A 1153433-nucleotide genomic window follows, 5' to 3' on the forward strand; every position below is an offset into this window, starting at 1 on the left:
ATCTCAGCTGAGAATCCCCTGGCAATTTCTCAGACACAGACATTTTAAACAATATGGTACTACATGAATAGGTCTATTGCATTTTTTAATATTTAGCACTTAATTGTGAGAGTTATGAACCTAACTTTCCACTTCCTATGGACCTTGTTGGCTGCTCTACTTATTCAAATAATTTAGTGATGTGATTGGGCATCTTTCCGTAGTTCTTCTGGTTAATTCTGGAGAAGATTTCAGAAAGAATTGAGTTCCATTTCCAGTTATGTGAGTAGCTGAATTTGATATCTTGAGACAAACCATTTCATGCTTCTATATCCTAACTTCTTCATTGATACAGTAAAGGGAATGGATTAAATAATTGTCATAGTTCCTGTAGTCTCCATGAGGCTGGGAAACTCTGAATGCCAAGCTTAAAAGAGGGTTGAAGATATGCCCTTTAAGACACAATAATCCCTCTCTGACAAAATTACAAGCTAAGAGAGGCAGTGACAAGGCACTGTGTCATTACTGTTGAGTAATGAGACAGATTGAGAAACTAAAACTATTCACCTCTTTCAGAATCAGGACTTTATGATGCTCACATTAATTATTTTTCTGAGGTGTTGTGGATCTTTTAAAATTGAAACGAATGCATCCAAATAGGCTCAATTCTTTTGAATTCACATAGAAATGACTTAAAATGTCCTCATTTTTGAATGAGCCATGTGTGGAGGCATTCATCAAGAAAATATATGTTTTGAAGTTAAGTCAAGACCAAAGCCTAGACCATTACAATGTTGAGTTTCTTGACGGCAGAAGGCATACCTTCTTGATTCATATCCTGGCACAGTAACTGCAACATGGTAGGTCCTCAATAAATACTCACTGAATAATTGCAGATATCAAATATTGACTATAATTGGTATATCACAAGACTAAAATACATATATTTTAACAGCCAACTGATTGGCTAGTAATCTTAATGCCACTTATTTAAAGTATCCTTTGAAGATTCATGGACTACTGATTAAGACCAAACTTGGTGTGGGATGCTTTATATTTATCTTTTTATAACATCAGATTATGATTTAGTTCTGATCATCCTCATTGTACACGTGATAAAACCGAATTTACAGTTATTAATTCAGTTTCTGCTTTCTGTAGCCTGTGGCTTTATGACTATAGTTCTAAACCGAAACATCACATTACTGGGTATGTACCCAAAGGAAAATAAATCATTCTACCAAAAAGACCCATGCACGCATATGTTAATTGCCATGTTATTCAAAACAACAAAGACAGGGAATCAATGTAGGTGCCCATTGATGGTGGACTGGATAATGAAAATGTTGAAAATATATACCATGGAATAGTATACAGCGATAAAAAGAACAAAATCACGTCCTTTGAAGCAACATGGGTGTAGCTGGAGGCCATTATTCTAAGTGAATTAACAAGGGATGGAAAACCAAATACTGCATGTTCTCACTTATAAGTGGCAGCTAAACATTGAGTACACATAGATGGGACATAAAGACGGGAACAACAGACACTGTGGACTACTAGATGGGGGAGGAGAAAGGGCATTGTGGGTGGGAAAAAAAACTGCCTATTGCATACTATGCTCCCTACCTGGGTAATGGGTTCCAAATCCTAAACCTCAGCATCACACAATATGCTCATTTCACAGACCTATATTTGTATCCTGTAAATCTAAAGTAACAGTTGAAGAAGAAATAAAAATCGCTTTTCTAACTGAAGGGTTACATTTAGAAACAGAAATGTGTAACTTATTCTAAATAGATAAGCATATAACTCTAAATAACCTCTCTACCTAAATATTGTCTTTTTGAAATTCTCAGAGTGATCCCATATGTAAATTTCTCCTTTGAGGAAGACCTTATGAAACACTTCCAGCTTTTCACTGATCCATCCATAGCATATGTGGGTGGCCTAGGATCCCCCTTTTTATTTTCAGCCCCCCACTGCGCATTTATCTGTCCTAGGAGTTACTATCCAGAAAGGCTGGAGAGCGTTTCCTTTTGGCCAAAGCTTGCACTTCTGTCATTTCTCCATTATTCTGTTTGAGAAATGTCAGTCACAGTTGAGTTAGGTTCCTTAAGGCTAATGGCCAACAGTTCACCCCTCATTCCAGAAGACCTCTGTCTCCTCAGACCCTGCCACACAAGCTCCTCATCTGTGCCTCAGGAGCATCTGCTTGTTTGTGTTCTCACCTCCACCTGCCAGTCGGCTGTGTGAAGAAGAGATGTCTGATTAGGTCCCTGCTGAAACCATTTTGCTGCCAACCACAAACACACACATTCCTTCTTAAGGACGAAACCTGCAGCTCTGCTTTCACACTCCTAGCTTGCAGAAAGAAATCCAAGGCTAATAACTTTAGATTTGTGTCAAAGGCATTATGTTCATTAGACGTAGTGTAAAAACACAATGCCTTGTACACATGCTAGGAGATTTTTCTATTTCACTTACCAATCCACTGCTATCTTGTTAAGTGTTAATCCAATACTTACATAGTAATGGATTTTTTTTTTTTTTTTTTTTTTTTTTTTGAGACAGGGTCTCACTCTATCACTCAGGCTGGAGTGCAGTGGTGTGATCATAGCTCACTGCAGCCTGGAACTCCTGGACTCAAGCAATCCTTCTGTCTCAAACTCCAAAGTAGCTAAGACCACAGGCACATTCCACCATGCCTGGCTATTTTTTATTTTTATTTTTTGTAGAGATGGGGTCTTGCTTTGTTGCCCAGACAATTATGTCTATTTTTTTAGTTCATGCAAAAACATACAGACTTTGGTTTTGCATATTTATAAGGATCTTTGAGTGTTCTTTTGAAAATGGGCTGGTGGATAATGAGCCTAATAAAAACTAATTTATTGAAGCCAAATTAAAACTCGTTACACTTCACTGAGAAATGGCATCTATGTTATTGGTATCTGAGATCAATTTTCTAAGAAGGTCATAAGAAAAATTCACAAATACACAAGAATGTAGAACCACATTGATTTTTTTAAAACTCAATAGCAATCACTAAATTATCTTGTTATTTAAAAATATATTTATTGAAAGCCAACTAACTGCCCAGCATTGTATACCAAGTATACTTTGTAAATAGTGGCATACAAGCATGCAAGTTTCCAATTACTACAGAATCTTAATGATTCTGTAATAATTAAAGAATAATCAATGTATGTATCGGGGTGTATGTGTCAGTAATATTGAACCAGCGAACCAAAAAAAAATAATAGTAAATGTATATGCATGAATACTTTCAAACAATGATAAAGCATTAAATGAGAAGAATAGGATAGTTTAAGAGAAAATGAAGGGGGTCGTTTTCATTTCTTTGGTCCTACTGTGAGTGTGCCAGACACTGGAATAACAGAGAGATCATCTAAGACTGAGGCACCAGATTTTCCCTCTAATTAGGGAAGCAACAGGTGATCTACCAGGTGACAATCCCATGTAGGAGTTCTGTGATTACCCCTATGAATGAGGTCTACTGGAGGCCTTAAGGAACCATACGCTATTTGGAAGAGCCAGAAGAGGCATCTGGGAGAAGATGACATATCATGTTGAAAGACCTTGGTTATTTCATTAATGACCACAATGCTCTCAGCACTTTCCCTGAGGTACAAGTCACTTCCCTACAATACTTGCAAAAGGGAATGAAGAGCACAGGAATCTGGATGACAGCAGAGAACTTGGGGAAAGAATTAAAGGGTATCAATGTAGAAATGAAGCCTTCCTCTTTCATTGCTTGTTTTACAGCTTGTGGAGTCGAACATTTCTCATAGGAGAAAAGGTTAATTATATTAGAAAAGGGTTATTTACCTAAGGTGCAAATGAAAGGGAAAAAATCATTTTCTCTATAGCCAAGGTTAGTGCGCTGAGGGCCCTCTGATTTATACACTGCAGCTCCATCGGTCTTTGCATGTGCCGTTCATTCCTCTTCATGCTGCAGCCCTTCCTACCTTTCCTCTACTTCACTTTGATAACTTCTACCTGACCTTTGAGAAATGTCCTTAAGTGTCCCTGCCTTAGAGCAGTCCTTCCTGATTCTTCAACATTGAATTAGCTTCTCCTTGAAGCAAGGGTTCTCCACAATATTCTCTGTAATAGGATAATAGGATAATATAATTCCGTCATATTTTTTGCAACACTATTTGATGTCTATTATTTGTCTCCACCAATACACTGATGGAATGTCTTAAGTATGCTTAGTTTAACCAACTCTTATCTTCCAGAGCCTATTGCAGAATCTTAGGACCTAATAGCTAGATGATTAATAAATATTTGGTGAATTAAAAGATGGATGAATCATCAGTAAATTCATGGCCTTCTGAGAAGATTCACAATATCTAGTCTAAACATTCTGTCAAAGTTTACGGTAGCTTGAAGGTAAATTATTCAGTAGAATGGCACCAGGATTATCCCAACCCTAGTTTACTGTAGGTAGATTAGTTATCTATTTGCACATAGGGTTGGTTATCTATTTGCAATTGTGACTGCTGTTATCTGAAGGCTTGACTGTGGCTGGAAAATACATTTGCAAGGTGGTTCACTCATGTATTCACAAGCTGGTTCTGATAAGTTGATTCTTTTCTACTTAGGCCTCTTCCTGGGCCGTTTTGAATATCCTTACAACATGACAGCTGGCTTCCCGCTGAGAAAGCAATTTGAAGTGGATTCCAAGGTAAAAACTGCAATGCGTTTTATAAGTTCATCTTGGAAGTCATACACTTTTGCCATAGTCTATTAGGTAGATAGGTGAGCTGTGATTCAATGTGAAAGGGACAGCACAAAAGAGAGAATACAAGGAAGTGAGGATCAATGGAGCCATCTTGGAGGCCTATTATCACACCGGGCTGTGTAAATTCTCCCCTTATTCTTTGAGAAAGGATTCAGAGTCTTTTTCATTTGGCCATACACCAGATGGGTACTGGGGAAGGTTTTGAAGAAGAGTTTAAACCCAGGGGAACTACACGTGAGCTACACAATAGTTGTTGACAGGCAAAGAGTCTTTGACTTATCTTCAACCTTTCACCTATGGTCCCCCATGCCCTTTGGCAACATAAATAAATTTCCACAATATCCCCCTTCAGTGGGTGTTATTTTCCTTATTATAGATGATAAGTTAGGGTCAAAACACAGTCAGGGGAATTGCCCAACGGTATACCATATATCACTGTCAGAAGAGGGATTACAACTCAAGGTATCCGAATTCCAAGCTTATGTTTAGACTGGACCACCTCCGGTGCCTAATGAGTTGTGGCATGCACTCACTACTCTGAATTTCCCTTTAATTCTACCTAACCCCTGCTGAATTCATCTCCTTACCACCCCAGCATGCGCGCACACACACACATACACGTGCGCACACACACACACCCTTCACCATTTTCCCATACCTTCAGAAAAACCAAGTAGCCCCTTCATGACAGTCTCTCTCTTGTGCCAATAGGGGACCCCCAGGGGGTATTTTTAGAGTAAGAACTGAGGCTCCCACCTTCAAAATGAGAAAGCTATAATTTTCATATTGTATCTCTTTGCCAATTGTAAATCAGTCATTTTAAGGATGTTTCCCATTCTTGTTTCCCTTCAGGCAGCTCTTATTCCTCTCCGGAAAAAGAAAAGATTTGCTTTATAGCTAACTGCAGGACTGAAATGACATATAAAATAGCAACAGCAGGGAACAAATGTGTCCCTAAAGTGGCAATATGGTGCCTTTTTGTGTGTTTTAAGGCTTTGCAGTGAGAGGCAATTTTTCTTTTCTGGCTTTCTATTTGAATAGTTGTTGAAAATTTAGAAAACAGTATTAGGTGTGTTCACTAATGGGGCCTGACCTGAGTTGTTCTGTACTATCAGTAGTAGATATATATATAAATATTTAATACATTTCAGTATTACTCTGGCCAACTGCTCTGATGGTATTTGTGGGGAAAATCTATCAAGCTAATAACAAAGAGTGTTCCATTATTAGAGGTGGGTATTTTTGTTTATTATGTAATTCTTTTCCCACCAAAATCATTGGTGTTCTATATCATTAATTGGAAAACTATACAATAAAAACCGATTTTATTCCCTCCTTTGTCTTTTCCTTCCTTTCAATGTAAGAAATAGCCATTCTGACTGTCAAGCCTAGTTTCTTTTACTTTTGTCAAATAGGACAATTCAAACATTTCTTTTGAAACAAACAAGCCGAAAGCCAAAGTAATGTCTATATTTCTCCAAACTCCCTACAGTATCAATAAATCCAAAGAGCTGACAGCATGGGCAAAGTTCTGCACTGAGAGAAAAAGCAAATTGGATCAACAGTGTTGTTCATTATCCTCCATATTAGAAAACAATGCTGCTGGAGAGAAGGAGGTTATTTCCTGGAGGGAAGACCCCTGTGTGACCTGCCTTTCTCACCACACTGCCTGGATGCTGCCTCTCTCACAGCTGAGACTTGTAAGCCCAATTTTAAACAAGGGAAGGAATGCCTGCTTGTTATTTTTTCCTTCTGCACCCCTTCTCCCCAACCTCACTTCACATTGCTAAACCAGGTCTTATCCCATCCCCTTTAACATTCAACACATGCAATATTATGGTATGACTTCATCTCCAAAGATCACTGTTCTGCAGTAGTAGTTGGAAGAAGAGGGATGGCCACACATTCAGATGTGTCCTCATCCACACACACGATGTAAAAGAATTTCTCACAAAGCCCAGCAGTGTGGTACAGTGGTGAGGGCAACTGCCTTGATTCTCATTCTTCATCTGCCTCGGACAACCTGGGCAAACTTGGACTTCTCTACTTAGTCTTCTCATCTGGCAGATGATCTGCTAACTCCTTTCTATTTCTAAATGCTTTTCTGACTTGAGAATTCCAGACCCAAGGGTGACATTTCCAGACTGTGGGCCTGAGGAGTAGGGTTTTAAGGGATTGTCGAGAGCCCAGGTGCGCAGTGAGAGTGGGATTAGAGAACAAGCAAAAGCAAGCTTACCACTGGCCTTTGTTGTGGCCTAAGGGAACTATTAATCATGTGCTTTCCTCTCCAGATTCAAAACCATATGAGAGAGAGATGCAGGAGCCAGGGCTCAAAAGGTCAACCTAATTACTGGCAACCTTGAACTGGAAACCTGGCTTGGGACTAGACTCAAATGGGCTTCCAACTCTTTCCCTCCCTGATTGCACCTCCTGTTCCAAGTTAATAATTTTTTTTTTTTATGTTTAGCACTTAATATGTGTTCTAAGTCCTTGACATGGAATAAAAACTCGCTTAAATTTTACACTAATCCATTCGGGTAGATACTATTATATCCTTATTTTATAGGTGAAAACACTGGGGCACAGACAGGTTGAGTAAGGTTGTAGAGCTTGTATGTGACAGAATAGCACTGATAACCTGGCATCCTGCACGGGCTATCACTACACTAGTCCCAAGCAGGCAAAGCACCTGGCAGAGGGGAAACTCCTTCTCCTGCAGAGCTGGTCCGGGGGAGCTGGGCAGAGTGGCGAGTGTGTGAGGGTCTGCAGGGGCCTTAATGGGCCTTCTCCTTGTCTCACCAATGAGATGAAAGTCACTCCTTGGAGGAATGAGTGAGCAGTGTCAGTGTTCTTCCAAGAGGACAGATGTTTTTATTATGTGAGCCAAGGCAGGAACACAGGGAAAGAGGGAGAAAATACCCTTTAAAGGCAGCTCATTTCTTCAGAATGCTAAGAAATGCCACTGCCATGATCTCCATTACAGGCCAAGAGATAAGGGTTTGATTGCCTTTTGGAGAAGTCCAGCCCCAGAATGGTGTGAAGCAGGACAGGCTATATTATTTGCAGGGTCCCGTACAAAAGAAAATGCAGGGTTCCTTGTTCAAAATTATCAGTAATTTCAAGATGGTGACAACAGAGCATGAACCCAAGCACAGGGCCCTGTCTAAGCATGGAGTCCTGTGTGACCGCACCGTCACATGCCCATGGAGCCAGCCGTGGGCATGGTGATAAGTCCAGATACTCAGATCTAGGACATGCTGAAGGTGATTTCTCGTTGAGTCAAAGACAGCAAGATCATTTTACCACTTTGATTGATGTGAAGTTGTAGAATGGCTTACAGTTGCACATTAGAAGCACCTGGGGAGCTTTTAAAACCACCTGATGGTGTGTTTACTTTACCTTACACCAACTGAATCAGCATCTCTGGGGGCAGAGTCCAGGTAATTGGTGCGTTTTAAAAGCTTCCCATGTGGTTCCAATTTATTTTCTAATTAGCTCAAGGGTCCTCAGGGAGATATCTTGGTTGTGGTTCTGGAATTCTCCTTTTGAAGATCTTCAAGTCTGAAACACTATATAGGCAGCACTACATCTGAGACCGACAGGTAATGTGAACTAGTGAAGATGCTAAGAATTAGGAAGACAGACTCTCAGCAGCAGATCTTCAAGAGACAGAAGAGAGCAAAAGAGAATATTGCAAACGTGAGAGCCCAGAGAACGTCTGAAGGTAGTGACAGCTCCTCAGTCCTTGACCCACTGTTGCCCTGAGGAAGGTGTCCCTGGGTGGCCAGAGCATGTTATCTATCAAGAGAACTTGGACATCAAGATTGTTAAATGAAGTATCTCAATTTTTCCATGTGCTGACAAACAAAAAACAGAATAAGAACAAAAACTATGGAGTGGCTCTATTCTGGCCCTACAAAATAGCAGAGGGGTGAACAGACTGCCAGTTAGCAGCTGAATTAAACAGTCATGGAATCAGAGACTCATACGCATTAGAACTAGAAAACACCTTCGTTATATGGATGAGGAAACTGAAGTTCAGACAACGGGAAGGGACCCAATCAGGTATACCGGGAGCTTTTGGCAAGGCTAGGTGTAGAACATGGGACTTCTTATCTGACTTCTATATCCTTTCCATTACAGTGTATCTTATTTGGAGAAGAAATGCAAACAGATGCAAAATTCATTGAGTTCTCACAGCGTATTTGACAAAGAGTTAGCTAGAACTTCATTGTCCTTCTAATGGTTTAAATTGTCCTTCTAATGGTTTAAATGACTAGCCATGCTTTGAATTAATACAGATTTCCTATTTTTGCTCTTTTTTGCATGGCTACATCCCTATTACTTAGAATGTGTGCCTGACTCATGGCAGATGCTGGATAAATATTTGTTGAATGAATGATTGCATAAATGAGTGACTATCACAGAGATACAGCCCTCCTAGGTTTTTTTTTTTTTTTTTTTTTTGAGACGGAGTCTCGCTCTGTCGCCCAGGCTGGAGTGTAGTGGTGCAATCTTGACTCACTGCAAGCTCCACCTCCCGGGTTCAGGCCATTCTCCTGCCTCAGCCTCCGGAGTGGCTGGGACTATAGGCACCCGCCACTACGCCTGGCTAATTTTTTGTATTTTCAGTAGAGATGGGGTTTTACCACGTTAACCAGGATAGTCTCGATCTCCTGACCTCGTGATCTGCCCACCTCGGCCTCCCAAAGTGCTGGGATTACAGGCGTGAGCCACCACACCCAGCTGGTATTTGTGTGTGTTGTTTTTATAAACCAACACATTTTTAAATTATCATATCTACATTATTAAATCACATTTTAAGCTGTTTGGTTGAATTCACTAATATAATAAATTAAAGCTATATTTCCTGAAAAGAAAGGAATCATTCATTGCAGAAAGGACAATATTGCTCTAATTTAAAATTAGTTGATAAGCTCTTGCTTCTTTGTTTTTATTTCCTGGAAGTTTTTTTTTTTTTTTAATAAGATGGAGTTTTGCTCTTGTCACTCAGGCTGGAGTGCAGTGGCGTGATCTCAGCTCACTGCAACCTCCGCCTCCCAGTTTCAAGCTATTCTCCCGCCTCAGCCTCCTGAGTAGCTGGGATTACTAGTGCCCAACACTACGCCCAGCTAATATTTTGTAGTTTTAGTAGAGACAGGGTTTCGCCATGTTGGGCAGGCTGGTCTCGAACTCGTGACTTCAGGTGATCCACCCATCTCAGCCTCCCAAAGTGCTGAGATTACAGGCATGAGCCACCGCAGCCAGCCTCCCTGAAAGTTTTTATAATGCCAAGCAACGTGGTAACAGACAGGCTACCTGGCTGAGACTGGGCATCCTGAACTTTTAATCATGTCTCTGACCCCCATGACACAGGGTAGCAACTGGAAACCATAAAACATGTGGTACTGTGTCTTGTGGTCTTGCCTCAGTGCTCACTTGCCTTACACGCTTGGAGCTTTTAAATGGATGTGCACAATATAGATTAGGCCTCATAGTTAATTTGGATCAAGTGACTGAGGACACAGGTTTTCCTAAGATCTTATTTATATGCCCAGGTAGGAGAAATACACTTTTGCAAGGCAGCTGACAGTTTTGTGAAACATTTTCCACAGAAGATGAGCTCTGCCAGGAAGGAGAGTGCTGCATGTATCACTATTCCAGTTTTTTCAGATGGAAAATTCTCAATTGACTGAGGTTACAAGGCTGAAAAGTGGTGGAGTCGAGATTTCTGGAGTCCAGACTGTGGCTTTGAGAATTACTCTAAACATCAGATTGTTTATGAAGAAGGAATCTGTATGCATCCGGAATCCCTGTAGGCTTGTGGATCTGTGGAAAAAATTATCAAAGCATGGCAAGACCAGCTGGCATGGATTTTCAGAGACATGGAGTCGGCAGCACATGCCAGGGATGGTCTGTGTTTAGAGGAAGGGGCTTGCCTGCTGAGATCTTTCTCCCCGCTGTGGCTCTTTGATTCTCTAAAATGATTGTGATAACAACAGAAGGGAAATGTGATAGCCAAGGAAGACGGTTTGGATGAGATCTTGCGGAATGAAGTGGGTGTTAGGGAAATCCAGGCTCATTCACTTCATTCAGGCACAAAAAGAATTTGTGAAAGAGGAATATTAAAATAAACAATTTAAAAATAACATACTTTTACTGCCTCACCTTGACTTACTCTGGTCTTGTAGCTACCAGGCTTCTTTGGACTATTTTTTTTTTTTTAGCTGAGAAACAGTCAAATATTGACTTATCAAAATAGCAATTTCAGTTTCCCTCTAATATTTTTAGCATATTATGAGTTTCATTATAGAGATATTAAAGATTTTTTTGATTCACTCTCTGGGGATAAGGGATTTACATCTTCAAGAGCCAATAATTAATTAAGGGGAACAAGAAGCAATGGGAAGTTGGGGCTGAGGGTTCAACAACCTTTTCCCAGTTGGTAAGAGCCTGGGAAAGGAAGCCCTTTTCATATTAATTTAAAACTTAACTCTGCTGCATTCCTCTACCTGAGCAAATAAACACGTTGGCTGGGGGTGGGGGAGCTCTGCTTTCTTCTGGGATAGACTGACAGCCTCAGCAGTATTTAGGGTAACAATAACGATATGTGTGTGGAGCACATACAGTGTGCCAGGCACTCTGCTAAGAATGTTACATACGTGATCACATTTGTTCTTTTAAAAAACTGCGTAGAGTGGTTATTATCCCCATTTTACAGATAAAACAGGCTCTGAGAAGTTTCGTAACTTGCCCAGGTTCACACAGCTCGCAAGTAGAAGGATGAAGTCTATCTGTATCCAGAGGCTAGTTCTTCATCTTCACTATACAGACTTCCAAAGGCAGCATCCACTCAATGAACACTGAAGGAGCCCCTCTGTGCCTCTGTGGACCAGGCATGCAGGCAAACAGGTTTTTTGTTTGTTTGTTTTTATTTTTTTTACCCAAACCAGTAGGGTTGTAGACTAGGCTTGCAAAGAGCTGGAGAATATAAGAGAAATCAGAGGCTGGAAGTTTCCTGAAATAACCTTGACACTGATGCTTCTCACGGGAAGAGAACTTTTATCCACCCCTCCCCATCAGAGAATGTTGGAGGGGTCAGATAGAAGGGACCCGTGTGTGAATCATTAAGACCACAGGCATAAGACCAGAGATTTCTTCCAGAGTTGGATGTGGATTGGGAAATTAGCAGGGCCTCTTACTAATTGAGCTATTTAATCCTCAGGGAAGTTCAATGTCATTGTCATTTTTGGACTTATGAGTGTCATAAGGCTGGTTGCCTTTTGATGATAATGACAATGAGTAAACATTAGATTCACATTGCATTACTGAATCTCTGGTAATCATACTAACAACTAGCATTTATTGAGTATCCACTATTTTCTAGATTTTTTTAGTTATATATCTCTATGATCCTGCCTGGAGAGAGGTGTCATTATCCCTTTTTAAATTTGGAAACAAAAATCACAGAGGTTTAGAAAAATGAAATGGTGTCAACCTACGTCTGTCTGGCTCTCAGGTCTGTGCTATGTGCCCTACTGAGACTCTGCTGGGGACCAGAGGGAGTAGAAACAAGAAAGTATAACATGCAGCTTACTCTCAAGGTGTTAGCAAAACTATCAGGGAAAAAGAGGTGTAGCTGAGTACTGAAGAACTGGCTTTTGAGTATGACTTATTAAATGGTGAATTCAGGCAAGTTGTTTAGCTTCCCCAAGTCTCAGTTTCCTTAACCGTAAAATGGACATAATAAAATGACCTACCTGCTATGGCAGTGGTGATTATTGGATAAGGAATCTCTTCAAGGACTTTATTGCATAAGAATAAAGGCCAGGCCGGGTGCGGTAGCTCATGCCTGGAATCTCAACACTTTGGGAGGTCAGGAGATTGAGACTAGCCTGGCCAACATGGTGAAACCTTGTCTCTACTAAAACTACAAAAATTAGTTGGGCTTGGTGGCGGGCGCTGTAATCCCAGCTACTTGGGAGGCTGAGGCAGGAGAATTGCTTGAACCCAGGAGGCGGAGGTTGCAGTGAGCCAAGATCGCACCATGGCACTCCAGCCAGGGTGACAGAGGGAGATTCCGTCTCAAACAAAAAAAGAAAAAGAAGAGAAAAGAAAGGAAAAGAAAAGAATAAGGGCCAAAACTTCACTAGGGTGTGATTTAGCTCCTGTCCACATCTCTACTCACCTTAATACTCTGCAGACTCCAGCCACACCAGCCCTTCAGTTCTTTGAATAAACCCCTGCTCCTTCTTGCTCAGGGTCTTTGCATACCAGATTTTATCTGCCTGTAAACACTCTTCTTCTTTCTCATCAAATATTGCTTTTTCAGGAAAGTCCTCCTTTCCTGATATCCAAGTTAAATAAATCCCCTTTCTAAGCTCTATTATCTCTCTATGTTTTTTATTCACGGCCCTTATAATGGTCTTTATACATTTGTAAGATGATTTAATTAACATAATTTCCCAGCTAGACTGTAAATTTATAATAGCTGGGCTTCTGTTTGGTTTCTTATGACTGTATCCTGAACATGTTACACAGCGCTTGGTACATAGCAGTGTTAGATATTTATTAGTTGAGTGAATGAATGAAAACACTCCTTGTGCCTGGCACCTAGAAAGCATTCAATAAATATGAGGTAGCGTTACTTCTATTCTATAAAATACCAAGAATCAATTCAAGAGTTATATAAAAATACCAGGTGGCAATACACGCAATACAGGTTGAGTATCTCTTATCCAAAATGCTTGGGACCAAAAGTGTTTTGGATTTTAGATTTTTGGGGGGATTTTGGAATATTTGCATTATATTTACCAGTTGAGTATCCCTAATCCAAAACTCTGAAACCCGAAATGCTCCAATGAGCATTTCTTTTGAGCTTTGTGTCAGCGCTTTAAAAGCTTTGAATTTTGGAATATTTCAAATTTTGGATTTTTGGATCAAGGATACTCAAATTGTAGCATAAAGGCAGTGTATCAGTTATTTATTGCAACCATAATGGTTGCAACTACAAAACTTAGTGGCTCAAAACCATACACATTGATTTTAAATCTGCAGGATAGCTAAGTGGTCTTCTGGTCTCACTGCACACACTCATTGACTAGTGCTTTGCTGATCTTGGTTGAGCTCTTCCCATGCAGGGGAGTCAATTGTCAGGGATTGCCTAGGGTGAGACAACAGGGACAATTCCTCTCTGCCTCATGTGTTCACCCTCCAACTTTCTGGGCTAGATAAATTCATGGCAAAGTCAAACTGTCCTGTGCTCTATCTCTGGAACCATTGACTTTAGGGAAAGGGTGGTGTAAGGGAGGAAGAGCAAATTAGAAGAGAAACAGTGGTTTCTTCACTTATTTTTGTGTATAGGCCTGTTTTCCAGCTGCCACTAATTTCAAGGTACTAATAATCAATGAAATAATAAATCAAAAGTTGACTTCTGATATCCTAAAAAAGGGAAGTTTTATTCTTTAATTTTCCTGGTAGCATTTTCCCTATGAGCACCAACCCCTTTTGAATTAACTGGAGGCCACTGAGCTTAGGAGCAGAAACAGTTCCTTTCAAACTTCTGACCCAGTGTGAGACATGATGAATACTTGGGTTTTAATGAAAATGCTGAAGGTCAAATCCTCAGGCCTGTGTCAATGGGCAGTGGCCTCTTGAAGTCTACACTCCAGTTGAGCTATTGCATTGCCCTTGACAGACTGTAAGCTGTTTGATAGCTTGTGGTTGATTCACTTTGAGGCCTCCTCTTTCTGTCTTTCTTTCTATTTTCTTCCTTTTCCTTCCTTTCTTCCTCCCTGTTTCTCTTTCTTCCATGGAAAAACCATTCTTCAGATAACAGTTAAGAAGTTTCTGTTCTATTTATTGATTAGAATGTGGGTATCATAAGCTCCTCTCCTTTCTGCACGAACAGCAAGTTCCCAAAACATTATATAGTGAATTTCTGTTCTCAGGGAATATTACTGCATAGTTTTGAATTTATTCACTAAGGCAAGGCGGAAAATTATCAATCCTTATTATAAATTAATTACCCAAAACTGGTTAGTATGAGAATAAGTGCTAAATAGAATAATCTGTTGTATTTGTTTTCAAAACTCTATTTCCATATGTAAATGTTTAAGAGACTCTTGCTTCCAAAGATTATGACAGAATTTATAAAATATCAGATACCAAAAACTCTGATTTTACAACTGAGAAAATTGAAATTTCAAAAGAGAGCAGGTAAATAAAAATGAAAAAAGGCTGGGCATGGTGGCTTATGCCTGTAATCTCAACACTTTGGGAGGCTAAGGTGGGTGGATCACCCAAGCTCAAGAGTTTGAGACCAGCCTGGCCAACATGGTAAAACTTCATCTCTACTGAAAGTACAAAAATTAGCCAAGTGTGGTTGCGGGCGCCTGTAATCCCAGCTACTAGGGAGGCTGAGGCAGGAGAACCGCTTGAACCAACGAGGTGGAGGTTGTGGTGAGCTGAGATCGTGCCCCTGCACTCCAGCATGGGCAACAGAATGAGACTCAAAACAAACAAACAAAAAGAAACAAAAGACATGTAATTTACAAGTATGTTTTAATTTTATAACAGGGAGCCAGGCTCAGCTCATACTTTCATATTTTTGACATCTCTAACTGGAATCAGTCAGTTTCAAGGACAGTAATTATGAAGGTAATCAGAGGTTTTTTTTTTTTTTTTTTAAACTCAGCTTAGGTAATGGCTGGTGGTAGCTGGGGCGGGTAGCCTCTTAACCATCGGTAATTTCTTTGCACCACATCAAGCTCTGACTACTTCACTGAATGCTGATTATTTTAATTCTTGGAGAAGCAAACAGGCAGAGAAGCCCATATTTTGTCACAGAAATAGTATCTGAATTGACAAACTTTAATGGAAGACTGTATTTTAGACCCAGTGGAAAAATATCTACTTGTTACATGTGATGGTTAACTTTATGTATCAACATGATTGGTCCATGGGGTGCCCAGACCTTTGGTGAGACATTATTCTGGGTGTGTCTGTGAGGGAGTTTCTGGATGATATTAATATGGAATCAGTAGATGGAGTAAAGCAGGTTTCTCTCCTTTAATGTGGGGCAGTTCCATCCAATCAGTTGAACCTGCTTAGAACGAAATGTCTGACCCTCCTGTGAGTAGGAGGGAATTCCTCCTTCCTGACTGCAGTTTAGCTGGAATATCTGTTCTTTCCTGCTTTTGAATTTCAACGGAAACATCAACAATCCTTGGGTCTCAGGTATACCTACGTTTGGCCCAGAACTACACCATCAGCTCTACTGGGTCTCCAGCTTGCCAGCTGCAGATACTGGGCTTCTCAGCCTCCGTTATTATATGAACCAGTTCCTTATAATAAATCCCTTCATACACACACACGTACACATGCACACACGCACTCCTTATTTGTTCTGTTTCTCTAGAGAACACGGATACACTATAGAAAATGCTAATTTAAGTGTACCTATTTAAGCTTGCAACAAATCTCTTTTGAACTACTTAAACTGTGAACATCATTCCTAAATCAGGCTTTGCTAACTTTCTATAAATGTAGGGTGGTATTACCTAGAAAGTAGTTAAATTATACTTCTCAATTGAGGCTTTAGGGATGGTGAATCTATTAACTACAAATTTATTTTTCTATTCAAAGTAATGTCTCCTACAAAGTAAAGTTTGCATTCATTTTTTAACTCACAAAAATGTAGCTACAGCTGGCTGAAGTGACTCATGCCTATAATCCTAACACTGGTAGGCTGAGGTGAAAGGCTCGCTTGAGCCCAGGAGATTAAGACCAGCCTGGGCAATGAGCAAGACCCTGTCTTTATAAAAATTTTTAAAATTAGCCAGGCACAGTGGCACATACCTGTAGTCCCAGTTACTCGAGAGGCTGAGGTGGGAGGATTGCTTGAGCCCAGGAGGTTGAGGCTGCAGTGAGCTAAGATCATGCCACTGCCCTCCAGCCTGGGTGACAGAATGAGACCATCACATACACACACACAAATGTAGCTACCACAATAGTATCGAATAACCAAGAAGTAATTCTTGAATTATTGAATTAAGTCAAGTCCTTCTGATTTATGAACAATGAGGAGACAGAACCTCCAAAAACTTCAGAATAAATTTTTAGAAGGTCTCAGTTAATCTCCTCTCCAATGCCCAAATATAAGTAGGTTGCATTCTTATTGCACTATTATTATTTTTGGTGTTAATTTGACTCATTATGATTGACATAGTGGTTGAATGGGCAAGGTTTTATTAAATCACCAAATGGCCAGGCAGATAGGCTGTTAAGACTATTGAAATAAGTATCTTGATTCTTCACCTGACTGACTCCATTAGGCCAAAGGGCCCAGCTCAGAAAAACCTATATTGGACTATGAGGAAAAGGCAACATCCCTCTGATAGAGACCCCCAATTCTGAACAGTGGGGTGTGACCCATTCCTTGAGCTTCGTTCTATCTAGTTCTTACTCTCCTAAAGCCTGATCTTACTTTTTCTTCTGCGGTCATTCATGTTTTCCCTTGTGAAACAATGATTTCCTTGGTTCTTTTCCACAGCCTTCTGCTTCACCTGCCTCAGGTTCCTCAGGTTGGTCCCCTTGAGTAATGGAATTTATTGTCCAACCCAGTTCACAAGACGATTACACACACAGTTTATCCCTGCCTTGTGGTTTCTTCATCCTTTTACCAGGAACTGTAGCATTGATTGAGGACTTAATGCTAGAACAGACTGTAGCAATGGCAACTAGCCAGGGCCATGGAATTGCCATTATATCTCTTAGATTTCTTAACAGTGTTCAGATGTTGGGACAGCCTGTTAGTTCTCTCTGACCTCTTTGAAGATACTCTTTCCAGTTATTATCTACTGGACAATGTTGAATTTCCTATTCCTTATGACTGATCTGCCTGAATATTTTCTCCTAGCACCTCTAGCTGGCCCTTAACTCAGCATCTCTTCTGCTCTAATTACAGATTGAGTTGCCTCTCCCTTTGCTCATTTGAATACACCTAACAGGTCCTTGCTACAACATGTTGTGGGTCATGCTAGAAAAGGCTATGGGTTGGAGAATTATTAATAACCTTTAAAGTGGCGTGATTAAGTGGTAAACACACAATTGCTGTTAATTTCACCAGACTAACTCTTATTCTTTGAAAGCCAATACAAAGTCCCTATTGACATAACTGTTACGTCAACGAATTTCCAATATCAGCATTTAACCTGTGATTGGATTCAATATGGATGGTTACTCAATTTATTAAATTGGTACATTGATTTGGTAAATTATTGAAATTGTAACTTTATTATGTTTTAAGTTAGTTCATGAGTGGATGGAAGTGAAGGGAGAATTGATAAAAAAATATGCTACTCTGAAAATCATCCTAGAAAATATATTTTCTCTTTTTGTGAGCTATACAGCATGACTATAAAATGATTGTAAGAACCAAACAAAATCACAGACAACTGCATATCAAATCTCAAAATGAGATTTTGATTAAATTTCTAGAGTCATATACTTTATATCAGTTGCAGAGCTGGGACCAGACCATAACAGCTATTTGACAATGGAGTATAAATAAATTTCAAATTGGATTAACTTGCTAATAACCTTTGCTATTTTAGAGACATGGACCTGATTGTCTAGTGTAACAAAGATGCTTTACAGCATATATACTAGTTAAGAGTAAAACTCAATAGGACCTGTGCTAAAGCTAGAAACACAGATGAATAAGGTATGAGGCAAACTCTTCATTTGCTAAAGTCATCACAGAATGCATCTATGCAGGACAGAGGCAAAATTTTAGATCTCTTGTCCTCCAAGAGATTTGAGATAAATCAATACATATATTAAGGGGGACACTTAGAGAATTGCTTTGATTTAGTTTCCAAAAGGTAAATTAATAATCCTTATTCCCACCCCAAAATATACATTGATTTGATGTGCGTATACCTCTATCCCATCTATTTACATAAAGAATCATCCACATCTTAAGGTACACCTGTCATCTGCCCATTAGTGAATCATCACTGCATTAAGAAGCATTCAATACCCAATCTTTCTAATGTTGTTAGACAACCTTGACCTTCAGTTTCTTGCAATGTGAATAATATTGCATCATATCTACACAGAACAGTATAATCATCTTTTCTGTTCGCAGCACTAAGACAGTCAACAGTATTTGATACAATCAGCATGTGTCTTGATACGGAAGGCACATGGTGACAAGCCTAACTGAATGTAGTTATTTGGCTGTCATGAAATGCACCTTATGGTGATAAACTTCTGCCATAAAATTGGAAGACTATCACATAAACATGTTTCACAAAGAAATACACTAGCAGAATTCACTGCCGGGTTATTGTTGGAAAACAGTGTTCTATTTATTGTGCTGCGATTTTTACAGTATGTGTCAGCGTTTGGATGCTCATTACATTTTACAATGAAGTAATTACCGGGTGGTGATTTCTTTATTCTGGACAACAATTCTATCTAATTAGTGAACAATAAATTGAAGCGGTTAGATTAGGGAAATTTGAATGGACATAGCAGAACAGGCAGATTTTCAGTTTGTGGAAGCATCGAGTTGTTTAAATTTAGGCTCCCAACTACATATACATTTTTCTAGGTCATGGTAAATTATTTTTTCCTATACACCAATTCTTTTATCTCAGTCTTTGCTTCCTCTCTGTCTCTATCTCTCCTTCTTTTTCAATAGTATTGTGAAATTAACTAAAAAAATAACATTAATGGTGTTGATTAGGTATTTGAGATATACTGTTGAGGCTAGGTATAGGTATATAATCATCAAATACTGTACTTACTAGACCCTAAACTGAGAATAAAAAACTTATTTAAAGACATCTATCTTTATTATGACCCAGGGAATGACACTCATATTCCAAAGCCTGCTCTCTAGCCATAAAGGATGGCAGAAAATGCTGCTCGTGAAATCTTTGTCCTAGGAAACCAGCTTCATTGGTTTTACTGAGGAAGGGTCTTAAGATGTCATTTTCTCTTCACAGACCTAGGAACTCTCTGTATTTATCTGTCACAATCATTATCACATATCCTGAATGACTAGTCTTGATGTTTTTATAGATTCATGCCTTGAAAAATAGCCCCCGACCAATCCAAATTCCATATATATCCATGATAGATAACATTTTTTAAAAGAGAAAATTTTAAAAAGAGAAAACCATAACCAGATCCAAATTAAGATGAGTAACTTTGGGGGCTCCAGGATGCCAACCCGGCCTTTCCATGAGTCCCTGACCTGTTGGCAGTGTGACTGATCTGCAGAATTCTCAGTGACCTCTCGGATGGTCGCCTAAAGGTGCGGATGTGAGAGCTCTTTCTTAGGGAATGAGGGGACAGGTGAAGACACTTTCAAAACTGCCAGACAGAAAGGAGTAAAGGCTAGAATGGAATTGACAGGTGGGAAAAAGAAGAGAATGGACAAGGATATAGCGGGCAAATAATAATCAAAAGAGTACCAGTGCAGCTATATGAGCTCTGACAAAAATAGATTTTAAAGCAAAACAATTGCTAGGAACAAAAAGGGATATTAAATCATAACAAAAACAGCAATCCACCAAGAATGTATTACCATCATAAATGTATATGAACCTAACAACACAGTCTTAAAACATATAAATCAATCACTGACAGTTATATGGAGAAAATGAAAAACATATACTCATTGTAGGAGATTTTATCACTTGGCTATTGGAAACAGTATAGAAAAAATATAAGGATATAGACAAATTGTAGAGATTTTTAAAATCTTGAGCGTTAATTTAAAGGGGGCAAGCACTGTTCAGCTTTAGAGTTTTCTTGCCAGAAGGAAATGCAGGCTCAGTATGGACAGAACATCAGATTTCTCAAGAGAAGTTTAGAATCAGGATTTTTCAGTAAGATCTTATTGGAAGTGTGAAAGTTTAAGACTTCAACATAATGACAGTGCAGACCACACACACCAGGTCCTCAGGCAGGGTCAGGATATGAGTAGCCTAATGTCTATCTTTCCCATAAAACTGTACATTTCTTTAGGTCAGAAATTATGTCTGTTTCTCCATGGCTATGTCTTCAATGTTGTTTGAGGATTAAACGAGGAAAATCATTCAATGTAATACTGAATTTGATTCTTGCAAATTATCTCATTGAATGCTTTCTACATATACATATGATAGAAGTTTCTGGAAGTATACAAGAGCACAAATGAAAATGGACACACTCTCCCTCCCCTGCAAGCGCCAGGACTTTCTAATAACTTGAAGAGAATCTCATGCTTTCCTGCTTCTCCAGTGCCTAGTCCATTAGTATTTGGATGATGAATAAGTAAATAAATGGATAACTATGTTTGTAATTCATCTTCACGATAATTATAACTCTAGTGACAAATATTCATTGTGCATTTACCGTGTGTCAGACATTGTGGTTGCTTTTTATATTAATTTATTAATTCCTATGACAACTACAAGGGTGCCCATTTTACAGATAAGGAAATCTAGTATCAGAATATGAATAAGATTAAATATAACTCATGGAAGCTCCCATGACTTGTAAGTAGTAAAGCCAAGATGGAACCCTTTCTTCTGAAAGCCTTTTAATGCATCACGTATTTCATAAAGAGTTTCTCAGTTAATGAGAAGGGAAATGCTGACTGAGGCGAATGTAAGACGTTTTGTAATCTCGACTGCTTACCTGGCATTTTCAGTAAAACTTTATTCATTTATTCAAAACTCAGCAAATATTGAGCATGAACTGTGAGTATGGCACTCTGTTAGGCACTGGGGGTATAGCAGTAAACAAGTCAGAGACAATCCCTGCCTTTGTTGTATATCTATATTCTAGGAGTTTATATTTGAAGAAAAGAAACAATAAATAAATGTGAATAAGGAATATGAAACAAATATTATAACAAATGCGAAAATAAACACATGCATGCATAATATAATTTTAATATGTATAAGAACTATGAATAACAGTAAGCCAGAGTCAAAACATACAGACTGATGGAGATGCTTTTTGAGGAAGGGTAGTGAGGGAAGTCTTTTCTGGGAATAAGGGATTCTTGGGAATATCAGGAGAAAGACAGTTCCAGAGAGAGAGAAGAGCAGGTAGCAAAAAATAAAAATAAAAATAAAAAGTTTGTTGGTTCAAAAACTAGAAAGCTAGAGGTGGGTGAGTCATGGGGAAAATGGGAGAAAATGAAGTCAGGGATGTGGCCATGTGCTGGATCCTATAAGTCTTTGTGGGCCAGAGGAAAGATTTAGGATTTTATTCACTACGATGGGGAGCCACTCTGGGGTTGACAGCAGGAAAATAATGTGATCTGATACACATTTTGAAATTATCCTTCCAGTTGCTGCATGGAAATATGACACAGAAGGCTAACACAGGATTTCCATTCTCCACACAGTTTGGTCTCATTTAGTGGATCTGTTTTATCTTTACCTACTGGTAAAATTTCAGAAAGACTAGAAGCCAGAACACTAATAAGAAGTCTTAAATAAATCTCTTAAGCAATCTGTAAGTTTCCTTACCTCTGAAATGAATATAATAATACTTGCTCAGTGTTCTTTGCAATATTTGGAGATTTTGAGACAGAGGCAGATTTTGAGACAGAAACTAGTAAGAGCGTGTTTATTAGGAAGTGCTCTTGGGATCAAGCCCTATGCAAGGAAGAAGAAGAAAGCAGAAATGGGCAAAGGGAGAAGTTGAGATGCAATGTGTTCTTAAAAAAGGCCTCAATTGACCCATGGGGACCTCTCAAGGTAAAATATCATTTCTGAGATTTTCCAAAGTAGGGCAAGAGGGCCAGGCTTCTTCACGGACCCGTCACAAGGCAATCTCCAAAAGAGCTGACGGTTGAATGTATCTGCTGGGAATTTTCCCAGCAGTTGGGAGAATGAGTCCTTTAATCCTGAAGAAAGCATCTGAGTAGCATATCATAGCATTCGCCACATGAAGTGACTTACCCAAGGTTACAAATTATTTGGCAGAGCAACTGGGACTTGGACCCAGTCTCAGACTCCTGTTCAATGTTCTTCCTGTTCCCACTTAGCCTCTTGTTCATTGCTTCTAGTAGATTTCATCCCATAGTCAAAATTTCAAGGCCCTTTCACCATTCTCCTTTGGAGCAACCCTTACCCAGCATGCTAGGAAAAAGAACTTTCTTGAATATTGTCTAAGACTTTTTGTGTACATTGTTAAATATCCTGCTACTCTTGCACAAGACCAAATAACACCTGCAATTGGAAAAAAGAACCTAATATTAAATTCCATTACTCAGCTCAGGAGCACAACAGACATAGAAAAGGTTCAAAAAGGGTCAGTAAAAAAGAATTGAGCCATAACAGAAGAATATGGAGTAATGAGTTTAATTTCCCAAATTCTCAATTCCCCCCTCAGTTCTAAGCATGTTTCTTTTTATGCAATTTAGCTATAATTTCAGGGTAGCCTTCGAGTGTATTGACCAAGAACTAATTAGTGTGTTCAGGCCTTTAATGTGCCTGATTTGTTAATGGCAACTTTTGGAGTTTTTCTTTTCTATGCAATTTGACCAAAGCTAAACTATCTTTTGAAATACTACCCTTGAAGATAAAGTTCTTTGTTGCCAAGGGAGGTCCTGCAGATGTTTTATGACAGCCAGGAGCAAAATGAATGTTTTCCTCATTTGAGTCTACAAGAGTCATTTTTCAAGAAGAACTATGTTGTCTAGCTGGGGTGGAGATTGGACTAGACCATGTTCATGTTCCTTTTATCAGCATTCAGTCAACTTTTCTATTCTGGTTTTCTATGGCACCCTGAATCAGGGATCCTCCACATCAAAAACGTAGATATCACAAATAATAATGTTGGCACTATGGGAGGCTATAGTCTCATAAATAGTCAAACAGTCAGTGTGCATTTGCTACTAAGTACTATAATAGACATTACTAGAGTTCTCCAATATATGACTCTTCTTATCATCCTTGTAGTTGGATGCCATGCAACGATTTCTGGCCAATAAAATAATAGCAGAAGTGATGCATCTCATTTCCCAACAAGTGTTGCTGTTGTGTTCTTAGAGTACATGCTCAGATTAATGGCTTTCTTGCACTGTTAATTCATGAAGCAGAGGATCATGTCTTCTCACCTTTGTAGCCTCTGAACTTAGCGTAAGCCCAGGTTATAGTCAGTATTCAGTAGAAGTCCATTGGACAATGAATCAATTACCCAATGTCTCCCCTGGGGACATCACACAGGTGCTTTGCATTCAGACTATTTTTAGTTCTTTTTTTTTTTTTTTTGACAGGGTCTACTTTGTTATGCAGACTGGAGTGCAGTGGCGAGATTATACCTTGCTGCAGCCTCCATCTCCCAGGCTCAAATGATCCTCCTGCCTCAGCAGGAGTAGCTGGGTAGCTGGGACCACAGGCTTGTGCCACCATGCCTGGCTATTTTTTTAAATTTTTTTATTTTTGTAAAAATGGGATCTCAATATGTTACACAAGCTGGTCTCGAACTCCTGGGCTCAAGCCATCCCCCTTCCTTGGCTTCCCAAAGTGCTAGGATTAAGGAATGAGCCACTGCACTGTGTCTGCCTCCACCCCCTTTTATATTTCATTTACTACAAGTTCTAGTTCATCCTTCCCTGAGCCTCTTATAGAGAGGCAAAGAGGATGTGAATGTATCTCAGAGGAAATAACACACAGGTTTTGGAATTCGCTTTCTCTCTCATTATTTACTATCTCTGTGACTTGGGCAAGTTACTTAGCTTCCTTTAACCTCATTCACCTCACCTAGAAAAATGGGTGTTTCTAGTGCTTACTTCACAGAATTTGTGTAAAGACCACATGAGACAATACATGTAAACAGCTTAGCATGATGCCTTGCACAAAATGCATGTTGTATAATTTATTTCCTCTCTTGAATCATTTGACACCTTTCTTTTGCTTCAGGTTCCTTTAACTTTTCCTCTGGCCTTGACTTCTTCCTACCACTTAGTGTTTCCTCACTGTCCAGAGGTTGTCTCACCTGTTGGTGAAGCATCTAAGCCTGTCCTCTTCTGACAGTGGCCTGAGCAACAGTTCTACTGTCCTTCCTTTCAAAACTATAAATAGTTGTTAGGTTAAATGGGATTAATCAGCAAGTTCTTACTACTACTGCTAATTGATTTAACATGTTAATAACTAATCTGATGTTGCTTTTGGAGTGCATAAATTTTAAGAAAGTATACCAATAAATCTAGAGTATCTGAAACACAAAGATGTTAGAATAACAAACAATTAACTGGGCTTGGTGGCATGCACCTGTAATCCCAGCTACTCAGGAGGCTGAAGCAGGAGAATCACTTGAACCCAGGAGCCGGAGGTTGCAGTGAGCTGAGATTGTGCCACTGCACTCTAGCCTGGGTAACAGATCGAGACTCCGCCTCAAAAAAAAAAAGAAAAAGAAAAAGAATGTTAGAATAATGGTAGAATCCTAGACAAGAGTGACTGGTTTTGGGGCGAACTGGGGACAATTGGCCCTCAAAATTCTCATTCCTGCCTTGATTCACACCATGCAGGTAGTCATTGATTTTGTTTGTTTGGTGGCCAGAGCAGGTCCTGATATCAGCAGTCCTCAACATAATCACATCTATTATAGATATATGAGATAAAAGGGCCATTGTTGTTTTGTCTATATTTTTTCATTTTATTTACATAATTGGCATATAAATTGATAATTATCTATTCTGAGGTAATTGTCAAGTTAAACATTTATTATTGCTGCCTTTCAGTATGTTGTTTTTTAAAAATTAATTCACAGCATCCACATCATGTCATTAATGCAGATTCTCAAAACCTTAATAGAACCTGAGGCAGAGAAGAGAGAAGTCACTGGGGTCCTTAGGGTTAGTAAATCTTGCTCCATTACACTATATGTGTAACAAATAAAGCATACCTTCCTTCCTTCAATAGAAACAAAGGAAATTCCACTGTCCCACGCTCACCTCAGTCCTCCATCTAACCCCTCAGGAAGGATGTCTTTTGCATGTCCCTCTACACCAATCTCTGCCTTCTCCACCCTGGCAGCCTCACAGGCTGCCCCACATGAACATTGTCAAGGAGTTTCTTTGCCTTCTGGCTTCAATTCAGTCAACAGGAAACACAGGAAGGCTTTTGAATGATGAGAAGAAAGTGAGGTTGGCGCATTTACTTCTCTAACTGCCTCCTTGCTGAGTGGCTAAGGTTGACTGCATCCCTCTCTGGAAGGCCATAGCTTCCATTAGGTGGTCAGTTCCGTTATCCACTTCTATAGGTATTTTAGCTGCTCCTTCTCCTTCCCACTTCAGGTCTGGAGTGCTAAAGACTCCCCTACTGTAGGTAGCCCTAGGGCACTGCATCATTCGAGGTTGGCTTCCCTAAATCCTGTTTATACCTTTGTAAATTGTTCTTCAAAATCCTCTCAAATATCTCATTTTTTTGCCAGGACCCTGACATACACTCACCAGTCTGCTTTTTATTTGGAACCTGGTACTGCCTTTGTCCAGGGAAACTTCTCAGCTGGACATAATCCTTTGCTTTCTGACAGTGAGAAAAAACATCCATATTTAAAATTCCTGGAAAAAATGGAGTGATTTTTCCTTATTTTATGACAGTGTGCTGTCTCTCTCTCTCTCTCTCTTTTTTCTCCTTAAGAAAGTGTTATCAGTAGAAGAGCTTTCAGTTTATCCCAAGTCCAGGGTTGGAGGCGGGCTTCCTGAAAGTATGACAAATGCACAAGCATGTCAAGCTGTGACAGTCTCAATGGGCTGAGATTTCAAAAATCTTATGAAAGGGAGACTTTGAAGTGCCTTATTCAAAGACAGCCAAAGCTTTTATCGTAAGAGGAAGAGATTCTAATGTGGCCTGATAATTAGCAGAGAGTGGGGGCCTTCATCCCCTCCGAGGAATGAGATGCCATGGCTGGAATGTGCCCTGAGCCCAAATGTGATTGCACAAAGAAACTAGGTCTCATTCCAGAAATTTATAACCATATCAACCATAGTTTTATGAGATATGGCATCATTTTTTAAAAAGGCTTGAACCCTTATAGAGCTATTCAAATAACCATTGAGTCATTTGAACTGAAATAGGAGTTAGCTCAAAGTGGCAGTTCATAAATTAGAGCTGCTGTTGTTTCAAGGAGAGGGCATAAATGCCGGGCAAACAGTCCAGTGCACTGGTTACTAACAGTTATTGTCATGCTCACGACTGTGGAGGAGCAGGGGCCAAAACAGGCAGAATTTGACTTTTTATTTGACTTTAGAGCAGAATTAGAGGTTATGGGGCATATATAGAACACATAACATATACATATTTGTTTATTCATTTATTCACTCAACATTGTTTTAAGTTTAAACTATAAGCAAAGGAGAAAAATAAGTAAATAACAAGGCAGGCCTTTAAAGAGTTTCTAGTTTAATGGGGAAGGCCTCAAAACACAGGATCATGACATGGTGTGCTAAGTGCTTTTTGGCAGAATGAACAGAGAACCATGGAATGTAGAGGAAAAAGGTCTTGACTGTAAGGCTAGGGAGTGTGGTTTGGGCAAAATCAGGGAAGACTTTGTTGGAAGGCACATGTGAGTGTTTCTTACAGGACAAGTTGTAGTATCTCAGATAGGGGAGGCCAGGGAGGAACTTCCCAGCAGAGAGCACAGGAATGTTGCCACTTGAAGAAGCAATGATAATCCAGAAAACTTCATGTGGTCCTGTAGGGCTAGAAGGGGAAATTTGGGCCAGGTGCAGTGGCTCACGCCTGTAATCCCAGCACTTTGGGAGGCCAAGGCTAGGGGACCACTTGAGATTCAAGACCAGCCTGGCCAACATGGTGAAGCCCCGTCTCTACTAAAAGTACAAAAATTAGCCAAGTGTGGTGGTGGGCGCCTGTAGGCCCAGCTACTTGGGAGACTGAGGCAGGAGAATCACTTAAACCCAAGAGGCAGAGGTTGCAGTGAGCCGAGATTGTGCCACTGCACTCCAGCCTGGGTGACAGAGCGAGACTGTCTCTCAAAAAAAAAAAAAAAAAAAAGAAGCGGAGATTTGTAGAGTGGCATGGCAGCAGAAGGTAGTGCCTGAATCTGGAAGGTATGAAACATTCAGAGATCTGGACTTTAATTCCAAGGCCAATGGCATTAAGCTTTGGCAGCTATTCACTATTCATATCACCAGGAGAACCCGTGAAAATACTGAAGACTGGGCTCTACTTTTTGACGTTCTGGTTCAGTACATCTGGGGCTTAAGAAATACGAATTTTAAAAAGAAAGCTAGGAACCATATTTTGGGACATACTGTCAAAAGAAACAAAAAGCCCTAGAGAAGACTTAAATGGGAAGTGTCCCAAATAGAATATCTATATGGACAATTATTTGCCCTTTGTACTTTTTTCTACTGTTGTTTGGATTTGATCTTCCTTTTGTGAGAATCAAGGAACGTTGAAAGGTACTGCTGAGATTCTTGAGGTGTTGCGGTGGAGATGTGACCCCCACCCAGTTGATCCCCTGAGAGCTGAGAGATACTTCACCATTGCCACTTATCAGATTGGTGTAGATCCCACGCAACTCCAAAGTGTAATCGAATAAATTAGCAAAATCAAATACAGTATGCAACGAGATAATAAAATTGTTTGCATAAAGAATAAAAACTAGCTGAAAGGGAGTAGCTGTTACCAGGAGACCAGGATGCCGAGTGAGGAGAGATGAACTTTGAGCAAGCTACAGATTTCCTGGTAACTTAGGGAAAAATAGAAAATACGTTGAATTATACATTTTGCATTGTTTAAGAAAAAGGGCATTCATTTGTTAGAGACAAATACTTTCTAGTATTAAGTTCAAGGAGGAATTTTTAATGTAATGGCCAAGGTCAATTATAATTTTGTAATAAATAGAAAATCTATCTCTGCTGTGTGAAACTGGCTTAATTTTTAAACCTCAGGTACCTGAGTAGTGAAAGATCAGGAAGTCTGTAGTTGCATCTAAATAACTTTTGGAGGGTGGCACAAAAATGTTGAACCCGGAGAAAATACAGTGTTTTGGTTTCTACTTAGAATCACATGGACACAGGAATTTCTATGTATTCTTACAAAAAATGTTATGTCTTTGTTATTAATATAAAGGAAGTTACTCTATTTAAAGCCTTGCTTCCAAGAAACACCTGAGGCAGGTGATATTAATAAAGATCAATATCTAGATATCTTTGGCCTAAAAACTTTACACAAAACAAGTGACCCATGAGAACAGGAGATACGGATGTATAATAAAAAGTACAAATTTTTTAATGGAAAAGAGCAAAAAGAAAAATGCAAGGAAAATAGTATAGAGACAAAGAAAAAGAGAAAAAGATGTAGACACATTTTTTTAAGAGTAAGACTTTTATGTTATAATGAACAAACACTAGGCACCTGCAGAGAGATATCTAGAAGCCTCTATAATAGAGAATGAGGTGGATGGATAGAATATTGACCTGAGAATTTAGGGAACTGAGTTGGTATTTAAGTTGTCTTAGCTATGTGTGACCATAATTTGAAATCTGTATATATCAGTTTCATCACTTTTAACATAAAGGGATTAATAATAATAGGTCAGGGGTCTACAACTATAACCTAGGAACCAAATCTGGTCTGCCACCTGTTTTATGAATAAAACTTAGTTGAAATACAACCATATTGCTCATTTATTTACGTATTGTATATGACTGCTTCATGGTACAAAGGCAGAGTAGTTGCAACAAAGTACATGTGGCTTATAAACTCATAAACGAAGATCATAAAACCTAAAATAATCATTATCTGGCCCTTTACAAATAATGTTTGCCAATCCCTGCAGTAGATGATCATATAAATTAGTGAGAATATCAGATTGGCTTCTGTAAAATTCTGGAACCAAAATTAGCAGTGACTTTTAAAAAAGATAGTAGTTTATTCCTCTCACAAGTAAAAGTCTGAGTTGGTAGGGCAGGTTCCTTTTGCAAAGGAGCACAGACTCCTTTTATCTTATGGCTTTGCCATCTTCCATGATGACTTCTCATTCAGGAAGAAGAAAAGGGACAAGGAAGGCATGTTCTTCCCTTACGCAACATGGCAGTTGAACATCTACCCCCAGACATTGTATAAGCTCAGCTTTGTAACTTGGCTGTATCTAAAAGAGAGGCTGGAAAATATATTTTTTAATCTGGATGCCCATGTGCCCAACTAAAAATTCTATTACCATATAAGAGAAGAAAAAATATGGGGAGACTGACCTGTACATTTCTTTCCACTTAAAATTCTATGAACATAGTGTATTAGTCTGCTCAGTCTGCCATAACAAAATATCACAGACTGGGTGGCTTAAACAACAGAAATTTATTTCTCATAGTTCTGGAGGCTGGGAAGTTTAAGATCAAGGTGCCAACAGATGTAGATTTTGATGAAGGCTTTCCTCTGGCTTACAGACAGACGCTTTCTTGCTGTGTCCTCACATGGTGGGGAGAGAAAGCTGTCTCAGGTCGCGTCTCATAAGGAGACTAACTAATGCTATCAGATTAAGGTTCAACCCTTATAACTCCTTTTAGCCTTACCTACTTCCTTACTCTTAATATCGCCATGTCTGGTGTAGGGCTTCAACATATGAATTTTAGGGACACAACTGCGTTTATAGCAGAGTTTCTTACATGAAATTGGCAGAAACAGACATGTCATGAATGCATCAATAACCAAGGCTGGGACTGAGGCTCTGGCCTACACATCTAAAGGGGGATAAATATGAACATCTTAGAAAGGATAGGCCAGTGCTTAGACTTACATTGACAACTCAGTAGAATACATACATTTAAACGTAATTGTTTGGTAAAGTGATTTTCTTTTTTATGTGTACTATAAATTATTCTGAAATTATTGATTTGTTTCAAAAGTTTCCCTTAAAAAACGCTTTCAAGGTAAAATCGCAAGTTGTATTGTTTTAACCTAGACAAACCTAACCTACTTCTGCTCACGATAGTAATGCCAGTGTAGGCACTTCTACAAAATGGGAACCTTGACAATAGAAAGCACACGTTTAGAGTTCCAGAAAGGATTACTGCTGAAAGAGTCTACCTATAACCTTTCCCTCTGGGTGAAAAGACAAAAAGCAGTCAAACTCTCATCTCTGGAAATCTGAGGTCCATAATTTGGCATCAGGAGAATCTGTCCAGTTTTATTTGTGGGAATCATCATTCATTTTTAATCACTCTGCATTGGGGTACTGTTTTGATTATCTGTTGCCCAAAACTTAGTGGTTTAAAACAACGTCAATGATTTCATTGCTCAGGATTTTGCTATTTGAGAAGGATTCATCAGGCATAGCTTAAGTCTGGAAGGTCCACTTTCAAAAAATGGCCTCACTCACAGGGCTGGTAAGCTGTTGTTGGCTCAACTGGAGCTGTTAGTTGGTGGCCTCAATTCTTTTCCATACAGGCTTCTTCTTGTGGTTCCTTGAGCTTCCTCACAGCATGGCAGCTGGATTCCAAAAAGAGGCTGCCAGACTTCTGAAAGTCTAGGGTCAAAACTGTTACACCATCACTTTTACTGTATTCTATCAATCAAAACATGACAGGGCCTAACCCACGGTCAAGGGGGTGAATAATTGGACTCCACTTCTTGGTGGGTACAGAAACAAAAAACTTAATGACTGTCTTTAATTTACCGAAAGTGCCCAGAAGCAGTATACATTATCCTATATCTGTAGTAAACAGGTGTTTTGATAATTATTTTTGTGAATCAGTTTTTGGAATTCAGATCAGTTTTCCCAAAGAAACCATTTTGCAAATGGTACCTAGAAATATATTAATAGTTCAGCTTGTAGTAGATGATAATAGAAAAAGTTTAGGATGATAGTCTTTGACATCAGGTAGTCTGGGTTTCAATTTCAAGTCTCATCTAAGTAAATTATTTGACCAATCCAAGCCCTAGTTTTATCCTCTGTACAATGGGGATGTTAATGATACTCATGATGGAGTTTTGAGGATTAAATGAGAGAGTGTATCTAAAGCACTTACTGCAGATCCTAGCATATATAACATGCCCAATAAATGTAGCTCTTATTATTTTTACCCAATGAAGATTTATATGATAACACTGAGCTATCATATAAAGAGCACTGAGCTCTCTTTAAACTCAGAGCCCATACACCTTGAAGCTATCTTACATTGTAGCCTTTATTTACTATGAGTTCTACAACCTGCATCTGTCAAAGCAGAGCCAAAGGATAATACATCTTGGCTGGCAAGAGTTTCTGACGATAGCACTTTCCCTGACTGGGGAGAAAGAGTGTGAGAACATTATATAGAATGGGTATACACAAATGGAATATTGGTAAGCAGGGATTGCCTAGACCAGTGTTTCTCAGTCTTTTTTTATCATCATTTCCCTCCCTATTAAACCTTTTTTGACATATTTTCCAATTGCTCCCCCATATTTTAATGTCTCACATATAACATATATCTGGTTATATGCTGCATGTATATCTCTCTCTGCTTTATACATTAAAAAAAGTTTTTTTTTCACCCCTGCCAAAACCAATTTTCACCCCTATGAGGGGAATATTGACCCTTTGGAAAATGCATTACCTAAACCATGTAACCTAACAAAACTCCTAAAATTTATTTGGTCACATAATCAACAAGTTTATCTACTGTTTTTTTTTTTTCCAGAGGAATGTCTCAAACAATGTGGGTATGAAGAACATGTATAAGATAAATCTACTAGGTAATGTTCATTGCTGTCTTTATAACAAAATTAATCATATAATTCATTGTAGAATTATTGTTTAATATCTTTCTTAATTGTAAGCTCTGTAGTGGCAGGAGCATGTCTTGGTTATTGTTGAATGGTCTCTGATGCACAGTAGATGGTCGATATTTCTTGAATATGGATAAGGACTTTAATATCTAATAGGGAAAAGAAGGCAAGACATGTAAAACCAAAAGTATTCACGAGTTTATTTTGAGTTATGTATGAGGAGTAGCAAGATGCATAAGGAATTGAGACAGTCAAGGTCAGTTCCCTTTATTCAGCAAGGTTTTAATGGGTCCGTTCAGGATCAGCTTTCTAGACCCAGGCTTGGGGGTGGAATCTTGTCTTGTTCATTATTAAATGTCACAGAAGTCTTGACACAATGCTTTATAAGTGGTGGTTTAATATTGCTTTTGAATTATGACTTAATAGTGAAGATGGGAAGCAAGTCTTCAGAAGAAACAAAGGGTATAATAAGTCTGCTTATTATTTTCTTCTTCCTTTAGTTAAAATACATTAAGGATTATCTATGTTTAGATCTTTTGCAGAAACTTTTCCTAAGGAAACATTTTATATTTGAAGAAAAGGTATTTTTGACATTAACATTTTCTTTAATCTAACGTTAGCTTCCTATATTTCTTTTCCCCTTTCAGTTCATCTAAAACATTACAGTGCTTTTCTCCTTTTTATTTTATAAAATAGACTCTACAAACCCAATTATAACTCCCTTAGAAGATAAAAGGACTGTAGGGAAATAAAAAACAAGAATGATTTGGATATATCAGTTCTTTTTTTTTTGTTACATTTTGTGGCTGCCATGGGAAGCCTATAAAAGCTTCAAGTCTGATTTTGGTGGATAAATTCCCAACAAGTTCTCCCTTCAAGGAGTGATCAGTATTATGGACAAAAGAGGGGTATTTTTTCAATATGCCCTTTTGATTTTATTTTGTGCAGCAACCACCTTTGTAAAACACACTAACATGTCAGAAATATGAAACTATTTTCACTTCACTGCCCTGTAAAAGATGTGTGGCAAAATAAATAAATAAATAAACCCAGGAATGCCCGAGTAAGTAATTTTATTTTTTATGATTCAAGCCCCAAAAGGTCTTGAACTGTCAGATTTATTGTCCATCCGATTTTATGACTTTTAGTTGTATTTATTCTTTGATGTTTACCATCAACTGTGCCTACGTGTGCCGTGGTCTGTGGGCTTTCCTATTGCTAAATCATTTTTTAAGCTTTAGTTGTAGCTTCTATTTAGGATCAATCCCCTGAGACATGACATTAACATGAATCATTTTTGAAAGTGTTCGGTGCAATATGAACTCCATGTTGAGTCGATCACTCATTGCGATGGAAAGAAATGATGACCTTCCCGGAAATACCCATCACGGTTAAATAACCAAGGACGGGACGGTCAAGGACTTCTGATTGGGGTGCCCCCATCGGCTTAATCTTTGCCCCCCAAAGAGGGAGATGGGAGGTCAGTGCAGATTCAGGAGGAAAAGGGAAAAAGAGCTGGGAAAGGGGAAAGAAAACTGCTGACCCAAACCACATCTATTTTATTGGTGGGTCAGTTTTTTTCTACCTCGGTGAAGGTTACATTCACAGCAAGAACTTCTGAGGCAACATCAGTATCTGAGTGCATTCTTTTCTAACACTAATTTTAAAACTTCCAAACATGTTTTCTTTTTTCAATAAAAGTTACATTTTTGCTTTTTGCCCTCTCTGATCTCTTTTCTGCTAGGACCTTCTGAAAGAATTGAGTATAATTACCACTAGTGATAATTTTTTTCTTTGTTCACATCTAGTTCATATCTAGACATTTTCAAGTTATTGGCCAGTGTAGCCAATTCTGCGTAGACCCGGTTAACAACATATGGATAATTCTGGAAGTTTGCCATCCTTTCTCTGCCTATGTTTGGCTAAGTTTGGCCTCAAAATCTTCCCCTCTTTTCCTACGCCCCCTCCAGGTTTCTCAGTATCTTCCTTGGATAAATAAATACAAATATACTAGACACTATGATTAAGAGACAATATACAGGTATATTTTAGAGCTAGGCTCAGAAAACTGCATCCCATATGTCAAATATGACCTGTTGATGGTTACTGTAAATAAATTTTATTGGAATACAGCCATACTCATCCATTTATGTAATCTCTATGGCTGTTTTCACAGCACAGCAACAGTTAAATAGTTGTAACAGAGACTTTATGGCTCTCAAAAACAAAAACATTTGCTATCTGGCCTTTTACAGAAAAGTTTGTTGATCCCTCTTCTAAGTAGCAGCTATTCAGACATAATCACATTTACTAAATAAACAATATTAATCATTGTATTTACTGGGATCTTCTTAAACTTGAAGGCCAGATTGCTGAGTAAAATACCAGGAAATCTGGGGAGAAAACTGAAGGAGATAACTTCCAAACACACTGTGATAATGTGGTTTTATGCTTTCAGGCATCCTTCCAGTTGTTCTTGTTTTCTGTTTAAATAGATTTATCCAGATTGCAAATGAAGAAATTTCATCTTAAACTTTTGGGGACAACCCCAATTTTTAAGTTTTTGTCTAATTGTTCCTGTAAAAACCAATAACATTCAATATAATTTAATTAAAATTTGCCAGTTTGTTAGGAAAAATAGTCTTTTGTTTTAGTCTACTTTTTGATAAATTGTAAAGTTAAACATTTTTTTCTGTATCCATTGACTGTCTGTAATTATTCTTTGTGAATTCTTTGCTCATGTCCTTTACCATTTATATTTCAAAATAAGGTTTTGCTGAAATTCTTGACTAAATTTGTCAGACCCTTTCTTCGTGTTATTATAATATGAATATTCCAATTAGAATTTATACTCCACCAGTTCAGCCTCTCATGTAAGAGGACACACAACACACCCTGAGAATATGGTATAGTATCTTCTATGTGTTTTATGATTTTAAAATAGAATAAAGCACTTGTGAGAACAGAAATCACAAAGCAAAGATTAAGTCAACACTGTTAAGAAAGAAAATACTATGTTAAAGATTAGAGTTTTACATCCTGAAATAAAGGCAAATGTTTCTAATTCACTAAAATTATAGCAAATTATATCTCCTCTTAACCCAAGGGTTTAAAGCTGCTTACAATATTTCTGATGGTTATAGCTTATTTTTCTTCTTTTTTCTGAAGTTCAAACATGCTTTAGGGTTCATGTGATTTGTGTTTGGCATGATGCAGCATAAGTGAATGAGAAACTTACTTCCAGATGATCGATGCCAGTGATTGAGAAGAAATTGCTTTCTTTAAATTGCAACTGACTTATAAAGATGAATGGCTTGTTAGTGTAAGCAGCTTTACATCTAGTTAATTTTAAAAAGAGAGTGAGACCAAAATATCTAGCAATTCTAGAATATTTGCATGGTGAGTATGTGTGGGGAGAGCCACACATGCACACATACACAGACAATACATAGAACACACTGTTCCAAGAGAAAATGCCCATCGATTCTTTTTTTTTTTTTTTTGAGATGGAGTCTTGCTCTGTTGCCAGGCTGGAGTGCAGTGGTGCAATCTCGGGTCACCACGACCTCTGCCTCCCAGGTTCCAGTGATTCCCCTGCCTCAGCCTCCTGAGTAGCTGGGACTACAGGCGCTGATAAAACAATATTTAGTTTTTAGTAACCCAAAATAAAGCTGATGGGCAAAGGCAAAGCTTATTTTCTTTGCTGGGGGAAAAAAAAAAACAGTCAGTGGTTTTCACTTATGGAGGTCAGAGAGAGAGAGTTACTCTAGGCTGACATATGTCAGAGAAGAGAAATACAATCGACAAAGTAAAGTATACATGGAAGGCAGTTTCCAATTATGGCCACCATCAATTCTTTCTTCCCCTCTGTGAGTGCTCTGCTCTTCCCCTTGACTCTGCATTGCCCTGGATGATTTGTATGACTAGCTGAATCCAGTGGGAGTGAGACTCCAGGACTCACCAGTCTATATCAGAGTAAGCATGTGGCCTTCCTCCTGGATCCCTTAGAAAGTTGACCCTTAGAATGCTTCCTCTAAGGACAAAGCCACAATTCTGTGAGAAATCTAAAGCTCTCTGCTTGATTCCCCATGAACAGGCAACATTAGCTGCCAGCCACCATGGGAGAGCCATCATGTATGTCCAGTCTAGTTGAGTCCTGCATTCCTGCTTAACCTCCATCTGATTGGAGTTTCATGACAGACTCAAAACAAGAGCCTCCTAGCTAAGATAAGTCAACCCACAGAATTGTACTACCTAATAATAAATTGTTTATTTGTCTATCTACCTACTTATTTTAAAGACAGCATCTCCCTGTGTTGCCTAGGCTGGTCTTGAACTCCTAGGGTCAAGTGATCCTCCTGCTTGCTGGGATTAAAGGCATAAGCCATTAAGCCCAGCCTAAGTTGTTATGTTAAACCACTATGTGTTGGGATGGTTTGTAAAGTAGCAAAATGTAACTTATATTGCATAAAGCATTTTTAAAAGCATCAAGTTAATGCTTCTATGCAAAATATATCAATAGGATAAGTAGGTTTAACATACCTAATACAGAACTTTTTGTCCTCTTCTAATTTCCTCACTAAAAGAAAATGCCTCTTAAACCCAAGGAATATCCTTCTAACTCTCTCAACCAGGTATGTGGGGAATAAACTGGAATATAGAGCCTGGACTTCATTTTCTCCCCAGATATGCATTACTAGTCAAGTTAGTAGATACTAAATGGCATATCAGCTCACAAGGGCAATCAGTGACATAATTGAGGAACACAAACACTCTAAAAGATTAATAAGTTGAACAACCCAGAAGATAAAAGACATAACAGAGCAAGAATTTAAAACAACATAATGTTTAACCTGAAAAAATAGATGATATCTGAAACATGAAGCAAAAATTATCCAGTAGAGAAGAACCAATTGAAGACATTGAAATAATGACCTCAGTATATGGGATAAATTACACAAGAAACAGTCAAAGTTTTACTGAACTAAATGATCAAATCAAAAACATACTCAAAGGAAAGCAAAAAAAGAGAACAATAAAATGTCAAAATGACTGTAATAGAGATCCCAGAAATAGAGAAAATAAATAAAGGGGGGGAGGGGGAATATATGTAAAGAAAATTATTGAAAGTTTTTAAAAAGAAAAGAAAGATGTCATGCAGAAATTAACAGAACTCACAGGAACAATTTTAAAATGACAAAGCATTATAGTGTTGCTGAAGAATAACAGAGAGAGGGAGAGAAAGAGAGCAAGATCCAGCGACGCTGGCAATCTTTGATGTGCAAGCGCAATCCGTTAGAAACTGGGTCCACCCAACATGGCGATTCCCACGGCCTTCTTGCCCTTGCCCCACATGTTCCTGGCAACATGGCTTCCCCACATATCCCCACGTGTGTAGAACACCGTGGCACCCTGCATTTGCATATTAAAAGGCTAGGGTGGGAGGACCAGCTTTTCCTCGGGCTACGTGAATGACATGCCTAGTCAAACCAATCCTCCAAGCCCTATGGAAATCAGACACTGCCTCCTCCAGCCTCTATATATACACACCTGGCTGGTTTCTGTCCCACTTGGGGTTCCCTCTCTCTGCTTTGGAGCCCCCCTCCCTCTGTCTCTGTGTGGGGGAACTTCTATCTTCTACCTTCTCCCATCTTTCTTGCCTATTAAACTCTCTGCTCCTTAAAACAAAACAAAACAAAAAAATTGAGACAGTAGGTGCATAATATCTACAAAGAACAAGTGTCAGACTATTATCAGAGTTCTCTATGGCATTACTCAATGAAAAAACACAATAAAATTAAATGACCAGAACAACAAAGAAGGAATATTTTATGTTAGAGTTTATGATCATATGATTTATCATTTAAATGCAAGGTGAAAATAAGGATATGTTCATTTGTAAAATGCCTCATAGGCTTTTCTGCACCAAGGCCTCCATTGAAATACTCTGGGAGTAAGTTTTCCAAAGTAGAGAAGACAATTCTGGCAGATGCTATAAGATATATGGGAAGTAAGAATAGAAAATTATTTAGTAAAGTTTACCATTTTCTCCAAAAAGCAAACAACAACCAAAAATATATTCAAAACAATGTGGAATAAAATTATAAATCAGCACTGTCCAATAGAAATTTCAGAGATAACAGGAAAGTTCTGCATCTGTGCTACATGCAACTACTAAATACTTGAAAAGTAAAGTGAATATTTTACTTGATTTAATTTTAATTCATCTAAGTTTAAAATTAAATAGCCACATGTGGTTAGTGGCTACCATGTTAGTACAGTTCTAGATTAGCTCAACATGGTGAGGTTGGGATGAACAGAGAATGTCATGGATATGAGAGGGAGCTGAGCACACACAAATGTACTCGTCTGATTTAGAAAAAAAAAAATTCTGATATTAGGAAATTAATAAGAAAAAATAAAATGTAAGTTTGAATCTTAATAGGGATAACCAGATGAAGACTGAAAACAGAATGTATGACTTTCAGAACAGCAGATGTAAATTCAAAAACTTATACAGAAGATGAAAAGGAAGATGAAGAAACAAGAAAGTAAGGTAAATGGAACAATTAACATAGAATGTCAGAAATTAGTCTCAAAATACCAAATCATCAGGAACATAATAATCATTATGAAGTTTCAGTCCTCCATTTAAAGAGAGAAACTTTCAGACTGTATTTTAAAAATTCATCAATATGTTGTCTACAAGAGGCATATTTAAAACAACAGTATTCAGAAGTTTGAAAATAATCTAAGAATGCTGTATAGATAAATCCAAATCTAAAGAAATCTGGCATAGCCATTTTCATATCAGGCAATAAAGAATTTAAAGTTAAAATTATGAATGTAAAAGAGGGTTAGTATGTTAGAAGAAAAAACAGTAGATTGAGAAGTTACAATAATCAATAATCATCATGAATATGTGTGTGTGTGTATGTGTGTGTACGCACAATGGTTTTTTGTTTTTTGTTTTGTTTTGTTTTGTTTTGTTTTGTTTTGTTTTTGACACGGAGTCTCGCTCTGTCACCCAGGCTGGAGTGCAGTGGGCTGATACCGGCTCACTGCAAGCTCCGCCTTCCGGGTTCACGCCATTATCCTGCCTCAGCCTCCCGAGTAGCTGGGACTACAGGCGCCCGCCACCTCGCCTGGCTAGCTTTTTGTGTTTTCAGTAGAGACGGGGTTTCACTGTGTTAGCCAGGATGGTCTTGATCTCCTGACCTTGTGATCCGCCCACCTCGGCCTCCCAAAGTGCTGGGATTACAGGCGTGAGGCCACCGCGCCCAGCTGGGGATCTTAAAATACAGAAAGCAACAAATGGATGCACCTCAGTAATAATGACCGTACCTAGCACCCAAATCTTGGTTCCTAGTGCCATTCTCCAGTCAAAGGAAGCAGAGCCCTTGTAGAATGACTTATTCTAGAACCCAGGTAGGAAATACATAAGATGAGTCTGAAGCATCTTGTAGTGCCAGACAGAAAGCAAAGAAGTGCAAAAATACATAAATAAAATAAAATAAAATAATTTTTTAAAAATCCCCAAACAAAGAAACAAAAAACTCTACCCCCATTGATGTGTATGTCTCAAGGGGCACAGGTGCCAACGATATCCTAGTGATTCAAACAATAAAATAAATAAAGCAATATTGGATAATTACCCAAAGTATAAAAGAAATATCTATGAGTCCATATTGATAATGATTGAAACCATTAATAAATGGCAGAGAAGAAACAAATATTTTATACAGAACAATTCCAAATAATGTATGTAATTATTCTGCCTTAAAAGAGGGAGAGGGGGCCGGGCGCGGTGGCTCAAACCTGTAATCCCAGCACTTTGGGAGGCCGAGACGGGCGGATCACGAGGTCAGGAGATCGAGACCATCCTGGCTAACACGGTGAAACCCCGTCTCTACTAAAAAAAAATACAAAAATCTAGCCGGGCGAGGTGGCGGACGCCTGTAGTCCCAGCTACTCGGGAGGCTGAGGCAGGAGAATGGCGTAAACCCGGGAGGCGGAGCTTGCAGCGAGCTGAGATCCGGCCACTGCACTCCAGCCCGGGCGACAGAGCGAGACTCCGTCTCAAAAAAAAAAAAAAAAAATAATAATAATAATAATAATAAAAAATAAAAGAGGGAGAGCATAACTTTCCACTCCTTAAGTGTGGACGGCATCTGGTGATTTTCTTCCAAAGAATATATTCTGGAAAGGGGGAGAAATGAGCAGCTCTCTAGTGGAGAAACCTGACAAACACTGCATCAGCTGGGTTATCAAGGTCAGTATCAAGTCATGAATTATGTTGATATGATGTGATGAAAATGCCACTTTATACTGTGATATTTTCTCTAAAACACTGATAACCCCTGACTATTGAGGCTATTTCCAAAAGAGGGACATCCTACAATATACCTGGTCAGTTATTCCTCAAAACTGTCAAGGTCATCAAAAACAAGGCAAGCCCAAGAAACCGCCACAGTCTAGAGGGACCTAAGGAAGCATGATCAATAAACATAATATAGTATCTTGGGTAGAATCTGGAACAGAGGAAAGACAATAGGCAAAAACTAAGGAACTCTGAATATAAACTATTTAGTTAATAATGTCTCAAGTTGATCCATTCATTGTAACAAATCTACCATCTAATGTAAGATGTTACATTAATTGATGGGGAACCCCGCCTGCAGGAGTACATGGGCACTCTCTGTACTGCCTTAATTTTTCTGTAAACCAACAGATGTTCTGAAATGTACAAAGTCTATTAGAGAAAGCAACAAATGACAGGATTACGGGGAGGAACAAATTCAGTAAAAAATGTACTCCACACATTTTAACACGTTCAAGGAATTGATCACACAGACAAAAATTCCTCAACATAAGCCTGTGCCATAAAAAGAGAATGCACATTCTTTGTGAGCACACACTGAATATTCATAGCAATGTGGGCCACAAAGGATCAATCTCTAAATGCTGATATAATTCAAGACTCCTGTTCAGACCACCTTCCCCTTCTGTATATACTCTTCTCCTACGTGACTTAGTCCGGTTCTTGTCTTTAAATACTAGCTTCATGCTGTTACTGTGTAGCCTGGGTCTCACCCCTGAACTCCGAATTTGGATATCTATGATCGATTTAACATCTGTACTTAATTTTCTAATAGCGTGGAGGTGGCACATCCCAAACCAAAGATCTGCTTTCCCCCCACAAGCCTGTAAATGACAACACCATCCTTTCAGTAGCCTAGGTAACAAAAACAAAATAAAACAGGCAAACAAACAAACACCTTTTTACTTTATGCATGCCATGTCTTACCCACCAGCAGTGTTATTGGTCCTGACTTCAAATTATCAGTGATGTAATGGACTTTGACAACCATAGTAGATTTTTTTTTTAACATGTCTCATCTACAGGACAAAATTATTTTCAGTAATAATCATGAAGTAAAGAAGATAATAGTAATGGCTAGAAAAGAAATGTAGACAATGATTTTTTTTTTTTTTTTTTTTTTTTTTTTGAGACCGAGTCTCTCTCTGTCACCCAGGGTGGAGTGCAGTGGCACAATCTGGGCTTACTGCAAGCTCCGCCTCCTGGGTTCACGCCATTCTCCTGCCTCAGCCTCCCTAGTAGCTGGGACTACAGGCACCCGCCACCACACCCGGTTCATTTTTTGTACTTTTAGTAGAGACGGAGTTTCGCCGTGTTAGCCAGGATGGTCTTGATCTCCTGACCTCATGATCCGACCACCTCGACCTCCCAAAGTGCTGAAATTACAGGCGTGAGCCACCGAGCCGGCCTGATTTTTTCTTTCACCGAACTTCATACATAAAGTTATGTCAGAAAAAAATAAACATTACAAGTAAAAAATAAAGAATAAAATAAAAATTATAGTACAAGCAAGGAAAAAAGTATGAATAAATACTACTTGATTATATTACTTGTTATAAAAGAGACAAATAACTGTGTCTATATATTTGTTTTTGGATTAATGAAGTGTTTGAGCCTTCAGACTCAGAACTTTTGAGTTCTGCAACCTTGTCAATGACTTCAACAAAATTAACTTTCTTTACATATTCATGTTTAATAGAGTAGAGCCAGATTTGTCAATCTTCCTTCATAGCTGACCAAAGAATACTTTTTATACATTTTATTTACATGAATCAATAAATGCACAGTCATAAAAGTCTTAAAGATAAAAGTCCCATTTTACAATAAAACCCAGAAATTTTTAAAACAAGTGAAAATGCCAAATGGTCACATCAAGTTACAGAATTGAGATAATTCAAATTCTATGTCTTCATATTTATAATCACTGTGCTATTGTGTATTCCTAATCTCCTAACTGCAGAGATAGGTGGTACCACCCAGTCATGCCCCTGAAGTGTGCACCAGGAATCCCCCAACACCACGTAAACATTTTTTCAAAACTTGTGCAGGCAACTGAGTCCATGTGTGTTGGACGACGACCGTGCAAATGGAGCTTCTTGGAAATAACTTCCATCTGTCATACAGTGTTTATTAAAGGATAAGAAATTTAAGATATGCTAAATTGTAGCTCACATGTATATTATTAAAACTCAACAGAAACTACAGCACTTGTGTAGAACTAGAACTTAGACTAAAGAGCTTTTCTTCTCAGAGGAGTATTTTATCACTGACATTGTTTACAATTGCAAGTTCATGGTAACAATAAAAAGCAAACTGACTTTTAGTTAGTTTTAATGTCACTTTCGAATTATCTGCAGATAATTCTCTACCTATTGCCTGTCCCTGGAGTAGATGGCATACACTGCACCCTTTTGGGATGCTAGTACAAATTATATCTAAATCCAACTTTCTTCATCCCTATTGCTTCCAACTTCAGGAATCCATAATTTCTTTCTTTAATTATTGCAGTAGGCTCCTAACTTTATAACTGAACTTGCTTCTTAAATGTTTTCTGTTTTCCTCATCTATTTGTAACATAGCACCTAGAGTGATCTTTTACATGGCAGATGAATCAGTTACTCCTCTATTCAAAACCTTCAAATGACATCTCATTTGTCTCATGGTATATGTTTGCCATGAACATAGGCCTGAGTCCATGCTTATGTGAGCTGCTTCTAAACCACAACTGAATGGCTCTACTTCTGTTGGGTGTGCTTCTCTTGGGTGTATTTCATCTCTTCACATACCTGCTCCATTGTCCCCTCTGATTTCTCTTGTAAACCACAAGTTCCAAGAAAAATTATTAACAATTTCAAGATGATGATAGGAGAGCATTCAACCAAGCTTGTGGCTCTTCTTCACAACAGAGGTTGCACATTCCAGGTCTTATGGTTTGGGGAAATCGACTCATCATGCACTCTTGTGGAAGATTCAACTAATGCACACACCCTGGAGAGAACCTGGCATTGTTTAGGCAAGTGCATAAATTCAACAAGTTGATAGTTCCCCTCTGTGTTTATAACCCAGAACACATCTTTTCCAGACCCATAAAGGAACATGTATGAGGATGTTTACTAAGATATTGCATGTAGTTAACAGAGAACAGGAAGAAAGTGAGGCATCCACCACCAAGGAATGGATGAATGAATGAATGAATGGATGGATGGATGGATGGATGATGGATGGATGGATGAATGAATAATGGTGGAGGCATACTATGGAGCAATTAGATGCCATGAACTAATTTGGTGGTTCTTACTCTGGCTGCTCACCTGAGGAAATTTAAAAACTCCCGGAAAGGCACAGTGGCTCATGCCTGCAATCCCAGTGCTTTGGGAGGCCAAGGTGGGAGGATTGCTTGAATCAGGAGTTTGAGACCAGCCCAGTCCACATAGTGAGACCCTATCTTTACAAAAAAATTAAAAATTAGCAAGGCATGGTGGCGTGTGCCTGTAGTCCTAGCTACTCAGAAGGCTGACACAGAAGGATCACTTTAGCCCAGGAGTTTGGGGCTTCAGTGAGCTATGATGGCGCCACAGCCCTCCAGCTTGGGTGACAGAGTGAGACCCTGTCTCTAAGAAATAAATGAACAAATAAATAAATAAAGTAAAAATGATTAATGCCTGAGCCCCTGTGCCTGGATTAATTGATCTAAAATGGGGATTGGTGCTATTTAAAAGTTCTCAAAGTGATTTCACAGTTGAAAACCATTGAACAAGACAGACATACAGAAATTTGCATATATATTTTAAAAATTAAAATGTATCTTATATATTTTATAGTTTTTTCAAAATGCAACGAATAGGGCATGTATAACTTAAGGACATACCTATATATAAAATATATTTTCCTAGGAAACTTATATCTCCAAAAGCATATATTAAATAGGGTAGAGTGGTTGTCATGGAAGAGTGGAGAATTATAGGAGATGCTCGTTATCAAAAAAGAGAGAAAATGAGAAAGTGAATTTATCCAAATTGCTGATGATGGAGTTTAATTCTCTGAACCTATGTGTAAAATAAGTAGTAGTTACTAAGAACTGCCTGTATGCTAACCATTCTTTTTTCTAAGTGCTTTAATTGTGTTATTTCATTTAATCATCACAATGATTCTGTAAGGTAGGTACTATCATTATCTCCACTTTGCAGATAGAGGAAATCAACTGCCAGAGGAGTTAAATAGTTCATGCAATATCACAGGCCAAGTAGCAGAGCTCTGCTTGACCCCAGACAGAGGGCGCTCAAGCTTTGCACTTAACTGCTGTGATCTACTGCTTCTGTTAACAAAGATAGTGGAGAAAAAAAGAGGAAAGAGATACGGAAAGTAGGGACCGACATTGACATAAAGAGGGCAGGGAAGAAAGAGAGAAACTGAGACGATCTGAGCCTGAAGATCTATGCAATCGCGATTTTAAGCAGTTATTGATCCTAACTTATAACTGAATTGGCACTAGTCATAGATGATCATTAAAAACAGAGCACTTCTCAATACTTCTCTTTTATTTGCTTATCAAGATGAGATAATCTGGAAAAACCTAGATTAAAAAGTTAACAGCCCAAAGGTGAACATTTAAAGGTATATATTCAAGACACAATAAAAACTATGAGAAAATGACAATATGGTATAAAATTATGGCTTAGAGAGACTAAAAAATCTCCTAAGAATCTACAAAGGATAAAAGAAGCAGAAAGTAGGCTCTCTGAGAAGAATCCCATAGAGATGATGTGTGTTTCTCAGTACATCGTAAAAGGAGATACATGATGTCAATTTGTTTTATGATCAGTAATGGGAACTAGATCACTAGGATTAAAATGATATCGGCTAGATTTCTCCACTGTGAAGTTTCTATTTTTTCCCTTCATCATTAGTAACAATTCTAGGGGAGATACTTCGAAGTTACAAAAATATCATGTTTCTGCTCCAATGTTCACCCACTTATTTTAGTATTCATTGGTTGATCTTGTCTGTAACAATTCTTACTATTATAGTGTTTAATATTTTCTAATTTCCTTATTCCTTCTAAATGGATTAATTGGAATTTTTCTGTAGGGAAGAGCTGTTCCATTTACTTATTTATATCAGCATGTTCTCATGGGTATTTCTTTTATTCTATGAGTTCTATTCTAATACTATCATTATTTATTTTGTTGTTCAAATTGTTCCAGCTTTAGCCTTTGGGAGATTTTCCTGGCTGTCCTCAGTGTCCTTTCTACCTGGCTTATCCTTTTCTGAGAACTGTCTTACTTTCTGGCACCACATGATGTAACAGGCCAGCCAGTGTTTACTTAGCCCCAGACCACTTATCTCATGTGCCCTGGGTCCTTTTATTGAGAAACCAGTATCTCAGAGCTGGGTATGTTGATACTACTGAGTTGTAGCTGTTTCTAGGTCCCCTCAGTGGGCAACATTGGAAACTATATGTATGTATGTATACTAATCTATGCAGACAAACACTTCTGTATTTCAGTATTCATCTGCATATCAAATAATAAGAAATAAGAGTTTATATTGATACCACATGCTCAAATCTAACATCAGGGGGTTCATTTAGATTTTTCCTCATCTTCATTTTAACTTCTGTCTCAAATAGTGAGAAACCTACAGTGTATTCAGTTATTTGTTCAACTCTGATCTATTCGTAAAGTAATTTCAGAATTCTTAACCCATACCACATCAGAAAAAAAATTTCTACCTAGAGTACTGTAATTGTGTACAGTATACTTCTTTTTGTATTTAACTTTATAACATCTAGTCAGGCTTCTTTCTCTTAGCAAAATGCATTGAAGATTTATCCAGGTTGTTACATGCATCGATAATTCATTACTTTTGATTGCTGGGAAGTGTTTCATTGTATGAATGTACCATTCTGCTTATCTGTTCACCAGTTGAAGGATATCTGGATTGTTTCAACTTTCTGCTAACTATGAATAAAACTTCTGTAAACATTCACATATAGGTTTTTATGTGCATGCACATTTTCATTTCTTTTGAAGAAATAGGAGTGGGTTTGCTAGTCCATGTGGTAAGTATATGTTTAATTTTTTAAGAAACTGCCAAATTGTTTCCCAAAGAGGCTGTACCATCTTGCGTTCTCACTAGCCACATATCAGAGTTCCAATTGCTTTGCATACTCACTGGCATTTGGCATTGTTTTTTTTTAAAGTCTAGCTATTTTAGCAGATATATATTTGTGATTTTAATTTGTATTTCCCTAAAAATGATATTAATCATCTTTTCATGTGCTTATATACCACTTGTATATCCTCTTTGTTAAAGTCTGTTCTAATTTGTTCTGTTTCTTAAATGGATTGTTTGATTTCTTATTATTGAATTGTGAGAGTTTTAAAAACTATATTCTAGTTGCAAGTTCTTTGTCAGATATGTGGTTTGCCTTGCAAATATTTTCTCCTAATCCATGCTTGTCTTTTCATTCTCTTAACATTGACTTTGCTAACCAAAAGTTTAAAATTTTAAAAAGCATAATGTTTACTGGTCTTAAAATTTTTTCACTCACTGTTTTGCTGTTGTTTCTAAGAATCTTTTTGCCTACCTCAATGTCACAACCATTATCTTCTATGTTTTATTTGAAAAGGTTTTGTAATTTCACATTTTACGTTTAAGTCTACGATCCACTTTGATTTAATATTTGGTCAGGCAGAATCTATGGATAGAGATTAACTTATCTGCATGTGGATATCCAATTGTTTTAGTAAATTTGTTGAAAAGAGTATTTTCTCTCCATTGAATTTTCTTTGCACCTTTATGAAAAAATAAATATATTTGTGTTAATCTACTTCTGGGCTCTCTGTTCTGTTATATTGATCTTGTATCTGTCTCTGTCAATGCAAAACTATGCTGGTGACTACAGATTTATAGTAAATGTTGAAATCAGGTAGTATGAATCCTCCAAATTTGTTCTTGTTTTTCGGAATTGCTTTTGCTATTATGCTTTCTTTACCATGTTTCCACACAAATTTTAGAATTGGTGTTTCAATGTATACCAAAAAAAAAAAAAATCCTATGGGTTTAAATGGGGATTGTGCTAAATCTGTAAAGCAGTTTGGATAGAATTGACATTTTGACAATGGGTTAAAATCGATTTGACATGTTAACAATATTATAAATGTAATCTAAAAAATATGTGGAATAAGTAGGCTAAAAACAACAAAACACTGATAAAATAAATTAAAGAAGACTAAAATACATGGAGAGATATACCATGTATGTGGATTAAATATATTATTTCTCTTTCTTGCCTTATTGCTAGGTCATTCAGTAAATGTTTAATGGAAGTGGTGAAAGAGGGTATTCTTGTCTTCTTACTGATTTTAGGGAGAAAGCATTTGGTTTTTAACAGAATGATATTAGCTGCAGGTTTTGTATAGATGTCCTTCAGTAGGTTAATGAATTTTCCTTCTGTCCTAAGTTTGCTGAAAGCTTTTTATCCTGAATTAATGTTGAATTTTATCAAATGCTGTTTATCAATTGAGATAATTCATTTGCATTTTCTTCTTTAGTCTGTTAATATGATAAATTGCATTAATTGATTTTTACATGTAGAGGCAGCTTTGCATTTCTGTGATAAACACACCTACTTATCATATATTATCCTTTATATATACATATTGTTGGTTTTGATTAGCTAACATTCTGTTGAGAATATTTATATCTTTGTTCATGAGAAATAGTGTTTTCTCTTTCTGTACTTGGTCTAGTTTTAGTATTAGGATAATTCCGATCTCCTAAGATAAGTTTGAAAGTGGTCCCTCTTCTGCTATTTTTGGTATCACTTTTTTCTTAAAGTTTTGGTAGAACTTGCCTGTGAAATCATCTGGGTCAAGTTTTCTTTGTTGGAAGGTTTCAAACTATGAGTTAATTTTTTCAATACATATGGGCTATTCCAGTGATCTACTTATTTCTTGAGCATGTATTGGCATTTTGTGTCTTTTAAGGAATTTGTTAATTTCATCTAAGTTTTTGAATTTATAAGTATTTAAGAGTTATGGTATCATTCTTTTTTTAACTATGTGGGATCTGTATATCCCTCCTACCTTTCACTTCTAGTATTAGTAATTTCTTTCTTTTCTCTCTGTTTCTTAGGCAGTCAGGAAACAGGTTTTTGAACTTTATTGATTTTTTTTTAAAAAAGATGATTTTCAATCATCTTTTAGTTTCACTGATTTTCTCTATTGTTTTTCTATCCTCAATTTCATGATTTCTGCTCTTCTCTTTTTAAATTTCTTTCCTTTTGCTTGCTTTGAGTTTAATTCGATCTTCCTTTTCTAGTCCCTTAGAGAGGGATTAAGTTTGTTATTTGTGACTTACTTCCTTTTTGAACTTTTACTTTTTCATTTATGGTAGATGATTCTAGCTTTCCATTTTGGGGAGTGTAATAAAGCTCCATTTATTTATTTATTTATTTATTTATTTATTTATGAGACAGGATGTCACTCTGTCACCCAGGTTGTAGTGCAGTGGGGCAGTCCTAGCTCATTGCAATCTCAAATTCCTGGGCTCAAGCAGTCCTCCAGCCTCAGCCTACCAGAAACTGGAGCTGCAGGTGTGCGCCATCCTGTCCAGCTAATTTAAAAATTATTTTTGTAGAGATGTGGGTCTCCACATGTTTCCCTGACTGGTCTTGAACTCCTGGGCTCAAGTGATCCTTCTGCCTCAGCCTCCCAAAGTGTTGGGATCACAGGCATGAGCCACCACACCTGGCCATGAACATCTTTATTCATTCTTTGTGTGTGTGTGTGTGTGCGCGCGCATGTGTGTGTGACAGTCTCACTCTGTCCCACAGACTGGAGTGCAGTGGTGCAATCATGGCTCACTGCAGCCCTGAACTCCTGGGTTCAAGAAATCTTCCTGCCTCAGCCTCCTGAGTAGCTGGGGCCACAGGCCCTTGCCACTAATCCCGGTTAATTTTTCTTTTAATTTGTAAAAATTTTGATAGATTTTCGGGAACAGGTGATGTTTGGTTCTTTAGCGGTGATTGCTGGGATTTTGGTGCACCCATCCCCCAAGCAGTGTACATTGTACTCAGTGTGTAGTCTTTTATCCCTCGCCACCCTCAAACCTTTCCCCTGCATCCCCAAAGTCCAATGTATCATTCTTATGCCTTTGCATCCTCATAGCTTAGCTTCCACGGGAGTGAGAACTTACAATTTCTGGTTTTCAATTCTTGAGTTACTTCACTTAGAATCATACTCTCCAATTCCATCCAGGTTGCTGCGAATGCCATTATTTCGTTCCTTTTTATGGCTGAGTAGTAGTGCATGTTATATATATATATATATACACACCACATTTTCTCATTTTCTTTATCCATGCATTGATTGATAGGCATTTGGGCTGGTTCCATATTTTTGCAATTGCAAATTGTGCTGCTATAAACGTGTGTGGAGGTATCTTTTTCATATAATGACTTCTTTTCCTCTGGGTAGATACCTAGTAGTGGGATTGTTGGATCAAATGGTAGATCTACTTTTAGTTTTTTAAGGAATCTCCACACTGTTTTCCACAGTGGTTGTAAACATTTGTAAACTAATGTAACATTTCACCACAGCCATGCCAACATCTATTATTTTTTGATTTTCTGTTTAAGGCCATTCCTGCAGGAGTGAGGTGGTATCGCATTGTGGTTTTGATTTGCATTTTCCTGATAATTCGTGATGTTGGGCATTTTTCCATATGCTTGTTGGCCATTTGTATATCTTCTTTTGAGAACTATCTATTCATGTCCTTAGCCCACTTTTTGATGTGATTGTTTGTTTTTTTCTTGCTGATTTGTTTGAGTTATTTGTAGATTCTGAATATTAGTCCCGTGTCAAATACATAGATTGTGAAGATTTTGTCCCACTCTGTGGGTTGTCTGTTAACTCTGCTGATTATTATTATTATTATTGTTGTTATTATTATTATTTGCTGTGCAGAAGCTTTTAGTTTAATTAAGTCCCATCTATTTGTAAATTTTGTTATTGCATTTGCTTTTAGGTTTTTTGTCATGAAATCTTTGCCTAGAAGGGTTTTTCCAATGTTATCTTCTAGGATCTTCATGGCTTCAGGTCTTAGATTCGAGTCTTTGATCCATCTTGAGTTGATTTTTGTATAATGTGAGAGATGAGGATCCAGTTTCGTTCTTCTACATGTGGCTTACCAATTATCGCAGCACCATTTGTTGAATAGGGTGTCCTCTCTCCCCACTTTATGTTTTTGTTTGCTTTGTCAAAGGTCAGTTGACTTTGTCAAAGGTCAGCTGACTTTGTCAAAGATCAAGGTGGGTTTATTTCTGGGTTCTCTATTCTGTTCCATTGGTTTATGTGCCTATTTTTATACCAATATCATTGTTGTTTTGTGACTCTGAACTTATAGTACAGTTTGAGGTTAGATAATGTGATGCCTCCAGATTTGTTCTTTTTGCTTAGTCTTACTTTTGCTATGCGGCCTCTTTTTTGGTTCCATATAAGTTTCAGGATTTTTTTTTCTATAGTTCTGTGAAGAATTCTGGTGGTATTTTGATGGGAATTGCATTGAATTTGTAGATTGCTTCTGGTAGTATGGTCATTTTCACAATATTGATTCACCCATCCATGAGCATGGGATGTGTTTTCATTTGTTTGTGACATCTATGATTTCCTTGTAGAGGTCTTTCATGTCCTTATTTAGGTATATTCCTAAGTATTTTATTTTTTTTGCAGCTATTGTGAAAGGGATTGAGTTCTTGATTTAATTCTCAGCTTGGCCACTGTTGGTGTATAGTAGAGCCACTGATTTGTGTACATTTTGTATCCTGAAACTTTGCTGAATTCATTTACCAGTTCTAGGAGCTTTTTGGATGGGTCTTTAGGGTTTGCTAGGTATATGATCATAGCATCAACAAATAGCGACAGTTTGACTTCCTCTTTACTGATTTGGATGCCCTTTCTTTCTTTCTCTTGTCTGACTGCTCTGGCTAGGACTTCCAGTACTATGTCGAATAGAAGTGGTGAAAGTTGGAATCCTTGTCTTGTTCCAGTTCTCAGGAAGAAAGCTTTCAACTTTTCCCCATTCAGTATAATGTTTGCTGTGGGTTTGTCATAGATGGATTTTATTACCTTAAGTTATGTCCCTTCTGTGCCAATTTTGCTGAGGGTTTTAATCTTAAAGAGGTGCTAGATTTTGTCAAATGCTTTTTCTGCTTTACTTGAGATGATCATGTGATTTTTGTTTCTAATTCTGTTTATGTGGTGTATCACATTTATTGACTTACGTATGGTAAACCATCTCTGCATCCCTGGTATGAATCCCACTTAATCATGGTGGATTATCTTTTTGATACGCTGTTGGATTCGGTTCACTAGTATTTTGTTGAGGATGTTTGCACCTATGTTCATCTGGGATATTGGTCTGTAGTTTTTTTGTTGTTGTTATGTCCTTCCCTGGTTTTGCTATTAGGGTGATACTTAACAGATATTTACAGAACATTCTACCCAACAACTGCAGAGTATACATTCTATTATTCATCAGCACATGGAACATTCTCTAAGGTGTAGCATATGATAGGCCACAAAACATGTCTCAGTAAATTTAAGAAAATCAAAATTATATGAAATACTCTCTCAGACCACAGTGGAATAAAATTGGAAATCAACTCCTAAAAGAACCCTCAAAACCAGGCAAATACATGGAAATTAAATAACCTGCTCCTGAATGATCGTTGGGTCAACAATGAAATCAAGATGGAAATTAAATATTTTTGAACTGAATGATAATAGTGACACAACCTGTCAAAACCTCTGGTATACTGCAAAAGTGGTGCTAAGAGGAACATTCATAGCATTAAATACCTACATCAAAAAGTCTGAAAGAACACGTATAGACAATCTAAGGCCACACCTCATGAAACTGGAGAAAAAAGAATAATTCAAACCCAAACGTAGCAGAAGAAAAGAAATAATGAAGTCAGAGCAGAACTAAGTGAAATTGAAACAAACAAAAAATGCAAAAGGTAAATGAAACAAAAAGATAGCTCTTTGAAAAGATAAATAAAATTGACAGACCATTAGTGAGATTAACTAAGAAAAGAAGAGAGCAGATCCAAATAAACTTAATTAGAAATGAAATGGGAGATATTACAACTGATATCACAGAAATACAAAACATTATTCAAGGCTACTATGAACACCTTTGTGTGCATAAACTAGAAAATCCAGAGGAGATGGATAAATTCTTGGAAATATACAACCCTCCTAAATTAAACCAGGAAGATATAGAATCTCTGAACAGAGCAATGACAAGCAGCAAGATTGAAATGGTAATTTAAAAATTGCCAGCAAAAAAGTCTAGATTCAAGGCTGAATTCTGTTAGACATTCAAAGAAGAATTGATAACAATCCTATTGACACTATTCCAGAAGATACAGAAAGAGGGATTCCTCCCTAAATCATCTATGTTTCAGGACTTAGAACTCCTTTTAGCAGTTCTTGCAGTGCTGGCTTGGTAGTGGTCAATTCTCTTAGCATTTCTGTATCTTTCCTTCATTTATAAAGTGACATTTTTCTGCATACAAAATTCTTGTCTGATAATTGTTTTGTTTAAGGAGGCTAAAAATAGGATCCCAATCCCTTCTAGCTTGTATGGGTTCTGATGAGAAATCTGCTGTTAATCTGATAGGTTTTCCAGGTCACCTGATGCTTTTGTCTCACAGCTCTTAAGATTCTTTACTTCATCTTGACTTTAGATAACCTGATGACTATGTGCTTAGGCGATAATTTTTTAGGAATTAATTTCCCAGATGGTCTTTGAGTTTCTTGTATTTGGATGTCTATATCTCTAGCAGGGCCAGAGAAGTTTCCTCAATTATTCCCTCAAATATGTTTTCTAAACTTTTAGATTTCCCTTCTTCCTTGGGACCACCAATTATTCTTAGGTCTGGACGTTTAACATAGTCCCAAACTTCTTGGAGGCTTTGTTCATTTAAAAAAAAAATTTTGTCTTTGACTGATTAGGTTAATTTGAAAACCTTGTCTTCATGCTCTGAAGTTCTTTCTTCTGCTTGTTCGATTCTATTGCTGAGACTTTCTAGTGCATTTTGCATTTCTCTAAATGTGTCATTGATTTCCAGAAGTTGTGATTGTTTTTTATTTATGTTGTCTATTTTGCTGAAGAATTTTTCTTTCATATCCTGTATCATGTTTTTTATTTCTTAAAGTTGGACTATACCTTTCTCTGGTGCCTTCTTGATTAACTTAATAATCAGCCTTCTGAATTATTTTCCTGGCAATTCAGAGGTTTTTGTCTTGGTTTGGATCCATTGCTGTGAGCTGGTATGATCTTTTGGAAGTGCTAAAGAACCTTGTTTTGTCATATTACCTGAATTTTTTTTTTTTGGCTCCTTCTCATTTGGGTTGACTGCATCAGAGGGAAGATCTGGGATTCACGGCCTGCTGTTCAGATTATTTTGTCCCACAGGGTGACCCTTTGATATGGTGCACTCCCCCTTCCCCTAGGAATGGGGCTTCCTGAGAGCCAAATTGTAGTGATCATTTTTGATCTTCTTGGTCTAGCCAGCCAGTGGAGCTACCGGGCTCCAGGCTGGTACTGGGAAGCATCTGCACAGAATCCTGTGATGTGATACATCTTCAGGTTGCAGCCGTGAATACCAGCACCTGCTCCCGTAGAGTTAGCAGGGGAAAGAAGTGGACTCTGTGAGGGTTCTTGGTTGTGTTTTTGTTTAGTGCCCTGGTATTGTGTTGGTTGACTTCAAGCCAGGAGGTGGTGCTTTCAAGAGCGCATCAGTTGCATTCCTATAGGGAGGATTCAGACTTGGCCTTGGGACACCTGGTTACGTACTCAGGTTTCTTAGGCAGTGGGCAGGGCCGTAGAACTAGCAAGGCATTATGACCTTTGTCTTCAGCTACTAGGGTGGGTAGAGAAAGACTACCAGTTGTGGGCAGAGATAGGCATGTCTGAGCTCAGCCTCTCCTTGGGGGAGGGTTTGCTGCCACTGCTATGGGGACCGAGAGTGTGGTTCCCAGTCCAGTGGAGTTATATTCCTAGTGGTATTATGGCTGCCTCTGCTGAGTCACACAGGTAACCAGGGAAGTGGGGGAGAGCCAGCAGTCACAGGCCTCACCCCACTCCCATGTAGCCCACAGTCCTAAAGGCCAGTCTCACACCCACCATGCACCCCCAACACTACTGAGTCTATTTCCAGGCAGCCAGTAACCAGGGCTGAGAACTTACCCTAGACCATGAGCCTCCCAGTTGGGAAAGCAAGCAGACTCACTTTTTTTAGTGTCCCAGGGAGCCTGCAGTGGTGATCCAGTTCCTTCAAAGAGTCTGTGGATTCTTTTGGCGTTCCTGGTATGTTCCTGCAGTAGTCTTTGGAGCAAAAGTTCATGACGTGAATCTCCACATGCTGCTGTGTCCGTCTTAGCAGGAGCTGCATGCAAGCTAGACCTGCCTCCTTTCCACCATCTTAATCAACAACCCCCTTTTATTCCTTTTCAATATAAGGGTTTTATGCTATCAAGATCTCTCTATACACTACTTAGCTTAATGTAAAAAAATTAATATGTTTAGCTTTTATTCTATTAAGTCAAAAATATTTTCAAATTTTCTCAAAATGTCCTCTTTGACCTGTGATCTATTAAAAATTGTGTTTGTTGAATTTACAAATGTTCAAAGATTTTCCAGATATATTTCTGTTACCTATTCCTAGTTTAATTATATTATTGTCCAAAAACTAAGCTTTCTATAATTTCTAATCTTTTCAATTTTTAAGGCTTATTTATGACACAAGATGGTCTGTCTTGAATGTCCCAAACACTTGAAAAGAATGTACAGTCTGCTATTGTTGGCTGGAGTATTCTATAAACATCAGTTAGATCAAGTTGGTTGATAGTGTTATTTAGTTCTTCTATATCTTTATTGATTTTCTGTCCACTTTTTCATCAATTACTAAGAGGGGATTATTACAACATCTAATTCTTATTGTGGGTTTGTGTATTTCTATTTTCAGATTCAGCAATTTTTGCTGCATGTATTTTTAAACTCTTGTTAGGTGTATGCTGATATAAAATTGTTATAATTCATGGAAAATTGACCTTTTTATCATTCTGTAATGTTTATTTCTGATAATATTCTTTGTTCTGAAGTCCACCTTGATATTAATATAGCTCCTACATCTTTCTTTTAATTAGTGTTTGCATGGTATATTTTTCCTGTTCTTTTACATTTTACGTATCTTTACCTTTATATTTAAAGTGGATATCTTGTAAAGAGTTGTATTAGTCCATTTTCACACTGCTATTAATATAAAGATACTCCCTGAGACTGGGTAATTTATAAACAAAAGAGATTTAAGTGAGTCACCGTTCCCCATGGTTGGGGAGGGCTCAGGAAACTTACAGTCATGGCAGAAGGGAAAGCAGGCACCTTCTTCACAAGGTGGCAGGAGAGGGTGTGAGCATGTGAAGGAGCAACTCTCAAACACTTATAAAACCATCTGATCTCATGAGAATTAACTCATTGTCATGACAATAGCATGGGGTAAACTACTCTGATGATTCTGTCACCTCCCTCCCTTGACATGTGGGGATTATAATTCGAGATGAGGTTTGGCTGGGGACAGAGAGCCAAACCATATCAACATTATATCACTGGAGTTTCCTTTTATACCCAATATGACAATCTCTTTATTTCGTTTGTATGTTTAGACCATTCACGTTAAATACAATCATTAATATAATTAGTTTAAGATCTATCCTCTTGATATCTATAATTGATTTGTTCCATCAATTTTTTGTTTTTTTCCTCCCCTGTTTTTCTGGCTTCTCTTGGCAGAATAATCAGGCAGTTATTATTCTATTTTATCTCAACTCTTGACTTATTACATATACCTCTTGTTAAATTGTTCAGGGGTTGGTTTAGAATTTACAGGATACAACTTTAATTAGAGTCTATCTTCAAATACTTTTATACTACTTAATGTTTAATTTAAGGACTTTAAGAATCTTAAATAGTAAACTCCCAATTCCTCCTTCCCAAACTTTGTGTTATTGCTGTCATATATTTTACATTTTTTTCCATAAACACATACTACATTGCTACCATTGGTCAAAACAATCAGTTATTTTAGAGTCATTAAAAATAAGAAAAAAATAAATTTTGTTTACTTTCATTTATTTCATCTCTAATGTGATATGGTTTTTTTTTTATTTAGATCTAAATTTCTGTTTTGTATCATCTTCTTTTTGAAGAAATTTTTTTTTTACCATTTCTTTTAGTATAGGTTTTCTACACTAAAATGAATTCCCTTCATATTTGTCTGAGAAAGTATTTCTGCTTCAGTTTTTTTCCTACTTTATTTTTGAAAATTATATTCACTGCCTATAAATTCTGGTAAACTTTTGACAAGTAAATCATTCTTGCTGCACTATAAAAGGTCTCATCATAATCTGGCTTGGGTAGTTTCTGGAAGGAAGGTGGCTCCACGTCTCATCTGTGTTCCTGTATATGTAAAGGATTCCCCCATCCCCAGCTGCTTTAAGAGCTTCTCTTTGCCTTTTGTTTTCAGCAGTTTGACTAATATGCATAGGTGTGTTTTTGTGATATTTATCTTAGTAGGCATTCTCTATTTTGATCTGTGGTTTAATGTCAGTAATTAATTCTAGAAAATTCTATGCCATCATTTTTTCAAATATTTCTTTTGATCCACAGTCTCTGTCTTATCCTTATTAGATTATTGGACTGATTGGAATTATTCCGTAACTCGTGAATGTTCTATTTGTATTTTCACACTTTTTTTTCAGCTTCAGTTTGGATAATTTCTAGTGACTTTCTTCCACTTTACTGATTCTTTCATAGTCTATATCAAGTTTACTTATGAGCCTGTTGAGGTCATTCTTCATCTGTTACTGTGTGTTCATTTCTAGCATTTTCATTTAATTATTTCTTATAGTTTTTGAATGTCTGTTGAAATTTCCCATCAAATCATGCATGTCTTCTCCTGTTACATTAGAGTCTTTAACATATTAATCATAGATACTTTAATTTACCTTTCAGTTCCACATCAGTGTCATATCTGAGTCTAGTTTTGTTGACTGCTTTGTCTCGACACTGTGTGGTTTTGTCTTGCCTTTTTGTACGTCTTAATTTTTTGTTGAAAATGGAACATATTATGTTGGGCAATAGAGTCTAAGGCAAATAGCTTTTATGTTTACAAATGGGCATGCTTTTGCTTTTGCTAGGTCTCTATTTTTTTCTTCCTGCTGGTTCTTTAATGTGCATGTTTAAGTTAATTCAACCAGTAGTAGGAATTTACTTTTGGTTTCTTGTTACTATAGTTACTTGCAGTGTTAAACAGGTTGCAAATTCTTCTGATGATATCTTGTGTTTTGAGTGGCAGCTGGTTTGTCAGTGGGTTTTACTTAATTTCTGTTTCATCCTCAGCTTTAGGTCTTCCCTTTGCACTGTATCTCAGATATTATTCATCTCCAGCATTCCAGCAGTTTTCTATTATTACTTTTTAAAATTAATGCTTGTTTGCCCAGTGTTCTGGTTCACTCTAAGTCTTAGGCAAGTCTTATGTCTCAAGTCTCAGGTGTAACATTCTTTTTTTATTTTTATTTTTTGTTTTTGAGACAGGGTCTCACTCTGTTGCCCAGACTGGAGCACAGTGGCATGAACTCAGCTCACTGCAACCTCTCTACCTCCTGGGTTCAAGCAATTCTCCTGCCTCAGCCTCTCAAGTAGCTGGGGTTATAGGCACCTACCACCATGTCCTGCTAAATTTTGTATTTTTAGTAGAGATAGGGTTTCACCTTGTTGGCCAGGCTGCTCACAAACTCCTGACTTCAAGTGATCTCCCCACCTCGGCCTCCCATAGTGCTGGGATTACAGGGGTGCGCCACTGTGCCTGGGCCTCAGGTATAACATTCTTAATGTTCCTTTCCATTTCTTAATTGTAGTTCCAGATCCAGCACATATTCCTGGTCTTTCTCCAAGGGTAGAGGGTTTTATTTTTTGTTTCCTTCTTAGGCTAAAATGGATTTTTATCATTGCCTCAGGGTAAGAGGATTGGTTGTCTTTCACTCCATAGATTATGGCTTTTCTTCCCATAAAGGAGATAGGAGATACATGATTGGATATATGTTTTTCCCACAGTGGCTGCTGTTTTCCTCTCTCAGAACCTCACCGTTACACCATTAGGCATGCTCTCTTGAGACTCGTACCAATCTTTTTTGAGAAGCTATGAGATCCACGGAGAAAAGTTTGCAAGAAAGAGAGTCTGAATTCCCCTATAGAGTAGTCCTTATCTGTGGTTTCACTTTTTTCGGTTTCAGTTACCCATAATCAACCATGGTCTGAATATATCTATATCTACATATAGAGAGACCATATTTGTGTAACTGTTATTATAGTATATTGTTATAATTCTTCTATTATTAGTTGTTAAACACAACTGTACCTAATCTATAAATTAAACTTGTATGTATAGGTATGTATGTGTAGGAAAAACATAGTATATATAGGGTTTAGCACTATCTGTGGTTTCAGGCATCTACTGGGGGTCTTGGAACATATCCCTTGTAGATAATGGAGGACTGCTGTATTTTCATGTCTTATGGTTCCACAATCTCTCAACAATCCCTACTCAGCTTCCACCAGTTTGTTAACTATTCTAGCCCAATTATTCTTACTAATATCCAACTGTGTCTGCCCCAGATAAGCAAGTACTCACATTTCATCTCTCCCAACAAGCATCTGCCTCTCCTTATATTTTGAATGGTTGGTTTCCAGCAATATCAGCTTTTTGATGCATTCAAGTAATGTCATTAACTTGCAGATTGTTTCACTTTTTTCATTGTTGTTGTAAGCTTGGAGGCATAGTTCCTTCCAGATTTCTACATCCCAAGTAGAAACTAGAAGTTCCTTGTACCATCATGAAAATGGAAGAAAGTAAACACTTCTTACTTAGCACAGAAAAGCAGAGAAAATGTTCCTGAAGAAGTGAGCCCCTTTCTTTATCGAAAAATTTTTCAAATGTTGAAATATCTCTACTTTTTCCTTGCATCCACTATTCCTTACATTCCCCTTGGATAACTCAATCACACCAATATTGTTATTAAGTAGTGCAAAATATTATGTTGATTTCATAGGAGAGGAGAGGGTTTACATTGCACATTACAATGATATTCACATTACATTGTTCATGGTCTTCACAAATCCCATTAAACGTCTGTCTTTCATAGTCCCTTCTTATTTCCTGCATTTCATTTAAACAATGTCTTAACTATTTTGTGCTCCTATAACAAAATACCTAGGCTGAGTAATTTACAAACTATAAGAGTTTATTTTCTTACAGTTCTGGGAACTGGGAATTCCAAAATCAAGGCGCCAGCAGGATTAGTGAAGATTGCTCTCTTTTCCTAAGATTGTGTCTTGATGTTGCATCCTCTGGAGGGAACGAAGTGTCTTCACATGGAAGCCAGTGAGCAAGCAGGCTGAGTGTTGCATGAAGCCTCTTGCACACAGACCTAAATCACATTTATGAGGGCTCCTCCCTCATGGCCTAATCACCTCTTAAAGGCCCTACCTCTTAAGGCTATAGCATTGGCAACATCTAAATATTGGAGGGGACCCGTTCAACCCATAGAAAATGCTTATAGTCTTCCCTATTGAGTTGGTAAATTCTGATCTATTCCAGTATACATAAGCCCTACCGAACACAGCGCTCAGCAATTATAATGCCCCTTAGTTATAAGATCCCTTCTCTACTTCTTAGAAGACATTTGTTGACCATGTAGCGTTTCTAGTTTGCCTTTTGGGTTTTCTCTCAACTTTAATTTAACAAAGGATCTTTTTCAAATACACACAGTATCTTCCCTGAGAAGAATTCTGGGAAATAATGGAAATAAGGATTTTGGAAGAACGAAAATCAACCTTTTTGATTATCCCATGACTTACACAAATGATGTGGGAAAAATACCCCTCTCAAGTGATATGTTTGTACTGACAGTTGACTCAATATCAAAGTCACCTTTTGGGAGTATCAGAATCTGATCTGAGTGTGGTTTGATGAGTGTCATAGATTCATCTGTGAAATGTTGCACGTGCCAGATGGGACAGTCTAGCTTAAAATTTTTCCTCATTGAGATCATCATAGGAGATGATTTGTTTTCAACTGCTTTCGTATTTCTGCACAACTCCCCTGACCCAAAAGAAAAAAAAAAATCCACCTTCTCTCAATAATTTGGAATATTGAGGGTCCTTTGCACGCTTTTGCATACAGTCTTTGTACTCTTTAGAAGAAAAATGTTACGAATAGGTAAGGTAAAAATAGCTTAGTAAAGGTAACAATTGACATTCAAGGTTTAACAGCCTTTCCTTCCTCTAACATCTTGCAAAAGATATAACACTGCATCATTGGCCCAATGACATACCCCAAAGCATTTGAATTTTTTAAAGAAGGTCTGGGATAAAAGAACGTCATTCTGCATCATCACTTGGGATTGTGGTATTTAAAGGTCATCAGAAAAGCATCTTCCTGACACATAACATCAATGGCAACCTCTCGATATATGAGCTGATGATAATACACTGTTAAAAGCATTGTGTGACAAATGGAAATAAGAATGTTTGTCATTAAATATTCTCTGCTGCTTGTACAAATAGAAAAGATAAGGCATGTGGTACTTATTCTTCTGTCTCCTAATATAAGTAAATATTCCTATCAGAGCTTTATCTTTATAGAGGTATCTCCTGTGGAGCTATAACAACCTTGAGTAGCTGCATAGGATCACGTGTAACTATGTCTTTCCATGGGCCTCTGGGTAATATGGCATTACTATTATAAAATCATCTGTAATCAGTATTATTTTTGTAAAATGGTAAATTAAAGAAATTTTTAGATGATCTTTAAATATGAATCTAGGAATTCCAGAAATATCTCAAAGGAAAGAAGCAATTGATGTAGAAATTAGGGTAAGTTAAAAGATCAGCAGTTTCAGTGTATCTTTTTTATTCAGTGAGTAAAATTTTAGATTTTGTAAGTTCTACTTCAAAAATAATACAGTTTATTTTGCCAGATAAAATTAGGTTGGGAATGAGAAGGTTGTGAGGTTTCACATTTCACAAAGGTCATCTGAGCAAATTAAAACAGTATTGTCTACATGATGCAAAAATTTCCATTTAACCTCTCTATATTGAAAAAAATAGTTAAAATATGAAGCATTTAGATTGGGTTTTAATTGTCAAAGATAATTCTAACTCTAAAAACTCCACAGTTCAATTATAATCCAAAATATTGTTTACTCTCTCATAAGTTTATATTAGGTATCAAAACATTTGACACTTTCCTTAAGATTTTTTCTTCTATTGTTGACTCTTTTGTAAATTAAATCGTGTAAACTTTTTCACAGTCAATTTGTGAAATTGACTGAAATAGCCTGGGTCCTGAAGAAAATATGTACCACGTTCAAAAAGTTTAATTGAAGAAAGTTAAATTAAGAAAATATTTGGAGGGATATAATGTAGATGAAGAGAACAAATGGGGAATGAAGGCTGCATGAAGTCATTGTTGCCACTGGGCTGCAAGGCACAATGATAAGGGCGATGTGTTATAGGAGCCTGCAGATGGCTTCGAGCTCTGAGAGAAGAACGCTTACCTCCATCAGGAACTGTAACCCTGGTACTCAGCGACTGCTAGAACCACAGTCAATAAGGGATAGGGGAGGGGAAGAAATACTCCAACTTTCTTTTCCCCTCAACTTTCCTTGGTCAAACCCAACCACAGCCACAGGAGCGGGGTACCTGAGTGATGCAGCTTATAGATATAAGCCTCACAGGTCACAGAACAGGCAGAGAATGGGGGAAATGGATGTAAGGGAGGATGGCATAAGAATGTTTAAATATATTATCCACTTATGAATAAGATCGTGTGTGTGTGTGTGTGTGTGTGTGTGTGTGTGTGTCTGTGTGTCTGTGTTTTCATTCTCTTTTATGTTAACTTGATCTCTCTGGGCTTTGACCTCCCTATCTCCAAAGTGGTTTTCTGACTTCTCATCATCTGTAATGCCTCCATCTGTTATTCCAGTTTCAAGCATTGTAGTGTCTAACCACCCTCTCCTATATTTCCAATCCATTCACTCCAATATACCCTCTGCAAGAGTTCTCTGACCTCATTAAGACCTAATTTAACCTCTCAATATTGACTTTCCTCTTTATCTTGCTTACATTCCCTGATTCCCATTAGAATCACCTTTTCTGCAAACACTCTCAACTCCCTGTTTCCTTCTCCCTTTACTGTACTTACCCAATAGAACCCCAGTCCCTGCTGAACTCAAACTTTCCCTTTCCTCACATCTTTACTGACTCATCTGAACACTGCTAGAAAAATTATCACACAACCCAGCTGGCTGGTTTCAATTTATGGAATTACCAGAAACTTCAAATAGATACTTAAATAATGTTTTACAAAACAGCAATAGTGTATAAAAAGAATCATCTAATTGTTTTGTGTACTAAGAAACCCAGAGGCAGGCAGCTGCTGGATGACTTTGGGACTGAACAATGTCAAGATGCTGGGCTGATGTCTCTTGGTCTTTCTGTTTCAAGATAGCAGCCGTAGTTGAAAGCACTACAGTTCCATTTGACACAGATTCAAAGGCAGGACATAGAAGGTTATGTTGCAAAGAGCACTTTTCCTTATGTAACCCCTCTCTTATTAAAGAGGAAACTTCTTTCTCAGAAGATACTCGCTTATATTACATTGTCCAGAATTTTTACGTGCCTGCCCAGTGCCTGAAAATAGAGAAGTACACTATTAGCGAGGATGATGGAGGTGAAGGAGATGGGAGAAAGATGACTTATGTGGACGAACATGTAATTAGAAGAGACAACTTCTGGTACTATATACTATGCTCCTTTCCTTGTGGGGCATGTGTACATACATATGTGCCCTCATATTCATACCCACAGTGGCTAAGTTTTGGTAAAGTAAACTAGCTGTAGCAGGGAGTAAAAATTGAAGTTCTGAGAAATCATGCCAGTTAGTACTTACTAGTATTCACATTTTGTCCTAGGTGCTGTAGGGGATATGAAATTTTTCCGTAGTTAGGGTTTGCCTCTAAAGAATAATCTTTATGATCTTATAGTTTACAATTCTAAGTATTGCCTGAGCTTTTTTTCCTTTCCTCAAAATGTGTGAAATTCATTTACTGATAAACACTATTTTTAATGAAGTTCAGATAGCTTATTTAAAGTAGAATTAGTATATATGTGTATATATACACCCAAAAGTTCCAAATCAAATGTCTGTAAGTGAATTATTGTTAGTGTCTGTTGTAGAGAGTAGCTAGCATGTAACAATTTGCTGTAATGTCCATATTATTTGTCTATCTAGTGTAATATTAAGACTGTAAATACCTTGTAAACATTGATTATATCGGGGGAAGATATCAGAATCTCCATACATTTCAGTGGTGAGAATTATTCATTTCTAGTGGTATGTGAATTGTCGCTGATGTCAGTCTTACCTAAACATTTCCAGTACCACTACCTGTTATCAAACTAAAGATAAGTCTAAAGCAAATGCTAATTTCCTAAAAGGCACCTCAAGTAAGGGAAATGGATCAGGTACAAGTGCAGTATCAAAGTGCCTTACTTGTTTTGAATTCTCACATAAGTGAATATCAAATAAATGTTACTTCCTCTCTTGGCAAAGATTTGTAACCCATAATTACATTGATACATGTGTTATGTCAGTGGCAGCAGTGGAATTCATAGTATTTTTATGTGAAATGCACTGTTTTATTGCATTAATTCACATTTAATGTGTACACAGTAATAACCATAAAGTATGATAACCAAAGTTATATATTTTCTTCAGAACATTCATTTAGAGAGCTTTCAAAAGAGTCTGAGGAAATTAAAATATCAGTCAGTTTACCTGCAGGATATAGAGCAAAAGCAGAAAGCAGTATAATATCTTTTACAAGCCAGCATTCCTCCCCACATAATTTCCTTACTTCTAGCTGATAAAATACAACAGTCATAACCCTGTGCATATTTTTTTAACTATGGTACACAAAACAAAGGTTTCTGAAGTGAAGGAAAATATACCTCTTTCAGCAAAATTGCATTACTCACATGATTACAAGCAGGAGGTTTGAAGGCAAGAGAAAGCAGTGAAGGTGGAAGTCCCAAAGCTCCTTTCCTGGTAATGGACCACAGAAAGATGATGCCCATAAAGGCAGGAAGTCTTATATAAGAGGTAGTGGAGGCCCAGGGGATGGCGAGAAATAACAAATGAGAAGGTACCGAGCAAACAGGACAAGAATGAAAAATCTTCGTCATATTGAGGGCCAAAAATAAAATAAAATAAAACAAAACAACAGAGTAGGATTTAATGTTCTAAAGGCTGTGAAACAGGGAAACCAAGTAATGGACAATTTAAACTTGGTGAACACAAGATGGTTCTACAAATACAGAATGTGGCCTGTGTCTTTTTAAAAAAATTTTTTCTAAGGCTTGGATATTCCTGCTTCCCAACACTCTGTTTCAGTATTCATATAAAAGTTAACTGTTCCAAATCAAGGCATACTTCAAGACCTAATTTGCATCCAGTATTCTTCAAGAAGGCTTCCATGACAATCGCAACACCTAGTGATTCTTCACTTAGTTGAATTTGTTTACCTTTATATCATTTATACAATTCTTTCATTAATTTATTATTTGTTCGATATTTATGAAGCACTTTCCCCATAGATAGATGGATCTGGCTTCCATTTATCAATGAATTATGTTATAATTAAGATGGGTATAGTAGTCATGTGTCTATAGTGGGATATTTTCATCATTGCTTAAAAGCATTTTTTAAAATACAAGTCATATACACATAATTTTTAAAAATGTAACCAAAAGGAAAAGTGTAAGAAAGAGTAAAGTCTCTTTCCTCACCACAACCTTAGTCTCACTCATCAAAATAACCACTTGTTATTTTCTTGAATATACATATATAAAAATGGAATATACATATCTGTATATGCCCTTCTAAAAACATGGTGGCATACTATCATATGCCTTTTTAAAAATCTAAAGACATGGGATCTATACACATACGCACATATGTGCATATGCTGTTCTGTACATTGCATTTTTTTCTTAACTCTGTATCTTCAAAGTTGACAGACATTAAAATATCACGGCAGACCTTGTCAGTTGGTCTTTATCATCAAAGCCTTCTTAGGTTCACAATGAACCATACTTCTAATACTCCCTATCAGTTAGGTGTGGCCAACTGAGTGAATTCTAGGCAGTAGAATGGGAGTGGAAGTGATGTGTGCCTCTTCCAGATAAGGTCCATAAAAATATCCATGAATAATCATCTCCCCATTTTCTATCTGTCAGCAGGATGTTGATGATAAAGGTGACCGTGGAATCCAGATGTTGAAGATGGTATAGCCTCCATCAACCTGGATGTCTGCAGGACTGAGGTGAGCACATACCCTTGAACTCCCTAACCTGTGACCAGAGCACTTGCATTGGGCTATAACATGAGTACAAACATCAAATTTCGTTATGCTAAGACACTGAAATTTTGAGATCAGTGTCAGTAGTTACTGTTACCACAACCTGTACACATACATAGAGATAGCTAATTGTTTTTAATGTCTGAGGAGTGCTTGATTTATTGTTTGCAAGAGCCGTTATTTATTTAAGCTACTCCTGATTGATAGGCATTCAAATTGCTAGCAGTTTTTGTTGTTAATGATGCCATGAATAACCTTTTACATACATTATTATTTCTGAGTATCTCCAAAAGATAAATTCCCAGCAGTAGAACTGTGGATCAAGGCTATCGACTCTTAAAGCACGTTGGTGTTTTGACAGCTATGCTAACTTCTTCTTTAAATTATTTGTACAGATTTTGTTTCCTTCAACAGTGTTTGAATGTGTCTCCTTTTACACATCATCATGGACACTTAAGTATTATAAAATTGTTAACTTTTTCTAATCTAGTCAGTGAAAAAACGATTTCATTGTTTTGATTTGCTTTTTTAAAATTTAGAGTGAGACTGTGTGTCTTTTCATGTGGTTTTGGCCACTGAGATTTCTTTTTCTGCAACCTGAATGCTTGTACCCTTTGTAGAGTTCTCTAAAGAGCTATGTGTCTTTCTCATGTTGATGTGTAACACAACTATAAGCTGCTTAAGAGAGATTATGTCAGATATTTCTTGGTTTAACTCCCAGCACAGGAGCTAAACACATTTGAGCAGTTTTGCATAGTTAAAAAAGATTTACAGTTTTTAAATTCTTACTACGACTGTATAACTATTATCCTCTGCATTTTATGGAAGAGGAAATGGGGGCTGAAGGGAGTTAAATAACTTGCTAAGGTCAAATAACTATTGAGTAGTAGAGCTGGGTAAGGACCCAGAATTTCCAGTATGAGATCTCTAACTTTTAGGGAGTATTTTTCTGTATATAACTGCTAGGTTTCTAAACTAAAGTGCCCGATATATTAATCATCATAATCTAGCATCCATTATTCATTATCAATTGGCATTAAATAGTCACAGGTGAATGGCACTAGCAACTAAGTAAAATGCCTTACAGAGAGCATTCTTCATAGACACCTACAGAAAACATTTTAAAATGCAACCTTTTCTAATAAAATGTCCAGCATCAAGATCTAGGTGAATTTCTAACAGTAGTTACTGATTGATTCCAAGTATCAACTTTAAAAAAATGGTGAATTCTACTTCATTCATTTATAATCCATATAAGGATATACATTATATATACTTTATGCTAGGTGCTTGGAAAACAACGAAGCACAGGTAAGTTCCTGGCCTAGAGGAGCTTAAAGGGTTTTTTTTTTTTTTTTGTGGAGAAAATTTTGAAGCAACAATATAACTAAAATACAATCCAGAACGCAGAGTACTATGGAGCACCTAGAAGGAAGTCAGTAATTGCATTTGGAATTCCTGGGAGCAGGTTGATCAAAGATGACGTTTGATCTGGGTACTGGCAGATGAGTAGTTTTCCTGCATAGGAGATTTTAGATGTTGTGCTGAAAATCGTGGTATTATTTTGATAATTAGGGATCACCTATATTCCCCCCCCCCCAAAAAATGTCCTGAGACACATGAAGCTAAATAGAGTATGGCACCAGTGTTAGACACCACTTGGAATGATTAGTTCGAATTTAGAACTAATCATGCACTTCGAATTTAGAAGGTGACAAAGTGTCCTATTTATCATCATATTTCCAAGGCCTGCAACACAGAAGGGACTCTAAATATTTGTTGAATTAAACTAAATTGAATTAAATGGGTTCCTGGGATTTACATACTCTTCTTGAGGCTAACTAGAGCTCAGAGTGAGAAAAAGTGCTATGTCATTAGCTGCATCTTCTGATGAAACAAAATCAACTTAGAAGGAAAAAACTGAGAGTCAGGATGATATTGGATACCTCCCAGTGGCACTAGTTCCATTTTAGTGGCTGTCAGTGGATAAAAGAATAAATTAGCTGTGGCAGAAGATAGCTGCTCATCAATGACTGACACCCTGCCCCCACTGTACCCCCACACCCGATTTCCCACAGTCGAAAGTTGTTGGGGAAAAAGGCTCTCTTGCCAGGACTACATGTCCCAACCTCTTTTGCACCTAGGTGGGCCCTTATGGCTAGTTCTCACTTATGGAATGTGAGTGGATTGATGTGTGTCACTGATGGTGCCTGGTGCACATATCTGTCCAGCTTCCACTGCTGGCACCTGGATTTTTTATCTTGAGGACTTTCTTTGCCCCCTAGGGCCTGCCTTGCCCACTCACATAAGGGGCTTGAAAGCACCTGAGAATTAACCCCCTCGGGGAATAGCTCTGAACAAATGATGGACAAGATGGATATAAACCTATCTTTCTTGTCCTTTGAAAGGGATAATTCTGAGCCATGTGTTCTGCCCTGTTTCCTAGAAGTTCCCCAGCAGAATCAAACTCTGATTGCCCACAGTGGTGCCTTGCTTGATAACGCGCTCCTTGTTGGTTGCCGTTGCTTCCCCGTTGCACTTCTTCCATCACCCTGCTGATGCTCAAATCCCGGTCTCTGAGCCTGCCCCTGTACCATCCAAAGTAAGGCAATACATTTTCCCCTAGATACCAGGTGTTTTTTTTCTCTTGTTTTACTCTCTGATTTATTTGAGTAAAACCTCTAGTGGTTTCTAGAAAGGGCCAGTTGAAGGAACACTTTCTGAGATCTTCTGCATCAAAAGACAGCCATTGCACTGGATTTATGGTCTCTACTCTCATACTGGATTTGCAATTTAGTTTATGTGTAAAATAATTAACATAGTAACTATATATAAGAATATTATATAAAATTAAAATAATTTTCAAAATTATTTCCTGTTTAGCTTCCAAGTGAGTTAGTTATCCCAGTGCTTGCCGGCTTCCAGTGCTGCTCCAAGAAGTTCAATGTCATTATAATCTCTAATCTTTTGTATATGATATATTTTTTCTCTGAAAGATTTCAGAACTTCTCTTTAACAGGACTTCCTGCAATTTAATAATTGTGTGCCTTGGTGTTGTTTATATGATTGTGTCTTCATTTATTGATCTAGGTACACAGGGAAATCTTACAATCTGGAAGCTCATGCCCTTCAGGTCTGCAAATTTTTTTCATATTATTTTTTGTAATTTCTACTCCTTCATTTTTTGTTCTCTCACTCTGAGACTCATGATTTGGATGCTTAGACTCCTGACTGGTTCTCAAATTTCCTTTATTTTCAAAATTTTTTCATTTCTTATTTTATTAAGTTTTGTGGGACAATTTTGTAATTCTGTTTACCAGTCTTTCTATTATTTTAATTCCAATATCACATGTTTGATTTCAAAAATCTGCCATTATAACCAGAAATCTTGGAATTATAACATCTGGATGTGTGTGTGTTTTTAGGGCAGGGTTTGAGAGGAGAGGGGGAAGGACAAAATGTGATTTCAGGCTACAAACCTCCTATGGACCAAGATTCAATAGGCACTTCACGGGCACTTCTCTTGCCCACCTCACTCCAGCCCAATAACATCATCATTGTCAATAATAAGTCCTTGTCAGTGTCTCGCCAGGAAAATAGAAATAACTCTGGTTATTTTAAACAAAGAGAATTGAACAAAGTGAATTATTTACAAAAGTATTGGAAGGACTAGGGAATCAAGAAGGGAAGCGATGAGATGTTATTTGGAGAACTGCTGACCCTCAGGAACCCTGGAGCCCAGTGTTGCTGATGCTGCGGAGACTTCTGGAATCCACAGTTACTTGTTTCTGCTGCTGCAGCTGCCATAACCATGCACGAATGCAGCACCTGGCAGTCACCTACATTTGCTTGCCATTTTCACTGCGGCAGCAGCTGCTGCAATCAGAGTCAATGAGCTCACGTTTCTAAGGCTTTTGGGATTTGACTGCTGTCACTTCCAGAGCCGGAAAAAAAAAGGAAGAAAAAAATGATTTATTGTTTCTCCTAACTTTTACTCTTCCTCCAATATCTCCCAATATTGGAGGAAGAGGTTAAACAGAAACTAGCTGGCCAGCAGGTAGCATTGCTTTCAGGCAGGAAGGTTGAAAATAAAGTTGAGAGTCAAAAGACAAATAACCAACAACTGCATTCTTGTGCACTCAGTAGGTACCAGAATTGTCCCTGTATTACCTCATTTAATCCTCACAACAATCAACAACAGTCACTGACAGTAAGTACAATTATTATCACATTTTATATTGAGATGAAGAAACAGACTCAAAGAGATGGAACAGCTTGCCTAAGAGAACTAGGAAGATGAAGTCTAACTCAAGTCATTTTGACACTGAGTCTTGAGCCCTCACCCATTTTCTTTTCTACAGATCTTCTGTGAACTACCCACCATTCATGTCTCCCAGCTGCCTTCAGCAGTGTAGTCCTCTGCATTCATGACCACTGTAGGTCTTCTACTTTCTAGCCCAAGGAAAATCCTTCCTGCTTTTATGACAGCATTTCACAGAGGGTCCCAACAGTTAATGGATTATCCTAAGTGACCCAGCAATCTTCTTGACCCTTGTCACTCAGAGTGTGGTCTATGTACCAGCAACATTAGCATCACTTGGGAAGTATGAAAAGTACTCACCCTCAGCCCTCCTCTCCCGTTGCTCCCTGACCTATTTAATCAGAATCTGTATTTTTAACGAAAGCCCCAGTTAATTCTTATGTTCCTTAAGATTTAAGAATGACTAGTCTCTGCCATTTTTCTTGCCTGCTTAGAGTTTACCCACACTTTCTGGGAGGGGAAGAAAGAGATGATGAGATGGGAGTCATGGTGATTTGGAATCATCGGTCTCTTGCAAATTCTCCTTTAACTCTTTTTTTTTTTTTTGAGACAGAGTCTTGCTCTGTCGCCCAGGCTGGAGTGCAGTGGCCGGATCTCAGCTCACTGCAAGCTCTGCCTCCTGGGTTTATGCCATTCTCCTGCCTCAGCCTCCCAAGTAGCTGGGACTACAGGCGCCTGCCACCTCACCTGGCTAGTTTTTTGTATTTTTTAGTAGAGACGGGGTTTCACCATGTTAGCCAGGATGGTATCGATCTCCTGACCTCGTGATCCGCCCGTCCTGCTTTAACTCTTAGATCAGTCCACTCTGCCAGATTTGTTTCTTCATTTTGCTGATTTTCATTCAGGGACCACATTACCCTGTTGTCAATCTGGCATGTTTAAGGAACCTCATTCCATTAGATGGGTCTCCCCATAAAGTGTTAACTAGCCCAGGGCTCTTTTACAAGTCCCTGAACCTCATATAGACCTATCCAGGTGTCTGGAATATAACTCAATGCTTCTGGCATGCCATGACCATGACAGAAGAGAATCCTATCCTCCAGCATTCTAAGACACAAGAAGTTTATTTTATCTGGATCTGCTACTCTGCCCAGTTCCATGACACACACCCTGTAGTTTCAGCTAATCAGGAGGCTGAGGCAGGAGGATTGCTTGAGTCCAGGAGTTCAAGACTAGCTTGAGCAACATAGCAAGACCCCATCTCTTAAAAACAAAACAAGATGTGAAAAATACACAGCTATTTCCTTTACCCACCTGAATTCCTACTCTAATTGCATTATTTATTTCCTATGGATGGGAAACAGATGGTCACGTACCAGCAAGCAAAGAGAAGCGAGAGAATATGTCCTCAGCTACCCTTATTTTCTTCCATTTCTTGCTCTTTTGCCTGATATACATGTAATGCCAGTCTCTCAAGCCCTGCCTGCCCCTCCACCATGGGAGATGCAATTAATACATTCTACTTGTGTGATCACCTTTGCTCGGTTTCTGAGAACTGTTGGCCAAATTTAGACATCTAAAGAGCATGATATGAATAGACTTTTTAGGGAATGATAGTCGTATTTTCAAGCAATACATCAACGTGTATTCTGCTTCTTGAACAGATTCTTAATTCTTGTTGGAGTTTATTAGTCACCCTTGTTCTCAGTTGATGAAATTTGTAGTTGCCTCCAAGATTATATTGATAGATTTTCCTCCTTACAATTTAATGGCAACATTTTTGCAGGATATGAGCTGACATGATAAGACAAATGGAAAAAGGGAATGCATCACCCTGTATAGATCTGATTCATCTTTCCCTCCATCTCCTTATTTATTTCTGCCATGATTGGGAGCCAAATAAACAGAGTGACATTTCATTTTCATAAGATAAGTCTATTATTTATGATTTATGGTTTCATATTTTTGAAAGTAAACACAATAAGAGTAGAGATAAAAGCTAATATAACTTTAGAGCCACTATATTTTATGAGTTAATTGTTTTTGGGTGCAGTATGACTGACAAATTAAAACGGTATAGAGAAAATATATGATTCTTTTAAAAGTCTATTTCTGGTTAATTTTAATGAGTTCTCTTTAAATTTGTATATTTGTGAGAAATAGGAAGCGTGTAAGCTGTGCAGCATGAGAAGAGTTAGGTTATTGGGCAATTTTGATTTAATTTGTATAATCTAGTAGCTATGACTGCGACTGGATCACTGATAATCCGTGTAAATTTATAAGGATGAGATAAAGCCAAATAAAGTTTAACAGAATAAATAAAAATTTGGGCTATTTTCTGCAGCCCTTACAGCCACTTTGAATCACAGTACTCCAAGATTAGATCGCATATTGGGCCATGTGGAGAACCAGGTCATTAACTTGGCAGTATTAAGTCAGTCATTGCTCTCTGTTGTTCTAGCTTGTAGACATCTACAAAACCTATATTAATGAGTTGATTTGGTACTAAACATCATGGACACCATGGACAGCCCTGAAGGATGGAGATTGTAGGCACAGTTATCCTCCTCAAGAATTTTACCTTTCTCTTGGGACACTAATCTGGTGCCCATCACTAAGCATGACAACTTTGCTTGCAAAGCCTCACAATTTGTGGTCATGGGTAAGAGGCACAGCTTTGTGGATTCTTTTTTGTCTAAGGATCAGTTAATCCCTTTCCCTTCAAAATAAAAGAATTGAAATAATTTGATAATGTGTAAAAAGCTGCCATTTTGGTGTTGCATGGATCACCTATATCTAAACACAATGTAAGCTCCACAATGGCAGGGATTTTGTTTGTTTGTTTGTTTGTTTGTTTACACTGCTGTATTCTCAGTGCCACAGCAGTGATGAATCATGATGGGTACTCCATAAGCATCTGTGGAATAAATGAATAAAAACAGAACAATGGTTATATTTAATGTTGTTTGCTAAAAAACACATTAAGATGTATGAGATAACCTCAAATTGAAGAATATGTGTTCTGCCTTTTCTCAGTATCTAGGACGAGAAGCATTTATAATTGCCTGCCTTGTAGGTGTGCTGAGAGGATTACGTTATTGGTGCTTTTAAGTACTACAGAGGCAGAAAATGCTCTAGTCAATTGAGTTCAGCTTAATTAGTGCTTATTGTGCTTGATCAGTTCTTAAGGGTGTAAAGAAAAACAAGACCTTCTTGCTGCCCTTAAGGAGATTATAATCACATTATTACTCTGATGTATTTACACCTATACTTACTCTTTTTTCACTGCTTCACACTTTCCTCACTTGTCTCTCATGAGGCCAGAACCAGATGGGTAAGACTACCAGCCTGATCAGCTTGTGTGTCGTGTGCGGTCGCAGGGGAGGCAGAGGTAGATGAATATCAGATTTACCCTATGGTAGTAGTGGACAAAATAGAACCTGGATCTAGGATGCATTTGCCTATATACTGAGCAAAATAAAAATGGAAAAACAAGCTTCAAATCAGTATCTGGGAGGTCTCAAGAAGGGAAAAGGCAACTTAGAAAGGGTTCAAAAAGAGGCGTCAGAAGTAAGGTTTGCAATCAGTGTGGCCGCTGGCATTTAGGGACAAGCTTGGCCACTTAAAGTTGCCACTCATGGGTGGACATTACTAACTTCTCATACTCTTAAAATTTGGATTCCACTCCCATCAATACAAATAAACTGTTCTTCCATGGGTTTCCGGTGACACCCCCAATGCAGTGACATTTTGTCTTTTTTGCCCCAGTCTTTTATTTTAATAGAAGCTTTTTGGTAATATCTCCTGGACGCCTCTCACCAGCACATAATGATGCTGTCTCCAATGATAGCCAGCACTGCTTGACTTAACACTTAGTTCTTGGGCTTCCAGGTGATTAATTGAGAAAGTGCATTTACTTCCTACTCCTTCAAATTAAAGTTACAGTAAAGGTATACACCTGAGATAAAATGAAACACCATAGAAATGATATGGATAGGAGACAGGGAAATACTGGGCAGAAGAGGGCAGTCCACCAGCAAAAGCCCCACCCTAAAGCTGGATATCCATGGCAGTAAATGAAAACAGGCATTCCTGTTTTCTCACCAAAAAGTTGCCTTTGGCCCATCATGCCCCCTATCCTGTATCCATATAGACCCTAGACCCCAGGGTCCAGAGCATACCAGCAGATGAGGAGATGAGAGAAGCACACAAACGGTGGAATGACACAGCAGAGAAAGAGAGAAGAGGAGGAATATCTGAATGCTGAAAGGAGTTTGGCTGGGGCTGGTCAGAGAGGGGTTTGGTTGCTGGATGGCCCAACTCCTGGGGAAGATCACTTTCCCACTCCATCCCCACCTTCTGCCTCCCCATTCATCCCATTGAGAGCCACCTCCACCTCTCAATGAATCTCCTGCATTCATTCTTCGAGTCTGTGTATGACCCAGTTTTTCCCGGACACTGGACAAGAGCTCGGGATACAGAAGGCTGTCAAACCACTGGCCCCTGCCCTTGCAGAAAGGCAGAGGGTCCATTGAGCTGGTTAACACTCAAGTCGTGGGCAAATGGCAAGGCTAAATGGCAAGGCTAAACAGGCACGCTGTAACACATGCCCACTTGGCCTCCTTCACCTCTCTGTCTGCATGCTCTCTGTCCCATAAGGGTTCTGAGCAGTGGCAATGACCGAACAGGTGAGCCACACCCCTGTTGCACATCCTGCCAGGGGTATCAGGGAACTCTTCCATTTCCAAAGCAAAGAGAATAGGAGGAGTGATATAGCATATAAAGACATCTATACATTTCTGAAATTAAAAATGAGTCTAAGAACAATAACAAATGAAACCAAGTGGAGAAAGCCACAGCCTAGAATACACACGGAGGGCTCCGAAGGGGTAGAAAAGACAATCTTTCCTGGAGAAGGCCAGAGAGATTCACTCTAGAGAGCAGAAGTGAGATATGTAGCTAAAGACAGAGGAAATAATTAAAAGTCTGAACTACCTCCCTCTACAACCTCCAGAGGTGGAGCATAGGCATCCTAGCAATTACCCTCAGGCCAAAAGATCAGAGAAATACTCTCTCCTCTCTTGAAAAAAAAAAAAAAAAAAATCAGTATGAACCCCTGAACACTGGGAATGTGAATGAGTGGAAGCACCTTAGATTAAAGTTCTTCCCACTCTGGCATTTATGGGGTGGGCAGCAGAGCGATCATCGACGCCTCCCTACCTGCTTTCTCTAAGAAGCCTGCCAGGGACAAGTTCCACCCAGATCCACACAGCTACCACCCAGGCTCTGTCCTTCAGATGTGTGATAGAATCCCCAAGGCCCACTGAATGTGTAAGGAAAGCCTGTATCATAAAAGAGAAACACAAGGAAAAACCCTGTATCATGGAAGAGACCAGAATAAACTGATAACGTAATCCCCCAAGATATTTTTATAATTCTAATTAGTATTCTCAAAGATGATCTAATAGTGCATCTGTAAAACAAGACTAGAATTATTTTTAAAAGTCAAAAACATAGCCTGGGCAACATGGCAAAAACCTGTCTCTACAAAAAATTCAAAACATCTGGGCGTGGTGGTGCACACCTGCACACCTGTAGTCTCAGCTACTTGGGAGGCTGAGATGGGAGGATTGCTTGAGCCTAGTAGGTCAAGGCTGCAGTGAGTCATGATCTTGCCACTGCACTCAAGCCTGGGCAACAGAGTGAGACTTTGTCTCAAAGAGAAAAAAAGAGTAAAAAATATACATTGAAGAAGTTTTTAAAAATTAAAATTCAGTAGAAGTTTTGAATGACAATAGGGTGGAATACCTGTGAATATAATTATTTATCTAAAACTGAATTCCTACTTGCTATACTATATACAATCCTAAATTCCATATGAATTAAATAATTAAAAGTGAAATGATTTTCACATAATTAGAAGAAAATTTGGAAGAAAAACTTTGTAACTCAGAGTACGGGTGGATTTGTTGAACTAGAACTCCCTTCCTCTCATCATTTCTGTCTGCCAAAGTAACTACGATTAATAGTGTGTGTGTGTATGTGTTTCTTGAAGATGTTTCTATCAATGTAATGTATTTGTATATGTATAAGTATGCTCACACCCCATATAAGTGGTATATATATACAAATATATGTATATGCTCACACATACGTATATACATACAAATATATACAGTAAAATATATAGTATATACATACAATATATAGTAAAAATATAGTAAAATACATATTTGTATGTATATACATACACATATGCTCACATATATAAACATACAAATATATATAATAAAATATAAATATATGTATATCTCTTTTGCTTTACCCAAATTACACCATATGCATTTTGTAGGGCTTGTTTTTTTGTTTTGTTTTGCTTTGCTTTGTTTTTGTTTTACTTAATAACATCATTTACTGATTTTTTTCATGTTAATACATATTAATGAGCCACGTTCTTTTCAATGACAAAATAGTATTCTATCACTTAATGTGCCATACGTTGCATAACTAGTCTTTTATTGACTCCATGTTGTTTCCGATTTTTGGTGTTACAAGCAATGTCTCCATGAACATCTCTGCATATGTATAATGGTAAATTTGATAATATATTCCCCAGCTGTAGAATTTCTGGGTCAAAGCCTCTGGACATTCAATTTGTATGGCTATTGCCAAATTGCCATTCAGAAAAGCGGCACCAGTTTATAATGTGCAGTGTTATGAGACTGGCTCTCCCACTCTCTGGAGCATCATCAACCTTTAATTTTGCCAATTCAGTGAACAATTTAATATGGTATCTCATAGTTTTTATTTGTATTTTTTTAACTAATGAGCAAAAAGGAGTACTTCTTAAAATGCCATACATACTATATTTTCTATAAATGATTTTTAAGTATATTTTACTCGTTTGCTTATTGAATCACTTATTTTTCATACTCATTTGTTGGAACTCTTAAAAAATGTAAGAAATAGTCAAATGTGTTATATTGTTGTGATAAGCATTTCTTATAGTTTGGTCTTTGTGTTTATTACCAACCTTATTAAGGAATAATTTACATACAATAAACTTTCCATTCAAAGTGCACAACTTGATGAGTTTTAAAGACATATACACTCATAAAACCACTGACAAAATCAAGACAAATATATTTTCATTGTCTTCAAAGGAGTCCTTGTACCTCTTCGCTGACCACCCTTCCTCCACCCTCAATTCCAGGCAACCACACGTCTATTTCCAAAATGGACTAGTTTTTGTTTTCTAGAGTTTTATATAATGGGATCACAGAGCATGTACTCTTGTGTGTGTGGCTTCTTTTCTCTGCAGATTTTCATATTCATGCTTTTTCTTGGGCAAAAAGTAGTCCATTCCTTTTAATGCTGAGTGCTATTGCTTCATATATGTTTACTGCATTTGTTTCTCTATTTACCTATTAATAGACATCCAGCTTCTTTCCAGGTTTTGGTTACTGTGAGTAGATGCACTGTGAACATTGTGTATGAGTTCTATGTGGACATATGCTTTTATTTCTCTTGGGTGAACAACAGTGAATAAAGTAGCTGTAGAATATATAATGTCAATGTACGGTACAGATTGTACAATGGAATATTGCAGGTTCGTGTGTAACTTTAGAAGGAACTGCCAAACAACTTTCCAAAGAGCTTGTACCACTTTGCACTCCCACCAGGAATATATGAGAGTGCTGGCTGCTTTCCACTTGCCAACACTTGGCATTATGAGCCCTTTTCATTTTAGCCATCCTAAACTAAGGGCTCTGTATCTCATTGTGGTTTTAATGAGCATTTCCTTGATGATTAATTATGTTGAACTTTTATTTTATGTGCTTAGTGACCATTTGTATGTCTTCTCTTGTAAAGTTTTCATTCAAAGCTTTTGCCCATTTTTAGTTACCAGTTTATCTTTTTATTTTAAGAGTTCTTCATATATTCAGAATATAAGACTTTTGTCAGTATTACATACATATATGTAATATTTATATTATAGAATATGTTACGTATATTATTTATATATGAAATAATTTTTCTACCCTATGGCTTGTCTTTTTAGTATATTTTGAAGAGTAAAATCCAAGTTCATCAACTTTTTTCTTAATCATCTCAATTCTCCTAATGAGTTGTTCTAGAATTTCTATTTGATTTTTCATTAAATTTTATTTTTCTGTGTTAAATCTTCTATCTTTCCACATATTATAATATTTTCCCTTCACTTTTAATTATTTAAAAACTTTTAAAATTCATTGCCTAATAATTCCAACATCTGGGTTATGGTTTGACTTTTCTTCTTTTGATTGCATTTTCTCTTAAGAATGACCTACAATTTCTTGGTTCTGTATATTTTTAATGATTTTAGATTATATGCTGAACACTGAGAACATTAAGTTGTAAAGACTAGAAACTTTATTGTGTTCTTCCAAAGAGTAATGATGTTTTTGTTTTAGAAATCAATTAACTTGATTAGTCTCAAACTGAAAATGTTTTGTGCCCTATGTGAGTAGCAGATCAAATCTCAGTTATTGTACAGTCTGCATTGGCCTTTGCCACACATACATGGTTTATGGGGTCAATCAGAGACTTGGACAAACTTTATGTTTAGTTTGAGGTTTTCTTCTCTGGTGTTCTCCTCTCTAGAAGTCCTTCCTTACTCTTCAATGGCTGTTTTGTCCTTGACTCTATTGGATTGTTTGGCATACTAAAAATGTCAGGTTTTGGCCAGGCATGCTGGTTGTTACCTGTAATCCCTGCAATTTGGGAGGCTGAGGCAGGTGGATCACTTGATTCTGGGAGTTCCGGACCAGTCTGGGCAACATGGTGAAACCCTGTCTCTAGAAAAATATGGAAAATTAGCTGGCCCTGGTGGCACATGCCTGTAGTCCCAGCTACTTGGTTGGCTGAGGCAGGAGGATTGCGTGAGCTCAGGATGTCAGGCTGCAGTGAGCCATGATCACACCATGCCATTGCACTCCAGACTGGGCGACAGAGCAAGACCCTGTCTCAGAAAAAAAAAAAAAAAGGCAGGTTTTCTACTAGAATTTTAAATATCCCCTGCCATATCTTAACTCTTGTCTGCTCTCAGGCAAAATTTATAAAAATGGAAAATGTATCCTATGCCAGGTTGCTTCTTCAAAGTATCATTTCTCTTCCTAAATCTGCTTTCTATTTTGACTCTCCAGAGGCTGAAGGTTGTTGATTTGGATTTGTTCAGTTTGTAGTTGTTATCTGCTTGTTTTATTTGCTTATTTATCTTTTTATTTGAATTTGAGAGTTCTTTTTATATTCAGAATACAAATCTTTTATCAGATTACACATAAGTAATGTTTATGATGTTATATATTATGTGTATATGGAATATATGTATGTATATACTCTACTGCAATAGAGTCAGTCTCTTTAGAAACTTGCATAAGAGATTGACTCTCTTAATTAACTTGCTTGACTGAAGTCACACGAAGAATAAAATATAGAGGTTCATTATACCCCGTGTTTGTGACTCTAACATCTACACTCTCTATCTGCTATGTAAAGCAGCCCTACCAGGAAACCCATCTAACTATACTCCAGTAAAGCTTTGCTGGGCAGAGAATCTCATCTCTCTCAAGTGCTAAAGCAAGCAGGACTGTCTGTGTTACAGCATCCCCTTCTGGTATCTTTCTTATTGCTCATGGCAAACAATGGCAGGTGAACCTCTTCTCCAAGGCTTCATCTGACCTAAGAGGACAGCATCTGTGTGACTCAGAGATTTTTAACAAATATTAAGGAACAGTTAGTAATGACATATACATAGTTTCAAAATTAAATGCAAGCAAATGTGGAGAGATCTCTCAAAAATGATTTTTTTTTTCCCCTTAGTATCTCATTTAGCACAACGGACTGAGTGGATATAATCCAGGATGAAGTCACAGATGATACTGTTTTATTTAAATTGGTTATTTCTAGTCTCTGTGATTACATCTTTCCAGGTCCCTGTACTCTCAGGAGTGTCAGGAAAGTAGGCAATAATTGCATCATTCTTTATATGTGTCTATGGCTCAGGAAGCACTGGAGACTAATGAACCAAATGCTCATATTTCCTTTATTGCAATCTTCTTGCCTTAGGGATTTCAAACTGAGGAAAAGTTTGGAGGGTTTCCCTTGTTGGGCATGGGGTAGGATGGGAAGGGGTGGAAATTCCATTTATTTCAGCACAGGAAGCCATAATAGCAGTTACTTAACAGGTGTGTCTGTAGAAATAGGTTACACTGATTCCATTCAAACCATAACTCATTGTAAATACTCACCATCTCCTAGGTGCCTATTTGAACATTACTGTCTCTGTGCAAAGAGGGAATGCTGCTGCTCTTTTAATCTAGTCACTTGACAGAGATAGACTTCCAAATGCTATTTGTACCCATATTATGGAGATATCACACAAGGGCACTTGTGGATTAACTTATACATTTCAAATAAAATAGAGATCATGGATGTGACAGGTCCACTGAGGCCGGCACAACATGCTGCCATGTGACTTGGGATCATGGAATTTGTTCATTTTGGAGGTTAGTCTGAATGAGAAAAACAATGCTATATCAGGTGATAGACCCCTTTGCATCTTTCATTCATAGGTTTAGTAACTAAGTAGCTACATGTAGAATTTTGTTTGGACCTTTGATGATCTCTTAAAAAGCATGTGTGGGCCAGGCCTGGTGACTCACGCCTGTAATTACAGCACTTTGGAAGCCCGAGGCAGGCAGATCACCTGAGGTCAGGAGTTCAAGACCGGCCTGGTCAACATGGTGAAACCCCATTTCTACTAAAAATACAAAAATTAGCCAAGTGCAGTGGCACATGCCTGTAATCTCAGCTACTTGGGAGGCTGAGGCAGGAGAATCACTTGAACCCAACAGGTGGAGATTATGGTGCTCAGAATCACGCCATTGCACTCCAGGCTGGGCGACAGAGCACGATTCTGTCAAAAAAAAAAAAAAAAAAAATTGTGTAATTTTATGTGAGATGCCCCACAGACACAGATATACCTCTTTGTTTTTTGTTCTTAGAGGCAGATGCAAATTATTAGCAAGAGAGAGTCTTATGAATAACAGAAAAGAATTTCCCACTTTCAGAACTGGCTACAATGCACAGCGTGTTTTGAGAGTGAAAGAATTGGTGGTTTTAGCTTCAACTTCATGGCGGCTGCTAAAACTTTCACATGTGTGATAGAGACAAGGATCCATCCATGCCCCCAACACCTCTTGCCAGCCTGAGTTCTCGGCCCTGTCCTTACTGGCCATCCTCCCTGGTTCATGGCTGCCCCATCTTGCCAATAAAAATATCTCAGTGACGGTGAGATGGAAGTTTTGGTTCTTGGTTCTCTGCATTTTTCCCTGTACCAAGTGTATTTATCATACATGGTAAGAGAACTGGGAGGTCTGAAAAGCTGGTGCTGCCTTGGTAGTTTCAGAAACCGGCTACTGATTTTAATCTGCCTTAACTCTCTCCGAATGTGATACACAAGTGTCTCAGATGCTGCTACTGAGGGCTTTTACCTGTAGTATATTGACAAAAAAATTATATGTAATAGGTTTAATATATAGGCTCAGGGATTCAGAGAAAAACAGAAATAAAAAAATAAAGATTAATTGAACTTTTTCTTAACCTACTAACTTCTACTAACCTTAACTTCTTTACCTTCTGTATGTAAAAAGATCACATCAACATGACATATATCTCTATCTAACTAATATCCATCACTATGATAACTAAAGGCATGTTTCAAAATCAGTTTTAAGGATCCTGACTTAAGCTAAAGGTTCATAAGTGCAGTTCCAGATCTGGTAGTATAAAAAGAAAGAGAACAGTGCTGTTGTTTTCAAAAGCCTGAATGTGACTGTGAGATAAAATTTACATTGTTTCTCCCTGGGGAAGAGAACCATAATATGAACATGGTGTTTAAAGTGGCAGAATATTTATGTATATATATAATAAAAATGATGTGTATTGGACCAACTTAATATTTTTATGAGTCATTAAGCATAGGTATTTTTAGATGCATATTTACTTTCTATATCTTTCTAAAATACCTATTCATTATGCAATATCCCTGCACAAGAATTTCACAGGCCCTATAAGGTCTAGAGAAAAATATTTAAACTCTAAAACCTGGTCTACCACCAATTGCATCAGTTTACTTTTCTGTATGTACTCCCCTTTACTATCCCTACAGTAACATTTTGCTTTGGTCAATGGCCCAAGTATGCTCACCTGATCGTATCATGCTCATTTCCGTCCCTGAGTTCCCATCTAGAACTTCTCTGTCATTTTTTAGGCAATCCAAATCTTATGAGCAACAGACTGTTGAAGGCTTGGAGTCAAACAGACCATGTCTGATCCTGACTACCACGCCCAGCCGTAGGGTCTCAGACAAGTTGTTCACTTGGCCAGAGCTCAATTTTCTCATCTTTAGATGCAAATAATAATGATTAATTATGCTGAATGAGATCACGCATATAAGACATCCTAGTAAAGGATCTGGCATACAGTGCTTAATACATCCTAATTTGCTTTATCTGTATATTCCTTCAGATTTAAAATAAATTCCACCTTAGCTGTGAAGAACACTCCTCTTACCTCTCACCCTCACTTCAGCTGGTGATAATTTTTCCACTTATGTTGTTTTAGAGCACTTCTTGTCAGACACATTCATTTCCCTTCATTTTTTTAATTTGGGATCTTAAATGACAGAAAGCATGTAAAGTGCTTCACACAAGACTTGACATCTAGTAAGTGCTCCATAAATATTTCTGTGGCTGCTGCTGCTATTGCAAAGGCAACAGTCACTCATATCCCTGTGTTGGCAGCTTGTCTGCTGAGGGGTTATGTTTGTTCCTGAAAAAAAGAGACAGTGAAGAGTCAGGATTAAGGATTTACCTTCTGGATTCAAGTTGCCTGGATTAAAATCCCAGGTCTGTAATTTTTTAAAGCCCTGTAACTTTTGACAAGTTACATTACCTCTCTTGACTTAGAATGCCCGTAATGGATATTGTTCTATTCTCATAATAGATATTATGAAAATTATGAGAATTAACAGAATTTAAAAGTAGAACAGAGGATATTAGAGGCTGGGAAGAGGGGTGAATAGGGGGATAGGAAGGGATTTCTTAAAGGATACAAAATTACAACTGGGTAGGAGGAATAAGTTCTAGTGTTCTATACCCCTGGAGGATGATGACAGTTAATATGTTAGATAGCCTCAAATACTAAAGGAAATATATTGAATGTTCCCAACATAAAGAAACGATTGATGTTTGAGGTATGGCTATGCTAATTACCCTAATCTGATCACTACACATTATATGCATTGAAATATTACTATGTATACCATAAACATGTATAGTTTTGTGTCAATTATAATAAAGAAATTGATTTTTCTTTAAAGAGAATTAAAGTGTAGGAAGAAAATACTTGACAAATAAATACTTTATATGCATTGGCTATTGTTGATATTTTTTAGCCTTTTCAGTCCTGATACCTCAAATATTTTGAAAGCTCCTAAGGACAAAGTTGTACACTTGCACTGATCCTATAATTTCATGAGGACAGAACGAAATATCAGATGGCAAAGGGTAGGTCTAGTACAATGCCTGGAGCACTGTGAAAGCTCTAATAATAACTAGTTTCCTTACCCTTACCTTATCCACCACACTTAGGAAATAGTTCTAGAAAATGCTCTTCGAGCATTTTTTGAAGGAAATAAATGAATATTGATTTTTTTCCTGTATGCCAGGGAGTATCATTAAATATAAAACAGTATAAAGCAGTATAATTCAAAAGACTGCCTGTTATTCCACAGAAATCTGGTTTGGTGAAATTATGTCATCTTCGTTCTATTACTAGTATCATTTACTATATCTTGACTGGCTCAAAGCTTCTTGGCTTATTTTGTTCTGGAGCCCTAAGTTGCTATATATTATTTAAATCAGACATTGTCTTAATTTTCTTTTAGTTTCACCTTCATTATCCTCCTTGTTTTCTCTTTTTCTCTTCTCTCCACTGCTGACTTGCATTCACATTTGAATGTCATTGAACTGTCACTAAATGGCAAAATAGCTTTCCTTTACAAAAGGCTAACTAGAATTCTTCTCAGGTGCTTCCATCTGCAAAATTTCCAACATTTCAGCATTTCACAGGTGAGGCTGTGAGATCAATACAGGGGGAAGAAACTGTCACTCTTCATGCCTTTGATCTTGAAGTCATCTCCAGTTTGACATGTGTAATATAAAGACCTGAATACATCTAGAAAGTGATAATGTATAGGATGACTAAAACACGAATTGCTAAGTTGACTCCATAATCTTTTGTGTCAGCAAGATTAAAGAAAACAGTATAGTGTGATCCAATTGGCAAGGGTTAGGTTCAAACCTTGGCCTTTCTACTTACAAACTGTATAATTAGGGTGAAGTAGCTTCTTAGCTTCTATTGATACCTGTGTGAAATGAGGATAGTGATAGTTCCCATGACATAAAGTCATCCTTGAGGTTAAGTAAGATCATCTACATTTCTAATGTCTATAAAACACTTAATATATTAGTTGTGATATATTATAAGTACTATAAAAATGAAAATTCTTATGATTAAATAATGCCAGAAAAGAACTCATTCTAGAGCAGTGGATTTTCATTTAGGTTCTGCCTTAGGTTAAATTTCCTGAAACAAACTGAGATTAAAGTTTGCATCGAGAAAGTTTGTTAGTGAGCCACTTGGGGTCAACACCTATGGGAAAGTAATGGAAGAATGACTGGATATAGTTGGTCTCTGATGTAGTGTCAGTAAAGACTTCAGCTGATATCATGGGGAGCTCTGGAACTGGGATGACCCTTCAGTGAGATCCCCAACTGAGACAAGGGGCTGGGTCTTTCTACCCCTGCATAGGCCTGATTTGAATGTGGTCTGCCTCTAGGGAAGGACCTGATCTTGGTTCTCTGCTGCTGAGGCTAGTAGGAAACAGGTTCAGCTTAAAGCTTTTCTTCTCCAAAACTCTCCACAGTCTTTACTAAAGAGAGATTGGGTTGCGTACCACAGTGTTCACTATGGGTTCCTAACTATAAATTTGTAATAACTGTATGTGACACATTGTTGTATTTTATTACTTCTTCTGGATGGTGTGTTCCCTGTGGGTAAGAGGTATGTCTATCCTGACTACCTAGCACATAGGGGAAAGTCAGTAAATATGTCCTAAATATAATGACATTGTTTATAAAAGCTATCCTTTCAAAAAAAATCATCTTACCTCCAATTAATTAGAAAATATATCCTGAGACATGCAGAAATTACTGACATATTCACACTGTGGTATCAATTTTTCCTTGTCACTTACTAGAACACAAAATGCAGAGAGAAAAACTCTAATGTTCCTTATTTGGATATATGATAGCAAAATGTAAACTATGAACATTCACAAACAATTTATTATCAAATTTGGTAACTTTTAACATTGTTTACTAAATCCTTATCTTTTGAATTAATGGTAACATGGAGAGATGGATGAATAGTAAGTAATGTGATATAGTAAAATGTTCATTATAGAATCCAGGAGGGGCCCTTATAGTGACTAATATATTATTCTTTCATATTCTGCACATTTGAAAATTTTCATAATGGAATTTTGGGGAAAGAAGTTTCCCATTATCATTAAGTTGGCTATGTGTTTATGAAAATACTGAACTGGGATTGTCCTTAAATGAAATAAGTGACAGGGAGCTAACGTGAGCCAAGTATTTTCCATGCAGAGGGCTGTAAGGCACTAAGGACATCTCTGGTTGAACAAACTAATAATCTGAGTTTCTATTTGTTCTGAGTTTCTATGTGTTCCTTTTGAGGTAGTAGGTGAAGAAGCATCTTGTAACAGTGACAGGTATATTATGAAAGGAAATAGCAAAAGAAGATATCTCCTGTTGAGAACAAGAGTCCTAAGACTGAATAAAGATTTGTAAAGAGGCTTAAAGATAATTGGCTCTAGATCACTCATTTTAAAGGTGTAGAAATTGAAATCAGGAAGTTGAAACAACTTGTTCAAAATCATCCAGCTAGTTCGTGTCACAGATAGACTTTATTTCTCCCAGAAAAAAACTTCTTCCTTCTACTTCTCCCTCTACGAACACACAAACAAGTATCATAACACCATAAACTATAATAAATTTTTTTGGGGGGGCAGTAGCAGCCATTTATGGGGTGCCAGGTGGAGTTTCCCTGCCCGAATATGTCAGTCCACTGACTTATCATAATTACTTAAATTACTTGATTTTTTTCTAGGAATACAAAGCCTGACAATATTAGTTGAGTGAGTTAGTGAGTATGCAAATGATTGAATAAATAGTTGGTTATTTATTAAGCCATTATCACTCTGGGAAAAATTGGTTATTAGTTTAACTAATGAGTCACATAGAAATGAAGAAATGGGCCCAGGACAGGCAACTTTTGATAAGGAAGGGGAAAAGAAAGTAAAATTTGGTGAAAGCTGGGAGTGATGCCTGGATGGAGGTAGGCAGCTGAAGTCTTTGAGAAGCGTGGGAGGCAGTGGCAAGACTATGGCCAAGATGGGAGAAAGGCCAATGGCACCAGAGGCTAGTAAATGGAGAAGGAGATTATCTTTTTATTCTCCAGATGTCTCACTGTGTCTTAGAACCCGCTGTTATGTTGAGAGTGCACAAGGAAATGGTGGGCCTCTTTGGGGGAACTTGTAGTGAGAGAATGCTTGACCTTTTCTGAAGCAGAATTTGACATGAAGCCCAGCTCTAGAGTAAGTTGCTTTCCTTTATTTACTCCACTCTTAACGGCCAACTGATTTGTGTTGTTTGCTTGCTTCTTTGTGTTCGTGTTTGCCATTGCCTTAGAGGAACAGTCTTCACATTTCTCTTCAGTTGTGAAGCCCTTTCTTCACATGGCATCTTGCTTGTAAGTTCTACATGTAAAATATTCAATTGGGTGGCTCGACTTGGGGTGGAAGAAGCTGATGTGGGAGGACCTAGGCCCAAGTCCCCCACCCCAAGCACACCCAGTCTTGAAGAACCCTGAGGAACCCAGGGACTCTACAGTTAGGAAAGCACTATCTTAGAAAAATAGATACCACATTGTAGTCATCTGAGGCCAGAAGAGAAATAATTAGAATGTTATTCTTTAAGAACCTTGAGCTTTCCAAGTATGAAAACATTGTCTGCTGGGACTCTTTCTTATTCTTTCAGAACAGGTGGGATGTGACTGATAAGCTTGAGTAGTTTTTATTTCCCACCAAAAAACTGATATTGAAAATATATATTCAAATAGGTTCCAATATCTGCTCTGATACAGCATAAGTATTCCCTAAATCGCGGAGGTGAAAAATGCATTTATACCCCTCTCAGATTACTGACCTCAGAGCCTCATTTCTGTCTTTTCAGAGGTAGCTATTATTGTTATTATTTTCTATTTATGAGTTAGAAGTTAGAAGTTTCAAACCACGTGATATCACATTAGTGCACTCCTCAATCCTGTCTTTGCAGTTCACATCTTACCCCCTTTGTGAACATGTATTAGTAAATATCTACTTCATTTGGCATGAATGGGTGTGGGACACTCCTTCCCTCTTTTGTTACACTTCAATTCCTTCCTAAAACTTGAAGAAAACATTTATGGACTACAAGATTAAACACCGACTGTATTTCCTTTAGAGCCATCCTTCAAAAATCATTTACTCAAAGAAATGGAAAGTTCTTTCTTTTACTTTCTTTGTTTTTATGACTGATAGATTCTTGGTGGGGTAAATCAATTTCTAGTTTTATTTTAATTTTTAAATTATTGCTGAGATGTCTGCTGCATACTTGGTGTTGCCGAATTGTTCACCTCACTTTTGAAACTGCACCAGACTCTTCATGTGAGACACTTGCAGCATTCTCATGTCATGGTGACTGATTCCCCCGGAAAAGGGGTGGGAGGGAGAGAGGGAGGGAAAGAGAGACAGAGAGAGAGAGAGAGAGAAAGACAGAGAGAGAGGGAACCAGGTGGAAGCTGGTTCTGGGTTGTGTGTACACCAAGAAAAGCGATGTTATAAAAGTTTCTTATATCCTGAGAGGTTAACAGTGTCAGTTCAGAAAGTATTTTTAGAAGATTTTATTCATCTCTGAAGTAAGAACAGCTTTATTGGTAATAGAATTAATTTCAAGAGTTTGTAACAGAAAAATGTTACCACTAATTGAAATACAGTTGGAAGAGGAAGCAATTTAATAAGCAGTTACACCGTTTGCTCAGAGAAAGTATTGAAAAATAGAAATCCATAGTTGTGTAAGATGGAAAACCTAACTGTGCTTGAGATATTAGATTGAAAAGCAACACAGGAGGTCTTAAATCTTGTGAACAGTGTTGTTAGTACTATGCTAGTCAAAGAATATGCAACGTGACAGGGAATTGTATTTGATAGGTATTTAGTATGTTTAATTTTGTGTTTTTTTTTTTCAAATTTGCTGTTTCCATGTGTTGTGGACTTGTATTGTTTTGAGAATCTTACTATTCAAATCATTTGTATTACACAAATGTAAATAATAAAACCTATAAATCCTTTTAGGAATTATTAATAATTTCCGTTATGTATAGTTTTGGTAGGAATTTAAGCCAAGATTTCTAGCCTCTCCCTCAGCAAAGGGTAGATTCATGAACAAAATATGACAGTTTGGCTTTCCTTTGACTTTGAACTTTCACCAGGATGATACAAAACTAGAATAAAACATCTGGAGTTGATCCATTCCAGTAGAAGCCCTAGGAAGGATGTTTTAGTGGTTTCCATATGTCTGCAAATCCTTTGACACCCCTCCCTTCAAAAGATGGAAACTCATTCCTTTCTTTTTGATTTTGGGGCAGACTTAGTGACTTGCTTCTAAGGAATAGAGTGTATAATTTCTGTGTAACTCTCAAATCTAGGTCACAAAAAGGATACAACTTTACTTGATTCTCTCTTTCTTTCTCTCTTTCTTTCTTCTTTCTTTCTTCTTTCTTTCTTTCTTCTTTCTTTCTTTCTTTCTTTCTTCTCTCTCTCTCTCATCTCTTTTTCTTTCTCATCTCTCTTTCTAAAAAGAATCAGCACTGTGCTGTTAGGACATTCAAGCTGACCTAGAGGACTTGAATGTGAAGAAAAACTGACTTTCTTGCTAAAAAGTCCAGTACTAGCTTGACAGCCATGTGAGGGAGCCTCACTGGAACTGGGATCTCTGGCTCTGGTTAATCCTTCACCTGACTTCAGTTGTGACCAACATCTTTTTTTTTTTTGAGATGGAGTTTCACTCTTGTTGCCCAGGGTGGAGTGCAATGGTATGATCTCAGCTCACCACTACCTCTGCCTCCCAGGTTCAAGTCATTCTCCTGCCTTAGTCTCCCAAGTAGCTGGGATTACAGGCATGTGCCACCACACCCGGCTAATGTTTATGTTTTTAGTAGAGACGGGGTTTCTCCATGTTGGTCAGACTGGCCTCGAACTCCCCACCTCAGGCAAAGGTGGGCACCTTGGCCTCCCAAAGTGCTGGGATTACAGGTGTCAGCCACCGTGCCCAGCCTGTGGCCAACATCTTGATGGTAACTTCATGAGACACCCTGAGACAAAAACAGCCAAGATGCTCCTAAGTATGTGAGAGATAATGGTGCTTGTTGTCATTTTAAGCTACTAAGTTTGGGGAGTAATCTGCTAAATTGCAATAGACAACTAATAAATTTGTGGACTCACCCCTGCTACCAGGACTTTTGGGAGCTTTTTGGCTTCTTTTTGTTTCTTCAGTGTCTGTCACTCTTCTGTTTGGCTCTAGAAGCTTCTCCCTCCAACTCCATTCTGTCAAAGTCAGTTTCAAGTGCTTGCTAGTAAAGAAGATAATTTTAAAACAGTGGAAATTATTAACTGAAACCAAACTAAGGGAAATAATGTATATTTTGTTTCTTTGCTTGGTTGATCTGGTCTTGAGAAATTTTAACTCAATGTCTTGGTCTACTGTGGGTTTTATTTTAGCTGTTTAAATTGTAGTTTTATGTACACACACAGTTCACACGTAGGGAGCTAGAAGATTACACTTCATCTATTGGCACTATACAAGTCAAATGTACAAGTATGTGTATCAGTGGTAAATCACTGATACATATGTCTCTTGATGAATATTCTGAGGTTATGCAGCCACTTTATCACATATCATTTATAAAGAATGATGTGATAATCAGCTATAAAGAATGCAACAGTAAGCTTGTAAAAGGAAACTAAATGCCTGGTAATTAAGAAATATATTCATTATAGATTTTATTGTTGAATAGTTATGTTGATTTATCCCACACAAGTGGATCTTTCAGATTTATAGCTTGGTGTGCCCTGAACTTTAGCATGTTACTCTTATGAGTCTGTAATGCTATTTTATTCTTCTTTACCTATTTGTATAAACTGGTAAAAAAAAAAAAAAATTCAAGGGCAAAAGAACTCTACATACAATGAAAATTCATGCCCATTATTTTAAATAGAATGATTTTGTTTAGTATGTTAAAAACAGCAATGTAAAAGAGGAGCTCTAACTAAGCATGCCTATTACAATCAAATTTGTTTAGTGTGTTAATAATTGTTCAGTGTGTTAATGAAACAATCAGATAGATGTCTACTTTTAAGAAAAATTTACAAACGATTTTTTTTAAAAAAAATATGCTTCCATATGAGTTAGGAGACAGTTTGAAATGAACTTGACTATTCCCTTCTTTTTTAAATTAAGAAATAATTGGGATTTTTATCAATGGTGATGCCTTCCAATGTCCAAGCTGGTAGAATGAAGGCACAATAGAAGTTAGAAGACAAAATAAATGGACAGTATGCTATTTTAGCCATTTTAAGTATATCTGGCAATACAATAATGTATTGGTCATTTTGATAGACAAGTGAGAGAATTGGTAAATTGATAGAAGATTGATTTCTTGTATCAATTTCTAAATCCCAATTTTAAATTACAGCATATATAAAAAACTATTTTAAGATATGTTCTAAAATATATACTCTATTTTTAATACTTTTGAAATCTCAAAATAGAATAACATAAAGGTCATTGTTCTGATTCTAACATAGATTCCAAGAGAATTATTTAACAGAATCTAAGTATTAGTTGAAATTTTATGTGTGTAAGGGAAATGTTTCACATCAGTGATTTTTCTAGTGCTTATCAGGACATTGAAGGGAAGTTCACCAGAGATGATCGACATAGGAAATCCTCTGCAGAACCCCCACCTTAATGTTGACAAAGCTACATTACTTATTATGTCTGTTTTTCTATCTTGGTCTTCTATAAAGGACTTCAATTTTTAAAAAAGTGCTTTGTGAAAAAGAAAACACTGAAAATCCACTGATACTGATGGTCTTAAGACTATGTGTACACATTGTAAAAGCAAATCAAAATCCCAACTTCCACTTATTTTATAAGTCAGATGTAGCTGGATGACAGACCTACTAATAGTCTTCTTTAAAAATGTTTACACTTTATATGATTTTGAATACCTCAAACTGAATTTGGCTGGTAGGACAACTTAACCATTTTCAGGCAAGCTAAAGCTAACCTATCTTGAAATACATACTTCTCAACATATTAAACATATACATATATATTTTTTCAACAGTATTCAAAGATTTAAGATCGCCTATTTAATCTCACCCCTTGAATTTTGGTACCTTGATGTTTGTATTGTTTTCTTCTGTTGGGAGTCAGAACACAATACCCCAAACTATGGTATCTTAAGATGCTGAGTACTCTGACCTGAAGGAGATTGGAAGGGTTGCAGAAGCAAGGACTGTCTGACCTTCTTCCATCCTCTTCTCTCCATCTGTTCCATTATCCCCTAAGTGAGTCATAGAAACTAGAATTTCTCTCCCCCAGAGCAAGACAGACAACCTAGGAAGGTCTCTGATTTTCTCCCTTCCTCCTGAAGGTCCTCAGTGGAACAAGTAACCTGCTCCATACTGGGGAATTGGGGGCGTGGATATCTTAACAGAGACAGAGAAAAAAATCTGAACAGGCCTTGCTGGGTTCTCCACTCAGTTTATTACCATTCAATTATACTCTTTTTGTTTAATCATGTTTCTCCACAACTGTCTACCACTGTTATCAAACTTAGCATTAAACACAATTTTCTCTGGGTCTATGGGCCTTCACTTCTGAAGGCTCTCATGTCTCATAAAACTTTGTTAAATGAATTTGTTATGCTTTTCTCTTGCTGACCTGTTTTTGTTATAGTATTGACCATGACCCTTGTGGTAGGTGGGGAAGATATATTACTTTTTTCTCCTCTCTACTTTCGTGTAGTTAAAAGTAAAATGAGAAATAGGTACTTTAGCTATACTTCCTTGCGATATGTTTCAGTGATTGTTCTAGAGATTATAATATATGTCCTTTTTAACAGTCTACGTAATATTGTACCACTTCATGTAAAACATGAAAACTTTGAAACATTATAGTTTCATTCATCCCTGTTCTTTGTGATGTTGTGCGTTGTGCATGTGTGTGTTGCATGTACATGCATTAAAAGGTCTAAAATTCTGTTCTAATTTTTACTGTAAAGAATAATATTTTTAAAGAAATAAAAGAAAAATGTATAGTCTTTTATGTTTTGCCCACATATTTAACATTTCTGTGCTCTCTTTTCTTCCTGTCAATCTGAATTTCCATCTGCTATAATTTTCTTTTGACATGAAAAACTTATTTTGCCATTTTTCACAATGCAGGTCTGTTTCTGATGAATTCCTTCTGTTTTCATTTATCTGAAAATATCTTTGGTTCACCTTCATTTTTGAAGACTATTTCAGCTGGATATAGAATTTTTAATTGACAGGGTTTTTTTTTCTTTCAATACTTAAATATGTCATTGCATTTGCTTTTTTTACTCTATTGTTTCTCACAAGAAATAAGCTGTCATAATGTGACATGATTATGTACATAATGTTCATGAACATGTCATAATTTTTTATTTGCTCTAAAAACTTCCTCTTTATCTTTGATTTTTGTCAGTTTGTTTATAACATGTCTGGGCATGATTTTCTTTGCATTTATCCTATTTGGTGTTCTCTTAGCTTTTTTTTGGCTCTTTAAGTTGATGTCTCTAACTGAATTCAGAAAATATTGGCTATCATTCTTTAAATATTGTTTACTGCTTTATTCATATTCTCTCTCTTCTCTCTCCCCACCCCTTTTCTCCTCTTCTTGTAAGACTTCAATTATGTTTGTGTTGTAATTTTTGGTATTGTCCCACAGGTTCAACACTGTTCAATTTTTTACCTTATTTTTTCTTTATTCTTCAAATTACATAATTACATATTGATTTGTTATTGAACTCAATGACCTTTTTAATGTTGTCAGTCTATGATTAACACTATCAAGTGAATTTTTATCAAATATAATACTTTTCAATTCTATAATATCCATTTCTTTGATATGATAGTTTTCATACCTATTCTGAGAAACCCCATCTGTTCATTCATCATGATCATATTATCCTTTAAAATATTTATAAAACCTGCTTAAAATATGTGTCTGCTAATTCCAACATCTGTATATTTAGTACTGATTTATATAGATTGTGTTTTCTTTCAACTATGAGTCACCTTTTTCATTTCTTTTTGATATGTCTAGTAATTTTTGGTTATATACTGCGCATTATAAGTCATAAATTATAGGGCATCTAGAAATGTGTTGTCTTTCTTAAACAATTGCCTTTTTAAGTCTGACAGCTAAATCACTGGTGGATGCTTTGGATCTTGTCTTATGTAGATTTATTCTTTTTAATGGCTTATTTATATTTAGTTTTTAGTTATTAAGTTCAGCCTAGGGCAGTCCCTTGCTCTAGGGCATGGTCCTTACTCTTAAGATACTATTTATTGGAATCTCAATTGAATGACAAGTGAGATCTCGTCACATTGGCTGGCTGGAATTCCAATGAATTCCAGCAGTATATGTACTGTAGTATTACTATTCAGTTATCAGCCCTGAAAAAAAATCTTAGCTAGGTTTTGCGAAGCCTCACTCTGCACATACATAGCCCAGTCCTTGGCCAAGCACTCCAATTTATCCCCCCACACACTGCTGGGGCCCCTTTTAGCATAGCTCGATCTTCTTAGTTAACATGCCTTGCAAATTTCAGACGTTTTCACATCCCTGATCACCAGTCTCTCCCTTTTCAAATCACTGAGACCATTAATCCTGTAAGTTCCATTTTCCTGCCATTGAGAAAGCTGAAGTGTCATTGGAGTGATCACAGGGCTCACTTCTTGTGTTCCTCTTCTTTCAATGTCCATAATCTTGTCCAGCCTATTGATTAATTCCTGCAAATGATCTCTTCATGTATTTATTACGATTTTATAATTCCTTTTGTCCAGAGGTCCTCATCTGGTTACTCTGTCATAGTTAAAATATGAAGTCATTTTCAAATGAATATTTTAAACCAGCTTTCCTTACATTTCTGTACTTCTCTAAGAGTAAAATCAGATAGCATGTTAACATTTTTTAATAACCCTATTGGAAACAAGTAAAAACCTAATTAACAAGCAAAAACCTAATAACCCCCAATAAACACACACATCATATGTATTTCAAAAAAGAGAACTTTCTTATTTTTTCTTTCTGGGTATAACACATATTAACTCTATTTTGATAAAAACAGATTAATATATACTTGTGCTTCACAATTTGATTAATGCTAATATTTTGTATTTATACACATACAAAAATAGAAACATGTCATGGGAACTCTATATGCTTATATTTATGTGCTATGTTTTAAAATATGTATTTCTTTAGAGAAGAAGAGGAACTCAATCATTCTGGTATTTTATCAAATCACTTCTGCATATACTTTGAAAATTATGTGTAATTCAGATAGAGACCATTGTTTCTTAGAGACAGGCTTCAACTTACCAATCAATTTCCACCAGGACCTTTGCTTTCAGTAGACAAAAATTCAATAAATGACTTTGTCATTGATATTTCTGTTTATATAATAGAATAACAATCTACTAAAAATTTAAGACTATACTAAAATACAGAATGTGGCATCTCAGGTATTATAACTAAAATTTAATTAAGAATATCACTTGAAGGGGTTTTAAAAGTATTTACAATATATTTTACAGATTGTTGCTAAGATGTTTACACAATTCATCTTACAGATGTAGACAGATTAATGAATTTAAGTGTATTAATTTTACTCTAGCACTTAAAATTTATTGTTAGCTTGGTTTGGAAGTGAGAAGTTAAAAGGGGTTCAAGGTCCAAGTGAAATGGTTTTTAAGTGCATCAGGAATGATGAGTTATATTAATTTTAGATTCACCAAGTTCTTTTAGAGGCTCTGTGTTGTCAATGTTAAAGTTTTTAAATCAGAATGTCTTTTGATAAATTCCTCACTGAAACACAATAAAAGCTAAGACAGGCATTTAACAAAGAAGAAAATGTATTAGGCCAGTAAACTTCTGAAAAGTGCCATATTTTAAACATTCCCATCAGTAATTAGGTATGTGCAAAATAAAACCATAATGAGGTATTACCTGCCCAACAGATTGGCAAAAAAAATTTTAAAGTTTAACAATACCAAATGTTGGCAGGGATGTGAAGTAAGAAAAAAACGTGCATAAACTACTTCAGTGAGTGTGAATTGGTGCAATTGCTTTGGAAAACAATCGGGCATTTTTTAGTAAAATTAGCTGTATAGTTTCCTTACAACCTTGCAAATCTACTCAAAATATACACTCTCAGATGGTGGTGGGTACTAACATCATAATAAGTAAACAAGCACAGTGATAGCAGCATTGTTTGCAATAGGCAAAAACTGGGAACAATTGAATATCCATCCACAGTGTAATAAATATGGAAATTGTGTTATATTCACATATTAAAATAATGTATTATAACAAAATTAAGTGCAACTACTCAAAAGAACATGGATGAAATTCTCAAACATAACATGGAGTGAGAGAAGGGAAGCAGTCTTAAAATAATACACACTGTGTTATTCATATAAAACTTCAAAGAGTCAAACCAAACTACATTGTTTAGGAATGCATCAGTGGAAAACTATAGAGAAAAGAAAAAAAACATACCACTATAGAGTATTTTAAAAGTCCGAAGAGTGGTTACTACCAAGGAAGAGGACAGAGAATTGAAGAATGGTATACTGAGGCTTCTGGGTGACTGGTTAATATTTCCAGTAGTGTTTCTTAATGACAACTCATTATACTCTGCATTCATGCATTGTATCATTTTCTGTAAATATGTTATCTTTCATAATAAAATTTTTAAATATATCTATAAGAGGCAATATAAATTATGAGAAATAAAGAAAAAAGGAGGAAATAGATAAAAGAATGTTAAAAATATTTTATGATGCTTTTGTCTGTAAGTAGAATACACTCAACTCAGAATAATTAAAAAAAGATATATTATTTTATAAAGCAAGAAATCTGGAAATATGATAGCTCCAAGTTAGAATAATATAGGAGCCCAATGATGTCATCAAGGACATAGTTTTTCTTCTTCTTTCTACTCTATATTTTTCATAATATTACATTATCTTGTTACAGGGTGGTTGTCACAAATGTGGAGCAGTGGATCCCTCTTTTTTTTTTTTAAGGAAAAGGACCATTTCCCTGTGTGCATGCACACTCACTCACACACAGACACACACGTTTCCCCTTAACTCGTTGACTGAACTTGCATCCCATGTTCCTGCCCCCAATGCAGAAAAGGGGCCACCATGATTGACTTAGAACAATTATGTTTTCCCCAGTGTAGAGCTTGGCCTCCTGCCACCTCTGAATCACAGTTTTGAGGAGTGCAGATTATGAAACAAAATCAAGGATCAGTTAGATAGCATGAAGGCATACGAATGTTGTCTGTTACAAATTTTAAAATACGGACAACTTATCTAAAATACTTGAGCCTTCAGATCATTTCATGATTAGAGTATTAATTAGTATTACCAAAAATGGCCCATACCCAAGCATTTCCTAATGTACCTTATTAATTTAAAAAAGTAAATTAGCATCATATAAATGCTGTATTACCCAAAGAAGGAACACAACCAGATTATATCAAAATCTAAATGCTCCAAAAGAAGGAAGAATCTCTATAGAATTTCAAGAGAAAATGCTCTTTATGTCTAATTATATGTATTCCTGGTTAGGCCATTTTTTTATGGTCACCGCTAACAAAAAGATACCGTCAGATAAGCGCAGACTAACAAATATTACCACCCCAAGAATTTTAATGAAAAATAAATTGCTTGGAAGAGTTTTCCTGGTTTTTAGTCATGAAGGAAAAAAAATAATCAAATAAAAACCTAACTGTCATAGTATTCAAAATGGTATTGAGTTGTAAGACCCTAAAATTTAGATTCAGTTCTTACCTAATAGGGTTATTGAGTATCTTTTTTCGGTGGGGGGGAGGTGGGGGTCTCACTCAGTCACCCAGGCTAGAGAGCAGTGGCCTGATCTTAGCTTGCTGCAACCTTAAAACCTCGAATTCCTGCACTCAAGTAATCCTCCCATTTCAACCTCCTGAGTAGTTGGTACTGCAGATGTGTGCCCCACACCTGGCTAATTTTTAAATTTTTTTGTGTGGAGACAGGGTATCACTATATTGTCCAGGCTGGTCTTAAACTCCTGGTCTCAAGTAATCCTCCCATCTCAGCCTTCCAAAGTGTTGGGATTACAGGCTCTGGCCACTTTTGTGAGTATTAAAGGAGAAAAATACATATAAAATACATAGCTCATTTATAGGAGCAGGGGAGTGACTTCATAAGTATTAGTTATTTTGATAATTGTTAATATTTCCTGCCCCAACCCTAGAATCAGTCATTTCTCCAAGAAGCCTTGGTTCTGTTTATTGGAGAATGGTATTGGAAACCAAGATCTGGGTGCTAAGTATGTTCATTGCTACTGGGCTGTCTTTGCTTCTAGGACCACTCAGTTGACAGAGCAAGAAGATATACACATGTATACTAACCAGTATATATCAACATTTCTGTAAGTATTTCCATACATAACTATCTCTCTGTATATTAAGCTAAACATGAGTTTATATGGATGTTTCAAACTATAATCTATTACCTTATGGATTCTTCCAGCGTCCTCCTTGCTTATCTGTTAGCTCCCACTGCAACAGTGATAAACCTATCTCTTACAATCTGCCGATCTAACATTTACTTAATTGTTCAATTCCAGTATGCATGCATAGCAGCACCAGAACTAACTAGTACTGTATTTGTGTGGTTTGCTTATTTTTATTTATTTATTTATTTTTTTGAGACAGAGTTTTGCTCCTGTTGTACAGACTGGAGTGCAATGGCGCGATCTCAGCTCACCACAACCTCTGCCTGCCGGATTCAAGGGATTCTCATGCTTCAGCCTCCCGAGTAGCTGGGATTACAGGCATGTGCCACCACACCCAACTAATTTTGTACTTTAGTAGAGACAGGGTTTCTCCATGTTGGTCAGGCTGGTCTCAAACTCCTGACCTCAGGTGATCCAGCCACCTTGGCCTCCCAAAGTGCTGGGATTACAGGCATGAATCACCACACCCGGCCTATTTGTGTGATTTTTAAACCCGATAGAGATGTTAAATATACTTCTTGGAAGAGCATGCACAGAATTCAAACGTTAATAGTACTGTATATCTGGATGTCATATTTCTCTATTTTTAAATTTTTATTGGGGATATTTTGGGGGAAGAAGATAAAGACATACAAAATTATTGTCTCTCACAAGTTGTTTCAAAAAGATGTTTAATTACTGATAATGATATGTAGTTCAAAATGTTATTTAACCACATAGAGTAAAAATTGAACATCATGATCTCCAAATCACTAGAGAAAAAGAAGAGGGCAACTTAATCTTCCTAGTGAGAAATATGAACTTAAAAAATTAAAACAATATTTACATTCTGAAACTGTCCTATGTACCACATCGATACATACAATTTTAATTAAAATTCCAGAAGGATTATTTTTTCGGCAAACTACAGCTACAGTTTTAAAGTTCGTCTAAGAGAAAATCTCATTATAATTGTGAAGGCAAGTAAAAAATATGAGCTTTTTGGAATATGCCAATTGTGAAGAATTGCCACCTTCATTTATGTAAGAGTTTATGCAATCTGCAAATGCGGCCCTACATCTACAGTGGGCTGGGAGGGCTGTGTCTTGTTCATCTTTATGATAACAGCCCCTAGTACACAGTGAGCAGTCAGTGAACATTAAATTGAAGATGACCTTCCTTCACTTCTAATTTAAGAGGTGAAGTATTTATTCATAACTTTATGTAAAATCTAGAGTATTGTCCTGTGAGTACACATATTGACATATATACCTAGTTTTGAATCACTGTAGATTTGTGATGAAATCTACTCCTAAGGTTATGTAAATTGGTGAATGCCAAAAGTGTGTTTGTGTGTCAGTTTTACAGAGCATTAAGTACTTCACAGAGAGACTTGATTTGGTTGTAGACAGATGTCTGAGAGGCTGTGACGAAGGAAGAAAAGATACTTGAAGTGGAAGCATGAGGTTTTGAATACAGTCTTTTAAACTGAAGTTAAGTCCTCTCTATAACTGTAATAGAAATCAGTTATGCAACTAGTATACAATTTATAGAAATGTGATGAAATGTTCCTATATATCTTTTTGTTTTAATTGAAGTTGACTTAATTTCTCAATTTTCTTAAAAGCTAAAAAAAAAAATAGATACAAGATCTTTGTGCTAATTAAATCTTTGGATGTTTTACACAAACACATATTTTATTATGCTACTACTGTAACTTGGAATATTACCTACATATTTTAATGATCTTAATAATTTATGTATACATGAAATGAGTTTACATTTGAAAATTTCTCTTCCAAAACAGCTGTTCAGTTCAGAAAAATTGAACAAGAATATTTATGAATATAAAATTTCATGAGTCAATTGTATTAAACACATTGTACACCCTCCATAAATCCTGATTTTCTCGGTAGATTCACATTTTCCCCTATCAATGACATTAATTTCCTGAAAACTGAGCCTTTAAGAAATAATTTGAAATGGGAGGGAAAATTTTTTTTTTTGAGTGAGCAGTTACAGCCAGATCTTATAATTATTTTCAGAGAAATTCTAGTCTTTGGGGAATCAGTAGTTCAACCCCCTTCCAAGATGTTGAATTCTAAGGCCATGGTCAGTCAATAAGTTTTGGCAACCTATATTAAACTATTTTTGGAAAGCTTCTCTTGGATAATAATATGACACTAACTGATGCCCTAAAAAGTGATATTAATAGGGGGGAAAGGGTAATTGTGAGTTACTCAGAGGTGGTGGATTGATTTTATGATCATCAAGGAAATCAGGTGAGAGCTTGTTGGGGAGTGAGAATAGAAGTGGAAAACATCTTTATGGCATTCCAGTAAACCACAAGCCATTCCACTTTTACTTCCATGATTGATGATGCCACTGAAAACCCTCCATGGGACGACTGCACTTCCTTGAATCTCAAACTGTAGACCATTCATTATGCTGTATATTTTCTACCCTGACCTGATATTGATGTACACTGTGTTTAATGAATCCTATTTATCACCCTGTTTCAGCACAGGATGTACTGTGTATCTTATCTTAGACTCATGGTCCAAGTGGGAAACAGCAAGTGAAGGCTGGGAATAGAATCTAACAAGAGGGCAGGTTAGGAAGTGCCAGACAGGATGAAGGAAGAGATAGCAAACTTGCGCTGGAATCTCTAACTGGGACAGAACAGAGCATTCCAAACACTGGTGAAAATGAACAGTGGACTCCTGACATCTGTATGATGGCAAAATGACAAAATCTTCAAAACCAGATTCTCCCAGCTTCAGATTATCATCCAAATCTGTTCTCAGTTAATGATAGAAACAGTTTCCCAAAGTATTGAACCAACGTGCATATACCCAGGGCCCAACATTCCAACCAAAATAAAAGCAACGTATTTATAGAGATATTTTGAAGGAAATTATAAATGAAAAGTGAGAAGAAGCTATTCTATGAATATTTCTAAGCTGGTCATTTCCCTCAAAATAAAGCAAAATAATTAGACTTACACTATACGTGGTGTTTAACCACGTATAGTTACATGATAGCTTTTCCTTTGTGCCTTGCTAATACTTTTAGTATTTCAGGGCACATGACGATTGGGCAGGACTAGCCATGCCAGGCCACAGCCATCCCAGTAAACATTGGTGTGGAGGCTCACCTAAGGTAGGGAAAGTTACTTGAGGACACTGCATGGGAGGCAGCCAGGAGTAAACAATTTCAAATATAACCAATTTGTTGTACAAACTGAAGTATAAACATGAAACTATTACATTTTTCTCAAACCACTGTCTCAAATGCATTATGTCAATTTTCCCTTTTCCATAAGGTAGAAGACCCCTTAACAAGACCTTGGGCAGATTTCATCATTTCTGGTTAACTTTCAGTTACTCAGTTTCAACTGTTAAAAATCCATCAAGTTTAAATTTAAATTTCCAGTTTTGTCTCCCATTCAGAGCTCTCTTTTCCTGATCACAGACCAGTCTTGAGCTTAAGGAGCCTTCACTGAGAAGGAAACAAGCTTGTTCTTATTCCTCTTTTCAAATCAGCACAAAGGATTCCAGGAGAACCCAGGCTTGGTTTGGAGACACCTTTTCCTTCCACTTTCAAGGCACAACTCCCCTTTCCTCTGGTCTTAGGAGCAGGAATGGGAAAAGAGAAGGACGGGCAAATTCCCACTATTTATCTGCACTTGGGTGAGTTGTCATGAATTCTTTGGCTAAGAGGGACTTGTTGTCTATACATTCTTATGCCAGGTATCCAAATGCTGGCTCATGTGGGTGACAAGGTTATGAGGACACTGGAGGGCTGGCCTACATCTCAGTGCTTTGACATAATTTCACATTTTCCAAGCCTCTTTAATTCCGCCACTATCCCATCACGTAGGACATCCCATAGCCACTTATTGCTGAGGTTCTCTTTTCCAATGTCAAGCCCTCTTGGGTGAGGTTTTAGTCATTCAGCTCATGCCTGGTACCCAAAATGGAAAACTCACATTTGACTTTGTCTGAAGTAGACAAAGTCAAGAATCAACTCATATAGTATACAATTCGTTTTACTGTTTTTTGTGTGACATCCCACCTTCCCCAAATTTCTGAGTTCCATTGCTTGCAACTACTAGCAACTTTGCTTTTTCCTCTGAAGGACTGCCCTCAAGCTACTGGAGCCTACAGATGTGCCAAGAAGTTTATTTCCCCTGGGAGGCTGTTTACCAATAAACTGCCTAGCTCTCTTCATTCAGTGTAGGGCAATTTAGAGGCTTAACTTAAACTCTGGAAGTTCCCTGCAGAATCAAGCCAAGCCCTATCCACTGCTGTGGGACTTTTGAACTCTTGTTCAGCTTATTCTCCTTTCCTGTTCTGCTGCCCCTGCCAGTCTCCCCCATATCCTTACTGATTTCTCCTATGAGCACTTTCTTAATAAATCACTTGAATCCTTACTCAGGGTCTGTTCCTTTGGAAACTGACCTAAGAAACCTACTCTTGACATACAGTTGGATAAGCATGGAGCTCTCTGCCACATTGCCCCCGATCCATCCTGCCATCTCTTTCCAATTTTCTTTCTAATTTCAAATGTCTTAATAGTGGTTAATGTTCTTTTCCTTCCTTTCTCCTCCCATTCTCCTTCTCCTTCCTTCTCTTTCTTCTTACCATCTTTCTTCCTCCCTCCTTCTTTCCCTTCTTTTCTTCCTTCATCCTTTCTTGTCTTTCTTTTCATTCCTATTCTATATCCTTTCTAGAATAAGCACTGTGGTTCCAGATTTCTAGTCTTTTCTCCCATGTTACTCTTGGAATTTGGGAAGAGAAGCCAAACTGTTTTGGATTCTTTGATGGACTGATTGTCTTGATAATAATGCTTCTCTTTCATTACTTAAAATGGTAATGCTTTTGGTACTGAGAGCAGGTTGACATTTTTTTTAGGAAGGAGGAACATGAAGGTGGTACAGAAGGCTCACTTGCTCTGGACACCAGAGTAAGGCTTTCACAAGGCTTTCTTGAGGACCGGAACTTCTAACTTCTACATCTACCCCAAATAAATGTTCAAAACCAGAACCAATTCAAACTTCTACATCTACACCAAATAAATATTCAAAACCAGAATCAATTCCTAGAGCTAGCAGTGGAGGTCAAGGTAGTGTCATCATTTTCTTCCCTGGCAATGGATCATCAATTCCTCCGGTACAGACAGTCCCTAACTTAAGATGGTTCAACTTATGGTTTTTAAATTTTTTGACTTTCCCATAGTGCTAAAGCAGTAGGATACTCTTGAGAGAGAGGCTGAGTGGCAGCCAGCCATGCAATCAGCAGGGTAAACCACAGATACTCTACAGTGTACTGTGTTACCAGATGATCCTGCCCCACTGTAGGCTACCGACTGTAAGTGTTCTGAGCATGTTTAGGGTAGGCTGGGCTAAGCTCTGATATTCAGTAGGTAATATATATTAAATGCATTTTTGATATTCTCAATTTACAATGGATTTATCAGAAGGTAACCCTGTCATATGTCTAGGAACATCTGTATTTAATAACATCCAAAGTTCTGGAAAGTACAGTGGGAAAAAGTGAGGAGAACTCACTACAAATAAAATGGTGAGTGAATGAATGGCTAACTTTTATTTGTTTTCTACAGTTGATGCCTTAGGAAGTTGAAACAAGAAACCTGTACACCAGTTAGATAATTAAAATGGCACATTGACAGAAGATGGTTTCCTCTGTGTCTGATACATAGCATTTATGAATGAAAGTGCTCAGCATCCCAGTGGTTCTCCTTTTGAACTGGCTCATTTATTACTGGGGTAATGATTTTCCGTCCGGGAAACAGCAAAGCCAAAGGCCTATTACACAGGCAACATAAAGTTAAAAAGACATTATGAATAAAACGTTGGCTCATGCCGGCTTTTGCCAAGCCTTCTCCAGAGAAGATTGCCTGATGCCGACACGTGTTTATTACACTTAATAATGTTTACATAATTCTTCTTTGAGCTCATTAGAGCTGTCAGATCAGAAGTAAATGTATTCCCCCCTCTGTTTATCTCTAAAGACTTCTCAGTCAATAAAGCAAGATGAATGACATCCAGGGCGCAGACAAGTACTCTTGAGCTTTGCAAACACTGCCAAGTTAAACCCTCAGCCAGGGTGGGCTCGTGGGTCTCAGGACTGCGGGAGCATGCATCTCATCAGCCAATTAGTTCTCTTAGCGGTGCTTCTCCAACTTCAATGTGCTTGGAATCTCCCTGAGAGCTTCTTAAAATACACAATATTAGGCCCCGTCCCCAGAGATTTTGGTTCACTAGATCTGGGGTAGGACCCAGAAATTTGCATTTCTAGCAAGCCCCTAGGTGATGCTGACGCTGCCGGTGCATGGAACACACTCAGAATAGCCCTATTCTGGAGTTTATTTCCATTAGTCTCTTTTGTTGGGGAGGAGGGTGGCGGTACCCCTTGGCAATTTGGGACGTCCTGGCTGGCCTGTGGCATGCATCAGCCACAGCGGTGAAGGCAGCAGGGGCAGCAACCAGAGCAGCAGCAGTGGCAGCAGTAGCAGCCGGCCGCCGCCTCCTGCTCAGCTCACGCGGAAACCCCACTGGGCCGTCGTGGCTCCGCGCGGTTGCGGGCCAGCGTGGAGAGGCGGGACGTGGCGCCCGGGGGCGGGGCCTGGCGCCCGGGGGCGGGGCGCAGCGAGCCGGGCTCCCGCTGTCTCCTCTCAGCGGCGGCGGCAGGGGCTGAGGGCACAGCCAGCGGGCGGCGCGCCGCGGACTCCCAGGCAGCCCGCCGAAAGGTAAAGCCAGGAGAGCGCGCTGGCGGGTCTTGCTGTTGGGTGGCTGCTGTCCAAGCCCCAAGCGTCCCCGGAGCCCCAGGCTGGGTCTGGAAGACCAGGGCATTTGCATGGCATCCAGGGACCGACTGCCTAGCAGGGATTTTGCGTGTACCGCGGCGGGGCCAGGGGCTGGGGGTTGGGGTGTCTGCAGCGGGAGCCCGCGACCGATCCCAGGACATCTGGACTCGAGGACAACTTTGCGCAGCAGTCCTCTTCCAAGTTCCCTTTATTGCTATTGTCTTAGCGCCTGTCTGACAGTCTCCCCGGACTCCAGCTTTGTTCTCATTAGGCCAAACCAGCCGTCCCCAGGGGCGTGAACCCAGGAGTCGCTGGCAAGTTGCACCTGCCAGTCGGATCCGCCCCGGCTCCCTTCCCATACCTGCCGGGTCCAGCGCTGTCCTGCGCACATTAGGGCTGGACACTGCGAGACCTGGCGCCCTCGGGAGCAGGGGTTCTCGCTCCATTCCCCTGTGGGGGTCTAAGCTCGGGGCCGGGGTATCGGACCTCTGTGTTGCGGCATGCTTTGGGGCCGGAGAAAGGGCGAGAAAAAGTTTGAGCATTGGCTGGGCCTAGGGAGCGGGTAGCGCCAGGCTGCACATGGCGGGAGTTGGAGAGAGTACTAGGGGCTTGGCGCTAGGCAGAGGGACACGGCCAGGGACTGAGCCTTGGAGGCTGAGGCTCCAAGCCTGGATTGTCAGCCGGGAAGGGGTGCTTGCTGTGTGCGCGCTTTGGCAGGAAGAGGCTGTGTGTGATTGTAGAGACGATGGGCGGAAAAACAGAGAAGAGAGAGGTACTAGTGTTCTGCGTAATTGTAGTGTGCCCCAGTGTGCACTTTTCTCCCTCCGGATATTTTGAAAAAGGTGTGCACGCGATGTCTTGTACGCGGACTCCGGGAGGTAGGGGTGGGGGATGGGAGGAGGGATAAGTTTTACCTAGAGCTAGAGCTGGCGTTGAAAGTGAACAGGTGACAGAAGACGTGTGTATGTGTGTGTGTGTGCGCGCGCGCACGGGCGCGCGCGCCGTGGCCAAGGATGCTCGGGTGCTGGACCGCCCGCTGTGCCTCCACACACACCCCCCCACCCCGCCCCCTTCCAGCTCTCAGCGCGGGTTGAGTTTCCCTGACACTCCCAGCCCGAGGCAGGCAGGCAGAGGCGAAGTGATGGTCGCAGAGTGAAGCAGACAAAAGGGTGCATTTGAACGACCCTTCCAGGACCAGAAGGCTAGAGTGTGGTGGGTGTGTGTGCGCGCTTGTGTGTGTGTGTGTGTGTGTGTGTGTGTCTGTCGGTCTGTCTGTCGGTCTGTCTGTCTGGAGGGGTTCCCTGCTCTGCCAGCTATGGAGGGACCACTGAGAGAATAGGAAAGAGGTAGGACCGGGAGAAAGACAGGTGAGGCGGAGCAGAGAAGAAGAAACAGAATGGGAGAGAGTCGAGAGCCGAGATGTAAAAGCATCTTACCTGATTGGACGCAGATATATAAATTAATTTTAAAAAGAGGTGCTAGAAGTAGGAGGAGAAGAAGAAAAGAGCCCTGAAGCTAAAATTTTAGAGATGGGGGCGCAATAAGTTTGATTATTTAATAAAGGTATCTTATCGAGCCATGGTAAAGTAAGTCTAAAACCCTCTCCGAAGTTTATTGCTGGTTTTAGATAGTCTCCTTTGACACATCTTTACAGCACCTACTCCGGAAGTACCTTTTGACTGTCAGAAAGAAGTAAAAGGCATGTAATACACAAATAAAATGCAGCTAAATGAAGTTTAAATGAAGCTTTGAGCCGGATTAAATGGCTTGTGTAACTGCTGAATGTTGCTAAAGTACTGTCAGAGCTGTAAAATAGCCAGACAAAAATAAAGGAAAAAATAATTGTAACAAGAAAATGAAGGCTTTACAAGAACTTCAGTAATGAACACATAACAATTGATGGTATGATGCAGTAATTATTTTCGTATTTACGCCATTAACGATTGTAATTTAACGTTAATGTCCTGGTATTTTATTCCTTCTCATTTGCAGACAAAAGCACATCTGAGACGCCATCAGGGAGTAATTTGGTAATATAAAGTCATGAATAGAAAACACTAAACCATGCTCAGAACTCTGACAACATAAAGCGTGAAACAAAATAACCTCATTTGCTGTTTATTATCTGTCTTTATAATTCTGTTTACCATCATTTGCATAAATGAATAGCTAAATTGTATAGTATATTCCTTCTTGGACAAAAAATACGTGATGCTTATAGATATGGTGGGTGGGGTGGGGAGGAACTAGTAGGTAATTCTTACCTTAAGCATGAAGAAAAAAAAAACTCTGTGGGATTAGACACTGTTGCAAATAATCAGAATGCAAATTTAACCTACTTTAGGCATCCTTATTTTATTTAACTTGGCTAAGGTAGCTTTAACAATATATATGTAATTAGGAGATGCACAGACCCTAAACTTCTTTGCTAGCAAATCATAACAAAACTGAACTGAAGAGCCACACATTATGTCATGAAGCAGTTTTGTTAATCTGAAAAACTATTTTTTTCTATTCAGACTTTCAAAGGGTAAATTTTCTGAAAGAAGGAAGGAGTTGATTGGAAGAAGTTCAAAACAAAACTATTTCAGCAGAAACTTAAGTTATAAACATCTTAAGACAATTAATCATCAGAGTTCACACATTTTAAAAGTATTGTGCATTGTTTTAACCTTAGGGACATTTGTTAAAACTTCTTTACTCATATGATAAAGGGAAAAAATAATAACTGCATTAAAAAGGCTGTAAAGTAAAATGTCAGCAAAACAGCTGAGCAAAACATGTGGTTAAGAAGGATCAGTCAAGCACATCAATGTTTAAAAATATCTATTTATTATTACCAGACTCATAAAATATCACAGTGATTGAATATCCCTTTTCCTTCCCATACAAATATGCTGATCTCATGTGGAACAGCACAGTGAAATCAGTATTACCTGAGAATAGATTCCATGAGAGAATAAAGACTCTGTATATATTTCAAGTACAGAGAAAAAAAATTTAAGTGGGAAGTAAGCCCTTCATTACAGTGGAGCCTGGTGATTGTGTAAGATTGGGGTAAGTTCTTAGCAGCTAGTTGGCTACAAACTCATTTGTGTATTCATTTCTGCACCATGCATTTATTAAGTACCCATTATTAACAACCAAATATTGTACTAGGTACTGGGGTTTCAAGGATGAGTTAGACGCATCCCCTGTATTTAGAAAAAATTGAGTCCCATAATATATATAATTAATGTCAATTAAAAATAAAATTCTAAAATGAGTATACAGTTGTGTGGGAAAATAAATGCAATAAAATATGAGAAGTGTCCACCTATCCTAGAACTTGGGAATAAAATAGGCTAGACTCAACTTTCAGCTCTGTTTCTTACTAGTTATGAGAACCTGATCCAGTTATTTAACCTCTCTGAACCTCAGGATTCTCATCTGATAAATGAGAGAAATAACACTTCCCTAAATCATGGAGTTTTTACAACAATTACATGTCAACGTATTTTTAATGTCTTCTATGTTTAAAACAAACTCTGGATCCCATACTTCTCAGCATCCCTTACCTCATTTATTTTCTCCATGTCATTGTCAAACTTCTGGTGAGGCTTGTCTGCACATTTTAATCTCCACATGCTAATCTCCACCTCCTCTCTACCTTACTGTCGGTCCTCCTCCAGTGTGGCTTCTGCCTCCACCGCTTACGAAAACAACTTCTCTTGACATCAGCAGTGACTACTGAGCAGTGATCTGCACTCTTACTCAACTTTTTGGAGCATTGGACAGAGTTGACTCGTCCCTTTTCTGTCATGAGGTATATTCTGTTGGCATCTTTCAGTGACTTTGGTGGCTTCTGTGGGACTGTATGTCTTTAGTTCTCCTCTTTAGAGTTGATTACTTCCCAGCTGGCTCCACTTCCATGATCTCATCTCTAAATAAAGACTGGATCTTTCCAACACTAGGGCTATATTCTGGCCCATCTTTTTATATCGCCTTCCTCTTCCCTCCCCGCCTTTCACTTTAGGTAATATCTTTCATTCTCATGGTTTTAAGTCTTATCCATACAACAACTCAATTTATGTCTCTAATCCACTCCTGACCTCTGAGCTCCAGCAACATCTATTCAATTGCTCACTTAACATCTCCGTTTGGATGTTTCACAAGCATATCCAACATTTTACTTCCAAAATTAAAGGTTATATTATCACTACCAACAACCTTCTAAAATTATTCTCTCTTTAGTCTTCCTCATTTGTGGAAACAACAGTACCATACTAATTGTTCAGTCCAGAAACATAGATTTATTCCTTTGCCTCAACTATTTATTTATTTGTCATGTACATTGTGTCCAAGGTAGGCATGTGCCGGATACCCACAGGTAGGCCTGCCAGCATTGGCGGATTATAGTCTGCAGTTGTTCTGATTGGCCAGTGCTCTGGCCATACCAGTTGATAAGCATTTTGGACTATTACCCCTGCTCATATTTCACCTTTGTTCACCTCCATCATAACCCCTAGTGTCCAGGCCAATATCACCTTTCACCTGTTATTTTTGTCCTGACATGATAGATGTGTGTGACTAGTATCACTATTTAAAGATAAACTGATTTGCTATGTTCTGCAGATTATATAAGTTTCACACAATCTAATATTGGGAACTTGAACAGCAATTAAGAAAGAGCTTATACCTTTCATGGTAACTCACCAATTTAATACTAAGAGGTTGGATATGTTCCAAGGTAGAAGTCCTTTGTGAGCTGAGAAATATGCTTAGTGGATCCCACGCTAAAGCGACAGATTATGGAATTTCACTTTTGCCAAATTTGGAACACAGTACTATGCTTGATTGTTAATTTTAGGAAAATGAAGTCAGATTAAATTCTACCACTAAAAAAAAGTAAATTTAAGTAATCATAATCTTGAATAGCCTGCTTTTTCTCTTGGCCAGCAGAGTATATATCATAAAAAACCTAGAAATATATATAAGAGACTGAGAATCAAGCATGTTCAATGTTGTGTACAGATTTTTTTTTGACAAAAATTAAAAATGAAAGCAAAATATTTGAGTGAGAAGTATCATCGATGTCAACCCCAAGACTGTTGTAGCAGGCTTCCCCTCTTGCACTAGGAAGCCACTGTTCTGAGTGTAACCGGCATCCTGGAGTTCACTTCACTTTGTATGTGGTACATCTGAGAGGTAAAGGTAAAAGGTTTTACCTCCCTCAAAAGAGCAGTGATGACCTCAATGTAATCATGTAAACAAGAGTCGAGTGATCATTCAGTGGTATCATTGGACTCAAAGGTCAAGAAAAATCTAAGTTTCAATTTTCTAGGGATAGAAGCAGTTTTACTCACAAAAGAGTCACAAGACTGCAAGAAGAATTTGTTCAATTGTAAGCCCACTTTATATTCTCTGTTAGTCTTTTTGTGCTGATCCTGGCTTTTGCTTTTGCATTGCTCTGGGCTGTAGAACCAGTCTCATAGTAACTTTCCCTTTTCTTTTTATTTCTTCCTTTCCTTTTCCCCTTTTTCCCACTTTTTAGTTTTTTCATCTTCTTCAATTCTTCCTTCTTTCTTCACTTTCTGCTGCGCCTTTCCACTCTCTCTTCCCTTCTTCTGTCCCTTATCCTTTTAAATTGTCTTTCTTCATCCTCTTACATAAGCAAAAACAAACAAAATAAAAATATCTGTGTGAGTTTTGCCCTGGCTATTTCCACCATTGTAGGATTTCATCTACTGCATTGCCCTTGCCTTTTGTACTTGATGGTCTTTGCATTCGTCATGTCAAACTTATATCAAGAAGCTTAAAACTCTTGCCTCAGTTTCACCTATGCCAATAAGTAAACATTGAAAAGATGCAAGAAAGGGAATTGATGAAATGTGTCTGTGGATCCATGCTACCATGCTCTAGAATGTCCCTTTTCCAATACTGTTGTTTTTACAAAAAGGTGGCAGAAAGGTAGCAAGCCAAGTAAATAACTTCTTGAATTCAGGTACCATTTTGGAAGATTCATACCCATCTTCACAGGGATGGTGACAATTAGAATAATGGTTTTTAAATGATGATTACTAATATTGATTGAGTGCTCTCTATGTGCCAGACTCTGTACCAAAAGCTTGGCACATATCATTGCATTTATTCCTCATGCCCAGTAGGCTCATATTAACAAGGTTAAACGACTGGAACAAAGGTTGCAGAACCAAAAGCATGGGAGTGGCAATTCAGATCCTCTTAACTGCCGTTCTTTATTCTGTAGTAGAGCACCTCCCTAGGAAAAACCAGGTTCTGTATCTATGAATATATTTGTAATGATAGAGCACTGTCGAGATGCCCAGAAGCCACATTATCTACATTAATATGGACACACCTCAAAGAAACAATGGGTGGTGAAAGTTGTATGCATTGACCCTGGGGGCCAAGATATATAGGTCACTTGAGTCCATCTTAAGGTTAGATCCTTCACAAGAAAGCATGATAGAGGCAATTCACCATAGACTGTCTCTTCAATGTGGTTACCAGGGAAGCCTGAAAACAAGTGGGATTTGCAGTCTAGGATGACCTAAACATCATGGGCTTTGGAAGAGACTTGAGTGACTCTCTGCAAGTGCTCTGTGTTCTCTTTCAGGACAATGCACGTTAACATTTTTAGGTAAACATGGTATAGTTTGTCTTTTGAGACAGTGAATGTAGATAATACTAGATCTGAGGAGAAGAGAAATAAGATAGCATTGTGTAAAGGGAGTGAACCTTGACCACCAAGGAATGAGCAAAGTAAAATCTCCTCTTTTGTGAATGGAGGCAATTGGAATTAGGTCTCTAATTCTTTGCAGCAGCAATGCCCCAGGATCTTATACATGGCAAGGGACTGGATATAAGAGAGGACAGCTGGCAATCAGTAATGTGTCTTTTAAGGTTTCAAATATGACTGCTGTTTTCTAGCAAAGTTTATTCAAGAACCTAGTTTGAATTACATGAAAACACTGGCAGTCAAAAAACATGAGAGTATTCCAACAACTTCATGACTGGAGATCCTGTTTCTACCATTGCCTCACATAATAGCTACGTTGGCCTTAATAAAATGTTAATCAGAATATGACATTTATTGTGTCAGCATCCTCCAAATGGCTTCCCATCTCACTCTTACTAGAGGCCCAAGACCTTACAGTGTCCTACCAAGCTCTTTATGATCTATCCCCTGTTATCTCTCTGACCACATCCTTGGCCTCCTTTGTTGAATGAACGAATAAATGAATGAGTAAATGATTCTTGAGTAAGACAGGGAATATCCAGGGTGCTCAATCGTGTTTATTGAATAAATGCAGGAGAGGATTTACCGTTTTATTGAAGATACTTTGGAGAAATCGGTGTTAGGAAAAAGAGGCACAGAAACAATTTAGAGAATGTGAATAACAGTAGTATATCAGAACTTCTGGATGCTGACCTAGTTTTTTTTTTTATCATTTATGTATGTATTTATTTCATAAGTATTTATTGAGATCTGCCAATCTAAAGGTTGGATGACCATCAATAAACGGGAAGACAAATTCACCAGCCCCTTGGGGCTGACGTTCTATTGGGAGACATATATCACAATAAATTAGACAAATAAAATGATAATTTCAGATAGCAATATATCCTACGAAGAAAACCTTATCATATAGTTTACCTCTTTGACCTTATCCATTGGCCTCCTTCGTTGAATGAATGAATGAATGAATGAATGACTTGAGTTAGCCAGGTAATATCCAAGGTGGAGAATACTTTACTTGCAGATCCCACATGTTCCTGGTACTAAACCATGAATAATGTGGTCATCTGCAAATGGTAGAGATCACAGAGATGAATATAGTTTAAACAGTCTTGGGTTGAGTGAATATATAGTCTTGTCTTCCTTAAGATTTTTCCACCAGTGAAATAAGGCTTATTACTAAAATATTGTTTGAAAAACAGAGTTTGACAAAAGAAGATCCCAAATTGATGGCTTCTGTAAATGTGTTCTGCATTTAATTTTAGAACTGTATTAAATGTTCCAGTGTTACAATGACAATTGTAGTTTTCTTTTGATAATTTAATGAAGAAGTAAAACTTAGAGTAGATAGCTTTTTTCTTGCCTCACATGTTCATATATTCAATATTACAGTAAAAAGAGATAGTGCTGAAACATTTAAATTGAAGAGGTTCAGATTCTGTGTGATTTTCATCGTACTCAGTTTATTTTCCCAGTACTGATTTTGGCCCTCTTATTTTCTGCTTGTGTTAATTTTATTATGGCACAGATCAAAAACTAGTGCAGGCTCTAAATCACCAGAATTGGCTTGGAAACATAAATGATTAATGACAAAGTCACACCAAAAAGGAAACAATGATTGCTGTGAATGAAGCATTCTGAGTTTTTTCTGATATTACTCATCAGGGTCACCAGTGACCATGAAGCCTGTATTAGTTTTCTATCACTGCCTTAACACATTAACACAAAATTAGTGGCTGAAAACATCACACATTTACTATATTACCGTTTCCGTAAGTCAGAAGTCCGGGCAGGCTTACCAGGTCAAAAATTAAGGCATCAGCTACCTTTAACTTTTATCTAGAGTTTTAAGAGAAGATTTTTCCTTCAGATTTGTTCAAGTTGTTGGCAGAATTCAGTTCCATGTGGTTCTAAGACTGAACTCCCTATTTCCTTGCTGGCTGTCGGCTGGGGATCATTCTCGAAAAAGAGTCATTCTTTGGCTCTATCCTTCTTCAAAGTCAGCAACAGTGAGTCCTTGTACTTCCAATTTCTCTGACTTCCACTTTTCCTACATCTCTTCTACTTGCAGCCAGAGAAAGTTCTCAGCTTTTTAAAGGCTTGTGTGATTAGATAATCCAGGATAATCTCTCCTTTTTTTAAGGTCAATTGATGAGTCACTTTAATTACATCTGCAAAATTTCTTTTGCCACGAAAGGTAACATACTCACAGGAGCAATAGCAGAGTGACAGACGGCATGGCCAGAATTTTGCTTACCAGGGCCCATGAAGTCTACCTCTGATGATATGGTTGTCAACCGAGACAGACCAGATAACCTAAAAACTATCAGACACTATAGCTTGACACGTATATTGGAAAGCTATAAGTTTTTGGCAAAGGAAAAAGCAGTGATCTTCTAGTACATCCTGTAATAAAACCACTGCAGGGTAAAGATAGCCATGGTATTAAACAAAACAGAAATAGTTTATTTAATTTTATGAGATGTGGCCTCCAAAAAGTAAGCTTAAATAAACAAAGAATACTTCATGCACTGGGATGGAACATTCAAATGCCTTCAGGAGTCAGGAGTCAAGAAGGGAGGCAGCAATAATATATGACAATAACAGTATGGATTAAGAACATGAAAGAGGGCAGTCCTAACTCAGCTCCAGGAACTTGCTTTACTTTGGAGCGATTTCAGCCTAGTGATGATAAATGTCTGCCTTTATATGAGGGTTTAGAAATCTGAATTTTGATGTGACTCTGGAAATCTGTGTAAAATCTCCAGGTTTTTTTTTTTTTTTTTTATGCCAACTAAATCAAAATTAAAAACAAGCACCAAAACCTAATATATTATGGGATGAAATTTGGCTTGTGGGCTGCCGGTTAGCAATTTATGGCTTTAGTCAGACGGACCAAAGTACATATTTGAGTAAAAAAGTATTTAATATGATAGAAAATACTCAATTTAGGAACTGGCATTGACAAAGATACTAATTTACTCCAGTATAGCAAGGTTAGGAAGTTTGTGGCTTCAGCTTTCAGAAGTAAAAGTGCATGCAACTTTAGTGGTCTACTTTTGTTAATCTATAGTAAAAAATATAAGCAAAAAATAAAGAAGATACTGCTGTAATGCTGTTTTTGAGTGTTTAACCTTATTTGAGTGTCTAGAATACCACTTTTTCTTGATTTATACTTTTTAGGTTTAGGTTTCCACAAGTAAAAGGGATAAGGATAAATCGTGATGAATTATCCACTGAATTTGAAAAAAATGGGAAGGAGGCCAGGCATGGTGGCTCATGCCTATGATCCCGGCACTTTGGGAGACCGAGGTGAGGGGACTGCTTGAACCCAGGAGTTCGAGACCAGCCTGGGCAATATGAAGAAACCCTGTCTCTGAAAAAAAAAAAAAAACAAAAAAAAACACAGAAGTTAGCTGGGTATGGCGGTGCACATCTGTGTTCCCAGCTACTCGGGAGGCTGAAGTGGGAGGATCTCTTGAGCCCAGGGGCAGAGGTTGCAGTGAGCCAAGATTGTGCCACTGCACTCCAGCCTGGGCTACAGAGTAAGACGCTGTCTCAAAAACAAACAAACAAACAAACAAACAAAAAAAAACTGGGGGTGTGGAGGTGGGGAGAAACAGTTTGGATAATTGAAACACAAATCCAGATTGTCACAAAATTACACTTGTGTTTAGAACTAGAGAGAGAATATCCTTTTAAAATGCATACTAATTTAAAAATCATTTTTAAAGAATGAATCGAAGTGCATGAAGAGGCTCAAAAATTTATCCTACAGATCGAGTTTGAGGTTCATAAGGTTTTAGAAAATATCTCCAACTGAGTGGGAGCAGGGGATTGGATGGTATCATGGCTGAGAGCACAGCTCTATGACTCAAACTAATGAGAATTTGAGTTAGGACTCTACCACTCTCCAGATAAATGACCTCCAGCAAGATTATTTCACTTTTCTGAGTCTAGGTTTTTTTACCTGCAGAATAAGATAATTAGCACCTAATTCAGAGGCTGTTGTGAAGATTAAATGGATACTTTTAAAGCACTTAAGTATTACTGCTATGGTTCTTGTAACATGATTCTAGATCTGGACACCTGGCATCTTATCAACTACCATCAATTCTTACGTTGTGGATTTAAAAATAACAGACTTGTAACTCCCTAGATAGGACCAATATTTATCTGTCATTTATTAAATGAAACTGTGACGGTGTAGAGGTACAGGATAGCTAGAATTTGAATCAGTTGATCCTTCATTGCTTCTCTGGCTGTTGCCACCTTAGTTGAGGTAGATGGAGGGTTTTCTCAGAAATGCTCAGCAAGGAATGAAGGTTGCTGTAGGTTCACAGCAACAGTTTTGGACTTGATGCCTAAGGACCTGATGCATGTATTACTTTCACAACATTCCAGCTAAACCATGAATATGGAAAATATACATAAGTTATCTGAGCTTTAGATTTCTTTTGTATGACATATAAAACCAAGTTTCCTAACTCACGGGCTTGAAAGGGTTGCCTGAAACAATGTATCTTTTTCCAGATATACTCAGTGTAGGGGCTAAAATCAAAAGATGCACACACACATAGCACCTAGCTTCTTGAAAGTTATGTTCTAGCTAGGAAGACAAATGCCAGAATGCACTGTGATTCATGCAATGAGGGGCTTTGCACAGTATTTTGGAGATCAATGGGGCAGTAGTGTGGAGAGAGTACAGAAAGACATCCTAATTGAAATATCATTAAAATATTTTTTAGCTAGAAATAAGTGTCCAGGAGATGCTGTAAAACACAAAAACCGTCAATCAAAACCAAATGTGTCCCCATTTGCTTTCTTGAACTTTATTGCATTCTCAATTCAACAATTCCATGGACGTTTTCCCATTTTTCCCACCTAAGGTGTTATCTCTAAAAATATTACATAAGATTTCAAAACTTAACTAGGAGAAAGGAGTTTACCTGCTGTAGCTCCAGAAATAGTATCAACATAGATTGTATATACACAAACCCTGCTCTTCAGTCACAGCCCACGACCATGTGCTTGTAATTGGTCAGAACTGCTGCTTAGATGCAACCATTACTCAAACCACTGTAGTGGATCAGGAAGTCCTTGTTTAATTTAGGATATTACAGACAGTGTGTTGCAGTTTTGAAATCCCATATATAGAAAGGTCATGCTGAGAATTCTGTTTCAGGGGAAGAAAATGAAACCAAGTTTATAGTAACTCCTGTATCAAAATTGAACACTATTCTGTCCATTTGATATTTTAGATTAGTAAAAAACAACTAGACCAACAGAAGGCAAGTTCATTACATAATTCTAATCCTAATAGTCTTTTAAAAATGCCTCTAATGTAATAACAAATAACAACTAATAAAACTGGTTTACTATTAATGAAATAATTAGCAAATGTATTTCATAATTATAAGCAGCAGTTGTATATCTATGAAGAATAATGGATGTGCAAGGTTTAAAAATAGTGTATACACACTACACACATTTTAGAAATTATTATTTTACATTTATTAATGCTTCTATTTAGTGAATTTTATATCCTTCATATTAAATATAATTACATAGAATAAAATTAAATATGAAAGAACCTATTAAGAAATGCTCTCTTTTTAGTTTTTGTAATTAGAAGACAGAAAATATATTCCTGGACCCCTTTTTTTAATTGATGCAGTCTATTTACATGCTCCAAAGACCTAATGATGCATTAAGAATCCTCCATTTTTGTTGGTTCGATTTTCTATTGAGCAACATTCCTGAGAGTAATAGAATGAAGTAGGGAGAGAAAAGACTGAGAACTGCCCAAGACTGGCTACAGTTATGGAAATAAACAAATGATAGAAAATAATTCAGGTTATTTTCATTTTTTGGTTTTTATCAGAGATTCATTGTCTTTAGATATAAAACATATAAACTATTCCACTATAAATTCAAAGATATAGTTAGGTCAGCACATTGAAAACTACTTCAAAATGGAATTATTTTATCGTTTTGATTTCTTTATTTTCTTTATAGAAAAATAAATGCCAATTGGGCTGAAAATTATAGAGGATTATCTTCTCTCCTCATAAAGGTTAGTAATATGAATATGATTTTGTGAGGAATTTGATTTGGGGGTTGAGGGAGTAATCTTATTAGCACGAGACTCCCTTGGCCAATAATCTCATAACTATGGGATATATATTAAATCCTTTTCTATTTATATTCTTTGGCAGGCCGTTATTCATTGTTATTGTGGAGATTTTGTTAAGTAATAGTTCTCTTGAGAAATCATGGGTACTTTTTCGAGGTCGCAATTTCCTATGAGCTTAAAGAGTGGGTCATATATCCTCTCTTCAGTTCAGAGCCCACTCTATACCCATTTTCTTTAACACATACTTTATTTGTAAGGTTTCTGACACTCCTTTCTTCCGAGAACTTAAGAGTGATATATCACTCTTTATTTTGTGAAGTAAAATTGATTAGAGGAAACAATAAACATAATTCTTTAACCATGAAACCCAATATATTTTGAATACTTGGCTGGGCTGCATAACGATAGTCACATGTTCGTTCTCTGGAGACTGCCGGGTTGAGCCCATGGCTCCTAGTGAACAGTCCTCACAGTATTTCTTCTCAGAGTGGAAGAGATCTCACCTTTGGCCTTTATTATTATTATTTCCTTTGCTCTGACATGACAGAAATCTATCACTTTCTTGATACTGATACCTGTTCACTGCTGTCAGATCATTACCAGGAATGGAAAACCAGCCAATACAGTATTTTTTTTAACATTCACGTAGAGGTTTTAATGATAACCATGCTTTAAAAATTGGATTAATTGAGCAATGCTGCTGAGCAGATAATTCCATATTAGGTTTCACTGACTGTCAAGGGGCCATGTGACAGCAGCTTCCAATTCAAAATCTGTAGTGCTTCAGACCATCTCTTCCAGAAAGGAGTCAACTTAAATGGATGAAGAGATCCCTTAGGGAAGTAGATAAAACATTAATTTTAAAAGACAGGGAGACTTAATTTCAGATCTTATCTTTAATCCTTACTAGCTGTGGGACCTCAGAAAAGTTACTTCATTGCCCTGAATTTACATTTTCTCAACTGTAAAAGAGATGTAACAACACTCAGCTGTGAGAATTAGTTGACTTTACATACACAAAGTACCTGGCACATTGCGGGTCCATTTTTAAGTGAGTTCCATACACTCATTGCCCTCATATAGATTTGAATCAAATATGTATCTTCTGCCAGCCCACACACCATCAAACTACTATATCAGATCAGCAAGAAAAGTAGATGAGACTTTTACTACTCTAACTATGGTCCCCAATGAGCAGCATCAGCATCATTTGGGAGCCCATCAGGAATGCAGAATCTAGGGCTCAACCACAGACCTGCTGAACTGAAATCTGCAATTTAGCAAGATACCCAGATGATTCGTGTGCACAGCCAAGTTTGAGAAGCACTGAGATCGACCATGACATTTCTCCTATGACAAAGTCGATCAGCTGTGTTGTTGGTTGTCCATTCCTTTTCACCATTCTCCTGTTGTTTTGGTGATTTGAGGGTACGCTTGCGCATGCGCGCGCACACACACACACACCACACACACACACACACACACACACACACACACAGATACCCATATTCTCTTAGCACTTGTACCTTGGTCAATGCATGCTCACTTGCACACATATCAATGGAACATCCCTCAGCCTAGGGCTTGGCACAAGTAGATCCTCAATAAATGTTTATTGAGTGAAATAAAACAGCCAACAGTCAGACAAGCAGACTCTCCCATCTGTTCTGCAGATGCACAGCAGCCCTAGAAGGGCCTGGAGAGAGACGGATGTGCTTGAGGTCTTTGCCAGGAGGCATTACCCTTGCCCAATGGGGAGGAGGGGTTTCCTCTCTGCTATTCTTGCCAGGAGATCTGCTGAGGTTCTGAAAGCTGTCACATGTGTGCAGCCAGAACAAAGGCCTGGGAGCACTTTTTTTTCTTTCTCTCCCCTGTCTGGCAAGACTGGTGCCACAGTGCTTTGGGAACAGTTTTTCGTGCTCATAAGGGGCAAAAAGTAGGTACAATGGCACTGCCCCAGGATTATAATTTTCCCACATCTGCAACTAACCTGTTAATGTCTCAAAATCTCTATCGATTTCAAATTTCCAAGTTGTTGGTTCCCAGGCTGGCATAGGATGTGATTGCAGTGGGAAAAAACTGGGGAGCAGATATTACCCAGAGCAAGATGAAACTGCTGGAGAGAACTTGCTGCCTTGAGGACTGTGAGAAACAAAACTGCAGACCCTTGATGATTTGGGAAATGAATTGTACTGCATGACCTTGGGCAAATCAAATATGGCACTTCTTCAATCTATAACATTGTGATAAATATATCTAAATGGAATTTTATCAACTTATACCCAGAGTATATTTCAGTGAAGTTCATACCAATATTCTCTGGACCCCTGCGATCTGGAACCTGCTTCCCCAGCCAGTTAGCACTCTTACTCTCCTCTTTGTCCCTGCTCCACAGGTCTGTCTTGGCAAAATCGTCAAGTCAGGTGACTTCTTTTTGGAGCCATCCCACCTTACTTTCCAACTCTGCTTTGGTCTTGGAAATATGGTGAAATCACAATGACCAACGTCTTCCTCTTTAGCAAACTCCTCTGTCCTTGCTGCAAAACATTTCTTCTTATTCAACAATCAAAACTGTCATTTACCCACCATGGCCAATCCCACACAGGAGTTAGGAAAACAATCAGATTAGCATCCATATGAGAATAAAATCTCCCCTAATCTATTAAGGATATTTTCCTCTTCTAACCTAGGTGGAATCATTATTCATGGGAATTTACAACAGGAGTGACATATTTAAAATGGCATAAAGCAGATTTTTAAAGGGGACATTGATCAATGGTTTGGCTAATACTAGCTATGATATCAGATAAATACCCAATTTCAGTGGCTTAATAAAACTAAATTTGATGTAATATGTAGAAAGCAGTGCAATAATGGTACACCTGGACTAGGAAGGAGCAGTAGGTAAGAAGGATTATTCCACTCAGTCATTCAGGGACCCAGGATAACAAAGGCTCGGCTGTCTTCCGTGTGTGGTTTCCTAGGTTGCTCTGGGTATTGACATTCAATTGGCCTATGGGGCAAGAGAGAGAGAGAATCATGAATGGGAGATTTTGATGGGGCATGATTTCTCACATCCCATTGTGTAAATCTGAATCCTATGGCCATGTTTAACTGTAAAAGAGGCTGAGAAATGTAGCCTATGTGCCAGAGTTGATGATCATTTATCAGTCATTGCTGCACTCATGTACAGGTGGGAACAGCCCTGTTTCTTTTTTCTGTTTCTCCTGCAGCTCCTTGGAAAGGTCTGATATTCCCTCCCTGACTTGAGAGTCAGTTCTCTGCAGCAGATAGCCCCCTTCCACCCACCTGAAGAACAAGAATAGAATCTTGGCATGCCACATTTTACCAGTTGCCAGCAATTAATCCAGAGTCGATTTCCTGTGTCTCACAAGGTTGTTGTGAGAATTAATGAATTATCTGGGGTGATTATCACCCCTTTGATCATTGTCTTTGTCCTGTGCTTTTACAGCTTACACTGTACAGGCACAGACTTACACAATACCGCTGCAAGAGGCAGAGTGCTTATTATTATTCCACTTACCACAGGAGGAGCTGAGATGCATGCAGGTTAAAAGACATTCTCCAGTGCAACACGGTCACTCCTGTATGCAACACTCTGTTATTACAATATTTTTCAAGGTAGAACTTTCTGGAAAGAAAAGGTAAGACAAAATGGTGGTTTGACATCTTTTTCATTACTGTGTTGGCTCTGCAATCTACCTGCTGGGTGATCTTGGGCAAGTTAATTAGCTACTCTGTGTCTCAAATTCCCTAATGTGTAAAATGGGACTAATCATAGTAGCTACCTCCTGGGTTATTGTGTGGATTAAATAAGATAAGGAATGTTAAGTATTTAAGACAATATCTGGCACTTAACATATGCTTCATAAATATTAGTTATTACCATTCTTTAAAAAAATTCCAGGAGAACTGGTATCCAGTTCAAGAACTTCAAAGAAGAAAATAACAGAATATGTGGCCTTACGTTATTGGCAACAGTGAAGTAGAGGCAGAAAATGTGACATCAGCATTATCTATTTGCAGAAGGGAATATGCTGTTCCTTAGTAAGCTAATCTGGCAGGAATGAAACCTTCCTATGAGGTATGGCCAACAAATTGCAGGAACTGTTGTGGAGGGCAGGGATTCCGAGGTATGTCTGCCTAGTACACAGGCTGCTGGCACTGGCTGTGTCCAGATGTCCTTAGTCTGAGAGTGGTAGCTTCCCCTGAGTGGCTGCTCCCCTGAGGAGAACAGAAGACCTTATGTTCCTTGAGTCAGGGCAAATGCTTCTTCATGGTCAGTGAGAGCACTTTCTGTTCTTGGTGTTGAAGGTAACTTGCTTTATTAACAATGAATCTGTATGCCTGTGTGGCAATGAACTTCCACCTATTCGATGGCCAAAACTGGAAAAAAATAAAAAAGAGAGGAGCATGAAATTCAGATTTGCTCAATGAGAAGATTAAGCAGTTGTATTTATACACAGGGTGCGGATTCAGCAAATTTGTCAGAGTGTCTTCTGTATCAATATTTCTCGAAGGTTACTGTGCAAGCAAATCACCAGGAGATCTTGGTAAAATAGAGATCCTGACTCAGCAGGTCTGGGGTGGTGCCTGAGCTTCTGCTTCTACACACACTTTCCTGTGTTTTGGATGCTGCTGATCTGGGGCCACACTGAATCAGGTAGTCTGAGGGTGTGACCCAGCCATCTGTGCTTTATAAACCCCTCAAGTGTCTTTTGACATAGCTAAAGTCTGAGACCCATTGTTCAAGAGCAGCTGTCCCTGGCTTTGAAAGGTGTGGTGATAATGTAACCAACCACACAGAATGACTCTAGGCCCTAAAGAATGTCTCCTGGTCTTTCTTCTGCTCAGTTTCAAAATGCATTTCTTGGACTGGTATATCCTGGAGTGGAAGACTGAGTGTGGGGGAAGATTGTTCTTCAAAGTCTTAGTTTTCCATATGAATTCTTTCATCCTTGTTCTACTTTCCTTATGTGAAAACCACATAGAACCAGATGACTCCAAAGTAAACTGTAAACAGTGGAAATTGTTTCAGGGTACAATAATCCCTAAGTAGCTCTTCAGTCTCAAGTCTTCCATTTGAGAACTTCTTTTGGTTGTAGAATTGGGATAAAATAGGGTGACCAACTATCTGGATGTGTCTGAGACCAAGAGGTTTCTCACACTGCATGGGACTTGTGGTGCTTACAACAGGCCCTAGGTAGTTGGTCACCGTAATTGTAGGCCATTGCTGCTCCAGCTTTAAAACGTGAATAACTTGGAAATCTTGTTAAAATACAGGCTGATTCAGTACTTCTAGGGTGGAGCTGGAGAACCTGCATTTTCAACAAATACCCAAGTGATGTTGTGCTTCTTGGCTGTGGACCATACTTTGAGAAGCAAGGCAGTAGAGCTGGCCTATGTGCAGAAAGACCAGGGATGCCCCTTAGCCACTTAAACTGCAAGTAGACTACTCAGCCCTGACAAATTTAGAGAGCATTTTAGGATCACATTTAATGCTTCAGGATTATGGGTTTTGCCTTCATACATAAAGTATCAATACATCTCCACTCCTCTGAGCTGAAAGACTTTTTGAATTTTATTAAGTTTTTTGAGATGGCCTTGCTCTGTGGCCCAGGCTGGAGTACAGTGGCACAATCTTGGCTCATTGCAACCTCTGCCTCCTGGACTCAAAGGATCCTCCCACCTCAACCTCCCGAGTAGCTGGGACCACAGGCATGCGCCACCACATCCAGCTAATGTTTGTCTTTTTGGTAGAGTCAGGGTTTTTGCCATGTTGCCCAGACTGGTCTTGAACTCCTGGGCTCAAGTGATCTGCATGCCTCAGCCTCCCAAGTGCTGGGATTATGGGTGTGAGCCATGGCACCAACCCTGTAAGGTTTTAAACACCTCAAATCCAAGTACTGTCTCTCTTTAACTTTTTTTTTTTTTTTTTTTAATATAAAGATAGGTGACTGCTGTTGAGTCATGACTAGAGCATTCTTAAGCCTACTGACTTCTCAGTTCCTGCCTAAGTACTACTTAATGCTTTTCCTTGTTTGGGATGAGCATCTGCGAACAATCTGGGAAGTATTTATCATTTTTGGCCTTTTCTCTGCCTCACGAAGGGTACATCTGTCCTTCAGTTTACAGCTGTGGCTGACCACAAGGTCTTTTAATGTTTGCAATGCTTCTGCTTTTCAGCATAATGAGTTTTGCTTTATCCATAGCCCCTCTTACTAATTGCAACATAGCAGCGTATTCTGTATCCCATCTGTTTCCATGATGGATTGTTTTTTACTTCACGACGTCCTAGAGGGTTATTTACAGGAAAATTCAGGCCTTAGTGTGACCTTTCAGACTACCATAAACTGTGTTTATATCCAGGTATGACTGTCTATGCCTTATGGCCACCCAAAGAAGAAATAATTTATTTGATGTTGATTATGGATTTCTCCTTACTACTCACTTTGGACAGGCTTGCACTAAATTTCATTGTCTTGCACCGTCTATCTGTCTGCTTACGCTTCCTTAACCAGCCGTTCTGGCTATAGCAGTCCACTGTTATCTGCAGGGGATACTTTCCAAGGCCCCCAGGGGATGCCTGGAGTGGAGAATAGTCCCAAACGCTCTCTATATAATGGTTTTTCCTATACATTCATGATAAAGTTTATGATGTTTAATTTATAAGTTAAATACAGTAAGAGATTAATAAAAATAAGCAATTATAACAATATACTGTAAAAAGAAAAGTAAATGTAGTTTCTCTCAAAATATGGTATTGTACTATACTTACGTGTTTTCAGACCATGGTTGCCCCGCAGTGAGGGAAACTGCGGATAAGTGGGGAGCTACTGTATATGCCGCACGTGTTCATGGACAAAGTGAGAATGGTTGTGCCTGTGGCAGAGCTTAGTAATGGCTCTCAAGAAGCTGCTGGTTCCAGTTATTCTTGCCACTTAGGTTCTGTAAAGTCACCAAGATTGCTGCCTTATCAAATACAGGGTTAGGTTCCTGTGAGCCTCTGGTTACAACATTTCCATCAATTGAGCAATATGTAACATTGTTTTATGTGTGTTTCTGTTTAAAGACACCTTATTTAGTACATATTGATTAACATGGAGCTCACAGCCAATAGGAGTGTAAGTCACACCTGAAAGAAGCTTCTCAAATACATGTATTTTCTCCATAAAGCACATTGCAGCATTCTTGAGCTTAGAAACACTAAACAACACTTCAGCATATGCTTGCAGGCCATTTTGAGCAGTGAAGTCATCAACACATACCATAAAGTATAGGAAAATTGTGGCACTAAGAAGACCAGCCAAAAACCCCACACTTGTTTACAGCATATGAGCTGAAACAGAAAGGCAGAGTGTTGCCTTGTCTGGCCTCAGCTGACCTACACATTGGGCCACTCAAACATTTCATGGCTTTGCTCCTGCCCTCGAATGACTATAAAGTGCCTCAAGTATTATTTTGTGGGGGTTACAAATGAACTTTAGTGAGTAGGCAAATTCACAAGTATGGACTCCACTAATGAGTAGGATTGAGTATATATTGTTATTTAACCATCCTCTTGACAGCTGGCTCTGCTTACTTTATGAAAGAATAATAATTCATTGACTCCACTCACTTAAAGAGGCAAAGATATTTGCCTTCAGCCATTTAAAAATTGCTGGATCATGTTGACAGAGGTCTGCCTCCTACATAAATGCAGGCATAGCATCACCTTAGCCACACCTTCACATATTGTTCATCAAAGCCGTTCCTTTATGAATGAGCATGGCAGCAACCTTTGTGGATATGACATGCATGGCACTAAGGTCAGGGGACAGATCTTTGAGTTTTAGGAGCTTGCAATCTCTCAGAGAAAGGCTCAAATACAACATAATAAACATTAAGTTCCTAATGGATGGAACAATAGGTGTTAGAGAATTTCAAACCTACCAAGGTTTGGTCAATAGAGTTGTTTAATCGGGAGTGGTCAGCATTTGTCTACCAATAAACTCTACATCTATCTTCTTTACCAAGGTGTCAATGCCTAACATACAGTAGGGGCTCAAAATGTATTTATTAATGACCATGGAAGTACTTGAGCTGGTATCTCAGACCTTATTTTTCACATCCTGCCTGCTAAATTTCCATGAGATGTTTAGCAAGTGAAATTATACTTCATAAGTCAATAAGTGACTTTACTTCATAAGTCATAAGTGACTTTAGCATGTTTGGGGGCAGAGGGAAGAAACCTATGCAGACAGAAGAGAAGGAAGTGCTTTCTGAATGATAAATGTTCTTATTATCACTCCTGATAGGGGCAGATTTTCAACTGGGTAATGTGAGGTTCTGGGTCTGTGGGTTAGACCCGAGAGCCCGTGCTGAAGTTAATAACCTAGCACATAGGAACCACCTGAGGAGACTGTTCAAATGCAGATTCTGATCCGTAGGTCAAGGATGAGGCCTGAAATTCTGCATTTTTAACAAGCTTGCAGAGGATGCTGATGCTGCCAGTCTGTGGACCATACTTTGAGGAGCAAGGAACTACATCAGCAGATATTCTAAAACAAAACAGAGAAGCAACTACTCATTAGAAAACCTTCTGTGTCAAACAGGTCAAATAATGAATCCCAATGGAATGAAGTTATCCTTTCTGAAATGTTGATCAGTTCAAGCCAGTGTTTAGATTATCTCCAAGGCAGGGAAAGATTAGCTTTGAGAAAGCAGGATGGCCGTTTAAATGACAAAGGGTAGATCAGATGAAGTCATATTGGAGTCAGGAGAGGGCATGGGTAGGTTAAGAAGTTGTGGCCAGGCCTGGTGTGGTGGCTCATGCCTGTAATCCCAGCACTTTGTGAGGGGGAGAATTGTTTGAGCTCAGGAGTTTGAGACCAGCCTGGGCAACATGATGAGACTCTGCCTCTACAAAATACAAAAGGTGGCCACGCGCAGTGGCTCACGCCTGTAATCCCAGCACTTTGGGAGGCCACGGTGGGCGGATCATGAGGTCAGGAGATCAAGACCATCCTGGCTAACACGGTGAAACCCCGTCTCTACTAAAAATACAAAAAATTAGCTGGGCGAGGTGTTGGGCACCTGTAGTCCCAGTTACTTGGGAGACTGAGGCAGGAGAATGGCGTGAACCCGGGGGGTGGAGCTTGCAGTGAGCCAAGATCCTGCCACTGCACTCCAGCCTAGGCGACAGAGCGAGACTCTGTCTCAAAAAAGGAAGCTGTGGCCTGATTAGGTGCTAAGTTAAAGATTTTCAGCTGAAGCAGTTCCATCCAGTGACTTTGGCCGCCAATCTGCCAACAGCCTATCTATAATGGAATACATGCTAGATGAAACATCAATACTCTTCAATCACAGGCAGGACTCCAGAAACTGGCAATAAATGTTTTTTAAGCACTCAAACATGAACAGCAGTTGTCAGAATTTACATCTTTTGATGGTAGCAAATGATTTAGTAGAGTTAATAAAAACCATTCAGCATTTTCATTGCTATGAAGTATGTTTCATTTGAGTTTTGATTGTCATAAATATCTTGCTGGTTAAATCCTGAGTCAAAACTACAGCTTTGGGATTTGACATGTTAAGAGAAAATTCTGAGGTGAAATTGTTCATTAGAATTTCAGTATAGTTTCTTCAAAGGAAAATGTGTAATCATTGGAAAGAACTAAATTTAGTGTTTATTCCTCTTTTTAATGACATTAGTAGAAATATCTTGGCCATGAGTAGTAAATGGAAGCCCATGCTTGTATTTCAAATATTTCTTGACGTTTGCATAAATAACTCTTGCATTCACATTTTGTGGCACTGAATTCAGATTTTGCAACCTGGTTGCTGGACTTCCATGAGGAAATTAAGTTTTCTGAACCTATTTTTTTTTGTTTATAAACTAAAGATGATATCTCATTTTGTTAGTGATGGGTTAACGGTATATATTTAAAAGACATTACATAGAGCAGGCCCCCAGTACCTGTTGGATATATTTTTATATTTGTGGGACAAATCTGAAAGCACTGTTTCACACATTTCAACATTAAGAGTGAACCATATGTGGCTAAAAACGATAGACAATAACGAATATTTGAGAGACTATGGCTCCGCACTGAACCTAACTAACAAATCGGAAACGCTGGAGGTTCAGTGACTGTGGAATCACTGGAACCCTCATGCATTGCTGGTGGGATTACAAAATGATACAGCCACTTTGGAAAACAATTTGGCATTTAAAAAAAGTTAAACATAGACTTACTTTATGACCCAGGATTTCTACTTCTAGGAATCTACCCAAGGAAAATGAAAATACGTCCACATAAAGGCCTGTACATAAATGTTTATGGCAGCATTATTCATAATAGCCCAACTAAATGAAACAAACGTCCACCAACTGCAGGATAAACACATTGTGATATATCTATACAACTAATTGTTTTGCAACAAAAAGGAATGAAGTACTGATTTGTGCTACAACATAGATGATCCTTAAAAACCATTTTGCTAAGTGAAAGTATCCAGACACGAATGACAACATATAGTATGATTCCATTTATATGGAATTGTCAAAAAAGGCAAATCTACAGATACAGAAAGTAAATTAGTGTTTGGGGCTGGTGGTGGGTAACTACAAATTGGCCCCGGGTTACTTTTTGGGGGTTTGTGCGGATGATGGAAATGTTCTAAAATTAGTGATGATAGCTGCACAACTCTAAATTTACTGAAAACCTTTGAACTGTACATTTATACAGGTGAATTGTATGGTATATAAACTATATCTCAATAATGCTGCTTTTAAAATAATGAACTGGCTGGGCACAGTGGCCCACGCCTGTAATCCCAGCACTTTGGGAGGCCGAGACTTGTGGATCATGAGGTCGGGGGATCGAGACCAACCTGGCTAACACAGTGAAACCCCGTCCTTACTAAAAAAAATAAACAAATAAATAAAATTAGCCAGGCATGGTGGCAGGCGCCTGTAGTCCCAACTATTTGGGAAGCTGAGGCCGGAGAATGGTGTGAACCCGTGAGGCAGAGCTTGCAGTGAGCCGAGATCACGTCACTGCACTCCAGCCTGGGTGACAGAGTGAAACTCTCTCTCAAAATAATAATAATAATAAAAGAACTGTCTCTTTATAGATTTTGATTATTTCTGTGTCAATTCTCACTGTTGTAAAACAAAGACAACTAGTGAAGTACTTTTTACGGCTTTCTAAAATGTGTTGGGTTCTCTGAGCCATTGTGAATGCTTCAGCTTTTTCAGTTCAGTAGAGAAGAATCTGGTTTTCAGAACAGCAAGCTTTACTCTGAAGCTAATAGCCTGCAGGCACCAGCAGAGGATACTAACATCTGAACACAGTAGAAAGTCCAATCAGTAAATGCAAATCAATAACACTGGCTGATGATTCCACATGAGTAAAAAGAGATTTATAAGATGGAGTGTCTTCACTCTAGCCATTAAACTTCTCATTCACCAGTTCTTCATTAAATGCCTGTCTTAAACAGGGCCATTGAATCTAAGATATCAGACATGTTTGAATTATGGAGATCAACTGCTTCATTGTTGGCTTTGGGCACAGGATAAAAGGAACTGAATTTAATATTCCCCCAGAAAATGATGTAAGGAGAGTTAATTGGCAGCACCTGGAAGATACCATCTTAAAGTGGACAGCTGCCAGAGATGAGGTTATGGAAGCACAAGTACATTCAAGACACACTGATTCCCAATTCTGTTACAATGCTAGAGACTTCACTCAAGGATCAGATTGAAGAACTAAGTGTGTGTGTGTCTGCATATGTGAATCAATTCTCTGGCCTTTTTGAAAATGGGAATTGTGTGACAGGTGGTTGTAGGGTCGTGTAGTTTCATCATAAGTAGAGACTGCAGAGACTTGCATTTGACAGTTTGTTTCTTTTGTCCAGAGCTTACTGTGGGGATGTAATTTGAGCATTGCCCTCAGGCAGATTGTTAGGCCTGCCGGGGCAAACACGCAAACTCTCCTTAGACTTCTTTGGTTGGTAGTAAATGAGCTGAGGGGTCAATAGGAATAGAAGGCATCTGAAATTTGCTGCCCAAACAACAACTCTTGTTTCTCAATGTGTGATCCAAGAATCCTTGGTGTCAGAATCATCACACGAGTGCATGGCGTAGTGGTGCTGTTATTAAACAATTAGAAAGTTGAGTGACTATACTGTACCACATTCTATTGCTGGGGAAAGGAGTAAAGAGACCATGATTCCTGCTTTGTGGAGCTTTCCTTCTGCAATTGTTTTCGTGTTGGCCCTGGACCAATAGCATTTCCTTCACCTGGGTACTTAGTAAATTTTCGGGCTCCACACTGAACCCACCTAACAAATCGGAAACTCTGGAGGTGCAATCTAATAATATGACTTTTAATAAGCCCTCCTCTTCTTGATGCATAGTAGCATTTAAGAAGCATTCATGTAGGACAGGTCTACTCAACTTCCTCACTACTGTCTTGTGTATTGTAGGATATTTAGTAGCATTCCTGGCCCCCTATTCTCAAGACGCCAGGTGGCTCCCCCACTCCAGCTGTACCAATAAAAAATGTCTCTGAATAGTATGAAATGTTCCCTGGGGGCTAAATCATCCCTAGATGAGAACTAGTGCCTTATGGCAAGACTGCTGAAAATGATCTGCTGACTGGCACCACTAGCACGACCTCAGTCTAATCTCTGGGACTGGGAAGGAGGAATCTGTGTTTTCAAAAGCACTTCTGATAATTCTGATGCTGCTAAGGTTTGAGAATTACTATCCTAGCAGAGACAGGCAAGAAACTGTTAGATGTATACATATAAGTAAATCACTCCAAGTGATGAGTATGCTACACGTCAGATTTGTAAGATGGAGTGTCTTCACTTTATCCATTAAATTTCACATTTCATGAAGGACTGGGAAGATAGGAAAGAAGGTCACGGTGCTCTGTGGGAAGGCTGTAATTTTAAATAATGTGGTCATATAAGGTCTCACTGAGAAGGTGACACTTGATTTGAGACAGAAGGAAATGAAGTAAGTCAGATAACGGGAAGAATACTTTGGGCAGAGAGAAGGAAAAACAGCAAAGGTCCCGGGGCAAGTGTGTGTCTGGTGGGTTTAGAGGGCAGTGAGTAGGCCACAGCAACACAATAGACAGGTGTGGCAGGAAAATAGTTGGAAAACAGATGAAAAATAATGAATTAATTAACTTACCTCGTTGCAGACTTGACTTCTGTATGTACCGGCTATGTGTCTTTTAGTATATGCTGTATCTTTTTGGACCGCAGCTTTCTTTTGTATACCTGTTCCCTATAGGCCTTCTCTGAGAAATAAACATGATCAAATAATACACTTTTGAGAGGGAATATGTACATAAATTCTAATCTTCCAGCACTTAGCACATTACATTGATCATAAGACATAATCAAAACATGTTATATGGATTGTTTAAAAAAATTTGAATGGAAAAGTCAAGACCTACCACAGCATATTCTGTCTCAGTCTTCCAGATGGAGACTGGAAATCTGCATTTACAACAAGTTTTCCTAGGTGACTCTTGAATATATACAATATTTTGAGGATCTTCATTCTTCTCATATAAGTGTGCCATGATCCCTTTTAAATTATTTGCAATGCCCTAGCAGTGGAATTTTCCAGGGATAAAAATTCATCCATGACACTCTAAGACCTTCCCCAAAATGAGCCAGGTTTTAGACCTACCATGGCATGCTTGGGGATTATAGTGAGGGTTTTGTCACTTTGTGGTGAGGCTTCCTGGACTGAATATTTAGGGGACTCCTTAGAGGAAGCCAATCAATAGTATTAAGAACTAGAAGCATGTCCTGACCCACTGCATAAAAGTAACTCTGAGGTAGATATGGTATTATGTCCACCATAATTACCTTGAAATTAAAGTTATCCAAGGCAAAAGATTCCTTATACTGTACCTAACTATTTAAGTTTTCTTTTGCTTTGCACTCAACACCTCTCTCCTGATTCGTTGACTTATGTCGTTATGCTTTGGTAACTAAATAACCTTGAACTTCTGTAGCTTCTACCCTCCTAAATGCTCGGTGTTTGGGGCCATTTTCAGTCCTTAAAAATAAACCATTCTTCAACATGTTACTCTCTGGTTATTTTGCTCAACCTTATTTGCCTTAGGGAACCAACAAGATTAAATCTTACCAGGTCTTGAAGCTACAACAATTTGAACTGCTAGATTTTTCTGCCTTAATTTCCCCTCTGTGAGTTCAAGAGGTCAGACATAGTCTGAGGCAATACTTAAGGAGTCTGTATCTCGAAAAAGCAATTGGATTAAGTTGCTTGAATCTGTCTCCTCTTTTCACATTGAAATGATGGGGGTGGGGGATGGAGGAGTGTCAAGATGAGCTTTAAATTGATTTATTTGGTAGAGAAAATGCACCAAAGCTGAAAAGAAAATGCCTTCTCATTATTGAGTTGCTAAGCTACACCTGATCGTTCATGTTGTGGTCCATGACTGGAGCTGAAAGCATCCAAACAGTTTTTATTCATTTAATTCACTAATTAATTATGCTCATGAGTAAGATTCATACGCAAGCAATCTAAAGAAGTTAAAAAAAATCAAGCATGTTGCCATTTATACCAAACTGGACTATCATTCTTTTTAAAATTTCTCCTTACAGGCTCATGCAACATTTGTACTTCACACCCCTCATTCCTCAGATGGGAGAACTGAGAGGCCTAACAGTACTGGAGTCTGTTCCCAAGTTTTTAAGAATTTCTACCTTTCAAGATTAGGCACAACACACTCATTAAACTTTCCCCCCGCTGCTCGTTTAATCAGAAACATTTTGAATTAAAGATGTTTCCAGGGTTGTCAGATAAAATTCAGAATGCCTAGCTAAATTTGAATTTTTGATACACAACAAATATAATTTTTAGCATAATTAGGTCCTCAATACAAATATGTCTCAAATATTACATGGTATATACACATATACTAAAGATGTATTTGCTGTTTACCTGAAATTCAAATTTAACTCAGCATCCTGTATTTTTACTTGTAAATTCTACCAACACTAGTTACTCCTCTTTAACTAATGATGTTTAGATTTCAGTGCAGTAGCTCACACCTGTAATCCCAGCACTTTAGGAGACCAAGGTGGGTGGATCATTGAGCATAGGAGTTCAAGACCAGGCTGGGAAACATAGTGAGACTTCTGTCTCTACAAAAAACAAAACAAAATGAAAAATAGCTTGGAGTGGTGGCGTGTGCTTGTGATTCCTGTTACTTGGGAGGCTGAGATGGAAGGATAGCCTGAACCCAGGAGTTTGAAGTCACAATGAGCTGTTATGCTACTGTACTCCAGCTTGAGCAACAGAGCAGCAAATTGCTGTCTCCCTGCTCCCCCACTGCCGAAAAGGAATATTTTGTTGTGATGGTTAAACTTTAATTGAAGAGGATCTCTAAGGCAAGTTATTTGGTTTCCCTAGCTGGAGGAAATTAAGAAAACTAAATTATATTCTTTAGAACCTAAGACTTTGCTTTCTTAAAAAATGTTAGGATTAGAAACTATTGTCATATTTCCCTAAAATTGCTGAGGTAGTAATTAGAGGTATCTCTCAGTAGACCCTAGAACTTATTTTATTATGTAAAAAGTGATGAAACCAAGAAGTTTACATTTTTTTTCTTCTTCCTCTTATAAATCTTCATGGGCCTGATTTATAACAGAACTTCTATCCAATCGACTTTTAATTTGCTATTGGGTCAAAAGTCCATGCTCGTGGGATGTGCACTATAATTAACGATTGCCACCTGTGTGAATTCTGTTGCATTTAAAGCACATGAGCCCATCTCTGAGCCCAGTTAATACGAAGCACTGAACCAAGATGGCTGTACCCTGTGATGTGATTCCCTCCTTGTGAACGGGTACAGCTTCAGTGAAGAAATTTCAGTTTGGCTTAAAATTTAGCAAAAGAACTTGGTGGTCTCCTCATTTCAAGACGGCTAACTATGTCACATCATGGAAAGGAGGTATTGTGAAGAAGCAGGCAAAGATTTTGAATAATCTAATCTAGTTTAATTTCTTTTTCTGCATTGTGATGTTTAAGACTGCTGAATGAAGACCATTGTTTTACAGAATCCTGAACAGCATCATAAAAAGACAGTCACCAGTCCTGCTCATCTGGAGAATTGTTCTCACAGTCTGCAGCGAGGAGGTACGTTCAGGTTTAGTCCTTTTAAGTGCCCTAATGCTCTTTGGGAGGCCAAGGTGGGTGGATCATTTGAGGTCAGGAGTTCAAGACCAGCCTGGCCAACATGGTGTAGCTCTGTCCCTATTAAAAATACAAAAATTAGATGGGCATGGTGGCACTCGCCTGTAGTCCCAGCTACTCTGGAGGTTGAGGCAGGAGAATCGCTTGAACTGGGGAGGTAGAGGTTGCAGTGAGCTGAGATTGTGCCACTGCACTTCAGCCTGGGTGGCAGAGCAAGATTCTCTCAAAAAACAAAAAAAAACTTCCCTAATATTCTTATTAGAAGCTATGGTCAGTAATTCCCTTTGTAATCAGCCCTATCTGGTTTTTAGAATGCTTATTCCAGTTAATCAGTTCAACTCAAGGCACCAGTTTCTTGCCAGGAAGAGATGAGAAAAAAATAGTTGAGCTGATGTCTTCCTCTGTTGCAATGTCTCTTGAAACAAGGTGGTTCTGGGAGCTTGAGAGTTTTGCTTTTGTTTGAGGTGGAGGAGACAGTTGTGACCGAGAAATTGGGAATGGATTTAGGGGGTGGAACTTCGTTTTAGAGCCATGTGATGAAATGTGAACTGAGTTTTTAGTACAACTCTCATGTAGGTGTAATAAGTAATTAAGAATTAGAATGCTTTCAGGTGCCATGTTATTGTACTCACCTGGAAGTTACTCTTCTAAAGCAGCTCTTGCTTTAGAAGATTTTGGTCTCAAACCTCTGTATTCTGGTAATTCTAAATGTGGTAATCTTTCTGGTTTAGTATGTTCCACAAGATCCCAGACTTAACCAATATAATCAGTATGCTTTGCTTAGTCATTAAGGTTTTCCAGGGTAAAATATGCAAAGATATTAAAATCTGAAACATAAGGTTTATACACTTCAGGGACTTGGAAGTTTACATCATGTGTCTGCAAACGTTTTCTGTGAAGGACCAGATAGTAAATATTGTAGGCTTTTTGTGGCCATATGGTCTCTGTCACGTGACTCAATTCTGCCATTGTAACAATAAAGCAGCCCTAGATAAGATGCAAAGGAGTATGTTATGTTCCAATAAAACTTTATTTGCAGACACTGAAATTTAAATTCTATATTATTCTCATATGTTGTGAAATATATTTTCCTTGCTATTTTCCAGCTCAAAGGTTGGGAATAAAAACAAAAATGGGTGGAAGGATGGATTCAGTCTACAGTTTGTAGTTTGCTGACCTACCTGTAGATCAATAAAACAAGTTCTGTGAACCTCCACTTAGTTTGTACTCCCTGGTGCTGCAAGGATCTTGTATTATGTTCGTGTTAAACTAATAATTTCCCAAAATGAATGAGGCCTATGTCAGAGGGGTTAGTGCCTCTTGGGGGTAGGCATCATATCTTTAGCTGCCCATTGTGGATAAAGCGAGCAGTGCCAAATATTGAAGTCACCTGGCGCATCTTGGCTGTTGACTCTGATTGTTCTAGGAATAAACCTTTTGCATTTGGGACATTCTACCTTCCCAGCCAGTAACCTTCCAACCTCTCTCTCTCTCTCAGCCTTTTAGTTCTTTAGCCAGTTAGCAGGACATGAGAGAGCTGTCAACTTGGTTGCTGCTTTTCAACAGGTCATTTGGCAGAAGGTTTCTTTACATTCTGATTTTATTGCTTCGCTGTGATTAAAGGAGTTTCTTTTCAAACACATGGCAAGAGTGGTTTGACCATAGCTATTCCTCAGTGTGGGCAAATTCTAGTATAGAAAACCCCATCCACTGCCCCACCCTCTTACTCTTTACATACAAATACTTAAGTTGAGGCATGATGATTGAAGAAAAAAAATCCTTTACAGAAGAGAACATTGCATGCAGTCTTTAAATTTCTTCTAAATCATTGCAAGCTTTTTCTAAAAAGGATATCCCCTAAGTATGTTGAAATTAAGACTATTTAAAAAGGTCAGCTGATAATGTGCTGTGTGACATTAGATACAGAGAGGTGAAGTAGCTTATCTGAGTCACTTTCTAAAAAGAGGAACTTGAACTATATGAACTCAAGGGGCTTCTTGTATGCTAATGACTTAGAAAGGTAGGTAGTGTAGTTGACATAGTGAGCTATATCAACCTTTAGAAATAACCAAATGGAGGCCGGACATGGTGGCTCACGCCTGTAATCCCAGCACTTTGGGAGGCCGAGGTGGGAGGATCCTGAGGTCAGGAGATCGAGACCATCCTGGCTAAATGGTGAAACCCCATCTCTACTAAAAATACAAAAACAAAAAAAAAATTAGCCAGGCGTGGTGGTGGGTGCCTGCAGTCCCAGCTACTCAGGAGGCTGAGGCAGGAGAATGGCATGAACCCAGGAGGTGGAGGTTGCAGTGAGCTGAGATCACACCACTGCACTCCAGCCTGGGCGACAGAGCGAGACTTTTTCTCTAAAAGAAATAAACAAATGGAAGAATGTTAATTTCTTAACGTGTGGGCTGTTTTGTTACCTCCAAATTCATATATTGAATTCCCAACCTCCAGTGCCCCAGAATGTAACCGTATTTGAAAGAAGGATTTTTAAATAGATCACTAAGCTGGGCGTAGTGGTTCATGCCAGTAATCCCAGCACTTTAGGAGGCCAAGGTGGGTAAATTGCCTGAGGTCAGGAGTTTTAGACCAGCCTGACCAAAATGGTGAAATCTCCTCCCTACTAAAAATACAAGAATTAGCCAGGCATGGTGGCAGGTGCCTGTAATTCCAGATACTCGGGAGGCTGATGCAGGAGAATTGCTTGAACCCAGGAGGTGGAGGCTGCAGTGAGCTGAGATCGTGCCACTGCACTCCAGCCTGGGTGACAGAGTGAGACTCCATCTCATAAAACAAAACTAAGGTTAAATGAGGTCATATGGGTGGGCCCTAATCCAGTATGACTATATCCCTATAAGAAATGACTATATCCCTATAAGAAGACACCAGTGATGTGTGAGCACACAAAAAAAGCCAAGTGAGAAGAAAACCATCTATTAACCAAAGAGAAGGGTCTCGGGAGAAATCAAACCTGTTGACATCTTGATCCTGGACTTCCAGCCTCCAGAATCGAAATTTCTGTCAAGCCACCCAATTGATTCCATTTTGTTAAAGTAAATATCCATGGTATCACAAGGGGTATATGTAGGAGGGACTATCCTGAACTCCTCTTGGAGGAGAGGTAATAACATGAACATTGCTCTCTCCTCACTCCTTTTCCAGCCAGCCAGTAGTCAGGAGGGTTTGGTGGGGCTGGATTTGAAAGCAGAGGAGATTGGAGTGTGTGGACTTTACTGCCATCCTTTGGAGAAAATCCTGTGTTCTAGATATCAACAAATGACAGTCATTCATTAACGTATTTTTTGTCTGTGTCTTAGCAATAATTCAGAGTTCAGCTTATATAGTCATGCTCTGCCTATTGATGTTTTGGCCAATGATGGACCAAATATGTGCTAGTGGTCCCACAAGACAACATGGTATTTTTACTTTCCCATTTTTATGTTTAAATACACAAGTGCTTACTCTAAGTAAGTACTAGTAATTGCCTATTCAGTACAGTAGCATGCTACTTAGGTTTGTTTGCTAGGAGCAATAGACTACCATGTAGCCTAGGTTTGTATATTTTGTGAAACTCACAAAATGACAATCACCTATTGCTGCATTTCTCAGAATGTATCCCCATCATGAAGGGATGCATGCCTTACATTTGGCAAATATAGTTGACCACTGAGTGTTTTCACCTGTGAATTCAATCACCACAAATGGAAAACATTTGGTGGGGGCGGGCGATATCTATACTGAATGTGTATAGGCTTTTCCAGTCATTATTCCCTAAATAATATAGTATAACTAGTATTTACATGGCATTTGCGTTGTATTAGGTGTAAGCTAGAGTTGATTTAAAGTATATGGGGAAAGGTACATAGATGATATGCAAATACTATGTCATTTTATAAAGAGACTTAGCATCATGAATTTTGGTATCTTCAGGGAGCCCTGAACCAGTCCTTTATGGTACCAAAGGACAACTGTGTTTATTTTATACCTTCATTAATACAGAGAGGCAGTTCACAAATGTCTTAGAACACTTTCATATTGCTAGAAAACAAGGACCTCAAAGATCTATATATATAGTTATGCCTATTGATATTTACCATATTAGAAACTAAGAGAAAATGATTAAAATAATAAACTTATTCTTATTAACATAAATAACCTGTTATATATATATATGTATATAAAAAATTTCCTGAAGCAAAAAAGTGAGTGAGAAGCGTGACAATTTTCCCCTACAGTTTTGTAGGTCTTTCTAGTGTCTGGCTTTATAGATAGTTGGGTTCATGTATCTGCTTCTTCATTCAAGCTGTAGTGATATCACACATCATGTAGCCTCTGGAAAACTGCACTGTAACTGATGAAAAGATGAGCATGAAAAAGACAAGTGACATTTTAGTGTTACTAGCAAAGTAGTTTTGACTTCTTGGATGCCTTGCAGGGGCCACCAGGGCTCCCTGGACCACAGTTTAAGAACCACTGATAGAGCAGTAAACCATGGACAAGGTATGTATAATTCCTTCCATGTAAATGGATCAGTTGTCCTGCTGACCAGGCACAAGCTTCTCACTGTAACTGCACTGTCGAAGTTGCGGCCTAAAGATGGTTATCAAATGACCACCTTTTAAAATCTGTAAGCTAACATTCCAACAGTAGCACTCCTACCTGTGTATAAGACACGCTGCTCTTCACAACTTGACATGGTATGGCTGGAAATATGAAAAACGAAGGAAAGAACTATTGCTGCTGACCCACATTGCCATCAGGTGTGGGTTTGGTTTTTCACTCTTGTTATAGATTCATACTCATAGAATTTTGACTCATCAATCAAGTTTGAGTGCTATTAAAAGGCTGTAGTGATTAAAAAAGTGTAAGGTAGTGAGTTATATGACTTTTCATCTTCAAACGAGGAAACGAATGTCCAAAGAGGTAGGTGAATTTTCCAAGATTACCTAGTGAGGAACTACAGTAGTGCCTCCTTACTCATGTTTTAGCTTTCCACGGTTCTGGTTACCCATGCTTAACTGGTCTGAAAATATAAGAAATCCTGGAAATAATTCATAGGTTTCCAATTGCCTGCCATTCTTAGTATAACAATAAAATCTGTAGCTATCCTGCTTTATCCCACCTGGGATGTGAATCTTCCTTTGTCTAGCGTATCCATGCTGTATATTCTACATGTCTGGTGGTCACTTAGCAGTTATTTCAATTATAGGTTAAAAAAGAAACATAGCATATATAGGGTTTATATATCCACAGTTTCAAGTATCCACTGGGGGTCTTGGAATGTATGTCCAGTGTATAGGGGTGTGGGCTACTCTACTAAACCTAAAGTAGAAATAAGATACTCTCTTTATGTTCTATATTATATCTGTGGTACCTGCCCTTGGGCAGCCTAGAGTTAAACTGAATAATCAACTAAATGTATAGAGTGTGGATTCCAAAGCTGGCCATTCAGTTATATAGACTCACAGAGGCTGGAGTTAGCTGAGAGAAATACTGGAGCTTTAGTGCGAATTGAGGCAAACTTTGAAGTACAGAGAGGAATTGGATGGAAACAATAATGCAGAAGAAATAATGTGGGGAAAGGCGCAGAGGCAGAGATGGCCAGAAAGGAGAATAGCCCCATTAACACAGAGCATGTGCCAAAGATTAAGGAAAGAGGAGGCTGATTGATGGGGTGATAGCCATACCCTGTCCAAATCAGGAGCATCCATTTTCAGATGCCTCATCTAACTGGGGCTGCAGACAAATGGCTTGTGAAAAGAGCCATACTAACAGAGCTTTACAAGGATTCCACCCAAGATTTTGGCCATTTAACTTCATGGATGAACCAACCGAGCTAACCAGCCACAGATGTTTTGTTTATAACCACAGGAATTCATGTGAGCTTGGTGATGACAATTCCCTGTCTATAAAATGCTGATAGTTAAACAGAGATACTGTGTGAAGCACTTGGAGTCTCTATCTTGAGAGGCAGTTCTTAAGTGTAATGGTTTAATGGTCATTTAGCATGATGGGCCTTTGGAGTGTAATATCATTTGCCTGCCAGTTAAAATGAATACTTCTCTGTGGGAAGTCAAAGATCAAGTCAGCGTAACCTGGATTAGGGGAAGGAAAGCATCAAGAAGTGAACACCAAAACAATAAGATTTCTTGTTTGCCTGGCCTGTTCATAAATCCAATTTAATTAGAGAACACCACTAATTTTCACTGACTAGGGGAGGGGGAAATTTTCTATGAAGCAACAAGTTTGACTTTTTTTTTTTAAAGGAGGTGGCGGGCGCCTGTAGTCCCAGCTCCTTGGGAGGCTGAGGCAGGAGAATGGCGTAAACCCGGGAGGCGGAGCTTGCAGTGAGCTGAGATCCGGCCACTGCACTCCAGTCCGGGCGACAGAGCGAGACTCCGCCTCAAAAAAAAAAAAAAAAAAAAAAAAATGCTGCTTTATCTTCACTTTCCTCCTGTCATTAGCCTAACACTTTTCTAATCTTATTTGATAACCTCCGACTTCACTGATAAAATTGAGATGATGAAAATAAAGAAGCTGAACTTCTTGCCCACCCAGAAACTTCTGTATCTGTGTTTCTATTCCTCCTGCCCACGTGTGAGGATGGAGGCATGCCTTCTCCTGTTCAAGACCCGTCCCTCCGTGAGGCTCTTGGAGCCACCCTATCTCAATTCCCTAGCAATCTCAATTCTTCATTAACCCTAACTTGTGTATTTTCAATCTGTCTCTGCCCGTGAATGTGATTTTCTGCCCTAAGCTTAGAAATGTAGCCAAGTTTCACTAACTTTTGCTCCTCTATCCTTCTTTTGCTGCACTTGCACTGAGCTTACTTGTTTAACCCATACACTGAACTGTGAGCATGCACACAGTCACTGATGTTCTGATTGCAGGCATGATGGCATTCAAGTTGTACAACACGACAGGGACTGGAACTGTTTGTGTTCAGGTTCTGTCATCCTCTGATGTCAGACACACCATCCATCCTTCACTGTGTTTGTCTCATCGACCTGATTCCTCGTTATTTTCCTTTGCCGTTCAATGTTGTTTGTGTTTTTTCTTCCTTTGCTGTCCAGTGTTGGTAGGCCTCTGGATACTTCCCTGGCTCTCTTCCTTGCTTAGGCTCCATGTATTGCTGGGGCAATGTTGTTTGCACATGCCATTTTAATAAGCACCTTACTGTGTCTTCTGAATCTATATTTCCATTCCTGCTGTTTCCTTCGAACTCCAGAACCAGGTGTTCAACTCAGACTCACTATCTCATACCCAAACTTAGTTTGCTCTTCAACCCTGTTCCTTCTTTATTGCTAGTCTCAAGCCCAGGCATCAAACTCCGCAAACTATGGCTGATAGGCCCAAACCCAGTCTGCCAATGTTTTGTAAATGATTTTTTGGAATATGGCCACAGCTATTTTTCAAGTTTTTTGTTTGTGTGTGTGTGTGTGTGCTCTAAAAAAGATCATGTTGCCTGCAAAGACTAAAGTATTTACTATCAATCTTTTACAAAAAATTTTTGCCAACCTCTGTCCCAGAGCATCAAAAGCATTTGCAAGGTGTGTGAAAACACAAATTCCTAGCTATTCTTTCTAAAGTTTTTGATACAAGGACCTGTGAATCTGCATTTGTAATAACTTTCCAGGTAATGCTAGTCAAGGAACCACACTTTGAAAAGACTCTGGGTTCACAATTATATTGTCATTCACTTTTCTCTCCTAAATAGATATTAAATCTCTCGTCTCCATTGAATCTATTCTCTTCAATGCTGCCAAAAGATTTTTTTCAGAAATACATGTCTGCCTATTACATGACAAGTTCTCAGGGTCCCTTCATTACCTATAGATAATATTCATCAAGTTGAATAAATTATAGGCCCCAATAAAAGGTTGGGGACCACAGTAGTATATGCATAAACTACAAGAGTCCCTTAATACACAAGAGGAATTTGTCCCAGGACTTCCTGTGTATACCGAAATTTATGTGCACTCAAATCTCACAATTGGCCCTGCAGACCTGCATATACAATGTTTTCCATCCAAGTTGAAAAAAATTCACATAGAAGTGGATGTTTGCAGTTTGACCCATGTTGCTCAAGGTTCCACTGTATGTGTTATGCCAAGCATCTTCAGCATTGACTCATTGAATTCTCACAATACCCAGTGTAGAAGGAACTTCTGTTATCCCCATTTTCCAGATGAGCAAACCTAATTTCAATAACAATGTCACATAGCAGGCAGGCTGTGAAATCAGAATCTGAACCCAAGCCATCTGGTTCCAGAGACCATGCTTTACTGAGTCTCGCATAGCACTCTTCCACCTCTCTGTCCCGTGGTGATTTTCTTATATTTGTTATAACTTAATACGTACAAATGAAAACCTAAATATATTTTTCTATGCTACTAGTTCTTGTACAACTATAAAACCAAAGTGAATACAAACAATTTGAGTAAAATCTAAATTAACATTAAATTGATGTGACACATCACTGCAGTCTTACTGAATATTGTCTGTTGCAGCATGAATGGGTGTTGATTTGCTACAGTGAGGTTCTTGTGGCTTTGACCTAATTGTGCAGCCTGAGGCATGTTAGCTCAGTTATTACATTTTTTTCAAACACTTGTGAAACTTTTATTTTTATACCATAATATGACATTTGGCCTGAATGTGCCGCATGAATATTAAGTTAACCTCTTTCCTCCTAATTAAGCTATTTCTAGGTACTACAACTTATCCACACAATCAAAAGTAAAACATTGGTCCTGAATGCCACAGGGATTCTAGATTTTAAGGTGTTTAGCTGCGGACCCCAATCTGAGGAATGCTGGCCCCAGGATGAAGTCTAAGTCCTAGGCTGATGTTCAAGCCCCTTCATACCTGATCCTGCCAACCTCTCATTTCATCTCTTACCACTCTCTTATGCTTTCCATTTTACCAGTCTGAATGGCTTGTAATTCCAGGAACTGTCTCGTCCCTCCACGCTTTTGCACATACCATTTTTCTGAGTGACTACCTTTTCTAGTCCTCAAGCCCACGCCTCAAATCCACTCTACTCTCAACTCCCCTTCGTCCTTTAAAATTCTACTTTAGCATAGTCACCTCATGACCTATTTAAACTGACATATATACAGGGAAGGAAGCTAATGACCCATTGTAACACAAGGCAAGGCCCTCTGGATTGCCTTTTCTCAGGTACCCATGATTCCAGATGAATTCCAGCATGTCACACAGCATGGTTTAAGAAAGGATTCATGGAGAATGGGAAAACTGACAAAGCCAGGATCAGCAAGAGAAGGGAAGATGTGAGCTCCCAACCTCCCCTCACCTGTCAAGGGGCTTCCACGTCACAGTCATCTGCAGGCCACGCAGTATGTGGGTTTGTCTTCCAAATGCAGAGTATTTTTTCCTTCTTGCTTTTCAGTTTGTAACCGCCCTATAGGTTCTTCTTGCCCACTGCCCAGATAGAGCTGATTTATCATGTCAGGAGAATTGAAATAAAGAGTTTTACACATGTATAGCTGGTGAAAGGGGAGACCAGGGTTTTATTATTCAAATCAGCCTCCCCAAGAATTTGGAAGCTAGGGTTTTTCAAGGATAGTTTGGGGGAAGAAAGGGAGAGTGACTAGGCAGTGGATGCTTGCTGATGATTGGCTGGGGGTACAATCATAGGGGTGTGGGAAATTGTCCTCATTTGATGGGGCCACAGGAGGGTCTGCAGGTCCAAGTGGAGCCATTGCTCATCAGATATGCAAAAAACCTGAAAAGGCATCTCAAAAGGTGAATCTTAGGTTCTACAGTAGTGATGTGATCCGTGGGAGTAATTGGGGAAGTTTATATTTTGTGATCTCTGGAATTATGGATGGCAATTGTTTATGTCTACACCTTAGCAGAATTCATCCTAGCCTGGTGGCTCTCATTAGCCTTACAAAGGTGGTTGAGTTTTGGGGAGGGGCTGTTATCATTAAAAACTATAAACTATCTCCCAAAGTTCATTTGGCAAAGCCCAGGAATACAAAAGGGCAGTTTGAAGGCTAAAGTCAAGATGGGAGTTGGTTAAATGAGATCTTTCACTGCCATAATTTTCTCACTGTTAATAATTTTTGCAAAGGCAGCCTGACTTTTCTAGGAAAAGCTTGAGGGAGGAAACTTCGTAGAGGAAAACAAGTCAGGCCAGCTTGGCACCAAATGGACTAGATTTTGAAGTAGTGACTGTTCATATAGTTGTCTCAGAAGTCCTGCTGCCTAGCACCTGGAAACCTTACGGCCCAGTGGAGATTACTTACCCTTCTGTAGGGGAGGGAGCCTTTGGTCTCATGGGAAGCAAACTTTGGGTGCAGGCCCCTTTCCTGGCAGAAGTGGAGAGTGTGCTCAGTGTTGAAGCAACTCAGAAGGAGACCTCAGGGTCATTTTTGCATATATTTGCTCATGCCTCTATCCTCTTATTCTTCAGATCCTGCCAGATTTTTAGTGGTCCATTAAGTTGAAAAATCAAATTTAGAAATTTTCTTAAGCCCACAAAAACAACAAAAGGAAATGTAGATACTTGGGAAATTTTCATTGACTGTCATTGAGTTCAAGTCAACCATAGGCAGATTTCCAAGTCGAGTGTCAAATGATTGCCCATTGAGATAAAAGTGCTCACTGAGATAACAGATGCCCATATTGAAGTGATTAGGGTTGGAGATGATTCATCCTTACTAAGGAAAATGCAATTCCATATCTCTGGATGGGTTGCAGAGAAAATGGGGCTTGATATCTGAGTTGTAAGAACTATCTGTGAAATTACAATAATTTTCCTGGGGCTGTGTTAGCACTTACACTTCAATCTTTTTAATGTAGGTTCAATAAAACAGTATCAAATACATGTGTTACATGTGGGTGTTAGCCTGTTTTAAAATCTGTCCAGATGGTATTGTCTGGATATAGAAAATCTAGGTTTCAGAGATCAAAATAATTAATAGACAACAAAATAGAAGACACGTCAGAAACACATCTGTACAAATGATGCCAAACTTATTTAGTATTTAATCCATTTATAAGGCTTTTAAAAAGTGAATTCTTTTCAAAATACTTTATATATTCTGTTGTGGCTACTTTCCACTCCTATTTTTGTGAAGCAAGAACTCAATACTCTTGTAAACCAAAAAAAAAAAAAAAAAAGTTAAGGCCCCTCAACCATCTGAATGGACTCCTCCTCTTGGCCAAGGGCATCCCAAAGTTAACCTGAAAAATATAATTCAGGCCATGATGGGAAGGTGGGTGGGGTTGGACATGCCTCATTATACCCTCTTCCCTTTTGGAATTACTCGGTAGAACAGACTCTAAGTATAATAAATATTTACAATCTATTCTCTCTGAAGCCTGATACCTGGAGGCTTGACTTGCATGATAAAACCTTAGTTTCCACAACCCCTTATCTTAACCCAGACACTCCTAAGTCATAGACAATAACTTTGTGAATCAATTGCTAATAGAAAATCTTTGTCTACCTATGACCTGGAAGCCCCACCCTGCCACTTCCAGATGTCCTGCCTTTCTGGGCCAAGCCAATGTACACTCTCTATGTATTTGATTTATGTTTCCCTAAATTGTATAAAATTTCATTGTTTCATTGATTCTCATGTTTCCCTAAAATGTATAAAACTAAGCTGTACCCTGACCACCTTGGGCACATGTTCTCAGGATCTTCTGAGGGCCGTGTCAAAGGCCTTTGGTGACTCCTGTGGCTCAGAATAAATCTCTTCAAATATTTTAGAGTTTGATTCTTTTCATCAACACTCTTCAAGTTATCTGTCTCTCATCCAGGAAACTCAGAATAATTCTTAATAACGTATAGTCTTATTCATTTATGTATGATGTTATTTTAAATGTCTTATACAGAATGTACAATTTAAATCACTAATTGAAACTTAAGTCTTCATGTGTGAGATTTTTCATAATGTGTCTTAAGTTGGTTTACAAATTTGGTCAAATTAGGTATTTGTGTATAATATTTCCATGTATTAGAAAAAGATTTTAAAGGAAGTACAATCAGCATATTTCTAGAGTGTAGAATTTATGGTTTTCACATGAATATAAAATTAAGACAAATCAAATTATGCTTCCTGATTTTTTAGAAAATGCTTATTTTCTTTCGATTAATTATAACAAGCTTGATGTGGGAAATATAAAAAATAGAGTAAAACTCTAAAGGAGAAAATGAATCCCTTCACAAAACTAGTTTTTACAAAATGCACATACATATGAATTATTCCCTCCCCCAATTAGAATCATATTGTAAATGGACAGTTCTATAAATAGTTTTCTTGTCACTATTCTTTGGAATTGTGATGTTTAAATATCTACATAATACTTCATCATACAGATGTAGCATATTCTCTTGTTAGAATTAAAATATTTTTAAATTTTTTGCGTTTTATAAATAAGCAGTGAACATACTTGTATTTCCGTTTATCCTGTCTCTCTTCCTAACAGAATTTTATCAACACTCTTGAATTTTGTGTTAATCATTCCCTTGTTTATCATTCTGTTATTTGTGTGCAAGTGGAAACAATAGAATATGAGTATTCCAGTTGTTTTATGTTCATCAGCCTTTTATAATGTGAAACTTCATTTTCCTGTACTTAGTATGCAAAATCTCATTTCAGTTTTAGTTGGCATTTACTAATGAGGTTGTGTATCACTTCATGTTCAGTGAACATTGATGCTGTATTTTTCCATGAAACACCTGTGATATTTTTCTCTTGATTTCTAAAAGTTCTTTGTATATCCTAGAGACTGATCTTGACTGATCTTTGTTAATTACTTGTGTTGCAAATATCTTCTCCCAGTTTGAAGCATGTCTTCCAACTATCTTTATGGTGTCTTTTGATGAATGCAGTTTATTCATGTTGTTGCATTCTAATTTATTTTCCTTGATGACCGATCTCTTGAAAATAAAAGTATTATTTTCCTATGAACATCTTTAAATCTTTCACATAATTCATTTGGAATTGATGTCTGTAACTGATGTGAAGGTAGGGATTCTGTTTTTCCGTAATAGGGAAATTAATTGTACCAACGCTATTTTATAGTCCAAACTTATCTCACTAATAGTGTTTCTGTCGTAAGTCAAATTTCTATATGTATTTTTCTGGTCTCTTAGTTATGTTTTATTGTTTATAAATTTATATTAACACTACTTTGTTTAATTAATATTTCTTTATACTAAGTCTTGGTTTTTGACAGGTTAAGCCTTCTATTTATAGAATTAAATTTTATATCCAGAAAGTTTAGAAACTATGTTAATCATTTGATTGTAGCATTTTGGGGATCATTATCTGTGATTCTTGTTCTCTTTCATTTTGCCCTGCGTGTATGTGTTTGACGGAGGTATGGATGAGTACTTCTTACTGCGCTGATTAAGAACTCTAGTACACTTAAAATCTGTGTACATAATAGGTATATATATTTACAGGATGCATGCGATGTTGTTATATAGGGATACAATGTATAATAATCACATTGGGGTAATCGGGAGATCCGTCACCTCAAGCGTTTGTCAACTCTTTTGTAAAGAACATTCTAATTTCCTTATTTTAGTTATCTTAAAATATATAGTACGTTATTGTTGTCTATAGTAACCCTGTCGTGCTTTTAAATACTAGATCTTATTCTACCTAACTATATTTTTCAACCTCCATACTCCCTTTCCCACCCTCTGGGTAACCATCATTGTACTCTATCTTCATGAATTCAGTTGTTTTAATTCCATGAGTTCAGTTTTAATTGTTAGTCACTTTTTAATAGAACTTATGTTGATAACTAACCTTGTCTTCTTTCTAATTTTTAAGAGAATTTTTAACCAGCAAGTTTGAAGTTTTTTTATATAGTAACCCCTTATTAGGTTAAGGAAATTCACTTGTATGCCTAATTTTCAGAGAATTTTTATTTTAGTTGTTAACGTTAATGCTTTTTAAAGAATATATATTGAGACAACGTAGTTTTAAAATCTCTTGATGGTCAATCAAATGGTCAATTCTCACTGTTCATCCTATTTTAGCTATCAACCTCTGACAAAGTTCCTTAGTCCTTCTTGAAACACTTTTCTTTTAGCTTTTAGGGTCTTCCCTCACTACCACGTCCTGCATTTCCTCTTCTCAGTGATTGCTCCTTTTCACGCACCCCTCTAGTTCTTCCCCCAAACCCTGTATGATTGAATGTCCCAGGGCTCAGTTCTTGGGCTTTGCTCGTTTATCAACATTTACGTCCTTGGCTTTTATGCTAACATCTTCTAAGTTTGTCTTGCGTTCCGTGTCCTCTCCCAAACACCAGATTGGATATCCAGCTACTACTTAGTATCTCTAGTTGAATGCCTAGTACATATCTCAAATTTAACAAGTCTAAAACTAAACTCCTTATCTCTCTTCCCAGCACCCCCCAGACCTGCACCATGTATGGCTTCTCCGTTTCTGTTATTGGTGTCTTTATTCCTTAAACCAATCAGAACAAAACCTTGGAATTATTCTATACTCCTTTTTCTTTATTGCCTCACTAGTAATCATTTAGGAAATCCTATTAGCTCTTCTTTCATAATAGATGTGGAATCTCATCCCTTCTCACCACTTCCCCTACCATCACCCTGGTCTGATCCACTGTCATTTCTTGCCTTTGAAAAGGGCCCTGCTTTGTTCCCTTACCCCTCTGCAAACTATTTTCAACATAATCCTTTAGTGTTTCTTTTAGAGAGTAAGTTAGGTCATGACACTTCTTAAAGTCCTGGAATGATTCCCCATTTCACTTAGACTTAAAGTGAGAATCCTTAGAGTGGCCTACAAGGAACTTCAACTTCCACCCCTTCCATCCAATATACCCCCTTCCTGATTTCCTCCACCATTACCATTATCCCCCTTGCACACTGTGGCAGCCTCACTGCCTCATGGCTATGTCTTGAGGATAGAAGGCAGACTTCTGCCTTGCTGCCTTTGTTTCAGCTCTTCCATCTGGAATGCTCTTACCTAATCCACTTTCCTAATCTCCCCATTTCCATCAAGTCTTGACACAAATCTCACCTTCTATATTATTCCATTTTACTTAGCTATAAAGGATTAACTAAGACTGGGAAATTTATAAAGAAAAGATGTTTATTTTGGCTTACAGTTCTCCAGACGGTACAAGAAGCACAATGCCAGCATCTGCTTTAGGTGAGAACCTCAGGAAGCTTCCAACCATGGTGGAAGGTGAAGGGGGAGCCGTTCTGACACATGGCTGAAAGAACCAGCAAGAGAGGGAGGAGGAGGTGCCAGTCTCCATTAAACAACCAGCTCTCGCATGAACAGATAAAGTGAGAACTCCCTCATTACCACAGCGAGGGCACCAAGCCATTCATGAGGGACCCATGACCCAAACTTCTACCACCAGGCCCCAACTCTAACATTGGGGATCACATTTCAACATAATATTTGCAGAGGACAAACATCTGAACTATGGTACCTTCTCTGTATAGACTTCTCTACCCTATGTAATAGTATAAATTTCTCATGCATGCACATCCCTTACTCATCCATGCACTTGAACTCTCACTTACTGTTCTGTTTTCACACCAGTTATTTTCTAACGTCCTGTATCGGGAATCACCAAACTTTTTCTAAAGACCAAACAGAATTTTCAACTTTGTGGACCATACATCCTCTTTTACAGCTATTCAGCTCAGCTATTCTAGCATAAAAGCAGTTATAGCACAGACAATACTTTTTTAAAAAACTGGGGCTATATTCCAATAAAAGTTTATGAAAACAGATGACAAACTAGATTTGGCTCATGCCCTATGTTAATTGAAACTTATTCTACATTTGATTTATTATGCTTATTTTGTAAGATTAGAATTATCTCTTATTATGTCAATGAATGCTTATAAAACCATCTAGGCCTAGAATTTTCTTTGTGAACATACTTTTTCTTCAACTTCATCAATGGTTTTAAGACTTTGTTTAACTTCATTAATGGTTGTAGGACCATTTAGGAATTTATTCTTCTTGAGTCAGTTTGATTTATATTTAAATTGTTATAATTATCTTTTTAAATCTCTACACTTCTTATCAGTTGTCTTTTATCCTAAACGTTAATATATTATTCCATTCTTTTTTCTTATTTTTGACAGAGATTTTACTGTGTTTTTCTTTTTTAGTCTTCTCAGGGGACCAAATAGGTTGTTGGTTCTCTCTACAGTGTTTTTTTTTTAATTCATCAATTCCTGTCCATATTTTTATTTAGTACTTTTTTATTATTTGGGTTTATGTTTTCTGGATAAATTGTTATTTATCAGCCTTCCTTTTTTTTCTAGATACACATATAATTTACAGCTATAAATTTTCCCCAAACAAGTAACTGGACTTCATCCTACATATTTGTCCAAATATTATCATTTGTTTATCTTTGAATATTTTTATATCTTTGATAGCTACTTTTGACAATTTGGTAAGGGGTCTTTTTACATTTCTAAGTGTAGTTTAAAAAATTTTATTGATGCTTAACTAAATTGTACAGTCAGCCCTCCATACTCACAGGTTTTGCATCCATAGATTCAGCCAACCACTGATCAAAAATGTTCAGGGGAAAAATTAAAAATAGCAATGCAACAAAAGAACAATAAAAATACAGTATAACAAGTATTCACATAGTATTTACATTGTGTTAGGTATTATAAGTAATCTAGAAATGATTTGAAATATACGAGAAGATGTGTATAGGTTATATGCAAATACTACTCCATAGGAACTTGAGCATTCATAAATTTTGGTATCGGAGGGTCCTGGAACCAATACCCCATGAATATAAAGGGATGACTACTTTCATCATAGAATAGAACAATATGGTACTACTGATTCTTTGAAATTGGTTGAGACTTGCTTTATGGCCCAGCATGCAGTTCAATTTTATTATTTTCTGTATTTGTGTGAAAGGTATACTGTTTCATGCTAAGAATGTTCATTAAATAAACCCTATTAATTGTGTTCTCCATTAGTGATTCTTTATATCTGCTGATTTATTGATTACTAAGATTTGTTAGAATCTTCCAGGATGATGATTTTTTCCCCCATATAATTGCATTATAATGTCCTTCAGATATTTCAAATCCAGGTTAACAGATACAGATAAGTTTACGTATAGTTCTTTCCCTAAGCGGCCTGAGGTAATCTGTGAAAATGGTTCACTATTCACTTGATCCGGAGAACCCCACGAAATCATGCAAATCAAGAGGTTCCAATCTTCGTGTTCACTTTAAGAACACTCATGAAACTGCCCAGGCCATCAAGGGTATGCATATTCGAAAAGCCACGAAGTATCTGAAAGATGTCACTTTACAGAAACAGTGCGTACCATTCCGACGTTACAATGGTGGAGTTGGCAGGTGTGCCCAGGCCAAGCAGTGGGGCTGGACACAAGGTCGATGGCCCAAAAAGAGTGCTGAATTTTTGCTGCACATGCTTAAAAACACAGAGAGTAATGCTGAACTTAAGGGTTTAGATGTAGATTCTCTGGTCATCGAGCATATCCAAGTGAACAAAGCACCTAAGATGCGCCGACAGACCTACAGAGCTCATGGTCGGATTAACCCATACATGAGCTCTCCCTGCCACATTGAGATGATCGTTACTGAAAAGGAACAGATTGTTCCTAAACCAGAAGAGGAGGTTGCCCAGAAGAAAAAGATATCCCAGAAGAAACTGAAGAAACAAAAACTTATGGCACGGGAGTAAATTCAGCATTAAAATAAATGTAATTTAAAGGAAAAAAAGAAGTTTACGTATAGTTGGTTTTATCTTCCTGGTGAAGTAACTCTCAACATGTTGCTGTGATTCTCTTTATTGCTAGCCATGCTTATTATCATCAAGTCTAATTAATATAGCTTTATAGATCATTTTGATTACATTTTGACTCATGTCTTTTTCTACTTCCAATTTCATTTTGCCCCTTTACATGGGGTTTTTTTTTTTTTTTTTTTGAGTAAATGTCATGTAACTGGTTTTTATTTATTATGGCAGTCTTTACTTTTGCTTAATGTGGTTCATTTATGTTGATGGCAGTTACCACAATTTTAAATTGTATTTATATTTTATATTTGTCTTGATCTTTTTGTATATTTTCAGTTTTTGCCTTCTGTTTGGCTATTAAAGTTATTTTCTCATTGCATTTTTTTACTGTACTACACTAAAAGTTATAGACTCATTTCCCTCCTTTTAACTGTTCCCTTAGAAATAGACAATTATGCCTAACACATCAAAATCTTATGCTTATTAACATCGTTACCTCCTCTCAAACAATATGTAAACCTTAGAATGCATTAATGGGGGTAAATCTCTTGCAAATTTATATGCTTCTATTATACAAGATTTGGGTGCTATCTTTTTCTAATCTCACATTTTAACATTATTCATGATTTAAAAAAAAGATTTACATACAAGTCCTTTTTTCATTTTAAACTTCCTTTTGGAATCATTTTTCTTCTTCTTGAAGTATATTCTTTTGCATATTTTTAGTGAACCAACTATTGGTTGCCCTAGTTGATACTATATCTAGGAAACCTCTGCTGTGTTTAGGCTCAAATACTCCAGCAATTTGTAAGCCTGGCTTAGACCATCTATAAATTATCTAATGTGATCTGTACAGTAATTTAACATTCTGGCTCCGGACTCAATTTTTTTTTTTTTTTTTTAAGATTGCTTGGCAAATATGTGAGCTTGGGCAATTTCCTTATGCACTTTAGCCTCAATTATTTTGTCTGTACGATGGGAGAAATTATAGCACCTACTCATAGGTTTATTATGAGAATTGAATAAATTAATGCACTAAAAATGCTAATGGTACTGCCTTGTCTAATGTAAGCAACTCCAATGTAAGCTATTCAATTATTTGTGTATATATTGCAACTTCAAAATGTTGTTCTAGTGTGAAATGTCTATTTTCAGGAACGTTACAAAAGATATTTCAGGGAGTTCCCATGTATTTTTACCCAGTTTGCCCTCATGTTAATACCTTATATATCCATAATACAATGATCAAAATCAAGAAAATAACATTAATATAATACTATTAACTAAATTACAGACCTTATTTAAATTTTACCAGTTTTTTTTTCACTAATTTCCTTTCTCTGTTTCAGGATAGAATCCATTATCCCACATTACATTTAGTTGTGATGTTTTTATAGTCTCCTATATTATCTTGACAATTCTTTATGCCTCCCTTGTCCCTCAAAGTCTTCACACTTTTGAAAAGTACTAGTTGTCTTTTTGGTTTGTTTGGTTTGTTTGACTCCTCTGCTAGTTTTTTAGACTGTCCCTCTATTTGGATCTAATAATTTCTTATGATTGGGTTGAGGTTACACATTTTTGCCTAGAATTCCATAGAAGTGATGTGCCCCTTTCAGTGCATCAAGGATACATGATGTCAATGCCTCTTATTACTGATAACTTCCATCACTTGTTTAAGGTGGTGTCTAGTGGTTTTTCCACTCTGAAGTTACTTTTTTCTCATTGTGATTAATATCTTGGGAAAGAAACTTTGAGGCTATGCAAATATCCTGCGTCTCTTCAAACTTTCAACTGCTAATTTTAGTATCCATTGGTGGATCTTGCCTATGACAATTATCACTGAAGTATTTGCTTAATGGTAATTTTCTGCTTCTCTCATTTCTTCTATGTTAATTCACATTTTTTCCTATAATTAAGAGATGCTCTCTGCCTCATTTAATGCAAATATTTTTACGGGTTGGAATCCAATGAAAATAAGTTATAATAATGGCTTGAAAAAGAATCGTTCAGGTAGCTCAGTCCTATAAAGCATAATCAACTTTTATAAAGTCTGAAATGTTTGAGCAAGTGAACATATTACTTAGCAAGCATTTAATTTTAGCTTTTCAACCCATACTACTCTAGAAATATGTCTTGATCTTATGAACTACACATCTTATATTTCTCAGTCTCAAGTAGCATAAACCAAAGTCTATCTTCTAATGCAATTTTATAAATGTGTCTTCAAGGACCCACTATATATATATATATTTTTTTTTTTTTGGAGACGGAGTCTCACTGTGCCCCCAGGCTGGAGTGCAGTGGCGCGATCTCAGCTCACTGCAAGCTCCGCCTCCCGGGTTTACGCCATTCTCCTGCCTCAGCCTCCCGAGTAGCTGGGACTACAGGCGCCCGCCGCTACGCCCGGCTAATTTTTTTGTATTTTTAGTAGAGATGGGGTTTCACTGTGTTAGCCAGGATAGTCTCAATCTCCTGACCTCGTGATCCCCCCGTCTCTGCCTCCCAAAGTGCTGGGATTACAGGCGTGAGCCACCGCGCCCGGCCGACCCACAATATATTAATTGCTGGCAATCTTTCTTTTTGGGAAACAAACAACTTGCCATGTGCTATACCAAAATACAAAATGTTCTTACATATGGAAACATGATGCCAATTAGAAAAATGGAGTTTAGACAATGGCATTTCATTTATCAAGTATTTATTATTGATGGATGTAATGTCCTTCCCGGGCATAAACATACTCAGAAACAAAATAGATTTATCATAAAATACTAAGCAAGAAAAATCATTTTGTTAATGCCAGTGCTATTAGGATTTTGGAGTAACACTTAGGACTCAGAATTAATAGTGCAAATTGAAACGACAATATATGTAAATGTATTTGTTTTATCATGTATATTTTCTCTAATTTTTATCAGCAGTGTCCCAAGTTGGAAGATTGTTTAATGATTAGATGCACAATGTTAAAGTAATACATCTATCTTCTGAAAACGATTATTTCAACTTAGCTGGGAACGTTTCTTAGCTGCACAATGATTCATAGGTAGTATCTCACTTTTAACTATTTAAACACAGTTTTGAAAAAGGATAAATACATTAAACTCTAGGGTTTTTATATATTTGCATATTTGGTTGGTCACAATTTATATGATAGTAATTTTTTAAAGCAACCTTACTTTTTTTTTTTTGGTAAATTCACATCAATCTTCTTGAAACTCTAGAAAGACTTAAGAATAGAAAGCCCCAGAACCTTTAAAAGTAGAGTGCAGGTATGGCTGCAAATGGGAGAATTTGTTGAAAGGCTATAAAGAAACAGTTACGTGACTTCATCCTCCTACACAAAATCCTGAAGGTTCACTTCTAAAGATGATGGTCCAACAAGACCACAGCCAAGACACCAGGTACAGCTGAGGTTTGAAATACCAGCCTAAGGGCAGGAGGTTTTAGTGGAAACCTACATGCTGAAGAGGGAGACCTCCAAGTCTGATCTTCCACTGGTCTTTGATAACAAGGAGTGGCAGGCTGGCATACCTCACAGAAGCAAGATCAGAGGCCCCTCTCCTGCAGAGGGAAAAAGACCGACAGGTAGTGGCAAGTGAGGGCTTGTTAATGAAGTGATCTTCAGGTCACCATGCAGGAAAATCTACCTGTCCACAGACCTCTAACACATGCCTACATGCATGTGGGCACTCTAATCGGCTTTTAAGGAAGATTTTCCTGTTTTTCAAAATATATCACTAGGTGTTTTTCACAACACAGACATGCATTTAGCTGGAAAGACAAAACAGACAATCACCAACTCGGTTTCCTATTGACATAAAGGGATAATAAAAGTGCTATATGTGCAAAGTTCCAAAATGAGAACAGTAAAAGCACAAAGTGTGTGTTTTGAGGCTATGTCGTTAGCCATATACTTGTTTAAAATTGTTGTTTTGTCTTAATGAATAGTCTTTTATCATAACTCTTCTAGTCCAGCTTTTGTCCTCAAGTCTGTCTTGCCTATGTTAATATAGCCAAACCATTTTTTTTGTTTGTGGTTTCCTGGTATGTTTCTTCCATCATTTTTTAAACTTTCTTTTACTTTAGGTGTGTCTCACATATAGCACGCAATTGGATTTTGTTTTTGAAGTTTTCATCTTTCTGCTTGGCTTATTTCCAAGCTATGTTGTCTTTTTTTTTTTTTTTTTCTTGCTTGTTTTTGTTTCTTTTGTTTTACATGCTTTCCTCAGATACTGGCAAAAACCTTGGTTAACTCCTTATGATTTGGAGTGGGAAGCAAAAGAGCTGACTTGGAGGCTCTGAAAAGGCAGATGGGGCATATCAATGGTGAGAATTACTCTAAAGCAGGACTCTCAACATTAGCATTGACATTTGGGGGTAGCTAATTCTGAGTTATCAGGGGCTGTTGTGTGCATTGTAGGATTTTTAGCAGCATCCTTGGCCTCTACCCACTAGATGCCATTAGCATCCCCCAATTGTGATAACCAAAAGTATGTCCACATATGCCAAATGTACCTTGGAGTCGGAGGTGAAGTCTAAAAATCAACCAATTGAGAACCACTCCTGTAGGGTGATTTGCAGGTACCATTTGTAGAAGAGCCCCTGGTGTCAGAATCTTTGTGGCTGTTTTTGGACTAGTAAGATTGCCCAGAGAAAAACCTTGCTATCTCCTGCCTATAGATGAAGACTTGGTTGAAGACACTGTTTCATTTTTATTATTTTTCACATTTATTCATTTGTAAAATTTCTTTTATTTCTTAAAAAAAACTTACATTGTATATCTAATAATATCAATATCTGAAGTCATTGCCAGTCTGGTATATTAACTGGCTTTCACACCTACTTTTCTTTTATGTTTTATGTATTTTTTTCTCACTGTAGACTTAGTTTTCTTGGAATTTCATTTGTGGTAGTCTTTAAGTCCTGAGCTAGAAATTGAGTTCCGGCCGGGCACGGTGGCTCACACCTGTAATCCTAGAACTTTGGGAGGCCGAGGCAGGCGGATCGCAAGGTCAGGAGATCAAGATCATCCTGGCTAACATGGTGAAACCCCGTCTCTACTAAAAATACGAAAAAGGTGGCGGGTGCCTGTACTCCCAGCTACTCGGGAGGCTGAGGCAGGAGAATGGCCTGAACCCGGGAGGCGGAGCTTGCAGTGAGCCGAGATCTCACCACTGCGCTCCAGCCTGGGCGACAGAGCGAGACTCCATCTCAAAATAAATACAGAGTTCCACCGTAAAGGATCTGCTTTTTTTTTTTTTTTTTTTTCCTTAACCTGGGAGGATTAACAATCAAGAATCACTTTAAAGCTGGGTGTGGTGGCTCACGTCTGTAATCCCAGTACTCTGGGAGGCCAAGTGGGAGTTTCACTTGAGACCAGAAGTTTGAAACCAGCCTGGAAAACATAGCCAGAACCCGATCTCTTAAACAAAAAACCGAATCACTTTACATTCTTGACTTGAGGGATTTAGGATCACCTTGGCAGAAGTTAACTTATGCTGTAAACCTGTGTGAGGTCCTGCTAGGATTTCCCAATTCTCAGTGGAGAGATTTTTGTCTTTCACTTTTCACCAAGATTCAAGATGTGTAGATTTTCTTGCAGATCTCAGATGGGTTTTTAGTTTACAGTTACACTAAGGGTGTAGATTTTGAGAATATTTATTCAGGGAGTTTTGTCCTGTGTGAATCCCATCTTGCAAAGTTCTTGAGTTTTGTATTGTGCCTCTGTCCTACAAAGCCTTGAAAACTGAAGCTCAAGAGCACCTAATTCAGTAAATGCTTAAAGACGTAAACAGGATAAGGAACTCCCCTTACCTCTACATTCCTGGTTTTTGATATATTTTTTCCCTCTATTTTTTGCTTTCTTGCCAGTTCATCAAGGCTTAATCTTTAAAAGCATTTTAGAATTTTTAGTTGTTCTCAGTGGGAGTTTGTAATGGATTCTGGTCTGTTATACCACCCCAAATGGTTTTCTGCATTTTTTTTTTTTCTGTAGCAAATGAACAGATATCTATGGCTATCAGACATTTGGGGAATATCCATCACGGAAGAGAGATGGGGAAAAAAAAAGGGGGAGGAAGGCATCTTTGGGGAAAAAAAGGCAGCGAGGGAGCAGAGGAAAACTCTGGGGGAGGGGGACAGCCCAAATCTGTAATTAATATCCTTGAAGAGGTAAAAGAAGATAAACCTTCCTTAAAATAATACAGCTTATAACCATGTAATTTTCAAGGGATAGAAATATTCAAGTAGTTATGGTGGGGTAGTTGAAGATACCTATTTGTTCTTCTTAATAATATGTAAAGAGATAGAAAACAAGAGAAAAATATTAGAAAAGTCGACCCATGGTTCTCACACGGGTTGTGAATACCCGTGAGAGTTCACTAAAATCCTAGAAGGGACTTCATGAGGTGTCACCTATATGTAGGTACAAGTAAGAATTTTCTTCATAGACTCCAATGATAATATATCTCAACAATTAGAATGTACAAGCAAATATGAGAATCCAAGTATGTGCCATTATACCAGACACTAAAGAGATTTGCAAAAATGTAAAATGCTATTCTTCTCACTAACTTTATTTTGGGACATACAGTTACTTTTTATAAAAACGTTATGGGGCCGGGCGCGGTGGCTCAAGCCTGTAATCCCAGCACTTTGGGAGGCCGAGACGGGCAGATCACGAGGTCAGGAGATCGAGACCATCCTGGCTAACACGGTGAAACCCCATCTCTACTAAAAATACAAAAACTAGCCGGGCGAGGTGGCGGGAGCCTGTAGTCCCAGCTACTCTGGAGGCTGAGGCAGGAGAATGGCGTAAACCTGGGAGACGGAGCTTGCAGTGAGCTGAGATCCGGCCACTGCACTCCAGTCCGGGCGACAGAGCGAGACTCCGCCTCAAAAAAAAAAAAAAAAAAAAAAAAGTTATGGTACTGTGAACTTGTTAAATATGTTTAATTCTTTTTCCATATTATTATCTATTACAATAAAGATCTATAGACTTAATCCTTGTAAGTAGAAGTTCTTTGGGCTCTAACAAGGTTTGGCTCTGTGTCCCCACCCAAATCTCATCTTGAATGATAATCCCTGTGTGTCAAGGGAGGACCTTGTGGGAGGTGATTGGATCATAAGGTTGCTGTGTTTATGACAGTGAGTGAATTCTCATGAGAGGTGATGGTTTGAAAGATGTTTAGCAGTTCCTCCTTTGTTCTCTTTCTCTCCTGCTGCCATATAAGATGTGCCTTACTTCCCCTTTGCCTTCTGCCATGATTATAAGTTTCCTGAGGCCTCCCCAGCCATGCAGAACTGTGAGCCAATTAAACCTCTTATTTATAAATTACCCAGTTTCAGGTCATATCTTTATAGCAATGTGAGAACAAACTAATACAGGATCTTTGTTCTTAAGAAAGTAAAGTCTGAGATCAAAATGTTTGATAACTGCTGAACTAAGCAGTTAGCCCAGGGATTCCAAGATCTGGTACATAGGATTTGAGAAGGAATAGAGAAATTTCTCAATTCAGAAGAGTTTTTTAAAAATGAAGGACAAGGGTTTCCAGATTGAGTGAACTCATTGAGTACTTAGTAAATTGATTTGTATGCATATTATGACATTTCAAAACTCTGGGGACCAAGAGAAAATCTTGAATATTTTCATAATGAAAAATAAAAACAGATTACCTCTAAATGTTTGAGGATTATAGTGGCATTGATCTTTTTAAAAGCTATCGGAATCCAGAAGAAAATGGAGCACAATACCTTCAAAATTCTGAAGGAAAATATGGGAACCAACCCAAGAATGTCAGAATAACAGCACAATGATGGCTGTGGCAGGTAGCCCAAGGCTCCCTGTGCAGAGTGGAGGAAAATAGTGTCCCAGGAGTGATGACTGCTGAAAATAATCAAATTGATCATTTTTTGAACTGTTTGAGGAGGGTTGCACATCAGCAGAGTTTTTGAATGAATTAGTGAAATTAAAGTAACAGAACTAGACCAAAAATATTGACTCAATTTTTAGCTCTTGGGAAAACAGTTTTATGAAAAAAAATATGTAATCATGTGCCACATGACTCAGCTGCAGTTTATATAAATATTGCCATAACAATGAAAAATTGAATATTAAACAAATGGAAGAATAGTGACTTATATTTGGAGAATAAGAGAATAGTGTCTATAGGGGACTGATAGGTAGAATGACAGGCAAGAGTTAGGGGATTTAGTAAGTAACATTCTGCATTAAACTCAATTAGCAATAAAATTTTTAAAGAAGATAGAGCAGAACAAATAGCTGAGAGAGTTGAGTTACATTAAACAAACATAACTGATTACAGTTGGCCCTTTGTACCCATGAATTCTGGATGTGTTGATTCAGCCAATTGTCATTTAAAAATTTTTTTAAATTGTGTCTGTACTCTAGATATTCCTTGTTGTTATTCAGTAAACAATAAAAACAACTCTAGCATTTACATTGTACTAGGTATTATAAGTAATCTAGAGAGGATCTGAAGTATATGGAAGGGTAGGCATAGGTGACGCGTAAATGCGATACCAGTTTATATCAGGAATGGAACTTGATCATCTTCAGAAGCTCCTAGGACCAATCCCCCATGGATACAAAGGAAGACTGCAGTTAATTTTATTGTCATCTATGGGAACATAATCACATCCATTTAAACTTCAACATTTTCTCAGCACAAACTTAATATTTTGTGGTGTATTTACTAGAGAGGAACAGAGTTGCTTACATTTTTCATAGTTTCACTGCCCTAACATCTTCATATCTGTATAGAAGGCTTAACTTGTTACTCAACAGACATTCTCCATGTCTCTGCTGTCAGAATGCTGATGTTGTCCAGGAACGCCACCCTTCTCTCTATAGACGTGTGCTTAACCAGCATGGGAAATCCCATTCTTCTGACCCATGATTGGTTGATGAAGGCATATATGACAGAACGCTGACCAATTACACCTAACTGGGAGAGTCTTCATTGGTGGTGGTGGTGATAGGGTATATGGAAAGGGTTTCCTTATTTATTCTCTTCTGATGGGTGATGGTGAGGTGAGATGTGATGCCTCAAACTGCGTGCAGCACTAAGGGGAGCTGAAGCTGAACGTGTCAAGTGGAGAGTCGGTAAGAACCTCTCTCCTCATGACATTCATTGTAGAGCCACTAAGTTAAACCACCCTGGGACCCAATTCCAGACTTGAAACAGCAAAAAAAAAAAAAAAAAAACTATTTAAAAAAAAATCCCCTTTCTTTAAGCCAGTCAATTAAAGCTGAATTTTAAAGTTCCAACTGAAGTCAATTTAATTGATATTTTCCCAAAAGCAAGTTGCATTTTAGAGTCATTGATCTCTAATTAAATCCTCTTAGGTGCATGTAGTCCTTTGATATTCAGGGGTGAAAGATTCACGTTTACTTGGGCATGTTTGAAGCCAGACTTTCAACAATCATTGTGTGTGTGTGTGTGTGTGTGTGTGTGTGTGTGTGTGTGTGTGTTTAAACCACTAAAGGAATATTTTTAAACTCGAGTGGTGGTCTATGAAGCAAACAAATTTTTAAATACTATAAAGGAATCAAGAAAGAGGGCAAAGCAGGAACACTACTGTTTTGACATTCTAATTATAAATACATTAGGCTTGGTGCAAAAAATCATCAAACCATCAGTCTTGGCGATGGTTAAGTTAATTCACTTTTTGAAGTTCAATAATTCATCTGTGAAGTGTCAGCAGCTGGGTCTTGTTAATGGTAAGCCTTTCATTCCTGTTAAATCAATTGTAAATAATAGAATCTCTCAGAGAAAAATGATGAAATAAGCATTGATTTCCAAATTGGGTGTCAGATACAGAGCATTAATAAAACACATTGCAAGCAAACAAGTACCTAATATACTCTGATTACTGAAATAGTAATCAGAGGGGAAAAGTCAATGATTTTGGTGTAAGTTGCTAGTATTTTAATAATTCATTTATATCTATGTATCATATCAAATTTCTCATTTTAGACTCTATGTGGTTATTTAATTTTCATTATTCTGACCAGCAAAACAAGGTTGTTTTGGGGTATTGTTACATTTGTTTCTCCCATCTAAATAGATAACAAGCATCTGGTCATACGCTTTCTTGGTTGCCTGACACCAGCGATTTTGTTGTGTTTAATGCAATACAATAATCATTTACAGCAAGCCACATAAAACACTGCAAAAAATGTAACAGCTCCAATAAAACTTTTAAGGAAAATAAAGCTCTGTAGCAGGTGTCCATAAAAGTGCTTTATGCCCACAGACTGTATTAAATGTTAATGCCAGTGTCCTGTGAATACCACATATGGGGTCTACTGAAATGAAAATGTCTGTGAAACTGTTGATTCTCCAGTAAAGGAGGTTGGAAGGGCAATGCCATATTATCTATTACACTGAAATATGAAAGCCATTAGAGAATCTACTCATTGTGCATTTTATGAAGGACTGGTTTAAGGGAAAATACATGAGTTCTTTATTCAAGCCATGAATGCAACAGAGGTGGAAATACTGAGGGCACGGTTTTCCAGAGAACGTCTCCAAACTTCTTAAAGTTGCATAGCACACTTTTCTTTTTCCAAGGATGATCTCTAGAGATAAAATATCAGTGGCCTAGTGATGGTGGGTTTTGGCTGGATTTTTTTTTGTTTTTAACTATTTTAGTGCTTTTGCCTCAAACTTCATTACCAATTGTATTGTTTCTTAGTCCATAGTATTTTTCTTATTTCTAGATTTCTTTATGAAAGCTCTTGGATGTTACTGAGATAATGTTTTAACAGCTATCAAATGGTTAAATACCATTGACTGGAATCTCATATTGTTTTTGTCCTCAATAACATCTAATTAACTCTTTGTGCTGAAGCTCTATTTGAAAAGTAGATGAGATACAGAGGATCACTGCAAAAATATAAACTATTACGAGAAAGAAAATATAACCTGAATACAAGATGTGACGTGACTGTCAAATGTAAAGCAACATATTTACAGAGAATAGGGGATGTGGGGCCATACATCTTTTCCCCACACTCTCATAGATAACAACTACTATGTATTCAAAAAAGAAAAGGCAGGATGGTGGCAGAACGTAATGATTCCAGATGAAGAATATTGGAAGGACCTTGACGATTTTAGTTAGGGATTCAGCTTGTCTACCAGCTGACCAGAATCCGTTATGTTAGAATTACTACATAATTTATTTTCCAAGTAGGGGAATCTTTGGGAATAAAAGGGAGTGACATTAATGATTGGCTAGGGACAAGCAAAGAGCAGTTCTACTCCTGGCCTTAAAGGTTCAAGTAGGATCAAGTATGAGAGAGAGAGATTGAATCGCAATATAAGGGAGGGATTTATAAGGAACTGTTGAGTGGCTGAAAAGGGATGCCTTTGGGAATTTGGTAATTTCCAGTTAGTCAATGGAATTGCTAAATTGGAGATTGTGAGGCCTTTTGACAAGAATGTTTTGGTGGGGATTTGAGCATCAGAATTATGGTTGAACCAAATAAGTTTTAATGTTACTCTAAACCTTGAGAATCTGTAGTTCTAAATATTAAATGGAGAATTCCCATGGAGAGCTGTAAATACTAAATCGAGTTGTTTTAAGATGTGTTCATAGAATTCTAGAATGAGTGCCGTCTAGCATGGCTATAGTGTAGCTCTAAATCACTAACATCAAAATGAGCCTAAATTTTTATGAAGAATAGCTGGGAAGAAATTTCAGAATTCTAATTTTGAGTAGCAGGGTCCAGTGTTAAGATTCCTAAGCTAGGGTTAGAACTGGGTAAGACATAAAACTAGAGTATAGATTGGAGACCTTGGGACATGAAGAAAATTCTCTTTAAAGCAAGGTCTGCAGTCCCATTTAATGTTCTTCTACTGGACATTTGGGAAACCAGATGATGTTTCAAATAGGCCAGCTGAAATCTTTTACAGTGAAGTTGTATCACGTGTGCCTTTAAGCAACTTAAACTATATGCACATAGTGTTATAAAACATTGCTCTATATCTGTGTTACATGCCACTTATTCATGTACTATACTGTACTTTATAGAGTGATTTAGGGGATTTTCAAGGGTAATCTTGGCTTCATAATTTTACCCTCATCTGCTAACGGAGAGCTGAGCCCATATACTAGGGTTCTTCTGACTCTATTTACAATTTCCTTTTTCCATGTCAGCTCAAACCCCTAGGTCTCTGTAGAATCTTCCCTGCTAGTCATAGCTAGGGCTGGAAAACACTTTTTGCCTCTTAGTCATTTCTTTTCTGTGAGGTAAATTTTGACATTGAAATATACCTGAGTTTATTATTCATTTGTAGCTTGGATACGTCTGGCCTCTCCAAATAGACTGCACACCCTTTGATGGGAGGGGCTGATTCACTCATCTCTTTGAAGTCCCCGACAGTGTCAGGCACCCATGGATGGCTGTTCACTTGAGCTGGCTCACCTAATCCTTAACTGGAAAGAGGATCCTTATGGGAAAGGAAGCTTCATGATGCCCTGACCTCCCAGCAGAAAGTATCTGTAAACAAACTTTTTTGTTTTTTTGATACAGGATCTTGCTCTCTCACCTGGGATGATATGCAGTGGCACAGTCATGGCTTACTGCAGACTGGACCTCCCAGACTAAAGCCGTTCTTTCACCTCAGCCTCCTGAGTAGCTGAGACCACAAGCACGTACCACCACTCCTGGTTAATTTTAATTTTTGTAGAGACGAGGTCTCGCTATGTTGCTCAGGCTGGTCTGGAACTCCTGAAAGCAAGTGATTTGCCTGTCTTGGACACCCAAAGTGCTGGGATTACAAGCATGACCCACCGCGCCTGACCTGTAGATGAAACTTGATACTTCTAGGGCGCAACTTGATCTTACATAGACAGGCTAATGATATCTGTAAAGGCAGTCATGAAAAAGAGAAATTCTGTTTGTTGGATTCATTTTAGGTTGCTTTCCTATATTAAGCTTTTAGTGTCCACAATGTACAGATCATGTGTCTACAAAACATTTTGAATTGTTTCTAAATATCCTCTTTCCCATTGGGAGTTTTGCATACAAACTTTTAATAAAACATTGTATTAATAGTTTGAAAAGTATTTCTCAGATAAAAACCATAAACTTAATGTTTCTCTACTCATTTCTGCTTTTTTGAATTAATGCCATGGAGGCATGAAAATCAGTATACTCTGAATGTCTGAAGATTCAGGCTTCATAAGTAAGGACCATCAATTACAAAATAGTCTATTCATAATCGGATTGCAAAGGATTGAAAGTCACATTTCTTCTGTTAACTAGTATGCTGATGTAGAGTAGAGATGATGTATGAAGAAAACATTTGAGGTGGGGGGGGCAGAAGAGGCAAAAGGATACTTTGAATACAATAGAAAATAATTTTCTATAAGCTATCATCTCAATGAAAGATTTATATCCGCAACATATTGGAAGGTAAATTTTGGCTGAGGCCAATTTATTACAGCATGTCTCATAGTATATTAACTCTGAAGAATGCTTCACAAATGTGCCTGCTGAGGCTGGCTTCTCTGTCTCAACACTCCTTGAGAGTTACAGTATTGAGTGTACCTTCTTTGAAGCTTAGCACTATTTTATGATAGAATATTATGGTTATGATTCTAATATGTATTAAATGGCTAGTAAATACTTAACTAAGAGACATAGCAGCAATTGAATAATAGTTTTTACACTTACTGTAATGAAAGAATATCTGCAGGCCGGCTTCTAGAATAATCTAACAACTCTCACAGCTCCTCCTGCTAGAAGTGATGCACAATGTTATGGTTGACTCTACACTGTGACTTCTGAAGTCTTAAATTATCTTTTTCCTTTCAGTACTTGCCTTTCAGTATTTACCTCTGCTGCTGGTCACATGGAAGGAAGGTACTACTGACTTGCAGCAGCTCCGTCAGGTTTTGGGTTTTGCCAGCAGTGGTTTACTGTGATGTTTGCACTCTTGGCATATAATGGGAAGAAGCTGATGGCCTTAGGGGAGAGGTGGTATGGTGGGGTTTGAGGCAGCATAACTCCAGTGGGATTTTTCTGGATCTTGGCCCTATGTGCTGTGTGACTAGCTGGTCTATCAGCATCATGTGAGTGCCCATGGCCTACATGCATATGTTGGATACTCTTATTACATGACTCTTGGTGATTCATGAGTAATGCTTAAACTACTAGGAGTCCTCACTTTTGAGGTATTAAAAATACCCACCTTGCTGCACTGAAATAGCCAGGTACAGCCCTTTTCACACATCCTGAAACCCAAAGATGGGCTGTTCTACATGGAATATCAAATTATTTTATAAAGCATAATAACTATAACACAGATAATGATAATAACAAACACTTTCATAGTTATTGGTGTGTGCTAAGCAAATGTTTTATATATATTGATTTGTTTAAAACTCATAACCCTATGAGAATTGAGGCCAGAAAGGTTTTTACATGGGTATTAATGGTAGGAGCCGGGATTTGAACCCAGCCAGTTATAGCTTTTATTCTTAACGATCATGCATAGAAACTAAAAGCTGAGATTCTATAATCAGCCAAAGTTGGGTTTAAATGCTAGTAATGTGATATTTAACACTCAAGCTTTAAAAAAAAAAATCTGTAAAACGACAGTAAAAACATTTAACTGTATAATGTTTTGGGAATTGTGATGTCCCTAACATAATGTTAGCTTAGTACTTATAATGATGGAAAATAAAGGCTATGCACTGATGGATATAAATATGTCTGCTGTATATTTTGTACATTATGGGCACACAGGAGAGAAGGATTGTGGAAAGAAGTGAGAGGTGCCCATATTCTTGTTTTAGAATATGCACTTCAATCTTCTCCATAGGGTTACTAGAGCAGGGCTGTGTAGAGAGACTCTGCCTCAGGCCTCTGCTTCAACTGACTGCATTTTTAGCAAGTTCACTTTACTTTATAGCTGACAGTCCTGGACCTTATTTAACTGGAAAACAGTAACTGTCAGACTAATTTCCTTTTGATGATAATGTGAATTTCCTTCTCTAATTGGATAATAGAATTACTGGGAATTTTGTAAATAGAAGATGGGATGTTCTGCTGAGGGCAGGAAGTGAGAGCAATGCACTGTCCCCTATGAGGGCTCACTGCACATGAATCTAGCCCACCAAATGGGTGGATTCATCAAAATCTGCAGAAGTGCCATCTCTCTTCCTTTGTTTTCACTTCCTTTGCTTTTGCTGGGAGTTTTTTGATGGGAGTGCTATCCCCACAAACCGTAATTATCACCTTTTGCAGTAGTTTTGCTTTCCTTGACTAAGTCATCCTGGGGCAGGTTATTATCACTAATAAGAGAGTCAACCTTATGGCCTTAAATCTGGGTTTTCCATTAGTGAGCCAAAGCAGGAGAGAAAATCTTGACTTTTCAAAAAACGATGTGTTTGCAACCTCCAGTTACTGCAGTGTTTACATTTTTTATTACCTTTATATTTGTAAAAAGGAAGAACATCAGCTCAGAAAAGAGCAAGGCAAACCATAATTTATTTCCAAAGAAATTTTTACATTGATGAAATTATATGGTACACGTCTTTGCCAATTTTGGTGCTCCTGGAATCTTCATAACAACCATTTGCTTAGAAAGATTTTTGTTTTCAATTTCTACTATTTGAGTGGTATGTCTTTCTTCCCATCCATCTCCAATAAATGTATTGAATCACCTCTTAAACTGTATGTGTGTATACATTTAAAGCTATCTGCAGTAAGGGCACAAATTCTAATTTTTAAAGTATGTGAGTCTGTGTTCTTGTTTGTTTATACTTTTAAATGTGGTCCAAGATATAAAAGGACTCTGGAAACAAAAGTTTCGTATTTATTAAGAGCTGTTGAGAATTTTGGCAGACCATTCTAAGAAGTTACCTTCAGAATAAGAGTAGGCATGCAGAAAAAAAAAAAAAAAAAAAAAAAAAAATTGACTCAAAGGTTTCTTGGATAGCCCTGAAAGAAAAACCTTAATAATGAATGTTGTATGGCACATTCATTATTCTAATGCGATCAACAGTATATGCAGTAATTACACTTAGAGCAGCTCTTCATTACCAGATAAAAATAGTGAAGAATTAGGGTAGCCTACGTGTGACTTAGGCTTACTATTATTTGTCTTAACACAGAAGTGCTCTTTTCAGTTCTCCTAGCCTCTAAAAGCACGAGTCTTTAAAAGTTGCCATGCTGGTGCTGTCTGTAGTGGTTCAATAAGAATTGAAGTGACTGTCCTCTCTTCCCAGTTGGTGCTAAGCCTCAACCTGTATGTATTTCTAACTTGTAGAGCCCCTGGCCATGGAAGGTGTGGAAGTTCTTTAGACTTGTCTCTCTGTTACTTATAGGAGAGATTCCAGAAATTCAAGAACCACATTCACATTGACCATATCTCAGGCTTTCTGAGAGTTTGGACTTATTTCATGAGCAACACCATGAAGAAATATGACTTTGTAGGTCAGGCATGGTGATTCATACCTGTAATCCTAACAAGTTGAGAGGCCAGGCAGGAGGAATGCTTGAGTTTGGGAGTTGGAAACCAGCGTGGGGAGGGTAGAAAGACTCCATCTCTTGGGGGAGGGGGTGGGGTAGGAGGGAAATACCCCTTAAAAGAAATGACTTTGTCGTGTTTTTAATTGACTATAACCTTGACATATGGGTCACCATAGGATGTGAAGAAACCTGGCTGAACAGAAAGATGGAATGGTACAAGGAATATCTGACCTTTTACAAATCCTTGAATATAGAGGTCTCTGTTCTCTTTTTTTCCTGGACAAAGAGTTTGGGTGGGTTCTTCCTACATGCGTCAGCAATATTGCGTGATAGGTGAAAGAGGGCTCTGGAGTAATAAAAAAAAAATTGCGGTTTGGGTTCATTTACCAGCTGTGTGATCTTGGACAAATTAGTTTAAGGCTTTGTTTCTTCTGCACAATGGGAATAATGAGGGGTATTATTGGATAGACACCCATTAGCAGCCTAGTAAGCCATGGTGCAGCACTTGTGAAGAAAGTAGCACCAAGGATAATATCATGTGGAAAAGCTCAGTGCGTTTCAGTCTGTCTGGAAAGTTGTGAACAATGCAGCCCATAGCATTTGATTTTAAACAAATGAAATCCCAAATGTAAAAAGTAATCCTACCAAGAACTATAAATTTTAGTTTTTGATAATATCTCATGACGTTTTGTCTTTGAAGTTCCTATCTACATATGTTCCTATCTTTCATTTAGATTATCCTCCAAACTAGGTTATGAGTCATTCATGCTAGAAGTGTTATATGCTCTACCCAACTAAAAGCAGGGGTCCTAGCACCTAGGATGTCTACATTGGAAGCTTGTCTGTTATGCTTACTAAGCAGCCTTGGGCAAGTTACTTAGCTTCCTTGTGCTTCAGTTTTCCCATCTCCCAAATGGGAAGAATCATAGCCCCCATTAGGTTAGTTGTGAGTATTATGAGAAACTCACATCTGAAATGCTGTTAAGTGCTTTCTATGCATTTCTCAGCATGTAGTAAACATTTAGCAAATGTTATCTGTTGCTTACCCACCCCCGTCTCTATAAATATATAGTTAATGTTTAATATTCATTTGCCTTTTCATCAGAATTTTTTGTGGCTAAATAAAATATTAGCACTGATAGTGTGGAGTGTATGAGGGGAATCAGGCAAACGTGAACCTATGTAGGGGACACTAAAGGACAAGACCAACCATTTTATGGCCTGTCAGAAATCGGGAGGTCAAGGAGAGCAAAGTGGTTAAACATCCTAGAGTGTATGTTGGGAAAGAGTTGCAGGATGGAGCTTCTATGTTGCTCACCATCTTCAGGCTGCCCAGAACCTGGGGCATACCCATAGGGCTCAACTTTCCTGAACCCCCACTTGATTCTGGAGCTCTACCCACAGAAGTAGGTGGGGGAGAGTGGTTGAGAATTTGCCAAAGGAGATTGTTGGCATGTGAGACTAGAGGGTTGCAAAGAATACAGGTCCCAGGCCCACCTACAGCCCAGTTAGACTTGTGAGGGAGTAACCTTGTGGAGAGACAAATGATGGATTAAGCCATCCCTACATATCAGCAGGGAATGTTACAGGACCAAAAGTAGCCAGATGAGGATATGTTTCTCAAGGAGCCCAACTCATCCACCCAGGGAAGTAAAAAGCCCCTTTTCTAATTCACTTGAATGCCCTCTGAGAAAAAAAAAAAAAAGAGGGATATAGGTAGCATTCCCTCTCTGCTCAACCTAGTACACTTTTAGGAAGAGAATGGACTGGAGGTAGGAGGCTTAGGGCTATCTGAGAGATGTGGTGCATTGTAATCCAGAAAGCTGAATCCATCACTAAAGACTGTGTAAAGCTTAGTCCAGTTGATGGTATAAACTGCTCAGTTGTTTGTTTGCACCAACCAGATAGAACTTATGAAAGTGGCCAGATTAAGGCAAAATAAATATGTTCTCTGCATTTTCAACTTAGCACTGCATTAAATTTTGCAACCTCAATCAATAGTTAAGATATGAGTTTTTTGAGAATTTGTCTGTGGGTATTTTATAAAGAGAAGGGCCAAAACATATTCGTTTCTTTCTCAAAGGAATCAGTGACCCTGACTCCTGGAATTATGATTCTAGCAGATTTATGAAGGAATCCTTAGAGTATTTTATCTGAGAATGTAATTCTTAGTGTAAGAGCCAGTCGTTACCACTGCATTGGTTCCAGCATGTATGCATGTGTAACATATACTATTACAAGAAATGTGAGAGACATACCCCCAAAATATCTTAAATTCAGTTGATGACCTAACATAATATAGTTATAGATGTTAGAGATCTAAAGCAATGAGTAGTTAATCTGCCTGCCATCGGGCTATCACTGTGCTATAATGTTGTAAGTAGCGTTTTGGCAATTGCTTTTCATTCAGGGTAGTATTCTCAGTCTTAACAGTGACCACATTTGAAGTAGCTAACTCAAGAGAATTCTGTGCGTTTCCTGTACCAGACATGTATAATACCAGAGTGATGTTTAGTTATCAGGGGCTAAAGTCCGTTTGATATTTGCCCAAAGGATCCTTTAAATGAACTCCAGTAATGGTGGGACACTTGCTAATTGACAGCTTTACAATGGTTTTTCCATCAGTAGAACAGAACTAATTTGCATCTAAACCATGTTGGGAGATTGTGTTACCAATTCAATGTCTTGATCTTGACAAGCATTCTGGTAGTAGTAGTCCCTGGGAGACATTTTAAGAAAGACCGTATTTATATTTGGTTACATGGGTTTATTAAGTAAACACCTCAAAATTGAGGAATAAACTAAACATTTAAAATGAACTGTTTAATATTCATTTAAATGTTTGAAGACATTGACAGCTTTATTTATTTATTTTTGCCACCTACTCTGTGCAACATGCTTTGGGACACAGAGATAAATAAGACGTGGCTCTTCACTGCAAACAGCTTAGCCTGATGACATAAAAAATGCCTGTATATGTAATATTGATTTAACTTTTTTTCATTAAAGACAGGGTCTTGCTTTGTTGTCTAGGCTGGATGGAGTGCAGTAGATCATAGCTCACTGCTGCAACCTCATACTCCAGGGCACAAGTGATTCTCCTGCCCCTACCTCCTGAGTAGCTAGAAGTGCAGATGTGCAACAGCATGCCTCACTGATTTTTTTTTTTTTTAATTTTGTAGAGATCGGGTCTCACTATGTTGCCTAGGTTGGTCTCAAACTGCTGGCCTCAAGCAATCCTCCTACCTTAGTCTCCCAAAGTACTGGAATTACAGGCGTGAGCCACCGTGCCCAGCCGTAAAACTGTTTTTATGGATGTAGTCATGTGCATTTTCCAGGAGGAATGTTTATAACACTTTCACTTGCTTTTCAGATAAAGCCAGTGACTACAAAAGCTCAAAACAATTGTAGTTTTAGTGTACCTAACACAAGCCTATGCTTTTATTCTATCTGAAATATTTGTTGAACAAACAAATGAACAAATAACAGAGATGGCAGAATCCTATTCAAATGATTAGAAATTATTTCCTCTACATTTTGTCTTTGAGAGTCTTTGTGTGAATTTTTTATAATTTCAACTTTTATTATAGATTAAAGGATACATGTGCATGTTTACCTGGGTTTATTGCATGATGCTGAGGTTTGGGGTACAAATGATCCTATCACCCAGGTAATGAGCATAGTACCCAACAGGCGATCTTTCAGCACACTACCCACCCCCCGTCCCCAACCCTACCTCTCTCTACCATCTAGTGGCCCCATCTTTGTGTCTGTGTATTCAGTGGTTAGCTCCCACTTATAAGTGAGAACATGCAATATTTGGTTTTCTATTCCTGTGTTAATTCACTTAGGATAATGACCTCCAACTTCATCCGTACTGCTACAAAGGACATGAATTTATTCTTCTTTATGGCTGCATAGTATTCTATGGTATATATGTACCATATTTTCTTTAGTCCACTGTTGTTGGGTACTGAGGTTGAGTCCATGTCTTTGCTATTGTGAATAGTGTTGCAACGAACATGTGAGTACATGTCTTTTTGGTATAATGATTTATTTTCTGTTGGATATATACTCAGGAATGGGAATGCTTTTTGAATAATAATTGGTCAGAAAGTTCTGTGACTTAACCAGTTTCCTCTTGGCTAGCGATGATAAAATAATACCAATATAAACCAGTTACTTAGCATATTTGTAGAGTAACCATATCAATTATGTGCTTAGGAGTCAGAGAAACAGAAATGAGGAAGATGTAGTACTTGCACTCATGGAGACCAGTATCCAATGTGAGCAAAATAATATGATAGAAGCTATAGGGGAGGTCTGAGCTAAATATATGGGTTAAAAGGAGAGTCAGATGAGGTTTGTCAAAAGAAGTAGCATTTGAATTGAGTTGAAGAACATATGTGGAAAGACCTTTGCTTTAGCCAGGGAGATGTACTTAATTTATCCAATAGATTTACTAAGTTATATAGGATAAAAATGATTGCTATAAGACTTAATCTGTTTTATGACATTTAGGAACGTTAAGCTGCCTATTGATTACCAGGTGATATGCTAAGTTTCACAAGAATCATTTAATCAACCATTTAAATGGTATAATCTCTACTTTTTTCAAATGAAGACACTGAAGCTCAGAATTCCATGGATTGTCTCATATCACACAGCTAATTCATTAAATAGGTAAAATAGGTAAAAATAGATTTGGTCAATATATTTAGTTTACAGCCAGCTTCCAGTTATATTTGATACTGCTTTTATTAATCCTTAGCTCTGAATTAGTGGCTCTCCATTTTGTTGTACATCAGAATCACCTGGAAAGTAGATTAAAACACAGACTACTTGGTCCTACCTCCAGAGTTTCTGTTTCAGAAGGACTAGGGTGAAGCTCTAGAGTTTGGGTTCACAAGCCAAACATTGAATGACTGTTCTAGATTAAAGCTTATTTATCTAGGTATAGATGTTTAAAATGCACTCAGGGATTAATGCAAAATTTGCACATTTTTTCTCTTTCTATATGCTTATTATCTTTATCTCACTTGCTTCTTACAATTGGGTCTTTTAAAAGAGACTGAACCCTTTGGGATGGCTACTATCAAACAGAAAAATAACAAATATTGATAAGAATGTGGAGAAATAATCCTTGTGCATTGCTGGTAGGAATATAAAACGGTGCATTTGTGCTGGAAAACGGGGCAGTTCATCAAAAAATGAAGCACAGAATAACATCCAGCACTTCCACAACCAGGCATACACTCCCAAAAACTGAAAGCACGGACTCAAACAGATACTTGTACACGCGTGTTTATTGCAGCCTTATTCACAATAGCCGAAAGGTGGAAACAAATAATATCTATGAAAAGATGAATGGATGAACAAACTGTGGTCTATACATACGGTGGAATATTATTTGGTCTTATATGGGAATGAAATTTTGTTACATGATACAACATGTATGAGCCTTGATGACATTATACTAAGTAAAATAAGTCAGACACAAAAGAAAAATATTGCACTATTCCACTTATATGAGCAACCTAGAATTGTGAAAATCCTTAGAGATGAAGTTGAATCATGGTTACCACTGGCTGGAGGAAGGGGAGAAAAAGGAGTTATTATTTAACAGGTACAGAGATTTTTGGTGGTGGTGTTTTTGTGTTTTTGTTTTGAGATGGAGTCTTGCTCTGTTGCCCAGGCTGGAGTGCTGTGGCATGATCTCGGCTCACTGCAACCTCTGCCTTCCAGGTTCAAGTGATTCTCCTGCCTCAGACTCCTGAGTAGCTGGAATTACAGGTGCATGCCACCACGCCTGGCTAATTTTTTGTATTTTTAATAGAGAAGGGGTTTCACAGTGTTAGCCAGGATGGTCTCGATCTCCTGACCTCGTGATTCACCCACCTTGGCCTCCCAAAGTGCTGGGATTACAGGCACCAGTCACTGCACCTGGCCCCAGTACAGATTTTTAGTTGGGATGAAAGTTCAGGAGATGGACAGTGGTGATGGTTCCACAACATTGTGGATATGTTAATGCTACTGAACTGTGTGCTTAAAAATATTAAATTTTGTGTTGTATATTTTGATACAATAAAAAAATATGAAGAATATTGCACATACCCTTTCTTTTTCTCTTCCTATTTCTCCCAAGCTCATTAGAATAGGCTAGATAGTCGTGTTTGTTTGAAATGAACTTGGAATGGGGCAGTATAGTCTCCTACAATGGGAAAGTAGACCTCTGTTTTAGAAATGTCTCATACCAAGACTTGAGCTGTTATGAAAACTGAACTAGAAAAATAATGGACGCATTGAACTTGCCCAGAAGTTAACCCTTCACATTCAACCACTGGCCAGGCTTTCGGGAAAATAACACATCTTGATTTGTCTGAATGGAAAGCCACTGTCGGTAACTTTAGCTCATGGAAAACGACTGGAAGTCAGAGGCTGTCTGATTTGGCATCCCTGAAGTCTGTCTCTGACACTTATGTCTAAATTAGACTGCTGCTAATTAGATAAACGTGTAAAGCCAGCATCATGCCCTGTCTCTCCTCCATAAAGCAGGACATTGCCATTTTGGGTAGTTGTCTGTATCTATCATTTCATAATTTCTAACCTTAGGCATAGCTGTTTAACTCAATTAAATGTGACCAGAATGAACTTTGCCAAAAAACCTAATAGTAAAATAAATATAAGGAGTAAAACGCTCAGGGGCGATTTTTGCAGCTCAAGTTAGGGCTATTAATTTTGGACAGCATATGTAGTTTTTGACTTCATTCTTCAAAAGAAGTTTCTTTCGTCTGAATTACACTTTTGCGAAAGGGGAGATGGCTCCTGGATTGAAATATCTCACCTCTATTTTAATAATAAATTCATCACTTTGAAGTGACCAAGCTACTTCCTCCTTGCAAATTCTATAACTGTAAACTATAAAAGTATAGAAAAGATAGAGTACTATAAATCACTAGAAGCTATATTTGTTAAAATATGATTTGTTACAAGATTAATACTTGATACAATAATAACTTTATGTGGTAGTTATTCTTTTTCTAGGCCTTCCATTCCTTTTTATACTCAATGAAATCTTAAAACCAGAGTGCCTTCTGTCCAGAGACCATCACAGTATTTTCCATAGAACACAATGCTCTGGGGAATTTTTTTCTTAAAAGAAATGTTTTGTTACAATTTTGGTAAATAGGTGCCAAGAAGAAATTTGTCAATACAGTCATTCGAAACGTATTCACTATGGAACCTTTTAATTTTCCCAGAGGCATCTCATGGAAGTGGGAGAAAATAAAATGAATGTCGAGAAAGTTAGTCCAACTTCTTTCATCAGACAAATGGAGGAAAGAAACACTTTAGACCTCATGGTTTATTTGGCATTATGTGATTTTAAAAAAAGATGATTTTTCACTTTGGGATAGAAAGGCCATGGAGTTAGGAGTCAAGCCCGGAGTTAGGAGTCAAGCCCAGAGTTAGAGTCCCCACGTTGGTGGCCTGTCACCTACAGACACTGCTGTGACTGATGCTTCATCATGTGATTAGGGCATTGCTTTCTCTCATACCCAATGCACTGGATGGTTTTGAGCAAGAGAGAACATGCTTGTGAAATAGCTCTGCAAAGTAAATAGGAAATAAATGAAAAATATTAATAAATTATAAATATATATGATATATAATAGGAATAAAATGATTTATATATAACAGGAATAAATAACTAAGAATAAATTATAGGAATAAATTTCAGAGTGTTAGCACTGAAATTATCAGTACAATTAGACTATAGCTTTAATATTTGTTACTATGATTTATATCAAGATAGAAATTTTACATGTAGTGTAATTACATAGTATAATCATAGCAATATTTGAAAAAGAACCTTATGCATAGAACAAATATTGGAAGGCATAATGCCCACATGTTGACAATATTTTATTTTGGTAAGGATTTGGGGTGAATACTTGTTCTTCTACTTTTCTATTTTATATACCAATTGTAGTACATAGATTTCATATTCTAATCAGCTCTATTTTCTAGAAATTCCCCCTTCCCCTATAGTTGATATATTGGCCCCAGAAACCCTACTATGGTAGCTGCATTTAGCTTTTTGCTCTAATGTTTTTAGCATTTGGCTTTTGTCCTCCTTGTTGCAAATATGGCTGCTTCTCCACCAGGCTGCACACCACATTCTAGGTAGGAAGGGTGGAGAAATCTACTTTTTGGAAGGGTTGTGTTTCTACTCAGGAACAGAGGGCTCTTCTCCATAAACTTCCATGTACAACTCATTGGCCAAAATTGTTTCATGACCACCTCTGGCTTTTGAAGGTGGCTTGAAAAATCAAGTACTCAAGGTTTTCAAAGTGTGGTCCGCAGACCAGCAGCAGTAGCATGATCTAAGGTCATTTTACAAATGTGAATTCTCAGGCCTTGCCCCTGACCTTCCATTGGGACCAGTGACTTAATTTTCAGGGCCTGGTACACAATGGAAAGGTGTAGCTCTTTCTTCAATCGCTATTACAAATTTCAGGATGACAGCAGAACATTAAACTAAGCATGGAGCCCTTTGAAGCAGGCGGCCCTGTGTGACCGCACAGATCACATGCACATGAAGCTAGCCCTACCTTCTGTCATGAAAAGAATAAGTCCTCCAGGTGATTCTGTGGCATATTCACAGGCTTGAGAACCACTGAAGGCGTGCATTTGGCAGCCTAGAACAGGTACTCGATTATCTCCCAGCACTTCCAGCTTCTTGAGAAATGTACCAGGCTGTTTGTGGAAAGGTTCCATCACCAGCCAGTCATGTGAGAGGCCGAATATTATATGGTTTTCTTTGCCATTGGTGAAAAGTATCTCTTGACATCTGTCTCTCTCCCTCACTGGGGACAAAAGCCTAGTGGGAACTGAGTAGGACCCAGAGGAGTTTCTGTCGGCCAACAGCTGTGGCCAAGGATAAATTCCAGACTAATAAGCTGGGTAGTGTTCTCCCCTGATGAATGCTTGTTTCAAGGAGAAAAAAAAATTGCAGATGAGCCTTCAATGACAGTGAAATTAAAGTCATTTATCCCAGATCATTTGGAAATCTCAACTCCCTTCTTAAAGAAGGAAAATATAATAAAGCTCCCTCATAAAGAAATAAAATATTTAACATGTGACTTCTGCTTTGTACCAACATCACCTCTTAATGGTTCCATTATTTTGTTATGTTTAAGTTCAGTGAAAAATTTAGGAAGGATGGCAAATGTTTTAACCCAAATTGGGATTTTTTTTTTTTTTTTTTTTTTTGCCTGAATTCTGTGATTACATCATTGGCACATTTATATTGCAAGACATTTTTACGATATAAGCATTTTTTCATTTGGACAGCAACCATAATAAATTGAAATAAAATTCAGTCTTGATTGATGTTGTAAGTGTCATGTACAGGGCAAGTCCCATCTATTAAGTGTGGTTTGCCAGGGCAGCAATAATAGTAGCATTTGAATGTTTTTCTTATTAAGGAGAAAAATGGTCAGTAACATCAGTTTGGTAGACTCCAAGGATTGTGGTAAATGGAAAATGCCTGCAGCGTATGTAACTCCTTCCCTGGCTTTAGGATGAAGGTGGTCAGAAGTCTGAAGGAATTGTTTTCCTTTTTAAAAAAATTAGGATAAACTATTACAGTTTGTGGAATGAAAGAGAGAGGCTGATTACAACATAATGGAGTGTACCATATTCATCTCTTTGAAATATGACCTCACCCGGCCTTTTCCATTTTACAATCGATTCTCTCATTCCCTTAATGAACCTTTGCATTCATGAGTCTTCCTTGCAAGTATGCACATGAAGTATTGCTGGAGCAAAGAATAATTGTCTGCCAAGTAAGTAAGAACAAAGTGCCTCTCTTGTCATTTGGTTCAATAACATTAGAAACTGTTAATGCATCACGTTGGACACCGTATTGTTTTGCTTAATAATGATCTAATTTGCCAAAGCTTGCTTTAAGAAAAAAAAAAGTTTGAAAACTAGCACAATAGAGTTGTTTGCCTATTTCTCTAAAGATGGGATGAGAGAGCTGATGCAAACACGTTTAAGCACAACTTCTTAAATGTTGCTAAGCGTGTCTCATTTGAGCACAGCAGCACACTCAGTTTGAGCAGTGATACCATGAAAGTGATGTTATAATAAAATTGAAGGGGAAAGTTGGATGATTGTACTAGGAAGGAATATGAGAGAATAAATAATAACTCTTAGTTTTAAAAATAATTCATTTACATAATATGGGATGCATACATACAAGTTTCATTGATCCAATATTGGAAGACAATATGGTAAGTTTCCCATAACCCAACCAGGACTTAAAATATGTTAGAGTCTCATCTTTTGTTTTCTTCCCTCCACTAGAAGGAATTTAACTATGCTCTGTTAAATACTCATTAAGTTTATGGCTCTTGGAATAAAGTGGATAAAAAGCTTGGTGTAAATTGATGGCCAATGGCATTAAAAAGAAAGAACAGTGTCTAAACGTTTTTGCACATAACAGCTATATAATGACTTCAGGGACAGTGTCCCTTCCTGGGAAACTGGGAGCTGCAATTGTCAATGAATGATTGGGTATTTAAAGGAACCCAGGAGTATTGTGGGTGGACATAAACCAATTAAGAATTTCTTCAAAGGTACCATATGACCCAGTCATCCCATTACTGGGTATATACCCAAAGGATTATAAATCATGCTGCTATAAAGACACATGCACACATATGTTTATTGTGGCACTATTCACAATAGCAAAGACTTGGAATGAATTCAAATGTCCATCAGTGACAGACTGGATTAAGAAAAAGTGGCACATATACACCATGGAACACTATGCAGCCATAAAAACGGATAAGTTCATGTCCTTTGTTAGGGACATGGATGCAGCTGGAAACCATCATTCTCAGCAAACTATCGCAAGAACAGAAAACCAAACACCACATGTTCTCACTCATAGGTGGGAATTGAACAATGAGATCACCTGGACACGGGAAGGGGAACATCACACACTGGGACCTATTGTGGGGAGGGGGGAGGGATGGCATTGGGAGTTATACCTGATGTAAATGACAAGTTGATGGGTGCAGCACACCAACATGGCACATGTATACATATGTAACAAACCTGCACATTGTGCACATGTACCCTAGAATGTAAAGCATAATAAAAAAAAGAATTTCTTCAAAGAAACTAGAGGGAAAGAAGGCATTATGAGGCCCCTATCTGAAAGGAGAACAATAGAACAAACCCCAAATGTATGTGGATTTCATCTATATTTATATTTATATTTTTTACTTTTTTGAGACAGAATCTCACTATGTTGCCCAGGGCTGGCCTGGAATTCCTAGCCTCAAGTGATCCTCCTGCCTCAACCTCCCTACTAGCTGGGACTACAGGGAAGTGCCACTGGACCCAGTTCAGGGATTTTAAAAAATACAAATGTAAACACATTATTATCAAAGCCTTTGGTAATCAATTCTTAGACACATATAAAAATATACAGTATGCTCAGATTTTGAGAGTGAATAAAATTTCAAATACCAGTCTAGCATGTCCGTTAGCTCTCCTTTCTCCATGTAAGTTATCCTTCCTGCGATGCCTAGCTCACCTTAATTCAGGGAGCCTTTGCTGACTAGAGGGGATTCCTCTGAGCTGTCACTTGTCAGAATAGCAGTTTTAAGATGTACAGTCATTAGGCCATTATGTAGGGCCAATATCTTGTTGAGCATTTACTATACCAGGTGCTAAGCATTTATATATATAACGTATTAATAATGTGTAAAATCAACTTCAGTTTTTGCCATTAAAAGTAATGACCAAGACCACAATTACTTTTGTACCAACCCAATATATTTATATATATATAATATATACAACATATAAATACATAACATATATAACATATAAATATGTAAATATATAACATATAAAAAAATAAGGAAAGAACAGCAAAGAAATATATATATTATCTAACTTCAAAACCATTATATGAGATCGATGCTCTTATTATCTCTGTTTTAAAGATTCAGGAAGGTTAAGTGGCTTGTCCGCATTCCTACGTCTGGGAAGTAGCAGGTCTAGAATTTGATCACAGATGTATGTGTCCCTAGAGATCTACTGCTTCCAAAATACATTTTTGTATTTCCGTTAGGTTAAGTACATATGTGGCATGCCTCCCTACTGACTTGTGAATGCTTCAGGGAGAACGGGTCAACCAACGAGGTAGAATTTAAATTTCCAGGGAATCAGTTTCAGAGTAATTTCACATCCATCCTCAGTTGACACCAGGTTTTTTTGTTTTTCCACTTTTTGTCCACCCTGCAGAAGAAAGGAACAGTTTTCACCCTCCAAATCTTGGCTTATTTGGCAGTGCTTTAAGATTTAGACATGTTCTGTTGGGGACAACATGAGGATGATAAAAATGGATAATTTGGTTTGGGTTGGGAATTTTATGAATTTGTATGTATTGTACAGTGAACCAAGGATGATGAGACTGCTCACTGACCTCCCCCTTTTATCTCCTGATATGTCAAAGACTGCTCTGGGCTCTGTCTCTTTCTCTCTCTCAAATAAAGATTAATATGGTCATTATAAAAAATGCTCACTGACATGTTTTGAAATGGAAAAAGTTTCATTTTACCTTTCTTCATAAAAATGAGTCTAATTTGGTTGGTTTGACAGTGAGGGCTGGCTTTTCCAATCTGGTTATATGGTGGATGTTTTATGTTAACTATGTATACTAAATCTGCAGTTTAAGGGTTTTAGCAAAAATATAAAGTTCATAATAAGATCAAAGTATTTGATTATCTTTATATTGGTAGGAGTGTTTCTAAACTAATTTTTTCAAACCTTTCAAAATATATTGAGAGAAACAAGGTGCCTCTAAGCTGAAGACTAACAGGAATAACTGTTATTTGAAAAATCTTGGGAAAACTGTTTTGACATACTTTCAAATTTTACACAAGAATTTATGAAAAATCTCCAAGTAGTAAATAAATTTTTAATACGTATTTTAATAACATAATTTTAATACTTAATTTCTGACATAGATAACTGTAATGATAACTTTAAATGATTATTTTGTCTTACAATAGGATAGCATTTTGGCCAAAGAAAATAAAATGATGCATTGGGACAGAAGTAGGAAGAAATAATAAGCATAAAAATATGACATTAAGACAAACCTCTGTGAAGTAGAGGAAGGGAAACACTAGTATGAGAAAAAGTAACAATGTAAAATTTCTGTTAGATGAGTTGTCCATGTATTTGAAATTGATAAGTATTAAGTTTCCCTAGTGTTTAGAATCTATTAAATACAGTTCAAAAGTTGTTTCTTTATATATTTGTAATCACAATGTATTTGTACTTGTCAATGTAATCATAAATATATTTAATATTTTCAACCATTTCAGTGTATGCTAAAAATCTTCAGATGTCAGCTTAATATGAAAGGGGGTGCATGGTCCATCAAATGTGTTTTAGGAATTATGCAAACAACACATTCAGAAGACTTTTGTCTCATGCTGCTCTGATCTTGTCCAACATCCAGCATGGTGTCTTTAGGGCTTTAAGATATTGATGTTCAAGTGGAAAGTATCATGTCTCTGATAAATATTGACGTCAGGGCCAATAAAGGAAGCATATTTTAAGGAACGTTAAAACTTTGTTTCCAGTAACTTGAAAAGACTGAAATATGTTCTCTATACATTTTTAAAAGAATCTTTAGGATTAATAACAAAAACTTCATTGCTATAACATCGAATTTTAATGTGATAAGTTATATGATGTAGTGATCTAGATACCTAAGTCACAAGTACTAAAAGTAAAAACCATATTTCTGAAGGAATGTTACCACCAGGTCATATATGAAATCTGATTATAAAGTTGGCCTTGGTTTCTACCTGTGTCTTGTGGAATGAATCTTTTCCCAAAAGGTGAAGGAAATGGTGATTTTAGAAACAACAAATGCTGATTTTAGAAACAACAACAACGAAATTGTCATATTCTTCATTCTGACTCTTACTAGCCAACCAGGGACTACACTTGAGCAAGTTCTTTAACTTCCAACTGTTTTATCTCTAAAATGATAATATTGGCTTAATATGGCCATTTTGAGTATTACATGATGTAATGTGTATGTTAGTCTAAGTCCCCTGAGAAACAGACACCAAGATGGGGTTAAATGTGCAAGGATGTTACTAGAAAATGCCATGAAAACAACCCCATCAAAAAGAAGGCAAAGGATATGAACAGACACTTTTCAAAAGAAGACATTTATGCAGCCAACAAACATATGAAAACTCATCACTGGTCATTAAAGAAATGCACATCAAAACCACAATGAGATACCATCTCATGCCAATTAGAATGGCAATCATTAAAAAGTTAGGAAACAACAGATGCTGGAGAGGATGTGGAGAAATAGGAATGCTTTTACACTGTTGGTGGAAGTGTAAATTAGTTCAACCATTGTGGAAGACAGTGTGGCGATTCCTCAAGGATCTAGAACTATAGAGATATCATTTGACCCAGCAATCCCATTACTGGGTATATACCCAAAGGATTATAAATCATTCTACTGTGAAGACAGACGCACATGTATGTCTATTGCAGCACTATTCACAATAGCAAAAACTTGGAACCAACCCAAATGCCCATCAATGATAGAATGGATAAAGAAAATTGGCACATACACACCATGGAATACTATGCAGCCATAAAAAATGATGAGTTCATGTCCTTTGCAGGGACATAGTTTGCTGAGAATGATGGTTTCCAGCTTCATCTAACAGGAACAAAAAACCAAACACTGCATATTCTCATCTGTAAGTGGGAATTGAACAATGAGAGCATACGGGCACAGGGAGGGGAACATCATACATGGGGAGGGATAGCATTAGGAAAAATGCCTCATGTAGATGATGGGTTGATGGGTGCAGCTAAACCACCATGGCACATGTATACCTCTGTAACAAACCTACACATTCTGCACATGTATGCCAGAACTTAAAGTATAATAAAAATAATGAAAGCCTTTACTACAGGGCTCTAGAAGGTGAATCTGTGACTTGTTTATTTTACAGATGGTAGAGTGAATAGCCATCTCTTCTTTACCCTAGGCCCTGGGGGGTTTGTGATTTGGTAGTTTCAAATGTGATGACAATAATAAAAATGAGTTCTCTAAAAAAACAAAACAAAAATCCAATTCTATGTCTTGTTTGACTCATTATCTTAAGGCCAAAAGCACCCTTTTAGCACAAGACAAAAATACCTCTGCTTACTTTACACATCTGACCACATCTCTTCTCACACTGCTCATCTTTCTGCTGCAGTAACACTGGTGATACTCATGATTGATGGACTGACTCATTCCTTTCTACGGATGTCCACAGGCCACAGTTCTGACCAGTGAGACACTGGGGGAGATTACTAGACAGAGTTTTTGGACAAGCTTTCCTTTCCTGATTTAAAAAAGGAAAAGGAGAGTTTGAATTTCTAAGCATTTTGTTTAGTGCCCTTCTTTCCTTCTTGCCACCTGCTGAAAGAAGCCTGGAGGTGCAGTAGTCATCCTGAGTGAGACAAAATAATGAGGAAGGGTAGTCATAGATATAACTGGGACCTGGGTCTTTGAAAGCATCACTGAGCAGTTGCACTGGCTAAGGATGTTTGTCAGACTTCCTATATGAATTTGATTAATACCTACTTATATACTATTCAGTCATATTTTCTGTTACTTGCCACAGTATGCAATCTTGACTATTTTACCATGGTTTTATTTCATCCATCAAAGCAATTAAGACTTGATGCTTTCTTAATTTCCTTGTTAAAACTAGACAAGATACTGAACTCTTGGATATTGACTTTTTCTAGTCTGTTATGCACAAGGCATAGGTAAGATAAGACCTGGGATACCAAAGTGGGGTCTTAGTTCCTCTCAGAAAATACAGTACTAACAAAATTAGAACAAAGGAATGAATGTTGACACAGCCAATAAGCATGAGGACCTAGGCTAGGCAGGGTGGGTTTCACAGATCAGGAGGGGATGTGGTGGCCACATTTTGGTTTTAGAAAACTTGCTATAGCTAGTAGCTGGGTGGAAGTAGTCTATTTGGGAGGGTATAGGAGGTTTCAGGGAGAGTTTCTGGAGCTTAGGGCTGGAATGATGGCTGGGTTTAGAGAAGAATGGATGGATTCTAGTGTTTGGATTGACTTGAATATCGCAGATGCAGGCAGAATGAAAATTCAGAATGCTTCGGATTTTTGGCTTAGACAAAAATAATATGACAAATGACAGAGTCAAGGAGCACCATTTAAAGACAGTATGGTTGAGATTGTTGTAACAAAAGTACTTGAGTGTGAATTGGAATGCTGCCCTTTATTAGATTTATAGTTTTGGGAAGGCTAACTTCTCTAATCTTCAAGATTCCTATCTTTAAAGCTACACTGGCTGGGAGTGGTGGCTCACGCCTGTAATCCCAGCACTTTGGGAGGTTGAGGCAGGCAGATCACCTGAGGTCAGGAGCTCGAGACCAGCCTGGCCAATGTGGTGAAACCCTGTCTTTACTGGAAAAAAAAAAAAAAATTAGCTGGGCATGGTGGCGGGTGCCTGCAATCCCAGCTACTTGGGAGGCTGAGGCAGGAAAATCGCTTGAACCTGGGAGGCTGAGATTGTGCCACTGTGCTCCAGCCTGGACAACTGAGTGAGACTCTGTCTCCTTAAAACTACACTAATCGTATGTGGCAATTCACAAGAAACCTGGAACATATAAATAATATTCAGTATTGTTGTTGGATCAAATTAAGGAACAGAATGATGGTGAATTTCACAAGTCAAGAGACAGCCAAGTGTAGATATTCAGTAGGAATATTTGGGGCTGAGTTGGGGATATAGACTTGGACTTACTTGTCCATTCAATCAGCCAATATTTATAGAGTACCCACCATGTGATAGGTATTATGCTAGGCACTAGAATACTTATGGCAGTTGAAGCCAGGAGAAAAGGGCCATGGGCAAACCCCTGAGGAACCAGATTATTTCAGGGCTGGAGTGGTAGTTCTCAAACTTTAGCATCAGAATCACTTAGATAATTTGTTTATAAACAAATTTCCTGGGCCTTACTCCAGTGATCTGATGCAATAGGTCTAAAGTGAGAGCTGAAATCCTGCATTTTTGACAATTCCCTAAGTAATGCTGATGCCACTGGCCTAGGGCCACACTTAGTATTGCTGGATTAGAAAAGAGAGTTAGTTATAAGATGACTGAGAGGGAAGAACTAAAGGGATGTAGGGAGAAGCCAAGAAAATGAAAGTTTTAAAAATGAATTAATAGGTATATTATCATTAAACGTTGTTAAATGCTGAGAGGTCAGACTAACTCCAAAGCATCCCATGGATTTAGTTAAAATGGCAAGAGAAGCTGAGTGGAAGCATGGTTAGTATGACTGTTGGAATGTGATGAATAAGGATATGGGATGGCATGTGTAGTCAGCTTAAGAAATTTGCTTCTCTTCTGAATAAACAGAATCTTTGAACACTTTTCTCCAAAGTGTTTTGGTAGGTACATAAATCATACTTGAAAAGAAAGATTGAATAAGTAAATATCTAGTAAACCCTGCCCAAGGTAAAGCTAAACAGATTTGTTTTTAGCAGCACTTCTCCATATCTTTAAATATATGAATGAACTTTGTATATTACCAAGATAGGGATCTACTAAGCAATATTAACCACAACTATTTGACAAGGAAATACTTTTCCGCATGGCTCTCTTAGGGACAAGTGGTCCAAGGAGCACCCTTTGGAAATGTTCCCTCTGCAATTCTAAATCTTACCGGTTAATGAAGGTTACTGGAGTGAGGGGGTTTCGTTATCTTTATGGACATCCCAGAGAAGCTCAGGATTTGAGAGGTATTCCTTTCCTGTTCTTCGGACTATGCATAAATGCTGTACTAAGCATTCTATCTGTGTAGTAGCACAGCATGTTCCAAGCCTTTGAATGATGGCCGGTGGAGAAAAACACTGATTCTTTTTCAGATATTTGGTCTCCTGGAGGTATACTTGGATTTTTATTGTTAGAGTGATTGATTTAAGGCATTTGCTTTCTTAATTTTCTTTAAAAAGTTGCCTAAAGATAACCTCTGTGTAAAATGCAGTAGCTATATATTTTTTGCAAATGCCTATTTTCTTAAAAATATGTACCAGGGGAATCTATACTAGAAGAAGAGATTGCAGTCACCATAGGCTCTGTACATTGAAAGTCAATACACCTACAGCTTCCATCAAGGAAAATCAATGAAGCAAGAACCTTAACAATTTGGATCTTCTCCTTGATAAGACTAATTCTTGCATGCAGTTTAGTTCAACATAATGAACAAAATTTAGCTGGTTTGGTTTGCAAACATTTTCTTGAAGAGCAGAAACGAGGTCACCTTGAGGATAGAAAGTAAATGACTAGATACTCATAAAGGCTTTCTAGCTCTAAAATTCATAATTTTGAGGTAACTAGAACGGTGTGTTTTTTTATTTTTTGACTAACATACACTTAATTCACATCATACAGAAGGTCTAGGGAGATATTAATAAGAAAAAGGAAATGCCGTGCCCTGTACTGGCCCTTAAGAGACCTGTTACCTTTCTAGTTCTATAAACCATTGAGATGAACATACCTAGTGGTATGTTAATAGCCTAGTGGTATGTTGAATAGCAGTGGACTCACTGCTGTTCAAGTAAAATTTAAATTTATTTTTTTCCCAGTTTCCATGCCTTGACCCACATTTTCTGCTTTCCCAGATCCTTCAACTTTCCATATTCAACTCCCCATAATGGCTAATGAAATCCTATTTTTTCCATGATATGTCAATTTGCTGAAGACTTCAGTAGGAAATAATGCTATTAATAACATTGATCTCTCCCGTTATATAACACATTAGAAATGTTAGAGCTTTTTCCAAAAGGCATCATTTTTATTTTTCGTGACCCTAGGAGACAGGTTATTATAATGGCCTTTTGGTGGAGGAGGAAACCAAATCTCTGAGGTTAAAAGCCAGTAAGTTGTAGATGAGGGCCGGAGTTAGGATTTATGCTGCAAATGTTATACTCTGTCCTCTATTACTTGCCTGTCTTTGTTCTTGCTGAACCACTAAGGCACTTATCCATTCAGTCATTCAAAAAATATTCATTGAGCACCTACTATATTCTTCTAGAACACATATTTCTGTAAGATGAATTAGCACACACATGATTGGTAAATAGAGCGATATTGCTAAAATATGGAGATCATCTTGGTGCTTTCCAGCACATTAGTTTTTGACGTATTAAAGTTCACCAATTCAGGTGAATGCATGGAGCTATGAAAGAACAGAGTGTGCACACGAGGCCTGTCTCCTACGTTCCTCCTCGTGACTCAGTGTCACTAGGTATTCCATCTTGGAAGTACTTATTATTCTAGTTTTTTCATCTTTTCTTTTTTTTTTTTTTTTTTGTATTTTTACCTCATCTCCAAGACTCAGCTTTGACTTAAACCTTCCATCAAGCTATCTCTGCCCTTTTTTACATTTGTTAGTCCTATATGTCAGTTTTATTTACTTGAGATTCATCCTGTCTTTTAACTGGGATGGATTTTTAAATTAAGATGATGATGCTTTTTTTGCTCTGGTTGACTGGTACGTACATTGAGTGGTCTACCCTGACCTGTTTTTGTTCTGTCACCTCTTATTTTTGATGTCTGATTGTGTAGGGCATAGAATTTTAATATTTGTATGCATGTTAGCATAAATGTCTATTTGCCAAGTAACATGTCTCTGTGTGTGTGTGTGTTTGTATTTTCCACAGTAAAGTGTCAAATTTCTATATATTTTTTCCCAAAACATTTGTGTCACAAAATTGAAAAAGTCTGCTTTTAATTGTTCTAGCCAGAGATTACTGAAAAGCTCCTACATACTAGGTATGTTATCATTTTATTTAATTCTCATAGCAACCACATAAATCTGGATCTTTCTATCCCCATTTTTGGCAAAGGATTTGAACCTCAGGCAGTCTGACTCTTTTTTTACTCTACCATGTTTCCATTTTTTACAAGCTAAATATAATTTCACATTGAAAAATTGTTCTTCCTAAGCCTAGGAACTTAGAGGGGTTGGGGGTGCTGGCAAAAAAAATGTTGAATTGTATTTGCCTTTCCACCATTCCTTCAAAGACTTTCAAGTAAATTTTCTAGTTTCCCCACTTAGGTTCAGTCCCATTACCACTAATGTCCAGCTCTTTTTACCCCAAACCCACTAATAATGAAATTTATTATCTCATTTAAGGTAAATAAATACAAAATAATTGGATGACATGTTGTGATAGAGTAAATATATGAGCTGTATAATTTTTTAGGACCCGTGAATATCTGTGTTTACAAAGGAGATCTGTTTTAGTTAAAATAATCCTAGTTGCTGTAACAGATACTCTCCCATCCAATATCTCAGAGGCTCAATATAATAAAAATTTGTCACTCTTTAACAGTCTAACTTGGGTGCTCCTGGTCTGGTAGTTCTTTCTCAATATTGAATTCAGAGACTCCATTTCCTTCCATTTTCAACCCTATGTTTTTCAATGCTTGTGTCTGAGGTTACCCTGGGGAGGTCTTCATTGTAGTCAATCAGATACAGAAAAGACCATGGAGAATTATGAGGGAGGATTTTCTGTGGAAACCCCAAAATGGCATACATTGCTGCTGCTGCATTACACTGGCTACCACTCAGTTTTGTGGCTATTCCTAACCACAAGGGAGGCTGGTAGTCTACTCTGTGCCCAAAAGGAAGAGGAACTAGATTTTGTGCACAGCTATAGCCAATTTCTACCACAGGGCCAACATAAGTTCTTTAACAGCTCAGGTTTTATGCCTATAACTATTGCTTCCAGCAGAATAATTTTCTCTTCGGCAAGCTGTGATAAATGTTATGACTTCATATTTTATTTTATAGCACCTCTGCTTCATTCCCTCTAAATTGCCTTATTGTGTTTCATTATGGGCACTAATGATGAATTAAGTTGGACTGCTTAATAATTAAAAGTATTTCTAGGATGAAACCATCTTCTCACTTGGAAGAAAGTACTTGGCTTTGTTCACTGAGCTTCACACGGCTCTCTTTTACTGAGCCGTAGTACTCAGTAAAAGAATTAGAATTTTTTAGAAATGAACACACAGACCTCCCAACAAGTGACATTGACAGGATTGTTCTGTTTGATTGTAAAAGAAAGGAATTTATATAAAATCAAAAAAAAAATTTTACCAAACTATAAAAATGAATGGTACAAACTTTTAATAACACTAAGGATGCTAAACCTAGAATAAGCTGACACCTGAAAGAAAACTCTAGAAACAATTTCTGATGCATATGCACAGAAATATGGAGGAGGAGTGGTCCCATGGTTTGGGACCAAACACAAATTTTACTGAATGTTAAACAGTTACCCAGTCTTTATTTTTATTTTTTGTCTGCTTTTGCTATTAAATGCTAGCATCTTAACACAGAAAAATTTGAATAAATTTAGATTGTGTGGTTTATCCACGGATGGTATCAGAGGAATGTATGAATGTGCCAAATCCTGGCTGGACACAGTGGCTCACACCTGTAATCCTAGCACTTTGGGAGGCCAAGATGGGAGGATCACTTGAGGCCAGGAGATCAAGACTAGCCTGGGCAGCATAGCAAGACCCTGTCTCTTAAAAAAAAAAAAAATAGTATCATATTGTGGATTAAAATGTGTCTTTGTGGGAGTGTGTTTTTTTCTGGGAAGAATTTTCTATAGCCTTCACTAGATTTTCAAAGCATCCTGTGATCTTCTCTTAGAAAGGCTTAGGACTGTGCTCATGTAAAAAGAATGAATCTTAATGTTGGTGACAATATAGTACATAGGATTGCTTTAAAGAAGATCGTCTCCAGACCTACAATGATAAAAAAAAAAAAAAAAAAATGAACATGGGACCTCAGAACCATTTTTAGCAACGTTTACTTATGCACATGGTCACTAAACAAATATTGCTTGAGTGCCTTTTCCATGTCTCCTGCTGTGCTTACATATCCTACAGATAGAGGGAAAGTTGCTAGAAATTTGAGAATGAAGGAGATGATGAGTCGGGGGGAAATGTGGATCCATGATAGTGTCCACAAGCTTTTGTTGGCATCAGGCATACAAGGTACAAATTCTACTTCTTCCATGTTTTATCTATCTGAACTTGGGTAAGTTAGGGAACATTTATGTACCTCCATTTGTTCTATAAAAGGATTCATGTGCCTGTTTCTTTGTATTATGAAGAATATGTTAATACATGTAATATACTTAATACAATGTCTGGTACACAGTAAAATCTCAATAAGTGGTCGTTATGATTTGGTGTCCTCAAATATGTGAGTATCTTCCAGGTGTAAGATGCATTGGGTTTAGTGCAGGTGGCCTTGTAGGGAGAATAGAAACCAATGGGTCTGAGTTTTAGGAAGGCGCAGTTCAGCTTAACATAGCCAATCTTTTAATAATCCTTGAAACAGATAAAAATAGAACCAGGGCACAGGGCAATGAGCTCCCGTCACTGGGAGGATTTAGATAGAAGAAGCCACTATTTCTCAGAGAAGAGAAAAATCTTTCTACATGATTAAACTAAGTTGCATTTGACATTTCATCTAAAGTTAGCATTCTGTGAATGTTTTAAACAATTATCATATAGAAAAGGAGGTTAGAAAGAACCTGAACCTGATTTTTTTCTATCCCTATGTCTGAGAAAAATGTTTTTCAAAGTGTAACTTGTTAAGTTTTTCAAATCCAGGAAGAGATTGAAAGACAGGAAAATTATCCCATACAGGTATGTTGTCCCTTAAGGAAACTTGACCCGTGGTCATCTAAAGTGGCAATACACACATAAGGTACTGATTCTTTTCTTTTTCTTTTTTTTTTTTTTTTTGACGCAGTCTCGCTCTGTCACCCAGGCTGGAGTGCAGTGGTGCCTTCTCAGTTCACTGCAAGCTCCACCTCCTGGGTTCACGCCATTCTCCTGCCTCAGTTTCCCGAGTAGCTGGGACTACAGGCCCCCGCCACCATGCCTGGCTAAGTTTGTTATTGTATTTTTAGTAGAGATGGGGTTTCACCGTGTTAGCCAGGATGGTCTCGATCTCCTGATCTCCTGATCTGCCCGCCTTGGCCTCCTAAGTGCTGGGATTACAGGCGTGAGCCTCTATGCCCAGCTGGTACTGATTCTTTTCTTAACGTAAGGTTTTCCCACTGAAATTTCCTTCAATTTAGAGACAATTGTAGGGACAATTTACAAATGTATGAAGTGATATATTCTTCTTTCTCTCTCTTTTTTTTTGGGGGGGTCAGAGGTCATCTGTAGTACTAATTCAGAAATATAGCTCATACATTTCTCTCAATTTAAGGGCAGCCTGAAAAAATACAAATTTCAGAGAGTAAATTTGTGTGTTAACTTATTTCTACAGCAGTGGAGTTGAAATAACTATCAAAATATTGTTACAAAAATGGGTTCCAACTTGTTTCTATCTCAATTAGTGGACAATCAAATGCCAGGAATTTCTTTCATCAAAATAAAGTTACATCTTAATGTGAAATGATAACACTCATCTGAGTCTGTTCAACAGCCAGCATAAAATTAAGCTGGTAAGGAAAATTCATCTTTACAGTCCCATATTTTGAATGTTTTTGGGGAAAAGGGTATCAAGATTAAGGATCAGGTCAATAATGATGAATTTATAAATCTAAAAGCAACATAAAAGTGGATGTCCAGTCTAAAATAGTACTCCAGCATTTATTCTGGGTTGACTCACTATGTATTAGAAACAGAATAATTTGTCTTAGAATTTAAACTCTAGTCTATCTAAAATCAGCTTGTCTGGCTTTGTCTCTATGCAATGGAAATACACACAAGTCAGCCAGATGCGAAAGGTTGCCACAGTGAAATGGGTATGGCCGAGATGGTGCCAATCACACATTAAATCATGTCCCTGATGCTACTTAAGCAGCATTAGAAAGAGAAAGGATTGCAAATGGAAAATCTCAAATCATGTGCCATTCCACCTTCTGTATGCTCCAACATGTTATCGTTCAGGGATCTGAGACACAAAATGCTTAAATTTTTCCAGCATCCCTAGTGGTACAGCACCACGTGCTCCAATCTCTTGATGAGTAACATTTTCCATGTCGTACCTGTGGCATCTCAGTGACAAATGCGTTCTGGGGCCCTGGAATATTGCTACTCACTGAAGCGTCAAAGCTTTTAAAGGTGGGGATTGCTGCAGGAATATTGGGAGCAGGGCAGGACAGGTATGCCCTCTCAGATAGGCCTCATCCTGCTTGCTCATGGGAAGAGGCAATTCAACCTTCCGGATTTGATAGATGGAAAATCTTCTGCCAATTATGTGTAAAGTACAGCTGATCTTCAGTATCCATAAAGGACTGGTTCTGATTCCCCACTCAGGTACCAAAATCCATGATATTCATGTCCCTGATAGAAAATGCTGCAGTAATTGCATATAACCTGCACACATCCTCCTGTATACTTTAAATCATCTCCAGATTACCTAGTCCTATGTAAATGCTGTATAATAGTTGTAATACTGTATTGTTTACGGAATGACAAAGTCTGTGTGTGTTCAGTACAGGTACAACCATTCATGTTTTCCCAATATTTTCAATCTGAAACTGGTTGAATCTAAGGATGTAGAACTCGAGATACAGAGGGCCCCACTGTACAGTGTCCAAAATGATGTGGTAATCTCAGTACTAACAGATACTACTATCCTGTCTTAACTACATGTGTGCTACAGATATACTTCGCTGTGATCTGTTTGTGATTTGTTGTCCAGCTTCCTAAAGTGAATATAATAACTTGACTTTGCAGGATGGACCCAGCTTCCATACATAGCATTATAGAGACTGATACTGTTTGTCTTTAGAAAGCTGATTTGAAACATAGAAATAGTCATTCCAAACTGTGCAGTTAGTGGTTTGGGAGGAGAGGACCAGTCTTTACAAGAGGTGTTTCTGAAGAACTAGTCCTGTTGGTTTTAGACAAGAGATAAAAAAGTTGAAGAAAACAAGGACAAGCTTTTTTTTTTTTTTCTTGAGAGATTTTCTTTTAAAATGCTGTAGATCCGTGCTGTCCAACAGAAATATGATATAAGTCAAATACATAACGATTTTCTAGTAGTCACAGCAGTAAAAGTACAGACCTAGGGAAAAACTAATTTTAACTTCACATATTTGAAATATTTTAACACACAATATTAAAATTTAACTGGCATATATCATTTTTTGTATTACATCTTTAAAATTAGTGTGCATTTTACACTTATAATATATCTCAATTCTGAGGAGCTATATTCCCACTGCTCAATAGCCACATGTGGCTAAGGGCTATCAAACTGGACAGGACAGCTCCAGACCAAAGAATGGTCCTAAATTGCTAGGAAATCGTGCCTGATCCATTGGAGAAATTTTGAACTGGAGATATATGCCCAAATGTTGTTTTATGACAAAAGTTTTTAAACCCCTGAGAAAGGGAAATAACATTTTCAGGCTTTATATATATGTTTGCCATACAGCATTGTGGGTGTTGTATGTGACTTGGATCTGGTTCAACTGATATATGACATGAGGTGACTTTTAGCCATGGTGAGCTCACCAAATAGCTTTCTTCTGGGAATGCTAATATGTTGATCCTGGGTCTATACAAATATAGGTGACTATTAAGCTGTGAATGATCCATCTGGAGTGATCTCATCCCAGTAGAAGGAATGGGATTTCTGAAGCCAAGAAACAAAGCTGGAAGGGGAAACCTTGGTGCATCAAGGGAGAGGCTGCAGAAAAGCAGGTTCACAGGAGTCAGGGAGAGAGGCACCTACATTCAAGGCCTGAGTGGAGTGAGACAGCACTTCAGAAGTAGAAAGCAATCAGAAGCCTTACAGAAGTTGATGGACTCAAGTGGTAGACAAGGAGAATTAATAAAAACTAGGCCTGTCAATAGTAGTTTACTTCTGTGTAATGAGAGCACAAGCAGAGATGTCTGTGTTGATGTCTGAGTTGGCAGAAAGACTCACAGAAAGCAGTAGGACACAGTGGAAGCTAGAGCCCTCTTTATGATTTTGAGGGAAATATATATCATTTCCCTCCATTCTAGTCATAGGTGCAAAAAGAGAAAGTTGAAAAGAATCTTAAGGATAACCAACCTTCCCTACTACACCTGATTTTCTTCAGGCCCCACAGAAGGGCATCAGGAGAGCAAGATTAACATAATCCCATGTCTCCTGACCAATGAGGCTTTATTCCAGGGCTGTTCCTGCAGCATTTTAGTGTTCCTAAATGCTGCTAAGGAGAAGATCCTGGTCTCCTCTGTTTGCAGAATGAAAGCCCAGATTGGTTATTAGCTACTCCCTCTAGGTATATTGAAGAACTATTCTTGTACCCTCTGTGATACCCATGATGTCTGATGTGCTAATGAGTACAATACGCTTGCAGAGAGTGATGTTTCCCAGAAAGTATATTGATGATACAGAGAAACTGGAAATCTTCTATGTTGCTCATGTCAGTATAAAATGATATAACCATTTTGGAAAAAAAAGTATTGCAGTTTCTTATAAAATTAAATATACATTTAGTCTATGGCATTGCTGTTTGCTGTTCAAAAAAAAAAAAAAAAAAAAAAACCTTGTACAAGAAGGTACGTGTTTTAACACCCCAAAATGGGAAATAGCCCGTGTGTCCATCAAAAGGATAATGCATAAACAAACTGCAGCCTACCTGTATAATGAAACTTAGCAAAAGCATGGATGAATCTCTATAATATTTTGCTGAGTGGAAGAAACATAACGCAAACACCACATATTCAATTATTCCATTTGTATGAAGTTTTTGTGAATTTTCACAGGTATAACTAATTTATGAAAAATAGTGAATACTGCAAATGTTAACAGTTGTCATGGGTGTTCACTGTAAAACTTTTTTCAACTTTTATGTATTTAAAAAAATTTTATAATAAAGCCTTGGGGGTATGAATTATTTGCAAAAATGGTACCTTAGTGGCAACAAATTACTTTAGGATCTTATCCTTGCCATATGCAAACAAATCTAAATGTAAGAGCTAAAATTATAAAAGTTTTAGAAAAAAAATTCATGACCTTAGGTTAAGAAGTTTTAGATACGACATGAAAAGCATGATTCATAGAGGAAAAAAATGATAAACTGACTAAACTTAAAAAATGTATGTCAAAATACATTAAGTAAAAAAGACAGATTACATACTATAAGAAAATATTTTCAAATAGCATGTTTGATGAACTCGTATCCAGAATAAACCAAGCACAGCTCAGTGATAGACAACCTAATTAAGTATGGACAAAAGATTTGAATAGTCACTTCATCAAAGAATATAAAGACATAAAAACATGCCCAATGTGATTAGTCTTGAGACAGAGTCTTGCCTTTGTCACCCAGACTAGAGTACAATGGTGCGATCTCGGCTCTCTACAACCTCCGCCTCCTGGGTTCCAGAAATCCTGCCTCAGTCTCCTGAGTAGCTGGGACTACAGGTGTGTGCCATGCCTGGCTAATTTTTCAATTTTTACTAGAGACGGGGTTTCACCATGTTGGCCAGGCTGGTCTTGAAATCCTGACCTCGGGTGATCTGACTCCTAAAGTGCTGGGCTTACAGGCGTGAGCCACCGTGCACCACCGTGCACCACCGTGCCCAGCCCATGTCATTAGTCTTTAGGGAAAACCACGGTCTACTTTACACCCACTAGAATGATTATAACAAAAAGATGGAGTCAGTATTGGTGAAGATGTGGGGAATCTGGAACCCTCATACATTGCTGACGGAAATGCAAAGTGGTACAGCTTCTTTAGGAAACAGTTTGTCAGTTTTCTGAAATGTTAAATATAACATTACCATTGCAACCCAGCAAGTCCACACCTAGCATGCTATGCAAAAGAAAGGAAAACATATATCCACACAAAGGCCTCAACGTGAATGTTCAGAATAGCATCGTTCTTAGTAGTTAAAAAATGAAAACAATCCAAATGTTTATCAGCTGGTGAATGACTCAACAAAAGATGGTACATCCATACAATGGAATATTATTCAGCAATGCAAATGAACACATTACTAATACATGCTGGTTGAACTAGAACCTGATTTGGTTGAACTTCAAAAACATTTTCTAACTGAAAGAGACCAGATAACATTTTCTAACTGAAAGAGACCAGATATCAAAAGACCTTATATTGTAATCTTTATTTCTATGAAATACCTAGAAAATGCACATCTGTAGAGACAAAGTAGGTATGAGTTGCCTGGGAGAGAACAGGAATGAACTGCAAAAGAGAAAGTGGTGTCTTTTTGGGGTGATGGAGATATTTTAAAAGCCCATTCTGGTGATGGTTGCATAATTTTGTAAATTTACTGAAAATCATTAAATTATACACTTCTGACAGGTGAATGTTATGGTATGTTAATAACATCTCAAAGCTGTTAAAAATATTGTGTAAAACTTAGACTAGGGCTGGGCACGCTGGCTCACATCTGTAATCCCAGCACTATGAGAGGCTGAGGTGGGTGGATTGCCTGAACCTCACGAGTTCAAGACCATCCTGGCCAACAGGCCAACATGGTGAAACCCTGTCTCTACTAAAACTATAAAAATTAGCCAGGTGTGGTGGTGGGCGCCTGTAATCCCAGCTACTCGGGAGGCTGAGGCAGGAGAATCGCTTGAACCCAGGATGCAGAGGTTGCAGTGAGCCAGATTGTGCCATTGCATTCCAGCCTGGACGACAGAGCGAGAGTCTCAAAAAATAAAAAATACAAAATAAAAAAATAAAACAGACTGATGGAACTCAAAATTGTAGAGTTTTGTGGGTAAGAGAACTGAATTTGGTACAGTGTGATCTCCTTCATCCTTACTGTGTGACTTCTGGAAATTAGCCTCTCAGTGATTTATTTTACTCCTCTATGAAATGGCAATAAGAATATGTCCCTCATAGTAATTTTAAGAAAATTGCAGGAGATAAACAGTACGTATCACACAATTAACACATTGAGAGCTTAATAAATGTCAACTCCTACTACTATGATAATGATGTAGAGGCATTGACCATAATATTTCACTACTTTTTGGATCAAAAGTTCTTAACCTTCGATGACTGTCCTTGTTCCCAAGATTTGGTATTGAGTTGTGTTAAGTTTAGCCTAAAGTTGCCTCCTTTACATATGTGAAGTTCAGCCTAAAAATTTCTTCATACAAAGTGAACCATAACCGAAATGGAGGTGTGAACAGACTGTAATCTACCCTTCTGCCAATCATGGAGTTTTGGCTAATCAAAGACGGCCAACTGTTCAAACTCTGTTCAAATAAGGCGAACACCAAGCTGTAACCAATCCGGCTGTTTCTGTACCTCACTTCCATTTACTGTACGTCTAAAAGGACCTAGAACAGTGTGCTTTTCTAATTCCTTATCTGACTTCTAATTTTACTGTTCATGGTGCCTTTAATTCCTTCTCATCAGACTTTTCGAAGTGCTGTCTCTAGCCGTTTCCTCTTTCTGCTCATTTACAGCTTCCAGGGTGCTGCTGAACTCTGAACAGTCTTGATAGAATTGGGTACAAAAGTCCAAAATGACAAAACGAAGATCTGTGATCTCTGCCTACAAATTAAAATATGTGGGTTTTAACATGTTCATTTTGTAATAACTTTGTTGGGCACTGCTTATTGAGTTAAATTTCTCTTTGAGAGGTTGGGAGGATGCTAGTCATACAAACCAAAGAGAATGAATTTAAGATTATTTAAAAATAAAAAACAATTGCATTAGTTTTCAATAACACTGACAATGTGAACTAGCTGTTAGCCAAGTGTTTTCTTGAAGAGGTCCTGCTGGGACTACTTTTAATTTGGCAGTTAGCACCATTTGCATACAAATAATGTGTTGAAGTCCTTAAAAACAGTCCACCTCTATCCCCAATTAGGGCCAATTTCCAATGCAAATCTTGTTAATCCTTCTAAATTGTAGAACAAATATTTCCTTAATATATAATGAAAAGTTGGTATTGCAACCCGCTCAGAGAGGATAATCTCAGATTTAAAATGAGAAAACTTCAAGAAATCTAAATATTGTATTAAAAATGGTAGTCTTTCCCATACCCATTTCATCTCCAATTTTCCAGATCTCCCTTAAGCATTGTAGCTTCAGCTGTTAATTTTGTAAGGTTGTGGAAGTTAGGTTAAAACTGGGAATTTAAATAATCTACTTTCATTGTCTCATTTTCCAGATAAAGAACCAAGAGAGGATGGTATGGCCTTGTCCACGGTCAGAACACTTGGCAGCTGCCCTAGACTAGAACTCTTCTCTCCTGACTCTCAATTTTGTTTTCCATCTACTATACTGCATTGAGTTCCATTTCTGGTTATGCCACCGTGGCTTCCATTCTGTCCTCAGTTCTACAAGTTTTTAAACTCCTCGAAAGAGGCAACTTTCTGTCTGTGGTTCAGCTTTTATCAGTCATTAGTCTCTCTCACCTTTGTCAATCAACTTTGAATTGGATGCTGCATTTATAGAATATTCTCAAGACCCAGAGTGAGACAGTCCTATATAATTGATATGATTGGAGTGTCAAATTGAAGTCCTTTTGCTCCTAATTGGCTCTCTTAAGGTTTCTATGGCATCACTTCCCCTCATACTGGCCAATAGTTCCACTATTATATAGTCATGTCTTTAGGTCAAGGCTTACTGGTGCAGAGGCCTACAAAACCCAAGCAGGTCAAGGTGGCACCTGTCTGTTCTATAGACAATGATTACTAATCTCTTAACTAGTATATGCTGGAAGAGAATTCTGAATTTTTTTTTTTTTAACACTAATACAAGCAGTTTGAATATAGCCCATGAGACTATCAGTTCCTGACTCCTTCTTTAAATTCATTCATTACCACACTCCAGATGTACACATTGAGATCCTACTGTATGTTCAGCACTGTGCTACATACTTTTATTCTATAGCTGAAAAAATTGATTTTATCCCAGTGTAATGAACTTCTCTGTATCACTCTGTTCCTTAAAGCTAGAGTGACTAGAAGAAAGCACTACATGCTTCTGTTTTCTTCCACTATCACAGAAAATCTGCCCTGCCCCAAACTCTGGAGCACATTTTTGTCTTTAATTATACAAAAATGAAGCAATCCTGTGATAAGCTTTTAGGTGACCTTGCACCAACACAGCCCACCACAGGTCCTTCTACCACGTGCCTGGTGTTTACCAATGAGCTTCTTGCCTCGCTCTTCACATCAACCTTTGTTCTTTTCCATTTCTTATCTCAGCACCCAATCAGCAAGGAGGTCCCCAGTCATCTACTCATAACTCTCTTCCTGCATAGTCTAGCCCAGACCTCAGCATCTCCCCAGAGAGCTATACTAGTCCTCATCTTCAGCAATGCCCTCTACTCAGACTAAATTTATCTGGACCTAGACTAAAATGTCAAATAGGAAAGATATAATTTTGTGTAGAATAGTCTCTGCAGTTAGCAATCCAATGCAGCAGTAATTAGACCATGCAGAATCCTAAGAAATTACACATTTCATATACCCTGATTCTAGGATTAAGCAATTCATGATTTGCTGACTTGAAGTTTACAGACTGATGCAGGCTTACCTGCCCAACATTATTTCATCCCTCATAGATCTCAGCAGACAATACTGTCCTAGGGCCAAGGATGCAGTAGAGTTTCTAGGTCTGCATGCTAGACCCTTGGGGCTAAGACAAGTTTATTTTGCTAAGATGTCATTTCTCCATGTGTAAAATATAGCACTATCTTATATAGGAAAGTATTTTATGAATGCATTTCTAGTATCAAGTGTTAACATAGGCTCTAGCATTCAACCCTGGTTCAAATCCTGGTTCTGTCACTGCCACCTGTATAAACCTGTGAAATGGAGGTAAAAATGGTTGAATGAAGTAATATTTATAAAATGTGAAGTACAATTCCTGGCACATAGAACTGCATGTTGGAGAAAAAGATGCTGATGATGGAGATTTTAGGTTTTTGCCTCTGCATTCTTTATCTTCAGGGAAGAGAAAATAATGAAAGCTAATGTGTATCAAGCAATTAGACTTTTCCAGGTATTGTGCTGAATTCATATCAAGTCATTTAATCCTCACAGCAGTCCTGGGTCATAGGTATTTATAGGAGGTGTTTATTGTCCCCATTTTAGAGATGAGGAAACTGAGTTTGACAAAAGTATCCTGTCAAAAGTCGCACACAGCTTGAAAGAGCTGGTATATACAAACAAGGAATCTGCCTCGAAATCAATACACTTAACCTCTATGCTGCCTCATGGTGGTAGAAAGAAGAGAAGTGTAGAAGACGGATCAGCCCAAAGGCTGATCAAGGGAAAGGAAGGCTAGGGTAGGCAATTTACAAATTTGAGTTTAAAATACAGAGCCTTGCAATTCATAATAGAAAGACTTAGTGTTCATTGCTACTGCTGGCTGCTTCCAACCCTGCCAAACATGTCTCACTGAGAAAAGGAGTTGGGGGAGGGCGTCTCAGGGTTGTAGACCCTTAGAGTCTTCATGGTCAAGTTAGCTGGGGATAATAAAATCTTAGGGACAGCTAGAGAAGACGATATTTATTAGAAAAGTAATTTAGTAATTATGAATCAAAAAGCTTAACTGACAAAGAGACTGTATTTTTTCTTTCTTCTTGGATTCCTTATTTGTATCCTGCCAACTTCCCTAATGATGACTTGCAGCAGGTTACAACAAAGGACACACAAACAATAGACATGTTCAGACAAGGGTGAAAGGTCAAGAGACTGGGTATTTGAGCTATCCATTTAGCACATTATTTTTCCAGCTGGGAAATCTACTGCAAAACTGAACCAAGATCAGAAAGGTGCTTCATAAATACATAGGTTAATTCTAGCAATATATTTGAAGTGCTTAGATAGCAAACCTCTCTGTATTTCACTATAATGGCCCAGCTTAATTTGTCATCTTTCTTCCCTCTTAAAGCATTGCTGAGACTTTATGTTACTCATTGTGAATTAATTTGGGATTTGGCATAATAACATTAATCATGCTAAAAGAATTCATTTGACAGTAATGCAGTATAATTAGTGATGTACTAAATCCATTGAGATCTACCAATAATTATAGAATCGTTATTTTAAAACCTTATATAGGCACTCTTTTTTCTTTTTCTTTTTTTTTTTCTTTTCTATTTTGAGTCTTCAACATGTAGAGGCAAAGCTCTAGCTCTGACAATTTGCTTTTTGAGATATTGGGCAAAGGTAACAAGAATAAACCTCAGTGGACTTAGCACTAACCATAGAAACCCTTTGCTTAGGGCAAGGTATAAGAATTACTTTAAAGAGAACTGTTTAATCCTGAAGACAGCTGGCTGAATCACGTGGAATTATTAGGAAGGCTTGTGAACATAAACCGGCCTGAGCAAACCCAGAGTTTAGTAGCTTATGAAGGTTAAGGACTGGTAGAGCATGAAGAAATAACTAGAAATTCCTGTTCCTAGATTGTGGTGAATGTTTAATCTTCTTTAAAAGTACTAATAGTGAATTTGGAGTGGGAGGAAGTGAAGAGGATGGTTTCTGTGGCTGTAGATTTTTAGATATTTCAACAGAATGAAATCATACAAATTAACAGGTAAAATAATATCATTTTACATAATTAAATCTGTGATCTATTAAGGTTGCATGGCTTGTTGAAGTATGCAATCTGGTGACCCAGCCAGGTCTAGATTCCAAAAGTCTGCACTCCAAAAACCATAGCCTTCTAGTCATAAACTATTTTTTTTTTCATACCAGAGGCATCCCAGAAATAAACTCTCTATTTTTGCAGGAGTTTGGAATTGGCTCTTCTTAACAGGAATTCCTAGAAAGAAGTAAGCCTTCAATTTTGTAAGGTATCTTTTGCATCTAAAATGGTAATAACCATGTACCATCTTTGATAAAATAGTCATTCAAATGAATTTCTATATTCTTTAGCTCAGCTGAAGAATTGTGATTGAAAAAATCCTTGGACTCTAGAACAGGACAGTCAAATAGGATTTTCTGTGATACCGGAGATATTTCATACCTGTGCTGTCCAAGATAACTTTCTGTGACAAAGAAAATGTTTATATCTGTGCTCCTCAGTATGGTAGCCAGTAGCTAGATATGGCTGCTTGAGTACTGGAAATATGGATAATGTGAGATGAAGTAAAATTTTCATTTAATTTTTTCTTTTAACTAACTTTAAAGAGACAAATATGGCTAATAGATATCATATTGGACAGCATAGCTCTGAATATTTTTACTCAGTATAGAAAGCTACATCACAGTTGTGTCATATGTTATACTATTGATGTCAATGAGGTTATGCTATTGCCTTTGAATATGACTGAATGTTTTAGTCTCAATCCTGTATTTTGGGAGGAGTATAGCATTGTACTTTCCAGGGCGTGATCAGTAGGGTCTGAGCTCAAAACCTAGCTCTACCGTGTGTGGACTCAGGCAAGTATCTTAACCTCTTGTGGGGTAATACCCCTTACCCTTATGGGGGTGCTATAAAGAGTATAGATGAGTAAAGGAATTAATAGATGTGAATTGCTGAAGATGATGCCTGGCACATAGAAGATGGTAAATTCATGGTAGTTGACCACTATAGGCAACGCAAGCTTGTATCGCCTATTCCTGGGCTGACCACCACCACTGTTCCCTGCCCCTTCACCCATATTCTTTGGCACAAATGAGCACCTAGTAACAAAAGGGCAATCTTGGCATTCTCATTTTTCTTTTTCCCAGCCCTCTCATATGCATTAACCAGTGAAATGAAACAAAAACGATATCCCCACAACTTCACACCCTACTTGGCATACTCAAGGTACTCAAATATTTACTAAAGGAAAGAAGATGTCATTTTCCCTTTTTAAATGTACTATTAATTGCAAAATACTAGTGATCACGTAAAAATCCAGAAAATATGACAAACTCCATTATTCACAGTTAGGTTTACAGATTGTTGATATTTTGCCATTTTGTTGTAGATATGTCCTTGAAAAGAAATCTCAGGCCTGGCACGGTGACTCAAGCCTATAATCCCAGCACTTTGGGAGGCTGAATATGGAGGGCTGCTTGAGCTCAGGAATTTGAGACCAGCCTGGGAAACATGGCAAAACCCTGTATCTACAATAAATACAAAATTTAGCTGGACATGGTGGTGCATGTCGGTGGTCTCAGCCGCTCTAGATGCTGAGGTGGGAGGAATTCTTGATCCCAGATCGAGGGAGGCTGCAGTGAGCTGAGAGCTCAGTATTGCACTCTGGCCTAGGTGACAGAGCCAGATCCTGTCTTTTTTTAAAAAAAAAAAAAAAAAAAAAAAAAACTTCTCATGGCATATGGTTTTGCAACCCTCTCTACTCTTTTTGAAATGCAGCAAGCTATTAATAGAGATCTCTGTCTTAGTATTTTCAGGTTCAAAACTTTCAATAGCTTACTCTTGCCTACAAAATACCTTTCATGTGAAAACAGAGCATTCGTTATTCTACAATCTCATTCCAATTTTCTCAACCTTTCCATTTGTGGGCTTGTCTCTTAACTAGCTTGTATTTACCAACATGTAAGTTATTTTGGTTTTATAGTGACTTATCCTTTGAAGTTGATGTCTACTATCTCTAGGAACACACACAGTCCTGTCTGTAACAGAAGCACACAGTAGGTGATCTGAGAATACTTCCTTGCAAAGTGAATTTATTGTTGGTAACTCACAAGCCTTTGGCATTTATAGAAAATATGGTCTTTGTCACATTTTTAAAATTTCAGTTTCTTAATGTGCTTTGATTTACAGGACCCTAATATTGAGTTTTGTTTGACCAAAGAGAATGAGGCAAAGCAGTAGGATGCTTAGTAGCAATAAGACACTTAATTTACATTAAACGTTAGGGAAGAAGAAGTTAATAGTAAGGTTGAGACAGATTGCAGTGGAGAGTGTGTAAAATTGAAGCCTACTTTTAAAAGTATAGGGTACCATGTGAATATCAAAGTATTGTTCCAGAGGAACTAATTTATTCTCTACAACTTGCTAAATTATGTGGTGCTTTAAATACAAATGGCAACAGTTTTGCCATCAAGTATAGGTTCAATTGAAGAGAGATTGTTGACTTGCAAATATATCTGAGTTGAGAAGTGGAACTATTGTCTATCGATAGTGCTAAAATATCACCTGAAACGTAGTCAAATCACCAGGACTTGATGACTTATGATATAGCTGTTAAGCAAAAAGGATGAGTTGGTGATGCTTCAAGGTGTTTGAGGATAATTGAGAAGCTGGGGGTGGCAAGGAGAAAGATGGAAGTTGAGAGCTACTTGCAGTAAGAACGAGGAGTTTGATTTGAGGTATATCACAATGGAGATGACACCTGGACAGGCATAAATAAAGGTATAGCATGCCCTTACAAATCAGAGCTTCTGGGTACTATATTCTAGGCTGCTAGAAGAACAAACTATATTGTTCAAATAGTTATATATATATTTATACTATATATATAGTTATAATATATATAATTATACTATAGTATGGTTATAATAAATTCCCCAAATGAGGTTTAATATATATACTCCCATTAAGTTATTCACAAAACAAATGTGCTCATCTTAAGAAATTAAGTGAAAAGTCTAGTTTGAGAGTTTTCTTGTCATACCTCAGCTGAACTTCCAAATGAGAGTCATTAGGGCTGATTTCATTAATTTAAAGTACACGTAAGACTCTCAAAGATGGAGAAGAATGGGTTCCTGTCATCTCTGCCTAGTTAGTACCCCAGCATGGCAGCTTGATCCAGTAATGTTGTTACTTTAACCTCACACATTCTCAAATTATACTTCTTTTTTTGTGCAGAACCATTTTTGTCCTTATAGTGCCAAATATTTCATCCAGTATCTTTGTTATCCAGTAAAACTTAGATTTGCATTATAAAATTAGAAAAAAGTAAAACCTGAAGATTTCCATGCCACAGTTTAACTATCATTAAATGTATTTATCTTTATATAGGAATGTCTTAATTTGTTCTGAGTTCCTTAGTTCTGAATCCCAGAGTAAGTTTGTATTCCATTGTTTCTAAAAGCATAATTTTTTAAAAAGCTACAAATAAGGAATTTGTATTTTATAAGGCAATCCTGTAACTCATGTGGTTTCTGCACAGCAATGAAATGCAGTTACCAAGATTTTTGTCTTTGGTTAGGGATGTATTGAGATTGAAAGCTCTATGTGACATCTGCTTAATTATCAGCCCTTAAAAATTCAGGTATCTTCAATAGTTCAGGTAAGAGTTGAAGTGTATGACTACAGCCCCAGAAACACGCAAAGAAGCCTGTGGCTTTTAAAGTTTGTGTAGCCAAGAACTATTCATACCCTCAACACATACTAAGAAACACTGTTACCCATAATTGATCGGTGTATTATCACATAGACTCACCAGTCTATTTTTTCCCTCAATATGCTAATCTTGTTAAAGTGTATCTTTTAAAGTAGAATCACTGATGCTGATTTTGGCATGCTTTCAAATGAGTTGGTGTGAGTAGGTGCTAGAAATTTTTCATGTTTTCAGTATACACTAATGCCAGCTGGCAGAGGGTAAGAGAATTTACTGTGCTCTGCTGCAAAAGTGACAAACACGTGTCAAAGGATTACTTTGTTTCCTGTAATGCAGATGTATTCCCAAACCAAATCCCTACCATCTTTGCACAATGAGATTGCTTTATTGTTGGATCTAATAGGAAAGGAGACACCCAAGGGGTTATAAATATTTTTGAACATAGCATTTCAAGTCAAAGTTAACGTTTTCTGAGAGTAGAAAATCAATTCACAAAAGCACAATTCACATGGTAGAATTTTGAGGTCTAAGTGGGTTTATGCCATTGTAAGTCGGTAGGTATAAAGTCAATGTTAATTGTAGGTGTTTCTGTTGCTTATGCAGTATCATAAATGAAGGGGTTAATTCACCCCTTATAGAAGTATCTCTGGTCTTGGTGGACTGGATTTCAAAGATCACATGCCTTTTGTACCAAAAGTGTGATCCATCTATTATGTACCAAAATTGTAATTCATACTTACAATAAAATATAACCCATTCTGTAAGTAAGACACCATGCTTTAACTTTCAGTGCACCATCAAACCAAGATGGAGAGACGTAGGTGCAGCAAATGAACTCTACCTCCTGAAATGTGTTGCACTTGAAGGAATCTTTTGTTTTAATAGATTGCTTTTCTTAGCTAAATGATGGATTATTCCTTCTTGTTCTGTAATCTTAATTATTTTTTAATTTAGACTCGACTTCTGAAAGTTCTTTTTTATGGTTGTGTTTTTTCAGCTTTAGGCTTCTCAGCAAAAAGTGCTATTTCATTGTCTGCTTATGCTTTCCAGAGTCTTTTACAGTAGCCAAGTAAGGCCTGTATGTCCCTCCACAGACAGATACTTGGGGATAATTCACTTTCTCAGCTCCCAAATCCTCACTTAGATTCTCTCCAATGATAAGACAATTTTTCTTCCACTTAGAGGTTCTCTTGTTTCTTAGATTATATGTAGTGATTGTAAATAATATGGCTTAACAAAGCATCCTTATTTCATATTAGTAATTCCTAGAAATGGGGTTGCTTTGAAGAAAGCAATTATGTACTTAGATACACGAAACCTTGAAACAGAAAAGAAAGAGAATATTTTCACTCAGAGATGATCACCATTAGCATTTTGATCATGTTTTCTCCTAGTGTTTATTGCATACATTGAAATGTCTATTGTGTTTTAAAAAGGAGCTTTAGAAAAGATACCATGTAAAAGTAATGAGATAATGATATGAATAGTTTTCCTACTATTATCCTGCCAAATTTTTAATATCATTTGAAAATAATATATTTAATTAGTAAACAAATGTATAAAGGGAACGTATTTTCAAATATTTCAAGAGGAAACAGAACAACAGGTTACTAATGGAGCCTCCTAGGAGATGAACCCAGGTACTAGCCTTACTTAATATTTTACTAAATGATTTAGAAGTTAGACTGCATAGTGAAATCTCTGCGTTTGCACATTACACTAGCTGTTCTTATGGATAAATTATAGGAAGATCTAACCGTGCTCTGAGAGTAAGCAGAAAAGTGACCTATGATATTCAATAAAAATGCATTTTAAGGGGAAAAATGTTCTGAGCTGTAGTTTATAATATGGTTTTGGAAATATCACTTATGAAAGAGCAAAGAGTGGTTTTATTCTACCTAAAAATGTTTTTTAGCAAAAAAGCCACCATAGACTGGTCATTATTCATTCATTCTACAAATAATTGGCGAGTCCCCTTACATGATTATAAACGCCATACTAGATTCTGAAGATTTAGGGTACAAAAGAAGCAATAGTAATTTGTGGCTCATTTCTAAAAGCTGCTAAATTCTTATTCCTCTCTACTTTTTATCTGGTCTCTGAGATCTGCCCGCTAGCACTTCTAGAGGGAGCAGAGCTTCCCAGCTGTTGTCAATGTGGCCTGGCTGTAATGCCTGGGCAGTACTGCTACATAAGCTGCTGTTTTGAGTTGACTCCTTTAAAAAAATTCTTAACCATGATAAAGAACTTAGTAATTATGAAAAGTAATTCTTAACAATTCCAAAGAATAATGTGTATCTTGTTTTACCTATTTTAATGCTGTTCTTAAGAGTTTTTTCTCGTTTCTGATTGTTAAATGATTTGGTACAGAATATGATAGCTCAGTAAGTTATAAGTCTGGATATTTTATATTTTAAAGGGCTATTGACAATATCCTGCAACTTCTTTTGATGTGAAATATATTAATTTGAATGGAAAAATAATAGGGGGATTTTTTTATTGGTCATACTGCCTAAGAACATTCTAACACACAAAGTAGAAACAGGTCTATTAAAACAGAATTAATGACAACAAGAAATATAAAGGAAAATTAACACAACAGCTGTCTGAATTTAGGCAGAATGTAGAGAGCTCTCCTTTGAGGGCTGCTTTTGCGGAGTCTTATTCTTTTATGATTCTGAATGAAAGGGAAGTGGATTAGAGGTGGGATGCATCCAGCGGCGTAAGCTTTACCACCATTAACTGCATTTGTGAGTGCTGCTAGAACTGCAAAATATGGTTATACCTAGCATCATAAAATTCTTAACAATATTCCCCAAACCAAAGTAACTTCAATTCACAATCATGAGATAAAACCAATGAAAGCCATTCAATAGGGCCTTGAATCTTGCTTTGTTGTAAATTCCATTATAGCAGGTGCTTCCTTATCTCTCCTTCAATGTTTTATCCCCAATGCCTGACACATAAGAGGAATTCTACTAATATTAAATACATGCTTATCTATCAGACATTTAAATAGTGTCTACTATGTGCCCAACACGTTTCCAAATGCTTTTCAAACATTACTTAATCCTTATAGCAATAATGTAAGATATGCACCCTAATAAAAACGAGGAGCTCTGGTCAGGCATGGTGGCTTGTGCCTGTAATCCCAGCATTTTGGGAGGCCAAGACAAAAGGATTGCCTGAGGCCAGGAGTTAGAGACCAGACTGGGCAACATAGTGAGACACTGTCTCCACAAAATTTTATTTTAAAAATTAGCCAGGTGTGGTGGTGCCCATTTGCAGTTAGCTATTATTGTGCCATTGCACTCCACACTAGGTGACAGAGTGAGATTCTGTCTCTGAAAAAAGAAAAGAGGAAATTTAAACACTAAGAAGTTAAGTGATTTGTTCAAGGTCACACAACTGTTAAGTAGAGAAGCTGCAATTCAAACCCAGACAGTCTGGCTTTACAGTCTATACTTTTAAGTACTCTGCTATGCCTCGTTGAACTGCATATATTCTAGGGAGAGCCATTGGTTCATATTATTAGTGTCTCCAGTCTCCATGCATATATTTTTAAAATGTTTTAAGTGTAAGTGTAGTTTTTAAGCAATTATTTCTCTCTGCTGCCTGAAAATTTCCTATTCCTCCAACTACACGAGGCAAAGCTTATACTTCTTGGCATGTCACTTAAGGTTTTTCCTATTTGGCCCTATTTCCTACCTTATTTCTCTGTACTTCTATAGCTAGCGTACAAGATGCATAAAATACCTCAATGCTCTCAATAGGCTGTTCTGTACGTCAGTGCTCTTTACTTCCGTTTGCCCAACCCCATTTTTATCATGACCAAGTTCTGTAGATTCATCAAGACCAGATTAAATGTCACCTGGTAAAGTCTACAGAGAATTATCTAATTTGTATATATAATGTAGAGTATAGCAAAGTGTCTGGTACAACAGACTGATAGGTACAATCACAAAACTTTGCACTGAACAACTCCTGTAGACCTCACAATGTGTCTTTGCAAGCACCTGTGCACATGTGTTCATACCTGTTTATGGCATCCCATAGTCTGTGATATAAATGGTGTCACTTAGACGTGATCAGTGCCACTGCCATAGCAATACAGGGCAGACTTGCTAGCAAATAGTAGGGGCTCAACAAGGTTTTGTAGAATGAGAGTTAGGTAGTTACTTGTGTTCACAAGGCCAGAGAGTGTCAAGTGTGACACTGCTTCTGTTAGTTGCTTGGTGAGTAGTGACTATGCAGCCAGTTTCCAGACTTGTTCCTAAACTTACATCTCCTTCCACAAAACTTGATTTGATAGAAAAATAGAGGTGATTCCAACTGAATGCCAAATGCCATCTTTGGATACCTTTGATTTCCATGACAAATAGAAACTCCCAACTTCGGGAGCCTGCTTGGAAGAAAAAGTGTTTTGATTTGTTTACCTGGTCAAAGTACCATATGCTCTAACGAGAAAGCAGTGATGGGCTTCAAAGTTTGGCCCTTTCACTCAGGATGCTTGGAGGCATGTCCTTGATCTATAGGGCAAGCAGAGAAAAAGGAGAGGAAGCAGTAACTCCTAGAAGTGTCTTGAAGTCACCATCCTAAAACTGGACTGGGGCCCTCTCCTGCTTTTAGCTCCTCCGCACCAGAATAGGGGATCTGGGAAAATCTGGCACTATGATATGAATAGTGTCCCTTAGACTTAGATTTTTGCAACAGCTCTCGTTTGTGTAGGGACATCTACTGCTAGAGTTGTTTACATTGCTAATACTTTTTAAATCATTTTCGTTGGCATTGAAATAATATTCAATAGCAACTCTAAAGTGCTCATTAGTGTACTCTACATATGCGTATGCATTTTTACACACATACCTATGACTATATATTGAATATTTCTGTTGTAATTTTACAGTAAGCTCGAAGTCTTCTATACGTTTATCATGGTTAAGTGGTTCTGACTTACCTAATTTGATATTTTTAGAATTAGAAAAAAATGAGGGCCAATAGCATTGCTTTCAACAAGTTATTCAGAGAGGACTGTTAATAGAGGTTTTGATATGTGGCCAGGAAAATAGTATTTATTAATTAAGCAAGAAACATTCCGTGGGATTATATCCTAATTGTTATTTTTGTTGAGAAAACTACCACACTTACAGAATTCATGGAGGTGCTAATCTCTGTTCTATTATCTTTCTTTTCCTGCTCAGAAAGTAATTAATGATTATGGAAGAGAGAAAACCCATACAATTTATTTATGAATAAAATAGCCTTAAATGAGAAAACTGGTGGATTCATTTAAGTGGGCAGAAGAAATTTATCTTCTTTCAGAAAATGTAAATAAAATGTAACCCAGATTTGTGACATTTCAACGTATAGCTGTATTTTCATAAATAAGGGAAAAATGATTTTCTCAGGAGAAAACATAATTCAGCAGAAAAAATAAGTTGTTTATTTCCCTGTAATATGAATCCTTTTTTAAAAAAGCAATAAAAATATGCAAATCCTATAAACACATTCCTTCAAATAACTCTGCATCTTTTTAGTCTCTGAAATGAGAATCGTTGATTTTCAATTTGAGAAAAAAACCCAGTAACTATATTTCACTATACATTTTTTTACAGAGCTTCATGAAAATACTTGAAAAATGAATTTATTAGGAAACATATCTGATGTCTTCTACACTGTTTCTAAGCCAATTAAAAAATTTCCATAAGTGCAGTTTTTGCACCCTGACAAGAAATGTTTCAAGAAGTCAGTTCAAATAAAATTGTGTTTTCAAACTCGTTAGGTTTGTTAGGTTCTTTGTGTGTGTGTGTGTGTGTGTGTGTGTGTGTGTGTGTGTTTTGAGACGGAGTCTCGCTCTGTCGCCGGGCTGGAGTGCAGTGGCCGGATCTCAGCTCACTGCAAGCTCCGCCTCCCGGATTCCCACCATTCTCCTGCCTCAGCCTCCCGAGTAGCCGGGACTACAGGCGCCCGCCACCTCGCCCGGCTAGTTTTTTGTATTTTTTAGTAGAGACGGGGTTTCACCATGTTAGCCAGGATGGTCTCGATCTCCTGACCTCGTGATCCGCCCGTCTCGGCCTCCCAAAGTGCTGGGATTACAGGCTTGAGCCACCGCGCCCAGCCGGTTTGTTAGGTTCTTTAGTGAGTCTTGGCCTTCAGAGTTTTGCTTTTGCAGCTCTGACCTCTTCCAGCCAGGAGAGGCAGTAAGGGCTGATGGGTAGAGCCAATGAGGACTCTATGCCTAAGACATACACTCACAGCTGCATTCTTCAAGAGCAGAAATTATTACAGCACTTGGAGAAAGAAACAAACGTTCTAGGAGGCCAGCGGCCTTTATAAAATGGCCACTTGAACAATTTGTAAAGCAATTTACTTGAAAAATAAGATATCAATAAATAGACTTTTTGTGATCACTTTTCCCATAATCTTTTTATCTTTGTTTTGTAGTGTGTAAGATGTAATGTTAAAATAAGGAGGGATTGAACAAAGTATTAAACAAAAAAATTGTTAGAAGTTCAAGTACACATACTAATAGAAATGCATTTGTATTTCTCTGTATATTCCAAAAAGGTAATCAACTGTATGCATTCTAGTAAGAGAATAAAAAGACTGTTTTTAATATCCTTGGAATCCTTATCGAACAATGTTTTGTTTTGTTCTGTTAAGCAGACTTCCCGCAGCTTCTCCATGAAGTTCCCTTTTAAGAGCGTGATGATAAATAACAGCTTTTCCAATTGTTATTTTGCCAAAAGGTATTGTCTGCGGTTTTGTGTTCATCATGACTTGTGAAGTTCAGCTGTGTCTTTGGTACCAGCTAGCCAGAGGAGGGAACCGGCCAACACGTTTCATTGTGGCTCTTCCTAGAATGAAAACTCAAATGCCGTGCTTTTCCAGTTGTTAGTCTGAAAACTTCTTACCTACCATTCTGCTGAGGGGTTGGAAGAGTTACCGGCACATCTCAGGCTGAATCAGTATAGCCCAGAATATTCTGGCAGGTTTTTCTGGTAAGAATAGCTCTTTTTCATGTAGTGTTTGGATGACTTTGAAGATTTAAATTACTTTTGTCTTTCTTAGTTAGATATTTGCTGAGGGATCATACCATACATACACTATGAATTTCTTTTATGAAACTGAATTTGGTCTTGATCTAGAAATTATATAAGAATAAGCCCCAAATCTCATCTCTGTTGATAGAAACGTCTGTCCTTTTGTAGTTTTATGCATGAAACTGATAATTTCACATTGGTTATACTGTAGCTATATTTAGTTTTAGTAAAAGTTTTGGTTGTTTTCATATTCAAAGTATGAATATTTTTCTTCCTATAAATCAATTTTAATGTCTAAGAAGAAAATGTTTGGCCATATTCCTATATTGTTATGACCAAATGCCATTTTATTTCCAAGGTTTTTATTGAGAAATTCCCTGCACTGGAAAAAGTTTTTGAGTGAGCTATTATAAAGCATAAAATGAATTTAAAGCCTATGAATGACGACTATGATTTATCAAGCAGCAAAAAGCAAATTGGTACATTTAAAAGTTAATGGTATTTTGGAGTACCAAATTACCATGGGGATGTGACAGAAATAGTTTGCAATTCCAAAAAGCACCCTAAAGACTCGAAGTGTTTAACGAACCCTATCATGTGGTACTATAATGTTGGTTTACATCCCTTTTGGACTATGATTGCATTAACGTATGTTTTCCAGGGGTGGATATTTTTGAAAGGTGGCTGTTTATTAACGTTTTGTCATTTTCTTCATAAAGCTCAGTAATGCGCTGTAGCTGGCTGATTTAATCCATAAGGCACTTTCATACTCTGTTGCAGGTTTTAAACAGAAGTCAAATTGCTTTGTTACATTTAGGTATAGAACAAAGGCATTATGTCATCCTACATGTGTATATTAATATATCCCACTGAGCTCAAGTCGTTAAAAAAAGAAAACAGTACTTAATTTATTTCCTTCCCTGGTATATGACCTCCAAAGGCAAACAGAAATCTTTAAAACACACACACACCCACACTCTCAGACACACTACAGCATTTTATGAAAACCTGAAAAATCTATCCTATTTCAGCTCTGTTACTTTGTGTCTGAGCCTTCTTTTGTATTGCTTCAACCCTTGCTCATACAGTAGTCTGTTACGATTTCACAGCAGAAGTGGGCTTAATTTTAAAAATCTGTTGTGTTAATGCTCTGAAATATTCACACCCCTAATCTATAGGCAAATATTGGAAAACTAGTTTTATGCTGATTTTTCACAATCCCTAGGACGTAGAATGCACTGCCATATGTTAGAGGAAGACGACTTATGATGGGAAATTGGTGGAGTGTTTTCAAGTAGGCCTGGCAGGATGAGAAAATCTTGTTAAAATTCAAAAATTGGATTGTTTGTTTTCACTTGCCTGTGTGATTACTCTAATATGGCATAATCGTAACTGAATTGCAACAACATGGCAGTCTGTTGGCTTATTTTTATTGCAGGCCTGTTGGCAGAGAGCTCTGTCCAATTGTTTATTGTTTCTGCTCATGTTTAATCTTCTCTCATTTTAACCACCAATAAATTGGCACAGAGTAGGTGAATTTTGTTTCATGATATGTTAGGAAAATGTATAAATTGAAAACTTAATTTGAGGGGATCTGGATGTCTTCTGGAACTTTACCGTTTGAAAATAGTGTAGTTGCTGAGGATCCAAAACATACCTTTTTAGGAAAGCCTCTTAGGTTTCCAGAATTATATTCTAGAGACACTCTTTGAAATGTGTTTTATGATTAGAAATTGTATCACCCCGTCCAAGGTCCATGTTTGTATAGAGTATGGAATGGGTGCAAATACTTCATAGATAGCATCATAATTTGGAGATGTGTGATGGTGATGGAACACAGAAATATTCCTGAGATTCTATTTTACAAATTAACATATTGAGTAGAAGAGTTTTCTAAATTTTACCTGTTAGGGTCTCAGATCACACAATAAAATAAAAATATCCCAAGACTATAATCTGTATATCTTCCCATGATGCTCGACCTCAGATAATCTGTTTAAAAGTCACAGAATAGTATAGAGGATTGAAATCCAGAAAGGCATTTTTCATATTAGCTTAACCAAGAGTCTTAACCGAGGCAGCTAACAATCAGCTCAAATGACTAATTTGATTTTCTACTTCTCTTCCTTAATCAGAATTCTGATAGAGGGATTAATTAGCAATAAAGCAACATGAGAAAGAGGGAAAGAAAATGAGGGCATAGATAATCCACAAACTATATATAATCATCTCCGCATAATCAAAAGTTAACTGTCATTAACATGACATTTGCTTTTAAAGCCAGGCAGAAAATTATGATTTTTGGCACTAACCTAATCTTTAATTATAGCACAGTACCATTCTTCCTTGTGTTAGTTCAGAGAGCTATAAATTATATTAGTCTAGGGCTTTTGTGTCATTTCCTTTCCTTTTCCATGATTTATATAGTCAGAATAGTGACCTATAATTAAGTGTACTTGAGAATGGTCTCCGGTTAATTAAATGCTGTGGAGTGTGTATGGTGTGCTTTGCCAAAATTCCGAAGGAAAAGGCCATTCCTGGGTTAAATATCTATGAGGAGCCTGGATAAGTCTTCAGTGCCAGTCATATATGACTGTTGAAGCTGTCATGAGAAATAAAAATGAAACTTTCTTGACTATTGTCTGTAGAAGAATATAACATTCATCTTTTTGTGTAATTTAAGAATATCACTTCAAAAAGTGTCTCATATAAGGCATGTCCTAGTTTCTAATAACTGGTAAAGCAGATTTATTATATGGAAACGAAAATTAAAGTCGTGTCTTCCTTCTCTTTATTTTTGCTCTTTTATCTTTTCCTGTAACACATCTCCATTCTCTGCCAGAAACTAGTTGCCACTCAATTTGGTTCAGTGTATGCTAGAGAATTCGCTTCTATGTGCAGTGCAGTATGCTGGAGAGGGGCTATCAACACACCCAATTCTCTTCCATGAAGAGTCTTACCCTGGTGCCAAAACCTACCCTGATTCCAGAGATAAGTTGAGACTGTCCTACTTTATCTTACTTTTCATCCTTACTACCCTTTCCCAGCAACGCTTCCCCACCCACATGTACATATGTGCCAGATGACATAAAACTCCTTTCCATTCCAGATCCCAAGGCAAATCCTAGAGCCTGGACCAACTGAAAGGGAAGGCAGGAAGCAAACAAGCAAGCAGTAGGGTGCGGTATGGGAAAGGCCCTCATTTTTCTGTGGTTTGGCTTAACAAAGGAAACTTTAGAACCGTTCAGGGAGACAGCATCAAAACATTTATTCAGGCAATTGCTCCTCACTGTTGGGGTATCCTTATACAGCAGAGGACACACACTGGCAGGTGGGTGGAGCGAGTTGGGCCCACAGATATTGTTTGACATGCAAAATTTTTTTTTTTTAATAAAAAATGGGACAACACTTTAAAAATTAAGAGATTTTAATCCCAAATCTAGATTTTTTGTTTCTTTTGAAAAATCCAGAAGAGGGCCAACAGGGTGTCTGTGTTCTCTGAGTTAAATCTGAGGAGGCTACACATGACAAGGGTGACTGTATTTACTGATGACTCACTTGATTCAGTACATTTCTTCCTGGTCTCTGTATGGATTGGAATGTGTACCCCCTGTGCATACACATGCACACACACTCTTAATGATTTGCATGGTGGTGGTGGTGGTGATTGTTTGAGGGAGGGATGGAGAGCTTGAGAGGTGATTAACGTTAACCTTGGCTGGGCCAATGTTAAGATGAAAGAAGGGAGTGTATGGTAAGGTAGCCTTCCAGGTGTTAAGTCGAACCATATGAAGTTGACACTTTTAGGTCAAAATCAATTGAACACTGGCAATTTTATATCTACAGTCTATTTCCCCCCACTTAAAATATACACAACATAAAAATAGTTAAAATGGTAAATTTTAAATGAACAATTAAGTGGCATAAAGCACATTCACAATGTTGAACAACTATCACCACTATCCATTTCTAAAACTTTTCTATCATCCCAAACAGAAACTGTGTACCCATTAAGTGAATTTACCTTCTGCCCGCCCTCAGTCCCTGGTAATGTTCATACTATTCTTTGTCTCCATAAATTAGCCTATTCTAGGTATCTCACATAAGTAGAATCATACAATATTTGTCCTTGTGTATCTGGCTTATTTCACTTAGCATAATGTTTTCGAGGTTTATCAATGTTGTAGCATGTATCAAAGTTTTATTCCTTTTTAAGGCTGAATAATATGCCATTTTTCACATTTATCACATTTTGTTCATTTATCTGTTAATGAGGATTTTGTTGTTGTTGTTTCTTTGTTTTTTTAGACAGTCTCTCACTCTGTTGCCCAACCTAGAGTGCATTGACGTGGTGTCAGCTCACTGCAACCTCCACCTCCCAGGTTCAAGTGATTCCCCTATCTCAGCCTCCTGAGTAGCTGGGATTACAGGCGTGCACCACCACATCTGTCTAATTTTTTGTATTTTTAGTAGAGATGGGGTTTCATTGTGTTGCCAGGCTGGCCTCGAATTTCTGACCTCAAGTGATCTGAATGGGCGTTTAATTTGTTTCCACATTTTGTGAACAATGCTTAAGTGAACTTTCATGTACAGCGTCTGTTTGAGTCCCTCCTTTCAATTCTTTTGAGCATATCCCTAGAAATGGAATGCTGGATCATGTGTTAATTCTATGTTTAACCTTTTGAGGAACTGTCAAATTGTTTCATATTTTATAGAGGTGACAAATGCAAGCTGCATTATATAGTCTTTTTAAATCCAGGTACAGTACTATAGTACTTCTCTTTTATATCACAATAAAGCCAGGCTCTTCTTTTATTTTGCCATAGAAAATATTTGTTGGGTCAGAAAAAGGCAAACTCTTTTTAAATATTCTAGTCAAAATGAGTTTCACTGGGGTCAAACTTAGATCAACACCATGGTTTTCTTTTTTCAAGCTCATATATAGCACATTTTGGTTTCAGATGAACTGTTCTGGTGATGAATTTTTGCATTTTAATTCCTCTATGAAAACCATCATGCTGATGAGCATGTTCTTTGTAAAGCTAACAATTACACTCCTCTGGGCTTCCATTGTTCTAATACTGGAAGTTAATTTGTTAGTACCCTACAATGCATTCTATATTAAAAGTGCCTTTATGTAATCATACATAAACATGTGTGTTGTGGCCATGAATAATATACATAACACTGAGGAGAAAGTTCTCAATACAGTCTATATATACAAATAACATGTTGTACCATACATCTCCTTATAAGCAAACGTCACTCATTTTAGATAAATTTTGTGATTCCAATCAAAACAATGTTCTCACTCATTTAAGCACTCTTTAATGTTATTATGTAAATGAGCTCTGGGGATGACTGTGCTAGAGTTAACGTAAGCTCTGAAACCCTTCACTATTTATTTCAGTAGAAAAGAAATGTCATTGTTGGCGGTAATCTAGACACGTCTCCTTTAAATGGTGGCGGTGGTCTGTGTCTGCAATCAAAGGTGTGGCACGTCGTTTCATCTTTTCATAGTACAAAAGGAGTTTCATTTAACAATTTCATACTGAATAGTTCTTTCTATTCACCCATGGAAATAATGGGAGCAGCTCAGTGGGTGGGAATTTCTTCATGGGCTCAAAAAGACTCAGGACTAAGATACAGGTCTGTGATGCTGGCGACGTAGAGAGGAGATTCAATGTGGAAAGGGAGGAACGATGTCTTTTGTTTAAAGACCTAAATTAATTTCATTTCCTCTTTATACAACAAGAGAAGGGGATAGGAAGGATTTCATACCATTTTAGTTTTAAAAATAGTCATTCAAGTGAACTGCCTGGCTAAGCAACAACTCAAATTTCCTCTCCATCCAATTCCTTTCCTATGTTTTTTCCTTGTCTTGCATCTCTATGGCAATACTCCCCAGGGCACCCTCCTTTAGCTGGACCAAATTGAGTTCCTGTCCATGTGTGTTCTTAGAATAACCAGCCAATCTAACTTACCACATGCTGACGGAAAGGCATGGACCATAGACTACCATTCTGCTGCTTGGCAGTGACAAGAAGTGGGGAAAGCATAGGCTCTGGAGTCACAAGGCTCAGGGATTGAGGTCGGCTTCAGTCCCTTACTGACGTTGTCAACTTAGGCAAGTCAGTTAAGTTTTTGAAGTAGTAAGCTTTTCCATCTTATATGTTCTTTGTGAAAAATATAGGAATTTAGGGAGAAAATGAGAGCTGGAACCAGGGAGAGATGGTCAGTGAGGTAAATTCATCCCAGATAATTCTTAAGGAACTTTTAAGAATAGGGCCAACCAACATTAAATTTTGAATCATTTAACATCCTATGTTGAACTAGAACTCCCTTTCCATTACTATTAACTTGTATGAGGAAATTATTATTGTTATTGCTGATACTTTAATTTAGAATGGGGATGAGGTAAAGGAAAGGAGTTCGACTTTTGAACTAATGGAGACTGCAGAAAGGAATAGAAGGATGGAGGGTGGATAGCGAAATTCATCAGAATCAGAAAACTAAATAAAGTGATTATCAGGGAAATGGGGCCTTCCTTAGCATTCTTGGAGATATTGGACTATGCGTTGACAATTTTTATTATGTCTAAAGGATATTTTCAAAAAGCATAATTCTTTCTTAAATATTTTAATGTAAAAATATGAGACAATCTGAATAAAAGGCAGTCCTTTTTTTTTTTTTTTTTTTTTTTTTTTTTGAGACAGTCTCACTTCTTTACCCAGGCTGGAGTGCAATGGCACAATCTGGGCTCACTGCAACCTCCACCTCCCTGGTTCAAGTGATTCTCCTGCCTCCGCCTCCTGAGTACCCTGGGATTATAGGCACTTGCCGGCATGCCCGGCTAATTTTTGTATTTTTAGTAGACAGGGTTTCTAAATGTTCAACCATGTTGGCCAGGTTGGTCTCGAACTCCTGACCTGTGATCCGCCCACCTCGGCCTCCCAAAGTGCTGGGATTACAGGCATGAGCCACTGTGCCCGGCCAAAAGACAGTCTTTTAAACAGAATAAAATAGCTTTATGAAAGATTCACTACGTTATCTTTATCTTTGCCTCATTTTTCTCTGGACTGTAGAACACTTCATTCACTAACATTTTAGAATACTGAATCCAGATTCCACTCCTCATAAAGCTAAGGATACCAGTATCTATAGGAAGTAGCTTGCCCAGTTTACACAGTTGGGAGGCCAAAAACTTAAGTATAAACTTAATCTTTTCAATTTGCAGTTCTCTTCTCACCTCATCAGATTTTCTCATGAGAAAGTGTTGCTAATCAGGATCCCGGGCTGAAACATGTATTTTTCCCCCAGAGTGGGGAAGAAATTTCCGCAGCACAGAAATGATTTGGCCATATTGATGTGAAAGCTTTCTTAGATAATTTTTGGTCCGATGGCCTCATTTCACAGATGTTTTCATTTAAGTGTAGAAGAGTTAAGTGACTTGTTCAAGGTCACACAGCTATTGTGTGGTAAAACTGGGATTGAAACCAGGTTTCATGGTTCCCGGTTCAGCTAAACATTCACTCATTTTAACACCTCCTGTATGCTGTCACTGCATTAGGTGCTGGGATATTAAAAAAACCAAAATAGTTCTGTAACTATGCTCATAATTGTTAGAATTGGGAGGATGGCATCATCTAGAAAGCAATAATGATAAAAGTATCAAATCTTAAATTTGAAATGGGCCTTAGGGTTTATTTACTCTAATTCATATGTAGGGAAACGAGGCCCTCATCTGAAGAGGGGGCTTGGGATGAACACAGATTTGAGTAATGTTGGTGTTGACAGTTAACAAGATCTGATAGTTGACTAACCATGAAGGTTTAAAGATAGAGAAATCAAAGATATATAGAGAATGAAGAACTTGAATACAGAATGATAAGCATGGACCTAGGAGTTCTGTGCCGTTACTACCTAAGTGACCTTAGTCAAATCATGTAACCTCAGTTCATTCATCTTTGTAGTCGAGATCATTTCAATTCTGAGGGGTTTTTGAGTATCAAATGGTATTATGCTTGTTAAATACACACTTTGTTGCCTGGCACATAGTAAGTACTCAGTAAAGATTACTGTCAAGAGCATTAGTGGCATTGATAGAGGAAAAAAAGTGAAGTATGTTGGTTTAGGGGAGTTCTTTCTCTCTCAACTTATGGATTCAATATCTGAATCCGTAAGATTTCACAAAATCATCTAGAACCTGGCTCCATCATTTAGCTATTTTTCTTTTATCTTCCTGTTACCTCATGTTAAAAATTATTAATAAAAATGTAAGAGAAGGTAGATTTGGGCTATCAAAAGTTTTGGAAAGGTCAATATTTGGAATAAGAATTAAATGAAAAATCCGTGGGAAGACCAGCTAGTACAATCCAAAGAAAGAGTGACCACTGTGAATTCTATGGCATATAGTCCATGAACTCCTAGTGGGTGACACCAAGACAGTTTCTTGACTTAGATTCCTAAATCGGACTACGTATGGGAGAATTTTGTTGGGGTAATCTCAATTGTTAGTACTATTTTGTAAAATACTTCTGAGTTTAAGGGGAGAAATAGTAACCAAAAGCATCACATAAAACAAACTTCTATTTCCTTTTATTGCACTTGGTGAAGGTTATTAAGAATGTAATTCTTTCTGCTTGCAATGTGATTAGCAGCCAAACCTTTTGGGGGTAAATTTCCATTGCTATGCTCTTGTTATCGTAAATGGAATTTGCATGCCTAATTCTCTTCCCTCCATATTGAATCCATACCCCTTTAGGTCTAACGGCATGCTAAAAATGATTCCAAATCTCCAATGTTGATTGTGGGACATATGTTAGCACTAATTATATAAATGAGACTTGGTGGAAATGTGACATGCTAAGCATTCCGAGCTTAAGGAATTATCTAAATGAATTCTAGCTTGAGTTAGTGCTAGCAGAGGCAAGGAAACGCGGGTGCAGGTTTTGAGCAGATGTTAACAGGTCTGCAAGCCTCTTCATTGTCTTTATTTGTCTAACTATAAGGACTACTGATGGAATATTGTGTCAGAATATTTTAAGGTGCCATTTTCCTGCAAATTGCATTTTGCACCTACAGATGGATCCATTTTCTGAATAAGCAGAGTGAAATGACAGAATATCAAAGATTAGAATCTGCAGTCTTCTATGCATTTGAAAACTTAGCATCCAATAGGGTCAGTTGTCATGGTCATTATGTCACAGAGGCTGAAGACTTCTAGAAGGATATTTCAGTGTCAAACATTCTTGCATTTTAATTTTCAAAGTGAAAGTGAGAAGGGGAAAAAGAAGAATGGTTCCGATTCAGAGCAAGAGTGAATAATAATATTGTGAATAACACTTTCTCTGTATATAATCATTCAGGAAAATATTGCCTTGTAATAGATTAAATGAAGTGACCAAGGGAGATTTGGGACCCTGAACCCTGTCCTGGTTGAAGCCTGACTCATCCTCTTTACTGGATATTATGAAGTCCTAGATGGGACAGTGATTGCCTGGTGCAAAGCCCATGGCAGACTTCACTTACATTCTTGTTTCTCTCACGGACTTCTTGAGGTTTATCTCTTTGACTTCTCATTTGTTCTCCATAGACATTGATCCCCTTGGGGATGTGAATTCTGCCTTTTCTTTCTAGGTCTCAAGCACAGAGTCCAGTGCTTGATACATAATAAGCGTTTGCTGTATGATTGTTGTTGAAAGCATGGAAATGGCTAACATTTCTAGGGGATTCAACTATGTATTCAATACTTGATTCACATCATCTCATTTAATCCATACTGATGTGTTCTTAGGCATTGCCTTTGTTGCTTTGCAGATGTAGAAACTAAGGGTAAGGGAGATTAACCAAATAGTTTGTCTAAAATTACACAAGTAGAAGTAATAGAGCTGGAATTTAAACCTACAAATGCCTGACCCTGTGCCTGTCATTCAGTCATATAGAGTGTGGATTCTGTCCTTTAGACACTTACGTGCAAAGCTGATTATCCCCAAATTTGGGTCTGTATATATTCTTGAGGACTGGTGAGTTTCCTTGGGTGACTTGTTTTGCATTTGTTTTTATTGGAATGATATTCTAAGAACAGGTATGAGCATATTCTTGATCATCTGGGTGACCATATTGTGATGGTGTTTACTATGATGTTAGTGCCAACTAGTGTTGCTTCAATGATAGAACATGATTCAGGGAGGAACAGAGGCAAAGTAGATATGAAGATAATAGGTTTATGCCATTGAAGGTTAGTAACATTAAGGGTTTGGAGGAGCTTCAACAGAGAAATTGGGAAAAAATGCCCACAAAGCACAAAGCAATGATGAAGTGAAAATATACGTGTGTGAACATGTGTGGCTTTCCACTTGGGAGCATTCGCATGGGGAACAGTGACATAGTTTTTGGGAAACAGTGATATAGTTTTAATAAAACTAATATTATCTATTATGTTGAAGTTATGTGGTAAATTTAGTTTTTTATAGTCTTATGGGTTTGCTTTTCTTTGTAAACTTCTTTGGGTTTTATGGCCATAGTGCACTTTAGACATAAAGAGTTTGCAATTTCATATTTGTGTATATTTATGTAAGAATAGGTCTGTCAAGATTTGGGAGAGAGCCATATCTCTTTTTCTCTCTCCCTTTTAAAGGGATCTGTACACCCTTTGAGGTGAGAGTTGCCTACATCTGTCTTTGGGCATCACATGATCCCCAGAGACTGAACTGAAGCTAAATCAGGATAACAGCAGTGTGTGTGCACGCACACATGCACCTGCAAATGCCTATGAGGCACAAGTGATAGCAGTGGGAGTTTGAGGGGATGGTTGACTAGCATATCTTGGGGCCAACCTATTTAGCTCTTGATTCAAACAATTCATGAAGCAGCTTGCCTCTCCCATATGATTCTTTCTCTGGGTATCTTGTTTGTCCAATCCCTGTAGTACTGAAGAAAGATGGCTTCTTTGAATGAGCGTATTTCCAGAATGTTATCCTTGGTGATTCTCTTTGGCAAGAATTAAAAGGGAATTCCCTTGGCACATTTGATTGCTGAAGCATCTTTATATGCTGGCCTCCAGCCAACAGACAGCAAACCTGAAATAGATGTATTTCTTGTTCTTCTTGACACCTTATACAACTCCCTGCGGCATTACTTCTCTCTAAAGTCAGTGAGGCATCCACAGGGCTTGAGGATGGTGAACAACAGGCTAATTCATCATAGTTAATATTTTGCTTTCAAACTGGTAAGTCATCCTCCAAAGTTTATCTACCACATGTTCTCTTTGGAATTCACTGACTCTAATGTCTCAAGCTATCTTGAGAACTTCCTAATGTATTGCTTAAGAATCGCTGAAGGCCGGGCGCGGTGGCTCACACCTGTAATCCCAGCACTTTGGGAGGCTGAGGTGGGCAGATCACGAGGTCAGGAGATCGAGACCATCCTCGCTAACATGCTGAAACCCCATCTCTAATAAAAATACAAAAAACTAGTCGGGCGTGGTGGCGGGCACCTGTAGTCCTAGCTACTCAGGAGGCTGAGGCAGGAGAATGGCGTGAACCCAGGAGGCAGAGCTTGCAGTGAGCTGAGATCGCGCCACTGCACTCCACCATGGGGGACAGAGTGACACTCCATCTTAAAAACCAAAAAAAAAAAAAAAAAAATCGCTGAAATTCAAGTATAGTTGATGGACAATATAGTATTTTTTCCAGAGTTGGGTGAATTTTTTTGAAAACTCAGCCAGTTCAGAGTGATAATTGTATAACTTAATTCATTGCCTTTAGAAATTAGAAGGTGGTGGGAAGTTGGAGACAGCATATAATGAAGAGTGCTGTTCTTTCTTTGCAAAATGTCTTGCAAATATGGTTGCCAAGCTATTTATAATGCAGATGTTTTTACTATAACACAATGTGTGTGTTCTTAAAAAAACCTGGAGTTCTAAAAAATGATACATTAACATTGGCAAGGCTTGGTCGGGTGTGGTGGCTCACACAGGTAATCTTGGCACTTTGGGAGACTGAGGCGGGAAGATTACTTGAGCCCAGGAGTTCGAGACCAGCTTAGGCAACATAGTGAAATCCTGTCTCTACAAAAAAGAGATAAAACTTAGCCAGATGTGGTATACCTGTAGTCCCAGCTCCTGGGAGACTGAGTTGGGAAGATCATTTGAGCCGGAAGGGTTGAGTCTGCAGTGAGCAATGATAGTGCCCCTGCACTCCAGCCTGGATGACAGACTGAGACCCTGTATCTAATAATAAAAATAGTAATAATAATAATAATAGCAAGGCTCATGGAAAAAATAGACCACTCAAAAGATAGGCATGAGTCTCAGCATGCATAAACCTAATTAAAAATTAGTGCCATTGAAAAGACTTGCTGAATTTCTCATAATAGTGCATTATATATCGGAAACTTGACGTTTAATAAAAATGAAGGTAATTTGATGGAAGGATTGAGGCTGCTGAGTTAGAGATAAGACTAAATGGGGAGAAGCATATGGTAAGCCTTTCCAAGACAAGACATATGTCTACATTGAGCCAAGAGGAGAAACATGGTCAAATTATATAGAGTACATTCTTCCACAGCTTTCTGTACTAGAATATCTTGTGTTTATCTTCTGTGTCCTACTGAAAAATATGAATGTACTGGGAAAAGTCATACATGAACCGATACAATATCTTCCTTTAAGATGACATCATTTCTCTGTTTACCAGTTCTATCGTGTTAATTTGCATTACAGATGCGCATTTTATAGCAAAATTACTGAGTTTGTCAGGACATTGGAAAGGTAATTCGCAAGATTAAATTTTGGATATTATATGTGTTCAGAGGAGTGTTACTTCATTTTGAGAAGTAGAACGTGTAAATCATGAAGTTGGACTAAGGAAGGCTCAGGCTGTGAGCCAACATCCCTTCCACTTTGTGGAAGCATGGACATCTTTATTTATGGTGCTCCATGGGGATACATTTTTATAGCTGCAAGAAAGGCTCACAAGTACAGATGGCCTTCAGTGACAATGGTATGTGTCAAAGATTCTCCATCCAGTCTGGTATGGTAACAGTAGCATGGTTGGTTTCCTTACCCTAGTAAAGCATGGTCTTTAGCCATAGTATGCGAAGAAGGGAGGAACTCGGGTAAGGATACCGAGAAGACCAGATTCTCAAGTCAAATAGAACTGCAATCAGGTCTCAACACTGCCATTTAGTAGCTTTGTGTGACTCTGACCCAGTTATTTAGAATCATTTCTTTCTCTTCATATCTGTAAAATATGTACCTCAATAAGGTGGTTAAGAATAAGGCAAGGCTTGTAGTGCATGCCTAATGATAATGATGTTACCTATTTTTTTTTTTTTCCAGAAAGTGGCTATGTAAAGAACATATATAGGTCTGTCAGCTCTTTTTGCTCCATCTAGACAAGTACCTACTTGATAATGTCTTTGTTCATATAATCACATGAGCCTTTTCTGGCCAGGATTCAAGGCTCATCTCTCAGGTCAGGGGGTTTGGGGAGTTGTGCTCAGATTACTTCAGACTGTTGAAAGGGTCTTTGAGTAGGAAGCACTGGCAGCCTTGAAGACCTGAAGTCTCAGTGTACCCACTAGAGGAAGGCCAGGTATAGGAAGCACATCCCCTGCCCACGGTGATGGGAAAAGTCCAGGAAGAGGGGTGGTCAGATAGAGATACAGGAAAAGAAATACACATATGACTGAAATTCTGGATTCAAGTTCTAGATCCTCCATTTCCTAGCTAGGTGACATTGTTTTCTTTTCATCTGCAGGAAGTGGAAAGTAGACCACACAGAGTGTGGATAAATAGAAGCTAAAAAGATGTTTGCTTCTGCCCATCATTTCCATCAAGTTCCTTTCTTTTAGGCTAGCAAACCTCTAGACCTTCTATTCATCCAGACTGAAAGACAACTGAAGAGGTAAAAATATTCTTAGGCTGTGATTGAGTATTATTTAATGGCCCATCCCTTCCCTACCTATTCCCCATGGAGAAACTCTGTTTTAGTGGTTTGGATGTCTGTCCCCTCTGAATCTCATGTCAAAATGTTGGAGGTGGGCCTGGTGGGAGGGGATTGGATCATGCGGGCGGATCCCTCATGAATGGTTTAGCACTGTCTTCTTGGTGATGAATGAGTTCTCACTCAGTTCATGTGAGATCTGGCGGGACCTCCCCCTTCTCACTCTCTTGATTCTCTTCTTGCCATGTGTGACTTGCCTGTTCCCTTTTGCTTTCTGCCATGATTGGAAGCATCCTGTAGCCCTCACCAGAAGCAGATGCCAGCACTGTGCTTCCTGTAGAGCCTGCAGAACCATGATAATTATAATTTCTTTATAAATTATCCAGTTTTAGATGTACCTTTATAGTGACACATAAATGAACGATTACAGCAGTTATCTCTTCTGCAGAGCAAGGTCACAGGACATATTCTGTTCCTGCCGAAAGACTGGGGTCTTCTCCGCCCTGGTTACCATTTGGCGCATGTCAGCATCTGCCTACCAACTTGGGAAACCTCACTGCACTTCCTTCTCACCATCTTTTAGAACCAGAGCTTTCCAATGTCAAAGCAACAATTATAACTCCCACAGTAGAGAGGGGTGTAGCTATTCCCTGCCGGTGACCTCAGGTGTTGGAGTGTTTGCTGACCAGGAGCGAACAGTCATGATTCTCTTGCAGCTGTGTTGCAGATGGGAAAAAGTGTAACAGAAACACACATCTTTCCTGGTCAGAGCTGACGTAGGCAGCCCAAGGACCTCCTCTGAGATAGGAAAAGATATCCTATCTTCCCCCTTGCCCTGCTGAACATATTGTGCAAGTAGGTAGACCTTCAATTCACCTACTAGGAAGAGGGTGCATGGTAAAATCGAAGATCAAATAGGAGGAAAGGGAAATTGTTAAAATAACTCACTTCATAGCAATTTAAAGTCTGTAATGTGATTTCACATTTACATTTTTATGCTCCCTATAAGGATATATGTTGCATTAGAAAATTGAAAACAAAAAGTGACTATTAAATTTTGAAGCGAGAATACATATTTCTTGGATCCTTTGATTCTACTGAAAACAAAATGTGACTATGAAATTTTGAAGTGAGAATATGTACTTCTTGAATCCTTCGATTCTATCTAAAATGTATTCAGGTCCTAGCATTCCTGGGATTCCCCTCTGTGCTGGACATTACACCAGAGTCTCTGAGATAGGATAAAGTACTCTTTAATTCCAAAAGCTAGTTTATCAATTGGTTGCTTTCTGAACGGTCACAAGATGAATTTGATTTGTTCCTTTACTTTTTCCTCCAATATCCGGCAACTGGGTAAAAATAAATACTAGCCTACGTTGGCACTGGTAAGGAAACTGACACCAGATTCACCAGCCAGTCATATTTTGTATCTTTGGATCACACTCAAGATCAGAAGGAAGAGTGAAAGGGCAGATTATAGCAGTTGCAACAATGAGTAACAAAAATATTGTGCCATTGAAATGTTAATGTAGGTGAGCATCACCTTGTAAAATTCACATTGTGAGAAAGCAAGCCTAATCACTTGAATCACAAAGACTGATTTTTATGGGAGACCTCTCATTTTATTCTTTAGGGATTTCATTTTCATTCTGTGTTTTCTTTAGAATTAATAGAGCCTCTTAAAAACTGCCGTCTATAAATTTTCTCTCCTACATATGTCTCGAAACAGTTTCATTTCTTCATTTAAAACATTACAGCCATTTCAAAATGCCCTATTTTGTATTTAATTTCGCCATCTCATATAAAATACATGTTCTTCACATAATTATGTAAAAATGGGTTTGCAAATGCCCTAGAGATCCATATGATGGGCACATTATAGGAGTCTAAGTAATAATAATCTCCTGTTTACATGAGACCTGATTTTCATGCCAGGTTTTACACTTTAATATATCCAGAACACAGCTTAGCTCAAATATGCTAGTTTTTTCTGGTCCAGGAAATGCATTTGAAATATCACAGATTAGCTTGCCTGGCAGAATGCACAGCTACATCTGATATTTTAGAGGTGAACATAACGGAGCCAGAGATGGGAACAATTGTTGTCATGTTTGCTATGAGCACAGCTAAACAACACCCAGCAGGGTTACTGGAAGACCTAGGGCATAGGCAGGAGAAGAGGAAGCAGGAAAAGAAAAAAAAAAAAAAAAAGTAGATGATTTGGCAAGAGAAAGAGAGGATATTATATAAATATTATACAAATAAGAGCTTGAACACACCAACTAACAAAATAAAGCATGTAGAGCAGTGATTTTTTCAAAGTGTGGTCCCTGGGCCAGCACCATCAACATGCCTGGCATAGAAATGCAAATACCTCCACCCTGCTGAATCAAAAAATGGTGGAGGGACACCCTGAAATCCGGTCAACACTTCTAGATGGTCTCAGGAGGGTTTCTCTGTCACCAAGCCCAGTTGCAGGATTGGGAGAATTGGAGACCTGAAGGACAAGAAGAACAGGGCAAGCTAGTAGTGACCTATGGGAATACTTCTTCCCTCTGGATAAAATGCTTTGAAAGTACCTTTTCAATGACTTTTATGATGACGAGGCAGGGAGAGAAGCTTATCCAATAGAGGGCTTTATGTGCACGCACTTACCACTCAAGGAAGGATGGTCGCATTTCCAACCAGGCTCCAAGTCATGGTGTTACAAGTAGGCAAGACCTCTAGGAGGGGAGGCAGAAAGGAGGTTCCTTGTAGAAGACACATCTGGTGTAGAGGAGGAAAATCACGGTACTCTGAAGAACTGGATGTGAGTCAGTGCATCCAGAACACAGAGAGAGGAGGAAGCCATGGCCAGAGAACAGGCCACGTGTGCAGTACTGACAAGTTAGGCTGTGTCCTAGGGCATTGGACACTCCAGAGGAAGAGTGTTGTAATCCTGAGAGTGATGTACTTACGATCTGTGACAATTACATGACTAGTTAAATGCTTGCTGAGAAGTGTCATAAGATCGGTGTTCCTAGTGACAAAGTTTTGGGTCCGAAGATACATAAGATCAATAATGTCTTACATCCCTCTACTAGGCATCCATTGTGGGGCTCTGGGGCCTGTCTCTGGTACACTCACTCTAGAACACTTGTCCAAAAGATGTGTCTGTAGATACTTGAGAGAATAAAAATAATTTAGTCAATAGGAAACCAATGCCAATGACCCCCCACAGGGGCACAAGATGCGAGAGGAGAGATGCTGCTCCTTTGGTCATTTAATCCCCACTTTTTTGAACACAAATATATTCAGGATAAACAATTTATTGATTAACCTTACAGGTAACACCAGGAGGGATTTGACTCACCTTTGTTTTCTTGTGGAGAATAGTTTCTGCAAGTTTGGATTATAGGAAACATAATGCACCCTTGCTCTATGCAGTGCATGGCAAATTGCCCTGTATTCGAGTGATTATCACACTCTTTTACTATCTGTTCAGCTAGACACAAATAGCTAAAATAGCTTTCTCCATAACTTTTCTTTTTTTGAAAGTAACATTTGCAGCTAGGTGTGGTGGCTCATGCTATAATCCTACCACTTTGGGAGGCTAAGATGGAAGGATCCTTTGAGCCAAGAGTTCGAGGCCAGTCTGGGTAACATAGTGAGACCCTGTCTCTTTTTTTTTTTTTTCAAAGTAACATTTGTTTTTTTTCAGTGGTTTAAATTTAGACAATTAATGATTAGTGAGATGTAGTCTAACAAATACTTTCTTTTTATTTAATTGAAGGAGCTTACCCCCAACTTTTATACCCCCCCACCCAATGAAATACACATTATCTGAGATTTTAAATTTGTTTTTGACCCTGTCAAGAATTCTTTTCTAGGGTTTCCTTTACTAAAATGTATTGTACTCTGCTAATGACACTCCCCCATCCCCCACTACCTGCACTCCAGCGCTAACTGCTTACCATGATTTAACCCTTTGTCTGGTTTGAATGGCCTCTCCTTCAAGTCCTAGAAGGAAAAGACCACATGGGCTTTACTCACCCTCAGTCTCTATCTAGCTCCGTGCCTGGCACAGCAGGTGCTCAGTAAACATTCATTAAACCAATTAATTGCTACTGAAGACTGCTGCTGCTTTGTGTACCTGCTTTTCAAATCTCTGCCTCTCCCATTATCTCCTCTCACCCTTTTTTTCTCCCTTTCCCTGATAGATTCATTACAAAAACATTAAACCCAATTCTCAGTTTCTCTAAATTGTCTATGTAACTCATTGAATTTAATTCACTCCCTACCTTTTAAGGTAACAACCCCCAACAGTAAAACTGGTGAGTTGTTTTTTGTTTTTTTTTTGGGGGGGGGGGTGGGGTATGGGGTGTGGGGAGGGTTGGTGTTTTTTTTTTCTTTTGCATCAGAAGCTGCATAATGTCAGGGCATAACATAGCTCCCAAAGCATGCTAAGTATGAAAGAATACTTATATAGTATAGCCTATTGAAACTACTCGTGGCCAAAAACCCTTTGCTTGTTTAGTATTAAATGAACTCCATTTAGCTGTTACATCTTCTAGGGAAAGCTAATAGCGAGCTGGAGCTGGGGTTCGGGGGCATATAATGCATGTAGATAAAAGAGTTCATGGGCAGGGTTTCATGAAATTTGAATGTGAAGTGGTATTATGCATCTCTTTCATTTAAATAACCAAAAATGAGTAATTCACTCCCTAGAACATTTGATAAAAATCCTTGGAAGTTTGCCAGCAGGCACGGTGGGAGGAAGAAATGCATATTCAAAAGGAGATCAGAAAAAAAAAAAGAAATGAAAATTAGGAAGCGAAAACCTGAAAAAGCAATCTGTACCTGATTTATTTTCTAAAATAAATGGAAACATCTTGGTTAGAATTGCTTTAAAGAACCAGGGCCTCACTTAGTACCCCTGAGCAATACAGTCTTCTGGAAACACGAATGCATTTAAGAAAGGACTGAGAGCACTTTCTTGCATTGTGTTCACCTCAGGCGACAGATCCCGTGAACTCAAAGCTTGGCTCTGGAGTGTCAAAACACCTACCTGCAATGGTTATCGTTGCCATAGAGATAACTGGATGATAGATAGCTAGATGATAGATAGACACTGAATAGATAGTAGATAAATGATCTCATATGTCAGAAGAGGCCTTTGTGCCTAGGAAATTACAGATTTTTTTTCAAAAACAATTCTTCTGTCAAATCAAAAATAGAACTCTCTTTATTCCTACCTCATATACATTCCCCTACTCTTCCAAAGCATTTTCTTATCACATTTATGATGTGCCGTGCCCATTCAACTCCTACTTGACTTCTTGTCCAGGTTGTTAACTTTCTTCAAAGGCTTGGATGTGACCAGTCCTAGAGGGAAAAGGGTAGACACAGGACCACTAGGGTTTCTTTATTTTACAATAAATTGAGCTTTGTTTGTTCTTATTTTCTTTTCTGAGTACTCAGATGAGTTTTATCTCTTTGTCCTTTTCCTTACTTTTTACCTGTTTCTTTCTCTCTTTCTCCTTATTTTCCTGTTTCTCCCTATTCTTTTTCCCATATGTGTCTGACTTTCCTGCCTCATTGTTTTCTGTTCCTGCTCTTTTTATAGGTACCTCTGGGAATTATAAAAATTCTAACACTCCTGCCAGATTGTGAGGCCACTCAATTCTTGAAACAATAGACAATTTCAGTCAATACATATACATGTTTTATAAAATGATGGTGAGGTGTAGGACCTTGAAAAGTCCTCCTCAAAATTCATCATGTGTCCACTGGTATGGATAATAGGAAAGGACTTTGTAGAATTAGTGGGTAAGAATTGGGGCTGAATTCTATTATTTCCTCTGCAGTGCAACTTAACAGCTCGAAAAAAATCAGACTTAAGCCGCAGGTGAGTCCTACATGTGAAATTACAACAAAATCAGAAGTCAAGATGTGGTCCCTGAGTCATCTTTAGAAAAAGTATAGGATAAATTTAATCCTCTCATTTTACAGATTTAAAAATTGGGGTGCAGAGAACTTGTGATTTACTCAAAGTTTTATAAATGGCAATTCCATCAATCTAGAACCCAGGGATATTGACTTGTAATCAAGTGACTAAGTCCACATTATGGAAAGGTGTGAGAGACAATAGATAGGGAGAGAAGGGGATAGAGTCATTATTGCTAATGGATTTAATAGTAGAATTTGGGGGTCTTTCCCCAAGCTGAAGGAAAGTGGAGAAAGGAAGCAGTTCTAAGAATGAGATGGGAGAATTCCCTTGACTCCCTCATAGGACCTGCAACAAGGGTGTAGCTCCTTTACCTGGCTGTCAGGAGCTCAAACCCCTTACAGGAGTGGGGAGCATGCAGGTGAGTGGTTGCAGGAGCCAGGGGAGTGTTTTGGGGCTCTGGTCCCATGACAGTGTCTAGGGGTATATTACAGATAATGCTCTTTTAGCAGTTGCTGTCCATGAACTGCTAAGTGTTAACCAGATCAGTGGAGAGTCAGGGTGACAGCCTTTTACATCCTGCCCTCTTGGTACCCAGGTTATTTTTTGGCAGTCAGGACAAATCGGGTAGCATGAAGAGTTTGAATGGTGATGAATGCAGAGGATTTTATTCAGTGGAGGATTTTATGAAGCAGTGGAAGTGGCTCTCAGCAGAAGGGGAGCTGGAAAGGGAATGCTGTGAGAAGAAGGGTAAGCTCAACTGTCTCTAGCCAGGCTCCTCTCTGAAGTCATGCCATCTGAAGTTAAGGTGCGTCTGTCTGTAGTCTGCAGCACTCAGTTGCTTCTCCTCTTGACATTCAGCCACTTGTCTCTTTGACAGCTGAGGTCTGGGGTTTATATAAACACAGGATAGGGGTGGGGCAGGCCAAAAAAGTCAACATTTGGGTGGGAAAACAGGGATAACTGTTCTCATTTAGAGCTGTGGTTTCCAGGCTTGAGGGTGGGGCCTTTGCCAGGGAGCCACCCTCTCCTATCCAGTATTTCCCTGCCTCCTGTCCATATCAACAGCATAGGGGCCAAGAGAAAGCTTCCCCTTTGTCCTCGGAGGCTTTGCTGAAAATCACCTGACAAAAGGCAGATTAATAGGAGAAAAGGCATATAAAATTTTATTTCTATATGGAATCCCAGGGAAAAAGATTACCCTAATGTGCACAAGCTTATGTGCCCTTTTTCATAAGGGGTGGAAGGGAGCTGGGGATGTTAACAATTTTTTGGGAGAGCAACTCATCAGGGAGAATAAATGTACCTGGAGGTGGGAGGCAGACCTTAGGAAAGGCAAGGAGTGGAGCTGTACAGGAATAAAGATGGTCTTATTATGTAGATCAAGTCCCCTGGCTGATCTCTTAGTGCTGCCCTCGGTAAAATGTCTCTCTGGGCATAGGGATGACATCCAGTCTCCTCTTGAGGTTGATCTGGAATCTTTCTTGGTTATTTGATGAAATTCCTAGGGAGGGAGTCTTAAAACAATTGCACTCAGGCCGTCTTAGTCAGATCAGCAAATTCAGAGAGTCCCTGATCTCTGAATGGAGGGGTTGGGGTGGAGAGCGGGGTTAGAAAGAGAGAAACCTTGGTTCTCTTCATTTCTGGAGAGAAACCTTGGTTCTCTTCATTTCTGAGCCTTTCCATTTTCCAAGTACTAAGACTACTGAAGTGCTACGTTTTGGGTAATCATTTTCTGTACTTCAACAAGAGAGACATTGGAGTTCACTCTGAGGAGGATGAGGGAAGGGGACAATGAAGATAATAATTAGAAACATTTCCAGGTCTCAGTTTTCTCATTTGTAAAATGTGGGAATAATAATATCTTCATCACAACTTAGATGTCATGAATGAGAATGTTATTTAGAGAGCTTAATATATACCATGTACTAAACAAATAGTAACTAATGCTGTTTTGGATTTGTGACTGAACGCTTTGTAACCACCCTCATATGAACAATACTCATGTATCAATGGTCTGGAGTTGCTGGGGCTGGTTTTTTACACTTTGAGGGTTAGTGAAGTACAAACAAATTCTGCCTGGATCTGAAACCAGGATCTGAAACCTGGCCTCAAGCTGTGTGTCTCTTGTCGTTATAATCCCAGACACAATTTGTGGCTTGAAACTACTCTGGAAAGGTAATATATAGACATGTTGACTATTTGCCAAAAATGACTAAACAGGGCCACATGTATGAAATTACCTTTAACTTTGTCTCAAGTCGAATGAAGACGGTACATTGGATCTTCTTCACATTGTAGTGTCTGATCATGTTCACAGGTCATACAAAGGCTTAGGAAGTGAACTTAAGTCAACTTCCCCAGGAAACAGACTGTCCGCTAGATATTTGTACACAGGAAGGTTATTGGAAAGTTCCCTTGGGTTCCATGCCTGTAAGGGAATGAGGAAAGCTGAACCAGAGAGAAGGAGGAATTCAATACAGTTGGAACAGCCAGTACAGTTATTGGCCAATCCCTCTGAGTTATGGAGTTGAGATGCTATTTTGAATGGTTGAGAACTGAGGCAAAGGGATGGATCTCTGTATTTCATACCAATCAGCTATTACATGCTGGCTGCCCCTGGAGAGAAGGAGTAATATTGAACAAGGTGACTGTCTTCTGCTGAGGGAAACTGCCAGAGAGGGCCTTCACCAAGAGCTGTGAGCAGACAGCATTCCAGCAGGGCTAATGAGTGCCTCACTTCTGAAGTGGAATCTGGACAAAGCAGCAAGAATCCAACGCAGAAGCCCTCGTTGTTTCCAAATATATTACAGCGGCCTAGAGAGTACTGCTTTGCTGTTCTCAGGATACCACAAGACCTACAATGACCGCCAAAGTAGTGTTTTGTCCTTCCCTCAGAAATGTAAAACCAGACCTTCAAGTTTTAACAAAAATCATTATTTTATAAATATTATTGAGGGGTCTTACTTGGAACCCTAGCTGACCACAGCCCGTAAGAGTTGTCAGTCTGTAGAAGTGGAAAGACGTCAAATGTTCCCTCAGTTTGCTTTACTGTTCTTTTGGGAGAGTGACCAGGGATAAACATCCAGGGTACCCAATCAGAATTGTGAAGAAGAAGAAAAGATGGTTCTCAGGAAAGCTATGATAATTTACAGAATTTGAAAAATCAACCTTGTTATCCAGATGCTTTGAGCCTTAAAACTATAATAGTCTATCATTTTGAGTATTTGGAGGTTTCAAGCAAAGTTCTTCGCCAATTACTAGCATTTTCAGGTAACTTACTGAAATTTGGCCTCATCTGCATCCAACCAGCTCTCGGAAAGGAACAGTCAGAGTGTAAAAAGTGGCTGCCTATGATGCAGGCAGAGTTAGATCCCCTTAGAAAAGAGTGGGTAGGCAGGGCAAAAAGTGATCATATCTCCAGTATAATCACAGCAGTGCTCACTCCCATAGTACAGTATTTATACCACACAGATAAAACAGGTGTATATCACTCCAAGATAATAGTAAAATACGACCAACAGTTAGCAAATAGGAGTTTTGAGAATGTATTGACTTTGTCTTAGCATAATTTGATTGTAAGTTAATATAATAATTTTTGTTGGTGCCTGTGTTTAACAACCTGCTCACCCAAATCCTAAAAATTTAACATCTGGCTCTTGTGAACCCAGACAAGCCAGATTCAACACACTCCGACAGGCTCTTGGAGCTCAGCAGCTTTTGATAGTTACATTTTTGAACTCTCATAGTAAAGGATAACAGGGAGGCATTCAAGTGTTGGACATGTTAAAAAATCACAGAATCTGAGGAAGACCTGAAGCTTCCTGAGCTGCTCAGGTTGTTTTTTTTTCTTTTTCTTTTTTCTTTTTTTTTTGAGCTGTCATGGATCACTCAGTGAACTTTAGAATTAATAGTTTACTCAAAACTCATTCTCCTTATATGCCCTCTAAAAAAGGCAAGGAGAAAACTGTTCTTTCTGTTAATTAGTCATTTGGTTCCCAGATGTCTGCCAAAGCAAGTATAAAGGCAATTTAATTAAAACAAACAGAGTCATTAAAATTCTCTCACACCCTGATTTTTAGAAATGCATGCTGCTCTCTTTAGGTTTCACTTTTTCCTTTTCATTCACTGGTTAGGAGTTTATCTGTGCTTTCTTTCAGGCTGACTATAGGCAGCGCTAGTTTGCACATAATGAGGGGTAAACCTCACGGAGGTGACCACTCAGAAGCGGAGAACTAAAGCATGTGTTTAATTAAATAGAAGTTATAGAGTCCTGGAGTTTGTAAAATTTTAGATTTGTTAATCAGATGTTTCTTGATGTCTGATGAGATAAGTCTTTGGCCATGAAAACGTAGCCCCTACCTTAGATTTGCACTTGAGATTTTTCATGTCTTTTCTAGCCGTATTTTAAGTCAAACATGTGAAACAGGAAATTTTCCCTGACTCCTTCACGGGCCTCAGGACAGGGTGCCTTGCTTACTCAGCCCGCAGCCCTCAATCCTTTGTGGGAGGGGGATCACACAGGTGAGCTTGTGCAGGAGCCAGGGCAAGTGCTTCTGAGCATCACCAGGAGCAAAACTCAGTGCAGGCCCCACAGTAGCTTCTGGAGGGGGAGTACCAGCAGCTCCTGAAGCCCCAGAGAGCATGCATTACAGTGCGCTCTTTTAGCTTTGGCCTCCATGGACAGCTTAAGTGGTAAACAGCTGAGTGGGCCCTCTGCCTTTTCATGTGAGGCAGTTGCTCTCCGCCAGCAAGGGTAGAGGGTCAGTGTGACAGCCTTTAGCATCTGCACACATAGCCCCTGAGCTCTTGTTCTGCATCCAGGAAAAATCAGGTCACATGAATGAATTGAAGGGTGGTCAATGCAGAGGATTTGATTGCCGATGGAAGTGGCTCTCAGTGGGAAGGGGAGCTGGAAAGGGGATGGAGCAGGAAGGTATTCTTCCCCTGAAGTCCTACCATCAAGCCATCCTTCTGGAGTCAAACATCTGTCCAACATTCAGCTGCTGCTTCTCTTCTCCCCTTCTCTGCTCTCTACCAGTGGAACGTGGGGTTTTTATGGGTATAGGACAGAGTGGGGCATGGTAGGTCAGGAGTAGTTTTGGAAAAGGCAGAATTCTAGTGGGAAGATGGGGATGTAAAGTTCTCACATTGGGCTGAGGTTCCAGGCTTGAGGGTGGGGCCCTTGCCAGGGACACTGTCCTTTTCTGTCTAGCATTTCTCTGCCTCCTGACCCTATCACATGTGGCTGAGATTAAAACAAAATGAAAAGCCAGAGGATAATTGACAATCAGATCTTTCCTTTATGTTTAACAAAAAAGAAAGGGGAAGGGAGACTACAAGCAAAGAACAAGGGGAATGAGACAGGAAGGAGAAGCACCTAATCTAAGCCCTTTGTTTATAGTGATCTTATTTAATGTCCACAAGAACCCTAGGAAATTGGCATTATTATCTTTACATTTTAAGACATGATTGCTCAGAGAAGCTTGGAGACCTATTCAAGATCTCTCAGTTAATTGCTGGATTTAGGATTTGGGTTCCAGTCCATCCAATCCCAAGACAGTGGCTAATCCTGAAAAGAAGCGGCACAAAGAACCAACTATCAATAAATCACAGCAGGGGAAAAGATGGAACTGAACATATGGAGACCTCCTGGCTCTTCTAGTTTCTCCTACAATGTTCCTTCCCTTTCAAGTTCTACCTCCTGATAGTTACAATGGGATTATGGCCTTACATTTTGAGGAAAACCTCCTCTAATACTTAAATTGGAGTTTTTAGGGCACGCATCTGTGAATATCAGATGGCTGCCTTTAAAATGTTTTTTGATAATATATCTTATGAAATTGGTGTGTTCTATGACTATATCTATGTGTACTACCTGCTAAAGTAAGTTATGCAGCGCGATGACTTTTATAAATGTTGAGATGTGTTCCTGGGAGAAACATTTTGTTTCCTAGGGAAAGAAAATCTCACTGAAAATATTTTCTCCCAACCTATGATGGGCTCCATTCTTTTCAGTTGAGCAGACATCCCGCCAGTTTGTGTGAGTGTGTGCCTGTGGGTACTCACATCTTTGTATGCATACTTGGGCTCACAGGCAGAGTAAGGCAGAGGAGGTGGTGACAAGAGACAATGTGGAAAATGGAAAATTGTGGACACCCTCCAGGTATGCTAAATTGAAATATGTGATCTATTCCTTCTGATTAAAACAAAACTAAAATAAAATGCGGTGAATGGAATGATTTAACACCTGGCAAGGTAGCTACAATCATACGTTGTGTAAAGGAATAGAAAGTTGTAATTGCCAGTTGAGAATTGGACCTTTGGATTTTGTTTTGTTTTTTTAACTTTGGTGTGTCACATTGACACTTTACTTTTTTTTTTTAAAAAAGTCTTAGAATATATGATTTTTAGGCAGAGTGTATCTTGACATCAACATAAAAATGTTTGGTAGGATTGGGAACAATGACTAGGAATGACAGAATGGAAAAGAACATTTTGTGAAATCTTGACGGTAACTAGTGGCAGGCCTGTGAGAGGGACTGGCAGGGGGTAGGAATTAACCTCTCTTAAGTCTATTTTCTTATTTGTCAAATTTATTTAATGCAATCTGTTTTGATAAAACTATTAAATAAGAGACTTGAGAAAGCATTTTGAAAGCTAAAAAACCTGTTCTGTCATTATAAGTTACTTTGCTATTATAATTAATGATAAATAGGAATCTAGAATTCAACTGCAAATTTTAGTTGAGACACCAGAGTTTCTGTTGTTCAATTAAAAAAGTAAATATTTATTGAACATCTACTGTGCCAGGTACCCTGCTAGAATAGTTATACAGTAGCTCTAATTTTTCCACCTTTTTCCAGACCAAGAATAAATATGCAAATATTGTGCAATGAATAACTGGAAATAACATTCACGTTCTCACTGAAATCTCCCTAACAGACTAACGGCTTCATCACTCAGTTTCATGTATATTAACTGATGCTGAAATTGATAAATCACATTACAATTGGCTGTTCTCTGTATCTGAGAGAGTTTGTAAAAGCGGAATTAATTTTTTTAGATCAAGCAATCCTCTACTAATAATGGTAATAACTCTTTATCTATGGAACGAATCATTTGAGACTTTCCAGGTTGTTCAGACAGATGAATTCAGTGAACCTTGCCACACTGTGGGGAGGGAGGGCGGGGCATGGAGTTCTGAGGATTGAGGTATCTCAGAGTATTGGAAGTGATGGATCAACTCAGAACAGGGAATTAATGTTACAGGAAACTGAGGCTCCAAAACACCACTGGACAATCAGCAAAGCTGATGACTAAAATGGATTAATTTGATTTATCTCCATTTAATTTAGGCTTGAGAACACCCTGTACTTAATGTCTACAAAAACAAAGCATTTTGGTTTTCTTATAAGTGTGTATGTGAGAAAAATAGCCATAAAAACCTTAGTGTTCCCTTTGGGTGTCTTTTAAAGAATATCCTTCGAAAGATCAGGGTTTCTCAACCTTGGCACTGTTGACATTTTGGGCCAGATAATTCTTGATTGCTGTGGGCTGCCCATGCCTTGTAGGATATTTAGTAACATTCCTGTCCTCTACTCACTAGATGCCAGCATCAGCCCTCAGTCCTGACAATCAGATATGTCTCTAGGCACTGCTGAATATTTTCTGAGAGCAAAACCACTCTGGCTTAAAAACTACTACACTAAATCAGAGGTCCCCAATCCCTGGGCCACAGACTGATACCAGTCCATGGCCTGTTAGGAACCAGGCTGTGCAGCAAGAGTTAAGCAGCAAGCAAGCCAGCATTACTGCCTGAGCTCCACCTCCTGTCAGATCAGTGGTGGCATTCGATTCTCATAGGACCACGAACCCTGTCATGAACTGCATGTGGAAGGGATCTAGGTTGCATGTCCTTATGAGAATCTAACTAATGCCTGATGATCTGAGGTGGAACAGTTTCATCCTAAATCCACAAAAGCAGTCTCTGCTCCCAAAAAGGTTGGGGGCCGCTGCCCTAAATGGTATCAATGAGTACTATCATGTGTCACACATCCTTTTATGCCCATTTTTATGTGTTAACTCATTTAATCCTCTTAGCTGCTTTTTAAGGTAGATTCCATTATTATCATCCCCATTTTACAGATGAGGAACTGATATCGAGCGGTTAAGTACTTTGCAGAAGTTGCCCATCCATAATTTAATCCCTTCAGCCTGCCTATGGATCCCTATAATCTTAACTGTTTATTCCTTTTTGTTCTGCAGAAGTGATTTGTGCTTCCTGATGAACTATAAACTTTGAGGACTTCTCCTCAAATATCTGAGGATTTGTTCTTGATGTTGTTACCAGTTTTTAAACTGATTTGGTGTTGATGATGATCTTTCGTTTTTAAAAGCAAGTTACATATTGATCCACAGGGCATGGTGAATCTGTCCTTGGCCCCTTGGCTGTTTGAAATGGGGTGAGCTCTGGGCAAGTTCCTTTGCAACATCAAGCAAAGGAGTGCATTGATATAAATGCCAGTGAGTTAACTGGAAATGCTCTCACAGAGGCAAGACACTGGAAACACATCTATTTTTGTCCTTGGTCAGCTGTGCTATAGCTAAAGCATTAGGGCCTAATGGCTTCCCCTCCTTGTTGTCACGCTCATGGCCTCTTGATCTAGTTTGCCTTCTCATGCTTGCTTTGGTCTTACACTCACCTCCCCTGAAAATGAGATTATTTTCCATTACATTATGGCCATTATTTGCTTAATAACCCAAATTCAGGAAGCAGAATAACTTTTAGAAATAAATTCTCCAAATCCTGAAAAACCTACTGGCCTTGGAGAATTCAAGAAACCTAGCTAAAGCTCACCAGTCACACAGACGAGGAACGTTTCCTAAGCACTAAGTGGAGAGGAACAAGGCAGTGTGGGCCTTGGGGTCTCTGCGAGAGTTCATGCTTTCAGTCACAGGAATGCACCTGTGAGAAAACACGTAATACAATTAGGAACCTAGAATAAGTGTCGTCTTTTCTGAAAACAACTTACTTAGGTGCAATCAATATTTGATTAATCTTTAAAAGAAATTTCAGAGACAAGTCCAACTGCATTTTGGGAGAAAAAAATTCTTTACCTTCCCTTTTTAAAAGCCTTTTCCAGAGTTTTAGTGAATCGCCTTGTATATAATCTTGACCAGCAGAGGGCTTCCATACCTGACAAATGATGCCAGAACAGAACAAAAGGGACACAGAATTTCTCAGTATTTGATCATTGTTTTTCATTCTCCTTGTTTTCCTTCTGTTTTGATTGCCGAAGTCCTTTCAAGTTGAGATTTTACTGAACTACAAAATGTTGATTTCCACCCCCCACCCCATATACTGTATAAGGTATAACCAGCCCTTTTTTGTGTATAAAAAGTAAGGTTAGCATTGTGGAAATGTTTTCTGCTAATTTGGTTATATAAAGGCTATGCCTATAGGAATTGATATTTTGTAGGAATGTACAAATCAAATTTACAAATTTGATTTACAAATTAAATAGGAATCTGTTCATTGCTAACCCTCATTAAGAGAGAAATAGCCTCTTTTTTTTTTTTTTCCTGTATATATCACATGAAGCATTAGCTTTGTAATACTGTTGGTATTGGCCTCTAGCATAAACCTTTGAGTCATCTTTTCAAGACCTGGTTGCCTAAGAGAACATTTTAATCAACCCACCACTCTCCATTTTATATTCTAACCCTTTTAACATTCAGAAAACTTTAGATCCTGAAAGCACACCCACGATTGAGAATAGCTGGTGTACGATTATTGTGTACACATACAGGCAGAGATTTAGATGGTTTGGGGTATATGTTGATGCTTATGCATGCCCTGTCCACAAGTTGGTACCTATAAGCCAATGAAGTTGGGAGTAACCATTGACTAATCTGATGATTTTTCAGTGCTGAGGTATGTTTCACAGATACGTAGAAATGTACCTGAGCAATTGTCTCCTTGCCAGGCATTCTGCACAAGCTTATTGATGTCCCCTAAAGGTGATGCCCCTCCTTTATGTTCTCCCTCAAGGGAGTTATCTAATAGCAGGGCTATTGGGTACCCTCAGGCTGGTGGGAAAGGTATTTGTGGATAGGTTTCTTAATTCACATCACAGAGGAAGAAACTCATTTGTACTGGTCTCATCTATGAACTATACATAGTGATTAAATGTATTGGCAACCAAAGATACTATGAAGATGAATTGCTTTGATTCTAAGAACTGGAACTAAGTTCTAGATTTACAGAAACACTAGCCCATGTAATCGATTATCCTTTCTACATTGGGTGCTAGAAATTTTAGAGCCATGTTTACCAGGTTCACTTCCGGTTAAGGGCACAAGATCTCATGACATCAACATGTGTGGAGTTCTCATTTTTTCTCACTTAATTTCTTGTGTTGAATGTATTTTTGTCAGGTGTTTTGTATCCATCTGGGTGTCTAGGAGAGTATAAAAATAAATGTATGGAATCTCCAAATCCTGGAATAGAGTAGTCATGCCAAAGCAGAACAAAAAATGTCAAAATATTTGAAACCAGAAATACATTAATTGAGGTCATTTTGAGGAAGGCTGATGACTGACTCTCAGTCTATGGAAAAAGTAGGTAGGCTTTGTCTTCCAGGTTTATGAGTAAAACAATCAGGGTAAAGCTAAAAGAAGAATAGATTTGGAATCAGAGAATCAGGGTTTTCATAATGGAGAGGTGATATTTTATGACCATGAGGCTCATGGACTCCAGGCCAGATTGTTCATTTACATTCCAATACGACCCTAAAGGTTGCTGGATGACCTTCATCAAGTTACTCCTCTGTCCTTCTGTTTTGCTAGCTATAAAATACAGAAAAATTTAGTATCTGTCTCACACAGTTATAACGATTAAATGAAATAATACACATGAAATGTTTAGAGGATGCCTGCTGCATAGTCAAACCTCAAATCCATTCGTTACTATGATAGTCTTATGATTCTGTTACTTTTATTGGAAATGTTGCTGTAGCTGAGCTCGTTTCCTCATCCTCCCGATCCTCCAGAAAAAAATGATACATCATACTCTTCTTATAATGAATACAAGATAATTGTGAAAGAATTTGTCATTGCAAAACACTGAAGAAAAGTAATGTGGTATCAGTGTTACATTTTTTGTGCACATCTAAGTTTTGTATTAGAAAAAACATGCAGGTTTACATGGAAAGTCTCATTGGCCTGGTTAGCCTTATTAAAGCAAATAAATTGGGAAACATATTCAGAAAGTTTAGAAATGCAACTAAAGAGGCACCTTTATCTTTGAATCTTTTTTTTGTTGTTGTTATTTTAGCTTGTTAAATTATTTTTCTTTGGCACTGATCTTTGGCATTTTTAATACTTAATTGTAGAGACATTCCAAAGGAGAGAGTGGACATGTAACTATTATTGGAATTTGGGAAACCAGAAGGAGGGGGAGGTAAAAGAGACTGTTAGGTCAGCCCAAGGGTGAGATTGATGATGCCTGGGATGTGGGAGTTGTAGAAGATTAATATCTAATTACTGAAAAGAAACAATTTTAACAAATGAAAGGAGGCGAGTATTGGTTTAACACTTGGGGATTTCTATTCCTATCTGTGTCTTACTATCACTTGTACAATATCAGCAGGTGGCTTGCATTTCAAACCAACCCTTCTCTCTCATTTCCCTGGTGATATTTTATGGTTTCCACACCTCAGTGTGTGTTTTTCTTAGCACACTCCTTGGTCTGATTAAGTACAGGAATGTCAAAGGTCATTTTTACCGTCATCTGTGTCTGACCTTGGTTTACATTCATCTCCCCCCTAGCCCCGAAGTCTCTAACAAGAAGCAGAACACTAAAGACATTGGGCAGATGTTTAACAGACCAGGGTTGTCTCAAGTATGGGTTCACCCACTTTAAAGAACAACAACAACAAGATTCACATTAAATTTTTGTCTTTCTGGTGATCAGCATGAATTCTTAAAATATTCTATAGATAACTGTACTATGTTAAAATCATTCAGGTGATCATTATAGGTGATCATTATATCCATTAATTAATAAAGTCCTACACGTTTTGACTGTATTGAAGCACACATCCCGCCCTGAATTCACCATACATTTTAATTTCGCATACTTGGCTCATCCTGGAATGCTTTCTATCATGGAAGTCACAAGCCAGATGCCCATATACAAAATTAAATGTGTCCATGTCTTTCATTTACTTTGTGGAGTTTTATTTACTGTTTTGAATTAGATACATAGACTTCAAAAGTCAACAATTTCACATAGAAATTTCCATATTATCTTGAAAAATCAGAAGATCATGGGCTTCCATAGTAATGGCCAGAGCTGCCTTGTGGCGGTTACTTTGACAGGAGATAAGCTTCTGGTTGGTCACAGTTGGTATCACTCCCATTTACTTTTCTTCCTTCAGCTAGATTCATTCCCTGAAAGCATCTGTCTCCTATAAGATTTGAGCTTATGACCTTGCAGTAGAAGCCAGATTATCTCTCAAGGCTACCTATGTTTGCCTAAGCCTCTGTTCCATTAGCATTGTATTTCTTCACTACCACCACAAATTATAAGTAGTTGTTTTGTAAATTTGTCTCCTCAGCTCAGATGGTCAACTTCTAGGAGTAGAATCTAGTTCATTCCTTCCCACTTTGTCTCTGATAGTACCAAGTAGAGTGTTTCTCCCACATACATACATCTTTCAGCAGATTTGCCAGGATAGAGAATGAACTGGTTGAGTGATAGTAAGAGCCTAGGAATGAGTTATTACCCTACCACTGCCCTTTATGAGCTGCTCTGCAGTCATGTAATTAAGAAGACATTCACAGTTTGCTTTATAGCACTATCAAAGTTTCCAAAATGAATAAAATAGCTTCATCATTAATAATTTGGATTCGTCATCTTTGACCCAAAGGCATCCCACACTAGAGACTGCAAACATTATTTTAAGCAGTTTATTGGATTATTGGATGAGTAACTAATGGATTAACAGGTCAAATAAATTAATGGATAAATTGATGTGAACATGTGGTTGAATGACTTTCCAATTGTAATTGTAACTGCAAAAGGCAGACACCCTAAGGGGGAATTAAGCAGTAGCAACAAACACTATTATCATTAGAGTTTCCGGAAGCAAGCATAACAGACAGGATGTTTTCTAATGAAACTGTAAAACAATTATAATAGCTCTTTGGAGCTTTGGTGTCTTTTTTGTTTGGTTTGGTTTTTTTCCTAGCGCATCGAAAGGAAGAAGCTGTGTTTGGAGCATCAGTCAGTTAAAATATTATAATTCTTGAAAATAACCATCTACTTGAGGGCCAAAGATGGACAGTAAAGTAGACAATTAAGGGTGTGCTACATAAATATGTGTAAATCTAATGCCATCTGTCACATTGTCCAAAGTGACTAGTTGTCTTTATATCTCTACTACATAAATCAGTTTTAAAGGGCTCCCTGAAGCAATGTTCCCTGTAATGACTGGGTAAAAGATCTTCATTCTTTTGCTAAGACTGTAGTTCTCTTGTTTCCCATGACTGAAATAACATACTTTTCTTTTGGGGTTAGAGAATCAGTTAACTTTGCCATGTAATAAACCACCTTAGAAATTAGTGGTGGTTAATAATTAAAATAATCATGTATTTAGCTCATGATTCTGCCGGACAGTTCTCGGCTGGGATCAGTTGGGCTGATTTTAGCTGGAGTACCTCTTGCTTCTGTGGACAATTGACAGGTGACCTAGGGGTTGGTCAGTCCCTTATGGCCTCACTCACATATCTGGTGGGTGGCTATGGCATTATGGGTAAATGGATAACATCTCTCTCATTCTCCCATAGGCTAAACCAGACTTGCTCATAGGGTTCAAGGGATTCTAAAGACAGGAAGACAGGGCAAGTCCCAATGTGCAAATATTTAAGTTTCTGCCTTACAATTGCTATTGAACCATTGGCTGAAGCAAGTCATGTGACTAAGCCCAGAGTCAGTGTGAGTGGGTAGACTACAAACAGACTTGGATGCAAGGAAACACCATTACTCTGTCTACCACAAGGGTTCTTTCAGATACATATCAATCAATTCACATTTATTAAATACCTTCTATGTGCTAAGTACTTTTCTGGGTAATTTTAGGTATATTTGGTCATGTTTTTTTTTCCTTAGAGTGAGACTTTCTACAATCAAGTTACCTACCAGGCACAGGATAGAAAAATTGTGATTTGTAATTCTGATACAATATTCGTTTAGAATTATTCACAAAATTTTGAATAAATGGTCAAGTTTTTGAAGTTGTATAAATCTATGTATATAAATATTACATAAATGTAGAAGTATTTGTATTTGTCAGATGTTTATACATGTTTATTTCCCTCTCAATCTGTTTTCTTAACTATAAAAAGAATATAGCAAAAGTACCTTCCCTATACAGTTGTTATGGAAATCAGTGAAAAGCTTAGCCTAGTGCCTACCATAAAGAAAGCACCATCTAAATGCTCTGTGAGGGGCATTATTATGAGCCACAGTGCCTCATGCTACTGCTGTTGTTATTGTTGTTAAATAATAGTAATGATGTCAGTAACAGCTTATTTCCCAGAAGTGACATTTCGATTATACAAGAGCCACAAATCTCTCTAGGCCAGCCATTGTTTTTCTATAACTTGTCTACCTTTCAGGTGTTGAGCTCAATCTCTATAATTTTATGTAAGGTTACTCTGTCTCTTTTATTTATGTGCCATCTCATTTCACCATACCAGAGCTTAGATACTTATAACTTTCTCAGTACATCAAATTGCCAACTAATTTTGTTTTAAGAAGGAGAAGAGAGCTAGACAGTGTGTTGAATTTCAATTACTATTTCCTCACTAAGGGCTTCTGTGTAACTCCCAATGACTGCAATGAGGCAGGAAGTTCTGCTTCAGAGCTTTGGATAATAGGAGATGTGGAGAAGATGTTTCCTCAGAGAGTGGCGTGTCCATTTAGACCATTACAGTTTCATTGTTAAATATACTTTTAGCTATGTATTTCCTTCTCCATCAAACTTTGTGTGTAAAGAGCTCTACTACTACAAAAACGCTCAGAGCTGTCAGTTTAATCTTAGATTGGATAGGACACTATGTACCGTGACCTAATTTTAAAGGGAAAAAAAAAAAAAAGAAATGATCACCTAAAACAGGAGTCAGCAAACTTTCTATAAAGGACCAGGGGCTATGTGGGCTATAAGGTCTCTGATTAAATAAGTCAGCTTTGTTTTTGTAGGCAAAGTAGCCACAGACAACAGATAACTGAATGGCTGAAGCTGTGTTTCAATTAAACTTTATCAAAGCAACAGTGAGTCAGATTCAGCCTGTGGCTGTAGCTTACCCACTGCTGATTTAGAAGGAATTCTAACTCTTTTAAGCAATCAGCAAAGCAAAGAACGTTTATTTTCTAAGAAAGTTTAAGATGTAGGTATAGCTGTTTGTAGTGGTGAGAACGAAACCAAACCACCATGAGTATTTCAGCTTCCTCTGGAATGTGATGCCATCCACAGACATTTTAAGATAACCAGACAAGAAGACAATTCTGTCTTCTTTATAATTAGTCCATACTGGGGAGTCTACTCTGTGGGTCCTTTATATTTGAAGATTGGATATTGATAATGGTGTAGTTAACTGGACTTTTAAATGTCAAAGACCAGAAAATGTATCAGATCAACAGTTGCTAATTAAAATGATTTCCAACAAGTCATGTAAACACACACACACACCCTCGGCTACCACCTGTAGCACAAGAAAGACACTTCATTTTAGTACTCAGAGAAGACCTAAAGGATAGTCCTTTTAATTGGAAAAAAAATACAGCATTGTGTAAAATGTATTTTCCTCATTCTTCATGAATACTTTGTCATGGAGTAATTCTAGTTCATAAACTTACATTTCCGACTGCTTGATTTAAAGACTGCGGTTTTACCTACTCTAAATTCCAAGTCACGAGAATAGAAAGACTTCTAAGGAGCTTGTTGACTTTCATGTCAATTGAATAACTTTCTACTTGATGCTTAGACTATTTTCTCTAAGGAGTCAGCTCATCAGTTACAATTGTTCTCCTTTTAACTAACTGCTCACCCTGGTACTAGTTCTTCATCTTGGTGCTCCCAGTATCATTGTTCTAGTGTTCCAGTGTACTTTCTTATCAGGTTATATGCAGTACAGGAGACATGGATATCATTTTAAATGTGGCAAAGATAATCAGAGCCTAACAGGTGAGATCATATAAATGATATTTCTAATGATATCTATTGAAGGCTTATAATGTGTTAAGTACCATGTCAATTGTCTCCATGCATTATATCATTTAGTTTTCAAAACAAATCTATGAAATGGATACCATTATTATTCTTATTCAACGGATAAGGAAGCTGAGACTAGGAGGTTAGTCATTTAATTCTTAGCTATTTACTTTTTCCCTGATGTTTGGACTCTAGATTGATGTTATTTGAAAGCAAAACATGAGAAGCAAAATCGTGTATGTAGTATTTTGAATAATAATTATCCTTAGAAGTTTTTGAAGATAGACATAATTTTAGTAAAAGATTTAGGATAACAGTGTTTTAACTCTAGTAGACCAATACCAGTCATTCCTTATTTATCTGATATTGTGAAGTATTACTTGTAATGATATTTCTACATTTTTAAAGCTTACTCTTTAAGTGCCAAAGCTGTTTTTTTTTTTTTTTTAAGTGCTGTTTTAGAAGATACATTGGTAGCTTTCTAAAAAAATGGCAACACATAACTGCTTTAAAAGTACCGACAAAGAGGGTGATTACATGATCAGAGCAGTGGCTTCAGCTTTCTGGAAGAGTAAGGATAATCAACATTTTTATTAGCATAACTTGGGCTTGGTATAGGCTGGCTATTTGGTGTATAAAATACAAAATTTTATCCTATAATCCTTCTATGTTGAGGTTAAGCAAAATTTTGTGATTCCATGACAAGCATTGGTATATTCTCAGTATTATGAATAAATATATTTTTGTTTATATTGATGCATAATAGATATACATATTTTTGGGCTACATGTGATAATTTGATACATGTGTATAATCAAATCAGGGTAATTGGGTTACCTGTCACCTTAAATATTTGTTTTTCTTTAAGAACATTTGAGTTATTCTCTTCTAGCTACTTTGAAATGTATAATGGATTAATGTTAACTGTAGTCAGCCTATGGATCTATTGAACACCAGATGTCCTTTCTTCTGTCTATTTGCACCCACTAATCAACCTGTCTTCAGCCCACCTTCCCCACTACCCTTCCTGGCCTCTTGTCACCACCAGTCTACTCTCTGTCTTCATGAAACCCACTCTTTGAGCTCTCACATATGAGTGAGAACATGTGATATTTGTCTTTCTGTGCCTGATTTATTTCACTTCATATAATAACTCCCAGTTCCATTTGTGTTGCTGCAAGTGACAAGATTTCCTTTCTTTTGTGGCTGAATAATATCCCATTGTGTATATATACTACACTTTCTTTTTATCCATTCATCTACTGATGGTCACTTAAGTTGATTTCACATTTTAGCTCTTGTGAATCGTGCTGCAACAAACATTGCAGTAGAGATATTTCTTTGCTATATTGATTTTTTTTCTTTTGGATGTATACCATCCGTGGAATTGCTAGTTCATATGGTAGTTCTATTTTTAGCTTTCTGAGGAACCTCCGTACAGTTTTCTGTAGTGGCTGTACTAATTTACATTCCCACCAACAATGTACAAGGGTTCCCCTTTCTCCACATCCTTGCCAGCATCTGTTATTTCCAGGCTTTTTGATAAAAACCATGTTAACTGGGGTGAGATGGGTATCTCACTGTGGTTTTGACTTGCATTTTTCAGATGATTAGTGATATTAAGCATTTTTTCATATACTCCATGGCCATTTGTAAGTATTCTGAGTTGTTTGGGCTCTTTATTCTGGTTATTAATCCCTTGTCATATAGATAGTTTGCAAATATTTTCTCTCATTCAATGTGTTGTCTCTTCAGTTTGATCTAAATCCCATTTGTCTATTTTTTGCTTGGGTTGCTTGTGCTTTTAAGGTTTTTCACAAAAAAGCTTTGCCCAGACCAATGTCCTGATGCATTTCCCCAAAAGTTTCTTCTACGAGTTTCATAGTTTAGGTCTTAGATTTAAGTCTTTAATCCATTTTTATTTGATTTTTTGTGTATGGTGAGAGATAGGGGTCTAGTTTTATTCTTCTACATTTGGTTATTCAATTTTCCCAGCACTATTTATTGAAGAGATTGATCTTTCCCATTGTATGTACTTGGCACTTTTGTCAAAACTAAGTTGGCTGTAAAAGTGTAGCTTTATATCTGGATTCTCTATTCTGTTCCATTGATCTGCTTTTATGTCAATACCATGCTATTTTGGTTACTATAGCTTTGTAGTATATTTTGAAGTATGATAGTGTAATGCCTCCAACTTCTTTTTGATCAGCATTGCTTTGACTATTTGAGGTCTTTTATGATTCTATACAAACTTTAGAATATTTTTATTTCTATGGAGAATGTAACTCATATTTTGTTAGGGATTGCATTGAATTGTACACTGCTTTGTTTAGTCTCATTTTAACAATATTCTAGTCTATGAGCATGGAATATCTTTCCACTTTTTTGCACGTCTTCAATTTCTTTGAAGTGTTTTATAGTTTTCTTTATACAGATCTTTCACATCTTTGGTTAAATTTATTTCTAGGTATTTTATATTCTTTGCAGCTACTGTAAATGGGATTGCTTTTGTAATTTCAGAGTGTTCGCTGTTGGCATATCTAAATACTACTGATTTTTGTACGTTGATTTTGTATCCTGCAACTTTACTGAATTCATTTATCAGGTCTAACAGTTTTTTGGTGGAGCCTTTAGATTTTTTAAAATAGAAGATTATGTCATCTGCATACAAGGCTAATTTGACTTCTTCCTTTCCAATTTGGGTGCCCTTTACTTCTTTCTCTTGCCTGATTGCTCTGGCCGGAACTTTCAGTACTGTGTTGAATAAAAGTGGTGAAAGTGTATGTTCTTGTCTTGTTCCAGATCTTGGAGGAAAGGCTTTTAATGTTTCCCTGTCCAATGTGATGGTGGCTGTGGGTTTGTCATATATGGCCCTTATTATTTTGAGGTGTGTTCTTTCTATACCCAGTTCTTTATGGTTTTAACATAAAGGGATGTTAAATTTTATCAAATGCTTTTCCAGCATCAATTGAAATGATCATATGGTTTATGTTCTTGGTTCTATTATTTATCGATTTGCATATGTTGAATTATCCTTGCATCCCTGGGATGAATTCCACTTGATCATGGTGAATAATTTTTTACACACATTGTTGAATTTAGTTTGCCTAGTATTTTATTGAGGATTCTTGTATCATGAATAAAAACTTTTAGAACTTTTGTTTTTGAAAAGGAGCCCACGTGGAGGATAAGAGTTTTGCACAGCAGTTGTTCTATTAATTTGTTTTCCACATTGTCTTTCTTGGTTCCAGTGTCATGGATGTTAAAATACATGATGAAACGAATCAAGTGACTCAGCATAGGCCTCTGAAAAAAAGATGAAGCAAATCTCCTTATTTTATTCACCATTACATCAATAGTCTCTGTTAAATAATGGTATTCCCTCCCAATAAGGCTGTCTATGGATTTGTTAGGCTCCTAATATGGTAAATCAAATCAATATGTGCATTAACAAATATATAGTATCCCTAAGCCTCAATACAGAAAGAAATACATAAGAAATTATAAACGAGTATCAGCAAATATAAACTTACACGTTTATTAGCCACTGAAACAAGTATAAGGAACACTCTCAACCATTAACATTTTAAAGAAGATGAAAGCTTTGGAAAGGTCTTTAGACATAGATGGAAGCTTCATTTGCACTCTAGTCAGTGCTGTCCAATAAAAGTTTGATGGAAATGTTATACAAGGTTGGATTGTTTAGCTTTTAGAGGCACACTGGCCAATCAGTATGGTAGCCACAGACACCTATGGCTATTGACTGGTGACTTGAAATGTGGCTAGTGTGACTTAGGCAGTGAATTTTAAATTGTCTTTAATTTTAATTAAGTTGAAATGAGTTCTTGAAATAGATTGAAACAATAATGTACTTGGACTTCATTTAAAGTGAATAGCATGGCATAGGGATTTGGGGTTAGAATCTGTATCATGAATATCAGTTTATCTATTGAAATTAAATCCTGGCTGTCATGGTGAGAAGTAGCATGTGCTGATAATTCTAATTCTATCTCCCTAATGTTAGTTGCTCAATAAATGATAGTTACTATTATTACTGTTATTTATAAAATTGACATTACTGGTTTTTTTTTCGGTTTTTGTTGACTCAGGAAAAATTCCCCTGCACCTACTTACAACACTCAAGGCACTGTTTTCAGTGTTGGGGAGGCATGTGAAAACAGCTCAGATAAAATCCCTGCCTTCAAAGAGCTTACATTCTAATGAATTATCATTGTTATTTTAATTAAATGATTTAATGAGATACAAATTTGTTCATGCCACACTGAGATGCAGAAAGAGAATACATACATTTAAGTTTTCTATAATTTTCTCTAACCTCCCTCCCCTATTATACAGGATGAGGGAAAGTGGAGGGTAGCTTAAACTCAGCTTCTTTAGGTAAAAATATTCAATCTCTTGTATTTTTGTCATGCTGCTGCTAAATTTTCTTTTTTTGGGAGTTGGCTATGATTTTTTTGTTGTTATTATACATTAAATTCTAGGGTACACATGCACAATGTGCAGGTTTGTTACATAGGTATACATGTGCCATGTTGGTTTGCTGCACCCATCAACTCATCATTTACATTAGGTATTTCTGCCAACACTATCCCTCCCCTAGCCCTCTACCCTACAACAGGCCCCAGTGTGGGGTGTTCCCCTTCCTGTGTCCATGTTTTCTTATTGTTCAACTCCCACTTATGAGTGAGAATATGCAGTGTTTGGTTTTCTGTCCTTGTGATAGTCTACTGAGAATGATGGTTTCCAGCTTCATCCATGTCTCTGCAAAGGACATGAACTCATCCTTTTTTATGGCTGTGTAGTATTCTATGGTGTATATGTGCCATATTTTCTTAATCCAGTCTATTACTGATGGACATTTGGGTTGGTTCCAAGTCTTTGCTCTTGTGAATAGTGCTGCCACGAACATACATGTGCATGTGTCTCTATATTAGCATGATTTATAATTCTTTGGGTATATATCCAGTAATGGGATTGCTGGGTCAATTGGTATTTCTAGTTCTACATCCTTGAGGAATCACCACACTGTCTTCCACAATGGTTGAACTAATTTACACTCCCACCAACAGTGTAAAAGCATTCCTATTTCTCCACATCCTCTCCAACATCTGTTGTTTCCTGACTTTTTAATGATTGCCATTCTAACTGGCGTGAGATGGTATCTTGTGGTTTTGATTTGCATTTCTCTGATGACCAGTGATGATGGGCATTTTTTCATATGTCTGTTGGCTGCATATATGTCTTCTTTTGAGAAGTGTCTGTTCATATCCTTTGCCCGCTTTTTGAAGGTTTTTTTTTTTTTCTTGTAAGTTTAAGTTCTTTGTAGATTTTGGATATTAGCCCTTTGTCAGATGGATAGATTGCAAAAATTTTCTCCCATTGTGTAGGTTGCCTGTTCACTGTGATAGTTTCTTTTGCTGTGCAGAAGCTCTTTAGTTTAATTAGGTCCCATTTGTCTATTTTGGCTTTTGTTGCCATTACTTTTGGTCTTTTAGTCATGAAGTCTTTGCCCTTGCCTATGTCCTGAATGGTGTTGCCTTGGTTTTTTTTTTCTAGAGATTTTATGGTTTTAGGTCTAACACTTAAGTCTTTAATCCATCTTGAGTTAATTTTTGTGTAAAGTGTAAGGAAGGGATCCAGTTTAAGTTTTCTGCAGATGGTTAGCCAGTTTTCCCAGCACAATTTATTAAATAGGAAATTATTTACTCATTGCTTGTTTTTGTCAGGTTTGTCAAAGATCAGATGGTTGTAGATGTGTCATGTAACTTCTGAAGCCTCTGTTCTGTTCCATTGGTCTACATATCTTTTTTGGTACCAGTACCATGCTGTGTTGGTTTCTTTGGCCTTGCAGTATAGTTTGAAGTCAGGGAGTGTGATGCCTCCAGCTTGGTTCTTTTTGCTCAGGATTGTCTTGGCTATATGGGTTCTTTTTTGGTTTCACATGAAATTTAAAGTAGTTTTTTCCAAATGTGTGAAGAAAGTCAGTGGTAGCTTGATGGGGATAGGATTGAATCTATAAATTACTTTGGGCAGTATGGAGGCTTTCACAATATTGATTCTTCCTATCCATGAGCATGGAATATTGTTCCATTTGTTTGTGTCTTCTTTTATTTCATTGAGCGGTGGTTTGTAGTTCTCCTTGAAGAGGTCCTTCACATCCCTTATAAGTTGGATTCCTAGGTATTTTATTCTCTTTGAAGCAATTGTGAATGGGAGTTCACTCATGATTTGGCTCTCTGTTTGTCTGTTCTTGGTGTAAAAGAATGCTTGTGATTTTTCCACACTGATTTTGTATCCTGAGACTTTGTTGAAGTTGCTTATCAGCTTAAGATTTTGGGCTGAGACTATGGGGTTTTCTAAATATAAAATCATGTCATTTTCAAACAGGGACAATTTGACTTCCTCTTTTCCTAATTGAATACTCTTTGTTTCTTTCTCTTGCCTGATTGCCCTGGCCAGAACTTCTAATACTGTGTTGAATAGGAGTGGTGAGAGAGGGCATCCTTGTCTTGTGCCAATTTTCAAAGGGAATGCTTCCAATTTTTGCTCATTCAGTTGGCTGTGGATTTGCCATAAATAGCTCTTACTATTTTGAGATACATTCCGTCTATACCTAGTTTACTGAGAGTTTTTAGCATGAAGGGCTGTTGAATTTTGTTGAAGGCCTTTTCTCCTTTGAGATAATCATGTGATTTTTGTTGTTGGTTCTGTTTATGTGATGGATTACATTTATTGATTTGCATATGTTGAACCTGCCTTGCATCCCAGGGATGGAGCCCACTTGATCATGGTGGGTAAGCTTTTTGATGTGCTGCTGGATTCGGTTTGCCAGTATTTTATTGAGGATTTTTGCATCAATGTTCATCAGGGATATTGGCCTAAAATTCTCTTTTGTGTGTGTGTGTGTCTCTGCCAGGCTTTGGAAACAGGACGACGCTTGTCTTACAAAATTAGTTAGGGAGAATTCCCTCTTTTTCTATTGTTTGGAATAGTTTCAGAAGGAATGGTACCAGCTCCTTTTTGTACCTCTGCTAGAATTCGGCTGTGAATCTGTCTGGTCCTGGACTTTTTTTTGGTTGGTAGGCTATTATCACTTCAATTTCAGAACCTGTTATTGGCCTATTCACAGATTCGACTTCTTTCTGGTTTAGTCTTGGGAGGGTGTATGTGTCCAGGAATTTATCCTTTTCTTCTAGATTTTCTAATTTATTTGCATAGAGGTGTTTATAGTATTCTATGGTGGTAGTTTGTATTTCTGTGGGGTTGTTGGTGATATCCCCTTTATGATTTTTTATTGCATCTGTTTGATTCATCTGTTTTCTTCTTTATTAGTCTTGCTAGCAGTCTGTTGATCTTAAAAAAAAAAAAAAAACTCCTGAATTCATTGATTTTTTTTTTTTTTTGAAGGGTTTTTGTGTCTGTATCTCCTGTAGTTCTGCTCTGATCTTAGTTATTTCTTGTCTTCTGCTAGCTTTTGAATTTGTTTGCTCTTGTTTCTCTAGTTCTTTTAATTGTGATGTTAGGGTGTTGATTTTAGATCTTTTCTGCTTTCTTTTGTGGGCATTTAGTGCTATATATTTCCCTCTACACACTGCTTTAAATGTGTCCCAGAGATTCTGGTATGTTGTGTCTTTGTTCTCATTGGTTTCAAAGTACATGTTTATTTCTGCCTTCATTTCGTTATTTACCCAGTAATCATTCAGGAGCATGTTGTTCAGTTTCTATGTAGTTGTGCAGTTTTGAGTGAGTTTCTTAATCCTGAGTTCTAATTTGATTGCACTGTGGTCTGAGAGAAAGATTGTTGTGATTTCTGTTCTTTTACATTTGCCGAGGAGTGTTTCACTTCCAATTATGTAGTCAATTTTAGAATAAGTGTGATGTGGTGCTGAGAAGAATGTATATTCTTTTGATTTGGGGCGGAAAGTTCTGTAGATGTCTGTTAGGTCTGCTTGGTCCAGAGCTGAGTTCAAGTCCTGGATATCCTTGTTAATTTTCTGTCTCATTGATCTGTCTAATATTGACAGTGGTGTGGGTGTTAAAGTCTCCCTTTATTATTGTGTGGGAGTCTTAAGTCTCTTTATAGGTCTCTAAGAACTTGCTTTATGAATCTGGGTGCTCCTGTATTGGGTGCATATATATTTAGGATAGTTAGCTCTTCTTGTTGGATTGATCCCTTTATCATTATGTAATGTCCTTCTTTGTCTCTTTTGATCATTGTTGGTTTAAAATCTGTTTTATCAGAGACCAGGATTGCCACCCCTGCTTTATTTTTTGCTTTCCATTTGCTTGGTAGATCTTCCTCCATCCCTTTATTTTGAGCCTATGTGTGCCTTGCATGTGAGATGCATCTCCTGAATACAGCACACCAAAGGGTCTTGACTCTTTATCCCATTTGCCAGTCTGTGTCTTTTAATTGGGGCATTTAGCCCATTTACGTTTAAGATTAATATTGTTACATGTAAATTTGATCCTGTTGTTATGATGCTAGTTGGTTATTTTGCCCATTAATTGATGCAGTTTCTTCATAGCATCAATGGTCTTTACAATTTGGCATGTTTTTGCAGTAGCTGGTACTGGTTCTTCCTTTCCATGTGCTTCCTTCAGGAGCTCTTGTAAGGCAGGCCTGATGGTGACAAAATCTCTCAGCATTTGCTTGTCTGTAAATGATTTTATTTCTCCTTCACTTATGAAGCTTAGTTTGTTTGGATATGAAATTCTAGGTTGAAAATTTTTTTCCTTAAGAATGTTGAATATTGACCCCCACTCTCTTCTGGTTTGTGGGGTTTCTGCAGAAAGATCTGCTGTTAGACTGATGGGCTTCCCTTTGTGGATAATGTGACCTTTCTCTCTGGCTGCCTCTAACATTTTTTCCTTCATTTCAACCTTGGTGAATCTGATAATTTTGTGTCTTGGGGTTGCTCTTCTCAAAGAGTTTCTTTGTGGTGTTCTCTGTATTTCCTGAATTTGAATGTTGGTCTGCCTTGCTATGCTGGAGAAGTTCTCTTTATTAATATCCTGAAGAGTGTTTTCTAACTTGGTTCCATTCTCCCTGTCACTTTCAGGTACGTCAATCAAATGATTTGGTCTTTTCACATGGTCTTGTATTTCTTGGAGGCTTTATTTGTTTCTTTTCTCTTTTTTTCTCTAATCTTGTCTTCTCACTTTATTTCATTAATTTGATCTTCAATTGCTGATACCCTTTCTTCCACTTGATGGAATCAGCTTGTGAAGTTTGTGTATGCTTCATGCAGTTCTCATACTGTGGTTTTCAGCTCCATCAGGTCATTTAAGCTCTTCTCTACACTGGTTATTCTAGTTAGCCATTCATCTAACCTTTTTTCATGGTTTTTAGCTTCCTTGTGATAGGTTAGAACATGCTCCTTTAGCTTGGAGAAGTTTGTTATTCTGACTTTCTGAAGCCTGCTCCTGTCAACTCGTCAAACTCATTCTCCATCCAGTTTTGTTCCCTTGCTGGAGAGGAGTTGTGTTCCTTTGGAGGAGAAGAGGCGTTCAGGTTTTTGGAATTTTCAGCCTTTCTGCTCTGGTTTCTCCCCATCTGATTGGATTTACCTGCCTTTGGTCTTTGATGTTGGTGACCTACAGATGGGATTTTGGTGTGGATTTCATTTTTACTGATGTTGATGCTATTCCTTTCTGTTTGTTAGTTTTCCTTCTAACAGACAGGCCCTTCAGCTGCAGGTCTATTGGAGTTTGCTGGAGTTCCACTCCAGACCTTGTTTGCTTGGGTATCACCAGCAGAGGCTGCAGAACAACCAATATTGCTGTCCGATTCTTCCTCTGGAAGCTTCGTCCCAGAGGGGGAGCCATCTGTATGAGGTGTCCATCAGCCCCTACTGGGAGATGTCTCCCAGTCAGGCTACACAAGGGTCAGGGACCCACTTGAGGAGGCAGTCTGTCCATTAACGGATCTCGAATGCCATGCTGGGAGAACCACTGCTCTCTTCAGAGCTGTCAGGCAGGGACATTTAAGCCTGTAGAAGCTGCTGCCTTTTGTTCAGACATGCCCTGCCCCCAGAGGTGGAATCTAGAGAGGCAGTAGGGCTTGTTGAGCTGCTGTGGGCTCTACCAAGCTTGAACTTCCCTGCCTCTTTGTTTATACTGTGAGTGTAGAACTGTCTACTCAAGCCTCAGCAATATCGGATGCCCCTTCCCCCACCATGCTCCAGTGTCCCAGGTTGATCCCAGACGGCTGCAGTAGCAGCAAGCAAGGCTCCGCGGACGTGGATGTGGGACCCACCAAGCCAGGCACAGGAGGGAATCTCCTGGTCTACTGGTTGTGACGACCATGGGAAAAGCACAGTATTTGGGCAGGAGTGCATGAATCCTCCAGGCACAGTCCCTCACAGCTTCCCTTGGTTAGGAAAGGGAAATCCCCTGACCCCTTGCGCTTCCTGGGTAAGGCAATGCCCCACCCTGCTGCAGCTCACCCTCCATGTGCTGCACCCAGTGTCCAACCAGTCCCAGTGAGACGAACGAGGTACCTCAGTTGGAAATGCAGAAATCACCTGTCCTTTGTCTCTATCTTGCTGGGAGCTGTAGACCAGAGCTGTTCCTATACGGCCATCTTAGAAGCACCCCTAAATTTTCTTAGATGGTGTCTGAGTGTCTGGAAAAGGAGTGTAGCTACTGTGACCTTAAGGCAAAAGGGAAACCTGGGAAATCTTGGCTCTGACTTGGGCATTCTGTGCTGCTCTCTGGGTCTTGGCCAGCCACTGCTTCAATGATATTATGTATCTGCCTCATCCCTGCATGCCCTGCTGGCAGGTGTGGTCAAATGACATCTGCAGCTGGTGGGACTTGTGGCCTGGGCACTCTCTCAGCTTGGTCAGGGCCCAGCTGCTCTTTTTGGCTGACTTGGCTTCACCTCTGTTTTCTCTGGTTCTACAATCTCCCTGAGACCAGGCTGTAACTCTGAACCAGGTGGGCTACCTTGTCTTTCTCATGGTTGCTCCTTCCAGCCTAAGCTTTATCCAAATCCTAGTTGATTTCTACATCCTCTCTCTCAGTGTAAAAGAACTTCAGGCTTCCTTCCAAACCAGAGTGGAACCACGGCTTGTTTAGGCAAGTTAAACTTTCAGACTGTCCTTTTGCCTGACCACACTGTGCTGCTCAGTAGCTTTGATGTGGTCCTTCTCCAAGTGGAATAGAATGGGGTGGTCTAGGGGGCTGTATGCTTTCTGAGTCCTAAGTGGGAAGCTGGGTCCCTCCATCTTTGGTTTTCCTTTATACCTGAGTAATACTTTCTCCTCTAGACAGAAAAGAAGTGAAATCAGAGTACAAATGTCAGATCCCCTCCTCCCTTTTCTCCTCTTTCCATAATTCCATGACAGTTTTTGTTTAACTGTCCCTCTGCCTAGCCCCAACTTCTCCTCTGTCAGTGGCTCTTAATAATAGTTACACCATCCCTGGGGAAATTTTAGAAATGTGTTAGAGTGGTTGGGAGCTGGGGCATCATAATTATTGGAGAACTCTAGGATCATTTAGTCAAGGGAAGTTGAATATCCTACAAAGCATGAGAGTCCCATCCCCCAACACATATGTCCTATGTCTGCATGACCTTTAAATGTCCTTCTGGAAATTAGCACAACTAAGAATTCTTTTTGAAACTATCTGAACTTATACTGTAACTCCTTTTCATATATAAATACATACATATGTTAAATATATATTGACTTTTCCAAGAATGTAATGATCAAATTGAGAGTATTACTTTATTTTGTTTTTAAATTTGCATGTCACTGATAGTAGAGCCACTCCTGGTATTTGAGTTGCCAATAAAACATACACGTACTAGTGAGCATTTGTAATTGTCACACTCCTGGTGATACTGCAATACACGTACACACATCTGCCAACCTCATTATATCTTTTAGTAGAATTGTACCTGAGCACTTACATACTAAAATACATTTTACATGTATTTCCTTGTTTTTTTTTTTTCATTGTTAAGTCACTGATATTTATTAGCATCTTTTTCCTTCCCCTGGTTTTATAAGACTTGCTTTTTATATGTATTTATTTATTTATTTATTTAATTTATTTATTTTCTACCTTAAGTTCTGGGATACATGTGCAGAGCATGCAGGTTTGTTACATAGGTACCCATGTGCCATGGTGGTTTGCTGCACCTATCAACCTGTCATCTAGGTTTTAAGCCCGGCATACATTAGGTATTTGTTCTAATGCTCTCCCTTCCCTTGCCCCCCACCCCCTGACAGGCCCAGGTGTGTGATGTTCCCCTCCCTGTGTCCATGTGTTCTCATTGTTCAACCCCTGCTTATGAGTGAGAACCTTTATCTTGCTACTAGAGAACTGTTGCTTTTTTGAATTATGTTTGTAGATAGGTTATATTTTCTATGAATTTCATTTATATTTGCTAGAAAAAAAATGGACCTTTGGTCTGTCTGCTTCTCCTCCATGACCTCAGCATCAAGGCTAAATCATAACATGTGGAAGGGGGTGATAAGATTATCGAATGCTGGGGAAGAGGGAGTTCTTTACCTAAGTAATAATATAAGATACTAAAGAACATGAAAGATAATTCAAAACAGGATAAATACAATTACAAAAAAAGACATGTAGAAATAGTGCTATAAAATAAACCAAATGAAAAGAGCAAGCAATTTCCAATTAATTTTCTATTTAGTTTATATTTTTTATGATTCTCACTAATTCTAATTTAGGTTGTGATGAAACTGTTCTGCCACTACTCCACTGGTATCATTATAGATTAATAAAATTATTAGGGAAAGCAATTTAGCTATATAATCCACAGTCATTACAATGATCGAGTAATTCTTTCCTGAAAATGTAAGCTAAGCCAAGCAAAAGGGAAGAAATAAACCAAACCAGTGAAGGTGTTCATCACAGTGTAAAAGTAACCTAAATGGCAAAGAACAGGTGGAGATGCTAATAAATATAAAGCAATAGCAACATGGAAATGAGCATAAAACTATGTTAGATACTACTAAAGTAGGTTTGTGACTGTTTGTTCACTCATTCGTTCAACTAGAATTTATTTAGTACATACCAGTGAGAAGCACTGCTGAGAATATTTGTGGGAAAGGATAGGAAAAGAGAAAATAATGTGTGGGTGGGTGGGGTTTCTTAAATTCAGAAAATATCTTTTTTTAAAGTTAAACTTTGAATGTTTATTCTTTATTTCTTTTGTATAATCTCACTTGTATGTGGGATCTAAAAAACCAAATACATAGAGAGTTAGAATAGAAGTTACCAGAGTCTAATAGTAACAGAGAGGTGGCAAACACAGAGAAATACTGGTCAAAGAGTACGAAGTTGCATTTATGTATTTTGAATAAATCTAGAGCTCTAATATACAGTGTGGTGACTATAGTTAATAATACTGTATATTATACTAGACATTTACTAAAAAGATTTTAGACGTTATATCCACAAAAAAGTTGCTGTGCGGGGAAATAGGTTAATCTGCTTACTGTAGTAATCATTTCACTGTGTATATGTACGGCAAAACGTCATGTTGTACGCATAACATCTTTAGCTCAGTGAAAATGTAAGTTCCAAAAGTAATAGCCTGCAATTTCCTGTCCTGAGTTTTGTTGCCAACCACCTGAGTTTCTCTGGGAAAGTCGCTTCTCCCTCCTGAAGCTCAGTTTTCTCATCTGGAAAGTGGGAATTTTGACTTTCAGATTTCAAAGAGATCATCTGGTTCATTTTATTCTGGAAATTCATTAAATATTCATTTGACTCTCTCAGTCATATTATAAACTTATATCCACTTAATGACTAGCATGGAAACGGTGAGGGGTTCTTTCCAAAACATTAGCAGTAATTTTAGTTCATGCCCTTTTACTTGTTCACATACTAACTTACTAGTTATCTTAAATCACGTAAGAATGTATCTTCCTCACCATGAAATTTAATGGGGCATTGAGATTGCTTGCGAACATCTTGAGACCTTAAGAGCAGCAATTGGACTTACACTGCTTCCGTCACTGCCATGGCATTTGCCTCATGGTTATTTTTGACAAGAACATTTCCCAGCTGAACAATAACATATCTGGGTTAAACTAAACAGAATTCTGTGTCTTTTCTGATAAACTTCAAGGGAAAAAACAGATAAACCTTTGCTTACAATATTTAGTTAATTGGTAACTTTGCACGAAGCAATTTTACCTTGCAGGTTTTCCTTTGGGGAAAAATTTAAACAAGGATGATGATTCAAGAAATATAAAATACATGTCAAGAGCCGTTTGGTTTGAATCTCCAGATGGGCAAAGTATAAAGAATAGATGTTTGCCTTTTAGAAACAAAAGGGGGTTTTGAAAAAAGTGTGGGTCTTTTGTTTCCAGAAATTTTGTTCATTTTTTTTCCATTTTATGAGCCGTGCCTTCTCCAGAACAGTCCCACTCTTTTGTACTTTGCACAGTAGCTACAGCAGCTGTGTTAATTAGATAGATATGTCACTGCGCTGAGGCCTGTGCCTGCTGCCGCGTTGGCAGCCATGAGCCTCCACGCATGTCAGTATCCCGCTGTAGTCCCAGTCCCAGACGAACAAAAAGGACAGGACAGAACTGCAAAGAGAAAAATAATAAACTAAGAACAGAGACTTAGCGCTCAGCTGTGTCCATATTAAATATGCCATAAAATATTTATGGGAATAAGTATGAGCATACTTTTCTCCCCAGCACTGGAATGTTTGAATATAATTCTAAGAACCACGGGTAAAATCACCTAGAGCGGTGACAAGCTGGTTTTAAGTGCTAAACTATAAATTGTTTGATTGTGAACACTGTGTAGTACTGTTCATTGACTCAGGAAATATGTATTGAATGTCTGTGTGTTCCTGCTCTGTACTAAGGCTGGAGATGTGGAGGTGAATAAAATAGAACTTTAAAATGATACAGAACATCTTCAAGTAATAAATATGTCCAATGTAGTAAAAATGCAAAATATGTGTTGTTATATGTGTATAATTAATCAGTGTTAGTCAAATTTCCAACTTTCATCTCTTCTTCAAGAGAAAAATCAATATCAGGCAGACATAGATTAAAGATCTGGAAGATAAAAATTATTTTAGAAAGCTAAAAAGTTCCACTTGTATAGTAAATTCTTGCTAGAGTTTTATTTTACCAAAATCAGTCTTGGCTGTTTGTTGATTACTTTGGGATTAATGTCCAAATGGGTTTTGTGGTTTTAGTTAAAGAAATATTAATAGTAGTTAATGTTGTGTCGCTGAAATTTAATTTGTCTTCTCTGGATTCTGCTTGCATAATGCTATTTTTTGTTCTAATTGATTCATAAAGATCATTAAACAAGAGAATAAAAACAATTTGTAGTTAATTTCTGGGAGATTGCAGCGTGTGTGTTTTATGGTTCAAATAACAGATGTTATTTTGGAGAAGCTAAGCAGTACTGTAACTTCACTGGAAATCAGCATGGTGATTCACATCGCAGCCTTCCCCCTGTTAACTCCTGATTGCTGTGCGGTGAACTCCTGCCCCTTTGCTGAAACAGCAGAAAAGCGAACCTCAACAGTTTTACCTCTCAGTGGGGTGCTATGCTTCAGCTGAGCCAAAGAAGCTAAGAATAGCCTATCAAAATCTCATAACCCAAGAACGTTTAGATTTCAACAGTCGTCATCTTTCCATTTTCAAAATTTGGATGCTCATTCAAAAAAAAAAAGGGGTTGAAAACTGTCTTTCTCTCAAAAAAAAATTCTAATTTAATCACTTCGCTTTTAGTGCTATAACTCTTCTTAGCTTTCAGGAAGTTATTTGTCTAAATCTTTGGCCAGTGAGAGGAGTATATATTCATAACATAAAAATCAGAAAACCTTGTTTATTAAGGAAAATAAACTTAATCAGCTGCTATTTCTTTGGGCTTCAAACTGTATTTCAAAATCAACATCTTTTTTTTTTTTTTTAATTCTCCTCCACTTTTCATTAAAACATTTCAAGGTAAAGACACCAACTAAAGCATACAGAAAAGTCAACAGGGTGGAATTCTAATGGAAAAGTAGTTTAGTGACTATTAAAAAGAGAGCAGCAAAGAAGAAAGCTCTTAACAAGGAGAAATGGTGCAGTGTGGAAAATGATGACCCCAGAGGGGTTGGATGAAATCTTTATCTTAAATAAACACTGCAAAGGGGGGTTAGAGAAAGAAAGAGATGGATCCTCTGATGCAAAACTGTTATATTATTCACTTGCCTTGGGGCAACATAAGAAATATATTCCATTTTTTAAGACAAGAGACTTATATCCCTCCTGAGGGACTGTTCTACACAGCTAACGGCCAGGTTTTAAGAGAAAAATATACGGGAAGATTATTTAGGTCTAAATCCTGGTGGAAAAAGATTTTTCCAAATTTGAATCCACACACTTTTAAATGGGCAAGTTGAAAATAAGGTAATGGATGTGAGTTTTGGCAACACAGACCTCCTTCAGCCCCCTATTTGAACGAACCCTCCTGTCCCCAAAACAGACACAAAGGTCTCAAACGTACATGTGTGCATGTATGCACACACAATTACAAACACATACAAAAACCGAGACAGAATAACACCAACAAGAAAACATAAACCTCGGCTTCTCTTCTTTCAACATCAATTTTAAGACCTTTCGTTCCATTTTTTTTTTTTCCAGTTCTCATCCTTAGTTGTAATTAGAACATTCTACAGTAAGTAATAGAGTACTTGAGAAATTGTCTTTAGAATGAACACATGGCTGAAACGCTTGCTAGATGTAATTGTCTCATATAAAACCCTTAACTAAGACATTTGAAATGTGATCCCATCTTGGGAGCGCTCATGTCATGATGTCTCCCACGGTTACCATGCATTTATCTGTATGTTGTTGTATACGAAAGTATGATGGATACAAATCTACTTGTTTACCATTTGGGATAATTGAACTTAAAAGCCATGCTTAGGGCTTAGGGGGTGTGAGTAGGTATGGATGTCTGTTTTTCAATCAGGGTCAAGAATGCAAAGTTACTGGTTCATATTTGTTATGTTTTTAAAACAAAATATTTCAAATATATTACAAAGTATTCAGAAAAATTTAACATGTTCTTTTCTACCAGACTTAATATTAATTTGAGAATATTCAAACTAATCCATGTAGAGTTGAAGATTTGTCCAATTCCATTTCTTTCCCTTGTTCCCCAGATAAGTGTAAACAAAACCCTAAAGTTGGGAAGCATACTTCTGGTTCGTGTGTTTTATAAGATAAAGTATAGATTATAAAAAAATAGTTTTGGTTCTTCTGTTTAAAAAGTTTACCTTAATGCTAGCCCACTCTACCTTCCTTTACAACTTTATTTTTTAAAATTTAATATTATATGTGAAATGATATCAAATTATTGTTAGACATAGGTCTAATTCATCAGATTACCATATAATAGTGATCTGTTATGTGTCATTACAACAATTTATTCATTCTCCTATTGATGGGCACTTATTGTTTATTATGTATGTATGTATGTATGTATGTATGTATGTATGTATTTATTTGAGACAAGAGTCTTGCTCTGTCGGCCAGGCTGGAGTGCAGTGTCACAATCTCTACTTCCCAGGCTCGAGCAACCTCCACTTCCCGGGCTCGAGCAGTTCTCCTGCCTCAGCCTCCTGAGTGGATGAGATTACAGGTGTGTGCCACCACGTCCAGCTAATTTTTGTATTTTTAGTAGAGGTGGGGCTTCACCATGTTGGCCAGACTGGTAATCCACCTGCCTCGTTCTCCCAAAGTGCTGGTATTACAGGCGTGAGCCACCGCACCGGCCCACTTATTGTTTATTTTTATATAATTCTGCAGTGCTTTTCCTTGTACTTATTTCTTATATACATGGTCCTACCGTGATAGTCAGAATATTTAGCAATCTGTGTGGCAGGAATGCCGAGCCCATAAGAATGGGATATTGAATAACAAGAGTGGATGTCAGCCATAAACAATTGTCATAGCTATATCAGGTGTATCAGCTAAGCAATAGCCCTGAGTGCTGGAGTCTTTCTCGGGTAAATACTTAGAAGGAGGAACTGTTGTTTCACAGGAAAACATTACTGAATTAGAATTTTCTTTCTAACATTGTAGTATCGATTTTCACTCCCACCAGCAATATACTCGAGTTTCCACTTCCCTATATCCTCACAAATGCTTCATATTGCAAGATATTTTAATGTTTGCCTGGGTGCTAGGTTTGAAATATCATCTGCCCTTGATGTTTAATATATATTTTTCTGATTATTGGTGATGTGAACATAATTTATTAACCATTCAGATTGTCTCATCTTTTATTTCTCTCATTTACTCTTTTCTGTTTAGACCTTTTATTGTGTTAAATACTAAGCCTGTATGAATCAAGCACAAAGCACAGATAGGTGCCCAGTCTACAGCTTAATTTCCAACTTTTACGTTAACTGTTGTCATGTTTTTCTTTTTAATATAATCGGACTTTTCTACATTTTTTTAAAAAAAATCCTGCTTAATCTAACAAATGTACTTAGATATACTCTAGTAAAGTTTAAACTTTTATTTTTATATTTTTTATTTTGCCTGAGATTATTAAATACGATGTGAGATATCTGATTTGTTCTTTTTTGCATTTCTCTCATAAGCCAAGCTTAAATGAATACATAGTTCTATTCTTCAACCTACATTTCTCTCTATTTTGTTTATTTGTCTAGATCTCAAACTGTACCACTGTGTTTCTATTAGTGTTTTTTATTACGTCCTGCTCTTTGGCTTGTTTAGTCCTGCCTCCGTGTTATTACCTTCTTCAAATTTTCTTTTGACTCTTTTCTTTTATCTTTACCTTTTAATATAAACTTTAAATTAATTTGACAAGCATACAACAAATCCCATATGGGATTTTGGTTTGGAACTGCATTGAATTATGGATTAATTTAAGATAAAATTGACATCATTAAATAGTAAAGCAAAGTTTAAAATTTTGGTCTATGAAAGTCTTGGACATTTTTCTTAGGTTGATTTCTAAGTATTTCATGGCTCTTGTAGCTATTGTGAATAGAGTTGTTTTAAAAATTACATTTTCTAATTAGCAGTTTATACTACATAGGTATGTTATTGTTTTTATGTTGGTCTTGTAAACAGCAGCCTTGTTGAATTTCTTATTCCAATAGTCTGCAATATTTTGTTTTGAATTTTCTAAATAATGATCTGTTAAAAAAAATTAGGGTTAGGCATGGTGGCTCACGCCTGTAATCTCAGCACTTTGGAAGGCTGAGGTGGGCAGATCACCTGAGGTCAGGAGTTCGAGACCAGCCTGGCTAACATGGCGAAAGCCTGTCTCTACTAAAAATACAAAACAATTACCCATGCTTAGTGGGGCATGCCTGTAGTCCCAGCTACTGGGGAGGCTGAGGCAGGAGAATCACTTGAACCAGGGAGGTGGAGGTTGCAGTGAGCCGAGATCACTCCATTGCATTGCAGCCTGGACGACAAGAGCAGAACTCTGTCTCAAATAAATAAATAAATAAATAAATAAATAAATAAATAAATAATTTTAGTCCTTCCTTTCCAATCTTATTCTGTTTAATTTCTCTTGTATTATTGCACTGTAGTATAGTGTTCAATAGGATATTAATCTTTCAGCATTCTTATAGTTTTCCTGACTTCCAGGGAGATTTTATATTTTATATTAAGTGCAGTTGTATTATAGGTTTAGGAAATTGCCTACCACTAGTTTGATAAAGTTTTAAAAATGCATATAAGTAGCACATTTTATCATCAAATGCTTTTGCCGCATCTGCTGAGCCATATGGAGGGTGTTTATTTTTTTCCCTCCCCGCTCCCCTTAACCTCCTTTAATGTAATATCTGATACCACGTGCTCAGCCACCTCTCCTCACCTGGCTTCAGCTGACACTTGGTGCCAGTCTGTTCCCTACCTCTGCCTGCCCCCAGCATGAGGACCTCTTCACCTAGGGTGAGCTCCAGTACCCTGTGCCAGACTCTCAAGAGGTGTACCTTCCTCCCCTGCTCAGGCTTTCTGTGTCATGCCACCCCTTGCCTGGGTAGTCTGGCTCTCCTTACACCAGGGCACGTCCCACGTGGGCCCTTGCAACTCCAGCAGGGCTCTGACACCCTGGTCTGGGTTACCTTGACTTGCTCCTCCATACCCCAAGCCTAATGTGCATGCCTACTTTACTCTGTCCTATCATATCATTATATTGTTTGGAAGAAGTAGAATTAAATTATTTTATAATAAGTAATCCTGCATTTTGAGATAAATATACTGGATTTAAAAAAAAATATTTAGGGTATTTTCATCCACGTTTATAAGTAAGTTTGACATGTTTCTTTTTTGCCTATCTCTTACCTGGTTTTGATGTCATGAATATTATAAAAGTATAAAGTTAGTTGAGGTGCTTTCATCTTTCTGTCCTCTTAAACAGCTTATGTAAGATAGGGATCATCTATTAAGTAACAGGCTGGTACTCTTGGACCTAAAAGCAGAGAAAATCTGCTGGATGTTTCTCTTGTGACAGATTAAGAAAAAGCACTACTGATCTGTTTCATGGCTATAAATTGTGTTAGTTTGCTAGAGCTGCCATACGAAATACCAGAGTCTGCATGGCTTGAATGGCAGAAATGTGTTTTCTCACAATTCTGAATCTTGAAGTCCAAGGTCAAAATCCAGCAGGAGTAGTTTCTTCTGAAGTCTTTCTCCTTGGCTTGTAGATGGCCATCTCCCCACTGTGTCTCCCTGTTTCCCTCTGTGTATCCTAATTTCCTCTTCTTATATGAGCACCAGTCACATCCATTAGGGACCACCCATATGACCTCATTTCACCTTCATTGCCCTTTTAAAGGCCCTGTCTCCAAATATAGTCACATTTTGAAGTAGCATTAGGGATTAGGACTTCAACATACAAATTTTGGGGGAACACAGTTCAACCAATAGCATAGATTTATTTGAGTTTTCTACTTTTTAAAGTATACTTTTTGTTACAGTGTTATTCACTTTTTAAATGCAAAATGTTGAGACATATTTAGCAAATTTACTTAAAGGAACATTAAATGTTACAGAAATAAAAAATATTAGAAATCTATATACAATAAAAAGTGAATATATATTAGCCAACTCCATGGATACTTCCAGTTAAATATTCATACAAACACACGTTAACCTTTTTCTTTATATAGGGAAAACACATACAAACATGACATGATGATTCTGGTGAAAAAAATCAGAGATGCTAAAAGTATTCTTAGCTTTTACAAATGGTGTAGAATATGTTTTGACAACATTTTACATAAATTATGCCTGATTTAATTCCATGTTCTTATCATGCCAGAAGCACAGTTGGTTTTAATTTTTCTAAACAGATTGACTTATTAATAAGGGATTTTGCAAACAGTGTGGACCAAAAATTTTAATATTGATAATTGGCTATGCTTTAAATTTTCAGTCTTTTTAAATTTACAAGTAACAATTGCACATATATAGGGTATATAGTGCTGTTTCAATACATTCATACATATTAATCACATTAGCATATTATCTAGAATATTGATTATGTTGGGAACATTTGATATTCTCCTAGCTATTTGAAATTATGTAATATTAACTATAGTCATCTTACAGTGGTATAGAACACTGGAATTTGTTCTTTCTATCTAGCTGTAATTTCATATCCTTGAACAAATCTGTTCCTATCCTTCCCTTCCCCCACCCTTCTCAGTCTCTCAAATCCTGTTCTACTTTTTACATCTATGAGATCAACATTTTTTAGCTTTCACATGAGTGAGAACATGTGATATTTAACTCTGTTCCTGTTTTATTTCACTTAACATATGATCCTGCAGTTCCATTCATTTTGCCATGAAAGACAGGATTTCATTCTTTTTATGACTGAATAGTATTCCATTGTATATATATATACCACGCTTTCTTTATCCATTAACCTGTTGTTGGACACTTAGGTTGATTCCATATCTTGGCTATTGAGAATAGTGCTGCAGTAAACATGGGATTGCAGATGTCTCGATGTCTCTTTGAAACAACGATTTTCTTTCCTTTGGATAAATTCCCAGTAGTGGAATTGCTGGAGCATATGGTGGTTCTATTTGTAGTTTATTGAGGAACCTCCTTATGGATCTTCATGGTGGCTGTACTAGTTTACATTCCCACCAATGGTGTGTAAGATTTCTCTTTTATCTACATCCTCACCAGCATTTGTTATTTTTTGTCTTTTTATAATAGCCATTCTAACTAGGGTGAGATGATACCTCATTTTGGTTTTTATTTTCATTTCTTTGATAATTCATAATGTTGGTCATTTTTCTATATATTTGTTGATCACTTGTTTGAATTGAGAAATATCTGTTCAGATTACTTGCCTATTTTAAAAATTGGCTGTATTTTTCCTGTTGAGATATCTGAATTCCTTGTATGTTCTGGATATCAATCATCTATCAGATGAGTAGTTTGCAAATATTTTCTCCCATTATGTAGGTTGTCTTTTCATTCTGCTGATTGTTTCCTTTGCTGTATAGAAGCTTTTCGGATCGATGTAATTCTATTTATTTTTGCTTTTTATTGTCTGTGCTTTTGAGATCTTACTCATAACATCATTTTTCAGACCAATGTCCTAAAGTGTTTCCCCTGTTTTTTCCTCTAGTAGTTTTATTGTTTTGAGTACCACATGTAGGTCTTTGGCCCACTGTGACTTGATTTTTGGGTAGAGTGAGAGGGGGAAATCTGGTTTCATTCTACATATGGATATCCAGTTTTCCCAGCATAATTTATTGAAGAACCTGCTCTTTCTTCATTGTATGTTCTTGGTGTGCTTGTCAAAAATTAGTTGGCTGTAAATGGATGGATTTATATGTGGATTTTCTATTTTGTTTCATTGTTGTTATGTGTCAGTTTTCATGCCAGTACAATGCTATTTCAGTACTACAGTGTTGTATAGTTTTAGGTCTGGCAGTGTGATACTTCCAGCTTTGTTATGTTTGCTCAGGACTGTTTTGAATATTTGGGCTCCTTTGTGGTTCCATACAAATGTTAGGATATTTTTTCTATTTCTGTGAAGAATGCCATTGATGTTTTAAGAGGGGTTGCATTGAATTTGTAGATTGCTTTGAGTAGTATTATCATTTCAAAAATACTGATCCTTCCAATTCATGAACATAAGATGTTTTTCCATTTGTTTATACCCTCTTCAGTTTCTTTCATCAGTGTTTTGTAGCTTTTTTAGTAAAGGTCCTTCACCTCCTTGGTTAAATTTATTTCCGGGTATTTTTTTTGTAGCTGTTGTAAGTGGGATGGCCTTTTTTAGTCTTTTTTTTAGCTAGTTTATTCATGTATAAAAACATTTCTGATTTGTGTGTGTTCATTTTGCATTCTGCAACTGTACTTCATCAATTCTAAGAGTTTTTGGTGGAGTCTTTAGGTTTTTCTATGTATAACACGTCATCTGCAAAGAATACTAATTTGGCTTCTTCCTTTCCGGTTTGGATGCCCTTTATTTCTTTGTCTTGCCAAATTTCTCTAGCTAGGACTTCCAGTACTATGTCGAATAAAAGTGGTGAGAGTGGGCATTATTACCTTGTTTCAGTTCTTAGAGGAAAAGCTTTCAGCTTTTCCCGATTCAGTAAGATGGTCGCTGTGGGTTTGTCATATATGGGTTTTATCATATTCAAGTGCTTTCTTTCTTTTTTTTTTTTTTTTTTTTGAGACGGAGTCTCGCTCTGTCACCCAGGCTGGAGTACAGTGGCCGGATCTCAGCTCACTGCAAGCTCCGCCTCCCGGGTTTACGCCATTCTCCTGCCTCAGCCTCCCGAGTAGCTGGGACCACAGGCGCCCGCCACCTCGCCCGGCTAGATTTTTGTAGATTTTTTTAGTAGAGATGGGGTTTCACCGTGTTAGCCAGGATGGTCTCGATCTCCTGACCTCGTGATCCGCCCGTCTCGGCCTCCCAAAGTGCCGGGATTACAGGCTTGAGCCACCGCGCCCGGCCATCAAGTGCTTTCTTTCTATCCCTAATTCATTAAGAGTTTCTATCATGAAGCGATGTTGAATTCTATCAAAACCTTTTTCTACATCTATTGAAACGATCGTATGGTTTTTGTACTTTATTGATCGGATCGTATGGTTTTTGTACTTTATTGATGTGATTTATGACACTAATTGACTTGTATATGTTGAACCATCCTTGTATGCCTGGGATAAATCCTACTTGATCATATTGCACTATATTTTCGATGTGTTGTTGGATTTGGTTTGCTAATATTTTGTTGAGGATGTTTGCATTTATGTTTATCACGATCTGGTTTGTAGTTTTATTGTTGTGCTTTCATCTGGTTTTGGTGTCAGGGTTATAGAATGAGTTAAGAAGAATTTCCTCCTCTCCAATATTTTGTAATAGTTTGAAAAGAATTTGGTATTAATTGTTCTTTAAAAGTTCAGTAGAATTCAGAGGTGAGGCCATTGGTTCTGGACTTTCCTTTGTTGGAAGACTTTTTATTACTAATTCAATCCCATGCCTTGTTATTGGTCTGTTCAAGTTTCCATTTCTTTGTGGTTCAATCTTGGTACATTATGTGTGTCCAGAAACTTATTTATTTCCTCCAGTTTTTAAAATTTAATGACATATAGTTGTTTATAGTAATCTTGAATGATCCATTGTATTTCTATGGTATTCATTTGTGATGTGTCCATTTTTTAATTTCTGATTTTGTTTGGTTCTTCTCTCTTTTCTTAGTCTACCTAATTTGTTAATTTCATTTATCTTTTCACAAAAGTTTTTTGTTTTATTGATCCTTTGGATTGCTTTTCTAATCTCAATTCTGTTTGCTTCCGTTCTGATTTTATTATTTTCTTCTAATTTTGGATTTTGTTTATCCTTGTTTTTTACTTCCTTGAGGTGAATCATTAGATTGTTTATTTGAAATCTTTCTAGTTCTTTGATGTAGGCATTTATTGCTATAAACTTGCCTCTTAATATAGCTTTTGCTATATCCCATATGTCTCAGTATGTTGTACTTCTATTTTCATTTGTTTCAAGTAATATTTAAATTTCATACATAATTTCTTCCTTTATCCATTGGTTGCTCAGAAGCATGTTGTTTAAATTCCAGGTATTTGTATAATTTTGAATGTTCCTCTTGTTATTGATATCTAGTTTTATTCTATTGTCAGATAAGATACTTGATATTATTTTGGTTTGTAAAAAAATAAAAAAATAATTAGAGACTTGTTTTGTGTCCTAACATATAGTCAGTCCTGAAGAATATTCCATGTATTTATGAAAAGAATGTGTATTCTGTAGCTGTTGGGTGAAGTGTTCTGCAAATGTCTTTTAGGTCCATTTGGTCTATAACGTAGTTTAAATCCAATGTTTCTTTGTTGTTGTTCTGTCTACACAACCTGTCGAATATTGAAAGTGGGATGTGGAGATCTCCAGCTATTATTGTATTGAGGTCTATCTCTCACTTTAGATCTAATAATATTTGCTTTATATATCTGAGGGCTCCAACATTGGGTGCATATATGTATTTATAATTGTTACATTCTCATGCTGAATTGATATTTTTGTTATTGTATAATGTTCTTTTTTTGCTCCTTTTAATAGCTTTTAACTTGAAATCTCTTTTGCATGGTAAGTATAACTACTTCTACTCCCTTTTGGTTTCTGTTTGCATGGAATATTTTTCTCCATTCCTTCAGTTTCAGCACGTGTGTCTTTACAGGTGATGTTGGCAGCGTCAAGTTTGGTCTTTTTTTTTTTTTTTAATCTAGTCTTTATCTTTTAAATGGAGAACTTAATCAATTTACATTCATGGCTATTGATAGCTGACGACTTACTCTTGTCATTTTATTGATTATTTTCTGGTTGTTTTGTATGTTCTTCATTCCTTAATTTCATATTGTTTATTTTTGCAGTTGAGTGGTTTTCTATAGTTATAAGGGACGAGGTTTCACAATGTTAGCCATGCTGGTCTCAAACTCCTGAGCTCAGGTGATCCACTTGCCTTGGCCTCCAAAAGTGCTAGGATTACACGCGTGAGCCACTGCGCCCGGCCTGTTTTACATTTTAATATAATTTATTAAACTATATACTGTTGATTTATAACCATTTGTGGGAACTTGCTTTGCAGCCTATTCAGCATAAGTTTTTAAAATTCACTGTATATACATGTAAAAATGTAGATTTTCTAAATAGTGGGTATAACAGTCTTATACCCACTATGCATTATATCCAACTTCTTATAATGCATATAATATGCATTATATCCAACTTCTTAATTGAGTTGTTAAAATCCTTATTTTTACTTAGAATCTGTTAATAAATGCATAGAAATTCTAAATTACTTAAATCTTTACAATAAAGCATTTATTTTATCATTATACAGTGATATTCTTTCTGTATCATTATTTTTAATCTCGCAGTATCCTTTGTCCAACTCAGTGTAGTTACCTAAACATTCTTTTGGGTTTTATAGACTTTTTAATTCTAGATGTTTTACTTTCTTTTCAAACCTGCTTTTTAAATGTACTTATTCTTTCAGAATCCATTTCAATCTTCATTTTAGCCTTTGAAGAGTTATGAACGTGGACTCTATTAGATTATTGTAGTTCTTGGGTGTCTTTAGCTAATTCTCCCTTTGACTGCTCTTACCTCTCATGGTGGTTCACTGCCTTTTGACTCGTAATTTTTTTTTTCTTTGGAGTCCTCTGCACCCTGAATTTGAATTAAGGCCCTAGGAATTTGAATTAAGAAAAGTTATAAATTCATTTTGTTAACATAGGAAGCTGGAACTTAATTGCATGTGATCCTATGCATGTGGCACAGATGTGGTGTTTGGATTTTTTGTGGAAGACTTTCATTGTCACCACAAAGACCCCTGACTGACAGAAATGTTCCTTGCTGCCTTAAAAAAAAAAAAAAAAGGGTGGGGGGGGAAAGTTCTTGCAGTATTCCTTTTTGCGTTCAGAACAGCTGTTTGAAGGCCTAGGCTTTAATGGGCCTCAGGCCACATGTTCTGTTCTGTTTGCCTTTTATCCTAAGGAGTTATGTCTAGTTCAATATCCCTTATGTTTCTCCAGGCTTCTGGAGATTACTACTCTAGCTTAACATTCCTTTTTTATATGTCTTCCAGGAATTTTCCTTTTTTCTTTCTCAAAAACTGAGCTAGTTCTTACATGTCTTCTTAAACTTCTTTGAAGTCCTAACATCTTTTCAAAAATCCAAATTCCTGTAGATACTGTAATAGTGTTTCAAAAAACTTGGTGCCAATTTTATAACGTATTCTTGTAAAGTGATATTTATACATACCTACTACATAATGAATATTGTGCTAAGATCTTTCACATGTCTGATTCTATTATCTTGCAAAAGTCACCTGCAAAGTATTATCCTTACCCTAAAAATGAAAAAAAATTGGATTGTAAGAATTTAAACAGTAATATATAAGCCCAGTCCCTAATGGGCCCAGCTGGCATGGGGTTTTGGTCAATCTCACTCAAGTGTGCGATGTACTTTTCTGCATGACATTAAGCTTCTTTAGGCTTTTCTGTTATATAGATAAACAGGTACCAATTTTATTTAGAATATATGATATGTTAGGTATAGAAGTACTTATGTACTTGCTGAATGTTCATCCCATGATATGAAATTAGAGAGGTCTTGCATTACCATGTAAAAACACATAGTACACAATTAGCCGTGTTATAAAAACTCACCTTTGTCACACCCATAAATGTCTCCAAAAACCCTTTCTACCCCTTACTTTGGTGTAAAAGTGACCTATTTCCATGCATATCAGATTTTGCTGGTGTGCATGCTGAATTTGGGGAAGAGATATTTGGGACAGCAATGAAGACAACTCATTGCTTGTTGCCCATATCGCATGGATATTGTGCTATAAGGCAGATCCCATTAAGAAATCAAAGCCTACCAATACATACTTTTGTACATGTCTTCATAAACTTGTTTAAAGTCAGTAGTTGATGACATCATAGGCAGAAAAGATAGAAGCACAGATGTTTCTTAGACTGCAGTGCCCAAATTCAAGACCAACAAGAAAATGGCACAATGAGGATGCTATTATTCAGCCCTTTTGGTTGTGTGCATTAGCAATATAACTTACACTTTCTTCAGCACAAAAGACTTGATTCTCCCCTGTAGCCACGACCTCTAAGGGGTAGACTGCACTTAACTCATGGCAGTATCCTACCCCCTCACTCTATATCTTGCCTCTGTTGTATAAGTTTTAACTTCAGGGACGTTTTCTCAATAACTAGCAAAAATGGCCCCAGACAACTTCAGGATTATACTTTTTTTTTTTTAGCCTTTGATGCAAGGTAAAAGGAGACCCCTTTACTCCCCAATAGCCCCATTAATGCAAAGAAAATATTTTGACTGGTTCTTCTTGAATCATAAATTCACTCCTGAGATCTGTTATGAGGAGAAGTGGGGACATTGGCTGATCAGGGTCACATACCAGTTCAGTGGCAACAGAGCTCCGGCTTCAATCATTAGAATGAGAGACAATTTCTAAAGGAAAAGGGTGTTATGTTTACAGAAGGATGATGACCAGTCAAAACAACAGGTGCCCACTACAAAATTTCTACTTCAATATGAGTGCAATGATTGAGAGATTCTGGTAGTTCCGTAAGTTTGAGGTACTAGTGCTTTACTTCTAGAATGCAAATTTTAGGCTGGCTTCATCTATCTTAATTCAAAGTAACACAAGTGTTTCATAGACTTCGCAAATTAAAGGCAGTGGGAGGAGGCAGGTCCAGTAACACCATGACCACTACCCAGATATTTGCATGTACTAAATCACTTATGGGGCCACAGTTAGTTTGGATTATTTCTCCTACTTACTTACAGAGAGAAATCCCCTTTTTGCATTTTCTTTTATCTTATTTCAGAGTCTTTTCCCCCCGTGGAAGTCCTAACTACTCCTTTGACCTGCGAGGCTGATTTTTAAAATCATATTACCCCTAGATTTTAAAAATCTTCTAAAATTGGTGACTATAATTTATTCCATATCCCTGGTCTCTAAGAAAAATCTGTTCAGTATATGCATGTGTATATTGCAAATGAGCACACAGAATGTCATGTGAGTATCTCAGTGCTTCCTTTCATTCATCATCTGAGGCCTGATTCTAAGAATGTTCCCTCTAAGAGAAGCGGAGAACATAATTTTACTTCAAAAATTTGTCAGTAATAATTGTACTCTCACAAATACTACAGTTCAGACCAGCTCACTTATAAAAGTATAAGTGTATAGATTTTTATATGTATGTTTTTATTCAGTAAGAGCACTTATGAAGATTAAATTGTGACTTTTTCAACAGAAATTTGGTCTCAGTTATGTGTAGTTTTCACATAGCAGTTGATACTTGGACAAAATTATGGTTGATTTTTGAATTGAGCAGAATTTGAAAGAGAGGCCCCACCAAAACATGGACTTGAGCCATTAAAAAGTAAATATTTGTAAGTAGTTCCTACAGTCTCAGTGGCCATACTGTAATGCTGAGTCAAATGTTGAGAAATGTGTGAGGATGGGGAGGGAAGGAGGTGAATAAGGGACAAATTAATCATCTTAAGTAGATGAGACAGTTTTTCTACTAACACTGCTTAAAATAAATAAATAAAGGCAAAAATTACAATGTCTTTAACCAAAATACATAATATAAAACCAGCTGTGGTTTTTATTCCTAAAGAAAAACAGTTGCCAAGCATGAGAACGTTTCAACAGTGGCTCTGCTTCAAGAATGTGAAGGCATTCAACCTAGAGTTCTAATTTGCCCAAAGGAACAAGCGACTTTTGTGAGAGGTTGTGATAAGTCCCAAGCCACTCAGCAGATTAGCAATCTGGATACTTTTGCCTTTATCCTCCTCAACTGTCTTCTCTCCCTCAGAGAGAAAAAACGTGGGAGTGGGGAGATCCATTTTACAGGCTGATGTTGGCAAGCCACCGCAGTGATTGACTGTGGCCCCATTTCCTCAGAATTAAGCCGGGAGATCAGCTATTAGCTACGTGGCATCAGTTACATTCTAACACGCTTGTTGTTCCACGGCTGTGCTGCTGATAAGAAATCAACTTAAAATAGTGTGTCTAACATGAGAAATGTTGATAAGTATTGTTCCATCCCATCTTTGCTAAACGCAACTCATTTGCATATGGTTTTTTACTTATCTCGTTTCATTTTTACTTATAGCAACTTTGATCATGGAAATGTGTTCACTGAATCTTATCACTGCTACCCATCCATATGTTTCATACGTCATCGTAACCTCTGCCCTGCAAGCTCAAGCAATTCTCCCATTTCGACCTCCCAAGTAGCTGGGACCATAGGCACCCACCACCCCACGTGGTAATTTTTTGTAGATACAGGGTTTCACCATGTTGCCCAGGCTGGTCTCAAACTCCTGGGTCCAAGTGATCCATGCACTTCAGCCTCCCAAAGTGCTGAGATTACAGGCATGAGCCACCATGCCAGGCTCATATGTGAGATTCTTGGTACAGTGGATTTAGGGAGGGAATTTTGGTTTAATATGGACTCCTGAAGTTAAAATGTAAAATCTGTCTCAAACATGACAACATTCACTCAACATTTATCGGGCACACTTTCTGTAACAGCATGTGGTAAGGTGTGAAGACACAGGGGAGAGCACACTTCCCACCTTTATCAGGCTTCCTGTCAGCTTCAGGAGATAGACAAGATCATTTACATCTCACTGTGAAACACAGAACCCTGTAGACATTTATTCTTTGGAGATGTTCACACACCGTATCCCCAGTGCTTAGAGCAGTACCTGGCACATGGGAAACTCTCATGAAAGAAGGAATGAATCGAGTAATGACAGTCATACAGTAGCCAACACACTGGGCATCATCCAGACCAAAATGCCCTGCAGAGTTTAGTTCACTAGGTTTAGAATGCATCCAGCTTATCTTATTTTTAGGCTAAAAATTAATTTTGTTTAGATTATAAAGGTTATAGAAAATAGAGTTGAGTAATGTTTTACATATTAAAAACCAGAAAGTCACTTAATACTTTGGTGTATTTTCTATCAGCTTTTTCGATGCTACATATTTATTTGCATATATATATAAAGTAAATATGTACATGTATGCATATAAATCTATATATGTGTCATTTACATATGTATATAAAAGACATTTGTGTGTGTGTGTATATATATATAAACTTGCACAAGTGTCTTAATCTTTAATTGCTTTGTTGCATCATCTATAATGTAGGGATAATAAGAATATCTCAGAGTTGTTAGGGAGATCAATTGAGTTTATATATAAAATGCTTAGAAAAGTATCTGGTTCCTGGTCAATTGGGTATGAGTATTTGGTATGATTGCATTTATGATTACTTGACAATAGTAAAACAGCTTCATACTTAAACTAATTGGCTATGTAAAATTATTTGGAGAGGTGCAATATAATTTAATTATTTCTTAATTGTTGAACATTCGGTCACTTCTGAATTTTTGGTATTATATACAATGAATGGTGGCCATCCTTGATCTTGATCCTCATAGCCTTTGCTTAGCTTTGCCCCTCTTTGTTTTTTGACTCTACTTGAATTGTTGTTCTAAGGCAAAAGATCATAATGCAAAAAAAAAAAAAAAAAAAAAAAAAGCTATTGAAATAAAGGTCATTAGGAACAATTACAGGGTGTTTCATTTAGGAAGGAAAAGCAAAACAGCCGTGATGGCATCAGACCAACTTGTCAGGGAGAGCTCAACATACCAGAGTGGACCTGGACTGAGTGCAAGTTACTAATTTGCACTGACATAGCAATATAGTTTATTCTATTATTAAATATAATGCTGGTAATGACAAGATGGTCCACTCTTATTTCTACTTTTGTCAGATATATCTTAGCACTGATTTACAATTTTGTCAGCACTGTGATATTTCATCTTATGACAGAAATAGTACATGTAAATATTTTAATGGGTACAACTACTGGCCTTACTAATATGTCCAAAATTTATTTGGTACCTTCTATGTGTTAGACACTCATGAAAGAAGAAAATAAAAAGACAAAGATCATGCCTGCCAGGATCTCATAATTACTTACAATAGAATATGATCTGTGCAAGATTGAATATTTGCTGAAGATGAATGGAAGTTGTATGGAATAAAATAGTAAGAAAACCACTCCTTGCCTGGAGGTGATATGAACAGATACACCGGTAAAAGATCACAGAAAAGGCTCATGGAAGTTCACTTCCGTTTTCACTGATGGGATCTGTATTACTGGGGCCCTATAGTTTGTAGAAGAATGTGGTTTGACAGCACACTGAACTTTTTCCTGGCCATGTGATTAACCTGAGAAAACAGATTGGCTTCATCAGAGCATGCAGGTCATGCATAATAGCATAGACTAGGCTTTGCTGTGATAACAAACTCCAGATTTTAGTAGCTGAGCCAAGAAAATAGTTTTTCTTATTTGAAGTCTAGTACAAGTTCCTTTATGTGGAGCTTCATGGACTCAAGTTTTCTCTACCCTATTGTGCTGCCATTTCAAGAGCATGAAGGTTTTGTGGGATGTTTTTAAGGGCTAAGGCAATGATGACCACATCACAGATAGCCATATGTTATTGTCCAGGTTGTAGTCACTTGACTCCAACCTAATAGCATGAAACCCTAAAAAGATTTTTTTTCTCTGTGCTCAAAAAGAGAAAAATAAAATAGGAGTTAGTGAAAATACAGTGTTTTAGTTTGTTTTGTACTGCTATAACAAGATAGCTGAGGCTGGATAATTTATATTAAACAGATTCATTGGCTCACTATTCTGGAGGCTGGAAATTCCAAGATCAAGAGACCAGCATCCAATGGTGAAAGTCATCACATGGTAGAAGGGCAGAGAGGGTTAGAGCAAGGGCTGAACTTACCCTTTTATGATGAAGCCGTGATAACAGCATTCATTCATTTATTGTCATTCATGGGAGCAGCGCTCTCATGGCCTAATCACCTCTTAATGGTCTCACCTCTTAATAGTGTCACAATGACAATTACATTTTGACATGAGTTTTGGAGCGGACATTCAAACTACAGCTTATGATGTTGTCACCTCTGCAGCATAACATTCCCTGTGAAACTGTTCAGCCTCTACTCATTCCCAATAGTTAGCCTTTTCCAAATTTTGAGATGGTAAATGAGACAACTGAAAAGGTTAAATAGCTGTTTCATGGTATTTATTAGCTGTGAAAGTCAACTACTGGGTAGCATTTTTTAAAGTTTTTTTAAAAAGAATTCTGTCACGTATCTTCAAATAGTGTCAGGACAGTTCTACTTACTTGGTTATTTGGTTATTTTGAATTCTAATTCTCCATTCCTTTTCCTTTCAGCAGCTTTCCCTATTTAGCCAATGGAAGTTTCATTTTGCTAGTCTTGCAGTCATTCTTGATTCCTTTTTCCCATACCGTACATCAAATTTGTAAAATTTATTCAGAATTTTAGTAAAACTAGTGTTTCTAGTGGTTTTAGTGGTTAGATACCAAATGTACCTATAGAAGTATGTTTAGTATCTAATCACTTCTCACTACCTCTGTTGCTACCAGTTAGTCCAGATTGCCATGTCTCTTGAATGAAATAGCCTCCTAGCTAGTCTGATCCTATTCTTGCCTCACTGTTTTCACTTTTGCCGGTATCCGTTATGTATTAATGTGTAAGAAATTACACCAACACTTAGTGCTTTAAAACATTTATCATTTTATTTTTTCTGTGGGTCAAGAATTTTGGAGCAGCTGAGCTAGTGGCTCTGCCTAAGAATTTCTCATGAAGTCCCAGACAAGCTGTCAGCTGGGACTGAAGGCTTACCTGGCCGCTGGAGGATTGGCTTCCAAGGTGACTCACTTAAAGTGCTAGCAAGTTATGGCTGATTGTAGGCAGAAAGCTCCTCACTACAAGGGAATCTTTAGAGGGCTGCATAAGCGCCCTCACAATGTGGTAACTGGCTTCCCAAGAGCAAATGACTTAAGAGATAGCAAGATGGAAACCACAATATTGTTTATGGCCTAGCCTTAGAAGCCACAAACCATCATCTCCACAATATCCTGTGGGTTGGATGGATCAGCCCAATTTAGTGTGGGAGGGGACTACCCAAGAGTGTGACTACTCAAGCGAGAATCAATGGAGGCTATCTTGGAGTCTGGCTATTATACTCTCCATCATCTTGTCCCCACCCAGCCATCAGAGAAACCTTTGATATGCAAATCAGATTGTATCATTTTTCTGCTGAAAACTTTTCAACGGTTTTCCATTTCACTTAACATAAAATTCAAAGTCCTAGGAGAATACTATATTATGTTGCCCCATTGTGACCTCTCTGACTTCGTCTCCTCTCTTCCCCTCTTTCTTACATAGTCCAGTTGTACTAGCTTATTGTTCCTACAAGAGGCCAATGACAATCCCACCTCAGGGCTTTTGCACTCACTGTTCCCTTTGGCTGAAATGTCCTTCACTAGGCAGCCAAAGGGTTCACACCTTCATTTTCTTTTGGTCTTTACTCAAATGTTGTATTATCAGAAACACCTTTCCTGACCATGTTATGAAATAGTCTCCCTCCAGCTTACCCTCTCTCTCTTTATGTTGCTTCATTTGTATTTATAGCATATATAAGCACTGATGTTTGAGTTTGTCTATCTCTCTAAACTCAACCGAGCTTTATAAAAACATTTTCTGTTTTGTTCGTACTTTCTCAATACTTGTTGGTGTGCCTTATTTATTGTAGTTTGAGCTATAAAAAAAATGCAATATAATCATATATTCATCTTATAGTACGAGATAAATACCTGTTGAACAGGTAGGTAGTGGATACAGTTGTGATGCTGGGCTTTCAAATAAATACAACTACACGTCTTAATTGAATGGCTATGGTATTGATTAAAAAATATTTAAAGTACTTTTTTGGCATCCTATCTGGTTTCCAGTTTGGGAACACTGAGATGGATATTGCACAAGACTTCGGAAACTTCATTTTTTTTTTTTTTTTTTGAGGTAAATTGGATACCTTGTTTCTGTTTTTAAAATGGTGAGACAGAAACGAGTAATCATACAGACTTCAGTGTTTGGTTACTTCTGATTTAATGAAGGTCTATTGCCAAAGTTGTTATAAATCTCAGGCAATTAGGTAAAAAATAGATTTTGAACATGGAATTTTTAATCCACTCTATGTTCGTCTGGTTGAGACCACTGTTACTCCAGGAGTAGACACTATACCTTAGAGTCCTATTTGGGGTGTTACTGTTTAAAGTGCTTATTTGATTTATAAATTCACTAAATAGAATTTTTTTTAACAACACCAAATTTTTTATGTCCTGGAGCTCCTTACAATGAAAGCAGAAGGTCAGTGACTAAATATCCTCCAATGTAATATTTTGTAATAATCCACAGTATTATGTAGTCCTTTTGGTTTTCAGTCCTTTTGATATTCACATGCTCTTCTGAATAAGAATGAGTCTGCAAACAATGATTGCAAAGAATCTTGAAAGAACTGTGATATTCAATCCTGAGTTTGATTTATGCTTCAGACTTTTGGCATCTGCCAAACCCAAAAGATATAACATGAACGCAATAATATTTAAGAAAACTTACAATGAAGAAAAAGGCCATGGAGCCTGTATCTTCTGATTATTATAAACAGGAAAGCAAAGGAAATTGCAACATATGCCCTTTGATCTTGCCCAAGTCAGTGGACATCATTGAGGAGTGCCTAATTAATAAAGGATGTTATCCTAAATGTAGAACTCAATGCTAGCTACCAAAACCACACTCATGGCCGGGCACAGTGGCTCATGCCTGTAATCCCAGCACTTTAGGTGGCTGAGGCGGGTGGATCACTTGAGGTCAGGAGTTTGAGACTATCCTAGCCAACATGGCTAAACCCCATCTGTACTAAAAATACAAAAATTAGCTGGGCATGGTGGTGGGCACCTGTAATCCCAGCTACTCGGGAGGCTGAGGCAAGAGAATTACTTGAACCTGGGAGACGAAGGTTGCAGTGAGCTGAGATTGCACCACTGCATTCCAACCTGGGCAACAGAGTGAGACGCTGTCTCAAAAAAAAGAAAAAAAAAAAAAACCTCGTATTTTCTGAAAGCAGTGCATACAGTTTTGGAAAACAAAACTTTCAAAAGTTCTAATGAGTACTGCCTTATAAGACTCAAGTACCCACTACACAGTAAATATTCTCACAAATCATTTTCTTGATTTAGGGCTCAATGATGTTTTATCTTCACTTTCTATTGCAACACTGAAAGCTCTGGTGCTTTGTGATATGTGTTACGTCTTTGTGGTGGAGAGAGGTCTGGACTTGGGGTCAGATGATTATAGTTTAATTCCATGCCCTGCTGTATACCCACAGCGTGACCTTGGACAAATTATGGAACCTGAGCATTGATACTGTGATGATCATTGTATGCCTAACTCACAGGGTTGTTGTGGGCATGTTAAAAAAAGAAAAGGTATATGTAAGGTCTTAGCACAGCTTTTTTTGGCACATAAAAAGCTCTATATTATAACGTTGAATCTTGAAGCCTCTTACAGAGATGCTTGTATTTGTAGCTCTTGTAATAGGTAATCTCTGCAGATTTCTTGGCCTGCAAGCTGATGTATGACTCATAAGAGTGTTTCATTTGGGCAATTCAGAGTTTTCAGGAAGTGTGAATTTGAGTGCCTTTTGGCAGGGCTTGTACATTTTAGCAGTTTGCAACAAGCCCTGCTACTCCCTGTAATTTTTTAACTTGAGAGTAGAAGCGTGTCTGTTTCTCCTCTATTTACTCATTTCCTTTTATATACAGATGACCACTGCTTTGACTCGAATCACCATAAATTTGGTTTGCCTGCTCACCTTCAGGAACTTGGCCCCTGAAATCCTAGCTGTCATATAGCTCTTAACTCCAGTTCAGTCTTGTGAGGATGATGAAAGTTCTGCCTCTGAGTAACTACCTTGTCCTTTCAGCCTCCCCAAGAGTACTGCTTAGGAGTCTTTGAATGCCTTGACAGGGAAATTGGTGTGAAATATTGGGCTCACCTCAGTAAGATTTTCTCCTTGACTGCTTAAGTCTTGGCTGCCTTGGTACTTCTCTAGTACCTTGGAACAGAGAATGATCGTCATAATCACCATTATTTTCTCCAGTTTTTCAAGACTTTGTCAGCAAAAAATTTAGTTTGTTCCAAGTCAGCCCATTTCCAGAAAACTTCTCTATCTCCTCAACCCTGCCTGATTCACACATGTATTACCAGCCTGGCCCTTGAGACATTTAATATGGACATTCCCAATATAATGTAGCCATTGGCAAATATTTTGGTCATGTGAGCAATGGTGACCTCCTTTGTATGCTTCACACACTGATATTTTTCATCTCCAGGTTTTCATTATGTGGAACTTTTACTAGTAACAACTGTCCTCTTTATTGGTTTTAATTTTTCAAGATCTAATATTGTAGTACTCCTGAGTTTGCTTCAAAGTTAAAAGCAATGAAATGAAGTCTATTTGCCGAAGAAGCGGTGTGACCTGTTAAGAAGTCACTGGGCCCTTCTAAATCAGTCCCTTCTCGTTTGACTTTTCCCTTCTAAATCAGTGAAGACTAGATTTAGGCTTTGTCACAATTGGTTGGAGTCCTTGAGCAAGTCACTTAATTCTGGACATTTCTGGCTAACCAGAAAATAGTATCTCCCAAATTCTATGACTTTGATGAGAGAGGCCATGGGTGTGAGCATGAAGGGTAGAATGGCTGACAGAAGATACATAGGTACTTTGGTCTATAATTTTGTGACTTAGTTAACGGAGCAGTTTTCTCTTTAAAGGTAATCATACATGTCATTTTTTTTTACATTGAAAATATTCCAATTAACCACATCTACAATCCCACTTAAAGCTATCATGGCCTTACATCTCCGCTTTTATCCTCCACTGGTCTTCACAAATAAAATGGGTAATTGTGATCGGCATAAAAATTCAGATCCTGTGAGTCCAATAAGCAGCTCCAACTTGAGAGAGTTGTTCCAAAATCTCTGGTTTCAGGTCATTCCCTTAGGAGTAGGTATCTAATTGTCACAGGGAGTCCTCATTCATGCTTACCCTTGTGTTGCTGGCAACACACTGGAACGCTTAGGCATTTCACCACCTGAGTCTCAAAGGAGTTCCTGCTCCAAGCTTACCACAGCTGACCTTTGCTCACCATGTCTCCCTTTCCAGCTTTCTGGAGTGTGATTTGGGATAAGCCTTCCAGAAGGCTTAGAGGGGGATGGGATATATGCTCATTTGCCTTATTCTGTCTGGAAAGGGCAGGGTGGAATGACTGCAGTGTCAGGGTTAGGGGAAGCAGTGGAAGGGGAGACAAGCAGGAAGGAAGGGATAATTTAACTGAACCCGATTTGAGCCTTTAAGCAGTTCAGTTCAGGGACAGCACTGACGTCAAAGCTGTTTCTTATTTTATAAAAGCCAGCCTGTCTCATTCAAGTAGCCCCTCTTACCTTCTGCCAGTCCCAAATGCTGGGTCATGACCCTTTGACTGATTGTTTATTATAACTTTAGTTCAGGTAAAGTTTTTCTTAGTGTAACTTACCCTTTTCTTTCGCTTTTAATGTTGGGTCCCAACTTTTTTTTATACTGAGGCCAGAAGGACAGAGGAGCTAAAGAAAACCTTAAGAAACATAGCAGATTAATTGTACACCCTTTCTCCATCAGATTTTGTATCTTAAATGTCTTTCCTACAGTGAGTCCATGCCTTTTCCAAACTTAAATTTAAAATTCCTTCTCTGTACTGTTTAAACTAGCACAAATTATAAGAATTTTTAAATAAACTAAGCCAGGGTGTAAAGAATTGCTATGACAGTCAATTTTATAACTCCATGCACAAAATTGAAAAAAACCATTTGTGTAATTATTGCAGTGATCCTAACATGTAACAAAGAGTGTGATATTTTACTTTGCATACAGAATTTAGTTATATAACATAATATTTACACCAGCTTAAATCTGTGTTCACTACTGTACTTGATGCTTTTGTTTTGGGAGCAACAGATTATTGTAGGGACTCACACTCAACTAACACTGGAGAATCTTCTGTCTGGTTGCAACAAAGTGGTCACTTTCACATTCATTACCTCATTTAACCCCCGCAGTACCCCTGTGAGAGGAATTTAATGCTCTTCTATTCTTCTCAAAGAGCAAGGTGATGCTTAGGAAGGTTTTTGTGATTTGCTCAGAGCCAAATCCTTCCAGCACTCACTCCTATGACACCCTTCATGAACCCTCCCCAATCCTTCTTTGGTTAGAATTAACCACTCCTTCTTTTAAACTCTCACAAAATATTGCCGTGACTCTTTTCGATATTTATGTAATTCTGCCTTTTAGTATTATCTTTCTACCAATATCTACCTCTCCAGATTTTTCCTCGTCTCAATGTGACCATCGAGACCAAGGCTTGGTTTTCTTTTCACGTCCCCGCAATGCTCAGCATGTATCTTTCCTGTTTATAGCAGTGGCCGTGCTCACATTTTTAATGGAATTAAGTTAACCTATCTTCCGTTGCTATTTTGTTGAGTCCTTCATTCAACAATTATCTACTGAATGCCAGTAAGGTGGCAGACAAGATGCTAAGGTTGTGGAAGTGAATAAAGCAGACAGAAATCCCTGCTTTCATGGAACTTACATTCTAGCGAAAGGGAATGAGCAATAAATGGATAAATGGAATAAATGAGTGAATGATGTAGTACCATATGGGATAGTGCTGTGGAGTTATAAAGCAGATTAGGGGGAAGTTGAGGAGAGGTTGTAAGTTCTAAATAGGGCTTTCGAGGAAGAGCTCCACTGAGAAAGTGACTTGTGAACAAAACCTGAAGGAAGTGAGGGAGCAAACCATGTACTTATGACAGTAATTTCTTAAAAGTCAATGTGAGTCTAAAATTTTGTTAATGGTAAAGCCAAGTGTTGTCAGATTTTTCCATCGAATTGTAGCTATATTTAGTTAGGACTTCTTTGTCTGCCTCTTCTGTCTCCATTTTATCAATGAGGAAACTAAGGCTCAATGAGGTAAAGTGCACTTACTTTCTTAGCCTTAGATTGACCAGGAAATCTCAGCAGCCTACTGAACATCCAATTAAACATTAAGATCCAGGTCATTCATCTGTCCATCCATTCACTTACTCGTCAGCTCTTATCTCATACCTACTCTGGCAGTTACTGCTTTAAGGATGGAAACAATGTCAAAGAAGTTGGTGTGTCCTTGGTGGACTTTATAATCCACATAGCCGACTAGCCCCACACCTAGGAATCTGGTGTATCTAAAGCAAAGTAGGAATTTAAATTAATAGCATAATCACTAAGCCATGGAGTTTGTCAGAGTTCAGAATCTTGATCCAGTCCCTGAAAAAGAGAGGCACAATTTTGCTTAGGGAGAGAAAAGGTCATTTGTTTCATGCAAAGGTCATAAATGGATTCTGATATTAACAGGGCAGACAGGACTGACATCATCTGCCCTGGATTAGAAATCCCACAATGAGAAATAGACAAGTACTTTTAATTCAACATATAAATTCAGTCTCAGTGGGGAAAATAGTAATTAAGCTTCATTTCATTTCAGACAGGGACAGATTAAATACCTGTCTTCATGTTTCTGGATTACGTTGACCCCACTAAACATTGAAGAGGAAATCAAAAGCATATTGATGCATACGTTAAATGTTCCAAGCTGATATTAATGTTCTAAAATATTACTAATATATAGGAAATCTTTGACTTTTAAAGCAGTTTGTTTCTTATTAAAAAGAAAGTGGTTCACAAATCTAGCTGACAAGCAAAATCACCTAAGAAGTGTTTAGAATGCTATCCCCAGATGTTTTGATTCAGAAGGTCTTGATTGGGGCAACAGAATTGAGTATTTCTAACCAGCTCCATGTGCATTCAGATCATCAGCCAGGTTCAGAAACTGTACTGGAGGCTCTGTGTTCCTCAGGACTATCAGCTCCTCCTTCTGGCTGTTAGAAACCTGAATGATACGCTGATTTCAATTTTACTGTCTTATTACACATGCAAAAGCCCTGGAAAGGAAAATGTCCTCTATCATTACTTCTGTAGTTTGGCATATTTTGACTTTCTAATGAGTGAGCACCTAAATGTTGTTTGAGGTGATTTACATTTTATTTCCTTTAGGTAGCTGGAAAAATGAGACACCTTATCTTACTTCAGTGGGAAAAGTAATCTTGCAAATAAAGGGAGAGATATACAAAATTTGTGCTCATAAAATGAAATAAATTGATTATTGTTTGGCTTTATTATATATAAACAATACAGTAGGCACAACTGAAAGTTGGAAATAATAATAAGACCAACTCCACAGGTCAAATAAGAGATCATGAGATACTTAGTATGGTTGCTGGCACCAAACTTAGGACTCTGATTAATAATAACTGCTGGTATTTAAGAATCGTTTTCATATCTTTCTCAAGTTGAAACCTACTTGGTGTCTATAGAGAAAGGGTAGATGCGCGTGGAAGGAATCTCAGCGAGTTGTTTCATCTGGCGTGGACCCACTGTAGTATTGCTAACCTGATTGGTTCTGCTCGAGTACTAGTCCATTTGAATCAACAGACCTAGGTAGTGGTTGCAGACAGCACTGCCTTCAAGAAATGACCGACTAGTTCCATTAGGTCTTGAGTCAACTCAAAGTTTAAGATGAACTTTGGCGTGAAGACCAGTGTTTAACTTTGCTTAAGAATCTCAGAGCTATCTCAGACCGTTACGTCAATCTGGGAACCTCTTTTGGCTCCCTGAAATGGCCCACATGAAAGATGCATTTGGCCCTATATTCCATGTTCACTGCCATCACATAGATATCTAGAAATGTACTTGGTTTCACTGACTTCAAACTGCACTGTCATCCTGATCTGTTCTACTTTCCCAACTATTCTTAACCATCTCATCTGCTAACTTTGTGATTAGATTTCCTGTTTCAGTCATCCTGCCATGAAGACTGACCCTCATGCTTGGTACTGCTTCCTGGACTCGGACCTTTGACTTGGACCCTTAACCACTATTTGTCCTCATCTCATTAACAATATCAGAGTTAGCCGTTATAGGAAAACAAACACCCAGTTCTAGGATAGGATAATCAAGGAGAATACAACCTGTGCCCTGAAGATAGCTTTGTTTAGTGGTGCTGACAGAGAAGTAAGAGCTGGAGTTGAGAGGGACCATGTGCTGGTCAGAAAGGACTCCCACACTGGGCTTCAAGGCTCAAAGGGGGACTGGACTAGTTTCTTCTCTCTATACTAACAGATCCTGTCTGTGTCACTCAGGTTTGTTTTTATTACAAGCAACAGGAACACAACTAAAGCTAGCTTAAACATAAAAGGGAATGTTTTGGTTCACAAAACTGAAAAGTGTAGGATAGTACTAGCTTCAGGCTTGTTTGAATTGAGGTGTTTAAATGTCATCAGGACTTGGTCTACCTTTTTCCCTCTCTCAACTCTGAATTTCCTCCATCTTCAGTTCTCTACTCATGTGACAAGATGAGAGCCAGAAACTCGAAACTTATCTCCTTATCAGCTCAAGCAGAAAGAGAACACTTTTTCCCTTGTTGCTGTATGGCTTAGGCCATTTTGTGGCGTAAGTGTTTTTTCCCCAAATATGTTCTTCACTTTCGCATGCCTTTTTGCAATATAACTATGTCTCTTTCCCACCAAGAAATGAAGTCTCTTACCCCTCCCTTTGAAACATGACTGGTCTTTTGCATTGTTTGGACCAATAGAATGTGCTGGGTTCATGCTGTGCCAGTTCCGGGCCCAGGTCTCAAGAATCTTGGAAGCTCCTGAATTCTTTTTCTACCTTGAGCCACATGTAAGGAATTCAAACTATTTATGTGAAGAGAGGCTACCTGTAGAGAGAGGCTCAGGAGGATGATAGTCACTGTGAAAATAGAGATTTCATGGGGGAAAGATGAGTTTTCTCAAATGACTGCCAGCGCCCAGACCCCAGTCATGTAAGGGAATCTATTTTTGACCTTCCAGTTGAACCCAGGTGTCAGCATGCAACTGAATAAGTGTAGCCAATGTCATATAGAGCAGAGATGGTTCAGCCCCACTGAACCCTGCCCATGTTCCTGATGGACAGACTTGTGAACAAGAAAATGGTTATTGTTGTAAGCTACTAAGTCATTGGATAGTTTGCTATCCAGCAGTAGAGGACTGGAATTGTCTTGTACCTACCCATTCCTAGAGCTAGAGCGTGAGATGGACCCTACTAGAAACACTAGGATTGACCACCAAGGGAAACAAGGATAGTATCACAGGAATAATTATGTAGAAAACCCTCACAAGTTCACCTCCCCACTTATTTTGGTTTTATTTCCCTAACTTTGTCTATACTTCTGTTTCTATTTGTCTTTATGGAGCCCACAAATATTAAAACCAATTGTATACCTTTTTGTATTTATTTAACTATGACACAGGAAAGAGCATTGTTTACAAACAGATTTGAAGTGCTTGTGATCAGGACTTTTCCACATTTTGCATTCTGTTCTGAAAGATCTGGCTTTGAGTGTCTGTGTATAAGGTGAAGATAGCTTACATATACAGTATGCTGAAGAATTGAGGTTCTGTAGCAAAACCTATATATATGATGGTGTGACTTCACCTCAAAAATACTCATTAATGCTAACCATATTATATAAGATCAAAAAGCACAGAAGGAAATTAAAAATGCTTATAGGTTAAGATCCACTAAACACATAAATTTAACATTCATTGTGTTTTAGTTCATTCTAAATTTCTTATTACAGTGTTTCTTAGGTGTGAGCAATACTTTGAACTTTCAAGAAATGAATCTTTCATTGGGAGCAAATATTATCTTTATAACTTGTTAAAATAACTGTGAAATAAATGGAGTCCTGTTGTCTTCAGAGTGGAAGAGCTGATTTATACCCTCCCTCATTCATGTGTAAGAGTTTTGTTTCCTGACCCAGGCATAATGGGAAACTACTTGATAGGACCTGTCAATAATTCCAAACTGATACAGAGGAATTCATCTTCTGTAATGTGTGGACATTGCCAATGAAATAAGCCTGGTTCCCACAGCCTCCCTCTTGATGCACTCTGGAGTTTCCTCAAGCCATTTGTTCCTCTCTACGCTGTTAGACATTCCAAGGAGGGATGCTATTATTTTCTGTTTCTGGTCAGACAGGAAGCAGATTTAGTGCTTTTAGACTATATGCATGTGAATATGAACTGCCAAGCATTTCAAGAAGTCAATGGACAAGCACATAGAGTGAGAACAAATAGCTGATTATAAATATTCACCAACCCAAAGTGCTCTGATTCAACATAAGTAAATCAAGTCATATCATGTTGACCCCTCCTACCACAGCCCAACTGATCCCAGTGGATTTGTTTTTAGTTTTGCTTTAACTCTGTTTTAGATACAAAGCATTGTACAAAAACTTGGAATGTATTAATTTTTTCCATGATTTCATAAGGTCTGCAGATCTTTTATAGAAAAATAGGTACATGCTGTTTGCAGGATGAGTAATGGACAAGTGTTTGGAATCTGGCAAGGGCAAACTCAGTCTGAGACAGGAGTTACCTGCTTGTAGCTTGTAACAATTTTTGGAAGTGCTAGTATTATTGTGTAGCATGTAGAGCACACTGTACTTATAAATTTCAATACAAAATAAATGAAGCATGATTGTGGGATTAAGATACTATACTAACTCATGTCCAAGGAAAGCTACTGGGTGATTAAGGTTAAAATGGTGTTTTTCAATTTTGCCACTCATAACGTTCTGGGCTGAATAATTCTTTGTTGTGAGAGGCTGCCTTGCAGATTGTAGGATGTTCAGCAGCATCATTGGCCTCTACCCTCTGGAGGCCAGCAGCACCCTCCCCCAAATCTGAGATAACCAAAAATGTCTTCGGACATTGACTAATTCCTGCTGGGGCAGGGTGGGAGAGGGGAATCATCCAATGTTAAGAATTACTAGTTTGGAACATTCACAGATATCACACTTGTGATTTGCAATTCAGAAAAAAGTACAGTGGATACAATCATCTTAGTACAACACTTAAGTGTATCAGAAATATAACTTTATTTGGGGGAGCTTAATTTCTATTGCATCACCCCTCTCATATGGTGGCAGAAATTTAATCACGGTCAGTATAGCATTTCTTTCCCCCCACCAAGGGTATGCCAAGCCACAGAGACATAGTGCTCAAGAATGAGGAGTAGGAGTCCTCTGTTAGAACTCCTATCCTGTGCTCTCTCCATGCTTCTTGATAACACTTACAAGAAGAAATATCAGTAAAAGCTAGCCAGACACTAGCATCTGATTTATACTGTCCCCTTAGATCCTCTAATATCTGGATTCTGAGGAATGTCCATTTCAAAAGATTATAGCAGAAGTTAACACAGATTCTTCCAACCTGGCCTTAGAAGACACATAGCATCATTTCCACTGTGTTTTGTTACAAATGAGTCACCAAAGTCAGTCCATGTTTAAGAAGAAAGGAACTAGACTACTTCTTGGTGTAGAGTGGCAGGGCCATGTTGCAGAAGAGCACATGGGATGGGAGATATTGTTCCTGTCATTGTTGGAAAATGCAGCTTTCCATATCCATGCTTGGATCCTGAACTTGTCATTTACAAATTAACTGGCCTTTTGTTCCCCCTTTCAGAACCTAAACCCCCAAATCTCTAAAATAAGAATTAAACTCAATTATGACTAATTTCTCTTCTGGCTGTAAATAAAATCATCTTTGTGTTTCCATGTAGACTCCACATAACCCAGGCTATGTCTTCTCAAAGTTTAAACAAGTCAATTCATCATGTTTTAAAAAAAAAAAAAAAAAGATTAAAGAAGAATTCTCCTATTTTGATGAATCTGCAATCAACATTAATTCAAATATAAAATTTAGAAGGAATCTAAAGGTCATGTTTTCTCTGGAGCATTGACTTATCTGGTGCATTTTTAACATATGTTCTAAGAAAGCAGTACACCTAATAACTATCTTAACTTCAGCTATTTGATTTATCAAATACCTTTGTGTTTAAAGATGAATATCTATATAATAGAAGATAAGGTGGAAACAGGAAGACAGCTTGTTAAGACTGTGTCAACTGTAATCTTTTTCTCTTAAGTAGACTAAATTGCACTTTTAATGAGTACTTCTAAACTTAGTGCCTCTGAATCAAGGCCAATCACTTAGTTTTTAAATGGCAGATCACAAAGAATAGGCTTAATCCTTAATGCTATGGTCTGAATGTTTGCTTTCCCCCCACAAATTCATATATTGAAAGCTAATCACCAGTGTGATGGTATTTGGAGGTGGGGCCTTTGGGAGGTGATTAGCTTGTAAGGGCAGAACCCTTGTGAATGGGATTAGTGCCTGGTTTGTCCTTCCACCATATATGCAATGGAAAGGGCTCTTTATGAGAAAGCAGGCCCTCTCTAGACACTGATTTGCTCATACCTTGGTCTTGGACTTCCCAACCTCCAGAACTGTGAAAAATAAATTTGTTTTTTCTAATTCACCCAGTTTATGGTATTTTGTTATTGCAACCCAAATAGACTAAGACACTTGCACAGAGGTACATTGAAAGTTTTATAAGGCCTGTTTTTCAATGTTTAACTGAATGAATGGCATAATTACTACAAACACAGATGTGTTACAGTAAACAAACATATTGGACACATAGCATCGCAAATACAGTTAGATCAGATTTCCTGAAACTATAGGCCATCATAGGCAGGTAGATGCGTTGTTTTGTATGTTTTTTTAAATTTTCTAAAGCGGTATAATCATTCTTCCCCCCTAATCTCTCACAAACTGTAATTCCAGTTGTTCATCTGGTTATCATAGGCTGGGATCAAAGATGGCAATGGATGAGAAGAAAGATAAGTCAAGTTGGGATTATTTTTAAAAAGTTGACAAGAATGTTAGTATCTTCACAGTAGGCCTCAAAGTCGTGATGATTAGAAGATATCTTCTTTATTAAAGCTGTTTCTCTCTAAGGCTGTCACTAATAATAGACAACTGTTAAAACAAATTGTCTCGTAGATCTTGAAACCGAGGCCATATGAGCAGGTCACATTCATTTGAAATGTTAAGGTGATAATATTCATGTAGTTAGAAAAGTCATGGTATATAAAGGCAGAAAATTTGGAAAACTCAACTTTACATCTGTGACTCAGACACCTGGGCAACTATCCTGCTAAGATTTAAGTTTGCTACTATTTAAAATTGTATCATTCCATCCAGCTCTTGAGTTCTACCTCCATTATATTGCCTTACAATAGCAAGCTTTCTGGGTGATGGATAAGAAACTTTCGTAAGCACCAGCACTGAAAACACATAGTTGAAAACTCATTTCAGTCATTTTTCCCCTTACCATCCTAACTCAAGTTTATGCTACAAACCCAAAACCTAAGGACTCCAAATTAAGGATGTTCACATTCGTGATTGGCTAGAAATTATAGCCTCTTTAAACCATGAATAAAAAGAAAAGCAGAACTTGTTCAAATATTGAGCTAGTTTTAAATGGCTTCAACTGAGAGATGACTCTTGGGAAATCACCTTTTCATTATAGCCATAGAGTTCTCATGTCATACCTCATTTGAACACTTCACTGTAGCATCTGAGCTATGCTAGGGAGAAAGAATTTTATGTCTAGGATGTGGAATATTATTGTTATTTTTAAAAATGCCCTAAAAATGTTGAATCAAATTTAGAACTATTTTTGAGTGTAATAGAAATTCAGAAATAAAAATAAGACACAAAAAAAGCCAGCGTGGTGGTTAGAGAAGCTGAAAAGAAAAACAGAGGTGTGATATGATAGACAAAGGGTAGCATGGAGGGAGATAAGCCATGCAGTTGCTAATGGGATCAGGTTGGGATTGGCATAAGAAATCCAGTTTTTATCTATGAGAGTGCCAGTGATGCCAAATTCCCTTTTTTTCTTTTTTCTTCATGGGTTTATAACCTTCTAAAAATAATTCTTTGTAGCTCAAGGTTCAGAAAGCTTAATTTGCATTAGTACATGATGTGCTGTGAATGTGAATATCAGGGCTTTTTATCTGTGCCTCAGAGAGAAGCATAGACAATAAGCAAACCTTGTAACTCTTTCAAAAGACAGACAGGTAGGGCGTTCATTTCCATTCCCTCTTGCTGCAGGGGGAGGGTGGAGAAGGCTGAGGCATAACATGGTTATTACGTTGCTGCCTAGGAGGATAACCAACAGGGTACCCAAGGAGGGCAGCATATTTTGGAAAGCAGTGTTAGCCAGTTTATGCTGACCAGCGCTGGATGATCTGAGCTTCAGCTGGCTCTGAGTTCTGTGTGGCCTTCCATGGGGGCACTGGTTTCATAGGCAGCGGGGAGGTTGGGAGATTAAAGAGACTCCCAGCTCTCAGCCCAACTTGCATACCCTTAACCCTGGGGAGACAGATCATTTGATTCTTGTACATTTATCTCACTGGTGACCTCTTCCAACTTACACAGAGCATGTGACCTTTCTTATATGAGTAAATACAAGTTGGGGATTTTGGCCGGGCGCGGTGGCTCAAGCCTGTAATCCCAGCACTTTGGGAGGCTGAGACGGGCGGATCACGAGGTCAGGAGATCGAGACCATCCTGGCTAACACGGTGAAACCCCGTCTCTACTAAAAAATACAAAAAACTAGCCGGGTGAGGTGGCGGGCGCCTATAGTCCCAGCTACTCGGGAGGCTGAGGCAGGAGAATGGCGTAAACCTGGGAGGCGGAGCCTGCAGTGAGCTGAGATCCGGCTACTGCACTCCAGCCCGGGCTAGAGCGAGACTCTGTCTCAAAAAAAAAAAGTTGGGGATTTTACCCAAAACAAGCTCTCAGAATAAAAGGTACAGATGTATACTCAAGTTCTTTATTTAATTTTTTTTTTTCTTTGAGAGACGTGGATTCTCACTAGGTTGCTCAGGCTGGAGGGCAGTGGCTATTTACAGGCATGATCCCACTACTGATCAGCACATGAGTTTTGACAGGCTCTGCTTCTGACCTGGGCCAGTTCACCCCTCCTTAGGCAACCTGGCAGTCCTCTGCTCCTGAGAGGTCACCATGTTGATACCTAACTTAGTGTAGACACCAGACGAGCAAAGTGCACTATAGCCCAGAGCTCCTGGGCTCAAGCGATCCTCCTGTCTCAGCCTGCAAAGTAGCAGCTGTGACTACAGGTGCACCTCTATAAAGCATCTGCATATACGGTACAGTCTCATAATCACTGTATTTTGAATAACCAAAAATCCTGTTTGGAGAAAGCAAATTCATCTAATATATCCTTCTCTGATGCTGGTTTTAGATACCTATGGGGGATCACAGGAAAAGCGTTTTCTTTAAAAAAAAAAAAAAAAAGGCAAACAAATGTAATATGGTGTTTGATTTCATTGCATATAGGCTTTTGAAGATCACCTTCAAAAGTAATAGAGCTGTGCTTATGTTGTGGAGATCACCCATAAGTACGTATGGGATGAATAAACAAGTCACATATCCTGATATTTTGTAAATGAATGCTTGAGGCTCTCATTTAAAATATTTTATATTTTTCTACAAAAATTAGCCGGGCATGGTGGTATGTGCCTGTAATCCCAGGTACTCGGGAGGCTGAGTCAGGAGAATTGCTTGAACCAGGGAGTCAGAGGTTGCAGTGAGCTGAGATTGCACCACTGCACTCCAGCCTGGCAATGGGGTGAGACACCATCTCAAATAAATAAATAAATAAATATTTTAGATTTTTCTAGTGGCATCATTTTACTTGGATTCAAAAAGTGCAGCATCTCTAATGAAAGTAAAATGATGTATCCGAAAAATTCTTAGATTATGAAAATATGGTTCTCTTGATGGTGAACACTGTTGTAAAAGATATATGTGAAGGATTTCAACACTATTGTTTGAAATGAGAAGGAATAGTACTTCTGGAGGTGATATATTACTAATGTAATTTAATTTTACATCCTGAAGTAGGAAATTACCCTAAATATGTATATAAGCATTCAATCTCCATGCCTAGAAGTTTCTGTATTTATGCAAGACTTTTTTCTGGCATTACCTGAGAAAGTGGAAGATTGACTTATTTGTAGTCCTGTCACTTGAAAGTCAGTTTATTGCCTTTTTTCAGGCAGATCAAAAATACCCTAAGATCTCGGCTTGTAAATGAGCCAAGAATCACCTCGAAAGCCGTAAACTCATCAGAACAACATCCCATGCTAATGGGATCTGGGACCAGGAGGTGATAAGTAAAGAGGAGCAGAGGTAGAGTCTGTCAGGGCAATGGTTTGAAGACTTAGAAATGGACTTATATACCTAGTTTATTGCAGCCAGGATAGGAAAAATAAACAATTCATCTTGGTGTTTTCATTCACTTGAGAGTGTTGTTCACTGGGAAAAAAAAATACCCAATCCATTTAGGTGTACATTCAGTTTTCCATTTGTTCAAATTTTTTTTTAAAGAATTTGAGGACCTATAATGTCCAAATGTACTGAGTGTTAAAGAAACAGTGGTTGGCCAGAAAGCCAGAAGTCACTATCTCCCTCAGCCAAATATGGCTGGTCTTACAAAATGGGTTTTAACACATAGGTCCTTTGCTTCCCAGGTTCATGCTCTGAATTACTGAGTCAGGCTGTATCGATTCATTTTAATTTATCAAATATTTGAGAAATACCGAGTTAGACACCAAGTAGTAATGACTATTAAAAACTGAATTTCCCAGTTACATGGAGCTTGCAGTCTAGACTCTAGAGGGCAACAGAGGCACTCATCAAGCAATGACACAAGTCGGTGGTAAATTCCTAAGAGAGATAAGTGCAACAAAGAATAAGTTTTTATTACTGCCAGAAACTAGAGCGCTTTGAATTTTTTAAACCCAAGTATAATGTACATGTATAAAAGTAACCAAATCATAAATGCACAACTCAACAGATTTTCACAAACAGAACATGACCAGCAACTCAGAAGCCTCCTTTGGCCACCCTTGTCATTACTCACCCCAAGGGTAACCAATATCTGGACTTCTAAAGCCATTAATTAGTTTTTCCTATTTGTAAACCTTATATAAAATGAATGACACAGCTTGTGTGTTTTTGTGTGTGTTGACTTAATTTGCTCAACATTCTCTTTGTGAGACACATTCATATTTTTGTGTATAAGTTGTATAGTATTCCATTTATATGTATACTTTATCACCAATGCTGTTACTGGGCAATGGGAGTCATTTCTAATTTTTTTGATTTTTCTAATTTTAAAAATTCTTGTCAAACTATTCCAAAGTGGCTGTACCATTTTGCATTTCTAGTGGCAATGCAAGAGCATTCCAGTTCCTCTATATGCTTACTAGACCTTGGCAGTTTCAGTCTTTCTCACTTGAACTGTTCTGTTGAGTATATAGTGTCACATTGTAGATTTAATTGAATTTCTAAAGAGGGAGGACAGGGAAGGCTCCCCTGAAGAGCTGACATTTGAAATGATGATACGTAGTTAACAAGATGACAATGAGTACTCCAGGAATAGAGAATGGCTTTGTGTAAAGATTAGTGGCAAGAGGCAGCATGGTGAGAAAGAGCTGGTGAAGGGAGCTAGGGTGGCTGAAACAAGTGGACAGTTGGAGGAGATGAGGACAGATATGTCAGGAGTGGCCTGATGGTATAGAACCTTGGAGAGCTAAGGAGCTTTATATTCATACTCGGAGCAAGAGAAGGTCATCACCAGACCCTAAGCAGAGAAGATGGATCAGATTTGCCCAAATCACTTTAGCTGCTACATGGATTACAAATTGGAGGGGCAAATGGGTAGAGGGAGGGAGATGGGTATTGATAGGTAGCTACTCTAATAGCCCAGAACAGCTTCAGTTCTTTCAGTAAGGAGTCCTCTTTCTGTGGCTACTTGGGCTGCCAGGGTCTCAGGTCCATAGTAGGCCTAATTTAAGAGCCTGATGTTACCATAACCTTGGGACCTTTTGTGACGTGCAACCCTTGGCGACAGGATTGTACTCCACAGTAATGTGAGAAAAGTATAGCCACAATCTTAGCTTCAGTCTGCTTAATCAAGAAGCCTACTTAATAATTTCCGAGCACTTGGGTAGGAGATTGATTGATTAATGCAGTTAAAATGACGACTTCTTTGTCTTTTTTATTTACTGAGGTTAAGGGGAATGTTGGCTTTGTCTCTTATTGATTCAATAAGGGCCTAGGACTAATAGCTCAGTAGATGTTTATGAGCACTCACAGGATATACTGACACAGCTGAGGTTTGCTTCAACATAAGGGAAACATGGCTGTTAGGACTTGATCACAAAGGGAGCCTGTCCTTCCGGGGTACCAATCAAAACGAGAATTTGGATTTTCAATCTCTGGGTCACTGTTATTAGGGACTTGGGATGTGTCCTGGCACTGTGATTAGCCAGGTGTGTGAAATCTATAGATGTGGATGTTTGTATATGAGACAGCTATGAAAGGACAGAGTGGAAGTTTCTTCTGTGAGGTTATCTGGTGAAACCTCAATTGATTAGAGCAGTTATCTAAACAGTCATTCAAATGACAACATAACGATCTGGAGAAATTAATTTAGGGTATATTAAAAAGTAATACATGCAGAAATATCTCTAGATGTGGGTGTTTGGGGAGGTGGGTAGAGGATTACGTGAGTGTGACTGTGTGTATGTGTGTTGATATCATAGTCTGAGTCTTACCATTAACTGTTATTGGACAATTCACTGACTCTCCATATGTTGTTTTCTACATCTGTGAAATGAAGGAGCTTGGCTTAGATAATCCTTAAGGACTATCAAGCTCTACTGTCAGTCTTCCAGTATTAATCAGCCATAATAACATGCTCTCCAATGAGCCCTCCATCGCATCCTAATCCCTGAGTCTCAAATTAGAAAATTAGTATGATTAAAACATGTAGAAATGCACAAGACTTTTGTAGATTTTTCAGCCCTGAGAAACTGTAGACCTGTCTTTTCTAATTTTTGAAATGATTGTTTGATTTAGTAGGTACGGCCAAAATAAAATTATTTGGTTAGCATTATTTATTGTCTGTTAGTCAATAAAACTATCAGAATACTTAGAAACTATTTCTGAGTGTGAATTGCCCTAACTTTGAGACCATGGAGATATAATTATGTTGTACTTTCTAATTCATATAAACTGACATGATTAAAAGTAATAAGATTTGAGAGGAATTATAGAGACTATTATGAACATTAAGCAACAAAATGTGCCTTTGAGATCAATTTCTATTTATCTTCTCTGCAGATAAGAGACTTAGAATAAGTTTCTTATCAATAAAGCAACCTAAAATAGTCTCTAAATGTAAGAGGTGGTCCAGTGGACTAGAAAGTCATTAGACAATTTTTTCAACTGCAGCAAGATAAGAAATCTTGAAATTAAAAAAAAGCCAGGCATGGTGGCTCATGCCTATAATCCCAGCTCTTTGGGAGGTCAAGACGGGCAGATCACTTGAACTCAGAAGCTCAAGACCAGCCTGGCCAATATGGTGAAACCCTGACTCTACTAAAAACACAAAAATTAGCTGGGCATGGTGGCACACGCCAATAGTCCCAGCTACTGTGGAGGCTGAGGCAGGAGAATCGCTTGAACCCAGGAGGCAGACATTGCAGTGAGCTGAGATCACGCCACTGCACTCCAGCCTGGACAACAGAGTGAGACTCCATCTCAAAAAATAAGAAAAAAAAAGAAAAATTTAAAAAGAAAAATTGGTTAGTGAATATGGCCATACCACCCTGAACACTCTCAATCTCATCTGATCTCAGAAGCTAAGCAGGATTGGGCCTGGTTAGTACTTGAATGGGAGTAAAATTAGAGAAAACCATGTCTGCCAAGAAAAGTTGTAAGCATCCTTATGAATAAAGACCTGATATTCCTCCTTTGATGTCCTTCTGAAATACAGGGATTAGAACATTTTCATCTGCATAGCACTTCCAAGATGAACTTTAATTGTAATTTAATTTCATTCAGGTGATAGCAAATGCTTGTGGGAGTTGTCAGCAAATTATTCTGTTAATAACTTTGATACCAATTGACTTTGTATCTTGGAGCCCTTCTCCTTTTGACTTGCCTGCAAATGTTAAGTAATGTCCATATTGTGTCAAACTAAACTGTATAGACTTGTGCTAAGCCCTGGAGGATCTATATTTCTGGGCTTGCAATCTTGACCCAGATGATTCATTATCTCTCTTTGTATGTGCTCAACTGTTTGAAAATATATGGAACTAGCCAGGATAGTAGAAAGTTAAAGTAGAAACTATAAGTTACAGTAGTTACGTACACAGATAAACATAAGGCCAGGAAGGTATTACAAATGAACAGAGTGGCCTACGTAGGGAATGGGGACAATCTGGAGAGTATGTTCCATTTAGAGGGACCAGCTGCCAGGAGGGACATGGGCCCACTGTAGCCTGGTATCCTGGGTTTCCGAGAGTTCTTAAAGTACTTGCTCAATTTTTAAATGTGGGTAACTAAATTCAATCTGCAAGTAATCACTTGGTGAAACAAAGAATATTTGTCTGTGGCCCATATAAATCCCATTAAGTATCAGTTTGCAAAACACATTATAAGGATAAGAAATCTGAAGGAGCTACATGTCAAATTATATTAAATTGAATCATATAACATTGCTATTTTTATGGCTTAAAAAATGCTCAAGTATCAGTAATTCCTCTGATTCAACCTGAAAGTCTGCAATTCCAAAGTAAAGAGACTGGTAGTCCACATTGCCAGAACCAATGTACAAATTAGATGAAATAGAATAGTACAAAGTGAATTTTAAGTTTTCATGAGTACTCTTGCTCCCCCTACCCTGAGAAATTTGATAAAAGCTGTGGGCCTTCTTAGATACTTGCACTTTTGCTTAAAGTTGTGGCATATGAAGAAAGGGGCTGAGGAAAACCTAGAAGTCAAGGACTTTGAGTTGACACATGTGTAAGGAGATCCAACTACAGTGGTATATTAGTCTGCTAGGTTTACCCTAGTAAAATACTACAGGCTTAGGGGGCTTAAACAATAGAAATTTATTTTCTCACAATTTTTCTTAAAGTCTTCTCTAAGTGGGCTCATTTTCTCACAATTTTGGGGGCTACAAGCCCAAGATCAAGGTGTTGGTGGGTGTCGTGTCCTCTGAAGCCCCTCTCTTTGGCTTGTAGGTGGCTCCCTTCTTGCCATGTGCTCACGTGGTCCTTTCTTCTGTGCACGCACATCTCTGGTGCCCTTTTGTGTGTCCAAATTTCCTATTCTTATAAGGACACCAGTCAGATTGGATTAGGGTCTACTCATGTGATCTCATTTAGCATTAATTACCTCTCTGAAGGCCCAATCTCCAAATCATATCCTGAAGTATTTAGGGGTTAGGGCTTTAATATATGAATTTTGGATGGAACCTAATTTAGCCCATGACAATTCATGTGTAAATTTTATGTGTATCTCTATGGAGAGAAACAATATTATTTGTAGCATTTGCCCAATTTTTGTGATGTCAGTCCTCCCACCTTGTCTAATTTCAGGTTACCCCAACATGACATCATTAACCATGGATTTGGGAAGATGGCTGAAATATGTAGCACTTCTATAACACAACAAACAAAAATAATCTCAAGGGCATAGATCATAGCATGATGATTAGGAAGAGATGAGTTTTAGTTTTCGTTTTTCTTATTAATATCATTTATTTCATTGTAAGTTTATAGAATTTAATTTTTAATAATAGCTGTCTTTAAAAGCCAGCTAGCAAAACTCTTGAAAATTTAACAATGGGCTCTCAAGAGCTGTACAAGCCAGTCCTAGCCTATCACTGAGTTACGTAGCCTTTAAGTAGAATTCTGCCATTAGGAATGGAAAAGAATAACTTACTCAGAAACTATAAACAGACAATATATTGGCTATAATGATTGACAGGATATGGGAGAAAATAAACAGGAGGAATCCAAAATTAATGAGAGAGGGATGGAGAGTTTGGAAGGGGGAGCAAGTTTTGATGGGGCAGCAAATTAGGAATAGTAGAAAGAGTGAGTCCTGGGGTCAGATGACCTCAATTCCTATCCTGGTTGTGCCCAAGCAGACTGGGCAATATAGGGCAGGACATGGCCTCTCTGAGCCCCAGTGTCCTTCTCTGTAAAATTCATCTTCCCCCCACATGATTTATTGGGAGACATTCATCTCTGAAATTCTGGGATCCTACCACGTAATAATTGCCAAGCCCTCTTCATTTTTCTGTCTGTATAAGCCAGTTTATGGGGGAAACAGCCATAATTGAGGTGAGTATCTATCCCTCACATATGACAGTCACTGCAGAAGGTACACTTTGTAGAAAGGAAAAAAAAAAAACAACCTACAATTCTGTTGTCACTAATATATAGTTAGCAAGATCATAAAAGAGATTTCTATCAAAATGCTTTTTTTTTTCCCTTATGATTCTCAGAGGCAATTACAAGTAACCTATTTCAATGTGCGTCTGGCTTAGAAGAAAGGTGTGTGAACTAGATCAGAGACGCAGGCAGCCCCAGAGGAATTCTGCTTTCACTTCAGCAGTAAGGCTCAGTGAATGCTTTATGATTTGACTACATCGTGGCAGGGCGCCTGGTTGCTGTGCTCTTGAACAGGTCATTTAAAAAGAAAAACGAGGGTTGTACACACTCAAGACCGTCTCTGAAATAAACAGGTCTTCATTGGCTCACGGATTTTTTTTTTCCAAACCCTTCTGTAAATATGCCTTCCTAACCATTTCGGAACTATCTTGAAATGGTTCTAGTCAGTACATTGTTATCTGGAGACATAAGTAATCAGCTTATAACATGTTGGTCACCCCCACCTACTTCACTTTGTGTTAGGATTCTTGCCCCAGTGCTTTTCAAGGAGTGTTTCCTGGACCAGCAGTATCTCCTGGAAACCCATTAGAATGCAATTATCAGGCCCTACCTGAGAACTACTGAAGGATAATCTTTGTACATGAGGCCCTGTCATTTCTCTTAAGCCCTCCAGGTGATTCTGATGCAGGTTGTCTGACCAGAAGCTCTGCCATAGAAAACAGGCAGGACTCAGGCTTTCTCTCATTCTTGCATCTCTTTGTGGCAGTGATTCCCAAGGTCAAGTCCCTGGACCAGCAGTATCAGTGTCACTTGGGAACTTGCTAGCAATGCAAATTCCCGGGCCTCCCCTGGAGGTGGGGTTCAGCAAGAGGCAGAGTTGTTGCCAATATGTAGTTTCAAATAATGGACTTGGGTACTTCCATTTGGCACTAGGGAGAGAAGCATGTTAGTCTGATAAAAACAGTTAGAGGTACAGAGTGGATTTTAGAAGAGGAAGAAGGAATCACGGGAAAAGGTGTTTCTGTGGCTTCAAGTGTGTGAGGATAAAGGGTGGTTGGGGGAGCGGAACCTAGTTTACCGGGAGAGCCATGTACAGAGAAGTAAAAGGTATTGGCTGTCCCACCCCTTCCTGTGCCTACGGGAACTTTCCAGGTCCTATAACTTTGAGGAAGTCTTGCAACTTTCTGGAAAAGCTATGGAGAATATCCTGTGGTTGTCTGGAGAAGCCCTGCTGGAGAGTTAGTTTTTACTTGTCCCATTCTGGGTCTCTTGTGAATTTACCAAATGTGCCTGACCATGTTAACTCCCAAATCCACCCCGCCTCTTCCAGCTCTTGCCCACCTGTTTGTCACTGGCAAAGAGAACCCAGGCATGTTCTCACCACTGTGCTGGGGATGGGAGTATTCATCTCCAAAGTAAAGCACGAGAGGACCTTATCCTTAGACAGACTTCCTGGCAAAATCCCGGCTGCCATATTCAGTTGTCTATCTTCAACTTGACTTCAGGACCATTTGTAATCAGATGGCATTGGTTTGTGTACTGACAAGTTCTGTACTTTTAGAGAGGGCATTTTCCAAAGGGGGAAACTGTCTTGGAAAGGACCTCACATTCAGACTGAGACTAAACCATGATCCTTTTGTCACCCAGGACTTTTCCTGCTAACAGCCTTCTAACTCATAAAATCATAGGTCAGTGGTGAGAAACCTAAGAGTCAAATGACTGATAAATTTCCTCTTCTCAGAAAGCAGGAGGCTCTACCCTAAAAGACAAACTCCAAGGATAAATACATTAAATGAATTGGTCTTGAACTTGGCTGTACTCTGCTTTGCATAACTGATTCAAAACTGGTGACTTGGGAATAAATTCCAAGTGGAAAGTATTTCCCAGTTTCATTTATGAATAAATGGTCCACAGGAGCCTTTTCCCTAGGTCTTCACTGATGAGCCTTCTTAGCTTTTTCAAATGTGTGGTCAGTGGGGAGTTGCCTTTTCTCCATGTGATTCTGACCTATTTCTAACCCACTTCATTGACACCCTGAAGCACCATTTAGCACTCCAGGTTACCTTGTGTATTAAAGGTAATCCTTTGAGAGGTGTGGGTCCATAAAGTAGTGAATAAGTCACGTGTGGCACAGCAGAGCTGCTTTTCATCTTAGGAATGGGCAATGAGGGTCACACTACTATTTCATCCAAATGGGAAAAGGAAATTAACATGGGACAGAGTAGAAGTCAGAAATCCTTTAGTTGCATTTAGCTTTCATAGAACACTGGGCCCAAGAAATCATATCAGAGTGAAAATATTTGCTTGATGATGTATGAGACAGGGCCACTGAATTTGGGGACGCATGGAATATGGTGTCAGGCAAGACAAATCACATCCTTCAGTTATAGTGCAGTTGGAAAGCCCTTTATTCCTCTGAGAGACAGATATCTCATGCCATCAAATTGAGCTTTCAGTGCTAGAATGGAGTCATGCAGGGTGATCCAGTAGATTGTATTGCTAGTCAATACCTTTTCTATTATTATGTTACTGGAAAATAATTATTATCTTCTGCCTGAGCCTGTGCAAGATTGAGAAAGATTGGGGAGAGGAAGAATATTGTATTGTTCAACTCGTGTTTTATATTCTGCCCTTACACATGTTAAAGCCAGCAACGCTAGCTGAAAATTAGATGTATTTTTTAAATCGTCACCCTACAGTAATTTCTTCTGTCTTTTGAAAATGACTATTAAGCTAGGTTGGAAATGTAAATCTGGAAATTATAAACAAAGTAAGAGTATTGTACATATCAGTATTTAATTCCATATTCTTTCATAGATTTGGTTTTGGTTTAAAACTGTATTATCTTTTAATAATGATGATGTCAAACATGTTTAAAAATGTTTTCAATGAGGAAAACATTTTTGAGGTTTAATTTAGTTAAAAGTTTATAATTTCTATTATGTTCTCATGCTTCTTCCTGGCAGTCTTTTAAATTAATAAGTTGGGGTCTAGAAAAGTTCAGCTTTTTGCAGAGTAGGAGCGCCTAAAAGAATATTCAATATTTAGTCATATAATTTTGAGGAAATCTTGAATCTTTCTGGAAAAGCTGTGGAAAATATTGCATCCTGCTGAAGATCTGGGTTTTACTTGTGTCGTGTTCGGGCGCTGTCTTGCATTTACCAAATGTGTCTGTCTGGTTTCTATAACACTAAATGTAAGTTTAAGAGTGAAGACCTCTTTTCTAGTTTGTCCTCAGCTCATTTTAGATACAAAACAAGATCAAAAATTTATTTTCCCTTTCAACAGGGGCAGGCAGCAGAGTCAGTCTCTGAATATTCTCATCCCGAGATATTTACTCGGGAGGCTGCTTCTCCTTCACCTTCTACTATAGGAATGTAACCCTTTGCTTTGATGGGCCACAGTAGGGTTTCTTAATTTAGCACTACTGACATTTGGGGCATGATATGTTTTGTTGCAAAGGGTTATCCCATGCATTGCAGGATGTTTAGCAGTATCCCCGGCCTCAACTCACTAGGTGCCACTAGCACCACCCTCGCCAAGTTGTGACAACCAAAATGTGCCCATATGTTTTAGAAATGTATCCTTGGGACAAAGTTGCTTCCCCTTCCAAATCCCTCTCCCCATACACCCATACTGAGAACCACTGGACTAGCTCAGTGTTATTTAACACACATAGCCACACATTCTGTTCTCATACCATAAAACTGTGAAGAAACAGAAACATGGAGCAGGTCCCGAACTAGTTTAGTTGCCCTCTTCGTGGCCGGTAAGCTTTTCCTACAAATTCCCAAGAAAGGAGAACTGATCATTTTAGTGAAAATATATATTATGAGGCCTCCCCCTTAGAATGTGGACACATTTTGCTGATGTCTGGAGTAGAGAATTGCAGAGGTGGGTGGGTGATGGGTAGGAAGAACATAATGTGGCAAAGAGAATGCCTTGAAAACTAAGTAGATCTATTTATGCCCACTAACTGTTGACCAGCTGCCTCTTACCTGATGAACTCGCTCTCTCATCCCCCTCACTAACTAGCAAGCACTTGGGGTAGGGACCTGGGGAAGGGAACTCTCTATGGAGTTGCATGTTTCCATTACCCTGACTTGAGAATGTCAGACATTTTGTGTTACTACCATATGTGAAATGAAAACTAAAAAGGGCAGTTGTAAATAATTCCGTATCTTCATATACTTATCCCAACCAGTTGCTCCAGTTTTAGGGGTTCATATTAGTACTTAAACTAAAAACAAACAAAAAACCCTAAACCTGACCAAGAAAAAAAAATTTTCCTGATCAGGAAAAATATATTAAGAAAGTTCATAAATTTGACTTTTCTTAACACTATTGTTAGAGTTGATAATTTATTATTCCTCAGAGAGTTTGTCTATATTAAAGCCAGGAGAAGGAATTTTTTTTTCTAGATCCACACCCATCTACTAAGCCTGTAATCAAGACATAAAATATCCATTGAGCTAAAATTTTCTCCCTAAAAAGCTATTAATAGGGCCATAATTCATAAATTTACTAATTGTTTCCCTCTGCTACTATAGTAGCCAGTGTTGGTGACAATAGCCATCATTAAAATTGGATTATAAAAGACATCCGCAATCAGTGAGCTGTCTTACTTATCTTAATTAAGCCATGGGCTGCATAATGGAGCCTGCCTTTCCCCACCTTCCCCTTACCTAAGACAAGAATGGTAAAACAAAGACAGTAAAAGCTAATGTCCCTATGGGCTATGAAAATTAGCAGCAGTACTTTTTTCCCCAAAGCCAGTTTCAGTCATTAGTTGAAGTGCTACATAAATGCTAAGTATCCCTTGTTGGTTTATAAAGTTAATTCCACCCCAGAATGAGACTGCCTTATTCACTGATTACGTGGATCTGAAGTGAAGCAGAGATGAGAACTCAGGCACTATTGCATATTCAAAAGCAGTGTTCACTTTAAACAACACTGATAATTCCATTATTCTCCTATCAGATTGGCTGAGGTTGAAAAGCTTCAAAATACATAGCATTGATCAGGCTGTGTGGGAAACAGTCACTTTTATACACTGTTGGTGAAAGTATAAAATTGGTGGAACACAGATGGAAGGGAGGGTAATATGCTGGAATTGCAACTGAACCCACCCTTTGTTCTAGTAACTTGCCTTCTAAGAATTTATTCTACAAATGTATTTATAAAAGTTCACTAAGACATAAGGACTAGATTACGTTGTGGTAGCAATGTTTATGATAAAGAAAACAGTTCAGTTGTCATTTAGTGGGACAATACATTACCTCATGCAATGAATATAGTATTTGGCAACCCATAAGCAGTACTCAATAAAAACCATTACAGTCAAATTGAAAAGTCCCTCACCACGCGTTAACTTAAGTCATTCCTTGTACTCAATTACTAAAATAATTATCAAATGTCTTGTAGTTGCCAGTTATTCATCTAGGCTTTTGATCTGTTTAAATTTGTACTTTTTGTTTTAAAAATAAATAGAGAATGTTAATGATTCTATTTCCTTTGTTCAGCTAATATTTATTGAGTGGGTATTATTATGAAGGTCTAGAACTTTCAAAAGAAACAAGGGAGTCCTAGCCCACCAGAAACTTGCAAGCAAGTGGAGCAAAGACAATTAAAGTAGGGGCCACTCATCTGTTGTTAAAGATAGCTGTATTAGTCAAGGTCTCGGAATAAATTATTTATCCTAGAAATTAGACTTTCCCAGTCATGGGAGAAGCTGGGAAGTTAAATGTCTGAAATGGGAGAGATGGTGAATTGGAAGTTGTTAACCAGAAAATCTGAGAAACAAGCACCTCCAGTCCCTCAAATGGGACTGCACAGGGAAGTGTGTGGGAGAGCTGAGAGAAGCTGTGTCTCTATGTGGCTCCAGCTTTTTCAGGTCCACTGCCAAGCATCTGCCAAGAGACATGAAGATTATGTTGGACAATGAGGTCAACAGTGAAGAAGAGCTCCCCCTGGAGGACAGCAAGGTCAAGACAGAACCACATCCAAACATGAAGATTTCAGAGAGTAGTGGCTGTTGCTTTATCTCTGTCTTCCAGATTCCAGGCAAATTGCTCTGTTGACTAACTATAGCTTGAAACCACACAGGGAAGGGGATTCTGGGAAACAAACTTTGCCCTAGCCAAGTTGGCACAGTAGAAAATACCACAATAAATATTTGTTAGTTTCAATCTCCTAGTTTACATTACTGACAAACGTATATTCAAGAATATACATGGGTGTTCTTCTCCCAGACCTTTTCTCCTCATGAATGATTGAAAGTAGATGCTTTAAATGTTGATAAAATGTATGTCTCCAGGTGACTGATTTTAGAAATCCTTGGTTTTCTTAAGCCGTGGGATCTAGTCACTCTTGGCTGAGCTTGTGTTGCTCTGAGGGTGTTTTTAAGCCTCCTCTCCTGCGCTCACAATGGGAGTCAAGAATAGCTGTTTGGACCAGCCTGGCCAACATGGTGAAACCCCGTCTCTACTAAAAATACAAAAATTAGTTGGATGTAGTGGCATGTGCCTGTAATTCCGGCTACTTAGGAGGCTAAGGCGGGATAATCGCTTGAACCCGGGAGGTGGAGGTTGCAGTGAGTCAAGATCACGCCACTGCACTCCAGTCTGGGCTGCATAGTGAGACCTTGTCTCAAAAAAAATAATAATAAAGCAAAAAGAATAGCTGCTTGGATATATTTCAGATCTCTCAGTTGTGTGTTGAGAGGACCGGAGCATTGTGACTTAAAGGGTGTTTCTCCATTTAGCTTAAAAATGCAATGTATTGCACGTAGTAGGTGGAAATAAGGGCTTGAATGAGGGGGTAGATGGAAAAGTGTATAGACAGTGGTTTCTCTACGCAGAAGATGGCTGCGTATTTAATAGTTCATTGTTATAAAAGTAGATGTGCAAACAGTAAACCTTCAACAAAACTGTTTTTTTTATGGCTCAACAAAGCTATTTTACGTCAGTTCCAACACAAACATCTGCCATCTTCTATGCCGGATACAAAAAGCTCTTCCCTCCTTTCCTCCTTGTGACACTCTTTGACTTACTCAGCCAAACATCAGTAAAAAACACAAATCTACATATATTGTTTTTGGCTCACAGAATGAATGATTTGAAACATTTTAAATCAATTATCAACACTTAAAAATGGGAGATTTTGTGTAAGTATCCACACTTTCAGTGTCTCTTGGAAATTCAGAAGACCTGGAAACATTGGAGTACCATTTCCATGTGGTAACTGCAGCTGGAGCTCAGTGGCAGCTGCTCACTTTACACAAAGTGCTCTTCTGATTGCCACTGTCTCCACCACTGTGAATTGTCCATTGACACAAAGGCTGCACATGCCTTGCCATTTATCATTCCACATGTGATATGATATTTCTAGTAAGAAAAGAGGTATTAATGGGTTAGGATCATAATGAAAAAGCTGTTTCAATTTATTTAACCCTTATCACATGTCAGGCACTATTAACTGCATTTTTTTGTTTGTTATTTGAGACAGGGTCTTACTCTATCACTCAGGCTGCAGTGCAGTGACACCATCATGGCTCACTATAGCCTCAAACTCCTGCATTCAAGCAATCCTCCCACCTCAGCCTCCCAAGTAGCTGGGACTACAAGCACATGCCACCAACCCTGGATAATTTTTGTATTTTCTACAGAGACAGGGTTTTGCCATGTTGCCCAGTCTGGTCTCCAACTCCCGAGCTCAAGCGATCTGACCTACTCAGTCTCCCAAAGTGCTGGAATTACAGGTGGGAGCCACTGCGTCCTGCCTTTTCTTTTCTTCCTTCCTTTCTTTCATTTTTTAATTCTCTCAAGCTTACAAGGTAGCTATTCCATCATGTGGATAAAAAATTGAGATTAAAGAAGTTAAGGAATATATCTGAGATACACTGAAGGAAGTGATGCAGCCAACATTCAGATACAGAAAAATAGAATCTCTTATAACTTGAGAGCCCAAACTCATATTGATGTTGCTTCACCTAAACTATGTGTCTGTACAGGAGCCAGCAGACTTTTTCTACAGAGGACTTGATAGTAAATAATTTAGTTTCAGCTTTGTGTACCCTACCATCTCTATTGCAATGACTCACCTCTGCCCTTGTATGCAAGTAGCCAAAGAATATATGGAAAGGAATGGGTGTGGCTGTGTTCCAATAAAACTTTATAAAAACAGTCAATGGCTGGATTTGGCTTATAGGCTGTAGTTTGTGAACCATTGGTCTACACCCATTTGCTGTGAGCCTCAGTGACTGCAACAACAGAGGGTGGTTATACACTCGGTAACTAAATGGTGACCTGCTGTGGTGGGCCACAGATGTTGTGACATGGTCCTTCACATGACCCTTCATAGCAGGTAGAACTGTAGGAAATTGCTGTTTTTAAATATTGGAAATTTCATATAGTTTAATCCAAGTACTATGCCTTTCTGTGAAAACTGACAAGTATTTACTTTTGATTTGTCTCCAAATTTGAGTTATTTCTGGCTCTTTATGTTTTTTAAACACTTGCAATCCCAGCCAGGGGGACAAAGACAAGGGAATGAATATCAAAGGCCTACTATGAAACAAGAACCTCCTTGCAGCAGTTGTATGAGAAAGACATCTTTAGCTCCCTCTGCTGTGGACAGAACTGAGGGTCAGAGTTGTTATGAAACATTCACAAAGCCATACCACTAATCAGTACCTGAGATTAGAATTTGAAGCCATATGTCTGTAGCTCCAAATCCCAAGCCCTCTCCATTCTACGGTAAAAATGTGTAGCATTTTTACTCTGAATTTACCTCTACTAATTACATGCCAGAAAAGAAACCACTAGACTAATCGATTATCTTTTCCTTTAAGTCTTCATTTTTTTCAGCGTTATGTATTGATGACTTACTGTGTGCCAACACTAGAAATGTGATGCAGAATTAGATAAAAACACAAGCCTGAAGATTATTCCAGTGGAAAGGGACAACAAATGTCTCTAAGTGATGAAACCCCAGAACCAGCCACCTGGACCTCAGGCTCTGTGCCCACACCGGTACCTGAGTGTGGTGCCAACAACCTGAGTTATCTTTGTTTGCAGGGCTGCTTGGGAGAGCAATGGTCTGGCTAGGATGTCGAAAAGGCATCACTACAAGCCATGCAGCCAACTAACTCCCAAGTGTGCTTGTTTGCATTCAGGGTGGGGCGGAGGGATCTGGCCAGATTATCTGAGTTTCTTTGGCACCTTGTCCCAGAGCTACATTCTTCTGTTTTACAAAATTGAGTTTTGTCTTCTAACCTATGATACTTTCAAGGTCATGCATGAGAGGTGTCAGGTGTGCTCAGTGAGGATGGGGATTTACAAAAGTTTGTATGTGTGATGGTTTTATTTCCCTCCTGTCAAAATTACTGCTGGTTCCAAAGGAGTCAAGAACTCAAACTTGCATGAACTCTTCAACACCTTTCCAAATTCAACAAAACTGACATTTATAGCTTCGTTGAAGCGGAGACATGGCATTTGGCTTCAGATTGTTTGGACTGTAGAGTGTCAGTATAAATAGCTCTGATTGACTTTTGTATCGTGCACATCTGGAAGCAATTTATGGCATTCCAGCTAGATTAAAGCACGTTTTAAAGGAATTTCACCAGCTTTTTTTTTTTTTTTTTTTTTTCCTGTTGGCCATGGCGAATAAAGTTTCAAAGAAGGTTTAGCTGCTATTCTTCTTAATGTAGACTGTGGTGAAGTCAAATTCAGGGCAAACATGGGGTGGAGGGAGGAGGGAGGTTTGTTTTGCCAAAAGAGCTAAGCACAGAAGTGACTTTTCCTTGACTGTTTTGTTCACACTGCAATGAGAGATAAAACCTCAGACACCAGGAAGCTGCTGTGCCCACACAGAAACTATGGACTAAGTAATTTTTAAGGAGGTGAACGGATTGACCTACCTGGGAGAGTGAAAAGAACTAAGTATGTGTCACTTGGCTCAACAACAAGAAGGGCTGGGACTTTGATCTATTGAATAGGTACTGTGGTGCTCATTTAGCAAGTATTTTTGGAGCACCTCCCAAGGGCTAGAGGAGGAGAGAAAGTGAGCTCAAGAGCAAGTGTACAGAGATAGAGACAGAATTGCTGCCCTCATGGAGCTTATGTATAGTGAAGTTGAAAGCAAATTCCCTACACATTGTTTAATCGCCACTGTGATGAACTTACAACAGGGAAGTACAAGGTGTCCTGTGTGTCGGAGACCTTCGCTTGAAGGGTCTGCAAAGGCTTCTGGAAAAGATGGACATTTGGCATCAGATGCGAAAGGGAGAAAGAGAAAATCAGAAGAGAGAAAAAAGAGTAATATTCTGGAGGGAAATTTTCATTTTCAAACCCCCCAGCCATGATAAGTAACAACTTGGCGAGCTAGTTATTATCCCATTTAGACATGCAGAAAATGAGGCTCAAATTGCTTCTAAACCTCTCCAATGTCACTTAGCTATTAACTGTCATGCCCACTTTAAAGCATAGCCTACCTTAACAGCCATTTAATCCTTTAGCACGGTCTGTAAGTGAAGGCGAGTCACATTACATCTCTGGGCCTCAGTTTCCCCATTTTTGTGATGAAGGAATTTGATAGATACTTGGTAAGTTGAACCTCTTAGGAAGTCAAATTCATGTAAAAATGAAGTTGTGTATGTCATTTAAATCATAATGTGTAATGAATGCAATGGAAACACTGCTGTTCATGACATTTAAAGATGAAAAAATTGTCTAATGGACAAACTGGGAGGAGCAGTAAAGTCTTCAGGGGAGTGAGAATATTCCCTTGAGTTTCTCTAACTTAAGAAAATGGAATATTCATTATTAAATCTGACTCATAAACTTGGAGAGACTGGACCCCTACACATTGTTAGAGCTGGAATATATAGGTCATTGTGGCCTCCTTTTTTTCTTTGTTGCTGAAGGAAAGTGATGAAGTGGTGCCAAGAAAGTGGCAAATTGCCCTAAAAATCACATAAAAGTGCAATTTAGCACACACAGTTCTGCTGAAGAAAACCACCTTTGTTTCATTATTAGCTTCCCAGGGATTTCTTTCCTTGGTTGGCATTTAAGTGTGGAAACTTGTCCTTTTTTTCTTAACATAATGAGACAGTTCTTATGTTTTAAGAACAATAGAAAAAGCATGAAGAGTGATCGATACATTACTTGAGATTTATTAACTACCAACTAGAGCCTTATTGCCAACCTCTGGGTATGATTTGAAAAGACAAGTAGGCATAAACCTCTGTTGTTTTAAGTAAAAATAGAAAGAAATCTAATCTCTGGGACCATGGTATGAAATGTGTTCTATTAGGGATTTGCTTTGCCTTTTTACCCTTAATTCAGGTTCAGGCTTTGACCTACAGACAGAGGAGCAGCTACTTTGCTTAAACGATTTAGAACTAATGGGAAAGTAAACTCAGAAGTTATTTGTTGACATAATTTCTGGCAGTATTTTCCCAGCTTCTGTTACACTTCTCTTTCCACTTGTCTGTACAGGCTTGACAATAATACATCAAAATAAAGCTGTGCTAATGTGATCACGTATCCTATTTCATACATTCTGCATTTGATTAGAGGGATACGTATGAAACAAAGAAGGGTGAGGCAGAGGCGAAGTGAGAAACTAAGAATATTGAGTCCTGCTGTAGTAGCAGAAAATGATTGGTGTTGAGATCAAACCTCTGTGGAAAATAGGCTGTGCGTTAAATAAGACAGTGGTGGGGCAGATCAGTAAAGCCTTTTAATTCTGATGGTGAAAAATGTTGTTCTGGGAAAGCTTGGTAAGGAGTTTACGGTTCAAATGATGTGTTCAGTAATTTATTTGTTCTTTTAATTCAACAAATAGTTAAGAATCTAGAATGTCCCAAGAATTATATTAGGAAATAGGGCCACAGTGGTGAGGAGATAGGTATGATCCTAGAGCTCACATTCGAGTGGGTCATGGGCCTAACCAACCACACTGTGGATTGTGTTCTTAAAATCGCACATTATTAAAAATAATGAAAAAGCTAAGAAACCATTTGGGGATGAAAGTTGAGATCTAAAGGACAAGAAGCTTTTTTTATTGCCTCTTTTATTATAATAATTTGGAGGTAGAACTTTGGGCACCAAAGATTATTTTGGATTCCCATTCCTGTTAGAAGTCCCCATTATGAAGAGTTGTCAACTATGGACATAGAGATCTCTTTAAGAGAGGTGAGGAAAGTGGAGAATTGTTGCATAGTTTTTTGCAGAAAATTAGATGTGACCCATAGGCAACTTCATGATGCGTCATTCTTGGCTGGGTAGAAGACAAAATTGTCTTGTGGGTTGGGATAGAAAGTGAAGGAGAGGTAACTGTCCTCAGAAGAGAGTTTTACTTAGCTAAACAAAAGAGAAAGAGATGTTAGCTGGGGAAAGTCAACTTAATGGTGACATTCTCCTGATACCCTGAAGGTGAGCCCTGCTGGCCAGGCCAGGGGCATTCATGGTAATGTGAGTTGCATGTACATTTTATTTTCTGGTCTGAAATGTTATTGTGGGAGTAGTGAAAAAAATTCTGTCAACAGAGACAAAATGAAGTGGAAAGTGAAGCTCTTTGGGGAACAAATGATTTAGTTTGTATGTTTCTATACTGATGGAATGGAGACCTGCTATTCAGTTCTCCACTTAGTCTTTTTTATGTAGTCAATGTAGTTGCCATTCTTTCAACAAACTTGCATCTGATTTGGGTTAAGGGTAAGCCAATGGAAATATTTCGTGGTTCATAGGAGGATGGAATCCGTTACTATGGTTTCTTTTACATTATGATTGTTCAAATGAGCTGGATTGGTCCTTGACATATTAGAATTCACAACCATGCCAGGCATAGTGGCTCATGCCTGTGATCCTGGCACTTTGGGAGGCCTGGTGGGGCAGAACACTTGAGGACAGGAGTTTGAGACCAGCCTGGCCAAGATGGTGAAAACCCATCTCTACTAAAAATACAAATTATCCAGGTGTGGTGGCACATGCCTATGGTCCCAGCTACTTTGGGGGACTGAGGCAGGAGAATTGCTAGAGCCTGGGAGGCAGAGGTTGCAGTGAACCAGTATCACGCCACTGTGCCTCAGCCTGGGCAACAGAGTGAGACTCTGTCTCAAAAAAATAATTCACAACCAAACATTGTGGTTTGCATTTGCCTTAGCCATTGCCTCACTAGATAGTCACAATAATCCTAGGAGGTGGATAGACTTCCTGGTCTAAGGTCTGTCTGGAGTCCTATACGCCTGAAAGATTCAAAGTCAGCTCATAGCTGGAATGTGAACTCTTTGAGGGCAAAAGTTTTTGGTTATGTCATTCACGCTGTCTCAACAGAAATCCAGCACAGTGTCTGCCATAAAGAAAGCACTCCATAAGTATCTACTGAATGTTTGGAATGATTAAAATTTTTATTTTAAATTTTGCTTTCTCCTTACAACTTAAAATGGTGGGCAGTAGAATTATCATATGGTCTTTATTGCCATTCAGTATTTAATAACAAAAGTATCTGGAGATGCTTAAACCTGAGATTATGTTCTGGCTATTACTGTTTCCAAGGCCTGGGAGATGTCACTTACCACCCTAAATTTCCTACCTGTAAAAAGAAGTGTCTTTTCCAGCACTAATGTTCTATGTTGGATTAATTTTTCTACTGATACATATGCTTCACAAGTTTTTTTAAGGTTGCCATTTAATATTTAAATATTCAAATCCATCTTTAGGAATTTTCACTTGGAAAGTTCATAGAACAAAGTCTCTAGATCTGACTTTCAAATAAATATTCTGTCTTTTCCCATAACTGCAATAACTGGTCTGACATCTTCAGTGGAGGGAGGTAGAGGAGACATTAGAGAACATAGTTGAGAGGGAGGACATTTGGAAAAAAAAAAAAAAAGGTCTTGCCATGTCCTTCTACAACACATAGATCAATAGATCAAAATTGATGAGATAACACATAGTTCTCCAGCTAGGTTTTTTTTTTTTTTTTTTTTTTTTTTTTTAAATCACTGCTCTTCCCAACTCTAAATTCCTCTCTTAGATTCTGGAGTTCTTAAGAATACAGATTGTGCCTTATATATTTATTTTTCCTCCCCAATGCCAACTAGTATAAAATAATAAAAAAAAATATTGAATGCATAAATATATAAATAATTGAGAATGGAGTTGGAACTGTCACAGAGATTCAGAATTAAATTTAAGTTAAGTGGATGTGGAAATTGTAGCATCCATGGAACATGAGAATGTAAAATACTGAATAGGAAGGATTGTCTGAATTGATGTTGCAGTTAAAGCTTGATACCACAAATTAGCTGTCCCCAGGGTAGGGTGTGAACAGTCAATGAGAGAAGCTCCCCTGGCCCCAGGTGTAATAACATCAGGAATGGAAGGGACTGTGGTAACACAGACAGCACATCCCCATCTTGAAAGCCAGATGCCACTGTGCTCCTGCTGACTGATGCTGATATGGAAATATTATCAGACCTTCCCATTTTTCTAGAAAAGCTGGGTATCTAGTTGTTTATTTACAAACTGATTTTAAACAGTAGCAATTTTTACTATTTTTAAAATTTTGTGTGGCTGAACAAACTCTCCCAAACTCTACTTGTTCATCAACAGGTCTACTAATTAAACAGATATGAAAGCACAGTGTTTATTTTAGTGCTGTTATTCAAGGCATTAGGAATGTAGATTAAGTTCTGAAACTGTGTCCAGAGCCAAGACTATTGTCTCATTAAAATGTTCCAGAATGCTCCAAGTGTTTTAACACCCAGTAATGTTTTGGTTCCACAGTCCTTTGCTCTGCAGAATACCTTAGTGTCTGCTCATGACTTCCTCTTCAGTCAGCTGATCTGGGTCTTTCCTTGTTATCTGAAGCTGTCGGTTCGTCTTCAGATTAGAGATATAACATTAAATTAACATCCAGGCTTCTGATGGGATGGGACAGCTTAATATGGAAATGTCACCTTGGTGAGCTCTGGTTTGTGCCACTTGATGAGCACTGAATAATACTTAACACACTTATAACGATGTAATCCACTGCATAGTTATTGAATGTCCGTGTCGATGTGAATGTGAGCTCCAAGATCCTGTCTGTTCACTTCCAAGTTCCTATTATCAGTGATAAGTTTTTCAATTCTTTTAAAATGAACTTATCTTTCATAACTGAAACTTTGTACCCCTTGACCAATATATCCCCATTTCTTCTATCCCCCCCCCCCGTCTCCTGACAACCACTTTCCTACTCTCTGCTTTTATAATTTTCTCAACTCTGATGTCAGGGTTTTGTGGCTCTGTACTAAAGCTTCAGATATCCCTCATCCAGTAATTGCCTTCACAGATGAAAATGCTGAAAGCATAAGAGCAGTTTTGTGAATTGGATGTGCCCTCATGATATAATGGCGTGAGGCAGGGGAGCGACCAAGGACATTGTATAAGAGGCTCTTATAGTAAGCTTAAGCTTCCATGTTGCTCTCCCTAGAACCTGATCACTTTCTCTTTCATCTTTTTTTTTTTTTTTGATAGTCACAACTCATCAAAACCATGTTTTGACAAATACTCATTCTAACATTATTGGAATCCATTTATTTTTTAATGTTGAATTCACAAGCTGTATTTCTATGACATAATTATTTAGCAGTCACATAAAATGTGTATCTGGCCATTCTTAACAGGCTCATTTATACATGAGCCACATAAAATTTGCATTCTTACACCAGTGACTCATTTATTAATAGTAATAAATACACCGGCAACAGGCCAAGCACACTTCAGAGGCTTGTAACCTGAGAATGGTCAGAGGGGATGTGAAATGTAATGTGTTTTTTCTTTTTTTTTTTTTAATTTTTTTTAAAAAACCTCTTTCAACAGGATTGGAATTTTAAAAAGGAAAAATTTGGACTGATGTATTAATAGATTTAAAAAAAAAGAATGTTTTTCTCTAGAAAGAAAGCTTATTCCTCCCATGGAGTTCAGGGACAGAAAAGGTAAAGTAGGCGTTACAGGATTTTTTTAAAGGATACTATTTATAATTATATCAAGATAATTTTTATCTGAGTAGCATATTAGACTTTATAACCCTTAAGCATTTACATGACCACTCAGTATGCTCCCTGAGATGCAGAAGTCACCCATAGGTCAGAAAAGGATAGAAAACTTCAGGACCATGGTAGGAGGTTAGACATATGCAATAAAAAGCAATCATTTCATGAATATTGGTGAGAATTAATAGCACTTTATTTTGTGGCTCATTGAGGAAATGTGTGATTGATGCTATTCAGAAGTACCTCTCAGTGGTTTTAATAGAAAGCATGTGTATGTGGATATGGAGTGCAAGACCTCCTGACTGGCGGACTGACGCTCTGCAGACCTCTCAGGTTTTCTCTTTTTTTTTTTTTTTTTTTTTTTTAATTAGAGTTTCAGTCCAGTGAAATCCTTCAAAGTAAATGCAAATGATTCAACAGAAGGTAAACAAGTTCGGGGAAGAATTTTAAACTGCAAAGCCCTTTTAATAAATTCTTTAATAGACCCTTCCCTCTTTTTTGAACAAAATTCTGTTAAATGCCTCACATTTTCCTTTCTCACCTTCAAGGACTAATGGCAGCTGCAACATTTGATGTATGTGTGATTCTGACATTAATATCTTATTCCTCAGCTGGGCAAAACATGAGAAATTGGCCTTGTGTCAACTTTTTAAAATAACAGGCAGGAACTGTATCTGAGTTTGCCTACTGCTGTGTCTTCAGCACCTAGCACTCTACCAAATGTATCCAGACCCTTCATTAATACGTGTTAAATTGATAAGAGGAAGAAAGGAAGGAAAGGAGGATGTCTATTATTGTATATTATAGGGCTGAAAAACAAATCCTTGAGTTCTCACCTATCAGACCTTGTTACAGTAATCAGAGCCTGGAATTGGTGTTCAAGGTTCCATGTGCTAGGATTCGTGGTACATGGCCAGCACATGCCTGACTTATAATAAATACTTGAAATATTTCTAGGGAAGTAAATGAATGTGTCTCTCTAGTTCCCTGCAAATACTGTCTGGAAAATGGAAGATACTCAACTTTTTGTAGATGGAATGAACAGCTAATTCAAATAAGTATCTTTCTAATATTACTGAAAGATTCCACAATCAAATAGAACTTCTTCTTAGCAACATTAGGACCTACAGGATACAATAGCCAACTGACTACAGAAGACCAGTCCTGGAATCTTTGAACCATTCTTTCCCCCAGACAGCAGTCCTGTCTCTCTCTGTTAATCTCCATTGTTCTCAGTGAATGCCCTGTTTATATCTGACAGTTGATAGTTTGAAGAGGGAGTCATGAACCTTATAATCAAAGTCCTCCTGGCATTTTTTTGTTCCACTTGGAGGACTGGACTATGACCAATGACTTCTGAAAGACAAATTTCGAAAACCTAAAAAGTTTAGTTTGGTGAGTTTAGTGGCACCAGGAGGTTTGAGAGGAGAGGAAGATGTCAGGTCTGTTTCTAGGAAATGACTGGTCTAAAAGCTGGAATAGCAAAAGTACCGTGCCTTCTGGCAAAAGCAACTTTTCTGGGTGTTTGATGGAGAAAGGAGAGTCTTAAACCTCTGAGCCTGGAGGAGAGAGTGAAATGTTGTGCATTTATAGATAGGTCAGTGAGCTTTCTGGTTTCCCTCTCCCTTTTTTCTCGCCCCTAATTAACAGAGTTGAGGAAGATTGGGGGTCTGCAGTGGGACAGGAAGGAGGTTTATCAGGAGGCCCTTCCAAGAGAGAAAGCGAGGTAACTGTTTGTATCTGAGAAGTTTAAGTAAACGGACAGCCTGTTGGCTCCCTTCGTGACATTCAAAGCCAGAGCTCCCTCCCTCCAGAGGAGTGTCCTGTTTCTGTGTGTTCATTGTTTGGGGCCTCTGTTTGTGTTCAACTGTCAAAACGACTTCAGTGTTGCTACTTCTACTATAGTGTGTGAGTTGGTTTATGTACCAGAACAATCAGACATGACTGAACAGTTTTTTTTTTTTTCAGATTTATATTTTCTAATGCCTCATGAACCTTTTAAAAGTGAGCGATGAGTCTGTGGAATACAAAATTCATTGTTATGGAATTGAATCTCTTACTTCGGGAAATTACAAGCATATTAAGTTCAGCTGCCTTAGCAAAGCTTCAGAACTTCTTAAGGTTTACTATTTTTATTAGTTCCAAAGTAAAATTTAATGTAGCCTTTTTCTTAAAATGTTTTAATGAATGTAAACTAAGGAGGACAGTTCTAAATACAGTTAAATTACAACATGACTTGGTATTTTATTATACATAGGAAAATGGCTTGATCAGATTTAATATTCATTAGACCTGGCTGTTCAATGGCTTAGATACATATGTTTCTTTTTGTTAGAAATCTGTCATACCCAGGGCATAGGCCAACATGTTGGCTTTGGAAATCATGTAGTCTGCCCAGTTCTTTTGGTCCTAGATCAGAAAGAGGCTTTTGCAAACCCACCATTTCTGGGGTCGAATGGGAAATTAGGGAAAGAAAATGAGATCAAGAAAGGCCTAGAGAAAAAACTGCTGGGCTTGTTGGCCTGAGCACCCCCTAGAAAATATGCTGGGGTAGACTGATATGCTCAAAGACTTGTGTGATTTTCTTGCATATGCCTTTGAAAAACTGCAGAAAAGGATCAAAATAGTCAGTCTCCTACGTTATTCCCTAAGTGAATAGAGACTGAGAAACTACAGGTCATTCATAGAGCAATTTTAAGATCTATTGAAGACTTTGATATTCTGGAAGGCAGCACTCTTTAAGACGAGATATCCTAGGCTTCTATTGGGGTATGAAGAATACTATAATTTATTTATTTTTGAGACAGGGTCTCACTCTGTCACCCAAGCTGGAATGCAGTGGTGTGATCTTGGCTCATTGTAGCCTCTACTCCTGGGTTCAAGTGATTCTCCCACCTCAGCTTCCCTGAGTAGCTGGGATTGCAAGCACACACCACCATGCTCAGCTAATTTTTGTAGTTTTTGACAGAGACAGGGTTTCACCATGTTGGTCAGGCTGGTCTCAAACTCCTGTCCTTAAGTGATCCTCCCACCTCGGCCTCCCAAAGTGCTGGCATTACAGGCATGCTCCACCATGCCTGGCCTATAATTGATAATTTATATTAGTATGTAGATTTTATTAAAATAATAAGCTTGGCTAATCGTTAATATATGAGTAAACTATATTAGGTGCATATAACTTATAAGTTAATACACATATATCGGGAGTGCTTGCTATATCGATACAATAATCCACATATATCGGGAGTTTTTTAAGAGATGAGGTGTGCATTCAGCTACTGCTGTTTTGGCTCAGGAACACTTATTTCCTAGAACACAGCAGGGAGAATGTGCCTCCATATTTTATCCTGTGCCCAGAGTCTTAAATTTTTCTCCAGATTTATTTGTGGTGTATCATTGGACCACCCTTGTCACTAAGAGCTCCAGTGTCTCATGTGGCAAATGATAGTATTATTCTAAATTCTCCTCCATTTGCAAAGACTTCTGGAGGAATTTGTCTTGAGCTTTACAGATTACTTACAGAAAAGAGCCCAGGAGTTATTGCTATCCATTGGGTAATTAGGTAGTTCCAAGGAAAATAATAAAACTATTTTGTGCCTGGGAGATTAGAATGGCACATGGTGACTCATATTAGTCAGCTGAGTAATTATGTAATTACAAAAGAAGGAGAAGAAAACCCTTCAGATTGTTTTTCCTAAGAGGCCCTTTTGGAAGCGTTCCAGCCCATCAGGTACTTATGTAATTAGGTCAGGGGCACAATCCATAAGGAAAAGCTGGGGGATTCATTTAAAAAAATGTTTACGTAAAAGAAACCTGTGAAAAAGAAAAGGAGTTTTTAAAGGATTCACTCAGACTCTACATGTATTATATTGGATGTCATAGCAAATGTCAAGGAACACAGTGTTTCATAGTAACTAGAGGCCGTTGTGTACATGGGGAAATGAAGGGCAGTAGCATATTTTGGAGTAATCACCACTATTTAGCCGATGCTAAGTGCTCTCTCTCACTCAACATAGTAGGTCTTTTGTTTTCCCTGTTTTTGCAAATAAGTAAACAGAGAGGCTCAATGAATTTGAACCTAAGTCCTTTGAATTCCAACACCTACTCTTCCCACTGTACCATACTGTCTATCTGCATTTCTCACCTGAATTATGCAGGTGGTTTTGCTTGTATAGAGCAGTGGGATGATATGGTTTGGCTGTGTCCCCACCCAAATCTCACCTTGAATTGTAATAATCCCCACCTGTAAAGGGCAGGACACGGTGGAGATAATTGAATCATGGGGGTTGTTTCTTCTACACTGTTCTTATGGTAGTGAATAAGTCTCATAAGATCTGATGGTTTCATAAATGGGAGTTCCCTTGTACAAGCTCTCTCACCTGCCATCATGTAAGACGTGCCTTTGCTTCTCTTTTGCCTTCCGCCTTAATGGTGAGGCCTTTCCAGCCATGTTGAACTGTGAGTTCATTAAACCTCTTTTTTATATAAATTACCCATTCTCAGGTATGTCTTTATTAGCAGTTTGAGAACAGACTAACACACAGGATAATCACTCATTTCATCTCTTCATTTAGTATAAATATTATCTACTCAGTGAGAAGCACTGGATTGAAAAATGGTTAACTTGGTGATTTGGGTCATCTAAGTTACCAATCTGGATTTCCTACTTGGTTGATCTAAATAGCTATGCCCTGATTGATGTTTTGTATAAAGCACTCTCCTGACCCCAATCCAATATATGGTATCTCAATTAAGTACACACAACTTTCCTCTATGAATACATGTCAATAAATGCAAAATGTCCTGTTCTGAAGGAGTGTATTATTCTGTCAAGGGCTTATTTCATTATACAGATTTGCTTATACATCTTCACTCAAGTTGTTTTCTAAAAATATTTATAATTGTGTCTACATTTCTGGGACCTTCTGTGTATGTTGATTAATTTTTGTGATGGCAGAAAATTAGTGGTTTCTCTGGCCAAAGGCACTTACTTTCAGATTTCTTTGGTGTTTATCTGATTATTGTGGTTCATCTGGCCATACTTCCATAATTTTAGGGGTTTAAAAATGGCATTTCTGCAGAGAAAGAAATTAAGACCACTTTTAATTTTATTTCAGTAAATTATATAATTGCCCCGATACAGAAAGATGAGCCATAGTTTTCAGCTCATTTGGAGAAGTTTTGTGGATTAGGGTAGGTCGAAGTATCTCAACAGAAGCGTGAGACAGTTTAGGGATGCTTGTGGAAGAACTAAGGAACTGGGAGAAAGGAAATAATCTCATCAAGAAATGAGCTTCGAAGGGCAGGCTGAAGCTCATCACGAAACAGGTCCCTCTGCCAAATCTGGAGAAATTTGTCTTCTACTACTACAGACTCTAGCATTCACGTGACTTGACTCAGAATTGTCAAAAGTTTGCCAAGTATCGATTTAGGGTTCTAGGGATCAGCATTGAATATGGTAGAATATGTATGCTTTGGCCTGGCAAATTATCCTTGCTTATTTACATCACTTTGACTATTATTTTTCCAGTTGAGGTTCTTGTCATAAAAAAGGTGGGAGACTTTCTGGAACAGGTTGTGAGATTCATAAAGGCAGGAATGCACACTTTGAGTATTTTACCTCTGTAGATGTGTATGTCTATACCACATGCTTTTTATGTAGTGTTAAAAATTAAAGCATCCTGGCCGGGCGCGGTGGCTCAAGCCTGTAATCCCAGCACTTTGGGAGGCCGAGACGGGTGGATCACGAGGTCAGGAGATCAAGACCATCCTGGCTAACATGGTGAAACCCCGTCGCTACTAAAAAATACAAAAAACTAGCCGGGCGAGGTGGCAGGCACCTGTAGTCCTAGCTTACTCCAGAGGCTGAGGCAGGAGAATGGCGTAAACCCGGGAGGCGGAGCTTGCAGTGAGCTGAGATCGGGCCAGTACACTCCAGTCTGGGCGACAGAGCGAGACTCCTTCTCAAAAAAAAAAAAAAAAAAAAAAGAAAGAAATTAAAGCATCCTATTGGTGTCAGACTTCTGAATAACTATATAAAGAGAATACAACATACAAAAATAAAATTTAAAAATTAAGGACATTATTTTAGCTCAACATCTTCACATTTGTGTGAAGATACAACTAATCCAAACTGATGTGTTAACTATGGATGATTCCCTGCAAATTTTGTCAACATTTCAGTCAATTACTTGAAACTGCCCAGTTTACTGAAACTGTTTGTGTGATATGTATTTTTGGCATTGTGAATAAAAAGCAAAATATAGTTCTCTCGTGGACCTCAAAGTCTAGTAAAGGGAAAGACATATAGACAGGTAATTTGTTGTTAGTGATGTGGTGAGCGATATTACACGTAGGAAGAGGGCACTATTAACTATTTGTGGAAGAAAAGTTTCATAGAAGGAAAGGGTATTTAATCTGGATTCTAAAGGCTGAGTTTTCTAGGTGGGTGAGGAAAGGGTATTTTGGAGATGTGGAAAAGCATATCCCAAGCTTGTATGAGTGTGACAAGTTTCTAGGCTTGGAGTTTTGTGTGGCAACACAGAAGATTGTATATTGAAATGACTCTGCAACAGTAAAACCTAGAAATCTCTGCTTCTCCTTGACTCCCAGGCTGTGGCTGTGGAAAAGAGTCTAGAAGGTACATTTACTATGTCAAGGTGAGCTGCTTTCAGGCAGATAAGACACACTGCATCACCTTATGACCAAAGTCATCACGAAATGGTCAGTATTTTACACAAGGATCAATCCCTAAGATAAGAACCATAATACTTCTAATTAAATCTTTACTTCTCAAAAGGTTCATGGTTAGAAAGAATAATAACTCTCATCCTTTTACACACAAGTGAAGTGATTTGGTTTTAGAGAGAAAGTATTATGTGTATTCAGTTTAAGAAGTCAGATAGTTCTATAAGCCTTTTAGCACTACTCCACCCTTTTCCACCACTGATTCCTACTCCCCTGAGGCAACCATTTTCAGCTTTTCAGCAAGTGTCTTGTATTTCATTCCAATATTTCTAAATTCCTTGTTACACTTTAAAAAATTCATTTTAGTCGTTTCCTGGCATCCAATTATAGAAAAAGATTTAACTCTTTCATGTCGCATTTGTGTGCTCATTCTTCCTCCCCTGTTCTCCAATATAGTTATATCATAATTATTTAATCAATATTCAACACTTATGAGTATGCAAATATTTCTTATATGTGGAAATGCCATATACTAGGAAGACATTTATTTCTGTCATATAAATGAACTTCTTGTTGACCATCCACTCCTCTTCAACTCAACAGAGAGTTTAATGTTTTAATTCTTTCTGGTGTGCCAAGTCTCCCATATGCTTTCCAGCTTCTAAAAATTTGACGTCATTCATTTACTGTTCTCTCATCTCTCATTCTCTTTAACTTTGTGGATTTATGGCTTTTGGAAGGAGGTAGAGATAAATGTGTGTGTTTGATATGCCATGTTGAACACAAGTAGAATAGGGCTTTCTGTGTGAAGCCACAGAAAAGGAAGGAGTAGAATTGTAAGTGAAAACGTCTGATGATCACAGAGGAAAAGCAGGTGTTGAGATACAGCAGAGTTTAAATCACCTGTCAAGGATATGAAGACACAGATAAAATACATACATGTATGGGGGAGGAATAGAAACGTGTAATTGTTGTGAATATTATATTTGTTATTGTAGGAGAAAGGGAGTGTTTCCAGCATTAAGATAGGCCCTGACCTGAGGGTTATAAGGAAAGAAAGAAGGAGCTTGTAAGTACTTTCAAAGAACTGTCTAAAGATGCTTTTATGCCTAAAAACCAAAGTAGAATCCAGCCTCTTTGAATCCTATGTGCATAAAAATAGAGGAGAATAAGACTATTTGCAAAGATCAAGCAGTATATATTTGAATTAGTAAAGGAAAAAGTTTTATTGTTAATAGAATTTTGTTACCTACCTGTATAAAAATAAGACTACACATTCAATTTAATCAATATTTTTAAAGACACTATTATTCATTAGGAACAGTGAGCTTTTAGATGATAGATACGTCAAGAAAGTTACAGTTCAGAAAAGAACATGAGACAAGCATATAAACAAAATAATGCAAGATAAGCTATCATAAGTACAGAGAGAAAGGGGTATGATAGAGGAGAGAACATAGCCCAGCTAAGAATCTATGCTAATGAGAAACTACTTCTATGCTTGAAGGGAGGTAGCATCTTAAATGGACTGTGAAAGAAACGGGTACAAAAATGGTGAGAAATGGATTCTGTGTGAAAAGACTTTCCCATAAAAGCTGTGTTATCCTACCGATTTCTCTAATGTAACCCTCTCTCTACCTCCCGAATATATTTGACACTCATGCTACAGGCACAGTATGTTTTGTTTATTGTGGATACTCAGGGACCCAGGCTAATGGAGGCTCCATCTCAGTATATGATTTTGTGAGCACTAAGGGAAGAAAATGGAAAGAAGTCCCCATACCCATTTCACTGGCCAAAGCTAATTGGCCTACACCTAACTTAAACTGGACAGAGGAAGTGGTATGTATCTTATATCCATCCTGAGGAGAAGAGCATAAGAATATTGGTTTAAAGCCCTTATTATCACAATATGTGACAGAGAGGATGCATCCCATTGTGTATATGATTCCCAAGCCTCTACTCTTGACCATCACACCTAACTGCCTCCCAAATTCTATTACAGATTCATTGAAACTCAATTTTGAGATACAGAGAAGTACAATTGCTAGCATTAACAAATAAAAATACAAGACACCAAAGTAAATTTGAATTGTATATTAAAAAAATACATTTTAGTGTAAGTATATCCCATGCAATATTTGGGGCATACTATACTAAAAATTATTTTTCTTCATTTAAAATTTAAATGCAAGTAGATATATTTTGCTGTTATATGACAAATGTATCACAAAAACTAAAATAGGGTAGGAAATGTCTTAACTCTTTTAGGTGGACCAGATGTAGAACCACATAGCAGCACAGAAAAGTTGGTTAGATTATAATTGAAAGTATTTTCCTGAAGGTTATCTCCTGCAGGTAGTTCTTCAGGTGAAAATAGTAAAGTAGATTGCAATTTAACAATTATATTCTCTTATCTTTATCCTAAAGCATTCTTGCCTTACACCAGAGGTAGTTTTCTGTTCTCCATTTAGAAATATGTATGTGACTTCTTGGGTGTGACAAGAGAAGAGAAGCCAGGAGTAGTAAAAGTGGGGTCCCATGTGAGAGGTAAAACAGTCATAGAAGAAAAAAGAAAAGATTCTAGATTGTGAGATGCCGAGAAAGAAGACAATTTGGCAGAAGCAATGAGATCATCCTTCCTCTAGGTTGCCTGGACACAACTTTTAATAGCATGTTTGTAGTTTGGAGCATTCCAGTTTAGTTGGGATGTGATTTCAGAGTGAAACATGGAAAATTAATGGAAACATTGAAAACTGGAAAATATCCTTAAGAAAAGGGGAAAAGAAGTAGAGTGGGCTAAGGGGAGAGATTGTAGATTTTAAGCAATTGAAGCCACATAATTAACCTAGTAAATAGCAGCACCCCTGGACTACATGGGAGTGTGACTTATGACAAGGTTTGATGGTGATAATTAACTTTATCCCTTCAAGCAATCACATTAAACAACTTATTCTTAAGAAAATCTGCTACAACTTCCAGTCTTTGCCTTGTATCACACATGGTCACTTACCTGTCTTTTTCTCTCACAAGACTGCAAGCTTTCCTAGGGGTAAGAATTGGGTTCCATTTATATCTGACACCTCCTTAATCCAAAAGCAGTTTCCTTTGCTTAGCAGGTCTATAGTAGATGTTTATTGAGTTGAACTGAATTGAATCCTTGGCAGCAGTTCCTAAGACACAAATGCAAAGTTTGCATTGCCATTCCAGCCGGAACCTTGGTTTGAAAAAGTCAGACGTGCTTTCCTCTAGGCATCTGTAGGCTGGGGAGGAAAAGAGTTACAACACGTTTGAAAGTGAGTTGCAAACAAATACAGAGAATACTCAGGCCAATAAATAATAGCCCATGTATTCCATAACTGTTGATGGAGTTCTGATACGTTAGTGCTTTTGGAAATCACTTTGCTTTGAATGTTAGGTGAAAAAAATTTAAGTTTCTGTAGAGTACCCAAATCAGTTATGGAACTGGAGCAAGGTTAGGGTTTATGAGGAAGGCTACCACGTCTCTTCCTTACTGACCTAAGAATGTGACCTCAAATGCAGTGGTCCATGAAGTGTCCTGCCTGTACTCATCTTTTGAAATGTATCTTTGGAAAGGAACATATGAAATCACAGGGCATTGTAAACCCATTCATTCTACAGAAATGAGTTCTGCTCCTACCCTGGGCCTGGTGCAGGTCATTGTCCTTGCTCTTGAGGAGTTCTTGGTTTCGTGGGGGTTGGGTGGGGAGTCCGTGTGGACACAGTCCCAGTACAGCTTGATCAAAGCTAAAACCTATGAGTAAACAAAGACTCTGAGGTGAGTTAGTGAGACTTGTTTTGAAAGAAGTAGTTTTATGTGACTAAAATGTAGACTCATAGACAAGCCTCTTTTAAACCAAATGTGCATACATTAATTCATCCACTGGTTTTTCGTTCAGATGTTTTTTGACAGGAAACTTGGCTAAGCACTACATGAAATAAATAGATGAATGGCTTGTGATTCATAACCTTAAGAAATTGATTGTGTACTAGTTGGGGAAGGCATGTGAATGCCTCTAATTCAGTGTAAGGAGATGAAGAGGCATAGGAGAGATACAGAGGAGTCCTGAGGGAACCGAATGCCCTCTTCTACCTAGGGAGGTCCGCAGGAGCGCTGTGAAAATGGTGGTGTTTGGCGTGAACCATGATCTCACTTCATATATTTGGATTTGAAGGCAGAAAGCTACTTCAGACAGAAGACACAGGATGAGTGAAGTCAGAGAGGCTCTCATCAGTGTGTATATAAATGTTTCCTAGCACTTGCCCCTGAGGGGAAAGGGGGAGCAGGCGAAACCTGAGATGCAGGGAAACTGTGGATGCTGAGTAGGGCATAGCAAAAGAGCTGGAAACATGGAGCACAAACTGTGTCTACCTAGCTGTTTTGCCAAAGGCCAGACAGCCCTGCTTTGGAATCTGAAAAGAAAACCCAGATTATTTATGTGCTACCACTAGCAATATATTGAAGGCCAAGAAGAGTTGAGAGTTATTGAGCTAGTTCAAAGCAATCTCGATTATTGAAAACAAATGAAATTGAATTCTACTTCCTACAGAGTCATTTATTGAGAGACAAAAGCAATTAATATTGAAAATAAAATAATTGTGAATTCTGAACTAAATGACCATGCAGGTATAATGTACTGTCTCATCAGTCTTTAAATACTTCGTGTATTAGAAAATTGTGACACAGTCTCTGAACCAGGGACTTATACATCATTAGCATTTATTCATTCTGCTTTTGCTCAAAAGCAACTCTCAAGAGTAACAAATTAAAAGTCAAAGTTTCAGAAATATTATTCAAAATTTAAAATATACAACCATATCACAGTTTGGTATTTGGATTTGTAAATTAATCCTGTCATTTGGTAAATTAAAAAAGAAGATGAAGCTGACCTTGTGAAGTATCCCATAGTTTGTTGATAGCAGCAGATATTTTTGAATATTATTGCAAATTTGGCTTGTCATGGAGTACCTGCCAAGTACCATGAATGTATTTGATGAATAATTCTGCTGTCAACAACAAGCATCATTCTGTAACTGATTTATGCACTGAGGGCCCTTAAGAATTGAAAGTACAATATATGTAGAGAGATGGTACATATAATTTGCACAAGTTCCAACTTGATTTATAATACTTTGTTTTCTGGAAACTACGGGGTCTCTGGAAGAGTTGGCTACCCATTATCCTTATTCTTTACAAATTTGGAAAACTAGCTGTCTTATGTAGATTTCTACAGAAAATAGATCTTGCGATGAAGACTGGGGGAAAGGCCATTAGGAAGACTTGGGGAGGAGTGGGACTAGAAAGACGAGGCCAATAAAGGGATGGTAGCAAGCAAAGTTACATAGAGAGTAACTTTGGTTTGATCCTGCTCAGAGGCTCTGGAATTAGGGTAGGGCATACCCCAGAATCATCACAGCCAGCAAGCAGAAGCTGGTGTATTTAAACCTCCTCTATGCAGCAAACCTCCAAAAAAAGAGTCACAGGTGCTGGCTGTTGGGAGTGAAAGTGCATGGGGAGCTGGCATGTTCTAAGATGGTAAAGGGATCTGGGGACATGTGGGCAGTGCTCTGACAGCATCTGCCACACCAGTCATGTTAGATACTCCATAATTATCGTTAAATGCTGTGGGAACAACGTTTAATCTAACCAATCTGTCCCAACAGTAAAGAACTCAGTATTACCCTGCTGGGAAACATGCCCAACTCTTAGTGTCGTCTTGTTTCAGAGCCCAATGTGCAGGGAGAGGTTTCAGGGGGTCAAGAGATCTATTTCCTGCTGGTAACAGGCTGGTCAAAGAGAATCAACACGTACTAGGCAGCCTAAATTAGGAAAACAAATCAGGAGCAGGGTAGCCATCTCAGCTGCCTTCAGAGGCCAAGCAGATAACCTCAGTGAGAGAAAGCTTCCAAATGGCTGGGTGTAGCGCAGCAGGGGAGAGAAAAGCTTCTGGAAAGCCAGAGAGATTCCCACCTAAAAGCAATAAAATTCAGTCTTAAAGAATACTGGCTCAAAAGTATATTTTGTGAACATAATTTGCCCAGTAGCCTATCAGTTTGCAACACTGACTGTCTAAAACATGACCTTAATATGTGCATAAATATTGTTTTGGACAATTACAGAAAACTTTCTAGAATACAGAAAGCAAATATAAAAGGAGAAGAGTGCTTACATCGACTGGATTCTTGCCACATGTTTAAAAGTTGGGACTCTGTCCCAGAGCAATAGATCCTCTTAGTAGCAGTTTCATTATAATGAAATCTTTAGTATATATCCAATACGTATCCAATTTATATACTTGTATGTATCTCAATGTATTATATGATATACATACTTGTATATATGATAAGAGAATTCAACCCTTATTTTGGCTGAGAGTTTTGCCATCAGCATTTTGAGAGGATAGAATTCTTTTAATTATTCAGCAAAATGTAATGTTGTCTCTTAAAGACAAACTACTATCTTGCTACAATTCTTCCTTTGCCCCTCCTTAGAATCATTAGAGAAAAAATTCTTTAACGATGAGTGTTCCCCTAAAGTCTGTGTACATTGATTGACTGTAGCACTAATGACTAAGCCTTGAAGTAAACCATATGGTTAGTGTATGAGCCTTCACTGTTAGATGTTCAGAAGTTGTATTTCATGGTGGCACTCCCCAGTATGTTTCCCATGTACCTTGAGATTTCTGCCATGATTCATCATCCATAATCGGGTAGATTACTCAAAGTCTTAGCTTTCAGTCTTGAAGCTTATGGGCTGAGCCTAAATGGTCCCACTGTTTTATTTAAAGAGTACAAGTACTTCTGCTGAATCTTCCATGCTTATTGCATTGAACCCACAAACCAGCCCTTGTTGGCAGTCATAAGCCAGTCAGGAATAGAATCTTAGGATTCTTTTGCAATAAGCATTCTTGTGTTCCCATTATGACTTTAATGTAAGATGCTCCATCATTAAGGGACCTGTGATTATCTCCATAATTTTTCAAATTATGTTTGAGAATGAGAGTTGGGTTTCAGTATTCTGGCCATTTCTCCACACTTAAAATTCAAAACAAAATACATGTCCTTGAGACTGAATTTTAAATTCCTAATCTCTTAGGAAAATCATAAGCAAAAATAGATACAAAAATAAAGCCTCAATTAATCTAGGTTGGCTCGCCTCACTGACTGAATTTGCCAGCTAATTGAGTAACTTTCCACTTCCAATTTTTGCTTTGAAAAACTTGGCATAGGAAAGGCTTACTCATTTGTGGACCCTATGGGATGAGAACAGCTTCAAAGGAAAAATGAAAAGGACTTCTTTTGTTTCCGTTTCTTGGCTTTTGATTTATACTCATGCTTGCTTTTTTATTTTAAGAATATGATGAGTCCTTATTCATTCAGACTTACTAGAAAAAGACTATTCCAAATGATTGAGAAAGCTAAACTATCATTTTAAAATAAATTGAACTTTTTAACCATCGAAAGTGTATTTAGAACTTGACCTATAAAGTCCTCTAAAAGAGCTCTTAAAGAGATTGAATTATTAAATAAAAATGATGTATATAGAATTGTGATACAAAGATATACTTCTGAACAATTATCATTATATTTGATTCTTTTTCCTGAATTAAACTATTCCCCTCCTGATACTGCCCAAATGAATATTGAATTATGTACTGCACTTCCACTTTGCTTAGGTTATAAAAATTGACTTTAGAGCATAAACTTCCTGTCCATTAACTTTCACCTAAATGGCACTGGATTGCCATTTGGTTAATTATATTTGGAGTTCAAAGTTGTGATTATGGCTGATTTATCAGATGTAATCTTTTAAAGGCATAAAATTAAATAATGGCAGTATAGGTAAAGGAGGTTAACTTTCCCTCAGTCATAAAGATTAATGGTCTTGATTTTTATAAATATCCGGGATGTTGATATAGTATGCTTTGCTTTTGTGTGGTTGGGTTGTATAAATTCCAAGTGGTGAAATTCAGGGAACATTTTGCCAACCATGGGTCTTTATAGGTTAAAGGAACTGACCAATCTAATGACTTTTGGTTTTCAGATTGTATAAAGCTTACACAGTTCTGTTCTTTTATCTCTGCCCATTGAACAAATGTGAAATCTGTACTAAATCAACCAGTAAGATATAATCCATGCCTTCATGAAGCTTTGATGGGCATCTCCAATACCAAGTAAAAAGCAAATAAGTACAGTTACTACAACTTATTAAAGTAAAATCTTTGAAATTAAAAAAACTCAGTGTCCTAGGACAAGAATAAGAGGGGCATGAGTGGGGTAGATGATCTTATTGTATTTTTTCTTTATTGTTCATTATTACTAATTTAATTTTCTCCTATATAAACAAAAACCAACCAGTTGGGTGTGCAATTGATCAAAAATTTGTTGGATTCCATTAAAATGACATGATTTTTGAATTAGTAAAATGATTGGTTCTATCTAAGTTTGATAGGTCCCTATGAGTGAATATAATCTAGACATTTGAAAATTTTTATATTTGTAATTTATAGCTTCTAAATAATTCTTATGGTAATAAAATATGCAATCAATGTAGAAAACTTGAAAGTTACAAAAAACTCCAAAAAATTTTTTACCCGTAATTCTACCACCAAGAGATAACCAGTATTAACGTCTTGGTCAGTATCCCAGTCACTTTCTAACACGTGCATAAATATTTATACATGTGCATTAGTACAAGAAATCTAACTATACACATTATTTTACAACCATTTTCCACATTTTGGAACAAGAATTTTCCCATAATATTTTACATTTTTTATAATATAATTTTAGTGGCCTCATAGTATTTAATTACATTGTTGCATCTCACTTGAGTTAACCTGAGGCACTATTTATGTATATTTGTTTTCAGTTTTTCATTTTTATAAATACCTGGATGCCTATCTCTTTCCTTGCTTTTAATTATTTCCTCAGGGCACACTCCTAAAAGTGAAATTGCTTGGTTAAACTCCTGAGGCTTTGGATATATGATGAAAAATATCCCCTGAAAAAAAACCATACTGATACAGACTTCCACTAGCTGGAAACATGTCCACTCTCACCATACCTCACTTTTACTACGTACTTGTTTTGATTTTTAACTTTTGTCATTTTAGTAGTCATAAAATGACTAAAAAACCATGTTCTGTACTTTATATTTCATGTGAAATTAGAATACATGTTTAATGATGCTTGAAGATTTGTAATGCTGCTTTAAAAATAAAACTAGAAACAAAATCAAATTTAGAGGAAATGGGAGCTTTTAGGATATGAGCATTGTGGAGACAAAGTTCAAGGTGATGCTGTTTACAAAAGCAAATCAACAAATTACAAGAGAATACAAGTAATAGAATGGGAACAACAAAAGCTCCTATTTAAAAAAAAAAAGCAAGCAAAATCAGGGCAGAGAATTCTTTGTCCCCCACAAATCAGAGTTTGCTGTAATCTCTGATGAGAAATATATTCTTAGGTTGGTAAATATGGTAGCACCTTAGAATTCCTGTGACTTTTCTCTTGAAAGAGTTTACGTTGACAGAATCTGAAAGAAGTGAGTTGTCGGTGAAAATGACATTCTACTAGAAATGGTAAATGGAAAATCTTAAGTTTGGGATCCCTGGCAATTATCTTTCCCTATTAAAATAGTTATCAAAATTAAATTATATAAGAAAATTGGGTAGCAGTGTTAAATACAGCGATAGAATGTTAGAATTGAACAGGATTTGGAAGACTGTCTTATCCAGCCACTTATTTTACAGATAAAACAGAGCACTGCAGAGATGAAGTAACTTTCCCTAAGGCCCATACCTGGTAAGTAATGAAAGAAAAAGTAAATACATTTGAACAAATATTTTGAAAAACATGGGAAGTTCTCCATAATCTAGCACTTCAAATATAACCGTAGTTTGGCATATGAATTTTGAAAGTACTTATTATATACACATAAAAACGAATATTTTTATTTTTTCCAAAAGTGGAATCATACTATATATAAAAATGGTTCTACAAATTGTTCTTTTATGTATATTTTGTAGAGAAAGAATGTCTTATTTTCTCTCTAACACGTGGATGGTATACAGCAGAGGGTTACAAACTATTAGGGGCCAGATAGTGAATACTTAGGCTTTGTGGACCCTACAGCTTCTGTCACATACTCAACCCCGCTGTTGGGTTGCAAAAACAGCTCTGGTCAATATGTAAACAAGTGGTGTGACTACATTCCAATAACAGCAGGCAATATTTGTCCTGCAGATTGTAGTTTGCTAATTCTTGAAATACGGAAGGAAAAAAAATTAAGTTGATTTAGAAAACAATGAAGCTGAAGGGGAAATACAGTGTTTATCATAGGTGTAGATGGCAGGAACTGGATTTGAGTTTCCCGTGTTAGCCATGACCTTGGTTAAGGTAGGTAGACTCGCAGGCTTCATGAGCAGAGTGTGAGTACTGATACCCAGATTGCAGGATTATCTTGAAGATTAAATGAAATAATTTATATAATTTATCTGTTAGTAGGTAAGAAAATTCTCTTTCTTTTGGCATGGGGTAAAAGCAGAATTTATATACTCACATAGATGAAGCATTTGAATAAGGAAGGAGTGGCCAAATTTACTGTGTCTCAACAAGTCAAAGACGTACATCATATGCATCCCCTTAAAAGTCGTGTTTCAAACTGTTGGCAAAGGTTGTGTAGACGTAACTATTACCAGAATGGTCCTGAGATTTCCTGAGAAAGGATTAGCATACTTGGCCTGGAACTTTTGCAATAAGGGAAACATTATAGTTTATTTCATAGTGATTAAAAAAGATAGAAGACTTTTTAGAGGGAAAATCTAATTACAGTGAAAATAAAATTTCATTTATTCATCATTTCCTTCATTATTATTTTGGGGGAAAGATAAATATGTACATACAAATAATAGCAAAGGTAAACATATCCAAGTGTACTAGGAGAAAATAAGGAATTGATGTGATGCGGCTTAACTATAAATTTCTCTTATTATAATCGTATTTTTATTTAATCTTCCAGTGTATCTACTGGGTAAGTTCAATTGGTATTTTAAAACAGAATTTCTATAGCAGTTCCAAATAACTTGATTGCTTTTCTCTAATTGATTTTGAACTTAATGCATTTTTTATGATTTTGTAACTTTGTTTTCTTCTCTGCTTGGTGTAGTTATACATTCAGTTGAGTACTTTAAGATTTGAACACAGACAGCTTTCTTGGTATTTTGTTTTGCTGTTAGTTTTTATTCAGAGCTAGCTGCTTTTATCTAAACTTAAATTCTAATTTATTGTTGCAGTTTAATACCAATATATTGATCCACTAAATTTTATATTTTGGAGAGAAAAGTGTTTTATACTAGTTAAGTATTAATAATGATGATGGTTTACAATTTAGAGGGAAAAAGTGATTCAAGTTAATATTTCTTAGAATAAGTATATGAAGTTTTGAAAAAAGAACGTATTCAACTTAATAACACAGCATATACTCTACTAAAGTTTAAATAATTAAAACAGTTTGGCACTGGCATAAGAGTAAAGAGTGAAATCAATAGAACAGCACATCTGGAAAAACTCTAAATATTGAAATTTAATATAGAATAAAAGTGGTTTTCAACTTGAGAAAATAATAGTAGAGTCAAGAATCGATGATGGGAAACAAGAATATAGAAGTATAAAATATCTTTATGGCAAAAGGTAAATGAAGCTAAAGCATTTTTGTAAATGAAAATGGAACGTGTTTATAGCAATAAATCCATTAAAATAATATAAATAATTCGGTGGGAAAATAGGTTACATGAACTGGATATTCTCAGAAGACATAGCAATGGCCAATGAAGAAAATGAAAAAAGTGTTCAAGCACACTAATATTTAAATACATATAAAAGCTGTGTTTTGTGTTTTGCCTTTTATTGACAAAATGTAGCCTTGATAACAGCCAGCAATGGCAAAGCTATAGGAAATCTCTACTCTCATTCCTTGTAGGTGGGACTATAGCATGAAATAACTTTTTCTAGCATAAAATTGGCAAATATCTATTAAAATTTTAATTACAGACATTCTGTAACCCAATTGCCTTGCTTCTCGGAAAATATTCTACAAGATGACTTAAGTTCACATGATACATGTTGAAAATGCTCACTGTGCATTATAACAGAAAATAAAAGCCTGCTGAAATCATGATATGTCAACATAATGAAATATAAGTATTGATACGTGCTATAACCTGGATAAACCTTGAGAACACTATGCTAAGTGAAAGAAGCCAGTGCAAAAGAACACATATTGTCTAATTCCACATCTACAAGAAATGTCCGGAATATGCAAATGTTTAGAGACAGAAAGTAGCTTATTGGTTGCCTATGTTTGGGGCCAGTAGAGGTGAGATGGGGAGTTATTGCTAATAAGTGTAGGATTGCTTTTTGGGGAAAATAATAATGTTATCAAATTAGACCATTGTGATAGTTGCAAACTTCTGTGAATATATGGGAATCATTCAATTGTACATTTTAAATAGGTGAATTTTAGAGCATGTGAATCATGTCTCAAAGGTTTTTTTTTTTTTAAATGCACATGTTCGAAACTAGGAATGACAAAACTTGAGTCGTACAACTCAGAGCTGGTGAAACTCTCCTTTGACTTTTCAGATGAGAACTGTGTAACTTAGGACAACTTCTGAGATGCTTCTTAGAGACAAGGAATAATAAAGGGTATCAGTGCTTCAGTTGTCTGGAGTTGTGACTAAAGATGTAACACTACCTTTTGAATAGCCACAGAAGTTTTCCCAGCAAATATAATAGAATCTATACCAATGGTGGTACCTGCAATGATTTAAATCATACAAATTGCATTTTGAGGAAATTATTTTATTCCCCTCTCAATTCTGCTCTAAAACTTCTGATTCTCTTGATAAGAAAGATGGTTTGAAGGTGTTATGTCTTCTATATCTCTTTGTAACTGAGAGAGATCAGATTTGAGACCCAGGGCTTTCCTCAAGCCGTGCCATCTAACTTGGACTCAATTACATTGTTCGCTTTCCATCCTATTTCTTTTTATGGGCTACCTTCTATTTGAAGTAAGTGAAGCCAATTTAGTATTTATGGCAGTGTCATAATTTGTATGACAATTTTTAATGCACATATTTTTAAATGCACATATTTTTTAATTTTTAACGCACATATGGTAAAAAACAATTTTTAAATGCACATACGGTAAAAAACAATGCACATACGGTAAAAAACAAAATAACATGAAATAAATGTGTGTGGAAAATGCTTCCAACAGGGCAAAATGTATACCAGTGGAATCTGACTAACTAAAGTTTAAGGAACAACTTAAAGACTACCACAGTCATAAAATCTTGAGGTTCAAAGGGGTCTGTAGGCCTTGTAGTTTGAGATAATTTGTATTTCTATTTTTTGTTAAAAATGAGGAAACAGACCTTGGGATGTTAGGATCTTGCACAGGGTTACCACGGGTTATATTTTCAGACTCACTTTCAAGATAAGAAAAGCACTGTTAGCTCCTCTTACTCCATATCACTAAGAGTCTCAGAAGTTGTGGTTTAGGAGAGCCAAATAGAATTAAGCAGTACTTTGTGACTTACCAAGACTCAGGGAAGACTCTAATTACCAAATGCCAGATTCAAATGATCTCTTCATTTCTGATTGCAGTTGAATATTTTTGAACTTTGATTCTCGGGGCAGCCATAGAGACAGAGAAGGGATTACAAAAGTTAAGGAAGATGGGGGGCGGTGGGTGAATAGAACCTAGCTTGCCTTATTGTAAAAACGCCAAAGCTAATTTTGATGATTGCTTTAGTGATATAATGATAACCAAGATTAAAGCAAGCAGGCATCCACTTTAGGATATGAGAACTGGAATTTTAGATTTCATTATAAGATTGCCATCTCAACAAAATAGTAATATAATGGCAATAGATTTCCATTTTTTCTCCATTTCAGTTGAAATATTATCTCATAAATATACTTTGATACAAAAGAGATCTCTCAATTTTATGAGAGCTCTATTTTATTCTTATGCTGATTTATCCCCAAAATATCTTTTTGATATACAGCTTCAATATTCTTGCCAATGTCCATGACATCAGCAATCAAAAATAGCATTTTTAAATGTCTTTTTCACATACAGTTGTAAGTTATCCAAAAAAGAACTCCTGCTTAGTGCTCACTGAAACTTTCTTACAGTATTACCAAGAGACATTTATGGTTCATGCAGCTAATTATCCCAAGAGGGTGGAAAAAACATCCATGAAAGGGGTCAACTTCACCCAGTGCTATTGTGAAACGTAGGTAGGGAAAACAGGGAGTTAATAATACAAGAAGGAAGTGCGGTTTTTTTCAAGTTATATTTTTAGGAAACTAACGTTCTGAGACCATGTAGCTAGAAAATAACAGAGCTCTGTGTCTCTCTATTCCACTAGACTCAGAGCCCCACAATCTGAATTCCAGACTAATCCCATATGGGTCAGCTTTCCCAGGCCTCAGAAATGTTCTACTCATTGATGCTGTTAGATACAAAGGGTGGTGATCAAATGTCATAATCCATGAGGTTCATTTAGTTGAACAGGAAGAAAGCAAAGAATCTGGGATGCAAATGCCCTACACTAACCCAGCTTATGTGGGCCACACACATGGAGAATGATATCAGAGAGCTCATGCATAGGAGTAAGGCAATGATGGCTATTGGCTCTGATCCTGATGGAGAAGGAAGTCACTATTACCTGGCACACCTCGGGACTTTTAGATTGGTTAAATATGCTTCCTTTTAAATACTACTCTAGAACTTCATTTGTTTTTTTCAGTTTTTGGAGTCACTTCTACATTATTGTGAGATTTTTTTAAAAAAAATCGTTATTACCTTAGTTATTAAAACTCCTTGCAAACAACCTGAGATTCTGCTGTTTTGTATATCATTTCTTCCTATATCAAGTAGGAAGAAATATCACTATATCACTTTAGTAAAACTCAAACTCTCTGAAATATTAGTGTTAGAAAACTATCAGATTACTAACTCTGCTTTTCTTCTAGACAGTGCATTTAAAAATCTGAGTATGTTTTGATAGAGGATAATTCTAAACTTTCTTAATAGAATAAATGAATCTTTGAAGTATACAAGCAGCACTGACTATAGTTCTGATAGTGTGATACTGATTCAAGCACTGTAAAAGTATTTTCGCTAGATGTGCCACATATTCTAGTAGTCTTCTGTTGCTATATATGTGATCATCTAAAAATGCTGACCAAGATAAAGATACGATTGTTCTACCCAAAGTATGAACAGAATTCATGACTCTTTGTTATCACAGAGAGCAGAGACTAAAAGTTCTTCAAACAAATGTGTAGTTGGATGACACTTTGTGCCATATCTGAGAATCTGGAATGCAAATGCTCTATACTAACCCAGGTTATGGGTCACACACATGAAGAATGATGTCAGAGGGCTCACGCATAGAAGGAAGGCAATGGTGGCCATTGGCTCTGATTCTGATGGAGAAGGAAGCCGCTGTTACCTGGTGTATCTTGTGATTTTAACACTTTGATGACCTTTGTGGTTGTTCTGTGGATGACTCTTTTTTACCAAAAATGAATATATTTTTAAAGAAAATGGTATTGCTTTCTTTGACTCATTAACTAGTGCAGAAATGTGCAATTTTATTTCAGCAAATGCAAAGAAGATGAATTTAGATAGAATATTCAGCATGTAGAATAAACAGATTTTTTTTTTCCTGAATACCCCAAGATTCCCTTATTACTGTGATGTCTAAAGAAGCTGCTGCCCTTTCATTTTAATGTGAGACAAATAATTTCCTTATATTTTTCAAGGCTGCCAGATCATAAACAAATTGCCTTTGATAAAATGTGCTTTCCATTTCTCCAATGCAATATTCAGTTTTCATTTTCATAAAAGGTTGTTTATTTTGATGACTTGAATTGGGTGACTAGAATGTCAGTGTCTGTACTCATCAGTAAAGATTGTGGACTGAGTTAAAATTCAGGAGAGCATATGTTACTATCAAATTTATTATCCATAAATACTTATCTGTTTTTAATACTTAAAAATCAGGAGTAACAGGTCATTTGAGTAAATAATCTGTGCCCTATTCTTACCTAAAGGTTACTTAGGAATAAAGGCAATTTGGGCAAATCCAGGAGTTTCAACTTCTAGAACTCCTACTCCTATGTCAGTCACCTTTGACATTTTACTCTCCTGACTGAGTGTATATGTGCATGTGCATATGTACACACACATGCACACACACATGCACACACACATACACACGCACACACACACCTTTCTCTCTCTTACCCTATCATAAGGCAGATTTCCAAAGAACTTTACATTTTTGAAAAAATCCCCAATTATAAAAATAGTATATAAACATTGTAGAGAATTCCAAAAATACAAAACAAACCCAGAAAAGTAAAATAAAAATTATCTTTGTTAATTGCCGTATTATACTCCTTTGTCCTCATCTTACGTAAACCTCATGTAATAAGTTATCATCTGAAAAGCTGTTCTCCTATATCTTGGCTCACCGGTCTGGTCATGTATTCACAGTGCTGAAGCAGAATGACCCAGCCTCCCCTTATGGGGAGTGGTACTTGCATTCCTCTCCAAAGCCCTGCCTCAGTTCCAGTCAGCAGTGAAGTAAGCAGTGAACTACTACTGCATGCTGGTACCATGTTAACCACTGAAAGCACATAGCTGAGAAATGCATGGATCCTAACTGGCAGATATAGACTGACATACACTCATTGAGAAGGGGCCCAAGTGCAAGGATATGGCTGATCATGGGTGGACATATGATTGTAGAGAGGGAAGCCTGCCTGGAGAGGTCATTTGAGTGCCCTTGTCCTACTAAAGGCAATTGAAGCCAGAGGTTGAATGATACTGCCCAAGAGAGGATGAAAAACGAAAGTGAGCATGGGGCCCGACCTTAATGAAATCACATTTAAATAAATGAGCTTGCAAAAGAGATTGAAAAGATGCAGAGAAGTAGTTGGAAAACTAGAGAATATGATACACAGCACGAGAAAAGAATGCTTCAAGACGGAGGAAGTGGTCCGTTGGTTCAGACATTGACAAGAGCTGTTTTATGATGTGATGCAGGAAAGAAACCAGACTGGAGTGGATGTAGAGGTGTTAGCAACATTTCTACATGCCTTTTATCACATTTTAATGTTTCATTAATTATGTGATGTACAGTTCTGATATTTCCATTGTTTAAAACGTGGATTCCTTATGTGCATTGACTATGTGTTATCTGTTATTCCTAGTCCTAGTACCATACTTACCCTATAAAAAGTGTTCAATAAATATTTGAATGAATAAATCTTCCTTTGCAAACTCACTTCTCCTCCTATGCTTTCACCACTGTTGCCTTCTGGTCTTTCTTTCTCTCTTTTTGCTTCCTGCACTTTATAGGCTGTCAGGTTATATCAGTTCTTTTGCAACATCTGTGTCACAGTTTTTGGCTAGAAACAAATTAACTTCCATTCTCCCAGGAAATTAAATCTTGGCCAGGTGTGGTGGCTCACGCCTGTAATCCCAGCACTTTGGGAAGCTGAGGCGGGTGGATCACTTGAGGTCAGGAGTTCGACACCAGGCTGGCTGGCATGGTAAAACTCTGTCTCTACTAAAATACAAAAATTAGCTGCACACAGTGGTGTACACCTGTAATCCCAGCTACTTGGGCCAAGGCATGAGAACCACTTGAACCCAGGAGAGGTGGAGGTTGCAGTGAGACGAGATTGCACCATTGCACTTCAGCCTAGGTGACAGAGCAAGACTCTGTCTCAAAAAAACAAAAAAAACCTTAAGGATTAAAGTTCAACATTCAAAAAATCTGTCCCCCTCTCCCACTCTGAGTGTACCTCCCCCACCCATGACCCCTCTCCCCTCTCCCCTTTCCCCTTTCATCTGCTTCTCTTTTCCTCCTTCCCTTGCTCTTTTCTAAGAGTTCAAGTTCCATTTTGACCTATCTTAGTTTGTAGAACACACAAGTTGGAGAAGAATCACTAATCACCATACTTCTCCCATGATATTTGAAAGATAGTTTGAGGAAGCAAGAAATAGATTTAGAAGGAAACTAAGAAAACAGAAAGGGGGTAATATTGAGGAATAGCTAAATTAAATAAAAAGGCTTAAATTATACATTCTGTGAGTCTGGTAACTTCTTTTCTGGTTAATTACACCAAGCGAAAATCAACAAAAGTTATGAAATGGGGTGTTAGCTAGTGCTTTCTTCTACTTGTCCATGATGATGTTTTAATCCTTAGGTATCCATTAACTAAAAGGACTTGACTGAGCTTCCCTGTCCTATGGTACAGTCCCTCAGCACAGAGCACTGCCTGGGCTGCTGAAGGATGAATCTGATTGAGGCAAGAAGCACCATCTATAATGGAGGCGTCATCTATAATGGCGGCCCGCCTTTCCCTCCTGTAATGCTCAGGGGAAGAGCAGCTTATCTTGAGGATGGCCAATTCTTTATGGTTAGTATCAGAAATGAGCCTATCAATCAGCCACATGAGACCTTTAAAGGGGCAATAGGGCCATAAACTTTATGAAAAAGGCTAGAGATTGCATTCAGCCCCCAAGCAGATACACAATTACCCTAAACCCAGTTCAGGGCAGGGAGACTAAATCTTCCTTTAAAAAAAAAAAAAAAAAAAACTCATGAAGTCAAGACCTCCCATACTCATCATGGTTTTTAAAAGCTAAAACGTAAGAGCAGTTGTCAGACAAATCTTTTCTCCGATAGCTATGCAAAGAGAAGCGCAAGGAAGAAGGAAAGGGAAGAGAGAGAAGAAAGCAAGCAATTTGGCTAGAGCAGGACTGGGAGAAAGGAGAAAGTTTTTTTTTTTTTTTGAGTCTATAAATACTTGCCTGCTTTATGAAATAAACACATTGATACTGAGGGAACTTGAAAAATCCCACTGATTTATTCACTTAAGGCAGAAGTTAAAGAAAATCTCATTTTCATGAGCTTTCCCTCCTATCACTCAGTTCCCTGGTGACACAGAAAGTAAACCTTTTCTAAGGGCTTTCCTAGACAGTTTGATATTTTGTTGAATTAACTGGCATATATCGTACCAGATTTATATGCTGGATCGTTCCACCCAAGCAAGGAATGATTTCCTATAGAATAGAGTTCTTAGGTCACCAAGAGAACTCTGGAAACTTCCCAGAGTGATCTTACTTCCCAAGTCTGTCTCAAAAATTCCTCATCTCACTGTCTACCACCTGGATGTAAAAGCAAGAGCGCTGTAAATCTCAGAGGGAACTGCACTGTGGCTGCTTGTGTATACACTGTCACAGCGTTTTGTCTGGCGTATGTCAAGCACATCTGAAAGAGGAGGAGGAGGCAGGGAAACTTAGATGAACGAGCAGTCTTTTTGCTGGGACAGTTGACTCTGTCTTGACCCTTCAGTAGCAAATATTCACACATACAAATGTTGAGACACTAAATGTACGTTCTGTGGTGTGGCCTCCATTAGGGGAGCCCATCTGACCCAGTTACTCATATGAACTACACAGTGAGGCTGAATTGTGAGTGTAGTTTCCTAGGGCTGTCATGACAAAGTGCCACAAGCTGGGTGGCTTAAAACAACATAAATTTGTTGTTTGACAGTTCTGGAGGCTTAGAAGTCTGGAATCAAGGTATCAGGCAAGGCCATGCTCTCTCTGAAACCAGTGGTGGAGAATCCTTCCTTGGCTCTTCCTAACTTCTGGCTTTTTGGCAGGAACCTACTGGGTTCCTTGGCTTGCAACTCAATTACTCCAATCTCTGCCGTTACCAGCACATGGCGTTCTCCCTGTGTGTCTCTGTCTTTGCATGGCTCTTATTGTAAGACATCAGTCATATTAGACTAGAGGCCCACCCTACTCCAGTGTTCTCATCTGAATTAATTACATCTGCATCAAATCCTGTTTCCAAATAAGGTCATATTTAGAGGGGTAGGTCTTAAACCTATCCTTTGGGAGGGGAGGGGGGAAGAGGGAGTGCACGTATGTAGTTTAACCCATCACTGTGACTATAAGAGATGTTTGAAGTCTTAATTGAACAGACTTAAACACACTTTTCTAATGCAGTTCAATAAACACTTAACTAGAAATCACTGGTATCAAGGACTCTTAGGTGCTGTTGGAGTTATATGAAATAATCAAAATAAGACCCCCCCCCACCCATTATTTACAGAAACAGGTAAAATTATAGTACTTACAATATACAAAATGCAGAGGATACAGTAGTGATTAGTAATAATAGTAGCAAATCATTTATATAGCACAGGAATTATTGCCAGACACAATCCCTAAGTGCTTTACATTCTTTTAACCCTCATGACAACCCTATGTGGAAAGTTCAAGGTAGAGCCTGTTTTTTATGGAGCTTATATTCTCAAGGTATGTTTGGGTTTTTTAGTCCCTGCAGGCATCAGTCATTTCATCTGTAGAATATGATTAAATGAACTCCATGGCCATCTATTACTTTAACATGCCCAGTGTACTAGTACTGTTGTCTGTATTGCCTTGTTACATTTTAGGGGAAGATCCAGGTATTGGGGTATTAGCCTTTAAAGCGTAGCCAGAATGAATTCCACGCAAGCTCTTCCCTTGCCCTGGGATGCAGCATTGACATTTACCAGACTGGATCTACCATGCATCTTCTGAGTCTTGAGTGCCACAAACAAAAACCAGTGCAAAATGGAGACACTAAAATGTAAGGATTTAATGGGCTTCTTAAAAATAAAACCATTTAAAAGTAAGCTTCATGCAAGTTAGGAATTTTATCTCATCACTGCTACTTCTGCAGTGTTCAGAAGAGAAATTGACCCATTAGTAGGTGTTCAATAAATATTTATGGAATGAATGAAAGTAATTAGCAGGAAATTTAGATCCAAAACCCAAATCATACCAGGGAAGACAGGGTGCTAGGAGATTTTGATAATCACAAGCAATTACTTTGGCTGTAAAATTAAAAATAGAAACATGCCATGATACTTTGGATTTAATCTGAGACTTTGCAGAAACACAACCACACTAGAAAGAGGAGTAATATATCTTTCCCTCCACACCCAAACCAACACTCGATAATCCAAATGCCCCATCTGATTTGAGTTGGTTGGTTGTGTGTATGGCATTCCTACTTGAAACTCCTTCTTGCCAAATGAGAAAAACATGAACAAAAAACTACTACTTTGGAACCTTAGTTCGTTTGCTTCCTATCTAGACCACAAGATTATATACTCTCTTGTCACAATATAATCAGTTGGCTGAGAAGAAGGAGAATAATAATGAATTATGGAATGCTGATCAATGGCATAATTAAAAAGGTAAAAGATTCAAATTGGAAAATACTTGGAGGAGAAACTCTGGTCTTATAAGGAGAGGCATTGCTTAAATTCACCTTTTAGCCCAAAGTAATAAAGAATAAAGTAAGTAGTAGGACACTTTAACATGCCCAGTGTGCTAATATTACTGTCATGCTATTGTCATGCTTAATGTGCTAATACTTGGGGTTAAAAAAAAAGCTTCCCAAAGATGCTTGAAAGCCATCAGTATGATATCTAAATGCTTTGGGGACCTATTATTTTCAAAGCAAACCATGCTACCTACAAGTGGCATACACTATTTGGAGACTCCACATGAGGCATAGACAGAAAATGCTGTCTGTTGCCTTTGCCCTGTGGCAGTTCTTATCTTGACCAATCATCATTTCTGTGTTGGTCTTTGTTGCTAGAAGGCTGCATGATGATAGTGTGCCAAATGTCCCTTCTGGTGTTCTATTCTGCCTCAGTCCTCCCATTGCCTCAAAATTTGCAAACTAAAATGTGTTTAATTTTAAAATTTAGGAAAACAACAATTTGAATCTTAAAACTGGGCAGTTTACAATTTCAGCTCAGAAGAGTAAGCATGAAAATGGGAATAAGGATATGTTCTGGAGAGCCAGTCACTGCCTTATGAGGGTGATCTGCTGTGAAGACCCAGTGCTGTTTGTTAGTAGATGCCAGAGTTCACTCTCTAACCCCATGGTCGAGCTGAGCAACCAGTCACTGGCATGTAAGCCTCAAGATACAAAACAGGAAATGAGAAGTGATACCATTTGGGAGGAAAGATCCATTTTGGGGGGAGCACAAATGAACTACTTGGTAGAGATAACTGTTGGAAACACCATAAGATTCCCATAATATTTTAAGAACTTTTGGATTTTCAGATGCAAAGAATGAGGCAAATACCATTTGGAGGCCACAATCTGATATAAGAACCGCACTAGGTTCTATTGTTTGTGTGAAATTCAGCAGGCTTAGAAATGGCTTCTACCTACCTACAGGGAGGGTTTCATTTTACACTGACCTCTTTTTCTTGCCTTTTGAATACTGTCATTTTTTTCTCCTAAATGAGTATTAGGGACAATTGAATGATTAAGACACCCCAGAACAAGAATTCCAAAGTCAAATATCTGCAGGAGCCAGGCAAGTGATGTGTGCATCTAAAATAATTTGGGAGTCATACAAAGGGAATATGTCAGCCATTATGAAGCAGAGGAAGCATGACCATCATGAAGGAGGTAGCAAGACCAATGCTATGTGAAAGTGCAGTTCCAGTGTTCCCAGACTGACCTTGCTGACATTTCTCCCACCTTTCTTTACCTTAATGTGTTTGATCCCTCAATTTTAAAACACAAATTCAATGCAGGGCATCAGTTGATAATCTCTATGTTAGGATGTTGTCCTAAGGATGCACCTCAGAACATTAGTTTTGCAAGACAGTGAAAGCCTTTCAGAATAGGTTCCATGATTGTAACAGTTGGAGAAACAGTGGGTTTAACAGTTGATTAGGTTTCTTGATTGCAGGGTTTCTCAGAACCTTAAATGTGTTACTTATAATGTAAACCTCTAAGAGTAAGCACTGACTATGAAGCATTTCTCAAACTCATCTGACCCTTGGACCCCCTTTCTGTGGATACTTCATCAAAGTACTTTAGAAGACCATGCGGTAATTTACTTTGCAGAAATTAATGTGCATGTAATTCCTGTAAGTGAAAATCCTAGGGGAACAGTAGATGTTGAGAAAGAAACAAATATCATGGCTACAATAAGGATGCCTGTAAGTGGCTTTGATAAGTTAGAAACCACAATTTCATTGTATAAAGTAGAAGTGGGAAACAATAGTGATTTTTTTTTTCCATCAGCTACCTTGTGAATTAGACTTGCCTATTCAGAGTGTTTGGATTTTACAGTTTTAAATTGAAAATATGTCAAAGTGTGAGACTAGAGTTGGTAAATCATGCTTTTATCCATCTATAAAATAGTCTATGCCTCAGTACATGACAAAATCTTGACTTCTGTTATTCATTCATTGGACAAATATTTCTCAAGCACCTACTACGTGTCAGGTAATGTGCCAGACACTGAGCAGAGTCTGGATTAAATTATGGATCTAGGTAGTGCCAATTCTAACCTAAACCAGGGATCAAATTAAAGTATATGTTTTCAATTCATAATTTATCACAGTGGAAAACTACTAACACACAAAGGAATAGCGTTTCCTCCCGGTGAGGGTTTTTCTGACATTTTGAAAAAGAATAGCTTTGTCCGCAACTATTTACCAAGTCATAGTATGACCTGAGTTGGAGGTTTTCAATTACACAGGTGGCTAAAAATAGCATCTGCTTCCCGATCAGCTACTGAAAATCAGAATGATAGGAGTGTGTTTATTTTATCCTGGACAGTTGCTACTGACCATTAAGAATCCTGGCGCTATTTGCCGTTACTCCCTAAGAATTCTCCACTTCTGTGTTCACACTGTTGTTTGCTCTCCCTCCGTGTCTCTGTCCATCTCCATAAGGCCTAAATCACATGCCACATCTACATAGTTATCTTTGACCCTTCTGACTGGGAGTAAGTGTTGCACCCTTCAGAGCCTACCAAGTTACATATCTGTAGCTTTTTTTAATGGCTGTTGTGACTTTCTCCTTTCTATAAAAAAAAAATAGTTGATTAATTTCTTGAAGAAATGTATCAAAGACTTAGTACTTACTATGTATACCGCACTATCATACTGTACCACTGACAAATGGAGATGAAATAGATACCAAGGAAAATGTGATGCCTACCAGCCTCACTTTTGCAACCTGGTATATGGTTGAATATGTCTTTCTTCTGCTTAATCTGAGCTATAGTCACTGGGGCCAGGACTCTTTTCATACATATGTAGCGCAGTGACTTGTACGTATTTGGCAAATAATTTAGGAAATGTGAACTTGATTTTCTTCACATTTCTCAATCTTGGTTCCCAGTCCTATAGTTTCAGGACATCTTAGCAAAGAAAGTTAATTTTCCTGAAAATAATGTGTCAATTCAGTTTTGAAAAACTGTTAACTCCCTCTCTGTATTGCTCAAATTTAAATTGTATTTACAGGTAAAACCATCCTCTATGCTTAGCCATCAGGCACAGAGAATATGTAACACAGTCTAAGATGCATATGTGGGGGTCTTCCAGTAATTGAGCAAGTGCTCCTGAAACTTAACAAAAAAAATTACAACACAATTAGAGTGTGTCTGCTTGCATTTTGTCCTCAAGTTTGCTGAGCTTATTTTTCCATGCAGATCCAACTCTGCTTTCCTATATCCCATCTTTCTCGGTTAATAAAAATTGTCCTTCAATCTCTCTTTATCCTTTAGCCAACAAACCAGTTTCAGTGGCAGCATTATGGTTGCAGCCCACAGAAACCTTTTCTGTGCAGTAATTTAGCTGTCAGTCTGGAAGTGGCAAAAGAGCAGAAAGATGGATGCTGAGCCTGGGGCATTCCTGAGCCAATACCCTACCCTACATGTCCCTACTTGGATGTGTACTTACTAAAGTAGATAAGGAAAATATTTCCCCTACTTTCTCTAGACATTGCTACATTATAGCTGGGGGAAATATTTTTACTGGAACTCTGCTAATTGCTGAGAACCCTCTTATTATGCATATACAGAGAGGGGATGGAGGGTAGAGATCATTTAGTGAGAGAATTGTCCTCAGGAAAAAAAAAAAAAAAAAAAAAACTGTAGAAGCAAATGACTGTGACATTTGTTGGAGAATCCCCTGATAAAATATTATTTCAGCACACTGTTTTGGAGTTACTTGGCAGAGAAGAGAAAGTATGGATTTGGGAGCTTTCTGTAGAAGAGCTTGTATGAAAAGTATAATGATTTTAGGCTTATCAACTGACCAATGAATCAACAAATTGAAGAGTCATCTCTCTTGACATTTCAGTTTGTAGACTAACCAGTTGTTTATTTGATTGTGCCATTAGATTAGATATCTGAAAGAGGAGCTAGAAAACCCATAGTCAGCCTCTGGTCATCAAAATGAATTGTTAAAAATTAATTAGGATATAGTTTATTGCTTTGCAATCTCAAAAATCTTTATTAGGATTAATCAATACTTTGTTCAAAGATTTCAGCTCTCAGTTAAATTAAGTCCTTAAATTGAATAGTAAGTAGTATCCACAGAAGCAGTTTTTTTTTGTTTGTTTGTTTGTTTTTTTTTTTTTTTTTGGTGACAAAATCTCACTCTGTCGCCCAGGCTGGAGTGCAGTGGCATGATCTGGTTCACTGCAAGCTCCGCCTCCCAGGTTCATGCCATTCTGCTGCCTCAGCCTCCTGACTAGCTGGAACTACAGGCACCTGCCACCATACCAGCTAACTTTTTGTCTTTTTAATAGAGACGGGGTTTCACCGTGTTAGCCAGGATGGTCTCCATCTCCTGACCTCATAATCTGTCTGCCTCGGCCTGCCAGAAACAATTCGTTTTTTAATTCAGGAGCATTATATATGCTTTGAACATGTAATGGCAATTACTAGAAATCCATGGCTATTTTAGATTTAAATTTGCCCACCAAACTTATTTTCCTTGAAACTCTTTTCTGCTGATATTTTTAGTGAACAAATGATTCCATGCAAAAGTAGGTTTAAAAAGTGTTCCCAATGTATTTCCACTTTTGAAGAGTTACCTTGAACATTTGCATATTAAAGATTCTGAGTAGGTCTTATGATTAAGCTTTGTTTAAAAGCTTAGTTTTGTTTCGTAAGAAACAAATTTTTTGTTGTGTTAAAAAGCTTTGGTTTTCCTTTTTTCTTTTCTTTTCTTTCTTTTTTTTTTTTTTTTTTTTTTGCCTTTTAATAAAACCAAGTGTTTTCAAATCCTACATGACCACTGAAGTCTTCATTCAAATCAGACCTATTACCACGTGGAAGAACAAGAGATCCTCAGTCTACTTCAAGAAATGTGAGGTTACTTTATGAACCACAGTGCTTCCCATGAGGCGTTTCCCATAACAGTGGGATTTCTAGGAAAAATCTCATCCAATATGATGGGAGCTATAAATAAACATCATTGTAAGTAAGGACATCAGGTCTCTTTTTTGCTTTTTAGATTTGTGTGGAAAAGGAGCAACTTCTTTTGAAGTTATTTTCTATATGCCATCTAAAGTAAGGCAACTATACTTTTGGGCCCAGAAAGAAATACGTTGGTCTTCCCCATATGGTCAAACCCAATATTGATAATTAATGTGCTCCTCAAATAGCATATGTTTTCCTAAACTACTCCTTCTAAACCAAGCACATGGAGCATTATTTTTTGAATCAAGGCATAAGCACATAGTAAAGGTGCAGATCTTACATAGAGTTTAATAAATTTTGACATATGCACACATATATGCAATGTCCCTATCAAGATACATATATGTGTGTATATATATACACACATATATATGCGTATACATATTTTTTTCACGTGGCTTTTATTAATCTCTTCTGAAATTGCTCTGTGAATCTGCCTATTTTTGTTTGACTTCTATTATTGAATTCCAGAGTTTATACATTCTAGATACAAATATTTTGAGATATAGGAATAGTTTGCCTCTCTCATCAATTTTCTTGATGATTTTTGAGGAATAGTTTTTAATTTAGTGAATTTATTAATCTTAGCCAGTTAGTGCTTTTCGTATTCTAAGAAATCTGCTTACTCAAAGGATACAAAAATATTTTTGTGTTGCTTTCAAGCAGCTGTAAGATTTTATCTTTTGATCTCAGGATCTTTAATTCACTCTGAATTAACTTGTGTGGTATAAAGCTGGAATGTAAGTTCGTTATTAACACTCAGTTTTTGCAATACTATCTGATGAATAGATTTTCATTTTCTTATTGAATTGTTTTGGCTCTTCCATGAATAATCAATTGACCATTTAAGTGTGGTTCCATTTTTTAATTTTCTATTTATTTTATTGATGGTTTTATCTATCTTTGTGACAATGCCACAGTGTCTTAATAGCTGTAACTTAAAGATAAAGTAAAGTAGTGCGAGTCCTCCAACTTTGTTTTTTGTTGTTGTTGTTGTTGTTGTTTTTGAGATGGAGTTTCGCTCTTGTTGCCCAGGCTGGAGTGCAGTGGCATGATCTCAGTTCACCGCAACCTCCACCTCCCAGGTTCAAGCAATTCTGCCTGAGCCAGTAGCTGGGATTACAGGCATGTGCCACCACGCCTGACTAATTTTGTATTTTTAGTGGAGAAAGGGTTTCTCCGTGTTGGTCAGGCTGGTCTCGAACTCCTGACCTCAGGTAATCCATCCATCTCAGCCTCCCAAAGTGCTGGGATTACAGACCTGAGCCATGACACTCGGCTGAACTTTGTATTTCTATTGTATTATTGTTTTGGTTACTCTGCGTTCTTTGCATTTTTATATAAATTTTAGAATCAGCTTGTCGAACTTTATATAGGAGCCTGTTGAGATTTTTGTTAGAATTGTGCTGAATTTATAAATCAATTTGAGGAAAACTGTCATCTTAATAATACTGAATATTCTAAGCCTTGAACATGGTATATCTCTGCATTTATGTAGATTTGTTTTTTTGCTTCTCTCACAATATTTGACAGTTTTCAGTGTTGATGCTTACACATACTCTATTATCTCTAAATATTTCATTTTTTGTTCTTGTCAACAATATTGTATTTTATCTCAATTTCTTATTTCTAATATTTGGAAATATAATTTATTTTTGCATATTGATTGTGTCCTTCTACCTTGCTAAATTTACTTGCACATTTTTAATAAATATCTTAGAACTTGTAATGGACAAATCATAGTTGTGTTGTCTTTGAATAAAGACAGTTTACCTCTTCCTTTTCTTTCTTTCTTTTTCTTTTTTTTTGAGAGGGAGTCTCGCTCTGTCACCCCGGCTGGAGTGCAGTGGCGCAATCTCGGCTCACTGCAACCACCACCTTCCAGGTTCAAACGATTCACTTGCCTCAGCCTCCCAAGTAGCTGGGATTATAGGCGCTCGCCACCACGCCTGGCTGATTTTTGTATTTTTAGTAGAGACAGGGTTTTGCCATGTTGGCCAGGCTGGTCTCAAACTCCTGACCTCAGGTGATCCACCTGCCTCAGCCTCCCAAAGTGCTGGGATTACAGGCGTGAGCCACCGCACCCGACCACCATTTCCTTTTCAAACTGAATGCTAATTCTTTTTCTTACCTCATTGTGTCAGACAGAACCTCTAATACATAGTTGAATAGAAGTGGCAAAAAGTGGATATTCATGCCTTTTCCCCCAATCTTAAGGGGAAAGCATTTAGTCATTTACCCTGAAGTATTATACTAACAGCTGCTTATCATTTACCATTAAGTATTTTGCTAACCTTTTATTAGGTTAAGAGCATTCCCTCTCAATTTCTGGTTTGCTGAGGGTTTCTATCATAGTATATGCATTGAATTTTTGAAGATACTTTTTCCGTATCCACTTAGATGATAGTTTTTCTTCCTTTTTCTGTTAATGTGATGAATAGCATTGATTAATTTTTAAAAAATATATTACATTTGTTTTAGAATAAAACTAGGTTATGAGGTAATATCCTTTCATATATTGCTGGGCTCAATTTGCTAAAGTTTTAAGATTTTTATGACTGTGATCATGATGGATATTAGTCTAAATTTTTATTGTAAGCTTCTTTTTTGGTTTTCTTAACAGGATTATCCTGGCTGCATGTAATGAGTTGTAGAGAGTTGTTCTTCTATTTTCTGAAAGAGTGTGTATAAATTTGGTATTATTTCTTCTTTGTAAAATTTGCCATTTATCTGTTTTTAAGTGTACAATTCAGTGGCATTAAACAATGTTGTACAACCATCATCATGATTTCCAAAATTTTTTCGTCACCCCAAACAGAAACTCTGTAGTCACTAAGCAATAATTCTCCCATCCTCTCTCCCTCAGACTTTACCAACCTCTAATGTACTTTGTCTCCACGAATTTGCCTGTTTTAGGTATTTCATAAAAGTAGAATCATACATTTGAGTTTGTGTCTGATTTGTTTCACTTAGCAGAATGTTTTCAAGGTTTACCCATGTTGTAGCATGTATCAGAGCTTTATTTCTTCTCATTGATGAGTAATATTAAATTATCTTTGTATAACACATTTTGTTTATCCATTTATATGTTAACAAACACTTGAGATTTTTCCACATTTTAGCTATTGTGAATAGTGCTGCTATGAACATTGTTGAACAAATACCTGTTTATGTTCCTGCTGTCAACTCTTAGAGTAGAATTGCTGGAATCTGTGTCTACCTTTTGAGGAACTGCCAAACTGTATTCTGCAGTAGCTATACCATTTTGCTTTCCCATAAGAAAAAATATGATGGTTCTGGTTTCTTCATATCCTTGCCAGCACTTATTTGGTATTGTTTTGAATTTAGCCATCCTGCTTGGTGTGATGCTATAGATCATTGAGGTTTTTATTTCCATTTCCCCAGTGACTGACGATGTTGAGCGTTTTATGTGCTTATTAGCCATTTTTCTACATTCTTTGGAGAAATGTATATCTAAGCCACTTGCCTATTTTTTAATTGAGTTGACTTTTTATTGTTGAGTTGTAGGAATTCTTTATTCTAGGTATTAAAGCCTTACGAGATATGTTTTGCAATTTTTTTCTACTTTTAAGGTTTTTTAAAAACTGCACAAAGTTCTTAATGTTGATGAAATCCAGTGTACCTATTTTTACTTTCATTGCTTGTGCTTGTAGTTATTTATCTTGTTAATTTTTAAAAAATTTTTGATTTTGTTGGTGTTTCTGTATTTTGCTTGCCTTTTTATTAATTTCTGATTTGATCTCTTTTACTTATTATTTTCTTCTGTGCATACTGTGGGTTTAATTTGCTCTTCTTCACTCTCTCATGGTGAAAATTTAGATCATTAGACCAATTTTCCTCTGAGCAGTGTCTGTCTTAGCTGCATCTCGTAAGTTTGGGTACATTGAGTTATATTATAATTTAATTTAAAATATTTTAAAATTATTATTCTATGAGTTATTTAGAAATATGTTGCTAATTTTCAACTATCTTTTCACTGTTGGTTTCTAATTCAGTTATGTTCAGAAAACATACTCTGTGTAATATTTGACACTTAGAATTTGTTAAGGGTTTTGTTTTATGACCCAGCATACAGTATATCTCATGGTGAATGCTCCACGTGCTTCTGAGAAAAATATATATTTTGTGGTTGTGGAATATAGTGCTTTTTAAGTATCATTTAGGTCAAATCGATTGATAGTGCTGTTCAAATATTCCACATCCTTACTGATTTTTGTTTACTTGATCTATCGGCTCCTGAGAGAAGGAACATTAAAATCTCCAACCGTAATTGTAGTTGTACATGTGCTTGTTTCTCCCTTTACTTTTGCTAGTGTTTGCTTCATATACATACACACACACACACACATTTATTTATTTATTATTATTATTATTAGAGACGGAGTCTCGCTCTGTCGCCCAGGCTGGAGTGCAGTGGCCGGATCTCAGCTCACTGCAAGCTCCGCCTCCCGGGTTTACGCCATTCTCCTGCCTCAGCCTCCGCAGTAGCTGGGATTACAGGCACCCGCCACCACACCCAGGTAATTTTTGTACTTTCAGTAGAGACGGGGTTTCGCCATGTTGGCCAGGCTGGTCTCAAACTCCTGACCTCAGGTGATCCGCCTGCCTCAGCCTCCCAAAGTGCTGGGATTCTGTAATCCCACATGAGCCACTGTGCCCGGCCTGCTTCATATATTTTTAAGTTCTGTTATTAGGTGTATATACATTTAGGATTTTTATATCTTCATTTTGAGTTTACTTTTTATGATCTCTGTCTCTGCTAATAATCTATCAAAGTCTACCTTGCTGACATTTATATAGCCACTCCAGTTTCCTTGATACTAGTTTCCATTATATATTTTAATCATTTTTTCTTTCAACCTGTGTACTTATATTTTAAATTTAAAGTGTAAAATATGCTTTTAAAGACTGTAGAAATAGAACTTACTTTTTTCCATATCCAGTCAGTTTATTCCTTTTAATTATTTAGTCAGTTTATATGTTATATAGGTTGTGTTTATGTATACTGTCTTGCTATTTGTTTGCATTTCTCCCATCTGTTCATAACTATTCTTCCTTCTCTTTTGCCTTGTTAAGAGTAATTGTTTTTGTTTTTGTTTGTTAGTATTTTGATTTTTGCTCTAAGTTCAGTAATTACACCCTTTCATATTTTTGCACTTGTTTTAGGTGTTATACAGCTTCAACTCAGGTTAGCCTATTTGATTGAAAGTTATATTTCTCCAAGAATAATGTGAAAACATTACAATGTTATCTTTCTATTTACGCTCTCCTGACTTTCGTGTTATTTCTCTCATGTCTTTTAGGTATTTTATGAAATCCAGAACACTTTGTTATTCTTGCTGTAAGCAGTAACTTCTCTTTTAATAAATTAAGAAGCAAAAAATATTGCTTATGATGACCCACGTTTGTCTTTTCTTGAGCTCTTTATATTGAATTTCCTTCTGACAGTATTTTACGTCAACCTGAAGAACTTTCTCTGATGTTTCCAATAAATATTAGTGGAATGCAAGTCTATATAGTGCAAGTCTCCTGGTGCTAAAGTCTTTAAACTTTTGTTACTCTGAAAACATCTTAATATCACCTTTATTTTTTAAGAATATTTTTGTTGGATATACAATTCAGCTGGAAGCTGGTTTTTAAATTTCAGTAGTGTAGAGATGTTTTTATATTACCTTCTTGCCTATATTATCGCTAATAAACACCTGTTATTCTTACTGTTCCTCTGTATGTAATGTGTTTTTTTCCTTCTGGCTGCTTTTAGACTTTTTTATTTTAGCATTTTTAATATTATATCATTAGGTATGATTTTTCTTTTTATCTCTTTGGGATTCATTAAGATCCTTGAATTGAAATAGTTAAAATGTATTTTGATATAATTTTATGGAAGATTACTGATTATTTTTTGCTCAGATATTTCTTTTCAACAAATCTGTCTTTTCTCTTAGGGGATCATAATTGCATGGATGGTAACCTACTTTGTGTTGTTCCGCAGATCACTAAAGCGCTATTCTTCTGTTTATTTCCATTTTTAACAACATGCTTCATTTTAGATAGTTTCCTGTCATTCTTCAAGCTCTCTGATCTCTTTTGGCATTTGAAATCTGCTATTGTTCATCCAGTGATTTATTTTTTTCCAGACAATATATTTCAATTCTAGAATTTTCATTTGGTTCTCTTATAGTTTGTATTTGTCTGTGGGGGTTTGCCATTTGTTCATTCATTATGTCCATCTTTTATTTAAACTATGGAATATATTTACAATAACTTTTGAAATCATTGTTCAGTAATTCTAACATGTCTGTCATGTCTGTGTTTCTATATTCTGTTTGTTTCTCACGGTTATTTTTTCAAGATTTTGTTTTCCAGTAATTACTGAGTGTGTGCTGGGCACAGTAAATGCTATGTTGTTGGGATCTGGTTTGTATTATCATCCTTTAAAGAGGACTGAGTTTTGTTCTGGGGTTCTATTTGTTTTGCAACTGGACTTTCAACTTGGTTTTAGGCTTTCATGGGACAAATCTAAAGTAGCTTTATTTTAGGGTTAGAGTTGCCATACTTTTAAGATATGGCCTTTATAAAGTTTCCACTAGATGCTCTCGGTCTTCAGCAATTTTTATCCACTCGGGCAAACTGAAATGTTGTCCAGTACTGTGTGGCTTTTGAAATCTTTGTTCATCTTCCACCCCCTCAGTAGCTTTCCTCTGGCAGAGTTCTCTCAGTCTCATCCTCTGGATATGTATCTCAGTATTTGACTAATGACTCAGTAAGACCCCTATAGTGTGTCCAATAGCATTTCTTTCCTATTTGGTACCCTATTCTTCACATTCTATCTAACTCAGCTGTTCCATGTTCCAGTTTTCTCCACCTCCTCTCGGGGAATCTGCGGCTTCCAGTTAGAGCTCCTCTCCTCTGTGCCACAGTTTGGAATGCCTTCCCCAGCAGAAACAACTCTCTCGTGTGTTTCCCTTTCCTCAAGGGTCACAGTCTATTGTGTAACCCCTGAAAGCAGTTGCTGTATGTGTTTTGTCTAGATTTATAGTTCTGTAGAAGAACTATGAAGGTTAAATTCTATACATGTCACTCTGTCATGGTGGATACCTATAAGTGTACAAAAGCCCCCCCCCCTTTTTTTTTTGCAATTTGTAATACAGTTTAAAAGTTTTATTTTTGTTGACTTTTAATCATCTGTTTAGATTACAATGGAAATATGTTGATGTCATCAATACTTATTTGATTCTTTACGCATAATCTTTCTATATGCAACATCTCGGATATTTTATGACTAGAAAATTGCTGACATTTGGAATGGGGGTCTATGAAACACTATTTTAAAGGAGATGTATGAATTTTTCTTTTGGGATTTAGCAGAAAATGGAGGATAATGTTTCGATATTATCTCTTACTGCTATTGCGTTTTTCCTTTTTTATATTCCATCTGTTTGGGTTTCTTTTTTAATGTTTGTTTCCAGATCTTTGGATTTTATTTTTATTTTTAATATGTATATTTATTTTAATATAATGTTTAAATTAGATTTTAAAGTCAATTTATTTTAAGTACATTTTAAAAGAGAATTTACCAGCTTGTATAAACCCTACCATAAACTGATTTATTCCCTTAATTATCAGCAGTTTTGCCATGACTTCACAATACATTTTTATGCAATGAGCATGACAAACAAATCATTTATGTGCCATTCTTTAAATATGAAATTACAAAGCAGGGCTTGCAGCTCTTTAAGTTGGATAAGCTATAGATTCATAGGATCCATCATTTTGAAGACAGTATAAGGCATGCATCATTCCAAAAGCAGAATACCAAGAGGAGACAACTATAGATGTGGCACCTGAAGTTCAAAATGTGGAATTATTTTATCAGTTGGGATTTATTCTTTGGCAAGCAACAGTATCAGCTATTCAAAATATGAAAATAGAATTACTTTAACATAACAATGTAAATGTAAGCCATAAAATGGTAACATCCTAAATTGAAGCATGAACTAATCATTCTTAGGTTAGTCAACTTGTTCTAGGGGTTCTTGTTAAATAGTGGATATACTTTCATTTGCCATTTCATGGAATGGGAACAATCTGAATAAGTCATTCTTCAAAGATTTTCCAGATTCCAGTAAGAAGCGTGTCTGGGGGAATTCTCAGTCTAACTGTGTTTTACCATTCTTTCACATTTCAACCTACCCTCCTTTCTCTTCCTGCCTATGTTTTTCTTACTCGAGGCTCTCATCTGGCCCCTATCAATTTTTCTTTATACCGTTACCACTTCAATTCATTTATCTTCCTTTATTCTTTCCTGAACACAAAACTGAAGACAAATATTGCAATATTTGTAAATTAGATTTTTTAGTCTTGTTCAGTGCCTGCTTGTCCCCAAATGATGAAATAAACACTTGGCTTCATCGTCTTCCTTTTATCTTGTGACCCAGCCCCTCCATAATTGCTCAGATTTGTGTCAAATCCAGTTCCATGATCTTTATTTTGACTAATCTGTTAAAATAATCCGAACTTCAAGTGTAGCTGAAATTCTTTTGCACTATTATTGCAAGAATGAGGGTAGGCTAAGCTGCTGTAACAAATAGAACAAAATATGTAATGTTTAAATGTGAAGGAAGCTTGCTTCTTGTTTATGTAACAACCTACAATGACCCAGCCCCTCCATAATTGCTCAGATTTGTGTCAAATCCAGTTCCATGATCTTTATTTTGACTAATCTATTAAAATAATCTGAACTTAAAGTGTAGCTGAAATTCTTTTGCACTATTGCAAGAATGAGGGTAGGCTAAGCTGCTGTAACAAATAGAACAAAATATGTAATGTTTAAATGTGAAGGAAGCTTGCTTCTTGTTTATATAACAACCTACAGTGGGTGATCTAGGTTGGAAGCAGTTCTCCTGCACATAACAATGCAGGGACTCAAGCTTCTTACATCTTGTGGCTTTGCCATTCTCTATATCCTTGATTAGTCAATGTGGTCACTATGGGGTTCACTATATCCAGATCTCTTAGTGACAGATAACATAATGGAGGTTCACTCAACTTAATGTCCTGGGCCCAGAAATGGTCCATATCATATCCACTCATATTCTGGTTATAGGAATGGTGATTTCTAATTAGCCCTGAATCATATGCCCATCCCTCATCCAGTTCCCATCAGAAGAACATGCAATGGGCCATCCATAGGAAAGAACGTTTTGTTAAGGAAAGCAATAGTGGGCAAAGTAACTTCAGATGTTCAATACATCTTACAAGGTTTCCCATCCTTGTTGGTATACTGTGTCATTTGATTTGATTCTTACAGTTTGCTAATGTAAGAAGGTGATTGAGGGAAGTCAGGACATTTTTTCTCAGAATATTTTTTTTTACCTTATGAAGATTTTGAATTGTTGAAGAAAAGAATCAAATTCTGTAAAATATTTAAAGAGATTTATTTTGAACCAAATATGAGTGACCATGGCCCGTGACACAGCCCCAGGAGATTCTGAGAACGTGTGTCCAAGGTGGTTGGGCTACAACTTGGTTTTATGTATTTTAGGGAGTCGTAAGACATCAACCAATACATGTAAGATGTACGTTGGTTCGGTCTGAAAAGGTGGGACAACTCACGGTGGGGGGTTGGGGAAGCGGGGGCACTTCCAGGTCATAGGTATATTCAAAGGTTTTCTGATTGGCACTTGGTTGAAAGAGTTTATCTAAAGACCTGAAGTTGACAGAAGGGAGTATCTGGGTTAAGATAAGGGGTTGTGGAGACCAAGATTCTTATTATGCAGATAAAGCCTCCACATAGCCTGTTTTGGAGAGAATAGATTGTGAATGTTTCTAATCAGACTTAGAAAAGTGCCAGACTCCTTACTTAATTCTCTCCTGGATGAGGAAAAAGATCTGGAAAGGGAAGGGGATTCTCTACAGAATGTTGATTTTTCCCAACAAGAGACAGCTTTGCAGGACCATTTCAAAATATGTCAAAGAAACATATTTTGGGGTAATATAATTCAACTTTTTTAGGGCCTGCTATCTCATTGGTACCTTATTGCTACAAAGAGCCTGTTTTGTCTTAAGGACTCTATTTTAATGTTAATACCGGTCAGCTGTGCCTGAATTCCAACGAGAGGAAGGTATGTTTAGGCCTGTCTGACCACTTCTTCCCTTCATGTCCTGAACTAGTGTTTCAGATTTGCTTTAGAATGCCATTGGCCAAGAGGAGGGGTCCATTCAGTTGCTGGGGAGGTTAGAATTTTATTTTTGATTTACAGAATCTCAGGTTTTGAAGGACATATATTTGATTTTTTTATCCCCAAATTCAAGTCAGGTGTAATGGTGCAGATTGTAGGTGGAAGAAGCCATAATTCCTGGGTTCAAAACCAGAATCCATCATGTCTTACTTGTATAGCCTTTTAGCCATGTAACCTTGGGCAAGTTAGCCCTTTTAAGCATCTGTTTCTTCTGCCATAAAATGGGGCAAGGTAATAGTAAATACCACATAGGTTCGTTCGGAAGAATAAATCAGATAATACACATAAATTACTTTGAAGAATACCGGGCACATAGTAAAAACTCAGTAGTGTTAGAATAGTAATGGAGATTGTTGTTATTACAATTGTTACTCATCCTGTCACTCAAGTACATACATGTTTTACAGGTACGAACAATTTTTGGCACTAAAAGAAAGCGCTTGACAAATGTTAGATCTTAAGGATAAAAAGAAACACTAGAAAACTATAGCATTATTTATTTAACTTCATGCCTTCTGCTTGCTTTGCCCTGTGATGGTATTTCCATTTGTTTCCCGAAAAGTCAATATTTTTTCTGTTTCTTTTTTTAAAATAGATTTTTATGTGGGGCATGTAAACAGTATCTGAAACAAGGGAAATTAAATTCTCCCAAGTATAGGAACAAAATAGTAAGAAAGCCATGAGCCTGAAATCATGGTTCACAAGAAGGTTGTAAAGGACAGTAGTTTTGCCAGCAAAGAAACCAAAAATAAGTAGGAACGGGGGTGGAGGGAGATAAGCAATTTCACAGTAGGGATCTAAGGCAAGGGGTCAAATTCATATGAATCAAAACATTATTTGGTGAAACGTTTTCGTGATGAAGGAAGAGCTTCATTTGGTTTCGTATTAGCTTATTCACACTTCTCTTTGCTGTTGTCTCAATCAATCCTCCAGCGACTTGATACACCATGTCTAATTCTTCATAAATCAGCTAAACTTTAGAGTGATATTGACAGTGGTTTTCCCAACTCCATTGTTTTCTGTCAAGAGTTTTATTCGGTCTCAAAACAATTTACCGTGAACGCCCTTGTTTGCTTGCCACGCTGGTCTTTGTTCAGGCTGAAAACTTTGATTTATAACTGTATGTAATTGATGGCTGTGGGGTAGGGGGACTATAGCCCATGCTCCTCCTCTTTTAATCTAGCTTTGCTTAGAAATCCATGTAGTGGAGCATTCTCAAGGGAACCGGGCTGGGAAATTTTCCATATACCCAATGGGAGGCCATTAATCATGGTGAGGAGTGTGTTTGTGAAAGTAAAGAAAACAAAAGTCAGACCACCTCAAGATGGCTTATCAAAAGAATAGATGTTAAAGCTAATGTATTCATTGTGAGGCATTTCTGAAGAAAAGTGAAGCTATTTGGTGAACCAGATATATTTGGGATTCCAAAAGCAAAATTTGACATTAGTACTTCAGTTATTCGTATTGAAAAGCCGCTCCCAGAGTCTCTGACAAGTTGCTAAGTTGCTGACTGGGGAGCAGATGAAAGCTCTTTTTTAAATGGCACAAGTCTCTTTTTTTCTAATAATGAAAAAAGAAGGAAAATACCGATTTTTTTGGCAGCTTTATCACAATGTAGCTCGCAGAACCTGTCATTCTAATGTTTGCTGAATTTAATGCCTTGTTCCCTCCCCACCCTGCCCCCTTTAAGTTTTACTAATTCAGTAAGAGTCTGTGAAACTTTCTAAGTTGACATTTCTTTAGGGTGCAGAGATTGATACTAAGTTTCTGAAAGTAATTAGATATTCTTCTCAAGGGTTAGAAATAATAGAGTGAACCAATTTGTTTAAAAAAATTCATTGTAAAGAACAGACTTTATAATTCATTTTTGGTTTATTTTGGTTTTCCTCCATAAAAATGACCCTGCAAACTGAAGATACTTTATTGTTTTTCAATAGCATGCTCAGAAAAAAAAAAGGATGTGTTTTGCAAATAATGCTAAGACCAGAGTAATATATCACAGTAATGCAAAATTATAGTCAATTGGAGTATACAGAACATTTTATTTTTATTATTTACAAAAAGTATTTTAGTAATTGAGAGTGTTTTTTCAGCAGGGATAAATAAAGGAAGCACAAATAAAACCAAAGAGAGTTGAAAGTGTTGATCGGGATTCAATCATATCCCTTAAAAATATCCCAAATTATGAAAAGAGTATGTTGAAATACTGTTTGATATCAGTTCACTGTATTTAGTAAATTAGCTGTTCTTACCATTGAAAAAGCACTTAAAGTGGTCTGAAGCAAGATGTTGTAATTCATTTTTTCATGCACCTATTGATAGAGACATTTAAAGTTACTTGTTTTATTTTGGGTTGTTTTATCTCAGTGAGGTTCAGCAATAGCAAGCCTCTCCTTGAAAGAGAAGCCAAGAATATTTACAATTCATTTCCTCTTATTTAAAGGAGTTTGAACTGATAAATAGTTTCCATATGAATGACACTGGAGTCAAGATGGAAATAGTGCTTTTCATAGATTCTATTCCTACTTAAATCCGAATCCTTTGAAATCAAGAGAAAGACAGTTCCCAGATGTTGGTATATTAGCAGTCAAAGTCCCCAGTGAGTGACACAAAAATCAGTGGGCCTTGGAGAGCAATTCCTTCACATTGACCTGATGTAGAATGTGACTTCTATCCAAGTCCACTGGTGTAACTTATCAGAAAAATATACATTAACCAAATGACAGAAATCAGTGATTAAAATCTATAGTTAATCTAAATGAAAGCACAGAATAATACAGACATAGGTCAACTTTGAAGAATTAAAAATCCATTTCCTTGAAGGAGGTGAGAGACAAGCTCTGAGGGAGCTAGCTTACCTCTTGGCACCTTTGCATGTCATCAAAAAGAACTTCATTCAAAATAAACCCTCTGAGAACCATGCATACCTTTTTTTTTAAGTTCTTGGGGAAAAATAAGTACTTGAGGAAACATTTTAATATTGTCTATTCTTAAGCCTGTGTATGCTTCTGGTGTTCATTCTTTTTTCTAACAGCTTTGCATTTCAAAAACAATGTTAACTTGTTCTGTGCAAATATTTTAATCTTAAGAACTATTTCACTGCTTGTGTTCAATATACAACTCCCAAACTTCAAAACACAAAACACTGTCACTTTTGTCACCATCTCCTGTGCTCTGAAGATGTTTAAACCTGAGAACAAATATCATTCTGAACATTTTCCATTGAACACATTCCTGTTGTCTGATGCTGTCATATAATGTAGATGTCGTTCCCTTGGGGGACAAAATTTTTCATTAGACTTTTGGGATACAGCCCTTAATATAGACAATGAATCTCTTCTCACTTCCTATATAAACAGTTCAGATCAGACAAAGTATTCATGGTACTAAGGAGACAAAAATGCTCTCCCTCAAATGAAGTCTAACTTTTAAACCATAAGCAGAGAAGAATTTCAGAAACAGCCAATATACACTTAGAATGAATAATTGCTGTATGGTATATCACAACAACCATCTCTTGTTCAAACTCACACTCCATTTTTCATGTGGTGGAAAGAGGTGGTTTCCTTCAAGAAATGTTTAAGATGATCCATGATTTCAAAACTGCTACATGTATATTATTAAAATAAAATATGAAGCCTATTGGCTGTGTTCCAGAAAAGCTGAACCAGGTTAAAGGACATAATGAACAGTTATAGCTTTGCGTGCAATTATTTAATTGGGGAATAGATTTTTCTATCACTGTCCCTGGCAGTAGCAGCCATTTGATCCTGGGGCTTGGATTAAATGTTTCATCAGTAGTGCTTATTTAAGGATCTTTATAGAACAACAAGTCAGTCCCCTGGGCAAGCCCATGTCAACTGCAATAAAGAGATCCGTACAAGTGAGTGAGAGGTATTTTTTTTGCAAGATGTACAGAGAATTGAATGTGCACTGTGCTGTCTGGATGCTTTCTGAGGTTCGAAGATACACATCTCCTCATGGCAAAGGTTGGAAGCTGAACCCAGCCTGTCGGTGGAATTTTATGATTTCCTTAGGAAAATGAATTCTCAAGCTACTGCCCTCTTTCTGAGCTCAGGTGAGTCCTTGGCAAACAGGAAAAGTGTAGAGAAGCTGTGATTTACCTTTCCTAGGAAATAGCAGCTTCTGAACTAAACTTTACACTGGACAGCTCGTTGCTTTATGCCTTCTGCAGAATTCACCATCTGTTTCACATGGGGTAGATATAAATTTTATAGACTTCTCAATTAGGTTTTAGTTTGTTTAGGGTTTTTTTCCCCACTTACTCTCCAAGTGCTCATATACATAAATGCAGGCAGCTAAGTATGACTGGAATATTTGTGGAGTGGGCACTAAAAGGCATTTGTCACATTAAAACAGTTGGATACATTTAAAAGCATTCTGGAAATTGAAATCTGAACATCTGTATTAAAAAAGGCAAAAAATATCTGTTGTTGCTACCATCCGTATTCATGTAAAAAGGTTTAATTTGGGGTTTATGTTTCCCTCTGTGGTGCTGTGATCATGTTGGTTTGGTCTGCATATTCTGCAAGTTATCTCAAAATTGATAAAAATGCATCCTGCAACTTGGTTGAATAGGAAGATGTGTGTGGAGATTTATTTTCAGAATCTGAGGGATGGTGTCGGGGTGTGCTGTTTCACTCAAATTAAGAAACCAATTGCAGCACAATGTTCTTTTATGGACTTGTAGTATTTGGATAATTGAATGGCTATGCTCTGCCTCACTATAGCTTAAGAGGCATCTTTCCTAGATTGGGGAAAAGCAGAAACAAGTGCTTTTACAGCCAGGCTCCAGGAATCTGCTGACGAGGCACTTAGGAGAGAGGAGGCAGTCTCCTCTATTGCTCAGAAAAGTTCACAAAATCTTTCCCATCTGGTAAGTGATGGAAAAAAGTATCCAACCGAAAAGGTTTGCAAACTATTGTGATGTTTGAGCTCTTTTGAAAACAGAATGGCAAAGCAAATACTCAAAATGCCTTTTTCTCTTAGTTTCATTTAGAACTTTTTGTTTGTTCATTTGTTTGCCCAAGATATTAAAAAAAAAAACAAAAAAAAAAAACTGTTTTCATGTAAAGTGTCTCTATTCTTCTATTCTGCTAATTTGTAAGTAGGGATTCCTCAAGATTTTAGAGGAAATTGAAGCGTAATCTAGTTGTCTCTCTTATTTTTGCTATTGTTCCTAATACTACCTTTCACGGCATGCCTGTAAGATATATAATATCCGTTAACTCCAGCCCTCTCCCCACACCACCAAAAACAGGCTGCCACCTGGAATTTGTCATCTTTGATTCAAATTACATGTTTGCTCTTTTTTTTTCCAGAAAACAATGTGGGTGATTTTTTAATTGTACAGAAATTTTGCGAATGCCTTCTTTTTGATAAGATACGCCTCTGAGAGAAGTATGTTTGTTGTCTTGCCATGTCATTGTTACTGGTTATGGAGACATTTTTCCACTGAATGGATTCCCAGATCCTGTCACCTGAACATGAGTTTCAGGTGTAAGGGAGAATGATGCACTGGTCATTTTTCCTTGTGCCCTTATTCAGTCTCTAATGTTCATTTAGGAGGTAGAGAGAGATGACTTACTCTACAGCTAAGAAAAAATGAAATGTTTCTTATAGCATTACAGAGGTATAGTGAGAAAGGAAAATTTAAGTTTTACGATTGCCTTTCCACTAAATGCCATTCCACGCCCATTTAGAGCACAAGTGTTGCTTGCAATGATATTGACTATGGATTAGTCTTCTCTCATGGTCATGCCACGCTCTGATACAGGTGGGTTATTAAAAATCTCTTGCTCGGCCGGGCGCGGTGGCTCAAGCCTGTAATCCCAGCACTTTGGGAGGCCGAGACGGGCGGATCACAAGGTCAGGAGATCAAGACCATCCTGGCGAATACGGTGAAACCCCGTCTCTACTAAAAAAATACAAAAAACTAGCCGGGGTGAGGTGGCGGGCACCTGTAGTCCCAGGAACTCGGGAGGCTGAGGCAGGAGAATGGCGTGAACCTGGGAGGCAGAGCTTGCAGTGAGCTGAGATCACGCCACTGCACTCCAGCCTGGGCGACAGAGTGAGACTCCGTCTCAAAAAAAAAAAAAAAAAAAAAAAATCTCTTGCTCGCAGTGGACATGTTGGTCATGAGTTTTGCTACCTTCTCAACTGGAGAATTAGGCTTTGGCTGTTTTATTTTTTTGTTCAATGATCCAGCATTATCTAAAGCTCTCTGATACTTCTTTTATACAAGGAGCTGGATTGGGACAGATTATTCTTTTAATTTTTGTTGGTGAAAATTAGGGAGTAGTATTTCTCAGAACGAAACTACCTTTGCAAAAATTGTAACAGTGAGAAAATAATGACAGTGAAAGAGATCTGATCTGACCAATCCCCATCTTGCCTTTAGCCTCCAAACTGCCCTTAATTATTCCTGGGCTTGGGCCAAATTCACTTTGGGAGACATTTAATGTATGGTTTACGTGATAATAGCCCTTCCCCCAAACTAGAGCACCTTTTGAAAGCTAATGAGATACCACCAGGCTAGGAAGATGAGATAAGCCTGAATTCTGCTTACATGTAGACATAAATGATTACCTGCCATTATTCTGGAAGTCACAAGGTTTGCAACTTCAATTATTCCTGCAGATAATATCACTGTTGCAGAAACTAAGATTAGTCTTTCGAGATATATTTTCAGGTTTTTTTGCCTGTCTGATGATGACCATGGCTCCACCTGGACTGCGGACCACTCCTGTGGCCAAGCCAGAAGTGACTAAGCTCACATGAGGACCATTTTCCACACCTCTATGATTGCACCCCCAACCAATTGGCAACAAGCACCCATTGCTTAGCCACCCCTTTCTCTTTGCTCAAACTATCCTTGAAAAACGCTAGCCTCCGAATTTTCAGGGAGACTGATTGGAGTCATAATAAAACACCAGTCTCCATTCAGCCAGCTCTGTATGAATTATACTGTTTCTCTATTGCAACTCCCTTGTCTTGATAAATTGACTCTATCTGGGCAGCAGGCAAAATGAACCCATTTGGTGGTTACAAGGACCTCCTGTGAGGATGAAGCTTAGAAATTATCACCACAGTGTTATATAGACTAAAATACAGGACTCTTTCTATCACCAGTATTATTCTGGGATTGAAATATACTTTGAGTGTCTTTCTCTTTCTTGCTGGTGTGTGGTGGATTGCCAATACTCTCATTCACTTATCAAATGCCTATTGTGTGCCTTTGGAGGAGGTGTAGAGAGGTTTAGGACAGCACTTCTCAAACTCTAACATGCATCAAATCACCTGTGAGACTTCTGAAAATGCAGATTCTGACACAGGCAGTCCAGGGAAGTGCCTGAGACTCTACAGTCCCAGGAGATGCAGATGGTGTGTGAGTAGCCAGGTCGTGGAGTACCTGTATGAACTTACAGCACAGCAGGTTACATATGCACTTACAAACAGAGAGGAAACTGTGAGAAGGGGGGCTTTCAGTCACTATGTGTGAGTCCCACGTTGTGCTTAAGTGAATATGGAATTGTCTCTGATCTTCACAAAGCCAAAGCCATCTATCTGGTTTGGGAGAAAGGTATATAAGCTTTAATTGCATTGGAACTGGACACATAGAGCTCTGTATCAAGAGAATGTGACACTAGGGGAGGGAGCAGCTTTGTTTATGTGGATTAGGGAGACATCACAGGAGAAGAAAATTCACCTGGGTCTTGAAGGGTGAGAGGTGTCCAAACTGATGAGGTAGGGATGTGCCATTCAAAGGTATAGGCACAATGCAGCATAAAGGGTTTGGGGGAGCTGACAATTTCTTAGATGGGGTGCACATGTGATAATATCAGGAAATGCAGTTTATATTTATGTTTAAAAATATACCTATCATGTCCCAGGCATTTTATAGATATTTTAGCCTACAACAAACATGAAAAGGAAGTAAAGTGACTTTATTTTTGCAAATGAAGAAACTGAGGTTCAGGGAGATTATGGAAATTGTTGACAGGGACACAGCTTGTCAGAGATGGGGCTGAACTTCATGCCCAAATCTCTGTGACACCAGATCCCTGGCCATTGGCCCTCTGCTGAGTCTGGGGAAGTCAGCAGAGGCCAGATCACAAAGAGCTTTGTAAATCACACGAAGGAGTTTAAACTGGATCCTCTGAGCAGTGGGAAACCCTGGAAGGCTTTTAAGCAGGAGATGGCATTTGGAGTTTTGAAAGATTGTTCTAGGGGGTTTGTGGATGGTAAGTGGAAAGGAGGGCCTTCTGGAAGTAGATGAGAAATTGATGACTACTAAGTACTCAGAATAGTCAGCCTGTGTGTACTCCAGGAAAACATGAACCTGTGAAATTCGGGGAGTTTATAGTCTGGCCCAGGAGAAAGACATATACACACAAAACAAAATACCAAATACAAGATCTGTGTGTACTCTCAAGTTCAGACTAACAACCCAGAACAAAGTGCCTGAGGAGCAAACTAGCTTGTAGGTGGGTACCGTCTAGACCCAGAGAAAATGATGACAGAACCTAGCAATTCTAAGGATTCTACTGCCTTAAGAACCAGTCACTGAGTCACTTAAACTGAGCTGAATTTTCACATGTTCACAGTTATCTGTTACTTGCATACAGAAAGTCTATTCAATGCTGTTTTCCAGCCTATCCACTGTTAATATCACTAAAGTCTGTTTGAAATTCTTCCTAAGGTGATGCCTTCTCCATATCATTGGATGATGGCATATGTAGCTATACCCCTATCAAATATGCCTAATAGTCATTTATTGAGCACCTACTATATCCTGGGCAAACAGCAAAAATTCTCTGGAGGAACCCCATGAAGAAGGTAATGTCATTCTCATTTTACAAAAAGAGGACATTGACCAGACACAGTGGCTCACACCTATAATCTCAGCACGTTGGGAGGCCAAGGTGGGTGGAACACTTGAGCTTAGGAGTTTGATACTAGCTTGGGCAACTTGGCAAAATTTTGTCTCTACCAAAAATACAAAAAATTAGCGGGGTGTGATGGCGTGCACCTGTCGTCCCAGCTATTCAGGAGGCTTAGGGGGAGGATGGCTTGAGCCTGGGAGGCAGAGGGTGCAGTGAATCAAGATCATGCCATTGCACTCCAGCCTGGGAGACAGAGTGATACCCCATCTCAAAAAAAAAAAAAGGAAACTGCAACACAGTAGTTAAATAACTTGCTCAGGTAACAGGACTACTCAGAATCAGAGTTCTGATGTAGGTCATCTTGTGCCAAAGCTCTGGCCTTTCGCCTTAGGCAAGACTCTCCTGATGTCTTACATCTTTAGTCTGCTTCCTAATTTTCAAAACCATTTCACTTTTGTTTGATGTATTTTTCTTCCTACAGATGCTTGAGAAAAAGGTAAACAAATAGTTACCTCATTTGACAAATGAGAAAAAAGACTGAAGAAATAGAGGAATTCTCTCAAGGTCACAGTTAAGTAGGGCTGCTCTTCCTCCTTCTGGCCTCTGGTCCAGTGATTTTTTTCCCTTTGGCTGAAGACTTCATCTCAAGATTGAGTGGCTCCCAAACTTAGCTGTATATTGCCATCACCAGGAGAGCTTTAAAAATTACAAATGCTTGGCGTCGATTTCTAGACATTCTGATTTACTTGGTGTAGAATGAATCGGAATATTAAAAGCTCTTCAAGTGATACTGATATGCAACAGAATTTGGGAACCACTGCCATCACTTTCAAGAGAGTAGGTTTGGCACTGGTTTACAGCAGTGGTTTTCAAAGTATGGTCCCTGGACCAGCAACATCAGCACCATCTGGGAACTTCTTATAAATGCAAATTCTTGGGTTCCACACTAGACCTATGAAACAGATACTCTGGAGGTGGAGCCCAGCAATCTGTGTTTTTAACGAGCTTTCCAAGTGATTCCAATGCAAGCCAACCCCCTTGGCCATACATCCTCCCAACAGGTTTATGATGTGGAACATGGTGACCAGCTGTCTGCTATTTATATTGAGGCCAGCGCTGTGGAGAAATATATTTAAACCCAAACGACAGTACAAGGCATTCAGATTTGTATTGAAAGATGGATTTCCTGGTGGTGTAGGTTGTGAACAGCAAGAATAAAAAGCTGAGGGAGGATTTTGGAATCTTTCTGGGGGTGGCCAGAGTATTGCACCATCAAAAGAAAAAAAAGGAAAAGGAAAAATGGGCCTCTGAAGAAGAATGAAAGCAATAAGTATTATCATCTGATTTCACTTTAGTCATTTACAGTTCTTCCTTCCTGCTCTTTGAAGTTAATGGTGATGTCTTCTTAACTGGCACCTTTTGTTTTCTCCTAAAAATCTCGATGCATTTGAAATCTACATCTTCCAAACAGTTCAGCGCTCTGGCAGAAAGCAGGCTCCACTGCCTGGGAAGTGAAGGGGCTGAATTATGAATGGCAAAGTGACTTCTCTCCTGCCTCTTTCCCATTACTGGACTACTTAATTGGCATCATTTCCCTGCTGCTACAGTTATTTTTTTCAACATTACAATTTTAAGTAACTCAGTATATTAACCAATTTCCCTAATGCCCTTTGTTGCATGTTCGCTCGACGTGGCTGGTTTTTGTCATATTTTTCAAGTGTCTCCCACTGGACTTCACTCAGTAGCTACTTGGGTTAGGTTTTGTTGGTCCTTGTGACAATAGTTTGTGAAAGAATTAAGATTCCAGGATATTGAATTGGGGCGGAGTTAATGGAATATAATTAAACCGAGAACTTGTATGGAGCCTTAAGAGGGGAGAGAAGGAAGATACACATTTATGTAAGACGAGATACCACTGGAGAAATTGTGGAGAGAGTTAGGCGAAATTGTATCTAAATTTAATGTGCAGATTCCAAAAATCCAGTTGTTTGACGGTAGTCATTAGTCACCAATTCTAAGATGCCTTATACACAAAATATCCTCCTGTAATTTAGTAAGTTATCTATTTTTAGTTGTATCATTTTGTATCCAATAACTGACTTTTTTGACTCAGACATCATTTGACTTTTTCTGTTTCCCTCATGTAGTGAGGAACAGATAGTTAAAAATGCAATCAAAACGCTGAGGAAGAAGGGCAAGAGAGGGTGGAGAAGAGGGCAGCTTAGCCACTTTTACCTGGGTTGAGTGGGTGTGTTTCACCTCCTAGTATCTCAATATGATTAATCTGGGGGTGGACCCTGCATATTCATCATCTGTCAGTTGAGGCTCCTGGGAAGACTAATCTATTCATAGACACGACATTGTCAAAGGAATAGGTGCCACAGTAAGAAAGTGGCTAGCAACTCCGGCATCGACTAAGAACTGATGTGGGATATAAAGTGCTGTTTCCTTTCCAGTTACCTGAAACCTCTCTGACCAAATCTTCTCCAGCCTGTGAGGTTTTGCATAAGAAGGCACAACCCTTTTTTAGCTGATAGCCAAGAATAAAAGAGGTATCTTCACCACCTCAGAAATCTTGCTTTATAGGTTATTCCTTTTAGTTCTTTTGTAGCAATTTAGCTAAATGGGTGCAAGTGACTTGAAAGATAGAAGAATAGCAAACAATCAGATACAGTGACGATTCTACCCTTCATGTTCCCATCCTTTGTGCCATGAATGAAAGAACCACTGAAACTAAACAATACATGCACGGCTTGATTTGCCGTGCACTGGACCGCTTCATGGAGATGAACCAAACACTATTTGATGACTGTACCCAACAATTTACTGTGGGGAAACTAAAAGAGAAGCTAAGAGAAGCAGCATGGGTTAAAATAGAATCTATTCAAAGCAAATTTGCAGGTACTAAAAAAGAAAGTAACATGAAAACATTGAGGGGATTACTTGAATGTTTTTATAAAATAGTAGTACAATTTCATCATGGAAGGGGAAGGAAATTGATTTCACTAATATTCTATATGAAAATATCTGCAATCAGAAATACTTTCCAAAAGTATGCATGCCTGTAGGCCCAGCTACTCAGGCTTGAGGAGGGAGGCTCACTTGAGCCCAGGAGTTCTGGACTGTAGTGTGCTCTTGCCAGTCAGGTGCCTGCACTAAGTTCATCAATATGGTGACCTCCTTGGAGCACGGGACTACCAGGTTGCCTAAGGAAAGGGGTGAGCCTACCCAGGCTGATCAGTAGTGGGACTGTGCCTGGGAAGAGCCACCATACTCCAGCCGAGGCAACATAGTGAGACATCATCTCTAAAAACAAAAACTTTCCAATTCTTACCTAAGGGAGAGCAGTGCCACCAATAATGTGACAGTAGATTCCTGGGCATGTCCCAGATCAGGTCCAAACTCAAGTTCACTTCCTCACTGCTTTCACCTCCTCATTAGCCTTAGTTTCATGTCCGTGTCGCAGGTCACAGGTGGTTCTCCTCTGGGAGTGTATTTTTGGGAGATATGCTTTGTGCTCATCCCAATCTTACCCTTACTTTAACTTGAATTCCTAGCATGTACTGCATGTCACTATTGTATTGGGTTAGACTCAAAATTCAAAGAGAAAACCATGGTCCTACCCTTAAGTTGTTTAAAGTCCTTTGGAGATTCAGACATGAAAATGACTAATCCACAGTTCCGTGTGAATAAATACTGTCAATTTTTGTTTTATTTTTTACTGAAATATAATGTACATGCAGAAAAGTATACACACACAGCTATGCGTTTTCACCAAGAGCAAGGGGAGCACTGTACAAGGGGCCAGGGAAATCTGGGGAGGCTTCCCACAGGAGGTGAAGCTGGAGGGGTGGCCTGAAGGGTGAGAAGTTGTTATTTACAGGCAGGCAAAGACAGGCAGTGGAAAGGAGAGTTGATATTCTAGGACAGGAATTCTTTCAGTCTACCTTCCGGAAAGATTTTCATAACCCCTTGGCTCTCACTGGTCAGCATCTCTTAATCATAGTTACCCAAATTGTAGCACATAACTTAGAAGTTAGAGATCTCTATCATGGTGTATTATTCATGCTTATTTTTTCTAATGGATGGCTTTATTCTCTAAGAAGGTGAAGTCAGTGGTGCAGAGTGAGAGCAATTCCTACCTGTGTAACATTGGGTAAAGAAGTCCACCTGTATAAGGCTTAGCTTCTTCATTGTAAAGGATTGCTGGGAAAAGATGAACCTAGATCAGAATTGACAAACTATGGCTGGTGGGTCAAATCCAGCCTGCCACTTGTTTTTGCGTATAAGGTTTTATTGGACACAGCTATGATCATTTACACATTGTCTATGGCTGATTTTGCACTACAGTGGAAAAGTTGAGTAGTTGAACAGAGATTGGCCCACACAGCCTAAAATATTTGTGATCTGGTCCTCTACAGAAGTAGTTGACTGACCCCAATCCTATACATTTACCATGTGTTTGTTATTAATAATTGTTCTGAATAAATCCAGTGTTAATGACTAACACATTATCTTCCTCCTCAACATCAACCCCTTTCCCCTGCAAAATGTTCTTCATTTTATTAGGCTTGTTGTTAAAGAAATTTTAAAGAATGTTTTCCTCTAAGATATTTAAGATGTTGCAACCTCATGACATCCCCACCTTCAGTGGCTGTAGTATCAACCCTGTGAAAGCCGAGGCTTGGGTCCATTCCCTGCTGCAACCTCAGTGCTTGGCTGTGTACCTAGCACAGAGAATACTTGCAAGAGTGAGCCTGTGAGTGATAAGTGATTAAGTAGTCATGATTAGAGGTGGTGAGCATAAAAGGGAAGATGGTAACAGAACAGGTAGGCACTCCCAGAGCCCTTGGCTTTAAATGCAGCAGTTCATTTGTCTGACATCCCTGAGGAAAATTGGCCCCCTGCTTACCTTTTCTGCCTTCTTAACGAAAGTCCAGTGTTACCTGTCCATCCTTGTTTCAGAGGAGACACAGACCTATTGAGGACATTTATAGGTATTTTTGCAACCTTGGGAAAAGGGAGGGCTAGATTGTCAAGACAAGCTTTCAAAGGAAAAATATTAATGCAACAGAATGTGAATGTTCTGAGTGAAGCATTTCATTTATAACGTCTTAGAAAAGAACAACTTACCGGGGGAAAAAGTTCATCTGAAAAATACCAAGATTAAGATGCATATGTATCATTGAATCAAATTATATCTTCTTAGATATTATTATACTATTAACATTGTTCCATTACTGTCAATTTTCCTCTACCTTTCTCATGAGTATTTTCAGGACTAAAAAGAAAAAAAAAAAAAAAAACTTTCATTGTGTAGTAGAAGATGCCCAAACATTTGTGTAAAGGTTTTCTTGATGTCAGTCTGTCCATGGAAGGTCACTGGAGTCCTTCCCTTTGGCCTTTGCTCTCCTTTGTCGGTTCTCCTGGTCTCGGCAATCATAGACCTGAATGTGGTGCATTGCAGAAGTACCTTTACAGAGCTTGACTTACCTCCATCCTGCTTTCCTTCATTTGTGTGTGCAGTCCCCTGACTTGGACATGCAGGAAAGGCATGGGAAGACATTAGTAGCTGTTCGTAAATGCTTTTCCTTATGGACTACCTTGGCTTCTTGACCTACTATCTTAGTCTACTTTAAAATATCATTTCCTGGTTCCACCTGGCCAGTTTCCTACTAAACAAAAGTGATATCTGCTTTGCCTTTTTACCACAAAAACACCTAGCTATGCTTTTAGGGGATGAGAGGTGACAAAGTGCTCATTCATTCACTCATCCCTGGATTGACTGTCATATCCCTCCAAAGTGGCAAAGTGATTATCACTTTAAATATGGTGACAATCAAAACAGACAACATCTGTTTTTACATTTCCATCCTGGGGAATGAGAAATAAATCAGCAATCATTGAGTAAATAGCAAGTTAAGGAAATAAATGACAAGTAATATACAGAGATTTTTAAATGTTACAGTGCTTGGACAGAGGAACAAATCCAGGTGCCATTTAAACTGTGATCTAAATAACAAGGAGCCAGCATGCAGAGACCAGGAAGAAGTGTGTTCTAGATATAGAATTTAGTTGAAGGCTGGGGTGTGCTTACATTTACACATATATATTTGAAGGTGAATGGCTTAGGAAAAGCAGAGAAGACTTTAAGCTCAGAATAATAAAGCCTGAAGTATAGCCAGAGATCCGGTTTTCAAGAATACATGTACCTTTCAGTAGTATAACCAACCAAATTGTTTTATTTTATGTTTCTATTGATCTGAAGGAGTGGTATTAAACATAGTATTTGTGATCTGATAATGAAAGATAACTCTGCTATTTTTACTGCCTTATCCAATTCTAACACTAGGCAAGTGGGAAGGCTCCATAGAAGTTTTCATCCTGTGCCACTGTTCCATTTAAACTAGGAGATTCCCATAGCCACTCGGTCAAGTGTCAAAACGGACAACACACAGGATTATATACCAAGATTTAAGCCATCTCTCACATGTCCGGTGAAGTATGGAAATGGGAATTAGAGAAACTTGGATCATTACACTAAGGTTGAGATTCCAAGTCCATTAATTAATCCTAGACTCCTGTTAGCTCTTTGCACCATACTCAGAGCTGAAGCACAGATCATGCAATTGAAACATGGATTAGAAAGGCTAAAATAGAGTCAATATGCCTTGCACAGGTAACATTTAAGGGGTGGTTGGAGGTGATTATTGGATTTATTTGGTGGAACATCGTTTCTGGAATTCCATAGTATCATTTAAAGAGATTTTTGTTACAGGTCTTGGGTCTATCTTAAGAGTTAGTAGAAGCCAAGATTACTGAGGATTTTTGGTGACTAGAGGCTTCACCTTATGGCACTTCTAGTCTCAGAAAAGATACTTGATGACCTATGCTATACCTGAGCCTGTGAGAATTCCACAAACTTACTGGAAAGCAATAAGAAGAGCAAAATATGCACATGGAAAAGAAAAAAAGGTAATAAACATGTACATCAGAAAGTGAAAGCCTCCTTCTCTTGTTCCTGTGCTTAACATAAGCACCTATGAGTTTTTGTAAAAATATGTGTAATGAGAAAATTGTATTATCTAGAAATAAGTATATCCTTAGAAACTATATATATATTATATACATATTTTGTTATATATTACTGTCTTAAAAATTGTTTCACTTTGTTTTATCTTAGAAACTTTTTCATATCATTATGTATAGATCTATATCATTTTTGTTATTTTAAAGGCAACACTGTATTATTTTGCATAGTTATATCAACATTTATTTAACTTTTTATTGCTAAATCTTTTTTTTTATTATTGCATTCAATATGCCCTATCCTTGGCATATTTTCTTTTTTTTTTTTTTTTTTTTGAGATGGAGTCTCACTCTGTCACCCAGGCTGGAGTGCAGTGGCGCAATCTCAGCTCACTGCAATCTCCACCTTCTGGGTTCAAGCGGCCTCCCAAGTAGCTGGGATTCCAGGCACCTACCACCATGCCCAGCTAAATTTTTTGATATTTTTAGTAGAGACGGGGTTTCACCATCTTGCCAGACTGGTCTTGAACTCCTGACCTTGTGATCCACCCACCTCAGCCTCCCAAAGTGCTGGGATTACAGGTGTGAGCCACCGCACCCAGCCGGCATACTTTCTTGACTCTTTCCATAGATGCTTTGCAGTGGGATTGCTGGATCAAAATGCATTTACTTTTTGAAAGGCTATTTGTAATTTTCTTTGAGTACCAACATACGTTCCCACCAAGAGTGTATGAGGATCCCTGTTTCCCCATATCCTCTTCCACCCTGGGTACTTTAACATTTTTATATTTTGGCTGCTCTATTTAAGCAAAAGCTTGTGTCTCTTTGTTTTGATTTGTAACTCTTTAAAATAATTCAGAATAAAGGGTAAACACTCAGGACGTGAAGTTTGAGAATGATGTCTGTTGTAAGCATGGTACAGGTCTACAATCCTTAAACCAACATTTTTGGATGCAGATTTATGAAAACATTTAAAATTTTTCAGATTTTGAAAGATAAGTACAGATGCCATAAATTAGGTACCACTCCCAGGCTAGTCTGGGCCAGAACTCCCTAAGCAAGCACATTAGCATTTCTGCAGCAAAATGCATGAATCTCCTCACAAAATGGTCTAAGATGGCAGATATCCCCACATCAGTTCAGGAAAGGTTCTTGCCATGAAATAGATTTAGACTGACCAGGCACGGTGGCTCACACCTGTAATCCTAGCACTTTGGGAGGCCGAGACAGGTGGATCACCTGAGGTCAGGGGTTCAAGACCAGCTAGGCCAACATGGTGCAACCCCGTCTCTACTAAAAAATACAAAAAACTAGCCAGGCGAGGTGGCGGGCGCCTGTAGTCCCAGCTACTCAGGAGGCTGAGGCAGGAGAATGGCGTGAACCCGGGAGGCGGAGCTTGCAGTGAGCTGAGATCGCGCCTCTGCACTCCAGCCTGGACGACAGAGCAAGACTCCGTCTCAAAAAAAAAAAAAAAAAAAAAAAAAAAAATCAGGCGTGGTGGCACATGCCTGTAATCCCAACTACCCAGGAGGCTGAGGCAGAAGAATGGGTTGAACCCAGGAGGCAGAGGCTGCAGTGAGCTGAGATCGCGCCATTGCACTCCAGCCTGGATGAGAGAGTAAGACTCTGTCTCAAAAAAAAAAAAAAAGAAAAAATATATATAATATACATGTTCAAAATATATATATATTTTGAATATATATTTTGCTATTCAGAGCTTTCTCAATTTTAGAATTTCAGTTATGATGCCATGAGCTTGTATAAAGAACTGCTTCATGCTGGGCACTGTGGCTTACGCCTGTAATCCCAACACTTTGGGAGGCTGAGGCAGGTGTATCACCTGAGGTCAGGAGTTTGAGGCCAGCCTGGCCAACATGGTAAAACCCCATCTCTACTAAAAATACAAAATTCGCTGGTGCTGGTGGCGCATGTCTGCAATCCCAGTTACTTGGGTAGCTGAGGCAGGAGAATCGCTTGAACTCAGGAGGCAGAGGTTGCAGTGAGCCGGGATTGCGACACTGCACTAGAACTGCTAGACAAGAGAAGAGGACTCCTCTAGGATTGGTAGATAGCACAGAGGTAGAACCTGTTGAGGGAGTGGAAGACGAGGAAGCTTGAAACCACGCAGAAGTGGCTAAAAGGAGCTGCCAAGATCATGAGCTTAGTTCCCCTCTGTTCTGCATTGCTTTCTTTGGGTAGGAGAAATGTTTTACCATTGGCCAATGATTGACTTCATTGTTGGTCATGAAACCATTTGGGGAGTTCTGTTAAGGGCTCAGTGAGTAAATGAGTACTTCTTAAAACATTTCACAGGTGATATGCACCATTGTAAGTGACAGGAGAAATGAACTGGCTTCTTCTCACAATTCCATTTTTGGACTGCATTCCCCTTCCTCCTCTTTCATGGTTAAAGATGACTTACTTGACCCAAATGTAACTGTCTTGCTTTAGGTAAAAATGGAGGAAAAGTCTTATTCTTTTGATGATTCATTAACTGCCTAAACTCCTGCCATCTTCAGGAGGGTTTTAAAAAGCCTACTAATTCAAGAACAGATGGACTAGCAATCATGAAAGATTTGTCCCCAGGTGACAACAGAAGGCCCTCTTTGAGCGAGGAGAAGGAGAATAGGACTGGAAACAATACAGATCTTTCCTCAGCTAATTCTCCCAGCTAATTTTCTAGAGATGAAATAACTTGCCTGGTGTCACTCAGTTCCATGAATTGAATGTTGCTACTATAAAGTACATCATATCCACTTTAAAAAGTATTATGAATGGGGATCTTATTTTCCTCCATTTTGATGGCAGGTCTTAGGGTTGTCTATCTCAGCCTTTTTCACTCTTTCTGTGTCTCTGCTTTTGATAATCTCCTTCTGGTCAATAAGATTCTTCCTGTGAGTTGATTCTGATTGCTTGGAAGAGATTGTGTGAGGATTGTGTTGGGAAGGATTCTGAAGCTAAATCTAGCTTAGGTACCCAATTAGCAGCATGTTGTGAAGGTGTGGACAGTCCCATCGGATAGGTATGCCATACAGTTTCTGCCTTTGGACTGGGTCATCTGAAATCCTTTACTGTCTCAGGAGTCTGTAAAATATATATTTATTTGAAAATATATAAAAAAGTGTCACTCTGTTCAGTATCATCAGTCAGCAGGGAAATGCAAATTAAAACCACAATGTGATTATACCACACACCTGCCTGAATGGCTGCATTGAAAAAGACAGACAATACCAAGTTTTCACAAGGCTGTGGTGCAATCAGAACACCCATACATTGTTGGTGGGAATATAACTTGGTAAAACCACTTTGGAAATCTATCACTATCTACTGAACATGCACACATCTTATCACCCGTTCATTCCATTCCTATGTATACATAGACACTTTGGAAGGCCAGGGCAGGGTGCAGATTATTTGAGCCCAGGAGTTTGAGACTAGCCTGGGCAACATGGGGGAAACCCCATCTCTACTGAAAATATAAAAAATTAGCTGGGCGTAGCAGTGCACACCTATAGTCCCAGCTATTCGGGAGGCTATGGTAAGAGGACTGCTTGAGCCTAGGAGGTGGAGATTGTAGTGAGCTGAGATTGTGCCACTGCATTCCAGCTTGGGTGACACAACGAGACTCCATCACAAAAAAAAAAAGAAAAAAATCTCATAGTGATACTATTAATATCCCAAACTGGAAAATATCCAAAGGCCCATCAATGTTAGACATGATAAATTAGGATATACCCATAACAATGGAAAATCAAACATCAGTGAGAATGAACAAAGTGTAACTACATGCCACAATATGAATGAATCCCACATGTGTAATAGTACATACTGTGTGATACCAGTGTAGATATACACATATGCAAAACTAATCTCCAGTGCTAGAAGTTAGGGGAGTGGAGGTAATGCCTGCAAGGGGAGTTTCTGTTTCTTGGTCATGTTCTATTTCTTAATCTGAATGAGGGTCACAAGTGCTTGTGAAAATCCATGGAGCTGTACAGGTACAGTTTGTGTACTTTTCTATAAGAATGAATAGTTTAATAAGAAGCATAAAATATTTTTAAAATTCCTGATTTAGAAAAATGACTAATTCAAACATTTTTACACTAAAGGTAAAATATTTTCATAATTACATTATTTTTAGTGTTAGAGAATTTTTATTTTTGCTCCCCATGGTTTATACCACATACAAATATCCTGAATCCCTACAGAGCATCTACACACCACTGGACTTTATTCTTCCCCTGCCTAATGAGCTTTAGGATGTGCATTCAGGTTTCTCTGAGACCAACTGTAAAAGGGGCAGGGGAGAAAGATAGTAAAAATATAGTAAAACAAGTGCTTTGATAGCACTTTTAAAAAATTCATAACAGGTATAAAAAGAAGTGACAGCTGTTTAGTGTATACACGTGCAAAAAAAAAAAAAAAGATTTGTGATGCCATAAAATGGCATCAGTCATATGTTTTGCCAGGTACGACTGCACTGCTTCTGATATAATAGCCTTAGTTCTTTCCTTGGCCTTTATCTTGTGAATAATGGATTCAGCTGTTTATAGGTCTCAGTGCATTTGGAGGGAGGAATTGGAAGAGTATGATTAGCAAATTTGCACTCTCTTGACATTTCCTTGCTATGTCAGGGGAAGCAGCTTCTTCTATCTGCCTTGTAGCTGGGATTGTTTGCCATTCCCAATGTTTTTACTTGTCAGTCTCTTTTTTTCCATAGCCTGGCCAGTCTAAATCACAAATGCACATTTGATGGTATAAGCATTGCTATTATAAAGAAAATCATAACCACTTTATAAAATCACTATCATGAACATATATCTTCTTTTCCATGCCTTATCAATTTTAACATAAGAGGAAAATTAAGGCATTCATTTCCCGAGTATAGAAATGAAATGTAATCTAAATGCAACCTCCAGGCCCATTGCACAGTACAATTTGGTAGTGTGGCGGTTACTAATCCCAGCAGGAAAGCAATTCAGATCATTTAGACCGCAGTAGCTACCCCAGAATGACAACAGTGGGAAGTCAGCAAGGACTGTGAGCCTAGGCAACAGCTTGTGAGAATGGGCACTTGTAATTCACATCAGCTGAAGAGGGTGTTTGTTTCCCATAAAATGGGAGTGCCTTAAAAAATGAGGGCTCTTCCTGATACTCTGTATTGTATCAAGCCTAAATGTCATCTGAGTTTGCTACAGAACTTACAGTTGTGATGTTTCAAAGGGTGGTTTCTTGGAGAAATGCATGGGAATATACCACAATTTTAGAAATTGGTTGTTTCATACAAATATAATTCTTTTATTTTTTTGAGACAGAGTCTCGCTGTCACCCAGGCTGGAGTGCAATGGTGCAATCGCAGCTCACTGCAGCCTTGACCTCTCAGATTCAGGTGATCCTCCTGCCTCAGCCTCTCAAGTAGCTGGGATTACAGGCATGCACCACCATGCCCAGCTGTTTTCTTTTGTTTTTTGTTTGTTTGTTTGTTTTTTGTAGAGACAGGGTTTTGCCATGTTGCCAAGGCTGGTCTTGAATTCCTGAGCTCAAGCAGTTCCCCCCTCTCAGCCTCCCAAAGTGCTGGGTTTACAGGCATGAGCCCATGGCACCTGGCTCATTTAAGTAAATTTAACAGCTAACTGAAGCACATCCCTTAGGCAGTAGTATTTTTTTTTTAATGTTGCCCATGTGAATTTGAAATATTCCCATGCAGGCCAGGCGCGGTGGCTCAAGCCTGTAATCCCAGCACTTTGGGAGGCCGAGACGGGCGGATCACAAGGTCAGGAGATCGAGACCATCCTGGCTAACAGGGTGAAACCCCGTCTCTACTAAAAAATACAAAAAACTAGCCGGGCATGGTGGTGAGCACCTGTAGTCCCAGCTACTCGGGAGGCTGAGGCAGGAGAATGGCGTAAACCCGGGAGGCAGAGCTTGCAGTGAGCCGAGATCCAGCCACTGCACTCCAGCCTGGGCCACATAGTGAGACTCCGTCTCAAAAAAAAAAAAAAAAGAAATATTCCCATGCATATTGTAACACTTTCCTACTTTCTTAAGCAGAACGTAGGGAATGTGATTTAACTTTTTGATAACATAATCATTATTATGAACATCAACTATTGAAAGGAGCAATTATACTGTGATTCTTCAGTGGGTTGCTGGAGCTATGGCCCTATACCAGTTTGCTCCAGATTGCACTTTTTTTTTAAATAGGTTGTGTTCCTTCTGCATTTTTTTTTTTTTTTTTTTTTTTTCTGAGGAGGAGTCTAGCTCTGTCGCCCAGGCTTGAGTCCAGTGGCGCGATCTCAGCTCACTGCAACCTCTGCCTCCCGGGTTCAAGCAATCCTCCTGCCTCAGCCTCCCAAACACCTAGTGTTACAGGTAAGCGCCACTACACCCAGCTAATTTTTGTATTTACAGTAGAGAGGCAGTTTCACCATGTTGGCCAGGCTGGTCACGAACTCCTAACCTCAGATGATCTACCTGCCTCAGCTTCCCAAAGTGCTGGGATTACAGGCATTAGCACCGCACCTGGCTCCTTCTGCCTTTTCCTTTGCCATCAAGCTATCAGACGTCAGTACTTTTATCAGTTATCTTCGATGCAGATACATCTTGCTCTGTTTTCTTGTTTTCTTCCCCTAGTCGAATCTGTACTGTAGAACATCTAGGCTCATTTGTGGCTTGTGTGAAGTGTAGAGAGGTTCTGAGAGGGGCCTTGCAAGGTCTTTCATTAATAAACCTATGTAATATGCTTAGAACAGTTTCTAACATTTTAGTAGAGCGTAATAAATATTAACTGCTATCATTATTTCTAGTATTGTTATGAATATAATTACTAAAATTCATGCATATGTTAAAGATGAATTAAGCAGTGGAAATAAATCCAGTAGTCTCCCCCCATCCACACGTGATATATTTCAAGATCCCCAGTGGATGCCTGAAACCACAAGTAGTACTGAACCCTATGTATGCTGTGTTTTTTCCTACACATACATGCCTATGATAAAGCTTAATTTATAAATTAGGTGCAGTAAGAGATTAACAGCAATAATAATAAAATAGGACAGTGGTAATAATATGCTGTAATAAAATATATCACAAATTGTGACTACTGCAGTTTGAAGTGCAACAGCAAAACTAACATTTTTTTCTCACAACTTCATGGATAAAATATTTGTTCTTACTGTAGATCTCAGCAACCTTAGCATACATTTTTTTCTCTTTTCTTATTAAGTGGAGAACTTTCTTTTCATTTAAAGGAAGCACTTTATGGCTTCTCTGTGGCATATCTGAATTGTCAGCATCCCTACTTCTGCACATTGGGGACAATATGAAGTAAAATAAGGTTTACTTGAACACAAACACTGTGATACCATAACAGTACATCTGGTCACCGAGCTCTGTTAAGTGACTAATGGGTGGGTAGCATCTACAGCATGGATACACCGGACAAAGGAATGATTCATGTCAGGGGAAAGATGGCACAAGATTTCCACATACTACTCAGCATACAACTGAAAACTTATAGATTGCTTATTTCTGGAATTTTTCATTGAACATTTTGGACCACGGTTGATCGTGTATCCATGAAAACCATGGGAAAAAATATCATGGATAAGAGGAGACTACTGTACACTGAAATATGAAATGGCTCAGTCATAATAGAAGTTTATGTCTCATACAGAAGAGCCCAGGTTAGGGTTGAGGTCGCCAGGCAGGTATCTTTCACAGGATGATTCAGCTATCCGGGTTGTTTCCAAGTTGGGTTTACTCTATCACCTGGTATCTTGATGTCATCTGTCTCCACCCAGAGGAAGAAGAAAGAGATAGATAAATAATAGTTGGAGGTTTTATGGACCAGATCAGGAAGTGCCGTACATGACTCATAATCCTATTGGTTAGGACTCAGCCGTGTGGTCGCATCTAACTGCCGGAAAGCCTGGTAAATGTCTAATTCAGTGCCCAGGGAAAAAAGAATGGATTTTGATGGACAGATTATCAGTCTCTGCTATGGTGTTTTTGTATGGAGAGTTTGTGACACTTTTGGCAATTCCAAAGCTATTTTTTTCTTGATGCTTTTGACTGTCTTCAAATTGTACCAAGTTTTAAAATTAAAACTACATATGAATTAACTAATTTTTTATAATTAAGCTAATTTTTTCAACTTTCCTAAAACTACTATCACTTGAAAATTAGTCTCATTGTGTCACAGCAGTATTTCCGTATCTCCTTATGCAAACATTCTGTGCCAGTTTCTAAGTGGGTATTCCATATAAAATTAACATGCAAACAGTGGGCTGTAGAGCAAAGATCTCAGGCTTGGGAGTCATTCAGACCAGATTGTACCCCTGCATTGCCACACACCAATGATAATATCTTGAACATGACACCTAGCCTTTTAAAGTTGGTATTTCTTAGGTAAAACGCAGATAACAATAGCTCTGAAGGTGTTAATGATGTAACGTGCAAATCACGTAGTTCAGTGTTTGCCAAATAAGCATTCAAATGGGTAAGTATAGTTACCTCATATAATATTAGAATAGTAATTAAATGTATATAAATATATTAGCTGGTATTTCATTGAGTGTAGATATGATTGAAGATGTTAATTGACTTAACCTTTGCATTGTTTGGTTTGCAACCCCTGATGGATGATGGGTTCTTTGATTTATTTCCTGAGTAGAATAAATACTGGAAGCATGGCCCACAGCATCTTTGGAACAATCAGTGGCATTTTGGTACTATGACCTGGGGGGATCAAATCAAATATGATAATAAGTCATAGGAACTGTGATTAAATAATGTGTACAAGTACAAAAACACTGAAATGTACATGTTTTTTAAACAGTCTCCTGAAAAGCAAAATATATTTGAAAGTTGGATATGCTGGTTATTAAAATATTGTTACTCAAATTCAAGTGTAACTTTCTACTCTCTGCTTTGTGTTGCTGACCCCAAAACTCTGCAACCACATTCATCATTTCCAGCTGGACACCTGTTGGCTCTGCCTATGGGGACACTGGAGACTGACTGGGAGGCAGGATGAGCAAAGAGCAGGTTTGCTTCCCTTTCCGTGAGCATTATGTCAGCCATGCTTCTTCATTCAGGCAGCAGCAGTTTGTTTCAAAAGCAGCAGTTGATTCCAAGTTAAAGTTTTTCCAACACTCTCGGAAGCAGCCTCAGAGCCTCCAGCACCTACCAGGTGGAGTCCTTCAGAGGCCCGGATCCCAGGCCCACAAGATACCCTTGCAAGCTCCTGTTAAAAGAATTCCAGCTTCATCCCTTTGCTTCCCCAGCTTATGAGTGAGAGTTGCTCCTCGAAATTATTACCTTATAATACTTGTGTTCTTCTTTTGCCTTTTCAGTTCCCCAAGATGTGGTTTACAATTCTTGACATTAAATCCTGTCTGTTAAACTCTCCAGTGTGGTTTCTGTCTCCTGACTGATTGAAACATTCATACCAGGAGTGGTATCCTCCAAAAAAATCCGTACAAATGGGATGTGGGAATTGCAATACTCATAAATTGATAGTTGACCATGCTTAGGCTAAATGTATGTCAATGTGTCTTACTTTATGGTTGTTTATAGGTGCTGCTCTTGCTGTTCCCAAAACTAATGTGAAACAAACATATTTACAGCATCCTGTACTTTTCTAAGGGCATTCATATGTGTTATCTCATTTAAGCCTTGGTTCGTGTCTCCGAGGAACTTTACAAATGAGGAAACTCAATCTAAGAGATGGCCAAAATCACTGAGTGAGTTAAGTGGAGGAGCCCGGGACTCAGCTTCAAATATTTTAATTAAATACTTTTTCTTGCATTTCAGAAACACTTTAAAAATACCAGTTGTTTCATTTTAGAGCAAAATTTGTTTTAAATATTAAGACTTCATCCAACAAGAAAATGAAGTGCCAGTTCACCTAGTAAAGGAGCGTCATAATTCGATAACTTTTTGAGTTTAGTCCTGTAGCTACAGCTAGCCTCCGAAGGCTATAATTATGTCTTATTTCAGGAGAGAAATGATTTTTGCCTTTTCCATGTTAAAAGATATTAAATTTCAAAATCTCAGGAAGGAGGAGTATTTAGTGTTTTGTAGCTCAGTTTAAACCAATCAAGTGTTAGTGGTAAGAATCTGTTCTTAATTACCCCATTCAAATTGAATAATGTTAGCCTTGCCCCAGGTATCAAAATATCTCATCCCCATTTCTCAGGGAAACAATGAGCTGCATTACGTGAAAGACACATAAAGCCCCCAATTTAAGTTTACTTTGACATAAATAGAGTGTATTTTTACAAATGTGTACAGATCGTGTACATTTTTATGAGTTTGACAGAAAGAAGAACAGTGGGAATGGGAAGATATTTCTAACATCTTGGCTCTCTTTCCAGACTCTTGAGTCTTTCTAAGGCTTGGCAGGATTATTTTCTTACCACTTAAATACTTGTACGGCTATGACAGCAAGGAAGTCAAGAATCCATATCAAGTCCATCTTGTTTTTTCAGATGCAAGTAATCAATCCTAATACTATTTTGATTTCATTTATTAAGAGATATATTTGTATAAAGCTTTTAGAAGAAAATTTAGTGGTATAATTTTAGGAAGTGCTTCAATTATATCTGAGAGTCAAAATAATATTTAATTTCAAAAATTAATTACCAGCAGCTATTCTTAAGTTCTCTGCCATCTTGACCACTGTCGGTATTAAGTCCATGTCTGCTTTAACCACTAGGAACAACGTTAACACCTGTAGCCTTATTTGTTGTTGTTCCTTGGAATTTCTCTCTCACTAGCAGCCTAGCAAAACGGATTTAAAATCATTTCTGAAATGCCATGCCCTTTCACAAGAGATGGTCCAAAAGAAAACTGACAGCTCTATAATATATATCTCAATTTAAGTTTCCTAGCTAAATTACCTCCATTTCTAACAATGTCACCTCCATTTTTAACAACGGTTTTTTTTTTGTTTTTTTTTTTGAGAGGGAGTCTGTCACCCAGGCTGGAATGCAGTGGTGCAATCTCGGCTCACTGCAACCGCCAACTCCTGAGTTCAAGCGATTCTCCTGCCTCAGCCTCCCAAGTAGCTGAGATTATAGGCGCCTGCCACCATGCCCAGCTAATTTTTGTATTTTTAGTAGAGACGGAGTTTCACTGTGTTGGCCAGGCTGGTCTCAAACTCCTGACCTCGTGATCCACCTGACCTGGCCTCCCAGAGTGCTGGGGTTACAAGCGTGAGCCACTGGGCCCAGCTCCAAAAAATTTTATATTCACTTTCCCCCCTTAATTCTTAAAATAAATCTTTGATTTGGATATGTTTTAAAGACATGCTTTGGAATGTCACATACACACCAACCAACATCAATGTTTTTGTGTTAGATTATAAACTCCTAGGTGGCAAAAGGCAGCATTTTCTTTTGTAATCTAACTTGCCACCCCACAGATAGTAGGCAGCTGTTCAGTGTTTTGATTATGATAATAATTTTAAATAAAAGAACAGACTCTTGTAGAGGTTAAGAATTATTGGGACATTGAGTAACTTAAGTCAAGATCTGTAAATGAGACCAGATTCAAATTACTGACATGGACTTGAACTAGAAGTTGGTCATCGTTTCAGTCCTCATATCACTGGTGAAAGACTCCACCAAAAATAGAGGCCACATGATGAACCTTGCTACTCAAATCACAGAACAGTAGCTGCAGCATTACCTGGAAGCTTGTTACAAATGCAGATTCTCAGGCAAGTTTCTCAATCTTATATCTTCATTTAACATTTGATATTAAGAGATTTTCTTACATTATATATCAGTTTTGTTTTTTCTTAATTGTTATGGGGTATTAAATAACAATACTTCGTTATAAAAGCTAATGGTGGCCAGGAGTGGTGGCTCATACCTGTGATCTCAGCACTTTGGGAAACTGAGGTGGGAAGATCGCTTGAGCCCAAGAGTTTGAGACCAGCCTGGGCAACATAGGGAGACCTTGTCTTTACAAAGAATAAAAAAATTAGTCGTGCATGGTCATACGCACCTGTGGTCCTAGCTACTCAGGAGGCTGAGGTAGGAGAATCACTTCAGTCCAGGAGTTCGAGGCTACAGTGAGCCACGATAGCACCACTGCACTCCAGCCTGGGTAACAGAGTGAGACCCTGTCTCAAAAAGGGAAAAAAAGCTAATGGTTTTTCTAACCATCTTATATAGAAAATTGATATTCGATATTCTATTTTGAGGGCAGAGTCATGTCAACATAATGGTGTAAAAATTATACACACTGTGTAAGATCTTCTGTGTTCTTTCTCAGCTACAACCTTACATTTTTTCTGAATTTTAGAGTATTTTTATTTCATATATATCTGATTTTGTAGAGATCTTTATATGAGATATTCAGCATCATTGAGAGCCAGTTTATTTTCCTGTGGTTTTGTTCTGACTTGCTGTTTATTTGGAAACGAATCACATTATAAAGTTATCTGTCATTTGCTTTATTTTTGTTCTGATTTTTTCTTCGTGTTCTCATTTCTCACTGATCATTTCCTTGCCTTTGCCCCTTTGCATCTGTATTATCTGAACTCATGTGGTCTGGTACCAATTGTTTCAATTAGCAATTAGCTCCTTTTCTGCGTTTTCTTCAGGAATTCTTGGACTTGGACACATTCTGTTCCCAGTTTCTCTTGGGAGACACTGATAAGGAAATTAAATTACCACTGGGTACAATACATTTTAGCATCACTGTAAATTTCCTAAAAGTCTAATTTTGTTCATTCTGGTTTATTTTGACAATTCTAAAACCTACCATTTCCTAATAATAAACATACAGTGGAAATATTTTTTGTTTGCTTTCTTAGGAAATGAAGTTGTCTTCCAAGTATAAGGCCTAAGAGAAAGATCATTGCCTTATTTAATAGAAAGAGAAAAATTTGTAATTCCTTTTCTGTACAACTTCCTGCTAATAATTGAGCTGTCAATTATCCAATGCATTGGCTTCATCAAATCCTGATAATCACCACTGAGTGTGAGTTCCAGGTCCCCAGAACCTTCTTAGCTAGCCATGGCCCCAGAGTTTTGCAGACAAAACAGTCCACAGTCCTGACCTCCTGCTGGGATATAGACAACTGGGTTAGGGAAGGATCTTGAATTAAAAGATAGTAGGTAGAAAGGAGTTCCAGAAAGTTCCCCAGCAACAGCCAGTGACCACCAAGGCAGGAAGAAAGGACCCTGAGCAGAGAACAGGAAAGGCTGGTTGCATTGCCAACATTCTTTGTCAGAAGGCAGAGTCTAAGATCACATGTGTAAGGGATCTGCCAGGCTAGAAATGTCTGCCCTGTTCCCATTGAAATGATTACTCTCATTCCTAGATTTTATGTTTGAAGGAGCTCGTGAATTAACCCAAAAAGTTTGAGAGATTTAAAGATGGTGTATAAGAAGTGTTTTGTCAACCCACACACCTACTTAAACGGTTTGTTTCTTGGGCATTTCAAAAGAATGCAACTTGTGTCATCGTCATCCTCATTATTTGTAAGAAGAGGTGAGGTAAGGCAATTATGTGTTTATAGTATTTGTGTTTAAAGCCTTTTCTGTTCCACCCACCCATCTCTGGGTAACTGGGAGAAATGGAAAGTGTTACCCTTCAGGAATCTCTTGCCTCCTTTGGTGCAGCACTCTCTGCTCTGAAGTTCCTTTTACTCAAGAGCCACGTGCCCAAACCAGACAGTTGGAATAGCTGAGGCTTTGTGTTCATTATCCTACCACTGAGCTACTCCACTTGCAAATAATTGAGAGTTTTAACTAGTTTGACGATGCTCTGAAAATATCCTTGAGTTAGAGCATTTCTTTTAGCAGAAGTAAAAATGATGATCCCATCTTGTAGGGATTTTACTTTGTGCTCCAGGATGTATAACTTTGTATTTTACTGATTCTAAGAAAAACTTCCCACTTGCCACCACCTCCCATTTTGGTATTTGTATAATCGGGATCCAGGATACAGTTTACATTTGCAAGTGTTGTTAGCAGCAGTCATGACACAGTTGCCATTCTTTGCATGAATTAATATGGTTGTTATTTCTAGTTGTGTGCCTAGACAACCATGTAGGGATCTTTGGAGGAAGGAAGATTAGGTGGCTGTCTGAGCACCTTCTGTTGACACCTCTGGCAAGATCAGGAAAGCTCTAATATGCCAAATGATGGTTTCCAGCTTAAAGATAACAGTGGAACACTCTTTAAAAATTACTGCATTATCATTGCTCTTGATGCCATAGAGGATGATATTGTATAAAATAAAAAGTTATAAAAGACTGAGTTGAAAAGTAATTTTGAAAGTGTTGGACTCTGAGTATGAAGAAGTTGTAGGAGTACATTAACCAATGTATGTAGCTCAGATTTCCCTGTTAGTGCACAAGGATGATAACTACTTAAAGAAAAACATTGCTTTATTTCATAGAAAGAGAAAAGTTTGTAATTCCTTTTCTGTACAACTTCCTGCTAATAATTGAATTAATTATCCAATGCATTGACTTCATCAAATCCTGATAATCACCACTGAGTGCAAGTTCCAGGACCCCAGAACCTTCTTAGCTAGCCATGTTTTACTTAATACAATAGTTTTACTTAAAAAAACTATCTACCTTAGTCCCAGGGAGAAATTTCAAGAAGTGTAACATTTAACTTAAGTATTAAGAAAGCATCATGTTACCATTTAATTGGCAGTATTTTCTGTGTCTTAGTAGTATATAAAAAACATTGTGCTTTACTGTTAATGACATTGTAACATCTATAAAATTCAGTTAGAAAGGAACAGATAACAATTGGGTGAGTGTGTGGTGCACCTATATGTATTAATATAATGCAAAAGATGGCTATTTAATTTGGCTGAACCTATGTGCAGGAGTCAGCATTTCTAATTACGCTTAGTATTCTTCAGTTTTTTCTTTCTCTTCTTTCCTTCCTTCTTTTCTCCTTTCCTCTCCTCTCCTTTCTTTTTTTCTTTTCTTTCTTCTTTCTTTCTTTTTTTCTCCTTTCTTTCTCTTTCTTTCCTTTTTCCTTTCCTTTCCCCTTTCCTTTTGAGTCTCACTCTGTCACCCAGGCTGGAGTGCAGTAGCACCTTCATGGCTCACTGCAGCCTTAAGCTCCTGGGCTCAAACTACAGGCACATGCCACCACACTCAGCTAATTTTTTGATTTTTATTTTTGTAGAGGTGTAGTCTTGCTATGTTGCCCAGGCTGATCTCGAACTTCTGGCTTCAAAGAATCCTCCTGCCTCAGTCTCCCAAAGTGCTGGGGTTACAGGCATGAGCCTCCATGCCTGGCCCAGTTTTCATTTTTTGAAGATAATCTTCATTTGTCATTAAGGAGATTCCCAAGGATTCTCTCCCACAGATAATTTCAAGATGTGATTTTCTACTTTCTTTATAGCAGTCTATATTTCAGAACATCTAAGTGTTTGATATCTCATTGACTAAACTTTTGCTCTACTAGTTCATATTCTACTAGTTCATATTCTTCTGATTGAAAGTAACCAAAGTAACTGCAGTAGAGCACAGAGCAGCTCACAGAAACCAGGAATGGAATGTAGCCAAGTCTGTGAAATTGTATACTGCAGCAGACCAGGAGTCCCCTTCCCCTTTGCAAGTAATTGAGAGTTGTCACTAGTCTGGAAATGCTCTAGAAGCAACCTTGAGTTTAAAATGTGTGTTTTAGCAGAAGTGAAGGTATTCAGCCACCCTGCCCTTTGTTTCCCCACTTTATGCAAGTCATGACCTAAGTAATCTCCATCTTTATCAAACAGAAACATCTTATTAAAGTTTACAAACAAACAAGAGTTGGGAATATATGACAATAAAGGAAATGAAGCCAGAATACTTGTTTGTCCATCCTGGATCTACTTACGTACTTTCAGTCCAAGAGTAGAGGTCTGTGATGCTGTATTTTTTTTTTTTTTGAGACGGAGTCTCGCCCTGTCGCCCAGGCTGGAGTGCAGTGGCCGGATCTCAGCTCACTGCAAGCTCCGCCTCCCGGGTTTTAGGCCATTCTCCTGCCTCAGCCTCCCAAGTAGCTGGAACTACAGGCGCCCGCCACCACGCCCGGCTAGTTTTTTGTATTTTTTTTAGTAGAGACGGGGTTTCACTGTGTTAGCCAGGATGGTCTCGATCTCCTGACCTCGTGATCCGCCCGTCTCGGCCTCCCAAAGTGCTGGGATTACAGGCTTGAGCCACCGTGCCCGGCCGATGCTGTATTTTTTTATGATGTGTGCAGAAAATGTAACAACCACCTCTTTAAAGAAAAGGCAGAAATGCTTGATGTCATAACTAGCTTGCATTACACTGGCTGTGCAAGAGGATGTGAAACTACCATTGACTTTGGTAAGTAAAGGGTATCTTTGAATTACTTGGCAGTTATCTCTCCCCTCTGTTTTCTCTCACACAGACCGAAGCCTTCCTCTAAGTCTAAATGACTCAGTAACCCTTGATAAGAGGACAGAACTCTGAAGACTAGCTTTGTCTTCTATTGCTGCACTACCCTAGGTGATTCATGGCAACTGACTAAAGGATCAGACTAGGAATGATACGTTGTGTCATTTTTCCTCTTCCTGATTTTAAAGTGAAAATTGGATAGACAAGAAGGAAATATAATTTTTAATATAAGAATAAGAGCAACTTTATAGGTTGTTTCATGAAATTTGTGGGTCCACTAAAGATATACCAGCCAGAAATCATCCTTTCTGATGCTTTAATCGTAATTTTTCTCATTCAATCAATGAACCAGTGTTTTTTGAATGCTCAAATGTGCTAGGCACTGTGCTTAGCATAGGGAATCGAGCAATAAACAGGGCAGACAGAGCCCATGTCCTATAGCATGGCAGAGAGAATCAACTGTTCAATAAGTAATTGAAATCAAATATGATAATCTACTTCTCAAGTAATAACTGCTCCTGACGGTGTGTAACAGGAATATGTAACCAAATCTAAGACGCCACCAAAGCCTTCCAAGAAAGGAACATTTAAATTGAGAACTGAATAAAAGTTTGCCAGGAGCATGGCACAAGAGGTTTCTAGGCAAAGGGAACAGCATGTGTAAATGTCCAGAACAGGAAGAAGGTAAAGCAATGTTCCATGGGCCCAATTAAAGAGCACTCATTCCAATTTACCAGGGACGTGTAAGGCCTGCGAGGAAGGTTAAACAATATCCTAAGGCCAAAGGAAGCCAATGTAGGATTTCAAGCACGACTGACGCTCAGAGAAGAGGATGGAGAGGGGATGGATTAGACATGCGGGAGGAAACAGGTGAATTGTTACAGTGGCCAAGGAGAGAGCTGCTGGTGGCCTGAGCTTAGAGTAATGGCAGTCAAGATACAAGTTGCGGAATTTGAAGCAGAATCAACTGTTGGGTGCAAGGAAGAAGGAAAAGCAGAGGATGGCTTTCAGAATTTACCTGGATCATTGGTGGAACAAGTCACCAGGGGAAAAAAAAAACACCAAAGAAATTATTTATATCGCTCCTTGTCCAAAAAAATCATACTAAAATGTGTTACTGAAATCTGTTCAGTATAACAAGAGATAATCAATACACAGATGAAGGAAAGAGAAAGTTATAATTGAAGAGTGAAATAAGGTCAGGAGTAGAACCAGCACATCACTGAAGTCTTACCTCCTTTGTAAAGAAGTGTCACATATTTGACACTAAGCTTTCTAGTAGTCCAAGATAGGAGACAAACATGATTTATAGTGTTCATAAGTGAAATGAAACCAATTGCTTGGAGAGGCTCCATCCTGCCTGATACTGAGACCAAAGAGAAATTTCTCCAATAAGTTTTTCTAGAGAGGATGCTGTATAATGTCATGAATGGTGTCCATCCTAAACGCAGTGATAACCTTCATCAGCTCTTTCCTGTACAGTTCCCCAATATGGACCAGTGTATCTGCCAAGATAAAATTAATTGAAAATCAATTCTGTGGGGGGAAAAAAAGGAATTTTTTCATCAGATTCAACCTGATCTGGTCCAGATTTGTCACTTTCTCATGATCTGCCATCTATCCCAGGATGGAATGTGGAGTATCCCATACCTCGTATCTGTGCAATCCCTGACTTTTGATAAAAAGTACATATATACACATTCTGTGTAATTTATGCCAAAAGGAAAGACCACTGTGTCTGAGCAAAGATATAGCTTTGGAGGAATCCTCTGTAGGTATATCTTCTATTAGCCAAGTTTTTGAAAGATACTGCTGAATCAGTAATGAGTTTAAGGTTATATTCCTTGAGAAGTACATGGAGGATAGCTGCTCTGTTTTGTCAGGAAGTGCTAAGCCATGTGCTTTTTCAGCCAAGCTGAGGTTGAAATTAATATCTTGCTGAAGTTAAAGTGTTTAACAATGAGATATGTCTTGGTAGAAGGATACCTGGTTTTGCTTAGCAATGAGCCATAGGAGTAGTCCCAGGCAACACAAGATCCTCCCCAGAAAGTAATTTTAGGTCCATTATAATACAGACAGATGGGAATGGAGGTCCCAGAGTTCCCTGTTTTAAGGCGTAACTTTAATCTTTATCTCAGAAAAACTTTAAAGCAGCTATAACCTAATGCCCACTTTGATCATAAAAAAATAAAAATCTCAGTAAATAGAGTATCCAGAGAATATAGAGCTTTGAGCAGTGTCATTCCCAGTGTAAGCTGAAAAAGTATAATGCAGTTTTTTAAAGTTTCCATCAAAATTTTTACCAATATCCCAGGATGTTTAAGCCTAGGAACAGTAAATTTTTATTATCTTTTCATTACAAAGCAAGATAGGAATATGGGTAGTTCTGGGATGCAATATTATTACAGTGAGATTTCAGTTTGATAACTTACTTAGTAGATTCCTCACAATACCTTGGGTTTGAACTTGTTTGAATAGGAGCGTTGGTTCAGTTCTATGGTCATCTACTGGCAGTGAGCTGGTGGAGACTGAGGGGTCAGTGGTAAGGAGAATATGCTCTGAAATCAGATTTTTCGGGAGTTTGAACCCTTGTTCCTCCATTTGACCTTGGCAGACTGTCTAACTTTATGTGCTACAGTTTTCTCAACTGTAAGGCGAATGTAGTAATAGTATACGCTCCATGGGCATATTGTGAGGATTAAGCAAAATAATTGATGTTAAGAGAATGTAGGATAGTCCTTGGTACACACAATGCTCAACACACATTGGCTGCTATTATGGGTCTTATGCACCCTGACCCCCATCCATGTTACAAATGCAGGGTGCAGTACAGGACAGGTGGTGGGTCAGATGAATGGGTGTAAGTCAGCGCAGCCTAACACTGTGAGCGAAAAAGTGATCAAAAAAAAAAGAAAAGAAAAGAAAAAAAGAAAAACACTGCTCTTGTGTCAACAGTAAGGAAATTAACTTTATATTTGAAAATGTGCTCCTTTGTTCTGGTATAGCAAATGGCTACAATAAACATTCAGATGGACTTTCTAATAGACTATAAGATGCCTAGAGCTGGTGTCTGTATTTTATCATTGAAAAATGAATGGGCATTTGCACTTTAAAACAATCTGATGAGTAGATAAGTGAGATAACATGAGAGACTGTGGACAATCAGGAAGTGGAACAAAGGCTGGATGAAAGGAGAAGTGATGGTTTGATGGATATAGAGCACAAGGACAGTTTGGAGCCCCTCCCAGCTTCAAGGTATACAGTTTTAAAATCATCCATCACAGGAATTGGTATACCTAATCCTGAGTGTTCAGGACAGGAATAAAGTGTGCGTGGGTGAAGAGAAGGTGAAGGACTTGTGGTCTGAGTCTCCCAGAAATTCTTTTTTTTTTTCTTTTTCTTTTTTTTTTTTTTTTTTTTGAGACGGAGTCTCACTCTATCGCCCAGGCTGGGGTGCAGTGGCTGGATCTCAGCTCACTGCAAGCTCCGCCTCCCGGGTTCATGCCATTCTCCTGCCTCAGCCTCCTGAGTAGCTGGAACTACAGGTGTCCACCACCACGCCTGGCTAATTTTGTTTGTTTTTTTAATAGAGTCGGGGTTTCACCGTGTTAGCCAGGATGGTCTCAATCTCCTGACCTTGTGATCCGCCCGCCTTGGCCTCCCAAAGTGCTGGGATTACAGGCGTGAGCCACCGCACCCGGCAGAAATTCTTAACACTATATCAGGGTTACAAACCCAAATTACCACAGGAACCAGATGGGTAACATCAAGAGGCTGGCAGATGAAAGATGGTAAATGGCAACCAACATTTGGACTAAACATTGGAGAGACAGTAGAGAATAGCAATGACTGTAAAAAACTAGAGATTACATGCTCCTTTTAAAAGGGGCAGCTGTTACTCAGATCCAATGACTTGTTACCATAAGGGAAGGTAGGTAGAGTAAAGCCATGTCCTCCAACTTGTCAAGAAAAACAGTAAACACCATCTTTTAAAAAATGTTTAATGTCTCTACTTATGCACATTAACCAGTTAAATGTAAAACACTGTATGGGTCAGTACTATCAGCCAAAAAGAAAAACAACAAAAATATATATATACATCTATATATACACGCACACACACATAAATTATATATATATATATCAGTATGCCTATTAGAGTATAATTTTCTGAATGTGCAGGTCAACACCTCATATTGGATATAAGTTATATATTGTAAACTAAAGTCTAAAATTTTATCAGTCAAAAATGGATCTTAATGGTACCCAGAATTTGGGGAAATGGCTGAAGAGGACCTGGCAAATTCCATGAAGATAAATGACCTATGGAGACTTCATAAACAATGTGAGGCTTTTTGTCTTAAAGATTTAGATCAGGAATCCTCACACCATTGCCCTTTGGCCAAATCTAGCTGGCTGCCAAAGTTTCACTGAAAATATGCCACACTCATCATTTACACATTGTCTGTGGCCACTTTCCCATGGCAGAGTCAGAGCCGAGTAGTTGCTACAGAGACCCTATGGCCCACAGAGTCGGAAACATTTATTATCAGATCCTTTACAGAAAAAGTTGGCCAGCTCCTGATATAAATAACCATAACCCCAAACTGGTTATATAATTTGAAAAGTACTGTAACAGAAGTATGGATGCTTGAATTCACATGCATGTGTATAAAGTGGTGGAAAAGCCTGAAGAAGGGGAGGGATCACTATTTCTGGGTGCCAGTGAGGAAGGCTACACTGGAAAGGTCATTTTTGACTTAAGTCTCGAAGGGGAGGGCAGAGTTCCCCATGTGGAAAAGGGAGAACTTTCAGGCATGACATGTTTGAATCACAGCTAATGATTTAAGCTTATAGAGGAGAGGAGATACAAGAGGGCTTAAAACCCCCAAGGATAAATCAAGGAAGCCATAAAGAACATTGCTCACCTCCTTTTCAGTTTTCAGAATCTCTAGCTTCCTATTTAGATTTTTAAAGAAAAAAACAGACAAGCAGAGAGCCAAATCAGGAATCAACTTCCATTCACAATTGCTTCAAAGAGAATCAAATACCTAGGAATCCAGCTTACAAGGGATGTGAAGGACCTCTTCAAGGAGAACTACAAACCACTGCTCAGTGAAATCAAAGAGGACACAAACAAATGGAAGAACATACCATGCTCATGGATAGGAAGAATCAATATCGTGAAAATGGCCATACTGCCCAAGGTGATTTATAGATTCAATGCCATCCCCATCAAGCTACCAATGACTTTCTTCACAGAATTGGAAAAAACGGCTTTAAAGTTCATATGGAACCAAAAAGAGCCCGCATTGCCAAGACAATCCTAAGTCAAAAGGACAAAGCTGGAGGCGTCACGCTACCTGACTTCAAACTATACTACAAGGCTACAGTAACCAAAACAGCATGGTACTGGTACCACAACAGAGCTATAGACCAATGGAACAGAACAGAGTCCTCAGAAATAATACCACACATCTACAGCCATCTGATCTTTGACAAACCTGAGAGAAACAAGAAATGGGGAAAGGATTCCCTATTTAATAAATGGTGCTGGGAAAATTGGCTAGCCATAAGTAGAAAGCTGAAACTGGATCCTTTCCTTACCCCTTATACGAAAATTAATTCAAGATGGATTAGAGACTTAAATGTTAGACCTAATACCATAAAAACCCTAGAAGAAAATCTAGGTAGTACCATTCAGGACATAGGCATGGGCAAGGACTTCATGTCTAAAACACCAAAAGCAACGGCAGCAAAAGCAAAAATTGACACATGGGATCTAATTAAACTAAAGAGCTTTTGCACAGCCAAAGAAACTACCATCAGAGTGAACAGGCAACCTACAGAATGGGAAAAAATTTTTGCAACCTACTCATCTGACAAAGGGCTAATATCCAGAATCTACCAAGAACTCAAACAAATATACAAGAAAAAAGCAAACAACCCCATCAAAAAGTGGGGAAAGGATATGAACAGACATTTCTCAAAAGAAGACATCCATACAGCCAACAGACACATGAAAAAATGCTCATCATCACTGGCCATCAGAGAAATGCAAATCAAAACCACAATGAGATACCATCTCACACCAGTTAGAATGGCAATCATTAAGAAGTCAGGAAACAACAGGTGTTGGAGAGGATGTGGAGAAATAGGAACACTTTTACACTGTTGGTGGGATTGTAAACTAGTTCAACCATTATGGAAAACAGTATGGCGATTCCTCAAGGATCTAGAACTAGATGTACCATATGACCCAGCCATCCCACTACTGGGTATATACCCAAAGGATTATAAATTACTCTACTACAAAGACACATGCACACGTTTGTTTATTGCGGCACTATTCACAATAGCAAAGACTTGGAATCAACCCAAATGTCCATCTGTGACAGACTGGATTAAGAAAATGTGGCACATATACACCATGGAATACTATGCAGCCATCAAAAAGGATGAGTTTGCGTCCTTTGTAGGGACATGGATGCAGCTGGAAACCATCATTCTTAGCAAACTATCACAAGAAGAGAAAACCAAACACCGCATGTTCTCACTCATAGGTGGGAACTGAACAATGAGATCACTTGGACTCGGGAAGGGGAACATCACACACTGGGGCCTATGATGGGGAGGGGGGAGGAGGGAGGGATTGCATTGGGGAGTTATACATGATATAAACGTCATGCACATGTACCCTAGAACTTAAAGTATAATAAAAAAAAAAAAAAAAAAACTACTTAGCAACAGGGAAAAAAAAAAAAAAAAAAGAAAAAAACAGCTTCTTTGATTCAACTTTAATAGTTGAAAAATATAACACAATTGATGAATAAACAACCCAGTAAAGATGGATGATGAATATGGTGCAAAAGAAAAATATCCCACACCAATCTGTGTTTTCCCCTCTGTTGAAAACAGTAGACAGTGAGTTTTGGCTTAGCGAGATATTAGAATCCAATGCATGAGTGGAATGGGGATTTGTTCTACCTAAGGGTAGCTTGCAAAGAATATTTTTTTATGTGTAATGGTACTTTGGATTTTGTATTTTGATATCCAGTAACTTGTACATAGTAGGTGTTTAGTAAATACTTGCTGAATTAATAAAAAAATTATGTTTTTAAAATTTCTACACATTTATTAAGATTTACCTATTGAACATTCAACTCCTAAGAAGACTAGGAGTGATAGTCTTGTGTGTATTTAAAGACCATTTGGAGGTTCATTGAGGTCTTTGGAGGATTATATCCCAGAGGGGGCCGGCCACGTTCTTCTACTTTCTTCCTCATTCTTCCTTATTCTTCCTTATACATCTTAATTCAGCCCTAAGAAAGGCAATGCTGTATTAGGGAAACCCATGCCTTATTCTGATTTAATGTGACATTCTCTTATATTTCTTTGAAAGTCGTTCAAAAGTTTAATCTATGTATCAGTTAGGATAATGTTAATTGTTCCAACACAGAAACCCACAATGCAAATAAGATCAGTTTCAATGTCAGACCTCACACTACACCCTTTTCAATGATGGCATATCTTTGTGAAGCTGTTTTTCAGAAATTGTTGATTTGAAAAAGCTAGTATTTTGCAAAAATCAGTGTTGAGGTTGGTGGTATTTGAGAAGTTGTGTGATGCTTAACAAATGGATAAATTTTATTAGTAATGATTAAGAATAAAATAAAAATATCTGTCTCTCAATTTCTAACTGTTGTTTCAAGTGCTTGCTAGATCATTAGGACATACTAAGTTTTTTGAAACTAACTGCTTTTAAATTGAATCATTAGATATTTCTTTTGGCCTAGGGGTACTGTGGAAAGATTATTTAAACTTTACAATGCCATGAACTGAAGTTTGGGAAGCCCTGGTCTGGGACATTCTTGTATGCAGAATGTATGGTTAAAGCTGGCTTATGGATGTGTCCATACTCAGACTTATGGCAAGGGACAGGAAAGTATGAGGGGGGCAAGTCAGCTCTCTTGAAGGTCCCCATCTGGTACTCTGATATCACTTTCCTCATACTGTATTAATGAGATCTTAAATGGTCTTAAGTCATGGCAAGTAAGGCTGGAAAATGTAATGTGGCTAGATAACCATGGACCAGGCATGTATAGAAGATGGAGGATGGATTTTGGTGGACATCTGAATCTCAGCTGCAGTCCACCCCTCTAACCACACACACAATATTCTCACGTTTCCCAAGGGAAGAAACCCAAATTATCCCAAACTATTACAACATTCAAGATCTCTGGTGATGCTAAATCCTTTCCATCAGGTCTGGAGTTGGCACCTTGTCATCTTGACATATCATAAAAGGCAAGTTATCTACCCCACTTCGCCAGAACACATGTACATAGTGGTGACTCAGGAACAGTATAACTTCATTAAAAACTGCCATTCTGATGAATGGCAACAATTCAGTTCTCCTGCATGAGCACTGAGATACACTTTGACTTGGCACTGGGGGTGTCGGCAGGGAGGAGTTTCTTAACTGTTTTCTGCTGTCTGGGTAAAACTTCCTTTCCAGTTATTTGCTGTGTCCTCTGGCTCCATTCATTGACAGGTTTGTGTGTGCCTCTCACCTTCTATTGCTTTATGTGTGGTCTACTTTTGGAATTGTGTTTCACAATTTCATTTCTATTGATATCAATTTTCAGGACTGAGCATCTGTTTAGGGGTGGAATAGTCATAGAATTTTGTAGCCTGCTCCTGTGGTTTCTTTGGCAATATGATTTCCTCAAAATCATAGTGGACTTCTCCTCTATTTGTGCCCATTAACTTCCTTGTGCCAGTAACTACACTCAGTGTTCTTTACTAGACATATTTCACCTTTGTTTCTTTTCTATCCATATATGCTTCACACTGACGGTGGATATATCAAAGCCCACTTGAAATATTCCCCTGTGGGAGAAAAACAACAGTTGTATCACCTTTTCTCATCATATAACCTAACACCTAGTTGCTGGACTCTATCCTCATTCCCTTATGTTTCTCCTTGCAAACTAAAAACTTCTTGTTTAAGCTCATCTCTTTCTTGTAATATCTCATGAGAAGCAGCAAGGAGCAGCTCACACCCCCTATTATTTTGCTGCCTATTTTTACCCTCTTCTAGTCATAGGCTTAGTGTTTGAAAATCTATCTTTTCAACCATATTATCTAGAATTGCTTTTTCCTCTCCCTCATCTACTATCTCTAATGTTCTTCACGTGGCTATGGGAGAAGCTCACTTCCTGTTGCCTTCTCTAGAACTTTCTAAAAGTCAATAGCAAGCATCTGCTCATATCTTATTGGCCAAAGTGTCTTAGTCCACAACTAGTCTATGTCAAAGATAACTTTGGAATACTCAGATAAACCCCTTTAGTAGAGGGAAATTCTCCAAACTGTGTTACCAGTATTATATTGCCAGTACTCAACCAGAAGGGAACGGAAAGGATGTTAATAAGAATGTGAGTCCATTACAGAGTCCACCACCGGTGAGACTTGAGAGAGCTGAGAAAACAGTCAGTGTAATGGCCTCAATGGCCTTTCAAAGTCTCCTCCAGTTTCAGACCTCTGATTATTTAGCAATGAACTTGTAGAAAGTGAGAGAGTATAAATAACTATAATTAAACATTCCTTTTAAACTTGAATGCATTCAATGCCCTCTTTTCAAATCAGTATGCTAAGCTCCTCCCAGTAATCTCAACAGACAAGTATATTAAACTGATGAATAGATGACAAACATTATTTTGCTGCCCATTTTTACTATTAGTTAATCTGTGAACCCTGGTGATGTCAGAAATTGTGGATGGAGGGCTGAGCGCGGTGGCTCATGCTTGGAATCCCAACACTTTGGGAGGCCAAGGCAGCCAGATCATTTGAGGTCAGGAGTTCAAGACCATCCTGGCCAACATAGTGAAACTTTGTCTGTACTACAAATAACAAAAATTAGCTGGGTGTGGTGGCAGGCATTTTTAATTTCAGCTACTTGGGAGGCTGAGACAGGAGAATCACTTGAACCCAGGAGGTGAAAGTTGCAGTGAGCCAAGATCATGCCACTGTACTTCAGTCTGAGTGACAGACCAAGACTCTGTCTCCAAAAAAAAAAAGAAATTGTGGATACAGCCCTTTATTTCTTTATTTCCCGAACTTTCTTAAATGGTCTTCATTTCTTGTATAATGAAAAAGTACACTTACCACATTAATAGGTATTTGATCCTGTACTGGGAATTTTATGGAATGTACATGCAGGTCCCTCTTCACACCCTTTCTGGGCCTAATAGATTGGTAGAGTCAAAATGACTGTTGCAGAATTATTTTCCCCTTGGAAACAACAGTGTTTGAGATTTTTTTTTTCTAAATATTTCTCCAAACCTCTGTCTTGCTCCTTGTGAACCTGTTAAACATATCCACTGAAATGCAGCTTTGAGGTTTTGACCTGGAGATAAGTTGAGATTGAGGTATTTGCTTTCTTTTCCCATTTGATTTATGGTCCTTATTTGTGGCACATTGGTTTTATTTGCCTCGTGTTTGTTGTCAGCCTAGCTGCAGCTGTGTTGTAGATACCATACCTTTGGTCACCTATTTCTGTGTTCCTTATGTGTTTTTACAATAGATTGGTCTTTTCAGGCTTCTTCTTCAAAATATGTAATTCATTTGGTTAATATAGAAGAAGGCAAGTGATTTTAATGGAAATATTGTTACTAATGACTTACATATCAAACTTAACTGTTTAGCAACTGATAAAAATTCTTGATTGAGATCATCTAGTTTACTAGTAAGAAAAATCAGAAATTAAATACAGCAAGAAATGATTAGAACAGCTTAGATTTAAAGTGGGAGGCCTCAAAAAATATTGATTTTTTTCTACCAAATACATTCTACCCAGACACATACTGTTGCTAAGTGAATGAACAAATGAATAAGAAATTCAGAGAAAGACGAAGTTTAATCAGGGCATCTGAAATGAGGAGGTAATCAGTGGAGCAGAGAAAAGATTTTGACAGTTTAACACTTTTGTGTATTCATTCAACAAATAGTTATTATTTGCCTGGGAGGGTACTCCACTAAGCAGCTGGGATTCACTGGAGAGCAAATCAGAGCAGACCCGGTTCTCATGAGGACTGTTCTAATGAGAAGACAGAGCACAAGCAAATAAAGACACACAACACTGCAGCATGTATTAAGCGCTATGAAAGGAAAGTACTAGGGCGTGTGAAGGAATAACCAGGGCAAAAATTGATGTTCGATTGGGTGGGCATGAAAGGTTTCTCTGAGGAAGAGGCATTTAAACAGTACTGCTAGATTCAGATATTTAAAAACAAGGGGAAAGAAGACATAAATTTAATACTCCGACAGTGGGATTAAATCTCCATAATCAGAAGCATTTTAAGGAAAGTTCACCTCTTTTGTCTTTAAAATTGTCAATGTGGAAACTTCTCAATCAGCAACTTTCAGTAGCACTATATGCACGTAAATCAAAAAAACCTAAGTATTATAGGTGTTCAATAAATACTTGTTGACTTGAATTGAACTTTGATTAATAACCCCTCTGTGCAAACCAATACAGTGATATCAGCACCACTGCTCTGGAAAACATCTTGATTTGGTTTTTAAACAGATGGCTTTTGCATTCCATTTTTAGGTGACTTCTCCAGGCAGGAAAACCAGACTGAGTGGGGGAGAGAGGGCAGTGGCCTTCCCAGTGAGGTTCCCCTGAACTCAAGTAAGAAATTAGCTCTATATAAATGGTTCCATTCTCAATAGATTCACTGCGAATTGAAAATGTAGTTGAGTACATAGATTTTTATTATAATTTTTTGCTGCTCTGGTGTGTGTGATATATTGACGTGCTGGCTCCTTTGCCTTTTTTTCATTAAAAACATCATAAAACATTTAGGGGTCTGTGCAGAAATTGCTATGACCTCCATTTATAATTAAAGAAAGTAATGTTTCCTTTAAAATATTACTGGAGAGCAGTATTTCTGACCACAAAACCCTGAAGCCTGGTAACCAGATTTGTGCAGATTTCCATTCTCCTGTGTGCAATTACTAAAATGGGAAAGAAAGACCACTGGAAAGGGAAAGAAATCTAGTCAGTAAGGTGATTTGAAGCAAGCTTACAGAAACTGTTTAGTATTTTGTTATTGTTATTTTTCCAGTGAAAGCAATCTCTCTTTTTTTTTTTTTTTAAAGGTCACTCATGCTAAACAAGCATGGTGCTTTTGTACATTTCTTAAAACGAAAGATACGGTTCCAGTATGCTAGAATGTCTCTTTGCACCTGCATTTCAAACCTTCACGTGCACATTAACAAAGCAGATTCTGATTCAATGGGTCTGGAGTGGAGACAAAGACTGTCTTTCCAACCAGGTTATCCAGTGCTGCTGGCCCCAACAATGCTTTAAGTAGCAAAGCTCTTAGCAATAACTTTCATCTCCTGAAAAGCAAACTACATCACTGGTCAATGGAACACCAGCTTTGTGTTTATAGTCTGGCTAGTTTTCACCATGTCATGGACAATTTGTTTTGAATAACTTGCTAGAGTCTCTCACTTGAATTACTCAGCATGAGTTTTCTTTTATCTGAGAATTAGTCCTAAGGGCAACTAAAATGCAAGGTAAAACCTTCAGTCATCCTTGATATTCCCTCTGTTTCACACACTATATTCAATGCAAGTTCCATCAAATGCAAGTTCTTGACACACTACATTCAATGCAAGTTCTATCAAAATCCACCCCACATTCATCTTATTCTCTCTATCTCTGCCACACCACTCCAGTCAGGTCCATCATCATCTTTCACTTGCACTCAGTAGACTCCCCTAACTTATCTCCTACCTCTAGTATTGTCCTACAGCAACCAGGTGATCTTGGAAGAGTGTAAATCAAACTATGTCACTCTCTGCTTAAAATCCTCCAATAGCTTCTCGTTTTCATAGAATAAAACCCAGATCCATGACTGTGGCATACAAGAGATACCTGATCTGGCCCTGCAAACCTCCCTCACCTCTTCCTAGGACCTCTCACTACTGGACCCTACCACAGCCCAGCAGCCTTCTATCAACTCCTTGAACTCAGTAGGCCAAGCTCCTTCCTTCCTTGGAGCTTTGCATTCATGCTTCTCTCTGTCTGGAAATCCTTTCCCATTATGCTAGTGTCTTCTCATTCTGACAGCCCGTCAAGGCCTTTTGTAATTTAGCTGTGCCCCAATTTTTCTGTATTTCATCTATCAGCTTTATTTCCTATTTAGCCCTTATCGCTGCCGGAAAGTACCATTTTTTGCATCTCTGTTTACGTGTTCATTTTCTGACTTCCCACTACCACACTAGGATATAAGCTCCACAGGGGCTCCATATTTAGTAAAGGAGAGGAGAGTGATGGGGAAAGGGGAAGAGAGTGGGAGGGAGAGAAAAGAAACAAAGTAGGGAGGGAGGAAGGCAACCCAGCTACCTTTGATCAAAATGTGCCCTATGTTTCAATTTGATAAATGAGTGGTACAATAAATTATTATTTTCTCATGGTCTAGGGAAGACAGTAATAGAAATTATGTGTAGTTTAAAGGCCTAAAAAATATATATACATATATTTTTATGAAGAGTAGTTCACTTCTGTGTTGTTTTAGTAACATCATTAACTGTAATTTTGAAAAACAAAAAAGGCACCGTTTGGGTAAATATACATAAGGATGACACTCCTAATGAAGTTCCTCCACTATGGATAACGCATCTGATAGGTTTCTAAGCTGGCTGTAGGAGACAAAGAGCAAACATTTGCTAACTGATCACCTAAGACTGGAGTGGTTTGTGGTCATAGGGAAGAACAAAGTACTCTGGTTCACTTGGATATTTAATTCCCACTCTCCTTTGGTGTTCTAACCTGCTGACCATGCATGACAAAGACAGCAGAATCACTGCAAGTAACTGGGTACATGTAGTGTGTGCAATGAATGTGCATTTTGGAATCTCCTAAGTCAAATATTGGCTTAGTTATCTGACTCTGCAAAAGCATCTGAAACTTACTGAGCCTCCTTATTTCAGCTGTAACATGAAAATAACAATCTTTGTAAGGTTTTAAAATCATATATGTAAAGTACCTAGACTTACATGAAATTATATACTTCTATATATTATAGTATATAGTATATAATATAGTATTATAGGAATGTCTATATATTATAGTATATAATATAGTATTATAGAAATATAAACTATATATTTAGAGAATATATAAATATATGGTATATATACTATAATTTCAAATAATTATATGAAATTATATTTTATAAATTATAATTCATATAATAGTATACAGTATACTAGAAATACATCTAGTATATAATATATACTAGAATATATCTTTTTTTGTACTTTTGAGGACATGGAATCCTACATAATTCTAGGAAGCAGCCTTTATTTTGCAATCCATGTAATTTGTGTAACATTTACATTTTACCTTTGTGAGTAGGTGAGCAGCGAGTTAGGGCACATAATTTTATAAGAAAAGTGATATAAATGATCCTCCTGTAGTTATACAAGGAGGCATGCCCTTTTTAAGTAGATACCTAGGATAGTACTCTCACTGAAAACAACTAAATACTCTGGGAGAGTTTTAGGTTAATCACTGAAAAAAAAGAATGATGAACTTGAGGAAATTTTAAGGAAGAGATATAGAAAAAAATAAAACATTGTAATAGTAAAAAATCAATGAGTGAATCAATAGAAAATTAGAATCTGTTGAAGAGAGGATTAGTTAACTGGAAGCAAGGTAGGAAAAAATAATGTAATTAGCTGAGGAAGGCAAAATGATGACATGCAAAACTGAAATTAAAAAACACGGACAGGGTAAGAAGGTCCAGTGTAAGTTCTAATGAGAAAGAGGCAATATCTAGAAAAAATAGTGTTAACCCATTCTAGAAATTCAGTAAATAAGAATTTTATGTTTGGTAGATAATATCTTTCTTTTTTAAATCATTATACTGGATGTGTTTCTTACAGTTTTATTGGTTGTAAGGAATAAATTATTGAAGCAGAAGACAAGTCTGGTGGAAAAGAATTATTTCAGTTTATTCCACAGTCCATCAATGTTTTGTTTGTAAATATTAGAACCATGATTTATATTTCTGAATTTTCATACAAAGGTAGATTTTTCTTTATCCACAATATATATTTTAAAGCATCAATTACAATTACAGTATGTCTTTTTTTGTGGAGAAATGGTTTCAGGTTTCCTGAGCTTCCTTTATTTAAAACAAAGTTTGGGGCACAAATGGATAACAGGCATATTTAGAATGAGATGATGTAGGTTCAATTTGTATTGATATAACTTATCTCAAGACCAAGTTGAAATAGATTCAATAGCCTCAGTCTTTGCATTTAAACTTACTCTCACTTTAACCCTTCAATGTGTCTAAATTACAGGCATGGACTACAAAATATTTTATTTTCAATAAGCATAACATATCAGAGTATGACTCATCTCTATCTGGTATTTAATACTTGTTGAATAAGTGAATTAATGACTACTATAAATTTCTAAAATACTATGAATTTTAGAAAAATTCACTGAAAGAAAAGTTTAAAAATGAAAGCATGTTTTTGCATATGGTTGGAATTTTCTATTTACCTAAATGTTGTAGCCATCATTTGTCATCAATTTGGTATTAACTACACACCTTTTGGTGCAGAGTAATGGAGGAAGAAGGTGATTAGAAATTGTTTAGGAATGTTTTTGGCTGATTAAAAATTGATTTTTACATGGTTTCATTTCAGACGCTCTCTTTTATATAGGCTTTCCTTCACTAAAACCTCTTCAGTCCTCGTAGTCAAATCTTTGGAATTGAAACCTCAGCGTAGAGTATCATTAGGAAGACCCTATTAAACATCTTGTTGAAGCTTGATTGCCTTAGTATGGGAAACTGTGGGCAAAAATGTTCTTTTCATTTAAAATAAGACTGCCATAGGACAAACAGGAACATGACAGGCCTCTTTCATGTCTGCTATATTTTGTTCATTTCCAGGTAGGGGAATAAAACAACTATTCCTTCAGTAGCACCAGTCTTTACTGAGGACTTTTACACATGGTTTTCACTGTCTTGGAAGGCTTTCCCCTCTAGTGGAAGCTGCCAAAACCCTACTTGACTTTTAGGGCTCAGCTAAAATGTCACCTAAACATACAGTGTTCCCTGAATTCTCTCAGCTGAACTTCATTAGATAGTATGCTGTGTTTTCCCTTCTGTGACTAACTCTGACAAATAGAGGCTGAAGAATTGTTCTAAGGAGCTATGTTCCTATATGACTTTTCCAGCAAGACTGAGCATGTTGTGATTTTTTTTATAAAATAGTGGCCAGATTAGTAATGTACCGCCTTGTATTTACTCTCCTTTCTTCCTGGCTCACTGCATTTTTTTTCTCTCGTCCTTGCAGACCTGGATTGCATCTCCTATTAAGCCTCAGTATATTTGAAACAGGAGAGGGACCTGGGTGTGGGGGAATTTGCCTTCTCTGCTCCCATTCAACCCTGAGCATTGTGTCACTTTTTTTTTTTTTTTTTTTTGAGACAGAGTTTCACTCTTATCGCCCGAGCTAGAGTGCAATGGCATGATCTTGGCTCACTGCAACCTCCGCCTCCTGGGTTCAAGCAATTCTCCTGCCTCAGCCTCCTAAGTAGCTAGGATTACAGGCACCTGCCACCACGCCTGGCTAATTTTTGTATTTTTAGTAGAGACGAGGTTTCACCATGTTGGCCCACCTGGTCTCACTCCTGACCTCACCTGCCTCAGCCTCCCAAAGTGCTGGGATTACAGGCATGAGCCACCACGCCCCACCTGAGTCACTTTTTATAGTTACTGGTATGAATGTCTTGCAGCAAATTCTAAGAGGCCAAAACACTCATCCTGCTGTCTCCTGCAGCCTCATCCTTGCATACAGAAACTGCTTGTTCTGGAAATTCTGAATTAATGAATTGTTCATCTCTGCTTCTACCTCATATAATATGTCAATGTGTCCCAACAGACTTATCAATATTTAGTATTATTTCTTCCAAAACTCTCTATTTATGTGGAATCAACCTCTTTGTCTTCTGAAAATCAAGCTCCAAGGGAAAGTCAGTTGAGATCTTAGGACATGCCCAGAAATCAAACCCGAAAGTTATGCAGAGTGAGGTGCCTACAGAATAAGCCAAGTTTTAGGCAGAATTCACAAGCTTAGAGCCAAAGACAACATGACTCAGTTAAGGCCTACTGGCTTCCCCTGTGTTCCTAATCATTTTGTGTTTAGCTGGAGTCATTTGCTCTTTTACATGAGGCTCTTCAGTGACTTGGCTCCCTCTGCAGATATCGCACTAGAAATAATGGACTTTGGAAAATAATCTTGGCAAAGCCTTGTTTCTTTTTAAACATTTTTGATCAGATGTAGGGTTTTAGAGTTGTATTGTTTGTGAAATGCCTTTTCTGTACATTTTAATCATGACAGTGTTTATGTTGCATGTCTAATTAGCTTCAACATACCAGATGAATTGTTTAAACCCGTCTGGCATGCTATAATTTCTCAAAATTTCTCATTTGCTGAAAAACATATATATATATATTTGTAAAAGGTTTAAATTTCAGGAGTCAAAAAGTTTATGATGGATCCTATTCACAATAGAAATATATCAAGGAGGAGAGAGAGTGAAGCCATTTGCCACACTGTCCAGTGGGAGAAGAGACAAGGCCCCAAAGACTTTAAATTCTAATCTGAGAATTTGTGCCAAGATTGATAGTTCTTCTTCCCACTCCCAACCCCTCCCCAAAATTAAGGGCAACAAAACACCAAGCTGAGAAGTTTTTCACCATTACGAGCACTAGATCTATCTGGGATAGATAAAGGCAGAGGAAATTGTGGGTTCTTGGAAGAAAGGATAAAAGGGATCGGGGTGCAAAAGAAGGTGAGATTGGTGAAGAGTGTGGGTTGAGGCTAAGAAAATAAAAAGCAAGGGTCTAAAGAGTGTGGCTCCATTGAGAGTCAAGTACTTGTCTGCTACAAATTTCTTTCTCGACACATCTTGACACATTACACCATATTGTAAAAAAGTTTACAAGTGAAAAGAAGATAAGAGATGATCTAATCCCAGCTTTTCCTCTCTTCTCCTCAAGGAAGACTTCAGTCTCTTCCTTCTTTCAACTTCTGCTTGAATCCAAGTAGTAAGTCTTTCCTGTACCAAGGTGCTCATAATCATGGGAAAAGCATCTATGTTTAATAGCACCAATTGCTACTATAATTATAAATAATAATAGCACATTTGTATAGTAGTTTGCCGTCTTGTGTTTTCATGATACGATTTCATGTGAACATCACAACAACCTTATGAAACCCGGTAGGACATTTTAGACACACATTCACAGTGAACTCAGCATCCAAGAATTTTGTGACTTGCCCATATTAACACATGTAGTAATAACGGGAGCTAGAATCCTTATTATATGCTAGGCATGGTCGGGCGCGGTGGCTCAAGCCTGTAATCCCAGCACTTTGGGAGGCCGAGACTGGCGGATCACGAGGTCAGGAGATCGAGACCATCCTGGCGAACACGGTGAAACCCCGTCTCTACTAAAAAAAAATACAAAAAACTAGCCGGGCGAGGTGGCGGCGCCTGTAGTCCCAGCTACTCGGGAGGCTGAGGCAGGAGAATGGCGGGAACCCGGGAGGCGGAGCTTGCAGTGAGCTGAGATCCTGCCATTGCACTCCAGCCTGGGCGACAGAGCGAGACTCCGTCTCAAAAAAAAAAAAAAAAAAAAAAAATGCTAGGCATTGTGCTAAGATGCATTCCCTGTTTTATTGCAGTTGATTCTCTCAAAAAACATTATGCTAGGCACTTTTATCAAAGTAAAAGATGATGAAAAATCAACATGTAAAATAATTCAAGAATTCACAGGTATTAAGCAGTAGAGGATTAATACAGCATGGTGACTATAGCTAATAATGTATATTTCAAAATAGCTAAAATAATGGCTTTTAAGTATTCTTACTACAATGAAATAAGTATTTGAGGTGATAAATGCATTAATTAGCCTGATTCTATGATTCCACAATGTATATGTGTATGAAAACATCATATTGTACCCCATAAATTTATACAATTGTCAATTAAAAATAAAACTTTAAAACATTTTTTAAAAAAAATATTTGGGGAAAAAAAGATTAAGGACTTACTCCAGGTTTAACTAATGCTAGTATCCGTGTTATAGTATTTTATCAAATTTAGGACAATTTGACTATAAAGTGCACCATTATTTTATAAAAAGTTTTACAACTGCTGGTTAAACAATGGCACAATGCTTTCTTATCACTCTGAATTTTCATTCTTAATGTTGAATGAGTTCTTTTAGATTTAATTTAGACTGTTTTATCACGTCATCCTTAACCATATGTAAAAGGGGAAGTATATGTGAAATAAATTTGTTAAGATGTTCATAAATATCTTAATCATTTAACTTGAATGTCTCCACTTTTAAAGATGGACTCTTCTCAATTACTTTTCAATTCAGAATCACTGATTATTTTCCCTAAGAGTAGCATTCTTTGTGACATTAAAAACATAGTTACAGAGTGTTTCTTTAAAAAGTGCTCCACTGCTTTTGCCAGGATTTTTTTTCTAAGCCTATGATATCCACTCTGCAAGTTTTGGGTTGTGCACTTAGGCAATGACAATCATGTCAGCACCCTGGAGGATAGTAACTATTAAGTGCAAATATTAAAAGGGAAACAAATATGCAATCAAGATCAGTGACATGGTTTACTGCTTCCTTGGTTTGAGGCAAAGCTAGGAATAAATCCCAGGTGCTTATGCCTTAAGTTATCTGAAAAATGCATTCTAATAAATCAGTCTTTTTTTTCTTAACTTTATACCTATTCTTTAAAATTTGTTTTCTGTGACTACATATAATCCACTTTGTTTTTCAATACAGTAGGCTTGTAAAGATTCAGAAAGGAGGTTCACTAAAATATGAGAGTTTTTGGCAAAGCTGTATACACATATGCAGACACACTTCCAAGTAAAAAGACTAATCAACACTGATGAAAACAAAAAGTATGTGTGTGACACAAAGAGAGGGGGAAGGATTTAAGAAAAATGAGTATAAAATGTCATAAATATGTTGATCCAGCTGTGAAGTTAATTAAATATTACAGTCCTGTTTGAACAAAAACAAAAACTGAGATTTCCAGGAGAGTACTGTTTTCATTTAAAAAAAAAAAAAAAAGACATTTGCCATGATTTAAAAGAACATTGCTTTCTTGCAGCAATTCCTGACAATGTGCTTTTCTATTTTTTATTATATTTTCTGTTTAGTTCCAAAGGTAGAGAAGTAAACTAGTTGTATGTCATTTTGTTAACCAAATCTCTTTGGTTACTGGCAATTTACAAATCATTAGCTTAGTAAAACCTGTTGCTCATAATGAAAATCTTAAGATCTGTTAACATTAAACTGTTTTCTGAGGCAATCATGAGATATTAAGTAATATTTAGTAGAGTTTTGTAAGAGTTAACAGGAAATCTTTTATCTAGTCAAAAATTCAAAAGCTCTTAAATGGCACATAGGATGTAGGAGGCTGAAATAGTGAAGGCACAGGTTCTAGAGCCAGCTGCTTAGGTTTCCATCTAGGTTTTGCTGTTTATTAGGTGAATCACCTGAGTTAGTTTTATTTGTTTTCTTTAAGTAAACCTTTTCTGGGGCTCTGCTTCTGACCTGTAAAATATGGATAAAATACCTTCCTAAGAGGTTTATTATGAGAATTAAATGAGCTAAAACATGTACAGTTTTGGTACATAGTAATCATTCAAAGGTATTAGCTAGGATGATGATGTGATACTATCATATGTGGTTATTCTCTGTCAACTAAAATATTTTTTAGTTCCCTGAATACTTGATTCTCCATTCTTCTCATCAATCAATATTCTACATTAATAATATTCTACATTAAGAAAAAAAAAGGCTCTAGGATCCAGAATGGATTAGAACTGAGTGATTTATTTTTTCAAACAGGGTTTATGCTCTTTTCTCAGTTACCGTGTTCATTATGGAAGAATCAGAATGTAGCTAGGAATGGATTTGACCTTAACCATCACTGCCTCTCCCTGGTCTAAATCATGAAACAAGCATCACATCTGAAGCTTTCTTGCTGCTACACAGACTTTTTCCCCATGAGTAGATTTTTGTTCCATGAATTTCAAAGTTACTAATATTATATGAAGATTAAACTCTACTTATGATGCCATTGTTTAAAAAATACATAGTAAGTATTTGAAGAAGGCATAATAAAGGTCCTTTAGGTCTCATCATTTCTTTCCTTTTCTCTTTTTTTTTTTTCTTTTGGTCTGAGTTTAATAGGCCCAGAACTGTGCTTCCCTGAATTCTTTGAAGCATACTATCCAGAAAAACTTTCTGGGATGGTAGAAATTGTTTTGATCCATCGATAGGGTAGCCAATAGCCAGGTGTAGCTATTGAGCACTCAAAAATAGCTAGGGCAGCTAGGGAACTGATTTTTAAATTTTATTTAATGTTAATTAAAGTTTAACATTAGTTTAAATTTAATTTCGTTTTAATTTAAAATATATGTGGCTAGTGACTACCATATTGGATGACACAGTTCTACAGTATTCTTCATATTACTTCTATTTCCCTGGGAATTATAGAAATAACCCTGTTTACCTGGATGTCTGATATTTAGGAAAGGTAAGCTTTAATCTGCTAGCTGAAAACCAGAGATGAGTAGGAAAAGCCTTAGACTGGCAAATAGACCACTATTAAGCTGCAAATGATTCGCGGTAATGTCCAAGTGTTGTTCTCAACAGGATAGGTTGAGCCACTCTGGGACTCTTGTCTGAACAGTTGTGTGTGAAATAAAACAGCCAGAAAAGCCAGAAACACATTGATGTCAGTGAGAAGATATAGCTAAATGGTAGAAAGAAAAGAGCAAAGACTTTTTTAAAAGCAAGTAGTGCATTAAGTCATTTTTTTTGGACAGGCAGTGTATGAAACACAAATAAAAATGAAGTAAAACAGAAAAAGTAGTCAATAGAACTATAAGGATATATCAGTCTGGGGCCACGCACCAAGGCTAAAAGCTCAACTTAGGGCAAACTCCAGAGAATGCCACAACGTCATGAACAGTATTCACAGTTTTGAAAGTAATTTGTCAAGAAAAAGCTTATGTTATCTTTGTAAAATTCCTTTCATTAAAAAAATGAAATACAAAATTGTAAATGTTCTACAAGAAAATGTTTAAGAAGTCTTCGCATTTAGAGGGATAAGCAACATTCACATGTGGAATGACTTGTTATCTGACCCAACCTTCTTGGGTCTAGCAGCATTCATTTCTGACTCCTCTTAGAATATAAGAATAACGTGCTGTCCAAAAACCTCAGAATAAAAAGGATTTATTGGTCCATTGGTCCCTCAGTATGACAGGGGAGTAGACTGAACCCTTGACAGGCATATGTCATGACGGGAAGCTTTACTCAAAGGGCTTATTAAAGACTCTATTGAAGATAGCATGTGCAGGTTGAATTCCATGATTAATACTTAGAAAAAGCTAGGACTAGAACACATACGGATAAGCCATTTTCTTGTCTTTATACTTGTATATTAAAACAATTCCAACCATTCCCAGCAATGGTTGTATAAAAATTCACGTGATGATACCTCTTTTAATGGGTTTATGGGTTACTGTGAAAACTTTGCTTGGTTTTTAAACTAATTAAGACATCTATTTTGTGTTTTGTAAAAATAACCCATACAGCATCCTAGAGTGTTTTGTTTTATAAATGGTAGGAGTTCTAAATGACTAGATTAATAACTTCATGAAACAATGCATCACTAATTATGTGACAATTATTGTAATGGCCTTAGAAAATCACAATAAAAGAACCAGCACAAAGCTGAATACAACATATGCCACATACCTTCAATTAATAATACACATTAGAAGCAGTGTGCTAACTGGGAGGGAAGATGATTTAACAGGTGTAGTAGGCCTGGATTTCAACACCAAAGGATGGGGAGAGTTTGGGGATGAAGAGGGAAGGCCTTAGAAGAACCATCATGGGCTTAGAAGTTGGGTGCAGGAAACATAGCATAGGGGAAGGTGGTGTCCATAGCAGATCATTCACTAGGAAAGTAGAGGAACACATATTTGGCAAGCTGGGCCAAGATTGTTAATGGCATCAACAACCACACAGATTTGTTGAGAGCCCAGAATTGCCCACGATTTGAGTGCCCCTAAATTGTTCAAAAAGAAAACAATATTAAGCAAGGAGTAGCAGCAGACAGATTTTCAAACTGTTTGTGTAATCACTGACGTGCTCAAACACTGCTTTGAGATGAAAGTACGTTAATCTCAGTCTATTTAATGCAGACCACAAGCCCTATTATTATCTTCAAACACTTAATATTTCTACCATTTCAAAAGACTGCTCACTGTGGCTGAGTTGTATTTAAAAGGACACCCTTATACATCCAAAGAAAACAAACTTTAAGAACTTAAAGTTGAAGGAATTTTTAATGTAGCTGGAATTCTTATAATTTATCATTTTTCACACAGGACAGAGCTTGACATTTTAAGATATATTTTTATTTTAATGGTGAAATGCACATCAATAAAGGATGTGATTTTTGCTCCCTTCTCTTTAGCTTTAAAAAAACTTGGTGGCCGGGCGTGGTGGCTCAAGTCTGTAATCCCAGCACTTTGGGAGGTCGAGATGGGCGGATCACGAGGTCATCATCCTGGCTAACACGGTGAAATCCCGTCTCTGCTAAAAAAAAAAAAAAATACAAAAAACTAGCCGGGCGAGGTGGCGGGCGCCTGTAGTCCCAGCTCCTCGGGAGGCTGAGGCAGGAGAATGGCGTAAACCCGGGAGGCGGAGCTTGCAGTGAGCTGAGATCCGGCCACCGCACTTCAGCCTGGGCGACAGAGCGAGACTCCGTCTCAAAAAAAAAAAAAAAACTTAGTAATGCTGAAATTTAGGACGACTGGGTCATATAGGTTTGGGGTTGGTTTATCAATATTTTACAGTAACTTACAGAAAAAACCCAGTGAAATTTAGTTTGGTCAGATGTAGAAAAAGTAAAGGAGTTTTGATTTTAGTAGAAAATTTTCTTATTTTCCACATAGATGTTAAAGTTTGAAGAGCTTTATAAATTATAATCACTCTTATTGAATTTGACTGTAATTCTCAATTTCTAGTGGAAATTAACATCTTAGTGGAAGATTTACTACACCCATGAGGGCCTCTTTGTTACAGCTTAGTTTATTGTCATTTAAATAACTGTGTGTTTAAAAAGCCATATACTTAGCTGAGGTCCCATTGTCATTCTATAAGGAATATTAGCCAAAGAGTCCACCCTTGTTTTTTTTTTTTTTTTTTTTTTTTTTTTTTTTGAGACGGAGTCTCGCTCTGTCACCCAGGCTGGAGTACAGTGGCCGGATCTCAGCTCACTGCAAGCTCCGCCTCCCGGGTTTACGCCATTCTCCTGCCTCAGCCTCCCGAGTAGCTGGGACTACAGGCGCCCGCCACCTCGCCCGGCTAGATTTTTGTAGATTTTTTTAGTAGAGATGGGGTTTCACTGTGTTAGCCAGGATGGTCTCGATCTCCTGACCTCGTGATCCGCCCGTCTCGGCCTCCCAAAGTGCTGGGATTACAGGCTTGAGCCACCGCGCCCGGCCAAGAGTCCACCCTTGTAATCACCAATCACCCTGTCCTTTCGGCCCACAGCCATGACTGAGAGGTGGAACCACTTTGTAAGACCTGAAGGCAAGAGTTAGTTGAGCTTACAAGAAGATTCTGGTTTTGAAATACCAGAGCTCTCTGAAATAGCCATTGTCTACCCAAGAGTAAAGATACTCAAAACATCCTTTTAACCTAAGATCAAATTTGAGATCTCATTCAGGGAAGGCATGGTCAGGCAACTGAAGAGATAAATGATTAGCAGAACAAGTCAAGAAGACTTTGTTTTGACTTCAGATAATATACCTTGGGGTTATTGGGAATTTCGGTCTTTAGGCAGCTACAAGCCTGCCTTTCAAGCAATTCCCCAACAACATCTGGCAGGGCCCAAGAGTCACAAAGTGATTGGAGACTTTTGGGGAATAGTCAAATTATCGTTGTACATAGACGAAAGCAGATATATCCATGAAGAAATTACGAACAGTTAGCCGTTTATATTTTGCCTCCAGTCTGTGATACATAGTTTTAAAAGCACCATAAATGAGACTTTTTTTTTTTGTAGCCAAACGAAATTCCTGGCAGGTTCTAGGTTGAACATTGCTTTAAAAAGGACCCTTCATTCAGTCCCTGCCCCTGGTTTGTTGTACCAAGGTATATAGAGTAATGCAAAATAGACCACTATTCAACTTGCATTTGCTTTTTACTGTTTGTATTTAAGCTTTAAATCAGAATTCTAATTAGTAACGTGAATCTCTTTCTTGATTTGAGCATGAATGGACATTTAAAAACAACATAAGTTTCTAAGAAAAGAAAAGGTGGATGTTCAAGATTATGTTTATTAGTTATCAGTTATCTATAGAAATTGTCATCCTAATGTATCTGCATGGACAATTAATTTTTATTGAGACCACATATAAGCAAAAGAGTGAAACTGTTTCAATTTTAACTTGACTAAATTAATTAACATTTAATAAGAATTCTGTGCATGCATACCTCATTATATTGTGTTTTGCTTTATTGCGCTTTGCAGATACTGTATATTTTACAAATAGAAGCTTGTGGCAACCCTGTGTTGATCAAGTCTGTTAGCACTGTTTCCAACAGAATGTGCTCACTTCCTGTCTCTGTCACAAGTGTTCTCTGAATATTTCAAACTTTTTCATTATTATTATAGCTGTTAAGATTCAGCATTCTTTGGTGTTACTATTGTAATTGTTTGAGGGCACAAAGAATCATGCCCATATAAGATGGGGAAATTAATTGATAAATACCGTGTGTGTTCTGACTGTTCAACCCATCAACCATTCTCTGTCTCCCTCTTTTCCAACTTCCATATTCCCTGAGATACAACAATACTGAAATTAGGCTGATTAATAACCTTACAATAGCCTCTAAATGAATGGAAGAGTAATAAGTCTCACCTTTTAAATCAAAAGCTAGAAATGATTAAACTTAGTGAAGAAAGCCAAAAGAGGCTGAAAGCTAAGTCTCTTGCACCAAACAGCCAAGTTGTGAATGCGGAAGAAAAGTTTTTGAAGGAAATTAAAAGTGGTACTCCAGTGAGCACACTAACAATAATAAAATGAAACAGCCTTATTGCTGATACGGAGAAAGTTTTAGTGGTCTGGATAGAAGATCAAACCAGTCACAACATTCCCTTAACGCCTAATCCAGAGCAAAGTCATAACTCACTTCAATGCCATGAAGGCCAAGAGAGGTGAGGAAGCCGCTGAAAAAAAAGTTTGAAACTAGCAGAAGTTGGTTTCTGAAGTTTGAGCAAAGCCGTCTCCATAACATCAAAGTTCCAGGTGAAGCAGCAAGTGCTGATGGAAAAAGATACATCAAGCTATACAGAAGACTAGCTAGGATAATTGATGAAGGTGGCTACACTAAATGGATTTTCTCTGTAGAGGAAACAACCTTATATTGGGAAAAGATGCCATCTGGGACTATCAGAGCTAAAGAGGAGAAGTCAGTGCATGGATTCAAAGGACGCTCTCTTTTTAGGGACTAATCCAGCTGGTGACTTTAAGCCAATGCTCATTATCATTCTAAAAGTCTTAGTGCCCTTAATAATTATGTAAACTTTACTGTACCTGTGCTTTATAAGTGGAACAACAAAGTGTGGATGACAGCACATCTGTTTGCAGCAGGGTTTACTGAACATTTTAAGCCTATTTTTGAAACCTCAGAAAAAGATTTTCCTTCAAAATATTACTGCTTATTGCAATGCACTTGGTCACTCAAAAGATGGAGATAGACGAGGACATGTTTTTTGTTTGTTTTTTGAATGCCTGCTAACACAACACCTATTCTGTAGCCCATGGATCAAGAAGTAACTTCAACTTTTAGGCTTTATTATTTAATAAATACATTTTGTAAGGTACAGCTGCCATAGATAGTGATTTCTCTGACGGATTTTTGCAGAGTAAATTGAAAATCTTCTAGAAATAATTCAACATTCTAGATGTCATTAACAACATTTGCGATTCATGGAAGGAAGTCAAAATACCCATCTTTTGGCAGGAATTTGGAAGAAGTTGATTCCAGCCCTCATGGATGAGTTTGAGAGATTCAAAACTCTACTCGATGAAGTAACTGAAGATGTGGTGAAAATAGCAAGAAAGCAAGAATCAGAAGTGGAGCCTAAATACGTGACTGGGTTGCTACAGTCTCAAGATGGAACTTGAAGAGATGAGGAGTTGCTTCTTGCAGATGACCAAAGACAATGGTTTATTGAGATGGAATCTACTCCTGGTGAAGATACTGTGAAAATTGTTGAAACGACAATGAAACATTTAGACTATTCCATAAACTTAATTGACAAAGTGATAGCAGAGGTTGAAAGAATTGACTCCAATTTTGAAAGAAGTTCTCCTGTGGGAAAAATGCTATCAAACAACATTGCATGCTACCGAGAAATCTTTTGTGAAAGGAAGAATGATACAGCAAACTTCATTATTGTCTTTTTTTAAGAAATTGTCACAGCCACCCAACTAATACCCTGATCCATCAGTCGTCACTCATCCACATTGAGGCAAGACCTCCACCAGCAAAAAGATTATGACTCACTGAAGGCTCAGGTGATCATTAGCAATTTTTAACAGTAAATTATTTTAAAATTAAGTTATGTAGATGACTTTTTAAGATGCAATGCTAATGCACACTTAATATACTCAAGTATATTAACATAACTCTTATATGCCCTGGGAAACCAAAACATTTGTGTGACTCACTTTATTGCAATATTCACTTTATTGCAGTGGTCTGGAAATAAACGTGTAATATCTTTTAGGTATACCTATATTAAAAAATGTGTCTCTTTTGTCATATCCCATATAAAATATAGTTCTCTAAAAGATGATTCAATCACACTATGAGATGAAATTCATAGATCCAGGAAACTGGTAACTCTTCTCCAAAGACATTTGCCTGTCCTTGAATGACTTTTGACACTGACAAACACACATTCTGCCACTATTTGAATTCAATACAATCGGTGAGTAATGATGATACAGATAGAATTAACTTTGGGTTCCTTGGATTTGTTTTTAGCTTAACTTTATATCTTCAGTGGTTTTTGAAGAAGCACCTGACCTATTTGGGCTGACCCAGTTTACCACTTCCCAGGTGGCCACTGATAGGTAGAATGATCTGCCAGTTGCAGAGGGTCTTAGGAGAGGCAGCATCCATTGAAATCTTGCCTCCCATTGTCTGGGAGTATCTAAAAGCCTTAGGACCATGGCAGAAGTAGTCATTCAAATCTACAGAAAATAAAAGGGCTATCATTTCAATCCTGTGGTATTAACTCCTTGCCACCATTTCCCAATCTAGATATTTCACAGTTTAGTTATAAATGGCTTTCTGCACTTCTATATTTAAATTAGGGCTTTAAACATCATATTTTCTTAAAAGGAGTGCTTTCTACTTTTAGGAATCCTAAGGTGAATTCTAAGAAATATAAATCAATTTGGTAAATCTAGATTTTTATAAAATGAAACTGCTTTTATAATATATCAAGTGTCTCCCTCACCTTCTACAGACAGTGTAATGGCATGAAAATCAAGTCAGTAGGATACATGCATGTGACCAATTTCTTGGTTATAAGATTGAGCATTGGAAATACCAATACTCATGGCATCCATCTGTAGAATATTTTAAAGTCTTGTTATTCCAAGTGTAGTCCTAGGACCAGCAGCATCAGTCTCATCTGAGAGCTTGTTAGAAATAAAAAATCTTGGCTGGGTGCAGTGGCTCACGCCTGTAATACCAACACTTTAGGAGGACGAGGCAGACAGATCATCTGAGGTCAGGAGTTCAAGACCAGCCTGGCCAACATGGTGAAACCACATCTCTACTAAAGAAGGACAAAAATTAAGCAGGCACAGTGGTGGGCACCTGTAGTCCCAGCTACTCAGGAGGCTGAGACAGGAGAATCGCTTGAACCTGGGAGGTGGAAGTTGCAGTGAAGTGAAATCATGCCACTGCCCTTCAGCCTGAGCAACAAGAGTGAGACTCCATCTCGAAAGAAAGAAGAAAACATCTTGAGATGCAACTCAGAACCATTGAATCAGGATCCGCATTTTAACAACACCCCCAAGTGGCTGGCATGCCTATGAAAGTTTAAGTCCTGCCCTATACCTTTATAAGCTATACCTTATACCAGTTCATTGATCTTTCATAATAATACTTTGAGGCAAAGATATAATCTCTATATCCTTCCCCCTTCCACTAGCATTCTCTCCCAATGCAGGAAATCACTGCCTGTATTTTTGTGGTAAATATCCCATCCATGTCATATCTGAGAACATGGTCGTTTACCATCATCATTGGCTTTGGGGGAAAGGTAACTTTGGGTTAACAGACAGATGATATTTCTACCTTTTGAAGGGGAAATGCTGCCTCCCAGAAAGCCTCCAGAAACCAAGAGCAGACCAGTCAGCAAATGGGCAGCAATCTACAGCTGGCAGGTCTGAGTTTTACCTCGGGATCTGTGGTCAAGATGTGGGAGAAAATGTGGCCACTGGGGAATTGTCTTCAGTAAACAAAAGCAGAGCTGTCTCTGTGTCTGGTCATCTGCTAAATGACTGATTCAGTCTCTGAGATAACATCTACATAAAATATATATTATATTTAAAAAAAAAAAGAATGTCACAGTAGTGATAGGAATTTTCTGGACTATTTCTGAAAGAATGCTGGAGCAGGCAGAAAAGTTGAGCTTTTAGCTGAGGGGCATTTATTATGAGTAGAAGTTAGCCTGGAGTATCCAGTGATATCAGGTAAATCATCACCTGACAATGAATTATTTGCTCTCTGTCATTCAGGAGCCTGTACTTAAGACACACACTCCCAACTCACCTAGCAGTCTCTCAGAGGCCTTAATTTAGCTAGCAGCTGCTAACATGTTGAGGCAAATTGCAAGAGGCAGCTACTAAGCTTTTTTGACAGTGTAGGATGAAGAGGGAAGGTGAGTTGCTGGGGCACTGTAAGAACTGGTTTTCTTGTATAAATCCCAACTAGAATCCATTTATCTGCTTTTTTTTCCCCAAAAACCCCTCTAGTGTGCCCCTTAGCCAAGCTGTGTAATTTAGTTTGGCCTAGCATTTAGATGTGGATTGAGGCCCACCTGATCCAATAGATGATGAGGCAGCCTCCATGAGGGAGGCATTCCAAAGGTGTGTGTCACACAAGCTCGGGTTAGAGTTGGGTTACCTGGTACTTCGTCCTTCTAGCTTAGGCACTCCTCAATTCAGTGATGCCCACATGATGCCCTGGTATCCTCTGTAGGTCTTTACATCTCCTCTGTAATAACATTGAACCTGAGCAACCCCAAATCACCCAACTTTTAGACTTAGAAGCAATATAACTCAGTGGATGAGTATGTGTACTTTGGAATTAGACTGCCTGAGTTGAAATGCTGCCCTGGTCCTTGGAATTATGTGACTTGAAGCATGTAGCTTAAATTCTTTGGGTCTCCAGTTTCCTAATTTGTACAATGGACTCCTGACGGGATTACATGAAGTAATGTGTGTAAAGTGCCTGGCATCAAGGAACAAAAGATAGCACAGTGCCTGAAGCTCAGCAGTCACCTAGAAATACTCATTTCCTTTCCTCGCAGCTCTAAATGGGAGAAATCAACCCAGTTCACTTTCTGTGAAAGATATTCATAACCTTGTGAGAGTGAAAGACCCCAGAACAACATTTTTTCTTACAGGAATAAATCTGCATTCCTCTTTAACCAGGTAGGCTCACGTGTTGCTGACAACCTTAGTTCATAAATTCAACAGAATTCGTTGAGCAACTACTTATGTAAGGTTTCCATTCTCAAGGATTGTACATTCTTGTGGGGATGAATTAGGTTAAGTATCTGAAAAGTTAATACAATGCGGAAGATGGCAGGGGACTTAAAAACCTTATAGACCAGTACACTGAGGATTCAGAATCAAAGAGGCCCTTCAAATTCTGCTTGAAGAAAACGGAATTGTTACCTTGTGGGGAAGAGAGGCTCACACTCCTTTGCCAAAATTCTGAACAACAAAAACGGTTTGGAGGAGGTTCTAGGGGAGGGATTGGGGAAGAACTACAAGGCAAGCTGTTCCCACAGCATAGAGTAGTCAGGGAGAAGGTCAGCAAAGAACTAGAGACCCATGTTCTCTAGTTAAAGAATTCAGATCAAATCCACATAATACAACTTTTAAAAAGTAGCAATGTGATGTAGCAAGGCCTAAAAAGGAAAAGTTTCCCTAAACCATACATTCTTCAAGTCATACCTGGGTAGCTGGCATGGTGCCAGATGCTTAACAGGCTTATTTGAATTGATGTTAACATTAGGTAGACTGAGCTAACTTCTTCTATTGGTGAATAACACTACTGCCAGTCTACTTAGCAATGGCGTCACATTTTCAGTGTCTGGTATGCACTGAAAACAAAGCTAGAATGCCTGGCCGATAGCAGCATGTGATCAGCCCATATACCTCGAGGCTATATAGGCTAATGAGCAATACATTCTTCAATAAATGAACAATAAATGAATTTTGGTGGAGTGGTGTGATGGCAGACTCTTGCCACCGTTCATTTACATTGTCTAATTAGCACTTCAGCATACAGCATGCCTAACTTTCATAATACAACATTGTGGAATGCAAATTGACTAGAGGAAGACACAGACCTGCTCTGGCTTTTGTCTTTGCACCTAAGAGGCTGTGGGCTCTATCGTCAGTGGCAGATGATCCAGAAGCTACTCCCAAGGCCCTTCTGTAGACTGAGTTCTCTCAGCATCTAATTTATGTTTCAATTGCTTTATTGGCTCCCTGTAAAGCAAAATATTGACAATAAAATTGCTATTTTTGTCTTACCAGCCACCACATGGTCTTTGTTCCTCTGTGTTTAATGGCTGCATGCTCTTCTCTTCCAACTGCCTCCCTGTTCCCTTGACAGAAAGCCACGGCAATGGTGATTCCAGAATAATGTCTGTAATCTTTACCAGCAAACTGTCTATCCTGCTGACCCTGTGGAAAACTAGGAACATATTGAATATATCACAGAACAAATTAAGGGTGTGAGGCTTAATGCAGCCAAGGAAGTGATCATAATGCCATATGTCTGGGAACTTTGAGTGATTCTTAGAACTCCAGCTTATAGAGTTAGTCATATTGAACATTGTAAATTTCAAAAAAGAAAAAGAAATCGTACAGTTCAGCACTCACCATTTTTCAAGCTTGCTAAAAGAATGAATCCTGTTCAGTCTGATTGTTCCAGTGGACATTAGGCACAAGGGAAAAGGCAAGTGCTTGCTTAGATTAGTTCAGACATATGTCTGTCCTCCTGACTTACCACTAGCTAGAAAATTGGAAGGATATTGCTCTTCTTACACCTTGTCAAGAAATTCATGTCTGGCCAGGCGTGGTGGCCCACACCTTTAATCCTAGCACTTTGGGTGACTCACCTGAGGTCAGGAGTTCAAGACCAGCCTGGCCAACATGGTAAAACCCTATCTCTACTAAAAATACAGAAAAAAATTAGCAAGGCATGGTGGCAGGTGCCTGTAATCCCAGCTGCTCGGGAGTCTGAGGCAGGAGAATCACTTGAACCTAGGAGATGGAGGTTGCGGTAAGCCGAGATCACGCCACTGCACTCCAGCCTGGGCTGGGTAACAAAGAGTGAAACTTCATCTAAAAAAAAAAATAAAATAAAATAAAAAAATAAAAAAATCATACCTAAGAGACATACTGATTCAAACATGTATGCGGTTCCTAGAGTCAGGCAGCCTACATGCAAATCCTGGCGTTGCCCCTCACTAGCTCTCTGACCTCAGTTGAGTTTCTTGATCTCTCAGATATTTGATGTTCTTATTGGTAAAATGAAGATTAAGGAGCTAATAGAGACAAGGCACCCATGTCTTATGTATAATCAGTCCTTGTTATTATTTATCAACTACTCCTGATCTAAATATTCAATTAGTTCAGAAGTTGGTAAACGTTTCTTATAATGGGCCAGACCGTAAATATTTGGGGCTATGTGGGGGAGGGTGCATATATTGTCTCAGTCACAACTATTCACTTTGTCATCACAGGGTAGGAAGCAGCCATAGATAATAGATGTTAAAGGGAGCAGGGTTATATCCCAGTAAAAATTAATTTGCAAAAATCCTCCACGGCCTGGAGGATTCAGCCTGCAGGCTATAATTTGCCAAGTTCTGAATTTGTGTTTTTAGCCATCTCAGCTTTTTCCCTAAGCTGTGGTACTTAGGATCTGGCCTTCCATACCAGAGCCCCTTCCTTTGACCGAGTGCAGCTACTGTCAGACCTGCGTGGTAGACTTGCCAGAGATGTTTTTGAAAATATGAATGCCCGGACTATGTGCTCTCTTAATTGGTCGAGAGTGGGGCTCTAGTCATGGGTGTTATTTATCCAAGCTCTCCAGATGATTCTAGTGAGCAGTCAGGGTGCGGAATAGCTGTTAGTGTTTCTAAACTCACCTGAAGATAAAATTCATTGGGGGACACTTGCTAAAAAAATAAATAAAACCAATTTCCAGACCTATTTTCTGAAAATTTTGATTCAATTTTGGGTCGGGACCCAGGTATCTGTATTTTAACAAGCACTCTAGGTGATTATCTTCAGGCAGGTTTGGGAAACTTGTCCTCTCTTCCCCATCCTCTCCATGAAATATTACTTGTTCTACCGGTTCTTCCCAACAGCAAGGCTAGGAGACCCCTGCCAAAACTGTGAGTTCATCCATGCCAGGGCAGTCCCTTGTTCCAATGTGCCATGGCCACATCTCTGGGGTGCCCTAGACTGCCTAACAGAGTTACTTCTTCTAGAGTAGAGATTTTGAATACTGTCCTAGTCTAGAAAGTATATAACTATATGACATAGATTTTCCTGGGTTGCACTGAAGTGTTATGTCTCATTTTCCAAATAATTCCAGTTTTGAATGAAAGGAAAGTGGTTACTCTATGAATCAGGTTGATGGTCTAGGATCAGGAAGATTTTCCATTTCTTGAATGTGGAGGATAAACAGAAATTATATAAAACCTGACATTTGTTTATAAGTGATAGTAACTGTAAGCTGGTATAAGGAATACCTAGGCATCCTCCTGTATTACCTTCTACTAAAGAAGCTAGAAAAGCTACTCACTGTTCCAGTTTCCATTGCAGAGAGGGCTGGCCATGTGACATGGTTCTAGCCAATGGGACTTAAGCTGAAATCCGCAAGATCCCTTCGATAAAGCTTGGTTTTCCTGTAAAACTGATTTATACCCTTTCATACTCTCTCCCTCTTCTTCCTGTATTGAATACATCTGTAATTGTGAGGCAAAAAGCCAACACGTTAATGAAGGTAGGAAAATATTGGAGGGTCCGGGGTCCTTGATGATTTATTTGAACCACATTCCTCCTCTTGTCTGCCTTGTCTACAGACTACTGTTTATGTGATCTAGTCAAACCCTTTTGCCACTTAAACCACTGAGGAATTCTGTCACTTGCAGACAAAAAGAGAATTCCTGACTGGGTACGTAAGCTACACTTTTGTTTATTACAGAAGTTGCAATAGTTAAGAGACATTAACACCCTAACATATTGATGTAAGCCTTCTGAATGAGTCAATCAGGGGGATATTTTGCTGGCAGGTCTAAGAAACACGCTGTTCAATTCACTGGCTAGAGGCAGAATTATTTCAATTAATAGAAGGCAGAAATTTTTTAAGAATGTATGTGCTGGTGAACATGGCAGATACTTTACAAAAATAATTTTTAAATGGTCTCATAAATTATAACCTTGATATGTTACAAAATCATCGAATCAGGGAATTCTATTGAATCAATGAACTTATATCAGTACGAAATGTCTCTTTTAAGGATTTTTATGACTTTCTCTACTGGATCTTCTTTGATTTACAGGGACCATTTCTACAATATTTACTGAGATAATCACTAATTACTAAGTAATCACTGTCGCTGTACTTTTATGGAAGCGTGTGGTGCAGTGGAAAATACAAGTATAGACTGTGTTATTAAAGGTTCCCTACCTTTGTGATCTTAAGCATATCTCATATCTCTGTTCCTCAGTTTCCTCATGTGTAAAGAGTGAATATTTATTGGCTCTCAGCATTACTGAAAGGATTGAACATAATTATATGTGAAAATATATCTGTCACAGAGCCTTGTACCTTGTAAGTAGTTGCTAAATATTCCCTTTCTCCTTTTAAAGCCACAGCTTGGATGTCTACCCTTGCACAGCCAGTCCCTGAAAAAGGGTTGTGCATGGCTTCTTCCCCCTTTTTCATTTTATCTCCTTCCTCTTAGCTCACTTCAAACATTCCTCTCTCTGTCTGGCCTATCTTTGTGGCCTCTGAGCAATAGAAAAATACGAAATAAGTAAAGAACTAGTTTTACTTTGATATGCTAAGAAGTCAGACTGGAAACTTCCTAGCAACATGGCCATCCCATGACCTTTTTCTGAACTTCTCCAAGAAGTAACAGTCTTGAGCAGGGGGAAAAAAAATAATTATCACCCAAAATAATTACTACCATGTTGGTGAGAGAAGGGTGATGAGATTGGGGAGGAGAGGGAATGATTTAGTCTATAGAAAATATATATAGTGGCATGACAATTAGTCTTCCATAGGAATAGTTTCTAAAATTTGTGAAGAACGCTTCTATTTGACAATTGAATTTTGTCAAATATATCCAGAAAATTAAATGGTTCTTTCATGCCTGGTTTGTTATCTGCAGTTCTTTGCAGTAATATATTTATGTAAATGTACAACCTGTGGAATAATATATATTATATAATAAAGAGCACATATGCTAACCATCGTTCTACCAGAAAATGTGATTGTGGGTGAGTGACTTCTCCAAGCCATTTCCATGATGGAGTGACGCTCACACACGCATTGCCAAAGCTGCATAGGAAAAGAGGTTAACTGAGGATATGGCACAATCAAGTCCCACATTTTACTCCAGTGCTGGAGTGCAAGCTCATTCAGAGGGAAGACAGAATCACCATCTAGTAATTAAATTAAATTGTTTCTTTTTTTTTTTTTTTTTTGAGATGGGGAGTCTTGCTCTGTTGCCCAGGCTGGAGTGCAGTGGCGCGATCTTGGTTCACTGCAAGCTCTGTGTCCCAGGTTCACCTCATCCTCCTACCTCAGTCTCCCGAGTAGCTGGGTCTACAGGCGTCCGCCACCACGGCCAGCTAATTTTTTGTATTTTTAGTAGAGACGGGGTTTCACCATGTTAGCCAGGATGGTCTCCATCTCCTGACCTTGTGATTTGCCCGCCTCAGCCTCCCAAAGTGCTGGGATTACAGGCGTAAGCCACCACGCGCAGCCTAAATTGTTTCTTTCTGTCTCCCACTCACCTTCCATACCCACAGCTCATACAATTTACCTGTGCATGAATTAGATGCATGTGTAATGTAACATGTCCCTCTCCCTCTCCCTCCCTCTCCCTCTCCCTCTCCCTCTCCCTCTCCCTCTCCCTCTCCCTCCCTCTCCCTCTCCCTCTCCTCTCCCTCTCCTCTCCCTCTCCCTCTCCCTCTCTCCATATCTTGTTAAATGAAGACGGTCTCCATTGGCATTGTCATTCTTTGGCTACAACTCTGTCATACTCCTCACAAGAGCAAGTCATCAGAAGAATGCCATCTATACCCTTAATGAAATTTTAACAACTTTTTCCATACGCATAAGCAGCAGAATTTTTTTTTAATCTTAAATATCTGGCCAGAGGCAGTTGCTCACTCCCGTAATACCAGCACTTTAAGAGGCCGAGGCAGGAGAATCACCTGAGGTCAGGAGTTTGAGACCAACCTGACCAATATGGTGAAACCCTGTCTCTACTAAAAATACAAAAATTAGCTGGGCATGGTGGTGGGCACCTGTAATCCCAGCTACTTGGAGGTTGAGGCAGGAGAATCGCTTTGACCTGGGAGGCAGAGGTTGTAGTGAGCTGAGATCGCACCATTGCACTCCAGCCTGGACGACAGAGCCTTACTCTGTCTCAAAAAAAAATAAATAAATAAACAATTGTTAAACATCTTAAATGCATAGCATGACGAAACAGAGCAAATGCTCAATGGAGACTAGTTCATCCGACAAACAGAGGAGTACCTCTGGAGCTGGTTTCAGGAAGGGACAGGATTCCCAAGGGAGAATAAGCCCAGCACTGACTCCTAGAGCCCCAAGCCTGACTGGCAGCATTCCACCTTTCCTCTGAACAGTTAAGCCGGTGAAAAAGGCCAGTTGTTTGGTTTCTCATGATCTGAATGCTTTCGGGAGGGAGTGGTTCATGTATAGACTTCTCAACATTCAGAATGACAGATGCAGAAAAAGATCATTCTACCTTGATCTGTGGTAACCTATGGACAAGAAAGAAATTTTCTCCTCCACCCTTCTAAGAAATCCAGCCCAGTTTTCTTATGTATACACAGAGGGTAATCATTTGAGAGAACAGCCCCAGGTTAGATATTGGTACATTGGTTGTGTATTCACAATGATCTTTTTAAACAGAATTCCAGGAGACCAGGAAAGAACTTCCTTGAACTTCCAAGAGAGTACAATAATGTATTGCAAAAATAATCAGAAACAAAAATCCAGCCTTCTAATAGTTTTAGAAACCCAAGAGACAGGACCGCAGTGTTGGCTCTCTTTAGGAAAAATACCTAGACAGCTGTTTGCATGGGAATAGTAATGTACAAACTGAATATCGACTATCCAACAGGAATTTCTTGTTTTTGCTCATAAGGCAGTTATGCAATATATATTGGGGGTGAGTGGATGCTATACAATATTTTTCCATTTACAGAAGTGGGCAGTTGGCTCAGTGGCTCCATGTATGTACTCAGATCCCCTTTGACTAGATTGGCCTGGAAAACTCATTTTGTGTTCTCTCTTTTATGGAGATAAAGCTGGCCACACCGCCCATTTTGCCCCTTGGCTTTCCATTTGGCAGACACTAAATGCAGGTGCCGCATCTCTGAATTAGAGCACTGCATTCGGAGGTGGGGGATGGAGCCTCCTGGAAACAGAGTTACAGTATGAGGGTAGTGTTTTCATCCTGCGCAATTATTTGGTTTTGCTGACTTTTTTTGCATTTCCGTGAAGCAAATGGCAAGTATACTTTTTCACTTAGCCTGCCTTAGAAATTTTGTTATCTCTTTTCTTTAATCGTTCACAAAAGAGAAAGCCCCTCCTAACACCAGGGCAGGGAAAGACATTAAGTTTCACTGTACCAGGAAGAAATCCGCCAACATCTTGTAATACTTTTCCTTTAAGAGCGTCATTTCTTTCTCCAGCTGCCTTCGTCTCTTTGATGCATAAGGGTACACTAAGTTGAATCTATAAACAGAACCCACTAATTAAGAGTAATTGCTTAGGAGATTGGTACAGACGATTCAGCATTATATGCGTGTTCTTCTCAGATATCCATTAGTTGCTAATAAGATACTACAGATGTGCCAGTCTGTTTCCTGTTTCCGTCTATTGTACCTTTATTGCCATATATGGACCAATCGGATGGGCGGAACAATAAGTGGATGTCCTTTTGCTCCCTGAACACGTCTCAAAGGAATGTTTGTTATTAGATTGCTTTTTCTGTTTAGTTTCACATCAGTATGTTAATACAGAAAACATAACACTGAGAAAGTTTTTGTGGCTTTTCTTCACTTCAGCTACTGTTAACTGGTTTATTGTTTAATTAAATCCCTTTTTATAGATTTTTTTTTTAAAGTACAAAATGAGAGTATGCCTGGGCAACGTGAGCAGAGGGAAAATGACATTCTTCTTCCCTCTCTCTTGAAAAGAAAAAGTTTCCATCTAAATGTTTTAAGTACTTAAAAATTCAGCATGAATATCATGTTGCTATATTTGACTGATTTACACTTGAGGCTTGGTAAAAAGCCTATGAATTATTCATTCCCAAGTGATTCTATAAGCCAGAACACCAGAAATCATATCTCCCGTTGAAGTTTATAAAGTGAAATAGTTTAAATACTCTCTAGACATGTGGATGTCGGTAGAGTTGTTTTTTTCTCTGATTTTGAATTGCTATGCTTTCAACTCACTTGTCTTTTTATTTTAGGAAAACTTGGCTAAAATTTTTACCATTTTCCACAGCAAACCTAGTTAACATATTTTTAAGTTGGTACAAAATATTATGTTATAAAGCAGGTTAGCAGTTGGTACTTTCTGTTCTTCTCGGGTCCAGAGAGGTTTTATTTTGTGGCAAGGAAAAACTGTGAGGGGAAAATGATTATCGACTGTCTTTTTCTTTTATTTACAAGGAACTAAAATGTAGTAAACTAGTCTTCATTTAATATAATTAAACACTGTACTCAGGGAAGAAAAAAATATGTTACTCCATGAGACATACATATATTGTGTGTTTATATATAATATATATTTAATTATAAAATTAGGTACACATAATACATACACAATAATACAACCAGCCTGGTACATTAAACTGTTTAATATTTTTAAAGGCTCTACATATTAGACTCTACATAGTTCCTATAGTTTGGAGTCTATAATTGTGAGTCTTGGCAGCTGACCTTTTATGGGAGTGTATTAAAATCATTTAAGATGCTACTTAGAGCAGTAATGCTTTGACCTATGTGCTCATCAAAATTCATAAACAAAATAGGGTCAGGTGGAGCCACTAGCCAGATGATGCTTCCAAGAAAATCTAAAACTTCTAAAAATATGTGGACTGCAGTGGTTGATACAAACTTCTTCTGTATATTATTTCAAGTAGAACCGTGAAAAACGGTTTGAAGGAAAAAAACGAACAAACTTCCTCAGGGGACAAGGACAGAATAATTTTGAATCTATTGATAAGCGCTATTCATTACTACTTTCACGGAATTCTTCATGGCTTACCCAACATTCATAATCCAAACCAACCCAGTAATAGAAGCAGAGTGTGTGTGTGTGTGTGTGTGTGTGTGTGTGTTTTCAGCAGAGTTGTCCTGAATACTGATCCTTCACCAGGAAACACGTGTATAGCAATTACACACACAGAGACACAAAGACACACAAAAGTGTTGTTTTGTGCATGTCATTGCCAGACTCTTAACAAGTAATTCCAAATCAGCTTAGTCCTCAGAAATGTCACTAATGAGCTGCCAAATGTGGCTCAAAATCTCATTCCTTACGAAGAACATGCAGAGATGATTTCTTTATCGAGTTACCGCCATAAAATACACTGACTTCAGTCCATTTGTACAACTTCTGCTGTTACCAAAGGACTGATCAGATGCTGACAGTTTAGTGAGGTTAGGGTTGGAAAGTCTCACCTTGAGTATCTGTGTGCACTGGGCCAATATAAAACAGTAATAAGAATACATAACTATAATTAAACAATGTGAAAGCCTTCTGAGTTCTTTGATAAATAGTTTGCTACTGTAGTTAAGAATGTTGTTTTTCAACAGTCAGGCCTAATATACATTAATAGTGCATATTATGTACCCACTGTGGTCAGAGCACAGGCCTCCGAAAGTGCTGGGATTATAGGTGTCAGCGACCGCACCCGGCCCTGTTTTGATTTTTAGATACTACAAATAAGTGAGAATGTGATGTTTGTCTTTCTGCCACACTTTCCTCAATATTGTGCATTGTACTTAGCACAATATTCTGTTCACAATATTCTCAGTGAGGGCCTATTAAATAAAAGAGCCAGGCAAATTGGAGCTCAGATCCTGTTGACATTTACTGAGGCTTCTACAGAATATATTGTCTCTAAAGAGGTACATGAAGAATGCAGAGAATTCACACTACATTAAAGCATTTTGCATTGGACTTTATCTTTTTATGCTTTTCACTTTTATTATGCTCATTCCAAATCACTCTCTTCTATGACTATGTGGATTTTTAAGAAGCCAGCTATGTTGTGTTATACAATTAAAAATACCTTATTGATTTTTTCTTTTATTCTATATGATTTGACTTGCTTTCACATCAACTGTTGCTAATGGATATATCTGCTAGTATGCTCCACAGGCATTTCAATTAACTCATCCAAAGCTACATTCATCCTTTCTGAAGCCTTTTCCTCCATCTGAGTTCCTTAGCTTGCTGAAAGGGCACCATTATTTGCTTGGTTTCTAAAACCAGAATTCTGGAGTCAGCCTTCATTGTTGACTCTCCTTTAATCCCATGTCCAATCTATGTCTTATTCTATCTGTGCTACCCTCATTAATATTGTTTGGATTCATCATGGCGGAGACCAAAGTCTTGGGCCCTCTCAGTGGGACCCTTGCAATAGTCTCCTGGCTGGTTGTCCAGCCTCAAAGCTTTGCTACCAATCTGTTTTCCACACAGCTGCCAAAGTGGCCTTTGCAGATCTGACAATGTCATGTCCCTACTTCAGACCTTCCAATGACTCACCAGTGGGTACATGCAGGAGAAAAGTCCAGTCGCCCAAACTACATGTGTAGGGTCTTACATCCAGATCCTTCCTTTCCATTCCAATCTCTTAATACTCCTCGGCTCAGAGTTTGCATTTTCTATATTTTGTGCAGAAGACCCTTGCCCAGTTCAGTTGTCACCTTTCCACAACCAGTCCTTTGTTGGCTAGTTGTGCATCCTGTGTGCTTTCATAATACTGGCACCTACCTACATCTGAGCATGGAGACAACCCTAAAGGCTTATCTTTTCGCCAGTAGACTGTGAGCTACTTGGGAGGAAGCAGGGGGTGACATGAGCATCCTTTTACTTTTGTATCCCAACATCCAATGTAGAACCTAACACATAGCAATTATTCATGAAACTTGCCCAATGCATTCAATGCCTTGTTAACATTATATCATTCTCACATCTAATTCTGTTATTTATTCTCATTGCCATTCTCTAATTTAGATTTCATCACTATTCTCTTCCCATATGCATTATATTCCATCTAAAATGAAATACTGCTTCCCCAATATATCTGTCTTGTCTGCTCAATTCTTTCTTTTTTTTTTCATATTTTTTAACGTTTTTCTTCCATGCTCTCTGTTCTATCATGTCTTTTCTGCTTTCCTGTCATGAAAGGGATCACCCTCCTTTTTAGGGCTAATTCTCTTTCCCCCTCCAACCCCAGCCCACGTACACTTTATTTGCATTATATTGCTATTATTTTGTAGCAGTCGCTATTCCGCTGTTAGATTGTGGGCAGGGATTGCTCCTCCCTTCCTCTGCTCCCTCACTGGTCTATCTCAGTGCTTTGGTCATAGACGGGGCTCAGAATTGAATTGGAACTGAACAGAATTGAATAAACTATCCATTTATGAAATAATTTGCTTTAGAGTTGCTAGAATTAAATGGCTGCTCCAGTGGCAATATTACTCTAACTCACTAATACCATTTGATCCACTGAGGAGCTAGTTAATTAAGTAGGTGGATTAAAAATATAATCTGGAGGAAGAATGTTTTGGCTGGGACCCACACACTTTTTTTTTGAAAAGCTTTATGATCTCTTAGCTACAATTCCTCTTGATTTCCACCCAAAACAGCAATAGGACTCTTTCCACATGACTGTTGATGGCTGGCTTAGGAATACAAGGCCATACACCTGTGTGCCAGATGTGCTCTGCAGCCTGTCTGCTACCCCAGCCCATCTGCAAAGCATACCCCATGCTGGCTCCTTTCTGTAGGAAAGGGGGCATTGGTTCCCAGCCTTTTTACATGATAGGTTCCCTGGTGCTCGCCTGTTTTCCTTAACTTAAAACCCCCTTCATTGAATTTCAATGTATTGGGTGACCTTTGCCAACACAGGAGGCCTTAGTTCATTTGCTTATTGGTGAGTCTGCTTTTTCTCTGTGTGTTTGATTTTTTGCCTGGCAAATTTTTTACTTGCATCACCATTTGTGAGAGTGCTGTTTGGTCTTCTGTAGCCAAACCAGCCACATCAGCATCAATAGTAGTTAATAGATGATCAAATCCTCGGAATTTCCTTGTGGTGCCTGAAGAATGTCATCTGATATTGAATGTAGCTTTAGCGGGAATGAATGGGATTTAATAACGAATGGGTCTGTATTGATGGACACTGGGGACAAGGTAGCTTTGTGATCTTCTTTGTTTCTGTAAGAATGCCTCTGCAACTGAATTCAGCCCATTTCTATGCCAATGTGCTAATAGTTGTGGAATCTCATTCATCTCAACAGAGGCCAGTAAGCCCTGGAATCCCATCTGTTTGAGTGGATGCAGTAAAATGTCATGGAAATGTGGCCATTCATTCACATCACTAGTGAATGCTTTCTTGCTATTAATTTCCCTTCATGTTAACTGACTCTAATCATACAAATTCTACCCCCAACTGCAAAAAAAAAAAAAAAAGGCATTTAGACTTTTCACTTAATTTTTAATCCTAATTTTTAAAGTGCTTGTCCACAGAGACAGAACAAAAGTTATTTAAAAAAATGTGCACAGAGTCTAAATGGAGATGCTCTCATTCCTACAACACATTCAAAAAATGCCTCAGCCAGTATTTTTGAGTCCTTCTTGGCATAAGATGCCCAAGGCTGTATTTTGGCCCAGAGGAATTTTTAGGCAGATTTTTTTTCCCTCCTGAAAGAGTTTAAGCAATAGAGAAACAGGCTGAGTCTTAACTAGAACAAGGCTGAAAGAGGTGCTGTCTCTAGCAGATTGCTCCAGTGACACAATAGTTAGGAATGTGGCAGGCCTTTGAGTTAAACTTCTGGGTAACTGGACAGCTGAAATATTGGAGCTAGGTCAGGCTAGCGATTGTAGCAGGCACTTGTAAAACCTCAGTCAGCGGAAATAATGACCACGTTCATACATTTGTCATTTTCTTAATAAATTTCCTAAATTAATTTTTAAGTCAAGAAGTTTGACTTCTAAAAAAGGATGTATATATGTGTATGCATATAAACATACATCTGAGATAAATAAATGAATAGATAAATAATACAGGAAACAAGGTATCTCTTCAAAACAAATATGGGAAAAAAGTGTTTTGTTCTGTTTCCAGCTATGTGTGAATGTGAACTGGCTTAAACATGCTGAAACTTACCAGGTATTTTCATAGAGTCAACAATATTAACAAAATTAATAATGTTAATAGTATTAACAATAATTAGTGCTTTCTTAGTGCCAGGCACTGTTCTAAGTGTGTGTGTGTATGTGTGAGTGTGTGTGTATGTGTGAGTGTGTGTGTATGTGTGAGTGTGTGTGTATATATATACTTATTTTATTTATTTATTTATTTTTTTTGAGACACTGTCTCCTTCTGTCACCCAGGCTGGAGTGCAGTAGCACAATCTCAGATCACTGTAACCTCAGCCTCCCAGGTGATTCTCCAGCCTCAGCCTCCAGAGACCAGACTGCAGGCATGAACCACCAACACCCAGCTAATTTTTGTATTTTTAGTAGAGATGAGGTTTCACCATGTTGACCAGGCTGGTCTCAAACTCCTGGCCTCAAGTGATCTGCCTACCTTGGCCTCCCAAAGTGCTGGGATTGCAGGCAGAAGCCACCATGCCCAGCCCTAAGTATCTATATTAACTCTTTTGATGTTCTTCACAAATTTGTGTGCTAAGTCCTGTTATTTTCTCATTTTAAAATCAGAAAGCTGAGACTCAAGTTGAGATTTTACTCTTTGCCTCTAACAGAAACTTGATTGCTATGGTTTGTTTCCTTGAATAAGACTCTCCTCTTTATTTGCAAGGTGTGAATTCACAAAGCAATGTGCTGACCAGCTGTAATCAAACACACCAGAACTGATGCAGCAGACTATTGTTTATCCAGAATGTCTGTAATTTGACACATTTTGAATTAATAACTTTTCCGAAGTGTGGTTATCTTGACTTCGAAAGAATGCACATGTATAAATAGCAATTTTCCCCATAATGTAATATTTGCACCAATGAAGTTAAACTACTTTAAACATAATTTCCTACCCAAACGCATAAGCAGCTAAGAAACATTACTGCTCATGTATTACCAGCCAGCCTATCAAGATAATACTGCTCTGTTTCCTTACAAACTTTCCTTCCCCTGTCTTTATCCTGGGGACTGGCTACCATAATTTCACTTGAGAGATCACACCATCACCTTATACCATGTAGAAAACCAAGTCATGCTCCAATTATTAGAATGCTGTAATTGTTTAAATATTAATCATTGAAAAGTATTATTTTTCAATAGTTCCATGGCTTACATTCTTTGCTACAATTGCTTATAAACTCTCCCATAAATTCAAACGAGTGCTGTTGGCTTTCAAGATGATCCTTGAAGAAGCTGTAGACCTATATCAGTGGTGCTACTAATTATCAGATTGTCCTTTGAATTCTTCTTGTTTTTTAATTGCCTTTGTAGCAAGTATTAGTTTTCCGGGGGAGGTGGTAACTCTTCATCCTTAAGATATATTTGCTTTAAAAAATAATTTCAGAAGAAAGTGTAGTCAATAGGGGCAGAGAAGATTTGGGAATCAAAAATTGAAGTACAAATATAAAGTCATGAAATTATTATCTTTATATAATTAATGACTTTATTAGTCTGGTTATAACATAGATCTGCAAATTTCAGCAACTAAATATAATAAAGATTTATTTCTCACTAATGTCATCATCCAGTGGAGGTTGGTAGGAAGGCTCTACTCCATACAACTCTATTCAGGGACGCAAGCTTCTTCCCAGTAGAGGCCCTGATATCTTCTAGGTCCTCGGAGTTCTGTATTGAACCCTCTGCATTCAGTCAGCAATAGAGAGAAGAGAGAGCCTGAAAAATTCTGTAGGAGATTTGGGGGACTAGGCCTGGAAGTGGAAGACATCACATCACCCATGTTCTACAGCCAGAACTCGGTCTTATGCCCCCAGCTAGTTGCAGAAGAAGTTGGGAAATACTGTTTGGCTGTGTAAGTGAAAAGAAAAGAAAATGATATTTGTTGAGAATATAGCAATGTCTCTGCCCCATTTCCTCTAGTGATGATTTCTCCCAAGAAAAGTGTTCCAAAGTGTCTTTTTTGTTGTTTTTGTTTTGTTTGTTTGTTTGTTTTGAGACCGAGTTTTGCTTCTGTTGCCCATGCTAGAGTGCAGTGGTGCGATCTCAGCTCACCGCAGCCTCCACCTCCCAGGTTCAAGCGATTCTCCTACCTCAGCTCATGAGTAGCTGGAATTACAAGCATGCACCACCACACCTAGCTAATTTTGTATTTTTAGTAGGGACGGGGTTTCTCCATGTTGGTCAAGCTGGTCTCGAACTCCTGACCTCAGGTGATCCACCTGCCTCAGCCTCCCAAAGTGCTGGAATTACAGACATGAGCCACCCCGCCTAGCCCAAAAGTGTCTTGAGTAATAGCGTCATCTGAATAAGTTGCAAGTCACATACTATGACTGTCTGGAAGGAAAAGTGCGACTTGGAAATATATTCTGGTTGACTTCTTACATGATCGTATACCTTTTACCCATATTGCACACATGGCTTCATTCAGATGAATGAAGCAAAACAGTTGTATCCTCTTTGATCTCTCAGTCATCTTCTAGAGTTTTTTCTGACAACCAAAAAGGGGGCAGGTCTCAGAATGGAAGTTGAGGCCACATAGTCAAGCTGCCAGAATTAGGGAGAAGAAAGCATTGGAATTAATTAGAATGTCATTTCCTAATGTGAGGAGGCCAAATTTCAGTATTCAAATGAGATTAAGCTTTTATTTTTCTTCTAGGTACTGACACCCCCAACACCCACAAAGAGAATAAGGGAGATAATTCAGACACATCTTTATTTTGGGGAAAGAGGATACTACTCATTCTTTCTCCTCCCAAGTATCTTGAAAACCACAGGCTAATTAAGACAGCAAAGGAAATTCTTGAGTACAAAAAGTTTAAAAAACAAAACACCAAGATTTGATATTTTTGTTTCAGCTTCTCTCTATAAACTCACACATTGGTGCAAGAACCCTGTCATTCTTTCCTGTAACTGTTTAACTGTCTCCATCGTAACACGGTGAAACCCCGTCTCTACTAAAAATACAAAAACTAGCCGGGCGAGGTGGCGGGCGCCTGTAGTCTCAGCTACTCAGGAGGCTGAGGCAGGAGAATGGCATAAGCCCGGGAGGTGGAGCTTGCAGTGAGATCCGGCCACTGCACTCCAGTCCGGGCGACAGAGCGAGACTCCGCCTCAAAAAAAAAAAAAAAAAAAAAAATAGCTCTATCATATATTATCTCTAGGCTCTGGCAATTTTCAGGACAGCTCCAAGGCTACAGATAAATAAATGACCTTACATAATTTCCACATGACAAAGTAGAGAAAACAAAATAGCCAAATGCACATTTTAAATACTTTTTCAGGAATGGCTACACTTTCCCAATAAAATTACCACACTCTTACCTTTCCTCTTGACATGACCTTGACCCCTGGCTGCTTCTAGAACCCATGCCTTTTATAGAACTGGCATCATGTGGCTTTGTCTCTGCTGCAGCATTGCAGGGAGTTTTCGTAGCCAGCAGTGAGCATCTTCAAGTTTCTCTCACTACCCAACACCACACTTTGGATTTTCCCCTATGTGTGAAAAACAACAACAACAAAAAACCTGGCTACTGAATCCAGAAGAAATAATTTGTCAGTATTTGTGGCTCATGCTCTTGATGATGTCCTTTGAGGTTCAGCAGGGGTTGATGTATTAGTTTTTTATTGTTATGATAACAAATTACTACAAGCTTAAAATAGAAATGTATTATCTTATAGCTCTGGAGGTCAGAGGTCCAAAATCAGCTTCCCTGAGCTAAAGTCAAGGTGCTGCCAGGGTTCATTCTTTCAGAAGGATCTGCAGGGAGAATTTGTTTCCTTGCCCTTTTCGGCTTCTAGTGGCTGCCCCATAGTCCTTGGTCTTTGGCCTCTTCCTCACCTTCAAAGCGTATCACCCCAAATTCTGCTTCCATCACATCACCGTCTCCTCTTCTATAATCAAATCTCCCTTTGCCTCCTTCTTGTAAGAATCCCTGTAATTACATTGGGCTACCAGATAATCCAGTATCATCTTTCTTTTTTTTTTTCTTTTTGTTGGAGACAGAGTCTTGCTCTGTCACCCAGGCTGGAGTGCAGTGGCCCAATCTCAGCTCACCGCAACCTCGGCTTCCTGAGTTCAAGTGATTCTCCCGCCTCAGCCTCCCAAGTAGCTGGGATTACAGGCACCTGCCACCGTGCCCATCTTATTATTATTATTATATTTTGAGTAGAGATGGTGTTTCGCTGTGTTGACCAGGTTGGTCTCAAACTCCCGACCTCAAGTGATTTCCTGCCTCAGTCTCCCAAAGTGCTGGGATTACAGGTGTGAGGTACCACACCTGGCTGATGGCAAGATTCTTTTTTTTTTTTTTTTTTTTTTGAGAAGGAGTCTCGCTCTGTCGCCCAGGCTGGAGTGCAGTGGCGCGATCTCGGCTCACTGCAAGCTCCGCCTCCCGAGTTTACACCATTCTCCTGCCTCAGCCTCCCGAGTAGCTGGGACTACAGGCGCCCGCCATCTCGCCTGGCTAGTTTTTTGTATTTTTTAGTAGAGACGGGGTTTCACCGTGTAGACCAGGATGGTCTCGATCTCCTGACCTCGTGATCCACCCGTCTCGGCCTCCCAAAGTGCTGGGATTACAGGCTTGAGCCACCGCGCCCGGCCGATGGCAAGATTCTTAACTTTAATTACATTACGAAGTCCTTTTGCCACATGAGGTAATGTTCCCTGGTTCTGGGAATTAGAAAACGGACACTGTGGGGGCCATTCTGCTGTCTACTGTTGCTGGTTCTGTTTCACAGAGGTCTAACTCCATGTGCTTTTAATGTTAATGTAGGATTATAAATTAATGATACTTCTGCTTCTCCATACTTTCATCATGGTCTCCACTGGCTCATAAATGTAACACTCTCATCATTCTCGTCCACCATTTTTCCTTCCCACTTCTCTTAGTACATATTCTTGTGCATATCTCTTTGCAGAGCTAGTTTTGTGTGTGTATCTTATTCACTTATTTTTTCCAAAATGTTGAATATATTTTAAATAACAGATGCAGGTTCATAACAAAGTATCTTCTAGATATTCCCTGAAGATGAATAGGGTAAGGGACCCATGGAATGTATGCATGGTGAGGACCAAGACCTAACCGTGGCAGAGCCCTGTGGATATGAGAACCTTCCAGGGAAAGAGGCTGTATGGTACCCATAGGAAGGCGAGACTCTGTGCCCAGGGTACAGAGACCAAGACAGACAGACACACAGGACAATCTGGCCTCACACCTTTGGCATATATCAGCAGAACCTGTGTGCACTGAGGTCTGAGAACCCAACCCCAGGGACCGGTGTGTGGGTTGGTTTGTGTGTGTGTGTGTGTGTGTGTGTGTGTGTGTATGTATGTATGTACCTATTTTTTTATTTTTATTTTTTAGAGACAAGAGTCTCCCTCCATCACTTAGGCTGAAGCGCAGTGGTGTGATCATAGCTCAGTCAGCCTCAGCCTCCTGGGGCCAATCAGTCCTCCCCCATCAACCTCCCAAGTAGCTAAGACTATAGGCAAGCATCCCTATGCCTGGCTAAATTTTTATTTTTATTTTTGTAGAAACAGGGTCTTGCTATGTTGCCCAAACTGGCTTCAAACTCCTGGTCTCAAGTAATCTTCCTGGCTTGGCCTCTCAAAATGCTACGATTACAGGCACAAACCACACACCCAGTCATTCTTTTTAAATTATCAAGATAAAATTCAAATAATAACAACACTCACCATTTTAAGATGCACAATTCAGTAGTTCTTCATATAGTCACAAATTAGTTCACCATCATCACAATCTAATCCCAGAATATTTTGACCACTCTAAAAAGGAACTCCACACACACCAGCAGTCACCCTCTATTCTTTCCTCCCCCTAGCACCTGACAACTACTAATCTACTTTCTGTCTCAAGATTTGCCTACTTTAGACATTTCATATAAACAGAAACATATAATATGTGGCGTTTTATGTCTGGGTTCTTTCCTGTAGCATCATGTTTTCAAGGTTCATCCACAATCACTACTTCATTCCCTTTTTCTGATCAATCAATATAATTTTGTATACATGGACGATATTTCGTTTATTCATCAATTAATGGACATTTGGATTGTTTTCACTGTATGGATATTGTGAATAATGCTGCTATAAACATTTGTGTACAAGGTTTTATGTGGACATGTTTTCAATTCCCTTGACTATATACACCCAGAAGTGAAATTACTGGGTTATGTGGTAGTTCCGTGTTTAACATTTTGAGGACCTGCCAAACTGTTCTCTAAAGTGGCTGAAACATTTGACATTCTCACCAGCAACGTTAAAGCATTTCAATGTCTGCATATCTCTCTGTTGCAAAACCTTGAGAGAGGGAGAAAACCCTAACAGTAGGCTGAATTTCCTATTATGTGTCAGGATAAGGATTTAGAGTCCAGTCAAATCTGGTTTAAATAAAATACAGAAACTAGACATTTCTTCCACACCTGAAGAAAAGTTATTTGTGGTGTGGTGGCTCACGCCTGTAATCCCAGCACTTTGGGAGGCTGAGGTGAGCAGACTGCTTGAATCCAGGAGTTTGAGACCAGCCTGGGCAATGTAGGGAAACCCTGTCTCTATAAAAAAATAAAAAATTAGCTGGGCATGGTGGCGATTTCCCTGTAGTTCCAGCTGCTCAGGAGGCTGAGGCAGGAAGATTGCTTGAGCCTGGGAGGGTGAGGCTACAGTGAGCCAAGATCATGCCACTGCACACCAGCCTGAGCAGAATAAGACCCTATCTCAAAAAAAAAAAAAAAAAAAAAGTATTTGGTCTTGCCTTCCTTATGAAATATCATAATTCTAATGTGTTTTCTGACATTTTTCCACATCAAGGAACACAGAAATTAATATTTGCATGGCCCTTGGTGGTCAGTAAAGAGTGCTAAGGGATGGACTCTTTGAGTCAAGGGCCCCGTTCTCTCACTCTCAGGCCCCACCAAGCCACTAGAGACTGGGGAAAGTCACAGGCATACCTCTAATCCATTTTCTGGTACACCAATTAGAAAACTCTATTTTACTAAATCCAGTTGTGATGTTTCTTTTGACCTCAGGAGGTAAAGGAGGTGGGGAATGAAAAGAGCATGGAATAGGAGAAGACCTGAGTATGGTAACTTACCTGGCCATAGGTCTTGTTCTCAAAGGAACTAACTGTGTGTCACACAGTATCCCAAATGGATACTGATTCCTCTCCAAGGGGCTGAGTATGGTGGATGAAGAACAGACCAAGCTACAGTGAGTGCAGACAGAGGTGGTAGGTCAGGGTTGTGTGGTGACAGTCCCAGACTGGCTGCCTGGCTTGACATAAAAATGCAGATCCTAGAAGCATGAGGATACAGTCTGGCCACTGGGGAGAAGGTAGTTGGAAAGAACTAGGTATTTTATCTTTGACCTCAGCCGGAAGGTAGTAGGGGTGAGTGTTGGAGGATGGTCAAGTGATCTCACTTAAGAAATTGATGAGAATGGGTCCAGATATCACCCATAGCCCAATGGATATTGAGCAGCAAGGCTATTAGAGATCCTGATTACCATTATAGGACGCTCCTAAGGTGCGCTTAACCTGCTTCATACAGGTGGGAAGGCCAGCGTTAGTGCAGAGGAAGCATGGGCAACCCACATGTTCAGTGACCTGACATTCTGTGGCAACTCTGACAGTCCTGACATGTGGAACTATGTGGCCATCTCATTTATTGGACCACAAATAACTCAAATGTACCTTGAAAATTCTTGCTTTTTTGTTGTCTTGACTTTTAAATTCAAATGAATGAAATTGTTAAAAATATATTTATGGCTAGACCTCATTTTCTAGAATAGATATACCCCTCAAAATTATAGGTATGTTGTAATATTTAAATATTAAATACTTATTTAAATCTGCTACTTTGGGGACCCTGTTATGGTTTTAATTACATGAATTTTTCTTTTATAAAATGAATAAATGTTCCTTAAAGTTATTTTCAAATAAAAATGGATAGGCATACATACTGAGTTTGACTATAGCAAGTATGCTGTGTCTGTTTTTAACTCTCTATCGTAAATTATAAACTACAACAGTCCAGGAATCTCAGCTGTGTCTCTGTCTTATTCTTTCCAGCACTGTGTCATTCATGAATGAACACTTTCTAATCCCACTCAGTAACCTATCAGGCTTAATCTCAATGTGAAGGTCGACCTTCAGTCACGGTCTGTAATCACAGTCAACTGAAGATTGTGCACCTTCCTCTCTTAAAAGGGGCAGTTAAGTACTGGGTTAGTATGGTCCTTCTGGGATCTAAGGCCTAGAGAGATAATTTTGGAGTTTGTTTTAAGGAAGAAGAAAGAAAAAATACAAACTAGTTTCAATGGTTAAAGACACCAGACTCACAATGTCTAGAATGCTGTTCTTGACACTAAAGCCTGACTCAGAAGCACAGATTTTACTGTATCAAATGACCCCTCTCGATGCAGAGGAAGCTATTTAGATTTCATCCTTCTTCACTTGGTGGTCTAAGACTCCTTTGACTGCATTATTTCCTCTAAATTACTCTCTTCTTTCTCCTTTATTCCCAAATTAAAAGGAAGTAAGAAATGCCTCCTTTTTGGCCAAATTCAAGTTTTTCCATTGTGGCTTCCCTTTAGGTTGAGAGTAATTTTATCAGCAATATTTATGATGAGGAGGCTGAATATACGAGAGGTTGCAAAACCACCAGGCATGCAAAACTGACTTCTTTACATCCATGTTTCTTTTCTATCAAGAACAGCAGCAAAAGCAACTGACAGGATTTGTGCTGAGCCTGGCATTTTTGCTGAAAACAGGTATTTGGCTGAATGCATTTGAGACATTTTAAGTGGCATTACCTGGAAGCAATCTCTTAAATAGGGAGGTCTGAACTAAAATACATTGGGAAAAATGGCAATATTTGTGTAGTGCCTGTCAAAGCAAAGATTTCCCCACACCAAGTTCTAAATCAGCCAAAGAAGTACAAAAGAATTTGTTGTACTCTATGACAAGACATTTTAAAAATCTCTCTTTTTCACTTATTTCTGTTTTATATGTTAGCCACATCAGCCATGGTGTGAGTAAATTGCAGCCAGAGGAAATGGATACATTTTCTCCAAAAATCTTGTCTGTTTTGTTGCTTGGATCACTCTTGAAGGCAGCATGATGTAAAACTAACACTTCTCACCATGTCAAAGTGTTTAGCTCCTGTGTCTCAAGGCCAACTCTAATAACGGTCCTTTCTCCAAGGTAGAGTCTTCAAGAAAGCACATATCAAGTCATCAATGTGTTAAGTGGCATTTGACATTATCCACTATATTTGCAGATGTGTGTCTAAGGCAAGCCAAATCCCATCTTTATTTTATTTATATTTGTAGAAGCATTTGACACAGCCCCATGGCATGTCCATAGGGGCAGGTCAAATCTCACTTTTTTATTGTTCAGTTTCAGACTGGAGCTGTTACTGCCTTTCTCTTGCCACAAGGGAATACCAATTTAGCTATTGATTTAATCTTGTCTCAGCTGTGGTCTTGAGTGAAACGTTTCCTCATAGTTAAATTATTATTTAACTCCCTCTTCAGAGAAGACATTTAGAGCTGAAAAGGTTAAGGAATCATCCAGTGTAGGTTTCCCAAACTTATTTGACCACAGAACTCTTGTTTTTAAACTTAATGAACATTCAGTGACATATAATGGATTAAAAGACATGCACTTTTTCCTGTTCTCAAATATTCACTAAAATGACAAGAGATGTAAAAAGTATAAATCATCAAAGGTAATAAGAACATGAGTGATGCTAATCACTGACAAGAGATGGCACCAACTTTTTTGGAAGATGGAGAGCAAATGTGCAGTGTCAAATAAATGAACAAAGTACTGAAAGCAGATTGCTAAGTGTCTAAAGAAGAAGATGAAAAGGGGATGCAAGGAGATACTAGCTGTGGAATCTTGGCCAGTCCCAGAGAGCAGAGGCACCAGCTATCCTGAAACAAGGAAGTGATGATTGAAAGGAAAATTGGTTGTTGTTCCAAGTAAGCAGAAGATAAATTCATTCCTCTACCAATTTTATCTTGATTATTGTAACCCATCCCTGGTAAGAAAGGTAAATCTACTCTTTGAAGAAACTAAAGCAGAGGGGTTACTGAGTTCTAGACACCAAGCATGAATATACCATAGGGTGGTAATGGTGGACTGAAAACTGAAGGGAGATGTGAAAGGCCACATATTTCATAGTAAGTCTACCAGCAGCCCCAGCCTCATTCCTCCATTCAAATACTAGAGTCTTTCATAAGGTTTTTTTCTTTCCACCCTACCCTGGGCAGATGCTTACAGGATTGCTCAATGGAGTTATCCAAGAGTCCCAAATAAAAAGCCCATAAATCTGACATTTGGGGAGTCCCACAATGAAATAAATGTAGCAGTTATATAACTTTTTATGAAATTCACTCATTTGACAAGGTTCAGCCATGAGAACAATTTGCAATAAACTTCCTCTTGAATGTGAATGGACAGACTAGAGAATTTGGCAGACAATACAAATGAGAAATACATCTAATGTTAACGGAAATAAAACAGAAAAAAAGTGAAGAGAAAGAGTCAATAATATAGAAAGCAGAATAAAACACTGAAAAGAACATTTCTCTCTTTTCTTTCCTTTTTGTTTTTTGAGATGGAGTGTTGCTCTGATGCCCAGGCTGGAATGCAGTGGCACAATTTTGACTCACTGCAACCTCCGCACCCCAGGTTCAAGCAATTGATTCTCCTGCCTCAGCCTCCCAAGTAGCTGGGATTATAGGCAGGCACCACCATGCCAGGCTAATTTTTTGTATTTTTAGTAGAGACAGGGTTTCACCAGATGGGCCAGGCTAGTCTCAAACTCCTAATCTCAAGTGATCCACCTGCCTCAGCCTCTCAAAGTGCTGGGTTGACAGGCTTGAGAAACCACGCCCCACCTAGAACTGTTCTTAATATCCTAAAAAAAAAAATCAGAAAATATATGGCAGTCATGATAAAGAACAATGTATAAATAAGAAAAGACAGGAAAAACTCTTAGATGTTAAAAATGTGTTACCACGGCCGGGCGCGGTGGCTCAAGCCTGTAATCCCAGCACTTTGGGAGGCCGAGACGGGCGGATCACGAGGTCAGGAGATAGAGACCATCCTGGCTAACACGGTGAAACCCCGTCTCTACTAAAAAAAATACAAAAAGCTAGCCGGGCGAGGTGGCGGGCGCCTGTAGTCCTAGCCACTAGGGAGGCTGAGGCAGGAGAATGGCGTAAACCCGGGAGGCGGAGCTTGCAGTGAGCTGAGATCTGGCCACTGCACTCCAGCCTGGGCGACAGAGCAGACTCCGTCTCAAAAAAAAAAAAAAAAATGTGTTACCACAAATGTAAAAATCAATAGAGTAATTGGAAGTTAAAGGTGAGGGTATCTTCCAGAAAGGAGAACAAATGGATGAAGTGGAAATAGAAAATATAGAGAATCAATTCTGAAGGTCTACCATCTAAATAAGATTTCCAAATGGAGACAGCAAAACAGAAGTTAAGGAAGATATTAGCAAAGGAAGCGTAAAATAAAATGTTTCCTAACAGGACTTGAGTCAGCAGATTGAATACATTTACCAAGTGCATAACACAATAAAGCAAGGAAAGGGATCCTTGGGATTAAAGAGAAGAGTACAAGAAATGGAAGAATTTCACACACAGGATCAGAAATCGGAATAATACTGGACTTTTCCAAAGCAATGTAAAAAGCTTGGGGAAATGGCACGCCATATTTAAAATTCTGTTTAAAAAAAATGACTTCTAATCCATAATTTTATACCTAGCCAAACTGTTAAACATATGTGAAGTGTGGCATAAAAATATTGTAATTCATGCAGAGTCTCAAAAAATTTACCTCCCACATAACATCCTTCAGAAAACTCGTAGGAAAAAAGCTACCCAACTGCAGAAAGCCAGAAAAGAAAGACATGAGTTTCAGGAAATGGGGATTCCGAAAAAAGAGAGAAGCAATAATAGAAAGTCCTAGTCTGACATCAGTGCATGTGGCTAGGAAAGAAGCCAATCAGCCCTGGAGCAGGAAGAATGTCTCTGATTGTGGAATTCATCTATCACATGACATGTCAGACAAAATTGTTAGAGATTTAGAAAAGAATTTTTCACAGATACAAAGAAGACTAATCAAATTATGTAAATAAAGCTGTTAACTCTAGGAAAACAATTTTATAAGAAAACTATAAATGCAGTATATCACGTAACTCAACTGTAACGATATGTATCTGGTCATAATGTAAATATAATGTAAATGATTTTTATTTTTAAAATTGTGATAAAATTATGTTGGGAGTAAGAGGAGAAAGAGGTTTCTGTGTGTGAGCAATAGTTTAAGAGAGTTATAGTAGGAACCAATAGATAAAAAAAAATTTTGACTTGGCACGGTGACTCATACCTGTGATCCCAGCACTTTGGGACGCTGAGGCAGGAAGATCACTTGAGTCCAGGAGTTCGAGACCAGCCTGGGCAACATAGCAAAACCACGTCTCTACAGAAAATACAAAAATTAGCTGGGCGTAGTGACACACATCTATAGTTCCAGCTACTCTGGAGACTGAAGTGGAAAGACTGCTTGTGCTCAGGTGGTTGAGGCTGCAGTGAACTGTGATTGTGCTGCCGCACTCAGGCCTGGGTGACAGAGCGACACCTTGTTTCAAAAAAAAAAAAAAAAATGAAATGGAAGTACTTGCTTCTGAGGGGAACTCAAGAATGGGAAGGATAGAGAGCTGTTATTCTTGATCAGTCTCAAGCAGGGGTCAGCAAACCATGGCCCATGGGTCAAATTCATCAGGCCGCCTGTTTGTATAAATAATGCTTTATTTGGAATACAGCCACACCAAATCATGCATGGATTCTCTGTGGCTGCTTTTGTGCCAAATCAGCTGCTACAATAGGAGAGTCGAGCGAGGAGTAGTGACAGAGACTGTATGAACCACAGTCTCAAATATTCACTTTCTGGCTCTTTACAGAAGAAATTTGCCAACCTCATGTCTAGAGCTGTGGTTCTCAAATGTTACTGCATCGGAGTCCTCTGGAGGGCTTGTTAGAACGCAGGTGAGGGGTGGCTCTTTCCAGAGTTTCTGATTCAGTAGGTCTCTCAGGTGTGGCCTGGAGAATTTGCATTTTTAACCAGTTTGCTGGTGATGCTCATGTTGCCAGCTGAGGGACCCGCTTTGAGAATCACTGATCTAAAGAAGCTATTTGACTTTTAAAAATCATGTTGTAAGTATTATGTTTATAAACTAAATTTGAATTGTTGAGAAGTATAAGGTTGGAAACTTACATGCAAATTTGAGCTAAACTTAATGCAAAAACGACCTCTGGTGAATGAAATGTAATAGAAAATCACTCAAATGTTACTTTTAAAATGTTTTCATAGAACCAAAATAATAAGAGAAAAATTATATACATAGGTATGCAGAAAAATAGAAAAATATTTTGTTAATAAGATATCATAGACACAGGCATAAATATTAAGATTTGTAAAGATTACCAAGACCCCACCACTAAATGTGCATGTATCATTCAAGCGGTTAGTGAGTAAACCAATCATGCTTCCTCCTATCTGGCATCTTGTTTATCAAAGGCAGATTATTGCATAACAGTATGAACTATGCAAACAATTACTTTAATCTTTTTTTTTCACTTATTTTCTAGAAAATGCAGTTTGAGAAACGTGACATAAAGTCTACTTCTCTTCACTTGACCCCTTTTACGGAATCTGAAACTGATACCCAGAGAATCTCTTGGCTGGTAGATCCAAGACCTTCCAACCCAGTCTCTGCTTCCTTCCTCTCTTCCTACCAGCTCCTGTTTGCTTTGCCTGAGGTGGTGAAGGAAAGAACCCCAGATGAGCCCAAACTCAAATCAAGCTTAAAGAAAAAAGAGCACTGCTAATCTTTTTTTCTAAAAGCCTGAAACAAAGGAAATTCTCTGCTTCCAGGAATAGCCTTAATCAGTCACATATGTGAACATAGACCCAGTGACTGCTCAGACAATTTTCCACCAACCTAATGTCGGGATTTTCTTGACACATTGATTTTTTTTTTTTTTTTTTTTTTTGCCTATTATCAGTAGAAGTAGTTAAAAAAAAAAAAAAAAAAATCCCAGACATGATACCAGACCTCTCCACCAGACAGGCAAGATGCTGACAATCTGCAGTGTTTGAAAGCAAAGAGAAATGAAGGATTATTGAGGGTGGAATAATGGTTTTTTCCCAACCAGTCCCTGGTTGGTTAAAAAAAAAACAAACAAACAGCTTTAAAAATCAGAATTGTGCCCTGCGGGGGTGGGTTTGCTGAACTGTCAGCTCCACCAGTTAATGAGGTAGTTTGTCAAATGGAGATAGAAAGACCATTTATAACAATGCTGTGCTTTGTGTGTGATTTAAAAATCAAATTGAGTGGAAACTCAGCAAATACTAAATGGTATTGTTTATTTTCTAATTAATTTGCTACAAACTACAAAATAAAACTATTGAATATATTGGATAATGTATGCTTTTAAGAAGAATAAGCATCAAAAGCACCTCTGAGATAAAAAGGATTCAGAGGCTGTTTACTTTCTTTTCATCAGAGAAACAAGTTGTAGTTAGAAAGTTTGAAAAAGGCGTTGATATTTTGGGGGGGATTTTTAGAGTTCGTGTGTTGTATAAGCCAACCGGCAATGTCATCTCCTTTGTAAGTTCAGCGGAGTACTAGGGGGTCTGGGACCATAAGGTCTCACTGTTGACACTGTTCGTTTTTAATATTAATAGGCCAGGGATTCAAGGCCCTGGGGCAGATGTCATCTGAGTGAGGACAGAAGTAAACATCACAACTGCTCACTGAGTTTTTCCACTGTAGAGTACAACCAGCATAACATTGGCGTTCAAGATACATAAGCTTAGGTTGGCAGAGGGGCAAGAGGCGATTCGAATTCTGGCTTACCGAGGGGCTTACTCTGTGACATTGAGGGAAATTCACTGAAACTCCCTGAGACTTACTCTTCTCATCTGGAAAATAAAAAATATCTGCCTTAAAAGGGTTAGAGCTTACAGTGAGGTGCCTCACATGTGGTAAATAGCCAGTGAAAATGATATTTGATTAGAACATTGTGGGGTTTATAAGAAACAAACCAGGCCGGGCGCGGTGGCTCAAGCCTGTAATCCCAGCACTTTGGGAGGCTGAGACGGGTGGATCACGAGGTCAGGAGATCGAGACCATCCTGGCGAACACGGGTGAAACCCCGTCTCTACTAAAAAATACAAAAAACTAGCCGGGCGTGGTGGCGGGCGCCTGTAATCCCAGCTACTCGGGAGGCTGAGGCAGGAGAATGGCGTAAACCCGGGAGGCGGAGCTTGCAGTGATCTGAGGTCCGGCCAGTGCACTCCAGCCTGGGCGAGAGAGCGAGACTCCGTCTCAAAAAAAAAAAAAAAAAAAAAAAAAAAAAGAAACAAACCGACTCACTTCACAAACTGAAGTCAAGAAGCCTTAATGAGTGATTGTTCTCAGCCTCACCCAGATCCCTTGTTTTCTTCCTTACTTCAAGGATATAAGCTTTAGTCCTAATATTCTTTTGCTGGGATTACTATAATATAGTCTCCCTGCCCTAACCCCAAAACCTCTTGTCTATGCCAGCAAGCTTGTTGTGAGAAGCGTATTATTTTGACATTACAAACATGTTAACGTTAATAGAAACTTTTACCAAGTGTTTACTATTGACCTCGTGTTTACTATATACCAGGCACTGTTTTTCTGTTGTATTACCTCACTTAATCCTCACAATACCCTTCTGAAATAAATTCTAGTATTCTTATTTTATAGGAAAAAAATAACGTATTGAAAGGACAAATAATTGCCTGAGAGGCAGAATTATTTGAGCTGGACAGACTGGTTCTAGAATCATGCTCTTAACAACGGCTCTATTCTGGCCTTGAAGTACTCTTGTTTTGTGCCACACGAATCTCTCTTTTTGTGTGTGTGTGTGCCACATGAATACATTCAGAGGTTGGCATTCAGTGGGCAGAGTTTGGGAGCTTCTAATTAATATTGGTTATCAGGTCTAAGGTGAGGCTGTGAAGTTTACATCCAGCCTGCTCTAGAATTTAAACTTCTTCTATTGCCCATCTCAAGGAATCCTAGGTGTTGAGCATCTCTGGATTGTCCTTCATGGATCATGGGGCAGTTTAGACTTCTTTCACAATATGACCTTAATCAAGAGTTGTTAAAACTAGCAACTCAGTGAAGGCAGAAATCCCATTAGTGTTCTTTGGCACTATATATATCTCTAGTTCCTACATTAGCGCCTGGCACATAATAGTGAGATTTGATTGGTGAGTAGGTGATTGGATAGACAGACAAATGGGTCAACAAATGGATGGATGGATGGATGCACAACTGTGAAAGATGTTGATAATAAAGAAATGATACATAATATTTTACTCTCTCTCATTTAGGTTAGAGTTTCTCCCATAATTTTATTTATCTTGGCTACGTGACTTCAAATAGCCACAGTAAAATCCAAAGTTATTCATATAAAAGAAGTAAAATTTGGAAGCATATCAGTTAGAATAGCGTTAAATAGTTTCCCTAAAAAAGCAAGAAAAAAAATTTCATTCATTCAACTAATACATACTCAGGGTCTCTCCTTTGTCAGGTACTCTTGTAGGAGCTTAAAGCATAACGGTTAACAAAAACAGTCTGCCCTCCTGGTGAGTGCATGCTAATGGGGGAGACAGACAAAAACAAACACTCCCACATGTAATATATCAAGTTGTTTAACTGCCATGGAGAAAAATTAAGCAGAGTGATACAGCGAAATAACATAGGAGTGGAGGGTTTTGCTATTTAATATCAGATGGTCAGTTATTTTTAAATTGTGTAAAAGTTGTAGTCTATGTTAGAATGTGAGAAAAGAAAATTAACACTCTTTGGGAAGTAGTAACTGTAGGAAGACAAGGAATTAGGAGACCTGGATTAGTATTGGAAATGTTTTGTATAATAACTTGATAAAGAGGGAGAGATTTTTTCTTTGTGATATATACATATTTTTTTTTTTTCTTACAGAATTAACAGCTCTGAAAATTGAAGGTGCTAGTGTCGCCCGGTCTTGAGCTGAGAAGCTGAACGACGAAAGCATCCTTCCTGTAATCAGTGTAACAAAATGAGAGGCGGAAAAGCCGTGCTGGGAAGAAGCAAAGTCATCAATTGAACCATCTTGACTTTGGCCCAGAACACAGCTCAGCCTCAACTCCTACAGTGCATTTACCTCCCTCACTTTCGTTCAAGACCTGGAGTGATGTATTCCTGCTCCAGAGCACCTTTCTTTCTGTGAGGCCCAAAACATGACCACTAGTGGCCACGCATGTCCGGTCCCAGCAGTGAATGGACACATGACTCACTATCCAGCCACACCCTACCCCTTACTTTTTCCACCTGTCATCGGAGGACTTTCCCTGCCTCCTCTCCATGGCCTTCATGGACATCCGCCTCCGAGTGGATGCAGCACCCCATCACCAGCAAGTAAGTCCTGCTGGATTTGCTCTCTTTTCTCTTGGTTGATTGGATGAAGGGACCTGAGAAAACAGGATGGTTGGTATCCCGGGCAATTTCTCATTTCGTTGGCTGCTGGTTTCTTTAGGTCTTGAATTCTACTTTTAGTTCTGTGGAAAGAGATATGATTTGAAACTAGATAAGTGGCAAATTTTAGAATTCAGCCCGTTCAAAGCTGCTTTGGTATTTTGCTCTATTTCATAAAATGCAAACACAAAACGTAATGAGCATATGGGGTAAACATCTGTGGTCAGTACCTAAAGAAATTGGCCATGTGATAAATAATGGAAGCAGTGAATTAGGAGACGATACCACAAAAATCACTAATGATAATACTAGAGTTAAAATCTATTTTGGTTGTGAGATCTCCTTTGAATCTTGTACTTATTTCCTGTGTACAAATGATATCTGTAATTGTTCTCAACTTCCCATAGACCTTTGCTACCAATTCCTATCACATTAAGCTTTTTTAGTGTCCTTGACACCTTTTGTTTCTGTGCTAGGCATTTCTTATCCCAGATCTTCCCTTAAATTTTCTGTATAAGGTTCTATAAAATAAAAAGAGTCAAAGTTAGAATTCTCCAAGACTGATACAACTTCCACATTGAAACGTCTATATCGTGCAATTTTTAGAAAGTTCTGCCTGTTTAAAGACAAGCTGTGGTAGCCAGCGAGCTTTTCCACCTGTTAATAATAACTTACTTACTTGGTTTAGCGTCTGGAGGTGAAAAGGCATATTGATTTAACAACAGGCATCCACAGCATGTTCTCCAAGCTCTTTCTGGCTCAGAGCAACAGGAGCTCTTTGTAACTCTTCCTGGTGATTGTTTTGCATTTTGCTTCTCTTGAAGGACTTCCCCCAAATATTAGCGTGGTATCATTGGGATACCACCTTAATCTTTCTATAGTTTGCTCTTCGTGCCTTCACTCAGTCCTTCTACTACACCCTTAGCTCACTGAAAGCAGGGAGCTTGTTCTACCTATGTAGAATCCCTAGTGCAGTGCCTTCAAAAATAGTAGGGGATGGATGTTTGGATGGACAGACAGACTGACAGATAGGCAAACAGATGGCGGATTTTCACTTTTGGGATGTTGATTGCAATTATAGTGCTCTATCATTCCTGATAAACAGTGACTTGATTTGCTGATGACTCTTTCCTTCTGTGTTTTGAATTTTCTGCCTTGATCATATGACCCTAATGTCTCTGGAATTGCCTAAAACCCTTCTCCCATGCTTCTGAAGTTCAAACTGAAAGTTGAAGCAGCCAACGCGGCTTATTGACTATCCAGAGAAATGGACATAGTACCAGCACTCAAAATATCTTGCTGACTCAAGTGCTGTTTCAAATCACGTTCACCCAATATGCAAATGATGTAATGAAATTACTTTTAGCTAGCAAATGAGGAGGTCTAAATGATTGATAAAGTCATTAAAATTTCACCTATGAGCCTCTAATCCCATTGCTCAACTGGCCTGATAGCACATTTTAACAGGTTTCTTTCCTGAGATCAGAAGCATATTTTGTAGATGTAGCCAAGAAATTCAGATATGAGTAGGATTCCCATGCTGAATGATCAAATATTTAGCAGATTGAGACTCTAAGGCAGCCTGAAACCTCTAGGTTCCCAAAAGCAACTCTGGGCTTTAGGTTTCTTTGGCTACTGATTTATTTTTATTTTTATTTATCTTTCATTGATTTATTTTCTTGAGATGATATCTCTCTCTGTCGCCAGACCAGAGAGCAGTGGTGTGATCTTGGCTCACTGCAACCTCCACCTTCTGGGTTCAAGTGATTCTCCTGCCTCAGCCTCTTGAGTAGCTGGGACTACAGGCACGTGCCACCACGCCCAGCTAATTTTTGTACTTTTAGTAGATACGTGGATTCACCATGTTGGCCAGAATAGTCTCAGTCTCTTGACCTCGTGATCTGCCCACCTCAGCCTCCCAAAGTGCTGGGATTATAGGCGTGAGCCACCGCACCTGGTCTTGGCTACTACTGATTTTAAGGAAAATGTGGAGCATATTAAATGGAAGAGTAGTTGAGATATATCATATCTAAGCCTCTTTTCCACTCAAAGTACAAGGTAATTATTTTTATTTCACAGTTACCAATAAAGTACAAGATGCCATTACTATTAGATTGAACTATAATGCAGTTGTCATTTTCTAGATCAAAACTGGTTATATATAGATTCAACCTTTGGAAAGAGAGGGTTTGAAGTTAAAAAAAACAAAAAGGATAAATAATTGATGACTTTTTTCTTGAAGGCCTTGTAAGCAGAATGCTAAGTAACTGCACCTTGAAATGTGTTTGGAGAAGGGGCAGAAAAAGGACTAGGTACAGAAAGTTCAGGCTGGAAACATCAAAGATGACTTACTTCATACTCTAATACCTTGTTTTATTATTTCTTGCTACAGTCAAAGCACATGAAAGCTGCTCAGATGGAAACGATTAGAAGAAGTCACTGTGAATATGACTCTGTTAGTTGGCCCTCAAAGGAGGAATTGTCTTTGTTAAAGCCCATGTTTTCAAAAGTTCCTAGAAAAGGAGGAAGTCTTGAAAATGACCCACAGACTTGGCTAAAAATAAATTTAAGGTTTTATCCATGTTCTGAGATTAGTAGGAAGGTAGCCAAATTCTGTAAAGACTCAATAACTAGCAACACACGTACTTGGGTGGAAAAGCTGACCAATGTGGAATAAAAAGGGAACAAACATAATGGAGAATGACTGTAAAGAGATTCATGTCATTGAACTGTAGGACTTACTGATATCTCTTTTGTTATCTGTACGTGTCTTGATTCTGCAGATCACTAGAAAGAATAAATTCTCCTGCCCCTGTAGTGAGGGTCTGTCAGCACTAAGTAATTGTAAAGGTTCAAGAATTCTCTACCTCAAAAGCAAGTAAGAACAATTTCCATAGCAGCTACTGAAGTTATACCTGCTCCTCACCCTTCCCTCATTCACTTCTGACTCTGTTCAGCCTTATCTCCTAGACCTGAACCTGACCTCTGCATATTGAACTTCTCTAAGCCTACAGCACAATGACTCCATTCCCACACGTAAACATGTCCTTGATGTTGTATCTACTTTGCAGTCATTTAACCTCTCTGAATTTCTGTTCTATCAACTATGTTATTTACAGGACAGCCTTTTACTATATATCTAAATCTTTTAAGAATGAAGGTGGAGTCTAAATTAGGAAGGAAACTTGTACTATAAAGGGGTGAAATCAGGTCATCCCCAAAATCTTTTCAACTCTAATAGGCGATGATTTCACGTAACTCAAGTTTCTCCTGGTCCACATGCCATTTGCAGGGGTGGGCCCTGTTCTTTTGCAGTGTGGAATACTTGGCTATTAGTATGATCATTTGTGACCTCTAGACAATTCAGAGGGGAAGATGTGGCCACTTTTCAGAAGGTCTGTTCTCAAAGGCTTTCTACCTTAAAGAAGAAAAGATATTTGCAGAAGAGAACTTGAAAGCATCTTCTGTGTGTACATGCCCTTGTCTTTGCATTCTGACTTAATTTTTACAGCACAGAGTCTCTCTAAGCTTAGAACACAGGGAACATATGAAAAAAGGGGGAGTTAAAATATGTAATAAGAAAAACTACCATGCATTGAGCACATCCTGGATTACCCACAGAGCATTTAGTGTATGCCATTCTTAGTCTTTTTAATAGCCTCGACGTCACTGCCAGGACATTACAGAAGTTCCATTTTACAGATAAAGACCAGCAGGCTTAGAGAGAGTAAAGAGTTTACATAACCAGTTAATGTTGGAGTCAAATTCCACATCCAGACCTTGAGACCCCAGAGTGCATGTCTTTCCCAGTTTTTTGGGCAATGAGGCTAGTATAATCCCTTGGAAAATTCACAGCCCCATCGTGGACATCTTTTTTCCACGATGTTCCGGAGAGTCCTTGGAGATGATGGATATTTAAAGGACCTTGCATCCTCTTTAATTTAATCAACTACTATGGAAGCTACTATCGGTTTTCATCACAATGGAGATTTGAAAGAGTGCCACCGCAGTGCCTTTGATAAGCATGACTTCCAACGGGAGAAGAGCCTGATCTGCTATGCCAGGGAACACTCAAAATATTATGTGGTAGGGCTCTCTGTGAGAGTTGGACAGCTGTCTGTCTGTCTTTCTTTATGTTCCTTTCATGGCTGCTTGTTCTGTTTTATTGCTGCACATGTGCTTTTTATAGGTTGTTGCAAGCTGGAAAATATTGTTGAGTGTTTTGGCTTCAGAACCTCTCTCAGAATGATCTTAGTTTAACTCTAGCATCTTAAAATGCGAATTCTCTTCCCTTGCTTCTTTAATGATCAGAAAGTGCTCTCCTGTCAAAATCACAAAATAGGGTATTTGCTTAAAAAATCCCAACCTTCTGGAGAGACAGGCTGTGCAATCTCAGAATTACCAATGACAGAACATAAAATGAGTCTTGTTTCTATTTTTTATCTTAAACTAAGAAGAGCCTTGTTACCTAGCTTGTCTAAAGCAGGGTGTGCTCACAGATTGAATTTCCTTCTTACATGTTAGGGACAATTGGCTCAGAGGTGTGGATCCTGTTTTAGATGTAAGCAGACTGATGGCAAGTAAATCCAACTCATTAATTTCTACCGTCACCTTTTACTCCGTAGTCTTGTCTTCTTCCTGTTGAGTTATATTTGTCCTTAAACTTACACAGTGACTCTACTGGACAGGAATCACATTTGATTTTAAGATATCAGGGACTTAATGTATTGCTGGTATTTTGTGAAAGTCAAACATAATAGTATCATTTATATCTGTGTATCCTTACGTTGTTAAACCAAATAAAAATAAGTGGAAGTAAGACACTTCTTGGGAATTTGAGTAAACTCAGTTATAACAGTTTTGCCCATTTCACCTGCCTTTGATCATTGGCTTAGGGGGATCAAAGGCTTTGAATGTTTGAGAAATAGAGTTTATACTGTTGACATAATGGAACTATTTTAGTGGACTTTCTTAGGCCCAGAGTCATATGTGTATTATTTTAAGAGACCATTCCTTAAAGGTGAATAGGTATTGATTACTTCAGTGCCTCTCTTCCCCCAAAATACAAGAATCTTTGTGTCTTTTTGGTGTTTCTACAATTTCCTCAGACTCTGGTTGAGTATAACATGTATTAAGTAATCACGTTGCCATTAAAAGTAATGGCAAGAACCATGATTACTTTTGCATCAATCTAATAATCCTCAGAAGAGTTCTAATGAGGGGCTGAGCTCATTCTGTTTTTTGATCTTTACCCCCCCCAAAGGGATCAAGAATATGAGCATGAATTAAAAACAAAAAGAATATCATTCACTTTCATCAAATTAACTGCAATGCCCAAAGGAGTGTCCCAATTGTGGAAGTGTGTCCCTAAGTAGAGGTAGGCTTTCAGTCCATAGAGGCCGTCATAAAGACAGGAATGAATTTACCTTCAAGTTACTCCTGCCAATCATTTTTTACCTCTGGAGGACATGATGAAAGAATATATACAAGGAAGGGCTAAGAATGGAGAAAAGATGGAGTAATGGTTTAAGAATTTGTATTAGAATTCCTTTAGATAAAGACATTCCGGTTGTATTTATTAGATAGTTAAAATGTAGACATTTAAAAAGAGCATTTTGACCTTATAAAAATTGAACTTTGGAAAAGTTAGAATCATGACAGTGGCTTTGAGTTGACTGAGTTCATTATAGAAAATGAGACTTTCCATATCTCATGTTCTAAAGTTCTGCCTCAATGAACTCATCCATCTGCAACTCCTATCGATTTCAGATAGGCTATATTCAGATGACCTTGAGTGATGGGAGATTAGCCTCCATGCAGGTAGGTGGACAATGAGGTCAGGTGGAGTGGCCTGGGCCGCCATCAGGATGTACCCCAGGCAGTCCCACAAAAGCTCTGGTGATTTATGCCTTGTCACTGACATGATGCAGCACCTTATTCTGTCTCTGTTTCTATGTTTTCTCCTTTAGCTCCCTCTGATGTTTGAATGAATCTTTGTAATTTTATGTAGAAGAAGAGGGAGGGGGAGAAAGAAAGAGGAAGGTAGAAAAAGAGAGGGAGAGAGAGAAAGAACGAATCTAATTAGTCCTGTTATTTGAGCACCTCCAAAAACTTAGGGCTCCCAGACCAACTAATGGGCGGGTGGTACCATCAATTCCCTTGATTTTTTTTAACCTTGCTATGAAAATTAACTATCAAAAATAACATATATTTTGCTACATATATTACCTCTGTCTGCCAACAGGAAAAGGGAAATAGAGAAGGTAAGATCCAGGTAATCAACTTTTCTAAGTTTGCTCACTGGTGGGGCTGGGCTTGAACTCTTCTTGTTCTGACCAAAGTCAGTCCTCTTTTCATAAGTCTATGTTTGCTATGGATATTGAGGGGACACACAGATTTTTAAAGCACTGTGTCTGTCTTTAAGGATGTTGGATTCCTACTGAGAAATCATAATCACTGAAAAACCATTTAAATCTAAAACCCTGATCTCTCTTTGCCCTTCAGGACCTAGATTTTATAAAGCTTGTAACATTCTCTCCCACCCGGGTACCCACTGTGCATCCTAAGTACTTTGATTTACTATGCATGTCTTATTCTGCTGTCTTTAGTTGTTTTCATAACTTTTCCTCCTCTGCTTGTCTGTTAATCTAATACATCGGACATAGTGGAAACCCATTTCATCTTTGTGGGATGATTGAATCAATGGTTCTTGCTGGTGTGGGAATTTTAGAAACTTGTAGATATGCTTTTGGGTGCCATGCTCATTGGGAGCACTGTAGAGATTTAGTGGGCAGAGGCTAGGAGGCTGAATGTCCTTCAATGTATGCGATAGTTGCAAATAATAAATAAGTGCCTCGTATTCTCATGACTTTTCGATGTCCCACCAGGCATTCCTGTTAAGAACCACCCCCCGACCAAATAAATTATGATGAACTGATCCTAAATCATAACTTCATTTTACATATAAATGCAAAACATTGTTTTATGCTTTTATTATACCCTAAATTATTTAGGACATTAATTGCCATGCAAGTCAATAGTAGGTTGATCTTTGTTCTGTTGGGAACTTTTCTGAGAGTCATTCATCATTTTATAAAACCATGTCACTGATGGCAGTGCTGTTCTTGGTATTCAAGTTGCCAATACCACAAACTTGTATCAATCTGCATTCATAGCTAAAACATTCACTGTAATTATGCATAGAGGGGCAAGCATCTTATCACTTCTTTATGCCTGAATAATTACACATTGAAATAACCATACTTTATTACAAATTACATTTTTCCATCTATCCTTGGTATTGCAGTCAGAGAAATGTATTAACTCCTTTGGAATTACATGTGTAGCTGGCCTATATTACCTATGACTTTCATTTTGGAATCATACAGCATGTAATATATGTTGCTAAAGGAAGCTTTAGGTCCAAAAGGTTGAGAATTTTTGGAATGAATGAGTGAATGAATGAACATATGAATGAATTAGCGAAAAAATAACTAATAGTGTGAAATAAACTGACTAGAAAATAAATGCTCTAGCTGTTAAGAGGAGTGGAAGGGAGTTTATAAGTGAGATGGACAGAAGAGAGCTTGCAACACCAGAACCAGCGATTATGCCAGCCATGGGGTAGTGGGCATGGTGCTGGGAAGAGCCATATGCAGAAGACCCAGAGAAAGCAGGAAAGTTTCCTGTCTTGGATGGCATACGGGGTTAGGAAGGAACCATCTGGCCCTTGCCTTCATTGCTTGATGTGTAGCCAGTGTAGCCAATGTCCCCAAAGGGTACAAAAGGGACTCAAAGGTATTGTTACAATGAATTCACTCTTCTGATATATATTTAACACATATGTGTTGTTTCAGATATTGTGTTAGACACCTCAGAAGCTCTGTGAGAATTTTCTGGGTAAATCCATGAGAATGATGGGTTTTCACTTGTGTGTGGTGTCAGGTTCTATCTCCAATGAAACATTATATTAGTATTTAGCAGGAACAATTCCAAAATTATTATGGGTTAAATTGCGTCCTCCAAAGAGATGTTGAGGGCTTAACCCCCACCCCCAGTACCTGTGAATATAGCCTTATTTGGAAATAGGATTGAGTTAAGATGAGGCCATTAGCGTGGGCCCTAATCTGGTATGACTATGTCCTTATAAAAAGGGGAAATTTAGACAAAGAGATAGAGACACATGTGAAGATTGGAGCTAGCTGCCAAAAGCCAAAGACTGCTGGCAAGCCACCAGGAGCTGGGAGAGGGCATGGAGCACATTTCCCCCACAGCTCTTAGAAGGAGCCAACCCTGCCAGCACCTTGGTTTTGGACTTCTGGCCTACAGAACTGTCTGTGGCATTTTGTGACAGCAACTCTAGAAAACTGATACAGGGACCATAACTTCTTACTACTAAAAAGAAAAAACTATGTTTTTGAAACTTTCTCCCTCTAAAAATATCCATTAATTTGTTTATTTTCTCATAATTTTATCCCTATAATGACTTTCTTTTCCTACTTTATGTGGCTTCTTTGGCTTGGACTAATGAATAATATTTGAAGAAAATTTTTTTTTTTATTACTACATAGCCAATCTGTCTTGGTCCTGGCAGCTACAAGTCCATGATTATAATTCACAATGTTCACAATTTTTCAGAATGAATTTCTTTCTCTTCCTCTGGTTTTCATTTTGTCTTACTGGATGGCAAACTCCCATCTCCTTTCTTGACCTCAACATGTTCTCTTTAATATTCATTTTATTCTTCATTTTAAGACCTTTGCCTCAAAACCCGGCAGGATTACTCATCACTGTCAAATTGGAGTCTGTGAGATTCTTCAGAAAAACCATTCATATTACAAATTCATATTTAAGTTTCAGTTACCGAGGGATTATTGGTGGCAGTGATCTTATTATAATTATCAGTTCTGTATTATCTTGAACATCACTTTATTGGCTTCTCTGGCAGTCTCTCTTTAGGATTTGTATACTATACATTTATCATACAAACTTCTGTATTGACTTTGCCTCAGCTTCTAGTGTCCAAAATTATTGGACAGTCTTTCAACAGTCAAATTTTAACGACTCCTCTGTCCAGCCCTAGCATCTCTCCTGCAATAACACTTATTATCTTCTCCCTTATACTTAGAGCTAATTTTGTTATGTAATTAATTCTACACACTGCTGGTGTCCTGGTCTTTATATCTGTCCCCATTAGTTCTCCTTATCCAAGATTCTTTTAGTTTCTTATGGCCAAAAGCCTATGTAAGCTTCTTTGTGGTAACCTAGGGTTTCACCACATTTAAACTTTACTAAAGGATTCTGGCCCTAACTACCTAACTAAATCCCTCCCTGGTTAACTTGGCCCCTATCCTTGTCTTTTTATGTTAATCAGATGAATCAAACTTAATAGTATGAAAATCTACAAATACAGAGTTGAGGTTTTTTTTTTTCGAGTTAGTGCCTAAATCTGAAAAAAGCCGTTGTACCTTTTGGTGGAAATGACTGCTTTTCAATAAGAATGTGCATTGATAATTTAGTCTTGAGATCCTTTGCCAAATGCCCATAAGCTTTGCAAATATTTAGACAAAATAAAAAAATGGGCCATTTTGAGAGGAAGGCTAGTGTTTATCTGTGGGTTTGTGGGCACAGGTGACAGCAGAGAGTTATCTGGCTGTTGTTTCATGGTGAATCACATGTGGTCCTGGGAGAAGTACTACTCGGAGACTGCCCCTAACCTCTAGGAGCTTATAGTTAACTCAGAACTAATAATTAGGAAATGTTCGTCTTGTTGAACCACAATTGATGTTAGTGTTGAAAATCTAGGGGAGTGGGTGGGGGATGCAGAAAGATAGGAGGTTGAAAATGGGGGTGAGAAAGAGGTTGCTGCTTACAGACTCAGTCTGTGTCCTTTGACAGATTTTTAACCTCTCTGTGCTATTTTCTCTGTAAAATAAGGATAATTTATCTTCCAAAGATTATTATGTTGATTATGATCAATTTCCATCAATTGATACATGTAAACTACTTATAACAGTGGTATAAGAGTAAAAAGTAGGCTAAGTATGATGACTCACACCTATCATTGCAGCACTTTGCGGGACTGTCAGGAGGATCACATAAGCTCAGGAGTTGGAGACCACGCTGAGCTATGATGACATCTTTGCACTCCAGCCTGGACAGCAAAGCAAAACCCTGTGTCCAAAAAAAAAAGAGAAAAAACTGAGTAAATAATAGCATTCATTGTTATTATCCATGCTTTGCATCCACAATTCATCCACTTACTAGTAAAAATCTTGTTGTCACAGGACAATCATTCCCTTAATTATGCATTCTAACTTCCAAAATGCAAGGTCTTTCTACATGTGCATGTGCTTTTCCACATATTTCTAAAGTTTACATTAGGCATATGGAAGTTTTCACTTCATAGAGCTTATATCCTGCCAAGATTTTTTTTTTAATTTAAGAATTCTCAAGGGGGCAATCCTAAGTTTGGGTATTGGAAAAGACATTTTTTCATAAATAAGCTTGCCCTGATGAATAATTTTATATTTATCATAACGAGTTCACATCCAAGAAATACACAACATTTAAGGCTATTTTTCATAGATGAGGGTCCTTTAGAGTCGGAGAACTTAGTTAAAGACTGAACTTCCTTTTCTCTTAGGACCTGCAGGGTCTGCATGTCACTTTGTCCTTTATAAACCATCTGTAATAGTGCTTGATTTAATTTCAGTGATGTTTATAATAATGAACACTTTCCAACACTAATATTAATTGCTTAATGGTTATGGAATTGGCCAACCAAAAAGAGGTACCTAAGGAGCAAAATTAACCTTGACATTTCATACAAGTGAATAGTGTTTTAATGATAACCACATGGTTAAAAAGAACTCTACCCTTAAGAATATTTAGTATTTTTTTTTTATCAGAATGGCTTTTATTAGAATGCCAAAACAGGAATTTCTGTGAGTCCTGATGGAAATCTCTGAGACATTTAAATAAAGTGACTTTCATAGCCACATTGACTTCTGTCCTGACCTTGTGTAGGCAATTTTAGAGTTTGTCCTTCATTTTTTTCTTCTGTAAGAAATCTCAGTCCAGAACTAAAGCCAAATAACAAATCAAAGAATTCATATGTCACTATTGATGATAATATTTGGTGACTACATTTAACATATAATTATATATAAATTGCTGTAAAGGCTAACATCATCTTTAGTACTTACCACAGTTTCTCTGTCTTCACTTTAAGAACAGAAAACAGAGTTGTATGTCCAGTATTGGGCAAACAAAGGAGTATTATGGAATGGAAGAAGAACAAAATTTGACCCTGGGAATTCCAGCATTCCAATTAAAAATACAACTAACAAAGACAAAATATATGAGAACATAAAGAATGTATATAGACTTTGTGCAAGTCAGATCAAAAAGACAACCCCAACCAAAAATAAACAAAATATTTTATTTCCCTACAAAGAAATTCAGATATACCATATCAACCTCATATTAGTGATACAAATCAAGACAACCATGGTATGCCGTTTTATATCCAGTACAGATGCAAAAATTAAGAATTATGGCTACAATACCAAGTGCTGGAAAGAGTGTGGAACCTCTGGTAGTATAATTGTTTTGAAAATGACTTAGCACATTCTATAAAATTGAATATTCAGATTCAATTTCAACCAAACAATTTTACCTCTAGGGTATTATTCTAGAGAATCTCTTTAATATGAATTTAGGTTTAAGAATGTTTATGGTAGCACTGTTCATAGATTTTAAAAAGAAAGGATGCTACTTGGATATGAGCAGATGAAGGCAAAATAAGTGGTGTATTCACTAAACTGAATATTATTCATCAGTGAAAGTTTATATACAACAAATATGGATAGATCATAGAAAGATAATGTTGAATGAAAAACTCTTTAAGAGCACGTTTAGGATGCCAACATTTTTATAAATCGTAGAAGAGAAATGATTTTTTTCCTCACTCATCTTTAGATTCATGACTGAGACACCTATAACAAAAGACAGATTAACATCAGAAAAACATACAAATTTGTTTAATGTAAGTTATATGTACATGGGAACCTTCAGAAATGAAGACCCAAAGAAACAGGTAAGCCTGTGTGTGTGTGCGTGCGTGTGTGTGTGTGTGTGTGTGTGTGTGCGTGTGTTTTCCTGCTAAGCTTGATGAAGAGTAGCTGGTCATATCAGTCATACAATTTGAACAAAGGAAGTAGGATTTAATGGCAATACCCTGAGGGGTGCTTCTCAAAAGCAGTTTGCTTAGATTCTTGTCTGTGTCCCTGCTTCTTCAGAGATAGGGATGTTCCTTTCCTCCTCTTATTGGGAGGGCACCTCTCAAATGATGGTCTTATGACCTGCAGGAGAGAAGAGTGAGAAGAAGAAGACAATGGCCTTCTTACCTCTGCTTTTTTCTCAAAAACCACGCTGCCGTATTTTAGGTATAGCATGTTCTGAACCCTGTTAAAATCTAAAATAAACCTTGTTTAGAAAAAGAGGTATTTGTAAGAACGCTAAATATTATTTATTTGTTATTACACTAAATTCAAGATAACAGGTACTTCTTAGTGGTGCAGTGGGACAGGCAAGTGGGTAGGATAAAGAGCACATGAGTAGACACAGCAGAAAGGATGAAGTTCTAAGTGATTAAGTATTCATTTTCCAGTATGCTTTGCCATATGCATATATGTTACATTTTTATAGTTATTAAATGTACATTACAAAGATAAAATATGAATATATCCTTCATGTGTTAGAGACAGGAGAAAGGGAAAGTTTTTTTTTTTTTTTAAGGCAAATGGCTAATAAAAATACTTTTAATCTTTGTCTTAAAAATAATTGAACAAAAGCAATTTTAAAAAGAAATGCAAATGAAGATTTTATTTGTTGTGGGGAGGGAAAGATTTAAAAGAAAGATTTCTAGTGGTGTTCAGGCTACAGAGAAATGAACACTCAGATACAGCCTTGATGGGGAGAATGAACATTAATATCTCCTTTCTGTGAAATAATTTTGAACTTAGTAAAAAGGCCTTAAAATATTTTTACCTATGACTTTACATTTTGTTACTATGAATTTATTCGTAATAAATACATGTTTTAGTGTATTTGGGACAACACAGATATTAGCACAGACATATTTGTAATTAAAAAACTGGAGACAACCTTCCTGGCTAATAAGGGGTGACTGATTAGAGAATGAAAATAACAAGCAGTCCTTAAAATTTTGATGGAGAAATGATTATATTGATATGAAAATATTCAATGAGATAAACAAGTTACAGAATTAATAGAATGAAATATTAAGTATCAAGACAATATTCCTACATTTTAAACCTATATATTGTGTATATGTTTTGGGGTATCAATGTGGGTTTAGGACAAATTCTGGCAAGCATATTAATAGTCTTCATTTTTGGGTCAGGGAGTTATCCCTGATGTTTTATTTACCTTTATTCAGGGACCATGACATCTTGTTCATTGTTCATCATTCAATACTCATTGCTCGGAGCTTGGTGCTTGGCACATAGTAGGTGCTCACTAAATGTTTGTTGTATAAATAAGTGTGTTTAATAATAATTTATGGAACTAATTTTAAAAAGGGAGACCTTTTATTGGGTTAATTCAATCGTATTTGGCTAAACCAAATATCTTAGCTAAATCAAGATTAAAAGTATTCATGCCTGATTCTATTTCCAAGACATTAACCCTTCAGAGGGATATTTGCATTTTGAAGTGTGAACTTTTTTTTTTTTTTTTTTTTTTTTTTTGAGACGGAATCTCTCTCTGTGGCCCAGGCTGGAGTGCAGTGGCCGGATCTCAGCTCACTGCAAGCTCCGCCTCCCGGGTTTACGCCTTTCTCCTGCCTCAGCCTCCCGAGTAGCTGGGACTACAGGCGCCTGCCACCTCGCCCGGCTAGTTTTTTGTATTTTTTAGTAGAGACGGGGTTTCACCGGGTTAGCCAGGATGGTCTCGATCTCCTGACTTCGTGATCTGCCCGTCTCGGCCTCCCTGAAGTGTGAACTTTTAATTTAAGGTCCTGACCCTGCAGGTAGAATTTCCAAGGAGGTCTTTTGGAGTACAAAAGTTATTCTGTCAGCTTCTTTGAAAGCTGTGTCATATGATATCCATGTACTCTACCCACAACTATGTCATTTTCTATTTTATTAGGCTTCAGATAAATTATAAATGTTATCATTACTATCTGTAATAATTATAACTGCCATTTGTATGAGAAACTGTATACATCATCTTGTTTTTTACCCACAATAGATATATGAGCTAGTTCTCGAATTCACTTACTTATACATACCATGTTTTATTTGAAAAAAGAAAGATTTTATGACCACTTGTGAAAAAATTATATGTGTAACTTTTTACAATTGTAAATGAGGACATTTGGGGAAAGAGAATATAAGTACAGGGAAACAGGTTGAAGCCAATTTGAGGCCATGCATTAAATGCATCTTATGATATAGATAATAAATGTTGCTCAAAGAAACTAAAAGTCTAACTCAAGAATAGGAGTCACAAAGTCACATAGTTGAGAGGGTTCATAAAATGAAGTCATCCAGGCACGTGGAGAAGCACAGAATATATGAACCACATCCCAACTCTACCTTTATAGTAAATACAATTCTTTGTGTGTGTTTGTGTTTTTAACATCTTCCCTCATTGTAGGCTAAATTAATCATTCCAAAGGTCAGTCAGCGAAAGCAGGTCCCTGCAGGGGTCTAAACCCTGTCTCCAGGTACATAGCTGTCTGACAGTCTGAGTTTAATCCAAAAATAAATATTAGAGTGTCAAGATAAATAAATGATCTTCATAGCCTTCGGGCAGTTATCCATAAAAACTATTTTCCTTAGCCAAAGATTTTTGTAAGCATTGAGAAACCATGAATTTGAAGTAATACTCCCTTGACAAGGACCTTAGGAGCCAAAGGCCCAGCCCACCCTTAGGAGCAGGGGCCCCAGCAGTGCCCAGGAAAAGGCCAAAATGTTCCCTCACACAATCATTTTGAATCGGCTCCAACAGACAACAGGTGGTGGAAAATGTAGAGCAGCATGTTTAAAAGCTTAGATCCTGGAGTCAGAAAATCATCCATTGTTGGGCTGGCATGGTGGCTCATGCCTGTAATCCCAGCACTTTGAGAAGCTGAGGCGGGCAGATTACTTGAAGTCAGGAGTTCAAGACCAGCCTGGCAGATGTGGCAAAACCCTGTCTCTACGAAAAACAAAAAAATTAGCTGGCATGGTGGTGGGTACCTGTAATCGCAGCTACTCAGGAGGCTGAGGCAGGAGAGTTGGTTGAACCCAGGAAGTAGAGGTTGCCGTGAGCTGAGATCATGCCACTGCACTCCGGCCTGGATGACAGAGTAACACTCTGTCTCAAAAAGGAACAGGTAAGAAAGAAAATCCTTCATTGTGGCCCAGCTGTGTGAGCCCTGGATAAACACCTCACCTCTCCTTTTTATGTGCCTTGCAATGGGGCCAGAGTTAGAACTGAATGAAGTAATGTTTGGGAGATACTTTGCATAGAGCCTCAGTTAAGCCCAATTTATTCCTCAGTATGAGTCCATTTATTGATTGTGATGCAAGGGTTTGGGGGAAGAGGAGAAATATGAAAAAATAAAGGTAAAGTATAAATGGAAAATCATAATATCTAGAACTTTCCCATGGAAGGAGACCAGTAGAAACAAATGGATTCAAGAGTTAATTTTCCTCAATCTAATTCTCTCTGGACATAGAAACAGTCAACGAATGTACTCACATGTTCCCTTATCCCCCCCACCAGGCCCATATCCCAGGCAGACATGCACAACAAAAACACACAAGGGGGAAGATGGTTCATGTTTCCAAATGATAATGCCTTCTTTTGTGTGCTGATATGTGCAACTGTATATGCATAGATATGTGTGTATATATATTTTGGGTAGAAGTATAAAGTATTTCTAATCTTACTGTGGGTCTTGCATTACAGAGCACTCCAGGAGATGTTTAACTGGCATGTTCTGTTTGAGGTCAAAATGTGCCACATTTTTTCACGGAAAGTTTCAACTGATCAGCTAAAAACTGCATTTCTTTAACAGGCAAATGAAAAAGAGACTGCCAGGTGATTCCTTGAGGTATGGTTAATCAATTCCAATCTGTTAATGACAAGTTTTCTAGTTTCAAGTGATAAATGCCCTTCCTCCAAAAAGGCACCTCAAAGAGAAAGGGTCTCCTCTCCACTTCTAGATTTTTTCTTTGTCCTTGGCTACTTCTGTCGCATGCTGCTCAGAATGAGTTCACATCAGTAATAGTCATAAATGATTTACAAAAGTAATTCGTGTCTAATCACTTGGGACTTGGAGTTTTTATGATGTTGCCAGATGTGCCATCAAAAAAAATCATCCGGTTCAGAAACTTGTGCTAAATCGAGTCAGAGTCAATTAATTCCCTAAAGGCAACTGATTGGTTTTTATGGATCTGTGTTGAGGGCCTCGCCCATCATCTTCCTCTTTTCTTCCTTAGGTTCACATTTGCTTTGTATAAAGCAAAAACAACTCTGTAAACACAAAGTTGTTGGGAGGCTGTCAGCATGGGCATGTATTATAGACTTTGATATAACTTCTACGTTTTTCATTCATGTATTAAAAGGGCATTTTAGTTCATGAAAAAAATAGGAGGGGAAAGTTTTCAAAACCCCAAGCAATCGTATTTCTTACATAGACTCTGTTACCATACTGGCAGCAATATTGTATAAATACTGGGACATTGCTTGTGGGACAATATTATTCCCTTTTGAATGAAAGCTCCCCTTAGAATCCATCTTTACTTCCTCTGGGCCCTGAGGAATTTTATATCTCTAATAAAGAATTTTGTTTATTCCATCTTATAATGTGGTCATTGGTTTAAACATTTCTCCCTCCCATGACATTTTCCAGTGCTAAGTACAAATGCCATATTATCTCCTACCGCACTTAGGCTGATGTCTTTTAGCAGGGAGATTCTGAGTAGCTCTGTTGAATGAAGGAAAGAATCCAAAAATGGACAGCTATGAATTTTCATTCCAAAGCACATGGGGGAATAAGTGAAAAGATCCATATTGAGCTTTTAAAACACTTTGCTGGATTGTGTTACGGTAACTAAGCTGGGCAATAACTAAGTAACTTGCATTGGGGGAAGACTTTAACCCGGTCTCTTCCGTCTATGCAAGGATTTGAAATGGCACCTCCTAAACCAGGAATTCTGTGTTCCCAAATTATACTCCCTCAGTGAAGATTAAAATATCTATAATCCAGTGTTACAAGGCACAGTAGTTTGCTTCAATGACAAATCTTTGAGAAGAGGTTCCCCATGTTGTCTCTGATTACATAGTCAAGGAATCCTGTGAATTTGCTGATGTGTAAGTTTTCCTTTAATGTAAAGCAGGCAGAGGAGGCGGGGGTGTGGAGAAGAGAGTCTCTTAGGGGAAGAGACTGAGTGTTGACATAATATCGAATCACGGCAGTTATTCTGGAAGTACTTATTTAAACAGCTTTGGAAAAGTGTAACAATGATTGAGAGCTTTGAATGTTCGAAATCTAATATTTACATGATTCTTCATCTTTGGATCTTGTAGGACGTGAATGTAGTGTCTTTGCTTAACGATGTTGTGAATATTAGAATAGGAATGAGAAACCTTGTTGGTATGATTCTTTAAGTACAACTAAATAACCTCTCATAGTTAAATAATTTATACATCAGACTGAAGCATAGTAGCCTCTTGAGGCATCTCATAAGCTGTTCTTCAGATATCCTGCTACGGTTAAGAGATTTTGGTTGGTAAAAATCGTGTAATTGTTTTAAAACTATTGATTGACAATTTTGTGGCATTAGGTATGTAAATATCCTCCCTGATTAATGGAAGAGAAATGATTGAACATAAGATACACCTATTCAACAAAATGCTACATAGACACTATAAGTGAACTTTCAATATGCCTGTACTAGGAATTAAAAGTTTTTTGTAAATAACCTATCATGCTGTTTATTAATTTAACATTTAGTTACGCTCTTTACTTATCATGTTTTCCATCAGTGGTTCTCTACTTGGGGCAGAACTGTCGTCCCCTAGCAGGCATTTGGAATTATGTAAAAGTTTTTGGTTTGCCATAACTAGGGGATACCGCTGGCAATTAATGAATGGCACAAGGATGTTTGGCATCTGTACTGCCTCAGACAATCCTGCACCACAAACACACACACACACACACACACACACACACAAAACAAGACTTGTTCTGCTCAAAACACCAGTGACACCGATTGAAAAACACAAGCATCTTTAGACATGGTCTTACTCATAATTGGGAGCAGGTGACTGGCATAGTATCTAGTCCATTGTAGGCAAACACTCCCTGAGTACCTACTGTATGTCAGAAAACTCTTCTAGGCTCTTAGAATGTACATATGTAAATGGAACCAAGAGCCAGGCCCTCATGAAGCTTACATTCTAGAAAGAAGCTCTAATTAAGTGTTGCTTTAGACATTGCAGGTGGAAAAAGCAAGAGGCAAACTGTCATTCACTATTTAACCAAGCAGGCAAATGAAAACTTTGAGTCATAGGCATAAGGGCCTCAAGTGGTTGCTAACGTTCCAAGCAATGGAAAAGCATGTCATCACTTGTCCCATCAACCTCCTTTTAATCTTGACTTTTTGGCTTAGTTGTATGTCTCCCTATTCCACTGATCACAACTTCTCCGAACTCTTTATTTCTATTTACATTCTTCCCCATTCAAAGAAAGAATGAAGAAAGAGAACATTATATTCTCATAAAATAGAAGCTACCTTCCACTGGATATTTAGACATCTTAAAGAAAATTAAAATTAAAAAAAAAAACCTGTTTGTAGTGGAATAAAAAGATAGCAATATTAAAACTTTAAGTCCCTAAAAAGTTCAGAAATCAATTATCTGAGTAAGATACTTCATCATATCCATGATCTGACTCTGTTTTTTATTGTTTGATATGTTTCAATTAACTCAACTGTAATTGCTTGTCAGCATCTCATTCTAGGCAATAAATTTGTCAGAAAAAATAGTAGAAATTATCAAATTTTATTTTTCATTTTAGTATTTGTTCATCTTATTTGTTGCTGCGACATTGGAATATATTCTTTGCTAGCAGCTGTTGTGATTTTTATAGGGACATATTTCAATAATTCTCATTCTAATTTTTTTCTGTTGTGTATGTAGATTATTGTTTTTCAGATAAAGAAAATGTTCAAATGGAAAAGGAAAAAAGGGAAATGAAGGTGACTATATAAACATGCAATATGTACATTTTCTGTATTCATATGACATATACACTATACTCACACTCAGTTTCAAAATATATACCAATAAGTATTCAAAATTGTATATGTAATTAACCAGTTAGTAAGATGATTGTTTAGCAGCTACACAATTTAGATGAAAACATTTGTATTTTAATATTACACTATTCACAATAGCCAAGATATGGAAACAGCCTAGGTGTCCGTTAACTGATGAATGGATACAGACATTGTGGTGTGTGTGTGTGTGGTGTGTGTGTGTGTGGTGTGTGTGTGTGTGTGTGTGTGTATGTAAATAATGGAATAGTCAGGCTTTAAAAAAGGAAAATATCTTTCCATTTTGGACAATATAGATAAACCTGGAGAACATTATGCTAGGTGAAATAAGTCAGGCATAGAAAAATACTTCACAGTGTCGCTTATGTGGAATCTTAACACCGTTCAGTACATAGAAACGAAGAGTAGAATGGTGGTTACCGGGGCAGGAAGGAGAGAGAAGGTCGGTCAAAGAATGCAGACTTGCAGTTGTGTAGCATGAATAAGCCTAGAGAACTAATGTACTGCAGGAGTACAGTTAATAATATTGTATACTGAAAATTTGCTAAGAGAATAGGTTTTAGGTGCTTTTACCATATGCACATACACAAAAAGATACCCATGGAAGGTGATGGATAGCATAATTTGCTTGATTGTAGTGATCATTTCGCCATATATATATATGTATAGATCTATATATAGAGAGATATATAGTGTTATATATGTTGATATATATATCTAGTATATATCATGTTATACACTTGAAAAACTGTCATAAGAGCATAATTAGAGTTCTTTGAGAACAGGGTCGCTCTTTTTATTTTTTTTATTTCAATCTCCACTTCCCAATGCATTGAAGTTTTAAATAAATGTTTATTGACCAAAACAATGTGCATATTTGTGTAAGCATTCTGGAATCAAATAAATTAACACAATGCTGCTTTTATTAACTTTTTAAAAAGACTATAGAATTTTGTTAATTTCTGTGAACCCCAGTATCAAGTTGCTATGATGGATGCTCTGGTCTGTGCCTCTTTGAACATTCAGTGACATTCTCTTCTTTTCCTGGCTCTGCTTTTCAAAGCACGCTTGAAAGAGTTTGGTGGAAAAGGACACTAATTCATACTAAAGAGTCAAGGATTTATATGACTTGCTTTCTTATACCTCCAGTGGATATTTTCTTTTAACAGAAACAAAAGCTTTAACAAAAAAGTTTAAAATGTGTCTCTAAAAGTGTGTGCTTGTGTGCTGGATATCAGTCAGTAATTAGAAGGCAACGGATATTTCACGGTACAAAAGGTCTTTATCATACTGCTGAAATCCCGTCGTACAAACTATTACCCATCCTCTCTGTAAGTCTTGTTATGAAAAGTTCTTTTCCAAACAGTTTCACCTGAAGATATCCATTTCTTGGGAGCCTACCAATTCCTCATCAACCCAGGCCTAGACCTAAAATTGTATCACTTAAGAATATGTAGTGTCATATATGCTCAATATCTGGCAATAGTTTACAGAAAGTTTCTTATGGTTATTCACGGGCTAAAGGAATAGATATTTGATGACATTGGACTTGGTTGGTTAATTTCAGCAGTAACATGCTAAATTAATATTTATTAAGATGATTCAGACATTAAAAAATAGCACATGTGGCATTAGCTTGGATAGCCCTAATATCATATTCAACTTCTGAGTTTATTCCAGATAAATTCATCATATTTTATTCCTAGTACAACTCTCCACCTTTACTGAATTCCCAAGCATTTTCTTAGCACCTTATGAAGATCAATGTGTTTAAAATTCTTTTTATGGAACAAAGGTGTATTGAAAATTTAACTTGATAGTGAATTATAGCTCAGTGGACTGTATTTTACCATTAACTTATTGTGAAATTACAGTTTCATTCCCAGAATGAAAAGAGAAGTTAAGTCTAAATTAAAATTCTATGTAGAAATTTTGTGAAGCTAATCAGATTTTTAAAAAGCCATCTCTTGAGTGATAAAATATGAAAATGTAAACATCTTCTATAAAATACATATATACATATATATGTGTATATATATATCTCTGAAGTATTTGCAATCTGTTAATTTCCTGGAATCAATGTTTATGGCTCTATTTTAAATCAATTATTTGGTAAGTGAACTAATGCAAACAAGACTGGGAGTTTTGTGGTTATATTTATTCCTCTGCCTCAAGTCATTTAAAAATTCTTCATGGTCAGCATGTATCTATAGATTATCAAGTATATCATTAATAGAATCATCTCTGTTTTTTTTATTATTATACTTTAAGTTCTGGGTATCTGTGCACAACATGCAGGTTTGTTACATATGTATACATGGGCCATGTTGGTGTGTTGCACCATTAACTTGTCATTTACATTAGGTATTACTCCTAATACTATTCCTCCCCAAGACAGGCCCCAGCATGTGATGTTCCCTGCCCTGTGTCCAACTGTTCTCATGGTTCAGTTCCCACCTATGAGTGAGAACATGCGGTGTTTGGTTTTCTGTCCTTGTGATAGTTTGCTCAGAATGATGGTTTCCACCTTCATCCATGTCTCTACAAAAGACATGAACTCATCCTTTTTTATGGCTGCATAGTATTCCGTGGTATATATGTGCCACATTTTCTTAATCCAATCTATCATTGATGGGCATTTGGGTTGGTTCCAAGTCTTTGCTATTGTGAATAGTGCCACAATAAACATACATGTGCATGTGTCTTTATAGTAGCATGAGTTATAATCCTTTGGGTATATATTCAGTAATGGAATTGCTGGGTCAAATAGTATTTCTAGTTCTAGATCCTTGAGGAATTGCCACACTGTCTTCCACAATGTTTGAACTAGTTTACACTCCCACCAACAGTATAAAAGAGTTCCTATTTCTCCACATCCTCTCCAGCACCTGTTGTTTCCTGACTTTTTGATGATTGCCATTCTAACTGGTGTGAGATGGTATCTCATTGTGGTTTTGATTTGCATTTCTCTGATGACCAGTGATGATGAGCATTTTTTCACATGTCTGTTGGCTGCATAAATGTCTTTTGAGAAGTGTCTGTTTATGTCCTTTGCCTACTTTTTGATGGGGTTGTTTGATTTTTCTCTTGTAAATTTGTTAAGTTCTTTGTAGATTCTGGATATTAGCCCTTTGTCAGATGAGTAGATTGCAAAAATTTTCTCCCATTCTGTAGGTTGCCTGTTCACTCTGATGGTAGTTTCTTTTGCTGTGCAGAAGCTCTTTAGTTTAATTAGATCCCGTTTATCTATTTTGGCTTTTGTTGCCATTACTTTTGGTGTTTTAGTCATGAAGTCCTTGCCCATGCCTATGTCCTGAATGGTTTTGCCTAGGTTTTCTTCTAGGGTTTTTATGGTTTTAGGTCTAACATATAAGTTTTTAATCAATCTTGGATTGATTTTTGTATAAGGTATGAGGAAGGGATCCAGTATCAGCTTTCTACATATGGCTAGCCAGTTTTCCCAGCACCATTTATTAAATAGGGAATCCGTTCCCCATTGCTTGTTTTTGTCAGGTTTGTCAAAGATCAGATGGTTGTAGATGTGTGGTGTTATTCCTGAGGTCTCTGTTCTGATCCTTTGGTCTACATCTCTGTTTTGGTATCAGTGCCATGCAATAAGACAGTAGAAAGAAAGCCATCCAAATTGAAAAGGAAGAGGTCAAAGTATTCTTGTTTGCAGATGACATCATCTTATATTTGGAAAAACCTAAAGACTCCACCAAAAAACTATTAGAATTGTTAAAGTCAGTAAAGTTGTAGGATACAAAATCAACATACAAAAACTCTGTAGCATTTCTGTATACCAATAGCAAAAAAAAAAAAAAAATTGGAAAAAGAAATCAAGAAAGTAATGCCATTTGCAATAGTTACAAATAAAATACCTAGGAGTAAACCAAAGAAATGAAGTATCTCTACAATTTAAAAAACAAAATAGATGTAATAAATTGAAGATGACGCAAAAAAATGGAAAGATATTCCATGTTCATGGAATGTTTTAAAAAGCCAACATTGTTAAAATCTTCATACTACCCAAAGCAATCTGCAGATTCAATGCAATCCCTAGAAAAATACCAATGACATTATTCACAGAAACAGAAAGAATAATCCTAAAATGTATATGGATGTATATGGGACCACAAAAGACCCAGATTAGCTAAAGCTATCCTGAGCATAAAGAGCAAAACTGGAAGAATCACATTACCTGACTTCAAACGATACTACAGTACTATAGTAACTAAAACAGCATGCTACTGGCACAAAAACAGACATATATAGACCCATGGAACAGAATAGAGAATCCAGGAATAAATCTCATCGTCTACAGTGAAATCATTTTCAGCAAACCTGCCAACAACATACATTTTGGAAAGTGCAATCTCTTCAATAAGTGGTCCTGGGAAACTGGATATCCACATGCAGAACAATGAAACTAGACCCCCTCTCTCAGCATATACAAAAATCATATCAAACTGGATTAAAGGCTTAAATCTAAAATCTCACACTATAAAACTGCTAAAAGAAAATTTTGGGGAAACCCTGCAGAAAATCGATCTGGGCAAAGATATCTTGAGTAATACCCCACAAGCACTGACAACCAAAGCAAAAATGTACAAATAGGATCACATCAAGTCAAGCTTCTGCACAGCAGAGGAAACAATCAGCAAAGTGAAGAGACAACCCACAGAATGGGAGAAAATATTTGCAAACTATCCATCTGACAAGAATTAACCAGAATATAAAAACAACTCAATAGGAAAATCTATTATAAATAGTATTCCTATAAATAGGAGAAACTCTAATCTGATTTAAAAATGGACAAAAGATTTGAATAGACATTTCTCAAAAGAAGACATACAGATGACAAACAGGTATATGGAAAGGTGGTTAACATTACTGATCATCAGAGAAATGCAAATCAGAACTACAGTGAGATATCATCTTACCCACGTTAAAATGGCTTTTATCCAAAAGTCAGGCAATAACAAATGCTGGTGAGGATGTGGAGAAAAGGGACGCTCATACAGGATTGGAGGGAATGTAAATTAGTACAACCACTATGGAGAAAAGAGTGGACATTCCTCAAAAAACTAAAACTAGAAATACCATATGATCCAGCAATCCCACTGCTTTTTGGTATATACCCCCCAAAAAGGAAATCAATATATTGAAGAAATATCTGCACTCCCATGTTTATTGTAGCACTATTCACAATAGCCAAGGTTTGGTGGCCACCTAAGTGTCCATCAGCAGATGAATGGGTAAAGGAAACGTGGTATGTATACACAATGGAGTACTACTATTCAACCATGAAAAAGAATGAGATCCTGTCCTTTGCAACAGCGTGGATGGAACTGGAGGACATTTTATGTTAAGTGAAATAAGACAGGCACAGAAAGATAAACATCACATGGTCTCACTTATTTGAGGGAGCTAAAAATTAAAACAATGGAACTCATGGAAAAAGTAAGTAGAATGATAGTTACCTAAGGCTGGGAAAGGTCGTTGAAGGTTGGGGGTGGCGGTAATGGGATGGTTAATGGGTATAAAAATACAATGAATAAGATCTAGTATTTGACAGCAAAACAGAGTGATTATAGTCAACAATAATTGTACATTTAAAAATGACTAAGAATATAATTGGAATATTTTAATCACAAAAAAAGAATAAATGCTTGAGCTGATGGATTCCCCATATACCCTGATGTGTTTATCATGCAATGTATGCCCATATCAAAATTTCTCATGAGCCTCATAAATATGTACACTTATTATGTATCCATAAAAATAATAAATAAAACCAAATTTTAAAAACCTTTTTTTTTTCTCTTGAGACAGGGTCTCACTCTGTTGCCCATGCTGGAGTGCAGTGGTGCAATCATGGCTCACTTTAGCCTCAACCTCCGGGGTTCAAGTGATCCTCCCACCTCAGCCTCTTGAGTAGATAGGACTACAGGCATGAGCCATCATGGCCAGCTAATTTTTTTTTCTTTTACAAAAACAACTTTATTATAAAATAGGCTTTATGTCAGATGATTTGGCCCAACTGTAGTCTAAATGTTCCAAGCACGTTTAAGGTAGACTAGGCTAAGCTATGATGCTTGGTAGGTTAGCTGTATGATGGATGTTTTTGACTTAACGATATTTTCAACTTACAATGGGTTTTTTGGAACATAACCTCATCATAAGTCAAAGATCATCTGTATAGATGATGACAATATGGCTCATTGTTTTCTCAAGTTCCATTTTCCAGCTCTAATAATATTTCATCTCAAGTGAATCCCCTCCTTGGTTCTGTTTGCCCATGCAGTTTAAAACAGCTTTTAAAATTGAACTTGCTAGTATTCTTACATAAAGTTGATATCTTTAAGGCATTGTCAAGTGAAATTTGTAATTCTAAAGAGGAAATCTCTAATGTTTACTTGTTTTTACACCTAAATCACTCAGGTCACATTTTAAAATTCAGGGAAATAATGTGTAAATCACTACTGCTTTACACTGAAGATTTTGCTGGCTACTCAGGGTAGAATAATGAGGTCATTTGACCTAAGATATAGTTCTAACTCAATCTACTGTTTTCATTTTGAACCTTTACTGAGAAAATCTTTTGAGGTCATTCCTTGTGCCCATCTACCCATTTCAGATCTTTTATCTCTCTAAGCTTCCCATGTGCTTGAGAAACCCCTTAAAGACGTGTAAATTACAGAGTTAACGGTATCTGCATGAAATATAGTAGCTCAATGAAACACACAAAAATTATGTTGGGATTATTCTTTCTGGAAAAAATATGGTAGGGTGAGTACTGCTTCAGTGCTAGAGTTCTGTGGATGCTTTGTCATGCCCGATAGCTTCCAAGAGATTTCTCCAAATCCTGACTACTTTTTCTCATCCATGTTCACCACTTACACCTAGACTGATGACTACCTGAGTGCTAGAATCAATTGTTAGTGCCTCTCCAGTTGTCAGTCCCAGGTGCACCCACAGCTACTTGACCATGTGAAAGTGGATTATAATAAACTTTATGAAAGGGAGGACTTTGCAGAATTTACCCTGACATCTTTTTTTTCATGGTTATTTACTTCTCTCCTAATAAGGTAATGATTTATTCTTAGAATCACAGAATCATGAGGTTAAGATGAGAACTTTTTAGAAATAAATTATCAGTCTGGTCACATTTTGAAACTCAGGGGAAAATGTATAAATCACTACTGCTTTTCATTGAAGATTTGCTGCTTATTCAGGGCAGAATAATGAGGTCATTTGCCTGGAGATATAATTCCAACTCAGATCTACTAAGTATGTTTTCATTTTGAGTCTTTACTGAGAAAATCTCTGTGGTCCTCCCCTGTGCCCATCTACCCATTTCAGATCACGTATCTTCTTATTCACTTAATGTTCAATGACATTATCTTAACAATGAGGAATTTGAGATTGAGAGTGGTCTGCTTTTCCCAAGGAAACACAGCTTGTCTGGGACGTGTAGTCATATCTTCTCTTTCTTGTTTTAATATGCTTCTTGTATATTCTGAATAATAGTAGGAAGGTTATATATCAAACACATAAAAAGTGGACATTCTTGACAAGGGATAATAACTAGTAAAATTACAAAACATGAATAAAAATGTCAGTATTTCTCTTCCCTCCTCGTTTGTTCTATACTACATGTTTTATTATACCAAACCATTTACTTATTTATTTAGTTTCTCTCTCCCTTCTAGAATAAAACCCCTGAAAGGGTTTTGTTTGTGCTGTTCCCTAACATACCCCAAGTACTTAGAACAGCATTAAGGTGCTCAGCAAATATTTCTTGAATGAATGAATGAATGCAATTAAGACTGTTCAGAGAGAGAGAATGTGCGTTAGGCTGTTCTTGAGTTGCTACGAAGGAATAACTGAAACTGGGTAATTTATAGAGAAAAGAGATTTAATTGGCTCGCAGTTCCAGTTCTGTAGGTTGTACAAGCATGGTGTTGGTATCTGCTTGGGTTGTGAAGAGGCCTCAGGGAGCTTTTACTCATGGCGGAAAGCAAAGCAGGAACTAGCATGTCACATGGCAAAAGTGGGAGCAACAAAGGTCAACGGGGGCAAAGCAGGGGAGTGCTACGCACTGTTAAACAACCAGATCTCATGAGAACTCACTCATTATTGCAAGGACAGTGTCAAGGGGGTGGCGCCAAACCATTCATGAGAAATCTGCCCCCATGATCCAATCACATTTCACTAGGCCTTACCACCAACACTGGGGATTACATCTCAATATAAGATTTGGAGGGGACATTCCAACTTTATTAGCGTATTTTATTGTTCTGAATGAGACACTGAGGATCCAAGGATTTCAGTTTCAATCAGAGGGAACAAATTTTCCCTTACTCTAATATTCCGAAATTTTGAATATAGGTTAATCAGAAGTCTCGTCCACTTACAGACAGTAAAATACTGATTTCTCAACTTTATTCCAATGATTCTGTTGAATTTCTCCTGTTGGCTTTTCAAGCAAGTCATTTGCTCTAATTTTGCATTTCTTTGCTGTATGTAAACATGCTACCAATAAAACCCACCTTAGGAGATAGCTCCAAAATCTAGGATGTAGTCTCATCCTAAATATCAGTGTCATACTGTGTTGAAATAGGATACTATTCCCTTTCACTCTCTTTGTCTATTTTTTTTTTTTTTTTTTTTTTTTCTAGAAGAGAAAACGTCTCACTGCACCATACATTTGGTCCGGCCCTCTGACATGACAATGTTATCTCCTTTTGTCATTTGTTTTACAGAAAAAAAAAAAAAAAAAACATGTATTTCCTTTCTTAAAGCAATAAGATCTCATTGAGCCCCTCAGATGCTGGCTGCCAAGTCCCCAGCTGCTGAACTTGCACCTTTTGTAACTCACCAGGGGAAGGTGACCTGGACACAGGGTCCGTCATACTCCTGGAAAGCCCCTGCCTTCTTCATTATCTTTAGAGTTCATGAAAAGGTCTTTCCTCTTATTAAGGAACTCTTTACTTAATAAAGTGCTCCACACAGAATACATAAGCAGCAGCCTACCCTGGGTCTAGGTTAATGTCTGCAAACAAACATGAAACATGGCTCCCTGAGTTGCGATGAGGGATTTAGGTTAAAAATGAAACAGAAGGCTGAAGACATGTCACCTGTTCTCACTGTCAGCATAACAAGTGGACACTAATATATGTGAGTCCACAGACAACAGTGTAGTCAAACCTTGACTTTGCCTTTCCATGCGTCCCAACCACTTGACCCCTTCATCAGTCAGGTGGAACTCCATTTTGCTGGTGACTGAGTCAGGTTGGTCATGCAGATCCCTGGGACCAGAGGAAGTTACTGACTCCTCTTTGTTGTTTCTGGGCTGTTGTGATTTTATTCAAGTTTTTTTGGAAGCATGAGCACTTTCTTAGGTGCACGGTCATCCCATGGGTGGGTGTTGAAGACACTTTGGAGTTTATTCTTCTCTTACAGAAGCATATATAGATGTGATGAAGTCCTGTAGTCATGTAGGTTAGGATGGGTTCATACTTCATGTCCATGAAGTCACAACCCAAAGATTTGCCAAAGTCAATGTTTTACAGCACCATAGGATGCTTTTGTGAGAAGTGATAAAGGAATCACCCTGAAGGAAGGCAGACCCGTGGATACATGGCGTGGAGAGTACATTTCGGCTCTTTCACCCTCCTTAGCTAGACCTCTGCTTCTGCTGGGTGTAACATTCACAGTTGTGCAGAGCGGACCTCAGCTTTATGTCTTTCCTCCATCCCTAGCTCTCCTGCTCCCTGCCACCATGTCATTTTGAAAATAAAAAGAAGACCAAGTTCTCAGACTTGCATTTGCAGTCCTATTCAACTGAAAACATCTTCTTCCCTTAGGTTGGAAGGTTGGTTGGCCTTAAGAATGCATTTTGGAAATTTTGCACCTGTCTGCCCTGTGATGTGACCAAAACTACCACTGGGAAGCTCTCCTCTGTCATCATCCTACATTTAACTTTGATTTCAAAGTTATCCAACTGAACTCTCTTAATAACATAAATTTGATAATCCCTCTTATGACATATTACTATAGCCAACATCTTACTGAAATTACCCCCACAAGACATTCTCGGGTGTCTTTTACTAATACTTTTCTCCTGAGCTGGTTCTATTTTCTGGAGATGAGGTTTCAGAATAGGCTCTATAGCTTCTCAGATTATCAATTTAAGACAGAAAATAATAGAAGTAGATACTAGCTAGCAGAAAAGATTTGTGAAGTAAGATGGCTAGGCATGGCCTGTCCATTACAGTCTACACTGGGTTAGTGGATTCTAGATAAAATTCTCTTCATATCATTTCTCATTCCTGTCCCAATACACCCTGTGCAGCACAGTGCTAGGCATATAAAACAATAAAATGTATAGGTTAGGAGGATCATCTTGATCTTGACCACAGGCCAGCAAATTATGACCACAGGCCAAATCTGGTGTGTATGCAGCCTACTTGAGTAAACAAGATTTTCTTGAAACCCAGCTATGCCCATTCACTTATGTGTTATCTATGGCTGTTTTCTCATCACAAGGTCAGAAGCTGCAGAGAGTTCATCCGACCCCTGAAAGCCTAAAATCTTTATCTGATTCTTTTTTTTTTTTTTTTTTTTTTGAGACAGAGTCTCACTCTGTTGCCCAGGCAAGAGTCGGCTCACTGCAACCTCTGCCTCCTGGGTTCAAGAAATTCTCGTGCCTCAGTCTCCTGAGTAACTGGGATTGCAGGGCACACCACCACGCCTGCCTAAGTTTTATATTTTTAGTGGAGATGGGATTTCATCATGTTGGCCAGGCTGGTCTCAAACTCTTGACCTCAAGTGATTCATCCACCACAGCCTCCCAAAGTGCTGGGATAATAGGTATGAGCCACCATGCCCAGGCTTTATCTGATTTTTTACTGGAAAAAGTTTGCTGACTCTTGCTCTAGACCTACCACATAAAAGTCCATTCAACATTATTTTGTAACGTTGATATGGATTCTTCTGGTCCAGACACTTATTTGCTGTGTGACTTTGGGTCAATTACCTTTCTGTGCCTCAGTTTCCTCATTTTGATGACAGTACCTATCTGATAAAGTTGTAAAGATTAATTAATGAAGTTACAGCTCTCAGAGTCATGCCTGGGACATAGCTCTTAGCAAATACTAACTTTTATTCATCAGATCAATTGATATTACTGATGCTGAAAATATGGTCTTGTTACCAAGGACCAAGATAGACATGTTCAAGGCACTTGACTGTATTATTTTATTTGAGAGTGGCAAGAACATGAAATAGATAGAATCCTAAAGGTGAACTGACAGCAGGGTGAGTGCTGAGCAGAGGAAAGGAATTTGTTCTCTAAGCCTTCTTGATTAGCATAGATTTAAGCCATTTCTACAAAGACACAAGAAAGAATATTTTTAGAATATATATCAAATTACTGCAGTCATTAATTTTAAAAGCACCATTAGAAGAAATAGTTCCCAGAATATAGTATGTTTTGCAATATACTGCAAAAGCATTATAGCCCTGTGGAAATTTATTAATAAAGATCAATAACACCAAAAAATACATAGGACATTTTCTTGTAGAATGAGAACTCCAGCATCAAGGGATGGAACAGCTGCCTTGTTCAACTCCCCATGATTCAAATCTGAAATTCAAAATGTAAACTGTATTATTTATATCAGAGATTGACACATTTTTTAATTAAGGGCCCAACGGTAAAATTTTTTGGCTTTGGGGGAGTCATATGTTCTTTTGTAACTCTGCTGTTATAGCACAAAAGCAGCCATAAACAATATATAAATGAATGCGTATGTCTGTGTTCTAGCAAAAATTTATAAAATAGGTGATGGGCCAAATTTGGCCCTGACCCATAATTTGCAGACTCATGATTTAAATAATTACAAATCATGTTTCCTTTTTCTTCTCTTTCCATCACTTTCCCATTCTTGCATATACAACTTTATTTCCCCCACTTAAAATATATCCATTTGCCAAGAACATAAGGTCTATCTGAAAGAAAAGAGATGTATTTTACTACCTAAATTTCACTTTGTTTTGCTGGGGATTTCCGTTTAGTGGATTGGAGTGGGTGGCGAGCATTGTCATTTTCTTCTAATAAGTTGAAGTGACATTGTCAACGACATTAACGAACAAGAAACCAGCAATTTATTTTTGTGATTCTAAAATGAAAAAGGAAAATGAAAATGTACCTAAGTAAATAAGCTCAATGCAGAAATAAATAATATAGACTATGCTAAATTGAGCATCAATAATTTTAACAACTTTCTATTTACATGACCTATGTTACATTAGAAAAAGTGTATATTGGCCAGGTGTGGTGGCTCACACCTATAATCCCAGCACCCTGGGAGGCCAAAGTGGGCCGATCACAAGGTAAGGAGTTCGAGACCAGCCCGGCCGACACCATGAAACTCCTTCTCTACTAAAAATACAAAAATTAGCCAGGCGTGGTGGCACATGCTTGTAATCCCGGCTACTCGGGAGGCTGAGGCAGAAGAATGACTTGAACTAGGGAGGCAGAGGTTGCAGTGAGCTGAGATGGTGCCACTGCACTCCAGCCTGGTGACAGAGCTAGACTATGTCTCAAAAGAAAAAAAGAAAACGTGAATCATGTTAAATTTGAGGAAGTGTGCTATCTAGACCATTGTGTCCATAAATCTTCATATCATCTATTATCTCTCCGTCTGATGCTATTTCCATAAATGTGCCAGTTATTTTCCACTTTTTTGTGAGTATGAAAAAAATATATTACAAACCTATGATTATTAGCTTGAACTCAATTTCCCCTTGAACTAAAAGACCAAAGCAATTTGGGGAAACTCCAAGTAAAGCTATGTAGAGTCAAAATCTTAATTACCAAAGGTCACTCACTTGGGAGCCTGAACTAGGCCATGGATGGGAAGTAAGGGAGGTCCCTGAGCATTGTGGCACATAGTGTTCTCGTATTTCACTCTCAGGAGAAGCTCTCAGGTTTTCTTCCGAATTCACATATTAACAACCATGCTTTGGTTTTTTTTCTTGCCCACTACAGTATTTTTTTTTAACTTTTAAATGAAGCCTGCCATCCACATAAGATACTATATATGTAGTAAGAATATAGTTGAAATAATTCACTGGTGTACATCGTGCTCAGATCAAAAAAGAGAAAATTACCAGCAACTGACGAGCACCTTATTTTCCCTCTTTCTTTCCTATTACCCAAGGCCTCACTGTCCTGCCTTCTGACAGCATAGATCTGTACAGCTTGTTTTTGTACTCTGTAATCACACAGTTTGGGCCCTTTTGTGTCTGACGTCTTTAGCTCAATTTTATGTTTTTGGGATTTATTCGTATTGTTGCATGCAGCTGTGGTTGGTTCTTTTTCACTTCCCGGTGGTATTCCATTGTATGAATATACCACATTTTATTTATCCATTCTATTGCATTGACATTTGGGAAGTTTCCAGTTTTGAAGCATTACCAATAAGGTACTCTGAGCATCCTCATACATGTCTTTTGGTGACCATGTGCACATTACCAGAGTATCTACCTTGAAGTGAAATTGCTGAGTTGTAGGATATGCATATGTTCAGCTTTAATAGTTTCTGTGGAACAATTTCCTTAAGCCCAAAACAGCTTTTAAACAAACTGGAAGTCAGTCCTGCTGAAGGCAGGCATACTGATGGCAACAGCGATGAGAGTTAGAATAATGTTTAGGAGTGCTTAGCTTTGACTCACCAAAGATGTCAAACTGTGGTCAATAATGCCTATTTAAAATGGCAAGGTGTAGGGCACCTTCCATAATATAAGTCTGGACTCTTATGATAAGTTTCTCTTACTTCGCAATGTCATTTTTGCAGAACCATTCATTTCCCATATGATCTGCTCTTTCCTTATGAATGAATATAGATTTTGTCATATATTTCTAGACATGCTGTTGGCCAACCAAAGCATAGAAATACTACTAAAAAAAAAAAAATCCAGAGATGCCAACTCACCAAAGCCATGCATACAGAGCATTTTCATATATTTCTGTGAAGATGCAATACATTTGATTCATAGTCAGCATAGACAGATGGGAGTTTTGAGGTCAAATATAAAGCATGTATGCTCCCAGAAAAGCAGCATTTTGAGTTTGAAACTCAGGTCGAAGCACTTAGTGGGGCCCTATCCTTGGTTTCTTTCCTTTCTCACTCTGTGCTGGCAGGGCTCTTACTGACTTCAAAGGGAGAGGCTCTGGCCAGGTAAGACAAGTTCTCTCTGAGCGATTAACTTGAGCAAATAAGCTGCATTGGAGCATTTCCTACCAATAAGATCTTGCCTGTGCTAACTAGGAGCGCTTTTCTAATTTTGAAGAATATGAGTGCTTATAACAAGTATTTCAGCCACACACCGGGAGACAATATCTGGGGTAGGTGGGTTCAGTGGCTTTTAAAAATAAATTTAAAATAGCATATCCATAAGTATGTATGTACATATAAATACATAAAATATGAACATTCATTTGTATAAGTCTGTATTTTTCACATTGAATTAATCGGACTGCAGAAGAAATTTTCCTACTGTAAGAATCTTCAACATTTTAACAGGGCGCCCTGAAATGCCTCTGAAGGGACTTCAGCACTTGGGTGGAGCTGACCCAATTTACACAGATGAAAATTTCCTGTTCTGAGCCCTCACTTTGGGCTAGGTTCTTTCTGAACTTTGCTTCCTATCTCTGAGGTAACCCTGAAAGGATAACATTGCTGTTCCCATTTTATATATGCAAAAACAGAGCCTCTTCCCCAGTGGCATGTAGTTAGCAAGTAGTAGACCTATGAACTTCACCCATCCACTTTCTCCACTCTCACCTCAGGGAAGAGTCACAGAAGTTATTTTTGAGGGTGCACGTAAACCACACACAACAACAACATGAATGACTAGGGAAGGAAAGAATGGGAATCAGAATATATGTCCAGTGAGTACCAGGTGGAAAATCCATGAAGATATAAAACACTTATATAGTGGGGCTGATTGATTTCACTCAAGTTAGTAAAAATCCCAGCCAGTGGTTCTTAATCCCAACGGTACATGGACTCATCTGGGACCCAAGTGTCAGTACCTTAACTTCTGTTTCATTTGGTTTTGGATGAAGCCTGGGCAGCGGTTTATCTGAAATGATTCCTAGGTGGTTCTTTGTAGCCAAGGTTGAGAACCACCACAGACTAAGATGAAATGTCTTTGTAGGCTGAAAAATTAAAGCTAAATCATAAATGTGATTTTTTTAAAAGAAAACATGGAAATAGAAGTGTTTTTGGGAAAGGGTTTGACAAACTGTGGACTGTTCTACCTATGACACATTAGTGAAATGATAAATGGAAAAGAACATAATTTATGGAGGTCATCTGACGTGTCCATCCATAGTACTGACCATTCACATAGTTAAGAATATGGACAATAGACTGAGTGAGCACTGAAGCGGGGTCATCTGTATTGCCTCTCCACACATGGCAAGAAGGCCTGGGGTGTTGAAGTGCAGCAGGAGGAAGTTCTGCCTTGGGAACCCGTGCCTGAGGGACTTCATGGGACCCACAGAAACAGTGTGTTGGAGGGTATTAAGGGGATCCTTTTTCTCTATGATTTGAAACCAACCTTTCCTGGTGGCTTGCCCATCACAGTTCCTCTGGCCTTCTGTCTATGGAAAGGAAGCTCAGAATGAAGGGAGTCATTCAAAAGTGAAAAAATAAGAGGCCACCTGGGTCTTAAGAGGATCAGGACTCTTCCCTGGAATGTTCTACACATGGAGCCGCACTCTATGATTTAAGAAAGTAATGTCTGGCATATTTTGATCTCAGACTCTAGTATTTTTTATACAAAACTGAAACTGGCACTTTGTAGGGAAAGAACTTTAGAATTTTCATTTCAACTAAGCCAGGTTTTAAAAGAAATTCTTCCCAGAAGTGCCTTTCACACTCAAGGACATGGACTAACGTTTTCAGAGCCCTAAACTTAAAAATATGTGCTTGAAGCAGTCAGAGAGGTGCAGGTATACATAGGTATTTATTGTTAAAGTAACATAAATGTGTAGTTTCATTATTAAAGGTGGACATTTCAGAACACCACCCGTGGAAGAGGCTAGATGTTACCAGACAGCCCACGGGCCCCCCAGTTTGCTGCCTCCTAAACACAGTCCTCTCCCCCACAAGAGGAATCACTGATTTCTATGGTAATTCATTTCTTATTTTTTTCATTTCTTTATACCTTTATCAGCCAAATGTATATCCATAAACACTAAATGTTGCCTGCTTTAAAAAAAATATTTACTGATAGACTAGATAAGGAAAATGTGGTACATATACACCATGGAATACTATGCAGCCATAAAAAGGAATGAGTTCAAATCCTTTGCAGGGACATGGATGAAGCTGGAAACCATCATCCTCAGCAAACTAACACAGGAACAGAAAACCTAACACTGCATATTCTTACTCATAAGTAGGAGCTGAACATTGAGAACACACAGACACAGAGAGGGGAACAACACACACTAGGGCCTATTGTGGGGTGGTGGGGGAGGTAAGGGGAAGGAACTTAGAGGATGGGTCAATAGGTGCAGCAAACCACCATAGTACATGTATACTTATGTAACAAGCCTGCACATTCTGCATGTGTATCCCATTGTTTTTTAGAAGAAACATATATGTGTATATATATATATATATATATTATTTTGAGATCTTAGTCTATAATTTTGCTCCTCCATTGGTCTATTTACTTCATTGCAATTTACTTGTTGAAGAAATCAGATCATCTCTTATTTCCCTCAGCTGAGATTTTGCTGATTTCATTCCCACAGTTTAAAGTCCCATCTTTCTCTGGACTACGTATTTTTTACAAATTGGTAGTTTGATCTAGAGGCTTAATGCCATCCAGATTTGATTGTTCAAGGATGGCTTCTTAGGTGGTGATGTGTTCTCATCAAGAGGTGCGTGCTATCTAATTGTCTCTCTTGGAAGCAGCCATTGCTTCTCAATCCTTCATTCATTAGGAGGAAGTGGTGATATTGCAATTTTATTCTTCATTAATTTATTAGAATTGATTTCTATCCAGAGAAACTTCCTCTCATCTACAATTTGGTTACCTGTTGGTACAGTTTGTAGAAGAACAGGATAAATATTTAAGTATTTCATTTTACCAATGTTCAAAATAAACCATCAATTCCCTAGCATCCTTTCAAAAAGGTGGCCATTTTATTATTTTTGTATCGTTAGGAGCTGGGGATAATAAGCATATATGACTTGTTTCAATCTGTCATAGTTGTTACAATATCTCTCAGGAGAATGTTTTTATGGTTATATGATAGTCAATATTATGCCTGTATAGCCATTACCACAGGAATGATTGAGAGAGGACAAAGGGAGCCTGAAAAGGCCTACTCCCACCCTGCCATTCTGATCCTTGAAGTTGTATGGCCAAGGGAAGCAAGATGGCATAGTAGAGAGAGTTCAAGATTGGGAGTCACTGCCAGGAGACCTGGGATTGAATCTTTGGTTTGTCAGTTACTAGCTGTGTGACCTTGTGTCTCCCCCTGAACATTTCTGAGACTCCCTTGCCTCATCTCTGAAATTGAGAGTAATAACTTTTGTCTTAGCTCAGTGTAATGTATTAATTGAGAATGTGCACTAAGCACCTAGCACAATGTCTGCTGCATAGTAGGCATTCAGTACAAGTTCCTTTCCTGTCCTGAGCTCCCTTTGCAAAGGGATATGCACCAAATCCTAAAGGCAATGAGTTCTAGACCTAGCCGTAGGCAAACTTATGAGAAATGGAAGCACTTTTAAGAATGGGGTCATTCATTGGGCAACATGTTCAAAGATTTAAGCCCCATGAATCCATATGGTTCTCTCTTTTAAAAAAAAAAAAAAAAATTCCCTCTACTCTTTTTTGTTTTCATCTACAGGAAGTTTTCATGATTGCCATTCAATAAAGTTTATTTTCATTCCCTTTGTTTTCTGAATAAAGTTAACTGGTATTTCCTATAAGCCTTTTATTATAATACAAACCAGCTTCTCTAGCTTTTGAAAGGATGCCCTTAGCTACAGCACTGTGGGCTTCCCAGGCAGAGGACAGTCACCCCCACTTTTATCTAGCTTGAAGGACTCCAGCTTCTAGGGAGGATGGTTTTTCCTGGCACTGTTTCAGGAATGTGAGAGTCACCAGCCTTGCACCCCCACCCAGTGCACGTGCACGCGCACACACACACACACACACACACACCCCTGAGGTTGCTTTTTTTGTTACTACACACCCCCCAACAAGGCCCCTTTAAATACCCAGGGTGATGCTCTATAGTTCCCAAGTTGTTCCTTTTCACTTGTGAAAAGTATCATTGTAAAATAGGAATATGCTTAGCGATTGCCATTATCAAAGTGGAAGAAATTCTCCTCTCTGAATGCTGTGGCTGAAACCAGAAGAAGCAAGGCCAACCTCAACCTGTGGTTTCTCGGACTGGATGACCTCTATCTACCTAGACAGAGAGGAGGACCCTCAGGAAACAGAAAACTTCTTCAACTGCAAGAGAAGTAGGACGTCATTTGCTAAGACCTTACCTTGTTATAGGGTTTGACCATATCTAGCAAAAGGCTTTCATGTGCCCTGCTTCCTATGATTCTTATGATAATTCTGGGGAAAGCTATAGAGACAGATCTATTCCCATTTCAAAAAATAGGAAATCGAGGCTCAGAGAGGTTACTTAAGACCTCAGAACTGTAAAGCCAGGACTAAAACTCAACTTTGCTTACTCCCCATCCAGTGGTCTTTCTGCTGCCCCACCCTGGGCTTCCATTTATCTCAGAGCAGTGTGAGTTTCTACCTTCACCCTTGCCTTGCTCTCCTGGTGAGATGGATCTTGGCCTTTGCACCTGGATTTCCAGCTGATACAGTCACTTGAAGCTTATTGCATCCCCTTTGTCAACCCATCATGTAGGCATCCATTCATTCAACTATAAGTATTTATTTAGCATCTACTATGTTTTAAGCTCTGTGCCCTCATTCATAGGGAACCAAAGACCCTCAAGTTGCTTATAGTCAAGTGGAAGAAAAATTTTTATATATAAAATTTAATAGATAATATCTGAAGTTTCCTATTAAAGTCAATTTTTAGTGATCTTCTCTCTTGAAAGGAAATTGATAAAGGAATTACCTCTAGGTTAAAAAAAAATGTGTATCCATACACCATCTTATAGCGAAGACTAAGGAAGTCTCAAGCTACCTTATTCTCATTTTCTGACTGTTCCTGTAAAAGAGAGAGAGAGAGCATGGAAGGAGGAGGCAGAAGAATAACCATGTAATGGCTCTGAGTTCCTGGGCCTGAACCACTGAGTCTTTCCTAATTTGAAGTTAATACTAACTTATTCTTGTGGTCTAAAATCGACAATTTGCTTTATAAAACCTGATGCATCTCTTGGTAACAAAAGCAAGGATCTGGGGAGAAGGGAGCAGGGAGGGAAGTGCCTGTTCTTTTGTTCTTGTTTGATCACATTTGCTGAAGAGCCATATGCTGCCCGCCCCACCACTCCCCAAGCCCAAACCCCGTCTTGTCAGCATCTTCAAATTAAACATGTGCTCACTGTTATGCTGTTTTCTGGACAATTGAGTTGGATCATGAACCACAACTTCAAGGCTTCAAGAAGTCCCATTAGTTTTGTCAAAGAACCATACTCTCAAATGGTTTCAGAATACAGGTTCCTACACACTCACCTTGCCAGCTCCACAGAGGTTTTTAGACTTATCCAAAGAGAGTAAAGTGTGAACCTTGGTACAGGAAAAGATAGTCTAAAAGCAAAAATAGAAGTAAATCTGCATAATGTGGCACACATACCTCATTTTAAAACTATTGCTTAGAGTAAAACACTTGAGAAAAAATGAATTTCATTTCATTCCTTTTGTTCTAAAGACAATTATTGAATAGGGATATAGGATTATCTTAAAGAATGCATCTATATCACCTTACATAAAATAACAAGAAATCCACTATTTAACATGTTTCATAAAATCCTCACCTGTAGCCATTAATTAAACATTGTAATTGAACTGCCTTTGGACTATTTCATTGCTAACTCAAACTCAACCAATCAGTTTGACAGCTGCATTTCCCTAACTGTATGGTTCAGCAGACACCAAGTAATAGGAAATTTCCTTCTGTTAGGAAAACAGAACAATTTTTCCATGTGTAGGAATTCATCTTGCAGTAACTTAGATGTTGTGCTTTTAACCAATATTTAAGTTATCAAACCTCATTTGATTAGTACTGTGATTATTTTTGGAGAAAGCATGATATCAAAGAGAACTAACACATTAGGGGTTACAAGACCCAGTTTCAAAAGCTAACTTATATGGTTAGGCTTTGTGTCCCCACCCAAATCTCAAAATTATAATCCCCATAATTCCCACGTGTCAAGGGAGAGACCACGTAGAGGTAATTGAATCATGGGGGCAGTTTCCGCCATGCTGTTCTCGTGGTAGTGAGTTCTTATAAGATCTGATGATTTTATAAATGTTTGGTAGTTCCTTTTGTGTTTATTCTCTCGCCTGCTGCCCTGTGAAGAAGATGCCTGCCTCCCCTTCACCTTCCACCATGATTGTAAGTTTCCTGAGGCCTCCCCAGCCATACAGAACTGTGAGTCAATTAAACCTCTTTCCTTTATAAATTACCCAGTCCGGGGCAGTTCTTTATAGCGGTGTGAAAATGGATGAATACACTATCTAATGGGATCACTGATGCAGGTCAAGTGAGATGAACAAATAGCACTTGCAAAAGTGTAAAGCAATGGATTATTCTTTTGGTGTTGTTTTTAAGGCTCCCTCCCCTGCTACACACACACACTCAACAGCTTTGCAAATCTACTCTTTTTTCACTTGTAATTTATGTTCTACTTTCCAAAAAACAAAAGAGAAGTAGCTTTTCATACGAGATACAGATATAATGGAACTAATCAAACGAGGATGTATAAAAAGCAGCCAGATACTGAAGGCAAGAGGAATTAGAAGAAACTACCAAGACTGAACATAAAATTCCCTAAGCATCATAGCAGTCAAGGGAAAAAGAAAAACACATTTTTGCAAGGTTCTCCCAGTCTAATTGCGACAACTCTTTGTCCTTATGCTGTGTGCTAAGTTAGTTCATAACTGAGTGCTACTAAGGTAGCTTTATATCTTACATAACAGGTTTTGTAAATCATTACCACTTTTTAAAGAAACCACGGTGTCAGGGCCAGTACCTTGCCTGAAGCCTGCAGCTAATAATAATCGTGGTAGTGATTATTCTTAGAAGTTTAATAAATAATCCTCCTCTTCTTCATCATCATGTTTTTCTTGCTTTCCTAGGCTGATACAAATACTGTCAAAATTCTGCACTAGCCTAAGACATTGGTGGGTGTAAGTCTAATCCCCCTGAAAGTAATCTGTCATTATGAAGATACAACTTGTATAATATACCATTTCTGCCAGTCTTAAAGAGAATTCATTTCTCCTCCTCCCTCCCCCATTTCTTTTTAACCAAATGCTGCTTCTAGGAGAACTTGATTGACACAAGCTCTCAAACCTGCATCTTTCAGCTGTCAATTTAGAGATCTACAATGGAAATGTGTGTGTTTTTAGCTTAGAAACTAAGTGGATTCCAGAGTGTCTTCTCATCTTGAGACTGTGCATCCTGTTTGAACATTTCCAAGTGTATAGAGCAATAAATCATATTTTGATCAGTGCCAAAAATATGGTGCCAAAGAACATCTTAACATTACTATTAGCACATGTTGTATCCTGTAATTAAGCAGAATCAGCTTAGAGTTGAGTTCTTCTGAAGACGGAGTCCTCCTTTCATGGCGGGGTAATCGGAATGAGCTATCACTCTCATTAAGTTACTTGGCAATACATCACTGGCGTGACCTGTCATTCTAATGATGCATTAGTGTAATTCATCAACAGGGTAAATCCCACTAATAAGGTGTTACTCCAGAGGCAGGACTATCCGGTGCAGAAAGCATCAAGGGGCAGATGTATGATGACTGCAACCTAAGGCCCAGGAGGCCTATATAATTGAGCCCTATCTCCTTCTTACTATTTAAAGTTGAGCTATTTTTAAGCTATCAAAACCAGTGACCACCTGCCCCTAAACTCTTCTAAGTTTTTCATTCTTAGTGCTGATTTTCTTACTCGTCCAAGGATATTTGACTTTCGTTTCTTTGGGTACGTAACTGAGTCACTTGGTTCTTTCCTGAAGATTCATATTTTAAGAGTCAGTTTATATTTGTCAAAGTGCCTGTGGATTTATATATGATTCATAGCTGATATAATTCTCAAATACATTAAGGAAACTTACACAATGATGCCACTCCAATAAATAGAAGATAGAAAAAAAGATACTAAAAAACAAGGCTGATAGAGTTGGTATAGTTGAGTATTATATTCGTCTCTGAGAAAGCAAAATGAAAAAGCTGATAGATGTAAGGAATGAACACTATTCTGTTTAGAAACTTCATTTTTAATATTCTAATTTTTATGTAGATTTTTGTATAAGAGATGCTAAGAACTTGATGAACTTTGCCTACAATGGTAATAATACTGGAAACACAGTAACATTCTTCATAGCAATGTTTTATTCTCACCTTCTGATAAAGCCAAGATCTTCAAATATTGTCTGTTTAAGGCATTTTTGTGAAGAGCAAAGCTAATGAAATTCAAGTATATAAATTACTTTGCAAAAAGAGTTAGAAAACTTACCAAAATGAATAGGATCATTTTTTCTAATGTTTAATATCACTTCTGTCTTCTGAAGTTTTTTTAGAAGGTAGATAATAATAATGTTTTATTTTTTAGCTTTACTGAGGTATAATTTACAAGCAATAAACTTTACCCTGTGTGAATAAATTTTGATGAATCGTGGTAACTATATATAATCATGTAACCACGACAATCAAGGTATTGAGCAGTTCCCTCATGCCCCTTCTCAGTGGATCCCACCAACTGACCCCCAGCCCTAGGCAACCACTGAGCTCCTTTCTTTCACTCTAATGTTATCTTTTGTAGAGTGTCATATATATGGAATTATACTTGTAGTCTTTTCACTTCTTTCATATGTCATCTATGTTGTTGCATGTATTCATATTATGTTCACTTTTATTGCTGAACAGTATTTCATTAGGATTTATTTTTATGAGGAAAAAGCTTAAGGAATATTAAGTGTAGTGGTTAGAAGAAATATCCATATGAATTTGATAACAAGCATAAAGGTGGCAATTTGTATTCTTGCTTGAATAGAGAACAAATGCCTTCTATTCCAATATATTTTTTTTAATACTCTACAATGACAAGCTTGAAAGCTAAGTGATGGCTGGAACCATGCTCTCTAGCTTCCTATTATGTCTGCAATATCTAGCCCAGTGCCTGCACTTACTAGGTGCTTAATAAATCATTGTTAAATGAGTGAATGAAGATGTTAATAGATGTTCATCATCCATGTACAGTAGTCATATGAAGAGAGCAGTCCCTCAAAATAAGAGTAAAATATAAAGAGAAAGTTACATTAGTTACCAGTTATTGAGCACTTACCATAGAAGTGCTTGTAAAGTGACTCAGTTCTCTGCACATATTTCAGTTTCCTTTCAGATCTACTTTTAGTACAATCGCCCAAGTATTTTAAATGCTTTTCCAATCCAGTGTATTTTATTCTAAATTCCCAGCTTTGGGATAACCAACTTAGTACATTTACTATGCACTGTCTTTTTATTTGCCCTGAGTGTTTCTAAATATTTAAAAAATTTTTGAGTTATACATGCTCTTCAGTTCCAAGGGTTTTTCTAAACATATAAAGCATAATCAAGAAATGGTACACTTGGAAACAGAACACCATAGAATGTTAACACTTGAAGATGGTTTAGTCTAATGTTCTCATTTTGACAGAAGAGGAAACAACTCTTGAAAATGGCCTCAATTCATACATTTGGTAGAAAATTTTTTGTGCAATTGAAGATAACTTTTAATAGCCTATTAATGCCCAACAAACAAGCAGTTAATTTATTGAACTGAATTGAAAACAAAAGATCTCTTAGTTTGCTTATTTGTTCATATCCAAACTTAAGAGGACTGGTAGTATGCAGTTTATTATGTTGAGTGATACTTTAGAGCATATCAAGGAAAAAATAACTTATAAGGTGCCAGCTATAGAGCTTAAAATAGAATTGATGCCAAAGCAAGAAAAACAGACAAATGAAGGCCAAATTCTGTACTGGAAGCAGACCAAGCCTCAAGTCTACTGGAAATCACAGTGAATGGCAAAATCTATTTATTTATATGCCTTAAATGAAACCTTTATTTAGCCTTTAAGATGTTTTCTGTCTGCAAAGTCACTAAGCATTCCAGAAATTGGGTGTTCAGATGAGCTCACCTGAAATCTTAATAGATTAATTTTGCCTATTATTATCTGAGACAAGGTCTCACTCTGCTGCTCAGGCTGGAGTGCAGTGGCATGATAATGGCTCACTATAACCTCAACCTCCTGGGTTCAAGCAATCTTCTCACTACAGCCTCCCAAGTAGATGAGACCACAGGTGTGCGCCACCACACCCGGCTAGTTTTTGTATTTTTAGTAGAGACGGGTTTTGCCATGTTGCCCAGGCTGGTCTCAAACTCGTGTGCTCAAGCAATCCACCCGCCTCAGCCTCCCAAAGTGCCTGGGTTACAAGTGTCAGTCACAGTGCCAGTCACCTCTTATTATATACTGTATCTAAGCAGCTTAACATTCACAGGATCTGTATTCCGAAGATAAGACAGCTTTAGATGTAGTCCTCTGTAGTACTCTGAATTTTATAAATCTAGTGAACCATTAAGATAAAACTGAATTGTGTTTTACAACTTAAGGTGATACCTAAACTAGTGCTTTTGGGGTGCCCTTACCACTAGATCAAACTCTAACTTGCTTCATCTATCCATTAATTCAAAAATAATTTATGAGATGCTTACTACAGTTCAGGTGCTCTATAACACAGGAATAAAATACTCTGATAGTGCAAAGGGACAAACAAAGGATTTCAATGCGGAAAGATAGTAAAAGAAGGCTTCAAGAGGTGACTTGTAAGCTAGGCCTTCTAAGAGGGGAGACATTTTAGTAAGTTAATATGATAAAGGTGATTCCTGGGGCTGCAAATCATCTCTATGAAAAGGGTAATAACTGAGTATCTTCTCTCTGGATTCCATTTTGGAAGGATATAAATGCTTTCAAGGTGTGATACACATCAGTAGGTCAAAATGACTTTGGCCATATTTCAACACCAAATAAATGGAACTCAGCATCATTGTAAGACCCTATACTTTCTAGAATCTTTAAATTCCCAATAATTAATATACCATCATAAAAATGTTAAAGTCTCGCAAAACAGGATATTGATAGAACAGAATGTCATGACCTGGAATTTCATGAAAAATAATGTTAAAAGTGAGAGAGAATTTTACAGGCAATATGACAACTGGATAATATAGACATACAGATACTCTCATATACGCACACATATTTGTGATGGAGATAGCACCAATATTGACAGTAGTCTTTTTCAGTCAATAGGTTATTTTAATTTGCTTAAGTAGCACGATGATATCTTTGATTGGACCTTAAACAAGGGAAGTTAGAGTTGAACAACCTGATAACTCACGCAACAACCTTGCACCCATTACAGATTTTTGTGTTGCAAAGTTTGTTTAGTCATCTTCCAAGTAAGGATGCCCTAAAATCAGAAAATAGATATATAAGAAAAGCGATTGCTAAATCTCTTGCAGTTTAAATATTCATAGATAAGTATAATTGATAAAGACAACAGTAGCTTTTTTTAAGCAAACTGCCCATATAAAAATTCAGTTTTACAGAATGCATAAGGAAAGGTGTGTCCACTTTTCTAAAAGATTTGCCATCAGGTTTTTTAAAATGTTGCCTTTCCCTTATTCACTTAAATAATCGGTTGAGTTAGAAATATCTTCAATTAGACTTCATGTTTACTCTATAAAAGAGGCACCTCAATATTACAGTATTGAAGTTTATTTTAGTAGGTATTACAAGAGCCTTTATTAAACAATGGAGCTAGATTACAATTACTTTAAAATAGCAGTGAACTTGCTCTGACTTCAAGATAATTTAGTTTTACCCCTAAATAGCCTCATTGCAATATTTCTCTCAGGAAAAAAAGCACTATGGCCAATCTCTTTTGAAAAGGGACTTAAAATCAGGTTTATGATGATTTTTCAAGCATTTTGTAGAGCTTTCTACACAAGTTTTCTTGTTTTCTCAGAATAAAACCTACAAACCTGCCAATCCTAATGTCTTAATATAATCTATACCACATATATGACAGGTGAACAAGTACAACATCTGAGGGATGTGAATTTGATTTTACATTCAACTTGTCTTCAAGCAGGTCGGCTGCTGTCTGAATTGCTGGTGGGTACTCAATCAAAAATAGTGTCTCCCTTCACTTTTCTGGCAGATTCTCCCCAACTCCATGTCCTTTCCTATCAGGCTGCTCTATGAATCAAACACAAGGAGACACATTAGAAACAGATCAAGCTATGACAGGCTCAAGAAGGGCTGAATGTAGGGAGCTTGGAACTACCCACAGTTATCCATAATTGCACCTGAGGAAGACTTAACTCTGTGGTTTCTCTCACAATTCAAAATGTGTCACACTGTAAGAGACCAATTTTATGATTGCCCACAATGTTTAAGCATAAGATGATTACTGTTTATTTAATTAGATGATTTGCTTTCCTTAGTGAGCCCATTTACTCTTACTGTTTGGAGTTTTAATCCACTATTCCAGAACTGGTGGGTCGGACACTGTAAAGATGTTGCTTAGGAGACATGCAGGGCTGGGACAGCACGTGTGCCATTTAAGAGATGGTCTTTGATGGGCTCGTGGGCTCACTAAGGAGGTAAATAAGTTTGCTGAAATGATATTGAAAAATGAAAAACTTCAAAGAAATCAATAAAAGTCTGAATATTTTAGTTAGGAAGTGTTTTCAAAAGAATATGTTATACAATAAAATAAATCAGCTTGACATATTCACTAAGCATAGTAGATGTGTTTATCCATTCAAAAGGGGAATTTATTTGATATTCATTATAAAAGCACTATAGAAATTTCATACTGTTCATAAGTGTTAACAGGTCTCTTTTCTTGCTACTCTTACCTTCCCCCACCCTACAAAAATTCACAATTCGGACTATATTACATATATATTTCCACAACTATTCTTTTTATTTCTTGTAATACAGATATTCTCTATATTGGGACATAAAATTCCTCTAGAAAGTAATTGTTGACAGCTTGCTGTGGAAGATGAAGAAAGTAGCTACAAGTTGGTTGCTTAATACTTCTCCCCATTCCCATAACAATTACATCGTTTGCTGTATTATTATATTGGCATTATGAATGTTTATGGCATTTACACTCTTTTATTATCATAATTCCAGTAGTAGTTTATCATTAAGTCTCTACTATATTTACATGGGAACCAGTCTCAGTGACCATCCCTTCATTTCATAGATTCTCTTCCCTGAGTTGTACAACCCCTTCATTGATTTCTTGATGGACTGAGTTCCATTATCCCAACCAGGTTTTACAAAGTATTCACTTGCTTTAGAATGACTTTTCTGTCTTTAAAAAAGACTAAACCCTTGTCTGGGTATATTAGTTTTGTTTTTCTTTTAAAAACCGGTAGACACTGCCTCTATGTCTTTTGGGAGTCAATGTTGCTATGTGGAAGTTTGAGGCCAGCGTGAGTTTTATATCCTGTAGGTGATTTAACAATTTTTTGCCTCAATACTCTCACATTTCTATTCCTGAAGTTCAAAAACTTCACCAGAATATATGATTCTAGTAATTATAACTATTTTTATGAATAATTGCTGAGCCATTTGGATGTGCAGATACGGAACTTCCTTTTTCCATTGTAAAGTTTTCATCTATGGTGACTTTGAGGGTCTTTGGGATTTTTTTTCAGTTGTTCATTTGTCCAGTTCTTTTTTTAAGGATACTCTACTCTTGGCCGGGCGCGGTGGCTCAAGCCTGTAATCCCAGCACTTTGGGAGGCCGAGGCGGGCGGGTCACAAGGTCAGGAGATCGAGACCATCCTGGCTAACACGGTGAAACCCCGTCTCTACTAAAAAGTACAAAAAACTAGCCGGGCGAGGTGGCGGACGCCTGTAGTCCCAGCTACTCGGGGGGCCGAGGCAGGAGAATGGCGTGAACCCGGGAGGCGGAGCTTGCAGTGAGCTGAGATCCGGCCACTGCACTCCAGCTTGGGTGACACAGCGAGACTCCATCTCAAAAAAAAAAAAAAAAAAAAAGATACTCTACTCTTTATTTGCCATATCTTGTATTACTTTCATTGATTTTTAGTTTTCCTTTGCATTTATGTTATTTTCTCATGCCTGTCCTTGTCATTGCCTCTATTTTTAGCAGGATCCATTCTACTTCTGCTTCGAATGTGTTTTCCTTTTCTTCAATAATTTTATGACTTTATCTTCTAAGCATGATCCGAGTACCTTTTATCTCTTTAATTATCTCTTCTCTTCTATTATCTCCTGTATTGATTCTTTGATATTCTTCACACCTACTAAAGATTCTATATTTGCTTCCATTTTTTATCAGAGAGGAATATTTGTCTGTAGTCCTTTTCATTTCCCATTCCCTGAAATTTACTGATTGCCTTAACTTTTTTTGGTGGGAAACCAGGAAATGCAGTGGTAACGATGTGCAGGTGGCATATTTGATCTTTGCTAAGTATAAGTTATCCATGTGTGACTTTTTGGTGTGCTAACTCTAGTTTAAGTATTAATAAAAGCACACAAGCAGTAGAGAGTACCATGGATAATCTCTCACCAATGTACCTTCTTCTCTAGGTGAATGTTTCTCTCCTAGAAGAGCAAATCATTGAAGTAGTCCTTGGAGTGACTCCTAGTGAAGATTCTTCATCAAGTTGCAATTTGTTTCTCTTTTTTCCTTGTTTCTTTGTTTTGGTCCTTTACAATATGCTCTCCTAGTTGCAGGAGCCAGAACTCTACAAGGAAGTTTTTGTCCCTGCTGTCCTATCCACTAACTCAGTCTTCACTCTTCTAAGGGATCGGCTGTTGTCTGAATCTTTCAAGACCTGCTGACTTACCTTCAGAAAGATCTATATCCTGCCAGATAAATTTGTGAAGATTTATTGACAGTTGTTTTTACACTTCAACTTGGAGCAAATGCTGCTGCTGTCTCAGGCAAACCATCTTTTTAGTCCATTATTTGTAGACATAGTTTTTTCTTAGTTTGATTATAGATTGTATTTTCTATTCTATTTTTGATTCCTTTTATTCACTTCTATGCATTTAAAGAAAGAGAATATACATAACTTTATTCTCTTTTACTGTATGAATTTCTTTCTGAAGGTATACAAAAATACAAATATTTCTCAACTGAATTTGATAAGTACAAAAAAGTTTTAAAACCCTTTCTCAAATTGATGATAGACAGTACAACTCTCCATAAACTACCACCATTTCCAATTCTTGTTTACAAATTGGTATCTATTACTGATATTTATCTACATTAATACATAAGTAAGCATTCTACCCCAACTGAGTATCTTGTATACTAGTTAAAAAATGTGTGGACCTTTTGCTATTTCCCTATCAAAGATAAAATGACGGAGTGTACATCAGTGAAACTAAGTTCTATGCTTTGAATGGGTGCCCTTTTTTTTTTTTTTTTTAATGCAACAGACATTTCCCCACCCCCCACCCCAGCAGTCATTGTTAGAAAGCATTAAATTGAGCATTCAAGATTAATTCCTTGGCAGGTCAAGAGGAGAACAGCATGTAGCCAATCCTACCTTCATGTTCCTTCTTAATGGCTTCAGCACAGTGTGAAAAAGTAAACAGTTGTGACAAGAGATATAATGGATTAGCTGGGTGTGACAGGTCACCCCAACTGAAGCTCATCCTCTCTTTAAGTATACTCTGTAATGAAGTGCACTATAGCTTCTGAGATTATCAAAGACTTGTATGATAAAACATGTTTCTAGAGTGGGGAAGGATCTTGGGTAAATATATTATGAATGATGATGCCTAGTGGCACCAAAGAAATAAAAATAAATAATGAATGAAGTATGCTTATACTGAAGTTGTAGCCCAGGAAGTTCTCGTAGATTCCCCCTTCTGTCTTCTCTGTTTCTCTCACCATTCTATTTTATATAGAAACACATTCTAAATAACCATTTGGAGAGGAATAATTTTATAATGATTAAGAACAGCAAGATTATTGCATCTTTCCCCCAAAACCTAACATATTTATTCTCTGAACATGTCACATGCCTTTTTACACACTGGGAACCTATGGATTTCTAAGAAATGAAGTGGATTTAGTGGTCAAGCTGTCCTTCCCCCATTTCATGAAATGATAAATAAAAACAGGACACACTTTTCTGTCTCCCATTCATCCCCCAAATCTCAGGGAGCTAGAATGACGTGAAGAAATGAACATAATGTCCTATTCACCAACATAAATTGTTACTCAACCTTGGAATACAGTATTTCAAAGAAAAGTTAAGTTATCCCAGGTAGGTTATATGTTCCCACTGATCAGTTTCTAACAATAATTATTATAGTTAATATTGATCTAGTAGTCACGATGCGTCGGGCATTCTGATAGGCATTATATACACATCACCTGGTTTAATCTTCCCAGTTAGGAAATATTCTTTGATTTATAGAAAGCTGAGGTTTACCTAAGGTCTAAATAGAAACTACATTCTTCCAAACTTCAGGACCCACAGGTTTTGTTTTTAGACTTCACTGTTACAGTGCGGTTCAACAGGGCCGCCACTAGCCACTTGTAGCTACTGAGCACATGTGCTCAATAATAAAATGTAGCTAATATGATTGAGAAACTATTTTGTTTCATTTTAAACTTAGCCACACAGGACTACCATATTAGACAACACAAATCTAGTTGGTCTTCTATAAGATTCATTTTTTGTTTTCTGTTATGCAGCAACAGATAACTAATACACTGAACAAAAACTGTGATATCTCTAAAATATTAGGAAAATAAGAAAATCTTAATAATATACAGAATGTGTGCTTTATAAGTTTGTTTTCTTGGCTCTGAGCTCGTGAGAAGAATCCCTCCTTAAACAAGCAAATACATTTATACCAAGTAGCCAAGAACAGATTTACACATTGCTGTTAACATTTTAATTATGCAAAACAATGATGTTCGAAGGTAAAAACTCAACACTTCTGGAAAGTTTAATTAAAGGGATTGTTCATCAAGACAGGGGCCAGCAAAGCAATGCTCACTTCTCTCAGGAGATAGAAGCATTTACACCTTCTTTAAAGTTAGCTTCTTTGATGTTAGCTTATGTCACACTGATCTTTCCTGTTTAGAAGCACCAAGACAAGGTACCTGTGATTACTGGGTGTCTTCTACTTGTCCAGAGTCAAACCAAGAAATCCTTGTAGACCATTCGTTTTATGTTCTTACAGCCAAGCAATACTCTTTGTTAGGAAGCAGTTAGCTCCCAGATATGTTTTAGGTTATTCCTTTGAGAAGGTAAGCTACATCAATGTCTACCAAGTTGTGAGAGTTCCAGTTCATCTACATCTTCCCAGCATTTAGTAATGACTTTTATTTTTTAAATTAGCCATTCTAGTGTGTAAAAGTACCTCATTTTAGTTTAAATTTGCATTTCGTGAGTTACTGATAAAATTGAGCATGGTTTCATGTATTTACTTGCCTTCTTTGAAGAATCCATTCAAATATTTTGTGCGCTTTTAAATTGGATTGCATCCTTTCTTGTTGAATTTTGAGTTTTTTATATAATCTGCTTATGTGGGTTTTTCAGAGATAAAACTTGCAAATATTTATTTTCAATTCGGAGCAGATCTTTTCATTTTCTTAGTGTCTTTTACAGAGCAAAAGTCCCTAATTTTGCTGAAACTCAATATATCTTTTTTTTATTTCGGTATCATGTCTAAGATCTCATTGCCCAACAAAGGTCACAAAGTTTACATTTCCTTTTAAAAGTGATAAAGTTTTATGCTTAATATTTAGATCTATGAGATATTGTTTGAGATTCCTTATTTGCATATAGATACCACATTTTCTGAGGGATATTTGTTGAAAAAACTTATTTTTTTTTTTACAAAACTGCCTTTGCACTTTTGTAAAAGGTTAATTAACCATGATATATAGATCTGTTTCTGGAATCTCTACTCTGTTTTATTGATCTATGTGTTTATCCTTTTACCAACTTTATACTGTGTTTATTGTTATAGCTTTATTAGTCTTGAAATCAGATAGTATGGTTGTTCCAATTTTGTTCCTCAAAATTGTTTAATAACTACAGTTCCTTTGACTTTCCATGTAAGTGTTAGACTCAGCTTGTTGGTATTTACAATCTAATACTGAATGTCATTGCATTGAATCTATAGAGTCATTTAAAAAGAATTGGCATCTTGACAATATTAACACTTCTAATCCATGAATCTAGTATATCTCTATGTAATATATATTAATAAGAGAAAACCCAAATAAACCTAATGAAAGAAAACTTAAGGTTTATTTAGTTTTTTTTTTTTTTTTTTTCATTTCTTTGGCCAGCGTTTTGTCATTTTCAGCATACACGTCCAGTCCATATATTTTTCATGTTTATATCTAAGTGTCAATGCTATTGTAAATGGTACTTTTTAAAATCTTGGTTTCCAAGTGTGCATTGCTGATATAGAGATGGGCCCCAACTTGTGATGGTGTAACTTAAAATTGTTCCACTTTACAATTGTCCAAAAATGACTCACATTCAATAGAAACCATACTTTGAGTATCTATACAATCATTCTATTTTTCACTTTTAGTATGGTATTCAATAAATTACATGAGGTATTCAACACTTCATTATAAAAATAGTTTTATGTTAGATGATTATGTCCAATTGTAATCTAATGTAAGTGTTCTGACCACATTTAAGGCAAGCTAGACTAAGCTATGATGTTGGCTAGGCTAGGTGTATTAAATGCCTTTTTTTTTTTTGAGGCAGTCTCTCTGTCACCCAGGCTGGAGTGCAGTGGTGCAGTCTCGGTTGCGGCTTACTGCAACCTCCGTCTTCTGGTTTCAAGAGATTTTCCTGCTTCAGCCTCCCAAGTAGCTGGGACTACAGGCACGCACCACCATACCTGGCTAATGTAGGCAGGGTTTCACCATGCTGGCCAGGCTGGTCTTGAGCTCCTGGCCTCATGATCCACCTGCCTCAGCCTCCCAAAGTGCTAGGATTATAGGCATGAGTCACCGCAGCCAGACATTAAATGCGTTTTTAACTTAATGATATTTTGAACATATGATAGGTTTATCAGAACATAACCCCATTTGTAAGTCAAGGAGCATCTGTATAGTAAAACAAGTGATTTATATACATATATATATATATATACGTATATATATATATATGTTGACCTTATATCCTGCAACTTTGCTAACATCACTTATTAGTTCTTGGAGGTTTGTGTGTGTGGGTTTATAAATTCTTTGAGATTTTCCATGTAGACAGTCGTCTCTAATGTGAATAGAGAGTTGTATTTCTTCCCTTCTAATCCGTATGTCTTTTATTTCCTTTAATTACTTTATTGCATGGCTAAAAATTTTAGAATATTTAATAAGAATAGTGAGAACAGACATACTTGTCCTGTTCCTGATATCAGAAAGAAATCATTCAGTCTTTTACCCTGTAGCGTGAAACCCATGTAAGCTATGGGGGTTTTGTTGTTGTTGTTGTTTTTGTTGTTGCTGTCTGGTTTGCCAGGCATTTTTGTTTGGCTTTCTTTTTTTTTTTTTTTTTTTTTTTTTTTTTTGTTGAGACGGAGTCTCGCTCTGTCGCCCAGGCTGGAGTGCAGTGGCCGGATCTCAGCTCACTGCAAGCTCCGCCTCCCGGGTTTACGCCATTCTCTCGCCTCAGCCTCCCGAGTAGCTGGGACTATAGGCGCCCGCCACCTCGCCCGGCTAATTTTTGTATTTTTTTAGTAGAGACGGGGTTTCACCGTGTTAGCCAGGATGGTCTCGATCTCCTGACCTCGTGATCCGCCCGTCTCGGCCTCCCCAAGTGCTGGGATTACAGGCTTGAGCCACCGCGCCCGGCCTTTTTTTTTTTTTAAATCATGAATGGATGTTGAATTTTGTCTAATAGTTTTTCTATATCTATTGAGAAGATCATGTGATTCATCTTTCTTAATCTGTTAATGCCATCATTAACTTAATTGATTTTTGAATGCTGAACCATCCTTGTGTCCCCAGAATAAACTTCCAATTTTCTGATGTATTATTCTTTTTACATTCAATTTGCGAATGTTTTGTTGAAGATTTCAAAGGCTGTCCATGACAGATAGTGGTCTGTAGCTCTCCTGTAATGTCTTTGTCTTGTTTTGCTATTAGGGTAATGTTGGCGTCATTAACAGAATTGAGAAATATTACTTTCTCCTTAATTTTCTGATTGAGATTATGTGGAATTGCTATTAATTATTTCTTAAATATTTTCTAGAATTTACCAGGAAAACCATCTAGGTTTGGAATTTTCTTTAAGGTTTTCAACTAAAAATTCAATTTATTTAATATATGTAGACTATCCAAGTTATATATTTCTTCTCGAGTGACTTTTGTTAGTCTGTATCTTTAAAGGAATTGGTCCATTTCATCTAAGTTGTTAGACTTTGTGTCTGTAGAGTCTGTAGTGATATCCTCTCTTTTATTCTTAATATTAGTAAGTTGTGTCTCCTCTCTCTGTTCGTCAGTCTGGCTAGATGCTTAAGAGTTTTGTTGATCCTTTTAAAAACACACCTTTTGCTTTTTATTTTTCTCTATAGATTTTCTGTTTCCAATTTTATTCTGTTCTTCTATCTATATTATTTCTTTCTTGGGTCTATTCCATGCATGGCTTGGGGGTGAACCGGGAACCTGTGTCAGTTTATAATACAGAGCTACGGGATGTTCTGCCTCACTTCTCTTTCCCTGGGACTTTTTTTTTTTTTTCCATAGTCTCTGATTCCAGATAGTTCCCTTTTCTTCATTCCTCTGACCAGAAACATAGATTTCTCCCCTTAAACTCTTGCACATTTCTGAGTGATTATCTGCCTTTGGAGTTGAAGCAACAAGAGCAAAGAGGGAAGAAGAAATTATGAAGATTTCACCCCAAGCACACTCTTCAGCCCACAGGGACACATTTTTCTGGTTCATCTGTCTGCAGAGACAGGTTTTTTTCTTGGGGTTTTATCTACCCATGCTACTTTCTGCTGTCTCCACCACATCAACACAATTTTATCACTGGGAACATTCTTTTTTTTTTTTTTTTTTTGTTGAGACGGAGTCTCGCTCTGTCGCCCAGGCTGGAGTGCAGTGGCCAGATCTCAGCTCACTGCAAGCTCCGCCTCCCGGGTTTACGCCATTCTCTCGCCTCAGCCTCCCGAGTAGCTGGGACTACAGGCGCCCGCCATCTCGCCCGGCTAATTTTTTGTATTTTTTTAGTAGAGACGGGGTTTCACCGTGTTAGCCAGGATGGTCTCGATCTGCTGACCTCGTGATCCGCCCGTCTCGGCCTCCCAAAGTGCTGGGATTACAGGCTTGAGCCACCGCGCCCGGCCTGGGAACATTCTTAGAGTAGGACTTGGGAGAAAAAAGAAGGGAGAAATATACCAGTTACTTCCCCTGCAACGTCCAGTTCATAGGGGGCCCCCTTTTTGGATCTCTGGCCAGAAATAGGAGTTTCTGTCAGAGTTCTTACTGCCCATGATCACTACATTGTTCTCCAGCTCAGGCCACTAAGCTTATCCTCAGCAAACCAGAAAACTTAGTGGTTCTGGCCATTCTTCAAGTTTTTGCTTCCTTATTATCTGCCTGCAGTTGTTTACTTTTCAGAATCCTCTGATAGTTGCTTTTTATTCTGTCTGAAACTCTGGTTGTGGTAAGTAGAGAGAGTGGTCTCTAGTGGACTTATTCCATCTTGATCAGTACTGTAAGTTCTCATCATCAAATATCATAAGCAAAATTTTACTCAGAAGAACAGATGCTTCTGGAAGTTGGGATTAGAATGATAGTAGATTCAGAATTTGGGGGATATTTGAAGTGAGTTAGAATACCAAACTATATAAAAAAGTATCTGTCTCCTCACCAAAAGGAGATCAGAGGTATTTTCAGAGTCTCAGCAAAGTTGAAAGGTGTTTAGTCTTCATTATGGTTGAATTTCAACTGCCTTTTTCCTCTGTGTCTGTGATAGTCATCATGCCTTTTACTTACGCAAATCACAGACAAAACATTCCATAGCTGAAATAAGCAAGTCTGCTGTTTCATGTGGTTAACCACTTTTCTGTTATCTATTACAGCTCTCGAGTGAGGTTACAAGGTAATAGGGCAGAATGAAGACATGCGTCCGAGCACACACACACAAACACAGGAGATGGAAAGGCTTTGCTCTAAAACCCCTTCTTTGACTATTATTCACTTTTGTTTGTGCATTAAAATAGAAATAGAAATGTCATAATTTTCCCCATAGTATTTGTATCTGTGAATAAACAGTGCCACATATTACTCCACTACTTATTTGAATACTAGAGATGTTAATCAACTCTGCTTTCTTATATTTTAAATCAACTCTAGGATTGTAAAAAGTCAAACGTCTCTAGATACTTTATAAGCCTCAAGTCTATATATCCCGAAAAAAATAGTACATGTGAATTATTTCAGAGGATCTTTTAACTCTATTTTCTTTGGTATTTCTAGATAATTTTTTGTGTATTCCTCAGAAATATCATTCATATTTCTAATTCATTAATGATGTAGTTATAGCTCACTGTATAAACGAGTAACTTTATAAATATAGCCACTTGCCCTACTATATTCATTCAACAAATATTAATTGTGCCAAGAACAATGCTAATTGCAAGAATTAGAGCAGTAAACAGAAACAATGCATGTGGTGGATAATTGGGCAGTCTGCCTAATTTTACTCATCAACAGGTTTTAAGCTCCAGATAATTTCAAAGGTAATAATATCCTGTTAATTCTTACCTCAAAATAACAGATGATTAATTTGTGGCTTTACATATCCATAGCTACATATTCACTTCGCTGACCTTCTAAAGACTAAGAAGTCCTCTTCTAAAATGTCCTGAGTTTTTGAAACAAAAACCATGAACAATACATAAATAGTAGTTATGTTACTAGTACAAAGAAAGGAAGGAATTGAACATGGGATCTAGTGAAGGATGGAAGGAAGGAGGAAGGAAAGAGAAGAGGAAGGAAAAGGAACATCTTTTCTTCCCCTCACTATGCACTTTAATACATATAAAAGTGCTGAGTGCTCCAAACTATTAATGTATACATGTGTAATAATGAAAATAAATGCTAGGTTTTACATTAATGTATGTCTGCTGCTGTTTAAATTACTTAGCATTTCATATTGAATTTGGTGTTTGGTAGGAGTCATAAGAAAACCAGAGTGAAACTTCTCCTCCTGCAATACATTTTATTAAGAGTGCTAGGAACTGTTTTGAATGTAAGTGTTATTTATCTGAAAGATGCTGCATCATTTTTTATGGTTAATAGAGTTTTTTAATATATTTATTAAAACCCCAGAAATTCAGAGGATATCATTATGCTGATAATTCTGTTATCTTATCCTGTTTCTTTACCTAACTCTAAACACAAGTTGTTGGTCTTCCAGAACTGAGTCAATCAACTGTGCACTTGTACTTTTGGTGTTGCTTGAAAGAAAACATCTTATGCTATTGTCATAATTGCTATCTTTCCATTTAATAAAGGTATCCTTTTGTCTGAAAAGATTTTCTTTAATAGTTAAAAGCTTTCTTGGATTAATACCTCAAAACAGAGGAATTCTATGTACAACAATACTCATTATACTTTAGCTAATCCCTTTAGAGAACTTGGTTACTGAAAAACTGAGATGATCTCATTAAAAGTTGGTGGCATTTATTAGACAACCCCAAAAGGTGGCTTCCCAAAGCAGCTTTGTAAAATGATCTTAAGGTAACCAGAATATTTTTTAATAAATATTTTTCTTTTTCCTATCTGATCACTGTTGCCGTTTATTTTTCTTTCTGCATTTCAATATTCCAAATGCCATATGGTATTTTCTAAATCTTACCAGAGAGAAAAATGTATATTCTAAACAGTTTTTTATTTTACGTAAGCAGATAATACATGTTTTTTAAAAAAGCCACCCTCCAAAAATATAATGTAAAACCTTTTTTTGTTAGAAACTCTTTCTGAAAATAACAGCTTTATTGAGATTTAGTTATATATTTTAAATTTCACCATTTTAAAGTGTACAATCCAGTGAGTTTAATTTATTCAGTTACACAACCATCCTCACTATCTAATTCCAGAACGTGTTATGCCACCCCAAAAAGAAACATCATAAACCATTAGTAGTCACTCTCCATTCTACTTCCCCTCAACCCCTGGCAAATGCTACTCTAATGTACTCTACTTTTAATGCAAAAACCATACTTTTGCACCAACCCTATTTTGGATACTTCATATATATGAAAGCATATAATATATGGTCTGTGGTGACTGGCTTCTTTATTTTTATTTTATTGATACGTAATATTTGTACATAGATAGAGATAGTATGCGTGATACTTTGTTACATGCGTAGAAGGTGTACTTAGGATATCCATCACCTTGAGAATTTATCATTTCTACATGTCGGGAACATTTCAAGTCTTCTGTTTTAGTTATTTTGAAATATATAACACATTGCCCTTACCTATAGTTATCCTACTCTGCTATCAAACATTAGAAGTTATTCCTTCTATTTAGTTGTATGTTTGTACCTATTAACCAAACTGTCTTCATCCTCCAGCACCCTCCCCCCCCCCACACACCCTTCCCAGTCTCTGGTATCTAGGATTCTACTCTCTACCTCTATGACATCCACTTTTTTTTTTTTTTTTGGCTCCTACATATGAATGAAAACATGGAATATTTGTCTTTCCATGCCTGGTTTATTTCACTCAACATAATGACCTCCAATCCCATCCACGTTGTTAAAAATGACATGATTTTATTATTTTGTATGGCCAAATAGTATTCCATTATATAATACAGACCAAATTTTCTTTATTCATTTATCCATTGGTGGAAACTGAAAATGATTCCATATCTTTGATGTGGTGAATAGTGCTGCAGTAAACATGGTGTACAGGTATCCCTTTGATATACTGATTGTTTTCCCTTGCATAAATACCCAGGAATGGGATTGCTGGATTGTATAGTAGTTCCATATTTAGTTTTTTGAAAAATTGCCACACACATTTACATAGTAGCTGTACTACTTTACGTTCCCACCAATAGTGTATAAGAATTCTCTTTACTCTGCATCCTTGTCAGCATCTGTTATTTTTTGTCTTTTTAATAATACCTATGGGCTGGGTGCAGTGGCTCACAGCTGTCATCCCAGCACTTTGGGAGGCCGAGGTGGGCGGATCACAAGGTCACGAGTTCGAGACCAGCCTGGCCAACACAGTGAAACTCCTTCTCTGCTAAAAATACACAAATTAGCCAGGCATGATGGCGTGTGCCTGCAGTCCCAGCTACTTGGGAGGCTGAGGCAGAAGAATTGCTTGAACCCGGGAGGCGTAGGTTGCAGTTAGCTGAGATCACATCACTGCACTCCAGCCTGGGCAACAGAGCAAGACTATATCTCAAAGAGTAGTAACAGCCACGATAACTGGGGTAAGATGATATCTCATTGTGGTGTTTATTTGTATTTCTCTGATGATTAGTGATGTTGAACTTTTTTTCATACATCAGTTGACCATTTGAATGTTTTCTTTTGAGAAATGCCTATTCATATCCTTTGCCCACATTTTAATGGGATCGTTTATTACTATTAAATTGTTTGAGTTCCTTATATATTCTAGATATTAGTCTGTTGTCATATGAATAGTTTGCAAATATTTTTCCTATTCAACAGGTTGTCCTATAACTCTGTTAATTGTTTCCTTTGCTGATCTGAAGTTTAATATAGTCCTATTTGTTGATTTTTGATTTTGTTGGCTGTGCTTTTGAGATCTTAGCCATAAAATCTTTCCCTAGACCAGTGTCTTGAAGTGTTTCCCCTTTGTGTTCTTCTAGTAATTTTAATCTTTTTTTTTTTTTTTTTTTTTTTGAGATGGAGTTTTGCTCTGTCGCCCAGGCTGGAGTGCAGTGGCCGGATCTCAGCTCACTGCAAGCTCCGCCTCCCGGGTTTACGCCATTCTCCTGCCTCAGCCTCCCGAGTAGCTGGGACTACAGGCGCCCGCCACCTCGCCCAGCTAGTTTTCTGTATTTTTTTTAGTAGAGACGGAGTTTCACCGTGTTAGCCAGGATGGTCTCGATCTCCTGACCTCGTGATCCGCCCGTCTCGGCCTCCCAAAGTGCTGGGATTACAGGCTTGAGCCACTGCGCCCGGCCTCTTCTAGTAATTTTATAGTTTTGAGTGTTATGTTTAAGTCTTTAATCCATCTAAAGTTTATTTTTCAATTTGATGAGAGATAAGAGTCCAGTTTTATTCTTCTGCATATGGATATCCAATTTTCCCAGCACCATTTATTGAAGAGGATGTCCTTTTCTCGGTATAGGTTCTTGACCTCTTTGTCAAAAATCAGTTGACTATACATATATAGATTGATTTCTGGGTTCTCCATTCTGTTCCATTGGTCTGTGCATCTGTTTTTGTAGCAATATCATCCTGTTTTAGTTAGCAGAGCCTTGAAATATATTTTGAAATCAAATAATGTAATGCCTCCAGCTTTGATGTTTGTGCTTGGGATTGTTTTGGTTATTCAGGCCTTTTTTTTGGTTCCATACAAATTTTTTCTATTTCTGTGAAAAATTACATTTGTATTTTTACAGAGATGGCACTGAATCTGTAAGCTGCTTTGGGTAGTATCTTCATTTTAATGATATTAATTCTTCTGATCCATGAGCATAGATGGCTTTCAATTTGTTTGTGTTTTCTTCAGTTTCTTTCATCAGTGTTTGGTAGCTTTCCTTGTAGAGGTCTTTCACTTCCTTGGTTAAATTTATTCCTAGGTTTTTTGTTTTGTTTTGTTTTGTTTTGTTTTTTGTAATTCTTGTAAATGAGATTGCATTCTTGATTTTATTCTCAATTAGTTCATCGTTGGTGTATGGAAAGGCTACTGCATTTTGCATGTTTTATGTATCCTGCAACTTTGATGAATTTATTAGGTCTAAGAATTTTGGTGGAGTCTTTAGGTTTTTCTAAGTATAAGATGATGTTGTCTGAAGAAAAGGACAACTTGACTTCCTCGTTTTCAATTTGAATGTATTTGAGTTCTTTCTCATGCCTGATTGCTCTGACTAGGACTTCCAGTACTACGTTGAATAGAAGTGTTGAAAGTATGCATCCTTGTCTTGTTCTAGTTCTTCTAGAAAAGGCTTTCAACTCTTTTCCTTTTAGTATAATGTTAACTATGTGTTTGTTATATATGGCCTTTATTATATTTTGTGGTATGATTCCTTCTATGCCTAGTTTGTTGACAGTTTTTTATCATGAAGCAATGTGGAATCTTAAGCTTTTTCTGCATTTATTGAGTGATCATACAGTTTTTGTCCTTCATTCTATTGATGTAATGCGTCAAGTTTATTGATTTACATATGTTGAGACTTTCTTACATCCCTGAGGTATACCCCACTTGATCATGGTGTATTATCTTTTTGATGTGCTGTTGAATTCAGTTTGTTAGTGTTTTGTTGAGGATTTTTGCATACATGTCCATCAGGGATATTAGCCTATAGTTTTCTTTTTTGTTGTTGTGTCTTTGTCTGGTTTTGGTATCAGAGTAATTCTGGCTTTGTAGAATGAATTAGAGAAAACTTCTTCCTCCTCAACTTTTTAGAATTGTTTGAGAATTGGTCTTCTTTGGAAGTTTGGTAGAATTTGACAATGAAGCCATTTGGTCCTAGACTTTTCTTTATTGGGAAGTTATTTATTACCGAGTCAGTCTCATTACTCATTGTTGGTCTGTTCAGCCTTTCTAATTCTTCTTGATTCAGTCTAGGTAGATTGCATGTGTCAAGGAATTTATACACTTCCACTCGGTTTTCCACTTTGTTCGTGTATAGTTGTTCATAATAGTCTCTGATCACCTTTTCTATTTCTGTGGTATCAGTTGTAATATAGTGATCATTCTGGAACATGCTGTTTCATTTTCATATATTTGTACAATTTCCAAAGTTTCTCTAGTTACTGATTTTTAGTGGTCTGAGAAGATACTTGTTATGATTTTGATTTTTAAAAATCTGTTGAGACTTGTTTTATGTCTTTTTAAAATTATACTTTAAGTTCTGGGATACGTGTGCAGAACATGCAGTTTTGTTACATAGGTATACATATGCCATGATGGTTTGCTGTACTCATTACCCACTCTTCCACTTTAGGTATTTCTCCTAATGCCATGCCTCCCCTTGCCCACCACAACCCCCGGACAGGCCCCGGTGTGTGATATTCCCCTCCCTGTGCCCATTTTTTCTCATTGTTCAACTACCACCTATGAATGAGAACATGCAGTGTTTGGTTTTCTGTTCCAGTGTTAGTTTGCTGAGAATAATGGCTTCCAGATTCATGTATATCCCTGCAAAGGACATGAACTCATTCTTTTTTATGGCTATATAGTATTCCATGGTGTATATGTGCCACATTTTCTTTATCCAGTCTAACATTGATGGGCATTTGGGTTGGTACCAAGTCTTTGCTATTGTGAATAGTGCATGTGCATATGTGTGCACGTGTCTTTATAGTAAAATGATTTATAATCCTTTGGGTATATACCCACTAATGGGATTGCTGGGTCAAATGGTATTTCTGTTTCTAGATCCTTGAGGAATCACCCCACTGTCTTCCCCAACGGTTGAACTAATTTATGCTCCCGCCAACAGTGTAAAAACATTCCTATTTCTCCACATCCTCTCCAGCATCTGTTGGACTTTTTAATGATCGCCACTTTAACTGACGTGAGATGGTATCTCATTGTGGTTTGCATTTCTCTAATGATCCGTGGATGAGCTTCTTTTCATATGTTTGTTGGCCACATAAATATCTTCTTTTCAAAAGTATCTGTTCATATCCTTCCATCACTTTTCAGTGGGGTTGTTTTTTTCTTGTAAACTTGTTTAAGTTCCTTGTAGATTCTGGATATTAGCCCTTTGTCAGAGACATTGCAAAAATTTTCTCCCATTCTGTAGGTGGTATGTTCACTCTGATGGTAGTTTATTTTCCTGTACAGAAAGTTTAGTTTAATTAGATCCCATTTGGCAATTTTGGCTTTTGTTGACATTGCTTTTAGTGTTTTAGTCATGAAGTCTTTGCCCATGTGTATGTCCTGAATGGTATCGCCTAGGCTTTCTTCTAGGGTTTTTAGGGTTTTAGGTCTTATGTTTAAATCTTTAATCCATCTTGAGTTAATCTTTGTATAAGGTGTAAGGAAGGGGTCCAGTTTCAGTTTTCTGCATATGGCTAGCCAGTTTTTCCAGCACCATTTATTAAATAGGGAATCCTTTCCCCCTTGCTTGTTTTTGTCAGGTTTGTCAAAGATCAGATGGTTGTAGATGTGTGGTGTTATTTCTGAGGCCTCTGTTCTGTTCCATTTGTCCATATATCTGTTTTGGTAACAGTACCATGCTGTTTTGGTCATTGAAGACTTGTAATATAGTTTGAAGCCAGGTAGCATGATGCCTCCAGCTTTGTTCTTTTTGCTTAAGATTGTGTTGGGTATATCGGCTCTTTTTTGGTTCCATATAAAATTTAAAGATGGTTTTTCTAATTCTGTGAAGAAAGTCAATGGTACTTTGATGGGAATAGCATTGAATCTATCAATTCCTTTGGGGAGTATGGCCATTTTCACAATTTTGATTTTTCCTATCGATGAGCATGGAATGTTTTTCCATTTGTTTGTGTCCTCTCTTATTTTCTTGAGCAGTGGTTTGTAGTTCTCCTTGAAGAGGTCCTTCACATCTCTTGTAAGTTGTAGTTCTAGGTATTTTATTCTCTTTGTAGTAATTGTGAATGGGAGTTCACTCATGATTTGGCTCTCTGTTTGTCTGTTGTCAGGGTATAGGAGTGCTTGTGATTTTTGCATATCAATTTTGTGTCCTGAGACTTTGCTGAAGTTGCTTATCAGCTTAAGGTGTTTTGGGGCTGAGATTATGGGGTTTTCTAAATATACAATCATGTCATCTGAAAACAGAGATAATTTAATTTCTTCTCTTCCTGTTTGAATATCCTTTATTTCTTTCACTTGCCTGATTGCCTGGCCAGAACTTCCAATACTATGTTGAATAGCAGTGGTGAGAGAGGACATCATTGTCTTGTGTTGACTTTCAAAGGGAATGGTTCCAGCTTTTGCCCATTCAGTGTGATATTGGCTGTGGGTTTGTCATCAATAGCTCTTTTTTATTTTGAGATATGTTTCATCAATACCTAGTTTATTGAGTGTTTTTAGCCTGAAAGGGTGTTGAATTTTATCAAAGGCCATTTCTGCTTCTATAGAGATAATCGTGTGGGTTTTGTCAATGGTTCTGTTTATATGATGGATTACATTGATTGATTTGCATATGTTGAAACAGCCTTGCATCTCAGGGATGAAACTGACTTGTTAGTGGTGGATATGCTTTGGGATGAAGCTGACTTGTTAGTGATGGATATGCTTTTTAATGTGCTGCTGGAATCGGTCTGCCAGTATTTTATGGAGGATTTTCCCATTGGTGTTCATCAGGGATATTGGCCTGAAATTTTGTTCTTTTGTGTGTCTCTTCCAGGTTTTGGTTTCAGGATGATGCTTGCCTTATAAAATGAGTTAGGGAGGAGTCCCTTTTTTTCTGTTGTTTGAAATAGTTCCAAAAGGAATGGTACCAGCTCCTCTTTGTACCTCTGGTAGAATTCAGCTGTGAATCTGTCTGTTCCTGGGGTCTTTTTAATTGGTAGGCTAATTACTGCCTCAATTTCGGAACTTGTTATTGGTCTATTCAGGAATTCAATGTCTTCCTGGTTTAGTGTTGGGAAGGTGTATGTGTCCAGGAATTTATTCATTTCTTCTAGATTTTCTAGTTTATTTATGTAAAGGTGTTTCTAGTATTCTCTGATAGTAGTTTGTGTTGCTGTGGGATCAGTGGTGATATCCCTTTATCATTTTTTATTGTGTCTGTTTGATTCTTCTCTCTTTGTCTGGCTAGCAGTCTATTTTGTTAATCTTTTCAATAAACTAGCTCCTGAATTCATTGATTTTTTTTTAAGAGTCTTTTGTGTGTCTATCTCCTTCCATTCTGCTCTGATCTTAGTTGTTTCTTGACTTCTGCTAGCTTTTGAATTTGTTAGCTCTTGCTTCTCTAGTTCTTTTAATTGTGATGTTAGAGTGTCATTTTTAGATCTTGCTCACTTTCTCCTGTGGGCATTTAGTGTTATAAATTTCCCTCTAAACACTGCTTTAGCTGTGTCCCAGAGATTCTGGTATGTTGTATGTTTGTTCTGATTGGTTTCAAAGAACTTATTTATTTCTATCTTAATTTTGTTGTTTACCCAGTAGCCACTGAGGAGCAGGTTGTTCAGTTTTCATGTTGTTGTGACGTTTTAAGTGAGTTTCTTAATCCGGAGTTCTAATTTGATTACACTGTGGTCTGAGAGATTGTTTGTTATGATTTATGTTCTTTTGCATTTGCCAAGGAATGTTTTACTTCCAATTGTGTGGTCAATTTTAGTATAAGTGCTATGTAGTGCTGAGAAGAATGTATATTCTGTTGATTTGGGGTGGAGAGTTCTGTGGATGTCTATTAGGTCTGCTTGATCCAGAGCTGAGTTCAAGTCCTAAATATCCTTGTTAATTTTCTGTCTTGATCTGTCTAATACTGACAGTGGGGTGTTAAAGTCTCCCACTACTATTGTGTGGGAGTCTAGGACTCTTTGTAGATCTCTAAGAACTTGCTTTACGAATCTGGGTGCTCCTGTATTGGGTGCATATATATTTAGAATAGTTAGCTCTTGTTGCATTGATTCCTTTACCATTATGTAATGCCCTTCTTTGTCTTTTTTGGTCTTTGTGGCTTTAAAGTCTGTTTTATGAGAGACGAGGATTGCAACCACTGATTTTTTTGCTTTCCATTTGCTTGATAAGTCTTCCTCCATCCCTTTATTTTGAGTCTATGGGTATCTTTGCATGTGAGATGGGTCTCCTGAATACAGCACACTGATGGATTTTGACTCTTTATCCAATTTGCCAATCCGTGCCTTTTAATTAGGGCATTTAGTCTGTTTACATTTAAGATTTATATTGTTTTGTGTGAAACTAATTCTGTCATTATGATGCTATCTGATTATTTTGCCCATTAGTTGATGAAGTATCTTCATAATGTCGATGGTCTTTACATTTTGGTTTATTTTTGCAGTGTCTGGTCCTAGTTGTTCCTTTTCATATTTAGTGCTTCCTTCAGGACCTCTTGTAAGGCAGGCCTGGTGGTGACAGAATCCTTCAGCATTTGCTTGTCTGTAAAGGATTTTATTTCTTTTTCACGTATGAAGCTTAGTTTGCTTGGATATGAAATTCTGGGTTGAAAATTCTTTTGTTTAAGAATGTTGAATATTGGTCTCCATTCTCTTGTGGCTTGCAGGGTTTCTGCAGAAAGATCTATGTTAGTCTGATAGACTTCCCTTTGTGGTTAACCCAACCTTTCTCTCTGGCTGCCCTTAACATTTTTTCCTTAATTTCAACCTTGGTGAATCTGATGACGATGTGTCTTGGGGTTGCTCTTCTCAAGGAGATATTCTCGAGGAGTATCTTTGCAGTGTTCTCTGTATTTCCTGAATTTGAATGTTGGCCTGTCTTGCTGGGTTGGGGAAGTTCTCCTGGATAATATCCTGAAGTGTGTTTTCCAACTTGATTCCATTCTCCTTGTCACTCTCAGGTACACCAATCAAACGTAGGTTTAGTCTTTTCACATAGTCCTTTATTTCTTGGAGGCTTTGTTCTTTCCTTTCCATTCTTTTTTCTCTAATCTTGTCTTCATGTTTTATTTCATTAATTTGATCTTCAGTCTCTGATACCCTTTTTTTCTGCTTGATTGATTCAGCTATTAATAGTTGTGTATGCTTCATGAAGTTCTTGTGCTGTGTTTTTCAGCTCCATCAGGTTGTTTATGTTCTTCTCTAAAGTAGTTATTCTAGTTGCAGTTCCTCTAACCTTTGTTCAAGGTTCTTAGCTTCCTTGCATTGGGATAGAACATGCTCCTTTACCATGGAGGAGTTTGTTATTACCCACCTTCTGAAGCCTACTTCTGTCAGTTTGTCAAACTCATTCTCCATCCAGTTTTGTTCCCTTGCTGGCAAGGAGTTGTCATCCTTTGGAGGAGAAGAGACATTCGGTTTTTGGAATGTTCAGCCTTTTTGTGCTGGTTTTTCCTCATCTTCTTGGATTTATCTACCTTTGGTCTTTGCTGTTGGTGACTTTCAGATGGAGTTTTTGCGTGGTCTTCCTTTTTGTTGATGTTGATGTTATTCCTTTCTGTTTGTTAGTTTTCCTTCTATCAGTCAGGCCCCTCTTCTGCAGGTCTGCTGGAGTTTGCTCGGGTCCACTCCAGATCCTGTTTGCCTGGGTATCACCAGTGGAGGCTGCAGAAGAGCAAATATTGCTGCCTGCTCCTTCCTCTGGAAGCTTCATCCCAGAGGGGCACCTGCCAGATGCCAGCTGGAACTCTCTTCTACGAGGTGTCTGTTGAATCCTGCTGGGAAGTGTCTCCCCATTAGGAGGCAATGGGTTCAGGGACCCACTTGAGGAGGCAATCTGTCCCTTAGCAGAGCTCAAGCCCTGTACTGGGAGATCTGCTCCTCTCTTTAGATCCAGCAGGCAGAAACGTTTAAGTCTGCTGAAGCTGCACCCACATCCACCCCTTCCCTCAGGTGCTCTATCCCAGGGAGATGGGAGTTTCATCCACAAGCCCCTGACTAGGGCTGCTGCCTTTCTTTCAGAGATAGCCTGCCCAGAGAGGAGGAATCTAGACAGGCAGTCTGGCTACAGCCGCTTTGTGGAGTTGCAGTGGGCTATGCCCAGTTGGAACTTCCTGGGAGCTCATTTACACTGTGAGGGAAAAATCACCTACTCAAGCCTCAGTAATGGTGGATGCCCTTCCTCCACCAAGCTCGAGCATCCCAGGTAGATTTTAGAGTTCTCTGCTGGCAGTGAGGTATTCAATCCAGTGAGCCTTAGCTTGCTGGGCTCTGTGGGGGTGGGATCCAATGAGCATGACCACTAGTATCCCTGTCTTCAGCCCCTTTTCCAGGGGAGTGAATGGTTCTGTCTTGCTGGTGTTCCAGATGCCACTGGGGTACAAACAAAAACTCTGGCATCTAGCTCAGTGTCTGCCCAAACGGCCACCCAGTTTAGTGCTTGAAACCCAGGACCCACATGGTGTATGCACACGAGGGAATCTCCTGGTCTGTGGGTTGTGAAGACCTTGGGAAACGCCAAGTATCTGGGCCAGATAGCTCCATCACTCATGGCATGGTCCCTCACAGATTCCTTTGGCTAGGGGAGGGAGTTACCTCACCTCTTGCACTTCCCAAGTGAGGCAATGCCCCACCCTGCTTCTGCTCACCCTCTGTGGGCTGCACCCACTGTCTAACCAGTCCTCATGACATGAACCAGGTACCTCAGTTGGAAATGCAGAAATCACCCAGCTTCTGCATTGGCCTCACCGGGAGTTGCAGACAGGAGCTGTTTCTATTTGGCCATCTTGCCTGGGAATAATTTTATATGTTAACATATCTATTCTGAAGATGTTCCAAGTACTGATTAGAGGGAATGTGTATACTGTAGCTGTTGGATGAACTGTTCTATAAATGAATGTTAGATCCATTAGTCTAAAGAGCAGTTTAAATCCAGTATTTCTTTGTTAGTTTTCTATCTAGATGATCTTCTTAATGCTGAGAGTGGAGTGTTGAAGTCTCCAAGTGTTATTGTATTGGAATTCCTCTCTTCCTTTAAATCTAATATTTGTTTTATATATCTGGATGCTCTGGTGTTGGGTGAATATATGTTTCAGGATTTTTATTTCATCTTGCTGGACTGATCCTTTTATCATGATATAATGACTTTTTGTGTCTCTTTGAAGTATAACTACTCCTGCTCATTTGTTGTTTTCATATGCATCCAATATCTTTTTTCATCCCTTTACTTTCAATCTATATGTCTTTAAGGTGAGGTTTCTTGTAAGCAGCATATAGTTGGATCATGTTTTTAAAATTCATTTATCCACTCTGTCCTTTAAGTGAAAAGTTTAATCTGTTTACATTCAAGATTATTATTGATATGGGAGGGCTTACTTCTGTTATTTTATTAGTTGAGTTACTGTTGTTTTGAATATTCTTTCTTTCCTGTTTATCATTGTGTTTGGTTTTCTGTAGTTATAACCATTGGATCCTTTCCATTCCTTATGGTGTGTTTGCTCTACCAGTGTTTTTTATACTTTTGTGAGTTTTCATAATGGTAGATAGTATCCTTTTTTGTTTCCACGTGTAGGACTCCCTTAAAGCATTTTTTACAGGACCATACTAGTGGTGATGAATTCCTGCAGCTTTTGCTTGTTTGAGGAAGACTTTATTTGTCCTCCTTTTATAAAGGATAATTTTGCTGGATCCTTGGCTGGCAACTTTTTCTTTCAGTATATAAAATGTATTATTCTACTATCTCCTGGCTTGTAAGATGTCTACTGCTTAGATGTCTACTGTTAGTCTGAGTGATGTTCCCTTATAAGTCATTAGATTCTTTCTCTTACTGTTGTTTGAATTATCTTTGTCTTTCACTTTTGACAGTTAGGCTGCACTGTGCCATGAATAAGAGTTTTTGAATTATGTCTGTTTGAAAGTCTTTGAGCTTTCTATATCTTAATATCTAAATTTCTTGCTAGACTTAGGAAGTTTTCAGCTATTATTTTGCTAAATAGGTTTTCTGTGTCTTTCATTTTCTCTTTGCCTTATGGGACACTGGAAATTCAAATATTTGGTCATTTTATGGCATCCTATATGTCATGTGGGCATTCTTCATTCTTGTTTATTTTTTTAAATTTTTATCTGGGTTATTTCGGAAGGCCTGTCTTCAAGTTCTGAAATGCTTTTTTCTCCTTGATCTAGTCTGTTATTAAAGCTTTTGAATGTATTTTTATATCATTTGGTGAATCTTTGGTTTCAGAATTTGTTTGGTTCTTTATTATGATATCTATCTCTTAATAAATTTCTCATATTCTTAATTATTTTTCTGATTTCTTTGTATTGTTCATATGTGTTCTCTTATATCCCACTGAGATCTTTAATATCATTAATTTGAATTCTTTTTCCAGAATTTCATAAATTTATTTTTCATTGAAATCTGTTGCTGGAGAATTGTTGTGATCCTTTGGAGATTTCATATATCCCTGCTTTTTTGTTTCTTGTGTCCTTACATTGATATCTGTACCTCTGTTATAATAGTTGCTTCTTTCATTTTTTTGAATTTGCTTTGTAGAGGAGGTTTTCCTGAAGATGGATCCATGATGTTGGTTGGGTACGGCAGTTCAGCTTTGATTCTGGGTATGCAGTAGTGTAGTTTCTGTATGATTTTTTTTTTTTTTTTTTTTTTTGGCTGTAAACAGCATCAGCAGTGTCTGTGATTTCCTTAGTAACATAGGTTATGGTTGTTAGTAGAGGCTGTGATGAAGTTTTTCAGGGATGGGGATGTCAGTTAAGTCAGGTAAGTCAGTCCTTGGGCCCCAGTGGTAGCAGCAGCAGGCTGTGTGTTCCTGTTTTGGGTTCCCAGGGCAGCATATGCTTGCAGCAGTATTGCTAGGTCCAGTTGGGCTAATTATTGGGTCACCAGGTGGCTTTCTCTGGTGCTGAGAGTAATGGTGGTGAGCTGGGTGGGTGGGAAGGTCCTCAGGCCCCTGGGCATCAGAAATTGCTTGATTAATGGCAGTAGCAGCGGTAGGACGACCCTCTGACTCCCAGGTGGTCCATACTGGTGCTGGTGGTGACTGTGACAGGCTGAGCAGATCAGTACTCAGGCCTGCAGGTGGCACGTACAGGTCGTACCAGCTGTAGTAGTAACAGCAGGTTGGGTGAGCTTATTCTCAGGTCCCTGTGAGGGATGCCAACAATGGTGGATGGGGAAGGGTGATCCCCAGGCATGCTTGTGCATGAATGAGGCAGGGCCAGCCTGGGTGGGTCTGTCCTCAGGCTCCATGTGATGTTTGCAGGCACTGGCTATGGTAGACAAGGATAGGGTAATTCCCAGGACCCCAGATGAATGCTTGAGTGGGGGCAGCAGTGGTTGTGCTGCAGTCCTACTACTGAGGAGAGAAAGTTGCTTTCAGTGGCAGCAACCATAAACAGGCAGCTGGGGCATGAACACTTTTGTCCCATTTGGTGGCTTTGGGCAGGATAGCATCTCATGGCACTTGTAGATGTGTGATGTCCCCACTACCGGAGGTTGTGGGGTCACTGACAGTGGCTCATGATTCATGCCTGGTGTCAGCAGCCAGAAGTGGCAGCCAGCTGTGGGCAAGGGATGTCAACTGGGCTTCAGAAATCTGGAGATGAAGAGGCTGTTGGGCCCCAGGGTAGGAGGCGGTCTGGTAGGGACTAGGCTCTCAAAGTGGCACCTTGCTATAGCTGCTGAGGACTTGGTGGCTGTGTGGAATCCAGTGTGAATTCCCTTCCTGAAGCAATGCTGTCATGTGGTCTCTAGGCAGCTCCGTGTTAGTCTCAGGACTCAGAAGGGTTGAGACTCTACAATGGCTAAGATTGCAGGAGTCTGTGGTGGAAATCTGTACCAATGGGGGTTGTTCACTTACCCGTTTCCCACAGTTAGGAACCTCTACAGGCTTCCAGTTGATCCCAGCAGAGCATGTTACCTTGCTTTTCTCCTCTTCATTGCCTTAGGTGTTTCCTGTTACTTCTCTACTGAAAGTGTTCTCTGTTAGGTGTTCTATTGTCTACTTGCTGTTTAGGTTCTTGTTTGTGGAGGAGTGAGTACCACATTCCTCTATTCTGCCACCTGAAATATGCATTCTTGACTGGCTTCTTTAACGTACCTCAGTATATCCAAGGTCATCCATATTGTAGCATATGTTACTACTTCATTCATTTTATTATAATATTTTATAGATATAGAATGTTGTATTTATCCATTCTTTACAAGATGGGCATTTGGGTTTTTTCTACTTTTTGACTTTTATGAATAATGCTGCTATAAATATTTGTGTACAAGTTTTTGCATGGACATATGTTTTCAGTTTTCTTGGGTATACACCCAAGAGTGGAATTGTTGGGCCATATGGTAGCTGTATGTTTAACTTTCTAAGGTCCTTTCAAACTGTTTTCCAAAGTAATTGCAAAATTTTACATTCCTGTGAGCATTCTATTTCTTCGTATCCTCTCCAAAACTTGTCCATTTTGTAATGATATCATTCTAGTGCATGTGAAATGACCTTATTGTGGTTTTGGTTGGCATTTTCCTAATGACTAATGATATTGAATAGGTTTTGATGTGTGTATTGGCTATTTGCATATCTTCTTTTGGGAAAAGTCTATTCAAATACTTAGCCCATTTTTTAATTGGGGTATTTGTCTTTCTGTTGCTGAGTTGTAAAACATTTTTATACATTTTGAATGAAGGCCTTTTTTCAGACATATGACTCGAAAATACTTCTTTTTTTCACTTCTTTTCATCTTTTGGGTTGTCTTTTTGTTTTCTTGGTGGTGTCATTTGAAGTACAAATATTTTCAATTCTGATAAAGTGCAATTTATCAAATTTGTCTTTGCTTGTATTTTCGGTACCATATTTAGGAAATCATTGCCTAACCAAAAGTCACAGAAACTTATGCCTGTGTTTTCTTCTAACAGTTTTCTAGTTTTGGCTCTTATGTTTAAGTCTCAATAGATTTTGAGTTAATTTTTGTATATGATGTGAGATAGGGGTCTAATCTTATTCTTTTACATGTGACTACACAGTTGTCCCAGCACCATTTGTTAAAAAGATTATTCTTTACTACCATCAAATTTTCTTGCCACCCTTGTCAAAATCAATTGAACACAGGTATAAGTGCTTGCTTCTGGACTACACATCTATTTCTTTGATATATTTGTCTATTCTTAGCCCACTATCTTCATTATTATAGCTTTATAGTAAATTTGAAATTGAGAAGTGTGTGTCCCCTAGCTGTGTTCTTCTTTTTGAGGATTGTTTTGGCTGTTTGGGGGCCTTTGCAATTATATACAAATTTTAGGATCAGCTTGTCAATTTCTGTAAAAAAGCCAGCTAGAATTTTGATAGGGGTTGTATTGAATCTGTAGATCAATTAGGTAAATATTGTCATGTAATAATATTGTCTTCCAGTCCATGAACATGGTATATCTTTCCATTTATTTAGGTCTTCTTTAACGTCTTTCAATAATGTTCTGTAGCTTTCAGTGAACAAGTCTTACACTTCTTTTGCTAAACTTATTCTGAACTATTTTATTGTTTGGGATGCTATTATAGTCAGGATTGTTTCATTTTCTTAGATTTATAGATTGTTCTTTGCCAGTTTATAGAACTACAATTGACTTGTATATTGAGCTTGTATTCTGCCACCTTGCTGAATGTATATATTACTTCTAATAATTTTTTTGTGGAAGGACTGCTTCACATTTGTATACCTTTTAACTCTTCTCCAGGGGAACAGTAGCATCTAATCTAATTGATGAAAGCCCAACACAAAGCATGAGTCATTACTTACGGATCTTTTTTTATCTGGCACAGTGGCTTTTACTTTCCCTTCTCAGCTTCTAGGTCCCATTTGTTGAGTTCAACTGAGCAGAATCTCTATGAAGGGGAGGGTAATATGCACTCTCTCCCTCTCTGTACCAATTTATGTGTCGGTGACTAACTATGTAAGTTAAACTGAACTCTCTTCATAGGTATTAGGATTCACAAACCTTGATTACATGTGGAAGGTAGATGGTAGGAGGTTTCATTATCCCATTTGCCTCATTTCTAATCTGCTTTCCGGTCCTGCCAACTACTAGTACTGCCAAAGAGTTCTGGATTTGGGGGGATAATAGATACTTGTAATTGCTAATAAAGCTGACACTTTGATACACATGTGTTTTTTTATTGTATTCTCTATCAAAACCTGAAGGAAAGGAGGACTGAGTCGTACATCTGTATTTTGCCTATCTTAAAAGAATAGTTTTACATAACCAGCATCAACAAGAAAAGTTTACTGTTCTGGGAAATTCCATCCACTTTGCTTAACTTTATTTTGAAATACATAGAGACTCTTTGGTGTGTCTGCCCACCCATTTATCCTGAAGGATCTATAAAATATTCAAAGAAATAGTAAATGTCCATATACTAGATTTTCTAGAGCAGCAAACCACTTTATGCACTAGGAGGGTCCCCAAGCATAATTTATATATTGCCTGGGTAGAGATATACTGAATTTTCAGAGGTAATAGAAAGGAAGAGTAGAGGGAAGAAATGGATAGATGAATAAACAACTCAAGAAAGAGGAAAATAGAATCAATTTCTAGAATAAATAGAGCAGATCAGGATAATAGTCAAAAGCTATAGCTCACCACAAGAGATGATTTATCTATTCATTTGTATATGATTTATCAGTTGACAAGAAGGCTATAAAGGTTATATTATTTGAAGGGTACTAAAAGATGCCTTTCTTTTCCATTGAGCCCTAGTGGTCCCTCAAATTGCTTGTATTTCTGGAATCACACCTTTAGCTTAAAACAATATCTTGTGAGAACCTCTACTAGATACTAATGTTAGTTAGAAGGGCTAGAATATCGGTAGGGAAATATGTCCTAAGAGAATAAAAGGATTTCATTGTAGTCAATGCATAAGGGGTTCATATAAAGTGCTTTCTAGTAATTGGCTACAAAATTGGAGAAAAGTAATATTTTAAGATTGAAAAATCAACCCATAATAAATGGACTCAACCAATACAGACCAAACTGTCTAAGAGAAGAGTTGAAATAAAATGTCAACCCTTTCAATTGCTTGGCATAACTTCATGAGACATGTAATACATCATAGAATAAGAAGTTTAATATTAAAAATTTATCAGTGTTTCCTCTTATCCAAAAGAGAGAGATCTGTGTGTTCCTTATGGACTTCAAGAGTATTTCCTGTCTTTTTTACTTTTCATGTCCCCATTATTGAGAAACAGTTGAACAAGATTTACATCTCTACATGAGTAGCTTTTCCTCTTAATTTAGTCTAGGAGATTCTGTGTTAGTAATTGATTTCTTGCAAGTTGAGTGAACTTTAGTCACCTAGAGCCTGATTATCTCTAAAGGAACTAATAGCATCCCACTCTTGCTTTTGCAAAGCTGAAAAATACATCAAGGATAATGGAAATCACACTGAAACAATATCATTATTGGAGCACTACCTTAGCAGCCAACTGATTTTTCTTTCTCTGACAGTTTTCCTTAAAGGTATCACTTAAAGGAGGTGTTGGGGGTGGCTATTGATATCATGCCTAAAATATTTAAAATCAACTCAAGGCGTTGTGATGCAGTGAGAAGGAAGGAGAGGGAGAGTTCTGGATGACTTGGTTGGTCAGGGACTATATCGCAAAAATCTGGGTCCAAAGGGGGAGATAAAAGAAAATGAAGAAGGAGGAAGAAGACAGTGTGATGATATTTGGACAGATATAAAATTGTCTTTGGCTCTGCCAGTAATCTTGGACAACTTACATGTTGCTCTCAAGCTTGGTGTTCTTGTGTTTGGATTGGAAGTATTATTGAGGCACTACCTTAGCAGCCAACTGGTTTTTCCTTCTATGACAGTTTGGACTTTTTAGGAATAATCCAGCATAGTACCTGGCACCTACTACATTCTCAAAAAATATTAGCATCCTTCTATTTCTCTCTGTGTCTAAATTAGGGGCTGCTCTCAATATTGGCCAAACATCAGGCTTACTGACCAGTTTAAATTTGGATTTGGCTTTAGGGTAACATGCACACATTTCTTTACTAGGCACCAGCATCAAATGAATGTCTAGTTAGTTCTCTCATACAGTCTCCCCCCACCTTCACAGACACAGTGGTAGATCAACACAAATATGAATTTTTTCTGGAGATCAGAACCTGGATGTTTAATCTGTTTTTGGAACATAAAGTGGGTCCTTAGATCACAGCCACCTCAGCAGTGACTAGCAGTAAGTGATCACAGATTGTTCTTTGTGATGAAAACAATTTCCCTCATCCCTTGAACATCATTATGAATTCATGAGGCTCTGTTATTATCTGCTTTGTGTCACTTTTGTGAATTTCCTCCTCTGCCTTCTCCATCCCTCAGAAAGGGTACAATTACGATTCGCAAAACAATTGAGCTTCGAGTTTGAAGCATTTCACCCTTGGCAACTAGAATCTTTAATCATTATGCACATTGCAAGTACAAAAAGCTAATACCTTATCTTGGTGAACAAGAGTCAGTACTTGCCATGTAGATGTCTCAAAGTACTGATAATACAGGTGAAAAACAAACTAATTTTAGTCTTTTGATTGTAGAGAGACTTTGCATTATATTAGAGTGGTTTATGCAGTACAGTTTTGTTGACTTTTTAGTTGAGCTGCTCAAGTCCAAAAACAACTGGAACCTCTTGTTTCTTAATGTATAATTTCTGAAAACAATAGTTTTAAAAAATGATCATTTTTATATCCTTGATATATAGATGAGTAAAGTGTGTATGCTTGTAAATGTACTTGTTAATTACTTTACATCTATTTATTTATCTCTATTAATTTGAAATGCTTTAATAATGTTTATATCCCACAGATTTTTGATTTTTCAGTGAGATTTCTTAAAAGTGACCTTTTCCTTCTTAACTTTGATTATTTGTGACCATCTCTTAATGTATCATATCATGTAAATGTCTGTTTGACAATATTTCTATGTAGGAATGAAGTCACACATTGAACAAATCTCTAATACCTTAATTACTTCAACCAGTGAATGAAAGTATGTGCCCATTTAAACAAGCCGTGTTGTTGATGTTGTTGTTGTTCAAAAATATTCATTAAGTACCTATTTTATACTTGTCATGTTACAGAACCAGATGAACCAATATTCTACTAAAAAGATATGGCCCCTTCCTGCCATTAAGAAAATTTTAATCTACATGAGAGAAATGAACTAAACATACATATGTGAAGAATCTGAAGAACACATTGTTACCTTTACTTATCTGCCTTTTCTCATATTGCTCCCTCAATCTAGAAAATCTATTTACCTTTATTCTTTCACTCTTGTTGACATGATGTTCCAGAATGCAAGAGAAGCAATAAGGGAAATGTATACAATCATTAAGAAGAAATTGATTAAAGAGAGAGATCCTTTAAAGGATGTCCATGCTGTTTTAAAAATTCTTATGAAAACAAAACACTGTGCTGCAAATTAGCCCATAATCAAATGTATAACCATGAGTTCAGAATGTTTCGGTATTTGAGCAAATGTAAGTTGAAATGTATGACAAAAACTCAAAGGACAGTCTTGTCATAAAGGATGGAAGGGTGTCATAAATGAAATTCTGTGTAATCAGTGGAACAGAAAAGATAAAGACAAAGGAAACAAACCAATTTGGCTACATATAGAGTTCTTTGACAAACGTGTACAATGATTGAAATACGTTAAAGTATGGAAAAAATAAAAATATCCAAGAATGTGAAAATAAGAGGTGGCACAAATAGCCTATTTTTGAGAGGTCTTGAGTGGCAGTTTATGGAGTTCTGTCTCAGGCTCTTCTCATTGAACATCATCAAGAACTTGGAAGAGAATATTAGCTTTGTGCTTGACATGCTTGCCCAAAATATCATACAATAAGGACTATCCTAAAAGCTCCTGACAGCTTCAAAAATGGGTTAGATTTTACCAAGAGAAATGTAAATTCATCAATGTAGAGTTATGCACACATTTAAAAAACATCTGCCCCTGAATGAAATAGGGTATGAACTTACCAGCAACGCACATGGTGGTTGACAGTAAGTTCAGCATGACTCAGTAATGTGGTATGTCTGCATGGTGACTTAATTTGATGCTTGAATGCAGATCAAAGATTTTGATGGTGAACCACACTTGGAGTAGTGTGTTCCATTCCGGGTACCACATTTTAAGGGGAATGTTGACCAACTGGACTATGTCCCACATAGAGGAGTGAGAGTAGAATGAAAAGGGAATTGCAAACAGCCTTGCAGAAAAACATATGAACAGGGTATTTAGCTTAGAGAAGAGGAGACGCTCATAGAGATGTAATAATTGTCCTCAGATTCTGGAAGGGCTGATCTCTGGAAAAGTGATTATGATTGATCTCTGTGTCTGGGAGAAGAAAACCAGGACAGAAGAGTTGGAACTAGTGTGGGGCAGGTTTTGGACGAATGATGAGATATAACATCTAAAATAGTCCAGATGTGGAGTCAGTTTCATCAGGAGGTCTGTCTTGTTAATGATGTTTAAACGGAAAGCCCTGTCTCCAAATTCTTCCAAGTCCTGCAGCCTACCTGGTGCCTCCGCTCCTTCCCAGGCTCTATCTGCTCTCTATTTACAGAGTCTTCCAAGACCTCCCCTTTCCACCCAACTTCTCTTCATCTATTTTATTCCCCTTCTATCTTTTCCAGGCGCCTTATTTCTTCCCAAACCTTCTAAGCCCCCTCTGTTACCTAGTCCTTTAAAATACCCCAGCTACCATCCTGCATTCTCAGCCTGAAAAACTCAACCTTTCTCATGAAAGCACAAATCATGTGTCTACTCATGAAGTTAATTTAGCCCCTTCATCATTTGTATTTCCACAGCACTCTCTTCCTGCCATAGCAATGGCATTTACCAACTTATGTTGTAATGATCCATTTGTATACAGCTTCCTTATTAAATTATGAAGTTAGGAATCCTGACTTCATCATTGTGTTGTCCTCAGCTTTAAGGCAGTGCCTCAGAAAACATGCAAAATACATGAAGAAAGGTTGATGAATAGCTGGCAGAGGCATGGTAGATAGGATTGGGGCATCAGATTGAACTTAGGACTGAGAAAACTTTGAGTTTCCCTTGAGCTTAATAATTCCATGTTTCTATGTAGCACTGCCTCTAAAGGTGATTTCCAAATGAGGAGCTCCAAAAACACTTAAAGGAATGGTAGACTTATTACACTAAGTAGCTAGTCATCCCAAAGTGATGATTTTGAATGGTCAGCACTCTTCTGTGATATTTGTATGTTGTTTTATGGTCGCAATTGATATTGTAAAGTAGGTAGAATGCAGGATTCCTTAGGGAAATGTTAATCAGAATGGAAGCTGCTGGGAGGTTTGCTTGATAAAATGATTCTGATAATATGATCTAGCAAGGGTAAAGAATTAGCCAATAACTTGAAATTCTGACTGCTTGTGGTCCTTAGCCTAGGGAAGTACCAACTCTGAAGTGGGCATTTGGAATGTATAGTGGTTTGGGTTGTCATGGTGTCTTGGTGTGTTTTCTGTTACTATAACAAAATACTTAAGATTGAATAATTTATAAAGGAAAGAGGTTGATTTAGTTCATGGTTCTGGAGGCTGGGAAGTCTAAGATGAGCAGCTGCATCTCACTGGCTTCTGGTGAGGGCTTTATGCTACCTCATAACACAGAAGACGCAGAAGGGTAAAGTAGTAGGCATCTGCAAAAGACACCAAATAGGAGCGGCAGCCTCACTTTAACACAGCTCTCTCTTGCAATAATTAATTCAGTCTTAATAGAGGTCCCTGAATTTACTCTCAAGAGAAAGGTATAAACCTCTCTTAAGGACCCAATCTCCTCTCAAAGGCACTACCTTTCAATACCACCACACTGGGGACCAAACCTCAACATGAGTTTTGGTGGGGACAAACCATAGCATGTGGCGTCTGAGACTGCTTCTGATATTAGTAGGCAGGGACTAGGAGTGTGAACATACTTCAGTATGAGAAACAGTACAGCAACCAGGTAACTCTCATCCAAAACGACAATAACTCACCTCTCAAGAAACACTAAACTATTTAATAATACAGCAAACAGATATGGTAAAGCAGAGCGAATCCACTGTGAAAGAAACATCTTGTTTCCACCAATGATTAGCATTCCCTTTCCATAATAGGGAGTTTTTGCTGTGAAGTGGCTGCTCAGACAGAGACTGGATCTCCCAGCATTCTTCATATTTAGATGTAGCCATGTGTCTGAGTTCTATCTGGCCAGTGATATGTAGGCAAAAGTATTTATGTACTTTTGTAAATGTAAAAATGTAAGAAAAATGTTTATTGGGTCTCATATATCACTTGTTGACCTGGTGAATAAAAATCTTCTGTATAATTCTCCATTCTCTCTTCCCTTTATACTAGCTAGATGTCAATGTCAAGGTAACCTAGGAAGTCACATGTTACAGTTGACAAAACTACCTTTAGCCTAGGTCCCTGAATGAGTGCCTAAGCAGAGCATTGCACTTCTTCCTCCCATCTACTGACTGGACTTCACAGGAGCAAAAAGTAAACTTCCATTGTGTGAAGCTAATGAAGTTTCGGGTTTATCCATTACAGCAGCTAGCAGGAATATAACTAATTCATACAGTTTTAAATAAATGCATCAGTTAGGCAAATTTCTACATATAAATAATATTGGAAATGTTAAAGCATTTCTGAGTTTTTCTTCTTCAGCAAAACCCATTTTATTTTATGCATGAACCAAAGCCATCTTCTTCCTCAGTAGTCAGAGCTCTTGGTATCTGTCATTGCTTCCCACATAGGTAAAGAGATTTGAGCTTCTTTCCTGGACAAGATTAGGGAAGCTTTTCTTTCTCAGGCTTTGTCTCTCTGGCATTTATGGAGGGGAGGGGGGCAGTCAGTGTGGAGCCAACTTCTCAGCCAGCCTTTTACTCTCCTCGGTTTGTTTTTGAAACGTTTTTCCCCTTTCTCCTTCCCCCATGGTGTGAGTTCGTGTGTGGCTGGTTTTCTTGGGCACAAGGCCCAGATGAGTTTCAGCTTTGTTTGTTGTTTGTACTGACTGTTCTGAGATCAGCCTCTGATACCCGGTGGGCAGTGTTCCCTGGAATAGGGAACCCTGGTTGCGTTCCTTTAAGCCTGGTTGGGAGATAGTGAGTGCAAGAACACCAGGGTTTTGCAAGGCTTTGTTCATAGACAAGAAAGCTGCAGTGTTTTGTATAGAATAAGAAATACATATATATGTGGTTTTGGAAACTCCGTGTTCTGTTTTAAGCCAATAAAGAATTCCTAAAAGAGAACTGTCCCAGATTATGTTAGCCTACCATGCATACAAAAACCATACAACTGAAGAGTTTAATTAGTTGGGATTTGTTCATACTCCTTATTAGTGAGAGAAGACATTAACAAACCTCCAAAGGGCAGAAGAAAATCTCACAAAAGACAGGTACCCACTGGGTTCTTAAAAATCTGAGAAGCCATATCCAAGGAGTGGAAACACATCAGAATTGAGCCAAGTCTTAAAAACTGCAGCCCAACCCCAACACAGCTCTTCATCTTATCTGCCCACTAGAGGAAAAGGGGTCCCATCTCTTTTCCTCTAGTGCTCAGATGAGAGATGTTATCTGCAGCCACCTGTGTTCAGTTGATGATTAACTTTGCTAATCTCAATATTCATACCAGTTAATTCAGCCTGTTGTCACCCATTCAGCCTGTCACTGGGGCTGGGTGACCTTGGGCAAGTTGATTAACTTTGCTGATTCTTGTTTTATCTGTTTTTTTTTTTTTTTGAGACAGAGTCTCGCTCTGTCGCCCGGGCTGGAGTGCAGTGGCCGGATCTCAGCTCACTGAAAGCTCTACCTCCCGGGTTTACGCCATTCTCCTGCCTCAGCCTCCCAAGTAGCTGGGACTACAGGCGCCAGCCACCTCGCCCGGCTAGCTTTTTATGTATTTTTTTTTTTTTTTAGTAGAGACAGGGTTTCACCGTGTTAGCCAGGATGGTCTCGAACTCCTGACCTCGTGATCCGCCCGTCTCGGCCTCCCAAGTTTTATCTGTTTAATTAGTATGATGACAGAACATACTCATTGGCTCACGTATGGAGAAAATTAAATGAAATAGGACGTGAGACAGCAAAGCTTAGTAGTTAGGAAAATAGCCTCTGGAGAATGTTGGCTCTATTACTCACTGAGTAATTTTGGACAAGTCTCTTAACCTCTGTTTCTATTTCTTTATCTGTAAAATGGAGCTAAGAATAGTATCTACCTCATAGGGTTGTTGTGGGAATTAAATGAGTTAAACCTTTAAAAACACAGGGCTTCTGGTAGGGAGTACATGTTCTATATGTGTTAGTTAAATAAATTGTAGCATTTAGCACATAATGAATGCTCAAGAAGTGCGAGTTGCTATTGTCATCATTATTATAGTCAGATGATGGTTATCATGATCACCACCATCATTGTCATCTCATCATCTAATTATTCTCTTTCTGGACCCTGTTACATTTGACTCTATTTATCCTTCCCTTCTTCTCGAAACTCTATTCCCTTGGCTCCTGGATCACCATACTTACTAGTTCTCCAGGCTGTTTTCTGCTCATTTCTCTCCCACCTTTTTCATGAGCGTCTCTTTTCTACAGTACCTGTAACATGCTACTGTCTCCTGAGGTTCTATTTTCAGCCTATCACTCTTCTCATGCTGGAGTGATATCATTCAATCTGTTAAATAGTCTATAGTATTAAAGTTATCTCCCATCTGCTGGTAGAAGTTGCTCATTTCAGATGTCAAATCCACCTCCTCAGTTCAGGCTTCCACTAATTCAGGTTATAGATGCTGCTATTTGGCTGGCAGCTGCATATCTCCATCTGGTCATCCCAGATCATCCAAAAGGAAAGTTATCTTCTGCCTAAGTAAATTCTTGTTCCTCCATTCTGTATCTCACTCGAGGGCACCTTCATCTCCCTGGTCACTCACTCTAGAAATGCAGAGGTCATTCTAGATTCTTTCTTTACCTTCATGCCTCACATCCAAGCCATCACTAATGCCTGCTGGTCTTACGGGGCAGTCTCATTTTTAACCATTTCACTTCTCAAACTTTTTTCACTGGACCAGATCAATGGAACTTCACCAAGAGGTCTTTTTTCAAACCAGAACCTCTGCCCAGAGTGAGTGCCATTACTACACGTAATGACTATTCTCCCTCTGACGTTCAGCCATGATCCATCCCAGAAGATGCCTTCCTCCCCACCACTCCTCTCCCTTTTCACCTGCAAGTTGGGCTCTATCCTGTGTTGGTTTTCCATGTCTGCTGTAACAAATTCCCACAAATTTAGTGTCTGAAAACAATACAAATTTATTACAGTTCTGCATGTCTGAAATCTAATATGGATCTCCTGGTGCTAACGTCAGAGCATCAGCAGGGTTTGTTCCTTTATGTAGACTTTGGACATGATCCTTGTCCTTAACCTTTTCCAGGCTCTAGAGGCCATCTGCATTCCGTGTTCATGGTCCCCTTCCTACATCTTCAAGTCCAGCAATGGCTGATTGACTCCTTCTCACACTGTATCTATCTGACCTATTCTTCTGCTCTCCTCTTTCATTTTTAAAGACCCTTGTGTTTACCATGTGCCCGGCTGGAAAATCCAGGAGAATCTTCCTATCTTAAGGTCTGCTGGTTAGCACACTAAATTCCTATATCCTATAATGAAGCATGTTCATAGTTTCTAGGAAGTAGGACTTGGATATCTTTGGAGAGGGTGTCATTCTGCCTTGTCACACTGTCTCTCTGTGTTCCTATAACATTCTGTGCTTACCTCTATCATTCCACTTTAGTAAATATTGTCATAAGCATTTGTATGTTGTCTCTCTGACTTAACTTTGACTGTCTTAAGGTCTTACTCATTTTTGAATCCCTGCCTTAAGAGTAAATAGAAGACTTTCTATAAATGTTTTGAAATAATATAGGTAATTCAAATATCTAGTGATAACCTGGGACCCTTCTAGGGATCAGCACAGAAGGGGATTAACCTGTGCCCGGTAATTTGAGTTATGCATGTTAATGATTCCATTTCTATGAGCATTTGTCATCCAATGTGATGGTAGTAATGTAGGTTGCACTGGTCTTCCTGCTGTAGATGATAATAAAATTATATACTGTAATAAAATTACATATTGTATATCACATATCAGACATTTTTCTTGGTACCTTCATGCGTTAATTCATTTAGTCTTTACAACAGTCTTCTGCTGTAAGAATAATTAGTAATGGTCATTTCATGAATATGGAAACTGTGGCCTTGGGGATTAAATAACTTGCCTAGTGTCAGCCGGCTTAGTATACAGTAACTCCGAGTTAACTAGTCTTTTTTGCCAACCCAAACAATCCCTTCTGTGACCAGTCTACTTAAATGAGAGGCCACTATAGTTAATTTGAAATTTTGTTTATTTCTTATGAAACCTAATAGACTTTAGCCTCATGGGTTTAAGATAAGAACTGAGTGAATTAGCTGACTCCATCTGAGATTTTTCAGCCAGCCAACCTCTAACACACACAGGCTATGGGCCTCAAGTGTAAAAATGAGCCGTGTATTACCTTTCAAAGCCACCTTGGTCTTTGGGAAAATCCTTGGTGCTAACTGTGAGTCCATGGATGATTATTTTGTCAGTTTGATGAGAGTCAGTCCTAGGGGAAGGCCAGTGTGCCAGGGAGGAAAGATGGAGGGACGAAGCACATTAAATCTGCGGTTGCTTACAGCATCTTCCTTTGATGCTGTCTCTGGGGGACACACTGATCGCCTCCTCCCGGTCAACAAATTCTGTGTCTTCTCAGCAGTTCTGAAGGGGGAAGAGCCCTTTAAGGCATTTTGTACTGACAAGCTTATTTCTCTTAGAGCTCTAGAATGTAATAGAAGCCATCAAAGGCAAGGGATATCAGGAGGTTGTTTTGCACAATGGTAACAGAATTCATAAGTTTTCAGAAGACTCCTGTGCTCATATCAGCAGTTCAATTAGTGGCAGGGTAAACTAATAATATGTATTTCCCATTTGGGGCAGTTTTTTTTTTTAAAAAAAAAAGGTTGATTCTGTTTTATTGCAAACAACTTTGTTTAGAAAGCCAATGATATTTTTCACTGAATTCAAAGTTCTTGCTAAACTGTAACCTGAATGGTTTGTAATCTAAGGAAGAAAGAAAGAAAGTGTGAACAACATTAAATGGATACCGTCTTCCCAATATGCCTTCAAGAACCCTGGGGTGAAAAGGGAAACTGGTTTTTCTCCACTCAGTAGACATGATGGGCAAGATGTACTATTTTATTTTTTTATATAAGGCGAAGGCTAAGACTCAATCTCCAGCAAAACCTTGAACAATGCCACATGAATTCAGTGAATTTGGTCTTGCTCTGTTTTCTGTTGTTGGATCTTCAAGTAGACTGAGAAAGGTATTGAATAGCTTTTTTATGATTAACTTATTCTTAATTACTTCGAAGCCAAAATTGTGTATTGCTTTATTTTCAGTACAATTTTATGCGAATATCTTTACTTTTAAAATATCAGATGCTAACATTTATTAATTTTTAGAAAGTTTAAACAATATAAAAACATATAATTATGGTAGTAACTGGCATTTTTCCTAAACTCTTACCCATAAGAATCCTGCTAATAATATGGGAATATATTTTTTCAGATGGGTTTTCCTTCTGCGTGGGTGTGTACACATTTTTTTCCTTTTTCAAAACTGAAATCACTGGGAACATACTTGTCTATAATTATATTCAGTGAAGAATTTTTACTCTTTGAAGACATACTGCCTTTTTTTATCCTTAGTGCTGTAGACTGAATGTGTGCCCAAAAATTCATATGTAAAAACATTCCCAAAATGATAGTATTTGGAGGTGAGGCCTTTGGGGGGTACTTATGTCACACAGATAAAGCTCTCAGAAATAGTATTAGCACCCTTACAAAACAGGCTCTGTGAACCAGGAAATGGGCCCTTCTCAGACACGAAATCTGCCAATGCCTTGATCTTGGACTGCCCAGAAAACTGTGAGAAATAAATTTCCATTGTTTGTAAGTTACCCAGTTTATGGCATTTTTTTTATAACAGCCCAAATGGACTAAGAGTAATAGGTCTGTATTCTGTGGTTACAGTAGAGGCCACTCAGCTTATATTCCGTTTTCTACTACTTGAAGGAAAAACAAAAAACCAATTGCTTAATTATTTTCATGGAATGAGTTCATAAAAGTTACCATTTTTAGGTACAAGAATATTTGTATTTTAGATGTTGATAAATACATACATAATTGCCCTCTAAAAATATTTGTATAAATTGATATCTCAGCAAGTTTTCCACTTCCTCACTGTTTCCCTTTGCTACTATAAAAAAACCCCCACAAATTTGGCAAGTTAAACCACACACATTTTTGTTGTCATTGTTTTGAGACAGGGTCTTGCTCTGTCGCCCAGGCTGCAGTGCAGTGGTACAATCTCAGCTCACTGCAACCTCCACCTCCCAGGCTCAAGCAACCCTCCCACTTCAGCCTCCCAAGTAGCTGGGACTACAGGCATGCACCCCCATGCCTGGCTAATTTTTGTATTTTTGTAGACACAGGGTTTCTCCTTGTTGCCCAGACTGGTCTTGAACTCCTGGGCTCAAGTGATCCACACGCCTCCACCTCCCAAAATGCTAGGGTTACAGCCATGAACCACAAGTCTGGCCAACAAAAATTTTTTTTTTTTTTTTTGAGATGGAGTCTCCCTGTGTCACCCAGGCTGGAGTGCAGTGGCACGATCTCCGCTCACTGCAAGCTCCGCCTCCCAGGTTCACACCATTCTCCTGCCTCAGCCTCCCGGGTAGCTGGGACTACAGGTGCCCGCCACCACGCCCAGCTAATTTTTAAAATTTTTTTGTATTTTTGGTAGAGACTGTCAGCCAGGACAGTCTCGCTCTCCTGACCTGTTGATCCTCCCGCCTCGATTTTCCAAAGTGCTGGGATGACAGGCGTGAGCCACCACGCCCGGCCCAAATATGTCTTATAATTAAATCTTACAATTCTGAAGGTTGGAAATTCAAAATGGGCTTCACTGGCTAAAATGAAGGTGTCAGCAGGGCTGGGTTCCCTTTGAAAGCTCTAGGGGAGAATTCATTTCTTTGCTTTGCTTGATACAAGCTCTAGAAGCCACCCACATTCATTGGCTCACGGCCCCATTCCTTCACCTCAAAGCTGGCAACTTTCAACCTGTTGATTGATCCTTACGCTGCCATTTCTATAGTACTCCTTCTCATTCCTCTTCCAGCTTTAAGGACCCTTGTGATCACGTTGGATCCATTTGCATAATCCAGGATCAATTCACTCTTAAGGTCAACTGATTATAACTGTATCTACAACCTAATATGTTAAATCTCATGTAACCTAACATATTCGCAGATCCTGGGTGTTAGGACATAGATATCTTTGGGGGCTAATATTCTGCCTAACACAACATTAGACTTTTAGGGGCTAATATTTTGCCTAATACAACAATAGGAGTTCTAGCCCCTTGGAATCTAAAATGAAAATTTTTTCTATCACTTAAATTTAAAATTATGATTATACTGTGCAGGCATCCTTTCTAGTGTTTTTGTCCTTTTTCAATGATTGAATTATTCACACCTTTTCCCCTTACCTTTGTTGACCTCTTAATTACTGGAGTTTTTTATATATTAAGAATATTATATGTATGTAGCAAATATTTTTTCTTAATTTTACATTTTTTAAAACTTATGGTCTCTGTACAGAAGTTTAAAATTTTTATGTCCACATTCCTCGGTCCTTTTTATCAGGCTTTGTTGTCATATCTTTGAATTGAAACCATCATGGCTATGGATTCAACTATGTCCCTGCAAAATTCCTGTGTTGAAACCCTGACACCCAAGTGACTGAATTGGAAATACGGACTTTAAGAAGGTGATGAAGGTTGAGTGAGGTCATAAGGCTGGAGCCTTATCTGATAGAACTGGTGTCCTTTTAAAAGAGACAGAGACAGCAGAACTTGCTTTCTTTCCCCACCATCTGAGGAAACAGTGAGCAGGCAGCCCTCTGCAAGCCAGGAAAAGAGCCGCACCAGAATCTGACCATGGCGGTCCCCGATTGCAGAATTCTAGCCTCCTGAAGTATGAGAAATACATTTCTATTATTTAAGGCCCTAGGCTATGCTATTTTGATGTGGCAGCCCAAGCCGACTAACACAATCACCGGCTTGGAAATACTGAGCAACCACAAAGCAGCCTATAGTTCAATTTTTCCCCCTTTCTAAATGCTCTGTGATTCTGACCCCTTCCCTGAAGCTCTTTAGGCATAAATATGTAAGCAAACTTCCCACAAGTGATCTGATACCATAGAGGCCTTCGCTACAGCAGATTGTGCTGAGAGTTCTACAGTGAGATATTCTGAAGGTAGAAGACTAAGCAGACTTTGCTTCAGTGTTTATTAAGCACCTTCATTTTAACCAGACTTTATTTAGAGAGTATATCATTTTGAGCAGCTAGTATACAAGGCATTGTAAGGAAATAGTGGGAACACAGCAGACAATGGAAAGCCTTTAAATGTTAAAGCAGTGAAGGCCTCTCTTAGAGGCCAAATAGTGCCCCCACCTCCACTCTGGCCTTTCACAACCCCTGTCTTCCACCTGACATTAACGCTGCCTGCCTATTCCTTATCCAGATGTCCTAAAGTCTCTACATTTTCATCTTTCCTGAGTTTAAACTGTTTTCCTAACTCTACCACTTACTTCTTTGATCTGTCTTTATCACCTTTTGTTCAGTGTCCTCTTGTTTTTAGAATAAATTTCTGGCTTGAGAGTGGTGTTTGGAGGCTGGAATCCTACAGAGCCTTCTCTTCCCCATGCTTGAGTGAGGTTATTTTTTTTCTTCAGCAAATGTGACAAATATTTTTAGTGTTTGGATATTATTCTGAAATATAGTCATTTAAGTTACTCAAATTTGGGAGCTATCTGGAAGTTCATTTTATGTGACTGGAGGGCTGTAATTTATGGTTACTCCAGTATTTGGTTAAATATATAGTGAAAATCACAACATTATATATGATAATGTCACAGAATTAAGTACTTTTATTTTCCACTGTTTCTGGGTTGAGCTACTCAGAAATGAGCATAGAAATCTAATATGGAAAATTGGCAAATGTGTACGCATAACGTTGAAACTATACTCTTAATTTGGATAATCTCAAGGTTTTTTCAAATGCTAGGAGGAGAGTTATATATTTCTTAAGTCATCAGTGGTTATAATGTCAAATTTCTTGGAACATAGAATAGTAGAGATTTGTATATAAAATTTGATAATCTTCCCAAACAAAAAATGTGCTTGAGGTCACAGTCTAACATGAATGACATCAACCTTCCTCTTTTGAACTTTTAACAGCTCTCAGCAGTAGATTTCTCCATCTCCGTTAGAGAGCGTTTGGTGACTGCCATTGATAATTTTTTTCTTTTTTAGGACCAGGTAGATCCACCATTGAAGGACTGGCTCATTATTTGATGTAGAAGAAATGAATGTTAATGTCGGACCTATTCAAATGTGGCTAAATGCACATCATATCTGTAATCTATTTTGTGTTCCTAGAACTTCTGATTCACAGTCCCCCAGAAAATAGAAAAAAAAAAAAAAAAAAAAAGTCAGGATGCCATGTCGTCTACAACAGTGAATCTACGTTTTTCATATTATTTTCTCCAACTCAGATTTTAGATATGGTATATTTTGACCCTGGTCCCCATCAGAGTTTAGCATTTGATACATTCCATTGTTATCATGGAGAATTTAAGGAATGGAAGAGTTAATTAATTTTAGCCCCTCTTTTACTCTGTTCCACTCACTCTGCCTTCCTTGTTATACAAACGTTCCTGGGGGACTCCTGCCTCAGCACCTTTGCACTGGTTGTTCCCTTAGTCTGAGATCCTCTTTTACCCATTGTTCATTTTCTCATTTCATTTTGGTCTCTCTCAAACGTTATCTCATTATGGAAGCCTTGCCTGACAACCCTAAAGTGTCAGCCCCTCTTACCTGCTTTTTCTTCTTCCCCAGTATGATTTTGTGTCAAAATATTTGTGCAGTTTGCAATTCTGTGTTTACAGCCTGTCAAACCACCCAACACCATCACCTGTTAGAGCAGAGATTTATCCATTTGTATTTCCAGAAACTCAAATAGTATCTAGCACATGATATGCACACAATAAAGATTTGAGCAATAAATGGATAAAGTATAAATATTATCTTCCAATAGTATATAAAGAATGTTGAATACCCAAAGTAATTATGATCTTATCTCTTACCCTCCAATAAACTATCAAACCAATACGGCATAGTGCAGTGGAATATAATTTTTCAAGTATGTGCCAAAATATGTCTCAACTTTGGGCTGTTAAATAATAGCAGACAAATAGTCATATTGCTGACTTATTTTAGAAGTCCATTGAATAGTCATAGAAATGAGTCGATGAATCTCCTTAAGTATTCTGAAATGAAAGATCATGAACAATAACCTATTATTTATTATTCTTTAACGTGTAATTATATATGTTATATAAACATATGTTATATAAATTATGTTATATAAATATATAATTATATAATTAATAAATAATTATTTATTATTCATAAAGCTCATCAATGGATCATTCAGCACCATCCATCATTGAGAGGTGGGAATGTGTGACAGCTGAGAACAAAAACTCTGGAGTCCAACTGCCTAGGTTCAAATCCCACTTTTTCCACTTACTAGCTGCATGACCTTGGGCAAGTTACTTTAGCTTGTTTATACCTCAGTTTCCTTGGCTGTTCAATGTGGATACTGACAAGATGAGCTGCTTCTTCATAGAATAGATGTGAAGATCCAGTAAGTTAATACATGCGTACTACTTTGCACAGTACCTAGAAAATAGCTAGTCTTCAATCATGTTAGATAAAATGGCAGTAGTAATTATAAATGATACAAATAGCAACAATAATAGTAAACTCACTTAACAGCTACTTTTAAGAGCTTTATGACTTTGCTGTTATATCCTAAAACATCTTTTTTTAACAAAATGTGTATATACTCATTTTATGCTAAAAATGTCATGTTTAAGTGGCCAAAGAACTTAAATAGAAATGTATCTAAAGAAGACATACAAATGGTCATTAAGCACATGAAAAGATGTTCAGCATCACTAATAATTAGGGAAAGGCAAAATAGAACCACAGTGAGATACCACCACATACCATTTAGTATGGCTATTATTTGGGGGGAGAAAAAAAAATCGTGTTGGCAAGGTTGTGGATATATTGGAACCTTGGGTCTAGCTGGTGGAAACAGAAAATGTGGCATCTTTTATGAGAACAGTATGGCAGTTCTTCAAAATACTAAACATAGAATCACGTATCATCCATTAATTTCACTTACGAGTGTTAACTAGGGACTCAAACAGATATTTTTACACCAATGTTCATAGCAACTGAATAGCCAAAAGTTGGAGTAACCCAAATCTCCATTGGTGCATGAACAGATAAACCAAATGTGATCTGTACATACAACAGGGTATTATTTCGCTTTAAAAAGGAATGAAATTCAGCGACATACTACAGTATGGTTGAACCTTAAGGACATTAAGTGAAATTAAGCCAGACACAAAAAGACAAGTATTATGTAATTCCACTTATATGAGGTATCTAAAGTACTCCAATTCATAGAGACCTGTACACCTAAAACTTTTTTAAATGGTAAAAATGTTATGCATATTTTACCACAATAAAAAAGAGATATATTTTTTTAAAACCTGTCACATTTGAAGCAAATGGAATGTGTACATATTTGTTTAAATTCACGATAGACCTAAAAAAGAAGGTTTATATGCAAAATTTAATGGGGAAAGAATAGGCCATGTTATCCCAGCCTATCACTGATCATTAATACCTGGGTGATATTAATTATTTACAAAACACACATATTACCTTATGATGCTCACACAGCATCCCTTGAAGTAGTGCTATTTTTATCCCTCTAGGGCTGATGAGGAGAGTGGATCTCAGAAAAATTAAGTGTTGTGGTGTTCAAGGTTGTAATAGTTTGGTGCAAAGGTAATTGCGGTTTCTGCCATTAAAAGCAATGGGCATTAAAAGTAATGGCAAAAACCGCAATTACTTTTGCCCCAATCTAATATTACCAGTAAGTTTGGTGTCAGGGCTTAAGCCCTCAGTCTTCAGGCATTTATTCCTCTGTTTTGTCCTTGAAATCATACCATCCCTCGACCAGATCTTTTACTCCATAAATACATCACTCATTCCAGCTTCCAGTGAAATACAAATGATATTCATTGGCATGAGCATAGGCAAAGAGAACATAAGTCTCTTGTCACCTCTAATTTTAGCAGCAGAGATATTATACCCACCAATTGTGATCGAATATGGCTTTAATTTTTCTCCCCTCAATTTTTATTAGTATAAATCAGGAAGTACTATCAAGTATTTAAAAATGAGATAAAATTGTAAGATAGGGGTGGCTGCAGGCTTGCATGTGCACAGGCATGCTATGGTTTTTCATACAAATAATGTGCTAACCAGAAATAACGAACTTTTGAAATGCCATATAGGATAAACATATCAATGTCTCCAGAATCTCATCTCAATGCAAGGCCTACACAAGAGTATTTGTTTCTTGAGCTGAAAGAAGTGACCAGAAAGTTTAGTCACCTTCTTTACCCAAAGGCATCTACATTAGGAAAATTAGGTGCTTTCTGTGTTTCTGGGAGAATGAGTTGATATTGGCATACAACTAACTTTCTTTTGGAAGAGGTTCCATGGAAAGGTGGTCATTAGATGAAATGATAGCTCTGTCTTTCCTGCAATATGACTCTTGTAAGCATCTGAGAGGAAGGTTATGAGATACTTGCTATTCCCAAAACTCATTCTCATCAGAAACTTTAATATTCCAAGGTAAGAATGTTCTTATTCAGTAATCTTGTTTATAAAAGAAAACCAAATACACTAAAGCACTTTAAAAAAATCATTGCTGTCTGCACCTTTATTGTCAAAAACCATTTTCTAGTAAGGTTTTTTAAAAATGTCCAATCTTGCTGAATAAGCTAAAGACATGTACAGAGTAAGTAGGCAACAGCACAGTTTAAAATTAAAATACTTATCTTTGTCCTCTACAAATTCTTTGTCTTCTGCCTGGCTGGGAGAGTTCTGAGAACTTCCTTGCTTTGTCTGATACAGTGGTCAGTAACCACATGTGGTTATTTAAGTTCAAAGATAAAATAATTAAAATGAAATAAAATTTAAAGTTTATTTTCTTAGTCATGCTTGGAATATTGAGTACTCAGCAGCCATGTGCTACTGGTAACCATATTAGAAAGTATAGCTTTCTAATAAAACATTTCCATTTATAGCAGAAAATTCTATGGACAGTGTTACACCTTTAAAAGCTGAATATGCTTCCTTTAAAAACTTGTTCATCTCTGATTGTGTCCTGTGCTGGCCATATGGCACCTATGTGAGGGAACCCACTTTTACATCAACAAAGCCATCGGCTGGTTAGGGCTGATAGATATGCCATGATCTCCTTTGGACAACATTAAGGTGACTTTGCAACTCACCAGTGTCTGCCTACCAAACAAAGTCTTGTGGTCAAGATATTACTGCTGATTTGATCTCCGCTTCCTCTATAACTGAGGCCTCTGGATGGACCCGGACATGGTAGTCATCTGAGGCAGGTGATGTCCTGCCTTTGAAAGCTGGGTCTGTTCCTACATCACTCAGGTATCCCCTTAGGCAGTAATTCTCAACTATGTATTAGAATAACCTGGAGACCTTTTAAAAATACAGTGTTCTGGGTCCTATCTTCATAAATTCTTTATTAATTGCTCTGGTGTGTGGCCAGAGCAATGTCTTGAGATATTCTGAAGTTCAGCCAGGGTTGAGAACCACTGCCCTAAGGCCTGTTCTCAGCACCTTAAGTAGTTTTATTGCAAGGCTTCTGTGTCCATGGGTCAGCCACAGGTATCAAGTCACATAAGAGGACTAAACAGTGATATAGGAGACTCCGGTTTGATTTCCAGCCCTTTTGCAAACTAATTGTGTAACTTTGGATACGTTAGTCCCACCTGAGCCTCAGTATCTTCCCCTATTAAACTACAGGGTCGCTCATTACACACCTCCAAATTCTATCAGTTTATGAAATACCTATTCCTGTTTAAGCCAACAGAACTGTTCATATCAAACTGTGGAGAGAACTTTTTTTTTTCTGTTCACATCCCAACTCATTCATTTGCATTTTACATTTCCCATAAGCTGATGCTCTGCAAGCACATAGATAGCCCTGAGTCTCCCCAAATAGCCCCAAGCTTCCTCAATGTATTGGGGGACCAGGATGACAAATTCTAAACACTGAGTTTAGAATCCAGCAGAATATTTAGCCACTTCTGTGTGGATCCACATGTCATATTAAGTGCAGAATCATTGCTGATATTTCTGTGTCTAACAAAGGACTTGAACTGGCCTCAGCTATTGTGCATGAGAAGCTCATGCTTTCTTTTACATCCCAAGTCTTTTGAGCTGCTCACTTAATCATTATATTGCCTACTTCAGAATGTTTCCAAGTAACCTTTAAAATCATCACCTAATGGAAACTAAGGTGAAAGTTATATTTATCATGACATTCTAATCCGGTTATGACTTGAGTTTCTTCCCTTTTGCGTTTTCCCAAAGCAGGCTGGCTTTCTTAGAGGCTGCCTAATATGTCTCCGAATGGGTCCATACTTCAAGGTGCTGTTAGAAGTGACATCTCCCTGCTCAGCTCGTCAGATACAGTGATAGGATAGCACCTTTCAAGGTGACAGTGTTTGTGACAGTGGGCAGAGGGGAAAGTCTGCTTACTGGCGAAGATAAGAAATGTGATATCATTTGGTCTGCATGTTTCATCACCGAAACTGCTTATGGTTTCAAATTGCCCGTGAATCAACCTGTGAGTGCCTTAGAATAATAAAGCAGTTGCTAGCTGGCACTTGACTTCACTATGACAGATATTTCACTTCCTCAGTGTCTGCCAGTCTTCTCTTATAACCCACCACCTAGCATCGAGGCATCCTGCTTTTAGCAACATCCTTTTCAGGCACCTCCAGGTGATGGGTGCAGGCCCCAAGCTTGGTGTTCAGACCTCATAGCCCATTGGCTGTGACTCCTACTGGCCTGCCACCCCTGCACTGTGCACCCTATGTGCCCTAACTAGTGCTGCGTGTGCAGCCTGTCCCCACCCTGGGATGGTTCTCACTCTCAACTTGGCTTATGGCCTGGAAGTCCTCCTAGCCCAGAGCTGCCTAGTAGACGTGTCCCCTGAGACACAGATATAATTTAAAGCCGTTTGATCACCACATTAAGAAAAAGTAAAAATAAACCAGTGAAATTAATTTCAACAATATATTCCATGGAACCCAACATATTTAAAATATGATTTAAACACGAAGCCTGCATGAAAATTAACTAGTATACATTTTACCATACTAAGTCTTCAAAGTCCAGTGTGTATTTATGCTTATAACACCTCTCCATCTGAATGAGACAGTTCAAGTGCTCAGCAGCCACACGTGACTAATGGCCATAGGCTGCCATACAGAATGGTGTTCTTCCAGTTCCTTCATAAGCACCTCACACGCTTATCCCAATTCAGCCTGAAGACTCAGATCAGGTGTCGCCTTTATGAAGCTGCCAGTTTATACAGGGTGATCAGGAAGGCCTCTCCTGTTCGGGACAGCTGAGTAAAAAGGTGGGAGCCTGGCTTCCTGGAAAGGGGGCCTAAGACACATCTCGTGTGTATTTGCTGTAATATTGTTGTGAAACAACCTCCAAATCTCAGTGGTTTATAATAACAAACTATTTTTTGTAGGTCACCCTGGCTCTGCAGGGCTTTGGTGGGAATCAGCTGGACTTGGCTTTCTTCCACATGTCCCCTTATTCTGGGACCAGCAGCTGCCTCTTTATATGGTTTCTTCATTATAGCAGCAAAAATATAGGAAGGGGAGAGGAAATACATAAGGCATGTTAGGGCTCAGGGTCAGGACTGGCAGACTGACACTTCTACCCATGTTCCTTTGGTCAAAGGAAGTCACATCACCAAGCTCAACAGCAATGGGGTAGGGAAATATCCTTGCCCACAGTGGAGGGAAGGAACTAGTGTGAGCCAGTAGTCAACTCTTTATACCATGTAAGGATACTTAGCTGATCAGCATTTGCTTGGAAGTTCGAAAATACTGATTTTTAAAAAATAAGATCTATGGCTTCTCTTGGCCTCATGCTCTTATATGCTGCTCCATCATGCTATCGGAGGTCACTGCACACAGTCTCAGTCATAGTGGTGACCACATCGTACCCACAGAGTCTCCGTGAGCACCTCTTAACCCAAGTCTGGCTAAGCATGGTGGCTGATGTCTTTAATCCCAACACTTTGGGAGGCCAAGGCAGAAAGATTGCTTGAGTCCAGGAGTTCAAGACCAGCCTGGGCACATGGCAAAAGATACAAAAATTAGCCAGGTGTAGTGGTGTGTGCGTGTAGTCCTAGCTACTCCGGAGACTGAGGTGGGAGGATCAACTGAGCCTGGGAGGTGGAAGCTGCAATGAGCTGTGATTAGGCCACTGCACTCCAGCCTGGGTGACAGAGCAAGACCTGGTCTCAAAAAACAAAATAAACTCAGATCTGTATTTTTAGCACCTGGCTTTACTATCTGCACCAGCTCGAAGCTACCCCTTCGTACTGTTAGCCATAGGGCAACCCATTGATAATATGTGTCACCTTAGAATCGTGCATATTCAAGAACTATCTGTCCTATAACCGAGAAGCCCTGTAAGGGCAGTAACTAAGCCCATCTTGGTCATAGCTGAATCTCTAATGCCAGGTTCAGTGATGGGCATCATTGCCCTCAATAAAGATTTGTTCAGTTGAAGGAAATTATCTTAGAATGAGCAGCAAGGTAAGAGCCAAATACAGGGTTTCACATGAAGCTAGGACATCCCTAGGTCACTTAACCTCTCTGAGGCTCAGCTTCCCCTTCTGTAAAATGAGTTTATAATGTGATGTTTACATCATGGGAATAGTGTAAGAATTAAACAAGGCCATTCATGTAAAAGCTTTAGAATACATGTGAATCATAAAAAATAATTTTCGTCTTTTTGATAATACCTGTTCTAACTGGGGTATTGTGGTATCTCTGTGGTTTTGATGTGCATTTCCCTGATGATTAGTGGTGATCTTGAGCATTTCATCATATTTTTTATCACTTGTGTGTTTTCTTTTGAGAAATGTCTGTACAGGTCTTTAGCCCATTATATATGCTAACTACCCTGATTTGATCATTATACAATGTATACTTGTGTTGAAGCATCACACGATACTCAATAAATATGTACAATTATGTATTCATTACAAACAAAATACTCAATAAGTATAATTTGTAGAATAGGAACATAGGAAACCAAAATGAAGTAAAATATAATGGAAGGAATTTAATTCCGTATTTCATTTTCTCTCTCTTAGTACCTAGGAAACTGATCAAAGAAATTCTCAGACCATCAACTATGACTTGCAAGAGTTTTGGAAGAAAGGATGTTAAAAGACATTATGCCTCTAATTTTAAAGAGTGATTATAGACATAATAGACTGAACACTTAGCATAAGAAAGGCCTAAAGAAAAGAAAAGCCAGCTTGTATTCCATTTACAAACACCTGGAAAAGAGCACAGTCCTTGGTAGTAAGCCCAATGGCTATGTGAAGACCAAGTTTTGTCAAACAAGTCACTTCATAAGACTGGTTGACAGGTCTGGGAATCAAAAGCACTTGACTAATACAGTATATATTGGCAGTAATCTGTATAACAGCTCATAGAATTTAAACTTAAATTCTAGATCTAGGACTGGTCATCTTATCTCATTGGTAAGAGTTTAGACAGGAAAGGAAAAAAGAGCGAAAATGAGTGAATGCATGGATAGATGAATGAATAATTGGATAATTAAATAGGAATGAAGAGTATCTCTCTTCAAGGTTAATAATGACAACAGCAAAGCCTATATCCACATATTACTGGAAAAGTTAGCTAACTGTTTATCCAAGGAGTAGAAAAGAAGCTCAAACCTTCAAGGCATGATTTAAAATGTTGCTGGTAAGGAAGAACTCTAAGTAAGTGTCAAATAATAGGTAGATTGCATTGTGGAGGCCAATGTAGGTGGAGGGCAGGTAGGCCAACAAGAGCCAGTTAAGCAGAGCAGCCTGGGATATGATGTCCAGGACCTTCTCAGTCACCCAAAAGTCATCCTAATCCACTCCAAGAGTTCCAAAGAGCTCCAGTGAGTCACTATTAAAATAAGCTGCTCGCTTGCAGAAGTGGACAGACACAAGTGAAATTGCCTATGAATCATAAACAAAAAGGGGAGTTTTTATCTACATCCCAAAGTAGTGCTTCTCAGAAAACAGTTTGCAAATTGAGTTGTCCTCAGAAGACTCTCATGGGCTTAGAGTCAAATGAGCAAAATAAGGCTAATACACAAATTGTTTTTTATAAAGTTATGCAATGCTATAGTTGTATGTCCTTCCTATATTTAGTGCAATTCTATTGTCTCAAAATGTTTAGATTGTGGTAATAGATGGTAAATGGAGTTTGGAGTACTTTTTGCTTACTTAGCAAAATAGAAGTTGGCCATTCTGTGTGGGTCCCTCTGCTTTTTTAATGTAAATTTTTATTGAAGTGTAGCACATAAGTGCACTGCTTCATTAATTTTTACAAAGTGAACACACAAGTAACCCCAACCTAGGTCAAGAAACATATGTCTTGTATCTCAGAAGACCACATACCTCTTTCCAGTCACTACTCTCCCGTAAACATGACAACTCCTGACTTCTGACAGATTGCTTTTCTGCTTACGTAAATGACGTCACACAATATTTTCTCTCTTATGTCTTCTGAATTCACTGTAATGTTGGAGAGACTCATCCTTTTGTGCAGATAGTTGTGGTGGGCTTTGCTCATTGCTAGACGATATAGTGCTCAGTTCATATGTATTTTTTCATCCTAAGGATGAACATTTGAGACTTTTCCACTTCAGGGCCATTATGAGCATTGCAGCTACAGGGTTTCTTGTACATTTTGGTGTGGTGTCGGGTGTGGCGGTACATGCATACATCTTCTGTGGCTTACCTCTAAGTGTCTGCTACTAGAGCTGGGAAATGAATGAATCTGTTTGTTGTAAAGATTAAATGAAATTATGTGAAACTTTTGTGAGCTTTAAATAGGATGCAGATATGAGAATTGCCCCTTGGAAGACCCTCTTCTGTTTTACTCCCTACCCATCAGACAGTCCAGCAGCGTTCTTGAAATAAATATTGTTTAACCACTCTCAGGCCTTCCAAATCCTTACAGAACATGGGGTCTATAACAGTGGTTCTTCACTCTAGGTCAAGGTACATAGGTACAACAGCGTCTCTACACAGGGGCACTGCCGAATATCTGTGAATGTGTAGATTTTATTTCTGTCACAGCTAAGAAGCCAGTAGCTGTATCCAAGGATTGATGGATTCTTAGCTTTGATAGATACTTTGAATAGGTCATCTAAATGCGTAGAAACCCAGATACAGCTGCTTGAAGTAAGCAGAAAGAGATAGCAAAAGATCAGCCCAGTTACAAAGCAAATTTGCGTATTTACCATATTATGTGAGAATTTGTGCTTGTGAGCATATGAAAGAACATAGCTGGGGCAGCACGTTCTACTCAGTAACACTACTAAAGGATAACACATATGGGAGCTAAGAATGCTTTTGTAGATTTGGGAAGCTATTGAGGTAAGTGGCTGTGGTTTCATTGTAATAATTATCAACTTATTTGATGTTTAGTTTCTTTAGTCCCTGTAAGCACAGCATCAACATATTTAGCATTTAAACCCTAAAAAGATTGTGTAGCAGTGGGGATTTGCACTCATAGCCAGCTACTGGGTGTTACTGTTCACGTGGTGATCATAGCAACACCATACACTCATGCAGGGCTTTATGATTTTTATAACCCATCCACACGCATCATTCCCTTCTGCCCTCTCGGAAGCCCCAGAAACGGTGCAGGTTGTGGAATGTTCACAACATCAAAATGCAGAAGGTTACTTGTCTTGTAACCAGAGACACACTATAGTAAAATCAACACTGAAACTTGGACCTTCTGCCTTCCAACTTCCTTCTACTCACCACACAGCTTCTCAGGTGCATGGCCACCTCCTCCACTGCATCATAAATGCCGTGAGAACAGAGGGTACCTCTTGTCCTGTGTTCTGTTTCTTGCACCCACTGCTGCCTCTTAAGCATAATGGGTGTTTAAAGTAGTTGAGATAATTGTGTTTCTTTATCATTTGGTTACAATTTTAATAGGTTGTTCTAGGAGTTCAGATGCTTCTAGGGAAAGAAAGGGACTCTTGACTGAGAAAAATTCTTAAGGGATCTTCTGATTGTACAAAAATAGATTGCAAAGCAAATCTAGGGAAGAGACAGTTATTGATCTATTAAAAAAAAAAGCTAAATGTTTTTCTCTGATAGCTTGGGAGAAAGGTTGGGATCAAAAGGGAGAAAAATGGTAAAGAAAGTTAGAGTGATTTTGAGAAATATGGTGGATGGCCAGAGTCAGTGAAGAATGAGAAGGTCTAAGCAGTGAGGATGGTTGAGGACTAGTGATATCTTATATTAGCTTTTAGCCATTTCCTCCTCTGCTCTGTGTTGTAATATCACTGTGGGTAATTTTGTCCCAAACTTTGGTAATATTATATTATACATCCTGTGTCAATGGTACTTTAGGAAAAAGGGGTTAAGTCAGTCTTTGGTCTAAAGGGAGAGATCAAGTGCCTCAGGAGGCAAGACAGGAAGAGAGTATTGAGAGGCAGAGTTGTAGGGGAGGGAAGATTTCTTCTCCTCACACATTGCTAGATTTGTGGCTGAGGCTTCCATAACAAGAGACAGATTAACTAGAGACAAGCATACAAATTCATTTAATATAAATGTTTCATGTGACACAGGAGCCTTAAGGAAATGAAGGCCCAAAGAAACAGGTACAGTTTCTGTTGTGTAATGTTGTGCTTAGGTTTGACAGAGTAGGCAGTCATGGAGAAATATGATTGGAGGATAAGAGGGTATAATCTGATGCTAATAAACTGGGGGGAACTTAGCAAGACCTGTTTGTTCAGATTCTTTTCTCTGACCCTGTGTCTCCAGAAATAAGAATATTCCTTTCCTGTGAGTATAGGGAGGCCACCTCTCAAATGAGGGTTTCTTGACCTGCTTCAGGGGAGAAGGATGAGGAGAAGATGAGAGTAACTTTGCTGCTTCTGCTGTTTTCTCAAATGCCAAGGTGACATATTTTGGGGTAGCATGTCCTGAACCCCATCAGAGTGAAGAGTTGGAATGCTGAGTGAAATAACCTGGACATAAATCTCCTTAGGAATGCTCAGAAATGTTGAAAAGGTCACTAGACTTTTCACAGAACATAGGGTATTGGGTATCAAATAATTTTAGTTGGATATTGAAAAAACAGTGCCTCCCACCTACCCCCACAAAGATGGAGGGTAGAGAGACACAGATGTTATGTCAATGTTTATTGAGTTCTTCAAATTAGGAACCAGGTCCCTCAATCTTTGAAAGTTCATGGAGTTTTGTATCAGCATTTTTTCACCTTCCATTGTATTCTTGCAATTATCCCATATTCTCCTGAAATATGCCTTCATTTGCCATTTTTTGCTTCCTTGCTTAATCAACCAAGGACATGTGCAAAGCCAGAATTCCAGTAGCATGGGGTCTTTTTGTCCTCTACCCCATCTTGGTCTTGGAGTGGTTTTATGGGGAGTGGTGTGTCTCTGCGTATAAGGGCAGAAACAAGCAGGGTCACAAAAAGAAGGAAGATCACTTACCAGCTTAAGAACAAACTTGTTTACTCTTAAACACAGACTTTTGTCAAAGTCAGCAAAAGCCAGAGCCATTGTGCCTATGAAACTGCATTTGCATTTATAGTACAAATAAGAAAAATGAATCCTCACTAGAGAATGCTCTTAAAGAGATTATAAATCCACTCTCTTGACTGGAGTGCTGGGCAGTATTTTGATTGGTATGTGAGGATGTGTGTTTCACTTGAAAGTTAAGGCAAACAAGAAATTTGGGAATGGAGCCAGTGGAGACATTTTACCCTGGGAACAGTTTAGTCCCAGAGGGCCGTCTCGTCTATTGAAACTGCCTATACCTTGCTAACTTTGTAGACGTTTATTCCACAATGAAGCTTGGCTTACGATGGGTTAATAATTAGATACTCCTTGTGTATAGTTCAAGTGAAGGCCACTAGCTATGACTTCACTTTGGCTGGGGTTTCCCTGTAATCCATTTAGCAAATTAAAGAGATTACTTTGATTGGTGCCATTATCTCCTATTCTCTTGCGGGTGAACCACTTAACCTGTGCTTAATTGAAAGAGATAGAGAGGGTACAGTAACAAATACAATCAAAAGGAAGGGGCAATAGGATCTGTAGGCCAAACAAATGATCAGCACTGGGCTAACAATAGCAGATTAGAGGTGAGATCAATTAATTAGAAGCTATTGTAGGCGTTGGGTGGTTGCCAGGGTTTCTAGTAGCCTAAGCCGTCATGCCAGCTCTGTTTAGGAGGATTTTAATGACTGGGAGTTGATGTGGTTATTTCAATAATTACTTGCTTTTATAATTACTTCATTAGAATACTAAATGTATTACTTCAACCAGGAAGGTCTTTATCCCCCCACATATCCAGCCATATTGGAAGCTGCATCCTCCTACAGAGATATCTCCTGTTTTGAAGAGGGAGTAGTTTGGAAATAGCTGTGCTCATGTTGTGTTACTAATCGTATATTTAAGTGCCTGCTCTGCAAGGCCCTGGGCTAGGTGTTCAGATTACAGAGATTAATGAGGCACTGTCTTTGGAGTGGGTGCAAACACAAAAGCATAATTTCAATGCAATTAGATAAGGGCGAGTATAAAAGTATGCAAAGGCAATACATCAGCCCTAGTTTAGTAGAGGAAAGAGAGAACATTGTAGCTGTTTCATGCAGGAAGAGATTTAATGGAAGGAATTAGGTGCCAGATATGGCCCTCTATTACCCGACAGACTTTATCTTCTACCCCCTCTTCCCTCCCTTGCCTTGCTTCAACCTCACTGGACTGCTTCCTCTTCTTCAAATTCCCCAGTCACACTCCCAGTGAGGGGCTTTGCACCAACCATTCCCTCTGTCTGCAATACTCTTCCCTCAGATACCACATGGCTGACTCTTGAATGTTTAAGTCATTCTTCAAATGTCACCTTTTCAGTAAGCCCTGCCTCTACTACCCTATTTAAAATTGTTACCCACTCTCACTTCCAGCACTTTTGATGCCCCTTATACTTTTTCTACTTTTCGTAGCACTTAATTTTTAAGATACAAAATACTTAATATGTATATCACTTATTCTCACACATAGTAGAATGTAAGCTCCGTAGGCAGGATTTTGTGTCTCTGGTTCACTGATAAGTCCTAAATTAGTCCCTGGAATATAGATGGTGCTTGATAAATATTTACTGAGTGGATCAAGTGCTTACAGCATCACCAGAAGAGCTGGCGCAGAGGAAGCCAGGGCATTGCTGCTAGGCTTGTGAGTTCAAGATCACACCACCATAACTGTGATCCATCATTTAGAAACTGTTGCTGATGTGCTTATGAGTGCACCCACTAGGACTGCTCACCACCGCCACCACCCACATCTTTGGAAGCTTCCTCGTAAGCCTTGGACACCATGGGAAGATGGCTTCTGCTTCATTTCCACCTTCCAAATCTCCAGGAAGACAGCCTGGTAAATGTAGTGTTTATATTTTCAACTCCTCCAAATAGAAGGGGAGGGTAAAATGAAAGCTGCTGAAACCAGTCCAACTCTTTGTCACTGGACATTGTAAGAACATGGAGGAGTGACACGGTCTCTTCCCTTTTCAGATGAGCAACTGGCCGCTCAGAGTGGTTATGTAACTGACTGTAGGTCTCACAAGTAAATCACTAAGTCACGTTTACCCATCTGAGTCTCCTGATTCCAAACCCTTGTTTTACTCCAGATCATTCCTTTTGGCTGCACACAGGATAGTATTAATGAGGCCAAAATCAAAAGTTTAAGTCCTTGGGAAGCTTTATGCTCTCTTAGAATGATGGCAATGACCTCTCACTTTTGCCAGCCTGAACCAGACAAAAGAGCAGAGCTGGGCTTGTGGAAACCAGTCAGAGGTCTGAGAATGGCAACTCAACGTGTGGTCCTCTTCCATGGCCAGTCGTTTTTGCCATCATACCCAGTCCACTTAGGTTGCAGAACATTAAATGACTTCCCTCTTTATCTCGGGCCTGACCCCAAGTGGAAATTCTTGAGTTCCTCTGTATCTCAACACCAGTGCCACATCAATCTGACAGGAGGCCATGTAATTGCCGAAATTAAAACATAATACCTGACACCTTAGAGGTGGCTCATTGGAGGCTATGAATATTTATTTAATGGAAATGGAGTAACTATGACCTTGCTGGGTCAGACTGACTGTTTCTCTCCCTGACACACCTTGTGAAGAAACAGGCAAATTTTAAGCTGCAGATCAATAAGGTCATCTGCTGTGGGACTGCTGTACTGAGCTGGATTATTCCATCATCGGGAACAGCCACAAGCCCTTCTAAGGGGGGCAGTTTGTGAATGGCATTCATTAGGGCCCAGACAAGATTAGAGACATGTCGCTAAGCAACTCTACTTTTGGGCATTTGGATGAGTGGGGCAGGCAGCCTTCTCTAGTAGCTCTCAGTGATCCCTACCTCCCAGCATTCACTCCCTTGAATAATCTCTTCCCTTGGTACACATGGAGTGGACCTAGTGACTTTCTCCTAACATGTAGCATATGGCAAAAGTGATGGTAGGTCATTTCCAAGCATAGGTTATAAAAGACTGTGACTTCTCTCTTGCTGGCAATCTCTCTCCTTCCCTCCGTCCCTCCCTCCTTCTCATTTTGCTGCTTTGATGAAGTAAACTGCCATGCTGGAGAAGCCCACGTGGAAATGAGGTTGGCCTTTGGCCAACACCCATGGAGGAACTAAGACCCTCCATCTAACAGCTCATGAGGAACTGAATCGTGCAAAGAAACAACATGGACTTGAAAGTGGACCTTCCCCAATCAGGCCTGTATATGACTAAACCTAATCAACACCTGACTACAACCTATAAGAGACCCTGAAAGTAAGAGCCCAGTTAAGCTAAGTCCGGATTCCTGACCTGAAGAAACTGAAATAATAAATGCTGTTGTTTGAAGCCACTCAGCTTTGAGTAATAAAAATATTTGAGCAATATTTTTATTTGAGTAGTATTACTCAAGTGTGTTTTTATTTGAGTAGTATTACTCAAGGAAAAATATTACTCAAATATTTTTATTACTCAAAGCTGAGTGGCTTCAAACAACAGCATTTAGCAATAGCTAACTAATAAAGTGAGGGAAGCAGCATTCTAAAATGTAGGTTGTCAGCACCTCATAAATCCCTGTAAGGTGAAAGGTAAGGAAAATTCTCAAGATAAAACTATTTGGATGTGCACTCAGGATTATAAGTCAAAACCTTGACTCATATTTGAATAACAATTGCAGTTGACCTTTTAACAGCATGCATTTGAACTGCACAGGTTCACTTAGATGTGGATTTTATCAACCAAACACAAATCAACAACACAATATTCATGGGATGCCAAAGCTAGGTACACGGAAGGCTAACTTTTTGTATATGTGGGTTCCACAGGGCTGGCTGCAGACTTGAGTATGCATAGATTTTGGTATATGTGAGAGTCCTGGAAGCAACACCAAGGGATGACTGTGCATTTACCAAATGTCTTTAGAGCAGCTCTGTGAGATAGGTGCCCTGATATTCATTCATTCATGTGTTTATTCATCTATTCACTCATTTATTCCCTCTCTTATTCACCTTTGCTTCTCCAGGTACTGTATTAGATACATGGAGTATTCATGGAGTTTCCAGTTTAATAGCTGAGAGCATCATTACGTCAATGATCACAACAGTGAATATATAATTAAAACCTGAGATGAGTTTTCTGAAGTAAAGAAATGGTCCTAACAAAGGAGTCTGACTCATATTGAGGCAGGGTTAGAGAAGGCTCCACTGAGAAAGTGATATGATGAATTCTGAAGAATGAATTAAGTGAATTGGAAAAGGAAAAGGCTTTCCAGTCAAAAGTAGTGTATTCAAAGGCCCTTTGTTGGGAAGGCCCATTGTTTGATGCTCTAGGAAGAGAGGAGAGCGAGAGACGGGACATGTGGATTTTGGGCAGGCTGCACAGCAGTTTGTAGGGCACGTGACAATAGGAAGCCATTTAAGGGGGCAGTTGGTAGTGACATCACTTCAGAAAGGTAACTTTGGCTGCAATGTGGAGAACCAGTTGGAGTTGAACTTGAATTGATCCTGAGATAACAATTAAGATGCTCTTGGAATAACCTAGGTGAGAGGGGAGGGTGCCTTATACTACTAAGGAGATGGCCAAGGGCTGGAGAGAGGGGAGCATTTGAGAAACTTATCAGGTGAAATAGACAGACTGGGTGATGAATTGGAGGGAATGCAGAGGAGGCGGTGTGACTGTGCCCATTTTACCAAAGGCGGGGCTCTTAGAGAAGGTGACAACTTGTCCAAAATTGATAGCAGAGTCAAAGGAAGAAGGAAGATTATGGATAATATGTTCCATTTTAGACAATTGAGCATGCTTCTTGGCTTTCTCTTTCTCTGTCTCCGTGGTGGTGTAGCCACCAATATACACATACAAATACATCTGTACATGCTCAGTAACAAGGGTGTGCACATACACACAAACTCAAAAAGTTGTTAAACCCCATCACTTTTTCTGCTTCCCTATTCTTATTTTCCTTAAACCATCTGAGTCAGGCCGTTATCTAGCCACCCACCCCCATTCAATTAATTGCTAGTCTTGATCCTTCTCTTACAACCTCTCTCGAATACATTCTTTTCCTTCCCTTTCTACTATAATCCCTCTAGCCTACTGAGAAACCTTCTGATGTTTCTCCTCCTCTCCAGCCTTTCTTCTTCAGTGTGTCCTATACAACATTGTTGAATTGACTTTATTCATCATAATACACCCTGTTCAAAAATCTCAGTTCCTTCTTACTACCTAAAGTCTCACCTCCTTACTCCTCCATTAAGGCCCTTTGGAGGAAACTCCAAAATTATTTTTCTTTATAATCCTTCCCCTCAGTTAATTTAATCTTTAGTTGAACATTTTAATTGTACTTTGAGAGTTGACAAAGTCATGTGTAATATTTACAACAACCTTGCGAGATTGGTATTTTTATTTTTACATTTCACAGAGGAATAGATCGATGATCAAGGAGAATAAGTCCACAGCAGAGTACTATCACTCTCAACTGTTTAAAGAAACCTATGCTTTTACTTCAAGATATCTATTTTCCAAGAAAATTTATGTATCATGGCCACAAATGAAAAACTCCCGATCACTCATGATGCGCTCTGTCTTTGTTAAGGGGAGATCAGAGTGGTCAAGACACAAAAGTGAAGGCTTTCTCCTGCCTGTAATTATGAACAGTGGAAGAGGCAGTTTGTTTCTATGTGACTCCGTTTTGTCGTTTATACACCACATAAACTAATTCACATTCTAGTGGTACAGGCTTTATATCTTGGGGATGAATGCATTGTTGAAATGTATAACATCTTGAACAAAGTTAATAACCTATGGTGCTTGTCTGTAAACTCCGGTGTCATTCCCTTTCCAGCAGACACTACTGCACTCATCCTTCTTTTTTCATCCAAAATTCATTTCTGACGTGGTTTTGTTTTTCCCTTACACTCTGTATTCCAGACCACATTTCTTCCTGTGTTTCCACATGTAAGGGAGGGAAACAAGCTAAATTTTTGGAATAAGCAATTTCTCTACAGGGAGTCTCAAGGCTGCACTCATATCAAAACTAAATAACCTCTCATTCTAAAGGATGTTGGTCCCTCAGGCCAGAGCTTAGGTCATTAGGAGGGCAGCAGGGGGAAGCATAGATGGTAACTGCTTCCACCCATCCTATCCTGGTCCACACACAGATAGACGCTCTCGGCCTCCTTTACTATTGGGCCAAGCAGCCTTCTCCAGCTTCAAGAGTCACCTCACAAATTCTGACTTCCTTTGTATGGGTTTCAAAGGATTTAAGGATCTTCCCCTTTGTCAACTGATGCGATGCTTGGAAAACCCTTTGTCAATTGGAAAGTGGCCTAATCAAATATAATGTCTTATGTATTGCATGTTTTCCACTGTTCAGTTTTTATAAAACCATATCCAGGAAGGATCCAAATAGACATCTTGAGAAGTGATTGCAGCTTGTGATAAATACATTACTCTACTGTTTGTTGTCAGCCATATTCACTTAGAGCTTGATAAAAGTACATCGACTGTGATCTTAAACATTCAGACACTCTGTGTAAGATCACAAACTTAATTCAATATGCATGATAAAGGGGAGAAGGAGAAGAGACTTTTCACTTATTAAATTTTCCACAAAGCCAGTCGATTTTTAAAATTAAAGTTCATATTTAATAGAAATTAAATATCTAACATGTTCATACAATTTAAAATATCTAGTTTAGTATTAAAAGTAAGCACCAAATATGGTAAGATATTGTCAAAGAAATTCAAGCTGCAAATACTATAAAGAAGCTACAGGGAATTGTCCAGGGTAGGTTATAGGCAATATCACATTTAGCAGTAAATTTTGATTGCACTGTAGCCCTAGTTTGGAGAGAAAGGAGGAAGATGGCTAAGACATTCTGAATATTAAAAATAAAAACAGCAGCAAAAGAAATGATCTAGTGAAACTTTGGAACTGAGTTCAAAAGCAGACCATAAAGCAGTTAATCACTTCTTCTCTACCTAGTCATGCTAGACTGTAGTGAGAATTACTGTAAGGTTTTTGCAGCTAATTGAAGCAAAGGGGACACAGTCAATGTGCTGTTTTCTTTGGTGCAGAACGTTCTTGGTATTTTTGCTGCCACTTGAAATCAAATCCCAGCTGCATTCATTTAAATAACCCATGAGCCCAGGACACTATTTGGGTCAATTTGCATGTGTGAGTGATTCTACCCCAGGTGGTATCCATTTGGTGAATGATTACCTGGCCACAGACTGGCTTTCACCACTGGATATGCTTCCATTCTTGATCATCCATTGTACTCCCTGTACCAGAAACAATAACAGAAGAGAGCCAAGCAGAACTGTCTCAGAGCTGTCCCCTTCTAAGAGAAATTATCTTTTGGAACTTTCCTCTTCTGTTCTTTTTTTTTTCTTCTCCCCTACAGATTGAAATGTCTGCTTTGAATTGTCCCTGTAGAAATTTGAGACATTGATCTTCATTCCACTTGTTCTCTTCTTGTTAGCCCTCCCTTTTATGCAAGTTTCAACCAACAACTATTTTCCAAAAGGCAAAGGACCCCTACTGCTTCCCAGCCCTCATACTTCACCTATATTTGGAAACCTTAATTTCTGGAACAGTACTCCCATGAACCAATGACGATAACTCATCATACTGTTCCGCCACTAAGGCAATGCTGCATAATGTCAAAGAGCATGCAGTTGCCTGGACCAGCAGAGAAGTCTTTTCAGCTGTTTCATGTAGTGGATTAGAGCTCAGATTTAGAGCCACTGTCAATTTCAAATGTCAGCTCTACCCACTGTAGGCTGTGGTATCCCAGTCAGCTTCCTTAGAGTGTCTCACCGTGTTTTTTTCATTCACCAAAATGGTAAGTAAGACCTCCCTCACAGGGATGCTGTGAGGTTGAAATGAGATCTGTGTGTAAAGCACTGAGCACAATGGTGGACACTTGGCAAATGCTCAGTGAAGCTGGCTTTATTAACAAGGGGCTATCCAAGAGACGGAGTATCCATTTTCCCTGTTACCATCAGTCACCTCTCAACCACAAAGAGTTCTCTTTTCCAAAAGGCCAGGTCTGTCCACAGATGTCTTTATTGTGTTCTTGTATATGTTGTCTGACAAAACCAAGCTGCAAGGAGGTTTGGCTCAACAAAATGGCTTGCCATCATTTATTAAACTTTGGCAAAAGAGGATTCTGTTCTCCATAATTCACATCCACTTGAAATAATTTCACTTGACTTCATTAAGCTTGAAGAATTGCACTTTTCCTTCACCCCTTTCTTCCTTGTAGTTACTTAGCCTTTACAACTCAAAAGATAATTGCTCTATTAACAAATGTTTATAGCATAATAAGGGAGTGGGAGGAAGGCAACGGATTTTTTTCTGTCTGGGCTATTCCCTTTGGTTTCTTGGAAGTATTGGATAGCAATGGAATAAGTCATAAATAATTTTTGGAAATCAACCAAAGGATTAATTTTCCAGCCACTAGTAAACAGTTCTTAACTGGAGACCCTAAGACCTTGTGAGGAATGAGGCTACCAGGAATTCCTAGTGGCTAAAAGGATGTCACCACAACTCTGAGCTGGGAAGAAATCCTGACTTTACTGGAAATCAGGAAAAGACTCTGGCAGGTACTGGTAGGGCCTGTGGAAATCCCCCTCTCGGTCCTGGGGTTGGGGGATTTAAGAGAACCTTCTGAAGAATGTTCCCCTTTTCTTTAGGCTAATGAAGCATTGAGCTATTCAGATAGTAATCTCATTTAACTGTGTTACAGGCTGCAATGTCCCCCTTGCCCCAAATTTATATGTTGAAGACATCCCCCAGGACTTATGAACATAACTACATTTGGAAATATGGTCTTTAAAGAAGTAATCTAGCTAAAAGGAAGTCATTAATCCAATAGGACTAACATCCTTATGAGACGATGAGATTAGGACACAGTCATGAACTGGGGGAAGACCACGTAAAGACACTTAAGGAACTGACCCTACCAGCCCCAGAGAGAGGCCTTAGAAGAGACAATCCTACTGACACTTGGATTTCACACTTCCAGCCTCCAGAACTGTGATAAAATGGATTTCTGTTGTTTAAGCCACCCAGTCTGCGGTATTTTGTTATGGCAGCCCTAGAAAACTAATCCACTGTGTGGAGGGACACAGGAAACACACCTTCATGACTGGAAAAGAGGATTCCTTCATGATCCCTTTAAAACGTTCAGAAGGCTTTACAAGGAGTATCTCTGATACTAGGAAACTCAAAGGGGGTACATGGTAAAAAGGTTCAGGAGTCAGAAGTGATCCTGCTCAGGCAATTCACCTCCTTGCAGTGACTTTGCTCTGTTGGTTGATAACTGGAATTTTGGGCTGTCTTTCCTCTCTCTGTATATATAAGGGCCATTGACAGTGAGGGATGCATTTAGCATTCTGCTCAGTCCTTGGCTTTTCCCTCTCTCTCCCCTCTTCTCTTGCTTTCCCCAGAACATAAACTTTGATGAGTCTTTGACCCAGCAATAATGTTTTCCTTGTGAATGATATGTGAAATCATATCATCGCCAGTGCTCAAGCCCTCTCCTCACCTCTCTGACCCTGAAGTTTTCTATGAGCTTGCTCATATGATAGGGGAATGATGGCAAGAGCTTTGGTAAAGAGACAAATTTTGCCCTACAATAGATCACTTACATCATACTTGGGCAAATCTTTCTGAAATCCCTCAGTTTCCCCTTCTGAAAAATATAGGGTTGAGGCAAAACGATCTTTAAGATCCTTCCAGCATTACCATGAGATGATTATAATCCATCTGCTTCACAAAAATGTACACAAATACACTCATAGATACACACATATATATCTTCCCTCAGGTCATGAAGGGACAGCTCATTCTTGAAGATCAGTTTGAGTTCAAACATGGAATGCTGTGCATTCCGTAAAATAATGTAAGCAATAAACCACACTTGCAGAAACCAGTCATTAATGCTCCCAACTAGAAAAATAAACTTTTCTCTGTACTCATGTTTTCAAGTGCTGTAAAAATGCTTGCCCTAAGTCTCAGAAATAATAAGTCATAATTTAAGAGATAGGGGTAAAAATGCTTGAGCCAGATGTTTGGTTTTTTTTTTTTTTTTTTTTTTGAACACGCACAGCTTGTTTGCACACTGCCTTTTACCCGCTGCAGCAGTTCAGCCTCAGAGGATAACTAAGAAAAACCTCTGAGATTGTTAGAGGGGAGCTTCACCTGCCAGTCTGGGCTGCACGATCTCTATAGCAACCAAACATAAATCAAGGAAATGGCCCCTTTTGTAAGTTGGTTAATAGGCACAACATGCTTCTTTAGAAAATCCAACCATTCTTTCAATAGACTTTGATTGAAAGTCAGCCTTTTCTTCAGACACATTCACATTCACATCTAGTAGCAGCTTGTATGGCTGTCCACGGGCTAATTTATTACCCTTTAAAGATCTGGCAAAGAAAAAATGGCTCTCAGAACAATGTTTACATTCAGAGGCATAAGCACAGAGCCACAAAAGAACATCCTTTTGTTCTGAACTTGGAATATTAATCTTTAACCCAGGATTTTAACTTTCCTTCTCTTATGGGGAGTGACAGAACCACTCCTCTCATTAAAATTTTACCAATTTAATACAACATTGTTTCTAATATGTGAGAAGGGGGTATTGAGTCTTCCTCCCACTTTTTTTGCCAAACTTTGATAGAGATTAATTGTTTCTCAAACTCCCCATCCTTTGCTTGAAGAATACCCTGCTTCAGGGGTTGCTGATGAGCAGAGTTGGCTCTCTTGTCCCCAGCAGGAGAATTTGACAAATTAACAAAAATACAAGGGCTGTTCTTCACCGCTGGGGATGCAGTGAGTTTAGGGCCATTGGATGGCGAGATGGCCCCTTCCCACCCTCGCCCCACCAAAGTGTAATTTAGAAATGTGTCCAAGAAATGTCCCACATTGAGCAAGTCCTCCCCAGTGTCACAGAGTCTAAAGGCAAAGTGGGGCACACACAGCATTTTCTTTCATGTGAGCAGGGTCGTGTCACTAAATGAATGGTGAGTTTTCTCTCAAAGAGGGGAGCCAAATGCTATGCCCCATCTTCCTTTGAGGTGGGAAGAGTAGATGGAGAAAAGCCTACAGAAACAAACCTTTGTAGTTTTTGTTAAAGTAGATTATGAGATGAAAAAATTATTCTAAAACAAGAGGGAGCTTGCATTGCTATTAGCTTCCTATCCCAGACAGAGTTAGGCAGGGAAAGATTTATATTAATGCCTCCCTCTTTAGCTTTCTTAAATCCTTAGAAACCAAAGTCTCCAGAAACTAGACACCTCAGGAGCTCCCTTCCCTTTGATATGGTCAGCTGTCCCCACTGGCAAATGGGGAAGAAAGAGCCCTGGGTTGGTTTCAAAATGGGAGTGTTTAAACGTGCCCTTGATTTTAGCTGCAGGCCTGTGTTATGAGAAAACATGGTCCTGCCCTGTTTGAGGCTGGTCAGTTAGAAATAGCTTTGCCTTCGTGTTAGCCTGAAAATACCTTTAGGGTCTATGAAACTGAAGACGCCCCCAAAATTTAATGCAAACTAAGCATGATGTGTTCTCCGCAAGAGCCAAAAAGATCCTAGACACTCAGTAAAGGCATTTGGTTTTGTTTTTTTGCGTTCTTTTTTCTTGTTTTTCTGTGCCTGAGAATCCAATGGAGAGAAAAGATTAGCTCTCCTAGTTATTCACAGCCTGGCTGTACAGTCAGTCACACAACCAGATCAGACACGTTATGTAGAATTTCTCATCATATACCTGTATCTGTATTCTGATACATTATGGAGAAGCAGTACAGTACTGTAGTTAAAAATGTGGGCAAAGGCCCTGAATTTTTAGTGTTCAAATGCCAGTTCTGTCACTTACTGACCATGTCAGTCTGGGCAGTGAGCACCTGTCTGTACTCAGTTTTGTCATTTGTGAGATGATGCTTAAGAGTTGATGTTTTATAATGAACCACTTAGACCAGTGCCTGACACATCACAAGCCCTCAAATGTTCACTGTCATTAACATTTTTAATGCTTCTTTTGTAGTTGATGCTATTGTATTGTTGACGATGGGAAGAATGCCTATTACCCAACATACGACACAGCATTTTCCAATTTCAGATGATATTTTGCAGAACCCTGGACAAAAGAAAAAGAATTTCCCAAGGCAAGAGTTACTCCATTAAAAACAAAAACAAAACAAAACAAAACAAAAAAACCCAGAGATAGGAAGCAGCTGTGTCTATGACAATAACTAATCCTATCTGCCTAAAACCATCATCACCTAGTATCTCTATCTTTGCTTCTGATGAAATGGAAATGTCTCAGGTTTAGGAGTTCTGGCTAAAGAGGTTGTATGTGTTTGTCTTCTGTCTGTTCTCTCCCACCAAAATGAAGAACTGGTTCTGCTCACCTATCCTAGCCAGGCTCACAGGGTCACAACCTAGTCACATTTTTGAAATTCAAGCCAAGAATGCTGGGGCTCAATTTCACATGTGTCGTAACTGGGAGTGGCTACTCATGGCTCATCGGTTGTCCACGCCCTTCTCATTTGTTCTAAGGGCTTTGTTCCTTTGAATAAGCCTTCTCAGCTTCAGCCCAAGTATCACAGAGACAATAACTTCAGAGGAGGTAAGGAGGGGATGTTCACCAAAGGATTCACCAAGGAAAATGCAGCCTGTTTCCCAGGAAAGAGTTTCACATCTGTAAGAATTCCATGAACAAGTCAGAACTTGCCAAAAGGCTCAATGTAATTAAAAAACCAAAGGGGACTGAGATAAACCAAAACACACTATATTTTGATTATGTTGTCGTTCGTTAACAATTAAGTTTATAAACATTGGGTACTCACTGACAAGCGGCATATTCTAGCAGGAAAAGTGCAGGTTTTGAAGAGAGACATTTGAACCCTGGGAACTTAACTTCAGTACTTACTGCACAACCTTAGGCAAGTTGTGGTCTTAAATTAATTCTCTCTACCAGTCAGCATCCAATAAGGAAAACTAAATGCCATTCCCGCTATTTCTAGCAGAAGGAATTTAATACGGGGAGTTGATCATACAGTTGATGTAAGAGCTAAAAGAGGAAACTGCAGAATGGGGCCACCCAGACATTAGCTACAACAGGAAGCCACTACCCCTCTCCCAACCCCGGCTGAAGGGACTACAGGAAGAGATAGTGCTTTTGGAGGTTAAGATCTTAGGTAGACAGTGGAAGCTAAAACCACAGAGGAAATTCATTCACTGTGGGAGAAGCCACCTAAGGCAGAGAGAGAGAGGAGAGAGACCATAGCTTCTGTCCTTCCAACTGCCCGTTGGCGGAAGCTTCCTAGAAGTCAGTTGGCAACATATTCACCGCCTCCCAGTCTTTTCTCCTACTGTTTCTGTAAAAGAAGAGAGAGGAGGAAAGGGGGGAAGGAGGAGGAAAAATCACCAGCTTTGCAGATTTGCTCTCGGATTCATTCCCTGCCCTTACCCTGCTCTGCTCTTTATCACAGGGTGTCGAGGTATATACACAGATAACCATGCCCCAGTGAGGTATATACACAGGTAACAGTGTCCCAGTTAGCCCTGGACTACGCGATCAGTCCTGCTCTATCTCATGGATACCAGAAAGTATTTCTATTTTTTCCTCGAAAGACAATCTGTCCATTTTCCCAAAAGAGTAATATATCACCCAAATTATATAGACTATGTGTTACCACTTACCATATACCTCTCTTATGCTAGAGAGGCAACATGGTACAGTAGTTAAGAACAAGAGCTCTTAAGTACTTGTGTTCAAATCCTGGTTGTGCCTGCTTTGTGACTTTTGGGCATTTTAACTGCTATGGTCTGAATATTTGTGTCCCTCAAAAATCCACATGTTGAAATCCAATCCCCAACATGTTGGTATTAAGAGGTGGAGTTTTGGGCAGGTGATGAGGTTCTGCCCTCATCAATGGCATTATTGTCCTTATAAAAGAGGCTTGAGGGAGTCCCCTTTGCCCTTCCACTATGTGAGGATGCAGTGAGAAGATACCATCTATGAAGAAAAGAACTTTACCAGACATCAAATCTGCCGGTACCTTGATCTTGGACTTCCCAGGTTCCAGGATTGTGAGCAATAAATTTCCATGGTTTATATATTACCCAGTCTAAGGTATTTTGTTATAGCAACCTGGACAAACTAAGACATTAACCTCTCTGTTCTCTTGTTTGTATGATGGAATTGAAAAAAGTTCCAACCTCATGACATTTTTATTTTATCTGCCTAATATATAGGGCTGTGTTCTTTTGAGTATTAAATGAAAATTCTCCCAGGCCTAAGATTCTGATATATCAGTGGCCCACTTTTATTGCTGTGATATGTGGACAAGATGGGACTATTTCTCCTTTGGTTTTGACTAAGGCACCCACATGCTAGATATTGAATACCAATCTAAATGTAAGGCAGATCATCAACAGCAGGAAATAATATGTTGAGAACAAGTTTCATGACACTTTAACCCCTTTACCACAGCAGCTACAAGGAGAATTCAGAAGTATCAGTGGGGAGAAAAGGACATATGGAGATGAAAGGTTTATTTGGAGAAAAGGGAGCTTTGCCTCACACACCAAAGGTGTTTCTCAAAAGTGTATCTTGTTGACTCAGTAAACTTTCATGGTTTTCTATATTGGAGACTTAGGATCTAGTTGAATCAACTGTCTAAGGAAAGAATGTTCAAGGATGCCTAATCTTACGTAATAGAATGAACCCTAGGGACATCCACCAAAAGAGGCAAAACTTGAGATAAGCCTTGAACGAAGAAACGTAGACGAGGGTAAGAAGACATACACATCATGAAGTGTTCCAGAAACAAGGAAAAATCCTCTCGAACCCACAGTAGAAAATTTGAAGGGAAACACAGCCTGGAGTCTGCCAAAAAGGCATTTTTCCTCAAAGAAGTTGGTAATTAGGGTTTTGCTGGAAGCTCGTACTTACAGGAAAATTAAGCTATCTATGTCCATGGGAAATGAAAGGTGGGAAGTAACTTCACTATTTCCTAGCTTTCTGGGAACTCGGGTAAATTATCTCTGTGCTTCTGTTTCATCATCTACAAAATGTTGATTTTAATTGTACCTACCTCTTGAAGTCGACGCGAGGTTGAAGTGAATTCATACATGAATATATTTAGTATGGTAGCTGGCAGGTAGTAAACATTCAAAAATTCTTAGTTTAATTATTTTAATTATTCAGTGGTAAAGGTCTGGCAGAGAAAGAAGGAAATGATCTGGATTACTGGAGAGGAAAAAAAAAAGCACCTCACTCTAACTGGGAGGGTCAACTTATTCCCTGTCCAAATTGTTTACTGTTTAACTCAGTGGTTCTCAGAATGAATCTCTAACTCTGATCAATGTATTACTAGTTAGAATTTGGAAGTCCGATTGCTTTTGTACACTTGCCTGAATCCATAATATATTTAAGTGAGCCAGACATCTCACTGGCATGCCATCCTAGCAATGTTTCACTTCTAAGCTGCTCTGGACAAGATATTTTATAGGAGTGAGAAGATATGCCTTCGGTATCACGGGCAGTCTGTGAGGCTCACGGACTGAGAAGATTCCTCGAGACTTTGAGTTTTGTGTAGGGCTCTCATTCCCTACCTAGATAGTATCCGTGAAAGAGCTAAATGGATTCTCAAATGGCTAAAGACCGAAGTCTTTTATCTGGCCTGTGTAGACTTCTAAGAGTTCCATGTATATAAACTTCAGGAAATCCATGAACTCTGTGATGGTATACAAAATGGGATGTTCCCACACAAGTGTACATCTTAGGATTAATTGCTTTCATCATATTCTCAAATGGTTAACAAATAACTTAGGATAAAGTAAGGGAATTAAGGTCTAGATTTTTTACCAGCAGAATAATTAGGCCTATAACTGAAACATAGAATTAGAGAACAAAAGGAGATTACAATCAGTTCACTTAGCCCTACAACCTCTCCCTCCCTACTCCTGACATGGCTTGAAAACCTGAGGACTCGAAGCTATTTTTTTTTTCAACTTACAGCTTACTTTTAATTTTATCTTGGATTTAGACTGGTCAAAGGCGCTCCTGCTTCCTCCACAGAGATGTAATATTATATGAATTCATAAGAAGCATGATTTGTTTGTTTTCTTGTAATCTGAAACAGCTTTTATCAAAAACCTAATTCATAAAGCAAAGCTAATCATGTACAGGGAAAAGCAGATTTTTGTGGGATTTTTTTCCTTTAAGTTAGCGTAATTACAGTCTTAGTTTTTTCTTTTTGTTTTGTCCCCTATTAAAACCTAGAGATGATCCCATTTCTTCCCCTCATTCCCCATTCTAGTCTCATGCATGGGACTAATTAGACAAGACAAATCATTGGAAGAACATTTATCTTTATCCAAGAGGTTGTTTTCAGAATTTTTTTGATGTTGTCCTAGATTTCTACTTTTTTAGAGGCTTTTTGAAATGACAGATGGGATCGACTGCTTTTAATGCCTGGTGGGGCAAGGAAGAATTGCATTCACTTATGTGTGTGTGTGTGTATACATATGAGAAACATTAATTTTTAATTTACTCTGTTTACCTTGAGAAACTGCCAGTGAATGATTCAGATATTCCACAGAAAGGGACTTTCTTTTGTAATATAGGACAAAAGACAGCTAAGCACGTGTTCTTTCTTCAAAGCAGAGGTTCAGGGTAGGGGGAAGAGTATTTATTTGTGCAGCTTACAAAAGGACTACTTTGACTATGTAAACACTCATATAATTTTATTAAGAGTTGCTACCAAATCTTTTTTTGAGACAGAGTCTTGCTCTGTCACCCAGGCTGAAGTGCAGTGATGCAGTCTTGGCTCATTGCAACCTCCGCCTCCCGGGTTCAAGTGATTCTCCTGCTTCAGTCTCCTGAGTAGCTGGGATTACAGGCATGCTCCACCATGCCCGGCTAATTTTTGTATTTTTAGTAGAGATGAGGTTTCACTATGTTGGTCAGGCTGGTCTCGAACTCCCGACCTCTTGACCCACCCACCTTGGCCTCTAGTATATGCTTAAAAACTCAGCTGAGATACAGAGATAGAGAGCCAGAGTAGGAGAGAGCCAGAGTAGGCTATGCCGACATTCCTTTCATTCAACAGTTCTTTGCGTGTCTGTGTTTTAGAATCAAATCCCAGGATGGTGATTTGCATAGTATTGAGTTAAGCTTGCCTCTAATTTTTAGTCCCAGGTATGACACTAGCTTTGGGGATTCCAGCAATCTTCCTCCTCTGTCTTGTAATTGAGTGTCTCAGGAGATGGGATCATGGGGTCTACTTATTCCAAGGAGGAGAAAAACTTCTCAGCTTCCCTGAGGGTGTTGAGGATGAGAATTGGAACATTCTAAAGGAATTTCTAATAACTTACATGTACAACCTGATCCATGGGCGTGGAGGCTTCTTTAACTCTGCCCAATTGTCCAAGAACCCCTCAAGGATTCCCTTAGACTGAAGGTGGGATTGGGAGACAGACCTGATTCCAAATTCCTGGAGAGACCTAGAATATCTGAAATACCGATATTAACACTCCCTTGTATGATTATGCTAATGTGCATTCCACATCTAAGGGGTCACTTGTTCACATCATAGATATCATAGACTTGCGTAGTTATTAAAACAGCTTTCTAGCAATGGCATTAAGGTGACTTGTTCATATAAGGTCAGTGTATTAGCCCAGGTTTACATAATGTAAAAACTGTTTATTATTAGTTTGGGCTTTTTATAATAAGCAAGTAACATTTAGTGAGTATTTATTGGAGAATGGTGGTTGACCTCTCCCCTCAGGACAGACTTCTTAACCTCAATTCAGAGGATCCTTCAACTTTAATAGCAAAAAAAAGAAAGATGCATCTTCATTCTCACTGCAGCCTCGACATTTTCAGGCCCAGGTGATCCTCCCACCTCAGCCTCCCAAGTAGGTGGTACTACAGGCATGCACCACCATGCATGGCTAACTTTTGTATTTATTTTGTAGAGAAAGAGTCTCACCATGTTGCCCAGGCTGGTCTCAAACTCTTGCACTCAAATTGCACTCACCTTGGCCTCCCAAATTGCTGGGATTACAGGCATGAGCCACCACACCTGGCCCACTTCACTCCTAAATGAAATTTGAAATTATGAATGGAAGTAACCACAGTATTACAAGCAGTGCCTGTGATTTTTTTATATCACATTTAATTGTTGCAATATTTCAATTTTTTTAAAAGTTATTTTTTAAAGTTTTGAAAAGACCATAAAATTGGTTTTCTTTATAATCCTCTATGTTTTATTTTAGGAACATTATTCTGATAAGAAGTTTACAACCCTCATGAGTCTGCTAAAAGGTCTGTGGCACCAAAAAAAAAAAAAAATTTTTCAAAGATTCTCCTGTAGGAAGTTAAAGACTAGAAAATAGTAATTTCTTCATCTTTCCTGTTCGAGAATAATTTGCCTTTGCCCTCTTGCAACTGACTGTGGAAAAGTCAAATAATTGCATAAGAATCTACCTGAACAGTTTGTTTCCCATGTCTAATTGCCATGCCTTATAATTACAACTATGCATAGCATTAAATATGTGTCAAATTGATTTTTTAAATTCATTTGATTCGATTTCAACACCAAGCTCTGTTCATTTAAGCATAGTCTTCAGAGTTTATACCTTCATCAGATACGGTTGAGGAGTAGATGATATCACATGAAATAATTTGAGAACCACTGCTCTAAATTTAACCTGTGTTTCTGTTACCACTGCTGCTGTGTGTCTGATAAACACTCTCTTATATGACAAAACATGACACAGTTTTCTACAAAATGTCCTTGCATTATAATTTGTTCAGCACAAATGCATAACTCCTCAATGTGGAAAAATGATTAAGATGCTGTAAAATGTGGCACAATGTCTAGATCATGTCTTTGTGGAGGAAGGAGAGTGAGTATGTGCTGAACAATATTTCACAATGTGTAAGACTCTTGGTCTCACCATTAATAGAGACAATCTAGTCTCTGAATCATTAACCCCAAATTCTAGAAGAAAGAATATGACTGTCTACTTTGGATATCCTTCTTGATCCATTGAAGAGGCACAGGGACAAGGTCTCACGGTACAAATAGTTCCGCAGGGACCTTTGCAGGCAGAGGGCAGTTTTCTGAGAAGAACAGAAGGAACCAAAGCTTTCTGTAACAGGATCATAAAGGCTTAAAAAGGAGAGACCATAAAGGTTACTCAGGGAAGCTAGGACTGTATGTATCTCCACTGTTTGAATCACTTTTAGCCGCTGCTATAATAAAATACAAACCATCCACCAGGCACAGTGGCTCATGCCTATAATCCCAGCACTTTGGGAGGCCGAGGCGGGCAGATTGCCTGAGCTCAGGAGTCTGTGACCAGCCTGGGCAACATGGTGAAACCCCATTTCTACTAAAATACAAAGAAAAAAAAAAAAAAAATTAGCCAGGCGTGATGGCAGGCACCTGTAATCCCAGCTACTATGAACCCAGGAGGCAGAGGTTGCAGTGAGCCAAGATTGCATCACTGCATTCCAGCCTGAGCTACAGAGCAAGACTTCATCTCAAAAAATACATACATATATACATACATACATACATAAATCTCTGATTTACAATGGTTCGACTTAGATTTTTCAACTTTACAATGAGTTTATTGGGAGGTAACTTCATTGTGAGTTGAGAAACATTTGGATTTATGGTGGCTTGACTTAATTTTTTTTTTACTTTATGATGAGTTTATCAGGGTATTAAATGCATTTTTCACTTCTGTTTTATTTATGATAGTTTTAACTTACTATGGTTTTATCAGGACATAACCTCATTATAAGTCGAGGAGCATCTGTACTACAGTCTGAATACCAATGGGGTTAGTCTTCCTCAGCTACCTGGGGACTCTCCGTTTTGTGCATATCTTCTGTGGGAGGATCCTCCCTTGCATATCTTGGGCTGTTATAGATTGATGTTGAGGCAGCCCTAGGGCACTGTTGGCTCAAGCTTTTACAGGAGGTACAGAGTTACTCACAGCTCTGTGCTGGTGACATAATCATGGCTACCTTCTCCTTATAACCATAAGGTCCTGTATGTTCCTCCATTTCTATTTAGTGCATTCATATTGTGTTGTAGAATGTGGATATGTACTTGTTAATTATATCTCTTATTTCTGCATTTTGTATGGAGATGGGCCTGGGCATTAATTTTGGCAGGTGTTCTATCTACCATCTTAAACTAGAAATCTAGCAGAGCTTTAGAACACTGAGGATTCTAGAAGCAGGACTTAAAGTGCTAGTCTTGACAAGAACAAAGACCCTGTGCTCCTGTCCCTAACATCTGAGGTTCTTGCGGTGGCAGTTTCGATTACTTATGGCTTCAGCCCCAGTGGAAGGTGGCACCAATATCACATCTAAGAAAGTATCTTTGACATAGGTGCCAGACCATTGGTGTCAGCACTGGGGTCATGGTGCTAGAGACACACCTTCAGTAGCCCCACAAATAGCAGAGGCCCAAGTAATTGCCACTACTAAAGGGGACCTAGCAGGAGAAAAGGACAATGGCCCACAGGAGTGAAATCAATTGACACAGATGAGAAACTAACAGCAAAACCATAGCAAGTCCTCACACTAAGTTCACATTAATGCCAAGAAGAATAAATAAAAGTGAGTCATAATCACAATGAGATACCACTTCATACTCACTACCATGACTAAAACCAAAAAGTCAGACGATAACAGGTGTTAGCAAGGATACGGAGAATTTGGAAGCCTCCTATATTGCTAGTGAAATTGTAAAATGTGGCAATAGCTTTGAAAAACAGTCTGGCATTTCTCAAAAGGTTAAACAAAGATTAAGCATATAAACCAGCAATTCCACTCCTGATATACTCAAAGGAATTGAAAACATGTCACACAAAACCTAGAATGTGAAAGTTCTTGCAGCATTATTCATTATTGTAAATAACCCAAATATTCAACGGATGAGTGGATAAACAAATGTGCTATATCCACAAAATGGAATATTATTCAGTCATAAAAAACAAAGTGCCAATACATGTTACAACATGGATAAACCCTGAATACATTATGATGAGTAAAAGAAGCCAGTCACAAAGGCCGTATATTGTATGATCCCATTTAGATGCAATATTCAGAATAGGTAAATATGACAGAAAGTAGATTAGTAGCTTCCAGGGGCTAGGGACGAGGGACAATGGGGAGTGACTGTTAATGGGCATGGAGTTTCCTTGGGAGATGATGAAAATGTTTCAAGATTAGATAGTGGTGATATTTGCACACCTTTGTGAATAGACTTAAAACCACCGAGTTGTATACTATAAAACGGTGAATTTCATGTTACTGTGAATTGTGTCTCAAGCCATTTTTTAAAAAACCTCCACCAAAGCTGGGCTGTGCCCCCTTGGGAATCATACAAGGTCCTGTGAGTATGATTCCACTTATCCACCCTTTTGTGGTTTGGATGTTAAAGTCCATTTGTCACAGAATTTGTGTGTACGTAAGAGAAAGGGAGATAAATTGCTTTTTAAGTATTTTTCTTTACATATGAGCTTCTCTATTTCTAAGGGAGCTAGACTAGACAATAATCTGAATGACAAGCTCATTGCTCTCTTAGAATGTTCTGACCCTTGATGGCCATCAGAGCCTGAATGTATTCCCTTATTTCCCTGAGTTCTTTCTCAGTAGGCTCCTTGATCCTTTTTTTTTTTTTTTTTTTTTTTGAGACGGAGTCTCACTCTAGCCCGGGCTGGAGTGCAGTGGCCGGATCTCAGCTCACTGCAAGCTCCGCCTCCCGGGTTTACGCCATTCTCCTGCCTCAGCCTCCGGAGTAGCTGGGACTACAGGCGCCTGCCACCTCACCCGGCTAGTTTTTTGTATTTTTTAGTAGAGACGGGGTTTCACTGTGTTAGCCAGGATGGTCTCAATCTCCTGACCTCGTGATCCGCCCGTCTCGGCCGCCCAAAGTGCTGGGATTACAGGCTTGAGCCACCGCGCCCGGCCTCCTTGATCCTTTATATAGACAACCTCTTGACATGCTCAGCAGTTCCAGCCCCAAAGCCTACATTATATTCTGAAGAATTTTTGGGAGGTATTATTGTCTCTACTCATAAGTGAGAAAACCCAAGTCAGAGAGACTGTGACCCAAGAAGCAAAGAAAACTGACACTGATTTTATCCTCCCAAATTTGCCAAGCCCTTTTAATCTGATTCTTCAAGTGCTTTTAACAGTGAACTCCTGTTGGCTGCATTTGTCACAGGACTTTCTGCTTAGTAATGACTGCAATTAAGCTAGAACATAATATTTGACAACAATAGCAGAGCTGAGCTCCCATTAATTTTTTTGAGCTAGTCCAAGGACTAAGTGAAGCAAAAGGCCATGACTGACTGAGTGCCAAAATGAAGACCCATGTCCCCCTCTGACGTTAGCTGAATGTCTCTCTAATCTCCTGTGATCTTTTGCTGGGCAGATACCAGCAAGACATTTGCCACATGGTTGAAACCTCATTGAGTAAAACCGGTTTCTTTTCTTCATGGTACTGTTCATCAGCTCTCTTCCCTCAGTAAATGTCTGTGTTATTTAGTTGCTCAGGTTTCCTTCTTTGTGAAACTGGGGGACAATAACAACTTACCACAATCACTGGCGGCATTTCAGTAAAGCCACTTTAAGTTCCATAGAGCCACAACCAGCCTGGCAGAATGTTTTTATTTTATTTTGCTTGGTCTGGGTTTGTTTCTTAATTGCAAATTGCAGAGTCCAGGGTTCAAAAATGAAATGTGACTGTGGGTGGCCCACAGGTTTAATGAGTCTTGTGAATATGGCCAGATCATATCCAATATACTCCTGAGGCTTGGTGATGCCTGCTATGAAAAAGGACACTGAACAGCCTCAAAGTTCCAGAAAAAATGGAAAACATGGTAGATCCTCCTAGACCCATCTTGACTTTAGTAGTATGAGTACATGCACACCTTTTCTTTGCTAACCTTAAATATAAAATATATATGCACCGATTATAGCTGAACCCAAAACCCAAGCATCCAGACTTCCATTCCATCACTAAACAGAACTGTCTGGCAGACAGTCAAGGCCTTCTGAATCCCAGCTGTACTGGGCTCCTCTAACCTTATTTTCAGTGCTTCCTAAGAAGACTTCTTGCCGAGACGGGCGGATCACGAGGTCAGGAGATCGAGACCATCCTGACTAACACGGTGAAACCCCGTCTCTACTAAAAAATACAAAAAAACTAGCCGGGCGAGGTGGTGGACGCCTGTAGTCCCAGCTACTCGGGAGGCTGAGGCAGGAGAATGGCGTGAACCCAGGAGGCGGAGCTTGCAGTGAGCTGAGATCCGGCCACTGCACTCCAGCCTGGGCGACAGAGCGAGACTCCGTCTCAAAAAAAAAAAAAAAAAAAAGACTTCTTTATTCAGTTCTGCTCATCTCCTCTTTCTTTGGCATTAAACATTTCCTCCATTTCCACATCTTTTTCCTCTTCTGCTTAGAATGCCCTGTAAGATCCCCTCCACTTGCTGATGATCCCAAATCTTACCACCTCTGTGACATGTCTGCCATAACTGTTATGCCTAGTATTGCCCTTTTAGATGGTCTGTTTTCTCACTATTCAACTTGTCTCTATCTTCACTCTTTCAGACTTTTTTATGGACCTTGATCATTTCTAGCTGGTGAGCCCACATTTGGAACAATCTTTGACTCTTTTCTCCTCTCATGCCCAAAATCTAATCCTTCCACAACTCTTTGGGCTTTATCTTTAAAGTCATCCAAAATCTAACCACTGATTCCTACTTCCACCACTACTGCCCTAGTCCACATACCATTTGATTTCGCCTGGGTTATTACAGTAGTCAGTTAATTAGTTTCCTTGCTTCCACTCTTGTCCTTATAGACTGACCTCTGCCCAATAACTAGAGTGATCCTTTTACAATGCAAGTCCAGTCATGTCCCTCCCTATTCAAAGCTCTCTAATGGCCTCCATCTCCTTTAGAAGAACACCTGGTCTTACCAGGTTCTGCTAAGACACCATAACAATTCAGACTTAATCTAGTGGTATTTTTATTTATAATAATGATAGCATTTGACTACTGTTTATCCTACAAGAGACATTGTTCTAAGCCTTTGACATATTCAGGGTTGCTGTACCAGACAGGTGACATTACAGTTCAGAAACTGACATACAAAGAGGCCAGGAGACTTTCACAGTGTGCACGACCAGAACTAGGATTGGAACCATGAGAGAGCCCGTACTCTACGGCACTGCCCCCTCCTGCCTCTGGACGGTAGGATACACTAAGATGTGCTGCAACCTGCATAATTAGACCTTCATTTTAATTTCAAACACTTCAATAAGGAGCCTAGTACTCTATTTGTTTTCTTCTGTTTGCAAATGTATCAGTGTGTGAGTTTAACTGTAGGAGGAGAGGTTTTAAGGAAGGAAAAAGAGAAAAAGGCTGGAGCCTGCATTAATTAGGTAAACCCACGTCCTCAGACAGCAATGCCCCAGAGCGAAGCTGGAAGCCAAGAAATTTATTTTAAAAATATGATATCTCCCAAGCTGAAGATTATGTCAAATATATGGTGATATGCCACCCAAAAGGCAAAAGCCACAGTTTGCTTGTTTAAAGGCTTATTTTTAAATGGCTTGGCTGCTTCTCAGAGCCGTACCACAAGCAACAGGCTGCAGTTTCTATGCAAGGGTTGGAAAGTTGTCTTGAGAACATGAATTGTGGTCTTGCCCAGAGGCTCTGAACCTTTAGTAGAATCACCCCAACCCCACAGATATCAGGCAGGCCAGCCAGGCAGCTGGTTGTCATATCTGTCACACCTGAGCCGTGGTGTCCACAACACTCCTACCTAGTGGGAGAGAAATTCCGTTTGTTGAATAGCAGAAAGAGCTTGGGCTTCAACACAAATTTCCTCAAAAAGAGTGAAATGTCACACAGTGGTATAAAAAAGAAGGAAAAGGGTCTTTGGGTGTTATATTAGTGGTGTAACTGGAGATTGAAGGGTGAAGTGTAAGGGAGTGGTTATTTGAAACATACAAACATTCAGATGATGAATGTTTGCAGCCTGTCTGGTACCCATCTTGTCCCAAGTGCCAATCTCTTCAGTTGTTTCTGCTACTTAAGAAAGACACCATCTAATTTGCCATATAGAGAGCTTAAATGGAGCTGTAAGTATTTGGGGGAAAGAGTTTGGTAGTGTTAACCTGGCCTGTCCTCTGCTGTATTATAAACAGTTGTTATCTGAAACAATTGAGAACACAGGGAATAAAAAGACCCAATTATGCACCAGGAAGTCCAGTGCCCCATTTTTGGAGAAGGAAAGTGACAAGGCATTGAGTTGCATTGATTGGGTCTCCGTGGCAGGCCAGCTGCCCCCCAGGAAGGCCTGGTATTCCTGTCCTCTCCGTGAACCTGCCTGAAAGGGATATAGGAGTTATTGGGTAATCAGGACTTGTCAGCACCTCGGTTATGCAGGATGGTTCAATCCGATAATGTGAATGGAACCTGTAATAGGACTGATGAAAAGCACTCCAGTTTCAAAAGGGCCTTGAATGATTTTTTGTTCATTTTCTGTTTACATGTAATGTGTTATTGATGTCATTACCTTATAATACGGCAGCTTGTTTCATAGAAAAACCAGGAATTATTCATTCTTTAAAAAAAAAAAAAAAAAAGACTTAGAAGAAAAAGAAGAAGGAAAGAAAGAAACCCTGTTACGTGAGGTAAAATTGCATTCGAATGCTGCAACTGAAACATATTGATTTTCTGGCACTAGACTTTTTAGATTAAAAATGCCAATGCTAAATCCTTTCATGACCTATAGTTCATATGAAGTTCGCATGTCATTTACTATTATTCTAGGGTAAAAAAAAGCTGAATCTTTAATGAAAACATGGTTGGAAAGAATGTCTGCCGTTTCCACAATTTGCATACCATTATAATAATGCCTGATTATGAGCTAAACATGCTGAGAGTGGGATGGGTTGAACATTTCTCTTACTTCAAATCAGAAGTCATTTGTCTATTTGAATTGTCTGCTTGGCTTGGCTCCATCCTTGGTGGGAGTCATGGCTGTGCACTCTTTTCATTGTCCAGGCTTGTTAGGGTTGGTGCATTAAGCTCCCCATGCTAAGACAGATACATTCCTTCACATTCTACTAGTGCCAGAGATTTATGTATGTCTGGTCTTACTGTAGTCTAGAAAACACTCATGATACCAGTTAGCTATTTATCCAAATTAGTTAAAAATTATAATATAGATCAGGCGCAATGGCTCATGCCTGTAATCCCTCAGGATGAGGCAGGCGGATCAATAGAGAACCGGAGTTCAAGACCAGCCTGGACAACATAGTGAACATATGGGAAACCCCGTGTCTACTAAAAATACAAAAAAGTAGCTGGGTGTGGTGGTACACACCTGTAATCTCAGCTGCCCGGGAAGCTGAGGCACAAGAATCGCTTGAACCTAGGAGGTGGAGATTGCAGTGAACTCAGATCGTACTACGACACTCCAGCCTTTGAGACAGAATGAAACTCTGTCTCAAAAAGAAAAAAAAAAAAAATCTGTAATATGGCCATGTAAGTTCTCGGCATAGTGTTGATATGATTGCATGGTTACTGCCAATCTCAAAAGTCCCTTAGCCAACACACAAATTCCTCAATGGCATCTCTGGTCACAGTTTTTGTTTTCCAACAGTGAGCCAGGTTTGAAAGTTGTGCAAAAATGTCTTCATTTCCTCTTTTGTATTTTCAAGCTATTATCACAAATATTTGTGCTTTGATCAGAGCTTTCTGTACTCCCTGCTAAGCCAGGAATTATTTAGTTTATTTGTCGTTGGACAGAGATGAGTAGGTCCGATAACGTTTTGGCCTCTGTCACTAGAATGAGGACGAGGCACTCAGAGGGTGTAGATTTCTTAGATAAGCAGCTTCTCTAGCTAGAATCTTTCTCAGTGTCTGTAGTAGGGGGTTGCAAACTAAGGTCCACAAACTAAATGCTACCCCAAACCTGCTTTTATAAATAAAGTTTTATTGGAACACAATCATGTTCATTTGTTTACATATTATCTATGGCTGGTTTTATACTACAGCAGCAGGGTTGAGTAGTTGCAATAGAGACCATATGACCAGCAAAGCCTAAAATATTTACTATCTGGCCCTTTACAGAAAAAGTTGGCCAATCCCTGCCCTGTAGGATTTTGTTCCTCTAAAACGTTCTCCTAAATTATGGTGCCCACTAGTAGGTACAGCTCTAGGTCCAGCAGTGAGTGCAAGAGTAGATACCATGGAACTTAAAATCATGTGTTTGAGTGAGATGGAATCTTAGAAATCACCTCATCTTAATTTCCACATGGCCGCTGTTTGATTACCACAATAATCTTTTTGCTATTGGGGAACATTTTAAGTCTCCAAACACGCCATTCTGTATTTTGATAGTTTTGTAAGGAACTCTTCCTGGTATCAAGTACAAATCTATCTCCTTGTAAGTTCTTTCCCTTGGTCATATTCCTATGCTTTGCCAGCATACGGACAAGGATGAATGCTCTTCAACACAGTAATCATTCGCCTATTAAAAACTATTATCATTTTCTCCCTGAGTTTTTTTTTGTTTGTTTGTTTGTTTTGTTTTGTTTTGTTTTGTTTTTGAGACAGTATTGCTCTTTTGCCCAGGCTGGAATGCAGCGGTGTGATCTCGGCTTACTGCAACCCCCACCTCCCAGGTTCAAGTGATTGTCATGCCTCAGCCTCCCGAGTAGGTGGGAATGCATCACCACGCCCAGCTAATTTTTGTATTTTTAGTAGAGACAGGGTTTCACCATGTTGGCCAGGCTGGTCTTGAACTCCTGACCTCAAATGATCCACCTTCCTTGGCCTCCCAAAGTGCTGGGATTACAGGCATGAGCCACTGCACCCAGCCTCTGTGAGTATTTTCTAATTCAAGTTAAATATTCCAATTTGCTTTCTTTGTTCCTCTTGTGGCAGAATATTGAGCTCTTTAGCAATCCAGTCATGTTCCTCTGTTTGCACTAATCCCTCACTAGGCACTAACATGATATCCCAGATGTGGTTCTACCAATGTGGAGTTAGGCAGAGTTATCACCTCCATCATTCTAGAAGTTATATTTCTGTTAATGTAAACTAAAATTTAATTCACTTTTGGGGAAACTGCATCACTGTTGATTCAGACTCTCCGTGAAGTCAACCAAAAGCCCTTTGTTGATCTGTAGAAAAGTACCTTGCTGATTTTCCGAACTTTCTCTATTTTCTTGTCCTCAGTCATTTCTGCTGGCGCTGTGCCTCTATTCTTTTTTTTTTTTTTTTTTTAGATGGAGTCTTGCTCTGTCACTCAGGCTGGAGTACAGTGTGGCATGATCTCGGCTCACTGCAAGCTCCGCCTCCCGGGTTCACGCCATTCTCCTGCCTCAGTCTCCCAAGTAGCTGGGACTACAGGCACCCACCACCATGCCTGGCTAATTTTTTGTATTTTTAGCAGAGATAGGTTTTCACCGTGTTAGCCAGGATGGTCTTGATCTCCTGACCTGGTGATCCACCCGCCTCGGCCTCCCAAAGTGCTGGGATTAGAGGCGTGAGCCTCATAATTGCTTCTACCTGAGAAGTAATGAAACAGATGTCTCGAATTCCCTTGTACATTACCTACACACATGAAGGATGGCTTCTTCCAGACTGTTTATTCTTCTTCAACCTACCTGATGGCTTTAAAGAAACTAAAGGCACTGAAGGCAAAGATTCCTCATGAAAGTCACAAAGGCTGCTCTACACACGTTTATTGCCCCTTCCCCTGTCAGCAGCATGGTAGGATTGCCGTTGCTGGCCCCTTGTGGTTGAACAGGCCATGCGATGAAGTCTTGGAGTGAAAATGATGTGTGTAGCTTCCAGGCCAACCATTTGTCTACACATTTAAAACCCTCCAGTGCTCTTTCTCTTTGGCATTGTGAGCAGCAGCACTCAAGATGGTGGTTGTTTTGCTACCATCTGGGTCTCATTGTAAAGTGAGATGGAGCAGAGTTTCCTGCTAACTCATGGTGGATATGGAGCATGAGTGAGAAATAGTCCTTCATTTTTATAAGTGGCTGAAGTTTGAGCATTGTTTTTGCAACACAGCCTAGTCTGTATGACTGATACTCAGATTTTCTAGGCATTCATTCATTCAACATTAGGTCAATATTTTTTGGTACCTAGTATGTGAAAAGCATTCAGAGTTATCACAATGAACAAAAGTCTCTATCCTTGTGGAAATAGGGGGTTTGGACATTTCAGGTAGTAACCACATGAGACCTGGACCTCTCCAGATACCATGTAGCAGACAAAATGCAGTATGTTCTGAGTGTTTCTTCAGATATGTGATTGTCCATGAACACTTTAGAAAGAGTCTAGGCTGGGAGCTGGAATGCCAGGGTTTAAGTGCTTTTACCACTCACCTACTGCGTGACTATGGTCACCTACTGCGTGACTGACAACCATCCCTGTCTGGGCTACCATTTTCTTTACCCCTCTCTATTCACACGATTCCACTCTGTACCATCTGTGCCAGTGGTTGTTCAACAGCTCCTTGAATGTTTCTCGAAACAGCATGTACCGTACTTCCTCAGGCAGTGCCTATGTCAGTGTTTTTACTCTGAAGCACTTAGGTTCTGGAAGTCATGAGATATAGCAAGAATTTGCATGTAAATAAATTTGTTACTCAGTTTATATTCTATGCCAACCACTGCCTTGAACTGCACACTCTGGAAATTAAAGGCGATGTATACATAATGGCCCTGAACCTTCAAGTCCAATGGAACAGATGAGACTGCCACTTAGGTACGAGGATACAACATTTGATGCTAAACTGTGGGTCAAGATCAGAAGAAAAGAAGTTTAGGAGGGGATTAGTGCAATCAGGGAAGGCTTCATAGAGGGTGTTGGGCTTGTTCCAAGGCTTGAAGATCTTTAGATTCTAAGTAGGTGGCAGGCATAAAGGAAAGGCACATCTGACAGGACGGCCACCTCAAGAAGGGGAAAGAGAGGATGCACATGGCGTATTTGTAAAAACAGAATTGAGTCCAGCTGCAAGTACAAAGAATGGGAGTGAAGACCAGATTCTGAACCACCCTGCGTGGACAATTATTAGAAGAGTCCACTGGTACGAATTTTAAAAGATACGGCACTAGCCATCCATACTGTTTGGGTCGGTACTAAAGGATATCTTCATTTCCTCCTCATAGAGGCCTCCTGTAGCTAAAAAAGAACTTTGCAAATCTGGACCTTTTCCTTTTGTCACATATTCTCTGTTTATAGTTTTTATTTAATTAACAAAAGCTATACTATCAAATATGTAGATGTTCCCCCCAAACATTTCCCATTGGTGGCAGATAGTGCCAGATCAGTATTCACGGCAGGGCAGCTGAGGATTTCCACAAGGGAAGCAGGGTGAGGTTTATGCCTGTCTTTGCTCTGTAACAAAATGTTCGGAGAAGGGAAATATGGAAAGGAATATCATTGCCAAATGGGTTCCATTCTTCATATAAGTGATGGCTTTATTTTACCTTTCAATAAGAATGGCTTTCCCTAGGGCACATATGGTACATAGACAGTTCAGGCTCATGACACAAACTCTCAAAAAACGCAAGGAATGACAGTGGGGGATGCGGATACTCACACTCAAGCTCTGCCTCCTGGTTGACCTCCTAAGAAATCCTGCCTCCTTGTTCAAGTCAGTTACCCTGAAATCTCCATACAAAAGTTCAAGTAAAACACAACTCATTAATGTTGTACTTGGTTAGAAAAAAAAAAGGAAAAAAAGTATGTAAAAAAATAAATGCTTGTGTTCAAAATGTGGGTTCTTTGGGGGAGATGAGTTGTTTCCTGTGGTGTTTAGGGAAGTGGTTAATGAATTTATTGACTACAAGGCAATCAGTTTTGAAATGCCAAGGATGATGGGGGTAGAATCAGAGACGGAAGAAAAATTAATGTGTTATTTTCTATAAACGGAAAGGAGGAATTTGGGGTAATTACTTTTCTGAAAATTAAGGTTATCATTAAAAGTAATATACTGACTTTTCTGTAGATTTTGATAGCTTTCAAAACACATTCATATTCATTGTTTCATTTGATTCTCAAAACAACCCCAGGAGGTAGGCAGAGTGGATTTTTTTTTTTTTTTCATTTTCCAGATAAAGACCTAAGATTTTGAGAAGTTAAAGGACTCAGGATTATATCGCTAATAAGTGGCATGTCAGGATTGAAAATTCAGACCGTCCGACTCTACTCTGGTCAAGTACAGAGGAAAAGTAAAGCCTGGGAGTTAAAAGTGGGTTTGTAAAATGTGATTAATTGAAATGTAATTTAGTGAGTGACAGCTCTCTCTGGAGCAGAAATTGCAAATAGAAGCCTGAGGTAATCATCTAGCAGCAGATGAGCTTGTACAATTGTGGCCCAAACAATAGTCACAAAGTTTTTTCAATTGTTAAAAACATTTAAAAATCGGGACATTTCATAATAAAAATCTAGATTTCTAACCTCTCTTTTACAATCTGCATAGATGGCCCCACTGGGGAACATTCCCATGTGGCCACAGCCAGGAGGAACTCGGAAGCAGCTGTCCTTCTTAGATGGACATGAGCTCTCTGGTTCACCTCAATCTTGCCACTCCCTGTTGCCGCCAGTCCTGGTGACCAATGGTCTGTTGATATTTTTCATCACACTGTACTGCTGCTTTTCTCCACCCATCTGTATCACACCCTGGATTCTAGAGGCATTTGAATTTGTGTCTTCAAGTCTGGAGGCAGCATCCAGGCTCTATCCATTTCTAGCTAATTTGAATGTGAGCAGATTGCTTTCCAGGTCAAGACTTCCATTTCTGTTTCCATTCTCTAAAATAGGGATGATGGTGGTGGAATGTAGTGGATATCTATTTGTTGTTTTTGTTTTTGTTTTCCCAGCATTAATCCTTTCCTTGGACGTTCCCCTCTTATGGGAATAAGAAGACCCACTTGTTTTTTCTCTAGGATGAGTGACCCTGGCTACTCCAATCAAATGTAGATAAACCAGACTTAGAATTAAGAGTTAGTGACCCAAACAGACATGCATGTGTGGTTCGGTTTGCAAGATCTACATCAGGTTTCTAGAGACAGCCCTGGCAGATGCGTCAGTGGTTGATACCATTCAAAATTCATTATCAGTACATTAGTGGCTTGAACTGGAATGCTTATGCCTAATGTAGGAAGTAAGTAGGTTTCTCCAACTCCCAGGTGTGATGTCAGCGATTATCTCTGGTTGTGAAACTTCTTTGTCTGGTTCCCTGGACCTTCCAGAGATTTTGCAAGCTCTGTAATATACTGTAGTGCTTGTCTTTTGCTAACTGGCTCCCAGATCTCTTCTCCACCTTTCTCCTATTCTACTCTGTGTTGCTTTAGGTAACTGTAAAATTCATTTCCTAAGCTCCTGTGTCAGCAGGTCTATAGGATCTAAAGTTTATGCAATTTGGGGGCTGTCTTTAGTCATAATACAAAATTATACATACAAAATTATGTACAAAAGAGAATATTTATTTATTTCCTATGAGAAAAAAATAACAGTCCAGGCATGGTGGTTCACACCTGTAATTCTAACATTTTGGGAGGCCCAGGCAGAAAGATCGCTTGAGCCCAGGAGTTCAAGACCAGCCTGGGCAACATAGTGAGACCTCATCTCTACAAAAAAGAAAAAAAAATAGCTAGGTGTGATGGTATGCATCTGTAGTCTCAGATACTTGGGAGGCTGAGGCAGGAGGGTCCCTGGAGCCCAGGAGTTGGAGGTTGCAATGAGCTATGATCATGCCACTGTACTCCAGCCTCGGTGACAGAGCCAGACTCTTTCTCAAAAAAAAAAATATATATATATATTTTTTTTAAATCACAAAACATTACGAATCTTAAAAATTTACTCAGAATTTTAAAAATCAAGAACAAATAAAAAGCTGGAAAAATAAGGTCTTATTTTATTAACTTTTGAGATATATCTCATAATTTTTTCCTAGAATTTTTAGCTTCATCTTTGTTTCTTTTTATAACAATAATTTTCTATAGGAAAAGCAGAAATATAATTGTCTTTCCTCAGTATGCTAATTGGAATTTACTTTATTACTGACAATTTAGAAAAGTTCCCATTCATAATATTATTAATGTTACATAAATTGTAGGGATCATTGTCAATTGTGGGAAAACCTCTATCAAGTTGTTTTCACAGGAGAGCTGTAAGATTTTAAGATAGTTTAAGTTTCTTATGTTGCAACCAATGAATCTGTCATCAGTTTCTTGGGGTTGAGACATCTGAGGTGAATGCCAGGTAAAATGGCACAATGGGTGTGTGTATATTACTACAGTCCATTCTAACACCAAGACATCAACAAAAACCTTTTTTTTTCACCTATCTGAATGTCTGGTGGAGTATTTCTTTTTTATATTTTCATTTTTTAATTTTTTAAAATACTTTCCACTTTTATTTTAGACTCAGGTGGGTACATGTGCAGGTTTGTTACATAGGTATATTGTGTAATGCTGAGGTTTGGGGTATAATTGATCTTATCACCCAGGTAGTGGGCATAGTACCCAACAATTTTTCACTCATTCTCTGTCTCCCTCCTCCCGTCTCTTGTAGTCCACAGTGACTACTGCTTCCATCTTTATGTCCATGAGTACCTCAGTGTTCAGCTCCCACTTATGAGAACATGGATGCAACTGGAGGCCATCGTCCTAAGCAAATTAACACAGGAACAGAAAACCAAATAATGGCTTCCAGCTGCATCCATGTTGCTGCAAAGGGCATTATTTTGTTCTTTTTAATGTCTGTGTAGTATTCCATGGTGATGTGTAGGTACCACATTTTCTTTATCCACTTGGTGGGCATTTAAAATTCATGCTGGATGTGGAAAAATTCTTAAGCGTATGGGGCAGTTCTATGTCTACAGGCTCTCTGGTATTCCCAGACTTCACACAATGAGTGGTATTAGTAGCCCTCAATTCTTATGTCAGCTACAACCGATGGTTTAAATCTACACAGGAAAAAAAAAACTGTGAACCATATACACATATCCCACTAGACAGAAACTAAATGAATTCCCAGCTCAACTCCCCCTAATCAGTCCCTAGATAGGGGCATACTTGAGAAGTATAATGCAGGGGATATCAAAGAACAAAAAGAAAGTACTTGTAACTATTTAAATTAAAATACTATACTTTTTCAAACTATATACATATGACCATGTACACAGTTTGCTAGCACCCCTCCCAGGTCTTGGAAGGAGTGTGCACAGTGAGTGGCTTAGAAGCTTGAGACTCCCTAACTTCCCTCTCAATTCGCTTATCCTTTTACCTGATTTGGCCAAAAGGAAGCACTGGTAAGAGATGGAAGGCTCCTGGCTTTTTGGATAAGACCATTTACCTCTTCAGCCTAGGATGCATAGTGCCTCCTGCCTCTGTTAATCCTTTTTTGAGACAGAGTCTTGCTCTGTTGCCCAGGCTGGAGTGCAGTGCCACAATCTCAGCTCACTGCACCTCTGCTTCCTGGGTTCAAGCGATTCTCATGCCTAAGCCTCCAGAGTATCTGGAATTACAGATATGCACCACCATACCCAGCTAATTTACTTTTTATTTTTAATAGAGAGGGGGTTTCACTATGTTACCCAGGCTGGTCTCAAACTCCTGACCTCAAGGGTTCTGCCCGCCTCAGCCTCCCAAAGTGCTGAGATTACAGGCATGAGCCATCGCACCTGACCTACATTAATCTCTATCATCATACCATTTAGTTTTCAGATTGTCCAAAATATTTGTAACTACCTTCCACATTAAATTTATTCTGTCAGTCACCTAGATCTACTAGACTGGACTCTGGTTTATATATTTTTTTTGATCAAATAATATGCTCAGAAATATTTTTATATTTCTAAATTTGGCCTAAAGGTTTTGTACAGATAGATGTCTATTGTCTACATAAACTTTTTTTATGAGGCACCTTGTTGAGCCCATAGGTTGATCTGAAGACCATTGTATCTGTATATCTTTATTATTTATTTATGTAATTTCTATTCCATCTATCTAGAGGTAGGGCATGTAATTTTTCTCCATAATTGACAGAGCGTGCCAAAGGTGACATATGGTATTAGAGGAAAGCCTTAATTATGGGTGAGCACAAACCACAACCCTCTAAAACACAAGATAAAATAAATACATACAATAGGGCCAAGTTATTAAAAATGTTACAAAGTGGAGTTTGTAAATATTTTAAGCCAAGTCATCTGGTAGCATTAAGGCAAGAAACAGAAAATGAAATTTTATTTAATTTGGAAAAGCATGCCTGGGGGAAATAATGTATAATTCAGATATATCTGAAAAAGAGCAAAGCCAGGATGATATTGATGCTGAAAGAGGATTTCGAAGAGTGGAGACAACAGATTTGGTGTTCGCATCGTCATCAGATGGTAACGATATTTTACGGGCATAAATTAGACAGCAAACTGATTAGAGAACAGCATATTTGTTATTAGCAGTTGACAGTAAAAAGAAAAGACGAAGTAGTATAGACTGGATTGCAAGGGACTGACAAATATGACAATGACGAGATTTTCTAGTTCTTTAACTTTTTTGTCGCTTTTTGTATTGGAGACATTTTAATAAATGGAACGATGACTATATAGGACAGAGAAAATGATTCAAGTCCTAAAATTTGAGAAGGAACTCAAAGAAACTATCCAGTTAACCCCCTCATTGTACCGATGAAGTGAGGGTTAGACAGAATAAATTATTCACCCCAGGTCATTTAGCCAACCAAGGTCCTCTGTTTCCCCTCAGAATTTGGTTTATGTATAAATTTATAATTCTATAAATGTTGACTGAGGGAAATCTTATAACTAACTGTTAAGTATTTGATTATCATAAATGGTATAAAAGAATACAACATTTTTGCATAGATAAAAGGAATAATGTAATCATAGAAAATATCTTATTACAAGTGTTAGGTGCCTTGTCTTGTTCTTTGTGTTCTTGGTGCCTGCCTTGTGTCTGGCACAGAGAAGGCATTAAATAAGTAGGACAGTCACTAAATGTATCATTGGCTGATGACTAGGTGGTTGGATGAAAGGGAGGGAGGAAGGAGGGGAGGAAGGAAGGGAAGGTAGGTGAATGAGGACTTACAAATGGGAAATGTAAATCTGTTCCTTAATTTCCCGAGGAAGAATTAACTATGCCAGTTCTGGGTCGTGCTATCTCAGACTGAACACAGAAACAAACACATATTTTAATCTTGATCAGCAAGGACTTCATATCCGGCAATATAATAAAGCTAGTCTCATTTCATGATCATATCTCAAAGACCTGAGATTGCCGAGTGAGCTATTTAGCAGTGTAAATAACATGAGTAGTAACTATTTACCTAAAATTACAAAGACCTCACTATCCATGATTAAGTGGAGGGATACCAAATTAGTGAAGAATCTGAATTATAGGACACAGTTTTATTGCTTTTAGATACATATAGGAAATGGGAGTAGGCTAATATTATCTAAGAGATCATTTGAGAAAATAATTTTCATTAACTGATAAGAATTTATAATTATCATCTCAACTATTAGTAAAAGAATGCCTCCTACAAACTTAAGGCTATTTTGAAATGCTTCTCTGGTATAAAAACATTATCGGGGTACCTCTTTTATGCTACGAATCACATATGCAAACCTTTTTCTTCACACCACCCAGCCTGTCTGAATTTTCACAAATGCAGAATTAGTAGAATTATTCTGAATTGATGAAGCTTTCCCAGACACTGCTGTTGTTGGAAACAACAGGCATCCTGTTGAATAGTTAACTAGAGATTTTGAACATGTGTTACTGAGAAAAAGTTTCAATTGAGCATGAGTTCCTCCAGCAAAATATGTCTGTCTCACTGATAGTGTAATAATCTAGTACATTTTTTAAATTAATGAACAGAAAATTAGAGGAAGGTCTGCCATTTCTTTTTCTCTTTCCTCCCTCTTTATGTATAGCTGAGTTCAGTCACCATCAGCACTAAATTCCATTCAGAGTTCACAGCCATCACGATAGCTAGTGCAGTTTTAGGTTAAGCATATTTTATCCATAAATTGCTATATTTGGTTCTCGAGTTATTATTGCAGTTCCTTGGGGTACATTTAAATCCACCTTATTGTAATAGATTATGGAATATAGTGGCTAATGTGTCTAATGTAAAATAAATGACTATAATGATTTATGATGCGACACTTCAATTTTATTGAACATAAGGATCATTGTACTAAAATGGATGGTGTATTGCTGGTTTAGCATAAAATACTGAATAACATATTCAAGAAAATGAATGGCTTGGCCAGTTCATAATATTCTACCCCTTCAGCTGAGAGGTCTTTAATAAGCAAGAGTGTCATTACACTTGGAAATGTATGTGTAGGTAATCCATTATCTAGAACAATGACAGGGATCTGCTCAAGTCCTTATTAAAGAAGGAAATCTTTAGGAGAAAATGTAGACTTCTTTGGTCTTCCTGAAAGAATGATTTTCACCCAGCCATATAGCCACTATAATAGTGCTTAGCAGAATTGTAAGTGGCCTCCACATTTAAAAATTATCACCCTGAAACTCTTTCATGACCTGCAAGACAGAAGGGAATTTCAGACAGGTTTTGATTTTTTCAGCATTGTCATCGGACAATATCCTTAATGTCCTTTTCTCTGTGTCAATTAACAAACCTTTTATTTTAACTCTTGTAGTGCCCAGCATAGATAGTAACTCATGCTCTGTCTTTCCCCGGGACTCTATGTTTATGTTTGATCACTGAATAATTAGATTTAAGAAGACCTAATTTAGCCATTAATTCTTATTAACTATAATATTAAAGATGATTTTCAATAATATATTGGACCAATTTGTTTGTGTTCTCAGACCTGGGGAGATGAAAGAAAATTCTTATATGGCAAATGATGTGTTTAGATTAATGGTGAAGTTTTATCCTCTGAAAAGTGGGGGAACATGAGGAATAAGGGAAGTGACATGTATGTTTTCTCACCCTCTTATCCTGGCGATCCTGAGATTCTGCCATCAAACCCTCAGGTCCTCCTGGGATACAGTTTAATGGCATAGACAATGCCCACATAATAACTAAATCCTTGTGGGAGTATCTTAATAGCATCCATTTCATTCCCTGGAAAGATAACTAGTTTCCCTTCTGTGGAATGGCCATGTTGAGACAGGGTGAGGGAGTTTGAGTATTTTGAATCTGACAGCTGCATTATAGGTAAGACTGTCGTCAATTCCGTTACCCATTTCCCTTCTCAACACATTCTTAGTTTATGTCTGTTCTCCATCCCTTGGCCCAGACAATCTCATCTGACCAACCAAAATTAAAGAGCTGTCAGGTACCATAAAAACCCATGAATGAGGGTCTTTTCCTCACTGGCCTAAGAATTCCATTCAACATGATTGCATGCATGCATGGCAGTTTTGATTTTTTTCTCCTGAATAACAGAGCTCACCACTGCCTGAGAAGACACAGGTCGTGATGAGAAAGTGATCTGATGATGAAGTAAACCCTGTATTTGTAGAGTTAAGGAGTTTTACCATCCAGAAAAGAGAGATGTTCACAGTGGATTCTGTACTGTGTGAGTTGTAGACGGACATTTATTGATTCAGGATATACTCTCAGATCACTTCTTTTTATTCTTTTGAAAAAGTGATCTAGCCTAGAACTATTCATTAGAAAAGTAACTAGCACTATCTCAATGTCACAGTTTAATTTGTGTGGTCAAAAGTTTGCCATAAATCAGTCTGTTTCTGGAACAGTGGGGATGTTTTCTCTATAATAAGGATCATCTTTTTTTTTTTTTTTTTTTTTTTTTTTTTTTTGCTAATGGATGTTTTGCCTTTGGATCTCTTGATGCATCAATCTAGACCAAGGCAAGCGCTGCTAAGGAACTTCTGACCCCAGAAGTCACCCCAACCTCTACAACATCCCCACACCCACTTCCTAATCTTTACGATTCCTCTCCACAGCAAATTCTGTGCAGTCATTGAACATTGCCAGAATGTTTTCAGAAAGAACATTAGGGCATTTTCTTTTTTTCCTTATACCCTCCTTATCTTTCCTCAAAATATTATAATAAATTAAAATGACTCGTAAGGTCTTATCACCATTCCATAAGATATTACTTTCTCTGCAGTAGTACTCTCACACCAGCTTCAGTTTGAAACTATGGCTGATCATCCTTGGAACTGATCCATGGTATTTGAAGAAAAGGAGCTTTCCAGGACCAGGACATACAACTGAAAGTTTGGCCAATGAGAAGCCTGTCTGCTCTGACGCCATTATTAGTTCATCAGTCCCTGACCCAGGATTTCCAACATTTTTCCCTTCTGCCATTTCCTTGCATTTTACTTTGTTCCTCATGTCAGATATTTAATTTATTGCTTTTAAATGCTAAATCTCACTTCTAGCACCAAAGTGATACTTAGAATCTAGACTTATATTTATGTGAATTCGTAGGTAGAATTGTTGATGTTAACATACCTCTCAAAAAAGTGCTAAAGGAGCTTTTTGTGAAACCTGAGATTTACTTTTTTGTTTGTTTGTTTTTGACCAGAGATATGATTTGGCTTCTTTCCCAGTGAACTCAACTCCTGCTTCCTTCAGTCTTGTAGCATATAGTCAAATCTCAGGTAAAGCCTCAATGTTAATCAGTTAATCCCTTAAAAATACTTTGATTTATGGCACAGAGGATAGAACCTGGGAAATTTTGAGGTATCCACCCAACATTGATATTTAAACATGCTCATTCTTTATATCCTTCAAATTATAGGCCTGTAAGTCCATCAAAGGAACTTTGGGTTTCCCTGTGGGAGCACTGTTTTTCCAAGTGGTATAACCCCAGTGTGGAAATCTGTGTTTAACAAGCAGATCTTTTTCAGTATGAGGCACAGTAAGTTTAGGATACGCTTAGAAACCATCAGGGTTGTCGAGTACAATTATTCCTGAGTTAAACAGGACAAATGACCCATTACAAGTTACGTGTGATGCATTCAGACTTTAGGAACTTGACCAGAATGTCTGAAGTGTACAGGGAAAAACCATGATCATTTACTTGGATGGAGTGGTTAGGTACTGCTTCCGCCAAGCCAGAGGTAACTGAATATTGGTGTAATACACTGTCTTTTTTGTTGACCAAAAAAGTTAAAATATCTACAGGAAAATTTAACAGAGATCAAAATAAAAATTTTAAATTGTGCTGTCCGGTTGGGCACAGTGGCTCACACCTATAATCCCAGTACTTTCGGAGGGCGAGGTGGGCCAATAACCTGAGGTTAGGTGTTCGAGACCAACCTGGCCAACATGGCAAAACCCCATCTCTACTAAAAATACAAAAATTAGCCAGGAGTGGTGGTGGGTGCCTGTAATCCCAGCTACTCGGGAGGCTGAGGCAGGAGAATCACTTGAATCCAGGAGGCAAAGGTTGCAGTGAGCCGAGATCGTGCCACTGCACCCCAGCCTGGGTGACAGAGTGAGACTCCATCTCAAAAAATAAATTTAAAAAAAATTGCGCTGTCAGCCATTTAAGTCTTGAATCAACGCAAAGAGACCTTGCTCTTTGGTAGAAAGCTCAGTGTTGTGAAGTTGTAACTTCTCCCCAGAAGAAGCTGTGAATTCAATGTGATGTTCTCTAAAATTTAAAAAAAAAAAAAAAAAAAAAGATTATTTGGGGAATTTGTCGAGGCAGGCAGTAAAAGGAAGGATGCTAATTGATGTGATGATTCTTAAGTTCATCTGAAAATATTAAACGATAATAGTTGAAGGAAAAAGTTTGTAGAAAAAAAGAGACAGAAGGAAAGACCACCTTTCCATGAAATAAAATGCATTATAAGCAATAGCAATCAAAACAGTGAGTTACTGGAGTAGCAAGATGAATAGTGCAGCACTGGGTCTGGAGGTATTCCCAAATACATATGGAAATTCAGTATAAGAGGTGGGTATTGAAATGAGTGATGGAAACATATACTATTTAAAAAATGTTGTGGGGGAAAGCAAGCTTCCTACCTCATTGCTTCCAACAAAATAAACCTCAGATATGCCATAGAGGGATAAATGATTGGGATGAAGAAAAAGTTGACACTGCAAAGTTCTAAAAGAAATATGGGTCTATTTTATACTTAGGGAGAGAGGACCTTTTTAGGAGTGACATGAAATGCAAGAGCTAGAAAGTGAAATATTGATTTGACCACAAAACAAAAGTTCTCATCAAAAGTCAAAAGACAAACAACAAGCTAAAATAAGATATTTGCAGTACATACTACTATTTCAAAGATCTGATTTTCTTACTGGCCAAGTACATTCATTTATACATCAGTATACACTTTGGCACGTGTATATAAATACAAATATGCCATTTTAATTTCTCCAACTAGATCCCTAATACTTTTGTGCTCTGGAAGGATACAAACAAAAATTTTTACTATGACTTTGGGACAATCTTTGAATTAATATAATTTTAAAATCATTTTTTATAATGGCATAAGCATGTATTGTATAAACATAAAGTAAAATCTGTTGATGCTGTGTTTAACTTGTAATGGCCCATAATTCAATGGTTCTTAGTCTTTTCGAAGACAAAGACTCCTTTAAGCATCAGAAGCTGTGGCCCCGATCCTCTGAGAAGTGCACATAAGTGCAGATACCCAAAATGCAATGTGAGTTGGAAATCCCTGCTCTAAATAGTTCTAAAGAGAGTCGGTCAGTGTTCTATTGCTGTATAACAAACCAACCCCAAACTTAGTTGCTTAAAACAAAAACCATTCTATTGGTTATGATTCTGTGGGTCAAATACTTAGGCAAGACTCAGCAGGTCCAGTTTGTCCGGGTTTCATATGGGGTTGTCTGCATGTAACTGGGGTCAGAGGATCCAAAAGGGCCTCACCTACATGTTTGGGATCCTGGTCCCATCTGTTGGCAGGGGTGCTTCAGTGCTCCTCCATTGACCTCTCTCCAACAGAATACCCTGGGCTCAAGGCAAAAATATGGAGGCTCAAGGCAAAAACAGAAGCCATGTGGGCCCAGCCAACACATAGCATCACTTTCACCACATTCTGTTAGTCAGAGCAAACCACAGGGTCAGCCAAGATTGAGGGGAAATAGACCCAAGGTAGGAGGAATGGCACAGCCACATTACAAAACGACATGTGGGATAAGAGCGATTGCTGTGGTCATTATTAAAGAACAACCTACCACAATAGAGTTATCTGAAAATGTGCCACTTTTAGCAACAGATCAATTTGTCCATTTGTGCCCTAACATTCATATGCAACAAAACATAGTAATCTAAGAGTGGCTGTACACTATAATAGTAGTCTACTCAATTTAAATTCCCAAGGATTTTCTTTAAACTTATTCAAAATCTTCCAAAATGAAAACTATGAATGTATACCTGGAATGGGAAAGTAGATGCCATAACTTTGGCTTGTATATTTCATCCATTTTGATATGAAACGTTTTCCATAACTTAGCTCTAGTTTAGGAACTCTTCAGAAAACCCACACTGTCCTAGATAATGAAGGGCCACACATTTTTATGGTGGACCTCTATGCCCACACCAAGATGAAGAGCTGGAGAAAAAACATAAACCACAAACCTAAAATGGATGAATATAGGGAAAAGATTTAGAAATTAAACTAAATTTATGATTTCAAAACCCAAGAAGACTTCCAGTTAAGTGTGTTCAGCTTAACTACAAGATTATCTCCCTTCTTAAACACCATTCACATTCTAGTACCTTAATATTAAATGACAATAGGCAATCAAGGATCACCAAGCACATGAAGAAAGCCTCTGCTCAACTAGAAAGCAAAAGTAAACAAACAAAAGATGATGCTCAAGGAAGCAGAGCTAAGAAAGGAAATGGAAGAAAATCATGAAAATCATTGATTTCTAGTCTCAGATAAATTAGAAGATACTGTGTACTATTAAAGAGCAGGTTCAGGGCTGGACGCAGTGGCTCATGCCTGTAATCCCAGCACTTTGGGAGGCCGAGGCAGGCAGATCACGAGGTCAGGAGATAGAGACCATCCTAGCGAACACGGTGAAACCCCGTCTTTACTAAAAATACAAAAAAATTAGCCGGGCGTGGTGGCAGGTGCCTGTAGTCCCAGCTACTCGGGAGGCTGAGACAGGAGAAGGGCATGAACCCGGGAGGCGGAGCTTGCAATGGGCTGCTATTGCACCACTGCACTCTAGCCTGGGCAACAGAGTAAGACTCCATCTCAAAAAATAAAATAAAATATTTAAAAAAATAAAGAGCAGGTCCAGTCAGATCTCCTCCTCTCTGGCTCCCTTTGCCATCTCTTTTTGACTTCTGGAAATGTAACTTCCTGTGTGTCTGTCTGATGGCATCATCAAGGTATCCAATGACATGAAGGGTGCACAAGTTGTTGACACCAGAGGAGGTAAAGAAGCTCAGGAAGGTGGTACACTTCTGCCTGAGTGAGGACAAGAACTCATCCTCAAGGAGGGCAAGCACATGTTGATGGGTGATGTCAGCCAGACTGTCAATGGTCTCTCCACCACCTCCGTCAAGATGTTGCCAAAGATTGCCACAATGCCCTCTATGATGCAAACTGTGAGACCAAGGAGAGCAAGAAAGAGGACCTGGTGTTCCGCTTCTGGGCCTGAGTCTGCACCCCTTAAGAGCAAAATGATCTGTGCCAACTCCAAGGACACTATGAAGAAAAAGCTAACGGGGATCAAGCATGAATTACAAGTAAATTACTACGCGAAAGTCAAGAACGACTGCACCTTGGCAGAGAAGCTGAGAGGCAGTGCCATCATCTCCTGGAGGGAAAGCTTTTGTGAGCCCCCTTCCTGGAACATCTGGAAGCCCCAGACCTGCCCACAGGGGTTGCAGGCTGCTGTGTTCCTAACAGACAGGAAGGGACTGGAGAATCTCAGCAGGGGGAGAGTAATCCTTTCACCTCAGTTGCCAAACAGCTCCCCACCAAGCCCTGCTTTTTCCTCTGCCTTCCATCCCTGACAGTTCTGGCCTTCCCAAATTACTTTTGATCTTCTGATTCCTCTTGAGTTGAAGTGTTAACAGAAAGGAGTCCTGATCCACACCTCAAGAGAGGGTTCTTAGATCTCATGCAAGAAAGAATTTAGGGCAAGTCCACAGAGTAAGGTGAAATTAAGTTTATTAGAGAAATAAACAAACAAAAGAATGGCTACGCCACAGGCAGAGCAGTGCCATGGGCTGCTGGACAAAGGATACTTAGTTATTTCTTGATTATATGCTAAGCAAGGGGTGGCTTGTTTATGAGTTTTCTGGGAAAGAGGCAGGCAATTCCCAGAACTGAGGATCCCTTCCCCTTTTAAACCATATAGGGTAACTTCCTGATGTTGCCATGGCATTTGTAAACCGTCAGGGTGCTGGTGGGAGTGTCTCTTAGCATGCTAATATATTATAATTAGCGTATGATGCTCAGTGAAGACAACCAGAGGTCATTTTCACGGCCATCTTGGTTTCGTGGGTTTCCGCTGGCTTCTTTGCCACAACCTGTTTTATCAGCAAGATCTTCGTGGCCTGTACCTTGTGCTGAGCTCCTATCTCCTCCTGTGACTTAGAAGGCCTAACCTCCTGGGAATGTAGCCTAGGAGCTCTCAGCCTTATTTTACCCAGTCCTTGTTTTGGATGGAGTCGATCTGGCTCAAACTCTCTGACAGGAACAGACCACGTATCCCACAGGCACTTCAGTTTGGGGGGAGGGTATTTTTTTAAATAACACCCCAACTCCTCACCTATTCTTTATCCTTCTTCTGCTGCCAACTTCTAACTGCAGTGCTTACTCATGCTTGTCTGTGAGTTGTGTGTATAAATGGAAAATTGTGGAGATGAGCCCTCCCCATGCTACTGGTTCTTCTCCCTTTTTTCCTGGTCACGGCCACTCATGGAAGCAGGACCAGTAGGGGACCTTCAGTTTAGGGGTGGTGGGGGGAAGCAGAAAACAAAGCGGTGGGGCGAGGGGAAGAAAGAAATTTTGGAAATAAAGATAAAATTACCCAAGTGAAACAAGCTGTTAAATGCAAATTTTCTTACGTACTCATTTTAGCTAAGTCCAAGACCAACAGATTCCAAATCACCTGTTGAGACCGTGCGAGAGAAAGTGAGGCTGACTTTACATCCCCTTTCATCACCTACCTGAAGCACATATGAAAGAAGATAAGGAGATTTATTGAGGAAGGCTGGTCATGAGAATTTCTTCAAGAGAGTTACCAGTGTGTTCTTTGCTGCTTATCTCCCCCTGGGAAAGTAAAGGGATTGCCCCCTCTACCCCAGAAGTGAAGTGAGTTGACTTTTAGAGAAATACTCAAAGATACTGCCGTATATCTCCCTAAAATTCTGAGGGGCTGTGTGATTGATATCCAACTGGACCTGTTAAAGTCAAAAGTGGGAGTGAGGCTGTCTGGAGTTGCCCCTAACTGTAGAACAAAGAGAAAAGGCTGCAGTGAAGGCTTGCTGCATCTCACTGATAGTTGGACAAAGGTTATACTTCCTGAAGGTTGCATGTGGAAAGGAACAGAAATTGAGTCATCCTGAAAAGGAACCCCGGAAAGACAAGATGTCCCCAGTTGTCTATTAAGACAATTGTCTAATTTAGACTATTTTTAATACCTGAAAATCACCCAAGTTCCTTTCATGGGTAGAGAAAAAAATTCAAAATAATATGGTTGACAGGCTATGGTATTAAAAAATACATTAAATAACTTCTTTTCATGATTTACACCTTAAAAGTCCAACTGTTTTTCAGCAAACTAGTTACCTTTGTAGTTTCATCATTCTTCAGCATCTCCCTAGTGGATCTGTTGGCACCTTTTGTTGTCAGTCCCTGGAATCTCTCCTGAAACATTGAGACAATCAGAAAAGTCACAACGAACATCCTTTGATAGAAAGGAAAATATTTAATAGGTAGGCTGGATGACAACATCAAGACACTCTCACAAAATGTAGGATAAAAAGACACAGGGATTATAAAATTAGGAGGGAGCAGGCAAGAGAGATTTAGGTCAGCCCCGAAGGTTTAACATTTGGCTATTAAGAATTAAGGGAGAAATAAGAGAAAATGAATGGGAGGAAATTTTTTTTAAAGGGCATTTCCTGAGAACTGAAGAATATAAAATTTCAGACTAGAAAGGCAAAATGTCTAGGTACAGTTATTGGAAAAAATTTTTAAAAGATTCACATCAAGCAGCACTACTACAATATTTCAAAATAACAGATCCAAAAAAGGAGAGGGAAAGTTATAATCATAGCAATTGGAATCAGAAAAACATCAGACTTTTTAATAGCTACATTAGAAGAGAGAAAAACAAAAAAGCAATATTTTTATAATTCTGACAGAAAATGACTAGCGACCTAGAATTCGATACCTGCCAAAACTTTTAAGTTTGAGCATGGAATAGAGACATCTTGAGATATGTAAGGTCTCAGAATGTTTCTCTCCACTATACTCTTTACTAATCTGATCCTTGAGGTTTGGCTTTAACCAGATTAGGCAGTTAACTGTGAAACAGAAAGGATTCATGAAACTAAGTGTCTAACACAAATCAGAAATGTAAAGCAATGTTGAGATGATGAGAAAAGGTAAAGTCTCACATGACAGTTGTACGATGGCTCTAGAAAGAAACAAGTTCAGATTGGATACAAACGATACAAACAATGTAATTGGTACATTATCTGGTCTATTTGACTATTGGAAAGTAATACTAATAATGAGGCATATGAAAGAAAATCAAGAGTAGGTGTATAACTAAGCAAGTTTAAAAAGAGAAGCAACAATCAACTTGCAGAAAAATAAGAATTTGTATGAGAAATAAAACAGAGTACACTAGTTGGCTTTGCAGTAAATAATACACAGTACTTATAAACACTATTTAACAAAAACCTTATCAAGAATTATAAATAGTTCTAAAGTATTATTAGCAATATATATTGTTAAATGAAGTAAGCAGGAGGATGGTATAAGAGAGCTAATTCCTCTTGTCCCATAAAGAATATCAATATGCAGTATAAAATTGGTATATTAAGAAATAGCAATACAAGATATTTGGCAATCTAGAGATCAGAATAAACGGATGAGAGATTTAAGTAGTTACCTCTAGGCTGGGTGCAGTGGCTCAAGCCTGTAATACCAACACTTTGGAAGACTGAGGTGGGCGGATCACATCAGGTCAGGAGTTCAAGACTAGGCTGGCCAACATGGAAAACCCCATCTTTACTAAAAATACAAAAATTAGCTGAGCATGGTGGTGCACACCTACAATCCCAGCTACTAGAGAGGCTGAGGCAGAAGAATCGCTTGAACCCGGGAGGCTGAGTTTGCAGTGAGCCAAGATCATGCCACTGCACTCCAGCCTGGGCAACGTAGCAAGACTCTGTCTCAAAAAAAAAGTAAAAACAAATAAGTGAAATAGGGGGAGGTTCCAAGATGGTCGAATAGGAACAGCTCCAGTCTACAGCTCCTAGCATGACTGACGCAGAAGATGGGCTCTTTCTGCATTTCCAACTGAGGTACCAGGTTCATCTCACTGGAGCTTGTCAGACAGTGGGTGCAGCCCACAGAGCGTGAGCTGAAGCAGGGCAGGGCATCGCCTCACCCAGGCAGTGCAAGGGGTCGGCGACTTCCCTTTCCTAGCCAAGGGAAGTCATGACAGATGGTACCTGGAAAATCAGGACACTCTCACTCTAATACTGAGCTTTTCCAATGGTCTTAGCAAATGGCACACCAGGAGATTATATCCCGTGCCTGGCTCAGAGGGTCCCACGCCCATGGAGCCTTGCTCACTGCTAGCACAGCCGTCTGAGATCCAACTGCAAGGTGGTAGCGAGACAAAGAGGGGGATGTCCACCATTGCTGAGGCTTGAGTAGGTAAACAGAGTGGCCGGAAGCTCGAACTGGATGGAGCCCAATGCTGCTCAAGGAGGCCTGCCTGCCTCTGTAGACTCCACTTCTGGGGGCAGGGCATAGCTAAACAAAAGGCAGCAGAAACTTCTGTAGACTTAAACATCCCTGTCTGACAGCTTTGAAGAGAGTAGTAGCTCTCCCAATATGGAGTTTCACATCTGAGAATGGACAGACTGCCTCCTCAAGTTGGTCCCTGACCCCTGAGGAGCCTAAATGGGAGGCACCTCCCAGTAGGGGCTGACTGATACCTCATACGGTTGGGTGCTCCTCTGAGATGAAACTTCCAGAGGAAGGATCAGGCAACAACATTTACTGTACTGCAGCCTCTGCTGGTGATACCCAGGCAAGCAGGATCTGGAGTGGACTTCCAGCAAACTTCAGCAGACCTGCAGCTGAGGGTCCTGACTGTTAGAAGGAAAAGTAACAGAAAGGACATCCACACCAAAACCCCATCTGTACATCACCATCATCAAAGACCAAAGGTAGATAAAACAACAAAGATGGGGAGAAACCAGAGCAGAAAAGCTGAAAATTGTAAAAATAAGAGCGCCTCTCCCCCTCCAAAGGAACACAGCTCCTCGCCAGCAATGAAACAAAGCTGGACAGAGAATGACTTTGATGAGTTGAGAGAAGAAGGCTTCAGATGATCGGTAATAACAAACTTCTCCAAACTAAAGGAGGATGTTCGGACCCATCACAAAGAAGCTAAAAACCTAGAAAAAAGATTAGACGAATGGCTAACTAGAATAAACAGCATAGGGAAGACCTTGAATGACCCAATAGAGCTGAAAACCATGGCACAAGAACTACATGATGCATACACAAGCTTCAGTAGCCAATTCGATCAAGTGGAAGAAAGGATATCAGTGATTGAAGATCAAATGAATGAAATGAAGCAAGAAGAGAAGTTTAGAGAAAAAAGAGTAAAAGGAAACGAACAAAGCCTCCAAGAAGTATAGGACTATGTGAAAAGACCAAATCTACGTCTGACTGGTACACCTGAAAGTGATGGGGAGAATGGAACCAGGTTGGAAAACACTCTTCGGGATATTATCCAGGAGAACTTCCCCAACATAGCAAAGCAAGCCAACATTCAAATTCAGGAAATACAGAGAATGCCACAAAGACACTCCTCGAGAAGAGACACTCCAAGACACATAATTGTCAGATTCACCAAAGTTGAAACGCAGGAAAAAAATGTTAAGGGCAGCCAGAGAGAAAGGTTGGGTTACTCAGAAAGGGAAGCCCATCAGACTAACAGCAGATCTCTCAGCAGAAACTCTACAAGCCAGAAAAGAGTGGGGACCAATATTTAACATTCTTAAAGAAAAGAATTTTCAACCCAGAATTTCATATCCAGCCAAACTAAGCTTCATAAGTTAAGGAGAAATAAAATCCTTTACAGATAAGCATATGCTTAGAGATTTTGTCACCACCAGGCCTCCCTTACAAGACCTCCTGAAGGAAGCACTAAATATGAAAAGGAACAACTGGTACCAGCCACTGCAAAAACATGCCAAAGTGTAAAGACCATCAATGCTAGGAAGAAACTGCATCAACTAACGAGCAAAATAACCAGTTAATATCATAATGGCAGGATCAAGTTCACACATAACAATGTTAACCTTAAATGTAAATGGACTAAATGCTCCAATTAAAAGACACAGACTGGCAAACTGGATCAAGAGTCAAGACCCATCAGTCTGCTGTATTCAGGAGACCCATCTCACATGCAGAGACATACATAGGCTCAAAATAAAGGGATGGAGGAATATCTACCAAGCAAATGGAGAACAAAAAAAAGCAGGGGTTGCAATCCTAGTCTCTGATAAAACAGACTTTAAACCATCAAAGATCAAAAGAGACAAAGAAGGCCATTACATAATGGTAAAGGGATCAATTCAACAGGAAGAGCTAACTCTCCTAAATATATATGCACCCAATACAGGAGCACCCAGATTCATAAAGCAAGTCCTTAGAGACCTACAAAGAGACTTAGACTCCCATACAATAATAATGGGAGACTTCAACACTCCACTGTCAACATTAGACAGATCAACAAGACAGAAAGTTAACAAGGATATCCAGGAATTGAACTCATCTCTGCACCAAGTGGACCTAATAGACATCTATAGAACTCTCCACCCCAAATCAACAGAATAGACATTCTTCTCAGCACCACATCGCACTTATTCCAAAATTGACCACATAATTGGAAGTAAAGCACTCCTCAGCAAATGTAAAAGAACAGAAATTATAACAAACTGTCTCTCAGACCACAGTGAAATCAAACTAGAACTCAAGATTAAGAAACTCACTCAAAACTGTTCAACTACATAGAAACTGAACAACCTGCTCCTGAATGACAACTGGGTACATAATGAAATGAAGGCAGAAATAAAGATGTTCTTTGAAACCAATGAGAACAAAGACACAGCATACCAGAATCTCTGGGACACATTTAAAGCAGTGTGTAAAGGGAAATATATAGCACTAAATGCCTACAAGAGAAAGCAGGAAAGATCTAAAATTGACACCCTAATATCACAATTAAAAGAACTAGAAAAGCAAGAGCAAACAAATTCAAAAGCTAGCAGAAGGCAAGAAATAACTAAGATCAGAGTAGAACTGAAGGAGAGACACACAAAAAACCCTTCAAAAAATCAATCCAGGAGCTGGTTTTTTGAAAAGATCAACAAAATCGATAGACCTCTAGCAAGACTAATAAAGAAGAAAAGAGAGAAGAATCAAATAGATGCAATAAAAATTGATAAAGGGGATATCACCACTGATCCCGCAGAAATACAAACTACCATCAGAGAATACTGTAACCATCTCTATGCAAATAAACTAGAAAATCTAGAAGAAATGGATACATTCCTGGACACTTATACTCTCCCAAGACTAAACCAGGAAGAAGTTGAATCCCTGAATAGACCAATAACAGGCTATGAAATTGAGGCAATAATTAATAGCCTACCACCCAAAAAAAGTCCAGGACCAGACGGATTCACAGCCAAATTCTACCAGAAGTACGAAGAGGAGCTGGTACCATTCCTTTTGAAACTATTCCAATCAATAGAAAAAGAGGGAATCCTCCCTAACTCATTTTATGAGGTCAACATCATCCTGATACCAAAGCCTGGCAGAGACACAACAAAAAAAGAGAATTTTAGACCAATATCCCTGATGAACATCGATGCAAAAATCCTCAATAAAATACTGGCAAACCGAATCCAGCAGCACATCAAAAAGCTTATCCACCATGATCAAGTGGGCTTCATCTCTGGGATGCAAGGCTGGTTCAACCTACACAAATCAATAAACGTAATCCAGCATATAAATAGAACCAAAGACAAAAACCACATGATTATCTCAATAGATGCAGAAAAGACCTTTGACAAAATTCAACAGCCCTTCGTGCTAAAAACTCTCCATAAATTCAGTATTGATGGAACATACCTCAAAATAGAGCTATTTATGACAAACCCACAGCCAATATCATACTGAATGGGCAAAAACTGGAAGCATTCCTTTGAAAACTGGCACAAGACAGGGATGCCCTCTCTCACCACTCCTATTCAACATAGTATTGGAAGTTCTGGGTAGGGCAATCAGGCAACAGAAAGAAATAAAGGGTATTCAATTAGGAAAAGAGGAAGTCAAATTGTCCCTGTTTGCAGATGACATGATTGTATATTTAGTAAAACCCCATCATCTCAGCCCAAAATCTCCTTAAGCTGATAAGCAACTTCAGCAAAGTCTCAGGATAAAAATCGATGTGCAAAAGTCACAAGCATTCTTATACACCAATAACAGACAAACAGACAAATAATGAGCGAACTCCCATTCACAATTGCTGCAAAGAGAAAAAAATACCTAGGAATCCAACTTAAAAGGGATGTGAAGGACCTCTTCGAGGAGAACTACAAACCACTGCTCAGTGAAATAAAAGAGGACATAAACAAATGGAAGAACATTCTATGCTCATGGATAGGAAGAATCAATATCATGAAAATGGCCATACTGCCCAAAATAATTTATACATTCAATGCCATCCCCATCAAGTTACCAATGACTTTCTTCACAGAATTGGAAGAAACTACTTTAAAGTTCGTATGGAATCAAAAAAGAGCCCACATTGCCACGATGATCCTAAGCCAAAAGAACAAAGCTGGAGGCATCATGCTACCTGACTTCAAACTATACTACAAGGCTACAGTAACCAAAACAGCACGGTACTGGTACCAAAACAGATATATAGACCAATGGAACAGAATAGAGCCCTCAGAAATAATACCACACATCTACAGCCATCTGATCTTTGACAAACCTGACAAAAACAAGAAAGGGGGAAAGGATTCCCTATTTAATAGATGGTGCTGGGAAAATTGGCTCACCATAAATAGAAAGCTGAAACTGGATCCTTTCCTTACTCCTTATACGAAAATTAATTCAAGATGGATTAGAGACTTAAATGTTTGACCTAAAACCATAAAAACCCTAGAAGAAAACCTGGATAATACCATTCAGGACATAGGCATGGGCAAGGACTTCATGTCTAAAACACCAAAAGTAATGGCAACAAAAGCCAAAATGGACAAATTGGATCTAATTAAACTAAAGAGCTTCTGCACAGCAAAAGAAACTACCATCAGAGTGAACAGGCAACCTACAGAATGGGAGAAAATTTTTGCAATCTACTCATCTGACAAAGGGCTAATATCCAGAACCTATAAAGAACTCAATCAAATTTACAAGAAAAAAACAACCCCATCAAAAAGTGGGCAAAGGATATGAATGGACACTTCTCAAAAGAAGACATTCATATAGCCAAGAGACACATGAAAAACTGCTCATCATCACTGGCCATTAAAGAAATGAAAATCAAAACCACATTGAGATACCATCTCACACCAGTTAGAATGGTGATAATTAAAAAGTCAGGAAACAACAGGTACTGGAGAGGATGTGGAGAAATAGGAACACTTTTTCACTGTTGGTGGGACTGTAAACTAATTCAACCCTTGTGGAAGACAGTGTGGCGATTCCTCAAGGATCTAGAACTAGAAATACCATTTGACCCAGCCATCCCATTACTGGGTATATACCCAAAGGATTATAAGTCATGCTGCTATAAAGACACATGCACACGTACATTTGTTGTGGCACTGTTCGCAATAGCAAAGACTTGGAACCAACCCAAATGCCCATCAATGGTAGACTGGATTAAGAAAATGTGGCACATATACACCATGGAATACTATGCAGTCATAAAAAAGGATGAGTTCATGTCCTTTGTACAGACATGGAATAAGCTGGAAACCATCATTCTGAGCAAACTATCACAAGGACAGAAAACCAAACACCACATGTTCTCACTCATAGGTGGGAACTGAACAATGAGAACACTTGGACATAGGATGGGGAACATCACACACTGGGGCCTGTCATGGGGTGGGGGGAGCGGGGAGGGATAGCATTAGGAGATACACCTAATGTAAATGACGAGTTAATGGGTGCAGCACACCAACATGGCACATGTAAACATTTGTAACAAACCTGCACATTGTGCACATGTACCCTAGAACTTAAAGTATAATTTAAAAATAATAATAAATCATTAACGTAAAAAATAAATAAATAAATAAGTGGTTGCCTCCAAACAGTGGAACGGGAAAGGAAAAAATGAGAGTTCAGGGTGTAGGGAATTTTCTTAAATTGTTAAATTTCTTTTGGCACCATTTTAATTATGTATGTATATTACTTTGACAAAAAAATTGAAAAGAAATATTTATCATAGCTGATTCAATTCAAGCTAACATGTGTTGGTCACCTTCTTTTTTCAGATCAGTATGAGTTGTGGAGAATGAGGAGATAAGAAACAATTTGGCTTCCTGTTGGGGTTACTTAGGGAAGGGGAGAGACAGGGGTTAGAGGAGTCAAGAGCATAGGCTCTGGTGTTAGGCGGGGGTGTGAATTCCAGCCCCCACCCATGCTGGCTGGCTGACCCTGGGCAACTTCTCTCTGCTTCTGTTTCCTCAGCTATAATATGGGGATGGTAATAGCACAAGCATACTGTATATGTTTGGTGGGGAGGCTTAACTGAGTGAATGGATATTCAGTGAGTGCTTTGGTATGTAGCACATACCAAATGTTCAATAAGCAGCAGTTATCACTGTATTTTAGATAATGACACACACATCATGAACTTGTAAGTACAGTGTTAGAAGGCCATCCTAAGTGCCTAGAAGGCAGAGCCCACGGATTTTTGAAAATTACTTCTTGGATAAAAATAATTGTCAGTTACAGGGCACTGATTATGAACTGAAAAGCTTTGCAGAAGCAATCCACTGTGTGACAGACCTCTGAAGCCAGGCATGTTGGCGTGTATTTTCTTGGCTTCTGTCTCCTGCCTTGTGCATATCAGGCCAGGTTTGGCACCTCATTACCTTCTCTTGGCTTCCCCAGTTCCATTGTGCAGTCACCTCTTAAGTTTTCTGCCCTAGGGTAACTGCTAACAGCATTTACCCCATCTTCTGGCTGTCAACTGAAAGGCCACTGTGAGTTCACTTCCTGAGAGGGGCCCTGCTGGAGACCAAATAACCCAACCAAATTGCCAGAATTTCACATTTACTTTCTGCAAGTGCAGACAGGGAAACTCTGTTTCTGCCTCTGACAACCTCATCTATTATGATCTCTGCTATATTCTCTTCTTGTACGGATATTTTGTCACCTATGTGACCAGGGAACAGTCCACAGGAAAACACAGGAGAACATGTAAAGCATTTAAATGCAGAAATATTTTAGTTGTGTAGCCATACATAAACTTTCAAAGTCTCACTAATAAACGTTCATTTCTTTGAGTATTATTCAGCCTCTAAAACAAAGGTTTTTAAAGCATACATAACAAGTGTTAAAGTTCTTTTAGAATTTTCCTAGTAGGTTTTTTTAGTTTTCACCAGAAGACACCCCTACTAGGGAGGGAAAAAAATATTCAAAACATGCTATGATCTTAAGAGGAAAAAAGGAAATAAAATTATGTATTCCATATGATCTTATCTATGTAAGAAGAGAAAGATAAAGACAACTGGAAGAATATAAACCAAAATGCTAAGAGAGGTCGTTCTGGGTTCAGAGATTTAGCAGTTTTTCTTTCTTACACCTTTTCTTTTATATGTATAGTCTATTATGAGAATGACATATATGTTTTAAAAATAATAGCCTCAAGATAAATAACACAAGTAGATTTAATTCCACAAGTAACTTCAGTATTTACTATTTTCTAATATAATTTTAGGTGCTTTTAGAGTTCAAGGTACTTGGTAATACAATGTATTTTATTCATTTAGTATTTGTTTAATGGCTTCTTATTATTGTCATTATTCCTTAGTAGATTTTAAACCTCTTGGGGGCAAAAATCAAATGTTAGACTTCTCTGTAATACAGCTGCCTGGCCCAGTTCTTCTTTGATATTAAATGCTTATAAGTATTTCAGCTTTGGAGCGGGACAAGGAGGGATGGTCCTTCCTATCTGCCCAACAACATAGGATACTTGAAACAAATTTTCAACAATGACATTTGGACATTTATGGCCACCTCTCTCATTAGCTGGAATTCCACTGAACTAATCCTAAGTTCTAAGTTTAGTGCCGATTACCTAAAGGTTAATGTGCTCAAGCAATACCAGGAGAATTGGGGTTTTTCCAAGAAATGGTCTGTATCACATTATGTTCAGGATGAGAGAGTGATTGACACTGTAGAACTGCTCACTTGGGAGACCCAGAGTGTCCTGCTGTGCTCCTCTCAGAACAGGGTCCTACTCGGTGAGGTTTAAGGGAGGAAACATAAAGGACAAGGAAGTAAATGAAGCTGGGCAGAGTGTGTGGATGAGTTCAATAATTATTTATAAATCACCATGGATGCAGTGATGAACAAGTCCCTGCCCTCACAGATACTACTTTCTAGTAGAGCTAAACTCCATTAGATCTCAATGTTATCAGAATGGGATGCCCCTGAAAAGTGAGAGATTTGAGGCCATGTACTAAATCAGAAGAGGCAGGAACAAAAAATGTACATTTTGCTCATCTGTGGATATGTCAACCACTATCACCATCCTTTTTCTTACCCACCCCCAACCCCACCCCCACAAAAAGTTAGAATACATTCACTACAGAAGAGCAAGGCGAAATATTCCATGTATCAACAATAATAAAAAAAGTATTTTGTGTATGAACATGATTCTCCAATTCAGAATCCTAATCACAACCATTATCGTTAATTGAGGAAGCTCTTAGTAATTCAGAGAGAATCTACAGCATTTATTTGAAAAGTTTCCCCAGTCTGTCAGAAGACCTCATCTTACGGGGCTTTAGCAACAGTTACATTTAGCTTCACTTTCTACATTTGCCCCCTCGTTCATTCTACTCGGGACAGTCGACTTCTTGATGTGTCTGAAATGCATCGACATCATTCCCACCTCAAGGCTTTTGCTTTTATTGTTCTCTCTGCCCGGAATGTTCTTCCACCAAATCTTCACATGCCTCTTCTCCTCATATTTTTCAATTAGTTGTTCAGACATCACCTCCTTACAAAGGCCTTCCAAGACCACCCTCACTAAGATACCCTCAGCCACCTCCAACCCTTTACCCTGCTTCATTTTTTTGTACAGTACTGTTACCTGAAATTATAAATACTTTTTTTGCCCTAGAATGTACATTCCAGGAGTGTGGGTTTCTTGTTTGCCCTCTTCCCTGTCTACATCCCCAGAGCCTTAGAAGAGTAGGTGATTTAGAGTAGATACTCAGTAATATTTGTTGAATGAATAAATGAATGAATTTAGTTGAACTAAGTTTACCTAGACAGAATAATCAAAAGCACGGGTCAGTTAGATGTAAAAATTGTAATTTATCTCTACAAACATTCAACACTAAATCTTTCATTGAACCATAGGTTTCACAATAAAATCACCGTTATTGAGCATTGAAACGTGTGTATGCCTGCGTGTGTGTGTGTGTGTGTGTGCCCACACACACACACAGAGAGAGAGAGAGAGAGAATTAAGCAAAGTACCAAAACATAAAAGTTTTCTGAAAGTCATGAGTTACATTTTGGTCACTTAGACCATAAAAGCCCTAATTTCCTAATCCGTTGCATTTCAGCCTCCTTTGCAGCAGGCGTCCCGTGGGAGAGCAAGAGATAGTATCTAGGGGCTGTGTTTACCAAAGGGATGCTCTGCTCTGAAAGTCCCCTGGCTATTGTCACACCATTTGTTTTTCATGATTGGAATGTGTGGCATTATTGAAGGGTGGGCTGGTGTCTAAATTGAATGGGTGAAGAGAAACAGAGAGACATTCTCTTTGCCACCTTTGTAGATAGGCGGTTGTGGAGTCTATGTACTGAATTACCCACTGTCAATTATTGATGGTTTGGCTGGAATCATTTACACTCTCTAGTTACTTTGACATCTAGCCAAAAGGTAGCTGCCAGCCTGCTAGGAACCTCCCTTTTATCTATAGGGAAGTTCAAAAGAAAAGATTCAGCAAACCAAACTCATCTGCACAAGCTTTTGTGGATTTCTGGAAGACTCAGGTCGTGTTGCTTATTCATAAGAGTTTAAGTTCATTCCTTTATTCATTTAATTTTATCCAGGAAAGGCTGACATCCATCAGTTTGCACTAATACAACTCTAGTGGTTATTAAATTACTGAAATATTTGTGTAGCCCTTGGTAAGTGGCCACTACTCTGAGCCTTTCATCACCAGGGACATATTTCACCAGACCTTCCCAAAGTCACCACTCAAAGGTTAGTTCTTGGCACAGCAGGGGACCTTCAAAACCAGGTCTCTGAGAGAACAGTTGAGGTCCATTCTGAGTAGTAGTGCCCACTACTTTCCATATAATAAATATTTGATTATCACCTCACCTGAGACTGTAATAGCAGTAAAACCTGCACTTGAAAGGTCTATGTTCATTACTTCATAAGAAATTCAAGACTAGCTTAACAGAAATGGAAGTCACATAATCTGAAAATATTAAATTGTTTTGAAACACCCTTAAAGGAGAAGTCTCCCAGGATCTAATTGTATTGCTTTGCCCTACCAAAACAAACCTCACTTGCTAAATGAAGTTTAGCCTAAAGCTGCCTCCTTCCATATTTTAAGCTTGGCCTGAACTATAACAACTGGAAGTATAAATACTCCGTAGCCTACACTTGTGCCCGTCACTGAGTTTGGCCAATCAAATACAGTCAGCTGTTTGAACCATGTTCAAATAGGGCAAACACTGAACTGTAATCAGTTCAACGCTTTCTGTACCTCACTTCTGTTTTCTGAACGTCACTCTCCTTTTTCTGTCCGTAAATCTTCTTCCACCACGTAGCTGCGCAGGAGTCTCTGAGTCTACTGTGGCTCAGGGGGCTGCTGGAATTGCAAATCGTTCGTTGCTCAATTAAATTCCTTTAAATTTACTTCAGCTGAAGTTTTTTGTTGTTTTTTTTTTTTTTTGAATCACACTCTGCCTAATTCGAGAGCATTTCCCCCCGCAAAAAAAGACATTCTGGTTTTAACACATACACCCACAAAGGCACAGGGATCTTGCTGTCTTGGATCCTGTATTATAGCCATAGTTTGGATGTTAAGAGTCAACTGTATTACATTCCCAGGAGCCATAGCATTGCACCTCCAGAGAAAGTCTGAAGACTGGGCTCAATTAATCACATATACTACAATGCTTGGAAACCTATTCATTTTCTGGGAAAAGATCATCCTCAACAGGTTCCACAAAACTACATAAAACTTGCATAACTGACTGCAGTTTTTATGTTGCAATTTAGACAATTTCTAAAAAATAAATAAGAGGCCTACTGTGGAGCTGTCCCAAGTTTGAGCCATGCAGAAGGTCCTGAATTGGTTTAAAGGCCCTGGCATGGACATATGAAAAAGAAGACCTAGCTGTTGGTACACAGCATGTAAAGAGAAAGAGAACAGGTGGGATGGACATCAGTGATAGTAAAATGCAGAGACCTGCTGACATGTTTCTCCCTCTCAAGAAGAATGAGGAGTTTTGGTGCTGATCAGTCACTACACTGGGCTGACTATAAAGGACTCTAAAGACTAATGGAAGAAAAATAGGTGACTTTATTGTACTACTGTACTTACCTCGTCATGTTGTTTTAGTAATTTTTGTTTCTGTAGGAAGCTTCCCTAGTGAGTTGCTTCTGCCTCCACAGAATGTAAGTTCAATTTGCCATTTATTTGAGTACTGGATAGAACCATCTCTCTATGCTAAGCCCTGCTTTCTTTAAAATTTTAAGCCCAGTGTTCACAAGTGATGAGCCACCACCATCAGGCTTTCTTTTGTAGAGAAAGGAAATAGGAATGCATGTTCTTATCAGTTCTTATGCCTCTGGTTTTATTTTACAAGCAGCCTGGACATGTGAATTAATGTGTGGCTCTGACCAAAACAAAACATTACTTAGAAGCAAGTGAGGACTTTTTTTCTCCACTTAAAGTATCTGGCTCTACAAAGCAGGAAATAAATACTTTGCCTCACTTCAGCATTCCTGTCCTTGGCAGTTGATTTGGCTAGACAGGTGATAAACAAGAGAGATTTTAGGGGGAAGCTCTGTCTAGGGGAGAAGGAATAAGAAGGAAGTAGGTCAAAGCCTGGCAAGGAATTTTAGGAAGGATCTCGCTTTGGAGAAGCTATTGACAGAGCTTGAAGCAAATGAAATTCAAGTCTCAATTTATTCAGCAAATAATTATGAGGAATCAAGCCGAGTAGAATTGCCACTCCAGGTGAGGTTATCTGAGTGAGTACAGAATCATTCTCATTAATCATTTTATATCAGAATTATCAATCAAATCTTCTGCAGATATTCTCTGCATAACCTCACAGGTGCGGAATTGTGAGCTAAATAGGCTTTGTCTTTGCCTCTCAGTCTGTGTTTATTGGAAAAGACATGCAGCCAGCAGAACATAATGAATTGAACACTCAACTTTGCCTCTACAGCTTCCTGCATGTTGTACCTGAGTGAAGCAAGACAGTGAGTTTTTGGAGACCAAAAGTCTTCTCTTACTCGTATTTAAACTGTAGCATCTAGGACCGTGCCTGGCATGAAGCAGACCTTTGATACTTGTCTCTGGAGTGCTCAAAAGAAAGAAAGAAGTACAGAGGCTGTTCATGAAGTCTGGAAACATAGGTGAATATACATAAGATCATCAAGGACATCTTCCATCTGTGAAAAAGTGAAATAGCGTTATCTGTATTTCCAGACACTGAGAAATACTGAGTAGAAAAAAAGTTGTGGAACTCATGGTTTATTCAGGGTGAGAGCCAGAGGGAATTTGCCACCTATTTTGTCTTCAGCAGAGACTTCCTAGAAGAAGTTTCAATGCTCTTTGAATAAAGCAAGAGGGCTTAAAAGTTTACCAAAGGAAGGATTGGGGTGAAACATGGACAGGAACGGATGACTTCTCTCTGTGGTGTGACTGACTCTCCTATTCATCTTCCAAGTCTTTATTTAAATCAGTGGTTCTCATCTGGGGGTAATTTTGCCCCCAGGGATATTTGACAATGTTTAGAACTCCTTTTGGTTGTCACAACTGGAACGGAAAGCCACTGGCGTCTAGTGAGTAGAGGTCAAGGGATGCCACTAAACCTCCCATGGGGGGGCAAGACAGCCCCCCATAACAAAGAATTATCTGACCCAAAATGTCAAAAGCGCTGAAGCATACAGGCCCTGGTTTCATTGAGCCCTGTGAAAGCTTTTCCTGATACACCTCAAACTACACTAATTTCCTGTAATATCCTCATTTTACTTTGTACTTACCCTACATAGCATGTATCACAATTATAATTAAATACATTGTATCTGTCTCTTCCACTAAAACAACACTTCATAGAAGAAGAAATGTATGTATCTTGTTCTCCATTGTATTGTAGCATCTATCATGATGCCTGGCACATAGTAGATCCTCAATAAATATTTATTGAATGAATGAATGAATCAAGAAACAACTAATATGGAAAAATAAGAAAAAGAGATACTCAAGTTGTTAAGCAGAGCTGCAGTTTCAGGAATCACCTGAAGTTTGACCAGTGATCTTGGATTTCTCCATTTCAGTTCAAGAAACTAATGAGTTCAGTCACAGTATGAAGGGAACATAGAACTAATAAACTCTATAACATTTTTAATGTATAGATTTATTGCAGTATTTCAGCACTTTAGTTCTTTATCACTAAAGGAACTTGGATGCCAACCCTTTCAAAAAAATCTCTGGGAGTTGAACCAGGATGGATCTTGTGGCAAAGAATCTTCATCGGCTGCTAGGACAGCCATTCAGGCTCACTTTCCCATTCTCTCTTACAGCCGTGTGACACCATTCTGGTCAACAGGATAAAAAGCAGATCTGCTGAGACAGGATTTCTGGGAAAGCTTTTGCTTTTCTGTTAAAAGGGAGAGGCAAAACAAGTACCAACCTTCTTTTTCTTTCTCCTGGTTGGACCCAGTATCAGCAAACTGCCTATGCCTGCAGTAATTATTAAATGAGGAAAGTATAACCCACCTCTATTTAAGCCACTGTAATTAGGTTTTCTCTTACCTGCAGCTGAATGCAGCCCTACCTGATGATACATTTCTCTGCCGTGGTAGCTTATCTTTTTTCATGGTCTTCTTAATGATGCAAAAGCAGAAACAGAGATGGTAGGTAGCACAGCTTGGCCTGGGCTTAATCTCATCTGAAGTAGAAAGAAAATAAGAAGGATCTAAAGTAGTAGAGGTTGTAACCCTGAAAGATTTGTGATGGAGCCCAGTGCTGCTTTGTGGTGAGTCTCAGAAAAAGAGATGCCAGAGCTCATGGTTTAAGAGGGGGAGGGAAAAGTATTCATAATACAGTGTAGCTGATTTCCTGTTTACATATTGCAAGTACCTTGTGTGTGTGTGTGTGTGTGTGTGTGTGTGTGTGTGTATGTGTAGTGCTGAGGCGGTAGTTAGAATATGAGGATTTTAGATGCAGTTTTTAAGGTTCTGCACGGAGGAAAAGACCTGAACACAAAGTGGCTACTCTACAAACTCTTGTGGATACAGGCTTCAAAGCACTTCTACCATCTTCTGCTCTTCTCTCTGCTCTTCTACTCTAGGCTATGAGAATCTTGGAGGTAAGAACCATGTCTTCTTGCTCTCAGTTTCTCTGGTCCAGGAAGAGTGCCATGCCTAGACCATAACATCAGTCAATATTTTCAGATTAAACACAATTTTCTCCCCCTTTGTCTTAGAGTGCATAGTTGTAAAAAAGAAGAGATGTAATTAAAGTCTGGAGGAGATTCATTTCATTTCTTTCCTTCACTTCTGTTTTTTTTTTTTTTTTTTTTTTTACAAGCAGTACTTCCTATATTTTGAATAGAACATGAAGCCCTGAGTTAGCCAAAATCCTTGAGAAAAAAAAAACGTTTTTCCAGAAAATAAAAATTGGAAAAGAAAATTTTCCCAAATTTATATTCCATGGAACCCAGTTCCTTAAAATAAATAAATTATTTAATTTGAGCAATACTGGATTAAAAAGTTACAGTCTTTGATACACTAATGTATGTTGTATCTTTCTAAGAAGTATATGGTTTGTTACTCTTCAAGTCCCTATTTAACTATGTAACCCCAAAAGGATTCCAGGACAACAGATCAGGGAATGATTATATAATATGTGTTCAGGTGTGGCAAAGTTTGGAAACTGCTGTTTTCGATCATAAGGCTTATGAGGAAAATACAAGGGCGTTGGTGAAGAAGGAACTAAAAGGAAAAAGGATGGCAGCTCAGAAAAAGGGAAATTCAAGCAGACAAAAAGACCCAGAAGTTATGATAGGAAAGTGTAGTTTGATGCCTGCCATCATGGTCTCTAAATGAGTAGCATAGCATGGAGACCAAAGAATTTACATTGGCAGAAGCGTTAGGCTAAGGATCAGGAGCCTGGCAATGTACTCCAGAAACGTTCTTTAAATGATTTGTATCACTGCTCTAAACTAATTGCCTCAGGGGTGATGGGGCATATAATGCCTTCATTTCTTCTTTCATGCAATCTTATTTGAAATGAGTTACAAGCTAAGTTGCTGGAGAACTTTTGAGTTATTTCAAGAAGATAGTCAAATCATATGTATGAAAAAATGTGGTGCTTTGTTTTTTAAAAAAGTTATGTTCATTAATTTTTGTCTGAGGTCCCTGAGAATCTTAGGCAAGTTTTCATACTAACAAATTAAGAGCAGTTAATTTCTAAGTAGTGTTTATGCCTGAGAGATTGGTAAGTGGTTGAGCTAATTGACAAAATAACTTATCAAAATGCATCTGCCACACTCTAGTGCGATATGCCTAATGATCATTGTGTCAAAGTAGGAAATTGAGTCAGGTCAGGAACGGGCCTCCAATTCATGTTTCAGAAGTGCTGAGTTTGGTCTTCGTTGACAGATTTTAAAGTTCAGATACACAAACACATGTTTTTTCCTTTTGACTGAATTTGAAAGTTCCAAGATAGGACCCCTGGAGCTATGAACATTGGCACAGCTTGGCAAGCTCCTCATTTTGGAAATACTTTGTGAAAACAACTTTGGTCCATCAAGTATTAATACTATTTGATATAAATCAGTTTTTGTTTGGTGTGTCTTTTGAAGCTAGTGTAACTCCTGGTCATTCTATATGACTATAAAAGCTTTTTGGAATCAAATCCTAATCCCAGCATGTTTTTCTTGTTCATTTAAACCTTTTATACACATGTGGGAGCTAGAGAGAGTGGAAAGCTTTTAGGACTTAAGCTTAAATTGTCATTCTCATGCATGGTTCCTGAAAAGTATTTGGCATGTTTGTATTTGTAAGTTAAAGTATACATTTATGGTCTTAAGCATTTTCTTTTTTCTCTTTATGCTTATTTGTTTGGTTTACAAAGACTGTCTTAAAATGAGAGAGCAGACGTGCTGAAATTTGGATTGCTTGATTTACCGCCTCGTAGAAAATATCTGTGGGTGTTGATTTTCTAGGTCAACCCCTGACTCAGGATCCTAAAGAGAAAAAGTGTTCTCAACCCAAACTCAATAGTATTAATACTACCGCCAGCCCGTCCCCAAGCCTAATAAAAAGCCTAAATAAACTGAACTCACAAAAGCTGAGTTCAGTGCTGTAAGAGTCAAACGTAACCTCTAGAGGTTTTTTGGTTTGGGTTTTTTTGTTTGTTTTGTTTTGTTTTGTTTTCCATGAAAAAGAAGCACAAGAAGAGAAAACCAAACACCGCATGTTCTCACTCATAGGTGGGAACTGAACAATGAGATCACTTGGACTCGGGAAGGGGAACATCACACACTGGGGCCTATCATGGGGAGGGGGGAGGAGGGAGGGATTGCATTGGGGAGTTATACATGATATAAACGTTATGCACATGTACCCTAGAACTTAAAGTATAATAAAAAATAAAAAAAGAAAAAAAAAAAAGAAAAAGAAGCAACTGAGGCTGCTGAGCAGAAATTCATAGCGCTTTATTTTTCCTCTTGGGCCGTTGTGCCCAATAATCATAATATTGGCAAATGGAGTTAAACTATAAGAAATTCATCTGGCTGGGCACAGTGGCTCAGGCCCATAATCCCAGCCCTTTGGGAGGCTGAGGTGAGTGGATCACGAGATCAAGAGTTAGATACCAGCCTGACCAATATGGTGAAACCCCACCTCTACTAAAAATACAAAAATTAGCCAGGCATGATGGTGCACGCCTATAGTCCCAGCTACTCAGGAGGCTGAGGCAGGAGAATTGCTTGAACCCGGGAGGTGGAGGTTACAGTGAGCCGAGATCGTGCCACTGTACTCCAGCCTGGGCGGCAGAGTGAAACTCCATCTCACAAAAAAAGAAAAAGAGAAAGAAATTTATCAAAGGACTAAATTTAAATGGATTTAGGAAAAGCTAAAAAGATATTGTTAATCCTGTAAAGCTGAAGATTGAAGTAAATAAGTTTCTCAGAGAGTGATTGTGCATGAAATGAACTGTATCTGTTAATTTTTGCTATCTAAGAAACACTTCCAAAATTCATTGCTTAAAATAGCCACCACTAAATATGTATAATTATCACATGTTAATTTTAAAAAAGAAAGGGAAAAAATGTTGAAACCACCATTTACTTTAGTTCATGATTCTACAAAGTCTGCAGTTTGGGGCTGGCTCCAATGAGTAGTTCTTCTGACCTGGGCTGCGGCTGATCGATCTCTGCTGGGTTCACTCATACATCTGTGGTGGGTGAGTTGTGAACACTGTGGTCTAGGATGGCCAAAGCAAGGACAGCTGAGGCCTCTCTGCATGTAGTCTCTCAGTCTTGTCCTTATTCAGATGCAACTTCCATACCTTTTCTGTTTATTTTTGATCTCTCCATGTCTCTAAATTCTTTCTGTCATTTCCTTAATCTGGATCTTATTAGAGCATCCCCAGGGTCAACATCCTTTAGCTGGGTTGCCTGAATTTTCTTGAGACAGGGAGTAAAGTGAAAGCCAACATTTCTCCTGACTTATTTTTAATAACCTTTAGGGTTATTGTATTTGTGTCTTTTATAGTCATCAGCCTCAAATGCTTTCAGGAAGGAACTACAGTCCAAACAAAACTAATTAATTAATTAGGTGGTCAAATGATTAAAAATTGATGGCTAAACAAATTAGCATTTTTATCTAATTTATTGCTTTCTATCGCTACTCCCTGTTTCCTGTATGTCTCAGATGAGCTCACCAGTCCCTGGCAATTTTGCCCTTAGAAACTTCATCCCGTGGCTGATGTGGGACATCACTTAAACTCTGCAGCCACTGCAGAATGTGCCCGGATTGTCTCTCACCAATTGATCAGGAAGCTCTAAGTGACTGATTGCTACCTCCGTCAACACAGGATGTTTGGACATAGCTGTTTGGACAAGGCTGTTTGAGGCCCCCTACAAGACTTGCTGGCAGTTGGGAGGGGGACATGGCCCAAGGGTCAAGGTTTAAAAGCAGCTACTCATCTCGCATCAAACAGCAAACCCTCAATGCTTATTGGGGAATCTACCCTGTGCCAGGCCCCCAAAAGGAGGCTCTGGTGAGCAAAATTGATACCAGCTCTGCCCTGATGGGCTGTAGTCAAGTTAGTAAGAGGATCGTTTGTGAGTAGTCTTCCATGTAGGTATACAAACTCTAATGAGTGTTGTGAAGAGAAAGCATTGGGAATACAGGTTTCAGAAGAGGGAAACTTTAAAATTGTGGTGGTTGAGAATGAAGGAGCAGACTGACCAGGAAAATATACCAGATTACCAGCTGGTAAAACTGACACCATGGATTTTCCCCCAGCAAGGTTTAGCTGTCCACATGCAGACTCTAAGAAATTGAACAATTCGATATGTCCAGGGCTGGCTGGCTGGCTGGTTTCATGCTGGTTGGATCTGATGAAATTACTAAAGTGTAAGGGAGTTCTGAAATGACACAATGTGGAATGCAAATTCAGTAACGTAAGTGAAAAGTGGATGAGGCTTTCCAGCCTTCATGGTGGGCTTGAGCAGCTCAAGCCTATGACAAGGTAGAGCTGGCAATCCTGAGCTGTGGTATATTCCATCTGAAGGTAGCCATTGACACTCATCTAAAAGCTGTATTTGATGATAATCTTCTCCAAAAATTATCAACCATATATAACAACATTGCCTTTAGGCACCCTTAGATTTTTAAATGAAGTTTTCTCTATTTTATTTATTATTGCTTTCTTATAAAGTTCACTTTGTGCAAACTTCTTTTTCCAAACACAGTGTCAAAGGAGCCCAAGTTAGCAGCTGAAATGCACGGAAAAGTATCATGGTAACAGAAACTTCAGGTTTAGACATTTTGTAAAATCAGCAAACGGCCTGAAAGCTCATGCTATTTAAATCCATGCCAGTTTTCAGGATTTGTATTTTATGAAAAAGGGAATCAATGTGATAGGTGGAAGAGTGAATGCAATGACAACTCCAATCATTCACACATGTTCATCATTGCCTGCAGGACACATAGCAAATCCCAGCACTGGTGATAACGGCAGAGCACTTCTAGCACGGGTGATATTGCAGGAGTACATACAGCACTGGTAATATCACAGAAGACTCTACTCAGGAAAGTTTATCTGATCTGGTCTTACTGCTTCCAATTAGTCTGGATTCCTTGAGGGCAATACTGGCCCTGTCTTCCCAGAATCATTGCAAACTTACTGATTAATGCACATTTTCCACCTGTTCCAGTCTTGTGTGGCCAAGCTATATCTTCCATAATGATCTTCGTAGGCTTCATGGGCTAATACACCACACAGCTGATAGCAACAGGCTGTGAGATCCAACAGATGTTCCAGAGTTTAAATCTTGGCCTTAAACTTTTGATAAATTTGGGTAACCCCTCTGAACCTCAGTTTCCTCCTAAGCCTCAGGTTTCTTTTAAACTATATAAAAACAGATATATAAAACTAAAAGATAAAATGAAATAATCTCTTAGATATTTTAAATTTTATTATCTTAAATAAAAATTTATTTTGGTACTCACTAAAATATTTTCAATAATAATTATAGAGGGAGCATTGTAGTGGTGTGATTCGGAAGACATTATAAAAGTGTCAGGGCCGGGCGCGGTGGCTCAAGCCTGTAATCCCAGCACTTTGGGAGGCCGAGACGGGTGGATCACGAGGTCAGGAGATCGAGACCATCCTGGTCTACACGGTGAAACCCCGTCTCTACTAAAAATACAAAAAACTAGCCGGGCGAGGTGGCGGGCGCCTGTAGTCCCAGCTACTCGGGAGGCTGAGGCAGGAGAATGGCGTAAACCCGGAGGCGGAGCTTGCAGTGAGCTGAGATCTGGCCACTGCACTCCAGTCCGGGCGACAGAGCAAGACTCCACCTCAAAAAAAAAAAAAAAAAAAAAAAAAAAAAAAAAAAAAAGTGTCAGCTCTGCCCATTTCTTATTTGCTTAGGCTTGATGGCTTCTTTGCAGGCATCAAGCCACTTGGCCACTTGAGACAAGTTAGTGAAATTAAAAGTAGGTAATATAATTTGTAAATCCACCAGTGGGAATACATAAAAAATACTGCAAGCTGAAAGTGAGTGAACAAGTAGGGATAATAATTGCAAGTCCTTTGGGTTGTGGAAATTGCACGTGACACATGACCCACAACTGACAGAGCAGATAAGAACAGGAGAGTCAATGTTAAATGTTAGTAAATTTAAGTGTTGGTAAATCTTAATGCTTTTTCTAAAAATTCAGAATCGAAGCTCTAACTTTTCTCCCTGAATTTCAACACGTTTAGTGGTTCCCAAACTTGGGTATGCATCCAAGCCAACTGGAGGGTTTGTGACTCCCACAGTTTCTGATTAAGTCCATCTGGGGTAGGACTCAAGAATTTGCATTTCTAACGAGTTTGCAGATGAATCGCATGCTGCTGGACTTAGGGACCACACTTTCAGAAACACTGCAGCAGAGCATCTTGAAGACTCCCCGGGTTGCATCCTCCCCTAGAACTTTGGTGTGTGTATAATACAAATCTCGTCAGGATCAGTGCCATCAAGGAGTAATGTTCCCTTTATATTCCAGTTTATATTACCCATTCATGTCCTACATTTCCCTTCCACCCACTCCACACTATCTATTACCCTTCCCCCAGTGAAGGCGGAAAGGGTCTAGAGGACAGGGGAAGGATGGCGCATCCTCTTTGTGAATGCAACTGACAGTGACTTGCACTACCTGGTAAATTCATGCCCTCAGCATGTTTCCCCAGGGTGAATTAATTGCTTTGCTTTTCCTTTTCCTTTGCATAAAACTAGGCAGATTTGTCCGTCTGTTTGAACAAGACTTTGCTGCCAGCACTTTTCGAGGACGGCCAGCATGCGGCTGCTGTATCAGGTTGATAGTGTTGTCAGGAATTCCAGGGTGGGTATTGTCGCTTGCATGGGGAAATGCTAACTGAGGTCAATTCTAGTTCAGCTTCCTACTTACAGAATTATGGCAGGACATAAGTTTGGCCCGTGTAAGATGAATAGGTCAGCAGAATCATATTGTCCTCCTAATCCAGGCATCTCTACTTTTAAGCCTTAAATCAGAACGTAATTTTCCTGTGTTTGAGATCCAGCAATTCATGTCCTCAAATGAGATATTTTACAACCAGAAACACAGACGGCCAACCAAAAAATTCTAAACAAACAAAAATTTTAAACCAAAGGTGTACATTTAAAAGTTCTATGTGTTTTGTGTCTTTTAATTTTGAATTTGAAAGTCTTTTTTTTTTTCAATAATTATTGCTGAGTAACAGAACTATCCCAACATTCAGTGGCTTAAAACAATCCTTCTGTTTCTTTGCTCATGAGTCTACAATTTGCACCATTCTTGGTAGGACTCTGCTCTGTGTAGGGTCAGCTAGGGTGGCTCAGCTAAGCCAGAACAATCTATTTCCAAATGGGATCCACTCACTTTGATTGACAAGTTGGTACTGGAGCTGTTGGCTGGGACCTTGGTTTTCCTCTTCTGTGGTCTCACCACATGACTAGCTTGGGCTTCTCACAGCAGTTTGGTCTCGGGGTAGTAGGGCTTCTACAAGGTGCCTCTACCCAGCATGCAAAAGCAGAAACTACCAGACCTTCTGTAGGCTTAAGCTTGGAACTGGCCCATCATTCTTTGCATTACATTCTGTTGCTTAAAATGAGTCACAAAGCCAGCCCAAACTCAAGGAGAGAGTAGACACAGAGGCATGGACAGCAGCAAGTGTGGGTCTTTGGAGCCCACCAAAGCAACAGCCTACCACAGTCATGATGATGCTGGATTTTCCACTCCCTGCTGTTTCAGAGCTCTTTGCATTCCATACCACAATCAGGCCAGCTCAGCATAAACAGAGGCAGGTTGTTAATCTCAGGATGAACAATAGTGCTTCCCAAAGAGGGAATAGTGGCTTTGACTTTAGTTGAGAGAGAATTGTCAGAGTGCAAGGACATGTGTCTGCTGAACAGGCATCTCTGTTAACTTGCTGCCCAAACACTCTGCTAGTTACTTTATCTCCCCTTATCCTGCCTCCTTTTTTCTTCATAGCACTCACCACTGCCTCATGCTTTATTAAGTAGTTGTTTACTTGGTTATTGTCTGTTTCCCTCCAGTCAAATGTAAAACTCCCAGGGGAAGACGTTCGGTCTCTTTTGCTCTCTGCTGGATGCCCAGCACCGAGAATGCCTGGCACACAGAAAGCCCTGCATAAATATTTATTGAATGAATGAGTATATACATTTCATAACTGAAAATCTGCATATGAGAATATGCAGACATGACAACTTCAAAATAAGTTGCTGTGATGCAGGGTTTATGGCTAAGGTTTGTCTCTCTCTATAGAGCCTGGGCTGCATGTCCCTTTGTTGCATATGGGGTGTACCCTCTGCCAGTTTCCATGGTGTCATTGTTCGGAGGTGTCAATGGAAATCAATCATGGGGTTGGAGGGTTTTTCTGTAGAACCTCCAGTTCCTTTATTTGGCCAGTTAGGCTTTGTGCTCCCATTTCCAAACAGAGGTGGGAGAAACATGAACCTGGCTTTATCTAATGCCTTAGTTTTAAGGAACAAGCATCTGGGGCAATGCTGTATTATTTCCAATTAAAACTTGGATATCCTCATCCTTGCTAAGACTGGTTTGTGAACATTAGCTATTCATTCCTAAAAAGAGGCTTAACCAGATAGTTTTTCATTATATTCTGTCTTTCACTTGATGGAGAGGGGCGGGCAGGCTGGCTAGCTTTCTTTCTTTTTCTTTCTTCTCTTTTTCTCTCTGGTTTGCTTTCTACTAGTCTATAGATTTTTTCTTTTTTTCTATAGCATCCCTTTGAAAACTCAGCATAATTTGTTAGAATCCTCATTTGTGCTCATCCTCCTGTCCATGCACTGTTTTGATTGTTTATCAATCACAGAAAAATCAGATTTTCTTAATGAATATTATGCGCTTGTATCTCATTTGGTTACAGGTCACCTAGAACTGTCACTTGTGGGACCTCGCCTTTGAATGCCTAGTCTATTCCTTATCATTTATGGAGTCTTTTTCTGAAATCCATTTATTCTGGCTCTGTGCAAAGCGGTCCTCAGTGCTATGGTTTCCAACCATTTTACCAGCCCTGAAGACACTTGTGTGTTTTCAAAAGAGGTTAAAAAAATTGCTTTGAAAAAGCATTTTAAATATTTCTGTTGGATTGTGTTCTGGTTATTTTCCTCCATGTCTTTTTGTTTTCCCTTGTTCCATCCCCCTCCTTGTCCCTATTCATGCTTGTGTCACTGAAGTATGGCTCCTCTACTCACAGCAGCCTCAGCCCGGTCTGGCTGCACAAGGAGGCCATCTGGCTAAGAGTGTTCTCTAAGAGCACTAATGTGAGTGTTTCAGATTATAATAACCTTAACCAAGTTCTTCAAAGATGCCATAGCTGTCAGAGTTTTCTGAGCCATTTTAGATCCTAGGCCTAGAGATGCTAGAATATCAAGTGTGTTTTAAGTCCAAATAAGAAACCAACAATATCCTGTGAGTTTGCACCCTCAATGCAATACACTGCTCCAAGGCACTTTCCCAAAACCAGCTGTGAGTTAGTGAGTCTGGAGTTCTGCGTTGAAGTGGCCCAGTTGAACTTCTGAGAGTGAACCAAGGTGAGGCCATGGGCATGTTGGGACCTAAATGAAAGACTGTAAACCCAGTTCCCTTTTTCATCACCTCAGCTTCCTTTCTCTCTCTCTTCACCTGAATCCCCATCTTTTTTGATATCAACTTGTTCCCTGGCTCTCCAAAACTAGGAGAGGAAAAAATCTCAGATTCTCTCCTGTCCAAGTACTAACCAGGCCCGACCCTGCTTAGCTTCCAAGATCAGATGAGATGGGGCACTTTCAGGGTGGTATGGCCATACACCAATCTCAGATTCTCTTGGGTTTGGCAACAGCCTTGAGGCCTCTGATAATGGAAGTCTACCAGAAACAAGTTTAAAACCATTTGCTATTTATCTTCTTGCCTCCTCTTTGTCAATCAAGTCTGTTTTTAGCATTGCTTCTGCGATTTTTATAGTATTAACCGCCCCAATTTGTAAGAAACTTGATGTTTTCTTTGTCTTTTTCTTTCTCACGTTCTGTTTGTGATTTGGTTAACTAATTAGCTTATTTTTCTCATTTTTCTCAAAATGGACCTATATCACGTCAGCAGGACAAAATTTTTAGGAAGCTCTGAACAGACCTCAATTCAAATTTGCAAACCTTCTCTTCCATTATTTACTGCATCCATTTCAGGAATATATAACATCAGTCATTACTTTCCACCTCCCTCTTGAGTTCAAGAACATCGAACTGAGAGCTGAAAAGACTTGAATTCCAGATGCGACTCTGCAGCATATGAACTGGACTATCCTTGGACATTCACTTAACTTCTCAAAGATTCGGCTTTTCTCATCTGTGTAATGTAAATGATCATGACTATCCTGCCTATTATGAAGTCATTGAACAACCAAGTGAGAAGTCATCTTCTGAGCAAACACTAATTGTGCACCTCTTATATGCCAAGTAATATGTGAAGTACTTAGAATACAGAAATCAAGTGAAGTTTCTACCTGCCTTTTGGAGATGTTTTCATCATCAACACACAGCTGCCTTTACTTTAAAGTTTAGACCCATGACGAGAGAGTTCCCATAATTTGGCCTTTGGTTGTCTCACCACCTCTTTCAATGGCAAGCGGTGATTAAGGTGATGGTAGGAGGCAAAAAACCCAGCTCTGAATTCTCACAGTACTGTAGTGACGCTCCTGGACAGAACCTGCTGAATTAATTTTATAGCACCATACTATAGAGTCTGCTACGTAGTAGGGTCTCTGCAGAAAATCGCTTAAATTAATTCATAAATCAATCATGAATGAGTAAATCAATGACAAACATTACACTGGACGATTTAGATTTGTTTTCTGTGCTTGGCAGTATCAGTATAGATTCCTGTGACGTTCTTATTTTTTTCCTGTCTTATCTGATTCCAGTGAGTTTTCACAGGTAATTTTTTCCCTTGTTAAAATTAACCGTAAGATTGATATCTTTTGTGGGAAAACTGCTGCTGAGATTTTTTTTTGTCTTACCCCAAAGTGGATTCAGTAATGTTTGAAGAAATAAAGTAATTAAAACCAAAATTCTGATAACTCTTAACGTTGAAGGTGCCCATGATTGACAGATACTTCCATACTTCTTAACCCTAAATTTTCTTCTTGGGCCAGATAATTATGGTGAGGCCAGACAGTTCCTAAAAATAGGCCCAGTGGTCTTTGATCCAGTTCTAACAATAAACCCAGCCTTCAAGTGGTTCTATACTATCATCTTAAGCTGTCTATGGAATTCTTTTAGGGCCTGAATATATAAGATGCTTTCTAAGGAGAGAGAGGAAGAGGTTTGCAAATCCCATAAAATGAAGTGCAGCATATTATGACTATATGTTCATGCATTTTTCTGGGGCAGTACATTCATAGTTTTTGTGGGATTCAAGACCCTCTCCCAGTTCCTTTCCACCCCAAATCCTCCACCCCCACCAGAAATAGTTAAGGGTACTGGATTGAAAGATTCTGGTCCACTTAGAGAATGCGATTTCTTAAGACTAACATAGATTCCTTTCCCAGAACTGTCATGTAGCAGTTACAAAAATGTAACCCTCCACACTGCCTGGTGGTAAACTTCAAGTTCGAGAAGTCTATAATGTGACTCATGGAACTTTCTCATGCTTTTGTATTCAATAATCAGAAAAATCCCCTGTAACTTCGTCATGCTTCTGAAGACAGTAATCAGGAAAATCCTTGAGGAGACGGTGGTTTTATAGGATGCTAAATCAGGTTATGATTGTGTGTACTCTGATGGTATGTTTTTCCTGTCTGGAATTTCCTCTTGGGGGTGGTCTGTTCTTCTCATTTCTAAAACTTATATCAACATCCTCTTGGACCCAGAAGTGTAAGCGACTCATTTATTTTATTCTATGTTATTTTGGATAAAGGAGAAAAAGAACTATCATAAGCCATGGAAAACCTTCCCATGGTACAGGCAAACTGAGTTGTTATTCTTCCTCATACATTGTAGAACTGGAAGCTGAACTTACTTGGCTCCTCTCAATGCCCATTTTTAAGGCACTCGACATAAACCAAACTGTGCACCCCACTTACCTATTCCGAGTTCAATGCCTTGATTATTTCCTCTTGCCTTTGTTGAGTTTGATGTATTGGAGACAGGGTTGGATACACTAAGCAATCATAATTAAAAAGCATCCTATGCTTTGCTGCTATTCAATTGTTGAAGAGTCCTCTCTAGGGTTATTGAGTTTCATGGACTGGGAAAAGTAGGAATTTTGAACCACATACATTTGTTTGTAACGTCTTTTTTTTTTTTTTCCCCCTTTTCTTTTCCTTTTCCATCCAGCATAGCGTAACACAGAAACCATGAAACCGTGAGCACACACTCTGCATTCAGACTGACTGGTTTGAATCCCAGCTCTTCCACTTCATAAGCTGTGCAACTTTGGGCAAGTTATAGTACCTTGCTGGGTCTACAGTCATCATCCAGAGAATAAAGATACTCTTACTGCTTACCTCATAGGATGTACAGGAAAATTAAATAATATTTGTAAAGAGCCTAGAATAGTACCTGGTGTGTTCAAAGCACTACCTGTGTGTTTTTAAATAAATCTGATGACCGAGGGTAACAGTGGAGATTCATGTGGAGATATCCTGTCAGAATCAAGCATGAGAAGCCTGATTGCCACCATTGGGCTGGTTGTTGTGGTTAGGTTTGGGTGTGTTTTTTGTTTGAGGGAATTTTTAAAATCTTTTCCATCTTTTCCATCTGAGGGCAAGGTTTTCCTTGGCTGACCTCCCGTTCTCCAAGGACTTTAACATCTGAGATAATCTGATGGAATCCTTGTATTTTAACCCCTTTGTCACACAGCGAGGCACTTCACTCAAAGCCACTTAGCCTCTTCTTGACAGGAGTTTCTCTGGCTGGAGCTTGTTTGTTTTTTTGTCCCTTCCCCAGCTTTGTTTGACCTCCACTACTAACCACTGAGTCTGATCTAGCCTTTAAAAAAAAAAAAAAAAAAAAGTTGTCATTATTCTACAGATGGCATTTGCAAATCAGTTTTGAGAGGAGCTGCTTGTAAGTCATCAGGATGTTCATGATTAAACATAATAGTCTGTTATCAGACTCAAAGCAAAACGAAAGCTAAGACATTGTGACCACAGCGTTTTCCAAACCTCATAATTAGCTAAAATAGTTTTAATGTAAGAATCACAAGATCCACTTTAGTCATGCAAATTGTATCCTAAGTCTCATAATACATACTTGGGCCAGAACATAGAGAATAATTTTATTTGCTTAATGAGTAGGTCTCTTCTTTTTTTATTCAATGTGTCTATAATGAACTGAGCTGTCACTAATTAGAAAAAAAAAATGTTAAGCACGAATCTGGAAAATAACTTTTATTACATAGAAAATGCTCAGCATCATTTTTAGAAATATTCTTTTATTTTAAAAAATTCTCTATTTGCAAGTTAACAGAAAGGAGATGTAGTCAAGATTGCTGACTACAAGATCTATTTCTTGCTGATATTCTGATTACACTTAGCTTTAAGGACAGTAAGTGCTGTATCTCTAGCGATTTTAGTGATTTGACAGAGCCATTCTGAATTTTTCAAAGAGAAAATTATGGAATTTTAGAATCTTCTAGCCTATTTTCTTCCTCTTCTGGATAAGAAACTTGAGATCCACCAAACTCAAGTGTTCAGCTAAATGAAAGCAGAGTACAAAAGTTAATTTTAACTGTGGGAGAGAAAAAAAGGTTTAAACGTTGCCTTTTGATATTTTTTCTAAGTTTTATTTACGTTAAATATTCTTGGTGTTTTGATAAACGTATTTTTTATAATAGTCTATTTCTAAATGGAAATTCTGCTTTATAATTTCATGGTCTTTGATAATCTTTAATAATTTACATGAAAGAAAAAACAACAGAGTTTAGTTGTTTTTTCTTTTTTATTGTACTTTAATTTCTGGGGTACATGTGCAGAATGAGCAGGTTTGTTACATAGGTATACATGTGGATGGTGGTTTGCTGCACCCATCAACCCATCATTTACATTCGGTATTTCTCCTAATGCTATCTCTCCCTTTGCCCGACAGGCTCTGGAGTATGATGTTTCCCTCCCTGTGCCCACATGTTCTCATTGCTCAACTCCCACTTATGAGTGAGAATGTGTGGTGTTTGGTTTTCTGTTCCGTGTTAGTTTGCTGAGAATGATGGTTTCCAGCTTCATCCATGTCCCTGCAAAGGACATGAACTCGTTCTTTTTTATGGCTGCATAGTATTCCATGGTGTATTTATGTGCCACATTTTCTTTATCCAGTCTATCATTGGTGGGCATTTGGGTTGGTTCCAAGTCTTTGCTATTGTGAGTAGTGCTGCAGTAAACATACGTGTCCATGTGTCTTTGGAGTACAATGATTTATAATCCTTTGGGTATATACCTACTAATGAGATTGCTGAGTCAAATGGTATTTCTGGTTCTAGATCCTTGAGGAATCGCCCCACTGTCTTCCACAATGGTTGAACTAATTTACACTCCCACTAACAGTGTAAAAGTGTTCCTATTTCTTCACATCCTCTCCAGCATCTGTTGTTTCCTGACTTTTTAATGATTGCCATTCTAACTAGCATGAGATGGTATCTCATTGTGGTTTTGATTTTCATTTCTCTAATGACCAGTGATGATGAGCTTTCTTTCATATGTTTGTTGGCGTCATAAATGTCTTCTTTTCAAAAGTATCTGCTCATATCCTTCCCCCACTTTTTGTTGGGGTTGTTTTCTTCTTGTAAATTTGTTTAAGTTCCTTGTAGATTCTGTATATTAGCCCTTTGTCAGATGGAAAGATGGCAAAAATTTTCTCCCATTCTGTAGATTGCCTGTTCACTCTGATGATAGTTTCTTTTGCTGTACAGAAGCTCTTTAGCTTAATTATATCTCATTTGTCAATTTTGACTTTTGTTGCCATTGCTTTTGGTGTTTTAGTCATAAAGTCTTTGCTCATGCCTGTGTCCTGAATGGTATTGCCTAGGTTTTCTTCTAGGGTTTTTATGGTTTTAGGTCTTGCATTAAGTCTTTAATCCATCTTGAGTTAATCTTTGTATAAGATGTAAGGAAGGGGTCCATTTTCACTTTTCTGCATATGGCTAGCCAGTTTTCCCAACACCATTTATTAAATAGGGAATCCTTTCCCCATTTCTTGTTTTTGTCAGGTTTGTCAAAGATCAGATGGTTGTAAATGTGTGGTGTTATTTCTGAGGTCTGTGTTCTGTTCCATTGGTCTATATCTCTGTTTTGGTACCAGTACCATGCTGTTTCAGTTACTGTAGCTTTGTAGTATAGTTTGACATCAGGTAGTGTGATGCCTCCAGCTTTGTTATTTTTGCTTAGGATCATCTTGGCTATATAGGCTCCTTTTTTGTGCCATATGAAATTTAAAGTAGTTTTTTCTAATTCTGTGAAGAAAGTCAATAGTAGCTTGATGGAAGTAACTTTGAATCTATCAATTACTTTGGGCAGTATGGCCATTTTCACGATATTGATTCTTCCTATCCATGAGCGTGGGATGTTTTTCCATTTGTTTGTGTCCTCTTTTATTTCATTGAGCAGTGGTTTGTAGTTCTCCTTGAAGAGGCCCTTCACATCCCGTGTAAGTTGTATTTCTAGGTATTTTATTCTCTTTGTAGCAATTGTGAATGGGAGTTTGCTCATGATTTGACTCTCTGTTTGTCTATTATTGGTGTATAGGAATACTTGTGATTTCTGCATGTTGTATTTGTATCCTGAGACTTTGCTGAAGTTGCTTATCAGCTTAAGGAGATTTTGGGCTGAGAAAATGGGGGCTTTCTAAATATACAATCATGTCATCTGCAAACAGAGACAATTTGACTTCCTCTCTTCCTATTTGAATACCCTTTATTTCTTTCTGTTGCCTGATTGCCCTGGCCAGCACGTCCAATACTATGTTGAATAGGAGTGGTGAGAGAGGACATCCTTGTCTTGTGCTGGTTTACAAAGGGAATCCTTCCAGCTTTTGCCGATTCGGTATAATATTGGCTGTGAGTTCCCACTAATAGCTCCTATTATTTTTAGATATGTTCCATCAGTACCTAGTTTATGAAGTGTTATTATCATGAAGGGGTGTTGAATTTTATTGAAGGCCTTTCCTTCATCTAATAAGACAATCATGTGGTTTTCATCATTGGTTCTGTTTATGTGATGGATTACATTCATTGATTTGCATATGTTGAACCAGTCTTGCATCCCAGGGATGAAGGAGACATGATCATGGTGAATAAGCTTTTTAATGTGCTGCTGGATTCAGTTTGCTAGTATTTTATTGAGGATTTTCGCATTGATGTTCATCAGGGATATTGGCCTGACATTTTCTTTTCTTTTTTTTTTTTTTTTTTGTCGCTGCCAGAGTTTGGTCTCAGGATGATGCTGTTCTCATAAAATGAGTTAGGGAGGAATCACTCTTTTTCTATTGTTTGGAATAATTTCAGAAGGAATGGTACCAACTCCTCTTTTTACCTCTGGTAGAGTTCAGCTATGAATCTGTCTGGTCCTGGGATTTTTTTGGTTGATAGGATATCAATTGCTGCCTCAATTTCAGAACTTGTTATTGGTCTATTCAGGGATTCAATGTCTTCCTGGCTTAGTCTTGGGAGGGTGTATGTGTCCAATAATTTATCTATTTCTTCTAGATTTTCTAGCTTATTTGCATAGAGGTGTTTATAGTATTCACTGATGGTAGTTTGTATTTCTGTGGGTTCAGTGGTGATCTCCCCTTTATCATTTTTTATTGTGTCTATTTGATTCTTCTCTTTTCATTAGTCTGGCTAGTGGTCTATCTATTTTGTTAATTTTTTCAAAAAACAAGCTCCTGGATTCATTGATTTTTTTGGAGGGTTTTTCATGTCTCTGTCTCTTTCAGTTCTGCTCTGACTTTAGTTATTTCTTGTCTTCTGCTAGCTTCTGAATTTGTTTGCTCTTGCTTCTCTAGTTCTTTTAATTGTGATCTTTCCCAGTTTCTCCTGTGGGCATTTAGTGCTATAAATTTCCCTCTAAACACTACGTTAGCTGTGTCCCAGAGATTCTGGTATGTTGTGTCATTGTTCTCACTGGTTTCATAGAACTTATTTATTTCTGCCTTAATTTTGTTATTTACCCAGTAGTCATTCAGGAGCAGATTGTTCAGTTTCCATGTTGCTGTGCAGTTTTGAGTGAGTTTCTTAATCTTGAGTTCTAATTTGATTGCACTGTGGTCCGGGAGACTGTTTGTTATGATCTCTGTTCTTTTGCATTTGCTGAGGAATGTTTTACTTCCAATTATGTGGTTGATTTTAGAATAAGTGCTATGTGGTGCTGAGAAGAATGTATATTCTGTTAATTTGAAGTGGAGAGTTCCGTAGACGTCTACTAGGTTTGCTAGGTCAAGAGCTGAGTTCAAGTCCTGAATATTCTTGGAAATTTTCTGTCTTATTGATCTGTCTAATATAGACAGTGGGGTGTTAAAGTTTCCCAATATTATTGTGTGGGTGTCTAAGTCTCTTTGTAGTTCTCTAAGAACTTGCTTTATGAATTTGGGTGCTCCTGTATAAGGTACATATTTAGGAGAGTTAGCTCTTCTTGTTGCGTTCAACCCTTTACCATTATGTAATGCCCTTCTTTGTCTCTTTTGATCTTTCTTGGTTTAAAGTTTGTTTTATCAGAGACTAGGATTGCAACCCCTGCTTTTTTTGCTTTCCATTTGCTTGGTAAATCTTCCTCCCTCCATTTATTTTGAGCCTATGTGTGTCTTTGCACATGAGATGGGTCTCCTGAATACAGCACAGCAAAGGGTCTTGACTCTTTATCCAATGTGCCAGTCTGTGTCTTTTAATTGGGGCATTTAGCCCATTTACATTTAAGGTTAATATTGTTATGTGTGAATTTGATCCTGTAATTATGATGCTATCTGGTTATTTTGCCCATTACTTGGTGCGATTTCTTCATAGTGCCGATGGTCTTTTCATTTTCGTTTATTTTTGCAGTGGCTGGTACTGGTTTTTCCTTTCCATATTTAGTGCTTCCCTCAGGAGCTCTTGGAAGGCAGGCCTGGTTGTGACAAGAACCCTCAGCATTTGCTTGACTGTAAAGGATTTTATTTCTCCTTCACTTATGAAGCTTAGTTTAGCTGGATATGAAATTCTGGGTTGGAAATTCTTTCTTTAAGGTTAAATATTGGCCCCCACTCTCTTCTGGCTTATAGGATTTCTGCAGAGAGATCCACTGTTAGTCTGACGGGCTTCCCTTTCTAAGTAACCCAACCTTTCTCTCTGATGGCCCTTAACATTTTTTCCTTCATTTCAACCTTAGTGAATCTGATGATGATGTGTCTTGGAGTTGCTCTTCTTGAGGAGTATCTTTGTGGTGTTCTCTGTATTTCCTGAATTTGAATGTTGGCCTGTCTTGCTTGGTTGGGGAAGTTCTCCTGGATAATATCCTGAAGTGTGTTTTCCAGTTTGATTCCATTCTTCCCATCACTTTCAGGTACACCCATCAAATGTAGGTTTGGTCTTTTCACATAGTCCTGTATTTCTTGGAGTATTTGCTCGTTCCTTTTCATTCTTTTTTCTCTAATCCTGTCTTTATGCTTTATCTCATTAAGTTGATCTGCAATCTCTGATATCCTTTCTTTTGCTTGATCAATTCAGCTATTGATACTTGTGTATGCTTCACAAAGTTCTTGTGCTGTGTTTTTCAGCCCCATCAGGTCATTTATGTTTTTCTCTAAACTGGTTTATTCTAGTTAGCAATACCTCTAACCTTTTTATCAAAGTTCTTAGCTTCCTTGCATTAGATTAGAACATGCTCCTTTAGCTCAGAGGAGTTTGTTATTACCCACCTTCTGAAGCCTACTTCTGTCAATTCATTAAACACATTCTCCATCCAGTTTTTTTCCCTTGCTACCAAGGAGTCGTGAGCCTTTGGAAGAGAAGAGGCATCCTGGTTTTTGAAATTTTCAGCCTTTTTTTTTGCTCATTTTCCTCATCTTTGTGGATTTATCTACCTTTGGTCTTTGCTGTTGGCAACCTTCAGATGGAGTTTTTGTGTGGTCATCCTTTTTGTTGATGTTGATGCTATTGCTTTCTGTTAGTTTTCTTCCTAACAGTCAGGGCCCTCTTCTGCAGGTCTGCTGGAGTTTGCTAGGGATTCATTCCAGACCCTATTTGCCTGGGTATCACCAGTGGAGGCTGCAGAACAGCAAAGATTGCTGCCTGCTCCTTCCCCTGGAATCTTCATCCCAGAGGGGCACCCGCCATATGCCAGCTGGAGTTCTCCTGTTTGAGGTGTCTGTTGACCCCTGCTGGGAGGTGTCCCCTTCAGGAGGCATAGGGTTCAGGGACCCACTTGAGGAGGCAGTCTGTCCCTTAGCAGAGCTTGAGTGCTGTGCTGGGAGATCCGCTGCTCTCTTTAGAGCCAGCAGGCAGGAACGTTTAAGTGTGCTGAAGCTGTACCCACAGCCACCCCTTCCTCCAGGTGCTCTGTCCCAGGGAGATAGGGAGATGGGAGTTTTATCTATATGCCCCTGACTGGTGCTGCTGCCTTTCTTTCAGTAATACCCTGCCCAGAGTGGAGGAATCTAGAGAGGCAGTCTGGCTACAGCAGCTTTACCAAGCTGCATTGGGCTCCACCCAGTTCAAACTTCCTGGTGGCTTTGTTTACACTGTGAAGGGAAAATTGCCTACTAAAGCCTCAGTAATGGTGGGCGCCCCTCCCCTGACCAAGCTCAAGAGTCCTAACTCAACTTCAGACTGCTGTGCTGGCTGCAGTAATTTCAATCCAGTGGATCTTAGCTTGCTGGTCTCCATGGGGGTGGAAGCCCATGAGCAAGACCACTTGGCTCCCTGGCTTCAGCCCCCTTTCCAGGGGAGTGAACAGTTCTGTCTCACTGGCATTCCAGGTGCCACGGGGGTATGAAAAATACTCCTGCAGCTAGCTGAGTGTCTGCCCAGACAGCTGCCCAGTTTTGTGCTCAAAACCCGGGGCCCTTGTGGTGTAGGCACCTGAGGGAATCTCCTGGTCTGTGGGTTGCAAAGACCATGAGAAAAGAGTAGTATCTGAGCAGGAATGCACCATTCCTCAAAGCACAGTCCCTCATGGCTTCCCTTGGTTAGGGGAGGGAGTTCCCTGACTCCCTGTGCTTCCTGAGTGAGGCAGTGCCCCACCCTGCTTTGGCTTATCCTTCGTGGGCTACATCCACTGGCTAACCAGTCCCAGTGAGGTGAACCAGGTACCTCAGTTGGAAATGCAGACATTACCAGCCTTCTGCGTTGGCCTCTCTGGGAGCTGCAGACCAGAGCTGTTCCTATACGGCCATCTTGCCCAGAAACATAGCTTAGATTTTGTGGCAAATGTTGATAAGTAAGAAAAAAAAATATTACTTTCAATCGATCTATAGGTCCTGGCAATTGAAATATGAAAGTTGAGTGGATAGGAGCTTAAAAAAAATGTTTTGATTCAACCTAACCCATATGTTTTGTAGGCAAAACGAAGAGTGCAAAATTGGATAGGACATAATTTAAGGACATTATTGTCCAGGAAGGGTGATGAGGGAAGTATACAGAAAACTATAATACAAAGAAAAACATAAAAATTTTCACTAGGGAGGTACAAGTGAAGTGTTATAAGAGGTTAGAGAAGGGATGTAGGCTGTGGGGCTAGTCTGATGGCTCTCCATAATAACTGTAATTGATGGCTCCCAAATGTTTACCCCCAGGTAAACATTATCTGGAGCTCAACTCCTACATCCAGCTGCCAGCTGGGTATCTCCACTTAGATATCTAACGTAGCATGTCCAGAACTCAATTCCAGCCTTGCTCCTGAAAACCTTCTTTCCTACAACCTTCCCCATCAGTGTTGATGGCAACTTCATCTTTCCAGTTGCTCAGGCCACTTGACATCATTCTTGTCTCCTTTCTTTCTTTCTTATACCACATCTGATCTAAGACGAAATTCTATTGACTCCATCTTCAGTGTGTGTCTACAATCTAATGACTTCTCCACTACCATCATCCTGGTCCAAGCCACCATTACTTCTCAACTAGATTATTGAAGTAGCCTGCTAGATGGTTTCCTTGCCTCCACCCTTTCAATGCTTTATAACTTTTTCGCAGCACAACACAGATCAGTTGACATCACTTGTATTTCCCAGTCTCCCTGTGGCTCCGCATTCCTCTCAAAGTCCTACATGATCTGCGGCACCTCTCAGCCTTATCCCTGCTACCATCTCTTTCCCTGACTTGGCTCCAGCCACATTGGCAGCCTTGCTGTTCCTCTTATGTGACAGTAGACTCCCATCTTGGGTCCCTGGCACTATCTCAAATGCTCTTCTCTCAGATATCCATATAGATCTTTCCTTAACTTCCTTCCACTCATTTCTCGAACATCTTCTTAGTAGGTTCTATCCTGACCATTCTGTTTAAAATTTCAATACCCTCTCCTAGCATTTCTGATTCTCCTTATAGTTTCTTTTTTCTTATGTAGCACTTATCTTTTAGCACACTATATAATTTATCTATTCTTTTTTTGTTTTATTTTGTGATTTATTATCAAAATTCTTCTGCTAGGATCTGAGTTCCAAAAGGGTAGGATCCTCGCTTATTTTGTCCTCTGCTAAATCCCAAGTGCCTGGAACAGTGTCTGGCACAGAGCAAGTACTCAATGAATATTTATGAATAAGTAAGCAAGTGGACTCATGAGAGAATTAGGGTTACTCCAAAAAATGGAGGTGGTGAGCAATTTTTAAACAACACTGGCTCACAGCCCCCTATGTAAGTCTGTTGAATCCTATGTTGAATCCTCCTTCCCAGAATAATGCACATCTGCAAATTTACACAAAATGTGGCCTTCACACCCATGAGGCTCATTCACACCTGAAGACTCATCATCCATGGACCCAAGATTAAGAACCTATGTCCTAGGCAGAAAGAACAATATGGACAAAGATTCAGAGGCTGGAATGTGCAACATGGGTTAGAGATTCAGCAGGAACCATTTGGCTTGAGTGTGTGATGAAGTAAGAGAGCAATGGAAGACACGTTTGGGTTGTATCGGAGAGGGCCTTGAATGTCACAGTGAAGGTTGTTTCTATGTAACATGCAAGGCAATAGAAAACATGAGGAACCGTGCCCAGTAATTTTCTCTTTTATTCCCCACCAATTCAATGTATACATTTGCACAATTTATTTCTGTCTTCCTTTGCTTTTTAAACTTGTGAAATGGATAAAATTTCTGAAAGACTTGTACAAGCTTAAGATATAGTTAAGTACTTCATTTTGATGATTAAAATGCATCTTAGTTTATTAACTTCCTTTACACTTCTGACATATCTCAGTTGCATCATTATCTTAGAATCTGATTACTATTAATATCATTTGATTCACTGAGATCTAAGTTTTCCATTTAGTGCTTTGTTTTGATATTTAGGGGATACCTAGGAATTTCCCATCATTCACAGACCCTAAAATGTGGCAGTACAGAAAATGAGACCATTCTGGGCTTCTAGCTCCCTCACCGGAATGTACTGTGTACCATACAAAAGGTATATAAAGCATCTATGTTTTTTCTTTTTTCTTTTTTTTTTTTTTGTGGCTGGAGGCTCAAGTGATCCTAGCCAGGACTACAGGTGCATCCCACCATGCCCAGCTAATTTTTTGTGAAGCTGGGGTTTCACTGTATTGCCCAGATTGGACTCAAATTCCTGGACTAAAGTGATCCTCCCGCCTCGGCCTCTCAAAGTGCTAGGATTACAGGCATAAGCCGCCATGCCTGGCTCATCCATGCTTTCTACTCTTCCTCCCAAATTAAAAATATGGTTCTGTGTAACCACCCAGAACAGAGGGGCATAAAACAACCATTTTATTCTGCTCACAGAGTCTCTGAGTTAGGAATTTGGGCAGGTCACAACAGAACGGTTTATCTCTGCTCCACAATATCTAGGGTCTCAGCAAAAAAAAAAAGTCCAAAATCCAAGAGTGACTTGAAGGTCAGATATTCAAATTACGTGAAGGATTATTCACTTTCGTGTCTGTTTTCTGGGCTAGGATAATACAAAGATTGAGATTGTGGACTAAGAAACTTACTCTCAATGTGGTTTTGGTTTCCTCACAACCATGGAGGCCTCAGGGTAATCTAACTTGTCATGGGGGCACCTCCAGTACAACTATTTCAGTGAACAAGGTAGAAACAGCCTAACTTTTTATAATCTAATGTCAGCAATCACGTGGCAACATTTCTGCCATACCACAGTAGTCACAACCGTGCCCTCGTTCATGGAGAGGAAACAGGGACCTCCCAGCTCTCTATAGGCAGTCTGTCAATAGTGTAGCCATTTTTTTTTTTTTAAACACCACACGTTTACAAATATAAGCATCACTGTGGAGAGTGCTGAACAGATTTCTGCGTACTGACTTTTTCCCTATAGGGGTGAGACACAACTAGACTTGCCATTCATTCAAGGACTTGATGTATTATGGACTGTGCTAAGGCGTCACATCCATTTTCTTCAGTACTTGTTACAGTCTTGTAATACGGGTGTTGTTATTTCTGTATTACAAATGGGAAAGTGTTGCTCAAAGAGATTAAGAAACTTACTGTGTTCGCAAGGCTAACAAGTAGCAGAGAAAAGATTTGAACCTACAACTGATTATCTCCCAGTCCCATGTTCTCCCTACTAGAATATGATGCTTTGCCTTCTACCTCTTAGGATTACTATTTTGTTAGTAAAATAATAGGTAGAAAAACATAGGAAACAACATCTGCACAACAATTGCAATTAAGTGCCAATTATGTGAAATCAATGATCAGGTTAATAGAAGTAACCTCTGTTTTAAAGGGCTTTAGAATATGTGTGTAGATAGCACAAAGATTCCTAGAAAACTGAAGAAACCAGAACTCTGAAAATGAGAGTCGGGGGGAGTTGGTCAACTCAACATACAGGAAATAATGTACAGGGCACAATCAAAATATTTTTAGCTTATGGTTCCTAAACATCGGTCAACCACTGTTTTCTAAAAGCCTACATTTGTGAGGGGGACTTGTTCTTATCAATCTATATTGAGTTATGTTATTGCCTACATGTTTTGGGTCTCTGTGAGTACACATGAACTCTCTGTGGCACAGAGTGAATGCATTCTTTGGAGTCTCCAGTGAGAGCATTTCCTACATAGTAATCTTGCATCTGGAATTGTTCATGGGCCACATTTTACCTCGTGAGGTAAAGAGATTACTCACAGAGTGGCGAACTTATTGTCAGGCTCAAATGTAACCATTTTTTTTTTCTTGTGACAGAATCCTCAGGATTGTAGCAAGAGGCAGAATGTCATAAAGAAATTTGGATTGAAGAAGGGAGAGGAAAGGATGACCCTTAAACAGGCAGGCTGTCTCATACCCTCCCTATTGCCAGCCAAGAGTTTATATTCCATCATTTCTTTCTTGTCAATCTAAACATGTGAAACTACAGCTCTGAAAAGATTCTTTCCAGTATTTCCTCAGGTTGGAATAATACCAGGAAAAGCAAAAGACAGACATGCTTATCAATGTTTACTTGAAAGATTGGGTTTTCAATGTTGGCACAGAGCATCGTTTTGGCAGACAATTCCAGGCTACAGTAGCATTTGAGCAGTCTCCTCTGGCACCCAGCATAATGGCGTCAGTCACACTTTGACAGGAGAATTTTCTTCCCATGTTCTTGTTCTTGCCAGGAACTCCTTCTGTGAAATAACAAAAGGGGAACACAGGAGTGGACATACCTTAACTTAAAAGATGGCATGTCTGCTTTTATATGCTTTGGCAAAGCATCTGCTTCGGGTTCCAAGCGCATAGCAGGGCCCCAATAAACGCTAGTGGAATTGTATCAGTCCCCTATCTCAGCTGAAATGTGGCTATTCGGCCAGGCATGGTGGCTCATACCTTTAACCCCATTACTTTGGGAGGCTGAGATTGGCAGATCGCTTAAGCTGAGGAGTTTGAGACCAGCCTGAGCAACATGGTAAAAACCCATCTCTATAAAAAAATACCAAAATTAGCTGAGTATAGTGGTGTTCACCTGTAGTCTCAGCTACTTAGGGGGCTGGGGCAGGAGGATTGCTTAAATGCAGAAGATTGCACCACTGCACTCCAGCCTGGGTGACAAAGTGAGACCCTGTCACAAAAAACAAAAAAAAACAAAAAAAAACAACAAAAAACAACAACAACAAAAAAGAAATGTGGCTATTCAATATCATAGGAGAATTTCAGAAGAATCAAGGGAGTGTTGAGGCAGAGAGGCTGGAAAGCTGATTCCACAATACTGTTTCATGCACAGGGGTGGGCTGTTTCATGCACCGAATAATGTTTCATACACTGAAACTCCTTAAGTTTTCGGTGCTCCTCTGTGAAATAAGAATATATAAGAAAATATTTTTTAAGCCTACGTTTTTTACAAACAAAAATTTCAAGCCAAAAGGCTTTCCTTTATTCTAAGAATGTTCTTCCTGAACTTTTTTAGGGGGTAGGGGCTTGAAAATCTTCCTTTTATGAAATGATAATGGCAGTAAATAATAGTTGTTTTTCTTTTTAATGTCCTTGCTTGGCAAAATGAAAAGTTGGCAAGTCATAATAGACTCCAAATTTGTTTATTGGCTAGCTGTTTTAATTAATTCATGAAATATGAAGGTCTGGGAATTTCTAGACTAGGCAATTGATATTTTTTCTCTTGCGTTTTAGAAAAAAATGGAAGAATTCTTTAAATAGTGCAATAGGCAGTGGAGTTGGTAATGAATAGCTATATCACCTACTTTGAGAAAAACTTAGTATTTCTCATTCATATATGTCATTAAGATGTATATTCCATATACAGCATTTATACACAAGCAGGCAAGTTCAGAGATATTTACTGTAATATGTTATTTAAGTGTGCACACTCACATACTTTCGTAAAAGACCACTAATATCTCTATGCACCAATGAAAGAGGTGGCAGTGTGCTTATAAGGAATTGTGCATGTTTTCACTGAAAACCTAGGTCATGATAAGGCACTCCTGGTTCTGCTTTGCATCCTGAACTGCTGACACACAGTTCTAGCCTTGATTGATGAGTTCATTATCCTTTTCTAAAAGCAAGTAGATTTCCAGGTGTGTCCATTACATCTGAATGAAATTTGCCTAATGCTATCCAGTGCTGGCCTGGAGTCAGCCTACAGGACCCATTGCTGCTCTTACTTTAGCCTGTATTTCATAACTGCAGATTCTAACAGATGATTTGGACCCCTTTGGGTAATCATTCCCTACTGTTGAATTGACTGCCCGTTTGCAGTGTTATGGGACTACAAGTAAGGAAGCTGAGCCACATCGTTGTGATATGCTCTTTATGAACTCTACTTACATGTTAAAAAATTACATATTTCAAATACTAGTGGCATTTTATGTATAGGATATGTGAAATACCCAGTTATAATAGTTGTCAGGGGTGGGAGAGAGGAGTAGGTCAAGATCATGGTTTCCACTTTTAAATTACATAGCAATTTCTTTCGCCTATTCTGATTTTAATAAATATGTGGTAATCACAGAGAATCAAAAATACAGTATACAGTTATAGTGCTGAAAATGTTTTCATGAATGCAACAATAAGTACTTTTGAGCGCTTATTTTATGTATGGCACTGTAAGGCACTGGGCATACAGAAAGTGTGAGCCATTAATTCTGCCCAGAGGAAGCTCACATTCTACTAAAAGAGACCAACGATCATCCATTCTCAGACATTGACTGAATGCCTACTGTGTGTGCCAGGCACTATTCTAGGGAACTGAGAATACAACAATGAAAAGAAGAAACAAGATGCTGATCCTCAGAGCAGCGAGATTCTGTGGATAAGTCAATTAAAAAACTACGAAGTGGGTACCCTCATTCTAGTCCCATGGCAAAGGAATATTTGGCAGTATTTGCTAAAATTTAAAATGGATGCCTATTCCAGAGATTTTACTTCTTTGTATCTATTGTAAGTAACGCTGTCACACTGGCATAAGCAAGCAGATTCAAAGATTTTCACTTTCATGGCCAGGTGTGGTAGCTCACGCCTGTAATGCCAGCACTTAGGGAGGCCGAGGCAGGCGGATCACCTGAGGTCGGGAGTTCGAGACCAGGCTGACCAATGTGGAGAAACCCAGTCTCTACTAAAAATACAAAATTAACCGAGCGTCGTGGCACATGCCTGTAATCCCAGCTACTAGGGAGGCTGAGGCAGGAGAATCACTTGAACCCGGGAGGCGGAGGTTGTGGTAAGCCGAGATCGCACCATTGCACTCTAGCCTAGGCAACAAAGTGAAACTCCGTCTCGGAAAAAAAAAAAAAAAAAAGATGTTCACTTTCACATTGTTTGGAATAATGATAAATTGGAAATAGCCTAAATGTTCATCTTCTAGTAGGAGAACTGAGTGAAAAGGCACAGAGCAGAACAAAACACACACCCTATGTGTACATTTACAGAGAGAGTGTGTCATGTATGCGTGTATGCATATATACACACACATAGATATGTATGTATGACTTATATTTAAAAACACATAAAATAATAGGATTTATTTTATATAAGATTTATAAGGAAAGCAGGATGGGGATGTGGTTAAAGGAGCACTTTACCTTTATAATTTTCTTTTTAAATAAGAAAGTATTCATGAAATATACTATAATTAAAATTAGTAAAAATTGATCATCAAAATACACTAGCATAAAAATTAGTGTTAGAGTAAATGTATGTACTCCAAGCTATGCAAATTCCATAAGGAAGTAATTGGTACCCTAAGGGTAGCAAGGTGCTTACACGAGAGCCTTAAGGAAGAGTTGAGGAACCAGGGAAATCTAAGTTGGGTCTTCAAAAAGGAGGGGGAGTTTTCTGGCTTAACTAGAGAGGGAAGAGGTTGCAGGAACAGGGAAGGTGAAAATACCTGCTTAAATATGAGAGAGGATTGAGTTTTTTGGAGAGCGTAACTAGTCCCTTCTGACTCAAGCATGACTTGGGTGGTGGAGGCAGGCCTGGAGAATGGTGTGGCATGTGGGAAGCAGTTGCAGAACCTGGGGATGGGTAGGAGAGCAGGCAGAGGCCAAAGCCAGGAGAGCCTTGAGTGACAGCTGAAGAACCAGGCATGTCATTTCTTATGGCTGCTGTAAAGAATTACCCCAGGTGTGGTGGCTCCAAACAACAGAAATTTATTTTCTAACAGATCTGGGAGCCAAAAATCCCAAATCCAGCAGAGTTGCACACACTCCAGAGTCTCTAAGAGAGAAGCTTTCCTTTCCTCTTTGAGCTTTTGGTGACTGCTGGGGCTCCTTAGCCCCTGGTTGGATAACTCCACTCTCTATCTCTATCTTCACACGGCCCTCTTATCTTCATTCACATATCTCCTCTGTGGGTCTTTCGTAAAAACACTTGTCATTGGATTTAGGGCCCACTTGGGTTATCCAGGATGATTTCTTCTACAGATCTGTAACTTAATTACATCTGCAAGCACCCTTGAATGTGTCCCCCAACATTCATGTGTTGGAAACTTAACCCCTAATGCAACAGTGTTGAGAAGTGGGACTTTGAAGAGGTAATTTTCTCATGAGAGCTGTGCCCTCATGAATGGATTAATACCATTATTTTGGAATAATAATACCATTACTTAGGCCCTTTTTCCAAATAAGGTCACATTCACAATTTCTGAAGGTTGGGATGTGGACAAGCCTCGGGGGAGGGGAGCACCATTCAACCTACTGCAGTGCTGATGGGGCAAGTCAGAAGCAATAAATAATATAATCAGATTTGATTTCTTGGGAGATGGTGCTGGCAGGTCAAGCCTGAGGGTTCCTTAAGGACTGGAGATGTTTCTTGGTCATTATTAAGAGCAAAATATCTTTCATGGTTTCTGATTTGCTGGTTATTGAATTAATGAAGAAATAAATGAATCTGCAAACCAACAGAAAAAAGATTGCCTATATTTAGAGATGAGGAGGGTACTTTTCCAGTGGAAGCGACCTAATAAGTGTTTTAAGTAAACGTTGGCCCTGGGGCAAAAATTATTCTCGATGTAGGTGTTCCTTATTAGGCCACTTAAAAACACACAAAGCCAATCAACCTTTACTGTACAAACATGAAGTTCATTCGTTCAATAAATATTTATAGAGCATTTACTGGGGCTTTGTGGATAAAGTTTGAAAATGTTCCCAGCTCGCATGAGCTAACAGTATGTAAATAATAGGTAAACCAGAAAATAAAGTCATAAATGCAAAAATAAATTATGATGTGGTGTGAAAGAAAGTGTATGAGGAGTATTGAAGTTGAGTGGTCAGGGAAGACCTCACTGAGGAGATGCATTTGACATTGAACACTGGGAATATCTGGGTGATGGGCATTTCAGGCTCACAGCTGCCACCAATGTCTTAAGGACTAAACTTGGCCTGTTGGAGGGAAAGTGAGAATGAAAAAGAGAGGTATAGAGGAGACCCAAGAAGCATGTGGGGCCACATCCTTTGAAACCTTGTAGGCCAGGATAAAAAGTTTGACTTTTAAAGGCGAAGAGAAACCACTGGAGAATTTTAAACAGGAGCATGACATGGTCAGATTTCCATTTAAATGGTGGTCTTTCCCAACAGACACATGAAAAAATGTTCATCATCACTCGCCATCAGAGAAATGCAAACCAAAAGCACAATGAGATACCATCTCATGCTAGTTAGAATGGCAATCATTAAAAAATCAGGAAACAACAGGTGCTGGAGAGGATGTGGAAAGATAGGAACACTTTTACACTGTTGGTGAGACTGTAAACTAGTTCAACCATTGTGGAAAACAGTGTGGCGATTCCTCAAGGATCTAGAACTAGAAATACCATTTGACGCAGTCATCCCATTACTGGGGATATACCCAAAGGATTATAAGTCATGCTGCTATAAAGACACATGCACACGTATGTTTATTGTAGCACTAATCACAATAGCAAAGACTTGGAATCAACCCAAATGTCCATCAGTGACAGACTGGATTAAGAAAACGTGGCACATATACACCATGGAATACTATGCAGCCATAAAAAAGGATGAGTTCGTGTCCTTCGTAGGGACATGGATGCAGCTGGAAACCATCATTCTCAGCAAACTATCGCAAGAACAGAAAACCAAACACTGCATGTTCTCACTCATAGGTGGAAACTGAACAATGAGATCACTTGGACACAGGAAGGGGAACATCACACATCGGGTCCTATTGTACAGAGGGGGTGGGGAGGGATAGCATTAGGAGATATACCTAATGTAAATGACAAGTTAATGGGTGCAGCACACCAACATGGCACATGTATACATATGTAACAGACCTGCATGTTGTACACATGTACCCTAGAACTTAAAGTACAATAAAAATAAAACATTTTAAAAATAAATAAATAAACGAATGGTGGTCTTTCAGCCTCGGCAGTATTGACATTTCAATCTGGATAATTCTTTGTTATGAGGCCTGTCTTATGTATTGTATGATATTTAGCAGCATCCTTGGATTCTACCCACTAGATGCCACATCCATGTCAACCAAAAATATTTCCCGATATTGGCAAATGGCCCCTGTGGGACAAAATCACTCCCACATGAAAACCACTGATTTTAATAAATCGCTCTCCAACTACTTCAAGGAGAAATTTTTGCGGGAGACATAATAGTAAAAGCCAGAAGACCAGTTAGGGAGCTGTAGTATGTTCCAGGCAAGAGAAGATGGTAGTTTTTAACTGCAGAAAGAGAAATAGGCTGGGTGCAGTGGCTCACAACTGTAATCACAGCACTTTGGGAGACTGAAGCAGGAGGATAGCTTGAGCCCAGGAGTTTGAGACCAGCCTAGGCAAACATGATGAGACCCTGTCTTTACAAAAACAAACAAATTAGCCAAGCACGGTGGCACATGCCTGTAGTTCTAGATACTTGAGAGGCCGAGGTGGGAGAATCACTTCAACCTGAGAAGTTGAGGTTGCAGTGAGCTGTGATCATGCCACTGCACTCCAGCCTGAACGACAGAGGAAGACCCTATCTCAGAAAAGGAAAAAAAGAAAAATGTAAACTTAAAAAAATTTTTTTAAAGAGTGAAATGGATAGATTTGGAATATGCATTGTAGGTAAAGTCACAGGATTTACTGATGAATTGGGAATGTGGGTGAAGGGAAAGATAAGAGTCAAAGAAGGTTTGTGATGTGAGCAATTTGGTGACCAGGAGTATCTTTTACTGACAAGAAGAATGACAGAGGAGCAAGGCTGGGTGGGGCACAGAGTGGACAGGAAAGGCAGATGCTCTGATTTGGAAGAGTTTGTCTGAAATATGTATTAGACATCCAAGGGAGAAAACAGTCAAGCAGGCTGTAAGATACAGAAGTCTAGAGTTCAGGAGGAAGCTTGGGGCTAGAGATAAAATTGTTGAAGTCTTTGGCGTGTGGATGGTATTTAAAGCCATGATCAAGATGAGTCAAGATGAGATTTGTGAGAGAGAAAGAAAGACAGTACTAACAGAAAAGAGAAGAAGGAATCCCAGGAGACTTAGCTTGGAGTCTAGCATACTCCATGTTCTGCTGGATGATAAACCAACCCAGGAAATGAAGAAAGAGAGTGCAGTGAGTGAGGAGAGTCCAGAAAAGCAGTGAGGAACTTGAGAATGCATGTGCAGACCCTTACACTTCTGAGGTATTGCTTTTGTTGAGCTAGAAAAACAAGGAATAAGAAGTTCCCAGAAGTCAGAATAAATAATCTTATTAGCGTTGAGAGATTCTAAATGTTTCTTCTCCTCTAACCATTTTTAACTATAAAAGCCAGTCTGTAGGTCAGTCACCCAGTGTTCTACAGCACTTAAAGAATTAATTGCTTCATAGTCTTAAGATCTGCCCTGTTGGGTATTATTCTCCTCTGGTAATTAAAAGGGGGCTGTAAACTCCCCTCTACTACCGTGGCAGGGAATGGACCACAGAACCTCTCACACTCCCTTCTAACTTTAAAAGCCCATGTTCTTATGTGATACCCATCAGTGACTTGAACTATAGAGAGGCCATTTGTCTTTGTCTTGGCTGATTTCCAGATCCAGGTAATGGGGGACTAACTGGCAGGAAAGGAAAGAACTAAAACTCAGGGTTGCTCACACATGAGAGGCCAGAGCAGTGTCTGGCTAGATAGAGTACATGGTTGGGGAGCCATCATATATTAAATTACAAAAAGCAAGATAAAATGAGGGCAGCTCATGATTACATAAAATCCCTAGGTATATTTCAATATTTCAACCCACTGTCAGACAAAGTCATGTTCAAACGGGAATCCTACTTAACCTCCAGAGGCCCAAGAGTCATGAGCAGGGTGAATGGTGAGGGTAGGAGGGCTGAGTTGGACGTAGCTGGATGTGGAAGCCAGGGAGTGGCATCAGTCAGCACCTAGAGAGCACAGTAACACACACAAATACATTCACACACTAGGCTCACACCACGTACCAGGAAACAGCAAGAAATGGAAAACAGGGTCTGAGGACTGGGAACAGGTAGACAAGTCTCAGGACCAGTTATCACAAACTAGACTTTATATGGGGTAAGTTCCCAGCAGGAAACAGGTAGTTTAATTGAGGAAAATCTAAAGATGGAGGAAGGGTTAAGAGAGACCAACAAGACATGATGAAGTGCCCTGATACTAGCAACAGCAAGGCTTTATTATCATGCCCAGCTTGAAGGGTGAAGGGAACAGTTACCAGATCATGGAGAGTATAAGGATGAGCTGCCCTATAGAAGCTAGTGGCCTTCTGTAACAGAACACAGCTCCCTGCTGCTCCTAATTGGGTGGGAGCTGGGGAGATAAGCATCTCAGTCTCAGTCTCCTTTTTCCTGTCAATCAATCTCCAGCCAGAATCCAGAATAGATGTTAGCCTCCTGGGACAAGAAGAAGAATGGAGAGTAGATCATAGATCTAGAGGGGCAAGTGGAAGCCATCCTCCCTTGGCTCCCTCTGACATGAGTGGATTCAACCTAAACTTGTGTTCTTTTCAGAATGTACAAGGTTTCTTTCTTCAGGGCTAATGATTTTTAACACAAATTTAGCTACACTGAGCAGTTTTAACCTTGATTTTGCCTACAAATGAACTGCAGGAGTGCATCTAGAAAACACCACAGGGAAGACTCTAAGATTATTTTCCCCTCCTTTTTTTTCTTGGGTTTCTTTTCTGAAATCCATTACCTTTTATTTAGTGCGCGATGCACTGATCATCTTCCAGGCTGAGAATAGCCTTTCCTGAAAACTTAAAGCAGAGAGAAATAAACAAGGTTGTCAACAAACAATGAAAAATCATTACTCCATGGTGCTAGCCACCAAAACTGTGTTACTGGAGATCTGCCAGGGAAAAAATAAAGCCTGGAAAATTATCATCCATCAGCATATTCCACCTCTGAAAAATCATTAGCCTCAAACAAGGCAATAAATGTAGAACCCTATGCATAGTAGGTGAGCTAGTACCTTCTCACCGATAACAAAGTATTTCTACCACCCTGTCATTGGGGCTGAATTACCTCAGAATGACGATCTGTTTTATATCTTGAGAACAGTGGGTGTTGTAGGAAACACCACAGCCACCATCCCTAACTCTGAAGGTTTCCTGTGTTGGTGCTACTGTTGTGTTAATATCAGGGGCTACCACCTTACTAAGGAACTTTGTGATAATATGGTGATTGTGGAGTCAGGCAAGGTGATTTGGGTCCCCTGGCTCCCATTACTATTTGTTGGGATTGAAGAAGTACCCTTTTACCATTTTAATGGATGGATAATGGGACTATATGAGGCCAATATATATAGGTTAAATAGTGAACACCTTTGTTTGAAGCAAACTTGGATTCTGGAGGGGTCTACATTTCCATATCTATCAGTTGAAAAATGATCACCACAAATTAGTTGAATCTCTACAGTCTCTTCCCCCTCTAAATTCTCTGATTGTATATAAACAAGTAGATGTATGCTGGGATGCATGTACCATGATCAAAATTGAGATGCTATTTGTGGACAGCCACAATCAGCCATAGCATTTTTTGTTTTGAAAGGGAATGATTAGAAACTTGGACCCTGAAGCCAGACTTCCAGGATTCAAGTTTCCACCTACCATTTACTAGCTATGTGGCCTTGAGGGTTACTGAACCTCCCCATGGTTCAATTTCCTCATCTAAGAAATGTGGATAATGTTACATCTAACTCTTCAGGATTAATGAGGAGTAAATGAGCTAATACATGTAGAACTCTTAAAACCATGCCTGGCCCATGGGAAGTACTCTGTAAATGTTAGATCTTACAGTACTATTTTATTGCAGGTCTGATGATGTATTGCACTGTTTATTAATAAAACCTCAAAGTCGGGCTATCACTAACTGGTGTAAAGTCAGTCACATAAAATGGCATTTCGCTCACTCCACTTTGGATATCTTACCATTCCCACCATGCTCTTACCTCCCTGGAAGCCCTTATTAACTCCCCAGAAAAGTGCCTAGTGCATAACACATAGGAGGGGCTCCATTATTGTCTGTGAGATGCATGTAGTCCACTAGGACACAAGTCCAATTTGTCTCAAAATAGTATCTTTGGTTAATGTAGTATACACCAAAAGAAGAAATTTTTGTCTCCCTGAGTAATTACTAGTCTTTATGGCCCCAGATACAACCTTGTCTTGAGGTCAGCTCATAATCCACTCCTTGCTCTGTGAAACCACCTGGGAGAGTCAACAATACACATGCCATTCCTGAGTAGTAGATTTTTAAATTTGGAAACCGGTTTTTGTTGGCAGATGTGTAAAAGTGCACCTACCTACACAACTCCCTATCACCTTGACAGCTGTGAATAGCCAGTAAACCACACTGTTTCTTTTCTGTTGGCATTAATGGACGGTTGAACTTTTCTCCCCAGGTCTACCTGTTTCTAATAGTATCAGGCTTTCCCAAGAATTGTTTGACTCATTGCATCCATGTGGATTCCCACACCCCTGGTGGAAGCAGTTCCAACACAAATAGAAAAGACGTGCAAATCTGAATTTCCATTTGCTTCGCAAGGAAATGAGAACTACCAGGGTGTCCTCTATTAGGCACTGGTCCCATTTCTAGCCCCCTACATCTCCTGGAGCCTACCCAGTGTGCCATGTGTAAAAGGTGGTCTTAATGGGACCTTGGTGGCTCATTTCATAATAAATGACAAATGCTTTGTTTTTCTTCTTTCAATCTATTAGGTTCTTTTTTTTTTTGAGACGGAGTCTGGCTCTGTCTCCCAGGCTGGAGTGCAGTGGCCGGATCTCAGCTCACTGCAAGCTCCGCCTCCCGGGTTTACGCCATTCTCCTGCCTCAGCCTCCGGAGTAGCTGGGACTACAGGAGCCCGCCACCTCGCCCGGCTAGCTTTTTGTATTTTTAGTAGAGACGGGGTTTCACCGTGTTAGCCAGGATGGTCTCGATCTCCTGACCTCGTGATCCGCCCGTCTCGGCCTCCCAAAGTGCTGGGATTACAGGCTTGAGCCACCGCGCCCGGCCGGTTCTTTTTTTTTTTTTTTTAAGTGTTTCTTGAGAAATACTGAGTAAGTGATTAATAACCCATCTTGGTTTTGCTTTTTCTACCACTGGCTTGTGGAGAAATAATGTGACCTACAGATGTTTGGACAAATAGTACATTGTGTTGATGACAGATTCCTCTCAGACATGTCCCATGCGGTTGAGCTTATCAGCAGTCAAAGAACAGGTATTCCCAGACTTTGTCTAATTGTTTTTTCTTTGCTTTTCTTGTTAGGCTAAATACCAACCCATATTGAAAAGGGGACTTGAGAAAACAGTGTTCAGAACTGTGCATTATTTTTGTCCTTTACAAGGCAGACAGAGGAAGAAACGTGCAGATAGACACATGTGCAGGTCTAATAAACAGTTCTAATGCCATGGCAGCATTCTTGCATGCTGGGCATGGCACTGTGTAGGTCAGATATTTCTTTACAGCTGTTGCTTTTCTATTTTTACTTAAAGTACAGTAATAGAAAATCGCTTTTCTTAAGCAGATAAAAATTGCCAGAGTTATATTAAGTCGTCTTTTATACTAAGTAGTTTAATTTAAAATAGGTGATTAATGATAACTGAAAAATCTCCAAGCTGGTTTATATAAACATTTAGTTGGGATTGTAGAATAAAGAAAAAGTAGGGAGACACAATTTCCAGAATGGGTCATGCTCCATTGTTCCCTAGATTAGAAAATTCAAGCAAAGTTTGAGTTACCCATGAGAGAATTTGGGTTAAAATTTAGAACCCAAATGTTAGAGCAGGCAGGGACCTTCGAGTCGCTTAACCCAACACACTCATTTTCCAAATGGGGAAAAAGAGGCCCTGGCATGGCTCCTTAGTAACTAAGCAATAGCCAAAACCCACTTTTAAAATCTGAGTCTTACATTATTCCCATATTACAGCCCACGACCTTTTTCTAGTCATAATTTTTTAAATTCAAAAATATTTGTTAGGCACTTAGTAGACAACATAGGCACTGAAGTGTAGCAATTTAGATGAAAAATGGAACATAAGAGTTCATCATATTAGCCATCAAAGTTATGTTTTTCATCTGTAGAAGAGAGACAGCTGCAAAGCATTTGATCTTAACAATGACAATTAAAATGAACCTTATTTGAAGTTGCAAAATCACCACATTGCATTAGCACAAGACTCTGGCATGCATGCATGAGGGCATTTTGCAGATGGCTTACAAAGACTTAGTTTATGTAGGCACTTTAGGAAACAGATGGAAGCCACAGTATTCCATGGTAAATGAGGATTTATGGCTCTACAGTCACCAGCAGAGTGGCTCCCTTTTACCTGATGGGACAGCTGAAGTAGTGTGATGCCTCTGGTTTGTAAATCCCTGGTCTAGGAGTCCTTAAAGGAAATTTTGTCCCCGGTGGGACCATTGGCCTCATCCTGTACCCCTGCAATTTATCATTAATGGATATTTGCTGTCAACAACAACAACAAAAATCTATTCTATTTAAACTTTCTAAAGGATAAATCAGCATCATCCAGAAGGCTAGAAGACTGAGAGAAACCTATATTCATCTATATGTTCCCTGCTATCATCATAAAACCCAACATAGTTTTAATTTTTTCTCAAACTTCTATGTTTAGTATCTACGGTACCTACCCCCTACCCCAGTTTATCTGTCTCCAAATGTTTTAAGGGCTTGAGATTAGAGAATTAAAGGAAAACACATATAAAGCTGAGCCTCAGGAAGACTCAGCTAATAGGTAACTTCAAGGTCTTTGGTCTGTAAAATACTGATAAGAATGTGTGTCTTGGTTTCTTATAAGGTAGTATTTCAGCATCTCATAAAGAAGCTATCAGGGAAGATAGCAGCTTGAGAGGAAAAAAAACCCACACATAGTATCAGACAAAAGGGATCAATGAGATGAATGCCAGAGCGATTACAGTGAATGTAGAATATCCTCTGTGTGATGGCATCTTCCCTAATTATTTAAGATTGCTTGTAAAATTGATTTTATGTAAACACAACAACACTCGGCAACAGCCAACTTCTTGCAGGCAACGTAAGTTGTTGGGGATTTATTGACCTGTCATTCACATGTGTTACTTTACTACCGCTTAATGGTCTGTTTAGATAGCCTTGGTGTGTACAAACTCCCCACCCTCAGTTCCAAGCATCACACGTTGACAGGTAGCTGCCACAGAGATAAAATAAGGAACCCCATGCCAGAGCATACTAGGGCATGGAAACATTTGTTATTTTCTAATCAAATGCTGGACTTTTCTCAGGAGCTAGAGTAGGAGGTGAGGAGTCCAAATCTTTCTACTTTTTAGTATTTGTTGAACATGGAAACAACAGCAAAAAAAAAAAATACTGGACTCAGACTTAGTTGCAGGTCCTAATTTCAACTCTTACTGGTGACTTAGTGCCATGGGTGTATCAGATTATGTCTCTAAGCTTCAGGCTGATCATGTGTAAACAAGAAAAGCAATTCAATCCCTGTCCCATTCTTGAATTTCCTAGGACATTAAGGACAAAATGGTTATAACGTGCTATGCAAATGTGTGATCAAACACCACACACATACATACACACATACTTAATGCAGTCAGAGTTGTCAGCAAGCATGTTTGGAAAATACAAAGAGCTATTTGCCTTGGAGAGGTTACGGGGTAAAGAACTAGGGCACAGTTACTACTCTCAAGGAGATTACAGTCAAATAGAGAAGATGTCACATTTTGTAGACCTGAGACATTGTTTATTTTACATTATAACATTTCTCAAATTGAGGTATATCTCATAGCTAATGGCATATCTTAGAATGAAGACTTTTTCTTTCTTAGTGGTGCATGAGTTAATGGTGACTCTTTTTCATACCCAATTGTGTCTTAGATTCCATGAAATTTAATAATACAGCCCCTCAGATAACTTTCCTTGGGGATCAAGGGAACTGTGGGAAGAGGGAGGTGTATCCCCAGAGGACAGATTCTGAAAGACTGCAGAAAGAATGACTGTGTAAGCTGCATGGCTGGAAAATTCATGTTGGACTGGATAAGAAGTCGTCTGGGGGAAAGATAATACATTTTGCAAGCATACCATTTTAAAATCCAAGAATTTCCTATTATATCATAATAGAAATGTAGAGAGAAGAATCTGACAACTAATGGGAAAGGGAAAGAATAAACAGTGAAGGCTGGCCTCCTGTGCCCCATTTAATGGAACAACCAACTCCTAGGGAGGTCCCAGAGTGATGGGATCCTCACATGCAGGACGCCAGCCCTCAGACTAGAGCTGACATCGTCCATCCTCTTTCCCACTCTGTACCCGTTGGGTGAACCCAGCTCTTAATCTAAAACAGAACGTTTAGAGTCTCAGGCCCTGTGACTGGCCTCCAGAGTGACCTCAACTCGATCCCAGGGCAGAGCAAACAACCTTAAGACTCAGGTTTAGTTTTTTAGCAGGCCTTTGCTTTCAGGAATGCAGTTATGTGACCATTTCCCTGACCCAGCCCTTGTCATAATGAATCCTTCCTTCCTATTGAATTATTTCCCCCTCTTTCCTCTAAAAGATTTATCCTGCATGCCAACCCTTAGTGAAACTTTTCTTGCTCGAGAAAAAATAAACAAGCAACCAGGATTTGAGTGGCCAGAGTTGGGACAAAATCAAATGGCGTTTCCTGTATTTTAAAAGATTGCAAAATATTCTAAAGATGAAGAAGAATGTTGATATAGCTTAAATGCCCAATTATAGCAACTGGAGTTCAAAATCCAATTAGTGACATCTTTCGTCTCCCTCCCCCTGCTAATTTCCTCCTCTCCTCATGTCCTCTATTTACTCATCGTGACTGGCTTTATGCTTAGGTTTTATATTTCTATTTTCTCAGTATGACATCTACTTGGACTTTAACTATTTTGTCATGCATGTTTGGTTTTCGCATTTTTCTCTCCCATCCTTATCTCCTGCATTGTATCTACTTCGACCTTTCCATCTGGTTATTTTTACCCTTCTTCCTATTGCTTTATTATTTTTTCTTTCCTGTTTATTGTTTCTCTTCCTTCACTCAGGCTTCCGTTTTTCTATTTGTCAAATCTTTCTGCATTCCTTGTAAAATAATAATTATTGAATCAAGGATACTCCCAAAATGACAGGGTATAGGCAAATGAGAAACTGTGCTCTGTTATAGTTACTAGGTATTAAAAATAAACTTGACCAAGGCTAACGTCAAACAGCCTTGAGGTTGTTAACATCCCATTTAAGGGAGGCTCCCAAGGAGGACTCTCTGAAAGGAATGTTGTCATTTGCCCGGGGATGAGGATAATGTTGGAAAATAAAGGGGGTTGCAGGGAGAGGCAATGTAGTGCAGTGGCTATAGCCTCTGGTGCCAGACTTCCTGTGTTCCTGCACCAACCCTAATGCATACTTTAGCTGTGTAACCTTAGGAAAGTTACTTCTCTGGATCACATTTGTCAAATAAAGATAATATAATACAACTTTTATACAATTTTTGTGAGGATTAAATCTGTTAGTATATTTAAGCACTTAGAACAGTGCCTAGAACACAGTAAGAGCTATGCACATATTAGCCATTATCATTTGCTGTGGTCACTCAAGTTGGCATCACATTTAAGGAAACATGTTTTGAGAAATGCATTTCCCCTTGCATGTGTGCATATGAAATGAAGATTGAGAAGGTCCTAAAGCTGCAATTCTCAAAGTTGATGCCTTGGACTAGCAGCATCAACGTTACCTAGGAATCTGGTAGAAATGCAAATTCTCAAGCCCTATCTCTGCCCTACCCCTGGTCAATTGAATGAGAAACCTGGAGGGTGGGCCAGGCAATTTGAGTTTTAACAAACCCTTCAAGTGATTCTGCGGATGCTGACCTTTAAGAACTACCACTGTAGGGTGGATATCCCCTCTCTACTCTCAGGCTGCCTTCAGAATATAGAACGTAGCCGTCTCCATCTCAATCCCCCACCACTACCACCAGCAACAGCCTGAGCCATTGTGTGGTCCATGTTGTCATCTTCAAAGTAACTTGAGTAGGGTGCAAGATAGCAATATTCTAACTGAGGAACATTAGAATCATCTCTTTCTTTGGCCCCAGTAGTGAATTGCCGGTTTCTTTGGGCTCAAAGACTAGGAGTCCAAAAGCATATAGTAGGTGAGGACAGATTAAAACAAAGAGATGTTCTTTATTCTCATGGAATAGGCAGGCAAGACTAGATGGTCCAAACGTAGATTTAAACATGAGTGCTTTTCACCTCTCAGAATAATCAAGACAATTGGCAATAAACGTTCAATGACCTGTGTTTAGAATTTCCAAATTGTCTCCCTTGGGGCATGTTTAGAAACTTTCAAAGTTGATACTCTTTATGGCAAATCAATGTGTGCTCCTTTGAAGCCTCTGGGGTGGTGGGAGAACTTTCCCATGCAGGGACATGGACTGGGTAGCCTCATCCGTGGGTGTGATATTTGTGGCATTGCCTATGTCCTGAAGAGCACCAGGTAATTCACAGAACCTGTGAAACTCTCTGTTAAACTTTATGGCAATCAATGTGTGCTCCTTTGAAGCCTCTGGGGTGGTGGGAGAACTTCCCATGCAGGGACATGGACTGGTAGCTTCATCCGTGGGTGTGATATTTGTGGCATTGCCTATGTCCTGAAGAGCACCAGGTAATTCACAGAACCTGTGAAACTCTCTGTAAACTTTATGGCAAATCAATGTGTGCTCCTTTGAAGCTCTGGGGTGGTGGAGAACTTTCCCATGCAGGGACATGGACTGGGTAGCTTCATCCGTGGTGTGATATTTGTGGCATTGCCTATGTCCTGAAGAGCACCAGGTAATTCACAGAACCTGTGAAACTCTCTGTTAAACTTTATGGCAAATCAATGTGTGCTCCTTTGAAGCCTCTGGGGTGGTGGGAGAACTTTCCCATGCAGGGACATGGACTGGGTAGCTTCATCCGTGGGTGTGATATTTGTGGCATTGCCTATGTCCTGAAGAGCACCAGGTAATTCACAGAACCTGTGAAACTCTCTGTTAAACTTTATGGCAAATCAATGTGGCTCCTTTGAAGCCTCTGGGGTGGTGGAGAACTTTCCCATGCAGGGACATGGACTGGTAGCTTCATCCGTGGGTGTGATATTTGTGGCATTGCCTATGTCCTGAAGAGCACCAGTAATTCACAGAACCTGTGAAACTCTCTGTTAAACTTATGGCAAATCAATGTGTGCTCCTTTGAAGCCTCTGGGGTGGTGGGAGAACTTTCCCATGCAGGGACATGGACTGGGTAGCCTCATCCGTGAGTGTGATATTTGTGGCATTGCCTATGTCCTGAAGAGCACCAGGTAATTCACAGAACCTGTGAAACTCTCTGTTAAAGATGGCAGAGGATTACATATACCTCTCTTATTAAACGTATCAGGAGGCCAGGCACAGTGGCTCATGCCTGTAATCCCAGCACTTTGGGAGGCCGAGGTGGGCGGATTACCTGAAGTCAGGAGTTCAAGACCACCCTGGCCAACATAGTGAAACCCCATCTCTACTAAAAATACAAAAAAATTAGCTGGCCATGGTGGTGCGCACCTGTAATCCCAGCTACTCAGGAGGCTGAGGCAGGAGAATCTCTTGAACCCCGGAGGTGGAGGTTACAGTGAGCTGAGGTCATGCCACTGCACTCCATCCTGGGCGACAGACCAAGACTCCATCTCAAACACACAAAAAATTGTATCAGGAAAACACAGCTGGCACCAGCTGCTGAAGACTTCCCAAAGCAACAGTAGGTCATGGGTCACAGCCTTCCCTCATAGACAGACTTCCCAGAAATCCTCATGGAAGAACTAGAGTGAGAACACCTAGATTAGGAGGCCCACTGTTCAGAATACCACCTAAGAGCAATGGTTTCCCAAAGGTATGCTACTGCAGCATTTGCTATGCAAGCACAAATTCCTGTGTCTGATTAGGATGTTATGCCTTTATGTTCAGCCAGATTGGTTTGGTTAGTCTCATTTTATTGATTCAGAGACTGAGGTTCAGAGAGATTGTAGGGATGAAAGGCACAAAAGGAGTCATAGAGCCAAGGTGAGAGCCCATGTCCTCTGAATTGCGATCCTGGGCATTTTCCAGTTCACTGTCTGGCTCCTCTCTGCCAGCCCACTGCACAAGGCGGTCTCTAGTTCTTCATCATGGAGAGAGCATGGCTCCTCAGCAGACAAGCCCCTCTCTGAACCTAAGAAATGAAAAGATGATTTGCTTGTTAGATTTGGAGCCCCTATACTGATAACCTCTGCTATCCTCCAGTATTTTCCCAGACTTTCAGTTGGTAGAACTAGGAGGCTGAGCAATGTTAGAGAATGGTGACCATCAGCATCTGCAGTGCTGTCCAGTATAACTTGTATGATGATGCAAATGTTCTGTATTTATGTTATCTAACATGGTAACTGCTAAAGAGCTACATTTTTTTAATTTAATTTTTTAAATTAAGTTTTTAATTGGCCAGGTGTGGTGGCTCACGCCTGTAGTCCCAGCACTTTGGGAGGCTGAGGTGAGCAGATCACCTGAGGTCAGGAGTTCGAGACCAGCCTGGCCAACATGGTGAAACCCCATCTCTACTTAAAAAATACAAAAATTAGCCAGGCATGGTGGCAGGCACCTGTAATCCCAGTTACTCGGGAGGCTGAGGCAGGATAATTGCTTGAACCTGGGAGGCAGAGGTTGTAGTGAGCCAAGATTGCACCACTACACTCCAGCCTGGGGGACAAGAGCGAGACTTCATCTCAAAAAAAAAAAAAAAAGGTTTTTAATTTTAAATTTGAATAGCAACATGTCCATAGGCATTAGACTACACAGATCTGTAAGACCATTTTTTAGTTGGGTGTTTAGAATGAGTTTCATTTGGAGGAAGAAAAAAACAGAAACATAATTTGACTTCTGTCCCCTTAACTTCTTGAAACAAATCATCAAACAGAATCCACTTTTCTGTCAAACATCTAGCATATCTGATTAGAATTATCTGGGGGTCCATGAGGCCCTGCACCCCAGCAGAGCCCTGCCCCATTACTGCATGGCAGTTGTTAACCAGTTGTCTGGCTTTTACCTGAAAAGTCAGTACAATGACTCCTTCCTTCTCTTTCTACCTCCATCCTCTCTTCCTCCCTCCCTCCCTCTCTCCTGAGAGCAAGCTTTATTTATTGTTATCATTTCCTATTAACCAATAGGGTGGAATATGAGCAGTATATAGAATAACAATGAGAGTTGTCCTATATATTGGGCAAAAGGCTTGTGTTTAGAATTATCAACTGGACTCTCAACTCCTGTCTTTAAAGTGAAAAGGTATGGATGGTGATGGCCCTGCATCATTGTTTGGGGACAGGGACCTGTTCCTCAGCCCTTTTTTTTCTTTGTAGACTCAGAACTCTAGCTTTGAAATCACACTCACATGCAGGACTGGCTCCTCTTTCTCTAGAATGAGGCTGACATCCTTCTCACCTGAGAACATTCTTTTCTCTGCTACAAGCTCACCGTGGCAGGAGGTGGGCTGATGTGTGATATATTTGGCACCAGTGAGTTGCAGTTTATTTCAGTTGTCTACGTACATGCTCCCAGAAAAGAATATTTTCAGACAGTCCAGCCTTCTTTATGCTTTTAAGGGTAGAAAACCAGCTAGCCAAATTCCATTCTTTCAGACAGCTTAAAAGAAGATAAGAAATAAACTGTTTACCCAATTAAGTGCATTTCTTTCCTTCATTAGCCAGCTAATAATAAAAATTTGTATAGGTGCACTGGTTCCAAATTATTCCATTTTGGATATCACCTATAATCTGTTTTGCCATAAATGCATCATAAACTCTTACCTATGAGGTCATACATTGAGTTGTACCCCCATGGCCCTAATAGATACTTATAGGCAGAATAAAGCATGCACTCCTCGCTCTGCACTTGTCCTCTATTTACCATCGTAGCCCTGTAGTTTGCAATGCACTCCATGTACTAGTCACATAGCCATTTTAAGATGTGCCCTCTCTCTTCTTATACCAGATTCAGACTATTCCCTTTGTCTCAAGCACCTTTTCCTGACTTGTCTATTTGCCAGGATCCATAGAAAGGACCACACAGCTCCCTTTGTGTCCCTGGTATGTCTTTATCAGACTATGTTGCCTGTTCATGTTTGGTCTCTGGATCCTTCAAGGGTTCAAGGGACAGAAACTCAGATCAGCTTAAGCTAAAGAGGAAGTTTATTGGACACTGGGCGTGATTACTCATTTATTAAATTCAAATTTATGAGGCACCTATCCTACGTGTCAGCCACTGAGCAAGACACAGATAATGAAAAGGTGACATTTCTCCTTCAGCCTGGGGCCCCAAATGAGCATCCCTGGAGTAAGCCTCAGTTTCCCCTACCTTGAGGATCCTGGTTCAGCCAGACCTTCAGATTAAAGCGAAGCCATCAAGACTGTATCAGTTGACCTCCTGCAAGTGCATTTAAAAATATATATATATTGCTGTTTGCCACTGAGGTTTTCTGGTTGTTAGTTTTGCAGCAATAGGTGATCTGCATAACAGCCTGCCCTGCCCTCCTTCTGTTCTCCTTCATTCCCTTTCTGTTACCCAAGGGTTTGAAAAGTGTTCTGAGTGGAATTCTAGATCTTCTTATATATTTCCTAAACCAGGACCACAGTTCTTAGTGTAGGCAAACACATGACCTAAGAAGGAGCAATCAGAACTCTCACAGATACACCGTGATCAGTGTTTAAAGCCCTAATGCAGAATCCAGAGATCTGGGAGGGGCCCCAGTTTCTGCTTTCCTCAAGCTTGTTTGTTTGGCATTTCCGTCGGTCTGTGAGCTAACCCAGGGTCCAGCACATTTCCTCTTTAGCTTAAGCTGATTCGAGCTGAGTTTCTGTCCCTTGTAACCGTGAAGGATCCAGAGACAGAATACAAGCAAGCAATAAAGTCTGATAAAGGTACACCAGGGACACAAACGGAGCTGTGGAACCACAGAAAGAGGGCATCTAACCCACTTGACAAGTCAGAGAAGGCTTTTTGGGGAAAGGAGCGGTTAAAGCTGAAACCTAAAGGTTGGCCAGAAAAGTGGAAAGGGAAGGGTGGGGAAAGGGAACAACCTCTCAAAGGCATAGAGGCTGGGGTGGAGAGGGGTGGGTCACACTGAGAAACCAAGTTGGAAAAGTTAACAGGAGCTAGCATGGGAGGACCTTGTAGGTCTATGTCAAGAAGTGGGATTGTTCCTGATGGTAGGTGGAGTTATTGAGCGATTTTATAAGAAGGGAAAAAGTAACTTTTTAGAAAGGTTTGTTTTTGTTTTTCTGGCTGCAGGGCAAAGATTGAAGTCATGAAACTACTCGAGGTTGTTTAAAGCATTCAGGCATGAGATGAAGGTATCCTGGATTCAGGTGGAGGCCTTGGGCCTTCATATAGGGCTTCTTCAGAGTTGGTGCAATATTTGTTGAATTAAAATCGGAGAATTAAAGTCATTTTCTGAGGTTCCCTTTGAGAGGAACTGTACCTTCTACTTAAGATTATGAGGAACCATAAGGGGGCGATTGTTTGGCCACTAGTTCCTTATATTTCCTCCCAGGAGACTCTTCTGAACATGTACAACCTGGGGTGTCACCACCCTCGGGCCACCAACTCTTCTTATTGTTCAAGATGTGCTAGGTGTTACTTTCACCCAGAATAAAATGATTCTCATTTACTTACCTAGCAACTGTCAAAGCCTGAAATTTCATTCTGTGGGCGTAGGCAATTTTCCCATTGTAAATGTGGCTTCATCTCAAGTTTGTTATCTGCCAGCAACAGTGAACAGAGGTGCTACAGTTGCTCTTCCTTTCTCCTATGAGCAACAATTTAAGACCAATTCTGCCAGAATACAAATGTACAAATGCATCTGTTAGCAATTGTCCCTCTTGAGTCATGTGTTCAAGAGGTTTAGTGGGCTTGCCTGAAGACCTTCAGATGAAGAAATGGCTTGAAGATGCACAACAGAAACCCAGCAGGACAGAACAGTGGCTTAATTCCTTTTGGAGCCATCAGGGAAGAAAAATTCTGTTTCCCGGATGGACAGGAGGACACTGGCTTTGGGTGACTGAGGATCTAGGTTTTTATTGAAGAAAATAAATTTAAAAATAAGACGTAATGGGAAGCGTTTAGAGGAACAAAGGTGAATTTTACCCAGACCGCCCTCTTTCTTACAGCACCTTATGGGTAGGAAACACATTGGCTGGGATGTCTTCAGAGAACTGAAGTGGGGAGGAGTTGAAGCAAGAAGGAGAAAAAACTGGCTTCTGTGTTGCGTAGGCAATCATTCCTTGTTTTTTATAATATTCCTCTCTTATTTATAGTATCTTCCACACCTTTCTCTAGCGTAGGCAGAATAAGATATGTCCGAGGCTCCCTCCCCACAAGTCCTCTGGACACAGGAGGGCCTTGACTTTGAAATCCACCCTCAGCAGCCCCCTGTGCGTGTGAACTGGTTCACCGTCAGGTCTTCTCCCCATCTCTTGGGGTCTTTTGACCACACACATAATGAGGTCTCACTTCAGCAACGTCTTGGACCCCAAATGGCGTTCCCACCCTCCTGACAAAGCAGCTTTTGTGTCTTATGTCAAAATAATCACTTACCAAAAATGATGGCAAGGCTCAGAAATATTCCAGCTTTATCCTTAGGGAATAGAAAAAAAAAAAGAGCATTAAATGTTTAACCTGGATTGATGAGGTTTGCTGAAACTATTGGATAAAATGAAAACTTTCTTAGAGGCATAAATCACTAAGGAGACTTCCCCCGTCTCATTGATTTTTGGATTCAGTTAATGATTCAAGCACTAAGAACATAAGGCTAGGTGGAAGTTAAAGAAATGGAAATGCCACATTAACCTCTAAATTTTACCTATATGTTGATTTTTGACAGTGAAATACTATAATTAACTCAGACTATTTTCCACAGCTTTAATTTTTGCTGATGTTCAAAAGTATTGCAGAAAAGCTGATTCCTAATTATTACATACAGCATTGCATAAATTTCTTCCTAATTAAAAAGCCTCTAAATTCTAAATAATCAATTTACAAAGACATATGGTTTTGAAAAATTAGGCATTTAATATCTAAAGATTTATTAGTAATTTGTACCATAGCTAATTAATTATGGTTATAATACTATTGTAGTCATAGTAGAGATTGATGTGATGATGTGATTGTAAATTTATTTTGATATGTCTTCTTTAATATCAGAGCATTACAATATACTTAGTTTTCCCTTTCATTCTTAATTATGCTTGAAAGCATTAGTTTAATGAAAGATAAGAGGGCTTGATAAGTGTACCATCAGAATTTATTTGAAAAACTGTTTTCAACATGAAACAAACAAATTGTTTTTTTGCCCTGGCAAAATGAAATTTGTACTAAGTAATAAATTGGCAGACAGAAATGCTTAAAATTAAGTAGTATTTGATACAGAATTTTTTGTCAACCGTTGTGACAATTCACAGAGAGCTTAGCATAAGAAAGTAGTTTAACTGTACACGGAAAGCCTGCTGACAAAAATGAATCTAGCACAACAAACAATGATGGCATTGTAAATGTTCACAAGCGTGTGGGGTAGGTGGGAAGGCTTTTTTTCAATCTTGTTTGTCAGTGAATTTCTAGGTATTAAAAAAATCTAGAAACTGTTTTGATTACTAGGTTTTTCTTCAAAGTTGTAAGAGGAGAGAGATTTATGATTTAGTGGTAGAAAAGGCCACTGATCTGTTTCATTGAATAGAAACACATCCTTTTGAATAAAATAGAGGACAGAAACATAATGCCAGTTGCAAGAAAGAAGGAAAAGGAAGATGATGAAAATAGCTTCATAATATATATGGAGCTCAGAGAGCAGCGTGCCACATTTAGGTTGGCTAAAGGATATTTCCACATGCAGAGCCTCTGGAAGAGGTTTCTGGGGAGGTGGCAGAAACAATCTGTCCATTTTTTTAATGGAATTCCAAGTACCAGAGTTGATTGGGTGAGACCCGTCAGGTTACCCACAGCCTTGCCTTCTTTGTTTTAGATAGTAATCATTTTGGATTATTCTGCTGCTGCTTTAGTGATAGCACTAGTGTACACTGCTGTGGTTATTTTTGTGGCTTTTACCCAACAATGTCCATTTTGTCATGTGCTTCTTCCCTCGTTTTTCCACAGCACCACCATTTGAGGGACATCTGTCACTGGTTAGCTGTGTGACTTTGAGGAAGTAACTAAATGTCTCTCAACAGTCTCAATTTCCTCATCAGTAAAAGGGTACCAGCAATAGGACCAACTCAGTGTTGTTGCTGTGACAATAAAATACAGCAATATATGCTAGTCAGCTCTGCTTGGCACATAGGAAGTTATCATAGTACTTAGAGTAGAGGACCAGTGCAGAGAACTGGGTTTTGGGAGAATGAGAGACCTTGGTTTTCCATTCATTCATTTTACAAGTATTTACTGAGCGTCCCCTCTGTTTTCAGTACAGGGCTTATTTGCTATCGACCTAAAAATCAATAGACTATATGAATATCTGCCCTCTCAAAATTTGCACTAATAGAAAGTACACCTGTATGCATAGAAATAATTAAAATAACTAGTTATCTTCGAAGCGCATTGGGGCACAAGGGAAAAGAGCATTAGCCTGAAAATGTATAAAAGAGAAGATAATCATATTTGAGTCTTGAACAAAGGTAAACCAAATGGGGAAGAGTACTGATGTAGATAGTAAAAGGTTCCAAGACAGGTGGTAAGGAGACATAAGTTTGGATTGGTCGTGGCTCAAGGGGTAAAACAAGGCTGGCGGAAAGATAAATTTGAAGGCTTAGACAGAGGCTGTGGTTATTTATCTTATCGAGTGCTGTCATCTGAATGTTTGTGTCACCCCAAAATACATATATTGAAACTTAATCACCGATATGATGATATTAAGAGGTAGGACTTGTAGGAGGCATTTAGATTGTGAGGATAGGGCTCTCATGAGTGGAATTAGCACCCTTATAAAAGAGGCCTGAAAGCCAGGTGCCGTGGTGCATGCCTGTAGCCCCCAGCTACTCAGGAAGCTGAGGAGGGAGGATTGCTTGACCCTGGGAGTTTGAGAGTTTGACAAGGAAGCTTGTGTGCCTCTTCTGCCATGTGAGGACACATAGAAGACACTATCTATGAAGAAAAGCCCTCACCAGACACTGTATCTGCCAACACCTTGATCTTGGACTTCCCAGTCTCCAGAATTATAAGCAATAAATTTCTGTTGCTCATGAATTACCCAGTCTAAGGTATTTTGTTATAGCTGCCCAAACGGACTAAGACTGGGTGAAAGACAACCTGTGGGATATAAAAACACCAAAGGTGGCTGTGTGAATATTAGAAGACCCATTCATTTTTTTCTCTTCAAAATATAATAGTACAGGCTTTTAAATATGTGGTGGAAATCTACTCAAATAGAATAATGAAATGCATATCCTATCGTATTTATCAAGTTTGGGCTTCACAGTAGTAAAAGCTGTCATCAAAGGAAAAAGTTAAAAATTACTCTCTTGGCATATTTCATCAAATGCCCAATAAACTTTCAACATGCTTCCTTCCATCAACAAATACTTATTCAGCTCTTAGTAGATTCTCAGAACCCTGCTAAGCCCTATGTCTAAAGCAGTTTGACTTTTCCTAGTACTTTTCAGCAAAACAATAATAACTTTGATAATATTTTTTAAATTTCAATAGGTTTTGGGGGAACAGGTGGTGTTTGGTTACATGGATAAGTTCTTGGTGATTTCCGAGATTTTGGTGCAGCCATCACCCAAGCAGTGTACACTGTTTACAATGTGCAATCTTTTATCCCTCATACCCCCCCACCACCTTTCCCCCAGGTCCCCAAAGTTTATTGTGTCATTCTTATGCCTTTGTGTCCTCATAGCTTAGCTCCTACTTATAAGTGAGAATTTACAATGTTTGATTTTCCATTCCAGAGTTACTTCACTTAGAGTAATGGTCTCCAACTCCATTCAGATTTCTGCAAATGCCATTATTTCATTTCTTTTTATGACTGAGTAGTATTCCGTGGTATATATACCATATTTTCTTTATCCACTCATTGTCTTACGGGCATGTGGGCTGGTTCCATATTTTTGCAGTTGTGAATTGTGCTGCTGTAAACGTGCATGTGCAAATGGCTTTTTCATATAATGACTTCTTTTCCTCTGGGTAGATGCCCATCAGTGGGATTGCTGAATCAAATAGTAGATCTACTTTTAGTTCTTTAAGGAATCTCCACACTGTCTTTCACAGTGGTTGTACTAGTTTACATTCCCACTAGCACTGCAAAAGTGTTCCCTTTTTACCACATCCATACCAACACCTACTATTTTTATGTTTTAATTATGATGATTCTTGCAGAAGTAAGATGGTATCACATTGTGGTTTTGATTTGTATTTCCCTGAAAATCAGTGATGTTGAGCATTTTTTCATGTTTGTTGGCCGTTTGTATATCTTCTTTTGATAATTGTCTATTCATGTCCTTAGCCCATTTTTTGATGGGATTGTCTGTTTTTTCTCACTGATTTGTTTGAGTTCTTTGTAGATTCTGGACATTAGTCCTTTGTTGGATGGATAGATTGTGAAGATTTTCTCTTACTCTATGAATGGTTAATTCTTTTGGTTATTTCTTTTGCTGTGCAGAAGTTTTTTAGTTTAAGTCCCATCTATTTATCTTTGCATTTGGTTTTGAGTTCTTGGTCATGAAGTCTTCACCTAAGCCAATGTCTAGAATGGTTTTTCTGACGTTATGGTCTAGAATTTTTATTGTTTCAGGTCTTAGATTTAAGTCCTTAATCCATCTTGAGTTGATATTTGTATAAAGTGAGAGATCAGGATCCAGTTTCATTCTTCTACATGTGGCTTGCCAATTTTCTCAGCACCATTTGCTGAATAGGGTGTCCTTTCTCCACTTTGTTTTTGTTTGCGTTGTCAAAGAGCAGTTGGCTATAAGTATTTGTGTTTATTTCCGCATTCTCCATTTTGTTCCATTGGTCTATGTGCCTGTTTTTATACCAGTACCATGCTGTTTTGGTGGCCATAGCCTTATAGTATTGTTTGAGGTCAGGTAATGTGATGCTTTCAGATTTGTTGTTTTTAGTTAGTCTTGCTTTGGCTATGTCGGCTCTTTTTTGGTTCCATGTGAATTTTAGGATTGTGTTTTGTAGTTTTTTTTTTTTTTTTTTTTTTTTTTGAGACGGAGTCTGGCTCTGTCGCCCGGGCTGGAGCGCAGTGGCCGGATCTCAGCTCACTGCAAGCTCCGCCCCCCGGGTTTACCGCCATTCTCCTGCCTCAGCCTCCCGAGTAGCTGGGACTACAGGCGCCCGCCATCTCGCCCGGCTAGTTTTTTGCATTTTTTTCTTTTTAGTAGAGACGAGGTTTCACAGTGTTAGCCAGGATGGTCTCCATCTCCTGACCTCGTGATCCGCCCGTCTCGGCCTCCCAAAGTGCTGGGATTACAGGCTTGAGCCACCGCGCCCGGCCTGTAGTTCTATGAAGAATGATGATGGCATTTTAATGGGATTTGCACTGAATTTTTAGATTGCTTTTGGCAATGTGGTCATTTTTACAATATTGATTCTACCCATCCATGAGCATGGGATGTGTTTCCATTTGTTTGTGTTGTCTGTTATTTCTTTCAGCAATGTTTTGTAGTTTTCCTTGTATAGGTCTTTCACATCCTTAGTTAGGTATATTCCTATGTATATTTTTTTGACAACTGCTGTAAAAGGGGTTGAGTTCTTTATTTAATTCTCATCTTGGTCACTGTAGATGCATAACAGTGCTACTGATTTGTGTGCATTGATTTTGTATCCCAAAACTTTACAGAATTCATTTATCAGATTTAGGAGTTTTTTGGATGAGTCTTTAGGGTTTTCTAGGTGTACAACCATGTATCAGTAAACAGCAACCGTTTGACTCCCTCTTTATCGATTTAGATGCCCTTTCTTTCTTTCTCTTGTCTGATTGCTCTGGCTAGGACTTCCAGTACTATGTTGAATAGAAGTGTTGAATGTGAGCATCCTTGTCTTGTTCCAGTTCTCAGGTGGAATGACTCCAAATTTTCCCCATACAGTATAATGTTGGCTGTGGGTTTGTCATAGATGACTTTTATTACCTTAAGGTATGTCCCTTCTATGCTGATTTTACTGAGGGTTTTCGTCATAAAGAGATGCTGGGTTTTGTCAAATGCTTTTTTCTGTGTCTATTGAGATGCTCATGTGATTTTTGTTTTTAATTCTGTTTATGTGGTGTATCACATTTATTGACTTCCATACGTTAAGCCATCCCTACATCCTTGGTATGAAACCCACTTGATCATGGTGGATTATCTTTTTGATAGGCTTTTGGATTCAGTTAGCTAGTATTTTTTTGAAGATTTTTGTGTCTATGTTCATCAGGGATATTGGTCTGTAGTTTTTTGTTATGTCCTTTCCTGGTTTGCGTATTTGGGTGATATTGGCTTCATAGAATGACTTAGGGAGGATTTCTTCTTTCTCTATTTTTTGAAATAGTTTCAATAAGATTGGTACCCATTCTGTGAATTTCTGATAGAATTCAGCTGTGAATCCATCTGTTCCTGAACTTTTTTTTGTTGGTAATTTTTTTTTTATTACCATTTCAATCTCACTGATTGTTACTGGTCTGTTAAGATATTCCATGTCTTTCTGGCTTAATCAAGGAAGGTTGTATATTTCTAGGAATTTATTCATCTCCTCTAGGTTTTCTAGTTTGTTCACATAAAGGTGTTCATAGTAGCCTTGAATGATCTTTTGTATTTCTGTGGTATACATTGTAATATCTTCCGTTTCATTTCTAATTGAGCTTATTTGGATCTTCTCTCCTCTTTTCTTGGTTAATATCCCTAATGGTCTATGAATTGTTTATCTTCTCAAAGAACCAGCTTTTTGTTTTTTCTATCTTTTGTGTTTTTTTGTTGTTTCAATTTCATTTAGTTCTGCTCTGATCTTTATTATTTCTTCTCTTCTGCTGAGTTTGGTTTTGGTTTGTTCTTGATTCTCTAGTTCCTTGAGGTGTGACCTTAGTTTGTCTATTTGTGTTCTTTTTGATACAGGCATTTAATGCTGTGAACTTTTCTCTTAAGAATACTTTTGCTGTATCACAGAGGTTTTGGTTGTGTCACTGTTATTCAGTTCAAAGAAATTTTAAATTTCCATCTTGATTTAATTGTTGACCCAATGACCATTCAGAGGCAGATTATTTAATTTCTACTTATTTGCATGGTTTTGAGGATTCCTTTTAGATTGGATTTCCAATTTTATTCTGTGGCCTGAGAGCGTACATGTTATAATTTCAGTTTCCTTACATTTGCTGAGACTTGTTTTGTGACCTATTATATGGCCTACCTTGGAGAATGTTTGATGTGCTGATGAGTAGAATGTATATTCTGCAGTTGTTGGTTGGGATATTCAGTAAATATCTGTTAAGTTCTTTTGTTCTAAGGTATAGTTTAAGTCCATTGTTTCTTTGCTGACTTTCTGTGTTGATGACCTGTCTAGTGCTGTCAGTGGAGTATTGAAGTCCCCTAACTCTTACTATGTTGCCATCTATCTCATTTCTTAGGCCTAGTCATAATTGTTTTATAAATTTGGGAGCTCCAGTGGTAGGGGCATGTATATTTAGGATTGTGATATTTTCCTATGGAACTAATCCTTTTATAATTATGTAATGCCTCTCTTTGTGTTTTTTAACTCTTGTTGCTTTGAAGTCTGTTTTGTCTGATATAAGAAGAGCTAGTCCTTCTTGCTTTTGGTGTCCATTTGCCTGGAATATCTTTTTCCACCCCTTTACCTTAAGTTTTTGTGAGTCTTTATGTGTTAGGTGAGTCTCTAGAAGACAGCAGATACTTGGTTGGTGAATTCTTATCCATTCTGCCATTCTGTATCTTTTAAGTGGAACATTTAGGCCATTTACATTCAATGTTAGTATTGAGACATGAGGTACTATTCTGTTCATTGTGCTAGTTGTTGCCTGAATACCTTAGTTATTTTTTTCATTGTGTTATTGTTTTATAGTCCCTGTGGGATTTATGTTTCAAGGAGATTCCATTTTGGTGTATTTTGAGGTTTTGTTTCAAGATTTAAAGCTCCTTTTAGCAGCTCTTGTAGTGTTGTCTTGGCAGTGGTGAATTCTCTCAGCATTTGTTTGAAAACAACTTTGTCTTTCCTTCATTTATGAAGCTTAGTTTCACTGGATACAAAATTCTTAGCTGATAATTGTTTTGTTTAAGGAGGCTAAAAATAGGACCCCAATCCCTTGTGGCTTGAAGGGTTTCTGCTGATAAATCTGTTAATCTGATAGGTTTTCTTTCATAGGTTACCCTTTGTTTTTGCCTCACAGCTCTTGAGATTCTTTCCTTCATCTTGAAGTTAGATAACCAGATGACTATGTGCATAGGTGATGATTTTTTTTGTGACGAATTTCCCAGATGTTCTTTGAGCTTCTTGTATTTGGATGTCTAGATCTCTAGCAAAGCAAGGGAAATTTTCCTCGATTATTCCCTCAAAGAAGTTTTCCAAGCTATTAAATTTCTTCCTTGGGAACACAAATTATTCATAGGTTTGGTTGTTTAACATAATCCTACATTTCTTGGAGGCTGTATTCATTTTTTTATTTTTTTTTTGTCTTTATTGAAATGGGTTAATTTGAAAGCCCTGTCATCGAGCTCTGAAGTTCTTTCTTCTACTTGTTCAACTCTACTGTTGAAACTTTGCAGTGTATTTTGGATTTCTCTGTGCTATCTATTTCTCTGGAGATTTTTTTCATCCATATCTCGTATTATTTTTAAGTTTCTTTAAGTTAGTTTTCACCTTTCTCTGGTGTCTCCTTGAGTAGCTTAATAATCGACCTTCTGAATTCTTTTTCTGGAAATTCAGAGATATCTTCTTGGTTTAGATCCATTGCTGGTGAGTTCATGTGATCTTTGTGGGAAGTTAAAGAACCTTGTTTTGTCATATCACCAGAATCTTTTTTCTGGTTCCTTCTCATTTGGGTAGATTACGTCAGAGGGAAGACATGGGACTCAAGTGCTGCTATTCAGATTCTTTTGTCCCACAGGTTGATCCCTTGATGGGGTGTTCTCCCCCTTCCTCTAGGGATGTGGCTACCTAAGAACCAGACTGTGGTGACTGTTATTTCACTTCTGGGTCTCGCCACCCAGCAGAGCTACTGGGCTCCAGGCTTATGCTGGGGAGGGTCTGTAAGGAGTCCTGCAATGTGATCCATCTTCAGGCCTCTCAGTCATGGATACCAGCACCTGCTCTGGTGGAGGTAGCAGGGCAGTGAATTGAACTCCCTGAGGGTCCTTGGTTGTAGTTCTGTTTAGTGTGCTGGTTTTCTTGAATGCTGGTTGTATTAGCCGTGAAGTTGTCATGTGGACAGACTCGGGTTAGCCAGGCTGTTACAGGCGGTGGAATTAACTGTTGTTTTCTCCTTTCTTCAAGTGGGGTTGTTCTTTTGTGAGTTGCTGAATGGCTTGAGTAGGTTGGCCTCCAGCCAGGTGGTGGCACTTTTGCAAAGAGCATCAGCTATGGTAGTATAGTGCGGATACAAGCTTGCCATAAGGTTTCCTGGATAAGTATTCAGGTTAGTAGGCAGGGTCATAGAGCTCCCAAGACATTATATCCTTCGTCTTCAGCTACCAGGGCAGGTAGAGAAAAACCATCAGGTTAGGGCAGGGTTAGGCATGTCTGAGATCAGACTCTCTTTGGGTGGGGTTTGCTGCAGCCGCTGTGGGGATGGCGTGTGGTTCTCAGGCCCATGGAGTTATGTTCCCAGGGGGATTATGGCTGCCTCTGCTGCATCATACAGGTCACCAGGGAAGTAGAGGAAAACCAGCAGCGACTGGCCTTACCCAGTTCCCATACAGCCAGCAAGGCTAGTTTCACTCCCATTGTGCCCCACCAACAGCACCGAGTGTATATCTAGGCAACAAGTGAGTATGGCTGAGATCTTGCCCCAGGCAACAAGCCTCCCTACTAAGAAAGAAACCAGGGCATTCAGGCCCCACCACTCTTACCTGCCCTGGTTTCTTGTGCGCATATCTACACTTACCATTTGCTGCCCCCGCAACCTCAGATTCTGCATAGGAAGTTGAAATTATTACAGATTTCAGCTGGAAGTTTCCTTCTCCATGTGGTCCTTCCCCAATTCTACTGGTAGCCCTCCCCAAGGGTCCCTGTGAGAGAAAATCAGAAATGGCTTCCCTGGGTTCCCTGGGGACTGTGTGCCTACAGGGCTATTCCTGCTGCTGCTTCTACCTTTATGTTTCACTTGGCTCTCTAAATTTGTTTGACCTCTAGGTAAGGTTAAATCCTCCCCTGATCTGGATTTTCAGGTTCCTCCATGAGGATGTGTGCTCAGAGGTGGACTTTCCCCATCACACTTTGGGCACTCACAGTTTTTCGGCTGTCTCACAGAGTTTGCAGTGGCAAGCCACTTCCTTCAAAGGGTCTGTGAATTCCTTCATTTTTTTCTGGTATGTTTCTGCAGTAGTTCTAGAAGCAAAAGTTCACAGTGTGAGTCTCCACACGCTGTTCTGTCATCCAAGTGGGACCTGCAAGTTAGTCCTGCCTCCTAGCCAACATTTTTGAAACCTCTCGATAATTTTATATTAGTTTATCTCTGTACTTTGCATTTTAAAACCCCAATATTGAATTTATTTAAAAAGTATTGAGTATCCATTCTGTTCCAAGCATACATATATTTGTTCACTTACCAAGTTCCTCATTATCATAATGTTTTCCATGTCCGTGGTCAGGAATGAAAATTCTTTGTACAAATTCAGGTAATGCATTTAGCCTCAGTGGGCCTTCATCTCTTCATTTATAAAAAATAAGGCCACTTCACAGCCCTTTTCCAGCTCAAAAATTACATGATTTGTGAAAATGTATGGGTTGTTTTGATTAGAAAAAAAAAAAAATTCTTACATACATTTCAAGGGCTGGTCTGTATATTCTTAACTGGTTATAATTCTTATATGACCTTTAAAATGATATAATTTTTCATATAGTCTTTAACTAAAATTTAGGATGAAGCTAAGGTAAATCTTTTTGGGTGAAATTTCCCCTAATTTTGGGATTCAGATATCATATAATTTTACATGAAATTTGTTTTTATTCCATCTCAATGTATGTATCCAAGCACCAGTTTCCACCAAAATAGAAAGGCAGAGAAGCTCCAAGTTTGGGGGCTAGCTAAAAGAGATGTCACCAGACACTTTTCCATCCCTCTGAGAACATAAAAAAATGAGACAGGCCCCTGAACTCTAGGCCACGGTTTCAAGGCTGGTCCATCACCATTAACTACAGGACCCACATAAACACCCTGGATGCTACAACATAACTCCCATTATTATCGATAAAAGTTACACTACTATACCAAGGGGAAAGAAAAGCCACAATAAGGCTTTTAAAAAGCTATTTAATATATCAGCTTTCACAAAGATAGACGGTATCACTAAGACAAAACAAGAAAAGATGTGCCCAACTTTACAAGGTATTGGCACTGTTAATCGTATTTTGAAATATTGCTGGCATATATCTTAGAAAACACAACACAGTTGCCATATTTCCAATGGGAGAGATGACAGTTTTAATGTTGAGATACACTGATAATTCCAAGCCCTCTTTTTTTCCCTTATTTGGGATAAACCAAGCCTTGTTTTTCCCCCTATATGGGAAGTAGATTGGCAAACCAGGTAGATTCCAGAAGCTTAAGTCCTTAATTTTAGAAGGGATATCCTAAAGCACATTGTACATTCTACCATATTCCATTATAAAGATATTATAAAATTGTATTAAATAACTGTATAAATACATTCATGTGTATATAAATGTTCTAATGTTATAAAATTATCTACATTAATATATGTTTTATGTCCCTATAAAAAATGTTAAAATGTTATAAATTCATATACCTGTGTAATTTTAGATGGACTTACACAAAGGAAAGGTCCCTTGCATTTCTGCCCATTTTACTGATAAGGAATGTGAAGTTAATATCTGTCCAAAGTCCCCAGATTACATGTGGCAAAAGCAATATGTGGCCCCCTTCTTCTGCTTTCAGGGCTCTTTTCACTGTACCATCCTGGCTTTGCAGCATGAGATTGTTTACAGATAAAAAGATACATAGGCCTGATCCAGGAGGATGCAGGTTTCTTATTCTAGCTCCATGTGTCACTATGATGCTTCACTGAGAAATAAACCCCCTGGGCTTGCTGGCTTTGAAGTTCTTTCCTCTGACTTCAGTTAAAAGTTTAATAACTGTGGCAGATATTTTGGGTTGCTAGTCTCTCCTTAGTCCTTGCTAAAAGTATCTTTATTTTCTTCAGTGTAGCAATTTGCATATTTAAAGTACTCCATCTTCCAAATCCCCTTGCATCAAGGGGTAGCCACGTGACACAGTCTGGGCCACCTAGATGTAAAGACAGTCACTGGATGGGGCTTCTGGGAAAACTGTTTGAACAGGAGCTTAATTGTTGGCTTTACTCTTTATCTTATCCACTTCATCCGTTTGCTTCTTCCTGCCTGAAATACACACACAATGCTGAAGAGGTAGCAGCCAGTTTGCAAACGTGAAGGCAACCGGTACATATTTAATTAAGAGAGTAGGAAGGTAGCAAAAAGCCTCTGTGTGAGTCGTGAACTACCTAACCTCAGACCTCTTGTGCTGGAAAAAACGTAGGCCCTTAGCTTGTGAAGCTACCGTAGCTGCTGTGATGGAACCCAATCCTAGCTGATATATTAAAACCAACTAAAAATGGGAAAAAGAAAAATGTTAGCTGGAACCAGAAGAAAATGCAAGGTTTGTCTCTCAGGCAAAGACTGTTGCATACAACTAGCAGGTCTGCCATTAACAATCCACCTCTTGGTCTCCCATCACGAATGCCTTGAGTTAGGGTCCCTGCTGATGTTTCTAGAGAAGTGAGCCTTATGGTTAGGTTTTTATAACTTTGTCACTCTATGTCTCTATTTCCTTACTTGCAAAATGAGGATAAGAAATAATAAGACTTACCTCTGAGGATTTTCCTAAAGAGTTAATGAAGTAATATATATAATATGCTTAGGATAATGCCAGGCATACTGGAAGCATTTAATAATGCTACTCATTATTACTATAATCTGGAAGAAGAGGCAGATCATTCTTGATTGTGCATAGCCAGGGAGAACTAACTCCCAGAGACACAGTCCCAGCAATTCAATTCTCCTCTTTCCATAGACAGGATCCCAAAGAGAAGGACACTTCCTTCTCCCCATTCTTTCCCACACAAAAGTTACCAGGAGTTTGGGAATTTGCCCAGTGATCACGATGAAATAATAATAATTATTATATGTATGGATTTGGAGGTTATAGCATAAGTATCAAACCTGGTTCTTCTATTCAAGGAACTCATGATCTGGTAAGGGGAAGGAGTAGAGAGTAAGGAACAGTTTATTCAATAATTCAAGCATTGTGACATGTTGTTCTGTGAAATGTTGGTAATAATAATATGAGGTTCCAGGGAAAGAAGGTCTCAATATTTACCTAACTCTTTCATCAAAGATTTATTGGGAGTCTTGAACTTAATATTTAAAATAAACAAAGAAGAGAATAAGGATGGAACAGAATCAAGTGTACCTTAGAAGAGTTCTGATAGGATATGAATGCCCTCAGGATAGGAATATTATTTTATTCATTTGAAAACCCCAATAGAAATCAGTTCCTGGCATATAGAATAAATTTTCCTAGTTGGGTTTTTGGATAGTTTTCAGCCTGTAGGATTTTGCCTTTGCGAAAACCACAGTTATTCAACACTTCTACTTCTGACTGGGATGGAACAGCTTATAACAGACCAATGCTCCCAGGAAGAATGAGAGAAACCAGACAATATAAAATAAAATATAAATATAAAATTAAAATATAAATATAAAATATGAATCTGTTTTTAAGGTGTCAGAGATCTGCCAAGGCTGCCAAGATTTGAGGGGTCAACCCCTCTGAAAAAGGCAATGCAAAACTTATGCCCCCGAATAACTTTCTCATTCTTAGTTGCATAAGGCAAGAGGGTAAGAAGCCAAGCCAAAGAAAAGCTGCCAAAAAGCAGAGTGGAGTTTTCAGAATCTCATGGTGCCAGAAAGACAAAACTTGAAATTCAGGAGGAGAGGCTGTGGAAAACGTTCAGGCTCCTTTTGGCGTCCCTAGAGGACACCACTATAAGAGTAAGTGAACCCAAGGTAGAGCCAGGCTGAGAAAGATAAAACTTTCTCTGCAGTCAGCTGAGCCCTTGATTCAGTCGAGATTATACACCCCCTACTCTAGATACCTAGATTTACCTTGAGAAAGGGTAAAACCTCTCTGAAGAAAGACAGTTTTTATATTTTTTTTCATCTAGAGCCTTTATAATTTTTCATACACAATGTTCCTTGCTCTACCAAAACTTACCAGACATACTAAGAAACAAGACCAGAAAAAAACAGATAATAAAACAGACCATAGGTAATCCAGATATTATAATCATCTCTAAAATCAATGTAATGAATATATTTCAGAAATAAATGATTAGATGGGGAATTTTACCAGAAAACTGGACTTTATTAAAGTATCAAATAGAAATTTTAGAACTCAAATGTATATTAACTAAAATGAAGATCTTAGGCTTAGTAGCAGATTGGACACCACAGAATGGATTAGTGAACTGTAAGATAGGTCAGGAGAAAGTATTCAGACTGAAGCACAAACAGATAAAAGGATGGAAAAATGCAGAAAACAGCAAAACTACATATTGAACATTTTCTTTTTTTTTTTTTTTTCTTTTGAGATGGAATCTCCCTCTGTCGCCCAGGCTGGAGGGCAATGGCATGATCTAAGTTCACTGCAACCTCTGCCTCCCAGGTTCAAGCGATTCTACTACCTCAGCCTCCCGAGTAGTGGGGATTATAGGTGCATGCCACCAAGCTCAGCTAATTTTTGTTATTTTTAGTAGAGACAGGGTTTCATCATGTTGGCCAGGCTGTCTCGAACTCCTGACCTCAAGTGATGCACCTGCCTCGGCTTCCCAAAGTGCTGGGATTACAGGAATGAGCCACTGCACCCAGCCTGAAAATTTTCAACATATATAGTTGGATTTCTAGAAAGAGTAAAGAGAAAAAAAAAAAAAAAACAATTTTAAAAAGAAAGCCACAAATTTTCCAAAATTAGTGGAACATATCATTACAGGCTAAAGAACACAGTTTGAATTCCAAGCTAGATAAAACCCAATTACTCAAAGCCAGTTTCATCCAACACTATAAATTTGTTCATGATTTAGAGGTGAAGCCATGTGCAATAATGAATGCTGGCAAGGATGTGGAGAAAAGGCAACCCTTGTACACTGTTGGTGGGAATGTAAATTAGTGCAACTACTAGGGAGAACAATTTGGAGGTTCCTCAAAAAAACTAAACATTGAGCTGCCATGTGATCTAGCAATCCCACTGCTAGGTGTATACTCAAAAGAAAGGCAATCAGAATATCAGAGATACCTGCACTCCTATGTTTTTCCAGCACTGTTTACAACAGCTAAGATTTGGAAGTAACCTAAGTTTCCACCAATAGATAATGGATAAAGAAAATGTGATACATATATGCAATGGAGTACTATTCAGTTATAAAAAAGAATGACATCCTGACATTTGCAACAACATGGATGGAACTGAAGGACATTATGTTAAGTGAAATAAGCCAGGCACAGAAAAACACATGTCACATGTTCTCACTTATTTGTGAGATCTAAAAATCAAAACAATTGAACTCATGGCCATAGAAAGTAGAAAGATGTTTACCAGGGGCTGGGAATGGTAGTGGGGGTTGGGGTGGGGCATGAAGATGGTTAATGGGTACAAAAAAAATAGCTAGAAAGAATGAATAAAGCCAAGCATGGTGGCTCACACCTGTAATCCCAGCACTTTGGGAGACTGAGACAGGTAGATCACGAGGTCAGGAGTTCGAGACCAGCCTGGCCAGCATAGTGAGACTCCGTCTCTACTAAAAATACAAAAATTACCCAGGCATGATGGTGGGCGCCTGTAGTCCCAGCTACTCTGGAGGCCTAGGCAGAAGACTTGCTTGAACTAGGGAAGCAGAGGTTGCAGTGAGCTGAAATCATGCCACTGCACTCCAGCCTGGGTGACAGGGCGAGACTCCGTCTCAAAAAAAAAAAAAAAAAGAGTAAGACCTAGTATTTGATAGCACAGCAGGGTGATTGTAGTCAGTAATAACTCCATTGTACATTTTAAAATAAAGAGTGTAATTGGATTGTTTGTAACTTGAAGCATAAATGCTTGAGAGGATGGATACCCCATTCTCCATGACGTGTTTATTTCAAACTGCACGCCTGTATCAAAACATCTCATGTACCCCATAAATATCTATACCTACTGTGTACCCACAAAAATTACAAATAAAAAAAATTTTTAAATAAACAATAAAACCCAAAACAAACAAAAAAGTAAGGCCATGTGAAGTCACTTGAATTCATGTTACTTGGGCTAGAGAATGAAACACTAGTGTTAAACTTGACCTCAACTTTGCCTTTAAACCAGAGTAATCCTAGGCAGTTCAGGCTAGGATAAAGTTACCCTGGCTTAACTTTAGAACCAGAATAAAAATAAAAATTTCAGCTCTGTGATATAATTTTGTAATACACTCTGAAGTGACAAGAGACTATGTCTCAAACTATATTACCGTCTTAATAACTTTTTCAGCTTTTTTTGATGAGTTCTGATATTTTCCTGGAAAAAAATGTGGCTTCTTTGACATTTGAGCACTGTTATTTAGCACTGTTACTTTCATTTATTTTTCTTTTATGAAATTGGCCATCATCTTCATTAAAAAAAAAAAAAAAGATGCCAAGTGTCACAAGCTGTGAATTTCTTTTTCTTAAAAAAAAAGGGGGGGTGGTATTTTTTTTTTTTTTTCCAGAAGCTTATAGTTATAGGCCAAAGCCTCCCTAATAACTTTTTACTCAATATTTCAGGATTTTTTTTTCCTGGACAGGATCCACCTGGAGCCTTTCAGAGGCTGCTGATAGGGGAAGGAAGAGCCTAATCTTGGACAGTGAAAATCTTATTTAGAAACTGCTCGTGCTTCAACTGCTTGGTTTTGATTTGAGGAAAGCAGCGAGGAGTGATATTTGTCAACGTGTCACTGGATTCTCAGGTTGCTTTACACTTCTTTCAGTGCTCTTTGTTACTTCATTCTTTCCAGGGGACCTTCTCACTGATGAGCAGTCCTGGCAAAGCCCTGATGGTTTCCTTCCACATTTACAAGGTGTTGGCTGCACTCTGTTTAACATTCCAACAGGGTTAGCTTAACTGGCCTGGAGTGCTGTGTAGCCAACAGTAACTCACTCCTTGGTAGAAAGTTGACTTGCTAATGCTTATTTGCCTTTAATTCCCTGGAGCCACTATTTTTTCCAAGAGTTACTTCTGACTAGGCTAAAGGGAGACCTGAGGGCTAATTTAATATTCTCCATTTTTATGAAGGATATGATTCTAGGGAATAAATAATTGACCCAAGGTAGAGAAGGTAAACATAATATTTTTCACTATTCAGGAACTATGAAGAGGAGAGTTTGAGTAGATGCTCAAACATTTTTTGAGCGCCTGCTGTTTATAAGGTTCTCAGCTTAGGGACTGGCAGTGGAAGCAGGGGCATGGGGTAGAAGAAAATGCCAATAAATTAGGCATGGTCTCTGTATGTCAAGGGTTGCCCACAAAGAGAAAACCTTTTTGTGTTGTAGTTAGACTCACGTTGCAGTTACATGAAACAAGTGAAGATTTTTGTTGTTTCTGTTCTGAAACATCATACCAAATTCCTCTTTATACCTACTGAACCCCCAACCCGGTTGTTAATTGCTTCTGAAATAATTAAATGTACTCACTCCTTTTTTTTTTTTCAGTAACCCAGTAGGTCTTATGCCCAGTCAGCATTTATTCTATCCTTTTTTTTCTATCTGCAGAAAAGAAAATGTATTATATGGGGACCTGAAAGAGAAATGCCAGGAATATAATTTCTAATTCCCATTAGGCCAACTATAGGTCTGGTTCAATGGCATTTGCAGGTTTCATGTCTCTGCTTCCTCCATGAGATGTAAGCCCTGAGAGGCCAAAGCTATTTTTTAACCATCTCTTAATCCCCAGAGACTGGAGCAGAGACCTAGCATTTAGTGGAATGCATCAAAGTCATTGAAAGCTTTTTCTTTTGAGCCACAAGATTGACAAATAATCTGCTATACTGGCTGGGCACAATGGCTCATGACTGTAATCCCAGCACTTTGGGTTTGTGGCAGGAGGACTGCTTGAGGCCAGGAGTTTGAGACCAGCCTGGGCAACATAGTGAGACCCTGTCTCTATTTAGCAAACTAACAACTGCTATATTAATAAGACAAAATGATAGCCATGAATATGCTTGCAAACCTATTGTAAGCATTGCTATACATCAGATCTTGAGTTTGGTGTTGTGGAAATACAAACTTACTCAAGAGAACTGCTCTGCTCTCACCTGGCTTGCTATGTGGCTAGAGAATGTCATGTACAAAGACAAAACCATCATTCAAGACAATGTGGGGTGAGTCCCGGAATGCCACAGTAAACACTCTAGATCTGTGTTGTGGAATATGGTCACCGCTAACTACATGTGGCTATTTAAATTGAAATGAAATGAAATAAAAAAGTCTGTTGTTCAGTCACAGTGTCTTCATTCATTGTGTTCAGTAGCTGCATGTGGCTAATGATGCGTTATTACAGGGCGCAGATATTTCTGTCATCACAGAAAGTTTTACTGGACAGTGCTGCTCTGAAAGTTCAAAGGAATAAGAAAGTACTTCTGTTATCTTGGTCAAGGGGTTTCATGGAAGATGTGGCATAGGAGCCAGCTCTTGGTGGAGGGGCAGGACACTAATGAGAAAGGGTGAAGACTGTCCAGAGGGATGGCATGAGCCAAGGGCACTGTTGACACATGTTTGGTGTTGACATTAGTAGCAATAATACTGTGGTCACTAACCCAAGAGTATTCCTTCTCTTCCTGCTTTAGAGGGCTCCCATCCTCTAACCATAAGAACTGGCCATCTTTTTTCTCATTACTTTGTTTTTCCTATGATTCCTATCTCTCTATTCCTGTGACTCTGACCTTCACCAACATGACCAGGCATCTGTCCATATCCACGGCTGGCCACATTCAGGTCACAGATGTACATAACCATCTTTTGGATGTGCTCCAAACATTATTTGGAGGTTCCAGGAAGGGATCACTGTGAGTCAGAAGAGTTGTCCTCCTGTATACACGAAGGGCATTCACTCCGAAGAAGCACGCAACTCCATCAGGGATTGTATTTGTCTGCTCAGGCTGCCATAACAAAATTCCACAGACTGGGTGGCTCAAACAACAGAATTGTATCACAGTATTAGAGGCTAAAAGTCCAAGATCAAGGTGCCAGCGGGGTTGGTCTCTCCTGAGACCCTTCTCCTTGGCTTGCAGCTGGCTGCCTTCTCACTGCTTTGTCCTCACGTGATTGAACCTCTGTGTGTGCACACTCCTAGTGTCTCCTCCTCTTCTTATAAGGATATTGGATAATCTGGTCATACTGGATTAGGACTTCACCCGAACACCCCATTTTCATTCAATCACTTCTTTAAAGACTTTGTTGCTAAATACAATTATATTCTGAGACACTGGAGACTGGGACTTCAGCATATAAATTTTAGGAAACACAATTAAGCGCATAATGGGGATGAAGGGAGAAAGGACATCTGCCTTAAAGCCAGATCAGGCACAGTAGGGAGCAGGATGGCAGAGGCCACAGCTACCGCCGTCACACCACGAGCTTGTGCTCACATACATTGCACGAGCTTGTGCTCACATACTTTACATTGCCTCAACCCCGAGTGAAAACAACTGAGCTCGTCCTTCATCCCAAGGCATCTCAATGGCTGCTAATCATTCCCACCTGCCCTTTGTTTTGATGCCTCTAAGTTATCTTTGCTTCCTTCTCTCTGCCTTTAATGTGGAATGAGTTCCAAATTCTGTAACATTTTCTGGAGTAAATACTGTCTTTCACAACTGTCATTTTTCCTATTTTTACCACCCACAAATTTTTACAGTTACCTAACTGGCTGCATTCAGCCCAATCTTTTCCGGATATTTCTGCCAGCCACATCATGTGCTTCTCTCTTCAAAATGCCTTCAGCAGTTCCCCCACTGTCTGTAGTCCAGTATTTCATATGTTCCTCCACAGAACCTAACTTCCTGATACCTTCTGGAGATGTCACTACAAACAAACAAACAGGGGTACTAGGCAGCATGGTAGGCAAAAAACTGCAGTCTTTAGAAAAAGACTGCAAATTCTGGTTTGGCCATTAGGCACTGAGATTTGGGAAAATGTAACTAAAATTCAGTTTCATCATCATATTTGAGAATAATAATCCTTACCTTGAATGATGCTAGGGAGGACACTGCACATTTACAAGAGGCCTACTTAAATATGGTAGGTTCTCAAAGGCACAATAATTGTCATCATCCCTGATTCTACTTTGGATATTGTATTTCTGCCCCTTTGAGCACACTATCCCACCTACTGGCTGTGACCTTGCCCCTTTTATGCCTATCTTAGTTCCGTTCTTGAAAATCTACCTCGTTTTATATCTCTGCACATGTGCACACATGTCCGCACATGTGCAGTCCACACACAGGCACACACACAGAGTTGCAGATAACTATCAGAGTCCCTTTTACCCTCCCTTCTACATGTCAAAGGCTGCTTACTGTGAATACCTTCAGTTCTCTGCATGAAGCCTTTTTTTCCTGGCCATGAGAATATCCTTGATCCTCATGCAGCATAAGCTGGAAGTGTAAGAAAATTAGATAGCCCTAAACAAGAAGATGGGAAATTGGTGGATAAATCCTCAAGCTCTCTTGCCCTTTTAGGAGGAGAACTCCCAAGTATACACTTCATGTCTCCCAAGATCCCCAGCAGGATCGAACTCCAGTTGCCCACAGTGGTAACTTCTCAATAACACACGTTTTATTGTCCCTATCACTTTGCTGTCTCACTTCCCCACTTACCTTTCACTGCTTTCTTGGATTATCCCCATAAACCACTTAAACTCAAAATCTTGTCTCGATGTCTGTTTCTGGGGAAACCCAACCCAAGATAAAAATATAACATATATCATCTTTCATCAACTACACTGAACAGGCTCTGTCTCTCATTTCTGGATTCCTCAGTAACATCTAACAATGGACTATGTATTAGTGCATTCTCACATTGCTGTAAAGAACTACCTGAGACTGGGTAATTTATAAAGAAGAGAGGTTTAATTGACTCACATTTCTGCATGGCTGGAGCAGCCTCAGGAAACTTACAATCATGGTGGAAGACGAAGGGGAAGCAGGGCACATCTTCCCACGGCCAAGCAGGAGAGAGAAAGAACAAAGGGAGAAGTGCCACACACTTTTAAACTATCAGATCTCATGAGAACTCACTATCATGAGAACAGTAAGGGGGAAATCCACCCCCATAATCCAGTTATCTCCCACCAGGCCCCTTCTCTAATTTGGGTGGGGACACAAATCCAAACCACACCAGGCTGCAAACAGCTGACACCACTCCACACAGTGGCCACAAGAAAATTGGAGTTGTGATTTATGCAAGGTTTCTAGTGTTACCAGTTCTTTTTCCATTAAAGAATTGCTAAGGGAAGACTTGCCTGGCTCCAGGGACCAGGCACGTCAAGCAACAACAAGGTATATGCCACCATGGCACTTAAAAAATAATAACAGGGCCAGGTGCGGTGGCTTGCGCCTGTAATCCCAGCACTTTGGGAGGTGAGGTGAGTGGATCTCACGGTCAGGAGTTTAAGACCAGCCTGGCCAACATGGCGAAACCCTGTCTCTACTAAAAATACAAAAATTAGCCGGGCATGGTGGTGGGCACTTGTAGTCCCAGCTACTCGGGAGGCTGAGGCAGGAGAATCGCTTGAACCCAGGAGGCAGAGGTTGCAGTGAGCTGAGATCATGTCACTGCACTCCAGCCTGGACAGCACAATAGTACTCTGCCTAAAAATAATAATAATAATAAAAGCTATGATGTTGTTAAATGCTCAAGTATGAGAGTGCCAATGCAGCAGGTTCCAATGACCTGGTACTCACTGGCCTCAGTGACCTAAGCCCATTGCCATGAGCTCACCATTCCTTGTTCCTTAATAGCAGAGAAAAAATATGTAGTTCATTAATATCTTTCACTGACATAAGAAAAAAATTTTCACCTATGTTTTCTTGTTGTTTTCCCAAGAGACCATACAACTGACTTTTCTTTTGTCATTGAGCAGCTGTTGGCAAAGGCTCTGCAAACCTTCTCCTCCTCATCAGCTCGCACACCATATGCCATCATCTGCTGGGGTTGCACATTTTCCTGGTTGATAGTCATTGTAAACGTTTTCATGTTCAGAACACATTCATCATAGACTCAATTTATTCAAAATTTGTGTTAACTCTGTAGTGCCATAGGGTGTAAGAACCTTCTCCGGTCACCTTGAATATTTAGGACTCATAGAGAATGTGAAACCCCAGAGTCTTACACCTTTTAATATTGGCCAGTAATACCTTTAATGTGGGACTGTGTTTGAATTTTCTAAAAACATAAAAGCAGTAAAGAGGTATACAGAGTGCAAACTGTGCAAAATTATTACAAAGGACTTTGTGTTGGTGATCTCTGTAATAATGTGTAGAATTCAAAGTAGCCAGTAAAACTTCGGTCCACGTGCAAGCCAACTGAGCAACTCCCCACATTTCCTTTCCAAAATTTTACTGCACGTGTCACCATAGATTCCAGAAGTACTTTAATGCCTTTTATACAATGGTGTCTTACTTTTACATCCCAGGAATCCTTCAGTATTCTTTATCAAGGAGTTGCAGAAGCAATCAAAATATTGCTAATTTTGCCCATAGACAAATCCTAAATCAGACAAGAGTGTATGTATCAGTTTCCCATTGCTTTAGATCTTGACAATTTTTTCGTGCCTTAGCACTGCTTATACCAACCCAGTTCTTGTTTTCATTCATTCTCTTAGCCCACAATCCATTCATCATTCTCTCGATGAGATTTTGTAATTAGGCCAAACAGATTCCCTAAGTTCTGAAAATGACCGATAACAGGACAACAGAGTGTGGGTTAGTCTATCACAATGGCTGGCCCTTTCTTTGATTAGCAAATACATACAAGCTAAGATACAAATGAGTAGGCGTAGTCTGCCTCCCATAAATTTCCAGTGCCTGGTGAATTAAATGGGTCTTCTCAGGTGCTGCCTTTAAACCATATCACAAATCTGTCTCGTATTTTCCCTCAAGCTGGCAGCAGAATAAATGTTAGGAACATATTGCCGTGTCCTTTAGTTCTCATCTGAACAAGGCAGTTCTTTTTATCCTAGAATCACAACTGATATCGCCTAACTTTATGAAGAATTATTTCATTCTTGTATTTATTCACCTTGAATCTCGAGTAGTGAACTAGCTGAGCCTAGTGACATCTGTGTTTCTTTCCCATGTGCATTTCAGACTTGTTTATTTTCTTTTTTGCTTAATTTGCCTTATAGTCGCCTAAGACCCTGTTAGAGTGACCTAGATAATATCGGGGAGTCTAAGCAGAAATGTAACATATACTGAGTCCTCAAGTCCTCTCACCTGTTAAGTTTATAAGAACTAATTTTTGGTATCTCTACGTCGCTCTTTGTCCAGTGATGCCATATTGTTTGATTCTTGAAATGGGCCACAGTCAGAGTACTTACACCACAGAAATCAGCAAACACTGCATATCAGGGCTTCTCTCCTCCTTCCCTCCCAATTCCTGCTCCCTGCCCCAACCCCTGCTCTGCAGAGAGCACTTGCTCAATGTTTAGGAGCATACCACTGGGCAAAGGTCAGCGTGTATTTGGCATAAGAAGTTTAGGAAGTTAAGGCCTTACAGAAGTATTTGAAACATTTTCAGAGGAATTAGAGCTATTTCTTTAAATCAGTGGATTCCTACCCTTTGAACCCAAAGTGTCCCTTATACAGTAAATACTTTGTAACATATCCTATGCTTTTCTGAAATCAAATTCATAGATAATGTAATCACCTTTTTTAATCAGCATCTCATCTTGATAATATATAGAAAAAATGAAAGAAAATTCATAATAGTTTATGTTTAACATGTAAATTCTTAGGCATAACTTCTCTGGAAGATAAGATGAAGAAGTCACACATTCACACCTTTTTGTAGAGCTGATCTGAAAGCAGCAGCTACAAGGCAGTCTTACAGAGACCAGATTTTGGTGAATCAGTGATTTTATGAAATGATAAACAACTCTTGGTAAAATTCTACACAATACAAAACACACTTTTCCCTCAACTCCCAAGGTAATCCCATCTTGGGAGAGCCAGTGCATGTTAAAACCATACAAAAAATAGTGTGTGGGGGTATGTAAGAAGAAATTAGGTTCTAGGCTCAGGTTATTTATCTACACGAGTCACCTACATTCTAAAGTCATGTGGGATGTGGAGAGTTCCTCACTGCATAGAACAGCTGACATCTCTGGCCTCACCCACTAAATGCCAGTAGTGACCTCAAGAAGCAACCAAGAATATCTCCCAGACACTCAAATCGCCTGAGGAATCTTACTGCTCTGGTTGAAAACTAGTAATGTAAGTCAAGGCCAAAGAACCTGCCCTTGATGGTTATGGCCTGAGCACCCCTTTGTCTTGGTAAGTTGGTGTAAACAAGGACAATTTCCTGGCTGGAAAGACAGTGACCCCTGGACATCCAGAGAGAAGGTCCCAAACTACCCAACTTCCAGCAAGTCAAAAGATGCAGGGACAACTTTGGAAGAGAAAACAGGGGACCCTGGAGAAAGAAGGGCAGTGCAACAGGCCATGTAGGGACCGCAAGGCTAGGTAGGAAGAGGGCAGAAGCAGCTGATGTTGGGGAAATGGAAAACTGCAAGTAGAATCACCCATTCTCATGTTAAACGTTCTCTTTCTTCCAGGAATTGTAGATAGCATGAAGGGCAGTCATTAGAGGTATTACAGAACTGGAGACTCCCTGGAAAGGACTGCAAATTATCTAATGGCTCTTGGCTTCTAATAAAACTTGTGGTCAAAGTGCTTCATTCTGGGGATTTGACAGCAGGCAATGAACTAGAGGACAATAGATACTTTATTTTTCTTTTGTCCTCCTTTATTCTCATCCTTATCCTGCACTTAATCACTCAGATCTTTATTTAAAAGATAAAAATTACATCTTAATATATTGAGGCTTTGGGGTTATTTTTGTTTTGTTTTGCTTTGTTTTTTATTGAATGTTACTGTTAACCAAGGGGCCTAGTTATATAGATGGTGGCATGCAGTTTCATCCAAATTTACGTTTAACATCTTTAGAGTTAAATGTAAAGCTACTTCTATGGTGACTCACAGCTTCTCTTTTCCCAGCCCCCAGTATCTGACCTGCTCATGTTGAGAGCTCCTTCCATTCTCAAGACTGTTGACCAGAGTACTTGTTTTCAAACGTTCTCAGTTACAGGACCAAGTGAGAGTTTATTTGTTTGTTTGTTTGTTTGTTTGTTTTAAATCTGAGTCATCTGTCCACTCTATTTTTAACTAAAGACTTTTATTGAAATAAAACGTTCATGGAAAGCAGTACATAAATCATAAGTATACAGCTTATTTTTTACAACTGAACACAAACATTTATCCAGCACTCAGATCAAGAAAAAACATGACCAAGGGCCAGGTGCAGTGGTTCACACCTGTAATCCCAGCACTTTGGGAGGCCGAGGCGGGCAGATCATCTGAGGTCGGGAGTTCAAGACCAGCCTGACCAACATGGAGCAACCCCATCTCTACTAAAAATACAAAATTAGCTGGGCATGGTAGCGCATGCCTGTAATCCCAGCTACTCAGGAGGCTGAGGCAGGAGAGTCGCTTGAACCCGGGAGGCGGAGGTTGTGTTGAACCGAGATTGTGCCATTGTACTCCAGCATGGGCAGTAAGAGTGAAAGAGTGAAATTCTGTCTTGGCGGGGTGGGGGGTGGGGGAGAAGAAGAAAGAAAAAATGTGACCAGAACACCAAAAGCTCCTTTGTGCCTTTCTTAAATCCTGACTAAAACATAACCAATATCCTCACTTCTAACAACGTAGATTAAAACGTAACCAATATCCTCACTTCTAATGAGATTGACTAAAACATTAATGTTTTTTGAACTTCTTATGAATAGAATCAGAGTTTTACTTTTTGTGTATTTTTGTCTTTTTTCATGCAACATTATGTTTGTGGCATTCATTCACTCTATTCCGCATCGTTGAAGTTCGTTTGTTCTCATTGCTGGATAGTCTTCTATTGTGTGAATATATCACATTTTTTATCCATTCTCTTGATAAATATTTGCGTAGTTTTCTCTTTGGGGCTATCGTGATTAGTAGAGTTATGATTATGTTTTGTGTATATGCCTTTTACATGAACATATGTATGCATTTTTATTGGGTATATACATAGAAATGGAATTATCAGCTATGAGAGTTTGAAGCTATATTAAGTTTCGGTAGATACTGATAAATGGCTTTCCAAGCTAGTTGGGCAAATTTCCATTCCCACTGGCAGTGTATGAAAATTTAGATTTCTCCACATCTTCACTAACCCTTGGTATCTTGTTTTTGTTTGTTTGTTTAATTTTAGCCATTTTGGTAGATGTGTAGTGCTACTGTATGTGGTCTTACATTTTATTCCCTGATAACCAATGAAGTTGATCACCTTTGCAACCAAGGCTGGTTGGCATTGAGCTGCAACACACTGGCATGGTCTGCATTTATTCGCAAGGATTATTGTCTGTAGCATACTGGTTGTTAAATATTTTACCCAATACTATTTTCCATGACAATCTTATTGAGTTGTACTTGACATTTAATAAACTGCACATTCTTAAACTGTAAAATGTGTAAGTTTTGATGTGCACATACACCTGTGAAACCATTACCATAATCAAGATATAAACATATCCACCACCACCCAGAAGTTTGCCCATGTGCTTTTGTAATCTTGCTCTCCTGTCCCTTCCTTTTCCCCTAAGCCCTGTCTCTAGGCAACCACTGATTTCCTTTCTGCCACATATATTAGATTGCATTTCCTAGAATTTCTTTACATAAATCAAATTATACATTAGCTACTATTGTATCCGTCTTCTTTCACTCAGCATGATTATTATGAGATTCATTTATGCTGTAGCATGTATCAATAGTTCATTCCTTTTTATTGCCAAGAAGCTTTCCATTGTATGGATATACCACAATTTGTTTTACCAATTCATCTATTGATGGACAGTTGGGTTGCTTCCAGTTTGGGGCTATTACTACAAATAAAGGTACTATGAACATTCCTGTTATTGAATAGAAATATGCCTTAATGTCTCCTGAGTAAATACCTAGGCATGGAAATGCAGGATCACTTGGTAAGTATATGTTCAACATTTTAAGAAATTTTCAAACTGGTTTATGATTTTATATTTCTTGCAACAGTATATGAGAGTTCTAGTTTCTCCACATTCACAGCAATACTTGGTATGGCAGGCTTTTTAATTTTAGCAATTCCAATAGGTATGTAGTGGTGTCTCATTGTGGTTTTAATTGGCATTTACCTAATTAGCATTTACCTAGTCACTAATGATGTTCAGCATTGTTTCATAGGTTTATTTGCCATATATATAATGTTTTCAGTGACCTTTCTGTTCAAATTGTTTACCCAATAAGAGTTGGAAGAAGGGTGCTTACTTTGTTATTTTTGAATTTTGAAATTTTTAAAATTCTAGTTACAAATCCATTATCTGATATATGCTTTGCACAGTTTTTTGAGACGGAGTTTTGCTCTTGTTGCTCAGGCTGGAGTACAATGGTGCGATCTCGGCTCACTGCAACCTCCACCTCCCGGGTTCAAGCAATTCTCCTGCCTCAGCTTCCCGAGTAGCTGGGATTACAGGCACCTGCTACCATGTCCAGCTAATTTTTGTGTTTTTGGTAGAGACAGGGCTTCACCATGTTGGCCAGGCTGGTCTCGAACTCCCAATCTCAGGTGATCCACCTGCCTCAGCCTCCCAAAGTGCTGGGATTACACTTTGCACAATTTTTATCCTGCTGTGTGATTTGTCTTCTTATTCTTTTAGCAGAGTCTTCCAAAGAATAGAAATTGTAAATTATAATGAAGTTCAAATTATTTTGGTTTTTTTTAATGTGTCATACTTTGGTGCCATATCTAAGAAACAATTGCCCAACGCAAGGTCACTCCTATGTTCTGCTTTACATTTAGGTCCAGGATCCATTTTGAGTGAATTTTTGCATATGCTGTGGGTTATGGATCTTTTATTTTTGTTGTTTGTTTTATTTGTATGCAATATATACCTCATTATTCCAGCACCATTTTTTGGAAAATACTATCTTTTTCCTGGTATAAATCCTTTATTTTTGTTGTTTTATTTGTATGCAATATATACCCCATTGTCCCAGCATTATTTTTAGGAAAATACTACCTTTTTCCTGGTCTTTATGTAGGTTGGACTTCCCCATTTATGAGTTAAAAACACAAAGTCTGTGCCGTCAGATTGCATTGTTTTAATGATGTCTTCTAATAATTAGTCCTAATTTTCTTCTACTTACAGTGAGGCCATTCTAATTGCCTTGCAACAGTAGATCATAGTCTCTTCCAACTTTAAATTTCTACCAACTTGTACATGGCTCTGCTAGTCAGTGTCTTCCAGGAAGTGCTATTCATTCGTTCAACAAATACTTATTGAGGGATTGGTATGTGTTGTATACTGTTCTGATTACTGGGATCATAGCAGTGAACTGGACTGAGTTGCTACCATTGAAGAGACTACTTTTTTTGTGATAGACATACAGTAAAGAATAAATACATGCCAGGTAGGGTTATAAATAAAAAATGCTGGGGCAAGGAACACACAGTGATGGACATGACCTAGAGTCCTATTTTAATTAGGGTCATCATTGTCTTAATTATGGCAACATATTCAAAAATAACTGAAGAAAAAGATGCAACAAGGCATGTCAATATCTAAGCAAAGGCTGGGTGTAGTAGGTCGCATCTGTAATCCCAGCACTCTGGGAGGCAGATCATTTGAGCCCAGTAATTCAAGACCAGTCTGGGCAATGTAGTGATACGTCATCTCTACTAAAAATAAAAATAAAAGCAATTAGCCAGGAGTAGTGGCACATGCCTGAAGTCCCAACTACTGACGGGGTTGAGGCAGGAGGATTGTTTGAGCCTGTGAGGTTGAGGCTGTAGAGAGCCAAGATTGTGCCACTGCACTCCAGCCTGGATAACAAAGTGAGACTTTGTCTCATAAGTCAGTAAATAAATAACTGCAGAGGATTCTTGAAGTGTTTGAATTGAGACTTTTAGACCTTGAAGAAACCTTTGATATTATCCTGTTCCAGGACTGCTGCTAGAGTTCATCTTCAAAGCCAATTCAATGGATTGGTACTGAATGCTTACAGTCAGCAAATTTTTTTCTCTGAAGGTACAGATTGTAAATATTTTCAGTTTTGTGGGCCATACAGTTTCCATTGCAGTCACTTAACTCTGTTGTTGTGCAAAAACAGCATAGACAATATATAAACAAATTAACGTGCAATTGCTCTGCTCCAATAAAACTTTATTTTACAACAAGTGGTAGGCTGGATTTGGCCTTTGGAGTCTGCCAACCCCTGGACTTGAATATGGTGTTGGGCAACCTTACACAGATCTTTCAGAGGGACACATCAGTCGTTCCGGGTGGACTTGAGCTTGGCTGGCCTGCACTCGGAGCTGCCGGCTGGCAACGCAGGCCCTGTGCAGTGAGGAGCTTAGCACCCGGGCCAGCAGCTGCGGAGGGTGGGCCAGATTCCCCAGCAGTCCCGGCTTGCTGGTGCTGCACTCTCCGGGCCTCAGCTGCCTCCCGATGAGGCAGGGCTCGGGACCTGCGGCCCACCATGCCCAAGCCTCCCCTACTCCATGGGCTCCTGTGCAGCCCTAGCCTCTCCGACGGACACCACCCCCTGCTCCGCAGTGCCCGGTCCCATTGACCGCCCAAGGCTGAGGAGTGCAGGCAAGCAGAGCAGGACTGATGGGCAGCCCCCTCCCCAACCCACCCCACGGCCCTGGCCTGTCTCAGCATCCACTAGGAGAAACCAGCTGGGCTCCTGAGTCAAGTGGGGACTTCAAGAAATTTTATGTCTAGCTGGAGGATTGTAAAGGCACCAATCAGCATCCTGTGTCTAGCTCAAGGTTTGTAAATACACCAGTGCTCTGTGTCTAGCTAATCTAGTGGGAACTTGGACAACTTTTATGTCTAGCTAAAGGATTGTGAATGCACCAATCAGCACTCTGTGTCTAGCTCAAGGTTTGTAAATACACCAATCAGCACCCTGTCAAAACAGACCAATCAGTTCTCTGTAAAATGGACCAATCAGCAGGATGTGGGTGGGGTCAGATAAGGGAATAAAAGCAGGCTGCCAGCGCCAACAGTGGCAACCCTGTTGAGGTCCACTTCTGTGGTGTGGAAGCTCTGTTCTTTTGCTCTTTGCAATAAATCTTGGGGCTGCTTACTCTTTGGGTGGCCACTGCCTTTATGAGCTATAACACCGCGAAAGTCTGCAGCTTCTCTCCTGAGGCTAGTGAGACCACGAACCCACCAGGAGGAATAGGTGACTACAGATTCAGCACCTTAAAAGCTGTAACACCACAAAGGTCTGCAGCTTCACTCCTGAAGCTAGTGAGACCACGAACCCACCAGAAGGAAGAAACTCCGAACACATCTGAACATCAGAAGAAACAAACTCTGGACATACCATCTTTAAGAACTGTAACACTCATTGCGAGTGTCCACGGCTTAATTCTTGAAGTCAGTGAGACCAAGAACCTACCAATTCCAGACATAATACCGAGTTCTCTAAAGGTTCTCTGGTGCCTTGGTGTTCACCAAGTGGAATGTCCCATCAGCTCACAGAGTCTGACAGTGTAGTGTGTGGAATAAAAATCCGAGGACCCTGATTTAAATGCAACTGAATACAACCCCCACCCCAGAAATTTGTGAGGTAGCTCTGGGTTTAAAGCCCTGAATTCATCAAGCCTTGGGAATCATTGCAGCAGATCTTACATTTTATCATTGCATTTTGCTTAAGCGGAGAGGGAAAGTGTTAGATATTTCTGTCTATTCTTTCCGTTTCTTTACCTCCCATGCTTATGTGTTACCTTAAATTTTGAAACTGTTGCCTTCTGAATTATCTTTGCTTATCTTTTTTTAAGCAACTGTAACTTAATCAAGTAAACAATAACAAAATGCAAAAATCTAATATTGGAAGCCACCACGATGTCCTCTCCAAGAGAACCTATCGAAGCTCTTGGTTGAGTAGATGTTGAGAAGGTGGGTTTATACCCTGATGTTTGAAAGAAGAGAGAAAAACTATTTTTTTCCACCAAAAAATACTTACATTGTATTCACATTACGTGTGTGTGTGTGTGTGTGTGTGTGTGTGTGTGTGTAATGTGCTTATATGCGTTTCTTTGTTTCTCCAACAGAAATTTCACAGGGATTTCTATCTGGCTTTATGTTACCCTGATCATTCCCACTCAATCACATTGAGCTTTTTATTTGCCTTTTTCTCTGTCAGACAGTAGGATGAATTTAAACTCCATTCCCTCTCCAACTGCCTCTCTGATGTGTTTGTACTTTTTACATTCCCTTTCCCTGTAGAATCTGAAGGAAATTCCTCTGGGCTTTTAGCTTTCCCTCAGAGTCAGAAACTTTTGTGTTGCTAATAGAACTTGGCTTCATTAGCATTTCAAATCCTGGGATGCTCTTAGAGATCAGAGTTAGATCTAAGGGGCTCTCCAGCCACAACCTGATTTATCAAACCTGTTCAACTGAAATCTCTAGTGACCAGTGCCTTTGACCTTATTTCTGCCAGCACATCTCATCAGAAAATTCTTTTCAAGGATTCTGGAGAAAGATACATGCATGATCTGAGAAGTTTTACTTTTGTCCCTCTCACTACTTTATATATTGTCTGCAAAAACCCATACTCTGCTATATCACCTTTGAGGGTTAGGTCATAGGTAGATGGATCAGAGAGTGAATTAGTGGGTGGATAGGTAGATGGGTATATGAACAAGTGGATGTATGGATAACTAGAAGGGTGGATGGATTGGTAGATGGATCAGTAAATGGAAGGACGGGTGGATATCAGGTAGATGAATGGGTGGGTGGGTGGATGGATGGATGGAAAGATAACATGATAAGGCAAGATAGATTAATAATGCAAGTCTTCCATCTTATGCAATGCCTTTGCCATTTAATTAACTATAATCAGCCCTAAGGTGCTGAGGCTCAACACGACTTATGCAAAAAAAAAAAAAACAAAACAAACAGCGTCATAAGATGTATTTCCTGTCTTCCACAGAGACAGCAGGGTGGGGCTTGCCAATTATTTCATGGCCATTCTGACTCAGTGTGTGCTTTGTGAAATGAAAGAAACCGGCTTCCTTTATAATATATAAATATAAAAATGCTTCAGTGTGGTAGTACTTCATCAGGTATATGCAGCAAATTCTCTTAGAGAACTTGCCCTAATTACATATTTGCAGCCAGTACCCACTCCACCTGCAGCCTGAAATGTGCATTCTGGTTGACAGAAGATTCTCTGTATCTGGTAGAGATAGTATTTGAGTAGTATTGAGCAATGTGTGCCTGACTTCATTTTCTCCTTGCAGACACTGAATTAAGCTTTTTTCTTTTCTTTTCTTTTCTTCTTTTCTTTTCTTTTGAGACAGAGTCTTGCTCTGTTGCCCAGGCTGGAGCGTAGTGTCTCAATCTCAGCTCACTGCAACTTCCACCTCCCAGGTTCAAGCGATTCTCCCGCCTCAGCCTCCCGCATAGCTGGGATTACAGGCGCTGGGATTACAGGCACGTGCCACCATGCCCAGCTAATTGTTTTTTGTATTTTTAGTAGAGACTGGGTTTCACTGTGCTAGCCAGAATGGTCTCAAGCTCCTGACCTCGTGATCCACCCGCGTTGGCCTCCCAGAGTACTGGGATTACAGGCATGAGCCACTGTGCCCAGCCTTGCACTGACATTTTGTAAATAATTACTATAGTTCAGGCACTGTTCTAAGTGCTTTTTACTTATATTACCTCATTTAATTTTTACCACTACCCTTTGACGTAGGTACCATTAATATCTACATTTTGCAGGCAAGAGAATATAGATTTTAAGTAACTTGGCCTAATCAGACAGCTAGTAAGAAGCAAAGCTGGGGTTTAAACACAGGCAGTGTCTAAACTGTGTGGCCCCACGTACCATGTTACACTGCCTCTCTAATCATTAAGCTGACCTTTGAGAGCACTGTGCTGCAATAGAAGTTTCTGCAATGATGGAATCATTCTGTGTCTGCACTGTCCTATTAACGTGAGAGCCACCAGTCATATGAGGCTTTTGCACACTTGAAATATGGTTAATGTGACTGAGAATTCGTTTTTAATTGTTTAATTTTAATTAGTTTAAACAGCAGAGCTTAAGAGCCGACTAACAGTTTCTGTTCATACATATGATCTTAAAAAATGAAGTGCTGAACTAGGAATTAAGGCAGGCATCTCAGTTATAGACATTATCCTTTATTAATCATATTAACACGAAATAATTGCAAAGCACTCTTAGAATCCTTTGTGCTTCTTTCCATCCTTGAAAAGAGTCTAGGTGTTCCTCTAAGCCCTTTGTCAACTAAGTGGCACATCTAATCTTAGCTTATTGGAAGATGTACTGAGATGAGACAAAATTCATGTGGAATAGTACAGGGAAGTCAAAAGCAAGCTGTAGCATGGTAGTGCCATTGGCGTTTATTCTCAGGGGTCACCATTACATTTTCCATCTCTCAAATATTGCCATCATGTATGGGACTGAGGTGGGGTGTTGATGAAAATAATAGACTTTAAAGAAGGGTTGAATGGTGGAAGAACAGGGGTATCTGCACATGTTTTGAAGGCAGAGATACGATCCAAAACTCCTTCTTACAGAAGGAAATGAAGACAATAAGGTAGAAAAATGAGAAATTACCAGCAAAGAGAGAAGGAAAGATGATTCTGGATGAAGTAATATAACGCATTCTAGATGAATAATATAAGAAAAGAGCCATATTATTCTTCATGAGATACACAAGTTGAAACTGAATTAAGCTTTTAAAAGGGAAAGAAAATTAAAGTGTTAACAAAACCCAAATGTATATAGCTAGGTTTTATAAGGATAGAGACGAGGCAATGTAGAATTCCGTGAAATTGTTAAATGTTGGTTTAGAACAGAGGTGGACAAACTGCAGCCCATGAGCAAAACCTAGTCCACGATCAGTTTTTGTAAATTAAGTTTTATTAAGTACATCCATGCCCATTAATTTATTATACAGTCTATGGCTTCTTTATACTACGATGGCATAGTTGAGCCACTGCAACAGAGACTGTATAGTCTTAAGGCCTAAAATATTTCCAAAGACCCCATACAGAAAATGTTTACTGACCCCTCTTTTAGAACAAAAAGGAAACGTATATTCACATAACTGTTTTGGAGTACAATTTTGTGTGTCCATCAAATTTTAAGATGCGCATAATCCTTGTTCTGGGAATACTGCTACTAGAATTTTATCCAGCAGGTGTATTGGTGCACAGGCCCACAGGGCTTCTTTGCACCAGCCTAATAGTACTAAAAAGTTAGAAACAACCTAAATGTCTAACAGCTGGCCATTGGTTAAATGAAATACAATGGATTGATGTAAAGAGATTCTGATTTATTTTTTTAAATGAGCTAGTTCTATATGTACTATTTGTTTTGAAAGGATGTTCAAGAAATATTGCTAAGTTTTAAAATGTTGCAGAGCAAAATGTATCATAAGACCATACTGGTGTAATAGTAACAAACAGCACCCAGCCCCATAAAAACATACAGATATATGCCCAGTACCAATTAAGATACCTGGAACATCATAGGTATTCAACATTTAATGAATAAATATAGAGAACTTTTACTTTTCACTTTATATCTTTTGGAGTAGACTTTGCATTTTTATGAGCATGTATTACATAAATCTAGATTTATAGGGAGTGATGGAAAATGTGAAAATAAAATTTTAAATAAGGAAAAAAAGTAAAGATCTGGATTTAAAAAGGGAAATGTAAACAAGATGAAACAGCCAAAGATAGGTCTCCCCAAAACTAATGTTGAGACCACCAGCAGTGACAGTCAGCTAAGAGATGGTTCGCAGCTCACTGCTCAGTACTGAGGCATTCAGCAGGGTTTGTATTTAACTTTCAAGCTGGAACCAACGGAAACTGTTGGGCTTGAAGAGGTGTCTTTATGAGTCATCAACAGCAGAAAGCACAGAAGCGCTAAAGAAAATAATTCAGAAATGTGGAAAGAGAAAAGTATGCCCTTGTCTTGGGAGAACAATATTTGTATGTAACCAAGTGGGAAGACTGTGGAGGAAAGTCTGAAAAAGCAGAGAGCTGAAGAGAAAGGAGCCAAATGAAGGACACGGTGGCCAACACTCAAAGTAGAAAGACATTTTTGAAGAAGACGTGTTTCTAGGCTTTCTGAAAAGTCTCTATACTCATGCCCAGAGCCACCGTGCAAGTTCATCTGGAAAGTGCATTGGTGTCTTTTGGTGTAAGATCCACAAATATCAGCAGTCCTGTTATGTGAGCAGGTGTTCATACTGAAGGGCCAGAAGCAAAGTTTCCATGTGTTATTACTGTTAGAACTTCCCCCACTCCCCTCCAACACAAAAGCAGCTCTGCCTGCTAGTATGGAAGCCCTGGGAACAGCCTCATACTTGCCTCGTGCTGGCAACATCTCTGCCTTGGCTTTCCTGCTGGAACACACATGTCACTCAGTACTAGCCATTTATTCTTCTGGCAGAACTGTGGCAAGAGGGGATTAACAGGGAGAAAATTTAAAAAACAAACAAAAAGCCAAAACAACACGAAAGAGGTGGGCATGTCTTTAAAACAATCAGGGTCCACCTCCCCCAGCCCTGTGCTTGTGTCTGCCTGCCATTTGCATGCTTGCGCCTGTGGTGGGGGGGGATATGTCTGTGCCTCTGAAAATCTTCTTATTTAGACATCACAAGGTATTAGCCCAATTTTGAACACGGCCGGCTGCAATACTGGTGCACAGACACGACTGCTCTTTCTTCAGAAAACTCTCCAGTTCAAACATGTTTGCAGAGCGTGATTCATGGTGTTTCTTTCTGGATTGTCCAGTGGGTAATTGCTGTACGAAAACCAGAGAAACAGATGTAGACCCTGAACCCTGGCTATAAATTTTTGTTTTATGATTATGGGTTTCAAATGTGCTGTGTCACACTGACAAATACACAGTTACTCTGAAACAAAATGGATTTTGCTCTCAAACTTTTGCTTTTGTTTTTTACTTTGTGTTTGCTTGTTGGTTGGAAATACATTTATTAGATCATTGATCAAACACAAAGAAAATAGAGATGACACATCAGAATGTTCTTTTATGCCATAACAAGAAGATATTTGGGAAAGTTTCTTCCAACCCTGTGGCTGATGTTTAAAATGGGTGTCAGTAGTTTACATTTCATTATGGACAAATCGGTCTATTTTTCACTTTCTACTCTACTCATTAATCTTTATAGTACATGGATGTGTATTTAAAGAATTGTGGCTTATTTCTGTATCTTTCCTTCATTTTACTTAAAATGAAGAATTAGGGGGCAGAATCAAGTTTTCAAGAAGTATAAGCATTTACTTATTATGAAGAAATAATTAGCATGTGGCTAAATCATGGGTCTGTTTTGTAAATTAATGCTTGGATTAAGTAATAGCTCCAATTATTGCTATCAGCATAATTAATTCATGATGAGGAATGATTAATTGACTAGTGAATACTGTCACATTATAAGAAACCCGTACTATTCCATTCACTGGGATTTAAATACTGATTATTCACTTCAAGACCCAAGTTCATTTCTCAGTTGAGAACTTCAAGGTAATTATACATTTTACATTTTCTTACACAAAGAAAGAAAACATCGAGTTGCCCAACCTTTACCACACACACGGAGAGACATACTAATGTTGTTGTTTTTGTGCAATGATACAGTATAGAGGTAAGAAATTTGGAAGCAGTGCTCTCCCTCGATGAGGCTGAATCCGTAGCTTAGGAAATCAGAATGAACAGAATTTTGAGGACACCCCTCCCCATCTTCACTTCCCTGGGACCAGTGCATCTCTACTCTTTGAAAAGATGTTAAGCGAGAAAGTGCAGCAGCCTCCCCTGGATAACAGATCCTTGTATACACATACCTGTCAGTGATGCCATGTTTCCCATCTCTAACTTAAGTTTCTCCTGCTGTACTTTCAATATAGCTGCTTCCTCTACTCTTGTCTAACAACTTTCATCCCCCTCCATTATCCAGTCTAAATGAGCTCAGTTTCCAAGGAACTCTAAGGACCTTAAATAAGCATTTGGAGTCATAAGCCTCGTGGACCAAGTAGAAATTGGCACATAATGTAGTGCTTTGTGTATCTTTACAACTACCTTAATGACAGTGTGTTAAAATGTTTTGTAAATTCCTCTGTGTTGCCTTGCTTAAAATGTGTGTTTTCTTTGTAGTTAAAGGGTTTCTTATAATACGTCTCTGTTACAAAATGATGGTCATATAAAAGAGAGAAGAGAGGTGAAAAAAATAACAAACACAGATTCAGCAAAAATCTCACCCCTTTATTGCCCTGAACTTTTCAATAGCAAGAACTGAGCTTGCTGGGCTGAAAATTGTTTTAATGTACCTTCATAAAAGGATCTTTGACTTGGTAAGTGTGTGCAATGCATACTTTTCATGTTACACCACAAGTGCCACTTAGCAACTCCGCTAGACAGGGCAGTGTTTCAGCATGGGGTGGGGTGCCCCCTGACAGGCTTTCAAAAGGCCTGGATGCCAATGCACATTCCAACACTATCCACAAAAAGGAGACTGGAGCAGTGCTCTTGCCTGCCTTGGGCAAGGAGACTCTCCCTCCCTGCCTACCCTCTTGCCTGCCCTGTTTTGTGGGAGAATTATAAGTAAATACTAGAGAGGCAGTGGAGAAGACAGGGTGTTTTAATTCCTCCCCAGAGTTTCCTTTCTTTGATGTATGTTGCATCCTTTAAGCAAGTTGTGCAAAATGGCTGCAGGGTAGATTGGCTCTCCCTTTTAAAGCTCTCCATCCGGCTGGGTTTATTTGTAAATATTGCAACTATCCTTCTCAGTGTTTTAAGACTGGCTGGAAAGACTCTTCTTCCTGTAGGTTGGGTCCGTGTGAGAGATCTAAAAGATCATTTTCCCTTAAAATTACTGTATTTTAATAAAAGGATTGGGCAGGGGCTGGGACGAGAGAAAACTGGTCCTTCAAAATATAAAACTGTCCTACTTAAACGAGCTTACAAAATATGTGTTTAATTATGTGGTGGGATGTGTGTAGGTGTGTGATGAGAGAGGCAACCAACCAACATGGCGTTTTGGGGTGCAAGGATATGGGAACAGGCAAGTAATTTTCACGTTGGACTTTGATCCTAGGGAGCTGGGTTCTAGTCACAGCTCTGAACTGTGTGACCTTGGGTGGGTCCCATCTCCCCAGGCTGTTGTTTCCCCAGTTGAACAATATGAGGATGAGTCACAGCTAACATTTGTTCCATGATATTTACCCAGCACCATACAAGTGTTATTTCTGTCCTCCCAGTTACCACCAAGGTGGGTAGTATTATATGCCCATTTTATAGAGGAGGAAACTGAAGCCCGAAGAAGTTAAATACTTGTCCCAGAACACACAGCTGGTAAGTGGCAGACCTGGAATTGGAATCTAGTTCAGTTTGATTCCCCAGTCCATGCTCTTGACCACTATATTGTTTTTTCAAGTCCAGATCTAAAATCTCATTTTCTGTGTGACTTGTGTGTTTGGGGCGGGGTAACTAATTCTTGACAACTCCATAGGCCGCATAGAACCTGGAGAGGATTTTTCAAAGTAAATGAATCCCGAAAGCTGGATTGCAGAGCAAACGAATGCGGTCACTTCAGCCAGGGGCTTGCAAGAGGGAGAAAGAGAAAAAGACTGTGGAATGGAAAGTTTCCCAACTCAAGCCTTTCCCAAGGGGTAGCCATTCTCTGTTCTACAGTTTAGGGCTTGCATGTGCTTTTTTCTGGAGTGGAAAAATACATAAGTTATAAGGAATTTAACAGACAGAAAGGCGCACAGAGGAATTTAAAGGGTAGGCTGGGGGGCGAGGCGGTGGGCGGGAGGCGAACGGGGGCGGGGTGGGGGGGAGACACTGTTTTCCAAGCTAAGCCGCCGCAAATAAAAGGCGTAAGGGGAGAGAAGTTGGTGCTCAGGAGCAGCGTCCCGGCTCCTCCCCTGCTCGTTTTAAAAGCACTTCTTGTATTGTTTTTAAGGTGAGAAATAGGAAAGAAAGCGCCGGCTTGTGCGCTCGCTGCCTGCCTCGCTGGCTGTCTGCTTTTGCAGGGCTGCTGGGAGTTTTTAAGCTCTGTGAGAATCCTGGGAGTTGGTGATGTCAGACTAGTTGGGTCATTTGAAGGTTAGCAGCCCGGGTAGGGTTCACCGAAAGTTCACTCGCATATATTAGGCAATTCAATCTTTCATTCTGTGTGACAGAAGTAGTAGGAAGTGAGCTGTTCAGAGGCAGGAGGGTCTATTCTTTGCCAAAGGGGGGACCAGAATTCCCCCATGCGAGCTGTTTGAGGACTGGGATGCCGAGAACGCGAGCGATCCGAGCAGGGTTTGTCTGGGCACCGTCGGGGTAGGATCCGGAAGGCATTCGGAAGGCTTTTTGCAAGCATTTACTTGGAAGGAGAACTTGGGATCTTTCTGGGAACCCCCCGCCCCGGCTGGATTGGCCGAGCAAGCCTGGAAAATGGTAAATGATCATTTGGATCAATTACAGGCTTTTAGCTGGCTTGTCTGTCATAATTCATGATTCGGGGCTGGGAAAAAGACCAACAGCCTACGTGCCAAAAAAGGGGCAGAGTTTGATGGAGTTGGGTGGACTTTTCTATGCCATTTGCCTCCACACCTAGAGGATAAGCACTTTTGCAGACATTCAGTGCAGGGGAGATCATGTTTGACTGTATGGATGTTCTGTCAGTGAGTCCTGGGCAAATCCTGGATTTCTACACTGCGAGTCCGTCTTCCTGCATGCTCCAGGAGAAAGCTCTCAAAGCATGCTTCAGTGGATTGACCCAAACCGAATGGCAGCATCGGCACACTGCTCAATGTAGGTTTATTTTTTTCCCTTCTTCTACCAAGAAAAAAAAAAAATTGTCTCTCTTGCATGCAATAAAGACATTGGAAATAAACTGCATTGGTAGCAAGACAAAGGATTTAATGATTTAATGCTGAAGGGCTGTGATATGCTGGCATGCATATTGATTCCCTTTGCTGAAAATTTCCTGTTAGATGTTTTCTTCCCAAATAACCCCTCTCGCCCCCATGCTCCTCTCCTTACCAACCTTATAGCCTGTTGAAAACAGTTTTGAAAATATGCATAAAAGTGTGGGGGGTGGGGAGTGGAGGGTGACCACAAGACTTTAAAACATTCTTCAAGTAGGGCAATTTGACCCATTTTGCAGTTTTTACTAAAATGTGTGCAGAGTGGAATTTAACTTTACTGTTCTTTGGATTAGCTACTAGTTGTATAGGTTCATCCACCCCTTGTGTATTCCAACAGTCCAAAGTAATTAAAATATGACATTTTCCTTGAAAGGAATGTAGTTTAATTAAGGTGGCTGCTGCTCCCGAAGTTCATAAACCACCAGTTCAAGCTGCCGCTTCCAATGTTTTCCTTGCTAAGGAAAGGCAATATTTCTTAGCATTGACCCTGCTGCCACCTTTCCGAGTCACTTTGTTGGTCTAAGAAGTTGCTGTTTTGCTAGAAAACTACTGGCAATGAACACCCCTTGGGCTGAGCCATCCATTATTTTCATATCTTGCAATTCAGCCTGGAACATGGACATCAGTTAAAGGAAAGGAAATATAAGTGGGATAGCCCAATTTAAAAAAAAAAAAATTGACTATTTTGTTATCTGATGCTGACACAGTGCCGAGGTGCGCATCTGGTCAACAGTAGCCTGGCTGCAGGCTTGAGAAATGACCAGGAGTCCCAGAAAATCCCACCTTCGGGTGGCTGTAGTGGGAGCCTGCAGGATGCTTTGCCACCCTGACAGTGATTTAGATAAATGGCTCAGCTATCTATCAAAATGTTTTTAGTACTTTATTTGACAATTCATTGGAGCATTAGCCTGAAAATGACATTTTAAATCTTTGTTTTCAAAGAGGTCAAAGTTTAACTGGAAGAAATTGAGTTTTCCTAATAACACGGTGGCTTATCTAAAGAGAGAAGAAAAAGGAGAGAGGGGACAATGACAGGATTTAAATTGCCCTCTCTGAAACTTTTTCTTAAGAATAAAGACTTGCTTCTTGGGCCAGGAAATCAACAGGTTTGTAACTGAAAAATCAATAACCATTTGATGCCAACAGCCTGGCTGTCTGACTTAACATTTTGTAGAGACATAAGCAGGGCAAAAAGAATATCGTTTTCAGTAGGCGCCTTAATCTTCAGCTGCTCCCCAAATACGCCTTTTCTTTTTTGGTGCCTATTTTATTTCTGGAGAACTCAAAGAAACTTGAGTTACAAAATAATTTTCTAATCCAAGAAGAGACCTTTCAGACCTGTCCTCTTTGTAGCAATTAAAAGAGTATGAATAATTTCTGTTGGAATCCCAGGGAACTGGGGCTCTCTGAAACTTTTTCTTGTTAGAGAAAGTTGTAACGAAACATATTTTTTAACAGAAGGAAAAAAAAAGCTCAGGATCCTCGCCAAAAGTTATTAGACCTAATAGAGTTTTTACATGTAGACATTCTTCCTTTTGTAATTAACCCTCCAAACATGCCTATTAAGTTGTAAGAGTAGGGGGAAAAGCTTTGTTTGTTCTTGGACAAGTTAAACAAGGGATTTGCTTTATCTAGGGAGAGCGAGCGGGAATGTGTCATTCGCCTAAAACTAGCCGATAAGCAAGAAGTGTTGATAACAGCAAAGTTTAGCTAATCAAAGAAACTTGCATTAGACAAAGTAAATAAAGGCATTTGACAAAGGGATTTCAGAAATTCCAGTGTCTTATTTTTGTAAGCAGGGCAATTAGCTCTTATTGTGGTCAGTTTCACAAGAGTTTGAATCCCACACCCCAACTTTAGGTTAAATGAATAAAATGTAAATGTTGCTTGTGCCATTGCAGAGTTGCTTTACCCTCCATAAGCCACTTTATGATAGTCAGTTGTTAGCGATTAAGGTTTTGTGTTTTTGTTTTTTTGTTTTTAGCATAAATAAAACTAAAACTTTTTTTCTTTTTTTTTTTCTTTCTAAAGATTGTAACAAATGTCTGTGCCACGCAGTGTTTGGTTCAGGGTGGTATAGCTACTTAGGACTTTTGAAATAAAAGCATATTAGGGCTACATTTGTGTAAGTAAGAACATAACCACAACCTTTTCCATTTTACTTAATGGCTATTTTGACGAGAAGCAGATCTGTTTTTGCTTTTAACACAGAGGAAACAGTGGGCAAAGAAGAAAAAGTACTAAATTCCAACCAAAACTATTTTCTGCTTTGAGATTTTTTTTATGGTGTGTGTGTGTATGCATAGTAAATAAAGTAAGACCTTTGAACATGGAGCACACCGCCAGAAGCTCACTTTGAAAGGTGTTAAAATATTCCCTTTATTTTCTTTTTAATTTTAAAGGCAGAAAAATGATATGCCAGCCAGCTGCTATTTGTAGTAGTGTCTGTGAATTGCTTGTTATAAGCATTCAAAGTCAGGATTAGGGGACTACTAAGGGAATGTGGTCTAAATATTACGATTGACAACTGCCCCTGGAAGGTATAGGAGTCACTAAATTTCTGTTCAGATGCCTCCAGGATTATCTTGGTTTTAGGCGGCTCCAGATGTTTTCAACATTAATTGCTCAGTGGGCATAGGATAAATCTTAATATTTTGTGGTCTAAATATAGTTACTTTGGTGAAATAATGAGTGTGACAACTTCTTGGCCTTTTTCCCTGTCTTTTCTCCCTACTCAACATGTCAAAAGGAAAAAAAAAAAAAAAATTTATTTTTGAAATAGGATTTTGCCCATTAATGAGAAGAAATTATTTTTAAAACAAACACAGTAGTGATGTTTGATTAGGGAATGAGAAAAAGGCCTCTTTTCAAAGCCCTGGGACCCAAATTTTAAGTATTAAACAGTATCTAAATCCTCTCCTAGTGAGATATAAATTGGGGTCAAAGTGGCAAAATCAAAGATACCCTCTGAAAGAAAGACTAAATAAAGACTGACAGCCACCGTATGAATTGAATGGGGTTTTGAATAAATATTTCAGTGAAAAGGCCCAATTGTTTTTCTAAAGTAGGACATAATTTTCTGCTTCTCGGACACATGACAGTGGTAACTAATACCATCAGAAAGAAGAGAAAAAGAGGGACTTTTCTCTAAATCACAAAGAGAGTGCAGGCAGGGTTGTTCAAAAACAAGTGAAAGATTCAAAGTTTCCCTTCCTTGTAGAAAAAAAGAAATCACATTGTGAATATTCAGATAAATTGGTACATTTGACAACGGAGTGAGTATTGATGTGCAACTTAGAAAAGAAAAAGCATGCGTTTACATTTTATTGCCAGAAAAGGATGGATCAAAAAACCAAACAGTGGGAAAGGTAGACATCTGCTTGCCTAAACTTAAGCTATGGAATTGATTTGGAAGCTCTAGTTAGAATTTGATTTGCCAGCCAATAATGTAAAGCCCTTACATTGAATCAGGTCTTTTTTCCTTAATAGATAAATTACCAGAATGGCTATTTCTGATAGGTTAGCTGGCCTGAATCAGAAGTTTCCTTCTCATTTCTAGAAGCCTGGCGCTGATATGTACAACCCGAGGGTATTGTGCACTTTTGTCTAAAGCATAAGAATAAAAGAAAGTTTTTCTGGATATCAGATGCTTATAATTTACCTTCAACATATGTTAAGCCCTGAGGTGGTTGAAAAGGAAAGAGAACCTGTTTTCTCCTTTATACATTCCACAAATATCATTAAACTCTATCTGAGAAGGGAAATACATGATAAATAACAAAGACTATAAATTCTGCTCTCAAGGAATTTATAATTTTTTAAATCAATAATTTAGAAAAAGCTGCGAATTTTAAGTTACTCTTTGGGCAGAAGATTGCGATGTAAAAACCAAGATGCGAAATACAAAACTCTTTTCAAGTCGCACAGGACTTTAACAATAAATGCAGTGTTCATTTTAAAACATCTTAGAATCTTCTATACAGTTTGAGTTATGTGTAAGTACCATAAATTTATCCTTAAATGACATTTTTATACTTTAAATGTTCTAATATAAATTCAGTTAACTATCAATTAAATAGATTATTTCAGAAATGGGAGTTTTTGATGAAGGTTAATCAGAAAAATCTTGGCTGAAAACCTTTCCAAAGATATTAATGTAGATAGAATCTTGCCTTTCAAATTACAGGGTAGTTATGACAATCATATATCTCTGATTTTCTAGAATAACCCACTTTCAAATGTCCTGCACGGTTCCCACATAAATCATTGAAATATGCCAGATATTTAATATTACAACATCTCCTAGGCTGCCCGTTGAACCCAGGAGTGGCACAGAAAGTCTTTGTTTGGATTCTATAGTCAATATAACTAGAGCTCTCACAGCTTAATTTTTACATTATGTCTGAAGATCGCCTTGCGTTTCTGGGTCATTCTTATGAACATGAATTGCTTTCGTAGCAAACTATGGATCTGTGAATAGAAGGCATTCCTTGCAAAATGGACTGGGCTGTGGTTCTCACTCTAGCACCTGTGTGTGCGTGGACAGGGTGGGGAGGAGGGAGTAGAATTAAATTGTTATGAACAAATCTGTATCAGCCCTTGCCAGCTTCCTCTTAAAAAGTTGGAGCTGGGGTGATGGAGGGAGAAAAGTAGAGTTAACTCAGGTTTCAGATTTATCAGTATCCTGCTTGTAAGTGGCTTGGCCTAAGTACCTCTTGTTAAATAGGAGATGAGATAACCTGCCCCATCTGTAAGATCTAATAACACAACCTAATCAGTCAATATGTTGCCCTGAATTCTCCTCTTTTCATTCCCAGCTTCCTTACCCCATCATTAAAAAGCATGATCTCTGTCCCATCCCACTCCCCAAACCCCTTTAAATGAATGAAAAATAAAGTTGCAAAAGTTCTCTCTACCTAGGAAGCAGAAGAGCCTAAGTCTACTGGCATTTTGTCTTGAGCTTTCAGAGCTTCTTAGATGGGAATTCAAACAGGCAATGGAACTGCTGACTTGCTTTTTCCCTGGCCTTGCAAGGTGGGGGAGCTACAAGGGGGCTATTTAGTACGATAAGACTCTCTGCCCCCTGCGCAATAAGACGAAGATAACAGGAACTGACGTCAGCAAGGCGACTCAACCTGGCCAAGCATTTCCTCTAGTCAGGGCTCAGGGATTCCAGGAGTTTCTGGGCCTCCCCCAGCAGCTGAAGAACTGAACCAGCTCAGGGAAGGGAGAGAGAAGAAAACTGATTTTTACAGGGGTGATAGTGGGTGATGATGTCCCCGATTTCCAAAAGCAGATTTCTTTGGCGAGAACAAAGAAAAACTAGGGGGAATAAAGTAGTTTAATAAAAGTGGATTCTGAGATTATACTTGTAATTTCACATTGTCATAGAATAGGTATTTGTTTGCCAGTTGTCAACAATTTACTGCTGATGTCTCATTAGACAGGCTATCCAGCAATCACCAAATATGATCCACTCACAAACCTCGCCAAGTCTCTATATAGAACAAAATGTGAGGGGATTCACGTTGTCAGAGTTAATCCTTGGTACTCTTAATGTTTTTTCTTTTCTTTTTTTTTATTTTTTGAGACAGAGTCTTGCCCTGTCTCCCAGGCTGGAGTGCAGCGGTGCGATCTTGGCTCACTGCTACCTCCGCCTCCCGGATTCAAGTGATTCTTCTGCCTCAGCCTCCCAAGTAGCTGGGTCTACAGGCGTGTGCCACCACACCTGGCTAATTTTTGTATTTTTAGTAGAGATGGGGTTACACCATGTTGGCCAGGATGGTCTCGATCTCCTGACCTCGTGAGCTGCCCACCTGGGCCTCCCAAAATGCTGGGATTACAGGCACGAGCCACCGCGCCCGCCCTTCTGTTTACTAAGTACAAAGTTCCCACCCCATCTGCTTCAGATGACAACATTGCTAAAGCCATTTCATTTGCTACCAGCCCTGAAACCACTTAGCAGTTTTCCTCACTTTTTTCCTTCTTCCCTTTCTCCCTTCTTCCCTTTCTCCTTCTTCCCTTTCTCTTAAACCCAGATTTATTTTTATTTTATTTTATTCTATTTGCCTTCCAAAGTATCTGATTTGAGGTTTGGAGGAGGAGAAATTCAAACAGAAGGATTTTATTTCTTTTCTTTTCTTTTCTTTTCTTTTTTTTTTTTTGAGGCGGAGTCTCGCTCTGTCGCCGGGACTGGAGTGCAGTGGCCGGATCTCAGCTCACTGCAAGCTCCGCCTCCCGGGTTCACGCCATTCTCCTGCCTCAGCCTCCCCAGTAGCTGAGACTACAGGCGCCCGCCACCTCGCCCGGCTAGTTTTTTTGTATTTTTAGTAGAGACGGGGTTTCACCGTGTTCGCCAGGATGGTCTCGATCTCCTGACCTCGTGATCCGCCCGTCTCGGCCTCCCAAAGTGCTGGGATTACAGGCTTGAGCCACCGCGCCCGGCCAAGGATTTTATTTCTTAAAATTCGCAGATTCTCCTCAGTCCACTGACTTCTTAAAGATTGCTTCTTAGTTTTTAAGTTTTAGTGTTTGACAAAGAATCACTGTCTAATTTGACCCATATTTAGTGGAATGTTTGTTATGTTATTGATAAATTACTGTTCATCACAGAATAAAATTTTGTCAGGTCAAAAAATAGCTAAATTCAAAATACTGTGAAGGTAAAAGAGCAAATAAGATGAGTGCATCAGTTAACTAGGGAGAGAAGATTTGGATCACATCCCAATGTTTTTCCCATTTCCAGAGCAAATGAAGACCTCATGTAATAAATTTGTCTTCTCAAAAATATTAAAGCTTTCAACAGCTACAGCACTTTTGTCATGTCATCAAAGTCCGTAATTATGAAAAGGCCGATGATCTGAAGGCCATTTCAGCTTCAAAAGATTTTTTAGGGTCTGGTCTATTGGAAAGCTTGGGGGTTTAATGAACTAAAATGGAAATGGAGGCAGCGAAATTCAGTTCCTGATGTTTTAATTTAGCTCAGTACTGCCATGTGTTATTGAAGAGAATTCTTAAAGGCAAACATAATTATTTCATTATGGTCCTCAGAATGCTTTCATTGGCTTTAATGACAAGAAGCTGTATAAAAAGGCATACATTTTAATTAGTCCTTTTTATATTTACATCAGATAAATAACAAATAATTGATGAAAAACAAGTCTTTGGAATGGATGATTTCACATAGTGCGCTGGTTACAGTTTAATGATGAAACATTTCTCTGTTGCTTTGCATTTTAATTATATATACATTATATTACAGTAGTGGTGCCATGGAGCTACTAAAATACCGTTGTTGCCATTTTATTACAAAAAAAATCACAATTAATGCCTACAAATTGAAAGCTGAAAAAGGTAGCTAGACACGCATCTCCAAGGAAGTAAATGACCGGTTCCATTAATTTGACTACATTTGTTAGCACTCATTTTGATCACTTTTATCTTTTACGCTTCATCTTTTTGGATTAAGATCGTCAGGGGTTTCATATGCCTTTTTATGGCCACATCTTCTCCTGAACACCTTTCTTTCCCTCTTGCTTCCTGTTTTGAGGATTTGCATGCGAGTGCCTTGCCAAATGTGCATTGGAAATTCAGAGAGCTTTTTCCCCATTCTGTCGGCCTGCTTTACCTTTGATTTTATATGAAAACCCATTTCACATGATTCATCCGTTTTGGTGTACAGAACACTAATTGTTATTATTGATTTTAAATTCTGTGACCATTACAAGTAACCCAGATGACTGGCAGATAAAGGGTAATAATCCATGGAGTTCTGGAACTGTTTCATGTTTGTCTGGAGTACTTTATGTGATCAATATTAACTGCCCCATTGAAACTAACTGCTGTATCAAATAACAGTCAATCAAATGAATGTGCTTGGAGATTATTTATTGAAAGCTTTAATTGTTCACTGGGGCCCTGCTTATCAGAGGAAACAATAAGAACTAGAGGTAGGATGAACAGGTCTGGATTTGCAGGGAAAGTTGGGGGATGCAGATGAACAAGGCATCTCTCTACTTCTTGGGCAAGAGTTTCCAGAAACCCATGTTGGGCTTGTAGTTCGGGCAGAAGCTGAAGTTGCAGATACTCTTCCAGAGCTTGTCCTATCACCTGTACCTCAAGCGCTTTCTAGAGAAGGGGGTATAGTAATTTTTTTGCACTCAGCAGAGGCTGTGAAAAGTTCACCCACCCTTTCCAAGAGTTTTACTGCTGCTTCTCCCTAATCCTCTCAGAATTACCCTTCCACGCATCTCTCCACCTCTGCTTCCCATCATGGCCTGATGGATGGTCCAAGATAATGCAAGTAGCCTGCCTTGACACGGGATTGGTTTCTACAGCTATGAAATGGGAATAATAGTGTCTGCGTTGCAGGATTTGTAGAAGGATTAGAGATCATGTAAATTAAGATTCTATTCTTGTCTTGAAAACATATGGAAGTTACCAGGTAGGCCTTCTGCCCTGATTTTGGCATGACACCTGTGGCTTACGTGCCTTTGCTAATAGCAAACTTTTTTTTTTTTTTGGTCATATCTAAAGTAGGTATCTCTTTTCTTTGGTGAAATGATCCCTCGGTCTATAGCTCATAACCTAGGTGGCAGTCCTTTCTGTTTGTCAGGTAGCACTGTGGCCTGATTCAGGGGCATCCATTTGCCAGATCCCCAGATTTCTTGCAAATGATTGACTTTTACAAGTGAGCATTGTTACCTTCAAAGTTGTCACAATACACTTAGCCCAAAGATGCTGTCGTGGCACTGTACATTTTTACTGCTCATTGATGGATTAGCTCTTGCAATGTGCCATTCAACAAATGGCTCTTGGGTGTCTGCCATGTGCCAGGCTCCTTGATGTGATCTGTGGGGGACACCAAGATGAATCAGACACTGTCCCTTCTCCCTCTGAACTCATGATATAATGGGAAGAACTTGTGTACACAAGTCATTGTCACATAACCCCCTTATAACAAACCCAAAAATCTCCTCATGTCTTTGAACCTGAGATTGATAATGGAAAGAACTAAGAACTGCCAAGAACCACAGCTGGTTTATATGGTGGGTGATCAAGTGGATTATACATTTTTGTCACAATGGAGCAGGCGTGAAGTTTTTCTGTGTGTAGGCCTCATAGATCATCTCTAAAAGTAGTTCACAAAGAGGAGTTCTAAACCTATCTTAAACAGTGGAATAAATGCACACCTTCCAAACTAGCTTCTTGAAGACTTGCATATGGATGTTTCTGGAGCTTGTTAAGTAATCGTGTTCTTTGGGGATGGGTTTGATTCTATTGGATCTTTAAAAATCACTTATTTCTCTGTGATTTCTGTGACTTATTGCTGTGTAACAAACCATCCCAAAACTTCCTGGTCTAACAATTTATTATGACGTTATTCTGTGGATGGGCTGAGCTCTGCTGGGCAGACCCTCTGCTCTGCGTGCTGTCAGCTGGGGCTGAATCATCCAGGGCTAAATTGGGCTGGAAATCCAAAAAGGCTTGCTCTCATGGCTGGCGGTGGGTGTTGGTTGTCAGTGAGAGCTCTACGGGATGTGCATGTGACTTGTGCATGTCACAGCATGGCAGCAGTATTCTGAGAGAGAGCATTTCAAGAGTGAGCCTTCCAGGAAGGAGGCAGAGGCTCCCAGTCCTCTTAAAGGCTAGACCTAGAGAGTGGTATTCAGTCACTTTCACTATATCTTACTGGTGAAGCAGACACAGGGCCAGCCCAGTTTCAATAACTACCTTTCAGTTTGCGAGAGAGAGGCAAAGCATGCCCACCATAACAATCGTAGCATATATGCGCTATAACAAGAAAGAAAGTATTGTCTTCTGAAAATGATTAAATTAAAGAACAGTTGTGGGGCTTTTAGTTTTTTGGTGGGTTCACTATTTAATGAAATGCTACTGTAATGACAACCGACTCATTTTCAGTTAATCCTCACAACCCTATACGTGAGATATCTTCATTTTACAGATGAGGAAATGGAGGCTCAGGGAAGGTGAATAACACCGATTGCAAGGGGCAGAGTGTGGTTTCAAGTCCCATGAAGGGTTTTTCTCTTGCCTCCATGTGCTGTTACTCACTTGGGGGTCCTCGGCTTCAGGAGTTTGCCATCCCATCAGCTGGGTGAAGAATTCCTGAAAAATGTTTTATGCCCTAATAATCCCAAGAATAAAACACCACTGAGTGTTTTGGTTTAGGGGAGAGGTAGGAAAAAGAGAGGTAAAGTACTGTAACTCACATAGCTTCCTCTGATTACATTATTTTCTCTACTATAAACTAGTCTTTTACATTGTGGAGGAAACTCTGCCCAAACTATGAGGCTATTTTACTCTTTTGCCCTTTTGTTTTTTACATCCTGTTTGCTGTTGAAGTCTACGCTGGCCTAGTCACTGCTGTAGCTCAGGGGGTTCAGAGCAGGATTAGTCTGGTATTTACTGAAGAGTCACAAGAAGATGAGAGATGGGAGACGGGGCTTTTCATGTTACTCTAGTTTACTGGTAACCCTCATCTAAAGATGGGTGCTAAGTGTTTGTGCTAGAGGGTGTCTCTTTAAGTGGAGCTATTTTGTCTTCCATTACCAAAAGTAAAAAAATAAAAGACAAAGAGGAAGAAAGAAAACTTTCTGATAGTAAAGTCAAATTAATGTTTTTTTTATTTGCTACATAATTTAAGTATCATGTGTAGAGGATCCCAAACTTAAGTTAACCATTACCATTTAGTGAAACTTACATGAACCATAGTGGATCTCATTGGCCTCTCAGATAATGCTCTTATTTCAGTGACTTCAAATATGTCTTATTTTTTACTTTTTGGAGACAGAGTCTCTCTCTGTTGCTCAGGCTGGAGTGCAGTGGTATGATCTCAGCTCACTGCAGCCTCAACCTGCTGGGCTGAAGCGATCCTCCCGCCTCAGCCTCCCATGTAGCTGAGACTACAGGTGTGTGTCATCACACCTGGCTAGTTTTTTGGAGAGACAGGTTTTACCATGTTGCACAGGCTGGTCTTAAACTCCTGGGCTCAAGCAATCTGCTTGCCTTGGCATCTCAAAGTGCCAGAATTAGAGGTGTGAGCCACTGTGCCCTGCTCAGATATGTCTTAAATGAAATGTATTCAGTATTTTGAATTTTTATGTACCATGTTCTACCTGTTTTGTTTGAAATCTAATTGTTGCTGAATTATATATTTTGAGGAAATAGAGACAGGGGGACAAATTGAAGTGACTTGCTAGAAGTCATGTAGTGCATTCTAAGTGGAAGCAGATCTACATCTGTAAGATGCTAACAGGTGATGCAGTGAAATACAGCATGGTACCCTGCAGTGTGATACAGTGAAGTTGGGCGGACTTTCTTTGTGCACTGCACCTGCTGTGGAAGCTTGCGCTCAGGTTGCCTCCGTTTTTTTTTTTTGTTTTTTTTTTAATCTTTAAAATGAATCCATAATATCTACCTTGAAAGCTTAAGATCAGTCTTAAAGCCTTAAATAAGAGAGTGTATTTGACACATGATGCTCAGTAAATAGATTGTTTTCACATATAAACACAGTTGTTAATAAGAAACTTGCTTTAGGCTCGCATGGCGGCTCATACCTGAAATTCTAGCACTGTAGGGGGCTGAGGCAGGCAGATCACTCGAGCCTAGGCACTTGAGACCAGCCTAGGCAACATGGCAAAGCCCTGTCTCTACAAAAAGAATTATCTGGCCGTGGTGGCACGCACCTGTAGTCCTAGCTACTTGGGAGGCTGGGGTGGGAGGATAATCTGAGCCTCAGAATGTTGAGGCTGCAGTGAGCTGGGATTGCACCACTGCACTCCAGCCTAGGCAACAGAGTGAGATCCTGTCTAAAAAAAAAACAAAAACAAAAACAAAAAACCAGAAATTTATTAAAAAAAAAAATTCAGGCCAGGCATGGTGGCTTACACCTGTAATCCCAGCACTTTGGGAGGCCAAGGCAGGTGGATCACAACATCAGGAGTTCAAGACCAGACTGGCCAATATGGTGAAACCCTGTCTCTACTAAAAATACAAAAATTAGCTGGGCATGGTGGTGCCTGCGCCTGTAGTCCCAGCTGCTCAGGAGGCTGAGGCAGGAGAATTGCTTGAACCTGGGACACAGAGGTTGTAGTGAGCCGAGATTCGCGCCACTGCACTCCAGCCTGGGCGACAGAGTGAGACACCGTCTCAAAAAAATAAATAAATAAATAAAAAATAAAAAAAAATCCAAATGCTAGCATTGTCCAGAAAAATTCAACAGATTTATTTTTAATTATTATAAAATTGAACTCCTGAACCTTGTTCACTGAAACATTTTGATTTGCATTAATGCTTTACATCCCCACATTTATATTAAAAATTCACACACAAATGAAAATGGAAAAACTGCCAATAGCTAATTTCTGTCCCCTATTTTTCCCCTTGCAATTATATACTTAGGTACCTTTTGACTGCATTGGAAAAAAAACAAAAACAAAAACAAAAAACTAATATTCAGAACTACCAATAACAGGAAGAAGAGAATTTTTGTTTTTTGTTTTGTTTTTGTTTTTTGAGAATGAAATGTTTCCCATCATAGTGGACTCCTAAGCGCATTCTCTACGTATACAGCGTGCTGATGTCTTTTGACGTAATTGTTACATGTTTGATATGGATGACACACAGGTTGGTGCCTAGGCCAGCCAGATAGGCCTCACTTGGCTCCTGCAAAGCACCAGTAGTTGCGCTCTGGAAGCTCAGATCAGTTTTAAAGTCCTGAACGATTTCTCTTACCAAGATACTGGAAGGGAAGTTTGCGAATCAGTTCAGTGGACTTCGATAAGGCCTAGTTTCGCTGAGTCCCCCGGTCCCAGGCCTGTAACAATGAGGTTTCTCCACCCCTCCAGTAGATGGCGCACTCTCGAGAATGGCTTTTGTGGCCAGTTTCTTCCCGGGTGCTTTTTCCACGGGTGGATTTTCGAGTAGTGTGCTTTGTAGGAACCATCGTATGGACGCCTCCTTACTTTCCCCTTTCTCCTTCGCCCAGAGCTCGGTAAGCTAGAGGTGGCGCTGGCGTCAGAGAGCCTCAATTGGAAACCCAATTCCCCAGTATTTTATTATGAATTTTTTTTTAATGCAGAAAAGTTACAACAGCTTTACTGCAAACACCTGGGTACCTACTACCATAGCTACCGTTAAAATTACCAGGTTTCTTTTCTGTGTTCCCACCCTTTTCCCCTTTTGCATGTTTTTGTTTTGTGTCGTTTTTGTATTGTTGACTGGGTCTCCTTACTAAACTGAGAAGTCTTTGAGGTCAGGTATTGTGCTTTTTACCTCTGCTTTCCCAGTGCTAATATATTACTTGGTCTATGATCCTCAGTAAACTATGGTTGAACCCACATGTATGTTCTCATAAGCAACTCTTTAATATACTCAATATTAGTGCTCTTCAACAGAACTTCCTACTTTGAAGTTTCCGATGATGGAAAGGATCTATAATTCTACATTGTCTGATATCGTAATCGCTAGCCATTTATGGCTGTTGGCATTTGAAATGCAGTTAATACACCTGAGGAAGTGACTTTTTAATTTTATTTTTATTTATTTATTTTTGAGACAGAGTCTCCCGCTGTTGCCTAGGCTGGAGTGCAGTGGCGCGATCTTGGGTCACTGCAAGCTCCGCCTCCCAGGTTCAAGCGATTCTCCTGCTTCAGCCTCCTAAGTAGGTGGGATTACAGGTGCGTGCAACCACGCCCAGCTAATTTTTATATTTTTAGTAGAGACGGGGTTTCACGATGTTGGTCAGGCGGGTCTCAAACTCCTGACCTCATGATCCACCCACCTTGATCTCCGGCAGTGCTGGGATTACAGGCGGGAACCGCCAATTTTATTTTATTTTAATTAATTTAACTTTCAATAGCCACACATGGCTAGTGGCTACTGTATTACACAATTCACTTCTGCATACTTCAGCTATTATTATTCTTTCAATATTTGTTCATTCTCTTTGTTTATTTCCTTTTCCCTTCAGCCTTTACTCTTCTCTCCTATGGCTATTAACAAGCTCTAATTATCCCTTTATGTAGCGGGTAAATAGACTGCAGGAAAATGTAAACAGAATGCTGTAGGGTGGTGATTTCAGTCATTGTTTAACTCCTTTTCCTTCTGGGTGGAACTATTTTTCCTGGGGCCTGGCAAATATTTAGCACTTGTTTTGCTAACATTTCGTTTGCACAGCTAAACCAAGATTTTTGCAGAATCTCAGTGGGCGGGAATTACATTCCCTGTAGCAATCAAATCATGGTGACATACGATGTCTATTCCTGTGTTCCACACCTGCTTGGTTTTGAGATGGGCAGAGTATCTTCCAACATTTTCAGGCTTTCAACTCAGCTTGAACATTTCAACAAACTTCAAGGAGGCAGAGAGGAACTGACCATATTCTATGGAAGCCTCAGTTTGCCTTCTAGGAAATACCATGAGCTCTCCCCCCCGGGTGCCTTCTCCTGCTCACACTCGTCCTCTGCTCGTAACCCAGAACACGGCACGCAGTAGGCACTCAGGAATATGCTGAGTGTAGTTTAGTGAAAATGAAATTGAGAACATCTCAAGTGAGCTAATATTTTTTGGTTATTCAAAACACCTAAAGTAAACTTGATGGGGGCTGTCAAAAACTTGGGAGGTTCAGTTTGGCTGGGATGGCAAGGTAAGTAAGCCCTTATAAGTGCATTTGCTGGCAAACTGGCCTGAAAACATGAGAATGTAATATTTCCCTAGGCTTCTGGCACTTACTTTGGTGTCACAGAAATAGATTTTCTGATGGTACTTCCTGTTAATCAGGACATTATTGCTCCCTCTTGTCCCCCCTCCCCCACCTTTTTTTGGTCTATCCCTAGAAATGGTGTGAAGAAAGTAAATAAAAATAAAGCTAAAGCATGCCTGTAATCTTAGCTGCTCGGGAGGCTGAGGCAGAAGAATCGCTTAAAATCCGGGAGGTGGAGGTTGCAGTGAGCTGAGATCGCGCCATCGCACTCTAGCCTGGGCGACAGAGAGAAAGTCAGTCTAAAATATATATAGATATAGATATAGATATAGATATAGATATAGATATGCTAAGGGACCAGGCGCAGTGGCTCATGCCTGTAATCCCAGCACTTTGGGAGGCTGAGGTGAGCAGATCAGGTGAGCTCAGGAGTTCGAGACCAGCCTGCCCAACATGGTGAAACCCTATCTCTACTAAAATACAAAAATTAGCTGGGCATGGTGGCAGGTGCGTGTAATCCCAGCTACTCGGGAGGCTGAGGTGGAAGAATCACTTGAACCCAGGAGGTGGAGGTTGCAGTGAGCCGAGATAGCACCACTGCACTCCAGCCTAGACAACAGAGCAAGACACTGTCTCAAAAAGTAATAATAATAATAAAATAAATAAATAGCTAAAACAGCTATCAAGAGAAACTTTTGAACCACGGTTTGCTTCCATACCCCCTTGATTTAAAATTGCGACTGATTTTTATTAAAGTAAAACAATCACTATCATAATTAATATTTAGTAAGTGCTTATTCTGTGTCAGGTGCTTAAAGTGAACCATGTCATCTAGTCCTCAGAGCAGCCTAAAGAGAAAGGCACTGTTAGCCCCACTTTACAAATGCAGATTCCTAGGCACCGAGAGGTTCAAATACCTACCTTGAATCTCCTGAGTAGGAGAAAGCAAGTCCAAAGTTCTCAACTCGAGTTTGTATAATGTAGGGTTCCTTTTCTTTGCCAACTATATACATTTCTATTTTCTTTGCAGGGAAGAGGGATGGGGAAGATTAGAAGCCTCAGAATCCACAGAATAATAAAATGGTTTCCAAGGGAAAGCTGGAAATAATACATTTTTAACAAAATGGGCGGTTCTTCTAATTGCTGAGCCCCTACTGTTCAATTCCTTTTTATGTCCTAATTCATTAAATTATGTACACATACGGGCTTATTATTTACAGATGTATACACTTTTAAGTGGTTCATATGAAACAGATGTTTCATGAAAGGTAGCAGAGAACAAGTGATCTAAACCCTCCTTTAGTGGGTATCAAGTGAGTATTATGGCCTATTACCTGCAGGTCTTTTGCTATTATTTTGAATGGCAGTGTCCAGTATGGGGAGGATGATTCAATTTATCTCCTGGAGGAACAAGTAAAAATACAACAGCCCTATAAGCAAACATCTGCATCACAAAACAAAAGAGGGTATGTGCAGGTGATAGGCAGGTGGTGTTCACATTTGGGCTCCTGTGGACTTGTGAGTGAGTTTTACAAGCAATTTGAGAAAAAAAAGACCCATTGCATTACAGGAGGTGAGGTGTACTGAGCAGACCATCTTTAGAGACCAGTGTTAACCATATCAACTAGCTGGAGAAATGAATGAACACCTCTTTTCTTTTTTCTTTTTTTTTTTTGGAGACAGAATCTTGCTCTGTCGCCCAGGCTGGAGTGCAGTGGCGCAATCTTGGCTCAGTGCAAACTCCACCTCCCGGGTTCAAGTGATTCTCCTGTCTCAGCCTCCTGAGTAGCTGGGATTACAGGCACATGCCATCACACCTGGCTAATTTTTTGTATTTTAGTAGAGATAGGATTTCACCGTGTTGTCCAGGCTGGTCTTGAACTCCTGAGCTCAGGCAATCTGCCCGCCTCGGCCTCCCAAAGTGCTAGGATTACAGGCATGAGCCACCGTGCCCGGCCGAGCACCTCTTTTTCAAAACAAGATTAACATGGCCTAATTAAAATAAGCATGACCAGTTCACGACGTTGCCATAAACTGGGTGGCATATGTCAGTAGACAGTTATTTCAGTACTTCTTCAGAATATCAAAGAGCAGTCCGGACGCATGACTCACACCTGTAATCCTAACACTTAGGGAGGCTGAGACAGGTGGATCACTTGAGGTCAGGAGTTCGAGACTAGCCTGGCCAACATGGTGAAAACCTGTCTCCACTAAAAATACCAAAAATTAACCTGGTGTGGTGGGGGCACGCCTGTAGTCTCAGCTACTCAAGAGGCTGAGGCAGGAGAATTGCTTGAGCCCTGGAGGCAGGGGTTGCAGTGAGCGGAGGTCACGCTACTGCACTCCAGCCTGGGCGACAGAGTGAGACTCCTTCTCAAAAAAAAAAATAAGGAATATCAGAGAGGAATAATAATTGCCCCTCAAAGTCTACAGTGAGATTTATTATTTTATAAATTGTCAGGAGTTCTCTAAACAACAACAAAAAAAATTGGAGCAAAAAGATGGCTGGAATTGTGTCATTTTGGATGTTGAAAGCTGGGAACAGTTACAACTGAATATAAAATGGGACATGAAATATTAAGTGACATACCGGGTTTATTGCATATATGACCATGAGAGTACATTTCATTTTGTCTTATGGAGCTCTAAAAAAATCCATGTAATGGATTAAAGGTATTAAAACTCCTATATTCTCCCTGGCTCTACGCCAGGGAACAAAGCATGATAAATAATCCCAATAGACAGAATATGTGGGAAGGAATTTTAAAATGTATTTATGGTGGACATATTGACCTCCCCAACTAATAAAAATGTATACATGAGGTTTTGAAGAAAATGCGTAGCCCTTACAACACACAGTAATGTTCGTATCTTTAAAATATTGCCCACGTCTCTGTGACGTATGGCTGTCATCCTGTGTCTTTACCCTGGAAGTGAGGAAACACATGAATTTTATAGTAATGTGCAGTCACTGTTAGGAGGAATAGTTTTGATTTCCTTTATCTTAAAGCCTGGGTGAAAACTACACCAAATCTGGATTTTGTCAATAAAGCTTTCTTGGAATGTGCCACACCTATACATTTACATTTTGTCTGTGACTGCCTTCCCCCATGGTGGCAGAGCTGAATGACTGTGACAGAGACCAGACAGCCCACAAAGCCTAAAGTATTTCCTATCTGACCATTTATAAAATTTGCAGGCCCTGCCTTAAAACATAAAAAAATGAATAGGACTGTGAGGAATAGAAATGTGTACTTGGTTTCTCATTTATACTAATCTTCTGTGTGGATTCAGGGGGTGAACTCACTTTGCATTCATTTCCTAACTGTGTGACCTTGGCCAAGTCATTTAACTTCTCTAAGCTTCAGTTTCCTCATGTGAATAATGGAGATCAAAAAAAGAAGAAGAAAACTGATCATGTTAATGATCCTTGCTCTTCACACTGTTGTCAAGAGGGAGTAAATGGGGTAATGTGTGTGAAAACACCCCTCAAGTTGTCCCCCACCATATAAAGTGTGCTGTTGGCACATTCTACCGAACTGTCTGAAAGTATTTATTTCACATCACATGTAAGGATTTATATGCCTATTTCATTTTTTTCATTCTTTTTTTTTAACCAACACTGATTGAACTTTTGCTATGTACTGGACACTCCTTCAGCCCTGAGCATTTAAAGGCAAGGCTGCCAAAATCTTTGTGTGTGCTAGTAACACATCCACTCATGACAGCCTCTGACCCCCATCAGATCCTTTTTCTAGCTGGGGCCATGTTTGGTCTGTGGCATTTCTCTCAGTTGTCTGTTTGCGTGGGCAGGGGACAGTGTAGTCTAACTTCTTTATAACCCAGCATGTATCAAGTGGTCTGGTCCCTGCCAGGTGCTCAACAAATATTTGTCAGCAGCTGGATGTTGCTGACTGATAATCACTGCCTTCTACTCCCCCACCCACCTTAGTCCATGCAGTGGTTTGGGACTTTGGGTTTTGAACAGCAATTGAAGGCTCTCGAATGAGAGATCGCTGTAGTAAAGAGGGGTTTAAAGAAGTCATTTCTGAGGGGGCTAGGTAGCCTGGATTGGGGATCGGCCAGGAAAACCTACTAGGAGTGAGAACACTTCAGATTATTGCCTGTGGGCCTGGGAAGGAAAGGACAGTTGAGAGAGGGAAAACTGACATGACTTGCTTTCCTCACATTAGCTTGTAGAGAATTTCTTAGGTTCATCAGAAGGGAAAATTATTTTGAGAGGGAAAATGGAAGTGAAGGTCACCAAATCAAGTCAGGGGAAAGAAGGGAAGGTGAATAGCATTGAGATTCATCAACATAAGCATGATACAATAATGATAATAACTGCTTGTGTAACACTTATGTGGCAGACATTGTGTAAAGTACTTTATAATGATGTTATTTAATGCTCACAATGATTCAATGAAGAATAGACATTTTATACAAGCAGAAATTGAGACTCAGAGAGGTTAAGTAACTTTCCAAAAGTCACACAGCCAGTAAGTAGGAGAGTGAGGATTTGAATCCAGGAAGGCCGACTCTGGAGTTCATACTTCCAACCATATGCCTCAGACAACTTATCTTGTAGACAAGGTGGACAATTTTCGGGAATATCCAAAAAAGACCTGAACCTTGGGGGGACTGCTCTCAGTTGGAAAGTTGGTGAAAATGTCTTTGAATTATTTTTTCAAAATTTTCTTAACATTTTTTAAAAAGAAATAATGCTAAAGTACTTTGAAACTCTTAGCTTTCTCATATCTAGGAATCACTGCTCTGAAAGAAAAAAATAACCAACAAGGTAGCATTCCTGTAATTTGAAAAGTTCTATATAGAAACTTGATAATCTTTTGTTTGTGTTTTGAGACAGAGTTTCGCTCTTGTTGCCCAGGCTGGAGTGCAGTGGCGCGATCTCAGCTCACCGCAATTTCCGCCTCCCGGGTTCAAGCAATCCTCCCGCCTCAGTCTCCCGAGTGGCTGGGATTACAGGCATGCACCACCACACCCAACTAATTTTGTATTTTTAGTAGAGATGGGGTTTCTCCATGTTGGTCAGGCTGGTCTCAAACTCCCAACCTCAGGTCATCCGCCCGTCTCAGCATCCCAAAGTGCTGAGATTAGGGGCGTGAGCCACCGCGCCTGGCCCAGAATCTTTTCAAATGAAATATCAAGTGCATGCTTTGAACTGATGCATTATGCTCAGCTCCAGCAGTAATACAATTTTCATATTAGCCAACTAGAGGGTACACTAAGGATGTTCACTGTCTACTTCTCTCACCTCCCCCGCCAACCCCCAGACATCTTGGGAAGACAGTCATTCAGCCCCTCTTTTGGGGCATGCTGATTCTTTTTTTTTTTTTTTTTTTTTTTTTTTTGAGACGGAGCCTTGGTCTGTCGCCCAGACTGGAGTGCAGTGGCGTGATCTCGGCTCACTGCAAGCTCCGCCTCCCAGGTTCATGTCGTTCTTCTGCCTCAGCCTCCCAAGTAGCTGGGACTACAGGCGCCCGCCACCGCGCCTGGTTAATTTTTTGTATTTTTTAGTACAGGTGGGGTTTTACTGTGTTAGCCAGGATAGTCTCTATCTCCTGACTCGTGATCTACCCACCTCGGCCTCCCAAAGTGCTGGGATTACAGGCGTGAGCCACCGTGCCCAGCCTATGGGGCATGCTAATTCTGTAGACAGTGACAGAAAAGCTATTGCACAACCAATTCTGGATATTGGGTTCATTCATGTGCCAAATAAATTTTGGTTAAGGAAATATATGTGGCCGTCAGGTGAGGGAAGGAGAACTTGCACAGGGGCTGGGAGCTCAGTGTCCCCTCCTCCTCTGCCTCCCCGAAGAGCCCTGAAGCTGGTGGTTGTGCAGACTCCCTCCCTTTGGCCTGAGTGACTGCTCCTGACGGTGTTCAGCCACACGCCATTGAACTGCCGCCAGAGGCCTTTGGAATCTTGGTCTTAGCTGCTGCCATTCTCCCTGCTGAGGGCCGGGTTCTCAGCAGGGAAAATGCAGAAGGGGTTAGTGGGTGTTTGTGGTGTCTTCTAATTCCTGTGTTTGCTTCTGGGGGACTTTCCTACTTTATTGCTCTGACTGGAAAGAACAAACGGCATTATTTCTGTCTCCTTCACTTCTTTCTTTTGAGTTTTCCAGTTTTACTTTTGTTCTTTATACTGGGATAACAGTGTGTCTATCTGTCTGTCTGACTTAGACATACCCTGCATACTGTAAAACTTCCTGCCAGGGACAGCTGCTTGTGACAGGAGTCCTGCACGGTCCTAAGAGGGGATGTCATACTCTTCTCTCAGCATGGGGGTCAGACCCAGTCCCTTGAACTTAAGACCATTTAAGTTCAAGTCCACGCTCTTTATTTACCAGCTGTATGGCCTTGAACAAGTTACCTAACCACACTATACCTCTGGTTTCCTCTTGCCTGTCAAAAAGAAATACTAAGACTAAAAATATCTCTCTGTCTCTCTCTCTTTTTTTAGACGGAGTCCTGCTCTGTTGCCCAGGCTGGAGTGCAATGGTGCAATCTCGTCTCACTGCAACTTCCACCTCCTGGTCTCAAGCAATTCTCCTGCCCCAGCCTCCCGAGTAACTGGGATTATAGGCGCATACCACCACAAATTTTTTGTGTGTGTGTATTTTTAGTAGAGATGGGGTTTCACCATGTTGGCCAGGCTGGTCTCAAACTTCTGTCCTCAAGTGATCCACCCGCCACAACCTCCCAAGTGCTGGGATTACAGGCGTGAGTCACCGTGCCTGGCCAAGACTTACTCTCTTATTGGGTCACTCTGGGGATTAGATGAATTAATAGATTAAAAATGCTTAGAATAGAGTGAAGGGGCATGACTAGCCTACAGTGCATGCTCCATGAGTGTTAGCGATTACTGTTGTTGAAATGTTTGACTAGACTCTAGAGATGGTTCTGTTGTTTTCTGTGGTGACCATATTAGTCACATTATTGATACGGACTTAGTCCCCTTTTCCCCAGAGAGTCTAATAATAAAGCATTAGCTATTATTTGTATGTGTTTTTACACTTTTTGTAGTTTACGAAGTGGAGTTACGCATGTAGTAAGCGTGATTGTCATCTCGATTTTTCAGATGAGAAAACTGAGGATCAGGAAGGACAAGTGACCGCTAGTAAGAGGCAGGATTAGGAACTGAGCTCATACCGTCTGCGTTGTAGCACTCTGCAGTTGCCATTTCTCCAGAGCTGTAGTATTTTCTTTGCTGTTCCCACTCTTTGGTCCCAGTGTCTCCCCACCAGTAGTATCCTTAGCCTAGATCAGGGTTTTTCAACCTCAGCACTATCTATAACTGGGGCCAGATAAATCTTCGTTGTGGGGAAGGGGCCTGTCCTGGGCATTGTGAGATGTTTTGTAGCATCCCGGGCCTCTACCTATCGATGCCAGGAGCAGCCGCCAGTTGTGACAACCAGAAATGTCTCCCGATGTTGCAGAATGTCCCGTGAAAGACAAAATGATGCTGGCTAAAAACCCCTGCCCAGCTGGGTACGGTGGCTCACGCCTGTAATCCCAGCACTTTGGGAGGCCAAGACAGGCGGATCACCTGAGGTCAGGAGTTCGAGATCAGCCTGGCTAACATGGTGAAACCCGGTTTCCACTAAAAATACAAAAAATTAGCTGGGCGTGGTGGTGCGCATCTGTTAATTCCAACTACTCAGGAGGCTGAGGCAGGAGAATCTCTTGAACCCAGGAGGCGGAGGTTGCAGTGAGCTGAGATTGCGCCATTGCACTCCAGCTTGGGCAACAAGAGCAAAACTCCATCTCAGAAAAAAAAACAAACAACAACAACAAAAAACTGTGCTCTAGATTAAGGAAGGTGGAAGGGAAATGTATTTGTGGGAGGTGGGGAAAGGTGGAGGTGAGGTTGGTTATCATTCATTGAGTACTTACTGTGTGTCAGGCAAATTGCAAACGTTGTCTCTGGTTTACCAACAGGAATCAGGATTATCTTAATTTTCAGCAAAGAAACACCAGGACTCAGAGAAATAAAACTCTATGGCCATGAGTAAGTGGCAGAAGAGACATTCAAATTCGGGTCCACCTGGCAGCAAAGCTTACCACTTTCCCATCACCTCCTCCACACAATTTTATGCAGGCTCATGGCATTTTCTTTCTTTTTAGGAACCAAGAAAACCCACACAGTGAGGATTAAATTGGTTTCAAAGTTATTTTGAGGCTGTTCATATGGTGCATACCTGTAAGAAACAAAACAGAACAATTTCTTTGCAGCAAAATTCTGAGTAAGCCAAGCATTATTTTATTAAGAAAAAGAGGGTTTTGGCTAAATGGTAGTGTAATCGATCACACTTGAACTTCCTTAGATCTTAGAGGAGTGGCAAGGTATGTGACAGAACATAATTTCATTGTTGTCTTCCAAGCATTTCCTTTTTAGTTTTCTGTCAGGCTGGTATCAATGTGGTTTTCAAATAGGTATATAGTACATAAGCAAAGAATGTGTGTGTGTGTGTGTGTGTGTGTGTGTATGTGAAATGAATGTGACTGTGTATGTCTGAAATGATATACATGTTAATGCTCCTGTTTTAACCTACCCTGTGTGCAGGAAATTTGATCAGATAAAATAATGTCATTTATTAGTGTGATAGTTCCTTTTGTAAATATTATGGGAATCCCGATAGAAGTGAAATATGGAACTGAGTCACTTGATGTTGAGAGAAACTCTTCAGGGGACCTCAATATTGCAAAGCAATTAGCTTCATCTACATGTGACTCCCGAGACTTGTTCGAGCATTTGTTCACTTAATGCAGTTTCATTTCTGATGCCTCCACGTTCAGATCGTTAATAAGCAGTTAGATGTTTTGGCCTCTTAAGTGACTGTAAGAGAGGATTTATTTGAACCCTGGCATAAGCTATCTTAGTATGTCCTAGAAAACAGTGATAGAAAACGTCTGTTTAAAACGTCATGCAAAACAACCTATGAGATATTTTTTAATATACTCCTTGTGGTGAGAACACATATTATAAAAATGAAATGTTGGTGTTGAACGTGTCATGGTACCTTATGATAATATGCCAGCACTTCCCATGGTAAAAGCCAGTCCCAGGAATAACTTCTGTTGCTGGCCATGAGCCCAGACAGGTATAGCTACAATACAGAGTGATTAGTGGGTCCTGAGCCTTACTCTCTTTCTTTTTTTTTTTTTTTTTTTTTTTTTTTTGAGGCGGAGTCTCGCTCTGTCGCCCGGACTGGAGTGCAGTGGCCGGATCTCAGCTCACTGCAAGCTCCGCCTCCCGGGTTTACGCCATTCTCCTGCCTCAGCCTCCCGAGTAGCTGGGACTACAGGCACCCGCCACCTCGCCCAGCTAGTTTTTGTATTTTTAGTAGAGACGGGGTTTCACCGTGTTCGCCAGGATGGTCTCGATCTCCTGACCTCGTGATCCGCCCGTCTCGGCCTCCCAAAGTGCTGGGATTACAGGCTTGAGCCACCGCGCCCGGCCACCTTACTCTCTTTCTAAGGCCCAAACTATCTTGTCAAATTTAACCATATCTTGAATTGAATCAGTGTTTGGAAAGTTATAACCATGAGTTAAAAGCAAGAGAATTACAAAGTTCTGCAGTTCTCAAATTTGAGTAAGTAGGCCTGACCAGACCAAACCCTGTGAACTTCCTAGCCTAGGAAATAAATCAGGGAGATGGAAAATGAGAATTGAAAAAGCTGGGAGGTTTGCTGAGATAATAGTAAACATATTAAGTCATGTAAATCTCATTTATAAAGGCTGAAAGCATTGTTGTGTTTTAAATTTCCTAATTCTAAGGTGCTCAGTTCTCCCTCTCCTCCACATGGTATGGGGAAGGAGTAAATGAACTAATGTCTATTAAGCACTTTGCATGGCCCCTAACACAGTAGGCGCTCAGTAAATAGTAATTACTATTAGTTCAGGCTCTTCTGGTACAACTTTGAACGCACTGCCAACTGAAAGCCACTGCCAAAATTCTGTGAGAGTGAACGAAGACTTCTGGTTTATGATGAGCATAAACACACACAGCCTGAAGATCTTAATGCATTAAGTACTTAACAAGGTGGAGTATTTAGTAAGGACCTGTGCAAAGGGCAAGTTGACAGAGTTCTGATACTAAATTAACTCAGCAAAATGGGATTACAGGAAGGTTAGGACAATAACAAGACATTTTTTATGTTAGGGTGTCTCAAACATCGATGTGCATAAACATGATCAAAGGGTTTTGTTAGGATGCCTATTCTGATTCTGCATTTCTGGGGTGGGGCCAAGATTCTGCTTTTTTTTTTTTTTTTTTTTTTTTTTGAGATGGAGTTTCACTCTTGTTTTGCAGGCTGGGGTGGAATGGCACGATCTCAGGACGCTGCAACCTCTGCCTCCCGGGTTCAAGCAATTCTCCTGCTTCAGCCTCCCAAGTAGCAGGGATTGCAGGCATGCGCCATCATGCCCGGCCAATTTTGTTTTTTTAGTAGGGACGGGGTTTCTCCATGTTGGTCAGGCTGGTCTTGAACTCTCAACCTCAGGTGATCTGCCTGCCTCAGATTAAGTGCTGGGATTACAGGTGTGAGCCACTGTGCGGGGCCAAGATTCTACATTTTAACAAGTTTCCAGGTGATGCTGATGCTGCTGGTCCAGGACCACACTTTGCAGAGCAAGGCTTTACTAAAGACTCAAAACCAAAATCTTTCCCCTAGCCCTTCCTTTTGTTTCCTGCCTATGTTCAGCACCTGTTGCATGTGTGGTCAGAAAAGCAGGGTTTCTCACAACCCAGCTCCAGCCCTAGGCCCGGATCCCTGGTGACCCGGGCAAACACACACTTCTTCAGGGTCACGGGCAGGTTACTGAGTCAAGACTGCCAAGGCCCCACAATGATATTTTCCTTCACTCCCCATCCTCCTCCCTCCCTAGCCACCTCAAACCCGGGACTAATCTTGGAGCTGCTTAATAATAACAAAGCCAGCAGCAGAGTAAGGCAAGATTTCAAAGCAGAGTTTTTCTTGTTTGGCAATTACCTAATTTCAGGATGCGATTCACAGATTTGCAAAACCCATGTGTGTGGAAACCGTTTCTCCTGAAACATGATTAAAAGCAGATCCTCTCCTGCAAAGGCGACATAAAAATTAAGTGAGTGACAGTATGGAGTCTTTCCATGCCCCAAATGTTTGGATGCATGTAAATTACATTTTAATAAAATGTCTACACACACATTCATACACGCATGCGCACACGCAAACAGCGGAGAATCTGGTTCTAATTACTTGTACTTTAGTTGAACTTTGGCGTTTCCTTTGACTCTCTCCCTAATGTATGTGAGCTGTAGGCTTTGCAGGCCTGCAGTGAATCCACAGAAAAAGGGAGAAAAAAATCCAGATCAGCCTTCTTTGGTGCCAACAAAAATGAAGTCCAAACGAACATTTTGACCAAATCCAACTTTGCTTTTCTCCCTTAATTAGCTGAAATGACTCCCTTCCACCGGGATTCGGAGTTCTGGGCTCAAAATTCCCCTAGGGCCATTCAGGAAATGTCTTTTGCTTTACAACTCCTTTTTCTTTTAAAGCTCAGCTGCCCAGAGAGTGCATTAAAATACTGTCTTAATCATAGAAGGTTCTAGTAAAAAGGCTGGGCTTTCCTAATGCATGATGCCTGCCTGCCTGCCTGTAATCAGACCCAACCTAAAATCCTGAAATCTGTCAACATGGTTTAGCCAGCCGTAAATTAGCTCTCACAAAGAAAAAAAAAAAAAAGTATACTGAGCTCTCTTAAAAGTGTTATCTGCTACTTAATCTAACCTTTAGAAAAATGCCAAGCATGTAAGGAATTGTGAAGGGAGCTATTGTCGAAGACTTTCTGTGTGTTTAAATGACACTCAGGTGTGTTGTAACAACAAGGACATTTATACTGTGTTTTCTCAGGTGAGTTAAATTCGTAAGTGCCAAGTCCTTTTATCAGGCAGCAATGTTAATTTCTTTTCTTTTGGGAGTGAATCAACCTGAGAGTTGTGGCAGTGTTTAAGACAGCTTCGGCAGTGGGAACTTGGGAATTCTGCTTTTGTACCATCCCCGTCGGAGGAGATTTTGTTTAGCTTTGTTTTTGTTTTGTCTGCAAACAACTTCTGAGTTTGAAGCCTTTTTAGAAGACTGTTTCTCAAAATGCAATCCAGAGACCTGTGCCCATCCGCAGTGAGAGAAGTTCAGACATTGAGAGCAAGTGTTTCAAAACTTTTGCAGCTATTTGACAGGGTTATTTTATGTCCGTTAAATCAAATTTTTTTTAAAAAGCTGGAGCTCGTGCTTTGGACGTCTTTGTTTTTCCTTGACTCCTGTTTCCTGGAGATTCATTTGTATTGAATTTTATCAATCCATGAGGGATTGGGGGAAAGACTAAGAAATGGTGCTTCACCACTGATAGTCTGAAAAACACCAGTTTAAAGCTAATGTCCTCCCTAATCTCAAGAATTCTCCTGTTGCAGACCACACTTCGAGGAACATTGATTTAAAGGCAAATGAGTCCCATGACTAATTTATTATACAAAGAAGGGGATTCTAGCTTTGCTTCCCTTACTGATAGTTATCTGTATGTTGTGGGGGTGGAGAGGTCTAAAATAGGGGCTAGAAGCTTCCGACGATGCTGCAGGTTTGGTTCACTCTCATCTTCCCTGAGGCTCACTGTCTCCACTCATGTGTGCAGTTCAGAGCAGCCCTCTCAGCATCACTGGTGCTGACTGTGCTCTGGGCGGGGACCCACAGAGCCAAGCATCCCTCTCACCCGAGTAGCAGAAGTTCCTCTGACTTGCCCATTCCCTGACGAAGCAGGGCAGCCCATCTGGTTAGCAGTTTGGATGCCACATTGGAGGCTGCTGCTTGTTGGGCATTCAATCAGCAAACAGAACTGAGTAAGTCCATAAGTAGGCAAGGAAATAAATAAAAGCAGGAGACAAAAAGCAGATCCGAATTATTCCTCAAAGACTGCTTCTCCAAACTGAAATCACATCAGGATGGCTGCAGTGTAGTTGTTTTATTGAATGACACAAGCCTCTTTTCCCCCTGGGAAGTCTAAAAACTGCTTTTTTGGCCTGCCTGAGATCGCTGAATGAGCTAATACAGAACACATTGTCTGCTGAGCCGGCAGAGTTTTCGAGCAAAAATTTTATCATTCCATAGACTGATTGTGCTTGCCTGGAATAAGGAACAAAATGTTTGAGGCCTCTCAAGGGTATTTTGATGAATCTAACTCTAATTTAAAGGGACTAATAGATTATTGATTTCAGCAGGATGACAGTGAACAGATCAATGGCTGAGTACTCTGTATCTACCTTAAATAGCAAAAATGACTGGTAAAAGGAAAGCCACGGGCTGTCCCCCTGCTTGTTTCCCACTGACTTTCTTGAGGAGGGGGTGGTAGTGGAGGAAGGCAGAAAAAGAAAAGGAGCTCTAAGAAACTTTGCCAAAGTATGTTTTTGCTACCTTACCAAAAAGGCAAGAGATTGCATTAAAGTACAAATCTTTTATATTGATGCCATATCCTGGTTGTAATTCTAGAACTTGTCTTGGCATGTTCGCCTGAGGCAAGCTTTGGTGATCTGATGGACTATACCACTGAAAATGTTTTTTTTCCTTGCGTTGTTCTCAGTGTTATAGGCCACAAAGAGGAAATAAAAGACCACTGACCATCAATTTTGAGGGTGATACTTGAAAAAAAAAGTGTATATATATATATATATATACACACACACACACATTTATATATATGTATATACATTTATATATATGATAGATCTGGAATATAACTTGGTCATTAGGATGTTTAAAAGCTCCCCAGCTGGTTCTAGTGTGCAGCCAAGTTTGGAACCCACTGTATTGTAATGGTTGGTTTATTCTCTATTAGGCCAAATTTGTCGAGGATAAGGGATTATATCCTATCACCATCTATAGCGTATAATGCAATGCCTGGCATGTTATGTCACTCAGCCAAACAAATGATTGAACACATGAACAGTCTGAGAATCTATTGTACTCATATGAGAAAGTTCCTAGAATTACTGGTGAAATCACCACAACCTAAATAAAAGTCCAGGGCTCTCACTATTGATTACTTACAATAGAACATTTTCATTCATGGCAACTGTTCAGGAAAAGCCTTCTGGATTCATTCATTTGCTATAAATGACTCTTATCCATAGGAAAAGATCCAATCTTCACAAAATGTTTTGGGATCTTTAACGTCCAGTAGACTCCACGTTTTTTTGTGTACTTTGCCCCAAGTTTTTTGGGTATTAAATTATGCACAATTTTGTTTCCTTTCTTTGGGAAGATGAAATGCTGGACTCCCTTCAGTGCATGTGTTTGAAGTGGCATATTTATGAAAATTACTACCCACTTTTGAAATTCAGGGCCTAGCTCTGACAGCTGATTCCAGCCCCACCAGAATTCTATTTACAACTTTCCTAGACAAGCCAGATTAGCGGTTCTACACGAGCAAGTAGGACCTTAAAACACACCCCTCCCCACCTTCCTTCTGTGAAGAACTCAATGGGAGACTGATCATAGTGGTGATGACATGACTCTGTCAGTTGTTGAAGCACATGGGTGGAAGTAGAAGCACACAAATCAAACCACTCCGAAAGGTCTGAGAGGCATCTGGGGAGGGGATCACTTACGTTGATATCAGGGGTGTCAATCCACACAGCCTTTCTAGAAGTCAGTTTATCAACATGCATTAAAAACAAAATATTTATAAAATAACTTTTGATCTGATAAATACCCTTCAGTAGTGTATTTGAAGGAAATAAAGATGTGCTGAGATTAGCTACAAAGATGTTCATCACAATGGAATGTTTTCTGTGAAAAATATTTATCGACAAGGAAATAAATTGATGACATCATAGGTTAAACAAAGTCCCCAGCAATCTCAGTATAATTCCACATTAGTAGACAAACTCGAAACATTTATGTGCATAGAAAAAAATTCTGGAAGGTCGTACACAGTGAAAAGATTGTGGGTGATTCTGTGTGTATGTTTTCTTAGATTTTTAACAAAGAGTGATACACTGTTTTGTAATTTTAGCAAATAGTGTTTTCTTATTAATTTGCTTTCAGTGAAGCTGATTAGTTCCGTGTGAAGAAGGCTTTTGCATCTACTGCTTGATAGCTGATAAGCTTTAGTGACATCTCGGATGCCAACCCTTCTATAAAACAGTTGCTACCACTGTGCCAACTTATTCAAAGTAAGGGCTTCCTATCTGCCAGAAATAACGTACTCAAGATTGCTATCTTCATCCTAGATACCTCGGTTCTAACCAGTAAAGACTATAATAGATTTATCTACTAGGACCTGCACTACTCAAATGAATTCATTCCAAGTTTCTTCTGAATTATGAAAATACTATAATTATAGTTGATTCTGTTCCAAAGGGCTAATTAATTACTTTTTTAAGGAAGCAAAGGAGTATAAGAGCTATTTGGTTTAATTTTCTCATTTAACAACTTAGAGGGGCACTTAGTGCTCAAAATGAGGAAGAAAAAGGAAAAGGAAAAAGTTCATGTGCTAATTCAATAAATACTGATTGATTATCTACCATGTGCCAGGACCTCGTCTAGTCCTGGAACACAGGTGTACATAATGCAGGTGAGTTTCTTTGCCTTCTGAAACTCAACATTCAGAGTATGGGGGGTGGCAGATGTAGAATATAAAATTATATACAGACATCTAAAATTTGAACACTGGTTAGGGTTTTATGGAAATAAAATAGTGAGACAGAGTGACCAGGAATGGAGAGGAGAGGGGCATTTTAATGACAGAACTCATCTCTGGGAAGGAAACATTTGCTTTGAGATCTAAGAAATGAAAAACAACCAGATATTTGAAGGTCTAAGAATTTCCAGAAAGGACAAATAGTTATTGCAATAGCCTCCATTGGTATGAGAGCTCAGCCTATTCAGAAGACAGAATAGATGCCAATTATATAGAATTCAATAAATTAGGGGACTCACTGAAGGCAATGATGCTGCTAAAAGGCCATGTGATTAAAAGCCTTGTAGAACATACTAGAGTCTGACTTTCATCTAATTGATGGCTATTGGAGGGCTTTAGATAGGCAAGTGAAAGAGATGGATTTTAATGTTTGAACAACTATCTTGACTGCTTGTTTGAAGACTAGACCCTAGGTAGGAAGAAGGGGCATGAAGGAATCAATGCAGAAGCTATTGCAGCAGTTGTGAGAGGTGATGGTGGATTACTAGCATGGTGTGGTAGCAGGATAGTGATATGGGGATGGATTAACAGTAAATGTAGTGGGTAGAGTCGACCTGACTTGCTAAAAGCTTGCCTTCAGGATAATCCAGTCAGGAGAATATCTACTCTGGGAGATTATAAGCAGTAGGGCAACTGGAAACTATATTCTGGGAACTATACTGTGTATTGAAAAGCAATTTGGAGACTAGAGGATTCTGGAACATTATTTAACCACTTTTAATTCCCCTTCCTGATTTCCGTCTTATTTTATGAGCATGTTTACCTGTGATAGAAGTAGAGCCAGTTCTTGCTTTGATTCTGAGTACAACCCTGGAGAATTAGGGGTAGGAGAACACCCCGTTCTTATATTTTGTGAACTCCCATTTCACATGGAATTTGGGTGATTAGATAACAGTATAGAGGATTATTTTTTAAAAATCTAGATTAAAGAGTAACATGACTTAAAAATGAATCCACCACTCTGTGTCATCATTAGGTTTAACCTACTGCTTCTCAAACGTTAATTGTACATTTAGTCATCTGCAGATTTCATCAAAATGCAGATTTCAGATTCCACAGGCTTGAGCTGGGACCTGATACTATTTTTCTAATAAGATCTTAAGTGATGCTGATGCATGTTGGCCCAAGGAGCCTTCTTTGAGTAGCAAGGGTCTTACCCATATTGTTATTAATGAAGATCAGTTATGGCTGCATCATGCTAAAGACTACCCCAATACACTTGTTGAATGAATAATTTGGGCATTTTCTTCATTTGTCCAAAGGAAAATTTAAAAATTTTAATTAATTAATTTATTTTTTGAGGCAGAGTCTTGCTCTGTTGTCCAGGCTGGAGTTCAATGGCATGATTTCAGCTCACTGCAACCTCTGCCTCCTGGGTTCAAGTGATTCTCCTGCCTCAGCCTCCTGAGTAGCTGGGATTACAGGTGTACGCCACCACACCTGGCTAATTTTTGTATTTTTAGTAGAGATGGGGTTTCACCATGCTGGCCAGGCTGGTCTTGAACTCCTGATCTCAGGTGATCCACTTGCCTCAGCCTCCCAAAGTGCTAGGATTACAGGTGTGAGCCACCGCGCCCGGCCCAAAGGAAATTTGCTTTTGGTTAAGTGAGCAACAAGGTCAAGTCATTTGAGACTCTACATGAATCAGAAGCTACTGGGGTTTGTAGTATGATTATCTGAATTTGTGTGTTGGCTCTACCACTGCTCTGTTGATCTTAGACAAGTCGCTTCCTTCCTCTGAGTTTCTGTTTCTATTGTGGGTAAAATTGTGATAAAAACCATGGCCCTCACAGTGCTGCGTGAGCTGTGGACTACAAGTGAGAGATGTATGAGACTGCTTTGTAAACCGTAGAGCACCACATCAATGTCAGTGTCACCACTGCTGGGCCTACAATGACAGCTGTTTTTATGAGCTCATCCCTGCTAGTGTTATTACTGAATTTGGGGCAGAAGCATATGAATTCACTGTTGAAAAAAGTAATGAACTAAAATACATCTTCTCTTTTTTCTCCCTCTACCCCATCTCTATTATAGCAATTGAAACACAGAGCACCAGCTCTGAGGAACTCGTCCCAAGCCCCCCATCTCCACTTCCTCCCCCTCGAGTGTACAAACCCTGCTTCGTCTGCCAGGACAAATCATCAGGGTACCACTATGGGGTCAGCGCCTGTGAGGGATGTAAGGTGAGTTTTCACACCTCTGTGCCTGATGAACTCTCATTCTCCTTGTACTTTCTGGAGGTGACCTTCCCAGTTCCAAAAATAGGCTGGATGTGTAACATCACCTCCCATCAGTGTGGTGAATTGTTATATTTGGTGGTTTTTATTACTTCCGTATAGATCTTTGGTTTAAAATTCAGAAACTTCTAGGTCAAAGGTTTTAAGGCCCTTAAAATACCCCCACATAACAATTCTTTTTAGATGATAAGAACTGGCTAGGCCAGGTGTGATGGTTCATGCCTGTAATCCCAGCACTTTGGGAGGCCAAGGTGGGCTCTCACTTGAGGTTAGGAGTTTGAGGCCAGCCTGGCCAACATGACAAAACCTCATCTCTACTAAAAATACAAAAATTAGCCAGGCATGGGTGACTGGTGCTTCTAGTCCCAGCTACTTAGGAGGCTGAGACATGAGAATCACTTGAAACCGGGAAGCAGAGGTTGCAGCCAGCCAAGATCACACCACTGCATTGCAACCTGGACAACAAAGCGAGACTTTGTCTCAAAAAACAAACAAACAAAAACAAAGAACTGGTTGGAAGAATCTTGAGAAGTATCATTCTGTTTCTCTTTAGAACATGCCGTCTGGTGTCTGTAGTTTTATTTTATTTTTGAATATGACTGACAGTCCACTGAATCAACTTGCAGGGAATCCAAGGTTGAAACTGGGATTTATCTCCTGGCTGTTTTCCTCAGCTCTGTGGCCTTTGAATTACAGTTTGATTTTCAGCCTGTAGGGACTTGCTACTGTATGTGTGTCATAAATTAAGGGGAGCTGGATTTAAAATTCCTGCCTACAGAATACTGGAGGCTGAACATGTGTCAGGCTGCTTTGAATCAAGCAAGACAATTGTTATCAAGTCCAACAGTCTTAATTGAGTGAAAGAGCTTCTTTTTCTCAAGAAAGAAAAGAAACAATGACTTCAAAGGCAAAGATAACTAACTCATCCATAAAAAATTTCTCAAAGGAACTGTGGCTGTCTTGAACTAGCCCTTCCCTAGATATATAACTTCTTTAAGTCCTCTCTAGATGGTTGTTTAGATCTGTTGTTTATACATCTAAATTGCATGATTCATTTGTAATTGTTAACATGTTGGAATAATGTTACAGGCACTCCATGGCATTTTGTATTTGGCTTATCAGAGTTAGCACTTAACTGTATATATTGGTTAGGCACTGTTGTATGACAAACCATCCTAAAACTAAATGGCTTAAGACAACAATTCTTTATTTAGCCTGCAATTCTGTGGGTCAGCAGTTTCAGCCAGACTCATCTGCATGGTTCATCTGGACTTGGCTAGGTTCCACCATGTATCTCTGGGCAGTTGTAGGTTAGCTAGTTGGCTCTGCTTCTGGGGGTGCTGACTGTGGGCTGGGGAGACTCAGCTCTCCTCCATGTGATCCCTCATTTCCTTCAGGCTGGCCCTGGCTTGTTCACAGAGGCAGGGTTCCAGAAGACAGAACAAAAGCACATAAGGTCTCCAGAGGCTTAGGCTAAGAAGCATCTCATTACCACTTCTGCCACATTATTGGCCAAAGCAAGTCGTAAGGTCAGCCTAGACTCAGTAGGTAGGAACATAAACTCAACTTTTGTTCTTCTTTTAAATAAAATAAAACTAATCTGTCAACTTGAAAAAACTTTTTTGTAGAGATGGGGGTCTCACGTATGTTGCCCAGGCTGGTCTTGAATTCCTGGGCTCAAATGATCCTCCCGCCTTGGCCTCCCAAAGTGCTGGGAATACAGGTGTGAGTCACCGCACCCAGCCCCACTCAATTTCTTAATGGGCAGAGCTTCAAAGTAATAAGTGATATAGATATGGAGGGGCCAGGGGGAATGGGTGTCATTTTTGTAATTAGACTACTGTACTGCATGTCTGATTGCCTATGAACACAAAGTGGATGGGGACCCTAGCTCCACTGCCCAGCATGTCACACACAGTCTGGCATATAGTGGGTGCTTAAAGACTGAACAAATGTATAAATGTCACTCAACCCCTCAAAGTAATTTTGTGAGTTTTTCCTGCCTTTTCAAATCATTGAAATAAACATATTTATTATGGTTTATTAATATAATAAGGTAAGGCCAGTTTTGGGAAATTCATTAAAGGCTTAGGAAGATCTCTCTGCCTCTGGGATTGTGCTATTTTATAGCAATTCTCTTTTCTCCAGTAGATTCTGACATGTTAGTCAGGAAAGTTATATGGGCAACCGGTTGGCAACTGACTAAAAAGCAAGACATTTGTTCATTCAATTATTGCTTTATTATTAGTAACCCCTAGCGGAACCTACTTAAATTTATCCTGAGATATGGAAAGGTTTCAGTGGAATAGCTAGTTCATTTTGTCCCCTTGTTGTGCAATATATAAATAAATCATTTTCTAATGTTTATTTGAAAAGTAAATGAAAAGATACTTCTTTATTTCTGAAAAACGTTAAGTCATCTCATGTCCAGAAATCTGAATGCGGTCTGCTGTAATTCAGCTTACCTGCTCTCATCATTATCTAACGTGTCTCTGTGGCACATACTAGGAGCTGCATACGAAGCTGTTTCACGATCTGTATAGAACAAACTGCTTTAATCAGCTTATAGTCAGTGAGTTGTCTGACCTTAGTTTGGGATTCTGACTCTTTTTAGGAAAAAACCCAACAAAAACAAAACACATAACAGCACAAACAACTTTGATAAACTCAGTTAAGTGATACAGAGTCATTTTATGGTATATTTTTTTAATAGAGCTATTAACCCAATAAGGTCAGGTGAGTTTGACAACCAGTTGAATTTGATACTTTTTATATTGTGGGTGGATTGCCCTTCTCCCTGGTCATTGAGAAAGACTTGGTCTACATTTAAGCTTGCTGGGAAAATAGAGTGACAAAATTCACCGAACTGAGAAGCAGGAGGAGGTAACAGTAAAGTGTAACAGACAAAGAAAAAGAAATATAACTTTTAAAAAATTAAATATAGGCTGGGCGCAGTGGCTCAAGCCTGTAATCCCAGCACTTTGGGAGGCCTAGACAGGCGGATCACGAGGTCAGGAGATCGAGACCATCCTGGCTAACCCAGTGAAACCCCGTCTCTACTAAAAAATACAAAAAACTAGCCAGGCGAGGTGGCGGGCGCCTGTAGTCCCAGCTACTCGGGAGGCTGAGGCTGGAGAATGGCGTGAACCCAAAAGGAGGAGCTTGCAGTGAGCTGAGATTCGGCCACTGCACTCCAGCCTGGGAAACAGAGCAAGACTCTGTCTCAAAAATAAAAATTAAAATTAAATATAATTTTATTGTCATTTAAAAAAATTATCAATATAGTATAGAATTTATTGTATAAAAATAGAAAATTAAAACAACCATGATCCTACCCTGGGAGAGAACCCCTGTAAAACTCAGCTGTTCTATAACTATATGCATATTGTTATTGTTTCAGAAAAATGAAATTTTGTGTTGTATACTGGTTTTAACTTAATCTGTAATAATATTTTATGACCCAAATTTAAGCAACTGCATAGCTTTTATGGTTATACAATTAATATAGTAGTTTATGGTTATGTCATAATTTATTTAACTAATTAAGGTGCTTACAGTTTTTTTTCAATTATAAATAACACTTTAATGTATGGCCTTTAGGTATATCTCTGAAAATTTCCTTAGGATAAAAATTTCCTTAGGATAAAGTAGTATAAGTGGAATTTTTAGATCAGTGGCTTTGTATATTTTTAAGGCTTTTGAATCAGATTGCCAAAATACCCTCTAGAAAAAGTTATTATCTAGTAATCTGTAAAAAGTTAATCCTTTTGGAAACTATCTATTAGGAATCTCTCCCTTGTGATATAATAAGGTAATGAATCCAGAAGCAACTTTTCTTCTTGAATTCTGCCTGTATTTAAATTGATATTTACGATGGGCCCAGTGTGTGATACCATTTTAGGATACCAGCAGATGCACCACAGGCCCCTGGTTGACCTGTAGAAACTGGCCCAACCTTTGGCTGGAAATCAAAGATTACTACTGTAAGCTGAGAACCTCTGCTCTAAACTAGGACTCCCAGAGCCTGGTATATCTTCAAGAAGTAATACCTACAGTGGCTTCTGCCTGTCATAACCAGGATGACTTAATTGACTATTACTTGGGGAAGAGAACTTTCTATCCTCCTAGGGACTGGGTGACAGTCTCAGCCTCTGCTGCAGTTGTATGATGGTGGTCAGAATTTAACAGATGGGTGTGGTCCATCTCTGGGAATGAATGCTCAGCGGTTGCTATATTGATACAGCATTACCATGGTGGCATAACCACTAGACACACGGTAGGGATGCCCCGTTTAGGGGGTTTCCAGCTGAGCAATGGCAGTTTTTGTGTAGGGGACAAAGAGCACACAAAATGAATGTGCAGTGTGGTTAGCCAAGAATGTTTAACAGTATAAAAAATATATATATTAAAAAGAAAATAATAGGACAAAATAAAATAATGTCTTTGGAAAACAGTCTTATTGCTCATAGCTAAAATTTAATGCAAAATTTTGGCCTTAATCATATTTTCCATTTTCATTTTTATAGCTTTTGAAGAATGTGAAGTCTAGAGTGAGAATGCTGGGATTTGAATTCTAGCCAGACTACTTATTAGCTTGGTGCAACTCTCTCTTTTTCTCATCTGGAAAAATGGGGGTGATATTACCTACCTCATGGTATTGTTGTGAGGATAAAATGTTTTTACTGTGTATAAAGCATATAGAATAGTACTTAGCACATACTAAATGATAGGTACTAAGTGGCACATACATGCTTAGTTATTGTTTTGATTTTTTTTTTTTTTTTTTGAGATGGAGTTTCACTCTTGTTGCCCAGGCTAGAGTGCAGTGGCATGATCTAGGCTCACTGCAACCTCTGCCTCCCGGGTTCAAGTGATTCTCCTGCCTCAGTGTCCTGAGTAGCTGGTATTACAGGCTTTACAAGCATGTGCCACCCCACCCAGCTAATTTTGTATTTTTAGTAGAGACAGGGTTTCTCCATGTTGGTCACGCTGGTCTTGAACTCCCAGCCTCAGGTGATCCACCCACCTAGGCCTCCCAAAATGCTGGGATTACAGGTGTGAGCCACTGCTCCCAGCCTATTGTTTGTTTTGTCATTAAGTTATAATGACTTTTGCACACAGTGATGTAACATCAGTTATAATCTTAGTACTCTTCTTGTAGTGTTCTTTCTGCAGTTCTCCATTCTTTTCTACCGAAATAACACTGCCTCTTTCCTTCAAGGCTCAGGTTAAGACCCCACTATTCCATGGAGCCTCCCTGGATTACCCTAGTACAGGGGTTGCCAAATGTTTCTGCAAAGAGTCAGGTAGTAAATATTTTAGGCTTTGAGGGCCATGTGGTCTTTGCTGCCATTATTCAACTCTGTTAGTGTAGCATGAAAGGTACTGTAGACAATATGTAAAAAAAAGGGGCATGGCTATGTTTCAACAAAACTTTGTTTACAAAAGCGGTGGACCAGATTTGGCCCTTGATGATGTTATTCTTCTTACAACTTCTAAAACTCAGAAGCTGGTGTCCCAAAGCTCTCATGCCAAAAGTGGCAAGCCAGCTGGTTATGCTGGGCTCTGGGCCTGGGTCTGCTGCTCCACTTCCACACTGCTAAAAGAAGTTCACATCCACCTGCCCAGGGCTCCATGGCTTAGAAGCTTTAAGCCATGTCTGGTCGTTCCTCCACCCTTCCATTCACACTCAATTCCCACTTTCCTGTCATCCAAAATCAGAGATTTTAGAAATATCCACGTAATGGAGCTACCTCCAGAAATACCTGGCATCGCACCTTGGAGAGGTTTCTGGAACATACTCTATGGTGTTATATCAGTTAGCGTCTTCCGCTTAACAAATAACTCAAATGCTTAATGTCTTAAAACAATAGACATTTATTATTCATTATCATTCTGGACAGGTCTTCTTGTCTTGGATGACTTGGCTTGGGCCAGGTGGTCTAGGATGGTCTCACTCACATGTCTGGGACCTTGGCAGGATGACCAGATCCTCTCCCCATGTTGTTGCTCACCATTAGCCTAGCTGAGGCTTCTTCACACGGTGGATGGGTTCCCATCAGTAAGAGAAGACAATAACCATGCTCAAACACTCTTCAACCTCTGCTTGCATCACATTTGCTAATATCCCCTTGACCAAACGACTTACATGACTAAGCTTGGATTCTATGGGTGAAGAAATAGACTTTACCTCCTGAGGGGAGAAGTGACAACGTCACCTTGCAAAAGGGAGAGCCTACCAGGGTTCGCATTTGATTACATACTGTCTTCTATTATTCCCTAGTTTGATGGGCAAGTCTCTTCTGACAACCATATTCACCAATCATTCATCCTTAAGCATATATTTGTTGAATACCTACTAAGTTTCAGGCCCTGTGCCGGGTGCTGGAGATACAACAGTGAACATGACAAAGTTCTTTATGGAATTTAGTGTCTCATACAAGGGACAGATGATAGACAATTCAAATTTGGAAGACAATAAACAGAATGGTCTGATAAAGAATAATTTCGGGGTATTCTATTGCATAGGAATCAAAGAGGCCTGATGTGATGGGGATCAGGTGGGATCTCATGGCTGAGAAGGAAGCAGCAGTGTGAGTCATAGAGAGAAAGCATTTTAGGTCAGAAACCAAACACTTGGATTCTCAGACCATTTCTACTTCTCCTGGCTATGTCCATTGACTTCTCTGGGCCTTAGCCTATCAGTAAAATGAAAGCAAATCCACAAGTTTGAACCGAGTCCCATGCCAAATACAGACATAAAAGCAGTGAACCCAGGAATGGCACTGATTTCTTGTTAGGGCTTGGTTATATGGAGTGAGAGGTCTCCAGTGTTTGCACGTCCAAATGTAGAGTAGAGGGAAGGAGAAAACGACGCTTGTTGGGTGCCTTCTGTATACCAGGCATTTGGGCACTTTTTTTTTTTTTTTTTTTTAAACCATAGTGCATTTACTTCTCACAACAGCTCTGCAAGGTACACTCCGTGACCCACATTTTATAGATGAGGTAACAGAGGGTCAGAGTAGTTAAGGCACTTGGCCAAGGACACACAGCTAGCCTTTGCTAGAGCTGGGATTCAAATGCTTTTCCTGTTAGAAAACACCCCACTGCTTCAGCCACTCTAAGACAGAAGGTCTGAAGCAGTGGTGTGTTATGGTCTAGTGTGGGGGTTTCATAGGCCACCACATTTAAAACCAACAGATGGGGGCATATTTTTAAAAAACATATTGTCTTGATCATTTCGTAAAAGAAATGACATCTCTGCCACAAAAAATGTAAAAAGGAAGCGCTTACGAGGCAGTCAGTCTTTCCCAAGAAGAGACAGTTAGCGGGCAGAACCCACACGGGGAGCACGCTCCCAGATGCAGCTTTGTCCTTGTTCTCTACATTTTGCCTTTGAGGGGTGGAAACTTCCTATCCCTAAGCCAACCTTTGGGGGCCACAATGCAGCCTGTCCTGCAGCAGGCCCCAGGGTGAGGCCTGGCAGAGCCGTGATGGCGTGTCTTCTCCACAAGGGCGCAGAGGAAATGCTTGCTGAAGGTCACATTGGTAGCCTTCTATTTAAAGCAGTCTTTTAAGAGTTTAAACTCCACTAGCCCCCTCAGTCCCTCAGGGCTAATTTTGTCCATTTTTCTCATCTGCCTTTGTTTTGCTAGCCTCTGAAGAGAGGGAGGCCCTCATCTCCATGACAGCGTTCGGCTGCTGGGCTGGGTTTTCCTGGCAGACAGCAAGCAGAATGTTCAGTCACAAAAAGTTTTGCAATCAGGAAGATGGATGTCTGCACTTAATTTTAGAACTTCTATTAAATACTTTAAATGAGCTTAATGATTTTATTTGACCAAGGCCATTTAAAACCACATTGTTGTTTTTAATTGGAGTGGATAAACATGAACATGATGATGCTCTCTTTGGAGAATATTTTTAGCTTTCCCCACCCTGATAGTTGCTTCTGTTTTAGGGGTTTGCTGCAGTATTGATCCCGAAGAACAAAATAACATACCCAAGACAATAGCAAAAACAGGACACTCCGTGTGCCACATGTGACAGCTAAAATGAATTATGAAACCTGCCATAAAGTTCATTACTGTATTGGATGACACAGAGTAGATTCCCTCATAGATCCAAAAAGCGACTCTCTGTTCCCTGTTGTTACAATCTGCCAACCATGGAGGATTTATGTGTTCCCTGATTCATTCATCAGACATTTATTAAGTGCCTTCCATGAGACAGGCTCCAGGATATAGAAATGAAAGTTTTGTGTGTATTTTCTTTCCAATGTTGTATCCCAGTGCCTAAAAAATACACGGAACCAGGCCTGTCCAATAATAGGGATGTAACTGGCTCAAGTCCAGCTGCTAGCTGCTTGGAGGCAGAAAACATGAGAAGGGAGGTGTGGTAAAAGGATTTAAATTCTGGCCTTTGGGGAATGACCAGGCTCAAGTCTTTAAAAGACCATTCCAAACTTTAGGCTGTGGAGAGGGTCTTAAAAAGGGGAACGTGGAGCAGGGGTGGAGGCATGTGGGAGTGGTGCTGGGTGCAAGGTCTGCGTGCTCTGTCCCGGAGGCCGTCTTGAGTCACGGTCCACCTGGAGCGTAGCCTGTCGTCATTTCAGCAATGCCCGGGTTGTAGACTAACCCTTGTGAGGTCATCTCTGCAGTTTCACAGCTGGGTCTCCATACCTGGTTTGTTTTAAAATTAGCTCCTGGAACTTCTAAGTACGTGTCTAATTAGATAAGCTAGTAGCACAAGGGCGTGTCTAGTGGGAAGGGAGGGAAACAAAAAGTTTTAAGTACGTTTTAAGGCTGAGAACAAGAAGGAAAAAAATAAGTTTTAAAATGCATTTTAAAGCGAAGCTCCTTGATTACAGGTAAATGGTAAATATTCGTTGGATGGATGAACGAATGAGCAAGGAAACAGTGTGGCATGTGCTATGACAATTGTAGCTAAGGGGTTGATGGGCACAGAGAAGGAGCCTCGGATCCCTCTGACACATTCAGGGAAGGCTTTTATAGAAGATGTGATTTTCTAGATGTATAAGCATTTTCCAGATGAGGAAGGGGAGAGGAGTGTTCCAGGCAAAAGTTGAAGATGGGGCTGGAAGGCAAGAGGGCTCAGAATTAAATTGCCTATGTAGAGTTACGTGGAAAAATGGAAATCTATCCATTCTGCTAGCATTTATTTTGCATAACCCTGTGTAAACAACTAGGGATCCGTAGGATATTAAAGACATTCAAAAGGACTCATTAAATATCATTTCCTCAGAGAAGCCTTCCTTTGGAACCCCCAGGTTAGGTCCCCCTCTTTTACGTTTGCTATTGTTCTCCTTTGTAGCATTTAACACCATTGAAATTAAGTCATTATTACCAAGTCATTAGTTTAATGTCAGCTATAAACTCCAGGAGGGCTGGGCAGGTCTCTCTTGTCACAGCCTTATTACTAGGGCTTCGCACAGTGCCTAGGGAGGCACGTAGTAGGACGTCAATGCGTATGTGCTTTTATCGTAAGTTATATCTAATTATACAACAATTAGTGTAGTTATAAATAACGTGTAATAAGATATAATTGCATAATAATGCAAACAGTATATTAATTTCATACATTTTATCTAATATATAATGAATTGCATCTAATTACATAGGGCTTGAGATGATACATTCATGTAAACATTCATGGAATTATTTATAAGCAGGACAAGGTCTTTGGTGACCAAAGTCTAGCTCATTTCTTAGTAATTTCTGCCTTCTACCTCAGTTAACCTTCATTGCAAAAGATATGTTCTCTTTGATACTATCTTTAGGCAAACTCTTAAGAACTAGTGGCTGGAATGATATACTGAAATGGAAGAGTACTGAGGGCTGTCAGTGCTTTAAAGAGAAGAAAAATCTCAACTTAGACTTTCTACCTCCATATCGAGGAACCTCAAGACAGCTGAAATGACAATCTGACTTTTCCTAGTAATCCTACAGAAGGAGAAAACACTTTTCTTCTTCTAACAAATTGAGAACTGATTTTGGATTGAAAAAACCGAAAAATCTGTCTGTTTTTTTTTTCTTCTGGTATATGAATAAACAGGAAGTTGGAGGGAGGGGTGAATTCTGAATTAGCCTGCAACTCTGTGTTTTGTTTTGTTTTTTTTTTTTTCCTTGTGTTGGCGTGGTAAAAATAGTTTATTTAATTTGGTGGTTTTAAGGGACTTATAAATTTTTTAATAGTTAAACGTTCCGGAATGCTTGTTTAAATGCTTGCTTTGCTTGTTTGTTGTTTGAAAATATCTAGAACACTTTCATTTGCTGTTTTTCTTATAACAAACTAAAAGTCTGCTATTATTACAATTATCCTCTTTCTCTCTCCACCTTTTACTAGAAAAGTTAGAGAGCTTTCCATATTTCCTTCTCCTGGGTGGACGCCTGTAAAGAGGTGATATGAAATGAAATTGTCTGGGAAGGCTTTCCTTCTTCATCAGCCCTCTCTAGCTTCTCTTCGTCAGGGCAGGGCTCAGAGCCCTTGGTCTTCCCGCTCTCTACAGTTGCCTCTCTCCCGACCCATGTATCTGTGTAAAACCACGGAAATAATAAAACTGTCTTATATCTTACATTCCTATAGCCTTAGTGTTTCTAATGCATTTTCATGTATGGAATTAAATTAAGCCAGGCTTAGCTGAAGTAAAAATAAACCCCACAAGGTACAACGTTTGCTACAGAATTTCTTTCTCACATCAGCTCCTGATTGGCAGCCTTCTCTCTTCCACACAGTAATTAGGACTCCTGCCAGTGCTGCAGCTTGTCATCCTCTTAGGTTCTTAGCATCATCTTATTCTAGCTACCAGAATGGAAAGAGAGCATGGGGGAGGCAGTACACCTGCTTCTTAAAAGCCCTGGCCAGGAATGGCATACCTCATTGGCTTGAATGGGACACGTGACCAAAACCAACTACACGGTCAACTTGGAGATGTAGTCTAGCCATGTGCTCAGGTACAGACCTACTTTTATGGAAAGAAATTATGGATTTGGTGACGAGCTAACAGTTTCTGCCATAGGTTTTTTTTTATTTGATCCTCATCATAGTTAGAGAAGTAGGTGGAATCGATTGTTTCCCCCTCCATTTCACAGATGAGGAAACTAAAAATTTATGAGACCAGATTCTACCATCTGTGGTTTTGATTTATAATCCGATTCTGTTACTGAAATGGTTACTGTGGGAACCTCCTTAAATACATTTCTATAAGCTTCCCTGAAGCTTATCAAACTATCTTTTCAAGGCCTATGATTCCAAACATCCCCGTATTCCTAGTTCATTCACCTTTGACATTTTGAGCAACTGGGAAATCCTTACCCAATAGAGGTAGACCTTTATCAGGGGTTAGATTCCAGTGTCATCACACAAGGCAAAAATCACATGCAGACAAAATGACCCCAGAAAATCCCTTTCAAAAGCACGCTGCTGGAGACTGACATATGTCTCTCATTAGGACCTACAAATGGCCAGTTCTTGCTCTCTAGCTCTGGAAACAGATCACTCCATGGAACACCAGATGAAACAGTTGTTTTCTGTTCTCTTGTTGTATCAAATATGTGTCCTTAAGTGCAACAGTCATAGCAGCACAACACAATGCTCATGTCACGAAAACCACACATCCCTCTCAATGTCTTCTTGTCACTATCTTCTACCATAATAGTTTCTTTGGGATTAGATTTCTCTTGCGCTTTTAGGAACTATGTCTTTTTGTTCTTGTTGTTATTGAGTATTTTTTCCACCTCAGAAAAGAAGATTAAATGTGTCATATGGATAAGCAACACCAGAAAAGAAAATTTTGTTCTATAGACCCTAGAACTCATCCCTGAAAAAAAAAAAATAGAGAGGAATAAAACTCTATGTGCATCTCTGCCTGTACAAAGCTAGCATTGTCTGGGGTGAAGGGGAAAAGCTGGGGTTCTGGCAGGCTGGCCCCATTAGAGCCTTGTTTCTTGTTCCATATTGAAAAGATGACATTCCTTTGCTAGCAGCGTCCTGCCTGGATTTCTGGCACCAGTTCTATGGCCAGCACTATTGCCTGGGGCATTTTTGTTGGGGTTGGTTTTGTTTTATTTCAAAAGCAGCAAAGTGCAGGCTTTATAAATGTACAAGGTAGAACTGTTTTTATAAAGCTTGTCACCAAACTTGTCAGTACAGTCAAGGTGGCCCGTCTGCCAGGGTGTCTGCTTCCTTTTCACTGGTGTCAAGATGTATGAGAAGGCATATATACGGTGAATTTCACTTCTTAACTTGTTCTCAAGTGTTTCTGAGGCAGGTCTTGTGTTTTAACATGGGCTCCTCCTCCCTCTCAGGACTTCATGTAATGTTTCATTTATAACAGAGATTGGTGGATTTGCAAAGTAAATATTTCAATAAGAAAAAAACAGAATCTTTGGTGACCATCTCAATTCTGCTTCTATGGAGGTATTTTCTGTGTCTGGGAGGGAAGAAAAAAAAAAAAGAAAAACCTTTATGTTGGCTGCAACTCTGAACTGGAGCGTGTAAAATGTACTTCTCAGGTTCTGTGAGCCTTAAAATAATGAGCAGTAGAAAACTCTGAGGTAGGTCAGCGATGGGGAGAATACCATGGTTTTATAAAGGATTTTCATGGTTAAACAAATTTGGAAAAGCTAGAATGACCACGCAATGTTAATTCTCCGCTGTGCTTTTGAATCTGAAAATAGCAGCAATTCTAAGTACACAACATCACCATTCATACAGCCCTGGAAAGTCCCCCACGTCAGGAAAATTATCCTTATTAGTCAAACCCAGTAAGGATCATCTGACTGTTCCTCAGGGAAATGAGAATTTTTGTTTGGATCTTACTTCTCTGTATTGTACTCAAATCGTACATGAGCTATGCTATATCTGGGGACTTTGGGATTATGGTCATATTTTCAATAAGAAATACTTTTGAAAGCTCCTGCTCTAATTTATATGTATCATTCCTCATTAACATAAATAAATTCAGAATAATAGCATGAGAGAGTGATATGTTTTTTATTTTTCAGTTTCCAGAGTCATCCTTCTCTGTTAGGTGTTCCTTCAACCGGCTGGCACCCTAAGCCAGTTTACAGTCCCCATACTCCATAAGATATTGTTTGATGACGTTTATTCTGTTTGGCTCTACAGTTTGTCATGCTCGTGATTTCATCAAAAACATTATGCTGATATGCTTGAATATCTTTTAGTGTATTTGTTGTGTTGAGCTGTGATAAAAAGTATGAAAGTTTTCATTCCAGTACCAAAATGTAGAAAGAGGGTATCAGAAATTAAGTGATTCTGCTAATTCTGGTTATTTCCTTAGAATGAAATTAAATGTATAATGTCTAATTCAATTGTATTTTGCTCTTAAATTATCATTTTCTGCTTTAAGAATTAGGTGGAAAGTATGCCCTACTTAAATGCATGTTTGGTGCTAATTCTTGCCCGTTGGCCAAAAATTTGAGTCTCATGTTGTGCACAATGTACATACAGATATCATTTTTTTCTATAAGTATTTGTGGCAGGTAGGATCTGTGCAAAATTATGAATTACATTACAAATCATAAATGGGTCTTACTGTCCTCACTGAATATATTTGGTTTTAAACCCAAACTCATAATGAAGGCTTTTTTTTTTTTTTGAGATAGAGTCTGCTCTGTCGCCCAGGCTGGAGTGCAGTAGTACGATCTCAGCTCACTGCAAGCTCTGCCTTCCGGGGTCATGCCATTCTCCTGCCTCAACCTCCCAAGTAGCTGGGACTACAGGCACCCCTCAGCACGCCTGGCTAATTTTTTGTATTTTTAATAGAGACGGAGTTTCACCCTGTTAGCCAGAATGGTCTTGATCTCCTGACCTCGTGATCCGCCCACGTCGGCCTCCCTAAGTGCTGGGATTACAGGCCTGAGCCACCGTGCCCCGCCCGAAGGCATTTCTTTTGCTATGCTCACGTGTATGATGTTTGCTGTTAGAGAGTTCACAGGATTGATGTCCCAGACTTAGTGGTTTAAGATACCTAAAAGAGTATTTTTGAATTACTGAGTCTAGATTAGATATTCCTTTGTTATTTGATTATTTTTATCCGTCTTATTTCTTATGAGCTCTGGGCCTCAGAAGGAATATTCCTGTTTTCCACTACATACACTATCAGAAATATGAGCATTGGATGAGGGATGGTAATAGTGACCTCCAAGGAAGTAAATGTTTACCTGTATTATGTCAGGGTGGATAAGCTATTATCCGCATAACAAAGCGGGGGATCCCCTGCAAAAAATCACTGTAGATAAGTTATGTTACAGTATATTACTATTATTTAGTATTTTAGTAACTTATTTTAAATAATAAAGCTGACATTCCTGTAAGGATATATAAAACAGAATGTATATAGGAAAGAAAAAGTGACTTAGATAAATTTTGGGGCTTGATATTTTGTGACACTTGCTTCTTTTTCTTCAAGCCATCTGGGGAGCACAGTCAGTGGATGTGGGTAAATCTTTGTTTCTGAATCCTTGCTGGAACCCAAGTCACCTCTCCTCTCATGGAAGTCCTCTGCCATATCCACATTGACCAATAACGTTCTAAAGTAGCCTTCAAGATTGGTCTCCTTGGCTCTGCAGTGCTATTACTCCTGCTGGATATGAATCTGGCATTTGTTACTCTCACAGTAACATCCTTTCTTCCATTCACAACTGAGGCCCTAACTCTTCCAATTTTAGTCATGTTAAGGCCAGGTTATACTGCAGGAACAAGGCCAGGTTATACTGCAGGAACAAATTCAAAATTACAATGGCTTAAAACAGTAGTTGTTTATTTGTCACTCGCACCATGTGTCCATTTTGGATAGATAGTTCTACTCCGTGTTACCTTCACTCAGGGACCAAGACTGATGGAGTCACCTCCGTTTAGAAAATCACTGGCTCTTGCATTAAGGGGAAGGAGAACAATGGAAAATTGCCCACTTGTGCTGGTATCTTTCTACTGAATCTCACACACATCATTCCCACTCACAATTCATTGACTAAAGCAGTTCTCTTGGCCTCACCTAATCCAAATGGAATAGATGAAAATGCTAGCATACCGTGTGTCTAGGAGAATGGGCAGTTGCCAATGTTTACTCCTTCCTTCTGCTCCAAGAATTACAACTATTGTTTGTTTTGCTTTGCCATAACCGTGTGGTTCTCAGTATACTTGTCTTGCACAGCTGCGTTTATATGCACTGGATAAAGCGTCCCCTCCCCAGCAATGTCAAACTCTTTTGGGCCCTTAATAAGAGGTTTATGTAAAACCTTTTGAGTAGAGATACTCTTATTTGCCTGTGCCTTCTATTTTTACACTCCATTCTCTGCAGAAACTTTTTACAAGTTTCTTAAACATAGTTTATAGGGTAGATTTAGGCAAAAAAATTTGTGTTACACCCCAAATTGCCTGTCTCCAAACTGAATATGATCATAACATATCTTTCATTTTATCTTTCCATAGTCTCCCCTGCCTTTCTGGGACGTCCCCTAGCAGTTAAAGGGCACCTGCTATCCTTGTCTTTATGTGAGAGACCCAGTCGTGGGCCTACAACTGCCCCATTCTGTATAATCACCATTTTTCCCACTGTGGCCTGTTGAGTCTTCCCTGGAGTAGAAGTGCTGGCAGCCATCCTGAGGTTGCAAGTTTCCTGTAGTGGAACTTTCATTGTGGTACTGATTACTATTTGAAACTCTTTCATGAATAGTTTACTTAGTCACTGTTTTTCTCTCCTACTAGTGTGTAAGTGCTATGAGAATAGGAACTTTGTAAGTCTTGTTCACTTCCGTATTCTCAGCACCCACAACAAATCTTGGCATGATGTAGGCACTCAATAAATGTTTGTTGAATGAATCAATAATAAATAGTATGCAGAAGAGGTGGGAGAAAACACAGGATTAGAGCACATTTGTACTCGATCCAAGTTATCACAGGACAATAGCTATGGGGCAAATGGAGACGTTTAGGATAATGTTGGCCAAGTATGTCCTAACAGATCAGAAAGGAAGAATAAAAATGTCAACAGGCATCCTTTATTCATTTCGTTTTTATTTCTAGGAAAGGAAATGCTCATCTGAGCACTCAGAGGTATGCAGAGGTGCCCGCCCCATCTGTCTTGCTGTCTCTTCCTAGTTGCCTACTGTCATGCTGCTTTTGGGCATGGGGTAGGTGACTCAAGAACAACATTTGGGCTGAGTTTGCCAGCTGATGAGATGGCTTTTTGGTGTCTGCCAACGGTGACTATTTCCTTTACACAATGGTTGAACTTATCAATTATTAAGGTTACTTCTTAGCCCCAAGTTGAACTGGTTTTGGGTTTCAAATATTGGTCTTTCCCTATTTGTCATATACAACAGTGAAATAACAGGTGCCTTCTGTTCCTTTTGAAGTGATAAATCCTATAATTACTACAAGTACTTGTATACTGCAGTTTACTGAGGACGTACATATGCAATATCTCCTTTTAATAACAGCTCTATTATGTGAGTAAGACAGAGAGTGGAATCTCTTCTCCCTCAGGGTTTAACTTCTAGAATAAGCATATGAGGTAAATATCGTATATGGTTAAAATGACCCTTGAATCACCCAAAGCGTGTCCCAGTTACCATTGCTGTATGACAAACCATCACAAATCTTAATGGCATAAAACTTTTTTATTTGGCTCACAGAGTGTGGGTCATGAATTTATGGAAGCATAGTGGGGATGACTTGTCTTTGCTTCCTGCTATCTGGGGCCCAGCTGATGACAGTCAACATCTGCGAGTAACTCAGTGTCTGGTAGGTATTGGAGTTGTCTTCAGTTATAGGTCTGGTAGTTGGTGTTGCCTGCTAAGTCCTCAGCTAGAGCTGCTAACTGGAGCATCAATGCAAGTAGCTTCTTGATGGGGCTTGGGCCTCCTTACAAAATGGCAGTCTCAGTTGTTCGACCTATTACATGGTGGCTCAGGGGTCCAAAAACTAGGGTTGCAGAGGACAAGGTAGGAGCCACATGGCCTTTTATTTCCTAGCCTTGGAAGTCCCATAGTGTTCCTTCTGTCAAATTCTATTGGTTAAAGCAGCCACAGATCCATCCAGATACAAGAGGAGGGGACATAAGCCCTCCTTTCATTGGGATAGTGCCATAGTCACTTTAAAAGAGCATCTGGGAAGGAGTTATTATTGTGGCCATCTTTGGAAAATCCAAGCTGCTGCAGACTGAGTTTAGTTTTGAATCACAGGCTCTTTCTGCAGTTAGATGCCAGATGAAGCAGGTGGCTTGTTCTTAAGAGCCTGTTGTAGGAAAAATATGCATCTCTATGCCCTCGGAAGACTAGTGGCTCATTCTGAAAAGCAGATGGGAACTGAGACAGGCTGAGGGAGCTGTGGGTTCCCACCACCCATCTTGCCCTACTTCAGGGCACACACTCACCGAGTTAAATGGCAGATGGACATGTGGCTACCACCCACCTTTAAGCTGCTGTGAATGCGTTCTGGCTTTCCTGGTAACTGAGAAAAATGCAGTGCCCTTAGTATTGACATGACGTCTATGGACACAGGGAGAAAAAGAAGAAATCAGAAGGCCCATGTGAAACCTGGCTCTGCCAGCTTTATGGAAACAGACCGCAAGCTGATCTCTCAGGGAGTGGTCTCAAATTCAGGCCCCCTGCTTTCTCCTGGCTTGCAGCAGATCATATCATTATTCTCATATTGATTCTAGGCCACTGAGTAAATTTTTAATTTTTACCAAATGTGAGCTCTAATGTGAGCTGTTCCAGTCCTTGTGTTTTCAGGGTGCTCCCTGCCAAAATAGTTATTTATTCCTTTTGGGGAGAGCTGTTCCTGTGCATGGTCAGGGTGGTGAACTCCTATTGACTCTGACCACAATTCTCTTTGGCCTCTGTTTGGAAGTTGTCTATGGGCCTTTAATTGTACCCTCTGGTAAGGGGAAAGAGCACTTGAAACAGGCATAAATTCTGTGCATATTTCTAAGGCTGGGCTGTTTAAAAAATGCCGTCTGTCTGTCTTCTTTTCTTGCCTTTGAACTTGGACATGAATTTTTGTGAAGTACAGTGTGTCAAGGGAAGGGCAATGAGAAAATATGCAGGGGTATTTACTTAAAAACTACTCAGTGAATCTATCATGGTGTGTTCGTTGGTTTCAGTATGGTAATACCGTATTGTGAAATGAGAGGTGTCTTACTCTGTGTTAAATGGCTGCTTTGTACAATCTCAACTTTGTTGTGCTTGGTATTTTGTAGTCCATGCCTGTCTCTGACCATGAATTTTATTTTTCTTTTTTTACATTTCACATTAGATTAAAACCCCAAAAGCTATTTATTAATTTGTTCCTATTTAAAATTGAAACACAAAATGAAATGGAATTTGCTGAATTTTGTTCGAATCCTTATAAGTACACGCGATGACTTTTGAAAGTGTTGAATTTCATAGATTTTATGGCGATCTAGAGAATGATGGAAGTGTTTTTGACAGCTCTGAATCATTACTTGGTTCGTCAGAGTTGAAGACTTGGAAGCCTTCAAATCTCATTCTTGGTTCAAACATTTCATTACTGCCTACCAAGGCTTTATTATCTCTCATAAAGGAAGCTGGATTATCACTGATCACAGAAACAACAGGTCATGTTAATTCCACTGTATCTTTCAACCCCTCTTCTACTGAATGTTTTTGAATAACAACCACATGGAAGTGAAACAGACTGATATGACTTCCTCCCTCCTCTTGCTCCCATTACCAGCAGTGCAATAACGAGGAAACTAGAAAAGAACTTGAACGACCCACAAAATGACCATTACCCCTGAATAAAAAACAAAAAACAAAACAAACAAACAAACAAAAAAAAACAACTTGGTTATATTTGTTGGGAAGTGAGAGATTTGTATATTTCACAACAGACTCAATTTTGGTGAGGTGGAATATTATAGAGGGGTGTGGATTCTGCTTTCCCTATTACTGGTATGCAGCCCCTTAGCCTAAGCCAGTAATTTCCATTAGATTGGGGATCAGCCTGGGTTCAAATCTTGGCTCCATCACTTTATTGGACAAACCACTGAAATCCAGTTTCATCTTTCGTGTAATAACATATGAGCACTGGAATTATTTTGAGCAATAGACAATGTGGTATATACACAGTGCTTCTTTAGTACCAAGAGCACGTATCTAGAATTTGCTGTATTCCAGACCCATATTTTTAACTCACTTAATCCTCATAACAGCTCTATAAAGTAGATGCTGTTGCTGCAACATTTTCCAGGTAGGGTATAGCACCTGGGCCAAGTCTGTGAACCTCCCAGTTACTTCTCTTTCCCTTTTCCTTTAGGAACATGATTTCCTACCTATGACATGAGCCAGGTTAGGTTCAAATGGTAGCTAAGGTAACTAACTACCGTCTTTAACATGATCTGATTCATTAGTCCTTGACAGTATGGCAAGGATGCATTTTGGTGATGTTTCATATAGTTCTAAAGGTGAGAGTCACTGTATATTCCAATCCATTTAGTTGAATTTAGATAAAAGGATACCCGATAATTTTCTTCAAAACTCAACCCATTGAGAAGTTGTATTTGCTTTTTCTTATTAGAGTTAATTTTTATTATTGGATTTGAGAAATCAGCTGCTTTATTGGGAGGGCAGGGCAGGTAAGTAAATAATGCAGGCTGATTTGGTATAGTAGAGGGTGGTGGGGAGTGTAGCAAAGATAGTAGCTGTCTTCTGATTCTTTGCTACTTCATGCCTCAGTAGAGTACAAGCTTTAGAATGATGAGAATCACCTGGATGACTTGTCAAAGGATAGATTAGTTGGTCCTATCCCCAGAGTTTCAGGTTCAGGGGGTCTAGAAATGTGCATTTCTAACAAGCTCCCAGGGAATGTTGAGTGCTAGCCCAGGAACCACATTCTGAGAGTCACTGCCCTACAGGAATGTGGAACTAGCATTGCCAGGTTTTCCAGTATTTCAAGATAATTCCTCTATTACTTGAGGATTATGGCTTTTTCAAGGTATTTTTTGGTTCTCCACATATTTCACTACTAAGAAACACTCAGATCATACAATGATTAGGCAAGAAATAGTAGGAAAGAACATTAAGTCAATCTCTTGCATAATTTAAATCTACTCTTTAAGTATTGGCAATGTATTTAAAAGTTTCTAAAAGACTGCGTTGGCCACCACTGAGCCAAAATAAACATGTCTGTTAGCTCAATTCAGTTTGGAGATTAGCAGTTTGCAACCTCTACCTTAAATGCTAGGAAGAAATAATGGATGAAAATAAAAGAATTATGTTGTTTGAATTTTTCTGCATTTAAAAAATTATGAAAAACAGTGGCCGAATATTTTTAAAGCTAGCCCAGAAGCTAGTCCAGAAATGTGCTTTCCTTTTATAACCTAAAAGGGAAATCCATAAACTGTTAGAATTAACAGATTGTTCCCTCGGTTAAGCATGCAGAGCCTGTCTGTTATGGTCACTGAATCAGCCTATCAGCTGGTGGCAGGCATGGTTTGTGTGAATGGTCCTAGCAGGACAGTGCTTCTGTGCATCTTTACCATATTGTCCCTGTGGTACATTGCAGACATTTTTCCTCTTCTTTCCACCTACTTCCAACTTACCTTCTTTCCTGGTCTTACCCTACTCTTTGTTTTTAGCTTTCTTTGCGCCTTTTACCACTTCCATTTGCTTTGTGAACACTTCTGTCTGTCTTTAAAGGCAGTAAAGACTAGTAATCATAATAACAGCAAATATTTTTTGACTGCTTATGCTCTACCAGGTACTGTTTTAAGCTCTTAACAAATTTAATATTCATAACAATCCCACAAGATAGAAAATAGTACTATCCCCATTAAAAAGACAAGGTAAGGCACAGAGAGGTTATGTAACTTGTCTGAGATCACACAGTTAATAACAGGCAGAGGCCGAACTTGAACCTAGGGTATCTGGCAGCAGGACCCAAGCCCGCAACCACTAGACTACCTCTACAATAAGAAGCCTCTGCTTTCAGCCCCTTTTTTTTTTTCCCTGCAGAACCTGGCTGGACATGTGGGGAGGCTTAGCACATAGCAGCTTATAATGGAAACAGTCATTTCCATTTTCCTTCCATATTCAAGTGGTATGTCTGGCTTATCAAACCTTTGTCTCAATAAAAATGTGATTGCATGCAGGCTGAGACAAAGATTACTGCTCTTTGAAATTTCTGGAGTTGCCTGATGACACTCATGTAGGATTTATTTGATCAAAAGCTTTACTTGATTTGGCCTTTCAATAATAATCATGTTGGTCAATAGCAGAGCATGTACTCAACAAAAAGTTTCAGGCATCACTGCATTTAGAACCCAGTAAACCAGCACTGTTCAACAGAAATATGCTAACCACAAATGTGAGTTACACATCTAACTTTAAATTTTCTAGCAGTTCCTTTTTTTTTTTTTGAAATGGAGTCTCACTCTGTCTCCCAGGCTGGAGTGCAGTGGTGTGATCTCGGCCCATTGCAACCTCCGCCTCCCTGGTTCAGGCGATTGTCCTGCCTTAGCCTCCCAGCTAACTACAGGCATGTGCCACCACACCCGGCTATATTTTTGAATTTTTAGTAGACACGGGGTTTCACCGTGTTAGCCAGGATCGTCTCAATCTCTTGACCTCATGATCTGCCCGCCTCAACCTCCCAAAGTGCTGGGATTACAGGCGTGAGCCACCTGCCCAGCCCTCTAGCAGCCACATTTTTAAAAAGAAACAAATGAAGTTAATTTTACTAATAAACATTATCTACTGCAATATCAAAAAATTATTTCAGCAATTAATATAAAACTATTGAGATATTTTTACATAGTAATTTCATAGTCTTCAAAATTTGATGTTAACTTTCATACTTCTAACACATCTCAGTTTGAATGAGCCACATTTCAAGTGCTCAATAGCTACATATGGCTAGTGGCTACTGTAGTGGACAGAACAGCACTGGATCAAAGAGATGTGAGAATTTACAGCCGAGCAACACCGGCAGAGAACCCCAAAATGTCAAGTGCAAACACACATGGAACGGGAGGCAGAAATGATTCAAGAAAACATCAGGACACAATTGTTTTAAGGGAATTGATTTCCAAGGAAGATAATGGTAAAACTTGGGGAAATTTTGCTAATTGGTAGAAATTTTAGTTGAAAAAATTTGTGTGCATATATAGTCTTTACTAGTTTATTTAGTTGAATTAACATTTATTTGAACCTAGAAAAAGAATCGCACATACTACGGTAGAGGATGTCAGATGATAATAAGAGAGAACTTTGGAATTATTTGAAGACAAGAGTTATTCCATTTGAGTGACTTAAGCTTCTTGACCTCTAGACCCTGGTTTTCTAGATCAGAAAGTCATAAATTTAAAAATCATATTTCTTTTCTTTTTTTTTTTTTTTTTTACTCAAAAAAGAGAGTGTGTGGCTTTAGTTCCCATGGAGCTTCAGGTTCAGATGGTGCAAATGAAGCACTGGCTTTCTCAGCCTCGTTTTGGTAGCACAGGAAAACAAAACAAAACAAAACCCAGAGATAAGAGCAAGGGAGACTAGAGGATGTGATTATGAGTAAAACTTCTGGATGCATAATGTCAGCAGCACAAACTGTGTTCATTCTCCATGTTAGTTAATGGCTAATCTAGAGATTGTACTGCCATTTGCTGATAGAGCACAGTTTAAAATATTTTATCATTAATGTGACAGGGAGTTGGATAAAGAAAATGAAGCGTGATTATAAAATGCTAATTATCGTTCTCAAGTGCATATTGGGCACTCACGAATATTTGCAGCGTAATTTGCTTTATTTATTATTTCAGTTTGGTTATAAATGTTAATTCAATTGCAGATGGTATGTTGGCAATTTACAGAGCTATAAAGTTATTTGGAAATCCTAATATTTTCTACCAAAATGTTCTGTTAGTGATGGATGAGCTAGATTAAAAAACTCCTGCTCTTTAGAGTTAAATACATTAATTGGCAAGTAGGCTGTAGGGATTTCCAGATCCGTGCTGGCTATGTTAACTCCTTAAAGGAGGGAAAGACATGATTTCTAATTTAGAGTAGGAATTCTCTTTATGAGAAAGGGTGAGGAGGAAAGAGTTCTCTTTTTGCAACCACCCTCATAACGTTTCTTCAAGGCTGAGGTTTTCTTCGTGTCTTGGTTCATAGCAAAAGAGACATGCTTGAAGCCACATTTTTTTCGGTACTATGTCAACGGTTTCTGAGACCATGATGTTGATAATTGGGGTGTATGTGTACATGTGTGCATCTGTGAGAGAGTGAGAAAGAGACCGTGTTTTCTCCAACCTCACTGATGACTACAAAATATACATATGTTTTAGCTAGGAGTTGTCAAATTATGGCCCATGGGCTAAACCTGGTCTGCCGCCTGTTTTTGTACGGCCAAGAGCTAAGAATATTGTTTTACATGTTAAATGCTTGAAAAAAATTTTAATTTTATAACATATGAAAATTATATGAAATTCAATTTCAGTGTTTATAAATAAAGTTTTCTTGGTACACAGCAAATCCATTCATTTCTGTATTGTGTATGATTGCTTTCATTCTGTTATGGTAGAGTTGAGTATTTGCAGCTAAGTCTCTGGCCCACAGCTTAAAGAGTTTCTATTTGGCCCTTTATAGAAATCTGTCACCCCCCTGGATGAGGCTATCTAAGGTGTAGTTTCAAAAATGGAAGCTTTAACCTATGTTTTTTAACCTCAGTTGCCATATTTATGGAAACATATGAATTTTGGAGAACAACTGGGTTTAAAACATGACTTTTCATTTTTGAAAGCTGGGAAGGTTATAAATACGAGTCTTAGCTTCCTTCATTTATAGTCATATTAATAATTGAAAGAAATGATATTATATTACTAATGTAAAGAGTTTTGTGTTTCACACACAGGTGATACACTCAAAACATTCTCTTTGCCTCCAAAATAAGGATAAAAGTAAAAATTATTTTCTTTTACTGTCAAATTAAAAACATAAACTAAGCTGTGTTCCTGGAATATTCTATTCGTGTTAACAATTAGGAATTGTACATAGAAGCACAGTACTCTCAGAAAATGTGGCTACCTTATATAACTCGTTTGGAAAAATGTCATTCTTTACTAAGAAATACTGTGCTTAATTAATTCTTGCTCCTAGGAGGTCAACTTGGGGCACTCATTATGGCCTTAATTGGTGATATAAATCCTCAGACCCCAGAGGAAAAACACATTGAGTGGTTAGTGGTCTCTGGCCTTTTGGGTGAGTGTGCACTGGTGCCAGCCTCATCTCAGAGAGTGACAGCTTCTGGTTTCATGGCTTCAGGTCTAGCCCCATTCATATTAGGTTTAAAGGCCAATGTGCAACAGCAAATAAATGCAATGACTTGTCCTGGTGTTTTGCATTAAACAGTGTGAGACAACCCACTACCTTCAGACTTGGAAAAATGTGTTTCTGTGAACTCCGGTTCTTTGTATTAAATTATATTCATTACACGGCCCATCTGGAGTCTCCTGCCAGGCCAAAAATCATCTTACAGACATTAGCAAAAGGAAGTTAAATGTAATTTTTTTTAATTGTATACTTTTCATTTCCATTTATTTTTTCCCTTTTATTGGAGAAAGCAGATGGAAAGGAAAGCAGGATCCTCTCTCTCACTCTGGTTCCCTTCGGGAACAGAGGCAGAGCATTCCTGGCTGCTGCTCCTCTCACACGTTGGCTTGAGGTGATGATGGGGCTGTCTAGATTCCGGGGATAATTGCTGGAAAGGTCAGGAGTTCAATTTGAAGCTCACACTGGTTGGGGTTGTGGAGTTTGGAGGGTAAGAACAGTGCAGTGGCTTACATTGGGCTTTCACTGAAGTGGGTTGCCACGAATTATATTTGACAGTGTGGAAATGAAACTCACAAATATCAGATATGATGCAGTTCAATTTTGTGTCTGGTTATTGACTTGAGTATTTTGCTGGGAGTTGTCTTTTCGCTGAATTGTGAGCCAAGGCAAAAAGGGTCCATATTTGGGAGACTGGGCTTTCTTCAGCTCGTTGCATCTTACCAAACCAGCCATGTCTCACAAAAGGTATAGAACTAAGGCTTATATTGGAGGCATGATGAATGTGTGTTCCTTTGAGAAGACACATGGAAGTCTCAAGTATCAGTGCTAGAAGGCATGTAGAGATCATTTCAGACTTGTGAAATGGAACTACAGAAATGACTCAACAGTTTGCCCAGAGTCTAAAGCCAATTAAAGGAAGACAGCAGACTAGCCCAGAGCCCTTTGGACTTCTGCTTGGGTAGAAGTAGAAGTCACTTCAGCCATCCTACAGCCCTGGCAGAGGATATTTGGCAAACGAAGTCACTCTCCCATGCAAACTTCCACCCACCCATGTGAGCAAATACTTACTGAATGACAGGCAAGGTGCTGGATTTGGTGCCGAGGATACAAAAAGCTAGAGTTATGACAGGACTTCAACTTAATAAACTACATCATAACAATTCTGTAGTCATTATCTGTATATACCCTGCCATCATCTGCCACTTCACCCTAATGAATTCCTAAGTTGCTGAGTTTGGAAGGGTCTTTTAAATTTGGATAATGGTGAGGTACTTTTTGGCTGCATTCTGATATATCCAGTACGTATGTGCATTTCCTGATGATGGACTTCAGGGACAATGGGAGAAGGGCTAATTTTGAATTTCTAATAATGAATCCTTGTATCCCTATGTATAATTTTATTTCGATCAGTTTCCAATCACAGATTATTAATTTTATATACCTACGTATATTTATTACTTAATTTTTCTTACTCTAAATATTTTTCTTAGATTAGGACAAGGTTTGGATTGGGTCAGGTATACCTGTTGGTCCAATCTGGAGGGATTTACATTGCTTTACAACACACCTGTGACTTGGAGAGGAGAGAGAGGAGGGATGCTGAACAAGTTCCCCTGCTCAGTCACACACATTCTCTCCCTTTGTGCTGGGAGGGTGATGTGAAGTGTCTGGTGTCCCTGATGCAGTCAGCTAACAGCTTCCTTAAGGAACCCGGCCCTGTGCTACCCTCAGTCGTGTTTGTCACAGTGACAGACACACATTACAGATGTAAATAGCAACTCCAGGTTTTCCCTTCCGTGGAAGTGTGTTAAAGTTGTGTCCACTAAAGGGGTTACTTTGGCTTTAAATAATAGACCCCATCGCTTCTCTGTTCCTCAGCGTGTGATGTGGTTTCACCTACCACTCTCCGCTTTCAACAAAGCAGATAAGGTATCAACACAATTAAAAGTGAAAAATAATCTGTCTGCTTTGCCGGTAGTGAATGCTTACAGAACACACACTGATACAATAGATTTTCAATAATTTATGTCCGGCACTTTTTTTTTTTTTTTCAATCTGTAAATGAGGACACCTAATGCTGAATGGCCGGCATGACACTCTATCCTTCCCCCATTAAGATAACAAGATGAGAGCCTATGATTCAGATCAGTGTATTTTTGGAGCTTTGCGCGGATAAAAATTAAAAATTAAAAGAGATGATGTTCTGAAATACTTTGGGTAAGCAAGCTCATAAAAGCCATTTGGAAACCTGAAATTACGGATTAATTCAGAATCTCCTTCTGAGGGGCTCCTAAAAGTCCTTTCTGTTTTCTTGGCAGGATGAAAGCATTACTTTTGTGTCACTGCCTGGTGCTTCCACGGGGTCTATTCTAATGCTCACTAAGGCGTCATGCTCTGTTCTGATGTGTCTCTTGTAGCCATCTTTGGTCTGAACCAAGTAAACTTCAGGTGATCTTGAACCAAGTAAACTTCAGGTGATGTTGAAAACAAATAGTAATTAATATATGAAGCTCTGTATCTTCCCTCTATAGATATGTTAAATCTCAAGGTACCAGGGTAATGTGATTCATGGCTTATTTTCCAGCCTGGAGGGAGTGGTTGGTCCAATCTGGAGGGATTTATTCAGCTGCTGTAATATTACTGACAGTATGGGGAATTGGCCCCACAAATCCCCAAAGTCTAGGGACTGCTATCCTACAGAAACAAAACTGCTAAGCTGTTAGCAAAAGGTGGTTCAGATCTTTGGTGGTTAAATGTAGTTGAATCATGATTTATGCCCCCACCCCCGCCCTGCTCTTTTTCCTACACCTGCCTGTGAACGTCTCCTAATTATTCATTTGAGAACACTCTGAATAAAAATATCAATCTTGAATATGTGTGTGTTCCAAGGAAGAAGGCCAGCCATGTCTAAGGAAATGTTCAGTCCTGTTTCATCTAAGGAAAATGATTCCCAAATTTCATCCACAGGCAGATGCTCAGGAGAGACTGAAGTGCTTTTGGATGAGTTCAAAATAAACACTCCCTCCTAAGCGATCTCTTTTGTCCTTCTGGAGAAAACGAGCAGGGCAAATGACATTCTGTGGAATGATCACCTGAGGAAAGCAAAATTAGGTTGAAACAGCCCCAAAGCTTCTAGCTGAGGCTTCCTGGCCCAGGGGCAGGATCTGACACCCCATCTTTTGGAGTGGGTTATAACATCAGGGACCACCATCCGTTAACAAGCCCATCCTGGGCAGCAGAAAGCTTTGTGGAGCCAGATGGGAAGTAGCCACTGAGGAGAAAAATGTAATTTTGATACAGGAAATAGAAGAAGAACAGTACAGCTTTTCACTCAAGATATATGTTTCTTCTGTCTAAAGCCAGCAATTTTGGAAAATGAAGCGAAGAGTTTAAAAATAAGGGCTCTGTCAGGGAAAATAAAACAGGTCTCCCTACATCCATTTGGCTGCCTTTAATTGAAAACTGGAGAACAATCTAACTAATTGGCAGGTACCTCTTTTATTATGGAGACTGTTTTTCCCCTTCTCTCCAGTGTAGTCAAAAGGCTGTTCCTCTTTTTATCAACTAAAGTCAGGTATGAAATGGAAAAGCAGAGAGGTAACACTTAAAAAATTAGTTGTGTCTGTTCTGCTAAATGTTCTCCTACAAAACAACTTCAGAAAGTGCAAAACTTAAGGTCTCTGAAACAGCAGCAGCTCCAGGAGTGTATTTTCGTATAGCATGGTGCTTAGGTGGAAGCTATAATGTGTTAATTGCAGACAAGTTCATGTTGTTTAAAAGAACTTTTTCTTTTGCATTGGGGACCTATTTAATTTCAAATCTTGGCACTGTGCTGACATAATATAGCTACTTTAATTTTAAGGATCAAGAAAGAGGAGCCTGTGGGTGAAATTTGAGCCTATTTTTTTGCTAATTTGGAATAAGAAAGAGGGGAATTTGGGATAAATCATTAAGTTAACGTTGCTGCCTGAATTTATTATATTAGAGTTTTACCAATGAAAATATCACTTCATTTTTCCTTTCCTTGCATATAAAGCATTTTGGTTTAAATTTAGGTTTCTTTGCTGATCTTTCTTTTCTTCCCTTTCCTTCTACACAGAATATCCATATGATATTATTTTTTAATTATAAAAGTTGCACTACTCCATCACAAAAAAGATTGTTACATCCCTGCCTGCAAAGGACTCCTGTTTTGAAGGAGAAAGAGACACAAAGATCAATTGTTGCACTGTTGTAGAGTGAGTGGTCCAACAGCATATGCTGGTCGTGGGGGCTTGGTGGGAGCCTGACCCCTCTTGGGGGCTGTGTCTTGTAGCATGAGCAGTCCTGAGCCAAAGGACAAGGTGAGGAAGGGACTTTCAAGTCATAGGGCCTGTGGAAAGGCACCGAGCAGGGAGAGAACACTCTAGGTTTGGGGGACCTGGGTAAGCATGACTGGACAAAGGCATGAGCAACTTTGAGGGGCGGGTGGGCTTTAAACCATTTCATCGCTGATGTCGGTGTGTAGAGGTCGATACTCTTAGCATTATCAGGCATCAGCCTGGACTCACCACAGCTTTTCCATACAAGGACAGAATCCATTTTGAGAGCTGGAGCTTAAGTAATATTTTCTCAATAAACTTCATGAGATTTTTGCACTGTCAGAGCAGCGTCTGTGGTGAAGAGAAGCAGAAGGCTACATCCAATAAATCCCTGTTATTTTTCAGTTGTCAGACTTGACTTCAATGTAAATACCTGACTAGCTTTCCTACTCCCATTCTCATATACTCTATGATTTTTTCCTTTTTATTCCAGGGTCAGGATGGAACCATGTATAAGTGAGAAAAATTCCAGTGAGAAGATCCCAACATGGCCCTGAAAATTAAATAGACTTGGGAAAAATGCACCAAGTTATAGACAAGCATTTATTTTTCTGTACTAATTTAGGTCCTTAACATCATAAAGCAATACAAGTACATCATAATTATTTGGGTCTGTGAGAGACCTTTGAATTATGCAATATGCAGCATTGCCATGGTGATGTGCCTTGCCGTCAACCAGCATGTTATGATAGAGCCATATTCTGGTTTTGTTAATGGCTAAATGTTGCATACCAAACTTCCAAAAGAGATTTTAAAATTCATGCTCTTTGGTAAAGAGTTTCAATATATTTGAGCATGTTTTGGTTCTCTCTCATTCTGCTTACCGTTTTTTCCCCCCTTTTCAGTACGGATAAGAAAATTTAATCTGGGTCCAGATGAGATTTAGTCATTAATGTGCAAAGCAGCTGGGGTCCACCAACTCCTGGGCTGTAGCTGAGCAACTATTTTGTTGCTTTTTCTTTTTTTCAATAAAATAATTGAAAATTTAAAAACTTAAAATTCATTGGCTTCTTGCCCTGTTATACTTAGAGTAATCCTGATAATAGATTGGTAACTATGGATTTCACCAAGGGAGGGCACAAAATAACTGACCCAAGTAATTTAGAAAACAGATGTCTTTAGTTGGTTCAAATTCTCAAGACCAGATTTAAAGAAAGCATGTGGAGAAGAGCGAAATCTTCCATTTTAGAGGCTTCGTTTCCTCCTGTCATACAGTTTTTCTTCCTGCCACATCTTAATTCAAACTCTTGAGAAGAGATAAAGTAGTTCCCAAGATATCACATTTATGATATTTAGCCTACTGCACAGAAATTCCTTTGGATAACTACTCAACCTCATACTCTTTCCCTTCTTTCTAAGTCACCTTTATTTCGGTGGCTCCCAAGTGGTGGTCAGAGACACCTAGGGGATTTAAGATGAGCTTTTAGATATCCTCTTGAAACCGTGCCTAGATATGTGTGCTCTTTCGAAGGAAATTTATCCAGTTTCAAAGAAGTTCTTTGTATTCTCTTGGCTTCTCCCACTCCCCCTGCACCCCCACCCCCAAGTCCCTTTTACACTAGAGAAATAAAGCCCAGTAGTAAAACATAAAAGCCCTCCTGAAAGGTTTTTCTTTCTAGCTCTTACTCAGGTCATGGATTTTCTCAGAGGCATCCCAAGGGAATCCTGTGGGAGAATGAGTGTGCTTGCAGTGAACTACTTAATTCTGTCTGATCTACAGTCTTTAAAGTAGACGTTAGGTCAACCAGAAGAGAAGAGAGACTATCCAAGACTGCCACGTCCTCATAAAGGAAAAAGAGGTGGAACACTTTTGCTGTAGATGGTATTCTATAGCCTGGACTGACTACATAATTTGCAGGACTTTTTGCAAAATGAAAATGCTTATCTCTTATTCAAAAATTATTTAGGGCTGAGCGCGGTGCCTCATACCTGTAATCCCAACACTGTGGGAGACCAAAGCAGGCAAATCACTCGGGGCCAGGAGTTCAAGTCCAGCCTGGCCAACATGGTGAAACCCTGTCTGTACTAAAATTACAAAAATTAGCCAGGCATGGTGGCAGGTGCCTGAGATCCTAGCTACTCGGAAGGCTGAGGCACAAGCATCGCTTGAACCCAAGAAGCGGAGGTTGCAGTGAGCCAAGATTGGACCACTGTATTCCAGCCTGGGCAACAAAGTGAGACTCTGTCTCAAAAATAAAATAAAAAAATAAAATTATTTTGAATTTTAGGACAGTGACAGCAGAGCAGTAAACCAAGCTCCGGGCCCTTAGGTGCAAGGTCCTGAGGGACTGCATAGTCACATGCCCTGCCCAGAACACAGTTCTTCACTTTTTGAAGACAATTTAGCAGTGTTTATTTGCCTTATGAAACTTGCTCCCTGAAAATTTTGTTTTGAGATAGTTGATCACAAAACCTGGTGGACTTGCTGCCTACCAATTAAAGTGGGGTTATGATAATCAGACCTATATGATACCTGGTCATTTAAAACAATATGTTATCCAAGGTCATGTTTTGGAAATAGAAAAAGATATATTTTCACCTAAATTAAAGGACATTTTATCCAACTGAGTAATCTCTCCTTACTACTGGTTTCCAGTTTACGTTACCTAGTAACATTTCTTCCCTGGCTCATGTTCCTCTAAAATAAAGAACATTGTGAACTGAATACATTGGCTTCATGCCCTTCCTGGGACATCATAGACTTTGGAAGTTTAGACCTTGATGTCTGATGATGTGAGTTCAGGTTCTCAGTTAAGAACATGGGCCACCTTTTCATTGGTCTTCTCAGGGAGTTTTAATTAATTGGGGATTAAAAGGATTGAGAGCTGTTGTCTCTGGGTCTAACAGAGGTTCAGCTGTCAAGGGTTCACTTGACAAAATCCAGGAAAATACTATAATCATATTCTTCATGAAAGATTTGCTTTCACAGTGATGATGTTTTGATAAATCTGTAATCTCTGCCTTTTTTAGGACATTTTTCTATGCATATTTCCAAAATTCAGGCTTTCTTTTCTAATGGTAAGAGTAAGTGTGCTGAGGAAGCTTCTAGACCAAGGGAATTGAAAGGAGACCTTTAGGCCTAAAATACATGGTCAAGTTCTCTGAAAGGCCAGAAGGTACCCTCCAAGTTAGCAGGCAAGAGGTGCTTATAGACTAACAGACCTTATAGAAGCCACGGCTACACCTTTACTAAATCCCCAGCACTGGAACCGTGTCCTGGTGGGGATTTATTACCTTTTTTTAAAAAAAACAAAAATAAACAACTCTGAGCTTTTGCCCTTGAGACAACTCAGCTTTCTTGTTTGGAGTATAGATTTGGTCTTTTTCTTTTTTGTGTCCCGGAGTTTGGCCCCCTCTAACTTGACTTGTTCAGTGTTCTTTTCATTACATTTATGTCCACCCTCCCTGCATAGAAGGAAACTCGCTGTCATCAAAATAATAGGCTGTTTTTCTACTTTCTCCCTCCCTCTCACCCATTGTCTTTCAGTAGGGTGAAAAGGTCTTCACTTTTCTCTTTCTCGCCCCAAATTTTGCTATTAATAACTTCTCAGACGTTGTCACGCACAGACTTCCACTCACTCCGGAGGGTGTTTTTTGTTTGTTTAAGGCAACGTGTTTCCTGGTTTAAAAACCATGTTTCCCAGAGTAGCTGTGATGGGATTATTCCACACTCACCTCCTACTGGCAGCATTTACTACTGGCTGGAAATGAGCATTACTGGCAGTTTTCTGCTGGCCTGGGGTCACACTGCACAGAGTTCCAGCCTGCTGCATGGCTGAATGACTACCTGGTCTGGTCATTTGGTTACTTTTTTATTCAGATGAGGTTAGAATCTTTTAATGACTGAGGAAAATATGACTAAGTAATGCTTTTCCTTCTTTTGCTCTAGAAGGAGAAATTATTCTTTTGAACTTTGCATGGGATAGAAATTAACTCTGCAATAACCCAGCTCACATAGATGTACTTTCCACACCACTTTTTGGATGGATTCCCCTGATCCAATGCTTTTTACAACTAAATATAGTGCCAAATTGCCTTAAAAAAATTTTTTTTAATCTTTTACTTAGTTCCTTTCTTCAAACAATCCTGACACATTCCACACGTTAAACCTGATGTCAATGGCTCTAAGGCTAAAAAATAACTTCCATTCAAAACACCACAGTATGAATTCTCACAAGCAAATGTGTGATTAAATATGAGTCAGCAGATTGCACTGTTATTTTAGAAAGCAAGGATTCTTGGACTACATTCCTGCCTAGACTCAAGGGCAGACTCAGGGTATTAGGTATTTGTATTGATTCCCAGAGCTCAATATCTACTTCAGATAGATACGTGACGAAGTCAGTGAATCACAGCTTCCCGGACAATCCTGGCAGAATATAATTCAGCCCTCTACTGCACAGACAAGTACAGTGTCTCTCCAGTAAACACTTGGCACGGCCTTTAAGATCTTCCCCGGTTTAAACATTAGCCCCCTCTTCCAGCTGTATCTTAACACCCCCCCCCCCCAATCATTTACATCTCTGCCGATGTGGACCACTGGCTGTTCCTTCTGCTTTCTTACTCCTGACCTCTGTTGCTTACCCATAATATTCTTGGGGGAAAGCCTGCCTTTCCAATTCTGTTTTTTCACTAGAGCTGAGATCAAGTGCCAGTTTTCCTCCCTTCTAACCCCTTTGAATTCCTAAGGCCTTTATTTGCTCAATAAATATTTTATGTGTCTACAATATGTGAATCAGGCACTACAGTGGACACTTTTTCACTTTCTGCTTCCATAAAAGTTCTTATCACACTGCTTGGTGGCATCTTACATAGTGTTCACTTGACTTATTGTTTCTTCTATACTGAGAAAGGACAGGAACCAGCTATGTATGCTCCAAGAAAGCTTACCACATCTATTCTAATTGGCATTGAGTGAATGAATCAAAAAGTGAACAATTAAATATAGAGATGGCCTTTGGTATCATGAAGTTGTCCATCCCCAAGAGCCTCTATTGTTTAGAGGTTGGACACTGTCCTATACTATTTGGGGATCTTTAATTTAAACATAGAATGTATATGGGAAATTGTTCAGAAAAAAGCTTTGAGGAAAGAAGTTTTGTCAATAACAGTAGCTGCTATTCATTGTATGGCTGCTATGTGGCCAGATTGTGCTAACACTTTGCATGCATTCCCTCTTTAGATACACACAGTTCTCTCATGAGGTACTTTGTCATTCTTTTTTTTTTTACAGATCAGGAAATTGAGGTCTTAATATAACTCACTCAGGGTCATACAGATAGTAAGTGGCCGAGTCACAGTTCAAATCCACGTGTGCCTGAACTAGACAATTCACTAGACCAGTATCTAAACCAACAGAAATCATCCCCTGTGCAAGATAGTGGAGGTTATTGTGTGTGATAACATCTGAGAATTAGAAGGTGAAACAGGGTTCATGTGCAGAGAAAAAAAAATCTAGAGCAACAATTTGAGGGTATCAGAGGAGGGAAGATGGCCTAACCCAATTCCATATCAAAATATGCAGGAGTGCAGGGAGATGAGCCACTTTTCTCCATGTCCTTTCTTGGTTTGTGATTTAAGATGAGTCCATCAAGAAAATTATAAATTTGATGTATAGGATATTTAGGTATGAAAAAGACAGTTATCCCTCCTTTTGATTTTTGCTTCTTTCTGCACTGTAAATAATAGGGGTGACTGGGAACAGTGGTACTTCATACTCTCAGGGAGACAGAAGCAATCTGAGTCAGATATGGGCGTTCCATAATTACTGCTAATACATGAACCAAATGACTCTAATTCATGTATAGCCTTCTCCACCATGTGAGTTTTTCTTTCTCCTTTTTGGTTGCACCTCAGTTCTTTGATAACAGCAGTCAAAGGGCATGAGGTAGGAAAGTTGAAAAATCCACGGTTAGAAAATGCTTGACTCAGTTTGTAACACAGATCTGTCTTTCCGATCTCGGTAATTGGTGTTCCTTGTGTTAACAGCTTTAACTATTATCAACAACAGAAGTCATGACTAATCAAGCCATGGCTAATAAAGAAAAATCATAATTAACCAACAAAAATTAGGATGAAGCAACAGAATTCATTATTAAGCAACAAAACTCATGTTTGACCGACAGAATTCATGATTAGCCAGCAGAAGCTATGATGTATAACAAAAGTCGTAGTCAACGTGCACAAGTCACAGTTATAGCCAACAGAGGCCCTGACTGACCTGATTCCAACGCAAATCAGTGGGTCTGCTACTAACAGCTGAGAAATCTTATTGTTTAATTTCTTAAATACAGATGATATCATCCTCAAGGAATACATTTAAGAAACTAAGGTATAATCCAAGACGGTTACTCTGGCTCTGGTTATAGCTAGGACTTCATCAACAATTACAATTACGATTACAGTTATAATTACAATTGACTAACAATTGTTAGTCAACAATTATTAATTGAATATCTTCTGTGTGTCAGGTTCTGTCCCAGCCCCGAGCTATTCAGCTGGTGTGTCCCAACAAAATTTATTAGGTGTTGAAAAATTGAAACACTTTCCTGCCAGTTTCTGCCTGGCCATTGCCTTGGGTCTTCCCTCCCTCCATCCAGCTGTACTGACTTAGTTCCAGGAAGGTCATATTTGGCACTGCCTGGAGGCCACCTTGGGTCCACCAAGTTGTCAGCTCAGGTTCCTAGGAACCAGCCTTTTATACCTATCCTACTCCCCTGTCAGGGAGACATGGATATCAGCAAGGAAGATGGCACACTTGGTGGCACTGTGACACCTTAATGGAGAAATGCACATTGCCTATTGGTCTCCCTGAGGCTGTGGCCACCAGCCACAGGTTGGCATTCCCCCATGTCACCTATGTAACCTCTAAAGCAGACAGTACTATTGTTTAAGACTTTAAGTATCACCCTTGAATAGGTATAACATGGAAGGAAAAGCAAAATACCATGGTTGCCTAGGAGAGGAAGCACCCATGTAGGCTTATTAGATCAGTCAGAGAAGGCTTCCTGGCCAAGGTGACCTCATAGAATTTTCCTGGGTTTACTGAGAAAAGGAAGTTCCCAGAAAATGAAAGAGTAAAATTATGGTGTCAGCAGTTCCAGACTTGATAGCAGAAAACCAGGTGGTGTTTTTTTGTTTGTTTGCTTGCTCTTTGAGATGGAGTTTCACTCTTGTTGCCCAAGCTGGAGTGCAATGGCACAATCTCAGATCACTGCAACCTCTGCCTCCCGGGTTCAGGCGATTCTCCTGCCTCAGCCTCCCGAGTAGCTGGGATTACAGGAATGCGCCACTACACCTGGCTAATTTTGTATTTTTAGTAGAGACGGGGTTTCTCCATGTTGGTCAGGCTGGTCTCGAACTCCCAGCCCTCAGGTGATCCACTCGCCTTAGCCTCCCGAAGTGCTGGGATTACAGGTGTGAGCCACCGCGCCTGGCTGAAAACCAGATCTTAAGACTTCTAGCCACAATCACTTGGGATAGTATTGAAACATTCCAACTTCAGTCCAGCGCAGATACCTGCCTGAGGCCCTCAGTGAGGTGCTGCAATGACTCAGTTCTAAGACAAATATAAAAGCCCTCATGATGGTGTCCTTTAAGCCCCAGGCTGGTTTCCAGAAGTTGCTATTCTTGCCCATGCAGGTGGATGGTCTCTCTTCCCTTAGTCTGCAAATACCACCTCTTCTTTCGCCAATTTCTTTGCCCACAGAAACTCCCCAAGTCTCACTCTCTAGCTACCCAACGCATCACTTCCTGGTGTTAGGACACATTTGGAATCCCAGAAATTTGTGACTAGAGAGGACCTTACAAGTAAACTGCCCAACCCCTCATTCAGGGAAAGAGAGAGCTTAGTCCCACATGGTTGTGCCTCGCTCAAGGCCTCTCAGTGACCATGAGGAGATTGCAGCCCAGGCGTTCAACTCCTAATCCAGGGCTGGACCTGTCCTACCTCTGCTCTCTCCTCTCAGGTTGCTCCTCCAAATGGGACTGAATTCATCCTCTGTACATGCTCAACTTTTGAATCTCCTCTCCTCCAGATGTGTCTACCCATCCCTTGGCTTCAATAACTATCCCAAACTTTGTCGCGAAGTTTGAGGGATCTAATTTTAGGTGGGGCAGATCCATGGCTTTAAATCAGTCACATAATAAGAAGCTTATTTGTTTCTCTGAATTCCTCAAACAGAAAATCTTGAGTCAGTGCCGATGTGTGTCTCATGCTTGCCAAGCTCCCTTTTCAGCAGGAAGTGAGGAGGGCTGGGGCTCCTGGCCTGCAGCAGACACAGTGCCTAGTAGGAGTGAAATGACATCTGATTATTGTATTGTTTGCATTTCTCTTATTTCATGAGTACCTTCTAATATTGAGAGTTGATCTGGTTTTCCAAGTAAGCCAGAGAGAAATGGTTTCCACTTTAAATAGTGTTAAAAGGAGGAGTCAACCTCAATTGAAATCTTAGCTAAGTAAACTTTAGGTGTATGAGGATATCTGCCCTCACCCACCACATACACTGGGTCCTCAAAGCAGTGATCCAGAAGGGAGTGAGGTTAATATAACAATTCGTAATACCAATGAAGGAGGAGGAGAATTTGTACGATGCAAACTTCCCTTTGGCTCGGAGGGCATGTCTGTTTACTCAACCCATGTATAAAAATACCTCATAGCATATATTTTAGTCAGCAAGTGTTCTACCATGATGGAAATGATTTACTGAAACTTAGACCTTCTCCTGAAATCCAGCCAAAAATCTGATTTGGAAAACCAAGAAGTCCTATTTAGTTTCTGCCGTCATTGTTACTGAACCACACTGACTGGGTAATTCGTGACATATAAAGTTCTTTAATTCTCTAGTCTTCCTTCATTTGAGCATCATGAGATTGTTTTTCTCGCCTTCCCGGTCACTCACTAAGTGTTTGCTGAACTGAGTATTTGGTTTTTAATAAATGAAGGGGGTCACCTTTGTCCCTATCTCATTTTCTTCCCACGTGTGTAAAGGACCGTGTCTTCCATTGTGCCAGTGTTTCTCGGCAGAAGAGCGATGGAGGTTTCTGTAAACTGAGTTTCTGCATCTGGCAACAGAAGGTGGCCCGCAGTTCTATTTTTTGTAGGGAAAGATATGTTTTTAGGTGACCACTCTGCACAGATTCTGGGAGGATTTCACAGTACTGGTAACCTTTTAGATTCTAAGCATATTTGTAGCTCCAGAGGCACAAAAATAAGCTGTGTTTTCTTGGAAAATGTGTGTATCTGGGACATGTGACAGGAGTTGCAACCTTAAACAAGATTTCCAGGCGCTTACAGTTGAACCATGCCAGTAAAAATATGCTTATTTAGACATTAAAATCCTAGGGTGCCCACGTAAGTATCCTAAACAGTGTGTGTTACACGAGCATTCTTTGCTAATGTGCTTTAGCTTTGAATGTTCTTAGCTCTGGCTCCCACAGTGTTAATGTACTGCAGGGAAAGTTGAACTCAGATGGTGGGTCTTAGTTTCTGTTCAACGCATTCGATGGTGTGTTTCTTACATTCAAGAGAGTAGTTTCTAGTGTTGATGTAAGCCACATGACAACTGGCAAGGTAGACTTCGTCACTCCTAATACTCATAGCGACGTGGAAGTTTTTCTTAGGCATTTAGAAGACAGAAAAGGCAGCAGGTATATCCTTCATGTATGTGTTCAGCAAGCATCACTTGATCATCCATCGTCTGCAAAGCTGTATGTAGAAACAGGGAAGACAAAGAGGAAGTTGGGGACCCTTGCTTCTGGAGCCTGAAGTCTGCTTTATTTTGTCGGTGTTCCACAGAAAATCAGGGTAAATTGCTTCTTTTGTCAAAATGTGATTTTCAAAAAGTTAAAAAGCAAAAAACTCATTCAAGTATTTAGTAAGCACATGCCAAAAATTATTTAGCTCATTGATGAAGGGAATAGTGGGATGACCAAGCTGGTTTAAAGGAAGATATGAGAAAGATATTCAGGTGGATAGAAAACAAGAGAGAAAGGAGTGAAGGAAAAGAGAATACCAGAATAAGATTGCAAAGTTAGATAGAAAATGGTTCATTTCCTAGAAGGCAATAAAACAATAATATTTGGGGTTATTGTTCATCTGGTCAGAAATGTTTTGCACCCATACTAGATAAAAATTATGTGTAATTTACTAGTTTTCTACAGTCTGTAGAGAATCTGAGTCTAATCAATAGTAAATAGTAAGTCAAACAAAGTTATATTTCCTGTGAGTGTTAGATGACACTTAGGTGGGCTTGTCAGTCAATGCTGTAGTACATTACTACCCAATAGAGCTTTCTGCAATGATGAAAATATGCTATATATGTGGTGTTTAATATGGTAGCTATGGGCCAGATATGGCTATTGAGCATTTGAAATGTAGCTAATGTAACTAAGGAACTGAATTCTTAATTTTATTTACTTTTCATTAATTTTGATTTAAGTAACCTCATGTGACTAATGGGTACCATGTTGGACAACATAGCTCTAATATGCCATTAAATGGGCAGACACTCATTTTTATTTCTTGTTTCCAATTTTGGATAATTTTTTAAAATTGTATTTTAAATGTTGTGAGAGGAGCTATGTAGAAGAACTCAGAGAAGACTCCTTTGAAAAAACTAACTCTCGCATTAGGCAAATAATTTCTTTTCTTTTTTCTCTTTCTTTTCTTTTCTTTTCTTTTCTTTCTTGTTGAGACAAAGTCTCACTCTGTCACCCAGGCTGGTGTATGGTGGCACAATCTCGGCTCACTGCAACCTCTGCCTCCCAGGTTCATGCAATTCTCCTGCCTCAGCCTCCCAAGGCTGGGATTACAGGCGTGCGCCACTGTGCCTGGCTAATTTTTGTATTTTTTTAGTAGAGACAGGGTTTCACCGTGTTGGTCAGGCTGGTCTCAAACTCCTTACCTCAAATGATCTTCCCACCTCAACCTCCCAAAGTGCTGGGATTACAGGAGTGAGCCACTGCACCCAGCCAATAATTTCTTTTATTGGGTAAAAATCCTCATATATTGGGTTTCTTGATAGTGGGCTCATCTGAAATTGTTCTGGTCAGCAAGGGAGCCAGTTAGGAAAGCTAAGCCTGTTTGGAGGGAACCCAACTCTGGTATTTTCCAAGTAAATCAGCTTGGAATTAATTTTCCTTTAGCAAGATAATAATGGTCATGTCTAGTTTTGATTAAAAGTGGCTTTTGGGTTTGCAACAAAGGGAGAAGCTCTTGATATCTCACGAGGATTTTAAGGTTTATGTAAGTTAACTTTTCTGCTGCTATCACTTCATTATGCAAAAAGAGCAATTAATGCATTGATAAGGTTGGCTTTGATTTCTGACAAAGCTCATTTGCTTTACTGAGTTTTCTCATCTTCTTGCTTGCTTGCAGGGCTTTTTCCGCAGAAGTATTCAGAAGAATATGATTTACACTTGTCATCGAGATAAGAACTGTGTTATTAATAAAGTCACCAGGAATCGATGCCAATACTGTCGACTGCAGAAGTGCTTTGAAGTGGGAATGTCCAAAGAATGTAAGTGGAGTCTCAAAAACCTTTTTCCCTTTTTCCTTATTTCTGTGATTTGCTCACCTTCCATAGTCATGTGGAATTCACACATGACACTAATGATATCTTGCCAAAGGTAGGTGTGAATCGAGATGACATGAAAATGGGGATTGATATGGAGATTTTGAGATGAAACTTGAGTGACAGTTGGTGGAAAGGCAGGAGTTAGGTGTCGTGGATGGCAGATTTGTATTCCAAAGTGTTGGCTAACACGCTGTGGATCCCAGAGTCATTAGCAGTAACTCAAGCATATCGCACAGTCACATGGTGACTCCATTTCCCCATCTTGACAATGGATATAAGGATCTTCACCTGTATCAGTAAGGATAAGATAAAATGATAGGCATGAATGTTAACAGTAGTCATAATTTGCCCTTTTTTTAGGAGGGAAGGATTTGGAATATACAGGCTTTAGTGTAAACAGAGTATATAAACACTGCAACAGATTTTACTCTTTCTCTCTTGGACATGTACCAATGTAGGGAATAAGAAAGTATTAGGTGGATGGCTTGGCTCAAGCAGGCCTGGGGATGTCATGGGGATATGTGCCCAGTGACACTCTTGCGGGACTTCTGCTCTTCCTGTCACTCTATCGCGGGGGGATTTTGGTGATGGCGTGCTGTGCACCTGTGAGCAGTGGGCTGGGTGCTGCGTGGGGACCCTGGAGATACCCGAGACATGGCTACTGCCTTCCAAGAGCGTGGGACAAAAAGCCAGTCACCCCCACCATGATCCTCTAATGGAGTTGGAGGAATTATGTTATGAATCAGGAGCTCTTAGATTTTGGAACTGGGAAACGTGACTCTTGGGTGAAATGACTGAAGAGGGAAAGCTCCTACAGCCAACCAGAGGCACTGCTCTGAGGGTGGTGCCCAGCTGGGAACCTTGCCTCTGCTTGGAGCTGTTGCTCAGGGATTGTAGCAGATGTCTCTTGGTAGCCCATGCAGATACCTTTCCTAACTGTACTCCTGCGCCTTCACCTTTCCTAACTGTACTCAGATTTTAGTTTTCTTTTATACCCGTTAGATTTCTATGCTTCAGAGAAAACTTCAGGGCTGGGATCCACTCAGTCAATTAAAGCCAATCAGCATATTTTATGTTCCAACCACATGTGTGAACATGTAACCTAGGGTGGTTCAGTGAGAGGGAATTCAAGACTCGTGTGTAGAATATCAGGACAGAAGTACCCTTCCCTCTATGCATGTGAACAAGGAAACAGGTAGCCACAAATACCCTGGTGGCCATCCTCCAATCCCCAGGGAAGTCAGCTGTAGGACAAAGCATGCACTGTAGATGGTAAAGTGGAAAGACAGAAATCAAGCTCGTAATAGCACCATTGAATTACTGAACCGGCCAGCCCTATGAAACCACTGCCTCCAGGTCGTTTTGTTATATTTGCCAAGAAGAACCCATTAAGGCTTTTAGAATGGACGTCTTGTTAATATTTAGAGTCCTCATGAATGAGAATGCAGTGGGTCATCAGACAGGAAAGCATCTTGCATGTGCCATTCCTTCTGGGAAGCTCTTTTTCCCCTAGGCAATTCCATCTGCAGGTGATGGGTCACTTGGCCACATTTCATCCAGTTCCTTTCCCTCCCTCTAAATTTTAGAGCCATTGAGTTACTCAAAATCCATACATTTGAAGATAGGAAGCTGACATTCAATTGGCTCAGGCTCTAAATGCTGCCACTGAAGAGAAAAGTATGATAACCTGAAATAGCCAGATTATTCCTGTGTGTGAGATTCACAGGATGATCACCTACTGCTCCAGTTTTGGTCTGATGTTCTGTACACATGGATGTCACACAGCATTTCTGTGGGAGAATGTCAGTTCAGGCTGAAATTATAAATGAGTAAGCCAGATGTGGTCTCAGGGAAAATCAGTACTTTTGCATTATTTTGTGTGGGCTGGAGACCCATTTCCTGCTTACATTACTTAAAACCCATATCCTGCTGCTCTGTAAAAACTGGCAGCTTGGTTGGCAATTAAAAAAAATAATGTTTACACCCACAGGAAAACTCTAGCATCAGCCCTCAAGGAACTTATCACCTTAATTAGATTTAAAAATATAGAAATGGGAAGAAAATGGGATCATTATGTCCAAGTACACAAAAATAAATATATTTTTGTTAAAAGGAAATTGAAGGGAAAGAAATAAACACTTGGAATATAGAGATTGAGAGTCTAATAGGGTATTTTTAAAGTTGAAACAGAAGGAAGCAGGCAAATATGAGAATCAGTAACCAATTATACCACAGTATACGCAACTGAAATGAACCCAAGAATAATAGATACTCGTAGAATGTTAGAAGTGAAAAGGGATCTTAGAGATTGATTTTCACTCACCTCTCTCATTTGACATACAAGTACACTAGGACTCAGAAAGATGAAACGGTTTTCCCAGCTGTCCCAACTGGCTGAAGACATAACCAAGACTACAGTGAAGTCGGCCACCTCTCCTCCCCATGCCTTTTCTGCAATAGCAAGATTAGCAAGATTCACATTCCGTTCTAGCCATAGGACATGTCAGTTCATCTGTATGTGTCAGAATCCTTTAGATGTGAGTGATAGAAAACCCAGCCCAAGCTGGCTTGAGCTACAAAACTCTGCACATGTCACTGAAAAGTCCAGAGTAATATGCTGGATCCGAGGGCACATGTTTGTTTTCGGGGCACTGTTTCTTTGTCTCTCACAGCTGATTTTTGCTGTGCTGGCTTCATTCTCAGGAAGACTTTCCCCATGTCTGACAAAGAAGGGCACCAACAGCTTCAGGCTGATAATCTATTGACCCATTAAAAAGAGAGACTCTTAGATCCCGATTGTTCCATCAAAGCCAAGGGACAGATTCTCAGTGGCCTAACTTGGGTCATGTGCCCCTCTATGAATGCATTGCTTTGGACGGGGGATAGAATATTGTGATTAGCCAGGTCTGGATTATGTGACAGTATCTACAGCCCAGGATTGAGGTTGACTTCACCCAAACCGTGTGGGTGGGGAGTGTGGAAGAAAATGTTCCTCAGAGGAGAATCAGAAAGACAGGAGGCAAAAACGACTTCATGTTCACCACGATTTGTCAGGTCCCACAGTGCTGTTCCCAAGGCACTCTTCTTTATGCTGTGGGAGAAAAAAAGAAGGATAAAAACTGGGGAAATTTAAGAATCATTATAGTAATAGCTAACTAGACAGGGTATTTTCTATGTGCCAAGTACTACATTAACCACTTTTTTTTTTTTTTGGTCACTCAGGCTGGAGTGCAGTGGCGTGATCTCAGCTCCCTGCAACCTCTACCTCCTGGGTTCAAGCAATTCTCCTGCCTCAGCCTCCCAAGTAGCTGGGATTATAGGCACCTGCCACGCGCCCGGCTAAATTTTGTATTTTTAGTAGAGATGGAGTTTCATCATGTTGGCCAGGCTGGTCTTGAACTCCTGACCTCAAGTGATCCATCCACCTCGGCGTCCCAACATGCTGAGATTACAGGCGTGAGCCACCATGCCCGGCCTACATTAACCACTTTTAATGCTTTATCCCATTGAACCTCATAACAACCCTATGAGATAGATTAGTTATAATTCCTCCTTCCCAAGTCCCATCTTTTTTTTTTTTTTGGCAGATGTGGAAACTGAGACACAGAGACATTAATTTACTCAAGGTAACACAGTTAGTAAGGGGCAGTGCTGAGATTTGGATCCAGGCAGTTTGATGAGAAAGTCTATATTCAAATTGAAATATATACTGTGTGCCATAGGAAGCAGCATTTAAAACTCCCAGTTCCTTTTTCCACTCTATTTTATTGCCAGTGGTTAATAAAACAATAACCATGCTCCTTGCTCTATATTAGAGATGTATCCCCTAGAAAATCATGTGCAAATTTAATTTTTATAGATCAAATTTGATTTTACATATGTAAGGGGATTTACAAGTAAAAGAAATCCTTTAACGTGGCCTATCAGAACAGTGTGCTTATTTCTTCATTTTTTTTTTTTTTCTGTTTTGTAAATACTGCTGGGTATACCTTGTATTTTCCAAGGACTTATAGAACTAGGGAAGCCTTTTTGCAGAGAAGTAGCTGTCTGTCAAAGCATAGAATTTGAACACGGTAATGGCAAGTAAAAAAAAAAATCGATTTTTAGCAGCATTCTAAAGGTGGCACAAAACTTTACTAAGAATTGGAGAAGGAGGCAAAGGAAGCAAATGGACTCAAAGTTGAATGATGAACTTCTGCTGGTGGCGTGGGAGGTTTGTAGTGATGTCAGAAGAGGAAAGCATGTGGCAAAGCCGTGAAATAAAAACAATTAATGAAAAAGAGAAACAATAAATGAAGGCATAACATTTGGATTATAAAAGAAATGTCCAGACAAGCTTATAATATAGATAATAGCTGATGGTCCATGATGAGAAAGAAGATTTAAGATGATACTGTTTAGAAACCATGGGAGTAAAGCCCTAGCAAGCCTGATCACATGCATTTAAGTCAGTTACAGAAATTCAACTGATATTTCAGATCGTTAAGCCAAAGGTCAGCAAACCATTTTTTAAAAGAACCAGCTCTTCGGGCATGGTGGCGCGTGCCTATAATCCTAGCTACTCAGGAGGCCAGGGCAGAAGAATTGCTTGAACTTGGGAGGCGGAGGTTGTAATGAGCGGAGATCACGCCATTGCACTCCAGCCTGGGCGACAGGGTGAGACTCCGTCTCAAAAAAAAAAAAAAAGGAACCAGCTCTTTTTTTTAAAAATGTTTGAAATTTTAGAAAATATTTTTGAGGCCCTGTGCAGTAGCTCACACTTGCAATCCCAGCAATTTGGGAGAAGGAGATGGGAGGATCTCTTGAGCCCAGTAGTTTAATGAGACCAGCCTGGGCAACATGGCAAGACCCCAACTCTACAAAAATTTTTTTTAAATTAGCTGACAGTGATGGTGTGGACCTGTGACTAATCAGGAGGCCGAGGCAAGAGGATCACTTGAACCCAGGAGGCTGAGGCTGCAGTGAGCCATTTTCATGCCACTTCACTCCAGCCTGGGCAACAGAGCAAAACCCTGTCTCAAAAAAAAGAAAATATTTGTCCTGGTCTTCATTACTTAACTTTGCCATGATAGCACAAAAGTAGCCATGGAAAACATAAACAAACAAGTGTGGTTATGTTCCAGTAAATCTTTATTTACAGAAGCAGGTGAGGGACTAGGTTTGGCCCACAGGCCATGGTTTGCCAACATCTGATTTAAGTGGCTCATCCAGTGGCCACAGATGCCACTTAGGGCTGCTCTGTGATCCCATCCCACACTTATCTCCTACCAGTAGACACACCCAGCTTCCAGCCACACTACACCATGCTGACTTAGGAGCCCTATGTCTCCATTTTTCTGAGGATTCACCTCCTTCTCCTTCAGTTGAACCCCAGGAGCCTGATGAAATGTTACTTCCTCTTTGAAGCCACCCCTAAGCCTCGTTCCACACTCTAGGCAGAGTTATTCATTCTTCCCTCCCCAACCTCGTGTTCTCACAGTGCTTTGCACAAATCTCCATGAACCGCAAACTTATTATATTATACAGATAGTATGATTCTTCACACACCAGTGAGTCTCCCTGGCTTGATTATAAACTCCTAAAAAGCATGCATCATGTCTTTCTCACCTTGTAGCCCCTGAACTTAGTATGAAGCTTTGCTCAGTGAAGTTAGATTGATCAAGTGGTTAAATGTGACCAGTTTTAAAGGCAAACCCAGCTTCTCCCTGGCTTTACTTTCTGAAAAGTTGTCAGAGGCAAAACAATTCTAGGTGTGTATTCAAATTGTAGTCATTCATTTATCTTCTAGGGGCCCAGAACAAGTTATTCAACTTCTTTGAGGCTGTGTTTTCTACCTGGATGAGAGGAACATTGGTATTGCCTAACAGCCCAGGCGTGACATGAGAATTGATGCTTTTAATCCTGTTTAGACAGCAGTGTTTCCATAAGCTGCTTCCTCTTCCCAGTTCCCTCCCCCAGAAGACATTAGATCTTCTAGGGCTTTTGCCAGTGAAAAAGGCTGAGCTGAGCAGGTGTCTTGGGTAGTTGTGCATGGCAGAAGCCCAGTTAAGAGGGAGAAGCAAAGATGGACATGTGTTGGGGTTTGGACCTTACCTTTGCCAAACCTTAGCTATCACAGAAGGGGGTCCAGGGATAGGGGAGACACTGCAGTCAGGAGGTCAAAAGGAAAGTGGAAGGCAAGAATTAGGCCAGAATTACGACTTGGGTGCTGTGAGGAAGGGACAGTAGAATACCCTGGATGCCCCTGAGGTTAGGCTAGGTTCCCATGGGTCACTGGCCTCCTCCAAGACTGGGTGCCCCCACCCTGTGTCTGTAACAAAAACACCGTGGAAGGTACTGTTGCTGCCACCCCCTCATCCTAGTTCCTTTCTTTCTGAAAACCACTGGCCATGAATTCATGCAGGGGAGCCTCTTTGTATTGCTCTTTGAGGTTATGTTGATGTGCCGATGCCCTTGAGTGATGAGCAAAACATGTCTGATTTTGTTTGAGAATGCATTTTAACGTGTATTTCACAGCATTTTTTTCCTATGACAGTTTCATAAGTGTATTTGTAGAATAGAGCAATTGAATAATCTCTGAATTTAAGAGTCCCTAAGTACTCATTGACACCTTTTCGTTTGGGGCATATTGAGCTTAAGAACAGCTTTTCATAAAGTCTCTAAATTCCAGTTTATACTTTAGACGTGAACGTCCCCATGGGTCGATTGGATGGAATGAATGTGCTTTGTACGGGCACTTAGATACTTCTGTGGGAGAATTTTGTTGTTCTGTGTTTCTCTCATTCCCCCTTTACTGTTCAACTTAGATTAAAACAAACCTTTCGGACTAAAGGCACTTAACCTTAGTTAGAATCACCTTTGCTGGTGCACAAATTATATTGATGTGCTCATTGGTTCTACTGCTGGATTTTACTGGCTTAATAACAGGGAAATTCATATTGTAGGTTGCCCTGTGTAGTTGGGAAATTACATAAAAATCATCATCAGGGCACTTAATGTCTTTCTAATTTTAGTTTATTTCTTCATTTGTTCCCGTGTTAGATCCCAGCCTGTTACTTTGCTTCCAAGGTTCACTGTGATCATTTTGTTCTGCTCACCAGAGACTACCATTAACCCCCACCTTCTCTTCTTGCTCTGTGGCACACAAATCCCCAAAGAGCCTCCCAAAAGTAAGCGAAAGGCTGGAAACTTCCTACTTTTATATCTAAAAATATCCTAGAAGCTGGAAAATAAAAATCTGCTGCCCCTTTCTACTTGCCAGATATGAGTATTTGCCTGCATCTGTTTAGGAAATTTCTTTAAAAAATAAAAATTCTGTTTGGGTACCAGCAGCCCGGTGATGTCAGTGCCACTGCGGGACTCAAAGCCCATTAACACTCAGACTGCAAAGGAAGTATTAACATTCCTTCAGCTTTACTGACACATTTCTCCCCACTGCCTGTCTCCTGGAGTGGGGACACTCAGTACATCCTCACCTTAGAAAAATGAGAAATTTCCATTACACAATAGAACAGCACAGGGGAAAGAACAAAGGGCTTTGAAGTTAGCCTGAGCTGAGTTCAAATGCAGCCTTCGCCTCTAGCTGTCTCAACTTGGGCACGTGGCAAAATTTTGCTTCACGTGAAATGAACTAACCCATTGCGTGGAGATTATCACAGCAATGCTGCAGGATTGTTTTGTGAATTGGACCTCATGGGGTAATGCATTTAGCACCATGCTTGGCACATAGTAGGTGTTGAATGAGAGTGGTTCTCTGCTACTGCTTCTTGCGGTGACACAGTTTGGCTACCACTGTTGCTGCCGCCACAGCTGTGTTTTATTATAGTTCCAGCCTTGATTATACTTCAGGAGAAAAGTTAAAAGTAGAGGCTCTATTCATTTGGAATTGTTTAGAACGTAGAAGTGCAGTCCCAAATATTATGTCACAGCCTTAAAAATAAAGCTTGCAAGCATGGTTTCTGAAATAAATATCCACCTTTCTGGGCTACCTAAAGCGGGAGCCAGATGGCTCATCTGCCCAGAGATGCCGAGACATGTGTAATCAGAGAATGGGAGAGTATCCTGGTATCCTGGAACTCAACTCCATGGAGAAAACTGAACTGGGGTGTTAGAAAGGATGCTTGGCCCCCTTCCTGCCTCAGTCAGCTCAAGGTGAGGCCATCGGGGTCTTCCAGTGGTACTGAGCCCAAGCTAAATCACCACAGAGGCAAAGTTTCTCCTCCCCTTCCCCTTCCCTGCCCTCCCAGCAGCTGCCTTTCTTTGCTCATCTGGCACCTTCCATCTCTCCTCTGCCTTATTTGGGACTCTGTAGCCTGCCTTCCTCCAGATCCATCATGTCCCTTCTCCTAACCAACTCCTATCCACTCTGTGGCCTTCTCAGCAAGACCGCTTTTGCTGTTAGCCACCCGAGAGGAAAGCTGGGGAGGACATCAGTGGTGCTGTGGCAGTTCATGGTCACAAGAGGCTTTACTAATGGCAAGAGCCCCAAGACTTCAGGTTATCCCGTGCAGCAGGTAGGACAGGAATCATATTCTGATTCAGTTTCCTGAAATTGAGAGAGGGTAAGAGACCTGCCTAAGGTCACACAGCTGGTTTACACCCATGGGTCTTAATTCTAATTCTCAGCATCCTTTCAACTACCCTTTGCTTCTCTAAACAGTGAACTTCTTGCACACATTTAAGACTACACAGTTTTCAGTATCTTCACCTGTATTCGCTCCCAAATCAAGTATTCTATAATTATAGACCAGGCATGGTGGCTCACACCTGTAATCCCAGCACTTTGGGAGGCTGCGGTGGGTGGATCACTTGAGGTCAGGAGTTTGAGACCAGCCTGGGCAGCACAGTGAAACCCTGTCTCTACTAAAAATACAAAAAAATTAGCCAGGCATGGTGGTGTGCCTCTGTAATCCCAGCTACTCTGGAGGCCAAGGCACAAGAATCGCATGAACCCAGGAGGCAGAGGCTATAGTGAGCCAAGATCGAGCCATTGCACGCCAGCCTGGGCAACACAGCAGGACTGTCTCAAAAAAAAAAAAAAAAAAAAAAATTATATATGTGGTTTGATGTGATATGTATACTAGTTTAATTCTGTATTCCCCTAAGTGTAAACTGCATGCTGTGATATGAAATGTAATTTTAGGGAATAACGAACTTGAAATGAGTTAGTATCTACTCATTTAATGATAAAGTTATTTCGTTTTCAATATTTATTGTCTTTTTATTACCAATGAGAAAAATCTGATGCCAATACAGCCTTAATATTAGATGAATCTCTGCTAATCTCTCTTTTTAACAGAGGATGGCAACAATACCTAGGTAGGACTGGATTGTATTTATTTCAGAGGTCTGCAAATTTTCTTAAATGGCCAGGCAGTAAATATTTTAGCGTCTGCAGGCCATTTGATATTTTTTGCAACTACTCAACTCTACTATTGCGGCTTCAAAGCTTCACAATTGAGCATGGCTTTGTTCCAGTAAAACTTTACAAACACGGGCAGTTGACCTGAAAACCCTGTTTATTTTTTACCCTACCTTTCTATTTATGGCAAATGGCACTCCTTTCCCCTTTACAGTAGTAATATAAAAATTTCCTCTAAATTTTATTTAAGAAAAAAACCAATTGAGACAGAAATCAGAAGTGTATAGCAGCCTGTTAATATGTGCAAAATTGTGAAGGCAGTACTTCAAAGGACTGAAGTTTGAGAAACACTGGTTTTATATGTTCTTGTATCTTAGGAATAGAAGCAGAGTCTTAAGCAGTGGCCTCGGTCCTCTCAGAGTCTCTGTAGTGCCTCAGTTGCTGGTCAGATCCCACTGACATGCCCCTGCCTTGCTGCCTGCCCCTAACCCTTCCTCACAACCTGAACTCTGTGCACAACTTGAAGATGGGAAGAGGGGTCTCAGTTTCTTGGATCCTCAAGGTTTAGACCTTTCCTAATAAAACAAACGGTCAATGAATGGGTGGATCTGTCACAGTGGATTTTAAGCATCCAGGGGAACTGATGGAGGGATAATGAGAGACATGGGAGACTCTCAAGTTGCACCACTTACTCCCCGTCCCAAAGAGTGGCAAGGCAGTATGCAGCTTAAAGCCGGAACTTAAGGGGCAGCCAGTTTCATACCCCAACCCACCACTTACTTAGCTCTGTGTGATCTTGGGCAGGTCAGTTAACATCTGTGTGCACGAGGTTGCTTGTCTGTAACATGAAGAGTGTAATAGTACCTACTTCATGTGGCTATTGTGAGAAGGAAATGAATTAATATATGGCAGGGGCTAAAAACAGTACTTAGCTAAGCATTAGCTCCTGTTACTGTTCCGGTATCTGTTATGATACTGAGCTATCCCGGTCTCTAAAGATTGGTGTATTCGTTCATCAGTGGTCCTGAGTGATTGTACAGGACAGCTAATGCTCCTTCCGGACCAGTGGTCCCTTTACTCAAAACAAGAAGTATGTGTACTTGGGACTCACATCTACCCCCACAAAGCACGGTGATGGGTAGATGGGGCCAGAAGCAGTTTCAGCTCTAAGCCAGATGATCTGATGTTGGAATTCATGGCCCTTCAACACTTACAGAATCAACTCCAAATGTCCAAACGTGTTAGCATGAGCAGAGAGCCCTGCACAGCTGCCCCAGCCTGCCTGACACCGATCTCTTGTCACGTGCCCCGAAATGTGCCATGCACTAGCCACTAGCCACTCAGTGTCCTCGCATGTGACACAGCATCCTTAGGCTGTGCCTGCTGTTCTCTCTGCCTGCAGTGCCTTTCCCTCCCTACTTCTCCTTGAAGCCACCTTCTTCCTAAATGAGCAGGCATGCACATGTACACACGACACACTTTTCTAACAGCAAGGAGTGTGTGGGGGTCACTCTCACCTCTCTATGCTATGATGTGTTAGTGGCACCTCTGTTGAGATGACTTTCAGAGTCAAACGGTTTCTTGGGGGGGTTCAGGAGATTTTGGTATCTGTGTGTATATATGTGTTGAGAGACAGAAAACCCATCACACAGGAGGTCCCTCACTGGCTAGGGGTGCTTCAAGGATGAGTATGGAGTTTGGTTTTTATTTGAGTCTTTAATTGTGAACCCAGTGCCTTGTACTTCATAGATATTTCTGGAATGAATTGAAAGCAAAGGGTACGGCTGGGTGCAGTGGCTCACGCCTGTAATCCCAACACTTTGGGAGACTGAGGCAGGCGGATCGCGAGGTCGGGAGATTGAGACCATCCCAGCTAACATGGTGAAACCCCGTCTCTACTAAAAATACAAAAAAAAAAATAAAAATAAATAAAAAACCCGGATGTGGTGGCATGTACCTGTAATCCCAGCTACTCAGGAGGCTAAGGCAGGAGAATTGCTTGACCCGGGAGGCAGAGGTTGCAGTGAGCTGAGATCGTGCCACTGTACTCCAGATTGGGTGACAGACCAAGAAAGACTCCATCTCAAAAAGAAAGAGAGAGAGAGAGGAAGAAAGGAAAGGGAAGGGAAGGGAAGGGGAAGGGAGGAAGGAAGGAAAAGAGAGAAAGAGCGAAAAGGGTACTTAAGGACTGGGGATTCTGAATCAGGAACTTCTGTCTGATCTTTCCAAGAATTAAGTGATTTGAACACGTGGACTTAAAGTGAAATACAAGCCCAAGAAAACCTTAGGTCTTATTGATATCTTATCATGAGCCCATTTTTACCTTTCCCATTCTGCCTGCTTTCCCACTTTGCACCATATGGATGATAGCGTGTTACCCCTTTCATGACATGACATCACAATGCTGTTTGTCCCATGGTGCATGTAAACAGATGAAGCTTGTAAATAGGTCCTAACAGAGATTTGCTTTCTCTCAAAGCTATACACACACACACACACACACACACCACACACACACACACACAAATATTTCATCAGATCAATCATTTGTTAAAGTGCACTATTATTTTAAATACCGCTAAAAGGGAAAATGGAGCCTATTAAACCAAGACACACTACAGATTGTAAGACAGGTGGCAATTTCAGAAACGGGGAGAGGAAGGGAGAGAGGGAGAAACCAGATATCAACCCTGTAAGAAAAAAGGAAGTGCCTTACATTCTAAACTGGAAATATTGGATGTTTTCATCTTGAGCTATTTTTTATTCTGCTTTAAATAGACATTGATAAAACCTTAGTGCCCAAAGACAATCCCCAGCACAGAGAGTTGGCTGAATAAATATGCAAGTGCTTCTAAAATAGCTGGCAGAGAGCCCTTTGTTTGGAAACAAATGTCTCCCTAAAAATAGCAACCCGAAATTCTCCTGCAGTCCCTGTGTTCTGGAGCAATGAACATGGCCCTTTAAGTACCTTCTCCCAGTGACAGCAGTTCTCAGGAGAGTGGCTACCTAAATCACTCAGTAAATCCTTACATAGAGTACAGTCTGGAATTTGCTCTTCCTGGAGTGGTATCAAGCACTTAAACCCTATCTCTTCTCCCTCTGCTATCACAAAATATTAACTATCATGGTTAGGTTATTTCTTTCATCCTTCTCCCTTTACAGCTGGAAAACAAAGAGTTGAGCAATTATGTGATGAATTAGATTAATGAAGACAGACATCTTTTAGTACTGGGACCAAGCAAAGCAAACATCCTGTTTTCTCAAGAGAAGGAATGTTTTTGTCCCAAATACACACTTGATTGTTCCGACACTTCATTTCACCAAGCGTAAAATACCTTCGTGGTTTAAAAAAAAAAAAAATCAGCTTGTTTCATTTTCAAAATGATTTTAGGACAAAAATATTTTACTGATGTTGGAAAATGCAAATCCTCCATTTTTCTTTGCTTGTTTTTTTTTGGGGGGGGAAGTTATAAGGTCAGTTGGTCTGACTTCTAAACAATATTTTGGTTTAGCAACATTGTTTAAATCTTAAAATAAAACTAAGGAACTTCACTAGTGTTTCAAAATGGACCCATTTGGGAGCCAGTCATGATATGGCCCTTCCAAAGGGAAAGATGAAAGTTGCTTCTAGTAAACTCTGGATTCAAGGGATTTAATGAGGACAGGAAGAGAATCAAGTGAAAGGTAATAAGTGAAGGAGTCCCACTTTATGTCCTGAAAGTGTCCAGACAGAATGTTTCAGTAGTTTTAAACTGAATGGAAACTTGGCTCTGATGCCCTTGGACTTTGAGCTCTCAGAAATCTGAAAATATGCAGTCTCAGAATCTACTCCTACCCTACTCTAATAGATGCAGTGAGTGAGTTATTTCAGGAAGAAAGACATCAGGGCTTCCTCCTGCCTCTTGGGGCTGAGCAAACTCTTGGAGATGGCCTTCCCCCACATTCTTAGGATAATAATGGTGTCCAGGTCTATGGAGTGCAAAGCTCCATTTTGTTTTTACAAATAGTGCCTTCTGTGTGGCATTATATTCCTTAAAAATAGAATTGCATCCATCAGATTGAAGTGTGGTGCTTTACTCCACCAGAATGGCTGACACTAAAAGGACTGACAATAGCAAATGTTGGTGAGATGTGAAGCAACTGGAACTCTCATGCGTGGCTTGTGGAAGTATAAATCAAGCCAAAGTTTGGAAAACTCTTTGGCAGTATCTCCTAAAGCTAAACGTATCAATATGACTGAGTAGTTATATTCCTGGGAACATACTCAATAGAAATGAGAGTATGGGCCCACCCAAAGACACATACAAGAATGTTCACCGCAGATTTATTCCCAATCCTGGGGTGGGGGGGAACCCATAGGTCTGGCAGCAGTAGACTGTGTAAATAAATTGTGACATATTCAAATCATGGAATATGCTTAGTAATAACTAACAGCATGGATGAACTCACATGATATTGAGTGAAAGAACTTAGAATAAGAGACAAGAAACAGTCTATATTACTCCATTTGTTTAAAGAGTTAAAATAAGCAAAACTTGTCTATATGATAACGATGAGAATGGTGGTTACCCTCAGAAAGGAGATGTTGACTCGAAAGAGGCACATGGAATCCCTGTGGGGTGCTCGACATTCTAAACTTTAATCTGATGTGTACATACGAAACTATGTGTGTATTTTATACTTCAGTGAGAAAGAAACAGATTAAAATGTGGAGTAGTGGAATGGCCATTTCTTCCTGTGCATAGAGAAATTGTGTTAGCACCAAGAAGAGTAATACCTCTCGTTAGAAGAATCGTCCTTCCTGTTAATACTTTAAAATTTCTTCAGGCAGTGTTTTAACATCTTGGTATTTTGCCTTTTGCTCTGGTTTGAGACCCTTTTCACTTCAGCTTTGAATGTGTAAGAAACACCAGAAATGCACTATGGGCCATGATCTACTCCTAGTTCTCTGAGTATGGTTATCTAATATCCCAAATTGCATCAACCCACATAACTAGCTTTTTCTTTTAGGGCTATGCACTCCAAATTAATAGCCCAGGGATTTGTTTACAACCTGTTATATTTGAAAAATTATTTGACCCATCAGATAATAAACAGCTAAAAAAGATAATGTAAGAATTATTATGTCTAAGTGTTAAATTATCAGTAGTGGCAGTAAGTTCCTTTTAGTAATATAGTGCTCATGGGTATATACCCAAAGGATTATAAATCATGCTGCTATAAAGACACATGCGCACGTATGTTCATTGCGGCACTATTCACAATAGCAAAGACTTGGAATCAACCCAAATGTCCATCTGTGACAGACTGGATTAAGAAAATGTGGCACATATACACCATGGAATACTATGTAGCCATAAAAAAGGATGAGTTTGTGTCCTTTGTAGGGACATGGATGCAACTGGAAACCGTCATTCTCAGCAAACTATCGCAAGAACAGAAAACCAAACATCACATGTTCTCACTCATAGGTGGGAACTGAACAATGAGATCACTTGGACACAGGAAGAGGAACATCACACACCGGGGCCTATTATAGGGAGGGGGGAGGGATTGCATTGGGAGTTATACCTGATGTAAATGATGAGTCGATGGGTGCAGCACACCAACATGGCACAAGTGTACATATGTAACAAACCTGCACATTATGCACATGTACCCTAGAACTTAAAGTATAATAAAAAAAAAGAAATATAGTGTTCAAAATGTGATTTATGAACTTATGTGGATTCCAGTTTAATAATTAGCTAATTATTTTTTCCATAATTAAAAAAACAAGGTGCTTTATATTTTGATTCATTCATTAAAGGGAACTGGGACTTCAAATGAATAATCAAATTGAGACTGGCTTAGGGAAGTTAACAGAAAGTTTTGGCTGCTACAATAGGCAATCTAGTTTAAAAAAAAAAAAAAGCCATCAGAGTAATTTATTTGTAAGTTCTAAATTTATCAAAGGTTCATCTTTATTTCCTTGTCTTTTTTGTTTGTTTGTTTGAGACAGAGTCACACTCTGTCACCCAGGCTGGAGTGCAGTGATGCAATCTTGGCTCACTGCAATCTCTGCCTCCTGGGTTCAAGTGATTCTCGTGCCTCATGCACCCAAGTAGCTGGGATTATAGGCATGTGCCTCCACACCCAGCTAATTTTTGTATTTTTAGCAGAGGTAGGGTTTTGCCATGTTGGCCAGGCTGGTCTCAAACGCCTGGCCACAAGTGGTCCACCCACCTCGCCCTTATGGGGTTACAGGTGTGAGCCACTGTGCCCAGCCTCCTTGTCCTTTTTATTTTTATTATTTGAAAGTGTTTAATATATACTTATGGCAGAAAAGAAAGCAGTAAAAGTGACAAATTCTTTCCTAATGCCAGTTTGCAGAGTATGAGCAATTAATCCAACATTTGAAATTTAGACATAAAGACATACAACTTGTGGTTTCATGAGATGGTATTTTAACAAGTTGATTTAAAATATGTAACATCACTTCTAAAATACCAAAACTAATAGTATTGGTTATCTCTGCAAAAGCGAATATTAGCAAACCCTCACCCTCTTTATAGAAATATATTTATCTCTTGTTGCCATCTTCAATGAATACAATGAGGCTTACAAAAGTATTGTGAAAAAAATGACAACTCAACAGTAAAAAGACAAATAGCTCAATTTTAAAATGGGCAATGGATTTGAGTAGGCATTCCACCAAAGGAAATACACAAATATCTAATAAACACATGAAAAGATGCTCAACATCTTTAGTCATGGAAATGCAAGTCAAAACCATGATGGGATGCTGGTTCACACCTATTAAGATGGCTATGATAAAAATGATGAGCAATAACAAATGTTAGGAAGATGTACAGAAATTTGGACACTCTCACACTGCTAGTGGGATCATAAATGGTACATTGCCACTATGGAAAATAGTTTGGCAGTTCCTCAAGAACTTAAACAGAGAGTTATCATGGCACCCATTCATTTTACTCCTAACTATATACTCAAGAGAAATAAAAACATGTATCCACACAGAAACTTGACAGAAATGCTTATAGAAGCATTATTCATAATAGCAAAAAGCTGAAACACCCAACTATCCATTAATTGATGAGCAGACAAATAAAATGTGATATATCCTTACAACAGAATATTTTTCATCCATACAAAGGAATGAAATATTGACATATGGTGAAAATATTATGCTAAGTGAAAGAAGCCAGACACAAAAGGCCCCGTATTCTATGGGTTCATCCATACAAAATGTCCAGAAAGGGCAAATCCATAGAAACACAAAGTAAATTCGGAGTTGCTAGAAGTTGTCTATCAGTGGTGAATGGGGAGGGCTGCTAATGAGTTCCTTTTTGGGGGCGATGAAATATTGTGGACTTAGATGATGGTGACTGTTTCACAGTTTGTGAAATTTGTGAATATATTAAAAACCACTGAATAATACATTTTGAAAGGTCGAATTTATAGCATTTGAACTGTATCTCAGTTCTAAAAGAAACAGACGATTTTCAAATGTTAGGTCAATTGAAGCAAGGGAAAATACAAAAATAAACCTTGGAGTCAGATTTATATACCAAGTTGTGTGTGTGCCAGATGAGGGCTCTTATTTGATAAAAATTGTTTGGTACTCAGAGCTAAAAGGGGACAAGGTCAGTGACAAGATTCTAGGTGTCCACAAGAGGAAAACAGCCTTGTTGTTCAGAAGAATCACAGATTTCCTAGATACTGATGTTTGAGATGAATGTTTCCCACAGGTCTTTATAAAGTGAGTACCGGGAGACATCATTTAGGATGTCCTTGACATTTTTCGTTGCTCTTCCTCAGGACATCCCTCCAGGTAGTTATTCAATCTCATCTGTTTTCCAAATTGAAATAAAAAGGTATGGAAAAGCAAGGCAATCCTTATGACCTTAGACCCAAAAGAAATAACGATGGGCATGAAATGGAGACAGTACAATAAAGATGGCTTCCTGAAAACAAGAGTTGACTCTCCTCTTCATTCCATTTCAAATTCTATAATTTAAAAGCACTCTCCTTCAAATAATGCCTTTATGGGTTTTGTCTGTTTCTGTTTGATTTTCCCTTTTAAGGTAGAAATCAACTTTTTATTTTAGAACATGTTTCTCTTTATTAAGGTATAACTTACATATCTTAATGGCATAGACTTTTTTTTTTTTTTTTTTTTTTTTTTTTTTTTTTTTTTGTTGAGACGGAGTCTTGCTCTGTCGCCCAGGCTGGAGTGCAGTGGCCGGATCTCAGCTCACTGCAAGCTCCGCCTCCCGGGTTTACGCCATTCTCCTGCCTCAGCCTCCCGAGTAGCTGGGACTACAGGCGCCCGCCACCTCGCCCGGCTAGTTTTTTGTATTTTTAGTAGAGACGGGGTTTCACTGTGTTCGCCAGGATGGTCTCGATCTCCTGACCTCGTGATCCGCCCGTCTCAGCCTCCCAAAGTGCTGGGATTACAGGCTTGAGCCACCGCGCCCGGCCAATGGCATAGACTTTTAAGTGTACTGTTTAGTAAGTTTTGATAAATATATGCATCCTTCAAACCACCTCCTAAGTCAAGATATTAGAAAGAAGCATGTGGGAGCTTTCTGGGGTTGGAACACTTTGTATCTTGATTTGGGTGGTGGTTATAATTAAGGTAAACTCTTCCAATGTCTGTCACCATAGGTTAGTTTTGCTTGTTGAACTTCATCTACACAGAATCACAGTGTATGCTCTTTTGTGTCTAGCTTCTTTCATTCATTACATCCGTAGAATTTTCCCATGTTGGTGCATGTATTGGTTGTTGGCTCCTTCTGTTGCTGAGTAGCATTCTATTTTATAGATAGGCTCTTCTCATGTTGATGGACATTTGGGTTGTTTCCAGTTTGAAGCTATTATGAATACCATTGCCATGAACATCCTGTACATGCTTTGTGGGAGGCATGGCCACTTATTTCTCCTGGGTACAGACCTAAGAGTGAAATTACTCTGTCACAGGGACACGTGTGTTTAATTGTATTAAAAGCAGTTCATTTTCCAAGTGGTTCTTCTACCTGCCATTTTACCCTCCATCAGCAGTGTATGGGAATTCCAGTTGTTCTACATCCTTGCCATTCCTTGATATTTCAGTCTTTTAATTTCAGAGATCCTCCTGGGTCTGAAGTGGTAGCTCATTGTGGTTTTAATGTGCATTTTCCTGATGACTAATGATGTTGCATTTCTTTCTAATTTAACAAAAACTCATTTATTAAGTTAGAAAGTATAAAACAAAATTATGCACAGTTTGATCTCATGTTTGTAACAACACATAAGATTTGAAAGATAAAACCCAAAATGTCACAAGTTATTGTCAAGTTTTTTGAGCTTATCTGTATTTTTATCATTTCGCATTTTAGTGCACATTTGTTCGTGTGATTAAAAACAAGAAAAGCTATTTTTAAAAAGTGAATTAACTCCGATTATTCTGAGGTAAAACTTCAGTTTTCCTGATTTTCTAACAATAAATAACATTGGGTATTGACAATGCTTTAGATAGAAATGGTTGAGAAAAATTGAGGCCCATACTGTTTTTGCACTTACTTCTTTGTTTCCCCAAAGAAGATCAAATCCATTCCTAAATATTAAAAATGTTGATATCTGAGGATAACATCCATATTCACCTCAGTGTAAAAGACCATAATCAGGGGTCAGCCTATGAGCCAAATCTAGCCTGCTGCCTGTTTTCAGCAATACGATTTTATTGAAACAGCCACATGCATTCACTTACGTGTTGTCTGCTGCTGCCTCCTTGCTAAACAACAGAGCTGAGTAGTTGTCACAGAGGCCATACTGCCCACAAAGCCTAAAATATTTACCATCTGGCCCTTTAAAGAAAAAATGTTGCCAACCCTTGCCATATTCACTCTTAAAATTTTCTATTCTAGTTCAAACACTGGTTTTTTAGTTCCATACCAAATATATGTGCAATTTGTAACTGCAGCCTTCATTTCTATCCAGTTCATAGAAGCTACGCAGTGGTTACATGCCTTACTCTCCTATCTCAACAATTCCGTAGAGACCTTCTGATTTCAACTCTGAACTGAAAATTCTTTATTTTTTTTATTTTTTTATTTTTTATTTTTATTTTTATTTTTTGAGACGGAGTCTCGCTCTGTCACCCAAGCTGGAGTGCACTGGCCAGATCTCAGCTCACTGCAAGCTCTGCCTCCCGGGTTCCCGCCAGGGAACATAAAAAGTGTTGATTCCTAATACAAATGCAACTAACTATGAAGTTATATCCTTTTAAAAACACATATAGATGAGAATTTAAACATCGAACTGATAACTTTTTTTTTTTTTTTTTTTTTAGATAAAGTAAGTAGTGACTGTGAATAAATGAGCTTGCTTTTCTTGTCTAGAAATTGCCTCAGAAGGTAGTTCCAGAAGAGGAGAGAGAAAAATATTGTAAGCAGTGACACTAGAGTTGGAACAAGTAAACTCAGGATGATTTTTCTTCGAACAGTCACATATCATATAAAACCTCACTCATTTATAGCCACACGTGATATATAGTGAAATGCTCTAACATTTAAGTCCAGCTCATGACAAACTTATTACCCTTCACTGATGCCTTTAATAAACTACCAAAAAGGCAGGTAAAGCAAATTCCCTTAAGCGAGCATGATGTACTGGCCCATTTTTAAGATGGACTTCAAGCAAGAACAGTAACTGCCTCTGTTTTCTCACCTGTAACATAAAAGTCTTCATTCCTACCCTTTTTATACCTAAGGGAGTTTGTGAGAATAAAATATCAAGAGTATCAAAAAGCTGTGAAAGTGCTTTGAGAAATCAAAATGCTTTCAAAACAGAAGATATAATTGTGGTTAATTTTATTGACTCCAAGCCTTCAGAGCAACCTATGTCTGGGTCTCCCCCATCAGGCAAGGAAAGGGCATTACCTTTCTCCTGAAGCCCACATCACCCAAGACTTCCTGTCTACAGAGAAGAACGATAGAACTTCCCCGGCCTACTTAGCTTTCAAACTTTGCGCATCTAAAAGATACAACCATCTTTCTTAGAGTTCCTTCCTAGATCTAATTATACAAAACCGGGGGTGCCGCAAGCATCGCCTCCCATCCAAACTCATCACACACGTTCCTGTTTCAAGGGTGAATCAACATGTGAACTTTGCTGCTGCAGAGAGCTGACAGCTGCTTCTGAGTTATTCCTGGTGCCTCTGACAGTTTCTAGGATATTCTGGGGGAAAAAATAAGATGTGAGAATCCCCTGGAACTTTGGTTCTGTTGGCCTGTAATTCATTAATAAATGTGGAAGAGATCTGTGCAGTAGGAAAGAATATACAGTATCCACTTTGGTCTAATGTAATAGCTGTCTATTAAAGAGCACTACACTGAGAACCCAGAATGTGAAACCTAGGGGCCAGCCATGCCCAACTAGCTGGGTGGCCATGGGCAAGTCGCTTAACCTCTCTGGGTACTGCACGACTATAAAACAAGGACATTGAGGCAATGACTGGTAAGATCCCTTCCAGACATCACACAATCTGAGACAATAGATTGTAACATCCCTTTAATTAGAGTCAGTAAAACCTCTTCATTGAAAATCATATTTGCTTCCAGGACATAATTACAGTGAAACCTAATTCATACTGTGCTCTGCTCCAAATACAGTAGAGAGAGAGCTGTTAAGTGGTTTTTGAACATAATGTGCCAAGATTGACTTCTCTTGCTGCTTTTTTCTCATATGTCACCTTTTTATGTGGGGATCTCCGAACATTTTTGTCATGGTGTGCTATAAAAGAGTGTCATCATTTTAGAGATGAAATGGCTGAGACACAAAGAGGTTAATTACCTCGCTCAAGAAAATACATGAAAACAAAATACTTCAAGCAGAAGTGGTCGAGAAAAAGACCTGTATTTGTGATATGGAAGATAATTAAAGTTGTAATTATGCACTTTACATTTTCTAGGGGATCTACCATGAACATGTAGACTTAAAAGCTCATCAAAATTGTACTTTCGATGTCCCTTGCCAGTAAACTGCAGTTGGGAAGAAAGAAACTGAGAGAATGGTCTAAAAAACCTTTTGGTAGGCATAGGGAGCGGGTGACAATATACACCTACTCTGTGTCCGAGCACAGACCGCCTGTCTCTGGCTTTTCATCCTCAACATTGAAGTTTTCTTTATTTAGCAGTAAGGTTTCTTTATTATTCCCTGAAAATGGAAGTTTCCCCAAGGAAAGGTGGCAGGTGAAATCACTTCATGGTACCTGACAGGAAGTAAAGTGTTGCCTGCTTGTTTGAGAGCACGTTTGGAGGCGGGGGGTAAGGAGAAGGTAGATGTGAGGGCAGTTTGCGGGAGGAGCAAAGACAGAGAACACTGGAGAGGCTTGGCCCAGACTCCATCAAGGCACAGAATTTCATTCCAGAAGCACAGCCCTGGGTAAGGGCGAGGTCTGCAGGTCCTCCTAGAGCCGTTGGGCATCTCCATTCCTGAGATGCCCCTGTCCTGCCCTCTTCGACCACATCTGACGTATATTTTGAAACTGTATGTTATGGCCCTAGATTCTTGGCTTAAGGTTCTGTCCACAGAGAAGGAGACCCAGGCTGGTTGGTCTCCAGTAGACACTGGGTGAGGGACAAATGGACGCCTGATTAGAATCTAATTTAAATGTTTTCTAGTTTGATGGTGCTGTCTAGAAAGTTCTGTTGGTCACAAGGGCTCATATTTGACACACGGAAATGTTTGATTTGGTGACAACTATGTGTTTATTGTGATCCCACTCTGCGTTGAAAACTGGATTCAGTTTTTCAACACATGGTGGAATCACAGGAAATATGTGCCCGAATGTATTGAGAATATCACTGGTTTCCAGTAAGTTTCCCCAGTGTTGTCAGAAGCATTATTTCTTTACATATATGGAGTTGAGGGATGTCCTCCCAAGGGAATGGTTCTCTGCCCTTGTTTGTATTTGATTTCTGATCTAATGGGGGTAAGAATCCCATTCTTATAAATAGAAAGACTTTTTCAAATGCAGGGTGTGGTCATTATCTCAAGGAAGTGTGGGTAAGTTTTTTGGCAAAGTGAATGATATGAATTATCCCCTCCAGGTAGTTTGATTTTGGCAGCTGCCATATGAGGAAAACAAGGGAGATAATGAAATTCCTGTTTAAAGACACAGGAATTCAAGATTTGTAGAAGTAAAATGACTTGGCAACGTCAATGGCTAATAAGGGGTTGTGCTAGAAATAGAACCTGGCTATACAGTTTCTAAGGGGAGTGCCTTTATTACCACAGCGTGCTATTCTTTGGAGAGGGGTTTTTTTTCTTTTACCAACTGAACTGAATAAACTACAAATTAGGATTGTCTGAAAGTCAAGGACCATGTCTACCCCATATACTTTATGTGGTTCCCTGAAAAAAGGTTTAACAAATGTTTTTTGAAAATGGTAAGCAAATAGCTTTCCTCTTATTTTCCTATTTGAATAAAGAATCAGCCCTCACTCACACTTTCAGAGCTAAAGGGGGGAAAATAACCATAAAACTTCTGCAGCAATTTTTACAAATTTTTTCTCTCGTGCACAGGACCTATTAGTAACATTGCATTATTTTTTTAAATGGACCATTTTTAGCAGTAGTAGAAGGGGGAAATCTCTCCTGCCATTCCTATATAAAGTACAATTTAAAAACTGCCTCTTTAAAAAGTCGTAGCGTTACATCCTATGGGCAATGCCTAAGGCTGATGCACATTGAATTTTCTGTGGGTTTCACTGCTGTGATCTCTATATACTACAGGTTGTTCACTGCAGCTAGGAAGGAATTTGTTTAAAAAGTGAAGGAAATTCTTGAAGTATGTGAGAAGCATTTGAAATCAGAACTGCTACCTTTCCTCCACACAATGTGTAACTGAAAACAAATATGCACTTTCTGAGGAATGTGAGCTTAGGTAGTTAACCGACAGTTCTAATGGACTCAGAAAGACGTACAACCAAATAATAATGACCTACTTTTGTTACCACGGCACCCAGCATAAACAATCATTTAAAACTGCTTGGAGAATCAAACCATTCAGAAAGTACTTTTACAGTCAAGGTCAAGGTGTTGGCCAGAAAAAATAAGATGTAACGGATAATTTAATCAGAACCTTTGTCTAACAGAAATTAGGGTTAGATTTGCAAAGTACCAGCAGCCCGACTGGAACCACCATCTTCTCCATCTTGGTAGAATAAAGATGAAGCTCCTAAGTAATTTAGTACTAATATTTTTTATCTCATAAAAGTTAAGGACTAAAACCACAGACTGACAAGCTCCTTCAAAAGTTATCCCTTCCTCCTGTCTTCCCCCTCCCTCCCTCCATCCTCCCTTCTTTCTTCCTCTTCCTATCCTCTTCTTTCTGTCCTTTTGCTTCCTATGTTTTTATTTTTATTATTATTTTTTTTCATGAGATAGAGTCTCACTCTGTCGCCCAGGCTGGAGTACAGTGTCGCAATCTTGTTTCACTGCAACCTCTGCCTCCCGGGTTCAAGAGATTCTCCTGCCTCAGCCTCCTGAGTAGCTGAGATTACAGGCGCACACCACCACATCCAGCTAATTTTTGTGTATTTATAGAGACAGGGTTTCGTCATGTTGGCCAGACTAATCTCGAAATCCTGACCACAGGTGATCCACCCCCCTCTGGGATTACAGGCTTGAGTCACCACACGCAGCCTTTTGTATGTTTTTAAAAGGTCTTCTTTTCTAGCTCTTGGAAATAAAATCAGAAATTATACTTTATGTGGAAAATTTCAGTTTACCTCATAACATTATAAAGTGTTCTGACAAAGCTCTTCAAAAGTCCATATGTTCATGGTGTTAAATAGATGAGGGGAAAATAGAACACTCGAAGATCTAGCTCAGAAAGAAAATTCTCAGAATGCGAGGTTATTCCGTTCATTTTGGAGGCAACACAGGACAAGCAGAATGAAAGTGTGGTGTCATTTTGAGGGGAGAGGCAGAGGACGGAAGGGGCAGAGAGAGCTGGTGTGGAAAGAGTAGAGAGAGGATGAAGGTAGGAAGTATTTATGTGACACCAAATCACCCCTGCCTCCCATACTCAAAAACAAGCTCCTTGAGGACGGGAATTTCCCCTTCATTGTCTTCATAGACCCCCTCAGCAAACATAGCTTTGGGCTCATGCCTTCATGAATTGACTCATTTATTCACGTATTTCCTGAGCACTTACTATGTAGTCTTTCAACAACCAATATTTATTGTGTGCTGTTTTAGATGAAAGTCAGCATTGACGAAAGGGTTCCTGATGTCCTGAAGTTTATATTCAGGGTTGGGAGAGGGTAGACAGAGACAGATAATAAGCAATTTTACATAATATAGAAGGTGGTCATCACTGCTTAGAACTGTGCTATATAATGTGGTAGTCATGTAAATATAAATAAAAATATGAAGCAGAGCATCATGGAGCCAAAGGGGTCTGTTTTATGAAAGGTGGTCATGGATGGTCTGTCTGGCAAGATAACATTTGGGCAGGGACCTGAAGGAAGTGAGCGAGTGAGCAGGCAGATATCAAAGGAAGAGTGTTCCAGGCAGAGGAACAGCAGTTGCAAAGCTCTGAGCTGTATGCTAGGGGGTCAGTGGTAAACAAAACAGGCACAGTCACGGTTCATCCTCTTGGTGTTTTCATTTATATGGAAGGTAGACATTAATCTAGGCAACAAAGAAATTCATAATTAACAATCAAGCTATGATAGAGAATAAGTAGGGGAAGAGACTTAGGACTGGCTGATGAGGGAAGACCTCATGGAGGAGTGTGAAGCCTCAGCACATGTATGGAGAGAAGAGGGCATTCCAGGTAGGAGAGCAGCATGGGAGAAGGTCCCTGGGTTGGGATAAGTCTTCTGGGAACCCAAATGAAAGAAAACTGCTGGGGCTGGAATATAGTAAGCAAGGAAGGAAGTGGTCCAATATGTCATTGAAGAGGAAGCCAAAGGCCGGTGTTCTTGTAGCCCACTTGAAGGAGTTTGATTTTTATTCTCAGTGCAGTGTAGCCCATTGATAAGGGATAAACATTGAGTGACATGATCACATTTGCAGTTTGAATATACTTATTTTGTATTCTGCTGTCTGGAGAATAGATTGGGCAAGGGGCTGGGAATGGAAGTGGGGTGGTCAATTAAGTTGTCCAGGCAAAACGTAATGATGGCTTGGACTAATGGAGTTAAAGAGAAATGAAAAGTTAAATTTAAAAATAAAGAGCAGTGAATGGATTTTGATAAATAAATTAGAGATAGAACCAACATTAAATAGTACATGAAAGGTACATGGAGAATGTCAGATGGACTGGATGGGTGGGTGAATGGATGGATGGATGAGTGGGTGAACAAATGGCTGGTCACTAGTTCTCTGGCTTCCAATGCAATTCTGGCAAGCCACTCTCAAACTTTAAAGAGAACAGAGTGATATCTAAGCTGGTACTTAGAGGTGTTCCCCTTCTTCAGGTGTATCTTTAGTTTCCCATGATTTCTTACTCATTATTTTAATGATGGAGTTCTGCTGGCGAAGGTATTATATTATTTGCCAATGAATGTTCTTGCCAGAAAACCTTACTGATAGTTAAGCATGCAACTGGAAGCAGTGTGTGTCGGGGTGGGGGGGAGGGGCGGTGAGGGGCAAGTGTATGTTTATGTGTTTGTGTGTAATTACTACTTTATTCAGTGCCAGCAGTGGGAAAGATTAAGTTACTTAGAGCAGTACTTCTCAAATGCATTATGTACATCAGTCATCTGGGGATCTTGATAAAATGCACATTCTGAATTGGCAAGTCTGGAGTGGGACCTGACATTCTGGATTCCAACAGTCTCCCACATCATGCTGATCCTTCTGGTCCTCAGGTCCTACTTTGACCAGCAAGAGCTTAAAGCAGTGATCAGCAAGTGGCTAGATGGCAAAGATTTTCAGCTCTGCAGGCAACAGCTCCAGAAATGCCCTATGAGCTGCCTGCTCATGGAAACCCAGGAGTGGGCCTTTGTCTGTGACTCGATTTCCTCCTTAGCTAAGGAGACCTAGCTGGCGAGGCCTGCAACTGAGAAACACCAAAAATGGTAGGGAAAGACCATTGGATTTTTCAAGTAAACCAATTTCCTTTAGGATAGAGGTCCAAAAAAGCTGTACTTTGAAACTAGTCAGCTGTGGGTTCAATTCCATCTCCAAATGGTCTGTGAACTGGAGTTTCCTTAAGTACAAAATGGGGCTGAGCTGACCTTGTTAGTGTGTTATGTTTGTACATGCTTGTGCATGAAGTATTTAGTCCCAAACCTTCCAAGCACAGGATAAATGAAACAAAGGACAACGAGTATACCCTTATGTTTTCAGGTAAAAAGGGTTTTTTGAGGTTTTGGAGGGTAGGTAGATGCTCTTGGCATTCCTCTAACAAACCTAAATGTCATTATTTCTCCTGAGTGACAAAAACTAACTGTGATTATCTTTGCCTCTATGGATTTAAGAGAAAACAAAACAACTCACTCTGTAAACCTCAAAAGAAAAGCCCTACCCCTTGCCCCCCACAGATTTTCTTGCTGTTTGTTTCTTTACCTCAGTGTCTCCTACTAAAAGCATAATGAGTGCTGTTTTTGCTCCAGCAACAAGGCCCTGCACAAAGCCAGGCGGGAGGCCTGTGGATGAGGTGCTCTGCAAGCTGAGCCAGAAGGCTTAGGAAAATGCTTGCCAAACACTGATGTTTAACTAATTGGTAATGTCTGCGGAGTTGGCACCAGGAGAAAAGAAAGTAAAGAGGCTGGTGGATGTTGAGGAAGGAAGACAGACAGACTTGAAGCCAAGCCTCAAGTGTTTGGAGAAAGAGCCTGCCCACCATGGAGTTCAAGGAAGCTTGTCACACTGTTTTGAAATGGTCGGTTAAACTCCTGAAGGACAGTGTGCCCAGATGGCCAGCATTTGTTTTAGCTGTGCAGGACAGCAAGAGATTGAGACAAGAAGATGAGCAAAGTCTCAGATGTACCCTCCTGAGTCCAGATAGCTTGGTGCAAAATTGTCCCGTGAAACCCTGTTATAACATTTTAGTGGCCCCAAACAGGGTGCTGGGACAGGGGAAATTCCAGCATGGGCCCCGTGCTGTGTTTGGAACCAGCCATCCTCTGATTGTTGAACTGAGGTAACTCACTCACCCAGATGTTTCCCTCTTTCATGCTTAGTATCCTCTGGAGGAGGAGTAGAAGGAAGGGAGGGCTCCCCTCCTGCCATGTGATTCAGCACTGGCCAGTCCAGTGGATAGGATCCAATCAGCTGGGACCTCAAAGCAGTCGCCTTCCCCTTACTTCCTCCTGAAGGATGCAAGGGCCCATTCCTCTCGAGGGGCTTCCATATTCCCCATGGTAGGGAGGGTAGAGATGGCTGCCTTAGGAGAAAAAAGATTCTTATTTCTCCTCTATTTGCATCTGTCCGGAGGACCACTCCACACAGAGTGGTGTCCACTTTCAGAAGCAGCAACTTTTAAAACGCAGCCAAACAAAAACGCAGTTTTTGTTTTCTTTGTAAAACAAAAACATAAAGACTCACCTCCCTAAGAACCCTTCTCTGGATCCATTCTCATCATTACAAGTTAGCACTGATTGGGCTTCACCTCCTTCAGCCATACTACTCTCTTAGGTTTTCTCTTAGAGTGGTCTTTCTGAAGCTATATAAATAAATAAATAATCAATGTGTGGCTCTTTCCTGCTCAAAATGGTTCGTTTGTTCGATTTTGAGCAGGAGAGAGCTCAAATGTGACAATGAGATGAGGAGTAATTGGAATATTACAGCTGATTGAAGGACAAGTGGATACAACAGTTTTGAAAAACGATTTAGCATTAGTTAGTAAAGTGAAAGAGGCATATACCTAGTGACCCAGAAAAGAAAAATAGCTGTTTCCTAAGTCTGTGTGTGTGTATATGTGATGTGCGTGTATATACACATCTAGTGTATACATACACATCCTAGAAAAATGTGTACAAGAATGTTCCTAGCAACACTATTCAAATCAGCAATAGAATGCATAGGTAAATTCAAACAATGAAATACTATACAACAATGAAATTGTATAGTAGAAAAACATGGATGAGGCTTAGGATTCATCCTAACATAGGGTCAGCAACAGAAGCATCTGTTTCTAACAACTGAAACACATATATTTTTATTTATATAAATTTCAAAACATGCAAAACAACCTTTTCCTTAATGGATAGAAGTGTGATAAAATTCAGAAGGAAACTGAGGAAATGATGAAATGGACAATGGAGTTACTTCTGAAGGAGGAGGAAATGGGAAAGGAGACGTCAAAGGATAACATGATATGCTTTGTCTTAAAAGTATGTGAGGGAATTTCAGGGGTGATGGAACTCTTCCATATATTGATCATAGTGGTTTTTCCATGACTGTATACATTTGTTAAAACTCATAGAACCGTATGCCAAAAAGGGTGAATTTTGTAGTATGTAAAGTATAGCTCAGTTGAAAATACCCATGTTAAAGAAAAGTATGTGGCGGGCACACAGATAATGTTTATTTTTTTTAATATACCTTACGTGTAATTTATATCCTTTTACAGCTACACAAGGTACTCAAAAAAGTGATTGTTAAAACCCCTCAGTGGCTCACCATTTTCTCGGGTTAGGGTCAGATTGTTTATGTGGCCTATGTTGCCCTTCACGTCCTGGCCCCTGCTCGCCTCCCCTCCCTGAGCAACCCACGGACCCGGGGCTGCCTCTCCCCTTCCTGTCTCAGCACTGACCTTGCTGGATTGCCGCTGTCCGTGGACTTCTCTATGTCCCACTAGGCTGAAGGCTGCCTGAGTGTTGTCTACCCCTTATGTCCCCTGGGTCTGGCACATCATAGGAGTTCAGAAGGATTTGTGCAGTTTTGTTGAGATGTGCAAGCATCCCCTTTGATTCTGTAGGGGAAAAACAATGGGAAGAAATGGGTAAGACATGGAGAGCCTACATGGTGATAATTACTTCAGCCTTGGCCAGTTCCACAGGCTTACTAGATTCCTAGGTTTACTAGATTCCTATTACTGTGGTAACAAATTACCACACATTTAGCGGCTTGAACTAACACAAGTTTATTATCTTGTAGTTCTGGAGATCTGACATCCAAAATAGGTCTCATTGAACTAAGATCAAGACTTTGGCAGTGCTGCATTCCTTTCTGGAAGCTCTAGGGGAGAATCCACTTTCTTATTTCCAGCTCCTAGAAGCTGCCTGCATTCTTTGACTTGTGGCCACTTCCATCTTCAAAGCCAGCCATGGCCAAAGTCTTTCTCACATTGCACTGCTCTGATTGTAACTCTTCAGGCTCCCTCTTCCACTTTAAAGGAGTCTTGTAATTACAGCAGACCCACCTGGATTATCCAGGATAATCTTATTTTAGGGTCAGCTGATTCGCAATCTCAATTCCATCTACAACTTAAATTCCCCCTTGCCACATAACATATTCACAGCTTCTGGAGATTATGATGTGGACATCTTTGGGTGGGGTGGGGGAGGCATTACTCTGCCTACTGCCTACGGTGAAGAACTAATAAAATTATCCACTGAAATTTAAGAGAGTGACAGCATGTAGCAAATGCCACTTCCTGGTTTCAGGATCATATGGACTTTCGTTTTAACTTTTATACCCTAGGAGCAAACCGTAAGACAAGGATTTGAATGCATATAGTTTTTGTTTTGTTTGTGTGTTTGTTTTACATAATTGCCATAAACACAGGTGGAGAAATAGAGATAAGGAAGTAAAGATACCCAAAGAAGAGTGTGTTTTCAGGTAGTTATTCTGTGTGCAAGTAGAACTTAACCTGGGGAACTATGAGAAGCAATGAAAAATACAAGCCTCAGAGTTATCCTCCAATAAGCATCAGTTAAGGGTTGAGGGCTGCTCTTGGGAGAACTTCATTCCCAGGACCTGTGGACCACATGGGCTCCAGGGCCAAAGAAAGCCCTCAAGCAAAGAGATACAAGTGTGGGTAGTTGGAAGTCAGGGCAGGCCATACTGAGAAAGTCAAGGCCAAGGGGAAGATCGATACACAGATAGATAGATATAGATAGATTTATATATGTGTGTGTGGGCGTGCACGCACACATCTGTGTATCTCAAATTATTAAAGTATTCTGGTAGTTTCGCTGGTGATAATTTATTTAATCTTTGTAGCACTTTGCCCCCCAAGAGCAATGTATGTTTGAAATCTGCCACATATAATGTGAAAATGCTTGACCAACTGATTTGGTTAGCAAATGCTCTCTGGCTAACATCCAGAAGTGCTACAGTTTTCTGTATATTTTATTTTGATAAATTTTGTTTTAGAACAAGGAAAAGATACAGACACTTTAAAAGAAAAAAAAAGCGGATACCACTTTCATGGCCTGCAAATTATAAAAATTTTGTGTCAGGATTCTTTTCTGCCAGGTAGAAATTTGAGAGGAGCAAAGAAGAGCTCAATTTAATTTCCCTCAGGGTCTTTGCTGAAGGGACAAGAACAGAAATCTGGATTCAGTTTTGTTAGTAAAAATAATCTTTCCACCAGAAAATGTAAAAAGCTACATTGTTCAGGATATTTGGACCTATTCTTTTCAATACAGACTGATAGGTGGGGGAGGGGAGGGGAGATTTTGAGCTGTACAGTTTTAATGAAATGCTTAAGGTTGAAATAATGGTTCTATACAGCTCTTGACATGATTTATTTTATTTTCTGTCAATTTGCCTAAAATGTGTAATGTTGTGGCATTCCACTGAGGGAGGACTGCAAAGGGCTCTCACTGAGTCATGGATTATAATTTACATCTAGAAAGTCTACACATTCCATAATTATGGTGTGCTATGAATTAGTAGAGTAATACTGAATATCCCTAAACCCCTTATTATGGCTTCTCACTTGAAATATGTTTTCAATATACATTTATTCAGCAGTGCTTAAACATGGCAAGTCATAAACACATGCTTTTTAAATCATGTGGCTACATTTTCTTCCTGCTTAAATGTAAGATCAGATGTTATTAACAGCAGAGGGGCGCAGGATGAAAGGAGAGTGAAGCTGTTAAAAAACAAATAGCATTTTTCATTTTAAAAGATATGTCTCCTATTTATGATACTGTTTCCGCAAAGCAAAAGAGGGAAGAGTATTTTAGAGTGTTGTGGTAGTTTCTCTAGTGATAATTTATTTTATCTTTATAGCACTTTGCCTCCCAAGAGTGTTTGAAATCTGCCATATATAATGTGGAAATGCTTGACCAACTGATTTGGTTAGTAAATGGTCTCTGGCTAACATCCAGGAAGAGGAGCTAAATATTTAACTCTCAGATTATTATGAACTTGGTCCAAATGTCTGGAGCCCTAAAGAGGCTTCCTATAACTGCTTCTAATGCGAGAATTTAACTTCATTCTTTGTTGAGAGTGGCTCGGACACCGAGCCACAAGATGAGATAATTCCTCCCAGGGAATGCAACTGGGCATTTTAGAAAGAAAGGCATTGCTTTCCAGGACATTTGAAGTTCACTTCGGAGACTGGCCTCAGTATGTCTAGCACTCTTGAACCAGCTCGAGACCTATGCTTGCAATTCAGCATTGCTGACACTAGGTGGCAGGCAATACTGAAGTCATGCCAAACTGGTGTAGCTAAAGAGCCAGAGGTATTATATTAAAAACTCAAAGAGAATTCTTTATGAAAGACTAATACTTGCCAAAAATACTCTAGAGGCTACCTCCATTTTTAAATCTAATGCATTCATTGTAAAGGCCATGTTAATGCACACTAACAAAAAGCTCTATTTTTATAAATAAAGTGAAAATAATTATGCAGTTTTATTGGAAGGGGACACATTACTTTGTTTATATAACCATAATATTATACTTTGTACCAGTATTCAATAAGATGTTAGTTTTGTAAATGTTACGTTTTGCTAACCCTGAAAAAAGTACGAAATTAAATAGATAAATATACTGGTATCAGGAAATACTGGAATATGGGAGGATTGTAATAGCACCGAAGTCAATCTAAAACATTAACGAGCCAAACTTAATGCGTGATTAGTTGCCTGGCTAGTGGTGTATTATTTCACAAGAGGATAGCATTGTTTATTATTTTGCATCTTGGGCTTTTAGTTCCCCATGGGTAGTATAGCACATGGAGTGCAAGATAAAGTTTGGATATGTTTGATTAGTGAGAAGTGAGAGAGGAGATTGTATCTTATGTGCCAGCCAGTAGAGTAAGTACTTACTTTGCAAATGATATATCTAGGTTTCTACTTTGTTGCTTTCATTCTGCCCAATCACTGGCAGAAATCATAAAACGATCCCATAGAGGGAGCAAAAAGAACTCACATGATTCTATTAGACAATACTAAATGAAAAAGAAAACCAATTACAAAGTTTAAGTTTAAAGCAGGGACTATCTGCATAAGCAAGTTTTAAATTATGTAATTGAAAGCATGTTTTAAAGTAATGTAAACTCTTGGGCAAGAGTAAATGCCTTACTTCCTAACACTTCAATGCTTTGAATAAATCTTTAATTAAATCCTGGTTTTCTCACTTGTGATGGCGAGACTGATTCCCGTTGAAACTTTCAGCAGTCTTAGGGGGCTTCTCAGAGTTCCTCCTCGGAAGCAGCAGTAAGCCCTTGCTCATGTCTAGCAATTTAAGAAATGTTTTTACTATATGCCAGTTGAAGAAATGCCTGACTTTATTTGGCTCAATGCAGCTCCAACTTCCTAGAGAATTAAAGATTCAGTTTATTATTTTATAATCAGTCATCAGAAAATGAGAATATTAACAGTATAGATTTTGGAATCAGCCCATGTGAGTTGAAAACCCAGCTTCACCATTTGTTGACCTAAGACTTTGAGCAAATAACCAAGAGCATTTGTAAAGGGTGAGTAATCAGAGTACCTACCTTAATGGTAGAGCAGGTTGGATGGGAACCTATGTACCATGCTTGGGTACTTTGTACCTACTACATATTAAGTACTACATTCAATAAATATTCATTATTATTACTATTATTAATGGGTTCTCAGTTACCTTGCTGAGTCTGAGAAGTACTCAGGGTTTTCATACTTTTTTTCCTTAATAGCATAAGTAGAGAAAGGTCACTGCTCACAAGCCCTGTGGGAATGTCACGTGTGCTTTTCCTGCTCTTCCTGCTTTTCCTTCTTCCTTCAAGTATCTGGATGTAACAGGTTCCCTTATCAGTGCCTTTCCTGGGCCCCCCGGCACAGTGTTTGCTGAACATACCTGTTTGGATACACTTGTGACACAGGCCATAGTTTTTGTTTGTTTCTTTTTTTTCAGAGGAAACTTTGTGAAACACACTGAACCACATTTTAGGTTTGTATTTTGTTTTATCCAAAGAGCCCTTACCTTTTGGCTTTGGGACTAGCACCTAATAGTTGATCATCTTTAACTAAAAGATGGGACAGGCTAATGCTGGACTGCCAGTGCACTGGACACTGGAAGAAGTTCCAGCTTCTGCTGAGGAGGTGGAGGCCATCACTCCTCCAGAAACCCTTCCTCCAGGGGCACCCAGATGTGTCATTCTGAAGCCGAGACCATATTCTGTATGCTTGCCAGTAAAGTGAATGAAAGTGATCAAGATAGCCATGTGGCTGTAGGAGAAACAAAATGGAGCACACTGGATGTATTGTATTAATGATATGCAATGGAAGGAGGAGAAAGTAGTCAGGTTTGGGTTTCCCAGTGAAGGAAAAGCAGTAAGGACAGGGACTTGGTTTTCACTCCACTATTAGCCAGACCAGCTGAGTGTTCTGTTGGTTACTTAATTTATCAGGGCTTTGGATCAGTCATTCTAAAACTTGTTCCTCTTTTCTTTTTCTTAATTAATGAATTTTGATGAGTTCTAAAATGGAAATCTTTTGGTTGGGGTCAGCGGTCACTTGCTTGGAGTGATGTCAGGGCAGTATTGTCTGGTGTTTAGGGACACAACCTAACTTTATATCTTGACTCTACCACCTGCTGGCCATGTGACATCGGTCAAATAACCTCTTCATGTCTGTGTCTTTATCCCTTTTTAAAAATTATTACTGTGCTTTAGGTTCTGGAATACATGTGCAGAATGTGCAGGTTTGTTACATAGGTACACAAGTGCCATGGTGGTTTGCTGCACCTATCGGCTTGTCATCTTCAGTAGGTGTTTCTCCTAATGCTATCCATCCTCTAGCCCCCCAGCCCCTGACCGACCCTGGTGTGTGATGTTCCCCTCCCTGTGTCCATGTGTTCTCATTGTTCAACTCCCACTTATGGGTGAGAACATGTGGTGTTTGGCTTCCTGTTCCTGTGTTAGTTTGCTGAGAAGGATGGTTTATGAGTTCATGTCCTTAGCAGGGACATGGATGAAGCTGGAAACCATCCTTACCTCTTAAATGGGAACGAATATGAATCCCTGCTTCATTAGGTTGCTGGGCAAATGGAGTGAATACAGAGGGTTCCTGACTTATGAAGTTGGACTTAGAATTTTTCTTATTTTACAGTGTTATCAGGGTATTAAATGCATTTCAACTTAGAATATTCTCAACTTGCAATGGGTTTATCAAGATGTAGCCCCACCGTCCATTGTAGGTCAAGGAACATCTGTACGAAGAAGTGGCTTATAAGAGTTCCAGATACAGAGAAAGCCATTAGTGAAGGTGAGGAGGACAAAAAGATGACAACAGTGATGCCAGGGTTCCCCATCCACTCTCACCTACCCACTATACTAAACAATCTTTTTCCTCCTACCTGCTGTTAATATCTCACCATTCAAAACATATTCAGTAGAACCCAAGTATTAGGGTTTATAGGGAAACAAAAAAATTAACTTAATATCATTTTAAGAACAGGAGATAAAGCCAAGAGTAGGTTAAGTGACTTTTCTAAAGTCACATAGCTAGTTAGAGACAAAGTCAGGCCTAGAAACCATAGTGTGCAGAATTCCAGTCTAATGCTAATAATATCTGTCATGCTAAAGACATGACATGGAATAATGAATATTAAAGTGTGAATGCCTCAGAAGACTTAGCAGGGTCAGTTCCTTGAAGGTTGAAATGGAGGTTAGGTTATGCCAGTTCATTACAACCCCACAAGCTAGCTTACAGAAAAAAACCCACCATGGGAGAAAAATGACAAAATGGAATTGAGGCACTTGGAGGAGGGTAAAATGTTTTAAATCAAACCATTCCTTAGAAAGTAGAGTACAAACCTAGATAAGATTTGTGGTTTCAAAAAACAAACAAACAATCAAATATTTTTATCTCTGGGCTCTGGTGGATATAGGGGAATTCATTTGTTACAGCTAAAGTTAAACTGCAGGGAAAATAAAATGCAGATGTGTTGCTGTTTTAAGCAAATGCAGCTGAGTCTTTCTGGAAGAAATGTTCTCTCAGAAACTTATCATCGGGAGCATAAATGGTGAGAAGTTTGTGGGGAAAGTGGCAAAGTGTTCTTCATGGGAGTTTTATGAAAGTCGCTGTGAAACAGGATTTTTAGCAGTCCCAGGAAAAGAAAGTTGGGGAGTTTTCCAGTGACATTTTCGATTGAGAAAGAAAAGAAACCCACATTGTGCTAAGCAAGATGGTGGATCCAGTTCAGAGAAATTGAGTAAGAGACGAAATTCCCAGAATCATGAGAAAAACTAGTCAAAGACTTCCCCTGGGGAGCACCCGGATCAAAAAGCTGACTCCGGGTTCTCTCTTTACAGGTTGCTGAGGAGGGGCATGCTGCAGTTGGAGGCTGGCAGGGGTGGTTTGGAACTGAGTCAAGAAAAGACCCCAAACCCACAGGGACAGAGGAAGTTGAAAGAGGGGTTTGGCTTAGTGGAAGGGAAGGGAGGTTGGTCAAGAAAGGCCTGCTGACAGGAAAGCGGCTGACGACAAGAAGCATCTGGAAAGGGCCATTTGATGCTTTAAACTCATGCCAAGCTAATTGAGTAATGTGAGCTTATGTTCTTGTAAATTACTTCAACTGTATATAGCTCTTCCCCTGAGATTGTCTTACCCGGCTGTTCAAAATTGGTTGTGTGTTTGAATAGTCCCTGAGTGTGCTGCACTCTGTGTGTGTGCGTGCCCACACAGACGTCGCTTATTGATATAGTCTACATTCGCAACACTGTGCACCGACTCATTCAGTTTTCACAAAATTCCCATATTGCAGGTGTAGTCACTGAGGCTCTTGTGGGGCTGCTTGACTGTGGTGCCCTTGATTCCTAACCCCACATTGCCGTATCATGAAAATGCCTGTGGAATGAGGCGACTGTGGGTTTGAGTGTGTATTTCTGCAGCTCCCTTTTACAAGGAGGCTCTCTTCTATGGGCCCAGCTCTGAATCATGATGCACTTTGATTTATGACTCTCTTTTTGAATGCCTGGAGCAGAACCCCTCAGTTCATAAAGCTGAGGACAGAAGTTTTAACTACAATCAAAATGAAGAATCTTGCTCTTCTTTACCCAGGGCCTTCTCCCAACCTGTATCTCCTACCCCTTTTCTCTCTCTCCTCACAGACAGCCCCCAAAATCTCAGCCTGCCTATTTTGTTTTTGCATGGAAGTCAGGATATCTAGGTCAGTTTATCCAAGTAGAAAGTGCTACTTTATTGAGTTAACTGTGTAAACTGCTGCCTCTTTATAGAAACAAAATCCCTTGCGTGCAGGATATTGTCTCTGGAAGTTTTCAGGGGCTTCCAAGTAATCAGTTAGATTTAAAAATCAACAATGAAAACTTTATTTTCTTAAAGCAATGGTGTTTTCCAGTAACAAGTGTCTTTTTCACTGTTTTATCAGACACTAAGTCAATTCAACCTTTTTAATTGTGAAAGGACTTTACAATGTCCAATGCTACTACATCAGTGTCCAGAAAGATTGGAATCCACCTGCCAGGATGGGAGGTTTACACCCATTTCATAATTACATAGAACTTTCTTGTTATTCCTGTAATTTGACTCAGTTATGTCATTAAACCCATCTGGTCATCACAAGGAAAGGGAAGCATTTGCTAAGCGTCATTTTGAATTCTGTCTTTACATCAGAGTTTTAGATGTCTTGTCATTGTGATTTTTAAAATGTATTAACATAGAGAATTACTGTTCGTAATAATACTCTTCAACAGTTTAGAGCAGTGTTACTCAAAGTATGGTCCATGGACCAGAGATGTTTGGTGTGCTATGTGTTGCTAGGCCCCACAAGTTAGGGCATGATGTGGAGAGTAGGCATGTAGAAACTTTAGCAATTTGATACTGCTGCAACATTTAAGCAGCATTTCCTTTTCCTAGTAGTTCATCTTTATGTATTTTATAAAAGTATTTGTCCATGATAGATTAGAAATGGAGGGAAAACACTAGAATTATGGTCCTTCATCGCAGTAGTTTGAGGAAATCTATTGTATAACATACATCAGTTCATTTGGTGCAACACCAAATGAGATGCTATACAACAGATTTTGTGAGGGAGACAGGGATTGCATTTTAAGCCTCATTTTTCAGGTAAATATACTTGGGTTCAAAGAGGTAAAAGCAGTTGATATCACATTTTAGTTCCTCTTACCCACAGCCAGCAATTTCCAAGATACTACTCTGCTAATCACAGACAAGTTGAAGCAAGCTTAATTACAAATAGTCTTGCCGAAGCTTTTTAAAAGGTTTCTTTGTGTATAATTAACCTTGAATGATCTATGAACAGATAACCATTGATGACATTTGAGTTCTCGCAATTCATACAACCATTTAGATACCGACAAACTGGCCAGTTCCCTGTGCTTTCCAAAACAGCTGAAAGATGCTAACTGCATAGAAGTTTAAGGTTTGAAAGAGACCTAGGGGAAACCACATAGCTCCCTGGCAATGATCCCTCCGGTGGACACATCAGTTACCATGGGAAGAATGTCTCACAGTTGACAGCATTCTATCTGGGGACAGCAGGGACAATTAGAGAGTCCCCACCTCTGCCTATTTAATTCCTACCTGTTGGCCCTATATCTACCTTCTCAAGGTACTGAGAATAATTCTCAGTATTTGAGAATTATTCTGTCTCTTCTGAAACGTCTTCCTCTACTTCAAACCAAACGTCTCTAGTTGTTTCAGTGGTTGCTTATGTGGTATGGCTTCAGGAATGCCCCTCACCCACAGACTCACCACCTGGTCACACTCTTCTCTCTCTCTCTCTTTTTTTTTTTTTTAATTTGTTTTGGCTTGGTTTTTTCCCTTTATTTCTTTTTTTTCTTTTTCTTGTTTTGTATTTCTTTTTTTTTTTTTTTTTCCTACACTCTCTATATCCTCTTTAGTCAAAGTCCATCCTAAAATAAGAGAGTCCCATTAATGGATCCTGGTATTCCAGAGGTGGTCTGTCCAGACTACAGGAAAATGATCATCTTCCTCGATCCATACACTGTATTTCTTATAGTGTAATCTAAGAAGACTGCATTACTTATTTTGTATCCCCATCACACTGATGTCTTATACAATTGACTCTTAAACAATATTAGTTTGAACTGTGGGTCCATTTATATATGAATTAGAGTGAATTGTGTGGGTCTATTTATATATGATTCTCTTTTCAACCAAATGTGGATCACAAACACGGTATTTATGGGATGCAAAACCCACATATACAAAGGGCTGACTTTTCATACACACAGGTTCTGCAGGGACGACTGCTGGACTTGAGTATGCACAGATTTGGGTATACACAGGGGTCCTGAAATCCCCTGTATATACTGAGGGACGACTGTAAAAGGATAAGAATGCTAAGTCCTTTTCATATGAATTTCTTTAGTTGATTGGTTATTTTATTTATTGACCCAGTAATTTATTAATTGATCAATTCCTTCCTTCACTCACCATCCAATGAAGCATCCAGCTAGCCAGGCCATGGAATTCTGTAATATCTGCTTCGTGATTTTAATCCTGTAAGATATTTCGAGAAGAAATCATGCTTAGTGGAAGGAAAGCGGTTTAGGCTTTTTAATCTTCCTAGTTAATTTGATCTGGAGCCTCCGTGTCTGGGCAGGCCCCAACTCTTTGGTCCACACCTCAGGGTATGGTTACCCAATTAACTAATTCCCAACTAGCTAAACTCTCTAGAATCTGGTTTATCAGTGAGCTCCCTGGATAGACACTTTGTTATTTTTAACTTCCACCCTCATCTTCCTCCCCTTTTAGAATCACTAATTAAAGAGGTCTCTCTACTGTGAATTTTGTGACCTCTGTTTCCTTAGTAACCAGATTGCATATCTGATTGTACCCAGCATCCCAGCTTCTGATGGCATGGTCACAGCGTCCTATAACCACTAAGGTGAGATATAGGCACCAAGAAATAGTTACCAGACATTTTATATGGGTTGCCCCAGGGTGCTGTGGATGGAGGAGGAGTGAGAGAGAGATCATAACATCATTTCACGTGTTATAATAAGCATGTATGATTTTTGTAATTAAGAAATGTAATAATAGAAAAGATTAAAGAGAAGGAAGAAATCACTCCTACTAGCTTGTTGGCTAGGACTCATTCAGGTCATGCTGGGGCCTTCCTCCTTAATGGCTGTCTGACTTACTCATAACCCACTCATTTCTTAGTGCCTTGCATTCTGGCTTCTACCCCAACCACTCTGCAGAGGAAAAATAAATGCTTTTCTAAAGTTCTCTAATGACCTAAATCAGGGGTCAGTAAACTGTGGCCTGTGGACCAAATCTAGCTGGTCACCTGCGTTTGTAAATAAACTTTTTTTGGAACACAACCATACCTATTCATTTATACTCATTGTCTAAAGCTGCTTTCCCAGGGCAACCACAAGATTGAGTAGTTGTAACAGAGACTGTATGGCCCAGAGATCATTTGGCTGACCCTTGCTCTCTATCAATAAATCCATTTATTTTAGCCACTCTAGTGGCCCTGAATCCCTCCTCAGCCTCTCAGCTGCCTTTGGCTCTCTCCACCAATTCTTGAAAATACTTTCCCTCACCCACTGTGACCGAATTTTATTTTCCTCTCCTTCTCTCTCTGACCAGTCTTTTTTCTGTGTTTCATTCTGAACTTTACTCTCCTGTAATCATGCATGAGGACACAGATTTCTGTCTTTTGTGTTCCTATCTACCTCTCCAGTGCTTGCAACAGTCCCTGGCATGTATGTTTGTTGAATGGATGAATGAGTCTAGCTCTGTCTGGAGGAAAGTTGAATCAGAATTCTTTCACGTCATCTTGTAAAAAAAGGCCAGTTCAAACTTTACAAGTGAGTAAGTGGATGCCCTTGACAGTCAGAAAGGGAGAGTTTAGCTTAGAATCATGAACATTTCTCCTTACACAGCCGAAAGCCTGGATGTTTTAGGGAACTGCTTTCTAGTCCATTGGCCCCAACACCTGACTCCTTATTGTGACATACTGTGAATATGTGCATGATGTAAGCAGACAGTGTAAATATCCTCCTTTTTACCTTCGAATTTGGTCTAGTCTCCAACGGCTTTACGGAACCACCCTCTGGCCCCTTCCTCCCCAGACTCCTGAGCCCCTCTGTGGCCACCACCATGGTACTAGCTGAGAACTCTGCTCTTCATTTCGTGGGAGGTGGCTATATTTCCACCATCTTTGCATAGCTGACCTCGATCGTGTTTGTTAAATAAATTGTCATCTGAAGAAGGAAGAAAGGATGTAAGAGAGAAAAGAAAAGAAGGAGAAAGGAAAGTTAGGTGAAGCTCTAGCCTTTTATTAAGATTAGGGCTGGCAGAGAAGAGGTTTCACTTTGTGTGCTAATGCTGATGAATTAGTAGTGGTTGTATCATTGGATTCTGAGGCTGTATTCGTGAGAAGAGCTATGATCAATTAATATGTCTGCTTTGGGTGTTGAAAGAAAGAGAGCTGTGGCTTACAGGCCATGTTTTTCCATTCCACTTGCAGGCTAATGAAGTATATAAAAAAATCTTAAAAAATGATTATGCGAGTAGAATATTAGGTGCCTGCCTTTGGGGGCCTCCTCATCCCTTAGTAAATGACTGGATTTTTCGTCCTATCAAAATTAAACCCAATGGGATAGAGGTAATTTTTCCAAAGGAAAGTAGGGTGATGGTAAGGTGGAGAAATAGATGCTAAATACTGCTCCTCCCAATCAACCAAACTGACTAGGGTCCACCACAGAGAGCAATCAAGAGTCTGGGATTCCTACTGTAGTATTAATAGAAGGTGTTCAGTTGTCTTAACTCATCTAAGAATGGCCTAAGACAGTTGGCATTTAGCCAAAATACAAAATTTGATGTAATGAAGCTTTGCAGCTGTGTGTGCTGATATTTCTGAAAAAGTCATCATCCCTTTGCCCTCCTCCGTTCCCTTGTGCAATGATCATTTCCATGGGTGTGGCTGTGAAGGTGCCTAACAGCATTAGTAACTGCCATGGAGCAGGTAATTAGTAAATGTATGGAGCACTTACTAAGGGCCCTCCCAAGTCCTTGCATCCATTGTCTTACATAATCCTTACAGCAACTCTGTGAAGTGTTTAGTATTGTTTCTGTTTGCCGACAGGGAATCAGAATCAAGTGGTTTGTTCACATAGTTGGTGGTGATGGTGGTAATCTGATTCCCAAGCCTGTGCTCTTAATCACTCACAAATTCAAGATTCTAACATTTGTATGTACCCATGGACACTCAACTGCCGCTTAGGCAGATTTTGCCGCTTAGGAAACATTGGTAATGTCTGTTGACATTTTTAGTTATTACACCTGGAAGAGATACTAGTAGAGCCAGGAATGCCAATAAACATCCTGCCATACATGGGATGGGCCTTGTGACAAAGAATATTTGGCTGAAAACGTCAGTCATGCCAAGGTGGAGACACTCATATGTATATACACATATACATGTGGTTTGGGACCACCTAAAGTATCCATAGAGCTTTGGGATCTGAACAGACAAATGACTTGGCTCTTAAAAGACAAAGCTCACTGTGAGTAGGAATCAGCTGTTAATGTTTTCTTAATTAACTAGGAGTTGCCAGAAAGAATTTTTTCCTAAAGACACCTCCCCGCCCCGCCACGGGCTTCTACTCTGCTTGACATACATCCTCCAAATAAGACAGAAAATTCAGTCTGTTCAGGCGGTGAAAAGAATTAAACCCTGTACTACAAGATGGCCCTTCCATGAGTGCCTCAATAACTCTGCAGCTTGGAGGGGCAGTGTGGCAAATCCACTCATTCTGGGTGGTTGGCCAAGGGGGTCACAGTTGTCCTATAATCAGATTATGTTGCTCTATCTGCCCATTGGCCATCTGTGGCCATTTGAGGAACTATTAAGCAAGCAGTGCTGACCTAAGTGAGATGGACGATAGCAACGTTCCTTGGAATGATAGATTGACCAGGGGGAGAGTGTAATAGCCTGCCAGTGGGGGCTAGCAGATGGGCAACTTTGACAAGAGAAAAGCAGTCAGCTCCCCACAGGGATGAGCAAGATTGGAAATGCAAAAGTAACCTTCCATAGAAGGCGCTCCCATGATCTTCAGTGAAGAGCAAGAACCAAGCCTGTGGCAGACAGATGCAAGCTTCACATTAGAAACTGCGTATGGCTTGGCCATGTATTGAAAAAAACTTTATAATCCCTTCCTTGAAGCTATTTTAAAGAGCAATGAAAAATGTGTGTAATCATGATGTATAAAGATGTTCATTGCAGCATTATTTATGCTAGCATAGAGTGGGTAATAAAGGACTGACGGGAAAAGAATGGCCATACAAGTTAATTCACACTCGTAGAAGGGAATACTCTACTGACATTGAAAGTAATTTTCTTCCAAAGACTATTTAATAACATGAAGAAATATCTACAATGTTAAGTTTAAATGAAAAGCAAGATCAGAAAAATTGGGTATATGATTTTTGTTGAAAAAAATATGTAAACGCATAGAAAAACAGAATAAAATGAATCAAAATGTGAATAGGGCTTTATTTTGAGGGCGTAGATAATTAAGATTTATATTTTCTTCTTAGCAAGTTTCAGCACTTTCTAAATTGTCTACAGTGAGCCCATGTTGTTTTTTAAATGATACTTTTGTAAAATTTCAAAACAAAGAAGCTCTTCCCTGGCACTAATAAGAGGTTCTCATACTATATGGAGACTCTGGGAAATTAGTTACCCAAGATGTAGTTTAGCAGCTATCTTCACCAAAAACCAGTTACTACCTGGAAGATGACTTCAATTAGTTCATCTCATGCCCTGTGTTGCTTGTCACACACTGATGTTTAGCTGAACACCAAAAAATCCTCCTCCTCTTCCTTCTTCTGGTAGACTGTAGAACTGCCCATCTGGAATTTGGGAAACAGGCAGAGTTGTCTGGCTCATTTGACGTGGTCATTCCCCTGCCCACTCCTCAAAATGCCCGTTCAGTAATCTACACACTACAGGCAATAGCTCCAAGGGGCTGCTACCTTCCCTGAGCACTTTCAGCTGCCTTTCTTTTTGCCTTCCCTCTTTCTGGAATGTGTAGATTTTTGGCCTAAACTGAGGTCAGTTTTTCAAGCAATTGCTAAGACAGAATCTACAGTTGTAGTTGCATTAAGTTCACTTGAGCTGTTGGTTTCAAGAAATAGGATATAAGAAATCAGGGATTTTATTCTATTGTCTGTACATTTTCTTTTTGTGGTTGTTGTTGTTTTTCTTGAGACGGAGTCTCATTCTGTCGCCCAGGCTGGAGGACAGTGGCATGATCTCAGCTCACAGTAACCTCTGCTGCCCGGGTTCGGGCGATTCCCCTGCCTCAGCCTCCAAAGCAGCCACCACGCCCAGTTAATGTTTGTATTTTTTAGTAGAGATGGGGTTTCAACATGTTGGTCAGGCTGGTCTTGAACTCCTGACCTCAAGTGATCTGCCCTCCTTAGCCCCACAAAGTTCTGGGATTACAAGCATGAGCTACCATTCCTGGCCTGCTGGCTAGGCATTTTCTATCTGGCATACCTTTGTACTTTTAAGAAAGATGGCAGTGATGGGCTCTACTGAGCCACAAGGAAGCTCTCTGCTTTGTCCCCTTGCCTCTCAAAGGTGCTCTGTGTGGCTTAGACATCTGCCTGGGTCAGTCCTCCTAGCCTACTGTCATTCACTTGTGTCCTGCCCTCCCAAGCCAGAAGCTGCAGGAGAACCTAGACTTTGAGGCCAGGTGTGTTACTTGCGGTGACAGTTCTCCTCAGACCCAGCTGGCCATCCAATGTTCATCTGCTCTCCACACTCATTCCCTCCGTGCTCCTGTGTGTGCAGTTGGCATTGCTCTGAGTAGCGGGTAAAGCCTTGGGGCCAGGGCTGTAAAGATCAGACAGAACACCTCTCTGCATTGTTCCTGTCCTGCAGCTCCTCCCTGGGTAGCTACAAGCCCACAGACCAAGGGCTGCACCCCTCTCTCCTCCCTGCCCAGCACACAGCCTCCCTTCCAGATACTTCATGGACAACAATTTATGGAAGGCTAAAGATGTACCAGGCACTCTTCTGGGTGCTGGTGATAGCATGTGAAGAATTCTTGAAATTGCTGCCCTCCTGGAGCTTATAACTTTTGGGCAGGTTTGGGGAGAAAGAGAATAAAGAAGACAAAACAAGAAGTGAAATAAAACCAGGAATGGGAATCGGGTTGTAATTTTTGATGAAGTAGTTAAGGAAGGCCTCATGAGAAGGTGACATGTCATGTCAGTAAAGACTCGAAGGAGGTAAGGGAGACAGCGGATATCTGGGAGGGGAGAGGAGGAGAGAGGACGCCCGGGCAAAGGGAACAACCAGTGCCGAAGCACTTAGAGTATGTCCTGGCATGTGTAGGGACCATCGAGAAGGCCAGTGTGTCTACAGGGGATACATGATGGGGCCCACAGCAGGAGAAGGAATCACAGACCACAGGAAGAGATCCTGTTCACATGGGCTTTGGGAGGCTGTGTGCGAACTCCAGCTTTTTTCTCCGGCTTCGACGGCGTCAGCTGTTTTGCGCAAAAGAGTGCCACACTGGGGTGAATAGCACCCAGGTGCCTGCTCTGTTGAGCACAGACTGGAGGGGAGGGCAGGGCAGAGGCAGAGGGAGTGTGAGGAGGCTGCAGAAGCTAACCCCATGAGAAGCACTGGGGCCCTGGAGAGCAGGGAGCAGTGAGGGGTCGGGAGGGGTCCACTATTCACAGGCCTCTCCACCCCTCACACGTTCAGGCCCAGTTGCAAAGTAGCTGTGGAAATCGAATGGGGATCAGAATGTCAGCAACTCGTTTCTAATAGTCACTGTCTCGTCTGAGAAACTGATTAGTACCAGAGAAAAGCTGTTTTCTTTTGAATGGAAAAAAAAGAGTACCCCTTTTAACAATAATCGAAGCAGCATAAGGTCACTGCAGACAATTTGGAAAGTACTGAAATTTGTAAAGAAGAAAATACAAATCATAATTCTAGGTTGTAGAAACGTCTTATTAATATTTTTATTTTTTATTCTGATTTTTTTCTCTGCATACACACACGTATTTAAATTTTCCTTACCTCATGTTTTAGTTTAACATTGTGAATATTTCCTCTGTGTCATCAAATACTCTTTGAAAAGATTATTTTAATGGCAGCATAATGTTCCTTCCTACTAGTGTGAGTTAATTTATATAGCCATTTGCTTAGTGGAGGGTGGGGCTTACAGGTACAGCCTTGATGGGCTTCCTAAAACCTCACCCCCAAATCAGATAAGCTTAGCTGCCTGGTAACAGCAGGGCTGATACCTGAAGGCCTCCTGCAAGGGCAGAGCCCGCTCCTGGGAGCTTCTGTGTCACGGAGAACAGGCCCATGTTCCCTTTCCTGCAAGCAGACACACATGGAGAAGGCCTGGGAGAGTTCGAACCCAGAATTCTAAGAGCCCTTACTAAGACTCACCGACATAAGCCTCTCTTCTTCCCTGGGAAAATGAGTAAGAGAGGTAGAGAAAGAGGCCAGGAGGGTCACCCTGGTGAAAGGCCTGTCTATACATGAATACCCAAGGCCAGAAAAGCAGAGGTCTCCTCCCGCCATTGGAATTTCAGCAGACTAATGAATGTCAAGTACTTAGTCCTGGTAAATGCTCAATAATTGCCATCTTCCCCCTTCCACTACTGTTTCCAGGAAAATACCAAAATTTCTTAAAGTAAATAGTCCCATGTGCCAATTTAATGGGCCAAGCCGAATTATTGGGCAGTCATTGCTTTTCTGCCAACCTAGTGAACTCCCTGCAGAATGCAGGATGAGTTCACTGGGTTCCCCTTGGATGTCGTAAGTCATCCTTCTCACCCTGTATAAGCTGAATATACTCAAAAGAAGAAAGATCAATGATCCCCCAAGTTGGCAGCATCTTGGTAACCTTTGTTGGAGTTTAATAATTGTTTATGGATGGATGTATGGATGAGTAGATGGACGGACGAATGGGCAGAGAGAAGGCCGAGAGGGAAGAAAGGAGGATAGAGAGTGGGTGGATGGAAAAAAGGGTAAATTAAGACAAAGTCATTGTATCCTTTTTCTTCCTATGAAGAGATATGTGGGAAATAATGATTTTACATAAGTCAGTGTAGTCTCTTTTCTCAGGTGAAATACAAACCCAATATAAAAACCCCTCATTTCTGTTGGAAGTAAGTAAAGAGACACATTATGATCTTAACAGCATATTTTATCGTTTGATCCCAAAAAAGGAAGATGGGTGATTTTCTAGCTTGAGTGACATAAATCTGTGCCCCCCCATAAAATACATTGTCATTTCTGTGATTCATTTGGCTTTTTTTTTTTTTTTTTTGAAGTGGACTGTGGTTTGTGTGCAGTGGATGAAGTAATTGGAGTGAGTGCTTCTCCCTAGAGACAGAATCAATCACTGTGGTAGAAGATGGTGACATTTTAGAAAGAAACTCTGAGGAAAATGTCATGCTTAAAAAATTAGATTTAAACACACTGGCTCCAGATTGATTTTTATTACACTCAAATGGATACCCTGATTGATTATCAGTCTTACAAATGTTTAGCACATTTCTCACTTCTCTAATAATCAGAATAATCTAATTTTCAATGTCATTTAATGTACTCTATTCAAGGTTATAATAGATCATATTTCTAATAAAACACAGCAATTATGTAATGAATAATACAGGAGGACCAGCATTCAGATTCCCTTGATTTTAAGGCAGTGCCAAGGGAAGGTCTTAGACAAACCCATTTCTTTAAATGCGATGCACATTCCAAGTCTTTGTCTGCATTATAGAGGATGTTTTTTTTCCTGCTGATGATCTGAATCGAACTTGCCAGAAAACTTGACCTCCCCACCCCCCCGCAAAAAAAAAAAAAACAACATTTTGAGAAGCAGCGAGTTTTGAATCTTTTTTAAATATGTGTTATCAGTGCACCTGAAGAAAAGTGACAGGTTGCTAAGTTATTTATTGAGTTTCTCTAGTAATTGCTGCTTTCTTCCCATTTTTATATACATTCCCTGGAGAAATACTATATTTTAGTTCTAAACATCTTTTCCAATATCCATTATAGCAGCAGCTGACATTATAGATGTTTTAGGGTGAGCCACAAGGTTTCTAGTTTGTAGGAGGCTTGACTCTATATTTAGAGCCCAATACCTGATTATGTTTGTTTTCTTCAAGAGGCCTGACTCACTTTAGGAAGTAAGTTGTACTTTTTCTATTTGTGGCTTCTAACCAATTCCAGTCATGTCGAAATCTAGGTTAGTAATTATGAATTCCTCTGTTTTGGCTTGCAGCTCCATTTGATCTGGCATGTGTATGAAATGCTATCAAAACCCGGTGGCCTAACAAGCAATAGCACTTAAAAGGTTTCTTGTTTTGTGCCATGTTCTTGGTGAGGGGCATTTAGGAGCAGCAAATAGAATAATGAAGGCTGAAGAGGTAGCAGGTCTGATAAGCATTTAGAGACTAAAAAGAAGGCAGACAAAGCAGAAGGCCCACTTCTAAGATCAATCCTAGATGAACCTGGCAGAGTGAGAAATTCAGATCTGAAGGCTCCAGAAGATCTAAGCAGAAGTAATTGATGGGCCAGTAGAAACAAGATACCATTTAACAGAGGTGAACTTTATGTTCTGATTCAGACTCAACCAAATTGGTGGAGGAAATACAGGTTGGGAAGGATCAAGCTGAGGATCCGATGACCAGAAGCTTGCCATGAACCAACTCGGGGTAGTCACATGTCCTCCCTTTTAAGGTGTTTGGTTAATCAGATCATGAAAGACCATAACCCTCTGTACTGGGGACTGATCAGAGCACACCTTGAGACATTAGTGGTTTTTGTTCTGAGCACCTCATTTTAAGAGGGAAGTTACCTAGAATTGGACATTATCCAAAGAATGTTGACCAAGATGGCATGAGATCATAAAGTTGTGTGCTACGAGATGAGAAAAAGGAAAGTCATAGTTTGCTGTCATTTATTGAGTGCTGGGCCTTTTCAACACCTTTATGAGACATTACCATTCTTTCATGGTCATGGCAACTGACACTGAAATTGGCCAGATGATTTGTCAGAATTTACACAACTACTAAAGCTACACAGTCAAGATGTAAGCCCAACTCTCTCTCTCTCTCTCTCTCAGCTTTTGTGATCTCACCATATCTGAGATTTTCTATAGACTGATGATTCTAGATGATCTCCAAGGTCCTTTTCAGCTGTAGAATTCTGACGGTCTCTATTCAGGATATGAAGTTCAAACATTATTGCCTGATACTTGGAAACATTCCAAGCAGAAAGAGTGAACACTCTCTTATAGTACTCAAAATAAGATGAGATTAACCTGGGAACACTTGCTGCATTGAGGTTGAGAAAATGAGGATCGCTTTGCAGTTAAGATATTTGGCAGTAAAAGCTGTCTACACTTTTGAAAATATTACTTCTTGAGACATTATGCAGTGTCCTAAAGCCTTGAGGAAAAGGAGTATGTGTGTCTGCATCTGCCCACCTTAGTCTGTTTGGGCTGCTGTAACAAACATATCATAGACCAGGTGGCTTATAAACAACAGAAATTTATTTCTCCCAGTTCTGAAGGCTGGGAAGTCCAAGATCAAGGCACCAGGAGATGCCTAGTGAGGTCCTACTTTCTGGTTCATAGATAGGTGTCTTCTTGCTGTAACCTCACATGGCAGAAGGGGGAAGCAAGAGCCCTCAGGACTAATGTAAGATACTAATCCCATCCGTGAGGGCTCCACCCTCCTGACCATGTCACCTCCCAAAGGCCTCGCCTTCAAATACCATCACATTGGGGATTGGTTTCATTTTATTTTATTTTTATTTTTATTTCATCTTAAGTTCCGGGATACGTCTGTAGGATGTGCAGGTTTGTTACATAGGTAAACGTGTGCCATGGTAGTTTGCTGCACCTAGCAACCCATCGCCTAGGTATTAAGCCTCATATGCATTAGCTATTTATCCTGATGTTCTCCCTCCCCTGGCCACCTGACAGGCCCCAGTGTGTGATGCTCCCTCCTCTGTGTCCATGTGTTCTCATTGTTCAGCTCCCACTTATAAGTGAGGACATGTGGTGTTTGGTTTTCTGAACCTGCATTAGTTTGCTGAAGATAATGGCTTTCAGCTCTATCCATGTCCCTGCAAAGGACGTGATCTCGTTCCTTTTTATGGATGCATGGTATTCCATGATGTATATATATGCACCACATTTTCTTTAGGGGATTAAGTTTTAGCATACGAATTTGGAGAGGACACAAACATTGAGTCTACAGAATTGACTGTTTGAAGGGGTTAAGAAGATGACATACTGGCCGGGCGTCGTGGCTCAAGCCTGTAATCCCAGCACTTTGGGAGGCCAAGACGGGCGGATCACAAGGTCAGGAGATCGAGACCATCCTGGCTAATACGGTGAAACCCCGTCTCTACTAAAGAATACAAAAAACTAGCCGGGCAACGAGGCGGGCGCCTGTAGTCCCAGCTCCTCGGGAGGCTGAGGCAGGAGAATGGCGTGAACCTGGGAGGCGGAGCTTGCAGTGAGCTGAGATCCGGCCACCGCACTCCAGCCTGGGCGACAGAGCCAGACTCCGTCTCAAAAAAAAAAAAAAAAAAAAAGATGACATACAAAATTAATGACAAAAATCATCTTTGAAGGCTTTAAGGGCAGGGTCTTAGCAGAGTAGTTAGGACGGGAAGGAGAGGTTTTAAATGCTGTCCTCATAGTAAGGACCTATGGTTATCTGAGCAATTCACAAGGTATTATATGGGGCCCAGCAAGAGAGAATGAATAAGGAGTCATCTGTGGAACCAGGCAGCCCATTTGACCTCTAACAGTACTATTTTTACTTTTTGCTGTTCATTGTCATGTATGGTATTTTTCCACCTTTAGCAGATGACCTATTGTCTGCAAAGCACCATTCAAAGAAGGAGTGAGTTTGAGAAACAGCGTATAGACTCAGCAGACCCTGGTGGATATACTGGATAAGGAAGAGAGGAGGATAGGTCTGCCTCTCCCGTTTGACTCATGGCCCCTCAGATTGACTATGGTGCCAGTCACTGAGGTGGCAACATGGAAGGAGAAAGAGTTATATGGAGCAGCTAAAGAGTCCATTTTAGGGAGAAGATCAATGTGAGGTGCCAGTGATGTCTAGCGGGCAATGGGATGGTCACATCTGATGCTTAGGAGAAAGGTCTGGGCTAGAGATTGAGATCTGAGTCTCCTGGATATATGTGGTTGATACTGGAGGGCTTGGGCATGGATCTCATTATACATAGAATTAGAAGAGGGCCAGGGACACTCCCAGATATACAGAATTCTTTAGATGGGCTGCCAGATAGGTCTTGTGGGGAATCCCAGGATGCAGATGTCTCAAGTTGAGTGTTTCTTAGCTTTCTCAATCAAGCCTTCAATCTGTTTTCCATAAATCTGGAAGTTAGCAATAGTTCTGAGAGAGGGGAATCCCAGTCCACGCCTACCTGCATTCCTCTTTTTAAAGTTAGTTAGTTCAAGGCATTTTTTAATACCCATGTTTCATAGTTCTTGCTACTTTTTAAAGTCAAGAGACATCCTAAAAAGTCCCCATAGCCCACGGAGCTGGCCCTGTTTTTAAATAAACCTGGATATGAGCGAGAGCCCTGGGATGAGACAGCAAAGCCAATAATCATAGTTGACCACGGGCCCCTCTGTAGTCACGGTACATGGTAGCAAAAACAGTCTGTGTGATTGAAAATGGCAGTTCCTGGAGCTGACCAACCATCGTGCAATTTCCTGAATTTGGTCAAAAGATTATAGGGTAAGTGGGCAAACAGGCTGGGCAAAGGGAAAGTCAGCCTCATGAAATTAATGAGAAAAATATTATTTTAGAGTCCAGCATTCCTTTCCAGCTTAAGATCTAGACAACCTTAAATGCATGCACAGTTGGGCCATACGTTCTCAAGATAATGAAAATGGCTGGGATTGTGGGAGGGCTGCCAATTCTTGCTGAATGTGCTTTCGTTGTTAAGTGGAAGGGACTTGGTAAAGGGGAGGGGGAACATTCTCGTGTCAGTGGCTTGTTAGGGCAACTTGACCTCTCTGCCTGCATTCCAGATATTTCCAAGATAGCTGGCCCTGCTTTGCACATATCTAGATCAAGTGAGCACCCCACATCTCTTAGTCTGGTTTCCTCTCTCAAGTTTTTAGAAGGTCAGTTCTCTTCATCTTTCTGCCTACTAAAAGCTACCTGAAGGAGATACTACTGCACCCCTCTAACATGAACCAAGGGTATGATAAAGATAATGAAAGAAAGAATTTTGAAATACTTATGGATGTAAATATTCAATGTCTAGGGTTTACTACAAAATAATCTTGGGAGATGTGAGAGTAGGAAGAAAATAAGTTTGGCCTATGAGTTGTGACCATTGAAGCAGAGTGTTGAGTGAATGGGGGCTGTTACATCATGGTCTCTACTGTAAGTATGTCTCAGATTTTGTGTAGCAGATATGTTTAAATATAAATACATATTCCAGTTGTCAGGACTGGAGGAATTAATGACATACCTTTTTAACGGTATGATTTTGTGTTTTAAAGCTTGAAAATGAAAAACAGATATCCTGCAAAGGAAGATGGGCAAACTATAATTCACTTGGTGAATACTATGAAATGCATGAGGAGTTAAAGTACTTACATATTTAAAATTTTAGTTCTATAAAGATGATTTTGTTCCTGCCATCTTTTGCTTTTTTTTTTTTTTAAAGATTTGAGTAAATAAAACAGAACTATATTGATCGCTACCTACAGGCTTTTCTGGCTACCTAGCCTCTCATGGGAGCCTCCTTGAGGGAGGGTGGTCTCTGCCTCTGGCGCCCAGGCATACTCTTCACCACCCCTCAAGGAATGATTGGCAGGGGAGCAGAGAACTTTTCTTTAGAGAACTCTAGGGATCTTTAAGCCCTTCCTCTTCATCTCTGTGTGATTTAGACCCAGCTATCTGTGAGGATCCCTTTCTGACCACGTTACCTTCCAAAGGAGCAACAGGTAATGCAATGGCCTTGGAAAGTCTTTGGATACTTACAAAGGCAGAATTTTGGAAGAACTCTCTTTAACATCACCAAAAAACCAGTCGTCTGAAGTGTTGCTTCCTAAGAATGCGGAGCAATCAATAAAGTCCCTTTGTAATATCTTACGTGTCGACACTCCCTTGGCCTTGATAACATCTGCCCTCCAAAGGCGTTTGGCATGCATCTGCTGAACCCATTTGCATGGATTGTCACTGGGTCTTTGCTGCAGCCTGGCAGGATTGGAGGCCAACCTTCGTTCCCAGGCCTCATGAGAATCAAAACATCCCTGACATCTCTCAGGCACCTCTCAAATACCAGAGGTCCCCTACTCTATGTTCCCAAGATCTTTACTCATGCTTTCTCCTGAGCCTAGAATGTTCTTCACCTAGTTAAACAGTACTCAGCCCAGACATTCTGATGCAGTATGTTCTGTGCAGATTTTCTCTGGCTGACCTCCCACTCCCCCTCCCCAACTAGAAAGAAGCCCATGTCACCTGTGTTTGCCACACTGTTTCCCCATGTGTTTTCAGCGTTTAATGTCACGTTGATCTGTGTGTGGTTAAGTGAGGAATGTTTGTGTCTACCTCTAGTGCAGGGGTCTACAAATACTGCAGGCCATTGTTATGGTGGGAGAGGGGATTTCCCGAGAGAAAGTATCTGTGTATGGAGGTATAGGGCAGGGGAAGCTCACTGATGTGCAGAAAATAACAACTGACATCTAGTATGTTGCCTGATAACTGAAATAAAACAAAAAAACATGAGGGGGTGAGCATTAATTATTTTACTTTTTGTTAAATTTATTTTCTTCCCTAACTTTGATTTCTTGCACAATCAACTTCTTAACCATCAAGGACACTTTTTAGTGTACAGGTCAGCAAACTCTGCAGTCCATGGGTTAAACCCGGCCCGCTGCTTATTTTGGTAAAGAAAGTTTTGCTGGGACACAGCCTTGTGAGTTTGTTGACACGTAGTCCTGGCTCCTTTTGCACTACCAGGGTAGAGTTGAGTAGTGTAACAAAAACTGGGAAGGCCCAAAGGCCTACGACGTTTCTGTCTGGCCTATTAGGAGAAAAATTTGCCACTCCTGGGCTAGACCGTGACTCAATGAGGAACCGCGTCTGCCTCTTCACCATCAACACCTCCAGTAGCCCTTACTTACAGTGCTGGGCACAGCGTAGCATAGGTTCTGCCTTAGTTCGTTTTCTGTTGGTTATACCAGAACACTGGATAATTCGTGAGGAAAAGGAATTTATTTCTTACTTTGAAGGCTGAGAAGTCCAAAGTCAAGGCACTGCATCTGGTCTTTTTGCTGATAGGGAATCTCTGTGGTGTCCCAAGATGGCACAGGGCCTCATACATTGGGTGTGTTAACATGCCAGCCTACATCTCTCTTCCTCTTCTTGAAAAGCCACCACTCCCTCTCGTGACCTATTAATCCATTAGTCCATTAATTCATAAATGAGTCAGTCTCCTCCTGATGGCAGAGCACTCTCAGTCCAATCACTTCTTAAAAGCTTCTCATCTCAATAGTGCCACATCGCGGATTAAGTTTCAACATGAGTTTTAGAGGGGAAAAATCTTCAAACCACAGCAGGTTCCCTGTAAATATTTGAATAAAATTAGTGAATGAATGAATGAGTAAATTGACAAATAGCTACTCTAGTTTGTTTATTTAATTTGTGGGAAACCCTTTTCCCTCAATACATGCAATACGTTCTCCCTGATATCTACAACACTTGTTCCTTCACCTCTTTCAGCTCTCTTCTCAGATGGTGCCTCACCAGAGAGGCTTTCCCTGCCATACTTCACAGCACAGCATCCCCTGTCGATCTTTCTCTCTTCCCTGCACTGGTTTTCTTCAGAACACTTATTACCTGTCATTATACTGGATATGCATTTGTTTATCATCTGCCTCCCCCAAGAAGAAGATAAACACCAAGAAGCTGGGAACATCCTTTTATCACCGCCACATCCTCAGTGCCTAGAACAGTACCTGGAGCATAGTGGATCCCAGTTAATTTTTTTTTCTAGCTCTGTCAGGATTAAGTTTTAGTCATGTGTGTGTCATTTAGTCAGCAAATGTTTGAAAATGAATGATCATATTAAGAATGGACTGCACGCAGCCTAGGATTTCTTTGTATGTACTCTAGTTATTTCTTGGATGTTAACTGCCTTCCCCCTGGATCCCAAACACTGTCTTATCAGTACTGATCTTACACCCCTAAGGTCTGGATTGGTAAGAAATAGATGGCCCCGGGGATGTTGGAGTTCTCTACTACTTGCTGATCTACCATTGCCTTTTCTCTCTCCCCCAAGGCTGGAGGCCGCCTCTACCTTAGAAGGCATTAGCAGATGTCTTTTTTATTAAAAGGGAAAGAAAGTCCATTCTGGGCATGGGTGTGGGTGTTAAAGGAAGGGAAAAGGAAGGGCAAAGGGAAGTGGATTGTGAAGCGCTGGCAGGAACGTTTTGTATGTTATTTCTTGGACTTCTTGTATTTTTTTTTTTTTTTGACCCCTTAGCAGAAGCATTCCCAGGAATAGAAACTGGATTTTCTGTTAATATTAGATATCCAAGACTGTGGCTGTAAGCTATGCAGAGAATGGTGGAGATGGCTTTATTTCTTTTCCAAATGACTCTCCAGAGAAATAAATACCTGAGAATTAAAGTTCCGTAGGCCAGAAAGAAGATTTTTGTGAACTAAATGGGATTCAGCAATCCTTTACAGACAGTGCCATTTGGGGTGATCTATTTATATTGAGAAACTGATAAGTTCACTCAGGGGAAGGCTAAGTTGGCTACAATTCTAGCCAACACTTCATGTGCTGAGATTGACCTGGGAGCTGTGGCTTATTTCTGCTGTTTCATTTTTTTAACATTTTCTTTTAGTAACACATGTGGACTGAGAGTGACCCTTCAATGGCATTCAAGATAACCAAGGCCAAGTAGAAAGATTTCCTAGTTACAGTCCTCATTACATTCTTGTTACCAACACTAATCTTTTGAAAAAGCAAAAAGTTTTAAGAATTATTGTATGAGCAATATTTAGTTTTGGAATTAGAAATGGGTTCAGATTCTGGCCCTGTAAATTAATGGCTTAAATGTGACTTTTAAATTCTCTTGACCAAAGTTTCCTCATATGCAACTTGAGAAGTAAATCATGCCATCGACCACATAGGGCTGCTGTGAGAATTAAATGAGAACGTATGTCATGCACTTAGCACAACCAGCACCCTGAAGGGCTGGGGTTGATGACAGCAGTGATGTCGCTTGTTCATGGCAAACTGTCCTTACAGCTGAGGGAGATGCAAGAGAAGTCTAGGTCATATACCACAGCCTTAATTTGAGAAACTGGTCTGTGACAGTTGGCAATTATGAGTTTGAATTTCCATACTGGGTTGGAATTTCTCTCATCTTTGCATTTCAAAGCCAAGGGCAAGGAATAGTTATTATTTTCTCATAGTAATACTTATAAACAATTTCTAATGTGCAAGGTTGGTCAACAAATTATATGGATCCATCCTTGCATAAGGCATTTTCTCACAATGACATGCTGTTGGGTGTCTTTAGAGTAGACTTATAAGAAGTTCTCCTTCTTTGTGTTTTGCTTGGCATTTGGCATTGCATACACACACACACACACACACACACACACACACACAATTGCCATGAAAGTAGAAACTTCTGCTTTGATTTCCTCTGTAGCTTGTGTCTACATCAGCATCTGTTGCACAGTAGTAGCTCAGTAACTATTAGTGGAATGAATAACTGAGTCTATTTCATATTCAGCCAATTTCTAGGAGTCAAGAGCTAGAAGAAACAAAACCCAGAGGGACTAAGGAATTCCTCATCACTTTCCACGGATACCATCCCAATCATAAGTGGGCTTTTCCCAAGGCTCTCTCTGCAGCCTATCACTTCTCCTGAGCCTAAAACCCAGATAGCCAATTATATATAGCACACACTGGATAACTCCACTTGCGCGGCACATGGGCACTTGGAATTCTAAGTGGAGAAGGAGGAGGCCCTTGTTTCTCCTTTGTTCCCTCACCATTGTGCAAGCTGGAAACCCTTGACCCTTCCTGCTGCCTGGTGCCTTGCATCTGCTCCCCTGGCACTTCCCTACAGTCCCTCCCTAGTTCAGACGTCCCTCTTCTCTCACTCAGAACTTCTAGCAACTACTTCAGTGGTCCATATACCCCCAATCATTTCTTCACCATGAACAGTGACTTGTCTAAACAGCAACCCCAGATAAACTTAAAAGCCAAGTCTCCTTGGCCAAGTTCACACGATCACATGAGCTGTGGTCCAGCCACAACCCAGAACTACAAGCCTCACCCTGTTCCTTGCAGAGCTCCAAAGCTGCCCTGTTGCTTCTCTCTAGGTCTGCAAACTGGCTCTATTTTCTGCCTGGAAAGCACTCCCTTCTCCCAGCCTTTGGTTAGCTCAAGTCTGCTTTGGATATTTACGTAGAAATGAAGTGAATGCATCTTTCAAGATCTCACTCCATAGTGACCCTCCAGTGAGCCTCTCTCTGCAAATGAGCAATTTCAGATTCTCTGAAAAATTCATACAGCCTTTTTGTGTTTGTAAACATGGGTGGTTTCATTGACCTCTCCTACAGGTTGGATTACACAAAAACATGTTTTCAAGTGCTTGACCTCAAGTTTATTTTCTAGGTTGATTTTTGAAGGACTTTCTCTGGCCTCCTCTTAACCTTCCCCACCCCCAAGTCTGGCTTCCATCCTCATTGCTCTGCTACAAATGTTCTCTCGAAAGTCACCACTTTCTCCATTGCCAAAACAAATGAACTTTGCCCCCTCTTCATTCTTTCTGACTGGCGGCTACTTGAACCCTTACTTGGCCAGGCTGCTGCTGCTTCAAATTCTTTTCTCCATTGATTTCTGTGGTTTTTTATTCCAGTTCCTCCCACAGTTCATCTGCTTTCATCCTTGTATCCTTTTCCCTTTCCCATCAACCACCAGCAATTCCCAAGGATTAGTTCCTGACCCTGGCCCTGGATGGATGGATAGTTAATTGGTTGGATTGATGGATGGATAGGAAGATGGATGGAATTTTATTTCATCTTTCCTCTCTCTCACCTTAGATGGTTCATCCTCGCTCATGACTTCAACAGTCATCTCCAAAGTTTGACTCCTAAATAATCTAACTTTGGAGCTGCTCTCTTGCCAAATCCACAATGCCATTGCTCTGACAGCCTCTGGATTCCTAATTCACGTCCCCTCAAACCAAATTCACTGTATGTCTGCCAAAAACTGGGTCCCCTACTCCTCACCAGCTACCCTACATTCCTTCTCTGTTTTGATGCCATCAGTAGCCCAAGACAGGGTTAAAACCTTATTGTTACCTCTAAGTCTTCTTTTTCATCCTCATTTTCATTCTGTTGCCAAGTCCAGCATATTTTTACTTGCAGTGATTCACTATATCTCCCCACTTCGGTCTGTCCTCATTTCTCCCCACCAATCCCTGTCTCCACATTTTTCTTTAGTGACACCAGCCACTCCACTCCCCTTCAAACATGATGCAGTCAATTCTTGGAAGTATTTTCTCATATCTGTCCCATCCAGAATGTTCTTCCCTCCCTTTTCGGCCTCCTGAATGAGACCCCACCCTTTAAAGGCCACCCCAAAGCTAAATTCCATCATGTAGCCTTGTTTTTCCAACACTTAGGCCTTTGCACACGTTGGTCTCTTCATCCAGAATGTCTCCTAGCCTCTCTAAGACCAATTCATTTAAGAAATATATGTTGAACTTTCCTTATGGAGAAGATACTGGACTGTGCACTGAGGATATCTGAGTGAATTAGACCTAGCCTATTCTTATAAGGAAATTCAGCTCAAGATTCCTCTCTCCTGAGATTTTTTCCCTACGGCCCCACAGGCTAAACTATCAGCTTCCTCATCTGTGAGTCTCAGCACCATCTTACAGCCAGCCCCTTAGATTTTGAATTCATATTGCTTGAGTCTAAGAATGAATATCTCCCTTCTGACATCTAGCTCAGTGCGTGATAGTTATTTCTTTAGATGACTGTGTCTTTTACTAGAATGTGAATCTCTTGAAATGGTACCTTCTCACTCTTGTTTCTTTAACATGCATAATGCCAAACAAAGTGTAAATGCTCAATAACTATTTGAGCAGAAGAAGAAATAAATAGATGGATATATGGTTGGATGGATGGATGGTTAATTGGTTGGATTGATGGATGGATAGAAAATGGATGGATTGATGAATGGATGGATGGATGGATAGATAGATAGATAGATAGATTACATAAGTAGATGGACAGATGAATGGATAAAAGGATGAACAGATGGACAAATGGACAAATAGATGGATCAATGGATGGAAAATGGGGCAGATAGATGCGCAGCTGCATTGGATAGATGGAAGGATGGACAGACAGATGTGTTGATGAATGAGTAGATAGAAGGACTGGATAAACAGGCAATTCCTTCTCGGATGTCTATTTGGATGGATAGATGGATGGACAGATGGATGGATGGATGGAAAAAACTCCCAGTTATATGACACTGTTCAGATCTATAATGATTAGGAAAGAAGATTATAGTTAATTGACTAATCATATCCAACAGTGGGCTAGTATATATCTCATACATGGACTGACAATTTTCTAAAAATTAAAATTAATAGAATGCATTTAGAACAAAAGCTATACTGAACAAGATTTATATGTGGTGATTCTGAAGATCCTTAGAAATTTTAGCACTTCGAGGACTTCACTGAGAATCACTTAGGGGTATATAGACTGGTGTAAACCATTTGAGATGCTGTAAAGTGAGGTTTTTCATTTAAACTAACTATGTGATATAAGCACCTACTATATCTAACATGTAGACCATTTCTCTAATGACTTGGGTTTCTAAAATTTATTTGACAACATGTGAGAGCTTCTCTACATTCATATCTTAACAGGATATTTGGCAAACGTCTGGCAAAATTATAAGCCATTTGTCTATCTCTCTCAGATGCCTTATTGACACATGGATGGCTCAGCAGAAATCCATCATGTATGTTAAGCAATCTCAGAAAATGTTGAATCCCAAGGACGTGAGTGTGGCCATAAATGTTCGCTAAGCCAAGTTCAGACACAAAGTCCTAACATTAGAGATGAACTCACTGGAAGCTTAATAACTGACAGTTTCCATACTCTGTCTTCCCTTTCATCTCCAGTTATAGAGCACCAGGCTGGAATGCTGGTCTCGTCTTGGATAAAAATTCTTTCTTCCCTCCCTCATTTTTTTCTTCCTTCATTTCTTTCTACCTTTCTTCCTCAACTGCTGCCTTAGCATTTCACATTTCAAAGCTTTTGTGTATATTAAATCCTTATATTCTATATTATGTATCATTGCATTTCATTTATTGAAAGGAGAACCCCTCATGCTTTATTTGACTCAGTTTCTTTAGTGGCTACAGGACTCAATAAATGTTTGGTGAATAAACAAATTGCTATAGGACTCCCACTATTTTTGTTCATGTTACACTGTGTTGCAATCATGTATATAAATATACATGAGATCCTGTGTGCAATGAACAAAAATTAATATCCTCATTTTTCAGGTGAGGAAACTGAAGCTCAGAGACATGAAGAGACTATCCTGAGCTTACATAGTACAATAAATGATGAGCTAAAATGCAGGCCTTTGAAATTTTACCCCTGGGTCCTTCCATTTGTCCAATGTTCCTTTCATATTATTTAAGACCTATGGGGAACAGTGCCATCATTTCTGTGTGTTGTAACAGATGTGGGTGGGATCTGGAACTCTGAGTTGTAGGAATGACCAATTATTTTCTTTCTTGCCTCAAATGCTGAATAGAGGGAACCATGTATTCAAATATCTTGTAGGGTAAAAGGCATTTGGGCATGTGTTACTGTTGCGTAAAAACACTCTTTACACAGAGTATATTACACAGATTATTGCTGTGTAACAGACAACCCCCAAGCTCAGTGGCTTAAAACTGTAAGCATTTGTTATTGTTCACAGCACCATGGATCAGTCGGGTTGTACTTCTGGGTTCACTGGGCTCTCTCATTGGGTAGGCAACTCTGCTGATCTTACCTGCACTCTTTCCCAGGTTCAGGCTGGCTCCAGATTGACCTAGTGTGGTCTTGGTTGGAACAACTGGGCTATCCTCTTTATGGTCTCTTGGAACCTCTGCTTCTCAGAACTTTTCCTAAGCTGAGAAAAACTTCATTTCTATTTTACATAACATTTTAAGAGGAAATGTGTGATGAAAATATCAAACAGAACTTCAGTTCATTTGCTAAATATGTATTGAGTTTTAAAGGACAGTAGGAATGAAAGATCGGGCCATTGTATTTTGTCATGATAGAGACTGTTATTTAATATTTGAAAGCCCATAACTTGTTATAAAGAATATACATGACAAGAGCAAGATACAAGCTTATCTGGAACAGTCTGCTGTTGGGAAATTTCTTTATTGCCTCCCTGCCCTTCATCAGATTCTGTGTTTGAAAGGCAGTCTGTGCCTATTCCATGAAAGAAATATAAAGGGGTGTGCTTGTATCCCTGCTCAACTTTTTTACCCTAGATATATGGGGCCTCTATTTGAAGACTATTGATTCCTGAACCTTAGACTGTCTGCCTTTTTTCAAAAAAGTTAAAAGACCCACTCACAGTGTTTCAGATACACGAGGGCAGCTTAGGCTTCAGCAGAAGTGAACTTGAGTTTGGCATAGCAAAGAATTTCCTGCCTATGAAAATTGATCATGGCAGTGATACTAAGCCTTTTTTTTTTTTTTTCTGGATCAGAAGTTTTTAAAAACAAGGTGACTTGATCATGCAGTAAGTGTGTGACTTTATTCTGGCTAAAAAGCAGAGGGGCCAGCCACAATGTCTTTAATTTACGTTTTTTAACATTCAGTTTTCTGCCATCAGTAAAGGACTTCATTTCAGCTCTTATTCATATTGGGTAGCTCTGTCACAAACACGGAGCCACAGACACGTATGCCTCTTTGGATAGGATTTAGGCAAAGTCATCATTGAGAATAGCCCATTTCTGCCAGAGGAAATGTGCAAAGAAGCACCACCGTTGATGAAGGAAAGCATCTCAGAGGTTCATGTCATCCCTCAGCTACTCATTGTTGAGTTCCTACTTTTATACATTGTGCCAGAACATTTTCTTTTTTCTCATTTCTGGAATTGAACTTAAGATATTTCTTATAGCTCATATGTCCAAAGAAAAGGATTTTTCATCTACAACTAAATCTCTTGCCTTGCAAGGATGCCCACCACACTGTGCTTGTCTGAAAATGAATGCGACCACAGTAGGGCTGCCCTTACCAGCCCAGACAGAGGAGGGAAAAAGTATTTGAAAGACTCTTCATGCAAGAAGAGGTAAAAATCTGCATATCAAAAAGTAACCAGTGAGGGAAATGTGATTAAATTTGTTTCGAAAGTTTCATTCGCATAACATACCACTTTAACTACAAAGAAATATTTGACATCTGTACATTCTGATATTTCGGGGATTTTCTGTAACTTCTTTGAATAACTTTAAGAAGCTGAGCTAGGCTGGAAGATCCGTGTTAAACTCTCAGAATGCTGTGTCCAGTCTGTTTCCCCTAAGACTTTAATATTCTGTAAAAATTCTAAGCATGCTCCTTGCTTGATTGCTGGCACCATGGACACCAGGTCATCTCTTAGACTTTGAGGTTGTATGGGGCCTCCTGTCCCCTTTTGAAGTCCTTGCACATATGCTACATGTTGCAGACTCGGAGTGGTCCTCTTAGGATTCCATTTTGACCTCCATTTTACAAACCCTGAAATCAAGGTCCCTGGAAATGGAATTACTTGATTCATTTAAAACATACTCTTCCGCGCCCTACCCTCAGCCTGGCCCAAAAGGCACATGTCTCATGAGTGGCAAGAAAACTTAGCTGCTAGCCTTTTTTCTCTGTGTATTTGTTCCAGTTTCAACTAGAATTCACATGGCAGGAACTTTGTTAGGAAAAAGACACAGTCCGCACCTTCAGGCAGATTCTGATGTAGAAGAAGTATTTACTCACCCCAACTCTACCCAGTTTACCGTGGGACCTGCTGTGTTAAATGCTTGAGTTAAATCCTTAGGTTATGGGAAAAGCTAGTCTCTAACCATTAGTAATAGATCCACCTGCCTTCAGATCCATGGTAGCTCGTTTATATAATGAGATTAGAAAATGATTTTTTAACTAAAATTAAAGCATGTTTTACTGTTTTTCTTTTAAATATATCAGTGCATTAGTTACAGGTCATCCCCAACTCATGACAGCCTCATAGCTCTGATCACCGACTGTGACTCATTATTCTTGCAGTTAGCAAGCGGCTGAAGAGTCAAGATGAACAAATTCCAGACTTTAATTTTCAAGCAAGAATAAATAGACCACCATGCTTCCTTTGCTAAGCTGAATATAAAGAACTTTATGGACAAAAATACCATCAATTGTATTTTCCTTTTTTTTTTTTTTTTTTTTGATGTGAAAGGACTTTTAGTGAAGCATTGTTTTCATCTCTTCCTGACTCCAAGTGAATCTACATCTTTTGCATGTTTCCTGCATTAAATTTTTATTGTGTGCATGAAAATCAATATTCCAGATACATGCACAAGTGCACACATTAAAATGAACATGACTTCATTTATTTCCATGATTAGACATTCAAATAAAAGTGCTTGGGTGTCTGTTTTCATATTCATAGGTCGAGATCCGTACATCAGAGGTATTTGTATAAGTGACACTTTTATTACATTCATTTCATTTGCAATATGATAGTGGATCATAAATATGTTACTTTTATGCCACCAAATCTGATTTGTAGCACTTAGCCCCTCACAAGGAAAATACTTGATATTTTATGGAGCACCTTTCATCCAAGAAGCGCTTTGCAAACATTGGGCCGGGTTCTATCCGGTGTATAAATCACATCTGTGACCCGCTGAATGCCCCACCTGCTTCATCAACCTTCTGGCTACTACTGTAGGGGTGGAGAGGAGTTGGTGATTCCCCCACAGGCCCTAACGTGATCATGAGAACTTTAAATTCTGGAAGAAAGAGGCTCAGGTGAACTCTTGATTGCCACATATAGGCCCTGACAGTGGACAGAACACCACGTGTAGGTACGTGTCTACCTTATCATTTGCAAAACAGTTATGAGGCCCCCATCTGTGGGCTGGATCTTGTATTAAGCCCTGGGGACATGGAGACAAGTAACATGCGGCCCTTGCCTTTCAGATATTCACAGACTTGGAGGGGAGGACTTTGATGCAGGCTTGACAGTGTTTGCTCCTCTCTTTCCTCCCCATTCCCTCCCAGGGGTGCACCATGCCTGAAAGCAGTTTGTCAAACCCCCAAGGTCTGGCATAGGTATATGAGTGCATATAGCAGTCAGTTGCAATCAGAGTGAAAGAAGAGGCCCACCATCAAACATCCCAGGCAGCCTTTGGAGCTGAGCATCAGATGCACACCCTACGCTCCCAGAGAAGAGCGTCATCTCCCCACCCACCATCCCACAACGCCCCTCAGCTTACCCTCCCAATTCCCCAGTGTTAGCTTCCTAATCTAGGACCAGCAGGAGCCCCCTGCCACACCCAGTAATACGCAGGCACAGGTCCCTGTAGCATGCTTCATTACACTCACTACGCTGTGGAATGTGTGTACATGGGGTAGACTCAGACTCAGCAGAGCACACTGGGTTTCCTAAGTTCTGATCCTGACTGTATCACTCACAGGATGCATGACCTCAGGCAGGGTACTCACCTTCCTGTGCCTCCATTGTCTCATCTGCAAAATGGGCATAATAGTGATATCTACCCTATTAGGTTGTTGTAAGGATTGAGTGGTCTACCATGAATAGAAGGCTTTATGATAGTTGTAATGAGCACTTTCAGTATTGGTGGTAAATAATACTCTCATATATTAATTGCAGTACATGTAATAATAGTGATGCCAATATTCTATTATTTTACTGTCACTATTTTATTATATGATTAATGTCTGTCTCCTACCATAAGTTTTTGCTTCATGGCAGCAAGAACCATCCTGTGTTGCGATGGCACGTAGTAGATAGTCAGTAAATATTCATTGATTGAATGAATGAATAAAACAATGAAGGAACAAATGAATCCACCCACTCATTTGGTGCCACTGCAATGGCTTCTCCAAGCACCATTTTTTATAGCAAGTCTTCTCTGCCACTGACAGCCACAGGCCCCACGGTAATCCCCACAAGTCCTTGGTGTTTAGGGCATCCATTTCCCCACAGAAGGGCTTTACATTCTTCCTGCATAACTAATCCACATGGGCCTTTACAGCAGTCTACCTCCTTCCCACCTAACCCACCATCTGTGTGTCTCCATGCAGGTGCTACTGCCATCTTGGGGGAGGCTCTGAAAGGAGCTGCCTCCTCTGGAGTTGACCCCAGGTGGTCAGTGGTGGAGCTGGCACTTATTCTTATCTCCTGACTTCCCCAGCAGTACCTGTGTCACCCCTTGCCTCCCACTGCTGACCTCCAGGGGAATGAGCCCCTGCCCTGCCCCAGGAGCTGCTGACCATGAGACCTCAGAGGGACCAATGGTACCAAGAACCCGGACAAAGCCACCATCCCCAGGCCCCTGTGGCTTCTTGTGCACTGCGTCACCTCCGTGATTCTGGTGGTTCTTGGCAGCCCTTCTCAAACACTGTGTCTGCGTTCTTCCAGAGTTTAAAACCATTGAGGGAAGCAGCTGCTGAAGCTACATGTTTAGAAAATTTGTCCGTCAACTTATGAAGCTGTATGTAATTGGGGCATTATCACCAGAGGGGTTGTTCCTGCATTTTACACATGTGGAAGAGTTTGTGATAATTCCAGGAGTCCTTTAGTTACATAGACAGTGGTGGTGGGACTTTGTTTAGGGGACAGAAGGACTGTGGAAAGAAGCCTGAGGTTATACCATGGTCCCCTTTGAGTCAGCTGCAAAGGGTGCTCCAAATTGGGCCCAAAGCTCAGAATATGGTGCTCTGGCTTCACAGTTGTGATTTTGCAAATGGCAGGTGCTATCACTGTACAACCCAACAGAGACTCCCAACTTGGTGCCCAGCTGCAGCTCACCCCGGGCCCCTTCCCACAGGACCTCACCCCTCCCTTGCTTGCTTGGTTCAGATACTCCATGGTGAGAGCTCACGGTGTCTCCTCTCTCCTGGTAACCCTCTAGAGCTGTGTTTGTTCATCTGAGTATTCCAGGCCCCTGGTGGTGGATGGGGACAGTGAAGCAGAATGCTTAGGAGCAGACACGGGTCCTGAAGAGCTCCCTGTGGATGGAATTATGGGGAATCCTTGGGTGGGTTATTAGTTTGTTTTGTGGCCTCTCTGCACATTCCACTGAAATGCACATTGGGTTGACTACTTTCAAACATGGTGTTGTTGGGCCTCAAGTTCCTTGAGTGTAGAAACGGGGTCATCATGCTCACCTCACCTGGCTTACTGTGACGATTTCGTGAGCTAGGATTCTTCACCTGCTGGTGCCCCAGTGGTCCTTGCTATACAATCACTAAAGGGTATTGCAGCTGCTGCTGCGTTTTAATGGAGCTGTAGGTGTCATCTCAGCTTCACGATCGACTCAAAGCAGTTCCTGGTATTTAGCAATGTGTGGCCTCCCAAAGGGCTCTGGGTTTCTTGTTGGTGTTGTTTTGTGATATAATTCACGTAGCATAGCATTCATCATTTGAAACTGTACAATTCAGTGGTGCGTAGTGGATCAACTAAGTTGTGCAGCCTTCACCGGTAAGTCCAGAACATTTTCATCTCCTCAAAAAAGAAACCCTGAACCCGTTAGCACTCCCGATCCTCCCTCCCCACCAGCTGGCCCCTGGACCTGACAACCACAAGCCTACTTTCTGTCTTTGGATTGGCCTGCTCTGGACATCCATATAATTAGAATCACACAACGTGTGGCTTTTTGTGACTGGCTTCTTTACGGTGTATGTGTTAAAACTTCATCTGTGTTGCAGCATGTGTCCATAATTCATTCCTTTTTATGACAAATAATATTCCACCATAAGGACATCCTAGATTCCACTTCTCCATCATCAGGTGATGAACATTTGTGTTCTTTCCACTTTTCAACTGCTGTGAGTCACGCTGTCATGAACATTCATGGACAAGTTTTGCATAGACACATATTTTCAGTTCTCTTGGGTGTACACCGAGGAGAGGAATTGCTGGATCACTTGGTACTTCTGTGTATAACTTTGTGAAAAGCTGCCGAGTCCTTTTCCTCGGGGTGTGTTTCAGAAGGACCCTCCCTGCTTAGATTTGACTTTGTCATTAGCTAAGGAAGGCCATTGGCAGAGGCAGGGGAAAAGAGGGGAGGCTGTCACCTGAGATCCTGCGCACTCACACACAAGCCTTCAGACATTCCCTCCCTTCAGCAGTCCAGGCTCCACCTCACAGAGAGCCACCATGCCGTCTCTGCCACCCTGCATGACACCTTCCCCCTCATTGTGTCTGCTTTGCCCACCGGCTTCTTTGCATTCTCTCTGCTTTGAACCACGATACCCGCTCTCACCCAGCATCCTACACTGGCTGGGAGGGATCTGGTCCCAGAGGTCTCGAGGGGCCAGTCTGCACTGGGAAAGAATACAGCTGAGGCTGTGCTACCCACTCATTTCACCAGTGATCTAGACATTTTCTGAGCAATGAGCAGTGTCATTTCAGAGTCCTGGGGGAAGGAAACTGTCTAGAAAGGTATTCTCTTCAGACCTGTTGGTTTCCTTAGGAATAAGTAACTGAGTCCAAGTGAGGAAAGAACTTCTCAATCATGTGAACTTGAGCATATTTCTTAGCTTCTCCAAGACTCAGTTTCTTCATCTGTAAAACTGGTTTAAACTTGCCTACCTGTTAAGAGGATCAAGTGAGATACTGTGATACCATGTTCAACATACTCAAAAAAAGGTTCCTTTTCTCCCCAGCTGCCCTCCCTCCTGGTTAGGTAGGAGTGGCTTGTACAGACACTGATTTTGTAGTACGACTCACCTCCCTTTTTTTCTTTACTCCCCCTTCTCACCCCTTGCTCTTTCCTTTCACCGCTTCCTCTGTCCTCCTGCTATTGTCTTACTCTGCCCTCAGCTCCCACCCCAAACATGAGTGTTCTCGTGGTGTGGACACAGGGAACTGCCAGTTCTCAAATCACCCGTGTGCTCTTAGGGAGGCAACTCAGGCCAGATCCTCTTAGGCAGATCAGATTATGCCCTGGGTCATTTTGCAGTGCAGATTCCCAGGTCACGGTGGTGGCAGGCCTAGCCAGGCAGCGTCCAGCCTGGCACCCACGGGATCCCCAGCAAACATGGACTTCCTGGAGGGGGGTGGCCTGGTCTGGTTTCACCTGTCTGCCTCCCAGGGTTTCAGTTTCTTTCCCCACGAGATCCTAGTCAGAGGCTAGAGCTTTGAGTTACACTCGGTTTTGCAGTCATACCAGAGGCCTGTGCTGCACGGGCTTCCGTAGCACTGTGTCCTGGGCCCTGACTTTGTGCCTGGTACCGTGCTTGGCCCGGAGCATGCAGAGGGAAAGCACACACGCCTGCTGTGGGTGCAGTGTTCCGGACACAAGGTGGAGTCGAGTGGCGACCAGCGAATAAGGGAATAAATGGTTTTCCAGGCTGAAGGTTTCATACTGTATCAATTATTATTTTTAAGTAACTTCATAGACCAAAACAGATAACATGGCTCATACAGAAAGTTTAGAAAGAAGAAAAACACGAAGGGACAGAAACCATCATCCTTATCTCCTCTCAGATGAGTTTCTTCAAAAGTGCCAGTCACTTAATTCAGAAAACTAAAAAGCAAAGACACCAAAATGTGTAACTAGGAAATACTAATTATGAAGCAACAGGAGCTTTGTTCAGAGACCTGACCCTTCCCTTACAGTGTCACTCAGGGCATCCCCTTTGAGGGTAAAGCTGTTGGAAAAATCCTTCTCTCTTCAAGAGATCCAGTCCACAGAAGAAGTCCTCTCACAACAAGCCAAGACTCTGAGCCTCCTGGGTTGAGCCCAAGCTTCCCAAACAACTGACAGGCACATGCGTTTACAGAAAGACAAACCTAGCTCTCTGCCGGGCCTCCCCGGCTGCCAAATCCCTTTTCCAGGGAGGTGTATTATTACCACCTCTTCCCACTGTTTCTGTCCCAAATATCAAATGAGCTTAAGGCAGCATCGGGAGGTGGAACCTCCCAGCTCAGGAGCACAGGCCCAGCCTTCAGTGACCCCTGATGTGCCTTCTCTCTCATTTCCAGCTGTCAGGAATGACAGGAACAAGAAAAAGAAGGAGACTTCGAAGCAAGAATGCACAGAGAGCTATGAAATGACAGCTGAGTTGGACGATCTCACAGAGAAGATCCGAAAAGCTCACCAGGAAACTTTCCCTTCCCTCTGCCAGCTGGGTAAATACACCACGGTAAGAGATACTCCTGCCCCAGGCTGCTGCACGTGTGGAAACCTTGCACATGCATGTGTGCAGAGATACACACACACACACACACACACACACACACACATGCCCTGCACTGGGCCTGGCGGGGACTTGCATGCTAGCCGGCTGGGGCTATGTAGTAGCCACTTCCCTCTATGTGGTAGCCTTTGGGCGTGGGCAGTCAGTGAGTAGGCTGAGTGCCACCTCCCTGCAGTCATGCACACATGCATTCACGCTAGATGCATTAACTGAGCATTTGCTATACGACAGGCTGTGTTCTAAGCCCTGGCGACATGAACTATTGAGTGCTGCTCTCAGAGACTTTGATCTGGTGAAGGAAACCAAGCCAGTGAAGCGTTACATGAGTCATGACAGACATCTGTACAGAGGGACCCAGGGTACAAGGGCCCGATCTTTGAAAACCCCAATCCAGCTGTGAAATCCAGCCAAGATAAAGAGGCCCTCTCCTGGGCCAAGGTCTGCCTTCTGTGAGAGGACATGTACGAAACCCCTCAGCCAGGGCCTAGAAAAGTTTGGGGTAGGCATGCCCCATGCTCTGTTGAGTGAATGTTCTCCCTCCGCTTCCCAGCCTTCTGCTAGGAATGACCTTTCACTGAGATCAGAAATAAAGAGAGAGAAGGAGGAAAAAGAGAAGTGAGTGAATAAGGTAGGAGGTGTGTGTTGGCTGGTCTAGGTTGTGCCAGTGGAGAGGTCATGAGGTGCTTTAATTTTTCCAAGTGGTTTTTGCATATATTATGTTCACTGATGTATATTTCTAACTTGTGGCATGTAATAGACACTCAATAGATATTTGATGAATTAATATAACTAGAATGTTGTTCTGGCCTCCTTAAAAACCTTAGGTTGCTCACCTACAATGCTATAGTAAACATACTTTTTAAAAAAAATCCAAATACTGTAGCACTTGGTGGTTTGGTGACTGGTATGCTGGAAAAAAGGATAGCATGGGAGGTCCTGAAGATAAAAAGACAAAATAGTGATACCAGGAAGAAAAAACCACAGTGAGTGGAGGGGCTTTGCAGCAGTTCTTGGTGAGCATGCGGTGTGGTGCGCTGGGATGTTGGTGCCACCATGGTCTTTGTAACACGAGAATGGTGACCAGAAGCAGGCCCAGAGGGGCGCCTACGGCAACTGATGCCAGCACACGCCTAGGTGGCTTCTCAGATAAGGATGAGGCTACACAGTTGGGTGGCACCAGCTTCTGAAGGGCTGGTACCCACCTTAAACAGATAAGTCCCCTGGCTAAGCCCAGAGGCTTTGGCTCACTGGATGCAGAGGTAGAACCTTGAGCACTACTTCTCAAAACTCAGCGTGCATCTGACACGTCTGGTGATCTTTATACAATGCAGGTTCTGGTGCAGCAGGCATGGCCTAGGGGCATTTCTAACAAGCTGCCCGGCTACCGATGCTGCTGGTCTGCAGACCAGACTCTGAAGAGCAAATAAGCTGGGCTTTGAGAAGCAAGACCCAGGGTGGCACCCTGGGGCCCAGCTCGCCCATGGGTGTCAGCCAGGAGGAACGCTGGCATGTCTGCCAGGCTGAGGGAGAGGCTTGGCTTAACCTCAACCAGTCTTCACTGAGCTTGGGGAGCACTGTCCCATCCCAGAGCAGGGACACAGGCCAGGACAAGACTGGACACTGTAAGGGAGCTTTCATTTTCACCTGGGAGACAAAGTGGAATGTGACCCCATGTATCCAGAACAGAGGCCTGGAACCACACGAATGTACTTCAAGTCCTGCTCAGCCACCATCAGCCCCGTGACAGTGAACAAATTACCTAACGTCTCTCAGCCTCAGGTTTCCCATCTCTAAATGGGAATAATGTGAACTAGTTGGGAGGATGAAATGAGACAATCTGTGAAAAGCTGCTGTGATGGGACCCAAATATATCTACCTAGCAGTGGAGTGGCAGAAGCATCATCCAGCCGTGCGTCTTCTACTGGCTATGAACTGGGACCTGGCCCCTATGCTGGGTGCATCTGACAATACAGAAAAGGAATATGATGAGTAACCAATACCAGAAAGTATGCCATTTATTTCTTTCAGAAATACTTACTAATTGCCAGCCATTCAGTGGCATTTCAGGCCCTGTATTGGGCTGTGTATCAAGGTGGGGGTATCTTGACCTAAGAAATGAGGGAACTCAGGCTGGCACAGTGGGAAGGGACGAAAAGAGAAGATGAGAGAAAACGGACATTGTGCAATGGTGGACTGTGTTGAGTTGACAACGAGTGGGAAGTGAGAATGGGAAAAGCCTGGCAGAGTCTTGAGTGCCACTTAAGGAGTCTGTATTTTAGTTCGTAGATAATGAACAGTAATTGATGGGTTGTGGTCAAAAATCTTTATTATCATTATTACATCTAATATTTATTGAGCATTTGCTATGTACTAGGGACCGTGCTAAGTACTGTAAGCATACTAATTCTTTTACTCCTTGTGAGGACTCTATGAATTGGGTTTCATTGCCCTCATATTACAGATGCGAAAGCCAGGTACAGAAAGCCTAGATAACTTTCCCCTTTCTCTCAGTCAACAAGTGGTCAGAGGTGAGACTTGAACTTGAACAGCCTGACTCCAGGGCAACTCTTTTAACCACTACACTATACACAGAATCCCTTGTAAGGGTTGCCAGAACGGGAGAATGGAAGCTGGGGCCATTGGAGGCATCTGGCTAGGAGGAGAGAGCTGTGACCCAGGAATAAATCAATCTTGTAGCTCCAAGAAAGTCAGAGGAAAAGAGATCAGAGTAGGGAGGTCTTCCTGAAAGAGGAGACTTTTGATCCAGGTCATGAGGTGAGAGACTTTATGTGGCAGTACCTAGGGCCACTAACTGCTACATCAGGGGCCCCCCTCCGTCTCCTCCAGGTGGTATCTTAGCACAGCCAAGTCAGTCCCCAGACTCTCACTCACCTAGTAACCTGGTGAAATGGCTCCCACTCTAGCCTGGAGGAGGGCAGGACAAACACAACGTACAGCGTTTGCCCCTCCTGGAACGTGCGCCTGGTGTGACTGGGGGTTCCTACAGGGTGGCTCACATGTGACGCACTGGCACTCCTGTGAATGGTCCCTCGCCACGGATGAGTAGAAGCTAGAGAGGTAAACCCCTCGGCTTCCCGATTCCTTGGGCAGGATAACTCTTAGGTATCCTCTAAACCATCTCCCAGAGTTTCCCAGCTAGATCGAGCTAGACTGCCCACAGTGATGAACTCCACTGGCTGCCTTCCTTCCCTGCCCACTCTGCTCTTCCAGTGCTTCCTGGGATCTCCTCCCACGTAAACCACCGTGCCTTCCAATTCTAGTCTCAGCCTCGGCTTCTGGCCTGAGAGAGAGAGGCTTCCCTGTGGGCCTCCAGAGCCCTTTCCTATCCACCCCAATATGGGGGTGAGTCACCCCCAGTCCTCAACTGGGGCCCACCCTCCTAAACACTTTGTGGAGACTTTTTGTACTTCTTTCAATCAGGCAGGAAAAACAAAAGCACAATTTTATCTCTAGAGCGTGGCCCTTCGCTACTGGGCATCCTTCCAGAGGCCTGCTGCCCACTGCGGGGTGGAGGACACTCTGAGCCAGTCTCGTAACTCACCGTGCTCTTCATTTCTACTATCTCTCCCCAGATCTAGCTGTGTTTTTATTGTGAGCCACTTAAAATCCTTTCTGGAAGTCGGTGGTATAAATAAATAACAGCAGCCATAACACATTCTCTGCAAGCTCTTAGTTCCGAGTTGAGCATTTTTAAAAAGAGCTTTTTTTAGACCGGCAGTTGCTTCCACGGCAAGAAACTTCCTGTCATCTTCACCAGAGTGGCATCCCTGTCAGATGCCTTTGGAATTAGTGGGCAGAGAGGAATAAAAAAGGCAGCCAGCTGCGCATCTACAGATCTTTGAAAGAGTAGTTCCTTTTTCTTCCCTAATTAGGGTAGACTGGGGACAAATGGTTGGGTCCCAGGAGGCCGCAGGAATGGATGGAAGAGGCAGAAACATATTCCCACCACCCCCACCTCAGGCCAGGGCAGGGCACTCACCCACGGTCTTCAGAGCTGTTATCCCTGGGAAGGTTTCTACCCAATGACCCTCCGCCGCCATAAAAGGAGAGAGGGTGGATTCCCTGTGGAAAGGTAGAAAGCAGGAGAGAAGCTATTTATAGACGAGCTTTCCAAAATAGAATCAGGACTGAACCAGAGGCACCATCCTAGCTCTGAGGACGTGTTCTCCATTTCCTTAGGGTGAACCCTAGTGACTGTCATCTGGGCTTTAGGGCCTCCTAAATTCAAGTTCAACTCTAACCTCTGCTACTTAGGAGTTATGTGACTTTGGAGAGTGACATCATCATGTGTGCCTCAGCTCCTTCATCTGTAGAACGGGAGTTTTAAACACATCCACCTCCTGCCTGGAGGGTTCCATGAGAAAACTATATGGAGCGCCTTGCACAGTTTCCGGCGCAGAGGAGGTTCCGTGAGAAAACTATATGGAGCGCCTTGCACGGTTTCCGGCGCAGAGGAGGTTCCGTGAGAAAACTATATGGAGCGCCTTGCACGGTTTCCGGCACAGAGGAGGCGTGCTGAGTGTGCAACTCTCCTCCTCTCCGTCCCATCATAAGTGTCTTGTCATTTTTTCGAGCCACATGCCCAGGTTCTGTAAAGTAGCGTGGGTGTGACAGTGGGACAGATTTCCAAGTGGTGTAGCCCCCACCTCCAGCTCGTGCTGTCTGCTCAGGGCCGCCTCTGCTCCCGGCCTCCCGCAGCTCTGCCGTGTGCGCGCTGCTCATCACCACGTGGGGCCTGGCGGGAGGTAAGCTGTCCTCCCAGGGGCTCGTGAATGTGAACTATGAAGATTTAAGAAGCCCTTAACCCGCTCAGAAAAATGACCACAAACAGAATTGTGAAACCGTGAAAAGACTTTCCAGGAGACACACCATGGAAAAGGAAGGCTGTTTTGAACCCTTGTAGTCATGGGTGGACTCCGTGCGCTTTTTGGAAATTAACGTTTGTGATCAGCCAGAGGAGCAGAACCTGGAACTCGGGAAGCTCGGCCTGCCAGGAGAGATGCAGCAGCAGGGATGGACGGTCCGTGGGGGCCACAAAACCCGAGTTCCAGTCCCCACTGTCACCTCACAGCTGTCTGACTTTGAGCCAGCTGTGGGCCTCAGTTTCTTGCTAGCAAACACACGTGTGCTGCTGGTTTCACCTAGCCAGTGGTCCCCAACCTTTTTGGCACTAGGGACCAGTTTCGTGGAAGACAATTTTAACATGGATGTGGGGCTTGGGTATGGTTTCAGGATGGAACTACCCCACCTCAGATCATCAGGCATTAGTTCAGTTCTCATAAGGAGCGGGCAACTTAGGTCCCTCACATGTGCACTTTGCAACAGGGTTCATGCTCCTATGTGAATGTAATGCTGCCGCTGATCTGAAGGAGGTGTAGCTCAGGCTATAATGCTCACTCCTGGCCGCTCACCTCCTGCCGCGTGGCCCGTTTCCTAGCAGGACATCGACCAGTACCCATCCACGACCCAGGGCTTGGGGACCCCTGACCTAGAACATTCTTTCATGTTGCAACAAACAATGCCTGCATACCTACTGTGTTAGTTTCCTAGGGCTGCTGGAACAAAATAATACAAACTGGGTGGCTTGAGACAACGTTATTTGATTGTGTTTCTGGAGGCTAGAAGTCCAAAATCAAGATGTGTGCATGGCCACGCTGTATCTGACAGCTCTGGGAGAGAGCCCTTTCTTGCCTCTTGTAGCTTCCGGCATGGAAGGTGGTGCTTGTAGTTGCATGACATCAATCCTCCATCTTCTTATGGCCATCTTCGCCCTGTGTGTCTTCACCATGTCTTCTCTCTATGCATGTCAACCTCTGTCCAGATTTCCACATTTTTTTTTTATAAGGGCACCAGTCATACTGGATTAGGGCCTACCTTAATCACCTCATTTTAACTTGATTACCCCTATAAAGACCCTATTTCCAAGTAGCATCACATTATGACATACTCGGGCTAGGATTTCAACACATCTTTTTGCGGGACACAATTTAACCCATAGTAAACAATAACACCTAGTGAGTGCAGAATTGGAGTGCACGGACATTACCTTTCCATGCTGGCCGCTCTCTGCAAAGCCTAGCTGGAAATCAAATTTTGTCACAGTGTTGTGAGTATTTAGAAACCTCTGGCAGCACACATAAGTCCTGATCTTTTGAAGAAAAGTGTTCTGTAGGCACTGCACTAAGTACCCACATTCTTCGTGAGTAGTGGAATAAGGGAAAGATGTTCCCAGCAAAAGCAATAGCGTGAACCCGGCACAGGGTTTCACAGGGATGGGGCTGGGTGCGAGGGAGGCAGAGCTAAGTTTGAGGAGGTAGGTCAGGGCTAGCTTCCTAGGGGCTTTGGGTGCTGGGATAAAGTGTGTGAATATTAGCCCTAGGGAGCCAAGGGAAGTTTCTAGTCATGAGAAAAAGCAGTTCCAAGAAGGTGGCCCCTAGCTGCTGTGTCTGACTGGAAGGCTTCGGCAGGGAAACAGGGCAAGGCTTTTGATCTTTCTCAGATGTATCCTGCAGCTCCAGAAGGCATTCATGGCCCCTTTCAGCAGCTGGGACCACTCCAGAATTCTAGCATTTCCTGGACATCCTCTAGGGCCTTGGACTGCACCCACCACATCACCTCTGCACTCTACCCAAGGTCCCGGATCTCTGAACCCCAGGAGTGAAGGGGCTGCAGATGGACAGATGGTCCCTTCCAGGGTCATGTCCCAGCTCAGGAATCGTAGACGATGGTGGTCCAGGAGCATACCTGAAGCATGACCTCCAGGGGAATCCCGCAGCATCACTCTTGCTGTTAACCAGGTTGCTAGGAAATACTCGTAAGATTCTAGAGACCCTCCCTACTTGCCCTCTCCCATTGCCCTTTGCTCGAAGCCCTCTCTACCCACACACTGCACCATGCCGTTAAGATGACGCCCTCCTGTCTACCCAGAGCTACAGGGTAGCTGCCAAGCTGCCTTCTCCCCACCTGTTGGAGGCATGTGGTCCTAAGGAAAATGCTGCAGGCATGTTGGGGGCGTTCTCTTCTGTTCTCCTCTGTTGGGGGCAGATGTTGCCGAAGCCATCTTGTCATAGTGCCTAGATAATGTGTGTGTTGACAACAAAGAGATGTTGGCTGGCACATAACATTCTCTTTATAGCCGTGCTGGAGCTCTTGTAGCTACCTGATGGAAGCATCCAGAGATTCCAACAAGGAGGGAGATCACAGATGCAACCACAGGCTTTAGGAATCAGGAAGTTCTAACCAGAAAGTAGAAATATGTGAGGAATCAGTAGGGAGCGGGGTGACAAGGTGCAGCCTAAACACCCCAACCCAACTGTGTGGGTGAATCCCATACCCTCCAGGTCGCCTGCGGTATCTTGCACAAATGACTGCGCTTCCTGGGCCTGCGCTTCCTTATCAGCGAAATGGGGGCCATAATAGTGCCTACCGCATGGGGGCGCTGTGAAAAGTAAAGCGAGTCAATGATTGTTAAGCACATAGAACAGTGCCCGGCACGAAGCAAGCCCTAGAAAAGGGTTGGTTACCTACAAAAACATACAAAATGCAGGAATGGAATGTGAGTGACAGGGACAGTCTGCAAATTGAACTTGAAAGGACATCAGTCTGCAGGATGGTGGAAGGAGGCACCTCCATGGATATACCCAACATTGCCACAGATCTTTAATTCTTTATTCTTTTAATGAAAGTTTACATTTCCTGCTTAGCTTTGAAAAAAGCCAGAACCCTTGAACAAACCACTCTAATACCCAGGCGCTGCCTCCAGCGGGATTCAAAGATGCTGGTGATTCCACTTTCCTTTGTGGGTCTTGTTCTGAAAGTCCTGCCAGTCCAGGAAGGCAGCCTGTTGCAGCAGAGACCCAAACCAGCAGAAGAAAGGGATCCATTTGCGTGGCAAAACTTGCCATGTGATTGGATTTCATAGTAGGATTGGGCTTTTCTGCTGCTTAAGATGGCCCTGGGAGGCCATGGGTGCGATCCTCCATATGGGCCACCACGCAGCATCCCGGGGAGGCGCTGCAGCTCCTGTATCTCCTGCCGAAGAGGGGCCTCCCTGGAAGCCCTGACCGGAACCACAGTTGGCAGCGGGTGGAGGAGAGCCCCTTGCCCTTCTGCCTTGGCTGTTTTCCTCATCAGCCTGCCTCATACTCACAGCAAGGGCCCCTCCTCACCACCCAATTTTCTGCCTCTCCTCTGCTGGTTTTCCTTCCTGAACACTCAGAAATGCTGCTGAACATCCACGCTTCCCTGGTGCTCCCCACAGCCGCCTTCATTACCAACCCAAGCAGGCCAGGGCTCTCCATTTGCCGCAGCTGGAAGATAATATATAAGCCATTTGAAGCCTCGTGCCTATGAATCCAGCAGCCAGTATAATAAAACACCAGGTTATTTTGTGTTTTATTAACTGCCTCTTCCCTTCAGTTTGCATAATAGTGAGTTAGATTTACATGCCGTTAAGACGGCTGTGCATTATTTTTAATAGAAGGTGCGACAGGCTCCTCTCTCTCAGCCCTGGCGCGTGATAAAGTAACCTCATCCAATGTTGATGAAGATTCCGTTCACACTTGCTGGGTCTGGGCAATGTCTTTTTTTCCAGATGGATACTCTATTGTAAAATGATTTCCCTCCATGAGCTTGACTCTCCGTCCCTCTCTTCCGTGTCATCTTCCTATGAACCGGATAAACTGCCTATTAAATTTAATTATGGTCCGAATGGCCACACATCTTGATCTCATGTTCCCCCAAGTGTACTGTATTCCACCAACGTCCTTGAGGAAGGAATAAAATAAATCTGGAGGATGCATGTCTACTCTCCCCAAGGAATGTCATGGAAGGCACAGTTGGCCACCATCATTTTTACTGTGTCTATGGCACCTCGTGCAAACTCTCCTTCCTGGCTTTCCATGCAGACATTCAAAGCAAGAGCTAGTTTTATTGACTTCCTGTAGACTGATTTTAACTGAGGTGGGGAACTAAAGATATCAGTTTGAGAAACACAGTACCTCTCCTGAGCTGTTTACATTTGTCAGAGGACCAAACGTCAGCCTTTTGTTGGATGGTAAATTACAGATATCTCATTTTATCTGTAAATATCTTAATATGCATTCTAAATGAAAGAAGCTTCTGCAAACGAAAGTAGAGCATCAGTGCCATTATTACCATCCTAAAATAAAATTATCTCCAACACCTAATAGTTTTCTCATATATATCACCATCTCTTTACAGTTTATTTTTTGAATTAAAATTTAGATAAGGTTTACATCATGCAATTGGTTGTCAGTCTTCTCAGTATCTTAGGTCAGGTTTATTGCAGTATAATTTACATAATGTAATTTTAATCTTTTTTAGAGGTATAATTTGATGAGTGTGACAAAAGTATACAGTCACATAACCTGACCCCAGTCAAGATGTAGAACATTCCCATTACTCCAAAGAGTTTCCTTGTGCGCCTGTGGTCAGTCCCCACCTGCATTCCCTCTCCTGGAAAACCACTGAGCTGTTCTCAATCACTATAGTTTTGCCTTTTCCAGAATGTCATACAAATGGAATCATTTTGTATGTGGGCGTTTATGTGTGCCTTCTTTGGTTAAGCATGCTTCCAAGGTTTATCCATGTTGTAACATGTATTACAGTTTCCTTCCTTATTAACGCTACCTAGCATTTTCAATGCAAAGTTGTAATCACAATTTATTTATCCACCCATCAGTTAATGAGCATTTGGGTTGAGTTGCTTTCAATCCATAGATTTCTCTCTCCACTTGTTTTTCTCTCTTGCAATGTACTTATTGAAAAAAACGGTTCATTGGTTTTGAGGATTTTCTGGCATTCTGGATATTGACAGCTGTACCCCTTTTGTGTTGTTTGCCGTATCCCTGGATTTCCTGAGGTTATATCTAGAGCCTCAGTTTGATTCAAGTTTGATTTTTAGCCAGAATGTTTCATAGGTGGTGGTGTGTTTTCCCATCAGGGCATCAGCATGACAGGTTGCCTGTTTTTAAGAGATTAACAAATACTGATGGTCGATGCTTACAGCCATTCATTCATCAGTTAGAAAATGGTGAATCCTCATTCCTTCCTTGTTTGTTAGCTGGATAACTGCATACAGAGAAACTCCCTCTCATCTGTTACTTGATTATCCAATGGTACAGGAATAAGATTGTAAGCATTTTAAAAGGATGAATCCAGCTGGATGCAGTGGCTCATGCCTGTAGTCCCAGCACTTTGGGAGGCCAAGGCAGGTGAATCATGAGGTCAGGAGATTGAGACCATCCTGGCTAACATGGTGAAACTCTGTCTCTACTAAAAATACAAAAAGTTAGCTGGGCGTGGTGGCACACGCCTGTAATCCCAGCTACTTGGGAGGCTGAGGCAGGAGAATTCTTTGAACCAGGGAGGTAGAGGTTACAGTGAGCTGAAATTGTGCTACTGCTCTCCTGCCTGGATGACAGAGTGAGACTCCGTCTCACAAAAAAAAAAAAAAAAAAAGATGAATCCAGGCTGAAAAAATATACAGCTGCTCCACCAACAAGCTGCCTGCTCAAGGCTGATATGTCACCCCCTTTAATAGGAAACACACTGAGTTTCTTCCCTCCTATAGTGCTTCCCGGAAACTGTATCTGATGACATTTTCTCTCTCTCCTAGAATTCCAGTGCTGACCATCGAGTCCGACTGGACCTGGGCCTCTGGGACAAATTCAGTGAACTGGCCACCAAGTGCATTATTAAGATCGTGGAGTTTGCTAAACGTCTGCCTGGTTTCACTGGCTTGACCATCGCAGACCAAATCACCCTGCTGAAGGCCGCCTGCCTGGACATCCTGGTATGTGCTTTTTTGAGCTCTCAATGCTGGGGCTGGGGAGGGAGAGAGGACACTGTGGAGAGGAGGGGAGGGGACCAAGAGGCACTGAAGATCTCCAGAGGAGGTTTTGAGTTTCGACTCTAGCACTCACCTGACTTAGTAGGTGGACTCACCTAGCCTCTGGCTCCTTATCTGTGAAATGGGCTGAATTCCCATCCCTCAGGCTCACTGAGGTCTGTGAAGCTCAAATGAGCTGAGGTTGGCAAACTCTACAGGTGAATGCTGCTGGTCTGTTTCAGTCTTCCTGAATGTTTCTAAGTTCACCCCGGATACCCTGATTTTACAAGAAATAAAATAATCACCTATGCTCTCAGGACACCTGGCACCTGTAAGTTACTGAGTAAGCATTGCCACTCTCCCTCAGGTCTGTTTAGCAAACAGGACACATAAACATTCAAGCTTCCTGTACGACCACCCGCACGCAGGGACCTCTCTCCTCTTAAGTGGGAGTGTGTTTGTGTGCTTAATTATAGTAACTGTATTTGCTTTGCAGAATGGTTTATACCCAAAGCTGTGAAAAACCTAATAAAAAGGCAATGCTTTTACAGCACTTCAAAAGCTGATTTTACTTTCCCTATGTTCTGATGCATCCCTGGGAGAGGCTCCACGGGCCTCTCTGCACACATACGTCTAATGGGAGCTGCTCCCACCCAAGGAAACAGTCCTAGCCTGAAGTCCCCACCAGGGAAAGACAGGGTGGACATCCAGCCTATGGAAGACAAAGTGTGCTGACCCCCTTACCCTCTTTAAGGCTCTAGAAGCATAGCACGAGCAGGGCAGGGAGCCGAGGGGCATCAGATATCCCCTTTGTACAGGTGAGGAAACTGAGGCCCACAGACATGCTATGACTGAATATTTGCATTCTCTAAAAATGTGTATGTTGAAGCCTTAATTCCCAGTGTGGTGCTCTGAGGAGGTGGGGCCTTTGGGGGGTGATTCAGTTAGGCGAGGTCACAAGGGTGTAGCCCCAAGATGGAATTAGTGCCCTTATAAGGAGATGAAGCCACCAGAGCTCCCTTTCTCTGCCTTGTGAGGATATAGCAGGAAGGCAGCTGTGCCCTAAGAGGAGAGCCCTCACCAAGAACCCAGCCATGCTGGCTCCCTGACCTCAGACTTTCAGCCTCTAGACCTAGGAGAATCAAATGTTGTTGTTTAACGGGCCAGGTCTCTGTTATAGCAGCCTGAACTGACTAAGAACAGGAGGGCAGGGGTCTTCCCAAGGTCACAGATGGGGGTGGTGCAAGATCAGGGGTGGAGTGGGGTATAGAGCCAGGGTGGTACGGGGCTACCTCCAGGCCTAAGAGGATGTAAAAGAGGATAATGAGGCCGAGACGGGCAGATCACAAGGTCAGGAGATCGAGACCATCCTGGCTAACACGGTGTAAACCTTGTCTCTACTAAAAATACAAAAACTAGCCGGGCGAGGTGGCGGGCACCTGTAGTCCCAGCTACTCGGGAGGCTGAGGCAGGAGAATGGCGTAAATCCGGGAGGCGGAGCTTGCAGTGAGCTGAGATCCAGCCACTGCACTCCAGCCCGGGCAACAGAGTGAGACTCTGCCTCAAAAAAAAAAAAAAAAAAAAGAGGATAATGAAGCATAAACAGGAGCCCTTAGGGATAGCAGAGATGAGAGAGTTGTGGGCCACAGTGAGAGAACCAGCTAGACCACCAGAGAGTAACAGAGACAATTTGACAGATCAATAATGATATTAACAATGAGCTATTAGAACAATGTACGAAAATTATTGGGTCTTTTAACGCTTTCCTGACAAAAACTTAAAATGTAACACTCAGTAGAATTTCCCCTAAACCTCAGAATACTTCCAAGATATTATCAGAGACTGGAGTTACCACCACAGGGTCTGAGTGATCTGTGAGGTGACACACAGCAAATCAAGTTCACAGCAAGCAATGCTGTGTCATTCTGACAGCCTGTATCACGCAGCCACCCAGCAGGGCCTGGAGCCTTCCCAGTCCTCAGGTTCTGACCTTGATCTTCTCCTTGTTTCTTAATTCTTTTGTCTAGTTGCCAGATGATGACAGTTTGTGATTCTCAGCCCCAACATATGGAGTGAGAGGTATACTTTGAGATCCTCCAGGACAGTGGCTTATTTCTGCACAGCCACACACTTAGTGATCAGGGTGCAATCTCCACAAGATTTAAATCCCCTTCCTCAATTTAGAAATCCCCTTCCTGCCTCCAGCAGCTCTCTTTCCACATCTCAGCTTATACTGAATCCTGCAGCAGTCTTCCAGCCCCGTGGATCCAAGAATTAGCCATTAGCCCCTCAGTAGTCAGGTAGAACAGAAACCAATTTTTGTGACCTTGGCCAAGTTATTTAACTTCTCTAAGCCTCTGTTTACCTATGTATAAAATAGAAATGCAAATCATTAAGGCATTAACTAAGGTAATTACTTAAATGGGATTAACTATATTAACAGCTGTAATACCTAGCATGCAGCAGGTACTTAACCAATGACGTTGACAAGGCCAAAGCTGGGTTAATGTGGGCAATTTCAGCCGTGTGGTGGGAATCAGGAAACCTTCAGCCACTCCTTCCTGGGCCATGGGGGTGAGGAGTCTGGGTTGGGGTGCAATAGGCCAGGGAGAAAAATGTCCTGATAGTTAAAGGGCAAAGACCTCCAGTCACACAAGACAAAACTCGAAGGAATACCCATTTGGCCCTAGGCAAGAGCTTGTTTCCAAGAATTTGTAGCAAAGGCAGTTAATCACAAGATCCTGCAAGTACACAAGTTCAAAGAGCATATTTTGAATGAGGATGTTCACTGGCAGAGCTGTTTAGAAGAATCTTCTTATCTAAGTCATTGATATGTGGTTAGAGTGGGACAGAGAAACCGGGCGGATGGACAGACAGACCCAGGCTGAGGTTATTCTCAGACCCTAGAAAGGAAAACCCAGGCTCTCTCAAGGGTCACCAGCCCTGATTGAGTATGGCCTGTTCAGAGCCACATGTCTCGTTGTGTTGTGTGTGGTCTCTCAACAAGACAAGGTAATATTTCTGACTGTACGCCTGCCAGGGCCGGCACTTTCACAGGAAGATGCGGTCAGCTGTGGGACACGCAGTCGAGGCTCTCCGGCTCTGGGAAGGGTTGATTCAGAATCATGAGGTGAGAGCCCTCATGATACAGGCAGAGGATGGAAGGCCTCACCTGTCCTGCCCTTGCTCACCTTGCAGGGCAATTTCCCATCCTAGCCTCTGCTCGGTGGGGACCCTTTGGTGGGCAGCCCATAGCCGGGCTTCCTGCACGAGGTTGGAGCCAGAAGATTCTGAGGCCACTTTGAGTTGTATGTTTTCCCACAGGACCCAAGTAGCCAAAAATGTCTCTGTTAAGATAGGCAGACTCTTCATAACCACTGCAGATGGGTTTTTTTATGTTTCTTTCTTCACTCAAGAGTTGGTAGCATCCTAGGGCTGTGTTCAGGCAAGTGAGGGAGCCCCTGCAGCAGGAGTAGTCCCTTCACCTGGCTCTGCTCTCATGTTTCCTTCTTGTTCAATCTCCTTTGTCTCCTTTATGCCTTTTCTTCCACCCCCTCTCACCTGCCTCTTCTCTTCTGCAATAATTAGGATCACGTCTCTCTCAACTTAAAATAAAAATCATAAAAATAAACCTTGAGGTGGTCAGACTTTGGTTTCTCTACCTCTTCTCTCCCTCCACTCCTCTTCCCTCCCTCCACTCCTCTTCCCTCCCTCCCTTCCTTCTCTTCCTCCTTCCACAAATATTTGTTGATGACCTACTGTGTGCCGGGCACTATTCTAGGCCCTGAGGAGGCAGCAGAGGGAACCAAGCTAAAACCCCAGTCCTCATGGAGCCGACCTTCTCCTGGGGGGACACAGACAGTAAGGAAGCAGATACATGGATTAGACAGCGTCTTACGTGCAACAAAGGAGAACAGAAGCAGAATCTGGGATGGAGCACAACGAAGGAGGGCTGGGGCTTGTTTACGTAGATCAGACACAGATGGCATTTGAAGAAACCTGAATGAAGAAACAGAATTTCCCAGTGTGTCCCAGAAAGAGCCAGGCCCAGGAGAAGACCCTGATGGGAGGGGTGTGCGGGTCCTGAGGAGCCTAGAGAGAGTGGAGTTCAAAGGCCCTGGGGCAGGGGAAGCCCCGGCAGGTTGGAGGAAGTGAGTGTGCCTGGAAGGGAGTGAGCCAGAGGGGACGAGACCTTCGATCCCAGAGTGGGGCCTGTGATCGTGCACAGATTCTCCTTCTTGGTCTCCTAAAGAGTCACTGGGTTTTGAGCAGAGGTGTACCGCGGTCAGACTTTTGGTTTAAACATTCGCTCTGTCTTGTCATGCAGCACTGCGTCAATATTGCTTGAAGTTATGTGTGATGGCAGAGCGGAGAGTCCCTGTCCTGTTGCACTCTACAGTCAAGCTCTCCAGCCCCGCCTGGCCTGCCCCTACTTTTGCCACAGTATTTATCTCCTCCACTCACCCCCACCCCACCCCGCTGCACCCCAGCCTGGCTCCACACGGATCCTGCTCCCCTTCAGCTTGCCCAGCTGTTAAATGTGGGCTCTGAAACTAGCTTGCCTGGGTTCAAAATCCGGCTCTGCTGCTTACTAGCTGTGTGACCTTGGGAAAGTTACTTCCCTCTCTGAGCCTCAGTTTCCTCGTATTTACGATGAAGATGGCAATAGCAGGTTCGTTTCAGGCTCTAGAAAGCATGAAATGAGGTGGCACGTAGAGCTTGGAACAGTGTGTGGCACCCCACAGGCCTCAGTTACGCGAGTGTTAGTGTTAAGTTGCACTACGCCCTCAGGGCTCCTGTTACTGTCCACATTTTGCAGGCGAGGCAGCTGAGGCCCAAGGGGAAGCCAAAAACCCATAGAGCTCCCCCGAGAGAGTTTCCAGCCTCTGGATAAAGGAGGGCAAAATCGCCTTTGCAAAGTAGAAAACCTTGAGCAATTTTCGGATGAGAAAATGACTTGCTTTGCCAGGGTTTGTTTAAAGACTGTGGTGGAGAATTCATTAAGTAGCTGTATTTTTTACAATGAAATTAAACCCTGTGGGAACACAGTGAGGGACCATGATCCACTTGTGATTCTGAAGACAGGGTTCATAGCCGCCCGCGTGGGCAAATGATGGGGCAAGCTGGTATGCCACGGTCACGCGTGGGTGGTGCAGCCAGGCCACTCCGCAGAAGCCAGAGGGGCCTTCCTTCCTGGACCGGGGCTCAGGCCATCTCGCCTCTGCCGGGGTTGTCATCGTAGAAGAGCCGTTGCTTGTGTTTCTCAAAGCTGGAACTTCAGAAACGCAACTGATTGTATTTGTCAACATGGGAGAAAGCTCAGAGAGGCGAAGTGACTTGCCCCAGGTCGCACAGCTGGTAAACAGTGGAGCCAGATGTTGAACACAGGCGAGCTGCCCTCAGAGCCCACATTCAACAGCGTGGGCAGGCTGAAGGGGTGCAGGGTCAGTGTGGAGCCAGGACGAGGTGGGCGGGGTGGGTGAAGGAGGTAAACACTGTTGTAAAACTGGGGGCGGGGCAGGCAGGCTTGAAGAGCTTGACTGGAAATTCTAGCTGCCCATCTGGCCTAACTCACAAGGGCGCCTCTCTTGGCTATATCACCTCCTGGTGCTGCCTCGAGCCTCAGTCAAGCTGACCCAGAGCCTTTTTACATCCATTCCCTCTGTCTCGATTACCCACCCTCTTCTCCTCACATCCTTCCTGGCCTATTCCTCATGTCAGCCGAAATGCCATGTCTTCAGAAAAGCCTTCCCCGACCAGCCACCCGATTCCTTCCTCACACTGCGGGTCTGTCCCAAGCTCTTAAGGTATAGCGTAATTACAGGTGCATTCCCCAGCAGCTTCTCCCCCGGTCTCTTGTCTCAGTGAGAGCAGGAACCATCTTAGGGTTGCTCGCTGTGGCAGAGTTCCAGGCTCGAAAGGGGGATTTAGTGAATAGTTGTGAATGAATGAATGAGCAAATGAATTAAAAGTCAAAATTCAAATTCCAGCATATATGCTGCTTTTGGAATGTCACGCCTGTTAAGGCTTCAAGATTTAAAGTCTTTCCCTACAAGACACACGACTTCCTGAGTCCTGCCACCCACCCACTGCCCTTACTGCCCCCAAGGAAAATATTCCCATGCCAGTCACAGCAGCATCTTGCTTCTGGTGACGCAAAAGTGATGGCCTGTGTGACTTCAAAATGTGATGTGTGGTTCCTTGAGGCCCTGGAGACCATGCAGCTGTATAGCCATGGGGGCCCGTTCCCATGTGAACCTGTCCCTCCCTCTCCCCTTCCTGGGGACTCAGTAGAGACGAGAGCCCAGGCTGGTGGGGAGCGAGCTCTGGCCTTGGAGTCCCACAGCCTGAGCTCAGGCTTCACCATTGCACCTGGGCATCTGTGCCATATGAGGAGGCCCTGGGTCTCTCCTGGCCTCAGCTTACCTACCCGTAGATGTGGCGCGATTACCGCATGAGACACCAGGAATTGCTATGGGGTAGCCAGTGTAGTGATTAAGAGGGTGGGCTTTGCAGTCCAACTCCCGGGGTTCAAATCCCAGCTCTGCCATGTAGGAGCTGAGTGAACTTAGGGAAGCTAACTTACCTCTCTGAGCCTCAGTTTCCTCACCAATTGAATAAGTAGAATAGTAGCTCCTCTGCATTTAGGTTGCTGGAATAAAGAATTGAGTTAATTAGTTCCTGGCGCCTAGTGAGTGTTCCTCTAAATAAGGCGTAATGGTCAGTCTTGAGTAAGCCTAGGCTGCCTTTGTGAAGTGTTGTGTCTGAGCGGCCAGGCAATAGCACCTGGGGCTGTGCCGTCAGGTTCAGCAGCTGCGAGGTAGTTGTGGCTCCTGAGCACCTGGAAATGTGCCTGGTGTGCAGTGTGTATTGCAAAATAAACACTGTCTTTTAACGACATAGTATTTAAACATGTATAATATCTCCTCAATGATTTTTTGTATTGATTACATGCTGAAACAAAAATAATTTGGATACCTTAAGTTAAAATAGATTATTAAAATAATTCCATCTATTTCTCTTAACATTGCAAAACAATGGCTACTAGAGTGCTGGTCTACAAAACAGAGACAGTGACAGTAACAAGGCTCTCCTGCTGCTTCTAACGTCTGTATTTTCTCCTCAGTTAAGGCAGGCTGGCTACAGGTCCCATTGGGGAAAACGTTTTGTTCCCAAGAACTCATCACAACTGGCACTATGAGTGCTGCATGTGTCATTGTTATTAGTATCTCTACTTAAACGTTGTTACTAGTATCACTACTTAAACATTCCCACAGGCATATGGGGATGGATTGTCAAATCAGATCAGGATCTGCCCGCATGTTGCCAAACACAATCAGTGTAGAGTGACCAAGATGGGTGAACAACCTGAGCTTTCTCCTTTGCCTGAAAACTGGGCAATCCCCTGATGCCTCCCTCTGAGGTTTACAAGATAGAAGAGAGTCTGATGAAGGAATTCAGTTTGTTCATTCAAGAAATATTCATTAACCACCTGCTGTGTGGAGGACACTGTTCTAGACATTAAAGACACAGCAGAGTGCAAGACAGGTGTAAACAGCAGTCTCATTCTCGGAGCTCATGTTCTAGAAGGGAGATAGGCCAGGAAACTCAGATCGTGACAACTGCTGTGAAGAAAAGAAAACAGGGTGGTGGTTTGCATTGTGAAATACTACACAGCAGTGTAAAAGAATGAACTATTGCTGTGTACACTCATGTGGGTGAATCACACAGAGATAATATTGAGTGAATAAATCAGACACAAAAGAGAATATTCTGTATAATTCTATTGATCTGAAGTTCAAGAACTTGCAAAACTAACTTGTAGGAATAGAGATCAAAATAATGGTTACTTTTGAGGAAGAGGTTTGATTAGGAGTAGTCAAAGGAGCCGGTAGGTGCTGGAAATACCCGTATCTTGATCTAGGTGGTAGTTGCACAGGTATATGGTTAGGGAAAATGCCTTAAGCTGTACTCTTGAGATTTGTGTACAGCTCCAGGCTTGTATGCTATATTCATCATCTATTGCATGTAACAAAATACCACAAAACTTAGCAGCTTAAAACATAAGCATTATTATCTCCCATAGTCACAGTGGTTCAGGAATCTGGTACTGACTTCATTGAGTGGTTCTGGCTCAGTATCTGTCATGAAATAGCAATCAAGACACCAATCAGAGCTGCAGACATCTAAAGAATTCCAGAGGCCGGAAGCTCTCTGCTTCCACAATCACTCATCACATTTGTCTAGCAATGTAGTGCTGGTCATTGATGGGAGGACTCAGTTTCTTTCTCCGTGGACCTGTCCATGGGGCTGGATAACTGTCCTCTTGAAATGTCAGCTAGCTTCCCCCAGAGCAAGAGATTCAAGAAAGAGCGAGCAACAGTTTCAAGAAAGAGCAAGCAAGAAGGAAGTGACAATGCTTTTTGTGACCTAGTTTCAGAAGTCACACACCATCACTTTCACCATATTCTATTTGTTAGACTGAAATCGCTAAGTCCAGGCCATACCCAAGGGGAGGGGAATTAAGCTCCACCCCTTAAAGGGAGTAGGATCAAAGAATTTGCACACATTTTTTTTTTTTTTTTTTTTTGAGACGGAGTCTCGCTCTGTCGCCCGGGCTGGAGTGCAGTGGCCGGTTCTCAGCTCACTGCAAGCTCCGCCTCCTGCGTTCACGCCATTCTCCTGCCTCAGCCTCCGAGTAGCTGGGACTACAGGCGCCCGCCACCTCGCCCGGCTAGTTTTTTGTATTTTTTTAGTAGAGACGGGGTTTCACCGTGTTAGCCAGGATGGTCTCGATCTCCTGACCTCGTGATCCGCCCGTCTCGGCCTCCCAAAGTGCTGGGATTACAGGCTTGAGCCACCGCGCCTGGCCCTGCACACATATTTTTAAACCACCACATGTTATACCTCAATTTTAAAACAATGTTATTTCTTATTCCAAAAACCAAAAGCATGATGGGATAGAAAATAATGGGTTTTAGAAAGCATTTTCACTGAGGCTTTAGAGGAGGTGACATTCAAGCTGAACTCTGAGAAGTGAGCCATGTGAAGATCAGGGAGAAGCACTGAAGCTAAAGGGAAAAGCAAGTGCAAACACTGCCTCAGCAGTGTGTCATTGAAGCTTCACAAAGCAGACCAAGATGGCCGGAAGTTCAAGAGCAAAGGAAAGGAGAAGTAGTTGAAGTTGGCAAGGTAGGGAGAGGACACTGAGGCCACAGAAAGAAATCTGGATTCTATTCTGAAGGGGACTAGAAGTCATTTGAGGAGTTTTCTCCTCTGATGAACATTTTGGACAGCCTGGCCCAGGCTATTTTTACCCATCTCGTGGGGCCTGGATGCTCGTCTTTCCAGATAAGATGCCTTCCTTTCAAACAAAGAGTGTTTTAATCCTGGAGAAGTACTTGGTGGTTGCCACTGGCATTTGATTTTAGTGTGACAAAATGAAACGACTTGGGTTCTCTCCAGGGACAGAACCAGCCGGAAGCAGTGAGGAGGATGCCCGTTTCACTTGGGGGCCGTCCTGTTTCAGGCTGGGGCCGGGGCAGGGAATGGAGACTCCTCGGATGAAAGAAGACATTGCGCATTCTTCCTCCTCGGGCCACGTGCGTTCCTCTCTGGAGGTACCGGTTGTACTTGGTTTCAGCTTTGAACTTTACAGGAAGAGAGGCAACAGAACATGGTTTAAATGCCTCATCAGAATCCAAATGCATTCTAACTTTTAAGGAGGAAAACCTTCTCGAATAGAATAGTTAGAAACATTTGAGGGCTGCCGTTTGGATGTGGGTTTCTAAGTGAGTTATTGGCAATTTGCGAAGTCCTAAATCCTGGTCTTCGGTTCCTTTCCGACAAATCTCTGGATTCTTTCATTTTTGCAGGGGACAGATCTCATGCATTCATTTCTTGGCAGCATGTTAAAGCTGCAAAGACTTACTTAGTACCCATCTGATTCCAGACTAGAAATGTATCTGGGGATTTGGGGCCCATAAATATTGAGCACACTACCTGTGTTGTTGTTGTTGTTGAGACAGGGTCTCTACTCTGTCGCCAAGGCTGAAGCACAGTGGCGCGATCCCAGCTCACTGCAACCTCCCCCTCCCAGTGCAAGCGATTCTCCAACCTCAGCCGCCCCAGTAGCTGGGACTACAGGTGTGCTTCACCAGGCCTGGCTAATGTTTATGCTTTTTGGTAGAGACAGGTTTCACCATGTGGGCCAGGCTGGTCTCGAGCTCCTGACTGCAGATGATCCATCCACCTTGGCCTCCCAAAATGCTAACTGTGACTGTCGCTTGATAACTCCCTGCATAGGCAGTATTTCCTCATGTTTCTCCAGGTAGTTGAAGGAACATCAGGCTGGGGATTGGAAGACCTGTATTCTAGGCTCTAGCACTGTTGCTTGTGTGATGTTGGGCACCACACTTTATCTCCCAGGGCTTGCAGGGGAAATGTGAGGCTTTATGCTCAATGACTTCTGAGTTTTCTTACTGCTCTGACATTGGAAATGGCTTCATACCCCATCAGTTACCAAGGTGAAGTGAAACAGGTCAACCAGTTGGGAACCCAGAGGAAATGGCTGGGCTAGCTCAGAAGGGCCTCTGGGCAAGTATCTGGGAGGTGAAAGTAACCACCCATCCAATGAAGAGAGATCATGGTAGTGTTTTGATAACTACTCACATTAATGGTCAATTGCTGATTCACTTTGCCACTTGATCATATAGTAGGAGCATTAAGAAGTTTGATGACATGTCCTGATTTAGATATCTCTACCACCCCTCCCAATATAAAATGAGGTTTCGTTTCCAGGCCACAAGCTCTGCACCCCTCTACACCAGGTAGGCCACCGTGAATAGTTAGCAGTTATGTGCTGCACAGAAGTGCCCAGTAAGGCTGATATCGAAGTCAATACTGGGCTAAAGGTGATCTAACCTTAGAGAGGTGTCTAGGTTTGAGTATTGGCATGAAGAGAGAATGAGGCAGCTATGGAGCAGTGGTTAAAAGCACAGGTTCTAGAAAAAGATAGCCTAGATCCAATCATTCTACTAGCTTATGTGACCTAGCATAAGCTATTCATATGTGTTTCCCCAGCTAATAGTAACAACTCATGGGTTGACAGGAGAAATAATACACTAGTGTTTAGTTACGGTACCTGGTAGGTGATGAGTAAAACATTAGCTCTTACTGTATGTCGGGGATGAAGAGTGTTACTCATTCACAGTTTTCCTCTTGGAGTTTTAACCAATAACACACTGAAGTCAGACTTTTAAAAAAATATACTAACAGAGGCGCTGCACCCTCACTCTATAGGATGTCCTGGTGCCTTCCTCCGTATACACGCTGGAGTGCTTTGTGTAGGAAGAAGGCTGGCTTCTAGGTCACTGCCTTCTTGGAGATTTAGAGAACCCAAAGCATGTGACCATTGCAGTGCAACTGTCCCATCGTGGTTCGTGTGGTCCAGTGGGTGTGAGGCTCTTGTGGATCCACCACCACTCAGATAGGACTGACTTCCCCATGGAAAGTGTCCTGGTCCCAAACCCCCAGTGTTTCCCTGACAGGATGAGAGATTTGATAGAAGTTTTTTTTTTTTTAGGAGACCTGATGGGAATATGGGCAGGATGCAGACGGCTTTACTGCAAGGAGTTCCCTCCTAGGTAGGGGGTCCTGTGTCTTCCTCAGAGGCCACTCGTCTCTGCACATGGCCATGTAACAGGAATAATGCAGGCCTTTCCGATCACATCTGTCCTCCTGTAGGTTGATACTGAGGTGGACATTCACAGGGCTATACCCAGTCAAATTAAGTGCCAGTATCCGGGAAAAACTCTCAACTTCTTCAGCCTACTGAGTTATTCACTTTTGATTTACTTCTCTCTGTGCTTCAAGCAGCTCTGAAACTTTTTCAGAGGGAAAAGTCAAGTATGGCAACCTGGTCAGCAGAGACTTTTTACCGTTGGTGCAGAAATGTGGTTCTGGGTGGGGAAGTGCTCTGGAATGCACAGAGCTCCTTACCAGCATTTAGGCTTAATAGGGCAGTGGAAACGTGAGCCAGGATTGAGTATCGACAGAAGCAAGGCATTTTCAGTTTGTTTTGCTCTGAGTGAGGCTTAGAGGCACAGGTCAGTGAGCAGGAGTCTCCTTAGTAGCTGGCGCCCCAGGGGGCCAACAGGGTTATGTGTCAAGCATACACTGGGTGGGACTGGGAGACTCTGGCGGAGTGACTCAGGCTTTTTGCCTGTAGAAATCCTGCCAACACTTTAGGGTTTGGTTGAAATGCCACCTCTTTATGGATCTGCCCTTGATTTCCTCTTGGCTATTTCTGAGCTTTCCTTCTTCTGAACTCCCTAATACCTTGCTGGTTTCACTCACGTGCCTTGTATTGTAGCTGTCTGTGTAACTATGCGACAGAGGCATCATGGGAGAGACAGCCTAACTTGGGTTTGAGTCAGATTCAGTTACATGTTAACTATGTGACATTGGGCACATCGTAAGTCCTTCATTTGTAAAATAAGAATAATATTCATTTTACCAAGCTGTTTTAAAGATTGAATATAGGGTGTGTACAAAACTTGATATATACTCTGCATTTAATAAATGATATTGTCATTTATTGTACACCGTAAGCTCTTAAAAAATAGAATCTTATTCATCTTTTTTTTTTTTTTTTAAACCTCCAGCACCTGGCACAGTGCCTGGGACATACTTAGGTACTCAGTAAATGTTTATTTGAATCAAATAATGAATTACTTTTAAAAAGATATTTCTCAGAATTTCCTGTGTCCTGTTTAGTATTTCCTAAAAAACTTCAGCCCCTAGGTTTTGACTTCTGTAGTCTCTTAATGGAAGAGCTAAAGAAGACATTCAACATGTGAAAGGGGGACAGACTGCCCTATGTGATGTAAGAGCTCCTTGGAAATCTTCATGTTATTTCCTGCTTCCATCTGATTGATGATTTCAGGACAGGCTGGCTTAGAACATCCATCATTTTTTTTTTCCCCTTCCAGATTCTTAGAATTTGCACCAGGTATACCCCAGAACAAGACACCATGACTTTTTCAGACGGCCTTACCCTAAATCGAACTCAGATGCACAATGCTGGATTTGGTCCTCTGACTGACCTTGTGTTCACCTTTGCCAACCAGCTCCTGCCTTTGGAAATGGATGACACAGAAACAGGCCTTCTCAGTGCCATCTGCTTAATCTGTGGAGGTACCAACTATGTAGAAAAGCCTCATGAAATTCCATGAAGAACAGTTTATACTTGCCAATTTGTGAAAAATTCCTCATTTCCCTTTTGGAGTTGTTTACATGGGAGAAGATGTGAATACAGCCAGGCATACATGCCTGGGTTCATTGTATTTTTTCATGTTGTTACAAATTAAGTAATGGTATTTGGGATCCTTCTGCTCAGAAAGAAATCCCAAAAAGCTATTACTCCAATTGCCACAGGTTTTTTTTTTTTTTTTCTTAAATGTAGGATCAGACTATTGTAAAATGAATTGCCTGGGGACATTTGAATGATGACCAGGGACTTGTATGTGCTGTTTGTTATTTAGTGGGTAGGTATACAAGTATTTGGCTGGGCCCTCCCACCAACCCTTGGAGGACTGGGATAAAATTTAGCTTTCTTCTCTGTAGTGACCCCTACTGGCCTACAGGAGGCTGACTCGTAAGTGGTTAAAAAGTAATGGCTTCAATTAAGGAGCCAATTTACTTTGTGCTAAAATAACCATCCTGCTCAAGGTTTTAATTCAGTTCGGTAGTGACACCTTCTGGTCACAGGAGGTAATTCTTTCCCTGGGACAAAAGCAACCAGCTATCAAAATGTTTATACTACCAAGGGGGGCGGTTTTTTTTTTTCTTTCAAGTATCACTGCTTAAAGCAATTGCGTAAGTCTGCAAATTTGTGTATGTAATTGAGTTACCAAATTAATGAACTCAGTGGGAATAAGGAAACAAGGAAGAGGGAAGAGGGGCATAAATCCTGATTTTATTTAATACTGTATTCCTGGTATGTAGACCGCCAGGACCTTGAGGAACCGACAAAAGTAGATAAACTACAAGAACCATTGCTGGAAGCACTAAAAATTTATATCAGAAAAAGACGACCCAGCAAGCCTCACATGTTTCCAAAGATCTTAATGAAAATCACAGATCTCCGTAGCATCAGTGCTAAAGGTATGTCTTTGTGCTCTCAGTACTGTAGTCACACAGTGGACTTGAGGGCCTTTACCAGGTTGTGTTGCTTTATTCAATTCAGGATGTTTAATGGTTGCTTTTTAAGTTTTGGAACTCATTTCTCATTGAAATCAAAAGAAATAGTATCCCCCCCCCACCCCACCCCCCCAAAAAACCCTCAAATCTTACCCTATTCAACTATCTTAATGATTGAGAGCTTTAAAATTTGACTGATTAGAAAAACATCGTTTTCAAGAGAATGTACTATAACAGGCTAATTGTCTAGGTTCATACATTTAATTCCAGCTTTCTACACACCTCTGGCTTATGTAACCTTGACTCCAGTTTTTCCTGAGTATCTAAACCTTTGTTAAGTTTCTCTCAATCACTTTAGCCATTGCTCTTTCGTATATAGGCAGATTTCCTTCTGCACACTTCTAAGCAAAGGAATTCTTGCCTTCCTAAGAGGTATAAATATTCTTTGCCTTGTGATTTTCTGTTTATGTAGCAACTCAAGCAATGATAGAGGTGCCTAGAGCTGTATCACAGTTGAATGTGAACAGTGAGGTTTTTCTATGTAGAGACACCACTCAGCAGCGATCCCTGGCACCAAATGGGTTACTGCCATTCTCCTTTCCCCATCAGACTACTTGCTCTGTCTCTGAAGATGTTTGCTAGCCAAGGAATAAACTCTGTATTTCAGAAAGTGCTTAAAAGCACAGGGAACTTGTTTGACAAGCAGTCTTAATTCTTGAGCTCCTTCTAAGAGGTCTCCTCGATGAGCATTCTGAATTCATCCTTGCATGGAATTAAGAGAAGTAAACAGCAGATACCAGTGTGGTTGTGAATATGGTATCTTCGATTTTTAAAAACGAGGCTGTTTAACTTAATACTGTCATTCTGTATAGATGACTAGTGATATCTAATAGAATTTACTGCAATTACAGAAATAATCTGTACTGTCCATTTCAGTAGCCACTAGACACAAGAGGTTCTCGAGCCCTTGAAGTGTGGCTTATGCAACTGAGGCACTGTTTTTCTAATTGTATTTAACTCACTTAAATTTGGCTACCTAGTGGGTACTGTACTGGACAGAGTGCTGCTAAATCAAGTTGTTAATAACCGCACATTGTCAATTCCTCTGTTTGGGGGTAACTGGCATCAACCTGTCTTTTTCAAGATACACTTCTTTCATCAGGAACTTCTCTTTGTAAATTGTTCTTTCCTGAAACGAAGACATCAAGTTTAAATGTCACCATATCTCTGCTGCTTTTCCATAAAGTAAAAATGTTTTAATGGTGTAAAATAAGGATGGCCTCTGGGAGGCATTGTTTGCATAATTTTCTGTTATCAAAAGGAGCAATCGTATCAGTTACTGCTTGCATAAAAGACGAATAAAGTTCTAGCAGATCATAAAAAGACCCTCTCTTGATCAACATACTGTGAGTCTGAGCTGGCTGAGAACCCAATCTGATTCTAACTTCAGAATAAACAAGCATGATTTTTGGTGGATGCAATTCCCATTCCAAATACATCTTTGTATTTATGAGTGTGATAGTAATCGATGGATCCTTTTCAACAACAAGCCACCTGATAGCAACATTTCATAATTCCTAGGTGACAGTCTTAGGAAACACCTCTGTTAAAATATATGAAAATTGGTCCCTGGTTATCTGTCATAGCTTAACTCCTTATCTTAACCAGATTTCCATTATCTCTTTTGAAAAGGTGCAGAACGTGTAATTACCTTGAAAATGGAAATTCCTGGATCAATGCCACCTCTCATTCAAGAAATGCTGGAGAATTCTGAAGGACATGAACCCTTGACCCCAAGTTCAAGTGGGAACACAGCAGAGCACAGTCCTAGCATCTCACCCAGCTCAGTGGAAAACAGTGGGGTCAGTCAGTCACCACTCGTGCAATAAGACATTTTCTAGCTACTTCAAACATTCCCCAGTACCTTCAGTTCCAGGATTTAAAATGCAAGAAAAAACATTTTTACTGCTGCTTAGTTTTTGGACTGAAACTATATTAAAACTCAAGAAGGACCAAGAAAGAAGTTTTCGTATGTATCAATATATATACTCCTCACTGTGTAACTTACCTAGAAATACAAACTTTTCAAATTCTAAAAATATCAGCCATTTCATGCAACCAGAAACTAGTTAAAAGCTTCTATTTTCCTCTTTGAACACTCAAGATTGCATGGCAAAGACCCAGTCAAAATGATTTACCCCTGGTTAAGTTTCTGAAGACTTTGTACATACAGAAGTATGGCTCTGTTCTTTCTATACTGTATGTTTGGTGCTTTCCTTTTGTCTTGCATACTCAAAATAACCATGACACCAAGGTTATGAAATAGACTACTGTACATGTCTACCTACGTTCAAAAAGATAACTGTCTTGCTTTCATGGAATAGTCAAGACATCAAGGTAAGGAAACAGGACTATTGTACAGTATGACAAGATAAGACTGAAGATATTCTAATTTAGTTAGTATGGAAGCTTGTCTTTGCTCTTTCTGATGCTCTCAAACTGCATCTTTTATTTCATATTGCCCAGTAAAAGTATACAAATTCCCTGCACTAGCAGAAGAGAATTCTGTATCAGTGTAACTGCCAGTTCAGTTAATCAATCAAATGTCATTTGTTCAATTGTTAATGTCACTTTAAATTAAAAGTGGTTTATTACTTGTTTAATGACATAACTACACAGTTTAAAAAAAAAAAATTTTTTTTTACAGTAATGATAGCCTCCAAGGCAGAAACACTTTTCAGTGTTTGTTAAGAAGTTTTTGTTTACCTGTTCACAAGCCATTAGGGAAATTTCATGGGATAATTAATTAGCAGGCTGGTCTACCACCTGGACCATGTAACTCTAGTGTCCTTCCTGATTCATGCCTAATATTGGGATTTTTTTTCCAGCCTTCTTGATGATGCCAAGGGGCTAATATTAACTCCCAAAGACACAGGCATAGAATCTGACTCCTTTGACCTTGTTCAATCACTATGAAGCAGAGTGAAAGCTGTGGTAGAGTGGTTAACAGATACAAGTGTCAGTTTCTTAGTTCTCATTTAAGCACTAGTGGAATTTTTTTTTTTTTTTATATATATATACTAGCAAGTCTGTGATGTACTTTCACTGGCTCTGTTTGTACATTGAGATTGTTTGTTTAACAATGCTTTCTATGTTCATATACTGTTTACCTTTTTCCATGGAGTCTCCTGGCAAAGAATAAAATATATTTATTTTAAAGGTGTGTGGGAGCCTTTACTACACCTTTATCATCTTCAGTAAAGAGACAGAGAACACAGTTCCATTTTTAATGTTTAAATTTCATTTCAAAAAGCAGGTCTGTAGTTTGTAACCATGACAGTTAAAATCTGTGCTAATGCACGGCAGTCTATAACAATTCTACAAGCCAATCAGACAGACAGTACGTGACATTTCAATGAGTAAAAAAGAGCATAAAACTGTATGTGTAAGAACAAAATGTTAAAAGGCCTACCACAATAATAAAAGTCCATCATCAATTACATCATCACATTAAAATAAGGCAGATGTACAAAAGTCTGAGACAGAAAACACAAAAGGACAACACAAGATATTTGTTGAAAAATGTTTGTTTGTTTGTGCTCTTTGGGCACTTAATTAAACATTGCAAAATCAACATCTTCTTCTTCTTCATCAGACTCTGCAAAATATTTTACTTCTTTCCTAGCCCGACCGGTTCGTGGCAGAGAAGGTGGCTCAGAAGGGAAGTCTGAGGGGAAGATGTCCACATCTGAATCCTGATCAAAGGATGTTTTCTTCGGTTTCTAGATTTTTTTTTTTCAATAGATTAGATTAGATTTAAAAGTTATTAAAAGAAGTAAAGACTAGTATGAAGAACTATCACTCCTTAAACTTCACTTATGTTTAGGAAGTATTACAAATAATGGAACTTTTAAAATTAATTAATTAGAGTCGCAATGCTAACCTAAGTGTAAGACCAGTTACCTTATTTTTTGGAGGAAAAAGATTACATACAGTAATTCGCCACCTGGGTGGTTTCATATTTACCAAGTTCTAGCCTGAAACATGTAACACTTATTTCTAAAATTATATTTTACCCAAAAAGTATGCACAATGCCCAGATTAGTAAAAATTCAAGCTGTCCTATTGCTAAGTACGTATCAAGAATTCATGGGCGGAAACAAGACTCCCGCACCATGTGGAGTATGCACTGTTAAGTGTTTTAAAAAACACAAAGCATCACCGAGGTGGACCTGAGACACAGAAGATGACTGGATGGAAAAGGTGAGTGTGGAAATCAACATAAAGCTATGATCATCTACATTGGTATTTTTAAGTTTTACTAGGAAGAGAAAAAAAGGGATGGAGGCAGCTGATGTCATTCATTTACCTAAAAAAAAATAGTGTACTTCTGGAAAAGGGTCAGACTAATTGGGAAAATTAGCCACAGTCAAATGAATTCAATTAAAAAAAAAATCAAATTAGCCCTGGTCAAATAAATCCAAGTTAAAAGGAAACAGTCTTTAGTCTGAAAAATAATATTTTAGTCTGAAAGAGTCTAATATTTAGGTAACATAACAGTACTATAGCTCAATGGATGAAATAGAAGATTCTAAGTAGGTTAATTTATAGCACACTGTTACTTAGAAAATAGTCCTGATTATATAAATTTATACTTGGATAATTCCTTAACCATATCATATACAAGCCCCATACTGATATGAGATGCTAGGTGGAAAGCTGTTCCAGGACTGTAGTAATAAGCAAACGAAGTCAGTTACAGATCTGTTTCTAAAAAAGCCATGCACTAATGTGCAATAATGTTCCCAGTTACCTTGCTTGCTGTTTTGGATGTTTTCCTGCCAGGGTTATAGTCGCCTTCATTTTCAGAGCCAGATGCTTTCCTTTTCTTTGCCCCTCGGCCTTTACCTTAAAATGATACAAAAGGTTTTTTCTTCCATGGGTAAGTGCAATATAAAAAGATAAATGCCACAACATTGTAGTTTATTTCTTTGGCATGCCCAATCAGTGGAACACTGCAGTCCTGATCTCTTACTATGAGTGATTATAAACAACTTGGCAGTAGCATTTCAATTCTGGGGTTGACATGACCAAAGACTTTTTCACAAATACATTTAAACTAGTGGGAAAGTCCCAAAGACAAATTTTAATGATGAATCCCTTCATACATAAAACATCTGTGTTTGCTATGTGGTCCTTGAGCCTGAAAAGGAAATACCTTGGAAGAGTATTTCTTAAATTACATGTGATTTAAAATTATTTTTTAATTTCTAATTTGTCATGGGCCAATACTTTTAAAAACACAACACAAATTACCAAAAAATGTAATCACGTTGTTTTATTAACAAAATTATCATAAACGTCTAAATGTTTACTCAGTTTTACTTATCAAAGACTAGTAACAACCAATTGCATATCCCACGTTGAGTGGCACCATCTGAGAACCACCAGTATTGACTATAAAATATCAAATACATATTCCTTCTCAGACCTAGACTTGGCACATGCAGCACTTTTTTCACCTACCTAACCTCTTATTCTCATCATTGGAGGTGAAAGGAGAAAAGGTAATATTTAAGTAGTGGCCAGATGTTCTCCATCCCACAACGATGCCAATGAAATAAAATAGAACTAAACAGCAATTAATTTTAAATCTTTAAAAATTCCTTGACAGCTAGATTGGACAAGTACAAAGATAGCCTTACATAATCTTGGGATGTCATATTTGATCAAATTAATCAGGGAAATAGCATTTTTGAATTTATAAAGGCTTTCAATCCTGCATATCTTGAGTACTACCTTCCCAGTCACTATGATTCTTTTCCACTCTATTATCCCCATTTCCCTTTGGTCTACAGCTCCTTATCCCAGCCACTTCTTTAAGAAATAGAAGAAACACACTGAGGAAGATATCCTTCAGTTGAATAAAAGATGGAGCAGCTACCCTCAGAGCATATCATGTCTTACACATATTTTATAAAGCATCTTTAAGGGCGTTCCAGATTCTGGAGACAAAGAAGGGATGCCACAGAGAACTGGAGCTGGTTCCTTGTGTGGTCCTGAGTACAGTTATTTCTTAGGTGAGAAAAAAAGTTCTAGCCTAAGAGTCCTGGATCTAGACCATTACAATAAGTGTCACAGTTTAGTTAGTGTGGAGTGCTAATCTGACTTTTTAATAACAACTTTCAGTGAGTTGGCTGCAGGGGAGAATTTGGACCATTCTTAGGGATTCTTACTTAACCTCTTTGAGCCTCAGTTTTTTTTAATTTGTAAAACAAAGTGACTGAACTAAATTGCTATACCTCCTTTGGACTATATTCAGCACTGATTCCTAGACACACTGCTTACTGAGGAGTAAAGCAATTTAAAACAAAATAGATACTTAGCCTCTCTAAATTCAATGAGGTAGAAAAAATTCCATCTTTTCCATACAGTATATGTTTAAAGGGTTATAAGAAGATAATCCTCACCTTTTGGTGTTGTAGTCTTCTTTGGAATGCCAAATTCTGAATCTGAGTCAGAGTTTACAGCCTCTACTACTTTCTTCTGTTTGGGAGCTCTCTTGGGCTTAGGGGCTGTATCTGAAGACGGTTTTCCTAGTAAGCAAATTTCCATTTCACAGGTCAATACACTTACCAACAAACCAAACTGAAGAGAGTCCTATATAAATGGAATTTCTCATAGCTGATTAGAAACTGAGTTGCCTGGCTGGGCGCGGTGGCTCACACCTGTAATCCCAGCACTTTGGGAGGCCAAGGTGGGTGGATAACCTGAGATCAGCAGTTCAAGACCAGCCTGGCCAACATGGTGAAACACCATCTCTACTAAAAATACAAAAATTAGCTGGGCATGGTGGTGGGTGCCTATAATCCCAGCTACTTGGGAGGCTGAGGCAGGAGAATCGCTTGAACCCAGGAGGTCATAGTGAGCTGAGATCACGCCACTGTACTCCAGCTGGGCAACAAGATCAAAACTCCATCTCGGAAAAAAAAAAAATTGAGTTGCCTTAATGAAATGGTTTCTCTCTGCTTGGCGGCAATGTAAAGGCAAACAATTTCTCATAGATGACAAAATGCTTTTTATTTAATTATGTATAATTTGCCCTTATGTAATACAATTAAGACATTTTAAGGAAGAGCCATTAAAAATAAATTAAGCAGTAACTTTTAAATATAGTCATGACAAAAGAGTAACATATTTGATAAATTAATTATAACCCAAGTATAACCACAGATTAAGTCCTAACTTTTAGAATGTTTTAGAGAAAAAAAAAATGTATGGGATCCTCAAATACAATGAATAGAAACCAACTCACTTCCATTCAAAAGCTGAAATCCAGAGTTGGCATTTTTATGTGGAAAGAAATATAAAGTCCTAGATAAGTAGACAATAGATACAAGACCTTTGCTTTGTTGAATTTTGAAAAACAGACCTTGTTTTACAGCTTTATCTGCACTTCTATGAGAAAACTGATAAATCAGGCCAGTTGCAATGGCTCACACCTGTAATCCCAGCACTTTGGGAGGCCAAGCCAGGCGAATCACCTGAAGTCAGGAGTTTGAGACCAGCCTACCCAACATGGTGAAACCCCATCACTACTAAAAATACAAAAAATTAGTCCAATGAGGTAGCATGTGCCTGTAGTCCCAGCTACTTGGGAGGATGAGGCAGGGGAATCACTTTAACCCAGGCAAGGGAGGTTGCCGTGAGCCAAGATCCTGCCACTCCACTCCAGCCTTGGAGACAGAGCAAAACTCTGTCTCAAAAAAGAAAAAAAGAAAAGGAAAAAAACTGATATATCACTTTTTGTGTAATTAAGAAAACCTAATTTGGAAGAAAATATATTAACTGTAGACTTTGTTTAAAAAAAAAACAAAAAAACAAAAAACCTATGCTGATTCGATGGAAAATGTATCCCTGTCACAATTTGAGACACTACAAATTAGGCCCCTCATGAGCCAAGAGCAGGAGGAGCCCTAGGAAAGTGGCACCCACATTGTGTGGTTTTTCCCACCTGAGTCTTCAAGACTGTATCTACCACAAGAACCACAGGGCAGCTCCTGGCAGGGAGTATAAACTCAGCCAGGTGTTCTAGGAACCACTTTTTTTTTCCTTTGCTTGGAGTTACATGGCACTTTCAATTCTACCAGGCAAACAGGTCAGATATCTGAGTACTACGGCTGCCTTTCTGCTGTAAACTATTGGAACTACAGAATTTAACTTGTATAATATATGCAATTTGGAGTTAACGCAGACAATCCCACAGATGGATGTCATGCATCCTCTTCTTGAAATGATATTTTAATTGGAATTGTATTTTGTAAGGGAGGCTAGAGGAAGGTCGAGGACTTGCTGGGGTCCCTGAAATCACACCACACAGGCAGTCACCTATTCAACTTAGACAAGGCCAGTTCAGCTACTGAAGAAGGAAGCAAGTAGAATAGGTGCCATGATATTCTAGCCTTTTAGTCATGCTAAACTCATCAGGTTAAATATGGGTGAACAGTTCTATGAAGGAAACGGGGTATGTTTCAACAAGTAATACGTGCTCCTAAGTTTTCAGGGTGTTTATAAGATGCTCATATGAAGATTATTTTAAAAAGATGTTTTTTGATTGTTCTGTTATGTGAGATGGAGTCTCACTCTACCGTCCAGGCTGGAGTGCAGTGTTGCCATCTCAGCTCACTGCAACCTCTGCCTCCCAAGTTCAAGCGATTCTTGTGCCTCAGCTTCCTGAGTAGCTGGGACTACAGGCATGCACGTGCCACCACACCAGGCTAATTTTTGTATTTTTAGTAGAGATGGGGTTTCGCCATGTTGGCCAGGCTGGTCTCAAACTCCTGAACTCAAGTGATCTCTGACTGCCTCGATCTCCCAAAGTTCTGGGGTTACAGGTATGAGCCACTGCGCCCAACCTGATTGTTTTTTTAAAGAAAGAGAAATTAGAGTCTATCTCAATTTGGGTTCCCCAGATTTGGGCCAATCTGCCTAATCCTAGAGTAAGGATTTAAGTATAAGTACTTATTCGAGAGGTAAAGGAAAGGGAGACAAAAATGAGACAATGAAGAGAAGGCAGCCAGTAATGGGTAAGTTATCAAGCCAATCATCACTCTAGGAGCTTAATTCCACGAGAAATTTTTGAGAGTCAGTGTGAAACACACATCCCACAGTTGGCTCACATGAGAGGCAAGGACACTGCGATATTCACAGAACAACTTTCCTCAATTCACTAGTTAAAGGCAGCTAGGAGCAGGGGAGCGTTAATATTCCAGCACAGTGGCAAAGAGGAAGTCCTCAGGCAAAGAATGCAGACGTTGCCCAATGTGCACTAAGTGGTAAGGGCACTGGGACATAAGGTCACCCAGTGTGTTGGCTACAGAGACTCTTGTAGATAACCAATTTCTCAGTATGGTTCTAGTGCAGTCAGAGTAAGCAGGACTTTTCAAAATTGTTGTTCTACTACATTCAATACATGTGTGTCTGTAATGAGGTTGTCTGTGTGCATTTTTAAAGTCCTTGAGGGAACAATCCGTATTATTTACTTGCTATCTTAAGTAGCACACATCTCAATTAGATTTGTGGGGTTTTGTTTAAGTGTCATCCTTCAAACACAAAGCACAAATACTGACCTCTTTCAGAAAGACCAAGGTACATATATCTTGGTACTAGTAAGAGATCCATTAATCAACTCAAAGTGCTTTGTGGCCAATCTAAGGCTATGAAAAAGAGAGAAGCTGCATGACTCACGTAGAAAAAGAGGACCTCCACTGAACTGACCAATCCCTCCACATAAGGAGTTGAGTAATGATCAACAAAGGTAACAGAAGCAGGCTACTAGCAAGACAAAATTTTAATCTCCATTACAACCTAACCACAAGGGAGCTTTTCTAGAAAGCTATCTTTAGATATCAATGCATGGGATTATTTTATAATTACAACAGCTTTAAAATGAAGTCTTAAAGAAATTTTATTAATTCCCTCACATGGTTGGAATTTTATTAATTCCCTCACATGGTTAGAAAACAAGAGAGGTTCTCCTTGTAAGCACTTATACTTCTTAATTGTTTTATGATAAAAAATGCAAATAGTTTCAAATTAAGTTACATTTCCTTTTCCATTAACTATCTATGCAATGCTTAACTCAATCAAATATAAGTACATACCCTTTTTAGCAGCTACTGTTTTACTTGGAACTTTATCTATCTGTTTCAGACCAAATGATGGTGAAAAAACAGAAGCAGAATCTTCTTCATTACTGTCAAATTTAGCTGAATCTAAAAATTGCAAAGCCTTCTTTTAGTAAAGAGATATTGTAAAGATCTCTCAGTAAACTTTGACTCTTAACTGATGACTTCTCTTTAGCTAGACAATTGATCTGATGTTACTATTTTGTGACCAGATAATCCACAATATACAAACAGCAGAAAATAAAACATATCAGTTATACACCAAAAATGTTAACTCTGTGGTTAAATAACACAGAAGTGCATAAAGTAGTAAAAATTAAAAGTACTAAATGTTAAATATTTAAAACATAACTGACCAATTCAAAAATACATGCTGACAATTTATTTTAAAATGAAATATGAAAATGTGCCACTGGATTATTTTAGTACCTACATAAATAATACTATTAACCATTTCAGGAATATCAGTAATAATGTTTAAAAGAATAGTAAGTATTCCTATTTTTAAATAAATTATTGAAGACTAATCTAAAAGGCAGACAGGCTTACCTTCAGTTTACTTTTGCATGCAAATTAGTTTAATCAATCTGTTCTTCCCTAACACCATAGCACAAACTTTTAAAATAGCTACTTGGATGTAAATAAATATGTTTATACAACTCTTTTGACACACTGTCAAAAATGAGTATCTATACATATAGAACATGTACCAAATATGTCTAAATGTATAGATGTGTGTATTAAAAAATGATAGTGAATAAATTAAATGACCTTAAAAATTCCATACACAAAAAAATATAGGAAACAAAAAGTATATACACCAATTAAATTTGTTCTTACGAAGGTTTTAATCTCTCAGGTAACTAGGATTTAGTAAAACCAATCTGCAATCCTACTGGTGCCCTTACAGATTTAGAAAGCTGTCGTATATACATTCACATTGCCATGAAAATCAAATTTCAAGCTTTCAAAATTTCATTATTTCTTGTCTCTCATTAAAACATTACACACACACTCATACCCATAAACAAAGATAAGCATTTGCATGTCCACCTAAATGCTTCCATAAAGCCTATTTTGACCAATGAGTTAGGAATCACCTCAGAAAAAGTAGAGAAATCTTATTATCTTGAGCAAAATATAAAAAGGAAGTTTCCTACTCGTAAAAAATTCTGAAGCTAAATCATGACCTAACGATTTATTCACTGTTTTCTCTCCACCACTAAAAGCAAAAATACAATAACCAATGAAAAGACTAAATGAACATACCATCTTCTGACTTCTGAGAATATGAAGGAAATGAAAAGAGATTTCCAAAATCCTGACTTTTTTTGTCATGCAAAGATTTTCTATTAGAAAGAAAAGAAATACCACAGAGGATACAATTTAAGTATCTGATTTCAATCCTGATAAATTATATATAATACATACTGCAGGATTATAATCACAGACCAAAATTTTAGTTTTCATTTCTTTCTCTGTTAAAGACAGGGTAATAAAACTCTTTCTCTCTTATGTGTAAAAGTGTGCACACATATCCATAATCCATATGCACACACCATATATGCACACAGACACCATACAAATCAATTATTTAATATAAAAAAGAATGGAAACTAAGCAATGGTTTAAAGTTATTCAAAATACTATTAAACCAAATTCTATAGTTGATAGAAATAACCATTCCAGAATTTACAATCAGCAAACTATGGACAAAAACCCAAGGAGAAAGACAGAAACCCCATCACACCAGGCAACAATCCTATTTCTAACTCAAGACTACAGGTGGGCAATTATTTCAGAATCTGGTGAAGCCCAACTGTAATACGTGAGAAAATACTTTTTAAAAAATCGAAAATAGTTCACAAACCTCAAATCCCAGATGTGTTCACGCTCACCAAAAGCAAGAAAAATCTATCGAGGCCAAATTCAGGGAAGAAACAAACCTCCCAATTCTAAGGACTTAGTAAGTTTTCTCAAAACCAGGGGGTGTCCAACTATATCCCATGGGCCTGCTGCCTATTTTTGTAAATAATATTTTATTGGAACATGGCTACACTCATTTATTTACATATCATTTATGGCTGTTTTTTTTACTAGAATGGCAGCATTAAGAAGATGTGACATAAACAATATGGCCCACAAAGCCTAGAACATTTACTATTGAGCCCTTTATGGAAAAAGTTTGCCAATCCTTCCTTTAAACTACAGCAACTGTGATGGGAACAGCCACAATATTAACAAGATTGATTCCTTCATGAAGAAGACCTTGCCTAGAATAACAATTTCTTAGAAGAGCTCACTATAATATCTGTGGCAAATGTTTACAACTAACTATACCACATCACTAAATAGCATTACTTACTCTGGAGTGGCTTTTGATTTGCCTGGTGAAAATGTATATTCATCTTTATCTAACCCATCTGAAGGAATAAATTCATCTTCCCCATCATTTGTTATGGGAGATGCTTTAACTTTCAATTCCTCTAAATCATTATTGTCATCATCATCATCATCAGCATCATCATCCTCTTCTTCTGAGAAATCAAATGTGTATTTAGGTCTTTCGGCTAGGAGGAAAAATAAAAATGAATGTTAAAACTCAAATCCTAGCTTTATATACATGAAATATTATTACTGATAAAACATTTAAAGCATATTCCGACCATCTCTAAAAATACCATAAGAAAAAAAGGCAAGCATTTACAGAATAAAAGCCAACAACTTTGGCCTTAGTTATTTGGTAGTGTTAATGTCTGTCTTACACTTTCCAGGAGGCTACCAGATAATACTGTGCATGTTAGGAGAGCATAAACTAATGTACTTATTGATATACTTAATTAAAGACGCTAAGGAAAGTAGTCAATATGGCCTTGTCTCATACAGCCATTATACAAATGACAACAAACATAATGTTTCCCATATTTGCAATCACAAACAACAAATTTCACAGTTATTTTAAAAGTGCTAAACTTTCTTGTTTTTTGACACAGTCTTGTTCTGCTGCCTGGGCAGGAAATGCAGTGGTATGATCGTAGCTCACTGCAGCCTCAAACTCCTGGGCTCGAGCAATCCTCACCCCTCAGCCTACTGAGTAGCTGGGACTACAGGTGTGCCACCATGCCTGGCTGATTTTTAAGAAAAAATTTTTTAGACACAGCGTCTTGCCATGTTACCCAGGCTGCTCTTGAACTCCTGATCTCAAGTGATCCTCCCTCCTCAGCCTCCCAAAGTGTTGAAATTACATGTGTGAGTCACCTAAACTTTCTCTTAACTTTTTGGATAAAAACTTCTATCTTCTCTTCAGAGTTAGTTTTACTATGAAATAACAGAGTTATTTTTTAGATGAATGAGAAAAGACAGGAGACATAAAGATCTCAATATATTCAAAAAACAATAATACAATGCATAAAAAGATACCAATTATAGTGAAAGGCATATTGCTATAAAGCAAGTATGTTTGATTATAATTTCTAGCATGTATTATGGAATAAAATTTTTAAATTACTTGGATGTTATATAATTTTACACTTCACTTTTGATGTATGTAAATACAGTTTTAAAGCATTTAATAAATTTTCATTTAACTTAAACTACTCTTATTAAATATTCACCTATATTATGCTACCTATGTACACTAGGGAAAGAAATTCAATCACCTGGTGATTACAGAACCAAAGAATTTAAGGTCTGATATATAATTAAAAATGTATCTCTCAGAGGTAAACACCCACAATGTTGTATCATTCATTTTAATAAATTAGGACAAATTTTCAAATAACAAAATTTCAGAAGAAGGTACAAAACAGAAAACTCACTAGATGTTAATAATGTCAACATTTCTCGGTAATGAAAATTCAGAAAGGATCAAATTATGTTCTTATAAGTATTATATTACTATAATAGCAAAATGGGGTTTCGCAGTTCACCCATACCACTATCATTATCTAAAAGAGAGCTATGTACTCAGACTTCTAAAGCAGGAGGAAATTTTTTATGATACAAGGGGTAGGAAACCAAACAAAAAACCACAAAGCACTTCTAATATTAATAGATCTATCATTGCTGGTATTGTGGCAAGGTACATTTTTTCCCAAACATCTTCAAACTGTGGAAGGCATATAAACTAAACTTTATAATAAAAATCAGTAAGGAAACATGATTCACTTTAGAGAAATGTATGTCCAACTTTGCTAGAAAGATCATTCTATAAAGCATTTTTTTCTTCTTCCTAACTGTAATGTCTGAAATAGTAATGGCTTAGTACTTAAACAACACTGATAATACTAACAATACCAACATATGGGTTAAACTATAATATACAGTAATATTAAATTACTATCACTGTTAATATTAAATTGTGTTACAATACCGGCTGCTCTCCTAAGCAAAGAATCTCTCGGAATAACCACAGGTTCTGTTTCTTCCAAGTCACTTTCTGACTTGGATTCATCATCTGACCAAGGATTCCGTTTCTTCACTTTCTTTGCACTAGGTTTACCAGATGATGTGGGTGTTTTTCTCACTCTGGTACCTAAAAGCAAAAGAATAGCAATAAAGTATGTATCCATATTTATACAAATGTCATTAGTAAAAATAAAATTGTTATAATGAAAAGTTCATTAAAAATAATAAATGTTTATTAAAATTGAATGCATTATTTCAACTACAGAAAAAGAGTACAATCTAGTAATACTCTATACATATGGTTTTTCTCTCTCACACACAAAACTATAATAATTTCTCACCAGGCTCCTTCTTCTCCCTTTTGGGTTTGGGGCCTTTGTTTATAGGAGCTGATGGAATCAATGCCTCTTCTCCTGCACCTTCTACTGGCACTCCACTGAATTCTTCATCAAATTCCACTTTTACTGCTGCAGTATCAAGATCACCCTACATAATAAAAAGAAAATCAAACCACGAGTAAAAATAAAAACATCGCATATTTTAGAGATAGTTTCAATCAACAGATAGCTCCTCCAAATCAGGTAAGTTTAAAAACTGTGATTCTGACGAGGTCCTAATAGCTGACTTTGATCAGACCATGTTTTACTTCACTTATCTATAGTAAATAATATTGCATATAACTCTAATTTTCCAGTACATTCAGTGAATGACAGCTACTTAGCAACAACCATAAAAAATAAGGCAGCTTTTGATTATCAGAGGGATTTCCAGACCACTAGCTAAAAGGTACCTGCAAAATAAGTCCCTATAGCTCTGGCAGGCCTTTATATACTATTAAAAAATCCTGTAATCGGAAGGGGCGGAGCAAGATGGCCGAATAGGAGCAGCTCCAGTCTCCAACTCCCAGCGCGAGCGACACAGAAGACCGGTGATTTCTGCGTTTTCAACTGAGGTACTGGGGTCATCTCGCTAGGGAGTGCCGGACAATCGGTGCTGGTCAGCTGCTGCAGCCTGACCAGCGTGAGCTGAAGCAGGGCGAGGCATCGCCTCACCTGGAAGCGCAAGGGGGAAAGGAATCCCTTTTTCCTAGCCAGGGGAACTGAGACACACAACACCTGGAAAATCGGGTAACTCCCACCCCAATACTGCGCTTTAAGGAAACAGGCACACCAGGAGAATATATCCCACACCTGGCCGGGAGGGTCCCACGCCCACGGAGCCTCCCTCACTGCTAACACAGCCGTCTGCGGCGATCTATCCGCAAGGCAGCAGCGAGGCTGGGGGAGGGGCGCCCGCCATTGCTGAGGCTTAAGTAGGTAAACAAAGCCGCTGGGAAGCTCGAACTGGGTGGAGCTCACAGCAGCTCAAGGAAGCCTGCCTGTCTCTGTAGACTCTACCTCTGCGGACAGCGCACAGCTGCAGCCCATTAGGGGAAAGAGCAGGGGCGGTGCAGACGCGAACGACTCTGTCTGACAGCTTTGGGGAGAGCCGTGGATCTCCTAACGCGGAGGTTGAGATCCGAGAACGGACAGACTGCCTGCTCAGGTGGGTCCCTGACCCCTGAGTAGCCTAGCTGGGAGACATCCCCCACTAGGGGCAGTCTGACACCCCACACCTCACAGGGTGGCGTCACCCGAGAGGAAACTTCCAAAGAAAGAATCAGACAGGTACACTCGCTGTTCAGCAATATTCTATCTTCGGCAACCTCTGCTGCTGATACCCAGGCAAACAGGGTCTGGAGTGGACCTCAAGCAATCTCCAACAGACCAACAGACAGTCCTTCTGACTGTCAGACGGAAAACTATCAAACAGGAAGGACACCTATACCAAAACCCCATCCGTACGTCACCATCATCAAAGTCCAGAGACAGATAAAACCACAAAGATGGGGAAGAAGCAGGGCAGAAAAGCTGGAAATTCAAAAAATAAGAGCGCATCTCCCCCTGCAAAGGAGCGCAGCCCATCGCCAGCAACGGATCAAAGCTGGTCAGAGAATGACTTTGACGAGATGAGAGAAGGCGGCTTCACTCCATCAAACTCTCAGAGCTAAAGGAGGAATTACGTACCCAGCGCAAAGAAACTAAAAATCTTGAAAAAAAAGTGGAAGAATTGACAGCTAGATTAATTAATGCAGAGAAGATCATAAACGAAATGACAGAGATGAAAACCATGACACGAGAAATATGTGACAAATGCACAAGCTTCAGTAACCGACTCGATCAACTGGAAGAAAGAGTATCAGCGATTGAGGATCAAATGAATGAAATGAAGCGAGAAGAGAAACCAAAAGAAAAAAGAAGAAAAAGAAATGAACAAAGCCTGCAAGAAGTATGGGATTATGTAAAAAGACCAAATCTACGTCTGATTGGGGTGCCTGAAAGTGAGGGGGAAAATGGAACCAAGTTGGAAAACACTCTTCAGGATATCATCCAGGAGAACTTCCCCAACCTAGTAGGGCAGCCCAACATTCAAATTCAGGAAATACAGAGAACGCCACAAAGATACTCCTCCAGAAGAGCAACTCCAAGACACATAATTGCCAGATTCACCAAAGTTGAAATGAAGGAAAAAATCTTAAGGGCAGCCAGAGAGAAAGGTCGGGTTACCCACAAAGGGAAGCCCATCAGAATAACAGCAGACCTCTCGGCAGAAACTCTACAAGCCAGAAGAGAGTGGGGGCCAATATTCAACGTTCTTAAAGAAAAGAATTTTCAACCCAGAATTTCATATCCAGCCAAACTAAGCTTCATCAGTGAAGGAGAAATAAAATCCTTTACAGATAAGCAAATGCTTAGAGATTTTGTCACCACCAGGCCTGCCTTACAAGAGACCCTGAAGGAAGCCCTAAACATGGAAAGGAACAAGCGGTACCAGCCATTGCAAAAACATGCCAAAATGTAAAGACCATCGAGGCTAGGAAGAAACTGCATCAACTAACGAGCAAAATAACCAGTTAATATCATAATGACAGGATCAAGTTCACACATAACAATATTAACCTTAAATGTCAATGGACTAAATGCTCCAATTAAAAGACACAGACTGGCAAACTGGATCAAGAGTCAAGACCCATCAGTCTGCTGTATTCAGGAGACCCATCTCACATGCAGAGACATACATAGGCTCAAAATAAAGGGATGGAGGAAGATCTACCAAGCAAATGGAGAACAAAAAAAAGCAGGGGTTGCAATCCTAGTCTCTGATAAAACAGACTTTAAACCATCAAAGATCAAAAGAGACAAAGAAGGCCATTACATCATGGTAAAGGGATCAATTCAACAGGAAGAGCTAACTCTCCTAAATATATATGCACCCAATACAGGAGCACCCAGATTCATAAAGCAAGTCCTTAGAGACCTACAAAGAGACTTAGACTCCCATACAATAATAATGGGAGACTTCAACACTCCACTGTCAACATTAGACAGATCAACGAGACAGAAAGTTAACAAGGATATCCAGGAATTGAACTCATCTCTGCACCAAGCGGACCTAATAGACATCTATAGAACTCTCCACCCCAAATCAACAGAATATACATTCTTCTCAGCACCACATCGCACTTATTCCAAAATTGACCACATAATTGGAAGTAAAGCACTCCTCAGCAAATGTACAAGAACAGAAATTATAACAAACTGTCTCTCAGACCACAGTGCAATCAAACTAGAACTCAGGACTAAGAAACTCAATCCAAACCGCTCAACTACATGGAAACTGAACAACTGCTCCTGAATGACTACTGGGTACATAACGAAATGAAAGCAGAAATAAAGATGTTCTTTGAAACCAATGAGAACAAAGATACAACATACCAGAATCTCTGGGACACATTTAAAGCAGTGTGTAGAGGGAAATTTATAGCACTAAATGCCCACAAGAGAAAGCAGGAGAGATCTAAAATTGACACTCTAACATCACAATTAAAAGAACTAGAGAGGCAAGAGCAAACACATTCAAAAGCTAGCAGAAGGCAAGAAATAACTAAGATCAGAGCAGAACTGAAGGAGATAGAGACACAAAAAACCCTCCAAAAAATCAATGAATCCAGGAGTTGGTTTTTTGAAAAGATCAACAAAATTGACAGACCGCTAGCTAGACTAATAAAGAAGAAAAGAGAGAGGAATCAAATAGACGCAATAAAAAATGATAAAGGGGATATCACCACCGACCCCACAGAAATACAAACTACCATCAGAGAATACTATAAACACCTCTACGCAAATCAACTAGAAAATCTAGAAGAAATGGATAATTTCCTGGACACTTACACTCTCCCAAGACTAAACCAGGAAGAAGTTGAATCCCTGAATAGACCAATAGCAGGCTCTGAAATTGAGGCAACAATTAATAGCCTACCCACCAAAAAAAGTCCAGGACCAGATGGATTCACAGCTGAATTCTACCAGAGGTACAAGGTGGAGCTGGTACCATTCCTTCTGAAACTATTTCAATCAATAGAAAAAGAGGAATCCTCCCTAACTCTTTTTATGAGGCCAACATCATCCTGATACCAAAGCCTGGCAGAGACACAACAAAAAGAGAGAATTTTAGACCAATATCCCTGATGAACATCGATGCAAAAATCCTCAATAAAATACTGGCAAACCGGATTCAGCAGCACATCAAAAAGCTTATCCACCATGATCAAGTGGGCTTCATCCCTGGGATGCAAGGCTGGTTCAACATTCGCAAATCAATAAACGTAATCCAGCATATAAACAGAACCAAAGACAAGAACCACATGATTATCTCAATAGATGCAGAAAAGGCTTTTGACAAAATTCAACAGCGCTTTATGCTAAAAACGCTCAATAAATTGGTATTGATGGAACGTACCTCAAAATAATAAGAGCTATTTATGACAAACCCACAGCTAATATCATACTGAATGGGCAAAAACTGGAAAAATTCCCTTGAAAACTGGCACAAGACAGGGATGCCCTCTCTCACCACTCCTATTCAACATAGTGTTGGAAGTTCTGGCTAGGGCAATCAGGCAAGAGAAAGAAATCAAGGGTATCCAGTTAGGAAAAGAAGAAGTCAAATTGTCCCTGTTTGCAGATGACATGATTGTATATTTAGAAAACCCCATTGTCTCAGCCCAAAATCTGCTTACGCTGATAAGCAACTTCAGCAAAGTCTCAGGATACAAAATTAATGTGCAAAAATCACAAGCATTCTTATACACCAGTAACAGACAAGCAGAGAGCCAAATCAGGAATGAACTTCCATTCACAATTGCTTCAAAGAGAATCAAATACCTAGGAATCCAGCTTACAAGGGATGTAAAGGACCTCTTCAAGGAGAACTACAAACCACTGCTCAGTGAAATCAAAGAGGACACAAACAAATGGAAGAACATACCATGCTCATGGATAGGAAGAATCAATATCGTGAAAATGGCCATACTGCCCAAGGTGATTTATAGATTCAATGCCATCCCCATCAAGCTACCAATGACTTTCTTCACAGAATTGGAAAAAACGGCTTTAAAGTTCATATGGAACCAAAAAAGAGCCCGCATTGCCAAGACAATCCTAAGTCAAAAGGACAAAGCTGGAGGCGTCACGCTACCTGACTTCAAACTATACTACAAGGCTACAGTAACCAAAACAGCATGGTACTGGTACCAAAACAGAGATATAGACCAATGGAACAGAACAGAGTCCTCAGAAATAATACCACACATCTACAGCCATCTGATCTTTGACAAACCTGAGAGAAACAAGAAATGGGGAAAGGATTCCCTATTTAATAAATGGTGCTGGGAAAATTGGCTAGCCATAAGTAGAAAGCTGAAACTGGATCCTTTCCTTACCCCTTATACGAAAATTAATTCAAGATGGATTAGAGACTTAAATGTTAGACCTAATACCATAAAAACCTAGAAGAAAATCTAGGTAGTACCATTCAGGACATAGGCATGGGCAAGGACTTCATGTCTAAAACACCAAAAGCAACGGCAGCAAAAGCAAAAATTGACACATGGGATCTAATTAAACTAAAGAGCTTTTGCACAGCCAAAGAAACTACCATCAGAGTGAACAGGCAACCTACAGAATGGGAAAAAATTTTTGCAACCTACTCATCTGACAAAGGGCTAATATCCAGAATCTACCAAGAACTCAAACAAATATACAAGAAAAAAGCAAACAACCCCATCAAAAAGTGGGGAAAGGATATGAACAGACATTTCTCAAAAGAAGACATCCATACAGCCAACAGACACATGAAAAAATGCTCATCATCACTGGCCATCAGAGAAATGCAAATCAAAACCACAATGAGATACCATCTCACACCAGTTAGAATGGCAATCATTAAGAAGTCAGGAAACAACAGGTGTTGGAGAGGATGTGGAGAAATAGGAACACTTTTACACTGTTGGTGGGATTGTAAACTAGTTCAACCATTATGGAAAACAGTATGGCGATTCCTCAAGGATCTAGAACTAGATGTACCATATGACCCAGCCATCCCACTACTGGGTATATACCCAAAGGATTATAAATTACTCTACTACAAAGACACATGCACACGTTTGTTTATTGCGGCACTATTCACAATAGCAAAGACTTGGAATCAACCCAAATGTCCATCTGTGACAGACTGGATTAAGAAAATGTGGCACATATACACCATGGAATACTATGCAGCCATCAAAAAGGATGAGTTTGCGTCCTTTGTAGGGACATGGATGCAGCTGGAAACCATCATTCTTAGCAAACTATCACAAGAAGAGAAACCAAACACCGCATGTTCTCACTCATAGGTGGGAACTGAACAATGAGATCACTTGGACTCGGAAGGGGAACATCACACACTGGGGCCTATCATGGGGAGGGGGGAGGAGGGAGGGATTGCATTGGGGAGTTATACATGATATAAACGTCATGCACATGTACCCTAGAACTTAAAGTATAATAAAAAAAAAAAAAAAAAAAGAAAAATGCAAATTAATATAAATATTAAAAAAAAAAAAAAATCCTGTAATCCCAGCTACTTGGGAGGCTGAGGCAGGAGGATTGCTTGAACCTGAGAGGTGGAGGTTGCGGTGAGTCGAGATCACACTATTGCACTCCAGCCTGGGCAACAAGAGGGAAACTCCATCTCAAAAAAATAAAGATAAAAGTAAATTTTAAAAAAATCTTCAAATTATTGAAGGAAAATAAGTAACATGTGTCTTGCACTGCTAGACACTGTAAGGCAGACCCCAACCCTAAGACTATGGGGTAAAAAAACAAAAACAAAAAACACAGAGGCACACAACAAGGATGAGTCATTACAATACAAATAACAAACATAGAGGCTGGCAGAGCCATGGCCCAAGGGGAGAAGTGAGCAACTCTGCTCAAGGCAGGGTCAAAAAAGTCTCCATGGAGAAGTTCCTTTTCTGACTGAGTTCTAAAGGAATCACGTAAGTTTGTCAGGTGAGAAGCAAGAAGGGAAGGGCATCCCAGGCAGAAGGCACAAAGTCATCTAACAGGAATTAAATGTTTAAAGAATTAGGTGTTTAAACACAGGATATAGTCTGCTAGAACTCAAGGAAATGTGAGAAGACAGTAGCCAGGAGGAGAAACACACAGAGGCATACAGGTGCTAACACTGTATACCAAGAATTTGTGCATAGTCAGTGGGGAGTCACTGAAGATTTTTTACCATCACAATCAGACTGACTTTTTAGAATTTTCATTCTAGTAGTAAAATACAGAACTTAAAGGAATGAAGTAGAAAGTGGTAGAAATCATGATTAAATGACTAGAAACTGAGAGAGTGAAGAGGACCACTTTGAAGTATCTCAGAGGAAACACAGAATTCTAAGGCAATGTCAAATGGAGACCAAGATAAGGGGGTGGATTTTGGAATTACTTAGTAGGTAGTCAATAGGATTTAGTTACTGATTAAATGAGAAAACTCCCAGGTTTTTGGCTTCTATCAGTGATGGCTGATAGTGTCATTAACTGGGAGAAGGCAAAGAACAGATTTTTAAATCAGGATAATGAGCCCAGTTTCAGACATGCTGAGTTTAATGGGCTTCATGCATTCAAGTGGCTATGAGCTTGGCACTCCTGAAAGCATTACAGCTTAGGAACAAAGATTTAGGGGCCATCAGTATGAATGGAATAAGCTCTAGGCATAGATGAGTTTACTTGAGGGGACCATTTAAGGTAGAGAGAAGAGTGCTGAGAAATGAATCTGACAAACGCCAACTGAAAAGAAGCCATTTTCTGAAGGAGACAGGCAAGAGTGTCTAGGTAAATGAACCTGTGTGCAGTGGGGAGCCAAGTAAGAGGAAAGTAGTATAGACCTGAGTTTATCACAACAGTAGAAGAGAGAGCCCACTCTGGTGTCAAAATGCACCTACACTTCAAACATCAGCTCTGCACAGAAAACTCTCCAATCTCTAACTCTAGCTCTTTAGGCTAATTTTCCAAGCTCTAGTAAGAATGAGGCTATATTCCCACCTACTTATTGGACACATCTACACGTATACTTCCTGAATTCTAAAAATCAACCTGTCCAGAAACATTAGCCTCTCTAAGCCCAACATGCACCCTGTTTCCTCAGCTCTGAACATTTTTCTGATGTTTTCTTCTTCTGGCTAACTCTGGTCCATCCTGCTTGAGGTGAGGTCAATGTCATTTTTTTCTTTAATCTTCAATAGCACTTTTATCAGTGATAATGACATAGGATGTGCTTAGTAGTTTAACTAAGGACAAAAACAAGTAAATAGTAAAAGATGACAGAGTACTTCATAAGCCAAACAGACCCTTTCCCACTCTAAGTCTTCTTTAATGGATTATGATATAGAACTAAAGCTTATACTTTAAAGTTGATATACTCATGGTTGGGTTTTTGGGTTTTGTTTTGTTTTCTTTTTGGCTTCCAAGTTTTTTATTTTTATTTTAACTAATTAATTATTTATTTTTAGATGGGAGTCTCTCTGTCGCCCAGGCTGGAGTGCAGTGGTGCAATCTCAGCTGACTGCAAGCTCTGCCTCCCAAGTTCACACCACTCTCCTGTGTCAGCCTCCCAAGTAGCTGGGATACAGCCACCACGCCTGGCTAATTTTTTCTAGTTTTTAGTAGAGACGGGGTTTCACCATGTTTGCCAGGATGGTCTTGATCTCCTGACCTTGTGATCCACCCGCCTCGGCCTCCCAAAGTGCTGGGATGACAGGCATGAGCCACTGCGCCCAGCCGGCTTCCAAGATTTTAACTTAGAAGGCAGCTGAGTGGAGTGTTTCTATTTCTCATTTTAAAAGCTGAATTACGTAGCTCTTTACAATATGTGATCCTTTACCAACATGTTTTCCTTCTATAGATCAACTGCTGTCATAGAATGATTTCCTACTACCATTGAAATATATTTTGAATAAAACAAAGCATGATTTAAACACACATTAAAATTTTTAAAATTATATATATATTTCGTCATAGAGATGAGTCTATTAATGACAAGAGGTATGTCATACCTTCTTCTTCTTCAGCAACTTTTTGCTGGCATCTGCCTTCATAGCTGTAATTTCAGGAATTATTCTTCTGCCATAAGGTGAGGGCATTGTCTCTTCCAATTGGAGTTTCTTCACCTTAGGTTTGCCAACTTTTCCTTTAATTGCTTTTCCAGACATTCCAGCCAGAATATCTTCTCGTTCTTGAGCTTCCACTTTCTAAAATATAATTATAAGGCAGCAGAAGAAACATAAACAACTTCTTAGAAAAGATAATCACTACTTCATAAAATATTAAAACAAATGTTATTCACTCAGTAAAGATGAAGCTTTCCTTTTAACTTATCTAATTCAAGATTAAATAATAAAAAAAATAAATAATTCTAAATCAGAAGACCTCCATTGTAATCCCAATTCATCTAACTAGTTTCCCGTTTGTAGTAAGAGCGGGCAATAGTGACTAAATAACCTAAGAAGTCTCTGCCAATTCTTGGATCCCGTGATATATTACGGAATAATCAAGACCTCTGATAACCTGGTATCATCAAAATCCTAGCAAATCATACACAAAGGCAGTTCTGCTAAGAAGCATGAAGCTATTTTTTTCTACTGCTTTAGTCATAATAGAAAATATGAAAAAAACCTCCTAAATGTAAACTCAGAAAGTATGAGAAATTAAAAATGCGCATATAGTTAGACTGAACTTAGGCAGGTCTATGTAATGACAAATGACGGTATAATCATGATTAATATCCTAGATTCTGCATTTACCAGAATTATCCCTTAAAATAGGCTTTGAAAGGCACAAGGAAAAAATGACATTTCTTTAGAGATTTTTTCAAAGATCTTTGTAGCACAATAGTTTAATAGAAATTACCCAAGCTTTGAAATCAGATAGTTCTGGATTTCAACTGCACTTCCACTTACTAGTTATGTATCCTCAGGAGATAATAGAGGTCAGGTGCAGTGGCTCACACCTGTAATCCCAGCACTTTGGGAGGCTGAGGTGGGTGGATCACCTGAGCCCAGGAGTTTGAGACCAGCCTAGGCAACATAACAAAACCTCGTCTCTACACAGAATACAAAAATTAGACAGATGTGGTAGCACACATGTTCCAGCTACTCGGGAGGCTAAGGTAGGAGGACTGCTTGAGCCCGAATGGTTGAGGCTGCAACGAGCCATGATTGTGCCACTGCACTCCAGCCTGGGCAACAGAGCAAGACCCTGTCTCAAACAAAACAAAACAAAACAAAACAAAACAAAAAAGCCAGATAACTTATAGAGCATCCACCATGTGCTAGGTATTTTAAAAACCCTGTGATCCCCATTTTATAGATGAGGAAAGTGGGTGTCTGAGAGGATGAGTAATTCTATAATGATGTAATTCCTAAGAAAGTGACTTAACTTCTCTAAGCTTCAGGATCCTTATCTGTATAACAGGTTAATAATAATCTCATTCATTTGAGGTTGTGGTGAGGGTCACTCTAAGCATTACATAGAAGGCTGTGCTAGTGTACAATAGATAGATATTCAATTAGTGTTATCATTGGACTTTACATGATACAGAGAGACATGAAATTTAAGTCTAAATCTTTTAAGATGTTAAAAATAAATACATCCAGAATTGAAATAAGTTGTTTGGACCTATTTCATTAATTGTCAAATAATAAAATAAGATGATAAATTAAATGTGAAACAGTATTTTTTGCTAGGGTTGTTTTGAATGACGACTTTACAATAGTGAGGAAATTTACAGGCATAACCACAAAAGTTTCCTGTGTTTCACTATATTAGTGATGAAATGTAAAGCAATATCAGGATATCAATAATATGAGGAATAATTTTTCTTTTAATATATGATGGCTTCATTTTTAATGAATAATTTTTAAATAAATTATAACTCAGCAAGGAAAAATGTGCAAAAAAAGTTAATTAATGAACAATATATGGAAAGCACAAATCAAGGAAGACTCACATTGCAGCACCTGAAAGATCGTTGAGGGAGCCTAGAAAAATAGCACTAAAAAATTCTAAATTCTTTTAGGTAACTAATTTACCACACTTGTTCTTATGAGCTCCAATTCTGACTTAGACCATCGAAGTAAAAGTAGAACATGTATACAATAAATCAACAAAGCAACTTTAAAAAAAAAAGTAATATGAGTAATAAATGGTATTTTACATTTTGCTATTTTCACATATTCATAATGCTACCATTAATTTAATTCTAATATTTTAAGTGGGCAATTTCAGAAAAGGTGTACTTTTTATATCTTATCTCTACATTTTTACTTTTTAAATTACAATTCTACATGGAAAAAACTATGTTACGACAATCAAATATTGAAATATCTGTTATAAATCTGAAGAGACTATCATTCTCTACTCCTAAAACCAAAGTACTTACATTCAATTATACACACATATTAGCCTTACCTCTTTCCAGGAAAACATTAAACTGAATCAATTTTTAATCTAAAAATGAGTTAACAATTTTTAACTAATTCAAAGTATATTTAATTTATTCTAAATTTCAACTTCATAGCATTTAAATTCCTCCATACAAGAAGTTCTTTATAACTTCACATAACCAGAAGCTTAATACTAACTCAACTTATAAACACATTAACCTTCACAGAGTTAAAGAAAACTTTAAGATCACTTAAAAGAATTTCATTCTTGTTCATAAACATTACTTTTCCAAATACATTTTAAGAGAGACTTAACCTACATCCAGTTCTTCAACAAACGCTGCTAAATCTTCTTTCCAAAGATCTGAAGGAGATTTTCTTTTAAGATCATTGACCTCTCGCCCCTATAATAAAAAAGTACAGTTTAAACATTGAATAGTTTTAAAACGTATGAAGGATAAATCAAAATACTTATTTTTGGAAAAAGAAAAAGATACAGATAACACTGAAATAGTTTCAAACTATTTAACCCACAAAAGTTCATACTTTTGCATCTCTCTGTTTAATCAGTTCTTCAACTTTTTCTTTAGTAAGAGACCACAGAGACATATTTAAAATATAATTAAAATCTGGGCCTGAAGGAGTTCCTGAATCGGAGGAACTATCATCATGCTGGTTTTGTGTTTCATCCTCTTCTGCGGCCTGTAAAAAATAACAAACTGTATATTAAAGTCTTGTATAATATCAAATTAATGTTGAATTTTATTGAATAATTAGTTTAAAATTCTACAAGTGCTACACTATAAATGCTACATCTTCAGGATGGTGGGGTTATTTTATATTACCTATAAAAATATATTTCCTTATAAAAAGTTTAAAATTTTCTAAAGACGCACAACAAGATCTTCAGAAGGAATGGTAAACGCTATCCCTATTTATTCAGGAATCTGATGAAAAGTTAACTGATTTCCTCAGGTACTAAGTAACAAAATGAGAGGATACCACATTTTAAAGTTAATAGAGTAGAATTAATGTTTTATCATTGCATCTTGTCAGATTTTTATACTGGTGAGTGAATGAACAATCTGAAATACAAAATAAATACCAGTTGTGAAAAGTATTTTACAGTTATTAATAAATATGTTAAGGTACATTCACTCGCTGAGGGCGAATTCTTAATAAAAATTCTCTAAAGCCAGGATATTCATGTCTGGACTCAGAGAAAGTCCACTTAAGAATCTGAGTTGGTGAGTTAGAGTAAGAATTTCGTCAGGGTTTTGCTGAAATTTTATTCATCAGGCCCTCCTTGTCTACAGAAACAGCTGCAACAAAAAAATTATCTTGTGCTAATATTAAATTTCAAAATACAATGAATTCAATAAAAGTTATTTTAGGTGATATCACCTTTAAATTTTTTAAAATAACAACTGCCATTAAACAAAATTTTATCTAAGTTGTTTAGACTGAGTTAACCATGACACTCCATGAAGCAAAAAGTTCACTTTTGGTAACCAAAAAAGGAAAAAAAAAAAAAAACCTTTATAATTAAAATTTGTAAGCAAAACAATGTGTATACACAAAGTACAGTTTATATGTACTTCAGAAATAAGATAAAAATTAAAATTGCAAAGCAAGATGCTTCATTATATAAACAAAAACTATAAATTTGATTAAGCCACATTAGCCAAATAAGGAATGCTGTTGTTGAGTTGATAGATGATTAGTAAGTACCTAGATAACTGACAACAATTCTACACTTTTGAAAAATTCTTCATGAAACAGCTCGTCTCTATGGAGTATTCAGGTTGCTAGACAACTATAAAAATATTACTAGGATGCAACAAAATCCTGTTTAGACCCACATTTTGGAAGTCTATTTGATCTAGGTTTTGACTGCACCCAAAGTATTATTAATAAGTGTTCTATGAATATGTGTATCTATCACTGATAACAGAAATATGACTAAGGACACTTCCAGAAATTAAAAAAAAAATAAACTGCAAGTTCTAATGACAAAATTCCATTATGCTTTATAAAAAACTTTAATCTTCTAATTAACTACTTTATAATTCTCTCTTCTCCAACTCTGTATAATAGGACACTCTTGTAAGAGCAGTTCCTTTTGTTACCTGAACTCCCCAAAATGTACACATGGTCAAGATGCTGAAAAAATTCTGATGGTGGTAACACAATAACTGAAATCAAGCTAGGCTTTACCCATAAATTCTACTTCCACCAGAGGGACATTCTGAAACTGTAGAAATCTTTAGCTTTTAAGACTAAGCATTAAAAATTCATCAGCTTACTAGTTACTTTAAAAAAAAAAAAGTATAGCTTAAACCAACAGTGATACAGAAGGGCAAGTGTTGTAGAAACCATAATTTGGGGTTTAACAATAACGCACTAAGAGGAAAACAAAGGGCTTCAATCATCTTAATTCTGAATGCGCCCATCTTGTCCTACCAAATTTTCTTCAAATAATGAATAAGCCTATTATCTTACTATGTAATTGCTATTCTATATAACTTACTCTAATTTTACTCACTTTAATACATGGTTTTTATTGACTTCAAACAAAAATGTAAACAAAAGCAATATTTCAATGTAGTTTGATGAAACATAAAAACATTATGATTGAGAACTCAAGTACAGGGAAGTTTAAAGGTTCAAGTTATGTCACATAATTATTTTTTAAAGATGTTAATGTTATCAGAATCATATAAGCACAAATAATCTAATATCCAAAAAAAATTAATCATTCAACTTTTCTTCCTCTTCTGTAAGAAATTTCTGTTCTCAATCACAACGTTGTACTGTTGTTTACATTTTTCTTTTAGTCATACAAAACATCAAAAAGCTAATTGAGGGGAATCTCAAAGTTTCAACATTCCATTCATTTAACTATTATTACTATTTTGTGATCTGCAATGGCCAACTTGCTTAATAAAACATCAGACATTTAATCTGAAGTTCCAGGGTTTAAATATCTGGCCAAAAATCTAAGAATGAAGCAGAGTTTGGTGTTTGATAAATACTGTCTATAATAATTAACATTTTGTCTCTTGTTTTCCCAGTATTAACCAAACCAGATCAAGTGAGTGGTGACTGGATGCCATACTGTGAAGCTGATTCTGGGTGCGACCAGTCTAATTCCCAGATAATATACATGTACCTCATAAAAACCACCACCACAACACCTTTAGTGGCAGACTCAGGAAAAAAGGTCAAGGAGACTGAGCTACCTTCTCACACCTGGAGTCATTTCTCCAGGCTCTGGTTGAGTCACACTGGCCAAGTGCTTTGTGGTGGGTGTGTACTATAAATTCCTGTACTGTATCTGTTCTGTGGATAAACAGAAGACTTCAGTCTCTAAACAGACAACTCAGCACCTTTAGTAGTACTAAATTTAAAATTTAGGGGTTGAATTTTTGTTTGTTTTGGAAGTTGCTTTTAAAAGCTTCTCTGAATGTCTTTTTCTGCAAATGATTACCTTTTCTTGTGCTTCTTTCCAGGCTTTCACTGGGTCAGATTCATAACCTCTCTGGACTAACATTTGAATCAAATCTTTCTTTGACCTATTCTCTATGTGAGGGAAAAATAAAGTTAGGATCAAGATAAGAGATTCAATTTGTATTTGCTTATATTCTACTGATAAAAATGTCTTCTATTAATAAAGTTTTTTTCCATTTTAACTAATGTTCAAATTTTTAAAGGTTGTCTCTTACCTATAGTAATTTTCCCTTGTATCTTCTCTAAAATGAAACGGGCTTGATTGTTAAGCTTTGTAGATTCTGCTCCCAGCATTCCCACAAGCCACTCCTTACGTAAACCATAATAACTTAATCGTAAATCAAAGAATTCTTTCAGAATGTCTTGCACAGTTTCGTATTTCTTCAGACATCCCATATGATCAAAGAGTACCTAAGCGAAACACATATTTTGCAGATCATATAGATCTGTACTGGTATTTTAACTTACATAACATCTACAATATTTAAAATAACCATAATATATAACCATAATACATGTATATGAACACAGACTACCCCTAAAAACCATTAAACAGAACTAAAACTATTCAGCACATTTCTGTAAATATTCCTTTGGTGACTGCAAGCTGATCAATTCTCACGACGACAAAAGTATTTAAAATAGGAATAATTTTGAAAGACAAAAATAGGCCTTAAAAAAGGGCTCTTAAAGTAGCCATAAAACCACCTAAAAAATGATTTTTCCCCAAACTGAAAACATACCTATTCTATTGCTAAGCTTAAAAATGTTAAAGTTTTTCCTCCCTCATATATTCTGTGTATATGCATTTGTCCCCTTTCTCTCTCTCTTTTATATCTGCTGTAATCCAGTCACCCAAACTCCCTATCCTTTTTCTTTCTTCCATCAGCCTTTCTCAGCAGACTATGGCACTTTTTCTCAGCCACTGTACCATTGCTGAACTTTTTTTACTTTTTTAAATGTAAAAGCTAATTTGGAATGGAACTTGAAGAATCACACACTTAAAGTTTCTACCTTCCTCCCCAGTTGTACAAAGATAAATGTGCAAGTTTAATAAAGCAGATTAGAGTTATGAGTACTCTACAGTTAAAATGCTAATAGAGATGGGCATAAAGTACACAAAGGCCCTCCAATAACCACTCTCATAACTTTTAGTCAATGTGTGTGAAGGTGTGTGTATCCTGTGTGTTCAAGCCCAGATGCATAAACACAGAGTTGAGAGTAAGGGTAGCGGACAACAGTAGAAGAAAGGAACGTGGCCCTAGAATCTTTGGCAAAAAATGCCTTCAGGCTTACTATAGCCACTCCCATTATGAAACCAATTATAATAATCTGACTTACAACATGCAAGAAAGATTAAATTAATAGTAAATCTAATAAATTACCATAGAATTACAAGTAAGAGTAGTTTGAAGTTTAAAAACTTTATGCAGTCCAGCAGCTTCTGCTTGTGCTAGTTTCTCTTCAGTCATTTTCACCACAAATTTCACAGTTGTGTCAGTATGATATTCTTTATAATCAGAAATTAATGCTGGTGTTTTATCTGTTCCATTTAGCATAGGTTCTAAAACCTGTTCTTTATATACCTATAAAAGATTTAAAAATAAGTGATTCTTTTCATGACATACTCTCATGTTCTCATACTACAAGTCATACAGTCTTGTGAAAATTCTCAACTCTCATGGGGAATTAAAAAGGAAACCTTTATCATCTCCTATCCAATCAGTATAGAAAACAATATATGGGGATCTTGGTGGTAGGAAAAGACGTAAGAAGTAATGGTGCTGATCCACTCATACTCTAAAGGGCAAGATAAAGGCTGAGTATGAAAAGGATGACATCAACTAGCTTTTAGATTTGTAAAGCTGATACTGACATGAATTTACTGACCACATTTATAAGAATTAAAAACACTATGTCATATTCTACTCCTTTCATTCTAAGATAAATACAAAGATAATAGTCTTTAAAAGCCTTACCTAAGTCATACTATACTACTTAGATATAAATACTATTTAAATATTCAAAGCACAAATTCAACTGAAGGGTAAAAGCAGCTACAGGAATTTTTTTAACACTACGCATGCTTAGGACAAACAATGGTGGAATCATCCTTACCAGAAAAAATTGCTTCATACACTGCCCTTCCCACAGGCAGATCACATATTTACACTAACCTGTGTCCAAGTTCTAACTGGAAGCTCTGTAATTTCTACTGTGTTTCTGTCCACTACAAATATTTCACCACTGACTGCATACTGGTTTTGACCAAGTTCTTGAATCGTCCCTTTAAAGTTTTTGTAGTTTGGAAGCTGTAGAGAAAAATGTAAATAGCATTGACTTCTCTCTTGAGTACTAGTACCACGAGTCTATGGTCTAACATTGACAGATTAATGTACCTCAAACAGAATTTCTCATCCTCAAATGTCCCTTTCCAACTTATCAATTGATCTTGAACTCACAGCTTCTGTTAATATAACCTGAACATCCTCCAATCTCAAAATGTTAGTATCATCTTTCCTAGTCTTCCTGGAATAGTACTTTCTTTCAGCCTACTTCCCCTACACCTACTTCTCCCCTAGATCAATATCCTTTAAATTCAAACTCACATTGGGCCGCACATTGAAAGCATTCCATAGTCTGAACCCAAACTGGCTTTCAATTTTTTTTTTTTTGAGACGGAGTCTTGCTCTGTCGCCCGGGCTGGAGTGCAGTGGCCGGATCTCAGCTCACTGCAAGCTCCGCCTCCCGAGCTTCTCCGCCATTCTCCTGCCTCAGCCTCCCGAGTAGCTGGGACAGGCGCCCGCCACCTCGCCCGGCTAGTTTTTTGTATTTTTTAGTAGAGACGGGGTTTCACCGTGTTCGCCAGGATGGTCTCGATCTCCTGACCTCGTGATTCGCCCGTCTCGGCCTCCCACAGTGCTGGGATTACAGGCTTGAGCCACCGCGCCCGGCCGGCTTTCAATTTTTTCTCTAATGACTTGTCTTACAAAACCACTACTCTTTTCCCACATTTTGTTTGATTATTTTGAATATTCTCACTTTCACTCTACCCACAAGTCCTGACACATATTTAGGCCCAACCCCATTCATCATTCATCTACATAAATCTTATTCATCCTTCCCAACTGAATTACAAGTCATCTCTCCCTCTTCTAAGTTTTTGTTTGTTTGTTTTGAGACAGGGTCCCTACTTTACCACCCAGGCTGGAGTGCAGTGGTGCAATATTGGCTCACTGCAGCTTCAACAACCTGGGCTCAAGCAATCCTCCCACCTCAGCCTCCCAAGTAGCTGGGGTTACAGGTGCATGCCACCATGTCCAGCTAATTTTTGTATTTTTGTAGAGACAGGGTTTTGCCATGTTGCCCAGGCTGGTCTTGAACTCCTGAGCTAGTGATCTGCCCAGCTCAGCCTCCCAAAGTGCTGGGATTATAGACATGAGTCACTGCGCCTGGCCTATTCTAAAATTCTTACTCATTATTATCATTAAGAAATTGAATATATAGGAAGGGCACAGTGGCTCACGCCTGTAATCCCAGCACTCTGGGAAGCCAAAGCAGGTGGATCACCCAAGGCCAGGAATTCGAGACCAGCCTGGCCAACACAGTGAAACCCCGTCTCTACTAAAAATACAAAAATTAGCCAGACATGTTGGCGCACACCTGTGGCCCCATCTACTCAGGAGGCTGAGGCAGCAGAATCGCTTGAACCTGGGAGGCGGAGATTGCAGTGACCCAAGATCACACCACTGTACTCCAGCCTGGGTGACAGAGTGATACTCTGTCTCAAAAAAAAAAAAAAAAGACACTGAGCACCTAGCATAGGACCTTTCTTCTGGCATACTAAGCAACTATCAGTATCGCTGGTCACTGTTAAATTTCAGGCCTTGATGCTTCAACGTCTTGTCTTGACAACTGTCTAACTTTCCGAAGACAAAAACCATAGCTCTTTATCTCACCACTTACACAGTTTCATACACATAGTAGGCACATAAGAAGCATGTATTGATCAAATACACTATCGTAACAATCTAAAATCCATTAAAAAATTCAAAACCATTTCAGTAACACACTATCATTAAAAATTTGATGCTTATGTTAGAAATATTTTAAAGTACTTTAAAGTATTTAAGAGAAAAAGCAGAATATATGTCTTATTGCTAAAGAATAACTTTCATTTTAAAACACAAAAATGAAATAAAACTTGGAAAAATACATCAAAATATTGTCTCTATATTGTGGGATTATGGATTTTTTCCTCTTTCCTTATCTATATTTTCTACAATAAGCATTATCATTTTGGTAATACAAACACACTTTTCTCCAGGTAATTTTAAATCATGGGGAGAAAGGAAGGACATTTTTTGAGGACATTTTTCTTGGAGGTCTGAGCAGAGTAAATGATACAAGAAAAGAATAAACATTAAAAAAATGGGTTTTTTTTTTTTTTTTTTTGGAGACGGAGTTTCATTCTGTTGTGCAGGCTGGAGTACAGTGGTACAATCTTGGCTCACTGCAACCTCCACCTCTCAGGTTCAACTGATTCTCCTGCCTCAGCCTCCCAAGTAGCTGGGATGACAGGCACCCACCAGCACGCTCGGCTAATTTTTGTATTTTTAGTAAAGACAGGGTTCTCCCTGGTTTGGGCAGGCTGGCCTAGAACTCCTGACCTCAGATGATACACCCACCTCGGCCGCCCAAAGTGCTGGGATCACAGGCGTGAGCCACCGTGCCCAAGCAACATTTAATTTTTTTTTTTGTATTTTTAGTAGAGATAAGGTTTCCCAATGCTGGTCAGTCTGGTCTGGAACTCCTGACCTCAGGTGATCCACACGTCTGGGCCTAGGTGTCAGCCTCCCAAAGTGCCAGGATTAAAGGTGTGAGTAACCACGCACTGGCCTTGGGGATATATACAATGTAGTTTTTGTCTTTTTACAAATGGTAGGCTAATGAATACAATGTGTTTTTAAGCATCCTTACAAACTAACAAGAGGTGGTAGTTTGAGAACAGAAACAAAGTTACATATAATTTTATCAGAAAAGGATTGTTTTCTATTAATATATGGTTTAGAGGTTTGAAAACCTGGAATATAAAGTGTTTCTAAATTTAAATAAACAGTTTCTCCCCATGAAACTTACCTGCAGAACTCATTCCAAAGTTTATACCTTTTGCTGTAGGCACATATCAAATTATACCCTAATTAGGTCTTTATGGTCTACAATATGTTCTAAAATAAAAATGCTCCATTACTTTTCTAAAATGACTGGACTTTGTAGCTTACCCATTGTCATTTGTTAAATAAACAGTAAGTTCAAAATAATTACCATGGGATGAGGATCCAAGCCATCTAGCATTCGTCTGACATTGTTCACAATTTCCCTAGCATCATAGTTGGGTAGTTTACAAGCCCATCCAGTACCAATGCCCTCAGCACCATTTATTAAAACCATGGGAATTATGGGAATATACCACTCAGGCTCTACACGTTGATTATCATCATAAAGGAACTTAAGCAGGTTGTCATCCACGGCAGGAAAAAGTAGCCTTGCTAAAGAGCTAATGAAAAAGAAAGAAGCAAATGAAAAAATGTCATGGCTTTGCGAAAGAAACTTTATACATAATTTAAAACTTCACAATGCAAAAATAAATCTTTTTTTTTTTTTTTTTTTGAGACGGAGTCTCGCTCTGTCGCCCAGGCTGGAGTGCAGTGGCCAGATCTCAGCTCACTGCAAGCTCCGCCTCCTGGGTTTACGCCATTCTCCTGCCTCAGCCTCCAGAGTAGCTGGGACTACAGGCGCCCGCCATGTCGCCCGGCTAGTTTTTTGTATTTTTTAGTAGAGACGGGGTTTCACCATGTTAGCCAGGATGGTCTCGATCTCCTGACCTCGTGATCCGCCCGTCTCGGCCTCCCAAAGTGCTGGGATTACAGGCTTGAGCCACCGCGCCCGGCCAATATTGATAACTTTTTAAGAATTTCCTATTACTCGGAATAAAGCATATAACCCATCTTCAGCCTAAAGAGTAAAGTTGGTGAGAAAAACATCCTGCATTCATTAGGACTGTTTTCACCAATGAATTCATAAAAATTAAGGTCAATTGACTTCATTCTATTTGTGGTCAAATAATTTGGAACATTCACCTTCTAAGTAGAATAACCAGACAATCGCATCTCTCCACAGCTATAATTCCATCACACATTTAGTCAATTGGTTCCAAATCAAATCAAACTTTATACCATTGTATCAGTAAATATTTACCTTAACATTGTGAAAATATAACGAGGGCTTGCAGCATCTTTGCCACCATGAAGCCGAGTTCCAAACTGACCAATAGGCTGAAGCAAGTTAATGTTGTTACTTCCCACAAAGTTCTGAGCCAAATTCACAATAGTCATCATCAATGCTTGCTATACAACAGAAGGCGGCAGAACATAACATTAATGTTCTAAATTTTCTATAATTATTCCCCAACTTGTATTAAAATCCAAGTGAAGAATAAAAGCTTTAGAATCTCACTAATCTGTATATTCTGTTCTTAATTCTGTTACATTTCTGAAGACTTTACTAAAGGAAAAATACTACGTGTAATTATCATTCTTCAAGACAATAATTACAGTTCTCAACGGATTCCAATCTTAATGCTTACTTCTCCATGATGATAAGCCGACATCTCAGCAACAGATCCAGCCAACTGGGCAACTTTTACTTCACGTTTGTCATTCCTCTTGAAACAGGTAAATAAAACTTTCCGCTGGCCAGGTTTAAAGCCTATTTTTAAAAGAGCTCTTTTAAAATGTTACTTCAAGATACAGTTGTAACAATTCAGGGAACTAAAGAATAGATACAATTTGCTTTTCAAGAATACCAGTAAAATTGTTACTTGAGATTCTGTACCAAAGTGAGTACATACTAACACATTTGTTTTGTTTTGTTTTTTTTCCCAGAAAGCTATCTGCAGGCATACACTAAGATGTTTTTATGCCATCTCCATATATTCCAAAAGTGAACTGCTAACTGAAAGACAACATTCTGGCCTTAAAGAATCACCCAGTGGCACCAAACTCTTTTAACAGTAGTTTCCAAACACTCATACAACCAAAATGCCATTTGTAGCTAACTAAACTGCCAGCATGCCATCAAGGATCCTAAAATCTATTCTAAATATCCCACTCAGGAAAACCCTTATAAAAAGAGGTTTATTGTGGTAGTGAAGAATAAATGCTTTAGAATCTCACTAATCTGTATATTCTTCTCAACTTGGTCATTTACCATGTGACTAAGCAAATAACTAGTAAGTCTGTGTCCTTATCCAAGTAATAGAAATAATTACTTTCCTAATATAGTTATCATAAGGATTGCATGAAACAATGTGGGCAAATCACTCTGCTTTCTTATCATTCTTGCTCTAGGCCAAGCTTGTCCAACCCATGGCCCATGGGTGGCATGTGGCCCAACACAAATTTATCAATTTTCTTAAAACATCATGAGTTTTTTTGTTTGTTTGCAATTATTTTTTGTTTTTGTTTTTGTTTTAAGCTCATCAGCTATCGTTAGGGTTAGTGTATTTTACATGTGGCCCAAGACAATTCTTCCTCTTCCAATGTGGTCCAGGGAAGCCAAAAGATTAGACACCCCTGCTCTAGGCCAATGAGCACAGTAACAATCTTTTCAGTCTATGCCATCGTTGTAATCATACTGGACCCAGAGTATGATAAAACATGAGGATGATAAAATATGGTAACTTCCTTAAGAATTTTGTAATCTAATTCTAGAGGCAAAAGGAACAAACATAAAATAAGAGGTACATAATAATTGGCATAGAAGTTAAGGTATCTAAGACCAATTTGGAGTAGAATTGCTAGGGAAGGCTTCATAGAAGAAAGGCAATTTGTGGCTAGAACTTGAGGGATAGGTAGAATCATCTATTACCAGAAAAGCCAAGCAATACAAAGATGAACAAACAGTAAAGGTTATGAGAAAAAAAAAAAGTTCTAGATAGAAGATCAAAATCTGCTTCAACTAACGAGAAATAGTTTCTAAATTTTTTTCAAGTTAGAAATAGTTCCTAAATTTTTTTCAAGTTAAGTTAAAGCACTAGGCTTTGGGTAATGCAGAATAAAAGTTTTTAAAAATTTAATCTCTGATAAATATTCTAGAAATGATCAAAATTCCCTTTTACTTTGTATTTTAGAAAATTTGCAGACAACTTGGGCAAAAGCTTTAAGACTTTTAAAGTTAATTTTCCTGAAAAACTCAGAAAGGGTTTAAAAGTTTCAAATTAAGGAATATTAAAGATTTCAGCACTATGAAAACATGTAACAAAAGCAAAATCAAAAAGGCCTTAAATTCCTCTGAACAAGTTCTTCATATACAAGATTTCAAGTAAAAATTTTAATATGTATCATAAGGATGGCTTAAAATACATAAAATTAAACTATAGTAAATAAAATACAAAAATGAGGTTTTTAAATAAACATTACTCACCATCAACAAGAGATGGTATAGATCTTTCATTGTCTGAGTTTGAGAAGAGAATCAATTCCTTGTTGATGAAATCATTATAAGTCAAATGCTTTGTTGCAGTACCATATAAAAATTGCTAAGAGAAAAGTTATATAGCAATATTATCATTATTATGGCATGAATTCTAGTCTCTCTCTCCTTCTTCCCCCAGGTCACTGCTCTTTAAGACTAACCTCTGGTAAGCCATGTAGCCTACGCTGTCTCCGGTCTTCCATAAAATTTGTTAACCATTCTTTTCTGTCATCAATCTTCTTCTTACTGAACGCCTGAAAGATTCCAGGTAATGATTTTGCACATTAAAAATAAATTTCATTACAAAATTAAAACGTATAAGTGGCCAATAACTAATTATTAATTTCTGGAAAATTAGGTTATTTTACAATTTTTTATCAAAAACACATTTGAACTCAGGTCTTTCAATTAAAGAAGTTTATACTAGCACAGCATCATCTGGGGAAAAAACTAAAATTAACTAGCTTGAGCATTCAAAAGAGACTTTTCATAGGGAACCAGGACTGGGAGGAAAGGAACAGAAGGTAGGGGGATGGCTAACAAAAACTTTTAAAGAATTAACTTAATTACCAAGGTAATGGCAGCATCATCTTCAGGACCAGCGTATCTAAACAAGATGCGATGCCTTTCCATATCAGCAAAATATTCCTTTGCTTCTTTAGCTGTACTAGTACCCAATCCTGCACAATTTTAAAAATAAAAGTGAGTCATGAATATCAATGTCTGTTCAAAACCATCAAGTGAAAAGCTGGTGGAAAAGTTGTAACAGATGGATCACGCTGGCAACACCTATACCAACTGCAATCTTAATAAGCAACTAAAGTCAAAGTAGACATTAGATGCTTCCTGATGAAAGTACATAGCACTACCTATGAAATGTTTTTGCCAAACAACTGTAACCCAAATCTGATCACGCCTCTGATTTAACCATCAGTTAACAGAAAATAAGGGCACAGGAAAATACTATATATTAAATGTAGCTAGAGGCATCTAATTAACAAAATCCAGAATGTGGAAAATTACACAGAACAAACAACCCAATTTCTTTAACAAATAAATTACAAGGAAAAAATATAAAAAGAGAAATGCTGTATTAATAAACTTATCAACCAAATGCAATGTGTGGACCTTATATGGATCCTAACTTTGGAAAAAAAACAAACTCAGGCCAAGCACAGTGCCTCATGCCTGTAATCCCAGCACTTTGGGAGGCTGAAGTGGGTGATCACTTGAGGCCAGGACTTCTAGACCACCCTGGCCGACACAGCAAAACCCCGCCCCTACTAAAAATAGCCAGGCATGGTGGCACAAGTCTGTAATCCCAGCTACTCGGGTGGCTGAAGTATGAGAATCACTTGAACCCATGAGGGAGAGGTTGCAGTAAGCCAAGATCCCACCACTGCACTCCAGCCTGGGCAACAGAGCAAGACTCCATCTCAAAAAAATAAAATAAAAATAAAAAACTCTAAAAATAAACATTTTTAATACAGTCCAGGGGAATTTTGACACTGTCTGGGTATTTAACATTATCCAAAAAAAAGGGAGCCAGGTATGGTGGCTCACACCTGTAATCCCAGCAGTTTGGGAGGCCAAGGTGGGTGGATGGCTTGAAATCAGGAGTTCAAGATCAGCCTGGGCAACAAACCAAACCCCACCTCTACAAAAATACAAAAATTAGCTGGGTGTAGTGGCACACGCCTGTAGTCCCAGCTACTTGGGGGGCTGAGGCAAGAGGATCACTTCAGCCCGGAAGGTCAAGGTGGCAGTGAGCTGTGTTCATGCTACTGCACTCCAGCCTGGGTGACAAAGCGAGACCCTGTCTCAACAATAGGATATTAAAGAAGGTTACGATAGTGGTATTATGGGTTACCTAAAAAAATTCTTTTAAAAATACATACGAGTTATAGGTGAAATACTAGACTATAATGTCTGGAAGTTTTTTCAAACTAATGGAGTGGCAATAAAGGAAGTTTATAGGAAACAAGACTGGCCATTGGAATGGTGATCCCATTCAATGGAATCTATTACACTATTCTATTTGCATACATTTTTCTGTAACAATATTTTAAAATCAGTGATAGCTATTTTCGAAGTCTAAAATAGTCAAATTTTCAAGATGTCTTTTAGATTGCTTTCATAAGAATACATTTATATCAGTATTTAAAATCTAAGTATTTTAAAATACAAACCTTTATAGTACTTGATTTTCCAGGCTTTCTGGTTTTCTATATGTTTTTTCCACTCATCAAATTCAGGAATACTGTAGAAGGAAAGTTCCTGCTTATTTTTGCTTGCCTTGAATTAATTAAAAAAAAATTAGTTTTTCTGCTACCCTTTAAGACAACAATATAAAAATATATTAATGCAAAGAGTACCTTTACAATAGGAGTAATGAACTCTTCAAGAAAACCATGCTTCAAAAGTGATGGCCAATTGTGATGGATGAAATTAATAAGCAGGCCTTTTATGTGAGAACCATCTTGATCCTAAATAAATGTTAGTAAAGTAAAAAATCCTGTAATACTTTTATAAAATGATTACTTATATAAACAAATTTTAAAACTTGTGAATACAAAAAAACAAAATTCTGAATTTAGAAATGCATTTTACAAAAGCTATTAAGATGATCACACTAAATTTTTTCTTAATAGGCAAATAAAGAATATAGTAGTAATAGACTTAATTTGTCATTATAAAAACATATTATATCTGTTCTATAGTTTCCCCAGATTTCACTAAAAGAATGATTAAAGGATGGAAAATACACAAAATAAAACATGGCTACAATGCCACCTTAACGGGCAATGGTACGGAAATCCAGGTAATACAGATATTCACAAGTCTTCCCTAAATAAAAAATTGGAAAATTTCTGCTTAAAATTACATATTAATAGTTTTTTCAGTTGCAGATTTTCTCTACAAATACTTTAGAGTGTGTAAGAGAAAATAGTTGAATGCATCGAAATCCTTCCTTTTCAATTTTCTAGTTCTTGATTACTGTCATTTTACTATTTAAGTCTTCCTGGTATTTGTGCAATCAAATCATGCCATCATGTATAAATATTAACCATTATTATTGATCTTTCTTACTTGTTAATTCCATAATTTTGTTCCTACTTGTAGGTAGGCTGCCATACTACCACACTGTATTATATTCTCCTCATACATATCATTTTAAAATATTTTTAACTAACCCATAAGACCGTTACCCCAAAAATTAGATAATGTAAAATGTGCTTCATACAAATGTTTCCACTAAATGATGAGGTTTTTTAATTTTTTCCCCTGATGTATAATCACTTTCAGTTATACTATCTTGGGTCAAGTCTCATAAAACAAGTATTAAAAGTAGAATCTGAAGAAGACATGAATTTGAAATATATGGTAACTTTAAAACCAACCTGATCAGTCATAATCATAATCTTTCCATAGCGTAAGGTTTTCAGAGATTCTGCATCATCGTAACTTTTCTTATATTGTAGACCAACTATTTTAATAATATTATTTATTTCAGCATTTTCCATGATCTGTTCAAAACGGAAAAGCATTGAAAGTAGTTCAAAGTGTTGAAATATACAATGAGTCAGAAATTACATTTAAAAATTCCACAAGTTTAGTAAAGTATTAGAAATGTCGTACGTATGTGTGCGTGTGTGTACACACACACACACATATATATATATACCTGTTTATGAGAAGCTTCCCGTACGTTAAGAATTTTGCCCCTGAGTGGAAAAACTCCGTATCTGTCTCGTCCAATCACACCTAATCCAGACACAGCCAGTGATTTGGCAGAGTCTCCCTCTGTTAATATCAGTGTACACTCCAGGGAATGTTTGCCACCTGAGAGAAATTTAAAATTATACATAGTAAAAATTTCTCATACTTTTACTGATGAGAAAAATGAAGTCAGAAAATTAACATCAGAATGCCGACAGTGAAAGATTATAAAAGTCATCTTACATTATTGCTCAGTATAAATATTAAGTATATTTTATTGAATTCCTATCCCCTGAAAATTAGTAATATATTGTGTATGTGATAATTTCAATGAAGTAAAATTACACTCTGAATGGAAAATAATAGTCTAACTATATGTGGAAAATAAAAAATTTCTGTAACTTAGATAAATTAAAAGTGAAACTTAAATCAAAATCTTATTTAAAAATATCAATCTTACCAGCATCATTAGCATCATCCAGTTTGGGAATACCTTTGATTTTACTGTATTTTACTGATGAACACTTCTTATTCAGCTGAGTCTGAGCCTTAAATTTCACCCAGTTTAGGATACTTTCTACAATGCCACAATTAGAGGCCTAAAAATAAAAGAATAATGGTATACAAAACAAGCTGAAAATTCATACATTTAGCTAAAATGTATAGGGCCTAATGCAAGACCTGGAATCTGTGCAATTTTAAGGTATTTTAGGGCAAAACAATAATGGTGATAAGCATCATGATACATGCTAATCAATTTTTACTCAGCTACAGTAAAACTAAAGCTAAAATATAAATACATTAAAAAGGATAACTTTTACATATGAGAAACACTCTATTATAATAAACTCCATAAGGAATATACATTGCTCTTGTTACAAATTAATTTTATTAAAATTAACACATTGAAAACAGATCCACACATGAACCTACTAGCTGGCAAATTCTAGACGTTGATATTTCTGATATCCTTCAATACAAAATGTGAGCCTTTAATTCACTATGACAAAAAGTATTAACCTAAAAGGAACATTAGGATAACCTTCGTAACTTATGAATGACTATATTCTTTAAATAGCTTGGTAATAAAGATTTCAACATTACATATTGTTTGTACTCTGCAGTGAATCAATCTGTAGCAAGATGTTAACCCAGACAGAAAAAGGAAAAGAAAGTTAAGCATCTCCAACTCTAAGTACTAAAAGTTTTTTATCATCCTGGGTGATTTGATGTTAGGTGTATAAAACAGTTTTTTGGAATGTTTAAGACATAAACAACAGAGGTGAACTGTGTTGCCAAATTTAAACTTAGTGCACCTAAAATGAAAAAGTATAAAATTTAAAATCAAATCACTTCATCAAGGAAAGAACTGTTATGAGGACAGAAATTTGGGAAAGCATTAATATAGGGTAATTTGTACTCAGAATTCATTAAGATTAGATCCAAAAGTACTATTTCTACAGGCCTTAAGTTGTTTACTTTTGTTTTTGTTTCTGATAATCTACTTTTTGGAATTTGAGAAATACGTTAATTCTAGGGCAGTTATACAGCATTTCCCCACCAAAATTCCAAAGAGGAGAGGCTGCGATTGATTCATCTTCATTTGTTTATTTGTGCTCTCACCTTATTTTAGAGAAGTTAAGGTAACCTTAAAAAATTACGTGCAAAGCAAAGCAACTTTAAAACATGTAGAAAATAGTACATTTTGTTATGCATATGTTACCACAATTTTTAAACATATGTAAAGATAAAATCAGTAGATCAAGTTGAAATGAGAGTAGAAAAGATGAAAGAGTTGCATAAGGATCAGTACATTTGTTAGAGGAAATCTGACCTTTACAATGGTCAATGCAAAGCTAAAAATGCAATTAGTTACACAATTTCCTACTTTAGTTCTTGGCAAAACAATTGTTTTAGGAAACATTAAAGTCTACCCTTTAAAGTTATCAAATTAAGCATATTAGTTTGCAGTGCAAGCATGCTTATACCCACAATTAATATGACGAAAGAAACTAATCACAAATAAAGTAAATCAAGAAAACTACCTAATCAACTCTTAATAACAACAATAAAAAATAATACAAGTTTTATACAAGTTTTACTCACTGCTTTAAAAAATTTTTCTGACAGCTGGCATTTAGACCCAAAACTTTTGGGCTGCAGAGTCATGTTTTCCTTAGTCTGAGAATCAAAAGTTGGATTTTCAATAAGGCAATTAATAAAAACCCATATATGGTTTTTTACCTGTTGAAAACATACCAAAAAAAGTCAACATCAGAGCTGATATTTAGTAATTCAGCATATATATAATGCATATATATGCATCATATACAATATATAACGCATCCCTTACTTGAAATGGTTTCACTGATACACCAGCTTTGTTCTTTTTCTTAACCACTTCAATCAGTTTACCAACAACTTGATCTACCACATAATCCACGTGCCGTCCACCCTAAAGAAAGAAAACATTTAAAATCCGAAATCCTGTATTGTTAAAGTAGTAAAATACTTTATCTGTATTATAAACCCTATTTTCTAAAGAGTAACAGGAGTCTCAGAATGAGAGTTGGAATTTTTAAAAAATAAGGTATTTTAGCTAACGAGCCAATAAACCAACTGCTATGGTGTTTTGTTTTGTTTTGTTTTGTTCTCTCACTTCAATTCTATCACCAATTCTGGGGTGCTTTCAACACCAACAACCAATTTGCTGATTCTCCAGACACCAAATGGATGTTCAACGATGTAATTCAATCTTGATACCAACTACCTGGAGTTAGCACAAGTATTTAGGGTTGGTTAAGGGCTCAATCCCACAGGATTCCCCACACTTCAAATGCCAGTCACAAGTCCTAGGCCTCCTGTACTTCTAACGAACCTATGACCCACTCCTCAGGAATGATAATTTGCTGGAACAGGTCACAGAACTCAAGAACACACTTTACTTCATTTACCAGTTTTTTATATAGGATCCAGCAAAAACAGCCAAATGGAAGAGATGCATAGGGCATGGTACAGGGGAAAGGGTACACAAAGCTCCATGCCTTACCCAGACATGCTACCCTCTTTGCACCTCAATGTATTCACCAACCTAGGAGTTCTGTGAACTCCATTGTTCAGGAGTTTTTATAGAGCTTTATCACATAGCCATAATTGATTCTTAACTCAGTCACCAGCCCCCTCTCCTCTCCCCAGAGGTTGGGGAAGGTGGGGCTAAAACTTACAGAAAAAGGAATTTGTTATTCCAAATTTCATAAAATATAAATATGTTCAACTACAAACACTAATCATATAAACTTACTTCTCAATGAATGTTTAAATAAATTTTAATACAACAATTTCATAGAAAACAGGTTTTCATTTTCATAAGTCAATTCTTATTTAACAAAAACAGATTTGGGTTTTTTGAGGTTGCTGATATTGTTATTTATTTTGTAGTTTTTAATGAAGCACTGTTCCACCACTGACTTGGAAACAAATAATTTGATTACTTACTTTTGTAGTCGCAATACTATTTACAAAGCTGATCTGCTGGAATCCTTTTTCACTCAATGTGAGACAAACATCCCATCTTTCATTTGCAAGCTCATGAATAACTTTCAGGGCCACCCCAGTTTCATCCAATTTGTCTTTCACATAAAGATCTACATAACTGCGAAATCCATTTACCTATTAATTTAAAAAACAAAAACAATGAAAAATCTTATACTGGCAGCTCAAATAGGTGAATGACCTTAAGTACGTATACTTTCATTTCATCTCATTTACAACAGTTCTAAATGTACAGATCCAAACCTTAGTGGCATTTCCCAGATCTATTCCTTAACCCTTGACCTTTAAAAAAGAAATTCATTTCTATGTGTACTTGACAAAAAAAGGATGTGAAGGGACAGGTAAATTGCTATAAAATATTTCAGAAATTTATATTTTTAAAATGATATGGTAGACTTCTAGTTTCAGTTCAGACAGGTAATGAACTAGCAGGAAAAAAAGCTTCCATCCTTACAAGAAAATTTGTAATCAGACAACAAATTAAAGGGTTTTTCGTGAACCCACTGAAGAACTGAGATCACAGGAGAGCTGGCCATCCTGAAGCCTAGAGACACAAGTGTCTGTAGGAGACCACAAAACCTAAGCTTTTGCTTACCTGGGGCAGATATAGTAGGAACATTAAACTAGAAATTTTGACTAATTACTACCGAAAGAGTGTATGCTAGTTTGAATGCATAAAGCTTCTAGGGGCTATAGTCATAAGTTCATTTATTCACACTCTCGCAAGTTTTCCCTCCAGAAAACCCACCAAATTCTCACAGAGAAGACCAGTGAGAATCTAGAGAAGGTTTCCCCTCTGCATTTCCACGATGCCAGCTGGGAGAGAGAAACAGTAGTCACTGGGAAATCCACCCAGATCTATCTCCCTTACCCCCCCCCAAAAAAAAGCTTATTCTGCAGGGTAGGGAACCTCAAGGACATAGGCTGAGAACACTGGTCACTGGTGGAAACCTGCTGCAGCTGGGGAAAGAGAATAGAAGGCAGAAAAAAAGTCTTTACCTACGGAGGAGAGGCATAAACTTATAAAGGTCAAACCCCTGAGATACAGGTTCACCATGCACTTCAAAGGCTGGGATGTAATCAGACATTAGAGAACATCTCCCCCAAAATCTACCATCATGCTATCAAGCCTCCAGTAACAACAGTGGGTTTCAGCTGAAAGAGCTGTGAGAGTCAGATCACCTCTGAGGGGCAGCTCAAAAAGAAGGCCCTAAGCCAAGGGGAAAGACAAAAACAAGAAAGAATTTGGAAGTCTCTGGTACTCACAGCAGCAACAAACCTCAACACTAATAACTACAGCAAAAATAAACTTCAAACACAGCCCATCTCCTGGGTAAATATACCCTAAGTCCTACACTAATGCTTATTTACCTCAATATCTACTGCCCTACAAAACATATCTGGTTTTCCACAACTTACAGGGCGTGTCAAAAGGCAAGAAAAAAAAACAATCTGAAAAGATACAGCAGTCATCAGAAACAGAATAAGCACCTCACAGATGTTGTAACATGTATCAGATAAAATATTTTAAATAACAATTAATTAGTATGTTAAAGTATCTAATGGAAAATGTAGACAACATGCAACTTCAGCAAAGACATGGAAACTGTAAGAAATAATCAAATGGAAATGCTAAAAATAAAAAACATAGAAAGCATGAGGAATGCCTTTGACAGGCTCTTCAGGAAACTTGATGCAGAGATTGCAAAAAAGTAAACTTGAAGAGAGGGGAATAAAAATTAAACTAATACAAAAAGAGGAAGTAGAGTGAATAAAATAGAGCATTCAAGAACTGGAGACAATATCAAATAATGTAACATATATATAACCAAGAAGGAAAGGAAAGTACAAGACAGAAGCATTATTTGAAGAAAGAATGGGCTAATGTATCAATACTCACTTTAAATGTGAATCATCTAAACACACCAGTAAAAGAGATTACCAGATGAACTTTAAAAAAGGAAGACCCAACAATATTCTCTGTATAAAATAACATAGTATTAAAACTATTTTACAGGAGACTTACAGGCAATTTCTTTCCATTAAACATGACCTTGACCCCTTTACATGAACCAGCCAAATCATATGCCCTTCTGGTCATGAGGGCCACAATATCCTTGTCAAGTTTTTCCATCTTAAATTTGGACAGATCTGGTTGGAATGTTATGCATGTGTAATCTTCACCATCAAAATGTTTAATTTTGGCTTCAGAAGTCTTCATCATATTATTCATCCATGTCTTTACAAGAAAAAAAAACAAATATTTCTATAATGCTTCCATATTTCATAATATATAAAGACTTCGCTCATTAAATTCATTCATCAAACTATATCAACTTTCCAACCTCACAACAAACCAAACAAATCCTTGATAACATTACAGACAAAAAAAAAAATAGTAAATACAGTCAGCCCTTGGGTAGGTTCTACATTTGTAGATTTGACCAACTGCAGCTTAAAAATATTTGGGAAAAAATAATAAAAAATACAAATTTTTAAAATACAGCATAACTGTTTACATGGCATTTATATTGTATTATGTATTATAAGTAATCTAGAGTTGATTTAAAGTACATGGGAGGATGTGTATAGGTTATATGCAAATACTACCCCATTTTATATAAGGGACTTGATCCTCCTCTGATTTCACTATAGAAAGGACATCCCAGAACTAATCATCCTAAGGGACAACTGTATTACTGTGATAATTCTCTCACGTTAAAAATAAACTAAACTGTACAAATTTATAAACTGTCCACACAATCTCTTTCAAATTCTTCAACATGACCATATAGACTTTTAGAAAAATAAACATGCATGATGCTTTTCCTGACAAAATTATTTTAGCTTACTTCAACAATGGGGTTGTTGGAAAGCAATAAAGAAAACTTAAAAATTATTTTAGCTTATATAAAATTTCGAATCATTTTCATAGACCTGCAAGAATAAAATAAAATTTTGAAATACAAATTTGATGATTCATTGAGGAATTTTTCAAACACACTAAGCGGTTGCATGTACATGAGTCTGTGAGGTTTAGGACATTTTCACTAATACTTAACTAAAATAAAGTCTGTTAAATAAAGCACTTTGTTTTAAAGGAATGATAGAGGAATAGGCTTATATTAAATCTCCCAGGCATTCTGATGTCTCTTTACTCTGAGGAGTTGACTTGGATAATGTTTTGAAAACAAAAAATGAAGTTATATAGGCATTACTGCAATTTATCTAAGGTTCTACTATCTCAGCAAAATAACAAAACATTATTTTAAAAAAAGAAATAGATGTGTTTCTAGCATACCTGCTTAAAACTGTGTTTGTATTCTTTGCAAGCTGTTTCTACTGTAAACTTTGTACTGAAAATATTACAAAGTTTTGCACCATAACCATTACGACCACCTGTAAGAAAAATTAAATGTAAAAGGTTTAGTAAAAATGATTTTAAAGGAATTTTGTTAATTTACTACCATAGGGCAAGGCTGTTGCAAAACTGTTCTACTAACTGCATTATCAATCATCAATTGAATATTCTAGAGCATAATTAGATTTTTTTCATTTAAAGAAAGATACAATTAAGATTTAGCATATATAGTAGTGTAATTAAAATGGGTATTTTGTACATTTACCACAGTCTTTACAATTTCAAAAACATTAAGCTTTGTATCTTTCATGACCCAGTAAAATCTCTGTTGAGTATGAAATCTGAACTTTCTATCAAACTTGCTTCTCTATTACAAAATTTTAATCTATATCATTTCCCAGAGCCTTGGTTTAAAAAGCAAAACAAAACAAAACAAAAAAACCTATCAACCTATTTGGGCAACATAAATAAGTATGAAAACATATGGTTTTGGTCAAAGCACTTTCAACTCTATTTACAGAGTCTAGATTTTCGATCCTGACCTTCTTAAGGAAAACAGTTTAAAAGTAACTTAATACCAAAAGACACAGTACTTATGTAATAAAAAATTTATATACATAGACATCACACTAGTCCTATCTAAAATCAAAACTCAAGCTGTCAGCCAAGTTAAACTTCCAGCAGTTCTAACAACATAGTCAATGTACTATCAGACTTAAGGTTTTAAAATGTCACTGTTAAACTATTCTCGACAATATTTATACATGATAGTTTATAAATATTAATTCTGAAAATGATTTTCTCACACCAAAACTGCACAATTTCCTCAGTAAGTTATACATTTTATATTAAGAAAACAGTATTTTTCAATCAAAATTCCATTCAGACTTTACCTGTAACTTTTTTCTCATCATCATCATAGTTACTGGATGTTAAAAGCTGTCCAAAAATTAAAGCAGGAACATAAACTTTCTCTACCTTGTGTTCTACTACTGGAATGCCTTTCCCATTATTCCAAATGCTTATAATATTAGATTCACTATATAAAAAAAAAAGAAAAAGAAAAGCAGAATTTAGAGCTTAAAATTGTAAAGATAAATTAATTCATTAAAAAGTAATCTAGAATAAACCTTAAAGGTTATAAGATACTAGTCATTATCAATTGAAAGGCACCAATTCATCTCTCAAGAAAATACTCGCTTAGGACAAACATTTCTTTCCCTGAGTCATAACTAATAGAGAAGGATTATGAAGGAAATAAAGGCAAGAATGGAAAATTACAGACCTTAAATATCTCAGGATGACAAAAAAGGCAACATACTCATGAGAAAACCTTAAAAAAAGGTTTCATCATGTTTAGCACATGGTACTGTAATTAAAATAGGCATTTTGTAAGTTAATTATCTTCATCACAATTAAAAAAAAAATCAACGTTTGGCATTCTCGACATAGCTAAGTCCATATGAGTATGAAACTGGAACTTGCTATTAAACTCACCTCTCTTATAAAATTTCAATCTATATCATTTCTCAGATCTGGTATTTATTTCTGTAATCTCTAAACAATTATTCAGAATTTTGTAACTTTGCTCCATTGATAATCTTCAATAAAAATTAAGAATAAGAATACTGCATTTAATAGTTTACAAATAAAGTTTCAAAAATAATTAGGCTAAAAAAAAACATTGAAAATCTAAATATCCAATACTTATCAGTTGGCAAGAGGTTAAATAAATGACACATCAACATAATAAAATACTTGCAAGTAGTTTAAAAACATTAAGTGGATCTATGTAAGTTAATAACGAAAGCTGTCTATATGTTGAATAAAGAGAAAGATATAAAATAGTATATATACTATGATTCCATTTGTTAAAAGAAGAAATGTCTACATATATAATTTAGCATGAGTATACAATATTTTTAAAGCTATAGTTTTAAAGTTTCAATTCTAAATAAAGAATACTTAAGCTAGAGGAATATTTTGAACTCTGGTTAATATGCTTTCCACATTTTTTTTGTTTTTTGCTTGAGACAGAGTTTCGCTCTGTCACCCAGGCTGGAGTGCAGTGGCACGATCTCAGCTCACTGCAACCTCTGCCTCCTGGAATCCAGCAATTCTCCTGTCTCAGTCTCCCAAGTAGCTGGGATTACAGGCGCGCACCACCACAACCGGCTAATTTTTGTATTTTTAGTAGAAACGGGGTTTCACCATGTTGGCCAGGCTGGTCTCAAACTCCTGACCTCATGATCCACCCACCTTGGCCTCCCAAAGTGCTGGGATTACAGGCTTGAGCCACCGCGCCCAGATTCCACATTGGTTTTTAGTCAGATAGACATCCACAAATAAATTGTTTCAATACTATTATGTTATATTATTTAATAAGTGTTAAGTTCCCTTGTAAGAAGTTGCTCTAATTTCTCTAACTTCTAGAAGAACTGTCCAAATTCTGTATGGCATACCTTGTATTTAATCTATTCTCATGGCTTTACAACCATGATGTTTTCCTTAAATTTTATCCCCACATCACAGAATACTATGGAGGAAAAGAAAGAATAAAAGCTACACTGTATTATATATCCTATATACTTTGCCCATTAGCTATTAAAATTTAACCTCTCCTCCACACAAGAAGTTTATGTTAACAAATGTACAAAGAAAAAAATCTGCTATACAAAAATGTTAAAAAGAATGAAACTCAAAGGATACAAAAATGGACAGCAGAGAAAACTGGATCAATTGGATAAACAGTGCAACAGCTCTTTTTCTCATTTAAATTTAGCTTTAAAATGACAATTAGAAATCTTACTGAAGCAAAAACTGCACTTCTGAAATAGCATTTATTTTAATCAAAATAATACTAATTCCATAGTATATGTGGTAAAAAAAAAAAAAAAAAAGTGACTATGGGACAAAATTCACAAGAGACAAAATGTTATAGTTAAAACTCAGAAATACAATATACAAATCAGCAACTTCTCACAAAATGCTTGCCTAATGCCAATTTTAGAAGTATATGAAATTCAATTAAAGGCAAGATTAAGACTGAATTTTTCATCAATGATTCATAAACAACAAAAGAAATAAGAAAGGAGGGGTGAAAAAATATACTACCATCACCTTTTCTTCTTGGAATAGCTAAGGATTTTTGTTTATATTGAAATAAAACAATTTCCTACCAGAAGCAGTTAAAACGAGGTGGGAGATATGAAAAAAAATTGATACCTTATTGCCATTAAGAAACAAATAAACTTATTTATAATTTTCCCTCTTATGCCTACACAAAAATGTTTGTTGATTAAAAACAGAGTGTAAAATGGAGTGATAAAGGCACTAGAAGTACCAGAATTATGTAGAATTACACTTTGTACAAAATCTGTAATGAACTGATAAGTAAAATAAACCAAGAGCCCTTATCCAGTCTACAGAGTTGTCTTACAGCTCACTTCTTCATTGTCTTTTTTTTTTTTTTTTTTTTTTTGAGACAGGGTCTCGCTCTGTCACCCAGGCTAGAGTACAGTGGCAAAATCATGGTTCATTGCAGCCTGACCTCCCAGGCTCAAGCAATCCTCCCACCTCAGCCTCCTGAGTAGCTGGGACTACAAACACGTGCCACTATGCCTAGATAATTTTGGGTTTTTTTTTTTTTTTGGGTAGAGACAGGTTTTCACCATGTTGCCCAGACTGGTCTCGAACTCCTGGGCTCAAGGGATCCGCCTGACAGCCTCCCAAAGTGCCAGGATTACAGGCGTGAGCTGCTGCAACTGGTTTAGCTCACTTCACTTTGTTATGATGGTATGCTAGACACTATTTCTTAAATTCAATCTTATTGTATTAATGTGGCTAAAATATTTGGACTAATATGGCTAGTACCACATAAAAGAACTAAACAATTGCAACTACGTTCATCAAGAGTGTATTTAAAGAAGGTTCTTTCTTTCTTAGTTTTCAATTAGAATTGTTCAATTTTGAAAACAATTCAAAAATATCAAACATTCAGTGTCTATTATTCCTTACTCTCCTAAAACATAATAAATGAAGAGAGAGATGGTTTTTAATTGACAATTGCCTAAACAAGGAAAAGGAATCTTAATAGCCAAAATTTCCTTGAAACCATCTAAAACTTCTGTATAAGTTGTAATTTATGTCTTGTATGCCTTATATAACTTCTCAAGAATGCATTCATTATAGAAATAATCCAATTTTTTTTTGAAAAAAGAATGGAGAAGAAAAATAAAGAATCCAACAGTATAGTTATATGGTAACATTTTCATATAAAATACAGTTAACTTCAAGGTATAACCAAATACAAATTATAGTTTTATTATACTACTAATCTTAACTGAAATTAGATTACTAATAGACTATACCTGAATTATTAGATTTTTATGTTTACTAGAGAAAAATCTTAAAATCATGCTAAATTACTAATCAAATTACAAAGGATGAATGTAATATTTTACAAAAGGCATGCTGGTAAAAACAGGAGAAATATAACATTTATGTTTCTGATTTAACACTACTATTTTTTATACACCTTCATCCTACGTAAAAAAATAATAAAAATCACCACAGTAATATAATTAGCTGAACAACTAGTTACACCAGCAGTAGCTAATCTATTAAATCATGTCATAAATAATGGAAAACTCCAAACACCAATCATGAAAAGCAAATTTAAAGTACAACTGGAATCACACTAATGGCCCTTAGCCTTGAGTCCCAAAGAAAAGAGAGGGTGATTACTCTAGCAGCTGAAATAGCATATATAGCATCAAAGAAAAATGGTCTCCAAGAGTCCTGATAGGGAAGTTCTTTGGAAGAAAAGACAATAAATGACACAGAAAAGAGGCAAAAATTACAAAGTCTCAAACAACAGGGAAACAAAAAAGTACTACCCATATACATTATTTGAGGAGTACTCATAAATTGGGGACTATCTGAATAAAACAGCATAAAAAATTAAACTTTAAATATACTTACGGATCAATAGAAACTTTAATACAAGTCATGTTCTTATCCCTCTGTTTATTGTCAGCAGCATTAACTACAAAATTAAACATCTCAATGAGTAATATACAAAATTATATAAATAAATACATGGACACAACTTTATCTGCATCACTGCTTAATATAAACATCTACATATGGTAAGAGTTAATGAAAATAAGTACCATTAACTTCTCATATAAAATCTTATTTTCCAAATAATATTCCTAAATTGTATTATCACATCAAATTACTGTTATGTTTTCCATCACAAAAAAGAGGAGGAAATGTTTTAGTATACATATTAATCAAAACAAATTAAGTCAGAGCAAACACCTGCATTTTACAACACCCAAATCCAGGTCTAAAAGTAAAAACTTTTGTTTAATTATATTTTTTTCTTGGTAACAAGTAATTGCATTCTACTGATCTCTTTCAATAAACTAGTGACTTTATAGGCATACTGAATAGCAATCAGTTCATTTTTAGTTACAAAAAAAAAACTGTTTAACACCCTTAGAAATCAAAATTTTGTATTTTAGGCACTATAACTGACAACATAAATATTTTTACATTCATTAACCACTGCTTCAAGGAAATTTGAACACAATCATAGAAGAAATATGTTCCTGACAAACACTTGTAATAAACTTAAAACAGTAAAATTATAATATGGAGGCAAGAGTAAAGGTATAAAATGTAACCCAGTTTTAATCTCTTATTTCTTCACCAAATACCAACAGAAGCAGCTCTGAGAGACCCATACAACTACACTAAGAAACCTCAAGTTGCACTGAGATGGCAGACCAAGAGAATTTCTAGAGTGTCCTTGGTTAGAATATTTCCAAAGTAGAGGCAATCCCTGGCAGTCAACTAGACATTCACATAATTTAATTAACCATGTGATTTTGAGAGGACAGAGATCATTTAGAGCAATGGTTATTAAACTTGGCTGCCCAAGAGAAATATCTGATTTGTTGGTGAAAAACATATTCACATATCCCAACTCAATCAATCTGCAAAATCAGTCCCTGTCATCTCCATATTCAAGATGCCCCCAGGTAACTGTGATGCTAGCAAATCCCAGAAGACTACACATAGAGGAGTACAGACCAAATATGGGATTACAAACACAACACACTGATTTCATAGATGAAGAAAATGAAACAAAGATGAAACAGAGATAAACACTACAGATCATGGTATAAATTTTCTGAAGATCATTTATATTCAGAAGGATAAAAGCCAAAGATACACCCTTCAAGTTTATACTGGATAAGTCTGGCTTTATATATAAAAGGACATTATGATGATATTAATAGAAATATGCATTAAATCCTAAGCAAGTACTCACCCAAAATTTCATCAAAGATCTTGTATAAACCTGGCACAAAGGTAACCTCTCTGCAATTCATTCCTACGTCTTCATCATACACCCACATGAACTGCATTGAAAAATTCAAAAATAGTTTTTTACTCGATAAATCCTTAACATCAATTTTTCATAGTATAATCCACATCCTGTCATTTACACTATATGAATACTTAGATCTGTGAAGTAGAAAAACATACACAACTTCAGTAATAGTCAACTTCACTATTCATATTAAATTAACCTCAAAATTGAGAAATTGTTCATTTTGTATCAAGTTTGTATTATTATACAGAAAGTCAGCTTTTTTTTTTTTTTTTTTTTTTTTTTTGCTGAGACAGAGTCTTGCACTGTCGCCCAGGCTGGAGTGCAGTAGCATGATCTCGGCTCGCTGCAAGTTCTGCCTCCCGGGTTCATGCCATTCTCCTGCCTCAATCTCCCAAGTAGCTGAGACTACAGGCACCTGCCACCATGACTGGCTAATTTTTTTTTTTTTTTGAGACGGAGTCTTGCTCTGTCACCCAAACTGGAGTGCAGTGGCCGGATCTCAGCTCACTGCAAGCTCCGCCTTTCGGGTTCACACCATTCTCCTGCCTCAGCCTCCCGAGTAGCTGGGACTACAGGCGCCCGCCACCTCGCCTGGCTAGTTTTTTGTATTTTTTTTTTTTTAGCAGAGACGGGGTTTCACCGGGTTAGCCTGGATGGTCTCGATCTCCTGACCTTGTGATCCGCCCATCTCAGCCTCCCAAACTGCTGGGATTACAGGCTAATTTTTTGTATTTGTAGTAGAGACAGGGTTTCATCTTGTTAGCCAGGATAGTCTCAATCTCCTGACCTCGTGATCCGCCCGCCTCGGCCTCCCAAAGTGCTGGGATTACAGGTGTGAGCCACTGTGCCTGGCCTTAAAGTCAGTTTTAATGTAAGACCATCAATAGTTATTAGAAACAGAATTCAATAGTTGAAAAAATAAAAACATTACTTTTCATAAAGAATGGAAAATTCATGCTTTATTTTTTTTTATAATACAGGGAGAGAGTAAAATAATACGAACAAAGCAAGACTTTGGAGTCAGAGAGATCTACTTTGAATCTCAGTTCTTACTAGTCTCAACTAGTCATGTCGGCCAGGCTGGTCTTCAACTCCTGACCTTAGGTGATCCATCTGCCTCGGCCTCCCAAATTGCTGGGATTACAGGTGTGAGCCACCGTGCCCAGGCTCTTGTGATGGTTTTTATCCCCAGAAAGAAGTAAATACATTTCTACTTCTAGATCTTTCACCCTACTTTGACCATAACTACAGATACATGAACTTACAGATTTCCAAAGCATATAATTACAATAATTTTATCAACATTAAAAAGTAGATATAGATGCACATCTCCTAATTTCAATCAATTTTAGCAGTAATTACCTGCGTCAATGGCTCCACTGACCCAATATATGTATCAGGACGAAGAAGAATGTGTTCAAGTTGTGTCTTCTTCTGATACACTCTCTCAACAGACAACTTCTTTGAAGAATCATTTTTGTTGGCAGTTTCTGACTCTTCCTTTTTTGCAGCATTGTTCTGATCAAAAAGAGTCTAAAATTAACCAAAAAATCAAATTTAAATAACCTACCAAGGGGTAAACAATGAGTATGGACACACGACATGGGTTTTCTTTTTTAATGGCAAAATTATCTTTCAGACCCACTGATTTTTTAAATCCTAAAGAAAACACAAGTCTATTACTGACAGTCCGGCTCTTATTATACAACGTGAACCTGTAGTTTTGACTGAGCCCAAAACATGGGTATAGTCACCAGAATCACTACAGCAGTCTCTAGTAATCCAAAAATACAAACATTTCCCAATTCTATAAGATATCAAGTTAGTTTGTTTTGTTTTTGAGACAGAGTCTTGCTCTGTCGTCCAGACTGGAGTGCAATGGTGTGATCTTGGCTCACTGCAGCCTCTGCCTCCCAGTTTCAAGTGATTCTCCTGCCTCAGCCTCCTGAGTAGCTGGGACTACAGATGCACACCACTATGCTCAGCTAGTTTTTGTTTTTTTGCTTGTTTGTTTTTTGTTTTTTGGTTTTTTTTTTTTTTGTATTTTTAGTAGAGACAAGGTTTCACCATGTTGGCCAGGCTGGTCTCGAACTTCTGACCTCAGGTGATCAGCCTGCCTTGGCCTCCCAAAGTGCTAGTATTATAAGCGTGAGCCACCATGCCTGGCCTCAAGTTAATTTTTGTGGTCTTCAAAACCTTGAGTTCTGGTGAGGTTACAGAATCACAATGACTGAACCTTGCTAGGTACAGGAGCCCCAGAAGCTTCCAGATGTAAGCTCCCCACCATTAAGCTACTGAAGACTACGGTATAAACAAATATGACCTACGCAAAATATTAACCTATGTAGTTAATAAACACTGATATGACTGAAAATATAATAGCTTATAAAATCCTCAAATTTCACACATTTGTAGATCATGCCAATAATTCCTCACATATCAGCTCCGGGTGCCCCAATACTGATCCCAGTTTCTCTACCAGTTTCAAGGAGGCACAGGTTGGTGATCTTAATTCTAAACATTCCTACAGCAGATGAGGATGTCAAATGAAATTTCCAAGGTCTACAAATTTCCTTGTCTTCTTAAGAGCAGCAGAGAATATACTTCTCTCCTTCTGGGATTCTTTAATGCTGACAAATATGACATCCCACTAAAAAGATATGACGGCCTATTTTTTCAGAGTCAAAAAATAATGCAATGAGAATTAAAATATCTTCATAGGCCTTCAAATTTTAGTAGAAATTAAAGAAACAATACAGACAATAGAAGATACAGAGATTTTTGTGCATTTAAACAAGCAGTATGCAATTTTAATTCCTCTTTAAAGTGTTTATTTTTAGAAAAACTTCATAATTAAGTGTGTTTAAAAATCAAAAACATGACCTCCGAAAAGTCTAAACCAAGAATTTAATATATCCTGAGGAAACTCAAACATTAATTATAATCTCACAATGCAATAAGTTTTATATAAAATTAAAGATTTAATAATAGTTCAAAATAAAAGTATTAAAAATAACTCATTCTACTAGATTTTAAACTACATTCTTATACTCCTAGATTTATAAGTTTTTCCATTAACACTGCTCAAAGACATTTAAAAATAGCTTTGGATAAAAGCAAATAATTCTGTTTCACAAAGTTTTCACATTCTACTTCTGCAAAAGTTAGATGATGAACTAGCTGGCCAGAAAGATGAACTTTATTTTTTAAATACCAGATAGTCTTCAAATTTCTAATCATATTCCTTGCTTTTTATAAAGAAATAGTTGATTGGTAAAAACAACTTACGTTTAGGGGCCAGGCACAGTGACGTTAATTTATAGAAATGATTCTAACAATAAAATCACAATTTATTTTTTAACGGAGCCTCAAAATAGTTAGAACAAAGATCATAATCATTAAAATCACACTCTAAGAAAGTACTCAAAGAAGATGGATGCTATGGAATCAAAGGTAGGTAACATTTTACCATTAACTTAGAACTACTATTTTAAAGTCTGCAATTATTGACATAAAGGTTGAGGACACATGATAACCATATAAGTAAAAGCTTTCCTATTCCAGGCTACTCTTCCAAAACCAACCCCATCACAAAGAAAATATTTTCAAGATGAGACTCAACCAGAGGCTCATGTCTATCTAATTTGTATGAACTAAGCTGAACTAAAGGGCACACATGGATTAAAAAAACAAAAACAAACAAACAAAAAAACCAAAAAAACAGGTGTAAAGCCTTACCTCATGCTTTCTTCAAGAATTTACAACTTTTTCCATACTTCCTTACTTACAATCACCACCTCTTCCTCCCTGCATCTCTTCCCAAATGGATATATTACAAAAAAAAGTCTGAAAGCTTGAACCCATCAAATCTCTATCAAGTTCAAAGACTTGCCGTTCTTGCTAAGATAATGTCTAAAAAAACAGATAACATTTGAGTGTGGTCAGCCAGATGGCAAAATAAGAAACCCCAGGGCCTTTCTTTCCCCATGAAGACATGGATTCAACAATAACATATAATCCAACTGCCTTTGTGATACATACCAGCAATCCAAGTGAGCACAAAATAGCATCAAAGCTCATGTCCTCCCTCCTATCTGCCCCAGCAAGGCAAGATTGAGAAAAACATGACTAGAACAACTTTCACCTTCTCCCTGGGGAGGAGCAGAAGAGGAATATACCTCCAATGGAACAGTTGGGGGCAGTGCTACCCTAGAAACCTCTTGACTGAATCTAAGCATTGACATTGAACAGGGTGGCAGGTTGAGGGTCACTGAGAACAAAGGCAATCAAAGTTTAGCATCAGACTCTGCAGTATCAGAAACAGACACAAGGTGGAGCTCCAGTACTGTAGTTTACTACAGCACCAACGGCCACAAGCAAAGCAGACACACACACTCCAGAGAGAGCAAACACAGACAGAGGCAAACCTCTTCAATTAAGAAATTCCATGCACAAATCTAAAGAGGATGCATCCCCATAAAAGATTTGTGAGGTCTCAGGATTCCCTAGCTAGACAAACTGGATGAAGAAAGTCTTCCCAGTATGAAATCAGACTGCAAAGACTGGAGAGTTAGCTAAGCCTTCAAATGCCAAAGCCCTAACAGAAAATAACAATACAAAGAAACAGGGAAATATGGCCGATTCATTGTAAAAAATTAAATTGCAGCCAGGCGCAGTGGCTCACACCTGTAATCCTAGCACTTTGGGAGGCTGAGGCAGGCAGATCCCTTGGGCCCAGAGCTCAGAACCAGTCTGAGTAACATGGCCAAATCTCTCTACCAAAACAAAACAAAACAAAAAAATTAGCCAGGTGTGGTAGTGCACACTTGTAGTCCCAGCTACTTGGGAGGCTGCAACAGGAGGATTACCTCAGCCCAGAAGGTCGAGGCTGCAGTAAGCCATCAGCACACAACTGTACTCCAGCCTGGGTGACAAAGCAAGAGCCTGTCTCAAAAAAATAATAAATAAATCACCACAAATTGAGCCTAAAGAAGTAGAAATACAGTCATACAAAGAATTCAAATTAACTGCCAAAGGATGCTTAATGAAATAAATGAGTACAGATGGACAAACAAAAACTCGGTGTAACAATGCATAAACAAAAAGAAAAAAAAACAATAAAGATAAAAACTATGATGAAGTAGCCAACATTATTTCTTGAACTGAAGCATACAGTAAATGAATTGAAAATACACTAGAGGGATAGCACAGTAGACTGGAGTAGGCAGAATTTTTTTAAATCAGCAAATTTGAAGACAGGACTTTCAAAACTGCCAAGGGAAAGGAGAAAAAAGGCAAAGGAATGAATAAACACAAAAAGAGCTTAAAGAACTTATGGGCCACTATCATCAGAACAACATATACATTATGTAAGTCTCAAAGGAGAAGAAAGGGAGAAATGGGGAAAGAGCCTATTTGAAGAAATCATAGCCGAAAACTTTCCAAATCTGAGGACATAAATGGACATACAAATTAAAGAAGCTCAAAGAACTCCAACAAGGATAAATCTAAAGAAAACTACACCAAGACACATCATAATTACACTGTCAAAAGTCATAGACAGAGAGAAAATCTTGAAAGCAGCAACAAAAAAGTGAATCATCAAGTACAAAGGAGCTTCTGTTAGATTACTAGCCAATTTCTCAGCAGAAACCTTGCAAGGTAGAAGGGATTGGAAGAATGTATCTGAAGTACTGAAGAGAAAAAAAAAAAAAAAAACAGTGCCAACCAAGAACATTATATTTAGCTAAAGTGCCCTTCAAAAATGAAGTAGAAATTAAGACTTTCTCAGATAAACAAATGCTGGGACAGTTCATCACCACTAGGTTTGCCCAACAAGAAATGATAAAGGGAGTCCCTTAAAGCATAAGGATAAAAAATAGCAACACAGTAACACAAAAATACTTAACTCCCTGGTCAAGTCCAATGAGACTTTAAAAAGTTCCTCGAAAAATGTAATCAAAAGACAAAAATTAAAAATATAAATTTTATTTCTCAACAGAAGCTCCATAAAGGTCAAGACACTTTTATAAGTGATGATATCAGCCATTTAGCTCATCTCTAAAGACCAAGGGTCTTGCGAATTTATGCCAATGCATAAATTTATCAACTGAAAAAAAAATAAGTGCCTTTTAAAGATTTAAGATTAGTAAACAAAACAAACAAACGAACAAAAAACTCAGCAGGGACGAAATCAAGACTATAAGATAGATGCCTAATTATTTATCATCAAAAATCTCATAAAATTGCTCTTGTTTGATGAAAGGAATGAGCAGGCGTACTGTCATGATGGAGAAAGACTTTGGTGAAGCCTTCCTGGGGATTTTTCTGCTAAAACTTTACCTTTCTCAAAACAATCTTATAATAAGCAGATGTTATCATTCTTTGGCCCTTCATAAAGTCAACAAGCAAAATGCCTTGAGCATCCTAAATAACTGTTGCCAAGACCTTTGCTCTTGACCTGTCTTCTTTTGCTTTGATTGGACCACTTCCACCTCTTAACAGCCATTGCTTTGATTGTGTTTTGTCTTCAGGATTATGCTGGTAAAGCCCTGTTTCATCTCCTGTTACAATTCTTTGAAGAAATTCATCAGGATTTGATCCCATTTGTTTAAAATTTCCATTAAAAGCTTTGCTCTTGTCTGCAGCTGATCTAGGCACAATGGTTTTGGCACCCATTGAGTGGAAAGTCTGTGAATCTTTAATTTTTCATAAAGAATTGTGGAAGCTGAACCAACTAAGACATCTATGGTGTTGGCTATTGTTTCTGCTGTTAATCATTGGTCCTCTTCAATAAGGGCATGAACATGACTAATATTTTCCTCACAAATTGATGCAGATGGTCAGCTGCTGCAGGCTTCATCTTTACCATCATCTCATCTCTTCTTAAAAGAAGTTATCCATTTGTAAACTGCTCATTTATTTGAGACATTGGCCCTGTAAACATACTGGAAATCAATGATTTCACCATTTTTCCACCTAAGCTTCTTCACAAACTTGATGTTTGTTCTTGCTTCAATTTCAGCATAATTCATATTGCTCTGATAAGGGCTCTTTTCCAAATGATGTCTTATCCTTCCTAGTACCTCAAACTAGATTTTGCTCAGAAATGTTATAACAAGTTAGTAGAAGTTTATTTTGATACAAAAAAAATTTGAAATCCATGCATAATTTTCTAATAATACACATTTTCCATGAATTTTTTGAAGACTATTTGTATATAAACAAATATGACATCTTCTAGTATTGTAATGCAGTAATACAGATCACTTAAATATGGTATAGAATTTTTAAAGCATAAAAAATTATAAATCTGTGTTAAAATATACACAACATAAAAAGAGGTAAAGTGTCATCAAAAACAAAGTAGGGGAGGGCAGAGGTGAAAAAAGGAAGAGTTTTCATACGTAATTGAAGTTACTGATTTAAAATTTATTTTTATCACTTGAAGATATGTTATGTGAATTGCAAGGTAAAGTCGAGGAAAATATCTGTAGAATATACACACAGAGAAATTAGAAGAAAATCAAAATGTCACTAAAAAAAAAAAATCAATGAAACACAAAAGAAGGCAGCAAGGGAGGAAAGATGGACAAAAAGGCTATAAGACATACAAAAACAATAATCAAAATGGCAATAGTGAGTCCATGTCAATAATTACTTCAAATGTGAACTGGGCCAGGTATGGTGGCTCACATCTATAATTCCACACTTTGGGAGACCGAGGCGGGCAGATCACTTGAGGTCAGGAGTTAGAGACCAGCATGGCCAATATGGTAAAACACTATCTCCACTAAAAATACAAAAATTAGCAAGTTGTGGTGGCAGGCACCTGTAATCCCAGCTACTCGGGAGGCTGAGGCAGAAGAATCACTTGAACCTGAAGCAGAGGTTGCAGTGAGCCAAGATTGTGCCACCGTACTCCAGCCTGGACAACAGAGGGAGATTCCAACTAGAAAAAAAAAGGTTAAGTGCCCCAAATAAAAGACATAGATTAGCCAATGGAATAAAAAAATAAGATCCAACTATAGGTTGTTTACAAGACACCTGCTTCAGATCCAAAGATGCACAAAGCCTACAAATAAAAGGATGGAAAAAGATATTCCATAAAACTGGAATCTGAAGAGAGTGGCTGTACTTACATCAGACAACATAGACTTTAAGACAAAAACTGTCACAAGAGACAGAATAGGACATTATATAATGATAAAAGGGTCAATTCACCAGTAAGATATGCATCTAACATTACAGTTCCCAAATTTATGAGCAAACACTGACAGAAGTGAAGGGAGAGAGACAACAACACAATAATAGTAGGAGACTTCACTAGCCCACTTTCGGTTATGGATAGAACCACCACACAAAAGATCAATAAAGACACAAAGAACTTGAACAACACTATAGACCAATTGGACCTAACAGACATACCAATGAACAGCAGCAAAATACACATTCTTTTCAATTGCACATGGAACATTCTCCAACATAGACCACGTTACGTGACAAAACAAGTCTTAACAAACTTAAGAAGACTGTAATCATATAAGGTATATTTTCTATCAACAATGGCATGAAACCAGAAATCAACAGTAGAAAGAAAACAGTAAAATCCACAAAAAAGTGGAAGTTAAACAACTCACTCTTACACAACGAGTGGGTCAAAGATGAAACCACAAGGGAATTTAGAAAATATCAGGAGACAAATGAAAACAAAAACACAATACACCAATATTTATGTAATGCGGCTAAAACAGTATTACACTTAACATTAACAATCAATAAAGATCTCGAATTAACAACCTAACTTTAGATCCTTTCAAAGAACTAGGAAAAGAGAAATTAAACCAAATTAATGAAGGCAAATAAAGTTTAAAACAAAGATAAATAAAATAAAGAATAGAAAAACAATGAGAAAAAAAAATCAATGAAACCAAGAGTTTGTTTTTTGAAAAAATTAACAAAACTGACAAACCCTTAGCTAGATTATGTAAGAAAAAAAGAGATAATCAAATAACTAAATCAGAAATGAAAGGGGACATCATAATTAATGTCACAGAAATAAAAAAGATTATAAAAGACTTACATGAACACATATATGGCAACAGATTAGATAATCTAGAAGAAATGAATACATTCCAAACATATAATCTACCAAGATTGAATCATGAGTAAATAATCTGAACAGCCCTATAACAAATAAGGATATGAAGCAGTACTCAAAAACTTCCCAACAAAGAAAAGCCCAGGACCAGATAGCTTCACTTGAAAATTCTACCAAATAATCAAAGAATTAACTCTTGAAACTCTTACCAAAAAAATGAAGGGCAGAGAACACTTTCAGAATGATTCTATGAAGCCAGCATTTCTCTGATACAAAAACTAGAAGACAGAATAAGAGGCCTACAGAACAATACCACTGACGAAGACTGATGGAAAAATCTTCCCCCAAATACTAGCAAACTCAATACAATGGCACTTTTTTTAAGAGAGGGTCTCATTTTGTTGCCCAGGCTGGAGTGCAGTGGCATGATGATGGCTCACTGCAGCCTCAACCTCCCAGGCTCAAGTGATTCTCCCGCCTCAGCACACCCACCCTCCTCCTCAATACCTCACAACCCCTGCCCCAAGCAGCTAGTACTACAACTGTGTGCCACCACACCTGGCTAATTTTAAATTTTTTTCTGGAGACAAGGTTTTACCATATTGCCCAGGATGGTCTTAAACTCCTGGCCTCAAACGATTCTCCTGCACTGGCCTCCCAAAGTGCTGGGATTACAGGTATGAGCCACCATGCCTGACCCAACAGCACATTAAAAGGATTACACACAATAAGCAAATAGGATTTATACTTGAAATGCAACGATGTTTCCAAATATAAAAACAAATCATTGTACTATACCATATTAACAAAATGAAGGGCAAAAACCACATTATCATCTCAATTGATGCACAAAAAGCATTTGACAAAATTCAATACACTTTCCTGATAAAAACACGTAACAAACTAGAAATAGAAAACACCTCAATATAATAAAAGCGATACACAAAAAGCCAACAGCTAACAGCACACATACTGGTGAAAGACTAAAAACTTTTCCTCTAAGATCAGGAGGAACAAGGCAAGGATGGTCCAATCTTGCCAATATTCAAGATAGTATTAGAGGTCCTAGTCAGAGCAATTAAGACAAGAAAAGGAAATAAAAGGCATACAAATTAGAAAAGAAGTAGAATTATGCTCACAAATGGCATAATCTTATAGTAGATAACCCAAAAGATTCCACAGAGAAACTACTACAACTAATAAATGATTTCAGCAAGTTGCAGGATACAAAAATTAGTTATGTTTTCATGCAGTAACCATGACCAATCAAAAAAGGAAATTATGAAAATCCCATTTACTATAGCCTCAAAAAGGATAAACTACCACAGAGTAAACTTAACCAGGGAGGTGAGAATAACATCAAAATACAAAACACTGTTAAAAGAAATGAAAAAAGATACCAATAAATGGACAGGCATTCCATTCTCATGATTTGAAAAACTTAAAATATTGTTAAAATGTCCAAACTATCCAAAGTGATCTACAGATTCAATGCCATGCCTACCAAAATCCCAATGGTATTTTTTGCAGAAATACGAAAAAAGAAAAATTCTAAAATTCATATGGAATCTCAAGAGGACCCACATAGCTAAATCAGTCTTTAATCAGAAAATAAAGCTAAAGGCCTCACACCTCTTGATTTCAAAACCTGATTTTACTACAGAACAACAGAAATCTAAAACAGTGTGGCACTGGCATATAGACAGAATAGAGAGCACAGAAATAAACCCTTACATAAAAGGCCAAATGATTTTTCACAAGAATGCCAAGACTACACATTGGGGAAAGGACAGTCTCTTCAACAAATGCTGCTGGGAAAACTAGACAACAAGCAGAAGAATGAAGTTGAACTCTCATGCCACATACAAAAATTAACATAAAGACCTAAAAGTAATACCTAAAACTATAAAACTCCTAGAAGGAAACACAAAGGAAAAGCTTTGAGACATTGGATTTGGCAATGCTTTCATGGATATGGCACCAAAAGCACAGACAACAAAAGCAAAAATAGATGAACAGGACATCAAACTTAAAAATTTCTGTGCACCAAAGAAAACAACTGACGGAGTGAAAAGGCAACATATGGATCGAGAAAATATCTGTAAACCATCAAAGGGTTAATATCCAAACTAGATAAGGAGCTTCTATAACTCAACAACAATAACAAAATAACCCCATTCAAATGGATAAAGGATTTCAATAGACAATTCCCCAAATAAGATTTGCAAATGGTCAACAGCATATGAAAAGACAATCAACATTCCTAATAAGAGAAATGCAAATCAAAACCACAATAATATATCACCTCACACCTATTAAGACAGCCATCAGAAAATAAGTGTTGGTAAGGATGTGGAGAAACTGGTACATTTCTACACTGTTGGTGAGAATATAAAATCCTAGAAAAATGCTATAACCATTATGGAAATAGTATGGAGGTTCCTCAAGAAATCAAAAATAGAATTACTATATGATCCAGCAATCCCACTTTCGGGTATATATCCAAAAGAATTCAAAGCAAAATCTCAAAGAGATATTTGCACACCCATGTTCATCATGGGTATTATTCATAATAGCCAAGAGGCAAGGCAACCCAAATGTCCACTGATGTATGAATGGATTTTTTAAATGTGGTATAAAGATACAATGGAGTATTACGCAGCCTCAAAAAACACAGAAATACTGTCATGTGCTATAACATGGATGAACCTCAAGGATATTATGCTAAACAACAAAATAAGCCAGTCACGAAGAACAAATACTGTATGATTACAATCATATAAAGTATCTGCAGTAATCAAAATCATAGAAACGGTGGTTAACCAAGGGCTGGGGGGAGTGGGAATTAGTGTTTAGTAGATATAGTTTGTTTTGGAAAATGCAATACTTCTAGAGATCTGTTGCTTAACAATGTGAATATATTTAACACTACTGAACTCTACACTTAATAGCTAAGATAGTAAATTTAATGTTATATGTTTTTTACGACAAAAAAATTGAATATGTGAAAGGTAGCTGACTTTGTCTAATACTATTCGTAATTTTCTCTAGGAAGAACATAGAAATACTGTAAAATAAGTGTGACGAATGTGTGACAATGTATTTTTTTCTAAATATCATATGACAAGTATGGAGGAAAGAATAAGAGATACTATTCTATTTAAAGTCAGGAAAAGCATTAAGGGATACATATTATTTATAGAATACAATGGAAGTCATTTGCAGATATTTCAAATCTACTCCCAATTATAGAATCAAACAACTTATGAAATCTGACATAGGGCATGGTGCCAAATACCTGTAGTCCCAGATACTCTGGAGTCTCAGACCGAGGATCAATCCCCTGAGCCCAAGAATCTGAGACCAGCCTGGGTGATAGCAAGCCTCCATCAGAAAAATAAATAAATAAATAAATAACAAAAACCCTTAATATAAACCCTCAAACTTCGACGTTTCAATGAGTCAATACGTTTATAATTACTATACTAAAAATAATTTGTGTTAATCTTTTATTGCTCTTTTATAGAAAATTTATATTAGTAAAGATAATTAAGTATTTTTAAATTCGTTTATCAAAATGGCATTGTTTAGTGAACATTACAAAAGAGTATATATATATAAAACATGAGCCCATTTTTGTCAGAAAAAAATTATGCATAATATATGCATGCGTAGGAAAAAATGTGAAGTATGTCCAACAGAGTATCAATAAAAATTATCTATAGAGTAGAAATACATGCCATTTTTATCTTTTTTACACATTTTCTAATTTCCTACAATGAATGCATAAACAAATATGTTAAAGGCTTATTAACCCATGCATGTGAAAACATAATTAAGCCAGAATACAACTGAAGGTTTCTTTTCCTAGAGGCAATGTTTATACCTACTTATTATTACTTCTGCAACCCCAACTTTCTCACTAGAGGCTATGCAAAAACAAAATCAAAATACACAAATAAGATTGGCAGCCTTGGCAGAGTAGAAAGTAGAAACTAACACTAGAATTCAATTTGTCTTTTATGTTCCCATTCTCAACAAATGGTAATTTACATTGCTCACTGGCTCACTAGTGGCAAACACAGGTGGTTCTCCCCTGAGACTTTCATAAGTTTTTACAACAGAAACCAGAAATAATAGTCTCTTTCAACTCCTGTTTATCAGCAGAAAGTTGTCCCCTGAGCAATGCTCAGGATACTAAAAATCAAAATCTAGGGTAAGGGGAACGAGAGCAACTTACCCAGTTAATAAGATGATCCCATCCCTAGAACAGGTATGCATATTTAATACAAACCACCTTTGGCCTTAGAAGAGACAAGCTAAATGAGAAACCTATTCTGCACCTTGTCCCTTGCTATTATCATCACTATCTCTATCTCTTAAAAAAAAAGTCACCCTGGGTAGCTCTTCAGTTTTAACACTTTTGCTGACAATATTCAGAAAAGAGAACAGGAAATTGCCTTGATCCACCACAAACTAGCAAACTCATATCTGCATGTTTGTAAAAGCACCTCAACTCTACAGATGATAAAAGAGAGTGATGTATATTTGACACAAGTAGGTTAACAGAATTACGCTCACTTTAGACCCAGCAGAGTCTTTTGATTTTACCTTTTCTTATTCTTTTATGTTCATAGTAACAAGGTATCATGTTCTATAGCAATTGCTCCCAGTACTCCACATTGAATAAAAATTGACAACATGCCTTTAAAAACAATAATTTACTGGCCGGGCGCAGTGGATCACCCCTGTAATCCCAGCATTTTGGGAGGCTGAGACGGGCAGATCACGAGGTCAAGAGATCGAGACCATCCTGGCTATCACAGTGAAACCTCGTCTCTACTAAAAAATACAAAAAAGTAGCCAGGCGTGGTGGCAGGCGCCTGTAGTCCCAGCTACTCGGGAGGCTGAGGCAGAAGAATAGCATGAACCCAGGAGGCGGAGCTTGCAGTGAGCAAAGACAGCGCCACTGCACTCCAGCCTGGGTGACAGAGCGAGACTCCATCCCCCCCCAAAAAAACAATAATAAGAAAAATAATTTACCAAGAGCATTTTGAATAAACTTGCATTGAGACTAAGTAAAACAATTGAAAACTTGTTATTTAAGTTTATTTGTAATTTATTTCCCTGCCTTAATTTATATGAACAAATTACCAAACTACTTATAGTAATAAATAATGCCAGCATCCAATTACATTGGAATCTAAAAAATCAAGGCTACATTTTCATTCTCATAAATACAATAAAAATGTAAAATAATCACCATATTAAGATAAATTTCCTACACATATCTAAAAGTTGTTTTAATTCTATTCTTTTTCATTTATAACTATGATAACATTATTGACGTTTTCTGAATTTCAAAAGTCAGCTGCCAAATTAAACAAAGCATTTGGGAAAAATTTAAACTTGTAACAAAAATATCCAAACAAATATACAGACTATATATTTTAAATATTAACCTACCTTACAGCACTTTTGCAATATTGCTAATGCCTGATACAGATTTAATATTAATCAAAGATTTGATCTTTTTCAAGAACATTTCTCAATCATCAGAAGAAAATGGAAAACATTCCAGTAAAACTTCCTAGTTTTCAGAACGACTATACACCAAGATCATTCTGCAAAACAAAAGATTCTTCAATGGACAGAGTTGTCACCTGAAATATAGCAATTTGGCAGAGCACCTACAGTTTCTGTTTTTCTGAGGGAGAATGAATTGCTGACAAAGAGGGTAAAGGAGATGGTTTGCCAGTTGGTACTAAAAAAGAACTGAGCCGCTCATTCACATAATCGACACAGAAAGCTCTCCATCACCAGGCCAACAAGAGTGGAAGTGGGGGCTGGCAGCCTAGCAACAAGCCCCTTCTTTTACCTTCTTCTGTACAATCCCCTCAGACTTAACACTAACCTTTTATAACATCTCCTGTCTCTTTTCTCCCTCAAGGTTGCCATCCCATGATGTTCATTCTAACCATATTTCACCATTAATGAAGCAAAAAGTAACAAATTGTCCCCCGTCTTATGCTCCTCCAGAAATAGCCTTCTAAACAAAGGGGCAAGGAAGAGATAAGAGATACTTAAGACAGTAACAAATGCTTAGACTTCTGCTATGAAAATAAATAGGCTTTCTTTATAATAAAGGGAATGAAAATACTTATCACTGGATTAAAAAAGAAGGGAGAATGTATGTGTGAACCCATCTGGGAGCTACCATGTGCCAAGCACTACGATAATCTTAATTAATCTTTATATAGTATCTCCATGAAATAGACAGTTATAATTCCCTTTGTACAGATACGAAATAACTACGGTCGGGATAAGTGTTTTCCCAAAGCTAACAAAACTAGTACTTGAAAAAGGTGAATTATTAAACTAGATGATCTGATTTCACAGCCCATGCTCTTAGCATTATGCTATACTAGATACACGTATTCTGAAAAAGGAAATATACTCCTTAACTTTTTGTATGTAAGTAAAAGGTTAGTAGAAAAAGATAGGTATATCCCAGATGTCTCCTTATTCTGTCATATCAGAGTATAAGATATGTTGTTTTGTCTTTCAATGTTTCTAAAGTTGAAGGCTATGTAAATGTTAAGAACACTGAGCCTTAACCATGTGCCTAAGAATTTGTTACCTAATCTCTAAACCTCTTTTCTTCTCTGCAAATAGGAACAACTATGGCTACTTCAACTTTTCATTAAAATGGGGCTCCATATGTGTTAATATTTTTAAAAATTCAAGAAGTTTACTTTTTAAAGTATACTCAGTAAAATGCAATTTTGCCACCACCTAAACAACAAATCTGGGATTACAGGTGAACATACTTCTATTCAGAAAAATTAAGTTTATTTAAAAAGTGCCTAAATACTGCTATATCATGTACTTGAGAATGTATCTAAAAAACACTGCTACTTAAACACTTGTCCTACTAATGACAGAAGACTTTTTAGGAAGTCAGTATGTCAGTTATCCAATTTGTTAATAACTGAGACTGGATTATGTATCCAGATCTTTGTTCAACACCATAAAGGATATGAACAAGGAAAATACATGCTCTCTTAACTTCAGAAGTTTGTAATATTGTTAAGGCAAAGTTATCATGCATGAAAGTTACATAAAAAATAAAGACTTCTGTTTTATGATTCATGAGAGTAACAAACATTCAATGAAAGAAAAAGATGAGTATAAACTGGAAAATAATAATGTGATGAGGCGCTGAGCTAGCCCTGAAGAGCAGTTAAGATTGAGACTAGTAAAGAGAAGTGAAAGAGTAATTCTGGATGGAAGGTAAATATGTAAAGACAAAGTGACAAAAACAAGCATAACTTGTACAGGGGACAGTGAAGAGATAAATCTAACTATAGAGACTATAATAAATAAATTTCATTGGAAAGGGCACATAGTTTATGAAAAGCTCAGCAATTTAGACTCGCAATAGTAAACCACTAAAGCAAGGTTCTTAAAATAAATCTTTAAACAACATTTAAATATACAGTCATGTTTAATTAGAGATATTCACAGTCCAAAAAATATGTTACATATTTCAAAAAATTTTACTTTTGAGAAAACTACAATATTTGTGGCTCTACAGTTTTTCAAAAAGAGACTTAACTGTTAGAGATAAATACTGAAATATTTACAGAGAAAGTGATAAAATTCTAGGATTTGCTCTGCTTCAAAAGAATGAGAAGGGATAAACTGGGTGGTCTTAGGTTGATAATTTTTTTTTTCTTGTTTTTTTATGAGACAAGAGTTTCGCTCTTGATGCCCAGGCTAGAGTGCAGTGACACGAGCTCAGCTCGCCGCAACCTCCGTCTCCCAGGTTCAAGCGATTCTCCTGCCTCAGCTTCCCGAGTAGCTGGGATTACAGGCGTGCACAACCACCCCGGCTAATTTTGTATTTTTAGTAGAGACAGGGTTTTTCCATGTGGGTCAGGCTGGTCTTGAACTTCCGACCTCAGGTGATCCGCCTGCCTCGGCCTCCCAAAGTTCTGGGATTACAGGCGTGAGCCACCGCACCCAGCAAGTTGATAATTATTGAAGCTTAAGGCTAAATAGCGGGAAGCCTGTTATACTATTCTGGTTAAACTTTTTGAGACGCTTAACATTTTCCATTACAATTTTTTTTTTAATCTACCAAGTTAGAATACTGTTGGGAGAAGGATCAAGTCATATAACTATATTCTAATATCTCCACAAATGTATTTGCTACAATCACTTATGATACAAGACTGACAGAATGAACCAGACTATTATTGTCTACTAATCAAAGCTTTACAAAGAATTAATTCAAGAAATCCTGCTGGCTTAAGAGAAGCCTTTGTAACTGCTATACATTTTAAATCAAAATAGCTTTGCCATGTTTATATTTTTTACTTTAATTATAAAAAAATCTGGTTGAGATATTACTACAAATTAAACACAAACCAAATGAGTTATTAAAAGAAATTAATGCCAGTCCTAAAACCACTTGGCTTTGTGGTTTCAGATACTGAAAGGTAAATTTTCATGCAATGACAACATTAACAACACATGCTGGCATGCATCCCAACAGTAGTTAGTATCAGTAACACATGGCATACAACTCCCCACCCAGAAGAAAGAAATCAGGGGCTAATTCTATTTTTATTTCTTCCTGTTATCCACAAGCAGGTGGCAACATAACACTAGTTTCAATAAAGTAGACGAAGTTACCTTTCTCAAAATAGATGACCACTGCAATAAAGCCCTAACTCGTGCAAAGGAAAAATTCATTTGCTTTTACCCCAGCTAAAAGTTATTTTATGTAAAATCAACTGCAATTATTATTTGAGTGTACATTTCTTGAAGTTCATCAATAATAACAAACATTCATTAAGCCCAGCACTGTGCTACATACGTTATCTGATTTCATTCTCAATGCAACCTTATTTGAAAGATTAAAAAAACAGGCTTAGAAAGGTAAAGTTCCTTGGGAAAAGTCCAACTAAATGTGTTGGAGAGACAGTATCTGCACCTATATCAGCCTGATGTCAAAGCCCATAACTACCTCACTATATTGCCTCCCATAAAATCAAACCAGTCTATGACCAATGATGTCTATTATGGACATAAAGATGCTCATATAACCTAACTGAAATTTAGAGTAAGCATCAACTCTTAAAGAAGATTTATAGGAGTGATTATCTTTTTAATAAACTTCTAATTCCATAAGATATACTCCATAAATAAAAGACTAAGTGATCTTCACTTCTCTTTATTTTACTGCATTTCCCATATTTTCCATAATCCACTTTATAATGAAAATTCCTTTAATCAATAAGTCAATTTCAGTTTCAAATGGATTTTTCTATGTTGAATGAGATCCTCCAAGTTTTGCTAAAATTATTAGCAATGAATTTCCTATGGAGCTTGAAAGAAATAAATTGTTATTTAATTATCTACAAAATTATACAACACTAAATTAAAGTACTGCTATCAAATGTTAAAGCCAACAACCTACTATGGAGCAAAACGTTTACCGTTACAGAACCAGAGGTCTTCAGAACAAACACTGATCAGGCCTCAACACTTCCAAATAGTGAATGAGAACTTACAATACCATTTGGCTGTCTCAGTCAATTTTCCGATGTCTGATTTTAGTGACAGGGGTAAAAGCCATTAATTCTGAAAGTCATTCTTTTGCATGTATCTGTCCATCTCCTCCTTCCTCTCACATACCCTCTACTGCAAGTCCACATGGACCACTAACTTAGTTTCTGACATTTTCTCTCCTGGCTCTAGTCCCTTCATACTTTCATTCTACATAACTGGAGTAATATACAACATTCAGAGAATTGCAACAATAAAAGCCTGGCAAGTTATCTTGCAACGTACTCTGGCACGCAAACATAAGTGATTAAAATGTTTTGCTACTGTCACTAACATCCTTTTTATAAGAAGCAGTTGTCAATATAGCACAAATTGCTACTCAACTCACCTAAACCTCGCCCAAACAAAGAGAAAATGAATTAAGTAACAAAAAATGCCTATATGAAAGCTCCCTTGAGGTGTTTAAAACAGGGATAGGGGAATAGACCGTCAAAAGTCCAGAAAAATGTAACATTTTTTACTTTTCTCCGAAATACCTAGATTTTCTTTATAGGACATGACCCTGGTCTGAACTCCACACTGAGCAAGTGAAATGCCGCTGAATTATCGATCTGTCGTGGGAATCCGGCCTCCCTTCCTCCTTCCGCTACAGCTACTTCTACTTCCCAGCAGGAACTGAGCGTCGAAATCCTTTAACTCCAAGCCTAAGCACTTCAGTTACCTCTCCGGGACACCCATTCAGCCCCCACCCCGTTACACCTGCGATGCTGACGTAGGCAAGCACTTCTTTTAATAATCTCACCCTGAAAGAGTGAACACCTACAGTATTAACTGCTGTGAAAGTCATCCCAACTGCGCTCTCAACTGAATGAGACTTTCCAAATCGATGTGCAAGTTGCTGTAGAAGTCCCAGTGCATTCTTCTTAGAGAGATTAAAGCCCCAGAGAGGGCTGCATTTAAAATACACACACACCCCTTTTTCCAGGGTTTTCTTAAACTACATTTGGAGAAAATGCTGCCCCACACAGACACACTTGCATTATCACCTTCCCCACCATTTCAGGCCCGGCTGCCCCGGAAGAGTCTGGTTAAAAGGAAAAGAGAGGAAGCAGGGGCTCTATGTTACGTTCGCGATTTTGTTCCCCCAGAGTTTCAAGTACACATTACGCTCTGGCAGTCAGGGCTTCCAGAGAGGCACAGAGAAAAAAGAAAGAAAAGGCGCGGGGAGCCGGCTAGAGGATTCTGCAAGCACAGGCCCCGATGGAGCGCCCGTTCCGGAGATGGGATTTCCCTCCCTTTCCCCTCCCCCGCCCGTTCGGACCCGCGGAATTCCGCCCCCGCCGCGAGCCCGGAACAATGCAGCCACCCATCCCGGGGACCCGTCACTTACCACCCAGGTCAGTGCACCGTTGCCGCCGCCCACGCCGGCTCCCGCGCCGCAGCCACCCGACTTGGCCATGGCGAGTGCCTCCAGCTCACAGGCCCCGAGGCCGCAGCCGCCGCTCCCGCCTTCCTGCGGGCCGCTAGGCCCCGCCGCTCCGCACCCACCGCTCCACTCGCCGCACTCCTAGCCGCGCCGACCCCCGCGCCCCATCGCGAAGACCCGGAGCGGACGTCCAGCCGAGCCCGCTGAGGAGGCCGCGCCGCCGGCTGCCCTCAAACTCGAGGCGCGGCGTTGGCGTCGCCCGGGCCTAGCGTGGCGACTGGGGAAGAGAAAGCAGGGACCGACCGGCGACCGCCGAGCGGCGGCACTGCCTTCTCGCCCGCCTGCGGGCGCCGCTGCAGGCCGGGCTGAAGCCCGGGCGTGCGAGCCGCGAGGGCGGCCTGGGAGCCGGAGGCGCTCGGACGTGGCGAGGACGCAGAGGTGCCTTGTCCTTCTCACACTCCGCGAAGGCCAGCCGCTCGAGTCGCCAGAGTCGTCGTCCCGGTCGCCGCCGCTGCTTCAAAGGCCACCTTAGTCAGCCTCGCTGCAGCCCCGGTTTCCTCACACACACACACCGAGAGGGACAATAAACAGAGCCGCCGCCACGGTCACCTCCCTCTTGTCCGGCATAACACCGCACACACACATTTGCACACCGGGGAGAGGGAGGGCGCGGCGGCCGCCCCCGCTGTCAGTCAGCGCCATGCCGTCCAATCGGGGCCTTGTCGCCACAGCCTCTCGGCCAATCCCAAAATTCCAAGCCCCCTGGAGGGGCGGGACCCGAGGGGAAAACGTCATTGCGGGTAGCAACCGAAAGGAAGACTTGGGGTTTTTGTTTGTGTGTGTGTCTGTGGGTTTTCCATTTGAAGGGAGAGCAGGGGCTGCTGTCAAGGGTCAATTGAGGGCGGCAAAGGGAAAGGGTCGAATTGGCCTCGGGTCGATTGTAATCCTCCAAGCGTGCTGTTTACTGAGACCTAACCGGGAAGCCGAAGCGTTTCTTTGACTGGGGCCTCTAAGGATGAGGATGGGGGCGGGGGTGGGAGTGGGCGTGGGGGTGACAGGAAGCAGCCGGGGGCCGTCCCAAAGGGAAATTATTTTTAAAGAGCGGTTGTAAACCGCAGCAAGACGTTGTAGACCACTGGTGCAAGGAGGCCCCGTGACCCGGTCTCCCCAAGGGCCTAAGTGGACGCTGCTGTAAAAAAAAAATCATCTCAGACCTTCTCCATCTCCTTCCTCCCTCTCCTCCCCTCACCCCGAAAGAGGATATAGTCAGTTTCCAGAAAACTACACATGAAAAGCTTAAATGATAAGGGACACACAGAGAACGTTCTAGGGAAAGAATGCAGGGTGGGTTGAGTGTTCTATTTCTACTCTTTGTTGACCTTTCTTCTCTGAACAATGCGGAGATGTCACTGTCACTTTTCTCATGTGTCCAGAACTGTGCCCCCTGCCTCTAAGAGGGCATGCTTAAATTTTAAAACTGCTTTCAGTGGAATTTTCAAATGCACAGTAAGGAATAATTTCATTCACATTAAAGCTTTCTAAGAATGAAAATTACCGATACAGCAACACCACAGTCTTTGGCAGATGGAAGATGGCTTTACTTCTTCCTGTTTTCAGTGTAATTCCACTCAAGTATTTATTGGGCGCACACTCTGCCACGCTGTGCCAGGCTCTGCGATGGGTTCAAAATAAAAACAGGGCCCCTGATTTCAAACCATTTATAACCTGGCTTGTGAGACAGACTAAAAAGGAGCCAACGATCACCAAAATGAGTACTTGAAGGCATGAAGTGCGACCAAAGAGTTGTGATGAGAGCTTTTTATAAAGATGGAAACAGTATTACTGTTTTTTGAAGAGGTGTTTTTGTGAACTACTAACTGTGCATTTCCTCTCAAGGGAAAACAAAAATGTCCCGGGTCACATCTTTAAACTGCATTCTGAGTCTAGAGGTGGAGAACTCTGAAACATGGAAATAATTTAAACATAGTTTTTAATTAGCTCTCTGATGGCCATGTAACTTTGCCATACGAGGGACTTCAGAATAGTGAAGCCTTTCTTTACCTTGAACTTGGGGTGCAAACTTTTCTGAACCTGACCAAGTACCCATAGCCTTGTTATTTGACTTCCCTGAGCCTCAGTTTAGTGCTTGTTAAAATGATATTGTGTTCTTACTGTGAGTTTGCATCTCCAAGTACACATGTATTTCGTTTGAAAAGGAGTCATTTTAAAGGCAATGAGTTTTTTTATGAAGAGTATTAGGTAGAAGCTAAGCTATAAAATATATAGCTGTCTCCTTTTTTAAACTTAAGTTGTCAAAGCTCTTTATCTTCAGTTTTTTGTTGTTATTTTTTTTTTAATTTTTTTTAATATACTTTAAGTTCTAGGGTACATGTGCATAACGTGCAGGTTTGTTACATATGTGTACTTGTGCCATGTTGGTGTGCTGCACCCATCAACTCGTCAGCACCCATCAATTCATCATTTATATCATGTATAACTCCGAATGCAATCCCTCCCCCCTCCCCATGATAGGCCCCAGTGTGTGATGTTCCCCTTCCCGAGTCCCAGTGATCTCATTGTTCAGTTCCCACCTATGAGTGAGAACATGCGGTGTTTGGTTTTCAGTTCTTGTGACAGTTTGCTAAGAATGATGGTTTCCAGCTGCATCCATGTCCCTACACCATGGAATACTATGCAGCCATAAAAAAGGATGAGTTTGCGTCCTTTGTTATTGTTTTTAGAGACAGAGTCTTGCTCTGTCACCCAGGTGGGAGTGCAGTGGCACATTCTCGGCTCACTGCATCCTCCACCTCCCAGGTTCAAGCGATTCTCCTGCCTCAGCCTACCAGGTAGCTGGGATTACAGGCGCCCACCACCATGTCCAGCTAATTTTTGTGCTTTTATTAGAGACGGGGTTTTCACCATGTTGGCCACCCTGGTCTCAAACTCCTGACCTCAAGTGATCTGCCCGTCTTGGCCTCCCAAAATGCTGGGATTACAGGCATGAGCCACCGCACCTGGCCTAGGTTCAGATTTTGAAATGAATAAAACAATATATTCAAAACTCAAATAGATGAATAAAAACAATGTTCTTTTCACTTGCCTCTTATGTGAGGCATTGAGTCCTCTTGTCTTCTCCGTATGAAAAAACCCTTTAATAAGTGTTACTAGTTTTAAGAAAATATTGACTTACCCAGAAGAATTGCAAATAAGAATTGCTGAATATACATGAAAATCAACATTTTTAAAGCAGAGATTTGTGATGAGTGGAAGACAGAATCTAGATTAAAAGTATCTCGGCTTCTAAAGAATTGTTCTTTTTAACTGTGCAGCAGACTTAGCATATCTTTATGATAAAATTGATTGTACCAACTTGAGCATAGCTTTCTTTTCTGGGGTAATGTAAAGTAATTTTCAAGTAGGGGTGGATTACCTGAGGTCAGGAGTTCCAGACCAGCCTGACCAACATCATGAAACCCTGTCTCTGCTAAAAATACAAAAATTAGCTGGGTGTGGTGGCATGTGCCTATAATTCCAGCTACTGGGGAGGCAGAGACAGGAGAATGGCTTGAACCCGGGAGCGGAGGTTGCAGTGAGCTGAGATCGTGCCACTGCACTCCAGCCTTAGCGACAGAGCGAGACTCCATCTCAAAAAAAAAGAAAAAAAAAAAACCTTCTATATCAGATTTGCCTAGTTTTAGATACTACTTTATATGTATATATTACATATAATGAGTTAATTTCTACCCCATAGCAAGCACTGACCAAAAGGAAAAACTAGAAATTAGTCATTTCTATAGACTGTATAAAGGTCTTTATTTAGTCAAGATTTCTGAGTAGCTTCCATAGGAGCTTATCCTAACTACTTCAGAATTTCTATTTTTAGATCTTATAGTTCCCTATTGTAGCAATGGAAAAAAAATTAAATGCCTGCTGTGTTTGGTACTCAGGACCTGAGAATTTAAAAAGGTGATGAAGATGCATTTTTTGCCTTAAGTCCACACTCGAATTATATAGTTTTGAGCTAATCATTTAATTGAAAAGCAATCATATTTATTCATTTGCTGTTTAATAAACAATTTACCTCACTTTAGGAGGCCGACACGGGCAGATCACCTGAGGTCAGAAGTTCAAGACCAGACTGGCTAAAATGGTGAAGCCCCATCTCTACTAAAAATATAAAAATTAGCTGGGCATGTGCCTGTAATCCCAGCTGCTCGGGAGGCTGAGGCAGGAGAATTGCTTGAACCCAGAAAGTGGAGCTTGCAGTGCACCAAGACCACGCCACTGCACTCCAACCCGGGCGACAGAACAAGACTCCATCTCAAAAGTATATATATACATAAAAAATAAAAATAAACAATTTACCTGATAAGCCACAGCTATCATCATACTTTATACACAGTAGGTAATTTACTAAGTAAATTAAGAAAATAGCAACTCAAAACCATACTTCTAGGTATCTGCCGAAGTTTCAATAGTTTCCACTTAAATGTTGTGTATCGTTCCAACATTGAGATTCAGTTGGGAGGAGGAGGACAAATCTTTAACCTCAGGAGCATTTAAAGAAGCTAACATTTGAATTCAAAATTCAATGTCTATAATTTCACCTCTCCCTTCTCTTTGCATTAATTGTGTGGATCCTTACAATATACAAAGTTGCTGGGCTAAGAATAAGAAAAATTGTTAATGTCTAGCCTATCGTAGACTCAGTGATTGCCTACTTAATGACTATTGTATGTTTAAATGTAATTTAGTTTCTTATAGTTCTTTAGAAGTGAGCTCGAGGAAGAAAAGTTACTATCAATGTGGCATTTTGGTTTTCAGTATTTCTCTAATAAATATTAGATTATTAACTCTGCTTCTTTGAACTATTTAATTGCTCCAAATATTTTATAAGTATATTTTTACTTTTAAAATGGTATTTAAGCACCAAAAGTAACAAGTGTTTGTGGATGACTGAAGATATCAATGATCATATTCCTAAGGATTATTACCACTAGGAGGACAGATAGCAGGTAAAGTTCTTCAATTTCTACCTGCAGTAACTACAGGATACAGTCTTTGTTTTGATTTTTTGTTTTGCAGGAGTTTGTTTTGACTGGTTTTGGTCAAGTAAGCTACACTGATCTTCTGGTGACATTCTAATTATACAGATAGAAGGGACACTTTCACTTATATGATATAGCTCAATAATATTTCAGGGTTCTCAGTAATTCGGGGTTCTCAATAGTAATTCAGGGTTTTCATACAACGTGGAGAATAAAATTAGCTCTTGGAAAGTTGCTCTTGGCCTTTGTAACAAAGTCTAATAATTGAATGGACTTGCAAAGATGCATCTTGTTTTGAGAAAATTCTACTTTGGGGGACATTAGATGTTATCATGCACCTGCCCTTCACCAACAAGATACACAGTCTATCATGTGTATTAGTAAGTTGTATTTGAAGTTTCTGGTTGCCCACAGTCATCTGATATTGTTACTTCATAGGTTTATAAGACTCACACCTTAAAAAATGAGATAGCAGTAGTTTTCCCACCACAACTGTTTTCATTTCAGAAGAGTAGAGAACGGCCGGGCACAGTGGCACTTATCTGTAATTCCAGCATTTGGGGAGGAACAAAACAAAAAAGGTACTTGTAAGTTATGCAAGGTAGGAATTAAAAATAAAAAATTTGAAAAGATACCATCTTTTAGTATGGTGATTAATAAAAAATAGCAAATTATTTGTTTCTAAAGAATTAAGAGGTCAGCCCTAATGTCATACATAATTAGTATCTTTATCTATCAGCTTTCCTCTTTGAGATGACTGTCAAAATGTGGAAAGATCCAGAAGAAGGCTGAAGAATACAGACTCTTTAAGGAATATATTTCTGTTTTAAATGCTGTTTGGGAAAAGTAAAAGAGTAAGACTAGCCTGTTCAATGAACGGTATACCACATAGTGCCAGCTAGTCAAAGAAAGTGCCTGGCATATAGTTGGTGTTCAATAAATAATCGCTTTAAAAAAGGATTTGAGGTGTTATCAAGAAGCCTCCCTCAGAAAAATTTCATGCACCATACATGGTAGTGCTGAAACTTGGCCATTTGAGATTCATTATTTAGCATCCTTGAGTCTTTTGTGTTTTCAAGTATTATTGGTTGACTACTAGCAAGAGTAAAATACCTTAATCTGTTAACTTTATCGGTTAACAGATTAAGAATTGGTTAAAGCATTATGTCTCTGTAGTAGTGAGAAACAGGATGGTGTGAGGAGGGAAGGAAGAAATTATTGGTACCAAAAGAATTCAGGGAGAGGGGAGGGGACATGGAGAACAAAAGCATCAAATTGTGTGAAACTGAGTGGAGAAAAGAAACATCTTCAGGTATGAAAGTAGATCAGCTGTAGCCTTACCAGGGCATATATTTTATTTCATTAAGAAGCCTCACCTACTGAGAACCCTGGTATCAATTTGTGACAGTACTAGTCAGGTCCTTTCACACATAGAAGCTTAATTAACTTTCAGTAACCCTAAGAGAGGTAGTATTATCATCCTTATTTCAGTCAAGAAAATTAAAGCTCATAGAAAGTCACAGAGCGGCCAGATGCGGTGGCTCATGCCTGTAATCCTAGCACTTTGGGAGGCTGAGGTGTCCGGATCGCTTGAGGTCAGGAGTTCCAGACCAGGCTGGCCAACATGGTGAAACCCCATCTCTACTAATAAATATAAAAGTTAACCAGGTGTACAGCACATGCCTGTAGTCTCAGCTACTCGGGAGGCTGAGGCAAGAGAATTGCTTGAACCCAGGAGGCAGAGGTTGCAGCGAGCCGAGATTGTGCCACTGCACTCTAGCCTGGGCAACAGAGCTAGACTCCATCTCAAAAAAAAAGAAAAAAAAGAAAAAGAAAAGTCACAGAGCTGAGTAAGTAGTGAAACTGAAAAACAAGCCCAAGTCTCTTACTCCAAACCACACCCTTTTGCCACACTGCCAAGTTGGCTAACATACTTGGCAATATAGCATATTTGGCAATGTATTAAAAAACTGGCAACACTGGTGAATAATTCTAGCCATTCGCCCTCAGTAGAATTGTATTGCTGAACTATGGTGATAAAGATAAATGTCTATCATTTGTATGACTGACTAGATGTTTTCTTTGAAACCATTCTGAATCTACTGTGTCTTACCTTGTTCAAAAAGCAAAGCAAATTGCTTTTTGAAATCCAAAGGATCAAAGAGAATCCAAAGCTCAAGGTCCTGTGAATCTTGTGATACTTCAGCATCTATGCAATGTTTTTTTTTTTTTTTGAGACGGAGTCTTGCTCTGTCACCCAAGCTGGAGTGCAGTGGTGCCATCTAGGCTCACTGCAACCTCCACCTGCCAGGTTCAAGCAAGTCTCCTGCCTCAGCCTCCCGAGTAGCTGGGACTACAGGTGCATGCCACCACACCTGGCTAATTTTTTTTTTTTTTTTTTGTATTTTAGTAGAGACGGGTTTCACCGTGTTGCCCAGGCTGGTCTCGAACTCCTGAGCTCAGGCAATCCGCCCACCTCGGCCTCCCAAAGCACTAGGATTACAGGCATGAGCCACCACACCCGGCCTGCAATTTTAAACTTTATAATCCACATCCAGTGTCCTCATCATAGAAGATACTCAAATAGCTAACATTCAAATGCAGAGGGAAAAATACAGATGTACTATGGGATTCCACTCTTGGATTCACATTTTGGATAATTTCAGATTCACAATAGAAGATATTAAAGATATCTTCAATTCAGAAGACATTGAAAGCAGCATACAAATTTCTCAAAGTGTTTAGTTTCACAGGGAAGACTTATTTGTGAACACGCCATCTATTATGTGAATTATTTGCCTTTTTGTAATCTATTTTTATGTGTTATATGTTTGCTTCTTCCATTCCAGCATTTAGTAAATCTTGTTTCTCAGTATACTAGAACTTTGAGGTATAAATAAGTATTTTGGAAATTATAAGTTTCAGAAACCATACACACTACTGTATAGTCGCCATGCACAAGGAATTCACAAAACTCACTAGCATTTAGAAAGCCTCTGAGCAGTCCTGCAGTAAGCAAGTCAAACTTATTTAGTCTTGATACTCTTTTCAGGAATATCTATTAACATCCTTGGAACTCATGTTTTAATGTAAAGACTTTGGGAACTACTGCCACTTTTTATTTTTGTTATTAGAACATGCTGGCTGGGCACAGTGGCTCACACCTGTAATCCCAGCACTTCAGGAGGCTGAGGTGGGTGAATCACTTGAGGTCAGGAGTTTAAGACCTGCCTGGCCAACAGAGAGAAACCCCGTCTCTACTAAAAATACAAAAATTAGCTGGGCATGGTGGCAGGCACCTGTAATCCCAGCTACTTGGGAGGCTAAGGCACGAAAATTGCTTGAACCTGGGAGGTGGAGGTTGCAGTGAGCTGAGATTGCACCACTGCACTCCCGCCTGGGTGACAGAGCAAGACTCTGTCTTAAATAAATAAATAAATAAATAAATAAAATAACATGTTAATTTATATGTTTAGAAACTATATCTCTGGTTGAAAGAAAAAGCAAAGAACAAATTGACCCACAATTCTGCCATTCAAGTAATTACTGTTAACAGTTTGGTGAATATCTTTCTACTCCTTTTGCAAATGCTCAAAAGCTTTTACTTTAAAAAAAAAAAAAGTAGGCTCTAATAAGTCATTTAAAATAAAAAAAGAACACTATCCCATTAGAATAGCAAACATTTAAAAGACTGACTATACCGAATGTTAGTGAGAACGTGGAGCAACACAGACTCTCATATACTGTTAGTATTATGGAGCTTACCACTGGATACCACTTTGGAAAACTGTTTCTCAGAATCTACTAAATCACTTTGGATAACTGTCTCTCCGTATATGCTAAAGCTAAACATTTACAGATCTCATGAATCACAAATTTAACTCATAGTGTTATGGGATCCTTGGGGCGTCGCTTCACCAGCCAGAAACCTCTGTGGTCAGTGGTGCCTTTGCCCGAGTTTTGCTCTGGCCCACTGGGCTCATTCTGCCCACTTGACCTGGCAGGCTGTGGCCAGCTCACACTACTGGCCTGGATCTTATGTCTGCCAAGGGCGAGCCAGGCATGGAGTGGCAGGGGGTGTATAAGCAAGCATGGGGTCTGGCCACTGCACACAGCCAGGCATGCGGGCTGTGATGAAGCAGTGCGCGCCCAGGCACCGGCACAGGTGCTGGCTCCCTGCGAGGCTGGACCAGGCCTACCACAAGCAGTTTCCATGACTGGCACCAGGGAACACAGTGGTGCCCAGAAACTTGGAAACACCAAGCAGAGCCCTAAAGAGAGTATCACAGCCCTGGCTTGGGGAGCTCCTGGCTTGAGGAGGTCTGGGGTCCCTGAAGGGGCACAGCTCTTGTCCTTCTCTCTTCTCTCCTTCTTGCTCACAATGTGGCAAGCAAGGGGCATGTTTCAGCCCTCTTTGTGTTATAGCTCTTTTAGCCCCCCATTTGACAGGTCCCAAGTTCTTTTCCAACATCCAGGAACAATGAGGTATGCAGACAAGTGGAAGGTGAGCAAGGTGAAGAGGAGCCTTACTGAGTGACAGAACAGCTCAGAAGAGACTTGCAGTGGGTAGCTCCTCCCTGTAGCCAGCATGTCCCGATGAATGTTCAGCTCTTAGAGATGATAGCTCCTCTCTGCAGGCAGGTTGTCCCAACTGAGTGTTCAGCTCTCAGCAGAGAGGGTAGCTCTTTTCTGCAGCTGGTGGTCCCATTGTCTCTTCAGCTCTTAGCAGAGAGGGTGACTCCTTTCTGCAGCTGGTCATCCCATGATCTCTTTGGGTCCAGCCTGAGTATGGGGCTTTTATGGGCATTAAGTCCTCTGGCCCACAGGATCAGCAGCTCAGCCCCCAGGCTCCAGGCCTTCCCTGGCTTGAAGGTGGGGCATCACCAGGGACCCACTCATTTCCACTAAGTAGCCTGTCTGCTTCCTGCTGCTGTTCATGGCGCCAAGGCTGATCGTGCTGAGGTGGCGCCTTCAGGCCAGCACCAAGCCACCCTCAGCACCCCCTTGCCTCCCTCCCATGCTTACTGGCACCCAAAGTCCAGAGGAGGCTGAGGCTTCAGGGCGCTGGCATGTCAGCGCTGCCTTGAGCATGCACACACCCAGTCAGGCTGCAACAGTACCCAGGCTTAGCCTCAACTTTTCTCTGTGATCAGAGCAGGTGCCAAAAGTGGAGAGAAGCCAGAGAGTAGGAGCAGGCACTTCTGAGCCTGGGGGGTGTAAACAGAGGGCCTTCCTGGGTCCCTGAGAGTGCAGGGATCCCTGAGTCTACAGCCATGGCTTGAGTGGCTGCAGCTGTGCCTGGGAGGGCAGGGCTTCTGCCTGCTTCTGGTTCCCAGGAGCACAGGGGTTCCCAGGTTGCAGTCACAACTTGGGCAGCTGCGGCTGTGCCTGATGAGCTCCCTCACCACCAACCTAGAAGGGACAAGGCTCCCACTTGTCCATGGTTGGTTCCCGCAGGCTCCATGGAGTGCACAGCCCTGGCCACGTTTTCCTCACAGCAACAGCAGGTGAGGTGCAGGTGATGCCATGCCCTGGCCAGCTGTACACAAACAAATCTGATGCTCTCAGGGCTGACTCCAAAAGTCCTGGCTGTGCCTTCAGCCGGGTGCTTGAGGGCTCCCAAGACACGGCAAGGAGTGAGGTTGAGGCTGCAACAGAGACTCCAGGCCTGGAGTGGGTCCTGCCCAGCCATGCGAGGGTGGGGGTGGTATAGTCAGCGGCCTTGGGGATGTGGGTCACAGGGGTCCCACCACTGCCTCTGCTGCTCCTGCAGCCGCTCCTGCTGCCACCACCTGCACCTCCCCACTGGGGCCAGAATGATGGCAGTGGACACTCCAGATGGCCCACTGCTGCCATCAATAGATATATACAAATAGAAATGCATACTTATGTACCAAGACACACACAAGAACATATATAGCAACACTTCATGACAGCTTCAAACTAGAAACAATCCAAATATCCATCAGTGATAGAACGGCTATATTGTATGTATGTACAATGGGATATTGGTCAGCAATAAAAATGAGTGATTACCGCTACACTTAACATGTATGAGTCTCACAAATATAATATCAACCTAAAGTCACACATAAAGGTATACACACTATATGATTCCCTTCATATAAATTTTTATTAATATTTTTTTTTGGAGAGAGAGTTTTTGCTCTGTTGCCCAGGCTGGAGTGCAATGGCATGATCTTGGCTCACTTCAACCCCTGCCTTCTGGGTTCAAGCTATTCTCCTGCCTCAGTCTCCCAAATAGCTGCAATTACAGGCACCCACCACCATGCTCAGCTAATTTTTGTATTTTTAGTAGACACAAGGTTTCACCATGTTGACCAGGCTAGTCTCAAACTCTTGACCTCAGGTGATCCACCTGCCTTGGCCTCCCACAGCGCTAGGATTACAGGCGTGACATACCATGGCCGGTATTTTTATATCAAATTTTAAAACAGATAAAACTAATCTATAATATTATAAGTCAAGATGTGGTTACCTGTGGGAGACAGACTCTGGGTGCTAATAATTTTTATTTGCTGAATTAGGTGGTGAATAGATATGTTGAGAATTCTCTCAGCTATACACTTTCGAATTTTACACTTTTCATTATTTTAATAAAAAGTTTACCCCAAAAATGCTGTATTTCCAACACTTGACAAAAATAAGAATGTACAGAAAAACAAGATCATTAATGCCTCTGTGTGGATCAGTGATTCAGAAGATGCACCCTCTGGATATGAAGTGGTAGGAATACTCTTAACCAGTGTTTTTCACTTTTGTCTTCCTTTGGATGTGTGCACAAAATGATATAAAATGAAATAGTTCTTTCAGTAAGCACAAAACTCATATGTGATGGAAAAATGGATATTATCCTATCTGAAGCTATGCAAATTCATTAATGAAACCTTATAATTACCATGTTTACCTGTAAACCTTTACCTCCAAAACTCAATTTTTAGAAGAAAAAATTATATAGAATTTTTATGACAAACAATAACATTTATTGGCTCCTATTATATGGGCACTGTGTTAACATATTGCTTGCATTATCTACTTTAATATTCAGAAGAGCTGTATGAAATATGAATTTACTTCTAAAATTTTTCAAAATTATAAATATAATACCTTCTGGTTGAAAAAACACAATAAAAAAAGTATGTCCAGTAAAACTTGCAAACACTCCTTTAAAATCTGCTTTCCTTATAGATGTCTCTGGTTAACAAGTAGGTATGTTTCCTTCCACATCCTTTATATGTATGTGGAAACACACACACACACACACACAGAAAAGAGGTGAGTAATTAATGGGACCATATTATAAATACTGCTCTGTGAGTTGCTTTAGTTATTTTAACTGGCTATCCTTGAAATCTTTCTATGGCTGCACGTAGATTGCTCTCATTCTTATAATAATTGCAGTGATTAGTTTACCATTTTACTTTAAAAGGGATTTCTCGAGCTCACTATGAACAGGCTCTCAACTAAGAACACTATCGACTTTTTGGACTGGGTAATTTTTTAAAGACCTGTCCTATGTATTGTGGGATGGTCACCAGCATTCCTGGCCTCTACCCACTAGAAACCAGTAACATATCACCACTACTAGCACCATCCCCATTGTGACAAACAAAAATGTCTCCAGACATTTTTTCCTTTGAGAAACAAAAGCCTCCTCTCGCACCACCATCGAGAACCACTGTTGTAGAAGGATATGTATGTTGTTATTTTCAACAATATAAAAGGGATTTGATGAACATCTTGGTGTTATTTATTATAAACCGCATATTACAGATGAGAAAACTGAGGCTAGAAAGGTTGATCAGCCCAAAGTCCCACTGCTGTAAGTGGTAGAAATGAGATTTGAACCCAGTTCTGTCTCCTCCAGAGTAGTGAGTTTAATCTCCTTTCCAATTCTCTAATTTTACTACCCAGCAGGTGTAGAGACCACTCCAAAGGTGATAGTAAGAACAGTAAATATCAGTACTTGAGGGTAAGAACAAATGTTAAAATATCTTAGCTCTGACAAACATCCCTTAGCTTCTGACCCAGCTAAGAGTTAAAACTTTTCTGCTTTCTAAAAGTACACATAGAAGAACAAGTCCTTTGTAATAAACATTTAAGTAAATAGAAAACTCCAAAATTTCCAAACAGAAAGCTAATGTAGTATCACCACAGTTAATATGTTTAACCATGACGAAGTGCCCTGAGTGCTAACCCAGTTTATAGTGATAACAGGTCCAAGGTCAGAGTTGGAGAGGTTCATGGGCTAGGCAGCTTTGCTATCATCTTCATCATTAATAAATATAGATGTGTATCAAGCTCCTGTTCCACACAGTAGCACACCATTAGTTCCTCATACTCCAATTGCTGGGCAAACAAGGCAAACAACAGAAGGAGAGTGAAACAAAAGTCAAAATAACAATGCTGTTAATATTGATTACTTGCTATGCACCAGGTAAAGCCTTTTGCGTCTGTTAATTCATTCCACAAATACTTATTAAACACCTACCATGTGTCATATGGGGCACCGGGTGCTACAGATGTAGAAGTAAACTAGAGAGACTTAAAGCACACCTCTATGAAGCATGTGGAAAAAAGGCATTAAATAGCTACTTGCGTAAATAAATCATTGTGATCGGTGGGGGAAAACAATGAAGCAGGAGGTTGGAGGCTTTCCTGAGAAAATTACGTTAAGCTCTGAGGATGACATATGAGTTAACATTTCAAGACTAGCAAGTAGCATGTATGACACTCTCAGGCTTGTTGGAGTTGTATAGTTGAAGTTAGAGAAGACAACTACTGCTGGAAGAGAAGACGACCAAGGTCAAATGAAACAGGGCCTATTGGGTCAAGTTAGGGGTTTTTATCTTTGGACCAAACAAACAAACATACATATGAAAATTCACAATGACAAACTATTGAAGAAGTTTTTAAGCAGGAGCAGGTCACGAGTACATTTGGAGTTTTGGTTTGTTTTTGTTTTTATTTTTCTTCTTTTGAGACAGAGTCTTACTCTGTCGTCGAGGCTGGAGTCCAATGGTGCAATCTCAGCTCACTGCAGCCTCCACCTCTGGGTTCAAGAGATTCTTCTGCCTCAGCCTCCCACGTAGCTGAGATTACAGGCATGAGCCAACACACCTGGCTAATTTTTTCTATTTTGAGTAGAGCGGGGTTTCACCATGTTGGTCAGGCTGGTCTGGAACTCCTGACTTCAAATGATCTGCTTGCCTTGGCCTCCCAAAGTGCTGGGATGACAGACGTGAGCCACCGCACCCGGCCTGGAATTTTCATATTTTGTTTACTCTAATATTCTTATTATTATCTCATTCTTACAAAAGGGAAAAATCAGGGACCAAGTCTTAGAAATTAAACTAACTTGCCTACTATAATATATTATTTTCTTTCACCACCAGAAAAAATAAAATAATGTGGATCACAGTTATTGTCTTCCTCTAACAAGTAATGGCTCCTTCACAATATTGCCCTTAAAAATTTTCCAAGAAATTATAGGACCTCCAGTTAAACATTGAAGGAAGTCCTTAAAAGCCTCACAGAAGATACATTGCAATTGATTCCTAGTTTCCATTTTGTTCTTTAATTTTCACACCTGGTAAACGAGAATGTTTCTCCTGATGAATAGAGTGGTTGCTAGTAGAGTTCTAAGTACAAATATTCTCAGTGATTCTAATAGTAAGTCCAGGCAACCACAATTTCTTGGCTGTCTTTTTAAAATCTGTTTCCCTGAACACATCATCTATAAATTCACTGCCTTGTTATTTTTCCAGTGGTGATCTTTGTAATAGCTGAGCTGACCCCTCCCAGGAGGTCTCTGACAACTACATAATAATGATTGCTTCACTTGATTATGGACATCTGATAATACAGAATATAGTAAAAGCCTGAAGTGTTTCGCTATTACCTTGGTCATGAATTTCTCCTAGGAATTTGTCTTGCTGTACAATTCTTGCTTTTAATTAAACTATCTCCCACTTTGTCTTTTTCACATTACATTTCTTGTTTGTTCATTTGTCACCAATAACTAACCTCAAATGAAATTTTTCACAGCAGTTTTTAATTCCTTGGCTTCAATTTTTACAGACTTTATTTGTTAAAAAATTCTTTCAAAGTATAATTTATCTGGGTCTCTAGTTTATAAAATGAAAGGGATTTAGATTTGGTATTCCCTTCTAGCTAAATATTTCTATGATTTTTTTACTCTTCCTATTATTTGAATATAAGAGTAATAATTTGAAAAATATGACCAGTGAATTGCATTGGCCCTTCACAGTTTGAGAACCTTTTTTTCTGTAACTTGATACCAAATATTTCATATTTTACCCACACTGTTAGCTTCTGAAAGAATCAATACAACTAGGCTTCTTTCAATAGCCCTGAATCATTGAATGAGAGCCTCCATTGTTTACCAGTAGAGCTCAAAAATCAAATATTCTAGTTTAACAATTACAAGGTGGGGAGGGGGGTGAGGGGGAAGGGGGAGAGGGCGAGGGGAAAGTTGGGGGGAGAGAGGAGGATGGAGGGGAGAGAGGAGGATGGGGGAGAGAGAGGAGGAGGACGGGGGGGAGAGAGGAGGACGGGGGAGAGAGAGGAGGACGGGGGAGAGAGAGGAGGACGGGGGAGAGAGAGGAGGAGGGGGAGAGAGAGGAGGACGCAGGGGAGAGAGGAGGACGAAGGGGAGAGAGGAGGACGAAGGGGAGAGAGGAGGACGGGGGCAGAGAGGAGGACGGGGGAGAGAGAGGACGGAGGGAGAGAGGAGGACGGAGGGAGAGAGGAGGACGGGGGCAGAGAGGAGGACGGGGGCAGAGAGGAGGACGGGGGAGAGAGGAGGATGGGGGAGAGGAGGACGGGGGAGAGAGGAGGACGGGGGAGAGAGGAGGATGGGAGAGGAGGATGGGGGAGAGGAGGACGGGGGAGCGAGGAGGACGGGGGAGCGAGGAGGACGGGGGAGCGAGGAGGACGGGGGAGCGAGGAGGACGGGGGAGAGAGCAGCAGGACTGGGGAAGAGAGGAGAGGGGTGGGTGGGAGAGGAGAGAGGAGATAGGAGTTGGGGGGTGACAGGAGAGAGGAGCAAGAGGAGGAGAGAGGTGGCTAGATCCATTTTGTGCTTGGTTTGGGTAATGTCAAAAATGCCTTTTGCTGTTTAAAAAATTATTTTACCCGGCCGGGCGCGGTGGCTCAAGCCTGTAATCCCAGCACTTTGGGAGGCCGAGACGGGCGGATCACGAGGTCAGGAGATCGAGACCATCCTGGCTAATATGGTGAAACCCCGTCTCTACTAAAAAATACAAAAAAAACTAGCCGGGCGAGGTGGCGGGCGCCTGTAGTCCCAGCTACTCGGGAGGCTGAGGCAGGAGAATGGCGTAAACCCGGGAGGCGGAGCTTGCAGTGAGCTGAGATCTGGCCACTGCACTCCAGCCTGGGCGACAGAGCCAGACTCCGTCTCAAAAAAAAAAAAAAAAAAAAATTATTTTACCTTTTATTAGAGCAGCCTCTTCAAAGGTCATGGGAGAAGAAGTCATGCTTCTAGGAGACTATTGTTTCCCCTAATCTCAGTCATCCAACATCTCTTGCCACTAGAGAGAGCTGAGCCTTCAGTCCCAACAAAAGTAGTATCTGAGAGTTAGGACTGTCCAGACTGTCAATGAGCTTACTGTTCATTTCAGTCCTCCTGAAGAAGAGATATATAGATTTTCTCTATCCCTTAAAAGTCTCCTGCACATAGACTGGGTGAATTCTTCGTGAACTGATTTGTTTTCATTTCTGAAGCTCCCTTATTCTACTCCTTGATTAGTTTATGTTAAATTTTATTCATCAGTTTGGAACAAGTCACAAAATCATTTGCTAATAAACTCAAATCATAGGAAGGTCAAGAATTAAACAAAAACAAAAACAGAAATACTGCCACAGACCCCAGTAACTTGCTCTCTCTCTCCCCCCTCCCTCTCTCTCTCTCTGTCTCTCTCTCTCTCTCTATATATATATATATATTTTTTTTTCTTTTTCTAAACGGAGTCTCGCTCTGTCACCCAGGCTGGAGTGCAATGGCGCAGTCTCGGCTCACTGCAAGCTCTGCCTCCCAGGTTCACGCCATTCTCCTGCCTCAGCCTGCCAAGTAGCTGGGACTACAGGCGCCCACCACCACACCCAGCTAATTTTTTGTATTTTTAGTAGAGACGGGGTTTCACCATGTTAGACAGGATGGTCTCGATCTCCTGACCTCGTGATCTGCCTGCCTCGGCCTCCCAAAGTGCTGGGATTACAGGCGTGAGCCGCCGCCCCTGGCCAGCTATAATTCTATTTTCATGTCAACAGATGTGTTTGGGAAGTTATCTCCAGTGCAAAAAAAAAAGAAAAACCTTCTGGAAATTGCAATAACAAAGGCAAGCAGCCACATTTTTATGGCTTATTATTGGACCTGAATTCTATTATTTTCCATCTGTCTGCTTAGTCTCCTTGTAACTAGCTGTTCTTCTTCCTTCTCCCACCCTAGCTTTCTAACAGCAGAGTTAAATCCAACAAAGCATAAAAAACCTCAAGGTGATCTGAAATCGCATGCGAAAGGTATAATAGAATCAATCATCAAGCAAACCAAATTAAATCAGAATCCTTCGGAAAGAATCACCTATTCAAAATAGAATTCCATACCTTCTCACTTCCATCCATGACAAAGTTTCAAAATTTATCTAACTAGAAATAATGCCTTTCATTTCACATTTAGAGAGGACAGAAAACTGAAAATATCACTGCCACAGGTAACTTGTTCATTCAATTGTATTTGATTTGATATTGATTTTATTTGATATTACATTTCCAGAAAGCTGGTTTTGTCACAACAGATTGTTTCAGAAAGGAAGAACTGGATTACAGGGAAAGAAGACAGAAATAAGAGTTGAGGGAAGAGTGCAGGTAAACGTCATGTGATTCCAAATTTTGCTTTGACCCAGCTTTAGGCGTAGTTCAGATGGGTGGAATGCTTGAATCTCCTCCATTTATGCAAGCCTCTAAGCTGCCCCCAGAACTGAATCTCCGGTGTTTCTTTAAATCAGACACAAGTCTCCAGGGCTGGACCGAGAGACACAGGCAAAGCCTATGCAAAAATGGAATTATAAATACTATATCCCTCCTTTAGAGAATGAAGTTGTATATTTTATAAAGTGATATAGCTGTTAAAACTATTTTAAAGTGATGAAACCGATTCAGAAAAACCATGAGATATGTGCACTATCACTCAAGTCATACACACAGAGCTACGATTCAAATATAGGTGTGTTCAACTCCTCAGGCCATGCTCCTTTTTTATACTTCACCTAACCTTAAAAGTACTGTATGTTTATCTAAAAGCTCCTTCAAGCCCCATTTCTTCACTCCTAAACATCTTACTCTTATCATTATATTGTTATAAACAGGAAACTTTCATTTAAGACACTTGATTCAAAGAAAAATTTTTTTAAAAAACAGTAGTTTACAGGGTTTTTTTTTTAATTTTTAGAAATGGGGTCTCACTATATTGCCCAGGCTGAAGTGCAGTGACTATTTACAGGCACGATCATAGCACATGGTAATCTTGAACTCCCCTCAGCCTCCTGAGTAGCTGGCACTACACGCATGTGCCACTGTGCCAGGCTGCTGGTTGATTTTAAATGGTACTTTCACACACAAAAAAACTATTTTCACTGGCATGTAGGGTACATTTTACAATAAACATCATGGTCAACCATTAATATCTACCCTAGGCAAAATTATGAAGTATCTTAACTTTGCCTTTCAAGACCTCAGTCACATAAATTCTATATTTCATCACATACTAAGAAGAATCTGAAATTCATTTGCATTCAAGATTAAGTAATTCAAAATAGATGAAGGGCTTTGCTTTCACAGGATTTAAAGTTTTAAGGTGCTGACTTCTCAGGCCTTTCTATACGTTTATGGGGATCATAAACATGTTATCCAGCATTCCCCAAAATTGTTTGACCACAGAACACTTTTTTCTCTACATAGAATCTCAAAGAACGCATTTTGAGAAATAATGGCTGCCAGGCCATCAGCCAAGTTTTCCCTGCAACAGATTTATTTTTCTCTAAATGTCCCTAAGGAGTAAAAATTATAAATGAATGATCCAAAAATGAAATCTAAAAAACAAACCTATTTTTTACAATAGCATCAAAAAGAATAAAATACTTAGAGTAAGTTTAACAAACGAAGTGCAAAACTTGTACTCACACCACAAAGCAGTGTTGAGATAAATTAAAGATCTAAATAATGGAAAGATGTCCAATGTTCATGAATTGAAAGGCAATATTGTTAAGATGAGAGTACTCCCCAAACTGATCTACAAATTCAAAACAATCCCTAGCAGAATTCCAGCTGACTCTGTAGAACAGGACAAGCCAATTCTAAGATTCATGAAACTCAAGAGACCCAGAATAACCAACATAATCTTCTAATAGAAGACTAAAATTGAAAGAGCAATACTTCCCAATTTGGAAACTTACTAGAAAGCCACAGTAATGAAGACAGTATGGAACTGGCATAAGAATAGACATACAGGTCCATGGAGTAGAGTTGAGAGTCCAGAAATAAACCCATATATCTACAGTCAAATGATTTTCAACAAGGGTGCCAAGATCATTCAACAGGGAAAGAATAGTCTTTTTAACAAATGATGCCGAAACAACTGGGTAGCCACACACCAAAGACTAAAGTTGGACCCTTACTTCACATCATATGCAAAATTTAATCCCAAATGGATCAAAGGTCTTAATGAAAGAGTCAAAACTATAAAACTCTCAGATAAAAATATAAGGATAAGTCTTTATGAACTTGGATTTGGCAAAAATTCTTAAACACCAAATCCATAAGCCTCCGTAAAAATAAATAAATTGAACTTTATGAAAATTTAACTTTTGTGCTGCAAAGGATACTATTAAGACAATGAAAAGACAACCCATGGAATGGGAGAAAATATTTGCAAATCGTATATAATACACTTGTTTTCAGTGAAAAACTCTTACCATCCCCAATAATAAAACAAGTAATTCAATTAAAAATGGGCAAAGGATCTGAATTGACATTTCTCCGAAGAAGATATACAAATAGACAATAAATGCTTGAAAAGATGCTCTATATCATTAGTCATCAGGGAAACAAATGAAAATCACAATGGGCTCCCACTTCACACCTGTAAAATGGCTATCATCAAAGACATAGATGCTAATAAATGTTGGCCAGAATGTGGAGTGGAGAACACTCATACACTGCTGGTAGGCATGTAAAATGGTGGAAAAGTTTGACAGTTCCTCAGAAATTTAAATGCAGAAACACCCTTTGACTCAGCAATTTCACTTCTAGCTATATACCCGAGAATTGAAAACATATGCCCACAAAAAAAGCTTGTACATGGATGTTCATAGCAGCATTATTCAGTGTCCAAAAGGTGGAAACAATCCAATGCCCATCAACGGATGAATGAACAAAATGTGGTATATCTACATAATGGGATATTATTTGGCCATCAAATGAATGAAATACTATTACAAGCTACAATATGGACGAATTTTGAAAACATGCTAAATGAAAGAGCCAGCCACAAAAGATCACATATTATATGATTTCATTTATATGAAATATCCCAAACAGGCAAATATAGAGAGACCAGTATATTAGTGATTTCTTAAGCCTGGGGGAGGACAGGATTGGGGGATTGGGACCAACAGCTTAAGGGCGCAGGGTTTCTTTTCAAGGTGATGAAAATGTTCTAAAATTGACTTTGGTGAGGGTCGCACAACTCTTTGAATATACTTTTTGTAACCTTTAAATGGGTGAATTTTATGGTATATGAATTATATCTCAGTGAAGTCATTTCCCTCAAACATCTGTAGCACAGGCCTCAAAATGTGCTCAGTGGAATGGTTCCTTCCATGGACCATGGGTTATTGGTCCACAAAGCGCTAAGGAGCTTGCACCACTATAAAACTGTAACAAGACTTTCTTGAAAAGAAAGTGTACTGCTTACCCAAGCACAAGCTTATCGTTCATAGTCTCCTGTGGGTAGCACTGATCTATCGCACTACACACACCAAATAGAATGGTTTTTAGTGTCTCTGGTGACTATGGCTACAGAGACTAAAGCGAGGAGGGCAAGCAATCTTGTAACAATGGCTACTCCCAAATTTCCATGTCAGCAGGTAGAGCATGAGGCCATGACTGAGAGAAGAGAGTTGTTAGCGAACTGCCGAAGTTGGAAACAGGGGTAGGGTATGGAAGATGAAGAATAGGAACCGAAATATAAAACTAAGCCAGAGCTGGAAGTGGAACAAGAGAACCACAGCTAAGAAAACAGCAGTAACAATGTATTCAAATTTAGCTTCTTTAAGAAGCATCTGGAGAGCTGAAAAATGTGGGTGACAAGCTACCACCCTCACCTGGCCTGGTTGGGATATAGAAGGACCTGAGAGGAGGGTCAGGAATCTATACAACAAGCAGTACAGACAATTTCAATGCAAGTAGTCCTTGAATCCCACATTAAAACAGTGAACTAGAGGAAGAAGCAGAAAATAAATGCACACAGCAGGGATGGAATAATTTTATAGAGATTTTATGGGATTTTGTGGAGATGAATCCCTGGTAGTCCCTGGAGTCCCTGGAGGACTCTTAAAATTGAAGCTGAGTTCATTGTTGAAAAAAGAAAAAAAAATCTATGCCTAACTATTTTGCAATATAAGATTTTGACTTATTCTTACTCTAATTACAAATCAGGACTTCAAGCAATGTCCTATTTTTTTTTTTAATCAACAACGTGGAGTTACACAATGTCCTATTTTTAGTTAAAAAAAAAGACGTTAGGATGTAAAAAAATAAAAGCTATAGTTTAAATTTCTAGCTCTTCTTAGAGTTGTAGAGGTATGTTTAATCAACAATGTATAACAAAGTAATTTCAATTGGGCTAAATATCAGGTTAAAAAGAGCTATGAGTTAGGGTTCAAGTTTAAAGAGAGCTACAAACAGGGAGTCTAGGCCTTGAATAAACCAGCCTACAAGTATTTATTGAACACCAACCACAAAACCATCATTTTATAGGCACCATGGAAGACAAATGTCCTTGGCTCCAAGGTTATTATAAATATGGAGACAAGGCATTTAATAATAAATGAGAATCATTTATTCATTCAGCAAACATTTACTGAGTATCTGCTAGGCTGAAGACTGGCAAATATGAAAGAAAAATTATTTTGTATTTATTATATTATCTATCCTTTATGCCTTTTTGCTTGTCTAGAATATTTTATAACGATTTTAAGTGCTAGTTAAATTGTTCCAGTTTAGTGTTGGCTAATAACAACTGCTAATAATATTGATTTCAGGTTTGAGAGAATATAGCACTCAAGACAGAATTAACACTAATTGAAAATCATGCCTTTAATTGATCCTAAAGTAAAAAAAAAAAATCTGGTAACGGCTTTTGCTTTGAATTATGTGTACTTACTTTTCCTTTCAAACTGCCTTTAAACTCTTTATATCATTTATTCTGGGATGTAACTAAAATACTGCCTGATATTATTTCCTAAGACTTTACACATGTATATCTCAGTCTTTGAACACAGCCAAGAGAAGGCATCCTATCTTATGCCCCTTTATATTCCCATCATACAGCACCGTTTCCTAAAGATTAATAATGATCCATTCAAATATGAAAGAATCTTGTTATAAGTGCAACATAATTGGACAGGCGCTAGACTACAGGATTGCCACATTATGTCAGTCTTTTACTCAACAGAGTTATGTTTGTAAGAATACCGGTGATGCCTTATTCAAAAGAAAAACTGCGAAATAATGGCATTCCACTGTTTTAACGAGAAAGATGATGACAAAAAAAGGATTGCATTTATGGGTAAGTTCATGTACTCGTCCAGAACAAAAGCACCTAAATATGTTGATCAGCCAAACTCCCTGTGCAGTGTAAGGCTGTATAAATGTTAATCCCGAAGTAAAAGCTTTACCTCGTAGAAATTTAAAATCTAGTCTCGTACCTGCAGCCCGTCCCTCCCCAGGCGCTGCCGCCTGCGCCGGACTCGGAGCCGCCATGCCTAAGTGCCTCAAGTACGACAAGGAGGTGTACTTCGCCGAGAGGGTGACCTCTCTGGGCAAGGACTGGCATCGGCCCTGCCTGAAGTGCGAGAATGTGGGAAGACGCTGACCTCGGGGGGCCGCGCTGAGCAGGAAGGCAGGCCCTCCTGCCACCACTCTTGCTATGCCGCCATGTTTGAGCAGAAAGGCTTTGGTCGGGGTGGAGCCGACAGCCACGCTTTCAGGTAAACCGGGTCGTGGAGACCCCATCCTTGGCCGCTCGCTGGGCCACTGTCTAGGCAAATGCCAGGCCTCGCCCACAGATGTCCAGGGCTTCTTTGTAGCCCCTACTGCCCTCAATAAACATGAACACTTGGAAAAAAAAAAATGTAAAACCTAGAGCAAAGATAACAGGAACAAAAGACATTTAATTAAAAAGGAGGAAGATAAGAATTTTAGTGCACCCAGTTTAACTTTTTTGTGTTTAGGAAGACTATAAAGTGAATGTAGGTTGTATTTTTCCTCTCATGTTATTTATATGCCATTATTAGGTAGCTGAATTTCTATTTCAGCCATTACAAACTGTATCAGTTGCTTTTAACCTGTCTTGCCAAGCATATCTGATAACTCTTACCTACCTTCAGTTCTGAAAGTTCTTTTGCCCCATCAGACGCCTACTCCAGTCTTCAAGCCTTTCTCCATCCTCTTCACATCAACAGCTTCTAGCTTTATCTACTCTTTAACTTCCTTAACTTCCTGTTTCCACTTTTCCTTCTATTGAATTGACCTCTGACTCTCTATCAGCTCCATTCTGCGCCAGGTCTCCTGAGTGGTGCTGAAGAAAATGGCAAAAACCACCTGCTACTCAAAGAGCAACATATCAGCAACACCTGAGAGCTTGTAGGAACTGTAGAATTTCAGCCCTGCCCCAGGTCCACTGAATCAGAATCTACATTTTTACAAGATCACCAGATGATTCATATGCACATTAAAACTGACAAACATTAACAGAAAACACTGCTATAAAAATTATGGTCTCCAGTGGCAACTGAGTGGCAATTGACCTTAGTGCCTCTGAACACCCTAGGCAGGTCTCCCTGAGCAGCATGCTATTCCATTCCCCAGGGCTGCCATTTCCAACTTGACTCTCTCTTTGGAAGTTAATCCATTGCTTTACCCCTATCATTAGCAAATAATATTACCTTTTCCTTTGCTGTAAAAAAGAAAAGGAAGGGAAGGGAAGGGGAGGGGAGGGCTCAGGCAGAAAGTTCTCCCTTTGCTATCCTCACTTGCTTACCTCTGTGTCCACTCCTTCTCCACTCTCTTCAACAATGGGAGAAGTACCTTTGCCACAGATTGTGGTCAGTTTTTCATCTATATCCTCAAGTCCATCTCCCTCCACCTCCCAGTTTTCACTCCATCCACAGAAAAATTTAATCTGCCATTTTCATTTAAAGCTGTTTCTGCTACTGCTTCAACTAACTTCATCCTCTCATGTCCAGCTTCTACCCTCACCATCTCATCTCTGATTCATGTGTCACCTCTGCAGCCTGGCATCTCCCTTCACCATTCCGGGGACACTGCTCTAAGGAACCAGTCTCACTCTGCACCAATTGACACTGTTGGTCATTCTCTCATTTGGATCCTCTCTGTAGTTCACTTTAAGAATAACTCTCCCCTCTGGTTTTGTTTTTCAGTTTCTTGCTACTCTTCTGTCTCCTTCATGAATCTGTTTCCTCTACATGTACCTCAAGGTTGGTGTTCCCAGGAATGCATCTTCGGCTCTTCCCATTGCTCATTCCTTACTGCAGGATCTCATCCATTCTCATGTCATATGCTGATGACTCCCAATATATAGCCCAGACATCTCTGATAAACCTGTTCATAAACTTCTTGTGTGTTGCTCCACTTAGATATAACTGAAACAACTCCCATTCGGCATGTCCCAAACTGATTCCATTGCTCACTTAGTACCTGTTTATTGAGCACGTACCATGAGCCAATGCTAGGTACAAACTGATTTCATTGTTCACTTAATACCTGTTTATTGAGCATGTACCATGAGCCAATGCTAGGTAATGGGGATGCAGTAATAATTAAGCATACCCCTCTCCTAGCTTCTGTAGCTTACATGGAGGAGGGACATATAGACAATAAACAAATAGATATCAGGTGGTGATGAGGGTATGTGAAAAATAAAGGTAAGTAAGGGAGAGAGAAGGTGCTGGAGTCAGTGTTATTTTATTGGTGGTAGTCAAGAAAGGTCCCTTTAGGTTTGGAGGGGGAGCGGTGGCTCACACCTGTAATCCCAGCACCTGGGGAGGCCAAGGCGGGCAGATGGCTTGAGCTCAGGAGTTTGAGACCAGCCTGGGCAACATAGGGAGACCCCAGTCTCTACAAAAAAATACAAAAATTAACTGGGTGTGATGAAGCATGCCTGTGGTCCCAGTTACTCAGGAGGCTGAGGTGGGAGGACGACTTGAGCTGGGGAGAAGGAGGTTGCAGGGAGCCAAGACTGCATGATTGCATACCAGCCTAGAAGACAAAGCCAGATTCTTTCTCAAAAAAAGAAAAAAAAAAGAAAAGAAAAAAGAAAGGTCTCTCTTTGATAAGCTGGCCTATGAGTAGAGAGCTGAAAAAGGGAGGAACTAGCCATGGTGGGGAGAAAATTCCATATGAGGGAATAGCGAGTGCAAAAGCCCTGAGGCAGGATGAGGCAGGAGTGTGTTGGGGCGTCCCAGAAACAATAAGGCTGGAGCAATTTGAGTGAAAGACACAGTGATAGGAGGTGAGTCTTGGGAAGCAGCAGGGGTCAGGTAGGTGGGAGAGGGTTTAGTGGGTTCTGAGAAGGATTTTGCTTTTACAGTTAGTGGAATGGGAGCCACTGGGGTTTTGAGCAGGAGAATGACATGTTCCGACTTGATTCCTATCCACCAAACTTCACCTCCTTAGCCTTCTCCTTATGCTCTCCATCTCAGTGAAAGGCCCTTCCGTCATCTGACCCTTATAATTCTCATTCTCTTTCTTAAGGTTCAGAGAACCTCAGTACAATATTCCAGTTTTAAATATACCATTATTCTGCATAAGGGTCCTGGTTGCTAATAGCTCACAGTCTACAATGTTGTAACCTTAGCTTTTAAATTAATTTTCCACAGTCAACAAGTAATAAAAGTACTTCAAATTTAAGGGTTTTGTTTTGTTTTGTTTGAGACAATCTCTCTTTCGCCTAGGCTGGAATGCAGTGGTGCGATCTTAGCTCACTGCAACCTCCACTTCCCAGGTTCAAGTGATTCTCCTGCCTCAGCCTCCCAAGTAGCTGGGACTACAGTCACACACCACCATGCCTGGCTAATTTTTGTATTTGCAGTAGAGTCAGGGTTTTACCATATTGGTTAGGCTGGTCTCTAACTCCTGACCTCAGGTGATCCACCTGCCTCAAACTCCCAAAGTGCTAGAATTACAGGCATGATCTTTTTTTTTTTTAAAGAATATATAAGAATTATCTCATTACCTGCACATTCTGCACATGCATCCTGGAACTTTAAAAAAAAAAAAAAAAGTCTGCCTTTTGCCATTATCAGGGAAAAAAATAATTATCTCAGAATCAAAGTAACAAAGGTGTTAAAGTTAATGGGTCTTTCTGTGTTATGAAAACATATTTATCATAAAGTAATAAATTTCTGGGTGTTCTATTAGCAATATCAGGAAACTTTGATATGAAGTATAAAAGTTATTGTGCAGAACAGGAAACTGAAGCTGGGAAAGTAAGGTGACAGGTTCAGATCACACAGCTCATAGGAACATAAACTGTCTTCTGGCTTGTTGCTCTTTTCACTTTAATATATCCCTGAAGAAAAGCCAAACTTCAACAGGTGCACTTTTAGTTTTTGACAACCTTTGTTGAAGAAGTAAAAACCAAATCATCATTTCGTTCTTTGTATTTGAGATAATGGCAAGACATGTCAATTGCAGAGGCAGAAACCCTTGGAATTGAGCTCAGAAGTCCCTAAGTCTAAGCAGTCTTGGTACTCAGAGCCAAGTCACACCATGCCCAACAAGTTGAAGCCTTCTCAAACAGCTCAGCCTTTCAGGCAAGGTTTAATCATATCTAATTCTGTAGCTCTTTCCTAACTGAAGCATATGATTTTTACCTATTCAAATGCTATTTATTTTATATTGACCCCAAAGGAAATCAGTGGTCTTTTTGTGGCCCCCTTTTTCAAAAGGTATGCATTTAGAATAATGCTTTAAATACAAATTATTCACCTGGTGGAGGGCAGAGAAGGGGGGCATGTACATAAGCTTAGAAGGAGTATACAAGTGCCAGGGAGACTGGTTATTCAGGAAATTTAAAAGATATTCCAGTGGATATAAAGAAAACAGCACACACAGCCATTATTTAGTTAAACAACTCTCGTTATCTCAGGTGCATATCTGGCATCACTGATGCCTAATAAATTAACGAACATGTCCCATCCTGAAACCCTGAACTTCTGCACACAATGACTTAGATCATAAAATAACTGATGAAAGCATGAGACAATGCCAGCCTGAAACTTTCAGTGCACTTGGCTCTAATTAGATTTAGAAGAGGCAAAGGCCTCCATGTTCTTAGCTTTTGATTTCCTGGGGTTTTGTTCCCTCCAAAGTTCCTAGCGTCTTCACTATAGATGAAGATAAAGATTTGAGGGAGAAGTAGGTGAATTCTGTCTGGGACATCTAAGTAACTATCTTCATTAAATGAGAAAAGATGTCCCTAGAACTCAGGACATAGCCTGGACTGCAGATAAAAGTTTGCAACATGCCAGCAAAGGTCTACTAGGTTGTCCCATGGAGGTAGATGGCCCAGGAAGAGTGTGCAAAGTGGAAAGAGGCTGTAGAGCAGGACAGTCTCCTTGACTACGTGGTTTTTACCAGCAGCCTGGTAAATAGCAGGTAGTGCAGGGGAGAATGGACTGGTTGAGGAATAGGGATTGGTAGAGTGAGTGAGGCAGAAGCTGAAATTGTTCAACCCGGAGTCTAGACTGAACAGGAAAGAAAGCAATGCCATGAGCGAGTTGAGAGACTTGGAGAAATGGAAGAAGTCAAGAGATTGGTTATGGCTACTACACTTACTAGCTGTGTAATCTTGAGTCTGGCACTTAACATCTCTCTTAAATGTTACACATTCCATGTGTAACTACGCCAGGGTTTCAGCCTCTGCTTTCTGACATGACAAATAAGCTATCTGATAGATATATTAAGAGGATTCCTCAAAACACAGTTTCTTCATCCAAACAAGTAACTCTCTCCAAGGGTGAGAGACCATTTGAAAAGAGTGAGAGGAGGAAGGAAGGGAGAGGATATTCCAGAATATGAATAATCTCTCTATCTCTTCCTTGACAAAATAGGTTAAATGCAACTAAGTCCAACTTTGATGGACTCACATAAAACCATCAAGGTACATGGTTCCATTTACAACACAAGCCTTGCACAAAACCTAGGAGTTGCAGAATATACATTTCTGGCAGCAGCAATAAGCAGAGAGGCCCCCTACTCCCATAAACTCCACATTCTTTTTCCAGCTGCATGCCAGACCAACAATAACCAAACTATTACTACTCCCTCAGGAAAAGCAGGAATGTGAAAATAGAACAGAACTGAAATCTATTAAGATTCATATCCATAGGAGTTTTTTATGAGGCTAACAAAACACATTAGAAAAACTAAGACCAACTGTAGCGCAACCCCCAATCTTTAAATTGCTCAGAGGTTGAAAATTGCTTAGAGAAAAAGCCTTCCTTTTTCTCAACAACCTTGCCAGCATCTGTTGAGTTAATTAGAATTTCCTTTTGGGGGAAGAGAACACTGTTCAACAAAAACTGTTTGCTGTTTGGATTTTGGAAGAGGAACCTAGTAATCTATTAATATTATGCTTTGGAGAAAAGTAATAAAACCCATTCATGATCTGAATCCTTAAAATTTCAAAACCTTTTTTTATTTAATCAGGGGCTCTGTGCTTAACATGCTGTGAATACTGCAAATGGAGAGAAAAAGTTTTAAGCACTTCCTGTTCTTAAAAACTAAAACATCTATCCTAGACATGTTGTCTGTATGTTGTTTCAACCTCATGCTAGGGCTCTACAAAACCAGAGTGCAAAGTTGTTTTAAGTTTAGAGTTCGGGTGCAGGATGTGCAGGTTTGTTACACAGGTAAAGGTGTGTCATGGAGTTGGTTGTACAGATTAGTTCATCATCCAAGTATTACACATAGTATCCATTAGTTATTTTTTCTGCTTCCCTCCCTCCTCCCACCCTTTACCCTCCAATAGGACTCAGTGTGTGTCATTCCCCTCTATGTGTTCTTGTGTTCTCATCATTTAGCTCCCACTTATAAGTGAGAACATAAAGTATTTGGTTTTCTGTTCCTGCACTAGTTTTCTGAGGATAGTAGCTTCCAGCTCCATCCATGTTCCTGCAAACAACATGAGGACATGATCTCATTCTTTTTTATGGCTGTATAGTATTCCATGGTGTAAATGTACCCCATTTTCTTTACCCAGTCTCTCATTAGTGGGTGTTTGGGTTGATTCCATGTCTTTGCTATTATGAATAGTGCTGCAATGAACATATGCATGCATATATCTTAATAATGGAACAATTTATATTCAATTGGGTATATACCCAGTAATGGGATTGCTGGGTTGAATGGTATTTCTGTCTTTAGGTCTTTGAGGAATCACCACACTGGCTTCCACAGTGGTTGAACTAATTTACACTCCCAGCAACAGTGTAAAAGTGTTCCCTTTTCACCACAACCTTGCCAGCATCTGTATTTTTTTTTTATTTTTTAATGATACCCATTCTGACTGGTGTGAGACAGTATCTCATTGTGCTTTTGATTTGCATTTCTCTAGTGATCAGTGATGTTGAGCTTTTTTTCACACGATTGTTGGCTGCATGTATGTCTTCTTTTGAGAAGTCTCTGTTAATGTCCTTTGGCCACTTTTTAATGGGTCTTTTTTTTTTTTTCTAGTAAATGTGTTTAAGTTTCTAATGGATGCTGGATATTAGAACTTTGTCAGATGCATAGTTTGCAAAATTTTTCTCCCATTCTGTAGGTTGTTTACTCTGTTTATAGTTTATTTTGCTGTGCAGAAACTGTTTAGTTTAATTAGATTCCATTTGTCAATTTTCGCTTTCATTAAAATTGTTTTTGGCATCTTCGTCATAAAATCTTTGCCTGTGCCTATGTCCTGAATGGTATTGCCTAGGTTGTCTTTCAGGGTTTTTATAGTTTTGGGTTTTGCATTTAAGTCTTTAATTCATCTTGAGTTAATTTTTGTATATGGTGTAAAGAAGGGGTCCAGTTTCAATTTTCTGCATATGGCTAGCCAGTTATCCCAGCACCATTTATTGAATAGGGAGTCCTTTTCCCATTGCTCCTTTTTGTCAGGTTTGTTGAAGATCAGATAGTTGTAGGTGTGCTGTCTTATTTCTGGGTTCTCTATTCTGTTTCATTGATCTATGTGTCTATTCTTGTTCGAGTACTGTGCTGTTTCGGTTACTGTATCCCTGTAGTATTGTTTGAAGTTGGGTAGCACGTTGCCTCCAGCTTTGTTCTTTTTGCTTAGGATTGCCTTGGCTAGGCTGGGCATGGTGGCTCCCACCTGTAATCCCAACACTTTGGGAGGCTGAGGCAGCTGGATCACAAGATCAGGAGATCGAGACTATTCTGGCTAACACAATGAAACCCTGTCTCTACTAAAAATACAAAAAATTAGCCAGGCGTGGTGGCACATGCCTGTAGTCCCAGCTACTCGGGAGGCTGAGGCAGGAGAATCTCTTGAACCCAGGAGGCGGAGGTTGCAGTGAGCCGAGATTGCACCACTGCACTCCAGCCTGGGAGACAGAGCGAGACTCCGTCTCAAAAGAAAAAAAAAAGAAAGGATTGCCTTGGCTATTCGGGATCTTTTTTGTTCCACATGAATTTTAAAATAAATTTTTCTAATTCTGTGAAGTATATCAGTGGTAGTTTAATGGGAATAATATTGAATCTATAATTTGCTTTGGGCAGTGTGGCCATTTTGATGATATTGATTCTTCCTATCCAGGAGCATGGAATGTTTTTCTATTTGCTTGTGTCATCTCTAATTTTGCAAAGTATTTTTTTTATCTTTAAAAACATTGATTGCAATCCTAGCACTTTGGGAGGCTGAGGTGGGCCTATCACTTGAGCCCAGGAGTTTGAGATCAGCCCGGGCAACATGGTGAAACCCTGTTGCTACAAAAAATACAAAAATTAGCCGGTCATAGTGATGCATGCTTGTAGTCCTAGCTACTCGGGAGGCTGAGTTGGGAGGATGGCTTGGGCCCAAGAGGCAGAGGTTGCTGGGAGCTGAGATCATGCCACTGCACTCCAGCCTGGGTGATAGAGCCACACTTTGTCTCAAACAAACAAACAAAACATTGAAAAAAACCTGTTATGAGAGAATGATCATCATAGAATGTCACTGAATTGTAGAAAATAAGATGCCTTAACTTCTGGTGCTTTGAGAAGTACTAGGTTGGCAGTTTAAGTGTCAGTGGTGAACTATTATTCATACATACTTAACAACCAAAATACCCAAATGTGAGTGATATAGATTTTCTGAAGGAATCCCAGTCCATTTTGCCTTGGTGTAACAGAAAATCTCTCTGGTTCTGGGAACTTCGAAGCTATGTGTGCACACTTAGGGGAAGAGGGAACCTGTGGCCCCTGCCCAAGAGGCTTCTTGTTGAATGACAGACAACTAATGCATTATTGGCATTGCCCAGGAATTGGCAAGCCCAGGAAAAAAGTTCTGTTCTGGATTGCACAGTTCACCATTCTTTAGTTGGCCCAAGCAGAGAGGAAAGTTAAAATCCTTAGAGAGGAAGACCTAGATTGTGTTAAGTGTTGGCAGGAGGAAGTGGTGGAAGATATATTTATTTTCATTTCCCCAGGATTGGCATGCACTCAGCAAATGTTTCCATAAATTAAATAAACTAATTTTAGTTCCCATTTTGCTGTTAACTTATTGTATGACTTCAAGCAAGTGATTTTTGCTTAAGCCTCAGTATCTCTAACTTTACAGTTGGTATGGCCCCTGAGATAACACCTATGAACAAATTTATAAACTCTAAAGCTCTATGCACATGAAAGGATGAAAAATAAGTTGTCTCCATTTTTTTGTTTGTTTTGTTTTGTTTTGAGACAGGGTTTCAGTCTGCTGCCTAGGCTGGAGTGCAGTGGCGCAATCTCAACTCTGCAACTTCTGCCTCCTTGGCTCAAGTGATCCTCCCACCTCAGCCTCTGGAGTAGCTGGGACCACAGGCGCACGGCCACCATGTCCAGCTAATGTTTGCATTTTTTTGGTGGAGACAGGGTTTCAACATGTTGCCCAGGCTCGACTCAAACTTCTGAGCTCAAGCAATCCCACCCACCTTTGCCTCCCAAAGTGCTAGGATTACAGGCATGAGCCACTGTACCCAACCAGTTGTCTCTGTTTTGCTGCTTCTCAACCAACAGATATTAAACACTGTCAAAAACACAGTGCTAATATTTTCTATGACTTTCTTCCAATCTAAAAGCTCCTATACCTTGTAAAAAGGCATATTCTTGCTCATGGGCTAAAGCTGATTTCATTATAAAATTTTTTAAATTTGGCCTTAAGTGTCTTTGTTTTTTCAGAGTTGAACGTTATAAAAATTTTTGTTCATCTTAGTTTTAATTAAGATGGATTTTCTAGGCTGCTCCGTAAAAACTCATTTAACTCATAGTGTAGTCACCTACATTTCTGCTGTTAATTCTTAGTTCTGACAACTACAGCTGTATCTACTACTTATAGTCTATTACTGTTATAAATTGAATACTTACAATGTCCGTAGCACTGTGCTTTGGGTTTTATATATATTCTCTTTAATCTTCATAACAACTCAGTAAGGAAGATATTATTCTTTTTCTACACATGCAAAAAGAGACTCTGAAAGGTAAAGGGACTCAACTCAGCTAAAATAGAACCAGGATTCAGCCAAGTCTGGCTTACTTCGGTGTCCTTGGTCTTTCTGTTATGTCAGCTAACTGACTTCAAACATATTTATGGAACATAGCCCACTGGTAAATTAGAATCTATATATATGAATATCAGAACTACCAATTTCATTTTTAAGAAGAAAAGTAAGAGGAGGGATGGGGGAGAAGGAGGAGGAAGAGGAGAATGAACAGAAGGGGGAAGAATGAGGAAGATGAGGAAGAGGGAAACCACTGTAATATGTAACTTTTCCAAAAATCTTTACTAAATATGCCTCACATTACCACACTTAATGCCCTTCATTGTTTGGTACAATCAAATGAACAGTATACAATCATTCTTTTGACATTTTCTAATTCAAATAACAGCATTGATAGTACTAAAATAAACCAGGAAACAGCTTCTACAGTGCTCCTTGTGTAAAAATAATCCTTAAAAGATTTTAAAGATATTTCCCACCATCAAGCATACAAAAGAGGTCCTTGCATCTTTCATCTATTACATCATCTATCTCTACTGATTCCACTTCAGCAGGGAATAGCTTGTTCAGTAACTATTGTTGGGTCTTTGCACATTCTGCTACAGGTGTTGTCTTGACTTAAGAATGAGTAATTTCTTCTAGTATTATCACACTGGCTGGAGGCAAAACTCTTAAGAAACATGAAGTAGAACTTGGCTTGAAGCCTTTTGAAAATATAATTACTCTCTAAATTTCCAGTCTACACAATAGCATTTTACAGTAGCAACATCATTCCAGCACAGTGAGAGAAATGTTAAACTTAGCTTATTGGTAAAAATAGTCTACATAGCTTTAAAAAATGCATATTTTAAATAAGTTTGAAACATAAGCTAACTTCCCACATTTCTTCCCAGTCTTTGGAATATGGGCAATTTGACACTCAGCCTACAATTAGAAAATATAGAGTGTGCAATCAGAAAAGCTAAAAAAGCTTCTAACTATGAATCAAAGAAATATGCATATTACACTCAATTATTCAGAAGTTAATTATCCAGAATCATCCAATATTAGCCAGAACCATTCAAATCTTCTTCATTTCCCTCATTTTCAGTCACTGCTCAGCAAGCTGTGCACATCTTCCAGGAGTACTTATAAAAATGAAGCTAAGAGACAAGGAGACTCTCTTATTAGCTAATATTTAGGGTCCTAAAACCTAGGTAAAGAAATAACAGCAATGGTTATCAACTAGCGTAATTGAGAGGATGTGATAGATCAGCGCACCCTAGGAACTGTCTCTACCAATTTATTTTTGTTCAATTTGTAAATGTGATTATGTGAATCATTTTAATCTTGGCTATATAATTATTCTAAAGTGGATATTAAGTCTTGCTTAAATTTAATCACAATTTTTGGAAATCCTAAACGGGGAAGTGGGGAATAGGAGAAAATGCTTTCAGTTCAAATGCAAACATTTAACATTTCATTTACGTTTTCTCTTCAATATAAAGTGATTAAACTGTATGCTCAATGTATTCACCTGATTTACAAACATTTATGCTGTAGCCAAAAACCCTATGTTACAATCCTGTTTAGTAATGGTCTTGTCCGTGAGCAGCCCACAGACAGATGATTGGCAGGTCAGCAGGGTCTAAAAATAAAACAATGAGAAGAAGAGTTGAGTATCCACAGGGAAGTAGAAAAATAATAAGACTGATTTTCCAGTGAGGGTTATGGAAATCAGTAAATCAGTGTGTCTTTATGGAAAACTTAAAGACACACATTGTGAATGATTTAAGTTTTAATGAGGTGCAAGTTAGATTGTGACTGTGAATTACTTCACAAGACAGAAGGGTAGTTAAAGCTTTAATCACCTTAGTTTATTTCACCGTCAACAATCATTTTGCAATGCCACAGTGCATTTAATAGTGGAAATGAAAACAACCCAGAAGAAATACAGTACCAGAGTGATAAGTTCAAACTTAATGACTCACATGAGTGAGCTAAAAGAAAACCAAAATGTCATACTTCGAAAACCAATCAGTGAGTTAGCCCATCAGGCAGTCAACATTTCTGGAAACCTACTATGTGGTAAGAGTTGAACCAAGATTTTTCTTGTAGAGAATGAAGGGGGAGTTTGAACTGAGGATGGATCTGATTAAATAAATATTTCTAGAAGATCACAGGCCACTTTGCAGTAACATGTAGAATATATTGGAAGAAGGAGATACTAGAGCACAGAAGCCAATTAGGAAGGGATGAGGGCTTGGGCCATGTTATGGGGTTAGAAAGAAATGAGTGGAAGATAGAAATATTTTAAAAGAAGAATCAACAAGATGGACCTCATAAGATTTCATGATGTAAGTTGGCATTATTGATAGAAATAGGCAAGATGGGAAAGGAAATCTCTTGCAGTTGAGCAGGTAAATTTTGGGTTGGTGTGGAATATCTTCCATTTAAGATGCTGGTAGTTCATCTAAATGGTTGCTGGATCAATTTAATTTACCATAAGAACCGAAAGTATATGTGATTTCTTCGTAATGTCACCTACTATAATTTTATGCAGTGATGAGGCTGAGTTTGAAAAGATGCAATCTATTAATTATATTTTTACACATTTACCTTCTGTTAATTAATACTAGTAAGATATAATACTTATTGCAGAAAGCTGAGATTTAACTGTATCTTTGAAACCTACTTTCTTATACAATGAATGTTGTCTACATCTTATCAATATATGAACTGTAAACAGATTCAAACTTTGCCTATGTTGAATCTGTTTGTCAGGAGATTGGGGTCTAAAACTATCTTGCACAATATTGAGTTAATCACAGCATGCCACAATCTTTAAAACAGCTCACAGAGGCTAGTGTGTTCAGTGCAATGTGGATCTCTAAATTCTATGCTTTCATGTAAACAAGCTGTAGTCCAGAACCACTAGACCTGCACTTAGCCATCGGGCTCTATGTTAATCTCACTTCTCTTTCAAAATTACTGTCTTCCTGAAATGCTAAACATATCTGTCACAAATTACAGACGTTCTTTCCAATTCTCCTGATATTACTTTATTTTTAGGGTACATGAGATTAAGCAATAGATTACTTTTTGTTTTTTAAGCACAGGACAAGTAGGAGACAAAGAGAAAAGGAAATGGTATATTCGATGCTCTATATGTTTAGACTAGTTAACAAAATTGAGATCCAAATATAAAGAACATCTTGGCCTGGTGTGGTGGCTCACGCCTGTAATCCCAGCACTTTGGGAGGCTGAGGCGAGAGGATCACCTGAGGTGATGAGTCCAAGACCAGCCTGGTCAACATGGTGAAACTCTGTCTCTACTGAAAATACGAAGTTAGCCGGGTGTGGTGGTGCGCGCCTGTAGTTTCAGCTACTCGGGAGGCTGAGGCAGGAGACTTACTTGAACCAGGGAGGTGGAGGTTGCAGTGAGCTGAGATCGCACCATTGCTCTCTAGCCTGGGCGACAGAGCAAGACTCCGCCTCAAAAAACAAAAAACAAACAAACAAAAACATCTCTGTACTAATCATACACAAACCATAAAATCCAGCCAATTTCATTTATAGTAGTGTAATGCTGTTTAAAAACCCTTGCTTAAATATTTCACACCCTAAAAGTATTAGTCCTATACCAACGAGTAGACTAGTTCCTTGAATGCTGGGGTTGCATCCTCAGTTTCCACTACAGTATTTGAAATATAGGAGGTATCCAGTAATAAAAGAAGCAGGGAGGGAAGAGTATAGTGCCTTGGTGACAGTCACAACAAATTGATGAATCTCTAAGATGTTATTAATGAGTGGAAAACTGAACTGTAGTTATATCATCTCAGGACATGTTCTGGGTATTTTGACTTTTTTAAAAAATTGCAAATAGCTGATTATCTTGCCATTTATTGTTTCTCTTTAAAATTAAAAAGCTTACTTTCTCTTAAAAAAAAGTGTAAAAACAAAACCACAAAGTAATAAAACCACTAAAAATCCAGCAGGTAATTGGTTTGCTTCCAATTATAATGCATCTAGATAGTTGATTACTATGCAGTCATAAAAAATAATGAAAACCACATTATGATTCACATTTAAATTACAGAACATTATGTATAGCGCAATTTTATTTTTATTTTAAAAAAGACATATTAACTTAAAAATTGTTCCTATCTTAAGATAAATATGTATTTTGGTACAGATACATACCAGAATCCAATCAGTGATTATCTCTGAGCAATGGGATTACAAGTGAGTTTTAAAATTTTGCTTCTCTGTAGGTTATTTTTTTCTATAGTGAACATGTATTATAAGAAAGATAATTATAAGAAAAAATAAAAATAATTAAATTGTTTTAAAATTTATAAACCCCAGAGTCACAGCTGCATAAAAATAAATTTTAATTGCTTTTAAGTTAATATTTATTGCATGTTATTTAGGACTAACAATTTCTTCAGAATCTGATTTTCTTGTTACATTTTTGGAGATAACTGCAAACTAACGAAGAGATGTTATGGTTGAAGCAAGTATGAATGAGAAGAAAGGCATCTACACAGGAGCAGCCAAGGCTGAATTTTTTTTTTTTTTTTTGAGACGGAGTCTCGCTCTGTCGCCCAGGCTGGAGTGCAGTGGCACGATCTCGGCTCACTGCAAGCTCCGCCTCCCGAGTTTACGCCATTCTTCTGCCTCAGCCTGCCTAGTAGTAGCTGGGACTACAGACGCCCGCCACCTCGCCCGGCTAGTTTTTTGTATTTTTTTAGTAGAGACGGGGTTTCACCGTGTTCGCCAGGATGGTCTCGATCTCCTGACCTCGTGATCCGCCCGTCTTGGCCTCCCAAAATGCTGGGATTACAGGCTTGAGCCACCGTGCCCGGCCCAAGGCTGAATTTTGAGAAGGCGAGGTTTAACCAAGTCTGGCCCTCCAGGAAGAGAGAAGGTCAATCACAATGACCACTACCATTCATTGCATCTTACTGTATCCAAGCGTCATGCTAATGCTTTACATAAAATATCTCTAATCCTCACTACATTCTTGAAAAGTTGGAGTTATTATCTCATGTATCATATAATGAAACAGACTCAGAGAAGGAAATTACTTAAATCGATACAACTGTTTAACAAGGCAGCTCCACTAGACTGACGGGACATTAGTGAGACCAAAGCAAGAAGGCAAATTAGTCCAGGTAGAGATGGAAAGACGCTGCTAAGCCCTGAGTTTCACATCAACATTCCTCTTAATCAATGTCTAGTACAACACTACTAGGCCAATGGTTGGTCCTTCAATAACCTCCAACAACAGTTAGGGCCACAGTTAACATCACTGACACAACACATGGGAGAGCAAAGGATTTCATATGAAGAAAAGGTGCGTTGGGTTTATCCTGATGACACAATGGTGGGAGGGCAACCAGTGAGGGAGAAAGGGGGACGCTTGCAGCTAGCTCAAGGAAGTGTGCAAAATGCATAGCCTATCTAAATTATTCAATACTCACAGTGAGATATGGTAATGAATGGTAATGTGTCCTCCTTGTAACCAACATCTGGCAAGTAGAGGTGAGTGTACACAATAAAGCCACACCAAATTGTCAGTCATTTCGCTGTTACTGTCTTTGGAATTTATCACTATCTAAACATCTATCTATCACTATCTAAATAATGTGTATATTTTGTTTAAAACTCATCTCTCTCTAAAATATAAATTCTATGAGAACAGGGGTTTTTTGTCTATTTTATTCATTGCTATATTCCTAGTACTTAGTTCTTGACACAGATTAGACTGTCAATAATAACTGAATGATTGAATCAACTATATTATGAATATCGAGCTGGCTCCTACAGAGTCATTAACAAGAAGGTTGTCATACGAAAGACTGGACTGTGTTTGAGAATGGCAGTGGAATATCTGCATAGAAATGGAACCCAGGTGGCCAAAGATGTGAAACTCAGACATCACTGAGATATCTGCCTGCCTGAAGTAGACTATGGGAGTTCTTTACGCCTAGGTTGATCAGTAAAACTATGAGATATATTCAATTCTATAAAAGGAATAGTGAAATTAGAATGAAGACTCAAAATTGAGCTTTGGCAAAATACCTCAGTTAGGCAGGAAGAACTGAAAGGTAAGAACTGACCATGAAAAAAAAGTTTTCAGAAAGTTGTGGTATGTGCACTGCTGTCAAGCTATCCCTGTGATGATTTTAACCATAAATTTTAATGTAAATAACATACATGGCAACTTCAATATAAGATGATCGCTTGTTCAACTGATTAGGGTACCAGAAAGCCAAGTTGAATTATGCTGATAGATTCAATCAGAAAAGGAACCAGAATGCAGGTTGAGAGAGATCTAGTCCCCCTGACGGAGGGAGAATGAAGAAATATCCATGTATCTGAGACTACTACTTGAAGGCTAACATAACGAGCTCAAAAGTGGATATTCAATAACATTTCACATATTTGTACAATAATCTACAGCACAGTGGATGCAACATTTTTAGAATTTGTTCTGGAGCAAAACTATTGAATATACCCCAAAGGAGTCACAATTTTCTGGAGAGGCAGGGAATCCACTTTGGATTCTTTTAATTCTGTAGTTTATCTGCTTACTGTTTGCTGCCTCTTACTATGTCCCTCTTGGGTGCTGTGCTAAGTATAGTAGGGGCAACAAAAAAGAACAGAACACAGTCCCTAACGGCCCTGCCATCTGTGTTTCAGCAGAGTGAATGGGTAAAAGACAAACTGCAGTGGGTTCACGGTGAAATATGATGCAAAGAAATGGGCACAGTTAATCTAAGACACCATTTTTCTTTCTCCCTCCTTTCTTTTCTCCTCTTCTCCCTTTGGAGGTAACTCTCTGTTCTAAATGAGTTGAGAGAAGAGAACCAGAAAGAGCTGAAGCTACTCCTTTTTCAAGTTAAAAAAACAGCCAGCACATAATGACTCAAGGGAAATTACAATAAAACACACCAAAAAACCCACGTTAGTAACATATGGGTAAAAATGAGAATGAGACAGGTTAGCAATTAGAGACTCTTCCAAATATTAAACACTGGTCAAGGAATTACTAACTTGTATAACCTGGGCCAATGTCTTAACTCTCTGACCTTCAATTTCCTCATTATAAAAATGTAAGCATTAGGTTAGAACAGTAGTTCTCAAATGTTTGTTCCTTTAAGAATCAGGGACTTGTTAATAAACTAAATTCCCTAGCCTCAGCCAAGGATTCTGACTTGAAATCTCGTACATGAGACCCAGAAGTCTGCATTTTAAACACATTCCTCATATGGTGTGATACATAGTCCTTGCTCTGAAGAACACTGTCTGAGAGGTCATGCACTGTGCAAGACTCCATTACAAAAGGAAAATAGCAGAAACATTAACTACGCATCTTGTAATTTCTTTTCTTCCTCTTTCTATTCATGTATTCCCATGGTAATACATTCACAATTAGTTTACCAGAGGAATTATTTTGTAAATAGAAGTATAATTTAATCTGTATGCAATTCCTTCTGCAGTGAAATAAAAATCATACTTTTATCAGAAAATGAGGCTTAAACCCAACACTGCATCCAAACTAAGAAAAATAATTAACTCGCACTCACAAAGCAAAATGAAGTTTCCAAAAGATTTCATGAGTTATGGTTTATGATGTGGAGAGAAGAGTATGAGGCATCAAATGGAAAATGTTTTCATTTTCCCACTGAAAATATGTTCTAGGAGTCATGGTTATTTCATATGCATATGTTAGGCATTCATGCAGCTCCTGTATGCATCCAGGGACTGGCATGGAAGTTTTCTACAGAGAAGTGGAAGGAGAGCAGGAAGTGAAGCATCCTGGTCCTCAGGAACCTTGTGACTGCTTCAATGTAGACATATACTCCCATACATGAAAAAAGTGGTACTTGAGATTGTGCCTTATCCTTTGGGTAACTCCTCTGCCACCTGGTATTTTTGGGCTAATAGTATTTTATTTTGAAAAATACCATAATTTTTTCCCTTAGTGGCAAAGATACACAGCTTGAATGCATGACCATTCAGTGCTAACACTCCTCATACAGTCAGATTATTTGGATCCAAATGAAATTACCATCCTCATTTCCTCAACTATGAATTTTTTGAAATTCAGTTACTTCATGATCCATTTCAAAAAGCTCTCCGGCTATCATTCCCCCTCAGCATTTAATCTGTTTCAAATTAAGTTTACAAGGAGTTCAAGAGCTTTTGATGGTTCCATATTTATTAAGTGAAGATCAAAGACTCTCTTGGCTTTTTTAAGTTTTTTTGTGTCTGAAAGGGATGACATTTCAGATGATAGTCTTTCTGACCAAGGAATTCAGCATGAAAATGTGTTCCTTTTCAAGCATTTACTTCTCTCTAAGCCTAAACATTCTCTAAATTATAAGCACATTGCCATCAAACATAAAATTTTATTCAGTGTTGTATTTCAAGGACTCCAGGAATTTAGCACACCTGTTTTTTTGTTGTTGTTTTTTTTTTTTCCTACTGGAAACCACTGTCCCTTTTCTTCCCACAAAGCCCTTTTTCTAGTTAGATTGGCTTCAGTGCTTACAAAGAGGTATAAGTCAAAGGTTATCTTTCTAAACAGATCTTGTAGAGAATATGGCTTTGTTGTGTTGTTTCTAACAAAAAATAATCAATGAATTTAAAAGATGGATCACATATGGAGAAAATACTGCAGAAATATATAACAGACAAAAGATTACTGTCCAGAATACATAAGGACCTCCTAAAAACCAGCAAGAAGTAAAGGACAAACAAGAGAAAAGAAAAGAAAGCAAAATATTTGATCACAGAACAGAAAGCCCAAATGATCAATAAATGTGAAAAGATATTCAAACTCACCCATAATCAGAAAAAAAAAAGAAAAACCACAAAGTAAAAAAATACAATTTTACACAGATCATACTGGCAAAGATTATAACGTTTAACAATACTGCATATAGGCTAGGATGTAGAGAAGCAGGATATGAGTAAGTTAGCATTAAACATCTTATAGAACAACTGGCAATACATTTGAAAATACACATATCCTATGACCCATCAGTTTCATTTCTAGGAATATATCCTAGTTCACACTTATCTACAAGGAGATAAAGCATTAGCTGTGATACTAACAACTGCTTGTAATAAACACTAAGAATATCTTAAATGTCCATCAAGTCGATAAGGGAGAAATAAATTAGGGTACTGTTAAATGATGGAATCTATGCAGCACTTAAGAGGAGTTATCAAGACCTATATGTATCAACATGGACATAGAAAATGAATAAAAAAGCAAGTTGCGGAACCTTATGTACTATATATACTATTTATGTAGACTTAAAACCATATGAATCAACATTGTATATTGTTAATATATGTATATAGCAAAAGATCATAGAATAAACAGAATTACTGATTACAGGTGCCTCTGTGGAAGGTAGGAGAAATGGGACTGAAAGACAGTCCGGCTGGGCGCAGTGGCTCATGTCTGTAATCACAGCACTTTGGGGAGGTTCAAGACCAGCCTGGGCAACATGGTGAAACCCTGTCTCTACAGAAAAATACAAAACTTTGCTGAGCATTGTGGCACGTGCCTGTAGTCCCAGCTGCCTGGGGGGCTGAGGCAGGCGGATGGCTTGAACCCAGGAGGAGGCTGAGGCTGCAGTGAGCCGAGATTGTGCCACTGCACTCCAGCCTGGGTGACAAAGTGAGACCCTGCCTTTAAAAAAAAAAAAAAAAAAAAAAGGAAGAGGGTTGATATGGTTAAACTTTGTTCTCCCAACCAAATCTCATCTTGAATTGTAATCCTCAGGTGTTGAGTGAGAGAACTGGTGGGAGGTGATTGGATCATGGGTGCAGTTTCCCCATGTTGTTCTTGTGATAGTGTGGGAGTTCTCACGAGATCTGATGGTTTTATAAATGATAGTTTCCGCTGGGCTTTCTCTTTTTTTGAGACGGTCTCACTGTGTCACCCAGGCTGGAGTGCAGTGGCGCCATTTTGACTCACTGTAACCTCTGCCTCCTGGGTTCGAGATTACTGTACTCAGCCTCTGGAGTACAGGCATGCACCACCCTACCCTGCCCGGCTAATTTTTGTGTTTTTAGTAGAGATGGGGTTGACCAGGCTGGTCTCAAACTCCTGGCCTCAGGTGATCCGCCCGCCTCGGCCTCCCAAAGTGCTGGGATTACAGGCGTGAGCCACCATGCCCAGCCCTCCTTGGGCTTTTTACACACTCGACTGCCGCCACGTAAGGTATGTCTGGTTCCCCTTTCGCCATGACTGTAAGTTTCCTGAGGCCTCCCAAACCATACAGAACTGTGAGTCATTGAAACCGCTTTTCCTTATAAATCACCTAGTCTCAGGTAATATCTTCATAGCAGTGTGAGAACAGACTAATACAAGGTTCCATAGGAGATTTCATCTTCATACGTGCTGTGTTTCGTTTTTCATTAGAAGGTAAAGCAAATAAAACAATGCTAATATATATTACTTGAGTGGACAGTGCACTGGTTTATGTCATATTATTCTTTGTACTTCTTTGAATTTTAGTTATTAAAACTAAAATGAATAATAGCAGGAAATAACTGGGGGAAAAACAAAAATACTAATGACAATTCTTTTAACCTATGAGAGTGCTATGGTGGGGCTAGCCAGCTCTGCAGAGCTAGTTTCACAAAATGCAGTGGTGATATTTACAAAGCATTCTGAGAATTATTCATTGCAAGAGTCCAAAGACAACTACAAGGACTGGGAATATTTGCTTCACAGAAAATTGAAAGTTGAGAAAAGGTACAAGTTACAGAAATTAAGACATACAAATTGGTAAGTCTCCTACATTTTGTATTTGATAAGAGTAATGATTACTACAATCTATGTAGCTTATTGATGGAGTCTAAGTTTCTACCAATTCAAAGACAACCTCCCTAATCAACATGTCAAATCATCTTAAGAATTTGTAATATAAAACAATTATGTTAAACTTGACTAAAATATATACAACACAGTACATTCCTTTAGAGGCAGTCACAAACTCTAACATGTCCAGGCAGGTAACTTTCATGAGTAAAGTGATTACAGGTGAAAATGAATGAATCAATGTGTAAATAAAATCATTCAACCAATTTAGTCCATGTTGGATTTTATAACCTTGGTAGACAAGGGAATAGAAGAGTATTTCTCTAGGAACACTGGTGTAAGTCTTGGGGTAGATGGTGACTGACGCTAGGCTTCAGCACAGGAGCCAGAGACAGGGATGTGGGGTTTATGGTGAACAGGAAGTACAGGTCCTATGCTGGTCCTGTTTTAAAGGGGGCATGGGTATAATCAGGCTAAGCCAACTGCTTCCATACAGGAATTATAAACCACAGTGTTGTTACATGATCCAATTTTTCACTATTAGCCAAAAAAAATCCAGACTTTATGTTAATCTACTAACTTTTAAATGTTAAAAAACCTGGAGATAAGTCAAAATGTGAATTATCATATATTGAAAGAAATATTACACAGCTGTACAAAGAACGAGGAAGCTCTTAAAATACTGAGGTAGCATGATTTCCATGAAATACTAAGTAAAAAAAGGCAAAGTGCAAAACAGTGTCTGAGTATAGAATAGTGTCTACAGTGATGGAAAGGAAAAGAAATGCTTTTTGCTTTTATTTTCAAAATGGGAAAGAGGGAAGAATAAATCCAAGCTAATAAATGTGGTTACCCATGAGGGTGGGGTGGGTGGAAGAAGGAAACACAGAAGAAAACAGAGTTGGAGACAAAACTTCTGCACTTTGATACACAGTTTTGACTTTGGAATTGTGTGTATGCTTTATATAAGAAAGAAGGAAAAAAAGAAAATCACCAAAACAAATGAACCTAAGTACTGAGCAGGGAGTGAAGGTCTGAAGGTCTGCGTAACTGATGCCCAGGAACTCCATGGTAAAGCTCATGGTTGGCATGCCATGCTCAACACTTATACTGTCCCACTGTCAGCCCTCTCACCCAAGGGAAGGGTCTGGCAAAAAAATATGTCATCAGTGAGAAAACCCAGGCCAGTTCCCTGTTATTATCAGTTTAGTCCTTAATTATAAATATAGTGGATCAAACATTTAAGGAAAACATAAAAGAGAACCAAGGTGAACAATGTGATACAATGCAAGAGAAAATAGAAATATTTCAGTAACAAGAGACTTCTAGAATAGTTCTATTAGTAATCTCAAGAGCTAGAGAAGATAATACAATCATCAAGTGCAAGCTGATGTGAAGAAAAGCAATCATAAAGAGTTGGATATTGGCTGGGCGTGGTGGCTCGAGCCTGCAATCTCAGCACTTTGGGAGGCCGAGGCCGGCGGATCACGAGGTCAGGAGATCCAGACCATTCTGGCTAATACGGTGAAACCGCGTCTCTACTAAAAATACAAAAAAAAAAAAAAAAGCCAGGCGTGGTGGCGGGTGCTGTAGTCCCAGCTGCTCAGGAGGCTGAGGCAGGAGAATGGCGTGAACCCAGGAGGCGGAGCTTGCAGTGAGCTAAGATCGTGCCACTGCACTCCAGGCTGGGAGACAGAGCAAGACTCCATCTCAAAAAAAGAAAAAAAAAAAAAAAAGAGTTGGATATTAAATATGACTATCAAAACAAAGAACCCATCCAGTAGAAAAAGGTATGAATGTGCTTACTCAATTTTACATATTGTAATCATATTAACATATAATTATATATAATACATATACATAGAAAATTTAAATACAAAATAAAAATGGCCAATGAATATTTAAAAACTGTTTAACTTCACATGTAAACAGGGAAATATAAGTTAAAACTAGATACTTTTCAGAATTCAGAATGGCAAAAGTAACGTTGCTATTTTGGTAATCTAATGATGTATAAACAAATCACTCAGAAACAATGTCTTAAAAAATCATGTATTATCTCTCATGGTTTCTGTGCATGCATGAGGAATTCACTAGTGGTTTGGCTGGGCAGTTGTGACTTGGGGTGTCTCATTCCCATCAAGCTACAGTTTTTAAAGGCTTGACTGGGGTGGGAGAAACCACTTCCGTGACTGGCAAGTTGGTGCTTGCGATTGGAGGCAGGCCTCGGTTCCACTCCACAGATCTTCTGGAGTGTCCTAGTAGCATGGCAGCTAGCTTCTTCTGAGAGACCAGTTCAAGAAAGCCAAGGCTTTTATGTCCTAGCCTCGGAAATACCACGATTACTCACTATATTCTATTGGACACATGGGCTAGCCCTAATTTAGTATAAAAGGGACAACCCAAAGGGTATGGAAGCTAAGAGGCGGGGATCTCTGGTGGATGGCCACCACAACTGAAATATTCAGTTTCCGTAAGAATGGAAGGAAATCCGTGTCCTCAACCACTACTGCTGGATGTGTAAATTATCTTTAGAGGGCAATTTGACAGTAGCTAGTCAGATTTAAAATGCACATATCTTGGCATGTATTTTATGTAAAAGAAATATGTACAAGGATGCTCATTGTAGCAGGGCTTTTAATAACCAAAAAAAAAAGGCGGGGAATCTAAATATCTGTAAATAATAGAATGGATAAATTATGGAATACTGTGAAGCAGTTAAAAATAAATGTAGTAGATCCATGACTGACCAAGGAATGATTTCTAAGACACATTGTTAAAAAACAAGCGGGAAAAGGATATACTTCCATTTACATAAAAAACACATGAAAGCTGTATATGTTTGTGTGTATACATATATAGACATGAAAATCCACAGGAAACCTATGGAAGGACACATGTAAAATTTTTGGCAGTTAACTTGGAAAATAATACAGAGCATGGGAAGTGGAGGCAGCACTTTTACTTTATAATATTTTGTTATATCGTTATAAAACAATTTTGTTATTCCCAGAGCAAGTCTTCAGAAAACTAAGAAGAGAGCAAGTCTCAACTTCTGAGTCTGTTTTCACTGTGGCTTAAGAAACAGGAAAGGGATGTTGGACACAGAGCCATTAAAATACTGGCTCCCACTTAATTCTTCAGTTTCATCATCTATGAAATGGGGATAAGATACAGTATCTACTGTACAATGCCATCTTGATCAAATGAGACAATGAAAGTCATTGGCACTTATGAAAAACTCAAAAAGTGGTGACTGTTGTTTTAGGTGTATTCTAAATCTCTTATCAGAAACAAAACAGTGTTTTGGTCAATGTGCAGAGTGTAACGAATATATGCTAAGAGAAATAAAACCAATCATGACCTGTATTGATTTCTTCTTCTTCTTCTCCCAAAAGTATTTAAGGAAGGTGTGCTACCTGGATCTGCTATTAGTTTATGAAGAGTGTATCTGCTGGTACTATAAAATCAAAATACAACTTATTGTTGTAGAGGAAAAAAAATCTGTAGAAAAGTTTAACTATGGTTAGAAAAATCAATTTCAATTATAACACCTTCTCAACTTAAACATTTCTATTAAAGTTTCTATATTTCAATATTAATACCTTCTAATTTCAATTGTAATACCTTCTCAACTTGAACATTTCTATTAAAGTATAATAACACCTATTAAAACAGCAACCCACTTACAGGTCTCTGATTCTATAACCTTGCAACTAGATGTAGAAATGAATCTTGCCTACACCACTGATTCATTGAATTGTCAGGACAGGTCATTTACCTTCTCTGGGCTTGAGTTTTCCTCATTGAAAAGTAAGAAATCTGGGTTAAATTATCTCTAACAACACTTTCTATCTCAAAAGTGCTCTATGACAAAGTGTTCTCTGGCCCTCCTTTAATCAGAAGCACTATTTTCCTTGTAAATCGATCAAAGCATCAGATGTACTTCTTGTTCACCATGAGAATGTGGTTTCCAGCAAAGGACTTTCTTAAAACACTGCAATAACAAGCTGTGTCTGTGGAATTCATCATGATGGGATCTGACCTGAAACCAGGGTATAGATTATTTTTAATATGCAATGGCAGTGGAAAACTTATTAATCATAAGATCCTAAATAAAATGTACCTTAATATTGGTCATGCACTGAGGGGTTTGTACTATCTGACATTTTGCCCAAGTTACTTTTGCCTTACCAGTTGACTGTCACTCAACTTTTCACATTATCAAGAACTGTGTTGTCCCATACCTTCTGTACCATTTCCAAACTTTTCTGTATAATAAAATATCTATTAACATATGGGATAGACTCTGGGTTGAAAATCTCATGAAATACATTTAAGAAAAGTGTTTTACATTTAGGTCTTTAATCGATCTTGAGTTAATTTTTGTATAAGGTATAAGGAAGGGGACCAGTTTCAGTTTTCTGCATATGGCTAGCCAGTTTTCCCAGGACCATTTATTAAATACAGAATCCTTTCCCCATTGTTTTTGTCAGGTTTGTCGCAATGGTTGTAGATGTGTTATTTTTCTGAGGTCTCTGTTCTACTCCATTGGTCTATATGTGTTTTAGTACCAGTACTATGCTGTTTTGATTACTCTAGCCTTGGAGTATGGTTTGAAGTCAGGTAACATGATGCTTCCAGCTTTGTTCTCTTTGCTTAGGTTTGTCATGGCTATACGGGCTCTTTTGTAGTTCCATATGAAATTTAATTTTTTCTAATTCTGTGAAGAATGTTAATGGTAGTTTGATGGGACTAGCATTGAATCTATAAATTACTTTGGGCAGTATGTTCATTTTCACGATATTAATTCTTCCTATCCATGAGGATGTTAGGTTTTTCCATTTGTTTGTGTCCTCTCTTATTTCCTTGAGCAGTGGTTTGTAGTTCTCCTTGAAGCGATTCTTCACAACTCTTGTTAGCTGTATTCCTAGGTATTTTATTCTCTCTGTAGTAATTACGAATGTGAGTTCATTCATGATCTGGCTCTCTCTGCTTGTCTTTTGTTGGTGTATAGGAATGCTTGTGATTTTTGCACACTGATTAAACCTAGGCAATACCATTTAGGAAAGAGGCATGGGCAAAGACTTCATGACGAAAATGCCAAAAGCAATTGCAATAAAAGCAAAAATTGACAAATAAGATCTAATTAAAGAGTTTCTGCACAACAAAAGAAATTACCATCAGAGTGAACAGGCAACCTACAGAATGGGAGAAAATTTTGCAATCTATCCATCTGACAAAGATCTAATATCCAGAATCTACAAGGAACTTAAATAAACTTACAGGAAGAAAACAAACAACCCCATCAAAAAGTGGGCAAAGGATATGGTCAGACACTTCTCAAAAGAAGACATTTATGCGGCCAATAAACATGAAAAAAAGCTCAACATCACTGATCATTTGAGAAATGCAAATCAAAACCACAATAAGATACCACCTCATGCCAGTCAGAATGGTGATTATTAAAAAGTCAAGAAACAATAGATGCTGGTGAGGCTATGGAGAAACAGGAATGCTTTTACACTGTTGGTGCAATGTAAATTAATTCAACCACTGTGGAAGACAGTGTGGCGATTTCTCAAGGATCTAGAACCAGGAATACCATTTGACCCAGCAATCCCATTACTGGGTATATACCCAAAGGAATATACATCAGTCTACTATTAAGGCACATGCACATGTATGTTTACTGCAGCATTATTTATAATAGCAAACACACGGAACCAGCCCAAATGCCCATCAACGACCACTGGATAAAGAAAATGTGGTACATATGCACCATGGAATACTATGCAGCCATAGAAAGGAATGAAATCATGTCCTTTGCAGGCACATGGATGAAGCTGGAAACCATCATCCTTAGCAAACACAGGAACAGAAAACCAAACACTGCATGTTCTCACTCATAAATGGGAGTTGAACAGTGAGAACACATGGACACAGGGAAGGTACAACACACACTGGGGCCAGTTGTGGGGGGTGGGGTACCAGGGGAGGGACAGCATTGGGACAAACAGCTAATGCATGCAGGCTTAAAACCTAGATGATGAGTTGATAGGTGCAGCAAATCATCATGGCACACATATACCTATGTAACAAACCTATACGTTCTGCACTTGTATCCCAGAACTTAAAGTAAAATGAAAAATACGTACATATATTGAAAAGTATTAAAAAAAAAAAGTGTGCAACTACCTTTTCTCTTCAACAGTTCAACTCTGTAACAACATAAAACATCTGAACTCGAATCATTTTTTCTATTTAAAGCCACAGTAAAAGTTAGAATGCATCCATTCAGTTGAGTTCCTACATTCTATTACCATCTTTATAAAACTGCTTGAACAGTTCTAGGTTTTTTCATGCTGGTTAACAGGATCAGCCCATATGATCATCAAAATACTCACTGTGCCAATAGCAGACACCACAAGACAGGTAAGTGTCAAGTCCTTCCGATCTTAAGTACTTGGCCACTATAGGTTAAAATTTCGAGACTGAGAGTTCCAGAAAACTTTCTTATATTCAAGACATATTAATACTTTCAGATGCACAAACTACTTCTCTTGAAATATAACTTTTTAGCACAAAAAGATTCTCAACAGAGTTTTACTGCAATTGTAAAGCAAATATAAGCTGGGAGCAATGGCACATGCCTATAGTCCCAGCTACTTGGAAGGCTGAGGTGAGAGAATCGCTTAAGCCCAGGAGTTCCAAGCAGCTTAGGCAACATAGCAAGATCTCATCTCTAAAAAGAAAAAAATAAATATAAGACCTTTGTTTCAGGATCTTAATTATATATTTTATAATATATGGCACGTTCTATTGAGTGGCACAGGGTGAGACTCTGAGTATGTCTTTTTCTTGTATAAAGAGTTGAGAACTCACTTTGCAGAACAGCACAAAGGAATCTGGAGGCTTGGGGCTATGTTTTTCACCACTGCTTCTTCCACAGTGCTATCACAATGCTTTGTACATAAATGCTTAATGTTCACTAAACTTAATTTGAGAGGTTATACAGAACATACACAAAAACTCTTGATACGATATATAGATACTGCAAAATATAGTTACATGTTTTCAAAATCAATAATATTTTATTCAATGAGGTAGATAAAAATATAACTCAAAGGTAAGGCATTTTCAAAATGTCCACGTATTATGGAATTTAAAATGTATCCTAATTTATGTTGTCAATGTTAAATGTTTTCATAACTCATATCCAAGTATTTTTCAATGTTTAGAAAAAAGATTTTTATTAGCCAAAATAAAAACTAAAAAGATGTAAAGCAAAATAATTCATTTTATTTCTTAAATGTCTGCATATTTATAATCATATAAATTTTCATGCATTATGTAATTTATGAAATACTGTACTTTCACATTAATTAAAAATTAAAAATACTAGGAGACTAATTCAACCACTTCTGAAGAAATGAATGGCTGATCAGAATATGTCAAATTACTATCATAAGCCCAGGATTTTATCATAATCATGAATAGCATTTAATCATGAATATCATTATTTAACTTTTAAAACTATACTTACAGTTTTTAGATTAAAATCCCATATTGGGTCAATGAGACTTTACTCCAAATTATAGTCACATATGGAAGAAAGTTTTTAATTCAATATTTTATTATAGTCCACAGTATAAAGATAATTTTCATGAGGATTACATGATGGATAGCTAGCAAAAGAAATATGCTAGCACAGGGTGGTAATGCCAACTAAGCATGCATTGAACCAACAGACTACTTTAGTAAGTCTTTGATTATTGCTAGCTTTTCTATAATGTTTAGGATCTCAAAGGTCACTAAATTTTATAATTATCTCCAAACAATTTTCTTCATGGTCATTTAAGCTTTGTCTAAACAGCTGGGTGTGTTGCCAAGCGACATCACCATCTCCTCTGCTTAATTCTGCTTCCAAAATAACTTCAGTGGCACCAGAAAAATCAGCATAGGAGTGAAGATTGTTATCTGTTAGAGGGGAAAAAAAATAACATTTTGCTTTTGGTAATTTAAAGAGCACAGATCATTTTGAAATGCATTTTATATAGGCTGATGTATAAGTTAAAATAAACCCTTAAAAATAAATACAAATTATTTTTTACGGAAGAAATGCATCCTTTGAAACAAAGAAATGATTTTTTTCCTTGCGTTTGTATTTCACAACAGAAAACATCGGCCTTTCTGTTACAATGGGATAACACAGGTTTTATTTACATTTTTTTTTATTTTTTACTGAAATAGTATCAATAACTCTTGGATACAAAAAAGAACTACATCTCAAATAAGTACAAGTGGTCTTCAGAGTGCTAAATATATATTTCATGATTAATTCTCCAGTCAAATTCTTACCGCCTGTCAGTTCTACTCGTGCTGTATCAGATCGCAATTTCCATTCTATTGTTCCAGTTTGAAAAGTTTGACTAGTTGTTCTAATAGAAATGCTATCGATTTGTAGGCCAACCGACCCACACTCAAACTTCCAGGAAATATAAGCAAAAGATGATCCTTCCTTTCGGGCCAAATATACCTATAAGGAGTAGGGACGGGGAGAAAGGAACTGTCAGAAATAATGAAATAATACAGAAAACAAACTTAGTGAAGAATATTACTATCACAGGGTAGTATGTACAAGTCGTTATTTAAAAACTAACTTTTCCCTGTTGAAAAGGTTCTTAACTGCTAACATTTTTTTTTTTTTGGCAATTTTTCCCGTGGCATCTTTTGCCCTAGAAGAAAGGTATTATTTGAATGCAGATGTCCCCAATAAGTGCAACTCTAAAGGACTGCCTACTAACCAAATTTTGGTAAATCATATTCTTTTATATTAAGACAACTTTTTAAAATGAGTTTTATGATTAATCCTGCTGAAAATGAAGAATCCTTTTAAATGCAACTACTCCTTAATTTTTATTTCTTTTCTAAGTCTGGATTTTCATATACGTTTTCCTAGCGTGATGTGGTATGCTATAGCCTCTAAATCAAGAAAATACCTCAGCCATTGCTAACTAACAGTTTAAAAGGTGATATCCGTGCTCACTTCTCTAAATGGCATGCTCCCTGTTCCTTCATCAATACCCTTTAGCACATTAAATGTACACTATTGAAGGCATCTAAGCCTACCGGCTGCTTCCAGCTCATTCCCTCTCATACTTGTATCTACACTCCTCAAAACATTGCCATGAAAACTGACATCCATAGCCTTGGTGTTTCACAGGTCACGCTATTCAACCATGCTCAAACTCTTAAGACTCTGACTCTTCAGTTGTTCATCCCTTATGGCTGAATTCCCACAAAATTCTATGTATTTGTTTGAAATAATTCCTGGAAAGAAACCCCTTCCTCACTAATACTGCACTTACTGCTACAGTTTGGACTTTACACTCATCTTGCTGCAATTGACTACTGCTGTGCAATTCCAATTGCTCTGATCATATTTTTATTTTCAAGTGTATTATTTTAGACACAGGGTCTCACTCTGTCACCCAGGCTGGAATGCAGTGGTGTGATCATAACTCACTGCAGCCTTGAACTCCTGGGTTCAAATGACTCTGTTGTCTCAGCCTCCAACTACCATGCCTGGCTAATTAAAACATTTTTTTAGAGGCAGGGTCTCACTTTGACGCCTGCCTCAGTCTCCTGATTTGCTGAGATTACAGGTGTGAGCTACCGTGCCTGGCTCTGATCAGGTTAATGTTTTAAAATCCCACTCTCTTTATGTAATCTGCCTGGTCTGAAAGGTACAGCAAGTACTTGATTCTTACATTAAGTCTAATCTATTAGCTTTAAAAATCCTCCACAATTAGGCCGGGCATGGTGGCTCATGCCTGTAATCCCAGGACTTTGGGAGGCTGAGGTGGGTGGATCACGAGGTCAGGAGATCGAGACCATCCTAACACAGTGAAACCCTGTGTCTACTAAAAATACAAACTATTAGACGGGCATGGTGGCGGGCGCCTGTAGTCCCAGCTACTCGAGAGGCTGAGGCAGGAGAATGGTGTGAACCTGGGAGGCAGAGCTTGCAGTAAGCCGAGATTGCACCACTGCACTCCAGCCTGGGTGACAGAACAAGACTCCATCTCAAAAAAAAAAAAAGAAAAGAAAAGAAAAAAAAAGTACTCCACAATTTCATCCCACTTTGAATTGCCAATGCTCCTTTATATTTTTGTATACTATACTCCTTGATATTGCCCATATTCTGACCTACCTTCATCAAATCATAAGCTCTCTGGGGGCACAGTTTCTGGATTCATAAAAGCATTCAGGGCCAGGTGCGGTCACTCACACAGGTAATCCCAGCACTTTGGGAGGCTGAGGCAGTCAGATCACTTAAGATAAGGAGTTCAAGACCAGCCTGGCCAACATGGTGGAACCATGTCTCTATTAAAAATACAAAAATTAGCCAGGCATGTTGGTGCACACCTGTAATCCCAGCTACTTGGGAGGCTGATACATGAATACTGCTTGAACTAGGGAGGCGGAGGTTGCAGTGAGTGAGATCGTGCCACTGCACTCCAGCCCGGGTGACAGAGCGAGACTCTGTCTAAAAAGAAAAAAAAAAAATACAAATAAAAACATTTAGTAAATATTAAGTATTAAAGATCTGTATGCAAATATGTATATATGTATATATTCATATTAGACTTGATCTTTTTAGGAATATCTAACTCATACTCTAGCTCAGGGGAAAATAGTTGAAAGTACCATAAAACACATCTGCATGGAATATCCTATTACATGTACTATTCTGTATTCTGGTCTTTACTCATCAAGTAAAAAAATCAATCACCGATAGTATTCTAATCACCATCTATTTGACAACCAACCTATAGCTATTTTTCTTCCAGGTGTGCCCATTAATTTAATCTGAAAAATTTTAGAATCAGTGAGTTAGAGATTATGTAACAACTGAGCAATCACTCTCCAAAGAAAATGATCTTAAACTACTACTTAAACTAGATATGTATAGCCAACTGTTGTTTGTTGTTGACAAACCTAGACGTGGAACTGTCAATTGCTCCACTCAAGTTTGGATAACGTCACTTGTAACATCCTCCAGTGTTCATATATGTTCCTACTGCATGCTCCTCCTAAAGCCGTTTGTAAGGAGGACGTGGGACTCAGGACTCCACCGGTGGTCCCTGAGAGTCATTAGCTTCACCCATCCTAAACTATTAGACATCTGGGTTACACACAGGTTAATCGCTCCTTTAAAGGAATGGCTACCAAAGGGGGATAGCTGGGAAAGAAGAGCCAAACAGAGAGGTTACTGGAAGAAAGGTGAATTAAAAGAACTAAAAGACTTGAGGAAAGTAATCTTAAGACATAAATATTAATAGATATACTCAAATTTATATCTCAATATGCATTTCTGTATCTTGTATATTTTCAGAGCTCACTAGATTCAAATGTCCCTCAAAAGTGTGGGTATAAAACATGATAGGTTGAATTAGGTTAACTTCAAATCTAGCTTACTCCAGTAACTGCCTTAATTACACTGTGTGGGTCTGGGTCAGAACTGTAGTTTTAACTGTAAGAGAAGGTTTATAATAGCTGTTGAACATGCCTGACAGCATTTATTAAAGACTTAAAATTTTCAGTCCTAAAGGCATCATTAGCTTTTAAGACTAGAAAGTTAAAGAATAAGATAGAGTTCATGATTTAATACTTACATGTTTAAACATTCAAACATACTATGAGCAAAATAAAAAATGTCCCATGTTAAAGAAACAGTATATGGAGATCAAACACCCTATTTATACAGAAAATTCCTATTATCTTTTTTACACAATATATTCTGTCAAAGACTCACTTTTAGAGGTGGTAGAAAGTTACCAAGAATATGTATACTCAGTTTGGTAAATTAAAATGTGCCAAAACAATAGAATTTATAAAAAACCTCCAAATCTGGTCCTGTCTATGTATAATACCAACACAATCAGTAACTATACTTTATTTAAAAGGAAAAAAAAAAGCAAACATTCACTTGTTTAATGTAGAGAAAAAATTTTTTTACAACTATTGATTGTTCCTAACATCATGAGTTATTTGATAGACACATTTTTGCCTGTTGGCTTAAAATTTTTTTTAAAAAATTTATTGTGTGCATTCTATAAGCTCGATTTTGTAATTTGTAGGTCTCCAAAAGGTGAGTATTGCTATCCTACTTTAGCAGGAGTGCTAGTAAAGTCAGAAATCATGGAAGTTTTCTCCCATATTCTATATATACCACCCCAACCCTCCTCCCACCAGTGACCCATCCTTGCTCCTTTTTGATGTCTGTAAGCACATATGGGCATATACAACCTTTGGGTGAGAACAAGACCTGTGTGTCTAGGGTTTAGGCATAAGCCATACTATTCACAATGTATACAAATAGAACTTGTCCTTCGGGTTGTGGCTGTAACCACTATTTTCAGGACTGAGAACAATTTGCATGTTGGCTTCTTTATGTAATTAATATTTTATAGAAGATCTTTGCTCAAAGATTTTTTGATTACTACATGTCAGGCTGCTGTGGCTCCCTAAGGGTTCAGTTTGTACTATATTGTTTGAAGCTCTTCTTTAATACATTCTTAAAATTATTGTTCTACTTAGGCTGCTAAGATTCACTCAAATTAAGTTCACCATACAGCAGGCACCCTGAAGGTCGTCATTCCTACAGATATAGAGCAAAGCAGTTGTATTTCAAGGGATCTTAAATTGTTGCTGGTAAACTGGTACTTGCAATGAGTCTTATTTTTGGTTATTCCATTTTATCTCGAAAATCAAACATGAATCCACACCTAGTTCCCACTGTATTTAAGTATTTCTGTGTATACTTCCAATTTATTCCATTTGTAGAATCTGGATAGAGTATTTAAGATTTCCATGTATACTTCCAATTTACTACATTTGAAATAGGAAACTTTCATGGTTTCCTATTACATAATTACAAGGTAATTAAAGTCCCTGGGACCTGACAATTATTTACCTCTCTAGTCTCATTTCTCACTATTCTCCTTCATATTCTCTACTTTTCACTCTTTCCTGAATACACCAGATGTCTCTCACCTCAGTGCTTTCAAACACACTATTTCTCAGGTCCCCAAACAACCTCCCCTTCCATATCCTATCCTCATACTAAGAAACTCTCCCCTCTTCCTTCTCTCCAAAAGCCAACTCAGATATTACTTCTTCTGCAAGGCCTTCTCTGACTCAGTGTGATACTATGATATGTGTGTGTGTATATATATATCTCTCCAGATTTTCATTCATGGTTCCTGGCTCATAACTCCCATAGCCTTTGTTATTTCTAAGGCAGGCCATGGAAACTAAAAATACAATCTCCCCACAACTTTCTGTCTTGGTGCTGACCATAAAGAATTTATCTGACCTACCTTGTCTGATTGTGGGTCATAACACCCCTATTTCAGAAAGTGTCCTGTTCCATACCCTGGAGGTGGAAATGCTGCACAGAGACCAAGAAGAATCTGAACAGATGGGCTTTGCTGGTTTTGTCAGGCTATTAGTATCAGATCACACCCTTTTTGTCCAAACATATTTCTACACTGTTGTCATGGTTATGAAAATCCAGTGAAGTCTCCACAAAAGGCCTATGAGAACAGCGTTTGGAGAACTTCTGGAGAGCTGATCACATGGAGGTTCCTAGAGGGTGGAGCACCTGGGGAGGGCAGAGGGGCTCCATGTGCCTTCCCATACCTTGCCCTCTGCATCTCTTCATCTGTATCCTTTGTAACATCCTTTATAATAAACCAGTAAACGTGTTTCCCTGAGTTCTGTGAGTCACTCTAGCAAATTAATTGACTCCAAGGAGAGAGTCCTGATTTACAGCCAGTTGGTAAGAAGCACAGGTAAAACAAACTGGAGGTTGTGACTGGTTTCTGAAGTGGGGAGGGGACAGTCTTGGGGACCAAGCCCTCAACATTTGGGATCTAATGTTATCTCCATGAAGATTATGTTAGCATTGATTACATTAAAGGTCACTCAGCTGGTTCTGCTACAGAATTGCTTGCTTGCTTATTTGGGGGAACCCACCCCCCACATATTTAGTCACAGAGGTCTGAGTTGATTGTTGTGGAGAGAACAGAAAAAAAAACAAAACAAAATATTTGTAGAGCAAACAAAAAACAAAACAAAACAAAATACTTGGAGTATGAGGTTTTTTCACTCAGATTCAGGGTGTCAGTGGCTCTTGTTTCTGTCTTCTTTCTCTCAGTATCATAAACAAACACATACTCTTCTACCATTTACCCCGTTAATCTAAACGGTTGGCCCATACATGTCTTTCATTTACCAGCTGATATGCACCTTGAGGCTTGCCTCTTAATTCACCATTACATCTGACTGCCAAGCACAACACTTGACAATGTGCATATTTGCTAAGTGTTGAATGAATTCTTGACGTAATGCCATGCACCCGCCCCCTCCATCAAAATGCTAAAATGACTGTAGTGACAAAGAGAGAGATAAAACTGATCAAAACCAAAAAGTATCTAAGACCATCCAAAGAACACTCAACAAAGTGAAGTTTTTACAGTGCTCTACATAGCCCTGGGGTGATGCAGAATTTATGCCACATACATTCTTACATTCACCAAGCTTTACTAAACACTTACTATGTATTGGGTACTATGCCAGATGTATGAATACTGAGAGTACAAAAGTGAGTAGAAAAAGACAAGGTCTCCCCCTGAGAATTGTTTACAATCTAATGTAAACATTATTACAGAAAGAGACAAATAATTTATTCTCATACCTATTTGTTGAATACATGTCATGAAAGAGAGGTACATGGTACAAATGAACCTATAAAGAGGGAAATGGATTCAGTTTGCTGGGACCTGAGGGAGTGAGGCTTGGACCAAGTGGCAAGGTTAAGAATACATTAATCAAAAAAGAGAAGTACAGGAGGTTCTGTGAAGAAGGGAGACGGGCAATATATCTGCAATGCAGAGAGCAAGGGGTAGCATAGTGCAAGGCAAAGCCAGAGAAGAAGGCAAGGAGCAGATTTGGAAAAGACTTGGAGCTATGTCTTACTCTAAGAGCACTCAGTTAAGGATTAAGTTTTTGTAAATGTTTCTTTAGCAATAGCATGGATCACAGCTTTGAAAGGATTAGGGCAGATGGAGATTAGCAAGGAAGCTATTAACACTGCTTTTATCAAGGTGTTATCACTTGCCTCCCAAAAAGCATACTGGTTTTCTTGATTTAGTTTTTATATTCTTTTCAATTCAGATATTATTGAACAATGCTATTTGCTAAATAGCAAATTTTAATCTTTGTGCTCCTGGGAGGATACCTCTTTGAGAGGTAAAGAATCTGTTCTAAAACTCTGAAAGGCTGCATGTGATCTGTCATGACACCTGGTTGGAGATTACCAAGAAAAAGTGTGGTGAAAAATACGTTTACTATTCAACAGAGCTAGAAAATCCCTAATTGGGGGCGTGCTAGTACAGAACCAAAAATACTGATTTAGATGGAATACCCAAGTTATAATGACAATTGTTACTTCTGAGTTATCACTGTCTACAAGTAAAGATTCTAGTATTTTTCTCCATTTGATACTAAACATATGTAGCTAGAAAGAAACTCATTCAACTAAAAAAAAAATGGTACCTTCATAAAAGTATATCAAGGCATAAGCTTTACTTGAATAGGGGTGTGTTTTCTATTTAATGGTCTTTGTCTATCATTTACATTATTTAAATCTTTCTCATACAATAGCCCCTCTGTGGCTAAAATGTTCTATTTGGAGATGCTGAAACATGCCAGGTACTCCATGCCTTGTTTTGGTTTCCTTGCCTGATGAACACCTATTCAACCTTCAGCGTCCAGCTCAAATGTCGTCTGCTCAGTGGAGCTTTGCCCAACTCCCACAGCCAGAGCTAATCACTCCCACCTCGCTGTTTCCATAGCAATGTGTTGATATCCTTATTATAGCACTCTGCATCATGGTTAAGACGGCGGTTTATACTTTGGCTTCCCCTTTTAGATCGTGAGGTCAGGAATCATCTTTTTGTCCATGTAGCTGAGAATAATGCCTGGCACAACAGCACAAGTTTGCTGATGAACAAATGAGTGTATAAGACAAAGAAGGAATACTCCATAGAGTAGTTCTGTTTCTTGGCATAGCACATCTTCTGTAACACATCACTATTTTCCCCATCATTACTACTTGACTAATGTTGCTGATTAGGAGGAAACACATGATTTTTCTCCATTTCAGCAAGTATAGTCACTGGATAAAAAACACTTTTATTCTATCTTGCTTTCTGTTCAGAGAAATTCTTAGGCTAAGGATAGTCTTCTAGAAGATGTTCATCCTCTCTCATCAACTACACAACTAATTACAGATATCTTGAAATTTTAAATTTTATCTCTATTTTTATGCATTTATTTAGCTAAAGAAGAAAATTCCAAAATTTAGAATAATCCTATAAGTTATTAATACAAAAATACCTCAACTTTTTTAGTATTAGACAATGTGATATAAACGGAGTACTTCTATGTTTAAGCAGCAAGGTAAGTTTTTGAACAAAAACTTACGGTTGAAAAAGAGAAAAGCAGAGACCTTATCACTGTATAGACATCTTTGGTAATTTGACTAATGCCTAGTACAGTGACAGCATATAACAGATGCTCATAAACACTAGCAGCTGTTTGTATGTGTCTCACTTTTTAAATCTATCAATATATTTTACAAGTGAACAACTTCCCACTCAAGTATCTTGGTAAATTAACTTTAAAAGCTTCCTATAAGTTAATTAATCCCTATGAAACTCTATCAATAGTAAGATCAGATCTACTGAGGTCATGTGAATAGCTTTAAGTTTATTTTGGTGTCTTTCTAAGGAGCAGGCAGTTTTAAAGCAAAGCCTCTTATTTGTTACTGAATGTGATGATAACTTGGTATAAATGCACTGCTATAGTCCTAACCTCTACTTACTTATTTTTTTAAGATACAGAGAAGAAATAACCAATATTGCTGCTCAATCATCCATTCTTTGAAGTGACTGCCTATTAGATGTTTAGCTTTCTGAAATTTTGAACTAAATCTATTATACTCCCTAAATAGCCTGTATTTAATGGGTAATCAATACACATCTGTGAAGGAATTAATTCACTCTCTCTCTCTCTCTCTATATATATATAGTATTGAATAGACTATATATATATATATATATAGTATTGAATAGAATATATATATATTCATGCAAAAATCAGTCACATGGCTTCATCATACATTTGATTATTTTTCCCCATGAAAGACTTAAATTCATCCTCTTAGATGAAAACAGATACTTCCTTGATAAAAATGCAAGGATTTCTAGTGGACTTTTGATTACGCACTGGGGACACAATTTTCTTTTCCAGGTTAAAGGATTACTAAAAATAAGTATGATATATCAGTTTTCATATTTTGCACAACTGAAAAATGAAGCCAATCTATATTTGCTTAAACAATGACAAAAGTTTTAAACGGTTTTATGTATTAAGTTACCATGTGCCAGTCTGTTTCAACTTTTCTGAATATAGATTCCATTTTCCACACACCATTCTCCCATCCAGAAATGGTTTGATTGTTATTTGAAACTCGAACATAACGATCTTTCACAATATTATAACAAAGGTGGAGCTGTTTAGAAATCTTCTCATTTTCAGAGGGAATAAACGAGGTTTCTTTTCTCTTAAAAAGAAAGCAGAATTAGTTTTTCAACATTATGGAAGATGTAAAAAAGAAAAAAGAGAAATTACTAAGCAGAGTGGTAAGAGAATCCTTCAAAATTGAAAAGAAAAAATTGGTGCCATTGGAAAATTTGGAAATTATTTTATAAATTAAATATAATCAGTATGATGTTATTATAGCTCTAAACATTACTAGAGAGAAAAACAAAAAGTATGAGCTCTGACTTATATTTTTGTGATTTTGCATTCAATGAATTCATTAATTTTTATTCTTTTCTACCACCACCACTATCCCCTACTTGGACTTCTACAGCTGTCTCCTGAAGCTGACTCCCAGCTTTCAACTCTTACCTCTCCTATCCATGCTCCACATAGCAATGAAAATGATTTTTGAAAAAATGTAAACTAGGATATGTCACTTTCCTGCTTAACGCACTTCAGTGACTTAAACTCCAAGCTCTTTACCAAGGCTACCAGGGCCTTATGATGGTTCACCCTGCTTGCTTCTCCAACCAGATGTCCTGTTACTCTTCCCTTTCATTTCTACACTCACATCATACTACTTTTCCTTTAGTTCCTCAAAAAGGTCCAGCTCATTTTGCCTCACGGCCTTGAGACATGCTGCTTCTTTCGTCTAGGATGCTGTTCTTTCTACTCTCCACATACTTGATTCTTTTTCATCCTCAGTCCTCAACCATTTCTTCAGTGTCCTTTCCTAATTCCCTAAGGTAGGAGAGCAGCTGAGAGGTATAGCACGAAACAATCTTCTGCATGTGTAAAATTATTACAAAAGCTCACATTTTAACCTTAAAATCCCAGGCAATCTTTGCATTCTAGTCCAAAATAACATTAATATTTTATAAAATATTTTAATTCTAAGATTAAAATAAAACTTTTCTTTCTGGAAATGATATCACCAATGTTCCTTCTGTTTCCAGCTGATTGCAAGATTAATTCCAAAAGTATTTAGGATTAATGTTTTTCTATTTACTTTTAAAACAAACATCCATTTCTAAAGGAAAAAATGATTTCTTTTTAAATCCATGGCCCTAAAACGGTCTCCAGCAATTAAGAAACTTAAAAAAAAAATTCAAAAGAGAAAACAATGTGGTATGCAACCCAATTCATATTTTTAAAGTTAATCAACTTCCATGCCATGCAAGAGGTAGCATACCCATGCATAAAAAGAAATGAAGACCTAAATAATATCCATGTTTTAAATTGAACACAGCTGTGAATTAAATTAGCTCTTTTTAACTGGCTGTATTTAGATTTATACTTGTAACACACTGCATTGGCAGTGATTTGAATTATTTGTTGAATTTGGATCTTGTAATCCTATGGCTGAACCAACACTTTTAACTGCCTGCTACAGACGATAGGACAAATTAAAAAGCAAATATAAAATTTATTAGGGATAATTTGCTCCTTTAAAACATATTCTGTTACTAGAGAAATGAGCTGCAACAATGGCAAATTTAGAAAAAGTAGATAAATAAAACTCTGGAACTGCTTGATACTGATATTGTGATGAGTTATTTTCCTTTCAAGCATTTTTCACTGCAAATTTCCTAAACATTTATATTAAATGCTCTCCAGTGACTCAACTTTAGCTCCCTAAAGGAGAAGGAAAGTTTATTATACTGTCCTAATGCCCGTTACAAAGTCTAGCACACTGATTTTTACCTAGTCACTTAACTTTAGGACCTAACTATGGAAATTATATTTCTATTGTTATTTACTTTTGGGAGATTAATATTGTGATATCTTAAAAAATAAGTTTTAATATAACAGTAATTATACCACCAACAATAATTTCTAGCCAATATCAGATATATGCAAGCATATACCAAGAAATAAACACTTTCATCTGCTGAATTCCCCAAATTCTGTATTTTCCCCACTCCATAAAGTTTTCATCTGGAGAGGATAAAAGTGAAACAGCATTCTTCTAAATGCATTAGATTCTCATTTTAAAAGACCTAAATAAGCACTTCACAAAAGAGAATGAGGACATCCAAAAGTTTAAAGAACAGGCATTCAACATAATTAGTCATCACCAAAATGCAAACTAAAATCATGATGCTACTATATGCCACCAAAACTGCTAAAATGGAAAAGATAGACAATACCAAGTGTACACAAAGATGTCGAAAAATTTCATATACTGCTGGTGAGAGTATAAGCTGGCATAACCATTTTGAAAAATTGTTTGGCAATATCTACTAAAGCTGAATATACTCATACTCTATTACCTAGCAATTCCATTCCTAGGTATACATCCAACAAAATGCCTACACATATTCACTGAAAATATGAATATAAATGTTCAGAGCAGCACCATTTATATCAGCCAAAACTAGAAATAACCCAAATAGCCATCAACAGTGAAAAATTACATTCATACAATGAATTATACAGCAATGAGACTAAACATACCATACATATTGCAACATGTATCTCACTGACACAAAGTTGCACAAAAGAAGTTATATACAAAACAGTATGTGCTATATGATTCCATTTATATAAAGCACAATAACAGGCAAAATTAATATATGATGTTAGAAGCCAGAATAATGATTACTTTCAAGGGTGTAAGACAGTGTGGAAACTCACGCTTGTTTCTACAGTTCCAGTGATCTATTTCTTATTCTGGTTGGTGATTACAAGGGTGTTAAATTTGTAAACATTCATTAAGCTGTACATTTGTAATTTGTGCATTTTCCTGTATATTCTTCAGTAAAAGTTATACTACACTAAAAATTTACATAAGGTAAAAAAAATTTTAAGTCCCATTTTAAAAATGCTTTGCTAACTCTTACACATGATTATGCTATGTCAATCAATTACTGGTTCTCTTCAAATATTTGCATTTTAAAATAATTACTCTCAAGTTAACTGAAAGGTCATAGTCAATGCACTTGGAGCATAGTACAGGAAAAGCATAGTATAGAAAGCAGGAAAGTAAAAGGATCATCATGCTAGAATGAATTAAATACCTGTAGACCCATTTCACCTCGGGCTACTCTCCAAGCCACTGACCCAGATATTCTTCCCCCAAGTTCTCCAGGTTTAGGGGTTTTGGGAGATATAAATTCAACAAGCTCCACAATTATCCTCTGGAGAAGTTCTTTCCTTCTGTTTTCTGACAAAAACAGTTGCCTCTGTAATTCATGTTTTTTAAAAAAGTTGTTAAGATTGGGGGAATGTATAGGTCCATCTCTAAGCAAGAATATATTTAAAACACTTGCATTTTAAGAGGTCTTGAAACAAGTATTGAATTTTATTTTCAAACATGTATTATTCAGAAAATAAAAAGGACACTGTGGAAAAGTTAAATAATTTTATAAACTTTACATTGGGAAATCATTTAACACCTATTTCCAACTCTCCATGAGCTCTACTGTCCTAGATTTATTTATAATGAAGGTAGCAACTTCTGTTTCTGGATATGATAGACTGGCTTGTGTCAGAATGTCTTGCTGAGAAAAGCTAGAAAAGCTAGTAGAAACACACACACAGAACACTCACATATAAACACCTGTTGAATGCAACAGAAAGCTGCAAAGGCAGCCAGAACTTGAGAAGTCAAGACTCCAAGAGAAGAAAAGAATTCAGGTGAAGGGCACATGCTGCACCCTTTTCCCTTCCAGTCATCTGTCAATTATTAAGTGGCATGAGAACAGTCTGAGAAGCCAAGGACAAAATAGGGACTAAAGTGCTGGAAATCAAACCAGAATTTTTAGCAGAATCACAGTGCTGGGGTAAAAATAAACTGAGGGTCAGAGCCTTCTACAGCAAGGGGGGTCTAGCAAATACTCCAGGTTTTCAGGTAGAGATCTCTGAAGGGCTACACATTAGGAGTAAGTGCAGATTCAAAATAGACTGAAACCTTACCTGGAATCATAATCACTGATTGGATTAATGTGCTCTGCTCTGTTCTGACTGCCTGCTACAGCAAAATTCATTGCTTATTTTTTAATTTATGAAAAAAACCCACATGTATAGAGTTAAATTTTTCAATACTATCCATGGGGTATAAAATAAAAATTGAACCTTTCATCTTGGAACCCCAGTTCCTCTCCTCGGAAGTAGTCATTGTTAATAATTTCCTGTGCCTTGCTTCAGAAATGTCCTCACATGGACGTGTGTGTTTGTGTGTGTGCGTATGTACACACATACTACATAAATATGAGTCTGTGTCATATCCAAAGCACAGTTACATTGATAAATAAGACAACACACTTTTTGTCAGGTACTACCAACACTGAAATTGTGTTTCAGAGAACTTTGAGATGAGACAGTTTAATAACTCATAATATTTAAAATGAGTCCTCAAAATTTTCAATGAACAAAAAGACAGAACATATTAAAATATTCCTGCTTATGAAACAATGCTACTACTTTAAGAATTTCAGTAGGCTATAAATGGCTATTCTCGATTACATAAAAAATGTCAACTGTTCTTTCAAAAAAGATAGCCACCACATACCTGCTGATTAAGCCCATTAATAGTTTCTCGAAGTAATGCTTCTTTAACCTTAGTTCTTCTAGCAATCACCTCTTCATGTTTACAGGAATATCGCCAAGTAACATCAACTACCTGAAACAAATAACAGAATGCAAATAATTAACAAGATTACAACCATCAACCTTTATTTACTAGATACCTAGAATGTATGTAATTTTTAAATGCTTTTTTTTTGGAGATGAAGTCTCACTCTGTTGTCCAGGCTAGAGTACAGTGGCATGATCTCAGCTGACTGTAGTCTCACTTGTAGGGTCAAGCGATTCTTGTATCTCAGCCTCCCGAGTAGCTGGGACTACAGGCATGCACTATCACGCCCAGCTAATTTTTGTATTGTTTTAAGTAGAGACAGGGTTTTACCATGTTGACCAGGCTGGTCTCGAACTCCTGACCTCAGCTGATCCACCTACCTTGGCCTCCCAAAGTGCTGGGATTACAGGCATGAGCCACCACGCCCAGCCTTAAATGCAATTTTTAGAATACTATCCTTTGTTTAAAATTTAAAAGCCATGGGGCCAGGTGCAGTAATCTCAGCACTTTGGGAGGCTGCAGTGAGCAGATCACTTGAGGTCAGGAGTTTGAGACCAGCCTGGCCAACATGGTGAAACCCCATCTCTACTTAAAAAAAATTACAAAAAAATTAGCCAAGTGTGGTGGCACGTGCTTGTAATTCCAGTTACTCAGGAGGCTGAGGCAGGAGAATCGCTTGAACCTGGGAGGCAGAGGTTGCAGTGAGCCGGGATCGTGTTAAGTGCACTCCAGTCTGGGCAACAGGGTGAGACTCTGTCTCGAAAAATTAAAATAAAGTAAAATAAAACTTTAAAAGTCTGTAAAATAAACTGAATTCATCACTTATTCATTCCTAAACAGTTGATAGTTTAACCAGAAATGCCATGATAAAAAAGTGAAAATTTCAAAACATTACCTTTTTAAAATTTATCTGTAAAGCTGATTCCACAAAATTCAACAAATAAAAATTTTATCCATTTTTATTGTATTACATTTATACTATAGAACTGATTTTTTTTTTTTTTTTTTTTTTTTTTTGAGACGGAGTCTCGCACTGTCGCCGGGCTGGAGTGCAGTGGCCGGATCTCAGCTCACTGCAAGCTCCGCCTCCCGGGTTTACCACCATTCTCCTGCCTTAGCCTCCGAGTAGCTGGGACTACAGGCGCCCGCCACCTCGCCCGGCTAGTTTTTTGTATTTTTTAGTAGAGAGGGGGTTTCACAGTGTTAGCCAGGATGGTCTCGATCTCCTGACCTTGTGATCCGCCCACCTCGGCCTCCCAAAGTGCTGGGATTACAGGCTTGAGCCACCGCGCCCGGCCAGAACTGATTTTTAATACAAGTGGAAAGACAATTCAATGGAGAAAAAATAATCTTTTCAATAAATGGTGCTAGAACATTCATTATCCATATGTAAAAAAAACCCTTCATACCTTAGATCCTATAAAAAAATTAACTCAAAATGGATCATAGATCTAAGTGTAAAACTAAAAATATAAAACTTCTAAGACATAACATGGGAGAAAATCATTGTGACCAACAGCTAGGCAAAATTTCTTAAATATAACATCAAAAAGCACAATCCATAAAACAACAAATTGGTAAACTGAACACCAGTTTCTTCTCTTCAAAAGTTATTTTATTAAGAGTATGAAAAGACAAACAACAGATAGGGAGAAAAATCTTTGCAAAGCACACATCTGATAATGGACTTATATAAGAATATATAAATAACTCTCAAAATCCAACAGTAAGAAAACACAATACCCAAGTAAAAAAAAAAAATAAGCAAAGGGGACATATGGATGGTAAGCAAACACGTAAAAAGATGCTCAATATTATTTGTCGTTAGGGAAGTACAAATAAAAACCATAATGAAATGCCACTACACACCTATTAAAGGGGATAAAATTAAAAAGTCAGATCATACTAAATGTTAGCAAGGACATGGAGGAACCGGAAACTCTCACATACTGCTGTGAGATGGCACAATGGCACAATCACGTTGGTAAACAGTTTAGTGGTTTCTTAAAAAGTTATATGTATATCTACCATATAATGCAGCCATTCTACTCGTAGGCATTAAGCAAAGAGAAAAGGCAGCATATGCCCGTATAAAGACTTGTGTGCCTGAATGTTCATGGCAGCTTAGTTTGAAACCGTGAAAAAAACTGGGAACTACCCAAATAGCCATCAACAGGTTAAATGGTAAACTATGGCACATCCATACAATGAATACTGATTTGCAGTTGTGATTTCAGTGTATACAAATAAAACTTATCAAACTGTACAATTTAAATATATGCAGGTTATCGTATGTTAATTTTACATTCATAAAACTGTCAAAAAAGAAAAAAATATATTTTATTTTTGGAAAAAAGTGTTTTTCTTTTATGCCCTACCTCATCTTTTGAAAATGCTATGACATAGGAAAGCTTCTTGCCCCATCCTATTTCATAAAGGAGTGGCTTGTCACAGACATCTTCACATGCATCACAGTGTAGCCACCGCTGCTGAGAAGGAGAATAGACTTCTGTCCAGACATGGTCTACTCAAGTAAAGAGAAAAGAGAGCAATGGAAAAAAGACAATGAAATCAGAATGACTTCTAATAACTATACACAAACTCCTAAGAATCATAAAGTAATGCGTAATATTCTGAATTTCAGTTAATAAGTTCATTTTGTGGCACACAGGATTTTCGAATACCTGTATTAATTTCTGTCTCTTTGAAATTTTAAAAATGTTTTTCCAATCTCCTTTAATGTGTTCAGTTTTAGGCTTAATGTGCGCTTTATCTCTTAAGAAGGTAGACATATTAAACAGCAGCATAAAAAGTATCATTCTGATTTTACCATCATGAAGGAGTTAATGTCACTTTTGAAACTACAGTCTCTCTCTCTGGACTTTAAGACCCAGAACTGGCAGGAAGTCTAATAGAATCTCTGGTCAATATATGCTTTATATTTGATTTTAAGAGAACACTAACTATTAACAGAAGGTTTCATTTAATTCTGTAGAAAATGGAAACACAAGGAAAACAACTTTTTAACATGTAGACCACACAAGTCATTTCTAAACAGGGACAACACAAATATCGCATGACTTTTATTTTATTATTTCTGTATACTGCAATTTAAGTTTACAGTTTACTAAATCTTTTATAGTAATCCCTATAGCAATGAAGATTTCTATGGCACATTATTACATGTTTTTATCCATATATAAATAGTATCACTATAAATGCCATGGTAAATTGCTAATAAAAGAAATAACACCTAGTGTTTGATAGATCAACAGGGTGGTTATAGTTTACAATAGTCGACTGCATATTTCATAATAGCTAGGAGAGAGTAATTCAAATGTTTCCAGCATAAAGACAAATATTTAAGATCGCAGATACCCCAATAATACTGATTTGCTCTGTGGAATTTATATAAATGCATTAAATTATTACAAGTATCCCCCAAATATGTACATCCATTATGCATCAATAAAAATAAAATAAAGGGGAAAAAAAGAATAGTTATAGTGCAAAGCACCAGGCACAGCGCTAGGTGTTTTACAAAACTCTTGTGATCCCTTCAAAAAACCTGGAAGGTTGGTATTATTACTGTTTTACACAAGGCAAATGGAAGGTCAGACTGACAAGGCCAAAAAGTAACAGAGAATGATGGGCTCAGAATGTAAACCCAAACCTGTAAGCCTGCAAAGCCCTACTACCCTCTGCTCATTCCACATTCTGTACCTGTGTAATCCCAAACATAGCGAGCTTCAAACCCTAAAGCTCGGCAGCACAGTGTAAAACAATTGGCCCACTCGCCACACCGTCCACATCTTGTTTCCAAAAGTTTCTCAGGGTTATTATATCTGGTTTAAAAAGAAAAAAAAAAAACTTTGATTATCAAAATCAAGATTTTTAAGATAATTTACATTACCTCTATGTTAAACAGAAACGTTTCTTAATTTTTTTTTGTTTTTTTGAGACGGAGTCTCACTCTGTCACCCAGGTTGGAGTGCAGTGGCGTGATCTCAGCTCACTGCAACCTCTGCCTCCCAGGTTCAAGCGATTCTCCTGCCTCAGCCTCCACAGTACCTGGGACTATAGGCGCATGCCACCAGGTCTGGCTAATTTTGTTTGTATTTTTAGTAGAGACAGGGTTTCAACGTGTTAGCCAGGATGGTCTCGATCTCCTGACCTCATGATCCACCCTGCCCGCCTCAGTCTCCCAAAGTGCTGAGATTATAGGCGTGAGCCACTGTGTCCAGTCTTTAATTTGTTTTTAAATATTGATTTAGGAATCTAGAATATATGAGGCACAATGTTAGAATCTTTGGTGAAAAATAAACAGTAGTACTGCTTTCAAGGTGTTCACAATCCTGAGGAAAGGAATGAACATAAATAATTTTAATATATGGCAGAATGTGATCAAACAATACAACAGGTCAGATTTAGTGTTTAATATATGGCAGAATGTGATCAAACAATACAACAGGTCAGGTTAGTGACCAAACAATACAACAAGTCAGAAAGTGGCTGGGGAGGAGAGCTTTTATTTGACCTGTGTTTTGAATAACGTAAGGTTTGGACAAGCAAACTGGTATAACTAGCTCACTATATTTAAAAGGTAAACAACTTTAACAAATTACTCAACAAAAATTTTAGCTTAAATTCAATTTTATCTAAAATATTACCTTTCTTTCTAATAATCATTTTGATTAAAATTTTACTCTTTTGCAGTATTTAAAGGTGACTGCTAATTTAGAAGTTGTTTTTTGGGATCTATTTGTAACATTCTTTTCAGAAGTTACTCCAATTATAAAATTACCAGACAATTCGAGAACACTGAATTTTGCATTTTGTGTTGAGGGGGGTTTTGAACTGATAGAGCTGAGCAGGAAAAGTGCTGCAGCTGAGCAGCGAGGTCAGCGATGTGCTTTGGAAGGAAAGGAAACAGTGGCATAAATGAATGGGCTCTGCGATGACAAGTCTGTTCAGCAAATGCTTAACAAAACATTTCTTAAGCTAAATAAATGAATTCAGAACTTAGGTAATTAAATAATTTTTTTTCTTTTTTTTTTTTTGAGACAAAGTCTCACTCTTTTGCCCAGACTGGAGCGCAGTGGCACAATCTCGGATCACTGCAACCTCTGCCTCCCAGGTTCAAGCAATCCTCCTGCCTCAGCCTCCCCATATAGAGAACAGCTAGAGGTTAAAACGAGCACATGATTAGAAACTATGTCCTAAGCTAAAAAAATTAGATATTTTCAAAACGTGGTATCTTTTCTTGACTGATAATACAACCAAACTTTATAAGCGTCGCCAATTCAGAAAATCTGAAAACAGGCTTATAAATGAAAGAATGGAAATTTAAAATTTAAAATGTCCTTAGTTTAAAATTTAGAGATATGAGGAGCAGGTTAGGTTGGGCAGGGGAAGCACCTAACTACAACAAACTTCTGTTAATAATACTGATGATAATAATAATGCTGATTATTGTGAGAGTAAATACAATTATGTGTTTAAAATAATCATCCGATGATAGTATGGAAGGTAAAAGTATACTTCAGCATTATTATTATCAGTATTGTTAGTTATCAGACAGTTAAAAATTAGGAATTAAAAAGTAATACAAGATATATAGCATTAAACATGACGATACTCAAGTTATACTTTAGAACAAGAGTCAACTAATTTTCTATAAAAGACAGACGGTGAATATTTCAGACTTTGTGGGTCATATCATTTCTGTCACCATTATTCAACTCTGCTGTTGCAGCATAAAAACAGACCACAAGCAAATTAATCAGCATGGTTATCTTCTAATATAACTTTACTTACAAAAACAGGATGTCGGCTGGATTTAGCCTGCCAGCCACAGTTTGCTCACCTGTGTTTCAGAGGAATATATTTCTGATAATTAAAATAAATATTAAAAAGTTCATTTAGTAAAAACTCTCTTCTAACTATTTCATTAAGAGATTATTCTGACTTTACTGTCCTGGGCACCCACCTTGGGAATCGATTGCTGAACTGGCAGGCATCACAGTAATGATCTTCCACTTTCTTTGCGCCCCACTTCAGCTCATCATCATTGGGTAGTAATGATCTGTCTCTAGACCTAGTCTGTCCACCACATTTGCTGCACAAAATGTTATTCACCCAGTGAAAAAATTCTTCCTTAAACCAGTGCAAAAGCTCCAGCAAAAGAAAATCCTCATCACTTATATTAGTACCTGAGAAATTAAGGGAGAACCAAGTAAGAGCTAAAGCTGGCAAAATTTAAAATATCCACACATATTTATTCTCAAATATGAACCTGAAAAATATGAAAACGTAAGATGATTTTAAAGGTTTTCACTAATAAGAGGCAAGAAGAAACTGTCATTTATTATGCACTAGGCTGAAATACAATGACATGTATAACTGCACATTAAAAACAGTAGAACATTTACCATTTTATATCCTCTAACTGACATTATGCATTAACAAGTGAGCTGAACACAATGACCTCTTAGGGAACTACAGTCAGGAATTGATCCTGAAGTACAAGGGAGGTAGAAAAATAAATTTGATTTTGAAAAACATTTAAAAATGGGATACATTAAATTTGTTATCAGGTATATACACAAGTAAACATTAAACAATCACAAAAGGCAGAAATCACAGAATTCCAGACATTTAAAAAATCATCCTAATTATTAGCCTTTCTATTAGGGCTTCAACTGTACAATATAATCCATCCATGGATACTCATCCCCAAACACATAAAAACACAACCATATCTCTAGTATATATAACAATCCTAGCATATTATAACATGACAGATAATATTATGCCCACTTTTCCATAAACAGATCTCTCTTGATCATATTCAAGACCATGGTACCTCTGGCAAGAAGGGAAGGGGAGGGAAAATCAATCTTAAAAACATATATAGGGGGTTCTCTATCTTTAATGTTTTATGATTAAAATACAGTGATAAAACATAAATATGAAGGACATATATAGCATAAAAATCTAATAAAGCTTGATGCTGGTCATAGGTGTATGATACATTATACTTTGTTCTTATATTTAAGTTTGATGTGTTTCAAAATAAAAAACTACAGAAAAAAAAAAAAAAAACTACAGAGAATGTAAAAAGGTCAGAAATACTAATGTTCCTGGAGGGAAAACTCAATATTTCTAAAGTTGTTAACCTTCCACAAATTAATCTATAATTTAATACAATCGCAAATAAAATTATACAGTATTTTTTCATAAAACTTGACAAGCTAGCCAGGCATGGTGGCTCACACCTCTAATCCCAGCACTTTGGGAGGCCAAGACAGGCGGATCATCTGAGATCAGGAGCTCGAGACTAGCCTGGCCAACAAGGTGAAACTTTTTTCTCTACTAAAAACTACAAAAATTTTCTGGGTGTGGTGGTAGACGCTGTAATCCCAGCTACTCGGGAGGCTGAGGCAGGAGAATCACCTGAACCTGGGATACAGAGGTTGCAGTGAGCCAAGATTGTGCCACTGCACTCCAGCCTAAGTGACAGAGCGAAACTCTGTCTCATTAAAAAAAAAAAAAAAAAAAATTGACAAGCTAACTACATAATCCCACGTGAAAGAGAAAATGCACAAAAAAACCCACACAACTTTAAATAAGAATCATGAGGTAAATTTGCCTACAGTGTATCAAGACATATTATAAAACTCTAATAATTAAAACATTGTGATATTAGTGAGGAATTAAGAAACAGATCAATGAAACAAAAGAAAAAGTCCTGAAAGATTTCTAAGCAAATGCACAGTATTTAATAAAGTTAGCATTTTAAAGCAGCTTTAACAGGATGGACTGTTTCAATAAATGATATTGGACAAATAGCTATCTAAGTATCAGATCCCTACTATAGTTCATTAAAAAAAAAAAAAAAAAAAACTTTCTCCAGAATACTATAAAAGAAATAATAGAAGTTTATAGGTGAATGTGTTTATATTTATGACTTTGGGTTAGGGAAGGTCTTAAGCAAGATACAAACTGTTAAATCAATAATGAAAAAAATAAATTTTCTTATGTTAAAAATAAAAACTTTTGAATTTCAAAAGCTACGCTAAAGAACCCTGGGAAGAAAAAATTGTAACATGTCTAACAAAGAAAAGATAAATTTCTGGCTGGGCATGGTGGCTCGCGCCTGTAATCCCAGCACTTTGGGAGGCTGAGGCAGGCAGATCACCTGAAGTCAGGAGTTGGAGAACAGCCTGTCCAATGTGGGGAAACCCCATCTCTACTACACACACACACACACACACACACACACACACACACACAAAAGCCGGGCGTGGTGGCAGGTGCCTGTACTCCCAGCTAATCAGGAGGCTGAGGCAGGAGAATCACTTGAACCTGGGAGGCAGAGGCTGCAGTGAGCCGAGATCACGCCACTGCACTCCAACCTGGGCGATAAGAGCACAACTCCATCTCAAAAAAAAAAAAATTCTAAATACATAAAGAACTTCTATAAGTCAGTAAGAACATTAAGAAACCCATTAGAAAAATTCACAAAGTCCATAAAAGAAATTCAATACTTTCATTAAGTGGAAACAAATATTCTTAGACACTTCTAGTATAAATTGGAAGGCAATTTGGCAGGATCCATTATAGTATAAAAGTATTACACACACTTGACATTTCAGTATCCATCCAAGAGAAACACTTGTGCATGTGTGTCAAAAGACGTATTTTACAAGAATCTCCACTGTGGTGGCATTTAGAACAGAGAAAATGGAAACAACCTCTATGTCCATCAATAGGGAATTGGATAAATAATAGTATATGCACAATCAAACACTATGGAGTGAAAAAGCTGTCCAATACATATTTGTAAATGAAAAACACCAAGGAGCTGAATAGATATGAGATGATAAATTTTACATAAACCCCATACAACTTAAACTATTTTTATAAATAATTATTTACAGGTATAAATATCCAGGACAAGACATGAAAAGGAACAGAACTGAATGGCAGGGAGAGTTTGGAGTTTCCCATATCATATGAAAGCTTTCCAACAGGAAGATATTCATCAATTAGTTACATTAAAAACAAAGTTTTAGAAACAGAGGACTGTCATTCTCCTTCTCAGTCTAGTGCCTACCATGCAGCAGCTACAGTCATCTTTTTAAAAGTACAGGCCAGATTATATGACTTAAAAAACCCTCCAATGGGTTTCCATCCATTCAGAATAAAATTCAAAGTCCCAACTCTTGTTCTTTCAGGTGGCCCCCTGTAGTAGGCTAAAAAATGGCCCTCAGAGGATACCCATGTCCTAATCACTGTAGCCTATGAAGGTAGTTACCTTATGTGGCAAAAAAAGAGAAAGGTCTTTGCAGGTGTTATAAAGTTAAGGATCTTTAGATGGGGAGATTATCCTGGAATATGTGGATAAATCCAATCACAAGTAACCTCATAAGAAGCAAGTAAACGGAGATTTTACACACAGAGAAGGCAATGTGAAGATGGGACTGAGAGAGATTTGAAGATGGTGGCCTTAAGACCGGACTGTTGCAGCCACAAACCAAGGACTGCCAGCAGCAACCAAAAGCTGAAAGAAGCAAAGAACAGATTCTCCCCTCCAAAAGGAGCATGGCTCTGGGGATACTTTGATTTCTCTCTGTGATAATGATTTTGGATTTCTGCCTTCTGAAACTATAAGAATACATTTCTTTTTATTTCACCAAGTTTGTGGTAATTTGTTATAGTGGCCCCAGGAAACTTAAATACTCTCTTACCTCTCTGACCTCAAACCCTATCTCCTCCTGTCTTGTTCACTGGCTATAGCCACCATGCTCTCCCTGCCATCTCTTAAACTTGCCAACCTCACTCCCACCTCAAGAGGCCTTTGCAGCTGCTCATGCCTTCTACCTAAAAGGGAAATCATTGCTTTTTAGAGAAGCCATCCCTGAAAATCTTGTATCAAACAGCATCTTACTAATCATCACTCACTCTCTGTTCTCCCATTGGCATTCCTACCGCTTTTCACTAGTGTGTGTGTGTGTGTGTGTGTGTGTGTGTGTACCCATAATGGTAGGCACTTAGTTTTTTTTTTTTTTTTTTTTGAGACGGAGTCTTGCTCTGTCGCCGGGGCTGGAGTGCAGTGGCCGGATCTCAGCTCACTGCAAGCTCCGCCTCCCGGGTTCACGCCATTCTCCTGCCTCAGCCTCCCGAGTAGCTGGGACTACAGACGCCCGCCACCTCGCCCGGCTAGTTTTTTGTATTTTTTAGTAGAGACGGGGTTTCACAGTGTTCGCCAGGATGGTCTCGATCTCCTGACCTCGTGATCCGCCCGTCTCGGCCTCCCAAAGTGCTGGGATTACAGGCTTGAGCCACCGTGCCCGGCCGGCACTTAGTTTTGTTCACTGCTATATCCCCAACACTTAAGTGTTCTGCTTGCTATACACTAGATGCTTAATAAATACTTGAATGATGAAGGGACTGAACAAACATGCCTCAAAATATTATTTAGAATTGTAATTGTTCACCAGTCATTATCAAGACCAAGAAGGAAAGGAAAAGAGCGTATTGTACTTTTGTTACATACTCCAGGTATAAATCAGCACGTTTCCAGCTGAAAGCACGACTATCAAATAGTCACACTCAATTAAGGGTCAGTGTTCCTCATTTAAGCAATATCCTTAACTAGGGGCTCAGAGAAATAAACGTAGATTCCTGTATGATGAAAGCTCAGAAATTTCAGAGATAAGGGAAGCCTGATTTAGATGCTAAATTCTGTGAAGACAATATTGGGTTTACTTCAAAAATTAATTAAGACTTCAAATTTCTAAAGTTACCATCTTCAAAAATACCATATAAATGTAGATTTCTAGTAACTTATCAGTGACAAAATAAAATCAACAAGTTTAGGCCGTAACTCCATTCTCTGAAAACCCCTTCAATGTACAAGACAATGAGAAAATGGGTAAAAACATCAGTAGAGGTAGCCTTATCCATGTTCTCCATCTCATATCTTCATATACAATTTAGTAGGTCAAGACACATCTTGTTACCACTTTTCAAAAATAGGTTCCTCCTCCAGAAAGGTGTTTTACCTGTATCTGAAACATGCAATCATGACAAACTTTCAGTCTACCAGGCCAGAGCTATCAAACCATGCTTCTCTATCTCATTTGGCAGTGCCACAAGGTCCCCACTTCTGCATCAAACCAAAACACTTTCCCCAGTCCATAGACCAGAATATGATTTTGTCTGGAAAGGAAAAAACAGTCCACTGCACTAATGAAAGAAAATCACCAACTTGGCCAGCGGGAGCTTCGTCATCATCTCAGTGCCATTCACTCACTGGGGCAGAGACTGATGGTGGCCATATAATATTCACTTGCCACTTCGTCCTCATTTGTAGAATTTCAATTTTGGAGGGATGACAATGCACCAGCTAAAAAACTACAGATCCCAACTTCCCTTGAGGCTAAGTGTGGCTAAATGACTAAACTTCATGTGACTCCAAGGAAGATAACTTCAAGAGAAGCAGCTCAAATTAGAGACAAAACCTTTACGCTTTTTCTCCATTTCTTCTTCCTGATGTTTGGTCTGGAAATGTAATGGCTGGAGCTGCAGCAGCCATTTTGGACTACAAGGTGATGTGAAGGATAGAAAACATGTACATCTGAGCTGAAAGACAGAAGGCACCTAGGTCTTTGATGATAGCTCACCATTAGCACCAGACTACCTCCATAATTTCTTACATGAGAAAATAATATCTAAGCCATCAGTCATTTTACTCATAGCACAACCTAATCCTAATTGATACACTCATTGTGCCTACCATACCACTTATTTCACTATATGTTTAAGTTTCCTTCACTTCACTTGTTACTCTTCCTCTTCCTATATCCTGTTGTGTTTCTAAACTTTCGCCATCCAATAGAATTTTCAGCAATAATGGAAATAATTCCTATTCCTACTGTCCAGTAAGGTTGTCATTAACCACTTGAGGTTATTGAGTCGCTGAAATGTGCTGAATGTGACTGAAGAACTTTATTTTTCATCTCACTTAATTTAATTTAAATGTAAATATCCACATGTGGCTAGTGCTACACTGTCTTCTAGAACCTCTGTAATCCTACTTCTCCACCCTGTCCTCTCAATTTTAGCAGTCTCATTTACCTGCATGGCTTTACCTATCATCCTAAAGTGTATTTCAAGGCTTGACTTCTTATTGAATTTCCAGGCCTATGTTTTTACTGACAGTCCAGATAGCAGGCACCTCAACTCACTCCTCCTTTCCCTTCAAAACCTGTTTCTACTAACTCCTTTAATTTCCTAGTTGCCTAGATTCAAAGTTACCCAGTCATCTTTGACATCTTCCTTATCTATACATGATGCCTTATCCTATCGACTGCCAATTATACATATTCTATAACCCCAACAACTTTCACATCCATCTTCTCCCTTGTAATCTCAACCCTTTGTTCACCCTCTTACCCCTCTTATGTAAATTAGATTACTATTGTGTTTTAATTTTTCTCTCTTTGTACTCTTTTGATTTTAATTCATTCCACAAGTTATTACTAATCTTCCTTAAATACAGTCTGATGTCACTCACTCAAAGCTTCAGTAGTCAATCCTGCTAAATTACCTATTCAAGAACACCTGAAGTATCATTTTCTGCTTTCTGATGAAAAAGGTTATGTAACATTTCTGCTATATGTTCAATTACAGTCACAATATAACATTAGTCTTTTTGCCGAGACTTGTGTTTCCTTTGAATTTCTTTGGTTTTTACTATTTCAAACCTTATTAGAAATATGCTTTTGTTTCATTTTACTGCTAATTCTTTTTAAAAATATTAAAAATGAACTCGGTATACACTGCTCTGTCTGAAATTCAATGTCAACCAAAATACGGTCTCAGCCTACTTGATCTTCCACTGCTTTATATGAACCCTACCCTACACACAGTCTAACTGTATTATTCATTGTTCCCAAATAGAGCCTGTCCTTCTCTGCCTCTATCCATGTTGATCACTACACTTGGAAGAAAATCCCCAATCCCTTAGTATGTACTTTGACATATTTTATAAATCCCACTCATCCTTCACGCCCTTAAAAAAAAAGCCCAGTCTTGTACTGATTTTCATAATTTTCACTACTAATCTGCTGTCATTTCTTTCCTATTTTAATTAAAACTTTTCAAGTGTGAAAGAATATATACATAGATCTTAAAAGTCATACTCCAATGTGATGAAGTTATTGATGTTTATCTTCTCCCTATTTTCTAAATTTTCTACAACCCCTGTATTATCTTTATAATTAGAAAGAAAAAATGCTGGAGCAAATGTTAGCAGGGAACATCAGCAGATTTTTATGGGAAATGGACTTTAAGTCTCAGCTAATGGACTTGAAGGATTCTTGGTCCACTGATAAGACCATTCCCACTGTGAGGACAGATGGATAAATGCATCAGGATAAACATAACATTCACCTAACTAATGCTCTTTATTGTAGATTCTTGCTCCTTGAGCAATTTCCTGGTTGTTATTTGCGTGGAGAGAGAAAATATGATGGACACAAACAGGAACATTCTGTCTCTATGCTATTTCTCATTGAAGTTTATTCATTTAGTAACATAATGTTTTTTTATTTTTTTTTTTTACTTTTTGAGACGGAGTTTCACTCTTTTGCCCAGGCTGGAGTGCAGTGGTGCAATCTCCACTCACTGCAACCTCCGCCTTTCAGTTTCAAGCGATTCTTCTGCCTCAGACTCCCAAGTAGCTGGGATTACAGGCAACTGCAATTGGCTCATTTTTGTATTTTTAGTAGAGATGGGGTTTCACCATGTTGGCCAGGTTGGTCTACAATATGTTTTAAAAATTATACTTCATACATTACATTTGTTGGACTCTGCTTTACACTCAGTTGATCTGTATATTTGAATTCTCATCTTCTATTCAGCTGCTTCTTAAGGCAAGTTTATATTATTATACTGTCTCTCCCCTGCAGGGCCCAGCCCAATGACTCAGACACAAAACATGTTCAGTAAGTACCTGATAAACAGGCATTTATGTAAGGCATCATATAAAGGACCACAGTACTTTGAAGCTGGACAGGGCCTGTATAATCACATATTAATAAGCATTCTTATTGTACACACAGGAAAAAACTGTTAATACAAGAAGAGAATAACTGTCTTAAGGTTAGCAGGCCTGTAGCAGAAGTAAATCTAAGGCCCAAGCCAGTCATCAAAAATTTAAAAATGGCATAGTGTAACATTTTTAAAAAGACAAAAATTACCAAAATACAATGGGTAGCAAAATATATAAATGACATATGTGAAAACTGATCAAATGGTTAAAAAAGGAAGAGATACACATAGTTAAGCCTTCTGAGGGATTTCTGGTTTCAGCTTCCAGCTTCTACCAAGCAGAGGTCAATACTTCCACCTTTAAAACAATAAACAGCTCAACTGAAATCAGTGACTTTTCTTGGACCCATTAGAGAACTGAGGTCACAGACTGAACTATCACCCCAAAATCCAAAAAGACAGACAAATAAAGAGAATCACAGCCCAAATCTGCTTAAATGGAACAGAAGTCACTAGAGCCATAAACTAGTAAGGATATTTAAATAGCAATTTTGACAAACTGCTGCAAGCTGAGTATGGACTAGCTTGGGAATAAGAAATTCAGTCTTGGGAGAGGTCCCCACACTTCTGTGCATTTTGTCTGCAGGAAGCCCACCAGGTTTTCACAATGAAGAACCAAGAAAAATCCTTTGTGGCTCTAGAAAAGACGAGAAGAGTAAGAATTGTGAGGTATAGCCAGAGTGTTCTTCACAATTAAGGCCTACTCTCCAGGGAAAAAGATTTTACCAGAGTCTTCTCTGAACTGGGGGAAGGACATACATTCCCCTGACTCCAGCCCCTTGTAGCCTTCCTGTCTCACCTATGGGGGTAAAAAGGCTAACAAACACTTGTGAAAGGCACAGGCCCAGAGATATAGGCCCACTAAAATACCGAGATTTAATCAAAAGATTATAGAACCTTCTCCTTGATACCTTACCATCACACCAATAGGGCTCCAGTATAGTAACAATGGATTACAACTAAACAAACACCAAGCAGGATAAATGCAGACCCTAAGGAGGAGTTCTTAGGGAAGCCTAAAGACAATGGGGGAGACAACAAGAACACTGGAGGAATTTGAAGCCTCTGATACCTACAGCTAGAGCAAACATGAAAACAACTCTAGTTAGATTAATTCCTAGATTAGCATAAAACCTTACATGAAAGGCCTGTTTACCTCAGTTCCTATTATCCAGTACATCAAGCCCAGCTTTTACATGTATTATTTCATTTATTTCTAAAAATTATCATTCTTATTTCTACATGAAGAAACTGAGTCATAGAGATTAAATTACTTGCTCAGTGATGCACAGGAAGTAGCGGAGCTGAATTTATACAAAGACAGTTGACTCCAAAACCTACTCTTAATAAATAACGTCTCTCTACTAATAAAAGTGAGTCAATGGTCTATTCATATGGATTAATTCTGAATATGGTTTCTGTTAGATTCACATTAAAATTCACTAATTTAAATTCACTAGTGATGCTATCATATATTCTGTGGGCTAAAGTTCTACTTTACCTAAAATATTCATACACCAATGATTAAACTGCAAATTCAGGCAAAAAAAAAAAAAGTTGTTAAAAAGAATGTTCAAAAGACTTGAATAAACATTTTTCCAAAGAAGATATTCAAATGACCAATAAGCACATGAAAAAAATGCTCAATATCATGAATTAGGAAAATGCAAATCAAAACTACAGTGACATACCACTTCATCCCTATTAGCATGGCTACTATTGAAAAATTAGAAAATAATAAGTGTTGGTAAGAACATGGGAAATTAGAACACTTGTGCACTGTTAGCAATGTAAAATGATACACTGTGGAAAACAGTATGGTGGTTCCTCAAAAAATTAAAAATAGAATTGCCATAAGATCCAGCAGTTTTCACTTCTGGGTGTATACCAAAAATAACTGAAACCAGGATTTCAGAGTAAAGTATTTGCACACCCATGTTCATAGCAACATTATTCACAATAGCCAAAATATTGAAACAACCCAAGTATCCATGAATGCATGAATAAATGGATATGCAAAATGTGATATATACATACAATAGGATATTATTCACTTTAAAAAGGAAGGAAGCTCTCTCCTCCTCAGCGCTGCCTACAGAGGTGGCAGCCATCAGACCCCTTGTGAAGCCCAAGATCATCAAAAAGAGAACCAAAAAGTTCATCTGGCACCAGTCTGACCAATGTGTCAAAATTAAGTGTAACTGGCGGAAACCCAGAGGTATTGACAACAGGATTCATAGAAAGTTCAAGGGCCAGATCTTGATGCCCAACATTAGTTAAGGGAGCAACAAAAAAACAAAGAACATGCTGCCCACTGGCTTCCAGAAGTTCCTGGTCCACAACGTCAAGGATCTGTAAGTGCTGCTGATGTGCAACAAATCTTACTGTGCTGAGACTGCTCACAGCGTTTTCCACGAGAACTGCAAAGCCATCATGGAAAGAGCCAGCCAGCTAGCCATCAGAGTCACCAACCCCAATGCGAGGCTGCACAGCTAAGAAAATGAGTAGACAGCTCATGTGCATGTTTTGTGTTTAAATATGTAAAAACTGCCAAAAAAAAAAAAAAAGGAGGAAATTCTGCAATGTTACAATCCAGATGTATTAGTTTGTTCTTATGCTGCTATGAAGAAATACCTGCAACTGAGTAATTTATAAAGAAAAGGTTTAATTGACTCACAGGTCCGCATGGCTGGGGAGGCCTCCTGAAACTTACAATCATGGCGGAAGGCACCTTTTCACAGGGCAGCAGGAGAGAGAATGAGTGCAAGCAGGGGAAATGCTAGATGCATATAAAACCATCAGATCTCACCAGACTCACTCATTATTATGACAGCAGCATGGGAGAACCACCCCAATGATTCAACTACCTCCATCTGGTCCCACCCTCGACACATGGGGATTATAAGGATTATAATTCAAGGTGAGATTTGGGTGGGCACACAGAGCCAAACCATATCACTGGATGAACCTTGAGGTTCATTATGCTAAGTGAAATAAATCAGTCACCAAAAGACAAATACTGTATGATTCCACTTATATGAGATAGAATAGTCAAAATCACAGCAACAAAGTAGAATAGTGGTTGCTGGAAGCTGGGGAAGGATTATTATTTAATGAGTATCATTTCGATTTTACAAGATAAAAAAAGCTATAGACGGTGGTAATAGCTGAGCAACATTATGACTATATTTAATAACACTGAATTGTACACTTAAAAACGGGTAAGATGGTAAATTTTGTTATATGTATTTTACTTCAATTAAAAAATTGAAAAAAAAAGGTGATATGTGCCTACGAGATATATGCAATAAAATTATACTATTATTGTACTTCTTAAAAATTCAAATTGAAATAGGTTAAATATTTATAATGTATAACACTGTAAAACAATGTATAAGAGCAAAAGGCACTACAACTGTCCCTTGGTATATGCCGGGGACTGGTTCCAAGACCCCCACCTATACCAGAATCCACGCATACTCAAGTCTCACAGTCATCCCTGCAGAACCCATGTGTATAAAGAGTTGACCCTCCGTATATGGGTTTTGCATCCTGTGAATCTACATTTGGTTTAAAAGAATCCACGTATAAGTGGACCCTGCAGTTCAAACCCGTGTTGTTCAAGGGTCAGTTGTATTTCAGTATTTTCTGTTTATTTAGCAATGATTTACATTTAGCAATAAATGATTATGTAAAGCTACTACCTTTATCCAATTTTCTAACTCTTGATAACTTTTCTTGTGATTTCCTTTTTAGTTCTTGGACTGGAATACAAGCCAACGCTTTCTCCTGAAGAGCAGGACTTTCATAGATCAGCACATGCTGAATGTTGGACTGAAGAACTCCTAGAATGGCTGAATCAGGAGTAACCTAATAGGAAAAAAATACTGAAATTAACTTTTCATTATATGCTCCAAAAATAATATATAATAAAAAAGCACTGTGGTTTTATGATTTTACAGGTGGAAGGGAATGTATGGATTCACTTAAATATAACAATTATACCCACGACCTTCATAACATTAGTATTAGGAGACAGCCACATTTGTGTCAGAGCCTAAGATCTAGTTTTTTCCCTTTGTATATACTATTAAGGATATATTTAAACAAGGATATGCGGAATTCTTGAATACAAGCATGGATCAATACAGCGCTCTGATCTAAGGAGCTAATGGCCCCTTCCACTTTAAATCCCTGTAATGTACAGCAGTAGCAAAAGAGGTGTGCTTTTAAAGAATCAGGAATTTTGAGAAATTCCTGAAAGAGAAAAGGCAAACATGAAAGGACTAAAGGAAGAAACCTCCAGAGAGGGTGGTGATGAAAAGTAAAAAAAGTTTCCAAAACAATCCCAAGGGCAGAGAAGCCACAGGATCTACTGAATAGGAAGTGTCCACGGAGCAAGCATTAGGGAGAGTGGTTGAACTCTGGAGGGACAGCTAATTATTTTGGCTTCTCCCTCCTTATCACCTCATCAACAAAAAGGTCTGCCTCTGAGCAGTGAGGGTGCATGCTTAGAGTCACAAAAGGAAAGGGGAGTAACCAAGCTCAGAACTGTTGTCACTGGCACATCCCATTGTGCAGTATGTACTGCCCTTCTCCACAGCTGTCAGAAGCAAATGCAGTATTCACAGACAAGCTGGCAGGACCTCTCAAATACATATGGATCTACAACAACTGTGGGGGAGATGCATGAGGATCAGTATCAGAAGAACTAATCCTGTAGCAATGACAGAAATACAGAAAAAACTTTAAAAAGTTTCAATAGTATACTATATTCAGAGAAAGACTCAACTATGGATCTCAGATAGAAAAATTTTATTTATTTATTTATTTATTTTTCTTTTTTTTTTTTTGAGATGGAGTCTCACTCCGTTGCCTAGGCTGGAGTGCAGTGGTGCCATCCTGGCTCGCTGCAACCTCTGCCTCCTGGGTTCAAGTGATTCTCCTGCCTCAGTCTCCCGAGTAGCTGGGAGTACAGGTGCCCGCCACCTGCCCAGCCAATTTTTGTATTTTTAGTAGAGAGCGGGTTTCACCATACTGGTCAGGCTGGTCTCGAACTCCTGACCTTGTGATCCGCCTGCCTCGGCCTGCCAAAGTGCTGGGATTACAGGCGTGAGCCACTGTGCCCGGTTGGATATAAAAAATTTAAACATTAAAATAAAGAAGCCAGGCACTTTGGGAGGCCAAGGTGGAAGGATTATTTGAGTCGGGAGTTCTAGGCCAACCTGGGTAATACAGCAAGAGCCTAGCTCTTTAAAAAAAAAAAAAAAAAAAAAATTAGGTAGCCAGGTATAGTGTTGTGTGCCGGTAGTCCCAGCTACTCAGGAGGCTAAGGTGGGAAGATCGCTTGAGCCCAGGAGGTCAAGGCTGCAGTGAGCTGTGACTGCCCTACTGCACTCCAGCCTGGACAATGCAGTCTCAAAAATAAATTAATAAGTAATATAAAATAAATTAACAATATAAAATAAAGAAGAAAGCATAGATGGTGTCAGACAGTAGAATAAACACGGCTAAAGAGTGATCAGTTAATTAGTAACCAAAGGCATTTTCTGAGAATGAGGCATAAAAAGAACAAATAGACATTGAGGATAAATCCAAAACTTCTCACATCCAGTTAATGGAAATTCCAGAAAAACAGTAAAAACAATAGAAGAAGGCAACTGCTCAAAAAAATAACAGAAATAAATTTCTTATAGCTGAAGAGCTAATATGTATGGAAAGCTAAACAAAAACAAATGTTAAGCATATAATGGTGACATTTTATGATAGCAAGGCTAAAAACAAAATCCTAAAAATCTTCAAGTAAGAAGAAACACTACATGTAAAGAAAAAATTATTTGATGCCAGATATTTCATTGGAAACAATGAAGCAAATTTTTTGAAAATCTGAGGGAAAATGATTAGGAATGCAGAATTCATTCCCAGTCAAACTAATCATGTACAGGGGCAAAATAAATACATTTTCTGATATGTGACAATACAGAAATTATATCACTCTCAAATCCTATCTAAAAGAATTATTAGGAAAGTTATTACAGCCAAAAAAAATAAATATAGGCTACATTAATTTTTTAAAATAAATACATACTGGGGAGTAGAATCTAAAATAAAAGTACTGGTACAAGTTTTGATTGGTATAGATAATCACAGTTGGAAAGCAAAATCTCAATTTTTTCATAAGAAAGGTGGCAAGGAAGGGAGCAGAACAGAGGTTCTTGTCTTATAGTAAGGTGTTGGTAGAAAAATATAAAATTAAAAATTTGCATTACAGATTTCAGGTCAATAATTAAAAGACTAAAAAGATTATATTTAACTTCCTAACTTTTACAGGAATAAACCTATTATAGAAAAAAACTTGGGTCTAAACAGGGAGAAAAGAAAAAAAAAGCAAGTATATAGACAACACAAAATAAGATATCAGAAGTAAGTTTAAACTTATTAACAACTAGAATAAATGTGAATGGGTTAAATGTGCATAGTGCAAAGTAGAGACAGGTCGATAACAACAACAAAAAAAATTACCAAATACTTACATGTCAGGCACTGTATTAAGCACTGGAATGGGTGCACAAGACAGACATAATCAATTTAAGGTCTATGGGGAAAAGGTATTAAACAAATAATGACAGACCCACCACAGTAACTCAAAAATATTTGTCTGTGTGTGAATGTGTTAGATACTGGAAAAATAATGGAGACCAAAATAGATATAGTATGGGCATTACCCTCACACAGCAAGTAGTCTATGGATACAAAAACAAGCAAATACTGATAAACAATGTTTATTTACTCAAATATTTATTTATCCTTTATTTGCTAGGTGCTGGGGATATAATGGTTAAAAATTAATCATACGGATAAATATTATTAAGCAAATATATAGCATAAAATGAGACTTTACAACAAGGTCTTTGAACCTGAACTTCCTTGAAGAAATGATATTTGTGGCAGAATAGGAAGGATGAGAAGAAGCTAGTGAAGAGGGAAGGAAAAGACCATTCCTGTCAGAAAACAGCACAAAGGTAGCTGGGGATCGCTTAGCATATTTTGAAGGATCAGAGAGATCAGTGTTTAGTACCCAGAGAAATAAGGGGAAAGCAGTGGAGAGATAAAGATCTTTCTAGTCGCTTTTCATTGCAATGATAAGCCATTACAGAGATGAAAGTAAGAAGAGTAAAACAATCTGATCTGTTTTCAGAATATCACTTGAGCCACTATGTAGAGAAAGCAGGTATCAGAAGACCCCATGGGGGACTACTGCAGAACTCCAAAGAGCTGGTGGCTTAAATTAGGGTAGTTTTACAACTGGTAGAAAAAAAAAAAAAGTGAATGGATATGAAAAGAACTTAGGAAGTAAAATCAGTAAGTTTTGGTGACTGTACTATGAAGTCAAGAGTATTTGGAAAAGGAAAAAAACACATTAGAGATGATTCATGGCTTTTTTGTTTCTTTGTCTGTTTTTGGATATGAGCAACTGGGTCAGCACTTGAACCACTTGCAGCAGGAGAAAAACCATGAAATGACCAACTCAGTTAAAGACTACCAATAGGCTCTCTCTCTGGATGACAAGTGTCTGGATAACATGGAGTGAGGCAAGATGGCACCTCCCAAGAACGCTCCGAGGGATGCCTTGGTGATGGCACAGATCCTGAAGGATATGGGAATCACAGACTACAAACCAAAGGTTATATATCAAATTTTGGAATTTGCTTTCCAAAATGTGACAATTCTGGATGACGCATAAATTTATTCAAGCCATGCTAAGAAACCCAATGTTGATGCAGATGATAGATACTACTTAACAGCTCCAAACTATAGGTTGAAGTCCTTCATTAAAAAGGGACCCAACCAAGGGAGACTAGTTTCACGATTAACTGTTGGTGCTGTTAGCAAACCTACCACTCCTACCACAGCGACCCCACAAACAGTGTCTGTCCCAAATAAAGTTTCAACTCCAATGTCAGTGACAAGCCAAAGATTTAATAGTGCAGATTCCACCTTCTCAGTCCACACCTGTCAAAGCAGTTCCCGCAACAACTGCAGTTCAAAATGTTCCAACTAATCCCTCAATGATTGGGCCCCAAAATATTCTTATTACCACCAACATGGTTTCGTCATAGAACACAGCCAATGAAGCAAACCCACTGAAGAGAAAAACATGAAGATGATGAATACAATGATACTATGTAAGGCATTATAGTCTAGTCGAGATGAATTTCAAAAGGAAAGCTGGTTTTGAGCCCAATATACTGAACTAGAATATTCTAGATCTTCTCATTTTACCTTAAAAGACTGAAATGTAGCTGCAGCATTTTTCATATTAGTTAAAACTGTTAGATCGCTTTAGTAAACATACAAATGTGTTTTTCATTAGGCTTCAATTACAAACAATTAAGTACTTGTTTCTTAAGTTTCATTAATGTTGAGTCCTAGTATGGTAATTCTGTTTTTGAGACACTTTTCTGCCTTCTATCACTGACAGCAGCACCTAAGTCTCAGGTTCTACAGCCCGGTCAGCAGATTTATCTTTTACAGCATAATTTCTAATCTACATTTAAATACTACTTTATTTTATAAGGTAAAATAGTCACTTTTATTGTCACTAGCTTTTTTATTTTTACCAAATCTCTCAATTTAGGAAACATTTTTGGAAAGGGTGGATTTAGAGGAGAGATTCTAAATCCATTTTGAATGTATTTGTTTCTTGGCCTTCCTTAATTCCCCAACTGAACTCCCTCTCTAAATCCCATTCATTTTCTGCACCTACCCATAGGCTTGTTTCTGTCTCTCCATTGTTCTTAAATGTAAAAGGCCATACCTGGAATTTAAAAAATATAATTCCTGGTAATACAGCTCAGTGTCATTTTCATATTTTTAAAACATTCTCTACATGCCTAATGTTTTGTGATTCACTTTAACCTGATGGTTTGCATTTGCTGTTTTTCACTCTACGTCAGAACAGTTGGGTTTTACCCCTTAGTTTTTATGCCTGTTGAGCTTTCTGTGCTTTTGACAGGTAGTTTTGGGTCAGTTACAGTTTTAGTCTTATATTCCAAGTCGATAACTCTACCATATTTCACATTTCTAAATTTAACAGAGATGCTGTAGGTTAAAATTTGTTTTGATAAGTAATTACACTGGACCTAGGCAAAACCACTGAAGAACAAGTGTTTTCTTCCTTTTTACCACATACATATATGTTTTGATCACTGCTGCTTGAGTCCTCCTATTGGTATAATTCAGATGATATTTTTAGCTTGTTGCTGAGGATATCACATATAAGATGAGATCAAACCTGAAAGTAATGGTTCTCCATCCTCTAAAAACAAGGAAAACAAACTAGTGTGATGTGACTTGCATTTATGTGCACTCTGCATTGGTTTCCCGATAATACTGTAATATTGCTGAACACTTTCCCTGTTTTCCTCTTACACACATCTTAAAGTCATATTGGGAAAGACGGCAAAGCTTTTGAGAATATAAACAGACCTGTTTTGTTTATCTTAAGTTCAACATATATTTGCAGAATTTTGTAAAATAAATGTTCATATCATAATTTAGAATTTATAGCCAAGGATTCTCAAAACAGAAGTTTCATCTTAGGATAGTGCTTGACATATATAAGAAAAAGTCCAGTAACAGAGAATAAATGTCTCAAATGTCTCATCAGTTTTAGAGTTTTTTGATATTAGGGAAAGGTAATAGAAAAACAGGTAAAATGTATAAAAACAGACCTGATCAACATCATAGGAGATATCTGCTATATAGCATGGGATATCATTACTTGAATGTTCTCAGGGAGGCAGCAAGTCAAAAGGCCTAGGTTCTAGTCCTAGCTTTATCATTTACCAACTGTGTGACCTTACTTCACCTGTTAGCCTTGCTCTAAATAGTAGTAGGAAAAAAAACACCTACCCTGCCTACCTCACAGGCCTGTTGTAAGGGTTTGACTGGTATACGTGGAAGTTCTTTCAAACTTGTAAAATGCTATATGACTTTAAGGAAATATTAATGTATTTGTTCCAAGGTTATTAATAAAATTTGAGCTTAAAAGAAAAAAGACTACCAAATGGTAAAACCCAACTGAAAAAAGTCAAATTTGGCAACATGGAAATCACTGATAGTAGTAAGAATACAGTCTAACAATAGCATTAATAAGGAAAACAATTTGCAAGAGACTGAGTTATACAAGTGATGTGCAACAGTGGGCTGGCTAAGCTGTACCAAAGGAGCTATACGAGATGGTCCACAGGGATGTGGACAGAAAGTATGAGAATTTCTATTTCTATTTTGTCCGACAAGTAAAACAATTAAGTTATAATAATATTTACTATCTGGATTAACAGTGCCTCCCTCACAGACTGGAGAAGCTACCCTGATGTAAGAGAAAAAAATATCATAAAGTCAAAGGGTTAACAGTGGCACCCGCACTCCTACTTCTGCAGCTGTCATGTGACAAAGTTGTGCAGTTCAAATGTGCTGGGTTAAGTGGAATTACAGATTATATCATTTTAACTAAATTAACCCCCAATCTAGCTTAAAAAGATTACAAAGAACTGTAGGCCCCGAGGCTAATACTAATAATAAAAGCACACATTAACAAGGAGAAAATGAAAGGGCAACCACATCATCTGCTTTTTTAGCATAAGCACTTCAACAGTTACATTTTAGTGCAAAAAAGAAAATCACTAACAATCTAATGAGATCTCACAAAGCCCCTTAAATTCAAAATTATCAAGACTTTTAAATATGGATTTGTTTACATTCATTAGATAATATAGTATTAATAAATTTTTTGGTGGGGCGTGGTGGATTATGGCTATAACCCTAGCACTTTGGGCAGCTGAAGGAGGCGGATTGCTTGAGACCAGCAGTTTCAGACCACCCTGAGCAACATGGCAAGACCCCCATCTCTACAAAAAATAAAGAAAAATTAGCTGGGCTTGGGGTACACATCTGTCATCCCAGCTACTTGGAAGGCTGAGGTAGGAGGATCATTTGAGCCCAGGAGGTCAAAGCTGCAGTGAGCTGTGATCATGTCACTGCATTCCAGCCTGAGCGACAAAGCGAGACCCTGTCTCAAAATAAATAAATAAATTTTTTGGAATTAAACATATTATTTACTATTTAGATCCTCTTTACATTGTTTTATAATATGTACAGTATATTGCCATAGTAGTACATGTATATAACATATAAACAAATGAACACAAATGTATTGACAATATGTGCTCAAAAATATTTTACTGATAGGGCATATAATTAAAGTATGGAGACCCACTAGAAAAGTATGTAAGAAATAAAGATGCAATAATGAGTACCGGGAAGAGGAAGTGAGAAAGACAGAGCATGGAGTACCAGGGATATTTGTATGTCACCTTGTTTCTAAGATAGGAGAGCTTAAAGGTAAAGTTCTTAAACATTAACCTGCTTGTTAAAAATGTAGATTCCAAACTTCACTCTTCCATTTTGATTCAGCCAGCCTGGAATTATGTTCAGAAATTTGCATGTGATGCCAGTGGAAGAATCTTAAACGAAAACTGGCCTAAAACAAGGTTTACATGCCACTAGGAAGATTCCCCAAGAAAAGAACAGGTACAAGATGGGGCACTGTCCATGTGAGATTCCATGGTGAACAGAGTAGAAGGGATACAGAGAGAGAGGAGCAACTGGCCTTTATTAAGAGCAGACACATTGCCTCCATTACAGAAGAGATGGATGCAACAGCTGACAGAAGAAATGTAGAGTTGGTGATGACAAGTCCAGGGAATTCGTCATGGAAACAAATATGCTCCTTTACTAGGATTAGTATAGAAACAGAAAAAAAAAAGTCTCCATTTTTATTTGAAAGAATTCATATTAAAATGAAGCACTTATAGTGTCTCATTTTTCTTAAATGCAGACTTTCATTTACCAGGAAGGTAAGAATTCATCCAGAGTATTTTTATTTTCAATTTAATTATTTTCAATCTGAAAATTATCTGATTCACTGTAGTTTTAATGGCACTCAAAATATTTTAAACAATAAAGTTTATTTTCTTGCCTTATTTCTTTACACATTCATTGGCACAACTCTGAAAAAATTAAGTCATAAAAATAGAAGGTTGCTGATTACATGGCGATTACAGCAGCTGGGTAACCATGTACTAATGCTACATAAGGCAGTAGTTAATTGAGAGACTAAAGTTACTTGGAGCACAAATGGAAGTTTAAAATGTGAAATCTGTTGGTTTTAGATCAAAGAGTTTTTATCTTCACTAATCATACTTCCAATTATTTTGATTTCTGATATGAGATATATTTAAGACTCTTCATAAGAAAAAAAGTACAATGTGTATAATTTTATCAAATCATGGGAATTAATCAGTGGAAGTTAGATTAACAAATTCACTTCTTTAGTTAAAAAAAAACCACACACACACACACACACACACACACACACACACACACAACAAATCAAGGCTTAAGCCTACTTGCCCTCTCTTTAATTTTATGCAACCCTTTGAGGCCTTAAAATTTAAAACCTGTTTTTAGACATAAAAGTTCTTCTTTTTTAAATATGTTTTAATCAACTTGTGACTTCAGTAAACTTATTTAAAGAAAAACTTTTCTATTTATAAAGGTAATACATGTTGCTTCAGAAAATACCGAATAGTATAAATAATATGAAAGTACCCATAATTTCATCACTCAGAGTACATTATGGTTAAGATGTCTGTGTATGGCCTTCCAAACCTTTAAAAAAATGAACATATATATACATATATATATATGTGTGTGTGTCTATGTTTCTAATAAGAAAAATCAAAATATTACACATATACAGACAACATATGTTGTTTAATTTTAGAATTCTCAGTTTACCTTTTTCCCATATAATGTTCTTCATGTCAAAACAGACCACATCTTCATTTTTAACAGACCCTAAGTATGCTGATATAAGGATACAATGTAATCCCCCATCAAAGGGCATGTAGGTATTAGTTAACTTTTAAGAGTGGTAGGTTCATGAAAAGAAAGTGGATGTTTAAATCTTATGTTCAAATAGGTTTCTTCTCTTACAAAGCTTGCACATAGGCCAGGCACAGTGGCTCACGCCTGTAACCCAGCACTTTGGGAGGCCAAGGCGGGCGGATCACCTGAGGTCAGGAGTTCAAGACCAGCCTGAACAACATGGAGAAACCCCGTCTCTACTACAAATCCTAATATTGAATTAAGGTATTGATAATAGCTGGGCATGGTGGCACATGCCTGTAATCCCAACTACTAGGGAGGCTGAAGCAGGAGAATCACTTGAACCCAGGAGGCGGAGGTTGCTGTGAGCCGAGATTACGCCATTGCACTCCAGCCTGGGCAACAAGAGCAAAACTCCGTCTCAAAAAAAAAAAAAAAAAAAAAAAGCTCGCACATAGATCTAGACTAAGACTAAGAGGTTGCCTTATTGTTGCTTTATGAGATAAAATTAGTTTTAAAATTAACTAGTTCATTTTATTATTTATCATTATCTGATAATATATGACTTTTATAATTTCAATGAAATAATCACAAATTATGATAATTGGTTTAAATAAACACATACCCACATATAAATTGGTAGTAATTTCTGGAGCGATAAAGAGTTGACGAAAAGTTCCTACCAATTTCACATACATACTCAAAGTAGTCATGTGCTAAATAAAAGCATACATTTAGATTAGCTGAGTAAAAAGTACTGACTGTATGTTTTAAGCATATTATACTTCAGAATCACATTTTTAACCTAGATAAAGTTGCGAAGCTAGAAACAATGCTTCTAACATTCTGAGGTACCATGTCATTGAAAAATTGTCCTTGCTGTTTTGAATCTGCCTTTGGAAGGCAACAGGTATAAAAATAAAGGATTATCAGAAAGTTACTTCCATTAGGAACACTAAACACTTAGCATGTACAACCAGCAAGTTTGAAAAATCAATTAAGTCATTAGGGAAATGCAAATTAAAGCCAAAATGAAATACTACTTAACAACCACTAAAATGGATATACTAAAAAAGACAGTAACAATGGTTGGTAAGGATACTAAGAAACTGGAAGCCTCACATATTTCTGATGAGAAGGTAAAATGGTACAATTTTGGAAAACAGCTTGGTAATTTCTTAAAAACAAATATAAACTTACCATACAACCCAGTGGTTCCACTCCTAGGAATCTACTCAAGAGAAATAAAAACATATGTCTACACAAAAATTTGTATGTGAATGTTCACAGCAGCATTATTCATAATAGGCAAACATGGGAAACAACCCAAATGTCCATCAACTGATGAATGGAAACAATATGTGGCATATCCTTAAAATGGAATATTATTCAACAATAAAAAGGAACAAAATATTGATATATCCTACACTATGAAGAATTTCAAAAATGTTACACAAAGTAAAAGCCAGAAACAAAAGATTACATACTATGTAATTCTATTAACATAAAATGCCCAGAAAAAGTAGCAAGATTAACTTTCTAATAATTACCACCACTATCATCATTTATTCAGCATCAATATATTCCAGTATTTTGTATCTTAAAAGCTTACTGGCAAATGTCAACATCAGTGACTATCATCTTGACTTATACATCAACATTTTACTTGATATAGTTTTAACCAAAAAAACACAAACAAAACAAAACAAAACAAAAAATCCAGTTATAAGTTCACTAGGACTTATCTAGTTTATACACAGGTCAAATGCTTTAAAAACTATCTCTCTGGCTCCCTGACTTTGGTACATTTTAATTCTCATTATCTCCACTCAAAATGGGCAAGGTAGAAGAAAACTGTCAAATTCTGTAGTATAGCAACTAATGATAAAAGCATAATTAACAAAATACTTTTAAGAAATATGTATATTCAAGTGATCCACAAATAACCAAGAGTTGCCTATGAAAAACAAGATTCATTCTAATTTCTCTCAACTTCTTTAAGAAATACAGAAGATATTTTGTCTGAAGGACTAGAGTAGTAAGAATTGATATATACTAGCCTATTAATAGCCTACATCTTTGAGAAAGTTTACTTTCTTCTACACTAGAATGTGTTTTGCCAATAGAATGACATTCTGTTTTTAGTGTAGTGTTTAGAGGCTTTCTGGTGACTGACAGGATTTTAAAGACCTGGAACTATATCTGAATTGTAAGGTTAAAAACTGGAAAAAAAAAAGGGCTGGGTGAGATGGCTCACGCCTGTAATCCCAGCACTTTGGGAGGCCAAGGCGGACAGATCACTTGAGGTCAGGAGTTCCAGACCAGCCTGGCACACATGGAGAAACCCCGTCTCTACTAAAAATACAAAAAATTAGCCAGGTGTGGTGGCGGGTGCCTGTAATCCCAGCTACTCGGGAGGCGGAGGCTGGAGAATCTCTTAAACCCGGGACAGCGGGGGTTGCAGTGAGCCAAGATCGCACCATTGCCCACACTCTAGCCTGGGCAACAAGAGTGAAACTCCATCTCAAAAAGAAAAAAAGAAAAGCAAAAATTAGCCAGGAGTGATGGTGCGTGCCTGTAGTTCCAGCAACTCAGGAGGCTGAGGCACAAGAATCACTTGAACCTGGGAGGCAGAAGTTGCAGTGAGCCAAGATTGTGTCACTGCACCATAGCCTGGACAGAATGAGACTCTGTCTCCAAAAAAAAAAAGGAGTTTAAAGAAGATTCAGAAAATATGAATGGCTTTCCTGAACCAGAACACTAACAAAATACTACTTAGCCCAGGAAAGAGATATTTTGTAAAAAAAAAAAAAAAGTTTGCAAGCTTTTTGTGCTATATGCATTTTAAACTATAATACTGCAATTAAAAAGATAAAGTAGGAAATCTTAAAAGATATATTTTAACACTGTAATTGGAAAACTCCTAAGAAAAGGTGTTAAAAACCAAGAAGGATGTTAAGTGAGCTTCTGTAACTGTACCAACCTTAACTGCAAAACCGATGAAGACCTAAGGTATTCAAAATGGAATGCACATGATCTCAGGGGGGCATAAAAATCCACTGAGGTGCTTGTTAGACTTACAGAACTATCACAAGAATTTGTCTGACAGTAAAAACTTAGGAGAAGAATACGTAAGGACCTTGGTCAAAAGGGATTTTTGTAAACAGGATAATTTCCTATCAAATGGAATCATTTCGGCTTATCAAGAATGCCTGTAAGTTTGACTTTAGTTCTTCACAAGTATATATATGGTGTATACCAATAACAAAATTTCACTAATTTGCTAGCATCCACTATCATTAAATCAATGCATTCTTAATTATCTTAAACCTAAAGAAGCTTTTTTATTGAATTAAGGTATTGATAATGGCTGTGTTGTTGGAAATATCCCCACAGTGAATGGCAGCAGGTATAATTTAGATCAGAAGTATTAATGCAGTAGAGCAAATCTGACAATTTTTTAGAGAGTTGAAGAAATTTGGATGTTTTAGAGTTATGAGAACCAAGAATAAAATATGGGGCATAAATTGAGGAATAAATCATAACACATTCCAAAGCTTTTGCTATTTCAACATTTTGAAAGAAACAGTTAAAGAAGGTTTAATTCTAACATTACCGTTGAAGCAGATGGTGGATCTGATGACTGCCCTTGATGGTTCCTTGTGTGCTGGTTTAACCCACTGGGATTTGAAGATGGTGTTGTAGGAAGCTGGGTACTGGCTGCAGGTTGCTGAGACGACTCTACTTTGTGGCTCTTATTTGAGCCATCCAATCTGCTACTTCTCTCTATGGCAATCAGGTCACGAATTTTTTGAAGCTGCTCCACTGAAGCTTTTTTAGGAAAAATGAGATGTGTTTCTCCCTGGAATTTATAAAATTAGAAAAAATGTGAACCTTTGCTTTATGCAGTCATTCTTTTGTGCATACACACACACACACACACACACACACACACAGAGATGTATAATGAAACCAATAGTATAGAATGCATGTTTCTAAAATCATACTGTTTTCTTACCACTATTGTTATTTTTAAATACAGTCTAAGGTAAATAATGCCTGAACATAAACCAGAAAATTATAAAAACATTTATCTCCTTTTGGGCATTTAATCTTTAGCCTATTTAATGTGGTTCAAAGGACCTTCAGGAAAAAATATTTGATCTTCTAGAAATAATAAGTCAGACGGCCTCATAACAGTTGCAAAAATGCATATTCCTATCCTCTCTGCAATAGTATATGATACTACTATTCTCTAAGAAATTCCCTATGAAATAATAGTGACAGTAGAGATACAGCCACACAAAAGAATCCAGGGTCACATAAAACCAACAAGAAGTTATCTAACAACCTTTGAATCTTGTTAATCTGAGTCTTTAAAGAATAGCTACATGATTAGAAGTCTGTGTATGGGGTCCACTAATTTTTCCAAGGTAACAAAAAGTACACCCTGATAGTCAATCCAAAAGTATGGATGGTTAACAGTAATAGAAAGGTAATCCGAACAAAACAAAAAAAATTAAAACCACGCCTTTGAGTAATGATTCATTTAAAGAATACCTATAAATATCCTGAGAATGCTTTAAAATAAAATGCTACAACAAATTCTATAATGTAAAACAGTAAATTACAAAACAAGAAAAAAGGTAAAATGAAATGACAATGTGTTCGATCAAATTTCTGGATATTGAGAACAAACAATGTTAAAACAGTAATTTCTCCAACTGCAAACGAGATAAAAAGTTGCAGCTGGGCATGGTGGCTCACGCCTGTAATCCCAGCACTTTGGGAGGCCCAGATGGGTGAATTACCTGAAGTCAGCGGTTCAAGACCAGCCTGGCCAACATGGCAAAACCCTGTCTCTACCAAAAATACAAAATGAGCCAGGCGTGGTGGCAGGTGCCTGTAATCCTAGCTACGTAGGAGGCTGAGGCAGGAGAATTGCTCGAACCTGGGAGGCAGAGGTTGCAATGAGCTGAGATCATACCACTGCACTCCAGCCTAGGTGACACAGCGGGCTCAGTCTCCAAAAAAAAAAAAAAAAAAAGTTGCTACAGCATGCAGTACACAACCTGCAGATCATGAGCATTTAAATTAAACTCCAAAATCGACAACATTACTGCATTTCCCTGGTGACGGCAGACGTATTGGAATCAACTGAACAAGACATTATTCAATGACATGAAAGTCAATTTCATCTGAATCCTTTTTAAAAAGCTGGAATAGACTAGGAAGCTCCATGTATGATTCATAATTGCTATAACAAAGACAGCTACAATGTATTGTCTTCGTGTGTTCTAGGTACTATGCTAGGCTTTTTTTTCTTTGAGGCAGGGTCTCCCTCTGTCACCTAGGCTGGAGTGCAGTAGAGTGATCAAAGCTATAACCTCAAACTCCTGGGCTCAAGCGATCTTCCATCCTCAGCCTCCCAATAGATAGGACTACAGGTGCATGCCACCACACCCGGATGATTTTTTTATTTTTTGGAGAGACAGGGATCTTACTCTTTTGCCCAGGCTGGTCTCAAACTCCTAACCGCAAATGATCCTCCCATCTCAGCCTCCCAAAGCAAAATGCTAAGCATTTTAAACACATTATCTCAAGTAATACTAACAACTACCCTGAAAAGTAGGTATTGCCCAGTCCGGAGTGCAGTGGTGCGATCTTGGCTCACTGCAACCCCCACCTCCCGGGCTCAAGCAATTCTCCTGCCTCAACTTTCCGAGTAGCTGGGATTACAGGCATGCGCCACCACGCCTGGCTAATTTTTGTATTTTTTAGTAGAGCCAAGGTTTCACCACGTTGGTCAGGCTGGTCTCAAACTCCTGACCTCAGGTGATCAGCCCACCTCAGCCTCCCAAAGTGCTGGAATTATAGGCATGAGGCACTGCGCCTGGCCAATACTCACTTAGTATATGAAAATACAGGTCGGGCGCGGTGGCTCAAGCCTGTAATCCCAGCACTTTGGGAGGCCGAGAGGGGCGGATCACGAGGTCAGGAGATCGAGACCATCCTGGAGAACACGGTGAAACCCCATCTCTACTAAAAAAAAAATACAAAAAACTAGCCTGGCGAGGTGGCGGGCGCCTGTAGTCCCAGCTACTCAGGAGGCTGAGGCAGGAGAATGGCGTAAACCCAGGAGGCGGAGCTTGCAGTGAGCTGAGATCTGGTCACAGCACTCCAGCCTGGGCGACAGAGCGAAACTCCGTCTCAAAAAAAAAAAGAAAGAAAGAAAAGAAAATACAAAGCCTCGGGGAAGTTGAAGTTAAACAACCTGCTCGAAGCCACAGAATAACTGGCAGAGCAGAGATTCAGACTCCATGACCTTAATCGTTATGCTATAACTGACTCCATCTTCGACTGAACAGAGACCGAAACCCGCAAGCTTAAACAAATAGTTGAAGGGAATGAGCAGAGAACATTTGTACAACTGTAACGATTAGATGACTGCCAAAAATTGTAACACAATGCTTTTTCAACATTAGAGAGAATCTTCTTACATCTAGGAGGAGGCCTAGGAAGAGAAACCTGACATCTGGTTTAAAACCAAATATGGAGGCATCGGATCTCATACTGTTACTGGAACAGCACTGAGAAAGGCAAATAACTCCATGGACAGAGAAGGAAAAAGAGCATGACAGGTTATTTAGATGTAGGTCTCAGTCCACAACTCAGAGAGGGCCCCATTAAGACAGAAATGCTGCTCATGCCATGCTCCCTTCCCTTCAATCTCCTTACAACCAGTCCTAAAAGAAGATATAATTATGGTCAAAGTGTCTATATCAAAAAATTTAACCAACAGCACTGTTATTTTCATAAATGGACAAAATTATAAGCTTAATGCACTAGATGTAATAACATTTTAAGAAATCAAAAAGAGGCCAGGCGCGGTGGCTCACACCTGTAATCCCAGCACTTTGGGAGACTGAGGCGGGTGGATCACCTGAGGTCAGGAGTTCCAGACCAGCCTGGCCAACATGGTGAAACTCCATCTCTACTAAAAGTACAAAAATTAGCCAGGTTTGGTGACAGGTGCCTGTAATCCTGGCTACTCAGGGGGCCAAGGCAGGAGAATCACTTGAACTCAGGAGGCGGAAGTTGCAGTGAGTCGAGATAGCACTGTCGCACTCCAGTCTGGGGGACGAGAACGAGACTTTGTCTCAAAAAACAAAACAACAACAACAAAAGGCTGGACACAGTGGCTCACGCCTATAATCCCAACACTTTGGGAGGCTGAGGCGGGCAAATCACAAGGTCAGGAGTTCGAGACCAGCCTGGTCAACACGGTGAAACCTGTCTCTACTAAAAATACAAAAATTGGCTGGGGGGTGCCTATAATTCCAACTACTCAGGAAGCTGAGGCAGGAGAATCGCTTGAACCCAGGAGGTGGAGGTTGCAGTGAGCCGAGATCGTGCCACCACACTCCAGCCTGGGCGACAGAACTAGACTCCATCTCAAAAAAAAAAAAAAGAGAAATCAAAAAGAATTCCAGTATTTAACAAATTTGTTTCTCAAGGAATTTTTGTTGAGATAATTCTTACTACAGGATATTTAGCAAACCTGACCCTGACCACTAAATGCTGAAAATACCATCCAGTCAACAAAACGACCAAACTGCCCTAGCAAATTTTCCATTCTCATCTTCAACAGGTTGAAGAAAGAGGTGCAGGTGGAGGGGGCAGGTAGGGCTCCTAGTGGAAAACTACTTCACTGAGATAAACTGTAGGGTCACATATCCATTTGGAACCCAATGTTTTTCATTTCAACATCACTCTCAGAAACTGTCATAAAAAAGAATGCAGCCTCAGAGACAAGTGGGCCTAAAACTAACTAGAATTTTAACATAGTTGAAAATTTTGGGATAGGTCTTAGGTTCATACTCCATTTTCAAAAGCCTACCACGCTGGGTAAATCAGATATCCATACGCAAAGGAATGAAACCAGAACCCATCTATATCTTACCATATAAAAAAATCAAATCAAGATGGATTAGAGGCTGGGCGCGGTGGCTCACGCCTATAATTCCAGCATTTTGGGAGGCTGAAGCGGGTGGATCGCTTGAGGTAGGCAGTTCGACACCAGCCTGGCCAACATGGCAAAACCCCGTCTCTACTGAAAATACAAAAATTAGCCAGATGTGGTGGTAGGCGCCTGTAATCCCAGCTACTTGGGAGGCTGAGGCAAGAGAATCACTTGAACCCCAGAGGCGGTGGTTGCAGTGAGCCAGGATCACACCACTACACTCCAGCCTGGGTGACAGAGCAAGACTACATCTCAAAAAAAAAAAAAAAAAAAAAAAGGTGGGTCAGGCACCGTGGCTCACGCCTGTAATCCAAGAACTTTGGGAGGCCAAAGGTGAGTGGATCACCTGAGGTCAGGAGTTCAAGACCAGCCTGGCCAACACGGTGAAACCCTGTCTCCACCAAAAAAAATAATAATAATAAATGAGCAAAAGAGGCCGGCATGGTGGCTCACGCCTATAATCCCAGCACTTTGGGAGACCAAGGTAGGTGGATCACTTGAGGTCAGAAGTTCAAGACCAGTCTGGCCAACATGGTGAAACCCCATCTCTACAAAAAATACAAAAGAATTAGTCGGGCAAGGTGGCATGCACCTGCAGTCCCAGCTACTCAGGAGGCTGAGGGAGGAGAATCACTTGAACTTGAGAGGTAAAGGCTGCAGTAAGCCGAGATTGTGCCACTGCTCTCCAGCCTGGGCAACAAAGTGGGACTCCACTTCAAAACACAATAATTAAAAAAATAAAAATAAAAATGAGCAAAAGATCTGAATAGACATTTCTCAAAGGAAGACATACCATTGGCTAATGGGTATATGAAGAAAATGCTCAACATCACTATTTATCAGAAAAATGAAAATCAAAACCATAATGAGATTATTCTCTCACTCCAGTTAAAATAATTATTATCAAAAAGACAGAAAATAAATGCGGGCAAGGATGCAAAGAATCTTTTTTATTTTTTTTTTTTTTTTATTATTATACTTTAAGTTCTAGGGTACATGTGCACAGGTGCACGTTTGTTACATATGTATACATGGGCCATGTTGGTGTGCTGCACCCATTAACTCATCACTTACATGAGGTATATCTCCTAATGCTATCCCTCCCGACTCCCCCATCCCCACAATAAGACCCAGTGTGTGATGTTCCCCTTCCTGTGTCCAAGTGATCTCATTGTTCAATTCCCACCTATGAGTGAGAACATGCAGTATTTGGTTTTCTGTTCTTGCGATAGTTTGCTGAGAATGATGGTTTCCAGCTTCATCCATGTCCCTACAAAGGACACGAACTCATCCTTTTTTATGGCTGCATAGTATTCCATGGTGTATATATGCCACATTTTCTTAATCCAGTTGTCACTGATGGACATTTGGGTTGATTCCAAGTCTTTGCTATTGTGAATAGTGCCGCAATAAACATACGTGTGCATGTGTCTTTATAGCAGCATGACTTATAATCCTTTGGGTATATCCCAGTAATGGGATGGCTGGGTCAAATGGTATTTCTAGTGAATGAACTCCCATTCACAATAGCTTCAAAGAGAATAAAATACCTAGGAATCCAACTTACAAGGGATGTAAAGGACTTCTTCAAGGAGAACTACAAACCACTGCTCAGTGAAATAAAAGAGGACACAAACAAATGGAAGAACATACCATGCTCATGGATAGGAAGAATCAATATTGTGAAAATGGCCATACTGCCCAAGGTTATTTATAGATTCAATGCCATCCCCATTAAGCTACCAATGACTTTCTTCATAAAATTGGAAAAAACTGCTTTAAAGTTCATATGGAACCAAAAAAGACTCCGCATTGCCAAGACAATCCTAAGCCAAAAGAACAAAGCTGGAGGCATCACGCTACCTGACTTCAAACTATACTACAAGGCTACAGTAACCAAAACAGCATGGTACTGGTACCAAAACAGAGATATAGACCAATAGAACAGAACACAGCCCTCAGAAATAATACCACACATCTACAGCCATCTGATCTTTGACAAACCTGACAAAAACAAGAAATGGGGAAAGGATTCCCTATTTAATAAATGGTGCTGGGAAAATTGGCTAGCCATAAGTAGAAAGCTGAAACTGGATCCTTTCCTTACTCCTTATACGAAAATTAATTCAAGATGGATTAGAGACTTAAATGTTAGACCTAAAACCATAAAAACCCCAGAAGAAAACCTAGGTAATACCATTCAGGACATAGGCATGGGCAAGGACTTGACGTCTAAAACACCAAAAGTGACAGCAACAAAACCCAAAATTGACAAATGGGATCTAATTAAACTAAAGAGCTTTTGCACAGCAAAAGAAACTACCATCAGGGTGAACAGGCAACCTACAGAATGGGAGAAAATCTTTGCCATCTACTCTCTGACAAAGGGCTAATATCCAGAACCTATAAAGAGCTCAATCAAATTTACAAGAAAAAAACAACCCCATCAAAAAGTGGGCAAAGGATATGAACAGACACTTCTCAAAAGAAGACATTCATACAAGCAACAGACACATGAACAAGCAACAGACACATGAAAAAATGCTCATCATCACTCGTCATCAGAGAAATGCAAATCAAAACCACAATGAGATACCATCTCATACCAGTTAGAATGGCAATCATTAAAAAATCAGGAAACAACAGGTGCTGGAGAGGATGTGGAGAAACAGGAACACTTTTACACTGTTGGTGGGACTGTAAACTAGTTCAACCATTGTGAAAGACAGTGTGGCGATTCCTCAAGGATCTAGAGCAAATAATCTTTTATACATTGTTAGTGGAAATACAAATTAGTATGTAAACTAAGAAAAAGAGTATGAAGGTTCCTCAAAAAAACTAAAAATAGAACTACCATATGATTCACTAATCCTACTGCTAGGCACATATCCAAAAAAAGTAATCATTTTTTAATGATCTTTAATTTAAAAAAAAATTCTTATGCTTAATTTTTAAGCATTTTTAATTTTTTTTAAATTCTATTTTTTTATTTCAATAGGTTTTTGGGGAAGGGGTTGGTGTCTGGTTACATGGATAATTTCCTTAGTGGTGATTTCTGAGGTTTTGATGCACTTATAATCCGACTAAATGTATAGTCTTTTATCCCTCACACCCTTCCTACTCCCCCTCTCCAAGTCCCCAAAGTCCACTGTATGGTTCTTAGGCCTTTGTGTCCACATAGCTTAGCTCCCACTTACAAGTGAGAACTTGTAAGTGAGAACATGTAATGTTTAGTTTTCCTTTCCTGAGTTACCTCACTTAGAATAATGGTCTCCAATTCCATTCAGGTTGCTGATGCCATTCAGGTTGCAAATGCCATTATTTTATTCTTTTTTTTATAGCTGAGTAGTATCCACAGTATTCCACTTTTTTGTTTGAGACAGAGTTTTACTCTTGTCACCCAAGCGGGAGTGCAATGGCATGATCTCAACTCACTGCAACCTCTGCCTCCCGGGTTCAAGTGATTCTCCCCTCAGCATTCCGAATAGCTGGGACTACAAGTGTCCACCACCATGCCCAGCAAATTTTTGTATTTTTAGTAGAGATGGGGTTTCACCATGTTGGCCAGGGTGGTCTTGAACTCCTTACCTTGAGTGATCCACCCACAACGGCCTCCCAAAGTGCTAGGATTACAGCCATGAGCCACTACGGCCTGGCCTCCACATTTTTTTCATCCACTTGTTGACTGATGGATTGATTCCATATTTTTGCAATAGCAAATTGTGCTATTATAAACATGCGTGTCCAAGTATCTTTTTTGTATAATGACTTCTTTTCCTCTGGGTAGATTTCCAAGTACAGGAATTGCTGGATCAAATGGTAGATCTACTTTTAGTTCTTTAAGGACTCTCCATGTTGTTTTCCATAGGGGTCATACTAGTTTACATTCCCACCAACAGTATAAAAGTTTTCACCAACATCTGTTATTTTTTGATTTTTTAATTACGGCCATTCTTGCAGGAGTAAGGTGGTGTCACACTGTGGTTTTGATTTGATTTCCCTGATAAAGATATTGAACATTTTTTCATATGTTTATTGGCCATTTGTATATCTTTCGAGAACTGTCTATTCATGTCCTTAGCCAACTTTTTGATGGGATTTTTTTTCTTGCTGATTTGAGTTCCTTCTAGATTCTAGAGATTAGTCCTTCGTCAGATGCCTAGTTTGTGAAGATTTTCTCCCATTCTGTGGGTTGTCTGTTAACTCTGCTGATTATTTTAGTTGTGCAGAAGCTTTTTAGTATAAGCTCCATCTATTTATCTTTGTTTTTATTGCATTTGCTTTTGGGTTCTTGGTCATGAAGTCTTCATCTAAGCCAATGTCTAGACAGGTTTTTATGATGCTATCTTCTAGAATTTTTTACGGTTCCAGGTCTTAGAGGTAAGTCTTTCATACAGCTCCAGTTGATTTTTGTATTAGGTAAGAGATGAGGATCCAGTTTCAATCTTCTACATGTGGCTTGCTAATTATCTCCACACCACTGAATAGGTGTCCTTTTCCCACTTTATGTTTTGTTTGCTTTGTTGAAGATCAGTTGGCTGTAAGTATTTGGCTTTAATTTCTGAGTTATTTATTCTATTATATTAGTCTATGTGCCTATTTTTATGCCAGTACCATGCTGTTTTGTTGACTACAGTCTTGTAGTATAGTTTGAGGTAAAGTAATGTGATTTGTTCAGATTTGTTTTTTGTTTAGTCTTGTTTTGGCTATGTAGGCTGCTTTTAAAAATTTTAGGACTGTTTTTTCTAGTTCTATGGAGAATGATGATGGTATTTTGATGGGAATGGCACTGAATTTGGAGATCGCTTTTGGTAGTATGGTCATTTTCACAGTATTGATTCTACCCTTCCATGAGTATAGGATGTGTTTGTGTTGTCTATGATTTCCTTCAGCAAAGTTTTGTAGTTTTCCTTGTAGAGGTCTTTCACATGCTTGGTTAGGTATATTCCTAAGTATTTTATTTTATTTTATTGCAGCTACTATAAAAGGAGTTCTTGATTCTCAGCTTGGTCGCTGTGGTGCACAAATAGTGCTACTGATTTGGGTACATTAATTTTGTATCCTGAAACTTTACTGAATTCATTTATCAGCTCTAGGAGCTTTTTGGATGAGTCTTTAGGGTTTTCCAGGTACACGATCACATTATCAGCAAACAGCAACAGTTTATTCCTCTTTAACAATTTTGATGTTCTTTATTTCTTTCTCTTGTCTGACTGCTCTGGCTAGGACTTCTAGTACTATGATGAATAGAAGTGGTGAAAGTGGGCATCCTTGTCTTGTTCTGGTTCTCAGGGGGAATGCTTTCTGCTTTTCCCTATTCAGTATACTGTTGGCTGTGAGTCTGTCATACACAGCTTTGATTACCTTAAGGTATGTCCCTTCCATGTCAATTTTGCAGACCTGTCTAGTGCTGTCAGTGAATACTGAAGTCTCCACTATTATTGTGTTGTCGTATACCTCATTTCTTAGGTCTAGTAGCAATTGTTTTATAAATTTGGGAGCTCCAGTGTTAGGTGCATACATATTTAGGACTGTAATATTTTCCTGTTGAACTAGGCCTTTTATCATTATATAATGCCCTTCTTCGTCTTTTTTTAACTGTTGCTTTGAAGTCTGTTTTGTATAAGAATAGCTACTCCTGCTGGCTTTTTGCATGGAATATATTTTTTCACACCTTTACCTTAAGTTTATGTTAGTCTTTATGCATTAAGTGAGTCTCTTGGAGACAGTGAATACTTGGTTGGTAAATTCTTATTCATTCTGCCATTCTATGGAGCATTTAGGCCACTGACATTCAATGTTAGTACTGAGATGTGAGGTACTATTCTAGTGATCATGCTAGTTGTTGTGTGAATACTTTGTTTTCTGTTTTTTTATCATGTTATTTATTGTTTTATAGGATCTGTGAGATTTATGCTTTAAGGAGGTTATATTTTGGTATTTCAAGGTTTTATTTCAAGATTTAGAGCTCCTTTTTAGCAGTTCTTGTAGTGCTAGCTTGGTAGTGGCAAATTCTCTTGGCATTTGTCTGAAAAAGACTATCTTTCCTTCATTTATGAAGCTTAGTTTTGCTGGATGCAAAATTCTTGGCTGACAATTATTTTATTTCAAGAGGCTAAAGATAGGACCCCAATCCCTTCTAGCTTGTAAGGTTTCTACTGAGAAATCTGCTGTTAATCTGATAGGTTTTCCTTTATAGGTTATCTGATGCTTTTGCCTAAGGGCTTGTAAGATTATTTCCTTTGTCTTGACTTTAGATGACCTGAGGACTATGTGCCTAGGTGATGATCTTTTTGAGATGAATTTCCCAAGTGTTCTTTGAGCTTCTTGTATTTGGATATGTAGATCTCTAGCAAGGCCAGAGAAGTTTTCCTCAATTATTCCCTCAAATATGTTTTCCAAGCGTTTAGATGCATTTTCTTCCTCCAGAACACTAATTATTCTTGGGTTTGGTCGTTTAACATAATCCCAAACTTCCTTGGGACTTTGATCATTTTTTTAAATTCTTTTTTGTCTTTGTTGGATTGGGTTAATACAAAAGCCTTGTCTTTGAGCTCTGAAGTTCTCTTCTTCTACTTGTTCAATTCCATTGCTGAAACTTTCCAACGTATTTTGTATTTCCCTAAGTGTGTTCTTCACTTCCAGAAGCTGTAATTGTTTTTTATTTATACTATTTATTTCTCTGGAGATTTTTTTCATCCATATCCTGTATCACTCTTTAAATTTCTTTCAGTTGGTATTCATCGTTCTCTGGTGTCTCCTTGAGTAACCTAATAATTCTTTTTCTGGCAATTCAGAGATTTCCTCTTGGTTTGGATCCATTGCTACTATGCTAGTGTGATCTTTGGGGGATGTTAAAGAACCCTGTTTTGTCATATTACCAGAATTGTTTTTCTGGTTCCTTCTCATTTAGGTATAGACTATGTCAGAGGAAAGATCTGGGGCTCAAGAGCTGCTGTTCAGATTCTTTTGCCCCACAGGGTGGTCCCTTGATGTGGTGCTCTTCCCTCCCTCTAGGAATAGGGCTTCCTGAGAGCTGGACTGCAGTGATTGTTATTGCTCTTCTGGGTCTAGTGACCCAGTAGAGCTACTGGGCTCTGAACTGGTATTAGAGAGTATCTGCAAAGAGTCCTGTGATGTGATCTGTCTTCAAGTCTCAGTCATAGACATCAGTTCCTACTCTGATGGAGGTGGCAGGGGACTGAAGTGGACTCTGTGTGGGACCTTGGTTGTAGTCTTGTTTAGCGTGTTGGTTTTCTCGAATTCCAGGTGTGCTGGCAGTAAAGCTGTCATGTGGTCAGACTCAGGACCTCTGGTTAGCCAGGATGTTACAGGTGGTGGAATCAGCTGTTGTTTTTTCCTTTCTTGGAAAGGAAGTGATGCTCAGCCAGGAGGTGATGCTTTCAAGACAGCATCAGCTACGGTAGTATCAAGAGGATATAAGCTTGCCCTAGGGTTGCCAGGATAAGCATTTGGGTTTCTCAGGCGGTGGGCAGGGCCATAGAGTTCCCAAGAGATTATGTCTTTTCTCTTCAGTTACCAGGATGGGTTGAGAAAGATCATCAGGTGAAGGCAGGGTTAAGCGTGTCTGAGTTCAGACTGTCTTTGGATTGGGCTTGTTGTGGCCGCTGTGGGGGATGGGGATGTGGTTCTCAGGCCAATGGAGTTATGTTCCCAGGGAGATTACGGCTGTCTCTGCTCCGTCATACAGGTTACCAGGGAAGTGAGGGAAAGCCACCAATAACAGGCCTTGCCCAGCTCCCATACAGCCAGAAGGGCCAGTCTCACTCCCACCATGAGCCACCCATAGCACCAAGTTTATAGCCAGGCAGTGTGTGTAGCGCTGAGATTTTGCCCCAGGCTACAAGTCTCCCCACTGAGAAAGCAATCAGGGCTTTCAGGCTTTACCCCTCTCTGTCTGCCTTGGCTTCTGTGCTTGTATCTGCATTTCCCGTTTGCCGCCTCCCCTATACTCCCCAGTCCAGGAAAATTCATGTTCAGCTGGAAGTTGCATTCTCCCTGTGGTCTTTCCCCAATTCCACTGGCAGTCCTCCCCAAGAACCCCTGTGAGATAAAGTCAGAAATGGCTTCCTTGGTGGCCAGGAGTGCCTGCAGGCTCTTCTCGCCACTTGTTCTACTTTTGTATTTCGCTCAGCTCTCTAAATCCATCTCAGCTCTAGGTAAAGTTAAACCTTTCTCCCATGATCTGGATTTTCAGGTTCCGCAGTGGACTTTCCCCCTCTCACACTTCGGGCACTCACAGATTTCCCTCTGTCTCATGGAATTTGCAGCAGCAAGCTGCTTTTTTCAAAGGATCTGTGAATTCTTTTGGTTTTCCTGGAATGTTCCTGTGGTAGTTCTCAGAGCAAAAGTTCACGATGTGAGTTTCTAGGCACTGTTCTGTCAGTCCAATTGGGAGCTGCAAGTTAGTCCTGTCTCCTATCCACCATTTTCCAAAATCAGCATACTGAGGATATATCTGCATTCCTACGTTTACTGCAGCACTATTCACAATAGCCAAGATATGGAATTAACCTAATTGCCCATCAACAGATAAATGGATAAAGAATATGTGGTATATACACACAATGGAATATTATTCCACCATAAAAAAGAACAAAATCCTGTCATTTGCATCAACATGGATGGAAATGGATGGACCTTATGTTAAGTAAGCCAGATTCAGAAAGACAAATAACACATGTTCTCACTCATATGTGGGAGCTAAAACAACTGATCCCATAGAAGAAAAGAGTGGCTGTAAAAACATATTACAAAATTAAATACAAATTTAAAAAAATAAAGAAGAGTGGAATGGCAGTTACCAGAGGCTTGGAGGGATAGAAGGGACTGGGCAATAGAAAGAGATTGGTTAATGGGTACAAAATTATAGTTAAATAGGAGGAATAATTTCTCATGTTCTATAGCACAATAGGGTGACTATGGTTAAGAACAATTCATTGTATATTTCAAAATAGCTAGAAGACAGAATTTTGAATGTTTCTAACACAAAGAGATGATAAATGCTTCAGATCATGGATATTCCACTTATTCAGATTTGATCATTACACATTTGTATGCTTGCATCAAAATATCACCTGCACCCCATAATGTACAACTATTATGTATCCATATAATTATTCTTTAAAAAGCCCACCAAATTTCTTTTTGGTGGTAGAGTTCAGTTTCAGCACTATTAGTTCTTCCTAAACTTAGCCACGCTGATAAAACATTTACTTCAGACAAGTCCTGATGTGCGATGTTTAAAGCCGAACAGAAACTTTAAGTATAAATTAGTCATATCAAAACCTGTTAATCTTTTCTGAAATTGTGACTCCATTTGCATCAAATACTACTACAAGTCTCAGTGTGGCCTGTTATTTGGCACTGGAGTGACCAACATTGGTTTGCCTGAGGGGTTTTCTGGGATGTGGGACTTTCACTGCTAAAACCAGGACAGTACTGAGCAAACTGGAATGGCTAGCTATCCTACTTGGCACTCAAATATTTGCTGAATGAAAGACAAATCTAATTCTGTTAAATATGTGACACTTCAACATGAGAAATGGGTAGAGCCTTCAGTTGTCATTTACTCAATTTTCCCAACCAATCTGAATCTTGAAAACTGGCACTTCCTTGAACAAGGAATTTTAAATTCTTTATGTTAAGATGCCTGTGTATCATCTATAATCAGATGACACCATAATTTATATCCCTAGCCTAGTCTCTCCTTTGGCGTTGTAAACTCATATATCCAACTGCTTGACATCTCTACTTGAATATTTGACAGCAAATTAGTCACAATTGTCCAAAGACATAAAACCTGCTACCCTCCAAGGCTTCTCTATCTCAAATAATGATACTCCCATCCAATTAGTTGCTTAAACCAAAACATAGATAAGTCCCTGATTCCTTCCTTTCCCTTATATCTTACATCTAAATCACCAGCAAGTCCTGTTGATTCTGCCACAAAAAGAAATCCTGGATCCATCTACTTCTCTCCATCTCCACCATCAGTACGTAATTCAACAAATCTTTATTGAGTGCCTAACATTTCTAATGTACCAGCATTATTCCAGGAGCTAGCAACACAAGGAACAGAAATGACAAAAAGCCCTGCCTTCATGGACCTGACACAAACCACTGCCATTTCTTATTTAGACTAATATAATAAGCTTTCTAACTGGTCTCCCTGCTTCATCCCTTGTCCCCATCCCACCACCTCCAAGAATTCTCTTTACAGCAAGCTGGAATAATCTTTTTCTAAGTAGGGAAAAATAATATTTTTCCCTACTTAAAACTTTCCAGATTGGGCACAGTGGCTTACGCCTGTAATCCCAGTACTCTGGGAGGCCAAGGTGGGCAGATCACCTGAGGTCAGGAGTTCGAGACCAACCTGACCAACATGGAGAAATCTCATCTCTACTAAAAATACAAAATCAGCCAGGCATGGTGGCATATGCCTATAATCCCAGCTACTTGGGAGGCTGAGGCAGGAGAATCGCTTGAACCCAGGAGGTGAAGGTTATGGTGAGCCAAGATTGCATCATTGCACTCCAGCCTGGGCAACAACAGTGAAACTCCACCTCAAAAAAAAAAAAAAAAAAAAAAAAAAAAAAAAATTCCCAATGGCTTCTCATCTCACTTAGAATAAAGTCTAAGTCTTTTGCTGCAGTCTTCAAGACCCCACGTGTCCTGGTCTCTGCCTCCTTATGCAGCTTATTTCTGTTTCACGGTTACACCTGCAGTAAATCCTTTACACACATTAATCCTTCTGTCTGAAATACTCTTATTTGAGAGTTTCAGGTACCTGAGATGTTTCAAGTCACAGCTCAAATGGCATCTCCCCAGAGAGGCCTTCCCTGACCACTGCCTGCCATGCAAAGTACTTTTTATTCTATTACCTGGTCTTATTTTCTTCTTTGCACTCATCTTGTTTTCACATCTACTGGCTGTTTAAACTATTAGAAATCTATGCTCCACGTGAGATGGGATTATATCTACTACTTTGTTCACTACTGTTACTTCAGGGACTGAAATAGAACTTGGGGAGGGAAGCAGAGAGGCACGAAGGAAATTGAATCTTACATAGCAGCTCAGCATATCTCTTTAACAATTTCTACAATTGCCTGTTCTGACTACCGCTGACTACTGAGTCTCTGTAACCTGTTCAAGTTCTTTCAACACTCTACAAAGGAGAACTAGTTAAGGATATAAACATAAAGAAAATTCGGAATCTTAATAACTACTTTCAATGTGTCATAAAATTAAACTACACCAAAAGATTCCAAAAGGTAACACCAAAATATTCGTTTGAAGTAAACAAAAAAACATACTGAGACTCCTCTCCTGTCACAGAAGAAACCCCTTCTGTGTGGCAACTGAACTCAGTTTTTCTGTTTACTTCAGACTCTTTTCATTTCCTACTAGAGACAGGTAGCTAGATCTATTAGTATTCACGTGTGCTCACAAATCAGGTTTTTGCTAAAAGTCCAAAGTGAACCACATTTGGTCCTGGGGTTGCATGTTTGACCCTCCCTTATTCTAAAGAATTGAGACTCGTAAGAATTTCTCTGTGGAGCGTTGTTATATTTTACTGAAATTTTAAACCATACTTGCTGTGATTTTTAAAGGTCCAATCAGTGAAGAAACAACTATTTCTACTGATTCCCAAAATGATAAATGAAAAAACATTATCTTATTCAAACAATTATTCACCAACATGATAATGACTGCTTTGTACGTGAAGAGGGGAGAGGAAATCCTCGAACATACTTACCTCTTCAAAGCCCATTTCAAATAAACATTCAACGGCTCCTCTGACAGGCAAGAGTCTAGTAGAAAAAGCTGTGTTTCCAATCCGGATAGATCTATATTTTTCATCATTAGGGTTTCTGACAAAAAACAAAAGTTGGATTATACATGGTAATTTATATTTTTCATAGTGTTTTTGTATTCCTTTTAATATTTTATACTGGCTACATTCCTACATGGTAGCATAGGCTCGAACTTCAAATAAATAGGAAGCAGTCTGGAAAAGTAGTTCAATTTTGTGACTCTTACTTCAAAACACATCTAGCACCACCTCACTGTTTAATTTCACACCTCATATTAATGCTGCCACAAAGAAAATCCATGTGACATCTTAATTCTGTGCTGTTAAGTCTAGACACCTTAATGAGTCTTTTAGGCTGTTTAAAAAAAAAATCCATGTAATCTCTGAACAGGGACAAAAAATTTTATGTTTTGTTCTGATGAATTCTCATCATATAGAATGGTGCCTGGCACATATATGGTGGTTAACATATATGTGAAATGAATGAAAGAAACTAAAAAGTTATATAATAACAGATCATGGCTGGGTGCAGTGGCTCACACCTGTAATCCCATCACTTTGGGAGGCCGAGGCTGGTGGATCACGAGGTCAAGAGACTGAGACCATCCAGGCCAACATGGTGAAACCCTGTCTCTACTAAAAATACAAAAATTAGCTGGGCGTGGTGGTGCACACCTGTAGTCCCAGCTACTCGGGAGGCTGAGGTAGGAGAGTCGCTTGAACCTGGGAGGCGGAGGTTGCAGTGAGCTAAGATTGTGCCATTGCACTCCAGCCTGGGCGACAGAGCAAGACTCCGTCTCCAAAAAAACAAAACAAAACAAAACAAACAAAACAGGTCATAGTTCTTCAAAGACTTTATACTTTCGACAAACATGACCTAGGTATACCTTTATGGTCACTTGATTTTCTTTCTTCCCTAAACCAGCGATTGTTTTTACTGTAAGTGAAAACAGTAAGTTACATTCTGTGCTGTTAAGTTTAAGGTACATTTTTTTTTTGAGGTGGGGGGGTCTCCATTCAGTTTAAAATACATTCTTTTTTTTTTTTTGAGAGGGGGTCTCACTCTGTTGCCCAAGCTGGAGTGCAGTGGTGTGACCTCGGCTCACTACAGCCTCTGCCTCCTGGGTACAAGCAATTCTCCCACCTGAGCCTCCCAAGTAGCTGGGATTACAGGGGTGTGCCACCGCTCCTGGCTAAGTTTTGCATTTTTTAAGTAGAGACGGGGTTTCACCATGTCAGCCAGGCTGGTCTCGAACTCCTAACCTCAGGTGATCCACCCGCCTCGGCCTCCCAAAGTGCTGGGGATTACAGGCGTGAGCCACCGCACCTGGCCCAAGACACATTCTCAACACAGTATAGCAATAAAAGGAAGATATAAATTTCTTTTACCATAATTAAGATTTTGAATAGCATACTTGAGACAAGAAACCAGCACATGAAAAGTTTTGGTTTGAGATTTTTAATTACTTTGATAAATCAGAAGAAATGTTTGAAAAAAACATTAAAAGAACATAAGGTTAAGATAATCACAGTATTATATACAAAAGACTCTCAGAACATAGTTTAGGATGATAACTTTCATATCTGACACCAACTGCCTTAAAGTGATAGTGACTTCTTTAAGTACTATGTTAAGGAGGATTCTGAGGCAGTGGCTGGGATCCACAGGAAGATGTACTTCTATAAGAAGCCATCAGCCTGGGGTATGGTATGGTGAGTAGACAAATGCTAGCAAATGACTTATCAACTTTGTCCTGTCTACACATGTTCCGTAGGTATTCTGACATAAAAACAAAACCAAAAAGCAAATATTTTAATTTTATAAGTTTTAACAAATTTTGCATTTGTTTTTCACCAGTCAACTACCTATTGCCAAAGTGTCATAAATACTCAATGAATGTTTTTAAACTTTTCCCTAATTTCAAAAATCATATAAGTTTATTACAGAATATTCAGAGACAAAAGCTCTAAATAGTGTTATTCAAAATGTCCACAGATTGGTGCTAATCTACAAATGATTTGCTACCCATATGCAAGAAGTACAGAAATTTTTTGTTTGTTTACAAGGGCATAAAAATGAAGCAAGAAGTACAGAAATGGAATGTTTGGTATATAGCAATTTGATACTGCCATGAAATTTTCAGTGTATTTTACAAAAGTTATTGGTCCATAAGGGATTGGAAATTAAAACAAAAACATTGTTCTTTACTGTATGTAATTTGAGAATCACGGATGGTTGTTAAATACAAAGAAAATTTTATTCTCAACTCTTTATTCTGTGTATTAGATTAGGGTTTCTCAGTCTCAGAACCATTAACACGTGGGACCTTTTCTTAGTGGAGTTTCCTTGAGCACTGCAGAACATTTAGCATTCCTGGCTTCCATGCTACACTGTGTTACAAGTGAGCCTCTTTTTCTTATCACTTAAGAAAACTGAACTATAAGATAATCCTACATTTATCAAAGCTACTTTTAGATAAATGAGGCATCTTTTCCTGACATTCAATGTATTTCACAGGTGATAAACATGTCAGTACCACCAGGATGATATAACCTACTGGTTCAAAACTGCTTGAGCTATTTTAATCTATTCTTTTCCTTACAGCTTTCAGATCTCTACATGCTCGGTCTTTCTCTGGGCGAATTTTCTAGTTTCTTCCTTCTTTCACAATTGTTTAAAAATTTTTATAAAATACACATCAGTTCCCATATAGTTTTTGTTTTTTTTTTAAAAACAAAGTCTTGCTCTGTCACTCCGGCTGGAGTGCAATGGCACTATCAAAGCTCATTGCTGCTTAGAACTCCTGGGCTCAGCAATCCTTCTGCCTCAGCCTCTGAAGTAGCTAGGACTACAGGCAAGCCACCACACCTGGCTATTTTTTTTTTTTTTTTATGAAGAGGTGGGGTCTCACTGTATTGACCCGGCTGCAATCCTTCCACCTGGGGTGTCCTAAAGCCCTGGTATTACAGGCGGGAGCCACTTTGACTGGCCTTTGTTATTTTGATATATGTTGCTTCCATTTAACTACTGATATACAATATAGATTTTCCTCCTTAGTTTCTAGTGAGATTTATTTATTTATTTATTTTTTGAGAAAGGGTCTCACTTTGCCACCCAGGCTAGAATGCAGTGGCATAATCATGGGCTCAAGCCATCCTCCCACCTCCACCCACCAAATAGCTGGGACTACAGGTGTCTGCCACCACACTTGACTAATTTATTTATTTATTTATTTATTTATTTATTTATTTATTTTTAATTTAATTTTTTTTTTTTTTTGGGACGGAGTCTCACTCCGTCGCCCAGGCTGGAGTGCAGTGGCCGATCTCAGTTCACTGCAAGCTCCGCCTCCCGGGTTTGCGCCATTCTCCTGCCTCAGCCTCCCAAGCAGCTGGGACTACAGGCGCCCGCCACCACGCCCGGCTAGTTTTTTGTATTTTTTTTGTAGAGATGGGGTTTCGCCATGTTGCCCAGGCTGGTCTCTATCTAACTCCTAAGCTCAAGTAATCTGCCCACCTTGGTCTCCCACAGTGCTGGAGTTACAGGAGTGAGCCACCGTGCCCAGTGAGCAATTTTATTTTTATATCATCTCTGGACCTCATATTAATCTATTTTTCTCAGTAAAAGAATACTGCAAACAGGGTTCAGCAATGACAGTCACATCCAGTTCCTCAAATTCTATCTTTTTTCTTATTAAATATGTTGAGTAAACTGACCATGGTTTTGTGCATAGACTGATACCAAAGGCCTGACCCTGAAGCCCTCAAAGACTTAGAAGGCTGTAGGGACATTAAACTTCAAACCCATCATATCCCCTTTCCTATCCTTGGAAAAGCAACGCACAAAGACTTTCTTAAACTCTTCTCAGCATTATTCCAGTGTGTCCACTATCCTTTGAGCTCATTGCCACACCCCTCATCTTTCAGAATCTTGAACCCAGGAGGCGGAGGTTGCAGTGAGTCAAGATTGCACCGCTGCACTCCAGCCTCATCAACAAGAGCAAACTCTGTCTCCAAAAAAAAAAAAAAAAATTCAGAAACAAGCCATTAGTAAACATTCCTAATGAAGATTATGATGTTAAATGTCATTATTTGCATGCAAAGGTTTCCTCCTCAAACTAAACTTCAGCATTTTCGGTTTCACTAGATTTAAAGCAGAAGTGAGTCTTCATTACAAGGGCACCTCTTTTTTCTGACTAGTGGGGTTTAAATAGCTTGGTGGCTTTCCAGGCAGTAAGTCTCAGCTAATGGGCTCTGGAGAACCCAGCCTATCAGTTCATTTATGGAGTCCCTTGGCATCCTTGTGCTGTGAAGAGCTGTAAGGCCTCAAAGGGTGAAAAAGGTGAGTTGAGAAGGTGTCACAGAGCACGAAGGTGGTCCCCACATAGGTCACAATTATGTAGCTGAGAACAGGCTACATGTTGCATCTTCCATAGCATCTGCCACAAAATAAGGGCTCAACATATTTTCCCTTCAATTTACTTTAAACATCATTACCATTGCCTAAATGAAATATTACTGACATGCATTTAAAAAACTGCACATGTAACTAATGTCTAAAATTGGGTCACAGGAAACATAACCTTGAAACGGAGAAGAATTTCCTCTTAGACTTCATGATAATTTACCAACCACTTAATGCACCAGGGGCTGAGGGGAACAGAGAACCTAATTAATTAATCACGGTGACCTGATAAATGAGGTAACACCATAAAGCAAGTGGCGCTCCTTTAACCTCAGTTCCATTTCCCTCCCCCAACACCATGTCTCTCCGTTAAGACACATCATTTGATCTGCAGAGTTGAGGTGGGTACTCATTCAAATGAATCATCAAACTTGCCTCCCAATTCCCGAAATCTACAAGGTCCCCTAGACCTCTAGAAGTGCAATTTTGCTGACAGGAAAATGAAGCAAATTACTCTCATCCAAGGCGATTACCTCCACGAATTCTTAAAGAGTTTATATAGTAAAGTCCAAGTATTAATATAAAAACCGTAACTTCAAAATACTATAATGTTTCAATCAACAAAAGTGGGCAGAAGAAAACATTAAAAATTTTAAAACCCACCACTTCAGAAGCATATGCTTTAGTACTCGGATAGTCTCAACATGTGAAGAAAACATCACTTTGTCAGTGACCAACTTCTGATAAGTATGTGGAAATGTAAGCCACTCCGCTCGAGAAAATGCACGCAGGAGGAATGACACGCGCGGTGCGGTTACCGTTGTGTCCTGATATCTGAGGTCGTTAAACGACGAGAAGAGCGGCAGTGTCTGCGGCACGCCTTCCTACCTCTCCTCCGCCCGGCCCCGCTTCCGGGACTCCAGTTCACCCGCAGCACCCTGACTGCAGGTGCCAAGTCACAACTGCAAAGAAACTTCCTCTTCTCGAGCGGGGGTGGGACTTGGCCGGGTCCCGAGGCCCCTGGCTGGCCGGCTCGGACGTTAGGAGCAGAACCAGCTCCAGGTCCCGGTCTGTCCGGGCGTCGCTGCCCTCCGAAGCTCAGGCCGGACGCCCCCAGTCCCTGGCCGAGCAAGGCGCCGCGGCTCACCCACCCCGGTACCCGCCGTTCGACCCCGTTGCCCTGCACCTGAGGATGTTGTCAGCATAGGTGAGCAGCAGCTTGGAGGCCTCCAGAAAGGTTTCCGGGGTGTTCTGGCAGAGCTCGGCCACGGCCGGGGACGCCGAGCCTGAGGAATTGCCCAGCGCCGCCGCCGCCATGCTTGAGCGCCAGCGGCCGCCACCGCCCCTCGCGCTCCGTGTCCCACACTGAGCAGGCGCTTCAGCGCGCAGCGGCTACCGCAGCCACCGGGAGGGGCGGGGTCGGGGGCCTGGGGCGGGAGCAGGGCAGCTGGGCTGGGAGCTACTGCTGCACCTTCGGGAGGGGCGAGGGGCTGTTCGGAGCAACGTGGGGGCCCTCGGCCGGCTGGGGCCTGGTGGTACAGGTTGGGGAGGGGTTCCGCAGGGAGGGCGGGGCCTGGGCGCCGGGGCTGAGGGGCGTGGGGCTGGAGGAGGGGGTTGTCGAGTCCTTAGGACGGATGAGCTCGGCTGGAGGGGAGGTCGGTTTTAGTCTAGAGGTACCGGGAGAATGGTGCTGGCACGTGCCACTCAGAAACCCGGATCCCTCTGCGCCCCGGGGCCAGCCTAATTGATCCAGCTATTAAGGTGGAGAAACCGCATGTACCTCTCTCCTTTCACCACAAATAAAACGACCTTAGAGCCTCCACTCCGCAGATTGTCAGGAGGTTCTACATAGATGTGGATGCAAGACCCCAGAAGGAAGGAGCAACAAACGTCAAAAACAAAACCGTGGCTATGAACTCTGCTGGGTTTGTCACGTGGATTCTTTTCAGAATTTGGCGAATGACTGAAAATCTAAGTCCCAGCTCAACTAGTATATGATTCCTCTGTAAGGAAGTGTATTTTTAAACCGTAGGTTGCAACGTCATAATGGATTGTGGATTCGGTTTACTGCGTGGTGACCAGCTTAAAACACATGCATAATAATTACGCAATATTATAGAATGTCGGGGCGGGAAGGGAAGAAAATAAAAATTTGCATTCCACACAGTAAGGGGTAAGTATTATTTTGGGACTTGCTTTTTAGGTATATCATGTGATCAAGGTCTTTTATTCCTCTTAGAAGATGCATCCCTAACTACTTTAATCCAGTCTCTGCCCCACCATGTCCTTGAAAGTGTACTTTACCACTGGCTTCCTTCTTTGCAGAAATTCCTTTTCAACCTCACCAAGTATTTGTCTTGACTTTATTTCTTAAGATAAGTGATTTGCCTGAATAACTTCTTTTAAATTTCTTGGTTTCATCTGTTTGCTTTTAAGACTTGAAGTTTTCTTCCAGAATCTCCGAGCAAGACCCTAAGCTATGCCATCCACTTCAATGACTATTCGTCTCCCAGATATACGTACGCTTTTAATCAATATGTAGATCTTTGGACCAGCTTCCAAGTATGGCGTGTTCAACAGATAGTAGTGCGTTGCTAACTTCTGTAACTAAAATTTTCAGTGGCTTAACACGAGAGTAATTTCTTTCTGGCTCATATAACAGTTTAATAATGCAGGTGTCATAATGTCAGTGGACCCAGTCTCCTTCCATCCCTTAGAACAGGGGTCAAGAAACATTTTCTGTAAAGGGCCACATAGTAAGTGTTTTAGGCTTTGTGAGCCATAAGGTCTGTCTCAACTATTTAACTCTGCCTCTACAGTTGTAGCTCCACAGACAATACTTGAAAATAAATGGACATGGTTATGTTATAGTGAAATTTTATTTACAAATCCAGGCAGCCTGCTTGGATAAAAAAAAAAAAAAAAGTCACACCTACTTTTAACCACATAAGCCCAGAAATGACATACAGCATTTTCTCTACTATATCATTGCTAAGAATGAGGCCTCATCAAGATAAAAGAGGGTATTTCAGTAAGGCCAGATTTACAAAAAATAAAAATAAAAAAACATAAAAAGATAAAAGGGGAGAGTCTGGGAAATGTAGTCTCCTACAACTACACAATGGATTAGGGGCTTGGGTCTGGGGATATAGCTATCACAAACTTTATTCCTCTTCATTTGGGTTTCTTTTTTCCATTGATACATTTATTTATACTTTACTAATTATATGAGAATAATATATATTATGCAGTATTTGTGACTTTTTAAAATGCAACAGAACTCTTTTTTTTTTTTTTTTTCAAATAAAAATTTAGGGGCTGGACATGGTGGCTCACGCCTATAATCCCAGTACTTTGGGAGGTTGAGGTAGGTGAATCGCTTGAGCCCAGGAGTTCGAGACCACCCTGGGCAACATGGCAAGACCCCATCTCTACCAAAAAAAAAAAAAAGAAAAAGGAAGATTGTCTGTATACAAAACACCAAAGTGGAAATGCTCTGGTATGAAGCAGAGGTGTCCAGTAAAGGGCAGAAAGCTGCTAGCTCAGGCTTCCCTCTGACAGATAGAATAGTCATAGGATACTTTTGTGGGGGAACAAAATGACTTGTTTTTCTCTTCATAATAGTTTGTTTCCTCAACTAAAACGCTATCTCACTGTAAGTTATCACTAGTTTTGTCTTCCCTATTTGATTAAAAGTCTCTTGTGCCATCTGTCTCAGACTGCTTTGCACACAGCAGGTTCTGAATAAAGAGTTGTTGGTTAATCACTTAATGTAGTCACACAACAGTGAATCACTATACAAATTCCTGAAAGACTTCAACCCCTCTCCTTGCTAATGGTTTTTATGGAGGTTAACTTTTTAATATCACCAAACCAATCCTGGGAAAAATTTAGAGAGTTCTTTTTTCTGTTTTATTAAAGAATAGTGTTAGCCAGGCGCGGTAGTGCACGCCTGGAGTCCCAGCTACCTGGGAGGCTGAGAGGCAGGGAATCGCTTGAACCCAGGAGGCAGAGGTTGCAGTGAGCTGAGATCGCCCCACTGCACTCCAGCCTACGCGACAGAGCAGGACTCTCTCTCAAAAAGAAGGAGGAAAAAAAAAAAGAAGAATGCCATGATACGTCAACTCTAAAAATGATGTTTTTAATAAAGGTGAAATCCTGGAAAAAAATATCTTTATTTTGGGACAAATATAAATAAATAAAATAAAATAAAAGAACAAGAATTTCAATGCTGATTTAGTACTAGACCATTCTTTGGTTGTTTGAAACAAAGATGGGTATAAAAGGTAGGGTAACTTACTCAGCTTTTCTAAAGGAAACGGAAGAATTAGAATATCTCCAACTTGATTGAAGTGGAGGAAGCAGCCAGGAAAATGAGAGACAAAGTCCCTTATTATAATGGATTCCCTTAATAGCTTTATAAATGGCGATATTCAAAAGAGATTATAGTTACTCAAGAACTTTAACGGAAGTGTTACTAAAGAGTTATTTGGAAGGACTTAAATTTCAGATGATTTTTTTAAAATGGTGATTTCTATGATTTTATGGACTGTACATTTTTATCACAATATTAATGCTATGGCATTGGTTTTTGCAAAAGTCATTTGGTGAGATATGCACAAAAAGTGCATGTGTACTCTCAAATATAAGGATAAATGTTGATTTATTCATTCCATAATTCACTTATTCATCATATATTTATGAAGTGACTACTAGTTGCTCAGCACTGTGAAGGAGACAAGCATGGTCCCTACTTTCATAGAAGTCATAAGTTTAGAGCAGTGGTTGGACAAGCAACAGCAGCATCAGCAGGAAACTTGTCAGGAAAACAAATTCTGAAGCTCCATCTTTAAAGGTGGGGCCCAGCAATCTGTGTGGTAACAAGCCCTTCAGGTGATTTTGATACACAGGAAACTTTGAGAACTACTAGTTTAGACGGAGGGAAATTTCATTGAGGGCTGCAGTTTCAGTGATGGGGGACAATTTGAACAGAGGCCTTAAATTGAGAGGTTGAGAAGGTGAGAAAGGAGAGGACTTGCTAGCTGTGAGAGACTCCCCACCCTCCTTAAATCATGTACAGTATCCTAGTAATGTTTCCTTCTCAACATCTCCTACATCTCTTCTCGCCATTGCCCTGAGAGCCTCATCGTGTTGCATCCATTCTTTGTTCCCTGTGTCCATTTCCACATCCTTCCAATCCACCCTACTCATTTGTGCAACAGTGATCTTTCTAAAGCACCCATCTGATCATGTTGTTCTCCTGGTAAAAAGTTTTCTATGGCTCCCTCTACCCACATTCTAAAGTCAAATGGTGTCAGGAACCAGGCTGGTAACTTAAATATTTTAAGTGGCTTTGTTCAAGACAAAGAGGAGTAAGAGAGACTCCGGTGAAGGGAATGAGAGAGTTTACCATGTCCTTTCAAGAGGAGTTTAGAATCAATAAAAGAATGTTGCACTCCAAATTATACCATGGAGGCTAGCACATGCTCTCTGAACTACAGGATTAAATCCAAAGTCCTCAGTATGATACCCCAGGCTTTTGTGACCTGGGCCCTGCCTTACTCTCACGCTTTTACTGTTGCTTTGTCCCACACTTCAAATTTGACATGGGCCACATACTTAGCTGTTTGTAGAAGATACCATGACACTTCATTTCTCCAGGCCTTTGTTCTACTCTTCCTGCCAGGATGCCCTTTCCCACCCAATTTACTAGACAAATATTCATTTCCAAGATGCAGTTCAAGGATCATTTCTCTGAAGCCTTTTCTGATTTTACAAGGTAGCACGGACCTCATTGTCCCTTTTGTGTTATAATAGTTCCGCTACAGCACTTGTTTCTGTAGTTTGCACTTACTTGTTTCTAATGGGTTGACCACGAACTTTATTAGACCAAGAACTTCTTGAAAGCAAGAGCCATACCTCTACTCATTTTTGCATTCAAACTTTAAGCATTGATAGGAAGAAAATGAATGGTTGTTGAAAATACCAAAAGTACAGAGATGAGAAAACTTAGGATCAATCAAGACATGTATAGTATGAAAATCAGTTTGCTGGGTGGAAAGCTCAATAGAGAATGGGAGCCATAACTGGAAAGATAGTTTTGAATCAGATTACAAAGAATTTAAGGCAGACCTAAAAAGTCTTAATAGGAAAGTAGGATAAGCAGAGCCCATTTGAAGATTTTGGTGCAAGAAGACACCATGGGATTGTAGCAGGAAATATGGTACCAAATATGTAAAGCTATAAAATATCATAAAATTTCCCACCCTTTTCCAGATCAAAGAAAAGGTGATGAGGTAGATACAAAAATGACGGGTTTTTTACTTTTTTGAAAGATTTTGTCACCTCTTAGCCAAGATGATTTTGTGATATTACAAAAGAAATAGCACATTAAAATTGTATGTTTCATATGAGTTCAGCTTCAGAGAAAATATTGTAGGTATTTTCACACTATTATTTTAAAGACAGCAATGAAAAAGGGATCAAGTTTAGATACTTACTCATCAAGTGTTAGTTTTTTTTATAACACGTGTTTAATTCTTCTTAAAGTAACTCTATTTGTCACTGAATAAGGATCATACTAGAGGTGACTGGTTAGGCCTGGGACGAAGGTCAAACTGGACTTTGCTGAATTATTTTAAACAAAATAGATTTCCAAACTCATTTAAATCCAGGACCAACCTGGAAAAGCTAAGCTTGACTCACATTCTTCTGAAGGGGTAGGAAAGAATGCAGAGGACTCTACTTGGAAACAATGGCTTCAAGAGGCATTACCCAGAAAGAAACATAATATGACTAGAAGGTCCAGATGAAGATTCTATGGTCAACCATTTTTCTAAAGAAGAGCAAGGACTAAACTCATGCCTGGGATAGCATGTGAAAAACAGATGTTCAATGAATACCATCTTGTCGACTTCTTGCTTTTTTTACATTTTCATGTTGTATTTTCCCTTTATCGATTTGCAATCCGCTCTGAGCAAACAGTTAATGAATTTTTCAGACACTTAGAAACAAAAGTCTCCATTGTTACAATGGGTGTGATATTTTTAAGTACTGTCTCAAATCCGGTGATAATTTTTTTTTTTAAGTGAAAGAAGTTTATTAGGAAAGTAAAGGAACAAAGAATGACTACTCCATAAGCAGAGCAGCCTGGTGACAACTTTTAAAAAGTAAAAACTTTACTACAAAACCATTTGTTTATTGTAGAAAAGCTTTATTAAATAAAGCTAAGCAAAAATGAGGGAAAGATCACAATCATTATACATCTTGCAGATCTTTAAAGAATTATTTTTGAAAAAAACGGATATATACTGTTTTGTAACTATGTCTCCTAACAAATAGTCTCAACATCTCATTAATAAATATTCACCCGTAGAGTTATTTTAAACGGCTGCATGGCATTTGGATGTACCACAAGATACACAACAAATTTCCTGATGTTGGCCATTTTGGTTAGTTCTTCTTTACTCACAATTACTAATAACGTTGCGAGATATAGCAATAACTTTGTGACTGCAGTCATTTCCTTAATTCTTTCTTACAATTCCAGTAGAATACGATGGTGTCCCTTCTCCGACAAAAAGGAATGTTTGGGCATTATCACTGCCAAAGAAAAATGCCTTTCTGATGGGTGAAAATGCTATCTCATCGCATTATTTGCAGGTCCTTGATTATCGGCGAGTCACTGAGGTTCCGAGAGAGGTGTCTCTGCTAAGGCAAACAGCGACCCAGCCACCTCCCAAGGTCTGACCTCCGCCAAGGTGACGCGGCGTAGTCAACCCGCGGAAGGGGAGTCGGACGAGACGCGTGCGTGGGAGCGCGCATGAGCGTACGTGCGCGTGCGCGTGCGCTCGAGCGCGTCATCGCCTAGGAAGGTGGCGAGTGTGTGTGGAGCCGTAAACGTGTTACAGGTATCGCTCGCTACCCTCCTCCTTCGCCCCTCCTTTCCTCCTTTACAGTCAAATCCAGTCAGGGTTGGATTTCGAGAGGGGAGTCCGAGGACTTAGGGCCTGATTTCTTTTTCTGTCGCCATGCTGCTTCAGGTGTGTACATGTGTGGTGGTGACTGAGGCAGTACAGGGAGTGACTACACCCTATTACTCCCGCTCCTGGCCTTTGTGGTACCCTTGAAGTGATCCACCAGTCCTAACCCCTCCTTCCACAGATGATTCAATTGGAGAAGTTTAGAGGAGTGGAAAGACTCGCCCCCTTCCCCCAGTCTTGGTCACAGAATCTGTTTCCAACCCACATATCCAGACGCTCAGTCTAGGGCTCTTGGCCCTGGGTGGCGTTTTGAAAAGGCTCGTTGTCCTTAATTATTGAAGATTGATAAAGCCCACTTACTTACTTAAGAGAATATGCCCTGAAATGTGTTTTCTGTGCCACTGACACCAGAAATGCTATGTAGAAGAAGTTATCAGTAATCCTGACAAAGGATGCTTCCTGCAACTCATATCAGGCTGGAGGTGCCTTTATGTTTTTCATTGAATTACTGTTTTGGTGAATCGAATGAATCATCAATTCATTTATTTGTCTTCAAATGTCTGAGGGCACTTACAGTCTAGAAAAGGAGATAAGTTTAAACAGGTAGTTTGATGTTAAGGTATAAATTGAAATTATGTACCATTTTCCCTGTATTCATTAGCAGCTCATATCAAGCACCCAAAGGAACACCATGGATGTTTTTCCTTAGGCCCTTAAGCTATTTAAAAGAATACCTCCTAGATGTGTTGTGGTCTTTTACAGGAATGAGTTTCTGATCATCTGAATCTCAATCATGTCCAATTGCCTGCAAAATTTCCTCAAAATTACAAGCACTCGTCTTCTGTGTTCAAGATTATGCCAACAGTTAACAAGAAGTAAAAGGAAGTTTTTCGGAACTGAGCCAATATCCAAATTGCATAGGCGAGTTGTCATTACCGGCATTGGCTTAGTGACTCCTCTTGGTGTTGGAACTCACTTGGTTTGGGATCGTCTTATCGCAGGAGAGAGTGGAATTGTTTCACTGGTTGGTGAAGAGTATAAGAGTATCCCTTGCAGTGTTGCTGCTTATGTGCCAAGAGGTAGTGATGAAGGTCAGTTCAATGAACAAAACTTTGTGTCCAAATCAGATATCAAGTCCATGTCTTCTGCCAGCATCATGGCCATTGGGGCTGCAGAATTAGCCATGAAGGATTCTGGCTGGCATCCTCAGTCAGAAGCTGATCAAGTGGCTACTGGTGTTGCAATTGGCATGGGAATGATTCCTCTTGAAGTTGTTTCTGAAACTGCTTTGAATTTTCAGACAAAAGGTTACAATAGAGTTAGCCCATTTTTTGTCCCTAAGATTCTGATCAATATGGCAGCAGGCCAGGTCAGCATTCGATATAAACTCAAGGGCCCAAATCATGCGGTATCCACAGCCTGTACCACAGGAGCTCATGCTGTGGGAGACTCTTTTAGATTTATAGCCCATGGTGATGCTGATGTGATGGTGGCTGGAGGTACAGATTCTTGTATTAGCCCTTTATCTCTTGCTGGGTTTTCCAGAGCCCGGGCTCTGAGCACAAACTCAGATCCCAAGTTGGCCTGTCGACCATTTCATCCAAAGAGAGATGGTTTTGTAATGGGAGAAGGTGCAGCTGTGCTGGTGCTGGAAGAATATGAACATGCTGTTCAGAGAAGAGCCCGGATCTATGCAGAAGTTTTGGGCTATGGACTCTCAGGTGATGCTGGTCACATAACTGCCCCTGATCCTGAAGGAGAAGGTGCCTTAAGGTAAAAATGGGTTATTTCCTTCAAAATATTTCTCTAAATAAGACACTTTATTGGGAGTCCCAAATTAGGGAAAATTGTAGTGTCTGGCCTTGGTGTACCGAATCTCTATTGTTTTAATTTTTAGAGTAAACAAGATTATTTAATTCTTTGCTTAAGATATTTGAAGTATTTCAAAGCATTTGAACATCCTTACAAAATTGCATTTGAGTTAAAACCAATGGAGTTGCGAAAAAGACCATGTGTGCCTTTGCCAACTTTTCATGCCTCCATTTGTGCTTAAGCATCAGTGTGCTCGCTCACAAAGTCGTCTTCTTTGACCCTTCATCAGACTTGGAAAGTAAAGTCAACCCTTCTAGATGTGTCTGGTCTTTGCTCCATTTCAACAGGATTCTATTCTTTTCAAATCAGCACTTCTCAAACTATAATCACCTAGGGATCTTATTTAAAATGCTGATTCTGATTCTGTGGGTCTAGGGTACTGCTTGAGATTCTGTTTTGTTTTGTTTTTTTAAAGACAGGGTCTCTCTTTATTGCTTATGCTAGTCTTATCTCACTGCAGTCTCTAACTCCTGGGGTCAAGCAATCCTGTCACCTCAGCTTCTTGAGTAGCTGGGACTACAGGAATGCACCACTGAGACCAGTTTTTTTTTTTTTTTTTTTTTTTTTTGTAGAGATGGGGTTTCACTTTATTTCCCAGACTGGGAGATTCTGTAGTTCTAACAGGTGATGGTGATACTGCTGGTTTAAGGACTACATTTAAGTTAACTGTTATAGATTAGTGCATTTAAAATAAAAAAAAAAAAGTCCCTGATAATGTGTTAATAGATAGCTAATAGCTATTAAATCATATTATGTTTTACTTAGTTAAATTAGCCAGAGTTAGCAACCTTTTCTGTAATGGGAAAAATATAATAAATATTTTTGGCTTTATGGGCCATGGAGTCTGTTGCAACTAATCCACTCTGCCATTGTCATATGAAAGCAGCCGTAGACAGTATGTAAATGAGTGGGCGTGAATGTGTTCCAGTGAAAACTATTTACAAAAATAGGCATCTAGCCAGGGCCATAGTTTACCTACCCCTAAATTATATGTTTGAATTTTTATTTTGTTTTTGTTTGTTTTTCTTTTTTCTTTTTTTTTTTTTTTTTAATAGAGTTGGGGTCTTGCTATGTTGCCAGAGCCAGAGCTGGTCTCAAACTCCTGGCCTCAAGCAGTTCTGCCTTGGCCTCCCAAAGTGCTGGGATTATAGGCGTGAGCTACCATGCCTGGCCTACTTTTGAATTTTAGTGAGTAGTTGCTGGTGCTAAAAATGTCATTCATAGTAACAAAGTAGATGAAGAAATGGTTATAAGTTCACAGGAAACCTTTCAGTGTACTTCAAATTATACTCTGAGCTGGCTGTTAAGAAATATATATACACACACGCATACGTACGTGTATATTTCTCTTAGGAACTAAAGGAAGATGAGATCCAAAACGTTTTCAGAGGTTCTTTCAGATATATTGTTTACTCTTAAGTTTGTTTGGCTTAGTTTGCCTATGTAATTTTTTGTTTAGAATTCTTATGGCCTAAATAAAGAGGATTTGGAAAGATTATTTGAAACAATGAAACAGTAGATTATTGGGAAGTATGCCAAGTTTTAAATTTAAATGTGAAAGAAAAATCATAATTATAATTCTCATAAAAAATTGCCACACTCCAAAAATCCCTGGAAGAAAAAATTATTCTAGTCTTGAGTCAACATGATATTTTTTCCCCAAGGAAAAATGCCAATGCAAATAAATGAAATTATATTTTATTTGAGATTATACAATCTTGCATTGGCTTGTGTGTTTAACTCTTGGTGATGAACCAGTCCAAGGTAGTGAGTGTGACCCTTTATTCCCATAGAGATGACATCCTAACTCACATGGTAATCCAAGATAGCATTCCGTTACTAGAACAAGGGATTCTTTTCATCCAGTGTAAACCTACATTTGTTTCACATAAGCCATACAGATAAAGAGACTTTTGTTAAAATTAAACTTAGTCCTGATGTATTTTTTTGTTTTATTAGGTGTATGGCTGCTGCTTTAAAAGATGCAGGTGTACAGCCTGAAGAGATATCCTATATAAATGCACATGCTACTTCCACACCATTGGGAGATGCTGCTGAAAACAAAGCAATCAAACATCTCTTCAAAGACCATGCATATGCCCTTGCAGTTTCCTCAACTAAGGGAGCAACAGGACATCTGCTGGGAGCTGCAGGGGCGGCCGAGGCAGCTTTTACCACACTAGCTTGTTATTATCAAAAACTACCACCTACTTTAAACCTGGATTGTACAGAACCAGAATTTGATCTCAACTATGTTCCACTGAAGGCACAGGAATGGAAAACAGAGAAAAGATTTATTGGCCTCACCAATTCTTTTGGTTTTGGTGGTACTAATGCAACACTTTGTATTGCTGGAATGTAGAACGAATCATTTGTAATTAAATACTGATTTTTAAATGTTATATGTGAAGAAATTATATATTTATACATTGATACCCAGATATCCTTTATGTTAGGGTTTCTCAACCTTGGCACTATAAATATTTGGGTAAGATGATTGTTTGTCAGGAAAAGGGGGATTGTGCTGTACATTGTTGGGTGTTTAACGCCATCCTGATCTCTTCTTAATCTATTCTAATAGCACTCTCTTCCCCAGTTGTGACAACCAAAAGTGTTTCCAGATATTGCCAAATGTTTTCTGGGGGACAAAATAACCGCCGTACCCCACCGCCTATGAGAACCATGAATCTATATTTTCCTAATACTTTAGGTCAAACAATTTTCTATAACATTTGAGCTGCTCCTGTCCCTTTCAACTCCTCTTTACTAGGCAGGGTTGCTATACTATAGAACTCCAGGCATACTATTTCCATACAATACGTAGGAAGGAATATAACAGTTTGCATCAGCATTCTTTGAGTAAAACTGTCAGCCAGTAATGATCTATTTACTCCTTAAACACCTAGTCCTCTTTCCTTCATATTATTCATACTGTAATTCAGTATAATGAAATTTCTCTAAACTCCCAAGCCATCAATTCTCTGAAAGAAGAAACTGAAATTGATTTGACATTTCTTATTCTTTTTGTCTTTATGTTGGCACCTAGTGATTAACGGAGATAAAAAATCTTTGGGACGTGGAGCAGAAACTGTTCGAGACTCGGGTCACGTCCCCTTGGCTCTCCTCTAACTTTTTTGGAAGCTTTGCTAGTTTCCTTTGTTTTCCCAACATCCTACTACACATGTTGGTGGTCCCTCTACCTCTCTGCCTTGTTTTCTCTAAAGCCAAGGGATCTTGTTCATCCCCAGCAGCCTGGAACTGTTGGTAGGGGGAAGGGAACATATTCCCCAGAGGCAATACTCAACCAGTGAGGGATGAGGACAGTTGGTGGCTAAGTGCCTCAGCCTCCTTTCAGAAGGATATCTATGGTTCTCCACAGTTCTTCCCAGGGTCCCCAGTGAAACAGAGCTTTAGTTACCCACAGTATTAGCTAGCTCTAACACTCATTCACTGGCTTTTATTTTCCCTTTCCCATTCTCCCTGATTTTTAATCTTGTTCCCACGAATCACCTCCCAAACTAACCGCTTTTTCTCAGGTTCTGCTTTCTGGGCAACTCAAACTAAGGACGTTTATGTTGTAGTGGGGGTTTATATATCAATGGTATAGAATGAATAGGGGATAAACAGGATGTGTGTATTTCTGCTGAACTGAATGGAGTTTCCCACATTGCAGTAGACTGAACACATTGCCTACCCACTGACTTTGACTATAATACTTTATCCCCTTTATGCCAAAGGCTCCAGCTGTGTGTTCATATAACTATAATTGGTTTTAATTTTCATGAGCACACATTTATTCATTCAACTGAAGTCTGTTGGGTGCTAACATAGACCTGACTTTGTACTGGTCACCAGTGATGATGAGAGTATGTCAGAGAAGGTTTCCTAAAGGAAGCTGAGACTGTAAGGATGAATAGATCTTAGCCAGGTTGAGGGAGAAGATAGAGAAGGGAGCGTGTTCCAGTCAGAGAATTCAATGTGGGAAGGTTTAGAAGTCAGAACATTAGTACTAAACATAGGTACGTATACCCTGAGATGGATTAGGAAATAATGGCAGAAAATCTGGAAAGGCAGGTCACAAATAACTACAAGTTTTGTTCAAGGCAGTGAGGGTAATAGGAAGCCATTTAAGGTTTGGGATGGTGTGATGGCTTTGTAATGTGTCGGTTTGGCTAGGCTGACCTACATTTCACAGCATTCCTTTTATTGTATGTCCTTGGTTAGGGTGGGCCATAAGAAATTCTTGTGAGAGATTTGGAGGATGGAAGTGAAGCAGCAGCTATTTTGTAGCTCATGCATGTTGCTTATCTGCTGGCTCATCTTGGTGTGAGACTGGCTGAGCCTTCAACTGCTTCACCTTTCCCTGGATCCTCTGTCAGTTTCCCTGACTCCTGGACCAGGTGTGTGTTTAGTTCCATGATAATGAAGGACCTGACCTTCTGCCCCATACCACCAAAGTCAGAGGCCATGAGAACTGACAGATTTCTTTCTGTCACTTTCTGGATTCCATCTTGTTACTGGAATTTATATCCATCTTCCCTTCCCGATTGCCTGCCCTGTGGACTTCAAACTCCATCATCAGAAGATAGCAAGTGAACATAACTGCATCACAGAAACTTTAACTGGTTCTCACAGTTGTGTAACGGGTTACACAAACTGTCAAATTCCTGTAACAGATACCTATATCTGCCTTAGTGGTTCTATTTCTCTGAGTCAACACTGATACATGTGAAGAAGAAGGGGTTATTGGGGCTAACATAATCATATTTTCTTTTAGAAACATCACCCTGGCTGCAGAGTGAAGAACAGCTTGGAAGGAAGCTTTATTCCCATAAGGGAATACAATCAGACGGTATTGCAAAATGTAGGTAAGAAAAGATGGTGGCCTGGATGAAGAAGAATATTTTGACCCAAGTTTCTTCCAAAATTGAAAATCATGTGTTTTTAAAAAATCAACTTTACCAGGGCATAATTTATATATAAAATACATTTATATGCCATTTTAAGTATCTAGGTCAATTAATTTTGATAGAAGTATGCACACACATGGAACCACCACCTCAGTGAAAGAACATTTCTGATACCCCAAAATTCTTTTTGCCCCTTTGCAGTCGGTACCCCCAGCTCCAGAAAATCACTGAAGAGCTTTCTGTTACTATAGGTAAGATGTACTTTTCTAGAATTTTAAATAAGTGTAGTCATACAGAACATAACCTTTCGTGCCTGCCTTCTTATAATATTTTTGAGGTTTATCCATGTTATTGTGTCAGTAATTCATTTCTCTTTTATTGCTGAGTTTTAAAAATTCTTTTTTTTTTATTTTTTGAGATGAAGTTTCGCTCTGTTGCCCAGGCTGGAGCACAATGGCGCAATCTCAGCGCGCTGCAACCTCTGTGTCCCCGGTTCAAGCAATTCTCTTGCCTTAGCCTCCCGAGTAGCTGAGATTACAGGCACCTGCCACCACGCCCGGATAACTTTTGTATATTTAGTAGAGACGGGGTTTCACCAATTTGACCAGGCTGGTTGCGAACTCCTGACTTCAGGTGATCCACCTGCCTCAGCCTCCCAAAGTGCTGGGATTACAGACGTGAGCCACCACGCCCGGCCCTAAAAATTCTTTAATCAGTATAGATACCCTTGACTTTTACTCTTTCCTTAGTCCCTACTTAGCTTATTTTTTTAACTTTTTACTGTCTCTGTTTTTTTAAAAAAAGAATATGTATTGCCTTTTGAACAGAAAAAAGACAGGATTTTTAAAAAATTATAGAACCAAGATAGTTTCTAAAGCAAAGAATTCTTCCGCCCCAAATCACAAATGTGCAAGGGTTTAACAAAGGACCTACACATACACATGCACACACACTTTTATAAATATTATTTAGATTACCAGAAATACTGCTAGAAATTTTAGAATTTCCTGTGATTTAGTGCCATGAGTATATGACAAGTTTTGGATCCAAATACCCTAACCTTATTCCCAGGGTCTTTGTATTTATGGAAGAAATAAAACTTCAGATAAAACTAATAATAGTTGATTCATATGTTTGTTCAGGTCTTCAGAAGCAGACATCAAAACAAATTTCTATGCAAGAAATTTGTTGTGAAGGATAGAGGGTGAGAGCAGAAGAAGGCAGAGAGATCTTTCCTTCCCACAACTAGGAAGGAGAGGGGCACAGGAATTAAAGGATTGGGTAGGAAGGGTGCCATTCTAATAAAGTTTTGGCCAGGCCGATGGGCAGTTTGCAGTCAAAATCTCTTGTTAAAGGTGTTCCACATCTCTCCAGAATGGTCCTGCATTAGGACTCATACCATGCGTGGTCATTGGCTATGAGCTGCCCAGGCACAGCAGGAGATCTGAACCGTCCATTTTTCATGGTCATTATAATCTACCCCTTGCACCACAGAGATCTGTTTCTCCAAGCAGGTTCATGGGACAGTTCCTTTATGGTTCCTGTGGGCCTCTCTTTCTGAGGAAAAATGTAGATGAGGGTAGTTAGTAGGATAAATAATAGCCTCTGACGCTGCAGTTGGTCTCAGGTCCACAAATGCTATTCCTCCTCTCTCTAACCCACTATTCATTCTAAATTCCCCTTGCCCTCAGCTATCATCTCTTCAGGCCTTGGTGGCTGGGTAGTATAACCCAAACCTTCAGTCCTCAGGAATGTAAGCCCTTAGCAATCATACCATTCCCTTTTCAGACAGTGGCAGCTGCGTGTATCATAGGGCACTGGGATCAGGAGGCAAGGAAATGCCAAGGTACCCACGTAGATCATCTAGATTCCACATATGTTTTCCCTGTCCTAATTGTGTGAACACAACACTACCTTCTCCAGCGGATTAGGGTCAACTATCACAGTTAGTATGTTGACTTCATGGTTCCTGGACACAAGAACTCCAAAGTGTCCTAGTGGCATCTACATCTTGTTGTTCAGGGTAATACTTGTGTCTCCTGGCAAGAGTGCATATCCTTTGGAGACCAGGACTTCCCACTTAAATTATTTAGTTAGCTTAAATAAAATCTTATTTAGTTGCAGTAATACATCTCTGCAATGCCAAGAATTGCAAAATAGGAAGTATGAAATTCCTTATTGTGATTGAATCACTGGAAATGACAGTAAGTGGGGCCATTCATGTTTTCCAACTCCCTTTGTTTCTAAACCTACATGTTCTTCTTATTGCAGACTTAGCCCCATATAAAAGTTTTTGATGTAAGCATGTGCTGCATCTTGGGGATGGCACCACATCCAGTCAGAGTTGTCACTGAGTTGATGATTCAGGTGTGCATTTAGAAGGCAGTTCCAGCTTCTTTGAGGGTGGCTTCTTCTGGATGACATAATATATTATACAAACTACGGAACCGTGGTCATAGGGCCATCTTATTTGCTGTGCAATAGGTCCCCCTGCTCAGGTGCTATGTCATAAGGGATTCCATGCCTGTGGATTATTTATTCCGTAAGCTTGCAGATAGTGGTGCTGGCTCAGGCTCTGTGGGTAGGAAAGGCAAACCCACATCTGAAATAGGTATCTGTCTATACCTATGAGGATGAACCACAGGTACTTCCTTTTGAGGTAGGTTGGACACTCAGAGGCAGCAGTAGTGAGATATCTTGGTAAGTGGAAGTCCATATTGTTGAGCCCACAGGTAGCCTTCATTTCTGCCACTGTAGCCTCTTGATTCACATGCTTTTCATGTAAGTTATATGGCAGCCAATGACAAAGGCTGGCTACTGTCAATTGGCAAAGTCATTTTGTCTACTTGGCTATTTAGTCCCTCTACTATGATAGATACTTTCTGGTAGGTATAATTGTGTGATGCAGAAGTCTTTATCCTTCATTAAGTGTCTATATGTCCATCCACATGCCTCTACTCAAGATATTGTTCTGCTCTTTCAGTCCTTTTCCTTCTAGACCCCTGACTAAAGGCTAGGCCTTTGGACACTGCCCAGGAATTTTTATATATGCTTACTTCTTGGGCCACTTCTACTGTATGAAGTGAGTGACCAGATGAAGCTCTGCCTATTGAGAAGATTTTTCCTTCTCAACATCTTTCAAGGCTACCCCTTGAATGTGGCTGTGATGCAGCTGCCATTCATTTTCTACTTGAACTACTACAAGATATCTTTAGGAGGTAGAATCAACAGGATTTGGTAATTGATACCTTCACCTTCCCCACCTAATTCCTTGCTTCTTAATCTTCCCTATTCTCCATCCCCACCTAGATAAATTCCACCAGAGAAGGGATTTTTGCTACTTCTTTCACTGCTGTAGTTCCTGTGTCTAGAACAGTACTTGGCACAAACTTGGTCTCAACAAACATTGATGAGTGAACAATGAATGAATCTCAGTACATTGCTCCACCAACCACCTAGAGCTCAGATCACAAGACTAGTAAGAATCATTCTTGATTTCTCCCTTTTTATCTTTCCCTTTCCTAATCCTTCAACAAGTCTAGCCAATTATATTTTCAAAATATGCCCTGAGTAGTCACTGTTCTCCATTTCTACCACTGTTATCCTTTCTTCCCTGAACTGCAAGCACCAACGTTTTGGTCTTCCTGCTTCCACTCTCCATTGCTTTCTGAGTATTATTCATTCTTGTAATAGCTGACAAATTGATCTTTCACAGTATAAATCAGATCATGTTATTTCCCTGCTGAAAATCTTCTGATGGATTCCCATTTGACTTAGGTCAAATTCAAACACCTTACCAAGGTTTATGAGACCTCACAGGACCCCCCTCTCTAATCTCACCTCATACTGCTCGTGTTCAAGCTGTGCTGGCGTATCAGCATGTGTATCCTCAAAAACACCAAGCTTACTTCTGCTCTTGTATGGAACACATTTTTATTTATGTGAAAATTATCTTCCTCTTTCTATTTGAGTTTCAGTACAAATATCTCTTCTTGAGAGAGGCCTTCTGTAGCCACCAATTCTAAAGTGACCCCTTTTCTTCCATCTCAGTCCTTCTCCATCCACATCCCAGTGGTTTTATTGAACATCTCTTTGCTTTTCCAGAGTAGTGCAATGGGAGAAATGGGAGACTGGGCTCGATAAGCCAGGATCTGAATCACTGTCACTGAGCTTAATTTTTTCATGAAAGTAGATTCAATCTGTAAAATGGAGTCAAACCTGTTTAACAATGGTTTTGAGACTCAAATCCAGTTGCATAATATACTAAATATAATCTTCACATCTCTTTCACTATTAGAAATTATCTTAAGGAAAAAAATATATCTTTAGGACTTTTTTCTTCTCTCTGGTAGTATGTAAGCTTCATGGCAGAGAGATCTTAACCTTGTGAACAAGAATAGTATTCCCAGAACTCAGCAAAGTATGTGGCACACATGTGTACACATATATACGTACACACACAAGCACATATACCAACAAAAACAAAAATTTTCGTTCCAACAGTAACTGAAAATATCTATGTTATAGGAAGGACAACAAAGAGGATAATTTCATCCATGGTTTTAGAAAAGTAAGAGAGCTGCCGTTACTGTCAAGAGTGAGTACAAGGAATGGATCTTGGAGCCATAATTAGTGGAGGCACTAATGCTCATTCTCTGTCTAGTTACTTGAGACTCATGTTTGATCTTTGGTACCAAAGAAGAAAGGATGATGGTTATGTTGGTAATTTCTTTAGAATTGCTTAGCACAAGCAACATATCTTGAATTCTAAGAGACTAAATACGTTATCTCGAACAAAAATGCCTCTAGCTTAGGAATCAGCTAATTTATTTTTTTTTTTTTTCTGTAAAGGGCCAGATGGTAAATATTTTTGGCTATGTGAGCCATATGGTCTCATTTGCAGCTTCTCAACTCTGCCCTTATAGTGCAAAAGCAGCGATAGGAAAAAAATACAAAAACAAATGGGTATGGCAGATTTTGGCCTTCAAGAAGCCAGATTTGCCCAATGGGCTGTGGTTTTTGACTCTTGCGCTAACTCTGCAAGGAAGTACATTCTCTGAAATGTTTAGCCAGCTAATTTTTCTATGTCAGTGGAGCATCCAGAAATTTTGCAGTATAAGATTAGACAGCTGGATTTTGGTACTGTAATAATCATAACAACTATAACAACAACAACACCATAAATAGCTAGTGTTTATGTGCCAGGCATTGTTTCAAGTGCCTTTCTTAATAACCCATTTAATTATCACAACAGCTTTGTAATTTAAGTAATATTGTTGCCCCATTTTATGGATAAGAAATCTGAAGTGTAGTGAGATTAAAAAGCTGGTCCAGTCACACAGCCAAAGACGGGCAAAGCAGAGACTGAAAACTATCATCTGACTCCAAAGAGCAGGTTTTTAACCCCATGAATATGCTACCTTCCCACAGAGCAAGCATTGAAATCTTATAGCGAGGGGCAGAGCTAACTCTTTGGGACCCTGTTCTGAGTTGGGAAAAGGAACGATTCAGATTTGATTGACCACCTCATTTTATTTCTTTGGAAAAGAAGAAAGATGTGATCTTCTTCTTCTTTTGTTAACGCAGTTACTGACAAATAATTTAAGTGGATAAAGTCTGATAACCAAATCCCAACCTAAAAATTAAAATGATTCCTCTCTAGGTATAAATATTCTATTCTTTTCAGGTATATGGTTTGTGAATCTTTATTTATAATTTTTAAATATTTTATCACAATACTTTAAGGGAAGGACTCTTTACAGGTAAAAACACCAGTGGTATATTTTTATGCATATAAAAATATCATAGGTATTTAATATATATATTATTTATACCACAGGTAAAAGCGCAGATAGTATATAGTATGTGCTCATATATGCTCATTTTTAAAATGTAAAATAGTGCAGAAGCTATGTCAGTCCTTTCTCCACATCCCTGACCGCTTGTTAGTAACACTATACAACCTCACAGTGAACTAAAATATGTGTTGCCATTTTGATCTAGTCTAACGTCAGCAAACAGCATATAAGAACTTTCTTTATCCTTTCACTGCTTAATTCTACAATGGCCAAGCTCTGTTAAAGGTATTCTGATAGTGAATAACCTACCAGAAGATCTGTTTGCTTTTCCAGAGTGGTGCGATGGGAGAAATGGGAGAGTTGGGCTTAATAAGCCTGGATCTAAATCACTATCACTGAGCCTAATTTTTCTCATGAAGATAGTCAATCTGTTAAATGGAGTCAATATATTACCTGTTTAACAATGGTCTTGAGACTCAAATCCAGTAGTTCAATATACTAAATATAATACTCTGTACAAAGAGTGGATGTTATATTTAAAGAGTAGTGTGTTTTTTTTTCATATTGATGAATTATCCAGGAGCTTCATTGCTAAGTACAGAAAAATGCATTGGTATTTTATCATTTGTACATATCTATATCAATTTATTATTATTACTACTACTATTATTATTATTGTGTTATCCTTGTGACCTATTTTTTCCTTTTTTTGAGATGGAGTCTTGCTCTGTCACCCAGGCTAGAGTGCAATGGCTCAATCTAGGCTCACTGCAGCCTCTACCTCCCGGGTTCAAGCGATTCTCCTGCCTCAGCCTCCCAAGTAACTGAGACTACAGCCGTGTGCCACCATATCCGGCTAATTTTTGTATTTGTAGTAGAGACGGTGTTTCACCATGTTGGCCAGGCTGGTCTCAAACCCCTGACCTTATGATCGACCTGCCTCGGCCTCCCAAAGTGCTAGGATTATAGATGTGAGCCACCATGCGTGGTGTGACCTATTATTAAATGGAGAAAAGCTTTGTCCAGGCAAAAAGAACCATATCCAGACTTTAGGAATGTTCCCTAAAGTAAGCAGTCTAAGGCATTGATATATTAAAAGAAGCTTATGAAATTCCTTCTGTAGAGATGAAGGGTTAGAAAGCTGCCTTTCTTGTCTAGCTTATGCCCACCCTTTTTAGCAGTAGGGGTGGATTAGATGACCTCTCAAGGTTCTTTCTAGCTATGGTTTTGTTTTTTGATGTCTACTTAAAGATTATGCTAATATTGCTGATGTGAAATCCTTTGTACACAAGGATGGTTGAAAACACTGGCTCGTGATCTGAATCTTCGCCTGCCTGGTTAAAACTGTATACTTGAAATTAACAGGGCTCAAATGCTCATGTTTTATACAAGCCATTGGGTTTTTTTTTTTTCTTCTCAAGAAGATTTTGTATTAGTTGTCTTCTGTTCTAAAGCAAGAGGGAGAAGGTTGATAAAAATGCATTCAGTTATAGAAGGAATTAGATTATTTTAATAACTAAGCTCAGTTATACTGTGGTTCAGAAAAATGAATGAATAATAATGTAGAGTGCGAAGATCCAGGAGGTAATCCCCTAGACAAGACATTGCTGGAGCAGCATATTAACTAGAAAAGAGCCATTGTTAGAAGAGAGCAGAGAGAGAATTCTCCAAATCCATAAATGTCTTGTATTTAACAAGTAACTTGTATAATACTTAAGGAGAATAGGCTTTGGAGCTAGCCTGCCTGGGTTCAGCTACTGGCTCTGCCCCTTATGCATTCTGTGACCTTGAGAATTTATTTAACCTCTTTGTACCTTGTGTTTCTCATCTGTAAGTGGGGATAATAATAGTACTGTATTAGTCAGGGTTCTCTAGAGGGACAGACTAATATATATATATATATGTAGCATTAAGAGGAGTTTATTAAATATTTATTAAGTTTATTAAGTATTATTAAGTATTAACTCACATGATCACAAAGTCCCACAATAGGCTGTCTGCAGGCTGAGAAGCAAGGAGAGCCAGTCTGAGTTCCAAAACTGAAGAACTTGGAGTCCGATGTTCGAGAGCAGGAAGCATCCAGGTTCGGAGAAAGATGTAGGCTGGGAGGCTAGGCCAGTTTCTCTTTTCACATTTTTCTTCCTGCTTATGTTCTAGCTGTGCTGGCAGCTGATTAGATTATGCCCACCCAGGTTAAGGGTGGGTCTGCCTCTCCCAGCCCCACTGACTCAAATGTGAATCTCCTTTGGCAACACCCTCACAGACACACCCAGGATCAATATTTTGTATCCTTCAATCCAGTCAAGTTCACATTGTTACACAAGAACCTATTTCTTAGGGTTGTGGTGAAGATTGAATGAGTGAACACATGTAAAGCGATTAGCACAGTGCCTGGAATATAGGTGTGCTTGATAATAGTGATTAATTCAAGATATTAAGTATTATTGTGTTTGCCTTTTGTTTTTGTTTCTTCATTTTTTATTATGGAAAGTTGCCAACACATCCAAAAACACAGAAGTGCTGTATAATAACCCCCGCTGTGCTCATCAGCAGTTACCTATTCGCGGGCAATCATGTTTTACCTAAATGCCTACTCCTACGTGATTATTTTGAGATAGATCTCGTACATCATATTATTTCATTTATAAATATTTCAATGCGTATCTCTAAAACAGAGGTAGCAGACTATAGCCCAATGTCTGTTTTATAAGTAAAGTTTTCTTATAATTTAGTGAAGGGTTGCAGAATAAGCAACTGTGGCATAAACATTATTTTGAACTGAAAGCATTTGAGAATAAGCTTTTTTTTTTCCCCCGAACTCCCTTGCCTGGCTAAAAAGTCTCTCAAATGAGCTCAACCAATGTTCATAAATTCCTTTTCCAGGAGTTTTGCAACCATGGAATATTGATCCTTAACACTAGGTTGAGAAGCTGGCACTACACCTAACAAACTGTCAAGAAACTATCCTGTCTTCCATATAAAAGTCCATTTATCTTTCCTAAAAGTAATTTATTTTTCCATGAATACTTCCCTCCACTTTTCCCCATTAGGATAGTATATAAGCCACAAATTCTAATGGCCACCTCAAGTCACATTTTCCTATGAACTCCCATTTACATATGTGAGTAAAAGTCTATCTTCTCTCTTGCAAATCTGTCATTTGTCAATTTATTAATAATTCACAGGCCTCTAATCACTAAAACTAAGAGGAAGTTTTTCCTCCCTGTCAACAGCTATGCTCTTTCATTTACTTACTGTGTGTAGCTGCTTTCGTGCCATAATGGTGGAGCTGAGTAGTTGTGACAGATACCGTGTGGTCACCAAACCTAAAATATTCACCATCTGCCCCTTTATAGAAAATGTTTGACAATTTTTACCTAAAAGACAAACAGACTCTCTTTCTCCTTTAAAAACATAACCATAGTCACTTTTACACCTAAAAACATGAATAACAATGTGCTGATATAATCAAATACCCAAATGGTGTTCAAATTTTCTCAAATGTCTTACACATTAAAAAAATGATTTATTAAAAATTGGGATCCAGGCTGGGAGCCGTGGCTCATACCTGTAATCTCAACACTTAAGAAGGCCAAGGTGGGATGATTGCTTGAGGACAGGAGTTCAAGACCAGCTTGGGCAACACAGCACTCTGTCTCTACAAAAACTAAAAAAAGAAAAGCCAGGTGTGGTGGTGCATGCCTATAGTCCTAACTACTTGGGAAACTGAGGTGGGAGGATCACTTGATTCCAGGAGTTCGAGGCTGCATTGAGCTATGATCATGCCACTGCACTCCAGACAATGACAGAGCAAGATTCTGTCTCTAAAACAACAACAACAACAAACAAACAAAAAACCAGAAAATCGAGATCCAAAAGAGGTCAATACATTTGGAAGATGTAGCTCTGAAGTCAGAGCTATTTCTACTGAAATAGAAGAGAATCAGTCCTCTTTCCCCTTGCAATTAATCTGTTAAAGAAACAGGTCATGGCTGGGCATGGTGGCTCACGCCTGTAATCCCGAGGCGGGCGGATCATGAGGTCAGGAGATCGGGACCATCCTGGCTAACACGGTGAAACCCCGTCTCCACTAAAAAAATACCAAAAATTAGCCGGGCGTGGTGGCAGGCGCCTGTAGTCCCAGCTACTCGGGAGGCTGAGGCAGGAGAATGGCGTGAACCCAGGCGGCAGAGGTTGCAGTGAGCAGAGATCACGCCACTGCACTCCAGCCTGGGCAACAGAGCAAGACTGTCTCATAAACAACAACAACAACAAAACAAACAACTACAAAAAAAAACCAGGTCATTTGTCCTCTAGAGTTTTCCATGCTTATATTTTACTGGTTGTAAGTCAGTGGTATCCTCCATCCCTTGTATTTCCTATAAATTGGTGGTTAGAATTGGAGACTTTACTTGACTGAAGTTTACAGAAACACGTACCATTCAAGGGTAATGTGTACTTCCATCAGGCAGCAAATAATGTCTATCTGTGATGTAAGCAGACAGGCAGAGTTTTGACAAGTTCTGAATAAAAATCAGCAATGGAGGTGGTGCCCTTTTGAGTAAGAGAAAGATCTGCCTACTAAAATATTGTGAAATTATGCGAATGTACCTTTATTTATCATGGCAGCTGTAAATAGGTGGAGACTAGCAGTCCTTCACAGGGGACACACCTCTGAATTGTGCCCATTCTAATGACCTTTAAAATATATCTGGGTCCAGGCACAGTGGCTAAGGCCTGTAATCCCAGCACTTTGGGAGGCCAAGGTGGGTAGATCACAAGGTCAGGAGTTCGAGAGCAGCCTGGCCAATATGATGAAACCCCGTCCCTACTAAAAATACAAAAATTAGCTGGGCGTGGTGGTGGGTGCCTGTAGTCCCAGCTACTCAGGAGGCTGAGGCAGGAAAATTGCTTGAACCCAGGAGGCGGAGGTTGCAGTGAGCCTAGACTGCGCCACTGCACTCCAGCCTGGGCAACAGGGCGAGACTCTATCTTAAAAAAATAATAATAAAATAAAATAAAAATAAAAATAAAATGTATCTGGAATCCATCCACTTCTTTTACTTCCCATGCTCCTGCTATCCTGGTCTGTGCCAGTGTCATCTCCTGTCTGCATCACTGCTGTTGCCTTTTAACAGGTCTCCATGCTTCTGTACTGGCTTGCCTATAACCTATTCTCAACCCAGCAACCAGACTACCTCTTTTAAAATCTAAGTCATGGATGGTCACGGTGGCTCATGCCTGTAATCCCAGCACTTTGGGAGGCTGAGGCAAGGTCAGGAGTTCCAAGACCAACCTGGCTGAGATGATGAAACCCCGTCTCTACTAAAAATACAAAAAATTAGCCGGGCGTGGTGGCGGCCACCTGTAATCTCAGCTACTCGGAAGGCTGAGGGAGAGAACTGCTTGAACCCAGGAGGCGGAGGTTGCAGTGAGCGGACATTGCGCCCCTGCACTCCAGCCTGGGTGGTAGAGTGAGACTCCGTCTAAATAAATAAATTAATTAATTAATAATCAATCCAAGTCATGTCACATGACCACTTGGCTTCAAACATTCCTATTGTCCCTGTATCATTTGAATAAGTACAAAAGTCCATGCCATAGCTCACAAGCCCTAAATAATCTGTGCTTGTTCCTGCTCCAGACTTGTTCGTCTAATCGTAGACCCTTAGATGCACCCATCATAAAGACCCCATTAGGGCCTTTGCACCTGTTCTTCTCTTTCCCTTCTGTGGTCTTCCCCCAGACATCTACGTGACTTATTCCCTTACCTCCTTCAAGTCCTTGCTCAAATGTCTTCTAAAACATTCCTAGTCTGGGGGCCGGGCGTTGTGGCTCACTCCTGCAATCCTCGGAGGCTGAGGCGGGCGGATTGCCTGAGCTCGGGAGTTTGCGACCAGCCTGGGCAACACGGTGAAACCCCGTCTCTACTAAAATACAAAATATTAGCTGGGCGTGACAGCATGCGCCTGTAGTCCCAGCTACTCGGGAGGATGAGGCAGGAGATTTGCTTGAACCCAGGAGGCAGAGGTTGCAGTGAGCCTAGATTGCTCCACTGCACTCCAGCCTGGGTGACAGAGCGAGACTCCGTCTCAAAACAAAAACAAAAACAAAATTCCTAGTCTGATTCCTCTAGTAAATATTGCATTTGGCCCCCTGCCTCCACACTACTGATTACTCTTAACGCACTCACTTTTTAATTTTCTAAGGCATTGGTCATCTTCTACCACCACACCTTTTAATTTACTTATTATGTCTACTGTTTATTTTTTATTTGTTCCTGCCTGAAGGTCAGTTTCCTAATGGTGGGATTCTTTGTTTTGTTCACTAAATTATCCTATCCCATGTGCCTAAATCAATGTTTGGCACACAGGAGGTGCCTAAAACATGGTTGTTGAATGAGTGCCTGAATTGCTATCACTTATACGTACAAAGAGAAAACAAATGTATTTTATGAGCCAAAGGACCTCTGATCATCCCCTGCCAAATACTGTGTATCTTTCTTCCTCCTAGGCAATCAGTCTGTGCCTAGTGCTATGTGAACTAGTTTCAGAGTATGATCTCATTTAATCCTTCAAACAACCCTAAGAAAACAGGAAATTATTACTCCCATTTCCAGATGATGTAACTCAGGTCTAGGAAAGTTTAGCTCCTGCTCAAGCTCACATAGCTGGGACGATGCAGAGCCAGGACTGGAACTCAAATATATCTACCTTAAACCACAAATGTAATACTTCCCCAGTGGATGGCTTTGCTCTAAGCTTCGTTACTTATGACAATTTCTCTATTCACTTATTCAACAAATATTTGTTGAGTGTTGACTACATGCCATGTCCTTAGGATATAATCAGTGAACGAAACAAAAATTTTTGCCCTCACTAAGCTTTTATTTTAACTCTTTTAAGAGATATGATTCAGGGCTAATATAGAAGAGGGCCGGTCATTCTCCTAGAGGGAATGATTTTAGGGTCATGGGGTGAGCTCACATGATAAAAAATTGCTCCCCTTCACCACAACTTGTCATAGTATTCTATCTGAAGTACCTGAATTAATAATACCTTTGGTGAGACTTCAAAGTTGCATTAAAGTGCATTTTTTTCTGTTTAGGTTCATCCCTACTTTATGGATGAGAAAACCATCTGTAATCACCCAGGATGATTTTGAGACATTCTCAAAGTCAGTTAGTAAATGGCAGAGCTAGGATTTCTGGCTCCAAATTTTGTATTCGTTATACTATAGCAAACATCAGAAAAGAACACGATGAACTAAGTGGGATGGGGGAGTGTTCTAGGCAGCCATATCTAGAAGAGGAAAATTAGACAGGAAGATAAAGGGAGCCTGGAAACCCCAGTTTACCCATTGAGTTTCCCAGAGCTGGGTAGTAGGAACATCTTGGTAGGACAAGAGGAACAAGGGAAGGTCAGTACTTTTGAAGGCCAGTAGACCAGTTAGAAGAAATAGGAAAGGGGTGAAGTTGAGAGACCAGCTGGGTGGACTTTGCTTGTAAGCACCAGGATACTTTACTTCAAACTGATTTTCAGAGGGCACAGCCTCAAAGGGATGAGAGAAGGGTATAGAGAAAGTCACCTTGATCTGGTCCATGTCCCTCTACATTTTCTGGCATGGGACAGCTGGACCCAGCAGAACTCAAGTTATTATAGGTAACTTTACTGTAATTTAGACCAGAAATATCTAAAGCATGAGAACTCCATTAGTTTACATTCTAGTTTTTGGGTGTGTACAGGAGAAAGAGTGAGACAGAAAGAGACAAGGCTTTGGGTTAAAAAAAGTTTCTTTAATTTCTGACTCTGTCATTTAGTACCCAAATTATTTAAGTTCCCTGAATACCATTTTTCTTATCTGTAAGAAAGAGTTAACAATTCTTACCTTGTAAGTATTTATTCATTCATTCATTAAGCATTTATTGGCATCTTTTATATACAAAGAACTGCACAAAATAGGTATTGTAATAAGAATATATATATATATATATGAATATATATATGGCCTGACAATGGTTGTTTAATAAGTAGCAGCTATTATTATTGTTACTATTATTACCAGTGTGCGTAAGTAATCAATAATAAGTATGTTGGAATGGTAGTAATACCAATATCACATCAGTTAGCCTTCCAACCATGATTCAAGAGTATTCCTGTGGAACTTTATCTGCCGGGGGAAAGATTATTTTCCTCTCTAACTGAAGGCAGCACCTCTTTCTGCAATGCTTTTGTGACTTCAGACAACCTTGGTCAACTGCATCCCAGAAGAAAATTAAGCTGGTTGCCCTGAAAAATCATTCCATTCCATGACGGTTGATATGGATTTGCTAATAATTTTCACCTGATAAGGAGGCAGTCAGTAGAAAATTAGAAATTTTAATGAAGATTCTTATGAGCTGTTCCTCACAAATATTGGGACTATAATCAACTCAAGATTCTTGGCCAAGCAATTCTCATTTCAATTCTCACAAGTAATTATTATTTAGTGTTTATATCCCTTTGTATTTTTTTTTAAATGTTTTCAATTACTTTTTCCATTACTCTTTGGGGGCAAAAAACCCGCAAACCCTAAAACAAGACCGTTTGAGGTGTCTTAGCAGGTTAATCTCCATTTCACAGATGGGGGAACATGGGACAGTTCTTAAGCAAACAACAATATATCCTGTCATGCTAACAAAAATAGTGCAAAGTTCTCTCCTAATGGGTGGCTACAACCAGCACCTACTATTAAACAAGAAACATATTTAAACACACACACACATGAAAAGATACTCTTGGATCAGTGCTTGTAATGCTCAGTGAGGAAAAAAAGGCTCTCTGCATGACTTCCCACCAGAAAATGTGTATATTCAACGAACTTGTAATGAAGATGGTGATTTCATCCCCTCTCTGCTAGATTTCTTTAGAATCCCCATTTTCCTCCTTGCCTCCTTCTACTCTTCTAATTCAGTTTATCCATCAACTTTTGCTGTGTAACAACCTCACAATTTCAGTTGCATACAACTGTCAAAAGTATTTGTTTCTGGCCCTTGCACCTATAAGTTGGCAGGGCTAATTCTGCTCCATGCTGAAAAGATAGTATCTACATGGGGTCTGTTTTTCTACTAAGTGCAGTAGTATAAGTTTTATGCATAAGCACATTTTATGCCTTTTTTGATCACACATCCCATTGGCCAAAGCAAGGCACATGGCCCCTCTCAAAGTTGAGGGGCAGGCAAGCTTATTCCACCAACCATAAGGCCATAGAAAAGGTTTTGGATGTATTTTTGGTGGGTGCTGAAGGACAATACAATTCCACAGACACAGGCAACATCTTCCTCTTTTCCTCTTGCCTCATCCTTTCTCTGACTTTCCCTTTAGAGTGTAACAGCATGTGCAAAACAGGGTCACAGTAAGATATAGTCCCAGCAAGAACATGATCCCCAAGGAAGTGCCATGTTGAAATGTGATACCTAGAGAGGCGACCCAGAAATTTCTCATGCGTAGTAGATTTATAACTGAAATACTTTATTTTTTTACCTCTATATTTAAACAATCTGCAATGTGACTTTAAAGATCCCCTTGTCAAGAGGTAGAGTCCATTTCCCTACCTCTTGAGTCTGCACTGACTGGTGACTGACTTGCTTTGGCTAATAGTATGCGGTGGATGTGATGGTATGTCAATTCTGTGCCTAGTCATCAAGGGGACTTGTGTGCTTTTGTTCTCTCTTTGCTACTACCATGCAAATAAGCCTGATCTAGTTGGCTGAAAGGTGAGAAGACCATATGGAGCAGAGCTGAGACCTCCTAGCTGTCCTTGCTGGAGCCATTACTGATCACCCAGTCCATAGCCAACCTACCAGCTAACTGCTTACAGGAGTGTGCTCAGATCAACAACCTGCCTGACTGACCTATAGATATATGAGACATAATACATGTGGGTTTTTTGTTTTCATTTTTTGTCACTTGAACCACAGGAATTTTTTTTTCCTTTAAATTTCAACTTTTATTTTAGATACAGGGTTACACATGCAGGTTTGTTACATGGGTAAATTGTGTGATGCTGAAGGGGTACTGATCTCTTCATCGAGGTAGTGAGTACAGTACCGAATAGGTAGCTTTTTCTACTCATGCCTCCCTTTTTTCCTTCTCCCTCTAGTAGTTCACAGTGTCTCTTGTTCCTGTGTTTATGTCCATGTGTGTTCAATGTTTAGCTCCCACTTGAAAGTGAGAACATGTGGGATTTGATTTTCTGTTCCTGTGTTAATTCACTTAGGATTGTAGCCTCCAACTGCATCCATGTTGCTGCAGAAGACTTGATTTCATTCTTTTTTTTATGGCGATGTAGGATTCCACTGTGTGTATGTACCATATTTCCTTCCTTCAATCCACCACTGATGGGCACCTAGGTTGATTCCATGTCTTTACCATTGTAAATAGCGCTGCAGTGAACATATGAGTGTACGTGTCTTTTTCTTTCCCCCAAGGTCTTGCTCTGTCGCCCAGGTTGGAGTGCAATGGTGCAATCTTGGCTCACTGCAACCTCTACCTCCTGGGTTCAAGGGTTCAAGCGATTCTCTTTCTTCAATCTCCCAAGTAGCATGAGGCCCACCACACCCAGCTAATTTTTGGCTTTTTTTTTTTTTTTTAAACAGGGCCTCAGTCTGTCACCCACGCTGAGTGCAGTAATGTGATCTTGGCTCACTGCAACCTCAGCCTCCCAGACTCAAGCAATTCTCCTATCTCAGCCTCCTGAGTAGCTGGGATTACAGGTGCTGCATCACCACTGCCCAGCTAATTTTTGTATTTTTGGTAGAGATGGGGTTTCACCATGTTGGCAGGCTGGTCTCAAACTCCTGACCTCAAGTGATCTGCCCACCTCAGCCTCCCAGAGTTTTGGGGTTACAGGCATAAGCCATCTAGCCTTGCTCAATTTTTGGCATTTTTACTAGAGATGGGGTTTCACCAGGTTGGCCAGGCTGGTCTCAGACTCCTGGCCTCAAGTGATCTGCCTGCCTTGGCCTCCCAAAGTGCTGGGATTACAGGCATTTGAGCCACTGCACCCAGCCAAATGCACAAGCCTTTTTGGTAGAATGATTTATTCTCCTTTGGATATATACCCAGTAATGGGATTGTTGGCCATATTGCCCAGTAATGGGATTGTTGGCCATATATACCCAGTAATGGGATTGTTGGCCATATTGCCATATACCCAGTAATGGGATTGTTGGGAGGCAGAGGTTGCGGTGAGCCAAAGCAGTTTATAGATTCAATGCTATTCTTGTCAAACTACCAATGTCATTCTGCATAGAATTAGAAAAAAAAAAAAAAGATGTCTAAAATTTGTATGGAATCAGAAAGAATCTGAATAGCCAAACCAATCCTAAGCAAAAAGAAGAAAGCCAGAAGCATCACGCAATTCAACTTCAAACTATACTATAAGGCCACAGTAACCAAAACAGCATGGTACTGGTGGAAAAATAGGTACAAAAGCCAATGGAACAGAATACAAAACTCAGAAATAAAGCAACACACCCACAACTATCTGATCTTTGACAAGGCTGACAAAAACAAGCAATGGGGAAAGGACTTCATAGTCAATAAAGGGTGCTGGGATAACTGGCTAGCCATAGGCAGAAGAATGAAACTGGACCCTTACCTTTTACCAAATACAAAAATTAATTCAAAATATATTAAAGATGTAAATGTAAAACTCAAACTATAAAAATACTGGAAGAAAACCTAGGAAATACCTTTCTTGACATCAGCCTTGGTAAAAAAATTTCGGCTACGTCCCAAAAGCAACTGCAACAAAAACAAAAATTGACAAGTGGAACCTAATTAAACTAAAAAGCTTCTGCACAGCAAAAGAAACTATCAACAGAGTAAACAGACAACCTACAATATGGGAGAAAACATTCACAATCTATGCATCTGACTAAGGTCTAATATCCAGAATCTATAAAGAACTTAAACAAATCAACAAGCAAAAATTAACCCTTTTAAAGAATGGGCAAAGGGACATGAACAGACACTTCTCAAAAGAAGACATATAAGCAGCCAAAAACATGAAAAAATTCTCATCATCACTAATCATCAGAGAAATGCAAATCAAAACCACACTGAGATACTCACACCAGTCAGAATGTCTATTACTAAAAAGTCAAAAAACAGCAGATACTGGTGAGGCTGCAGAGAAAAAGTAATGCTTATGCACTGTTGGTGGGAATGTAAATTAGTTCAGCCACTGTGGAAAGCAATTTGTTTTGTTTTTAAGAGAGATGAGGTCTTCCTCTGCCACCTAGGCAGGAGTACAGTGGCATGATCATAGGTCATGGCAGACTTAAACTCCTGGGCTCAAGAGATTCTCCTGTCTCAGCCATTGGAGTAACTAGGATTATAGGTGTGCACCAACCACCTGGCGTGTTGTTTTAAACCACTAAAGTTTAGGTGGTTTGTTAGCCAGATATACTAACAAAAATGATATGGAGAGAAGACAGGGAAATACTGGGTAGAAGAGGGTGGTTCCCTGGCAAAGGCCCCACCCTCAAGCCTGGATAACTGTGGCCCTAAGTGAGAACAGGCATTCCTGTTTTCATGCCCCCAAAGTTGCCTTTTGGCCTGCCATGCCCCCATCCTGTACCCATATAAAACCCTTAACTCCAGGCTCCAGGAGCAGACAAGGAGATGAGGGGATGAATAGATGAATGGCAGAATGGTGAGGCAGAATGGTGAGGCAGAGAAGGAAAGAAAAGAAGGAATGTTGGGAGGAATTTGGCTGGGGATGGTCAGAGAATAGGCCACTGGATGGCCAAACTCCAGGGGAAGATTATCTTCCCACTTCATCCCCTGTCCAGTTCCCCATCGATCCTGCTGAGAGCCACCTCCACCACTCAATAAAATCTCCGTATTTATCCTTCAAGTCTATGTGTGACCTGATTCTTCTGGGATGCTGCACAAGAGCTCATGATACAGAAAACTGTCATACTGGACTCCTCTCTTTATAAAAAGGCAGAGGGTCCAATGAGTCGGTTAACCCTTAGGCCATCCGCAGACAGTAAGGCTAAAAGGGTGCACTGTAACACGTGCCCACTTGCGCTTTGGGAGTAGCAGACACCTACCCCTACAGGCTGCTGTGGGCCAGAGCCCCAAAGCACTTGCCCTGGTTCTTGCACTTGCCCATCTGCATGCTCTCCCTTCTGTAAGGGGTTTGAGCTTGTGGTAGCCGAACAGAGTCACATCCCTGTTGCATGTCCTGTGAGGGGTGGGGGGCAGGGAACTCTCTCCCTTCAAAAACAGCCTGGAACTTCCCACTTTGGGCTGCCTAGAACCATAGTATCATCTTCCCAGATCTTGCATACTCTTGGGGCAGGCTAGAGGTAATGAAAAGATGCCTCCAACACGCCTCCCCAAACCTGCGTCTCCACTTTTCACATCTCTTGACTTTTCTACAGTTAAGCATTTATAGTGGGTAGGCATTTCTTTAGGAAGATTATGTGATTCTAATTGATTTTGGAGCATGTGATTACTGACACAATAGAAAGGAAAGCAAAGCACAGTGTTTTCTGTGCAAGCTGTCAGATGCATTCCAATTTCTGTAACAATGGTAATTAATCTTAGCTGGGTAGAAAATTCATTTTCTGTGAGGAATCAGTGAACTATAGAGAAATTTGCCAGTAACCATTGTTTGGGATTTTAGTTGCCATGTAGGAGGCACAATAATTTTACACTGACAGCTAATATATCGAGAAACCAACCCAAAATGGAGAAAGTGATTTGGCATTATTGTGTATTTCTGGAAATGTGTGATAATGGGGCTGAAATCAAATAAAACAGTAAGCAGCCTGATATCAAAGCTTTACCTTTTTCTTTCCAATTTTGTTAGCACTAAAATGCAATATAAAAACAGAAATGTAAAGAGATGAGTGTGGTGTTCAAACTTTTTACAATTATCAAACATATTTAAGAGCAAGACCTTTGGGGTTTGAGGAATACATTATTTAATGGAAGTGTCAGGAGTATGACCCATATTTCAGTTACTCTGTAATTCACCTGTAAATTTTCTGTGGTTTAGTGTTCTGTTATCCATATTTTTGTCTGCTCATAACTGAACTCAAATAGATTACTTTCAGATTTGTGGGTGTGTGTCACTAGTTTTATGTTTTCTAGTTTTACGATGCACTATTGTAGTTGAACTCTGGTACTGGTTTCAGTTAATCTATCAAAGCAACAGGGAATGTATGACAAGTCAAATCTGTATAAAATAACGATATAACAGAATGTTTCATACTGTTTTTATATACACTGATGAAGCTATTCATCTACTTTGAAAAAGTTTCTCAGTTCTGGTGGTAGATTTGCACCATTCCATTCACACTTTGCCTCATGTCCCTGCCAAGGGGCAGAGATATTCCTCTTTGTGATATCATGGTCCAGCATATGTAAGCACATTTTGGGGTCATATCAGTTGTTTTTGGGTGACAAGGGTATCAGTTTCCAGCAAGCTTCTTTGTGGGGGCAAAGAGAACATGAGGGATCCAGGCTTTCTTTCCCTACTGAACCTCGCTTGTAAGTTTCCCCAATACAAAGCCTTTGCCTTCCAGTATTTCATGTGATGATTTGTAATTCTTTCTGAACCCTGGAGCTTAACAGGAAGTTGATCACAAAGGGACTCACCCTGCATGACAGTTCGCTTTCAAATGACCCATTAAGGGAAGAAAATTAATATTGCTAGCAAGAATGTCAGTGCGGCAATTTTTGTCTATTTTATTTATTGCTTTATCTCGAGCACCTAGAACAGTACCTGACATAGTAGTAGAAGCCAATAAATGTCTGTTCAAGAAGTGAAAAGCAATTAGTAGGAGACAGAGACCAAGATATTTAGGTGACTTCTCACACCAGCTAAAGAAACCCTGAGTAGTTTCCTTTTCTTTAGTTTCCCTGGCAGAAGACTACTGCCTTGATAGAAAGGGTTCCTTATCAGTTCTAAAGATAAAATGTGCTTTATGCTTCCCGTCATCTTCCATTTATCTAAATCCCTTCCTCTATTCCAATCTATCCATTAGGGTTCAGATCAAGTTCCAAAGCCAACATAAGGTCTTTTATAATTACCCTTCTCTCATGATCTCCTTATCCAAACACTCGGGATCCCTTATGATTACTCTCTTACTAGAACACATGTGGCCAGGTATGTCTGTGGAGTCATACAAAGCTTGATAGTCCTGTCATGCAAATGGGCGGAGATGTTCAGTGAAAAATTCTATATATGTAGTAGAGTTCATGAGGGAGAACTGAGCTGGAGATACAAATGTGGAAGTCATTAATATATGGGTAGTTATGAAAGTCACAGAGGATGAGATTACTCAGGGAGAAAGTCTAGAATGAGATGAGTCAAGAGTAAAGTAGCACTTTTCAAAGCTGAATGTGCAGATAGATCACCTGGGTATCTTGTTAAATTGCAGATTTTGATCCAGAAGTTCCAGAGTGAGGCCTAGGATTCTGAATTTGCATCATGCTCCCAGATGGTGAAGCTACTTTTGCTTATTTACAGTCCACACTTGGAAAACCAAGGAGGTAGATGATTGAAACTTGAGTAAGAACCCCATTTAAATAATAGGCAAAAGGAAAAAAGCTACAAAGAGAATGTTAAAAAGTGGCAGAGATGGAAGAAGTCAAGAGAGATATTGGTGTTATAGAGTCAATAGTGGGAAGATTTTCAAGACAGAAGATGTGCCCAACTCTGTCAGATACTGCTGAGAAACCGAAAGTTAAAGATAGAACAGGCTCTTTTGGATTTTTCAGAAGAAAGTATCTGATTATTTTAGGGAAGTTTTAATGGAGTAAGGAGGATAGATTGCTTAAATGAAAAATGCAGAGAAAGCAAGCAGTAGCAGTAAGTGGATGTGGATAACTTTCAAGCAAGAGAAATTTGAGCGTGTTTACACACTGAAGAGAAAGAGAAAGCAGAGAAGAAAAGAAAAGGTGAATATGCAAGGGGTGAAGTAGTTGATGGAGCAATTTTGAAGAAAATGGGAGGTGACTGGAATGAGACTCAGACAATAGGCAAAAAGGATGGATCAAGAGTATCTAAGTTTGAAGGTTGAATTAGGAAACAGAATTTTAGCGAAATGAAATTCTTATTTGAGGTTTCCATTTCTCTGTGAAGAAAGATTAGAGTTGCTCATGGAAAAATGATTTTTTTAAAAAGGTTGTATACAAAGGTAGTGACTTTAAGGAACACAGTGAAGATGTAAGTAGCTATTGAAAACAGGAAAGGGAATTGATCGGGGACAGGATTTCCAACTCGCACTGAGCTTCCACTTGAGATTTAAAGCCTCAAATTTGTGATGGTACCAGTGCTCATGGTTATGTTAATTTCTCCGAGAGAGCTCAATAAACTGAGTGTAAGTGCTGAGTATGAATTCATATTTGTGTTTTCACAGGGTAGGCATAACAGTCCACAAGAAGTGTCTGAGATTCTTGGCACACAGTCTTGGGTGTACCCATATTCACCTGTAATAATGGAACTTGCCGTTTCAATTCCCAGGATGGAATTTTTACTCCACTTATTGTACCAGTAAGTGGGGTTTTGGATGTGGGGGATCACTCTGGTTCCTAGCCCAAAAAGATATCAGGGACCTGCCATCAAAAATTACAAACCAAGATGTTTTATTTTCCAGATTATTACCATTCAATACGGCAGCCACTAGCTAGCCACATGTGGATACAGATAATTTGAGCACTGGAAATGTGGGTAGTCTGAATGGAGAAGAGCTATAAGTTAATATGAAATACATGTAGGCTTTCAAGGCTTAGTACTAATACAAGTAAGTTAAGTATCTCACTAATAACTTAAAAATAATGATTACATATTGAAATGGTAAGATTTGGGGTACATTTAGATTAAATAAACTACATTGTAAATTTTTTTTCACTTTATTTTGCTTTCTGAAATGTGGCTACTGGAGAATTTAAAATTACATATAAGGCTTATATGATATTTCGATATTGATGTTTCACATTCTTCTCTTCTTTGGGTCAATTAATTTTTACTCTCAATTACTCTTTACTTCTCTTTGTTATGTTAATCATTGTTTCAATGGCATAGCTAATCCAAATCTTTTCTTTCTATCTCAATTCAGATTATAGCTGAATTCACCATCTACTTTTTGTTTGCTACCTTTTGGAGGAGCAATTGAAGCAATTTGGAGCAGCAATCCAAGGAGCATCCTTGCATTAACTGGTGCATATTTGTCAGAAGTCATCTGTATTGGCAACCTGCCAGTTATGCAAAAGCTAAAAACCTGACCCAAACAATGAAACTAGTTTTTTTTTTTTTTTTTTTTTTCCCCCTGTGTGCTGAGCTAATTCACTTTGATTGAAAATGGATTTCTCCTAACATTCATATAGTAAGCCAAAAGCAGGATTCTGACTGGTCCTGCTTAGGTCACATGCACATTCCTGAATACTACTGGGGTCAGTAGTGTGTGGCACTTGACTGACTCAGTTTGGGTCATCTGCCAACCCTGTGGCTAGTGGAAAGTTTGTTACCAAAAAGAACAGAGGAAAGTGTGTATACTGAGCAAATGAAAATAGTGGTCACTGCAGGCTACTCTAACCAGCATGAAGTCTTCAAGCCTGAGCCTCTTAGTTCAGGGGAAGATTGAGCTCTCTCTCTCTCTCCTCTCTCTCTCTCTCTCCTTCTCATTTGGTTTGGATGTCTGAGTTCAAGTAGTTTGGGATCACCCACCACACAAATATGTGTATCTGAGAGGAACAAATCATCCCGAATTGTAGACTAGACAACCGGAAAATAAACCACTTACACCTTTCCTGAATCATTTGCTGTACTTACAGTCTATTCTATAGTATTTACATGACTTCACTTGGTCAAGGCATAGCTGTAAATGCTGAGTAATTATATTGCTACTGCAGGTGACTAAGCCATTACCCACAATAAGTTAGCTATGGCAGGTTAGTGTACAATCTGTCATAGAAAAAGACCCTTCGCAGTTATCCTGTAATTAGTACATATTTGCTATAACTATTCCAGAAAAAATCTCCTGTCCATCTTTAAGGAGAATAAAATCTCTATTATTCAAAATCATGCTGTAAGAATCAGAAAACTTAATTCTTGGAGTTGGTCAAATGAGGTTCTGGGAGTTCACTTTGAAAGGAAGATAATCTAGAGATATGTGAAATTTAATAATTGTTCATCAGGAGATTTTGCTTTTCATTTATGGTTTTGCTTTTATGGTATTCTTTTCTTTACTTGTTGATTTTGGGATTTGAGGAAATAATCCATCAACAATTGTTGAAAAAATGTGAGAATATCTTTCACTTCAATTTGTAGATAAATTAATTTTCATAGCCATTTACTGTCCTCAATGTTTTTCCCATTCATTACACCAATGCTATGAGGAAGGACTTGATAGAGAATGAAGAATCAGAGATACAGCTACACTTGACAAGATATTTGGTGAATGGTGACTAAACAATAAAGAATTTCACATAAAAAGAAGACTGGGCTGAGCATAGTGGCTTATGCCTGTAATCCCAGCATTTTAGGAGGCTGAGGCAGGAGGATCGCTTGAGCTCAGGAGTTCGGGACCCACTTGAACAGCATAGTGAGACCTCATCCCTACAAAAAAATTTAAAAATTAGCTGGGTGTAATGGCGCATACCTGTTGTCCCAGCTACTCAGGAGGCTGAGGTGGGAAGATTTCTTGAGCCCAGGAGGTCAAGGCTGCAGTGAGCCATGATCACGCTACTGCATTCCAGCCTGGGTGACAGAGCAAGACTCTGTCTGGAAAAAAAAAAAAAAAAAGGGCAGGGCGGGGAGGGCAGGGAAGAAAAAGACTGGAGGCAAGTTGTTCCTGGTTCAAGAAGCTAGATTTGTGTCTCTAATTTTTTTGATCTTTCCTTCAAGGCTGCAAGATGGTTGCAGCAGCTCCATACATCGCATCTTCACATTACAGAATGAAAAGCAAGAAGGGAGGAGGAAACCTCTCTCTCTCTTTGTGCCTCCCTTCCTTTTTTTCTCTCTCTCACTTCCTCCCTCTTTTTCTTTCTCTCCCATCTCTGTCTCTCTCTCCCCTCCTTCTTTCTTCCTCTCTGCTTGTACCTCTCTTTCCCCCTTCTCCATCTGTCTTTCTCTCTCACATTCCTTCTTTCTCCCCTCTCCTTTAATCAGGAGAAACATATTTCGGAGATTCTTCAAAGATTTTTCCCATGTAGCTCATCAGCCAGAATTGCTTACATTTTTACTCCTAGTTGCAAGAAAGGCTGTGAAAGTAAATGTCTGACATTTTTAATGTCTGTCGTTGGAGACAGATCTTGCTGTAAAAGACAACCGTATCGGGAAGTGAATGTGGAGTTGATAGTAAGCAGTGTCTACTATATCTCTGTACTCACTGTTCAGCTCTTTTAATTTTATTTCATCAGACTTATTTTTATTTCTCAGAAACAGAAATAGAATTAGAATGTATTCATTTACTTTAGAAGCTATTTATTGAAAGTCTGCTCTTCACCAGACATTGTAACAGGTGTTTTGGGGCTATCAGTATTAATAGATGCTGTTCTTGCTTTCAAAGAACATACAATCAGTGAAGAAAGGTGGGACTTGAATGAAAATGTCTCTTTAAGTGTAAATTGACATATAAGTGTGATTGTACTAATAAAGGAACTACTGAAGTTTAGAGTAAAGAAACAAATATCACCTCTAGCTTGTGTTTGGTATTTAAGAACTAAGATGAAGGTATTACCTATTCAGTATTTTACTAGGAAGTCTGGGGGCAATATGTTGCTTGGTAATGATACAAAGCTCCTGCACTGTACATAAACATACAGATAGCTGGAATCCTCATATTTGGTAGGAAGTAGAAGACAATGAATTGAAAATGTGGTGGCTAACCTTGTGTGCAGTCATACTAAGCCAAGATCAGCATATTAGACTTTGGGGACAATAAACCATCCTTGAGAACTTTAAGTAGTCTTGAGGAAAAGTCACCTTGAGACACTAGGCAATTTTGGATCACTGTGCTAGGCTTGCTGGTTAATATATGATTATTGTTTTTGTTCTTTTTCTTTAATACATGTTCCTTTTGGTATCCCATAACCAGGATGCTTGCAGTTGGGGCACAATCAAAGTTGGCAGTTGGACTGTCCACAGTTTTTGGAGCAAGTTTTCAAGCCACTTGAAGGATGGGTCCAGAACACCTATGTGGTCATTTCAAATCATTGAAGTCTAACATGAGAGTCTCATAGATGGAATCAATCTTCTCTATGAAATCTAGCTTTGACTGATATTTTTAGAGGAAAATGTTCTTTATATCATTTCACACTTAATTATTCTTCAAAATACAAAGTTTTTGGCTCTTTGAGAGTAGACTCTTTGTCACATACAATAACAAACAAAATAAACAAAACTCCCACAGTCCTTGATATAGTGCATTGTATATAGCAGAAGTTTAATAAATATTTTATTAGATGAGTGCTTGTTTTTAAAAGACTTCTAGCAAATTATTAAATATAGTCTCAAATTTGAACATTTTCCTAACTGGGCATTAAGGTCTTCAGAACTAATAAACATTGCATTTATAATATAAACATATTAAGTAGTGAAACAGATGTGCTTTAAAACAATTTAAAAATATATATTGTGAAATAATTAAGACATGCAAAAGAAATAAAGCACAGCATAACAAAAACTTTTGTGCTTTTCACCCAGTTTAATAAAAAATAAAATTTGTTCTGAAATAAATACTTACTCTCTATTTTATAGATAAAAACTAGGATTCCCCATCTAAATTTTGACAATAAATTAGGAATTAAATTAAGAGAAAAAGCCTAATTTTTCTGCATTTAATCTTAATGATGGGTTGTTTGCTTATTCTTTTTGAGTACTTTATTCCTTCTATAAAAATAATACGTGTGCATTACAAAAAATTAAATAACACAGAGAAAGAAACTAGCATCTGAAAATCTACAGTTCAGAGAAAATTGTGGATCACATGGTTCAGATATTTCTTTTCTGTCAATATATGTGGAAATACTTGTATGTATGCATTTTACATGAATGGGTTCATAACATTAATTCTATTCTGTAAAGCTTTTCTTTTTTTACCCTACAATATGTGGTGGACATCTTTGCATTAAAAAAGGATCTACAACAATTTTAATAGCTGCCAGATTTTTCATTTTCTTATATCATGATGCGCTTAAAGAGGTCCCTATTCATGGATATTTAGGTTTCCAATTTTTCCATATTGTAATCATTATATTGATGAATATCCCTGTGTATAGTTGTGCTTTTCATCTTGTTAAAATATTTCCTTGAGTAAATTCTTAAAAATGGACATGCTAGATTGCACCAGTGGCTGTGATCAGCCTTCTTCCACCGTGAGCAGGAGTGTATGCACCACTCCTAGGCTCAAATGACTTGCTTTGGCCAGTGAAATCTTAGAAATGTGACTCAAGCAGAGGTTTGAAAAGCGATTTTGCAATTAGCCTTCTGACATTGCCATGTGAAGGACATTCCTAGCTAGCCTTCTAGTTTCAGAACAACAGAAGCATGATTTCCTCAGCTAAGCTGACGCAATAAAGTTCTGACTAAATCAGAGCCACCTGCTCAACTCACAGCCACTTGATCACAGAACTATGGAGCTAACCCACAGGCAGGTTAAGACTAAACACTCGTTTTTGTATGTCGTTGAGGATTTGTGGTTGTTTGCTACACAGTATTAATGTGGGAATAGGCAACTGATACAGTGGAATTTAGCCATTTTTTAAATTGGTACTTGTATTAGTTTGTAGTTTTTAAAGCCTTGGTATATTTTTCTGGATATTATTTGAAGTAGCAAATGCAGTCGTGCTGAAGTGACAATGCACATTAAAACTAGATAAAAGAACAAACAAACAAGCAAAAACCTCTTTAGTAGTTTTTTCTTTTCCTTTTCTCCTCTCCCTCCCTTACTTTCTTTCTTCTCTTCTTCCCTTCCTTTCCTTCCCTTCCTTTCCTTCCTTCCTTCCTTTCCTTCCCTTCCTTTCCTTCCTTCCTTCCCTTCCTTTCCTCCCTTCCTTTCCTTCCCTTCCTTTCCTTCCTTCCCTCCTTCCCTTCCTTTCTTCCCTTCCTTTCCTTCCCTTCCTTTCCTTCCCTTCCTTTCCTTCCCTTCCTTTCCTTCCCTTCCTTTCCTTCCCTTCCTTTCCTTCCCTTCCCTTCCTTCCCTTCCTTTCCTTCCCTTCCCTTCCTTCCCTTCCTTTCCTTCCCTTCCTTTCCTTCCCTACCTCCCTTTTTCCCTCTCTCCTCCTTGATAGTTTCTAAACCTGATTTCTAACTTTGCTTTTTGCATTTATCTTGGCTTTAAATATATATATGAAAATATTTTTAATGTTTTAATATTAATATTAAATATTTAATAGTGAAAAAGAAGAGAAGTAATTAATTATCCATTTACAGAAAGAAAGTGGGAAAATTAAATTACTAAAACCAAGGGCAAATTACCAAATTAGCGGACCAAATTGATTTGTAAAGTTTATTTGAAAGATGTTAATTTTCTCGCATTTTTTATCAGCTTCTTTAATCTTCCAAATGCTGCGTGATTTAAGTTGCTGACCACGATGAGCATTATTCTCAATAAATTTAGGGTCATGGCTCAGGATTTTATTTTTAATAATTGCTAAAACTCTTATTTGCCAATACCAAGGTTCTTTATTGGTTCTGGCCTCACTTTTCTAGCTCTACAACTATTGATCCATATTAATATTTCTGCTGAATGTATTCTATGAATAGAAGTTTTTGTCCATTCTCACTTTAGACTTTAAAATGAGATAGTTCCTACAAGTTAAGCAGGATTGAATTTCATTGCATATTCAATCCAATTATCTTAGAAATCCAGAGGTAATCCTCAAACCTCATTTAAATGACTAGTATCCCTGTTTTCTATAACAAGCCTTCCACTCAGAATTGTAATAAAGGAATAAGATGGACATTTTAAGGTTTTGCCTCCTTTCTCCTTCTTGAAGGCATCATTTTTTTACTCTTGGAATTTATCGATCCTGCTTCCTGACTTCTTTACCTTCCCTATCCAATCTGACTCTCATGATCCATCCATTCAGCCATATTTCTCACATCACCAGGTTCCTTCATCTGTTTATCCTTCTACTGCACCTACCATGACAGCCCTGAACCCAGAGTAACCCAACTCTTCATAGGAGGATCTCATCGAAGGGCACACTACCCGTCTCTTCAGGCCTTGGCTTTACTCTTATGCCCAGCACTATTGACAGATGACCGGTTTTGAAGAGAAAAATAGCAATCATCAGAGCAGATATCTCTCAACATTTTTTGTTTCTAATCTTCATGGCTCCAGACTTTCTTCCTCTCATCCAACTTCTATAATGCCATTGGTTATTTTTCTAAAACATGATCACACTGATTAAAAATACTCAATGGAACTCTTCTGCCTATAAATTCTAAGCATGGCATCCAAGGCTTTCTCAGTCTAGTGGCCGTCTATTGTGTAGTTTTATTTTCTGCCTCTCAGCCAAGGGGTAGTGAAAGGTAATTGGAAACTAGAAGGAACTGAAGGGGCAATCAGAGTAAAGCTGGCTGCCAGTAAAAGTCAGGTGAATGTGACAATTTGTGAGATTCCAGGCCGGTGCCATGTTCTAGGGGGCTCCACTCTGGAGGAATAAAGAACCGGTTTGAAAGTGTAAGGAAGTATCTTAGGCTTGGCTTCCCTTAAAGCAGAGCTTGAGATATAAACTTGTGCGAAATCTGTTTATTTGGAAATATAATCCCAGGAAGCAGGGGTAGAGGATGGAGGAATGCAACAGGGAAGGAGGAAAGCCAGTACAAGGAGTCATTATTGGGTTGGCCCAGCGCTATCAGTGTCTAGTTTTGGATCCAGCAGAACCTTGTGAGGAGTCTTATAAAATAAACTGTTTGCTTGGGAAGTGCAAGAAAAGAGACTTTGCTCATTGGGTTCTGTCCCCCACGGTTAAGGATGGTCTCACTAATGTTGACCCCTCTGTATACCTGGGCTAAGAATGCATGAATTCCATTTAAATCGGAAAAGAAGAAGCCAAATGGTCTTTCTTCACTGACAATATAATTCTATCCAGAGAAAACCCCAAAGATTCTGCCAAAAGTCTACAGAACTCATGAACAATGTTAATAAGTTTTCAGGATATAAAATCAATGTATAAAAATCAGTAGCATTTCTATATACCAACAATGTTCAGGCTGAGAGTCAAATCAAGAACATAATCTGATTTACAATAACCACAAAGAAAATGAAATACCCAGGAATACAGCTAACCAGGGAGGCAAAAGTTCTCTACAAGAGAAGTACAAAACACTTCTGAAATAAATCAGAGACAACACAAATAAGTGGGAAAATATCCCATGCTTGTGGATTGGAAGTCATTTTTTTTTTTTTTTTGAGATGGAGTCTTGCCCTGTCACCCAGGCTAGAGTGCAGTGGCACAATCTCAGCTCACTGCAATGTCCACTTCCCTGGTTCAAGCAATTCCCCTGCCTCAGCCTCCCTAGTAGTTGGGATTACAGGCACGTGCCACCATGCCCGGCTAATTTTTTTGTATTTTTAGTAGACATGGGGTTTCACCATGTTGGCCAGACTGCTCTCTAACTCCTGACCTCAGGCAATCCACCTGCCTTGGCCTCCCAAAGTGCTGAGATTACAGGCATGAGCCACTGTGCCCAGCCCTGCAAGTCAATATTGTTAAAATGGCCATAGTGCCCAAAGCAATTTGAAGATTTCTCAAATAACTTAAAACAGCTACCATATTCAACATTATTCCTATCAAAGTACCAATGTCGTTCTTCACAAAACTAGAAAAAACAATTCTAAAATTCATATGGAACCAAAAAAGAGCCTGAATAGCCAGAGCAATTCTAAGCAAAAAGACCAAAGCTAGAGGCACCACACTACCCAACTTGAAAGTATACTATAAGGCTACAGTAACCAAAACGACATGGAACTGATACAAAAACAGACACATAGGCCAATGGAACAGGACAGAAAAGTCAGAAATAAAACTGTGCACTTAAACTATCTGCTCTTCAACAAGGCTGACAAAAATAAGCAATGCGGAAAGGACTCACTATTCAATAAATGATGCTTGGATAACTGGCTAGCTATATGCAGAAGAATGAAACTGGACCCTTACCTTTCACAGTATACAAAAACTAACTCAAGATGAAATAAGAATTTAAATGTAAGCCCTCAAGCTACAAAGAAGAAAACCTAGGAAATACCCTTCTTGATATCAGCCTTGGCAAGAATTTTTGGCTAAGTCCCCAAAAGCAATTGAAACAAAAAATAAAAATTGACATATGGGACCCAATTAGACTGAAGAGCTCTGTACAGCAAAGGAAAGTATCAACAGAGTGAACAGAATGAAAGAAAATATTTGCAAACTCTACATCTGACAAAGGTCTAATAATCAGAATCTGTAAGCAATTTAAACAAATCAGCAAGCAAAAAACAAGCAACCTTGTTAAAAAAATGGGCAAGGGAGATGAACAGATACTTCTCAAAAGAAGACATAGAAGTGGCCAACAAACATTAAAAAAATGCTCATCTTAACTAATCATCAGAAAAATGCAAATCACAACCACGAGATACCATCTCATACCAGTCAGAATGGCTATGATTAAAAAGTAAAAAAATAGCAGATGCTGGTGAGACTGCAGAGAAAAGGGAACACTTTTACACTGTTGGTAGAATGTGAATTAGTTTAGCCACTGTGGAAAGCAGTTTAGAGATTTCTCAAAAGACTTAAAATGGGGCTATCATTTCACCCAGCAATCCCTTTACTGGGTATGTTCTTGGAGTAATATACATAATTATAGCAAAAAGACACATACACTCATTATGTTTATCACTATACTATTCACAATAGCAAAGACATGGAATCAGCCTAGGTGCCCATCAATGGTGAATTGAATAAAGAAGATGTGGTACATATACACTATGAAATACTATTCAGCCATAACAAAGAATGAAATCACGTCTTTTGGAGCAATATAGAAGGAGCTGTAGGCCATAATCCTAAGTGAATTAATGCAGGGAAATACTGCATGTTCTCACTTTTAAGTGACAGCTAAACATTAAGCACACATGGACATAAACATGAGAATAATAGACACTGTGTACTACTAGAGGAAGGAGGAAAGAAGGGGGTCGTGGGTTGAAAAACTACTTATGAGGCATGATGCTAAGTATCTGGGTGCAATATACCCATGTAACAAACCTGCACATGTACCCCCATATCTAAAAAAAAGTCGAAATTAAAAAAAAAAAAAAAGAATGTGTGAATTCCAAGTGATTTGGAAGACATCTTGGGCTAGCCTCAAATGAATCTCTTGGCAGAAAGCAAGAGGTCTGCAGTCTAGCTTAAGGAAAGATAAAATCCATTTGCCCTGGCACAAGAAAGATCAAAGACTGCATAAAACTGCAGCAATGGCTGGAGTAAGAGATGGAGCCAAGAACATTTTGAAATGTGTACAGGATGGATCTGATTCAGGAGGTGACATACTAAGTCAGAGTCATTGAGGAAAATGCACCTGAGACAATGAGAAGTTAAGCAGGACACAGCCAAGGCCTCTTTTCAAAACCTTGCTGTGATTCCCTGTTTCTCTCCTCTTAATAACCAAAGTGTTTCCTTCCCTATCTCATTTCCTGCTCTCTTCGACACACACATTCCCACCACACTGTGGCTCTCCTGCCTTAGGAAATTTGCATAGGCTGGAGCCTATGCAAAGCATAGGCTATGCAAAGCATAGGCTCTCCTGCCTTAGGAAATTTGCATAGGCTGCCTGGAGCAATCCTTATCTTTTTTTTGGGAGCGGGGGGACAGAGTCTTGCTCTGTCACCCAGGCTGGAGTGCAATGGTACAGTCTTGGCTCACTGCAACCTCCACCTCCTGGGTTCAAGAGATTCTCCTGCCTTAGACCCCTGAGTAGCTGAGATTACAGGCATGCACCACCACACCTGGTCAATTCTGTATTTTTAGTAGAGAGGGGGTTTCACCATGTTGGCCAGGCTCGTCTTGAACTCCTGGTCTCAGGTGATCTGCCCACCTTGGCTTCCCAAAGTGTTGGGATTACAGGTATGAACCACTGTGCCCAGCCTGGAGCAATCCTTATCTAATGATGAGTGGTTTTCCTGGAGGTCTAACTCTTCCTTCCTTAGTGTCTTTGATCCATGCCAGTCTCCCAGAGGTTTACCTGATGACCTAATTAAAAATGCCACCCTGTTAGACTCCTAAAGCTTTTCTTTCTCCCACAGCACTCCACCACCTTCCAATGGACTATAAAATCTATTTCCTTATTAAGTTTATTATTTATTTTTCTCTCACCCTTTGCAGAAGGCAAGATGCACAAGAGCTGGCATTTTTGACTAGTTTGTGGTAAACGTATCCCAAGTACCTGCAACAGTGAGTGGCTTATAGTGGATGCTCAAAAATTGTTTGATTTTTGAATAAGAAAGTGCAACAGCAACATTCTTGTGGAAGCACTGAAGTGAACTTTGCCTTTAGGGAAGGGCTCACAGTTATTCCCTTTTGTGCTTTTTAGGGCCCATACTGTCTGCAGTCTAGTTAGTAGGAGTACCAGCTGTCTGCTTTGAACTGGAGCAGGTTCAGAGATGTGGTAGAATTATAACCATGACCTTTTTTTATATTGAAATTTAAGACTGAGCAGTGGTGAAGACCAGGTGGTTTGTCATCCTAACATATTTTCATATGATGAACCACAGCTGAGAGGTTTTGAAATTAAGGCAAAATTTGTTCCAGATAGGAAAGTAACCATGATATGACTAGTTTATATTATATAAACTAATTTATGTAATATATAAATATATTATGATATTTTATATTTATATAATATATAAATATATTATGATATTTTATATTTATATAATATATAAATATATTATGATTTTATATTTATATATTTTAACTTACTGTATATTATCTAAGCAGTAGAATAATTACTTGTGATAGGTAGAGATTAAAATTTCTACTTTAGAAAGAAATGCTTATTGATATATTTGTAGTTTTGAAAAACAAACTGAGCTAAATTCAGGTAACATAAAAAAGTCATTTAAAGTGTACAATTCAGTGGCATGTAGTATACTCACAAACATATGCAACTATAGCTTTTATCTAGTTCCAAAAGATTTTTACTACTGCAAAGGGAAACCCTATACTCATTAAGCAGTCACTCGCCATTACACTTGTACCAAAGCCCCTGGAAACCACTAATCTGCTTTATGTCTTTATGGATTTACCTATTCCTGATGTCATACACATGAAATAATATGATAGGTAAGTTTTTGTGTCTGGTCTCTCATTTAGCATACTGTTTCCAAGGTTCATCCAAGTTGTAGCATGTATCAGTGTTTCATTCCTACTTATGATTGAATAATTTTCTATGGTATGATCTACCACATTTTCCTTATCCACTCATCATTTCAAAGACATTTGGGTTGTTTCTACTTTTTGGCTATTATGAATAGTGCTACTATGATCATTTGCGTACAAGTTTTTGTTTGAATGCCTCTTTCAATTCTTTTGAGTATATACCTAGGAGTGGAATGTATATTTATGTTTACTCACTTTATTCTGGAAGCATATTTCTTGTAAGAGACAAACATTTATTGAGGTGGTATTACATATGTTAGGTAAATTGGATATTAAATAACCTTAAGAAAAGTAAAAATGTAGATAAGAAAAGAATATTGAGATGAAAAAGTGAAAATTTCAAATGAAAATATGTAAACCACACATTCTACATGCTTGCTACAATTAGATTAAGAATTTGATTTGCAGGCACCTGGTAGATGCTGAAGGCTTTTCTAAGTAAGAAACAAAATCCAGAAGTAAAATGCTTAGGCCAGACATGAAACCTAAAAGACAGGTTTGACTACATAAAAATGAAGAGTTTCTGCACATTAAAAGGAAAAAAAGCTAGAAGATAACTAAGAAACTGGAAGGAACTAGTTGCAATATTGGTAACAAAAGGTCCACACAATATGTAAAGGGTACTGATAAATCACTTAAAAATACAATGGAATATATTACATTAAGGTGCAAGTAGACTTTTTTTTTTTTTAAAGGCTTTTTTGAGGGAGGAATCTAATAGATTGGATAAAAATTTAAAAGGATAGATAACATTTAGTCTTGCTAGGGATGTAGGGAAAAGGTCAATGTAAATCAATGTCATTAAAAGAAAATGTAGTATGTAGACATCATGAAATAATATGCAGCCATAAAAAGAATGAGATCATGTCTTCTGTGGGAACATGGATGGAGCTGGAAGATATTACCCTTAGCAAACTAACACAGGAACAGAAAACCAGATACCACATGTCCTCACTTTTAAGTGGGAGCTAAATAATGAGAATTTATGAACACAAAGAAAGAAACAACAGATACTGGGGTCTACTTGAGGGTAGAGGGTGGGAGGAGGAAGAGGAGCAGAAAATATAAATACTGGGTACTGGGCTTAATACCTGGGTGATGAAATAATCTGTACAACAAACCCTTAAGACATGAATTTATCTACATAACTCATACTCCCAAATCTAAAATAAAAAATTTTTAAAACAAGCGTACATTGGTAAACCTTTCTTGGGGATTGCTATGGTTTGAATGTTTGGCTCCTCCAAAGCTCATGTCAAAACTGAAACCCCAGTGTAACAATATTAGGAAGTGGGGCCTGTAAGAGGTGACTGGGTCATGAGGGCTCTGTTCTAATGAATGAATTAATACATTCATGGACTAATGGATTAACAGGTTATCATAGGAATGGGCTTATAAGAATGAGTCTGTTATAAAAGTTAGTTTGGCTCTCAGTGTACCCATCATGCCCTGTGATGCCTTCTGCCATGTTATGACACAGCATGAGGCCCTCACCAGAAGCTGACAAGACGTGACTCCTGATCATAGACGTTCCCGCCTCCAGAACTGTAAGAAATAAATCTCTTTTCTTTAAAAGTTACTTAGCCTTAAGTAGTCTATTATAGTGACAGAAAATGGATGAAGACACAGGGAAAACTGATAGCATAGTATTAGTGGAAGAACAGACATACAAGATTGGCATAGATCAATGGAACAGAATAAGGATCCCAGAAACAGACCCACATAGATCTTTGACAAAGGAGCAAAGGTAATTCAATAGGGGAATAATAACCTTTTCAACAAATGGTACTGGAACCATTGTAAATCCATAGCAAAAAAAAAAAAAAAAAAAAGAGCCTAAACACAGACCTTACACCTTTCACAAATATTAACCAAGTGTAGTGTAACCCAATACTGGGGGCGGAGGGTGGGGAAGTTGGGGGAAACCCTGAAAACACTAGGGATAAAAAAAAATCCAAAAATCTACCAGTGATAAAAGCACAGACTATCTACAAAAGAAAGAAAAACAGAATGATATCAGACTTTTCATCAGCAACACTTGATGCATAAAACAAACATGGAATATAGTCTGAATCAATGGGAAAGTTCTCTAGACAGAAAGAAAATGATACCAATAGAACTTGTATATATGGCATCGGGCTATGAAGTATTGCATTATTTGGCTTTTAAGTCTACACTTAAATCCAAAGAGAAAACTAGAATTTATCTTAAGTCTGGGGATGGGTGTACAAGAACATTTTAAGAAAGAGAAGTGAAACCGGGGCATGCTCTGGGCAAAATGACTAGTGCATTCAGTCCTAGCTAAGCTTAATTAAGTAATGTGAGTTTGGATCCTTATAATTTTCTCAGCTGGATATTTATTCTCGTTACACCAATTGTGGCAGAGCAGTTATCAAACATACTCGTTGAATCTCTATGCCATACTTTACTTTCTGTAGAGTCTCTGGCAGCTGACAGAGTTTACTTTACAGAAAGCCCCCCGGTCAGTGTGATAGTTCAGAGCATGACAGCTCCTTCTGCCATAAGACATGATTTGAATAGAAAACTGTTGCTCAAAAACAATGTAGTTTAGCCTAGTCAGTTAATCAAAAAGTATAATGCTAGGAGAGGCAATTTCATCATGTGGAAAACTTTTGATGCATTATCTCATCTACTCACCAAATGCAGTCTTCCAGTGAAAATCACCCCATATACTACCAGATGGAATTTTATGCAAGCACATGTAGAAGTGTGCCAGGATAGTAAAAGGAGAAATTTCAAAGCACAGCTGCCAGCTCTGCCTAACATAGGACTGGAAGAACCAAATTTATAAGCGGGTGCTTGCCAGACAGCAGACCTCTCAGTGAAGCCAATTATGTAAATGGGCCTTGAAGAATGATTTGTACCAGGAACAATTTTGGATGAAAGCCCTGCTCTTGTAAAGCCTTATCCTGGATCTAGACTGTTTTAATATTTTTGCTTTTCCTCCAGTTTGGTTTGATTTGATTTTCCTGACTTGTGGAGAAGCTCTCCCTCATCCAGCAACGGTGGGCATTCAGAATAAGACCTTTGTTAAATTGATAACTTGCAGGAGGACATGGAATCAGCAGAAACAATGGAATGTTCATGACTGTGCTATATTTTTAAGGTTAAAAAGGTTAGAATTCTCAAGAATTGATTAAATAAATTTTAAAGCAAAGAATAATCATGAACAGTGTTTTGTTTTCTGGTTCCTTGAAGCCAAATCAAATCCCAGGATATGGTGATCATGAAACATTCCATTGAGACTGTGAACAAATTCCGTTTTTGTGTCTAAAAGTTATCTTGGGACCCCTATCATTGAAATAGACTGATCTTTATGGCAGAAGGGAAATACAAATTCTAGAGAAGAGTTGGGACTAAAGAAGAAAAAAAATATGTGTGCTCAACTTCAGGAGCTCCATATGCAGGAATGAAAGGGGAAGGAGAGCAGAAAGCTGTACAGATTTTCAGACTGTGCTTGGTGCATCGTTCTCAAGTCTCTCAAGGATTCAGAGGAGGCTTCCCCTTTACCCAGGCAGCTGCCCTTACCACAGTGTCAGTCAAATCAGCTCAGTTGCAGATGTTGTGCTCCTGTCCAAAGTTTCACTGGGAGAAAGGGCTGCTTGCCTAAAAAAAAAAAAAAAAAAAAAAAAAAATGAGGGAGCATCACTGCCTAGACCGAGAACGACTTTAGGAACCTGATTTCGGGGGCGACGTAGTTGCTTGATTTTGTAAAAGACTTTTGTTTCCAAATTGTGTAATTTTATGATTTCCTTTTCTCTTTTCCCAGGTGTTTAGCAATAACATTCCACTGAACTACAATTGTATTTAACAGCTCTTCTCCAGGAATACCAAAGGAAACATAAAAAATAGAATGGGTAGGTACAGCTATCAAACTACTAGAAACAATAACATAATTTATTAAGGTGCCCAATTATGTTAATATACAAAATCAGAAGATTTCTTACGTTAACAGTAAGAGGTTTCATATAAGCTATACAGAAATTTACATACGGAATTTAATGGAAGAAAATCTTCCATTCATATTGGCATCACAAAATATAATATCCAGAAACAAGCTTAACCAAAAACGTAAAGAACCTTTTGGAAGAAAATTGTGAAATTCCATTATGGGGCCATTAAAGAAGTCTTGAATACATAAATTAAATCCTTTGGTTTGAGATAATAAAACTCTCAATATTTACCGTGCTTTTGTTATTGAAATACAAATTGTGGACATTTTTACCAGGGGAATAGATGACTTACAACCATCCTTTTATCAGTTACACAGAATCTTATTGAATGGGTATATCCTACTTATGTCAGTTCATAGTAGGGAATATTAGTTTGTTTCTAATTTTTCCATATTAGAAACAATGTGAAAAGAACTTGCTCTTATTTATGTGTCTTATGTCCACACTAGTATTTAATACCTTTCTAGAGGCAGAAATTCCTGGCCCAAACAAACTGCCTTCCAAGAAGATTTACTAATATACATTCCTGCTAATGCTATTTTAGAATGTCTTTTTCTCCACATCCCTATGAACACTGAGTGTTCTCTTTAAAAAATTTTTTTTTCTCAATCTACTAGACTCCTTCTAAAATATATACTTTTCAAAATGCCTGCTTACCCTTCAATATATTGAGTTGTCTTTTAAAAGATTATTTGTAGGTACTGTTTATGTATTAGGTTGGTGGAAAATTAATTGCGATTTTGCCATTAAAAGTAATTAAAAGTAATGGCAAAACCCGCAATTACTTTTGCACCAACCTAATATTATCTATGTTGACCTTGTGTTACCCATATTGCAGACATTTCCTTCGAGTTTTATTGTTACCTTTTTTTTTTTTTTTTTTTTTTTTTTTTGAGATGGAGTCTCGCTCTGTCGCCCAGGCTGGAGTGCAGTGGCGCCATCTCGGTTCACTGCAAGCTCCGCCTCCTGGGTTCACGCCATTCTCCTGCCTCAGCCTCCCGAGTAGCTGGGACTACAGGCGCCCGCCACCTCGCCCGGCTAGTTTTTCATATTTTTAGTAGAGACAGGGTTTCACTGTGTTAGTCAGGATGGTCTCAATCTCCTGACCTCGTGATCCACCCGCCTCAGTCTCCCAAAGTGCTAGGATTTCAGGAGTGAGCCACTGCGCCTGGCCTCTTGTTATCTTTTAACATTTCTTTGGTTATACAGATGTTCTTCATTTTTATATAGTCACACTTTTTTTTCTTCTTCTTCTTCTTTAGTTTCATGACTTGTGTAAAATGTTTTACTTCTGAGTTTCATTTCTTAAAAAAGCCTTCCACATCTGCCAGGTGCTGACGAATCAGATCCTCAATCTAACTATAGCCACCATGTGGAACCTGTGGCTACATTTATGATCCCAACAGCTTCTGCTCCAGGTAAGCAGATCTTGGCTATGAGTCTCTGGATGTACTTGTCTCTCTAGATTTCAGGGCAGTGATTTGCCCTGCTACCTCAGTCTCTGACGGGTCCAACTAAAGTCACAGATTTTCAGTTTGTTCAGCTTTTCTTATTGTAAGATGGGAGATATGACTTCCAATCTTCCCATATAGCAGAGATAAGACTAGAAGGTGTTTACTGTAAATTATTTTTATTTAGGTGCTGAATGGTTTTATATAAATGCAAACAGGTCGTGAGGGGTGGCATATCGGTAATTAATTTTGGATAAGCCACATTTCAAGTGCTCAATAATCACATGTGGCTTGTACAGCAGAGGCTACTGTATTGGACAGTGCTATGTGCCATGTTAGGATTGGGAAACTTTTCTTAGGAGAAGTGGGATATTACTGAAGGATGTTAATTGGAGTTTAGGAGTGACATGATTACTGTTGCATTAACACAAGTCACTGTGACAGTGGAGTGGAGAATGAATTGGAGGGAATGAAGAGTTTATTTTATTTAGAGAAATTAGGAGGTTCAGAGACAGATTTGCTGAAAGGCAAACACAGGCACTTGAACTAGGTGCTGGCAGTAGGAAAAGATAGAAAAGAGAAATGTCAGACATTTAACCAGTCCATTCCAGGAGGCTTGACAATAATTGGGTTCAAAATAGGCAAACCAACTTTATACGTCAGCTAATAATTTGATTGTAATAATCATTTGTCCCTTAAAAGTCAGAGAACAGGTTTTATTGAAATATTACTTTGAAGAATGTCACCTTTATTTCCAGATATGTGGAAATTGTGGAGTCATGGGAATATGTTGGCTATGGAGAACTTTAGTTTCTTATGGCCAAATGTAAATGGCTGCAGTTGCCAGCAGATGCAGAATAAGAAGTCTCCAGCTCATGTTCCCCAACACAAACAATGGTCTGGCAGCTGTTCATGAACAAAACTGCCTTTGTGGGAGCTTTGGGATCCAGATAAGAGGTCACAAAACCCTGGCGAAGCTCAAGACGGAGGAGAGGTACTCTGAGAAGGCAGGTACATGCCCCAGTGGCAGGCTCGCTGAGCGTGGTTTCAGCTACAGACCCAAAGCAGCCCCGTCCCCCCATGGATGTGGCTCTAGCCCTGCTTGACTGCAGTGCTGCAACTAGCCCTATCCAATAAGAGACCTGGGAGGAGCCACACCAATCTATGCCTCTGGTTACAGGCCTACTGGCCACAGACCTGACTGGGGATCCTGAAATGGCCCTGTGACTTGGCTTCAACCCTGCTCTACTACCAGTCTGGAGTCAGTGCTGCCTTCAAAGGGATCTTGTGAAACACACATTGTCATGCCCCAGGTTATAGATTCACCAACCTTGGTCCTTACTGTGGCTCTTGAAGAGTCCCTGTGACCCAGCTCCTGCCTTGCTCTCAGTCCTGCCCACCCAAAGACCAAGTAATGTCTGTCCATGCCCCTGGTAGTAGGCTTGCTGCCCTCAGTCCCTGCTGTGCACCCTAAGTCAGTGTTGGCTATGGACCCTGAAGCAGCCCTGAGACTCAGTTCCAGCCTCCTTCTGTCATGGTTTCAGAGTAATCTTGCCTGCTCACAGAATTGGTGGCATACATGCCCCTCATGGTAGACCCACTGACATTGAGCCTGACTGTAAACCTTATTGCAGTACTGTGAGCTGGCTCCCGCATTGCTCTACCACAGTACTGGGGGAAGTCCTTCCTGCCTAGAGACCTAAACAGGGCCCTGACAGGAGTCTGTTCTGTCAGGGACCTGGTGGAGCCACACACTTAGCAGGTATTCTCTGGTGGCAGACCCACTGTCTGCAGACTCAACTGCAGAAACAGAAGCAGCTCCATGACCAGGCTCTAGCCTTGTTCAACTGTGGTTCTGGAGGTGGTTCCATCAATCTGGGGATCTGGCAGGAACCACGCCCATGCTTGCCCACACCCCTAGTAACCGGACTGTCAACTGTGGAACTAACTCCAGACCAGGCCACAGCCATGTGACCTAGCTCTAGCCTCACTTGACTCTGACCCAAGAGGCAGTTCCATCAGTCTGAGAAGGAGGCAGGAGAAGGTCTTTACCTGCTGAAAGCAGTCTATAAAAACAGGAAGAGGTGTTTGCTCCTTCAAGTGAGCAGATACCAGTACAAAGGTATATGAATCATGAAGAACCAGGCAAACAAGACACTACTGAAGGAAATTAATAAAGCTCCAGCAACCAAGTACCAAAAAGTATAGATCTATGAATTTCTTGACAACAAATTGAAAATAATTGTCTTACGGAAGCTAAGTGAGCTACAAGCTCAATAGACAACTAAATCAATATTTCAGGAAAACAGTATGTGAACAAAATGAGAGGTTTAACAAAGATGTAGAAATCATAACTCTCATTTTGTTCATGTACTGTGCCCAGAGGCAGGCCATTTGAAATTATCCAGCCACGGGAGAAAAAAGAAAACAAAAAAAGAAATAAAAAAGAATGAGAAAGGCTACAGAATTTATGAGGCACCTTCAAGCTAGTCTGCATGTACATTGTGTAAGTCTCAAAAGGAAAAGTGAAAGAGAAAGGAGCAAAAAGCTTATTTAAAGAAGAAATGACTGAAAATCCCCCAAATCTGGGGAAGAAAATAAACATCCAGATTCAAGAAATTATGAACTTCATATAGGTTGAACATAAAAAGGCCTATGCTGAAACACATCACATTATAATTAAACTGTCATAAGTCAAAAATAGAGAGTTTTGAAAGCAGCAAGAACCAAACGACATGGCAGAAACCATGCTTGCCCATACCCCTCATAACAGGACTGCAGACTGCGGAACTAACTGCAGACCACACTATAGCCATGTGACCCACTTCTAGCCCCACTTGACTGTGATCCAAGAAGCAGTCCTATCAGTCTGAGAATGAGGCAAGAGAAGGTCTTTACCTGCTGAAAGCAGTCCATAAAAATAAAATAAGAAGAGGTTTTATACACGTAAATAGAAACTTCTATAGGACTGTCAGCAGATTTCTCAGCAAAAACCTCGCAGGCCAGGAGAGAGTGGGATAGATAATATATTGAAAATACTGAAAAAAAAAAAAAAAAAAAAACAGAATGCTACTAATCAAGAATACTATACTCATCAAAACTACCCTTTCAAAATGAAGGAGAAAGTCTTACGGACAAAGAAAAACTGAGGGAGTTCATCAGCATCAGAACTGCCTTACAAGAAATGCTAAGGGGGTTCTTCAAATTGAAATAAAAACATGGTAAAGAGCAATGTGAAAGCATAAATGTTGCTAGTAAAGGTTAATACATATACAAATACAGAACAATGCAACAATGTAATGGTGGAACATAAATTACTTTTAACATAAACATGAAGTTACAAGACAAAAATGTTAGGGATAACTACGGCCACAAAAATTTGTTAATAGATACATACTATACAAAGAATCAAACCGACTTTAAGAACACCAAGAGTGTGGAGTAAAAATGTAAAGCCTTTGTATGCAATTCAAGTTAAATTAGGAACTTACGATAAAAAGTCATAATTACAAGATACTTTATACAAGTCTCATGGTAGGCACAAACACCCTGATATATATATAATACAGAGACAAGAATCAAAGAAATTGCTACAGATAGTCATCAAATAACAACAAAAGATGGTAAGAGAGGAAGACAGGAACAAAACAATAGCAAAGGTGACAGAAAACAACAAAATGTCCATAGTAAATCCTCATCTGTCAATAATTATCTTAAAGGTGAATGAATTAAATTCCCCAATCAAAAGACATAAAGTGGTCAAATGGATAAAGAAAAAGAGCTAGTAATATGCTTTCCATAAGAGACTCACTCAAGGACAGACACAGGCTGAAAGTTAAGGAATAGAAAAGATAATCCATACAAATGGTAATCAAAAGAAAGCAGAAGTTGTTACACTTATATCAGAAAAAATAGACTTTAACTCAAAAACTGTCACAAATAATGTCATCATGTAATGATAAAAGAGCCAACTCAACAGGAAAGCATAAATATCGTAAATATACATGCACTTAATATTAGAGCACCTAAATACATAAAGCAAATATTGGCAGATCTGAAGGCAGATATTGACATCAGTAGAGTAATAGAAGACTTCAATATCCCTCTCTCAGTAAATGGATAGAAAACCGGACAGAATTAATAAAGAAACTGCTGACTTGAAGGTAATACCGTAGACCAAATAGACCTGACAAACATACAGAACTTTCTACTCAACAGTGTACATATACATATTCTTCTCAAGCACACAAGGAACGTTCTCCATGATAGACTGCCTGTTAGATTACAAAGTAAGTCTTAACAAATTTAAGAAGATTGAAATCATATCAAGTATCTTTTCTGACTACAATGGAATGAAACTACAAATTAATAACAGCAAGAAAATGAAAAATTCACCAATATATGGAAATTAAATAATACACTTGTGAGTAACCATTGAGTCAAAGAGGAAAACAAAAATAAATTTTTTAAAAATTCAAGAAAAACGGGGCGGGCATGGTGGATCACGCCTGTAATCCCAGCATTTTGGGAGGCCGAGGTGGGCAGATCACGAGGTTAGGAGATCGAGACCATCTTGGCTAACACGGTGAAACCCTGTCTCTACTAAAAATACAAAAAAATTAGCTGGGCGAGGTGGCGGGACCTGTAGTCCCAGCTACTGGGGAGGCTGAGACAGGAGAATGGCGTAAACCCTGGAGCGGAGCTTGCAGTGAGTCAACATCGCGCTACTGCACTCCAGCCTGGGCGACAGAGCGGGACTCCGTTTAAAAAAGAAAATTTTTTTTTCAAGAATAATGAAAACACAATATACCAAAACTTATGAGATGTAGTAAAAGCAGTACCAAGAGGGAAGTTTTTAAACATAAAAGTTTATAAGAAACATTTTAAATAAACAAATGAATAAAGAAGAAATAGAAAGTCGGAACAGACCAGTAACAAATAACGAGATTGAATTGGTAATCAAAAACCTTCCATAAAATAAAATCCCAGGACCAGATGGCTTCACGAGTGAATTCTACCAAACATTCAAAGAAGAATTAATGCTAATCCATTCTAAATAATCCCTTCCAAATAAAGAAAAAGGGGAAATGGTTCTAAATTCACTTCTGAGGTCAGCATTATCCTGATACCAAAGCCAGACAAAGACACCACAAGAAAACTATGTCAATATCCCTCATGAATACAGACACCAAAATCTTCAATAAAATACTAGCAAACTGAAAACAACAGCACATTAAAAGGATCGTACATCATGGTCAGGTGGGATTTATTCCTAAGATGAAAGGATAGTTCATTATACACAAAGCAATTGTGTCCTATTTAACAAAACAAAGGACAAAAATCTTATGATCATCTCAGTCTATGTAGACAAAACTTTTGACAAAATTTAACATTCATTCATTATAAAAATCTCTGGATAAAATAGACATAGAAGGGATTTATTTCACCACAATAAAGACAAAATATGAAAAAATCCACAGCTAACATTATACTCAATGTTCAAAAATTGAAAGCTTTTCCTCTAAGATCAGAAATAAGACAATGATGCTCACTCTCTCCACTTCTATTTATCATAGTACTGGAAGTTCTAGCTAGGGTAATTTGACAAGGAAAAGAAATAAAAGTAATACCAATTCGAAAGGAAGAAGTTAAATTGCCTCTGTTTGAAGATTACATGATCTGACATAGAGAAAAGCACAAAGACTCCACCAAAAAACTGTCAGAACTGATAAAAAAATTTAGTAAAGTTGCAGGATGCACAACAGACATACAAAAATCAGTTATATGTCTGTACACAAATAACAAACTATCCAAAAGGGTAATCTAGAAAACAATTGCATTTATCATAGCATAAAAAATACTTAGAAATAAAATTAACCAAGGAAGTGTGAGATCTGTATCCTGAATCTATAAAATATTGATGGAAGTAATTGAAGAAGCCACAAATAAATGACAAGATATTCCATGTTCATGGATCAGAAAAGTTAATATTGTCAAAATGTCCATACAACTCAAAATGATTTATAGATTCAGTGCAATTCCTATCAATATTCCAATGTCATTCTTTAACAGAAATAGAAAAAATAATACTTAAATTCATATAGGATCACAAAAGACACTGAATAGCTAAAGCGATCTTGAGAAAGAAGAACAAAGCTGGAGGCATTACACTTTCTGATTTCAAATAATATTACAAAGATTATAGTAATTAAAGCAGTATGATAAAACAGACACATAGACCAATGGAAAGCATAGAGGGCCCAGAAATAAACCTACACATGTATAGTCAACTAATCTTCAACAAAGGTGCCAAGAATACACAGTGATGAATGGATATTCTCTTCAATAAATAATGTTAGAAAAACTGAATATCCACACTCAAAGGAATGAAATTGGGCCCTTATCTTACACCATGCACAAAAATCTACTCAAAATGAATTAAACACATAAGACCTGAAACTATAGAACTACCAGAAGAAAACATGTAGGAAAAGTTCCTTGACATTGACCTTGGTAATGATTTTTTTGCCAAAAGTACAGGCAACACATGGGCTACATCAAACTAAAAAGCTTCTACATGGTAAAAGAAACAACCAACAAAATGGAAAGACAGCTTACGGAATGGGCAAATACGTTTGCAAACCGTCTATCCTATAATGGATTATTATCTAAAATACATAGGGAACCTCAATAGCAAAAACACAAATAACCTAATTAAAATATTGGCAAAAAAACTGAATAGGCATTTTCCCATGGAAGACATACAAATGGCCAACAGGTGTATAAAAAGATACTCAACATCACTAATCATCAGAGGAATACAAATCAACACCACAGTGAGATATAACCTCACAGTCGTGATGATGATTATCAACAAGTTGAAAGGTAACCAGTGTTGTCAAGGCTGTGGAGAAAAGGGAACCTTTGCACAATGGCTGGAGGTACAGCCATTGTGGAAAATGGTATGGATGCACCTTGAAAATTAAAAATAAAACTACAATACAATCCATCAATCCCACTGCTGAGTATATATCCAAAGAAAATAAAATGATTGTCTCAAAAAGATATCTGCACTCCCACATTCATGCAGCATTTATTCAAGTTATGGAAACCAATGTAAGTGTCCATTGATGAATGAATGTGTAAAGGAAATGTGACACATGCACACACACAGGGATATTATTCAGCCTTAAAGAAGAAAATGCTGGCCGGGCGCGGTGGCTCAAGCCTGTAATCCCAGCACTTTGGGAGGCCGAGACGTGTGGATCGCGAGGTCAGGAGATCGAGACCAACCTAGCTAACACGGCGAAACCCCGTCTCTACTAAAAAATACAAAAAACTAGCCGGGCGAGTTGGCGGGCGCCTGTAGTCCCAGCTACTTGGGAGGCTGAGGCAGGAGAATGGCGTAAACCCAGGAGGCAGAGCTTGCAGTGAGCTGAGATCCGGCCACTGCACTCCAGCCTGGGCGACAGAGCGAGACTCCGTCTCAAAAAAAAAAAAAAAAAAAAAAAAAGAAGAAAATGCTGCCATTTGTGATAACATAAATGAACCTCGAGGACATTATGCTATGTGACATAGGGCAGGAACAGAAAGATAAATACTTTATCTTTTGTGATCTCACTTATATGTAAAACATAGATATAGAGAGTAGAAGACTGAAATGTAGGAGAAATGGGGAGCTATTAGTCGAAGGGGATAAAATCTCAGTTGTAAGATTAATGAGTTCTGGAGATCTAAAGTACAGCATGGTTAATAATTATGTATCACATACTTAAAATTTGTCTAGAGAGTAGCTCTTAAGTGTTCTTGCCATGCACACACATACACACAAAATAATTACTATGTGAGGTAATGGATATGTTAATTAGATTGATTATGGTAATCATTTCACAATGTATACATATATCAAAACATCACAACGTATACCTTAAATACATACAATATTTATTTGTAAATCATACTTCAACAAATCTGGAAAAAATAAAACAAATCTAAATGGCCACATGATGGTGCCAAAACCTTGGTAAGTTAACATGTCTTTTCCGTGGAGCTTGCACATTTCTTCTTCTACAGAAATGTTTCTACCTTGACTTAGTTATTTTACTTAAAAAAGAACTCCATTAAATATAAATGAATTTGTGTGTATGTTTTCACAGTAATGGCCTATTTCTAACAATGTTCTCAAGCCAACTGGTAGTCCTTATTTCACTCTCATTATTTTATACTTTTACTTGTAAAACTGGAGTTTTGTAAACCCAGTGTAGCACATTCTCGGGATGGTGCAGAAGAGGGATACAATTCTATATTTATTTATTGAGGAATGAGACCAGTAGGACTTCAATATAATTGCATTCTCTTTTTGGGAGGCATGGAGAAATTTTTCTGTAGCACTTTTGGAAAATATACCAAGCTTCAGTAAGAGATATTTATAAAGTGAGTGAACCAGACACCCAGATATGACATTTAACATGACTAGGTAGAGATAGTTCTGTACCCTATGTATTCTTAATTAATCTTATGTATCCCAGGATCCTTAACTAATCCTGAAGGTATGAATTAATGAAAATCCAAACCACATGGTCAAATTCGCCCATTTCCCCCCGCCCAAATTATCTTGCCAGTTACTGAATATACAACATGGAGTGGAGAAACTAGTAAATATTAGAGGTGTAATTTTTAGCACTTCTTGGAGACTCAAGTAAGGATCATTTACTCACTCAGCAAACATTCTCTGAGTGTTTACTATAGGCTAAGGGCTATGAATGTAAGATTGGCAAATTACTTTTAATGCCATAAACCACCACCTTCTAGAACCTTGAGTACTTGTATATGCCACAAGTACTCAAAGTGACAAGGATCACCAAACATAAAAACTTAAGTGCTATCAGGGTCTAGAATCATAAGTCTCACCCAGTCTTAAGAAGCCTCTACCATGTGTTGGTTTTGCAAGGTGCCAGAAAACAGCAAAATCTGGAAACATATGTGCCATTACATTGTTATTAAGTGCCACAAAATATCAAGATATGACTAGTGCCACTGACATCTAGAACAACCTCTTCTAGTTTCTAGACCTGATGTCAGCAAACTATATCTTGCAGGCATAATATCTCCTTTTTAAAATGAAGTTTTGGCCAGGCCTGGCGGATCATGCTTGTAATCCCAGCACTTTGGAAGGCTGAGGGGGGAGGATCGCTTGAGGCCAGAAGTTTGACACCAGCCTGGACCACATGTGGACACCCCATCTCTACAAAAATTAAAAAATTAGCCAGGCTGGCCGGGCGCGGTGGCTCAAGCCTGTAATACCAGCACTTTGGGAGGCTGAGACGGGCGGATCACGAGGTCAGGAGATCGAGACCATCCTGGCTAACACGGTGAAACCCCGTCTCTACTAAAAAATACAAAAAACTAGCCGGGCGAGGTGGCGGGCGCCTGTAGTCCCAGCTACTAGGAGGCTGAGGCAGGAGAATGGCATGAACCCGGGAGGCGGAGCTTGCAGTGAGCTGAGATCTGGCCACTGCACTCCAGCCCGGGCGACAGAGCGAGACTCCATCTCAAAAAAAAAAAAAAAAAAAATTAGCCAGGCATTGTGGTGCATGCCAGTAGTCCCGGCTACTCAGGAGGCTGAGGCAGGAGAATCACTTAAGCTTGGGAGGTTGAGGCTGCAGTGAGCTATGATTGTGCCATTGCACTTCATAAACCTGGGTGGCAAAGTGAGACTCTGCCTAGAAAAGAGAAGTTTTATTGGAACACAACTATGCTTATTCATTTATACATTGTCTATGGCAGAGTTAAGTAATTGCAACAGAGACCTTTTGCCTGTGAAGCCTGAAATCTTTCCTATCTAGCTCTTTTAAAAAAGGTTTGCTGACACATGCTGTAGATTCTCAGATGCCACCCATCTATAAACACGAGTGTCATTAATTCTTAGAACCAGATTTGCTTCACAGAGTTTAAATCAAAACTATTACCGTGCAACCAACACCCAGAACACAACCGCTTCAATAAGCAGACACGCAAAAACCATCTTGGGAGCAGTGATTAAGCACTGGCCAAAGCTCATAAGAAAGTTTGTAGACTATATCTTTGTGTCTCATTAAAAATAAGATGATGGAATACAGATTATGTTTCTCACATTGAAATTTCCATGTTAATTCTCAATTAAATTCTCATGTTAATTGTTACTGACCATAATTTTGACTTTTCTTAGGAATATTGTTTCTGAAGAAGAAGAGACAAAGAGAAGGAAGCAATCTATTTTACATATATGAATTCTTCTTGGATATTAGTTCTCAGTTTCGGGAGTACTGATTTCATTAACCTTGAAATATTGGAGTTTGTATAAAAGGTTATGAATATAAATGAACTCAATGTTAAAACCTGTCAACATCTACTTTAAATAGCAATGTAAACACTATTAGAAATAAAAGGCTGTTGTGGCAAGCTTGGTGACTAGGTTGATGCGAGTGCTAGAAGGCACATAGATTATGCCATATAATGCTCATCTGTTACTCACTTAATTTTAAAAATGTGAAGGAAAAAGTTTCATGTCTGGCTTTGTGTAGCAGGTTAGAGCTGGACCACTGGGGTCCTCAGATACAGAAGGAACAGGTTGGCTGATATCTAAGAAGTTAGTCTGAAAACAAAATGTTCTTGAGAGTAAGCAAGAAATCAAAACGATTTATATGTTAAATGTTCCACAAGATCCTTGGCTACCATCAAAGATAAACAACAAAAGACATGAACTGGAATATGAATGCTATTCAACTGATTGTGTGACATTGGACAAGACACTTAACTAATCTAAATCCTGGTTGTTCATGAATAAACTGAAGCTCATCATCATCATTATCATCACCACTATCATTATCATTATCATCATCATGATATAACCTTCACTAGTATTTGGAAGTTGTTTACTATAGGTCACCCTTACACAGAACATCTCTCTTAATCCTAACATAAAATACATATTATTGCCCTTATTTGACAGATGAGGAAATCAAAGCTTAAGGTAGAAGTAACATTCTGAATGTAACACAAGAGTCAATGACAGAGTTGGGCTGCTCCACGACCCAGTCTTTTAACCCTGTGCTAATGAAAACCCTTTTCTGGTATATCCATATATTACTGGTGGCTTTTTGTAAACAAAATATTTTATTTTCTCTTGTGTATTTTTTCTACATATTCCAAATTTTCTCCAATGATAGGATACATTATTTTCTCTTTTTGCAATTTTTATTTATTTGATACATAATAATTGTACATATATATGGGGTAGTGAGTTTCAATACATACCAGGTATAGCAATAAAATCAGGGTAACTAGCATAATCATCACTTCAAACATTTAAAATTTCTTTTAATGTTGAGAACATTCAAAATCCTTTCTTCTAGCTATTTGAAAATTTACAATAATTTATTGCTAACTGTAGTCAACCTATAGTGCTATAGAATAGTAGATCTTTCTCCTTCTATCAAGCTTATTACTGGTGGCTTTCATGTAATTTTTTTGAAAGAAGTTTTCAAAGCATATTAAGAATCAAAAAGTGTTACTGTTCTTTTATCAGGTAATCTCACTTCTGGGAATATTGTTAGGAAATATATAAAAGTAAAGTAAATAAAGACATTCATTGCAGTATTACTTATCATAGTAAACAACTGGAAACTTCTTAAATGTCAAACAAATGAGAAAAGATTAAGTAACTAATGATATATTACACAGTATCTTAAATATTCACCATGAGGCCTATTTAGTAATAAAGTATAACGCATGGACCAGTTATGTGAAAAACTGGAATATACAATTATATTCACATTATGATGCCAATTCTGTGGAATTTTGCATGCATATGAAAAAGGCATGTGGGAATATAAAGAAAATATCAAATATTGTTTCTTGACGTGGTGATATTTCCAGTGAATTTCTCTTCTATTGTTGACATTATAATCGGTACGAGTAATGAACAAATTTGGAATACAACATATATACCTGCTCTACGTACCTCACAGGATAATTGTGAAGATCAGCCAAGAATATGAGTAAATGATATAAACCTGAGAAACTGTAAGACATTTGAAATCTCATAAGAAACACCAGGCTGGTCTGGTTAGGAGAATAAATCTTGTATTCAGACTGAACAAAATCCTCGGGTCTAGGACAAGCAGGTTTGGCTGCTCCTCTCATCCATCCTCATGATCTGGGCCAGAGATTGGCAAACTATGGCCCATGGGCAAAATCCTGTCCATACTCGATTTTCATATGATCTATGAGCTAGAAATGCTTTTTAGATTTTAAGTGGTTCAAAGAAAAAAAATCAGAGAATACTATTTGATGACCCATGAAAATTATATGAAATTCCATTTTCAGTGTACATAAAGTTTTTTTTTGGAACAGAGTAGCACCCATTTACTTACATATTATCTATGGATGCTTCATGCTATGGCAGCAAAGTTGAGTGGTTGCTGTGAGACCATATTGCCCACAAAGCTTAAAATGCTTGCTATCCTGGCCCTTCACTAAAACAATTCTCTGACCCTTGACCTAGGCCAACTTCAGTTCCTCACATCGTGTCTTGGCCTCATGAGAACTTTATTCTAGAGAATTTTTTTCCCAGTTGCACTTAAATGGTTAGAAATACTGCCTTTTTCTAGTATTTAGGCTTTAAGAAATGTTTTCAAAACATAGGGGTTGGAGCCATTGAACAGCTCCAACACCAACCAGGTTTACATTGCAATGTTTGCTAACACACAAATACATGTTCTGGTAGGTGCTCAGTGGGAGATATAGGCCCTTCTTGGGCATCAAGAGATTTAATCTTTGATCTGCTCAAAGTTCGACCCATCCGGGTCTCTGTTTCCTCATTTATAATAATGAAGAAAACTGGATGATTTCTGAGGCCCCATTCTGTGTTTCTACAATGGCTTGTGTTATTTTAAAGGTTGGTGGTTCTTCATGGTTATTATATGAGCGCTTTTGCTTCTTTGATGATCTCCCTGTCTCTGGGACAATTAACCAATCATGTTTAAGGCCAGAGATAAAAACTTAAATGCCTGTAGAGACTAGACAGGTGAAATAAATGAGGGAAACCACCTGAGTTAATAGACAGTCTGTGGTAAGCATTGTGGCGTGCTGCAGAGTATAACAGGTCCCGGAATAACATTATTTCCTTCAGTACCATTTCATTGTGATGCTGATGAGAAAAAAAAAATTGATCCTGGGCTGGGGCCACTGTCTTCATTTGCACATTCTCCTTATGTCTGCATGGATTTTCTCCAGATACCCTGGTTTCCTCCCACATTCCAAAGATGTTAGGTTCATTGGCATGTCTGAATTGTCCCAGTTTGAGTGATTGTGGATGTGTGTGGGAGTGTGTCCTGTGATGGAATAGTGTCCTGTCTAGGGTGGGTTTGCTCCCGGACCAAACCACGGGTCAGGATGCTATTTCTTGAAGCCCAATAATGAGACACAGATTAACTGGGGAGGAAGAGAGTTTTTGTTTATGTAACTGGTTATAGGGAGAAGGCCTGGAAATTATCGCCAGACCAATTCAAAATTACAAAGTTTTCCAGAGCTTATAGACCTTCCAAGCTATATGTCTACGTGTAAGTGTGCATTCATATAAAGACATAAATGGTAAACTTCTTTTAATCTATAACTAGGGTCTGAGTCCTGAAGATCTTCTTCTGAAGCCTCAGTAATTTACGTCATCTAAATGAGTCCAGGTGTGGGGGTGATTGCCCTTATCTGGTCTCCTGCTAAATCACAGAGGTTTGGGGAGTTCCTTTAGATCCAACAAACTTGTTTATGGAGGCCTGGGGAGTTTGTTCAGACCCCCAATAAAACTTGTTTAATCCTCAATGGATCATGTTAATTCCTTCATTATTTTATCATGCTTTCAGGCCCAGGAAAGGCCTAGACAAAACTCTCTGTGGGCTTTTATTACATTCCAGCCTTTGTGTATGGGCACTGGCTCAATCAGCTTTTCATGTTTAACCTCCCTACTCAGTCAGTGCTGGAACAGTTGTAATGGAGGCCTGTGTGAGTGAGACATCCCTTCCTCTCTGCTCAGTGCAGCACTGTGGACCTGTGGCACTTCCTCTCTGCTCAGTGCAGCACTGTGGACCTGCGGCACTCAGCAACTGCTGGCCAGAATCCCCGCTCTTTTCGATCAATTAACCAATGGGAGCATGGGGGATGGGACCACAGGGATCAACTGACCAATGAAAGTGAGCGAAGCCCGCCCTCTACAAACTTTTGGCCAATGGGAGCACTGAGGGCCTGCCACAGGTGCCCGCCTTGTGACCCAGCTGCTAGGATAGGCTATGGTCACCCATGACCCTGACCTGGAATAATTTGGTAAATAGTTATCTTACTTGTTTTTATTACTTTTTCTCATTTGTATGTATACCTCACATTTATTTCAATGTTTAATATTAGAAGTATTTTGGCCTTTAGTTAGATGTTTGATGATGTTTTTGTGACCAGAAATATGCCATAGGAACTTAACTCTTGTTTATGTTAATTAGCGTATTATAAAATTGGTTTTCTCATGTGACCACTGAACCAGTTTTAACTGGTCCTACTTTATTGATAACAGGATATTAAATTATTTTACAGGCACAGAATGAAGAAATTACGAGTCATACAGCTGAAGTATGCACAGAAAAGATTTCAACCTCAAATAAAATCTGGAACTGAAGTTTCATTCCCCTTGTGTATCCCCTTGATAGACAAATGTATCAAGACTTGGTCAGAACTGAAGGCCAGAACACTTTCAAAAGTGAAGGGATACAAGCTCAGGAGTGTTAGGTGTTAAGATCCCTTATCATACTTTACCATATATGGTCTTGTTTAAAGAAGTTCTTCCAATCAAAACCTACCCGCCAGCACCGCTGCACACCAGCCTGCTGTCTCTAACCCGGAACACTTGTCCCAGACTCCAGAGTGGGGAGATGGATTTGAGCTTTGTCTCCTGTCTCCTTGCCAGCCAACCCCACAATAAAACTTTTTTTTTCTTAAAAACTGGTGTCATAATATTTGTGTCTATGTTAATCAGGAAGCGAGCCCATTCCTCAGTAACAGTTATACATCCTGTCATTTAAAACTTCAGTTTTTAAGAACCTATCAGTGATATTAAGTGATACTTACTGCACTTAGCCCATCTGAAGGGAGCAGCTATAACTCAGCTCCAGCTGACTATTATTATTATTATTATTTATTTATTTTTTTTTTTGAGACGGAGTCTCGCTCTGTCGCCCAGGCTGGAGTGCAGTGGCCGGATCTCAGCTCACTGCAAGCTCCGCCTCCCGGGTTTACGCCATTCTCCTGCCTCAGCCTCCCCAGTAGCTGGGACTACAGGCGCCCGCCACCTCGCCCGGCTAGTTTTTTTGTATTTTTTAGTAGAGACGGGGTTTCACCGTGTTCACCAGGATGGTCTTGATCTCCTGACCTCGTGATCTGCCCGTCTCGGCCTCCCAAAGTGCTGGGATTACAGGCTTGAGCCACCGCGCGCGGCCCAGCTGACTATTATTAATTTATGTTGCTAGATCGTTCACATTTTCAAAAGATGGATTTTGATGTGAAATCTATATAAATGCAGGCAACTAATTCAAGTTTTAAAAAATACTATGTAACGCTTCTTCTCCAGTTCCTGAATGCAGAATGGGCCTCTGAGTTACCATTTTAAGAATCTTACCTCTGTGTGTAGGGTAATTTTTACATAACTTTCCAGCGGGGATGAACAACCAAGTTTCAAGGAACCCTTGGCCATCTGAAAATCATATCTTCAGAGTATGACACTAAGCTGAGGTGGCAGAATGTGTGTTTGCAAATGAACCTGGCCCTTTTGCTCACTTAGAACTTGCGAGATTTAAAAAAGCTTTTGGTATTATGACTCTGATTTTCAATAATAGTACTTCTAAAACTTTATAAACAAGTACTACTGCCCACATTCACTTGGAAGCTGATCTTTTCTGTTTGGCTTCGTGTTGTTAGCTAGAACAGATTATTTAGCTCAATTAGAATGGAAGTAAAGAGCTTGGACTTGCCATGTAAATTATTTCTGAACACACTATCCTTTCCTCTCTTCTTTTTTCCTGGGTTAGGGGGATGTGGTATGTTTGTTTATTCTATGGATATTTATCAAGTGCCTACTAAGTGTAGGAATTGCTCCAGGTGCTGGTGACATAATAGTAAACTAAATAAAATCTTGCTCTCATAAAACTTACATTCTAGAAGGGAAGGTAGACAACTGATAAATACATATAATGTTAGACAGTGATAAGTGTTAGGAAGGAAAATAAAACCAATGAAATGTAGGAGATAGAGAGTGATGGGGAGTATGATTTTAGGTGGTATAGTCATGGAAGGCATCCCCGAGGAGGTGACATTTCCACAGAGATCCAAATGAGGTGAAGAAGCCATTAGAATATTTCTAGGCAGAGAGAACAGCACATACAAACATTCCTGGGCAAATCTCTTGGTGTGCTTGAGGACTGCCAAGGGGGCCAGTGTAGATGGAGCTGCTGTTAGCCAGGTGAATAGTAATAGGAAATAAGATCCCAAAGGTAGCCAATTACCAGATCCTGTAGGGTTTTATAAACGTAGGGAAGACTTTTATTTTAAGAATGTAGGAAAGCCATTACAGGGGTGACATCATCTGATCACCTTTTAAGAAGCTCACTGTGGCTGCTGTAGGCATAAGGGTTTCCAGCAGAAGTACCTGTTAGGAGGCCATGGCAGTGATCCAGATAGATGAATGATGCACTCGGCTGGTAGCAGTGGATATTCGGAGAAGCAGTTGGATTTGAATAATATTTTCAGTGGATAGAGGTAACTTCTGTTCATTGTTTAAGATAATTCAAAAGCTGCCTTCTCTGAGAGATATTTCCTGAACTCTTCCTCCTTGCCAGGTTGAGTTTCCCTCTCCTGTGGTCACCTAAGCAGCCCACTTTTACTTCTTTTTGACATATTACATTTTATTAAGTGCTTTATTATGTATGTGCTGTATCTGTCTGCCTGTAAATTCTTTTTTTAGACCCAGGACCATGCCTTATTTCTTTCTAGTGCCTGGCACTGTACTTGCACATAATCGGTGTTAATTGAATGATTGTTTAATAGACATATATAAATCACAAAAATTAAAAGGAAATAAAATTGGGAAGAAGAAAATGGATATGGAGATAAGCTGAATCTAGTGTCACATCATTGGTGGTTTTAATTTTGTTGGAAAGCTTTTCTGAGACTCAAAAAACCAGGATGTGCTTGGTGGTCAGCCTTATCCTTGTGGTCTTCTTGTATCTCTATCAAACAGATTGAAAAATTCCCTTCAAGTAAATAGGATCTGAAGACAACTTCCGTGTCCAGGAGTCTCAGAAGTTAATATAACAAATTAATGAACATGTAACTTCTGAAATTTCTTAAAAAACACTTTTACATTTTCTCTGCCTCTGAGAGTAGATACTAATTTGGTTTATTGATGGTGGAGGGATAATTATAGACATGCCATTTATCTCTCAGCTCCTCTGAAACTGAAGCATTTAAATAATATGTTATATGTTTATACAGCCTCATATCCCATGTGTCAAATTTTCTTTTAATTTGAATATAAAATATAGAAGATAAAAGTGTCAAAATGATCTTATCAGTGACATCCTTTTATTGCTGTTCATTTTCATGCGGTAATGCCCTAAAAGGAATAACACGCACATGCTTTTGAAATGAAAAAGGAAGAATAGCATGAGCAGATTTGAGCCAAAGAGTGAGCTACTGATACCAAATTATTCTCTGGGCTTTATTATTGGCTGACGTTGTGGATTTGACCAGGGAATATAGAGTAAAATAAAAGCAAGCACTGTAATTCATTCATTCAATCACAGACGATAAATTAACAAACAACTGCCAACGAATGGTATTTGCGTCAGGCATACTAAGTACCAAGTGGGGAGATTCCATGAGCTAGAGATTATGTTCCATTGAGGTAACAGAAAACCCAAGAAGAGGCTATTTTTCTCATACAATGAGAAGGCCAGAGATAGGCAATCTAGAGCGGTAATTGTTGCTTCATGGAAGCTCTTTCTGGCTCTGTTCTGCTGTCCCTTAGAGTATAGCTTTCATTTTCATGGTTACGAGATGTCTGTTTTACCTCTAGTACAGTATTTTTCATGTATCTTCTAACAAGCACACTGCCTAGCTCATAAGAGGTACTTAAATATTTATTTAATACATGAATAAATGGTGATTCAGTGAAAAAAAAAATCCGAAGTTGTACAAAAGTGGAAGCTCAGTGTTCCAAATTATTTAATGGCCAGTCATCATCAGATCATCCGAGTAATTTATTTTGCATAGTTACAGGCTGTGTTCTCCAGGAGTAGAGAGTAGACACTCAGATGTAGTCTGGGGTTCAAGATGTGTATTAAAGATCAGTATCTGTAAAAGGAAAAGAGTTAGAAGCAATATCAACTAGAGGAAAAATCTAACATGCTGTGCAAGCCCAGTGAAGCCTCTGTAGGTAGCTTTAGAACAAAGCTGGTCTTACATTGGGTTGAAATGACCGAGTTTCCATATCCCTACTATCTCCTATCCCCTGACACTCTGCTAAGTCACCTGATGCAGGTTGCTCTGGGAAGAATGTGAACTCGAGTGAGGTGGCTCTCTGCAGCTAAGACTATGAAGAACCTGACAGTAGGAGGCTCTCTGGTGACTGCACTCCCCACTGCTGGGCAGGAAGTCCTGTCTTAAAGTGATCTGAGTGGCAAACCTCCATATCTGCTATAGTATGATATTTCACATATCCAATAACCAATGTCACGTGTCATGACACAAAAATAAAATGACAAGATCCACAAAACAAAAGGAAAGAAGAAAGAGGGAGGAGGCGTAATGAGAGCAGAAAGCTTAGCTCAAGGAAAGAAAGTATCTTAATCAACTTTGGCTGTTATAACAAAATAGTATAGACTGGGTGACTTAAACAACCAACATTTATTTCTCACAGTTCTGGAGGCTGAGAAGTCCAAGATCAAGATGCCCGCAGATGTGGTTCTTGGTGAAGGCCCTTTTCCTAACTTGCACACAGCAACCTTCTTGCTGTATTCTTACATGGTGGAGAGAGGATTCCTTTCTTTTCTTGAGGAATAGCACATATTCACAAGCTTCCTTCGTTCTGTCCTTTTTGAATGTTTCCTGTAGTCTCAGCTGGCAGTGTTTCTGCTGATATAATCCCATCTGTTTTCTGGCTTTTGTTGACATCACCGATTAGGTCTGTGGTTCACACCCACACTAATCTCCTTATCAAATGATTGGTCAGACACATGCTTGGTATTTTCTTCTGGACATGCTTTCTCATTTTTTTTTTTTTTTTTTTGCAATATAGACAGGCTGGGAATTTCCCAAATCTTTAAGTTCTGGTTCCCTTTTGCTTAGCAATTCTGTCTTGATGTCTTTTCTCACTTTTTGCATTATACTCTGAGCAGTCAGGGGGAACCAAACCAGTTTTTCAACTCTTTGCTTAGAATTGTCAGCTAAATATCCAATTTCATTACTTGCAAGTTCTACCTTTCACAAAACACTAGAATAAGAACACAATTCAGAATAATTCTCTGCCACTTTATGACAAATATTGCCTTTTTAAAAATTGTTCAATAACATGTTCCTCATTTCTGTATGAAACCTTATCAGAATGACCTTTACCATCAATATGTCTACCAACATACTGTTGATGATTAGTTATGTGTTCTCTGAGAAGATGGAGGGCTTTTTCTTTCACTCTCCTCTTTTCTTTCTGAGTTCTCACTAGAATCCCATTTGGCAGTACCTTAACAGTGATCTCGAATTGTTCTGGTATGCATCTGAAAACCCTTCTAGCCTCTATCCATTATTCAGTTCCAAAGCTGCTTCTATGTTTTTAGATATTTGTTACAGCAGCACTCCACTTCTAGGTACCAATTTCTGTCTTAGCTCTGGGTAATACAAAAATACCATAGACTTGCTGGGCCTGGTGGCTCACGCCTGTAATCCCAGCACTTTGGGAGGCCAAGGCAGGCAGATCACGAGGTCAGGAGATTGAGACCATCCTGGCTAACACGGTGAAACCCCGTCTCTACTAAAAATACAAAAAGTTATCCAGGTGTGGTGGCGGGCGCCTGTAGTCCCAGCTGCTCAGGAGGCTGAGGCAGGAGAATGGGGTGAACCTGGGAGGCGGAGCTTGCAGTGAGCTGAGATGGCGCCACTGCACTCCAACCTGGGCGACAGAGCCAGACTCCATCTCAAAACAACAACAACAACAACAACAACAACAACAAAACAAAAACCCATAGACTGAGTGGCCTAAACAACCAAATATTTAATATATATATCTCATATGTATGTCATGTATACATTACATATATTATGTAATATATCACATATATTTTATATATAATGTATAATATATAGTCTCTATTATATATAATACATATATCTACTCTTTCTCTCTCTCTCTCTCTCTCTCTATATATATATATACATAGCAAGGTGCTGTCAGTTTCGGTTCTTGGTAACCGCCCTCTGCCTAGCTTGCAGACAGTCACCTGTGTCCTGATCGGTCTGCTTGTAGTTGTAGCCTCACCTGGTGGAGATGGGAGGACCTATTTTTAAAAGGGCACTAATCCCACCATAGGGGTTCCATTCTTGTGATTTCATCTAAAACTAATTTTCTCCCTAGGACTTCACCTCCTAGTAGCATAACATTGGGGGTTAGGGCTTCAATGTATACATTTTGAGGGGACGTAAACCCCCTGTTTCAGTCCATAACAGAAAATGATGGCTATTGATGTTGGAACTCAGCATTGACTTTGCCTACAAAAATGCAACATCTTTAAATGAACAGTTCTCAATGGACGTAAGTCGATACTTGGGCAAAGTGGTTTAACAGCAGCAAGTACTGTTTAAAGCTGATTTGACTGGAAGGAAATGGTTTATAAATGGAATTTCTAATGAAGTTGCTGTTTTGGCTCTGAGTATGGAATCTAAGCATGGTAATCCCAAATAGAGCCCCACCTTGTGGTTAGTAGAGGAAGCTGCTCATCTCAGGAAACGAGTGGTTTGCTTTCTATTCTTTAACAGTGTGGGCTGAAGTAGATGCTTTCTTGATTTTTAAAAGCATATTTTTTTTCTGAATTTTAGCATTATATTAATCATCTTCACGTGGATACATAGCTGATAAGCAGTGCTTCATTTTATGACCCTTTAGCTTTGCCATTTGTTTCCCATATGCCCTCTTAGAATGTCCTTGGTACACAGTCCCCTCACCTGTATGTTATTTCTGGTCACTTTTTTACTCTCAGATGACTCCAACTAATCAATTACTGAGCTGAATTTGGCGCAGGGAGTATTTGTCTTTCAATAATGAAAGCCTCTTGATAAAGTAAATACCTTTAGGACCCTACGGAATGACTCAATAATAGTGTGTGCTGGACATTTTGGCGTAAGGTGGGAGAAATATTTTGGATGGAAAGAAAAGCAGGAAGAGAGGTGCCAGACTTATTTCAATCTAACTTAATCTATACTATATAGGAAATTAAAAATATAATACAATTTTATTAATTACAAGCATAGTCTACTTTTTGTTTCCTTTGAATATTGCAACTAACACATTTTTCTCTTTTGCCAATAAAGGAAAACAAAAATATTTCACTCTAAAATATACTTCAGTGACATATTTCAAGAGGGCTATTCAGAGGGCCTACAGACAGGAATAGCCCTGAAAAGTTGCCTTTTGTGGAAGAAATTTGCATCTGTAGAGAAAAATCCACATTAGTGAGATAAATACCCAGACTTTCTCTGAGGCCCCCTCCTTATCCAGATCTAGAAAAGATGTACTCAGCCACAAACTACCATCTCTTTTCTTCCGAGAGCTGCTGTCTGTGAGGTTTCATGTAAATAACAAGCCCACCTTTGCCCCATGCCTTTGTTTCTTCCTCCTATAACCATCTTGCCGCACTCCCAGCCCACGTTTTTTCTATAATCTCAAGACGTTATAAAGGCATTAACCACCTGGCCCTTTCTTTGAGTTTTCACGTTTTGCATTGCTTCCATGCACACGTGTGTGCAATAATAAATTTTGTTTGGCTTTTCTCCTAATAGTGGGCCGTTTGTCAGTTGATTTTCAGTGAACCTTCAGAAGGCGAAGGGGAAGCTTCCCCTTGGTTTCTGCACTTTTGCTGTATTGAGCAGGATAACCAAAACCACACCGCTCCTCTGGATGTCACATCAAGGGAACCCAGGATCTGACATGCCAGCTGTAGGGTAAGAATATCTTCCCAGTCAGATTCCCAGGTGTCTGTCACGAATCCTGTCGAGAGGTCGGTAAAAATCATGGATTATCTCTTTTTCCTTTTTCAAATTAAGATTAATGGGAGAAAAGCATTTACAGTAGTCTTAGATGAAGCAGCTCTGCTTTATTTTTTAGTATAAATATTCATATGTTTGGTCTTTGTGCTCTTAAAAGTAATGGCAAAACCCTCAATTACTCTTGCACCAACCTAATATCTCAAACTTCTCAAAGTTTAAGAGTGACTCTAGGACACCCTCTTCCATTTGCTATGCCTCTCCTTTTGCCACCTTCAGTCTCCCATCTAGCTTCCTTAAGTCATTGATATGTTCCCCTTCAAGACCATAATTCCTCCATTTGGTGGTCACTGGATGAAAAACTGCAGAAAGAAAATAAGAGAGTTTCGATTACCACACAAACAGATCTAAAAGATATGCTAGTGACTCTGGGACCCCTTGAGGAACAAAGCCAAGGTGCCAGTGACCCCTTTTTGGGCTGCCTTTCTTTCTCATGGAGTCCGAAGAGTTATGAGTTGATTTGGCCCCATTTGTTAATGGACATTGCCCTGAAATCAACCTCCCAGTTAAGAAACTGAAACTAATTTTAAAAGCCACCTATTCAACTAAACCTATCTCCAAAGTACATATTTATGGCATTTCACTGGCTATTTAAAAGCTCTTCGTGAAAGAAATTTATATCTATAAAGAAAACCTCCATTTGCAAGGGCACATTCCTCTCTGCATCTAAACCATGAGAAACTTTTACAATGAGAAAGGCAAGTTTACACAACAGACCTTACTTTTATTTAAGGTACTTTTCCTGGCTTTCTTTCCTTATCTGTGCATTTATCTAAGCCCCTCTTTGTCTTGGCAGATAATTATGTTTAGATCTATGTTTTGTGCCTTTGAGATATAAATTTTCTACCTTGTTCCACCTAAGAGTCATTCCTTTAGAAGTACAAATTTGGGATTGCCTAGCTATTTTCTTAGGAGAGTAAAATGAGTAATCAGAAGATTGATGGTCTGAATTGGGGAAAGCAAAACTATTTGGAAGATGGCAAATGAAGAATCTTAATGAAAGCTATAAGATCTGCTTCCGTCTTTGTGTCTACATGTCAATGTGTATTATGAGTATGTGATATTGCTATGTGATCTGAGATAATCTTTGGAAAGTAAAGCTAGTTTAAAAACTGTTGGTAAAATAAAATAGGGGGTCTTCAGAATTGTCAGTACTAAATATAGTTTAGACATTTTTGCCTGGATCTACTTTCAGATGGGTATATGCTGTCTCTGCTACATGCTTTAACATCATATGACTGCTGCTTTTATAATATTTTTTGTACTTGCTTGATTTGTCTGTATGCTAAAGCAATAAGGGCTGGCTTCTGGGCTCACCTGAAGCTTTGCACACATCTTACTGTGAAGTTATGTTTTTGGTTTTTGGTCTCTGGATTCTGGGTGTGGGTAGGTGGCCATAAGAAGACCTGGCGACATATATGTGCCTGCAGCACCTGGGCTACCAGTTACCATCTTCAGAGCTCTGTCCTCTGTCCTGGGTTCTACATCTGATATATAAGTCTAGGACCCACATAGGTGCTATCCTTCATAGCCTCTTTGGTGCCACATGGTACATGGGACTCAGGACAACTGGGGAAGTCATGGGGAAGTGTGGTATCTGTGTTACAGTTTCAAAATTCTTTTTTAGTAATTTTAAATCTTAAAGTCATATTGCATTAGTCCATTTTCATGCTGCTGATAAAGAGATACCTGAGACTGGGTAATTTATAGGGGAAAAAGGGTTTAATGGACTTACAGTTCCATGTGGCTAGAGAGGCCTCACAATCATGGCAGAAAGCAAGGAGAAGCAAGTCACATCTTACATGGATGGCAACAGGCAAAGACAGAGACTTGTGCAGGGGAACTCCTCTTTTGAAACCATCAAATCTCATGAGATGTATTCACTATCACAAGAATAGTACAGGAAAGACCTACCCCCATAATTCTATTACCTGCCACTGGGTTCCTCCCACAACACGTGGGAATTCAAGATGCGATTTGGGTGGGGACACAGCCAAACCACATAATATGCTTAATTAAGTAATAGATAATTATAAAATGTCTAAGTCATTTCTAAGTAAGTTAAAAATGAAAACATTAATTATTAAACATAAGTTTATTTACTTTTACATCTTATTTTGATATGGTATAGAAACAATATAATTAGAGGTGTTAATAAACAAAAAATTGAGAAAGCATATCTTTCTAAAAATTATAAAATGGCTTTCATCTGTAAATACTGATATAAAACAGTCCAAAATTACTCATTTCCTAGGTTTCCCTAGAAATTAGCATTATTGAGTTAAGATTAAATATATAAAATTATATATGAGAATACATATATTTAAAACTAATGAAATAAGAAATAATTCCATATGCAGTGTACGAGAAAAATAAGGTATGTTTTTGGTGAGGAAAGTTACAAAGGGATGAAGATTGTGTTTATTGAGAACAAAATAATTTTGTCTAGTTTATAGGCTATTTAAAGATTGTTTAAAGATTTACAGGTTATTTAAAGATTCTGAAGGACAACATGATATTGATAAAACTAAATACGAGTTTCTGAGAGGCCCAGGAACCTCAAGAGATTTTGGGGGTCTTCAGCTAAAGAGGAGTTTATCCTTCTCTCTTTTTTTTTTTTCTTTTTTTGAGTCAAGGTCTTGCTCTGTTATTCAAGCTGTAATGCAGTGGCACAATCACAACTCAGTGAAGCCTTGGCTTGTGCGCTCAAGTGGTCCTCCCACCTGAACTTTCTGAGTAGCTGGGACTACAGGTGTGTGTCACCACACCTCGCTATGTTTAATTTTTTTTGTAGAGGCAAGGTCTTGCTATGTTGCCCAGACTGAGTTCACCTGTTTCATAAAGGTATTATAGACACAGTATTTGGCTTTGCTTGTGAGCCTCAAGAGATTTTTAGAAGTTAAATCCAAAATTCCTTATTAAAAAATTCCAGCAAAGCCAACTTAAAAAGAGCCTGTATAGCAATCACTGTTCTTTCTATACTTCATGCAAATAGGCCAAGTGTAATAAGACTAAACTTATTTTGTAAATAAATTGGTCTTACTATGATTTCTCCTTGTTAGAAATGGGGTACTGGAGAGAGGAAAACTGTTTCAGAAGGAAACCTATAGTACCTCTGTGATTAGGTTCTGGATCATTTTTTTTTTTTTGAGATTTTATTATTTACCTGCAATCTAAACTAAATCCTAAATTTCTAGTTTCCTCAAATATATTACTGTGACTCTGCAGACTAACATTCCAATTTTTCTTTCTCTCTTCTAACTTAGAATCACTATAAATTAAAACTGCCTTCTTTAAAGCCCTGCAAATGGAAACTAGACAACTTGATACAAACTTCAGAAGAAATCCCTACAGCTGTCTATCTTTTTCTATTTTCTTTCTTCATTCATTCATTCTTTTTTTTTTTTTTTGAGATGGAGTTTTGCCCTTGTTGCTCAGGCTGGAGTGCAATGGCGCTATCTCAGCTTACCACAACCTCCACCTCCCAGGTTCAAGCGATTCTCCTGCCTCAGCCTCCCAGAGTAGCTGGAATCATAGGCATGCACCACTGCGCCTGGCTAATTTTGTATTTTTTTGTAGAAACGAGGTTTCTCCATGTTGGTCAGGCTGGTCTCAAACTCCTGACCTCAAGCGATCCACCTGCCTCAGCCTCCCAAAGTGCTGGGATTACAGGCATGAGCCACTGTGCCCAGCCCTATCTCTCTCTCTCTCTCTCTCTCTCTCTCTCTCTCTCTCTCTCATCTATCTTCAGCTTTCATGCCTGCTGATGCATGGACTACTCAGAAGGTTCACTAGAACATATGATTTGAACTACAATCTACAAAAATCTGTCCGATTGCCACGCCTGCCCAATCCAACTGAAGGTGTTATAGAGACTAGAGAAAAACTAGTTTATAGACTACTCTAGATATTGACCTTAGTTTTTCCTTTGTTTCCATAGAAATGCTTCTAACAGACATCTTACTTACAAACATTTTACTTACAAACATCTGTTTGCCTGCATCATATATAGAGACTTGGCTTTGAGATCCCATCTGCAATGCTGCCTCCTGGAATGGGGCACAACTGTTTAACTGAACCAACTTATAAGAGACTGATTCAACAAGATACCGGCTGTGTGGTCTAATGTATGCTTTTCCCCCTTCCCCTTTGCCAGTCTCTTATTTCACAACCTCTGACCCAAATCTCTTCATAGCTACCAACCCCACTTTAATATGTGAAACTTTCTAAACACAAAGTTTCAAATGGGGGACTAAAGAAAATCAAAAATGTTTTGCACCAAAATATACTTCCTGAACATATTTTGAGATGGTTATTCAGAGGGCATGCAGACAGGAATAGCACTGAAAAGCTGCCTTTTGTGGAGATTTGCATCTATAGAGAAAAAACCACATTAGTGAAATAATAAATCCAGGCTTTCTCTGCGGTCCTCTCCCTTACCCAGATCTAGAAAAGATTAACTCAGCCACAGGATACCATTTATTTTTTTCTGAGATTTGCTACTTGGGAGGTTTCATCTATGTAATAAGATTGCCTTTGCCCCACACTTTCGTTTCTCTCTCCTTCCCATTACCTGTCTTGGCATGCTCTAAACTCCTAACCTCATGGCATTAAAGCATCACCCAGCTGGCCCTTTCTTTGAGATTTTACATTTTTTATGACTTCCGTGCACATGTGTTTGCATTAATAAATTTTGTTTGGCTTTTCTTCTATTAATCTGCCTTTTGCTAGTTGATTTTCAGTGAAACTGTAGGGGGTGAGCAAAGGGGAAGTATTCCCTTGGCCCCTGTAGCAATCACACTTTTCTTAGCAGACAACTGCATGAGCACCCTTAGAGATATCAAAACGTGATCATAAATGCACCAGTAAGAGGGGAAAATAAAGTCATTTTGCCATTGGCATTTGCAAATCAAAAATGTTATTAAAGACAATACATTTTTTTCATGATAGCCTATATATTTTCAACAGTAATCCTTTGTTTTTAAGGAGATGATTTTGTTTTGATTTTGTATTTTATCATTTTTATTGTTGTTTTATGTTGTTGTTACTGTTTATATTATTGCTTTTGAAGATTCTGAATCCTGTATTAATTATTTGGGTAGAATTTATCATCAAAAGTTAATTGCTCTTATTAGAAATGCACTGTTGTGTTTTGCTCTGGGAAGGAATGCTTTAGTAAGGCTCAGGAAATTTTTGAAGACGATTTACTTTCAGCCACTCAGAATGTGTTGTCATGTTTGTGACCTCCTCTGACAGAATTAAAACCTTTATACAGACAAAAGAAATAGAAATATGCCTCTCTTCTTGAATAATTTGCATTTTAATTAACAAATAATTGTTTTCTGATTATAAAAATAATGCAACTTAATTTGTTACAGAAACTGAAAAACAGAGAACAACACACACATACAAAGTAAAAATCCTCTAAAATAGTACTGCCCAGAAAGAACTGCTGTTAATATTTTGGTATACATCTGGTGAGTGTCAAACACAATTATTTAGAACACTAATATTCTGTTATTACACACTTTTTAGTGGTTACAAGTAATTTAAAAATATAAATGGGTCAACTTTAAGCAGTTTCTATTTTTGTGCATTATCTTATTTTAGTTTATTTTTTCAGACTTACCCAAGAATGGACTTGTTTTAGCTTTTATAAATACTTTCATATAAAAATATGAATGTTTACAGCTTTTAAGGTCTAACTTTTTCTTAGAATACATTCTTAGAAGTGCAAATGTTGGGTCAAAGCATACATGGATGTTTTTATTCTTTGATACATGTTGAGTAACTATGTTACAGAAAATGTGTAACATTTTGCACACTCACTTGCAATATTTAAGAAAGCACATTTTCTAATACCTTCCATAATCCTGAGTACTGTTGTTAAAAAAAGAGTGAGAGAGAAAGAGAAACTTGCAGTTACATAGACAAATAATG

The 1153433-nt window shown here is 38.8% G+C and overlaps 5 protein-coding genes, 3 long non-coding RNA genes, 1 other non-coding gene and 4 pseudogenes across 17 annotated transcripts in view; 9 read left to right on the top strand and 4 right to left on the bottom strand.

Annotated features, from left to right (window-relative positions):
• Window positions 1-105468: 105468 nt before the first annotated feature.
• On the top strand, window positions 105469-880690 carry RARB (retinoic acid receptor beta). Of its 3 annotated transcripts, XM_033212816.1 has the most exons (10): window positions 105469-105564; window positions 134616-134694; window positions 459000-459455; window positions 742628-742776; window positions 782895-783036; window positions 852182-852342; window positions 863057-863233; window positions 876262-876466; window positions 877277-877435; window positions 879164-880690. In XM_033212816.1, exons 3-10 carry the CDS (start codon window positions 459278-459280, stop codon window positions 879358-879360), a joined length of 1368 nt encoding a protein of 455 aa, XP_033068707.1. In that variant the 5' UTR covers window positions 105469-105564; window positions 134616-134694; window positions 459000-459277; the 3' UTR covers window positions 879361-880690. The 3 variants fall into 3 exon arrangements, with proteins under 3 accessions (XP_033068707.1, XP_033068708.1, XP_033068709.1); XM_033212817.1 differs by lacking the exons at window positions 105469-105564; window positions 134616-134694; window positions 459000-459455 and adding an exon at window positions 707648-709998; XM_033212818.1 differs by lacking the exons at window positions 105469-105564; window positions 134616-134694; window positions 459000-459455 and adding an exon at window positions 709373-709641.
• Window positions 151913-152524, top strand: LOC117084255 (60S ribosomal protein L17-like). The gene has a single exon (XM_033212819.1). The coding sequence runs from the start codon at window positions 151932-151934 to the stop codon at window positions 152484-152486; it is 555 nt and encodes a 184-aa protein (XP_033068710.1). The 5' UTR covers window positions 151913-151931; the 3' UTR covers window positions 152487-152524.
• Window positions 596330-605036, top strand: LOC117084534 (annotated as a pseudogene).
• Window positions 615873-615937, top strand: LOC117084662. The gene has a single exon (XR_004437573.1). It is a non-coding gene; the product is annotated as a U7 small nuclear RNA (small nuclear RNA).
• LOC117084257 lies at window positions 783044-794824 on the bottom strand. Its single transcript, XR_004437374.1, has 4 exons — window positions 794778-794824; window positions 786135-786184; window positions 785417-785544; window positions 783044-783381 (listed from the first exon to the last, which is right to left on the bottom strand). It is a non-coding gene; the product is annotated as an uncharacterized LOC117084257 (long non-coding RNA).
• A 54-nt stretch (window positions 880691-880744) lies between the features above and the next one.
• On the bottom strand, window positions 880745-953797 carry TOP2B (DNA topoisomerase II beta). Of its 2 annotated transcripts, none has more exons than XM_033212815.1 (36): window positions 953085-953797; window positions 934381-934536; window positions 932953-933043; window positions 931593-931656; window positions 927503-927648; window positions 926550-926647; window positions 925275-925487; window positions 923192-923365; window positions 922050-922151; window positions 921803-921940; window positions 920157-920295; window positions 919662-919819; window positions 919378-919503; window positions 918352-918462; window positions 918166-918271; window positions 916547-916656; window positions 916138-916230; window positions 915926-916040; window positions 914088-914209; window positions 913700-913848; window positions 912767-912998; window positions 909619-909753; window positions 908827-909027; window positions 907657-907852; window positions 907422-907513; window positions 904478-904633; window positions 904252-904335; window positions 901544-901738; window positions 892407-892551; window positions 892031-892192; window positions 890024-890228; window positions 888928-889007; window positions 887635-887745; window positions 883942-884067; window positions 882285-882379; window positions 880745-881253 (listed from the first exon to the last, which is right to left on the bottom strand). In XM_033212815.1, the coding sequence occupies exons 1-36, from the start codon at window positions 953151-953153 to the stop codon at window positions 881083-881085; spliced, it is 4866 nt and encodes a 1621-aa protein (XP_033068706.1). In that variant the 5' UTR covers window positions 953154-953797; the 3' UTR covers window positions 880745-881082. The 2 variants fall into 2 exon arrangements, with proteins under 2 accessions (XP_033068706.1, XP_033068705.1); XM_033212814.1 differs by having other exon boundaries at window positions 934381-934551.
• Window positions 953798-976224: 22427 nt separating this feature from the next.
• Window positions 976225-976504, top strand: LOC117077778 (annotated as a pseudogene).
• Window positions 976505-1004378: 27874 nt separating this feature from the next.
• Window positions 1004379-1072229, bottom strand: NGLY1 (N-glycanase 1). 5 transcript variants are annotated; one of them, XM_033212820.1, is made up of 12 exons: window positions 1071880-1072229; window positions 1066232-1066346; window positions 1050046-1050291; window positions 1037180-1037345; window positions 1025344-1025566; window positions 1023078-1023199; window positions 1021733-1021878; window positions 1019289-1019399; window positions 1017796-1017960; window positions 1014609-1014794; window positions 1005458-1005635; window positions 1004379-1005076 (listed from the first exon to the last, which is right to left on the bottom strand). In XM_033212820.1, exons 1-12 carry the CDS (start codon window positions 1072008-1072010, stop codon window positions 1004901-1004903), a joined length of 1965 nt encoding a protein of 654 aa, XP_033068711.1. In that variant the 5' UTR covers window positions 1072011-1072229; the 3' UTR covers window positions 1004379-1004900. The 5 variants fall into 5 exon arrangements, with proteins under 5 accessions (XP_033068711.1, XP_033068712.1, XP_033068713.1 ...); XM_033212821.1 differs by lacking the exon at window positions 1017796-1017960; XM_033212822.1 differs by lacking the exon at window positions 1014609-1014794.
• Window positions 1025644-1035983, top strand: LOC117084535 (annotated as a pseudogene).
• Window positions 1041058-1041665, top strand: LOC117084260 (annotated as a pseudogene).
• On the top strand, window positions 1071551-1082949 carry OXSM (3-oxoacyl-ACP synthase, mitochondrial). 2 transcript variants are annotated; one of them, XM_033212825.1, is made up of 4 exons: window positions 1071551-1071900; window positions 1078356-1078603; window positions 1079438-1080448; window positions 1082507-1082949. In XM_033212825.1, the coding sequence occupies exons 3-4, from the start codon at window positions 1079469-1079471 to the stop codon at window positions 1082907-1082909; spliced, it is 1383 nt and encodes a 460-aa protein (XP_033068716.1). In that variant the 5' UTR covers window positions 1071551-1071900; window positions 1078356-1078603; window positions 1079438-1079468; the 3' UTR covers window positions 1082910-1082949. The 2 variants fall into 2 exon arrangements, with proteins under 2 accessions (XP_033068716.1, XP_033068717.1); XM_033212826.1 differs by lacking the exons at window positions 1071551-1071900; window positions 1078356-1078603 and having other exon boundaries at window positions 1078611-1080448.
• A 39097-nt stretch (window positions 1082950-1122046) lies between these two features.
• On the top strand, window positions 1122047-1140090 carry LOC117084261. The gene is made up of 3 exons (XR_004437375.1): window positions 1122047-1123563; window positions 1124991-1125077; window positions 1139727-1140090. It is a non-coding gene; the product is annotated as an uncharacterized LOC117084261 (long non-coding RNA).
• A 7441-nt stretch (window positions 1140091-1147531) lies between these two features.
• LOC117077789 overlaps window positions 1147532-1153433 on the bottom strand; it is a 14594-nt gene continuing 8692 nt past the window's right edge. Inside the window, exons 5-8 of the long non-coding RNA XR_004434840.1 lie at window positions 1151773-1151867; window positions 1151477-1151542; window positions 1149229-1149290; window positions 1147532-1147795 (exon numbers count right to left, since the gene is read on the bottom strand). This is a non-coding gene — a long non-coding RNA (uncharacterized LOC117077789). The remainder of the gene's footprint in view (window positions 1147796-1149228; window positions 1149291-1151476; window positions 1151543-1151772; window positions 1151868-1153433) is intronic.

This window comes from Trachypithecus francoisi, unplaced genomic scaffold (genome assembly GCF_009764315.1).
Source record: "Trachypithecus francoisi isolate TF-2019V2 unplaced genomic scaffold, Tfra_2.0 Lachesis_group0, whole genome shotgun sequence".
NCBI lineage: Eukaryota > Metazoa > Chordata > Mammalia > Primates > Cercopithecidae > Trachypithecus > Trachypithecus francoisi.

What these genes read in the sequence shown, in the direction of transcription:
- TOP2B (XM_033212814.1), bottom strand. Translation starts at nt 953,153, where the DNA reads ATGGCCAAGTCGGGTGGCTGCGGCGCGGGAGCCGGCGTGGGCGGCGGC. An exon ending in GGCTACATGGCTTACCAGAG is followed by an intron (nt 916,041 to 916,137) that starts GTTAGTCTTAAA and finishes CTTTTCTCTTAG; the next exon opens with CAATTTTTATATGGTACTGC. An exon ending in GCTTGGATCCTCATCCCATG is followed by an intron (nt 909,754 to 912,766) that starts GTAATTATTTTG and finishes TTTTCTCTACAG; the next exon opens with CTTCCAAACTACAAAAACTT.
- OXSM (XM_033212825.1), top strand. Translation starts at nt 1,079,469, where the DNA reads ATGTCCAATTGCCTGCAAAATTTCCTCAAAATTACAAGCACTCGTCTT. An exon ending in GAAGGAGAAGGTGCCTTAAG is followed by an intron (nt 1,080,449 to 1,082,506) that starts GTAAAAATGGGT and finishes TTGTTTTATTAG; the next exon opens with GTGTATGGCTGCTGCTTTAA.
- RARB (XM_033212816.1), top strand. Translation starts at nt 459,278, where the DNA reads ATGACCACTAGTGGCCACGCATGTCCGGTCCCAGCAGTGAATGGACAC. An exon ending in AGCTGGGTAAATACACCACG is followed by an intron (nt 852,343 to 863,056) that starts GTAAGAGATACT and finishes TCTCTCTCCTAG; the next exon opens with AATTCCAGTGCTGACCATCG. An exon ending in CCGCCTGCCTGGACATCCTG is followed by an intron (nt 863,234 to 876,261) that starts GTATGTGCTTTT and finishes TTCCCCTTCCAG; the next exon opens with ATTCTTAGAATTTGCACCAG.
- LOC117084255 (XM_033212819.1), top strand. Translation starts at nt 151,932, where the DNA reads ATGGTTCACTATTCACTTGATCCGGAGAACCCCACGAAATCATGCAAA.
- NGLY1 (XM_033212820.1), bottom strand. Translation starts at nt 1,072,010, where the DNA reads ATGGCGGCGGCGGCGCTGGGCAATTCCTCAGGCTCGGCGTCCCCGGCC. An exon ending in AGTTAGAAAATTGGATAAAG is followed by an intron (nt 1,025,567 to 1,037,179) that starts GTAGTAGCTTTA and finishes TTAATTTCTCAG; the next exon opens with GTACTAATATAAGTGATGAG. An exon ending in GAGGTGAAATGGGTCTACAG is followed by an intron (nt 1,014,795 to 1,017,795) that starts GTATTTAATTCA and finishes TTTCTTTTTAAG; the next exon opens with AGAAAAGAAACCTCGTTTAT.